This window comes from Trichosurus vulpecula, chromosome 4 (genome assembly GCF_011100635.1).
Source record: "Trichosurus vulpecula isolate mTriVul1 chromosome 4, mTriVul1.pri, whole genome shotgun sequence".
Taxonomy (NCBI): Eukaryota; Metazoa; Chordata; class Mammalia; order Diprotodontia; family Phalangeridae; genus Trichosurus; species Trichosurus vulpecula.
In genome coordinates this window covers 134,614,150-135,767,582 of record NC_050576.1, presented here as the reverse complement: position 1 = coordinate 135,767,582, position 1,153,433 = coordinate 134,614,150, and the positions used below count along the sequence as shown (strand labels likewise).

General features: G+C 40.2%; 5 protein-coding genes across 7 annotated transcripts in view; 3 read left to right on the top strand and 2 right to left on the bottom strand.

Moving 5' to 3' along the window:
• The first annotated feature begins 29,450 nt into the window (after positions 1 to 29,450).
• LOC118845854 (cytochrome c oxidase assembly protein COX20, mitochondrial) lies at positions 29,451 to 43,592 on the top strand. The gene is made up of 4 exons (XM_036753905.1): positions 29,451 to 29,545; positions 41,965 to 42,079; positions 42,187 to 42,250; positions 43,194 to 43,592. The coding sequence occupies exons 1-4, from the start codon at positions 29,504 to 29,506 to the stop codon at positions 43,333 to 43,335; spliced, it is 363 nt and encodes a 120-aa protein (XP_036609800.1). The 5' UTR covers positions 29,451 to 29,503; the 3' UTR covers positions 43,336 to 43,592.
• A 9,793-nt stretch (positions 43,593 to 53,385) lies between these two features.
• Positions 53,386 to 65,032, bottom strand: HNRNPU (heterogeneous nuclear ribonucleoprotein U). Its single transcript, XM_036756710.1, has 14 exons — positions 64,046 to 65,032; positions 62,817 to 62,928; positions 62,657 to 62,730; positions 60,396 to 60,535; positions 59,853 to 59,952; positions 59,431 to 59,543; positions 58,826 to 59,089; positions 57,966 to 58,085; positions 57,519 to 57,647; positions 57,098 to 57,266; positions 56,568 to 56,822; positions 55,970 to 56,154; positions 55,224 to 55,295; positions 53,386 to 54,780 (listed from the first exon to the last, which is right to left on the bottom strand). Exons 1-14 carry the CDS (start codon positions 64,773 to 64,775, stop codon positions 54,727 to 54,729), a joined length of 2,517 nt encoding a protein of 838 aa, XP_036612605.1. The 5' UTR covers positions 64,776 to 65,032; the 3' UTR covers positions 53,386 to 54,726.
• A 121,025-nt stretch (positions 65,033 to 186,057) lies between these two features.
• On the top strand, positions 186,058 to 290,670 carry EFCAB2 (EF-hand calcium binding domain 2). Of its 3 annotated transcripts, XM_036756173.1 has the most exons (8): positions 186,058 to 186,094; positions 229,407 to 229,491; positions 254,706 to 254,778; positions 280,751 to 280,830; positions 287,089 to 287,131; positions 287,230 to 287,296; positions 289,911 to 290,029; positions 290,531 to 290,670. In XM_036756173.1, exons 1-7 carry the CDS (start codon positions 186,070 to 186,072, stop codon positions 290,024 to 290,026), a joined length of 489 nt encoding a protein of 162 aa, XP_036612068.1. In that variant the 5' UTR covers positions 186,058 to 186,069; the 3' UTR covers positions 290,027 to 290,029; positions 290,531 to 290,670. The 3 variants fall into 3 exon arrangements, with proteins under 3 accessions (XP_036612068.1, XP_036612067.1, XP_036612069.1); XM_036756172.1 differs by having other exon boundaries at positions 289,911 to 290,670; XM_036756174.1 differs by lacking the exon at positions 186,058 to 186,094 and adding an exon at positions 205,358 to 205,420 and having other exon boundaries at positions 289,911 to 290,670.
• Positions 290,671 to 355,693: 65,023 nt separating this feature from the next.
• Positions 355,694 to 955,442, top strand: KIF26B (kinesin family member 26B). The gene is made up of 15 exons (XM_036756209.1): positions 355,694 to 356,289; positions 357,267 to 357,668; positions 573,056 to 573,592; positions 639,267 to 639,433; positions 772,472 to 772,655; positions 848,766 to 848,972; positions 858,287 to 858,380; positions 860,755 to 861,017; positions 865,126 to 865,309; positions 874,801 to 874,960; positions 917,063 to 917,225; positions 918,808 to 922,237; positions 947,535 to 947,737; positions 948,393 to 948,543; positions 954,562 to 955,442. Exons 1-15 carry the CDS (start codon positions 356,227 to 356,229, stop codon positions 954,708 to 954,710), a joined length of 6,357 nt encoding a protein of 2,118 aa, XP_036612104.1. The 5' UTR covers positions 355,694 to 356,226; the 3' UTR covers positions 954,711 to 955,442.
• Positions 955,443 to 1,030,829: 75,387 nt separating this feature from the next.
• The window catches only part of SMYD3 (SET and MYND domain containing 3), a 1,057,397-nt gene continuing 934,793 nt past the window's right edge, over positions 1,030,830 to 1,153,433 (bottom strand). The window contains exons 11-12 of the mRNA XM_036758267.1: positions 1,056,454 to 1,056,562; positions 1,030,830 to 1,031,199 (exon numbers count right to left, since the gene is read on the bottom strand). Coding sequence (XP_036614162.1) covers positions 1,031,098 to 1,031,199; positions 1,056,454 to 1,056,562 — 211 coding nt within the window. The 3' untranslated portion in view covers positions 1,030,830 to 1,031,097. The remainder of the gene's footprint in view (positions 1,031,200 to 1,056,453; positions 1,056,563 to 1,153,433) is intronic.

The following is a 1,153,433-nucleotide window of genomic DNA, read 5'->3' as shown; positions in this document are numbered from 1 at the left end:
TTGCCCTCCTCCACACACACTAAAGTCCAGCCAAACTGGCCTTCTTGGTATTTCTCATACAGGATACTACATGCCTGTGTAGTTGACACAAAATTCCTAGTTTTCTTCAAAGTTCAGCTCAAGCACCACCTTTTCTACATAGGCCTTTCTTGCTACCCTTTCAGTTGCCAGTTTTACCACAAAATCATCAGGTACCTATTTTGTATATATACCTTTGTAAGGAAGAAGATTCCTCTCCCTACCTCAATTGATGTAGTCATAAAAGACCTCAAATTTAATCACAAAGTATTAATAGGTTATTAAACTAACTGTAAAAAGACACCTTTATGGTCCTGATCCTTTTATAAGGTACAAACACCTCCCTAATTCAGTCAGGAAAGAAATAATACATTGGCCGAGCCCCAAATTATCTCAGTAGAAATTTCCAGAATGTGAGTGCTTACAAGACAAGAGCTGCCTGTGGAGGAGACCCCATTTATGTGGGATTTATGAAAAAAAAAATGGAAACGAAATTTTTTTTAAAAATTCTGAACTTAAACACCAAATAAAATAAATACTTCCATATACTGTAGAACAAAAGGAGGAGATTGTATGTGAAGGTAAGAATCTCTATTACGGAAAACCTGTTTTTCTGCCTAAGCTTATAATAAATTCAACAGGTAACTTTCCAAGTTATCCTACTTTGTTGTGCTTCCTTTTCCTTCTGGCTTTCCTTCTGTTCTTTTCTCCTAGGGGTAGGGGAAAAGGTCCTATCTCTAGTCCTTTTTATGCCTCTATATAATAGTGTGCCCCTGAAAGAACAAACCAGAAGGCCTCCATGCATCGCATGGATGCTCTCTGAAGAATCAATGGAGGGATATGAACAAGGAGATAGCATGGTACAGCACAGAGTTCTGGCTCTGGAGTCAGAAGACCTGAGTTCAAATCCCACCTGCTACTACTTGTGTGACTTTGGACAAGTCTATTAACCTTCCTGGGCCTCAGTTTTCTCATCTATAAAATGAGGATGGTGGAACAGATGGACACCAAGGTCCCTCCCAACGTTAGCACTATGACCCTCAGACCCTAAGAATAGGATGAAACAACATGGAAACATTTTGATCTGCACCAATAATCCACCCTAATGAGATCATGGTTCACCCAAGTGTCTAGCTTTTAGACATCCAGTAACCTTTTGATTTGGAACCAAAAAAAGAATAAAAGCTCAGAGGCAACAGATTGTACAGTACTCAAGTAAGGTGTAACCTAAGAATTTGAGGCAAGGAAGTAAGGTATAAGAGGTAATATAGTATACTAGAAAGAATGTTGGACTTGGAGTCAGAAGACCTGAGTTCAAGTTCTGAGCTTTCTAGCTTATATGAACTCTCTGAGCCTCTGTCTACCCTCCTGCAAATTGGAGATAATAATACTTATACTATAGAATTGTTGTGAGGACCAAATGAAAGAATGTATACCAAGTGCTTCAGAAACTTTAAAACACTATGCAAATGCTAATTTTTATTATGGTATAGTGGAAAGAAAGACACTAGACAGAATCACACATCTTAATTTCAATGATTGACAGTTGTAATGATAATTTTTCCATGACCATGAAAAAATGGATGCTCTATGTGCCACAGAATGCTAATGGACAAAATGGGGATATAGGCACATTTCACTACTTACTTCACTAGGTTGTTGTGAGAAAAGCGTTTTGTAAACTTCAAAGCACTATGTAAATGTGAGCAATTGTAATAACATAAATATGAATTGTTGTTGTTGTAAAATATCACTATCTAAAATTGAAGTTAACAAGAATCAACATAAAATGTATGAAGCTGACCATCTGTGCAAATTTTCCCAAGTGGAAGGAAAACACCCTAAGAGATGATTTGTACATGTCGTTAATGAGAATAAGGTGTCTACCAAATCCCATCTAAAAATGTAACGAATGTAATATAAGCTGTAATCTAATTAATTGTAACATGTCTGTCATGAAATAAAGTAATGACAGAAGCATTTGGTGACTAAGAGTGAAAAGAATAACAAACGATTTGCCAATATATGTCTCCAGAACCAGTCAGAGGAGAGGGTACTTGATTCAATATGTATGCATGCTCATATATATATAAACACACATACACACACACACACATACAACTTCAATGGCTCTCATGTCTCCAAGATAAAATCTAAACTCCTTAGGTTGACAATCAAGATCCTCCACAATTTGTGCCCAAATCACCTTTCCAGCCTAATCTCCAATTTCTTCCCTCTCAGGTACCCTAAAATTATAGCAAATTGGACTACCTGCTATCTCCCCAATATACTCAGTGTCTCTATTCCTTTGCTCATAGAAACTATGAATAAATACATCTGGTTCCATATCACTAATAGTAATAATAATGATGATGCAAATGAAAACTACTTTGGTATTTCATCTCATGTACCTCAAATAATCTCTGCCTGAACTCTCTGCCTATTACTTCTATTTTGTTGATATACCTTTTATGACACCAAGCACAGGATGCTGTTTCACTGAAAAGAGACCAACTAAAGTATCAAGATACAAAAGAAATCTACAAGTCAGCCACACTCCTACACCATCCTAACAAAAACCAGGAGGAAAAAAGAGAAAATTCATTCAAATAACTACAAAATGCATGAAACATCTAAGACTTAACTCAGTATAACACATTCAGGACTTATATACATACAACTACAAAACATTATTGACATAAAGTGAAATAATTGGAGAGCTATTCATTGTCCCACATCTGCACACTGGCTACATGACCCTGGGCAAGTCATTTACCTTCTCAGTGCTCAAGGCACCTCTCTAAGACAGTAAACTGCAGAGAAGGTACTAAACTGCCTTACTAGAAGACACTCCTCATCCATGAGTTCCCTGTAGCAGTGAAACCACAGGTCCAGGCCCTACCCATAAAATGTAAAAAGCTTTTGCATGAAGAAAATCGGTAAAGATAGAATAAGAAGAGAAACTATTGGATGGAGGGATGGGGGAATCTTTGCATCAAATATTTCTGATAAAGTCTGATATCCAAGATCTCTGGGAAATTGACACAATTGTGTGGATAGTGGTGATAGTGAAAAAAGAATAATAAATTACTTACCAATGTATCTTTAGAACAGCTAAGAGCCACAGAGCCATTGCCCAATAGATCAGTGTTCAGAAAACATGGATAATTTTCTAAAGAAACGCAAACTAAGAACAGCCAAGAAGAAGAAGAAAGTGAATTTCTAAGAAAGAATTGATATCACTAATAAGAGAAATGAAAATTAAAACTACTTTGAAATTTCACCTCACATACCTCCAATTAGCAAGGCTATAAAAGATGGAATTAGTCAATTCAGGAAGTGCCGAAAGAAAACAGGAACACTGTTCGTGGAGCTGTTAAATTGATCTAACCATTCTGAAAATTAATTGAAAATGGTGCAAGAAAGGTCAGTAAACTCTTCATATCCTTTGATTAGGTGATCCTACTATTAAGTAGGATCCTACTATCAGGTACCACACTGGTAAATGTTTAACAGTTGGCTCACCAAAAACAGAATGCATGCTGGCTGAACAAGTTGTGGTATATGATTGTAATGGAATATTACTATGTTATAAGAAATGATGAGCAGTGCCTTCTCAATAAGGGTGGATGGGGAGGGAGGAAGGGAGAGAATATGGAACTCAAAGTTTTAAAAACAAATGTTGAAAAATTGTTTTTACATGCAACTGGGAAATAAAATATACAGGCAATGGGGTATAGAAATCTATCTTGCCCTATAGGAAAATAGAAGTGAAGGGGTTAAGAGATGGGGGCAGGGTGATAAAAGGGAGGGTAGATTGGGGGAAGGGGTAATCAGAATGCACCTTGTCTTGGGGTGGTGGAGGCGAGAGATGGGGAGAAAATTTGGAACTCAAAATCCTGTGGAAGTGAATGTTGAAAACTAAAAATAAATTAATTAATAATTTTTTAAAAAGAAGTGATGAGCAGGCTAATTTCAGAAAAACCTGGAAAGACTTACATGAATCAATTCAAAGTGAGGTAAATGGAATCAGAAGAACATTGTACGCAGTGAAAGCAATACTGTACGATGATCATCTATGAATGACTTAGCTATTCTCAGCGATACAATGATCCAGGACAATTCCAAAGGACTCCTGATGAAAAATGCTATCCACCTCCAGAGAAAGGACATATGCTAGTCCTTGGCTCCAACACATTGATGCTAGACCTTCCCTAGGATTGAAAGATAGAAAGGCCCCATGTATAACAGGCCATTCAGAACAAAACTTTTTGTGATAGCCATAAAAGAATGCCTATGAACAAATTGGGTATATGAATTTCATGGAATTTACTGCATTTTATGATAAGTGTAGAGAATTCAAAGAAACAGGAAGAATTGTTTGGACTGATGAAAAGTGAAGTAAGCAGGAGCAGTGGAACAATATACATAATGATTATAATAATAAAAATGAAAATAACATTAATACAAAACTGAATGTTGAGTAATTGTCATAACTAATCTTGGTTCTCGAGAAATGATAAGGAAATGTATTTCTCTCCTTTCCCTTAAAAAGGTGCAGTACTGTGAGTGCACACATGCTATGAGGCAAAGTCACTGTGTTATTTGATTTCTTGTTATTCTTTGTTTACAAGGGAAGGTGTAGGAGAGTATATCTGAAAATAAGTGTGATATTAAAACAAAGGTCATCAGTAAATCCTCTTTGTTTAAAAATGGGGTGACCATTCTTGGTCCTTAAGAATAATAATGAATACATTTCCTTCCCCTTGTGTATTGGCAATCAAGATGGGCTTTTAGCACTTATTCAATCAAGTGCCCTTGAAGAGTTTGGCCTTTGTTTCCTTGATTAAATTAGGAGTCCTTGATGACCTCCTTGCCTCAAGGGAAAGCCTAGTTTATATGGGTTTGAGTGACATGTTTGTGACATCAAAGGCTTTTAGACCACATGGGTTTAAGTTGCATTTTTGTGATGCTTTAGGTCACGTGGGTGAGTCGCATGTGTGACTCATCTTTGACCCTGGACAAGATATATAAACCCAGAGATTGGCATTTTCTTAGAGGCTCTCACTTCTGGAGGCGTGGGACTCTGGGCAGCTGCTCTAAGGGCCTCCCTGCTGAACTCAGATGTTGATGGTTTCTTGGTAACTATGAATTATATTTGGTCTGTTTATAAATGTATGTTTGTAATTTGTTTGTATTTGCTCTGAAGTTCAGGGTGCTGGCTTTTTCCCCCTGAACTAAGTGAATGATATTTGTATGTTGGATTGAAATAAGATTGTTAACCCCCTTAATGCTACTTTCCTTAGTAAAGCAGATCAAAAGAACCTGTGTTGGCAGTTTTCTGTGTGCTGGTTGTTGGTGGGTCTTACACCCCTACAGCAGCTGCTAGCAGATTGTTGCAACACCTTGGTAGAGAGGAAGGGGACTAGGAGTGTAGAATGTGTTTGAAGGTGCCAGCCTTGACTGGATTAGAAGAATTCTAAGGTCCCTTTCAGTTCTAAATTTATGATCCTATGATTCACTCAAGGTCTTACTGAGTAGTGAGCATGGTTGGCATGAGCACTTCCTCAAACAGAAATTCCCTGGAGGAACTCACAAAACAGAGAAGACCATTGGGGTGGAGAGGCATTGCTAGCATGAAAAGGCCACAGGGGTGAAAGTGACGTGATTGTCTGGGTTTGACTTACTAAAGAAACTATGCCCATTCTAATGATTCTCAGCAGCTGAGAAATCCTTTGGTAAATTTAGTTGTGGGTTTATTTTGGCTGACATTTTTGCTGACGCTTACCTCCACTAGTTATTTATATATAATTGAGAAGGACACATTGAATGTAGTAGTAAGGGCTATCCTATTCCAAACTAGCCCTCACTCTACCATCTCTGTATACTAACTGCTTCAGAAAACTGGCACTGGAAAAACAAAACTATATACCGGAAGGGCACTCTGACCATCAAGACTACATTCAAGACCAAGGAGCACCATCCAGAGGAAGCCCAAGCACAGTCCCCGTAACAATCAGCCAATGGGATCCAGGATACCACTAGACAATTCAGAAATTAAACAAATCCTAGATCTAGTGAGCCTTTCTTCTTCAACCAGTTCAATTTTTCCACCATATTCTCAACATAAAGGCATAGAAACTCTGAGCACACTTTTAGGTGGATCCACAAAGAGTAGAGGTGAGGTAGGGATGTGATCAGGGATTTACTTCAAGGAGCCAAAAGTCAGAGGCAGCTGACATCATTTGGAACCCTTCAATAAGACAGAAACAACTGGGCTTAGGATGGAGTTAGCAAGAATAATTAGGCAAAACAGGAAATTACCAAACAGTACCAATGGCCATACCACGGGCGAGCTCTTCCCTGAGCTCATATTCCTTATCCCAACACTCACCTCCCTAGCAGAATTTTAGGTCACTTGCCCTGGGCACATTCTGTGTTACTTACTCCAGTCATATGGTAACTTACTTACCCCAGTAGCAATGCTCCGTTCCCTGGCACTGTAATCAAAAGGCTGATTCACTAATACAAAAAACAGAATACTGGGAACTAACCATGAATCATCCCCTTCTCATTCCCTCAGGTGCTCCTATATTCTGATACTTCACACCAGCCCATCCCTGGCTATATGGGTTCATCAACAGCCTTGACTGGCTGTTGACAGCTGACAGCTCCACCAGCAATAGGACTCCTGTATGCAAGTTCAACTTATCTCCTTATAGAACTCTCTACCCAAGGACCACTGGGGACAGGCTGCTTCATCTGTGCTCTTGGCTAGATGTTTCTCCAAGGGAAATCTATATCCACTTTGATTATGCCACAGTCTGCAGGTACATGAGCTTCTTTCACAGTTAGCACATGTTTGCCCAAGACTTTTGGTGGTCTCTCACACAGCATGATGTTGGGAATTATGCTAGATAAGTAATCTCCAAGTCTATGGGAAGCACACTTCCTATTTGGTTTCACCTCTTCTACTACTACCAAAGCTGTAAATGGATCTACCAAGGTCTGAAAATGGATCCCATGGATCCCAATGGATCCCAAAATATGAGATGAACATCTCATATTTTTGGAACATCCCATTCACTACCTTGCCAGTCTAGGGACTTTTCTACTGCTTACCATCCCCAGTTGAATGAGCAGACTGAACAAATCAACTATATTTTCATCGTTCGACATTTATCATCAGTATGATTAGGTCATTTTACCCTTTGCCTCCAAATTTTTCTATAATAATGCCATCTGTTCCTTCATCTAGAACACCCCCATTTCACATGAATTATCACTTCTGCTCTCCAGTTCTTCCTGGTCTTTATCTCTCAGGTCTAATCACAACTTAGACTTTTAGACCAACCTCCAAGACATTGTCCATTTAACCAAGGTAGCAAATTAATGAGTTATTGAATAGCACAGGCCTCTTGGGAGTCCCTATAGGTAGAAAACCAGCTATGGCTTCCCATCTGTAATATGTACTCTTCTTAATCCTCTCAGAAGTTGCAGGGCCAAGCCTTCACCTGTTCTAATCAATGGGAAGGAGTAGCTCTTTTCAGGTTACTGATACTAGTAGGACGATCTCCAGTACCTAATTAAATGGGAAGGATTCAGCCCAGAAGGCTAAACCTGGGAAACTTGGGGCTCTTTTGTAGGGGAAAGTGTTCCATTGTGGGCATACTACTTACCTCAGACCCTGAAGAGACATCTTAGGAGAGCTGATGTCAGGACACTAGTCTCATCTATGGTGAGACCTCTACCCTAGAAACCAAAAAGCATAAGACAGTCCAGGCAGAAGAATTTGATGCCAAAAGTGAAGAAAAACCTGAAATTAGCAATACAGGAAAGAAAAGAAAAGAAGAACAAACAGATAGAATGTGCAGTAGAATCAGAAGGGAATGGAAATTGAAATCATGGTGAAATGACAGAGAGAAGCCTAAAGACCTTGTACAAAAAAAAAAAAGGGAAATGCAAGCATTCAGAACAAGAAGCTGATTCTAGGAAGAAAAAATGAAATACATAGAAAACACTGATATGATGGAGATGGAACAGTGAAACACTTTGTAAAAAGGTATATTCCCCTGGAAAGGAACATTCAAAGCTACTGGGAAACAGATCCTAGACAATGAAATATCAATTTTATTTAATATTTTATTTTATTTTTTAAAATATTTTTATTTAATATCAAGTTAAGGAAAGAAGCATAAGCTCAATATTAAGCAGTGACTAATGAAAACTACAAATTCGAAGAGGAGCTACTGGTTATACATAACAAGAAGATCAGCAAGAATTCAGGTTTAAGCTCTTAAAGGAGAAAGTAAAGCTTTTGAAGTGAAGATTTTCCTACTTTATTAGGGAATCTGTGCTGTGCCTGATTGGATACCTCCATTGTGACTATTTGTAAAACATTTAGAAAATTTGAGAGCTATTCAGATTTGGTCTAGCGGTTGTTTTTTCAGTGTTAAGGAAAGGACATGTTTTTGGTAGAGCTTTTAAATGAAAAAAAAAACCCACTGTTCTAAATTTTATGAAAGAGAAAGCTACTAGAGCTGAGAAAGCATGAATTTATTTATTAGGATAAATTGATATCTTGGCAGCAGTTAAACACAAAAACATTAACATGTCATTCTTCATAATTCGGAATTTTAATTAAACTTCATTGAATTTTAAGAAAAAGAGAAGAAAAGAAAGGCAACCAAAAAACACTGCATAAAACCCTACTGTGAAACAAGAACACACTAATAAATATGGAACTTCACATAAGAGTGGAAGAACATTAACAAAGACTTTAGCAAGAAGATAGACTGATCTATTTAGGATGAACTTTATCTATAGATCTGATAACTCTATATTCTCCTTTTATAATCAATTCACAACTTTCGTAATCAAAATATTTATGGAACAATAAGATCTAAAAATGAACCTTAGAGATAATATAATACAACTTCCCACTTTACAGATGAGGAAATTGAGGCCTAAGATGACAAAATACCTTATTCACGGTCATACAAATAGTAAGGATCAGGCTTGTAAGCAAAGCTCAGACTTGAACTCAGATCTCAATTTCAAGGCTATCACTTTTTACATTATAACACATTACTGGTTAAAGGACTGGCATTACTATACAATGAGTCTAGTGCTTAGTGTGTACCAGGCCTGAGTGCCCCAGGCCATGTCTTTGAAATATAGAATTATTATCTGAGGCTATATTTTTGGAATCTTATAGTCCCTTATTAGTCCTAAAATGGCCTTTACCCAACTTATGACATTCCTGGAGTGATCATGTTTCCCACTATTTTTTAGTCAAGTAGAAATCTAAGATTCAACAAGACTTTATTTCTCTTCTTTTTTTTCTTTTTTATTTCTCTCTTTTTTAAAAAATAAGTTTATTGATATAACATAAAGCTCACAACTCTTCATATCTTTCAAAAACTTGAAGCTTGAATGGAAATAGAAAGGAATATACTTTTTCCTCAGTGATTCGTGGTACTTTACACAAATGGACCATATATTGGGGCATGAAAACTTTATAGTTAAATGCAGAAAAGCAGAAACATTAAATGCCTCCTTTTCAGATCATAATGCAATAAAAATTATATTTAACAAAAGACTATAGAGACACAATTTAAAAATTAATTGGAGAATAAATAACTTAATCATAACGAAAGAGTGAGTTAGAGAACAAGTCACAGAAATGATAAATAATTTCATTAATGAGGAGAAGAATGGGACAACATACCAAAACTTATATGATGTAGCAAAAATAGAAATAAGAGGAAAATTTATGTTTCTAAATGCTCACATCAATAAGATAAAGAGCAGATCTGTAAATTGGGTATGTAATTTTTAAAAACTAGAAAAAGAACAAATTTAAAATCTTTGATTAAACACCAATTGGAAATTCTAAAAATTAAAGAGATTAATGAAATTGAATATATGAAAACTATTAAATTAATAAATAAAACTAGGAGTTGATTTAATAGAGAAAAAACAATATTGGTTAATATGATTTTTTAAAAAGAGAGAAGAAAGCCAAATTATTAGCATCAAGAATGAAAAGGGTAAATACACCAGTAATGAAGATGAAATTAAAGTGATTATTAGGAGTTATTTTGCCCAATTGTATGCCAACAAATTTAACAATTTAAGTGAAATGGAAGAATATTTACAAAAATATAAACAACCCAGATTAATGAAAGAGGAAATAAAATATCTAGATAAACATATTTTAGAAAAAGAAATTGCACAGGCTATAAATGAGCTTCTTAAGAAAAAAGCATCAGGACCAGATGGATTTACAAGAGAATTCTGCCAAATATTTAAAGATCAACTAATTCTAATACTAAATAAATTATCTGGAGTAATAGGCAAAGAAGGAGTCCTACAAAACTTTTTTTTATGAAACAAATATGGTGCTGATTCCTAAATCAGGAAAAGCAAAAACAGAGAAAGAAAATTATAGGCCAACTTCACTAATGAAAATTGATGCAAAAATCCTAAATAAAATACTAGCTAGGAGACTACAACAATACATCACAAAGATTATACATTGTGACCAAGTGGGATTTATACTAGGAATACAGGGCTCATTCAATATAAGGAAAAAGATTAACATAATTGATTATATCAAAAACAAAAGTAGCAAAAATTATATGATTATATCAATATCAAAAGGCTTTGACAAAACATAACACATTCCTATTAAAAACTCTTGAAACCATAAGTGTAAATTAATTTTTCCTTAAAATGAAAAGAAGTATCTACCTAAAACCATCAGCAAGTATGTAACATTAATGCAGTGGGAAGATTTTCCCATTCATTAATAGGCCTATGTGACCTGCTTTGAGCCCTTGAGTCACAAAAGCCTGTGGTGGGAGGAGCTTGCCAAATGGGTGGAGCAGGAAGGGGTGAAGCAGGAAGTGAATGGGTAAGACAGAGTAGTCAGAGCTGGGAGAGAGAGAGCAGGCAGAGCGGCTAGCATGAGTGAGAGAGGGAGTGATTTTGCTTAAGGGAGCTTGTTTGTGGGGAGGCCTGACGGAGGGAAGGCTTGAGGATGGAGGTGCTCTCTGCATCGGTAATATGTGTAGACTTCTTTATTACTACGATGGAATTGGGTTTTTGGTGTTTGAATAAATGTCTTAGTTTTGTCTTTGAGCTAGAGAGTCTGTTATATCTTGTGATTCAAACCTGTAAATACGCCAGCATATTCATAGCAGCCACTGTGGGTATCACATTGGCAATATAAAGCATTATTTGTAATGAGGATAATCTAGAAGCCTCCCCAATAAGATCAGGAGTGAAACAAGAATGCCCATTGTCACAAACATTATCCAGTATTGTATTAGAAATGCTAGCAATAGCAATGAGAAGAAAAAGAAATAGAAGGAATCAAAATGGGCGATGAGGTAATACAACTACCTCTTTTTGCAGATGATGTGATGATATACTTGGAAAATCCTAGAGATTCAACTAAAAAGTTAACTGAAAAAATTAAGAATTTTAGCAAAGTAGTAGGATATAAAATAAACCCACACAAATCATCAGCATTTCTATTTATCACCAATAACACCCTTTAAGAGAGATAAGAGATATTTCATTTAAAATAACCATAGACAATGTAAAATATCTGAAAGTTCACCTGCCAAGGCAACCCCAAGAACTATATGTACATAATTATAAAACACTTTTTATACAAATAAAGTCAGATTTAAATAACTAGAAAACTATCGTTCATGGGTGGACAGACCCATTACAATAAAAATGACAATTCTGTCTAAACCAATCTACTTTTTAAGTGCCATCCCAATTAAATTACCAAAAATATTATTTTGAGGCTAGAAAAAATAATGAAATTCATTTTGAAGGACAAAAGGTCAAGAATATCAAAGGAATTAATGAAAAAATGTAAAGGAAGGAGATCTAATAGTACCAGATCTTAAACAGTATTACAAGTCAATAATTATCAAAACTATTTGGGACTAGCTAAGAAATAGAATGATGGATCAATAGAATAGTATAGATATACAATACACAGTAGTAAATTATTATAGTAACCTATTTGATAAATGTAAAGATTCAAGCATTTGGGATAATTACTTGCTATTTGGCAAAAGTTGTTGGGAAAACCGAAAAGCAATCTGGAGGAAACTAGGCATAGACCAATATTTTACGCCATTTACCAAGATAAGGTCAAAATAGATACATGATGTAGACGAAAAAAGGAGATATCATAAGTAAATTAGAAACATGGAATATATTACCTATCAGATTTATAGACAGAAGAATTTATGAATAACCAAAAGATAGAAAACATTATAAGATGTAAAATGGATAATTTTGATTACATTAAAATTAAAAAGGTTTTGTACAAATTAAACTAATGTAGCCAAGATTAGAAAGAAAAGCAGAAGATTAGGAGGGGGTATGTTTTGTGGATAGTTTCTCAAATAAAGACCTCACATCTCAAATAAATAGAGAACTTTGTCAAATTTATAACAATATGAGTCATTCCCCAATCAATAAATGGTCAAAAGATATGAACAGGCAGTTTTTGGATGAAAAAATCAAAGCTATATGTAGTCATATAAAAAATTCTCTAAATCATTATTGATTAGAGAAATGCAAATTAAAACAACTTTGAGATATCATCTCCTACCTATCAGATTGGCTAAAATGTAAAAGGTGAAAATGACTAATGTTGGAGGGTATGTGGAAAAATTGGGACATTAATACACTGTTGGTAAAACTGTGAACTAATTCAACTATTTTGGAAAACAATCTGGAATTATGCCCAAAAAATTATAAAACTATGTATACCCTTTGAACCAGTAATACCACTATTAGGTCTGATTCTCAAGGTGATCAGAGAAAAACGATAAGAATGTATGTCCTAAAAATATTGATGGCAGTTCTCTTTGTGGGTGGCAAAGAACTAGAAATGGAGAGGATGCCCATCAATTGGGGAATGGCTGAATAAGTTGTGGTATATGATTGTGATGTAACACTACTGTGCTGTAAGAAATGATGAGAAGGTTAATTTTAAAAAATGGAAAGACTCGAAAGAAATAATGAAGAGTAAAAAGAGCAGAACCAAGAGAACATAATATACAGCAATAGTGTTCAAAGAGTAACTGTGTATGACAAAGCTATTGTGAGTAATGTGAATATTCCAATCAACTACAAAGGACTCACGAAGGAAAATGCTATTGATCTCCAAAGAAAGAAGTGATATATGGAAGTATGTATCATATGGTTTCACACCTGTATCTGTGTCAAATGTTGGCCCTCTCTAGTGTGGAGTTGGGAGGGAAGGAGATAGCTCGAAACTCAAAATATAACCAAAGAAAAAATAAGAAAATTCAGGGTTTTTTTCATAAAATATATTGCCTGTATTAAGATGTAATGTATGTAATGTTATTTTAAGTAAATTAATAAATATTTTAAAATTTTTAAAAAAGAAAAAACTTGTAGAATACATTTTCCCTACTATTTAAAACAAAATTTGTTTTACATGTTTTGACACTGAGTTCTAAAGATTTTTGATATATATTCTTTAATTCCTTATCATGAAACCACACATTAATCACATTAGATATTCTGTGTACTGATGAACAGTCCATTTTTCTAGTTTCAGCCTTGATTGTAGCCCATAGACTTTTCTTTTTTTGAAAGCAACACATTGAATTCATCATTTCAAAGGATAAGGAAGCTTTATACAACAAAGATCTCTGAATCTTCAGACAATCCTCTTTTTCTGCTTAACTTTATATCCAGAAATGCCCACTTCTCATTTGATGCTTTTCTTTTTATTATTCTTATTTTATTTTATTCAATTTATTTTTATTCTGAACTTAAACACCAAAAAAAAAAGGTTAATATCTCCACCAACTGCAGAACAGAAAAAAAGGACTACACATGAATGTGCACTCTCTACCATGTCTTTTAACATGTCTAAAACCAAACTCATTATCTTTCCCCCAAAACCTTCCCTGCCACCAGTCTGGTGCAAGTCCTTATCACCTCACATCTCTGCTATTGCAATAGCCTGCTTCTTGGTCTTCCTACCAGATGTCTCTCCTCAAGTCAGTCCATCCTCCACTAAGCTACTAAGCTACCAAACTAAAACACAAGTCTGACCATCACACACACACACACACACACACACACACACACACACCTCCTTTCACTTTCCACTGGCTCCCTATCACTTACACGATCAAATATAAAATCCTTTGTTTGATGTTCAAAGCTCCTGTAATGGCAAGTAAAGTAGGACTTTTTGTTGTCTTTTGTTTTGGAGTGTTTATTAGCTAGTGCTAATAAACAAAGCAAAACAAAACAAAAACAAAAAGGCAATTGAGTGCCTTTGACTGAATCTTGCCTTTGTTTGAGAGTCTTTGATTGAATCAGGAGTCTTTGATGGTTTGCTTAAGTCATGGGAAGACCTAGGTCACATGGGTTTGAGTGGCATAGTTGTGATGCCTTCTGACCCTGAAGAAGTGTATATATACTCTCAGGTTAGCACTTTGCTTGGGGCTCACTTACTGGAAGAGTGTTGTGTGATTTGACCAGATGAGACTCTCGGTAGCCATTAAGGAGCACCCCCCCCCCAGCTTTGAAAAACCCTGATGTTGATGCTTCTCCCTCTGGTAACTATGTATGTAATGTCTCAGACAGACAGCTAGAAGCCTGTGTGCTGGTTTGTGTTATTTTGCTCTGTTTATATAATTTCTGCTTGTAATTTCTGTTTGTGTTTTCTCTGAAGTTCAGGGTGCTGACTTTTTCCCCTGAACTAAGTGAATGATATATGTATGCCTAATTAAAGTGAAATTGTAAATCCCTTAAAGCTGCTTTAAAAAGCAGATCAAAGAACCTGTGCTAGCAGCCCTCCTGTGTACTGGTGTTACTGGCCTTACACAGCCACAGCAGCTGCAAGCAGCATTGTTGTTACACACCAACATCTTGGCTTCTACACAGTTACCAGAGAGAGAAGCACCAATATCTGGGTTTTTCAAAGGGTGCCGGGGAAGGGGGACAGGGAGGGGAGGGAAGAAGGGAGGGAAAGGTGGGGCTCCTTAATGGCTACCAGAGTCTCATCTGGTCAAATCACATGGCACTCTTCCAGTGAGTGAGCCCCAAGCAAAATGCTAACCTCAGAGTATATATACACTTCTTCAGGGTCAGAGGGCATCACAACTATGCAGCTCAAACCCACGTGACCTAGGTCTTCCCCTGACTTAAGCAAACCATCAATCAAAGACTCCTGATTCAATCAAAGACTCTCGATTGAAACAAAGGCAAGACTCAAAGGCACTTGATTGCCTTAGTGCTGAAAAGCAACAACAAAAAGTCCCACTTTACTTGCCATTACAGTTCCCCTTGCCTTTAACTTTTCCAGTCTTCTTACACCTTATGCTACGCCAACACACTCTGTGATCCAGTGACAGATACTAGTCTCTTTGCTGTTTCTCACACAAGAAAGTCCATCTCCAGACTCCAGGAACTTTCAGCGGCTGTCCTTGGTTCATGGAATGCTCTCCCCCCTCATCTCTGCTCTCTGGATTGATTCCCTGGCTCCTGTCAAGTCCTTGTTAAAATCTCACCTTCTTCATGAAGCTTTTCCCAGTCTGTCTAAATGCTAGTGTTTTCCCTCTGTTGAGTATCGCATATAAATACACACACACACACACACACACACACACACACACGGTGGACACAGTTGTTTATGTGTTTTCTCCCCCATTAGACCAGGAGCTCCTGGAGGGCAAAGACTATCTTTTGTCTTTCTTTGTATCCTCAGCGCTTGGCACAGTGCCCAGCACATACTAAGTACTTATTGATAAGTTGTACTTTCTTTCCAAGTATACAATATACTCAATCTGTACCAGCTCTGCACTGCTAAAAGTGAAACTTGTTCAAATAATATGAGTTTCAGAAGACCAGTCCTTTCATTTCTAGTTCCTTTTAGTTTCATTCACAGCTTGGTTAGAGATACCCTTTCAAGAATGATTAAACATTTTATAAGCAAGACATTTAACCTCTCATTTTCTTTGGCGACTGACTGTAAGTTAGAACTATAAGGAATTACCAATCTGCATTGATAGATGGAATTTCCACACTGAGACTTCCCTGCAGAGATGAAATCACCAGTCCAGATTCTGCCTTCCTTCCCTAAAAAAGAATACTTATGAAAAGGCAAGCACAAATATAGCTACATAAGATCAAACATCCATAATTTGGTCAGAGAGATCACTGTTCTGACAAACAATTGGAAAATGTCTAGGGAGCTTGGGCTCCCAGAAATTGAGAAGACCCAGCAAAAAGCTCCCACGTTAGAAATAAAAGGGGCCCAGTGGTATAACCTTTCTAGTACCCTTCCTTTATCTTACAAAAATATCAATGTATTACCGAGTTTGCTCACATAGATTGCCTGAATTCTTGTTGTCTTGGGCAAGTCTTCCTATCTCCATCCCCATAGCTGAGTCCTTCCTGCTTAAATTTCAGGCATTCAGCTTGACTTACATCATTGACCACTTCATGGTTCTTAAAAAGAATATGCTCCCAAGCATGTACCAATGTTATCATTTTTAGTCTTCTCAGTTAGTCTGTGTACTATAATATTGTGTGCTTTGTATAATAAAATGATCCTGTTCACCATTAGTTGTGTAACAAGGTCCACGCTCAGTTATCTGTCCTGATTCCAGTGGATTACATGGGAAATTTGGATCCTGCTTCCAACCATGTGTGGTGGCCCCAAACTGGGAAGATTCGGGAATTTGGTACAACATGGCAAGATCTGAGTGCCCTACACTGTTACAGAGACAGAAGTAGGAAGTGTTGTATCAGTTAAAAGAAGAGACTGCTTCTGACTCCATCTCTGCCTTTGATTTCCCAAGAGGCACTGTATAGCTTTAGGACTTCCAGTGACGAGTGAGGGAGAGACAGCATTTCTCTACCCCAGAATTATGATGACTATGCCCATCTGGCAGCTGGTGCAGGGGTAGTCAATTAGAGGAGCTTGTGACTGAGAGCCTGGTTTCCTTTTCCTCTTTTGTGTTTCTTTTCCTGAAGAGGAGAGACCTCAAAATACACATGTCCAGGCTTGGTGGCAACCTTGAGGGTCTGAGAGGTCCAGAGGTCTGTGGGTGTAGTAGCAGTACTGTCCACCGGAGCAGCAGAACTGATAGTTTCTATGTCTGAGAGGATGGACACCAACAAGAGGACTGGACCAGGCCTAAATGTTTTTTTTTTTTACCAGGAAGTTGGGGCTGGAAGCTACCATTCTGCTCTCCTCAGAGAAAGGAAGTACCGAGCTAGAATTTTAACTATCTGCTCCCTTTAATATTTTTAGTCTAGGCCCTAGACCGGGGTATATGATCAGGTCCAAACTAACTTTTGATTACTCTTTCACTAAATGTGAGGGTGGGGAGGACCCCAAGCTTTATATCCAAGGCTTGACTCCCTTCCCATAGACTACCAGTTCCACAATGAACACACACAGTGAATAACAAAGAAACCCATTTATCCAAATCACTAGTCAAACAGAAATCAGAGAAGGTATACATAGGATACATACCAGACAACACTTAGTAAAGGAGATCTCCCTTTCCAGAGCAAAGTAACTCAGCTCAACCAAGAGACAGTCCTAGATCTCACCCAAGTAAACAAAGCTTCTAGAGTAGCAAGCCAGGGATAAGGACCTGATGAAGACTGCCAGATCCAGATCCTCTTGCATTTCTATACATTTGTGAACATTTGCATAACACCAGTTTAAACACAAGTTTAAATTTTGGCTTTATAGATATGAAAATTAGAATTACAAAATAGTAAAAACAGCAAGTGAGGCCAGAAAGTCTTGTCATCTAACAATAGTTATCCCCCAATCATTCACTTTATGTTGCAAATGTATGATGCTAGGCAATAGCCAGGATGACTCTGCCAGCTTATATATTCATTCATTGATTCAATGACTATTTATCAAGCATTTACTGTATTTATAAAAACTACAGTGCTAAGCACTTGGAGAACTACAAAGAAAATCAAGATAGAGTCCCTGTCCTCATACATATTATAATCTAACAATTGGGAAGTGCCAGATTCACAAATGCTAAATAACATGCAATAAATATATATACAATATAGTTCAAAATTGATTAAAATTAAATAAAACATAATAAGAGGTTTCAGAATGCTAGTAACTTACTTGTTGAAAACCTCATTTAAGAGAGTTGAGAACAGTAAGAAGAGCCTGAGCAACGTCCTGGTCAGAAAGGTAGGAAAACCAGGAAAGTTTTGTATCAAGCTCCCCTTAAAGTCAAAGGAAGGAGGAGAGGAATAGTATCAGATGCTGAAGATCAAGGAGGTCAAGGAGGCTGAAGACTGAGATAAGAATTCATGATACATCAGTATTTTTTTTCTACATTGTTCTAAGGACATTTTAAGGAACGTCAGTTGAAAACAGCCTTGCCCAGTACCACCATTCTCCCATCTGCTACTCCCCACTGATGGAGGAAAAATGTCACACATTAGTTATCTCCATAGATTCACATAGATAATCCATACCTAGCCACTTTTATTGAATAGATGCAATGAAAAGAGCTTGAGGGAAGATAAAGAGCTACGTGGGGATAAAATGCCTGACCTTTGAAGAGTGAATACAAATTAGCTGAACTTTTCCTGAGATGTTGATTATCTGCTACACAAGACCTCTGTGCCCTGGACCTCTGCTCTCAGATTCCCATTACCCAAAAAGTTACCCAGGCCCCACCTATTTAAAATCAGTTTTATTGATGTATTTTGTTTATTATTTGCATTTCCCTAAAATTAATAGAGTCATGAGTTGACCTTGACCACGAGTTCCCTATGTATGTGTCTTCCTACCACTGTACTTTGTTTCCAATCTCTTCCCTATCCCACCCACCCCCAGACTCTACGTGTATTTGTGTGAGAAAGTATGTGCCAGAGTTTGAGGGAGAAGATTTTACAATTCCTGTTCTTCCTATGCCTCTCCTTGGAGCTAATTAGGTCTACTGGTTGATTGTTAATATAGAAAGCAAACTAGTGGGAGCTCCTAAGCTAGTGTTAGCATTAACCCTAGAACCCTAGAAAACAAGGTAGCAGCCACCTCTATGAAGGTCTTAATTTGTGAGTCCAAGTGCAAGTTAGGGAGGTAAATCCAGAGGCTGCTATGTAGTCATTGTTTTTACTGTTTGTCTTGTTCTGCTTAATTCACTTTCCATCAGTTCATATAAATCTTCCCATGCTTCTCTGTCTTCATTTATAGTCATTGTTTTGTACAACATCACCATGTTCCACTACATTCATATCCATGGTTTTTTTTTTAGCATTCCCCAATTGAAGGGCATCTACTTTGTTTCCAATTCTTTGCTACTACAAAAAGTGCTACTATAAATATTTTGATGTACATAGATGGAGCCTTTATTTTCATCATTGTCCTCCATGAAGTATGTGCTTTCCAGTGAAGTCTCTGGGTCAAAAGGTACGGACATTTTAGTTACTTTTTAAAAAATAATTCCAAACTGTTTTCCAGGATGGATGGACCAAATCATAGCTCCAGCAATAGTGTATCAGTATACCATTTTCTTTTTAGCATTGACCATTCTCATTTTTTGTCATCTTTGTTAATTTGCTAAGACATGAAAACCTCAGAGTTGTTTTGACTTGAAAGTCTATTATTAATAATTTGGAGCATTCTTTCATATGGTTGTTATTAGTTTATAATTCTTTTGAGAATTGTTTATTTATATCGTTTTACCATTAAATTACTGGGGAATGGCTTTTGAGCTTATATTTGTCAGCCACCTATATATCTTGAATGTTAATGCTTATTGGACTAATGTGATACAAAGATTATTTTCCCCATCAAACACTTCTCTTCTTATCATAGTTGCATTAATAATTTTGTTCATTCAAAGGCTTTTTCAATTTAATTTAATCAACATTAAATATTTTATCTTTTGTAATTGCCTCTTTCCCTTGGTTGATTAAGAATTCTCCCCCTTACCACAGCTGCCTTTAGGCAAGATTCTGAATTAAGTAAAATCTCTCAGCATCTTATGCCACAATCAGTTTCCCTTTGCCTTCTTTTCAGTGCTCCATACAGGTACATAGGTCCTCCATTAAGAAATAAAATTGTTTAAAAAAAAACAACAACAAAGGATGAGCTTGGATTGAACTCGGGAGATTGTACCTAAGGAATATATGGCAATATTAAATGATGTTTAAGAAGTCACATGAAAAGGAAAACCAAATGAGAAAAAAAGTAGAAGGTGACTTTTGAGGAACTATCCACATTCAGAAACAAATGGTCAAAGATACTGGAAAGCGACATGGAGAATACATGTTATTAGAGTTTTATATTTAAATTACTTTTGAATGTAAAGGGTTTTCATTGTGCTGAGTTAGTCCTATTGACATTTAAAGTTCAGATATATGTTTTAGAAAGGAAACAAAAAATAAAACAAAATGCATGTGTTTAAGAAATAAGAAAATATTTTATTCTGTCTAGGGGATATTTGCATTTTGGAAATTAACTCTAAGAGAGGTCAGTGCTTAACACAAATGAGTTAATAGTGGAATTTCAGGCAAGACTGATAGGCTAGTATTGGAAGATACTTTTCAGTGGAGGAGCTAAGACGCCTCAAATGATATCACATAGGTGAACATCTCTTTTATCTAAGTATAAAGTTTACATAACTGGGCACTCCAGCTAGTGGTAGCAAAGGAGACAAAATAATAAATACAAGAGAACAGCAAAAGACTCCCATAGTCTACAAATCCTGCAGTGTACATCTGGGATTCAGTTGATAAGATCTTTACGTTAAGAGATGATTATTTATATTACAAATAGATTAATGGAATCTTAGAGGCCATTATGGTCCAAACCCTTCATTTTACAGATGAGGATATTGAGGCACAGACAAAGTTAAGTGGCTTGCCAAAGGCTGCACTACTAGTAAGTGGCAGAATTTCAACCTGGGTTTCCAGACTCTAAGTTCATTGTTTTTCCTAATACACCATACGACCTTCACTACATCATGTTTTTTTCAAAATAATTCCACGCAAGAACTCCTTTAAACATTGAACATCTTTATTACTATTTAGTTTTGTTGTTCCTGTTTTTGTTTTTTATAGATCATTAACTACAGGACAAAAAAACTTACGGATAGAAAATTAAAGTGAATTATGGGAACCATTTCCAACCAAACATAAAGCAATAAATTGTGATTAAGTATCTCAGGAAAAAATGTTTAATTTGATTTACAAAAAAAAATTATAGTATACTCCAATTATAAATATTCCAAAGTAAATGAATTCTTCTAACTATTATATGACCCTTACTGCCTTGAAATTTTCTAATATATTATTAATCTTCTCTTTTCAAATGTATTTTCGCTATTTACGTATCCTGGGCCTATTCCAAAATAATTTGGTTCGACTCTTAGATATCTGCAGAAAATTATTTGCTCCCCTTACTTGATAAGTTTAAAAGAATTATCCATTCCATTTTTATTCATTAAACAAATATTCTAAATTCTTCCAAATCTTGCAAGGATGAACCTATTGTATCAGGTCAGGGTAAAAGTGACATAAACAAAAAAAAAATTGTAATTTCTTCGTATTAGTAAATTTTGACCCTTTGCTTTCCCACTGACAAGTAGTTAAATATTATTTTGAATTACAAATAAAATAAAGTCAAACTTTCATAAAAACAGGAAGCAAGTTATATGACAAGAAAATTATGTAAAAGTGCTTTGGAAAAGTATAAAACACTATATAACTTAAATATTATTATTAAATTCGTTACAACGCTATTCACTCTGAGGACTTTGGTAAAAGATAATTCTACTTACAAAGCAGTCCCATGGTATAGACCCACAGAATAGCATGAAAGTAGGGCCCCACTTTGTTGAACATTCCTTGAGGATCCTCAGCAGCGTTACTACAGGTAATTTTTATTTTTAAAAATTAACAAATATTTATTGAACATCTATTTTGTCTGTTTTGTATTATATGAGGTCCTCTGGTATAAGCAGCAAGGCTAGAAGGCAAAGAGACTTGGCCTGGAGCCAGAAGCCCTGGATTCAACTCCTTTCTGCTCTATCACACTGGACAAATTATTTAACCTCTGGGCCTGTTTTCTTATTTATAAAGTGGTGGAGTCACACAACTCCACTAAAATTTTGTGTTATTATGAGAGTATTCCATACAAACCCAGAATAAATAGGAGTTAATCAGACAATACATAGCTGCCTACAGGAATTCAGTGACCAGGACTGGATAAACCATATCCTAGCTTGTGGGAAATACTAGGTGGTATGATTGCTGAATTGTTAGTGATCTTTGAAAGATCTTTGAAAAATAAAAGAGATATAACTAGAGAAAGGCAATTTGAAAAAAAAAAAAAGGAAACAGGGCAGATTCTGGAAATTAAAAGTCAATGAACTTAACTTCTAGTCCTGGTAAAATTCTAGAATGTTTGATTAATGGGATAGTATATGAATACTTAGAAAGAGAAAGTGAACACTAAGAATAAGCATGGCTTCATCAAGAATAGGTCATGTAAGATTAACCTCCTTTCCTTTTTAGCAAGATAACTATACTGGTTGATTGAGACAATGCTATAAACATAGTATACTTAGATGTCAACAAAGCATTTGACAAATCTGTCATGCTACTCTGGGTCAGGCCTGACTCACTCCAGCCTGGTGTTTCAGGTTTTGTGTTGGAGCAAAATTAAATACTTATAGACCATTCAACACTTAACAAGAGCATGGAAAGACTATTCAGCAAGGAAACAGCACTGGTTCCAATAAATATAGCCCCCTTACCTTGTATCCATATAGAAATATGTTTGGTCAGAAGAGTGTGTTGTGTCTAAAGGGTGTGTTTACTCTCAGATCAGTGGAATGTATGTCAAATCTAAAGGACTTCAACTCCTCATGGGCTGAATTTGTTATGCCTTAGGGAACCAAGACGTATCAATAGCTGCAGCCCTACTTTTCAGGATCAGCAAAGTCTTAAGAGATAGCTTCTCTGCATTTTAGAGGAAAACTAGCCCACCTTATATGTCAGAGACCCTACAGTATACATTGATCCTACCACAAATGTTATTCCTATGGATTGATATATATAGGCTATATATGTGTGTATGTGTATCTATTTATCAATTTCTCTCTCTCTCTCTCTCTCTATATATATATATATGTGTGTGTGTGTGTGTGTGTGTGTGTGTGTGTGTGTGTGTGTGTGTGTATCATATAGATGGTTGGTAGTCTTGGAAGCCAAAATAAAGAATCAAGTGCTCTAAAGACCTTTGCTTGGCCTTGTACAGTTTAAGATTTTTATCAGTGGGGGATAGCTAGGTGGTGCAGTGAGTAGAGCACTGGCCCTGGAGTCAAGAGGACCTGAGTTCAAATTAGGCCTCAGACACTTAACACACTTACTAGCTGTGTGACCTTGGGCAAGCCACTTAACCCCAATTGCCCTGCCTTCCGCCCTCCAAAAAGATTTTTATCAATGACTCTGACAACACACCTATCAAATCAGTATGATGACAGCCTCTGCAGTGTTTCCAGGACCTAATGCAATCAGCATGATGTGATCTGAGAACAAGAACACTTGAAAAACAATACCATTTATAGGGAAAGTTCCAATTTGGATTCTGCACTGGACAGTCCTCCATGAGAGCGGAACTGAACACCTCTGGTGAGCATACATCTCCCATGCAAATGATTCTCAGATCTATTTATCAGACCCTAGCCTTTCTTCTGACCTCTGGTCTCACATTCCCTATTGCCTACTGAGCATCTCAAACTGGATGTACTATAGACAACTTGAACTCAACATATCCCAGACTAATCTCATTATCTTCCCTCACAATCCTCCTCTTCTAATTTTCCTCTTATGTCAAGGGTATACCAGTTGGCCTAGATGTCATCCTCAACTCCTCACTCTTTCCTTCACCTCCTATAGCCAATCAATAAACACCCTACTCCCTACTCCCACACCTAGAACAAATCTTTTTATTAAGAGGATTTGTTTTGTGAAGTCTGAATTCAGTCAAAGGGCTTCACTTGAGGACCTAGAGGGCCACATGTGGCCTCAAGGCTGCAGGTTCTCCATCCCTACTCTAGTGGCTCTCTGTTACCTCCAAGATAAAATATAAAATTCCCTATTTAGCTTTTAAAGTCCTTCATGGCCTGGCTCCTTCCTAACTTTCCAGCCTTTTTATACCTTCTGCTCCTTCATGTACTCCAATACCGGTGGCTTCCTTGCTATTTGTTCCTTGTACACTATAGTCCATCTCCAGACCCATTTTCACTGGCTATTTCCCATGTCTGGAATTCTCTCTCTCCTCTCCCTCCTTCCCTCCTTCTCTCTCTCTCTGTCTCTCTCAGGTAAAATTCCATCTACTCTAAGAAGTCATTCCTAATCCTCTTTAACGCTAATGCCTTCACTCTGAGATGATCTCCAATTTGATCTGTAACTTGTTTGTATATATTGTTTGCATGTTGTTTCCACCATTAGATTGCAGTTCTTTGGAGGCAGGAACTATTTTTGCCTTTCTTTGTAACGCTAGCACTAAACATAATGTCTGGTACTTGGTAAGTACTTCATAAAGGCTTGTTTACTTAACTTGAAGATGTAATCGAGTTTAGAGAGGAATCTCAGTTCTCTGAAACTAAGAATTGTTGTGTTTTGTTTATGATGTTCAAACTAGAGCTTTTCAAACTAGAGAACTTTTTTTGATTAATTAAGATAGGTATCTTTGAACAGATAGAATGAGGACTTAAGGACAGTTAAAGTGACTGGTTTCTGGAAGGTATTTCTCCAAGAATGCATCTGCATTAATGTTACTATTGCTCTAAGTAAATCAAAAGCTCTATTTAAAAAACCTTTCTCTTACTTTGCTGTGGGATTTTATCTTTTCTTACATGGTTACTATAAAATATAAGCAGAAATCACTTGAATGGAAAAAATTCCAATTAGCAAAGGGAACTCACTTGCAAATTAACAAACTATAGTCGGGGGCGGGGGGGGGGGGGGGGGGGGGGGGGGGGGGGCGCGGAGAAGCAGAGTACAGTTTTTCTTCCACTTTGGAAAATGACCTGAGAACAGTCTGGTGAAGAGTCTTAAGAGTATGTGATATGAAGTCTGATTAAGGGAACTGGAGGTTGTTTAGCCTAAACAAAGACTTCACTTGTTATGAAAGCAGTCTTCAAGCATATGGAGGTCTATAACGTGAAAAATGGCTTAGATTTGTTCTTCTTAGTCTAGAGATGCACAAGTAGAAGCAATGGGTAGCTGGCAGCATGTCTGGGTACAAGTATGTCTATATGTGTGTGTGTGCACGTGTGTGTATGTGTGTGCTAGCATTTATATGGTGCTTTAAGGTTTACAAAAGCAATCTGTTATCTCGTTTGAATTCCCAATAATAGCATGAGATAAGTATTATTGTTATCTTCATTTTTGGGGGGATGAGAAAACTGACAGAGAAAGCTTAAGTGACTTAACTAGTAAGCTTCTGTGGCAGGATTTGAATTCAGCTCTTCATGACTCCAAGTCTAGCACTCTTTACATCATGCCACTTACCTGCTTTAAGGAAAACTTTCTTTCCCTCCAATGAATGACAATTCCTGGGGTATACTGAGTTCCCCTCCACTAGAGGTCTTCAAGTAAACAGATCAGTACTTGTTGAGGTTGTAAACAGAATTTGCTATCTGGTATGGGAGGATCCTTCTGGCTCTTGAAATTCTATGACACCATGTGACCCTGGGCAAATAAGCTCTCTCTTGGCTTCAGTTTCTTCATCTGTAAAAAGACTAGATTTTCTAAATTTCCTTCTAGTTCTATTTCTGATGATCCTATAAGTGTTAAACAACAGAAAGATGAAGGTTATTCGGAGGATAATGAGGGTAGACCATTAGTAGGCCCATTTGGTTGGTTCAGAGGTAGAATATAATGGAATAGTGGGGGGTTTCATAGTGTATTTAATCTAGATAAATTTGAATGTACATAAAAAATAAATGGAAATCTCTACAGTTATAACTTATAATCTATAACAATTGAATCTAAGCATAAACTTGAATATGCGTATATTATTACATTGGAGAAGAAACAGCATTGTAATGTTTTCATCCAAAAAAAGCAATATAATCAGACTAAACACACTTATTCTTAGGATCAGTTTATTTTACTAATGTTTTTGACTTTTCCTAACCTATCTTAATTTGTTTAAAACCTTGCACTAGAACATGGTGAAAGGAACAGAAATGATCTGGGCTTACAATTCAGTAGATAGCCCTTATCTCCCCACTCCTGGATATGACGAAGAATTTTCTGAAATTTAGAATTGAGACCTTCAGAGTTTTAAATTCCCTGTCACTCCAAGCAGTCTGGGATGTCTACAAAAGGGATTATAGTACTCAGCGGAGGATAGGATTAGGTAACACCTAAGACTCATGACAGTACAGGAGCACTAGAGGACTATTGGATGGTCACTCTGAAAAAGTTATACATGGCATTTTAGATTTGAAGAGAACTCAGAGGTCATGCAGCCCTTGAGATCAAATAGATGACTTGCCCAAGGTCATATAGATAAGTAGTAACTATCTAAGGGACTCAAACCCAGATCATCTGCTTCCAAATCTAGGACTCTGCCACTGCAACACTGCAATGTCTATTCCAACTTCAAGTTTCCAGGGGCAATTTTTCAAGGTCAGATTGAAAGTAAAGGTGGCTGACTGTATTTTTACATAAACAAAAATAAAAGAACTTACTCAAACATAGCTGAATAACTTCAAAATAATACTTTTTGCCTTTTTAAGATACCACCTTCTTTGAATATTATCTTGAACACTAACTAGCAATCTCCTTACTATCCAACAACACAGATTTTGTAAAGATTTGTCCGTTATCACTTCACAACTATTCAACTCAAAATTTATAATACTTTTCTTGAAGAACATTTTTTCAATTCTCTAGTCTAAAAATCCTAGTAGTGTAACATCATTCCATAACCACCCAACGCGCCTAACAAGTAGGCTTGGAGAACCCACTAAAAGCTGGTACAAAATAAATACTAAATCACATTATTGGTACCTCCCACTAAAAACTTAGCCATAATTTTACACCACCAGTCTCTCTCCACCTTTTACTAGCATAAATTTCATTTAAAATGTGGACAAAATATACATCAGGCCTCAGGGCCACATATGGCCTTTTAGTTCCTCGGGTGTGGCCTTTTGACTGAGTCCAAGTTTTACGGAACAAATTTGTCCTGTGAAGTTTGGATTCAAAGGGCCACACTTGAGGACCTAGAGGGCCACATGCAGCGGCGAGGCCACAGGCTCCCACCCCTGGACATTCTAATACATAACAACATCCAAATATGAAACATCTCTAAACTAAGGGACTATCAATGGGGTGATGGCTGAATAAGCTGTGGCATATGAATAGGATGGAATATTATTGCATTGTAAGAAATTAGGAAATAGATGATTTTAAAGACATAGAAGGACTTATATGATCTGATGCAGTGAGGTAAGCAAAACTAATAGAACGGTTTATACTGTAACATCATTACGAAGATGAGCAATTTTGAGGATTTTCATGAACCAATTTAGAATGAAGTGAGCATAACTAGAACAATTCATACAACTGTATACCTACACTGTAAAAATAATTTCAAAAACTGTAAGCTACAATCACCATTCATGATTCCAGAGGACCAACGACGATCTATTACAGAGAGGTAGGACAGATTTTGGATGCAGAATGGGCTGCCTTTACTTTTACTTTTACTCAGCCAGCTTTACTTTTTGTCTACAGCCACTGAGGGAATTTGTTTTGCTTGACTACGAATACTCGTTGCAAGAAAAAAAAAGTTTCTCTTTTATTTTCAATGAGGCAGGAGAGATGTCATCTCTCCCTTTTTTAAATAGACTTTGGGTTGCTACAGACGTGGAATGTTGCATGGATTTTCAGAAGAGGTCACTGTATTTTTTCTTGGTGTTAGTTACTTTGTTTCTTCTCACCAAAGGGCCTAATCTATAAAAGCCTGCCATGTAAAAAATTCAAAAACAAAAAATCGTTGGTAAAACTTTATTAAAATAATGTCTACTTTTAAATGAGCATGCGCAGAGCCATGAGGGGTTTATAAGAAGAAAAATCCAAGGCGTCTCAAAACGATGGAAGTTTCCTGCACAGCCAGGAGTCTTTCGACCTACAAAATATGACAGCAGCCGGCCAAGGCCACGACATGTACATACGCAGAGGCCTGAGAAACCTGGCGGTCTATTTAGGTCATTCGGCCAAAGGACAGGAGCCCGTTTTTGCAGCCGCTGTTTCAGAAAAGCCAGGGCTGGCGACGGAACCAGGGTTCTGCAGCCTCTTCCTTATCGCTAGGCAGTGACGATGAGACCACCCGAATTTGGGGCTTTATACGTCTCTGGCCATCTTGCAATGATGGCCTCCCTCCCTCCGTCCTCCGTCCGGCCAGGCCCCGCTCGCCTGCCTCTTCCTTTCTCTCTGCCTTGTGCCGAGAACCTCGATTTCCCAGCCAGGCCCGGCACACACGGGGCCTGACGCATTTTGGCCCGCAAGGCAGCAGGGCTCCATTTTGTCCCCCAAGTCTCCTTCACGAGTGCCCCCGCCTCGCGGAGCTCGGGCGCTTTCGTTTCTCTTTTGTGCCCGAGATGCCGGGTGGAAGTTGGGGGAGGTGTCTATGCGACTTTTGGGGGTTTAATCTGAAGCAGGGGAGGGGCGTGAGAGGCAAAAGGGCCCGCAGAGGGCCTCTCAAGGCGGCCCCAGAAAAGCCCGGGCGTCTGGTGACGTAACTGGGGGGGGAGCGGTGAACCGCCCCCTGGCTGCGGCGGACCGAGAGGACGCAGGTCGGGCCTCAGAGGACAATGCGCCATTATCTCGTCCCTCCCCCGTTCCAACCATCCTTGGCCGCTTTTCCCGCCCCGCGCGCGCTCCCTCTAACCACCCCCACATTCCTCTAGCACGCGCATACGCGCGCACGACCGTGGGGGAGGGTAGAGGAAGGGGGAGGGCGGGGAGGGGACTGTGGCGCCTGTGCGGCATCTCCTCCGCCTGCCTCTCTCGGGACTCTAGTGGCGCGGTTGCTTCAGGACCTATTTCCCCTCCCCTCCCCTGCCGGCCCGTTCGTGTACAGCGGAGAGGCGGAGTTAGGAAGCGCCCTAGGAGAAGGTGTAGCCCATTTCAATGAACAAAGGAGTAGTCTGTCGCCGCGGCCACTTCGAGGAGCACCGCAGTGTGATAGCGCAGCTTCTAAAATGGCGGACGTGGTGTTGGCAGGGGCGGAGGGAGGCGGGAGGAAGGAGAGGGCGATCTAGGGCGGACCCAGAGAGGGAGCTCACGGGGGAGCGCGAGAGCATCCGCTCTAGGCGCCACTTCCCGTTCGTCTCGGTGGTAGCGGGTGAAGGGCGTGCGGCACCGACTTGTCATCATGGCAACTGAGACCGAGGCCGGGGAACCCGGGAAGGGGAAGGTAACGGGGAGGGCGGGCCGAGCGGAAGGGGGAGCCCAAGCGCCGGCCCTGGGCCTCCTGAGAGCACAAGGGCTGTCGCTTTGATCGTCTCCTGGGCCCAGGCTTGGATCCTCGCGGCCGAGGTGGGGGGAGGAGCGGTAGCGGTGCAGGGAAAGTGAAACGCCCGGGGTCAGGGGTCGTGCCGGGACGCCGGGAGCACGGGGGAAGCTAGGTCATGGTGCTACCCCGCGTGAGCTCCCAGGGTTTTAGCCATTCATTGGGACCGGTCTTGTCTCCATTTTAAGACACTCGAATCACGATTGTTTAGCTAGAGTTAGGACATGCCTAATGATAATCTAATCAAAACGGTGGAAAGTGCACCAAGGGCCCGCTGCATATGTTGCGTGTAGCTTGGGGTGTTAGGAAAGGGGAAGCGAGTCGTTACAATTTCTTAACCGCGGTGTCATTATCTTCACATACTAAGTACCATGGGGATAGCCACCGAACGGCTGATTGCAGTTGGTACGGAGCCGGACTTTTTTCCTTCCCCCTAAGAAAACTCCCCATACCGATGCGAATCGGCAGCAGGCGGTCCATTTAAAATAAAAATACAGTAGGGTCTTTATATGTTAGCGGCTCCCATTTCTATTTGAGTTTGACAGCACTTGGCCCAAAATGCGGAGGTTTGGGGCACCCCGCCACTTGGCTGCATCGCAGACAGAACCTCGAACTCAGGTATTTCTTAAGTTGAGGGCCGGCTCTCCATGCACTCCACGAAACTAAATAACAGTAGCTGCCGGCCATAATCCGATTCTAGGTTATTCATCCAGAATTTAGGAGGCATCTATTGTGTGCACAGCATCGACCACACACAGCCGTCGACCGTGGGGAGAAGGAACAACCTCGGAGCCGGGCACAGACAACTGGGAATTAAAAAGGCCATTTTGTAGGAAGCGGCCCTTAATTTAGGAGCTCCCAGAGGCAAAAGTAAATGAGGGAGAACACGGGCAGCCCGAGCAAAGCGAGGGAGATAAGTGCTCAGTAGAATCTGCGGGGCATTTGGGGTGGAACCAGAGAGCGAAGGGCTTTAAATGCCAAAAGAATCTGTATTTTTGATATTTGAATGAACTTTTGGCAAATGGTGATTCTGATTCACATGCAGCCACAGCAGTTAACTGTTAAGGTTACATTTTATGGAGATCGTTCAAACCACATTGTAGGGACTCTTAGTACCAAATTGGAAAGACATTGGACTGAGGAAAGCAGAAGTTCCAAGTATAGTAAGCATGCTTTCCCTTCTCAAAATTGAATAATATTTTTGAAAGGAGACTATGTGGGGCAATACTAAATGCATTAGGTTATTATCACAAGGGTCACACTGAATCTTAAGACCATTATCCAGTGTTATTATTTGGGGATTTTTTTAAAATGGAGATTTCCTTGTTTTATAATAGGATGAGTAATTGGAAATGCAAATATTAGAATAGTGATATTAGAAATATCTTTAGTACTTTACACAATAAAGATCATGTTTTGTACATTTTAATCTAAATTTGACTAAGTTAACATAAACACTAATATTTTACATTAAGCTTAAAAAGGAAATCCCTAATGTAACTGGCACATTTGTTTTTAATGTTTTATCAGATTTTATAATATGCTCAGTTTTAAATATGATTATCCTGAAATGTATTATTGATGGAAGCTTGTATACTTGGAAAGTTTGGAAACTTGATAACATGGTGATTTTGAAATTTGAAATTCCAGATCCAGTTTTGTAATGGACAGCGTATGACCTTGACCAAGTCAACAGTTAACCTGTTTCCTCAATTATAGTCAGAAGTTAATAATACTGAAGCATATCCCAGGGGGTGGCCGGATGAATTAACTGATGATTCTTTTCAAATACCAAACTAGTGGGTCCATTAAGTGCACAGACATGATTTAGTGGCAGATTTGAGGGGGGATGGGTTATGAGTATCTTAAATGTTTGGTAAGTACGTTACTGTTCACAGAAGTAGGAGTGGTTTCCCAATCTTATCAAGATGTGATCTAATTAATTGTAATCTTTATGAGATAGTTAAAGTAATTGAGGGTGATTTGCAAAGAATTGTTTTTAAAAACAGTAGCTGTAGACTAGACTTGGCTATGTCTACAATTCAAGGACTTTTTAGTGACCAGTATTGATTGGGGTTAGCTAGACAAAAATATGTAAAACAGTGAGGTATTTTATCAAGTTAACTTGGATGTCTTAAGAACTCTGCTCTACTTCCATACTAACCAAATACATTTTTGATCTATAATTTGCTTTAATAGGAAAAGGAAAGCTTTGTACAAATAAACCGGTAACAATTATCCTATAAGATATCTCTCATTGTGAACTATTAAAGAAGATTCTATTTTATGAATCTTCTGGTTACTGTGATTGAGTCCCTGGCTCTGTCATCACCACTGTTAAAAATCAACTTAATTCAGAGCTGAAAAGCAGGTGATAGTACAAGAAGTCAGTGAGAAATAATTACCTTTTTAACTTTACTTTTTATAGATTCTTATACAAATCACCCCCTTCTGCTAGGACATCTGATTTAATTTAAAAATCATTTCCTTTATACATCATTTCAGAGTGTTTTGTTAAGTTTTCCCAGTTCCAGAGTTACGCTCTATTCTGGTGCATCAGGGCTATGTTTCCTCAAACTCCCTGCTCCCCACAATCAAAAAAAGGCAGATCTGATAGTTCATTCTATCAACAAGCATTTATTAAACACCTACTATGTTCCACATATTGTCTTATGCCCTTGGATACAAAATTGTGAAAGGGTTCCTGCTCCCAAGAAATTTACATTTTTATGTAAACATCTATATACACAATTCAGATACAAGGTCAATTTGGAGAAGGCACTGGGGATCAGGCAAGGGGACTAAGAAAGACCTTCTGTAGTAGGTGGCGCACATGCCTCATGAGTCTTGAAGGAAACCAGGGATTCCATCAGGCAGAAGTGAAGAAGGATACAATTCCAGAATTGGTGGATGGCCAGGGCAAAAGACATGGAGATAAAGACTTGTGGGAGGAGTGGCAAGTAGGCTAGTATGGCTGAATCATGCTTTTCAGTAGATTGTGTGGAGGGGCTTATGAATATCACTAGACCGTTTTTATTTTGGCAAAATAATATAGTCAAATTTTAATTTACATGTAGGAATAAGATTTTTTTTTGCCGTTCCACCGTATATTACCATATGCAGTAAATTGCTGCCTAGCATGATTTGGTCATGTCTAAGGATTATTTTGGGTCACTGTTCACTGAAGAATATTAATAAATTGTCATAAAATAGCCATTTTTTTTTCTTCATAAGGTTGCAGTTACTAACAGTGAGGCACTATAAATAGAAGTAATTCAAAGCAACTTATTTACTTAAAATCTTTAAAAATACCATATGTATGCTGAAGATAGTGCTGCTGAACTAGATTATTAGTCTTGCTTTAAATTAGCCACAATCTATAGTTGGATTTAAATGGACCTAGAGTTAGTCTTTCCAGAAGATCAGATGACTTATGAGCAACGACTTTAGGTCATGTCCTGCTAGAAATAAGCAGGTTGGCATACAAAAATTAGTGGCAGATTGTTTTCTATCTCCAATGAGGACAAAACCTGTAAATTTATTTGGAATATAATCAGTCAATAAGCTATTTATTACCCCCTACTTTGTGCCAGGCACTGTGCTGACTGGGGATACAAAAAGAAGCCAGAGGAACCCCGCCCTCCCTCAGGAGCTCACAATCTAATGAGGAAGACAAATAAATACGTACAAGAAGCCATATATAGGAAATAATTAAAAGAGAAGGCACTAAAATTAAGAGAGGTTACAAAAGATTTTCTATAGAAGATAAAATTTTAATGGGGACTTAAAGGAAGCCAGTAGGTCGAGATGAGGGGAAGTATTCCAGGTTTGGGAGACAGCCAGAGAAAGTTCCTGGAGTTTCAAAATGGGAGTGTCTTGTTTGAATAACAGCCTAGATTAAAGAGTATGTAGCAGTAAGAAAGATATAAAACTGGACAAGGCAGTCAGTTGGGAGACAAAGTTGAAATGGGGTCACTTGTGTAGGTGAAGGGGTGGGCCTTAGTAAGGCTAGCATTTTATGTAGCTCTTAAAGGTCCTTTACAAATACAAATATCTCACTATATCCTCATAACAGTCCTGTGAGGCTTTATAGCCAATATGTGTCTGAGGCAAGATGTGATCTTAGGTTTTCCTGATTTATAAAGGTCCAAGGCTCTATCTGCTATGCTACCTAGTGACCCTAGGGCAAGGATTCTCAAACTTTATTCTAAATGTTTTTCAATACCATTTGCATTGAAATAGTTATCAAAATGTTGAAATAGTTCACAGGCCTCATATTATTTCTATCTTACCTAGAGATGCCAGGCTAATACCAACTGGAATTTGTAGCAGACTGCACTGAAAGGTGCAGGTGAAAGGTGCAAATTAGGAAATTGTAAAGTTACCCCTTCAGCAAAATCTAAGACCAGCTTCTCAGTAAAGTCATAAAGAATCCCCTTTTCAATTAACTATAAAGTTGTCTGCTGTTTAAACTTCCTTGAATGAAGGCTAGCAATTTTTAATTACCTGCTGGAAGGAGAAAGTAGAAGGAAGACAGCCTGCAACTTAGTAGACAGTGGACGCCTTGGCCTGTATTGGGATTCTCTGGTCACCACTTCACACCTTCACCTGTATGCACCCAACTTTCCTGAAAGTGGTTCTGCCAGGATATGATAGATAGTAAAGGCAGTTATTTTGCTGCCTGGCATGTCAGGTTGGGTTAGATATCTTACCACTAAGGCATATGGATTAACAGTTTTACTGAGTCCAACTGGCCTATATATTCCTTTATATAGACACTGATCCTCAGGACTGGGGTCCTTCACCTCTGCCTCTCAGAATCCTTGACTTCAGACAAGGCCTAGCTCAAGATATCTCCTGTACTGCTCTTATCCTGGAAATTATTTTGCATTATATGTAGAATTTTTCTGTGTATATGATATATATATCATATATATATCTCTAATATATAAAGCTTCTTAAGGACAGGAACAATTTTTTTGTCTTTTTATATCGCACTAGCTTGTTGCTAAATATAGCTTGATGAATGGGTGCGTTATGTCATTCTATGCTGGGTACTGGGGGGCGCTGCAAGATAGATAGTCCTAAGGTATATCACTTAAATATCTCAAAGTTTCAATTTCCTCATCTCTCCCAAAGGTCCCTTTGAGCTCTGAATCTATAATCCTAAGGGAGAGATCAGTATAGACTAGAGTACACAGAGAAGGCCTAGGAGTAGCTTGAACTGAACCTTAACAAGGATTGGTAGGATTTAGACAGGTAGTAACATTCCAGCAGGAAACAGTGAGCTAGGAGATGAGAATTGTCATATCTCTATTATCTGGATTGGAGGGTCTGGCCTATAGGGGCAGAACAAGGATTGTATAAGCAGGTTAGAACTACATCTTAGTGGGTTTCAAAAGCTAGGCAAAGACATGTGAATGTGATGAGTCACCAACCAGTCATCTGGGTGGGGAAGAATGCATAGAAGTGCTACCTTCATCAATCTAAATAATACAAATACCACTATATAATAATACAAATATCATTTCAAAAATGCTAGTCTTGATTTTCAAGGTATGGACTGGCAGGTTGTGGCAGGTTTGTTTTTGGGGGGTGGGAAAATGTCACCTTACTTGAGATGACTCAGTAAGATGATGTGATGAAAAGCAAACTACTAATTTACTTCATGATCAATAGTAACCAATAACAAACTTTTTTAGGCTACAGATTTTCCAACCAAGGTAGACTGACTTTTGGTGGTTTCCTCCTGACTTATTGGGGAGAGGGAAGGAGAAAGGAGATGAGCACTAAGAAAACCACTGCATCCTGGAAAGCTTACAGCTATGTCAGAGGAATTTTCCAACTTTTTTCCCAACAGATAATGACTAAGTAGCCTGCCTGAAAACAGGTATAGAGATATGCAGAGAGAAAGTACAGAAAACTGCCACTTCACAGTAACTCATGAGCTTCAACCCTTCCAGGACCTACAAGCAAACTTCAGATCTTTGTTAAAGTAAAATTTGTTTTTACTTCAAATTTATTAAGGTTATTGTGTATTTCTGGTGCAGGAAGAGCTGAATGGCTGATGACAGCCCCTACCCCCTCAGCGTTACAGCCTATTCAATTTTTCTTAGGTAAAACTTTGCCAGCTACTACTATTGTAGTAGACACATTTTATTATATGTCGCTGACAAAATTTTTGGGTGTTGTGCCTGAATCCCATTTCCCTCATAAGTCCTGTGGTTTTTAAATGCACAGATTGCTTTCTCAGGCAGGTATCCAATTATAGCAAAGCTATAAGTACAAATAAGATTTTATATATACATACACACACAATAAACTGAATAATGGAAGCCACTAATATTAAGGGGGATCAGCAAAGTCTTGTCAAAGAAGAGGGATTTTTACCTGGGACTTGAAACTTTGAAGCCAGGAGCTAAGACAGAGGGAAAGCATCCCAAGCATGAAGTGAATAGCCAGTGGAAATGCCTGGAGTTTGGAGATGGAGTGTCTTGTTTGAGAAACAATAGCAAGCCTAAATATGTGATCTTAAAGTCAAGAAACCACTGAAGTTTACTGAGTGGAGGAACACTGTCAGATCTGTGCTTTAGGAATATTAGTTTGATGGACTGGAGTGAGAGACTTGTGGTTGGAATAGTCCAGGTGTGAGGTGATGGGGACCTGCACCAGCATGGTAGCAGTGTAGGAGAGGAGCAAATGTTATAAAGGTAAAACTGACAGTATTTGGCAACAGGTTGGAAGTAAGCGAGTTAGGTATCAAAGATGAGACCTAGGTTGAGAGCCTGGATGACAAGATGTCCACAGGACATCAAGTTGGACATGTCTGATAGGTAGTTGGAAATGCATTCTGGAGGGTAAGGGCTGCTAAGCAGATGATCAGCATAGAAATAAATTAAACTATGGGAGCTGATCAGATATCACTAAGTGAAATAGTATAGAAGAGGGCTAGAGAAGGTGATTGTCAGCATTAAAGGTTACAGAAAAGTCAAGAAAGATGAGCATTTAAAAGACCATTAGATATGGCAATTAATGGATCATTAATAACTTTAGGGGGAGGAGTTTCAGTTGAAGTTGGAAGCCAGACTGTAGAATTGAGAGGAAAGGAAGTGGAAGTATGCATCCTAAACAGTATTCTCAAGGAGTTTAACTACAAAAGAAAGATATGAGACAAGAACTAGTAGTTGGGATGGATGGATCAAGTAAGGGTTTTTTGAAGATGGAGACACAGGAATGTTTGTAGTCTATAGGGAACCAGCCAGTAGACAACGTGCAGATGATGAAGGGGGAAATCTTCTAGAAAAAATGGCATCACTCATCCAAGGTGAGGGGAAGCTCTTCATGTGAGACAGATTGAGTAAGATAGTGGCAGAATGCACCTGGGTGATGTGAGAAGAGGGATCTCAACAAATGACTTCAACTTTTTCAGTAATGTATGTACCGATCATCTGGTTTTATGATATCTTCAGCTGACCTGGAAACTTTAAAACAGGAATTGCCTATTTCTTCTAATTCACCTGCACCTTGTTATACTAGATATTCAGCTTGTTAGAGAAATACGTAATTTAAGCAAGTTAGTCCCAATCCAGTTCTCAAAAGGAGTGCCCAACCATGTGCTTGACAAGTGGTTACAGCCTCTGAATGAAGACTTGTCTCCTGAGCTAACCTATTTCACTTAAGCACTAGCTTACATGGGGCTTTAAGATTTGCTTTACAACATCTGACCCTCACAGCAACACTGAGATAGCTGCTATAATTATCCCCATTTTACAGATGAGGAAACTAAAGCTGATGAGAGGCTGCTCAGGAAGTTCCAGCTACCTGAGGAAGAATTCCAATTCTGGTCTTACTGATCCCAAGTACAGCAGTTTATGGATTTGGGCCACCTTGTTGCCACCTTATGGATAGGTTAGGAATTTATTCCATCTTCTGGGGCCAAACAGAATAAATCTCATTCCACTTCCAGTACCTGACCACACAGTAGATACTTTTTATAACTGCTTTATTGACTTGATTCTTCAGCATGACAGCCTTTATAATTCTTCAGTTATGTCAATTGATCGATCAGTAAACATTAAGTACCTACAATATTTGCTTTCCCTTAGTCTTCTCTTTTTTGAGGCAAACATCCCTGATTCCTGAAAGGGACCTCATATGGCATAAGCCTTTCATGGTCTTAGATGTAGTCTGACCAGGGCTGAGTATGGAAGTACTGTCATTTCTTCTTGTCTAAGTGCAAAACACCAATTGATTATGGGAGTGAAGCTTTTGAAGTTGCTGGCTAATTTAGAAAAAAAAAACATTTCTAATTTCCCCTTCTTTTACCCCCATCCAAGCAAAACTGAAACTAACCCTTTTTTCCACCAAGTTTTCGTTCTGCCCAACATAGTCTGTAAAATAGTATATGGTTATATCCCATATAACTGCTTTTCCCTGGAAGCTTCATCTAAATAAAACGTCTCTAAGGGGGCCCTTCTCATGTCAGGATATTTAAAATAAGCCTTGGTTGGGTAGTTCATCACTAACAAACTCAGTACTTTTGATATATACAGCTACTTTGCTGTGTGACTGCTCAGTCCTTAAGCACAGGAAGAATAATTAGGTACACCTACAAACCAAAACACAGCTGTTAGATCTAATTTTAGGACAACTCTCCTTGATAGCACCCATTAAAAGAATTTTTTATCTTGCTATTATATGAAGAGGTACTATATAGCCAATGGGGGAAAGGGAGGGTGAGATGGAAAACAAAATTTTCTTAGTTTGTTTGAAAGATAAGGGATGCCAGCCAAGACAGCTCCACTGCTCTTTCTTTATTACCTGTACCCAAAGAAATTTTCCTTTGTGCTCCCTCAAATGATTTAAGACATAGCACCTAGAAGCACTGTCAAGCGGCTAAGTGAAGTGGTGCTTGACAGTTTTATATTTTAATTTGGACCATTTGTTATATGCAAACAATGTTAAATCTTAAATTGCACTAAATTATTTGTATTCTAAAATTTTGCCTCAGCTTTCTAACACTCTGTTTATATATATCAACTTGATATATATACTATATGTATGTGTATATACAATATGTATGTATAGATAGTATTTATCACACGTATGTATACAAATATTACAGCACTCTTAAGTATCCTTTATAACCATAGTGACTTAGGACTTTCTTCACAATCCTGTGATAGGTTTTTGGTTTTTTTTCCCCAAACACTTGTCTCCGTTGGTTATAGAGAGTATAGGGAATTCCAGAAATCAGCAGCTTAGTCTTAGAGAGTTGTCTGGGTAAACTTAGAGGATCGGTGACTTGCCTATGTTATGGAGCCACTATGTGTCAGACGTAACACTTCAGTTCAGATTTTCCAGGGTTATGTTGCCTTAACTACCCATATTTTACATATGAGGAAACTGAGGCTCAGTTGAAATGACATGCCCATAGTAACCTAGGTAGAGATGATCTGATCCAGAGATGGAACCAAGGCTGTGTGGCTCCCAGTCCAGCACAAGGGTTTCATCAAGCTCTTGACACAACTGCACCTCATGACCTATAAGTCACTACGCATGCTCCTTAGAGCTGGAGTTGGAGGGACCACAGAGGTCATCTACCACTTTAATTTTACAGATAAAGAAGCTCATGCCCAGAGACAGTTAACTAGGGGTACTTGATAAATGTAAGATGAGGCCCCACTTTCTTATCTGTGAAGTGAGAAGCTGGACTAGTTGGTGACAAGTTCCCTTCCCTGAAATCCTATAATCCTAAAAGAGTGAAGCTTGTCTATAGAGCAGAGGCAAGGGGAACACACTGCAACGAGTTTTAATAAAATGCACAAAACGAGATAGCATTTGATAAAATAAACTTCTTTCTAAACTCACTAATCTTGACTTTATGAACATCTATTTTTCACTTTACTGTCTCCTTTGTTCTCCTTTACTGTTTTATTCCTAACGCAACTCAGTTTTCCTGGATATTATTGTGGTTCTGCCACACTCACTACCTGTCTGAACAAAGCTAGTGACGGCATACCCAACTAGTGTGGTGCAGTGAACCCTGGATTTGGAGTCAGGACTTGGATTTGAATGCTGCCTCTGCCACTTACTATGTATGTGACCATAAGCAATTCACTTCCCTGCTGAGACTTCACTTTTTTTCATCTGCAAAAAATATTTTGCTAGATGACTTCTAAGGTCACGTTCAGCTCAAAATTTATGGTTCTGTGATCTTTCAGCCTCAATTTACTCATCTGTAAAATGGCAAGAATTCTATTTGTACTATCTGTTGTTTTCACATAGCATTTCACCTGCATGATTTCATTTGATTCTCACAACAGAAATAAGTGAAATTCTACAGATGAGATTGTAAATCAGTATTCCATTCCACTATCAAGGAATTTTAGGGAAGAAATAGCATTTGTAGTAGAAAGAATAAGAACTTTAGTAAAGGTTAGCAACAAGTCCCACAACTTCTCAGGCGCTTTGTCTGATTTATAAAGGAACAAAAGGAACTTGGGCTGAAAATCTGTCTGGGTAGCCTCCACCTCACTGGTCTGGTTCTTTTCTTAAGTTTTTTCCCAAAGTTATCTAATAGTTAGGATAACCAAACATCCCTGTTTACATAAATAGTCTTGGTCTTGACAACTCACCTGAGACTTTCACGGAAGAGCAATCAGCTTTGTCATTCTATTTACCAAAACCAAGTCACCCTAGTTGCTATGTTTTACATATATTTGGAGAAAAATGCTTTTCAGCAGGAAAAGTTTCTCAATGTACTGTGCTGTCTTTTTTAAAAGGTTGACAAAAATGAGGTGCTTAAAGTCAAGAATAGAATCAAACTAGACTATTATAAAAAGTTGTCCTTTAAATGTATTTAAACATTGTCCACACCTAGGATCTGAATGGGTTTCCCAAATTTTTCTGGTCCATAATGATAGATAGCCCAAGTTACTGTCTCTGTTGCCAGTTTGGCAATTAGTCATATACTGATTTGTGACATCTCTTGTATAGTAGTATTAACAATATGTGCTGCTATTTATTCTATGTATTGTGATCAAAACAAAATTTTAAGCTCACTGAGCAAAGTAAATATTTTTTATACTGAGTATCCCAAAACTCATTGCAATTTTAAGCTATCATAGCTTGTGTTTGCATGGAAGGTTGCAATCTGCATTAGTACAGGAAACTATACCAGAAAAGTACCAGGGACTTTTACTACTACTCTGCTTACTATAATCTGTCATATGGGCAGGTTAAGTGATACTGTGAGAAAAACTTTAGAAAAAGCTACTTACTCCTCTAAAGGCATTTTAGAGATCATTTAATGTAAACCTTTCCATTTTATAGATGTTTTTAAAGTTGAAGCCTAAGATGGCTCAGTGACTTACCAAAGTTTGTATAGCTTGTTATTGGCAGAGCAGGATTTATAATCCACATCTTCTAACTCCTACACCAGTGATCCTTCAGTGAGTCTACTAAAATTTCCCTGGCCTTATGACCATTTATTTCCCTGAAGTTCCAAAAAACAGCTGCAGCTCTATTTATGACTGGAAATTCATCTACTAAGAACTTGGTTAAGTAATTAACCTTAATAGATAGGAAAAGAATAAAAGGCACAAAAGGTAGCCTATGCCTAAGGTAAACACCATACCTGAGGTTACTTTGTTACAAGTGACATAAGTACACTAAAGAAATAAAAGCTGGAGAAAACATTGTCATTATAGAATTAAAAGCAGATGTTATTTTGCTGCAAATAAAGCATAAGACTGAATGTTGTTATCTTAGCAGTTCTGGTTCAAAATAGGTTTCCATCAAACGTGGGGCGGGGGTGGGGGGGTACATACATGTGTGCAAACATATGCATTTTGTCCCAACCCTAATCTACTTGCTAGATTCAACACTAGCTTTACATTTTCAGGATTGCCTAACTCAACTAGCCCACTCACCAGCTAAATCTGTGTGTATGTATTTGAAAATCCCCTAATTAGCAACCGTTTGGTAAACCACTAACGAATTCATCTGAACAAGGCTTTCTGATCAAATTTTCAGGATTTCAATATTTAGTAAACGCACTAAGTAGACAATATCACACATTGTGTGCCATAGGTTTATGGCTTCAATGATGATAGATAATGGAATATTGTTGGAAAAGAAAGTTAAACATGTAATGGCAGTTGAATTTTTAAAAGGCACATCTTTGGAGGTCAGGAATATTTAAATTCCAAATGTGAAGGGAAGAAGTGGTTGTGAATGCCATCTCTACCAAATAAACCTGAAATAGAAAATATTTCCTTTTCTTCAAACAAGACTTTTTTTTTCTTTTCCTTTAATCCTAGCCCTTTAAGCTTCTAGGGATTTTAGATGTCCAAAATGTACCCTGTGCACGAGACTCTCTCCTCTATGGCTCATTAGGATCTGTCATAGCTGGCTTTGGACATTTTTTATTTACTAGTAAGTATTTGCACTTAATAAATTGTATATGTCCACATGAAAATGTTCTTCTAGTTGCAATAGTTTTGGAGATTAAAACTAACATCTGGATAATGTTTATTTAATAGGTAGACTTAGAAGATCCTGTGACGTTGCAGTAGGAGTATTTATTTTGGGAACTTTAGGATGCTGGTATGTATACTTATTTTCTGAACAAACCATTTCTTAAATGAAATCTAAGATGCTCTATGTCATCCATCTGTAATAAAGAATTCAAAGGTTTTATAATCTGTCCTTGTTATCTGTTTTCTAAATTTAGTTTTGAAAACTAACTTATTTTGGTTATTTACATAATTTAATAGAAAAATTGAATTTTTAATAAACTTAGGGAATTCTGAATACAAGTTTAACAAAATAAGGAACTGATTAATTTTTTGAAACTGGAATTCTTGATGTATAGAATCTGCATCTATAGTGTATCAGTGTCAGGCACCTATTGGCAAAGTCTGATACAAGATCCCAGCTGTACCAAACTCATTAATACCTGTCACAAGAAGGGTTTTAGAAGTATGTGCTGTGGGGAATCCCCAAATGAAGAACGTTATGCTGTTTAAGTAAAATGACAGGACAGGAGACTTGATGGTGGCAAGATCCACAAAAAGCTGCAGAAGACAATTAAGCCTATTTCCTCCTTGAAAACTGTTACATTTCTAACCTATAGCAAGCAAATTGCTTGCCTTCTCAATGAGGGGGGAGGGGAAGGAAGGAAAGAGGGAGAGAAAACAAACATTAAAAATTGTTTTGCATGTAATTGGGGAAAAGGCAAAATACCAAATTAAAAAGAAAACTCATCAATAAGTATTTTTAATACTTAATAGTGAAAGTTTGGGAAACATTTTGTGAAAGTTGGGTAGCCTCGAACAAATTTTTTAAAATTCACAAGTATCTGAAAATTTGCTATCAGGTAAACTACTGAAGAGCATCTGTTTATTAGTAAGTCAGTATTTCAATTTGTGGTAGTAGTGATCTCCAAACACATATTTTTCAGTCTTGTGCACAATTAGGAAAAGAAATGGTAAGTGTGTTATAAATTATCATTATTTCAGGAGGAATTTTTGATTAATCTTTCTTAAAGGTTTCCTTGTAGATATAATTATGCAAAGCAAAGAATCCAGCAAAGAATTGTCCAAGAAGGAATAAAAAACAAGATTTTGTTTGAAAGCACCCACCTTGATCCTGAAAGAAAACAGATCGGCACCAAAAGCAGCAATTCTTAATCTAGGCCAGAAAGCTAAGGAACAACTTAAAGCCTTCCTTGAAATCACGGACTATGAGCAAAGTTGATCAGCTGTAGAAACATTTAACAGGAACACTTGAAGAAAATGGAAATTTTATTTTAAAAATATCTGCAGCATATAAAAGTGGTTAACATTTTATTGTCTGTATTGTAAATTTCAAACCTGATAGTGCAACACAATCTATAATTTGTTAATATTGTGATGGTGAAATAAATGAAAAAATTAAATCTTTGGTACTTGGAAAAAGTTTCTAAATATAGCTTCTAATAATTGTTTTACTTTAGCAGCAGAAGTTTCATTTGCTTTTATCTTTTGGAATACCATAGCAAGTTAATGATAGTGTTTCTAGGACTCAAAACCTTGCTTCTCATTTGGATTATTCTGAAACTTTAGAAAAATCAAATCTTCCCAGTTCAAAATGAGATTTACAGTTTCCATCTGAAGTATGGTAATACATATTATTGACTATAAGGTTATGAGTTAGATGTCCTCTATTCCACCTTATACTTTGAGAAAACTTGGATTGTAGTCAAAGTTGTTAGAGCCCTTAGAAATTGTGGGGAGTTTAAAGTTACTTACCCTTAGATTCTCACTCAGTCTTCATATTCATTGTAACAGTCCATCTCTCTAGCATTCACTAAATAAAGACACAAAGGTGCACTTTTAATATAAATGTGTAAGAACATTTAAAGGAAGAAAAAAATGAAAGACATTTTTATGTCTATTATTTATTAACCTTTGTCATCCACCCAAAAGTTTGAAAAAATAAAGATGGTTATGGTTATCAAACTGATTTCTCTAATTTAATCAGCTACCACAATAGTTTTTACAAAGACCTAACTAACCTCTACCATTGGGGATATTGTCTACATTTTCTACAGTGTATTATATACTTATACATGTATATGCTTATGTGTGTATGTTATGTGTACATACATGCATTGATCTATTATGTAAACATTAATAAGGACAAATCCATTTACATATACTGGGTATTGAGCTTTGCTATACCCATTTTTCTCTGGAAATTGCGAGCAAGGCTTCTACTGACAAAAATCCTTATGACTCTATCTGGATGGGTCTTCATAGCCTTGGAGGCTAGGAGAAACTTCAGGTATCACTTAAGTCCAGTCCACTCATTTTGAAGAAGAGGTATATAGAGATCATGATTTGCTGTCAGAGAAGTGAGAAACGTGAGAAGAGAATGCAGAATAGCACTGGCACCAGGATGTGGGCCAGGTCCCCCAAGTCCCACCCAGTGTTCCTGTCTTTTCATCCCATTTTCTTGGAACTAGTTTGTTTCATTCTTAATGAAGCAAAACCTCCCACTTTTCCTTTTCCAAGGATTTTTTAATTAGGCCATTTATGTAGAAGAATGAAATTGGTCAACAGAATGGGAATATATATAGTGTTTCCTGGCAAGGATAAAGTATCAACTGGTAATAGTAAAAATTAGTCATTTACCATTTCTGGTTCCCTGGGGTTTTACAAGAGTTTCCAAAATTGTTTTGGCAGCCAAAATTAAGGCAAGATGGGGAAGAATATGGTAAACATTTATCTATAAAGAAAACTACTTTTCAAGGTAAAGTGTTGTACAAATATAAGATGGAATTTTTCTCTTTGCTTCCAACATCAAGGAAGGAGAAAATGAGATTTGCTTTAAGCACATACCCTTTTCTCTCCTTCAAGCTATCTTAGCTTTTTTTTTAATTTTTTTTTTGGCAGGGCAGTTGGGGTTAAGTGACTTGCCCAAGGTCACACAGCTAGTACACATGTCAAGTGTCTGAGGCGAAATTTGAACTCCGGTCCTCCTGATTCCGGCGCTGGTGCTCTACTCACTACGCCACCTAGCTGCCCCCTATCTTAGCTTCTTGTTATGGGTTAGAATAAATATTTTAAGAAATGCTTGAACAAATGTCTTAACTATAGTGGGTTTTTTTCCCCTAAACAAATGGTTCTTTTATATCTTTGAAGTACTCTGAAAGCCAGATATCTTTACTGATGTTTCTACTTGGCACCCAAAGTACTTGGTGCTTAGGGAAAGAGAGGGAGAAAACAGCAAATGGCCTGAGGAATATATTTGTAAGAACATTTGACTTTTTTGATTGGCCTACTTAAAAATACAGATTATTTTAATTAATGTGGGGTAGAAAGAAAACTGGATGGGAAGTCAGGATCACTTGGGTTCTACTTTTGCTTCTGACAATTTTTACTTGCATAAGACAGGATAATTCTCTGCATTTTAATTTCTCTATATGTAAAATTAAAGTGTTGCACTAGACAGTCTCCAAGCAAGCTACAGTCTCAAGGGAATAAGCAATCTGCTGTGATTAAAATGGAGAGGTCATCTTCTTAAAGTGAAAAATTTTGCATAAATTGGACATCTGGATAGACAAACTAAGAAAATAAAAGGTTGCATTTTACTTGTAAGATTTTTTAAACATCCATTTTGGTGGGGCAGCTAGGGGGCGCAGTATCACACTGGCCCTGGAGTCAGGAGGACCCAAGTTCAAATGTGGCCTCAGACACTTGACACACATACTAGCTGTGTGACCTCAGGCAAGTCACCCCAATTGCCCTGCCTCCCCCCCTCCAAAAAAAAATCCATTTTGGTAATATAAGTGGCACTTTGACTAACTTTGGACAATTAGAACACCACAGAATGAAACTAGCTGTATAAAGTGTTGTAGTTTGGAGACACTTGCCAATTGTAGCTGTGATTTCTTGGATTTTAAGCTATTTTTTATTTTTTTTCTAATAATGGCCTTAAAAAAGAGACACCTTACCTTTTACAACTAAAAGGCCACCTGGGGCCATCAGCAGCACAATTTCCTCCACATTCCATTAATTCAGAATTTTCAGTCTAGGTGAAATGGCAGTAGGTACCAGCTAAACAGCTGATGAAATAGAATGGCGGTAATTAGAAGTTTCAGTGAAAACTGGTGCATTATCTTGTTACATGTACACAAGGTGTGGTCAGTGCTTTGATGCTTTTGTTCCCTTTACCATCCCACCACTTTTTGTAGTATTTGCTTTTAAAACCTCAGGAATAGGAAGAGATGGCCCGGGGGATTTAAAATTTAATCAGGAATCTTTTCTTTAGACTATTGGTTCAAGAAAGGCAGAGGTTGTGACCATGTTTGTGATTTAAGCAGAGGATGGTCCTGTGAATCTGAAAAGTTGGCCCCTTTCATCTATTTAAAACAAGGCTTTTGGGGTAGCAAAATCAGGGTTATTATTTTCTCAACGAAGACTAGGTTCATCCCAAATTATTAACATTTGAGATATTTTTTTGAGGCAATTCATTCAGATGTTGTGGTGTTGCTATACATTAGGGAGTACTGATTATGGAAATTAATTTCTTCTGGTTTACATTTTCACCCTAGGAACATGTTTCTAAAAATTATTCATTTTAGTGACACCTCAGAATATTGTGCTCCATTGAGAATTATTCTTCACCAGATTTATCACTTTATGGTAGCAAACTAGAATTTGATCCATGATCCTTTTTCACATACATACACAAACTTCAAGTCACTAGTATTTAAAATCTTAAAATCTCCTTTAAAATTGCTTCAAATGTAAAGTAGCATGTCACATGTGAAAAAGCCTTCAACTATATTTTCAAATTTTTTTTACCAAATGATCTTAAAACTTGTTGCAGGAAAGAAAATTTAGTCTAAGGTAATATTCCTAAATAAGAATTTTAATTCCATCATATTTTGCTTTAAACATGATAATTTAAGGTTTTTAGAAGAGCACGAAAATCACTGTAAAGAGTATTTGGCAATACTAAAGTGTTCTAGTACATTAATTCCAAACCACAGCATTGTCTGAAATCTTTTCTATTGTATTCTCACCTTCCTATTTCGATTTTTTCCAACTTTGAGGAAGCATTTATTCTTCATATAGTTTTCCCCAGTGGACAGCTGGTCAACAGAACGGGCAAATGGGATCAAGGGCCAATGGGACTTCTTGTCCTAGCTTAGCCAACTACAGTTTGCCTCACTAGGGTTGGTAGGCTAGATGATTTCCAAAGTTCCTAAACCTTCTGGCTCCAAAGTTCTGATTTCAACTAAGATACGATCAACACAGCATTGTGTACTCAGTTGAATGTGTGAATACTTCCCTCCCACCCATTTTTTTGTATTGATTTCCTCAGTTATTTTTCAGTAAAAAGGCCTAGCTGGTGGGACGTGAGTTATTGCCAACTTCAGCACTCTTAAACTAATGGGTATCAAATACAGAATGAGTAGCATTTTAACACTTCGTATTTCAAGACAAATTCCTAAAATAAATATTTTCTTAAAATTGTTTCTATAATATTTAGACTTAAGAGGTTTTACTTTGGAACCTAAAAGGCATGTTTGTCATTTTAAAAATGTCAATTACCTTATCTTGGAAGAAAGGCTGCTTCATCCAGGAATATGTGAAAGTTACATGTGGAATCAGCACTGATTGCTCCTTACAAATTTTTCCAAAGTAAAATTTAGTTGCATTCCAGTGTTAGTAATACTTAAGATTTCAAAAGATCCTTGATTTCCTCCATGTGGATATTGCCTCTACCAAAGCACATCACCCAAACTCAGTGCCTCAGTAGATGGTGTTAATAAACTGTGGGCAAAATACTTATCACCTTGTGGGCAAACTTCCGGTGAGCAATCTCTCGATTTAGCTAAGCTGGTCCTCATATAATAGTGAGCTTTTTTCCTAGCTTGGTAGGGCCTGCCAGAGCATGTACCCTAGTGGCATAGCTTTCAAGGACCCCGCTTCATCTTCATGCCAGGATGAGGCTTCAGCATAAAACCTTATTGGAAAGCTAAGAAGAAAAAGGCCTGGAATAAATGCATTTAGCCACTGTTTACAATTCCTCAACTGATCTCATCAAGGATTATTACCTCCCATTATAGATCCATTAATTAGTATAGCCTAGCATCAATGCCAAATTGAACCTAAAACCCAACTAAAATTCTCAAAGTCTTTATAAATTACTAATAAGCCAAGTTTCCTTAATCTATATACATATCAAACCTAAACATCAGGTTTTCAATTGAAATCCCTTAAGCACTATCATTCATTTCAAAATCTTTTTCAAATTAGGAAAATGAAAAAATTAAACAAATTAGAATTATGTTGCTAATCAAATCCGACTAAGAATGAACCATTCCAAGATGTCTTCCAACAGTTCTATCAGACTAAATGCTGACAGAAAACAAAACATTTTGGTTATATGAGATATGATATTAAATTGGAATTTATGTTACCAAATGGCTAAATAAACTATGATAAATATACCTGAAATCCAGTATTCAAAGGCATTCTCTTCAGTTCCCTCATTGATAAAATGAGGTTGGAGCAGCTTATCTCTAAAATCCTATCTTCTGTGTTCAGACGAACCATTGCCACTTGATGATTGAGAAGTGGTCATACATAGAGGGGCTTTAAGTAGATACCTTCAAAGAAGACTAGGCCATTTGCCTGACATTTACTTTTTGATTTATAGGAGCCAAGTTCTCTTCATTTGATGGTGTAATAATGTTTGGATTCTAGGTGAAATCATTAAGACTTTCACTCAGCTGTTGCTTCTTAGTTGTCATCTAATTAAGCAAGGTTTGTTTTTTTATTTGAAGCCAGTATATTTTACATAGATCCTCAATTTAAAACTTAACATGGCTGCAAGTTCATTTAATTAAAAATTGTCTCAACCAGCTATGTCACCTAATCAGTGACTAGTTGCAAAATGCTATACCCATGAAATACCTTCTCCCCAAACAAGGCTGGTATATCCTCCCTTCCCCAACCCCCACGTTTATACCCCTCTGGGGAATGAGAGGGAATGAGGTGTCCCACATAAAGTTTCCAGATGACTGAAAGGTTACCTCTGAAAAGTGTGAAACCTTAAAAATGCTTTGATGAAAATTTGAAACAGTTCCCTGCTTCATTTAACAGGGTATTAACAGTAGTGCCCTCAAAGGCTAATGAACTAAGTTTGAAAGCCTTGTTTGCCTTTCCACTTATTTCTATTTTTTACTTAATCCTTGTCTCTTTCTTTGAAGTCAACTGTTACTTCTCAGTGTTAAGTTTCTAGAATTCTTTCATCTCTATGGCCTAAGACTCAAAATTTGCTAGAGAAAACCAAATTACCAAGTTTGGAAAATTTGTTAACCCTGATTTTACATCCAATTCTGTCACTGAATTTGGTTCCTTCCCTAGCACAAGCATAACACATTTGGTAGTCACTTCAAGTGTCAGAAGCTTTCCCCCTGGGATCCTGGCCATGTTCAAGAAGTTTGAGAGCCATATTAAGTAGGGTGTTTTACATATACATATATATATGTAATCCTCTTATTACGTGAAAGTAAGGTGTGTTTAATCCCATGAAAATAATTGGATTCCGTTGAGTAAAACCAGTTCAGGGATAGCAGTAACTAGAACATGGTGCCATAGGCTAACTTTTGTACAGAGAACCCCCCAAAGCTACAGACTGGTTTTGCAAATTCGCCCCATTGATATGAAGGAATGGATGGTTCAGTGAAAACCCACCATGCCTCAAAACACTTGACACATGACAACTGTCATCTTTATTCAGAGTATTAAGTGCTTAATAACCCAGTTCTTGAAATTGCTCTCTGCCTTTATAATAAGATCTTAACGTAGTATATTTTGGATATAAAAGCATGAGATGTGTCCAGAAAAGTAATGTAAGAAAATAAAACCTTCACTTTGTCGAATAAATCAAACAAAACTGAACACATCCAAATTTCAAGAATGTTAAGTTTCTCTGCACCCCCCACCCTCACCCAAAGTAAAAATAAAAATTTGGACTATAATCCAAGCAAGGGTTTTTAAAATGGAACAGCAATTACATAATTTAACGAGGCCACAATTAACAACTTAAGAATTTTAGTATGTGCCCAAGGAAGACAGACATTTAATACACTACACTTTTTCTAGTCTTTCTAAGCACTGATTATTGTGCAGATATTCTGGTTTTCATTAACTACTGTTCATGTACTGAATGGCCGAATGAAAGCCAAATTTTCATGCTTTCTTAAGTTCAAGACATAGCAGTGTAGAGTACTTTAGGTTCCAAACTGTAGACAAGTAGAATGGCTCAGGACTAAACTCGAAGGCCCCAAACCAAAAGGTAGTCGTTGCTGAGTCATTAGCTCATTATGACCTTGGAAAGAACTCCCAATGAGCAAACTGTTCCCCCTTAATTATGTTAATAATACCAGGAAAAGAATTTTTAAAAGATGGGATTACTTAGGCCTTAAGAAATATCTTGCTTTGGTGTTGAGCCAGAGTCTACATGTTTTGAGGATGTGAGTGGACGGGTTGTTTCTGCTTCTTTAAACATTTCTGAGCAAACACCTATTTTAAGTCTAAAATAAATAGGAAGCCAGTAATTTTAAAGTGTTTTACCATTGAATCTGTAATGTCTGAGATATATAACCCATTATGCTGATCAATCTCCACCAACACAAAGGTAGAAATGAATCATCTGTTGAATATTTTATGTGTTAGGAACACAGAATCCTATTCTCTAACAAATCTGTTGCCCTATATCAAGGTAATCACAATTTTCATATTTGAGCAGTGTAGCACAATAGAAAGGTATATATTGGTACTGAATTAGAATCTTGCCTCTGATACTTGGTAGATCTAAATTCTTGGTAGATCTAAGTCATTTAAATTCTGTAAGGCCTCTATAAACTTGGGAGGAAGGGATGTAAATCTGCTCCAAAGTTAGGATACTAAGAAAGCTTATTTTAATAACTATTGTCTCTTCATAGCTTTTGTATAGTGCAACCTATTGCATTGTTAATTTCACTCTTCTTGCTATTAACATTAATACCTGTTTACTTTGCTGTTTTTGATCTGTTTTTCTACGGCCCAATTTTTATCAATAACCAGAAGCATAAAATCTTTTTCTGATACTCAGTTCAAATAATGGCCAACAATCAAATACCTTCTGGTCACTTTACACAATTCAGAACAGAACTGCCCCAGAGTGAAAAACCCAAGGATCAATGAAGATACTAGTGTCCTCAGAAAGAAAAGGATTTCTGACACCTTTGCTAAAACAAGCAGAAAATATTGCAAAAAAATAAAAAAGACCCATCACTTTCCACAAATAGGTCTGTACTTGCTTCAAAGAACCTCTATCTCTTACTTTGTAAACTTCAGGTAGGACCAATTAGACCATTCCATGAAAATAAATCTATATGCTTTTTATAAATCTCCACATCTTCCTTGATCAAACTTTATGTCCAACCTTTGCTGGTTATCTAATAGCTTCATGTTAATTTTAAATTCCTTTCCCCTAGCCATTCTTCTCTTTAAGAAACAGGTGCTAAGCTATCCTTTAGGTTAAAATGTTCCTTAACATCCTTTAACCTCTTCAACTTCTTCCTGCTCTTTAAATCATAAAACATAGTTGACAGCTGCCTGTCCGAAGTATGATCGAGTAAACCAATGGAATATCATCTTTCCATTCATACTGTTGCCATAGGTACTATGCGATGTTCCTAAGTTAGGGCTAATTTACTACCTTTCATCTTTTCTTGCTATATTTACTATCCTTTTTAAACCCTGCATACAATCCTTAATGCTGGTTCCTTAATTGCCAATTTAACCCCTAATCATTCAATCTCCAAATTGCCTCCAACCTATTTTATCAAGAATGCGAAGATAAACCACTGCCATCTTTTACTTAGCCTCTTTGAAATTATGCAGTAACTAGATTGGTTTGCTACTCTATTCATCATTTTGCTTAAAGTATTAAAGGGAAAAAATTGCACTGGGTTGAAGTAACCATGAATGAACTGAATCAGTTTGATGCAATTTGTTCTCTACTGGGATGAGGGGAGAAGGAAAAATTCTTACTTTTATCTCATTCACAAATTCCCTTACAGGGTTCCTAATCTTATTTCAGTGAAATGTCTAAGATTGTATAATTAAGTCCCAACTAAAGTTCTAGGTTTTTCTGGTTGGCAGCTGCCAATTACCAATTTGTGTTTAGCATTATTACCAAGCACCAATTAGCATCGTACTTCTAAGTCAGAAAACCTTGTCCAAGTCATGGCTGTTGTTTGGGCAATCCTCTCTCTGAGCCAGATTCCTTAATGTTTTAGTGGATAATTCTTCCATTACCTACTCTCTGAAGGCTGAGTTAATCACCTGGGGTAAATTGGAATGCATGCAAATTTGACTTTGTACGACCCTTCCTGTTTCTGAAAATAAACTCAACAGACTAGTAAGTGGAGATGTTTTGGCAGTTATTGTGATGTCTTATAATTGTGATAAGCAGTTCGATTAAATCTGATTTCCAAAGTATTAATAAGTCTTGGTTAAGACACCACAAGCCCAGCAAGTCTGTTAAGTCATTGGGCTTTTTACTCCTTACTAACTCAAGAATGGTAAAACACTGACAATTTAGCCCACCAAATTTAGACATTAAGTAAAAGTGAACCCATTCTTATCTACAGCAGTAACCCGCTATTTCAGTAGCTTATGTCCCTTACCATTGCCATCTTTAAATATTTGCTGGGGTTGACTTCTCCAAATTACAAAGGTTGATGATAAATTGGTTTTGTTCCAACTAATTTTGAATAACCCCTAACCACCACTTTGCATAAATCTTCTAAAAGGGAATCCTAGCCTTCAGATAATTAAAAAGCTTAAAATTTTATATAAAACTAATACAAAAAACTAAGATATAATTAGAAAATCCATTAAAAGTAATGCTGATTAACAACCTAAACTGGGAAAGAAAAACTTGAAGTCAAATTTTAGTTCTACAGTTTGACTCCTATTTCCTCACTTCATAGTGAGTGTCCTTTAAAATTTGTGTTCTGTGCAAACCCATTAAAATTACAATTAGGGGATCTAATTATCACAAAGCTATTAAGTTAGCAGTGTTGTGTAGTAGTGAATCAATGATGACTGGCTCATATGATCAATAGCTTCTAAAAGCAATTGTTCCCATACATCGGGTTACATGTACTATAAATACATTTGTGGACAGCAATTTTAACATCTTTTAATATGTAATGATAAGACAGTATTAACTTCTCCCAGCCAGTACCCTTTCCCCTCCTAACATTTTAAAGTCTTGGGGGCGGGGGGAATACAACTTTACATCAGTATTTCTAAATAAATCAGTTGCCAGTACACATTTAAGTTTTTAAAACCTAAATGTTCCAAATGCAGAGAAATGAAGCTGTCCAGAAAGCACACACTTATAAAATTCTCCCCCTTTGGGGAGATTTAAAGGGATTTTGGACCTTGATGGCGAGAATCCCAAACAAGAGTAAAATGAATTTATTTTATTGCAAACAAACGTCTAAATTAATTTCTCCACCCACTTTCTTTAGAAAGAAAAAGAAATCAGCAGGCTAAGGAGATACCCATTCAAGAACTGACATGATTAAAAATTAGATATAAATGGGTGACTCACAATTTCATTAGCTTACAAAGATGGTGGAGTTAACTACTACAAGCACACTAGGTATACAGTATTTTGTGGGAGAAGGGGTATACAGACATAGCTAACTTCATATAGATCCCATTAGACAACTGGATTTACAACAAGTTTTGTTTAATAAGAAATGGGCAAAGCCAGCTTTCTTTTCAGAATCAAAATGCAGAACAAATGGAAAAAAATTATGGTGTTGTACCTTCACAAGTTTGAGCCTCCACAGATAATGCAACCGAGTTTTACATTTTAAAGAGCCCTTCTACATACACTCCATCTTCCCTATTTGGCTCCAAGTTTTACCTTCAATTCCCCAGCTATGCCAATTCCATTGTTATAAAAACCCATCCCAGTTATTGCCAAGAGCTACTGCTTAGTTTACCCCCTCCTCTACCCACCAAACTACAGAGAGGATGGAGTGTCATGTGAGCAGTACAAAGTCGAGAAATTCATGAGGACCACTAAAGCCCTTACATGAATCTGGTTGCTAACATTTCTATTGTATTGTGACAAATGACTCCCGACTGTTATTCTCGGTGAGAAATGGGGGGAGTAAATCTTAATAAAAGACACCAGGTACAAAGCAACATTTTACTTTCGTTGTGGTAAAAAAAAAAGTCACATTTTACAGATAAAATGTAGAACCCTGAAATACTGACACATTCTCTTATCGTGCACAATGCTGAGGTTCTCTTACGATTCACTTTAAAACTGCAATTAAAAATGTACAAAAAAGAAAAGAAAAAAATCAACCCACAAAGCTTCTAAAAAAGGAACCCGCAGGCACTTCCTCTTGTGGAATGTTTAAAAAGTTAGCCTACTAAAGAAAACAGTCGACTTCTTGTGAAGGTTTTGGAGAAATATGTATCAGTTCGTTTTTATTTGGGTATTCAATAATATCCTTGGTGATAATGCTGACTCCATGGCTTCTGACCCCAGAATTGCTGCAAGAGAAAATTTGTTTTTTTTAAAGAAAAAACACATCAATAAGCCACTCAAGTTGCTTTTAGGATATGACATTGAATCTAACGCAGAGCAATGAGTCTGCTAGAACAGATTAGACCTGTCTTACCTCTGATTTCATTAAAACACCATTATTTAATTATAGCATTAATATCCCCAAATGATCAACACATTATAAAAGGGCACACCAGGACCTGGTTAGCTAAAACTAAATACCATATATTATATAGCAATTTGTTAAACTATCAAATTAGGCTATCATTTGTTGTACCTGGAGATGAATTTTGGGCTGGAAGAACTTCCACAAAACACTGGCTAATGCCAGTGTGGGACACTTCACCATTGCATTTAAACATTTTGGTAACCAGTGGAAGAGTTTTCAGGACTGATAAATTTGAAGTGGAAAATGCATAAAATTACTTACACCCTGCTGCCACTGGTTGTAGCCCTGAGATTGATTTTTGTAGCCACGATTGTTTCCTCGGCCTCTGAAGTTCTAGAGGAAAAAAAGTTAAGGTAAGTACTCCTAATAAAAACAGCAAGTTGTCCTTGTACAACTTGTTCCATGGTCTAAAATGGGTGGAAGGTCACTATATATTAAAAACAAAACATTCTATCAATATCTTAGCTTGAAGACAGGGGCTGGTGGGAGGTTAGAGAGACCTAACCAGTATTACTTATTAGCTGAACTCTAGAAGCTCTGGGCTCCTCCTACTGGCATCTCAAATGATCATCACCAATTGGGCAATGACACCTTTTAAAGCCCTAAAATTGGGATGCCATTGCCTGCTGCAATTTTTTCAACGAACTCTATCTTCTTAGTTTGATGACTTCATTTACAACTGCAGCTCTCAAATTCTCAAGAATGCTAACAGGAAAGTAAGTTCGTTTAAAACTGGTAGCATCTCCAAATTCTGAAGAAATTCAGGCACATAAAACTCCTGTTTATGTGAATACTGGGATTGCTGGATTTCTTAAAAACAAGCAAAAGTTAATTACTTAATCTTTGGACACCTGAACCAACAGAAACAAATCTCAAATATATACTATTTTCAACCTCCATTGGTCAGTCCACAATTAATTTGAAAGCTTTTACCATCCTATAAAATACAACCCATAGCATACATCCAGAAAGTCAGTGTAGTGCCTGTAGATATTAGGAAAGATTACCTGGTTGTAGTTCCCCCTGTTGGGCATTCCACCTCTGTTGTAGTTGCCTCTGTTTGAATAACCACCTCTGCTGGGAAAGACAGGGCCACGAGGGTATGGATAACCAATTCCTCCACTTCCTCCTCCTCCACCACCACGCTGTGGCATATTTCCCCTCCTGTTATAACCACCACGATTTCCAGGAGCTAAGAGGCAAGGAAAATTTAACATCTTTGTACTTTCACAAACTAAAAATTTTAACAATTTAAACAGAACCTGAACATCGATCTTGTTTTAAAAACAGGCTACATTGTAGACTGTTATAAATACACTTAGCTACCATATGCTTTCACATCATTTTAAGTTTAATGTCAAATCGCAAATCAATAGTTAATACCAGATTATCAATACTAATTCCAAACACTAGCAAGCTGAGACAAAATTTCAGTGTACAATTACTTTACTAAATACTTTACTTTGTAGATAAAAATGCTTATCTTATTTGGTGTTTCGGTTCAAATCAAAATGAAATTAAATTTAAATAATCTCACATTACTGAATCAATTTCATTTAGCCCAATTCAGAAATGCTGTGAAAAACTTTAAAAATTTCAACTTACCACCTCCTCTGAAGTTTCCACCACGCATGTTAAATCCTCCACGACCTCTATGACCACCTCCTCTATTAAACTGGTTTTTGCCACTCTTATTCTTATTGCTCTTCTTAGAGCCAGTATTCTGTTTCTTTTCTGGAGGAAGAGATTTTTTACTTTCTTCCTTATACTGCTCCAAAAGCTTTTGGGCTTCTTCTTTCTGCAGCTCTACATAGGTTATCTCATCAAAACACTCGGCTACCTCTGGCAGTGTAAAGTTCCCTATAAAGTACAGAAAATAAATAGTATTATACATCCAAAAATACTTTAGGCTTTGACCAGAAATTGCTAGTCTCTTAATTCCTATCATTTTATTCCTTTTTCTCCCACAGAGTTAAATGGACAAGGCCATGATACCAAGAGTCAACAGAATATTAATAACAGAAAGTAAACACTTTAAAATGTGTTCTGGCTTTAAAGATTACAAATGAACTTCTTGTAAAGACCTAAGCATCTAAACAACATCCTTTAAAAGGTATCAAAACAAAGTTTCATGCCTTTCATTTTGAGAACTGCATGTTCTGGGAGATCCTTCCCCTCCACCTCTGCCTTCTTTTGTGTTCTTTGCTTGTAGTCTTCATCTTTTGGGCAAACTACTACAGCTTTGCGCTGAAAGCCTGCAAACAGGCACATTTTTCTCCTCTGGGCAGCTGCAGACACATTTGTCTAGAACAAAAGTTATGTAACAATAAATTTGACAAGCTATGGTCAGCTGCAAAGAGAATATTCATCCATTTGTTGTTAACATTATCAGTATTTATTAGGCAATTGGGCATAGCTATGTGCCAAGTCCACAAAGACTTAAAATAACTTCCACCAAAACATCATTGAAAAAAAGTATTCCCACTGCTACCACATTCTGGTTTAGGCTTCTAAATAACCTCCATAAGAAAAATTCACCTTAATGCCATAGCATACCTGATCCAGAATAAAGTTCCGCTTCTTACGAGCGGCTATTTCAATGAATTTTCCAAGACACTGCGGGGCTCTCTGCAACAGTGTGTTCAATTTTCCAGTATCAGCCATCTGTCTCTTAAAGCCCGCCACCTAGAAGATTATTTTTCTCATTAGTTTGTTGTAAGAACTCACCAAGAAAATTTTAAAATTTGACTTTAGTTTTTAAAATTAATATAGGAATCAAATCCATTCGCTTAAGGTACTTGCCCTTTATAAGGGACTTACAAAACAGTGTCAATTGTGCAACTTGCAACTAAACTCCAAATACTGCAATTAAGATAACGGAGCCTCCTTTAAGCAACAAATTTTCTATTATTTTTGTGTGATCATAGTATACGTGAACCTATCACAAGTCAAAAAGATGTCAAATGAATGTCAGACTTCCCAGATTATAGACATATTACTTACCATCATTTTATCCATAATAGTGTTTGTTCCAAGAATGTTGTATTTACCAGGATTTTCTGCTGCATGCTTAGTAACCCAAGTGGTTTTTCCAGCTCCTGGCAAGCCAATCATCATCACAACCTGCAATCAATAAACAAAAATGCTATTTTGCTATCCAACCATGCCCCCAAAAAGCTAGGCTGACCTTGTAAAACTAAGTTTCAAAAAATTAGAATACTACCTATTGCCTACACCCAAATATAAAAACTGTACACATTACTCTAATGGCAGTACTTCATAAAGCACTGGCACTATTTTGATTCATGGGACTACTTTATGAACAAGGAAATGCACTTAAAAAAAATCCCATTTAATTCTTAACATTTTTTAGTGGGCTGCCATGGAAAAACTGCTGTGCCCTTAGCCTTTACACACTGAGTCAAGAACTGACATTAGCTATGTGCCCTTGGACTTGGATTCATTTAGTCTCAATTTCCTCATCTAAAAAATGGCACAAGTTTAATACTTATCACAACTTTACATTGTCAGCTTCTGGACCTACAGGAAGATAAAGTGCTTTGAAAATTTTAGGCTTTTCAATATACAAATAAACCACTATTTAAATGCAAAGAGGAAAAATCAATCAGGACTGGCAGAAAGGCTGCTCTGCCCTTAACGCACAAATAACACTAAAATACTTGTAGCATCTAAATGAAGATGTACAGATAGAGAACTTAAGAAATTAACAACAGTTGCACTTACAGGTAAATTTTAAAAGTTCAAACTATCTGCTAGTTCCAAACTTTACTGAGCAGTACAGAATTGCCAAACATTTAGTCAATCTCAAAGTGACTGTAAACAGACAAAAGAATGTCACTTACTTCACAATCTTTCTTCTCATCTGGTCCTTTTGGCCCTCTAACACGATCATCTAAGGAGACATTCTGGATGAAAGTATATTCTTCAGGTATTGGGAAATATGGCTCTTCCTTCTGACCAAAATTAAACTCAACTGCACAGTTATGGCAGAGAACATGAGGGAAAAGAGGTCGTCCAGCAAGAACCTCCTTGTTAATTTTGAAAGCAACACCAAGATCTTGTCCGTTCTTTGCATAGGAAAGCTCCACTTCTTCACCTTCAAAATTCTGTTAAACAATTAACATTTCAGTAACAAGTCTATTTGACATTTCCTAAAATTCAGTGAAATTTCAAAAGTAAAATTTTAGTATCAGGACTCAAATTGTACAAATTCAAGATCTACATTATCTTAATGAAAATCAGTATGGTTTACATGACCATGTTGTTTTAATGACTATTTCTGAAAAAAATGTCTGTTATTGTTTGTAAAATTAAGTTATCCCAAACTGTTAAATGCCAATTCCTAGTTATTCCCCAGAAAGAACACCCACAATGTGCACTTCTCTAATCTAATTCTAATGGTATATTTAAGAATACACTTAAAATTGTGTTTATAGTTGCAACTTACAGCAAAACATGAAATCACATCATTTTCATCAAACTTGTCCCCATAGTCTTCAGTCTCACAGTTGCAAGTTTTTATTCCTTTTAGAGAATACCCGTAAGAAAATTCTTCTTCACCTAAAAATTTTTAATTAGTTTGCAGTTAGAAGAATTTATTAACAATCTACTATGAAATTTTTATTTTAGTTTTAGGTAGCACTTTCCCCAATTTAAAAAGCAGGGTTTGTATACTAGAGCTCTGATTATCAATTCTGGGCACTTGATGTTAGATTATTATACGTCTAAAACAGACAGAAAACTAAGTAATGGGTTATTGTAGAAATGTAGCTTTATCACATGAATTCAAATTTTAGCCATAAACCTAAGCTAATTTGAGGAGAGACCTATGTATAGCTCATATATAATGCACACACAGATGGGTCTTACCAAGTAACATTCCACTGGTTGTAAGTGACCAGCCAATGCGGACTTCATGTATATCAATATCTTTTGTATATAAATGCCTCACTGGGATCTTCTCTGTTACCTGAAGGGGAAGACAAACCAAGTCCGTATATAATAGACTAGGAATAAAAAATTTCTGGATCTAGTTTGATATTTCTACTGATGTGAAATTTAATATTACTAGTCACTACTACATGCTGCTTTGATGGAGATTCTTTCCTTATCTTTTCACAACAGGCAGTTACAGACTTATTCATGAAATAAGGCTTTTTTCTATTAACATAGGCTTTCAACTTACTTTATTTTCCCCATTCCTATTGTAAAAATAAAATTAAGTTTGGTCCAATTCTAACCAAGTCCTGCCATAATGATTTTTTCCCCATATTTGAGTGTTACACAATGATTTTATAATAATTTCCTTTGTGGCCCATAGGAAAATTCAATAATATTTAGGATTCTACCTAAGAGTTGAAAAATGCCAAAAACTGCACCAAGTAGGACTCCTTGTTACAACATTTGTTTTACCTTCATCTCAAAGCAAACTTTGCCTTTTGAAACTCCATAAGAAGCTCTTCCTCCAGCCCAAAGAAAAGCAAAACTTTCCATAGTAAGTGAAGAAGCACTGAGACGGTCTCTTGAGATTTTAAAATGCAGATCACAATTATCTGTAAGTGTAACAAATACCTATTACTTTCTTTTGCTCTAACTTTTAAGTCTAAGGGACCATATAAACAAAGCCCCCAAAGTATTACAACTTTCTTGATGCTGCATAAAAACTTTACATTGGGACGAATCATTACTCTATCTGAACTGCTCATAGATTAAATAAGCCCCACTCCCGCCAAAAAACTCTGGTGCCAAATTCTGAATTGGAAGGAGGCAAATCAGACAAAAAAATAAAAGATAAATCTCCATGGTTTTATATATGTACACTTTTAAAAAAAAAGCCACTTAAGACAGGTAATGAAGACAATGTGATGTTCATACATACCTGCTCTGCTCTTTACCTTGATTTAGAGCCAAGCAGCAGAGGATAGCAGGAAATCACAAAGTGAAGCATGCCAGAATCAGGTAGCATTTACCAGTGCCACAACACAATTGAAGGTAGGGAGGCCATGACCAACTGGTTTAAAATAGGGTGTGAGTTGTGGGTCTCAGCCCTTTGTAAATATTAAAGACTAGCTCAGGGCCCAAGGTCCTAAATTTTCTTCAAAGATTTGTGAATGACATCTCAATATTGTCAAGATAATATTTACACAAAGTTACTAAGCACCTCCCCCTCAAAATCATAACAGATATAGCTACCTCTCCATTATTCAGGACCTTTGCACCATGCAATTTTTTTTTGTTTGGGAGCTACTTACTGCTTTTTAGCACTTTTTGACTAATGTTAGAATAGGTAAATTCCTTTCAAGATAAAGAAAGTCAAGTTATTAGAGAAAACAGGGAGTTAGAAGTCTCTTTTGATTGTTTATCCATGGTATTCCTCTACTGTTTTATACCAAAGATGGAATAGTGCTTTGCCAACTGACCTGGTTGACCTGAATTTTTTCTCTTTATAATGAAGGCATGATGAATGAATTAATATGGTCTTGGAAATCCTTTCCTCTTGGTTAAAAAAAAAAACCCACTAATTTACACTGCTGGTTTCTAAGGACCACCACTTCCTCTACGTACATTACTTTGGACCCAATATTTGAACAAACCAAAAATCTGAATACGGTCAGCTTTAAAATGGAAAGCTCATTAGCAATCTCCAATTCCCTTTCACTGTTTCCACTAAAAATTTGCCTTTGGGGACAGTCCCAAGTTAAATTTTATTTATTTATTTATTTGCAAAACGTACCTTACCTGCCTGAATAAACTCCTATTTCTACCCTATGTTCCCAAAAAACCACCTACATTAGCCAATTTTGACCAAATAATGAATCAGGTATATACATATATATATTTTTTTAAAGACACACAACCACTAAAATTAACTGAACAGACAGCCAAGGCCCACTTATTGGTTTGCAATGCTTCCACATAATGAATTACAACCCATCTGGGTAAAAGTAGCAGCATTACAGTGCTGCCCTTGATACCATTCGCTGCTGAAGAAAGCTAGTGGCCCAGAGATAGCCACTGCTGCTGCCCCAGGTCTTTGGAAGACACCAACTTATGTTAAAGCAGCAGCTACTGAACTGCAATTGAGAACAAAACAGCAGTTATTGAGAAAGTAATGTTACAGTTTAAATGTTAGAAAAGGGGAATATACTTGTGAACTAAAGGGAAAGTCATTAGTAAAGATAAATCTGGTAACTCCCAGTACCAAAAAATTCAAACAACGGAAGTCCTAAATCCACTTAATGAAACTTTAAGAGTTTACAATAAATACTAGAACCAACAGGTCAATTATTAATTTCCCACCACTAATACTTATTACATTTTCTTATAAAACTGAAAGGACAAAATGAAAATATATTTATAAATTACCTTTTCTATTCAAAAGTGAATCACCTAAATATTCTATACTTCAAGGATTAAAAAAAAAAAAAAGCACCAAGTTGCTATTGGGTAGCCAGACCAGAACATAACTAAATTTTAAAATACCATTTTGTTTATGCCTTACCTAGTGATTTCCATGAGAACTGTGGTAACCTTTATTTCGAAAGACTAGCATACAAGTTATTAATCAGATTTCTACACTTCTACAAGCTATTTTTCATAAATGCAAATTTCCTAAAACAGAGTAAATTTTTGGTCCTATGCAAAATTAAGAAGATTGGAGGACATCCACTTACAAGTATCAAGACAAACCACTGTGTCATCAAAGTGTTCATCTTCCTCTTCAACCGGTGGCTGAGGAGATTTAGCTCTGAAAAAAGAGAATTATCTCCTGATACAGCTTTCTCATTATTTGTGATTCATTTTTCAGTGAAGAGATCAGATAAACTTCCCCACCTGCTGTACTTGTTTTCTTCAATGTACTCAAAATAGCCCCGGCCATGATCTTCACGAGGTCTTTTAACACCTCTCTTTTTGTCTCCACCTTTCTGTTCTGTTTTGCCATCTCCTACAAAGGTTAGGACATCTTTTTAAATTAAAAAAAAAAAAAAACAACACATAAAACCCGCTGACCCGAAAAATAAGCCTATTCCACTCGTAATCTGGAAAGCTTAAAAAGCTTGCCATGTTGACCTGCCATTTTTTCCTGGTTTCAACAATCCCTTAACTGGCCGACCATTTATTAACCGAAAAAGCGGTAGGGTTGGAAAAGGATTGTAGTTCGTGACGCAGCGTGGAGATAGCACAAATCGGCCGGGCTACTCGATGATTCCAGCGAGCGCCACATAGAATAGCGCGGAACAAGCAGAGCCCACGTGTATTCCAAAGAGAGCACAGAGAAGAGAAGAGGAGGAGGAGGGGCTCCGAGCTTTTTCTCTCCCTCCCCTCCCCCCACTCCGGCTGGGCCCGCGCTCCCCGCGGCCGCATTGTACGGATCATCGTTCTAACTCTCCCCCCAAACCACCCCACCCCTACCCCCTCCCCGCTGGGACCGCCAACCGGAAGTGACGTCACGCCAGAGCCCCTGCGCTCCTTGCACAATACGGTGGCAACGTGAGAGCTCGAGCCGCCACCGCGCGCCCGCCCCGGGACCTCGATCTCCACCCCCCCTCCCATCGTCCTCCCCTTTCCTTCCCCTCCCCCCAGTGCGGAGACATGTGCCCGCACCGCGCGCACGCAGCAGCGCCGAGGACGGGGGGGATGGGGGGGGCCTTCTCCCGCCGCCAGCGGCCGCTCCTCCCCCTCCAGCGGCAGCTGCAGCTCCCCCTGGCTCTCGAGCCAGATAATGGTGGCGCCGCCGTCACACATATACATACACACACACACAACCCGAGACCTCACGGCTAATCTGGGATTCCCCCGCAACCGCCCCCCCTACTTTCCCCTCCCCCATCACGACACCGGCCACCGGGAAAAGCACCGACGCCTCCGCCCTTTCCTCCCCCATGGACTATAATGCCCCTCGCCCTTCCCAAGCCGCCCCCCCCCGGCCCCTCACGGGAGGGGGAGACGGGTGGAGGCCTCGGGGCACGGTCCCCACCCCACCCCGGGCCTCCCGCCCTAGGCCCGCGGTCCTCACTCCCTTCCCCCCCACTCACACACACTTCACAAAAAACGCCACTCACCCGCCGCCGGAGCCCCGGGGCGGCCGCCGCCTCCGCCGCCTTCTGCCTTCTTCTTGCCTCCCGCCTGCTGCTGGGCCTGCCTGGCTGCCGAGGGAGGCGCCACCGTCACGGCGAACAGTGAGGTGGGGCCGCCGCTCTTCCCCGCGGCCTCCTTGGCCGCCCCGCGCTGCTGCTGAGGCTGCTGCTGCTGCGGCGTAGTCGGCGGTTGAGACTGCTGCTCCCCGTGTCCGTTCTCGTCTCCCGCGCCTGCTTCCTCCTCCTCGTCCCCGAGCTCGTCTTCCCCTTCCTGGAAGCCCTGGTCGTCTCCGTTTTCGTCCTCCGAGGAGCCGCCCGCCTCCTCCTCCTCCATCGGGCCCGAATCAGCCGCCCCCGCGGCCCCGTTCTCTTCTCCTAGCTCCATCTGGTCGCCATCCAGGGCCGCGATCCCTTCCTCCTCCTCTTCCTCCTCCTCCTCCTCTTCCTCGTCGGCCGTGGTCGCGGCCTCCTGCTCGAGGCCTGCTCCCGAGGGCTGCGTGTGCGAGCGCCCGGCGGAATCCCCGCCCAGGTCCAGGCTGCCGTTCCCGGGCTCCAAGGTGGGGCGGCCTCCGGAGGCCTCTTCGTCGTCTAGCGCGGCCTGGAGCCGTTCCATGAGCTCGGCCTTGAGGCCCTTGTCAGAGAGGCGCCGCTTCTTGAGCTCCTCCTTTAGCTCCGACACCTTCAGCTTCTTCACGTTCACTGGCGAGGAACTCATCGTGAGGGCCCCAATTCACCGCTCGGCGCTGACTGCGACTCGGCTCCGCTCACACGGCCACTGGCGGCGGCTGCTGCGGCTGCTCCTCGGCCCCGGGCGGCGGCTGCGGCTGCGGCTGGAGGGGGGTTCGTGCTGCAGAGCGGACCCGCCTGGAGTCGAACGGCGCCAATTCCTTTCACCGAGTTCGCGAGGGAGACGCGGAGACTCGCCTGGCGCGAGCGAGCACGCAACGTCCTCACGTCGGGGCGGCGTCGCGCACGTAATATACCCGCCCCTCCTCCTCCTCCTCTCCCCCCCTCCCTTCAGTAGTTGCTGCGCAGTGGAAAAGCCCGCGCGCCGCGCCGCTTCTGCTTCTGCGGAGGGGGCTGGCTCAGGCCTCCTTCTACCTCATTACCATAGTTATCCCCCACACTACCTTTCGGGAACGGAGAGCCAAAGGCCAGGGTGCCCTTCCGAGCGGGTCTAGGCAAATGGAGGCCGTGCAAAAAAGGAATGCAGCCCTTGTGGTTGCACAGAGGAAATAACCAACTCCCCCTCCCCTTCCCTCTCCCCCCAGCCTGGAGTTCACTTAGATCCAAACGCGTCTGTTCCTGCAGACATTTCACATCCTTAACTTCATGCATCGGTATTTTTCCCAACATCTGAACAGCTGTGCGTTTTTGGTCTGTGCTTTGCAGTCCAGCGCCTAAATAATGTTTCTCTAATCATTCAGTCTTAGGCCTTCTGGCTTCCCCGTTAGACCTTTAGGTTTCTCTAGGACGGGCAGAGCCTTTCCTTTCTTTACCCCCGGGCCCAGCACAGTGCTTGGTGCCCCCTAAGCCTGAATCAAAATGCCTTGTGCCTATCAACCCAGACAGGGCCATCTCCAGGCTCCGTCCTTATGCTTATTAAAGGAAACTCCTCCGAGGCCCATTCGGATGTGTGTGATCTTAGGAGTTTTTTCAGTCATCACACAGCAGAGGCCTCTTGTTAGCTGACATGAAACTTCCCATCTGGAGAATTAGTCATGGATGGTTCTCTTGCACCCAGTGTGCTCCATACACCCCGATTCTGATCCTGCCTCTGCAGATCGCTTAAGTCCAGGCACAAAGGCCTGCCCTGCTCTTATGAAAAAGAAAATGGTTATGAACTTGTCAACATTAGAGCTGCAAATGCCGTGTTACCAGTCGGGCCCTCTACTGCAAAGGGAACCCTGGGTGAAAACTCTCCCTCAGAATCTTTCCTCTCTTTGAAAATGTTTATAAATATATAATCATAGACTTAGAGCCAGAATAATTGCTAGTCTTTTCTGAATTTCTTGCTTGAGAGACCCAGAACTGAGATTTTAAGAAGACGGTGGTTCCTAAAACTTGTTTGTTTTACACAGCCAATAGACCCCTAAATCTGCTATTATCTCTGACTTAGGTGACCTTAATCCACTAATTGTAAAGTGCCATTTTGATGTCAGTGCTATTAAAATGTGATTTTTGCCCTATTTGTCACAAGACAGCAGTTTGAATTAAGAACCATGTTTCCTAAATTCCTAGACTTCTCCATAGTAGGCCTGGCCTAGTTCTTTTTACTAAGAATCCAGACTGAAGATCCTTTCTCCCTGCCCCCCCCCCCCAGCTTTCAGAAACAGGTATCCATATTCCCCCCCCCCCCCACCTTGAGCTTTCAGAAACAGGTATCCATATTACACGGATGTTTCATCACTTAAATGCGAACTTCTCATGTGTACACACTCCCTCCATCCATGCAGATCACAGCCCGTCCAGACCCTCTCATCTCCTGAGATTCTTGTCCCTGTTGTACCTGCGATCCTTCATGGAATCTCTGCCCACTATCCTGGAAGAAGGCCTCCAGGCCTTTTTAACTTTTGAGGAAATAAGAGCATCTGAGTTGTTGGCGGCCCATCTCCTTTTTTTTTTTAAACCATACATTGCTTTGATGATATTGCCTGTACCACTTCTTACACATAGGTCAAGCAATATGCTACTTGTGTCCACCGCCACGTGTCTCTCTCCCTTGCCCTTTTGGGTCACCTGCAACTTTGATTCTTCGGCAGCACTTGTTCACAGAGAAAGGTAAAGATAAATAAAATATTTAACATTTGCAAAATGACATGAGCTTCATAAAGATCAAATTGTCTCAATTACATATGGAGAGGAAAAGCCTGGATAATAAAAGTCCAAAGAAATTTTTTTGAAATTCATTTTAGCCATTAATTTGCATTTATTTAATGGTTGCTAATAAGTGGTAAAACTGGAGCGGGAGCTCTTTTTGCTTTTGCACTGCATCTGACGGGGGTCCTAAAGCTATGAAGGCCAAAAGAATGGTTGGTCCAAAATGGAAGTAGAAAAAGGTCCTCACCTGAATAATCAGTCCTTGGAAAGTCCAGATTTGGTTTTGAATACTTATAAATTGTCCTTAATTGTTATTCATGGTCTTAGTATTGTTAAAAAATAAAACAGTTCCTTACTATATAACTGGAAAATGTAAAATTAAAGCTTATATGTCTAACATGTTAAATGCTTAACTGGAAAAACACTTATAATAACAAAAATACAAATACTTCTTCAAAATGTACATTGACAAGTACTTAAAGACATTAGAAAATATTGGAGGGAAGGGGGCTTGTAAATATTCAAAGCATGGATATCTTTAGAGATTCCTTTTGATTAAGGAATCCGATGGAAATCATTTCTACAATCTATTTTAATTTTTGGTCTGTGCTATGCTACTTAGCATATGTGTGTCTGTATATGTATGTATGTGTGTGTGTGTAGATATATGTATATATATATATATATATATGCATATAAACACACACTTTTTGCTTTTTTTTAACGGGAATTATGGTCCTTATGTGGGAGGAAACATGGGATGTAGTGAAAAGAACAGTGGAGTTAGGTCAGAAGACCAAGGCTCTAAATCATAACCCTGCCACATCCTATGACTGACCTAGGCCAAATCACTTTACCTTCTAATCTTGTTTCCTTGCCCATCTAGTGAGGGTAATAACATTTACATTATCTGTCTCACAGACTTAATTGAAGATCAAACATGATGAGATGTGTCTACATATATATTATATATGCATTTGTCATTTTTATCATACACACATAAATTATATTTAAGCTTTTGCAAAATATAGATATTAAAACTGTATTTATGAGTTTGTGTATATATGTATATACTGTCTATACATACATATATAAACATATATATATATATATATATCAGTTTTTAAATACAATTTCTTCACTTTCCAGATGAGGAAACTGAGGCCCATCACTCAATAAGAGGTTTTTAAAAAGTTAGGGCAATTCTGAGTCTCTGGCTAACCTCAGGTCAGTGCTAAGGTTAAGTACCTTGCCCAAGGTTATACAGGTAGTAAGTGTCTGAGGCAGGACATAATGAAACCTATTGCAACCATACTTTCAGGAAGACCTATTGTGTTGTAAAAGCAAAAGCTCAAATAACTTCACCTGAAGAAGGGATACAAAAGAGACTTGAATTGCCTAGTCACTGAGATTCTAAAGCCTTCCAGAGACTATGGGGGGAGGGGAAAGGAGGGGGAGAGAAGAAAAGCAACTTAAAATTAAGTAAACAATAAGGAAATATATTGTTAACATCATTTACAAGTGATATCTCTATAACAGATTATTAAAAAGAGCTATTGTAAATCTCTTGCTAACCTGAGGTCAGTGCTAAAAAGACAATTATGTTTTCCCATTTGAATGCCTGTCATGCCACTATCAGAATGCAATGCTGGATAAATTCAACCATGGCATGCATCTCTTGAGTTCATTCAGCCTTTGTCCTTCCAGTGTAATACAGTCTCACACATTATTTTAGCCAAACACCACCAACTAGGAATAAGAAAGAAATTGAAATTAGCTATCTCCAATATTCACAATATGCTTCACCATAGACATAGGAAATTATGATTATCTTAAAGGTAACGTGATTTCCAAGTTAATATTTAGTATAACCAAAATTCATTGTGGCAAACTTTTAAAAACCTGGAATTGTACAGGGAAATTTCAGCATAGAGTCATATTTGTGACTCAGTTTTAGATAGTTGCCTAGAGCATTAAGAGGTTAAGCGATTGGGGCAACTAAGTTGGGCAGTGAGTAGAGCACAAGCCCTGGAGTTAGGAGGACCTGAGTTCAAATTTGACCTCAGACGTTTGACACTCGTAGTAGCTATGTGACCTTGGGCAAGTCACTTAACCCCAACTGCCCTGCCAACAAAAGAAAAAAAAGAGGTTAAGTGATTTGCCCTCAGTCTCAAAGCCAAAGGTAGGATTTGAGCCAAGGTCTAAGAGCCAAAATCAGCCCTCTTTAGTTACTATACCATCCTTCTTTATGCAGCAGACATATCAGGAATTTTAAAAAGGAAGTATAAACTTTTGAAGCAAAAAACCTTGACTACATTATGTAAAGAAATCATTTGTAAACCATTGTTGATAGAACCCAAAGACTGTCACAAATTAAAATAATTCTTATTCCTTTTCAAATTATTATCTAAAGAAACTTACTTCAATAACTTCAACAAGCGTGACAAACACAGTTGCTCTGTCCAACATGACATTCTGGGCTTCAGTGCTATGGGTCTGGGCTTTTTAAACAGCATAAAATGCCTTAATTTACATGAAACATGGATAGCACTATGGCCTACAAGTTTAAAATAAATGACATCTTTTTGAAAACACTTCATTCTAATGGATTATGTCAGTCTTTGATTCTCCTTTTCTATAATTAGGTTCAACTAGGTAAATTCTGTCTCTTTGGGAAAAGATAAAGTGTTATTAGATTTTAAGTGATTTACATAGTAAGTACCTAATACTTGTTGACTGTTTTAAATTCAAGTAAATCTGCATGATTCTTAAATGTGCATTATAGTCAGTGATACCTCAAAAAATTTGATAGATAATCTAGGATATCAAAGCATCTCTTCTAGCTAAAAAATGCCCACCAGGAAAAAGCTGATAATATTCACCTACCTGACATTAAGAACGTAATCAACATAGCATGAAGCAAGAAGACTCGTCTTATTCATTCACCATTGTGGTGAAGGGGTTGTTCTAGTTAGGAGACTCTTAAAGTGATTACCTTCTAACCACAGTAACAGTAAATATAGATAGACAGACAGACAGATAGCAAAATTGAAAAGCAGGAACATTCTAGGCCTCAGTTTCCTCATCTGTAACATGAGATCATACTAAATGCACTCGGAGGTCCCTTCCATTTATAAATCTTTGATCCTCTTAATAGAGGTGATGAGATAATGGCAACCATTCAGAAAAAGGAGTGCTTACTTGCAGATAATAGCTAATATTGATATAAGACTTACTTTGTGCCAGGCACTGTGCTAAGAACTTCACGATTATTATCTCATCAGATCATCGTAACAACCCTGGGGAGGTTGAGTGCTGTTATCATCCCAGCTGCACAGATGAGGAAACTGGGGTTGACTTGCCCAGAGTCACACAACTATTAAGTGTCTGAAGCTGGTTTTGGACTCAGGTCTTCCTGACTCTAGGTCCAGTACTGTATCCACCGAGCCACCTAGCTGCCTAAGGAGACTTGCAGGTTCAGAAATATTATCAAAATACATCTAAGACCCTAAAAGGGACAATTCATTTGCAAATTCAAAGATCTAAGAACTTAACATTTGAAGAAACAATTTTTTGTTTGTTTGTTTGTTTTTTGGCAGGGCAGTTGGGGTTAAGTGACTTGCCCAAGGTCACATAGCTAGTACATGTGTCAAGCGTCTGAGGCCGTATTTGAACTCAGGCCCTCCTGACTCCAGGGCCAGTACTCTACTCACTGCGCCACCTAGCTGCCCCTATTGAAGAAACAATGTGTTTTAAAAAAAAAAAAGCTTTATTGACCAAAGGGAGAGACCACAAGAAGAAACAAAAATAAAAGGCTTTATTGAGCTAAAGGAAATTCGGTGAGTTTAAAAACAATGATAAGAACTGTTTTTAATTCTATTATGTATATGTAAATGTATATGTCTATATACACCTATGTACAATCTATAGTCTATGTATGTGTATATACACATATAAATGTGTGTGCATTTTTATATACATATGTGTGTGTATATAGGCACATCTATAGTGAGAATTCAGTAAGGAGGACTTGATAATTATCCAAAAGTGAACAGACAGCAAGAGCTGAACTAAAATAGTGATGGCCAGGCTACAGAACAAGGGCCCACTCTTGGAATAATGTTTAGGGTTTTACAGCTATACTTGGTGTGAAGTACAGGATGTCCCAAAAGTCTTGTTGTTGCTTTAAAAGCTTAAAACTGCAGTTAAGGCTTTTGGGACAACCCGCGCTAGGCTGATCCTAGAATAATCTAAGTACATGTTAAATTAACAATGTATATATCCCTTAGCAGAGTTCAAAGCTAGATAGGGCTCTAGAAAAACATCAAATTTCTGAAAATGCAGACCAAGACTTGTGTGACAATTTAACATGGTTTTTCTTTGAGCACCGGATCCTCAATCGCAACCAACACTGTGCACATTGAGTTGATAACCTTCTAAAACAGTCTACCAACGCAGTAATTAATATCATTGGTGCCCATTAGTGAACTCTGTCAGGGTTAAGTTACAAAATTCAGGCATAGAATCCTGCAGTCACCAAACAGGTTACACAGCTCAAGGAAGTTCATAAAGACCCATGGATGCAATTGTAGTTTTGGGTTTTTGAGACTGATGGAATATCCTATTGAAACTGATGGCATATCCTATAGTCTCTAAATTTACTTGATATAAACTTAAATAGGTTTTCATTGCAGCTAGGAAATTTCTCCCTAGTTGATTCTCTATCTCACTCCCCAAAGAGATTATTCCAAAGTGGCTGTTTTTTCCTGAAATCTCTCATACCTCTCCTCCATCCCACCTTCTCAGCAGAGGGATCTCACCTTGTATTTTACTAAGAAAACAGAGGTCACTCATAGTCAGCTTCCTTTTTCTCCTCTTCAGTTCAAAACTCCTTCACATTATTCCCTACTCTCTCTTCCCTTTCTCCTCCTCTCCTCTGGTGATAAGGTGGCCCTTCTTGGTAAGGCCAGATTCTATGTCCCATTTCCTCCATTTCTCCAGCAAATTGCCTCTACTTTCATCACCCCATCTGACTCCCTAAGATTCAATATCTTCCTATCTATTGGTTCTTTCCTTGTGGCCTGCATATATACCTAAGCCTAACCTTCCATTAGAAAGCATGACTAGATCCTATCATTCTCTCAGGCAAATTCCTAGGAGGGAAAAACTTTATATAGTCATTATCTCCACTTCCTCTCACTCACTTCTCAACCTTTAGCAACTCACTTTCTGACTTCAAAATTTAATTGCCAAATCCAATGGCTTTGCCTTGGACTTTGATCCTTCTTAACCTTTTTGCAGCATTTGCACTATGCACTATCCTGTCCTAAACACTCTCTCCCTTCTGCGTTTTTGTGATTCTCTTCTCTCCTGGTTCTCCTCCCTGCCCCTCCCACCCCCTTGCCTCTATTCAGTCTCCTTTCCTGACTCATGCATATCACATCCCTTAACTATAGGTATTCCTCGGATCTCAATCCTAGGCACTCTCTATATTCTCTCCCTTGAAGAACTCATCTGCTCCCATGGGTTTAATAATTATCTCTATGCAAATGCCTCCAAGATCCAAATATCCAGCCCCAGTTTCTCTTCTGAATTCCAGGCCTGTAACACTAATTGCCGGATGAACCATAGATGTCTCAAACGCAACCTGCCTAAAACAGAACTTGGTATACTTTCCCCGTAAAACAACCCCTTTTCCAGACTTTCCTATTTTAATCTTTGGCACCACCACCTTTTCCAGTGTCCCAGGTTTACAAATTCAGTATTATCCTGGACTTCTCACTTTCCCTTACCTCTTTTATCCAAATTTTGCCATTTCTTACTCAGTATCTCTTGGATCTGTCCTCACTACTCACACACGCTTTAGTTCAGGCTCTCATCACCTCTTGCCTAAGCTATTACAATAACCTCCTAATCAGTCTCCTTGTCTCAAGTCTCTCCCCCTTCCAATCTTTCCTCTACACAGTTACCAATGTGATTTTCTGTAAGAGTAAGTTTGACAATATCACTCCTCTACTCAATAAATTCCAGTACCTTCTTGTTACCTCCGGGATAAAATATAAATTAATGTTTGGCTTCTCAAGCTTTTTACAATCTAGCCTCACCCTCCCTTTCTAGCTTCATACATTATCCCCCTTCCTATACTCTATGGTCTAGCCAAACTGGCATTCTCAATGCTACTCACGCATGGCACGCCAACTCCCATCTCTGCTTTTCACCCACTGCTCCTCATTCCTGGAATTTAGTACCTCATTTCACACTTTTGACTCTATAGAATTTTCCTTCAAGACAGTTCAAATATCACCTTCTACATGAAGCCCTTCCTGATTCCCCTTTGTGCTTACTCTAGGCCAGGCACTGTGCTAAGCTGTGGGGATACAAATGGGGCAAAAAATAGTTCCTGTTCTCAAGTAGTTGATAGTGTAATGAAGGAGATAACGCGAAAACAGTTATGTAAAACAGTATCTACACAGGATAAATTGCTAGCTCACTGTTTCATGGGTGTTAGTTATCATTCCAATGAGACAGACTATAATCACATCAAAAACAGAAGATGTCTTCCACTAGAAGACAGCTTCTAGAAGGACAGGGCACAGAGTAAACAGACATTTTAAAATACTCTTTTACCCAGCTTAGAATTTAGTATTAGACCACATTTTCAGCCCTCTAGGGAATTCTTCCAACTTAGCAAGACGTGGCATCATGGAAAGTGGTAGTACATGATTGTCACCTCTGCTACTGGGGAAACTGAGGCTGGTAGATTGATTGAGCTTTTACTTTTGAGCTGGGGTTTGGGGAGGACACTGTGATGCCTAAAGAGGAGTGAACTGGCCCAGGTCAAAAACATAGCAGGTTAAAAGCTCCTACATCAGTCAGTAGTGGAATCAGACCTAAGAGTAGAATAAGGTTCATGAGAGTGGCCTTTGCACTTTGAGGTTCAGATGGGGAGATTCAGTTTCCAAAAAAAAAGTGCCTAGAATAACAAAGAGTTATCAGATGACTTTCATAGGCTTATAGAATAAAGATCAGACTCTTTAGCCCAATAAGGCCTTCTTCAACCCAGAACCAACCTACCTTTGTAGAACTGGCTCATATTATTCTCCTTTATGTTCCAGACAAACTGACTCACTCCTTGTTCTGTGAATGTGTCCTGTATTTTATCAATTCCATAACTTGGCAGATGCCTTTCCCTACTGCTGGAATGTAGTTCCTCACCACTTCTCCCTTCTTCCTTCTTCTTCCTCTCCCCATTCTGACAATGCAAAGGCAGCTAGTTAGCAGAGTGGGCAAGTTATTTACCTTCTCTAGCCAATTTCTTCATCTATAAAATGGGGATTCTAATAGCACTACTTCACAGAGTTCTTGTGAGGATCAAATGAGATGATACATGTAAAGGATATGTAGACCCTGAAGCACTATCTAAATGCTATTTAATATTGCTATTATTGTTAAGTGCCACCTCTTTCATGAAACTATCCCTAAGCCCCTCCAAGAGCAAAAAAAAACCCCTTTTCCCTTCACTGACCTCTTAGAGAACTTTATACCCTTCTTGTACACTTAGGTTCTATTTTATATTATAGTTATTTTATAGGTCTTACTTCCTCATTAGATTGTAAGCTTCCTGAAATCAGAGCTCTTCTCTTATTTACATTTGCATCTCTCCTGACTCCTAACACAGTTCATTGCATATAGTAGGTACTCAAGAAACACTGAATGAAGGACACATGGTCAAAAGATGTGCAAAAGACCATGAGCCAGTCTAAAGACTAAGTCAAGCCTTGGAAATTGATAATATGCTAAAAGATTGCTGAAGGCCTACCTGAAGCTACACCATGGAAATCCTAGACTCAGTGGTTTGGTAGCTGGGCAGTCAGTGTATATATACACATTTACAAACTAATTCCAGTTTTTTGGATGTGGTCCAGAAACATTTCCCCTTTGCCTCAGGGGATACCATGAGACTTCTGCCCCTCTACCCCAGGGGCTGAAATCACTACGCAGTTGCTTAGTTATTGTGTATGAGTTTCCTGGTTGAAGGTCTATATATAAACACACACACACACACACACACACACAAGAAAATACAAAGAAAGGAACTATATGAAGCCTATAAAGGGAAAGTTAATTTGCTAGGTTTATTTTATGTCATTTATATACAGGTTTGGTATAGAAATGTCTATAGAATATAATATAGAATTTCTCTCTATATAATACAGAATAACATATAGTATGGAATTTCTATAGCATAGAAATATCTCTTACAGCCCTCTTCATACTAAAAATAGGCAACGCTTAGGATAAGTCCCATGTAAAAGTCCCTCCTGATTTGTGCCCAAGGAAGACCAGAGCATTCCAGCATTCTCCCCAGGCCCAAGGCACTTTAAAAAAAATTGTCTCCTGCATTCACTTTGCTCTGTCCAGACACATGGTCAATCGGTTATCTATCTGTTCCTTGTTCCCCATGATTACTTCACATATTTTTCCACTCTTTTTCCTCCTATGCACATTATGCTATTTCACCACATTCATTCTGTCCAATGTTAAGGAAGTGCTCAACACACTGAGAGGTGAAGATTATGGAGAGTGACCATGCAGAGGGAAAGGAAGGTGGAGCTCTTCCTTCCTAAAACTCACCCACAATGAAGAGCAAAGCAGACTATTTTCTTTTTTTTTGTTTTGTTTTTTTTTCTCTCCTTCTCATGGTTTCTCCCATTTGTTATAATTCTCCTATACAACATGACTAATGTGAAAATAATGTTTAATAGGAATGCATATGTAGAGCCTATATCAGATTGCAGGCCATCTTAGGGAGGGGAAGGGAAAATTTAAAACTTATGGAAGTGAATGTTGAAAACTAAAAATAAATATATTAACTAATTAAAAAAAAAATCACCCACCCCAAAACTCATTACTAGTTAACATACTTTGATCCCTCTCTGTATAGCATTTCCCCTCCTGCATAAATACTTCCATCTCCTTCACCTTTCCCTATTCCTTATCACTGTTCCACTTCTAGACTTATTTTTCCCTTAACCTGCTATACCTTGCCTACCTTCTTCTTTGGGTTCCACCTTTTCCTTTTAACAAACTTCCTGCAAGACACCTAGGCCTCTCAGCAAAGAGAAAGCCCAAATCTCTGGAGTAATTAATGCCTTAATGTGAATTACCTTATTGTGTTAGGCCTCTCAGAAATGTTTGCTCTTTAATTCCTTTTGCTCTCCTGTTTTTTTCTTATTCTCTCATGTTGGAATTCTTGTACTACAGCACCTGAGGGAAGGGAATTTGATAGGGTGGGGCTTAGACCGGTTTTCCAATTACCCCAAAAAACATATCATAGTCTAGGACCTACCTAACTACATGAAGTCAGATTCTAGCTCTCAAACAACTGAAACTTTTTTTTTTAAATAGTTTATTTGAGCTTCTTGATTAAATCTAGAATTAGAAGAATTGATAGAAAAACAATTATCTATTCCCCAGAAACAAAACAAAACAAAACAAACTTGCCTAAAAGGGCTTAGTGAAAACATGCTTGGCAAAATTAATTGAGCCTATTATCAGCAGAGACAAAAAATATGGATACAAACCCTACTGGACACTCTAAATCGAGCCCTGTTTCCTAGAAAAAGAAGTTTTAATTCTTTTTTTTTTTTTTTTGAAGTTGGAAGGATGCAATCAACACACGTTTCTAGGTATAGGAAGGATAGATTCTTATCTATGCCCCTTCCCCAGGAATTCTCCCTGCTTTGCTATGGGCCAGGACTTTAAAGAGGCCTGAAGAAAACCAGTCCATAGATATTTGTGTAATGAGAGAAAATGAAATTAGGGAATATTACAGAAATACAGCCAGAGCTGTACTTTTCCTAACTGACCATCTCTATGCTTACTAAGGAGAAACACCACAAAATACACAAAATGGGCTGTATGAGTTCTGTGTAAGATCAAGGTCGGGGGTGGTCAAGGGGACAGTCTACCTTCATCTGCACCCTGCAGAGAGAACTAGGGATTAAGCCTGTGGCTTTGTGATAGGTTGTTCTCCTCTACATCCATGAGGCTCCAATCAATCTGCGATTTTAGTGAATCTATTTCCCTTACAAAAGCAAACTTTTAAAGCTTGAATCTGCAACATTGGTCTTTCTGGAAGAAAAATAATGCTTAAAAAGTGGTTTATATCTTACAGAAATCCAAGTTTGTTTAAAAAGGCAGAGCTCTGGTACAGTTTGGGAAGGCTAATAAAAATGAATCTATCCAATTAATTCTCCAACCATAAGCAAATCTAAGGTGAGGGGAAAGAAGTGGGGAGGGGGAGCCCTGGAAATTAATTCAAAGCTGCTGGATTGGCCAACAGATTGGCTAAAGTCCAGATATGACTCCTAGATCTTTTTCTTCTTCTGAAGAGCAAAGGGAGTATGTACTTGGATTGCCCAAGATTCCTGAAGTCTTCTTGGGTTTCACTGGTATTTATACGTCTTCTGTCACCTCTAACTAGTCTTGGCAAACCACCTTGGTTAGCTTTATGAACTGTATTGCCATCAGTGAAGAGATGTCATATTTTATGGAAGCAGGAACATTTTTAATAGCACAAAATAAAAAGGTTGTGTAATGTCTGTGCCACATTGATGTACGTATAGAGTGTTAGATTTGGAATCAGACTACCTGGGTTTGAATCAGAGCTATAACTAGGTCAAGATAACAATAGTTTTGTCCAAGGGTGCCAAAATTTAGAGGGTGCTGACAGCATTCTGATTCTTTTAGCATCATAAAAGCAATTGAACTTAACATCTAGTTACCAGGAATAATCAGTTAAAAGAAGAAGCCACCAGATAGCATGCTTCTTTTTTTTTTAAACTAGTCATTCAAAACATTTTAGTACCTCAAAATGTGTCTATATAAATGTACATAAATCAGCCCTTGGAGTTCATAGCTCAAGTCAGCTCCTCCTCAAGTCATTCCCCATCCCTCCCCATGTCCCCCCATGGCCACTGCTGTTCCAAGTTCTTTGTCTCTCCTACAATAGCCTAGTAAGTAGGATGTTGCTGTAGGGTCTCCCCTCCCCGCCCCCCATCTCTAGCCCAGAATGAGTTTTCTTTAAAAGTTGATTTAAGAGCTATTTGTTCCAGCCATGCTTTATGTGGGTTGCCCTGGATGCCAAACTTACTAGTTATACCTCTGATTTGAAAAGTTGCTTTGCTATTTACTACCTATATGATGTCAGTCAAGTCACTTAAACTCTTCAAATCTTAGTTCCGTCATATAGAAAATGAAAAGGTTGGACTAGGTAATTTCTGGGGTCTCTTTTGGCTCCAAACTATGACTCTGTGATATCCTCCCTTTAAAAAACAAAATCAATAATCTTGGCTACCCATAGATTAAACAGTACAGAACTGAACCACAAAGCCAAGACCATCCTGAAGGCTTGCAGGGTAGCCTTTGTAGCCTTAACTCCCAGGCAAACATCTTTTATACCTGAAAAATCAGGCTAAAAGGAATACCTAAGTTTTGCATGACTTCACATATATAATGGGAATCTTTTGGCTTGCCTTCTCAATAGGTGGGGGAAAGGGCCAAAGGGAGAGAGAGAATTTGAAATTCAAAATGAAAAAGAATGTTTAAAAATAAATAAAACAAAAACACAAAATGAACAAAAAAAAATTAGAGAAGGAAAGAACATCTCTAAGAGTGTGTATCGGGAGAAGAGAAAATTGACACATCTTTGTCTCCTGTGATAGTAGAAGTATGACTATGAACCTCAAACCTTTTTTTAGCATTAGAAGGTAGAGCTTCCCAACTGGCTCTGCAGGTATCCCCAAAGCATGGGACCAGAGCCATTGTTCCAATTCACTGTATAACTCAAATGGTGCTAAATTAATTTTTGTAAGGCACCTTTGTTTTCCAGATCTCCAGAATCCTTTGCAGGAGTGTCATCTTTGTCCAGTAAGACAAGACTATGATAGGTATATTAACCACCACCCTAGGCATCACTATGTGAAAATCATAAAATTTTTTATTGGAATGGAGGGAAAAACATACCTACCTTGCCTAGATACTGAGTAGGAACATGGTATTTATTAAAAAACTTTCCAGTGTGTCATTCTATTGTTAAAAATTAGAGAGAGCCAAGAGAAAGAAATAGGAGAGTCAGGAGGAGGAATTGTTTTGAAAGCAAATAGTGACATTTTTCTCCTTCTTAAAAAAAAAATGAAAATACCAGTTTGATAGTAGTAGTACAAGCTAGCAATAATTGCTTGCTTAATAAACCTCTGCCTTTGATTCTTTGGAGGGCCCATTATAGGCTGCTCTCAGGAAAGCAATTCATAAATCTTTTAAGTGCTAGATAAATGTGAGTTATCATCATTATCTACTGTTAACCTATATATAATTAAATGAGAAATTCTTGATTCACAGATACGTCTGCGTATCTCTTCCATACTTGCTAAAAGAAAAATGTAATCTGGTTTCTCATTCTTGTTGCTGATGTTTCACTAGTAATATTATTATTAGTCCTAGCAGTGACATAATAATTATAATAATAATAATAATAGCTGGCATTTATATAATATTTTAAGGTTGGCAAAATGCTTTACAAATATCTCATTTTCTCCTCACAATAACCTCTGGAGGTAGGTTCTCCTGTTATTCCTATCCCTATCTCCTATTATTCCCATTTTATGAATGAAGAAACTGGGGCATTCTGAGGTTAAAGGACTTGCCCAGAGTCATACAGATAAGATCTGAGGTCAGATTTGAACTCAGGACTTCCTGACTCCAATCCAGCACACCATCTGCTTTGCCATTTAGCTGACTACCATAACACTTTAAAAAAAATAGTATTATTAAAAAAGTATTCATATATGAAGATAATGCTATTGATCTACCACAAGTAGGACATTTACTTTGAGTTCTTTTCCAAGTAGTGGAAGGGGATTTCTGCTGTCATCCACAGTCTCACCGGGGCTCCCTTAACCTACATTTGATATACTTCGGACCAAAATCAGGGCATAGTCCATCAGGCTGTCAAATTCAACTTCATCAACATTAAGCACTGAATCCATAGTTTTTAATTTTATCACCATCATCTGCTAACCAAATGAGCTAACCAGCCCAGATGATTTAATGCTACCAAGAAAATGTATCTAAGGGATTACATTAGCCAAGTAAAATGTTTCTCTCATTTTCTCATTGACGTTGTTTGTCACTTACTCTTATTACATGGTATAGTGGGAAAAGCACTGAGTTTAGAGTCAGGAGAGACCTGGATTTGAATCTTGATGCTTACATTTACTACCTGTGTGACAATGTGCAAATTATGTTTTACCTCTTTGAGACTCAGTTGCCTCATCTGTAAAATTGAAATAATAATATGTAAAGTACCTATTTCACTTGGGCTTTTGTAAAAAAAAAAAGGGGGGGTGTTTTGCAAATCTTAAAGCATGAATTATAAACATAAGCTTTTTGTTTGCATAAATAGGATCTTTATTTACTCTAGTTAAGCAGGACCTGAAAGATGTTCCTTATGCCCTTGATTCTAGGGAAGGCAAGAACCAGCAAGTTCAAAGAAAGAGGCCAGGTATGCCTTAGGCTTATGCTTTTTATCAGACTGGGAGATGTCATACTCTATTTCCAACCTGGGAGGAATTGAGCATGGAGATGGGTTGGGAAGCAGGAACAATTTTTAGCTTTATCTTTGTCAGGCTAGTTTTACAATTTTGTTTGAAGTATCTGTGAATTTCCAGAAACACCCATTTTCAAATATAAGGAAGGCAACCAGCACAGTGGAAAGACCGTTGGGACAATAGTGCTGGCTCTGAATCTCGATCCTATACTTGCTACCTTTGTGGCCTTGCATATATCCCTTATTGTCTCTGGGACTCAGTTTCTTTATTTGAAAAATGAAGGGATTAAACTGAATGATCATGAAGTTCTCTTTTGGCTCCAAATAGTATGATCTGAAGTACAAAAAAAAAAGATTTCTAAAGTGAAATCCAACTGATTTTTAAGTTACCTATATCATTTTGTCCTATTGGCATAACAGCTTTCTAAAAATGATAATAAAAAATTTATATTAACAATATTTATCAAGTATGTATAAATCATTTTATACTAATTACATTTATTATGCATATGTACATATATATGTAAGCTACCATACTGAAAATGAACCAAAGTATCTGTGTATATTATAGAAGATAAACATGTTATACATATACACAATATATATCCGTCTCTATATCTGTATCTGTATCTATATATAGTAGCATCTACCTCCCAAAGTTGTTGTGAGATCAAATGAGACAATAATTGTAAAGTGTTTAGTACAGCGTCTGGTACATTGTAAGTGTCATAGCTATACACACATAATACATAATTATACATTATAGATAATAAAAAGTATATATTATACATAATACTTCTTTCTCCTGACTCTCTCTATGTTATATATGTGTGTGTATGTGTTACAAACATCATATGAGTTGATACTCATAACAGCACTGGTAGGTAGGTGCCTAACATGAACTCCATTTTATTGTTGAGGAAAGTGAAGGCGAGGGAGAGGGAAGTGAAGTGACTTTCCCAGTGTTACACAGCTAGTAAGCATCTAAGGCCAGATTCAAACTCAGGTCTTCCTGACTCCAGGCCAGTACTCTACACACTGCTCTTGAGCTACTTTACCTTTACTTTCTGGAAATAGTACATAGTTCAATTTCAATTATCTTTTATGTGGCCTGTAACCCAACCAAATAGGCTGCTGATTACACAGAAGGATTCTCCTTAGTCCATTCCCCACCCCCACCCCCCTCTTTTGTCTAAGGTTCTGTTGCTTTACATTTTCTTTTCACTTCAATGCTCGGTTGTCTTCCTCCCTTCTTAACAGCCTCTACTCAGCTCCAAGGTCACCATAATTTTTTCAGCTTTCTTTTTCCTTGTCCAATAGATCGTTTCAACTGCTCTAATCCAACCAGTACCTGGCACGCATGTTGTTGTTCAGTTGCGTCCAACTCTTCATGAGCCTATGTACTTTTTATTCTATGGGGTTTTCTTGGCAAAGATACTGGAGTGGTTTATCATTTCCTTCTCCAGTGGGTCACCTTTGGTCAGAGCTCTCCACTATGACCGGTCAATCTTGGATAACCCTGCACGGCATAGCTCATAGTTTCATTGAGTTACACAAGCCCCTCTGCCACAATAAGGCAGTAATCCAGGATTCTTAGGCAAATGGGTTGAGTAACTTGCCCAGGGTCACCCAGCTCATAGCTGGGTGGAGAAGTTGGATTTGAACTCAGGTCTTTCTCTCTAGGACTAGCACTCTATTCACTTTGATACCTATCAGCAGATATGCCTGGTACCAAGTAAGTGCTTAATAAATGTTTATTGATGGATTGATTATTTTAGGTGCCATTTCATACTTCTCCTTTCCCGAGGTCCAGTTGCTGAAGATTAGTTTAAGTATACAATTAGTAATAAGCACAATTTTCTCTTTTACTCCTCGGAGTGGGAAGACACATTCCTAGGAAGCACAATCTCAAGCAGGACTGTAGAAGATGGCTTAGAATACTTTAGTGTCTGAAGAGGTCAGGGAACCATATGCTTTTAGGGGTGCTCAAGACCCCAAAATACCGACACTCTGGGTCCTGCTAGAATGAATTTGACTCAAGCCTTCTCACAGCCAAAGAGAGATAAAGTTTATTACAGGTTCACCATATTGGGTTGTCTTAAGGAATCTTACCCTTTGTGACACTGGTTTTCACAAGCGGACCAAGTTCCATCTGAGGTACATGGAATCTGAACACCTTCATGGAAGCAAGATGAAACATATACAGAAAGACTGTGGGAGGGATCTAGGGTGGTCCTGGGGTGATGGGAGGAGGAATTTAGGGAGGGTCCCAAGGAGGAGTCTAAGGAAGAGCTTGATGGGACTGGGATGAGGTCAGACTCCAAGAACCAAGAGAATGGAATTAATGGTGGGAAGTAGCTGAAGGCTACCTAGAGATAACAATGTAGGGCTAGGCTAGTTTAAGGGTAACAGATTTGGGCATAGACACTTTGATAGGATCAAGGGTTGAAACCAGCCAGACAATGGAGGTCTTAACCTAGCCTAGAAATTTGGGCCTAGCAATAGTGAAAGGCTTATGGCCACAGGCAAACACCTCATCTAGTGGGAAGTTTCAAGGGGGCTCCCATAATCTAAACCTTATCATCTGGGCTACCCCACGAACTGCCACACCTCCTTCCAGGCCTGCCCAATTCTGATTGCTACCCTTGTCATGTTAAAAATAAAACCTACATCGTTCTTCCATCTCCTGTCACTCAATTCCTCTACAGTATGGCCTCTGCATCAAATTTTACTTGCTAAGGCTGCAGTTTAGTAGACAACCCATGAAAGGGTGCTGCTTATTCAGACTGCACCTAGTAAAGGGTGAGCCCCTCTCTGATATGGGTGAATCATTTTATGCCTTATAAGGAATATAAAATGTTGGATCACGGATTTGCATTTGAAAAGGCCAAAAAAACAGCTGAGCATCCCACAGTCCATGGATAGTCTCTATACACTTTCCCCACCCATTCATTTGCATGGAAAGACAGGATTTAAAAAAACAAGAGAGACTTAGTAGTTTAAAACACTGGGGAAACTTGAACTCCAAATCTATTTGATGATGATTAGGCAAATGGCCATGGCAGAGTTATGACCTAGTCTGCAGAATGAAGACTTAAGGAAATGTACTGAACTGTCAGGGCAGCTAGGTGGCATAGCGGATAGAGTGCTGGGCCTGGAGTCTGGAAGAATCATCTTCCTGAGTTCAAATTAGGCCTCAGACACTTACTAGCTGTGTGATCCTGGGCAAGTCACTTAACCCTGTCTGCCTTAGTTTCTTCATCCGTAAAATGAGCTGGTAATGATAGGTCTTAGAGACAAGGCCCTAGGGAAGCAAAAATGGGAAGGGCTCTGCAAGTCATATGATAAAAGACCCAAGAGCACAGAAGTTACCCCAGACAAGAAATATAACTGAGTCTGAAACTTAAGGTTGTGGAAACCATACATGCCCAGTAATATACTTCAAGTAAACTCAGGAAAAAGCCAGGATTGAGGAGGAACCCAATCTGTATCTACTTTCACACCTTGGGATGTCCAATGGGAACCTGAAATATTTTCCTCTAGAACTATTGAAAGTCTGTTTATTTTTCTATATTTAAAATTTTTACTTTGTCTTTATAAGCAACATTAACCACAAGCTTGAATATGGTTAGGAAGAGGCCATGGAGGGGAGAATCCTCCCCAAAATAGATTTAATTGCTGAATTGTGGGGTCTCAGAAATAAAAAATAAAAAGAAGTATAAATCCTTTTGATAAAACTTCCCAAAGCAGAGAAAACATTTATAATAGGAAATGCATCTAGACAATGAGTCAAGAGGAGAATGAGGGGATGTACAGGAGTGGCTGAACAACTCTGTTTATCCTATCATTACATACTCACACTCATGTAATATTAGAACTGGATGAAACCTTAGAGGTTATCTAGTCCGGCCCCTTCGTTTTAGAGATGAGGAGACTGAGGCATAGAGAGAGAAAGATAAGGTAGGTACCAGGAGATGATTTAAGGGAAAGAAGATCTTAACCCTAGCTCTCCAGGAAATGGTACTCCAATCAGAACCCCTCCTCTTCACCACATAAACATATCTCCTCAAAGAGATATTGAGTATAAAGACTGTGTTCATAAATTCAGAGTAATCTATAGTTTCCAACAGAGAAGAATATTATCAACAGATTAGCTATGTTGTCTCCTCAGATTTCACGAAACATTTTGTTCTAAAAGTCATGAACTTATCATGTAATAATACATGCTCAGTCCCCTTTGCTGATCTTTATCCAAGTTTTGCGTGCTCACCATGGGTGTCCACCAAGGTTCCGTCCTGGGTCCTCTTTTCTTCTCCTTCTAGACTATTTTGCTTGATGATCTCATCTCTATGAAGATGATTCTCAAATCTATTTAACGCCAATCTCTTTCCTGACCTCCAAACTCACATCTTAAACTGAACTCATTATCATTGCCCACAAATCTTTCCCTCTTTCTGATTTCTCTGTTACTGTTGAGGGGGCTACCACCCTCCCATTAAGCCGAGCTTGCAACCTAGGTGTCATCTTCAACTCCTCTGGCCCCCATGTCCAATTTATTGCCAAGGCCTATCAATTCTACCTTTGCAATATCTCTCATATACATTCCCCTACATTCCTCTGACACTGCCACCCCTGTGGTTTGCACCATCACCACCTCACTCCTGTACTTTTAAATAGCCTCTGTTCAGTCTTCCTGCCTCAAGTCTTTCCCTACTCCAGTTCATCCTCCATTCAGTTATCAAAGTTATCTTCCTTAAGCACAGGACTGACAGTGCCACTCTTACCTGCACCCTATCACTCAATAAACTAATGACTTTCTATTACCTCTGGGATAAAATATAAAGTCCTATATTTGGTTTTTAAAGCCCTTTATAATCTGGCCTTCTCCTACCTTTCCAGTCTTCTTATACTTTACTCACCCTTCTTTACTCTGCAATTCAGTGACACTGATCTCCTTGCTGTTCCTTCCACAAGACACTCCTATGGATTCCATGCACTTTCACTGGGTGCCTCTCATGCCTGGAATGCTCTCCTTTGTCTCTGCTTCTTGGCTTCCCTGGCTTCCTTGGAGTGCCACCTATAATCACACTTTCTGCAAGAAACTTTCTTAATCTCCCTTAATCTTAGTGTTTTCCCTCTGAGATTACTCCCAAGTTATCCTGTATATATCTTATTTGCACGTTGCCTCCCCTCTTTGACTGAATTCCTTGGAGACAGGGATTGTTTTCACCTTTCTTTGTATCCCCAGCTCTTACCCTAGCACCCGGTTACATGCTTAATAAATACTTGTTGATTTAACTATCCCGAGTGTTCCAAAAGTCTTAATGCAGTTTCAAGCAGTAGCATAAAATTTTGGGGATACTTGTGGGACAATTTGTACAAGTTTGAGCTTTTATTATGTTCATAGAATAATAAAGTACATATTTTCCTCCCAAGATCAGCAATTTCATTTCTAAAGTGAACTCTTGGGGTGAAAACTCCTTCTACCAAGGTAGATTTGCAATTATTTTCCAACTTATATAGTCTTTGAGAGTTGCCTCTGGGAACTAAGAGGCGAAGTGATTTTTCCCAGGGTCACACAGCCAATAAGTATCAGAAGAGAGACTGAACTCTGGTCTTCCTGACTTAGAAGATGGTTCTCTACCAACTTATCCATGCTGCCCCTCAGTGAAGCACACAGATGCCCAAATATTATTTGATGGTGATAATGATCAGAATTACTTTCTATTGAAAGTTTAAGGACAATAATCTTACCAATGAGTTGACACGTGGCATTTGCATTCTCTTAATTTTCTACTTCCTGAGCATGTCTTACTTAACTCTATTGGTCAGGTTCTTAGAATTTAAGTCCCTTTATACAAAGTACTTATAAGAAATGATGTACATTATAAACAGAATATCTGTTTAGAAGTAGTAACTACTGCTGATCCGGTCATCCATGGGTTAGAAGTTAGTGTGCCATTAACCCAAAGGGAAGCCCTCTATTGGCTTACATGGGGTGTAAAAATTCATTCTTCCTCCAGATCAGAAACTACGGAAAAGGTGTATTCTCTCCTCTGCAGCTGCAGAGGGAGCATTGCACTTGGTCTCAATCTATGTGATTCATTTCTAGATTGTATATAAAGAATAAATAAGACCCTCTCTTTTTCTGCTGGGTATTTCCTTTTTAAATGAAGAAAACTTCACTCAATTAAATCCAACACATTTTTTTTATGTATCTATTATTGGCCAGGAAGCTTTGACATGCTAAGAAAAGAGGAAAAGGAAGAAACAGGGAGAGAGGGTAGGAAAGAAGAGAGCAACAGAAAAAATCAAGCTCCTACTACTTATTACCTCTCTGACATTAACTTAACCTTTTGGGGCCTCACAGAGGTTTCCTTATATGTAAAATGAGATGGTTGGAATAGATGACCCCCAGGTACAGTTTCCTTTCAGCTCTCTAGTCTATGGTCCTATGGTTCTTAGAGTACCTAGTACCTGTGCTGAGACTTGAAGAAAGCAGGCAGAAACAGTCAGTCAACAAACATTTACTGAGCACCTACTATGTGCCAGGCACTGTGCTAAGCACTGGGGATACAAAATAAGGTAAAAGACAGTCTCTGTCCTTGAGCATCCCACAAGCTTATGGGGTAGATGACAAGTAAACAATATATACAAACAAGCTACACACAGGATGAATAGGATATAATTAAGAGGGAAGGCACTAGAGTCAGGAGGGATTGGGAAAGTCTTCCTGCAGAAAATGAGATTTTCTTTGAGACTTAAAGGAAGACAGAGTGCATTCCAGGCATAAAGTATAGAAAGATGGGAGATAAAATGTTGAGTTCAGTGAAAACTCATCAGCTTGTTTAGTGAAGGAGAATAATATTAAATAAGCCTAAAAAGGTGGGTTGGAGCTAAATTGTGAAGGGTCCGGCTGAAGAGTTTTATCATATCCTGACCCCATAGGGGGGGTCACAATCTACAGTTCAATAAGTGCTGAAGCAGCTATGTGACCTTGGGCGAGTCACACTTAACCCCAACTGCCCTGCCTTCCCCCCTTCAAAAAAAACCAAAAAAAAAAAATCAAAAAGAGGTGCTAAAGGGGTCAAGGGCAGAAAAAGTTTAAGGAGCCTTGTCCTGAAGTAATCAGAAGCCACTGATGATTTCTGAGTTCTCGGGAGAAAGGTGGTCAGACTTGAGCTTTAAAAAATTTATTTTGGCAATTATGTGGAAGATCAATTGGAAAAGGTTGAGACTGAAAGGAGGGAAACCAATTAAGAGGTTATTACAGTAGCTCAGAGAAGAGATAATGAAGGCCTGTAAGGTGATGATTATGTGAATAGGAAGAAGAGAATGGATTCAAGGAATGTTGAGAATGGATTCAAGACATGGCAACCTATTGGATTTGGACTGGGCGGAATGGAGCAAGAGAGAGGGCTCAAGATGACTCTGAGGTTGTGAAACTGACCTCAAGGATGATGGTGCTCTGTAACAACAATGCTGCTTGCTACTACTGTGGCTGTGTAAGGCCAATAACACCAGCACACAAGAGGGCGCCTAGCACTGGTTCTTTGATCTGTTCTTCTAAGGAAAGAAACTTTAAGGGGTTTACAATCTCACTTTAATTAAACATACATATATCATTCACTTAGCTCAGGGGAAAAGTCAGCACCCTGAACTTCAGAGAAAACACAAACAGAAATTACAAGCAAAAATTATCTAAACAGAGCAAATAACACAAATCAGCAGACAGGGCTTCTGTCTGTCCACAGCAATACATACACAGTTACCAGAAAGAGAAGTACCAACATCTGGGTTTTCAAAGCCAGGGGGCTCCTTAATGGCTACCCAGAGTCTCATCTGGCCAAATCACAGGAACACTCTTCCAATGAGTGAGCCCTGCAAAGTAAAATGCTAACCTCAAAGTATATATATACTTCTTCAGGGTCAGAGGGCATCACAATCATATGACTCAAACTCATGTGACTTAAGCTTTCTTGTGACTTAAGCAGGTCTTCAAATGCTCTTGATTCAATCAGAGACTTTTGAATGAAACAAAGGCAAGATTCAATCAAAGGTACTTGATTGCCTTTGAGAAGCACTCCAAAAGAAAAAACAGCAAAAAGTCCCACCCTACTTGCTACCACATGCTTTCAACAGAAATATGGAGATTAGGGCGGAGTGTCAAGTTTCAGCAGGAAAATAATGAGTTCTTTTTTGGATGTGTTGAATTTGAGATTCCAATGGGACATTCAGGTGGAAATGTCCAGCATCTAATGTGATCAGTTTTAGAGTTCAAGAAAGAGATTAGGGCCAGATATATGTCTGCATAGAGGTGACAATTAAGCCCATGGAAGTGGATAAGATCACCAAGAGAAAAGAAGATCCAGAATAGAACTTTGGGGGATATTTCAGGGAAGGCATCATAGAACTAGAGCTGAAAGGGAACTTGGAGACCATCTAATTCCCTCACCCCCACTACCACTTTAAAGGTGAGGAAACAGAAGCAAAGAGAAGTTAAGTGATCAGACCAAGGTCATATAGCTGGTGAGTTTCAGAGGCAAGATTTGAACATAGGTTCAAATTGAGCAAAGGAGACTGAACAGTCAAACAGGCAGAAGCAGCAGGAAAGAGCGAGCCTTTGTCAGAGAAGCAAGCAGAAGAGAGAATACCCAGGAAGAGGAGTTGGTTGACAGTGTCAGAAGCTACAGAGACATGAAACTGAGAATGCCTGAGAAAGGATTATCAGATTTAAGCAGTTAAGAGATTGCTTGTAACCACAGAGAGGTTGAATTAAGGTTGGAACTAGTTTGCTATGGGTTAAGAAGTGAGTGGGAAGTGAAGAAGTGGAAGCAATGAGTGTAGGCAACTTTTTGGAGGAGTGTGGCTGTGAAAAAGAGAAGAGAAATAGGAAAATAACTAGAGGCTATGGCAAGGTTAACTGAAGGTGTTTTTGTTTTGTTTTAAGGCTGGGGGAGATTGATTGCATCCAAACTTCACAGAACAAATCTCCTTAATAAAAGGATTTGTTCTAAAAACTCAGATTCAGTCAAAAAGCCACACCCAAGGACCTAGAAGGCCACATATGGCCTTGAGGCCACAGATCCCATAAGTAAAGGAGTAAAAGGGTTTGCCAAGGCAAAGAGAAAGGCTCTGAGACTGTAGCAGAGGCGGAGAGAATGGGGACAATATGGATAAATTTTGAGGTGTAGAGTAATGGAAAATGGCCTCAATTTTCTAAGCGAAATAGGAGGTGAGGTCCTCCGCTGAGAGAGTGAAGGTAGAGTAGAGATTTTAAGCTGAGAAGGAAATTTGGAACCGGCATGGTAGGGAGCATGATAAAGAACCAACTGGGGAGAATGAAAGGATTCCCATGCAGTAGTGGCAGTCCAAATGAGACTAGACAAAATAAATTTTTAATGGCTCCACGGTATTGCATGACTTCCTCCAGTACTGCTCAGTGGACCAGGAGCAACACAGGGGTAGGTGTGTTGGGAATTGGAAAGGTGAAGGAGGGAAGGACAAAGGAGCCAGAGATTCTAGGGTAGAGGAGGGTGTATATTTGAAACAGTCACCTATAGAGTTAATATTGTGAATGGTAGACAGAGACCTGAGCATGGCTTATTGACAAATAGGACAAGGGTGTTTAAAGGGACTGAATGTAGCAATGAAGGCAAAGAATAGGTTTAAGCAATGTAATGCAAAGCAATATGCAAAACAAAGGACTGAGGGCTATGGTCAATCCTATAGAGGAATTTCAGAGCTCAAAATCATGAAAGTAGTATAATCATGGGTGATGTAGAGATCCCTATGGCATCAGAAGTGAATATATAGATCATGGGAGTTGAAATTGATGTATTGAGGGGCCAGTGCATTTTAGAAGATACCATCGTATTCATGTGTGTATTAAATGGCAGCTAGGTTCTGATTAGTACCAATGAGGAATATCACAAGGCGACTGCATGTATTAGTATTCATACCTTTTGAAGTCGTAACCGTAAGAAATATGACAATTGGTTCCAGCACAATGGAAACATATAGTGTAACCTCCAATAATACAACTACTTAAGGGGAATCATTATTTGAACTAATATTGGACCCTAGCTAGCTACAGCTAGGTTGAGTTAGAGAAGAGAAGAAAATTGTGAGAAAGGTACTGAATTCTTAAAGAAAGGACACAGAGGGACCTGGAAGTGAGCAGATTGATAAATCAAGGGTTTGGATGGGTATAGCAAACCCCAAAGAAGGAGAGGGTGCCTTGTGGAATGAAAAAGGTCTGAAAATGACAGTGAAGAACAAGGAGCATGCCTCTTCCTGGTTCAGGGTGTCAGAGAAGGTGGGGCATGAAAGAAGAAACACTCAGTACTAGAGGGGAAGATTAGGGACTTGTTTTCTGGAGGGATCTGGGTTTCTATGAGGGCAAGAAGTTGGAAAAAGTGAGAAAATAAAGAGGAATTTGTTAAGAAATGAGTGGGGGGGGGGCAGCTAGGTGGCGCAGTGAGTAGAGCATGGGCCCTGGAGTCAGAAGGACCTGAGTTCAAATCCAACACTTGACACAATTACTAGCCATGTGACCTTGGGCAAGTCACTTAACCCCAATTGCCCTGCCTTCTCCCCTCCAAAAAATCCCCCCAAAACAAAACAAAAAGAAATGAGTGGGGGAGGAGAGCTAAGCTAGATGGGAATAGAAGAATCCAGAACAGAAGTAAAGGAGTTTTTGCCTTGTGAGACTGGAACCGTGACCCTTCTTCCTGTGATGATAGAGGGCTTCATGGGTCGATTTATGTAGATAGCACTCTCAAAAAAAAAAATCTGTTATCTCCCCATCCTAGGCAACTCTTGTCCATATCCTACCATAAATTTGAAGTGGAGTGGCAGAGGGAGGTGTCAAACCAATGTAATATAGGGCTCCCTTGCTTTCTCTTAACATGGTGTGGCTATTAGTAGAACATAGGCACCTGCTGCGCACTTGCAACGTAAGATTCTATGCTATGCTGTATAACATATGACTGACATCATCCTTTGTTCTTGCCACATAACCAACAAATCCATCTTCTTTTTCAATCAGTCATTTAATTGATCGTAGTTACTCCTATTCTGATTTGCAATTTCCTATTTGTTCTATAAATGTCAATCAGTCCATAAACACTTATTAAGTGCCTACTGTTTGCCAGGCACTGTGCTAAGTGCTGAGCGTACAAATAAGAAAAAGAAAGACAGTCCCTGCCTCATGGAACTTAGTCGTTTGTCAGTGTTAGTGAAATATAGGTATCAGAATGGTAAAAAGCAAATAAGCAAAAAGCCAAGTTCACAGAACTCAGGTGAAGAATTCCTGTTCTATAATGAAATTTAGATTTCTTTGTTTGGCATTTAGAGCCTTTCACAATCGACTCTGCCCATTTTTTTCCAAGTTGATTTCATATTTTTCCCCCTCACACACACTCTGTTTCAGCCAGGCTAGCCTAGTCCATTATTTCTCATACACAAACCATCTTACCTCTCTTTCTACCTTTGCCCAGGGGCAGACTGTCTGTCCCCCAGGCCTGGAATGCTCTCCCTTTCATCTTGGCTGCTAGAAATCCCTACCTCTATTCAAGACTCAGGCTAAGTAGAATCTCTGATAAAGCAACTTTGCTGATTCCTTCCTTCTTCCTGTTATTGGGGCTCTCCGTTTTCCATTCCCCCTCACGCCATCTTGCATTTACGTTGGGCACATTTTGTATTTTTTCTTTGTTTCCATACTCCCACCTCCAGCAGAAGTAAGCTCCTTGAGGGCATGGGCTGCATCATGTTTTTTGTCTGTCTCTCCAGCACCTAGAAGATATATAGCAGATACTTATTAAGTACTTACCAAATGGACTTGACTGGAAACAATCATCTGGATCTCTCTTTTGCTCCTATCCCATTCTACTTTGTATATGACTTAACTTAGGCACATGCCTTATCCCACCCCACGCCCCTTGAAGGTAGTGTTGGGTGTTGTCTTCTGTATTGGCCTAGCACTTAGTGTTAACTGCTTAGTGCACTTAGGTCTGTAATAAATATTTATTGAGTTCAATGGGATTAAATTATATTTATAATTTATATAAATAATAATTTATTTGAAATTTATAAATTTATATAAATAATAATTATACTTCATATGACCCTATGAAGTATAATTATTAGAATTCTTCTTGCTATTTAGATCTCTGTGAAACATTCTACTGCACAACATTAGACTAAAAACAGATATGTTGTTATAATAAAAGTAAGGGCTATTTAGATACAGATTGCTACAGATATTACTCTTGTGTGGGTAGGTTTACGGGTTATCCTGAGTTAGCACTCAGCTTCAGAGCATCACGTGGATCTCAATGGAGGTGCATGGTGGCTGAGAACTGGCAGCCATAAGAAATGGATTCCTAGGTTCCTGATATAGTAACATAAGTTTTATCAGTCATGAGGCTCTGTTCTGCGTAAGTAAATTTTCCAGATAATTAAAGCAATAAAATTTAAAAAAAAACTTAACCACTCTATATATGTAACAGAAGTACTAACCAATTCCCAATTATATATAAAAATCTTTTGAAAAACATAAAGGTTTTTCCATGTTTGGGGACTGCTGGTTGTGGAAATAGAAGATCTTATTTCCTATCCTGGCTCTAATACTTACTAACTTGTGTGACTATGGACAAGTCACCTCACGTCTCCTCATTTCTCGGCACCTCAGTTTCTTATCTGTATTGTACCCATAAAGTGAGTACAATAATGTTTACATTGCCTACCTCAGAGTCATTGCGAGGACGATGTTTTATAAACCTTATGGTGATATAAAAATGTTGAGTTACATGCTACTGAGGGGATGTGGGTTTTTTTTAACCCCTAGGCTAAACAATCTCACAGAGCTATGCTTTTAGAGTTTTTCCGTCTCTTGACTCTCAGTTGCTAGTGTCACTTCTGACTTTTATGAGCCTCCCTGCCTCTGCTAAGACGTTCCACTCCGCTCTCTGATTTGCTCTTTTCGTCAGGTGTGGACTTGTTTCCATGGGGCATAAAATTAGAATGAAGTCGATGAGCTTAAAAAAAAAGTGATTAGCGACAGCTAGGTGGTACAGTGAGTAGAGCACCAGCCCTGGAGTCTGGAGGACCTGAGTTCAAATTTGACCTCAGACACTTGACACACTTACTAGCTGTGTGACCTTGGGTGAGTCGCTTATCCCCAATTGCCCTGCCTTCCCCCTTCAAAAAAAAAGTGATTGATAATTTAGTTTTCACTTTACCTAATTATCCCCCTGCCCTTCCCAACTCACAGAGAGCCAAACTCCTATAACAAAGAATATTTTTTAAAAGAAAAAAGAGGAAGAAGAAAAGTTTTGGTGTTTTAAAGGGAAAACTATAAACTATCTGGAAAACTCATTCAGCTTTGAACCTGTTTGTAGCTATGGAGAAGGGAACTACTTGGGTCAGATGGTAAAAGTTCCTGAATTCTTTTATCAAGAGTAGGGGAGTTCCTGGGCAATACCAGATTCAGAGGGCAGCTGGGTAGAGAAGCGGATAAAGCACCGGGCTTGGAATCAGGAAAATCTGAGTTCAAATCCAGCCTCAGATATGTACTAGCTATGTGACCTTGGGTAAGTCACTTAAACCTCTGTTTACCTCAGTTTCCTCAACTGGGGATTTAAAATGGGGATAATAATAGCACTGATCTCCCAGGGTTGTAACGAAGATCATGTGAGACAATAATTTTAAAGCACTTAACACAATGCCTGTTATATAGTAAGTACTCTGTAAATATCAGCCATTATTATTATTGCGCACATGGCTTCCTATTCCCGGTGGAACTATAACACGATATGAGAGAGCCAGAGACCCCTAGACTCAGTGCTCTGTTATTACAGTGAGCCATTTGGAAGGTGTGCATCTGATGGGACGTGTGTTATCTGTCTAGCAGCCCTAGACGTACATCCCTTCTGAGGGGAGTTCAACTCACAGTAAAAGTCTGGGAAACTACTGGGATCCCCGTGGAAAACAGAACTCAGTGGAATGTTGGGAAAGGGCATCACTCCGTTTGGCAACCCCGAGTTTATTTCACTACTCAAAGAAGTCCAAACCATAATGTAGTGTTACATCTGGAGGACTTTAGGCCTCTGAGAAAAGTGAGACCAACGCAATAGGAGGAGAATTGTATTATTTATGGGCCACTCTGATAGGATTACTATCTACCAGGGTTCCCCTTCTGCCCTGTATTTTCCAATTTTCTGAGGGGTGGAATAAAGCCTATCTTATATCTGATATATACTAATGATTATATCTGATATATAGTAATGATTACCTTGAGTGCTTGTATGAGATGGATCTAGAGACCCCTTAATCACATACAGGGAGGCCTAGATATGAGTAATGCTTGAAATTTCCCACAGTAAAGTCTGAGAAAGGGTTATCACCCAAAAAAATTCTCATTCCTTGTTATGGTCCCCCAAATCGAAACTGAAAGCCTACAGCCTATGACTTAATTTACAATAATAGAATCATAGATGTCCATCTAGTCCAACCTTTTCATATTACAGATGAGGTTAAGTGATTTGTCCAAGGTCACATAGCTACTTAAAGGCAGTAGAAAAAACATTGAATTTTAAGTCAGACAACCTGTCTTCAAATCACAGGATCATATGTTTTATAGCTGGAAAGAACCTTAGAGATCAACTCAGTTCTTCTATTAACTCAGTTGCATTGCCTGTAAAATGAGGGGTTTAGACTTAGCCAACATTTAAGTCCTATTCCAGCTTTAGATATCAGATATTTCTAGGACTAGAACTCTCCTTGATGTCCACTGCTCAGTCTGTTACTTGATGCTACAATTTACAATATTTCAGCTATGTCCCAGGTAGATGAGTTTGCTGGACAAGTAAGGCTACTGTACCGTGTCAATGGTGTATAACTTTTTTCTCTGGCAATGGGTTATATCCTAAGGGCCAAGGCACCAGAGCACAGTATTCTGTATACCAGAAAGGTAACATATGAAGATATTTGGAAGTCGCATTCCTTGCTCTGAGTCACTAATAATTAGAGAGATGCAAATTGGAACAACTCTAAGGCACCACTTCACAAACATCAGAATGGCTAAGATGACGATAAAAGAAAAATGACAAATGCTGGAGGCACTGTGGGATAATACGTACATGAACGCATGGTTGGTAGAGCTGTGAATTAGTCTTAACCATACTAGAAATCAATTTGGAAAGAACTATGGCCAAAAAGGCATTAAACTGTGTACCCTTTCACCCCAGTGATAACCACTTCTAGGTCTGTACTCGAAAGAAATCAAAGAAAGAAGAAAAAGATCTATATGTATAAAAATACTTGTAACAACTCTTTTTGTGATGGCAAAGACTTGGAAACTGAGGAGACTACCATTATTTGGGGAATGGCTGAGCAAGTTATGATAATATGAATGTGAAGGAATACTATTTGCTGTAAGAAATGATGAAAGGGGTGGTTTCAAAAAACTTGGGAAGACATATATGAACCAACAGAGTGAAGTGAGCTGAATCAGGAGAAAAATTTATACAGTAACAGAAATAGTATAAAGATAATTAACTGTGAAAGACTTAGTAACTCTGATGAACACAATGACCAGCCACACTTCTGAAGGACTCATGATGAAACATGCTATCCGCCTCCAGATAGAGAGCTGATGGACTCGGAGTACAGATTGAAAGCAGCATATTTTCTTCTGTTTCTTTCTTTTTCTTGCTTTTTTTTCCCCCTGAACATGGCTAATGCAGAAACTTGTTTGCATAAGTATAAAAATAAATAAAATCTAAGTGAATTTATAGGTTAAAAAAAAATAAGAAGTAACGGTAAAGCTGGCGAATTTATGGAAGAGGTTACTCTAGTTCTCCAGATTTTGTGTTTTCTTTAAGTGATAACGCTGACAATACCAAGTGCTAAAATAATATTATCTAGGGGACAGGGACTAGGCCTGTGATTTCAAAGGCACAGGAAACTCCCAAAGGGACAAACTCCCTATCTTATCGGCAATTTATAATCTTAGAGAGTTGCCTAGAGGTTAAGTGATTTGCCTAGGGATCATACAGCCAACATGTGTCAGAAAGGAAATAGGATTTGAACCTAAGTCTTCCATGCTCCAAGATGGGCTCTATACCCACCATGCCACTTTGCCTCTCCATGTGCTCATACCTGAAAATAAGATAAATGAATAGCTCTGACAAATGTATCTTTCTACAGACAAACACATAGGATTGGTATTATTTGGGTAGCTAGGCATGGTGGCACACGCCTATAATCCCAGTTATCTATAGGGAAAGCTGAAGCTGTTGGATTTCGAGCTCTGAAGCTCTGTCTTACGGTGGGCTATGCTGATCACGTGTCTGTACTAAATTCAGCATTAATACAGTGAACTCCTGGGAGGAGATGGAAAGCACAAGGTTGTCTGAAGAGGAGCAAGCAGACCCAGGTCAGAAACACAGCAAGTCAAAAGCTCCGGTCGTGATCAGTAGTGACATCAGACTGTGAGTAGCACCTAATACTTCCTGCCTGGGTAAGATGAGGAGACCTAGTCTTTAAAAAAAACTATTTTTTTAAAAGTAGCATTATTTAGTAATTGGGGAAATACCTCCAAGGTAATGATTGAATATGGATATTTAGTTTTTAAAATTAAGATGACAAAGATAAGAAGCTTGTGCCAAAACAGTCCAATCTCCCCTATAGAAACACACAAGAAAATCCATGGTTGTACGTGACAGTGTTTCGTCTTGCCATGTAATAGAAAGGGAAAAGGAAGAAAATTAAAAGTGGGATTTTGGCAGGGCTCAGCCTCCCCAGACATGAGTGTTTGAGCACAAGGGTAGAGGCAGCAAATATCCTGGCAGCTCTCATGTTCCATTGGAACACCTGCTATGCTAAGCAGCTGGGGAAAGAAGCCCCAAAATAGCCTAGGCTCACCCACTCGCTCACAACAACACAGGAACTCCCCTGCACTGCAGGCAAGGAAAAAAAAAACCCTTAAGACAGAGGCCTAGCAAAGCTACTTTGGAAAAATTACTCAACACAGTAAAGCTTCTCTTCATTTCCCTGAGAAGAGTGTCTCCTTTGAGCAGAGAATGGAATCCAACTGCCTGTGTGGTGTTTAGGCCACTAAGCCTATTAGAGCTTTAAGTCATTGGCCCCTAGGGTCAGCAAAGCTAGAACAATCAGGAATCCTAAGAGATATAAAAGTCATAGGGGTGAGCCAGCTACACCCACAACACAGTCCTAAAAGATTTCTGGAGCAACGTCATGAATATCTTGGGGTGGGACAGGGAGGTTGGAATACTTTATCCTTTCTTATTGGTGTTCCCCGTGGACTAGCGCGACCCTTTGGCTTTGACCTGGAAGTGTTAGCAACAAGGTTTATAGAAACAAGAAATCTTAATGGGTTAGCTGTCCAAACTAAAGTGTAGTTTGGAGCCAAGGGATTTGGAGGCAGCAAAGACACCACTGGAAGGTCAAACAATAGTGCAATTTTAAAAATCTGGGGAGAAAAAGCAAAAAGGGGGAGAGAGAGGGATCAATATATTGATCAATGTGAGTGGCTTGTAGTTAGTCTTCTAGATTTTGGACTGAGGTCTTTATATCTGTTCGTCTTGCCTTTAAACACAAACGGACTTTCTCAGTATTAAGATTCTCACTTAGACTTGATACGGTAAATAGTCTAATTGTACATAACCCAGGTTTCCAGCCAAGCCTGCAGCACTTCAAATCAGAATCTCCAAATTAGTGGAGAGAATGGTGCTCTGCAGCATGCCTTCAGGAGAGGAAGAATTGGTATGAGAGCTTTGGGAAGGAGAAACAATTTTTATTCCTGCTTCAAGAGAGACACGTGGTTCCAGATTCTCTTGGGACGGACTCGAGGGAGAAGAAAGAGAAGAAAAAACAAACTTTGGAAGCAGCAAACATGTAGGCAAAACCAGAGCAGCAACACATCCCTGACTTCAGCTTGCCTCCCTAGAGACTTTGGGGAATTTCCTCTTGGGTGAAATTGGGATCTTTCTCTTAGTAGAGTAAGATTTTAGCTCACTCTCCTCACACTTGTTTATGTTCTGTTGTATTCTAATCTGTATAACTTCTCCAATTTTGGTTTGCTATTTCCCTGGACAAATGAATTTGCTTATTATTTACTATTTGTGAAGGTATTTTGTGAAGCCAGTATTTGGTGGGAAAGAATAAAGCCTGTCAGTGTAAACTTGGGGGTACCCTCTCCTATTATGAGCTAGCTGCCAAGAAAGTAATTTGAATTAGTTCCCTTAGACCAACAATATTTAGGGGAGCAAGTAAACATCATTCTAGTTTAGGACTCTTCTCTTTCAGAGGGGAATAGAGTGACCAGCTTCATGCCCCCTGCTCCCCGAATAACAGGGATCTCAATGTCCTTAGAGGAGTGGGCAAGATTCCAGAGGTATTTTTCTATCCATGCCTCCCCAAGCTTCATTTAGATAACCCACGTACACAAACATAACTTACATGGGCAGCACAAACTCTACATGTAAATTCAGTACTTACTTTTTTATTCTTTCTTAAAAAACAGTGATAGAAGAAAATTTCATTAATTTCACGTTAGCCTTTATGCAAGATTTTGTGTTATTGCGATATGAATAAGAAGATATGTCTTACAGCACCTGTGTCCTTTTCTTGGCCTATCTCAAGTTAACCCTTCACAGCCACCACCTAGGGACAGAAGGAAAAAAAATTGTCCAAAGAATATATTCAGTGGCTCTTTGCTTTTTATACTGTATTTCCATTTGAAAACTATTAGGTCCAAATCTATTTTTTAAATATTCAAAAGGGAAAAAAAGGGTTTAGCCCCTTTAAGAATTAAAGGCAACTTGTAGGAAGAGGCCATATTGCAAAATGTGAGGGAGCTTTTTACAGGACTTAATGAAGAAACTCTGCAGTTAGAGAAATCAAACATTCTCCTAGAGGGAGGGGATAGCCATAGATCAAGATTCAAGCTAATTGTCTGAGAAGTCCCCAGTTAGAAAAGGATAGTCACGGGACTTCAGATATGCTTACACAGACCATTGATAGGCCTTTCCCCACGGAAGTCTTACTGCTGAAGAGCAGATAAAAGCTGGGAGGAGAATCTCTCTGTGCAAATCTTTGAAAAATTGTAAACAATTGGTTAAAGGCTGGAAGGGAGGAAGGGCTTTTTGTTACAAAGTTGCTGAGAACCCTGCAAGCTAAAGCTGGAGTTTAAAATAAACCAGAGAAGGCTTCAGGATGAAGAAGATTCAGGATGAGTTTTCTGTGTAGGTTTTAAAGAATGCCAGAGTGGAGGTAAGTGGTGATTAATACCTGTTGAAGCTCAGGTAATAAAGTACTTAATTTATACCTACGTGTGCCTCTAAAGCTTCTAGTTCTAGAAGGATTCTAATTTTGAAAGAAAGCTGAAAGGTAATTTAGCTCAACTTCCTATCCATTTCAGGAGTCCCCTCTGTAATTTCCACTCATTAAATATCTGTTGAGTGCCCACTGTGCCTAAGATACAGAATAATATCACTGACATTTGATCATTTAGTTTCAACCTTGGATACTTCCAGTCATAAGGAACTAATAAGGCAATCCATTCCTTTTGGGGGAATTTTTCTCTCTGTCTGTCTGTGTCTCTCTGTCTCCCTCCCTCCTCATCAGCCTTTTGCTTCTGAGCCCCACCTCCCTCAATCTGTCTTCCCTTCTATCAGTTCCCCCCTTTTCTTGTTCCCCTCCCTTCCTACTTCCCTATAGGGTAAGATAGATTTTCTAAACCCAAATGAGTGTGTTATGTTGTTCCCTCTCTGGGAGTTAAGATTCAGGAAATGCTCACCCCACCTTCCTTCTTCCCCTCCGCTTTAATAGGTGGAAAGGGTAGAGAGACCTGTAATAGATCTTTTGCACCTGTTCAGGTGGTATAATTTACCCCATTCTACCTCTCCTTTCCCTTTCTCCCAGTGCAATCCTCTTTCTCACCCCTTAATTTTTTTTTTAATACCATTCCATGAAAGTCAACCTATACCTGCACCCTCTGTCCGTGTATACTTCTTCTAACTGCCCTAATGGAGATACACTTTTGGGGGAAATTCTAATTGAAACAGTGTTCTCTTTCTTCAAAACACAACTTCACAGGAAAAGACATCATAGTTTCTTGACTATAATGATAATATTGTTCGGTCATTTTCAGTTGTGTCTAACTCTTTGTGACCTTGTTTGGGGTTTTCTTGGCAAAGATACTGGAGTGGTTTGCCATTTTCCTTCTCCAGCTCACCTTACGGATGAGGAAACTGAGGCAAACAGGGTTAAGTGACTTGCACAGGGTCACATAGCTAGTAAGTGTCTGAGGCCTAATTTGAACTCAGGAAGATGAATCTTCCTGGCTCTAGGCCAGGCACTCTATTCACTGTGCCACCTCACTGCCCTATAATGATAATAATAGCTAGCATTTTTATAGCATTTTAAGGTTTGCAAAGTGCTTAACAAATATTATCTCATTTTATCCTCACGAGAACTCTGTGAGGCAGGTGCTATCATTACTCTCATTTTATTAATGAGTAAATTGAAGCTGAGAGAGATTAAATTACCCAGAAACACACAGCTAGTAGATCTCTGAATCAGGATTCAAACTCAGGTCTTCCTGACTCCAAATCCAACTCTGACACTATTCCAGATCTGCTAGGTACCTGATTCTGAAGTGTTGACCAGCTTTACCACAAGATTAGGTTAAGGTATATGAAAAGATACATAAAATTTAAAAAAGCAAAGGCAATTAGTCATTAAAGAAATTGAATGAAACTGGTACCAGTGGGGACATCTTTTCTACTTCAGGCCCTGAGTGCAACAAGTAGAATAAACAAGACCTTCCTTGATCTTGCTTTTTCCCAGAAATGACTTTACAATCCTTCCTTCTTTCTATGACACTCTGTAGCTGAGTGCAGATGTATACCTGGGAAGTCTGCAAGCTAGGAGTGAGAGAAAAGAGAAGAGACTACAAGGTGGGTGGGCTATAGGGCTACACAGCTCTTTCTCATGACTTTTTTGTTCTTTCTTGTACTTTGCTCTTGTTTGGCACTTGATCCCTTTGTGATCTTTCCTGACATTTTTGATTTGCCCCCTTTCCTTTTGGTACCATTTTGTCTTCCTTAGTTCCTACAGGGTCTCCCTCATTCCTTCCTTCCCATTCCCTTGACTTCAATCATTATATTCCATGATAGACTCTTGGAATGGTAAGGCAGAGTAATGGAAAGGTATAACTCTTTCCATTTGCCTTTTAGACATTTCAGACTGGGTGACCTTGAGTGACCTTGAGATATCTTAAATTCAACATGTCCTAAACTGAACTTTACCCTAAACTTTCTCTTCCATATTTTCCTATTTATATTACATTTGTGTTCCGTATTTATATTTGCCACCATCTTTCTAGTCTCCTGGATTTGTAACCTTGGTGTTATTCTCAACTCTTCACTTTCCCTCATGCCACATGTATAGTCACTTGCCGGGGTTTGCTGTTTGTACCTTCACAACATCTGTAGCATCTGACCCCTTCTCTCTACTTAGCAATCACCTAGGTTCAGAACCTCCTTCCTTCTCACCAAGATTATTGCAAGAGCTTCCTAATTATTGTCCTTGCCTCGATTGTCTCTCTCCAGCTCATCCCACAGCCAATGTAATTTAGTATTCAAGTAATTTAATGTGTTACTCCTTAAACACAGTCCATGGGATTCTCCTACTCAATCAACTCCAGTGGCTTCCTGTTGCCTCTAGAATAAAATAAAACTCCTTTAATTAGCTTTTAGGGGCAGCTCGGTGGCACAGTGGGTAGAGTGCCAGGCCTAGAGTCAAGAAAATTTGTCTTCCTGAGTTCAAATATGGCCTCAGACACTACTGGCTGTGTGACCCTGTCATTTACCCTGTTTACCTCAGTTTTCTCATTTGTAAAATGAGCTGGAGAATGAAATGGCAAACCACTACATTATCTTTGCCAAGAAAACTCCAAATGGGTTTTCAACAACAAACAACAACCTTTTAAAGCCTTCTTCACCCTAACCTCAATCTATCTTTCTAGCCTCAGTGGACATTACCCTTCTTCCTACCCTCTATGATTCAGCCAAACTGGCCTTTTCGCTCTTTTCCAAATACAGAACTCCATATCCTATGCCTGAGTCTTTGTACTGGCCAAAGTGAACATGGTATAAGAGTAGGCTCCTCTACCACCAATTAAATGCAATCCCACAAGACCCAGACATCAGATTGAATCAGCCAATCAATCTAAACTAAATGTGAATAAGTCCTTAAATCAATTTGGAAGGATCATAAGGCTCTGGGTAACTGGATAAAAACAGGATAGCACACAAGAAGATATCTTATGATTGGCTGAATGAATCAAACACACCTAGAGGTCTACATACATAATACATACATACATACATACCATAGCAAGCCAGTTTGGAATTTTATATTCCAGCAACAGGCCATTACAGTGGTGCTTTGAATTGATTACTAAAATGCTTCTGGGATTTTTTGGTTCTGTTTCTTCTTTCTCATGATTCATTGCATTGGTCAAAATTCTTCTCCACGACTTGACTAGTGCATAAATTAATTCAATGCGAAGTTATACATGACAGTTATATGAGACTTCATGCTGTCTTGGGGAGGGAGGGGGGAGGGAGGGGAGAAAAACTGGAACTCAAAACTATGTAGAACCGTGTGTGGTAAACTAAAAATAAATAAAGAAATTTATTTAAAAAAAAATGCTTCTGGGAGGGAACTGCTCACTGCTTGGGTGAGAACAGTTTCTCTGCTCCCCAGGTGATAACCTTGTGAATTTCAAAAGGTCAGAAGATCTGGAATTCACACAGGTGTCAATAGGAGTGTCCCCCTAGCAACAGTGGCTTGACAGTAGAATCTGCACCAAGAACTGAGATACACTGAGGAAAAGCAGCCTCCGGATTCTACAAAAGCAAGTACCCTTGAAGCCCAGCAGTCAGCTAAGTCTAAAGTAACTTCATGATGACTCCATGAAGGAAGAAGAAGACTCCAATAACCAAGAGCTGTGAGTTTACCTTTTGTTGACCTCATGAGCTCTCTAAGTTTGAGCTAACTCTTCCCAGGGAGTTTCTTTATGCAAGGTGAGAACATGCCTCTAGCTAGAGAGATTTGTTCTGTAATAACTGTTCTTGCTATATGTTTCATAAATACCCTTTCTAAAAGCTAATTAAACCTACAGGATGATAATCTATGGGAAGCACAACAATGGGGGCTCAGGAATGACACTATTAGAAAATACCAGGGAACCTCAGAGTTGCCCCTAGGATCCTGAAATTATAAGCATATATTATATAAATGGAGCAAATAAACACAAACCAGTAGACAGGCTTCTAACAGTCTAACTATAGTAATACATATAGTTACCAGAGAGAGAAGCATCAACATCTAGGTTTTCAAAGCCTGGGGGCTCTGTGATGGCTACCCAGAGTCTTGTCTGGTCAAATCGTATGACACTCTTCCTGTGAGTGAGAGCCCCCAAAACAAAACACCAACCTCAGATCATATATACCCTTCTCAGGGTCAGAGGGAGTCACAACCATGTGACTCAAACCCATGTGAACTAGGCTTTCTTGTTTCTTAAGCAGGTCATCAAAGACTCTTGATTCAGTCTAAGAAACAAAGGCAAGACTCATCAAAGGCACTTGATTACCTCAGTGCTGAGAAGCACTCAAACAAAAAATAGCAAAAAGTCCCACTTTGCTTGCCATTACATTTGAAAGGCAAGACTCAAAGGTACTTGATTACCTTAGCATTCCAAAAGAGAAAACAGTAAAAAAAAAAAAAAAAGTCCTACCTGTCATGAGTCTTTTAGAATTGTCTTGGATCATTGTATTGCTGAGCTAAGTTAATCATAGTTGATCATCACATGGTGTTACTATTACTGTGTATAGTGTTCTCCTGGTTCTGCTCACTTCACTCAGCATCAGTTCATGTAAGTCTTTCCTGGTTTTTCTGATATCTGTCTGCTCTTCATTTCTTATAGCACAATAGTATTCTATTACATTCATATAACACAACTTGTTCAGCCATTTCCCAATTGATGGGCATTACCCTCAGACTCCAATTCTTTGTCACCACATAAAGAGCTACAATAAGTATTTTTGTACATGTAGGTTCTTTTCCCCTTTTTTATGATCTCTTTGGGATACGGCCCTAATAGTGATATTTCTGGATCAAAGGATATACACAGTTTGATTGCCCTTTGGGCATAGATCCAAATTGCTGTCCAGAATGGTTGGATCAGTTCATAACTTCACCAACAATGTGTTAGTGTCCCAATTTTCCCACATCATCTCCAACATTTATGATTTTCCTTTTCTGTCATATTAGTCAATTTGATAGGTATGAGGTGGTACCTCAGAGTTGTTTTAATTGCATTTCTCTGATCAATAGTGATTTGGAGCATCTTTTCATATGACTATAGATAGCTTTAATTTCTTCCTCTGAAAACTGCCTGTGCATAACTTTTGACCATTTATCAATTGGGGAATGACTTGTAGTCTTATAAATTTGACTCAGTTCTTTATATATTTTAGAAATGAGGCCTTTATCTAGGTGTAAAAATTTTTTTCCAGCTTTCTGCTTTCCTTCTAATCTTGGTTGCATTGGTTTTGTTTGTGCAAAAACTTTTTAATTTAATGTAATCAAAATTATCCATTTTGCATTTCATAATATTCTCTATCTCTTGTTTGGTGATAAATTCTTCCCTTCTCCATAGATCGGACAGTTAACTATTCCTTGCTCTCCTAATTTGCTTATGGTATCACCCTTTATGTCTGAATCATATACCCATTTTGACCTTATCTTGGTCTCAGTGTGAGATGTTGGTCTATGCCTAGTTTTTGCTGTACTATTTTCCAGTTTTCCCAGCAGTTTTTGTCAAATAGTGAGTTCTTATCCTAGAAGCTGGAATCTTTGGGTTTATCGAACAGTAGATTTACTATAGTCATTTACTACTGTGCCTTGTATACCTAATCTATTCCACTGATCCACCACTCTATTTTTTAGCAAGAACCAAATAGTTTTGATGATTGCCCCTTTATAATATAGTTTTAGATCTGGTACAGCCAAGTCACCTTCCTTTGCATTTTTTTTTCATTAATTCCTTTGATATTCTTGACCTTTTGTTCCTCCAGATGAATTTTGTTAGCTCTATAATTTTTCCTACCTCTATAAATTTTTCCTAGCTCTATAAAATAATTTTTGGTAGTTTGATTAGCATGGCGCTGAATAAGTAAAGTAATTTAGGTAGAATTGTCATTCCTGCCATGAGCAATTGGTATTTTCCCACTTGTTTAGATCTGACTTTATTTGTGTGAAAAGTGTTTTGTAATTGTGTTCATATGGTTCCTGAGTTTGTCTCAGCAAGTAGACACTTAGATATTTTATACTGTCTACAGTTATTTTAAATGGAATTTCTTTTTCTATCTCTTGCTGCTGGGCTTTGTTGTTAATATATGGAAATGCTGATGATTTCTTGGGTTCATTTTATATCCTGCAACTTTGCCAAATTTGTTAATTATTTCATGTAGTTTTTTAGTTGATTCTCTAGGATGCTGCAAGTATACCACCTTCCCACTTTTAAAATTTACTTCTCTTGAAAAAAATCTTTGCAGTTGTAAGTTTTTATGACAGAGATATATACAAGATGGAAAAGGAACTAATTCAAATTTCTAACACTAAAAGCCATTCCCCAAAAGACAAATGATCAAAGCATAGGAACAGGCAATTTTCAAAGGAAGAAACCCAAGCTATCAGCAGTTATTTGTAAAGATGTTCTAAATCACTAACAATTAGAGAAATATAAATTAAAGCAACTCTGAGGTACAAATTGCTATCAAATTGGCAAAGATGACAAAAGAGGGAAATGACAAATATTTGAGAAACTTAGGGAAAACAGGCACATTTATGCGCTCCTGGAACTACTCTGCATGTTATTTGACTCAACACTACTACTAGGCCTTTACCCCAAAGATTTCAAAGAAAGAGGATAAGGACCTATACGTATGAAAGTAGTCATAGCAGCTCTTTTCATAGTAGACCACAACTGGAAACTAAGGAGGTATCCTCCTGTTGGGGAATGGATAAACAAATTGAGGTATATGAATGTAATGAAATATTATTGTACTACAAGAAATGATGAAATAGATAATTTCAGAGAAAACTGGGAAGATCTCTATGAATTAAAGCAGAGTAAAGTGAATAGAACTTGGGGAATAATTTATATAGTGACAACATTACAGAGAAATGCAACTTTGAAAGACTTCAGAACTCTGATTAATGTAGCTAAACATAAGTTCAAAGGACTGAAAATTAATTATGCTACCTTATCTCCTGCCAGAGAAGTGATGCACTTAAAAGGCAAAATCAGACATGTTTCTGCATCTAGACAATATGGGAATTTGTTTTCCTGGACTATGCATGTTTGTTATGAGGGTTTTGTTTTTAATTATTCAGTTGAGAGTAGGGCAGTGGGAGAGAAGGATGAAAATGCTTTTAAAAATAAATAAAATTGTAAAAATTATTTCCCTTGAGATTCTTGACCTTTGTTTCCATAGATGAATTTCGTTGTATTTTTCCTAGCTCTAGAATGTAATCCCTTGGTAGTTTGATTGGCATGGCACTGGATAATTAAGTTAACTTAGGAAATATTGGTATTGTTATAATATTTACATAGCCCAACCATGTAGCTCCTAGCGACTATTACCAATTAATGTCTAATTATTCAGGTATTTCTTCATTTCTGTAAAAAGTATTTTGTAGTTGTGTTCATATTGTTGCTGTGTGTGTCTTGGTAGGTAGATTCCCAAATATTTTGTAGTTATTTGTGTGTCTTGGTAGGTAGATTCCCAAATATTCTGTAGTTATTTGGAATAGACTTTCTCTGTCTCCCTCCTGGATTTTGTTGGCAATACATAGAAAGGCTGATTATTGGTGTGGATTTAATTTATATCCTATTACTTTGCTGAAATGATTGTTTTAATTCATTTTTTAATTGCTTCTGTAGGATTCTCTAAATAGACCCTCATATCTGCTGATATTTTCATTGTTTCTTCTTTGCCTATGTTTATACCCTTAATTTCTTCTTTTGTTGTATTGCTATAGCTAGTTTTTCTAGAACTATATCAATTGATAGTGGTGATAATAGACTTTATTGCTTTATCTGTGATCTTATTGGAAAGGTCTCTAATTTACCCTTTTACTCATAATGCAGGCTATTGGTTTTAGAGAGCTATCACTTACTATATAAGGGAAAGGTCCATTTATTCCTATTCTTTTTAGTGATTTTTTTTTAACAGAAATGAATGTTGTATTTTGTCACAAGCTTTTTCAGCATCTATTATATTTATTATGTACTTATTATTTTTGTTATTGACATTATCTATTATTTTTACATTTTTCCTAATATTGAACCAACCCTTATACCAGTACAAATCAAAACTGGTCATAGTGTATGATCTTTTAGATATGTTATTAGAATAGTTTTATCACTTCAGCCCATGATACAAAAAAGGTTTAAAAAAACCCCTGTTCTAATTTGTCCTAAGAAATCTTCTCTTTATTTACTCAATATTTAACTCAATATTTAAGGTTATGATATGTTTTTGTTTCTTTTCTCTAATTTTGTATTTGTGTTCTGGTAAAATAAAATTTTTAAAAAAATTTAAAAAATTAAAAAATCTTCTCTTTCCTTGGCTTTTGATATAGCCTAGTGAGAGGGTACAATTTTTTTTTTTCCTAAACAGGCATCCTCTAGCATCCTTTCTCATTCCATCACTGGCCATTATCCACTCATTTGGCTCAGTAGAGACTCCTTTCTTCAGAGCCTGGTCTTACTAATCCTCTTACAGATATCATCTTTCAGGGATTCACAGCACATATTTGCATTTTAAGGGCAACTCCCATCTTGCCTAAGGAAATCGCTAAGAGCTTCTTAAAACACCCTAAAATACTCAGGAACCTACATTTATACAATCTCCTTTTAAGGAAAGGGAAAATGTTTTCACTCCTCCAGCACTCCTCCCAAAGTCCATGCTGGGAAATTATCCATCCATCTTCTCCCTCCTATGGTATTTCCGTTTCTTCACTGTGGCTTTTCTTAGCCAGCTAGCATAAAGAAGTTGACTTAATAAGTTAATTGATACTAAGGTGTGAATGTTTGATTGAAAAATGCTCTTCCTCCCTGGAAGATGCCCCTGGTGGCAACAAAGTGTTAACACACACAAAAAAATGTCTAATGGTAACATTTCAGTTAGGTTGCCATCTTTATGGAAGGGATGGGGATGGATATGATCTTATTCCACCTAGTATAAAGTTTTTACTCTAATACAGTGTCTCACCAATCTTTTCTCTAGAAAATGGAAACAGGAGGGAGATCAAAACATTCTAAGACTGAATAGGAGTAGTCCTGAATCGGAGTTTAGTGTTGTAATAATTGACCCAAGCAAAAATATTATCTACATATGAGAAATCCCTGTGTTTCACTTTCACCTGATAAGAAGGCTGTGCTCTAATCACAACTACTTGGTATTTTTTTTTCCCCTGGGCTCAGCTATAATTTGTAAAGTGCCAATGATAAATAAGGATTTTATTTTTATGATCTTCCTAGATAGAGGGAAACATGGTTAAGTATTTTCACAGGTGCTACCTTTTTGCCAGCCTGATAGATTAATTTAGGATTTATGTAAAATGATTGTTGTGTCACAGTGAAGCTCCAGAATAGTGTGAGATCCATACAAGGAAATAAAAATTAGTCATCTTGCCCTGAAGGTTTTAGAGATACAGATTCTATTCTAGGGGTATCGTTTTTTAGCTCAAGCAGATTTTTTTTTAAAACCACACACACAACAAATCAACACAGTAAAATTAACATTCATTAGTGCCAATCATTTATTTATTTAGTTAATTTTCACAAAAACTATCAAATAACTTCTTTAGACTTTATTCCACATCCAATTCTGGGTTCTGTGAAAGAAGGAAGAATTGAAAAAAGAGAAGAAAGTTGATAAGAGTTGAGAAAGGAAGTTAGGTGTTTCTGTCAAGGTGCCAAAGGAGGTCAGAAGGAAAGGAAGAACTCTGGATGTGAAGATTTCCACGGTAAATCTCCTTGGGAAGCTGTCCACAAGAGCTACTAGGAGGTAAGATAAAGGACTGAGGATGAAGGTGAAAAGGGAACCATATTACAAAAGATGCTCCAAGCAGTGAGACATTCCAGAATTCCCAAAGAGATGACTATTTGGAAATTAGTTATTAAACCCTGTACTGCTGACCAGGAGCTAAAGAGAGAGGGAAAATTGGGCCTGGGATTAGAGGCTGCTTAAGATAACATCAGTCTTGGTAGTTTGTGATGCAAAGGGGATACTATCCTATACATCAGTGATGGGGGTCCACGGCTCCTTCAGGAATCAATGATTTAGTGATCGTGGTTAATTATAGAGCACAAAGCCTCAGCCTGGTGGCACGAATATAAAGATTTTAATATGGAAAGCTCATTGTGAAAGTCATTGGGGGTGGGGAGGGATGGATTATAGGGGAATGGGTGTCTCTATCCACCAAATGAGGAACCCTTTAAAGCCTACCTAATGATGATGATGATAACTAGCATTTATGTAGAGGTTACTATGTTCCAGGCACTGTGGAAGCACTTTACGACTATCTCATTTGATTTTCATGGAGGCAGGTGCTTTTATTATTGCCATCTTACTAAAAGGGAAACTGAGGTAAATGATAGTTAAGTGACTTGCCATGGGGCACATAGCTATTAAGTGTCTGAGGTCAGATCTGAACTCAGGACTCCTCAACTCCAGGGGCAGGGTTCTATCCACTGCACCACCTAGCTGCCTAGAACATGCCACTGAAATAATACAAGAAGGGTATGGAACAGATAACCAAAAAAAAAAAAAAAACCAAAAAAACAATATAGATTGAATAAACAGCCTTGAGGAAACTGTTTTTGAGTTCATGTGCTCCCTGAAAATGGACAGCTAGGTGGTACAGTGGATAGAACCCAGGGCCTGGAGTCAGGAGGACTCATCTTCCTGAGTTCAAATCCAGCTTCAGAAAGTGAGTAGCTGTGTGACCGTGGGCAAGTCACTTAACCTTGTTTATATAGGTTTCCTCATCTGTAAAATGAGCTGGAGAACGAAATGGCAAAACCACTCTAGCATCTTTGCCAAGAAAACCCCAAATGGTGTCACGAAGAATTGGGCGTGACTGAAAAATGACTCAACAATGAAGCTCCCTTAGAATGTGGTATCCCAAGGTCACCGACGCTAGAGACATCTAGGTAGCACGGTAGATTGAGTGCTTGACTTACAGTCAGGAAAACCTGAGTTCAAATTTGACCTTAGATACTTATTAGCTGTGTGACCCTAGGCAAGTCAATTTACTCCCCGTCTGCCTCAGTTTCCTTATATGTATAATTAGTATAACAGTACCTTTTCTCCAGAGTTGTTTTGAGATTCAAATAAGATAGTATATTTAAGTGCTTTGTAAACTTTAAAGCGCTATATAAATGCTAGTTGTGATTTTTGTGCTTACAGAAACTAGATGGACAATTGGAAAATGCATAGGAAACCTATATGCAGTTCTCAATGCCTGTCAACCCAAGGGATTAGAAGACTTCTGACTTTAGGTTATATTTGGAGAGATGGATGTTACAGAGAGGAGCATTCAAAGGAGTCATCACTGCCTTTGTTTGTGGAATGGAGGAGCAACCAAGCAATTAAGGAACATTTATTAAGCACCTACTATGTGCCAGGCACTGTGCCCAGTGCTATCTGAAGTAACCAAGGGATTGGTACACAATAAATCCTTTGGGGTACACATACCAGTGAGGGAAGAAAAAGGGTAGAATCTCAGTTACTTGGAGTTAATATGCTGAGTGAAAAAGGAACAGAGGCAAAGAATGGACAGAAAGAGGAACTGGAGACAGACAAAACTGGCTCCCCTCTACTCGAGGACATCTCCTCAGGTAGGGGCACCAAGGGGAAAGAGAAGCAAACTCAGAGTAATCAGATTCCATTGAAAGAACTAGGTCAAGCCTGCTAGAAGGTGGAACAGTGTGCAGAGCCAGGGACCAGAGGCCAAGGCCAGCTGCCACAGTGACAGCTCCAGCAGAGTTCACAGGTGAAGAGGCTGAACTGTATTTTGCTAGAACTACGGACAGGATGTGCCTGTGCTTGCTGGGTACTCTCGAGAATAATATGGACTTTTTTTTTTCTTCCCAGAAGCTGATGATCACTGAACTTGTGCCAGCCAAGAGACCTGGGGTTGGGAATGGGGCATATCTCAGGAGATAAAGAATTTAATCTCTGCCCCACCAGACATTCCTACACCCCTTCCCTCCCCACCCCCACCCCAGAAGAACATATTAACAATGACTTGAGGATGGAAGATAGAGCTAATCCTGCTGGGTTGCCTTACAGATCCCAAGTGACAGTTGTATTCCAGTGATTTTAAGGAGAATAGTGTGCAGCTTATATGTCTAAGGCCTACCCAAGGGCTAGTTCTGCCACCAGCTACACTGCCTTTGGATCTCCATCAGTGCCTTCCTTCCCCAGGAAACCCATCATTGGGAAATCTCATTATGCTGCAAGATTGAATCTTCCTGGTCCCCTCATCTCATCAGTCCCTCTGATTGGACCTTTTGATTGGTGGGCAGGGCTATGGGTTCTATAACCCTTATTTAAAGAGAGGGCTCAGCAGTTTTTCCCCCACTTCCCACTAGCTACATTGCTTTTTCATTTCTTCAGAACTCTCTATCATGTGAAAAATACTACCCACCTCCAGAGAAAGAACTGGTGGAATCTAAATGCAGGTCAAAGCATACTTTTTTTACTTTGGGTTTTTTTTTTGTTTTCTTTAGCAATATGGCTAGTAAGGAATATGTTTTGCAGGACTATACATGTATAATCTATAGCAAACTGCTTGCCTTCTTGAAAAGGGGGAGATGAGAGAATTTCGAACCCCAATTTTTTTAAATGTTAAAAATTACTTTTACATCTAATTGAAGAAAAAAAATTTTTAAAGAATTTTCCATTATGCTCCTCCCTCCCCACGGCCTACCTTCTCTCCCCTCCCCTTTTTAGCTTCCTTTTGTGTTGGCTTCCTTCATTAGATTGTAAATTCCTTATTTTTTTTTTATTTTTTTGCAGACTGAGAGAGGACTACTCATATTTGAGTAGTTATTAGCATTCCTCAGGGAAGTCCTAGGTGTCTGCATGGTAGACAATGTAGCCATGGTATGTCTAGACCTGCTAAACTTTTCCGGAATGTCACCATTCATTAAGACCAACTATAGCTCATTTGAGGTCCTGGCAGAGTATTGGAGACAACAGATTGGAGCTCCATACCTGGAGGTCCTGCTCATCCATGTTTTCTATGTGGAAGCTACAAGAATAGGCCAGTGGTAGTGATGAGGTTAGGGAGCCATGTTTTTAGGGGAGCTCGAGACCCCAAAATACCAACATACCGGGTCCTGCTCAAATGAATTCGACTCAAGCCTTTTCACAGCCTAAAATAAAAGCAAAGTTTATTACAGATTCACCATAATGGGTAGTCTTAAGAAATCTTACTTTATGATGCTCATTTTCACAAGCAGGCCAGATTCAATCTGAGGTAGATCAAATCTGAGCACCTTCATGGAGGCAAGATGAAACTTATATACAGAAAGATTGTGGGAGGGATCTAGGGTGGTTCTGGGGTGATGGGAGGAGGGGTTTGAAGAGGAGTCTGAGGAGGAGCTTGATGGGACTGGGGTGAGGTCAGACTCCAAGAACCAAGAGAATGGGATTAAGGGTAGGAAGTAACTGAAGGCCACCTGGAGATAAAGTAGGGCTAGGCTAGTTTAAAGGTAACAGATTTGGGCATAGACACTTTGATAGGATCAAGGGTGGAAACTAGCCAGACAATGGAGGGCTAGGCTAGGTTAAGAGTAACCTGGCCTAGAGATTTGGGCCTAGCAATAATGAAAGGCTTATGGCAAAGGCCTCATCTAGTGGGAAGATTCAAGGGGAGTTCAAGGGGGCTCCCACAGTCTAAACCCCATCAGTAGCAAAGGGTAGGTACCAGAAATTTAGCTTTGGTGATTCTCTAGTGCCTAGAAGGATTGTCTGATGAAAAAGCTCAAACCTAAAAGCTACTGTGTTCTCATAGTGTGAGTGGGTTGTAGGGTGTTGCTCAAAGAGCCACATACATAATTCCTTCAGAAATTATTACAATTCAGAAAATAACAATTCCTCCAGGTGATTCCTAAGGTGTCTTTTATCTCAGAGAATTTTCTAAGAACTTCTGATTTCAAGAATGTTCTAAGGAAATTGCCCTCTACCTGAAGGAATCGACACTCAGTGGAATTAACACAGAGGCCTGTAAACTATATCTCTTGACCATAGTGTGTCTATTGGGAAAGATGGGCAAGATTTTGGTTGTTATTGTTGTTCAGTAGTGTGCAACTCTTCATGATCCCATTTGGGGTTGTCTTGGCAGCGATACTGGAGTGGTTTGCCATTTCCTTCTCCAGCTCATTTTACACATGAGGAAACTGAGGCAAATAGGTTTAAGTGACTTGCCTAGGGTTACACAGCTACTACGTGTCTGAGACTGGATTTGAACTCCAGGGCCATGCTCTATCCACTGCACCACCTAGCTGGCCCTTGAGATTTTGATGTATAGTGGAGTATCGGACACTGAGCAATAGAACTAAGACCAGTACAATACTCTGAACTATCTGCTAGGTACCCCCAGGCTTTTGTTTGATTTGCTCTATGGGTACTCTCAGATCCCCAACATAGAGGAAGATAAGGAAAAGATGGCCTTTATTTCTCCAATAGGGTCGTAAAAGTTTGTGCACATGCCTCATGGCATTTCTGGGACCCTTAAGCACTTTCCAAAGCCTCATGGAGAAGGTGGTTGATGACATGAACTGCTATTAGAAGCTGGTGTATCTGGATGATTTCATCCTCTTTGCAAAGATATGAGAAGAACGTGAGGAAAGTCTCCTGAAATTGTTAGATCAAGTAGACATCACTGGCCTGAAGCTGTCGATAGACAAGTGACCACTCTGCAGAAACTTTGTCAAATATGTGGGTCATATAATGTCTCAGCTAGGAATGAGTACTGACCCTTACCGTTAATCTAGCTCTAAATCCTAAATCTAATCCTATTTTTCTTTAAAGATTGATTTTTTTTTTGTTTGTAAAGAGAAAAACATTCATCCTCACCCAAACATTTCTGAAGAATGTGTAAGAGCTAAAATTTTTTCCAGGTGATGGTGGCTTCAATCAGAAATTTGGGGAAAATAAAACACAACCATCATTATTAAGGCTCTCAAAGATCTCACTTATAAGGATATATGGCGGAGAAGAATTGGAAGCAGAAAAGTAAAAAAATCAAAATCTGGCCTGATCTCACTGACATCATTTGCAGGTCACTGAAAGGAGAAATGTGAGTAGGCCTTCAAGGCTGCCTCAAGTAGGCACTGGTGATGGCTTTTAAAGATTCAAGCAAGCCCTTTGAGTTATCCGATGTCAGCACAGAAGGCCTGAGAACAGTTTTATAGCAGAAGAGCAAAATTCACCAGAAACTTGCTGCAGTAGTCAATAGAGGACTTACTAACATTGCGACTCATTATCCCATTGACAGACTAGGGTTCTTGGGTTTGAAACATACTTTCTCTGATATGTTTTGAGAATGTCATGTTGTAGTAGAAAGAACATTCTCTCTTTGTTCACATTTCACAATCCTTTGATATCATCCCCACCCGTCTCTTTTCCCCTTTTATTCCAGACTCTGATGAAGACGTGACCCTTTTATTCACCAAGGCTAAGCTCTCCACACATATTCTTGATCCTATCCCCTCGTGTCGTCATCATCATCACCATCATCATCATCATCATCATCATCGCTAGTAGTTACATAATGCTTTAAGGTTCACAAAACACTTTACAAATATCATCTCCTTATATCCTCACAACAACCCTGGGAAGTAGATGATATGGAAATGATAATATTTCCATTTTACAGATGAGGAAACTGAAACAGAGGCTAAGTGACTTGACCATGGTCCTACAGCTAGTTAGTGTTTGAGGCAAGATTTGAATTTGGTTCTTCCTGACTTTAGGTCTAGCACTCTAACCACTGTGCCCCTTTTTAATAGATCCTCTCTACAATTATCCTTAATCTCTCCCTACCAACTGTCTCCTTCCCCGATGCCTATAAACACAGCCATGCCTCACCCATCTTTAAAAATAAAACAGCACAACCCTTAAAGCCTTTCCTCCCTTTTTTCTTAGCCAAAGTCCTAGAAAAAGCTATATATACTTATTTTTATTTAATTTTTCATTCTTTTTAAACTTAAATACAAAACAAAGAAGAAAAAAAACTCCGCATACACAGCAGAACACAAGAGGATCCTACGTAAAACAATAAATTTCCATTTCATGAAAACCTATGTAATGAATCCTACACATTATTTTCAAAGCAACCTAGCTTGTCTGTGTTTCCTTCTAGGTTTTCTTTTGTTCTCTGCTGTGTAATTAACTATATATACTTACTGCTTCTATCTTCTTTCCTTTCCCTCACATCTCAACCCTTTGTAGATTCATTTCCAAACTCATCGCTCACCTAAAATTGCTTTCTCTAAAATTACCAAAAATCTTTTAATTGTCAAATTTAATGGCCTTTTCTTAATCTTCATCCTTCTTGACCTCTCTGCAACACTGGATGCTCTTAACCACTCTCCTTCTGAATATTCTCTCAACTCTGAGTTTCTATGACCCTGTTTTCTTGGGTTTCCTCCTGTCTGATAATCCTTCTCAGTCTTCTTGGATCTTCTATATCAAGGTCCTTAACTCTGGATATACCTCAAGGCTGGCTTCTCCTTTCTCCTCAGTCACTAAATAGTTAATAATCATTTTATTAAGCTCCTAATACATGCCAGACACTATCCTAAGCATTGGGAATACAATTAATAAAAAGAAACACATTATCTTCCTTCAACAAGCTCAAAAAGGGGCAGGGAGGGACAGGACACCAGGGGGTATCTTTTGTCATGGTAGAGCAGCAGATGTGAGGTAGAGCAGTCTTATAGTCCTGTTTCTGTCCTCTACAAAGGAAGGCATTGGGAGGAATTTGATACTCTGCCCTCCAGGCCTCCAAACAGAGGGGAGAAGAGGCTGAGGGAGATTGAGTCAACCAAGGCTTGAGTTAGCAGTATGGGGGTAAGTTGAGATGTGATGAGCTTATCCTGAGAAGGGCATCTTGTTCCATGGAGTTGAAACTAGACTAGGCAGCAGATGATAGGATAAAGCTGCCCGGGGCCCTGATTGGCCCTGGCTTCCCTGACACAACTTCCTGGTCACCTAAGGGGCACAAAGAGTCCTAATCACAAGGAGTCTGGTCCTTTTGAAACTAAGACCATGCAAATAGCCATACTATGATGACCTGCTGACTAGACCTGGTTCCAGACGGAGATGCAGTGCTACTACATCCCTACTGCATGTTCTAACTGTGGTGGGGCAAAGTAAACCACCTGTTAAATGACTTAGGAATACTTCATTCTATCCCAACATAGAAACTGAACTAAGAAGGCTCCAACAATAGCCAGCCAGCTGCCAAAACTTGTCTTTTCTACTTCCACAATATCTCTCAAATCACTCCTCCTCTCACAAAGTCACCATGCTGGTTCAGGCTTCACTCCTGCCTGTACTATTCAACAGCCTTTTAATTGGTCTCTTCTTCAAGTCTCTCCGCATTACAACCCATCCTTCACACACTTGACAAAGTGACTTTCCTTAAGGGAACCTCTGACCGTCTCACTCTCTTTTCCCAATAGTTCACTATCATCTTTAGGAACAGATATAAACTCCTCTGTTTGGCATTTGAAATCCTTTACAAACTGACCCTAACAGCTCTCTTCTATGTTATTCCCTTCTTAATGAGTTTCATATATCATATTCCATCCCTTATCCCTATGCCTTTGTCCCAAATTCCAGGAATATACTCCCTCCTGCCCACTGCCTCTTAGAATCCATAGTTTCCTTCATGACTCAGATCAAATGACTTTTTATGAGATCTTTCTTGATACCCAGCTACCACCACCATACATACATCCTGCTAGTGCCTTTCCCCTTAAAAAAAATTACCTTGTGTCTCTTATATCTACCTAATATATACACGTTTGTCTCTCTGATCTATTTTTTTTATTATTTAATATTTTTAGTTTTCAACATTAATTTCCACAAGTTTTTGAGTTACAAATTTTCTTCCCATTTCTACCTTCCCCCTACCACCCCAAGATGGCATATGTTCTGATTGCCCCTTTCCCCAGTCTGCCCTCCCTTCTGTCACCCCACTCCTTCCCCCCCATCCCATCCCCTTTCCCCTTATGTTCTTCATGTTTGTCTCTCTAAATAGAATGGAAAGTCCTTTGGGAGAAGGATTGTTTTGCTTTTGTTTTTTATTTCCAGCACCTAGCATGGCGCTTGGTATACAGTAGGTACATAATAAATGCTTATTGATCAAATGCTTGACCCTTTACCAAAGGCTTGTAGTCTAGGAGGCAGCATGGCAAATAGGCAATTTGAACAGTAGTTAGTCACTAATCATAGGACAGATCTCACCTAGAATTACTGTGTAAAGGACTGCTCTGAGGCCATTTTTGTCTTTTTCAACCCATACACATCTACAAAACCATACTTGTTGGCCAGGGCCAGGGGGAATCACCTACCTCCCTTTGGCACCAAGAAGCCTCTCTGTGTCAACCCACATGCCGCTCTTTTTCCACACTTCCCTGACCTCACTTCAACAACTGGAGCCACAAAGTCATTGCCATCCAAACCTGCCAACCACTATCTAATATTCTAACTCAGGACACTGCATGGTTAAGACTTGAGATGAAATGCAACGAAACACTTGTGAACCATCAAGTGCAATAAAAAACAACTTTTATTTTAATAAAAGATTAAAAAGATATAATTACTAAAAATAGCTGCTTTTTGCTTCTACCTCCAAATTTGCCAGAGAAGCAACACTGGATCAGTGGGAATTCTGCCTGACCTCAGGAACACCAACTCTGCATAGGCTGGGCTTTTTATGTCTCTACTAGGCTGGATCAATCAAACCCAGAGGACAGCTGCCTGGCCTCCTTAAAGGGAAAGCATCCCAGATTATGTAAAATGTAAACCAGTCAACACAAAAAGGGAGAGCTATGAGGCCAGGAAACACTCGCTACCACAATAATCTAGGCAAAATCTCCTTATAGTACATGATCTGAATTAGGGTAGTCGCTGCCAGAGCAGAAGATGTTGCAAGAGATGTTGGAAAAGTAGAATTGATGAGACTTTGGCAACTGATTGGATATGGCAAAGTGATGAATGAGAGAGAAATTGAGGATGATTCAGGGTCCTCAGTTGATACCCTGAAGAGGTGGGTGCAGGATGCTTCCTTTTGTGCAATGTCATTTTTGAGGCAGCTACTTAGTGCAATGAATAGAATACTGGGCTTGTGTTGACCTAGGAAGTCCAGATAGACCTGAGTTCAAATATTGCCTAAGACATTTACCAGCTGTATTACTATGGGCAAGTCATTTAACATCTCTCGGACTTGGTTTTTGCAACTGTTAAATGGGGGTGATAATAGCAAGTACCTCATAATGTGAAGATCAAATGAGATGACATATTACAAAATACTTTGCAAACTTTAAAGTACTACAAAAATGCTAGGTAGCTAGGCTATTTCTGCTTCTCACTGGGTCCAGAAACAGAAGTAGTCTGTTCCTTCTATATTCTCAACCATGAAAGACTTCATTTATATATAGGCTATGCCTAAAAAAAGATGTTTCTCTTTAGTTGCTATTGTATCTTAAAAAAAAAAAACCTCAAAGAGTTCTAAGAAGAACAGGTAGCTCAAAATTTCTAGTGTTTGTAGGAAACAAATTTGTAAAATAGTTCTGATTCATCTAGAATTTTGGAAATTATTATTATGCAATATTAAGCCTAAGAATGATTCTTTAGGTGCCAAGTGGTAGGGGGAGAAGCTCCCATCAATCAGAAACAGTCCAATCAATCTCAAGGTCAGAACCCTTGATTTTGAACATTACATATTAGTAGTGCTAGGTCACTTGTTGAGAATGGATGATATAGGAGAGAGTAAGGTCACTAATAAAAGTATTTGGGAACTGCATGCAAATAGACATTCAAGCTGTGTACTTACTTTTTCTTTAGTGTATTCACAACACTGTCCAATCTATATATTTCATCTCAGCCATCTAGTTCAACCAGTAACATCCTTGCCTGAATTAGGTTGGAAGCACTTTTTTGGTGGTAGGGGCAATGGTCCTTTCATAGACTGTTCCCTCACTCCCTAATTTGGTGTTCTCCACTCTGTGGGTACACAGTGAATATTCAAGTGGCAGAGAATTTCTACGCTAATGGAAACTGGGCAACAGCTGGTTATATGGGGTTTAAACAGAGGCCTCTCTGTGCGTGCCATGAACTCTGCAGGAAGATATATCTATGAGAGAAAAGAAACCTGGCAGGGATGTTCTTATAAATATTCTCAGCTTCTCCTATAACTGTCCTAAGAGTACATTTTCAAAGTCATGCCCTTTGGAGGGGGAGTGGAGCTGCTGGGTGGTTGGCCCACAAGCACTCAACATGAACAGCTTCCTAATTTCTAGTGAGGAAATTGCAAGATCAGTGCAGTGCTTTGGGTGAATAACAGGCCTAGCGAGGCTTTGGAATCTGAACTCTCCTGAGAGCCCTAATTCTATGCGGTGTTATTACTGCCTTACACACAGAATTCTGGTCTATTCACCTGCTCTAGCTTCAAGCCTACATAAAGCCTAGACAAGGGCACACCTGCTACTCATCTTCATGAGGAAACATGAAAATATATACACATATATAAACTCTCATCTCCCTGATCGTTATCAATTAACAATGATTTAGTGCCCACAGAAGTATAATTATTTAGAAATTAAAATGTGAAGATAATGCTAAATCATTTATCTTAGTTATTATCATATCCTTTGGGATGAAAAGGAATGTATACACTTAATAATTCGATTTCAATGGTCAAAACAGAAGCAAGTGATGAAGGCAGAGAGGATCATGAAACATAGCTTTTGAGGGGACTGCTGTCTTGGATCAGGGAAGCCATGAGAGATTAGTGGAAACAGTGGTGCATCCATTGGGAGATTTATTAATAAAATCATAAAGGCTAGCACATAGAAGTCACAAGGATTCAGATATATTTACTCATGCATATTCTTATATATTACATATATATGTATGTGTTCTTATAGGAACAAAGAGAAAGAAGGCTATTGTAAATTATCACATTGAATTCAAGAAGAGACGAGTAGATAGGATTTCGGTATTTCCCTGGCAGGCTTTGTTTGGGATGGAATCAAAGGTTCATGAATTTAAAATTTTTTTTTTTAAAGCTGTCACAGGTAAAAACAGGAAAAGGAAGGTTCAGTGATTGAAAGAGCACTGTCAGGAGACTTGGGAGACAATACCACATGACTTTTCTTTGGTTATGCAACAAATGACTGAGTTATTGTTTCTCTGTGGCTCAGTTTTTCTCCCTGTAAAATGGAAGTGAAGCAGCAATAATTTTATTTTACTTTTCAAAGAAAGTTGGAGGGACAAATAAGAGTAATAGGTATGAAAACTTTGGGGGAAAAAATTAACTTGCGGTTTAAAGAAACTAACCAATTCTTTCTCCTACCCTTATTCTAATTGGTCACTCTTATTTATATTAAAATTTAAGTTCTTGAAGGCAGGGATGCTGTTTATGGCTATCCGAACAGGCACTTCAGTGTTTTTCTAACTATACTGAACCAACAAAACTCTTTCAACAAAGACCATACTTAAAGCCATTCAGACATTGTTGAGTAATAAGATTAAATAGGATCAATGATTTCTGAATTTCTTTAAGTTTTATGTCAATAACAGCTGTAATAATTTATATCTAATAATTATATTCAGCCCTTACACAATATCTTTTACCTTAAAGTACTCTTCTTGAACTGATCTCCTGTGAATTCAGTAGCAAATATTCTTCCTTCCTAACCCCCATTTTAAAAAAATGATCGATTTGTGTTTTAATATCACAATCACATATACATTTAAAAAAAAAGTAAGAGGGTCACTTCCTAATATTCCTCTCTCTCACGAATTCCTCTTCCCTCCCCACCCAGAAACTGAATCCTCCTTTGTAACAAAGAGTAATAGGTATTCATGTAAAATTCCTTTGGGGAAAGTTGCTATCGAAATTAACTGGTGATTTTTCATTGACATCTATAATACCAGAAGCAGCATGGTGTGGAGGATGGAGAACTGACTGACCTAGGAAATAGAAGGACATGGGTTCAAGTCTGGTCTCTAACACATAGAGACTATGTGACTCTGGGTAAGTCATTTAAACGCAGCGTCCCAGGCAGCTTCTTAAGACTATAAATAAGTTGAAGGGAAGGTGCTGACCCACCTTGTTAGGGAAGTTCCTTGACTAGAGCTTTTTACATGAAGTCACAGGTCTGAACCCCACCACCTCAAAATCATCTACAACAAAAATAAAATAAAACTCTCCTGTGATAATATCACTACTCTGGTGATTCTTCATCTTCTCACACCTAGACTATCGCAATAGCCTGCTGGTGTGTCTGCCTGCACCACAAGTCTTTCTCCATTCCAGTCCATCCTCCATTCAGCCACCAGGGTAATTTTTCTAATGGCAGGTCTTACTCTGTCACCAGTGCTCCATAAACTCCAGTGGCTCCCTACCCCCTCCAAGATCAAATACAAAATCCTCTTTTTGATATTCAAAGCCCTTTATAACCGCACACACACACACCCTACCGCCACCACTAATCTTCCTAGTCTTAAATTTTAACCTTCTGCAGGTACTCTTGGATCCTGTGCCACTGACCACAAGACACTCTCTCTCCCTGGTGACTATCTCCCACACCTAGAATGCTCCCTTCCTCATCTCTGCCTCCTGGCTTTCCTGGCTTCCTTCAAATACCAGCTTAAATCCCACTTTCTACAGAGAGCCTTTCCCAGTCTCTCTTAATTCTAATGCCTTCCCTCTGTTGATTACTTTACATTTATCCTGGATATCAGCTATTTGTTGTTGTTTCCCCCATAAGACTGTGAGCCACCTGAGGGCATTGTATCCCCATCATTTAGCACAGCGCCTGGCACATAGTAGTAGCTTAATAAGTGCTTATTGACTGACTAATGTTAATATATTTATAACTTAACTACAATGACTATGTTTCGTGTTTATATACTTGCTTAGTATCACACAAGAGACATTTCAAAATGTCTCATTAAATAACAATAATTAAGTTTATTCATTTATTATTAAATGAATTGAATATGAATTTGTTTATGCCTGCAAGAGTTGCATAAAATCACAGAACTAGAGAGTTGGAAGAAACCTCAGTGGCCATCCAGTCCAACCCGTACACAAAAAGAATCTTTACTACAACATGTCTAATAAGTGGTTATCCAGCCTCAACCTGAAGACCCAAAATACAGGGAAACTACCACCTTTCAAGTCAGCTCTCCTCCTTAGGAAACTCTAATATTTAAGAAGATCAAGCCAAATTTGACACTTGGGAACTTCCATTCTTTGTTCCTGCTTGTATCCTTTGGGGCTAAAAAGAACAAATCTAATCCTTTCTCCATGACCTTTCAAATACTTGAACATGTCTATCATGTTCCATCATTGAATTTTCTTTTCTCCAGCCTAAACATAACCAGTTTCTTAATTTCTTTTCCTTTTTTTTTTTTTGGAGGCAATCGAGATTAAGTGACTTGCTTGGGGTCACACACAGTAAGTGCCTGAGGCTGGATTTGAACTCAGGTCCTCCTGATTTCAGTACTGGTACTCTATCCCCTATGCCACCTAGCTACCTCTTTTTCTTTTTTTAATAACCAGTTTCTTCAAACAATCTTCACATGACATGAACTCAAGCCCCTTCACCATCCTAGTTCCCTTTCCTCTGTACTCTTTCCAGCTTCCCAGCATCCTTCGGCTGCGTCACCTATAACTCAGTACCCAGAAAAGAGCTGATGAAGGCAGAATGCAATGGGATTGCCACCTCTTTCTTTATTCCCAGAAGCTATGTCTCTCCTAATTTGGGCCAAGACCAAATAACCTTTTTTGGCTGTCATATCACACTGCGGACTTTTATTGAATTTACAATCCAATAAAACCTAGAGATCTTTTCCAGACAAACTGCAGTCTAACCCCTAGTTCTATCACTTGAGCAGCTATGTGGAGTAGGGATCAAATCTACACAGTCTTTAAAACCTTTGCTACCACAGTCCTGTTTAAATCACAATGACAGTATACATACATGATTGATACTTAGAAGGAAGGAGCAAATATATTTTAGCAAGTTATTTTACAGGTGTCTTTATTTATTTCTCACAACCATCTTATTTTGTATATTACAGAGAACTCCTAAGAATGTGAAAATTCCTTAATGTTTAGTATTATTATAATTTATCACAAATCATCCAAGAATTCATACAGAAAAAAAAATGTCATTTACCTTGGTCTTTAAGAGTAACAGGGCAGTGGGAAGGAGTAGGTTCTTTAGGGGGTAAAGTAGGGAAGGGAAAATGAAGGGGCATGAAAATGAATTTATGTTGTACATGTACCGATCACATTTCTCTCCTCTGTCTTTGCACTGATTGCCTCCCATGCTTGGAATGACTGACTCCCTCTTCACCTCCTCCTCTTAGAATTCTTCATTTCCTTCAAGACTCAACTTAAGTATCACCTTCTACATGGAGCTCCCCACAGCTAGGGCTCTCTCTCAAAACTATCCTGTATTCATTTTATATAAGTAATGGGGGTGATCAGCCAATAAAGGTCCAGTCATTAGAGCATGCTTGGATTATTTGCTTTTCCTGCTGGGTTATATAAAGCATGCACAATATTACTTGCCTAGTTCCAAACCAATATAGAGAACTCTGAGCAGCTAGTTTTTGATCATGAGTAACTGAAGGGCTAGTATTGTGTGGTGATAATAGCCTTCTAATTGGCTGAAGAACCAGAAGAATTGTTGTCTCTTGAGAGGCTGAGCTGAAATTAAGGAGCCTTACAAAAGGTTTGAACAACTCTCACTCTCTTCCCTTGCAGCTCTTGAGTGCGGAGAGTTGCTTTGAGTTGCAGGATAGGGAAACGCTAATTCCCTTTTCCCCACCCGACCAAAGACATTTCTATGTTCTACACATATGTGCCTGACTGTATTGGTACTTTATATCTGAGTTCACTCTCCCCAGGGATCTTGCGTGTGTGCAAGGGGAGAATGTGTCCTATACTGATGTTGGGGGTACATATGAGTGTATTATCTTGTAACTTTATTTTTGCTATACCTTCTCAGTAAAAGCTCTTATAAAAACTAATAGATGTCAAGTTGTTGATCCATAGTAAAGAATGCACCTGATGGGGGCTTGTGAGTGACAGCATTAAAAACCCCACCCCCTCAAGGTCACCTCTATAATCAGAGGGAAGCTGCAGTCATTGCCCTCTGGGGGCCCCAACCTACCAGGCGAAATTCAGAAAGTGAGGAGAGAAGGGGTGCTCCATATATCCATATATTTATCTCTCGATATAATAAATATAAAGAATAAAATGTACATACATCTATCCATATGTGTATACATATACACATACACGCATATATACATACATATACACGTGTATATATGTGTGTGTGTGTGTGTGTGTAAATAGATGGATATATGTACATGTTTCACCCCTGTTAGAATGTGAGCTTTCTGAGAGCAAGGATTCTTTCACTTGTGTCTTTGTATTCCCAGCACTTAACACCATGCATGGTACAAGGTAGGTGTGGTAAATTGATAAATGCTTGTTGATTGACTGGATCGGAAGCCAGGATATCTGGGTTCTCATCCTAGTTGTGCTGCTTAACTACCCATGTCATCTCAAGCTTTTCTTCTTACCTTATTAGCCTCAATGTAGACTTCTATAAAATGAAGAGGTTGGATAAAATTATTTCTAATGCTTCTTCTAGGCTCTAAAATTCTATACATTCTAAGAAATTGGGAATTGATCACTGGTATAAATTTCAAGTGCAGTACTGTAGGAGGTCTGTCAGAGCCCAATTTTTCTTTCAATGATGAATCATTACATTGTAAAGACTAATGCCTGGATATCATTCAGTCATTTTTCAGTCAAGTCTGATTCTTCTTAGACACCGTTTGGGGTTTTCTTGGCAAACATACTGGAGTGGTTTGCTATTTTCGTCTCCACCTCATTTGAGGAACTAAGGCAAATAGGGTTAAGTGACTTGCCCAGGATCACACAACTAGTAAGCATCTGAAGCCAGATTTACTCAGGAAGATGAGTCTTCCTGACTTCAGGCCTGGCACTCTATCCACTGTGCCAGCTAGCTGCCTATAATGCCTAGAAAATCAAATTAATCTAACCAATAAAAATTAGAGTAGCACCTTTTCCAATTATCAAATTATTTATGCTAATTATGACTTTTAATCAAATAAATGACCGGAAAGTTTATTCCACTTGCTACTTTAGGAAGCCCTGTTCCACCATATATCCACTGAGTCTTATTTGTTAAATGTTGTTTAATCAGGCCTAACACCTTCTGCTTTGAAAATACACTTATTAAAAAGAAATAGTTTCAGGGGAAAAAAATTTTGGCAACAACTATAAAAGACAACTTCAAATTTTTAAGGAGTTAGTGAAATAAATCCGATACAGCTCCAATAGGTCAAAGGAAAATGGTATAAGGGAGAGAATCCTCAGGCTGTAAATCAAGGGACAAGGGATGACTCTGGGCAAGCCATTTAACCTCTTAAGGCCTATTTTTGTGTAAGAAGGAGTTGGGATTGGGAGAAGGTATAGGATAACATGATCTCTGGCTTCTTCCAACTTTACAATTTTGTCATTCAGTCAATAAAAATTTACGATAAAAGTTCTTTTTACATAAGCATGGCATATGTAGATAGGTTTAAAAAGTGCTTTCTTCAACACAACTCTTTGAAGTAGTTTGTGCAATAATTCCTGTCCCTATTGTCTTTAAAAAGATGAGGAAACCAAGAAAGTAACTTGTCCAAAGTGATTCAAACCCAGATTTTCTCCCTCCAAGTCTAATTAATACTTTTTCCACTGTCCCCTCTGATGCCTACAATCTCCTCATTTCTGGGGGGGGGGGGAGGGAAGAAGGGGAGTGGCTGTACTACTTTGGAATTTTTCTGACTGACTTTTCCACCTTGCCCTAAGGAAGCACATTATTGGGATAACCTTGTTATCCTGCAAGATCTCATTAGCTTTGGTATTCTACCACTGGTATTCTATCACTACCCTCAGCCTTTTTGATTGGAGGGTGGTGCCATGAACTCTAAATATCCAGCTCAGCTCAGAATATCTCACTTCTCCTGAGACTTCACTATTCTGGGATATCTCTTATTTCTCCACCATCTCCTCCTCCCCCTTTAACTATCTTATGTGTTGTCTCCCCCCCCCATTAGATTGTAAGCTTCTTGAGGGTAGGGTCTGTCTTTATTTTTTTCTCTTTGTATCCAGCATTTAGCATGTTCCTGGTATACAGTAGGTGCTTAATAAATGTTTCTTGAATATTGACCATATTGATGGAAATATAAATTGCAAAAATCACTTGGAAAAAGGTCAAATTCTGTAAAAAATTAAATTAATTTGAGGTACTAATCAATCCATGAACAAGTATTAAGTGCTCACTATAGGCTACTATCCCCTTCCCATCACTGCCTTATCGTGGCAGAAGGGCTTAATGAAACTGAGCTATGCCGTGCAGGGTTATTCAAGATAGACAGGTCATGGCAGAGAGTTCTGACAAAAGGTGATCCACTGGAAAAGAAAATGGCAATCCACTCCAGTATCTTTGCCAAGAAAACCCCATGGGTGGTTCTAAAATGGTAAAAGAGATGACATCGGAAGAAGAGGTTGGAAAGCGCCAACACTCCTTGGGGAAAAGTGGAAGACAACTACAAGTAGCTCTAGTCCTTCCCCCCCCCGCCCCCCCGGACCAAAGCTGAAAGGAAGCTTAGCTGCATGTGTGTCTGGTGATAAAAGGAAAGTATGATGCTGTGAAGATCAATATTATATAGGAACCTGGAATGTTAAATCTATGAACCAGGATAAGCTGGATAGGGTCAAACAGGAGATGGACATGAGCTGATAGTCAATACTGAAATCAGATGGATTATATACTTTACAGCCAAAGGTGAAGAAGCTCTATGTAGTCAGTTAAAACAAGACCGGCAGCTGAATGTGGCTCAGATTATAAGCATTTTATTGCAAAATTGAGACTTAAATTGAAGTATAACCTAAATAGCATCCCTTATAAATATTAAGTAGAGGTGATAAGGACATTTAAGGGGTTAGACCTGGTAGATAGAGTGCCCTGAAGAACTATGGATGGAGGTTCTCAGCCTTGTACAGGAGGCAGCAACAAAAAAACATTCCAAAGAAAAAGAAGAGCAAGAAAGCAAAATGGCTGTCTGATGAGGCTTCACAAATAGCTGAGAAAAGAAGGAAAATAGAAGGTAAATAGGAAGGGAAAGATATATCCAACTGAAGTCGAGAGAATAGCAAGGAGATAAGAAGGTTTTCTTAACTGGGCAGTGCAAAGAAATAGAAGAAATGGGAAAGACAAGACATCTTGTCAAGAAAATTAGAGATATAAAGGGAAAGTTTCATGCAAAAAATGGGCATGAAAAAGACTAAAATAGTAGAGATTTAACAGAAACAGAAGAAATTTAAGAAGAGGTGGCAAGAGAACACAGAAAGAAAGATCAGAAAGATCTTAACCAGGAAAACACTGTATGCCCTAACAGCAGCATTGTGCAATGATCAACTATGATTGACTTAGCTCTTCTCAACAATACAGTGCAAGACAATTCCAAAAGACTCATGGTAGAAAATGCTAACCAGATCTAGAGAAAGAACTATGGAGTCTGAATGCAGATCAAAGTGTACTATACCATTTTCACTTTGTTTTTTTCATGATTTTTTCATTTTGTTTTGTTCTTTCTTTCACAACATGACTAATGTGCAAATGTTTTACATGATTGCACATGTATGACCTATATGAGATTGATTGCTATCTTGGGGAGAGGAGAGGAGGTGAGGGAGGGAGAAAAATTTGGGACTCAAAATCTTATAAAAAATGAATGTTGAAAATTGTCCTTACATGTAATTGGAAAAAATAAAATACTATTTACATTTTTTTAAAAGAAAGATTTTAACATCACAGATAATCACAATGGTGTGCTTACTGATCAGAGCCAGACATCTTGGAGAATGAAGTCAAGTGGGTCTTAGGAAGTATGGCTAACAATAAGTTTAGTGAAGGTGATAGAATTCTAGCTGAGTTATTTAAAATTCTAAAAGATGATGCTGTTAAAGTGCTGAACTCAAAAGATCAGTTTACATCTCAATCCTAAAGAAGGGAATTGCCAAAGAATGTTCATATTACCAAACAATTGTGCTCATTTCACATACTGGCAAAGTTACACTTAAGATTTTGCGAGCTAGGCTTCAGTAATATGTGAACCAAAAATGACCACAATAGCAGGCTGATTTTCAAAGAGGCAGAGGAACTAGAGACCAAATTGCCAGTGTTCACTGGATTATGGGGAAAGCAAGGAAGTCCAGAAAAGCATCTACTTCTTTTTTTTTTTTTATTTAATATATTGAGTTTTCAGCATGGATTTTCACAAGAGTTTGAATTACAAATTTTCTCCCCATTTCTACCCTCCCCCCCACTCCAAGATGGCATATATTCTGGTTGCCCTGTTCCCAAGTCAGCCCTCCCTTCTGTCACCCCACTCCCCTCCCATCCCCTTTTCCCTTCCTTTCTTGTAGGGCAAGATAAATTTCTACGCCCCATTGCCTGTGTGTCTTATTTCCTAGTTGCATGCAAAAACTTTTTTTTGTTTGTTTTTGAACATGTTTTTAAAACTTTGAGTTCCAAAATCTCTCCCCTCTTCCCTTCCCACCCACCCTCCCTAAGAAGTCAAGCAATTCAACATAAGCCACATGCGTAGCATTATGTATAACCTTTCCACAATACTCATGTTGTGAAAGACTCACTATATTTTGCTCATTCCTAACTTATCCTCCTTTATTGAATTTTCTCCCTTGACCCTGTCCCCTTTCAAAAGTGTTTGTTTTTGATTACCTCCACCCCCATCTGCCTTCCCTTCTATCACCCCCCCCCCTTTTTATGTTCTTCCTCCTTTTTTCCTGTGGGGTAAGATACCTGATTGAGTATGTATGGCATTCCCTCCTCAGGTCAAATCTGATGAGAGCAAGATTCACTCATTCCCCCTCACCTGACTTCTCTTCTCTTCCTACAGAACTGCTTTTTCTTGCCACTTTTATGCGAGATAATTTACCCCATTCTATCTCTCCCTATCTCCCTCTCTCAATATATTCCTCTCTCATCCCTTAATTTTATTTTATTCCTTTTAGATACCTTCCCTTCATCTTCAACTCACCCTGTGCCCACTCTCTCTCTCTCTCTCTCTCTGTATATATATATATACACATACGTATATACATACATACATACTCACATATACATATATATATACATAAACATATATACATGTATATGCATATTCCCTTCAGCTACCCTAATACTGAGGTGTTATGAATCATACACATCATCTTTCCATGTAGGAATGTAAACAAAACAGTTCAACTTTAGTAAGTCCCTTGAAATTTCTTTTTCTTGTTCTTTTTCTTGATTACCTTTTCATGCTTCTCTTGATTCTTGTGTTTGAAAGTCAAATTTTCTATTCAGCTCTGGTCTTTTCACTGAGAAAGCTTGAAATTCCTCTATTTTATTGAAAATCCATATTTTGCCTTGGAGCATGATACTCAGTTTTGCTGGGTAGGTGATTCTTGGTTTTAATCCTAGCTCCATTGACCTCCGGAATATCGTATTCCAAGCCCTTAGATCTCTTAATGTAGAACCTGCTAGATCTTGGATTATTCCAATTGTGTTTCCACAACACTCAAATTGTTTCTTTCTGGCTGCTTGCAGTATTTTCTCCTTGATTTGGGAGCTCTGGAATTTGGCGACAATATTCCTAGGAGATTTCTTTTTGGGATCTATTTGAGGAGGCAATCAGTGGATTCTTTCAATTTCTATTTTGCCCTGTGGCTCTAGAATATCAGGGCAGTTCTCCTTGATAATTTCTTGAAAGATGATATCTAGGCTCTTTTTCTGATCATGGCTTTCAGGTAGTCCAATAATTTTTAAATTATCTCTCCTGGATCTATTTTCCAGGTCAGTGGTTTTTCCAATGAGATATTTTACATTGTCTTCCATTTTTTCATACCTTTGGTTCTGTTTTATAATATCTTGATTTCTCATAAAGTCACTAGCTTCCACTTGCTCCAATCTAATTTTTAAGGTGGTATTTTCTTCAGTGGTCTTTTGGACCTCCTTTTCCGTTTGGCTAATTCTGCCTTTCAAGGCATTCTTCTCCTCATTGGCTTTTTGGAGCTCTTTTGCCACTTGAGTTAGTCTATTTTTTAAGGTGTTGTTTTCTTCAGTGTATTTTTCAGTATTTTTTTGGGTCTCCTTTAGCAAGTCATTGACTTGTTTTTCATGGTTTTCTCACATCCTTCTCATTTCTCTTCCCAATATTTCCTCTACTTCTCTAACTGGCTTTTCCAAATCCTTTTTGAGCTCTTCCATGGCCTGAGACCAGTTCATGTTTTTCTTGGAGGCTTTTGTTGTAGGCTCTTTGACTTTGTTGACTTCTTCTGGCTGTATGTTTTGGTCTTCTTTGTCACCAAAGTAAGATTCCAAAGTCTGAGACTGAATCTGGGTACATTTTCGCTGCCTGGTCATGTTCCCAGGTGACTAACTTGACCCTTGAGTTTTTCAGTGGGGTATGACTGCTTGTAGAGTTAAGAGAACTATGTTCCAAGCTTGGGGGGATGCGCCAGCTCTGCCACATCAGCACTCCTCCTTCCCCAAGAACCCCCAACCTGGACTGGACTTAGATCTTCAGCAGGCTCTTCACTCCTACTCTGATCTGCCACTTAATTCCTCCCACCAGGTGGGCATGGGGCCAGAAGCAACTGCAGCTTTAGTTCTGTAGCTGCCCCACCTCCACTGCCCCCAGGGTGAATGCACACTCCTTCCACTCCCACAGCTTTTCCCACTAACCTTCTCTGTTGTCTTTGGTGTTTGTGGGTTGAGAAGTCTGGTAACTGCTGCAGCTCACTGATTCAGGGCACTAGGGCATGCTCCGCCCGGCTCCTGGTCTGGTTGGTCCGCACCGCCCACACTGGACTCTGCTCTGGTCCGCTCTGCTCTGCTCCCAGCTCCGTGCGGGATAAACCTCACCCAGAGATCATCCAGGCTGTCCTGGGCTGGAGCCCTGCTTCCCTCTGCTATTTTGTGGGTTCTGCCGTTCTAGAATTGATTCAGAGCCATTTTTTATAGGTTTTTGGAGGGACTCGGCAGGGAGCTCACACTAGTCCCTGCTTTCCAGCTGCCATCTTGCCTCCACCCCCCAAAAGCATCTACTTCTGTTTTCTGACTACACTAAAGTCTTTGACTGTGTGGATTACAACAAAATGTGGCAAGTCCTCGAAAAGATGGAAGTACCAAATCATCTTATTTATCTCCTGAGGAACTTGCATGCGGGCAAGAAGCAACAGTTGGAACTGAACATGAAACAACTGATTGGTTTGAGATTTAGGAAAGGAGTACAACAAGGCTGTATATTGTCATCTTATTTATTTAACTTATATGCAGAGTACATTATGTGAAATGCTAGGCTGGATGAATCATTCTTTTTTTTTTGGAGGAGGGAAGGCAGGGCAATTGGGGTTAAGTGACTTGCCCAAGGTCACACAGTAAGTGTGTCAAGTGTCTGAGGCCAGATGTGACCTCAGGTCCTCCTGACTCCAGGGCTGGTGCTCTACTCACTGTGCCACCTAGCTGCCCCAGGCTGGATGAATCAAAAGCCAGAATTAAGGTTGATGGGAGAAATACCAACAACCTCAGATATGTAGAGATACCGTTCTGATGGCAGAAAGTGAAGAATCAAGAGGGTGAGGGTGAAAGAAGGGAGTGTAAAAGTTGGCTTGAAGCTTAACATCACAAAACTATGATCTTGGCTACTGGTCCCATCACTTCCTGGCAAATAGAGGGTGAAGAAATGGAAGCAGTATCAGATTTTATATTCTTGGGCTCAAGATCACTGTAGATGGCAACTGAAGCCATGAAATAATAAGCAGAGACATCACCATACCAACAAAAGTCCCAATAGTCAAAGCTATGTTTTTTTCCAGTAGCAATGTATGGCTGTGAGAGTTGGACTATAAGGAAAGCTGAACATCAAATAATTGACACTTTGGAACTACAGTGCTGGAGAAGACTTCTGAGAGTCTCTTGGACAGCAAGGAGATCTAAACAGTCAATATTTAAAGAAATTAATTCAGGCTATTCACTGGAAGGTCAAATACTGAATCTGAAGCTTAAATACTTTGGCCACATAATGAGAAGATGGGACTCATTGGAAAAGCCCCTGATATTAGGAAAGATTGAAGGCAAAAGCAAAAGCAGTCAGCAGAAAATGAGATGGACAGATCGTGTTATGGAAACAATGAACATAAAGTTGGACAGACTTTGAGAGATATGGAAGGGCCTGGTGTGCTAAGGTCCATGGGGTCATGGAGAGTCAGACATTATCAGACTACTGAGCAGCCACAACAACAAAATGTGCCAGGCACTGTGTTAAGCAAAACCATCGATGCTTGCAATAATAATAATAATAAATAATAGCTAACATGGATATAGCACTCAGTGTGTGCTAGGTACTGTACTAAAGGCTTTACAAATGTTATTTAATTTGATCCTCACAACTCTGGTTGGTAGGTGCTATTATTATCTACATGAGGAATTAGGGGGACAAAAGTTAAATGACTTGCCCAGGGTTACACAGCCAGTAGGTGTCTGAACTCAAGCCTCCCTGACTCCAGCGCCTTCTATTTCACCACCTACCTGCCCTCAAATAAATAAGACTGACAAAACAATGCTGATGAGGTTGCAAAGAAACAGGCATGCAGACATACATTTCTGGTGGTATTAAAAATTGGTGTAGTCTCTCCAGGATGGAATCTGTAGTACACAAAAAGAGTTATAGCGCTGGTTATACGTTGTGTCCCAATAATGTCACTAACAATATTCTATAGCTCTATAATGTTATAAAGTGCTTCCCTCACAGCATCGTACCCCAAGGATATAATTAAAATGAAAAAAAAAAGCTACCTGTGCAAGGCTATTTATAGACACAGTGCTTTATTTGTAGCGCTGAAAAACTATAAACAAACCTAAGTGTTTAGAGGTTAGGAAATGGCGAAACAAACCATATCAATTCAATGCCGTGGTACGCTATTGGGCCAGGGTATTTGACAAATATACAGAAAGATGGGAAAACATGAGCAGGGTGAAGAAAGCAGAAGTGGAAGATGATGCACTCGTACAAACATGGAGTAGAATAACACTGAAGATGTGTATGTGTGCATGAAGAGGCAGGGTAAAGCAGTGAACGGGAGAGCCAGCTTCAGAGGCAGGAAGGCCTGGCTTCCAGGCCTGCCTTGGACACACTGGCTTTAGGAGATGGACGAGTCACTTAATCTCTTGGTGAAATAGGCAGCTCTCTAAGACACTAAATTTCAGTGAAGCTGCCAACTTCTGTTAGTACCAGGAGTTCCCAACTATCAGGGGTTCTTGACCTGGGATTCTTGAAAGGGGTCCATTGACAGATTTATAGGGGTCTATAAACTTGGAAGGGGAAAGAAAATTACATCTTCATTTTCACTAACCTTTAACTGAAATTTGGCAGTATTAGCAGTACCTGTGACTGTCACCAGTGGAATGTCACAGATATTTTCATTTCACGTTACAACTACTTCAAGGTAGGTTGGCACACCTATGCTCACCATTACTTTGAAATTTCTGAAGTTACAGCAAAGTGGGCTTGTTGTTTGTTCAGTCATTATTCAGTGGTGTCCAACTGTTTGTGACCCCATTTGGGATTTTCTTGGCAAAGATACTTGAGCGGTGTGCCATTTCCTTCTCCAGCTCATCTTACAAATGAGGAAACTAAGGCAAACAGGGTGAAGTAACTTGCCCAGGGTCACACAGCTAGTTAAGTATCTGAAACCAAATTTTAACTCAGGTCTTCCTGACTCCAGGCCCAGAGCTCCATCCACTGCACCATTTAGCTGCCCACAGAGCAGGTTACAGACCGTCTAATTTCATTTGCAACAACATGTCCTTAGGAGCCAGGATTTCAACACTTGTAACCATTAAAACAAAATGTCGAAATTAATTGGATGTTCAACATTACATGCATGCTGTCTTGTCAAAGAACACCCCACCACTTAATGTTCTTATCCAAGCTAAGTCACAACAGCCTTCACGCTGTCTTAAAAAATAAAATCTAACTCTGATTTGCCTACATTTTAAATGTGTTGCCTTATTATTTAATGGGGCAATAAAGTATATATACTACTATACCAAAAGTTTTTTAATCACATTAACTATTTATTTATTTTTAACATTCTCTTTTTAAATTTTGAGTTCTGAATTCTTTCCTGCCCATTCATTTCCCCCTTGCCCCCCCGCATTGAGAAGGCAAGAAATATAATGTCAATTTTATACATGAATGTCAAAAAATGTTTTAAAAGATTTGATATCTGTATTTCAATATAATTAGTTTCCTTTGTGATTTTGTGTATTTTGTTTTATGTCTTTAAAAATATTATTCTGAGAATGGGTCCTTGGGTTTCACTAGACCACCAAAGAGGTCCATGACTCAAAAAAGGTTAAGAACTCTTGGTCTACATGCACAGATTAATGGAAAGTCAAAAAGTTTGGTTGGGATTGATATGGAGGGAGAAACCAACAAGGTATTATTGTTTATTCACACATCAAAGTTTTTTAAATTGTAAATTATTTTGAATATGTGTTCAATTGATTTTGTGCTATATAAATTCAAACTCATAATAAAATCATTTTTGAAAAAAGAGAATATCCTTTCCTTTCACCTTTAATGGTATTTTAAAGAGTAGTCCCCACACCCTCTTCCATCAGAGTCTTTAATTCTCTTCACTTCTCTCCTCACATTTCACATGTTTTAGTATGAATTTTGTATGCATTTTCTTTTGACTAGGTAGGACTTTTTTTTTTTACCACCATCCCTCCCCCTCCTGAATTTCCCACTGAGTTGAAATGGAAGACTCTTCTTTTGAGTTGAATTCGATGATTAGTCAGTAATTATCCCGGAGCCATAACAAAATGAAGTTTTTCAGCCCTTCAATCAATCAACCAACAAGAATTTAATAAGCACTTATTACATGCCATGCACTATGCTGAACACTGTGAATGTAAAATGAAAGTCTCTATATTTCCATTCTAATGGGGGAAACAACACATACAGAAATAGGTTTATATAATATACAAGCTTTTGCTGGCTGCGTGGTCCTGGGCAATTCATTTCACTTCTCAGTCTTTTGGGCAATTCTAAAAATAGATAAGTTGCCAAATTGCATTGGTAGGAGTTTCCTCCCCTCTTGAAATCTTCATAACCTCAAAATCTAATGCCCACCTATTTTTTTTTTTTGCCTATATCTAGTAGCATAAGCACTTGTTTTCTGAGGAGCAGATCCCTCGAGGTTGGGCAAAATGTCATACCTTAAAGCATTCCATTATATTCATGGTCTCATAACATTGTTGTACCCAGCTCTACAGGATTCCCAGTGTCCTGCTGTTCATTTCCCTCTGTGTTCCACAAATCTCTAAGTCCCGTAGTAGCATTGTTTATACCTAAAAACAAAAAAAATCCACAATGCCTCATACCAGGCTTCACTCACAATTCCCTTGATCTTATGTGTAAAAGCTGGAATTTATTGCAATGTCGTTCCTTGATTCAACCTTGAAGCTTGTAGTGCTGATACCTTAGATCACTGCAGTATCAGACCTCAGGCCTGGTATCATTAATTTGTCCAGACCAGCAGGGATGCTAGGAGACTAATCCTATAGGCCCCAGGAAAAGTAAGTGACTAATGGTTTCATCAGGAAACCTTGATTAGAAGCTCAGGTTCAGGCTCTGTGGGTGTGTTCTCTCTTAACCACGCTATCCCTCAACCCCCCACTGCACCTCATCTTCCGGAAAGACTAAAAAACATATTTTTGACAAATTCTACCACACATGGGAGTCAAACATTTTCCTCTGCATTTCCATGAGGAGCAAAGAGAGAAAGAATATGTGTTTGCTTCCTCATGAAGTTCTTACAGTGAGGAGAAACTTTTCAAAGGGTCAGAGACAATTTAATTCAATTCAAATACATTCCATTTCATTCTATTCAACAAACATTTATTGACTTATATGTGAATTTATTCGTTCATTCATCATATTACGTTATTATGTACTCTGATGGCACCTGTGAATTCTACCCTTTAGGGGCAGAATAAATTTTTTTAAAAAAATTTGATATAGTGTATAGTATATGGAGTGGTATGAAACCCCAGTAGAAACAAGGACTACTAAACCATACCTAAGGATCCCTTCAGGATACATATTGATTTAGAAAATCACATAATAATATTACCTACATTCTCTTGTATTTTTATTTTTTAATTTTTTGTTTGTTATTCAGTCCTGTGACCCCATTTGAGGATTCTTTGGAAAAGATACTGGAGTAGTTAGCCATTTCCTTCTCTAACTCATTTTACAGATGAGGAAACTGAGGCAAACTGGGTTAAGTGACTTACCCAGGGTCACATAACTAATAAGTGTCTGAGACCATATTTGAATTGAGGAGGATGAGTTTCCCTGACTCCAGGCCTGGTACCCTATTGACTGCCTCATTTATTTTGTTAAGTATTTCCCATTTGCACTTAAGAGTGTTAAGGGCCAATGTTTGACACCTGTGGTATAGTGTACATTTACTGGGGATGAAAGCAAAAGTGACTACAAGAATCCAATGGCCCCAGTCAAAAAACCTGGTTTTTCATTGTTTTTTGAATATTTTATTTTTGTGTATCCATGTTCCCTTCATGAACTTCCTGCCTTTTGTTTTCAATAGGTATGAACATTCTTAAGTAAAGAATGGATTATTAAATATCCCCAATTAAATGTGAAGTGAGTTAGGTGCTGACAGCCAATTGATAAAGCCCTCAGACTTGGGTTTTCAGAATATATGTAATTAAGTTTTTGTCAAATTGATATTTCACTCTGCATTTCCCCCAAAACAGCAGAGTGAATTTAATCAGGGAAATTGGGGGCAAGGCTATCCTGCTATGATTTCAGGTATTCACATTTCAAACAAGATCAACTGAAGAAAATAATGGGAGAAGCAGCAGATATTTATGGGCCCTGTCCTCCCTGGGAATGGAGCAGCAGGACTCATAGTAAGTAGTCAAGGAAAGGAGATGCTGCTTGACAACCGGTTTCCAACAGAGGCTCATCTGGCAATTCCTGGGCACACACAACCCACGCTGGAGTCACATGTGCGAGGGGGATGTGGGGGTGGCCTAGACTTTGGCGGTTTACTGATATCTCAGCAACATTTTCTCTGAACGGGTTTTTATGGATACTTCTGCTACCTAATGCCGACAGCATAATTTTCTTCAAAACAGTAAAAGCATATTTTATAACCATGTCAAGTGTATCATGTGTGAAAATAAATCATATTACAGTACCTGTATAAACAGATTAAGCATTCCTCCTACTGAACTCTAAAACCTCATCTGCCTCTCTTTTCAGTGTCCACAGGAAAAGCTATTCTCTCAGTCTCCAATTCATTTTTCTTTCTTTCTTCCTTCCTTTCTTTCTTCCTTTCTTTCTTCCTTCCTTTCTTTCTTCCTTTCTTTCTTCCTTTCTTTCTTTCATCCTTTCTTCCTTCCTTCCTTCCTTCTTTTCTTCCTTCCTTCCTTTCTTTCTTTCTTCCTTTCTTTCTTTCATCCTTTCTTCCTTCCTTTCTTTCTTTCTTTCTTTCTTTCTTTCTTTCTTCCTTTCTTTCTTTCATCCTTTCTTCCTTCCTTCCTTTCTTTCTTTCTTTCTTTTTCTTCCTTCCTTTCTTCCTTTCTTTCTTTCATCCTTTCTTCCTTCCTTTTTTTCTTCCTTTCTTTCTTCCTTCCTGTCTTTCTTCCATCCTTTCTTCCATCCTTTCTTCCATCCTTTCTTCCTTCCTTTCTTCCTTCCTTCCTTTCTTCCTTCCTTTCTTTCTTCCTTCCTTCCTTCCTTCTTTTCTTCCTTCCTTCCTTTCTTCCTTTCTTTCTTTCATCCTTTCTTCCTTCCTTCCTTCCTTTCTTTCTTTCTTTCTTTCTTCCTTTCTTTCTTTCATCCTTCCTTCCTTCCTTTCTTTCTTTTTCTTCCTTCCTTCCTTTCTTCCTTTCATCCTTTCTTCCTTCCTTTCTTTCTTCTTTTCTTTCTTCCTTTCTTTCTTCCATCCTTTCTTCCATCCTTTCTTTCTTTCTTTCTTTCTTCCTTTCTTTCTTCCTTTCTTTCTTTCATCCTTCCTTTCTTTCTTCCTTCCTTCCTTCCTTCCCTCCTTCCTTCCTTTCTTCCTTTCTTTCTTTCTTCCTTTCTTTCTTTCTTTCCTTCTTTTTCTTTCTTTCTTCCTTCCTTCCTTCCTTTCTTTCTCATCATGGAAGTCTGCTTATGTTTACTGGGCCTGCCTGGATAGTTGGTAGAGTGCTTATGGCATGATTCAGCGAGAACTACTGCTGGAGGAGTCAAAATAATAATAGTTAACATTTATAGCTATTATAATTATGATAATTATGATCATATAGCTATAATAATAGGTAACATTTATAGCAAGGCAGCTAGATAGAGCATCAGGTCTGGAGTCAGGAAGACCTGAGTTCTAATCCAACCTTAGACATTTACTAACTGTGTGACCCTAGGCAGTCCCTCAATACTATTTGCCTCAGTTTCCTCATCTATACAATGAGCTGGAGAAGGAAATGGCAAACCAGTATCTTTGCCAAGAAAACCCTGAATGGAGTCACGAAACAACTGAACAACAACAAACGTTTGTAGCTCTTACTATGTACAAGGCACTTTACGAATATCTCATTTGTTCCTCATGATAACCCTGTGAGAGAAGTGAAATTATTATCCCAACTTTACAGATGAGGAAGCTGAGGCAAAAGGAGGCTAAATGACTTGCCTGAAGTCACACAGTAAGTTTCTGAGGCCAGATCTGAACTTAGGTCTTCCTGACTTCAGGGCCAGTGCTCTATCCATCCACTGGACTAGGTTAAAATACCATATTTGTGTAATCTTGGGCAAGCCATTAACTTCTCTGGGCCTCAAGTTTCTTCACCTATTAAAAAAAAGACAAAAAAACTTCTAGTGTCCCTTTCAGTACTAAATCTAGGATGTTACTTGTCATCAGAGAATCCCTGGTTTGCCTTCTAGATAGCAATTTGGAAAAATGCTCTACAATTACCAAATTGTGCATCCCCTTTGACCGAGTGATCCTATTGTGAGGCCTATACTTCCGAAGAGATCAGAAAGGCAAGGAATCCATATGTAGAAATATATTCATGGAAGCTCTTTTTGTAGTAGCAAACTGGAAAGGATGCCAATGAACTGGGAAATGATTGAAGAAATTATTTTATATGAATATGAAGAAGTACTATTATTCTGTAAGGAATAGTTTCAGAAAAATCTGAGGCCTGTATGAACCGATGTAGACTACAGTGGGCAGAATCAGGAAAACAATTTAAATGATAAGAACCTTATAAAGACAGTTGAAAGACTTAAGAATTTAGATCAATGCAATGACCATTCTCCAGAGGACCAATGATGAAATGTTAGCTCCTGAAAGAGTACACTTGGGCTACAGAATGAGACATATTTTTAGGCATGGCCAATATTGGACTTTATTTTCCTTGACTATGAATATTTGTTTCAAGAGTTTTGTTTTAGCTTTTTTTCCCAATGGGGTGGGGGAGGAGGAAAAGGAGTGAGAGAATAAATAGATTTTTGTTAATTGCAAAAAATAAATGAATGACTGAATGTATTTTTAAGAGACAGAATGTGGAGTCAGGAGAAACTGAGTTCAAACCGAGCCTGACACTTACTAGCTGTGTGACCCTGGCAAAGTCCCCGATTACCTCAAAAAAATAGAAAAGAGACAGAATGCCAGCATTCTCTGAGAACTAAAATTACTGTCATTAAATGTTCCCTCCTTAATGAGAATAAGAAATAGGTATCCCAAAAATCTCAGCATAGTTTCTAAAACGCTGCCCTAAGACTTTGGGGACTCTCCCTATATATCCAATCCAATAAATATTTATTAAATGCCTACTATGTGCTAGACACTGTGCTAAGTGCTGGGAATACAATTAATGAAAAGAAAGATAGTCTCTGCCCTCAAGGAGTTTATAATCTAATGGGAGAGACAGCACACAAAAGGTGGCAGGAAAAATGAGGGAACCATAGGGAGACTGGGCTGGTTGCAACCAGCCAGAGCAGCAGATGCAAAGTGAAGTGAGCTGAGAGGCCTCTTTCTGGCCCCTATAAAAGAAGGCATTGGGAGGAATTTGGTACTTACCCTCCAGCCCTCCAATCAGAGGGGAGAGGAGGCTGAGGGAAGTGCTGTCAATCAAGGCTTGAAGAAGCAACTTGGTGAGTTTAGATGTGATGAGCTAGTCCTTGGAGGGCATCTTGTTCCATGGAGTTGAAACCATGTATACATATATAACTGTGTGTGTGTGTGTGTATGTGTAGAGACCCACAGACACAGAGACATACAAATAATGGCATATATACAGATAATACAAGGCAACATAGACTAAATAAATGGTATAGAAAATAAACTGTCAATTGGCTGTTAAGTATTCTTGCCTAATCGCTGGCTGTCCCCTGTGCTTGGAAAATACTCTCAATCATCTCTGGCTCTTGGAATCTCTGAGTCACAGAAAGGAAAAGTGACTAAGCCAAGGTCACATAAACCAGTCAGTTACACAGCTGGAATTTGAAACTTCTTCTAACTCCAAATCCAGTGATCTTTCTACTTCATTGAAGTGACATTGGTTGGTATAACTTTATGTGGGCTATTCCTGGTACAAGCTTTAGGTAATAATTTTCTTGTGATAACTCACATTTACATAGCACTTTCCTGAGATATTTCAAAGGCAAGTCTAGGCACCTTCCTTCTTAAAACACATAGGTCATTTATCACCTTCAAAATGAGATAAATAAAGCAAAAGGATACAGGTCAAAGAGGACTATTAGACACAGTTTGACAAAACACCATTTTATAGTGGAAAGTTGGTTGACCTAGGGGTGCAGGATCACTCAAACCTCACCCCCAATTCACTTGATAAAATTACAGGATGTAAAATTAACAGAAACAGTGGCGAGGAGGCACTCCTTTCAGATTTAAGGTAGTCAATTTACATATGAAAGGGTCAGGAAACTAGTTTAGGATTACAAGAAACAATGTGCTTGGCCCCTGAAGGATACCTTCACCGAGAATTTTTAAATGGGGAACCAAGAGCTGATTGAGTCAGTTTGAAGTAGTCTTGAAGAGGCTATAGAAAAATCAAATTGAGAGTGTGCACTTTTCATCTCCTCCTTGAACTTCTTCCATGGTGCAGCAAAGGGGGGAGGGGATTTCTTTCTCTTCCACCTCCTGATGGGGTTTAGACTGTGGGAGCCCCCCTTGAACTCTCCTTGAATCTTCCCACTTGATCTGGCCTTAAACCTTCCCTTATTGCTAGGCCCAAATCTCTGTTACCCTTAAACTAGCCTAGCCTTGACCTCTGGATTGCCCCTGGCTGCTTCTGACCCTTGATACTATCAAAATCCCATTCTCTTGGTTCCTGGAGTCTGACCTCTAGTCACCCCAGTCCCATCAAGATCCTCCTTAGACTCCTCCTCAACATCCTCCCTGGACCCCTCCTCCCATCACCCCAGACTACATGACCACCCCTAGATCCTTCCCACAATCCTTCTGTATATAAGTCTCATCTTGCCTCTGTGAAGGCACTCAGATTCCACCTATCTTAGATTGAATCTGGGTTGCTTAGTGTGGCAAATGGTGAGTCTACCCAATATGACAAAGCTTTAACAAACATTGTTATTTCTTTGGCTGAGAAGGCTTGGGTCAAATTCATTCAGCAGGACTCAGTGCATCGGTATTTTGGGGTCTGGAGTACCCCTAAAAACCTAAGGTTCCCTAATCTCATCACCGCACCCCTTGGGCATTTGCATTCTTGCAGCAGGATCACAGAGCAGAAATCTAACTGTGGAGTTGAGTGAGGTCAGAGAGAGGAGCTGAGAGTCTAGCACCTACAATTCAGATTTTGCTGGTCCTGGGGTGTGGGCTCTGGCTCTTTCTGAAAGGGTATAGCAATATCCTAGGCCAGTATTTCAACTCAGTTAAAGCTGTGACTACAGCCAAGCATCAGAGGGATAAGTCCAATCCTAGAGCAAACCTAGGGAGTCCAGGGGAGCAATTCACTCAGGGCTCCCAGCAAGGATCCGCTCAAAAAAGACAAAAACACATTTGGACCCTGAAGCACTAGAGATGTGAGTTACCTTGGCCTCCTTTTGTCTACACATGTTCCCTTCACTAGTATGTTCTATTTTCTTTTTCTACAGATACTATGTGTATTTGTGGAAGGATCTACCCCCGACTTTTAGGGGAATTGTTTTGTTACTGTTCTAACAGGCATTTCAGTAAATGACTTTGCTTTAAGTTAATTGCACGCTCTGGCTGATTACTGACAAGGTAAACATACTAGTTGGGGCTTACGACCTACAGATGAAGAATGCAGACCCTTTACGGTATGCTACCTGGGGTAACTGTCCTTCAAGTGTGATTTGGGAAGGGTAGCTCCCAAAACGCACTTCACTTTTATTAACCATAGAATTTACAGAGCACTTTGCTAGGTCTTTAGAGAGTTACACCATATATGGCTCTCAGGATGCTTAGAGTCCAGTATGGGCATGTAATTCATAAAAAATAACTATAACAAAACATAGATGTCAAGGACATGAAAGGTACAAATAACTGTAAGTACAAGATGGGGAAGATCATCACTCCTTGTAAAGATCAGGGTGCCATGATATAACGCTACTTGGCACCCCTTCTAAAGAAATTGATTGAATCCAGTTGTGGAGCTAGGCTTAGTCTCCGTGACATGGCATTATTGTTCTGATTACGTCTTTGATGTTCTCTGTGTCCAGTTTCTGGAACAGCAAAGGACCCAAACTCTGCCCCCCATGAAGATGACAAAGGGACACAGACATGGCATATGAACTCTAGGCTGTCTTACCCATAAGATCAGCAGTGATTAGGGCCACCAATAACAAACCCTGAGAGAAGTGGAAAGAATCTCCAGACCACTGCTCCAAGTCCCCTAGAATCTTACTCATTTTCCCACACAATACATATTAAACCCCCCAAAAGATGGGCTGACCTGACAATCACAGGCCAACACTGAGTGCAAGGCAGACTTTAAGCATTTCCTCTTCTCTGATAGATATGTTTGTATGTGTGTGTGTGTGTGTGTGTGTGTGTGTGTGTATAAAATCACCATATCATTAGGAATACTGCACAGTCTGTGTCTGCTGTCCCTTTATAGAGAGCTCAGAATTTTCAACTGCCTCTTCTTTTCCTCACCAGCTGCTCAGCTTGGTTTCCATCAAGCTTTCCCCCAGGATAAGTTCATCACCAGAAATTTCATTATCATGGAGATTGCCTCAACTCTGGTACTCAATATCTCCCCAATATCCTCCTGCTCTGCCTCTCTAAGCAAATTGGAGGGCTGGAGGATGGAGAAAAAACTCTCAAAGCCTCCCTTTGTTGTGGTGGGGGGGGGGGGGGGGAGAGAGTCCCCAATTAGACTGTAAGCTCCTTGAGGGCAGGGACTGTCTTTTTCTTATTTGTACCACCATCACTTAGCACAGTGAGGGATGCCTAATACCTGTATACTGACTTAACGAAGACATTCACTTGTCATTGAAAAACCTATATAAGATGTATATTTATTTACAATACTTCAAAACAAGAAGCGGTGGACTGATTCTCTGTAGAGAATAGAGGCAAACAGGGAAGTAACCCCTAAACATTATTTAACTTACTATGCCTCACAAGGAGGGAGATTGATGTGGTTTGGGACTGCTGGGAACCCTGAAATGTCAGGGTACAAGGAGCACCCACCTGGAATGAATTCACACACTCAGACCTTGTTCCAGTCGAATGACCAGGTTTATTGTAATGCCAATAGAATAGCACTGTTCCTAGTGAACTTGCAACTTAATGGGGGTGAGAGTGATTATTTATTTAAAAAAAAAAAAAGACAGTGAAAAGAATCTGGATGGGATTAAGGAGTTGTAAGTAGTCTGGGGTAGGTCAGTGAAAGGAATAACAAGTAAGCTAATTAAATGATCTAGGTGGGCTGGGATGGATCTGCCAGTGGCCTTGGGCCCTGGTGCCAGTGATCTAAGCTGCTGAAATGTATGGGAAAATTTAGGGACTGGGTTGCTTCAAACACATGGTCTTTTCCTTTTAGGGGTCCAGATCCCAACACTCCATCAAGACCACTGATCTGAGTCTTCTTGGTTGAACTCTTCAGTTACTGAATATTTATTTCTTTGTAAAGATGGGCTCAAGTTTTCCATTGCTATGATCCTTCTAGGATCTAGCATTGTGCTCTGGACATTGCAGCCTCACAATAAATAAATACCAGTTAACGGGTTCCCTAACAAACTGGAGGTGACCTTAAGGTACTAGACTGGTGATGGAGGATATCTCTTCCTGAAATATAAAATTAAAGCTAGAGACAGACATATCCAGCCTAATGAAAAAAAGCAGTATTATACATAGAGGAAAGAGTAGTGGCTTTGGAGTCAGAGACCTGTGGGTCGGAATCCCAATTCTGCTACTGTGAAATCATTTACCTCCTCATCTGTAAAATGAGAGTTTTACTAGATGACCCCTAAGGGTCCTTTCAGATCTAAATTGTATGATTTTATGATTAACTGATTTCTTGAAAACAGGGTGTTAGGCCCAACTCCATAATAAACAATAAGGCAAGAGAAGTGGCTGAGATGTGACAAAGGTAACTACGATAGTTTGGATTCTTGGTGTTAGCTTGTTTGCAGTTGTACCCTACTCTTCGTGATACTGGCGTGGTTTGCCAGTTCTTTCTCTAGCTCACTGTAGAAATGAGGAAACTGAGACAAATGGGGCTAAGTGAAAGAGTCGAAGGCCAAGTTAGAACTTCCTGACTCCAGGCCTGATACTCTATCCACTGAGCCACCTAGTTGCACCTCTTTGAGTTTATTTTTCTCATAGGAACTGTGATCTAGACTAATGGTGTCCAAAGTGGAGGACCTGGGCATCACCCCAGTGGGCTACAATGGAGAAAAAGGAGTGGATGATCACTAACTTGAGAGGGTGAGAGGATAGGTAACCTACCACTTTTATGGTCCAGGGCTTATCTTGAACACAATCACACTTACAGGGATTCCCTCCACCCCTTTCCACTACCTCCACCCTTCTAAACCTTAGGGCAACTAAACTAACTAGGGACAACAGTTACTCAAGTGCCTTTGGGAAAATTCTCCCCACTCTTCCCTCCACCCCTTCAATTCAGTAGTAGCTAAAGCAGGCACCCCTCTAGCTATTCTCTGGGATGTGGCTGAATTCCTGTGACGAAAAGATTATTTTCCGATTCAATTCAATAAACATTTAAAAAGACAGTGTGTGCCCTCAAGGAGCTTACAATCTAATAGAGGAAGACTACACACAAAAGGAAGCTAAAAAGGGGGCCGAGGAGTGGAAACCAAGCAAAGTTGAAAGAAAATGGAGTTATCTACTTGAGTTCTCAATAAAGCAAGGCTTTGGAGGAGTTTATTGCTCCACCCTCCACTATATCCTGGTATTTCAGAAAAGCTCCCCTTCTCTCTGGTCATCTTCTCCCTATAAACAGATCTGCCACCCTGGAGAAGCTCCTGGGGAGCCACCATCCTGATGGGTGACTTTCTTTCAGAGCAATCTTTCTGAAAAGTCCCTCTCTCTTTCTCCTCACACCTCCTCTACAGTTTCCTCACCAACAGTGACCTCTCATCTAACCCCTCCCCTGTGGGTACCCTTTCCTCTCCTCCTTTCTAGAACCAGATATAATCAAATCAAGCACTTTGGCAAGTTTGTTGTCTCTCCTATTGGGAGGTGGGAGCTTCAGTTCTCAGTCAGTCCCTTTCAAGACTCCAAAAGGAGAGTCCTCTTTGAGTCCCTCTTTGGGACTCTTCAGGGCCCTTCCCCTTTGGGACTCTCCAAAAGATTCCTCACTAGGGACTCTCCAAGAGCCAGTTCCCGCTCAGGACTGATCAAGCTTTAGGTTTTCTTGGAGTGTTGAGTCAGCTTCCAGATTCCAGAAAGAAGAGAGGACAACCCCTCTTCAGGTTGCTGAAGGAAAAAAGACTGGGCAGTCTCTATCCTGTCCGCATTCCCAGCTTACAACTCTAGAGACTTAGGGGATGTTCCACTTGGGGGAGATCCAGGACCCTCTCTCCTGGTCGAGCTGAGTTACCTAGCTCCCAATGGGGAGAACTCCTTCACTCTGAAGGTTTGGGGTTGAGGGGGCTCGACACCGGAAAGTACCGACACGCCCGGGTCCTGCTGAAAGAATTCAACTCAAGCCTTCTCACCGAAGGGAAAAGGCAAAGTTGGATTCACCATAATGGGTTGCCTTAAGAAATCCCACCCTTTGTGACACCTGTTTCCACAAGCGGGTCAGATTCAATCTACTGCCAGATCTGAGCGCCTTCATAGAGGCAAGATGGAGATTATATACACAAAGATTGTGGGCGGGATTGAGGGGTGGTCTGGGGTGACTACAGGAGGGGTTTAGGGAGGGACTTGAGGAGGAGTCTAAGGAGGAGCTTGATGGGACTGAGATGAGGTCAGACTCCAGGGTGAGAAATAGCTGAAGGCTAGTGGAGATGACAGACAATAGATGGCTAGGGGAACCGAGCTAGGGTATAGATATTTTGATCAGGATTAAGTGTGGGGAAAACGGCTGGACAATAGAGGGCTAGGCTAGGCAGAGACTTGGGCCCAAAGATAATGCAAGACCCATGGCCTTAGGGGAAGGCCAGATCCAGTTGGAAGACTCAAGGAGAGTTCAAGGGGGCTCCCAGAGACTGTATTCCAGGTTCAAGGGGGTTCCCAGAGATTGTGCCCTCATCAACTCCATTGTCTGGTATATATTCTCCTATGTGTATCTTCTCTGATTTCTGTTTTGCTATGATTTGGCTATGTGTGTTCACTGTGGAATTGGTATTAGGTGGGGAAGGGGTGACGTTTCGCGTTCCCCATGCCCCTCAAAATGACAAAATGATCAAAAGTCAGCTGGACCCTGATCCTAACCCACTAGACGAATAATATGTAAGGCAGCAGTACTCCCTCTCTCTTGGAGAGAACAAAATGGTGACAAGAATTAAAGAGGTTAGAGATGTCTATTGTGCCTCCCTTTGAACCACACAAGGAGAGCATCCTGACCACATATGGAGCCTTACTACACATGTGGGACCTCACATACACAGATATATATATGCACACATACATATATATATATATTTGAGATTGTATTTGTATTGTTATAAATTATGATAAATTTCTAAGTTTGAATAAAACACAGTTTAGAAAATTTATTTGCATAGATTGTTTTATTTAACATGGAATATGACAATTTTTTAAATAAAAAAGTGGGGCATCACTACATAACATTTGAAATCACTGGCTTAAATTTGGAACTATACCATCCCAAAATCATTAATTGAGTAAATCCTTTGATGGAATACCAGTAATAGGCATATACCCCAAAGGGATCAAAGAAAGGGAAAAAGAAACCACATATACAAAAATATTTAGAACAGCTCTTTTCCCAGCAGCAAAAAACTAGAAATTAAGGAGGTACCCACCTATTAGGGGATAGCTAAACAAATTACGGCTTATAATTGTAATGAAACATCATTGTGTCATAAGAAATGACAAAATGGAAAGTTTTAAAGGAAACATAAAAGACCTCTATGAAGTGATACAGAGTAAAATGTGTAGATCAAGGAGGACAATTTATATAAGGATAACACCATTATAAAGGAAAACAACTTTGGGAGACTTTAAAACTCTGCTCTATACAAGAACCAACCACCCTTCCGGAGGGCCCAAGATGAAGCATACTCCCTACTTCTTGCCAGAGAGGTGATGAACTAAAAATGCAGAATGAGACATAACATTTTGAACAGAACCAATGAGGGCCTTCGCTTTGCTTAATTGTGCATATTTTTGAGGATTTTCTTTTTCTTTTGTTTGAAGGAAGTAGCAAGAGGGGAGAAAGTAAATGTTTGGTAGATAGAAAAATAGATGGATGTATAGGTAATCTTTCAAAAAGAAATCACTGGCTTAATCTAAACCTGATTCTGTCTTCTGAGCCTAAATAGAAAAAAAAAAAAGAAACCCACCTTTTATTTACTCTGGACTTTTTCTTCTGACTTTCAGAAGCTCATGCAACAAGGCTCTTGACTCTCACTTAAGGACTTCAAAGGCAGCTTGAAGTAAAAAGTGCAGCTTTCCTATAGCTTTCTATTTTCTCACTCTGCCAATCACTGCTTGGTTTTCTCTCTCTCTGTTTCTATTTGAGGGAGAAATTGCCCTTCTGTTCCTCCTCAGTGCTTCTCTATTAGAGTCAGGGGGAAAAGGGATTATAGTAACCCTCTGTGGTAACAGGGGGAAATCCTTTTCTATTCATAAAGCAGTAATTTTTCTCTTCCTGATCAGTCCCCCTGTCCAAGATGATATAGTAGAAAGGCCTCAGGGATTTGGAGTCCCCAAGACCTGGATTTCAACTTCTCACTACTGGTATAACCTTGGGCCTCAGTTTTCCCTACCATAAAATGAGGGAATTGGATGGAGCCGAAGCTGGGTGACTGACTAGGTGTAAAGACACCCTAATTACCATCCCAGGATGATATTAATATACATGGTCTTATACCTTACTGGTTTAAAAAAAAAATACCAGGTCACCATGTGTGTAGGCTAGAAAGCCCCAACTGAGGCAAGCAACCACACTTCACACTACAATTTATCCTGTATATAGCTTGCTTTATATATATTTGTTTGCATGATGTCCCTCTCATTAGATTGGCAGGTACTGTCTTTTGCCTCTTTTCATATCGGCAGTGCTTAGTACAATGCCTGGCCCATAGTAGCTTAATAAATGTGTATTGATTGACCTATTATAGATGGCCTTTTCAATCCTCATAATGACCTTGGGAGATAGGGGCATTAAAGCAAACAGAAGTTAAGTGACTTGCCCAAGGTCACACAGCTAGTATGTATCTGAGGTTTGATTTGAACCCAAGTTTTCCTGACTCCTTGCCCAGCACTCTATCCATTGTGCCACCTTGCTGCCTTTTTTTTTTTTAACACCAGGGCTTTGCCCTAGGGCATTGTATTTATACTTCAGCTGCCTAGAAACACAGCTTAGCTTATGGTTAGCAAGAATAATTACTTCGAATGGAATGCTAAGGAAAGAACTGGAAACAAAAATGAGTGCTCATTGATTGGAGAATTTATAACAAACCATGGTATATAGAGGAAATGTAATGGTGTGGTGAAGTAGGAAATTATAAATGTGAGGAATTCATAGAAATAAGTATGAGCTGATGCAGAGTAAAGTAGGAAGCGGAAGAACAATTTCCACAGTGATTACAATAATATGAATGAAAAGAACACAAAAAACCCCCAATCGTGGTCCTAGAGAACACATTAGAAAATACATCTCCCTCCTCGGAGCCTGGGGAGAGTAGACTACTGGGGCAGAAGGTAGTCAGTCAGCAAGCCTTTTGTTACATTTGTACCAGGCATTGTGATTATCACTGGTGATGCAAAGAAAGGCAAAAAACAAGACAAAACAAAAAGACCCTAGGTCCCTGCTCTCAAGGAACTCACAGACTAATGGAGAAGACAATATGAAAACAGCTACTACAAACAAGATGCAGACAGCATAAAGAGGGAAGGCACCAGCAGGGGCATACCTCGGCAAACAGGATTCCTGTACCACTTCCTTTTGCTTCACGGTTTTTCTTCATTAAAAGAGAGTTTCAGTTCCAGGTAGGGAAGGGGTAGAGTGAGGAAGAGGGAGGTTGGCTCTAGAAATCATTGTGATATAAAAACAAGTGATACCAATAAAGCTTATTAAAAGTAAATAATGACTAGGGAATGGACCAGTGAATTTTGCTAGAGGAAACTCCCTCTACAAATGCAGTGGGGCACCTTCTCCGCAATTTATAGCCTCAGGGAGCTGCCTAGAGCCCCCAAGGGGCCAGAAGATGTCAGAGGTGGTACTTCAACCGAGGTCTTCCTAGGTCTGAGGCCAGCTCTCAATCCGCCAAACAATTTTGCCCAAATAAACAAATGGGTGAATAGTGGATGAATGAATAAATACATAAATAAGAAAGATAAACTAGAAAGCTACCAGAGGACAGGCTTAAAAGAGTTCCTTTCTTCCCCAGTTCTTCCCACACCTCCTCTCCCCTCCCCTCTCCTCCCTTTTCCTCCCCTCCTTCCCCTTCCCCTTCCCCCACCTCTCCTCTCTACCCCTTCCCTTCCCACCTCTTCTCCCCCCTCTCCCCTCCTCTTTTCCTCTTTCCTCTCCTCTTCCCTCCCCTCCCATCCCCTCTCTGAAGCTTCCCAAGCTGCATCTGGATTGCTGGTGTCCTCAGGGTCTCTTTCTCTATCTCCATGGGGCAAGTATCATCTGCCAGACTCCTCTGTCCCCTGAGTACCTGTTTTGTGCTACTTATTCCTGGAATGGTTGGTAGTATTTGCCTCGTTCTGCAAAATTTCCTAGTAAAAGTTCTGATTTTAGACTAGAATCTAACGACTAGATGAACTCTAAAGTCCTTTCCAACACTAAAATGGTTTGAAGCAGGGCTTGACATTAACATACTATTGACAAAATATAGTCATTAACACTGCATTGCTAAAGTCTTCAGGCTTTCTTTTTTAAAATAGGTTTTTATTCGTGTCTTCCTTCTTACATCATTATAGTAAGCCCAAGTATCCTCCTCCTCCCCCACCCCATAGCCAACCCAATCATATAACAAATAGTATTTTTTAAGTCTCAGACTTTCTTATGGTTTTATAATCTAGCCTCTAGATATAAATTGCTTCTTAAATGTGGCTAAGCCTTTATTCTGACTATAATTTTTAATATAGCTAAACAAAACTATATGCCTTTTAAAACTATTACAGAATGGTTTCTCCACAGAATGTATGCCTAATTTGGCTAGAAATAGAGACTGAAATATGATTGAGAAGCAGATGTTTTATTGTTTATTATAAGGAAGAGAACAATGAAGAGACATCCAAAGCAGGAAAGTAAAGCTAGATGGTTATAATGATCCCTGGGGAAAGGTGGAAAGCTGCCTGGAGGCCTTTGGAATGGGTTGGTGTTTGGAGGGATGGAGAAAGGGAATTGTAGAGAAATGGGGCTTTTTGAAGTCTAGGAAGGAAAGAAGGATGGAGAACTGTACTGGCAGCTGGATGTAACCCAGAAAACTAACTAAGATACCTCTGTGTTTAAAAAAGCAGAAGGAGGTAGTCTGACACCTTTTATGAGTCTCATTACACATATCTGCCCATCTTATCTCATGTCCCTGTCCCCCTTTCTCTCCTTTTCCTCATCACTTCTTGCCTGAATTATTGAACATAGCCACTTATTTTGGCTCTCTGCCTCAAGTCTCTCCCCAAGCCTATCTATGCTCCACCTAACTGCTAAAGTGATCTTCCTAAAGCACAAGCATGACCAGGCCATGCCTCTACTTAATGAATTTCAGTGGTTCCCTAGAGCTTTTGGGATTAAAAAAAAAACAACCCACTCCTCTGTAAGGCTTTTAAGCCCCTCACAACCTGACGTCAACCTACCTTTCTAAGTTTTCCTAAATTAACAATGTCCTGAATGATGCAGTCCAAGTGTCTTCCATTTCTGCACTAGCCTTCCCCTCATTCCTGGAATGCACCTTCTCCTCACTTCTATCTCTCCTTCCTTCAAGAGGGAATAGAGAAGGGAGTAAGCATGAGATATCATCAGCTACGTACCAGGCCCTTTCCTAAGCATTTTACAGATATTATCTCATCTGATCCTCAGAACAACCCTGGAAGGTAGGTGCTATTATTATCCCCATTTTACAGATGAGGAAACTGAGGCAAACAGTGGTTAAGCCACTTGCCCAGGGTCACACAGCTAGTAAGTGTCCGAGGCTGGATTTTAATTCAAGTCTGTCTTCCTGACTTCAGGCTCAGCATTTTATCCATTGTAGTTAAGCTCAGTTAAAGTACCACCCACGTGATGGCCTTTCTTCATTCTCTAGCTACTAGTATCTCACTTCATTCATTATTCATTATATTTATGTCCTGTGTACTTACAGGAGTTGTTATTGTTTGTCCTTCCTTCCCGAAGAGGACCACGGCATCAGGAAGGTGATGTCATGACATGCAAGTGAATTGGATTTAAGTGAGGGAGGGCTGTGCAAAGTCACCAGACTCACTTTCTCCTGGGAAGCCATCTGGGTCCAGTGACCAGATATAGGGCGGGATGACTGGAGATGGCCTCCACTTATAGGAGAGAGATGAATTGGAGTACAACCCCATTAGAGTTACATATGCACTTGTCATCTCCGCTCTGAAAGAATGTTTCTTTTAAAAAAAAAAACAATTTATTTTTGGTTTTCAACATTCACTACCATAAGTTTTAAATTTTCTCTACCTCCCTCCCCAAGATGGCATGCAATCCAATATAGGCTCTACATATACATTCTTATTAAACATATTTTCACATTAGTCATGTTGTATAGAGGAATTAGAACCAATGGGAGGAACATTGAGAAAGAAAAGATAAAACAAAGCAAAAAGAAAGAGCAAATAGTATGCTTCCATCTGCATACAGACTCCATATTTCTTTTTCTGCATGTGGATGGCATTTTCTATCATGAGTCCTTTGGAACTGTTTTAGGTCCTTGCATTTCTGAGAAGGGCTAAGTCTATCAAAGTACAGTCATTGCTCTCACTGTGTACAATGTTCTCCTGGTTCTGCTCACTTCACTCAGCATCAATTTATATAAGTCTTTCCAGGTTTTTCTGAAGTCTGCCTGCTCATCATTTCTTATAGCACAATAGTATTCCATTACATTCATATACCACAACTTATTCAGCCATTCCCCAGTTGATGAGCATCCCCTCAATTTCCAGTTCTTGGCCACCACAAAAAGAGCTGCTATAAATATTTTTGTACAAGTGGGTCCTTTTCCCATTTTTATGCTCTCTTTAGGATACAGCCCTAGAAGTAGTATTGCTGGGTCAAAGGATATTCACTTTTTTATAGACCTTTGGGTATAGTTCCAAATTGCTTTCCAGAATGGTTGGATCAGTTCACAACTCTACCAACAATGAATTAGTGTTACAATTCTCCCACATCTTCTCCAGTATTTATCATTTTCCTGTTTTGGCATGTTAGCCAATCTGATAGGTGTGATGTAGTACCTCAGAGTTGTTTTGATTTGCATTGCTGTAATCAATAATGAGTTAGAGCATTTTTTCATGTGATTATAGATAGTTTTAATTAGAATGTGAGTTTCTTAAAGATAGGAACTGTTTTGTTTTTATCTTTGTGTGTACAGCATCTTGTGCTCAATAAATACTTGTTGGTTGATTGAATAATTGATGGACATCTTTCCCTAAAAATTCAGTTACAGTCATTGTTAACATAATAGATTACTGGGATCATAGAATGTATACAGCTGTAAGGACTCTCACAGATTACCTAATCCAATTCTTTCCTTTCACAAATGTGGAAACCGAGGCCCAGGGCAGCTAAGTGGCACAGCAGATACAGCAACAACCCTGGAGTCAGGAGGACCTGAGTTTAAATCTGGCCTCAGACACTGGCTGTGTGACCCTGAGCAAGTCGCTTAACCCAATTGCCTCTAAAAATTAAGAAAAAAAAGAAGAAACTGAGGTCCAGGAAGGTTAAGCATTTTGTCTGGGGTCACACAGATAGTAACTTTTAGAGACAAAACTTGAACAGATCCCCTTGCCTCTCACTCCAGACGCTTTTTTTTTTTCAACAATTCTAGCTACCAGACATAGTTTTAAAAAACATCCATCTAAATTCGAAAGGATGATTGGGCAACCTTCATTCCCTATTCCAGTGCTTCTGTGATTCTATTATGATTCACAAAATTCTTCACTGTCACCTTTATTAAGCATTCTACATTATCAATCCCACAGAATAATGTCCTTCCCATTTTACAGCTGAGGAAAATGAGGTACCTTAAATAACTTGCTCGAGGTCTCACAGTCCAAAGGTAATTGGAGTTCATAGGTCTTGAATGGATGAGAGTTCCGGTCCCACAGTGTGCCTTTGTTGGTACAAAATGCCAATATAGCTTCCTGTTTATTGAACATTTATGGAGATTGAACAATGTGCTCATGGTACTTTATAAATAATAACGTTGGGTTCTCAAGAAAATTATTTTCCTTCTGTATTGTTACCTGCCAATGTGCTAAACGAAGTATTAGGCAACAACCTAAAAGACAGGCAAATACTTTGCAAGAGGCAGAGATTCCAAACTCCTTTGTCTGCACTTGATGAGGTTAAGCCAAAATGATGAGGTATGGGAACCACAGGTTTTAGGGGTGCTCAAGACCCCGAAATACCAACAGACCCTAGTCCTGCCAAATGAATTCGACTCAAGTCTTCTCAACCAAAGAAAAAGACAAAGTTTACTAAAGATTCACCATAATTTGTGACATTTGCATTTTCACAAGCTGGCCAACTAAGCTAGATTGAATCTGAGAGCCTTCATGGAAGAAAGATGAGACATATACTGGGAGGGATTGAGGGGTGGTCTGGGGTGACTAGAGGAGTGGTTTAGGGAAGGTCTTAAGGAAGAGTCTAAGGAGGATCTTGATGGGATTGAGGTGATTAGAGGTCAGACTCCGGGAGTGAGACTAAGGGTGGGAAGTAGTTGGAGGCCACCTGGAGATAACAGACTACACAGGGCTAGGCTAGTTTCAGGGTAACAGAGAGGTGAGCCTAGAAGTAATGGAAGGCTTATGACCTCAAGGAGAGTTCAAGGGGGTTCCCAGAGACTGTACCCCATCAGTACCATGTTTCCTTATAAGTGCTCCAAAATCAATATTGGTCATTATAGCTTCTTGTGCCCTCATTAGATTGTAAACTCCTGGAGGGCAAGGACTGTTTTTTGCCTCTTTTTGTATCCCCAAAGCTTAGTACAGTGCCTGGCACATAGTAGGTGCTTAATAAATATATATCGAATTAAATTGTACCTCATCTTGCAAATGCATGCCGACAGGCTACAGTTTCTGAATGAGTGTCTATCTCAAGGACACCTCATGACATTTGAGGAATTCTAATCAAGGTTTTCAATTTTCATGTTGCATTCTCAAGTGTTGCTACTGAAAAAAATAGGTTCAAGAAAATGTAAAACTTGGTTTTGGTGCCTGAGAAGGGTTATCACAGTACAGAGCCTTATAAACAATAGCTGTTCAATGGAGTTGCATTGCATTGCATGATAGAGCAGTTTTAGGGTTCTGACATGCGAACTTCCACAGTATGCATTGCTACCCGTAGTCAAAGTTAACACAGCTAAGGTGATTGCTATCTGAATGGGGATGGCTGAAAAGACCAAAGCATGGTTCTTTCCACATACAAAAAGAGTCTCTTGGTTAACAAAAATTTGACTCTGTGGCTCACCACCACCCCTGAGGATGAATCACTTTGCCTGTAACTGGTGGTCAAAGTGAAGCCTTAACTAGCAAGGAACTTTCCCTTTTTCTGAATTGGTGGTGTTTTTCTTGTTTACATTTGTATCCTTTATATTTTCATGAAACAAGTCTTTCTCTGTAGTTAAAAATATTGTCTTTTATTTCTCTTTGATCTACACGATGAGGTTATGCATATAAAAGCTTTATAAACCTTAATTAGCTATATAAATGCTTATTACCATTATTAACATTATTATTATTTGCAGAGCTTAATCTTCCAGAATCACTAATGTCCTTTTGAAGACTTTTCTGAGTCTCAGTGAAAAACACATATGGGTTCTCTTAAGCTCTCTGAAACTTGGTTTCTTTATTTGTAAAACAAGGTCATTACTGAATTTTGTGATTCTATGAGATTGTGTCCATTACCTTTTTTCTTGCCATTCTATGGGAAACAGAGCAAGCTAATATCTTCCTAAATTCCAATGATTTTATCTGAAGTCAAAAGAGCAGAGGGAAAGCTATTTTTAACCAGGCTTTACTATTAGATAGTATTTTCCCTTATAAAACCTCAAAGCCCTGAATGCAATAAAACAGCAAGTTAAAAATAACTGGAATTCCATCTTAAATCTTATAGACAAGTTAAATGAATTAAATAATCACATTTTTTAAAAGATAAGATTTTATAATAATTTGGAAATTTTGCCTGCTAGGCATTCAAATGAGGACTGAATTACATGTACAGAAATGCCTGATATATCACCAGAAATTCATTGAGATTCTTTACTGGTGGTACTCCAGTGTTTTTGCTGACGTACTTCAAGAAAAGAAGTAGCTTTCAAATTTAAATTGTATATTAAAATATGTGGAGAAGTATGATTTAAAAGTATTTGGGGCATTTGTACAATTCCTGGTTATGCTCATATATGTCAGTTTTTGTAAAATGCATCGGGTGAGCTATTAACAGTTGTTCACAAATTCTAATTCACTATTAAAATGCTCATAAAACAATATTTTAGAGGATATGCATTTTTATGAATATATAATATAAAAAGGAGAGCTAAGAGAGAAAAATGAGAACCTTAACATAGAAGAGGCATAAAATTAATGATAACTTTTAAGCACTTGAGTTTATGCATGCGTTTTAAAAATATGACTCTGACAAAAAGGAAGGGAAAATGCGGCCTTTAAAATTAATGAGAATCTGGGTAAAAAAAATGTTGCTTAAGATTAAAAAAAACTGTTAAGTACACAGGAAAAATGATGAAATATAGAGTTTAAAGGGAATTTGGTAAATGGTTATAGAAACCCTCCAGCTTCCTTTTAGAAAATTATGAAGCACTGTTGTTTCATGTGGGTGTTGTTTCTCCAGATACATTACAAACTCCTTAAATGCAGAACTATCCATGAAAACCATGTGTGTTCCTTCATGTGAGAGAATAGCTTCATCTGGGTGATAGGATTCCTCAGACATCGAGAGGAGGCAATCTATGTTAAGATGTTCTATTTGGAAGCTAAACAAATCACAGTATATGGATGTAAGGGAATATAACTGCACCATAAGAAATCATGAATGTAGTGAATAAAGAACAACATAGGAAGACCTATATAAACTAACGCAAAATAATGTAAGCTGAACCAGGAAAATGATATTCATAATGACTTCAATAATCCAAATGGAAAGAACAATACCAAAAAGAGGCCGAATGCTGTGTAATTATAATGACCCACTGTCATTATAATTATAAGGAAGAGTTGGGAAAATGTAACTGCTTTCCCCTCTTTATAGAAGTGGGAGACTATGGGTACGTAATATTACATATACTATCAGATATATTTATATCTGATGCATTGGTTGGTTTTGCTGAACCTTTTAAAAATATATTTAAATCTTTGTCACAAGAGATGGATAGTAGGCTAGGGGAAGGGTTTGATATATTCAGAAAAGGAGGGTTGGGACAAAGGGTGTGACGGAGGCAGCTCAAACTGACAAATTTTCATTGTGAATATTTATACAGCCAGACTACAAATCAAGACTTGATTCCTCATGTTCTTGGTTGTTTTGGTCAAACAAAATGATAGAAGAAATTGTTAATAATGCAGATTAAATTTAAAAGTGTGTCAAGACTTTTTATCAGTTAAACATTTACCATTATACAACTGGCTCAGGACCCCATAGCCAGCCAGAGTCAGTTCTGAAGATCAGCTGGGATCTTAGGAGCCTAGCTTTACATCTGGAAGGGACCCTGAAGACCACTGAGTTCAGGACCTGTACTTTAAAGACAAGGAAACTGATACCTGGAGACTTAGGAAAATGACTTGCCTAAGATCATACTAGCACTAAGTAGCAGATCCTAGATATGACCCCAGGTCATCTGTTTCTCAATGTAATGTTAGCTTAGGATAGCACATAGGTTGGTCGTTTGACCAAAGGAATCCTTTTCCTACAGTAGTTAGAAAAACATATTTGCTGTAAAACCTCATATATTTAACATTTGGAGAAAAAAATAATGGGAGAAGCAGAATTTGTTCTAGCCATGAGAGATGATGATGTACTTCTCAGACTTTTCTTCCCCTGCCAAGAAAGGAAGAAAGAAAGGAAATGAATCTAAGAATCTGGAAAAACATCCTAATGTAAGGCTTGAATTTGAGTAAATGAGAATAGATAGCTTAAAAAAAAATAGACTGAGGCAAATAAGCTATGATAACTAATTTATTCAGGGTTCAGTTCTCTATAGTGATGACAATGAAATTTCTGACTGCCTTACAAAGAAAATGAAATTTCTCACCTCAGGAACAGTGCCATTCACATTTACCTTAATGAAAATATTCATCCCTGATGGTCTCTTTAAAATAAATAATCTTTAAAGTACTTTTGGTTAATATTTAACCAACTTTTTTCTTACTCAAAATGACAACAGGTCAACAGGACCAATTGGTTTCCTTGTTACTAGATCTCATCAAGACCCTTCAGAGGGTGTGACTTGTCAGGTAAGCAGCTCCTTCTGCTGAGCCTTAGGGCACAGATTAATCATAAGCTGCTCCTCGTAGTATGGTTTGCACAGATGCTTTGAGGCCATTTAACAATGCAGCTACAAATATGTGAAGTGCCCTTCAAGAACACATACAACATAATGCCCTTGATACCACTGGGTAATGGCTGGTGTTGACAGGATCCCTAGGAGGGAAAATATGAAGAGATTCTAAATCATCACTGCCCCGTCACCTTGCTATATGGAGCACCTGCCTCCTCTCCTCATTTTTCATGCTTAATTTGCAGCTGTATGTTTCTGAACCTGGAATCAAGAAGATCTGAGTTCAAATCTACCCTTAGGCACTTACTAGCTTTGTGATCCTGGACAAGTTACTTAAAAGCTGTCTACCTCAGTTTCCTCAACTTGGGGATAATAACATAACATTTTTCTCTTAGGGTTGTAAGGATCAAATAAGATAGTATTTGTAAAGCACTTAGCCCAGTTCCTGGCATATAGTTGGGGCTTAATAAATACTTATTCTCCTCTCTCTCCCCAATTGCCCTATATTTGCAGTACGGTGGCAACTAACTATACTACGCCAGCAATGGTTATACTGCTTTTCAGGGTACATATAGCCCTATCATGCATAGGTGGAAATCCCATTCTTTCTAGTCTAAAGGATCCACTTACTACATTCACACCCTAATGGTTTCATTTTGCTACCTTCCCTATTACATTAGCATATAATCCTCCTAAGGTACTTCCTAATGAATGAAATTATCTAATAAGAATCATGTTCCCAGGTTCTGAATTCTGGGTCATGCTTTTTCTAATCTATCAGGTAGTACCACACTTCTCTCTCTTCTTTGAAATTTCCCAGAGGTCATGGTACTCATTTCAGAAGCATGGAATGTTTATTCCAAATAAAATCACAAAAACTCTGGGGAACACCTTAGTTTGAGGTAGGAGATATACAACACAGAATCAGCCTTCTAGGTCCTGATGCCTGGTACATAGTAGGTGTTACATAAATGTATATTGATTGATTGATTGAGCAGGCTCACCTGGTGGGTGACCAGGTTTTGTCAGTGAGTGATAATAGACTTAAATATTGGTCATCTAAGTCTTGGGAAGGTAAATGTGGAATAGTTTTGTTAGATATGGTTCCTTGGCACCAATGGAGTATCCCTCTAACCTTTTCCAGTTTTCCTGTTTTCATCAAAGTAACCATTCTTGCTGAGCTCACAGATTCCAGCTTGAAGACATCTCTTTCATCTGACCATGTGGCAGGCAGACCTTGGAGAGGTGCAGGGTGTCATCCTAGGCAACCTGAAATGGTAACCTCCATGAAGCATAACATTACCCTTAGCAGATTTTACCACAGTCAAGTATTCAACCTAATACTATTGCAAGTGTGCTGTGTAGCAGTTTACTAATTATTATCAAAAAATTTATAAAATATAAAATTATAAAATAAGTTATAAAATATAAAATCCTGATTAGCTTATTCCACACGGCCATTAACCTATAGGTAATAGAGTATAATCAATAGGAAGTAGATGTCTAACCTTCTCTGCAGACCCCTAAAGAAAGTGGCAAACTGAGGTCAGGTCTGAGACAATATATAGTCAGAGGCCATGAAGATGTGCCATGGTGTCTGAGGTGTGGGAATTAGTTGCCAAATCCTTAAAAAGCGGTCTATAGCCAAAAGACTGGTGGTGTTCCCTTGAGATGGGGGCAAATCCATTATAAAATCTAAACCCACAAGATACTAGGGAATGCGGGGGTCAGTTGGTTTGGAGGCATAAATATCTGTGTTTTTCATTTTCTTGATGTATAATCATATTACTAAAGATAAACCATGTAATTAATTTTTCAAAATAACATATTTTCCCAAACCTAATATGAGGTTTGTATGATATATTATCTTTTGGTTGCAATAAAAATTACTGAGTTGCACCAACTAAAGAAAAAAAAACCCAAACAGCTAACAGTGGCAGGAGCCCCCAAGATCTTTCCTAGGGCCCCTTAATAAGGTGATAACCAGTCACCTTTCAGGTTTTTTTCTTATTTTTTTCTTAATTTCATTAAATATTTCCCAATTACATGTAAAACTTTTTTAATACTCATTTTGGAAAATCTTGAGTTCCAGTTCCAAATTCTCTCCTTCCTCCTGTCCCTTGCCCACCCATTGAGAAAGCAAGCAATATGATATTCATTATACATGTAAAGTCATGAAAACCATAACCCTTCCATTCTTTATGCTAGATTGTGCCCACTCTAGCTTCCAAGATCAGATCAGAGTCTTTGTTCTGATTTCTTCCAGGTATCCTAACAGCAGGACCTTCTAACTTTACCTCTGAGAGAGTGGTAACTGTCTCTCTGTTACATAGCTTTAGATATTCTTCATGTGAATTAGAGGCTTCCTCATCTTCCTTTTCCCTTTTTCCCCTTCTGGAGCTCTACCTCCAGATTCTGTGGCAAATGACGTCCCAGAGGAAAGAATGGAAAAAGAGGACTCATCCATAGATAGTATCTCAGTAAAATGCCAGACTCCTTAAAGTAGATTAGGTTCTCCAGTCTTCTGGGACCATTATAGGGTGTGTTGCCTCTTCCAGCTAGATTTATAGGGCTAGTTTGATGACCAATAGCTCTCCGCCCTCCCCTCCCCCCACTGAATGCCACTGAATGGCGTGTCAATCAATTAGTCAACAAGCATAAATGTTTACTTATTATTATGTTTACTTACTATGTGCCAGGCATTTTACCAAGCATTAGGAATACAAATACAAGTAGAAAGAATGTCTCTGCCCTCAAGGAACTTACGTTGTAAGGAGAGGGGGGGCCCTTGGAAAAATACAACACATAAAAGGAAGTTGAAATTAGTGGAGGAGGCAAAGGTACTAGAGAAGGATAGAAGAAGTCCAAAGTGACATTTGGAGGGGAACGGGGGGGGGGGTGGGGGGGTGGGAAGGGGGGCGCGGAGGTGCGGCACGAGGCTGGCATGGGATCCCTCCTTAAACCTTAAATAGAGGTCCAGAATGTAACTCATTAAGTCACCAGTAGGAACTCTTCCTTCCCAGAGAGGTCCTGTGTCCAGATAGTTCCAATTGCTCACTGAGAAGCAATATCCAATTAGTTACCCAGCTCCTTGCCCAGTTGGTCAACCTCCACAACAACTCTTTCATCTATTCCCTTCTTTCCACTCAGATGTCCGCCTTTATCAACTCTCATCTGAACTATTATAACATCCTCTTTAGGGGGCAGTTAGGTGGCGCACTGTCAGGAGGACCTGAGTTCAAATCCTGCCTCAAACACATGACACAATTATTAGCTATGTGACCTGGGGCAAGTCACTTAACCCGAATTGCTTTGCTTTCCCCCCTCCAAAAATATATATATAACATCCTCTTTATTGGTCTACCAGCATCTAGTCTCTACCCCTTCAAACTCCCTCTTGACACAGTGGCCAAAAGACTCTAACCCTAGGGCACAGATTTGATTCTGCCATTCCCCTACCCAAAGCCTGCACTTCTCCACCCCTATGGTCTCAAGGATTAAAAAAAAAAATTCTTTAGCCTGATATTTATTGGCTCTCTACATCAGGCCTGCAAACTACCTTTCTAAAAGCCTTATTTCTCATTCCTTTTATCATACAGTCCAGTCAAACTGGACAACTACTTGTTTCCCGAACTCCAAATGCTACCTCTTGCCTCTTAAATTGGCACATGCCATCATCATGCTGGGGCAGTTAGGTGGCACAGTGGATAGAACACAGGGCTTGGAGTCAGAAAAATCTGAGTTCAAATCTGGCCTCAGATACTAGCTGTATGACCCTGGGCAAGTCACTTAACCTTGTTTGCCTCAGTTTCTTCATCTGCAAAACGAGTTGGAGAATGAAATGGCAAACCACTCTAGTGTCTTTGCCAAGAAAACCCCAAATGGGGTGACAACTGAACACAACAAAATCAGTGTGCCTGCAGTTCCATCAGTCCTCATCTACTCTGTTTGGGCTGCTTATCTTCTTTCGAAGCTAATCAGATGAGCTCCTCAGCCTACTCAGATCTCACCCCCAGTGCTTAGGCCTGTCTTCATTCAAATTTTTCTAGGGCAGTTTGGTTGCATAACCTTTGCCTCTTTTCCCCCCCTCTTTACATAGTACATATCTGTGTAAATGCCATATCCCTCAATATAATGTAAGATCCTTGAAGGCAAGAACTGTTTAGTCTCAGTCTTTGTTTTTCAACAAAATACATCTTTCTCCATTCAAGATATGAGATTCAGGAAATCTGGCCCTTGATCCTATGCTTCTCTTCTCCAGCCATGTGGCAGCACTGCCTGTGAGATACTTATCTAAAAGGTGAGGTGTGGCAGGGTAGGTTGGTCAATCCTTGTACAGAATATACTAATGTGAATATTCTGAATATGCTCTAACCTCAGGGATTCTATCTAGTTTCTAATCTGCCCTCAACCCTCCCTGAAAATGGAAAAAGGCTGACTTTACAAGTGATCCCTTTAGAGGTGGCTCAAATCCCCAGATATCTAGGATAACCATTTAATCCTCCTTTGGGAGATTTAAGGAAATGTCCTTCTCAATGACTGAGTATGGCCCAGTAGTTTGCAAGATGTAATCAAGGTTGGACAAGAGCTTATAATGCTCATCAAGTTAACCAAGGGATCCCCCTGCCCAAACCCAATACAAAGTTAAAGCTGCAGTCACCCTCTCATTTGTAGTCCAACTGTAAAAGCTAATAATTTATTTAGGTCAAAGGTCCTCAAGGAGGGTCTGTGAAGTTTTTTTCTTTGATAACTATATTTTTTTCCATTATAATTCTGTGTATTTTATTTTGGGCACTAAAACATTATTCTGAGAACAGGTTTACAGACTTCAGCATACTCCCAATGGGGTCCATTATACAGAAAAGGCTAAGAACTCTTGGTTTGACTCTTTTTCCCTGAGCAGCAGTATTAACAAACAAATATTAGCTGACTGTGTTGTCCTAATATAAACGTAAGAAGGAAAGCCGAATAAAAATCAAAACTTCTAGACTAAGCAAGGTGAAAATACTGGCAACAGAAGATAAGAGAACTATATGTAAACAGCTTTAAATTCAAGAATGTTCCTATAGACCAAAATTATCAGCTTGGATTACTCACTGGTCTATACATGTAGAGAATAGCATGAAGAAGAAGAACCAACAGAAAAGACAGAGAAAGGCAAGTTATAAGGAAAAATAGTTCATATACCCCTGTTGTTGTTTAGTTGTGTATCTATTCTTCATGATCATGTATGGAGTTTTCTTGGCAAAGATACTAGAGTGGTTTGCCATTTCCTTCTCCAGCTAGGCAAACAGAGGTTAAGTAACTTGCCCAGGGGCACACCATTAGTGTCTGAAGCTGGATTTTAACTTGGGTCTTTCTGACTCAGGGCCCAGACACCCAGCCACCTCCCAAGTAAACTCTATGAGGACAGGAATAGTGACCTATCTAAAAAGTTTATATATCACCCACTAGCTATAACAGTATAAGCACTTACATGATTGTTGAATTAAATCAAATCAAATCAGATAAGAACAATGCTACAGAAACCAAGGAAGGAGAGAATATTAGGAAGGAAGGAAGGAAGGAAGGAAGGAAGGAAGGAAACAAGCATTTCTTAAGAGAAACTTCTGGATTGGTCAAACATCTTTCCTGGACCAGTTAAAATGTTTTTGCCTACTTTGTTTATTTTAGAGGCGGCTGGTGGCACAATAAATAGAGCACTGAGCCTGGAGTCAGGAAGACCTGAGTTCAAATGTGGCTCAGACAATTACTAGCTGTGTGATACTGGGCAAGGCACTTGTAATGGCAAGTGAAGTGGGACTTTTTGTTGTCTTTTGTTTTGAAGTGTTTTTCAGCACTAACACAATCAAGTGCCTTTGAGTCTTGCCTTTGTTTCAATCAAGAGTCTTTGAATGAGGACTCTTTGATGATCTGCTTAAGTCACTGGAAAACTTAGGTCATGTGGGTTTGAGTCACATGATCGTGACACCCTCTGACCTTGAAGAAATGTATATATACTCTGAGGTTAGCATTTTGTTTTAGGGCTCACTCACTGGAAGAGCATCCTGTGATTTGACCAGATGAGACTCTGAGTAGCCTTTGAGGAGTCTTCCCCCTCCCCTCTTTGAAAAACCCAAATGTTGATGCTTCTCTCTTTGGTAATTATGTGTGTATTGTCTTGGTCAGACGGCTAGAAGCCTGTCTGTTGATTTGGGTTATTTTGCTCTGTTTATATAATTGTAATTTCTGTTTGTATTTTCTCTGAAGTTCAGGGTTTTGGCTTTTCCCCCTGAATTAAGTGAATGATATATGTATGTTTAATTAAAGTAAGGTTGTTAACCTCTTAAATTGCTTTCCTTAGAAAAGCAGATCAGAACCATGCTAGCAGCCCTCCTGTGTGCTGGTGTTACTGGCCTTACACAGCCACAGTAGTGGCAAGTAGCATTGTTGTTACATCACTTAAAATCTGTTTGCCTCACTTTCCTCAACTGTAAAGTGGGTTTAGTAATAGTACTTACCCCTCAGGGTCATTGTAAGGATCAAAAGAGATAATATTTGTAAAAAATCCTTAGCACAACACCTGCAGGAACATAGTAGGCTTTATATAAATGCTTTCCCCCTTCCCTTCCTTTCTCTTCTATTTACTAATGAGAGGGTTTGGTTACCCAAGATGGTCCTGAGCATCTCAAATAAACAACTTATATAATAAAGAATAATGTATATTGTTATTGTCACCTTAGAAAAGTTAAAACTATATACTGTAGATTGACATATTGAATAAAGTCTTAGAGTTTAAAGGAATGGTATGAAGATAAAATATCTTAAACATTTGTAATGTTCAAATGGACAGCTCTTCTGGTGAGGTTATTTGAAAGCCAAGAGTGTTAAATTGTAACTCAATGAAGGCACTTCTGTGGTGACTGAGATAATGTGATGGAGGTACTTTGCTTTCTGATTACCTAATTTAATACAGGATACCTTCTCCTCTTTTGCCTCCCTACCCCAAAGCCTTGCTCCCTCTGCCAAGTCTCTATGGATCAATACACATTGGAGATAGATGGAAATTCTCAGTGCTTCTGATCTAGACCCTCAAGAAGTTAACCCTCACATGGACTGATGTTATAGAATATAATTCAACAAGATTTTCTTTCAGCTGTGTTTGACAAATGAGACTTCTTGTCTCATGGGAAAGGGAAGGTACACCACACTCTGGGAACACAGCTCACATTTGGAGAGAGACCAAAACAAGCAACCAACCTTTTTTCCTTCCTTTCTTTTCTCTCTGATCCATCTCCCTTTTCTCCCTGTCTAGAACTAATTTATCTTAAACATAAAGCTCATCTGTTCTTTAAAGTTTGTTTACATTTATGTTCAATTAATGCCGAAAGCTAGCATAAAAGTGTGACCATAGATTTCAAAAAGTGACCATAGCAACCTTGGATGTGTATGTATTCCATTACTGAGAATGTAATGTGAAGGAAAGAGCAGCAGCTAGCATGAGACAGAAAATGAGACAGAAAATAGATCCTCTTGGATTTGTTCAAATTTTTCCTGTCTAGGGGCTCTAGAGTAAAATGAAAGAGAATGCTTACTGTTTTACTTTCCATAACTTCCCAAAGCAAGGGAAAAATTAATCTAAATCCATAACCACAGGCAAGGCTTGAGCCTAGAAGAAGCAATTTTAAGTAGTAGAAGGAGGTTTAGTGAGGAGGGATTAGCTCTCAGACTAATTTTCATTCTATTGTTCTCTGCATTCCTTAAAGGAGACTCCTCAGTGGGAAGTGCCTGGAAGAGAGTGATTCTTCCTACACCAGAGTAGAATCCAAGTAAGAATAGCTAGCTTTCCTCTTCTTACTCCATACTTCCAGACGCTGCTACAGAGATAGAACCTGGAGAACGTAGAAGAAAAGTGGATGGCTGACATATTCAATAGATAGTCTTCTACCAAAGATCAGATTTTTTTAAAAGTCTTTCACTGGGGCTGAATGGCAGTCAATTCCTAACTGAATTCCTTAAGAAGCTCTAATTGTATTTCAGAGTTAATACAGCCTTCCTCTTTGTTAACAGAGAACTACAAAAGTGGAAGATAACATGTACTATTGGTTGCTATCATTCCTTTAGGTGGTTTTGTTCAGCTTTTTCTGAGGAGTGCACTTTATTGGCAAGAATGTTTGGGTATTTGTTATAAATGTGGTGTCAAAAGAAAACTGTGGGTTTGTTGTTTGTTTGTTTTAAGAATAGGTGCTAGAACATAGCTCTGTGTGATATTATTTAAGATTAGAATTCCAAGTGACAAAAGACTTTTCTGGTCAACTTTAATTTCAATAATGGTGTTATGATACAGCTAAAATTTATCATTACTAGAAAATGGGTAAATTATATCTAGAGGAAAATATTATTTAAAATATACTTGTATATAGCAAATTTCATCATAATATCTGAGATAAACATGATATGGTTCAAAAAATGCCATTTTAAAGAAATTGAGAACAAAGGGATTATCTACTTACTACTACTGTAACCAAAGAAAAACTAGAACAACCTTTGGAATTTCCAGGAGCATATTCTCCACATCAGTAGGTATAATGAGAAGCAGCACGGTAGAGTGGACTTGGAGTCAGTAAGACTTGGTTTCAAATTCTGCCTCCAACACTTACTAGCTGTGTGATTATGAGACGTGGGCATTAAATGTCTCTGAACTTTGATTTCCTCATTTGTAAAATGGGGATAAAAATATCTATTGTACCTACGTCACAGTGTTATAAAGATAAAATGAGATAATATATGTGAAGTACTTTATAAACTTCAAAGGGTAATATAAATGTAGGCCATTATTAATTACAGGCACTTATTAATGATTAATTCAAACAAAAATAATACCTGATTTTCATATTCATACTCTAAATGATTGCCATTCCCAAAGTAAACAGACATAGAGGAAATCTATAAAGAAACAAATACCTAAGTAACTAAGGCAAATCTAGTGCTTTTACCTAAACTACATGGTTGATAGTAGAAGGGAAAATATTGGAAATTTTGTTAATCAAGATTCTCAATCCTCGATTTCACTTTTTGACCCTAAGCAGCATGGCTTTGTTTGAATTATAAATACAACCAACAACTGGCTCTGTCTTCCAGATATATCAGATATCATCTTAATGTTATTGTGAAATGTTGTGCTTAAGACTCAGAATTCAAAATCCTCAATTCTACTCAAGGTTCCACAATCAACTTGGTCACTTCTTGAGTATCACAAGTCACTTAGATTCTCCATCTCTCATGTAACAATGCAAAATAGTCACGTCCCACAATTGTGTGATGTAGTGGAAAGAATTTTGAACTTGAAGTGTAACCGAATTTGATTCTTGGGTCTGCCTCTTGCTAGTTATGTGACTGTGGATAAGTCATTTAGCCTCTCAGAAATTCAGTTTCCTCGGAAGGAAAATAATACTTGTACTACCTGCTACAAGGAAAGTGCATTGCAAGCTTTCAAGCAATATGTAAATGTGAGCTATTATTATACCCTTTATGAAACAGCATGGGCTAGTGAATAACAGCTTGGGACTTAGTAGTAGGAAGACTTGAATTCAAATCCTTCTGCTGATACTTATTCACTGTGTGACTCTGGGTAATTCACTTGATCTCTGTGTACCTCTGAAAACAAATTCCTTGAGGTTTATCTACAAAATCATAAAGTTGGGTGCCACTCTACATGGGCGCACTGGAGAGAATCTCAGATCCATTATACATCCTGGATGATGGTTCTCTCAGCTTTTGTTGATTTATTTATAAGGTGTTTTAGAAAATTGCTTGACAATGAAGTGACACAAAATTTTTCTTATTTCCATACTTTTATGGGAGTTATCTACTGCAATCCAGAATGGAAAGAGAAGTGAAACCCACTCTAGAGTAACACATGCTGTTGGTATAGAGAACACAACTTGAAGGGCGAAACAAAGATTTAATCCCTAATTTTGATCCATGGGAACAATAGACTCAAACTCAAGAATATATGGGTGACAAAGGTACCTCATAACTATGGTATTGCAAGTCCTGGAAGGCTTTTTTTCTCTTCATAGTCCTTACCCAGCTCGCCTTGGCTGTAGCATTTCTGCTAGATGGGCTTCTCAGTTGGGTTACCAGGGTAACGTCCTTTCAAAAATCTGACTCTCCTTTTGCAGGAAGCTTTTTTATCCATCAGGTGACTGACACTCTATATTCAAGCCTGTCTGGAGTATGTATATCTGCTCCCCAATGGATGTAGTATCTCTTATGGGTCCAGGGTTATCGTTCAGTCACTTTTTTAGTCATGCCCAACTCTTCATGACTCCATTTGGGGTTTTCTTGGCAAAGATGCTAGAGTGGTTTGCCATTTCCTTCTCCAGCTCATTTTACAGATGAGGAACTGAGGCAAACTGGGTTAAGTGACTTGCTCAGGGTCACACAGCTAATAAGTGTCTGAGGTGAGATTTGAACTCAGGAAAATAAGTCTTCCTGACTAAAGGCCCTGCACTGTATCCATTTCACCACTTAGCTGCTCACAGGTCCAGCAGCTCCCCTTCCTAGAAATATGGTAGACAGGGATAGCAGGCCCCACATCTCATATCTGTCCAGGGCTTAACTATTTAAAGCCCTCAGAAGTGTGGTTAATTTATTTGCTCTGCTCTTCACTATTTTCCCCTTTTTCACTCAATTTAAGAGGTATGCCCACCTTATAAATGGATCTCAGGGTTAACTGATTAGAATATCACAAACTTGTGACTACATCAACTAAGCTGGAATGGAAGTGGAATCACATCATCTCTCCCTTGTAAATTTGTGCATAAATGATGGAACAGGTAAGACAAATATTTGGAAAATTGAGGCATACTGGGGCCCGAATAATCTAAGCACATAGAACATATGGTCATTTCCACAATTCTATAGAAACAGGCTTTTAAAATATGTAAAATAATCTAAGTTACAGAGTAGGCCTTAACTGAAAGTATTGTAAATTATAGCCCTAGGCTCAGTGCTAAGTGCCATTTGGAATAAATCAGGTTGTACTTGGATCATCAATGGGGTGTAACTGGGACTTGCAAGGAAGGCTGAGAATGGGCTGATCAATGAAGTACTTGTCCCCTTGATTTTGCCTGATAATTAGGTAGGCACCTAGTAGATTTTACAAGTCTCCGAAAATAGATACTACATCTTACACATCTTTGTGTCCTTCACAATTTCTAGAACAGTGCCTTGTACATATTAGGGGCTCAGTAAATAATAAGGCAGCTAGGTGGCACAGTGGATGGAGTACCTGACCTGGAGTCCGTAATATTTATCTTCCTGAGTTCAAATCTAACCTCAGACATTTATTAGCTGTGTGATCCTGGGCAAATCATTTAAACATGTTTGCCTCCATTTCCTTATCTGTAAAAGGAGCTGGAGAAGGAAATGAAGAACCACTCCAGTATCTTTGCCAAGAAAACCCCAAATGGGGTCAAGAAGAGTTGTACACAACTGAACAACAGCAACAAATAATAAAAAAAATAATAATAATAATAATAATTGTTCATGTTTATGTAGAGCTATGAAATTCAAAGTGCTTTACAATTATTATTTCATTTGATTCTCACAACAACCCTGGGATATAGGGCTATTATCATCCCCATTCTATAACTGAGGAAACTGAAGCAGACAAAGGTTAAGTAACTTGTTCAGAGTTACATGGAAGACAGATTTAAAGTCAGATCTTCCTTACTCCAGGTCCAGAGCTCTATCTGCTGAACTACCACCTACCTACTACTGCACCTTAAATATTCCTTAACTGTTGAACAAAAGAATCCTTCTTTGGAAGGCCCAGGTTTAAGATAAAAGAAGCTCCAAGATCTTTACTTCTGCTGTCCATGTTAAGAAAGACAGAACATACTGAAGAAAAAAAGGAGTGACTAGAGGACCAGGCAAATCTCCGTTAAAAAACAAACAAACCAAAAAACCAAAATTGTTTTCCCCTTAACCATTTTTTCTCCAACACCTCTTTCGTCTCAGTATATTTCACTTCTGCCCTCACCCTTCCCATAAATACCTCTTTCGTCTCTAGACCCATCTTGTTAAAGATCTTGCTCTTGACTTTACGCCCTCCAGGTTTCCCATAAATCTAGCTGATCTGAATTAAGGAGGAAATTATATGAGTGTTTTTTTGTTGTTTCTCTAAACCTTTTCACCTGGAGTATCACCTCCTGGAGACTGGGTTTGCAGAGCCCTCTTCTGGGGCAGCTACTAGTTAACTTCGCACTTGGTCAAGAGATCATCAGTGTCCAAATTACCGGGTTGTTGTTTGGACAATTTTCAAAAGGACCTGTCTGCATTCATAGACCACTTCAAAAAAGTTAAACTCAATTTGTTAATCCATTTCTTGGTGAATCCAAGTATTGAAAATGGTATATGGATTTCTTATCTTTCTTTAAGGTGGTTGATAGACCTTTTTCACCTAGTATATAGAAGCCTGCCTGCCCAGTAACCAAAAACCTTTCACAGTTGCCAAGATGTTAATGGGAAAAGTGTTTCTCAATATCTAGCTTCCCTGCTAGGATCCATCCTGATCAAGATAGAAATTTTGAGAGCAAAATGCTCAGGCATTAGCTTTGGCAGGAATCAAGAAGTATAGCACCTTACCGTCCTCAAGGACACTCCCAAGGCTGAGCATTTTTACTGTACACTCCTGAAGATGCTGGGGAACATGTGTAGAAATCTCAGTAGAATGGCATTCCTGGATGCATCTGTAAAATGCTACCCAAGATGATAATCTAAGGTTTTACTCCATATCTGCTGATGTCAGGGTGAGATCCACATTTATCTAGGAAACAGAGGGAACCTTTAGAGCCCAGAGAAATTTAGAAATAGGAATGATGCACTTTGGGGTTGCTGGGAACCTCAATATGTCAGGGAACAAGGCAGCATCTTCCTGGAATGAATTTATGCATTCAAGACCTTCTTCCAGTCAAATGACAAGGTTTATTTTAACACCCATAGTAGCAGCCAGGGTTCCTGACAAGCCTGCAACTTAATGGAGTTGAGACTGATGCTTATATACAAAAAGGACAATGAAAAGATCTAGATGGGATTAAGCAGTGACAAGTAATCTGGGGTGGGCCAGGTGCAACACTGAAAACAATATCATGTAGGCTAATTAGGTGAGCTAGGTGGGCTGGGGTGGGCCAGTTGCCTTGGGTGGAAGTGCCAGTGATCTGGACTGCTGAAATGTATGGGAAAATTCAGGGACTGGGTTGCTTCCAAAGACATGATCTTTTCCTTTTAGGGGTCCAGGTCCCATCACCCCATCAGGAATTCAGGCCCATGGGCCTAAGGCCATTGACAGTTATCTTAGACCATCCACAAGCTCTGGATTAGCACTGCAATCCCTTAGGTCTAAAGATTCTGAGGTACATAGCTGTCAGAAGATCACTGTAGAAGTGCCAGGACTATCTGGCCTGTTGAGTCCCAGATGACTTGTAAAGCTCCAGGAGTATAATGGGGGAAGAGGGTACATATATAAACAGATATTGATGGAGTACATTTAATATTTACATGCTTTCCTTGATATCATATGTAACTACAACATGATGCTGTGTGTTGTATATTATCTATATGTGTATTTTGTTCTATATTATGTGTTCAATTGTTTCAGTCATGTCTGACTCTTCACTACCCCGTTTGGGGTTTTCTTGGTAAAGATACTGAAGTGGTTTGCCATTTCCTTCTCCAGTTCATTTTACAGATGAGGAACTGAGGCAAACAGGGTTAAGTGTCTTGGATACCTGTAGCAGCAAGCACCCTAGCATACCCAGGATGGCTTGCTAGCACAGGTTCTTTGATCTGCTTTTCTAGGAAAGACTGCTCAGAAAGGGTTAACAATCCTACTTTTAATTATATTCACTAGTTCAGGGGAAAAGTCAGCACCCTGAACATCAGAGAAAATACAAGCAGAGAAATAAGCACAGACCAACAGACAGGGCTCTTAACTGCCTGAACCAAAGCAATATTGCTATATATTTTAAAACACCACTGGATTGAGAGAGAGAGAGCACCTTTATATCTGAGCAGTCAAGAAATTCTGAACATACGGCTACTCAGAGTCTTGACCAGGGAATCAAAAGATCCTTCTTATAAGAGAACCCGCAAAGCAAAATACCAACTCAGAGTATATATACACCTCTCAGAGTCAGAAGGCATCGCAACCCTTGTGACTCACTGCCTAATTAACCTAGTACCAAAAGATGTGAAAGCCTTCCTATAAGCAAGCCTCACTTAATGGATTTAGCATGAGGCCTACTATTGGACAAGGAGGATCTTATTATCCCATTAGCATTACAGTACCTAAAGTGGCTTGCCCATGCAGTTAGTGTGTGAGGCTAGATTTGAGCTAAGGAAGATGAGTTCCTGATTACAGGCCTAGTGCTCTATCCACTGCACCACCTAGCTCCCTATAGAGGAGGTGTTTTTGTTCAGTCATATCAGACTCTTAGAGACCCTACTTGGGGTTTTCTTGGCAAAGATACTTGGATGGTTTGCCATTTCCATCTCCAGCTCATTTTATAGTTGAAGAAACTGAGTCAGACAAAATTTAGGTGACTTCCTCAGGGTCACACAGCTAGTAAGTGTCTGAGGCTGGATTTGAACTCAGGTCTCCCTGACTCCAGGCCCAACATTCCATTCACTGAGCCACTTAGCTTCTATATTATGCATCTTTGCTATCACTGTCTGGACATATATTCTTATGTGGGACCTAAGTATTCGGTTACTGTATATGAGCCTGATATGTGCTATGTTTTGTGTATTGAATGAGACCTGTGTATTTGCTCTTCAGTTGATTTTGTTAAATGTATGCATAAAGGAGGTATACAGCTAGGCAGGGCAGCTCTGGCTACAGCACATCCCATGGAGTGTTGAGCCTATGACTTGGCTACTTCTACAGAAACATAAAAAGACTGGATGCTTGGTATGATGCAGCAAACACCAAAATCTCTCCCTCTCTCTTCCTTCAGTTTAACATATGGCAAGTAATTGTTCCACCAATGAAGGGTTGTGGAGGGACTGCCCTTCCCTCACCCCATCAGAAAGGGTGAGCTCTGAGCACATGGTGGCTAAAGAACATCTGTTGCCTTAGGTCAATCCTAAGACTGGGCCTTAGGTCCTTAGGTATCTCCCTTTGCCCTCCCCGCCCCCCCCTTTTTTTTGCTTTCTGTTTCTGTGCTATCAAATAGCAGTGCTGAGAGGGTGAGAAGGACACATTCAACCTTGGAGGCAGCCATGTGAGGCAAGAGAGGTCTGGAGCTCCTGGGTCCCTCAGCTGGATCTGACTGGTTATAGCAGGAGTATTCTATAGCTAACTATATATACCCTTCAGGGAAAAGATGATCAGGGACAGGAGGAGAAGGCCTAAGCTCCTGGTCTGGCTTCGAGGACAGAAGACAAGGACTTTGATGAGACAAAGTAGGGCTGCAGTGAAATCTAACTATTTAGCAATCTCACAAACCTTATATTTTAATGGTTTTAAATCAGAGACTATCCCCAAAGTAGTTTTAAATTACTATCTCTTGCTTTGAGTTTTTGTTAATGTGAACACTTGTGAGCTTTTTGTGAGTCTATTTAGAATTTCTTTTTGTGCTGAGAAATAAATAGCTGTCCTATAGCAGATTATTATTACAGACTAAGTATCCTTCTACTCTTCCCCCTTTTGGTAGAACCTAAAGGGAGCCAAATTTAAGCTTTGGGTAATTTTCCCTGGGGCTAAAGATCCAAAGACTTTCTGTGAAAAATCCTAGACACTCTCTTTAGAGAGCTAGGCTCCCTCTCTCAGGAATGACCTTAGTTCATCCAAATAGCTAAGAATGGAAGCAATTTGGTCCTGGGAAGGAGGTGATATTATTATTCCCATCCATGTTTTACAGATGAGTAATCTCTGGGAAACAGAAGTTAAGTGACTTGCCCTGGCTCTTACAGCTAGTAAATGTCTTAGGTCAGATATGAACTCAGGTCTTCCTTACTCTAGGTCCTATGCTTTCTAAACCATACAACCTAGCTGCCTGGGTCCAGAGCTGGTATTGGAAAAAGAGAGGGAAGATGAATACCCCAGCACAGCTTGATTCTTTTATTGTCATGATATAGGCTTTCTTTGTTCGATGTATCTTTTTTTCTGTAAATGCTCACGTAATTAGAATAAGGATAACGAGTTAACTGCACATGTCCTGAGAATTTGGGATTAGTTGTGTGAGTACTGTATACCAGCTGAAGACTGTTTATAAAGTTCATATACAAACTATACCTGTGTACAGGCTGTGATTTCGTTGTGGGTGAATGTAGGTAGCACAGAGATGAGGAGAAGCCGGGAAAGGGTCACTACCACTTTATGGCCCTTTCCACTCTGCATGGGCCCCAGTGATTTGCATGTAACATGAGAAGAATAATGGGGGCAGGGTGAGAAGAGTCTCTTCAACATAGCTTCTCGAAAGGTCCTTTGTATTTTACTAAGTGGATCCCCTAGAAATGATACACAGAACAGGGGTATGATGGGAATTAAACGATTAAAACCCCCCCACCATAATTCAGATAAATAGACTGAGAGTCCACAAGATAGAGAAGAATCAGTTCAAAAGATATGCTTTAAAAAAATGCCTAAAGGCTTCTTTAGCTAACAGGCTTGGTACAGCTGCCTGAATGAGGTTACATCACAAAATAGCTAAAGATAGCGCTTGGTGCTATCAAGCTTAAGAGCTGGAAGACCCCCTCCCTCTTCTGTGCTTGTCAGTAGTTGAAAACCAGCAGATGGTAGCAGAGAATAGCAGCTTTAGTAGTGAAGATGCCAGCAGAGGGTATCCCTCAAGAGCACTGTAGTGGAGGGAGCAGAGCAGAGGACCCTAGAGTTTGGAAGAGAGGAATTTACCAGATGATATTGGTGGCCCTGCAACATTGAAGATATGAGTTGATCTGGACACATATGTATCCCTTCATAAGCATTCCTGGGTAACACTTATTCCTTATGTATGTACTCTTCCTCTGTGATGGAGTGATAATATGACAGTGTAGATTGGGGAGACAGATTTGATTTCCTAAGGTACATCTGACCATTTGCCCTCCTCCTCTATTTAACAGGCTAGTGTCTCATATAAAGTACATGCCTTTCAATAGGGAAATGGCAAGCAAACCGTGGCACATGAATGTAATAGAATATTACTGTGCTGTAAGAAATGACAGCTGTAAATACAGAGAAACATGGGAAGAGCTACATGACCTGATGCAGAGTGCAATAAGCAAAGCCAAGAAAACAATATGTAAAATGACTATGAAAATGTAACCACACACAGAAAGATCAAAAGTGAATGTTGCAAAATAATAAAGAAACAAGTATAGCTGGGAAGAGGAGACATGAGAAGATACTCCACCCTTTGCAGAGGTGTGAGGTCCAAGCGCTATATATACTTTAGACTTTTTTCCATGTATGATCAGTTATGCTGATTTTTCCCCCTCTTCTTTTTCCTCTTTTATAAATCTTGAAAAAAAATACTATTTGTTATATGTGTAAACCAAACCCCGAAGGTCGTTGGTATGGGACTCTTCATTGGTGGAGATCAATTTCTTATCTTCATGGGGGAGGGGTAAAGCTGATAAGAGCAAAAGAAGATTCATTCTCTTCTGTTTCTTTGGGCCCTTCTGGCTTTCAGCTTTGAGAGAAAAGATGGACAATGGCAACTACAATTCAAGTTGCTGAAAGGAGAAAAAGACTCTGGGAAAAAGCCTACATGAGAGGACGTGGCAATCTCCATCATGCCCCTATACCCAGCTTGCTACACCACAGACTTCAAGGAATTTCCCCTCTGGGAGATTTGGGACTCACTAGGTTAACCCGAGTTATCTTGATCAAAGAGGGAAAGCTCCTTCACTATGTAATGTCTAGTATATATTCTCCTATATATAGTTTCTCAGATTTCTGTTTTGTTATGTGTGTTCATTATGGACCTGTTATTTGCTGGTGAGAAAGTCCATCCTAGATATAAAGCTTGGGTCCTTCTTTTTCTCATTAAGAAATAGCAATCAGGAATTTAGCTTGAACCTGAAAACTACGTCCCTTAGGCTTAAGGATCAAACATGTGGCTGAACCAGATTAAAATATAATTGGGAAATATTTAACAAAATAAATAACCAGGTAATATTACATTTCAAAATTGTCAGTATGTGGCCTGCAAAGATCTTTCTTTACTCAGTGGCCTGTTTCTATTTGATTTTTTTTAAAATATGGTTTATATTTGTCTTTTTTTTAAAATTATCACCATAGTTTCATTCTGTATCCCTTCCCTTGCTCCTCTCACTGCCCTAAACTAATAATATTTAAGAGATCATATAGGTATAATTCCAACCCAGTACCCCTCTTTTTGAGGAGAGCAGAGAGCTTGCCTCTGGCCCCAACCTCTTGCTTCCCTTCCTGGCAGGAATTAAAGTCTCCCTAGGAGAAAGGAGTAGTAGGGGAAGAAAGGTTAGGATGGGGAAGAAAGGTTAGAGATCTCTATTCTGTCTGTCTTCAAGCCACACAACAACACCTCCACACTACATGTAGGGGATAGCCTCACTACATATGGGATGGCTCTCTTGTAAGGGAAAGAGGAGGGATACAGGAGGAAACAATATGATACAAAAAATATAAGACATCAATAAAACCTTTTAAAAAAAAGCAACCTACTATCTCCTCATTACATACAGGATAAAATATAAAATCTTTTGGTTTTTAAAGCCTTTCATAACCTGGTCCCTTCCTACCTTTCTAGCCTTTTTATACCTTACTCCCCTCCATCTACACTACTATCTACTGACACTGGCCTCCATGCTGTTCTTTGAAAAAGATATTCCATCTCCAACTCTGAATTTTCACCGATTATTCTTCTCCCATTAGATTGTGAGCTCTTTAAGGGTAGGGACTTTTAAATTTATTTTTGCCTTTCATTGTATTCCCAGTGCTTAGCACAGATCTTGGCACTTACTAAAATCTTAATAAATTCTTGTGGACTTATGTTGCTTTTTTAAAAATTAAATGTTGTCTGTTTTGAACTAGTGTCTTCTGGTTGACTGGTAAAAGAAATATATTGGTAGGGGTTCTTGAACTATGGCTCCGAATGAGTGTTGAACCACACTCACATCATCACAGTAGAATTCTGGATAAGAACTCAAGACCCAGGTTCAAATTCTGGTTCTGTCATTTAGTGTGATCTGGAAGAAGTAATTCATCCTCTGTGAACCTCAGGTTCCTGAGATTAGTTTTGATAGTGAGGTGATATACAGCAGCAGAATGAGAACTATGCTTTTAGACACAGTCAAGGTGTGGAAGTTTTGTGGGACTATGTTTCAAGAGAGGACCTTTTTTTTGGCAGGGTGGGGAAAGGGATAGAATTGGTAGATTATGGGGAGAGTAGTAAAACTTTTCTTTTAAAGGAGGAGAATTTGAATAAAAAAAGAGTATCAATGAATCATTTAAAAATATACAAGACAGCAGAAGGAAGTTGAAAAAGGGACACAGATGAGTAGGGCAGTATAGGAACCATCACATCACGAATAAAGTATACAACAAACAAAAAAACCCCAAATTAATAGGTTCATATTCTTTTCAATTCTTTGCAGGTATCCTTTGAATAGGGAAATGTAAATATTTGTGGATGCTTATGAGGTTCATGATCATAAAATGAAAATTTTTAAAAGAAAAAAGAATTAGCAGGTTTGAACTAGATGACCTCTAAGGTCCATTCTGAATCTCTGATCCTATGATCAAGGGGTCTCACGTATTAAAGGGGCTCTGGATGATACATACAAATTCAGACATTTTTCAATTATTAGTGTGTTGCTTAAATGTCAAAAGTTTTAAATCCTAGGCTATCTTCCCTGCCTTCCAACATTTGCCTAGTCTGCTTTTTAGCCCATGTATGATCAGAGAGTGGAAATTAATTCTGACATTAATACAAGCAAGACATAATTAGAAAGGTAAATATTCTGAAGGAGGAAAAAAAAATAATGTATTCTGAATCCAACTGCTAAAATAACTTCACATTTTCTGCCCTTGATATTTTAATGTAAATGACAGAAGCTGGAAAGGAGAATTGTAGGCCTAGATTGTTAACTTCATGAGGGTAGAGACCATGTCGCAACTAATCTCTGAATCTTCCTCATTCAATAATAGTATAGAATTCAGCACATAGAGCGTAATAAATATGTGTTAAACTCAACTAAATTGGATTGATTTCACCTGAATTTATTTGAATTTCATGAGTATCTACATCCAAGCTCACTGCAACTCTCAGGAGTCATCAACAACATTATTTTTATTATTATGAAAAACGATTAAAGAACATAATTCAAAAATAAAAATTATTCACAACAAAATATGCTTAAACATACAGGTATCAATGTCAACAATAATTCATACTAAATCATGTTCTTCTGATGCCTATAATTATATATTCGCATATGGATCAAATACATACTTTTGTTTTACACAGCTGTGGTCCATATGGATATTATAATTCTAGTTGGACTTTTTTTTTTAGCTTTGCATTATTTCACATAGGTCTTTCCATATTTCTTTAGATTCTTCATTTTTATCATGCATTATTGTGATATAAATAGATGTACTACATTCTATTTAGCCAGACTGAGCCAATCTTGGGGCATTTTGGGTGTGCTCACAGTTTTTAATTTTACATGTAATGTGGAACAGGACCAAGTAATTGAAGACCTTCAAGGCCAACTTAAACCATTTGGACATCATTCTCAGATGGTGAGGGGAGTCATTGAAGGCTTGGGAATAGGAAAGTAACATGATATAAGTAATGTTTTAGGATAGTTCGGCAGTGCTACACAGGATGCATTAGAAGGGGTGAGAAGAATTGGAGTCAGACTTCAATTAAATAATAACTATGATGTGTGAGGAATCAGTGATATGCTCTAGCATATTCAACTATGAGGTGCTCCCTGAATTGGGCATTATATCTTGCATTTCCATGGACTGACACAAGCCATCTCCCATTCCTAAAATGCACCTACACTGGGGAGGCAGTTTTGAGTTTGGAAAACAGCTGGGGGTTTGTGAAGGGAGTGGCATGAAAGAAGAATTATAAAGGAAGGTGGGGCCTTGCTTAGGACTTTAAATGTTAGGCTGAAGAATTTGTTTTTTAGCTTAGAATCATAGGAGCCATTGAAGATTTCTAAACAGAGGAATGACTTGATCCCATTGGTCCCTTATGAAGCTCCTTTTATAATCAGCTTGGATTCCTATGCAGCAGGAAATTGAATTGGAGGGGAGGGAAAGAGACAGGAAGTAGAGAGACCAGTTAGGAAGCTATTATAGTCATACCAGAGATTGATGAGGGCTTGAAATCAGGGAGTAGAAATCTGGGTGTAGAAAAGGTGAAAGAGATGAGAAATGTTGAGTAAGTGATGGGTGCTGGGGTGCTTATGTTTGGACCCCAATTCTAACATCACACTTCTCCTTAGCCTCTGCTTGGGTGCCTGTGCCTGGACCCCAGTTCTAAAATCACATCTCTCCCTAGCTTCAAAGCACCAGCCCTAGCAGACTCTCTCCAGTTCAAGGGCAGCATGACTTAGCAAAACGCTTATCTCTCCTCCTGATACTGCGGCCAGCTGAACCTATAGAATTTATTAGTTTGGACTCCCTGTGTATTGCTAATTAGCTGTGCATTGGGACATAACAATATTTACTACTTACTGACCTTCCTGATATGTATCCTAGACATAGTCAAATGTACACTCCCTTACATTCATCTTGTCTAACAAGACATTTGATGGAAGCCACCTGGATATCTCCAGCCAGCCCTGACCTTTGGTTGACTTAGTGACAGTCACAGTCAAAACCACACCCCCCAGGTAGCCCCCACTTGGGCTATTTCCCAGTGAACTCTGGGTCAGATACCTCCTCAGTAGATACAAAAAGTGCATGTTCCTTTAAGAACTGACCACCCCTTAACCACTCTCTAATCCTACCCCCAAAACACCTAATTGACAGGTTTCACCCCCAAATCTCATATTTAAACTTTCCCTGTAGCCCTGTCAGGTTGCAGGTTCCCTAAGAACTCTTGCCCATTATAAAGTGTAATAAATCTTTGCCTCCTTGACTTAAAGAATGTTTGAGATCATGAATTCATCCCAGATGGCCCCGACCCTCTCCAGTACTCTGGCCTTTGAGGGGCAATCCCTCTCAACGACCCCATCTGGAAACTCCAGTCTTGGGGTTTCTGGACCTTGTCTCCCTCAACCCTCAATAGAAGCATAATCAAGACTTTGCATCTGATTTTGATTATGGGATGTAGGGAGAAGAAACAGTCAAAGAAGACTCTGAGGTCATGAATCTGAGGAACAGAGAACATAGAAGAGCCCCCAATGGAAATAGGGAAGTTGTCAGGAGGAGCAGATTTATCAGGGAAGATGAGCTCTGTTTTTTACATGCCTTGAATTTTAGTTGCCAAAGGGACTTCTTGGAATAGATGCCTAGAGTGCAGTTAACAGCTAGGGACTGGAATTCAAGAAAGAGAATAAAATTGGATTTATATGTGTAGAAATGATCTTGGAATGAGATCATTAAGAAGAGTTGAGAGAAAAGAGAAAGGGACCCAAGGCAAAGCCCTAAGGGATACTCAAGGATCTAGATTATAGGTGACAATTTAACAAAGGAGAGAAAGGAGTAGTCAACCTGGTAGGAGGACTCTATCATCATGGATATTGATGTGGAAGGGAACTTGGAGTTCATCTAGTTCTACCTTCTCAATTTCTTGAGGAGGAAACTGAGGTCCAGAGAAGACAAGTGATTTGCCTAAATGTATTGTAGATAGGCTATCTGAGCCTTTGATTAACACATACATATTCCTTTGCTGCTTGTAACAAATATTCAATGTAGCCAGCTGAACTAGCCTTTGGGCCCCTCCTCAGAACCACATTTTTAAAAACACAAAATAAAAAAAGCATGAAGAAAACTAGTTATATACAGTTATCAAAATATGGTATCATGGACCCAAGGTTAAGAACCTCTAATAGAGACTAGGTTTACCATTCCAACCTCCATTCATACTTGTAAGTTAAGTCCCCTGGACAATGCTACTGTTTCTCCCTTCAAAGGTCTTGGGGATCTTGAGGGAGTGTTTTTTAATGCTATAGCCCTGGTAGCTACTACCCCCATTGCCCCACAGATTCTCATTTGGTATCAGTCAGACTTAATTAGAGATGGGGGGAGAGAAGGAAAAAAATTATATGATAACTATTATATATTTAAAAGGAATAGCAAATTTTATATAATAGATTTGCAGTTTTAAAAAAGCTCTTAGGAATAGATATTTACTCAAGCGTGTAGGAAGAATTGCTGGTGCAAAATATCACTCCCAAACCAAGGGCACACTTTTCCACAAGTAAAAATCCAGGGGAAAGTGGGGGTCAAGCTTAGAAAGCACATATGGCAAAGGGTAACTCATAGATCCTGGAAGTCCTTTTCTTGGAGTTCCTTTTCTCCCCTTCATGGAGCCCTCATATAGTTCTTCATAGACATGGTATAGCCTTCTGCTGGACCTCCTAAAGAACCCTAAAAGGCTACATTTGATAGTCTACTTTGTCCTCAGCTCCTGATATAGTGAGCTAGTCAGTCAACAAGCATTTCTTAAATACTTACGTGCCAGGTGCTAGGAAAACAAATTTAAACAGAAAGAAAGCCAATCCCCTGCCCTCCAGAAGCTTATATTCTAATGGAGGAAGACAATATATAAAAAGAAGCTGAAAAGGGAATAAGAAGAGAGGAAGGTACTGGTTGCAGGGGCATTGTAGAGAAAGTCTAGAGAGATACTATTGTTAGTTGCTGTTGTCCCGGGATGATGCTACTTGAATTGTTAAGAAGATTTTCACTAGAGCAAGCCAAAATTTGCCTATGTGCAACTTCTAATTATTATGCTTGCCTTCTGGGGTCAAGTAGAACAAGGCTACTTCCTTTTTTACAAGATAGTCAAAAATACTTCAAAATAGTTATGTCCCTGAGAGATCTCTCTTCAGAAGAAACATCTCCAGTTCTGTCAAATAATCCTCATAGTCTCCTAGGGAAAGTGCTTTGTAAACTTTAAAGCACAATATTAAGTATGGGCTTATAGCTCTAATGTCCCTTGAAACTCTATATTTGTTTGGAACCTGCCAGGTATAGGGCTGGAAGTCAGTTGTGGAGAATGCAAAACAAATGTAAGACTTAGTTCTGGCCTTTGGAGAACTCACCTTCTAATTAAAAGGCCTAACAACAAGAGACAATTAGGGAACAATTGTGTATTTACTGTACCAAGGAAGATTTAGAAGTTCTGTAGCAGACCAGGAAGAAATCTGTGTGGGCTGGAGTAATTTAACTATAAACAAGAGCTTCTTCAAAAGTAAAATTTCAAACTATCAAACATTAAAAAATTTTCAAAGAAGAAAGTTTGCAAAGAATCAGGTAAACTAAAAATTATCTCTACTTTTGCTTTATCAACATTCATGTAATTATTTTAAAGTAATCTATGAGTAGTTAAGAACACCACTTCACATGCAGAAACTGAAAGCAAAAGGTAATCCATCCTTACAGGAAATAAATCTGGTAACTTTGGTTCCAGCCCAGAGCTCCCAATTCAGCCACAAAAAATTCTCTGGCAGTTGCAGGAGGACTAGTAAAAGGAGTGCTGTGGGTTGCAACCTCTACCGTAATGGTAATTGCTCCCCTAGACAATTTGCTCAGCTAGGCAGCATTTCTTTCATCTTCCATTCAACCTCAAATGTGGTGTACAATGTGCAATTTTTACAACTTTATTCCTCTTTATGTGCATTTGTAAAATTATGGCATCTAGGACAGGAAGAGCTTTTCCAGGGCAAGGGAGAACTTGATCTCCTTCGTAGATTTTGTCACTGCTAAATTGGATTTTGGTCTTTAATCTGGTTGATTGTAACAATGGAGAATCTCTGTAGGATAGACCTTTTCCTATGTAAATATTACCAGTGAACAAAACTGAGTTTTTCAACTATTCTGGATCTATATTGGGAATGTGTGATGAGGAACACACATTATTACACTAAATTTAAAAAACAATTGCAGTTTGACATATAAAACTTACCTGCACCATCTTTAATCACTTCGAACAAAGAACAACTGAGTGCAGGGTTTTAGTACTTTTAAAATTATCTGCATCTGAACATGAGATGATTAGTTTCTGGTTCAATTATAAATTGGCCCAGTGAGCTCTGGGCCTCCAGATACTTATTGTTGTGCAAAAATCTTTCCAAAGAAAATAAAACAATATTTCAATACGGAAAAACATAGTCAACTTAATTTACTGAGTGACCTCTGTATCATGCAATTCATAAAGGGGCCACCACTTAGTATTAACAATAGAATGAGGATAAAGTGAATTTGTTTTTCACTTGAGATTGTAATAAAAAAATAAAATTTATTGAACATAGTATTTAAATATCCTCTTAAAAATAAACATTGCATACTGAGCTTTGGAACCACATTTCACGATTAAAACCATTTTAAGTCGCAAATGTCGGCTTTGCAAAAAAAAAAAAAAAAAGCTAAAGTTGAAGCTTTCACAGCAACTCAAGCAAGAGAACGTGACAGAGAATTTAAAAAAAGCCCTAAACGTTTCGACGTATGTAATTCCGTGTACTGCAATATGGGCGAGTTGTTGCTATGAGAACCCTATGTTTTGCCTCCTGGCTGGTATCTGACGTTGCAGCCTAGACAACACCGCTGCCAGTGTTTTAAGTAGAGCCTGGCATCTGACTACAGCTAGCGCTCTCCTGCTTCACGAACATTAGCCTAATGGCCGATTTCCTCCCGCTCCCTGCCCAGTGGTCCTTTGAAGTCACCGCGCCACCCAGCCACGGCCGTTTCTGCTTCGCCCTCCTGGGGAGAGAGCTTGGGTGGGGATGGATGGTTGCAGGGAGGGCCCCCAGAAGGGTAATAAGAGAGCCGCGACTGCTAAGCGGTCGCCGCTTCCCCGGGGCCCCGGCTGGAGAGTGCGGGAGGGGCCGCCTCCGTGCGTACCCCACGTGGGCTGCTCGCCTCAGGGAAGGCGGGAGGGGGAGGGGCGGCCTTAGGCTCGATCTCGGCCGGCCCTCGGCGCCTCCTGCACGTTCCCAGCACCCCCTCCCCCGCCCTTTTTTTAAGAAAAATCTTGCAATAAAAACGCAGCCATTCTTAGGGAGCACGAGGGAGGGAGGAAACGAGCGGTTGAAGTTGGGGGGGGGGGGTACCCCCGTGAAGGGCGGGAAGGGAGGGCTTTGGCGGCAATTATCTGACAATACCCCAGGGTTCTGGGGATCTAGGGCGGAGCCCACGTTTTTATTGCGGGGGCGCTGAGTGTCTATGGAGGGGTCTTTTGCGCGGGGGGTGCCCGTGTTTTCGACTCCCGCTCTCCCCATTCCTGTATGGCTAGAAGGACGTGCCTAATGGAAGGCGCAGCGTCTGCGGCAGCGCCAGGCCTGCTGTTTTTCTCCATTCTCTTCCCTTCCTTTCCCCTTCTGATCCAGGCGGTTCTTCTTTCCCGCCGCCGCCCAGCGCCACCTGGCATCTCCAGGGCGACCGGGCCGGCAACAAGATGGCGGACGATAAAGACAGCGGAGGTAGGAAACCGCCAATGGAAGGGAAGAACCGGGCCTGGCTTGCTGAGCGTAGCCTGAAGCCCAGAAGGCAGCATCCCAGGGGGATCCCCCTTCCTATGCCCCTTTGTACGTGCCACCCCCTGAGGGAACTGGGCGCCGGGTACGGGGAATGGGGGGGTGAGTGGGGAGGTGGTGACCTTGGCCCCGCCCAGCGCGGGAGTTGGGGAGGGAGGGGCGCCTTGGTTCTCCTCCCCCTCTTCTTTTTCTCATACTCCCCCTACCTTTCATCTCCCCTTCCTTCCCCTCCCCCAGGCCAGGCGCGGTGCCTGAGTGCGACGCCTCGGCGCCTCCCGCCGCCCCCTCCTCCTCTTCCGGGAAACTGTAGCGAGCCCCCACCGTCCAGGGGGCTCGGGGACAAAAAGATGGTGTCCCGGTGGTTGTATTGCGGATGAAGATCGCGGCGTCCGCCCTCTAGGCCCCGGGGTCCGGGCCTCTGCCCGGCGGGGTTCATCCTGGATCCTCTTTCCACCTCCCATCGCCCCCAAGCGGCCGCGTCAGGCCTCCTTTCTTGTCTCTCTGCCTGACGACCGTTTGGCGGCACCATTTTGCTTCCCGCGGAGGAAGGCGAGGGCGGGAGGAAGGGAGGCTGCGGCGATTCCCTCCCCCTTCTGCGCCATGAAGCGCCTGTAAGGCCGCGCCTCTGCCCTGCCTTGGGTTGTCTGTGGAAAGAAAGCCAGACCGGAGACCTTTATTTATTTATTTGTCTGTGAGAGGGAAAAAACCCCCTACACTCGCTCTCCCCAGGATCTTGATGGAGGAAGCGCGTTCAGGAAGCCTTGCTAGGGGGTGGGGCTGTCCGCCCGAGAGGCTGCCCTTCCCGGGCTCACCTCGCAAGCAGGCCCGAGGATGCTCGCGGGCCTCGGGCACAGCAGGCCTGCCTCCCCCCCTTCCCCGGCCTTGGCCCGTCCTGCCTTCCCTGCGTGCGGCCCCATCTTCAGCCGCGTGCAAGCCGTCATGTTACCTCCTCGTCCCCCGGAGGGTGCCTCACACATAAAAAGAAAGGGCCCAATCTGAAAAACTGGCTCCTGGGAAAAGAAGGCCAGTCAAGTGCCCCGGGCCGGGGGCGCGAGGGGAGCTGGGCGAGCCTTCAGAGACGTCCAGGGCCGCAGAGGCGCAGTTTACCTATTGTCCCGTGCCAGGCCCTGGAATAGGGGATCACCGTGTCACTGGACGTTAAAACAACCACAAAAACCTGCCTTAGGGCTCAACACCGGGGAAAAAAAGCTTCCTTGGCTTCCTTAGCCCAAATCCCACCAGCATGCCCCCCTCCCACGCGCCCCCCTCTTAATTCTAGCGCATTAACTTCATTATTTCCAGTTTATTCTGTCAATAATTTGTTTTTACATCATTGCATATTGTCTTCCCATTTAAACTCTGAGTTCCTTGGGAGCAGGGGCTGTTTTTTGCCTTTCTTTTTATTCCCAAGGCATATTAGACACAGTGCCGGGCATATAGTAGGCTCTTAATAAATCTTTGTGAAGTATTTAAAGCCTAGTATTAAGTTACTAGACCATATCCCATTATATATTTTAAACATGACTGTAGTCCTATTGACATTGATAAATAATTTGCACTGATATCCCCTTTGGACTAAGCTTCTTCGGAGCAGGGAATTTTTTTTTTTTTTTTTTTGCCTATCCTTGGATCCCCAACTCTTAGAGAATACCTGGCATGTATAGTAGGTATTTAATAAATGCTTGTTGAGTATTTGAAACCTAGTATTTAGATTACTAAACCACTTGTTTAATATTTTAAATATTACTATAGTTCTGTTGAGGTTGATAAATGATTTGTACTCTGAAAAATCCCAGCAAAGCAATTGGAAAACAATACTTATTAATACTTAGCACCTTAAAAGATAAAAGCATATTATCAGCATTTGTGGATCTTGAGGTGGGCTGTGGAAAGAACCCTGAAACTAGGAAAACTGAACTTGAGTCAATCACTTAACTCCCTCAGACCTCAACATTATTTTCATCTGATGCCTTTAAGTCCCCTTCCAGCTATGAATTTCTGCTGTGCCACAGAAAGCCAATTGAGACACATATACATCTGCTGTAATAATTTATCCATTTTTAGCAGTAATACTCTTTGGAATTAAAACAGACTCTGGCCTCAAGGAAATTACATTTTTTTAACACTAAAATTTTTAATTTGTTTTTTAGTTTTTACCATTTGCTTTTATGAGATTTTGAGTTCCAATTTTTTTTCCCTCCCATCCCTCTCCCCCTCCCCAAGATGGCAGGCAATCTTATATAGGCTATTCATATACAGTCATATTAAACATGTTTCCACATTGTTGTGAAAGAAGAATCATAATAAAAGGGAAAAACCACAAGAAAGAAAAAAATATGGTGTGCTCTGATCTGCATTCAGAATCCATAGTTCTTTCTCTGGGTGTAGGTAGCAGGAGTTTACATTCTTTTTTAATAAAATGTATGAATATTGCTATGCTACCTTTCCTAAAATGTATGATGTTAGCTTTCAGTGATGCTGTTTACAAAGTACAATACTACAATGTAGACATCCCACAAGCGACTTATTTTTATATTAATTTTTCAGCTACATCAAGAAACGCATGTAGAATTTAGAAGTTGAAGGGGATTTACAGTCAGCATGTTTCAATGGAAAGAACAATGAATGTGGAATCAAAACCCTGGGTTTGAATGTCATCCCCATCATTTACGTCACAAGCCCCTCAACCTTTCTAAATCTTAATTCTACCATCTGTAAAAGGAGAGTAATGATAATACCACTTCATACATCCCCTTGTTGTTGCGAGGAGGAAAACACTTTAAAGCTGTAAAACACTATCAGATTGTGAGCGATTATTTTCATTAGTCTAATACTCTTCCTTTATAAATAAGAAATCTGGCTATAAAGGTTAAATGAGTTTCCCTAGGTCTTAACGGTTAGCTGGCAGTGAAGCAGGAAATAGAACCTGGTTTGGTTACTTTATTTAGCAACGCTGATAGAAGTAGATACTTGGGAAGACATTGGGAAGAGATTTGTCGGCAAGTGAACAGGTTAATCATGGATATTTGTGAGCTATTTTTGTTAGTAAGAGAACACTCCAAAAAACAGACGTTTAACTTTGAAGCAGAGAGGGCTTGAGAAGTCATTTAATCCTCCCTCATTTTAAAGAACAGTGGGAAGTAGAAAGGATGCTGAATGTGTGATCAGAAGACCTGGATTCATCTCCTGACTGTCATTTACTGCATCCTCTGTGACCTTTCATAGGACAGTAGACTTCTCTGGCCCTCAGTTTTGGGCTGAACAGGGTCAGGTATCGGACAGCTTTAATTCTATATATGAAGTGATTTTTCCCAGAGTAGAAAGAGGACCAGACTGGCTTCTAGGCCTAGCCATTAATTAGCAGGCTTTAGGGGAGTTATGTAATCTCTAAAAGGAGGGGTCTGGACTAGACATCCAAGGTCAGGTCTAGCTCTAAGATACAACCCAAATATCTCCCAATTTCTCGTCTAGTGGTCTTTCTATTTTGTGACATGTCCTGCCATTTAATTAAAAAACAAACGCAAAAACAACAGCAGGTGATGTAATTACTGAAAGGATATGCAAACATATTATGTATAAATATAAATAAAAATTTTCATCATAAAATAAATGAGGGAGCTGACCTATAGGCAGCTAGGTGGTAGTACAGTGGGTAGAGCACTGGGCCTGGAGTCATGAAGATCTGCATCCAGATGCAGCCACAAACATTGTGACCCCTGTCTGCCTCAGTTTCCTCAACTATAAAATGGGGATAATCCTCACAAGTTTGTTGTGAGGATAAAAGGAGATATTATTTGTAAAGCACTCAGTACAGTGCCAGATGTACAACAGGAGCTTATTAATAATGCTTGTTTGCACAGGTGGGGCTGGGGGAGGGGCAGAAAGAAATATCCAAAGGAATTCTTTGACCTCCTATGTTCCTCATTGGCTTACCAGAAGATCAATGCGTTTGAAAAGGATTGCAGCTTCCTTCCTCTGCTATATAAAATTCCACAGTCTTAAGCCAAGTACGGTAGAAATAGTGCTGGATTTAAAAAATGGAAGACCTGGACCCACATACTGGCTCTGCAACTTAGCTGTGTGACCATGGGCAAATCAATTAACCTTTCTGGGTCTCAGATTCTTTATTTGTAAAATGAGGAGGTTGGACTAGATGACCTGTTAGGTTCCTTCTTAGCTCCAAATTTGTGATGGGGTCCATCAAGAACCAGTCAGCTGCTGGAACTTTGTTGGTTCCCAGTGATTCAGCTCTTTCCCCACACCATTCAAAGCAGAGATTCAGGCATGGCCATGAGGCAGAGAGATCCAATGGGTTTTGTACCCTTTTTGTGTGAGTGAAAATGACCACTGAATCAGTTTGAACACTGTCAGTAAGCCCTGTAGAAAATCTCTGTTAAAAACTCCAAACTTACCGACTTGCACAAAACGTTATAACCATCAACAAAAACAATCAAACATATAAAATGAACTAAGAGCATACATTTAGTTTGTAAAAAAAAGTGACTTTTTAAAAGAAAAATTAAGGAGTTAGACAGTAGGTGTTTCCGAGGTACCCACTAGTCCTTTCTCCCTCTTTATCTTCCTTTAAGATTCTGTTTCTGTGAAGCTTATCTTGATCTCTACACACTCTAGTGCTTTCCCTCTTTAAAGTTTTGCCTGAGGAACACAAGCAATGGAAATTGTAAAGAGACATTAGGTTTATTGTTAGAAAATACTTCTTAACAATTGGAACTATTTTAAAATGAAATGGACTTCCTCAAGAGGCAGCAGGTCCTGAGCTCCCTGCCATTGGAGGCCTTCAGGATGACTTACCACTTGTCAGGTTTCTTATAGTGGGGATTCCTTCAGGTATGGGTTCCACTAGATGGTCACTCAGATAACCCAACTCTAAAAGTCTGTTTTGCACCCTCCCGTAGCAGATTACAAGTTCTCTAAAGGGCAGGAACCATTTTGCTTCTGCCTTTCCAGCCTCAGCATTTGGCACAGTGATTTGCCTATGGTAGGCAGGCACATAATAATGTTTGATGAATTTTAAGCCTAAGCACCTGGCAGCACAATTATATCATTCACAAGTATGGAAGTTGGAGCAAAAGACACAAGTGGGGGAAGAAGACTGATAACATAACTTTGGCCTTTGCTGAGGCTGAGTCTGTAAAAATTTGCCTGTGATTTTGTAGGCTTAGAGAATGGCTTGAGGCTCCTAGGAGAGATTTGACCTTGGTTACACAGCTAGGACTAGTCAGAAGCAAGATAGGAACTTGAGTCTTTCTTATACCACTCTCATCTGCCATGATGCCTCAGAGTTAAGTATTATTGAGCTATTCAGATTGAGATGTCCAGCAGGCAGTTAGAAATTTGGGACCATATTAGTCCAGCATTCTGTGAACCCAAGAACATATGAAATACTTAGAGGAAGGACTCTGCTTGGAAAATTGGAAAGCAGTTTGATTTAAAAAAAGTTTAGATGAAGATCTTATGCTAAAATTAGTTCCAAGTGGAACATAATATAAAAGGTCATATCATTAAAGCATTATAGGAAATTGGAAGGAGATACCTTTTACAACTATTAGCTGAGGCAGAATTCTTAACCAAACAAAGGATAGAGATGATCACAAGAGATAAGATAGACCTTTTGATTATAGAAAGTTCAAAAGCTTTTGTATGAACAAAATCAATGCAACTAGGATTAGAAGAGAAACTGTCAATGGAGAATAAATATTTGCATTAAATGTGTTTGATAAAAGCCTGATATCTAAGATATATAGGCAATTAACACATATGTAAGACCAGGTACCATTTACCAATATGCAAGAGGCTAAGGGATGAGAGCAGACATAACTTGTGTAAGGATATGTCTTCAGGCTAGGCCTAGTCATTCACTCTATTGCTATTGCTGAATGGAATGTTAGAAGTGGGATAGATAAATTTTGCTAGTTTTAGCATTTTCCTTCCATTTTTTAAGCGAGTTTACACAGAAGTTTTTTTTTTAACCAAAAACCTATTAATTATACTTCTTTATATTTTTGAATCTTATTTCAGAGCCTCATAAAATATTATTCAGAAAAGGTCTATCTTTTTTTATTTTTAAATTCTAAACTTAAACACCAAAAAAGAGAACACATATAATACAGCTGAACACAAAAAGACTGTATATGAAACTATGAATATCCATGTTATACTGATCCTTAAAGCATATAAGTTAGGCATGTTATTTTCAAAACTATTTTTGTTTCCTTTTGTTCTCTTCTGTGCATTAAAAAATGTTTCAATGGCTTTCTTTTTGTAGTATTAGTATTACTAAACTTTGCTCTCCCCCAAACTTATTATTTTAAAAACTAAAGGACATTCCCCAATTGATATATGGTCAAAGGATTTGAACAGGCAGTTTTCAGAGGAAGAAATTAAAGCTATCTATAATCATATGAAAAGATGCTCCAAATCACTGTTGATTAGAGCAATGCAAATCAGAACAACTCTTAGGTACCACCTCTCTCCTGTCAGATTGGCTAACGTGACAAAACAGGAAAATGATTAATGCTGGAGAGGATGGAGGAGAATTGGAGCACTAATTCATTGTTGGTGGAGTTGTGAAACCATTCTGGAGAGCAATTTGGAACTATGTCCAAAGGGCTATAAAAATGTGCATACCCTTTGACCTAGCAATACCACTTCTAGCGCTGTATTCCAAAGAGATCATACAAATGGGAAAAGGACCCACATGTACAGAAATATTTATAGCAGCTCTTTTTGTGGTGGCCAAGAACTGGAAATTGAGGGGATGCCCATCAATTGGGGAACGGCTGAACAAGTTGTGGTATATGAATGTAATGGAATACTATTGTGCTATACGAAATGATGAGCAGGGGGACTTCGGAAAAACCTGGACTTCTATGAATTGATGCTGAGTGAATTGAGCAGATCTAGGAGAACATTGTACACAGAGCCACAGTGTGCAATGACTGACTTTGATAGACCTAGGTCTTCTCAGAAATGCAAGGACCTAAAACAACTTCAAAGGACTCATGATAGAAAATACCATCCACATCCAGATAAAGAAACATGGAATCTGAATACAGACTGAAGTATACTGTTTGCTCTCTCTTTTTTTTTTTGTTCTTCCCATTCTTCTATACAACATGATTAATGTGAAAATACGTTTAGTAAGAGTGTATATGTAGAGCCTATATTGGATTGCATGTCGTCTAGGGGAGAGGGGAGGAGAAGGCGGTGGAGAAAATTTGAAACTTATGGAAGTGAATGTTGAAAACTAAAAATAAATTAATTTATAAAAAAAAACTAAAAGGAAAAATAATAAAATAACATCTTTTTAGCAAATAAGCATAATCGTGTAAAAGAAATCCACACATTTTTGACCACATCCAAAAACCTATGTCTCTTTCCACACCTTACTCAGTCAGGATGTGGTTAACATCCCTCATTAGGGGTATTCTGTAGACAGAGTTGGTCATTGCAGTAGTCTCACATCCTTGTTCTTCACAGTATTGTTGTCTTTGTCTTTGTATAAATTGTCCTGTTGGTTCTGCTCGCTTCACTGTGTAACAGTCCGGCCTACCTAGGATCCTGTAAAATTGTCTCTTTCATCATTTCTTATGGCATAATAATGTTCAATTACATCCACATGCTGTATTTTGTTGAGTTATTTCCCATTTGATGGGTACCACTTGTAGATTCTGTTTCTTTTCTTTTAATTTCCTCTTTAGGACTAGGAACTTTGTTTTGCTCGTGACTATTTTCTTCCTCTTAACCTCCTCTTTTTTTTTTTTTGCTTATTTCCCTTTTGAAATTGATGTATTTCTGCATTTCTCTTCATGTGTGTATATATTTGTGTAATCCTCCTTTGTCCATTTCAGATGAAGTTCATGTTCATCTGATGCTGGTTCTCCCCATTCCATCCTCCATATTTATATATACTTCTCATAAATCCCAATTAGGAAAAATGGCAGATTCCATCCCTTTTTTCTCCTTTTTTCATCAGTGTATTTCTATTTCCTCTCTTACAACCCCAACAAAAGGACCTGCGCATCTCAGTTTCTCTGTTTTTCTAAATTAAATCCCTCAATACCTTTTGAAGCCATTAAGATCCTGAGGGAAGACTTGATTGTTTTCCTCATATTCGAATGTTATTATGTCATCATGCAATTGCTTCCAATTATTCAAATAATTTTACCTTTCTAGCTTTTTCTTGTGTATTTCAAAGTGATTACTCAGCTCTGGTCTTTTTATCAGAAATATTTGACAGGCCACTCTTCCATTAAAGGTCCATTTTCCCCCTCCATGGTTATACTCTGCAGAATAAGTTATTCTTGTGTGTAAGCCTATATGTTTGCCTTTTGGAATATTGTATTTCAAGATCTCCTCTAGTTGATGATAGAAGCTGCCAGATCTCATAGGATCCTGACTATATAGTTCCTGGGTACTTGAAGCCCTTCTTGGGTACTTGCAGTAATTTTTCTTTGATATGGAAATTGGATTTTGGCTATGACCTTCTTGGAACTTTAAACTTTCAAAGCACATAGACTTTTTTCCCCTAGTTCCAAATTCTCTTCCTTCTTTTATCTCCCTTTCCCATTGAGAAGGCAAGAAAAACAAAAACCATTATACATACATACACACACACGTATATGTATATATATGTGTATATTATATATATATATTTTTTCAGTGGATTCTGTCTTTGGTTCTAAGAGATATGGGTGATTTTCATTTATGATTTCTTTAAATATAGAATCCAGAATTTAAAAAAAAATCATGATTTCCTAGGAATCTGATGAGTCTTAAATTATTTCTCCTTGACCCTGTTTTCCAAGTCAGTTTTTTAGATATCAGATATATTACATATTTATTTTTTCAGTCTTTCTATATTCTAATTTTTTTTTTTGTCTCATGAAGTCATTAATTCTTATTGTTTCGTTCAGTTTTCAGGGAGTACATTACTTGGGCAAGGTTTACCACTTTCTCTTCTAAATTATTTTTCCCTTCCAATTCCTTCTTCCAGAATTTTGATTTCATTAAAAAAATTCTTCTTTATTTTTTTCCTAGGTATTCATGCAGTCTTTGTGGAAAATCATTTTTTTTTTTGAGGAAGTCGGGGTTGGAAAAAAATAATGAAAAAAAATCCATTTTTTTCCTATAAGTCTTTGCCTAAAGTTGTTATGCAGTTACTTTCACCTTCTAGGCAGGATTTTGGGGTATCTCTAGAGCTATGGTAATTTTTTTATGCTGACCCATGTCTTTTTTGCTTTACTCGTTTTTCTAGGTTTAGTTTCTGAACTGGGACTTTGTGCCAGGGCCAGGCTGCATCTTCTTTGTGTGGGTATGAAGAGGTTTTTTGTAAATGATGATTGTAAGGGAACCATATGTTTCTAGGGGTGACTGCCGCGGCCCCAAAATACCTACACGCTGGGTCCTGCCGAAAGAATTCGACTCAAGCCTTCTCAGCCAGGGGAAAAGACAAAGTTTATTAGGGATTCACCATAATAATATGGGTTGTCTTAAGAAATCCCCCCCCTCCGCCTTGTGACGCCTGTTTCCACAAGCGGGCCAGATTCAACCTACTGAATTAGATTGAATCTGAACACCTTCATGGAGGCAAGATGGAGATTATATACACAAAGATTGTAGGAGGGATTGAGGGGTGGTCTGGGGTGACTAGAGGAGGGGTTTAGGGAGGGTCTTGAGGGGAAGTCTAAGGAAGATAAGGTGGAGCCAGAGTCCCGGATCCAAGATAGTGAGATATCAAGGTTGGGAAGTAACTGTAGGTATGCATATCTAAAGTAACAATTGAGGGAGAGATCTGGGCCCAAAGACAATGTGAGGCTTGTAGCCTTAGGGGAAGGCCAGATCCAGCCAGAAGACTCAGGGACAGCTCAAGGGGGCTCCCAGAGACCGCACTCCAGACTCAAGGGGGTTCCCAGAGACTGTGCCCTCATCAGGTAGGTAGGCCCTCCTTGGTCTTGCCCTGAAACACGTGGGTTCATGTACAGACCTCTCTGTCTTCCAAATTTAGGCCCCCCTGAATCTTTGGGTTCAGAGCCTTGAATCTTCTATAGTATCTCAGAACAGTGCTAGGGACCTCAGGACCCCTCAGTGCTGGGGGCTGTTCTGGTCTGAGCGATGCTATGCTGTACTTGTAGCTGCTGCTTCTGGTGGCATGCAATGGACTCAGTGTGGATTTCAGGTCACCCTGGGGCTTTCTTAGGGGATCCTGTGCTTTTGCTGCCTCCAGATACACTGCTTAGGAGGCTAGAGTCATGGCCTATCTGTAATCAAGCTGGGAGGCTGTAGGTTTGTTTGCCTCCCCTGGAGCTGGCTTTACCAGAAACTCCCTTTCTTAGTGCCCATGAGCTTCTAGCTGACTTTTAAAGCAGCTCTTGGGTGGAAAAAGTCACTTACTGAAACTTCACATTAGATTTTTTGGTCCTTGGGCTGGTGAGAATTTTAGGCTTTTGTTGGAGTAGGCAGCCAGTTTTGGGGGGAATCTCCTTTATATATTAACTTCATTGTTTACAGAGCAGATATTTATCCCTTGACAACCCTCAGCTTTGGACAAAAGTAATTATACTCATTTGGTCAAATAGCAACAAATCCAATGGATGCTTTCGTTTTATACCTTTAGGACTTAGTAATTACAGATTGTTAGTTTATAATTTATGCTCTTTGATGTCTTGCTTGGTAAGAATTTTTAAATCATCTACATATTTGTGCCTCCTGCCAGGTTGTAAGCTTCAATAAGACAAAGAAATTCTGTAGGTGTATTGTATTTAAGAAAAAGAAGAATGTTGTGATCTCATTGGGGGTTTTCTTGGCAAAGATACTGGAGTGGTTTGCCATTTCCTTCTCCAGCTTATTTACAAGTGAGGAAGCTGAGGTAGATAAGGTTAAGTGACTCGCCCAGGGTCACACAGCTAATAAAGTGTATGAGGCCAGATTTGAACTCAGATCTTCTTGACTGGGTCTGGTGCTTGATCCACTGTAGTACCTAGGTGTCTGAAAAAGCAGAAAAGGACAATTAAAATAAATAACGGCTAAGTTAGGGCTGGGTATTCTAATAGCTCACATTCATATAGGGCTTTATTCTAAAGGTCTTTTTCTACATCAACCTTGTGAAAGAGGTGTAGTATAAATATATTTCCATTTTACTTATAAGAAAACTGAGGCTCAGAGAAAATACCCATGTCAGTTCTAGTCTTGTAGAAAAAACATTTGATGAGTAAAGTTTGCACTGTACAATCCATCTAACAAGATGGAATTTATTTGGGCCAAATGTAAAGTCTTGTACTTTCTCTGGTTTAAAAAAAACTGCACAGGTAAATAGTAGGAGAGACATGGCTAGGTAGTAGTGTAAAGAAAAAAAAGTAGAGATTTCAGGCTTTTTATAGACTCACTATGGGCTGAAAGCATAAGGTGGTTGTCAAAAAAGCTAATGCAGTCTTAAGCTACAGGAATAGAAGTGTGTTGTTTTCTATTAGTGGTATTTTGTGCTGTTCAGCATCCAGATGGAAGGAGTATTTTGGAGAGCCTGGGTACCACACTATAAAGAAGGACAACGATAAACCGGAACAAAGTCAGGGAAAGGTGACCAGCATGGTGAACCGGAAATCATGTCACGTGAACATTGAAGGAGCAAGTGATGTTCAATGTAAGGAAGACAGTACTTGGGGAGCACATAATAGCTATCTTTAAATATTTGGAGGGTTGCCTCATATAAAAAATATTTAAGTCATAGAATTTTAGAGCTGCAAGGGACTAGTTTCTCATTTAAAAATAAACGAGCAACCTGAAACCCAGAAAGGTTAAATCATTTGCCTGAAGTCACGCAGCTGTTCAGATTTGGCTTATTCTGTTTAGTTTCAGAGAGGAGAACTAAGACTAAGGGGTATAAATTTCGGGGACAGATTTTGATTTAATATAAGAAGTTTCATTCCGTTAAAACTTTCTGAATATGGAACTCTTTGATTGGGTAGTTAGTTCCTTGTCACTAGGAATGTTTAAGCAGAGCCTGCATGACCGCTATTGGGGATATTTATGGAGCATATTGCACATGTATTGAATTATTTTTTTCTCCACTTAATTTTTTTAAAATTTGGAATTCAAACAGTACCACCAGCAAAAAAGAGTAGTTACATGTACACAGCAGAACACAAACAAGGATTACATTTGTTTCATACTGTTTTCTTAAAAAAAAAAATTCCACATACTTTCATAACTATCCAACTTGCTTGTGCTTCCTTCTGTTCTCTTCTGTGCGTTTGTTTAGAAAAGTTTCATTTAACCTCTTTTTTTTTAATCACTTGCCTCCCTTTCTCTTGCCTATTCTACCCCTCATTAAAAACCAGGAGGAAAAAAAAATCTTTGTAATAAAGATAGTCAAGCAAAGTAAATCTACACAACAGCCATGTCCAAAATGGATTGTCTCTGGGCCTTGAGTCTATCGCCTCTCCAGATTATTTAATGTCCTTTTTAGCTCCTTCAGCTTCATGACTTCATCTGTTCTTAAGTATGATTTTCATAATTTTTTAGCTGTATCTTTTCCCATAGGTAAATGAAACTGAAATTATGATGTAAATCAACGGGGAAATATGGATTTGTTTTACAATTTGTATTCTTCGCTTCTGTTGATGTGAAGTGAGTCATAATTATCCTCCCCCGAACGAGATAGATTTAAGAGGCCTCAATGAAAAGAAAGACCACTGGATGGGGAAATCAGAGAGGACCAGCCTTGCTCCTTAATCCATGTAGGAACTTTACTCTTCCCTTGTGAGACTCAATTTCTTCATTTACAAAATTAAGAGATTTTATTAAGGTGTTTTCCAGCTCTGAATCCTTGGATCCTATTGTAGGGCCTGTGGTCCTTGAAGATTCTAGGTTTACAGTCAAAAGCTCTAGGTTGTAGAAAGGCCTCTGCTGCTTAACAGCCGCGTGAATATGAGTAAGCCACATTGCTGTTCAGAAATTCAGTTTCCTTATTTGTGAAATGTCTTTGGTGGTTGTGGAGGGGAAAAGCTTTGTAAACCTTGAATTGCTATCTAAGTGCAAATTACTACTGTTATTAGCCTTGATCTTGGACAACAAAACTAATTAGTACTCCTCTTTATCAGATAGATTTCTTTACTGCTTTGGTTTCTTTTATTTGTCATATGTATTTGTCACATATCATATATATCCTGTATTTGTCATATGTCTTTAGGTTTTAGTCAAATTCCACTTAAAATACATTTAGTTTTAGTAGTAAAGGCATATCTAATTTAATACAAAAGAATCACTGAATTTTAGACTTGTAAGGGAACATCCGGTAGTACCAATCTCTAGTCAAACCCTGGATTTTACAAAGAAACTGAAACCCAAAGCTGCTAAGGGACTTGCCCAAGATCACCCAGCAAATGAGTGGTAGAATTTTTGCAAGGAGGAGCCAGGTCGTGCTTCTAGTCCACTGAATATCTTCATGAAATAGGTGCATTTTGCAAGAAAGTTCTGTTTTAAATGGATTAATCTATTTTAAAGAACCTTGTGGCAAATCTATGAAGTGAATAATGAGCTTATGATTTATCGTTTATCTTAAATTTGCATTTTTGCTTATTAAACTGAAGAATAAAACTAACTTACTATTAAAACCTTACTCTCCAGTGTTATATTAACCAGAATGTTGTGGAAATAGGATTTTACATGTTCCCCCAATAGAGAACTTGAATCTTTTCTCTAGAGCTGATTCAGAGGCTGACCAGAAAGGGATAGCCTGCGTTTATAGAGTGCTTGAAGGTTTGCAAACAGCTTTACAAACATTGCCTCATTTCAGGCTCCTAAGAACTGTGTGACCAAGGTGCTATTATTATCCTTATTTTACAGATGAGGAAAATGATTGAGACAGGGTAAGTGACTGGCCAAAGCTAGTAAGCCTCTAGGATGAATTTGAAGAAAGGTCTTCCTCATCCCAGGTGAAGCGCTGTCTGGTGTGCCACTTAGCTGCCTGAGATACTGAGAATACTGAAAAGGCTAGGTTAGTAGGGAGGAACTGCTTATTATTCCTACAGATTTTTTTGGGGGGGGGTGCGACAAGGGAAAGGATGTCAGAGTGTGTTATATAGCATTGGGTACCATAATAATGGTGTTTTACATGTAGTGAAAAAAAAGTAAACACTAGAAACTTCATCAATCCTAGGATCTATGAATTTGTGTATATACTTCCTCCACTGATGTAAATATAACTGTTTACAGTACTTAGTAGATTTTCTTTATGAATAGTTCTGGTTGAAAAATCATTACCCTGTAGTGACCTGAAGAGGAGTACCTATGAACTCAAGTAGATTGTTCCTTAGACAATAGTCTAGTCACCAGGCTTGTATTTGAAGTATTTCCATTTTGGTTGATCATGCCAGAGCTTATACTCAAATTAATAGCCTTCGAGAATGAAGAGTTAGCTCCATGCCATGATGAGGGATCAGAGGAAGACTTTAGAGGGGAACTTAACATGCCTGAAAGTATTATAGCTTATATTGGTATAATACTTGGTTGTTTTCAAAGTGCTTTTATACAAACTATCTCATTTGATTCTCAACAACTTTGTGAATTTGTTCTCAGATGATCTGTTTTTCCCACTAACAATGCAGAATTCCCTTCATCTGTGCTTGCTTGTACAGCCCTTATCCACAATCTCCTCAGTATGCTGGAGGCTCTCCTTAATTTCTCCCCATTTCAAAGGTCCTAGTGGAAGACTCAGCTTGTCGTCTTTCTCTCTTGCTGTGTGACCAGCCCATTTTCATGACATCCTTGACTCCTGTTTTTCTTCAGAATTCCACGTTGTGTCTATTGTTGCATCCTGCTCACAACTGTCATAGGCCTTTCCATTAAGCCCTGTGTGAGAACTACTTTGGAAGCAGTGAGGGTTTCCTACCTTTGGCCTTAGGGCAATACTACTAAAATGTTAGCATTGGAGAGACAGGCCTTTGCTTTAATAGGATTTTGTAGGGAAAGGTTTGTCCCCCTCTTTTTGCAGTTGGAGAATAAGACCTGTAGAGGTCTTGACCATTATGATTTGCCCATGGTCAGATAGGTATTTGGTAGCAGAACCAGGACTCAGACCCACATCTTATACTTTCAAGTCTAGTGCATTTCCTAACTGGAATCCAGTCGAGTGATTATGGAGAACTTCAGTGGGTTTTGAAATCATGATTAGTACCTGGACATTCCTTCTCCAAATCTAGCCCCTACTCTCTTCCCCACCAATCTAATACCTTTCTAATAATCAAGGATAATCAACACACAAAATGACTCTGGGCAATTTTGAATTATTATAGGCATAATGAATGGGTCCCCATTCAGTAATTTTAGGTTTCAAGAAGGAAAATTTGGGGAAATTAAGAAATCTAGTGCTTAAAATTTTTAAAAGTAAAAAGAATAAGCTTGTAAACTTATTTTGGCCAACTCATTTTGAAAAGAAGAATGCAAGAACAATGTGCCTCTATGAAAGGCTAGTTAGAAAAGAAGGCAAACTGAAAAATAGATTGTGGAGGACCAAGAAAGATGCTTCTTGGGAAAACATTAATGCAGGGAAATCTGTGGGTATCATAGATTACAGTTTTACAGAAATATTTACATTTCATTAGTGTGACTTTTGGATTGCCTTTTGGTATTGGATCAGATTTTATGTGGAGATAATAATTCCTCTTTTTACTTAGTTCTCATGATACCACACCTAAAATTATATGTTCATTTACTGTCACTTTACTACTAGGAAATCGTCAACAAAATGAAGGGAATGTGAAGGATTAAAAATTAGGTGCCAGTAAGAAGCTGTACATAATTCAGCTACACAGTTATCAAGTATGAATGTCTTAGAGAAACATCTTGATAGTCTATAAATTTTTAAAGAGTGAAAATATGAGCAAGTATTTAGGTTTGAAGAGAGGTTGCAACTAAGAAAATAAAAATCTGAATATCAGAAAGCCTTAATGGTGACGTATACTAATCTCCTAAGAGAGTCTTAACGATTTTTAACATAAAAATTAAATTGTACAAGGCACTAAGAAATGCACCAAAAAGAATTAGATTGCATAGGACCTTCAGGAATATCATGTGATCAGCTGGTTGTCTTGTTCACCTCCCTTCTCAGTGCTGATGTATAAAATTTCAGTTCACATCAAATACTAATTTAATATCACTGAAACCTGGTGAATTTTCTAGCAAAACTTAATATTCAAAAGCGAAACATTTTAAAGCTATTTAATAAGACATGAACCGTTTCTGCATAATGCCCCAAGATTCAATAAATTCTGTCCAAAAATGTCATGTGTAGACAGATGATGAAATGAGCTCTTTTCACTTTTGAGGCAGTGGTTTGGGTCTTGTGTAAATGTAGCCTTGGTCCTTTTTATGTTAGGTGGTTTTCACAATAAGACTTGACTGAGAATTCTTAAGAATTTTTAGTAAGGATCAGTCAGGTTCTCAATTGCTTTTTAATTTTTTTTTTTTACTTTTCAATTTTTATCTAGTAGTACCATAGCATACATCTTTGTACAATAACATTATTTGTACTATCAATTAATTAACCTTGAGGGCATTTCTACATGCCTTTTGTTATATACTCTCAACAGTTCTCATTGTAAGCCATCCCTTGAGACCTATTATTTTATCATAACTTCTTCAGGTGGGGTTTTAAGTGCTTGGTTAAATGCTTCAAAGATATTCGCAGACTTCTGGGCATTGAAGAACAGTGAAATGGTGTATATCTCATAGGAATGTTTGTTATTTCACTTTTTGTTAAAGCCTGCTTTCATTTGCAGATAATTCATCTTCCTTATTCTGATAATGGTGTCCTCAACATTTGTACTTTTGTAATTTATCTCATCTTTTGAGGTCATTTTAGGAAAATTATCCAATTTTCCTTTCCAACATTTGACTGTAATCCAGTGTTTTATCTATTACCAACTATCTACCAAGATGCTATGCTATCTTGCATCTTTGTTATAAGAGATCTTAGAGTTCGTCCAGTTCAATATGTTCTTTAAAAACAATCTTTTTTGATTAAAATTTTTTTAATGAACTTGACATCCATCAACAAATATGAACATTTTATACAAAGAATTGAAGAAAAGAATTGTATGTAACACTGAGTCTTGTGTTATGTACAATTATTTTTAAAAGCATATATTAAATTGAATTTAGAAGTTCTAACACTACCCTGATTATTTGTATCACTTTCTGGACTTCCCTCTGCTGTCTTCTGTATACTTTTTAAAATGTTTTATTGACCATGTTTTCTTTTTTCTTTTCATTTCTGGTATCATTATCACTATTTTCACTTGACTTCTTTCACTTTCCCTCAAAAAAAAAAGCCCTTGTTACAAATAAATGCAGCAAAATTAAATTCACACATTGTCTGTATCTTATAATGTGTGTCTTTTTTTTCTGCACCTCTGATCCCTCCCCTCTTTGCTAAGAGATGGGAAGCATGATTTATTATTGGTCTTCTGCAGTTGGGATTGGTCATTGCATTGATCATATGAAGTCTTTCACAGCTCTTTTCCTTTTCAGTGATGTAGCCACAGTGTAAATTGTTCTCCTGCTTCTGCTCATTTCACTCTGCATCAGTTTCACTCCTCTCAGAAAGGTTAAGTGACATATCCAAATTTACATGGGTAAAAGGTGGGAAGACTAGAATTAGAGCCCATGCATTTTGACTCCAAATCCAGGGCTCTACATTTTCCCATTCTCCTTCACTTTACATTGTTAGCCTTGTAGATAGAGTCTAGTGTGAAATTAGACTTGTTTCCAGCTGTAATTTCAACAACTAAAAGGCAGTACAAAATAATCACTGTATGCTCTATGTTCTTGTTGCTTAGTAGGAGCCATTATAAAAATGCCAAATGGTATTGGATTTTAAAAATACAGAAGTATAAGTTCAGTACTACACAACTCTGGCCAAGAAAAATGACCTATTTATACTTAAGATCCACGTAAAGAACTCTTCTAATCCCAATTCAAAGGATTTTTATTATGTGAAAGAAAATGTGTGCTGTCTCGATGAATTACCACATCATTTAGCAGGTTCCAAAGAGGCCTATGATGTCACAAGAACAAGTAGTGGTAACATCATACATGAAATTAAAATTTTTTATTATTTTGCCACAGGTAAATATGAGGAAATTTGAGGAGTAAATATGAGGAAAAATGAACTTTTTCACTTATAATTATATCTATGAGATACTGTAGTTATAACCGATTTCTCTAAAAATTCAACGATAAAAACAAGTTGAAAAGGTCTATTTTAAAGATGTTTCCTCTTAGACCTTATCTTCCAAAGTACTTTGTCTTTTTAATTATTAAAAATTTGTGCTAGCAATAGCTTCATCCTCAGAGCACCTCCCTGAAGAGTCCTTATAAGAATTGGGCTAAGATCTGTGTGAAATAGGGAACAAAATAAATGTAAACAAACTCTGGTTTTGCCCAAGTTAAATTTGATTAAAATCATTTTGTGATTGTACCAGAATAATAGTATAAATAGGCATCTCAATTCCAGGCATTGCCATTGAGTGTATTATCAAGTATTTTCATCTGGTCTGAGTATTTTGAAAAAGAGAGCTCTCCTTGTTTCCATGGCGTAGGAGATGGCAGAAGCTGTTAAAAATTTGGCTTTCAGACTGATTACAAGAAACCAATTGTAGAAAAAACAGAAACTAGTTAATTTTTAGAAGGTGTGTGTGTGTGTGTGTGTGTGTGTGTGTGTGTGTGTGTGTGTGTGTGTATGTTTAAACTATACTGAAAAGGAAGATATAATGGGGAGCTAGGAAGTGCATTCAAATAAGCTTTCTTACTACACTGAAACATGTTGAGAAGCATCTTTTTTTATATCCCATGCCTGTACCCGTACATTGTTTTCTTAGTCTTGGTGATTTTTTTCAGAGAAGGAAAAATCTTTCTTAAACATTCATTAAAAGCAAACTACAATAAATTAGCAACTTGTGGCAAGTCAAGAACCCACATAAATCACCATAAAGCTAAATAATTTAAATTTGGGCAATCTATTCCTTAAATTGAGGGGGAAAATGGTAATACATAAGCAGCCAACCATAGCTATGTGTTGTATATGTGGTTTAATAAAATAGAGAACATTTTTTTGCTTCTTTCTCTGATATGGTTCCTCTGTACCCTGACCTCTCTGAGGTTAGTCCAAGGTTCAAATACTGAAGAATTGGTGTTGGAAATAAAAAGTTCTAAATGTCCAGGCAGCATTAACATAGGAGGAGAGAAGAATGAATGGTATGTATCTTTATATCTGTATCTCCATGATATAATTTATATATAATCATCCACTGATATATATATATATAAAAGAAAAATACTTTGCAAATATATATACACAAATGAATATATAGAGCTACACATATGTATATATACTGTATATGATACATATACATCCTGAAAAGTTAATATAACTAGAACCATAATACTCTGAAATACACACATATAGCTATGTGTATAGGCTACATATACTGAAAAATTAATGCAAGTATAAGAACAATAATATTCCCAAATGTAGTTGCATTAATATTTCAGTATACATAGCCTTAACAGTAGTTCTTTAATCTTTATTCCCACATTTCATATACTTGCATTTTAATATTTTCTTCAGTGTTTAAACATTGGTAAAAATAAGGACATACTTTGGAAATGAGGCATAAATCTTTCTAACTGTGAAATTGTTTAAAAATGCTATTAGTGTATCTGTCTTTTTATCCATAAGATATGTTGAAGATATTTAAATGGAATATTTCATGTCTGTCAACTAATTTCCTTAATAGAATGTTAAAATATCTGTGCGTTTTTTTCAGATATTTATTTCCCTAATTTGCCTTCACCATTTTTAAGGATGTGGGCTCATTTTCCAGATCCTCCCTTTCTTGTAAATCTATACCTGGTGCGTTTCATGGCCTTGTTCAAAAATCTTCAGTGGTTTAACATTGATTACCACTTTAGCCTGGCATTCACAACTTTTCCCAGTCTTATTTCAATTTACCTTTTTAGGTTTAAATCATAGGTCCTTAGATTTAGAGTTGGAAGAGACCTTAGTATTGTACAATTCCCTCATTTTGCTGGTCATGAAAGTGAGGCCTAGAGAAGTTACTTGTCCAAGGTCACATAGTTAGTATCCAGCAGAGCCAGAAGTCCAATCCAGCTCCAACTTTCTTTGTTCATACTTCCTGCCATATAATCTTTGTGTACCACCCACTTTGGAGTTAATCCACCAAATCATACTCAAAAAGAAGGGAGATTGCTATTTCAGGTTCTAGGTGTAACCCTGTAAGTGGCTACCACTACTACTTACTGTGAGCTCAAGTCCTCACTAGTGTGCTTCCTATCCACAATCGTCGGGTAGATTAACTTTTAGTAAAGACATTTATTAAGGTGACGTAGTAAGAACAATTGGTACAAAAAATTCCTTGAAAACCTGGGGCACCATCTTCCACAATTATGTACATTGTCCATAGGAGGAGAGTGTAACTGTAGTGAAATATATATATATATATTTTGTTGTTGTTGGTGTTGTTGCTGCTGCTGGTTTGAGATGCTAAGGGGAAGTTGGGTTTAGTCACAACCTTTCAGCTATTTTGGTGGGACTCCCCAGATTTATCTTCCTAAAGCACACCTGTAACCATATGACTTCTAAGGAATTTCCAACAACAGATGATGCTAGCAATATAAAAGCGCTTCAAGGTTTGGAAAGTACTTTACAGATATCATCCTTTTTTTAATCCTCACAACAACCCTGGGGGGCAGGTGCTATTTTTAGCCTTATTTTATAAAGGAGGAAACTTAAGGCAGTTAACTGACTTGCACGAGGTTCCATAGCTAGTAGGTGTTTGGGGTTGGATTTGACTTCAGATCTTCCTGACTCCAGGTCTGGTGCTCTATCCACATCACTGCCTAGCTGTAGGCAGAGAACAAGTATTACAAGATGGAAAACAAAAAGGATGGAGGTGGAAAAGATAAAATACTTAAGGAAATAGACTGAGTCGAGCAAATGGCTTATTTTGGGGAATAGTGAATAGGTGCAGTAGAGACAGATTATGGAAAACTGTCATGCTAAACCAGTTTATAAAGCAGTTTATTTTAGTAGAGAATTGGGAGAGTGATACGTATTTGAGTAGGAGAGTAACAGTAGGGAAACTTTTTTCAGGAGGATTAATTTAATAATGATATGAACAACATACGGAGAGGAGATTAGAAGTAGGAAACAAACGAGAATATCATTGTTATAATCCTTGCAGGAGGTGAGGAGAGCCTGGGTAGCAGTGGATATGAAAAGGAAAGTAAGTTCGAGGTAGATTTCTAAGGGTAAACAAATGGGACTTGGTGACTACTTGGATATGAAGTTCGAAGAAAGAGGAGTCAACGACTCCCTTTTCCAGTGCGTGAGAACAATAGTACCATAAACAGAAATGGAAAGTTTGGGCATGAGAGCTAACAGTGATAGTGGAGATGTCCTGTAGCTTTTGGCACATAGGACTGAAGCTCTAGTTGGGACAGGAGATGTAGAGTTTGTAGTCTTTAGCATTGAGGTGGTAGTTGAAGCCAAGACTGTCCTTTGCCTTCTCTCTCTATACTCTCCTCCTTGATTACCTTGACTACTCAATTTTCACCCTGCTCCTCCCCACTGCCCCCAACATGGAGTTCTTTCAGATTTATATATTCAACCTCAATTTCTCTCCTAAACTCCTGGTTCTCCACCTTCAACTGGCTGCTGGACATCTCCACCTCAGTGTCATATTGGACTCAAACTCAGACTGTCCAAGACTGAACTTGTCTTCTGCATTAAACCTGCCTCTTCTCCAAACTTACCTCTTTCCGTGAGAGAAGCACTGTCATGCTCAGTCATCCCAGTTCATGCCCTTAGAGTCATAGGATCACTAATTTCGAAACAGAAAGGGACATTAAAAGTGACATAGCCAAACTCCTTCATTTCAGAGATGAGGAAACTGAGGCTTATTCCGATATCCAGTCAGTTGCCACATCATGCTCACTCGACATTTGTCCTGTTTCTCATGTCTACCCACCTTTCTCCACTTATCCTAAACTCTCCTCACTACTTGCCTGAACTGTTGTAAAGTTCTGTAATAACTTCTTTACCAGTCTTCCTGCCTCAAATCCCTCCCACTTCCAAACCACTTTTCACGTAGCTGCCAAAGTAATCTATGGGTACAGGTCCAACTGTCGCTCCCTTGCACAAATACCTTGAGCAGTTCCCTCCCTGGTATAATCCAGAAGGGCATTTAAGGCCCTTTTAAAACTGGCATCAACTTATCTTTCCAGTTTTCCTTCACATTATTCCCCTTTTGGCATTCTCTATTCCCTGAGCATGATATATCATCTCCTACCTCTAGGCATTCACATGCTTATATATTCTTCCATAACTAGAATTCACTCCCTTAAAAAAATACGTAGACCTCATCTGCAGTACTGTGCTCAGTTCTGGGAACTGGGGATTAAGAAACTGGAGAGTGTCCAAAGGATGGCAACCAGGATGACGTGGACTTTAAGTTCATGCCACATGAGCCTCAGTAGAAGGAACTGGCCATGTTTAGGTTGGAGAAGAGAAGGCTCAGGAGGCACATGTACATTTGTTATCGTTTTGTTAGAAAAATCACATCTTTCACAGTACCTCTTCTCCCTCCTGTCTGGCTCTGCCCCTGCTTAGGACGTGGTGGAGCCCCATTTGGGGCTTTGGCTACAGGTTTGATTTCTGCTGTCAGAAACTTCGTCGGGGATATTTTACCCTGCACAGGCAATGATAGATGAGAGTTGGGGCAGAGGTGAGTGATTAGGGACACAAGTCTTAGAATTTAAAAGGTCACAGGCAGTTACTGCAGTCTGAAGCCTCTTAGAATTAAACGGGTCAGACAGCAGTGGAATTTGAAGTAAAAGTCAGTTTAGGCTGCAGAGGATATGGATCGTGCAGGCAGCTAGAGAGCAGGCAGTATCTGGGGCATCTGACATTAAAGCAGATTCACAGCCTGGGTCACAGTCAACACCAGAGAGAGTTGGGGAGGTCCAGAGTTCAGAAATCAAGGGCTCACTGAGTACCTGCCAAGCAACAGAGGAGTAAACTGGAAAAAGAATACCTGTTCTAGTTTGTTATTTTTGCTATTCTCTAGATGCAGATGAGTTTTATGGCCAGGCTCTACCTTCCAGATGTCCTTTCATCCTTTTCAGCTGGAGAACTCTGGCCTGAAATGACCCTGTGGTGATGGACAGGAATGACCAGGGACCCAGGATAAACATTTTCGATTTTTAAACAACATCTAGTCATGCTGGCTTGGGTGTCCTTAATTTTTGAATCATTTTAGGGTCTTTTAAGTCTTTGTATTATCTAATCAGAAATAAGTATATTTTTTTGTGTCTATGTTCTTTTCTTAATCTTTCGTCCTTTATCTCTCTCAATGATGTACCTACAATTAAGCCCCTCTTATGAATGCCTTGTATACAGGATGAAAGTGGATTTAATCCTGATCTCTAGAACACCACAGTCACATTTCAGTTCCTGTGCTGCTCCACCTCCCCAGCTGTGGTAAATTCCTTGAGGATGGGTAAGCAGGAAAAATATAGAATGAAATGAGATACTTTCTTCTTTAGTAGCATTACAATAGCTTTTAAAGTTCAGGGCTTTTAAATGGTTATTTGTAATGCAATGTGAGGCTCATAGGAAATCATAGTCATAGGATTCCACTCAAGCTTGGGTGCCTCTGTTTCTTCAATAGGTTTAAAACCCAATACCATGAATAACATGGTATTTATGTTGTTGTTCCATCACAAACAGACTCTTTGTGACCTCATTTGGGGTTTTCTTGGCAAAGAAACTAGAGTGGTTTGCCATGAGGCAAAGAGGATTAAGTGACTTGCCCAGGGTAACAAAGCTGGTAAATGTCCGAAGTGAGATTTGAACTCAGGAAAATGAGTCTTCCTCACTTCGGGCCTGGCACTCTATCCTCTGCGCCACCTTGCTGCCTGTGGTACCTATACCTTGGAGTGGTTATTAGGCTCAAAGGAAATAATGTCTGTATAACACTTAGCAAACTTGAAAACCTACATAAATGTCATAATCATTGTTGTTTGCAGTAGTGATATGGGCAGATGACTTAAATCCTCTCGATTCCATTTCTTTCTGTGCCCTTGTTTGAAGGTTCATCAGTTTAGCATTAGAAGAGGCCTTAGAAATCATCTAGTCTAACTTCTTCATTTTATAGATGAGGAAACTGAGAAATGAAACAACTTTCAAGGTCACTCTGCCGTCCAGCATTTAAAGCCTTCCGTGGTCCGGCTCCCTTTGACCTTTCCAGCCTTATTTTACATGAATCCCTTTCCCACATGCTCTGGTGGAGGCAAACTGCCTTGGTGTTCCCCACACACGACCCAGCCCATCACCTCCTTCCCTCATCTTCTTAGAAACCCTAGTTTTTTCAAAGTTTCAGTTCCAACTGGGCTGCTACATGACACCATTCATGATCTCAGATGCTAGTGCCTACCTTCTCCAGTTATATTGTATTTATTTTATATATACTTTATAAACGTATATGTGTACATGCCTTTACTGATAGACTGTAAGGTCCTTGAAGGCAAGTGCTGTTTCCTGTTTGTTTTTATATTACTTAGAGCTTATTACAATGTCAGGCACATAGTGCATGCTTAATAAATGATTGTTGCCTCTTAAATAGCAGAAACGTAGACCTCCTGACTTCAGATCCCCTTGAAGTACTTTTTCCACTATACCATGATCCCTTTCGTATAACACCAGGTGATTAAGTAGTTTCTACTTTGTGTATACAATATTAGGAAAGTGATTTTTAGGAAAGTATGAAAATGAAAAATATCCATAAAGTACAAAATTTAGTATAGGATGAAAAATCTTAAAACAGAAATATTGAATTGAAATGGTTACCATTTATTTTTAATGAAACTAACTTGGCTGCTTTGTACACATTGGATAATGTAGTCACTATGTTACAAACACTAGAGTTATGAATTTTCTCTGCAGATAAGCAGCTGGCATCACACTGCCTTCCTCGCTCCTTTCAAGGTCATTCTAGACAACAAACAAGTTACTGTGGGTGGCCAGCAGGAAGAGCTGTTTGACCCAACGTTTCTTATATCATCATTTAATCTCCGTGACTCTTAAGTTTCCTCATCTGTAAAATGGAGATAATACTTCTGCTACCTTATAAGCTTATTACAGGGAGAATACTGTGTAAGTTTGAGAGCACTCTCTACATGTGAATTATTATTTCTTAATGCTTTCTTCCTCCTCACAGGAATGGTGCACACACAGCGTGCCCTACTTTTCTCCTCTCTTTCGTTACTCATAGCTAAGTTGGCTAATCATCTAAATCCACGGAAGTGGATACCTTTCTGGTTTAGCTGGCCTGTTTAGGGTGTCATAATTTAGTGACTGAATATACAAAGTATAGGATACACATGAGTTGGCATAAATCTTTAGAGTCCTGGAACTATGGAGGGGTGGGGAAGGGGGGAAAATGTCTAACTCAGCTGTCCTTAAGTAATCAACCATCAAGCATTGTTATTAAGTTCCTGCTATGTGCCCAGCACTTTGCTAGTTGCTAAGTATACTAATACAAAAAATGAAACAACCCCTATACTCAAGAAACTTCCATTCTATGCGCAGAATAAAGACAAAATGAAAGCATGGTAGTCCGGGAGGAAAGGTACTGGCAGCGGTGATGGGATAAGGAAAGACTTTGTGTAGTAGTGGTGCTCTAGCTGCATCTTGAAGGAAGTGAGGAGTTCTTGGAGGGAGAGGTGGGTAGGTAGTGAAATCCAGGCATAGGGACAGCCCAAGAGAAGGCATCAAGGGGGGTGAGGAAGACTACTAAGGGCAGAGGAATTTATATTTTATACAAGAGGCTACTGGAGTTTGTTGAATAGAGGAGTGACAGGGTCAGAACAGAGCTTAAGAGAAATCATTTTGATTAGCAGTGTAGAGGATGTCATGGAATAGAAAGGAACCTGAGGCAGGGAGACTGATTCCTAATTGACCATTGTAATGGCCTGGGAAATGTATGATGAAGGCCTGAATGAAGTTGGTGATTGTGGATGTAGAGGGAAGGGTTTGGAGGTAAGATATTTGGAGGTAGAAATGAAAAGGTTCACCATTGGCTTCGATATGTGGGGTAAAGGAGAGTGGGGAGTTGATGAATGCCAAGATTGAAGAAGGGCAGTGACTTTGACAAAAATAGGGACCTTTGGGAGAGGGGTAGGTTTGAAAGGGAGAGATAATGAGTTCTGTTACGGATCTCTCTGGATGAGCAGTTTTCCATTTCAGCTCCCCAGAGTTAGCTAACCCAGCTTCTCAGACAGCCATTAGAGGACAGAGCAAGCACTGTTGTAACTGACAGGGTCACAGCGTTCTTGTGGTGTTAGGATCAACTATGGAGGGTTCCATGGCTGCATTAGACCAATAAATAGATCATTGCCTGAAAGAAACAAAGAGGTGGAATCTATCTATGCAAAGACCTACTGCCCATGACCGCGAGAAGGGTCTCAATAATTCATTTTATTATGGAATCTGAACCTTGAATTACTCCTTATGCACATGGTGACATCTCATTTACATGGAAATGACTCGTGAAGTTTTAATATAGAAATTATTGGTATAGAAGCCTCTCCTAGATTGTTTCCTTTCTATCTGGGTGGCTTTTATAGTGGCAGACTATTTTAGAGAACATTTTAGAGAACCCCTTATAGATTTTTACCACCTCTCCCATGTCGATGTGAATGTAGAATATTTTTGCCATGTTGATAGTTATGGTTTGTCAACTCCAAAGGACTCATGATGGAAAATGCCATCCACATCCAGAGAAAGAACTATGGCGTCTGAATGCAGATTGAAGCAGACTATTTTCTTTTTTTGTTTTGTTTTTCTTTCTCATAGTTTCTCCCATTCATTATATTTCTTCTATACAGCATGACTAATGGGAAAATATGTTTGATGGGAATGTATATATGTGGAGCCTATGTGGAGTGTGGGTTGCCTTGGGGAAGGAGTGGGGAGGGAGGGGAATAAAATTTAAAACTTATGGAAGTGAATGTTGAAAACTAAAAATAAATAAATTAACTAATAAAATAATAGTTATGTTTTGCCACTCTGTTGCTTGCTGCTTTTGGGATCATATAGAAACTTAAGAAAGTCATAGGTACTTCCGCCTGAACTGTGAGGCAATCTATTATTATATAGACACAAATGTCCTTTTTTAGTCCTTTTCTACTTCTCTTCTCTTTTCTGCCTCTTATCCATTTATATTATGAAAATCTACCTCCTTTTCTGAGTGTGACTGTCTCTGCTAGTGCTAGAGTTCCAGTCTGCCTCTGAAGAAAAATCCAGATGCCTCTAGAGATTTCTGAGAGGCCTATTATATATAGAAAATTCTGCTCTAAAGGAATATTTGGAGAAGGGAGGAATGTCAGCCTGAATCCTTAATTAGGATTAATTAGGAGAATTAGGTACTGGGACAAAAGAGATCCAGAAGTTGAGAAAGGAATAGTAACAGGAATTAGGAAGTTGAGTTGGGAATTCTCATAATAGTTTACATTTATGTAGAGCTATAAGACTAACAAATAACAACCTAGTGAGCTAGGTAATAAAGTATTATTATCCTAACCTTACAGATTAAGGAAATTAAGTGGGCTGCCTGGGTCATTTAATTAGTTAGTGTCAAAGCCTAGAACTCGAAGCCAATTCTCCTGACTTTTAGGTCCATCTCACTCTCCACTAGATCTCATTTCCATTTGGGTGAAAACCTCTTTGCAAACTCCAAAAGGTAACCGTGAGGACACCACTTAGGCAAGCTAGGGCTGTGGGAATGTTCATTTTGTGTGCCTGTATGCAACAAAGAAGCTAGCAACAGTGAAGCCTGGATTGTTTTCTGCTATTTTCCACTGCAAAGTATACAAAATTTTAATGGATCCTTCATGTTATTCTTATTTCTTCCATCAGGCCATGTCACAACTCTTCTGTGACTTCTCACCTTTTTGTGATTTTTGTCCAAGTTTTTCTGGTAAACCATCCATAGAAGATCCATTCAAAGTGCTAGAAGACCTTCCTCTGGTTCTTTTAATATATGTGAATACCAGTTTAGGACTTGGGCTGTTCATCTCATCCCCTGCTCTTGCTGTGTGACCACTTCTTGTTCTTTTCCAGAGAGATGCTGCTTCTAGTGTATGTCAGTGTTGGTAAAATATTGTAGCCTACTTAGACGTACCATGGCTGTCTTCGTTGGCTTTTGGGTCATCTACAGTTTTGATTCTTTGGGGATTATGTTATTACATGATTTACAGACATATAACATCACTGGGGAAATACTGGTATTAAAAAGTGGCCTTTATAGCCGTAAGTAGCTTGGGAGCTTTGAAAATACAGCACAGTTTACCAATTATAATTTCAGCCAATCTCTCCCTACTCAAATTTAAGCTCAGTTCATTGTTCATATGTAGTGTTTGTCCAAAGCATAAAAATTATTAGCTTACCACCTAACCATAAGATTAAGCAATGTGAATTTTTCATCCACTTTTTTTTTTACTGTAGATGATTATATCAGTCTCTTGAGTCACTATGGATTTTATAAAAGGAGTATTTTTTCCATTTTTAGGACTTGATACAATTGGTACAATGCCAGTAGATGTCTGGTGAAGTGCTGTATTTTAATCATATCATGATTTAAATATACTTTTGTGGATTATCTTGAGAACATAACTACAATTTTTATTGTTTCCATGGGAAAATGTGTCCTGAGTTCCAAACAACAAACTCACAAATGAACTTTTTCTTTGCAATTTAACTTTTATGAATTTCTTTTCAAGAAAGAAAAGGGGAAGAATTTGACAGATTGAAAAAAAAGAAGCCAATAAAGACAAATTAAAGTTATTATTTTGTGAACATCTATAGTGACTTGCTCAGGGTCACGCAGCTAGTAAATGTCTGAGTTCAGATTTGAATTCAGGTCCGCCTGACTCCAGGGTCGGTGCACTATCCCACTGCGCCATCTAGCTGCCTGTATTTCAGGGTTGAAGAATGGCAATCCATAATGCTTTACCCATAGTAGTGATACAGAATAAGTCTGGAAAGATCCAGGGGTATGTAGATTACTGGACACTAAATAAGAGAATTAAGGTGGACAGCTACACCATGCCCTGAATTCAAGATGCCCTGGCTCATTTGTTGGGTAGCCAGTGGTTTTCAGTATTGGACTTGTACAGTGGGTATTCCCAAATCCTCAGGGCAGAGGAAAATAAAAAGAAGACAGTTTTCATCTGCCCTGCAGGATTTTACCATTTTGAATGTATGTCTCAAGGAATCTCTGGGGCACTGACCATGTTTCAACACTATATATAGACGGTGGTAAGAGAAATGGACTACCTCTAAGTGTTACCTAGATGACCTTATTGCGTTTGGAGAGGCCTTGGGAAGACTTTAGGATAGACTAATCAAAATATTAGATAACCTTGAGGAAGTCCGAAACCATCAACTGACAATTACCAGCTTTGCAGCACCTCTCCTAGGTACATTAGTATCTCAATAGGTCGAGATTACTGATCCAGAGAAGATAGCCGGCCATGCTAAAGAAACTCTAGAAACTAAAGATTTTTCTAGCATTTGGTGACATTTATTGAAAATTTATGAAGAATTATGCTATTGTGTCTAAGCATTTCTGTGATGTCACTCATGCATGTGGAGCTGGGTATACTGCAGAATCCCAGTTGAGAGTTGCCCCTTCATACATATTCCTCATATGTGAACCCTTCGGGGATAATTTCTCTTCATGTTCCTTCTCCCCACTGATGGTAGGGCTCCCCATTGCCTCCAGGATCAAATGCGAAATACTTTGTTTGGCATTCAAAGCCCTTTATAACCTGGCCCCACCTGTCTTTCCATCCTGCTTACACCTTATTCCTCTGCTCATGGAGTCTTGGATCCAGTGACACTTGCCTCTTTGATGTTCCTCAAACAAGACTTTCCATATCTGGGCTCTGAGCATTGACTCTGGTTGTCCATCATCCCTGCAATACTCTCCTTCCTCATCTCTGCCCACTGGCTTCCCTGAGTTCTTTTATGGTCCAGCTAAAATCCCATCTTCTTCAGGAAGCTTTTCCCTTAATTCTAATGCCTTCTCTTTTAATTATTTCCCATTTATCTTGCATAAAGCTTGATTGTACATAGTTTGATTAATGTCTCCTCAAATAGGTTGAGGGCAGGAACTATCTTTTGCTTCCTTTTGTATCTCCAACACTTAGTACAGTGTCTGACAAATGGTAGGTATTTAATAAATGTTTATTGACTGACTTTATATCTGTGGGAGAGTATGTCCTAGATTTATGGGCATGTGTCCTATTGTAAATCTTACTATGTTCTTATTAAATGCCTTTGCTGCTGGCTGACCAGAGGAAAAGTATAAATAAAACAGGTAAGGGCTCATAAGCAATTTGTTTTTTTAACGCAGATATAGACCCATAGAGTATCTCTAACCTAGGGTTGTACCTTCTGGGGGCTCCAAGTGTAAGAGTGGGCTGGCCTAGGTGTCAAATAACATCATAGCTTTTATAGGATCATATGTTTAGAGCTGGAAGGGACCTTAGAGGTTCAGTGATTTGCCCAAGGACACACAGCAAATAAGTGTTTGAGTCAGGATTTGAACCCAGGTCATCTGATTTTAAGCCCAACACTGTATCATACCATGTAGGTGCCTTATACATTCATTGATAATAATAATAGCAGCTACAATTTACATAGTACTTTAAAGTTGCATATATTATCTCTTTTGATATTTAGAAAGAAGTAAGAATGGTGATTATCAGAATAGTTTTGATAATTTGGTTGTCATTATTATATTCTATCCAGAGCTATTAAACTTCTCATGGAAAAAAATGTATCTCTTTCAAAGATAGTTATTTTCAAATGCAATTTATTTGGTTGTATTCTAATAGCACCCAAGTGTTTTTTCTCCCTCCAGATGAAAACATTTGTTTTTTCCAGCAAATGTTTTCAGATTTCAAACATTTATTTCCATTGTTGGACAGAAATATTAATTTTGAAGCCATGTAATAGATAAATATTTTTTTGTAAACATTTGCATCCATTAAGGCAGATTGCTTTTATGCTTCATTCAGTTTGAATAGTGTAACTCTCTTGCACAGAGCTAACTAAAAACCATCAGTTTGCTTTCATGAAAATACTCATGTCTTACAAAATCTGTGGAATGGTAGGAATAATTAAGGTGAGTTGATGGTGGGGAAGAATTTGTCCAAATTTTATATTTGGGTAAGAAGTAGCTCTATTTTCCTTTCATCTCTCTTTAAAAAAAAATGATGAAAAATATAGGAAAACAAAGAAGCCAGGGCCATTTATTTTAAAAATCACCAGCTCAAAAAGGAAAGTGATGCTTCCGTTTGTTTTTGGCTTTGCTTGCTGGCTTAACCATCTGGAACGTTTGGGCAGCAGTGATCTGCAGTGTTATTGGGAACAGATCCATCTCTTTGCCCTGCCCAAAACGTTCATCTTCTTTAATACTATTTGGTTAAAATGTATTTTTATAGTTGACATTTTACATTTGGAGCATGAGGGTGTAGTATACATCTACCTTAGATTGGTTCTTTCTGGTATTGGAATACTGCAGGGCAGTCTGTCTTTTTGGAACCATTTCTTTCCCAGGCAACCGCAGTTTCCCAGTTCTGTAGATGCTTTTGAAACTGACGTGACTCTGTCTGTCAGAGTAAATTGCATTAAAAAAAAACAGCCTAATTCTAATCCATGTAAATTATGGACTCTTTTTAAAAAGTTTTACATAATTCAAAGTTATCTTTGAGAAATATTCTCACCAGTTGCAATGATTATGATTTTATAGTTGTTTTATGAAAAAAATATAGTTCAAGGCTGGGTTCACAAATTCTTAGGAGCTATATATGATTAGTATGAAGGACCAGTATTGAAGCCTGAATGTTCCTTTTCTCGTACACACACACACACACACACACACACACACACACGCGCGCGCGCGCGCGCACACACACATACACACGTACATGTGTGTATGGGTATATGTATTTATACATGTGAGTTTATTAAGAGGGTTGAATGAATCTGCTGTTGAGGAGGGTAGTATTCTTTATGACGAGAAGCACTGTGTTGTCTGTCTAAGACCTTTAAATTTTAGGACTGCCCACCAGGGATTTTAATATGGCAGCCTGAGAAGATTTATTTCTTAGATCCATGTTCAGTCACAAAGAACACAAGAACTTTATAAGTAAGTAGCATGATGTTGAAATGTTCTAAAATAAAATAAACCCTGTATAGGCCAGTAAGGCAGAGGGGTTAGGATAGGGGGAGGGAGAATGAAAATGGAATATGTCTCAAGATTTTTGATAATGTTGCTTCTCTTTCAATTACTAATTAATTACAGGAAAGGCAACATTCTCTTCCTATGTGGTTCTATAATAAATTATGCAAGGTTAGTGCCTTTTTTCCCCCTTGCTTTTGTGTACATTGACAACTGGACCATTGCAAAAGCATGAAAACATTTTGAAAAGAGTTTTGGCCAGACTGAATTTGGTTTAAAAATGTTTTGAACTATCCTCCCTACGCAAACGTTTTGCCTGTGAAACTACTGCAGTCCTCTCAAATTTTCTGGCCCGTCGTAGTTCAAGCAGGTCAAATTGGAGAGCTGATTCATAGCAATCTGGTCTAAAGAAACAATTGCATAAGCATTTGGCTGGCCTCAGTACTTCAAAGCAAATATTATTTTTCTACAATACTTGAAACAAACATTTTTTTGTTGGAAATATTTGCCAGTGAAACAAATGTTTGTCTTTGAAATTTACAATTGAATTGTTAAGACATTGCCAAACAAAATGTTTTCTTTGTCAGGGAAATGCTTGCCAATGTAGATATTATTACTAATAAATAATAATAAAGTGGATTGCTTTCAGAAATACGTTAATCTCATTATTAAAGGACTCTCCCTAATCCGTATACATTTTAAAAACCACATCTTATATTGATTCATTATAAGACTGTGTAGGGTTTATAGTGTGACTGTGTTTTACCTCATTTTTAGAAGTTGCCCTTTTCTTTTCTTGCCAAAAAACAAACAAAACTGTTCATTGATTAGTTACAGCAAGGAATTAATTTTGGGTTATAACTAACTGGAAAAATATCATTAATAAAACATTTCTATATTTCAAAAGATCCCTGATTAAATTAGGGTAGATACTCTTGCCGCTGGTACATATTCCCATCCTTTTACATCTTAGTTGGTTTCACAAATTGTTATGGTCCAGAACCACACATTACTTGATAGCTAACTTTCTGATGATACAATTAATAAACAAACATTTATTTTTGAGCTCCTTGAGGGCAGGTTTTGTATCCCCAGTGTTTAGCACAGTGCCTGCCTGACATGTAGTAGGCATTTAAATGAATATTGACCAACATGCTTAATCATATAGCACTTATTTGTTATAATATTAATTTATCATAATATTTAGTAACTGATAGACAAAAGTGCCTACTGTGTGCCAGGAACTGGTGAAACAAAGACAAAAGTGAAAGACTATTCAGGAGACTATACTCAAGGAATCTAGTCAGAGAAAACAACATACACATATAAGATCATTTGGGTGGGGGAAGGCATTCATAGCTTTGGGCATTAAAAATTGCTTTGTGATGCTTGAGCTTGGTCTTGAAAGAAACTAGGAATTCTAAATGTTTAGAGTGAGAAAGAGGTGCATTCCCAGCATGGGGCATAGCAACTACTAAGACACAGAGATGCTAGGTATGAGGAATAGTGAGATAGTCAGTTTGGCTGGACCAGAGAGTATGTGGATGGGAATGATATGTAATTTGACTGGAATGGCAAACTATAACAAGATTGTAAAGGGCTATAAATGCTAAATAAAGGAGTTTACATTTGAACCTGAGTAACCATAGGGAACCATTGGGTTTATTGAGTAGGAGAGTAATTACCATGTTAAGACTTGCACTTTAGGGAAATTATTTTTGTTGCTGTTTATAGGATGAAGTGAAGACAGAAGAGATTTGAGGCAGGGAGATCAATTAGGGTATTGTAATAATCCAGAGGAGAAGTGATAAGATCCTGAACTAGGCTGGTGGCTTTGAGAGTGGAAAGCATTGGAAAGATACAAGAGATGTCAAGTTAGAAACAGGATTTGGCAAATGATTAGATATCTGGGGTTGAGAGTCAAGGATGATTCCAAGACTGCTAACCTGGGGAACTAGAAGGGTGGTGGTACCTTTGACAGAAATGGGGAAGTTCAGAAAAGGGGGATATTTGAGGGAAAAGATAATGAGTTCTGTTGGCAATTCTGACAAGTCGAAATTGAGATGTCTGTGGGACGTCCAGTTTGAAATATCTGATGGGGGGCAATTGTTTCTGTAGGACTGAAGCCAATAAGAGAAACTAGTACTGAATACTTAGACATAGGAGTCTTCAGCATAGAGATGATAATTAAACTTATGTAAGCTAATGAGAGAGAGACGTAGAGAGACAGAGACAGAAAGAGACAGAGACAGAGAGAGACATAGACAGAGACAGAAAGAGACAGAGACAGAGAGAGACATAGAGAGACAGAGACAGAAAGAGACAGAGACAGAGAGAGAGGAGTCCATGTTGGAGCCTTGCTTGATAGATAGGTAGATAGATCCATTCAAGGAAACTGAGAAGGAGCAGGTAGACAAGAAGGAGAACCAAGAGAGTATCACAAGAATCCAAAGAAGAGAAAATATCCAAGAGGGGAAAGTGGCCAACATCCCCTCTGCAGGTCCTTAGGTAATAGACACCAAGTTTCTCACCTTGTTCCTACTCAGAGTCTTTCTAGCAGCTCTATAGCTTGCCAGAGTTTGTGTCTACTTGTCGTGGTGAGATATGAGCAAAATGACAAAAAGCCTAATTTTTACTTGCTTCAAGAGAAACAATAAAGTCCTGCTTAAAATATTGCACGATGTCTAGGTATACCTAAACTTTGTTGCTTTTTTTAAAAAAAATAGTATTTTATTTTTTCCAATTACGTGTGAAGAACATTTTTAATGTTCATTTAAAAAAATTTGACTTCCAAATTTTTCTCCCTCTCTCCTTTCCCTGCCCCCTACCTGAAAGGGTAAGCAATTGGATATAGGTTATATATGTGCAATCATGTAAAACATATTTCCATAATACTCATGTTGTGAAAGAAGAAATAGAACAAAAGGAAAAAAACTTGAAAAAATTAGTATTCTTCAATCTGTATTCAGACTCCATCAGTTCTTTCTCTGCATGTGGATAGCATTTTCCATCGTGAGTCCTTTGGAGTTGTCTTGGATCATTGTATTGTATGAGAAGAGCTAAGTCATTCATAATTGATCATTGTATAGTGTTGCTGTTACTATGTACAACATTCTTCTGATTCTGCTCTTTTCACTTTGCATCAATTCATGTAAGTCTGTCCAGGTTTTTCTGAAATCTGCTTGCTCATCATTTCTCATATCACAAGAGTATTCCATTCCAGTCATGTACCACAACTTGTTCAGTCGTTCCTCAATTGATGGGCATCTCCTCTATTTCCATTTTTTTGCCACCCCAAAAAACAGCTGCTATAGATATTGTTGTACATGTAGGTCCCTTTCCCTTTTTTATGATCTCTTTGGGATACAGACCTAGTAGTGAATACTTCTGTACTTTGGCAGGTGGATCTTTGATCTCACTAATGGGGTTATTGACCCCAATAGTACAGATTTCGGATCCATCGACTCTTATCTCAAGTGATTCTGCTCCATACCTTCCCATCAGCAACCCACAGGGCATCCACCTAGGCACCTTTAAAGATTCTTCTTGGAATTTACTCTTGCAAGAGGACTCTAATCCAATTTCCTCCCAATTTAACCCTGAAGTCATATATCTTGACTGCCAATTTTCTAACTTTCCCATCTGTACAAATGATGAGGAAATATCAGTATTTAAGTCATGGAGTAGTGCAGCTATAAAAGGTAAAAGAACTCACCTAGACTCATATGAAACTTTTCTCTTTTCCAATCCCATTACATTTACTGTCTGTCCTCATTCTGGAAACTGACTGTATTCTATCTTTTATTCTCTGATATACATACACATTTTCATGTGTGTGTATATAAATATACACATTCATACTATTAAGCTATTAATGCTTAAAACTGCTCTGCTACTTTTGTGACATCTTATATAAGTACCTTGTTTCCCTCAACAAGGCTATAAGTTCCTTGAGGGCAGGGATCATGTCACAAACTATGTGTCTCCCACATTGCCCAACAGTGTTAGGCACACTGGAAGTGCTCAGAAAATACTTACAGAATTTATTACCCTCTGGCTCTGAGCAGAATTACTCCTAAACTAACTGAGATAGAACTATAATTAATCTCAGAGCTAGAAGAGACTTTGCAAATCATCTAGTCCAAATCCCTTGTTTTACAGATAAGAAAACCTGAGTTGGGGGAGGGCAGGGGGGGTACATACCCAGGTTAGAATCGCTCACTCTCCAAACCCTTGGAGAGATTGGAGATGAGTTGAGGACACTATAAGTAGAACTTCAAGGGCTAGTCCAACAAAAGGGCTCCTGCAGAGATAATGGAGGAGAAAGGGCATGGGGAGGCATGGCCACTTATTGGGAACCATACATGCCCTGAATTAAGTGGTACATATTCTGCATGACAGACAAACAAAACAGCAGCATTAAAAGCTGCTGCCAAAGGAATTGAACAAGCGAAGGACTGAAACAATGATAAACTTGTGTGCACAGTGTGACAGAAATTGTCACCCTAGGTAGGAATGAGTGAATGAATGAATTGCAGCCTGGAAAGAAAATGGCAATGAAGCAGGAATACTGTCCATAGAGAGTTAACCTCACTGGGTAGCATTACTGTAGACATTGATATTAAATGGAAGATTTTTCTGCCTATTCAAAAGTCAAAGGCAATACAGGAGCTCAGAGAAGAGCTAGACGAGAAACTAGAAAGCGAGAAGACTCAATTAATGGTATCAGATGTTGAATTTGGCTTAAGGCAGTATTCAGTTTAACCCTACCTTGAAGCCCCTACACTATTCTTACCCTTTCCTTCCCACTCCCCCCCAACTTTGATTTGAAGCTATATACCATGGCTATCTATGGCCTTCCTCCCCACCCTCATTTTGTTTGCAAACTTTCTAGGCTTTCCTATATGTTGGTGTTTTAAATTTCTCCTAAAAGAATATATAAGTTCTTTGGTAACATGGCTGGTATGAAAATGTTATTCAGGGCTGCATGTGCATAATCTATATCAAATCACTTGCCTTCTAAACAGGAAAGGGAGGGAGAGAATTTGGAACTCAAGTTTTTGTTTTTGTTGTTGTTTGTCCTTTCTTGAAGTGGATCATGACATCAGGAAGGTGATGCTGTGACTTGCAATTTACCTTTAACCAAACTTCAATGTTGAAATAGAATTATTAAAAACAAATAAGTTTGCTTGCCCTTCTTTCATCTTCTTTAGAAAAATCTCTCCTAATAAAGGACCAATTAATAATAAAACAAGTTTTTTATTCTATTGACAATAGAATGCTAACTCCTTGAGGGCAGGGACAATATTTTATTTTTAACTTTGTATTCCCAGTGCCTGTCAGAGTACTTGGCACATAGAAGGCACTTAATTAATGCTTGTTAAATTAATGGATGAATTAAAGAAATGAACTCCATTTGCTATATAATCTTAATGATTATAATCACAATGATAAGAATTATATACAATACATGTACACATATATACATAGTGACAAGTATGAGAGAAAGTATGGTCCAGGAAGAAGAAATAAGAAAATCCCCAAACTTTACAGACTATATGGAAGGCTGATGCCTTTGTATCATGAACACTTTTAAAGAAAAAAAATGCTGGATTTAGTAAACACCAAAAAACCCCCACAAAAATAATTCAATTTAATTTTAATAGACAAGGAAAAAATTATTGAGGCAGATAGCATAATGAATAGAATGTTGGAGTGAGGAAGATGGGTTTAAATTCCGTCTTTAACATTTGTAAGCTACTTGAAAATGTCCAAATCTCTTAACCTCTGGACGTAGCCACTCTGAGCCTCAGTTTCCTCATATATAAAGGAGGCTGGATGAAGTCCCTTCCAGCTTTAAATCTGTGGTCCTGTGCTGTGGGAATTTATTCCTGATGGAAGGAAGACAGTAAACAGAAGAAAAATGGAATGTTCTGCAAAGGTAATAACAAACTTTTCATTCTCAAGGCAATGGAAACACTACATCTGGACTCTAATATCACAGTCTGGGAGGTGTTTATAGAGGAAATAGAATGGCAGTGAAGAGAACATCCACCCGAAACTCAACATTTTTAAAAGACAAATGTTAAAAATTTTTGTTTATATATAATTGAGAAAAGAAAAAAGAAGAATATAAGTAAGAAATGCAGACTTTTAACAACCATAAAAATTCTTCACATTTACTAGTTAAAGAATAGTAGATATTACCTTCTTTACTCCTATAGAGTTCAGTTAAATTTTATCTTCCATTCACCTCTGCTATTCGTTAGCTGTAGCAATAAGAGAAGAAAAAGAAATTGAAGGAATTAGAATAGGCAAAGAAAAAACTAAATTATCACTTTTTGCAGATGATATGATGATTTACTTAGAGAATCCTAGAGAATCAAGTAAAAAACTACTTGAAATAATAAACAAGTTTAGCAAAGTTGCAGGATATAAAATAAACCCACATAAATCCTTGGCATTCCTATACATTACTAATGAAGCCCAACAGCAAGAGATAGAGAAATTCCATTCAAAGTTACTGTAGACACTATAAAATATTTGGGAGTCTGTCTGCCAAGACAAACCCAGGGCCTATATGAGCATAATTATGAAACACTTTTCGCACGAATAAAGTCAGACCTAACTAAATAAATGGAAAAATATCAGTTGCTCATGGTTAGGCTGAGCTAATATAATAAAAATGACAATTTTAGCTAAATTTATCTATTCAGTGCCATACCAATTGAACTACCAAAAATTATTTTACAGAGCTGGATAAAATAATAACAAAATTCATGTGGAAGAACAAGAGGTCTAGAATATCTAGGGTATTGATGAAGAGAAATGCTAAGGAAGGTGGCCTAGCCATACCACATATTAAACTGTACTATGAAGCTGCAGTCATCAAAATTACCTGGTACTGGCTAAGAAACGGAGTCGTGGATCAGTGGAATAGGATAGGTACACAAGATGCAGAAGTCAACGACTATAGCAATCTACTCTTTGATAAACCCAAAGAATCCAGCTTCTGGGCTAAGAATTCACTATTGCACAAAAACTGCTTGAAAAATTGGAAAATGGTAGGGCAGAAACTGGGCATAGACCAATATTTTACACCATATACCAAAATAAAGTCAAAATGGGTTCATGATTTAGGAATAAAGGCTGATACTATAAGCAGTTTGGGAGAGCAAGGAATAGTTTACCTATTAGATTTATGGAAAAGCAAAGAATTCATGACACAACAAGAGATATAGAGCATTACAAAATGCAAAATGGATAATTTTGATTATGTTAAATTGAAATGTTTTTGTATAAAAAAAGCCAATGCAACAAAGATTAGGAGGGAAGCAGAAAATTGGGAGAAAATCTTTACAACCAGTGTCTCTGATAAAGGCCTTATCTCTAAAATATACAGGGAACTGAGGCAAATTTATAGGAATACAAGTCATTCCCCAATTGAGAAATGGTCAAAGGATATGAACAGGCAGTTTTCAGAGGAAGAAATTAAAGATATCTATAGGCATATGAAAAAATGCTCAAAATCACTACTGATTAGAGAAATACAAATCAAAACAACTCTTAGATACCACATCTGTCCTGTCAGATTGGCTAAAATGACAAAACAGGAAAATGATAAATGCTGGAGAGGATGTGGGGAAATTGGAACCTTGTTACATTGCTGGTGGAGTTGTGAACTGATCCAGCCATTCTGGAGAGCAATTTACATTGTTACATTGCTGGTGGAGTTGTGAACTGATCCAGCCATTCTGGAGAGCAATTTACATTGTTACATTGCTGGTGGAGTTGTGAACTGATCCAGCCATTCTGGAGAACAATTTGGAACTATGCCCAAAGGGCTATAAAAATGTTCCTACTCTTCGACCCAGCAATACCACTTCTAGGGTTGTATCCCAAAGAGATCACACAAGTGGGAAAAGGGCCTGTATGTACAAAAATATTTATAGCAGCTCTTTTTGTGGTGGCAAAGAATTGAAAATCAAGGGGATGCCCATCAATTGGGGAATGGCTGAACAAGTTGTGGTGTATGAATGTAATGGAATACTATTGTGCTATAAGAAATGGGGATGATACAGACTTCATAACAACCTGGAAAAACCTACACAATATAATGCTGAGTGAGTGGAGCAGAACCAGGAGAACATTATACACAACCACAGATATTTGGATTCTGTGACAACTAACCCTGATAGACTGCTCTTCTCAGCAACACAAGGTGCAAAGAGAACTCCAAAGGACTCATGATGGAGAATACTATCTGTTTGAATGCAGATTGAGGCACACTTTATCCTTGCCTTTTTTCATCTTTTGTTTTTGTTTTTGGGGTTTTTTTGGTTCTGTTTCCTCTTTCTCATGATTCATTCCTTTGGTCATAATTGTTCTAAACAACTTGACTAGTGTGTAAATAAGTTAAATGCAAAGTTATACATAGAAGATATATTGGATTCCATGCTGTCTTGGGGGAGGCGAGGTGGGGGGAGAGAAGAAAACCTGGAGCTCAAAATTATGTAGAACCGAGTGTTGTAAACTAAAAATAAAAAACCTCAAAAAAAAATTTATCTGCCATGATTCTTGTCTTGGACTCAGAGAAACAAGCTGTGCTGCCTGACCATTCAAATGGCTTGGGTGAATGGAAAGCTATGACTATTCATTCTTATGAGAAGGAGGATCTACCAGGTCTTCCTGCCCGGAATTTGCCATCTGCTCTTCTACTCATCTCTTAGGACTTCTAGGTCTCTAATTGGCCCTGAAGATGAACTTTCTTTTATGAGTTATCTCCCCCTTGAGGAGTATGATCTTGAGAGCATAAACTATCTTACCTTTTAAATTTGGCTTTCTAGCTCTGAGCACAATGCTTGGCACGTAGTGAGTGTTTAATAAATCTTTTATTCACTCATTCATTAAAAAAATGGGAGAAAGGCAGACAAGGTCAGAACTTTGTCTAGCAGTGATATTTATGTGGTAGAGGGTATTGTGCTGGTGAAAAGGGAACTAATAATTCACTCTTGCATGCCTCGCCTTACTCCTCTTTGTCCCCCCCCTCAATTTTATGTGGGTAGTTTCTTCCTTCATATTGTCAACTATCTCAGTTCCTCCCCTTGGTGTGATTTAGTCTTTGTTTTAAGCTCAATACTGGAAAGAAAAAATTGGGAGAGGAAAAGCTTAAGGTGGCCATCTTACCAATACTAGCTTACAGCTCACTCACAGCCTTCTCCCTCCCCTTCTCCCCAAATGTTCTCTGCTTTGGGAAAGCTATAAAAATAGAAATCAATAATTTCTCTTCTGTTCAGTTCTGTGCTCCCATTGTGCTAAGAAAGGTCCCAGCAGTAATAAAAATCTATTTATCTCTCTCCCTGTATGCCCCACCACCCATTGCCTCCCTCTCAGTTACCTTTTAGCAATGAAACACATACATATCAGTAATGCAGTGGTTAACCACAGCTTTATCTTAATACTGGCTTAAAAGACTATTTTCATTCCTATAAAAATTAAAAAAAAATACTCAGAGATAAGCTTTGGAACACATATGCTCTCTCAGGAAGGGATAAGGTAGAGTTGGGAGGGGAATCACCATCTTGGATCTGCCCTCCTGAGTAAGTTCAGCAAAACTAAGGTCTGTCTAGACACTCAGCTTGGCTCCAGTGTGGGGCATCATGATGACATCATTGCTCAAGTTCTGCTCCTGTTTCCATGGGGACTTCTTTCCATGGCTGCTGCTCTCCTGGTCTCTCACTGTTCTGCTTCCAGTCTCTAGTGAGGCTGCCACCCAGGGCCCAAGGTACAACAGAACAGTGACTCCCTGCTTACTCCTGATCTCTGGTTCTACTTCTTAGGTGGCTCCTCCCCTTACTTCTCTTCCTCCTTCTCCTCTTCTTCCTCTTCTTCCTCCTCCTCCTCCTCTTCTTCCTCTTCCTCCTCCTCTTCTTCCTCTTCCTCCTCCTCTTCTTCTTCCTCTTCCTTCTCCTCCTCTTCTTCTTCCTCTTCCTCCTCCTCTTCTTCTTCTTCCTCTTCCTTCTCTGCCTCTTCTTCTTCCTCTTCCTCCTCCTCTTCTTCTTCTTCCTCTTCCTTCTCTGCCTCTTCTTCTTCCTCTTCCTCCTCCTCCTCTTCTTCTTCCTCTTCCTTCTCTGCCTCTTCTTCTTCCTCTTCCTCCTCCTCCTCTTCCTCCCTTAGAAATTGAAAGAGCTCAGCTCTCCACCTTCCTCACAGGGTTGTTGTTGTAAGTATCTGCTATGCTCTAGGGGATACTTAATAAATGTTTATTCCCTTCAACAGACTGAGTAGAGTAGCCCTGGAGAACTTCCTAGCAGTTGGTGGGCATTGACTTCCAATGACCTGTTCCACTAGAAAGGTGAAATAATTTGCTTTACTAGTAAATTGAAGAGCTAGGATTTAAATCCAGGCCTTTCGGCTCCAAATTGAGTGTTTTTGCATTGCATGTGGGGGAGAACCTTGAGGACTCAATTCAATTTGTTAAGTGCCTGAAACATGCAAGGGACCATGCTGGGCACTGGGAATTGTCAATAAATATTTATCAAGCATTCACTATGTGCCAGGCCCAGGGCTAAGCACTGGGAATACAGAAAGAGGCAAAAGACAGTCCCTGCCCTCAAGGACCTTACATTGTTCAGGGCAGGAGGTGGCATAGGCATAGAGCCTATACACAGATAAATAAAATACAGGATTAATTTCAGGAAGGGGAGACTGCCAATAATTTGAGGGGATTGGGAAAGGCTTCTGATGGGAGATGGGACCTGAAACCACTGCTTAAAGAGAAACTAGGGAAAATCAGGAAGAAGAGGTATTTTGAGTATACCATTGTTTATGTAATACTCATGGACTATTGAAAATTCTACTTTGAATTAAATAATTACATAGATTTATTTTTGTTGTTTTATTTTTTACAGAAGCAGGAATACAAGAAATTCAGAAAAAAATTAAAGATGCTTTTGAGGTGTTTGACCATGAATCCAATTACACCGTGGATGTTAGGTTTGGAAATTTTTTCTTACATAAAATTATATTAGATAGGAATGCTGTTTAAGTCTTAAATTATTTAAGTAAACAAGTATTCTTAGAATATATTAGATTTGTTATGCCGTGGCAATAATTTTCTACCCTTGGCTCTATTAAAAGATAGAAATCAAATACTTGCTTATTGCTATTTTCTATACGTAGAGCCATAGAATTTTAGCAGTAAAAAGGACCTGAGGGAGCTGAAGTATCAGCATTTACCCATGATCATTATTTGTGGTGTATATCCTCAGCAGGGTCCTCAGTGTTAGCAGATACTCTTTCTATTCAAACCTTGTCAACTCTTTATCCCACTTTTCACAGAGACTTGCATACCGTTTATTCTCTCCTCACCACCAACCGCATCCCACACATATAGAAGATGATCTTTCCTCCTGCATCGCTGAGAAGATTGAGGCCATATGACCTGACCTAGACCCCCTCAGCTCCCCTTCCTCTATTCCCTGGAACTATTCAGCATCATTATCTGCTTTATCTTCTTCCAAATACACAAAAAGAAACATTCCCCTTGCCCCTCACTAAGGCTCTTTTCTCTGCCTATGACATAGTGGGCTGAGCCTGACTGAGGCTGATCCTCTGACAGTTTAAGTAAAATATTGGAACAAAATTAGTTACTCATAGGCCATTTAGCAGTTAACAAAAAGACGTCTACTTAGCCATAGCATAGAAAGGATATAGTACTTTTCTGGTCAACAAGGCAGGGTATGGTGATTAAGGAAGCCTTGGGACATCTGCCAGTTCCATGTAGTTAAGACTTTTTAGGCCTTCAGCTAGTGAGGGAGCCAAATAAATATGGCCTGAGGCCACTAGGATGCTTCAGTCCATGGTTAGGCGGCTTGAACCTTACTTAGCTCCTTAGCTAAGAACTAGCCTAACCATTTGGGGGGTGGGGGCGCGGTACAGAGGATGGATTATCACGCATGATCTCAGTCCCGTTCCCTTTTGCCTTCTCTAGGACTTGGCTTTAGTTATCTTCTCCTTTTTCTCAGGCATCTTCAATCTCTCCTTCACATCTCTACCTCATTTGTTTTCAAGTATGCTCAGATCTTCTCAAACCTAAAAAGAGCCTTCTGTTGATCCTTCCAGCCCATCTAGCTAATGTCCCATCTATCGTCATTGTTAAACTTCTTGAAAAGATGCCCTTATGTCCAATGCCTCTACTTCCTAACCTCTCTTGCAACTGGGCCCCTTTTCTAGTTGCTCAATTGAAACTTCTTTTTCACATAGCTATTTTCCAGGTTTCACGCTTCTTGTCTTTTCTGAGTTTTTGATGCTATTGACCACTTTCTCCTTTAAAAGAAATTTTTTCTAATTACCAAGCATAAAAATAAAGAAAATAGGTAATTAACATTTATTTTCTTTCTCTCTGTCAGTAAGGTGAATTTTAGTGTAAGTAGGGTGGCTTTTAGTGTGTGTAAAGTGGATTTTTGTTATTGTTTCTTAGAGTTGTTTCCCAGGATCTATGGCCATAACAACCTCAGTTTCCCAGGATCCGTGGCCATAAGAATCTCTGTTTCCCTGGTATTAGATATGAGTTCCCAGGCTCATGGTTCAAAACATCTCTACCATGCTTGCACAGCATTATATAAGGATAAATAATATAAACACATGTGCTGAAACTGTAAACATCCACTGCGACTGAGCAGTGAGATATAGGGATGAGGTGATGTAAACTTGTGAGGCTGTTGCTGGCAATATGGCTTCTTTGTCTGATGCCCTATAAAACAGGTGGGCAGTGGTCAGTGAGTTGGGGAACCTTTATGGTTGAATGCACAAGCTGGGATGCTGTGTATACCTTGATCAGCCCCCATCAAGGCTTGAGAGGGGGGGAATCTGTGTTTGCCTGAACTGGCCCCCTATTGAGGCTTGGGGGGATTTAGGGGAACCCTCTAGGTTTGAATGCACAAGTTGTGCCTGTCTGGATTGGCCCCATCTAGTTGCCCTCACTTCTTACTAGCCCCTGCGAAAAGGGTTTTAGGGAATGCCGTAGGAATTTGTGGTGCTTCCGTTATCAGCAATACTGTGTTAGAGAAGACTAGACTAGAATAAAGCTTATTATTAATCCCTTTGAAGCTGTTTTCTGTCTGACCAGATCAAGAGTGAACCTGTTAAAGGCTGGAGTCCAAACCTCCAGTGCCTCCTGTGTAGTATCTAATACCCTCTCACCCTCCCTTCCCAAAATGGGAAAAAAAGAAAAGAAAAACAAAATCCTTATAACAAATATGTATAATCAAGGAAAACAGATTCAGGTATTGGCCTTATCCAAAAAAAGCGTGTCTGAACTGGCATCTTGAATCCATCTCCTTTCTTTGGTAGGTTGGTAACATGTTTCTTCATAGGTCTTCTTAAATCATCCCCTTTTGTAGGATAATCTTTCTTTCTTCCTTCCTTCCTTCCTTCCTTCCTTCCTTCCTTCCTTCCTTCCTTCCTTCCTTCCTTCCTTCCTTCCTTCCTTTCTTTCTTTCTTTCTTTTTTGTCTCCAGATGCTTTTCTGGTTCTCCTAGTCTCCTTTTCTGTTTTCTTTGCTGGTTCCTCATCCTTTCCTGAGCCATTACTGAGGTGTTGCCCAACGGTTGGTTAGTCACTCAACGAGCATTTACTATGTGCAAGGCACTGTGTTGAGCACTGGTGCTGCAAATATGAGCAAAAACAGCCTCTTTTCTTTTTCCCTCCTAGTAGAATGTAAGCTCCTCGAAGGCAGGGAATTTTAAAACATGTTGTCCATGTAGTCACATTCCCTTGTACACAGTAGGAGCTTAATAACTTACATTGTTGAGGCTGAAGTGAGCCTCAGAATCCACCTCATTCACCTTTCTCAAGCATGGGGAGGTTAAATGCCTATGGTCAAATTGGCAGGATTTAAGCCCCGGGCCACTGGCTCCAAAATCAGTGCCCTGTCCATCATGCTACACCATAAAATCCTTACCAATTCTGAATACAGATAATTTGTAGGATACTTTAGAAACTGGTGTTTTGTTTTGGGGATTCCTTAAATTCTTCAGTTATATTTATTTGGTACCTACTATGTACAAGGCACAGTTGAGGATTCTACGACCACTCATTGTTAGTCAGACAGTGCTTTAAGGTCCACAGAGCTTTTTAAGCACTTTGTCTCGTCTGAGCCTCACAACAATAAGCACTACAGTTATTTTATACTCATTTTGCTATTGAGGAAACAAAGTTTAAGTGACTTTCAGGGTCATACAACTAGTAAATGCCTGTTGTGAGATGTGTGCTCTCCATCTACTCTGCTGTGCTGTTTCCTAAAAGTAAGAGGCCAGCCTTGTTCTTAAGAAACTTATGTTCTTGTGAGGGAAAGTGGGAAGAGATTGGGTAAGTATACAAATTCCTTAGCGTTAGTTAAGCTCCTACTCTGTGTCAGGCATTGGCTGGGTGGGGAACCTGAGGCCTTGAGGGCACATGTGGCCTTCTGGGTCCTTGGGTGCAGCCTTTTGACTGAGTCCCAAGTTTTACAGAACAAATCTTTTTATCGAGGGGATTTGTTGTGTGAAGTTTGGATTCAGTCAAAGGGATGCACTTGAGGACCTAGAGGGCCACATGTGGCCTGGAGGCCGCAGGTCCCTCACAGTTGGGCTAGGATCACAGATTGAGAGTTAATTGAGGCCTCAGAGTCCATCTGGTCTAACGTGTTCATTTTGTTTAAATGGGGAAGCTGGAGACAAGGGGAGTAAGTGCCTCGGCTAAGGCCACACAGGTGTTGTGTAGTAGTTCAGAATTTGAATTCGAGTTTCTCTACTAACAAATCTAGGATAAAATAAATACCATATAAGTGCAAGCAAAATGTTATGGGAATTCGGAGGGATTTCAGGGTGAAACAAGGAAGGTCTTAAGGAGGAGAAAGTATTTCAGCTGAGTCAGATTTCAGTAGCTAAAGATGTGGTGGGAAGGGCACTGTGGTAGAAGGAGTAGCATGAGCAGTGAAAACTAGGAGAGTGATTTTGGGTAAAAGACTTAACTAACTTTCATTTTCTCCCTATGCTTCCTTCAGGTTATCGAGGAAAATGGAGTGTTCCTTTAGGAAATGTTAAGAGGGACTTTAGTCTGAAAAAATAGTGATTTTAAAAATCAAAGGGGAAACTTAACCTATGTCAGCAGGTTTACTGAGTGGGAGGACTATTTTTAGATTGAGCAAAAAACCAAATATGAACTCACTGGGGAACTGAGGTAGGTCTTTGTTGATGATGACAATAATAGAATGGTCTATTGTTGTCCTGGGACATGTACTTAAGACATGTCAGAAAACTTCCCAAGACTTATCAAGCCAGATGATTGTGACTTTTTTTTTTCTCGGGTGAGGTAGTAGGGTTAAGTGACTTGCCCAGGGTCATACAGTTAGTAAGTGTCAAGCGTCTGAGGGTGGATTTGAAGTCAGGTCCTCCTGACTCCAGGACTGGTGCTCTATCCACTGCAGCACCTAGCTGCCCCTGGATATGACTGAGTTCTGATGATTCATGTGGATATAAATGATACTGCCACAATGAACCTAGTAAGCATTGCCAGAGATTTCAGAGACCTGTTTGAGAAGGAGATCCCTAAGAGCACAAATGTTGTTTCCATCACAGCTGCCTGTTGAATGTAAGGAATTAAAAAAAGGAAAAGCTGAGTTGAGAGATGAAAGGCTGATTAAGAAGATGGTATCTGGGAATAGGATTTGGATTTTTGTTCCATAGCTTAAAATATGGAAACTACAGGCTCTTGGCCAGGGATGGAGTGAATTTGTAGTGCTTGATTTTCATTGTTCTGGTTTTGTTTGTGGTTTGGTTTGGTTTGGTTTTTGGTCTAAATATAGTCTCTATCTGTCCTTTTGCAATTCAATTGAATAAAATAATTTTACAATGAGAACGGATTGGCAAGAATGTATTTGTTGGTTTCATGCATATCTAATCAGAATAACTTTAAACTAAAAAAGGTGAGGAAAGGAGAAAACTGCTGATATATATACACCAAGATAGTTAGAAGTTATAATGCAAGAAGATTTGATTCAAACCTGTGACATGGCAGCCAAAAAAGCTAACGTGAACTTAGTCTACATTAAGAGAGTCCTAGCTTCTGGGAACAAGGAGCAGACTGTACTTTGTCCTCATCAGAGAACATGTAGAATATTGGTACTTGTGTCTGGACATCACAGGTTAGAAAGGACATTGATAAGCTGAAGAATGTCCAGAGGAGGTCAGTAGGGATGGCAAAGGTCCTTAAGCCCATGCCATATGTGGATTGCTTTGACCTTATAGGTATCATTGAGACTTGGAGGGATGACCCCTATTACCGTCTGAAGGAACTAGGGATGTTTAGCCTGGAAAAGAGAATGTTCAGGGGGTACGTGACAGCTGTTGTCAACTATTTGAAGGAGTATCTTGTGGAAGAAGTTTTAGGCTTGTTCTGTTCAGTTCCGGAGGGCAGAACCAGGAACAATGACAGTGGAGGTTACAAAGAGGAAAATTTAGGCTTGATATAAGGAAAAATTTTCTTGTAATCAGAGATAGTCATGAGTGGTCTTGACTGTTTCAGGAAGAAGTGAGTTTCCCCTCCCTAGAGGTCTTCTAACAGCCTTGATGACCACTTGCTTGGTATGTGGGACTAAAGATTCTTTTTCAGGTATGAGTTGTATTAGATATAGCACTGAGGTCCCCTCCAACCCTAAAATTCTGTGATTATCCTAATAAATAATATTATTTATTAAAATAAATTAATGAGAACTCACGTTTATGTAGTATCTTAAAGATTATAGTGTACTTTTGTCACGACAGCTTTGTGACAGGTAGTATCCGTGTTTTGTTTTTTTGGGGCAGGGCAATTGGGGTTAAGTGACTTGCCCAAGGTTACAAACTAGTACGTGTGTTAAGTGTGTGAGGTAGGCTTTGAACTCAGGTCCTCCTGACTCCAGGGCTAGTGCTCTACTCACTGCACCACCTAGCTGCCCCAAATATCTGTGTTGTTATTCCCGTTTCATAAGCAAAGAAAAATCGTGTGACTTACTCATGGTCCCACAGTAGTAAGTGTCAAGAGTCAGGACTCAAATACAGACCTTTTAACAACTATAGAATCTTTCATATGGACATTCTCTTGCTTGATCCTCTTAACAATCCTAAGTAGGAAATTCAATTAATAATAATTTGAAAATCTATAACAATAATAAAGATCATGTTCATCTAATCCTCCATCTTTATAATAAATTCAAATACTTAAAGAGGCCATTACATCACTCCCAAGTCTTCTCTTGTCCTGGATAAGTATCCTCAGTTCCATTTCTTAAGTTGATCCACAGGTGGCATGATCTCAAGGCCCATCACCTTGTGGGTCACATTCTAGCTTCTCAATGTCTACTAAAGCGTAGTGCTCAGAATGAAATAGTCATCCAGCTGGCGTCTGACCCAGGCATAGGATAGTGGGACTGTCACTGTCTGCCCGCAGTGTCCATCCCCTAGTTTGTTTACTAAAAAGCATAGGTGAAATTTAGCAAGATGATAACAAAAGTGTGCTGTTTGTATCCCTTTGTAAACACCTCTTTTGTTTTCTTCTGTGTATTTTAAATGTTTTATTGATGTTCTTTTTTCTCTTTTTGTGTCTCTATCATTTTTTGCTAGTTCATATTCTTTCTACCAAATAGTAGCCTTCCTTTAATCCAAAGAATATAGGTAAGCACAACAAATTAAGACACTGGCCATTGCTGAAAATGTATCATTATGTATCTCTAGTCCATAACCTCTTTGAAGTTTTCCAATGATGGTCTTAAAAAAAGTATTATTGATGTGTTTTCTTTTTACATTCCACACATCCACACATCACTCTCACTTTGTGAGAAGTCTCTTGTAACAGAGCAAAACAGTTAAGTAAAACTAGTAGTAGTGACCTTATCTGAAAGTGCGTGAAACATTTCACATCTGTAACATTCCCACCCCACCTCTCTATTTTTCAAAATTAACAGAATCCTTTTCTTTCCCTCCCACATCCATGCCATTGAAAAGAAAAATAAAAAAGAAATTTCTCATCACAAATATGCCAAGTTAGTCAAAACAATTTACCTCAGTGACTTCATGTGAAAATAGATGTGTCTCATTCTCTTCTATAAATCCATCACCCTTGGCCATCTTCCTTGAAGCTGAACTCTTTGATATGTGCTATTGACCCCAATTAAGAGTATGAACTCCTTAAGAAGCATTTCTGAATTGTTTATATCCCTGTTATGTCCCCTTTAGCACAGTATTTGGCACATGGTTAGCTTCCCCTCTCTCTGCCCATACCGCCCCCCCCCCCGCCCCAAAAAAGAAATATAGAGAGGTGGGAGCATTTAAAAAATTTATAGAAAACAAAGCCAGAAAGAATCACAGACAAGCAGGAAAGCTTTGAAAACTACAGGTTGAATTGTAAAAACAAACAATATTAGAGGACTTAAGAACTCTGATCAGCACAGAGATCAGCTATGATTTCAGATGACCATTGATGAAGACTATTACCTACTTCCTCATAGAGAGGTGATGGACAGATATTCAGAATGAGGAATTTAAGGACGTGGCCAATGTAGACATTTGATTTATTGCCAAGGGATTTGTTTTTCCTTTTTCTTTTTTCTTTTTCATTGTGGGGAGGGGAAAGTGGGAAGGAGGGGAAAATGCTTGATAATTGAAAAAGATTAATTTTAAAAAGAAAAAAAGTCACATGTTGAATTTATTATATATTTTACTCTTATTTTTTTTGCTTTTTTTTTTTCGAGGGGGGAAGGCAGGGCAATTGGGGTTAAGTGACTTGCCCAAGGTCACACAGCTAGTGAGTGTCAGGTGTCTGAGGCTGGATTTGAACTCAGGTCTTCCTGACTCCAGGGCTGGTAATCCATTCACTGCTCCACCTAGCTGCCCCCTGCCACCTAGCTGCCCCCTATTATATATTTTAAAAGAAAACCAAGCTGTACATAATGGATATTTATTTTTCTTCACAATCTTTTTTTTCCTGTTCTGTCTACACACACATATATGGTATTTGTTAAGTTCAAAAATAAAAAAAATCTTAATCTGTCATTTTTATGGCATAATTATATTCCATTACATTTACATACCAAAATTTGTTCAGCTGTTCTTCAATCAGTGGACACTCATTTTCATTGCTGTTTTTGCTACCATAAAGATTACAGTTAAGATTATTTTGTTTTACATGGGACCTTTCTTTATCTTCTTTGGAGTATAGGCTTAATAGTGGGACCTCTGGGTCAAAGAATATGAACAATTTAGTGATTTTTCTTGCATAAATCCAAATTGTTTTTGGAATTACTTTAGAATCTATGGCACATTCTTTTTAAATACTTAATGAAGTCCTCAATTATGCCAAGTCTTCCTTTGACATTGGATTTAACTTTTGGAAACAGCCAAAAGTCATTTGTAACCAAATATGGTGAATATAGAGGTAATCAAGCTGCATAATACTATTTTTTTGTTTTAAAAAAAATCAAATACAAATCTAAAACCATAAGACGAATTTTTTCCTGTGACTGGAAGACTGTCATAGAAAGAAATGTTGACCATGATCCTCAACAAGCCACTTATCCAGAGAAGATAAGCTTCTTTAAGATCTTGCTGAAAGTTATTAAAATTTCATCAGTTATGAAAATGTTAACCTCTTTTTGTGAATGTAAGGATCCATCTGATGATGGTGAGCATTCATAGCTTGACTTTGGTTAGAAACTTTTTCTGGGAACAAAGACAGTGCAAATCAAGACCATAGCATGCTGTTAGAGGTTGCATGCAGTTGGTCTTACAAGGAGACTTATGTAAATCAACATATAAATGCTGTTGTAGAAGTATAAATCTGGCAGACCCGAAACTTTTCTTGTGGTTCTATGTAAATTGCCTCTAAAGCTCTTGAGGAGAGCATCTGCCTGTTAGTAATAAAAGGCATAAGTCATACTTAAAAACATTAGCACACTTTAAAAAAATTTTATTTTATTTTATTTTAGACTCAAGGGCCAAAACACAAATACAGAATAAAGGAACAAAACATATCATAAACTTAAATATTGAAACTTAAATACAAAGTAAGTAAGAAAAAAAAAAGCATGTCGTGTGCACAGCAGAACGTAAGAGAGGATTCAAAATATATAACAACAGATTTTCATTTCAAGAAAACCTATATGATAAATCATACATATTGTGTTGAGAATTGTCCATCTTTTCTTTGCTTCCTTGTGAGTTTTCTTTTGTCCTCCGCTGTGCACTTTTTTACTTTGTTCTCCCCCGCCTCCCAAGGCTACAATGAAGTTTAGATTTGTTTCTCTATGGTTATAGATATATGCATACACATATACATATATAAAATGTATATATAGACATATACTTTCCCAAACATACTCAACTCCTGGTCTTTGTTCTTATATTTGTGCATATCTCGTTTCCTGTCCCTCCTGATTCCTCTACTTTACTTCTACTGGCTACCTTGCCCTCCTATTACTTGCCTACCCACTCCAAGGATCCTTCCCCTGTCTTCCCATTTCCATAAATCTAAATACCCTTCTGTACCCCCCTTTTACCTATTCCTTCATTCTCCCCTCTAAAAATCCCTCCCTTGTCCTTTTCCCCCCTCTCTATACATCTGCTATTTTATTTCTTCTAAATTTATGTATTGTTCCCTCTTAAACCCATTCCCAATGAAAGTAGGTTACCAGACCTGTCAGCCCTCCTCCCCCATCTAATTCCTCTGTATCCTTTCTTCTTTCACCTAATTTGTATAAAATAGTTACTCTTTTTTAGCTGTTTCTAAATTGTTTTACTTTTTAAATTCATATCATGGTCAGGTTTATCCCCCTCTTTCTTATGAGCTCACCAATTATTAATAAGAATCTTAGACATACATTTTACATTATATAAAAGGTAAACAGTCTGTCCTTATGAATCCCTTATAGTCAGTCCTTAGTATGTACCTTATGTTTCTCTTGGTTCTTGTATATCAAATCTTGTATTAAGTTCAGGATTTTTTTTAATTTTTAAATTTTTTTTGGAGAGGGGAAGGCAGGGCAATTGGGGTTAAGTGACTTGCCCAAGGTCACACAGCTAGTGAATATGTCAAGTGTCTGAGGGCAGATTTGAAATCAGGTCCTCCCGACTTCAGGGCCGGTGCTCTACTCACTGCGCCACCTAGCTGCCCCCAGGATTTTTTTTTAACAAAGTCTTGAAAGTCTGAGAGTATCAAATGTCCATTTTTTTTTCATTCAAGATAATACTTAAATTTGCAAGGTGTGATATTTTTGTCCAGAGCCTCAGGTCTTTTGCTCTTTGATATATTGTGTTCTAAGACCTGCGGTCCTTTAATGTCTTCTGCTGCTAGGTCTTGTGTAATTCTAATTGTGGCTCCATCATATTTAAACTGTTTTATTCTTGATGCTTTTAATATTTTATCCTCGAGATGGGGGTTTCAGAATTTGACTATGATATTCTGATGAGCTTTCCTCATAGGATCTCGTTTAAGTGGTGTTCGATGGATTTTTTCTATTTCTGCTTTCCTGCCATTTTTTAGATAAACCAACCATTTTATTTTCCTCTGATTGGTTCAGGAATGTTGATGGGCAGATAGCTCTTTCCATGGGCTTTGGAGGGGATCTGGGGGCAACACGTGCAGGCCTGATTCAGGGTGGGGGTGTCTGATCCTTCTGAGCCTCATGGGAGTGACTCCTCACTACCTTGAAGTGGATTGCGCAGCTCACACAGTAGTGTTGTTTCACATACAGTTATAGCAGTTGAAGATGCTGGCCTTGGAGATGTCCCTGACAGCCGCGGCTGCCGTGATGTTGTGGATGATGCACTTCCTGATGGCCTTGCCCTTGGGCACACAGCGGGTACGGTTGGTGCAGTGGATGGGCTGCAGGTGGCCAGGCCCTTCTTGGCACGCCCCCCCATTATTCCTCCTCTTTTTGGTCATCTTGGAAGCCAGGAACTGAAAAAAGCCCCTGCCTTGTTCTAATGCTTCAGGACAATTTTCTTTAATTATTTCTTGTATTATTGTATCAGGATTCATTTTTTGATCGTAACTTTCAGTTACTCTGATAGTTTTATATTGTCTCTTCTTGATCTATTCTCCAAATCTGTTGTTTTTCTTATAAGATGTTTTACTTTCTCTTCTATTTTTTCATTATTCACATTTTGTTTAATTATTTCTTGATCTCTTATAATTTCACTGGCTTCAGTTTGCCCAATTCTAATTTTCAAGGTGTCATTTTCCTCCTTAAGATTCTGGATCTCCTTTTCTAATTGGTTAACTTTCCTTTCATAACCTTCTTGTTTTTCTTGGATTATTTTTATTTTTTTTTTAGTTTTTCCTCCATCTCTGTCATTTGATTTTTTTTTTTTTTGCTTTTTGGCAGGGCAATCGGGGTTAAGTGACTTGCCCAAGGTCACACAGCTAGTACATGTGTCAAGTATCTGAGGCCGGATTTGAACTCAGGTCCTCCTGACTCCAGGGCCGGTGCTCTACTCACTACACCACCTAGCTGCCCCCTGTCATTTGCTTTTTAAAGTCTTAAATCTTTACATCTTAAATCTTTAAAGTTAAGTCTTACATCTTTAACATCTAAAGTCTTAGCATGCTTTTTAAACGGTCTTCTAGAAAATACATTTTATTTTAAGGGTCAGTTATGGCCTTTGTGTCTTTATTTCAAGGATTTTATATGTCTTGATAACAAAGAGTGGACTAGGTAGAGGGTAGAAGTGGGAGTGGAAAGAAAAAAGGAAGATGGAATATATATATGCATATTTATTACATATATGGTTACTTCAATAGAAAGTAAGATCTAATTCATTTGTTAATTTTGTCAACTGGCATTTGTCATTAACTCTAGCTTCATATCTAATACAGTGATAATTTTGCATCTTACAAAATAGCTGACATTTAAATAGCACTTTACAACATATAAAGTGCTTTGGATAATTTCACTTAATGGTCATAATTATTTAAGATAAATAGCATATTATTATCCCCATCTTCCTGACGAGGAAACTGAAATTCAGAGGTTGTGACTTGCTCAGGATCACATATATTAGCTCGTAAGAGATGACCGAATTTGGGTCTGGAGGCTCTAAATTTAGTGGGGTTTTTCCACACTCTTTCCTGGAGTACCTTCTGAATTATCAAGAGATGACATTTTCATATTAGATTTGGGGTTAAGTGTACTTTGTGGGCACAGCTAGGTGGTGCAGTGGATAGAACACTGGGCACGTTACTTAACCTTTGTTTGCCTCTGTTTCCTCATCTGTAAAATGAACATAATAGTAGTACCTACCCCTCCCAGGGTTGTGAAGATAAAATGAGAAAATATTTCTAAAGCACTTAGCACAGTGCCTAACACATAGTTAATACTATATAAATATTATTACTATTATTATTTTATTACTGTATTCTTATTCTCTGTATATTACAAATTATATTACTAAATTATACTGTGTTAATAAACAATACAATATAATATAATTATATATGATCTATTATATAAATTAAGGGTACATAACATCTATTGGTTATTAATCCCTGACATAAACATATATACCTATATACAACACAGACGTGGGTGGCATAGTGGATTAGAGCATGGGGCCTGAAGTCAGACAGACTTATCTTCTCGAGTTCAAATCTGGTCTCAGACACTAACTGTGTGACCCTGGGCAAGTCATTTAACCCTGTTTGCCTCAGTTTCCTCATCTGTGAAATGAGCTAGAGAAGGAAATAGCAAAACACTCCAGTATCTTTGCCAGGAAAACCCCAAATGGGGTCAGGAAGAGTCAGATGACAAAACGACTGAACAACATCATATATGTATATATAAAAATAGATATAGGCATCTATAATTGTACATACACACACACACACACACATATATGTATTTGTGGTGTATCTATAAAATAATGAGATTGGTTTTCATTCTGCCTTGTAGTGATGATCTCATGATTCAATACCACTCTTCAGTATAAACTAATCCTAACTTATTAACCAGAATACCCCATTTCTTGAGCATTTGAAGATAACAAAAGCTTTGTTAAACTGTACCAATAGGGCACGCTTAAAATAATTTTCTATAGCCATCTGGCAATAATTATTTTTCACTGAATGTGTGGAAAACTAGCACAGACTTTTCAAAGCATGGAAGTATTATTTCCAGTAGAGTTGGTTCACCTTCAAGCCTATTTCTAATATTCAGATTCTACCACGCAGGTTCCCCACCTCCCACTTCTACCTCTGTGGTGCTGAGAACAATGGCCCATTTTCATCCCAGGGTGGGGACCAGTGTTTGTCTGCTACAGAGGAGTGATATGCTTCTCCAGGAGAGTAGGGTTATGCTATATATATTTATACATAAGAGAAATCCTCTTAAGACAAGTTAGAATAAAGAAGGTATCAGGGAGGCTTAATGTAGGAGAGAAGGGGGGCTCTTAAATTGTTCCCAAAGACTTTGAAGTAATAGCTTGTGTTGAACAAGATAGATTGTACAGATTTCTAAGTACATTGCAGGTACTTAATTAATGTTCTTTGGTGTGAATTAACTGAGGAAATGTATTTATCATTCTGTCTTCATTTCATGTTTTTGCCAAATTGAGTCTAATCTCCAAAAAAAGAAAAATCCAAACCCCTTTTCCATTTTGGCTTTGGTCTCCTTCCGAGGTACCTGACGAATGCTTTAGAATACCCTGCGGATTGCCCTAGCACTGCATATCGGAAAGAGGATTTTTAGCACCAGGCACACAATCCAGCACCTTCACCCTAAGAGGTTTTTGTGGCCTCCGGCCGTTTGTTGAATGTGCGCTCTTGCATCACCGGAGCCTCCCCAAGCATCCGAGCGGTGCTGTCTCCACCTAGTGTTAGAATGCTGGTCCTACATGCAATGCTTTGGAAGTACTCCAGGAACCGGTTATCAGGGCGGAAATTTTACCCTGTTCCAAATGCTGTTCTAAATTAAAAGATGATGCCATTGTTTGAAGCAACCTGATTGTGACTCATTTGTTCTGACTTGAACTTAGCTCGTATCTCAGGGACTGCAGGAGATATGGTGATGGCGCAACAAGGAATCCTTCTTTAGTTACTGTTTCCACTTAGCAAAATGTAACAGAACTATGCACTAAGACAATAGAAATGAAACCACTCTGCGGATCCTGACGCCCCCGAGGACAGCCCCTCTTAATCTTTTTTTTCTATGTGTGTGTCGTGGACCCTTCTGGTGAAGCCTATGGACCTCTCTGAACAGTATCTTCAAATGCACAAGATAAAATATGCAGAATTAAAAAGGAAACCAATGATTTTGAAACCCATTTATTGAAATATTTTAAAAGGCCAATTACACTGAAATCCTGTAACCAAAATCTAAAAGAAGCCCAAGTTCTTGGACCCCAGGTCTAAAATGAGTGCCCTAAATTCCGTAAATGAAATAATTGCTTTTCATTTAGCCTACAAACTTTTCCTAAGCTGAAAAGCTTAATAGTTGAAAAAGCTATTTCATGCTAAATATAAGAGGGAAGGGAGGGAATTGACATTTATATAGCATCTACAGTGTGTGCCAGGCACAATGCTAAGTGCTTTACAAATATGATCTCATTTGGTCCTCATGACAACCCTTCGAGGTAGGTGCTGTGATTTTCATTTTACCATTTTGTATATATTTGTATATGTAAGAGACATCCTCTTACAACAAATTAGGATAAGAAGAGAGCAGGGAGGCATAGCAGGAGAGAAAGGGGCCCTTGAATTGTTCCCAAGGACCCTTAAAAGTACTAGATAGGCACAACAAATTTCTAAGCACATTACAAATATTATTTCATTTCATCAACCTTGCAAGGTAGGTACTGTTGTTAAACCCATTTTAAAGTTGAGGAAACTGAGGCAGACATAGGGGTCACACAGCTAACAAGTGTGTCTGAGGGCAGATTTGCACCCATGTCTTCATGACTCCACGCCCAATGTTCTTTCCACTGGACCACCGGGCAACTGTAAGAGAAAGCATTTGAAAAGAAAATAACTTCTCTTTTCTCATGAGTGTTGCAAAAGACCATATGATCCCTGTTTAAGGAGCAGAAATGGAGACTTGAATGTCTGATAAAAATACTGCCAAGCCTGAAATAGCTGATCAAGAAAATAGCCTGTATAGAAAGAAGGTGGGGGTGGGGAAATAAGAAACCACTATATATGCTATATACATATATATATATATATATATATATATATATATATATATATGCCATAGGTAGTGATTGATTTCCCTCTTGCTGCCTTTCTGTCCTTTTCTGCCCTCTTCCAAAATGGCTGGGACCAAGGGACGTTGGACCTGGAGAGGAGAGGACTTGAGTTCAAATCCTACCACAGATACTTATTAGCTATATGATTGAACAAGTCATAAACTGGGCCCCAGATTAGATTCAGTGGTCTCAAATGTCCTTTCCAGCTCAGTCATCTTATGTCTTACACACACATGCAACACATGCACATGTATCACATATGTGTGTATGCATGTAGGTTTACCAGAGTACGGATCTCAGGTAAAGTACTTTGTCTACTAAGGCAGCTCTTCCGCAACATATAGTTTAGGGAAATTCCTGAAGTCACTGAGAAAATAGGTCAAGTGACTTGCCCAGGGTTACAGAGCTAGTATGTGGCAGAAGCAGGATCTTCCTGGCTCCAAGGTCAGTTCTGTTATCTATCCCCTGTACCACCAGGCTGGCTCTGTTTATTTTTAAAAGTGAATTTCTTTCCAACCTTTAACATATTTGACCTCTAGTAAGTTTCTATTTCCTATAAAATAAAAATTGATTTGGTCTAATTTTCAACATTAATTCACCTTTTAATTAAAAATCCCAGTTTGTGGAATAAAATAGACTTATTCATCATAATGTAGCATATGGATTTCTTTCTTTATTTTAAAAAATATTCTGTTTTTTCTTTTGTTTCATCTTTTACTGTATAATAAACTTATAATCCATATGTTTAATTTCTCTCTATTTTCTCTCTGCTTTAATGGCATCTGTATTTTACCTTCTTAACCTTTCTGTTGTTTTCCCCATCTTTCCCCACTGAACTTCCCATTCTTTCTTATCTTTTTTCCATTTTAGGCTTTTGGATGTCTCCCTCAAACAAGTTCTCTAATATTTTTCTGGCTTCTGTTGTCCCATGTTCTCTCTTCCTCTCTCTTCCCCCCCCGCTCACTGTCTTATTCTTGGGGCTAAACAGTGAGCAGTAAGATTTCTTCTGGACTGGCCAGGCTCCCAGCTCCCTTCAGTTGCCATCTGGAGTTCTTCAGGACCCACCTGGCACCCTTCTGCTGCTTCCCCATGCTCCTGGCAATAAGATTATAGTGGGAGTAGAGATCATAGGATTGTTGACTCCTCTTTCTTTGCCCTTGAATCCCAGAAGGGAAAATGAATAAGAGGATCCATGGGACAATTTTATTATTGCTCTAAATCCCTGTAACACTACCTATCTCTGGGTTAGAACTCAAGTGCATAGGGACATCTTAAAACAAATGCGTTCCACTCCATCAATCCTTAAAAAAAATTCTGAGAATCTGTGGGAATTTAGTAAGCTAAACATCTTTCCTCATTACATAGCTATTTTATTGATCAATATGCTCCCCTAACAGAAGCTGGATAATACCTACCTAAATGAGCTCTCACCTTTTTTGGTCAGAGGCCAGATTGGCAACTTAATAGAAGAACTGATGCTCAGCTCTAGACAGTTGGTCACTGCTCATTCTTGACAGCTTGGGTACAGTCCTGAGCATGAGTCAATCTTAGAATCAGTATTTAGCAAGCTTGTACAGAATGGAGCTGTTCACAGAATTTTCCTCACTGTCAGTTTGGAGGAAGAAGGAAGGAATGGCCCTCATGTTGTCCTTTCTACTTGCAGAGGAGTCCTACTAATGTTACCTCTCATTCAGATTGCCCTTTAAGTGTGGCACAAGGTTCTGAAAGGTGACATCCAGTGTTGGCTGGTTTTTAGTTTTTAATTCTAATTTACTTGGACCCCAATTCTTCTACTTCTGGCAAATTGGGAGGCAATGCTACCATGTCACCAATGTTTACAATGTAAAACCCAGAAATAAGGCATAGCTAAGTAATTTTATTTTGAATGGGATTGGTGATGGTGAAAATAATATGCATCAGAGGCATGGATTATTGTAGAAATAAAGATCCTGTTAATATAAATATTATATAATATAATATAAATATTTGGTTATAATATCAGAGAGACTCTTTTGTTCCATTGTTGCTATTTGGTTTTGTTTTTGCTTTGATTTTAAACGTTAACCATGTAATCCTAAGATGTAACATGGAATAGTTCCCAACATTTTTTGGTCGGTGGACCCGTTTCAAAAACAAAAAAAGGGTTGTTAACCGCTGGAGAAATATAATATGCTACTTAGAATATCCTGCAATTATTTACTGCTAACAGTGTCTGTAAGGGATCTATCATTAGTGCCCTGGACTAGGGGTGGGGAACCTGTGGCCTCAAGGTCCTTAAGTGTGGTCCTTTTACTGAATTCAAACTTCACAGAAGAAATCCCCTTAATAAAAGCATTTCTTCTGTAAAACTTGGGCTCAGTCAGAAGGCCCCACTCGAGGACCTAGAAAGCTACATGTGGCCTCAAGGCTGAAGGTTCCCCACCCCTGCAGCCAGGACCATTGTTGTTGACCTGAAACGGCTTGTGAACCACTAACGGGCAACTGCTGAAGGACGGATAGAGACCTGGTCTTGGAGCTAGGATGCCCTGGGTTTAAATTCTGCCTATGACATATACTGATCATGTGCCATTGGGCAGCACATCATCTAACCTTTCATTGCCTTAGGATATATAGCAAAGAATGTGCCAACATACCTACTTGCATAGGTAGAAGGAGTTCCTCATCTGGGTCCAGCCCCTGGATCTCTATTGTATCATCATTTAGCTGGGTCAGCCTCCAGGGTCTTATCTGGTTTGACTCTCTGTCTTTAGCATGCAGCCTAGGGGCAGCTGGGTGGTGCAGTGGATAGAGAGCTGGACCTGGAGTCCTGGTAGACTTGAGTTCAAATTTGACCCCAGACACTTACTGGCTGTAGGACCCTGGGCAAATCACTTAACTTCTGCCTGCTTCGGTTTCCTCATCTGGAAGATGGGAGTGATAATAACCCCTACCTGCAAGGAATAGCATGTAGATCAATCGAGCTAATATTTGTAAAGCGCTTAGCACAGTGCCTGGTGCATGGGAGGTGCTATATAAATGCTAGCTATTATTATTTTTAATAATAATGATAACTTCAAACCATATGAAGCAGATTGTTGCCTCTGTTATTTTCCAAGATTTTCAAGGAGATTCTATTGCCTTTCTTGGTAGTGTCTTCTAGCATTCATTACACTTGGAGTGATAATCAAAAAGGACTAACAATTTTATGAAATTTAAACTCTTTTTTTTCTTGATTATTCTTCAAAAGAGAGTTGTTGCTGACTCATTAATGGCCCTTATCACCAGTCCTCTAAATGATCCTAGTTTTTTAATCTTCCTAAATTGCCAGTTGAAGTAGAACATCTGGGTGGTACAGTGTATGGGGGTGGGGTGAGGGAAGAGGGGGCCTACGTACTGCCTAGAGTCAGGAAAACATATCTTCCTGAGTTCAACTCTGGCCTCAGACATTTACTAGCTGTGAGACCCTGGGAAAGTTACTTAACCATATTTGCCTCATTTTCTTCATGCGTAAAATGAACTGGAGAAGGAAACGACAAACCAGCCTAGTATCTTCGCCAAGAAAACCACAAATGGGGTCATGAAGAGTCAGAAACGGGTCAACAGCAACAACAATAAAACTTTGAAATAAGATTTCCAATAATCTGTTGGGACTAGATCCACAATGAAATGACAGCTGTGCCTGTCTGTCTTCTATATAGCACTTAGCACAGGTGTTTAATAACTGTTTACTATTAATACAGTGATAAAGTAAGCTGATTTAATAACCTGACAACTTGAAGATTTTTTTTTATGTAAAGAGAGATTATCATGAGCTGTCTCTTCTCAGTCCTATAGCTTAAATGCCCTCAGAATCATTCTGTAACCTATCCTCTTTTGTCCCAGGCTCAGGGAAAGAGGAAGCTCTTCTTGTCCCAGCCAAGAACTCTACTTTTGCCCTTCATCTCATCCCTTCCTGTCTTCTTTGGGAACTTGCTCCTTTTCTCAATCTCCAGTCTCTATTCACTGGCTTCTTCCTGTTTCCTGCTAATATTCCTAGATATTGCCTATCTTTAAAAAGGGCAGTTAGGTGGTGAAGTGATCATCTTCCTGAGTTCAAATCTAGCCTGAAACACTTACTGGCTGTGTGACCTTGGACAAGTCACTTAACCCTGTTTGCCTCAGTTTCCTCATCTTTAAAATGAGCTGGAGAAGGAAATGGCAAACCAGTCCAGTATCTTTGCCAAGAAAACCCCAAATGGGGTCATGAAAAGTCAGACATGACTGAAAAACAACTGAATGACAAAAATACTTTAAAAACCTTCACTCGATCCTACCATCATCCCTTCAAGCAGTTATCCTGTATAACTTCTCCCCTTGATGGCCAAACTCCTAGAAGGGGTCAGCTTTACTCGTTCCTCTCATTTTTAACCTCCCACAGGCTTCTCAACCCCTTGCAATGTGTCTCTAACCCAGTCACTCATTGGTTCTCCCCAAGTTTGACAGCAGTCAATAAAATGCTAAATCCAATGGCCTCATTCTGTTCCACATAATCACACGATTTCACAGTTGGAAGGGACCTTAGGAGTTCTCCCTACAACATTCCTGGCAAACAGCCCTCCAGCCTCTGACTGAGGATCTGTACTTGTGGACGGCTCAATTTGTTAAGAAGTTTTTTTTTTCCCTGACAAAGCTAAATTTGCTTCTTTGAAGCTTCTACCTATTGATCCTGGTTCTGCCCTCTTGGGCCAAACAGTACAGGTCCAAAGCCTTTTTCACATGATACCCCTTCAAATAGTTGAAGAGAGCTGTGATGCCCCCACCCCGTTGTGATTTTCTCTTTTCCGGGCTAAATATTCCTAGTTCTTTCAACTGAACCTCATAGAACATGAACTTCAAGCTCTTGGCCATCTCAGTTCCCCTTGTTTTAATCTTCTGCTGATCTCTCTGGCCATTCAGCCAGCTCTGAATTGATCGAATTGTACTGCCTTCTAGTGCATGGATCTCCATTCTCCCCTTCCCACCCCATCATTAGGAGAAGATTGATTAAATTCTTTGCAAAAATGTAGATAAACTTTATCTGTAGCATTCCCTGATCTACTAGGACAGTAATCCTTTTTTTATTAATATTTTTTTATTTTTAGTTTACAACACATGATTTTACAACACCACATGATTTTGAGTTCCAGATTTTCTTCCCCCGCTCCCCCCTTCCCTTCCCAAGATGGCATGGAATCTGATATATCTTCTACATATAACTTTGCATTGAGTTTATTTACACAATAGTCAAGTTGTAAAGAAGAATTATGACCAATGGAATGAATCATGAGAAAGAAGAAACAAAACCAAAAAGAGACAAAAACAAAAACAAAAGAGAGAAAAAAACAAAAGAAAAAAAAGGAGAGCAAACAGTTTGCCTCAATCTGCATTCAGTCTCCATAGTTCTTTCTCTGGATGTAGATATCTCTCTCCATCATGAGTCTTTTGGAGTTGTCTTTGAACCCTGTATTGCTGAGAAAAGCGAGGTCTATCAAGGTAGTCATCACAGAATCCATTTATCTGTGGTTGTGTATAATGTTCTCCTGGCTCTGCTCCGCTCACTTAGCATTGTATCGTGTGGGTTTTTCCAGGTTATTATGAAGTCTGTATCTTCCCTATTTCTTATAGCACAATAGTATTCCATTACATTCATATACCACAACTTGTTCAGCCATTCCTCAATTGATGGGCATCCCCTTGATTTCCAATTCTTTGCCACCACAAAAAGAGCTGCTATAAATATTTTTGTACATACAGGCCCTTTTCCCACTTGTGTGATCTCTTTGGGACACAACCCTAGAAGTGGTATTACTGGGTCAAAGGGTATGAACATTTTTGTAGCCCTTTGGGCAAATCGGACAAATTGGACAGATTGCTCTCTAGAATGGCTGGATCTGTTCACAACTCCACCAGCAGTGTAACAGTGTTCCAATTTCCCCACATCTTCTCCAGCATTTATCATTTTCCTGTTTTGTCGTTTTAGCCAATCTGACGGGAGAAATGTGGTACCTAAGAGTTGTTTTGATTTGCATTTCTCTAATTAGTAGTGGTTTAGAGTATTTTTTCATATGCCTATAGATATTAGGACGGTAATCTTAACCAAAAAAGGCAATAAAACTTGTCTGATAGGACCTGTTCTTGACAAAACCATTCTGGCTGTGAGGATCACAGTTTCTGTCTGTAGATACTCATTAACCCTGTCTTTAATAATAAATTTTTAGAAGAATAGTGCTTCTAGAATAATTTTCTAGAATTTTGCCAGGAATAGGCATGAAGCTCTTTGGCCTATAGTTTTAAGCACTCTTTTGGAAAATCTGCAAAGCATTTGGTCCTTTTCAATTCCAATTATATCTCTCATCTTCTCTGTGATTTTTCAAATATCCCTAAGTTCTTTGACTATACAGAGTTCTCTAGTTCATCTGGGGGACTTGGATTCACCAAGGGCAGCTAGGCGCTCTATTACTATCTCCTTCTTTATCTAGGGCATAAGTGTGCTGGAGCCAGCTTTTTCCCTTCAGAAATCAGCAAACAGTACAAATCAAGGTTTTATTTATTGTTTTCATGATTGTCTAGACTTAAGAAAGTAATGGAGAAAATATTTATAATGCAGATTAAACTTAAAAGTATGTCCTACTTCACATTTTTCCCTCCTTTCGCTTGTGTCAGTTGCTATATATTTACCAGCATACCCCTGATCTAGGGTACTGGAATTGGTACCTAGGAGCCTTTTTTATTCTGTCCTTTCCCATCTCAAAGGTTATTCTTCTTGGCTACGAGGACAGAGCAAAATTAAGAATTGAGTAGCTCTGCTTTCTCTCTGATGTCATTTATAAACATGTCATCCACCCTTAGTCCTGGCCATTCTTTAATGCTCTTCTTCTCTCTTGAACAGCCAAAAAAACAAACAAAAAAAACCCCAATTTTTTTTTTTGTTGTTGTCCTTAGTTCATTTCAACAACTTTAGCGCATCCTAAAATTTAGATCTACTGATTGTATTCTTACCAGATCATGCCAGGCTTTCATATTCATTTTCTGGTACCTGACCTTTTAACATCTTCTTTATGTATTTTTAAAAAAGTCTTGAGATAATGCTTGTTCTTTTTCCTTATGGGTTTTTTTTTCAGTTTTTGTCTTCAAAATTTCATTTTTGAGAGTTTTCCATTTCTTCACTAAATCTCAGGTGCATGTCAGATCACACACACAGATGTCCTCTCCTCCATCACAATTCTAGAAGGGATCGGTCACTTCACTCCCACCTCCCAAAGTCCCTTAATTTCTACCCCAGCGGCCAGTTCCTTCTTAGTGACAATATTATGATCCAGATTCGAATCTTCCACTTGTTAGTTTCTCCACTTTTTGAGGGATGAAAGTATCATGAAGGAAAGCCAAGAAGTTATTAGCAGCTCTGCTTTCAGCAGAGAACGAAATGGCTAGCATATGTCTAGATAATCCAAGCCCCCCACCTCTGTCCCAGACTTGTGATGTATTTCCCAAACTTCTCATCTATTTTCTCTTTTTCAGGTGTCCTCTAGTAGTTTGTGATGACAAAGTTATTTTTGTTTTTCTCCTCCACCGATCTTTTCCCAGATATTCTTTGTGGTCATTTTGCTCTGGCTCCTAGATTTCCTTACCTTCTTAATGTACAGTGGTACCCTTTCTTCCCCAATCTACCATTTTTTTTAATCTCGTAAATAATATATTGGGACTAAAGTATATGTATGCAGAACCATACTTACATCTCTATAGAATTTGACACTATTCACCAGCCCTTCCTTCTGGATACCCAGGGAAGTGCCTTTGCTCTCTCCTGTTCTCCTTCTACCTGTGTGACCATTCCATCTTAGTCTCCTTTGCTACTATGTCCTTTTCTATCACCGTGGCTGTCCCTAGGGTTCTGTTCTGGGCCCTTTTCTTTTCAGTCCCTATGCCCTGTCTTCTGGTGATATCATCAACTCCCAGTTTTATTATATCTATGCAGATGGCTCCCATATCCATCCAACCATAGTCTTTCTCTCCGGGGCACCAGTCCTGTATCACCAGCTGCCTAGTGGACATTTCAAACTGGGCACCTAAACTCAGCATGTCCAAAACAACTTATTATCTTCCCTTTTTATTTATCCAAACTATTTTGTCACTATCTAAGCTTATAAAATATCTCCTTGGTAGTAGACTGCTATAGCACCAAATCTTTAGAGTAATTTGGGCAGTATTGTCATTTCTGCCATATTGGCAATGTGAGACTATTCCTTGGGAGATAAGTAAGGAGTGTCTCAGTGGGCATTCTGACCCATGACATGACTATGTGAGTTCCTAAGGGGAATGACTTTCCCAGCTGGAGACAGGGTGGTTCAGGAAAACTTTCTGGTGGCATTCAAATTGAGCTTTATACCATGGCTGAGACCTGAGCAGGTGAAGAGAGGTTAGGCCTTATAGGCCTAGGGAGCAGTGTGAGCAGAGGCACAGAGATGGAGAAGTAAAGGACATTTCACATTGGTTGACCTATTCATAGAATTTTTTAAAAAATACTTTTTATTGTAAACTTGATTACGGGCAGCTAGCTGGTGCCATGAGTAGAGCACTGGCCTTGGAGTCAGGAGGACCCGAGTTCAAATATGACCCCAGATACTTGACACATTTCCTACCTGTGTGACCTTGGGCAAGTCACTTAACCACTTAACCCCAATTACCCTGCCTTCCCCACTCCAAAAAAAAAACTTGATAAGAGAAAAGAATAATCATTCATATAGTACTTAAACTAAGTGCCAGGTGCAGTGCTAAGTACTTTACGAATTTACTTTACAAACATTACCTCATTTGAGCCTCACAACAGCTATTGTTGGCCCCATTTTACAGTTGAGGAAATTGAATCAGACAGAGATTAAGTGACTTGCCCAAGGTCACACAGCTAATAAGTATCTGGGGATGGATTTGAGCTTGGGTCTTCCTGACTCCAGGTCAGTGCTCTATCTATTGTGCCACCAAGCTGCCTCTCTATCATATGATAACTGTAAACATTTTGAAATATAAAGAACAGAAAAAGAGGATTGCATTTGAAACTACAAACTTCTGCTGTGCAGTTCATTTTAAACACACATATATTTGTGTATGTGTATGTGTCTGTGTGAATGTACACACACAATAATAACAAAACTGCCCAGCTTGTCTGTGTTCCCTTCTGAACTTTCTTCTCTTCTCTTCTATGTATTTTTAAAAAATGTTTCAGCGACACTCTTTTTTTTTTGCATCACTATTACTACCCATCAAGTACTCCTCGCTGTGAAACCAGTCCCCCTCCACATACATAGAGGCTCTCTCTTATAACTAATAAGTATAACCAAACAAAACAAATTCATACCCTGACCATGTATGAAAATGCATGGCTCATTCTGTACCTCTAGTCCATCACCTTTCTGCAAGGAGGTGGGAAGCACACTTCATTATTGTTCTTCTGAAATCATGTTTGGTTATTGTGTTGATCACAGTTCTTAAGTCATTCAGAGCTGTTTTCCTTTATATTGCTATAGTTGTTCATAGAGTTTTCATTTAAGGACTCCCAAATATTTAACTAACTTACACATGTATATGCATATAATTCACAGTAAATACATTAATATTTAACTAATTTATATAATATTTATATATTTGACTAGTGTACATAATATTTTATATATAGCTAATTTAATTTGTATGTTATATAATATTTAATGTATATACACACATACACAAATGCTTACGTGTATATATACATGTATGTGTGTATATTCATATACACACATACACGTATTAGCTTCACAACTTTAAGGATCCAAAAATCAATGTAGGTACTTTTTCCACTGAGGCAAATTTCAATATGTCTATAACTTAGTAAGTCAAATTCAAGATGTTTATTTGGAAAGGCAGACAATTTGCTCTTTCAAAGGTTTTTTTTTAAAAGTGACAAACTGATTTAGTTTTATTTTTCAGAGAAATCGGTACAATTATCAGATCATTAGGCTGCTGCCCGAGTGAAGGAGAACTGCACGATTTGATTGCAGAGGTAAGTAGCACTAAAAAGATTTTGCCTCAGAGATTTTTTTTAAGTCCTTAAAAATACTCGTCATGTGTGTAAGAGGCAGGGGAAGATCCTGGATTTGGAGTCAGAAGGCCTTGATTTGAGTTTCAGGTCAGCCAGGTATAAGCCATGTGACCTTGTGCAAATGACTTTGTCTACCTGACCCTCAGTTTACTTTTCTCCCTTAAAGAGCTGTAATGAAGATCATCTGAGATAACAAATTTAAAAAAATCTTTGTAAACTATGAATCATTATACAAATGTAAGCTATTGTTGTCTTGTAAATAAATATTTTTTTTAATAGCACACTTCCTTCCTTTTAGTAAGGGGAGGCCAAATTTAGAGAGGTCAACAGTAAAACTTTAAAATCAACAAATCAGTATTTGTTAAGCATTTACCATGTACTGAACACCATGCTAAGTGCTATTTGGATAAGGTACTTCTTGTCTTGGAAAAGATTACAGTACGTTTTGGGAGATAAGAGTAAAGTTCACATGAAATCAAAAGCAAATAATATGGTAGTATATAATTAAGAACTAAATTATGTGATGCGGACTAATTTCTATAGAAATTAGAAAAGCTTTGTGTTATAATTTAATTTGTTTTAAAATTATATATATGTATATGTATGTATATGCATGTGCATATGTATATACATCCACAACACACAACAGTATTCACTAAAACTATTGGATCTATTGGTTAAAAGGTAGAAAAGCAGATCAGTAGAATAAACTTTATAAGTAAGAATCAGACATCACTTAACTCAGTTAATCCAATATTCAACACATTTGAGAATATAAATTAGTGGGGGTGGGGGGGAAACTCCTTATTTGACAAGAGCTGCTGGGGAAACTGGAAAACAGTTTGACATAAATTAGGTTTAGACCATACATTACAGCATGTATAACAGTAAGTTCAAAATGGATACCTTACCTCAATATTAAAGGTCATACTGTAAAAAAATTGGAAAATAATAAGATTAAGTGACTTTTATAGCTGTGACTAAGGGATAAAATTCTTATCCAAATAAGGAGTAGAGACAATGACAAAAGATAAAATATATTATTTTGGTGCCTTGAAATTGAGAAGCTTTTGCATGAGTAGAATACAGCTAGAATAAGGAAGGAAGTGCCAGTTGAGAAGAAAATTTTTGCATACCTTTGATAAGGCCCTGATAGCCCCAATATATAGAGAACTAACAGATGTATAAGACTGAAACCCATTCTCCAATTGAAAAATGATAACAGCAATTTTTAAAAAGAATTGTAAACTGTATGATAACCATATGAATGATTGTTCCAAATTGCAAGTAGTAAGAGAAATGCAGGTACTTCCTGGTTATGCTTCTGGAACTCTGGGCTTTTAATTGGTGAATGTTCTCCCTATCTAGCTTGGACAAAGACCCATCCACCATGGTACGTCTTGGCCATCCTTATACCATACCACTGTGATCATGTCGGTCTTCCTCCCACACCCTCCAACTTCCTGGTCACCAATTCCTCATATGTTGACTTTCCTTATTCGTATTTAAAGTCCTTGAGGGCATGGTTGTACTTATATCCTTAGAGCTTAGCATAGTCCCTGGTACGTGGTAAGTATTGAATAAGTGTTTATTGGTTTACTTACTGACTTCCAGGACCTGGTTAAAGAGCCAGAAGATCTGAATTCAAGTTCCACCTCTGACATAGTGGCTGTGTGACCTTGGGCAAGTCACTTAACTTCTGAAAATGCTTTTAGAACTTAGGAACTATATATTTTAGTTAGTCAACAATCATTTATGTGTGTTAAACATAGTCCCAAAAACTAGGGATACAGAGAAAGATAAAATCAGTCCTTGCCCTCAGGGAGCTCACATTTTAATGTGGGAGTTTTGTTGTTCAGTCGTGTCTGACTCTTCATGACCCCATTTGGGATTTTCTTGGCAAAGATACTGGAGTGGTTTGTCATTTCCTTCTCCAGCTCATTTTAAAGATGAAGAAACTTTATGACTTGCCCAAGGTCACACAGCTAATAAATTTTGGAAGCTAGGTTTGAACTCATGAAGATGAGTTTTCCTGACTTCAGACCCGGCATTCTATCTACTGTGCCACCTAGCATCTTTGTGACTTAGTACCAGCTTGGTCACTGGCTGATGAATTTTTCAGCCGCAGTATGGCTCACAGACCTTTTTACTGAGTTCTAGTTAAAAACATTTCAATCTATGCCAAATGGCGGGAGTTGCCCCACAACAAAATCCCAGATTGCAATCCAGTTACCACAGGCCCTCAACCGAGATGTAATCCTCACCTCCTTACTCTCTCACCCCCCATATCCGAGCAGTTGTGAAGTCCTGTGGTTTCTACCTTCAAAACATCACTTGCACATGCCCTCTTCACTCCTTTGACATTTCTACCCCCAGGTATAGACCTCATCATTCTCATATGCCTGCAGACTATTGTGGTAGCCTACTAGTTGATCTCCCTGCATCAAGTCACTTTCCACTCCATCTTTCATGTAGCTGTCAAAGTGATAAAATTCGGGTCTAATCATATTACCATCCCCTCTCATAAACTGCAGTGGCTCCCTATTACCTCCCAAACCAACCATAAAATGGAAATTTTATCACTTTAATTCTCTGAATTATTTTTTATTTTATTGCATAAGTCTGTGGATTAATTGGGATACTGTTGTCATTTTTGCTATCTATCTGTCCATCGAACCTTGGATAGATTGATATATGGTGTGTCCCAAAACTCCTAGTGCATTTTGAAGTTATTATATTTTGCCATAACCAGCTGTGTGACCAAAGAAATGTCATTTAACTTCTCAGTGCCCCAGGCAACTCTCTTAAGACTATGTATTACAGATGTGTTAATTATCCATCCAATGGAGGAGGTTTCCATACTAGGAATACCCCACATCAATGAAAACACAGATTTGGATTTATGAAGAAAAATCTCACCAATTTTTAATTGTCTATTTCCTTCAAATTCCTTTATAATTTTTAAAATTTTTTTTTAATCCAGAAAAAGTCTTTTTCAAAGGGTTCAGTTCTGGATCATGGTCTTCCTCTCTATCCCAATCTATTCTCTTCTTTTGCAGGACTTCAGAATACACATTGATGTCTCCTTGTACAACCTGGCCTTCTAGTTCATCAACCCTCTGATGACCTAAATCTTTGTTATGCCTCGGCCTCCCCCAGGGATGATTATACCCTTTATAGTGGGCCAGGCCTGGCTCAGGCTGTACTGGTATCTCAGGTTCAACATTTGAATGATATGAAACACTTGTAGTTCATATATATCAGTTAACAAAAGAAGGCTGACATTCAGAGAAGGAGAGAGGATATTCGTTGAGGTTACAGCATGGATTCTGCTAAGCTCACCTGTCTTGTGCTCATGCTGTTCATGCTGCTGGTCTGAGGTCAGAAGAGCTGAGGGAAGAGCTAAGGCCCCTCCTGTCTTGCCTGTATTGTAGTTAGGTGGCCAGGAAGCTAAATCAGTGTCTTGAACCTTAGTTCCCCAAGCCAATTAAATCTCAAGCGTGGTTTTAATACTGCTTAAGGAAAAACTACCCTAACCTACGTGGGGCAGGGACTTGAGACATTGTTCCTACCATACTCTTGATCTCAACATCACTATGCTTGACCTTGCTGCACAGAACTATGACTCTATTCATAAAGCCCCAAACCATCTACCATCTACTTTCTTCTTTCTTCTTTGCTCCTATTCACACACTGCTGAACACTGCTGGAAAAAGTAGACCATGCCTTTTGGGTCGACTAGAATTTGTATTATTATCAAGTGGGTGGGTCCTCACAGTTGTAGGCAATCTTTTTTTTTTTTAATTTACTGATTGCCTCTACCATATGCTCTGTGGCAGCTATTCCAAACTTTCTCTTCTGACCTAAACCACTCACCTCATTCCTTCTTTTGTCCTCTCAATAGAGGACCTCACCTCCAACTTTCATGATTAAATGGAGGCTCTCCATCATAAGCTCCTTCTTCTGCCATGCTCCACTCCTCAGAGCTCCTCTACATAATCCATCATTTTCTCCTTTTCTCCTGTCTGAGAATGAGATGCATCTTCTCGACAAGTCCAACTCCCTGCTTGTGCTGTTAATGCTGTTCTCTCCCATCTCCTCCCTAAATATGCCCCTTCAATCATTTCTAATCTTCATTCTTCCCTTATTCCCTGAGCTGCTTCATTGTCTTACAAATTTCCCCAGATCTCTTTCATCATTTCAAAAGAAAAAGACAAACAAAAATTTGATCTCATCAAACCCTCAATGTATCTTCCTTTATTTTTTTCCCTTTCACAAATGAACTCCTAAAAAAGAGTCATCTACACTTTTTTTCCCCTATTTTCTCACCTCTTACTCACTTTTCATCCCCCAGCAATCTGGCTTCCAACTCAACTGAAATGGTTCTTTCCAGGGTTACCAGTGATATTAACTGCTAAATCCAATGTCCTATTTTCTTTTTTTTTTCCTTTTTGAATGTTTTTATTGATGTCTTATGTTTTTTGCATCATCATAGTTATCCCTAGTGTTTTTCCTCTTCCCCTCCCTCCCAGAAAGCCATCTCCTATAACAAATAAATTTTTTAAAGACAGAAAACAACAACAAAAAAGAACCATGTACAATGTATAATACTTGTGGACCTCTACAAAGAGATGGGTTGGGAGTGTCCTTTCATATTTGATCTTTTTAATTTTCTTACATTTCTTTTTATTTTTTGATGTGTGGTTGTTCTTTTCATTTACATTGTGGTAGTCATAGTGTGTATTGTTTCCTTGGCTCTGCTTGCTTCGCTCAGCATCAGTTCATATAAATTTTTCCATGCTTCTTTGTATTTATCACATAAATTATTTCTTACAACTCAGTAGTACTCCATTAAACCATGTACCACAATTTGTGTAGCCATTCCCTAATTGATAGGCATCTACTTTGTTTCCAATTCTTTGCTATCACAAAAAGTGCTGCTATAAATATTTTGATGTATCTGGGGACTTTCTTTTTCTTAATGGCTTCCTTGAGGTATAAGCCCAGTAATGGAGTTTCTGGTTCAAAGGGTATGGACATTTTAGTCAATTTATTTGCATAATTCCAGATTACTTTTCAAAATGGATGTACCATGTCACAGCTCCACCAACGATGTATTAGTGTGCCTATCTTTCCACAACCCCTGCAACATTGATTATTGCCATTTTTTTTGTCAATTTCCAAGGTGTGGGGTGAAACTCAGGGTTGTTTTGATGTGTGTTTCTGTTCTTATTAATGATCTGGAACATTCTTTCTTGTGGCTGTGAATACTTTGCAATTCTTCTTTTGAGATCTATTTATTCATATCCTTTGACTACTTATCTATTAGGGAATAGCTATTAGTCATATATATGCATTTATATGTGTATATATATATATGCATATGCATATATATAAATTATTTCTGTACCTTGGATACCAAACTCTTATTAGAGAAATTTAACACAAAGAATTTTTCCCATTTGACTACTTCCTTCATATCCCAGGTGCATTAATTTTGTCTGTGCAGAAGCTTTTCAATTTCATGTAATCAAAGTTATCTATTTGATTTTTTGTAGTTGCCTCTATCCCGTTTAGTTGAGAATACATCTATTAACCATTGCTGTGAGAAGTATATGACCTTTTCTCTTCTAATTTTTTATAGCATGATCTTTAATATTAAGGCCATCTATCTATTGAGAATATATTGTGGGATACAGTGTAAGGTGGTGGTCTAAGCCTACTTTACAGCAGTTTTCATCAAATAAAGGTCCCCCCCCCAGATAATTTATGTTTTCTACCTTATCAAACCTTGGGTTATTGAGATTCTCCTTTATCTACTCTGTATCACTGATCAATGCATCTATTTTTTAACCAGTACCAAATGGTTTTGATGATTGCTGTGCTATAATATATTTTCAGATCTGGAGGTGCTACCTCTTTTCATCATTTCCCTTGATATTCTAGATATTTTGTTTTTCAAAATGAATTTTGTTATTATTTTTATCAAGTTTTATAAAGTACCCCTTTGGTAATTTGATGGGAATAGCATTAAGAGTATAAATTAACTTTGTACAGTATTGTCATTTTAATTCTATTTGCATGGTCTAGCTATGAGCGCTGAATGTTCATCCAGCTGTTTAGTTGTTGTTCTTTATTTCTTTAAGGAGCACTTTGTAATTAAATCTATACGGGTTTGTTGTTTGCTTTTGGAGATTGATCCCCAGATATTTTATGCATTTTGTAGTTATCTAGAATTAGATTTCCCTTTCTGTGATTGTTTCTTAAATTTTATTTTTATTATTATTGTATAGAAATGCAGTTGACTTTTGAAGGTTTGTTTTGTGGCCTGCAACTTTGCCAAAGTTATTGTCTCAATTAGTATTTTTGCTGATCCCCTAAGATTTTCCAAGTATACCATCAGTCAGTCAGTCAATAAACACTTACTGGGTGCTAGGCAAACCAGTGGCTTATTTTCAGTCCTCATTCTACTTGACTTCTCTGAAGCTTTTAAGACTGTTGACAGTTCCCCTTCCATGACTTCAGTAGCATTATTCACTCTCTCTTGGTTTTTCCTCCTGCTTGTCTGACCACTCTGTCTTGGTATCCTTGATGGATCATCATTTTTTTTTCCTTCCCACTAAGCATGGGTGTCCCTCACAGCTTTGTTATGAGCCCCTTTGTCTTTCCTTCTCTACATTTTCTCCATGGAAACTATCAACTTTCATGTGTTCAAGTATTATATAAATGTATATGATTCCAAAATAGATATATCACATCCATTCTTAATCTCCCTCTTGAACTCCAACCCTACATTTTCAACTGCTTACTGAATATCCCATAAGCATCTCTAACTCCACATATCCAAAACAGAACTCCTTATATTTCACACATTAAACCCATGCATCTTCCAAAATTTCCCTGTTTTTCTGTTGAGGGCACTACCATCCTTCTAGTCACTCAGGCTTGTAACCTTGAAGATATCTATGGCCTTTCTCTGCTGCTCACTCCCATCTTCAATCAGTTGCCAACCCGTCAGTTCCGTCACTACATCTTCTATGTCTCTCCCCTTCTCTCCACAAGTAGCCATTGCCTTAGTTTAGACCCTCCTCCTTCCTTTACAATAAAGTTTTGGTATCTTTCCTCTATCATTTCTTAACTATTTATAATCTAACTAATCTAATAATAGTTAGCATTTACATGGTGCTTACTAAGTGCCAGACACCGTACTAAGTACTTTACAGTTATCTCATTTTACCTTACAACAAGCTCGAGATGTAGTTGTTATTATTATCCCCATTTTACAGATGGGGAAACTGAGGTAGGCAGCAGTTAAGTGACTTGTCCAGGGTCACACAGCTAATAAGTGTATGAGGGCAGATTTGAACTCAACTCTTCTTGACTCCAGGGCTGGTGCTCTATTCATTGTACCACCTACCTGCTCCTCCCGTATTATATCTTAATAAAATACAGAATCCCCAACTGTGACATTTAGAGCCCTTTATAGTATGTTTCTCATCCACCCTTGTCAGACTTATTCTAAGTTACTCACTTCACACACTCCATACTGGCGTGTTTGCTATTCCCCAAACTCATCATTTCTTACAGGGTCTTCATCCTTCACACCAGGATTGCGCTCCTTCCTCATCTCTACCTTTTAAAATTCCTGTCTTTCTTAAAGGTTTCAGATGCCATCTGCAGCACAAGGCTTTTTCCTTGGAGGCAGGTTCTGTCTTTTGCCTCTTTTTGTGTACCCAGTGCTTAGCACAGTGCCTGGTACGAAATAGGTGCTTAATAATGTTTATTGATTGATTGATATCTTAGTTGTCTGTGCTCTTCTTTCTGAAATTATTTTGTATTTACTTGTCTGTGTATATATTGTATCTCTTCAGTGGAAGGTGAGATCATGGAGGGCTGGGACAATTTTGTATTTGTCTTTGTGTGCCCAGCACTTAACACAGTGCCCTTCATAGGATTGTAACTTAATGCATGTTTGTCAAATTAAATACCATACTTATGGACAAAATCGAAAGATCTGCTGTTAGCATAGTTAAGTTGGATTCAGGGATGATTGACCAAAGGCACAGCCATGACTGGGTTGATGTCAGCTTTGAGAAGGTCGCTTATGGGAAGCTCCAGAGATCCATCTAACTATCCTTAGTCCTGGGTCTTATTTAATATTTTCCTTTTTCAATAAAAAAAATAAGCTGGCTGATATCTATCTTTAAAAGTGTTAAGATTAAAGCATTCTTTCTTCCTCTTGTTTCTTTTTGTTGTTGTTGTTGTTGTTTTCTTTTTATGTTTCTGGGTTATGCCTGAGTTAGGCTCTGGTTCTCATCTTAATTTTTACACTTTGCTTTCTGACTCACATACCCCACCTCATTTGGCACAATGACCAACTCCTACTTTTTAAGAGACCTAGTACCAGAATAGCAGCAAGTGCTGAAGGTCGAGACTGAGAAGCATTTTAAGTGCTTTGTGACTGTGGTGCTAGAAATATGTCTGACTCTGAACATTATCAGTTTTTAACCTTCATAAACCCTGAAATTCAGAGTTCTCAATTATTAAACACCCAGCCTCTGGGCAGGCTTAGTAAAACAGTTCTAAGAAAACCTGGGTATTAAATGTTTTAACATTTAATGAACCTAGCAATTTGAAATATCTATGTATTTTAAACCTTTGGGACTGAAGTCATCCCCAACCATTCAAATAAGGAAAGGAATTATAGCTTAACTCCATATGAAGTACCTCCTTGAGCTCTCTGTACCTCACGGACACTGTTATTAATTAATGGTGTTGAGGAAACATCATGATTGTCAAATGTAATTGCCGTGCAATAGAAACAAACCTCTTAGAGTTGTTTCCTGGCACTTATGAACCATGTCAAACCTTTTTAAAATCTTGGATTTATCTAAAGTTCCATTAGATAATAAAAAGCACAAAGAACAAAAGGTCACTAGATTACAATTAAATAATATGTTTTTTTTCATTGTTTAAATGGTCTAATTTTCTTTTAACTAAAAACTACAGGAACATTTTAGTCAATGAAATGGGATCTTATGAAATCCACATTCTTGGGAGGGGAAAAAATAATTTTCTACAGAGTAATTTTTTAGAAAAGAGAAATGAATTCTTGTTCTGAATTGTTCTATCTCTTAGGATTTGGCTGTCCCAAGTTTCTTCAAGGATGGTAGGTGAGAAAGTCACACTCATGTTTTGTGTTAGGTGTTGATACTAAATATTCTCATCCGTTTTTATTCTGAAAGATTCTGGGGAGATAGAGCTGCATTATTTTGGTGACTGCGGTGGTATAGCTTTTTAGAAAAAATAGTTTTTTCCAATTACATGTAAAAATAATTTTTAACATTTTTTAAAAAATTTTGAGTTCCAAATTCTCTTCCTACCTCCCTTCCAACCTCCCTCATTGAGAAGGCAACAATTTGATAACAGTTATACGTGTGCAGTCTTGCAAAACATTTCCATATTAGTCATGTTTTGATAAAAAAAACAACAAGAAAAATAAAGTTAAAAAAAGTTTGCTTCAATCTGCATTCAGATGCTGTCAGTTCTTCCTCTGGAGGTGGATAGCATTTTTCATCATTGTCTTAGATCATTGTATTGCTGAGAATAGTTGATCATTGTACAATATTGTGTACTGTGTACAATGGTCTCCTGGTTCTGCTCACTTCACTTTGCATCAGTTCATGTAAGTCTTTCCAGGTTTCTCTGAAAGCATCTTGCTCGTCATTTCTTATAGCACAGTAGCATTCCATCACAATCATGTACCACAACCTGTTCAGCTATTCTCCAGTTGGTGGGCATCCCCTCACTTTGCCATGACAAAGAGAGCTGAGTAGTATGGCTTTTGATGGTGCATTTGCTTGGGCCTTCTAGGCTATCATGGTTTATAGTCCCAAGAGGAGCACATAATCTAGTTATGAAGACAAAGAATACATGTAAGGAATAATTTGAGGAATAAGACTGTAAATCACTTGAGTACCGAGGGACAGACTAATGACCACAAGAAGGTGGTGGTAATCCATCAAGATGTGATTATCAAGCACTTGAGGCAGCTAGGTTGTGCTGTGAGTAGAGGCCTAGAGTGGGGAAGACCTGAGTTCGAATCCAGCCTCAGACACTTGTAGTTGTAGTGGTGTGTGGTTTGTCTTTTGTTCTCGAAGACCATCAGGGAGATGATGACATGACTTGCAATTGAATTGGCTTTGAGTGAGGGAGGGCTGTGCAAAGACACCACCAGTGCTATATAAAATTAATTATGATTATATTAAGTATTTGTTGCCTTATTGAGCATATGGCACTTGTCTTCAGAATTGCTGGGCTGCCACGTGGAACAGTGCCTCGTACCAGCTTAATGAATACTTATCGATGGATTGATTACTTCTCTTCAGGCCCACTAGGCGGCGTGCTCACAAGCAAGTCTGCGAAGCCCTGTTTGCCTCAGTTTCCTCATCTGTAGAATGGGCATGATGATAGAGCCTCCCTCCTGGGGTGGTTGTGAGGCTCAGATGAGACAATGTAACGCCCTTGGCACAGTGCCCGGGCACGTAGGTGTTGTTTGTCCTTCATTGTCGAGGAAGACCAATGACGTCACAACGTTGGAGTCAGGGTGCTCATGTAGTGAGCTTATACTTGTACATGAGCTTATAGGTGTTAGTTACAGTGATAATAATAATGACCATTATTGGGATGGTGAGAACTAGACGATATCCGAGGTCCCTTCCAACTCCGAGATTGAGCGGATCTGTGATTTTGTTATAATTGATCATGGGAGGAGCACCTTTGTGGAATGATGGCTTTGAAATCCCAATTTATCAATATCAGTTTCTCCCTAAGAGAGGGTGGTGACCATGTCAGAGAGAATGTAAGGCAGAGGCAGCTAGGTGGCACAGTGGATAGAGCACCAGACCTGGAGTCACAATCACCTGAGTTGAAATGCAGCCTTAGACACTTACTAGCTGTGTGATTGTGAACAAGTCACTTAACTTACATTGCCTTCCCCTACCTCCACCCCCCAAAAGAGGAAAGAAAGAAAAGAGAATGTAAGGCAGAGTTTCAAGTCAGAAGATCTGTACTGTCTCTGTTCCTTTTCTAGTAACCAGTTCACAATTAACCTCCCTAAAGCGAGCCCATGTAGATATTTGGTGCCTGTTGGAGAGGTGACAGTGAATGACACAATTCAGACAAAATGTTTGGCAGTGCCTGAGATGCAGATTGAGGCAAACATCAGTATACTAACCATATTCTTCAGCTTTGAAGTGTTGTTGTTTTTCCCCTTCTATTTTAATAAAAATAACTAAAAAGATGCTTTACAAATATTATCTCGTTTTATTGTCCCAACCACCTTAGGAAATAGGCACTGTTATTATCCTCACTTGACAGATGAGGCAGTCGTTAAGTGACTTGCCCAGGATTACACAGTCAGAGTCTGAGACTGGATTTGAACTCAGATCTTCCTGACTTCAGGCCCAGCTTTCTGTCTGCTGTACCACCTAGCTGCCTAAAAGTACAAATATGTGCGTTTAACAAATGATAAATTGGATATTCAGAGACTAAGAGTGTTCTCAATACTTAAATTTGTCCTCTCCAGTTTACTGATGCATCTTTGTTGCTGGTTCCTGTTTTTCTTATTAGGGCACCTGAAGTATTTATTACCCAGTGCTCTGGCTGCTTTAGCCTTGGTCACTAATCTCTGTATAGCTTTCTTGGCTTAGGTTACAGCATGGCCCCCATGACATATCCCCTGAAGGATAGACAGCTTGGCTCCTCTTACTTTTATTATGTTTGGAGTTTGGTTTTTTTTTCTCTGCATCTAAAATGTCACCTTTTGTCTGGAGTATCACAGCAGTCTCTTAATTGGTCTCCCTCTCCCCAATCTTTCTTTTCCTTTTTTTTTGGTCCATTCTCCACACAGTTGCAAAAGTGCTATTCCCTCACCACAGGTCTGATCAGGTCACTCCACTGCTCAGCTAACTCCAGAGGCTCCCCAGCACCTCCAGGATCAAATGCTTGGCATTTAAAGTCCTTCATAGCCTGACTCCAGCTTATCTTAGCTGTACTCCCCAGCATACTATTGACTGGACTGTAGGGTCCAGCCGATCCGGCCCTTTTGCTGTTCCTCCCACAAAACACTCCATCTCGGTGCCTTTGTGAAAGTTGTGCAAAAGCTCTCCCATTTTCTATGATCCACATTGACCTCTTTGTCTTTTATGATCATGGCTTTCCCCCTAGCCATAGTTATAAAAGATATCTTTTCCCCTTCTCCTTTAATTTTTTGATGCTATGAAGAAATGCATTCAAGGAGCTCCCTAATTTCGAGACACCTCACCTTCCCAGCCTTATCTCCCTACTGCTCTATGTTTTAGACATACTGGACCACTCAGCATCCCTGTGTACATCCTGTGCTTTCCCGCCTCCCTGCCTTTGCTTGTACTGTTCTCTAAATGCCCAGAACTCCCCCTTTACTCCCTTCCCCTCTTCATCTTTGCTTGTTGAAATCCTGCCCATCTTTCCTGACTCAGCCCAAATGCAATGAAGCTCTCTCACTTCCATTAATGTAAAATGGTTTTCCCTTAAATCCTTTAGCTCTTTGTATGTTGTTCTCTTTTCTCCTAGCTATTTGTCAGTCAGTCAGTTAACAACCTTTTACTGAGGATTTACTGTGTGCCAAGCACAAGAAATACAAAGAAAGGCAAAAACACTCGCTGTCTTCAAGGACCTCACAGTCTAACAGGGAAGAAGAGACCTGAATATCTACATGTATATAAGAGACAGGCAAAATATGTGAAGGTAATTTGAAAAGAGAAGCTGTTGGGACCAGGAAAGGTGGGATTTGAGATGAGTCTTGGAGGAAGCCAGGGAAGCTAAGAGTTGGAGGTTGAGGGGTAAGAGCATTCTAGGCCTGGCGGACAGCCAGTACAAAAGCATGGGGATGAGATGAAGTATCCCTTGAGGAACTGCAGATGGGCCAGTGTCACTGAATCATAGAGTACATGGAAGAAGTGGGGTCTGAGAAGGCTGAAATAGGAAGGGGCTAGATTATAAATGGCAAACATGAGTTTGTATTTTGACCCTGGGGATAATAGGAAGCCACTAGAGCTCTGTCTGTGTGTGTGTGTGTGTGTGAGAGAGAGAGAGAGAGAGAGAGAGAGAGAGAGAGAGGTAGGGAGGGAGAGAGAGAGATGGTTAGAACTATGCTTTAGAAAAATCATCTTGGCAAGATGGGGAATAGGACTGGAGTGGGAAGAGATTTGAGATGGTGAGACCAGAGATAAAGTTATTGTAATGGTCCAGGGGAGAAAGGCCTGAAATAGGGTTGTGACTGTAATTGGAGAGAAGGGGACATCTGTCTACGTGTCTTTGTGTTCTTTTTTTCTTACTAAACTCCATGATGGTAGGAACCATGTCTTCTTTGTTTTTTACTGCAAGTATTTTCTCTGCTTCTTCCTATCTCTCCCTAGCACCATACTCTAGACATAGTAGAATCTCAATAAATATTTGTAAAAATGAAATGTACTTTGTTTAATGTAAAAGCCCTGGGAGGGGTGAAACATCATATACCTTAAGATGATGACTGAGCAGGTTTTGCTTGTAGAAAAAGTGAAGAGTTCACACCAGAGAGAATTGCCTTGGGTGATCAAGCCTGAGTCCCTGGGAGTCAGAGCATAGAATGAGGTTACTTAAAGGGGAACATGGGAAGAAACCAAAGACAAATTACCTATTTTACAGTTCTACCTGGGGATGGTCTTAAACCTAGCATAGGAAAAAATGATTTTTCCCCCGTCAATGTAATTTTAAACATACATATATATATATGTATATATATATGTATGTATATAAACATACATATATATATATATATATATATATATATATATATACACACAGAGAGAGAGAGAGAGAGAGAGAGAGAGAGAGAGAGAGAGAGAGAGACAGACTCTACATAGCCTTCCTTTAAGTCTCCAAAACTTGGAATTTTCACAATTTCAGGGATCTCTGTATCTTTTTTTTAGAAACCTTTCAAAAACCTTAGAAGTATAGACACTTGGTCTGTGGAAGGGAACTTAGCCAGCCTACCCTGCTCATTTTACTGATGAGAGATGAAGTACCTCCTAGTCAGTGGCATAAATAGTACTAGAACCCAAGTCTCCAGACTCCCAGGCTGTAATCTGTCTTCAAAAACTTTTTGTGGATCTCCTTTGCTTCTAGGATAAGTACAAACTCCTAACCCCTACCATTCAAAGTCCACACAATCTGACTGCAACCTGCATTTCTGGGCTTATTTAACTTCATACATTCTATGATCAAATTAGACTATTTATTAACTATTCCCAGAGGTCATTGTGCCATCTCCCACTTCTGCTCTTGTCCCAAGTGGGCATTCCCTCTTCATCTCCTCCTTTCATATCTTTATTAATATTGATAATTAAGAATTATCAATATGCTAATCAATATTAATATGATATAATAAATACTGTTGCTCTAATAAATAATTATTTATCAGTGTTCAGCTCAGGTGCCATCTCCTCCCCATTCTTCTAGCTACAAGTATTTTTCTTCTTCTCAGGTATTCCTGTAGCACAGTACCTTCTTGGCCATGGAAAGGGATTAATGTTTGTTGAATTGAGTTAAATTGAAGTTCTGTTATGCCTCCCTATTTTTTCACCTTCCAATTACATGTAAAGGTAGTTTTCAACATTAGTTTTTGTAGAATTTTGAGTTCCAAATTTTTCTCCTTACCTCCCCTCCTCCTTCCCTTGCCCCCTCCCCTCCCCTCTCCTCAAGATAGCAAGTAATCTGATATAGGTTATACGTGCACAATCATGTTAAACATATTTCCACATTAGTCATGTTGTGAAAGAAGCTTCAGAACAAAAGCCTCCCTATTTTTTTTAAAATAAAAAATAACCAAAAGCTAAAGAAAGCCTTTTTTGATGTATTTCACCAATGGAACAATGGTATTACCTTTAGTCTGTGACTTATTTGAAGTTTCAGTTCTTTGGAGGCTGGTTTTTTGCCCCTTTGTTACATCCCTGACTGTAGTTTGGGCACACTGCCACCAGGTGGTAGCAATGTGCCATAATGAATCATCTCAGCTTGAAGCTGTATCCTTCCTATAATGTCAGGTGGTGATTTTCTGCTCAAGCAGATTTAAACTGTGAATTTTAATATTTATATTAAAATAATTATTAAAATAGTTTATATTGAAGTTTTCAACAATCATTAAATTTTTAGGAAGGTATTATAAAGCTTACTTTTGAAAAGATTTCTAACATACATGGATATAGCTTTCCTCACCATGCTCTAAATTTTTTTTAGTCCCTTTCCTCTTTTAAACTTGTACTGGAGACTTACTTTCTTTCATGTGTCCAAAACTTCTTCCTGCACTTTATTCTCAACTAAGCACCTTCAGTTGTCTCACTTGGCAAAAGACTTGTTTTCCATTTCTCTCAGTTATCGTAAATATGAGCATCAATCGAATCAATCAGTCCATCCTACTTTAGTTACTTAGGAAAAGGCTCTCGCCCTGATACCATTCTCAGGGGAGAATACCTTTATCTAATCAATAAATCAGTCAAAGGCACCGAACTAGGTACAAGCTGCCTGATAAATACAGTTGGGAAGGAGGAGAATACTTCCAGCCGTGAAATGAAATTATGCTATACAGGAAGTGTGTAAGAATGGGCTGAAGAGGCTGAGCCATGCCCTGTGAATTTTGAATAAAAGATCAAACCAGTTCAAAACTCAGGATTCAGTTGCCTGGCCAGCCCAGCCTAGCCAAGCCCCAGAGAGGATCAGTTATTTGGGGTGGGGCTGGCAGGAGAAGAACCTCTGCCTTCCCCTTCCTTCCCCTCTCTAGCACTTGACCAGACGAAAACCCTGTGAACTTTGAAAGGTTTGAAAGACTTGGAATTCTCATGAGCATCCTAGCAGCTGATGGCAGAACAGCTGATGGCAGTATTCATTGGGAGCCAAGGGCGAACTAGACACAAGAGAAACTATACCATACCTGTTCTGAGTATACCACCTTAGTAAAAATCCATTTATGGCAGTCACTAAGTCTGACTGGCTAATCAATATCAATGGATAACAATGGGGGGAAGCACACCAGTGGGAACTCCTGAGCTATGTAGGACTGGAATACCTCCTCAGTCCTTCAGGATTACCTGTAGAAGCTCGAATGGGAGAAGTCACCAGCCTTGCTCTGGGGACCGACTCTGCCTATGTTAGTAGCACTAGAGCCAGCGCCATGTAAGGAAGGAGTTACTAGGAAGGCAATGAAAAAAAGCGTAATTCCTATGTCTTTCACTCTCAGCTAAATTCCTTAACATTTCTTCTTCCCCACAAAAAAATAAGAACCCCCCAAATGCCTTTCTGCTTAAGAAGAAGAAAAGAACCCTATGCCTCTTTTTCCCATATGAAATCTTTTTTTTTTTTAAATTTACTCTTACTTCTCTTAGGCACAAAGCTGATTTTGCATCCAGTGCTTGAAATTAATTACCTTTTTAGTGAGTTCTTCTTAGGAACATATTTCAGTCTTGCCTTAGGTTAAAGCTTCAGCTATAGGTTCGCTGAAGTGGAAATGCATCAGAACAAATCATCAACTGGGGGATTAAACAGAAAAAGGAATGGGTTTCTTCTTGGAACATATGAATAGCACATACAGTGGTTGTACTGTCATATCTAGGTAGGTAGGTAACATATTCATATTTATGGCTCTATGGTGACTCAGACATAGACTTTCCTCCTATATCTGGTTTGTATAAAACATGAATGTAGTCTGTGGTGTGGGTGGGAAGATCAGGGAGAAGAGAAGAACAACAAAAGTGACAGTGATGAAGTGAGTCGTGATGATAAAAATGAATAAAAGATCTTTGAGTTGAAAAAAGTTTAAAAAACCCTTTTAGGGTAATTTTATTTTATGTGATAAGTTTGTGTATTTTTTTTTCCTTTTTAAAGGGATCTTATTTTAACAGTACATCCTAGAAATCTGTGTGGCCTATATTGAACCAATATATTTAAAAGATATAATAATAATTGCATGTATAATTATTTTCAGTGCATTTTCCTTTTTAAAAGCATTTCATTTCAGGAAATATGGCCTTATATTCTAACGAGCTATATGGTGCAGTGGATAGAGTTCAGTGCCTGGAGGAGATTCCTGAGTTTGAATCCAGCCTCAGACACTAACTGTGTGTGTAATGTTTGCTTATTTCCAAGGTTGCTCACATTGAAAAAATTTAATGATCATCTCTTCCAAGTCAATTTGATCTGGCTCCATCCATCACATCCCTGGAAACAAATCCACATATTAGCTCTCTCTGAAAATGTGTATCTCCTTCTATACCTCTAAGCCCTGTATCCTTTTACTGAAGGTGAACCAATTTCCTTGATTGAATCAGGAGGGACACTTCCATTGGCTGGGAAGTGATTGGTCTTGCTCTTGATTCTCCCTTAAAAAGCTGAACTCACCAGTTCTGAGGAAGGCCAGGAAGGAGCCAGCTGTTGAGGAAAAGCCAAACTGGACATTTTGTATTTGATCGTGGAGGCAACAGGGAGCCTCGTGACATGGTCATACTTGCACTCGAGATAGATACACTTGGATGGCTGAATGGGACATGAATTGAAATGGGGAGAAACTCAAGACAGGAAAGCCAACCAGAACACCATTGTTTATTCCAGGTGTCAGGTAATGAAGGCCTTCACCAGGGTGGTGGCAAGTGTTAGGGGAGAGAAGGGGGGTGGGTGTGAGAGTCATTTCCACAATCTCTCCAGCTAACAATCAATCAAGGATTAACAAGTGTTCACTAAGGACCTGCTGTGGGCCGGGTGCTGAGGATGTCAACAGAAAGGGGAGATTGAGTTTCCGTTCTACAGAATAGTCACTATTCTTCCTGACAATTCCAAGAAAAAACATGTTAAAGAGAATGGTTGCCCTTCATTTTTGCTTCCCATACTCCTGGTATCCCTTATTAATATATTCAGTCATTATGTACAATCATTATTCATGACTTAAAAATATTCACATTTTGTTTTGATAGAACAGATACTTCCTAACAAACATCCAGACAAAATCCTTTATAAACCACATTTCTCTGAAAAAAATGTTAGTTCTAAAGATAAATGATGGGTGTATCCTTTAACTTTGGCTTGTTGTTAAGTCACTTCAGTCATGTCTGACTTGTGAGCCCATTTGGAATTTTCTTGGCAAAGATGCTAGAGTGGTTTGCCATTTCCTTATCTGGTTCATTTTATAAATGAGGAAAAGGGGCAAACAGGGTTTAGTGACTCGCCCAGGATCACACAGCTAGTAAGTATCTGAGGCCAAATTTGAACTCAAGTCATTTTGACTCTAGGTCAGGTGCTCTATTAACTTTGGCAGCCTGATACTAATATTTAGCCATTACATTTGACAACATTTTTGTTACCTCCTCAAGTTAATTTTATTTACATTTCACATATCATTCTTTTGACTCCTTTCTTTATTCTCCATGTACTTTTAAACATTTTTTGAGGAAACTGAGACAGAGAGGTTAATTACCTTGCCTGAGGTCATACAGCCAGTCATTATCACAATCAGAATTAGAATACAGGTCTTCCTACCTCCCAAGTCCATAGCTCTATCTATTGCACCACCTAGTTGCCTTCAAGCACCTGTGATTTTGTTGTTTCTTTACAATTTAATGGATTGTTTTATAGGGTGGTGGTGTTCATCACCCTGTGGTAGGTAGTGTCTGTCTCTGGGGCCTTTCCAGCTCGGAGGGTCCTGCTAGAATATGTGCTCTCCTGGAATAGCCTTCAAGACCCTAGGGTAGCCTCTATCCTGCAATGAGGCAGGATGGAAGGGTTTGAGGGGAGGAAGGTTTATTAGCAAGAAATTGTTGCTTGATTGAGAGTGGTACATTCCATGGGTTTGCTAGTTGCTGTTTAAAGTTTACCTGTGTCTGCAAAACCCAAAACAACCTCTTTTAAATTCTAATGAGGGATCTCTAGTTTTGCTATTTCAGGAGCTTGAGAGCAAGTCTATATTTATTTTACCCAGGGTTTTATAAACTTTGATTGACTTAATCTCTGCAGTTTGAATTCTGTCTTTTTTTTTTTCTTTACCCATGTCTACCCTTATGGAAACACTTCCTTTCCTGTGGTCATTTCACTCTTTGTCTGCATCTTTTTCTGTCCCTTTTCTAAGTAAACATGGCATTTTGGGTGTGGTTGCAGCATACAGTTTAAATGATAACATTTTCAGTTTCCAGTACCCTTCCTGAAGTTGTGTGGTCCTCATTTTACCAGTAGTATTTTTTTTCTTAGCTGTGGCAGTCCATTTGGGCTGATGTTTCATACACAAAAGAATTTGAGTTGGAAGGGACCTCAGAAATCTTCTGAAGTCCAGCCTCCCCAACAGAAGGCTGAGGTCCAAAGAGGTTATTTGACTTGGCATAGGAAAACAGTCTACAGTGACTTCCAGATTATTTTCCCAAGTTGTAACTGATAATTCAAAGCTAATCATTATATATAATTACCACTACCATTGCTAGGCTCAAGGTGGCTGAGGTGGTTACCTTCATCCTTTCCCACCAAGGGGCACTAGTTCTGGACCCACAAATGCAGATGAGGTTCAATCCTGGGGAACTTGGCATCCTAAGAGAGAGTTCAGGTTCTTCTTGCTCCCTCTATGGCTTTTTTAATCCTACCATGGAGCCCTGGGAAAAATTACTTAAAGCTTAGATTTGGCTCATGTCTAGGGTCTCCTCAAAAGGGAGAGTAGAAAGGTATTCATTGTATAAATCAGGTATAGGACAGCTATTTATTTCCTCTACCCAAAAGAACTGTTAAACACCAGAGACTCATAGCATGAATTAACAAAAACTTAAATAAGCACTTTACTAGGGAGAGAACTGCACATTCTAGAAGCAGGAGTGAAGGAAAGATAGAGTGACAAGAAAATGTAGTCACTCCTTTTGAAGCTCACTGAATGGGTTGGTTTTCCTTGTTCAGTGGCCAATCCTTTCTGATATAGCTTGGACTTAGGCTGCCTCCTACAGTTACAGGGGGTAGGAGATGATGCAAAGGGGCCATTCAGAGTTTTCTGTTTTTTCCCAAAACATCAAGTCCTTCATTGTTAAGCCACATGTTCCTCTGGAGGTTGCTAGAAGAATCCAGTACATGCTCCATAGGATATACTCCCATTCAAATCCTACTACAAAACACACACACACACACACACACACACACACACACACACACACAGAGACTTTCCTGTAAATGAAAAGATGAATACATTAAATTGCATCTACCACTTTTCTTTCCATTTGTATGACTTTGTGAGATGTTCCTACACTTTATTCTTTCCTTAGAGTCATCTTCATGCTTGGGATATTATGGATATTCGGAAATTTCATTGTGTACCTTCCATTTTAGATAATTCATAAAAGCGTTACCTAAAACCAGTCCTAGCACTAATACCCCCCAAAGTCTCATTGTTAATATTTCTTCATCCAGGGAAATTTTCTATTTGTTGTCCCTATCGCTCCTACTTCCCAGGGTTGTTTTGAGGATCCGAGCTGTTGGAATTTTTATGTAAAGCACTTAGTGCTTAGTGAACAAGGATTTGCTTGTTTCCTTCCTTCTTATTTTTTCTGTCTTTAAACTATTCTTCAATCCAACACAGCATGGCTTTGTTTCCTTTTATATTTGTTTATTTCAATAAAATAGCTAACCTCATCAAAGCCTTTTTGAAAATATAAATAAATTCATTTCCTTCCTTTTGTTTATCAGTAAATTTGCCCCGTAGAGTGATCCTTGGCTGTCATTTTCCTGAAGATGGCTTTGTTGGCTCTGAGCGTCCACTAAGAGAATAGAGAGGGCCCAAGCACCACCAGATACTGGTGGTGGTGGTATGTGGGGAGTGGAAATTGAGTTATTATCTAGAGGAGCTGAGCTGAGTGAGTTTGAGTCAGTTGGAATAACATAAGCTATTTTGATGATGAAGGAGGGCGAGGTTCCAGAGCTGTTATTTCATTTGTGACAAATTTGCGGTGAAGAAGCTTCCCTTCCCAAGGCAGATCTGCAACTATTTAGCAATTTATAGACAGAGAGAAGCACAGACAGGGACACTGAGAGATTACGTGACTCGTCCACAGTCGCACAGATATACTTTGTGTAGAAATGAAAAAAATACTCGTGACATATAGTCAGTAAGCATTTACTAAGCACCTCTGTACCAGGTAGTATGCTAAGCACTGGTACAAAAAGAGGCAAAAGACAGCCTCTACCTTCAAGAAGCTTACAGTCTATCTAGGTATATTTATATAGTGTTTTGCTACTTAAATGTCTTTTCACATACATCAACTCATTTAATATCTGCAACAACCCCCTGAGGTAGGGGGTATTTTTTTTCTCAAATAGAGTAAATGAAAGTATTATTACATTTTATAGATGAAGAAACAAACAGAGATATTGTGACTTACCTAAATTCATGTAGATAGTAACTGGGTCTCAGATTTAGGTCTTGCTGGCTCCATACTCAATAGGTTCCCTTTTCCAACATGGTACTCTTTTTCAATTTTGTTTCCTAATAGTAAGGAGGCCTATGCTATAATACCCAGTAAGGATTAGGTAATTTAATTTAGAATTGCAGAAATGCCAAAGTTTGTGCAAATGGTAAATGTGTCAGAACAGATCTTCCCACTTTTCTAAATCCTGAGAGGGAAAATATTTTTTAGATCATATTATAATTCAATTTATATAATTATTCCTTTCTATAAATATCATTGTTTTTTTTTTGGTTGAAATTTTTTCCTCTCTTCAGGATAGAAAACATTTTGCTAATGAATACAGACTGCCCAAGCTTAAATATATTAATTTACATCATTAATTTTAGCTTGAAACTACAAGTTGCACTAAGACTTTTGGGACGCCCTGTATTGATTATTTTCTTCTATAAGCATGATTTTTTTGGCCCTAAAATCTTTATACTTACAGCCTAAACTTCTTATTTTGACACCTGAGAACAAAAATGTCTTTCTTCTGGTCTTTGTAATTTTCTCTATAAATAGTTAAAAACAAATCTTCTTTTGTGTATTTCTTGTTGGTGACCTGGAACTAGTTGAAATGTAAGTGCTTCATAAAACATCTTAACTACAGATATTATCTTGGTTTTTGTGAAGCATGAAATAGTTCAGTTTATTGACTGATTGTTGTGTCACTAGAGAGAAATGAATTTTCACTGCGTGTTTTATTGTATCTTTTCAGTGGATTCAGCATTAAAATAAATAATGTTGTAATGGGAGAAGATATAGCTTAATGATTTGACTAGAGGAGGGGGAGTCAGGAACTCTGGGTTATAATCGAATCAAAACCCCTGACTTCCTTTGTGGCCTTGGCTAAAGCACTTAACCTTTCTCTGGCAACATTTTCTCATCTGCAAGATAGGGTTAAGAACATTGACCTGTTTTCACTAGAGTGGAGTCAGAAACAGTATTTGCCTAGTGCTTTGAGATTCTTAGATGGCTGTTGTCATAAAGGAAAATATCATTACTGTTTTAATTATTTATTCTCATAAATACATTCTTCTCAATAAAGTACTTCCATTGATACTGGCCTTTTGTTATCACCTCCATCCCTCCCCACTAGCCTCTATCTCCTAAGTGAAATAATCTGGAAGGAAGTTATTATAGGTATTTTAAGATTAAGTACCCATTTTTTTTCATAAGCTGCCCCTCATTGGCCTCCAAGCTGCAAATTTCCTTCAAATGAAAGAAAAGTTTTTTACTAATTTATCTGTTTTATCAATTCCATGTATTTTCTCATCACTCCGACTTCTTGCTTTTGTTTGGTGCAGGGGCAATATGATGAAAAAATTTACAAGCCACTGAATGAGAGGGTTGTTGCTGCTGAAAGATTGGTTTCTTTTTTTTTAGTCCAGAAAACTGTGAAAATTGCAGGAAGAGGTAATAGACCTTGCTATCAATTAACATACCTTCTTCCAGGTCAGGGGGAAAAAAGCAAGGAAGCAAGTAAAAATGAATGATTGAATGAAAAAGCATTTGTTAAGCACTACGTACCCAGCGCTGGGAAGATGAGGGCTTTGCAAACTTTGGGGACACCATATATAAATGCTAGCTATTAATAAACACTAGCCATTACTCAAAAAATCTATCTCACTATCTTGTCACAGTGACTGAAATTTCACCAATTAGAGATGATTCTTTGGGAGAAGGCTTCCTTGGGTGTACATGCTTGGCCTCTGTATGTTTAGCCATCTAACCTAGAAAAGAATATATAATATTCTACTATGAGAAAAGGAAACTTGATTTGATTTTACCTGAACAACAGAGCCCAATAGGACCTTCGGTACCTGAAGGAATATAATAGGTTCCTGCTGATCACACGCATTCTTTGAGATGTGATTTTGTGATCTGTAATTTTGCTAGGATTCGTTCTTCACTGACACAGCTCACCACCTCTCTCTGACTTAGGGAATTGTTTTTTGAGAGTTATCATGGCTGCCAAACTCATCACCCTTTGGCCCAACCAGTGCTGAGTCTCTCTGAGCTAAGCAGGACTGATCCTGGATGACAAGTATACAATTCATCTCTAGGCTATTCCTCACAGCCTTTCCAGCTTGGGACGCCTTACCAGGCTTTATTCTCCACTGCCGTAGTCTTTGAGAACCCAGGGTCACCTTCATTCCCCAGTGAGGCATCAGAGTGGGACTCTAGTGAATTATTTTTGAGGGTTACTATGGTTGTGTGGATGCATGTATTTATATGTGTTTGTGTATGTGTGTGTCATGTGGTTGTAGTGAAAGGACACATACCCTGAGCACACATCTGGCTCCTCCAGGCTCTCTTTAAGATTTGATGTAATTAGAAAAAGATAGTGGAAATTTCCATTCACCCCTGTAAATCTTCATTTTGACTCCATTAGCTCCTTCAAAGCAGGCACTGTTTCTGCCTTCTTTGTATGCCTAGCGCTTAAGCCTTAGTAGGTGCTTAATAAATGCTTGTTTACTTGACTTGATTATGCCATTCTCTACAAATTCTGAGCCTAGTATTTATGCCGTGAAGATCAAGTTAACTGTGGCCACTAGAGGGCAATATTAATTAATGAAACACTTCCACTGTGGCTGGTTTATTTGAGGGCGTGCTAAACATCTTAATTATTTTCTACTAATTTTAAAATCCAAAGAACTACCTTGTCCCTTCTACTCTGTTTCTACCTTGTTCCTTCTCTCCCCCCCTCTACTTTTATAAGTATAAATGGAGCATCTAAAAACCTCTTGCTATCCTGACATCTTTTTCCAATTTTTCTTTTTTAAGAAAATTTTATTTTATATCTGTTGAGTCTTGTCAGGAAATAATGACATTATATACTTCTCAACTTGGGAATCACAATCTTTGGAGTTAGGGTAAATGGCATGGGAGACAGAGACACTGACACCTATGACACTGTCACTGATGATAATAGCTAACATTTATATAGTGCTTGGGCAGCAAGGTGGCACAGTGGGTAGAGCATGGGCTTGGAATCGGGAAAGACTCATCTTCCCGAGTTCAAATCTGGCCTCTGACACTTACTAGCTGTGTGACCCTGGGCAAGTCACTTCACCCGGTTTGCCTCAGTTTCCTCATCTGTAAAATGAGCTGGAGAAGGAACTGGCAAATCACTCCAGTAGCTTTGCCAAGAAACGCTCCCCCCACCCCAATAGGCCCACAAAGAGTTGGGAACAACTGAAGAACAATAACTTTATAGTGTTTATCGTGTGCCAGGCCCTGAGCTCAGCACTTCACAATTATTATTTTATTTGATCGTCACAACAGCCCTGGGAGGTCGGTGTTGTTATTATCCTGATGTTACGGATGAATCATGAAGAATCGCAGATCTTAGAACTGGAAGGAAATGTAAAGACTGATCAAAGTCCAATCCCCTAATTTTACAAATGAGGGAACTAGTATGTCAGTTCTAGTGTGATGTTAGGGTTAAACTCTCTTTGTGATGAACAAAAATCTCTTCTCTGCTATTCCTTCCTAAAGTTTCAGGCCAACAAGGCTGTTCTTGAAAAGGTGGGCCTTTTTGTCTTGAACAGGTTGAGAGGGACACAATAATAGGCATTAGACCAATGCCCTACGCCCCCTGGCTTCTAGAGCAAGTTTCTGGAATAAGTGGAAGAGGAACGAAATGTGTTTTATTTATTTTAGAATGATTGTCCCCTAGACAGTCTCATGAGGCGGAGTCTTGTTTTTATGAGGATCCCAGGGGGATGGCAGCTCCAGAGGGCTACTCATGCACATCAGAACCATACGAGTATTAAAATGCAGCCCACTCAGCTGAACAATAGAGCAGCTGAAGACAATGGCTCATATTTTAAAGGGATCAGAAATTCTGATAACACATCATTCTATCGTCAGATGGATTAAATTTTCTGGTGGCAGAGTAGTCTGAAGGCTGTGAGATTGTAATGGGGTAAGGCCAGTATAAACACATTAAAAATAGCTGTCATTTGGATGACAGCATGCCCCGCTTAGCAGCAGTCTGTAGGCCTATTATTTTTACTCAAAGAATAAATCTGTTATAAGCTCATCTACTGAATTAGGATCTACGAGCCTTTTAATAGGATTTTTGAGAGGGAGTGGAAAATTTACAATGCCTCATAAATAGCCTGACATACAAGTTAAGATCGATAGAGGCCTAGCTATACACCTGTCAGCTATAAACCCTCAAAAACCCAGCAATGATTTCAGACCCACTGTCACAATGGAGCCCATAGGCAGCAATCACATCTTCATCCAATATCATCAGGTACCAAAGGTCATGCTTCTTGGCTACTGTCAGCTTCTTGTTTTGTGGGATTACATAGTTCCATGTACCCTTTGGGCATTTAATAAATATGAATTAGATTGAAATTCTGATTGGTGTTTCTCCATTGGACCTTCAGGTGGAAGAAGAAGAACCCACTGGATACATTCGCTTAGAAAAATTTCTTCCAATGATGGTTAAAGTGCTCTTGGAAAGAAGGTAAATGGACTAATAGAATTGTTCAGACCACATACGAATTGGATTCTGTTGATTTCAGGTGAAGATCCTCAGTATATAAAGTTAGCTCTAAGTTGTTTTTCCATTTTATAAACTACCAGCAGCAAATATTTAGCCCCAGACTGACTTCCCCGAGCCTCTCTCCATACTTCTGGATTAGCCTTGCCCTACTGTCATTTGGTATGTGCTTAGGAATGCAAACTCATTTGTGTGTCTGCCTAAGCAGAGCACCATTGGGGAGATGAATGTGCTGCCAAAATCATCATTGTTTCAGAGTTAAACATAAATACTTTTTATTGGCTGTTTGGTTTTTTCATAATGATACTCTCTTGCATGAACACATTTAATCAAGAATTAACTTGCAAAGTTTAAATTATTTTAGCTAGGTACCTAGGAGCCTCATGATAGGGCAATCACAGAAAAAAAGGAAATTTGCTATGGTATTTGGCAGGTAAATATTTCAGGGTAGTTCACAAAGGACCGTATGAGTTTGACTTGAAATCCAGCAAAGATAGAAACTAAAATAATTGTTCCAAAGACTATGAGTCTGTTCTTCCTTCCAGAAGGTTTTGTGCTATGCTTATCTTCTTGCTATAGACACTTACCAACTATATTTATGTTCAGTATAAGTCAAGATAAAAGCAAAATCTATAAAATGAAGGGTTGGACTTGATGGTCTCTAGGGGCCTTTCCAGCTCTAAATGTATGAAATCTTTATGTGTAAGATTATAAAAGTGTATGAGGAATGCCTCTCTATCCTTCAGACTATTAAAAAGAGAAAGAGAATTCTTTGACAGCGTAGAAAAGCATTCTATGAAGGAAGCCTGGAAGAAAAACCTTCTGAAGGAGGCAGGGAAAAATTGGAATTGTGTTAAGAGGTTGGAAAGTGGAAAATATGGCACAAAGGGGAGAGAGAGAGGAAAAGAAATTCTGAATCACTAGTACTCTGTAGTATATATGAGGCCTTCCCATACATTGATTAATCCAGGCTTCTTGGAGAAGGAAAACATGTTAAAGAGGATCTATAGCTAACATGAGAGATGATAGTAGTGGCCTCAGGAAGATGTGCATCATGGTACTTGGTGACTCTCTGTGGAGGGGTACAGAAATGGGCCTAGAAAGACCAAACATGGCCAAAAGGGATGGATGCCATTTTTCCAGAGCATGTATTTAAAACATGGTGGAGAATCTGTCAAGATTAAGCCCATTGGCCACTCCCTACTTCTCTTTATCATTATTGGAAATAAATGCTCTCATTGGAAGAAAACTAGAATTTATCTTTTATACATTGAAAGTCTCCAGTCCCATATCACTTTCTACCCACCTCCACTGCAACTTTCTGTAAGCATCTCAAAATCAACATATCCAAAATGGGATTCACTGAACCATCCCTTCCCCAAACTTTAACCCTTTCTGTTCACCCTCCTTATGATTACTCAAGTTTGTAAACCTGGAATTATCCTAGGTTTCTCTTTCTTTTCTCTCAAGCCACATATCTAATCAATCAATTGCTGTGGCTTATTCATCCTACCTCCCCAGTATCTCTGATAGATTTCCCCTTTTCTGTACTTATACAGCCTCTACCCTATTTTTTCTCACTTGAGCTATTGTAATAAAGTCCCAGTTGGTCTCTTTGTCTATAATTTCTTTCTGCCTCAAGCCATCCTCAACCCATTGTTGGCACTGAGTGCAGCCAGTGATGATTAGCACCTCTATTGCCCATATGCAGTTCAGGGTCACAGTTTCAGGGTAGAAAGGAGTACCAGTGGTTGGTCAGAAGGAAGCAAAGGCCCTGGTCACAGTTCTAAGGCAGAAAGAACACTAGTGCTTGTGGCTATAGGGGAGCAAGGCCTTTTCTTGGGTAAAGAGCAGAGTACAGACCAGGAGAGCAGTGATCACACCTCTTCCTGCATTACAACTCTTTGGAAGCACCAATAACTTGCAGATACCCAGAACTAGGTCTGAAAACAGCAGCACAAAAAAGCTTGAGGTTTAGGACAGTGCCTTTCCACCCCAAGGTGAGCAGAGCCCAATTTTAACATAAAGTTCAAAATCAAGAAATAAACTGGAAAAATGAGGAAATAAATAAACAAAGAGAACTTGACCATAAAAAACTACTGTGGTGGCAGGGAAGATCAAGACATGAACTCAGAAGACAATGTGAAAACAGCTACAACCAAAGCCTCAAAGAAAAATGTTAATTGGACCTAAGCTCAATAAGAATTCCTTGAAGAGTTAAAGACAGAGATAAGAGTGGTGAAGGAAAAATTGGGAAAAGAAAGGAGAGTGTTACAAGAAAATTATGAAAAGAGAATTAACAGCTTGGCAAAAGAGGCACAAAAATGTTGAAGAAAATAGCACCTTAAAGAACAGAATTGATCTGTTGGTAAAAGAAGCACAAAGATTCACCAAAGAAAAAACTCCTTAAAAACCTGAATTGGCCAAATGAGAAAAGAGGTACAAAACCTCACTGAAGATAGTAATTCCTTAAAAATTAGAATAGGGCAAGTGGAAGCTAATGATTCCATGAGACATCAAGAAACAATAAAACAAAGTCAAAAGAATGAGAAAATAGAAGAAAGTATAAAATATCTCATCAGAAAAACAACTGGCCTGGAAAATAGAGAGATAATTTAAGAATTGTTGGACTCTCTGAAAGCCATGATCAAAAAAAGAACCTAGATACAATATTTCAGAAATTATACATAAAACTGCCCTAATATCTTAGATCCAGAGGGTAAAATAGAAATTGAAAGAATTCACCAATAACCTCCTTAAAGAAATCCCAAAATGAAAACTCCTAGGAATATTATAGCCAAATTCCAAAGCTCCAAGGTCAAGGAGAAAATATTGGAAGTATCCAGAAAGAAACAATTCAAATATCACAAAGCCACAGGCAGGATCACACAAGATCTAGCGACTTACATGTTAAAGGAATGAAAGGCTTGGAATATGATATTCTAGAAGTCAAAGGAACTAGGATTATAACCAAGCATAATCTACCAGTAAAACTGAATATAATCTTTAAGGGGAAAAATTGATATTTAATGAAATAGAGGACTTTCAACCATTCCTGATGAAAAGACCAGAGCTAAATAGAAAATCTGACATTCAAATACAAGACGCAAGGGAAGCATAAAAGGTAAACATGTAACAGTAATCATAAAGGACTCAATAAAATTAAATTGTTTACATTCCTATATGGGAAAATCATACATGTAACTCCTAAGAACTTTATCATTATTAGGGGACTTCACACCTATCAGAAATGATAAATGCTGGTAAACTGATAAACCGTGGGTGAAGTTATAAACTGGTCCAATCATTCTGGAAAACAATTTGGAACTGTGCCCAAAGGGCTATAAAACTGTATTTACCCTTTGACCCAGCAATACCATTACTAGGTCTGTTCCTCAAAGAGATCAAAGAAAAGGAAAAGGACTTATATGTACAAAAATATTTATAGCATCTCTTTTTTGTGGTAGCAAAGAATTGGAAATTGAGGGGATGCTCCTCATTTGGAGAATGGTTGAGTAAGGTGTGGCATTTGATTATGATGGAGTACTGTTTGTACTATAAGAAATGACAATGGGGAATGGTTTCAGAAAAAATATGGTAACACCTCCATGAACAATGTAAAGTGAAGTGAGAAGAGCTGAGAGATCATTGTGCACAGTAATAGCAATGTTTTAATGATGATGGATCGTGAAAGACTTGGCTACTCTGATTAATACAACGTTCCAAGACAATTCCAAAGGACGCGTGATGAAAAAATGCTATTCACCTCCAGAGAGAGAACTGATGAACTCTGAGTGGAAATTGAAGTATAATTTTTTCTCTGTCTCCCTCTCTTTTCTTTTTAATATGGCTAATATGGAAATATGTTTTGCATGATTTCACATGTATAATTGATATATTGCTTGCCTTCTCAGTGAGTGGGGGAGGGGTGGGAGGGAAGGAGAGAATTTGGAACTCAAAATTTCAAAAGAAGAGAATGTTAAAAAATAATGAATGTGTTAAAATTTAAAAAGAAATTACTTGTTACTTTGTATGTATTTTGTATTTATTTACTCGCTTACATATTATATGTGCCCCACCCCTCTGTAAAATACAAACTGCCTGAAGGCAGAGATTCTTTTTGTGTCCTAAGTATCTAACATAGTACCTTGCTCATTTGCTGAATTAAGTAGAATTAGGCAAGATGCTGAAGGACCCAGGAGCACAGATGTAGTTTTCATTTCTTCCTCTAACATTTTATATTGAGCTTTACCGTTTACAAAGTGTTTCACGTAGAGTGCCTCATTTGATCCTCACAGCCACCCTGGGAGGTAGGTGCTGTTATTATCCTCACTTTACAGCTCAGGAAACTTAGGTTGAGAGAGGTTAAATGCAGGTTCATTAGGAGGTGTTGGGTAAGATTCAAACTCATTTCCTGAATCTGTGTCTTTTTAAAATTTTTTTTTTAAATTTTTTAGGTTTTTTTTTTTTGCCAGGGGGAAGACAGGGCAATTGGGGTTAAGAGACTTGCTCAAGGTCACACAGCTAGTAAGTGTGTCAAGTGTCTGAGGCCAGATTTGAACCGAGGTCCTCCTGACTTCAAGGCCGGTGCTCTACTCACTGTGCCACCTAGCTGCCCCTGAATCTGTGTCTTAACACACTATCCACTAGGCCAGGTTGCCTCCCAATAATAGAAGATGTAGATTTCTGAAAAAAAGGAAGATAGGGGAAGTAAAAATATGAATAATAAGAAGAGCCGATTGAATAGAGGATGTCAAAGAAAGGGTTTGGTTATCTGAGCTATGCCTTAAAATACTGGAATGATAGACTCCTTTCTAGGGACAAAATATATTTCCTGAGTAATGGGATGAATGTGTTGGCCAGAGACTCGTGAATGTGATCAAGGGGATTTTAACCTGAAATGGATGCTGTAGGAGAATAATTTTTAGATAAAACTGTAAAACTAGCTGTGTTGAAATATGAGGACTACATCACAATAGGTCATACATAGATATGACATTATCTGAAGAATAATACTGGAGAAGATACCCAGTAATTCATGGGAGAAAATTAATTGTTAAGTGGGTCACAAACATTAACTGTGGTCCCAGTTGTTTCAATACCAGGCGATGAGGTATAGGTAATAAAGTGAACTTGAAATTTTAACACAAGGAGAAAAATGCAACCTCACTGGACTCTCTTGTGAGGAAGTGCAACTGGTCACTGTGTTTAAAAAGAGGTAGGAAAGCCATCCATTGGGACCAGGCTTCTTAAACTTTTTCTACTAGCAAGCCCTTTGTTTCAGTAGCGTTCGCATGGCCTGAGGGCCTGCACAGTGCAAAGTGCACATGCTTTGTATTCAGAACCAAGGCTGAAGTAAAGTTGCCATACAACGTGGACAAGAGCTGCCAGAAGCACCTTGGATTCATTAAGTGTTTGATTTTTAATTCATTTTTGGTCATTGCACGTTCAGAAACCTCTTACTGTTGCTAAATTTTTCATGACCCCTTATGGGGTCTTGACCCAAAGTTAAAGAAGCACTGCATTAGGAAACCTAGAGAAGGAGTTCACTCATGGAATAAAATGTTGGCCCAGTTGATTGCTAGGGGGCAGCTAAGTGCCGTAGTGGATGGAGAGCTGGGCCTGAAGTCAAGAAGACTCATCTTCTGAGTCAAATCCAGCCTCAGACACTTACTAATTGTGTAAGCCTGGGTGAGCCACTTAACCCTGTTTACTTCCATTTCCTCATATATAAAATGAGCTGGAGAAGGAAATGGCAACTAGTATCTTTGCCAAGAAATCCCCAAATGGCATCACGACTAAAATGACTGAATAACAACTAGCTGATTTCTAAGGTCCTTTTCCAACATTACTATTTTGTGATTCTCTAGATCATGGCAAAGATTTTGTTCAGTGTCAGTCAATGAAAACAAACAATGCATTTTATCACACAATGTTAGTAATTTTAAATTGGAAAATTATTTCTTTCAAGAAAAGAGAGCAAATAGTCTTTTCCTTTTCATAACCTGAAACCTGAAAAGGCTTCAGAAAGGATACTGTTAGCTTCTCTCTTTGACTCTGTGTGTGTGTGTGTGTGTGTGTGTGTGTGTGTGTGTGTGTGTGAGAGAGAGAGAGAGAGAGAGAGAGAGAGAGAGAGATTTGATTTACAAAGGGTTCCTTAGCTGAAGTAAGCACAGCCACCTCAAAATCATGGCCGTCATGTCTCTGATTATATCATTACAGATACAGACCAATTCCAGAAGATCTTCTTCTTCAAGCATTTGAGGTATCTAATCACTAGAGTTTTAAAATTCAAGTCATTAGTCAACTTGAAATTGACTTCTAAACCTGAAAAGGTCATCCTTTTCTCTTATTTCCCTGTAGGTGTTAGATTCAGCTAAAGAAGGATTTCTTACTAAAGATGAGCTGGTCAAGTATATGACTGAAGAAGGTAAATATGATTTGCTACTTGTAAAAATCAATTTATACAAATATTAGGAATGGCAGTAATAATTCTATACAACAAAAACTTTACTTGTCATTTGGTAAGCCTAGATTGTGACAGTTGATAGAAAAATTAGGGTTAATTAATTCATATTTCTGCAAGGTGAACTTCCTCATTGCTTTTCTTATTTGTTCTCCCAGGACCTATATAAAAGAAAGAAGGAACAATGATTTACGCACATTTGCATGATGATTTTGCACATCACTGTTTATTTAAACAAACCTGTGAGACAGATAACTATGGTTTTTCTCAAAATGTTAGGAACAATAAATGCCGGTAGGAAACATTAGAAGTGTCTAATTTCTATAGCCTGATAGTTGATAAAATAAGGGATAAGTTTTTTATGTATTTACATTTACTTAAACTTCTTTCTTTTTGCAGAAAATAGACAAAGATACACAAAAATACCTGCTGCTCATATTTGCTTTGGGCAAGAAGTGGGTTAGGTACTGGGCCTGTTATGTCATTGAATTGTGATGTCGTTGACAGAGAGAACTCTCCTACCAATGCAACTTGGTACCTTCTCTGTAATCCGTAGTTTTAGATAATTGTTTAGAACACTGAGTTAAATAATTTGTCCAGTGTCACAGCAAGTAGATGTCAGAAGTGCGATTTGAACCCAGGCTTTCCATTATGTTATGCTGTGCCTTTTGAACAAGAAGATACCTGCTTCCCTTGCCTCCTTTCTCCCCTTCTCTCTGTCTCCATCTGTCTCTCTGTCTCTCTCTCTGTATCTCTATATGGATATAGATGTATCTCACTAATCTATATGGTTATATTTAAATGGATATAGATACACAGAAAGAGAGAGGGAGAGACATATACATATATTCATATCCACAGCCATCTCTCTCTCTAGGGTGTCACAAAAGTCATCGTGTAGGTTATGTGTAGTTATGTGTGTATATGTGTGTGCATATGGAGATAGAGACAGAGACAGAGAGAAAGAGAACTCATTTACCTTGTTAATTATGTCTCCTAAGGCTAATATTTAAATTAGTTTGTACTCCCCAAGTTTAAGTAGCTTGATAGACATAGTGCTGAGATAACTGTCAACCTAGTTATCTTCCATACAAAGTAAAGGCTTGGTCTCCATGCTTAGCTCAAAGGCATGCACTTGGAAAGATATAAATTTAGGCTTGTTGTCAGGTCAAAAGTCACTAAAAATTAAGAGTTTCCCAAAGTCGAATGGGCTGCCTTATGATATAATGGGTTCCCCCCTCATTTGAGGTCTTTAAGCAAAGGCTGGATGACAGCTTATCAGGTATGATTGTATAATTATTTGACTACTATTTTAAGTTCCTTAGGACTCAGGTCATATCCACCACAATTCATGGGGCAAGTAGGTCCAGTCTTTCACAGTCAAAAACAAGGCAGTTCTAGGAGCTCAGATATGAGTGACAGATATTATTGTATATCTTTGTCTATTTTCTGCAAAAAATGGGTAAGTTTAATTAAGCGTATATACATAAAGGAGGACACTGACCTTCATCCAGGTTTTAAGAGTCCTGATGTGGCTTAAATTATCTCTGAATTCTTGTAAAGTAAACATTGTTCCAACAGACCTACAGTTCCTTTGAATCATTCTAGAACTGTGAACCCAAGTCAAATCTGGAAGACCCTGTTTGTATTGGCAGTGACTCCAACTCAGGGCAAATGAACTCAGGCCCATTTCACCCAATCCACGAGTGCTCAGGGGTACTCTGGATATATCCCTGTATTCTTGTCTTTGGTGTTAGTATTGAATACCACTTTAATTAGTTCATGGTCTTGCCAGCATTCTTCCCAGGGCCACTTTCCATCTTGGTGAAACCAACTTCCAGATGGCTCTTAGCTATTATCTGAAGCCAACTAAAACCTGCAGATTCTCCATTCAGCTTTTTTAGTTTAATTGTGCAACAATCCACTGAGCCAAGCTGAGACAAAGAGAGTCATTTTGAAATGGTTGTCATGTGGCATCTCTCACTGGTATTAGCTCACATGTCTAAGATGGCAGGTTCTTATTAAGGCACATTCAGAGACAGAATATTCACATCCAAAAGTCTCAAATATGGCCCCATCAACAAGATTTGCATAGAAGCCATGTGGTCTTCTATTCATAGTCTTCTGAAACCTTCCTTCTTAGATTCCCTTTCCAGATGGGAGTTGTTATTTGATCTTTTGGTATTTTAGCAGCCTTGTTTAATGTAAGCTTATCTGGGAGCGATATCTTGATACCTTGCTTGTTGTTTCAGGTGAAATTATAAGCTCTGCAATTTCCTCAGACTCTATTAGGTGGTAAAGAAGACAGATCCAAATTCTAATAAGGAGAAAAGGGCAGGATGGAACCAAGCATTGGTGACACACCAGGGAACACTTTATGCCACAGTGCCTTGTCGAAAAACTCTGACACATGAGAACAAATGAGGTAGAATTATATGGGGTCCTAAAGGCAGTTAAGCTTGGCATTGGCAGACAGAGGAGTAAAGAAAACCAAAGAACTGAAGATTAGATCATATATCTCTGACTCTATGATTCTATGAACTAAAATTATTTTTTTTCCTTTCCTGTCTATTCCCAGGCGAGCCTTTTACACAGGAGGAAATGGAAGAAATGTTGTCTGCTGCACTTGATCCAGAAACAAACACAATTCAGTACAGAGACTATTTAGCAATGATGGTGATAGATGAAAATTAAAAGGTTTCATATATTTAATTATTTTCACATTTTTAGCTTCTATTTCCTACTTCTGATTAATGGATGTTAGTTTAGGAAAAAAGCTGGAAAAGTATTATATTTAGAACTTAAAGCATTGATAGATATATAGAGGTCTAAGAAATTTTTAAAGAAACAGTAATGTTCTGTGGACTTTTGCTATAAAATTTTAGTATGTTACCTAAGAAGGATTTGTTTCTTCTTTATGAGAGTATTAAAATATCATTGAATTAATTATTCAAAGACAGTGGGGAATAACTGACTTGGCACAAGCCGAGCTATTCTACCAGCTCCATGAGTGGCAGAGAAGCCTATGATCTCAGATCAGTTAGTATAGGATGACAATTCCGAAAGAGATCATGGTGGGTGGGGGAAGTTGCAGCACTCCCAATGAGGTGCAAACCCCAAAGAGGGCTTACTTACCATAAGGAGAAATGTCCATCTCTGACACACATCAGTAATGTTTCAATGTTTTCTTGTTTCCAGGTCATTTTAGGGCCATGATTGGCTAGATGAGATGGTAGACGTAAGATCAGAATGGTCATCTTTCTTATTTCCTCTTAAGATTTGGAATATTATCTGTAACATCTAGTGTGCTACCATTAAAAAGCAAAACTAAACCAAAACTCTTTCATCTGCACTGAGATGATTATTATTATAATTTTGGACGTGGGGAAAAAGCTTCCCAGATCTTCCTTACGCTTCAGTTTAGGGGTGTGAGGCAAAATAGTGAAATTGCAAAGCAACAGTTTGCACTCCTAAGAGAGAATCCCCAAAGGTACTCTGTTATCTCTAAATAACTTTGACCGCTGCCAAGTAGAATGCCCTTGATTCATTTTTTTTGAAGAGGTCATTTGTTTTAAGGAATCATAGCTCTCCCTTGGAATGGTGTATATGAAAACTAGCCTAGATTCCAGGAGAGCTAAAACGTTAGGATATTAACATTAGAGAGAAAGGCTTCATCTTACCACAACTTCCATATAAATTTGTACATGCAAGGCTACATTCTTTAGAAAGCATTATCAGTTTGTTTACATTCGCAGAGGAATCATGGCAGTTGTAGTTACAAAAATCCCAAATAGTAAATCCATCCTTAGAGGCATTATGAAAAAGGAGGATGGGAGCTCATTGTGGCAGTCGTAGGGGTTTTTGAGGACACTCATACCACCCCACAGAGATCCTTTGTGGAGACAACTAGGTTGTGCAGTGGATAGAACTCTGAGCCTGGAGTCAGGAAGATCTGAGTTCAAATTTGAGCTCAGACACTTAACAACTGTGCGACTCTGGGTAAGTCACTTAACTGCTCTCTGCCTCAGTTTCCTCTTCTGTAAAATGGATAATAATAGCACCTACCTCACAGGGTTATCATGGGGCTCAAATGAGATGATATATGTGTAAAGCACTTCTCTTGTTTCCGTCCTACCTTTGAGGGCGTGGACTTCCCTAGGAACACACTCTGGAGCGGCTACAGGGGCAGTCCTTTCCCGTCAGACCTGAACATTTCAAATAATTCATGGGAATAGTGAAGATCAAAGTCCAGGTCTTTTTCCAGAACACAGCTTCAGTCCCTTGTTACTCTTTCTGAAGGGGACCACTTATTTGGTCAATCCTTGTCTCTCTCAATATACATGCCAATCAGGAAATTCCCATTTTCTTGTTAAGAAGACTGGATTCCAGGAATCTTCGACTTGGGGTTTCTCTCAGGGCAACCCTGAGGACTTAAGGTATGTAAGAATTTTTCCTTCCTTAGCTAGAAAACTAGGTTCTAGGATCATGCAACTTAGGAAATTCCCCTTCCAGGGCTACAAGACCAAATTCAAGGACTCTTGAGTTTAGGATTAACTATGACCAAAGACTAGCATGGAGTGGGAACTCTCCTCAGGCCACATGGGGCAAGCACATACAGCTTGCCTGTTGCTTCTGTTGAAATGTAGTCATCAGAGAGGTTCCTGGGCAGGGGTCGAGGGTCACCCCTTCAACATACCCCTACTGGTATCTTGGGAAGAAAGATAGAAGGAAATGAGTGAAAAAGAATATAAGTTTGTGAAGAAGATTCCTTTTTCACACCAGCAAAAAAGGGTGGTTCTTCAGATGAGCCTGTCCTCAAGAGTCTAACCAAGCAATATATCCAGAGGGGAGCCCTCATTAGTGGAGTCCATCCTCTAGGAGGTACAAATGTGTAGCTCCAAACCACCAATTCATCTTGGATACTGTCCCAGACACCAAAAGGAGATGTATTTTTTTCTTTCAATAGAATACTAATGGGCATATCCATTGTCTAAAAGAAAAAAAAGTTTCAGAATTCTTGAACAAAGACTCATTACCCTAAAAGCCCAAGTTCATTCAATCAAGTATTCATTATTAACCTCCTGGTATGTCCTGGCATTGTCCAAAGGTGCTGAGAATACAAGTATAAAGAATGAAACAATCCCTACTCACAAGGAACTTGCATCCTAACAAGTACATATAAAAGATATGCAACATAAATGCTAAGTGAATAAATAAATATATGCATATATTTGTATCATGCACAAAATAGTTAAATACAAGGTAGTTTGGAAGTGAGGGCACTAGCAGCTGGAGGAATCAGGAAAGAGTTCATGCAGAAGATGGTGCACCTGAGCTGCATCTTAAAGCATGAGAAATTGCTGGGGAGCATGGATGCTGAACCCCTTCCACCAGATGTCTGTTGGGGCAATTCTTCCTTCCTGGTAAGTTCATCAGATGGATTGGGGAACATCCTGGATCAACTGCATTCCATCTTCTCCCTCTACTATGTGTTGGTTAGGCCCTAGGGAAAGAAAGATTCAAAGGAAAAACTCTGTTTTCAAGGAGTTTGCGTTCTGCTAGTTGAGGTACAGCATATACATAAATGAGCTTAATACAAAGAAATCTGAGGAGGGAGAATCAGGGAAGGCTTCAAGGAGGAGGCTACATCTGGGCTAAACCAAGATTTTGAGATAGGGAGAACATTATAACTATGAGACTGGTCTGAGGGAATATATTGGAGCAGGAGAGACTGTCAGGTTCACATAGTTCAGTTCGGGCATGGGGAACCTGAAGCTTCGAGGCCACATGTGGCCCTCTAGGTCTTCAAATGTGGACCTTTGAATCCAGTTTGGGTCAGTTTGGATTTAGTCAAAGAGCCACACTTGAGGACCTAGAGGGCCACATGTGGCCTCGAGGCAGCAGGTTCCTTACCCTGGTCCGGTTTATCTGGGACTGGGAGTCTGTGAAGGGAATTAGTGTGAAGTAAGCTAGGAAAGGTAGGTTGGAGCCAGGTTGTAGAGGGCTTTAAATGGCAGGAGCTTACATTTGTCTTTGATCAAGGAAGCCATATGGTTGTCACAACCCAGGCTCCCAGAATTGGAAGGGGCCTTAGGTCTTCTGGTCAGACTTGGACCTGAATAACAATCCCCTCTAGAATGTACCTGAAAATAAGCAGTCAAGTCTTTGCTTGAAGATGTCTGGTGAGAGGGAAGCTATTTCTGAAGGCAGCCTTAGGAGGTTTTCCCTTACATGCTGTTCCCAGCCCAGATCTGGGATAACAAATCCCAGGAGCAGCATGGTGTATTGGAAGGAGCATTGGTTTTGGATTCAAAGAAGGTGGGCTCAGATCTCACCGCTGCCACTTACCATTGATAGGGCTTTAGGCAAATGACAACTTCTTTGGGATTCAGTGCCCTTATCTGTAAAATGAGCTGGTTGTACCCAATGATCTTTGAGACCCCTTGCTCCTCTAAATACATGATCTTATGAAGTCAGTCATTATTAAGCACCTACTATGTTCCAGGCCCTGTACTAAACACTAGGGAGATGAACATAAAAGATAGTCCCTGCTCTCATGGAGCTGATGGTCTAATGTCCCCTTCCATGTGGTTTGCCATTTCAATACGTGGAAATAGCTCATGTGTTCTCCCTAAATAACATGTTCTTCCTAAACCTTCTCGTCTTCAGTCTAAATATCTCTAGTTCTTTTGACCCATCTTCCTATGCAGTGGTGGGATTCAAATAAGTTAACAACTGGTTCTCTGCCCTAATGACCGTTTTGAAGATACAAAAAGGTATACCGAAAAGTAGTTTAATATTTCATGCATTTAATACTCAAATAAGAACAATAAAAGAGGTACACAAAACTAGATTATAAGAGTTTTAAAATATTAATGAAAATATATTAAATAATAGCTAGCAAAAAACATATCCTTGTCAAGAGAAAGCAGCCAAGTGACCACAGCAGCCAATGTTGGAACATATGCAAAACCAAAACTCATTCTACCTATTCTACTTCCGTGGCTTCCAAAATGGGCGATAAGGTGACCCTTGAAATCTATATTTCTATTGGTTCATTGCATCCCTGCTTCCTATTGGCTTCACTGTTCAGGGAACAACAGTGCACTCATGATATCTCAGGGGAATTTTGGGTGTAACACAAAGGGAAACAAATGACAGCTTGTCACCCCCTGGTTGTTTGGCACTTTTTCTCTTTAAGTTATATGTTTGTTTACTGAAGTAATAAAAATGAGGGAATTAAAATGTTGTATTTCATCAAAGGTATAATGAGTTTTAAGAAATGAATAAATAAATATAAGCATAGAATGAACATTACTACGGGCACTTAGAAAATGCTGTTGTGCAGATGAAAGTTAAAAAAGAATAAGGAATGTAAATTTGTGATTTCCACATTGGGCAGCTGCCCAGGCACCCACCTAAGAGAGAACCCTGATTTCAGGGGCCATTTTAACAACCAGTTTGCTGAACTCAACATAAAATTAGGTATCAGTTCTGCCGAGCTGGTGTGAACCGGGTGAATCCCACCACTGCTCCTATGGCTTAACTTTGAGGCATTTAATCATCTTCCTTATCCTTCCCTGGACTCTCTCCTGTTTCTTAATGTCCTAATTAAATTTCAGTGTCCAAAACTGAACACAGTGTTCTAAACACAGCCTGACTGAGGACAGGATGACAATTGCCTCATTTCTAGACACTTCTGTGGTGCAGTGGATGGAGCACTGGGCCAGGAGTCAGGAAGATCTGAGTTCAAATCCAACCTCAGATACTTACTGGTTGTGTGACCCCTAGACAAGTCACCGAATCTTTGTGTGACTCAATTTTCTCAACTATAAAATGGAGATCAAAACAGACATCTACATCCCAGGGTGGGTTGTGAGGATCAGATGAGGTGGCGCGGTCTCCTTGACATTCTCTGATTCTCTACCCTGCTCATTCCCTACCCTGGACCAGTTGTTAGGGCTTTCTCCTCAAATTTCTTTGTTTTTAGCTCATTTGTGTATATATCATATCTCAATTGCTGTGAAGATCAATATTTATAAAGTTCTTAGCAGAGCGCCTAGCACATTTTTGTTGTTGTTGTCTGACTCTTAATCATTGCATTTGGGGTTTTCTTGGCAAAGATACTGCAGTGGTTTGCCATTTCCTTCTCCAGCTTATTTTATAGATGAGGAAACTGAGGTAAATATAGTGAAGTGACTTACCCAAGGTCATGCAGCTAGTAAGTGTCTAAGGCCAGCTTTAAACTCACGAACATTCAAGTCTTTCTGACTCCAAGTCCAGTACTCTTATCTGCTTCGCTGCCTAGCACATAGTAGGTGCTTAATAAAAGCTTGTCATTTCCCCCCTTCCTCCTTATTGTAGCCTAAGAGTATATTAGTTCTCTTCATTGCTGGCTCTTATGGAGCTTTCTCAGTCCATGAAAACCCCCCAAGTTTTTGTTGAGATGAACAAAGTTGGGCTTCCCACATCGTGTACTTGTGAAGGTGATTTTGTTCAAGCTCAAGGATAATGCTTTGCTTTTATTCATTCTCATCTTATTTGATTCTACTCCATACCCTAGCCTGTCAAGATTTTTCGGGATAGTGACTCCTGACATTTTAGCTTGAATATTTTGGCTCTTAACATATTAGTGATTCTTCCTAGCTTTGTGTCATTTGCAGATTAGCTAAGCATGACATCTCTGCTTTTATCTGAGACATTGATGAAAATCTAAAATGGCTTAGGGCCAAGAGCCGATCCTTGGGACACTCCCCTATGCACCTCTTTTTAAGTTGATGTTGAGCCATTAATGACTCTTTTTTTGCATCTGGCCAATCAATCAGCTCTGAATCCAAATAACTGAATGGTTGCCTAGCCCACGTCTCTCCATCTTTTCTTTTTTAAAAATTTTTAAAGGATAGGTAGCATAAAAGATTTTGTCAGATGCTTTGCTAAAATGTAGGTAAATGATATCTGTAGCATTTTCCTGATCCACCAGTTCAATAACTGTCAATAGAAGGAAAATAAGCTCAAACCTGTGCCTCAGGAAGATTATTTTGGCAGCTCTGTGAAGGGTGGATCCAAGAAGGGAAACAGTAAAAGCAGGGAGAGTAATTAGTAGTCTGTGATAATAATCCAGACAAGACTGATTAGTAGTTGAATTAGGGTGTTGGCTGTACCAGTGGAGAGAAGGGGTTGGTACTGATGTGGAAGCAGCAACCATAATAGGGAATTGGTTTTATATTAAGAGGAAGAAAAAAGGATGATGCTCTAACGTTGCAAACCTGGGTGCCTAGGAGGATGGTGTTTCTCTCAATGAAAATAGGGACATTTGGAGGAAGGGTGTGGTTCGATTTGGATTTGGTTTTTTGCAGAGTGGGAGGGGGGCAAAGATAAGCAGTTGTGTTTTGGACCTGTTAAGTTTAAGAGGCCTGTGTAATATCTAGGACGTCTGCCATGTAGTTAATGATATGGGGCTGCAATTTAGGAGAGAGATTAAGGCTGAATATATGGATTTGGGAATAATCTAGTTATAGAGGAGTTGGTCTTTGAAGGTCCAAGGCCTAATCACAGAAAAGGGACTAAAGAGAAGTTTCACTGAAAAAATTCAAGCCGTGTAAGGTAGTCTTTTTATGAAGTGTGAATGAACAATGATGGACCTTGCCCCCGGGTGATCCTTAAAAGAAGCAGTTCAGTCAGAAGCACTGGAGGTAGGAACCAGGAGTCAGGGAACATCAAGGTTCCACTCTCCCCCTCCCCCATCATCTGCCATGTCTAAGAGTGGAGCTACTCTCCCATACAGAGACACCCTGTGGAGGTCTTGGAGTTTCATTTCAACAGTGTTCTAGATATAGTTGAGGGAACAGAGACACACACTCCAAATATACTGCTCAGAGTGATGCATAAGGAGAATCAATCACTTGAGGGCGGAAACATCTTCAAGGAGAGGATTTCTGGCAGCAGAAAAGAAAGCTGGTATGAACTAAAGAGAGACATAGCTCTATCAAGGGTCATTCTATGGAGCAGATGTGAGTAGCTCAGCTGAGTGATCTACCAAGCAAAAATTCTTCCCCTGAGGGGAGAGATTAATGAGGATTCCATAGGAGAGAAAGGACTCTCTTGCCCAGAGGTATGAGTATTCAGCACATGTGTTCCTTACTATCATTGTAGTCTGTGCCCACTCTTCCCACAAATGCCCACTGTACCATGGGGCCAAGAGAGACCGAGGTGTGGTCAAAAAGCTGAGAAGAGAATCAGGAGAGAGAGAGCAGTGTCTTTGAAGCCAATAAATGAAAGATATGTGTAATGAGTGGTTGCTTCACAATGGCAAAAGCTGCATAGAAGAGGAGGAGGAGGAAATCTTCATATATGCAGGTTATTCTACTGATAATTATCTGCTCTTTTGTACTTGTTGTAAAGCCCATCTGTAGGCTTATGTCTCCAGTAGCTATTTGCAGAACCAGATACTGTTTGTGATTCTGCCCCTTAGACCCTCAGTCAGCCCCAAACTTCTCTTAATTACTGAACACCTGTCACCATTTCACAGCAATGCTGCATTCTTTGAATTTTGACTTCATTGACTTCATTCACACAGTTCATTCTGTCTTTCTTTTCTCCCCTTCGGATCATCCAATAGGATTTCTTTAGGCCAGCTAGCTAGGTGTCTCATCGGATAGAATGTGGGAGATATGAGCTCTAGTCCAGCCTCAGAACTACATATTAGCTGTGTAAGTCACTTAACCTGTTTGCTTCTGTTTCCTCCTCTGTAAAATGGGGATCATACTAGCACCGACCTCCCAGGATTGTTGTGAAGATCAGATAATGATTATAAAGCATTTAGCACAATGTCTGGCACACAGTAAGTGATATATAAATGTGTTTTATATATATATATGTATATTTAACGCATGTTATGTATATTTGCTCTGGAGAAGGAAATGGCAACCCTCTCCAGTGTCTTTGCCAAGGAAAGCCCATGGGCAGTATATTGGCATCTATCATCTATGGGGTCATGAAGGGTCAGACATGACTGACCAACAACAATAACAGCAATGTATATTTGCCTGTACACATATATTGCTGCTACCTCACCCAGTCATTGGAGGAACTCATTCTATTCTAATTCACTGGGTGACTCTGAGAATGGATAAAAATGATGGTAAGGTATTTGTTTATACATATAGAATGAGCAATAAACAATTGGCACAATAATGTATGTGTGCACGCATACATGTGTACACGCACATGTATATGCAAAACATGTGCATGTGTGTAACATACATGCAATACATACATATATACACACATGTGTATGTATATGTGTGTATGTATATGCATTTTTCTGTCCATTGATCTCCCAACTGTGCCATAGGACACAGCTATGCAAGGGTAAAATCCCAGTGGAAGAGATGATGAGCTGCTGGTTTAACCATGCATGGGCTCTGATCACCACCCAGAGATTAATTTGTAGTGAGCCACATGCCTTCAGGCCAAGGTGGAGAGGCATAAGAAGGGGGTGTGGTGGCCCTCAGAGCACTGACAGGCTACCATGGTCTCTAAGCATCGCTGAGGGAAGATGGGTAGCAGGCATGAAATACACTTTAAGGTAGAAGTACGCCCTAGGGCACATCACTCAGCAAAGTGCTAATGTGTATATTAATGCATAAACTCAGGTGCAGACTTGTTTGGAATACACAGACAAAAACCTAAATGATTTCCTACAAGCCCATAACCCTCGTATTTGCCAAAGAACTTAGGTCTGGTGAATTACCCCAAGCTTTTGGCAACCATGAGCTCACATCTCAATATAAAAGTGAACCACCCAACACCTTCTCATAACTTCTCCTGGGACAGCATCAGATATTCTCAGAAAGAACTGTAGCATAAACACTCCCTGGATGATTGGATACCCACAAGTCATAGCTTCTAGATTATCTTTGAAGGTTCCCACCCAGGTGACACCACTAAATCTCATCTTAAGGAAATACTGGCTCTTGAGGTTAGTTATGGAGTAAGTGTAATAGGTTTAAAAATTTTTTTAACATTTTTATTTAAAGTTTTGAGTTCCAAATTCTATCCCTCCCTCTCCTCCCCCTTCCCTTAGAGGGTAAGCAATTAGATATAGGTTATATATGTACAATTACGTAAAACATTTCCATATTAGTCATTTTGTACAAGAAGACTCAAATTAAAAAGAGAAAGAAAGAAAGTGAAAAATAGTATGCTTGTCTGTATTCAGTTAATATCAGTTCTTTCTCTGGAAGCATGCTTCATCATTAGTCCTTTGGAATTGTCTTGGATCACTGTATTGCTGAGAATAGCTAAGTCATTTACAATTCTTCATCAAACAATATTGCTGTTACTGTGTATAATGTTCTCCTGGTTCTGTTCATTTCACTATGCATCAGTTCATGTAAGTCCAGGTTTTTTTGAAATTATCTGCTCGTCATTTCTTACAGCACAATAATATTTCATTATAATCATATATCACAGCTTGTTTATTCATTCTCCAGTTGATGGGGCTTTTGATTGCCAATTCTTAGCCACCACAAAAAGAGCTGCTCTAAATATTTTTTTTTTTTTTGCTCTAAATATTTTTTTGTACCAATAGGTCCTTTTCCCTATAGACCTAGCAGTGGTATTGATGGATCAAAGGGTATGCATAGTTTTATAGACCTTTGGGCATAGTTCCAAATTGCTTTCCATAATCGTTGGATCAGTTCACAACTCCACCAACAGTACATTAGTGTCTCAGTTTTCCCACATCCCCTCCAACATCCAACATTTTCCTTTTTTTGTCATATTAGTCACTTTGATAGGTGTGAGGTGATACCTCAGAATTGTTTTAATTTGCATTTCTCTGATCAATAGTGATTTAGAGCAGTTTTTCATACGACTATAGATAGCTTTGATTTCTTTGCTTGAAAACTGCCTGTTTATATTCTTTGACCATTTATCAATTAGAGAACAACTTGTATTTTTATAAATTTTACTCAGATCTCTATATATTTGAGAAATAAGGCCTTTATTAGAGATATTTATAAATCACCCCCCACCAGTTTTCTGCTTTCCTTATAAATTTGGTTGTATTAGTTTTGTTTATGCAAAACCTTTTTAATTTTATATACACTAAATTATTTATTTTACATAATTTTTTACATAATTACATAATTTTATACCCCTATTTATTCACCCCTGATTATATTGGGAAGGTTTCTAGCTTCTCCACATTACAACATTTTTACATAATTATGTAAATACATAAATAATTACACATTTACAGCATTTTTCATAGTGCTCTCTATATCTTTTTTGATACTAAATTCTTCCCTAATCCACAAATCTGACAGCTAAACTATTTCATGCTCTCTTAGTTTGCTTATGTTATTACCCTTTATGTGTAAACCATGTACTCATTTTGACTTTATCTCGGTAGAAGGTGTGAGATGTTGGTCTATACCTAGTTTCTTCCATATTGTTTTACATTTTTCCCAGCAGTTTTTGTCAAACAGTGAATTTTTGTTCCAAAAGCTTGAATCTTTGGGTTTATCATATACTATGGTCCTTTACTATAATGTAATTTGTACCTAATTTATTCTTCTGATCCACCACTGTTATTTCTTAGCCAGTACCAGATTTTGATAATTACTGCTTTATGATACAGTTTGAGATCTGGTATGGCTAGACCACCTTCTTTCACCTTTTTGTCATTGATTTTCTTGATATCCTTGAGCTTTTGTTCTTCCAGATGAATTTTATTTTTTTCTAGCTCTATAAAATAATTTTTGATAGTTTGATTGGTATGACCCTCAACAAATAGATTAATTTAGATAGAATTGTCAATTTTATTATATGGCTTGGCGTATCTATGAGCAATTAATATTTTTCCAATTTTTTAGATTTGACTTTATTTGTGTGAAGTGCTTTATAGTTGTGTTCATATAGTTCCTGGGTTTGTTTTGGCAGGTAGACTCCCAAGTATTTTATATTGTTTACAGTTATTTTAAATGGAATTTCTTTTTATACCTCTTGCTGTTGGACTTTGGTGGTAATATATAAGAATGCTGATGATTTGTATGGATTTATTTTCTATCCTTCAACTTTGCTAAAGTCGTTAATAATTTCAAATAGTTTTTTAGTTGATTCTCTAGGATAATTTAAGTATTCCATCATATCATCACCAAAGAGTGATAGTTCGGTTTCCTCATTGCCTATTCTAATTCCTTTAGTTTCTTTTTCTTCTCTTATTGCCATAGCCAATATTTCTAGTATAATATTAAATAATAGGGGTGATAATGGGCATCTTTACTTCACCTCTGATTGTATTGAGAGGGCTTCTAGCTTCTCCACATCACAGACAATGCTTACCGGTGGTTTGAGATAAATATTACTTATCATTTTAAGGTAAACTCCATGTATTCCTATGTTCTTTAGTGTTCTTAATAGGAATGGGTGATGTATTTTGTCCAAGGCTTTTTCTGCATCTGTTGAGATAATCATATGATTTCTGTTGGTTTTGTTATTGATATGGTCAATTATGCTGACAGTTTTCCTAATATTGAACCAGCCCTGCATTCCTGGTATAAATTCCACCTGGTCATAGTGTATGATCCTTGTGGTATATTGCTGTCATCTCTTTGCCAGTATTTCATTTAACATTTTTGCATCAGTATTTGTTAGGGAAATTGATCTATAATTTTCTTTCTCTGTTTTGACTGTTTCTGTTTTGGGTATCAACACTATATTTGTGTAGTAAAAGGAATTTGGTAGTATTCCTGCTTTGCATATTTCCCCAAATAGTTTATATGGTATTGGGATTAATTGTTCTTTAAATGTTTGGTAGAATTCGCTTGTAAATCCATTTGGTCCAGGGGATTTTTTTTTCTTAGGAAGTTCATTGATGGCTTGTTCGATTTCTTTTTCTAAGATTGGGTTATCTAAATATTTTATTTCTTCTTCGGTTAATTTGAGTAATTTATATGTTTGTAGATATTAATCCATTTCATTTATATTGTCAAATTTATTGGCATATAATTGGGCAAAATAGCTCCTAACAATTGTCTTAATTTCCTCTTCATTGGTGGTAAATTCACCGCTTTCATTCTTGATACTATTAATTTGGTTTTCTTCATTCTTTTTTTAAATCAAATCCACCAGTGGTTTATCTATTTTATTGGGTTTTTTCCATAAAACCAGCTTCTAGTTTTATTTATTAGTTCATTGGTTTTCTTGCAGTTTTATTAATCTCCCCTTTGATTTTCAGGATTTCCAATTTGATGTTTAATTGGGGACTTTTAATTTGTTCTTTATCTATTTTTTCTAGTTGCATGCCCAATTCATCGATCTGTTTTTTCTCTATTTTATTGATGTAAGCAATTAGAGATATAGATTTACCCCAAGTACCGCTTTGGTTGCATCTCATAGATTTTGGTATGTGTCTCATTGTTGTCATTTTCTTTAATGAAATTATTGATTGTTTCTATGATTTGTTCTTTGACCCACTTGTGTTTTAGGATTAGATTATTTAATTTCCAATTAATTTTTAATCTTTCTTTCCATTGTCCATTATTGAATATAATTTTTGTTGCATAGGGTGTGTTTATTATTTCTGCTTTTCTGCATTTGGTTGTGAAGTTTTTATGTCCTAATACGTGGTCAGTTTTTGTACAAGTGCCATGTACTGCTGAGAAAAAGGTATTTTCTTTTCTATTCCCATTCAGTTTTCTCCAGAGATCTATCCATATCCAACTTTTCCAGAATTTTATTCACCTCCTTAACTTCTTTCTTGTTTATTTTTTGGTTAGATTTATCTAGTTCTGAGAGGGGAAAGTTGAGGTCCCCCACTAGTAAAGTTTTATTAACTATTTCTTCCTCTAGCTCATTCAACTTCTTCAGAAATTTAGATGCTATACTATTTGGTGCTTATGTTTAGTATTGACATGACTTCATTGTCTGTTGTGCCTTTCAGCAAGATATAGGTTTCTTCTTTATCTCTTTTAATTAGATCTATTTTTGATTTTGCTTTGTCTGAGGTCATGATTGCTACCCCTGCTTTCTTTGCTTCAGCTGAAGCATAAAAAATTCTGCTCCAGCCCCTTACCTTTACCCTGTGTTTATGTCTCTGCTTCAAATATGCTTCTTCTAAACAACATATTGTAGGATTCTGTTTGTTTGTTTGCTTGTTTCGCAAGGCAATCAAGGGTTAAGGGATTTTCCCAAGGTCTCACAGCTAGTAAGTGTCAAGTGTCTGAGGCTGGATTTGAACTCAGATCTCCCTGACTCCAAGACCAGTGCTCTGTCCATTGCACTACTTCGCTGCCCTCCCCCCCCTGCCCTGGATTCTGGTTTTTAATCCATTCTGCTATCCACTTCCATTTTATGAGTGAGTTCATCCCAAGGTATAATAAATTTTGAGTTGTAATGGGCCCTAGAGATCATCTTATTACACATGAGGAAACAGAGGCAGAGAGAGACAAATTGACTTACCCAAATCCTACAGATGGTCAGTAACAGACCCAAAACTGGAACCCAGTTTCTGTGACTTCAGATCTCACTCAGGCTGTTATCTCCTGAGAACGTCATAGAGCTGATCTTCACTCTCTCTTGGCCAAATGGGCACCTCTGTTGTTTCTAAAGCTACAGAAAAATGCAACTCCAACTTGAGACAAAAAGTTGCTCTTTTCCTCTCTGTTGCAGAAAAGCTCCATGTTTATGCAACACTTTAAAAATATTTGAACGTGATTTCATTTACATATTTTATTTGCTTCTTGCACTGACCTATTTTGTCCTCAACATCCAATTCAAATGACAGTGGTTCTGTCCTTTCTTGCAGCATGTTAAGCCCTATTTACACAAAGACATTTTCTCCTTTAGCTAAGGACACCATACTAATTGAACATGCCAGACACAGCAGCTCTCCTGTTCCATGGGGTAAACAAATCCAGCCCATTCTCAGCTACCAGCCTGCTGGACTAGGAAGGCATGATCAGTGCCTCAGGAATAGACCTGGAAATCAGATCTCGAATTCTGATCCTGGATTTGCCTCTGTCCCACTGTGGATGATTGTGGACAAACCCTTAACCACAAAGTATGCCACTCTCTGTAAAATAAGAGAGAACTATACCCGTCATTCTATTGCTGTCGAGGGGGCAGTATAAAGACGATGCTCAGTGCCAGTATCAAGTGTTAAAAACACATAAATGGAAAATCATTTATTAAGCACTCATTATGTGCAAAGCACATACATGCTTCCTTTGCTCTGTGCTAAGCTCTGGGGATGCAAATAGAAAAGCAAAGACAGTCTCTGTCCTCAGGGAGCTCACATTCTAATAGGGAGAGACAACAAACATAGGCAGTATCAGCTGCAAGAGGGGTGAAAATGCCCAGTGAAGCAGCAAAGGAGCTTCTAATGCATATTCTAAACTATTATTTACAGTGACAAACCACATCTAATAATAACAACAGCCAGCATTTATACAGCATCTGTCATGTGCTGGGCCCTGTGCTAAACACTTTATAAATGTTGTCTTATTTGGTCCTTACTGGGTTGTTGGTGCTCTTACTACCCCATTTTATAGATGAAGAAACTGAGGCAAACAGAGGTTAAGTGACTTGTCCAGTGTCACGCAGCTCGTAAAGTATCCAAGGCTGGATCTGACTCCATTGTGCCGTTAGCTGCATATTACACAACATACACATATGTATATATGAAACACGTAACATAGTTCACACATAAATAACGCCTCTATATACATATACTTATTATATATTATATACACTTATGTATCATGCACATATACGTGTTTATGTGTGGGTGCATGTGGGTGTATATATGTGTATATATGTATATACATACGCATACATACACACACACACATACCATTTGATAGTGTCAAGGACTTTGGTGTTGAGAACTTTCATTTCTAGCTGTGGTTGCTGAGGAGATTTGGGCTGCAATGCCAGGTCCTGACTCCACAAGGAATGCTTTTCTGGATGGTAGCCACCGGGGCCAAGGTAAAATTAGGCCTGGTGGTCTAGGGGGTAATGTTATTCCTGAGGCTCTTGGGGTTTTCTGCCTGTCAGTGGCACTTGGTCAGTGGCTAGTGTTGGTGGCCACTTGATTGGAGGGCCACTTATTTTCTTTAAAAAAATTTATTTTCCCCCAGTTGCTTGTAAAGACGATTTTTAACATTCATTTTAAAAAATTTGAGTTCCAAATTTTCTCTCTTCTTCCTTCATCTCTCCTGCTTCCTGAGACAGTGAACAATTTGACATGGGTTATACATATTCAGTCATGTGAAACATTACCATATTAGTCGTGTGAAAGAAGACACAGACCCAAAGGAAAAAAGAAACACACAAAATACAGAAAGTGAAAAATGGTATATTCCGTTCTTTCTTTGGAGGTGGATGGCATTTTTCATCATGAGTTTTTTGGAATTGTTTTGGCTCATTGTATTGCTAAGGATAGCTAAGTCATTCAGAGTTCATCATTATACAGTATTATTGTTACTGTATACAATGTTCTTCTAGTTCTGCTTACTTCCCTTTGCATCAATTCATATAAAGTCTTTCCAGGTCTTTCTGAAATCCAGAAAGCCACTTTTTCAAAGTGGTTGATCCCTTTGGTGATGACTGTGGGTGGCTGGTTTGGAAGCAGTGCACAAGGTCTAGGGTGTATATGTGCTGCTATTCCCAGGGCTCTTCGATTCAGGGGTCCTGGGCTTTCTCCATTGAGGTCTTGGATGGTGGTGGTGGTAGTTGAGTTAATTTTAGTGCTTTGACCCATTTGGCACCTGCCACCTCCTTTCTCTTACACAGGATGCCTTGCTGCTTTACCTACACTGGTTTGCCTAGCCCATTAGTGGCAATTAGGTTGGCCTTTAAATGGTCTTGGCAGCATTTAAGGATAGCAGGCCCCTTCTCCACATGTATTCTAAAAGTAATGGCTTTATGTGATGTAGCCTCAACGGGGCCCTTACTGCTCTAGCCCTTTCATACCTCTTTAATTAATTCACTGTTCCATTCACCACAGTGGCTCTTTCCAACCTTTTTATCCCTCCTTAAATCTCCTATCCACCCTCCCCTGCTCCCACCTTCTCCACTGAGAGCCTTACCTCATATTTTACTGAAAAATTGAAGCCATTTACCAAGAGCTCCCTCTCCTTCCCATCTCACATCACCCATCCCCTTCTTCACCCTGCATCACATAATGAGGTGGCCCTTCTCCTTACCAAGGCAAACCACTTTCCATGCACAAGGGATTCCATTCCATCCCATCTTCTCCAGAAGATCACTCCCTCTATGATCTCTAGTGTCACTTGTCTTCAATCATTCCCTGTTTACCGGCTGCTTCCCTGTAGCAGGACAAACATGCGCATCTCCTCATTCTCAAAAAACTCTCATGTGATCCACCCATCCATGCTAGTTATTGTCTCCTATCTCTGATGTGTCCACAGTAGGTGCCTACATTTCCTTTCTTTTCACTCTCTTCTTGACTTTCTACAGTCTGGCTTCAGACCTCATCATTCAACCAACACTACTTCCTCCAGTGTTACTAACAATCTTTTAATTGCAAATCTAATCAATCACCTTTTCTCAACCCTCATCCTTCCTGACTTCTCTACAGCCTCTGATATTGTCGATCACTCTCCTCTCCTTAAGACTCTCCTCTCTAGGTTTTCAGGATGCTGCTTTCTCCTGGTCCTCCTCCTACCTGTCTGACTTTTCCTTCCCGGTGTCCTATGATAGAGCAGTCTGGCAAAGAGATTGCTTACCTGCCTGGGAATGGGAGATCAAGGTTTGTGGGAGGTCACGTTCACGCAAGAGTCAGATCTGGTTTCGGGATGCTGGAGGGAGCCCAGAAGATCAAGCAGCTAATGTGCTGTTAATTATCAACTTTTCCCCCCAACTTCCTCATTCCGTATTCCAGGAATATAGTTGCTATCAGATATTTTTGGCCTCTGCAACAGTGAAATATTCAGCTCACCACATAAAGAAAGAACTCGGAGTCACTTGAGGGAAATGTGATTTAGTTTTTTATAAAAATCTCCAAGATGGAGATTTGAAACAAGCGCTGTTCTTTCAAGAAGAGGAGGGAGTAAACAAATAATATTGTATATAATTCATAGAGCACTGGAACTAGTGCTAGTGATACTGAGCAGGGGTTTAGAGGTGGGGCCTGGTCTCGAAGGTAATGGTGGAATTTACAGAACTCATTAAATTTAGTATTCAGAAAAACTTTCTCAATAGAAATGTGTCAAATTGTCTAATTCAAGAGCAGGGTTGGAGTGGGAGGCATTTGCCCTTGTTATACCTGGCTGTAATCCACAGGTATGATCTCAGTAGTGTAATGGCCCTTCATGGTATGTTAGTGGGTAGAGTTTGGCAGTTTAGCTCAAGAGAGGACTTCAGTGTCCAGTACCTTATCTTGCTAGGTGATCTTCAGAATTTTCCTAAGATAATTCAAATGGAGGTGGTTCAGTTTTCTTGCATGGTACTGATAGATTGTCCAGGTTTCACAGGCATACAACAGTGAAGTCAGCATAGTCGTTCTGTTTAGTATGCAGCCTAATACCTCTTCTCTCCCACACTTTCTTTTGGAGTCTCCTAAAAGCTAAGCTAGCTCTGGCAATGTGTGCATCAACCTTATCATCTATGTGGTTATCTCTGGAAAGCATACTGCCAAGGTAAGTGAACTTATCCACAGGATCCAAAATTTCTCTATTTGCTTGACCAATGGTTGGTTCCATGTATGGATGGTGCAGTATTGGCTAGTGGAGCACCTCTGTTTTCTTGGTGTTGATTGTCAGGCCAAAATTAGCACAAGTGGTGGAGAATTGATCCATACTCTGTTACATCTCAGCCTCAGAGGCTGCATCAAGTTCATAATCAAAACACACAAAGTCGCACACCAACTCTCTCTCTTTTCGTCTTAGCCTTTTCAAGTTAAATAGTTTACGGTCAGTGTGGGAGTTGACCTTGATGCTACTTTCAAACTCTCCTTAGAAAGTGCAACTCTAATGGCTTGGCCAAGTAGTCTGAATGCCAAACTCATGTTTACCTAAGACTGTTTTATGGAGAACTTGCACAAGGCAAGCATTCACATGGTAGTTAGAAGAAGTGGTATAAGGACACTCCCAAGGTCTCTCTAAAGAACTTTAGTATTGATTGTGGGACATGGGAGACGCTGGCACAGGACTGCCTAACATGGCGTGCCGCATCAGAGAACGTGCTGTGCTCTGTGAGCAAAGCAGAATCGCAGTAGCACAAAGGAAACATGAGCTGTACGGATCTAGAGACATTTCCATCCTAAATGTTCTAATGGACCACTTGTGCCTGACCTGTGGTAAAGCCTTCAAACTCATATTGGGCTGATCAGACACAGCCAAACACACTGTGCTGTGACCTCAACATCGTGATGTCATTGGTCCTCTTCAAAAACAAATGACGAACAACAACAACAACAGTAGATGGAGGCTTAGGAATCCTCTATGCTCCAACTGTAGTGTCCCTGGGGCCTACAGGGGACTGGAGGAAACTTAACTGTGACTCTAGGGACCTAACTTCCCTTACATATCATGGAGCCCTTGTGAGCTTCCCAGAAAAAGTGAGGGTGGTCTGCTCCTTTGGAAGGACTTCTTTTTAGCTTCATAGCTCCCCTCCAGGTGTCAAAGACCATGTACTAAATTGGGAGCTCCCTTAGTTCAAGAGGATTCTGATGTGAGAGTCTCTGATTCACCCATAACCCCGTTTTCCAGAAGAGGGATAAAGTCAAAACTTATGGAGCCTTACACCACATAGTCTTTCCCAGAGCAAGGATTCTAGGTAGATTTCAGCTGTTGTCATGTTAAAATCATATATAGTTTGGTAGAAAGAGCCCTAGATTCGGTGCCATAGGACTTGGGTCCAAATTCTAGCTCTGTTTCTCATGTGACTTGGGCAGATGAGCTCACCTCTCTGTAAGTTTCCTCTTGTGTAAAAAGAGGAGGTTAAGCTAGATTCTTTTTAAAAAAACGATCAATTAATTTTTAGTTTTTAACATTCACTTTTATAAGATTTTGAGTTCTAAATTCTCCCCTCCTTTCCCCCTTCCCCAAGATGGCAAGCAATCTGATATAGGCTATACATGTACAGTCATATTAAACATATTTCCACATTAGTCATGTTGTGAAAGAAGAATCAGAACAAAAGGGGAAAAAACCATGAGAAAGAGAAAAAGAGAGAGAAAATAGTCTGCTTTGATCTGCATTCAGACTCCACAGTTCCTTCTCTGGATGTGGATGGTATTTTCCATCATGAGTCTTTTGGAATTGTCTTAGATTCTTGCATTGCTGAGAAGAGCTAAGTCTATCAAAGTTGGTCCTAGCGCAATATGGCTGTTACTATGTATAATGTTCTCCTGGTTCTGCTTCCTTCACTCAGCATCGGTTCATGCAAGTCTTTCCAGGTTTTTCTGAAGTCTGCCTGCTCATCATTTCTTATAGAACAGTAATATTCTGTTACATTCATATACCACAACTTGTTCAGGGTTAAACTAGATTCTTAACCTGAGATGTGTGAATTTCTTTTTTTTAAAAAAAATATTTTGGTAATTGTATTTCAAAATAATCAGTTTCCTTTATAATCCTATGCATCTTATTCTAATGCATATAAAAACATTTCTGAGAAGGGGTTCAGAGGTTTTTCAGACACTGTCAAAGGGGTCCATGACTCAAAAAAGGTTACAGTCCCCTAGGCTTTTGTTAGTTAGTCATCTTTCAGTTATATCCAACTCTCTGGGGTTTTCTTGGCAAAAATACTAGAGTGGTTTGCCATTTCCTTCTCTAGCTAATTTTACAAATGAGGAAACTGAGGCAAGCAGGGTTAAGTGACTTGCCCAGGGTCATACAACTAGTAAGTATCTAAGGCCAGATTTGAACTCAGGAAGATGAGTCTTGCTGACTTCAGGCTTGGCATCCTATCAACTCCATTTCCTAGCTTCTCTTTAAGAAGATAAAGAAGTATAAAATATGGTCTCTGCCACCAACCAATACTAATAACAGGCTAGCAATGAAACCACTGTATTTGAAGTTAATATTGAGTTGTCTTGGAATCTTTTGATTCCAAGCGAAAAGGAAATACTTGTGAAGCCTTGAAGAACAAACAATTCACCAAAGAACTTCGGTGAATTTCCACATGTCCCACATAGAAAAGTTGTCATAAAGAGAGAATGGATGTGAATGATTTTCAATTCTTTTCAATACTTCATTGAGTCTACGATTGCACTGTGGGTGTTTTCTCCATTGATGCAAATTTCAACCCGTGCAGACCTTTTCTTTTTTTTTTTTTTGGTGATTCTTATTTATATTCTATCAAAGATTCTGATCAAAGGCTTTCCTATAGATTTTTTTCAAATCACAAGTGTAGTATTTGAACTTCCTGTCTGTTATCCCTCTGTACGTGACCTGCCACCTCCTTTTCCAATCATTTTTTCTTTCAAAATCTTCTTTATGCCATTTATGTTCATAGGTCATCATTTGAAATATGCTGCAGTCCATTTAGGTCCACCGTGTCTCTCTCCATTGCTTTTAGGGTCACTCACAACTTTGATACTTCCCATATCATGGTCATCAATATGAGCAAATGAAATAATATTTGTAAAGCGCTTAGCACAGTGCCTGGCACAGAGTAGGCAATATATAATTGCTTATTTCTTTCCCCTTGCCTTGTCCCCATCCTTCATTCAAGATTCACAACCACAGAGCATCAACAAGAATATTCATGAATTAAAGGAAATAAAGAAAAATAAGATTTTGTGCCCTGTAGTGGTATATTTAAAAAAAAAACACCTGAAAATGTGGGGTATTTTGTGTGGTGGGGAATTAGAAACTTAGAGGACCCAGGCTGTCCCTCAGGCAACCCCAAACACTCAAGGGGAAATGATACCACAACTTTCTCGGGGAGAAGCAGAAGGCAAACTACTACCTCTTTGTATTGAGAAAATCTGATTTATGGAATGTCACATTAGGAAGGGCTCTGAGCTCTAGGGGAAGTAGATCTGAACTTCACAAATTGTTGGTTTTCTCCCTTTCCGCTGCGTTGGAACAAAGGCCAACAGAGGCATAGTCCTAATGGGTCAGGATTAAATTTAAGAGAAAGACGCTCATTCTTAGCAATCATCATTCGGAGGAAGTTATTAGTAAGAATGAACCACTCTTGCAGAATGCATTTCAGAGGAAAATGCCACAAATGTCTAAGCAGGGAAATAGGAACTGGGGAAATCAGCGTGCAGATAAGAGTGACGACCAAAGTCAAGTTGATGGGCCAAATAGCCATCTGCTTCCCAATGGATTTCTTAGGCACTGAACATGTTTCCTAATAAAGACAATTCAGAAGGGGAAGTAATACAAAGTGTCTTTTGTGCTCACATTGGCTTTGTAGCCTGACAGCTTTGGGGAAAGCCAGGATCACAACTTCAGGGCTCCAGCCTGAGATAATCTGAGAATTTTACTGCCGTCCTATCACCACTGCTGTTGAAGTCCTATGACAAAAAGAGTTTCAGGTCTTTTGATATTTAAAAAAAATTCACATGAAGAATTTTGTTCTCACATTTAGCTTCCTCTCAGGATGCCCTAAGATTCCAGATTCCTCAGATTCCAGCCCTTACCTTTTTTCTTCCTACCTACCCAGCACAGTACCTGGCATATAACAGGTAATTAACAAGGTGTTTTTTTAATTGATTGATTATTCCTAGACTTAAAAAAAATTAAAATGAAAAAATAGAAACTTAGAAAAAACCAAATAAAATGAGCATGTCCACATACAGCAGAAAGGAAAAAAAGGATTATACTTGGAATTGTTAGTCTCTGTTGTTCACAGCTTGCTTTTCCTTTTAGGTGTATAATACATTCAACATGTAATTTTCAAAGATGTCCTTTTTGGTTGTTTCTCTTTTACCTTCCTTCTGTTCTACTCCCAGACTTTTCAGGCTTGGCAATATTTTTGATTGACCTCTGTCAGAAGTGACCTCACAGTTTAAAAGGGCCTTAAAAGTCCTGCTCCCTCACCCCACCCCCCACCATTTTCCTAACTTTACTCTCAATTCTCCTTGAATTCTTCCATCTCCCTCACCCTTCCCCACCCTGATGCTTACAGGACAGGATTTCACTGGCGTTTTTTAATGAGAGTCAATCAGTTTGAAGTCTTCCTCCTAATTACCATTCCCACTTAATGCTTACAGGATAGGATTTCATCAATATTTTTATATGAGCAAAGCAAATTGTTGGAGTTGGTCCATTAACTTTGCAACTGTGGTTCCAGAAGAAACTTCCTTCTATGTCTCTTGGAAAACTGAGTTACCAAAAAACTTTGACATAGGAAATTTTTGCTAAGATATTTGGAATTACTAATGGAGTAATGGAGTAATTACTAATTACCAATTTGCCATACCAATGATAAATATTTGCAAAAGGACTGTCATGAAAATAATTGCAGTTTGTATACTAACACTGGTTGCTGAAGATGAAGTGGTGGAGAAATTTGATAAAGAACTTGTTGAGAACCTTCAAATCAAGTCAAAGTGCACTCTGATATTTGGTGACCTCATTTAAAAATGGGAAAAAGGTGAGGATAGAAAGAAATACATGGGAAAGTATGCTTCAAGAAAAAGAAATGAGAGGCCAAAGACTTGTTGATTATACAGAAGCTCCAACCCTCTATATCACAAATATATTTTTTCTTAAAATTTTTCTTTTAGGTAAAATTGTCATTTTTATTATATTAGCTCGGCCTAACCATGAGCAACTGATATTTTTCCCATTTATTTAGATCTGACTTTATTCGTGTGAAAAGTGTTTCATAATTATGTTCATGTGGGCCCTGGGTTTGTCTTGGCAGATAGACTCCCAGATATTTTATAGTGTCTACAGTAACTTTGAATGGAATTTCTCTTTCTATCTCTTGCTGTTGGGCTTTGTTAGTAATATATAGGAATGCCAAAGATTTATGTGAGTTTATTTTATATCCCATAACTTTGCTGAAGTTGTTTATTATTTCAAGTAGTTTATTCAGTGCCATATCAATCAAACTACCAAAAATTATTTTACAGAGCTGGATAAAATAATAACAAAATTCATCTGGAAGAACAAGAGGTCTAGAGTATCTAGGGTATTAATGAAAAGAAAGGCTAGGGAAGGTGGCCTAGCCATACCAGATACTAAACTGTACTATAAAGCAGCAGTCATCAAAACTACCTGGTACTGGCTAAGAAACAGAGTTGTGGATCAGTGGAATAGGATAGGTACACAAGATGGAGTAGTCAATGACTACTCTTTGATAAACCAAAAGAACCCAGCTTCTGGGCTAAGAATTTACTATTTCACAAAAACTGCTGGGAAAATTGGAAAATGGTAGGGCAGAAACTGGATGTAGACCAATGTCTTACACCACATACCAAAATAAAGTCAAAATGGCTTCATGTTTTAGGAATAAAGGCTGATACTATAAGCAATTTGGGAGAGCAAGGAATAGTTTACCTATCAGATTTATGGAAAAGCAAAGAATTCATGACACAACAAGAGATAGAGAGCATTACAAAATGCAAAATGGATAATTTTGATTACGTTAAATTGAAATGTTTTTGTATAAAAAAAGCCAATGCAACAAAGATTAGGAGGGAAGCAGAAAATTGGGAGAAAATTTTTACAACCAGTGTCTCTGATAAAGGCCTCATCTCTAAAATATACAGGGAACTGAGCCAAATTTACAGGAATACAAGTCATTCCCCAGTTGAGAGATGGTTTAAAGGATGTGAACAGGCAGTTTTCAGAGGAGGAAATTAAAGATATCTATAGGCATATGAAACAATGCCTGAAATCACTACTGATTAGAGAAATGCAAATCAAAACAACTCTTAGGTACCACATCTCTCCTGTCAGATTGGCTAAAACGACAAAACAGGAAAATGATAAATGCTGGAGAGGGTGTGGGAAAATTGGAACATTGTTACATTGCTGGTGGAGTTGTGAATTGATCCAGCCATTCTGGAGAGCAATTTGGAACTATGCCCAAAGGGCTATAAAGATGTTCATACCCTTTGACCCAGCAATACCACTTCTAGGGTTGTATCCCAAAGAGATCACACACGTGGGAAAGGGTACCCATATGTACAAAAATATTTATAGCGGTTCTTTTTGTGGTAGCTAAGAATTGGAAATCAAGGGGATGCCCATCAATTGGGGAATGGCTGAACAAGTTGTGGTATATGAATGTAATGGAATACTATTGTGCTGTAAGAAATGGGGATGATACAGACTTCATAACAACCTGGAAAAACCTACACAATATAATGCTGAATGAGCGGAGCAGAACCAGGAGAACATTATACACAACCACAGATACGTGGATTCTATGACGACTAACCCTGATAGACTTTGTTCTTCTCAGCAATACAAGGTGCAAAGATGGCTCCAAGGGACTCATGATGGAGAATGCTATCTACATCCAGAGAAAGAACTGTGGAATCTGAATGCAGATGGAGGCACACTTTATGCTTGCCTTTTTTTTCGCCTTTATTTTTGTTTCTCTTTTTTTTTGTTCTTTTGGGGTTTTTTTTGGTTCTGTTTCTTCTTTCTCATGATTCATTCCGTTGGTCATGGGTCTTCTTTACAACTTGACTATTGTGTTAAAAAGTTCAATGCGAAGTTATATGTAGAGGATATATTGGATTCCATGCCATCTTGGGGAGGGAGGGGGATTTATGTAGAACCGAGTAAACTAAAAATAAAAAATAAAAAAATAAAAAAAGAATAGCCTGAAATGAGGAGCAGATGAACTTCATAATAACCTGGAAAGACTTGCATTATCTGATGCTGAGTGAGGGTTGCAGAACCAGGAGAACATTATACACAATTATGGACACATGGTATCCACGATGACTAACTTTGATAGACCAGGCTCTCCTCAGCAATACAAAGTTAAAAGACAGCTCCAGAAGACTCATGACGGAAAAAACTATCCACATCCAGAGAGAGAATTATAGAGTCTGAATGCAGATTGAGGCACAGTATTTGCTCTTTTTTCCCCTTGTTTTTTCGTTTTGTTTCTTCTTTCTCATGATTCATTCTGTTGGTTATAATGCTTCTTTACAACTTGACCATGTGTAAGTAAGTTTAACGCAAAGGTATAAGTATATACATATATGTATATATATGTATGTTTAATAAATATGTATATATATATATAAAATTTTTCTTAAAAAATATTTTTTCGGGGGCAGCTAGGTGGTGCAGTGAGTAGAGCACTGGCCCTGGAGTCAGGAAGACCTGAGTTCAAATGTGACCTCAGACACTTGACACACTTACTAGCATTGTGACTTTGGTCAAGTCCCTTAACCCCAATTGCCCTGCCTTCCCCCCTCCAAAAAAACAAAAAAAACCCCAAATTATTTTTTCTTAAAAAATGAATAGGTGCTGAACATGGCAAGAAACAATAATAATTGTAAAGCATTTAGCGCAGTGCCTGGCACATAGTAGACATCTAAAAAATTCTTATTTCCTTCTTTCCTTCCTTTCTTCCTTTCCTTCCTTTCCTCCCTTTTTCCCTCCTTCCTTACCTCCTTCTCTCCTTCCTTCTCCCCTTCTCTCCTTTCCTCCCTCCCTCCTTCCTTCCACAATGTATTAAAATATAAACTCATCTATAAAATCTTATGCAGAGGTATGATGGACAATTACAAACTTGTGCACATTATCATCTCACAAAGCAGAAGTCATGGGAGTCACTTCAGTCTAGATAAAGCTTGGCAATGAATTCAACTGAGCAAACTCACCCTGTTCAGGGCAGAGCCTAACTGAAGCCAGTCCCCCATTAGTTTAACTTTGCTATGAGACCCTCATAAGTCATTCAATAGTTAGCAAAAGCAGTAGTCATAGCAGTAGAAGGATATTCAACAAGGGCACCTTGGGTTGATTCAGCTGGGGAAGAAACCTCCCAAACCCCTTCCTACATCCCTAGGTCTTCATGGCTGCTTTGTTTCAGGAGATGAGGAAGTGACATTAATAGTAAGCCAGCCAAGTCTTGAGGAATGACATCTTCTAAGGAAAATTAGCTTAACCTGTATGGATGGAGGGGCCATTTTCCTCTAGGGATCAACATAAAATCCTCTTTGGCTTTTAAAGCCCTTCGTAACCTGGTTTTCCCCTACTTTTCCAGTCTTCTCATGCCCTATTCCCTTTCATATATCTTGTGATCTAGTCACACTGACTTCCTTCTCTTCCTCATACACAACACTTCATCTTCTCTGGGCATTTACCCTGGCCATCTCTCATACTTGGAATGCATTCCTTCCTCATGTCTATCTCCATCTTCTGGCTTCTGTGTATTCCTTCAAGCTAAAGTGTATTCCTCAGCTAAAGACCCACCTCCTACAAGAAGCTTTTTTCAATCTTCCTTAATGTTAGACCCTCCTGTCTGAGTCTATCCCACCTTCCCCACCACTTTATTCTGTATATATCTTGTTTGTACATAGTTGTTGGCATGTTGTCCTCCCACTCAATAGTGATTTCCTTGAGAGTAGGGACTGTTTTTTGCCTTTCTTTCTATCTGCAGGGCTTAGCACAGTGCCTGATACGTAGTAGATGCTTAATAAATGCTTATTGACCGACTGTCTCATTGAAGTACTTCTTCCATTCTTTCAAGGAACATAATTATCCATAAACTGGAGAGTAGAGAGGGATTCCTGACGTTTTCTCATCTCACTTAGGTAGAAGAGGAATGGATATACATATTTTGTTGTTGCCTGGAGGTGGAAGATCGATGATCTGTGTGTAATTTCTGTGTGTTCCTGGAACTTCTCCTTTTGCCCATCTTACTTGCTGAATCTGATACATTCTGCATGGGTTTTGATGTGTACTCTGGTAGCAAACTGTTTTTTTTATAGAGGGCTTTTCTACCTTATTCTCAGATTTTCCTGTTTTTCCTCCCTAGTTGTCCATGAACATTTGATAGGAATTAGTAGATTCTTGCCATGACCTACTGCAGTCAATAACTGTACCCATGTCTATGGCTTCTGAAGAAATGCAATTTCAGACACTTCAACATTGCTTTTCTGTTCCTTCCACTCATTTGACTTGTCTATTTAACTTGGGTCTTACTTTAAAAAGGCTTATCCACCATCTAGCTGTGTGACCCTAAGCAAGCCACTTAACCCTGTTTGCCTCTGCTTCCTAATCTATAAAATGAACTGGAGAAGGAAATGTCAAACCACTTCAGCATCTTTGCCAAGAAAATCCCAAATGGGGTCGTGGAAGAGTCAGACATGACTGAGAAATGACTAAACAACAACAGCCCACCATCTTAAAAGGCTTTTCAAGGATGAATAGGATTCCTCCATTTAAGGAGGGGACCCAGCCAGTCACCTCTTCTTTTCCCACTTGACTGTATTCCTTTGGACTTCTCCATCAGCAAGCTTTATGTCTTCCTTTTGTGTGTTGTCCTCCCCCATTAGACTATAAGCTCCTTGAGGGCAGGAGCTGTCTTTCTATTTCATATTGTATCCCTAGCACAGTGTCTGGCCCAAAGTAGGTACTTAATAAATGTTAATGACTGGTAGACAAATTTAGACAGGTAAAAAGGAGGTGTAAAGTACTCTATACAGGGAAAATGCCATAAGTATAGGTACCCTTGTAGGAATGAGCATGGTATGATAGGATAAGGAAGAGACCATCCCAGGTCACATTGGTTAATGTTGGGGGGGTAGTAGGAAATATCAGATTGGAAAATATGACTTGTTTGAGAGATGAAGTCACAGAAGGAATTCCTGATGAACAGAAGGATTTTAAAAAATTATTAAATTTTTTTCCCAATTACATTTACATGTAAATTTTTTAACATTCATTTAAAACAATTTTAAATTCCAAATCCTTCCTCTCCCTCCCTTCCTTTCCCCCTTCATCCTCCCCACCCCCACCATGAGAAGGCAAGCAATTTGATGTAGATTATGTGAAATCATGCAAAACTTATTTCTATATTAGCCATGTTGCAAAAGAAAACACAGACCAAAGCAAATGAAAAATAAAGAAAATTTTTTAAAAGTATGCTTTGATCTGCATTCAGACGCCATCAGTTCTTTCTCTGGAGGTGGTAGCGCTTTTCTTAAATCTCGCATAATTGTCTTGGATCATTACATTGCTGAGAAATAGATAAGTCGTTGACAGTTAATCATCTCATACAATATCGCTGTTACCGTGTCCAGTGTTCTCCTGATTCTGCTCACTTCACATCAGTTCATTTAAGTCTTCTCAGGTTTTTCTGAAAGCATCCTGCTCATCATTCCTGATAGCCCAGTAGTATTCCATCACAATCATATACCACAACTTGTTCAGCCATTCTTCAGTTGATGGGTATCCCCAGAGAGGGAATTTAATGTGGAGCTCTTAACCCACTATTGTGTTAAATTAATTAAGATAAAAACTGATCCTGTCAGTTCATTTATTGACACTTTTTTTTCCTATTTAGAGAGTTGCTTATAACATTAAGAGATTAAATGACTTGCAGGTGGTCATTCAGCCAATATGTGTCCAAGGCAGGACTCAAACTTAAGTCTTCCTGATTTCAAGGACACCAAGCTGCCTCTCTGGTAAGGAGCGTATTGTGCACATCCAGAAGACAAATGACCGGTATCTACACAGACCACAGCTGGGCAGGAAGAGAGGGATTCAAGAGAACTCTGTGAAGCAGGTTTGTCAATAGGCTTGCTGGCTGGTGCAAATAACAATGATGAATTGTCTTTAAAGTTTTTTATTTGGAAGACTGGACATAATAAGGACTCATAATAAGACACACTGCTGGGGAGGCTTGCCAAGGGGGTGGGAAGGGAGACAGCTCTATCTTCTGAATGCAAACATTCTCAAGTCATTTTGAAATTCACTTTGCAAAGCTGTTACTAATCAGTGCTTTGTGTATTTTTTAAAGCCCTTTTTATTTTCTGATGGTTTACAGTGTTTGTATTAGTGGTTTCACTGCTGTTTTTGCTGCAGCTAATCCACCTTTCTTACACGTGGTGTCAGGGAAGAGTTTGGACTTGACTTGATTTAGCCAAGCTGTCACACACTAAAAACAAATGTTTTAAACACTGCAGGATAGAAAAGGATAAAGATCATTATTTAAAAATAACAGTGAGACCAAGATGATAATTAATAGTAATGTTAGTCTTATTTTGAAGTCATTAGTCTCCCCTGAACTAAGCACTTTAGTCAATAAAGTACAAATGTGATATAGTGCACAAGAACAATTCAAATTAACAGGTTTTTTTTTTCTGTTATGTCTCAGCTTTTTAAAAATCACATTTTGAATTTAGGCAACCAACAATATATAATGAGCCCTATATTTATATCTCTGTGCTAAATACTATGGCAAATTATGACTCAAAATTCAAAACTGGATCTTGTTAATATTAGCCTTTTGAACTTGAAATTACCTTGGAATGATGCAAAGCCAACTATAACTTATACCCAATGAAAATGCTGTATTCTTAAGAACATGCAAGACATTATTCTGAGCTGCAGTCATGGTTCTGTTACTGATTCACCCTATGACTTTGGGCAAGTCATATCATTTCCCTGGAACTTAGATTCCTCTTCTATAAAAATGAGGGAGTTGAATCAGGTGAGCTCTTAAGGTGCCTTTTGGGTCCTCGATTATTTGGTTATAATCTAACACAGTTGATGTTAAGTGCTGAGGTGTCTTAAAATGCAAAGATAGAAAGAGGCAACAATATGACTGACTAGGCAGCCTAATCCCAGAGAGATTAATGGTAACAAGGGACATAAAACAGGTGAACTGAGCATGTACAATGACCTATTGTCATCCATTAACATCCATTCTGGGGAGTTAGTCTCTACTGGCTTGGGCTCCCTGGGCCACTACAGACTACAGACACAGTGTCCATAAGAATGAAGCAATGAGCCTTGATGATGCTGTAGTGGTACTCATCTAATTCCAGGCTAAAGCTGCCTCTCTGACTTGTACCAGCTGAATTTACCCTCCCTATCATCTGATTTCAGAGAGAAGGGATGCCCTGGTTGGGAATGGGGGAGCATGCTGGGATGTAGCAGAAAGTCAAAGAGCAGCTAGAGGCTTGCCTACTGCTTGGATGATAGAGTAAAGAAAAAGAATTAGAAAGGGCAGTCATTTATCAGGAACTGAAGAGGCGACTAGACCAATTATACACCATAAGGAAATAAAGCTCCCATTGTTCACTGATCTAATGTGTGTTAGAAATCTCTGTGTGGTACCAACATTGAGATCAATATATTGAAATAGGCCACAGTTTCGACTTCAGTTTTTTTACTATATGTACATATGTACTTTATACTATACATATATACATACATATATATGCACATATACATACATATATGTATATACACATGAATGAAAATATGACTGGCTTCAGACTTGACTTACATAAGGAATTATTCAGTATATAAGGTCATAATTATGTAGGATCATCAATCTGGAGCTGGAAGGAACTTCAAAGTCCAACCTCTTCTTTTCACAAATGAGGAAACCGAGGCACTGGGAAATGAAGTGACTTTCCCAGTACCTTTCCAAACCTGGTATTGAATTATTGCTATGATTGCAGTATGATCTGTAACCTGTTGAGCCTCCAACTAGTAATAATGGAGACCTAGACAGTGGCTAAGACAGAATTGAAAGCATGACTTCGGTATCTTCAACATCCATCTATTGCTTCTCGCCTGTCTGTCCTCTCATGGAAAACACCTTTTAAAAAGTGCTCCATAATCAAGGGGATGCTCATCAATTGGGGAATGGCTGAACAAATTGTGGTATATGAATGTAATGGAATACTATTGTGCTATAAGAAATGGGGAAGATATGGACTTCATAATAACCTGGAAAGACCTACATGATCTGATGCTGAGTGAGAGGAGCAGAACCAGTAGAACATTATACACAACCACAGACATATTGATTCTGTGATGACTAACCTTGATAGACTTGGCTCTCCTCAGCAATACAAGGTTCAAAGACAGCTCCAAAGGACTCATGATGGAAAAAGCTAGCTATATCCAGAGAAAGAACTGTGGAGTCTGAATGCAGATTGAGGCAAACTATTTGCTCTCTCTCTCTTTTTTTACATCTTTTTTTTTTGGTTTTGTTTCTTCTCTCTCATGATTCATTCCATTGGTCATAATTCTTCTTTGCAACTTGACTATTGTGTAAATAAGTTTAATGTGAAGGTTTATGTAGAATCTATATCGGACTGCATGCTGTCTTGGGGGGAGGGGGAGGGGAGGGGAGGAAAGGGAAGAAAATGTGAAACTCAAGAACATGTAAAACTAAGTGTTGTAAACTAAAAATAAAAAATCTAATTAAAAAAAAAGTACTCCAAAAGATACATACATTATTTTCCAGAGCTCTGTGATTTTTCTGAATACTTACAATTTGGTGCTCTTTTGTCACAGTCATCATATGCAGGGGTCCCTGCCAGCCAGCCACAAGAACACTGAATAATGTAGACTCATGGTGAATCATTCACTCTTGGAGAACCTGCCAGCTTTGGTCCTGCTGGTGCTGGTCCCATCCACTAGACTAGGAAAGTCAAAGTTGTTTGCTCTATTTCCAGGGAAGGAGTGAACATGAGACAACAGAAGTAAAGGGTTTTGCAATCTTCAAAGTATTATGTAAATGTCAAGTTTTTCTTTAGTTTCCCTTCTTATTAGTAGGGAGTTAGCTCTGCCAGACCCACAAAATGAAGACATTTGGTTTTTCCTTTTCTTTCCATTTCCATTTCCTTTTTCCTCTCTCTTAAAAAAATGAAATGCATGTGCTAGCCTATAAATAACTGGTCCCGTAATCACAACTCTAAATCTTCTAATAAATGTATCCTAGGAGGGCAAGAGACTTTAAAAATACATTCTTTGCTGCTAAAAATTAACTTGATAATTTACTTTTTGGCAATAGAGGATAATGAAAACTAGTAGCAGGGACAATAAAAAGGGCAGCAGGGGGACAGCCTTCTACCCCTTCTTTCTTTCCCTGCGTCCTCTGGTGTTTGTCAAGCACTCATGTGCACTGAGCTGAGACCACCAAGTTCACTTTGGCATGTCTTGTGCCATGAACCAAATGTGAACCACAGAAGACAGCCCCACACCCAAACCCTCTCTGCCTGTCTGCCTACCTACTCCAGAAATATAAAGATCAAAGTTTTCCATTACACAAAGAAAGTTTACAAGTCCTTTAAAAGAAGATCCCCTTCCTTTGTGTTGCAAACCATCTATAAAATAGATGGAGCAAAAAATTATTTGTTTGCAAGTACACGCAGGCTCTCCTGCTGTTGCAGAAATTAATTGCATGATGGGAACCATATGAAAAGTAATGGTGTCTTTAAGCGATAGACAGCAGGATGGAGAACCATTGAAATGCTACTTTTATACCATTAGGTTTCCAAACACATGAAGAAATGGTGTGAGTGAGTGCTAAGGAGGGGAGAGTGAAAAATCCAAAGAGCAGGTGGACCTGTTCCCAAAGGTTTGTGAGAAGAGGAATCATTGAGAGATTTGGGAGCACAGTGCTGACCTGGCTTCAGAGACTGAGTCATGGAGTTTGGTAGGTTTGGGAGTGGTGTCTAATCACCATGATTTTCATTCCCAGGCTTTCTGCTGATGTCACTTTTTGACATCAGATTAAATTTCAGAGATGGTCCCCTTTTATCACTGAACTGTATTTAGCTGGGGATTTTTACCTGCTCTCATTACTTTCACAATAGCTCCATAATTTGACTCTCATTCAGCGGTGCCAACTACTCCTTTATCTATCATTTTTTCCTTTTACCTCCTAGGTTACTGACTCTTTCTTTCTCTTCTGATACTAAGAGGTCCTGTACTAATTCTGGGGGTAACTGGAGTCCACTGCTGGAGATGCAACCTTAGGGCTTGAGGGACATGATCTCTGGGTAGGCTCTAGGAGCTGGTCAGCAGTTATCCAGATACACTGCTAAAGTATTCGTGCCCTCACAGACTTTGATGTTTGGGAGAAAGCTGACTCCTTCTCTTAGAGATTCAAAGGGCTTTTCAGCAGTCTTGCAAATACATTCAACTTTAGATCACGTACATCCTCCTTTCAACTTCAGCTAGTTTAGAAGATGGAGGAATGGTTGCTTTTTGATGTGAATCATCAGGATTAATGTAATAGATTCCTTATAAAGTTACCCTTTTAGATTACGCAGAAACTAGGCAAGCATGTCTCAGTTCCCCATTCCTTAAGTAAAATAGCTGCTTGCTCATTCTTCCTTCTTCCTCTAATACTATTACTTAAGGTGAGAAGATTATTTTTTTCCTTAAAGGTTATAGTCACCATGGGTCAGCAGGGAAAGCAGAACAGAAGGCTATGGAAGTGCTACTTTTGTGATATCATTGAGTTTCCACAAATATCGAATTTGAAAGAAGCTATTGATTACTCATCAGAAAATTACTTCCAATGATTGGTAATCTCTAGTCGATTCAACCTGTTGGTCATATGTTATGAGAGAGGCAACTACGATGGGATGATTAGAGCTTTGACTTCGAGTGCCAAATTTAGCAGGCACTAATAGCACTGTCACTTGCCATGGATGGGTAAATTCCTCCTATGCTTCTCTCTCCCTGCCCCAACAGCAGTTTCACCAGTGTGCTAGGGCATCTCTCTCCCTGCCATGAGTTGGTGTCTTGGCCCCCTGTTCTCACTTGAGGGTACCTTTTATGTCACTTGCCTAGCATGCAAAAATTTCACATTTACAGCTCTGTATATTATACATACACAAAAATGCTCATTATATCAACATGGGAAGATGGCTTGCATTCATTTCTTATCTACCTATTTTTCAATATTCATTTCAATTCTGTTTGTTAAACATTTATTAATTAGGTGTATTCTTTGTCTGGCACTGTACTAAGCACTTAGGTAGATGGCAGAGATGAAGAAACAAATGCAGAATATTTAGTGCTCATGAGAAGTGTTGGTATAGCATCTGGTCTCTGGGAGAGATGGAAGTTTCCATTCTACAGAAGAGAACAGAGGCCAAGATGTTAGGATATTCTTCCCATCCTCCTTTCCCCACCTCTGTACCCCCTACCCCAATAAATAACTCCATATATACAACTTCTCTTTCCTATGTGAGAATGATGTGTCTGAATACTAGAGGTACATGAAAAAGCAGTGACGACGATCTCATTAGTACTAATCATGTGTACATTTTAGCATGACTCAGTATGTTTAGACTGGAAATATAAGGACAGAGTTGATTTTGCTCTGCTTAACTTTCAGTTTCTTCAGAGTGACAGTGAAAAGTGAAAGGTACATTAAAAGGACATCAAACAAGAGGGTGTAAGAGCTTCACAACTTCCTTCCTTGATCTCTCTCAACAAGCACTCATTGGTATGCAGGATAATGTTCTCCTGTTCAAAAAATCTCCTGCCTTCTCTTCCAAAGACTATTCCCAGATGCCTTCATGTATAAATTCCACGCATGAACCATAATGAAAACTGACTAGTTTGCCATTGATCTTTTTCCAACGGTCTGTTTTCCTCCGTTCTTTATTGTTAGCTTGGTGGATAATTTGAGAGTAAATTGAGTCACTCTTGAGCAGGTTTCCCATTTCTTGGATGAAATAGAGAAGGGATTTGTTGTAGTTTTGAAACTATATTAAAGAGTGATGTTATTGATAAAAACAATTGAAATTATTATTTGAATACTGAGTGGGAGAAGGGGGATTGTTACTGGACCAGTCTCTACAGACGGGTCAGGGGAAGTGACTCGTGGAGGCATCTCTCACAGATGACAGTGGGCAGAATCATAAGCAGTGGGGGAGGGGAGCATTGCAGGAGTAAGCCTCCCCCCAGTGAAAACCAGCCTGTTTGTCATCTGTAAAAAAACGTTATTTGTTCTGAATGTAATCATTTAAAAATAACTAACATTTATAGAGTGTTTTAAAGTTTGCAAAATGCTTCTGATACACTATCTCATTAGAGCCTCATGATAACCCTGTGAGGATGGTTCTCCAGGTGTCCCCATAGTAACCATAAATGGAAACAAACATTCAAATGCAGATACAAAAAAACCCTTCATTTAAAGTTGTATAAAAAACGTGCATATTGACTTTAACAAGGTAGGAGCAAAAGTGGCCTCTGTGTCTCCATGTTTCTTCTGACCAGTTTCTTCTGTGTATTTTTCCATTTTTGTTTCCTTGCTTTTTAGACAGGGCATGGCATGTCATTAGTTACCAATCTGTGCTTTAGGCCAGACTCTAGAAAGTGGGGGGATGCAAAAATTAGAATATTCAAAGAGTATAAAGAAGGTACTAAAAATTCCTGCTTACAACACTATAGCAAAAATACAAAACAGATCTTTCTTTTCTCATAAGTGAACCTTAATCCTTTCTGCCACCTTGAGTATCTGGCTAAGAAAACCTTTTTAGCTTTGTACTATAGATACAAAGATTATTGTTGTCATAATAACATAGATGCCGGTCTTGTAGAGATACTTTAAAAACCAAGCTTCCAGAAAGAAGCATAGAATAAAACCCTGGCTTGACAATTGTTCTCCAGCCCCTTCTTTGTGCACTACAGGGTACAAGGCAGTTTTAAAATCTTCTTTCTTTGAGTTGTTTAATACCTATAAAGCCAGCGGTGATTTTTATCTGACATGGAGAAATATCTGACATGGAGAAATATCAGTGTAAAGGCTATTAAACTTTTACACAAAATTGCCATTTTCCTTCCCTTTTCTCCTTCTACACACTTGAGAAACTTTGGAAGACATGTGATGTTTATTAATTGTTAAACCGTGGCTTCTACCCAAGCACTAATTTTGGCCTTTCCCAGTAAGTGAACGCAACCAGAGGAATTATCTTCTCCTTTTCATCTAAATAAGGCCACATCAAGGGTAAGCAGGGCTCTGGGTCCTGGAAACCCAGGTCCTACCAAAGTGAAACCTTCCACTATCATAGCTAGGTATGATGCATATTTGTGTATTTGAAGGACCCATGTTCCAAATGCACCTCCACTTACACCAACGGCAGGCTTTTCTGTATTGACAATCAAAGTATGCTAGACTTCTTAATGTATTCTGGGGCCAAAATTAGCCTAGATCTTGCCAAATGAAATCTTGAGAGATAGGAATTAGAGAGCTGATCATCTGACCTATAATGACTTTATGGGGCTTAAACTTCAGAGCATTTGCTATTTAAGTATTTAGTCTATGTTAATGGAACCCTTTGGAAACTGCAAGTTGTATAAATGTGAAATATTCTTATTAACCATAAGGTTCTTCTCATTGACTGTAGTGGGAAAAAGGGGAGGGGTAGAAGGAAGAGGTCTGTGGGTTTCATCTACCTACAGGAAGGATGAGGCTATTGGTTGTTTCTCCTACTTCCTGAATTACCTCAGGCAAGCCACTCTTGCTTCCTTTGGAGTCTCTGCTTATAGACTAGGGATAATAGTAGCAGAAATTTATATATATATATGTATATATTAATATTTTATTTTCCCACAATTACATGTAAAGATAATTTTTAACATTGACTTTTAAAAAATTTTGAGTTCCAAATTTTCTCCCTCTCTCCTTTAACTCCCTCCCCCCTAAACCTTTTTAATGTAACCTTTATTTTATTTAATTGTTTTCAATTAATAAGCATTTCTCACTGTCTGTCTCTCTGTCACTGTCTCTGTCTGTCTGTCTCTGTCTCTCTCTTTCTTTCTCTGCCCACTGGAAAAAATAGAAAAGCAAAACACTTGTAACAAATACGTGTATCCAAGCAAAACAAATCTCCTCATTGGCCATGTCCAAAAATGTCTGTCTCATTCTGTGCCTTGAGTCCATCACCTCTGTCAGGAGGTTGGAAGTATGCTTCATCATTGCATTGATCATTGTCCTTAAGTCTTTCAGAGTTTGTCTTTATGATGCTGTTATTGTATAAATCATTCTCTTTTTCTACCACAGATATCTTGAAGCTTAATGAAATAGCCTTATAAGGAAGTTGCTATCTAAGTGTTTGAAGCATAAAATGTGGGTGCTAAAAAGTACTTCAAGTATAAAGCTGTGTTTTTCAGTTTGTGTGTGTGTGTGTGTGTGTTTTGCCAAACCCTTCAACAACAACAAGAAAATGCTATGAACCAGGATAATTTAATTTACTACTCATAATATTTTTTAAAATTTATTCATCAAGGGGTTACAATAACTATGATGGTAACTTTTTGCCCAAAAAAGCACCAAATTAAAATTTACATTTTATAAGTGTAAAACATAAAATTTTATTCTGCCTATAATCATGAAAACTCTAAGTACAAAATTATAAAACTCAATTATGTACTGCTTATGATTACCATTAGAGAATTTTTATCGAGAACCTCTTGGATCATTGTTGGGGATCCAAATGGAAACCACTGGCATGAAGTAATGATTACAATGGTCTTTGAGTTTCCATTTAGAAAGGAACAACATAAAGAATGCTTTGGCCTTTGTGCAAAAAAAAAAATCAAACAAAAGACTACCATAGCTAGTTGTGTGGGTGCAATATATTCTAATATGTAAGGAAATGGGCCTGGGTGAAAGTGAATTATAAAACCTTCCTGCTACCTATAAAAGAAGCGTGTTTGGGTGAGGCACAAACTCCATGTTTTCTCTGAGCTATGTTCCCCCACAATTCTTTGGGGGCAGTGTTGTATTCATTGGTCCTGAATACTAAGCCCCAGAGGCCCATGTAGGGGGCCCACAATACAAGGATTTCTGAGTGCAGAAGATTTTGAAAGAGTCTAAAGGAAGCCAGAGGGAAAGGGCAAAAGGAATGGGGACAAGGAAGACTTGGCAACATTGGGACAATTGTACACTATTTCCTACCATGCAATGCCATGCTGGAAAGCCCTACATTTCCATTACAAGGTTGTAGGGAGCAGATCCTGATGTGAATGATAGAGGTGGGTGGTTAGAATAAGAGGTAGCTTTGGCAACATCAAGATGTGAAGCTGAAAATGGTTGGGGCATCTTGGCCCCTGGAGACTAGCACTCTATCTTATCTAACATAATGAAGGCTAGATTAAGCAGAACAATACGGGTTCCAAGATGCTGCACCCATTAATGATTTAACCAGCAGTGTCCCTATCCCAGTGTCCCTAAGAGCTCAGAGGGAATAATCCAGGAACTAAGAATACGCAAATGCTGTTATGGAAATTTATCTAACATCCTGTTATGAGTTTCTTGTGTCGTGTTCCTGCTGTGGTGTAGAAGTAGTGTGCAAGACCAGAATTTTGCCTCCCAGGAGAGAGAGAGAGAGAGAGAGAGAGAGAGAGAGAGAGAGAGAGAGAGAGAGAGAGAAAGCTGATTTGGGGATAGGGGCTTGAGAATTCTCCTGCTTGGTTTATCCTTTTGTTGTTTACTTTGTCTTGTATTTCAGATAAATGACTTTGGCTTTGAACTGCTATGTCCTCTGGCTAGTTGGTTTAGTAAAAGAAATCTCAGTGGGGGCTTATGAGCAGTAATTTTTGAGCAAAATGGATGCTGGAACTAGGATGGCTTTCAGGAGAGACTGGGCTGCATCTATAATCTATAGATGAGTTGAGCTAACCTACTTGATATCTCAGGCTAGAAATTGGAGGTTAGTAGAGAATTCCAACTTTACATGAATTATAAATATTCAATGGACCCACTGGTAGGAAAGAACAAGAATAAACTATGATTCTGGATGGCTTTACAATCTCATTATTGTTAGCACTTCTAATTAACAAATATAAAATAATTTGAGCTTTTGCCCAAGTCATGGCAATGATTTCCAGTTAAATTAACCTCTCACTTTTTATAGCTTTAATAACTACTCACCAACTACAAATTCAAAAGTTAACACTAATGGCTAATTAACCCAAATTCCATTCCATTAGAAAGCAATAAACAAGAAACACAAGGGCTGGCTTATTTATTTTTTGCAATAAAAACCATGGCTGAGTAAGGGTGCGAATGGCATTCTGGGCAACAGTAGAAAGACTTTAGGGCCAATAACACATAGAAAAAAAACCATTGTCCTCAGAACTTTGGGGACACAAAGACAAGTCAAACTCAGATGTGAAGCTACATCTTTGTTCCTGCCAATGGGTACACATTATACTACTAGTAGCTTCATTCTTATTTATCCCATTTCTAAAGCCTTTTTAATGTTCAGGAATCCCCAAAGTGTTGGTCAGTGGAGAGTTTTCTGCTGGTAGCACAAACCTTAGCCACTATACTTCTTTTAGTCATCTTTCTCAGAATCTCCAAGAGGGACCAGTCATACCTTCAACACTTGTCTTCTAGGAACAAAGTGGGGAAGGGAGTGTATTTCATATCCCCAATGACTACTAACTTTTCCATTGATTGGGGTGGGATCCATTGGAGTCAATATTATGCAATGGAAAAAACAAAAAAACCCCACTGGATTTGATACCCTGGGCTCAACTCCCAGCTCTCTCACCTATGTACTGTGATTTTAGGCATGTTGCTTAACCCCTCAGGGTCTCAGTTTCCTTATTTATAAATGAGGTTATTAGATGACCTCTAAATATGGCCTCTAAGCCCATCATATCTATGACCATATGACCATGAGGACTGTAGGAAAAGTAGCATGGGATCATAGATTTACAGCTGGAAGGGACCTTAGTGTTCATCCGATACAACACCTTTATTTTACAGATGATGAAATTGAGACCCTGAGGGTTTAAGCACTGGCCCAATGTCACATAGGTAGTAAGTGCCAGAGCAGAGATTTGAATTCACTTCTTTTGACTACAAATCCTGAATTCTTTCCACTGCATCATTCTGTAACAGCAATGAGAGATAACTATAGTGGGGGTGAATTATCACTGTAAAAGTGATGACTATGCAGTGGGTAATAATGTAATACCCTTCTGGCATCTAGCTCATTCGTTCAATTAGTTTTTACTCAACAAGGTGAGAGAAAGGGTGGTTCTAGAGAGAATAAGCATGTCTCTCCTCCATATTAGTACCCTGGGAGAGTAAGAATGCTTGCTTCCTTCCCAATGTTGGCTCCTGGGGAAAAATCCTGGTGGTCCCATCCCAGCTTAAGATACCATTTGCCAGGATAGAATCTGATACCTTGTAGTCAAGTATAACTAATTTTTCATACAACTCAAGATAATTAACTATCTCAATGCATTGAAAGAAACAGGCATACAGTACTTTCTTTTTCATATTTATTTAGTTTTTAATTTATGGAATAAAACAAGAATTCCCATAACATAATATAATAAAAAGATGGTTGCACATGAAACTGCACATCTGTTAGGTACAACTTGCTATTCCTCTTACGGATATAATAAAGTTATCATGTAAATTTCTTTTTTCCCTTTTTTTTCCCTTTCCCCCTCCTCTACCCTAAAGATGGCTACCATTAGACACAAATATTTATATATATGTAAAATTATTCTATCCATGCTTCCATTTATCAGTTCTTTCTCTTGTTGCAAATAGTGCCTTTCTTCGTATGTTCTTTATAGTTAATTTGGATATTTGTAATAGTCAAAGTGACTTATTCGTTCAAAGTCAAAGTAATTCTTTATACAATACTTTCTTAATGTAGTATAATTTGGCAAATGGACCACTAGACTGAGCATCTTCTACAGATTCATTTCTAGTTCTATATCTGGATTCTTTAATGGCAAACCTCAACATCTATGTATTTCAAAAATTCTATGATTTTTTAAAAGTGCCTTACTGGAGAAATGGAAAAACTGGCTCTATAACAAGGCATATGAAAAGCAGCTATGTTTGGGTTGTTACCACTGTTGGTGAAATACAGAGGAAAGGCACCAAGGGACTTGGTTATGAATGATAGAAATCTCTGCTGACTCTCTACACTGATTACAAGTGAATGGGAATATCAGGCCTTGTCCATTATGAGTTAAAATGGTATAGAATTCCTTTACAATAACCAGATGTTGGGTCGGTTGTTAAGGGTAAGGTTAGATCAGTTATGCTCTGGGTTTCTCAAATATATGAATCTATTTTCTAAATATTTAGGGTGACTAAAATTCAAAATCCATTCTGGCAACTTTACTGTTCTTTAACTTTGAAGTCCCAGCGTATGTTTTAAAACAAAGACAATTTGATGTGTCCTGATTCATTTTCATTTACTTCTCCCAGATGCTTGGCAAGCAGTATGTCCAAGATCTTGTTTATAAATCACTCAGGCCTTTAGCAAAAGAGCAAATAGAAAAAGGAATTTTGTCAATTAACCACAAAGTACTGTTTTCGGTGTGCTTCTATAATCATTATATGGGATCACAAGTAAGATCTTTGAGACATCACATTTTTTTTGTACTATTCAAATAAATGCAGTTCAATTCAATTCAGCTAACATTTATTAAGTGGTAACTGTGTGCAAAACACTGTGTTAGAGTCTTGGTATGTGTGTGTGTAGGGAAGTGGAGATGAGTAAAAAATTTATACATTGATCTACCCAAAGTGTTTGATACCACCAGTGACCTTGGGCACTAGACTAAACAAGTTCTCAGGTTGATCTAAACAATAAAGCTGGTAAGGTGAAGGTGAATGGTGCCCATCTTAACTCACTCTCATTATCCATGGAATGAAGCAGGTGGTTATATGACTGATTTGGTCTTATTTACTTATTTGTTTTATGTAATCAATGGCCTGGAGATTCAAGGCTCTGAGAAACTAGCCCAACTCCACAAATGTGTACGTCACTAAATGTCATTGAAGTCATCTTTTGTATATTGACAGCAGCATGGGCAGAATCTACATCCAGAAAGCCAGGGAAATGATTATCAACTACTTTACAGATTCAGGACAACTTTCTGGGCTAACCACAATATACAACTGAAAAGGTCACATAAGGAAAATTATTAACATAATTGATTATATTAATAACAAAAGCAACAAAAGTAATGTGATTATCTCAACAGATGCAGAAAAGGCTTTTGACAAAATATAACACTCATTCCTATTAAAAACACTTGAAAGCATGGGTATAAATGGATTTTTCTTTAAAATGATAAGAACGATCTACTTAAAACCATCAGCAAGCACTATTTGTAACAGAGATAAGCTAGATGCCTTCCCAATAAGAACAAGAGTGAAACAAGGATGCCCATTATCACCAACATTATTCAATATTGTATTAGAAATGCTAGCAATAGCAATAAGAGAAGAAAAATAAATTGAAGGAATCAGAATGGGCAATGAGGTAATACAACTATCTCTTTTTGCAGATAAAATGATGATATACTTAGAAAATTCTAAAGATTCAACTAAAAAGCTAGTTGAAACAATAATTTTAGCAAAGTAGCAAGACATAAAATAAGCCCATATAAATCATCAGCATTTCTATATATCACCAGTACAACCCTGTAAAACAAGCTAGTAAGAGATACCCTATTTAAAATAAATGTAGACAGCATAAAATACCTGGGAGTATACTTGCCTAGACAAACTCAGCAACTACATGAACATAAATTTAAAACATGTTTTATACAAATAAAGTCAGATTGAAATGATTGGAAAAATATTAATTATACATGGGTGGGCAGAGCCAATGTAATACAAATAACAGTTCTACCTAATCTATTTATTCAATGCCATCTCAATTAAATTACCAAAAAATATTGAGGTAGAAAAATAATAATAAAACAAAAGGTCAAGATTATCAAAGGAATGAATTTTTTAAAAATGTAGAGGAAGGAGGTTTAGCAGTACTAGTTCTTAAACTGTATTATAAGGCAATAATATTCAAAACTATCTGGTACTGGCTAAGAAATAGAAAGGTAGATCAATAGAACAGAATAGAGATACAGTACACAGCACAAATGATTATAGCAACCTTGTGTTTGATAAAATGTAAAGATTTTAGTTTTTGGGATAAGAAATCACTATTTGGTAAAAAAAAAACTGTTGGGAAAACTGGAAAGCGTTTTGGCAAAAACTAGGCATAGACCAATATATGACACGATTTACCAAGATAAAATCAAAATGGATACATGACCTAGATATAAAGGGAAATATCATAGTAAATTAGAAGATTGGATACCAAGATTAGATATCAAGTAAATTAGAAGAGTAATCAAGTAAATTAGATATCAAGTAAATTAGAAGGGCATGGAACATATTACCTATCCAATTTTTGGATAGAAGAAAGATTTTATGAATAAACAAGAGGTAGAGAGCATTGTGAGATATAAAATGGATAATTTTGATTACATTAAATTAAAAAGGGTTTGTACAAATAAAACCAATGTAGCCAAAATTAGAAGGAAAACAGAAAATTAGGGAAAATTTTTATAAGCAGTTTCTGGGATAAAGGTTTAATATCTCAAATATATAGAGAACTTTGTCAAATTTATAAGCATATGAGTCATTCTCCAATTGATAAATGGTCAAAGGATATGAACAGGCAAGTTTTGGATAAAGAAATAGTCATATGAAAAAAATGCTCTAAATCAGGAGTTGGGAACCTGAGGCCTTGTTGGCCACATGTGGCCCTCTAGGTGCTCAAGTGGAGCCCTTTGACTGAATCCAAACTTCCCTTTTATGAGATTTATTCTGTGAAGTTTGGATTCATTCAAAAGGCCACACTTGAGGACCTAGAGGGTCACATGTGGCCTCGAGGCTGCAGGTTCCCCACCCCTGCTGTAAATCATAATTGATTAGAGAAATGCAAATTAAAACAACTTTGAGGTATTATCTTGTACCTAGCAGATTGGCTAAAATGATAGAAGGGGAAAACGATATGTTAGAAGGGGTGTGACAAATTGGGACACTAATATACTGTTGGTGGAACTGTGAATTGATTCAACCATTTTGGAGAGCAATCTAGAATTATGCCTAAAACTATGTGTACTCTTGGACTCAGCAATACCACTATTAGCTCTGTTTCCAAAGGTGATCAGGAGAAAAAGAAAAGGACCTATATGTTCTGAAATATTTATGGCAGGTCTCTTTGTGGTGGCAAAGAACAGGAAATTGAGGAGATGCCCAGCCATTGGGGAAATGCTAAACAAGTTGTGGTATATAATTGTGATGGAATGCTACTGTGCTGTAAGAAACAACCAGGTTGATTTTAGAAAAACACGGAAGGACTTGCATGAAATAAGCAAGAGTGAAATGAGCAGAACCAAGAGAATGTTGTGTACAATAACAGCGACTGTTCAAAGAGTAATTATGAATGACTAAGCTATTTTAAGCATTACAAATATTTAAATCAAACACAAAAGACCTATGAAGGAAGATGCTATCCACTTCCGGAAAAGGAACTTATAAATGGAAGCATGCATGGTATGGTTTTTACAGATATATATGTATATATATATATATATGTGTGTGTATATATATGTATATATATATGTATATATATATGTATACACACATACATATGTATATATGTCAAATGGTGGTCTTCTCTAGTGCAGGCTAGGTAGGGAGGAAGAGTTTGGAACTTAAAATGTAAGAAAAAAATAAAATTTGAGGATAGCTAAGAGAAAAATGAGCATAACACTCTATTCAATTCAGACATTAAGTAGTTAGGAAAAAATACATTCTATGCAGGTTATCCCAAGAAGTTACTAAAGCTTAAAACTGCACTAAGACTTTTGGGATACCCTTTATCATGGTCAGCTTTGGAAGAAAGGCAGTAGGGGAAGGGAGAAAGAAGTGGGGGTGGGTGGGGAGATGGGGTGAAACAGAGAAAAAGAAAAAAGAAAGATGCAAATAGAAGCACAAAGAGAAGGGAAAGACAACCAGGAGAGAGAAACTGAGATGTATGCATAGAGCTAGCCATCCATAGGTACCCACATTAGTAGACAGCTCCAGCCCCTATTGTCCTTGGTGTGCTGGGATGAAAGGAGGGGCTGAAGAAGGAAAGGGAAGTGTCTACCCTCTGTCCATAAAGATAGGTTAATGATACTTTCTAGGAAAACAGGGAGCATTAATAGGCAGATGTGTATGTGTCATGGTGCCACTGTCATAGTTTACAAAGTCCCCATAAGGCCTCTAGTTGTCCTAGTAGGTGGGTTGCCACCACTTCTACTTCTCTAACCCCTTTCTTCATCTGAGATTAGATGCTAGGAGCATGTAAGTAGTGGTGGTAGTCATCAAGGAAATTCCTTTAACGAGTTCACCTTGATGGCCTTATAGAGCAATGAATCTTTATTTTTAACATTTGATACGGACTTCTCACTATAAATAGTACAGTGTGTTCATTCAGCACCTTGTTAAGAGTTCAGAAGACAACCCTTGATTAGGTCTTGAAGACTAAGTCTATGCCAACATGATTTGGCTGATCTGGAGTCTTTCTTTGGAACATCCTAAGGATTTTAGTGACTGAAGCTACTCCCAAGATGATTCTGGAGCTATTCTAGAATACTCAAGAACTACTCTGCTGCAACTCTCTTGTCCCATTTCTTTTCGTCTTTTAAAAATCTTTCCCTTGTGCCTTTTTTTTTTCTGGAATATAGTGGTGAGGGTCAAGTTGGGTGGGGAATGGATTTATGCTCTTCTCCTCAACCCACCTGAGTTCAAATTCAGCCTCAGACACTTACTGGCTGAGTGACCTTGGGCAAGTCACTTAACCCTGTTTGGCCCAGTTTCCTCATGTGTAAAATGAGCCAAAGAAGGAAATGGCAAAGCACTCTATAATCTTTGCCAAGAAAACCTCAAATGGGGGTCACAAAGAGTCAGACACGACTGAAATGACTGAACTGACTGAAATGGCTGCCTTTCTCACAAAAACAGAGGCAGGTGCATGTGCTTGCCTGAAAAGAGTTCATGCTCCTGAAATTCCTGGCCCCCTTTTGCCCTTCTGAGCCTAGATCATAGACCAGAGAACTGAGGATGGACTTTTGCAGCTCAAGTGATGGCAGCAGCATCTGGAAAGTGATGAAGGATTGCTGGAGAAGGGACAGCCAGGTGGTGCGGTGAGTAGAACACCAGCCCTGGAGTCAGGAGGACCTGAGTTCAAATCCAGCCTGAGACACTTGACCCACTTGCTAGCTGTGTGACCTTGGGCAAGTCACTTAACCCCAATTTCCCTGCCTTTCCCCTCCAAAAAAAGAGTTGCTGGAGAAGCACATGGCAGAAGTAGACATATGTTTGTCCACATGGCTTGAGAGAAGAGTTTAGAGATAATGCTTTTCAACCCCAACCCTCCATGTAGAAGAGTGGAGAATCTAACTTTCCTAGGCAGCATAATTCCATAATCTGGCCTTTTAACAGAGAAGGGATAATTCTTAGACAGTTCCAATCTTGGGAACTGCCTTGAGAACAATCCCAAGTCTAAGAGTTTAGAGAGCTGACCTTATCGATCAGGGGTTCCTACCTTTTTTGTGTAATGGACCCCTTTGGCAGTCTGGTGAAGCATATGTACTCCTCAGAATAAATGTTTTTAAATAATCGAAGGAAATGATACATTTCAGTTAGAGCTGATTGAAAATAAAGATGTAATTTTTTCTCATCTAAGTTCATGGATTCCCTGAAATCTATTCACAGATTTTTTGGGGGTCATGGATCACAGGTTAAGACATTCTATTCTAGAGGGAGAATGGAGTTTTGGATCACTATGGCTTTGAAAAAAAGAAATTGCCCACATGGTCCCAGTAGTAGGAGTACTAATAAAGAATTAAAGTCATAATATGGGGTAAACCTATACTTTGTTTGCTATGATTATAGTGAGTTGCTTGTACAGTGCAGGCCTGATGGAGAAGGGTTTGATTGTTCAGCAGCCTCAAAGTTTGTTTGTCTTCTAGGGTGTATCCAAAGCCCATTGTTGGCACTTTGATTTTAAGAAGGACTGTATGGGGCTCTGTGGGGAAGCTAGAGATTCACAGAAATGTCTGAGTAACCTGCTGGTAACTCTACTAGTTCTCTTTCTGAAGGAAGCTTATGGGTTACTATGAGGGCTGGATATGTTTTCTGTATCTGTTTATGAATTCCCAGGAGCCCTCTTCATCTTCTTTGCTTTCTGGAGGGGGTTTAAAAGGGCAATCCTATACATTTTATGCATTTGTTACCTTGAATGATTTTATGGAAGCTGGGGATTCTATTGTATACCTTTGTGGAAATATAGACAAACTATGCATAAATTATATTCAGAGATTTCCCATAATAAACTCTGGGTAGAGGCATCAGGAGCCAAAAGCGAGAATGACTTTTCAGGGGTCCGCACCTGAGATCAGACCTGGTCCATGTGAGCTCAGCTCAGGGAGTCCTAGCTTGTGGGTTATAGGCACGTTTACACTGTATGTTATTGGCAATATAAAGTTGAAAGCTGGCATTTAATTCTGCTACATAGGCAGGACACTCATTAGGGACGGTGTAGTTAACACAAATGTGAAAATCAAACCAAGATAATAAGCATTTTATTTGGTCAATGGACAGATAAAATGTTATGGCAGTGTGATATCAAACCCAGATCAAACCAACTGATTATATTATTTATCCTTCTGTACAGCTGTGAAACCTAGAAATAGGACAGGTATAACACCTAGTTTCTAAAGTAGTTTAAGCAACAGGAATAACATAGACTCATCAATACTGAAAAGATGTTGGCTCCTACCCAGATGAATCCTGCCCAAATTCAAAGAACCGTTTTGAACTATTTAGAATCAACTGAAATACCAACACATTTTGGAAGAGAGCTCATCTCAAGGCAAATGTCATGTTACCTCTGACTAATGTTAAGCAGCATAAATGTTGTAATATCCATTGGAGGGCACTAGTGAGACACAAGCTTTAAGAACCTGGCTTTTATGGCTTTGGAAGGCAAATAATGCTGATCTAGCTAGGTTTCTACTCAGCTAAGGGTTCATTTATTTTTCTCAACTTAAGCTAGGGGTGGTGATCTTAATGGGTTTGAATGGCATGTGGTACAGTAGATAGAGAGCTGACCTTCATGTCAGGAAGAGCTGGATTCAAGTTCTGTTTTCTGACATGTACTGAAAGTGCCAGTTCTTGATCTGCCAACTCTCTAAGACTTTAGGTTGCAAAGAAGGCGGTACTCACCTACATTGGTAGAAAGAAGAAGTTCCTTACACCAGTGAAATCACAGATCCAGGTCTTATCCTATCTGTGAGTGGGCAGATTTTATTTTTAACAAACTGTTCCAAAAGATGTTGATTAACCTTTTTCTGTGTCTCACGGGTCTGAGGCCAAGTGGATCAGGTGAGTCATAGGCAAATAGTGACCCTTTTCTATGATGCTATTGGCCTCAAGAACCATTTGCTCTAGAGAGGGGAAGATGGAACTTCCAGGTGAAGCATCCATAAAGGATAAGCGCACTGGCACTGGCTGATTAGCAACAGCTGAGAAATGCCTGGATTAAGCCAGAAGCTGCAGGCCTTGGGTGACTGGGCACCATGTTAAGTAATGCCAGTAGCAGTCTGGAGCTGGGACAGACAGTAGATGCCAGAACATGAGATCATAGTCCTTAAAGAGAAGGGAGAGGGCAGTTAATACTGTATGTGTAACAGCAATGCTTACAAGGCAGGGTCTTGTGTCCAGAGTTTTATGGGACTGTGGCTGAACCTCTCCCTGGGGAGGGGAGGAAGGAAAGTGGAACTCAGGTGGGCCATAACTGTTTTTTTCTTACTGGACTCAGATGTGAGTCCCTTTACTGTTCTTTACATGTCATTAAATGTACTTCTATCCTATGTTTAAGGTTATTGTTAGCCCGATGTTCACTGGTAAAAATAAACTTAGGAAGAGCTATAAATAAGCCAAGTTCAGATATTCCTAAGGCTTGAGCCCTGGGTGGGGGCTGAGACATTATCAAGCTATTTTTTTTAGAAACTTTCAAGATTAAACTAGGTTCTTCTGAAACCAGGGCCTGCTCCTCAACCATAGGTTATACAATATATAAGCCATAAGACCAAAGAAGAAATTGCTCTTTCTAAAAGGTTGAGGGTTTTATCTTTCAAGTCCTTTTATTTTCACTGAATCTAGACACATTTAAGAAGAAGCAGCTGACTTTAAGATGAGTGCTGATCTCTGCTGCCATTATTATTTTGTGAGAAAAGAAGGCTTCTTGCTTTATGAGTGTAATATATACAGCAATTGTGTTTTCTAAACCACAAATCAGGAAACATGGTTTGATGAAGAATCTTCTTTCTGCAAACCATCATTAAAATATACTATCTTTTCTTGATACCAGGAGTGTCCTGGAAAATTCAGGATATGTGATTATCGTAGTTATATGAAAGTGAAAAGAATCAAAGAAAGGAAGACTCTATGAAGTCCCAGAATATCAGTAGAAATCTCAAAATGGTGTTGATCTTTGATTTTCCCCTATACCTCCCTCCCATCCTTTCTGAATCCTTCCTTTTCATAATACTGTCCAGAGGTTTTCTAATTTTCTAGAGAGGCTAATCTTGTTGGCTTTGGGAGGCGACATCCAGAGGGATTGGGCAAAGGTTATTTGAAGGACAAGTCCCTGCCCACCCCTTCCTTGATGTAAAGTTGAAAAAAAGACAGGTTTAGAAATACATTCAAGACCCCATATTGTCGTTAAATTTTCCATGGGCAGCATTTGCTTGGTAGCCAGTGGAAACTGGCTACCAAGTAAACAAATTTATATTCATGTAGTATTTATTCAGGCAAGTTACCTTCTGAAGAGAAATAGCATTTTTAGAAATGGGTAACATATACACACATATACACACACGTGTGTATATGTGTGTATATACACGTATATGTACATATACACACACAGGGTAGCCCAAAAGTCTTAGTTCAGCATTAAGTTTTAATGGATTAAAACGGCACTAATACTTTTGGGACACTCTGTGTGTGTGTGCGCGCGTGTGCATGTGTGTATGTGTGCAGTCACACATTGATTTATGAATGAGATTTGTCTTAGGTTAGCTGCTGTGGCTGCTGGGGGTGCAGAGCCCATGTTGGCATTATTTGCCTTCTTCTTTTGAGATTCCTTCCCTGAGACCTCCCATGTAACGTATACATGTAAATGCATAACAGTAAATTGTAATTTGTATGTATAGACCTCTTTCCCTCTCCAAAACTCAGTGTTCAGTGAAAAAAAAACCCAGAGGGCTTCATATCCCCATGGACTTCACAAACCTCTGCTTATACATCTCAAGCCTTTTATCCCAGGTAGCCAGAGAAAGACAGGTTCACTGGACTATGACCATGCTTTCAGCACTTTGGCATGTTGTCTTTCACGTAGCCCCTGGCTTTATTCCTCTCTGATCATGTGCATACAAAAGGAGAAAAGAAGGAAAGATATCGGGAAATGGGGAATCGCCAAAGAATACAGAGAGTGAAGAGAGACAAAAGCAACCATGAGAAAGGAAATAGAGGTCTTCTTCCTTCTAGCAGCTCCATCATCTCCATTTGCTTATAGACCCTTTACCACTGAGGTTCAGGGGCAACTAGATCCCAAAGCTCTCTAGTGTCTCATCCCATATCTTTTCCCTGTGTGATGATTATCCCATATTATATACCTTGGCATGAATTACCTTGCATCACCAAGCTAGTGAAAAACAATATAGCCTTTTTATTCTGAAAAAATGTGAATTCTTAGAAAACGAAACAGAAAGAAATTCAAAAGAAACCAAAGTATTAGGTATTAGGCTACCAAGCAGTGGTGTATGTGTCCTTGGAGGAAAAGAAGACAGAAGGGGATGAGGGTAGAGGTGATGATAAAATTATATAACAACATGATTTATTGCTATTTGTTTTCTATAGCTTTTGCTCCAGACTAAAGCTATTTGCTCTAAAACAGAGAAGTGAAAAGCATGACTTCAGTATTTGTGGATGGAATCAGAAATCTTTTTAACAATAATAACAGCTTTAATACAAAATGCTTTTAAATAACTTTAATATAAAGTAAGAACTTTAACTTCAATAGTAATAATAATAATAATTTTAAAGATAATTGCTACTAGTATTATACACAACTCTATTGAATTGATACTATAACTGCCCCCATTTTTCAGATAAGCAAATTAAGATCAAAGGAGGTCGTGAAGTGTATTTGTTATACAGTGGCAGAACTAGGATTCGAATTCAAATCTTCTGTCATTAATTCAAAGTTAAATGACATGTTTTACTCTTGAGTGTTACCAGTAGGGTTGGCAGATCAAAGGAACAGACAGTTTTGAAAGAAAGGAAAGAGAGAGAGAGAGAGAGAGAGAGAGAGAGAGACAGATAGACAGACAGAGACAGAGAGAGAGCATAAGTAGGAGGATAAGGGAAAAGAAGAGATTAACTAAAAGAAAAAAAGTGCATATAGAGGAGAGAAGTGATAAAAAGTGTCTAAAAGAAATTATCTTAGATGCCTTCCAGTGATACTGACGCCACTGGGTATCCACCCTTGGTCTGAGATATATTTTGTTTGATTATCACTCTTAAAAGGATAACGAAAGATAACCTTCTCCTTCCTTTATTAATGAGTTCAGGTCTGGGACCTGTATATTATGAGGCCTGATCTATCTATCTATCTATCTATCTATCTATCTATCTATCTATCTATCATCTGTCTCTCTCTCTCTATCTCTCTCTCATCTATCAATCAATCAATCATCTAATCTGTGCATATATTTATGTGTATATGAACCTAGTAGATAGGTTGTTGAACTTGGAGTCAGTGAGACCTGGGTTCAAATCCTGCCTTTGACACTTATTTTCTGTGTGATCATGGATAAGTCATTTCATTTCTTTGATACTCACCTTTCCCACTTTAATATTCATAATAACTATCACAGTGTTGTTTTGAGGCCCAAATGAGATAATGCAAGTCAAATGTATTGCCAACATCAAAGTGCCCTACAAATAGTAGTTAACATTGTTATTATTATTTTTTTAGAGCTAGATCTATACCTCCCTATACAGCTAGTCCCCATCTTTTACCACTTTAAATTTCTTATTCTGCTTCTTCATTGATGCCTAATAAAGAGTTCTCTCTCCTTTACCTGTTATAGCCTTTACTTATTTATTCAGCAAATACACAAATGTCTGAACAGTCAAGTTAAGTCAACAAGTTAACAAGAATTTGTTAAGCTATGTGGCAGGCACTGGATATACAAATACAAAATAAAGGCAGTCTGTGCCTCAAGAAGTTTACATTCTAGTGGGTGAAGACAGGGCAGAGGGGGAACTTGAAAGGGGAGGACAGGAAGAGGGTGATGATGAGGTGCTCCTGCAGGAACAAGTAGAGAAAGAAGTCTGAAGAGGCAGGAGTGCACATGGCTGGCTTGGGCACCTTCATGTAAATGGAGGAATTGACCAGTCAGACGAAGAAGCCACAAGGGTGGGATGATCTTCTAGAGGGAAAAGACTGTTAGTGGAGAAAGAAGTCCTGAGCCTGGAGAGGAATAAAGGAGTTAACATGACTGGCCTGGATACTTTCCTTAAAATGGAAGGTCAATCAGAGGAAGGGGCTGGAAGGGTGGAGTGATCTTCTAGGGTGAGAAGGCTCCTGGGATTTGGTGGCTAAAGAAGTTCAGGGAGTCCTAATCAAAGAACAAGAAAGAATAAGGAGCCAAACGATGTTTCACATGTACATACGCATTGCATGTGCATGACAATAATAACATTCACGTTACTTTAAGGTTCCCAAAGCAGTTTCTTCAGAACAACCCTGAGAGGAAGGCGGTGGAAATACTATCACCCCCATTTGACAGAAAAAACCCTGAACACTGAAAAGGAAGAGGAACTTGAATGCCACGATGTGTCAGAGCCAGGAATCGACTTCAGATCTCCTGAGTCCAAATGCAGCATTTCCTCTTCTGTGTTGCATTATATAATCAGCATTTAAATTTTGTGTTACAGTGACCTACAGTCCCCTACAGGGACGCATTGTGTCTAAGAGTGGGGATTGTATGTCTCAGGGATGGTGACTTTGAGTTCCCAGAAAAATTCTTATGTGACTGAGTAAAGTAGAAAGGCATGTAGACCAGTGTGAGTATGGGGGTTAGTGGGGGTGTGTTCATGTGTATTTTATCCTCAAATCCAGCTCTGAGATCAGTCCTCTACCTCTTATGCACATTCCTCCCTGATGGCATTGTTTGTACATTATCAAGTCATGTACATTATACTTTGGGGCTTAACATGGTGTAGGGGAGAGACTTCTGGACTTGGAATTGAGAGACCTGGCTTCAAATCCTGCTTCCAATGGTTACTAGCTGCTTAACTGTGGGCAAGTTACCTATTTTCTCTGAATTGGTTTCTTTATCTGTAATAAGAGGACAATACCTGGTGTACCCACTTTGCAGTGTAGTTAGTTGTTAGGCTAAAATGAAATAGGTCACGTAGGAAGGGCTTTGCAATCAATCCTTACAGTACAACACAGAATGTCAGCTGTCAGCTATATTTTACATGCACTCCATCATTCACTTATTCTCTTTGTCAGGGTATGCTATCCCATGCCAGCAGGCACCTACATGTTATGTGGGTGATAGCCTCCCTCATTACCCTAGGGGCATTTCTAGTTCCTAGTTTAATAATGCAGTCCTTTCTGGAAGTTGTCAGCTCTGCTTTGTCCCTCTATTATTTGTGGGGGAGAAGCTGCTTTGGTTTTAAATGACAGGTGAGGAGGTAGAAATTAAGAAAGGGAAAACCTTTATTATCCTTTAGTGATAATGGCCTCAAGGTTGAGTGCTGTAGGATGGCAGCTTGACTTGGATGGATAGACAGGTCAATATGTAAGAGGTTGATCAGGGCAGCTCCTGATCAATTTGATGAGTTCCCTTCCTCTCCCTCCAATAATTTGATGAGATTTTATAGGACATGAACCTTTGTCTGAAGGGTATCTCCTATGGAAGTAGACCTATACCCTCGCCCCTTGCTGAGGGGACACCAAGAGCTCCTCTGATTGTTTCTTGGTAAGTGCAGTTGTCTCCAAGGTGTTTGGAACCAAGAGTGGAGGGGGATGGAATCTTATCTAATCCTTCCCCTTAGTCTGTAACAGCAAGCTGTTACCTGAGATGGCACGATTATTTGTGAATTTTCTTTCCATTGGACTTCCTGACCAGAGTGCAACAGGATATGGAGGGAGAGGTTTTTTCCCTTTTTTCCACTTCCCTAGGAGCAGAAAATGCCAACTTATAGGAGAAGCACCTAGCAAAAAGTATGAGCTCCTCTAAGACATCTGAAGTATGGAACTGCAAGTTCTTCATTACTTTCTGCCTTTCCCTTTTCTTTTTCAAGAACAGATCAATATTAGAGTTCCTGAGAATGGAATTTCCATTCCCAAGGTATGACAGCAGGCAGTTTTCATGGAGTTCCTGCAGAGGCAAATGGCCTGGGGGAGAGATCCTGAAAGTAGTAGACTTCCCCAGCTTTGAGGACTGTCTCATGGTTAATCTCAAATTTGAGAGTTTCCAAATTCAAAAATTCACAAGTAGTCAAGAGTTCCTAAGCTTGATTATTTGGCAACTGTCCTCCTAGGGATAGAACATTTCCCCAGTATTGTGCTTCTTGGAGAAGCAGGAGGAGAATCATCCTGCAGTTGAAGGACCAAAGTCATGTTATGAGAGCTGAGGGCAAGAGATCTGGACTTTGCCTACCCTGTTATTACCATGCGTTGCCCAGATAGCCAAGATCCATTGTAAAGGGGAATTAGTTATTTAGAAGATCCTCAAAGTTTGTTCACCTTCTGGGGACATCAGATAAGTTTAATGGATTATTTAAGGTCTACTCTGGTGCCTTATTAAGGTGCTGGAGTGATCCTTGGTTCTTGAAGGCTATGCTAGCAGAGTATTAGTTCTAGCAGATTCTATTATTTTGGAAAAGTCTCAATTAGGGCTCCACAAAGAGACCAAGTCTGGTGCAGAGGATGAAGAAATAGAGAAATTCTACAAACTCTATAAGACTGTCTAAATCAAATTGATATATGCTTGGATATTCATTCATCTTCAGTGAAAAGATAGAGGGAAAAGGTGAGGCTGGTGAGAAATACATGGGAAAATATGATTCAGGAAGAATTAAAGAGAGAGGCCAAGGATATGTAGACTACATAGAAGCTTTACACGTTTACATTATGAACATTTCCTTTGGGAGAAAATGGGTAGGTGTCAGGCATAGTGGGCACCAAATAATACCATAAAAAATGAAATTGATTGTAATTTAACAGGCAGGAAAAGACTCATGATGAGGAGGTTGTGGCAGGTGCCATATTGGTAAAGCCACCTTGGCTACCACTTTCCTTCAGATACTTGTAGAAACAACCTAAGACCCTGGAGCCCAAAAGTTCTAGAAATATCAGTATACCCCTCCTTCCCCCCAAATACCACTGTCTTGAACTTCAGCCTGTCCTTTGCAGTAATTACTGAGATGAGGAACTTTTATGGAGAAGGTTCCCATTGGTCCCAGTCAATCACCAATTGCCACCAAGAGCCCTGGGAACAGCAGTGCTCTGCCTTTCCACAGCTGCCCCCAACTCCACTGCTTTTAGTTTCTGGGGAAGTAACACTTGTGCAGACAAAACCTAGCAAATGCCTCTGAAGGTGCTGTAGCCCCTGCCTCCTCAGCAGCCACCAAAGTGCTTGATGCTATCAAATGGTTGAACATCTGAAACCATTATGGTTTTCTTAACGGAAATGCCATTAAAGAAGAGGCGTTACCATCTGATTTGCTGCTGAAAACTCCTATATGTGTTTGTTTTCCCCTCTTTTCTCCTCCTATTTAGAATGAGAGCTTCTTAACATCAGAGATTGTCTTGCTTCTCTACTTGTATGTCCAGCACTTTCAACATTGTAAGCATTCAATAAATGCTATTCCTTCCCTTCCCCTTCCTTCCTTCCTTCCTTCCTTCCTTCCTTCCTTCCTTCCTTCCTTCCTTCCTTCCTTCCTTCCTTCTTTCCTTCCTTTCTTTTTCCTTCCTTTATTCCTTCCTTCTTCTCTCCCCTTCTCTTTCTCTCTTTCTTTCTATTGAGAGTCACCTCTGAGTCAGTTGTCTGTATATAGTCATACCACTGATTTGTCAGAGCAAAGATCAATATTAGTAAAAAGCTAGAAAAATTAAAAAAATATATGACATAAAATTGAAATAACTTATTCCTGAATTATTTAAACAAGTAATTGACAAAGGAAATGGGAAATGAAGAACAGAAAATACACAAACACCAATTATGATAATTTTATACAGAAGTTAACTAATGTAAATCAATTCCAACAACGAGAAGACCAAAAGAGCCCAGAAAGAACCTTAGTAAGGAAATACTTAATTTCCTTGTGAAATAATGAGAAGTGGTCTTAAAAGGCAATACCAGTTTAGAATATAAAGTCCTTTGTAAAACCATACATGGAAGGATAGTGGATGATTTAGAACAATATTGTCTCATAAAGCAAAATGAAACAGTGGAGAATAAAATCTATTTCAAGAAAGCATGGCAAATAATCGAATTAAGCAAAGTTGTTCCAAGGACATTTAAATAAGAACATGGAAGGAGGACAATAAACAGAAGAAAAATGGAAAAGATCTGCAAAGATTATTCTAATGACCTATTTTCATCATCAAAGTTAGCGGAGCCACCACATTTGGATTCTAACATCACATTCTCAGATGTGCTTATGGGCCTAAAGACAACAAAGATAAAAAAGCAGCTAGTTTAGACCAAGTGTAGATAAAAGAGTTCCATGGTGGAGGTGATATAATTATGAAGGTGTGGAGGGACTGATTTACAATGTATCAGGAGAGAACATAAAAAATTAGACCAAGATGCTTACTTTCCCATCTATAGGAGAACTTTATGAGACTCAATCATAAACAAATTGAGGGCATTTGAAGGGAAGAAGTGGTCTTTCATTAATTATATTAAATGATCTTTACCATTTTGTAACTGATTGAAAGATATAAGACCCAATCGTGCTTGTCTGTTGATTATGAGAAAACATTTGAGAGAGCAAAATTCCACCTTAAAGGCTCTTTTTGAACAAGATATCTCTTACTCACACATCAAAATCATTCAATATGTTTGAAAGACATAACTGCAGGAACTATCCTGTTCAATCACTCTCTGATCAAGGAAATATATGCTCCTTTTCTTGTAGCACAGAACAGGGGAGAAAGACCTCAAGGAAATGTCTGGTCATGTAACAAGGGCAAAAGGTGACAGGTAGACAGCCTGATTCCTCTTCAGTATCCTCGAGATATGGGAGAAAAGTAGGAAAGGCCCCCAGTTTGCTGAGTTATTGTCCTGTGGTGAACTTGTAGGAGGAAGTGGACAAGAGTTACACAGGAAAAATAGGCATGGATGGGCAGCAATCATTGGAGGGAACATTCAAATCTTTGTGCTCATAAATGCCTTTGGCTATTTGAGCGTTTATGTTTCTGTATGTTGTATTTATGTTTATGGGCTCCTGTGTGTATCTCTTATGCATTTTCCATAGCAGGCAAAATAAAGGCTATATCATACCCAATTCTCATACATTAAGTTTCTACAAGGGAGTTAGAGGCTGTTATCCACATTTAGGAAATCAAAATGTAAACCTATATCTAGCTTTATTTTGGAGATTTCCTCAGAATAAAAGTCTAAAATGGAAGCATGTGTTCCAAAATGAAACCTGATCCTTGTAAGTATAGAATTCCTAGGTAACTGTGATCTACGAGTGACAATAAATGAATAAATACATAAATCACATTCAATAGTTAGTGGTTTGGAATTCTGGTCTTATATTTGCCATTTTAACTTGCTGTGTGAGGTTGGGCATCTCATTGAACCTCTTTTTGTTTTTAGTTTCCTTATCAGTGAAATGGAGTTAATTACATCGACCTCCTCAACAGGGGTAGTAGAAGAAATAGCTAATTAGTGAGTTCAAATCACTTTGAAAACCTAAGTGCTAAGTACTGACATTACATACCAGTATTGGATTGATTCCTGTGATTACATTCCTAAGACTTGTTCCTCATCTCTTTTAAAATTCACCAAAGATGGGCATGTATTTCATTGGCATCTTGGGAAGATAGTCACATGATCTGTTAAACCTTTAAGTCATTTTTTGTTTCTTGAAAGTTTGCCTTTATTTCTCCATCTTTAATGGGTACTCCCATTCTTGGTTTTATTCTCTTGGAACACTAAATTATTTTCTATGCTTCTGACAGCTAGAAATGGACTTAAGGATAATGGTCTTTCCTTTTTTTTCCTTTGGTAGCTTTTAGATAGATAGCTTCTACACATCCAAATTTCTTTCTTTTTTACTCATAATATTTTCTTGTCCCTTATTTACTTTTGTTCAACCAGTGAATCTGTCTTTCTAGTCATAATACCTAGAATTAAGAACAGTATTTTAGATTTATTCTCTCATGAACTTTTTCAAATGACTAGGGTGGTACATAGCAAGTCCTATATAAATTTTAGCTATTGATATTAATAATAATGATTAACAATATTACTAGAGGGGTGGCTACCCAGTGACAAATTTTTCCCACCATAAGTCACTAAGTCATCTACTTAGGGGATACTGATACTGATACCAGGGTAGCGAGTATCCACATTGGTAAAAGACAAATCTTTGAAGGATGAAACTTTCAATTCTACAATTCAACCCAATTAAAAACAATTTAAGTGCCTGTAATTTTCAGGGCACTGTATTGAGTCACAGGGATGAATGTAAATAATACATAGACCCTGCTCTCAAGGAGCTAATAATCACATCGGGGCAGAACAAAGATACAAATAACTTTGTTGGCCAGTAGCCTTACTCTTTCTTGAAGATCATAGGTCTGGAAAAAAATCATCAAGACCAGATCCAGTATTGGTCCTGAGTCTTCCCCACTACCCTTCTTCCCAAACTGGACAGCTGGTTGTTTGCTCTTCAGGGTTTGTTATTTTAATTCTCTCATTTTGCTTTCAATCCACAAGATATTTATCTCTAATGAAAACTAAATTAATTGCGTGATTTTTCATAAGATGTTAAAAAGAAAAGCTTGACCAAAGTCAAGCTTTGGGTCTTTAATGGGTCCGCCTTCATCTATTAATTATATGACTGCTACAAAAATTATCCAGGGTGGTTCAGCAAGCCTTGTTCTTTTAAAAAACAAACTTGCTTCCCTGGCTCCCTTCAAGTCCCAACTAAAATCCCACTTTCTACAAGAAGGCTTTCCCAACCTCTCTTGATTCTCATGTCTTCCTTCTGCCAATTATTTCCTATGTATCCTGCATATAGTTTGTTTGTAAATATGTTTGCTTGTTTTGCCCATTAGATTGTGAGCTTCTTGAGGGCAGAGCTTATCTTTTGCCTTACTTTATATCTCCAGTGCTTTGCATAGTACTTGGGCACATAGTAGGTCTTAATAAATACTTACTGACTATAAGACCAGGATGCTTCTTGCTCCTCCTTTTATTATTATTTGAACTTCTAGAAGGTCTCTTCTTGTCTTAATATTTATTCCCTAATTTTGCCAGGGAGGTGATGTCAGATTTGGGTCCTTGGAAAAATAATTTTTAGGTTTATATATTGTATGTTCCGTCCATTCCTTAGCCCAACTCTGCCCTTCTATTTGGAAGATCGCTTTTTTCCCCAATACTTTTTCCAGATTCCCATGATTCAGTCTTAATTGGCAATGGAGAACTCACTAGCCCCCGAATAGTGATCAGGATTACAATCCACCCTGCTGAGAAAAGCAGCTCAGAGGGTAGCAGCCAGAGCAAAGTACCTGTAAATTCATGGTCTGTGTGGGTACTACCCACATAGAGATGACCTGGTGTCATCTTTGTGGACTTGGTTTCCTTATTGGTAATCTGGGGATGATGGGAATGACAAACTAATAAAGGGATTATAGAGCATATGGATGAATGTCAAGGGCATTAGAAACACTTAATTTCATTTATTTAAGAGTAGTGGGATGACCACGTGAATGTTGCTATAGAAACCATAACTCTTGAATTCCCTGACACTTGTGTATGTTGTTTTCCAATGAGGCTTTAATTTCTGAGATTTAAAAATAAAAGGAGAAAAAAGAACGAGAAGTGGTGCCTGATGCCTCTGTCTCCTTGATTGTGATTTTCTCTTGTAAATAAATCCCTGATCCTTTCACCATACCATCCTTCCCCTCCTTCATCCCCTCAGGGCCTCCAGTCCTCCAGAGGGCCCTTTGGACAATCTTACAGCAGACCCCTTTTTCTTTTTTAAAGGTCACATGTATCAGTACATCCTCACACTTACTTATTTTGGTTCGATTTCCAGCCCAAGTGTTAGAACGGTCAAATGCCCACAGATCAGAGAGCTTGACCCCGAGAGAAAGAGATTAGAACTGATAGGATTTCCATAGCTGATGGAGATTTGTGATGGCAGGTCAGGTGTAGCAGGTGGGATCAAGGGAGAGTTGGGAAAGCTTCATTTATGGAGACACAGAGGAAGGTTTGGCAGCTCAGGATGGAAAAAGCAGGCCTTTCAGTGGGGAAAAAAGACAAATGAGTTTCTATAGCTTTACTCTGGGATTTTAAAGATCTATTGCCAGAGGCCCTTTTCAAGGACACTGTGCAATTTTTTTTCTTTCTCCTTTTCTTGTTTATGTCAAGCTTTGGTCAAGTGTGTTTGTGTGTGTGTGTGTGTGTAAAGATACATTTTAGATCTGGAAAAATTCAGCATTATGTTGTGTTTTTGGTAAAGGGTAGAAGGTGCTGTAGAAACTTCTTTACACCAATGGCAACACGATATTGGATTACAAACTTAGTCCCACTGTTACCTTGTTCTAGCTAATCTGTGTAGGCTGTGTTCTACAGAGCTGCACTTTACCATGATTATCACACACTTCCCAGACTGGAATGTCCAGGAAGCAGATCCTTGGGTCAAAGAGGTCTTAGCACCAGCAAACGTTGCACTGAACACCTGTTCTTTTGACATTGTTTTCAGAAATGAGAATAACTCTGTCCATCCGCACCCTCACCCCCACCTCCACCCAATTATTTGGTAAAAAGTCTTTCCCTTTCCACACCTTTCCCATCCTCTGAGTATTCAACTTTGGACCAACCTGAAGAATTCTGTATGAAAGGAATTTGTGGGGAGAAAGTAATTAATGGCTGAAATAACAGTTGGGGATCAGGAAGCCCTCCTCAGCCTAAAGTATAGCAACCCTTCTCTGGTGCTACAATAGGGGCTGAGTGTACAAGATTAAACAGTTATCAGTTTGCTAATAACTCCCTGGCAGGCCACCAGATGATCATATGGTCTGGAGAACACCAGTAGATCATATGCAAATATTGCCTGCATATTCATCAAGACACCACATGGACAGTGTAAGCTGCTTTAATTATCTTTCAAGGAGAAGCAGCCGCCTCTGGCACATACACACGCCTGGCTCCGTTGGCGTGCTGTTGCTTGAACTAATATGGAAATTACTTGAAAGGAAAAAGAAAATATTAAAGAGAAGTCGTATCTGTCCTTGCATTCTGCATTCTCTTTAGGAACTAGGAGTTGAATTTTGATTTTCATTTTGCATGTTCAAAAACAATTCCCATCCCCAAATCCAAAGCACCCAATGACTCTAACATCTCCCAGATGGAGATTCAGAGCTATTTAACCCTTTAGTTTGCATTGGGGAAACAAAGTCCTTTTAAAAAAAGTCCAAAGGATGTCATAATAATAATAATAATAATAATAATAATAATAATAACTGGCATTTGTACTTAGTACTTATTAAGTACGTTAGTACATATAAGCTTACAAAGGACTTTTACACATATCATCTCATTGGAGAATCACAAAAACTCTGTGAGGTAGGTATCATAAGCACGGTAAATTCCATTTTACAGATGAGGAAACAGAGGTATTAGTGCCCTGTCCATATTCATATATCTAATAAGTGAAATGTGTAGTCTAATAGAATGCTTCGGCAATGGGTGGGGGGTGGGGCTAGGGTAATGCAGATGGCGAATTATTCTTAGATCATAGATAGGCAGTGTGTGGTGCTGGCAAGAGCCCTGGATTTGATGTTAGAAGACTTTGGTTTTGTGACTTATTAGCTGTGAGACCAGGGGCAAGTCACAGCTTCTTGAGGTTTGAGTTCTAGATGGTGTCTGCTATTTTTCCAGCTCTAAATCCTAAGATCCTAAATCCTTCATTGCAGTCAGGGATGTTACAATAATAGTTCACAAAAAATAATAGTTCACATTCATATAGTCAGCTCAATACACAGCGGATTGATCTTTGGATTGGGAGTGAGGAAGATCTGAGTTCAAATTCTACTTCAGACGCTTGCCAGCTGTGTGATCCTGGGCAAGTCATTTCACTGCTGTCTTCCTCAGTTTCCTCAACTGTAAATAATAGAACCTACCTCAGACGGCTGTTGTGAGAATAAAACGAGATGCTATTTGTAAAGCTTCACAGAGTGCTTTAAATATTTTAGTTAATTTGATACAACGGCCCTGGAAGAAGGGGCTATTGTTATCCCCAGTTTATGGATGAGGAAACTGAGACTCAGAAGGGTTAAGTGACTGGCCCAGAGTCACACAGCTAGTGGCTCACAGAAGACATCCTTGACAAGTTAACATTCCATATTCAATTCTATTGAATCCAACAAGCATTTTAAAAGCGTCTGTTCTGTGAAAGGTGCTGTGCTAGGTTTGTAGATATAAAAAAATACTCCATGACTCCCAAAATAATATTATTTAGAATTTATATAGGGCCAGGAACTTTACAAAAATGATCTCATTTACTCCTTATTCACTGGCAACTCTGGGAGGTAGGCACCATTATTATTCTCATTTTCCAGTTGAGGAAATTGAGTCTGAGAGAGGTTAAGAGACTTACCCAAGGTCACACAGCTAACAACGGTCTGAGGTGAAATTTAAACGCAGGCCTTTCTGACTTCTGGCCCAGTTCTGGGTCCGCTGCTCACTAAAGAGCTTACATTCTACAGAGTACTTAGAAACCAGTAAGGATCATCATCCTGTATAAGAGGAATCATAGGCTCATAGAGTCAGAGCTGAAGGGAACCCCAGAGGCCATCTGGCCCAAACTCTTCATTTTTACAAATGAGAAAGGTTAAGAGACTTGCCCAAGGTCACACAGCTAGTTCGATGTGCCGTGTAGTGCTGGAAGCTGGTTCTGCCTGACTTGAATTGTTCGTTTGAGAAGCAGCACCCGGGGTGAGGTACGTGCAGCCTCGAGTGCGGCGCACTTGAGGACCTAGAGGGCCACATATGACATGGAGGCCGCAGGTTCCCCGCTCCTAGCATCCTAGTATAGAAAGAAACACTGTTTTTGTTCAACATTCAATGCATTACTGTGCGTCTCTATTGCAGTCCCGTCGGTCTATTAAGAAAAAGAAAATAAATAATGAGTTCAAAAAGATTTTTATCTGGCTCAGCAAACACGCCCCACTTCACCCTTCGACCATCATAATCATAAAAGCAAAAGATGGGGTGAAAACCCAAACAGCTCCAAAATCCCAGGCCAGTTTCAGTTTAAGGGCTTCCGTTAGAGGCTTTGAACAATAGAGGGCGCTCACGTCCCACCAAACACTCCAGCGGCAGCTACTTGAGGATGCGAATCAGACGCGGTTCGCTTTGACAAATCTGCAAGGTGGTTCCCCTCCCCCGCTCCCCTTTATCAACGCGTCCATGTCGCCTTGTGAGTACAGATGCGCTGTATTAAGGTTGATAAGCACCGAGTCACTGATGGCAATAATCTTTCTTGCAGCTCCTTTGGCGGGATACAAATGTAGCTGAAGGTGTGTGTTACGTGCGTTGTATAGTTTCACCGAGAGGATAGATACCTGTCCTCTAAGGTTCCCTTTTGACTTGATCTCTTTCTTATTAGAAAGAGAAACGTACTGGAATCTTCCACTCAATCCTGGAAATCTTCATTAGACCGCGAGCTCCTTGAGGGCAGGGACTTTCTGTTTTGGCCTTTCTTTGTATCCCCATTGCTTAGACAGTGCCTGGCACCTAGCAGGCGCTTAATAAATGTCTGCTGACTTGACTTCTTATCTTGCTTGGATGGCTGTGAAAGATTCCCACTCAGAGACTTAAGGGGGTTGAGGGCTGCCAGGAGCTGCCCAGGCTGTATAACCCTCCACCTGGAGCGTAACACCTGCCTTGCCCCTCCCACCCCTACCCCACCTCAGCGCCATATCCCGAGCCCTGAGGGGAAGAAAGCAGTTGAAACGTCCAGGCACGGGTTCTGGTTGACCCTTTTGCTTCCCCGCCCCATCCCTCAGTCCTAATCTCCAGGCGCAGGGATGCCATTACACAACACGTGATCCGGGCACACAGCAGACCCAGCGAGAGGCGTCTAGCGGTGTGTTAATTAAAGGTCACAACAAAACAGACCTGCCAGCTCACCAGAAGAAATGTCGCTCCCAGGAAATTAAAAATGACACCCCAGAGCAGCCACGTGTGGAGGTCCGGCATATGCCAGCATCCTGCCCTCAGGGGCACCTGCGCCAGGGGAGAACAGAGAGGGAAGGGGGAGGGCAGAGAATTGGAACCCTTGACACGCCACGTGTATTGGGGGGTGGGAACTGTTTGTAGGTGCCTTGGGGCCAAGGATCCCAGAGTTTCCATTAAGGCGGTTTCTCCCAGCGGGTCCTAAGTGTCACCGGCCCATACTTTGGCTAATTTAGCACGGGGATGAGGGGCGAGGGAGGCGGGGAAGTGTGTTCCCAATGCCGGTCCTTGGTGTTGGGGTGCCGAGTCAGGGGCCAAACAGAGGAGCCGTAGGAACCACCATCCAAGGCTTAAGTCGAACAGTTATTGGGGAAATCCGTCCTTTTTACAAGGTTTGTGGGGAAGCTCCCAGAGAACAAAGGGCGGGCGAGGAGGGCTCGGCAGGTCCGTGGCCCAATCCCTTTTGCAAGCCCTGGTTTCAAAGATGAAAACCGAAAGCCGGTTAGGGGGAAAGGGCGGGAGAGGCGAGGTGGGGGGAGGCGGCAGTACCCGCGGCTGCGAGGGTCTAGCCTTCCTGCCCTTCTCGGCGGCAGCTTCATGCTGGAGACGTGGTGTTTCCTTAGCCCTTCCGAATCTCTAGTGCCCCAGTAACTTCCCGGGAAGGGACGCTTTAGACTTCCCTTCCTCCCCCCTTCTCTCCTCTGCCTCTTTCTTAAAGGAACAAACAAACCAACCAGCCCCAGCAGATCTCAATGTCACTCAGGAGTGCTGCAAAATAAAATGGATCCGCGCCGCTGCTGCTACAACAGCAGCAGCTGCAGCAGCGGCAGCACATGCCTTTCCCGGGACTGCAATGAAGTGTTCTCTGAGGCTCTCTAGGCTTTGCTTACACATGCTCCGCAGCTCCTCCGCTGACCGGAGAAGGTTCCTATAGCGAGAACCTCCTCGCTAAACTGTCAGGCACAAATGGGGAGAAGGATATTGGCTCCAGGAGTCTCTGAAGCTCCTCCCCAACGCTGGATCCTTATATTTTTGGAGGATTTCTTTTAACTCAGTTGCAAACCTTGCTGAAGGAAACAAGTTACCACAACACCACTCAGCAGAGGGAGGGAGAAGTCCCTGCTTCGAGGCGAGGCAGAACCTCTCTGCTTTTTACCTTTTCTGCAGCTACCCAGTGTGCGCGTACGTGTGTGTTGTGCATGTGTGCATTGATTTTTTTTTTTAATTTCAATTGCGGAGGAAAACTGTATTTGCGGGGCTGGGAGAAATGCTAATTATCTGGATGTTACCGGTTCTGGGAAAATAAGGAGTATAAGTGAAGGAAACCGAAGAGAACGAGGGGAAAAATGATTTGAAGAGAAAGGGGGAAAGAATATAAACCACCCATCCCAGCTTTGGCTGAGAATTGGTGGTATCCCTTCTGAGGCCAGTTACCGTTCATTTCACTTTGTTCTTTTTTTCAATGAAGAAACCTTGCATTTAGGGCAGAGCATGCACACATCTCTATACAATCGGTGAACCTTTTCTGTGTTTGAAGATTTTCTCTTTGGATGTAACATTGGTGGAACATTTTAGATAGTGTCTTTTTTGGGCAAAGTCACCATGAATTCTGTGGCTGGGAATAAAGAAAGGATCGCAGTCACAACCAGGAGCAGAAAATACGGGGTAAGTTGTCAGCGATAACGTGCAGAGATGCTTTAGAACCATCTGTGCAGAGGGTTTTAAAATATCTCCCTGCTCTGTCGCTGTCTCTCTGTAAGCTGACATGTAACAAATGATACAAACAGGTTAACCTTATTAAGCTGCATGTTAACATCCTAAGCGTCCCTGCTTTCCCTCTTTCTGATACCGGAGCAGAGGGATCTCTGTGTGCAGTTCAGCTAAGGGGGTCCAGTATGAGTGAGTGGGCAAAGCAAGCAAGACTGCATGTCTGGAAGGGTGTGAGAAGCCCTCTCCTTCCTGCATGATTTTAAAAGCGTCCCTCCCCCCTGTAACTTTTGCAGCATTGCTGCACGTTTCAGCAGAGTTAAACTGAATTTCGGCGTTTTGGGATTTCTCTGGTGTTGCCCTTATCATTTGCCTCCCGCGGTGTTAGCCTTTCACTTAAACCTAAGACTGACCGGGAACCTTGACGCTTTCGCTTGAATGAATCAAATCGAGTAGGGTTAAGTCCAAAGTTCCCTTAATCAGGGTTTCTTGAAGACCCGGGCTCCTGGGATCTCACCCGTGGGTCCTTGTCCCTGGGTGCGGGAGGTGCACAGAGGGGACCCGGCTGAGTGAGATGCTATGGACTGCTTTAAAATGGGCGGGGACGCGGGGATTTCTTCATTACCTAAGTCATTTCATGCCCCTATTCATGGCTTTCCACGCCCCATCCAAGGTGTTTACAGACGCCCTGTGTAACCTGGTACATGGGTACAGGTCTCTCAGGTAGGCTGCACACGGGCTGTCGGCATTTACTTACGGACGATTAAAGAGACAGATGGAGGGAGCATTTGGCCGCCAGCAGCAGCGGTGCCTCAACTTGAAACGATCCTGAGAGGCATCCACGCACACGCGTGCACACACATATCCACAGCCACGCACGCGGGAGCGAACTGTCCATGCATCCACTTAAACCTCACGTCTCTACCCCTCTCCAGGTGAACGAAGTCTGCTCCCCTACCAAGACCGCAGCCCCCTTCTCCCCCGAAAGCTGGTACCGGAAAGCCTATGAAGAGTCCCGGGCGGGGAGCCGGCCCAACCCCGAGGGCGCCGGCTCAGCGCTCGGCTCATCGGGGACCCCGTCCCCCGGCTCAGGCACCTCGTCCCCGAGTTCGTTCACGGGCTCCCCGGGACCTGCTTCCCCTGGCATCGGCACCAGCTCGCCTGGCTCTCTGGGCGGCTCGCCAGGCTTTGGCACGGGCTCCCCCGGCTCGGGCAGCGGGGGCGGCTCCTCTCCAGGCTCGGACCGCGGCGTCTGGTGCGAGAATTGCAACGCCCGCCTGGTGGAGCTGAAGAGACAGATACTGAAGCTGCTTCTCCCCGGCCCCTTCTCCAGCAAGGTAAGCCCGGCCCCTGCCTAGGAGAGCTGGGGCTGGGGGGAGGGGAAGAGGGAGCCAGCCTGTGGAGAAATAGGGAGAGTAAGCAGACGGGAGGCTCAGGAGGCGAGAGGGGCTGGGCACGAACCTGAGTCCCCCGGGCATCCAGAGGCATTTCCTCTGGGTGCAGTGGCTGGCTGTAGCTTCTCAGGGGGCGGCCCCTGAATGCTAGTTCTCCAGTCGCCGGCAATTTCTAACCTATTTTATACGCACTGGTAGAGAACAACTCCACAGCCGTTCAGCTACGTTTTCACCCAAGAGCTGGCATGTTCTGTCCGGGAGAGCTGAACTTAACCATCTCATGAGGATGCTCCTGCTCCAGAGTTCTCAGACCGGGGGATGCTCTTGGTGCTGCATCTCCCTCCTATCTCTCCCCCCCTACCCGATTTTTAAAATTCCTCCCTCCTGGACTTTATATCATACTATACCTTTCTCTCAGTTCTTTGCCCGTTGGCATGCATTGCTAGCAGACGCCACACCGGTATCTATTCTGTCAGGATGTTTGACAGGCATTGGAATATGCTGATGGCACTTCCTCTCATCCTTCCTTTTTCCCATCCCCACGTTGCCGTTGCCGCACGACCCTAGGCTGCTTTTTTCTTTCAAATTCGGAATCAGGTTTCTTTCCTCCACTCGTGTCCCCTGAAGATTTAAAACAAACAAACCTGCGAAGGCCGTGAAAGCAAATATCAGTTAAGAATCGTGTCTCTCTTTGCTAGTTAATATCTTTCTCCTCCCAGAATCTTACATCCTGAAGTTAGTTGTTTGTTTGCTTTTAATAGCATTGTATTGTGCAGAAAGATTAAGGGGAACAGCCCAGAAGAGGCATCCTGGGGCTCCAGAACTGATTGAGTGTTAATACACATTGGGTTCTGCCATAGCAACCCTCACAGTGGTGGTGTGTGGTGAATGGCCAACAGGGCTCTTAGAATGTAACACAATGCAATCGTGTTTGACCTGTCGGGTCGAAGTACTATCAAATGATAATATTTACTCTCCCACTTCAAAGAGTTTTCTTGGGTGTTTGGGGCAAAGAGGTGTCAAGAAAAAGAAGGAATTGCTCTCGAGGATTTTTCTGATGCTGTTTATTCAGAGGCGTTTCCCAGTTTTTATTTCTGTGACTTTTGGAATGGTGTATTTGTGATGCTGTAAAGGAGAGCAGTGGAGTAGTTATCTGAATGCTTAGCTTGTTTGTATACAAGCAGCAACAAAGGTGGTTAAAGTCCCTATGCTGGAAATTACCATCAGGAGAATTGTTTTTAGGATTTGCAGAATTTAGCTTGGGAATAATAATTAACCCTTGAATTGTCAGAATGTTATATTTTAATGGATGACAATGGAAGAAGATTTCAACCACCATTCATAGTCACGTAACAAAATTAGTCAGCAAACTAAAAATAAATTCCAATGCATTTAGAAGGCTGTTTTGCCCAATAATTTTAGATTTGTTAGAATAGTGTTATCTGATAAAAGGTTGTGTGGTACCTTGGGACATTAAATGTTATATTTGGAAGCCATAATTAGTCTCAACAACACCAGATCCCTTTAGGCCATTCCCAAGAATGCCTTTTATATAGAATGGGTCCTGTATGCTACTCTTTGAGGGTTATAATTAGTATAATAGTAAATCAGAATGAACATGTACTGTTTTCAGAAAAAAGGGGGGGAGGGGAGTAAAGCCAACAGAAGAAACTGGGTTCAAATTTCGTCTCTCTACTTACTACTGTTGTGATCTTGAAAAAGTCATTTAAACTTCCTCATCTGTAAAGTGAGAGTATTGGACTATTTGCTGGACCAGGGGACCACTGAGGTCTATGATGACCGGCTACAATAAGAATATTGTTCCTACAATTAGAAGGAACAAAGGATGGAAATAAAATGCATCTGTTGAGTTTTATGGGTGGATTTTTATTATTATTGAAGAATGGCTGACATTTAAATCAAGCTTTGAGGTTTGGAAAGTGCTTTAGGTACTTTTCTACTTGATTCTTGTAGCAGTCTTGTGAGGTAGGAGCTAGGAATCCCCATTTTACATATAAATAAACTGAGACCAAGAGAAGTTAAGTGACTGGTACCTGGATCATACTGCTAAGAAGTATCAAAAGCAGAATTTGAACTCGGGCAGGTCTTCCTGACTCCCAGTCCAGAGTGCTAATCACTGCACTATATGGAGCCTATCCAAGCAACTGAAGCAAGCTGGAAATTTCTTTTTGCTTTGTTTTCTTTTTTATTTTTGAGGGGGGAAGGTAAGGCAATTAGGGTTAAGTGACTTGCCTAAGGTCACACAGCTAGAAAGTGTCCAGTGTCTGAGGCCAGTGCTCTATTCACTGCTCCACCTAGCTGCCCTTGGAAAATTCATCTGCAGTCTAATAAGAATCAGCCCAAAATATTTGTCAGTTTTTATTTGCATTATGAAATACAAGGAACTTAGAAAAACTGATTACTTTGCCAGAGAGAAATGAATGTTCCCAAAACAGCATTATAGCAGGCATGAATCAACTTTCCATATGATCTTGCAGTGATCCAGGCAGGTCAAGAAATGCTTTCATTCATAGGCAGTACTCGGAAGGTATCACTTTAAATGTACACATGAATATTACATAATGCCACACTTGACTGCTATGTAAGTAGCCTGAGTTTTATATGTGGAACTATGCAGCGAAGCATGACTTTTAGTGCAGGAAAATGCACAATACTTAACCAGGAACAAGGATGCTTTTGATTAGCTCACTGTTAGCAAGGAGGTGTATGTGTGGATTCTTGATTTTTAACTGCATGTATTTCTTCTGAACGCCAACAGCTGGAATAATGATTCAAGGTTTTTGCGTTTTATTTAGGAAAGAAAATTTTGGTGGTTGCACCCTCAGATTAACTATAATTACTGTTCTGCCTTTAAAATTTACAGTCATTTTAACCAATTAAATGCCAGGTTCTTTGCTGCAATGAGGGCCATATGGCTTTAAAATCAGTCCTTTCTTCTTCTAGCTGCATTTATGAGCAGACTGTGTACCTCTGTGGCCTTTGGGCAGAGAAGGAGTTAAGTTTCATAAGAACAAGAGGCGTCATTGTGACTCAACTATATAGAGTTTGGACATTGAAGAGAGAAAAGTGATTTTGGGTGTAATTAGCAAAAAACCACCATTTTGATTGATACCAGAATGTACTCAGGAATTTTCAGCACTACTCAGTGATTCTGTGGACAGGTCAAAATCTTTGATAGGAAAGGCAAGATTAAAAGTCATGTCATCTAAAGACAGGTTTGTTTTTTTAGCCCTTTCTCCCCATCATCCCACGGATGAAAGCAATTCTGCCCTCTCTGTGCCCAAGTTTTCCTGTTTGTAAAACAAGGGAAATCATGCACACAGCAGCATGTTGTTGAAATTTTTTCAGAAGACAATTTGCAAAATGCTTTAGTTTTTTTTTTTTATAGAAATGTGCTGTGTGAGGTCCAGTTGTTGTTAAGTGGGCAAGAAGCTGGTAGCTTTTATGCCTCACCAGGTTTCTGGTTTCTTATGGCTCCCCTTTTGTCCTCTAAGCACTTTCTAGATATAGTACTGCTTCATGAATCCTCCCATAATTCCTTTGGGATAGGTAGCAAATGTTATTGAATTACGTTTATGTGATTGATGGGCAAGTTGGTCAAAGAGATATGAAGTCACTTGCTGGAGAATGCGTACCTAGATCTCTAGTCTCGTCAGTATTCTCTGGTAGTAAGTCTGGTCAGAGGACACAGAGGTACTCTAAAAGCCTAAAGGGGTCAACAAGCGCTTTGAAGCCAGAAAGCATGCAAGAGCTGGGCTCCTTGGGAGAAAGTGGCACTAATAATAGTAATAGTAATAATAATAATAATAATAGTAATAATAATAATAATAATAATAGTCACAGTAACACCAATGAACATCTATGTAGCTCTTACCATGGGCCAGGCACTGCACTAAGTGTTTTGCAATGATTATATCACATCTGATCCTCGTAATACACTGGGAAGGAGGTATTATTATTATCTCTACTTTACCGATGAGGAAACTGAGGGAAACAGAGATCAAGTGACTTAAGTGCTATTATCACCCCCATTTTGCAGATGAAGAAGCTGAGGCTGAAAGTGACAGGTCTGCTACATCACCCAGCCTCACATTCAAAATTCAGCTTTTGATGTGCATTCCCCATTAGCTCTCCAATGCTGAGTCTCGGGTCTTTGTCAAAGGTAATCTATAGTGTTAAAAGAACTTACAAGTCTCAAGTATCACTTTAATAATAGCTGATATGTATAGGTAGAGAGCTGGGCCTGTTCAAATCTGGCCTCAGAAACTTACTAGCTGTGTGACCCTGGGCAAGTCACTTCACCCTGTTTGCCTCAGTTTCCTCATCTGTAAAATGAGCTGGAGAAGGAAACGGCAAAACCACTCAAGTATCTTTGCCAGGAAAACCCCAGATGGAGTCCTGAAGGGTTGGACGTGACTGGACGACAGTAACATAGGAACTTATAGCACTTTACATCGTCTCATTTGATTCTCATGGCGGCTGTGGGGTAGATGCCTTACATCTTCTCATCTCTGTTTTACTGATGAGGAAATGACTAGTGCCTACCTCAAAGAGTTGTTGTGAGGATCAAATGATAGAATATTTGTAAAACACAGTACCTGACACATAGTAGGCTCTATAAAAATGCTTTCCCCCCACATTTCCCCCCACAATGGAAGTTTAGAGTGACTCGGCATTAGTCAATATCTAGTGTCAAAGGCAGAATTTCTGACTCATTTAGTACTTCTTCTCCCGCACTGTGGTTCCATTAGAGATATGCATAGTACGGGGGCCATATTTGTGATACAAATAAGCATGTGTTCCTCTGTCACCAGACCTCTTCTGGTGTAGGTGACAAAGGAGCCAGAGATAGGCAGCATGACCTAGTGGACAGAGTGTGGGGGTTGGAGTTAGTAAGAATTGGGTTTGAATCTTGCCTTGACTCTTTTTACCTTTCTTACCTTTTGTTATTTTGGGCAAGTCATTCAACTTTCCTCAGTCTAAGTTACCTCATCTCTAAAACGGGGATAATAAAACCAGGAACACCTATTCACTTCAGAGTTTATTATTTTGTTTGAAAGAGAGAGTAATGAATATTTAAAAAAACCCAATAAATCAAATCTGTCAAAGATGCTAGCTCTGCTCCTGTGTGAGCTTGGGCAATCAATCAAGAAGCATTTTGTAAATGCCTACTATGTGCCAGCCACCATGCTAAGTACTAGGGATATAATTAGAAAAGTGAACCATTCTTTGCTTTCAAGGAGTTTACATTCTACTCTGAGGAGTTATTTGTAAATACATAAACATGATACATATGTATATGTATCCCTCCAAAAGCACTCTCTATATACATATAAAATTAATTTTTCACTTTTTAACTTGGAGAAGCATTAACAAGTTAGAAAGGTCTATTGAGAGTGGTGTCTGAGCTGAGCTTTGAAGAGAAATAAGAGAGGAGGGGAAGAAGGAGAACCTTCCAAGCTTAGGGGAGCTCCCTGGGCAAAGGCATGGATGTGGGAGATGTTAAGGTTGTATAGAAGGAAGATCAAATAGTCTGGTTGGAGCATAGAGTGCAGGGAAGGGAATAATATATAATCAGCCTGGAAAGGTAGGTTGAAGATCTTTTATGTCAAACTGAGAAGCTTGCATTTTGTCCTAGAGACAATGTGGAAGCCACTTCTTGTGGGAGAGAGATGTTTAGATCAGTACTATAGGGATATCAGTGTAGAAGCTATGAGAGTCAGTAATATTTCTTTAAAAATTCAATTTTTTTTCAACCAATAAACCTTTATATTCTCTCTTTTCAATGACCCCCCCCCACCAAGGAAAAAACAAAATCTTTGTAACAAATGTGTATAGTCAAACAAAACAAATTCCCAAATTGGCTATGTTCAAAAATATATCTTATTCTGCATCTTGAGTCCATCACCTGTCTGTTAGGAGTTAGATTGCATGTTTCAACATTGGTCCTCTGGAATTCTGGTTGGTCATTGGATTGATCAGAGTTCTTTAAGTGTTTCTATGTTCTTTGTCTTTATAATGCTGTTATTGTACAAAATTTTCTCTTGATTGTTCACCTCATTCTGCATCAGTTCATACAGGTCTTCCCTGGTTTCTCTGCATCCGTTTCTTTCACAATTTCTTGCTGCACAATATGTTGGGAGTTTTGGGCATCTACATGCATACATGTTCACAGGTGACTTTTTTTCAGAGTTCCTTGCTGCTTACTAAGTTTGGGGAAGAAGTTGCTTTCTTAAGGATCACTAGTGACCTCCCAATTGCTGCATCCAGTAAACTTTTAAAGTTTAATCTCTGCCTTGACATCTTTGTGTCCTTGATGCTATTGTCAACTCCTGGGTACCTTTTTCTCCCTTGGCTCTTGTAACACTCAAATCTCCTGGTGAGAACCTGAATTAAAATCCTGGCTCAGCCACATACTATCTGTGTGACCTTTCTGTTCCTCAGTTTTCTCATCTGTAAAATGGCTTCTAAGGTCCCTTCCAGTTCTAAATCTGAGTGGTTCTTGGTACCTTTTTCTGCCTTGGCTCTTATAACAATGAGCTTTCTTGTTTTTCATCTCACCAATCTGACCACTTCTTCCCTGGTTCCCATTCTTCCTCTTACTTTGTAAATATGGACAAGATCAAAGACAAACCATACCCATCTTCTTTTTTTAGACCCTCTCCCTCGATGATGTTGTATATACTTCTCTTGCTATTATTATCACTTCTGTATGGATGAACCTCAGATCTGTATATACAACCCATTCTTTTGAGCTCCAGCCCCATATTTCCAAATGGCTATTAGACCTATTCCCTTTGGGCATACTAAGCACACCCATCTCAACTTGTCCAAAACTGAAATCATCTTCTTCCCATAATACTGCTCTTCCTTTTCCTCCTGTCCTCTCTATGTACATATAGGATACCCTCATCCATTTCTGCCTGTTGAAATTCTACCCATTGTTCAAGGTCCTGCTGAAATGCTACCTTCTCTGTGAAGATTTCCTAGATTCCTTCTATCCCCTGCCCCCCAAAGGCAAAAGTGATCTCTCCTTTCTCCCAGAACTTGTTTTTAGCTTCTTTTATGCCCTTACCCTCTTGTATGTGGCACTTGTGTACATGCTTTAAATGAACAACTAGATTTAGCTAGTCCATGACTAGGTCATTGATTTAGAGCTGGACAGAACTTTGGATCTGATCCAACCACCTCATTTTATGGATGAGAAAACTGGGACTCGGGAAGGTTGTGACTTGTCCAAGGTCACATGAGTGGCAAACAATAGGAAGGAAACAATAATTTACAAAACACATAAATGAATCATTTATGAGGTGTGCCAGGCACTGTGCTAAGCATTTTACAAATATCTCATTTGATCCCTAAAACAACCCTGTGAAGTAGATCCTATTGTGATCCCCATTTGACAGCTCAAGAAACTGAGGAAGACAGAGGTTAAGTGACTTGCCCATGGTCCCATATCTGGGAAATATCTGGGCCTGGATTTGAAGTCAGGTCTTCCTGACTCCCAGGCCCAGTCCTCTATTCATTTTGCAATCTAGATGCCTCCTAGAGCAGGAATTGACTCAAATCCACTGCTCATCTGTAATATACTTCACTACCTATAGCAGCAAGCTCCTTGAAGGCAGAGATTATACCATTCATCTGGATATCTCTCGTCACTGCTTTACATTTCTTGTCTGTTCAATAAATGAATAAGCTCTGCAATAATGACTTTCAGTAATGCTCTGGATTTATCCTTTCGAATTGCCACTGACTCCAAGAGATTGAATAATTTATTCTTAATGACAAATTGTAAATAATACTGATTTATTCTATCTCCTTTATCTGTTAAAGACCACTTGTTGAGAAACTTTAGGATCTGTAGCATCGTATGGACTAGATATGCAATTTCCTAGTATAGGTGGATGCTTGGGGAGGGCGGGGTTAGATTGTAGAAAATAAATGTATTCTGGTAAACCTTTTGAACTTTAAATAATGATGATTGTACAAGCACAGCCCCCTTTCACCTTGTAAATATGCTGTAATCAGTGGCCATTCTCTCTCGTTTTATAGGTATGTAAATTAGGGCACAGGGTTAATATATATTTTTTAAAATAACAGACCTTCATAATAGAGCAAAAATAATTATACAAATATAGATTTGGAGTATAAAGGGACCTCAGAGGTCCTAGTCAAATGCCTACTCAAACTCCAAATCCTGTCTACCATCTCCTGAACTTCAAGTCTCTGTTTAAAGACCTCCAGTGATGATAACTTACCCCTCACTGGTACCATTTCACTTTTGGACAGATCATCTTGTTGCAAAGTTTTTCTTTATGGTGAACTCTGATTTCCAGAATCTCCCATTTATGGACCATCTGGACTGTGTTGCCTGATGGAGGTACTCATGGCAAGCAAAGCTTCCACCATATTTTTCTCCACCTTCAATCTCATGGGAGGAATTCTTTCCGTACTAAACAATAATTCCTGAATTATGATCCTTCAGCTTTCCCCCTGGTAATGACAGAAATTGGGAGTAATAAATAAAACATATTGAGGACCCCCAAATCAAATTCATGGAAGAAAAGATTAGTCTAGGATTCTGAGGATCTGAGGGGCCAAGTTCAAGTTTGAACTTTGGGCCATTTGTGCTCCTTTTGTGATTTTCTATCTCCAGCTAAAAAGCAAGGATATGAAAATTCTGTTTTTTTTCTCTGGAGTCAATTTATTAAACACATAAAATAGAAAGTGCATTCTAGGTGCTTATTAATATTCGAAATGTCATGTCTGACAGATTCCCTTTAATCAATCCAAGAACAGATTTTTTTGTTTGTTTTTTTTCAAAAGCCTGTTTTCACTTGTATGTTTTAAAATTACACTTGTTTTTTGTCTGAGATAATTGCAATTTAGTCTTTCCAATTTCAGAGCTATTCAGTAGTCGGAGGATTTGCTAATAAATAATATTAATAATGAAAAATCCCTGCAGCATTTAGCATAAAAATATTACTGTTACCTTGTAGGGGTTTTAGAAAACACTTTCAGTAGAGACAGGACAGTAATGAGTCTTTCCTCCAATCCTGAGAAAGTGGCAGAATAATAGAATGTCTATCTGGGCCTTTAATTTTCAAATAATCAGGACTAGTTAGTATAGAGACTTAATTCACTGCACAAAAACCCTAGGCCCCTAATAATTTCTTTTTCACTCATTTTAATTCCAATAGGATTATTGCATTAGATTTGTGATTTTTAAATGGCTGGGGGCAGTAATTTGTTGGCATTTGGAAGGATTAGCTCCATTAAAGTTTAGGCAGCAACCACTGTCCTTGGCTATTTGCGTCCCAGGTTATAGCAGCAAACCTTTTAACACAGGCCCTCAGCATCTTTCTGTGTTTCTCTTTCTCTCTCCTTCCTACCCTTGCTCCCACCCCCTTGAAATATTGCAATATTTTTCGTTGTGGAACCCCAGGTTCTGTTAGCACCATTCGTGAAGGCAGGAATTGGCATAGGATTATGGTGTGAGAAATTCAAGTACATTTTTTCCAGGAAAAGCAGCTGAAGGTCACCATCAGTCTAGCTGGCTCAATGGGAGACCCCTGATTGGGAGATAATATTATGATTATTCTCCCATTCCCACCCCCTCTCCTCCCAGGTCACATGATAACCTTCCTTTGGGGCTGGGGGTGGGGTGGGGAGAGGAAGATGGGGGAAAAAGTATGTGAGGTTGTCAAGATTCTGAGCTGTGCAGATTTCTCTGTTGGAATGTAATGGGCTGTGGGGTGGGGGGAAGGGGGAGGAAAGAAGCCTTCCCATATTTATATTCACTCAGTTGAGACTCTACTGTCAGCCCTTTCAGAACAGAAGACTGCCTGAGGGCCTTAGCCTGCCCTTTTCGAAAAGGAGGGTACTTAAGCTGAACATTTCAGTGCAAAGTCAGCAGAGCTGCCAGACTCCTCGGCATCTTGTCCTCTCAAAGAAACTGCACTGGCCAGGGCAGGATGGGGTTGGTATTTCTTTTTCAGAAATATGATGCTAATTTTCTTCTAGCAACTATCCTTAGGTACTGTGCTGGTCATTGGTATTTCTGTTAACTCACAGGACTTCGTTGTGACCTCTTAGTACCTTTTGGAGAAGTCCCTGGGTAGTATTCCCACCTGAGGTCTCCAGGAGGGAAGCAGTTCCATCTTAAAGCACATTTGTGATTAATGTAGCTGGGCTTGTGTGTGCACATGCGTTGTGAACAGTGGGACCTTTTCAGAGTAGATTGCTTTGAAAATATTTAGTGGATTAACAGCCATATATTGACCCACCACACATATTGATCCACGACATCACTGGCCATTCCTTCAAGACTCCCCCAAGGTTCATTTAAGAAGCCTTCCCTGGTGAACCTCAGCCTGTGTGATCACTCCTTTGGTTTGTATTCCCTCAGCACTTACACAGAGATTGTGTTCCATTATCCAGAATGATCTTATCTTGTATTCTCTAATTATCTCATGTAAGTTTGTCTTGTCTGTCCAATTAGATTGAGCCTTGAGGGCAAGGACCATGTCTTTGGCTGTGTATTCATTCCCATTGTGCTCCATACAGTGGTATTATGCAGTCAGTAGGTGTTTGTAAATGCTTATTGAGTTAATTCATTAATTAAGTGCTGCTCAGACTTTGAAATAAATAAATGGCTCAGATTTCTACAATGCTTTAAGGTTTACGAAGTGATTTCCTTACAAGGATCTGGTGAAGATGGTAATAAACTTATTATTATCAATTTCCAGATGACAAAATTGAGGTTCTGAGGAGTTGTCACACAATGTTTGAGGTGAGGGTCAAACATTGGTCTCCTGACTCTTCCACATTTAGCACTTTTCACTGTACTGTCCTGCCTCTCACTTGCCTTACAGCATGCCTAACAGTGGCACCTCTCTATTGTAGATAAAGAAACTGAGGAATGATGTAATTATGTGACTGTCTGAGTTACAGATAGCAAACTAGAGCACAGCCGTCTGGAAAGAGGACTGGGTTTAGAATCTGAGGCTCTGGATTCAAATCCTCACTCAGCTACTGTAATCTTCTGAATCTGTTTCCTCATTTGTAAAATAAAGGGATGGGATTCAAACTCTAAGGTTCCTTCCAGCTCTAAAAGGTATGACCCATCATTTATGTCCTGGACTACATAGAACATATGTGTATCTAGTCAGTGCCTACAGTTGGGTTGTTGGATTTTCTACTGAATAAATGTTTACTAAGAATCTACTATGGGCAAGCACTATTAGGTACTGTGGAGGACTCAAAGATAAGGGCAACCTGGGGGTCATAAATCTAGAGCTGGAAGGGCTCTTTGAGACCATCTAGCCAAACTCCCTAATTTTGCAGATAAAACTGTATATATAACTCACACAAGGCAGGCGTTCACATAGTGGTCAGAAGAAGCAATACAAGGACACTCTCAAGGTCTCTTTGAAGAACTTTGGTATGATTGTGAGACATGGGAGATTCTGCCACAGCACTGCCCATCATGGTGTGGCCACATCAAAGAAGGTGCTGTGTTCTATGAGTTGCTCAAAAGAAATGTGAGATGCACAAATTTAGAGACATTTCTCTCCCAAATGGTCATATGGACTATTTGTGCCTGATGCCTGGTACAGCCTTTCAAGCTTGTATTGGTCTGATCAGCCACAGTTGGACACACACTGTACCTTGACCTTGACCTCGTGATGTTATCTTGATCCTCTTTGAGGATGAAGAACAAACAGCAATCTGTAACAGTACAACCCCGAAAGACATTATTGGTTTATGGTGAGATGCATTTCAGCTAGACGTTAAGAACTCCCAGTTACAATATTTTGCAATAATGGATGATGATGCCAAAGGAAGTTGATGAGCAAAGTCCTTTCTAAAGGTAGAGAGATAATCCCAATGAGCCTTTTAGATCCTTATGCATGTCTTATTATATGTTAAGTAAGGATCAGGATACCAGTACTGCCGTACAAAGAAACATGGAACCCACAAGAAGACAGTAAAGAAGCCAGCCTCATTATAGGGACATCCAATAAATAGATTGTTGTTTGTTATTTGTCCTTCATTCTTGATGAGGATGGGTTTAAGTGAGTCAGGGCTCAGCAAAGTCATCAGCCTCACTCTCCTTTCCAGAGTCATGGGAGTCCAGTGGCAAGACATAGGTCAGGATGACCGGTGACGGCCTAGGATGCAGTGGGAGACCTTGGCCTTAAAGCTAAGGTCTTTCCCAGGTCTCAGTTTGTCTGAGGTAATACCCATTCAGTGATTAAAAGTTAGGTATGAATTGCCTACTCAAAAGAATCAGTCTGGAAAGGGAAGACCCTCAGGGAAGTCAGGAAGGATGAAGAAACCAGATCTGGCAAGCCTGGACCCCGGGTGGAATTGGACCCTGCTGGAGTCTTCCATGAAATTGGATACTATACTGGTGGTACTCTGAGTGAAACAGGCCACTCACATCAGTGAAGGCGGGCGAATTTTTATAGGGTTCTTATCTGGGTTGAGCAGGACAAGGCATTAGAGCGGGGAAGAAGAGTGAGGAACCGGGATCTCAGGACCGTGCTGATTAATGCTAGTTGGGGGTGGATGGGTGGGAGGTGGGGAGAGATGCTGAGATTCCTGGAGAATTGGCAGCCAGTTGATATTCAAACTCCTTGCTTTGGGAAAGGGGCCATTACAGCTCATCTTACTTCAGCAGAGTGATTCAGGGGTTTTGAATTTTCATGGGGCTTTTTCTGGGGGGTTGGTGGGGAGGTTACTGATCCAGCTAAGATTGTATGGCACATAAAAATGAATCCTAACAGTGCTCTGTAGGAGCCCTGGTGATGCTCATTCTGACCAGTGTTTTAATTTTAAAGCTGCACTAAGTGTCAGAGGAAGCGTTGTGATTAGGGTAGAGCATTTCCCTACTCCAGCTCAGTGATGATGCTCAAAAGTATGCCAATGGTAATCTTAATTAATAGTTTCTAGAGAACCTTAAGAGTTGGAAGGAAACTTGGACATTTCAGAGCATTACAGAATAAAGTGAGTTAGAAGAATCCCTTACACACCATCTACTCCAGGGATTGTTAATCCTTTTTGTGTCATGGACCCTTTGGCAATCAGGGAGCTAGGTGGTATAGTGGACAGAACACTGGGTCTGGAGTGAGGAAGACCTGAGTTCAAATCCAGCCTCCAATACTTACTAGTTGTGTGACCCTGGGCAAGTCAATCTATCTGACTCAGATTCCTCAACTCTAAAAGGATGATAATAATACCTGCCTAATAGTTTTAGCACAGTACCTGGTATGTGACAGATGCTTAATATATTCTTGTTCTCCTCACCCCCCGCCCCTGCCCATTCTCAGAATCGGATTTTTAAAAGCATAAAATAAAATACTTTGGATTGCAAAGGAAACCAATTATATTGAAATAGTTATTAAACTTTTTCTTTAAAGCAGGTTCATAGACCCCAGGTTAAGACCCCCTGCCCTAGTCCAAATCACTCATTATGTAGAGGAGGGTATTGAGGTCCCCAAAAGGTTGTAACTGAGCTAAAGTCAGATAGCCAGTTTACTAGCAGAGCCAGAGCTCCTTCAGGGCTCCTGATTTCTGGGACAAGGCTCTTTCCACAGCCCCAGTGTGCTTTGCCAAAGTTGCCATTGCAAGTGCCTTTCACAGGAAATTTCAACTTTTCTCCCACTCTGGATTTTTGTAAAAGTTATTTCTATTTTTCTGCCAATGAGTTGACATCATGCTAGACTTGCATTCAGAGAAAATGGGGCTAGTCAGCCTCTCTACACTTTAATTTTCCTCCATCATTGTTGAATGAAGAATCCTGTACCTTAATGCTTCATGCATCTTTCTGGAGGAAATTTAGGAGAGCAGATTTGGTGAAAATAGCCGCACTATTCCCTGAAACAACTTGAATGTAGATGGAAATTCTTTGTCACCGATGACAATGCTTTATTTCAAGGCTTCGCCTCTTGGAGGTCCTCCAGGGAGTGTCACAAATGCTGCTTTTGCCATTCAGACTCTGATTTTGCTGATGGATGGAGGAGAAAACAGTTCACTCAGAGACTACTCATGTGATATGTGATCTTAGCACAAAGAATTTGAACTTGCCCCCTTTCCTGGGCCTTTTTGATCTTTGTCAGATAGTCTAGCTTGGAGTTATATTTTTGTCACTTAATCCATCCTGATTCACACCTCATCCTCAGGTGCTTTCTGGGTACAAAGAACCCTCAAATAATATTAGATATTTGTCTATTTCCAGTACGTGTCATAGCTCTGGGAGTTGACTGGGATGGAGAGGTTCTTTTTAAACTCATAAATTAATGTAGAAATTCTTAGTGCTTGTCTTGGAGACAGTGAGGTGATGCAGTTCATAGAGTGTTAGAGTCAAGAAGACTGAATTCAGATCCTGCCTTAGGTCCTTTGTGATCCTGGGCAAGTCACACTTTTAGTCTCAGTTTTGTCTTCTGTAAAATGGGAATAATTATAGGACCTACTCTGCCAATGTTGTGAGGATAAATTGAGATAAACATATGTAAAACAGTTTGCAAATCTTAAAGTGCTATGAAAATACTAGCTATTATAGTATTGTATACAGTACTCAGTAGTCTCTAAAATAAAGAGACTTTATCTCTTACCAGATACAAAAATAGTAAAATATGTCTGAAGTGCTATAGATTTGATTAATGCTGTTGGACCATTTTAATTTTTAATTTAATTTAAATTTAATTTTCAATTTTCCTTTGTACTTAAAAATCTACCCCTTACCTACCTCTACCATTACCTTTCCTTCAGTTCTTTGAGCAAAAAATCTATTTCTTTATGTCACAGAATTTTCAGATAGCCCAAAAGGTGACTGGAGTTCTAGGTTACATTATCATCTTAATGTCCAAACTTGAGAAGAGAGGGGCCAGCTATGATTTCCTCTGGTCAGACCTGACCAGACACCTGGAGGGCTGTGTTATTTCTGGACCCACATTTTAGAAATACCACAGATAAACTGGACAGAGTTCACAGGAGGGTAACTACAGTTCATGTCACATGACATCATTTGAAGGAAATGGGAATGTTTAAGTCTGGAGAAGACTTTGGGCAACATTTTGTTGTTGTTTATTCATTTCAGTTGTGTCTGACTCTTCATGACCCCATTTGGCAAAGATACTGGAGTGGTTTGCCATTTTCTTCTCCGGCTCATTTTCCAGATGAAGAAACTGAGGCAGTCAGAGTTAAGTGACTTGCTAGGGGTCACACAGCAACTACTAAGTGTCTGAGGCTAGATTTGAACTCACAAAGATGAACCTTTCTGACTCCAGGTCTAGTACTCTATTTATTGTGCCATCTAGTTGCCCTTAGTTGGGCAACAAACTACTTGTGTTTTTGAAGGGATCCAACTTTTGTTATGCAAGGGCCAGAGAGCAGAGAAATGGGTGAAAGTTGCAAAGAAGCAGATTTAGGCTTAAAATAAAGAAAAATTTCATAAAAAGTTAGAACCCTTAAAGTAAGAATGGCCTGCCTTGTCGAGCAGTGGGTTCTCCCTCAATGGAAGTATTCAAACAAAAGCAGGCTTTTATTTTTTGGCTACTTTGGAAAGGGAATTTTTGTCCAGGTACAGGTTCCATGAGATGACCCCTGAGATCCTTTCCAATTCTGGGGTTCTGTGATAGTTTTTAAGAATTTCTCTCTGTGAGCTTAGTGAGATCTTTGTATGTCGTTTGATCATGAAATCTAAACAGTTTTAAAGCTAAAATCTGGCTTACTGTTGCTCAGATGGTATGCACTGAAACTTCCTTTGAGATTTTATTTCATGGATCCAAATGCCTACCGAGGTTTCTTACTGCTGGGTAGAGGGCAACAAAAGGTTATTTATCCTGAGATTTTTTCCCATTAGAATAGTTCAGTATTTTAATTTGTGGAGGCAACAGCAGTTATATTTCCTCCATAAAATATGATCATCTCCTTTGTAGCTGCCTATTTCTTGGAGTTCTATTCCCTACCTGCTCCATCACCAGATCTGCTCTGCTTTGGAACTGGTGGTTTGTGCTCTAAATTGGCAAAAGCAACTGGTTATTTGGAGACTTATCTATTAAATACAGTAAAAAAAAACCTGTTCAGCTACAGTTATTTTTAAAATACCATATTGATTAACTGACTTCAAACTTTTTTGGTGGTGTGGGTTGGGAAGGGGAGTAAACTGGTTGGTGTAGACTAGTCCTTCCCGGTGTTTTTTGTTCCATGAACCTCTTTCAACAAAACATGAGTTGGGAAGTTTAGGGTAATTAAATCTACTACTCATAATATTTTTTTAGATGTATTCACTAAGTGTTTACAATCATTACAATAATATCTTTTGCCCCCAAAGTGCTAAATTAAAATTTATATCATGTGATTATAATTATAAATGTGTTATAATTATAAAATATAAAATAATACACAATATAAAATAATTGTAAAATATAAAATTTTATTCTGCCTATAGTTATGAAAACTCTAAATATAAAATTATAAACCTGATTATATGGGACATTCTGTAAAAATTAAAAGAAGTAATCCATCAAAACCTCATATGTAAGACTTTACATTAACTTTATTTATTTTATAAATTCTGTTGAACTTAAATAACATTTTTAATAAAATAAATTACAACTTAGATGTTTGACATAATATAATGATCACACATCAACCTAATTTCAATGTTCAGCTTTTTTATTTGAACAAAACCTAGCGATATTTTTTCTCAGCACCAGAAAAAAACAGTCTTAAAATCTACTATTGCATCAAGTTTATGTCTGTGTTTCAGTTTAAAACAAAAATAAAGTGAACATGCTCATTCACACAAATATGTGATGGAAAATGGCAGGAGAATTTTACAAGCTTTCTTGCTAAGAGACGGAAATTCAATTTTTTTTTGCCTCTTAACCAATCAACACAAATGAGTAGTGAGTTATGACATAAAATATTTACTTTTCTATTGACTAATGACAGGAACTATAACAAATGGTAACAGTGCTAAAAGTTCAGTTGCAAGTGTTACATATTTTTTTTTTAACAATGTTCATATGTAAACTAACCTTTGTCAGGAAAGAATCTCTTTAGTGTTAATTTTTTCTCTCTCCTACTACTGGGACATTGGCTACACTCTCAGAAATTCTACTCAGTGAATGACCAGAATAGGTAGCCAATTCATTTGAAAAGAGATAGAATAGTAAGCTTAAATTTAGACATAAGTTTAAGTCAGAAAATTCTTCAACTAGAGACAATAAAAATTTTTTTTTTCTGCAGAATGCTTGTGATAGTCCATGGTGGTTTCAGCATGTCTTATAATGCGTGTGCCCATTGCTCATGATTTTCCAAAAGCCTGACATTTTCCCTACAGGAATGCAAATTTTCATACTATCTTGATCATGTGATTACACAGCTGGTGAGAAATAATTATAGGATAACAGAAGGGAATGAGGGAGCTACTGTGGTGCGCTGCACTTGTGCATGTGTCAGACCTTTGGGAATCATTTTGTGCTTGAATGTCAAACTCTTGTGGCAGTTTGTAAACAATTTGATGACAGGTTGAGAAACTACAAGAATACAGTTCACAGAAATACAGATGTGGTCAGAGTTTGATGTAATCACTTCATGAACACAAATAATTGTGTGCATGATCACGATAGTTTCAAATTATTGTAGAAACAAACCTATAATGCTTCAAATATGTACATGCTTGTCACAGAGTAAAAATATTTTTGTAACATAGTTGTACAATTATATACTGCTTAAATGGCAATTAAAGCATTTTTAGTGAGAACCCTTTAGACTCCCATTGTTGTGAATCCAACTAAGTGGGAACCATTGATACACAGTTCCGTATAGAAACAGAGTACTAGAGATAACAAATGAATAGGTTGTCTTTTCCCCTCTCTGTGTTAAGCAAACTTTTGTCTTTACATGGTAGAGAGGGCCCAGGAAGTTTAAAAAAAAATCCTGTAGACCTAATGACTTGTGGCAGGTAAGTCTTATACTTTCCTAGTGGCAGGTCTTCAGAATAGGTGGACAAATAAATGTTTACTGAATGAATGAGTAAGAAGAAGAAAAGGGAGAGGAATTAGATTAGGGATTCTTAATCTTTTTTGTGTCATGGATCTCTTTGGCAGTCTGGTGAAGCCCAAGACTCCCCAGAATGATGTTTTTAAGTGAATAAAAACAAAGCACATATCACTATAAAGGAAACCAATTATACTGAAATGCCATTATCAACATTAAAAAAAGTTCACACACTTCAAGTAAGAACTCTTGCCATAAATAAAGCATTTATTAAGTACACATGTCAGGCTGGAAATATAAATATAAGCAAATAAGACAGTTCCTGCCCTTGATGGATATACATTCTAATGGGGGAAGAAAACACATAAAGGGAAGCTTTAGGGGAGGGAAGTTCCTACATGGGAGGCAAAGAGGCAAGTAAGGAGGTGAGATTGGCAGGAGTGAAGCGAGTATACCTGGGGCCTTTCATGAATTAGTTGCCTGGGCTAGGGAGTCACCAATCAGAAGAGCAGCCCTCAAGGCATGGATTTCTCCTGGAAAGGAACTCTCACATTGAGGAAGTAGAGAAGTCTGGAAAATGAGTGGAGCTGGAAGTGAAATAAAGTATTAGAGGGGGAAATAGACTTGAAAGAAGAAAGAAGAGGAAACTGATGAAGAAAGAAAAATTAAGTTTGGAAAAAAAATAGCCTCTGGAGTTAGATGGAGGTTCAGATCCAATCTTTGACATTTACTGGCCATGTGATTGTAGGGCAAGTCCCTTCAGCTCTTTGGGCTTCAGTTTCCTCATCTGAAATATAAGGAGGTTAGACTAGATTGCCACTGCAGTCCTTCCAGATTTGAATCTACGGTCCTGCCTATGATCCTCAGGCCCTTTAGTCTGACATTCCTTGCCAGAAGTGGTTTCTTGTCCAAACCTGCCTTCCTGGTGAACTGCTAGCCTGGTGTAATTATGTTATGTCCAGGAAGGCGGTGAGTGTTGATGTAGGCCCCATACTTTCCCTCCCCTGCTGTTTTGTTCTACTGTGAGTAGTGGGCATATTTCAATGAGGAAAAATGCTCAAAGTCAGAATCACAACTGGACTGTCAGAAGACCTAAGTTTAAGAGTTGGTTCTGTCACTTATGAGCTGTGTGACCATGGGCAAATCATTTGACTAATTTCTCTTTTTTTTTTTTTTTGGTTATAAACTTTATTCCATATAGGGTAGCAAGCTGCTAAATTTTTTTTGAATTTAGCCCTTTCTAAGCCTCAGTTTTCTCTTCAGTAAAATGAGGCTGGACTCATTTTCTCTGATTTCTTCCAGTTCTTCCAGTCTCTGATTCTTAAAAACAGTCCCACGTTATTAAGGTCTGGGCAGTATCATAGAGTGCTACTTGTAAAACCACACATTTCTCCCCACATGTAGTTCAGTTCACGTAGCCTTAGTGGAAATGGAGGAATGATAAAGAATAGTGTTAGAAATGGAGAAGAAGAGAAGCTTGGTGTAGTATCTAGAGAGCTAACCGTGGCCCCAGGAAGACACCCTGGCCACAGCACCCTGACTTCTCAGGGCTCCTGAAAATGCCATAAATTCTTAAGTTGAGGAGCAGTTGCCTATCTGTGGTGATAGAATTTATGCACAGGGAGTTTCCCATAGGAATAAAATAATAGTTATTAATATGTACTTAATTTGGGCCTGATAACTACTATGATTTTTGATGATATGAATATAGAAATATAGCTGGTTAATAAAAAAGGGGCATGATAAGTTTAGCCTTGTTGGTATTAAGTCTTCCCAGCCAATGAGATGACTGGCTGACTGTTATTTCAGTCATAAAGGTGAGTTTTTTCTGTGCTTAGCTAGACGCAGTCCTCTAGGCACAGACAATAAATGTAGAGCTTTTGTGTGTCCTCACCAGCCAATCGAAAACACCACTGTGTCTGGGCAAGCTTAAGGGTTTTGGAACAATTTTAGTTGACGACAAGCCCAGAACAGCAGGAATAAAATCCATTACTCTTCATTCCTTTGTTAGGATCTCTATTCATTTATTAGTGCCTGCAAACACAGAACACCATTAATAGAGCATTTTAGCAGTCAAACACAAACTAAATTGAAAGTTTTGACTTGAGTGTTTCCTCTTCCTAATGGGCATTATTAAAAGTGCATGAGTTATCTCATTTTAGCCACAACATTGCTGATGGTATTCCCACAGGAAGGGTTAGCACATCCCCATGTTGGTAGAATTTTGATAGATATCTTTGAAGGGAAACCAATGCTTATATCAATGGTGGCACCACCCCCAAATTCCCCATGGAAGTTATCATTGATAATTTCCCCTCAGTTCAACTCAGCAGACATTTAATACACATCCATTCTGCTTAAGGCACTCTGCTTTATTTCTCTCCTTTTTCCTCTTGTTCCTTGACCCCAAATTTGTCTATGCAGTGGTTCCTTAGATTTTCCAGGGGGAGACTTTACAACAGGTATGCATTTTATTGTGTGGGAATCCCAAAGGAACCCAGTCAGATTGCTAACATGCTAGTCACTCTCTGTCTCAGGTTTCAGGTATTGTTAACCAGGAGCTTTTATTGGAGGTCAAGGCAGCTAATAAAGTGGGCTGGCCAATTAAGAGGGCATTCAGTAGAAAAGGATAGCTGACTGTCTCTACAAGCTAAAAGGGGAGGGATGGCTGGCAGCTGGAAGTCTGCTAATGATGACTTTACAAGCATTTTTGCAGCCAGGGTGGTAAATGTAATACAAAGGCATGCTTTTAATATGCCTAATAAGCCCCCCCTCTTCATTTCCTGTGTTAGGCATCCACTTGTGAGGAAGGAAGTTACTGGTTATGGGGGCTCTAGGGGGTAGGGAAGCTATTCACCATTTTTATAGAGCGTCCATTGCCTTATAGCTATATTTATTAGTAAGTCCCCACAATGCTCTTTTGAGGTAGGATGGTGCTTTTATTCATATCTTCTAGATGAGGTAGCAGAGATGCTGAGCATTCGGTGACTCCTGGCACAAACCATTGACAGAGGAGTTTGAATCCCTGTCCAGGGTTCTACATTCTCTGGGGATTCCCAACATTTTCTAGAAGATGTTGGGTGAGAAATAAGAAAATTGGGAGGGAAGAGGAAAAGGGGGTAGTAAGGATAGATGATATAAAGGCAGGAGCAGTGGGAGAGGGAAAGGTCAGGGCTGTGGAGAAAAGAGGGGTAGTAAGGGTGGGTGATGATGACAGTGCAAAGCCAGGAGTATTGGGGTGGGGTGTAGCATAGGGCAGTGGGATGCTTACTTAGCCCTCAAGGAGAAATCGTGTTGGAAGTTCCCAGATCTGTGATCTACCTGGTTAGCCTTGAAAATGAGTTGTGCTCGGTTGTGACTGATGGGGGACATTTGTGTCTTGGTAGTGTAGTGGGATTTGGGGTCATTGAGAAAACAGAAGCTTGGGTATTTGTGCCTTTATTCAGCCCTCTGAATTTGCCTTCTCCTCTCTTCTTGACAGAAGGAAGAACCTATTACCTTTAGTCCTCTTTTTTTTATTATACTGCTGAGACTTTATGTTATCAACAATGAAAAGTTAAATACCAACACAAAATTTAAATACAAGTTCCAAGCAGCTATATGGGAGATGTCATAGAATCATAGATCCAGAGCTAGAAGGGATCTTGGAGGCCAGCTGGTTCAGTTGTCTCGTTTTACAGATGAGAAAACTGTCACAAGTTAGTACAGGATGAAACATCCAATGAGTGGTACAAACCAGGTGTGCTAGAGGGGTTCAGAGACCTCTTTGGGCTGGGCTGGTCAGGAGGTAGAATTTGAGCCAAGCCTTGAAAGATGGGTAGGAGTTGGATAGTGAAAGAGGAGGAGGGAGGACATTCCTTTCGGGGGAGAAGAGCGTGGATAGATAGATGTGTGTAATTTTGCTCATCCTTTCCTGCTCATTTATCTTTTCCTTCCTCTTGCCTCCTAAAAATATCCCTCAGAGTCCACTAGCCTCTTTCTCAGCCTTAACCAAGGGCAGGGTCACTGGACCAATGGGCTACGTATTACTCTATTCCCCATGCTCCAGTGCAAAGTGAGTGTTTTGTTTCTTTTTCGTAATAGTTTGAAAAGTTTTACGTGAGCAGTTATCACCACTGAGCAAATATATTAAGCTGGCAAATAAATCTTTATGAATACAGCACATTTAATGGCCCCATGCATAACAGTTATTGATACATTATTATAATGATGCTCCACATTCTCATAATAAAAACTCCAAAAAAAAAGATTTATTGACCTGGGGAATTGACAGCACAGCACAATGCTTAATGGCAGCTTATCTTTCCTAAATTTCTAATACTTTTTTGGGATGTTTTTGTTCCATAGTTAGCCAAATGAATCCTTACAAAGAAAGATGTGTATGAATTAATTTGGGGGAATGGGACTGGATCTAGGACTTCCTTGGTGTAAAAGCTCCCCATATTTATGCAGATCAGCAACAAGTCTGTAACTTATGGTGTTAGATACCCAGGGCACAAGGGGTTTAAGAGGCTTGGCCATGATTACACAACTAATATGTAAGAGGCCATGGGATGTAGGGAATAATATGTTAGACTTGGAGGCAGAAGGACATGGGTTCAAGTTATGACTTGGTTATATACCAGTTATGTGATTCTAAGCAAATTCCTTGACCTTTCAAAGCCTCAATTTACTCAGCAAAATGGGGCTAATAATAGCACATACCTCATGGGAGGCTCAAATGAAATAATGTCCATAAATCACTCTGCAAACCTTAACAGGCTTTTACATGTCAGCTTTTATTATGTGTCAGAGGCAAGCCTTGAACCTCCACCTTCTTGACTTGAAGGTACCCATCCCCATCAGCTATGCCAGACAATCTTGTGAGTTAGCAGCATCTTGTATTTATATCACATATTGCTGATCTACATCGGCAAAGGGAGCTTTCCACAAGACAATGGAGGATTTGTTTGACTAACTACAAAACAATCATATACACAATTATAAATTTGGGAAAGATGGGATTGATGTGCTGTGTCCATGCTGCCACCATCCCTTCTTGGGAATTCTCTATCCATTTTATGTTAGAGATGATAATGGAACAAGGGCTATTTGTATTTGATGGAGGAGGAAACACATAGAGGTGAGGAGATTTGGTTAGAATAAGGCAGTGAGCTGAACAAGGAGCAAGTTTCTGACATTTCTTGTGTCATCAAAGGGAGTCATCATTTGCAAAGTAGTTCACTTTTTCTGTCACACCCAAGGGCTCCATTTATCCATGGAACAGATAATCAAGTGGCTGCTGAGAAGGTTGTTGCTTTCTTCTCATGCAAGGGTACCCCCAAACTCTTCTGGATGGGCATTCCTGTCATCCATAGTATTGCTCCTTCATTCCTGGGCTTCCTCATGAGGCTTCCCACCAGGGTGAAAAGTTAAAACAGAGGCTTTTGTCCTCAGGAAGGCCATTAGATGATACAGTAACTGCTTTCAGATGCTATTGATGTGACCCAGATTCAGCAGAGTGACCCAGAGGTGAAAGGCTACATATTCCATTACCAACCCCCTCAGCCAATTAGTCTCCAACTGCACTGCATTTCACTGGGAAATAGTGCAATGGGACAGACACACTAGAGAAGAGTTAGGAATAGGGGTGGGAAACACCAAGAATTAGGTCTAGATTTCCAGATGTTTTTCTAGGAAATATATAGACATGAATCAGCATTAATGACGTGAGAACCAGACACCATCATTGCCTATGCCTTGAATAGAATAAGATTTTGCTAGGTTGATTAAGTCAAATTCAAAAGTACATGTCGACAAAGATCACAGAGTGATCAGCTTCAATAGAAATGATTTCTCTTTATTTTCCTTCTGATGGTTTTGAGATAGAATAAGATATTAGTTTCTTGATTTAGTCTTTCAAAATGATTTAATGTTTTTGAAATAAAACATTCCTAGTATAAAACCAGATTTCTTTTCTAGTCATGTGTGATGACAGGTAATGCCTTTATCCACATTCACTTTGGGTGACTATTAGTGACTGTGTGTGTGGAGAGAGTATTAGTGTTGGATCGCTCTGTCCCACTGTGCTGCCATATTGACATGAAAGAATATAGGATGCCCAGAGCAGAGAATGTGAGAAGGGAAAGTGTATGGAAGACCAAGGTGTCTGAAGTGTGTCCAGAGGAGAATTAGGGGATTGAAAATCATGCCATATGACAATGATTGAAGGAACTGGGACTTGCAGGTTGGAGAAAAGAAGACTTTGGGGTCAGGAGGGAAGAGGAGAAGACATAATAGCTGGATTCAAATATTTGAAGGATTATCTTGTAGAAACCAATTAGATTTATTCTGCATTGTTCCAGAGGGCAAAATGAGGAGCAATGCATGGAAGCTTCAGAGGAGCAGATTTTGACTAATGAATGAGAAAGCAAACTTCTTAAGAATTGGAGCTGTCCAAAGATGGAATTGACTGGAAGGTAGTGAATTTCCCATTACTGTAGGTCTTGAAGCAGAAGGTGATGATCACCTGGCCAAGATGTTGTAGAGGAGATTCTTGCTCATTTGTGGATTAGATTAGAGCAGGAATTATTTACCAGGGGTCCATGAACTTTTTTTGTTCTTGAATATTTCAGTTATGATATTTCAGTATAATTGATTCCCCTTGTAATCCTACATATTTTATTTTATACATTTAAAAACATTGTGAGAAGGGTTTTACCAGACTGCCGAAGGGGTCCTTGACACCAAAAAGATTCAGAACCCCTAGACTAGATGTCTGAAACCCTTTTGCAAAGCTGAGCTTCTAGGATTCTTTTCCTTTCTTTAAAGGTATCAGCTAGCCATCTCTACTAGAGCTAGCTAAGGGTAAATTTCTTTTTGTCCATCAAATGTAGGTCCCGTGAGATTTCTTTCAATTTAAACCCCAGTAGAAGTGTTCCAAGAAAGGAGGCAGCAAGCAGTGGAAAGTTAGTGAGAGGAATACCAATTCGGATGGTAATAGAGATAAAGGCAGATTTTATTTTTTAAAAACAGAATCTAAAATCGTAAGAACCTAATGGTAAGGGTTCTCATTTTCTTACTTTGCTTCTCATAAATTTTCCTTTCTTGTGGTTCAGTAAGTCAGTAACTGCTTTTGGTCAGTCAATAAACACTTATTAAGCACCTGCTATGTGCCAGGCACTGTGCTAAGGGCTGTGAATACAAAGAAAGACAAAAAAAAACCAGCCCCTGATCTTGGCATTCTCACTGTAATGGAAGAGACAATATGTAAACTCTTATGTATAAGCAAGCCATACACAGAATAAATCGGAAATAATCAACAAAGGGAAGACACTGGAATTAAGAAGGGATGGGAAAGGCTTCTTATAGGAGGTGGGACTTGAGGGAAGCCAGGGAAACCCAGAGGCAGATTGGGGGAAAAAGCATTTCATGCATGGGTGATAGCCAGTCAAAATGATGTGAATTCTGAGATGCAGTGTCTTGTTCAAGGAACAAGGAATGGCCTGTGCCATTTCATTACAATGTTCCCCTCTCTTAGAGCTGGGGTGTGGTAGGGTAGAGAACATTAGCCTAGCTGGAATTTTTTCTTTAAGGAATGTTACTCTCCAGGTTTCACTTTTCCTTATAGACTTTGCATTTGGGGAGAAATCAAGATGTTCAGATCAGCTGAGATTTGGATCAGAATTTAGCATTGACAGAAGAGAGTGGGTCATATTCAAGTGAAGGGGACTGAAGACCAAAGATTCACAAAAGTTTTTTTCAACATTAAATTTCTCGTGGAAGTTTATTTTCCCCCAGGATTTTCTCTGATTTTCTAGATGCCTCATAATCTCATTTACTTCTACACCTCTTAGAGCAGGCCTGGCATTTAAAGGAAAACAAATTGCTGGAGGTGCTAACCAATCTTATGCAATGTGCCTCCTGTTAACAGCTCTCCCCGAGACACCAAGTTTGTCTGTGAGTCATGCTCACAAACCTCTTGCCGGGTGTAGTGGCTTTGAGAACATAAACTCTCCATATTAGCCATTCCTTCTGCTATACTTGCTCTATCACTTCATATTACATAATGAACTCCTGGCTGATTTTCTGAGGACCTTTTCTGAGGCTTTTATTGTCCGTGTTAACTCTTGCAATTCTAGGGTTCTTTGGGGAGAGAGGTTGAATTGAAGACATATGCAATTGTTGTGTGTCTGCCAGTCATGGGACACAAGTGGAGGTCTTTCCTGCCCCTCTCCCCCCAAACCATTCTAGCATTCTCTGATAAGGTTACCTTCCTTCTACTTTTTTGTATGTAAGGTCTCCCTCTACTTTTTTATATGTGCTTACTTTGTTTTTCATTTTTTTAACATTTTTATTAAAAGTTTTGAGTTCCAAATTCTATCCCTCCTTCCATCCCTCCTTTCCCCTCTCTCTGAGACAGTAAGCAATCAGCTATAGGTTATACATGTGTAATTATATAAAATATTTCCATATTAGTCATTTTGTACAAGAAGACTTGAATAAAAGAAAACAAAACAAAAAAATAAAATGAAAAATAGCATGTTTCACTTTGTATTCAATCAATATCAATTCTTTCTCTGGAGGTGTATAGTATGCCTCATCATTAGTTCTTTGGTGTGTTGTTTCATTGTTGTTGTTTTCTTTAATGAAATTATTGATTGTTTCTATGATTTGTTCTTTGACCCACTTATTTTTTGGGATCAGATTATTTAATTTCCAATTAATTTTTAATCTCTCTTTCCATTGTCCATTATTGAATGTAATTTTTATTGCATTATGATATGAAAAGGATGTGTTTGCTATTTCTGCTTTTCTACATTTGGTTGTGAGGTTTTTATGTCCTGATACGTGGTCAGTTTTTGTGTACGTGCCATGTATTGCTGAGAAAAAGATATTTTCTTTTCTATTTTCATTCAATTTTCTCCAGAGAGCTATATCTAACTTTTCCAGAATTTTATTCACCTCTTTAACGTCTTTCTTGTTTATTTTTTGGTTAGATTTATCTAGTTCTGAGAGGAGAAAGTTGAGGTCCCCACTAGTAAAATTTTATTATTCTCAGTTAATTTTTGTACATCTTTTCCTAAGCTATTGATTTTTTTTCATTATTTTCTCACATTACCCTCATTTCTTTTCCTAATTTTTCTTCTACTTCTCTAATTTGCTTTTAAAAATCCTTTTTAAACTCTTCCAGGAATTCTTTTTGGGCCTGAGACCAAATTACATTTTTCTTTGAGGCTTCATATGTAGCCATTTTGACACTATTATTCTCTTCTAAGTTTATGCCTTGGTTCTCTCTGTGACCATAGTAACTTTCTATAGTCAAGCTCTTTTGTTATTGTTGATAGTTTGCTCATTTTTCTGCCTTTTTTTTGGTGACTTGGTGTTTTTATATGAGAGTTGGGTTCTGGTCCTACACTGTCCCAAGACTTTTGTGCTGGGGCTATTGGTCTTTCTCCTGGCTTTCACTGGGCTTCGGGCTTGGCTGCTTGCTTTCTCTGGAGGGTAGGCTTCCCTTTTGCCTTGTATTAGCGAATGTGGCTTCCCTGTTGGCCTCCCCTGGATCTAGGGTTTATCTGCTGGCCTGTTCCAGGGGTGGGAACATGCTGCTAGTTGCTATGGTAACAGTCTTTCTGGTGTCTGGCCCTAGAGGAGGGATCTTGTTGCTGGTCAGCCCCAGGGGTGGGACCCTACTGCTGGGTTGCTATGGAAACAGGGCCTCTCTGCTGGTAGGCCCCAGGGGTGGGGCTTCAATTGGCATTGGGGTCAAGGCTTCACTGGTAGCTTGTGCTGGGAGTGGAATCACTGGGGTAGGACCTTGCTGAGTTGCACAGACTGCTCACTTGTCTAGGGGGCTCTTGGTTTGCAGGAGGGTGGGGCCTTGCTGGTGGATTGCCCCAGGCTTGGAGCATTGCTGGGGTGGGGTGGGGCCCTGCTCTGAGGCTGGCTGCTGCTGGTCTTGGCTTCCCCCCACCTCTCCAGTGAGACAGACCTTTTCTACCAGGTTGATGAGATGCTTCCCTGCTCCTAGATCAATTCTGAAGTGGTTTTCTAGTTGTTTAGAAGGGAATTTGGGAAGGCTTCAGAAGGTGCCTTCATTACTCTTATCTTGGCATGAGAAGTCATGTGCTTATTTACACATCCTCTCCATGATTAGATCTCCTTGAGGACAGGAATTTTTTTGTGTGTTTTTCTTTGTGTCTCTAGTCCTTAATATAGTGCCTGGGACATTGGAAGTGTTTAATAAATGCTTGTCAATTGATTGAAGAATTAAAAATGAGTATCACTTAATTGAGAAGTGTATAGAGGCAAAGAGCAGGCTGCAATCCATAACAGATAAGAAACCATGAAGAAAACCAAAAATATGTCATCAAAGAACAAGAGAGAGACAGAGAGACGGAGAGAGAGAGACGAGACAGAGAGAAGTGATGGATAGCTTGTGTATTCCACTGGTTTCCTCACAACGCCAAGAGAAATCAGGGAAGGTTCTGCTCCCCACCTCCCTCCCTGCAAATCAGGTTGACCTGTGGGAGAACACGGACAAGAATCATAGGATGGGTGGATGTAGACTGGTTTCAGTCTTCATTATTTGAAGGCACATCCACATGATATGACCACAGCTCCATCTTGAGCATTTGAACTATATCTCTGTGCATGCACAAGAGAGGAAGGTGGGTAGTTTGGTCAGTCCCTTTTCTTTCTGGATAAAGTCAACATCCTTCCCAAGTGCCCTCAGAAGAAAGTCATTTCCAGTGAAAGGGTAACTGCGACTGACTGTATCTGTAGGTAAGTGTTGTCTCTGAAGCTTTGAGTCTGTGGGCCACAGTGTGCTGAGCTCCTAGGCAGTTCCGGCTGTGGAAGAGACATCGCACCATAATGCAAATGGACGCTGCTGATAAATGGCCCCTCAGAGCAAGCATCTGTGACTGATTGTGGCTGAGATTTCCCAGCATCCTCTAGTCTTCAGTGTGAATGAAATCTCTGTTGAGCCATTACTTATCCAGCTACATTTGGAATAAAAGGATAGTATTCCCTGCCCCAGGTAGAGTTTTTACTTGATTTGGCACATGTATACATATTCTCCACTTGCCTTCTGGTGATGAAGAATGGAGATGGCAGTTTGTGCCTGCTTCTGATTAGCAAAAAAGCCCTTTGAAATAAGACTTGTGACTTACACAGTGAAATACTGTCCTTAAACTCTGGAACCCTGTTTTTTCTCCTAAAGTGAGTTTCATGGCCTTAGTTTGACTCCTAATAGTGGAAGGGACCAAGAGAAATACTAGTCTTGGTCCCAGGAAATCACTCCCTTGTGGTATGGGTAGAAGGTAAAATGTTGAGGCCTATACAGAGAGAGGGATTAGGATAATTGCCTCCTAGAGAAGAGGAACAAGGAGGAATTGGGCGAGGTTGCTGTTGTTGTTCAGTTGTTTCATTCATGCCTGACTCTCCGTGACCCCATTTGGGGTTTCCTTCCCAGAGATGCTGAAGCGGTTTACCTTTTCCTTTTCAAGCTCATTTTGCAAATGAGGAAACTAAGGCAAACAGGGTTAAGTGACTTGCCCAGGGTCATGAAGTCTGTAAAATGGGAGGAACAACAGCCACACTCCCTCTGTTGTGAGGCATGCACTTTGCAGCCTTCTCAAAGTACCATATAAATATGAATTACTGTAAGTATTACTGTTTTTGTTTTATGTATGCTTTGGTTAATTATCCTTTTGCTGATCCCTTTCAATCACAAGGCTTGCAGTATGTTAATGGATTGGACTAGTGCAAAGAGCCACAGGTTCTAGAGTCAGAGGTTCTAGGTTCAAATTCTATCTATGGCTCTTAGTACTTGTATGACCTTGGGCAACCTACTTAACATTCCTGGGTCTCAGTTTCTCATTTGCAAAACAAGGGGGTTTGCCTGGATGGTCCTAGATCTATGATCCTGTATAATGTGTGTTGTGAAGTGCTTTGCAAACCTTAAAGTATTATATAGATTTCATTATTATTATTATTATTATTATTATTGATGGTCCAAATTCCTGATGCCTTGGAGCAACCTGGAGAATATTTGCTAATGAGGAAGTCTCAAATGCATCTTCTTTCCTTAATGGATTGTCCAACTTCTAAACATTAGGTGGTCTTGTGTTTGGAGAACACCAGCTTGTTTTCACTATATGAGAGTTGGAGGGTGGGGAGGGGTCATCTTTCTGCCTCTCCTGTGACTGTTGGTTGTCTATATACTGTTGGTGCCTGAAGTTATGCACATCCCTATATAGAAGTTCTCTAATGCCTCCAAAAGCCTGACCAGAGTAGTAATCTTACCTTTGTAAATTTTAGATATTTGGGTACAATTATCCTTCCTACTGTTGCACAGTGAGTGGATACAGTGCTGGGCCTGCAATGAGGAAGACTTGTCTTTTAACCCCATTTGCCTCAGTTTCTTCATCTGTCAGATGAGCTGGAAAAAGAAATGGCAAACCACTCCAGTATCTTTGCCAAGAAAACCCCCCAAAAGGGGTCATGAAGAGTTGGACACAGGACTGAACAGCAACAAAACAACTACTGCATAGGTGGGTATGAATGGACAATTGATTATCATGGGCAGTTGGGAGTGTATGTGAACTGGCCGACTCCAGCAATTGAACCAAGCTAAAGACAGAATCCATGCGCCAGTTGCTATTAAGAAGATTGCTTTCTCCAGGTGTGTTAGTCCAGTCTCAGCTTGAAGTCTTTCTGCAGAATTTTTGTGTTTTGGTGGGAGTGAGGTGAATGGGAATACAAGGAAGGCAGGACCTTTTTTTTTTTTTTTTTTTTTTAAATTACTGTGTGCTTATGGACCCTGTCTTACTAAGGGACCAAAGAGTACAACTCTTAAGAATTTCCCTGCTAGGAATTTGCCCAAGCCCCTAGTTAGGCTTACATATCGAAATTTCTACTTTTTATCTTTCTCTGGCACAAATTGAAACCCCTCTCCTTTAAATGGCTTTTGTGCTGTTTAACCTCTCTTCCCCACCCTCTGTTTATAATCATTTCTAGCTAATGGATCACCTGGATGAGATTGCCCCTGGCTTTGTGAATGTAGCAATTAAGTCTAACCCTAAGAAAGCCACTTGCTCTGTTGCTTGGCAGCCTGGGTGTGGAGAATGGATTGGGTCTGACTTTCTTTTCGCTTGAAAGTAGGCTATCGGTTAGCTCCGATGCCCACCTGATTTTCTGTGCTATCCCTGGACTATCTCTCTTGATCTCATTAGGACATAAATTTTCCAGCTTGTGTCACTTTTGTTCAAGAGGCTCCAAAAGAGAAGAACACTGTAAAGAGAAAAAGGGACTATCTCCTATAATATAGGCACTTATTATTTATTCCAGGGTAGAGATCAACATTATCCTACCTGACTTGGGCTTCAGATAACTCGGGGATTATGAAAAAAGGCAGTCGTCATTGCAATAGAAATCTGGCTGTACTTTTAAAAGAGATGGCTATTTTACTTCTGTCTTCTATTTCCTTTGGGTTGGGTTTGTTTTTTTCTTTTGCAATCCGTGTTTGCAGGCTAAGAGGAATGAGTAGATGAGTAAACTGGGGAACGAAAGAAAGGGGTAAAGGGAATATGGCGTAGAGGAGGGAGCTCTGGATCTGGACTCCAAGCCCTGGGTTCAAATACCCCCTCTGACGCTTAGTACATGGGGGACCTTGGCAAATCACCTAACTGCACAAGGTCTTCTTTCCTCCATCTGTAAAATGAGAGGTTTGACTGAGAGGGTCTCTGAGGGCCCTTCCAGGGGTCTATGATCTTATGGATATATGTAAATTATACAGTCTGTATTTCACTTAAATCTCTCAGTTTCCTCATCTGTAATATGAGGTGTGTATGTGAGCTAGATCATAGGCTCGCCCATAGATTTAGAACTGAGAGGGAACTTAGACATCATCTAATCTGACCCCTTCATTGTCCAACAAAAGAAAACCTCTATTGGTTGAAGGGTTGATTCAGGAAAATGTGGTTGTGGCCAATGCAAATTTTGCAGGATGATTAATTAGAGTGTCTATAGGCCTAACCATTTCAGGAACAGTTTGGAATTCTGGGTAATTCATTTTCCCCTCAGCAAAAAGCCTGCCATCAACATTCTGATTCCCATCAGCTAAATTTAGAGCAACCTCTATGGATTTCTTTTTTTTTTTTTTTTACAACCATATGGAATGGCCAGTAAGTGCTGGAGACAGAGTCATGATTGAGGAAAAAAATAGGAGTGGGCCCATGTAGAGGAGATGGGTTGGAGGTGGGGTGGGAGAGGAGATCCTATGGAAATCTTTAACAGGATCAGAGGGGTTGGAGAACTGTCAAGTAGAACAATTTATGGGAGGAAGATGGACTCCAGAAACTTGGCTTTGATCAAAAGAAAGTTTGACCTCTTTACCAGCTTCAGAGGTGACAAAGCAAACAAGCGATCAGAGGCTTGCTCATAGGGCACAATTAAATCATTATGGTATGGAAGGCAGCCGGCCAAGCTGCAGGGCAGAGCCTAAGAGTGTTTCTGCCAGGGAACCTTCAGCCCTGTAGAGGCTTGATGAAGCTTTCTTGTTTTGGGTCATCATTCTTACTCTTGATACTTTCCTTCCCACTCCCACCTGCCTACCCCCTTGCCCTGGGGGGGTGAAAGAAGGGCTCCAGTTCTTGGTGTAATTCCAACTTCTTCCAACTTGGATTGGACTTTCCAAATAGCCGAGTCTTCAAGATAGCTGGTATTTTTGTCATGGGTCTTGCAATCTAATGGGAGAAGAGAGACAGAGACAGAGAAAAAGAGAGAGAGACAGACAGAGGGAGACACGTAAAGATACATAGTCAGAGAGACAGACAGAAACAGAGGAAGAAAGAAGCACCTTGTTCCTTAATACTGCAAAGATGAAGGTTGACAATAATTTTGAAGTTAGTAGGGAAAATCAGAAGAATCAGACCAACAGCTTTGTAGTAATTAATGAAATACTAAAATTCTTCATGAGCAGCTAGCTGGTACAGTGGATAGAGCACTGAACTTGGAATCAATGACTCATCTTTATGGGCTCAAATGCAGCCTCAGACATGTATTAGCTGTGTGACCCTGGGCAAGTCACTTAACCAATATTCTTCAAGGTCTGCAGCATAGATCTCAATCCACCTTGTACTTAATGCCAAATATGAATATTCCCTTTTTTTTTTGAAGGAAGTGTTATAGGAAGGTTAAATGAATTGGCCCCATACTATGTTAGCTTAGAAATGAAGAGTGTGGTGCAATGGAAAGCAGAATCTGAATCGTAAGCATCTGGGTTCAAATTTTAGCTTTGACTCTAACTTCAGTGACTTTTTGAGCCATTTAACTTCTCTGGGATTCAAATTTCTCAGCTGTAAACATTGTTCTAACAAGAGGTAAAGTTCTATGCAAATCTTGAAGACCAGAGACTAGACTTAATTTCGTTGGGGTAAGGAACTATATATGTTTTTTGATATTGACATTACCTTTGTATCTGAATATATTCCTCCTCTCCTCTACCCCCAGAGCCATCACTTGTAACAAAGGGTGCCAGAAAATTATTTTCTAGTTCATCAAAATTAACAAGCACATTCAGCAAGTCTGGCCATATTTGCAAAGTTTGGTACCCAGTGTCCCTCCCCATTCAACCTCCACCCCACCCCTCCACCCCCCACAAAGAAGGGAGGGAAGTACATTTTCTAAACTTTCCCTTAGGGTCAAGCTTGCTAATAATTACACAGTATTTGGTTTCTATTTTTATTGTTTCCCTTTACATTGTTATAATCATTGTGTATGTTGTTTTCCTGGTTCTGCTTACTTCACTGTGGATCAATTCATTTAAATTTTCCTATGCTTCTCTGAATTCTTATTCATTACCTCTTACAGCACACTAATATTCCATTACATTTATGTGCCATAATTTATTTAGCCGTTGTTGTTCTTGGTATTTGTCCTTCATTCTCCAAGAGGACCATGACATCAGGAAGATAGTGCCATGACTTGCAAGTAGATTGGATTTAAGTGAGGGAGGGCTTTGTAAAGTCACCAGCCTTACTTTCTCCTCCAGAGCCATCTGGGTACTGCAAGATACAGGCCAGGATGACTGGAGGTGGCCCCACATTTAGCAATTACCCAATGGATGAACATCTACTTTGTTTCTACTTTTCTGCAACCACAAAAAAAATGCTGCTATGAATATTTTGGAGTACATGGAAACCTTTGCCCAGGTTGGCCTTTGTTGGGGATGTCTGGAACAAACTAAATCTTGGGCAAACTTATATGGAGGGACCAAATTAATCCATATTAGGGATGGGGAACCTGCAACCTCGAGGCCATGTGTGGCCTTCTAGGTCCTCAGGTGCAGCTTTTTGACTGAGTCCAAGTTTTACAGAACAAATCCTTTTATCAAGGGGATTTGTTCTGTAAAGTTTGGATTCAGTCAGAGGGCCACACTTGAGGACCTAGAAGGTCACATGTGGCCTTGAGGCCACAGGTTCCCTACCCCTGAGATTCTAGATACTTTTGCTTGGGTTGTTGAGTAACTTCAAAAGTCAGCTTTGGTTACTTGTCTACAAATACCACAATCTTTCCTTTTTAAACCCTCACAGTACTGTGCCTTAGGACCAAGCATGAATCTAGGAATTTAGCCCAGAACTAGGTATAGAAAAATAATATGGAACCCATATAAAACAATTTCTTTTTATAAACTCCAAAAATCTAAGCAACCCTATTTTCGTTTTCTCACAGTTGCTGCTGTCCTTCACTCCCAACTGAATTTCCCACAGTCACATTCCCACAGCCTGAAAACCACAAGTTGAGCTGGATTTTGGTGATGCTCTGTGACCCTTAGGGAACCACCTCTCTCAAGAAAAATTCTATCTTCCTTACCTTGCTGTCAGTTAAACTTTGCTCCCAGGGGACATCTTACTGAACTTGTCTTTTTTCTGTTTTGTCTTGGTGAAAAGCAAACTCAACTGCTTGGATCAGTAACTGCTTTGTGAGCTTGGGGCTCAGGGCTCATAGACCTTATGACATTATTGTTAGGAGGGATTAGTCCCAAGGGGGTGGGAGTGTATTTGGGTGAGTGAGGGAGAATGGACCTGGGAACCATGGGTATATTTCTGATCTGGTGCTTCAGAATTTGGTTACCTAAAGGAAATCAAAACCTTTATATCACTCTAGCTTTGTTATTTCATGGATTTAGAGCTAGAGTTGTGTCCAACTCTTCAGCAAGAATATTGGAGTGGTTTGTCATTTCCTTTTTTAGCTCATTTTACAGACGAGGAAACTGAAGCAAACAAGGTTAGGTGACTTACCCGGGGTAACACAGCTAGTAAGTGTCTGAGGCCATATTTGAACTCAGGAAGACTCATCTTCCTGACTCCAGGCCCAGCACTCTATCCACTGTACCACCTAGCTGCTCTTTTTAAAGACTAGGTTTCCCTCATTTGCCTCAAGGAGCTTTGACTTGCTCGGTTTTTAATAAGGGCCAGTTCACCCCTCCTTAGGCAACTTGGTGCCTGTAACTCTATCCTCCTCATAGGACCACTCATATTAATTCTGAACTTAGTGCAGATGCCCAATCAGCATAGTCTGCTGCAGCTCAGAACTCCCAAACTCAAGTGATCCTCCAATCTCAGCCTTTCTTGATTGCTAGATTTAAAGGCATGTGCCGCCACACCTGGCTTGCAGTTAATTTTCACATGCTTCTCCACATTATCTACAGCCTTGTTTCTCTAATGCTACTTTTGTGCCCTGATGCCAGGTGATCATTTTCTCCTACAAAACAATCAGAACTTTGTGACTTCTTGTGGCAGAGAAGAAAATTACCCTCTTCAGAGTAATTGAAGCCTAATAGAAAGCAAAGGTAGTAATCAACTCTAGGTCAAATTAAAGGTGCAGTTTTTGGGAAATGATAGGGAATTTAACAACCTGATACTTGCATTGGATTGGGACTGGCTTTTCAAGAATTCTTCCTTCCATAACCAGACAGGGTCAGAACCAGCCCATTTTGTTCTTAATGGTTCCAATTGGAAAAGGTAAGAGTTGGGTTGTTGGACAGAATTTCCTTATTATAAAATCTAGAGAGAGGGGAAGGCAAGATGTGATACAAGATGTACCATTTATCACACTCTGTAATTGGTCACTTGGTTCTGTTGCTAAATTGTGTGGTTTTTTAAAAAAGTGGAGTTCTATTGCTCCAAATGGGAATGATGAGTTCAACATCACTGGAGATATTCAAACTGAGGGCAAATGGCCTTTTGTTGGTTACATTGTAGAGAGGGTTTCTCTTCAGGTGTGGGTTGGATTAGAGGCCTTTTAAAGCCCTTTCCGACTCTGAGAGACCTTGAGATCCATTTTGCATCGAGAAATAGTGTGTCATGATGGATATAGAGATGGTCTTGGAGCCAGGAAGAGCTGTCTGCCACAGACTCTCCATGGGATCCTGGAGGCAAGTCACACAACTTCTTAGCCCCAGGCTACCATTTTAAGACTATAAATTGCTGGGTTACATTGGAGGTGAGTTTCCTTACCTGGGAGTTCCTTCTAACAGTGAAATCACAGGCCAAGTCCCTTTTTCTTATCCCTATTGGTAGTAAGAGGGAGACCAGAGAAAAGGAAGCCCAAAAGTGCCCAGAGTTGCTGAGAATACTATGCTATGCCTATATCTCCCTAATGTCTGAAGTATGGTATGGTGCTTGGACCTGGTCCCCCAGTTACTTTGGAATATGTATTTTTTTTTCTGGTGTTGAAGGGTTCTTCCTTTTTTCACTTTAGATTCATTATTTGGGCATATGGTCTTGAGTATGTTAACAGGTTTTAATAGACTAGAATGAAAAGTTAAAGCATGCCTCAGCCCTGAGGCCTGTCTTGCCAAAGAAATAACAATGCTTATAATTGAGTATTGGTGTTTAGATGAAAAGGCCAAATTCAGCTCTTGGTTACCGAAGTACAAATGTCAGTAGGATCCTCAGTTGGTGGGATTTGTGCTTGTCACAAAAGGCAGATCTTAACAATTGCCTGACGAAGGTGACCTAGTTCTTATGGTCCAGATTTAAAATCTAAGCCCCCAAGGCTTTCAACATATGGTGAAAAATTGAACTGGGACCAAGCTATAAAGGCAACTGCCTGGGAGGCTGTGGTAATTACAGGTTTTTATTGGCTCTTTGAGGATTTTATGTAGGAACCAGTGTGATGTGAAGCAGCCTTTCATAGATAGACCCCTCCCTGCGCCCAATACATTTATATTCCTATTGTAGCTACATCTGATCTGTATACATAGGTTCTTTTTCCTACCTATGACCTACCCAGGCCATATTTCTAGATATTGTTTGTTTCTGCTGCATTTGAATATATGCAGATTATATGTAGAAATACAAACCTCCTGCACATAGTATGGAGAGGTGGTGTTGTATGATGAAAAGAACACTCTATAGTTAGAGCACCTGGGGTTCAAATGGTTTAAATCCCAGTTGGATGATTACTATCTAGGTAACCTTACACAATTTCATAACTTCCCTGAATCTTAGTGTCTGTATTTATGAAATGATGTGGTTAAACTACATGCCTTCTGAGGTCCCTTTCAGTTTCTGGTAGGAACAATATATGTCAAGTAGGCTAGACTAGTTTTTTCTTCAAAATGTTTTTTGAAACCATCCTTGCAACTTAACTGTCTGCGTTGACTAAGGCTTAGTCTGTTTAGGTAGGCAGTGGCTGATCTCCTCCCTCAGGCTTGTTTTGGAGAGTAGGAGGAGAGTCACTCCACCAACCAAGAGGCAGAGAAGTTGTTCTCAACAAAATCAATGCTGTGTACTTGTTGAGTATCCTTTCCCTTCTGTGGCTAAGCCGATCTCCCTTTGTTACAGGGTTTACAAATGTCTCATTTCATTCTAATCTGAAGTTGAAGCACCAGACTGGCTTGAATTAGGCCAGGCTTGCAGCATAGCTCAGCTTCTATGATGCCCCTCATGCCTTCCTGCCATTAACCTATGAAATTAATAATGCCTAATTTCAACTTTGCTATATACCTTAGGTTCTCACATCAGCAGGATACAATCTTGATGAAACTTCAGAAAATGTGTGAAGATTAAGAAGGGATCAGACTGTACATAGTTTGAATTCTTCAGAGGAAATAGGAAGTACGATTCTACTATTTATAAGAACTGGATTCTCTACATTTCTGTTCAAAATGAACCTTTTTCTTAGGCAAGCATTAAAGAGGCATCTGTAAAACTACAGAAACTGAAGAATGGGATGACTTCTGGAAGAGTGGAGATCTTTTTATTTCCTTCTTTGGATTATCGAGTGCTCATGGGTAAGGGAAGACCTGTGTTGTGATACTTGAGAAAGGAAGCACAGTATTTGTGGCCTTTCATCAGGATGGAAAGACAGAAAAAGCACTGTAGAGCCTGGGAGGATTGGAATGTGGGAGAGTCTTTTCTATGGAATCCAAGGCCCCTCTCTGACCTCAGGACCACCAGCATCCATTCCCCCTCTTTTCTAAACTTGGTGTTTTATTTTTTTTTTTTTGTGGTTATTGTGTAGTTGTTATCAGTCCTGTCTGACTTTTTGTGACCCCATTTGGGGTTTTCTTGGCAGAGATACTGGAATGGTTTGCTTTTTCCTTCTTTAGCTCATTTTATAGTTTAAAGTGAGGCAAACTTAAGTGACTTGCCCAGGGTCACACAGCTAGTAAGTGTCTGAGACCAGCTTGGACCTCTAGAAGATGAATGAGTCTTCCTGACTCTAGGCCCAGTACTCTATCCGTTGTGCCACCCAGCTTCCCGGGCATTTAATACTTTCAATAATTTGATGTGATGTAACAACCTCCATATTAACACTGCCCTTAAGAGAAAAAGATCGGCTAAAGAAGGATGCCTGTTTCTCCTATGCCGGCCAGCCCAGTAGAAATGTGTTCATTACACTCTGAGGAAGCAGCTGCAAAAGGCTGTTCCCTTGATTGATTACCGTAGCAGCCAATCAATCCTTCAACATATTTTTTTGAGAGCCTACTATGTGTGTGTGAACATTGGGTTAAGAAAGAGAGAGAAATATTTCCTTGGAGCTACTTAGCTCCAGCTCCTCTCCCTGGCCCATGTCAGTAGCCCTTTGGGAAATTGTGGGTCTTCTTGGAGTACATTTCTCATTCTAATGAGCTGATCTGGGGACGTAGTTTAAGCCTGGTTTTTATCTTTCAACACCTGGATGCTAAGGAGGTCTCCTAGCTTGGCAGATCTGAGAGCGGGGAGTGGCAGAGTCTTTGTCACAGAGTTATTACATTTCTAGATGAGAGCACTTTGAAGAGGGCAGATTTAAAAAAAATTCTGGCCTAAGATTATTAACTACTAGCTTCCCCTCTGAGATTTACCTATATACTCTGTAGATGTCTTGTATATACCTAGTTACTTATCTTCCTTATCAGACCTTGAGCTCCTCGAGGGCAGGGGCTGTTCTGCCTTTTGTTGTATCCCCTGTGCATAGTATAGTGTCTTACATACAGTAAGTGCTTAATAAATTCTTGTTGATTGCTTATTGATAGTCTATGCACCCCTCTGACCACCTTAGGAAAGTTCAAAGAGACAGGAGGAGTGGCATTTATGTGGTTTAAAGGAACACCCCTAAGGATTTCCCAGGCATCTAAGTGGCTTAGCGGATAGAGCACTTGGCTTGGAATCAGGAAGACTCATCTTCATGAATTCAAATCCAGACTCAGACATACCCAGTAAACTGTCTCAGCAGGTGGGCTAAGACTTGTTGAGGGTAATCTAACCAATAGGCCTCAAACCGTCGGTGAGTTAGGGGGATGTCTGTTATTGTTGTCATGACATCAGGAAGGTGATGTCGTGACTTCCAAATGAAATGGATTTAAGTGAGGGAGAGCTGTGCAAAGTCACCAGCCTCACTTTCTCCTCCAAAGCCATTTGGGTCCAATTGCAAGATATAGATCAAGACTACTGGAGATGGCCCCCACATCTGAGCCTACGGCCAAGTGGATCAAACACGTAAAGACTTCCTCAATGGAATGGGCAGATATGAAAATTTCTTCAAACAGCTATGCAGATGACTAATGCAGCAGGCACTGTGGAGTGCTTAGAGCTTGGTCAGACATCCAAGATGCCAAGGTCATCCACTGCATTTTGGGCAATTGCCAGTTGTTTTGACTTTTATCCTGCTACTAGATTTTGATGACTCTGGAAGAGAGAGTGAGGCTGGTGATTTTGTGCAACTCTGCCTCACTTAAATCTAATTCATGAGCAAGGCAAGATACCATCAATAATATCACAGTCCTCTTCAAAAATGAAGGACAAACAACAATAGAACAAATGGACATTCTCATGGACTTTACTATAATAGCATTTATCTGTGTGCCAGGAGGCAGGTCCTTGAAAGCCACTGATATCAATATGACCACATTTTATAGACATGGAAGGTGACAAAAGAGGTTAAGCAATTTGTTTGAGGTAAAATGGGAGTGGGTGGGGGAGGATAGAGTGGCAGAGCCAGTCTAAATCACTTAAGAAAGATTCCTGGAGGTTCAGTATCTTCACAAAGGAACAAAAACCTGATATATTTTGTTCCCTTTGTATAGATCTGCTCATTTCAGAGGTTTGCGCTGGGCTGGGCCACCAAAGAGAGAATTCTTTTAAAAAATGCTTATTGATATCTTTTGTTTTTCATAACCTGCATTTCCCAACATATCCCTCTATGCTCCTCCTAGAGAGCCATTATAACAACGAATAAAAAAGAAAAAGTTAAGCACATATCAACCAAATTTGACGTTATACACAGTGTTATATGTTCACAGTCCTCTACCTCTGCAAAGAAGGGAGAAAGGTACAAGCAACATCTATCTGCTCTGTGGGGCCAAGTTTAGTTACTGCTGTGAGCAGCTAGATGGTACAGATAGAGTGTTGGGCCTGGAATCAGAAAGACCTGAATTCAAATCTGGCCTCAGATACTTACTAGCTATGTGACCCTGAGCAAATCACTTAACCCTGTTTGCCTCAGTTTTCTCATCTGTAAAATGATCTGGAAGAGGAAATGGCAAACCACTTCAGTATCTTTGCCAAGAATACCTCAAATGGGGTCATGAAGAGTCAGAAACAACTGAAAAACAACTAAACAACAACAAATTAGTCACTACTATTTTTACAGCATTTAGGTTTGGTTATTTTTTTTCACTTACGTTGTTCTCTTTTTTTATATATGTTGTTTTCCTGGTTCTGCTTACTTCACTTTGTATCAGTTCCCAAAAAAACTTCCCATGCTTTTCTGATTTCGTGATATTTATTGTTTCTTACAGTACAGTTATAATATCCCATTCCATTTGTTTATCCACAATTTGTTTACCCATTCCCCAGTTGATGGGTATCTTTTCCAGTTTTTTTGCCACTACAAAAAGTGCTTCTATAATATTTTGTTGTATATAGGATCTTTCATCACTGTCCTCCCTGGGGTGGGCGCCTAGCGTGGGGTCTGTGCATCAAAGGGTATAGACATTTTAGTTACCTTCTTAGCATAATTACAAATTACTTTCCAGAACAGTGGGACCACTGCTTAACTCCACAAACCTTTCCACAAACCCTGGTAGCATTAACCATTCCCATCTTTTGTCATATTTTTCCGTTTTGCTGAATGTGAAGTAAAACCTCAGAGATTTCCTATTTACATTTTACTCTTATGATTTGGAGCAGTTTTTCCATATGTTAATAATGTGTAATTCTTTTGAGAACTATTATTAGCTTATCTTTTGATAATTCTATTAGAATGTAAAATCTTTGAGCAGGGACTGTTTTAATTCTGTATTGTTATCTTAGCATATAGTACTGTGAGCCCTATGTGAGTACATAGTAAGCCCTAAAATGGTTTTCGTTCATTCATTCACTCCCAACGCCTCTTAATTCCAGTGGCTTCCCACTGTTAATTATTTTCTATTTATCCTATCCTATATCTAGCTTATTTTGTATATATTTGTCTGTGTGTTTTTCCCCGTTAGATGGTAAGCTCCTTGAGGGCAAGGACTGACTTTTGCCTCTTTTTGTATCCCCAGGGCTTAGCGTAGTACTTGACACATAGTGGGCACATGTTTACCAACTGACCATTGACTGGGGAAGAATTTTTGGTCTTAAATATTTCATTGATTTCCTTATATGGTTTAGGTACCAGACCTTTATCACACATACCTTAGGCAAAGAATCCCTCCCCTCCCCACCACTGACAATTACCCTTCTTGTTTTAGATGTATTAGTTTTGCAAAACCATATCATGCCATTGAAATAATCTGTTTTATCTTTTGTGATTTCCTCTATTCCTTGTTTGGTTAAGAATTCTTGGAGAGAAGATTCTTTGTGGAATCCAAGCTACTTCACGGCCAAATCCAAAACTGACCTTTGGCATATAAACCAATCTCTGTCCTTACTGATTGCAAAGCCTAGTACAATGCCTTGAACACATTAAGGACTTAATAAATATTTATTGAATCAGAGAATTTCAGAGTTGAATTGAATTGAATTCCTGCTGTTTGGCTATCACTCAAGGAGAGATTATGGGGATATAAGAGGAAAATAAAACGCAGTTACCCTCCCCCCCCACCCTAGGTTTTTCATTTAGTTGATACAAGACTGATTGTTTTACTTACCAGTTTTTTGTTTTTGTTTTTTGACTGGACCCATGGTTTCACCGGTACAGGAAACTCCTAGGGTCAAACCTCCCTCTGCTCTGCAGATCAGCACTTATAGTCTTAGACAGTGCCTAAGGTGGGGGTAGGAGGGGTGCGGGTGCTATACAGCTAGTACTGTAGAGTGTATGCTTGAAGTAGGGTCCTGAATCCAGGTCTTCCGGACTCCCAGTCTGACTCTCTCTCCTCTATGCTCGGCTGCCTCTCTTCGTTACCAGTTTATTTATTTTAATTTCCAGGGTGGACAGAGTGGAATCCCCAAATCTCATTTTCATGGCTGCTCAGTGGGCGACAGAGAGAATGCTATAACAGCACATTATAGCCAGTGCATTATCTTTGAGCAGTGAACTCCCATAAATCATTTTTTTCCCTGCTGGTCCCTTAAGTCTTGTTGATTTCATTTTGTTGCTTATGGCCATGATAATCTCCCAGATAAAATATTAAAAAATCTTTTATAGCTTTGGGGACTTGGAGGAGGTACTGTTATGGCTAGAAACCTAAATATTTTGGGATATTCTTGATGGCAGTGGTGCATAACAGATGCTGTTCGGCAAGAACAATTATCTCAAGAGAGTAAATGTGAAACCGGGAGTTTACACAAATACTTGTGCTCATTGGTGAGCAGGACCAATCCTAGCTGAAGTTGTGCAAGAGGCTGAGTTTATATTTGCCTATTCTAGCTTCTTGGTTCTCTAGTTTCCCTTTGTGATAACCCAGCTTCCCCCAATACCCCTCCGGAGCCAAATGCTTTTTCTCACTTTCCCTAACCAGAACTGCTTTGGGGGAAACTCCAAGATCTGTGGAGGATCTGATAAAGCTAATACTAATTGGTACTTTTCCCAGGCATTTCCTTTCAATGGGGAAAAGGCTGAAACTTAGAGGAATTCATACTAAGATTTAATGACCAATAACAATTGTAAAGTCTTAGACCTTTCTGGGCATATTTGCATTTTAAGAGGATAAAAAGCCTTAAGCTAAAGGAATGCAATTCTAATGGAATTTCAGATAGTCCATGGGTAGGAAAATACACCCACACCCACACATACATGCATACACATATACATATATATGATATGTACGTATCATATATATCACACACATACATACATACAGACACACACATATATGGGGGCAGGTGGTCATAGCATCCATGAAATCACTATTTCCCTACACTGCTTATATATATGGTTGGTCCTCTTTATGAGTTTGTACAGGTGGTTGTATTGGGATTTCTACAATGTATTACATCTGATGCTGTTATGATTCCAATTCTGCCCAGTGTTTTACAGAGGAGTTTAGAGATTGGGAAGTAATCGAGACATTGGAGATCTCTTCAGCCCCACTCCCTGCTGGTTTGTGAAAAAGCTTTACATCCTCTAATGGGTCAGGTTAGTTCCTGTCTGAAATGATGCAAAGTTCAGAAAAAGGCGATTTTGATGAAATAACAAACCCTGCCTTGTAAAAATTTTGTTAGTAGACAGGATGCAGACAGTAGGTGGTCTTTTCCTTGGTTCAGAATGCTTAGGCTGGGTCTTTAGATAGTGACACATTTTTCTTCTCCTTAACTTCCATCCCTAACAGCAGTTATTTCTGTGTCCTTTGGAATTCTGAATTTGAGAAAGGTTATTAGCCACCTGGATAATTACAACTTTATAACTTTTAAGACATCCCCCCAGAGGCAAAGGATAAGTACAATAAATGACCTATAATTCTAGGGCTTAGATCTTTTGCCTTAACATAAAACCAGCTCTTTGCTTCCTCAGACTCACAACCTGGAGGTATCAAAGCCAAACATTCCCAGAAGTCATTATCTATCATTTAGATCATGTTCTAAAATGGAACCATGCCTGTCTTTTTTTTTTCTTGTGCTGGGGTGGGGGAGTGTTGGTGGGGAAGGAGGAAACTTGGACATGGAGGGGGAGCTGGAATCTCTTCCTAATTTTGATATGCTTCTGTAGAATTTTTTAAAAAAAATTCCTTGGGAATAACTTTTGTTACATGTTTGTGTCTGAAGAGGCAGCCCAACTTTGTGCTCTAGGGAGAATCTTTTTATTTCCTGTTTGTGTTTTCAGTTGTCTTCTGTTTGGGTTATGACTGTTCTACGGTTCAGTCTGTTTAAGAAAGAGCCAGAGGTCCCTGGTTTAAATGCTCTTGGCCTCCTGTCCAACAGATGTTGGTGACGTCCCCTTTGTTTACAGAACCACCCTTTATTTGTCCTAAGCTTTAGATGTCCTCATGTTCAGAGGGAACTAGATAATAGCAGAAGTAGGCAAAAGCTGTCTCTAGCATTTCCTCTTGGTCTTCTTTCAGCCTTCCTATACCCTACCAGCAACCCAAGGTTCACATGCTAATTCCTTCCCCCTTATCAGAAGAAGGTTTCAGAAAAATATCTGATAAACTCATTTATACTAAAGTATAAATGACTGATACAACTGTGTGTGTGTGTGTGTGTGTGTGTGTGTGTGTGTGTGTGTAGCAGGGCAGAGCTGGGTAAGAGTTCCCTCATCTGTAAGATAAGAATATTACCTTGGATAATCTTTAAGGCTCCTTCCAGCTCTGTTGGCCTGAGTCAGTGACTACAAATGGGCCAACTCAAATCCTTCAAAAGTCAAAGCACGTGTTTTGTACCCCCTCAAATTAGCTGGTAGATAGCAGAGGGAGATTATTAGGGGTAGACAGCAGTAGTCATGCCAGGGCACGGGTAACAAAGGGATAGTAATAAACATAATGAATAGCTAACAGTTATGTAGCCCTTTAAGGTTTGCAAAATCCTTGACATGTTTTATTTCACTTAATCTTCAGGAGGGGTGGCCAAGGGCAGGACAGCCTGGCTGAATAGGAAGAGGTGGGCAGATGCTGTAGGTCTGTATAGACAACAAGGGGTTGATTCTCATAGCGGGGGGAGCAAGTGCAAACTATAGATTCAATGGTGATAATAAAATAAAGGGGAATATATATATATGTATATATAATAGAGAATACTCTAAACAGATCATAAAGGAATGCTACATACCGTACAATAATGAAAATAGTCTGCCCCTACATTGGCTTAGCCTTGAACTAGACTGAGGAGAGAAGCCTTGTGTATTAACGTGGCTCCTAGTCCATTCTATGGATCAAGTTAAATATTCCTGTTTAAAATCCAAATAATACAAAACGAATTAAGCAGAATGAGGAAAATGACATACACGGTGACTAAAACATTTTAAGTGGAAAGAACAACAACAAAGTAAAAACTGAAGGCTACCTGTTTATAATGACCAGGCTTAGCACCAAAGAAGAGATGGGAGAATCTTGCTCCCTCCTTTGCTGAGGTGAGGTGGGGTGGGGTGGAGAATTGACATGAAGCTCTGCCAGTAATGTCAGACTTGGTTTAATGTATTCATTTTCACTGTTTTTCTTCTCTCATACTTTTAAATTCTTTGTTACGAAGGACAGATGAAGGGATACCTTGGGGATTGTAGAGTCAGTTGTTAAATTTTCAGCATGAGTGCTTAGACCTTGGAAATTGGCAAAGACTACAAATTAGGACTCTATTGTTTTGTGTTTCTCACTCTAGACTTGATAGTGATGGAGAAAATGTTGGTAGTGCAGATTAAACGTAAACATGTCGAGTAAAATTCCCCCGTTCCCCCAACTTGGTTGTTGAACATTTACCAGCACACCTCAGATTGTGATACTAAAAAAATCAATTAAAAATGTTTAAGAAGTTTTCACCATTCCTTATAAAGCTATTTATCCTATGCCAATCTGACAATCTTACTCTCTATCCTCACAAATTCTAGTGGCTTCCTATTTCTTCTAGGATCAAATATAAAATCTTCTGTTGTTCAAAGCTCTTTATAACCTAGCCTCTCATTTTATCTTTTTTTTTGGGGGGGGTATTCCCACCACTTAGTTCAATGCCTGGCACATAGTAGGAGCTTAATAAATCACTATTGATTGATAGGCCGCAGTATTTAATTTCCTTTCTTTAAAAATTAATTATTGGGTGCTTATTTATATACAGGAAAACTAAACATATATATCTTTAATATTTACATTTGAAATAAATTTCTGTGCATACAATATATCCTTCCTTTCTGTGTTGTGTTATTTCTTAATTGTTTATTCAGCCACTCCAGTTTGTGTTCTGAGAGGCTATTGATGTTTATTTAGGATTCTTTGTCAGTTCTGGTCCCCTGAGTACCATGCAGAGCTCCACCTCCCTGGTGGGGGGGCACTTCCCCATATCACACCCCATTAAAAAGGTCTGTGGTTCTCATTTATGATTTAAACTGGGTACACCTGAACTGTTTACAGTGGTGACTTTATTAATATGTTGAAAGCATTTTTAATCCTCCATGTTTGGCAGAGAGAGAAACTAAGGCAACAATGAGGGAGGAGTACTGAACCTCAGTCTCGAAGGAATGTTTGAGAAATGATGGCTGCCGTGCCAGATGATAATCACAATAATGTGCTGAACCAGCAACACCAATTATCATAAGAATGATGTTGTTACGAACCACATTTGCACAATAATTACACAACTGGTACACTCCATCCGGGAAGCAAAATACCACCATAAATCTGTTGGCGTTCCAGCCACTGAATTTCTGAAAGCAAATGCACTTCCAAGAAAGACCCATGGCCACCATCTCTCTCTCCCCCTTGCTGGGCTGGTGTACCTGCAAGCCTCTCCAGTTTTCCCAAGGAATGATTCCAATGCCCATTGTGTTTGCCAGGCAAAGAGAGTTGGTTGTTGGGCAAGACACCCAGAGATTAAAAGACCATAGGATTTAGAACTGGAAAGGACTTTAGAGATCATCTTTCCAGGTGCTCCCTTCTCTCTGCCAATCTCTGACCATTTTATTTATATGAAGGACCAAAGAAGTAAGGCTTCTTGCTGAAAATCAATTAAGCAACAAACAGCTGAATCTGGGTTTAAACTCGGTCCAGATTCCGTGCTCTTAACAGTGAAGTTATCTCTTCCACGTCACTGGGGTCAGGGGTGTAGAACCCCTGAGATCTGGAAAATCCAAGTAAAATTTTTTGGCCTTCTCTTCATACCAGAGAAGTCTGATTTTTTTTTCTTTTTCCTTTTATGAGTGTTTATGGTACCTTATTACAAAATTTGGGTTAAGTATTTGGTCATAGGCTCTGTGTCGTCTGGTAGCTTTCATGCATTGTCCGCAGCTTCCACGAAACTCCCCCCAACATTCCCATTTAATTTCTTATGCTGACCCGTGATACATTGAAACCACGATGGGGAAAGTTGTGATACAGAAGGCTAACTGTACTCAGCTGTTTCTCCTTGCCCTCCTCCTTGATAGCAGGGGAGCCTGACACATCTTGGACTCAACCCACCTGCCACAGGAGCGCTCCTCTCCCTCTTTCTTGCCTTCCTATAAACTGTCTGGATATAAAGAGGTCCTAAAAAGCCCTGGGCAGCTGTCTTGAAGGAAGGTATCCAGAAATGTGTGTGCTACAGCTTAGGGGTTGTCTGCCTTCCTACACTAAATATACCCTCTGCCCCCTTGGTCTCCAAATGTCATTTCTAGGAAGTGCCTACTGGAATTCATTGACCCCAAGATGCCAGCATGATCCCACTGACTCTTAGAATCTTACACTTTCTGCCTCCACTTCCTTTATCCTTTGTATATTTCATGTGACACATTTCAGATTATTATTTTTTTTCCCCAGGCACAGGGGAAGATGACGTTGGGGATAGAAGAGAAGAAAATGGTTGAATCAAATAGCTATTTTGCAGTAATGTGCTCTTGACACAAATTAGATAACTTTTGGAGGATGACTTTCCTGAAAATCAATTACTCAAAAGCTGAAGTCTAAATCTAGATGGGTATTCTTAGGAACAGAATGCAATTCTGACTCAAGTCAGCAGTATCTCTTGGAGACGATACTAGATAGGAAATTTATCCTAAATGCCCATTGTATTAGGTGTTTTAGGTTGAAAATATGAAACATAAGCAGCAAGCAACCCTATCTATACAATCCCCTTCCCTGCTCCTCTCCCCCATTCCAAAAAAGAGAATGTATCCAGACTCATGGAATCATAGAATGTTAGAACTGTCACAGAGCCAGCCCCCTCATTTTATAGAAAAGGAAACTGAGTCCCAAAGAAGTGGAGAGATTTGCCCAATATCACAAGCGCCACTATTTATATAATTAAGGCATTATTCAGTGAAATCATGCAAATGAACTTGTACCTAAGATCAGGCTTATCAAGAAGCAAGACTGACAAATCTCCTTGAGGTCAGGCCTCTGGAGATGTCTCCCAGGTTATTTTTGTCCCTTTTCCCTCTTATCCTTAGAGAACAGAAAATGTAGACCATTGATTGTGCAAACGAGTGGGTTAGATGGTGCAGTAGATAGAGTGTTGTGTCTGGGGTCAGGAAGACCTGAGTTCGAATTCTGCTTCACACACTTACCAACTGTGTCATCCTGGTTAAGTAATTTAACCTCTCTGTACATTGAGGGAGTTATACTCCATGGCCTGTCTAAATAGATAATTCTGTTACTCCACTGCCCACTAGGGCAGCCTGACCTGCCTGTACTGATATTCTCAAGGCCAAAAGGAAAGCAGGAAGTAGGTTTCCAAAAAAGTAAGTTCAGCTTTATCCACTTTCTTTGGTACTAGTAGCTTATAAATATAGTAGAAATGTGTGTTTGTAGGGAAATAGCAGGTTGACCAGAATGCAGAATTGTGTTCTTTTAGTCTAATGATACAGGGGAGTGGTTCTCAAACATTTTGGTTTCAGGATCCTTTTATGCTCTTAGAGATTATTAAGGACCTTGGAAAACTTTTGTTTATGTGTTGTTTATTTATAGGCTCTTACTGTATCAGAGATTAACTGGCAAAATTTTAAAATGTTTTAAAATTTAAAATAATTAAAAACCATTAAATGCTAACATAAATAACTTTAAAAATTAAAAAAGCTATATTTAAAAATTAAGTTAGAAGAGTGACATTTTATATATTTTTGCAAATCTTTTAAGTATCTGACTTAAGACAACTGGATCCTTATCTGCTTCTTCATTCAGTCTATATTGTTTTAGTGGAAGTATTTAAAAAAAAATCTGACCCCCTTGGGAATGGGAGAAGTACTTTAATAGGCAAATAATATATTAATATTATTATGAAAATATTTGTGATCTATAAGACTCTCTGAGTGGATCTCAGGGACCCTCAGGGGTCTGTGGACCTCACTTTAAGAACCTCTGATACAGTGAACAGAAGGATTAGGAGATCCTAGGAGATGATGGCAGTGATGGGCTCATTACAGATTTTTCAGGTTAATGAGCATTTCTCTAGACCTGATGTTTTGAATTTATCTTTTGTAGTCAATAGCTTTTAGTCAATAAATATTTATTATACATCTACTGTGTGACAGACACTGTGCTAAGTGCTGGAAAAAAAAAGAATTTCTACTCTTGGGGAACTTACAATCTAATGGAAGGGGGAGGAGGAGAAGACAAAACACAAAAAGAAGCTGAAAAATGGTGGGGTGAGGGAGGAGGAGGTACATGACACTGAGGCATGGCTGAGAAATCAGAAAAATCCTGATGTAGTGCAGCAGGGTGAGAAATAAAATGTCTGAGTTGAGGATTCTCCTTCAGTGGAAATTTGATTTCATGGCTCTGGCATCCAATCAGAGAGGCAGAGGGTAGTAATGATCTAAAAAGAGCAAATGTTACTAGATTGTGTTTTATGGACAAAAGGGGCAAAAATAACTCCCAAAGAATCAAACACACACAAAGAGTACCATATTCCTTTTTCATATTATGGTCTGCAGGCTTCCCTGTCCTCTCCTACCACACAGGGCTACGGACAAGATCCTTGAACAAGTAAGTCAAGTCACCTGCATTTATTAAGTACCTACTGTGTGCTAGGCACTGTACCGAGTGCTACAAGGTGTATAACAGACCTTGTAGTTCTTTGGGACCAATTGTGCCAGTAGAGTCTGATGGTGTTAAGGGAACAGCCCAAGAGTATGAAATTGGAAGATGTGGTTATGATTTACAGGCCTAGTGGTTGGCAAAAAATGGCCAGTAAAAGTGTGTTCCCCAGATGTCACGGAAGCAATCGATCATGCATGCCACCATTTTGCACACGCTCCCAGGACCTAGTAGGGGAGCTCTTTTCTTTTTATCTCTCATTCTCAGGACCTGTCTTTTCATGGGGGCCCAGAACTCTGCATTACTTATCATCGGTGGCCTTCGAAATTTCAAGATAGGAATAGGAAATGAGAAGCAGTGTCGTACCACGGAAAGAACACTGAATTTGGAGTCACGAGTTAAAAACTTGCTACCTACTTGACCTTGGGTCAGTCACTTAGTCAATGAGCATTTATTAAGCACTTACTGTGTGCCAGGCGCTGTGTAAAGTGATTGAGGATTCAAAGGAAAGCAAAAGATAGTCCCTCCTCCCAAGGAGCTCACAGTCTAATGGGGGAGACAACATGAAAACAACTATGTACAAACTGTTTACAAGATACAGGAGAGAATAGAGATAACCAATAGAGGGAAGACCACTAGCATTAAGGGAGATCAAGAAAGACTTCCTGTAAAAACGCTGGGACTTGAAGGAGGCCAGGAGACAGAGATGAGGAGGAAGAACAGTCTCTTACTTAACAGATCATGGTCAAGGCCAGCCCTTAGCACACAATGCCTGGCACATAGTAGGCACTTAATAAATGCTTACTGACTTACCTTAACTATTTGTTGACTTAACCTTTGTGGGCCTGAATTTCCTTATCTGTAAAATGAAGGCGTTGCCCTCCATGGCCTCTGAAGTCCTTTCCTTATCTGTATGGATCTATGGTTTGTCATAATGCCCCTTCTCCACAGAGGCTGACACGCAGAATTACTTGGGGTTTTGTGCACTTATGTTTGTTTGTGTATGTGTACAAACAGAAGACATTTTGCTTTTATCCTCTCTGTCCTTTTACAGCTGGAGAACCCTAGGAGGGGATAAAAACTCCCATAAGCCAATCAGCTGGCTTTGGTTCTCCCCAGCAGGTCAAGAGGCTAGGCAGGGGGTTTTAATGTGCCCCATTGTTACTCTGCTTCTTTCACAATGTATTGGTCAGGTGATAAATGCAGCTTTTCCCAGGGAGGGAAGTAATAACTGACTTCATTTTCTTCTTCTAAAGATTCCATTATGGCTGTGGTTTTAGTGCAATTACCTTTTATTTCTTTATTAACTTTTCTGAGAATAGGCTCAGCCAGTTCTCCTCACATTCCTGAGCCCCCATATTGATTCAGTGACTATAAAGCTGCTCACTAGAATTTCCCAGACTTTTCTCTAGAGGAATTTAGATAAAAATTTTTTTTTTTCATTCTCCTCCAGCTATTGATCTCCCCCAGGATAGCCTGGGTTATCATTACTATGAGGGTCTACAGACCTAAAGGAATCATCTTGCCAAGGAGGTCAAAGCTGAGATTTCTAATGAAGTCATTGTCGCCAAGGAAACTTAGCCATTCTGGTAACTCTCTGAACCTGGAATAGCTAACAGGGCTGAGTGCTCCCTCTGTTTCCTTTCTTCCCCCCCCCCAACATCTTTCTTTACCTTTCCCCCAATTCAAGCTTGGCATTTGGAGAAAGAGAACCATAGATGATGCTTTGTCAATTTCTAAATGTAATGAAAATAACTAATGGGAAGGGCCAATATTACTTCTTGGGATGTCAGGATTTTCCTGGCCTCCTTATCTTTTCTTTGGCTTCTCCTTACCGAATTATATTTCAGCACAAGATATGAGCCCTTGGTATTGGGTTGGACAATGTCATCCTGTCCCTCAACAGGTTCCTATATGAGTCCACTTTCTGACCTAAAGGCAACATATTGAAGTTTAATAATTGATATTTTAGGAAAGACCCCACTGAAAATGATTTTATTGAGTTAATGGAGGAATATGACTGTGATGGTCATAATAGAAACACATCTTATTCCTTTTAATCAAAAATCATTCTACAGGTATTCATTAAGTACCCTCCTTATGTGCCAGATCCTATACTAGGTGGAGGGATATAATGAGAAAACATGAAACAATCCCTGGAAACATAGTGTCATGGGATTGAGCACTGGCCTTGGAGCCAGGAAGACCTGTGTCAGGTATTAGCTGTGAGACCCTGGGTGAGTTGCTTTAACTGCCCCAAACCTCATTTTGCTTTTTTTTTAAAATGAATATTATACTCTGGCTGTACAGTCCCAATGCAGTGGACACAATTATTGTAGGCAAAGGACTTCTTGTTTCCCTTCAGAAGCCCATTTTCTTGTTGATGCAGGCACAGCATTTAGTGATTTAAAAGAATAACCCCATATACTCATTAGGTTAACTTCTTTATAATCATGAAAGCATTCCTAAAGTACACATACTTGTGTGTGTGTGTCCACATGTATGTATATACTGCTTTAGCTGTCTGTGTCAGCTGGAAAGTTTTAGAGGAACATTTGAGCCCTAGGAACTGTCCTGAGAATTGTATTTCTTTTGTCTTGTAAACGAAAGCTTGTTTCCTGAAGGAGGAGAGAGGCTGATGGTGGGGAGTGTAAATCAGGATGAAAAACTTCTCTATCCTTGTACCTTTTTGTGGCTGTCATTCTTGTCCTAACTCACATCCTAAGGGCAGAGTTTCATTGCATCGATTCCAATTTCTATATTATTGAGGTCACAATGGTTAAAACACACTTGACTGTAAGTGAGGAATGTTAATAGCCTGGACTTCAGTCAGAGAAGAGAATGTGGAAGCACATCTCACAAGCTGAGAGAGGGATTTTTTTTTAACGTGGTCCTCTGTACTGTTAGAAAATAGTCTTTTCTTGGTGAAACTGAGTACAGGTTTACTAAAGCCCCAGCTTCCTATTAGGGGTTTCAGGAGATAAGCTGCCTAGAATTACACAGGCATTGTCAGAAATAGACTATACTGGTCTGAAAACACATTGTGAATTCTCTTTGAGAAATATAAAATCCTATCATTGGTGCTGTCCTCAAGGCATTTTTTTTTTCTTTTTGCTAGACTGAGTAGGGAATTAAGATTTAGGAACTTGGACATCTGATGCTATTTGCAGATGGCAAACAGCTGGGAGGGAAAACTAATACCTTAGGCGGCAGAGCTAAGATTCAAAATGATCTTGACAATTTAAAATGAAGAATTAAAGTCAGCAATATGCAATTGAACTAAATAAATGTAAAGTCCTATTTTTAGGTTCAAAAACTCAATTGTATAAGATGAGGGAGATTTTTCTGAGACTGGAGAGCAGTTGGAAGCTAGGAATTAACTTGACTGGAAATCCCAGGTAGAGGGAAGTTGGGTCTAGGCCAAATGAGATCCATGTTAATCCAGTTCACTGGCATTAATGTGGAAACCATAAAAACAAGTTTACTTTTCAGAAGTCTGCCTGTGTGCTTGGGAAAAACAGGGAAAATGAGACATTAGATTACAGTGGGTATGAGTGTGGCTGTGTATTTGTAAATCTAAGCCTAGTTAGCTATAATGAGAAGAAATATATGATACCAAGAGGAAATGGTAAAGCTGAGTGGGAGACATGAAAGGGGAAAGAGGAAACTGGAATGGAATATAGCCTGGTCAAGATCATAGATAAGTCAAACAGGAACTGCCAGGGTCAGTCACTGTGTAGGCAGGTTGTCCAACAACAAATTAGAATGATTCATTGGATTTTCTTGGTACATCAACTTGATCTGTTCTCATCCAAATATCTTAATGGATCTGTAACTCAGTGAGCCTGGATCCTGAAGGAACCAGCTTGGCAGCAATTTCATACTAAAAAAGACAAGAGGGTCTTAGTCCAACATAAGCTTGAAATAACATATCATAACTAGGAAAATCAACTCCATCTTAGTTGATTGCGTACATTAGTAGACATTAGGATTTAGTGGCAAGGATGTTAGACTTGGAATTAAAAAACCTAAATTCAAATCCCTGATTTGACAAATATTTATTAAGCCCTTACTATGTGCCAGGAGCACATTGGAGCAGTTAGGTATAGCAGTGGATAGAGTGCCAGACCTGGAGTCAGGAAGGCTCATCTTCATGAGTTCAAATCCAGCTCTGGACACTTAACTAACTGTGTGACCCTGGACAAGTTAGTTAACTCTGTTTGCCTCTGTTTCCTTATCTATAAATGAGCTGGAGAAAGAAATGGCAAAACCACTCCAGTATTTTTGCCGAGAAAACCCCAACTGGGGTCACAAAGTGTTGGACACGACTGAAAATGACTGAGCAACAACATGTGCCAGGAGATAACAAAATTCTGGGGATACAAAGAAAGGCCCCAAAACTCCAAAACAAAGCCCCTCAATCTTTCCCCTCAAATTGTTCACATTTTAATGGAGGAGATGACAGGCACACAACTGTGTATACATAAGGTACAGGGGGGCTTGGGTGGGAGTGGATAGTTGGGTAGGCCTCTTGCAGAAAGTAGGATTTTAGCTAAGTCTTGAAGGAAGCCAGGGAAGCCACAAGGTGAAGGGAGAGCATTCTAGGCATGATTTAAATTCTGCTATTTAATGGCTGTGGGAAGTTGACCATACCCTTTCTTTTCCCTGGGCCTGCTCTGTAAAATGAGAAAGTGAAACCAGATAAATACGAAGGTCCCTTTTCACTCTTAATGTTCTGTGATAATGTTTAGATCATAGATTTAGTTTCAGAAGGAACCTTAGATGTCTTGTCCAATCTCCTCATTTTGTACCTAAGGATTCTCTGAGGCCTAGGGAAATTAAGTGACTGATGTCACATGAGTCATAAGTTGGTTGAGCCAGGATTTGAACCTATGTCCTCTGACTTCATGTCTGGAGCTTTTTCTGCTCTTGATATCTCTGAGGGAGTAAGGGTCCCTGCAGCATTCTGTACTGGTTAGTGCAGTTTTGAACCCCAGTGATGGTGTTCAGTTCTGGGTACCTCACTTCAGGGGGAATATAGGTCAGTTGGACTACAAGGAGAGGAAGGTTACCAAGATTATGAGAGATCTGGAAATATGTTATAGTAAGGACAGTTAAAGATGCCCCGACACCAGTCCTAGACCTAGTGATTGGTTCTATTTCCCCTGTTCAATGCATCTATGATGCAATGAGAATTCTTTATGCTCTATGCAGAGTCTGCATAGAAGATAGAAGATCTCATTGAGTTTCCAAGGCTATGTGTTAGAAAGTTGTCTTTTCCAATGACTTTGAGAATGCCACCTGATATCCCTGGTGCATGGCCAACATCCCTCTGCTCTTGTAACATTCCCTCTGGTGAAGTCCAAATGCTATTTCTGTCCCACAATAGCTAGCTTCTCACCAAACAAAGCCTGCTGAGCTGGTGGGAACTCAAAGCAAAGCCGACTTGTTAGCAGCAGGAAGGAGAGGAAGAGAAAATAACTCTATGATTTAAGTGGGAGAAGATTGTGGCGTTCTAGCCCCCTAGAGAGAGCAGACGGCAACCCAAGTTGGAGGTCTGACCATGTGCCCTGCTGCTTTCTAAGCAGCACTGGAGAGTTTGCTTTCTCAGCGGGTTCCTTTCCTCCACAAATGTTTTCCAGTTAGCCTGTGTGCTGGTTCCCTGTGTAAGGGAGAGAATCCCTGTCTTGGGCTTCCCTTTGTGTAATGAAAATTCTTGGCAGTCCAGACCACCATGATATGTTGACAGCATGTGGCATGGGACACTTTTAGGCTGGGGATAAAATAGTAATGATTGCCCATAATTGCAGAAAACAATTTTAAATTTTATTAAGGAGAAGTTCCAAACAACATCTTATAGTTCATTGTCTCATTTAAGTGCTAATTCACTGGATTTCAGTTGCTTGGTTATTTACAGCGTCTTTTCCCTTATTGATACCACCAGGATCCTTGGTGGCTAGTAATTGTCCTAGGACAAGGTGGTCCTTTTTCTGTGGGTGTTTCTTTTTGGAAAACTCTATAAACTGGAGAGTCACATTGAATACTCTTATCTAGAGGGATGAGTGGCTTCTTTTTTGACTAGGTAGCTATTTTCTTTCCTAACTTGATAGGAGGATGGGAGGAGGGGAGCCACAGGTTGAGACCTGGGAGTGATTCAAGCATGGGAATTTCCATTATGGTAGAATGAGATTTCACCTCCCCTTCCCTGCTTTCTTTCAGCTAAGCTTGGACAGTTTCCATAATGCACTTTGGAAAAATTCCCAAGATGCCTGAGCAGGAAACAGGGTTTCCAGGTGTTGTCAGGAATTTATTCTCATTGGAGGCCACTGGGCAGGTATACTCTGAGGTAACCTAGCCCTGCTCCCACTCTAAAATCTGCTTATCACTGGGGGCTTAAGGATTGTCTTCTCCTCCCTTCTCCCTCTCCCTCTTCCCCTTTTTTTCCTCCCTCTCTCCCTCCCCCCTTCTCCCTCCTTCCTTCCTCTGATTCAGTCAGGAAGAAAAGATTCTCAGGGCTAAAGCCTGAAAAAGGACTTCGTACTCTCCATTTGAGGAATCCCCCTTCCTTCCCTAACAGTTTTTAAATGTCCTTTCTGTTGGTCCTTGTGTCCCATGTGCAGGTTTGTTAATTCAAAGAGTACAGTCAGGTTGGATTGAAGGCATAGGTTAACTAGCACACAGTAGGAAGGAAACTAGATTGAAGGAGACAAGCTGAATAGGGAGCTGGAGGCTTCAGGAACCAGGAGGCAGAATATGTCCCAAGTAATCAGAATCGTAGAATTGCAATCATAGACTTGGAGGGGACTTAAGATGGGTGACCTCTAGTCCAACCTCTTATGCAAAAGGAGAGACTTCGATGAGGAGATACAGGAGAGAGTCATACATCTACTAAGTGTCTGAGGCTGAATTTGAACTCAGGTCTTCCTGACTCCAGATCCTGTGCTCTATCCATTTTGCCACCATTTGCTGGTGGGTACCCATCTATAAAACAGGACTTATGATATCTGTCTTACTGATCTCCCAGGGGGTGTAGAGAGGATCAAAAGAGAGAATGTATATGGAAGGGTATTGTTAACTGTAAATCAATGTAAAAAATTGAGGGTGCTTCTGGTAAAGGATTCTTCTCAACATTCTTAATTGGTGGCTGTGGTGCTTCCATTTGAAACTATCCCCAGGTGGAGAGGCCAAACACAAGGGTACATGAGAAGTCCTCTCAAGTAGTTCTCAGAATGTTCTACTTGAAGAAAGATTTGGGGACCCAGGCTTCTTTTAGGACCAAGTCTTCTGCAGTAGATCCCCATTTTCCTTTTGAAGAGTAGTTCTCCTCTCTTCTCTCTTTTCCCCCAGACAAACCACCCAGACTTGGGAATTTATTTCATAAGACACATCTGCCACCCCACAGCTCCACCCTCTTGTTTTAAACTACTGGCAATACTCTATTCTGCTTGTGTAAGCCCTCTGGGATACGACCACAGCTTCCCTCCCTCCCCCTAGCCAATACCAAAAATATATTCCAGGGAAGCATCGCCTGTTTTCTAGGTCACACTAACTGAATCGTTCATGGGCATTGTGCTTTCCTAGCCTGCCATATTACCCAGGAATGGATCCTGGAAGAAAGGAGACTTGCCAAGTGTTGCTAAACTCAGCATTCCCTAGAAAACAGAGGCCCATTTCCCAAAGAAATGAAGACTCTAGTTGGCCTGGGAGCTGGCAGGGGGAATAGTAACCACAGGCTCCCCAGATATTTGCTCTGAGCCCATTTGTAGGCAACATGTGATACCCAAAGCTGTCCCTAATGGTAATAGTCATATAAAGTTACTTCCACTGGACAATCTGAAGATTAAACATCTGTAGGGTTGTAGGGTTCTTCTCTGCTCCCTTCCCCCCAAAGCTATAGGGAGCTCTTGCCTCTTGACAGGACAAAAAGCGACCTGGCTTCCGAGGTCAGCTTTGAAGACCCAAGGCAATTACACAGGGCTATAATTAAAGAGACCTAGAAATAGTAATCATGGGGAAGAGTACATGGACATTTTCATGACTTGTGGACTGTCAAGCTGAAACTTGTGGTTTCGGGTAGATCTCAGTGCACCTGTGTAGGGAGACCCCACCTATATAGATTCGATTCATGTTTTGCTTGTCTTGCAAAAGTAATAATAATAATTATTATTATAAATCACATTTATGTAGCATGTGTGTTTTGAATTTACATGCATCTCATTTTATCCTTACACCATCCCTAGGAGGTAGATGTCATTACTACCCTCATTTTACACTTAAGGAAACTGAGGCAGACTGAAGTGAAGTGACTTGCCCAAGGTCACACAGCTACTAAATGAGGCTGGATTTGAACTCAGGTTTTCCTGACTCCAAGTTGCACTATCCACTGCCAGTCCTCTCATATTTTCTTTTCCTTTCTTCTGCTACAGATCCCCTGCTCCACCCCCTTTTCATGAACAGCAATTTCTCCTCTTGTTAATGTTTTTTTCCCCCTCAGTTTCTAAGAATGCAAAATTTGACATTTGTGGGGCTCATCTCAGATTTTGACAGTTTTCTTAGCTGCATGTTCCTCCCCCCCCCCAGAAGTGGGATGTGGGGCTATCCTAGGCACAGAGGGAAGACAGCTAAGGCAGAGGAAGGTCATAGAATTATATAGTTATAGGTGGAGGGGTCCTCAGAGGCCGTCTATCTAGTCTGACCCCCTCATTTTACCCAGCAAGGTTAAATGACTAAAGTCACGTGGGTAGCAAGTGGGAGAGGCAGGATTTGAACCAAAGTCTTTTGCCTTCAAATCTATCACTCTTTCTGCTGTAACACACTGTCCCCAGGTGGCTGCTCTGATTGGCTGAGTTGGCAGAGCTGATGATCACTTTCCTAGAAAAATTTTGTTCTAGGAGTCTCTACCCTTCCCTCACCAGCCATTCTTTCAAGAGTGCTTAAGGGGAAGAGGTCTAAAAGGGGTAGGGAATGACATTCCAGATTCTTTTTGGGCTTTTTCTAGTCCTGTTTTTCTCCTAATGACTAACGCAAACCTCTCCTTCCCAACTTTCCCCCTTCTTCCTCTCTTCTCTTCCTCCCTTCCCTCTCCCGTATTCTATCATTAGTATCACAGATTAAAGTACGGCAGTAGAAAGACATGGGTCAGTGTTAGAAAATGTGGTCAGACTGGCAGATGCATTCCGATTGCTTCTCCCATGACCACCTCGATGCTTGCCAGACAGATAAGGGGCCCAAAGCTATGTCCATTGAGTGTGTGTGTAGTGGAATCTTGATTTGGATGCATTTATTCATTGAGGAAATATTAGTCACTATGTGATTAATCTGAAATCACATACATTCGAGGTCTAGAACTACTGTTATATTTGTGACTTAGTATCCTAGTGCTTGGCATCCAACAGTCACTTAATAAATGCTTATTGCCTGATGATTTGAATGCAGTGTGCCAGGGGATACATGTATATTCAAAATGACAGATCCCTTCCTTTGAGTAATAGAGATGATAAGATAGGTAAATACAGATATGGTACAAATTAGGATATGATAAGTGTAGAGCAGTACTACCCTGGGCTTTGTGATTAGAGATAGGAAGAGGTCATTCATAACGAGGTTCTGGAATTCGGTGTTCTCATTCTCATTCCTCAAAATTATAATCTGTAATAAATGTGAATGGAATTAGGTTTGGATTTTTGAATGGCGTCACTAAACAGTGTACTGCACAGAGAACGGAATTCAGATCTGCCTTTGTTCCATGTTACAGGATGGTTCTCCATAGGTTTGCATAATGCTTACCCTCCGCTCCCCTACCCCCCTGATGATTAATTTGACAGATATTGGGACAGCTAAGAAGAGTCTGTTTGAGTCCTTATCACATCTTTAGTTTTCCTTGTTATTCTTTTCATGCATTTTTTTTTGGAGGGGAAGAGACTAGGATACGGGCAAGATATGTCCCTTCATCCCCCCATTACATCTAGTAAGTGCCCATATAGTCATAAATTGAATTAGATTATTAGAGATTTAGGGATTTCAGTGATGGTAATCACAAAGGAATTCAAGCAGCCATTTACAGGCATGCTCTCAGCCAGATAACACAGGGTGAGAATTTGACCCATTTAGTTTAAAGCCTAAGTTAATAAACTACATTAACACATTTTTACTTCTAATTACCAGTATCCTTCAATTCACAGTTGTTTCCTAAGGGGAGAGGAGAAGGTGCCCCCAGAAACAAATGTATCTACAATGTAACCAAAGAGCTTTTATTATTATTTTTCAATTAACCTAGTTTAGTTTGACTTCCTCTACTAGTTTTGACCAATTTAGGTCAGTCTCAGATTTTTAAGAATGAACCTCTGGAGGGTAAAAAGGAAATTAACTAGGCCCTAGGGGCTTTGTTACCACAATCTGCTTCTTCCTAGGTCTGTCAACCCCAGGGAGGTAACTCCAGCTAAAGCTAATGAGGAAAGGAACATGGCCACTTCAGGCCATTGTGTTAGAGACCCTGGTGTGAGTGTCCTCTTTTCTTACTTGCTGTCTGGTTAAATGCGCTCGACATGCCAGAGCTCTGTTATGGAAGGGTGGGAATGCAGTGAATGTAACTCTCCTTACTTTCCCTTGCATATTCTGTAAGTCTGTCTCTTCATTTTCAGAGCAGGGGTCAGCAATCTCTTTTGCAGTTTTAAAAAATTTTAATTGCTTTCAATTAACATCTTTCCCCCAAAAGAAAAATAAATTATTGTAACAACCATACATAGTCCAAGAAGACAGATTTCCTCATTGGCCATAATGGATAGATCTATCTGTCTACCCATCCATCCATCCATCTGTCTACCTAATTCTGTGACTCTCAGTCAGGAGATGGATAGCATGTTTTATCAAGGATCCTCTGGAGTGACAGTTGGTCATTGCATTGATAAGAGTTCTTAATCTTTCAGAGTTATTTGTCTTCACCATAGGTATGCATAATGCTTACCATCCCCCACGATGATGAATTTGGCAGATGTTGTTATTATGCAAATTGTTCTTCTCCCTTCACTCTGCATCAGTTCATACAAGTTTTCCCAGGTTTTTCTGAAATTACCCTTTCATCATTTCTATTGGTATATATTAATATAATGCAATATGTTCAAATATTCCCCCAATTGATGGATAACTCCTTCCAGTTCTTTGCCATTACAGAATGAGCTGCTATATATTTTTGTACATGTTGTTTCCCTCATTTTGTGATATCTTTGGAGTATAGGCCCAAATAAGTAGCATTGTTGGGTCAAAGGGTATGCACAAAGAATTAGTGAATTTTCTAGAATGGCAGGACCAATTCACAACTCCATCCGCCATTCATTTATTTGCCTTTTTCCCTGAAACTCTTCCAACATTTATAATTTTTCTTTTGTGCCAGTTTTGCAATTTGATGGATGTGTGGTGGAACCTCCAAGCGATCAGAAATTTCTTTAACTTTGTCAGTCACCAGCTCCACCAGTTGCTGTCTGGGGGTGTCATACGCAGACTTGAGAAAGGGGAGAAGAAAAATGTGATATGGGATGAAGAAGGATCAGGAGAAAAGAAGAGGGAGGAAGGAGAGGAAATAGGAAAGAAAGATATACATACTGGTACCCGTACCATAAGTTGTCTATCTCTGTTGTACAACTCTCTTATATCCCCTTCATCATCATTAAAAAACATTTATTAAGTGCTGACATGTACACGGCACTGAACTGTACCCTTTGATCTACCCATTCTTCACCGTTTATTTACGTAATGAAAGAGAAGCCTCAATTGTAAGTTCCATTTGGCCATAAAAGTCTGTAATTGAGGCTAGAGCCATGGGCTGCCTGGAGGTGATTACTGGTGAAGCATTTCCACCTGTAACAAGCATGGTCTTAAAATTCAAGATTAAAAAAATGGCATTGATATCCATCTATGCAACTCCTTTAAGCAACTCTCTCTTCCCCCACCAAGGGGCCAGGCCCTAAAAACTCCTTACATAGGAATTAAAAATCATGACCATGTTGGTGAGATCTAAAAGCCTTTGCATGTGAAATATGGTAAAAGTTTTAAGAGCAGGAGGAACCTTTCATGCAGATATAATGAAGCAGCTCTAGTTGTCTCAAAGCCTTTGTGGGTTTTTCCACCACCAGGGCCTCTGATATTTAGAATGAGAGCCTTGACATCTTTGGTCCATGTGGTGTTCTGGACCACATAGGCCACAGAAGTACCCTTACCCAGCAGACCGATTATTTCGGGAGACAAATTTACTGATTTGGCACAGAGTCGTAATGACAGGACAGGGCAGGCTTTTCCTTCTCAGCGCATCATCCAACTCGTGCTGCTGATGCATTTCCAGAACTAAGTGCCTGTGCTTGAAGCCAAACTTTTCATCTACAGGGCCATTTTCATTTTATGGTATCAGTTTACCAGGGGTTCCCTTTCTTCTGTCCACGGATCATGGGGCAGCTAATGTCCTGTATTAAGAAAAGAGAATGGCCCATCAGAGGCTGACTTTTTAACCTTCTCTGCAGAATGGAGGAGTTCAGAGGATTTAGGACACACTGGGTCTCAAAAACCTTCTGTGCTTTTTTCTTGAAATGAGGTGGAGAGCTAAATAATAGAAGCTTCTGTTTACCAGATCAGTGGTAATCAAGGATGAGTAGTGCTCCAGGAACAGCTTCTGGATTTGTCATATCTTGGCATTCCAAAAGAAATTTTTACAGGAAAATCTTTTCCCCCTTTCACTTAGGTACATTTCCCCACCAAAGCTGGTCATGTGACAGTCCACTATGGTACAAGTTTACTTACTACTATATCTTACCATTGGACCTTTTTTGTTCTGTTCTTTAGAGTTAGAATAGGAATTAATTCTTTTCTCTATAGCCATGAAAGTTGTACAAGGGGGAAAAAAAATCTCAGGTAGTATAGAGTTTACTAGGGGAAGGAAATAAGCATTTATATAACACTTATTATGTGCCAGGTACTATGCTAAACATTTTTTACATACATTATCTCATTTGATCCTCACAACATCCCTGTTTTACAGTTGAGGAAACTGAGGCAAACGGGTATTTAGAGTTATTTAGGTAGTGAGCGTCTGAGGTTGGATTTGAATTTAGGTCTTTCTAATTTCAGGTCCAGTGCTTTATTCGCTCCTCACCTAGAAGCCTCATACTATAGATTCCAGCATTTCATTTCTTCTTCTTGGTGTTAGTTTAAATCTCTTTTCCCATGTCACTTGATATAATTTAACAGTTTGGTTATTGTTTCTTAAGCCCGTGGTCTGTGGGTTGGTTAGGATACATGTGTTTGTTTCTATAATTTACTTATCTTAATAATGTTGTGTCTGTTGTTCACCTCACATTTTTCATTAATGCCTTTGCCTGAATCTCTTCGTTTTAGATCTTTTCCTTCGATACTATAAATCCATTTATTTTCAGCAGTCTTATCTTTGCCACAGTGAACATTTGGTTAAAACAGACTGTTGTAATTCAGTATTACTCTTTGTGATAGATGTAACATGTTAATCCCTTTGTTTGCTTTGTGTGTGTTTTGTCTGCTTTTTCTTCCTTATTTTTTAAATTTTGCCTCATGGTACATTTTCAGTCTCACTTTTCTACGCCATGTGGGTGCCCTCTTGAACTTTCTCTTACTGCTTTACTCACCCCCAGGACACCAAGTTTCTACTAGGTCATGTAAACAAAGACCCTCCATGTCACCACACATCTCCTTTCAAACCGAGATAGAATATAATGATTAGGGACTGATACTAGAATCGTTAAGGGCTAGAATATATTTTTAGGGTCTATTTCCAATGTCATATGAGTTTGCAATATGATGGAAAGAACAGCAGCCTGGTAACCTAATGTTCTTCCTCTTCCACTACCTTCCTCTGTCACCACCAAAAAAGCACCCAGTTTATCTCACTTTGACAGGATGATGTGGAAATGTGTATGAAATAAGTGGAGTTTTTAGGAAGAAAAGAGCTAAGTGATTTTTGAATTTGATTCTCTCATTCAGAGACTGGAAGTGAGGCATATGTAAACCCCCAAAGGAATCCCCTTATAGGTTTATACAGAGAGAACAATTTAGGTCCCTTTCTAATCACATCAGTGAGTGCTGTTTTCTCCTCTTGTCCTAAAAAGCTGAAATGAGAGAATCAGGAGGTAATAGATTTAGAACTGACATGGTCCTTAGAGACCAGCCCCTTCATTTACAGATAAGGAAACTGAGTCAGAGAGGTTAAAAGCAGAGCTAGTAAGTATCTGAGGCAGGATTGAAACCTACGTCTTCTGGACTCTAAGTCCAGTATTCTGTTTGTTACACCACTAATTCTCAAACTTTTTGGTCTCAGGATCTTTTTCCACTCTTAAAAATTATTGAAGACTTCCCTTCTCCTCCCCTTCCCAAGAGCTTTTGTTTATGTGAGTTCTATCTACTGATATATACATTATTAGAAATGAAAACATCTTAGTATTATTATGATAAAAATAATTTGACCTCATAGACTCTCTGAAAGGGTGTTGGGAATCTCTGGGGGACCCCTGGACCACACTTTGAGAACTGATGCACTCTAACATGTATCTCTTAGCATTCTTTGTCATCAGAAGCATCATTAATGCCTTTGCCTGCTACAACTGCCTAATGCCTTAGATCAGGGCTGTCCAACCTTAGGTTTTCATTGAAACAATAGACGATATATTTTGATTTGCCATTTTAGTGAGAGCTCTGCGGTAGCTCAGCTTTGCTTGCTAAAGCGTTTATGTAAATATTTATGTACATTTCTATGTTTGTAGGTGGGCTGCATACATCGCACTGCAGGCCACATCCTATGGGCTGCAGTTTGGACAGCCCTGCCTTAGATGGTTCTAAAGTTTACCCATTGATTATGTTATTTAAAGTAATCTTGTTTTGATCTACCATAATTTGCCCTTTTTCAGATCTAATTATCTTATTTAGACCCCCTGTATGTTACTGTGGATGTGTTTGCCTCGAAAAGGAAGTGGGCCGGCTGTGTGATGAGAATGAGAGACAACAGATGGACAGCCCAAGGGGCATGAAAGTGTGTATGAGAATCATACCTGATGGGTATGTAGGGAGGGAAGGTAATCTACATGAGTAGGAGGCATGACCTTGTCAGCGAGACCACAGAGCCTTCAAGTAAGATCCTTAAATTCAAGTCCAGACTCCCCAGACTCCATGTTCTATTTATCCATTGTCCATGAGTTTCATAAAAGAAGTTATCTTCTCTGAAAATAAAGTTTCCTTGTGAATAACAAGCAAGGAACCCCAAACAATAACAAACCCCAAACTGTCTCTTAGTTCCTTACCAAGAACAACAATTATTTTCCTAAAAACAGTATATGTAGTGAGAAGGGGAACAGGAGAGAGATGTTGCAGTCTTTTGAATGTGTATAACCTCCTTATGAGACTGACAGCTTTCTACTTCACTCCCACCCCCTTCCTTAAGAGGTTGCAGAGAACAAAAGACAATTCAGATTAACAGAATATTACTTTTGTCACTGTAGCACCAAACTATTAAAAATAAAACTGTCCCTCAAGGCAAAACATTTCATTTATTTTCCTTTGAATGAGTAACTTGTTTATTAAGATGAACTAAGTGGCTAAATCTAGATTGTACTGCAGGCAAGAAAAATTGATTTATTGCAGCCTTTTGGAAATTATGCTTTATGTTCTCTGGAATTATCTTTGGGCTTTAAATGAAGAAGAATTCATTTAGTTCGCTGGGGAGCTGCCTCCCTTGGAAACAGGCAGAATCCTGCTTCGGAATGTGTAATGTAATATTTAACCTTTTGTTCTCTTGTATCTGGGGTCTGAACTAGGATGCAGAAGAATTTTAGCCACTGTTGGATGGTCCCAAGCAAGGCCACGTGCCTACCTATAGACCATTCTCCATTTACTTATCATTTAATGCAAAAATATGGCAGTATTACTTCATTTCCTAATTGTGAACCCTTTTGCCATTTGACTTAGAGAGGGAGGGAGGCCAAGGGGCCATAGAAGGAATTTTAGGCCTACCTTTGTAGTAGGTAGGACTCTCTGTTTTATGCTGTAATGGCAGAAGCCTTTTGAACTGACTGACTAGAAAGGGTGCTTGTCTCAGCAGAGAGGTCCCTCTGATTGCTCCATCAGGTTATTCAGGAGACATTATCTGAAGCAATGTTTAATCCTTGTTCGATCAATGTCCCATTTGCTTTATTGATGGAATTTAAAAGGAAAAAAAGGCAAAGTAAATTGGGAAAAAGAAACTCCACATGTTGTAACATGGGAAAAGCTCATACTGTATTTGGGAGAGTTGTTTTTCAGTTGTGGGAGATTTCCACAGCGAAACCTAAAACTCTTAAATAATAGTGGATTTTCAGGTTCAGATATTAATTTCCAAATTGAAGAGACAATATTTGGCATTCTAGATGATCTGGGGAATTTTCTCTGCTCTATTTAGCTGAATACCAGTTTTGGGAGTTCTTACTCCTTGAGGAACTGACCTTTTGGAAGACCACTGTAAGGCAGACTAGTAGATGGCTTGGTCCAGAGAGTTTGTTAGACAAACTCATTTCTGAAACATTAGAGAAAAATGAATGTTACGCTACAAAATTCTGTCAGTTCAGCTCAGCCTATGATGAGATATCTTATTTGGAGGCACAATATATGGGACTAGGGAAGTAAGGGTTCCATTGTACTTAGCCTTGATCTGACCACGTGTGGAGTTCTTTCAGTTTTGGACCACTTTAGGAAAGATATTGATAAATTGAAGAGTGACCAGAAGAGAGACCAGGGTTAAAGGCCTTGAGAGCATTCCAGATAAGGACTGGTTAAGAAGATGGTAATAGTTTTCAAGAGTTATTATGTGGATTCATTCATTCATTCTCATGAAGGGTTATGTAGATTCATTCATTCATTAATTATCATGAAAAGTTATGTAGATTCATTCAGTATCATGAAGGGCTATCATGAAGATCGTTCATTCATTCATGGTTATCATGTAGATTCATTCATTCATTATCATGAATGCTTATAACTTAGATTCCTTCTTTCATTCATTCTGAATCATACTGTTATCTGTAATAACAGTAACTCATATTTATATCAGTAATCCACAAGCATTTATTATGTGTGAAATATGTATCAGCATCTTCAAGTTTTCAAAAACACTTTTCTCACAACCACCCTGTGAGGTATGTAGTGCAAATGAGAGGGCTTGCCTATGGTAGGTCTGTTGGGAAGTGTTAGAGGTGGGTAGGTCTCTTAGCTCCAGGTGTCTTAAGGGAATTGGAGTAGACAATCTGGCCTCCATTTTGTAAATTCTTTGGTTCTGTGACAGAATTTTATTAGCCCTGGGTCCAGTTTACCAGGGACATTTAGCTGGGACAAAAGGGGAGGCCCCCTGAAGAATTGAAAGGAATTGGAATTTTTTTACTCCTTCTACTCTTCCTCCTGGTGACTTGCTTATCATGGGTTTCATGAACCTTGACTTGGTGGGGTTCCTGGAAGGAGTCTGGGTCGGATCATGCAGTATCTAGTACTTCCTTATGTTCACAAGGAGCTTTGTAACAGACACATTTTGAACTGCACCTTGTCAGTGGGGGAGCAGGGGGAAGTGACTTTAATACGCATTTTGTAAGGAGGCCCATGGCAGAACACCCATTGCCTGTGGATTCCTGGCTCATGTCCCATGACAAGTGCTTTTATGTGTCTCCTTCTCAAGAGTTCTCTGGAGGCAGACTACTTCCTGGTCACCAGAAATATTTCTGTCTGGCCCCATGCTCACAGTCTATCCCAGTCCTTTTTGGGACTGGATCTGCCAGTGGTACCTTCTCCTCCTCATTGTTCTTTTTGAAGGCATAGGTTCCTGGCTTGGAGGAGCCAAAGAAGTGTGTGTCTTATTCCAGGAAAGGCGACTCTTTCAGTCCCCCTGGGTGGTGCCTGGGCACTGTCCATATTAGCACCACAGAAATCCCTCATGTTTGCCTTGTCATCAGTAACCTATCCACCTTTTACCCTGAAATTCAGAGGCTTTCTGCAACTTCTCCCTCAGCTTTCCCTGTTATCGTGGCTCCTCTTGTTTATTTCTTCCATTCCTTCTCTGAAATAGAATAAATGATGACGATGATGATGATAGCTAACATTTATATAGTATTTATTATATGCCAGGCACTGTGCCAAGTGCTTTACAATTATTATCTCCTTTGATCCTTACAACAACCCTGGTAGGTACGCAGAGGAGTGAAGTGACTTGCCCAGGGTCACACAGTTAGTCTGAGGCCAACTTTGTATCCAGATTTTCCCAGTTCCAGCCCAGGACTCTGTCTGCCTCACTATCTCCCTAAGACTATAATTTGTAGAACAGTTACCGATTCCCTTCAGCAGAGGGAGGGAGTTGCCGATTCCACTGAAATCACAGGTTTGGACCAAAAAGCCACAAACCAAAACTCTACACAAAGGCGAACAAAACAAAACAAAAATCCAAGTTCTTTCTCCACAACAACCCTGTGAAGGGGTTGGTGCAAGTATTTTAATCTTCATTTTACAGATGAGGAAACTGAAGGTTAGAGAGTTGCATGACTTACCCAAGGTCACACTGCAAATGAACCTTGGAGCTAGGATTTGAACTCAATTTTTCAAGTTAAGTGAGGAACATGAATGGGGGAAGGGTGGGGGAGAGGGAGAAATGGGGGACACAACAAATAACAAAGGCCAGTAGGCCAGATCTCTGCTTCCTAAAGCCTTGTCTCATATAGCCCAAGATGAGAGACGGCATTATCTTCCTTTGTAGATCATGGCATTGGCATTGGGGGATGATGGTAAGGATGCGGCATTCCAGGAAAGAGAATTCTAGAAATCAAAGGCTTTGTGGAAATTGCAGGGTGAAGATATTACAAGGAACTATCAGGCCAAGATCAAGACTAAGCAATCCTTGGAGTCTGTAGCTCTTGGGAAATTCGGGGTGGGGAAGATGCAGTGATCCTGTGCTGGATGAAGAATGGGTGAATGGAATGAAAAAGCCTTTGTTAAATGCCCAGTATGCCAAGCATTCTGATAAACACTGGGGCTATAGACAGAAAAAGTGAGACCATCCCTGGCCTCCTGAAGCTCTCCCTTTAATTGTGAGAGACAATAGATCAAAGAAAATTCAACTGTAGGGTTCATGGGAAGGACCAGAGGTCATAAGGATGCAGCACCAGGCATATGGAAAAGTTCAGGGCTCCTGAGGTTGCATCGGTAAGTCAGAGGGTCTAGAGGGTTTAGATGCGGGGCCAATGCTAAGATCTTAAGGTTCTTACAATCCATGGCTGGGAAGATGCTAAGATCCGGGGGTTCTCCATCAAGAGATCCATAATGCTTTCTTTTTCTTTTTAAATACTTTGTTGGTACTCTTCTTTAATTACATTAATGTCGTGTCCCAATGATTCTTCCCCTCTCCCACCTCCAAATCAAACCTTTCTCTGTAACTAATAAATACAATCAAGCAAAACAAATCAATGTATTGACCATGTCTAAAAATATATGCCTCCCTCCTCTTCTGTAGTGTGTCACCTCTGGGAGGGAGGAAACACGCTTCACTGTCACTCATTTGAAGTCTCCATTGGTCACTTCATTGACACGAGGCTTTCTTCAAAGCACAGAATACTGTCTTTTCCTGACACAAATAAAATCTGCTAAATATTGTTTGCTTTTTTTTTCTAGTCAAGCCAGCATTGTTTCAGAAAGCCCACAGAGTTTTCAAACACAATGGAAATTCCAAAAGAATCTTCAGTGTGTAGGGTTTGGGATTTATGTTTGAGAAAGAGGAGAAGGAACTATAATCAGAGAAGTTTTGACCTATATAGCCAATTTAACATGGCCCCACTGCCCTTTAGTCCCTCTTAATGATGCTTGAGTTTGGGCCTGGAAAAGGAAGGGAGCAAGCATTGGCGAGTGTGTGTTTGGTTGTTTCAGTCCTATCTGACTTTCTGTGACCTCCTTTGGGGTTTTCTTGGCAAAGACACTGGAATGGTTTGCCATTTCCTTCTCCAGATCATTTTACAGATGAAGAAACTGAGACAAATAGGGTTAAATGACTTGCCCAGGGTCACATAGTAAGTACATATCTGAGGCCAGATTTGAACTCATGAAGATGAGTCTTCCTGACTCTGGGTTCAGCACCCTATATGCTTCACCACCTAGTTCCCCCATATTGGGGATTAACAGTAGTAATGGACATCAAACAGAAACCTGGGACAATTCTACTTGGTCCCACTGGGACTGTCCTCCTATCAGCTAGTGTCAGCAGAGGCACATGTTGTCAATTAAGCCCCAAACTGACATTGGGATACATGAGTCTGTTAATGAGCAAATATTTATTTTCTCTGATCTCAAGAATTTCCAAGCCAGGCCCAAGTCTCCTAAAAACAGTAGCAACCTCAGAAGTAGCAGCAGCCCCAAGCAGAGGAGCTAATGTTTTCAATAATACCTGTGGCCTCAGATCAAAGGAAAGGAAGAAAAGAAGTAGGCACAATGAACGGCAGTCAGTGTCTTTGAAAAATTAGCTTTTCAGGTGTGGAACATTCTTAGTAGTGTTTAGAACTGGGGCCTGGTGACCACTGCCTGCCCCTCCCCCTGCAGTGGCTTCCAATGGAAAGCTTACAACTGCACCCCCTTTCTACTTGTCCTCTTCCCACCTGTAACCATCCTTATCTCCCATCTTTGTATTTATCTATCATTCTTCACCCAAGTGACCCGGAGAACTCTGTCAAACAGCACTGTATTTCTAAGGTTCAATTCTGGGCCCTTTTGAAAGCAAAATCTGAAAAAGGGTTTTTTACGTGCTTAGGACTGGGAACAAGAAGTCTGTAGGTTTTAGTTCTTTTCTACGGCTAACTTGTACCATCTGGTTCTCTGTGCCTCAGTTTCCTCATCTGTCCAGTGGGGATAATAAGGCTTTGACTTCCTGAGGTAGGAGGGTGATTTGATTACTCATTGACTAACCCCTTTTGAACTGAATGACCTAATCAGGTAGGCAGCATTCCCTTCCTCCTTCAAGGGCTGTTGTGAAACAAAGGGAGAGCATTGGGGTTTAGAAGAGGATTCGTTGTTTAGTCAGTTACTCAAGTCTAACTCTTCCCTAAGTGTCTTGCCCAGGGTCAAACAGCTAGTAAGTGTCTGAGGCTGGATTTGAACCCAGGAAGATGAGTCTTCCTGACTCCAGACCCAGCGCCCCTAAAATGAGACGTTCTATCCATTTCTATGCCAACCTTAAAATGCTTTATAAATGCTATTATCGTTACGTTCCTGTCATACACAATGCAGCACCATTCAATGCTGAGGCATCAGAATGAGACTTTAGTGAGCAGGAATCCTTTTACTGAGTGCCTTATAACTAGTGGACATCCTCTGTTTTGCTAGTTAAGTTATTTAACTACTTAAGTAATTTAAATCTCATGTCAATATGGGAACATAGGATCTGAGACAGTTAGGTGGCCCAGTGGATAGACTGTGATATTTGGAGTCAGGAGCACCTCAGTTCCAATCCTGCATCAGACAACGATTTGTTTTGTGACCCTGGGTATGGTCTCTCAGCCTCTTAATCTCAGCCTCAGTTTCCTTATTTGCAGGAATACTGACAGCACCTACCCTACAGGGCTGTTGTGAAAGTTGATTGAGATAACATGTCAAACACGTCGTTGTTATTCAGTCGTTTCAGATGCGTACGACCCATTTGGGTTTTTCTTGGCAAAGATACTGAAGTGGTTTGTCATTTCCTTTTTCAGCTCATTATGCAGATGAGGAAACTGAGGACCAGGGTTAAGTGACTTGCTAGGGTTAAGGCACACAGTTAGTAAATCTTGTTGCTTTGCAAACCTTAAAACACTGTATGAATGCTAACTATTATCACCTGGAGGTAGTGCCTAGAGGCTCACTTTACATCTACATATAACTTGCCATGTGAAGTGGAATCATAGCTTCTTAAAACTGGAAGGGACCTCAACAGAGGTCATCTCATTCAACCCAACCATTCCACATACAACATACCTGACAAGTGGTCATCCTGTCTTTGAAGACACCTAGTGAAGAGGAGCCTGAGGCAATCTATTCTTCTTTTTAAGTAGCTCTAATTGTGAAGAACTCTTTCTTTATATCCAGATCGAATCTTCCTTGTAACTGTAACAAGGGTTGCTTGAAGCCTATTTTCTTAAGATTTCCTCATTGGTGGAGATTGACTGTTTGGTGTTCTTTGCCTTTATGAGGGGTGAAGATGATGAAATCTTGGGAGAAGAGAGAGAGAGATCTAATTTGTTTTGGCTTCCAACTTCAAGAGTGAACGCATGTTCTGTATTCGTTTTGAGGAAAGTATCCTGAAAGGAGAAAAAGACTCCGGAAAGAAGTTGACGTAACTTTCAACTGCTGCTCTCAGAATCCTGAGCCTCCTTCAAGGTTGCACTCAGGTGTCACCCCTCTGAAGCCTTTCCCGATCCCTCTCCTTGTTAGTATACCTTCCAGTAACTACTTACTGGTATACATAGTGTGTCTTTTCAATAAAATGTAACCTCCCTGAGGGCAGGGGCTGTTTCACTTTAGTGTTTATCCCCAGCACCTCCCTTGCCACATGGTAGAAACTTCATAAATGTTTGTTGAATTGAAACAAATTTAACAATTCAAGCCTAGGCTAAGGCCAAGCTATTAAATAACTTCCCTGAGATTCCTATAGCAGAAGGATAATTCTGTCTACCCATCATGGGATGGTAATGATACTTACCTATCTCACAGGGATTTTGGGTACATTCATTAGCACTTATGAAAGCAAGAAAATCAGCTGTGGAGAAAAAAAAGGTGTGTGGAAAAGTTCTATAATGATGTTTTCATGCAAATACAACCCCGTCCTCCTAGCTAGGGATTCTGACCTCTATAGTAATAACTTAGAACCTGGGCTTTTCTTAGAGCCCAGGAACCCTGGTGGTTTATGTCATCAGTGGCAGGAGCAAGTAGGGATTTGTTGTTGTTCAGTCATTCAAGTCCTGTCTGACTCTCTGTGACCCCATTTGGGATTTTCTTGGCAAAGATGTTGGAGTGGTTTGTCATTTCCTTCTGCAGCTCATTGTATAGATGAAGAAACTGAGGCAAACAGGGTTAAGTGACTTGTCCAGGGTCACACAGCTAGTAAGTGTCTGAGGCCAGATTTGAACTCATGAAGATGAGTCTTCCTGACTTGAGGTCTAGCACTCTCTCTACTATGCCACCTTAAGCTAGTGATTAGTGAGACCTAAATCGCTTAAATAAAAAAAAATTCATTCTGAACAGCAAGATGGAAGCTCAGCATACCTTGTATTATGTCACTTTCTTCTTTAGGAACCTTCTTAGTGAGGGACTTGTATCATTGTGGCATTTCCCAGCAGGAGCCTAATTTGATCTATTTGGGTAAGTCAGGTAAGAAGAAATCATCTATGATCTCTGTAGGCCTTAGAAGAAAGTATCAAAAATTGGAGACTTCTTCCTGAGTTCAAATCCAGCCTCAGACACTAGCTGTGTGACCATGGGCAAGTCACTTAATCCTGTTTGCCTCAGTTTCCTCATTGGTAAAATGGGATAGAAAAGGAAATGGCAAACCACTCCAGTATCTCTGCCAAGAAAACCCCAAATGGGATCACAGAGAATTGGACATGACTAAAAAATAACTGAAAGAAAGGACTTCAGAGGTCATCTAACTCCACTCTTTATTTTACACATGAAGAAATTAAGGCCTAGAGAGGTTGTGATTCATGCAGGCTCCCATTGGTCACAAGTAGCAAGACTTGGATTTGAACCAAGGATCTCTGACTCCAAATAGAGTGTCTTTTCCCCATTCTACTGGTATGGTACATTCTAACACTACACTACTACTAGAAGGTCCTACTCTGACCCATACTGGCTGTGGGTCTGTGGACATATCCTTTAGCTTTTCAGTGTCATGAGGAGCTCTCATTGTAAGTTACAGACACATTGCTGAGCTTCATCTCTAAAGAGAGTCTCCACAACGGGAGTTATTCCTTGAAAGTCTCAAGTTTATGCCCCCTGCCTTCCCTTCACAATTTTTTTTAATAAACTTTTTTTGGGCTTCTTTAAAACCAAGGTAGTTAGATCATTCATGAACCTGAAGCAATTTAGCTTTCATTTTCTGATTGCTGAGAATTCACAGCTCAGAGCCCACTTTTTCAACAAGTTACAGAATAGATCATGCTGTCAACTCTGACCTAAATCTGCCAGCAGCCGTTCATCTCATGGAACTTTCAAAATATTTTTAGTCTTTGCTCACCAAACTTAATTCTCATCTATCATGTCTACTCTTAAGGTAATAAACTTCTTAAGGATAGAGTCCATTTCATTTTCTTATTCTTCATTCCCTCTTGCAGTGTCATATACCTACTGAAGGCTCAGCAAATTTGATCTGACAACCATAATGAGACATGGCACTTTATAGCTTAGTTAGCTAATAAGATAATTAATAATACTAGACATGGAAAGCAATTAGCACCCCCGCAAAACCAGTCTTAATGTACATTTTCAGAACTATAAAATGGACCATAACGGATTCAGAAAGCATCCTCACAATCATTCTAACAATATTAATGTAGTACATGGCCCATCACTGTATAGCATCTATAAAACATTAAAGCTTCCTTGTGAAAAAGGAGGAAGAAGACTGATTGATATCCTCAGAGGGCATAATAAATAAGTCAAAATCTGTAGAAGAACTTCTGGAAAAAAGGATGGGGTCACTTTAACAAAACTGCAGTGAAGACGAATGATAGGTGCACACCATTGGATTTATCAGCTACAAGTAAAAGCAGTTTACCTCTTCATGGAGCTTATAGAATAGCTAACATCTATGAATGGAATAAGAAGCCCCTCCATAGGTGATATCTGCAGGAACTCATCCCACGACATGTTAACAAAGATGTATGAAACTAGCCATGTAGATTTATTTATGGAGTTTATGATGGCAATCCAAGATCAGGTCCTCACCACCAAAAATTAAAGAAGAGTTATTCTTAAGGAGATTGAACTTAAGTGATTGTTAAAGATTATGCTATGAAATGTTAGAAGCTGTACAACACATTCCTGCAGGCTCAGAAAATTTAGCACCTGCTGAATACCTAACATGGACTGGTGCCATAGGCATCCCAAACCTACTGTCTTCCATGAACTGACAGATAAATCCCCATAGTATAATTGGAGAACTCAAAATATCCTGAGAATTCAGCCAAAACTTATGTTGGATCTGGATGTCATCATAGACCAAACTATTGTCCGTGATTACCCAGATGTGACTTTCTTCCCTAAAAACTTAAGAATAACACTTTAACTAGATATTTCCATCCCAGATATTCAGTCTTAAGGCTGTGTGGAGTGAAAAACTTTTAGAATATAGCAGAAAAAAAAATAAAAATTGTGTGGGAACAGGATGAGATATGTATCAACCACGTCATTCTGTCTGCCACTGGAGTGGTACTGGGGATGCTTTCAGTTGGCCTAAAGAAGATTATCTTACGTAGTCCAATACTACTGTTCCGCGTCAGACTAATACCCAGACTCCATTTATTAAGTGCCTACTGTGTGCTAAGCACTGGCATGTCTACAAGTTGATGTATCTTTATTGAGGAATGAGGAAAACTTCTTGTTGTTGTTCAGTCATGTCCAACTCTTCATGACACCATGGACCATAGCATTCCAGATCCTTCTATGGATGGACCATTCTTTATTATGGTTGCTTGGCTAACGTCCATCCTCCCATGGTCCTATGCTTCATGATGGGTTTCTATCAGAAGTTTAGAGTCCAGGCAACAAATGGGATATAATTCTAATGACTCTAATTATATCACTGACAGGAGTCTAGGAGTTAGTATGACTTGAGATGGGCAATAACTAAACCAGCTTTCTTGTTTGGCCACGTAGTTACCTTGGCACTAAATTCTTGGGTGTAGCTAAGCAGTTATTTTCTTGTGATCTTATGGACTCACTTGGTGATTCCTGACTGCACTGGTCCAAAGGAACCAGGCAGAACTAAGGAACACACTTGTCCGAGCTCAGAGCCCCCAGCAGCTTTGTACAGGGGAAGGATTCAGTTTAAGTTAATTTACCCTTGGCAGAACACAACTAGCTTTTATTATTATTTTTTTAAAGACGAGATAAAAAGGCTCATAAACAGAGAGGATATAAAACAGCTCTCACTAAGCAAACATTATGCTGATTTATTTGTCAGTGAAATCCAAACCATATGGGTTAGTTTCCTTTAAAATACACAAGGGGTTCAAGATTAAGGGAGCAAACACTTGGCAGATTTTCTTTGGGTTTCAGTGAACCTGTTGTATTTGAAAAATAGAGCCAGCGTAGCTCAGTAATCATCAGGGACAACCTGGCTGGCTCACCCTCAGCTTAGGACATCTATAGCACAGAGCTCTCCAAAGGCTGGTCACCCGCTGTGGAGTTCTGGCTGGGTGGGGAGTTCAGGAACCGAGGCTGACTCCTCCTAAGTTTGTTCTGTCCCACTCTCCTGAAACAGCAAGAGAGAGGGAATTGAAAACAAGGAAGTGAACTCTGTCCCTGAAGATTAGCAGGCCTTCTCAGATTGCACTGAGCCAACTGGACACCCTCTTTATCTGTCTTGTGTCTTGAATCAAAAATGGGGGTCCTCTAAAATCATGGGACAGGTTTCCTTGGAAGCACCTTTAGTTGGACAGAGTTTTAGCTGGTAATGCCATACATGTCAAACCACAACAATTGTTAATGGGATCAGTACAGATTTTTGAAGCTATTGGAAGCAGAAAATTGGTTCAAGACCTAGGACCATATTCCTTCCATAGGGCTTTATTCTAATGCTGAAATCTCATTCATGGGTTGCAGTAGTCATCAAATTCTAGGGAACTTCATTGATTGCACTGTCTATAGTCAGAGCAGCTCAAGCCCAAGTAAACCCATATTTTCCAGCCTCATCAAGCACCATCACACCTTATGGACACAAAGGCAAGTGAATCCTGGCATTGTGTGGGTGGGTGGGTAGCATTTTCCAGATTCTTGTAGTTAGTTGCCATTATGATGGCATTCCTTTTGAATAGACAGTGGTGAAGAGAGTAAGGTGTGAGTTTACACTATTAGCAGTTAAAGGTAATATGTCCCATCAGTCAAGTCAAACGTGATTTTATCACATGTCCTGAGAAGATGGTCTTTTCAGTGTCAGGTCTGAGCCCTCAGAATAAGCATATGAGAGGGTAGAGGGGAGGAGGGAAGGTGTAGTTCAGACAGCACTACATCTGTGATGGTGACCCCTGTGATGGATGAGGTTAGTCATCAGTTATGCACCAGACTAAATGCTGAGACTGCCCTTTTTTCCTTATAGCTAGAGGTATTCATTCATTCAACAAATATTCATTGAATTTTGTACAGTATTATGTATGTAGTACTGGGCTTAGAGTCAGAAAAGACCTGGGTTCAAATTCTACCTCTAATACTAGCTATGAACCTAGGCAAATTGCCCCACCTCTCTGCCTAAAGCACTTGCCTAGGACTTATTTCTCATATTTCTGGTTATTTTTATGCTATTCTTAATTATTCTCATATTATATTCTAGCACTGAAGGGGATATGGAGAAGAATAAGACATGATTTTTGTCCTCTTTGAGCTAGAAGATCTGGATTCAAACCCCAGTTCTGCCCATTATTTTGTGTGACTTTGGGCTTTGGTTTCTTCATCTGTAAAATGGGGAGGATTCCACAAGACCTCTACGGTGCTTTCCAGGTCTGGATCTCTGATCCTAATTGAGATGCTTGTCACTCAGTCAATGAGCTTTTGTTAAGGGGCCATTATGTACCAGGTACTGTGCTAAATAGGGCAGCTTGGTGGCATGACTGGATAGAGTATAGGACCTCATCTTTCTAAGTTCATATCAGCCTCAGACCCTTATTAGCTGTGCGACCCTGGACAAGTCATTTAACCCTGTTTGCCTTATTTTCCTCATCTATAAAATGAGCTGGAGAAAGAAATGACAAACCACTCCAGTGTTTTTGCCAAGGAAACCCTGAATGTGGTCACAGAGAGTCGGATGCTGCTATATGCTGGGGATGCAAAGAAAGGTGAAAACACTCCTTGCTTTCACAATCTAACGTGGGGAGGGGAGGCATCATTCAAATAACTGGACAAACAAGATAGGTCCAAGATAAACTGGGGTTAGTCTTGCAGTGAAGGCAGCTGGGGAAAGGCTTGTAGAAGGTGGGATTTTAGCTGGGATGAGAAGGAAGCTAGGGAAGCCTGGGGGACCTGGGGAAGAGGGAGTGCTGTGGTATCTGGAGCTAAGATGACCCTAGCATACATACGGTGCTGAGTCAGTGTTCTCTCTACCACTCTGAACTGATTGGAATCTCAAGCAAAACAAAAAGGGATTCAATTATAATGAGAGAGAAGTAGATCCTTAACTCATTAACCTCTCTGTCCTTCATCCATAAGACAAGAGGGCTGGATTTGATGACCTTTAGGTCTTTACTTGCCCCAGATCTTTGATACTGTGATCAGACTGGGGAGATTGGGAAAGACCCAACACAGGTTTAAAAAGTTGTGCAATTGTCTTCCATAGAAATCTTTAGGAGGGGAAAGAGAGGTGTTGACTACTTGCCTGGGATAATCTAAGTACACTGAGGATTGTATTAATTGACCTTTTAGGTCTTTGACTTTTATGTTTTAAAATAATTTAATATTATCTAATAAGACATATTGGGCAGTTATTGAGCACTATGCTGGCCTACCCAACGAGGCATAGACACCCACATATGAACTAGGGATACTCATGCACCCCAAACAAAAGCCAGAATGGTATAGTGGGTTGGGAGTTTGGAGACCTCAGTTTATGAACCCAGAATTGTCATTAGGGTGGGAAACTTGCTTTATTCATTTGGGGTTTGGTTTCACTATCTGTAAAATGAAGAACTGGATTCTTGAAAAACAGTATTGTTCAGCAGAGAGTACAGGCTTTGGTGTTAGTGAACATGAATTCAAATGCCATCTCTGCCACTTCCTGTGAGGCCTTGGACAATCAATCATCAATAAATATTTATTAAGCACCTACTATGTGCCAGGTGCTGTGCTAAGGACAAGGTGCTTAACCTTTCTAGATCTCAGTTTCCTTTTTTTTTTTTGTAAAATAAAGGAGTTAGACTAGTTTACTTCTACAGTCCCCTTTTGCTAGAAATCTGTGGTCCAAGTTCCTTTCCACCTGTAAATCTATGATATTATCATGTTGTGACTCTATTTCTAACATTATATAAAAGCAAAGTGTGACTGTACCAGATAGAACAAGCAGCTCTTATTTGTAAAAGAAGTTTACCAACCTCCCTGTTGTCTCAGTGTTATGTCTCAAGTGGGATGCACCTACATTCCCCCTTACATCATTCCTCTGGCCTGGGGACCACCTTGTTTACCTTCCTGCCACAGCCAGAGTGGTGCTGGGAAGTTGTTCACAAAGTCCAGAACACAGGGAGGGACTTGCTTTTGTCAGCCTTTGAGTAAGACATTGTGCCCCTGTCAAGATGATAGGGCCCTAATTTTAGGAGAAGCAGGGAGAGGGATGCTGATTTATCTAGTACACATTCCCTGCATTTGGCTGAAAGCTTTTGACTTGTATGAGCCCAGCAAGGGGGCTGTCCTCAGGCTCTCCATGAAACACCCTCCTGCTCTCAAATGTTTCAACAGAATAAAAGCCTGTTGTATTAAAACACCGTGTGTTCTCCCAGCAGCTGTGGGTTTGTTAGCCAATCTGTTAGACATCCTGTACATAGGTGGAGACAGTAGGAGGTCCCCATAGTCTTCCTCTTTTTTTCGGAAGGCAAGGTCTATTTGAAGAGGTTTCACTGACTTCTCTCATGTAATAAGGGAGAAGTGTCAGCTGAAACCCATGCTGGTCTGCATCTTTTCTTCCACTTACTGGACTAATAAATTAAAGTTAATGCTGAGGACTCCGGATCCATTTTTGGTAAAAAAAATAATGTTGTGGGTAAATTAAGTTTTAGGAAAATAGTTAACAGTGTCTATGATTTAGGGGGAATTTACTCATTAGTGGTAATAGCTAGCATTTAAATAGCTTACTTAGCTTTTAGCTTTGCAAAGCATTTTGCATGGATGTGGTGGGGGCAGGTGGAGGAATAGGCATTTATATAGGCCTGCTATGTGCCAGACACTGTGCTAAGCAAGTATTATCTCATTTGATCCTTACAACAACCCTTTGAGCTAAGTACAGTTATTATCCCATTTTATAGTTGAGGGAACTGAGGCAGAGGTTAAGTGACTTGGCCAGAGTTACATAGCTACTAAGTGTCTGAGGCCTGATTTGAACTCGGGTTTTCCTGACCTCAGGTCTGGTGCTCTATCTGCTTGTGCCACCTAGCTGCTGTAAGAGGACCCATATGCTTCGTTAGACTATAAAAGGGGCCTGTGACACAGGAAAAGGTTAAGATCTTCTGCCTTAAAATGAGGCTTGGAATTGCCAAGGAATGTGGTAAGTTATACGTATTTATCTTTAAAAACAATTGGCAGTGGTTGCCTTCTTTCACTATATGCTGGCATTAATGGAGAGAAAGACGTGTGCTCTGCCAGAGATTTTCCTACACTGTGCACCTGTCAGACACATCCTTTGGCTAGCTTCTCTTGTAGATGTGTAGAGCGCAGCAGACATTCACTCTTCATGAATCTTTGCTGGCACGTTTGCCCCCTGCCACCAGTTTCCAGCTATCACTGGCACATTGAGGCTGCTTGGATAGTATTTTGGTGATGGGGCAAGTGCTCCTTCAGCACCCTGGAAGCTTTTGTGCATGTAATGGGCTCTCACAACCATTCAGCTATGGTGAAGCATGTTTCACAGGTCGAGTAACACCTTCCCCTGGTGAATTGTGATGCTGATGGCTTGTGGGCCCAGGTGTACTGTACCCATCAGGGTAACAGAGTTTTATGGAAGTTATCAGCATTTTTACTTTGGTTTTCTGTTCTAATTTACCTTCCATAGAAAGTGGTTAACCTAGGCAATACTGGAATCTTTGAAAGAATATGAACACTTCTATATGAAGATCTGATCTTAAAATGACTCTTCTACTATTTAAAAATTGGGGGCCTTGAGTCCTAGAAAGGGTGTCTGACCTGCCTAGCAATAGCCAAAGGGACCTTTTATCTCAGCTAATTGTTTTCGATCACCCAGTGAAAGAGAAGGATGATGGTCTTTTTTCTTGCTAATTTCTTTACTTTCCTTCTTCCCTTCTACTTCTCAAATATTTAATGTTATATGAACCTAAAGAGCCCAGTTTACTTCAGATGAAAGTGGGTAACAGCTTGTGATATATTCTTATTGGAATGTAAGGTATGCCAAGGGGAGTAGTGTGAGAACAGTCTAGAAAGGTTGGGTCAAGGTTGGAGATGGCCTTGTATGACAACCTGAAGAGTCTGTAGTTTATCCTAGGGTATGGGCAATGGGAAAGGGGAGTCACTGAAGGTTTTGGAGCTGGGAGAATAACATAGAACTTTGAAGTGGGCTAGTTGGAGGTATTCCCAATCCACATTTCATTTGGCTGAGATTTTCACTCCTGTTTCCTACTCTTAAGAACAATGCCATGTTATGTTCCCAGTGAAGAATTGCATAGGAAAACTGGTGGAAAAGAAATCATCAGAGAAATGTATATATGTCCAGCAAAAGGGGGTAGGTAGGTGAGATTGAGAGGTAATAAATGGAGAGATTACATATTCCATTGATATCAATATGGTGTTTGAGGAGGGCCGTCCTCCTCTGCCGTTGAGTGGGTCGATCTCTGTGTGTTTTATAGGAGAACACAAGTAAGGATCATCTTGTATGTGTTGGGGTCAGTACAGTACTGGAGGAAGGGCGATCACAGAGCTATTGAAATTCCAAAGTACCTCTTTTTTTTTAGCTGGATTGATATTTTGCAAATCCTTTAAAGAAGTGGTCTTCTTTCACATGGGTATCATGTCACTGTGAACCTGACATAATGAGAAAACGCATCTGATTTAGTAAACTGCTGAGAGCCCATATTTAGAGAGTACATTACAGCACAGTTTATAAATAAGAAATTTTTAACCTGAGAGCCTCGAACTTGTTTTTCTAACATTTAGATAACTGTATTTCAATATGATTGGTTTCCTTTGTTATCTTATGTCTGCATTTAAAAACATTATTTTGAGAAGGACTCCATAGGCTTCTCTAGATTGCCAGAGAGGGCTGTGGCAAAAAAAAAAGGTCAAAGACACCAGTTAAAAATTGAATCCTTTCTTTCTATTGACTCAGTGACAAAATTGGAAATGTATTTTCTATGGGAAAAATCCTCCAATAGTCCCAGTTCAACTTTTTTTTTTTTCTGGAGAGATAGGAAAGAGTATGCCAAGCCCCATGGACTTCTAAACAGTTTATACGTCTTTCTCAGAACATTTTCATCATCAAGATTTTCCTTCACTTACCATGCTGGTGTTCTTATTGCCCTCAGAATTATAATTTGGTTTCCTGCCCTGCTTTTATTTTGCTTGGGTATTTCCAATGTCTAATAGAGCTGGGTTTCAAAATTGCGTTATCTTTCCCATCAGATTTGTGTTCCAGCTTTCCCCCACATTTTAGACTTTGGAAATTCATCAGGGAAGAGATAGCTATCTATCCTGAACAGTTAAGACATTCACGGGGCAGAGGCAGTGGGCCACACTAGTTATTGGCCAAGGTCATTTCTAGCAAGGCAGGCTATGATCACCAAGCCTTTAATTCACATTGGGAGGAGTGGGCTGGAAAGACAGGCTGGGACTGCTACTACCCACCCTCAGAGAGTGGGATAAGAGAATAGGGTGAACCCACAGAGAAAGTATTGCATAACAGGGCTCAGGCAGGTCCTAAGCAATGAAGGCCTACAATTGTTAGTCAAAGGGAATATCCTAAAGCAAGAAGTGTTCCCTCCATTGTAAGACTAGGCACCTGTCCTAAGAGGCTGCTGATTGCTTCCTGGGAGAAGATAGCAGCTACACCCCACCTAGGTATAGTCTTATTTTAGTGTTTGTGACTTGGTACTTGGTTCCATTGAATGAGACATGATTTCTGTGGTGAAGGTGGTTACTCCATCGATGCAAATTGCAATCCCTTAGCACTTGGTCTTCCTGTGCAAAATCATCTGTGTTTTCCCATAAGTGCTCCATAGAGTATGGTGGCATTCATTCGTTTCAGTCATGTCTGACTCTTTGTGTGATCCCATTTGGGGTTTTCTTGGCAAAGATACTACAGTGGTTTGCCATTTTCTTCTCTACCTCATTTGACAGATGAGGAACTGAGGCAAACAGGGTTAAGTGACTTGCCCAGGATCACACAGCTAGTAAGTGTGTGAGGCCAGATCTATACCCAGGGAGTTGGGTCTATCTGACTCCAGGCCCAGAACTCTATCCACTTTGCCACCCAGCTGCCCAGTTTCCAGTGTACTTGAAACCTTTTCATTCTTTTTGATGCCTCAAGGATACCAATGGACAACTCAAATTATAATCTATTGTTTCTCCTCCTGGATATGGGATTGACTTGTTTCCTTTTCTTGTCATTCACACACATTAAAAATTAGTCATCTCTTTCATTTAGATTTTTTTTCCTTGAAGGGTTAGTCTTCTATTACCTACCCTTGGGCTGGTGTTAGAATGATCCTTACCCTGCCCTCATTATGGTCAGAAGAGTAAAATCAAGTGACTTCAAAATGGTTACTATTTGTTTTCAACCATCTCAGTTTTAATAGTCAACATTTCTTTGAATACGGATCTCTCTCTCCCTTCACACAGGACTCCTAAGAAAGGGAGCTTCCGAGCCCTAGGGGAATCAGAAGGAAGGGGTAGTAGGCAAATAGAAATCTAGACGGAGAGTTGCCTCTTTAAACAGACATATTTCAAACAGTGTGACAGGAAGTGTATTAACCCTTTCTCTGCCTCTGACTTAATTTGGCTCCTGGGTGTGCTATTTGAGCTCTGTCCTTCATCTACCTAATCTACCCATGTGTCAGTTTTGCTTCATTGAGGTTCTGGTTGGGATCATAATTTTTGAGCTGGAAGGGGCCTTAAAAGTTTAGTCTGGTGCACTCATATAGATGAGGAAAATAAGTACCAGATATGTTAGGTAATTTGCCTAAGGTCACATGATTAATTTCCTCATTTTTTTTTAAAGATGTGGAAATCGAGGCCCAATGCAGTGATTTTAAGTGACTTTCCCAAGGCCACAAAACTTGTAAATGTCAGAGCTGGGATTTAGATTGTCTCAATCAAAGTCAAACACAAAAAAAAAACCAACTCTGATTACCAAAAACTCTTCTCACATATGCTACCATTTTATAAACTGCTATCATTCTGGGTCTCAAGAGCTGCCATTTAGTAGAAGGAAGCCTTTACTCACTTGTGCTCTTCTTCCAATGAACACAGTGGCCAGAAAGCACATAGTTCAGTTCCCTGGGGAAGATATATGCTGTCTTCAGTGTGAGACTGTGCTTTGGGAAATTCCCTTCATCTAGACATCTGATACGATCTAGACTCAAAGACTTTAAAGGCATCAAACACATCTGATTGTTCCAGCTCCTATTTTGATAGGTACAACCTAGTCTTCAGGTAACCAGGTTGATCCACACTGGAGTTTAGATTTGTAATTTAGCAGTTAATTAGGTCCATGACCTCACTGTTATGGGTATTCTCTCTACCTGTATAGATCATGTGTATTAACCTGTGCATGTTCCAAAAATCCTCCAGAGAGGATCTACCCAACATTATGGAGATTTTCTTTTAAGGTTTTAAATATTTTATGGATACCAGTTGAACATTTTATGGAACCAGTTGTCATCCCTCATGCACCTGACCAGACTAACCTCTCCCTTTCTGGTCATACGTGTTTTGATGATATTTTTATGTCACTTCTCACATACAAACTCCTGTCGATAATGTGCTATAGCCATGTGTCTTTCCATTGCCTGTTTTGATTTTTCTGAGATCATTGTGTTTCATGATTTGTTATTCTAGGACATCCCTTGGGAGGGGTGTCGTGGAATAAACTACTTTGAACCACAACTCCTAGAATCCTTGTCTCTTAGACTTATAGACTATTAGGACTGGAAAGGACCTTGTAGATCACCTAATCCTATTGCATCATTTTATAGAGGAGGTGACTGAAGCCCAGAAGAATTAAGGAACCTGCCCTAAGGAGTGACAAATGACAGGAATTCCTCATTCTTTCCACTGTATCAGGCTGCCTCTGTTCAAATTCCACCCCCACTATAATATCGCTTCAGTTGCCACCATGTTAACTCTTATCCAGGCTACTTCTTAGATTTAATTTGCCTAAAGACTGCTGCTTCCTCCTCTTCCTTCTCATTAGTCTCATTTATACCACTTTTGTTGTTGTCAGCATTGCTGTTCTGACTACCACCACTGATAGTGTTTGAAATAACAGCCATTTAGTGATGACTATTGAATGTCCCCGCTGTAGAATATTGTTGTTCCTCCTTTGTTTAAAGGAGGACCAATGACGCCATGGGATGATGTCTTGACTCCCTAGCGAATTGGATTTAAGTGAGAGAGGATTGCTCAAAGTCTCACTCTCTCTTCCTGAGTCATCAAAATTCAGTGGCAAGACAAAATTCAGGATGACTGATGATGGCATGGGATGCAGCGGACAACCTTGGTGTCTTTGATGTCTGACCAAGCTCTAAGCTTCAGCGCTGTTCTGCCAGGGCAAGTCTCCATATGCTTGGGGTAGACATCCCCCAACTCACTGTTGGTTACCCTCTACTTGCTTTAGCCTGTCTGCCAAGACGGTTTTACCAGGGTGTGGCCACTGGGCATGCTACAGCTTCTTGGAGCCACAGGTGGACACCAAGGTGGATGAGCAGTCCTGGAAAGGGCTCAGTAAGCTCTCACACCAGAGGTGCTAGACACCTCCCCCCCTCGCCCCAAGCATTCCATATTCCCCAGTGTAGGATAGTAGACTCTTTATGACCATGCTAAATATTAAAATTAGAAATATATTTTTTATACCATAGGGCTTTAATTTTTATAGAGTGCTTTCCTTGCAATATCCCTGTCAGTTAGATCATGCAGGCATTTTTATTATTCTCATTTTGCAAATTAGGAAACTGAGGTTAAGAGAAATTAAGTGACTTGAACAGTCATTCATTAAGTAAAGACTTAAGCCAGGACTCCAACTCAGGGCTTTGAAGTTGAAGATAGACATTTGGATCCGACATGATAGGCTATTTCTTACCTATGTAGTGTGACCCTCAGCTTCCTTGTCTGTAAAATGGCCTCTGATGTGACTTACAACTCTAAGTCTACGATCCCATGACTAGATAACTTCTTAGATTCTGTCCATTTTACGTCTATGCCCTTATGTGATAGAAATGAAACCGGACTGATATTTTATCAAAAAACACGGGAGGCTCCTTGGTTCAGAAAGTTCATAAATTATCTTAGTGGAGAACAGTGAGGGTGAGTCTTTGTTCCACTGCCGTCTTCTACAGAAACCATCCCATCCCCCCATTCCCTCCCTCCCTGTGTACCTTTGTGGCCCCCGAAGCATTGAGATGTAACAACAGATGTCTGGGGCTCACTAGAGCCTCCATTCCTAGTGGTTACAGTCATCAGTCACACGGAGGGGTAGGAGGATAACAGGCAAATTACTTCTATTAGTCACACCACCAACAGTGTAAAAACGGCTGTTCACATTCAAATGGTTTCATTCTTTTCTCAGCATCCTTGGTGTGTTGGAGTTTTGCAGCCAGGATGCTGGGCTTTCCTCCCCCAGGAGGAACGTGGCAAGGTTCCACTTTCCTACCCAAAACAAGTGGCATGAAGAGCTGAGTCTTAGGAGGAGGGGAAACCTCTACCTATTTATTTGTACCGGGGACAGATGCAGTCATGAGAGGTTGGGGGCAGGGTAGGGAGGACACTTAACCCTATAGAAACCTGTGAGGATTTCTAGCCCCCTGGGGAAGGGGTGGGAGGGAGTGTGGTATTCAGCATCATTCCACCAATGGGAATCATCTTTCAAGTGACCCAAATCATGTTGCAGTACCCCCCAAGATCAGTGACCTGCATCAGAATGTCATTTGTTGGTGTCAGTTGTTCAGTTCAATTCCGTGAACAGTTACTAAACACCTACTATGTGCCAGGTGCTGGGAATACAAAGACAGAAGAGAAATCATCCTTACTCTCAGCAAATTTACACTTTCCCTGGGATGGCGGAGGAAAAACATGTACAGAAAGAATTCAATAATGTACAATAATAATTTTGTCAGTGGAGAGGAGCATTCTCTCTTATAGGACATTGCACTCAGCATTCTGGCATTATCTTTTCTGTTAATTTGTTAATCTCTCTCCCTGTACCATCCCACTTTCCTATCTCTCACGAAAGCTCCCCTCTCTATTTAGTGGACAGAGCACTGGGCATGGAGTCAGGAAGACTCATCATCATGATTTCAAATCTGGCCTCAGATACTCACTAGCTGTGTGACCCTGGGCAAGTCACTTAAGCATGTTTGCCTCAGTTTCCTCGTCTGTCAAATGAGATGGAGAAGGAAATGGCAAACTAGCCCACTATCTTTGTCAGGAAAACCCCAAATAGGGTCACAAAGAGTCATGCACAACTGAAATAACAAATCTCATGTACAGCTCAACCCTATTTATCATTCAAGTCATTGAAGGGCAAGCACACTTTGTAAGTTGTCTGTGAGCAATGCAACTCCCCAATTACCTTTGAATATTGAGTTATATAGTAAATATAATAATATGAGCCATAAATCTATTAAAGGTCCTCATAGAAGACATCTATGCTGTCTCAATGCTGTTTTGATAACAGTGAAAGGAAGAAAAAGGCAACAGAATTATTTTTTTATTTCTGTGGATTCCCAGAGTTGGAAGGGACCTCGGAATTTGTCTAGTCTAGCCCATGCCTCAAGAATAGATTTGTTCCACAACCTCCATGAAAACAAATCAGCCAGCCTCGGGTTGAAGATCCCCAGTGTCAGGGAATACATTCTACTTTTAGCCTCCTCTAATCTGCCTCCCTGTAGCTGTCCTCATCTGGTCCTATTTCTGCTCCCTGGCGCCAAGCAAAGCAAGTCTTAATTCAGCTCCATGACGATTCTGAAAATAAGTACCCGAGGACCACTATCCTGTTCCTCTTCTATCTGCCAAATAGTCTCCTCTCCAAACTAAAAATCCTAATCATTTTAGTCCCCATATCATCCTGGACACTCTCCTCTTTGCATACTCTAGCAAAATGCCGGGCACATAGCAAACTCATCCCAGGACACACCTCTCTAGGTGTGGCTTGATGTCATGCATTCAGTTCTATCAAACAAGGGTTGATTAATCATCTGCCATATTTCAGGTGATATGTAGGGCAGCTAGGATACAATGACAAAGAAGAGATAAGCTTTGATTTGGGGGAGCTTACATAAGAATGAGCCTTTTAAAAAAATGTTCTCATCTCAAATCAAAAGTTAAGTCAGGATGATTTGAATTAACTATAAATTGTAAATGGTTCTCTGCATTTGGTTGACCTTAATTGGGTTTATATTTATGTGTAAATGGACTCTCAGTATGTTTGCCATGGCTAAATAATAAACCCTGGCCAATTTTTGAAATAGGTAATGTTTATCAAATTCAGTAATTAGGGTTTTATTTATATTTCTGTTATCAAGCGTAGTCATTTGTTTGATATAAAATGCTTTCCTTTACAAAAGCCAATGGATGTGACATCATTGGTTGTGGGTATTCCCTCCCCTCCCTTGCCCTCTGTTTACCTCTGTCCTTAGTCCTTCCAGATGCTTAGATTCCACTGGGGCTGCCTGGAGACCTGCCACTGTGGGATACCCTCCACCCTTTCCTTCTCTTCCTTTCGCTTCTCCCCATCTCCTAGGAAAGAGTGACATGATTGTTCACACCTTGTAGATGAAATTGGAGTCACCAACTCTAGTCTTTCTGGTAAGATGGAAGAACACCAGGACTCACTTAACATCTGACTTGTCATTTGTCACCAGGTCTTCTGGGCTTTACCATCTACCAATGCACGCTAAGGACCCCTTCATCTTTGTATCCCCCATAGCTTTTTCACCCATAAGACTTCTGGCACTTCCATCTGCCCTGCAGCTGACTCCCCCTTTATGTTTTGTTTCTCACTTCCCCCCTTTCACTTCGGGGTCATCGAGGTAGCAAAATGGTTAGAGAGCTGAACCTAGAGTCAGGAAGATCTGAGTTCAAATCCACCCTCAGATTCTTACTATATGTGTGACTCTGGGCAGATCACTTCATCTCTGACTCAGTTTCCTCAACTGTAAAATGGGGATAAAAATAGTACCTACCTTCCAGGGTTGTTGTGAGGAGCAAATGAAATAATACTGGTAAAGTGCTAAGCACAGTACTGGGAATATAGTAAGTGCTTATATACTTGTGTCACACCCCCCCCCCCACCCCGCCCCTGCAATATGATGTGAGATCCTTGAGACCAGTGACTATCCTGTTTTTGTTATTTGAACCTCCATGCATGGAACATAGTATATACTTGACAAATGCTTTTTCATTCATTCATTCTCTTCAGTGCTTCCCTTCTTGCTCCTTTGATGTAACTCCTGTCCGTCGTCCAGTCATAAGGTCTCCACAGTTTAATGTGCAGAGTTGGGACCTGGTGGTGGTGGCTTCCTTGTGGGTTCTATTGACCTCACATGTATATATCATAGGGGAATTCCATCAGTGTTCTTGCCATGTAACCAGCCCATCTTCTTTGATAATTCTTGGTTTGTGATATATTGCAGTCTGCCGGTACCCACCATCACCCTTTAAGTAATTTTCATCCTATCATTTGAAGAATTCTGGCATTGAAAAGCGTGGGTCTTTGTTTCAGGGAGAAGTTTAAGATCATTTAAAACAAAAACAAAAACTCAATGACAACTTGCAATTTCTCCACAGCAATCCTGCCCACTCTCTTTTTCCTCTTCAATTCTGGTCCCAACTCATTGTTCATTTCCAGCATCTTTCCAAAATATAACTGCTGGTGGATGAGCTTTAGGTTGCCCATTAGACCGCATATTGTGGTCTGGAAAACAGATATTCTTTATCTTTTTGTTCTATGTGGATAATTAAGCCAAATCTTTAAAAAAAAGAGTAATAAAATGTTCTACCTTAATGAAAACCATTCATGCTCACAGGTAGAATGCACTTGAAATTTCATAGGACATACAGGGATGCCGACTCAGCAGACACTTGAAGTTGCTGACACTTGTGATCTATAGGTAAAACCCATTTAAGACTAACACGTACTTATCCTTCGCAGTTGAAGTTTAACCAGCATGTGATTGGTTAATTTCCTAGCTTTCTTTCCTGTTGCAGACACTAGCCAGTGTTCCTGTGACACATATACTGCTGGGAAAATAAAGCAGCAATAAACTGACCTATGCCCAGAGGATCAAGATGGCCTGATGGGAAGAGGTAGGGGACCTTGATGAAAATCAGGTGGCGGGACAGGAGGAAATTTAATATGTCCTGTCTCTTTCTATTCCTTTTTTGGAGGGGTTTTCTTTCAAAAAAGAATCTTATATTTGTGGAGATACTCAGGGAGATTGTAGTCACCAGATGCTCCTTATTAGTAGATGGTTGCTTAAGGGTGGTAGAGAATGGGACATTTGTAACTGGTATGTATGGAAAGTGGGGGTGGGGAACTCAAGCTAATTTTTTTTAATCAAAGAAGTTTTTTAGGTGTTTTAGAACAAAAAGGAGAATTAAAAAAAACTAAATGAAAACAAGGCAGAAAAATATGTATTTTCCCATTGTTTTGGGCTCATTTTCTTAGTTTTCTGATTTGTAGATGCCAGTCCGCAGAAGTTAGTCTTACAGTAAATTTAGGGGAATGATTTGGGGAGGTGTGAAGTGATAATGCTTTCTTCAGTTAGGTTTAGAATTTTTGCAGGCATATGTCAGGACGATGTCATCATTTAGTCAGAATTCGATTCTGGCTAATGTGGGACTTAACTGGAATGCATGAATAGAGAAGAAATTCCTTTTCTCTAAGAGCTCATGATCTGTGCCAGGCTGTTTTCTATGCCATACATAGCCTTACAAATGTCTGCTTCGTTAACAGCTTTTCTATCTTCTGAATTTTCTGGTTCCATGACTTGAGGCAAGATTTCAGAAAGATTCTCAATAAATTATTAATACGAAAACAGTTTTCTTGCACATCAAATGTTCACCCAACCTTCTTATGTTTTAGTATCACTAATGTCAAGTGGGCAGCTATGTTGTACAGTAGAAAGAACACTGGGCCTGGAGTAAGGAGGACTGGAGTTCAAATGTGGCCTAAGAAACTAACTTAGCAGGGTGACCCTGGGCAAGTCACTTAACCCTGTTTGCCTCAGTTTCCTCATTTGTGAAATGAGCAGGAGAAGAAATGGCAAACCACTCCAGTATCTTTGCCAAGAAGGAGTTGGAAATAACTGAACAACAACCATGTCAAACGAGGGGATTGGACTAGAAGATTCTCAAGGTCCCTTTAAACATAGGAGCCTATGTTCCTATGAGCATTATTAATGGATGTTGGCTGGACACTAACTGTGTATTGAGGCCTGGGTGAATGGGGAGGGGCTGGTGGTGTAGGGGAAGGAAACAGACATTTATTAAATGGCTACTCTTTGATCAGCATTGTGCTAAGCTTTTCACAAATATTATCTCTTTTGATAAGATAGGGGCCCTGCCCCTAGGAATCTGGTGGTCCAGCTGGGGAAACAAGTTATATGAGATTCTAAAAGATTAGTCAGACTTTTTTTTTTTAATCACATTGAGTGATAAGCACCAAATGAGTGGTCTAAATAGCCAGTGATCATTATAATGCTGAGTGCTCTCAAATGCTGTGCTCAAAGTTGTTTTGAGTTTATAGCAGTAATCTGCTTTTCAGTAATACCAGCACAGAATTTCTTATCAACCAATAAACATTTATTAAGTAGCTACTAGGAACCAGGCTCCTTGCTAAGCACTGGGGCTACCATAAGAGGTAAAATACTATCCCTGCCTTCAAGGAGCTTACAGTCTAGTTGGAGGAGATAACATGCAAACAAACATATACAAAGGAAGCTTTATACGAGATAAAAAGGGAATAATTAACCCAGGGAAGGCACTAGAACTAAGAGGGTTGGGGAAGCCTTCCTGGAGAACGTGGGATTTTAGTTGTGATTTAAAAGAAACCAGAAAGGTCAGTAGTTGGTGTACAGGAAGGAGTGTTCTAGCCATGGGGGACAGCCAGAGAAAATGCTGGGAGCCAAGAAGAGATGGAACGTCTTGTTTGTGGAACAGCCAGGAGGCCAGTGTTACTCGATGGAAGAATACCAGTTGGGGAGTAAGGTGTAAGAAGACTGGAAAGGTAGGAGGGGCCTAGGTTATGAAGGGCTTTGAATACCATTTGAATACCATCCTGTATTTGATTTTTGAGGCAGTAGGGAGCCACTGGGGTTTTTTGAGTAGGGGCGGGGGCAGGGTGATGTGGTCAGATTCGTGCTTTTGTAAAGTAACTTTTAGTGACTGAAAATGGAGAATGGAGAAGAGGCTTGAGGCAGGCAGACCCACTAGCAGGACTATTGCGGTAATCCAGGTATGAGATGATGAGGGCCTAGTGGCAGTATCTGAGGTGACATATTTAAGAGATGGTACAAAGATGAAATTGACAGGCCTTGGTCTGTTGGATATGGGGGGATGAGAGTGAGTGAGGAATCTAGGATGACTCCTAGGTTGTGAACCTGAGGGACTGGCAGGATGGATAGGGAAGGTAGGGGTGGGAGGGGTGTCTAGGGGGAAGGTAACAGCTTCCAAAGACTTCTCTATCTGATTACCTATTTATCTGCTCAGTGGAACAAAGGGCTACATCATATGACTGGGAAGTTTTCAGGCAGTGTCCTCCAAGAGTCCAAAGCCCCAAGTGGTAAGTTTTAGTTCCTTGTGGAAGTACTGTAGCTTAAGAGAGGGGTGGATTTTGGCTGGGGTGGTCAGGGAAGTGGGAGCACCAGTGGGTAAGGCAAATGTAGTCCCACTCCAGTTATAAGATGCATAATTGCCGATCACTTCATTTCATTTGGCGCCAACCTAAAATCCTTCTCATCCCAATGTCTTGGCCTCATCTGGTCAGGAACATTTCTCCTCCCGACTCATCTCTCCTATCAAGTGAGATAAGAATTTGTAAAGTGCTTGGCACAGTGCCTAGCACACAGTAGGTGTTTAATAAATGCTTGTTCTCTCCCCATCCCCTTTCCCCTCAGCCACAGGTAGGCCTGAGATAGGACTTACTTAACCATGTTCCCTTTGCTCTGTGTTATAGCAGAGTCGGGGTAGCTGGTTGGTACAGTAGATAGAGTGCCAGGCCTGGAGTTAGGAAGACTCATCTTTGTGAGTTCAAATCTGGTCTCAGATACTTAGCTATATAACCCTGCTTGCCTCTGTTTCCTCATCTGTAAAATGAACTGGAGAAGGAAATGGCAAACCACTCCAGTATCTTTGCCAGGAAAACCCTGAATGGGGTCATGAAGAATCAGACACAATTGAACAACCACATAGCACGGCCAATGCAGATGATTTTCCTTATTCTCTAAGTGGGGGAGGGATGTGTGTCTGGGGGTAAGAACACATTCTTTTCTAAAAGTGTCTCATTTATTTTAAAAAATGCACCCTGCCCAAACTGATGAGCTCAGATTTCTAAGCCAGGGATTGCTGCCGGTGAGACACATTTGTACTGATTTCCAGGAAAGTGTAGGACCCATTTAATTTGGGTGACATTGTATAGAAGATGTGTCGAAGGGGTGAAAAAGAGAATGATTTTTCTCTTTCGGGCCTCAATTAATGCAGACTCATATCTATGATTGACAGCACTATCTTTAGTGTCTTATACGGGATCGACAACATTGGCCAGCTACTAACTGTAAGAAAGGCTGAATGTATAGAATTACTAATGAGCCTTTATGATTCTTACCAAGATGGTAGCAGAGTTTGGGTAATTGAACCTGGGAGCTACTTGGGCCTATTCATTTGGCTCAAGATATAGCAATATGTTTGATCTACCCAAAACCAAAAATCAGCTCACAAATGTTTTTAGAGACTTGGGAGCCTTTTCTCTTCATCCCTTTTCCTTCTCAGTTCTCAGATACTCCAGCAGATCTGGAATCTCATCGATGCAATGTGGACGTTCTCTCCATTGATGCAGGTTGTGATCCAGCCATCTCTTAAAAAAAAAAACAACAACAACCTTCCCCCACTTCTTTATTTCCTATGCCCTTCCCCCGCCACCAGATAACCAACTAGAAGCCAGGGCCCATCATGGCTGGGCTGCCACATTTGAAAAAGAACTTCGAAAAAAAGAAATCCCCGGCAGTTCCCTGATTAGAGCTGTGGAAATCCATTTAGATTGAAATCAGAAACATGGTCAGACCAGCAAGTCCTCTTTCTAAGTGCTCTCCCTTGACACTCGCTCTCGAAGGCCTTTTCTAAAGCACATCAGTGTATTTCCCATATGGGGTGATTTCATGGCCTTTGGGAAGGCTCTGCTTTGAATGTGCACTGCCACAGGTACCATATTGTACAAACATGGGCAGTACTCAAAGTAGCACTGCTCATGGAGTATACTTCCAAGTTTTCTTAAAAAAAAATGGTTTTTCTTTGAGAGCTTCCTACTTCAAGATTAACTATTTGTTATATTTCATATATAAGAATGTATATATGCACATATGTGTGTGTCTGTTTATATACAAGGTATCTCAGGGTATCTTAGTTCACCCTTAAGATAAGACTTTTAGGATACTCTGTGTGTGTGTGTGTGTGTGTGTGTGTGTAGAACATTGCTTCAACATAGCCCCTTTTAACACAGCATACCTTTCTTATCTGGGGTTTGGAAAGTGCCTTAGCCTTCTAAGTCAGCACCACCAGTCGGCTACTTTCCCTACTTTAGAATGACTATTGCTGCAGTGTCTGGGGCCTGTTACATCGTCATGTGACAACTTTCTCCAAGGTCTAGAAAGTGCTGAAATGTTTTTAAGACAAAACTTTGAGAAGAACCTGTTCACACCCACCCCACCCCTCTTTGGGAAAACAGGTAAGCTAAAACAGAGGTCACTGTGAGTCAAGCAAGCATCGTAGACAACTCTCCGCCCGGACTCATGTCGGCTGTATTCTCTGTGCTGGCAGTTACCAACATTTATTAGTTGGAATTAGTCATATTTTATCCTGGGGGCTGTTGAGTGATGCAGTGGTTATTGTGCTGGAGTCCGGAGTCAAGAAGACCGGAGTTCAAATCTGGCCTCAGATGCTTGCTAGCCATATGACCTTGGGCAAGTCACTTAACCTTGTTTGTCTCAGTCTCCTCATCTGTAAATTGGGGATAATCATAGGAGCTGCTTCCCAGGGTTGTGAGGATCAGATGAGATAATAACTGTAAAGCGCTTAGTACTGTGCCTAGCACATAGTAGGACTATATAAATGGAAGCCATTATTATTGTGCAATTGACACAGCATCAGAAAGACCCAGGTTCATATGCACTTTGACACTTGGTCATGGGCAAATCTCTTAAAATCTCTCAGCCTCTGTTTCCTCATTGGTAAAATGGGGATACTAACGCCTGTAGCACCTACCTCACAGGGATGCTTGGAGGTTCAAATAAGTTCACAGGGAAAATGGCTCGGCAAACTTCAAAGCACTCTATCAAGGTCAGCTTTTATCATTATTATCTCTTAATAATGTGGCATCTATTCTAAGCAGTCAACTAGCATTCCATGCACCAGGAATAGTGCTAAGTGCTGGGGGGGGGGTGCAGTGTACAAAGAAAAGCAGAAAACAGTCCCTGTTTGCAAGGTCTTCACAGCCTAATGGGAGACACAACATGCAAATAACTATGTACAAACAAGATATGTAAGGATAAATTGGGATAGTGTCAGAGGGAAGGCTCTAGCATTAGGACAGGTCAGGGAAGGCTTCTTGCAGAAGATGGGACTTTAGCTGAGACATGAAGGAATCCAGGAGGTGTTGACAAGGAGAGAGAGTATTTCGGGGATGGAGGACAGTCACTGAAAATGCCTGAGCCTGAAGACGGAAGGTTTCATGGGAGGAACAGTAAGGAAGACAGTGTCACTGTACCTCAGAGGTGGTGGGTAGTGGGTGGTGGTGGTATAAGGTGTGAGAATGCTGGAAAGATAAGAAGGATCCAGGTTATGAAGGGCTCTAAAAGCCAAATAGAAGATTTTATATTTGATACTGGGGGTAATAGGGAGCTTCTGGAATTGATCAAATGGTGAGAGAGAGAGAGAGAGAGAGAGAGAGAGAGAGAGAGAGAGAGAGAGAGAGAGAGAGAGAGAGAGAGAGAGAGAGAGAGAGAGCTGGTTAACCTTGCACTTTATTTAGGAAGATCAGTTTGACAGCTGTGTGGAGAGTGCATTGGAGTGGGAAGAGAGTTGGGGCAGGAAAACCAGCCTTCAATGGTTGAGGCGTGATGAGGGCCTGTAGCAGGTTGAAGACTGGTGTGTCAAGAGGAATGAAGGGAGAATATATGACAAAAATAGAAATGACAAGACTTGGTAACTGATTGAATATGGGAAGGAGTAGGGTGAGGAGTCAAATTATATTGTATTTTTGTTTATAAAGTTGTTTTTTTCCCCCTGAGAATTTTAAGACACTTTTTAAGTTAAAGTTGAATTTTCAAGCTGGAAGGGGCCTAAGAGATCATCTAGGCCAGCTCTGTACCATTTCATTTTGAAGATAAGGAAACTCGAGCACAAAGAAGTTAAATGAATTGTTTAAGGTCAAGGAGCTAATTAATGACTTAGCCAGCATTAGATTAAGTGTGATGATGCCCTTGGGCATTGCAAAGCCAGGGCTGACAATCCTGGTTCCTTCCTAGTGTTTTGCAGCCTTTCCCCTTTCATAAAGTCTTGACGGTAGATCACCTGGTGACGCTCTTGCAGCAAATCTCCCCAGTAGCAGATTTGCGTGAGAGATACATTTGGGGATGATGATAACAGGCAGTGGACTTTACTTCTGTTTGTTCTGCCAAGTAGAATCATCCTCAGGCTGGGAGGGACAGAACAAAAATGATCAATTGGGAATCAAATCCTCAAATAAACGAGAAGATGGGAAGAGCATCTAGCTTCACTCTGTGCATTCGGGTCACCTGGCCCAGACAAACGGCTTCCCAGGGTACTGAAGTAACCTGTAGATATTATCGCCGAGTTGCTCTTAGTGACCTTTGAAGAATCATAGTGAAAAGCAAAGATGCCCCAGGGCTGGAATCAATCACTTGGCATTTATTAAGCTAAATGCGTAATAATTTTTTATTGTTTACTGTTTTATTATTAAGCACTTACTGGGATATAGGTAAAAAACAGTTTGGGGCAACTAGGTGGCACAATGGATAGTGCCAGGCCTGGAGTCAGGAAGACTGAGTTCAAATTCAGCATCATATACTTACTATGTGACCCATGGCAAGTTGCTTAACCCTGTTTGCCTCAGTTTCCTCATCTGTAAAATGAGCTGGAGAAGGAAATGGCAAACCACTCCAGTATCTTTGCCAAGAAAACCCCAAATGGGGCCATGGAGAGTCAGACATGACTGAAACAACTAAAGAACAATGACAGAAATCACATCCTCATTTCAAGTAGCTCACAGTCTAATCGGGAAAAACATGCAAACAAGGTACACATGGGATAAATTGGGGGACGGCTTAGTCTCAGAGTGAAGGCACTAAAATTAAGGAAGACTGAAAGGCATAAATTGTGGGCTAGTGCAGGGGTTCTCAAGTACTCAGGACCCTTTATCCTCTGAAAAATTATTGAGGATCCCAGAGAGCATTTATTCTGTGGGTTATATCAATCAACATTTAGAAATTAAACACACATTAGAAATTAAAGCATATTAGTATTATTATGAAAGAGTTTTGGCCCTGTGGATCTGGTCCACGAACCACACTTTGAGAATCTCTGGGCTAGTGAGTTCCTGGTAAAATTACAGACAGTTATTAATGGAATAGTTTCTGGACAGGTAGAAAGGGTAGAGGTGATTACCATGAGCCCAACATGGCCTTAGTGTTCCAAACTCACTGTGTTTCCTTTGTCACAAGAGTTATTAGGAATGATGGATTTCAGCAAGGCATTTGACAAAGTCTGTTATATACTTGTGGACAAAATGTCAAGATATAATCAGGATGATGGTATAGTTAATGGGGTTTAGAACTGATTGACTGATCAGCCTCAAAAAGTGCGGTTTAATAGATCAGTGCCCGCCTGGAAGAAGGTCTCTGTGTAGTGGAGTGACTTAGGATGTTGTTCTTTTACTATGGCAGCATTGATTGCATGCTTACCAAGTTTGTAGATGACATGAAACTGGAAAGACTGGCTAATGGACTGGATGACAGCATCTGGATTTAGAATGGATAGGACATTCTAGCTGGCAGGCTGGAATGGTGGACAGATGGCCAACTTTAGTAATGTTGTGTGAAGCCCTGCACATAGGTTGAAAAAAAATCAGTGGCACAAGTATGGGATGAAAGAGAAGTGGCTAGAAATCAGCTAATGTAAAAACTGAGGGTATTATTCAGCACTTGATATGAGTCATTGGCATAATGTGGCAACCAAAAAACCCAACCCAGAACTAGTTAATATAATAATCATCAATAGAAGTATTGTTTCCAGAGTAGTTGAGGTGATATGCCTGCAGTATTCTTCTTCTTTCCTCTTCTTCACCCTCTCCCCTCCATCCCTCCCTCCCTCCCTTCCTCTCTTCCTTCCTCCCTACCTTCCCTCCTCCCTCCCTCCCTTCCTCCCTTTCTTCCTTCCTCCCTTCCTCTCTTCCTTCCACTGTGTCTTGGATACTGTATCTAATTCTGGCTACATTCTAAAAGGGACTTTGTCAAGCTGAAGTACATGAGAAGACGGTGATTAAGATCATGAAGGACTTGGGGTTTTTTCAATATGAAGATTGAAGGCACTTGGGATGTTTAGCTCAGAGAAGAAAAGACCTAGGGGGTTCATTATAGCAGTCTTTGGATAGTTAAAGAAATGTTATATGGATGAGGGACTTAAATAAGGGACCAACAATTGTAAATTACAGAGAGGGAGATTTTTCATCTATATAAAGGAAAACTGTCCTAACAATTTAAAGCTTTTCCCAAAAAGAATGGGTTGCCTCAGAGGGTAATAATTATTGTTCAGATTTATATAACACTTTACAATTTATAAAGTACTTTCTTCACATTACATACATTAGTTCATCTGACCCTCACAGCAACCCTTTCAGCTAGGTAACAGCTAGTATTTATAGAGTGCTTTAAGGTTTGCAAAGCACTTTGTAAATCTTAATTCATTTTGTCCTCATAACAACCCTGGAAGGTAGGTGGTGTTATCCCCATTTTAAAGAGGAGAAAACTGAGGCAAACAGGGATTCTGGACGCAGGACTCTTACCACCTTACTGTGCTACAGGGGAGCCCTTGTGGAGACCACTTGTGGAGGATGCTGCAACTTCATCTGATCTCAGAGGCCATCTAGTCTGGCCCATACCTGTCATAGAGAGGATTTCTTTTTAACGTGTCATTTGAATTAAATAACCTCTGAGCTCCTTTCAGATTTTACCATTTAAGGATTCTATAAATGTTGCCTTATACACTCACCACTGACTGGAGAACTTTCTCTTTTTTGCTCTTAAGATTCTTTTCATGCACCAATGAGCTCCATGTGGAACTTCCATCTTGGTGGAAAAGCTCTCCTGTAGACCAGCTTTATCAGTGAATTTTGAACTCAATAGCCCAGGCATACCAGACTGTCAAATCTTCAGTCATGCCAGAGGTATGCCGTGGCTGGCTTTGAACAGCAAGAGATTGAATGGGGTCAGATCCATGACTCCAGAAACCAGCACTACCTCTAGGAGACCTTCTATTCTTAACTAAATTTTTATTGCCTTATTGGGGGGTGGGGTATGTACAGTGGTTGCCAATTCTCAAGTCCTGTTTTAGCCATACCATGTGTCATCACCACCACCACCACCACCCTCATCATCATCATCAGCAGCAGCAGCATTTAGTAATTAGCTCGTCTGGGCACTATCCCAAGCCCTGGCGATAGGGGATAGAGAGTTAAACTTGTAGTCAGAATGACCTACGTTCAAGCTCTGCCTGTGGCTGGCCATTATCCTGGCCAAGCTAGCTCTCAGTTATCCATGAAGCTCTCAGACTGGAAAGTGCAGAGTAGGTCCCAGAGGAGGTACTTGGTATGCATTGGTAGAGGCATCTTCCTCACTAGTAATTTCCTTTTCTAATGTAGTTGAAGATACGGCCCAATTCCCTCCCCCTCTCCTCATATTTATAGTACTTACCTCATAGGGTTGTTATGTGGCTCAAATAAGATAATGAAAGAATATAAAGGGATTTGCAAACCTTGTTGTTGTTCAGTCTGTCTGACTTTTGTTTTCTTGGCAAAGGTACTGGAGTGCTTTACCATTTCCTGCTATAGCTCATTTTACAGATGAAGAGCTGAGTTAAGCAGGGTTAAGTGACTTGCCCAGGGTCACACAGCTAGTAGGTTTGTGAGGCTGGATTTGAACTCAGGAGGATGCTAAGTCTTTCTGACTTCTGGCCAGGTACTCTATCCACTGTACCACCTAGCTGCCCTTTTTGCAAACCTTAAAGAATTACATAAATATCAGCAATAAAGGGACTTAAGGCAGTCCTCCTTGCCCTCAAGGGGCTTACAGTCTAGTTGAACAGACAAGGTGCAGATAGACCTAAAATATAAGTACAGCCTGGCCTCTGCTGGGGGCCAAATGCCTAGTGGCCCAGACATCAAACCCAGCAGCCTTTGCAGGGTGGAGCCTCAGGTGCTTCCTTGGGAACAGAAGTCAATAGGTAGTTCATTCCTGAGCCATGTGGCCTGCCATGCTTCCTTTGCCGAAAGCCATGTGTAAACAGTCGTGTTGCTATTGGAACAAGATCAAAGCTCATTCCTTCCTAACCTGTAAAAGGGAGCAGGTAAATAAATGGAAATCTTTTTTTTTGTTTAAAAGAGAAAGAGAGGGAGACCAAAATGAAAGTTTGTCTCACTGTGATTAGCTGCTGGCCGCTTTCCAAATTCCACCTGCTCTGTGTGGAGCTGCGGTGTCTCATTCCAGTGTCCTCTTACGGGATCTGAACCCTGGGGCCTTAGGTAACAATACATCCAGTGTTTGCCAAGCATAACAATAGCAAAACAGCTACAGGGGAAGGCATTAGTGGCAGCTTGAAATCATAACATGCAGTGGCTAATAAGCGAGGGGTCGAATGGTGAGAACAGACTGCTGGGAAGCAGTAGCTGCTGGTTCTGCCACTGACTCACTGTGTATCTTTAGGAAGGCATTTAACCTGTCTCTGCTTTGGTTTCATCACACCTAAGCCCTTTTTTATTGCAAATATTTTCCCTTGGTATTATTGGCACTGACTACTGCGACTCCTGGTCAAAGCAAATCCCTATAGAATGCACGGGTATACTTTACTTCATGGAACAGATGCAGGTGAATTCTTTTGGATGTGTTCCAATAGGACCCTGATCTTCTCACTGACTTTCCCCTCACCCCTTGAAGAATGTAAGTTCCTTGAGGACAGGGACTGTTTCTTTTTTATTTTTGTCTCTCTAGTACCGGGACAGGCACATAGTAGGTGCTTAATAAATGCTTGCTGAGTGTTTGTTGTTGACTTACAACATACTTTCTTCCTTTCTTAAAAATAAATTTTTATTGCTGTCTTTTTTTAACATTATCATGGTTATCCCAAGTATCTCTCCCTCTTCCCTTCTCAGAGAACCATCCCATATAACAAATAGTATTTTCATCATATGGGAAAAGAAATCAACACAATTTATCAATACATTGAAGAAGCCCCCCAAAAATGTGCAATCTGTACACCTGTAGTCTTCCCACCTCCACAAAGGAGCTGATTGAGGGTATCTTCTCCTACTCTTTCATTTGATCCCTGCTTATACCCTTATAATTTTGTTACACTTAAGATTTTTTTTTTTTTGCTACATAGTTGTTCATTCATTTACATTGTTTAAAACATACTTTCATAAGGGAAATGTAAGGATGGAGCAGAAACAGAGCACTGGCCCCAAAGCTCTGGGGCTTCCTGGCTAGCTGAGTATCCCAAGTTAGTTAGGGAACCTGTCACTCATGCTTATATAGTACTATAGAGTTATGGAGCAGTTTCCTCTCAGCAATGTTGTGTAGGAAAGTAAAATAATACTCATTATCCCCATTTTACAGATGAGAAAACCAAGCTTAAGAGTTGAAGTGACTTCTCCAAAGTCAGACAGGTGGAATGTGTAAGGGGTGGGTCTAGAACCCAGGTCTTCTTAGTCTTAGTACAGTGCTTTTCTTTTTATACAGCCCACTGACTTCCTAGAAGATGGGTGACTGGGAGAATTGGATTAGATCTATTCTCCTGGCAGATCCATTAACACCCTAGCACCGAGTAGCACACAATATGGTTTCATATTAGCTAGATTTCACCCTGGGAAGTGGAGAACTGGGTCTCGAGGTAATAAATATATTTTAATCGAGGAAGGAGGTAGAAAACCTCTCTAGAATCTGGGACATGGCCTGGTCATGGTCCTTTGGAGCTTACTTTGAAGGTAGTTAGGTAGGCACAGTGGATAGAGTGCTGGGACTTGGAGTCAGCAAGACTTGAGTTCACATCTGCCCTCAGACACTTACTTAGCTTTGTCACTCTAGGTAAGTCACTTTGCCTCTCTCAGCCTGTTTTCCTCATCTGTAAAATGGGATAATTACAACCGCTACCTCCGGTGTTGTTGTGAGGAACAAATGAAATAATATTTGTAGAGTGCTTTACGAATAAACTTTAAAGCAACATATAAACGTTAGCTATTATTACTAATAATGCTAATTATTAGCAACAATAGTGATTATTAGCAGTAATAACAGCTATCAGTAAATAGAAGTAACAGTAGCTAATATTAATTATTATCGTGATGGCTGAGCTAGGGAAACCTAGTGGTAATTTATTTATTTATTCTTTTTGGGAAAGTGAAGGGATCCTTTCCGAATGTGAAAGATATATATTTAGTAGACTGGTTTAGTTTAGTAGGCTGAGATTTATAATACATTGGATTTTCTTACAATGGGGCACAATTGTACTGTAGATGATAGGTAGAACTATCTTGTTTTTCTAATTCTTGGCTCTGTGAAAAGGAGAGAGAGTGACACTTGCTATCTGTCCTGTGTTTTGTCATAAAGTGGGCGAAAATGTGAGAAGAAAGGAGATGATAGATCGTGGATGATAGAATGGCCGTATGGTGGAGAAAAAACATTAGGACAGACACCAAGAAGGCGAGGATCTTCTTTGGGTTTCCTCTAGCTCGTTGCTTGACCATGCACAAATCACTTCACTTGTCTGCCTCAGTCACCTCATCTGTAAAGTATATAGATACTATATGTATATGTGTATGTATCTGAGTAAAGACGTTTCTTTAGCACTTCAAGGTTTGTCAAAATGCTTTATGTCACATGCATTTTGTCCTTTAATTCATCCAACAACTTCCAGATAGGAATTATTCCCGTTTTCTAGATGAAGGAGATGAGGCTCACAGAACTTAAATGACCTTCCTTTGGTAGGATTGGAACCCAGTTTTCTCCTACCTCTAAGTCTAGCTACTTTCTACTATTCTACAGAATTACAGAAAGCTCCAAAGAAATGTGAGATGTGCAAATTTAAAGACATCTCCATGCCACGTCCTCAAATGGTCTATCTGTGCCCGCCCTATGGCAGAGCCTTCCAAGCTTGTGTCGAGCTGATCAGCCACAGTCGGACACACTGCACCTTCACCCTGACACAGTGATATCACTTTGGTCCTCTTCAGGTATGAAGGACAATAACAAAGCTTCTGCTTCTTCTCGTAAGAACATGTACTTCACAGGCTTGTCGTGGCTCAAATTCATTCGTGTACATAAAATATAAACTATTAAATGCTCCATTAATGACTTCATTAAGGTCATTTGCTGTTTTTACCTTCATTATCACCACTATTCTTTGCCGCTCTCCTCCCTCCTCTCCTCCATCCCATTGTTTCTCTCCCACGGATTTCAGCAGAAGTTTAGGCTTAGTAAGCTAACCTGGGGCAGAATCTGACACTTCCCCACCCCCTGTAACTGAAGGATATGGATAGAGAATAGACCTCTGTGATTTCCTTAGAATAGGGAACTCCCAGAGGGGGGAACACCCTCTACTAATGCAGGTTGGCATCTTCTTTGCAACTTATAGTCTTGAGTGTTTACCTAGGGCACATAGCCAGGACTGAGCCAGTATCAGAGGTGGGACTTTGGGGTTGGCTATGAGGCCAGCTCTCTCTCCACTAGGCAACACTGCCTTTCCTCACTGAAGGATCTAGTTAAATAAATGCCATTTGTGTGACAGATTGTGGTTAGGATGGGGGTTTAAGATGGTGGTGCAGAGCCTGAGAGCTAAACATTTATCTCAGCTTTTCTATTGACTTACTATGTGGCCCAGGGTAATTCACTTAACCTATCTGTGTCTCAGATGCCTCATCTGTAAAAAGGGAAATGGTAACACTGACCTGCCTCATAGGGATGCTGGAAGGAATAACTAATAAAATTGGTGCTAAGGCACTTTGCAAATCTAATGTGTTTAATATAAACATGTATAATAAGGTCCCTAGGATTAATTGCATCTGGGCTTTGGAGCCTGGCCTGCTGACATGATATTCTGTCAGTTTTCACAGTCACGTCAGAGCAACTTCCTGTGACCCTGGTGGGATTTTCTTCATTTGTAATTCTTCATTTGTTGGCAGCAGGAAGGACGCTCTTTTCATAAACCTGGAACTCTCTGTCAGAATGTCTGTGACAGCCGCATCTGGGCAGGCACTAAGCCCCATCAGTGACCCACAGAGGAGCACATTTGTGCTGGTTCTGAATGCAATGATGTGTTTGTTTAAATGACAGCTGTTGTCATTGGGAGGAGCTGTCAGTGCTTCAAAATCATGGTCTCTGAGTCGAGAGAAGAGATGGTGTGCCTAATAAAGCCCCAAGTCCTTGGCTCAGCATTTGGGGCCCTCCATGATCTGCCCTTCAACCTATCTGTTTCCATTTTTCCCACTGCTCTCCTGTGTGTATCCAGTGCTTCAGCCAAATTAGACATGCCTCGAAATCTCCCATTTCTTCACCTTTGTTTCTTTACTTTACCAAGTAATTTGTAAACATTGACCTCATGACATAAATGTGAGCTCCCTTCCATTGAAATAGCTACCCATCCTTCAAAGCCTAGCTAAGTACCACCTCCTCCTTAAAGCCTTCTCTGACTAGCCAAGATATCTCCCTCTTCTCCCATGGTATTTTGTTTGCACTTAAAAAAAATTAAAGACATCTGGGTGGCACAGTAGATAGAGTCCTGGGCTTGGACTTAGGAAGTTACTGTTGTTCTTCAGTCATGTCTGGCTCTTCGTGGCCCCATTTGGAGTTTTCTTGGCAGAGATACTGGAGTGATTTGCCATTTCCTTCTCCAGCTCATTTTACAGATGAGGAAACTGAGGCAAACAGGGTTAAGTACCTTGTCCAGGGTCATGCAGCTAGTAGGTATCTGAGGCCAAATTTGAAGATGACTCTTCCTGACTCTAGGCTCCACACTCTATCCACTGTGCTACCTAGGTTCCCAGGAGTTCAAATCCGATCTTAGATACTTACTACCTAAATGACTTTGGGAAAGGCAGTTAGCCTTCCTTTGCGTCAGTTTCCTCGCCTGTGAAATGAGGATAATGATAGCATCTATCTTCCATTGTTATTGTGAGGATGAGATGAGATAATATTTGTAAGGTGCTTGGCACATAGTAGGCACTATAAATGCTTATTCCCTCCCTTCCTTTTCATATCTCTCTAAATGCATCTTATCTTGTAGTTACGTATGCACATGCATGTGTATGTGTGTACATATACACACATAAATAAAGAGAGGGAAAGAGAGAGAGAGAGTGAGTGCTAGCTTGTTCTACTAGATTTTAGACTCCTTGAGGGCAAGGACCAAGGCATAGTCACAACGCCCGGCATTGGGATTTTTACATAGTAGATGCTCAATATATTTCTGAATAAATGATGACTCTTTCCTCCCTCTCATGTTTCCAGGGCAAGCTGTAGCTTATTAAAATATGTTTTATAAATGCAGGGAACCCTCATTATGGGAGCAGTCGTAAGTTAAACAAACCATTGGTTTGAGAGCCGAAATGGCAGCCCAGTTTGGGTATTACAGATAGCTACTGTGGAGAGGCAGCCCAGTAGGGTGGAGAGAGTGCCTGGCTTTGGAATTAGGAAGTCCTGGGCTCAAGGCTACCCTTGATGCACAGTGACTGTGTGACCCTGATCAAGTCACTTCTTGGTGTCCCAGACAGCCCCCTAAGATTCTAAGTTGCAGAGCAGGTATTCATATGAATAAATGGAGGGGGGTTCTCAGGAGTTCCCTGTACAATGAAATCCCACATCTAGTCAAGGAAAGAAAAGAGACTTGAAGGGAATAACATCTTTCATCTGTATCACCCTGGCTGGACTGCAAGTTCCGCAGAGCCTTCTACCACAGCTTCTTGAGGGCACATTCTGTTTTGATTTTGTCTCTTGATCTCCAAGATCTAGCATGATGTCTGAAAACTAGTAGGGACATCATATCTGCTTGTGGAATTGACTTCATCCCTCACTGTACCAGGAACAAGTCTGGAGATAAATACTGGCCAATTGATCTACCAGCTTATGTGTGGACACTGACCTTTGTATGGAATTATGGTCCTGCTTGTTTGATCCAGACCTGTGATGTCAGCAGCCTAGGCGACTTCCTCTGTTGGTGAAGAAAACAGCCATTCTGCATCTTCTGGTCTTAGAGAGATGGTGAAGTGTTGAAGGGGATAGAGTACCAGACCTGGAGTCAGGAACTCTTGAGTTCAAATGTGGCCTCAGACACTTGATAGCTGCATGACCCTGAGCAAGTCACCTGATCTTTGCCTGCCTCAGTATCTTCCTCAGTAAAATGGGGATTATAATAGTGCCTACCCGCCCCCCAGGGTTGCTGTGAGAATCAAAGGAGATAATATTTGTAAAGCTCATTATAAACCTTGAAGGGCTAGAAAATGCTGCTAATTTATTACTATTATAATTATAGTACAGGCTCAGATAGAAATCATGTAGCTAGTCACTGTCAGAAGTGAGAATCTCCTGACCCAAACTTCGGTTGTTTCTGCTATGATTCCTCTCTTATGGCAGTGAAGTACCTGATATAATTTATGAAGACAAGTTATATCACTAATCAACACCAAGCCTAGCAGTCACTTAATTTGCCTGTACAAGTCCAAAACAACTAGTTTAGTGGTTTTTTTTTTTTAAAGAAAAAGTCCAGCAGTCAGCTGGTTGTTCTGTCTAAGCAATGCCAAAATCCATTTAATCTTTCTCAACTGACTTGATGGTATGGACTGGTTGTGTTGGCATTGAGGAGTCCCAATCTGGGTGTCTGCTTCTCATCTGCTCTGAATTCTCCCTCAGGATTGCCATCAGTTTCTTCTAGTGCAGAGAGGATTTGGTTCACAGATGGGAGCGTCTCAGCTATGCCATTGATTAAAGAGTCTTTAGGGCAGATGCATTCCTCTCACGTCACACGGGCACTGTTAGCTGCGAGACAGTGAGCTTGGCCACGGATGCTGGTGCCTTCTTTCCATTATGTGTTTGTGGCTGAGCAATACGAAAAGCTTGGCATTTCTCTGTCATATTTGGCTATTGCTGAGAACCTGTGAACAAGTTTTGTTTTTAATGTTTTATTGATGTCTTTTGTTTTTCCATCAGTCATTTCTGAATATGTCATGAAGACCTCACCCCTGTTGAACCCTCCCTTGTAACAAAGAAAAGCCATTTACAAAAACAATAGATACAGTGACTGAATCTAACAATGTATGCAACATTCTGTCCTCATAATCCCCAGCCTACTATTGTCCTGATTGATTTTTTAAAAAGTTACTGTCCTCCCAGCCTGCTTTTCATTCTTTATTCTTCTCTCCTCCTTTTCTTCCTTTTCCTCTTCTTCCTCCGCCTTCCTTTCATTCTCTTCATTCTTTTCCTTTTCTTCCTTCTTACCCTTTTCTTCTTCCTCTTCCTTCTTTTTTCTCCATCTCCTCCTCTTGTTCCTCCTCCTCCTCTTGTTTCTTCTTTTTTTCTCCATCTCCTCCTCTTCCTGTTTTCTTCTTCCTCCTTTTTTCTCCCCCTTCTCTTCCTCCTTCTCTTCTTCCCCCTTTTCTCTTCCTCCTCTTCTTCCTTCTTTTTTCTTTTCTCCTCCTCCACTTCTTCCTCCTCCCCCCATCCCCACCATCTCTGGCAGCAACAGCATTTTCTTCTTATCCTTTGTATTCTGTGTTGTACCAAAGATCATGGAATCATAGATTTAGAGTTGTAAGGCATAGTAGAGGAATATAGCCCATTTCCCTCATTTTGTAGATGAGGAAACTGAGGCTTAGAGAGGTATATTGACTTTGCCAAGGTCACACAGGCTTTAAGTGGCAGAAATGAGATTTGAATGCAGATCCTCTGACTCCAGGCATGATATTTTATGCAGAGTGTATGGCCCCTAAATATTTGCTCAGTGGATGAACAAAGATTTATTAGGTGCTTATTTGCATGTGGCCCTGGGATAGTGAGACATGCATGATCCCTGTCTTGAAGCTTTCTTTCTCTGAATAAAAATCCTTGTAACCTACCCTTCCACCACCTTCACATTTTTCCACTTCACACTGAAACTCCATTTTTATTCTCTTCCCCACCCCTCCAAGTATAAGTTTTTCTTTTCCTTTCCCATTTTATATCATCCATAAGGCCTTTATCATTTTCACTTGTAGGTACCTCAACACTGATTGCCTTTGGAATGAAAATGAATTTCCAGGGTAAGCCTCTAGGAAGAGACTTGAAGCCTAATTTTCTCTAAACATTTATTAAGCACCTAGTATGTGCCAAGCACTATGTTAAGTGCTGGCATACAAAAGAGGCAAAAGACAGTCCCTACCCTCAAAGAGCTCACAGTCTAATGGAGGAGTCAATAAGCAGCCAAATATGTACCAACTATGTACAAGATAAATAGGAAATAATATGTTTCATAACGAGTCTTCTGGAATTGTGGTTGGTCATTGTGTTGGTTAGAGTTTGTAAGAATTTTCAAAGTTGTTTTTCTCTACATTGCTGTTATTGCATAAATTATTCTCCTGGTTTTGCTCTCCAACACCTAACTAAAAAAGAAAGAAATAAAACCCATAGTCAAGCAAAACAAACTCTGCTATTGGGCATGCCAAATATATATATATATATATTTCTCAATCTGTAACCTGAGTTTATCATCTTTCTGCCAGAAGATAGGTAGCATTCAGTCAGTTAGTAAACATTTATCAAGTGCCTACTATGTGCCAAGAGGAAGCTAAGTGGTTCAGTGGCTAGATTGCTGGACCTTCAGTTCTTCTTCAGGAAGAACTGAATTAAAATCTGGTCTCAGACACTTAATAACTGTGTGACCCTGCACAAGTCACTTAGCCTCTGTTCACCTTAATCCACTGGAGAAGGTAATGACAAACCAGTATCTTTGTCAAGAAAACCCCATGGATAGTATTGGCATGCTTTGGTCCTTGGTGTCACAAAGGGTTGACAACAATTGAACAACTGAGCAACAGCAACAACTATAGGTCAGGCACTGTGCTAAGTGCCAGGGATACAAAAAGAGGCAAAAAACAGTCTCTGCCCACAATGAACTTACAATCTAATGGCGTCAACAAGCAATCTAATATGTACAAACTATATACAGGATAAATACTTTTCTGGAATTGTGGTTTGTCATTGTGTTGCTTAGAGTTCATAAGAATTTCAAAGTTATTTGTCTTTACATTATTGTTATTACTAAACTGTTCTCCTGGTTTTGCTTACCTCATTTTGCATCAGTTCATACAAGTCTTCCCAGGTTTCTCTGAAATCATCTCTTACATCGCAGGAGTATCCCATCACATTCTTATGTTTAACTTGTTTAACCCTTCCCTAACTGATTGCCATGCCCCCGCGCCCCCGCACCCCCGCCATAGTTTCCAGTTCTTTGCCACCACAGGAAGACCTAATGTGTAGATATGGTTTGCTTTCCACTCACAAACTTGCTGTGTTCAGTGAAAAATCCTGTCTTGATCTTTGGCAGACTGGTCTGTTGTGTTTCCACACTGTTTTGTTCCAAATTGTGGAAAAGAAGAAAGGAGGAGAGGGGGAAGGGGCCTACTATGTAAGATTAATAAAATGGGCAGCAGGAGGAGAAGGTGGGCAGGTAGAAAAATTATTTTAAGAGGGCCAGGGGAAAAGAAAGGAGTAGAAGGAATAACAAAAGAAAAAATGTGCCTACATTAGCGTGCTATAATTTTCCCAAAGTATTGCCATAGAAATTGAATTTCATCCTCTCTGCCATGCATAAATTTGAGGAGAACAATTTACCTGTGCTGTTCATTTCATGTCATCAGTATTCCTTCCTGTCTCGAGGATCACTCAGTAGGACTCATTTTGTATATTATCATCTGGGACCATTCAGCATTCATTTCTCCACACTGATTTTGCTGCCAAGTGTCCCCTTTCAAGTCAGAAGGCTTCATTAAGTATATATTTTATTGTGCATTGCTGTTATTTCACCCTTTAGTTCATCAGTCTGCATTCACAATTTTCAGGCCCAAATCAATAGCTTGGACGTTGACTATACATCCTGCTTTCTCTTTTCAGCATTAGCAATTCCTTTCTCAGACTAGATTCTTTTTTTCTCCTCTTCAGGAAGTTGTTCTGGGCGATGAATAATTAGTGTGTTTAGCAGAACATTAGCAGCTCTCAAATCTCATTCAACGAAGAACAAGGCACCCCCTGGGATGGAAGGATGGAGATAAAAATTAGTTATGGGAACTCCCCTCAGAAGAACAGTGCCTGCCTCTCTCTCTCTCTCTCCCTCTCTCTCTCTCTCTCTCTCTCTCTCTCTCTCTCTCTCTCTTTCTCTCCCTCTCTCCCTCTCTCCCTCTCCCTCTCTCCCTCTCTCTCTCTCTCCCTCTCCCTCTCTCTCTCTCTCTCTCTCTCTCCCTCCCTCCCTCCCTCTCCCTCTCTCTCTCTCCCTCTCTCTCTCTCTCTCTCTCTCTCTCTCTCTCTCTCTCTCCCTCCCTCTCCCTCTCTCTCTCCTTTTATATTGTTTCCAGCACCACTCATTCTGCTTGCTCCTTCTCCAGAGGAGAGAGAGGTGTAATGAATTGCTGAGGTATTGATGTTACTACCTCACGTCTCTATCGAGCTTTACATTGTCCAGACCTCTTTACAAGCCTTCTCTCATTTGTCCCCTAACCACTCTGTTTGATAAGTACTCAAGGTATTATTGTTAATATTGCCATTGTATAGACAAGGAAACTGAGGCACCAAGAAGAGTGACTCTCTCAGGGGTCATAAGTCTAGTGAGTGTCAGAGGTAGGATTTGAACCCAGGCGTTCCTGATTTTGTGTCCAGTACACTATCTGTTGTACTACACTGCCCCCTCTAGTCATTAGATGCTTGTGAGTGCTAACTATTGCTCTGCCCCATATTGGTTATCTAACCCCAGGAAATTTGCCTGGCTTTTCTGTTTTGACCTCTCTAAGATCAGGCAACCTCGTCTCATTCAGGATTGTTTTGATGATCACAGCCTGGTGCATAGTGGGTGCTTAATAAATGCTTGCTGACTTGACTTTGATCAATGCTGCAAAATACTCTTATGCCAATTAGTATTTTAATATTGATCCACATTTATATAGTTTTAGTGCAGTTTTAAGCTATGAGAACTCGAACCCTACAAAGCACTTTCTTTACGACTACCTGTAAGGGATGTAGTGTAAATATTCTTATCACCTCCATTTTCATGTAAGAGTTATGGGGTGGAGGGTGGGGGACAACGACATGATAGCTGTCTTTAGGCATTTGAAGGACTGTCATGTGGAGGGGAGACCAGTCTTCTGTGTGGCCCTAGAGGGCAGAACTAGGAGCAATGCATGAATGTTCCAAAGGCATAGATAGAAATCGAGGTCAGGAAAAATGTCCTGACCATGGAAGCCATCCCAAAGTGAAATGAGATAACCGCCTGGGGACGAGTGAATGACTTCCCCCTGGCTGGAGGTCCTTAGGCAGAGGAGGATGACCGCTTGTCAGAGGCCTCATAAAGCAGGTCTGAGCCAGATGAAAAGGTGGATTCTGAGGTACGTTTTAATTTGATTTTGTCTCTGGGCTCTAAGTCTGGGACTCTTCTCCCTACACTATTCTGCTGCCCCTCTAAAACAAAGGAATAAATACCTGACCAGCACCTGTCTGGCTGGACGTCATTCTGACTTTGCTCTTTTTAGAAACTAGCTCTTATTTCCTCTACTTTGCCTGGCTACAGACTGAATGAGACTTCTGACTTACTCATGCAGGGGAAGTGAGGCTGCCTGAAGGGGAAGGGAAAAAGGGAAAGAGTGTTGGAATGTTACCTTTGGGTCCCATTAATGGTATTAGTAAAATAATGAAGCCCTCAAGCAGGCTGCCAGCTACACCGACCTGAAAGGAACAGATAATTAGTTGTAAAAGAGAAGAGTAAAGTCTCTGACACCCTCTCCTCTCTTCTAGTCTCTTCTCCTCTCCTCTCCTCTAATCTCTTCTCCTCTCCTCTTCTCTAATCTGTTCTCCTGTCCCCTTCTCTTCCCCTCCCCCTTCCCTCTTTCTTTCCCTTTCCCCTCCCCCTCCCCTCTTCCTCCCTCTCCCTCTCATCACAGAACAAACTGAAAATCTCTTTCCAGTTCCATTGAGGGCTTCCAACTCTTAGAGCAGTAGTAGCCCCTGAGGCTATTGGTGAGCACAGTAACCCTGAATCGTATGTCATGCCTGGAGAGGGGTTTCACTGGTGTTCTCTTTGGATTAGCCTGGGAGGCTCCATCTTTTACAGATTAATGAAGAGACTTCAGACTATAGTATGATGGCTTTCTTTAGCTAGATTAAAAAGTAGTTGAAAGGTCTGGGTCAAAAGCAGACTGTTCTCATTCCTCTTAACATAATCAATTCTTATACCTCACGTGTTTCCTAGGTACAGTGATGTTCCCAAGGAAATATTGACAGCTAGTAATTAACTCATCCGTTTGCTCTTCTCTTGGCTGGAAGAGGAAGAACAGCATCTGAAAAGTCTTTTTGAATTTCTTGTGGCTGCTGTGCATTGGGTGGATTAGAACGTCACTGCTCGAACCCAATAACTGATGTAGCGAATCCAGTCACCTGCCTTTAACCAGAATCTTTGTGGTTGATGGTGAAGATGAAGATAGGCGGTGGGAGCTAAGGTTTCAATTGCATTACATCACTAAAGAAACTTTCGAGTAGCTTTCAGAGCCTTATTTATTTTTATGAAATAAATTCTTTAAGGCAGCTAGGTTCTGAGCACATTGTCTCCTGGGAAGAACTGAGATGAAGGCTAATTCACCTCTACCTTTTCCAGAGATTGTGCCCTTAAAGAGCATCAGCAGAGTGGAGGATTTCTGCCCAGAGTGCATCTGGGTATTAGCCTAGTCAAATATAAGATCGTAAGCTGCTAGGATCCAAACCAGCCCAGTCTCTTCATTTTATGGGGCGGGGGGTTGGACTGTGGTCTGGAGAGGTCGTAAGACCATTTCCAGAAGTCCCAGGAGTAAGATTGTAAGTGGCAGAGGTGGCATTTGAACCCGGATTTCCTGGTTCTAGACCCAATACTCTTTCTATTACTCTGTACTCTAAAGGTAATGCAGAAGTGGTGACCTGGAGCTCAGGGAAACATTTTGCCTAGTGATCTGGCATGATGGAGATTTATTTTGCTTTGTACGAACTGTCCAAGCTCAGGCAGATGGAATTCTGGTTTCTAAGCAGTTACCCATGCCTCCTTTTTTTCTTTTTCTTCAGGCCTAGGTCCTTCTCTTGCATTAGCTATGTAGCAGTCAGGGAGTCTAGGCAGGAAGTACACCAGTTTTTATGTCTGGTTGTCAGCACTGCTGACAGAACCAAGGGATCATGCATTTAGAGCTGGAGGGAACCTTCTATGTGTTTGGATTTGTTGAGTTTTATTTGTAAGAGTTTAGGTTTCCCGAGAGGTGGGGCTCTTCTCATTTCTGCTCATTTTTAAGCCTGTAGACTGTGAGTATTCTTAGCACAAAATTTTTATTAAAAAATCCAAAGGAAAGGCAACCCATAAAAGGGCTGCACCCAGTCCTACCACACTTGATTCCTACTAGGTCTATAGGACGTGGTAATCGAACCTGGCAAAGAGAAGAACTAAGAGAAACACGATAACTATTTCAAACATGTGAAAGGCTGACCTGTGGAAGAGTGATTTTAGAGAGGCAGAGTAGCCTAGTAGATAGAGAGTAGCCTCAGAGTTGAGCAGCCAGGTGGTGCAGTGGATAGAGCACTGTGCCTGGAATCAGAAAAACCCAAGTTCAAATCCAACCTCAGACACTTACTAGCTGTATGACCCTGGGTAAGTCACTTAACCATCTTTGTCTCAGTTTCCTCATCTGTAAAATGAGCTGGAGAAGGAAATGGCAAACGACTACAGTGTCTTTGCTGAGAAAATCCCAAATTGTGTCAGAAAGAGTTGGACATGACTGAACAACAGTGTGACCCTGGATAATTCTGAGTGCAACTCTGACTTGCCAAGTAAGTGCCAAACTTGCATTGGTAAGAGGCAGTTTCCTAATACTTATCACATCTTGTCCAAAAAGAAAAAAAAATATCTATTTTATTTGCCCCTGGCAGTCAACCCATAACCAATGGATAGAAGTTATGGATAGGTTGATATTGACTCAACGTAAGGAAAAACTTCCTAATTGGTTTTTCCAGATGCAATGGGCTGCTCTCTACAGAGTCTGGATAAAATCATTGAGCTTGTCATAAAGGAAATTGATAAATCATCTGGGGACCAGTAAGGATGATTCAATGATTTTAAGGACAAGGAGACAGGGCATCAAGTAAATTGGATGGCTTCTTCACTGTGTACTGACTAGTCTGGATTATTTGAGAATATTTCATTAGTAGTTTTGGGCATACAAATGAAGAAAAACTAAAGTTCATCTTCATTTTGAGCTTCAGTTCTTAAGACTCTGCTCAGGCATGCAATTATGCCAAATTGTCCAAATACTTTCTAAGTAGTTTTGATACAGCCAAATATTTACAAAGTCAGTAAATTGAGGAGGTGATAATTTCAGAAGGTATAAATCTCTGTGGCTTCATCAATTTTGGTGAGGGGTTCTCTTCATTGGCACAGATTGCAACCCCTGTACACCCTAATAGCCTATTACATGTGTGGCTATGACCAAACATTTCATCACCTGGTGGTCAACCTGGTGATGAGACCTTAATGAACTTGGCTAGACTGGTCCTTGGATAGTGGCCAAAGGCCTGCCAGCAGGTCCATGCTCAAAGCCCTTCCTGCTTTAGCACACACTAGACTTAAGAGTCTCATAGTGCAACCTTGAGGATCCAGGGTCACTTCCACCCCACAGTGAAACATGACAGTAGGTGGTTTAGTGGTAGAAGGGGTCATAATAATATCCTAAAATGATCCTTCACTTTATAAAAGGATTTAGCAGAAGGCATTTTCTTAGTACATTTGCAATTTGGCTGAGTTTTTTTTTTTTAACAAAGTGGACACACACACACACACACACACACACACACACACAGAGATTTTTGTCTGGAACCTAGCTGGTTGACACAGTGGGTGGAGTGTTGGACCTGGAGTCTTGAAGAGCCAAGTTCATATCCTTTATAGGACACTTCTTAGCTGAATGACCCTGGGCAAGTCACTTGGCCACCCTCTGTGCCTCAGTTCCTTCATCTGTATAATGGTGATAATACCAGTACCTACTTCCCAGGTTTGTTGTGAGTATAAAATAAGGTAGCATAAAGTGAAGTGCTTTGCAAGCATAAATGAGAGCTATCACTCAAAGCAAGGTCTGTGCTTTTACTAGGCATTTGTCAGGTTTCTTTAGTAATTACTAGGTTTTGTTCTATTCTAAAATTACTTTCTTTGCTTTAATTTAATTCTTATAGTCCTTAGTCTACAAGTGTTTAATCTTTAGGTTTCGAATACCTATAATAATGGTTATGGAATCATAGAGCTTGAAGAGACTTTTGAAATGAATGAGCCCACTTGTCTCATTTCACAGACGAGGAAACTGGGCCCACAGATGTGAAGTGATTTGTCTAAGGTCACCTTCCTGGCTTCCAGTCCAGGAAAACTTAAAGTGCTAACATTTGATTTTACTTTCACATTTTATTGTATTTGTTGATGTTGAGTCATCTCTGTCTCTTCATGACCCCATTTGGGGTTTTCTTGTCAAAGATACTAGAGCAGTTTGCCATTTTCTTCTCCAGCTCACTTTACAGATGAGGAAACTGAGGCAAACAGGGTCAAGTGACTTGTTCAGGGTGACACAGCTAATAAGTGTCTGTGGCTGGATTTGAACTCAGGTCTTTGTGATTCCAGGCCCAGCGCTCTATCCACTGCACCATCTGTCATAGTTTATTGTATGTGTGGTTTTTGGTAATCCGTACGAAGATGACTTTCCTTTTTCCAGAATCACTGTGATTTGGTTTTATGTACAAGAATAAGGTCTGGTACACCTGATGTTATGGTAGGCCCAGTAGCTGTTTCTATGTGCTAAATAAGCCCATTAAAAAAGTGACAGCTTTAGTAAATGCCTCTGATTTGAGCATCTCTGTGCTCTTTGTCTTATTAATGTAACGTTCTTGTGGAAGAAGGGGAAGTTCTAATAGCCCTTGTTTTTCAGTGGAAGCTTGGGAATGTTGCCGGGGCCCAGATGCTCTTTTCCATTTTTCATTTTGTCTTTCTCCCCACCAGCCTTTGAATTTCAATAATGGTCTTTGAAATATCACTGATAAGTTCTAACTTGTGATAAGTGAAATGGGCAGAGAAGTCTGAAGACCCATTAACATCGTGGGAATTATAAACAACAATACCCTCCAGGGACAGTTCATAATTCCCTTTTTTTTTTGTTTTCCCTCCCAGCTCCATTTATTTATTTATTTTTAAACATTAAATGTAATTCCTGGGGCATGGTGTTTGTGTCCTGTAAGAGTCCATCTGCTCACGCTACTTTTCTCCCACCTGAAGCCATGATGTTCCATTTGGAGCATCATAATCATTTTCACAGCAACTCAATGTGATTTCACACACAGCAGATTATGACTTCAGGTGGGGATCGAGCAGTGCAAAATGATTAACCCTTTAGGCTCAGAGATTCCCTTTCATTCCAATTTCCTTAACAACCAAAAGAAGGGAGGGGGATGGACAGCCTAAAGCAAGCAAAGACAATGCAGGATCCTGTTTAAACAATCTGTTCCAAATGTCCTCCAAACAGACTCTCAGGGAGGTGCTAAAGTTTTTCCATCTTGTCAGTTCCTTGAGAGCAGAGGCTGTGGTGTATCCATCTTTGTACCCCCAGCATCCAGAATAATTCCTGGAAGGTAGGAGGTGCTTAATAAATGCTTGTTAAATTAAATTGAAATCCAAAACCTGTCTATGCTAAACAGGTTTTCCTAGAAAGAGACAGCAAGACACCAAAATAACCAATGAACAAATGAATGAAGAATAACTTATTAGCAACCTACTATGTGATAGACACCGTCCTAAATGTGGTGAAACAAATATAAAAGTGAGATGGTACCTTAGCTCAAGGAACTTACATTCTGATAGGTGGAGACAATCCACATTAGGGGGATGGAATCCAGGAAAGGGAGTTTGGGACTGGGAAGCTACTGGGATGGAGGTTTGATCCATATGTTAGTCAATTGACAATACCTCTTCCCAAAGCAATAGTGGCATTGATTTGATTTCTGTGTCCAGGGCAACAGCTAGAAGTGAGGTGGAGAGGGAAGTACAGAAAGAGTAATAGTGAAGACAGCAAGGGTGAACAGCTGAATGTGATGTGAAATGTGTTGTTGTTCAGTCATTTCAGTCATGTCCTACTCTTTGTGATCCCATCTGGGGTTTTCTTGGCAAAGATACTGCAGTGATTTGCCATTTCCTTCTCGGCTTATTTTACAGATGAGGAAACTGAGGCAAAGAGGGTTAAGTGACTTGCCCAGGGTCACACAGCTAGTAAGTGTGTGAGGCCAGATTTGAATTCAGAAAGATAAGTCTTCCTGACTCCAGGCCCAGCACTTTATTCACTGCACCACTTTAGTTGCTGTAATGTGAAGTATGAACCGGTAGATAAAGTAGGCTATTGAAGTTTGCCCTCACTCACTAATTGAGACAGCTCAGGTCCAGGCTGGGACTGATGATTAACATAAAAGATGGAGGTTGGCCACTTCTAAAGATGAAGTCCTGGTCCAGAATGATGACTAATGCAGTATGACCCCAAGAATAATATAAGGGATATAATATATGGATTCCTGATAAATTCACATCTCTCAATAAGCTGACTTTAAAGTCAACAGTTTAGGTTCTTGTGACTGTAGGGGATGAAGAGGAGGAAAAGTTGTGTGTGTGTATTTATTAGGACTGATGGAATAATATTTATAATTTTCACATAGTTTCTAGCTGGGAAAATAACTCAAATGGTTTGACATCTTATCAATGACGTTGCTATGAGAAGATTCCACAGGGCTCAAAACGCTCATCTCTCTCTAATTTCCATCAATATTCCCAAGTTACCACTGAAAAATAAGAATTATAATGACTGCCCCATTCTTCCACAAGAATGAGGTATTAACGAAGCAAAACACTCAGAGATGCTCAGATTAGTGGTACCTAATAATACAATTCCCTCCATAATGGGCTTCGCATATGGAAATAGCTATTGGTCCACTATAACATGGGTTGCAGTTACAGAACTGAATACAGTGTAGCTTTGTTATCCTTTTCCATTTTGTTTCTTTAACAATGGTAAGGATTTTATTTAATGAACTCTTTATGGAAGCAGAGGATCCTGGGGGTTGGTTATGTTTTGCATTTTGTAGCTTGACAAAGTTATCCTGTCTTTATACCCTCTAATCTCCCAGGCAATGATTTAAGTCTCCAGGCCCATTGTAAGGTTCATGCCCAAGAGATATTCAGAAATAAAAATCTTGCTTTTTTGAACTTTGAATTCCTACCAGGCTTTGGAATCTTACCTGAAAGTAAAGGTGTGGAATCAAGGCACGCAAGTTTTCTCATTATCCTTGGTAAAATTTGATTTTTAATTTGATTATAGAAGTGGCCAAAGGGTAGGTAGGGTCCAAAAGACCCTTTCTCCTATCTTTTGAATAAAGCCAACTTCTTCCAAAAAAACTATTATCCAAGGATAGCAATAGACATTCACACCGTTATGGAAGGAACCCTCTCATCATCTAGTTGGGTTATTATTGTTACTAGGACTTTCCATCAAACCTTGAAAGGGAGTCATCTAATAAACATTTATTAGTGGCTGCTAGGTTCCTGATAGTAGAAAATTAGAAAGAACTAGATGTAACCACTTTAATTAATTGACATAATCGGAAGTGTTATACAGCAGCAAGGGTGAAAATTACCTACTTGAAAAATCCTGGGTCAGATGAATTTTTGTAATTTATATGTCTTTTTTTTTTCCTCTCCTTCAATTACTATAATGATGATCAGAGCCTCAGTATTTTTCATTCCCCAACTATGTGGATTTCTCTTCTCTTTTCTACTAATCTCTGATCTCAATTATGCTATAAACATAATTGACTCTAGTTTATCTGTTATGACTCTTCCCAGAAGACATCATTCCAATGCATGCTCCCAAACAGCATCCCCACCCCCCATCCTAGACATCCTTAAGAAGAAAAATGAAAACATTTTCCTAGTAATTCTCTCTGCTCCTCCCCTCCTCCAGTTGATAATAGGATAAGTTTAGATACACTTATAGGGAGGATAGCTCACTACAAAGGAGGAGGCAGGACTAGAACTCCAAGTGTGACACTTTATCTGCTGTACCACCTAGCTGTTTCAAATATAGTTGCAGACAAGTCAACTCTTAGTACCTTAGGCACCTAAGACTATAAGTAACTGCTGACCTCTACCAGTAGGAGGCGTTTCCTGATGGGAAGTTAGATAACAATGAAATCCCAGGCCCAGTTGTGTCCAGCACTGAGCTAGAAGTAGCCAGTTTTTCCTGGAGATAGATTCTCCAGGGAACTTAGTCTAGCCTTCCTTGTGGAGATTAGCTAACTTTATCTGAAGGCACTGATAGGATTTTAGAGTTGGAAGGAACTTTGTAGATGTTGTGATTGAAATCTATGAATAAGAGAACCTGAGGCGACCAAGCTCTAAGCATGTTCAGTTTATTAGCAAAGCTAGCAGTTGCCAATAAATGGGGTACAGAGCTCCTCAGTAACCAAGGACACCTCTGACAGTCAAGGCAGCTCTTTTATAGTAAAGTGACACAATCTATTTTTAGCAATATGGGCATTATCTAGTTACAATTGGCTAGAATCAGAGAAGGGGAATTTTGCACACCTTGGAATATCTGACATCAGCACTTCATGAGATACATTTGGCATTTATCGTAAATAAGATTCTTCTAAAAGTGGGTGGTGGATGATGTGCAAGAGAGAAAAAGGGAACTACAGTTGCAGGCTTAAGGAGTTTAAATTCCACAACGAGGGAGAATAGTTAACTTGATTGATTCTTAACAAAATAAAGTAGTGTATCAAATTTTAACATCACAATTATCAAGTCCAACTCATTCATTTTATGAATGAGAAAACAGAGATCCAGAAAGATGATGTGACCTGCACAAGGTCACATAGCTGTTAGACTACAGCCAGGAGCCATGATGACTTCAGATTCAGTGTTCTTTCTGCCAGCTCATGTGTTGTCTCCTTCTAACTGTCAGAGAAAATGATTTATGTCTTGAAAGAGTATGGTGAAATGAGTCCAGTGGTTTAGAGATCCTGCCTCATGTTAGTTTTGCTTTGAAGTGGTATAGGCTGGGAAGGACTGTTTCCCTCTGATATTACAATAGTCCTCTATTTGAGAGTTCTGTTGACTCATCCCTGTTCTCAGACTTTCAGAGTCAGGGCAGGCATGGGGCAAAGGGAAAAGTGAAGGACTTTTTTCTCTTTTTTTGAAATTGTTTTTTATTATGAATTTAGAAAACGGGAACATTTCAATATGCAAAGAACATATGAGTGATTGCATTAGAAACTATGTACTTCTATTACATACAGTGTTTTTAAAAAATTTGTCATATTTGTCATGGTAGTGACAAAATTACCCTTCTTGGCTGTGACCTTTTCTGAATTTAATTCTTCTGTCTTCTGTGTATTTTTTTAAAAAGTTTCATTGTTGCCCTTCCTGTCTCCATCCCTCCTCCCTCTCTCTTCCTTCCTTCCTCAATTTCTCCCTTCTTCCCTTCCCTTTCTCCTCTTCCCTTCTCTTACTTTCCCTTCCCTTCTCTTTCCTTCCCTCTCTTCCTCTTCCCTCCCTTCTGCTTCCTTCCCTTCTCCTTCCTTCCCTTTCCCTTCCCCTCTCTTCCCTTCCCTCCCCTTTCCTCCCATTCCTTTCTTTTCCCTTTCCCTTCCTTTCCCTCCCCTCCCTTCTTGTTCCCTTCTTTTCCCTCCCCTTCCCTTCTTTTCACTTTCCTTGCTTTCCCTTTTTCCTTTCCTATTTCCTTCCTTTCCATCACTTTTACCAGCCCTTTTCACATCTTCCACTCACAGAAGCCCTCTCTCATAAAAAAAAAATCAAGCCACATGACTTAGTGAATCAGGAACCAGCTTCAGAGGAAGACATCTGTATAAGTCTAGTCTCTGGCTTATGCTGGCTGTGTGACTCTACCCAAGTCGCTTTAGTTCCTTGACTTCTAGACAGTGTTCTAAGACAAATAATCAAGCAAAACAAACCTATGCAATGCTCATGTCTGAAAAATGTATGTCTCATTTTGCAGCTCCAGGCTATGACAAAAGGTAGAAGGCATGATACATCAGCAGTCATTCAAAGTTGTCGATCTTAAGTCTTCCAACTTGTTTTCCTTTTTAGTATTCTAAACATATAGTAAATTGTTCTGCTGCTTCTATTTACTCTACTCTGCAGCCATTCATGTAGGTTTCCCCACATTTCTCCGAATCTACCATTTTCACTTTGATAGTTTGATAATTATGACAGCTGAATGCATTGGAAACTGGTTGATACATTTCCCAATTGAGGAACACTGATGTAGTTTCTAGTTCTTCACTATAATGATAGAGCTGCTATAAATATTTTTGTATATATTGGTTCTTTCCCTCCTTGCTTGTTTCGGGATATAAATGTAGTAGTGGTATTGGTGGGCCAAAGAACACAGTTTAGTGTCATTTGAGGTCGAGTTCCAAACTGCTTTCTAGAATGGTTGGACCAATTCATAGCTCTACTAATAGTGCTTTAATGTGCCTACCCTCCCAAAGCCCCTCTGGCAATGACCATTCCCCCTCCCCCCCTTTTAATATTTGGTGTGAAGTGGAAACCACATTCTTTTTTTCTTCATCTTAATAGTTATTGAGATAAATTGACATTGAGCATACATATGAATATTTGTGCATGTTTTCAGCATTTAGCTAGCCATCCTTTTCAAGGAATTTATATTGGTAAGGGATAGATTGTATAAATTAATATAGGTTCAACATTAATATGCATAATAGACAAATTGAGGATGGGAGAGAAAGAATCTGGATGTGGGGAGTCCTAAATGGAGAAGTGAGTAGTACCTAGGGCTTTGAAAGAAAAGAGAAGACTCATGTGCAGAGCAGTCCTAATCCCACCTTGAGCAAAGTTGTGAAGTGGGTGAAATTAGTCTTTGATGCTGACCTACTTTCCTTGATGTATCCCTCAACCACCTTCTGTTGTCTGTGCTTCCTTTTCACTCCCTGCCTTTGGATTGTCCAGAAGTCCCTACTACATCACTCTATATGCATAAGAATGATGCCTTTCTCCTCTCCTTTTTCTTGTCAAAATAAATTTCTATTGGTATATTTTGTTCATCAGAATTTCTTCCCTCTCCCTCCCAGAGAGTCAGTCCACATGACAAATATTTTTTAAAGAAAAAAGAAAAAGAGGAAGAAGAGACAAAAAATGGATCAAATTGGTCAATACATCAAAAAAGTCAGAAAATATATGCAATATATCATGGCTCTTAACCTCCCACCTTTGCTAAGGAGTATGGTCCTATCTTACCCCATGGTGTTCAACAAAGGGCTCCCATTGGTGAGAGTGGGGTGGTATAATTATAGCCTCTTTATGTATTCTATATTCCCAGCAAAATGGCCTTCTTCTAGTTTCCCCATGACATTCCATCCGGAATGGATTCCGTCCTCATTTCTGCATAGCATCTCTAGTTTTCTTCAGAGCTCAGCTCAAGTGACACCTGTTCCATGAGGTATTTCTTCATTCCCCTGGCTTCTAATGTCCCCATGCCCTGAAATTGCCTTGTATTCATTTCATATCTATCTTGTTTTTGTACATGTTGTTTCCTCAGATAGATGACAAGCTCTTTGAAGGCAAGAACTGTTATTTTTATTTTTGTATAAGGATAGATTAGTGTCTAGCCCAGTGCCTGGCACGTAAGTGCTCAATAAATGTTGGTAGACTGCTTATTTGCTTGCCCACCCTAGAACCTCCCCGGGAATTCAAGTGTCTGCTCCTGGGAATTGACCGATCTGCTTATCCATTGCCTTCCAGAAGGGATCTTCTTGTCCATCCTCTTGGACTCCCTGTGAAAATGGCAGTCATTTGATGATGCTTCAGGGAAAAGATACACTTGAAAAAGATGCCAACAAGGAGGTGTCTGTGGTCTGGAGGGAAAAAAGGATGGAATTCCAGGGCCAGGTGTGTTCATGTGCACCATAGAGCCTTGCTATACATCAGTCACATCTGTAAAATGGACATGCACTTATGGATGAGGCAAGATCATACTGGGGATGGAGCAGTACTATTATTTTAAAAGATGTGACAAACTAGGGGCTATGTTCATGATAAAGAGATTATTGTTCTCTTCAGTTTTACTGAGTTCTCAAGAGGTCAGAGGAACAACATTATGAACTGTTAATTTCTTTTCTGATAAAACATTTAAAGTCACTGCCTGCCCAACAGTTCATTAAGCAAGGTTTTCTCTCTTCTATAGCCTGAGTCCTGTGACTACGTCACGTCTCTCTTCCTGATTTTTGACATTCACTGTGTTCTGTAAAGCCCAGTTCTGCTTATCAGTCATGTCCAATATTAGGTTACTTGTAGAATAGAATCATTACCTTTAATGTTTAATAACTGTGCCATGAAGATAACACAATAAAAACCCGAGAAATGTAATTTAGAAAAGCTTTTGACTCAAGCCTTGTATTTTCCCCACCTCCCACATCTCTTATAATCCTATCCCTTGGGCCAAGGAAAACCTTGTTTTCTCTCTTCCTTCTACTTGGTCTGTCTTTTTGGTGGGTTCCTGCCATGTCGTGTATCATCCGTCTCAGATGGCCTCTCAGTGTGGGGTGGCTGAGAGTAGAGATTGCATTAGGAACACACAATGTTCTGAGCAGGGACGGTGCCTGATTGCAGCAGGGAGGGTGACGAGTGGCTGACTGCAGGAGCCAGGCCTGCTGACGGCAGCAGGTTAGAGTCTGCCGGAATGGAGCCCTGTACATCATGGAGCTTGGTGAAGTGTGGAGAATAGATGACCTGCCTGAACTCATTGACCTTGACACAAATGAAAAATGTTCTTGACTTGTGTGGATGGTTCCAAATGGTTTCCAGAAGCTTTGGAAGCGTCAGGGTCCTTTTAATGGAATTTGGTGCTTTTACAGATGACTATTTTAGAGCAGTGAAGCCATTTTTGGGGGATGAGGAAGATGAAAGTAAAAAAAAATCCCTTCTATTTAGGAATCCATATGAAGTTGAATTCAACTATTTTGAAGTATCTTGTTTTGAAGAAAAAACATTGTGTGAGCAACCTCCAAAATCTTGAGGTCAGATGGTATAGACTCGAGATAGCTGCTGATTTCTGTTTTATTTCATCACCTACTATCACTGTGCTTCAGCATCCTCATTTGAAGGACGTAGATAATAATAATGTTTGCCATCCCTCTGCTTGCTGAGAGTGTAGGAAAGAAGGATGAGAGAATATTCATTAAGTGCCACGAGTTCCTTCTAAGAAGGACACCATAGAAATACAACATATGATGATTGTGATAAGAGGCATCTATGAATAATGGATAGAGGTATGTCCTTAGAGAGAGGGAGATGTGGGTTTAGGTCCTGTCTCCGATGCAAACTGGCTGTGGCATCCTGGGCAAGTCATTTAACCTCTCAGTGCCTCACTCAGCTATCTATAAATCTATTAAGTTGGTGGTGAGTTCCTACATGCAAAATTTCTTGTGTATATGAAACGACAGTTCTGGACCAAGAAAAAAAACATCATGTTGGAGATTTCCCAGAGACTTGAGTTTCTCCCAGGGACTTTGTGGAGCATGTGTGAGATCTTGTCTTCCTTCCTTCCCTTTCCTTAACTCCTCTCTCTTCTGTCAAATTTTTTTTTTCAAGACCAGACTTTGACACTACACTTGAGACCTTCTAGACAAGTTAACCTAAACATTTTCCATCCTGGATGTGTAACAGTGGAATAATAGTTTCTCAGCACTTCTGTACAACCAAAAATTATTGTTTCTACCACTTTTGAACTGCTTAAATAAACAAAAGCATACCAAATAGCCTTACTTACTTTGTTAGGAGAAAAAAAAGTCAAAGTCTTCATTTAAGCGGCATAAAATACAAAAAGACACAGAGGTGACATTTGTTTTCATCCTCATGACTGAATTTTCACTTTTTTGCTATGTAAGGGGTCTCTTTCAAGGAGAAAAAAATGGAAAAGCCCCCAAAAGATTAGGTGTATTTGAGCACGATGAATGTTTTTCCATGTGTTGTGACTACAGGGGTGCCATCTTTAACTTGTGGGAAAAGATAGAAGAAGTGGGTAGGATTCACAAGCTCATTTGAAACACTTTGTGCAATAATGAAATATTAAATAGGAGCATAAGTTTAAAAAATCATTAAGAATGGGAAAGAGATAGTTGAAACTAGAACTTCTCTGCCTGACTGCACTTGGATCTGATTTTAACTGTTCTGACCAGATTCATCGATCAGTTTAGTCCAACAACCAGTCAGTTCCGTTGGAATCGGACAGATATTTTCTTTGGGTTGATAAGTTATTTGAATTACTTGGTCAGTTGAATCAAAAGTCAAATTTAATGTGTGTATAGTCAGATAAATGAGATTACATCAGATCAGTGATTAAATGACAGTACTCTCTCTTAAGGAAAGTGCCCATCGTCCTAGATTAGTATCTTATGAAATAAATAATAAAATAGTCACATTCTATATTTATTAAGTCCCAACATGATTCTCCATTTCCCTGATCATGTAAAGTTTTTTAAAAAGCATCCTTTAGAGGCTATCAAAAAGATATTAGTGTATTTGGAATCAGAAGGGCCTTATCAGAGTTAGTGAGAAGGTGTCTCTTTAAGTTTTATTTCCTTGTGGTTCATCTCTTTCATAAACTGAATGTGGGGGAACTTAGAAGTAACTCAAGCAAGGTACCTGTTAAAGGGATTTTTTTTTTGGGAAAAAAACAATAAACCTTTTGTATCTGACCCTAAGGATATTGGACTTGCCTGGGGCTTATCACAGTTGGCTGATAGAAGAATGCACCCAGGGGAATGCTTGCATTAATATTGATTGGCCCATACCCTTAGAGTGGTCTTGAGGGTGAAAAGCATTGCCCCTTCTGGAATCTGGAGAGCCATAGATTTCCAGATCTGGAGATCTGGAGTCTTTAGAACTGATGGGACTCCAGAATGAGTTGAAGGGTACAACAGATGTTAAGTTCTGTAAGGGCGGAGACTGTATCATACATCTTGGTGACTTTGCCCCCAATACCTCATTCAGTGCTTTTCTCATTGCAAGTGTGCAATAAACACATTTATCAATAGTCAGCAGCTAGGTGGCACAGTGGATAGAGTGCCTGGCCTGGAGTAAGAAAGGCTTGAGTTCAAATGTGGCCTCAGACTGGCTGTGTGACCCCGGGCAAGTCACTTAACCATATTTGCCTCAGTTTCCTCATCTGTAAAATGAACTGGAGAAGGAAATGTCAAGCCACTCCAGTAACTTTGCCAAGAAAACCCCAAATGAGGTCACAGAGAGTCAGACGTGACTGAAACAACAACAAAAATATGTTACATGTAATAATAACTGTTATCATTTACATAATGCTTTACGATTTGTAATGCACTTTACAAACATTATCTCATTTAGTTCTCAGGACAGCCCTGTGAGATAGGTGCTATCATCCCCATTTTACAGATGGGGGAACTGAGGCTGAGACAGGTTAAGTGATTCACTAGGCCTGTAAGTTGCAGAAAACCTACTGATCTACATAGATAGAGTTTCCTCACCTGAGAGTTTCTTGTAGAAATGAAATCTCTGTCATTGTTTTCCCCCTATCATTAATAATAATTAATAATAAAATATCAGTTCTATCAATTATTTTATATAATAGAATTAATTATAATAAGTCACTAATATAATAAATTAAATAAGAAAATTATCAGGTAAAAATTAATATTAAAAATGCTCATCACTCCTAAAGGGAATTCTACAAGGAGGACCGCTTCCTTGACTTGTACTCCCCCCTCCCACTCTCCCACCGCCTACGTAGCTTTTGAAATCCTTGGCGGTTTACCTCCAGAGCCACCTTGGCAATGACTGCAGACAGCTTCTCTTCCCTTATCCCTGAGCTTTCTTCTCTGCCCTCCCATGGCTAAACCAAGCTCCTTACTTTTTCCTGTCTGTATCTTACTCATCCCTACCACCATGATAACAACCACACACACGTGTCTGGGACTTTTAGAAGATTACAAATACGAAGCACTTTTCTCACAACAGTTCTGCTAGTTAGGTAATGCTTGTGTTCTTATCCCTATTTTGCAGATGAACAAGTAAAGTCTCAGGGTTAAGTGACTGGTATGTTGTCCTACTAAAAGCAAGGGTCGGAGCTGGTATTCTAATGCAGATCTGTCTCTGACTCCAGGGTTCTTCTCTTGGAGTCTCTCCTTCCTTTTATTCACTTCATTTGTAACCTAGTATCATAGACCTAGAGCAAGAAGGGAGCTCAGAGTTCGTAGAGTCCAACCTTCTCATTTTTACCTTTGAGGAAACTGAGCTCAAGGTAAAATGACTTACCCAGGGTCATACAAGTAGTGTCAGAAGCATGATTTGAACCTGAGACTTCCGTTGTTGCTGTTGCTCTTCTCTCTCAAAGAGGACCAATGACATCCTGAGGGCAAGCTAATCCTGCTTGTGAATTGGATTTAAGTGAGGCAGGGCTGTACTTTCTCCTGTATCATTCAAACCTCATTTCTGGAATTCTATTTTCTGCCAACCCATGTCCATAATTCCTTTCAAGATTCAGGTAAAAAAAAAACAACTAAATTTCTTTAAGTATTCTTTCCTGATTCACTTCGTTGTATTCTCTCCTTTTACCCTATGTCCTCTCAGTTTATACTATCTTATCTTACACAGTTCATGCCCCATGTGCCATGTCACTGGTCAAATATATGTGTTGTGTGTTTTTACCCAGATAGCAAATTCCTATTTCCTTTGTACTCCAAAGCATCAAGGATTTTTGCTATTCTCAGGCAATGCTAAAAAAATACTTTGTGGGCTTAAAGAGTAAATCCTGCAGGAAAAAACATCAGAGTTATAGTTCACCAACTATGTCTAACAGTTCAGTGTGGCCATAAAAATAATACAAGCCTTCTCTAGCAGTATTTCCTTCTGAAGGTCTGTGATTTTCCTAGACAATAACTGTGTTTTGGAGCAAGGATTAGGAGCTGTCTGAAAAAGGAATTCTCTAGCTTTTGAGAAATGGGGTCCCATAGAGGAAGATTTCATATGTGCCCAGGGAGAAGTGAAAAGAGAGAATTTATCGTATTGCTGATTGGGTAATAGATACCTGCTGTTTCCCTGCATCCTCTGCTGGCAAGCTTCCTTCTGTGCTGCGTACAACTTCTGGCATACTCTCTGTGCTCAGAGAAGGTTACTTTAAAAACTGTGCAGACAGAAAGGAAGGAAGAAATGACAGTTCTCAAAAGGCATCCACTAAAATGACCTTAAATTATAGCCTGGTTTTCCAGGGCAGGAGGGAAAAACCAGACAGGGTTTCAATAAGCAATTCTCGAATCTTGTCTGTCACCTGCCTGGGGTGGACCACTCTTCCCTGGACACGTGTGTTCCATTTCACTGGTGTTTGGAACAACTGTATGAGGGGAAAAACAGAATGGGGACTTGGGTTCTCCTTTCACACTTGATTGGCTAATGAGAAGAGCTGTTCTCGGAGAAATGAGAACATGTGTATTGGAAGGCTGCCTTGGCTTAATGTTTCACATGATCCAGGAGGCCAGATGGCATTTTATGTGGTTTTCGCAACTGTGATTTTTGGATTGATCACTAAACCTGTTTGTACTTCTGACCTAGCTGTCTGCCTCTCTTGTAGGCTGAGCCTACACTAACATACTTTGCATTTTAACTGTTAGTGCAACCTCTCAAAACCAGTGTCTGATAATGGACATGTTTAACTATCTACTAGTTGCTTTAAATATTTTCCATCTTGCATTTATGGTCAGGTCTCAGTTTTTTATGTGTGGTTTATCCATTTTATAGATAATTTGCAGAAGATTGTTCATTCCAGGCTGACTTTTTCCTGTTACCCAGATAACCATTTAAGTTATCATCCTTCCCCCTTGGCTGGTGTGTACTCAGCAAAGGCAAACTAATTTTATTATTAGTCTAGGACAAAAATAATTAGGAAGGTATGTCTGCTGCAAATGATTATATAACCCAAGACTAATGTGAGAGATTTAGGGATTAGATGCCATTTTGAGCTGTGTCTCCTTGCTGCCATCTATTAGATAATTGACCTTTGGCTATTCGATCTTTAACAGAGCTTTTAAGCCATTTTATTATGTTATTTTATAGACTGATCACACCAAGTCAGAGGTTTTAAGCAGTCCAAAGAGACACATTGCGAGAATCACACTGCTTAGAATAGTAGTGCTTAGAGCTCAAGAAGTTTCAGTAGCCCCCTGTTCCTTCTCGGATGGAATATGTATCTTCTATTTCACATGTGAAGCTCTTCACAAACTCTCTATCTAGTCTCCCTTTTCTTCTCCCTACATTCCAGTCAAACTAACTCATTTGCCATTCCCTATCCACGACAGATCATCTTCCTCTCTCTGAGCCCCATGCCTGGAACACTCTCCACCTCGGTATTACCTCTTTGATCGCCGGGTGTCCTTCATGACTCAGATCACATCCATGTCTTATCTGATAGCTTTTTCTTGTCACCCCACTCTTAACACTCTGTGTCTCTCTAAATTACTTGAAGGGGACTTTACTTTAAAGTCACACTTTTTAGAGGTTCTGTGAGATTTAAATAGCCAAGATTAGCTTGACTCTTGATACCTTAAGTAGGAGAGCCTTGTCTAATGGACATGCTGCTAGAGGAACTAAGTCATATCAGTTTTGCCATTCTCACTTACCACAAGTGAAATAAGAAAGAAAGGAAGAAAGAAGGAAATAGAAGAAAATAGAACAATGAGGGGAATAGAAGAAAGTAGAAAAAAGAAGGGAATAGAAGAAAATAGAATAAAGAAGGGAATGGAAGGAAATAGAACAAAGAGGGGAATAGAAGAAAGTAGAACAAAGAGGGGAATAGAAGAAAATAGAAGAAAGAAGGGGATAGAAGGAAATAGAACAAAGAGGGGAACAGAAGAAAATAGAAGAAAGAAGGGGATAGAAGAAAATAGAACAAAGAGGGAAACAGAAGAAAATAGAAGAAAGAAGGGGATAGAAGGAAATAGAACAAAGAGGGGAACAGAAGAAAATAGAAGAAAGAAGGGGATAGAAGAAAATAGAACAAAGAGGGAAACAGAAGAAAACAGAAGAAAGAAGGGGATAGAAGGAAATAGAACAAAGAGGGGAATAGAAGAAAATAGAAGAAAGAAGGGAAGTGTTTTTCCTAAATAGAAGAATGACTTTCAGGTCCATTTTGGAGAGGCAAATAAAGGAACTGGTGGAACTGGTTTTATGCACACCGCAAGACAAGAAGTATCATTTGATGAGGCTTTTGATCATCTCATATTGCAGTGTTCATGGTAAACGTTGATAAAAGGACCACAGTGAAAATAATTGCGATATATGTACCGAGATCTATGGAGGAGGGCGAAGCAGTGAGACATTTTACAAAGTGAGACATTTCAGCCATAAAATGACTGAAAGATTAAAATCATAGGTCTAGAAAAAAACAACAAAATAAGTAAGAAAATGAACACCAGTCCTGTGTTGTTGTTGTAATCATGAAAAACCATTTTCATTTGGTTGATGCTTAGGTCAATTAAGTTTTCATGGTCTTTTACAAACAAGGATTAAAGTTAGTTTCTGCCTCTTGTAGAACCTCGGGATACCCTACTGCATGTAGCCTCCAGTGCACTGCCGTGATTTCCGTGAACCGTTCCCTCTCTTCCCTTTGGGATGTCAGAGTTGAGGCTGCTGGTCCCTGGCTGACATTGCTCCGGGTTATTACGGTGATATATCTTGGAGCTGAGCTCTAGCAGGGATCATCCCGTTTCCTGTTGGAATTGATTTTCTGTCCAACTTTCATTTCCTATTGTATGTTCCTGTGGGGACAGTGCAGCTTTGTTAGACAAATGGGGCTTTCTCCTTTGGAGTCATTCCTTGATTCTCTTCAGATGTGCATTTCTAGAAATGAACAGCCAGGCAGCCCAGCAATCAAGAGACTGCCTGGCCTATTGGCATCGAACTTCCTTGGGGTTGAGTGTCTCAGCCCCAGTTGAATGTAGCATGGTCCTGGAAGTTGGAGATCAGGGATTGTCTCCCAGGGGGGTCCACTGACTCCTTTGGCAGCTTCACTTTTAGTTCCTCTGACTCTTTTGTCAAAGCAGTAGGATTTTAGCATGCCTTCTGCCCATGACTGCTGGGAATTTATTTGCTGAAGCCAAATTGCTTTCTTCAAGCAGTTCCAAGGAAAAGCCATGTCAATGCAAGGTATTGTTTCTGTTTTAAAATGTTGAGTGTTCAGATTAGTCTGCTCTTCAGAGACAGTGTAGTATAATGGCTAGTGCTGGACTGGGAGTAATGAAGACCTCAGCTCAAATATCTCCTTGGATACTTACAAAGCATGGGACCAGGAACAACTCACTTAACCTCTCTGGTCCTTGGGCCTAGATGCTAAGTTGTAGATGAAAATCACAGCTCCTTGACATTGATGTAATTTGAGTTTAACACATCAAACTTTAAAAAAAAAAGAATTATTTTAAAATTTTAATAAACATTATGTTTTCTCTTCTTCCCCCCTCTGTATTGTAACAAATATGAGTGGTCAAACAAAACAAATTACTACATTGGCCATGTCCAAAAATGTACATCTTGTTTTTTATCTTCTATCTATCCCTTCTATATCAGGAGCTGGGTGGCATCCTTCATAATGGCTTTTCTGGAATTGTGTTGGTCATTCATTGTACCTAGTAGTGATGTGGCCTTCTCATTCACTAACCATAGTCTGTTTCATGTTTTAAGCTTTCTTTCTATCCATTGTTCTATTCTACTAAACTCCTTGAGGTCAGGAGTCATACTTTTTTTAAAGTCCTTCTGCTGTTTACTTCTCTAGCTCATTTTACAGATGAAGAAACTGAGGCAAACAAGATTAAGCTACTTGCCCAGGGTCACATAGCTAGTAAATATCTGAGGTCAGATATGAACTCAAGAAGAGTCTTCCTGACTCAGACCTGGTACTCTATCCACTGTACCACCTAGCCTGAACTTAGTACTTATTTATTGAATTGGATTGAAAGAGGCAGTATTTTATAATGGATCGATGCCTGGACCTGGAGTCAAGAACTGGGTTCAAATTCTGCCTCAGACTGTGTGGCCCTGGGCAGGTCAGCTCATTTCACTGGACTTCAGTTTCCTTATTTATAAAATGAGGGGGTTGGGCTCAGTGATCCCTAGGGTTATAATTCTATGATCCTAGATAATTCTAATAGTAGAGTAGATTGGAGAATTGCAAAGGTGGGAGAACTTGCCGAGGAGAGATGAGCTACCCTGCCTTCTGCCTTCAGACTGTTAAGTGCTTAACCCCACACACAGATAACATTTTCTTGGTTAGAAGATGGACAGCTAGAAACCTTCCATTTTCAACTGATGACAACATATGAGAAACTCTCAGCTCATTTAGATTTTTAATTGGCATAAGCAGAACCAACCCATTTGTTGGGATAACTGGCTTTAGCTTTGATGTCCTATTGTTTTTACATTCACTGAAGTTTCTTAGAGCCAAAAAGAAAAAAAAGAAGCTTGTTTTTCCTCTGTGTGTCCTTAGAATGTTTAAATTAAATTGAGCAGTTCTGTCTACAGACTCTCTTATTTTATTGAGTTTATCTGTTGGTTGGAATTTGTTGATCTGTTATCATGCTTTTTTGCCAACTCATATTAAAACATTTGTGTTCATTATATTCTTGGATTCGTACTTGCAGTGTTGGGTTAACAGTTTAGCACGTCTTCCTGAGCATCTAGCCGGTAGGGTCCTCGGAGGCAAGGATTGTTTGTTTTTGTCTTTGTATTTCCTAGTGCCTTAGCAGAGTGCCTGGCACATAGTTACATACTAAATGTTTACTGAATGATAACCTGGATTCCTGAATTTAACATGGATGCCTGCCTGTGTGTGTAGGCAGGGAGTAGGGAGTCAGGCGTGAGGGAGGTAAGATTATTGTTGCACCTGGGGTCATTTTTAGCATTGGCAACCAATCTTCAGTTGCCACTGTGACCCTTTCAATCTCACTAATCAAGTGGGTTTTGGCTACACAATCTTGACTAAATGGATTTGGATTTGAGGTAGGTAGTTTTCACTTGGGCGGCAAGTATTGTTAACACCTTCCAAGGAAATCTGAGAAGGCAGTGGCTTCTCATTTTATTTGAAAAAAGCTGTGAAGGAAGTGTGAACAGTGCTTCAGGCAGATCAGGGGCTGGGAAAGAAACCCCATGCCATTTTCAGAGCCAACACTGGTAAGAACCATGTAAATGTACTTTGGCCACTTTAGATCTCTTGGACCTAGCCAGTGCATCTGGATGCATGTCAATGGTTAAGCACAAAGGGCCTGGCATAATTTTTTCGGTGTTTGTGCTTAGAAATGGCATTATGCTGGCTTGCTTGAGATCATGTGGTAAACAGAGGAGGTGTGAAAGAACAAAGCCATCCCAGAAGCGTAGGACAAACGACGTTTTTCTAAGCTAATGAATGACTTTGTTGGAGTCTTCCAACTCTTCCATCTTTCCTGTTTTGAATGAGTCTCCCAGAGGACAGTGCTGTTTAGCAGATCACATCACAGAAAAGAAAAGTGAAAAAGAACTCTGCTCCCTAGGCATAAACCAGCTACATGTTTGGGGCAATGGGGGCAGAAGGAAGGGGGAAGGAAAACATGAATGGCAAATGTGCTTCCAGGAAATAAGAAGAGAATTTCAACCTCATTCCTTTATGCCAGCATAGAGCCATGTTCACAGGGTACCCCTTTCCTTCCCCCCTCCCCCCCATAAAAAAGATATTAAGCATGGAACTCCCATTGATTTCAAAGAGAACTCTGTTCTCTGATCAAGTTCTCTAGGGAGTCACAAGACAAGAAACAGGCTTAGTGGTTAATAGCAAACACGTATGTGAATTGTCTCGTGAAGGGGGAGACACATTGATATTTATGTTCAGAATGGGGTGTAGACATTCAAGCAAATAGGGCAACTGATAAAAAATTGATTTGGTGTCTTCTTAAAAAAAGCTGTCTGCACAACTTGCTTTGTAAATTTTCTGTATTTTTATCCAATCCCTTTCTCAGTTTCTTTTTTAAAGGGAAAAATGTCTTTCTTCTAGGGTTAACCCCACTCACAGTGTACATGATTCCATGCTCTTGAGGACTTGGTTACAAATATCATCATCATGATCTTCTCTCTCCCTCCTTCCCCTCCTTCCTTCCTTCCTTCCTTCCTTCCTCCCTATTTTTGATGGATCCTGTGATTTCATTTGTATAGGAAGCTCTTGGTAAGAAATTCTCTACCAATGCAGATTGGTGCCTTCTCTTCAACTTTTAGTCTTAGGGTTGTTGGGAGCATGAAGAGGCTAGATGACTTACTCCAAATCAGCCAGCCAGTATGTGGCCCAGGCAAGACCTGACCTCAGGTCTTCCTGAGGCCACTTTTCCGTGCCTCTTATCCTCACTCTGTCACTGCCAATCTTGTTCTCTCTGCTGTTGCTGGTGACTTCTTATTCATCAAATCCATCAAGTTCTCAGTATCTAAATCTTTGGTTGTTGACTGCCTATTTGTTATCACCTGTCAATATTGCATTCTGTAGCCCCTGTGACCACTCAGATAGGTGCCAGTCGGTTGCTTTCTCGCCCTACAAGATCTCTTGTCTTCTCCATTAGTCTCTTAGCAGTTATAGCATACATTCTCTGGGTATTGTTGTCCACCATGAGAAGGACAGGGTGCAGTAGTTGTTGTCAATGGATCTGAGGCAAATACAGGGTGTCCCTAAAGTCTGGACACATAGGAAATCTCTTTGTTTCACTGAAGACTCTGTGTCGTTCAGCGACTTCTTTTTGTGGGGCATGCTAAAGGAGAAGGTGTACTCAGTGAAAATCACAGCTGCAACACACTTGATTGAACACATAAAGAGTGAATGTGCTAAAATTGATGGCAATGTGGAGTTATTGCATCGAGTTCACATGAATCTTGCAAAGCACATCAACCTTTGCATCACAAATGATGGAAATAATATTGAAGATGTTATTTGTTAATATTCCAATTAAATAAAATGTTAAAATTTCATTTCTTGAAAATATACATTTTCGCCTATGTGTCCAGACTTTAGGAATACCCTGTAGAAAGCTGAAATCCTTGTGGGAAACTTAAAATTCTAAGAGAAGTAACCACTTGTCTTGAAGTTAGTGTCTCTATGTACAGATCCTGGCTCTGACCCTTAGAGAAGTCCCTTTGTAGGTTTCTGGGGCCCAGTTTCCTCATCTGTGAAATCAGTCAGTAAATGTTTATTAAGTGCTTACTATGTGCCAGGTACTGTGCTAAGTGCTGGGGATACAAACATGAAAAAAAAAGTTCCTGCCCTCAGAGAGCCTACAATCTAATGAGAGAAACCTACACACAAAAGAAAGCTGCTGGGGAGGGGAGGGGAATAAATCGGTGATGGTGGGTTTTGATGGAGAAGTCCAAAGGAATGTATCCAGGTGAGAAATGAAGAGATGGCTGACCTGGGCATCCTCCTTAAATGGTGGTTTGGAGAGGAGCTCTTTGCTCTGTTTTCCAATCAGAAGGTCAAAGGATACTGCTGAGGTGTGAGTACCAAGGCTGATGGGATCTTGCAGGATGATGAGGTCCCTAGAGGCATGCTGGAAAAGTCCATCCAAATTATTACCAAAATATTATTACCAAATGAGGACTATAATAGTTGCACTATATCACTATTAAAATGTGAAGCCAGGGCCCGTGTTTTTGTTCTTCATATCCCCAGTGCTTAGCACAGTGCCTTGTATGTAGCAAGTACTTAATAAATGCTTGTTGACTGATGACTCTATGTTTATGTAACTAGGTTATGGTGATAACAATGCCTCGTAATTTTTAAAGCCATATAGAAATGTGAGGTATTATCATCTGGTAAATGAAATAATAGTTGCTTCCCTCCCCTCCCCTCTTCTCTTCTCATTCCCTTATTGCATCGTCTTCTCTTCTCATTCCCTTCTTTCCTCTTCTCTCCCTGTTCCTGTCCTTCTCCCTCTCCCTCTCCTCCTCATTCCCTTCTCTTCTCTTCCTCTTCTCCTATCTTTTCCTCTCTTCTTCACTCTTCTCTTCCTCTCCTCATTCCCTTCTCTTTTCTCCTCTCCTCTCCTCCTTCCGTCAGCACTGGGGACCCCAAAGTTGCAACATCTAGAACTTTCTACCCCTTGGAATCTCTAACTTCCCTTGAGGCTCAGCTCCAGTGTCCTTGCTGCAGAGGCCTTTCCTGTTGTTCCCAGTTTTTAGTATTCTTTCCTACCTCAATTACTCTGGTGTTTACTTTGTATGTGCTTTGTGTGCACATGGCTGTCATGTTCCCTCCCCACGTAAATTTTTTTGTTTTTGTATCCCTAGCACCTAGTATGGTGCCTGGTACATAGTAGGCATTTAATAAATGCTTATTGAATTGAACTTCTCCTTTGGGAAAGTAAATTTGTTCAATCCTTTAGAGTCCAAATTAATGTCAGCCTCCTCAAGGAGGTTTTTCTTAAGTCTAGTCCTTTTTCTGTGATCCTTATAATAATCAAGTTAACAAGCATTTATTAAGCACTTACTGTGTGCCAGGGCATTGAGCTAAGTGCTGGGAATACAAATATCAGCAAAAAGAAAGACAATCCCTACCCTCAAGGAGCCTACATTCTAATGGGGAAAGACAACACATAGAGTAGGTAGTAGAAAAGGCAGCGGGGGAATGGGGAGGTCTGGAGAGTCAGAGGAGGAAGTACAGAGAATTGAGTCTGGGAAAGGAGTGAAGGATGGATGGCCCAAACTTTTCCTTAAAATGGAGGTTCTGGAAGGAACTTACCAATGGGAGGAGTCAGATGCAGGGTAGGAGGGATCTCCCAGTGTGAGAAGACTCCAGGGGATCTTTTAGGGTGAAAAGGCAACTGAGTCATGATGTGGAGAAGTCCACAGAGTTGGAGCGGGGAATGGGAAAGAAAATTATTATTTTTTACCTCTGTCGAGCCATAGCTTCACTATCCTTCAAAATTTATATTCAAATTCATTTATTTGCAGACCAATCAAAATTAGATTTTAAGCCCAATTACGCTATTCCAGAGATAACTAAGTATTCTTGAAAAAGGAGTGCAGTCTGGACTTGCAATTTCATTAGTACCATATAGGGAACTTCCAGAGGAGGAATCTCTTTCTACCAAAATAAGTTGACACTTTCTTTTAGCTTTCCGGAGAGAGTTGCTTGAAGCAATGGGAGATTAATTGAATTGCCCAGGGTCACATAGCCAGTAAGTATGTGGCAAAGGTGTGATTCGATCTCAGATCCTCCTGGTTTTCAGGCCAGATCTCTATCCACTTATACTACCTTGTCTCTCCCATTCCTGAATATTGAACTTAAGAAAACAGCAAACCAAGCCAAACCTGAGAATAACTGCAGTATGCCAGGTACTAAATAATCTGGGAGAACATTTTAAAAAAATGCCTAGAATACCTTGGCTTTTTACCACTAATATTGAATGACAGTCATACTGCTTATCCAAGGACTAGTAACATGAGCCCTAGAAGCTATATGTAAAAGTGCTTGTGTTCCCCAGGGAAAATGTGCTGAGTTAATAGATGTTCTAACTGGCACAGTTCTGTGGTTGGACTTTTGTAAGAATGGTTCATTTATCCACTTCTCCTGGAGCATTCTGACTCATCCCAGTAAGTTGTGTTAAGCCTTGATCAGCCTGAATATTTCTTTTTCTCTCTCAAAGAGTCATTTTGTGCTATCCACATGTTCTCAGAGGGAAAACTAAAAGAAGTGATGCTTCTTTACATAATCATCCCTATCTTGCATCTAATCAGCATGTGATTGTCATGCAAGCCTTGTGATCAGCTGCCTGGGAAAAGAGGTCAGTTTGATTAGCCCCAATTTGTAGAGGGAGAAGTAGAGACAGAGAGATGGGTGAACCATGGAAGATTAAACATGGACCTTGCTGAGAAAAAGGATTAAGAGATGTTTTCTAGGAGGATCTCTGTGAGCGTAGGAAAATAGAGGAAGAAGAGGGTGCAAGAAGCCAGCAGATAAGGAAGCCCTTTAAGAAATATAGGTTAGGGCAGCTAGGTGGGACAGTGAGTAGAGCAGCCCTGGAGTCAGGAGGACCTGAGTTCAGATCAGATCTCAGACACTTGACACATTTAACTAGCTGTGTGACCTTGGGCAAGTCGCTTAACCCCAATTGCCCTGCCTACCCCCCTCCAAAAAAAATATAGATTAGCCTCTCTATTTACCGACTTTCCCAACATCTAGTTTTTCCTTTCAGACTATCTCATTACCCCTACAGAATCATAGGAAAAGTTCCCCTAATCCTAACTTAAGTTGAAAGTATTATAAGCTTTAAGATATACATATTAATCTCACTTAATTCTCACAATAAGCTTGTGAGATAGGTGCTATTATTTCCATTTATAGATGGAGAAACTGAGGCTCAGCAAGGTTAAGTAACTTGCCCAGGGTCACTCAGTTATTAAGTGGCAGAGGAAAGATCCAAATCTGAGTATTCCTGTTCTCAAGTTTTATCCATTTCAACATATCACTTCTCTTTTCACCTAAGCATCATGGGAAAAAAACCTATTGGGTTTAATTTTTTAAAAAGTTGGTTTATAGGAGTATATATTTATCTACATGTCTATATACACACACACACACAGATACACATATGCACCTTTGTATATAACTTTCATTTGCAACCCTGTAAGCCAGTTTCTTCAAAACAAGCTATACATAATGGAGATTCACAGTTCATACACAATCCTCTTTTTCTGTTCTTTGACTATGCAAATGTTCAAGTTGGGTGGTAATTGTTAAATTCAGAAGAACAAAAAAATTTAAAAAACTCATGGCGCCCTCCTGCTGCTTTAAATTTTGGATGATTGAGATTAAGGAGGCAGCTATTATTATTATTATTATTATTATTAACATTGTTATTATTATTGTTATCAAGAAGGGAGCTATTTAAAAACACCAGAATGAAAGCGTAACAGGCAAGACTTCCACTGTAACTTTAGCTTACAGTTTCCTTCTCACAGTTCCGCAAAACAAGTCTGTCTTCACATTAGTCATGTCTACAAAATATGTATCAGTCTGCACTTGGAGTCTGTTACCTCTCTATCGAGGATGAGAAACATGCTTTATCACTAGTCCTCTGGAGTCCTGGTTGGTCATTGTCTTTGGATCACTCTCTAAAACATCGGCACCATCTTGCTGGCCATCCAACATCAACAAACAATTCCTCAGTCTGCTTCTCTTCTTCTGATTATACCTCCATCCTTTCGCCTGCAGAGTTTTTCAGGTTCCTCCTTATTCCATTTCCTAGCCCCACCCACTTCATGCATATCCCTTGGGGTAGACAACTTATTTTTGATAGTTACTCGAATAGAAAATGGATTGAACAAATTGCACTCGTATTTTCAAAGATGGAATTGGAAACTGTCCCTTCCCTCCAGGAGCTAACAATCTAGTAAAGGAGATAAGATGCCATATGAATAGCTATACTACTAATTAGCGAATCAGTGGAGATGGGGAGGAAATAGAAATACTGGGAGAAATCTGAGAAGACAGAGCTGATTTCTAGCTGGGGTATGCTTACTTAGGGGAATATGATAGTTTCCAAAGATCAAGTATTTTTAGGGCTGCCATGTTGTATGAGGATTAGACTTGGTCTGCTTGCCAGGGATAGAAGGTGGAAGTAAGAGAAGGATATTTCAGTTAATATAAAGAAAAACTTCCTAATAATTAGCAGAATAGACTGCCTTCCACTGGGAGGCAGAGAATTCCCCATCTCTGGAGATCATCAAGCAAAGATTGGATGACTGATGACTTTTTAGGGTCGTTGGAGAGAGGATTCCTGCATCAGCTCTTGGTCGCATTAGGTCCTGATCTAATATCTGCTCCAGCTTCTCAGATGTTGGTGATTGTCTTGTGAACATTCTGTGATGCTTCACGGATATGTCCCAGAGAACTTGTTGTAGTGGAGAAAACCAACTGGGAATGGGAATATAACCCCCTAATGTTTCAGAGAACTCACTGAGCAGACAGTGGCTCTGCTCATTGTATCTGTCAGTTTGGCTTTGGATAATTCAAATGTAGACAAGATCAGGTGAGGCTGCTTTTGCCCCATTCCCATGGTGACCAGGAAGTGGTTCAGATGCCCTGCTCCAACAACCGCTTCCTTTCCCTGCCTCCCCTTATGTAAATACTGCTCAGACTCCCAGACTGAATAAAACAACATGCTAGAACTTGCGTTGAAAATGCAACTGATGGCCCGTGTCAGCTTGTTTGAGTTAAGAAATATATTTTAATTTGTTTAGCTCTCTGGGGAAATTATCTGAGCCTACATGTGATAATCAACTTTAACATGAGCTCCTCCCCCGCCCAAAAAACCTTCTGAAATTATTTGAGTGACAAGATGAGATTTTTAATCTACCTAAATACAGAACTCTTTGCTACCTCTCCCTTTTTTTTCCTTGGTGGGGGATAGGAGATTTAAAAACACATTTGAATCCATTTTCTTCAAGTGATATCATTACTAGTTATACTGCTAACAATAACGATGATAAAAATCACCATAAGGCAAGACTTGTTCTGTCACTGTTTGTTACAGCTCAATAGAATTTGGAAGAAGACAAGAGGCATCTTAGCCCCCACAGTCATAGACAATATTACCGAAAAACCCTCATTACAAAATGGGCTGGGACAAGGCATTTGGGCATCCTAGGCTGGGTCTGAAAATTTTAGTCACATCCAACCCCAACCACTTTTTGAAAATTTCTCATGGAAATCATAGAGAAAGAGGATTAGGCACTAGAATCAAGTATAACCTGATTTGAATGGACCCTATTACAGAGTAGCTAGATGGCACAGTAGATAGAGCGCTGAACCTGGAGTCAAGGAGACCTGAGTTCAAATCCTACCTCATATACTTACTGGCTAAATGACCTTGGGCATGTCACTTAATCTCTGCCTTAATTTCCTCATCTATCAAATGTGTATAATAACAGCACCTACCTCCTGGGGTTGTAGGGAAGATAAAATGCTATATGTAACATTATATGTAATATGTATATAAAATATGTAATATATGTATCTACATGCCAGCTATTCATATCATTATTATTTGTCTATATATGTCACTAATTTCACAAGTTCAGATAAAATATAGGTTGACCATCTCAAATCAACTTAAAATTTCACTAGAACAAGCAGTAAAAAGCTCATTCAACAGTATTGGACTGTAATTTGTTCCGCACATGTTGCCAGAACCAAGAATTATTCCTCTCATTTTGTATAGGTTTATTGGTTGGGAACTGCATAAGACCTCAGAGGTCTTCTTGTCCAACCCTTCATTTTATACATGAAGAAACTGAGGCCCAGAGAAGCTAATGAATGGACTTAACTCAAGATCACATACTCACTTTCAAGAGCTAGGATTCCTGCTTGGGTCTCATGACTCCTGATTCAGGACATTTGCCATCATACCGTCTCATCATTGGTTGCCACAGTTGTGCAGATAACAGCTGAGGCTCGAGGGGAAATCGTTTGTGGGTACATGCACTGGGAGCCTGCAGCTTCATCTTCATTTTTATTTCAGCATGCTGCCCCTTAAATGAGACCTGGTTTGGTGGAATAAATTTCCACCCCGTTCCACAAGGCAAGGCCCTAGTGTACTGCTTTTTTTTTTTTTTTGTTAATTTAGTCAGTAATTCCGTCAGTCCTTCCACAAATACATACGGAGTGCTTCATTTAATTCATTTGGGGGTTGGCTTTCCTTTTAGACACTTTGCTCAGCCTACACTATGGATTTTTCAGCTCCACGGCTGGAGTTGCTCCCCAGTGTCCCAGTGACGGATGACTTTGTCAGGCCTGGTATTGGATCTGTTACATGGTGGTGATGATGTATGATTCCAACAAAATGGGTCTGATTTGGGTTCTCTGTGCGCCCTGACTGCAATTCTGCTGCCATGCTGCTTTCTGCTTGGCTGCTCAACGAGTGGGACAATAAACCTTGCGACCTACCAAAGTCTGGGCCTTTGTTTCCTCTTCTGTATACATCTTGTATGTATGATTTTTTTGCATGTTGTCACCCTCATTAGAATGTGAACTCCCTGAACATGGGAACTGTTTTTTGCCTTTTTTGTATTCTTAGAACTCAACACATGGTAAGTGCTTAACAAATGCTTACTGATTGACTATATAAAATGAGTGTTGGCCTGGATGATCTCTGAGTTTCCTCCAAGTTGTAAAGGAATTCTGAAATTCTAGGTTGATGAATAAATGATCTCTATTGGGGTATGTTTTCATTTAAGCTGCTAGGTAGCATGGTAGATAGAGCATGGGGTCCAGAGTCAGGAAGACCTGAGTTTACATCTGGCCTCTGATGCTTACCAGCTGTGAGACCCCTGGGCCAGTCACTGAACCCTGTTTGTCTCAGTTTCCTCATCTGTAAAATTGGAATAGTAATAGCACCCACCTCCCAGGATTATTATGAGGATCAAAGGGGATAATATTTATAATGCGCTTAGCACAGGGCCTGCCAGACAGTATATAATACTACATAAATATTGGCTGTTATTGTCACTATCATCATCATCATCATCATTATTATCATTATTTATTTATATATATATTTTTTTAAATTTAAATTTATTTATTTAACATATTTAGTTTTCAGCATTGATTTTCACAAGAGTTTGAATTACAAATTTTCTCCCCATTTCTACCCTCCTCCCCACTCCAAGATGGCATATATTCTGGTTGCCCTGTTCCCCAGTCAGCCCTCCCCTCTATCACCCTACTCCCCTCCCATCCCCTTTTCCCTTCCTTTCTTGTAGGGCAAGATAAATTTCTACGCCCCATTGCCTGTGTATCTTATTTTCTAGTTGCATGCAAAAACTTTTTTTTGTTGTTTTTGAACATCTGTTTTTAAAACTTTGAGTTCCAAATTCTCTCCCCTCTTCCCTTCCCACCCACCCTCCCTAAGAAGTCAAGCAATTCAACATAGGCCACATGCGTATCATTATGTATAACCCTTCCACAATACTCATGTTGTGAAAGACTAACTATATTTTGCTCCCTCCCAACCCATCCCCCTTTATTGAATTTTCTCCCTTGACCCTGTCCCCTTTCAAAAGTGTTTGTTTTTGATTACCTCCACCCCCATCTGCCCTCCCCTCCATCATCCCCCCCTTTTTTATCTTATTTCCTCTTCTTTCCTGTGTGGGTATGCATGGTATTCCCTCCTCAGGCCAAATCTGATGAGAGCAAGGTTCACTCATTCCCCCCTCATCTGCCCTCTCCCTCCTCCCACAGAACTGCTTCCTCTTGCCACCTTTATGCAAGATAATCCACCCCATTCTATCTCTTCCTATCTCCCTCTCTCAGTATGTTCCTCTCTCATCCCTTAATTTGATTTTATTTCTTTTAGATATCTTCCCTTCATCTTCAACTTGCCCTGTGTCTGCTCTCTCTCTCTTTTATGTATGTGTGTGTACATATATATATATATATGTACACACACACACACACACATAGATACATGCATACATACACATTCAATTATATATATATATATACATAAACATATATATGTATGCATATTCCCTTCAGCTATCCTAATACTGAGGTCTCATGAATCATACATGTCATTTTTCCATGTAGGAATGTAAACAAAACAGTTCAACTTTAGTAAGTCCCTTGCAATTTCTGTTTCTTGATTACCTTTTCATGCTTCTCTTGATTCTTGTGTTTGAAGGTCAAATTTTCTATTCAGTTCTGGTCTTTTCACTGAGAAAGCTTGAAAGTCCTCTATTTTATTGAAAATCCATATTTTGCCTTGGAGCATGATACTCAGTTTTGCTGGGTAGGTGATTCTAGGTTTTAATCCTAGCTCCATTGACTTCCGGAATATCGTATTCCAAGCCCTTCGATCTCTTAATGTAGAGGCTGCCAGATCTTGGGTTATTCTGATTGTGTTTCCACAATACTCAAATTGTTTCTTTCTGGCTGCTTGCAGTATTTTCTCCTTGATCTGGGAGCTCTGGAATTTGGCGACAATATTCCTAGGAGATTTCTTTTTGGGATCTATTTGAGGAGGCGATCAGTGGATTCTTTCAATTTCTATTTTGCCCTGTGGCTCTAGAATATCAGGGCAGTTGTCCTTGACAATTTCTTGAAAAATGATATCTAGGCTCTTTTTTTGATCATGGCTTTCAGGTAGTCCAATAATTTTTAAATTATCTCTCCTGGATCTATTTTCCAGGTCAGTAGTTTTTCCAAGGAGATATTTCACACTGTCTTCCATTTTTTCACTCCTTTGGTTCTGCTTCCACTTGCTCCAATATAATTTTTAAAGTAGTATTTTCTTCAGTGGTCTTTTGGACCTCCTTTCCTATTTGGCTAATTCTGCCTTTCAAGGCATTCTTCTTCTCATTGGCTTTTTGGAGCTCTTTTGCCATTTGAGTTAGTCTATTTTTTAAGGTGTTGTTTTCTTCAGTGTATTTTTCAGTATTTTTTTGGGTCTCCTTTAGCAAGTCATTGACTTGTTTTTCATGGTTTTCTCGCATCCTTCTCATTTCTCTTCCCAATTTTTCCTCTACTTCTCTAACTTGCTTTTCCAAATCCTTTTTGAGCTCTTCCATGGCCTGGGACCAGTACGTGTTTTTCTTGGAGGTTTCTGTTGTAGGCTCTTTGACTTTGTTGACTTCTTCTGTCTGTATGTTTTGGTCTTCTTTGTCACCAAAGAAAGAATCCAAAGTCTGAGACTGAATCTGGGTGCATTTTCGCTGCCTGGCCATATTCCTAACCAACTAACTACCCCTTGAGTTTTTCAGTGGGTTATGACTGCTTGTAGACTAAAGAGTTCTATGTTCCATGTTTTGGGGGGAAGTGCCAGCTCTGTCACACCAGCACTACTCCTTCCCCAAGAACCCCCAACCTGGACTGGGCTTAGATCTTCAGCAGGTTGTGCACTCCTGCTCTGATTCGCCACTTAATTCCTCCCACCAGGTGAGCCTGGGGCCAGAAGCAACAGCAGCTGTAGCTGCCCCACCTCTGCTGCCCCTGGGGCTGGAAGCCAAACTGCGAACTCCTTCCACTCCTGCAGCTTTTCCCACTAACCTTCTCCACTGTCTTTGGTGTTTGTGGGTTGAGAAGTCTGGTGACTGTCGCAGCTCACTGATTCAGGGTGGTAGGGCACATTCTGCCCAGCTCCTGGTCTGGTTGGTCTGCGTGGCTCACACTAGGCTCTGCTCTGCTCAGCTGCCAGCTCCCAGCTCCCAGCGCCGTGTGGGATAGACCTCACCCAGAGACCATCCAGGCTGTCCTGGGCTGGAGCCCTGCTTCCTTCTGCTGTTTTGTGGGTTCTGCAGTTCTAGAATTGGGTCAGAGCCATTTTTTATAGGTTTTTGGAGGGACTCAGCCGGGAGCTCACACTGGTCCCTTCTTTCCAGCTGCCATCTTGGCTCCGCCCTCCTCATTATCATTATTTATAATTGCCCACTTCCCCCATAGACAAGTGCATGGAGGGTTCCTTAATGAAGAAGACATTTTTATTTGTTTGTGCACTCTTTATTTTTAACATTCATTTAAAAAAATTGAGTATGAAATTTCTTTCTCCCATCCTTTCTCCACCCATTGAGAAGGCAAGCAATGATATAAATTATACTTGTGAAGTCATGCAAAACATATTTTCATATTGGCCATGTTACCAAAAAACCCCAAGAAACAAAATGAAGAAAAAGAAAGTAAAAAAAAAGCATGCTTCATTCTGTACTTAGGGTTCATCAGTTCTCTCTCTGGACGTGGATAGCATTTTTCATCATGAGTCCTTTGGAATTATCTTGGATCATTGTATTGATCAGGGTAGTTAAGTCTTTTGCAGTTGATCATCCTTACAACATTACTGTTACTGTGTACAATGTTCACCTGGTTCTACTCACTTCACTTTGTATCAGTTCATAGATGTCTTCCCAGATTTTTCTGAAACCATCCTGTTAGTCATGTCTTATAGCACAATAGTACTCCATCACATTCATATACCACAACTTGTTCAGCCATTCCCCAATTTATGGGCATTCTCTCAATTTCCAATTTTTCACCACCACAAAAAGAATTACTACAAATATTTTTATACATATAGATCCTCCCCCCTCCCTTTTTTTGGATCTCTTTGGGATACAGACCTAGTAGTAGTATTAGTAGGTCAAAGAGTTGTAGTGGCAAGCAAAGTGCAACTTTTTATTGTTTTGTTTTGGAGTGCTTCTCAGCACTAAGGCAATCAAGTGCTTTTGGTTGAGTCTTGCTTTTGCTTGTAGGAAGGCCCACTTCCTTTTGCTAATTAGGTCATGAGAGGTGTGAAGTCTTTGGGCCCTGAAAAAGGGTATATATACTCTGAGGGTAACCCTTAAGCTAGACTTCTCAGAACTGCAGGAAGAGAGGTTTTGCTTGGGGGCTCACTCATTTGAAGAGTGTTGGTGTGGAGACTCTGGGTAGCCAGTAGGGAGCCCCCTGGCTTTGAAAACCCAGATGTTGGTGCTTGTCTCTTTGGTAACTATGTATGTATTGCTGTGGTCAGACAGAAGCCTGTCTGTTGATTTGTATTATTTGCTCTGTTTATATAGTTTCTGCTTGTAATTTCTGTTTGTATTTTCTCTGAAGTTCAGGGTGCTGACTTTTCCCCCTGAATTAAGTGAATGATATATGTATGTTTAATTAAAGTGAAATTGTAAACTCTTTAAAATTGCTTTCCTTAGAAAAGCAGATCTAAGAAACTGTGCTAGAAGCCCTCCTATGTACTGGTGTTGCTGGTCTTGTTGTTGGTCTTACATAGCCACAGTAGCTGCAAGTAACATTGTTGTTACAAGAGTGTGCACAGTTTTATAGCCCTTTGGGGATAATTCCAAGTTGTTCTCCAGAATGGTTGGATCAGTTTACAACTCCACCAGTAGAGCATCAGTGTGTGTTTGTGAGTATTTTCCTTGGATCTCTCCCATCCCCAAGAGAATTAATCTGTTTATCCCAGGCTTTAGGAAGGACCATGGAAAGAAGCTGTTTGTGTTGGTCACTGCTGAGAAAAATAGACCAGAAACCTACATGCCTCCTGAGAGGATGAAGTAGCTGCTAAAAAAGAAAGGAATTTTATTTTTATCCTTTATTTGGGTAGAAATGATGAGTGTTCAGGACAAAAGGCGAAGGAGAAAGTTTGATACTGTGGAAAAAGCATTTGTTCTGGAGCCTGAGGACCTGGGCTCCAACCTGCCTCTAATATTTAGTGACTTTGTGACGGGGGCAAATTGCTTCACTGTTTTTAGCTCCAGTTTCTCCATCTGTAAAATGAGTTGGTTTGACCTGTTGGCCTTCTGAGGCCCCTTTTAGCTTCAGATCTTATGCATGAAGAATGATAGCTGACTATAAAGTGCTTTGTTAATATTTCGCTCACTCACTCAATGAGTCATTTTAAAGCATTTACTTACTATGTGCCAGGCACTGGGGGCACAAGTATAAAAAATGAAACAATCCCTGCTCTCAGATTATCATCCCTGTTGCATAGATGAGGAAACTGAGGCTAAGAGAAACTGATTTGTCCACGATCTCAGCTACAGGAGCTGGGATTGGAACCTGGGTCTGGTGACTCCAAGTCTAATGCTTGTCTCATTAAGCTACGTTACCTTGGTCTTTAGAACCTCGGATCCCATTATTTCTCTGCCTATGCATTGTTGTTGTTGTTGGGTCATGTTTGACTCTTCATGACCTCATTTGGGTTTTCTTGGCAAAGACACTGGAGTGGCTTGCCATTTCTTTCTCCAGCTCACTTTACAGATGAGGAAACTGAGGCAAACAGGGTTAAGTGACTTGCTCAGGGTCACATAGCTAGTAAGTGTCTGAGATCATATTTTGAACTCAGGAAAGTGAGTCTTCCTGACTCCAAGGCCAGCACTCTATCCACTGAGCCACCTACCTGCCTAGCACATAGTAGGTGCTTAATAAAAGCTTGTTAGTGCCCCTACTCCCTGCCAATTGTAGCCTAAGATTATCCTAGCTCTCTTGGCTGCCCTGTCAAGTTCCTGGCATATAGCAGTTGTTATTCAGTTGTATCAAACTCTTTGTGACTCCATGGCCCATAGCCCTCCAATATTATCTGTGGGCTTTTATTGGCAAAAATACTGGAGTGGTTTGTCAGTTTCTTCTCTAGTGGATTAGGGCAAACAGAGATTAAGTGACTTGCCCATGGTTACACAGCTAGTAAGTATCTGAGGCCAGATTTGAACTTGGGTCTTCCTGACTCCAGGCCTGACCCTCTATCCACTGTGGCACCTAGCTGCCCTTGTTTATGCATGGAACTATGCAATTTGATTGAGATGCACCCTTCTTTCCTGCCCTCCCTGCCAGTATCTTCTTATCCCAGGTTGAGTGTTGCTGCTTTGCAGATGCTAATGTTCCTGCAGTAGTCAGTTAAGGGTCAGTGGGCTTAAGTCAGAAAAGATCATGGATCATTTTGGGGCCCTTGGCATGTGCATTAGAAACCTAGGGAAGTGGGTGGCTCTGTAAACTTGGGGAATGTAGTCACCCTCACCCCTAGCTTAAGGTCAAAATATATACAGACTTAGGAACTGAGATCTAAACACACTGGCTAAAGTGCATGAATTTTCCTAGGAAATGCAAAAGCTTTGAATGATGGGATACCATCTGTAACTCAAGGTTAATGGGGGGGGAAGTCCAAAATATTTTATCCTCTAATGTGATATTTATTGAGACAAAAAAGATCACTCTTGTCATCTCTATTTTGTGACTTGTACCTGGCTTTCTTAGAAGCTCTCCAAAAAGGGACAACACCACCCCCCCTCCCAAAAAAAAACCAAAACCAAAAAAATTCTAAGTCTGTAATAAAGATTCCCTGTTATGGATCTAGGCCAAAGAGGTGACTGACTTCCAACAGTTGGAGCTGACCAATTCAGCATAAGCTTTTATACTTAAAAATGTGTTCTCATCCTCAGTGAAGTACCAGGGGGCTAAGTCCCAGTACATGCCCCCCCGTGTCAGTGGGCATGTTCACATCCCCCAATGAAAGATACAGTTAAGGTCCCAAACAAAGGGTCATTACCCTACAAATTCACAAAGTTGACCAGACAACTCCCTTGATCCACAAAAACATGCAAACTCATTACGGATGACTGGAATGGTCAAGATTTTCTAATTGCATATTGAGAACACTGCAAGTGTTTTGTACTATCCAGCTCTTGAGATTCCAAAGTGATTCATGTTCCTAATGGGCCTTTGTCTTGTACACAGCAGGTGCAAAACAAATGCTTGTGGAATGAGTTAATTGGTTGAATGAATCATCATCATCAGGTACTGTCATTGTCAAAAACTATTTTATCAGTGTCCACTGTGTTCTAAATCTTTCAAATTACAGAGTAAAAATGTAGCTGGGTTTAAAAAAAAACCATCCATAGACTCATAGAATCACAGAATCTTATTGATGAAAAGATCCCAGAGGTCATATGGGCACCATGTACCTGAAAAAGAAACCTCTTTATTTGACCAATGAATGATCAAATGGCCTTTCGTTGAAGACCTCTAGAGAAGGGGAACTCACCTCCACCCAAGGGATCCCATTTCACTTTGGATTGACTTATCATTAGGAAGTTTTTACTTATGTAAAGTCTAAATTTGATTCTCTATAACTTCCATGCACTATGCTTAGTTTTGCCCTCTGGTGCCCAAGGAGAGCAAATCTATTTCTTTGAGGAACTTTGAAGCTAAGTAGAGAAGATAGGACAAACAGAAGTGAATTATGGCCTGGGCCCCTTTGGCATTCTGGTGAAGTCTGTGGACCCTTTTTTCAGAATTATGTTTTTAAATGTATAAAATAAAATTAACATGATTGTAAAAGAAACCAATTATACTGAAATAATTATCAAAATATTACAAAAAGATAAGTTTATGGACCCCAGGTTAAGAAATCTTTGTCACACAACTAAACTCATTAAGGACTTCAGAATTGCCACTTACCTGGCTTTGCCACATTGGTGACCTTGGGCAAGCAAGCCACATCACCCCTCCAAGGCCTCAGTTTTCTCATCTGTAAAATGAGAGGACCCGACTATGTGGTGTTTAAGAGCTGTTCCAGCTCTTGAGGCTCAAGGAGAAGAAACTCTCTCACGGTGACCATAAGGAGTTGTCTCCTTGATGTTTTAAGCCCCAGGTTGTAAACAGCAGAAAGCCAAATCCAAGCTGACCAAACACCGCAAAAGCCACAAAGACAGGTTCAGCTTTATTTATTCTGCATCCTGGGACCCATGTTCCTATGCATTCATTTGCCAGACTCTGAGTCTCCAACACTTTCATCTGTCACTGTTCAGCATTAATCACTTAACGGTAGAAGATGGAGTGGAAGCTCCCATTTGCTCAGCATTTCCCATGAAGGCTTCTGCCCCTGGCCACGTGCCAGGCCTGACAAACAGCCGTGAATGCAACTTGGCATAAAATGATGGGGTTTTTTGAGGTGACTCTGCCGGAACATCTTTTGTGCCTGGCAAAATAATTATCATGCTAACTTTTATTTTTCACAAAAGAAAATCTGATGGGTGTTTTCTTTTAAACAGATTATAAGACGTGACTGTGTCTGAGGTTTATATGCAGGAGTGTATGAATGTATGTATCTCTCTGTGTGCATGTGTTTCTCATGCCTTTGTCCTATCTGCAGGGGAAAAAAAAGAAAGAAAAACCTCACAAATTACTGGACTGCTATTAAACCATATGTGGCAATGAAAATTTTAACTCTTGCTACTCAAAGCAATGCCTGTGGGAGTAACATACTGTTAGGTAGTGTTCCACAATGGGCAGGCCTTGGAATAAAGAAGAACTGGATTCTAGTCCTTTGACTAGATTGTTGTGTGACTCTAGGCAAGACCCTTAACCTATAAACTACATAATCTATAACCTATAAACTACAGTTTATAGCTCAGTTGCCAGTTTGCATTGATGGAAGGAGTTTCCCCATTGAGAGTACTCTTACAATGATAAGATAACAGCTCTGCACCGTCTCCACCCCCCGCCTCTCATATACTCGAACCTACACAGTACAGGGCAACTTACTACTTTCATTGGTGGTGGACAAATGGGTATGAGATATCAGGTCTGGTCTCCTGCTTAAATACTATACTGTTTCCTCACTATTGGAGACAGAAGCATTCTCTATGGGAACTTTGTTACCCGTCTCCTGACACTTACAGAGTGCTGATGGACTCAGGCTGCAGTTTGGTACATATATATATATGTATATATGTATATGTATATGTGTATATATATATATATATATATATGTATGTATGTATGTATACATATACATGGATATTGACATGACCAGTACAGAAATTTGCTTGACTATGCCTATTTGTTAAAAGAGGTTTTTCCCAAACTCCAGTGGAAGGGAACATGAGAGAGAAAATAGATTTTTGTTAATTGAAAAAAATTAAATTAAAAATGTAAAATTTGAAAAATGCAATAAATATATTACAAAAAAAATCAAGAAAGGAAATGTTACCATGTCATTAATTCCAAGAGAAGTGAGTTTGAGAGTGTGTAGGTGTGTGCCTGTAAGAAAGTGGATCAGTGAGTTTATGACATTTCTTTTTTCTAAGGGGGAGTGAGTTTTTGAAGTGTCTCTGAACACAGTGGGAATAAGATAGGGATAAGAAAAGTCAGTCTGACTCAGTGTTACTCTTTCTTCTCATATAAATACGCCCACTTCTAATCATACCTGTTCTTGCCAATTTATAAAAATGTTTTACAGATAGATGACATAAAATATGTAAAAGAAGGGTGTACTCCTAGGAAGGTGTTATAGAAGCCAAAGTAGTTTTTGGTAATGGTTCACGACAATGAACTGCTGACTAAGTCTGCTACTGTTTTTCTCTGACAGTTTTTAACCCACAAGAAAAGACATTGTCTCTTTACTCCTCTGACTCATTGCCTTCATCTTCTCCTACAGACACTTAAAGAAAAAATGCACACTATATTAGGAAGAACACAGCAAATGTGAGTGACCTCTGTTCATAAAAGGGAGGTCTTGAAAGAGCATGGGTAAACCCAAGCCATTTCATTTTCTCCTGCATGGATTCAGTTCAAAACACTGGGCCTACCCAAAGTAGGCCAGTTGTCCCACTGTTTTTTTTTTTTTCCAGAAGTGATGATTGTATTTCAATAGGCTCATTATTTCATTGATGTGTATATAGTTAAAGCACCCTCCGCCATTTTATCCTTTTTCACTTTTATTCCTATCCTTCCATGGATCCTCTATAGAGGATTGATCCCAAATCTCATAGCATCATAGATTTCAACCTGTAATGGACCTTAGAGAACATCTAATCCAGCTTCCCTCTTTTGACAGATGAGAAAACTGAGGCTTAAAAAGGTTAAGTGACTTGTCCAGGGTCACATGGTATCATAGGTCCACTGGTCTTCTTGACTCCATATCTAACCTCTATTATGCTGTGCTCTCTTTTTTTTATCCTTTTTGTTAGTTTACATTTTCTTATTTAATGTTTTAGTTTTCAACATTGATTTCCACAAGATTTTGAGTTACAAATTTTCTCCCCATTTCTACCCTCTCTCCCACTCCAAGTTGGCATATATTCTGATTGCCCCATTCCCCAGTCAGCCCTCCCTTCTGTCATTCCACTCCCCCTGCCCCCCCATCCCCTTTCCCTTTACTTTCTTGTAGGGCAAGATAGATTTCTATGCACCATTCCCTATATATCTTATTTCCTAGTTGCATGCAAAACAACTTTTTTTTTGAGCATCTGCTTTTAAAACTTTTAGTTCCAAATTCTTTCTCCTTTTCCCTCTCCACCCACCCTCCCTAAGAAGGCAAGCAATTCAACATAGGCCACACATGTATCATTATGCAAAACACTTCCATAACAATCATGTTGTGAAAGACTAACTATATTTCCCTCCATCCTATCCTGTCCCCCTTTATCCACTTTTCTCCCTTGACCCTGTCCCTTTTCAAAAGTATTTGCTTTTGATTACCTCTTCCCCTTATATGCCCTCCCTTCTATCATCCCCCCTTTTTTATCCCCTTCCCCCTACTTTCCTGTGGGGTAAGATACCCAATTGAGTGTGTATGTTATTCCATCCTCAAGTCAAATCCAATGAGGTGCTCTCTCTCTTTCAATGTGGAGGCCTTCTTCTGGTTCCTTTAATATTTTAGGGATCCAAGTGTAACATTCAGATTGTTGATCTGTTGTCCCATGCTTTATGTGATGGGGCCACCTCCTTTTCTGTCTATATTCATCCTGGATAGCATTATTTATACCACTTCTTGAAACCTGTATTTCGAAGAAAGAATAGGTCTTTGAAAAGGATGAATCTTTCATCTTTGCAGAAAGTCTAGCCCATGACACTGAGGCTGGTGCTTGCTTATTGCATGTGTTCCCATTCTATGCTGTTAATTAAAATGAAAGAAGTAGAGAATATTTAACAAGGAATTGAATGCAGTGGGTAGATGATAGGGGAGGTTTTAGAAGAGAGTCAATGGCAGGATGTAGGACAAATAGAAGAGCAGAGAGAGGTGAAATGGGATGGGGGCAGGTGGTTTCTTTTACTAACAAGTGAGGGAGAAGTCTTGGAAACAGATCTCATGTGACTCTGGGGCTGATTGATACCACTGGCCATTTCAGGGCCTTTTAGAAAAGGAACTAGCTTTCTGTAGGGCATGCTATAAATCTGGGTATTTTTAACTTTGTCAGTTAGATGGCAGCATAGTCATAGTAGAAGAGCTTGAGATAGTGGGTATGAAAGCTTAACTTCTCTTCCCGAGTCTTTCACTGACTGCCGTACTTGGTGCGGGCATAGCCTTGGTGTGGGTAAGGTGTTAGCTGCTTCTTGTTGTCAAATACAGATAATAAAGCAGGCCTCTACGTATCATCATGAGTATTTTGAACTCCCTAGGGGAATTTGCTGTTGCCATATTCGTGTCCTTGTACAGCATGACCAGACCAAAAGAGATTGAGTATGGTAAAATTGATGATGACTTGTGGCCCTTTGGTGTGGACATCCCCCAGAGACTTAGAATATGGGAACCTAGGATGCATGAACTTTAAAAACATATATTTCCATATCTGTATTTCAATGTAATTCATTTCCCTTGTAATCCTATATATTTTATTGTATGCATTTAAACCATTCTGAGAAGGGGTCTATAGGCTTCACCAGGCTTCCAAAGGAGGACCCAGAACACATTAAGAGCCCCTGCTCTAGACAGAGCACACAATTTAAGCCGGAAGGCCTTTGACACCACTGCCTAATCATTGGTGATGAGGATGACGATAATGATAGCTAGCATTTGTGTAACATTTTAAGGTTTGCAGTTGTTGCTGTTGAGTTGTTGAGGTGTGTCCGAATCTTTGTGGCCTCTGTGGACCATACTGCCTGTAGGGTTTTCTTGGAAAAGATGCTATAGTGGTTTTCCATTTTCTTCTCCGGTGGATTGAGACAAACAGAGGTTAAATGAGTTGCCCAGGGTTACAAAGCTGGTAAACGTCTGAAGGTGGATTTGAACTCAGGTCTTCCTGACTCCAGGCTCAGCACACTATCCACTAAGCCGTCTAGCTATCTTTAAGGTTTGCAAGCTGCTTTACAAATAGCTCATTATGGGGCAGCTAGGTGGCACAGTGAGTAGAGCACTGGCCCTGAAGTCAGGAAGACCTGAGTTCAAATCCACCCTCAGATACTTGACACACTTACTAGCTGTGTGACCTTGGGCAAGTCACTTAACCCCAATTGCCCTGCCTTCCTCCCTACAAAAAACAAAAAAATACCCAAATATCTCATTATATCCTCACAACCACCCTTTGAGGTAGATGCTGTTATTGTCCTCATTTTACAGACGAGGAAATGGAGATCAACAGAAATCAAGTGACTTGCCTAGGGTCACACAGCTAGTAAGTATCTAAGCCTGGATTTATGCCAAATATACTTACATCCAAGTTCAGTGCTCTTTCCTGTGCACCCAGCTACTTTTATCTATGAGAATAATAACTGACATTGCTATAGACCTTTGAGGCATGAAAGGCTGGTTATAGACTTGGTCTTATTTGATTCTGACAATAACCCTGTGAGAGAGGTGAGTCCTAGAGATATATTGGCAGGTGGTGAAACTGAGGCTGAGAATCCTTAAGCAACTTGCTGAGTGTCACAGGGCTAGTAAGTGTCCGATGTAGGATTTGAAGTCAGATTTTCCAGACATATCCACACTTGATCTGCTGGACCACACTGTTATCCACATGAATATATTTGGAAAAGATGCCTAAAACTAACAAAGGGCTCATCATTTTGTGGAAGTTCCAGGTTTTAGAACGAAGTGGAAAGAATATTTACTGCACCCTCAAATCTACATGTCAGATTGAGAAGGTTGGGAAGGATTTCACTTCTAAAAGAAGTGTGGTACAAGAAAAGCAATCAATTTGGAATCTGGGGACCTTGGGTCACGTCTTAACCTTGCTGCTTACTGTCCATCCGACCTCAGGCATATCGCTATGATTCACCTTCCTCATCTATAAAGTGAGAGGACTGAACTAAATGACCACTAAGGGCCTTTCCAGGTGTTCCTAACTGCAATAATCTCCTCAAAGCCTGGCTTTCTTCTTGCATTATCTGTCAGCGATGGTAAGTTTTATTCATAGATAACATAAAGGGTAATGAAGTCTTATGCTTGTATGGCCTTCACCTATGTTCAGACATCCAATCCTCCCAACAACCCTGTGATGTAACTACTCCTTGGTTTGGCCGGGCTGTTCTTGATCTCTGCAGAGAATTTGGATCGTTGGCTTTCAAACCCTTTCAGTAACCAAGGACTTTGGAATAAAGTGAATAAGTTCTCAGATAGCTGGAAAGGGGACTTAGAGACCATTTAGTCCATCCCTTTAATGTTACAGGTGAGGAAACTGAAGTTTAAATGACTTTTTCAAGGTCATACAAATAAGTAGTCAATAGCAGAACTAAGATTCAAACTCAGATGCTCCGGTGCAAAGTTGACCAGTTAATCCCAGGACTTTATGAAGCTTCTACTCAGTGCCAGCCCCAGGGCTCTTTCCACAATGCTAGTCAGCCTCTGCTACATGTGTCAGCCCCAGAGTTTGGATTTGGATTTGCTCATTCATCCATCCATCCATCCATCCATTTGTTTACTTATTTGTCTATCTGTCTATCTATCTATCTATCTATCTATCTATCTATCTATCTATCTATCTATCTATCTATCATCTCTTGATGAAGTAGATAGGATATTGTTGTTGTTTGTCCTTTGTCTGGAAGAGGACCAATGACATCAGCAAGATGATGTCTTAACTTGAAAGGAAATTGGACTTAAGTGAGGCAGGGCTGTGCAAAGTCATCAGACTCATACTCATTCACTTTATCTATCCATCCATCCATCCATCCATCTATCTATCTATCCATCCATCTATCTATCTATCTATCTATCTATCTATCTATCTATCTGTCTGTCTATCTGTCTATCTGTCCATCTATCCATCTATCCATCTGTCTATCTATTGCCGAATTAGGCAGGATATGAGCTGGAATAAAAGATTTTGGTGAGACTACTACACAATGGTGCTACTTCTATGGATACTTTCAATTTGTTGATCACAGAGGTCTTAGACAATCTTTCTAAGAGGACTCAAGATCTGTGCCTAGGGGAAGATTGCAGAGGTGAGTGCACTATAAAGTGCAAAGTAGTTTTGGTTAGGACTTATCTACCTGCCCGCCGCCCCCCCCCTCCGGCTCTGTCTGTCTCTCTCTCTCTCTCTCTCTCTCTCTCTCTCTCTCTCTCTCTCTCTCTCTCTCACACACACACACACAGAGTTTTCCTTTGGCTTGATGCCTAAACTGTGGTGAATAACTTGAGATCACTTAGATATCTATCTTCCTTCCCTTGAGACATTATCTGCTTTTCTGCAATGTGTTTGGAGCATATGGAGAGGTTCAAGAATACCTGTTAGAGATCACAAAGCTCATCTCCCTACTGAGGCAAGAAAGAAGAAGGTCTCTCAGGCAGAGAACATAACCAGAATCATAGTGATACTGAAGGCTTCTTGAGCCAAGCAATGGAATACGAGCTAGCAGGAAGAGAGAGGAATTAAAAGCTATGTGGCAAAAGGGATACTGGAAAGACCATATTTCGCAATTCCATTCATCCAAGTTCCTCCAGACAGCCTGAAGGCTGAATGTATGGCTCAGCTAGTTATATAGATAAGGAAAACTGGATGCTTGTTTCTTTTTTCTCTCTTCTTTTATTCAGAATTGTCTGTTGACGCTAATGATAATAATAACAATTATTACCATAACTAACATTTATTTAGTACTTACTGTGTGCCAGGCACTGAGCTAGCCAGATTTGTCAGTCTCTTTCCTCTGCCTGCATGGACACAGCTATATTGCATACAAAATGTGTTATACACAATTTAAATAATTTAGAGTTACAAATTGCCTGTTTATAACAAGTCTGTGAGTTGGGTTCCTGCTGCTTTCTCGGAATCTCAGGCCCAGTACCATGGAAATGACTTGTTTTCTAAACCAGCAGGTTTGTTTCTTATTAAGACTTATAGTGTATACCTATAATTTCCCGTTCTTATACCTAGTCTGGGAAACAGTATGTCGTAGTGGATGGAGTTGGCCTCACAAGCCAGAAAGACATAGGTTGAAGTCTTGCCTCCAACATATATGTTGGCTGTGTGACCGTGGCCAAGTCACTTAACTTCTTAGTACTTTAGGCAACTGTCTAAAATGACCAGTTGCATAGAAGGTGCCAACCGGCTTTGGTAGAGGGAGTTTCCTCACCTGGGAGTACTTCTGTATGAGTAAAATTACACAGCTAGTCCCTATCTGCTCTGGTTAGTCCACAGAAAGTTACTAACAACATTATTATCTTTATTGAGTCTTAGAGCTCTGGCCTTTTGTGGTCATCCGGTCTCTCTCTCTGCCTCTACGAAGGTGAACTTCCAAATCATTTAAGACGCATCACATGTTCATTACTAATTTTTTAAAAGCAAGACCCCAAAGAACAGTCTGTCCATTGTCCAGGGGAAGGTCTTCCTTATGCTTGCCACATTTACGTTGATAGAAAAAACCCAAGGAATTATAAGTGATTTCTATAGTATTACTGCTCATCTTGACACTGGACCTCAGTTTATGTGAAAGAGAAAGAGCTAATACTTTAAATGCCAATTTGAAGATGCCAAAGGGCAAAAATGAGCCATAAGAAGACATGAGTTTATTACAAAGATGAACAGAAATACAATTCATCCGCTTCCTAGCCTAGTTTGGGGCTATTTTAATAGCCTCCTAATTGGTTTTCCTGCCTCAAGTCTCTCCCACTCCAATCTATACTCCATGCGGCTGCCAAAGCCATTGTATTAAAGTCCAGATCTGACTATGTCACTCCCCTACTCAATAAACTCTGGTGGCTCCCCATTGCCTACAGGAGCAAATAAATCCATTTATCATTAATAGCTCTTTAATACCTGGGCTCATTCTATCTTTCAAGTCTTACTACAATGTTGCTATATACAAAATGGATACAAAGTTACTTTGAGAGAAAAACACTAGCAGCTGGTAGTGTGTGTGGGGGAAGAATCGGGAAAGGATTCCTGTAGAAGAAGGTCATGTCTGAAATGACTCCCCTTTATGTGCTGAACAGTCCAACCAAACAGACCTTTTATTTTCTTATATATGACATTCTGGCTCCCCTCTCTGTACCATCTTTGTGCTGGCTATTCCTTATTTCTAGAATATGTTCACTTGTCCCCTCTGCCTCTTAGAATCCCTCTTTTCCTTTGAGGCTTTGAATGGTAGGTTAAGGAACTTGAACTTAAGAAGCAATAGAGAGCCAATGAAGATTTTTGAGCGGAGGTGTAATATATGTGTATTATATATATATATATATATATATGTATATATATATATATATGAAAATTCATATGTGAAATGAAATGTTTACTGGATGTTGTTAGTAGTGCAGATTCAAACAGAATAAGAATGACCACACATGTATAGCCTATATTGAATTGCTTGCTTTGTCAATGGGGGGAGTGGGGACGGAGGGAGAGAATTTGGAACTCAGTTTTAAAAATGAATGTTAAAAATTGTTTTTACATGTAACTGGGGAAAATAAATAAATGAATAAAATAAAATATATTATGACAAATAGAATAAGGACAAGTTTAGTTTTCAAAGTTCAATATTCAGTTTTTAATATCTACTTCTTTCTCATGGGATGTCCCTAAACTGCTTTTGGTTACATCAAGAAAGAGTTAGGTTATACATAAGTAAGAATTTGTAAACCACAATAAACTGCATTACTAATTTGTAAGAATCCATATTTTGTAAACAGTATTACTAACTGCAATTTTTAAATGAATGACTAATTTGTAAATAATATTAACAGTTGATTAGTAAACAGTGGAACAATCTGTTGAGATTGAGGAGTTTTTTTTTTTTTAATAAGAATTCAGTCTTGGATAGGACAGTCTTCCCTAGAGGCAACAGACATTTCATTCATTTAAGTCATTTGTTGGTTACTGTATCTTCTCTCATCATCTTTACTTTTAATTTCCTCCTTATGAATCTTTAACCAAGTTTCTTTGCAAAGCAACTGTGAAGGAACTGGTTTAACTTAAAAAAAAAAACCTCAACAAAACCAAGCCCACATTTTATTTGATGGTTTAAAAATGTTTTAAACAACAAGGCTTTTGCCCTTTTAACAGTGATAGAATTCTAGAGGTAGAAGGGACCATTTTGGGTTTGGGACCGCCTTGGGTCCAAGCCCCTCATTTTCCTATGACAACCTAATCCCCAGAGAAGCTGAGTGACTGATTTGCCTAAGGCTACTGAGCTAGTTAGTGGCAAGGCTGAAGAGGGGAACCCAAGTGTCCTGACTTGTAGGCCAGTGGCTTGTCATTATACCATTCTCCCTCTGGCTAGGTAGTAAACTAAATCGATCATTCACCCATAGGGAGGAGCCCCGCTTGGGGCAGATACAATTATATATATCCCCTTTAAAAGGTAACTTGGGATCACTTGGAAGGGGAGACGGGGAGAAAAGTGATACAGAAACTTGAAACTCCAGGGTTTGTTTAAAAAAACAAACAAACCCCAAATTAACTGGATCATTTCATTTTCAGAGTGAGTGGTAAAGAGCTGTTTAATCCTGCCTCAGACACTGGCTAGCTGTGTCACCCTGGCCAAGTCACTTCACCTTTGCCTGCCTCAGTTTCATCATCTGTAAAATGGAGGTGATAATAGTACCTACTTCCTTGGGTTGCCGTCAGGATAAAATGAGATAATATTCCTAAAGAACTTTACAGTGCTATGTAAATGCCAGCTCTTATCATTATCGATTCTTATCAGCACTTAGCATAGTGCCTCTGCAAGTGCCTACCTAGTAAGCGGATGGGACAGCTAGGTGGTACAGTGGATAGAGCCTTGGGCTTGGAGTCAGGAAGGCCTGAATTCAAATCTGGGCTCAGATACTTACTAGCTGTGTGACCTTGGGCAAGTCACCTAACCTCTTTTGGCCTTAATCCACGGGGGAAAGAAGGACAAACCACTTCGGCATCTAACTGAAAAATGGCTTTACAGCAACACCTGCTAGGTACTTAATAAATGTTTATTGATTGAAGTAATGAATGTTTGTCCTCTAAATAAAAATTGAGTACAGTCAATCGGGAAGCGCCTACTATGTGTCAGACACCTTCCTAGGTGCTGGGCAAACAAAGTCAAAACAGACCTTTCCCTAAAGGGCCATACGGTCTCTCTGAGGAAACCACCTATACACATATCGCATGTAAAAATAAATGCAAAATTATATTGAGCCAGGTAATGCCTGCCCCATTCCATGGACAAGCTGGAAAACAAAGACTAGAAATCTGGAAAAGATTCCTGACGAAGGGAGAAAGATAAATTAGCATATACTGAGAGACTTAGAAGTGTTGGAGTTAATAGAAAGGCATTTCCTTGGATTCTAGGAATTCTTTTAAACCTTTGTTCTAACTGGGACATATTATGGTTTATAAATATAAAGAATTATTATTAATTTGATAATCCTTGTCTGAATAATTGCTTTTTGTTTGAAAAGCACAGATTAGGGCATCGAGTGGCACATATGTCCTCTTTTCAGTCATGGACCTCTGAAGTTAACTGCTCACCTCAGCAGGCATCGCTGTTCACTGTGTCCTAGTGACCCACATCTTACCTGGAAGGAGTTTAAAAGCAATGGCGTTTGACCCACAGCCTCAGCCCCACTTTAGTGATGGACGTATCACAGCCGTATGAAAAATGTCTCTTCTCCGTAAAATAGTGCTTTCTATAGCAGTTTGTGAGGAAAAAAATGCCCATTGGGTAAGCACAGCTTTTAGACTAGGTTTGGAAACTCAGGAGCATTAGGCCCAACTCACTTTAAATATTATCATCTTTCCCAGTTTCTTCCTTTCTACCTTTTACCCCAGGGTTTGGGTGGAGAGTTGTAATGTTGTAACTGCAGATCAAATATTAGTTGGGAGAGAATGTATGAAAATATATTTAAATAAGTAGCATATAAATAAACATAAACACATTTAAATATATAAAATATGTAAATATATATATATATATATAAATATATCACATTGCAGATCTAATGTTAATTGGGGAAGAAATGCTGACCAGAATATGGCTTAAGGGGTAAAGCTGAAGCTCTTCCACTTGTCCACAGGGAGCTAGCTATGTGGCATGAGAATTCCAGTTTTGCTTTGAAAGCTTTTCTCTACCTGATTTTATGATAGTATCCCTCCTCTCCCCACCCCAGGTGGCTCACAGAATGGTACTGGTCCACAGTGTGCATATAGCTGTAGATCAATATTTGGGACAAGGCTTGTGGTTTCATCAATGATGTGAGGTCCAGGTGAGGAGACCATCTATTCTGCAATTTATAGTCTTAAAAAAGAGTTGATTAGGGTATGTGTGTGGGGGGAGGGGAGAATATGGAAGCTGAGTCAGAGATGGAACTTTACCCTAGGTCTTCCTCTTTGTGAGGTCTGCTCTCTAGCTAATGTACTATGCTGACTCTTGGCAACTTTTTAGTGGTCATCTTACTTAGGGCAGCTAGGTGGTAGGGATAGGGTAGCTAGGTGGTGCAGTAGATAGAACTCTGGGCTTGGAATCAGGAAGCTTCATCTTCCAGAGTTCAGAGTCCTCAGACACTCATTAGCTATGTGACCCTGGGCAAGTCACTTAATCCTGTTTGCCTTAGTTTCCTTTGTCTGTAAAATGAACTGGAGAAGGAAACTGCAAACCACTCCAGTATCTCTGCCAAGAAAACTCTAAATGGGGTCATGAAGAATCAGACATGACTAAAAACAACTAAACAGCAGTGACAATGACAACATTGATTTTTATTACCATAGGTCTCTACCTGTGAACTTAAAAAAAGCCTAACTCTTGGCAGAGAAAGTGAATTACACCTAGCATTCAACTCAGTCACTGGGAACAAGTCCAGTTAATTTCTTTGGTGCACGGTGACCCAAACTCAAAGAGGGTTGATTGTTGTGGTTAGACTGCCATGGCCCTTTTATCTCTTTATAGTCATTCAAAAACCAGCAGTGGCTGGGAAATATTCTTTTTTCAGAACAGCTGGATTGTACTGCGATGGAGCTCTGAGCTTGGGGTTGGGAAGACCTGAATCCAAATCCAGCCTCAGACACTTACTAGCTGAATGACCCTGAATAAGTCACTTAACTGCTGTATGCCTCAGTTTCCTCAAGTGTAAAATGGGGATAGTGCCAGCACCTTTCTCTCAAAATTGTTGTGAGGATCAAATAAAATGATATTTGTAAAATGCTTAGTGTAGTTCCTGGCACATCGTTGAGGTCTGTTCAGTTGCGTCTGACTCTACATGACCCTACATGACCCTGTGGACCATAGCTTGTCATGCCCTTCTATCCTCCACTATCCGTCAAAGTCTGTGCAAATTCATGTTTGTTGCTTCCATGGCATTATCTATCCATCTCATCCTCTGCTGTCCCCTTTTCCTTTTGCCTTCAATCTTTTCCAGCATCAGGGTCTTTTCTGATGAGTCCCATCTTCTCATAATGTGGCTAAAGTATTTAAGTTTCCAGTGAATAGTCTGAATTAATTTCTTTAAGTCCCTGGCACTTAATAAATACCTGTTTTCTTCCTTCCTTCCTCCCTCCCTCTGTTCCTTCCTCCCTTCCTCTCTCCCTCCTTACCTCCCTCCCTTCCTTCTTCCCTTCCTTCCTCCCTCCCTCCCTTCCTCCCTCCCTTCCTTCCTTCCTTCCTCTCTCCCTCCCTCCATTCCTTTTTCTAGTGGCATCATGTCATCATTTTAATTATTGTAGTCTCATGTTTAAAGATATATTCTTATAAATAAGATGCTCCTACATCTGGAATAGCATTGTCGAGGTTATTTGGTATCTATTAGGATGAATCTCACTGCAATTCAAGCCTGCCTATCCTGTATACTCGCCCTCATTTTCTTAGAAGTTCATCACAGGGGGCTATCCATCATGTGAGGCCTTGCTTTACTTTCTCTTGACATCTCAAGGATACCCAGGTAGTGTACAGACTGCCTATCAGTTATCCTTTGATCCTGCCCTGTGATTGGCCCATCTTCTCTTTCGCTCATGCAGTTCCTCGATACTATCTTTCACTTTGATTCTCCTTCCTAATTCCTTGTTTGTGATGCGTTGCAGCTTGTTCACTCCCACCAGGCCTCTGGGTGACATTCAGCCCAATCTTAGGAGGGTTATTGAAAAGGAGTGAACAGAATGCTAGGGACATTGCTTTTCTTTGTTAAAGAGAAAAAAAACCACAGTGAATTCAGTGCTTAGGATTTGCCTGTGTTAGACAATGAAACTGAAGGAAGACTTGATTGTATGAGCCTGAAAAGGGAAAAAGATTAGATTTTGTCTGAAGGTATAATGCTAATCATTTAAAATTTGGGTGCATTTGCTTGGCCTACATAAGAATTTTTTTTAGATGAAAAATCTCTTGAAATGAAATGCCAAGAGAATTTTTTTAAGGTGTTATTTAGTCGGAAAATCATTCGTGAAGGCTTCACATTTAATTACTTGTCAAGTTGCTGTCACCATGAAACCATTTTGACTATAACAAAATCAAAGCAAAGAAATTGGTTGGTGTCTTGTCCTCTTTTGTGTCTTAAAGTCATATAAATTCCTAGAACAAAAAAAAAACTATTGAGCATAAACAGTAACTATGCTGTATTAAATTTGGTAGAAGGCAGGTAAATGGCACAGTGGATAGAGTGCCAGGCCTGGAGTCAGGAAGGCCTGAGTTCATATCTGGCCTCAGACACTTACTAGCTGTTTGACCTTGGGCCAGTCACTTAACCTGTTTGCCTCAGTTTTCTCATCTGTAAACTGAATCTGAATAAATCTGTGTCTGAGTAAGACTCATGTCTTCTTGACTCTCAAAGACTATAAATTGCATAACTATTACAGATCTGCATTGGTAAAAAAAAAATTTTCTCCTCGAAGATATACCCTCAACATTTGGTCTGGACCAAAAAATTATGATGGCATTAGTTAATCTGGTAAAAAAAAATCTCGTACTCTTCTTATGGAAGATGGATAGATGTGAACTATATGACAATACAACTAGATGTATTTGAAACTAGTTGAATGGATGGCTGGTCTAAAAGAGTAATGATTAATAATTCAACGTCATTTTGAAAGGAGGTTTCTGGAGCAAGCCCCAGGGATCTGCGCTGATTAACATTTTTTAACAATGGCTAAGATGAAGGCACAAGCACCATGCTCATTAAATTTGCAGATGACACAAAACTGGGAGGAATATTTAACACCTTGGAAAAACAGGATCCATGAAGAGCATTGAATAAATCAAAGATGAAATTCAATTCCAATACACCTAAAGTTGTCTTGAGTTAAAAAAAAATTAGTTTCACAAGCTCAAGATGGGAAGGCATAATTAAATAGCAGTTTGTCTGAAAAAGATCTGAGGGTCTTAATGGATTGCAAATCCAGTATAAGTCAGCAGTGTGATATGACAGCCAAAAAAAATGTAATATGATCTTGTGCTGCATTAAGAGACAGAGTTCCTAGGCAGAGTTAAGGACATATTGGTCACTCTGTTCTGATACATATCCCCTTCTTGGTAAAACCACCTTTGAAGTACCGTGTCTAGGTTTGGGTGCCATGGTTTAAGAAAAACATTAATCAGCTGGACATTCTTCAGAGGAGGACACCTAGAATGGCAAATGGCTTTGATTCTTAATGAAAAGCTGTTTATGCAATCAGAGATGTTTAGCTTGGTGAAGGGAAGATTTAGGAAGAGCATGGAAAGCTTTGTCCAAGTATTTTAAAAACTGTCAAGGGGCAAAGTCAAGCCAAGTTAGGAAGCACTTATTAAGTACCTACTATGTACCTTGCATCGTGCTAAAGGCTGGAGATACAAAGACAGTTTTTAGAAAAAATCTGGCTCTCAAGGAACTCACGCTCTAATGGGAAGAGTGATTTTGGACCCAGAGGGCCGAATTAGGGGCAATGGGTAGAATCTGCACAGAGGCAGATTTGGGGTTGAAGACAAGGTAGCAATGTCCATTTGTAGAATGGGTTGCCTCACAAGGTGATGCTACTTTCTTGGACATCTTCAAGTAGAAGCTGGATGACCATTTGTCAGGTATGTTATAATGTGTCTCCTCTTTCCTCTTACACATGACACTCCTTTACCTTGTCTCTGTGCTTTGATATTTGATACTGGAATCAGTTCCAGCCTCACCTCCACTCTCACAGCATCTTTTGCATGAAACCTATTGTGATTCCCTCAACTGCTCATGTCCTCCTCCTCCAACTACCTTACATTTACTTTAGCATATATTTACATTTATACTGTATATTCTTATTTATGTCCTTGTGATCTCCCCCATTAGAATGTAAGTTCATTGCGAGGAGAGATTGTTTCATTCTTTGTACTTAAATTCCCAGTGTCTAGCATAATGCCTGGCATGTCTTAGGTGCTTAATAAGTGCCTGTTGATTTATTCCTTTGGGGTCTTGGTTGGACTGGATGGCCACAGAGGTCTCTTCCTATTCTAAAATTCTGTGATTCTTTAATTATAACAGCAGCACTAACAAGTCAAATGGTGACAGGGATAAAAGAAAGGAGAAGAGAGAGTAAGGCAGATTCGATAGGATTTGGCAACTAGATGGAAATGGAAGGTGAATGAGAGACAGGGGATTCAAATGATACTAACAAAGTTTCAAATATGAGTGATTGGGTAAAATGTTGGTGCCACTCAGAGAAATGAGAAATTTAGAAGAGGATTAGGTGTTAGAGGCAAGATCATAAATTAGATTGAGGTCATGAATCTGACCAAGGGAGATGAAATTCTGAAGGCACCAGGAGAAACCATTCTAATGTGGAAGCAAATGGAGAGCTGTGGATGCAAAGGGAATTCATTGACCAATTTCCATTTTTAAAAGAACTGTACATAGAATGGAAGCAAGGATATAGGTAATATATTGCAATGATCCTTTGGATAAAGGAAAGAATCAAAGAAGGGCTGAAACCATATCACTCAAATGGATGGGACAGTGATAATAGACAACAGAATAAAGGTAAAAATACTCAAATCGGATTTTGTTTCTGTTTTCTCTGCCCGGGAAAATAATTTTTGGACTATAAAAGATGGGAGGGTGTTGTAATAGATAACAGGGTTAACTTCAGTAAATTATATGATGAAAGAACACATAGCTGTTCTTGATAATTTCTAATCACAAGACTCAGAACTACATGCCAGGTTACTGAATGAATTGACCAATGTGATGGCCTAAGCTACTGTGATGGATAATTTGAAACTTTTACCCTTTAGAGGAATGAAAAAGAGGTTGTAGGACTGGAGAAGATGAAATGTCCCACTTTTCAAAAAGGGAAAGAGTTCTGCAACTAGCAAACTGTAGGTTGATGAGTTTGATTTTAATTTCTGGTAAAATTCTAAGATTATTAAGAGAGTGGTTTGTATACATTTAGAAAATGAATCATAAAGAGCCATCATAGATTCATTGAGGACAAGTCATGCCAGACTAATCAATCTTCCTTCCTCTCTCCCTCCCTCCCTTCCTTCCCTCCTTCCTTGTCTCCTTCCTTCCCTCCCCACCTCCCTTCTTTCCTTTTTACCTTCCTTCTTTCTTTCATCTTTAGGAAGTAATGTTACTTCCTGGCCATCTCTATGCCATACCTTCTGCACTTAGACCATCTCTATTTCCTTCCCACTAGAACCTTGGACACTACCCCCAGCACCACCCTGGACTTTGACCAAAAGGGATTCACCTTGTATTGTCTGGATCTAGACCTCTACCTTACTTCTAGGCCATCACCATACCATGCCGTGCTACCACGTGTGTCATGGCCCTTTCTTCTCCTAACTCCATTTTGTGTGATATCTTCCCTCATTAGATTTAAGCCCTTTGAAGGCACTATGATGCTCACTTATATTTGGATCCCCAGTACTTAGAATAGTGCCTATCCACTATAGTGCTTCCTAGAAGCACTGGAAATAAAAACCCCAAATGAAAAAAGACTCTGTATACAAAGGAACGACTAAAGAAAGAGAGGAGAGAAGGCTAAGGATTTATTATCGGCAGTTAGTAATTGATTAATTTTCAATTGATAAGGTTTTTTTTGCTACGTACAAACCTTCTGTTAACTTTCTTTTAGACGTACACAGAATAAATATCAGACCCCATAAGAAACATGCCATTTTAAGATGTTCCTCCATCAGATGAGATGGCATGGCGGGTGGTAGAGGGAGGTGGGGTGCCATTTGACTGACGCTGTAAGGAGAAAGAAGAACCTTAATGGAAAAGACAAAGAAATAGAGGTGACAATAACTATGAGAGAAACATATCAGTGTCAGGCAGAGTGAAGGCAACTCTAACCTGGATATGCCAATTTTAATTTGGAGGGAGAATACTTCTAAAGGAATTCAGTTATTGGGCTATTAATTGGAGGAGACTCATCAGCGTTGCTGAGTATAGTTGACACTGGAGACATTCTGAGGGAGAGAGAGGACAGATTGAAATCAGCCTGAGAGGAAAGCATACCAATTTGAGATAGTGAAGACAACCTGAAGCTGAAGGTTGATTTTTAAAAGGGAGGAAGTACCAATAGCCTAGTTAAGCTAATAGAAGTCTTAACTAGGTAAAAAGCAATCAGTCTTAACATGCTCGTTTAGACTGAGGCTGCTGGAGGATTGCACTCTTGAAGGGATTCATATATATATGTATATATATATATATGTGTGTGTATGTATACATACATACACACACACACACACACACACACACATAGAGAGAGAGAGAGAGAGAGAGAGAGAGAGAGGCAATATTATATGAGAGGTGGACACTCTTGACTAGGGGTTGGATCATTGCTCCTGTTTTCACTTTCACTAGTACCAGTCTATTGTGGGCCCTCATCACCTCTGCCCTTGACTCTTCTGAAATCTTTTGAGCTAGTTTCTTTGCCCTCAGTCTCTCCTTTCTATTACCCATCCTTCATACTGCTGGCAAAGTCATCTTTCTAATGTATAGGATCATCTCATAGTATTTGATGCTTAAGAAACTTCAGTGACTTTCTACTGCCCATTGAATAAAACCCAAACTCTTTGGGCCAGTATCTGGTTCCAGCCTACCTCTGTAGCATTATTTCTTGGTAATCCTCATTGTGGACTATATGCCACTGCCAAATTGCCTCTCAGCATCTTGTTGCCTTGTTGCTTAAAAGAGACTCCTTGGGCTCCCTCCACCCTGCTCCCCAATGACATCCTTCCTTTCCTTCAAGGCTGAGGTCAGATGTCCCTTCTTTCATTAAACCAAATCTTATCCCTTCACCATCATAGCCTTCCAAGGAGAAGCGATCTCTTCTTCCTTCTGAGACCACTATTTGACCTCTCCTATGTACTTATATCTATATAAATTGCATTAAATGGTTTGTGACTTGTCGAATTGAAACTTAAAGGACCGTCTTTAACCTCATTGATAAACACTTGACTAGGTTGGAAAGAAAACCCTCTGGATGCTGTCAGAAGCTCCTCTGGGGAGCAACTGGGGAAGAATGAAAGAGGAGCAATGAGAGGACCGTGATTATCTAGAAAAGACATTTTAAAATTCATTAAGGTAAATGAAAACAGAATTAGGAGATAGTGGTTTCAATACTATTTTATACTATTTGACTTTCTGGAATTTTCACATTAATTTTTAATATTAATTTCTTAGTGTTATTGGCTTATAAATAAAGAACATGGTGCTTCTGTAAGTTTTCTCTCTCTAATTAATGGTAACTCGAGGTGTGGTTCAGACATGATGTGACTGACCCTCTTAGTCATAGTTAATAAGGCAGCTCTGTGGCATATTGGATAGAACACTGAGCCTGGAGTCAGGAGGCTGTGAGTTCAAATCCAGATCCAGGTATTCACTAGCTGTGTGAACCTGGTCAAATCACTTAACTTCTGTCTGACTCAGTTTCCTCATTTGTAAAATGGGGATAACAATGATACCTACCTCCCTGGGCTGTTTTGAGGATCTAATGAGAATTGCAAAGTGCCTAGAACAGGGTCTGGCACAAAAGAGGTACTATGTACGTGCTTGCTATTATTATTAATTATTATTACTATTGTTACTGACCTAGCTCTTTCCAACTCCTGATGGCAATAAAACCAAGGGGCACAACAATGAGTATTCTTAGGAAATTTATAGATGCTTAAGTAAGACTGGAGGAGACAGTGTGGCATATACAGAGGATAAAACTGTCCTCTGAGTCAGGGTGACCCAGATTCAAGTCCTCCCTTCAACCTATACTGACTATGTGACCTTGGGCAAGTCCCTGAGCCAGTGCTCTACGTGATCCTCAGAAGGGTTCTTAGCAACTTTTTTATGCCATGGCCCCATTTGACAGCTTGGTGAAGCCAGACTATGGACCCCTTCTCAGAATAATATTTCTAAATACATAAAATAAATGCATAATGCAAAATACAAAAATAAATACATAAAATAAAGCACATAGGATACATAGGAAACCAATAGTATTGGAATGTTGTTATTTAAAAAAAACCAACCCTAAATTGAAAGACCTTGTCTTAAGAATTCAGGCTGTAAGTTGTAGAAAAAAAGAGGCTACCATGAATTGGTAGAAGGAATTTCTCCCTAGGAATTCCCTCTACCAACGAAATGATGTGTCCAGTTTAGAAAAAAAAAATCATGGCAGATCTCCCAAACCAACTGCAGAAATGCCATTTTGTGGTACTTATACCCATCATGAATGATGGGCACTGTCACAGTGCCTTACCTCCCAGGATAAGGCAGGCCTCATGTGCCACATCAGTTCCCTAGTGTCTTCCTTTTTCTCAATCAGAGGAAAGTTGGGGTTTTAGAATGAGAAGCCCAGTGGTTTCTCAATGGCAGCTTGTGGCAATTGGCAGGAAAGAGATGTGAGAATTTACCAGGGTATTTCATTCATCCTTGGAGTGAGAGATTGTTTTGCTAATATAGTTCTCTATGCCATTGCATGCAGGGTGATGCATAGTGTGTTATTATTAATATGTTATCATCTATTAGAGGGTAATTTACTCTAATTTTCTGTCATTTCAGAGTGCTATGCAAAACGCATTAAAAGCTATGGATTTAAATGAGGCCATCAGAATTTCACAAGGAAACAACAGTGGATTTCAGTACTAGTCGTTGACTCTAAAAGGGGCATATAGTTAAAAATCATTTAGCCTTCTCAAATTCTGGTGTGTGTGTGTGCGCGCCTGTGTGCATGTGTGTGTACATATCTGTGTTGGGAGAGATAGAGACATGAAAGAAGACCACTAACCTTTTATAATTCATAAGCCATCCAGGAGAGATCCACTTTTTCTCCACTTAATGAAATAATCTCAGAATTGGGCTTCAATCTTTAATTTGTACATTGCTAAATCTTAGGGAATTTGAAAAGGTCTGTCGCTCAGACCTGTCAATCCCACTCCAAATGTTAGTTAAAAGGAGGTGGGGAAGTGATCATTGTACGGGCCGGAGAGATTTGCATATAAATCTCCAACCTTTTTTCCTCCCCTTACTTTAGTAAACCTTCACATTTTATCTTTCTGGATGAGCCTCCAGACAGATGAGTTGCTGGGGGTCTGCCACAGGCTGGCAGGAGCTGCTGACTTTCTGTGTGACATTGCCCAGGTCTGGAATGTCTCCTTGTCCTTCTCACCTGCTCCCTGATGGCAGTAATGGCTCCTTTCAGTCTCCCAATCTGTGTCAGCCCAGAGGCATGTGTGGAGGGCTCATTAGGGCCTATCTTGAAAACACTGGTATGAGAAGTTTCATCTTTCTAGTTAGTGGAGAAGAGATAGCTTGCTTATTGGAGATCAGACCCCAAGTATCCAGTTCCTTTACAGGTCTACACAGTGCTACTCTGGAGAAATCAGAAATGGGTCTGCTGGTTCCTCTCTAGGAGGGTGAAGGCTGGAGGTATTTGGACCTGGTGCTATCAGGCCCTGTGGGTGCTTGGTAGAGAGCAATCTAAATCCTCGTGAAATTGCATACAAAGAACTCCTCCACACTGATTTAGAGGAGTGCCACTGTCCTGCAGATTGACAGCTGGCTGCAAGACAGGAGGCAGGTTAGGGTGATGAGCCCCATAGATCTCTTCAGAGATTCTGGGTAAGGCATTGAGGGTGTCCCTTTAATAATCTAGAGTTAAACAGTGACATGATCTTCATCTAGGAAAAAGGGAACAAAATCCAAAAAAAAAAAAAGTTGAGGAATGAGGGGAAGATGAGAAACATAGGCAAGAAATAGTAACAGGAAAGATATCATGATGAATGAATGAAAAGCATTAAGCATTTACTCTGTGATAAATATGGGGAATAAAACAGTAAAAAGAGAGAAAGAAGAGAAGAAAGAGGGAGGAGAGAGAAAAAAGAGAGGAGGGAAAGGAGAGAAAGAGAGACAGAGTCTCTGCCCTAAAGGAGCTTATATATTCTAATTGGGGAAAACAATGCATAGGGGAGTGGTCGGTGACCCCTGAGGGATATTTTGTTCTGGGGAGGTGGAAGAGGGGTGGGGTACATGGGCAGTGTCTCGGTGATGAGATGAGATGGCTTGGAGAGATGACTGAATAGGAAGGTCTGGTGTCCAGATGAAGTAAGGTCTGGTGTCTAGATCTAGCCAGTAGTAGTCAGAGGGGAAGAGTTGGCGCACATTCAGTCATCAATCACCTGGTTGGACCCTTGGGTGGGAGTTCAAAAGGTGAGTAGATTAACTTCCCAGGGACTAGGGAATTCTGGAATTCTGGAGGTCCAGGTTTCAGATCTAGTGATATCAGGGTCACAGCCTTGGACGGAGAAAGTCTGGACTTGTCTGGTCTCTGCCACTCTATGTAAGCTGAGGGAAGTGAAGTAATCATTTTGGGCCTGAGTTTCCTCAGGGTGGAAAGGGTGCTGGATTTGGGGCCAGAGGACATGGATCTGAATAAATACCAGCACTGGCACTAATTAACTGTGTGGTGTTAGGTATGTTGCTTGAGTTTTCTCATCTGTAAAGTGACAGGATTGGATCAGATGACTTCAGGTCTTTGCCAGCCCTAAATCTATGATCCTAAGAGCTGTAGAAAGAGAAAATTGGATTAAAAAGCTTCTAACCTCCCTTCCAACTCCAATATTCTGTGATCTGTTTAAGTGCCTAAAAAAAAAAAGGCAGGCAAAGGCAACCTGATTGAAACCGTAATTTCAAGTCACAGATATTCACTTGAGCAGGAGAAAATTGGAAAGGCAGAGCACAGAAGTGAATCAGGGGTGATGGGGTTTTGTAATGTGGCATGGCAGCGAAAGGAATCCAGGAGATTTGAAGTGACAGAAGCAGAAAGATGCTGTTTGGAGGCCCAGCTCCCACAGGACGATGGGAAGACAGTACCTGGATTCCTGTTCTCTCTCTCTGTTAGTTAACTGGAGTGAGAGAGTTAAACTCGGGATTTCTGAGAGGCAAGATGAAAACCAGCAGGAATCTGAAAAGAACTTTTTGTTTTGAAGAAACTCAAGAGTTAAACCAATAGTTTGGCTATGGGAGGCTGAGGGGAACTTAGCTGCCTACTCCAGAGATTTCTTTATTTAAAAAGAAAAAAAAATTAAAGTAAAATTTAAGTTTACTTTAAATTTAAAAGTAAAAGAAGCAGAAGTTCCTTCCCTGCCCCCCCACCTCCCCCAGAGGTAGCCCAAGAAAGATACAAACCAATCCATTCAGTGATGGCTTAGCAAGAGATAGCCATCCGCAAAAGCCAGGTTGTTTTTAGAAACTTCGGTGGATATTTGATTTCATCAATGTAGATGTTTTTCCCCAGTGATAAGGATTGGAACCCATCCACATCTGTCCACCCCATTTGACTCTTATCGATACCTGCTATAATTTTGCCAGTAGGGTTCCCACCAACATGCAAAGGGGCATTCCTTATATTTTCTTGGCATCATGAGAATACCAGTGGGGCACGTGGGAATATTCACTGATTATTGCCAGGAAGTCAATAAACATTTTATTATTATTATTTTTGGTGAGGCAATTGGGGTTAAATGACTTGCCCAGGGTCATACAGCTAGTAAGTATCAAATGTCTGAGGTCACATTTGAACTCAGGTCCTCCTGACCCCAGGGCCTATGCTCTATCCACTGTGCCACTTACCTGCCCCTCAATAAACATTTATTAAACACCTAGGTGGTGCAGTGCCTGGAGTCAGGAAGATGTATCTTCCTGAGTTCAAATCTATCCTAAAACACTTAATATGTGTGTGACTCTGGGCAAGTCACTCTCTCTGTCCCTCAGATTCTTCATCTCTAAATGGAGGCTGTCCTTGATGTTTTTCTATCATAGATCTCCAAGGTGACATCCTTTACTCTTGTTCTTTCTCAAATTATTATTATTATTATTATTGTAAAATTTGGAGGCAGTCAGGGGTAAGTGACTTATCCAGGATCATACAAATAGTATCTGAGGCAGGTTTTGAACTCAGGTCCTCCTGACTCCAGGTCTGGCGCTCTATCCGCTGTGCCACCTAGTTGCCCCTGAAGCTCTTTATCATTGCATGTTAAAACCAGCTCACATCCTTTACCCTCTGACGGGGAGTCATTTTTAATTCTTTGGAGATTGCAGTATATCACAGTCATTCAACACTCCAGTGGTATAGTGGTACTGAAGAGAAGGGCATTTGTTTCTGGAAGGTAAAGGAGTTTTATAATTTTCCGAAGACATTCCAGCCTGCCCTTCACCTCCTATTAAATGCTAGACTCCATTTGTCCATTTTCAGTGTCCGTATCCTGTTGGAAAGGCTCTGTGGGCTCCTTCCTCTGACTTCTGCCCCAGGCCACTCACCACCCCCATGCTCCAGATATTCCCCAATGCGTATGCATGGAATCTTTCATTTGGCAAACCAGTCTTTATTAAGTTCCTACTGTGTACGAGGCTATACACACGGGATACAAAGAAAGGCAAAAGACAGTCCCCGCTGTCAAGTCTAAAAGGGAAGACCACATGAAAACAGCTACGGACAAACAGGGTATATGCGTGATAAATTGGAGCTAGTATTAAGGGGAAGACACTCGCATTAAGGGGGATTGGGGAACGCTTCTTTTAGAAGGGAGAATCTTCATTGAGTCTTGAAACCAGTAGGTAGAGATGAGAAGGAGAGAGTGTTCCAGATATGGAGGTCAACCATGGAAAACGCTAGGTTTCAGGAGACGAATTGTCTTGTGCAAGGAGCAGCAAGGAGACCTGTGTCACTAGATTGTAGAGGGGGGAGGGGGTGTATGGTGTAAGAGGAATGGAAAGGGAGGGGGAGGCCAGGTTGTGAAGAGCTTTGAATACCAGAGGATTTTCTGTTTGATCTTGGACAAGATAAGTTTATTGAATAGGGGGATGACATGGGCAGACCTGAGTTTTAAGGAAGGTCCTGAATGGAAGACAGGCTAGGGTGGGGAGAGACTTAAGGTCAGGAGCCAGTTAGAAGGCAAGAAAGAGGTGATCAAGGCCTTCCCACTCCTAGGCTCCCCAGAACTCATCAAAGTACCAGAGGTAGAGGTATTGGTCTGGGGTACTCTTTTCTCCCCACCTTCTTACGAGTACCTTTTTCTACTTTCTCGCTTCTGGCTTGGTACTGATCTTCTCTATCCCCACCCCTGTGGGAAGGATCCCAGAATTCCTGCTTCACTTGGATTCTCAGGCTTCTTCCCTTCCTTCCCAATAGTAATAAGCAGGGCCCATCAAGAGGCTTCTCTTCTGCCCCCCTCTCCCCGCAGCTGCAGAATGGCCATAGCTTCTCACATCACTTAGATGAGTAGGGAACCACCAATCACATCCTTCCAGAAGTTTTGAGACCTTCCAAGCCTTACCATTTGCCCTACTGTTATATCCTCCAGATCCCTAGACACTGTCATTTGACTTGCTGATATACCTTAAGAACCCTGAGGCTATTGTCATCTACCCAATCCAGTTGATATTCCCTTAGGACCTAAGGGCCATTTCCATCTATCCCATGACTGAACTACCTGAGTATCTCAGACAAGTCACTCAACATCTTTGGGACTCAGTTTCCTCATCTGTAAAATGAGGAAGTTGGATTAAATGACCTCTTTGATTAATTTTCAGGTCTAAGTCTATGCTCCTGAGATCCTATGAACTCTCCCAATTTATCCATGAACTTCTTCAGAGCAGGAACTGTCCCACTTTTCTATTTTTAACTTCAGTTTTTAGGAGAGTGCTTGCCACATAAAAAATGTTTATTCAATCGTTCATCTAACTACATGTCATAATCTAGGCAGTAGGCATTCTTCATCCACTTGGTTTTTCCTGGGTGGATGGTTAGGCCAAACTCTTTTAAGGGCAATGGAGCTTGTCTAAGAGGCTCTGCAAAGTTTTGGGGTTTGATATAACTAACATAGTATCATTTGAAAACAGGAGGACCTGGAGGACCTCACTATCTAGGAAATCCTTCTTCAACCAGAACTCTTCCACAACATTGGCAAACACCCTTGGCAACCAGATGTTCCCTTGTTTTATGTTGTGTTAGTAACCAGAGGGTCAATGAATAAAGTTGTTTCTGTTGTGCTTTCATGAACTTGAATGATTTTGCTATATGGATGGGAGACATCTTTGTGTAAGAGGCTTTGTTTTGTGCTATAGAATCGAATTCTTCATAATCAACAGAAAATGGGCACAGTGGGGTCTTATATTCTCTGTATCTTTTAGTCACTTCTGTAATATTGAGAATGTAATTTACTGTGAAATAAATACTGCTTCCAAAAGCCAACCTGCTGCCACTATATCCCCATTAAAGATGCCTTTGATCTGTATATAGATTATTCTCATAAACTTTTTATATGGATGGGAAAGTAGGCATTTAAGTTGGTAACTATTGGGCTTCTTTCTGTCTCCTATTTTCACGATTAAATAAAATCTGAGTCTTTTCCCCATGCTTTTTCATCACTTCCCCTCTTCAGATGCCTTATGAATAGATCCCTCAGCAGCCTTGATTACTTTGCCTCCAGCACAGGTCTCTATGTACATTTGGTTGAATCCAGCTGCTTTGGCCATCTTTATTCTCTTTAGTGCTATTTCTACCTACTGTCTAATAATGTTAATATTAAAGTCTAATTGTGGTGGCTCTGACCTTGTTGGTGAAAAAAATTGGCTTAACAACATTGGCAGAGTTTTCCCATTTTACTTCTTCGGTTCACTGTCCAGAGAGTAGCATACCTTGGATATCGATGCCTCCCTATATTCTGAACCCTCAGTCAGTCTTGAAATTAAATTTAAAAACAATTGATGTAACCACTTTTCTAGTATTGGGTCATAGAATTTGATAGCTAAAAAGGAGCTTAGAGATTCATTTTACAAATGGGGAAATCCAGGTCCAGAGAGGGAATATGACTTTCCTGAGGTCACACAGCTAGTTAGTGGGAGAACAGGGATTCTGACTGAGGTCGGATTTCTAAGTCAATATATTGTATACGAGTGTACAAGTTGTTTTGTTTATGGACACCACCATAATTTCTGAGCTTTAGGCTGTGTACCATTCATATGGTACCGAGGCCCATTTCTGTTTTTTGTGGAAGCCCTAATGGTCCCTTTGGTGTTTTATACAGGGTGTCACGAAAGTAAGTGTTAAGCCTTTAAAGCTATATGCTTTGTATTCAGGAAGAGATATAGGAACTTAAAAAGAAAAGCAGCTATCTTTTTCTGTGTAGGCTGGTATTAAGAGGCTCATTAGAAAAGGCAGTGGGTAGAAGACATTGGGAGGTGAATTAAACCTTAGGAAATGTCAGCTTCCTAAAGAAATGTGTATGTGCAGAGTGGAGATTTGTGTGTGTATGACCCTTTCTTTGAACCTTTCTAAATTCAAGCCGGGAGATGACTCAAAAAATGGTGTAACCTGAATCAGACTCCCAAGGGTCAGATGAGATGTGAGCATAACATTTCAGGAGGAGATGGAGTTCCTGACAATTGTTGAAATATTCATCCCCTAAATCGAACTCCGTTAACATGAAATATGCTTTGGCTTTTGCTTCTGAATGTATGAGGCAAACCCTTCTTCCCCACCCCCACTCCCCACCTTTTCTGGCAAATTCCTTATTGAGGGAGGCTTTCTCTGGTCTGACCTTCTTTCCCATTTATTTCAGGCTCCCCAACTCTGTCACATTTCCCCTTTGCTCTCTTTTTTTTCCCCCAGGCTCTCACGTTGCTAATGTTATACCAACAGCCCCCTGCCACAGGTTCTGTATGCTTCATGCTGGGCGAAATGGAGGCTATCACAACAGCCCATCATTAGAGTCTGGGAAAAAAATATGTACCCTGGACTAGACCAAGGAAAGTCTGGGTGGATTGGCTGGCTGCAAGTCCTGGGATTCCCAGTATCAGATTAGAGCTAATCATTCCAGGGCTCTTTGAGGTGGGTGTCTATATCTCTTCTTCCAAAGACCTTTTCTTTCTAAGCCTTTTTCAAGCAAGAAGGAATCTTTAGAAATCATCTTATCAACTCCTTCCTTTCTATAGACAGAGACAGGGACTGGACCTATGATTTTATTAGTATAGCGGCAGCTAGATAGAGCAGTGGATAGTGTGCTGGTCTTGGAGTCAGAAAGGCTCAAGTTCAAATTTGGCCCCAGAAACTCAGTAGCTGTGTTACCCTGGGCAAGTCACTTAACTTCTGTTTGCCTCAGTTTCCTCATCTGCAAAGTAGGGATAAAAATGAGATCATTGCTTACATATCTCAAGGCATTGTAGAAATGCTAGCTACATCTTAGTCTCCCTTCTATGAAGGGTGGCTGATGTTATGGGCTGAAAGGCAAATGGGATTGAGAACTCAGATATGCCTCCTTACTGGACCACTTATCTAGGCTATAATATAGTGGAATATGTATTCAGCCAGCAATGAAAAACCTTGGATGCTAGTGTCTGCTACTGAATGGCTGGGTGGTTGGGAGGTTGTGACAGAGTGAAAAGAATGCTAGGCTTGGAGTGAGCGATCTTGGACTCAACTTCTCCTTCTAGGGCTTAGTATCTGTGTGACCTTGGTCAAGTCACTTTCAATTTTCATCATCTTCATCAGTGAAATGAGATGCAAGACCAGATGGCTCCTGGAGTCGTCTTCAGTTCTGAATGTATGATTGTATGATTGTACCATCTCTCTGGACCTCAATTTCCTTGGGCAAGTCACTCAACGTCCTATTTGTCTGAAACTTCTGTTGGGAATTCCTAAACTGGGATTGATGAATTTGTTTAATATATCTATATTTAATATTGCATTTCAATATAATAATGATAACTAATATTTATGTAGCATTTTATGGTTTGCAAAAGATCGTGTATATACCCTCTCACTTGATCCTCATAACCACCCTGTGAGTTAGGTGCTGCTACTATCTGTGAACTGGGTTGAAATTCTAGCTCTTCCACTTACCATGTGTGACTTTGACCTCTAAGGACCTCATCATGGCTAAAATGAGGGGGGGGTCTGCCAAATGGCCTCTCAGCTCCTGTGTCTTCTGAGCTCCCTTTTAGCTCCAAGTGTTAGTGACGGTCTGGAATGGAAAGATCGCTGGATTTGGAATCAGGAATTTGGCCTTGACTTTTGTCTCTGCTCCTGAACGTGACCGTGTTCTACCTCTCTGAGGTAGCTTACAGGGTTATTGTGAAGAAAAGATGTTTTTTTTTTTTTTTGCTTTTCTTTTTTGTTGTTTTTTCCTTTTAAACCGTAGAGAGAGATAAATGTGCAATGGTGGTGACAGTGATGATGATATCAATTATTTCTCCAACGTGTGGTCAGAATGATCCCTGGAACCTAGGCTCCTCTGACTTCATATGAAGATGGAAATACAGAATGACTAAGAGCTTTGAAGAAGAGGGTGAGGGAGAGAAAGGAAAGAGGCAGCAGAATTGCTGTAGAAAGAGCCTTGGTACTGGAGTCGGAGGATCTAGGTTCAAATCCTATTGCTGATGTTCAATCTGTGTGTTTCCTTGTATAGGCATACCTAGGAGATATGGTGGGTTCAGTTCCAGACACTGCAGTAAAGTGAATATGGCAATAAAGAGTCACATGAATATAGTGCATATAAAAGTTATGTTTACACTAGGTTGTAGTCTATTAAGTGTGCAATAGTAATATGTCTACAATATTAAGAAAAAATTAAAAATATTGTTAAAAATGCTAACCATCATTTGAGCCTTCAGCAAATCATAATCTTTTGCTGGTGGAGGGTCTTGGCTCCATGACTGATCAGGGTGGTGGGTGCCGAAGGTGGGGGTGGCTGTGGCAATTTCTTAAAATAAAACAACAATGAAGTTTGTTGCATCCATTGAGGCCGTTGCAGGGCTATTAATTGACATAATTTCAATATTATTGTGTCTCAGGGAATAGGGAGGCCTGAGGAGAAGGAGAGAAATGGGGAACAACTGATCAATGGAGTAGTCAGAACACACGATCCTTATAGATTAAGTCTGCTGTCTTAAATGGGTGTGGTTCATGGTGCCCCAAAACCATGACATCCAAAATGGCTGATCTTAGATCACCATACAATAATAATGAAAAAGTTTGAAATATTGTGAGAATTACCAAAATGTGACACAGAGATACCATGTGAAGCACGTACTGTTGGAAAAATGAAGCTAATAGACTTGCTCGATGCTCGATGCAAATCTTCAATTTGTAAAAAAAATGCAGCATCTTCAAAGTGCAATAACATGAGATATGCCTGTAAAATGAGGGGATTGGTCCCTCCCACCCAGAGATCCATGATCCTATGATTTGAGGTGAATTGAAGAAAACAGTGGGTCAAAGGCAGCTGGCTCTTGCTAGCTGGCCTTTGTAGACCTCTGGGGCTGGATGAGGGGGTGTCTTCTGTCAGGTGCCTCTGAAAAGGACAACCTTATTTACCAACCAGCCTGAAAATCCATCCTGACGCATTTCAGAGCTCACTCTGTCATCCGCATACTAACTGAGTCGGTGTTTTGTTAATTGCTCATCTCTAGAAATGTTATTAAAATGCCTTCCCAGGGTCTAAGGAATGCTGCCTTGTAAAGGGGCTGATTAATAGCAGGGTAATTGCCTTTGGTTTCTTTGCTTTGAAAGCAGTACCACCTGGGTCTTTACCGCCTTCAAAGCTGCTGCCGAGAAGAGTGTGGCTTCCCTGTGACACGTGGGTGAGAAGCCCCAGGGGTTGTGAAAAGAGGGAGGGTCCCGAAGCACCCACCTTGCAGGATTCCACAGGTCGTAGACCTCGGGCCTTTGGTGTCTTTGCTACCCTGACCGGGTTAGACCAGCATGGTAAATACTCTTTGGGGAAGTTGGAAGGTCATCTTCTGTGACTGACTCAATCAATATACCTTGCAGCCTCCCAACTCCTTCATTCTCCATTACAGATGAGAAAATTGAAGCCCAGAGAGGTCAAGAGATGGTGCCAAAGCCACCCAGCAAATCAGGAGCAGAGCTGATTTTACAATAGGGGTCTCTTGACTTCCAGTGAAGAACACATAGGTACTAGGCTTTAGAAGGCTGCTACTGATGGGAGCTGGCAAGACAGAATCAGAGAGGATCCAGCAGGTGGAATTAGCTCAGTTTGTGTTTTGTGGTCTCTTGGTGTTGTCTTGTAGAGGTAGCAGATTAGTCAGCTTTAAAGCGCTTCTCCTCTTTCTTAAACTGGGTTATTTTGAACCTGGTTGTCAGAAACTTCTATTGGTTATTCCTAAACTGGGAATCAATGAACTGGTTTTTAAATATTATATAAATGTGTGTACATGTACACATATTTTAATAAGTGTATCTCAACTTAATATATGATAAGATAATGGATATATCTTAATAAATATTTCAATAAAATTTATGTAATATAATATAATAATACATATATTTCAATAATGATAGCTAATGTTTACACAGCACTTTACAGTTTGCAAAGGAATGTGTGAATGGCACTCTCACTTGATCCCCACAACAACCCTGTGAGTTAGGTGATATTATTATCTCTATAGATGAGGTAACTGAGGCTGAGAAGTCAAATGACTTACCCAGGGTCACACAGTAAGTGTCAGAGTGAGGACTTGAAGTTAGGTTTTCCTGACTCCGCATCCATTACCCATGGTCCCACCTAGCTGCCTAGGAAATTCTACATAGGCATGGATGCCTTTGTAATTCTGTGTGATTTATTTTATGCATTTAAAAACAAATTCTGAGAAGGAGTCCATAGGCTTTACCAGACTGGCCAAGGAGTCCATGATGCAAAAAAAAAAAAAGTTAAGAAACCTTGGTCTAGTAAGAACTGTGGGTTTTCTTTCCCTCATTATTTTAACTTTCTGACTGTTTTCTACTATCTCCCCTTGTAACCTCCCTTCTTCCCCTCATTCATTCTTATTGAGGGTGGGGAAAGGTACCCAGATATCACACAGCTATAGTTAATCATATTTGACTAGCATCTGATGCTTTGTTTCTATGTGGTCTTTTCAGTTAGTCAACTAACTTTTATTAAATGTCTACTATGTGCCACACTCTGTGCTGTGTTGGGTACACAAAGAAGGGTAAAGAGTCTCTGCTGTCAAGGAGCTCTCAGCTTGATGAGTAGGGGGAGACAACCTGCAAACAACTATGTACAAGTAAGAAGTCTGTATCTTATATATGTATATATATATATATATATATACACACATACATACATAAACAAGATATATGCTATATATACATGATGTACATATATACATACATACATATGCATACATACGTACATAAGTTGAGAGTAGTCTAAGAGGAAAGGCATCAAGACTAAAGAGGTCTGGGAAAGGCTTCTTGTAGAAAATAGAATTTGAGGTGAGACTTGAGGAATCCCAGGAAGGAAGCCAGAAGTCAGGGAGAAGGAAGGGCAGAACGTTCCATGCTTGGGGGTCAGCCAGTGACAGTGCAGACAGTTGGGAGGTGGGGTGGCATGTCAGTCAGGAGGCCAGCATCACTGGCTCACAGATTATATATATGGAGGGCAATGAGGTGGAAAGGTAGGAGGGGGACCGGGTTACGAAGGACTTTAAAAGTCAATCAGAGGATTTTTATATTTGATCCTGGGGGTGCTAAGGAGCCCCTGGAGTTTGTTGAATACTGGGGTGACATGGCCAGACGTGAGTATTAGGAAGCTCAATTTGAAAACTGAGTTGAAGGATAGATTAGAAAAGGGTAGAAACGAGACAGAGAGACCTAAATAAAACAGAAGCCTGTTATTACAGTGGGCAGCTAAGTAGGGCAGAAGACAGAGTGCTGGGCATAGAATTAGGAAGACTCATCTTCTTGAGTTCAAATCTGGTCCTGGTCACTAATTGTGTGACCCTGGACAAGTCACTTAACCCTATTTGCCTCAGTTTCCTCTTCTGTAAAATGACCTGGAGAAGGAAATGGCAAGCCATTCTAGTATGTCTTCTAAAAAAAAATCCCAAATGGAGACATGAAGAGTTGGTTACAACTGAGCAACAACAACAAATTATTACAGTACTCCATGCATGTGGGGATGAGGATGGTGGTAGTGTCAGAGGAGAGAAGGAGGTATATAGGAGAGATGTTACTGAGGCAGAAATGACAAGACTTATTAGTTGTTGGGATTTGGGGGGTAAGATCACACTTGTTGATTTAGGGTGGTAGGATTTTAGAGAAGAGGCCTTAGTGATTATTTAATTCAATCCCATTTTACAGATGAAAAACTAAGCCTGAAAGAGATAATGATTTATGTAGAACAGAGGTGTTAACCTCATGGTCAACAGTCCCCAAGTGAACTAGATTTAAATGTAATACTTTAATATTTAACAAAATAAATACAAATATAGCAAATATAGCATAGAGAATATTAATTTGTGGTTTTCTAAGTCAATATGTGGCCTTCAGGGATCTGTTTCTATTTGAGTTTAACACCACTGGATTAGAAGTAACTCCTTTAAGAGATGAAAGTAGGAATGTGGGAATGGGTGGGGATCATACTATCTGCTTGTGCCAAGGCACAAAGCTTCACAGCGGTTAAGTCCTTGACAAATGTTTGTTGACCTACCCAAGGTCACACAAACCACAAGGAGAAGGTATAAGATTTGAACCCAGTTCTTTGCTCTCTAAATTCATCATTCTCTTCTGTAACACTATGTTGCCAATCCTGACATCCTCAGACCTTTCTAGTCCCTTTCATGACTGACCCTTCAATACCATTTCTGTTTGTTCTATGTCTTTCCCCTTGGCCCCAGAGATTATCCTGATCTCCATGACTCCTTGCAACAACAATGCGGCTAGCAGCTGCTGAGGTGTAAGACCCAACAAGGGCTGCCAGCACAGGTTCTTTGATCTGCTTTACTAAGGAAAGCAACTGTAAGGGGTTAACAATCTCGTTTTAATCACACATACAAATATCATTCACTTAGTTCAGGAGGAAAAGCCAGCACCCTGAACTTCAGAGCAAATACAAATAGAAATTGCCAACAGAAAATATCAACAGATCAAATAACGATATTCAACAGACGGGCTTTGTCTGATCAAGACATCACGTACATAGTTACCAAAAAGAAAAGCACCAATGGGTCTGGGTGAGCAAAGCCAGGGGAGGGGGGACCAGTTGCAATGGATTGCCCAGAGACTCAACACTCCTTCCATGACTGAGCCCCAAAAGTCAAACACCAACCTCAGGGCCCTGGGGCACTTGATTACCTCAGTGCTGAGAATCACTCAAACAAAGAACAGTGAAAAGTCGAATTTTGCTGGCCATTACATTTGAAAGGCAAGACTCATCAAAGGTACTTAACTACCTCAGCATTCCAAAGGAGAAGACAACAAAAAATCCTGCCCCCATTACCATTATGTTATATTACCTTAGCTTGGATTGATCTACTTTGTACTGATCCTAGATCAGATTCCCACATGTCTTTGTAGGCCTCATTGCATCTTCCTCAGGCTCTATGACTTAATTAACACTCAAGACTTACCTATTGACTGTGGCCCAACAGTGAAACTCACTGATGTTCAGCCCCTACTAAATAAGAATCACATAAAAACATGGTTTCCATGTTTTTCCAAGTTTCTGAGTTTTTTCAAGTTTCCAAATTTCAAATCTATCTTTGTATGAAGCAGAGCAAAGCCATGGTGAAACTCATTTTGGGAGACCAATATAGATAAAGGACTGCACAATGAATAAGGAGGCTCTAGATGTAGGCCTGAGATGGCCATCCCTTCTTCATACCCCATAATATCTTAGTTTATTGTCGTAGCCTTCTAATTGATGTCCCTGCTTCCAGTGTCTCTCCCTGTTCCATCCTCATATGACAAAATATTGACAGCTGTCCTTCAAATGACAAAATAATCTTCCTTTACTCTGCTAAAAAATTTTCAGTATCACGCTATTACCTCTAGGAAAAAATATGAATTCTCTAGGCTGGCAGCCCTTCACAATCTGAAAGTTTATCTTTCTATACATATTTCAGAGTTAATCTCTTTCGTATACTCCATGTTCCAGCCAAGCTTGCTTATTTGCTGTTCCCTAAACTTGACATTCTGTTTCCCAACTCCATGTCTTTGCACAGGCTTTTCCCCCTGGCCAGAATGTCTTTTCTCCTCAATTCCAGTTCCCTTCAAGGCCTAGCTCAAAAGACATGGCAGTTGAGCTGGGCTTCATAGGAAAGTAGGGTTTCCAAGATGGCAGACCCAGGCCAGGTTCTAAAGCATCCTTATTCACTGTACAGGGTGTTCCTAAAGTCTGGACACATAGGCAAAAATGCATATTTTTAAGAAATGAAATGAATGAATGTTCAACAACATTTTATTTAATTGGAATATTAACAAATAACATCTTCAATATGACTTCCATCTTTTGCGAAGCAAAGGTTGATGCGCTTTGCAAGATTTGTGTGAACTTGATGCAGTAACTCCACATTGCCGTCATTTTTAGCACATTCACTCTTTATGCATTCAGTCAAGTGTGTTGCATCTGTGGTTTTCATTGGGTACACCTTCTCCTTTAACACACCTCAGAAAAAGAAGTCAAGGGGACTAAGGTCTGTTAATATTCCAAATATTTCAAAATAGGCATTTTTGCCTATGTGTCCAGACTTCAGGGACACCATGTACAATCCAGATTCCTATAGTTGTTAGGGATATGTTCTCCCCTTGAATGTATTTTGTATTTATTTGGTATATAAAGAACCAGCCTTGGAATAAGAAAGAACCGAGGTCCAATTCTGTCTCTGATACAGGCTGGTTGGGTGACTCTAGGCAAGTCACTTGACCCCTTAGTTCTCTAGGCAACTCTCTAAGATCGTAAGTTTTGGAGAAGGTGCCAATCTTCTCACTATTCACCAATGAAATAATAGGTCTAGCTCCTATTCCCACATTTGTGTATTTACTTATCTGTGTATATACTCTGTCTGGCCAGGAAAATGTATGCTCCTTGAGGGCAGATATTATCTTGTTTCTGTCTTTATATCCTCAGCAACGAGGCTGGAAAGTAGTGTGTGTTTTGTAAATGCTTGATGAATTGAATTAAATATCTTGGTATTACCAGGATGTATGGTATATGACATATATATGGTATATGACATATATGTATTTATGTGTGTGTGTGTGTATCAGGATATATGGTATACGCCATATATATGTGTATATGTGTGTGTGTACGCATACACACACACACACACACACACACACACAAAGCAGCAGCACTTCGCATGACCTTGTAAAAGATGTTGTATATCCGATAACCTCAGTTATTTAGAACATAGGCCTGAATGAGCAAGGAAGTAAAAAAGCAGTAGAGGTATGAGTCAGCCCATACCCCTGCATCAGGCCCCGCAGTCAATTACAACCTTTGATGGCTGGCCTGATGTTGATGGATAGTTTGGCCACCTGGGGACATTGATAGAAAGGACTGTGTGTGGTCTCCTTGTACATTTTCATGTTTTCTTTAACTATTTTGGGGGTGGTGGTTAATTAGTGTAGAATTCCTTCAAATGGCCATGGCTAAATACATTATTTTTGTTTGTTTGGTTTCTCTTTTCGTTTTGAGACTGAATCTCCCTATCTCACCCAGGTTGGAAATGCAATGGCTACTCGTGGCCTAATCCCAGTACTGACCAATGTGCAAGCTTTAATCTACTCTATTCTTTTCTGATGTATGCTGGTTTTGCCCTTCCTCAGGGGGCCTGGTGGCCTCTGCTCCTAGGGGCTCATGTTGTTAGCATGCACAGAATCAGCTTTAGTACTACTGCAGTTCATAACTAACCCATGGCTGACTGTGTACATCTACTCTTCTAAATTAGTGAACATTGGTTTCTGGCTACTGAAGATGGTGAATGAAAACTCGATGGTGGTGGTAGTATGTAGTGAGTAGTAGTAGAATGTTATGGTAGTATGTAGGAAGTAGTGGTAGCTATGTCTAGAAAGAAAAGATTGCTGTCCTTCCCAGGCAAAGTGAGATTTGTGGCCAAATGAAAAGAGAAATGTTGTTACGTTGATAGGACTTCTCTCTCCTTTTCTTTCTGTATATACATACACATATATAAATATACATATGTAACTTTATTTGAGCCTCATAACCCTGTGAGAGAGATACTGTAGGGATTATTCTTCCCATTTTATGGATGAGAAAAGACAGACTAAGTCCCTTGTTTAATATATATCATGTGCCCTTTGGGTGCTGACGAAGGTTATATAGGGCTGTGTTTGGCTTTCTTTCAGATGTCATTTCATACTACGCCAGTGGACCTATCTCTACTGGGCTTCCCCAGCTCCTAACCTGCTCTATCCATGAAATTAGGTAAACAGGCTTATTAGAACGTTTTGCAAAACTTAACAGGCTTTGAGGAGAACCTGAGGGATTTTTGAGTAAAACATATAGGCTTCAGTGCTAGAATCTTCTGAAAATGTTTTGATAGCTGAGAGGTCATTTTTTGCTTCTGTCCTGATTCATTATTATGTTCTGGATAACTGGAGGGCTGGAAAATCTCCTGAAAAGTATCGTAGGGCTTTCGTTATTTTCTTTCTTTTTAACTCACTATCTTCTGGACCAATGTACTTTCTTACACCAGGCATCTAAATGCAGATGGCACTCCATTACAGCTCTGCATCTCTCCCGCTGATATCTCAAGGCCAACTTCATAAAAGTGGAAAGCCTGGCTCTTTTCCAAATAGGCAATTTTAAATGAAACTGATACCCTGGCTAGGAATTTTGGTTTACCTCTTAGATAGTATGATCCTATGGTCTGATTAACACCCACACACCTGCAGAACAGGTCGACTCATTCATTGGTTCTTCATCCAGACTTTCAACACTCCAGCCAGTCATCCCATTGTTGACTTAGATTCTCTCCAAAGGTGACCATTTGTCAGTGGGGGTGGGGTGGGAGGTGAATAGTGACTAGGATGCTGATTCTGGAGGGGAATAGTCCAAACGAGCAGGCAATTGGATTTATCAGGTGAAAGGCGCCTAAGCTGCAACAGGGGAACATTTAGGAGCTTCTGATTGTACAGGGTGTTTCAGCAGTGTAACTGATGATCTGCAAGAAGCCTTTCCCAATCCTTCATCTTAGTCCCTTCTTTCTGAGCCTACCCTCAATTTATCTTGCATATATCTTGCTTGTACGTAGTTTTTTTTCCATCTTGTCTCCCCTATTAGACTGTGAGCTTTTTTTTCCTGCCTCTCTTTGTATTTACAGGACTGTACCTGGTACATTGTAGGAGATTAATAAGGGCTGTTTGACTTGACTTGAGTGTTTACTGTTTTCCTTTCACAGAACTCTTTAAAGAGAAGTGCTCTTAACAATCATTTATCCTTAGTGTTTTTGAAACATCCTTGTTAAGTCCCTTAAGAACTACATGGCTTATCTATGACATCCCTACACACATATAACATGTGTACATACATCCCTAGGAACATTACAGTTGCCTACAGATAACTTATCTAAGAACCTTAGTTATCCAGAACATAATTACGAATCAGGACAGAAGCAAAAGTGGCTTCTCAGCTATCAAAACAGGTTCAGAAGATTCTAGCACTAAAGCTTCTAAGTTTTACTCAAGAGTCCCTCAGGTTCTCCTCAAAGCCTGTTAAGTTTTGCAAAACGTTCTAATAAGCCTGTTTAATTTCATGGATATAGCAGGTTAGGAGAAAGGGGAGAAAGCCTGGTAGAGATAGGTCCACTGGCATAGTATGAAGTGACATCTGAAAGAAAGCCAAACACAATTCAAAAAGCTTAACAGTATGGAGCCATGAAGGGAATGGACAAATGGCCCAATAAGACTCAATAAAACCCTAATGAATCACTGTATTATGATGTGGTATTGAGATGAAAGATGATGACTCTGAGTCTTGTTATGGAAAATTAATTTAACTGGTTGTATTAGCTACTCTGCTTTTACTCTGTTAAGGAAAGCAAATAAGTTAGGTAAGATAACCTTTCATTTTGATCCAAGTGGCCATATTTGAGTCACTGGGGGAGATTTTGTCATCAGTGTTTCAGGGTAGCTACACAGGTTCAGTAGTGGTCTGGAGAACAGATTTGTGGGTGGAGTCCAGAGCATCTGTGAGGCTGATATATCTGTTCAGTACAGTTATCCCTTCCATATCTTGACTCTCCCCATCATGGTTTAAATATAAGAAATGAAATGGGAATTTGGTGGGGGGGAGTTTTATGGAAGCTGCAGATGACACACAAAGGCCAGCAGATGACAGAAAATATTTAGAAATTCATAAATGCATAAAATATGTGTATAGTATTGTATAATGTCAACATATTTTATCTTTAATATCCTAATAGTTCAGACTTCCGTATGAAGGGAGGGCCAGAAAATTTTATGTGCATTTTCCAGATCACAGGGTGGGGGAAGGGGCACCATGCCCCTAACCCCCACTATGTGAAAGGGATAACTAACTGTATAGAGGGGTTAGTGACCACTTTTGCAGGTCTACACAAGACACTCTAGTGTGTTTGAATGCAATGCCTATCACCTGCAGTGGCAAGAAATATTATGTCATTCATCAGGTAGAATTGTGCTTTCTGGTCGTCTCTGTGACCTTTTGCCATCAACTTAACGGGCTAAATGTCTCCTGCCCGGGCAGCCCTACTGATTTACTCTTCTCTATTGATATGCTCACAGCTTGGCAATTTCATACAAATGTTACTTTTTACTGGCTTAGACTGCCAATATACATCCTGTTCAGTCTAGCTAATACACTTCATTTTACTCTATTAATTTTCAAGTACTAAGAGCCAGAACTCATTGTAAGAGGTAGATTTCTGATATAATTCCGCTAACGGAGGAAATATGCTCTAGTAATGGTGCCATTAAAAGAAAAATATAGGTTGGATTGGAGAGGAGAGATTTGGGTTGAAAAAGGGAGGCGTATTCTTTTATAAGTCATGGTTCATTTGGGAGACGTTTTACGTATTGCAGCGGAAAGAACATTGGTTTTAGAGTCTGAAGGCCAGGGTTCAAATTTCAGCCCTTTCATAAAGTCCATCTCTCAGAGCAAATTAATCGTGGGCAAATTATTCAAACTCTTTGAACCTCGGTCTCCTAATCTGTGATATACTTAGATGCGGCTAGGTGGCACGGTGTTCAAGGTGTCCCGCCTGGAGTTAGGAAGACCTGAATTCAAATTCAGCATCAGTTACTTACTAGCTGTGTGACCCTGGGTAAGACATTTAACTTCTGTCTGCTTTAGTTCCCCCAATTATAAGTAAAATAGGGATAATAATAGCACCTACCTCCCAGGGTTGTTGTAAGGAGCAAATGCAAATTTATGACTAAACAAGAGATAGAGAGCATTACAAAATGCAAATGAATAATCTGATTACATTAAATTAAAAGTTTTTGTATAAACAAAGCCAATGCAACCAAGATTAGGAGGGAAGCAGAAAATTGGGAAAGAATTTTTACAACCAGCATCTCTGACAAAGGCCTCATCTCTAAAATATATAGGGAACTAAGCCAAATTTATAAGAATACAAATCATTCCCCAATTGATAAATGGTCAAAGGATATGAACAGGCAGTTTTCAAAGAAAGAAATTAAAGATATCTATAGTCATATGAAAAAATGCTCTAAATCTCTATTGATTAGAGAAATGCAAATCAAAACAACTCTTAGGTACCACATCTCTTCTGTCAGAGATGAATACACCTTACAGTTAGAGGATTCTCTATATTCAGCAAAAATATACAGTGGGAAACTTTTCAAAAGCATTTCATAGCCATTTTGATGTTTTTCTTATATTTAACAATCTCTTAAGTTTTTGGATGGGTGGGAAGGGGTTAAATGAAAAGGAAGCAACAGCACCAGAAAAGAAGAATGGTAGTTTATGCCCACATGGGACTCCTTTATCTACTGGTACATTTTTTTTCAGTTAACCTCTTCCAGCCTTTCTATGGAGGCCAATATTGTTAACTATACCCATTTTGAACCATTTCAGTGCCCCTCATCAATCCAGGGGTAGGTTAGCTGGGATTTGAACCCAGTGCTCTAGAACATCTAATATTTCTTTAACATGTTGAACTCTGTTGCCCATTACAAGTCTCAGAAAAGGAGTTGAGGACCGAGGTATACAGTGCAATTAATTAATTATACATGGTATAGGGAGAGGGGAAGAGAGACAGGGAGAAAACCATTGATGTTAAGTATAGCTATCAGAAAGAAAAAAAAAGAACCAAGGAATAGAAGCTTAAAATAACTCTGATTCCTTTTTTTTTTTTTAAATAGCAGCCCTCAAACTAACCAAAAATGTAAAGACTTATTCTGGGTATCTGACAACTATAGACAAATATGTCTATAGTTGGAAGGTTGAAAAATTAACCTCCTTAGTATGCTTGGAATGTGAGTGATTTTGGTTGTGGTATATCTGTAGGAGATAGTTAATGAATTTGAGATTGATATCACTTGAGATTTGAGGCTAGAACTAGCTAACAACTTTCATAAATAAAAGCTATTGTTTTACATAAAAGCTGGCTTTTTCCACCATAATATATATTCCCACTGGATACAAGAAATAAACTCCATGTTACCTCTGCTCCTTCAGGATTTTATAATGATATGATTCATGTAAAGCCTGCATTAAAAAAAAAAAAACCAACCTACAAAAGGCTATAAAGAGGCCTTTGGTCTGTCTTTCCCTTCTATTTTAATTGTTTAAATTCTGTCTTGGTTTCATTGAATCATCAATGCTTTTACAATTTTCTTTTTTATAAAAAATGTTTATTGGTGCCTTTTGTGCTATTACCACCCCCTCTTATACATCCCCCTTCTCTGTAAAGTAGGAAAATCAGGTAAGCCAAACCAACTAACAAAGTGCATCTGACAGTGTATGAAACATTTGGCACCCATGATGCCGCTGCCAACCCCCCCCCCCCCAACTAGAGGAGGGAAGCGTGTTTCATCATCTTTCCTTAGGGGACAAGATTGTTCATCACAATTAATCAGATTCTGCTACCTTTCAACGTCATTTTCATTTGTTATTATAGTTGCTCTATGTTGCTTATTTTACTCTGTACTATTAAAAATATTATTAGCATTTTGTCTATTATAACTCACGCGGGCTCCCTAAGTATGACAGAAATTATTTGAGAAAGACATTTTAAGGTGAGTCAGGCTATTCTTCTTGCTAGCCTCAGGACACAGCTGACCATCTCATGTACAGGCAGCCTTCCTCGTCCTCCCCTTCCCTCCGATCCCTTCTTTTTGAGGTTCTTCCGTGCTACCTCCTGAGGCAAGCCACTCCATTTTTGGTAGCATTAAGTATTAGCAAGTTTTTCCTTACATGGAGCAGAAATCTGCTTTTTTGCAATTTTTCCCTATTGCTCCTTGTTCTTTCTTCCAAAGTCAAGTGTAATCACTCTTTGTTGGGATAGCCTCTCAAGTGCTTGGGAAAAAAAGTTTTTTGTTTATTTGTATTCCGAATTTAAACACCAAAAAAGAACATTTCAGTACAGCATAGAAGTGGATTCTACAGGAAAGCATGAATCTCCATTTCATATGGCTTACTTAAAAAAGTAATAAATTTATGCTTTAATTTTTAAAATGTTCTGTTTGTATTTTCTTCCCAACTTCCTTTTGTTCTTTCTGCATTTAAAAAAAGGGTGTTCCAGTGTCCCTCCTTTTGAAGATAGCTCTGGGTTCTGATTATTAATTTGAGTCTTCTCTGTTTCAAGTTAAATATCTTTAATTCCTTTAATAAGCCCTCCTATGGCATGAACACAAATCTCTTCATCCCCTCTATTTGATTGTTTATTAAAGCCATGGAATAGAGCAAAGAGAAATGGCCCATATGAAGTTCAAATCAGACCTTTGGTTTTAGCATCATGCACTAACCCATTGGTTACATGCAAGCAGCCACCCGCTGGACATGTACAATATTCACTTTTATTTAAAGTTCAATTTATATAACAATCACATGTACACAAGAGATCAAAATTGTAAATATGCAGATTTGTTTCTTCTTAGATCCCTTTGAACTCTAAGATATTTATAGATATTCACATTTCTTTTTTTAATTCATTTTTATTTTATTTTTAGTTCTGAATTCTCTCCATCCCAGTTCCTCACCCAATGTGAAAGCAAGAAAAACAAAACCCCTATTACAAACATGCATAGTCAAACAAAGTAAATTCTGGTATTAGCCGTGACCAAATTAAAAAAAAAAGCTTCAATATTCACTGAGTGCATAACCTCTCTGTGAAATACTAACAACATTTCAACAAAAGAGGCCAGAAAGGGCTCTGGCCCTTTAAGTGCTGAAAGGTTCTCAGTGGATAGTAATAAATAGGAGTAGTTTAAATTACAGCATTAACGGTTATGGTTTTGCTGAAGGATCAAGGCATGTTAACAGGGAAACTTCTATAAGCCTGTCTCACTACCCCCTTGTCCCTTGGAAATACAATGAGCTCATTAATGTTTGGTTATTTGATGGAAATAAACAGAAAAAAATCGTCATATTAGTTACCTAGGGTTTAAGGGCGTTGTATAATGCTACAGTAATATTGGTGTAATGAATTAAGTTCTAACAAAAGTGGCCATGCCTAGGTAACAATAAATCAAGGTATACTTTTGCAGGAAAAAGCAGCTGAAAATGGGTTTGTAAATAATAACGTGGAAAGGTCTGGTATTAATCAAACTGCTGTGCACAGTTGGTTTCTATTTTCGACTCTAAAATAGACCTATAGTTAATACTGAATATATCTATATTTGAAGCATAAAGAACATAATTATGTAGTTTTTTTATGAAGCAAAACCTCAGTGTAAATCAGGATAGAATTATGCCTGAAATAGGATTACAGAATTCTATTCCTCAGATGCTTTGTCGTGGAATAATTAAATTATACTATATCCTTGCAAATAGCCTCTTGCCCACAAAACAGGCCAATAGAAAAGAATGGTGAGAGACCTATATGTGTGTGTATATGCACACTATATATGTGTGTACATATATGTAATATATGTAATGTGTAATATATAATGTACATATAATGTAATATATTAAATGTTTGTAGTAGTTACCTTTTATATTTAGGAAACATGTTCTTTACATGGTAGCTCTTCTCTCTCTCTCTCTCTCTCTTTCTGTCTCTGCTACTGATGATGTCATCTGTTGATCTGGTGGTCTCACTTGGGAGAGAGAGACAGAAAGAGAGAGACATAGACTCCTTTCTCATTTGTGGCTGTTAGTTGCATCATTTGTACAGTTCATCTTATATGGTGGTTTATCTCTGTTTTAGGGTTTCGGCTCCCTGTCAACTACAACACTGAGCCGCTTTCTAGACTTAATTTTTAGGTACTACCCTTTCAAATTATACTTTAATTTTTATAAGCATTTCTCCTTTTTGTCCTATCTTTCTCACTTTATAGCTCTTCATACTTCTACAAAAGTCTTTGATGCCTTATTATGACACAGGGGTGACTGAATTGCTGAAGGCAGTGCCAGTGGAGTGTAACCCTGAAAGCTTCTACCAATCTGGGAAACTTTCAAATCTCCATCTGCTCTCAGAGGACCCACCCAGCTAAGTATAGAAAGGCTCATCTCCAACAGATTGGTCAATGTGTGATGATGTCTTTGACCATAGTGATCTAGAAACAAAGACAAGTACAAAATGTCCTCAGTTTTGTGTGGTCCTCTTCAGCTTCCACTGATGAAATAGTGGTAGAAAAGGAGACCTAAGAAACAATCCTAGTTTTTAGATCACCTGTCGATATTAATATAACTGTAGGACTCTAAAGGTAAGCTCTTTTTCCATTGATAAATCAGCTAACACACAACTGTAGATACTGAACCACATCAATATCAACATTTTTGATGGAAATGAAAACAGAAGACACAAGGAAGTTGCTGCTAACGAGAAGGAAGGGCCACTAGTTTTCCTTAAAGAGGCAAATAAAGGAATTAGCCCAAAGACAACAGTAAAAATAATTCCTTAGGTATACTTGTTTGTCCCATCTTGGTGTGCCTGTAAAGAACATAAACAAAAGGCCGCCATGAAAATAATGACAGCTTATGGGTGAATATCTGTTACTGAGAAATTATATGAAGAACTTGACAAACTACTAAAACCAAATCAGTCTTTTAAGGTAGGCTTAATTAAAGGTCAAGATCAACACTGAACTAAGGTAGTCTTAGAGCCCTAGACTGTGGGATCCTGAAATCTACCTTTGGGTTCAATGCATGACTGGTTAGTATTTATTCAAAGATATAGCTCACAATCTCTCAGTTATTGCCTCCCCTCTTTTAAATATACTAAAGCAGAGGTCACATTAATTCAAAATAAAAGGCATTTAATGAAGGGGCAGCTGGGTGGCACAGTGCCTGAAGTCAGTAGGACATGAGTTTAAATCAGGCTTCAGACACTAGCTGTGTGACCCTGGGCAAGTCACTTAACCCCGATTTACTCAAACCCCCCTCCCCCAACATTTAATGAAATAGACAGTTGGGCAAATAACCCTTTACCTTCACCCCCACTTCCTACCCATAGAGACACAATTTCCTGCCTATTTCCAAATCACCAATGGCTGAGGGAACATGTATAGGAAAAATTGGAAGTGGTAGCAACTTTCAGGTGTAGGCCGCATCTCTGTTGAAACCTTTCATTGCTCCTGTTGATATCATCAGTTCATCTGATGGTCTCATCTACCAGGCTTCAGCTGCGTCTCATCCTTGGCAAATCTGCATCCCAAGCCCATTCCTGACTATGCAAGTCCTGAGGTCCTTTTCTTTACTAGATGTGGGCTCTGGTAAGATCAGTGCTTCCAATTCCACCTTGGTAGGGGTGTGTTTGGCTGACAGCCATAATTTGCTGGTGAAAGGTTAGCTCCTGACCTTAAAATGACTGAAAAGGCAGGGAATTGACTTTTTAATCCTGTGCTTTCAGAGACTCTGTGATATGTTAGAAAAAAGCATTACATTTGGATTTGGAGGGCCTGGGGCTAAATCCTGGCTCTCCGACCTGTTCAGCGTATGGACGTGGGCAAGTCACTTCTCTTTGGGCCTCTCTTTCCTCACCTACAAAACGAGGGGGTTGGACCAGATGAACTCTGAGGGCCCTTCCCCTCTAAGGGTTATGCTGGTTCTTAGAAACTTCCTTGGACCCTGAGCACTTATACTTATCTCTTGAGGGAAATAAGAAAAGAAACTGAACCACCTCTCTAAGCCTCACCCATTCTAGCCATTGAAAAGACTTCAAAACTTTTAATAAGTCAACCAACAAGCATTTAATGAGCTCTAACCATGTACCAGGTGCTGTGGATTCAAAGAAAAGCTAAAACAGTTTTTGTCCTCAAGGAATTCCTATTTTAATAGAGGAGACAACATAGCTGCGTACAGACAAGATATAAACACTGGAAATGGAGGGTAATCTTAGAGGGGGGACTCTAAGGCTATAGGGGAACCATTGAGGCTTGCAATATCAGGACTGCTAGGAAAGACCTCCTATAGAAAATGAGATTCGATTTAATTCTCCTTTTGTATTATTGCTCAGTCATTTTAGTCGTGTCTGACTCTGTGACCCCATTTGGGGTTTTATTGAGCAGAGATACTGGAGTGGTTTGCCGCTTCCTTCTCCACCTCATTTTCCAGATGAGAAACTGAGGTAAACAGGGTTGAATGACTTGCCCAGGGTGACACAGCTGGTAATTGTCTGAGGCCTGATCGAAACTCAGGAAGATGAGTCTTCCTGATTCCAAGCCTCATGCTCTATCCAATGTACCTCTTAGCTGCCCTGGCAGGAAAATGAGATTGGATTTAGTAGGTATGAATTTTTCCTCCTGGAATGGAAAATGGGAGAAAAGGAGCTGGAGGCAAAGCTTGGCCTGACACCTCCCACTTCTGCTGCCTTTAATGAGCAAATGACTTCTCCTTGTTCTGCCTGGGGTGGGTGTTATAGAGGCTTCATGGCCCTTTCCCTTTGGCACAAGCTTGGTGCTGGGCTTTCCTCCTGAGAATTAACCAGCAAATTGAGTGGATTTGAAACTTTTCCCTCACATAATCTAATTAAATTGTTTTTAGTTCCAAAGAAATCCTTTGAGATTCTGTGATCCTAGGAAATCCTACCTCTGGGGAGAGGATATCCATCAGTCACCTCAGGGGAGGGGTAAAGTCTTCCAAGCGGCCCTATGGTGACTCCTGACTGGAAAATTGGAAGCTTCCCATACTTCCCTCTTCATCACAATTTAATTTTACTGAATAGACTGGCAAAACAAGGCAAAAATAATCTGGATATATTTTAAAAATGGGTCTGTTAAGTCAACCAGCATTTATTAAACACCGGTATTTTGCCAGGCACTTTGCTAAGTGCTAGGGATAAAAAACAAGGCAAAACAAACAAAACCCCTCAAACAATCTCTGCTTTTGAGGAGCCCAGCCACAGTCTGTCTAATGGGGGAGATGGTACGCAGACAACTCCGTACAAACTAGATATATACAGTATGCACTGGAGATAATCAGCACAGGAAAATCATTAGCGTTAAGGGAGAACGGGAAGTTTCTCACAGAAGGTGGGGCTTTAGCTAAGACTAGTATAAAGTTGACTCAACCAAACCCTCATTTCTTCTGGACAGTTTATCCTTATGAGAGGTCAGATACCGGTCCTTGGCCCTATGACTCTGGGAAATTCTCGACTTGTTTTGAGATTTGTAATCCAAGTCAATTTGGTTTCTTTTTTCCTTCTTGGTTTGGCCATTGGCTGGAGTGACAGCTTTCCACCTTATTGCTCCCCCCTCCTCCTTTTTAGTCACTTAGGGAATATTTGAGAAAAGATTTTTGTAATCTTAGCCCTCTTTAGACCACACAAGTTAAAGAGGCAAATTGCTTCTTGAACTTATCTGCCCTTACCTTTTTCAGGACAGATGATAGGGAAAAGTGGATGATGGTAATGTTGGGGGGAGGGGAAGAAGGGATCAGGATTTATACAGGGGGATTGGTTTAGAGCTCACACTTAGACATCTCTGCTATAGGGCCTTCTGTACAAGAGCTTATTGTCCAGGTATTTCTTATTGGCTGGCTTAGAAAGAGGAGTGTGTGTGTGCATGTGTGTATGCATGTGTATGTGTATATATGTGTGTGGATGTGTTTGCAGTGGGGAAACGGGAAATGTCTGGCTCCTCTAAGCTCTAAATGCATTCATTGAATACCTGCTGTGAGTACTTTCCTTTTGGGAATTTTCATATCCTGTGTAAGACCAACAGCCCAGAGAGTTAGGCTTGAAAAAAATGGCAAAGTGAATAGGATACTGTGAATCCAGTTGGGTACCAATTCCATATACAGTGGAGTAAATAGAAGTGGGGTGTGGGGAATGAACTGCTGGACTGTTCAAAATGAATGGAACAGCCCCTGTAATACTGCAGGGCCCACGAACAAAAGTCAGAAAATGCTCTTTAAAATATAGATAAAGCTCAAATGCCTAAACATAGAGGAATGAAGGACGACAGAGCAGTTATAAATAGGCACTTGCTATATGCCGGCATCCTTCCACCTCTGCTTGACAAATAACTGTTCTTCCTTGTCTAGCTAAGTTCTGATGCTCCTAGCCTTGGTTTGCCTAGAGGAACAGCTTTGGGGTGAAGTCAAAGAGGCACATCGCAATGTTTGTCTCATAATAATAATAATAGTATGTTGTTGGTCTTTAGCCATTTTCAGTTGTGTTTTACCTTTCATGACCACTTTTGGGGTTTTCTTGGCAAAGATAATGGAGTGGTTTTGCCATTTCCTTCTCCGGCTCATTTTACAGATGAGGAAACTGAGTCAAACAGGGGTAAGTGATTGCCCAGGGTTGCACAGCTAGTAAGGATCTGGGGCCAGATTTGAACTCGTCTTCCTTACTCTAGACTTGGTGCTCTATCCACTGTGCCACCTAGCTGCCCATTACAATAACATCGACTAATGGAGTGCTTGTACATTTTCTTGTCTTGTGCTAGTCTTGTTTGTGTTTTCCCATATTTCCTCCCTAGAGGATCTGCCCAACAAGTTTGTTCTTTTTTTCTTTTTTAATATCAAGATACAAGCTGTCTGTGGGTTATCTTGCATTCTTGCTAGAGGCAAGCCCCCTTGCTCTTTCAACGGATAAAGTACCAGGCCTAGAGTCAGGAAGACTCATCTTCCCGAGTCCAAAGACACTTACTAGCTGTGCAACTCTGGGCAAGTCACTTAACACTGTTTGCCTCAGTTTCTTCTTCTGTCAAATGAGCTGGAGAAGGAAATGGCAAAACCACTCAGGTATCTTTACCAAGAAAACCCAAAACAGGGTCACAAAGAGTTGAACACGACTGAATAACAAGGAATTTGGACTTACTTCTGTAGTCAATGGGGAGTTGGTGAAGTTTTTGGAGCAGGAGAGCAACATAATCAGAACTTTGTTTTTGTGTTAAAATGTCCTTTATCCCATTAAAGCCCTTTGAGGCATCTCATCTCATACTTACAAGTTCAAGGAAACCCAGCCAAGTAAATTCATATGTCGTTTCATGCATGCAAAACAAATTAATGAAAGCAAAAACCATTAGGCAATTGTATAATGAGATAATTAGCAGACTTCTTAATAACTTTATGCTAATACAACCAGTTGCAACTAGGAAATAAATCCATTTGTCACTGATGGCACATTAAAGATTGCATAAGGAAATGCATTTTACTCTAGCTAGCTTGTGAAAATTTAAAGGTGAAATTTCATTGTCATGTGATTGATACTGCATCTCTACCTGGTATTTTTTGTTAGGGTGTTCAGATAAGGGGAAGCACAGAAGAGACCTACTGTTATCTACTTTCCTATGTTATGCTATAAACTGTATTCATGAATACTTCTCCTTTTCAACCTGGACCAGGCTGTCAATAGGGTGAGGTTCAACAGCTTCTCTACCAACTAATCAATCAGCATGCATTTATTATGCTCCTGCTACTTGTTAAATGCTGTGCTAGGCACCAGGAATACAAAGACAAGGAATGAAAAGATCCCTGCCTTTAAGGAGGGCTGCTAGGTGGTGCAGCGGATAGAGTGCCAGGCCTGAAGTCAGGAAGACCTGAGTTGAAATTTGGCTTCAGAAACTTAGTATGATGCTGTGTGACCCTGGGAAAGTCATGTACATGAAACATTTTTCACAGGTTTCTACAAGCTGCCATATCAATCCAGCTCTGTCCTCCTAACTTCATATGCAGCGGCCTCTAATGCATAAACAGCCATATCCCTCAGACTGAATGTTCATGTGTCATTTCTTAGTAGGTTTCAGTCTCTGTGATGGACAGGTAGGTGGCACAGCGGATAGAGAGCCAGGCCCGGAGTCAGGAAGATCTGAGACACTTACTAGCTATGTGACCCTGGGCAAGTCACTTAACCCTGCTTCCCATTGGTAAAATGAGGGGGAGAAGGAAATGGCAAACCACTCCAGTGTCTCTGCTGAGAAAACCTCAAATTGGGTCACAAAGAGTCAGACACGACTGAAATGACTTGAACAACAACAGTCCCCAAAGAGCTTACATTCAAATACATTTGCTATATTATACCTTCTTTTCCCTTCATTCCCTTACAGGGGTGGAGAGGAACATCAAGAAAAACTACCTATAAATCCACAACCTACTGCAAATGTTTCTTGCCTTGATAGTTGTATGATGGGGATACATTCCATCCTGCGTTCTAATTTATTTTGAAATTCCATTGTTTTCAATGGGAAGAGGGACCCCTATCATTCAGTCTTTTACAGATAGTGGAAGAAAATAAACAACCACCTTATACCACAATCCCACTTGAATAGTGATGTCTGTGCTGGAAACGGTTCAAAGCAATGATTAAGCTTTTAGTCTGAGCATTTATACCTCAGAATTCACTGGACACTGGAAATCAGGGTTTGATTTATTGTTTTGTGGATTGTCTAAGCTTAAAGTGGTGGAGTGATTAAACTCATAAATGTTTCATATACACACACGTATGTATGTATGTGTATGTATACATATATGTATATATATTCCCTCTTGATAGCCAGTTGTTAAACACTTACCAACACATCCCAGGACTTGGGGGTGGCGTGGTTACTAGCTCAGTGGCAATCTGTTTCCTTGCCCGGTTCAGCATATGTTTAGGTAGTGTTTGTACTGGCCACCATACGGGGTTGGCTAACTTGGGAGCTATGTTGTTTGGTTGTTTCTCAGTTGTGTCTAACTCTTCATGACCCTTTTTGGGGTTTTCTTGGCAAAGATACTGGAGTGGTTTGCTATTTCCTTTTCTGGCTCATTTTACAGATGAGGAAACTGAGGCAAACAGGGTTAAGTGACTTGCCCAGGGTAACATAGCAAGTGTCTTAAGGTTGGATTTGAACTCAGGTCTTCCAGACCCCAAGCCCAGGGCTCTATCTACTGTGCCACCTAGCTACCCTGGGAGCTCTCTAGGAATTTTTGTTCATTCTTCATCCCCAGAGAGGGCCAATGACATTGTGAAGGTGATGTCTTGAGTTGCGTTTGGATTGGATCTAAGTGGGGCAGAGCTGTGTGGAGTCATCAGCCTCAATCTCTCCTTCAGCGTCATCCAAGTCCAGCATCAAGGCAAAAGTCAAGACGACTGGCTATGGTCCAGGATGCAGCGGGTGACCTTGGCCTTTCTAAATCAAGGTCTTTCCCGGGTCTCAGTTTGTCTGATGCCACGCCAATTCAGTGACCAATGGCTGGGTGAGAGTCGGGACAAAGATGGCTCAATTTACTATCACAAACATATCAATAGAGGAGGGGAAAACCGTAAGAGTTTCTGGCTAGAACAGTAAAGATTGCTGGATTTGGAGTGTATCTGTGTTCAAATCCAGTCATCTTTAACCTGTGAGAGTGTGGCCAAATAACTTCTCAGTGTCATCCTCATTTGTAAAATGAGATGAGTCGTCACATCCCTTTCACCTCTAATATTTCTGTGAGCCTATCACCTGATCTTATATCTTCCTCACTTTCTTCTCTAAGTCTCTGAGCTTGTGTGTGTGTGTGTGTGTGTGTGTGTGTGTGTGTGTGTGTGTGACTTTCCTTGTCATTTTCAGTATCCACAAAGGTTTATTGAGAGGCTAACATGAATAGGGAATTGTACTTAGTGCTGGGAAGATCCATACCTAGCAATTTTTACACCCGGGGCAAGCTGTACAAAATACACCCTCAAACACTGAGGCTGGTAGCTGGTAGGAAACATTGCCACAGGGTAGATTATTTTAAATAGATTTTTCATGCTCACTAGGCACTAAGCTCGATTATTTGTGCCCTGCTAAAAATCTTCAGATATTGTCAATGTTCCCTAAATGTTGACACCCCAGACAAAATTCTATTGTTCTGTCATAGTTACAGCCTTAACTGTGGGTCAGGTTTGGTGCTACAGGCAAAGGGGTGTAATATCCTTGTCCTTAAAAAACTTACTGTGAAGCTAGGGAGCCAGGACGTATTGTAGGGTGTTTTTTAAAAAGGCTTTCTATAGTTATGATTAACAACACCTTTCACAGTCTTTGGAGTAGTTCGTAAGCAGCTCCCAGGAGGTTGAAGTGTGAATTAGAATTATGCTTTCTGAAGATGGAAAAAGTCAAATCACCTGAAACATTTTTCACAGGTTTCTACAAGCTGCCATATCAATCCACCTCCCTCCTTCCAACTTCATATGCAGTGGCCTCTAATGCATAAACAGCCATATCCTTCACACTGAATGTTTATGTGTCATTTCTTAGTAGGACTCTATCTCTGTGTTGGGCAGCTAGGTGGTGCAGTGGATAGAGAGCCAGGCCCAGAGTCAGGAAGATCCGTTCAAATTCAGCCTCAGACACTTACGAGCAGGGTGACCCTGGGCAAGTCACTTAACCCTGTCTGCCTCAGTTTCCTCATCTGTAAAATAAGCTGGAGAAGGAAATGGCAAACCACTCCAGTATCTTTGCCAAGAAAACCTCCAAACAGGGTCACAAAGAGTCAGACACAATTGAAAATGACTCAATAACAACATAAAGATTTTGAAATAGTAAAATCCAATGAATCCTGGTCATGAAGTCCTACAGTTGAATCGGATCTCAGATACTTATGTGACTCTAGGCAAGTCCCTTAGGCTCTCTGAAGCTCAGTTACCTTATCTGTAAAGTGGGGACAATAAAAGCACCTCCCCCACAGGGTTGTTGTGGGGATCAACTGAAATTATTTACGTAAAACACTCTGCACATCTTAAATGTAAGGTATAATCATCATAATAATCGCCCTCTGAATAGCATCGATTATCAACTATCTTTCTCACAAGGCGGTCTCAGAGATCAAATAAGATGAAATATCAAAACTGTTTTGCTGAACTGTCAAGCACTGTTACACGTGGGTTATTATTTATCATCATCATCATTACCATTATTATATCTGCTATCTTTACAGACTTTCCCTAGTGCGGGCCTGGCAGAATTTCATCAAATGTGTCCTCAGAAAAATCCTTGTCCTTCTACCCTTGTTCTAGCTTTGGATTTCCTATTTCGTCTCTTTAAATTCTGCATAAGAGAGCTCTACATGTATTTTACTTAATAAGTGTTTATTGAATAGAATCGAATTTGTATCCATCCCATTTTAAATTCATAAAAAATGGCACAAAGATCTGGGTATTTTCCATAAAGTGTATGTTTGTGTTGAAGCCTACAATGCCATACACCTCATAATATGACAGTAATTGTTTTTTCTGTGTTTAACTCCCACCTTTGACACTTACTACCAATGTGAAGTTGGACAAATCATTTAATATCGGTGGGCCTCGATTTCCTCATTTGTTAAGTGAGGGAGTGGGACCACATGGCCTCAAGAGATGCTTTCCAGCTCTGGGTCCATAATCCTGTAAGTCTATGAACCACTGAGGTCATCACTGCAGTAAATGACCACTTGTGTTTAACCGGTATCTCTGTGAGATGATCATTGGTTTTGTTGGTGGAAACACATCTGTTTCTGGAAGGCTGGGAATAAGTTCTGGTTTTGTTTATTTGATTATCTGTAACATATAGATGATGTAGATTCAGTGTGGGTTAATTAAGTACTGTTAATAATAATAATAACTCATTTTATAATTATGAAGTTCTTTATATACCACATCGCCTTTGAAGTTTCCACAATCCTGTGACCCTAGGCAAGTCCCTTAGGCTCTCCAAAGCTCAGTTACCTTATCTGTAAAGTGGGGACAATAAAAGCACCTCCCCCACAGGGTTGCTCCCTATGAAATTATTTATGTAAAGTAGATAGTACAAATATCATGATTTACATTTTTACTAATGAAGAAAGTTAGACTCAGCAAAATTAAATGACTCATCTGTAGGCACATAGCTAGTAAGTGGTAGACACAAACTTAGGTCTTCCCACGTCAAGTCCAATGTTTTTCTCTTTTACATTTATAGCTAACTTTAAGTTGGGAAAGGGTTGTGGATTATCAAATCCCTTTGCCTGTAGTATATTCCTTTCTGTCCCTCACCTTTAAGTTTCAAGGCTCAGCCTGAGTGCTGTCTTCAAAGGGAATTCTTTTCCGGGCTCTCTCATATACCTTGAGATGTTTGCTTTTGCTGAACAAAAATCTTCCCCCTTCCCCTCCCATCTCCCTATCTCCCTTCCTCTCTCCCTTCCTCCCTTCTTGTATTTTCAGTGCCTAATGTACTACCATGCACATGTTGTCATTCAGTCATTTTCCAGTCACATCCAACTCTTCCTGACCCCATTTGGGGTTTTCTTGGCAAAGATACCAGAGCGGTTAGCCATTTCCTTCTCCAGCTCATTTTACAGATGTGGAAACTGAGGCAAACAGGGTTAAGTGACTTGCACAGGTCCATGTAGCTAGTAAGTGTTTGAGGCTGGATTCGAACTTAGAAAAGGTGAGTCTTCCTCACTCCAAGCCTGGTGCTCTATCCATCGCACTACATAGCTGCATACTATGCACATAGTAGGCATTTAATAAATGCTTATGATGGTTATCCTTGAATTTATCTTGGTTACCGTCTCTAGCAAAAAAGAAAAGGCTTGCTCTGTTCCAGCATACGTAGAAAAGAATGAAATATAAAGGTAGGTTGGGGAGTTAATATGAGGAGATGAAATATTTGGTTGAAAAGGTTGCATCTCTTCACTGATATTTTTGGATTATATGAAGACGTCCATAAATGGAGAAGCCACAGGATCCCTACTCCACTGGGGCTTTCTTATTTGACCAAAGGCATGTTTTCTACTTCTCCATTTCCATGTGAAAAGAAGCAAGGCATTAATATTGGCCCCATGCCTAATGGGCATAGAATAGTCAGGTAATAAATGTCAGGGATATTAAGATAAACAAAAAGGAATATTGTTGGATATTCTAGGGGAAAAAATGAAAACTGAGACATGAAAAAGATGCGAGCAATGCTGAGGGGGAGGCCCATTGATCTGATGGGAAGAAACCAGCTGCGGGGAACAAATAGATCATTCTCTGCATGTGATCCACCATTCAAAGTCTCGTGGGACAACATTGATGTAGGAGGATAGTATAGAAACAGGGGGAGAAGAAAATGCCTTTGAAGGGCAGCACAAATCTTGTTGAGCCTGTCACTAGAGGCTCTTAGAATAATAAACAACAAGCAAACATCAATAGGAATTCGTAAGGCAAACCCTGAACATTCACTCTGGTTATTGGCATCATGACAGACCCATTCGGCCTTAAAGGAGCACATGCTGAGGCCATTTTGGGCTCAAGTAATTTGGAAAAGAATCACCCGTTCCTCAAAAGTGGCATTTGCATTTATTGCTGGACAACTTACCCCTTGGAGGAGAATGAGATGAAAGAAGAAAGCAATGAGGAACATTAGGGAGTGACCTTGTGGGCCCATACGACAGCGCCCGATTTCTTGTTCCCCTCCTCACCATTCCAGACACGCACGATAGAAGTTGGCAGCCTACTTGATAAAAGATAATTACAACCACCCAACTGGTTTCATGTGTATATGTCCTTTCTGAGCTAGTCACATCACTTCCATTCCACAGATGTCTTTTGGTAGGTTTCCCTTAGTTCTCTTTTCATTTTTTTGTTTCTGAGGTGGCCAGGTAATATAGTGGAGAGTGCACAGGACCTGGACCCAGGAAAACCTGAGTTTGAATCCTGCCCCAGATGCTCATTAGCTGTGTGACTCTGGACAAGTATCCTGATTCCCTTGAACTTCGGTGTTCTCATCTATAAAATGAGAGGGTTGGATTCCATGGCCTTTTAAAGGTCCCTGCTGACTCTAAATCTGTGTTCGTCCTATGTTCAGGCTATGGGGCATGCCATGGAGGCCTGAGTGAAATCCCAGGCAGATATATTCTCCTGGACTGTTTTGAGAAGACTCAGGGAAAATTTGGAAATCTTTGAGCCCTGAGGCAAGAGAAACTATTCCTAAGTTTATTGGAGTTTGGGGTAACAAGAAGATAACTGGTCAGCCTTAACTTACTGATGTGAGGTATTTTAGCTAAGGAGAACATAGTAAGTTTAATAAACATTTATTGAATGTCTACTATGTGCTAGGTACTGTCCTAAGTACTGGAGATACAAAAGGAGGCAAAAGACAGTCCTACCAAGGAACTCACAATCTAGTAGAGGAGACAACAAGCAAGTTTAGAAAAATTACAGTAAAGACATTTATGTCGAGAGAGTTCTTAGGGTGTTTCCTCCCAATTTTTGAATAGCCCTTCTCTGCCTCCCTCTCCTAATGTAGAATCCAAGATGGCCCTGGGGGAATTGGATGCCCTGACTATTTTAGGCTCGGTTTGGTTTCAGTGTGGTCTTGCAGATCATCTGTTGGAGGGCCTATCAGTTAATACTCATAAGGAAAGCTGTCATTTATATAGTGGTTTAAACCCGTGATGACCTCAACCTTGTGAGTAAGGAGTTGTCCGACTCCATATCTGTTCTTTTATCTTTTTTCTCCATAATTTGCAAATCTTCATAGTCATTGAGTTTTTATGGAAAATTGGAGGGGGTGATGGAAGGCCTTACTGTCATGGAGTGCGGTAGGGGAATGCATTCCCATTGTTAGGAATTTTTCATTGTCTTTCATAGTATTGGTGGCTTTATATAACTTGTTTGTACATAGTTGCATGCTGTTTTCTCCATTAGATTGTGAGCTACTCAGGGGGAGGGATTATCTTTTAATCTTTCTTTGGTATCCCCAGCACTTAGCCACAGTGCCCAGCACATAGTAGGTACTTAGTAAAAGGCTTATTGAATGACTGACTGGTTGGACTGAAGCACAAAGACTTATTTTTTGGAAAGTTATTTCTTCATTTCATTTTGGTTTAGGACTCTATGCCTGGCAGAAGGGTAATTCTCCATTCAGTGATGGCCAAATGGTCAGTGATGGTCAAATTTGAACTCAGGTCCTCCTGACTCCAGGGCCCATTCTCTCTCCACTTCACCACCTGGCTGCCCCTACTGTGTTAATGTAGAGAAAAAATACTCTATTTGGAAGTAAAGAGCCTAGATTTGAGTTCTAGCCCTGTCACTTGTAAGCTCTGTAATCCTAGGCAAGAAACTTCTCCAATCCTCAGTTTCTCCATGTGTGAAATGGGGTTGTGAGGCTCAACTGAGATGATGTATACAAACTGCTATTTAAATGTCAGGTAATATTATTGGTAGAATATGGAAAGATTTATAATTTTTCCAGTGTAGGAATTCTTGGTGTGGGAACTCCTTTCACCAAAGTCCTCTAATCCTTCTATGACAATAAAGAAGTCTTAGGGGGTTATTTGAAGCCCATAAAGGTTAACTCCAGTGTCAGAGATCGGATTTGAACCCAGATCTTCCTCCATCCAAGCCTAGGACTCCATTCGCTAGCCCATTGTTGTTCATTTGTTTTAGTCATGCCTGACTCTTCATGACCTCATTTTGGGGTTTTCATGGCAGAGATATTAGAGCAGTTTGCCATTTCCTTCTCCAGCTCATTTTACAGATGAAGAAACTGAGGCAAAGAGGCTTAAGTGACTTGCCCAGGGTCACACAGCTAGTAAGTGTCTGAGGCTGGATTTGAACTCATGACGATGAGTTTTCCTGACTCCAGGCCTAGCGCTGTATCCACTGTGCCACCTAGCTGCCCATTTACTAGCCCCAGCTGCCTCTGTTATTAGTAGAAATGATACTATTATTACTTTATATAGGACTGGACCTGTGATTTTTTATGTGTGGAGAACTCTTGAGTACTCCTTTTACCAAAGTAGATTAACAACTTTTTTTTCTTTCAATTTATAGTCTTAAAGAATTACCTGGGGCCATGGTGCCTTTCAGAGCTGGCATTTCATATAGTGTTTCAGTATTTGCAGAACACTTTGCATATATTATCTCAAAATAATAAACATCATCACCCCGAGTGGTAACAAATTAACTTGGCACATAGCAACGAGATTCTATGCCATCTTGCAGCCCAGGAAGCAAAGACACAGATTCTTGGCCACAGTGACTTCAGCTGCAAACCAAAGACCGCCTGTCCTTCACACGGACAGGGCCCTCCTCTCCCTATCAGCCCTTCCAGGTACAGCTGCACACACAGATAGCAATGACACCTTCCAATTCAAAAGATAACCACATAATGTGAATTGAAATGACTGGGTAGAAATGTCTTCTACCTGCTGCCTTGAGGTCGGTAAATAGTGGGGATATCTTAAAAAAAACTGTGATAAAAATCAACCAGCCTCAGGAACATTTGAGCTGAGGGATTTAATAACTTCCTGAGGCCTCGTGGTGGTCATATCTAAACCCTATTTCTGTGAGCCGAGTGCTACTCAGTCCTGGCCCCACATCCAATCCCTTTGGCAATGAGGATTCCTAATACAAGGAAGGTAATCAGCCAGTTTTTATTAAATTTACAAACCAACAATCAAAAGTACTTTCAGTAAATAGAGCCTTCCATTTCAAGTATGGATAGTTGGTTAATTTTCTGCAGCTATTTGCAAGGTGTCACGGAATGTCTGATTTGGCAGCTGTTGGCTTTTAGATTTGACCCCTTTTGTGGAGTGGGAAGCTCGGAACCCTCCCAGCCATCTCTGGCAGAATGGAAGCCAGATAATGATGACTTCTGCAGCACCAGAACCATAAACATTGTCTCCTTATTCAGTGACCATGTTCATACACATTTTTCAACTCTTTCAATTTAATGATAGATGGACTGAAGGCCAAACCACAAAAGGGACCTTATGCGTGCTGCCCACATGGATCCTCCCATTTCAGAGCATGAATTATGCTCAGTTTCCTGACCTGTAAATCCTACAGCCCTCCTTGAGGTCAGGAAATAGGGCTTTTCTCTTTGCTTATGGACAGCCCACCCAGATAGGGTATAAATGGATCCTCAGTAAGTATTTCATGATGATGAAGAGAATGAGGAAAGGGTAAGGAGTCACACCTTTTGTTCCTTTGAATAATAATAATGATGGTGATGATAACAGTAAGGCAGCTAGGTTGCCCTGTGGATAGAGTACTTGGGTTAGGGAAACCTGAATTTATATCCCTCCTTACTAGCTGTGTGATCCTGGGCAAGTCACTTAACCGATGCCTGCCTCAGTTTCCTCATCTGTAAAATAGGGATGATAGTAGTACCTACCTCCCAGGGTGGTCCTGCAAATAAAATGGGATGCTTGTGAAGTGCTTTGTAAACCTTAAAGTACAGTTTACATGTCCACTGTCCTTTGAAACTCACCATCAAATTCCTGTCCCATAGTTCTGAGATAAATGGGAGTGAAAATATGTTGTATTTAAAGTTGCTATTAGACTAAAATCCTCTTGGGGTCAGGAATCATGTCTTCTCTGTCTTTATATCCTGGCTCTACCACTTACTACTTAATCCAAGTTCAAATCCAGCCTCAAACACTTGCTTAGCTATCTACCCCAGGTTCCTTATCTGTGAAATGGGGATAACGCTAGCCCTACCTCTCAGGATTGTTGAGGGCATAAAATGGGATAATATGTATAAAGAGCTTTGTAAACCTCAAAGTGCTATGAAAATGCTGGCTATCGTTATTATCTTTATTTTTGTTTAGTCATTTTTCAGTTGTTTCCGACCCTTCATGAACCCATTTGGGGTTTTCTTGGCAAAGATACTGGAGTGGTTTGCCATTTCCTTCTCCAGCCCATTTTACAGATGAGGAAACTGAGGCACATGGGGTTAAGTGACTTGCCCAGGGTCACACAGCTAGTTTCTAAACGTGCATTTGCCAGGAAGATGAGTCTTTTTGACTTAAGGCTTGGCACTCTGTCCACTGTGCCACCTTGCTGCCCTATGGTTCCTCATCCCTAGGTCCTTAGGAGGTATTTGCTGAGTTGTCTCAAAGGGCCACATACACGTTTTATTGTTGCTGTTCCCGATGGTGATAATGGTAATGCCCTGTCTGCTACCAGAGTAGTTCTTCAGATGCTTCAGGTGAATCCTACGCCAGATGAACTCATCCAAATACTCTTAGTTAATTATAATAGATGGATATTTTTGTTCAGTCATTTCAGTCGTGTCTTTGTGACCCTATTTGGGGTTTTCTTGGCAAAAATACTAGAGTGTTTTGCCATTTTCCTTCTCCAGCTCATTTACAGATGAAGAAACTGAGGCAAACAGCCCAGGGTCACAGAGTTAGTGTTTAGGGCCACATTTGAACTCAGGTCTTCCTGACTCCAGACTGACACTATCCACTGCACCACTTAGCTGCTTGTAAATAGATAGCTACATTCATTTTTACCCAATTGTCCACAGAATATAAAATATAATAATAACAATATAAAAACTTGTCTTTGGATCATTTCTATCTGAGCTTCATTAAAAAAAAAACCAGTGATAATAACACAAACAACAGTAAGGATGCCAGTAATATTGCCAAAGGTCATTCAGGTGGTAAATACCCAAACTGATATTTAAAGCCGGGTTTACTAATCCCATGCCCTCTTAAAGGATCCTAGATTTAGAACTGGCAGGGACCATAGAGGTCATCAGTCCACCCCCCTCATTTTCCAGATGAGGAAATTAAAGTCAAAACAGGCTAAGTGATTTGCCTGAGATTTCACGGGGATTAAGCAGCAGCAGAGCCAGAATTTTCTCCTAGGTTCTCTGATGCCTTGTTTGATGGTCTTCCCTCCCATATCACACTGCCTTCCTAAGAGTAAATGCTTGATAAATGGTTGTTGGATAAAAGAATAGATATTTATGCCTAAATCTAGATGAAAAGTAATTATGCCGTGTTTTTGGCTATCTTGGCCTGTGAAATGACTGAAATTTCACCGGACAAAAATGTTTACAGTAGCAAGTGTCCTACAGGCCAGTTCTCATATGGTGCTTATGATGGTGGGAGTCTGTGGACTCTTTGTCTGCTTGAGATTTGATCAAGCATGACTCTCTGTTGTTTTCCATAACGTCATACGGCAGCGTTGAGTTCCTACCTCCTGAGCCTCTCCTCTGCTGTTGCCTCCTGATTTATTAATCAATTAATCATTTAGTGCCGAAGAGCGGTTCACAGCAGTTAAACAGTGAAAACAAAATCCTAGAGTTTACAGTGAATTCCCCTCCCCACGCATCCCCTCAGCGAGGATCTCTCCACCCACCTTCATTCCTCTACATCTTCTGTCTTCTCTTAGCCCTTTCTGGTCACCATACTCCTCCCCTAGTTTCACATAGTGTGGTCAGAGTCTCTATTGTATGGAAATCATCAGCAGCTTTGAATGGCCTGGCTTGCCTGCATTTTGATGGATCAAACCTTACTAGTTATTCATAGAAAGCATTATGCTACAAGAATTCAATATGGACCAGCAAAGATGCAGTGGTCCTGCCCATGTTCACTCCTTTTGTATCCCATAGCCACCACCATTCTCATTTGTGCTACTTCTCCTAAAATCACTAGACTGAGGGAATATGGCCATTTGCCTGCAGCAGATATAGTTAGTATAGTTAGTATGTCTGACTCTATATGACCCCATGGACTTTTGTCCATGGGGATTTCTTGGCAAAGATACTGCAGTGGTTTGCTGTTTTTCTTCTCCAGTGTGCTCCCATTTTGTAGAAGGGTAACTGAGGCAAATAGGGGTAAGTGACTTGTCCAGAGGTCACATGTCTAAGGCCAGATTTGAACTCAGGAAGATGAGTCTTCCTGACTCCAGGCCCAGCACTCTATGAACTACGCCACCTGGCTGCCCCAATAAGAGCTGTCCAAAAGTGGCATGGGCTGCTTCAGGGGGTGGAGTCCCTCTCGAAGGTCTCTGAGCGAAGGCTAGATTGCCATGTGTGCGGTGTGTTGCGGACAGGATTCTTGGATGGTTATGAGTTGGACTGGATGGTCTCTGAAGTGCCTCGAGATACTCTCTATACCATGATTGGGAATCAGAAGAGAACTTACATAGAGAAAGTATTTTAAAAGGAGATTTTAAAAGGAGCTGAGAGAAACATAATAGCAAATTGGGTGGTAGAGGTGTGGGTGAGCAGTCAGACAGCAGGGACAATGACCACTCGGCTACAGTTGCCTTGGAACAGGAAGTGATCCATCACTGGTTTCCGTGGGGAGAACCAGCCCCAAGGGATGCCATAGCAAAGGAAACTCTGTGTGTGTGTGTGTGTGTGTGTGTGGCCATGGCCCTGGCCAAGGGGCATGGCTTCTGCTACATGGTAGCATGTGCTCATAGAGGACTCTATATAAAGAGTGTGATATAAATTTGAGCTGTTAACAGCTATTTGCAGAATAAATGCTGTTTTCCATAGTCTAAAAATCCATTCCTACACCCCTCCTTAGCTATCCCTCTAAGATGGATCATTAATCATAAGGGGGAAGGATGCAGATGACTTAATTGTGAATCTGTTCATTGTGATCACCAGGGGGGAAGAACACCTCCACCAAAAACAAGTGTGTGCCTATATAAGGGACCGTGTAACTCGTCTACTCAACAAACTCCAGTGTCTTGCTTGTGTATCCACTATAAACGACAAACTCTAGCTTTTAAAGCCCTTTACGACCTCATCCCAATCTTATCTTTTTGCCCTTATACATAACTCCCCATCCCATCTGTGATCTAGCCAAACTGTCCTCTTTCTTATTTCTCACACTACCCTCCATCTCCCGTTCATCCCTCCTGCCTGGAAGGCACTCTTGTCTCATCCAGATCATAGAAAAGCATAAATTTAGCTTTATAGAATCCTTCAAGATTAGCTCAACCTCTGCCTTCTCCATGAAGCCTTTCCTGCCTTCTGCCTTCTCCCCCTGTCCCCATGGCTGCCCTCCCTTTCAAACTGCTCGGTACTGATTTTGAGGGTTTTTTCCTGGTGTATACTAATATATTGCATGTTCCTTTTTCAATAGAATATAAGCAACTCGAAGGCAAATCCATTTTTGCCTTCATATCACCCGTGCTTAGCTCAGTGCCTGGCGTATAGAAGGTGCTTAATAAATGCTTATCTGATTGATTGATTGAATGACTGTAGGTTGGGAGCTAAAGATTTGACTATCATTCTTGGGTGTGAAGAAGGAAGAAGACCTGGAACACTTACTTTTGACTGGTCTGGGAAAGAAGGTTCTTAAATTATTTTCTGAAAATTATGAAAGACTTGCTGTGTAAGGTTTAAATCTGACTGATGTTAATAGCCATCAATACTGCACCTACAGGTGGCAATTCTTTGGTTGTATCCCAATGTCAGCTGGTCACTGAAGTTGAGTGGACCTGGTGGCTCTCTCCTCCTTCCCCACCTACTGTCCTCCTGGTATGGTAGCATCCTTGAGTTAAATACTTCTCCTTCTCTCTGTTTGTTTGTCCACTAGGACCCTGCATTCTCTTCTGCCATCCATGACAAGCTCCAGGTTCCCAACACCATTCGGAAAGCCTGGAATGAACGGGATAACCGCTGTGACATCTGTGCAACTCACCTGAACCAGCTGAAGCAGGAGGCCATCCAGATGGTGCTCACCCTGGAGCAGGCAGCCAACAGTGAGCACTATGATACATCGCCCAGCTCACCTCCACCACTCCCTAACATCCCTGCCTTGGTGGGACCCCGACATGTGGGTAGCCTCCAGCAGCCCCGAGACTGGGCCTTTGTACCTGCTTCCTATGCCACCTCTAACTATACAGGCTTCATCACCAACAAGCATGGCAACAAGCCCAATAGCCTTGGGGTTGGCAGTGGGGCAGAGAAGAAAAATGGATCCCCCACTCACCAGGCCAAGGTCAGCCTCCAGATGGCCACCAGCCCCAGCAATGGGAATATCCTCAACTCAGTGGCCATCCAGGCCCACCAGTATCTGGATGGCACCTGGTCCCTGTCCAGAACAAATGGAGTCACACTATACCCCTACCAGGTAAGTGACTATTAGGGAAGAGCAGGCTTGGCTTGAGGTAGGGTTGTGAAGTAAGCAATTGGTCTTTCCTTCCCCTTTTCCCTTTTGGCATCTGCTCTAAATCAGGTGTATAGTTACTAGAGGTGGTGGGTCAGAAGTCACAGGACCTGTGTTCAAATGTTACCTCTGATACTTACTATCTATGACCACGGGCAGCTTACTTTGGGTCTCTAAGCCTTGGTGGACAAGATGGTTTCTATGTTCCCTTTTAAATCTACATCTGTGATTCATCCTTATGAACTCCCCAGGCTCCCTCTTCACCCACCAGGGCCTTATCTCCTTAGGGAAATGTCACATGCACCCAGCCTTCCACTCTTCCTAAGTCCGCTACTGATTCTTACTTATTCAGGATTCTGCCAGTCACAGAGTCCTGAGGTACTGTATTTTCAGAACTGAAAGATTCTCAACAGGTCATTTGATCTAATGCCAGTGAAATGAACTCATCATTTCTGTCAGTTTGCCTTTACATGTGGTCATTGAGCTTCGAACCGAATGCTCCCAGTGATGAGGAGCTCATGGTCTTGTTTTACAAACTAATCTGATAAATTAATCCATGCTAAATTGTTAATGGAGGATGATGGCTACCAAGGGCCAATGGGTAAATTTTCATAATTAAGACAATGGATCCCAGCCTCCTCAAGTATGGGCACCCCTTTTTAACATAAAATTTCTGAAATGCCCACATAAAAGGATTTGTACTGTGTGCTAAATATATTGATAGAGAAAATTCATGATGACTAACAGCTACTATGAATTTTGTTGTTGTTCAATTGTGTCCAACAATTCATAACCCCTTTTGGGGTTTTCTTGACAAACACACTGGAGTGGTTTGCCATTTCTTCTCCAGTTCATTTTACAGATGAGGCAACTGAGGCAAACAGGTTTAAAGAACTTGCCCAGGGTTACAAAGCTAGTAAGTGTCTGAAGTCAGATTTGAACTCGTCTCCCTGATGCCAGGTCTGGCACTCTATCCACTGCACCACCTAGCTGTCCCACTATAAATGTATCAGCCCTTTAAAATGAATTTGTATTTTATTAATCACAGCAACATTTGCATAGAATTAAAATAGTAACATGTATGCATAAGACATAGAACTTATTCAATAGGTATAGATTTCAGTCCCCTGGGAGTAATCTGGGTGTCCTTCATCTTATAGGTCAATCATGGTCTTTTGACTCCAAAACAGGAATGGAAAATAATTTTTTCTAAGTGCCAGATGATATACTTTTTCTTCAGTTTACTGTATCTGAAAATTTTGGAGTTAAAGTTCGACAAATTATTATCTTGTGCAGCTTAGATGAAGTGACCTGTCTACCATCATGCCTTAGTAGAACTGAGACTGGAATCAAGTCCACAGTACTCTTATCTGCCTGCCCGATTCTCTTCATTTGCAAAATTTATTAAGTGAGCTTGTAAACACTATCCAATTCTAACACTTCATGATTCTAAGGGGACGTCTTGCCTTTGCCTTAGTCGGGAAACAGGGCAATAAGCAAGTTGGGCCTTCTTTGTGCTTATATCAAATATCATCGAGTGTCTTCTGTCTGCTTCTCTCTGCCCTTTCTCCCCAACACCTGGCTTTTTTCCATTTCCCTATTTTTAGTGCCATCACCAAAGCTAAATTATAAACGTTCAGAGTTTATTATTCTTTGACAGAAATTGTACTGGGCACTAAACCACAGCATTGCAGCTTGATACTTTAATAAAAAAAGGAAATAAAGAATGGCCACTTGTTAGCAGGTTTAGATAGGAAGGGCAGACTTAAAACGATTATCTAAAATGATGTTTGAGGATTATTTAAGGTTTTTTTTTAAATAGCAAACAGATCCTTCTATAGCCCATTAAATTCTACAAAGCACTTTACATTTCTTTTCTTTTTTTTTTGAGGGGGGAAAGCAGGGTCACACAGCTAGTAAGTGTGCCAGCCATCTGAGGCCGCATTTGAACTCAGGTCCTCCTGATTCCAGAGCCGGTACTCTATTCACTGCAGCACCTAGCTGTCCAGGACTTTACATTTATTATCTCATTGGAGCTTCATAAATCTATGAAGCAGGTATTACAGATATCAGCATCCCAATTTTATAGGTGAAAAAAGTGAACCTCAGAGACATAAAAATGATTACCTTATGATCATGTAAAGAATGAATGCCTGAGGCCAATTTCTAGCCCAGGTCTTCTTGTTTTCGATTTATTATTCATACCACCCTTTCCCCCTACCTCATTTCCCTAACCCTTTTTTTTCCCTCCCTCACCTGTGGATAAGAAAGAAATGCTCATATAATGAGATCTTTGTCTTCCCAGTTTGAGGTGCTGTTCAATACAACTTACAACGACCACCAGCTTGAGAAGGTTTGACTTGTGAATTGTCTTTCTAACAGGTCTTTATTGCCTCCTTTCAAGTCCAACACATACAAGGTCACACATTTCCCTGAGCCAAAGCGACCAGAGGAAATCTCTCTGGGATAAAGAGATTTGGTATCTGGCTATGAATCGGTGTCCTCTTGTGTCATGATTTTGTCAGGCTGATGCCCAGGGACAGGGGCTATGGCACTGGCTAGACTTGATGTCTCCTGCTGTGGGCATCTCCCTGCAGTAAATATACTTTTAGTTCAGCAGTCTAGACAACTTGTCAGAAATGATTGAATGCTCTGATAGCTGGCCTTATTTTCCTGCTCACAACTTTAAAAAAGAAGGAGCAAACCCTTCCTCTGGAAAACTGCCACAGGCTACTGCATCTGAACAGAAGTGCCCTGAGGATTGCCCCTCCAAAGAGGGGGAGTGTGTTCTCAAAATTCTCTGAAGGATCCTCCCCCCATTCCTGCAGTACAGCTTTCTGAAGGGAAGAGGTTTGCCATGTTGGAACAATGTGGAAGAAAGATAAAGTAGTGCTCTCTGACACTTAGGGTTGCTATACATTGGTCTGGGTTTCCAAAGGACCTTGTGAACTTTCTCTGGGGTCTTTAAAAATAGGATAGATTCTCAATGGTCTGGGGTAGTTTATAGTCCAGAGGTTCTTAAGTTGGGGTCCATGAACTTACTTTAAAAATATTTATGAAAACTATATTTCAATATAATTGACTTCCTTTGTAACTCTATGTATCTTATTTTATGCATTTTAAAACATTATTCTGAAAAGTAGTCCCTAGACTTCACCAGATTGGCAGATGCAGTCCATGACACAAAAAATGTTCAGAACCTCTGGTTTATAGTGACAATTTTCCCGAAGGCAAGGGAAAAGACTAGGTAACCTCTCAAGGTCTAGAGCAGGGGTGGGGAACCTGTGGCCTCAAGGCCATATGTGGCCCTCTAGGTCCTCAAGTGCAGCCTTTTGACTGAGTCCAAACTTCACAGAACAAATCTTGTACACTTGAGGACCTAGAGGGCCACATGCAGGTTCTCCACCTCTGGTAAAGATTGTAAATCATCTCCTGCAATTATATTTCTGAAACATTCCAAATGTTCATCTGGACTATTTGTACCCAACCTATATTAGAGCCTTCCAAGCTCATATTGATCTGATTAGCCACAGTCAGATTAGCCACTGTAGCTTGACCCAGCATAGTGATCTCTCATTTTGGTCCTCTTCAAGCACGAAGGACAACAACCAACATATATGCACACACATGTGTATATATATATATATATATATATATATATACACACAAATATGTAGAGTAAAAATTTAGGAGCAAAACTAAAAATAAACATGATATCTTTTTCATCAGGCACTGGTGTGGAATGACCTGATTATAGATAGGTATCTCTTTTGCACCAGAAATATCCTTGAACTTAATCTTTTTCAGCAGATCTTTCTCAGCCCCAAATCTGCATTTCTTGTTGATGGCGAAGATGTATCAGATGTCACAATCCCTAAAAATACATGGGTGATTGGCATATTCCAGGTTTTCTCCAGGTTGTTGCATTAGAGGCAATGGGTCAAGGGGCATGTGTGTGTGTGAGGGAGTCAGGGTGGGAGGGCTCAATTATACATCTTTATCCAGATGTACAATTGGGTTGTCTTACTGTCTACCAAGAAATCAAACATTTGAGACAGCTTTTTAATGGCACTTGGGCCTCCCTTATTAAAAGAACTAGAGGAATGCTTCTAGCACTGGGTAGATCCTCCAGAGACAGAGACAAACACACACGCACACTAAACACATCTTTAGTAGGAAAGGCTACAGAGCTTTTACTGGAAATAAATTGAGTTTTGACCTTGATAAGAATACCAACCATCTTGATGTCATGCTAATTATCACCTTCTTTCAATCAACAAGCATTAATTAGACATCTCCTTTCTGCCAGGCACTATGCTGGGTGGGCACTGAGAATACAAAGACAAAAAAATGAAACAGTCCTTACTCTCAAGAATCTTACCTTATATTCATAGGGACAAAATATCCACCTACAGTATACATATTTAACACAAAGAGTATCTGGGGAATGGGGATCAGAAAGAGGTGTCTGAAGGAAAGTAGGAATTCTAAGATACAAGAGACCCTAGGCAAGGAATGGACAATGACTAATTCCTTCTTGCTGTTTGGCAACTGCTTTTCCTCAGTTTTCGCTTAATAGTTGCAGTAAATAAATGCCCTTGAAGTCTGTCCTCGTAGCAGTTATGGTAATAGAATTATAGAATGTGAGAATTGGAAGAGACCTTAGGGAACAACTAATACATTCATTCATTTTATAGATAAGGAAACTGAGTGACCATCATGGTAACCCAATAAAACTTACTGATTGATATAAAACTGTTATTAATGGTCCCTTAAGATGATCGCCTCAACCTCAGGAAAATGCTGAGGTTGCTCCTAATGATAGATCACTATATACAGGAAGAAATTGTGTGCCAAAGTGTCCTCATCTGAGTCCAAAAAATGAGACGTCTGATTACAAATTAACCAGTTTAATCACCAGTTAACTGATTTGAAGCCCAGCTTTTCATGGGAAACTTTATGAATTCTTCTAGCACATTTTACAACAGAGTTTTAGAGACAGGGCATTGATTTCACATTTAAGGGAGAAGCTTTAAAAGGGAGAAAGAGGTTCTGGTTTTTTTTCCTGAAAGAAGAACAGTACATTGGAAATACCAGAAAAAAATTCAAGAGAGGACTTGCTGGTTTATAGCCTCCACAAAGAGAGGACTCTCATGTCAAGTTTCTGACTTCCTTAGTACCTAGCATGGCATCCAACGCACAGTAGGTACTTAAATAAAATGCTTGCTGTGTATTGCGTCGTATAGGTTTAAATGAATTTATAGATGAATCATGAAAAACTGAATGGTGTTCAGTGTGCATCTAATCTTTGAGAAAAAAAAGCATGAAGGGAAATTGCTGTCCTTCCTCACAAAAAGTCCCATGGAGTCACTATTAGAGCCATTTTATAGATGTTTGATTTGATTTAGCCTTGTATCGATTTCATACACATTTACCTTGTGGATCAAATGAGATAATATTTGTAAAATGCTTAGCACAGTGCCTGGCATATAGTAGATGCTTAATAAATGTTTATTCTCTCTCTCTCTCTCTCTCTCTCTCTCTGATTTGCCAGCCTGATCCTTGTTGTATCACATAATTACAGAAGGTGAATTGATTTCAGAGGTAATTTAGTCTAAACCAGGGTCTAAACAGGGGAACCTGTGGCCTAGAGGCCATATGTGGCCCTCTAGATGCTCAAGCTCAGCCCTATGACTGAATCCAAACTTTACAGAATAAATCCCCTTAATAAAAGGATTTGTTCTATAAAACTTGGACTCCAGTCAAAAGGCCCCACCCAAGCACCTAGAAGGCCACAAGTTCCCCACCCCTGCTCTAAACCTTTCCCAAATCATGGAGCCTGTCTACAACATGGTGGTCCTGTCTCTTCTTGAAGACCTCCAGTGACAGGAGACATCTAACATTATTTTATGGAATCAGCAGATATTTCGTGCCATAAATTTCCAGCTGAGTGTTACAGGCTATGAATTTAGATCAGGGTATGGAGTATGTGAACAAATCATTTTGCCCTACTTGCCTGACAACTGTGTACAGATCTTATTCAGTTGTTTGCAGTCATGTCCGACTCTTTGTGATCTCATTTAGGGTTTTCTTGCAGAGATACTGTAGTGGTTTGCTATTTCCTTCTCCAGTTCATTTTACAGATGAGGAAACTGAGGCAAACAGGGTTAAATGACTTGCCCAGGGTCACACAGCTAGTAAGTGCATGAGGCTGGATTTGAACTCAGAAAGATGAGTCTTCCTGATTCAAGGCCTGACACTATCTGTTGTGCCACCTAGCTGCCCATGTACTGGTCATCTTCACCTAAATATCTTATTAACACCTCTAACTCAGAAATTCCTGTGAAGAAGGGGCCAGCTATCCCCACTAAATGCCAACCAACTGCTATGCACAGGGCAGGAAAATGAGTTTACTCTGAGGCAGCAGGATCCCCTGAGGGAGAGAGAGGAAGCACATACCAGGCAATTCAAACCACCATCACCATCTTGTCTACCATTTCCTTTTAGACCCTGTTGCAGACAGCCCAGTACTCTTAGCAGTAGCCCTTCCTTGTCCCCAGACCTGCTTGCTTATAGCCCAACTCTCACAGCCATCATGGAGGGAAGAGATAATTGTGGAAGAGGGGCCCACCTTCCTGATATAACCAGCAACAGCTGCTGGTCAAGTGCTGCCAACAGGTGGCTGGATTTTACTCCTGTTTCTTTTGACTCTAAACAGCGTCTTAGAATGTCACACAATTGAACCAATTTCTAACTTAGGAGAAATTGATGGGTGGTGGTGGAAACAAACCTTTTCTCTTCCTTTACTTTTTCTTATAGATGACCAAAGAGATGCTAAATTTGTTAATGTCACTCCTTATGGTTTAGCTTTGGCAAATCCATGAACATAGGAAAAGAAGTTAACTTGTACAGCTAACTTGACACAGAGAATTTTGTAGAAGTCGATAATATTATTACATAAACAGGATACTGAATGTGAAATATAGCTCGTGTGGGTATTTAGCACCATTTCCCAATGGCTGAAACCTTTGTCTAAAAGTAGCCCCCTTAGGACAGCTGGGTGGCCCAATGGATAGAGCACTGTGCTTGGAGTCAGGAAGAACTGAGTTCAAATCCAGCCTCAGACACTTACTAGAGGTGTGACTTTGGGCAAGTCACTTAACTCTGCCTCAGTTTCCTCATCTGTAAAATGAGCTGGAGGAGGAAATGGCAAACCACTCCCAGTATTTCTGCCAAGAAAACCCCAAACAGGGTCACAAAGAGTTGGACACAGCTAAAACTACTGAAAAACAATAATATTTAAGCTCCATGAGAAATATTTCCCAAGAGCTAGGTCCCCTCTTCATGTGAATTTGAAGACATTGGGACCTAGAGAACTAAAGTGACTTTTCAAGGTTATATAACTATTTAGAATCAGCTGTCTGGTTTCTAGGCTTACAGAACTTTAGAGCTGGGAAAAGTCATAGGATTACAGAGATTTAGAGCTAGAAGACCTAGTTTCTGGATTTCTTCACTTGGGGTCTATGAACTTAAAAAAATATTTGTATTACTATATTTCAACATAATTGGCTCCCATTGTAATCTTACATAGTTTGTCTTACACGACGGAAAACATGATTCTGATAAGTTCATCACTTTCATCTGACTTGAGAAGGGGTCTAGGACACAAAAAATATTAAGAGCCTTCGCTGTAGTCCAACCTGCTCATTTTACAGGTAAAGAAATCGTGGTCTGGAGAGATTAAGTAATTTAGGATTATAGGTTCACAGATCTAGCCTGGAAGAGAACTTGGAGGCCATCTAGACTGACTGTCTTATTTTATAAATGAGCGGACTTGGATCTAGGGAAGCTGAGTGGCTTGCCAAAAGTCCAACAAATTATCAGCCCCAGGGATGCGGATTTGAATCTAGATACTCTGACTCTTCTGGCCACTGACAGGTGAGCCTTCGCCTGACCTTGCCCAGAACTTGGGCCACCATGCCCTCCCTGGCTACTTCTAAACCATGATGCCTAGACTCTGGCCATCCTCCTTCCACCAGAAACTAGACTCTGCTCTTGGGTTCTAATAGGTGGTCCTTTGCTTTGTTTGGCTTGGAATCCAGCCATCCATGGACTTCCTGGCTATTTCCAAACCATGAGCAATACTCTCCCCTCTCCCCACTCTCTTTCCAACTCTGTATGTTGTTTTTCCCAATTAGAATGTAAGCCTCTTGAAGGCATGAATTGTTTTGCTTGTATTTATATCCCTAATGCTTGCCACAGTGCTTTGCACATAAGTGTTTAATTAATGCCTTTTAATTCGTTCATTCATTCATTCATTCATTCCATAGCCAGTATTCTTTGCCCATGCTTCATAAGGAGAAACTTTTTAACAATTCAAGCCATGATTTGGGGGGCCTGTATAAATTTTTCTTTTTCTTTAGCAAATATCCTAGTTGACACCTCTTCTATGAAACTTCCTTCTCCCCATTTCTTTCCCAGAGGAAGGTGTTCTCTCTCTTCAAAAGAAATCCCTTCCAGCTATAAGATTCTGTGCAATCCCTAGAAGGGAAATGATTTGTCTAAAAATGCACAGTACATTAGGGGGCAGAGTTGGAACAAATACCCAGGTCTCCTGATTCCCACTTCTTTTCACTGTAACATATTGCTTCTAGGCTTAGAGAGACTGAGAAAAAGGGTTTCCATCTTCTAGACAGGTTCTTTTTGACCTCATAGGAAGAGATTTTAGTCTAGAACAGGGGTGGGGAAACGTGTGGCCTCAAGGCTGCAGGTCCTGGTCTAGAAGAAGGCCCTTTGATGGTTTGAGTCTAGAGCGAAGTCTGGTTGAGCAATTGTGATGCCAACCCACTAGGTGGGCCTTCTGGATATTCTGGGCCTGTGGTTATTTCCAGTAGATTCTAATTTAGGGAACACTGGTCAAGGTAGAACATTATTTCCTTCCCCTTATGTAGCAGAGTAGGCTAGCCTGGGATCTCCTGAGTTTTGCCCCAGCAGTACTATTGGTCCAGCCCAATGCTACATGTTCACCAAACAAAGGAGGCCACTGGGGATATATTTATTTGCCCAATGAGGAAATCTGATTTGGTCCATTACAAACACCTGGGTTTGAGAGGCTACCGCCTAGAGAGCTGAAGAGTAAGATACGATGGCTTTCTAATTGGGAGATCCCTGTAATAGTGTGTTAGGTATCTGAGTTTTCACAACAGGCAGTGTGTTATAATGGATAGAGACCTGGCATCCAAGACAGGATGGCCTAGTTCAAGTCCAGTTTCTGATGCACACTGTCTATGTGACCCTGGGCAAGTCACTCAGCCTCTTAATGCTCTTAAGACTATAAATTGCAGAGAAAGTGCCATCCTGTGTCATTAGAAGGCATGTCCTCATCTGGGAATTCCCTATAACAATGAAAAGGCAGGTCCAATTCCCATCTTTTAACCTTAGTTGTTGTTTAGATTGGCTCTGTAATTTCATTAAGTCATCCAATAAACATTAAGCATCTACTGTGTGCCAGGTCCTTTTCTGGCACTCCCATGATTGGAGGTGATAATGGTCGAGGGAACAATCTAGCTTGTCCTAGGGCAAGTGGCTTGGTCTAGCGAAAAGAATCAGGGCTTTGGAGTTAAAGCACCTGGATTTGAGTCCTGGCTCTGTACCTTACTACCTATATGCCCTTGGGTATGTCACAACCTCTCTGTGCCTCAGTTTCCTCATCTGTAAAATGAAGACATTGGACTAGATAGCCTCCGAAGTTCCTTCTGCCTGTAAAGGTATCCTATGACTGCTTTCAGTCACTTAGGAAAGACCAAGTGAGTCATTGAATGGAAGCCACGTAAGTGTCCTGGGAATTGACTTCTTGCTTGAAAAACTTGCCGTGCAAAAACTTGTGCAGGTGTGCTTTTGTTTGTGGTCTTCTGTGGACACACAGAGAGAACAGTTGCTTTGCCTGACAGGTGTGGGGCCCCTCCTCGACTCCCATTAGGGATTTCCAAATACATAAGAGTTTAAACTCCTTAGCAACGAGACTTACAGTAACAATATTTGCCTGAAAGTTAATTGGGTCCAGATCTTTCGTCCACAGAGAGTATACCGAGTCTGTAAAAGTGTCTGACATGCTGATTTTATAATGACTCCCTGGCTTTTCCCAGATAATAAAAGTTCCATATGATTCAAAACACCACCTTCCACCTCTCCCCTCTCCCCCATTCTTGGTTTTTGTCATTTTAATCCATACAACAAAAGACTAGTAGGTGCCCTGAGTAAGAAACTCTCTAACTAATACAGGGTGTCCCAAAAGTCTTAGTGTAGTTGAAACCTTTAATTGCTTAAAACTGCATTAAGACTTTTGGGGCATCATATATGTAGATACACATCCTATATATCGCATCTTTCACTATTTTTGTTGCTGATTACAAAAAGCTTTTAGCTCATCTGCATACTACTTTGAATAGGAATTCAATGACAACAGCTCTTACTTTTGGACGCTGCCAGGAGTACAAGACTGTGTAAGCTACAAGCTGCTTTTTATCAGTCATCACGCCACAGCATATGATACAAAGCGTTGTATAATGTGGATTATATGAAGGTACAGAATGACAGTCTGGGTAACGTGATCTCTAGTGCTTCTCATGAAAGGGATAGGGCATGACCAGAAAGGGCAGTGGGGGTAGGGGGGAAGGTGGACAACTAGCGTCAATCAGAAGAGGAAGATGGGTTAGGCCAGGGGTGGAGAACCTACAGCCTCGAGGCCACATGTGGCCGTCCAGGTCCCTGGGTGCGGTCTTTTGACTGAGTCCAAGTTTTACAGAACAAATCCTTTTATTATGGAGATTTATTCTGTGAAGTTTGGATTCAGTCATAGGGCTGAGCTTAAGGACCTAGAGGGCCGCATGTGGCCTCAAGGCCACAGGTTCCCCGTCCCTGGGTTAGGCTGTGACAATTCCCCTGATAATAATGCAGGGTAGTAGGTATTCTCCATCGAATACTCAGTCCGACTTCCATCACTTGAATCCCTCTCCCAGAATCTTAATGTGGGTATTTTCCAAGGGTCAGTCCGTCTTTGGGCCTTTCTTCTCTCTGTGCTCTTCCTTGTCAGTTTTACTCACTTCTGTGGGTTTGATTACCACCTCTGTGGTTCTTCTGAGTTCCAGACCTCCATCTCTGGCTGCCTGTTGGCTCCATCTGCCTGGATATCCCATCTCCACTTCCAAACAACACACCTCCTACCCAAGCTTATTATCCTCCCCTCTTAATATTACTCTGCCTCCTGACTTCACTCTGATCTTGTTCATAACCTCATGGCTATTTTTGACTCTTCTTTCTCTTTTACTTCTAATCAGTTACCAGGTCCTATCATATCTACATCCAACCCTTTCTTTTTCTTCCTATTGCCATCAGCCTGTTTAGGCCCTCATTACCTGTGTTATTGACATAGCTTCCTTACTGGTCTTCCCACATCCTCTTCCCCAGTCCAGTCCATCTTGCATGTCATAGACACAATAATCTTTCCTAGATGCTGATCTCACCAGGTCACTTTTCTGCTAAAAAATCTTCAGTGGCTCCCAGATAACTTTAAAACAAAGGTCAAATTCCTTTGCCTGGAATTTAAGGCTCTTTACAATCCGCTATCATTTCCTCTTCCCTCTTTCCTTTTCCATCCTGTCGCATCACAGTTACTTCACTAGTTTTTGTGGCCAATCTCCCCCCCATCCCCAAACAACACAATAACTTCACTCATTCCTGAAATGTCCTCCATTCCCATCTTTAACCATTGAGTGCGTCTGCTAAAGCCCAACTAAAAAACCACTCTATCCAGCAATCCTTCCCTGATCCTCTTGTTCTCCCCTACCTGTGCCCCCTTCCCCAGTTGTTAAGGAGGCAACCAGCTGGCACAGTGGATAGAGCCCTAGGCCTGGAGTGAGGAAGACCCGAGTTCAGATGTGACCTCAGATACTTACTATGTGCTGGACAAGTTACTTAACCTCTGTTTGCCTCAGTTTCCTCATATGTAAGGTAAGAATAAGAATAGTGCCTACCTCCCAGGGTTGTTGTGAGGATCGATTGAGTTAATATGTATAAAACACTTAACACAAAGCATGGCACCAAGTAACATATAAATGTTAGCTATTATTATTATTAATTATTATTAAAGAACCTTCCCCTTCTGACTGCACATAACACTTTGTTTTGTAACTCTTTATGTAATACTATAGATTTTAGCCCTCTCTCTGTTGGTGTCCATTTGACTAGAAGCTTCTTGAGAGCAGGGATGGATTGTTTCTTTTCCTACCTCTTTCTCTTCCCCAATACCCAACATAGTGCTCTGCATGCAGTAGGTACTTAATAAATATTTTTTGATTACAGAGTAATATTCTTCCTTTTAGTCACCAGTCATCTCAGATCAATTCCCCTGGGTTTGGTCCACTTGTTGTGAGGGTCAGAAAAATTAGGACACTTTGAAGTCTTTTTTTGTTAGGGTTTGTTTTGCTTTTGTGCTTCCTTAGAGTATGTGGATAATAGCATTCATTGCTGGTTAGTAACCCCTCAGCAATGTGCACTTAACAAGGGTTTTCATGTTTAAGTTGCTGGGTTGGGAGTGAGGTTTGATTCTGTTTGTGCCGTAGTAACGACTACCCTATGCCCACTTGTCTCTGGTAGTCCCAGTTTCGTAACTGGCAGAAGGGTTTAGGACCAAGATGGGCAATTCCTCTAGTGTATGTAAGCAATGCTGCCATCTAGTGAGATTGGAATACTGTAACACACTGGAGAGGAAGAGCATTTCAATAGGCCAAATGCTAAAAATCCCCTTCTCAGATAAAATTTGTATTCCATATGAACAGGAAAAAACATGAGCCTTTCATTTCTTAAGAGAGTAGTTTGAACTTATATGAAATTAAAAATTGGATTTTCACTTTTAGGAGTATGTTTCTTTCCCTATCACTCCCTTTGATCATAGAATCACAAAATGTCTGAGTTAGAAAGAACCTTAGAGGTCCCTGTCTTGTCTAACCCTGACCTGAACAGGAATTCTCTTTACAGTATTCCTGACAAGTATTCCTTCAGCCTCTCCTTGAAAACCTTTGATAGAATACCCATTATCTCCCAAGTGCGCCTATTCCAATTTGAGGGAACACTAATTGCTAGGGAGTTTCCCCTACCTCTCTGCAGCTTTCGCCTCATGAATTCTCATTCTGAAATCTGGGACCGTCAGAACAGCTGTAATTCTTTATCTACATAATAGCTCTTCAAATCCTTGAAGATGGCAGTCATGCCCTCCCCCCACCCAAACCTCCCCCAAGTTGTTTTCTCTTCAATCCAAACATTCTCTTTCCCTCAGTTGATTTTTGTATGGCGTGGTCTCAGGGCCATGCACCATCTTGGTCTCCTTTCTCTGGAAACACTCTGGCTTGTCAATGTCCTTCCTAAAACATGACATCCATAATTGAAAACAGTGATCTCTCCTCTCCTTTGTTCTGGATGCCATTCTTCTCTTAAAGCTGTAGCCTAAGACCATATTAGCTTTTCTTTTTGGCCATCCTGTCATACTTTTGAGTTACATAGAGCTTACAGTTCATTAAAACCCCCAGATCTTTTTTCATAGAAACTGTTATCTAGTTGTGTTTCCCTCAATCTGTACTTGTGAAGCGGCTATTTTTTGAACTCAAGGGTAACACTTGACATTCATTCCTATTAAATTTTATTTTCTTAGATGTAGACAATTGTTCTAGTCTGTTGAAATCTTTTTATTTTTTTTTTGGATATTGATTTTTTTTCATCCCAAATGTTTTCCAAGTTGTTTTTTCTGTAAATTTGCATTTTTTTTTTAAAAATCACAGTTCAGAATTGGTTTTAACTGAAGATATAACTTAAATTCTAGGCCCCCAAGCAAACCTCTGAGAAGGAAATCTCTTACTTTTTGACACTCACTGGGGATGAAATACCCATTTTTCCCAATGGTCTTCTATCAATTGAGGGCAAGCCTGGGTAATTCTTGATATTTGGAAAAACATTTCATTGGCATAGGGATTCCCCTGACTGTGTTGATTATAACCCTTCTCCACATTTCACAAGTTGTTATAACTGAAAAATTCATCTCCCAATGACCTTTCCTGTTGAACCTCTCTCTTCTCAACTAAGCCAGGACTCAGGTAGTGGTCTGTCACTGGGACCGTATTTCAGTCCTTTCTAGCTCGGTAAGTCCTATCAGAATTTCTTGGCTTAGCCTTTGAGAACCTCTGACATGAAGGTATGTTAGAGTAGGACATTAGTTTCAGTGAGGCAAGACTGAGCCACAGTTGGATGGCAACAGGCTGTTTGTGAATGTTGTTTTCCTGGTTATGCTAACTTCACCCAACATGTTTACAGAAGTCTTTCCATGTTTTTCCATCTCCTCTGATGATTTTTTTAGACCTCATCCTTCTCTGTCTCTGCTACATCTGCCACTATTGATCACCTTCTTGCCCTGAATACTCTCTCCTTTCTGTGTGCTTTCATGACACTATTCTCTCCTGGTTATCCCCCTCCTCATATGTCTTCTCCTCCATTTCTTTTCCTCATTCATTATCCAAATCACATTCTCCACTGTGGGTGCCCCCCCAAGGTTCATTCGAAGGCTGTCAACTCTTGTTACGCTCTCCCAGTGACTTTATCAGCTTCAGTGGGTTTAATTATCACCCCCCCCTCTTTTCTCTGTTGATGACCATCAGATCTATATATTCAGCCCCAGTCTCACCTCTGAACTTCAATTTTGAATCACCAGTTGCCTATTGGACATTTCAAACTGGATGTCCAGAGACCCTTCGAATTCAATATATCTTAAAATAGAGCTCATTATCTTTCTCTCCATAACCTAATACTCTCCTAAATGTCCCTATATCTAAGGAGCCACCATTCTTCCAGTCTCCCAAGGTCCATACCCTTAGATTATTCTTGTGTTCTTGCTTTCCCTCATCCCATATATCCATTCATTTCCCAAATCTTGTTGTTTCTACTGCAGTCAGTCAGTAAATGTTTTAATGTATCTCTTATATGCCAGGCAGTACTAAGCATTGGGGGTACCAATAGACAATGGAAAGACATCCCCCGCTCTCAAGGAGCTTCCAATCTGGTGGAGCACCTTAGTTTAGGCCGCCATTGTGTCTCTTCTCGATTATTGCAATGGTCTCTTTACCTCATCTCTCCTCAATTCAGTCCATCCTCTATATTGTTGCCAAAGTGATTTCTTTAAGTATGGATCCTTATGTGACTCTGGTACCCAATATTACTTCTCTACCCAGACAAATCCAGTGACTGCTTTCTGCCCTTAGCATCAAATCTAAACTCCTCTATTTAGCTTTTAAAGCCCTTTTCCACCTTGTCTTGACCTATCTTTTCAGTCTCCTTGCACACTGCCCCTTCTCCTGGACTCTCCAGTCTAGTTGAATCCACCTTCTCATTGTTCCTCACTCATGACTTGACATCTCCTGAATCCATGCCTTGGCACAGGCTGCCCTCTTGCCAGGAATTCACCCCCTTCTCACTTTCCTTGTTCTTCTCTCACGACTCAGCTCAAGCACCACATCTTACAGGAGCCTTTCCCAATTCCTTGAACTACTGGCATCCTCGCTCTCAAATTACCCTATATTTAACTCCTTTGCAGTTATTCACATTTATCCTTTTTATATTTATTCTATATGCACATGTGTGTAAATATGCACGTGTATGTATATATATACATTTGTACTCACATATGTGTATGTATGCTTATATAGGTATGTGTATATATGTATATGTGCCTATGTGTGGAGGATACATATATACATACATACATGCACATATATTTGAGAATGTAAGCTTTGTAGGCTTTTTGAGAGTACAGATCATTTCATTAATTGTATTTGTATCTCCGGTGCCCAGCACAGTGCCTGGCACATAGTAGGTGCTTAATAAATACTTGTTCATTGATTGAATATCTTTTCATATTTATAATTTTTTTGCATTGTGATATCCTATAGCAGAGGTTGGCAAGTCATAACTGACCCTTTTATAAGTTTTTATGTAAAAACCATTCTTAGCTTGCAAAGCTGTGCAAAAGGCAGGTGGCATGCCAGATTTGGCCTTAGTTTGCCAGTTCCTGTTCTATAGTGTTTATGTACTGTAATCTGAGTACTCCCCTCCCCTCCTATTTGGCTATCAGGTGGCATACATTTCCAGGCATTTAGTTCATTTTTAGCTTGTTCTATTTCGTCTTCATTCTGGAGTGCCAATATAGACATTTTTCTCAGTAGAAACAAGGGACCAAGCAGAGGAACCTCCTTGAAGTAGAAAAAGAGCAATGAAACTTTCATTCTTAAATGCCCTGAATGATGGGTACCTACCTTCTTCCTAGTTTTTTATAAATACAAGTACTTTAGCAAGCTGTTTTGAGGATATTGTCTCATCGAATAAAGCCCAAGAGTTTTTACTTGGGGTTGGGGGGAAGGGAAGGTTTGAGTCACATGGGGAATTCTGTCTTGTGGGTCAACCATGTGGTACAGTACTGGATTTGATGGTAGGAAGACCTGAGTTCAAATCCTACCTCAGACACATGCTAGCTGTGTGTTCCTGGGCAATTCATTTAATCTCTCAGCCTCAGTTTCCTCATCTGCATCATGGAGATGATAATAGCACCTACTTTGCAGGGATCAAATGAGATAATATTTGCAAAAAGCACTTAGATGTAGTGCCTGCCCTATAGTAGGGTGCTATATAAATGCCTACTCCCTCCTTCCCTCCCCTCCTATTTGGCTATCAGGTGGCATACATTTCCAGGCATTTAGTTCATTTTTAGCTTGTTCTATTTCGTCTTCATTCTGGAGTGCCAATATAGACATTTTTCTCAGTAGAAACAAGGGACCAAGCAGAGGAACCTCCTTGAAGTAAAAAAGAGCAATGAAACTTTCATTCTTAAAACAGGCATCTGTGAGCCAGACCATAGGGGATCCTCAGATTTAGTTGAAAGAAGAATTCTTTACAGCTCTTTGCTTTGTTTGTGATCAGAAAGGTCCCTCACCAGCCAACCACACAGGACAACTGAGCTCATGGTGTGGGAAGAGTTTTTGCTGAAGACATTGAGTTGGGTTTTTTTCCCCCGCTTTAAGAAAGAATTGAAAGCACTCAAAGCCCGCTTCATCATACTGTACGTCTTCAAGTGTCTGGAGGTCTCTCTTACGTAAAAGAGTTAGATAACAGGCAGCCTGGTGCAGTGGGAAGAGTCCTGGTTCTGGATCTAGAGGACAGGGGCTCAGATGCTACCCCTGGCACCACTTCTGGAACCTTTGGAAAATTTCTTAACCTCTGTGGCTTCCCTTGATGACGTGGCATGTTGGACCAGATGGTCTCTGAAGTACTTCTACAGCTATGATCCTGTGATCCTAGGAGGGATTAACCACCTTTCTTAGTTAATGATCACAAACTCCCACTAAAGTTCTAGTCTTAGGGTTTTTTGGAGCTGGTGCTTTGGAAGCAACAACTGCTTTTAGGAGCCCATTAGAACTGAAGAGTGGCAGAGCAGAGAAATAATCAGCTTAGTTAGTGAACAGTAATAACAATAATATTTATAATGAGATATAAATTTAGGTAGCACTTACTATGTGCCAAGCGCTGCATTCAATGCTTTTATAGATATCATTTAATTTGATGCTCACAACAACCCTGAGAAGTAGGTGATATTATTATGCCCATTTGACAAATGAGGAAACTGAGGCAGACAGGATTAAGTGACTTGCCCAGGGTCACCAGTAAGTGTCTGAGGCTGGATTTGGACTCAGGCTTTCCTAACTCCAGTCCAGGCACTCGATTCACCGTGCCATCTAGCTATTCCGAGGCCCCCTGTAAGCTGTGAAAACAAGGAGGGAGGCAAGAACAAAAGATAAACGGTAAGGTCCCTCCCCCAGCATAAGTGGTGGATTATTGATCCTGTCATTGTTTTAGAGCATCTGCTAATTTGTAAACAAAAACCTAAAATCTGACACTCACTGGGGAGGCTTATTATTTGGTATGTGTACATGTTCGTGGGGCACCTAGGTGGTACAGTAAATACAGTGCCAGGCCCGGAGTCAGAAGACTCATCTTCCTGAGTTCAAACCTGGCCTCAGACACTTACTAGCTGTATGACCCTGCACAAGTCACTTAACTCTGTTTGCCTCAGTTTCCTCATCTGTAAAATGAGCTGGAGAAGGAAATAGCAAACCACTCCAGTGTCTTTGTCAAAAAAAAAAAAAACCAACCCAAATGGGGTCATGAAGAGTGGACATGACTGAAGAACAGCAAAACATTCCCAAGTAGCATTTTGGACTGACATTCAGAGAACATTTTGGGGGGACCTTGAAACAACATTAAATTTAGAGTTAGTGTGGAGACTGTAAAGTGATACCATTGGGTAAAAATGGGGAGGCCCATTCTCAATTGATAGTCAATAAACATTTATTAAGCGCCTACTATGTGCCAGATAACTGTGCTGAGGATACAAAAAGAGGCAAAGGTCAGCTCATCGGACCTTACAGGCACCTAGTACCACACCCATATTTTATAGATAAAACTTAAGCCCAGAAAAATGAAATGACCTATTAAGAGTCAGAGATGAGATTTGAAACAAAGACTTCTATAGCATTCTTCCCACTGTACCATATTTACTCCCTTTGTGACTGGGAACATTTTCTTCACCTATAAAATTGGAATATTATAACTCATACCACCTGTTCCCTTGGAAAGCCTGGTGAGTGTAAACTTCTCTGATCATTGAAAATTGGGTTTTCCTCTCCTACTCCCTCTCTTATCATTACTCTCATCTCAGACACTTACTAGCTGTACTGGTTCCTCTTCCAAGTTACCCATCTCTCCTTGGAACTGTTCTCCTTTTGCGCTGTTAGAGAAATCTCATCTGCCCTGTTTAAGTTTCAGAGTCAGCACCTGTGCAGAAGGCTCCGTCACATAATTCAGTACTGTAGTTAACACTGCTGCTTTTTAACGTTGGTCAATAACTCTTTCAAGATACACGCCCTAGCAGCAGCTTATTCTTTAATAGTATGCTTATCGAGGCCTGGATTTTATCTGACTTCCAACATGGAAATACTCACTCCCACATTATAGATGGTATTATAAACATGCTTCCTTGGTTTTTTTAAATTTGTTTTTGTTTTTATTACATGCTCAACTTCTGATAATTTCAAGTCTAGATAATCTATTTAGTAAATCTTTCCTGTCCTCTTCCCTTGGCTACCAGCCTTGAACACGTTTGCATCACTATGAATAGGTAGGCCAGGAAATTAAAGGAGTTGAAATAGGAACCCATTCATCGTGTCCTTAGCAGCTCTAGGAAAAAGGTTTGGTAAGGAAGGAGGAGAGTTTTGAAAATTCACTTATCAAAATTGGCAAATATCCCCTGTCTTCATTTTCATGCCCATGTTAACTACCAACACAGCTATATACTCAGCAGAAGATGAAAGAAGGAAAAGTTTGGGGTAAGTACTACATAGTAATTACAGTAAATATTCATGAAATGTCTGCTGAAGTCCCCATAGCAAAAAGCTTTATGTCCACGGGAAGGTAATAAAGCTCCTCAACATCATGCAGATCCTTTTAAGGAACTGGGAATGTTTATCAAGGAAAAGAAAAGACCCCAAGGGCATATGATGGCTGCTTTCAAATGGATTAAGCTTCTTTTGCTTTGTCTCTAAGGGCCGAACAAGGAGTAATGGGTAAAAGGAGCAAATTTAAGCTTAATGTAAGAAAAAATTCCCAATGGTAGGAGCCCTGCAGAAGTTGAATGAGCAGCATTGGGGTGGGGGTGGAGGGTGGCAGGGCATATTCACTGGGGTTCTTAAAGACTAGCTGACCTCTGGTTGGGTATATTGTAAGGGGAAGGTTCATTTGATATATGTTGGACTAGATGGCCTCTGAAGTACCTTTCTATTCTGAGATTCAGTGATAATAATTGTTGTCTATACTTATGGCATGTTCTGTTTGTCATAAACGTTATATTTGGAACCTTCATTAACTGCATAAAACTGTATGTCTTCAGTATTTCCAGACCACAGTCTTGAAATCCCAGTTCAGTACATTAGTTTGGCAATAAGAATTAGGGGATTAGTGTGGAGGGAGTGGGGCACAAAGTCATTTGAAGTAAGACATGAATGTCATTTGTCTTATTAATCTTGTCTTATGAATGACGGCTCCTCGAACTTACATTGTACATATGCTGTTCCATTCAATCTGATAAACATTTACCAAGTGTCTATCATGTGCAGACACTGGGGATAAGACACAGCACAGTCTGGGTTAGCCAGAAGCTTACAGTCTAATATTGTTGCAAGTAACATATGAAGGCCAGCTGCTCTTTCGTAATGCTTTCAGAAAAATGAAACTTTTTCAAGGGCAAGGAAATGTTTTTGTTTGGACATAAAAAAAATGAAGCAGTAAATGCCTTCTCATCCATTCACTCATTCATTGAAAGAGTAGATAGGCACAAGGGTATCACAAAGAAGAAATGTGCAGAACTCTATCAGAAACAGAGAATTTGATCCAGAAGTTCCAAGTTTTCAAAATGGAAGGGAGTGGATCTCAGAGATAGTTCTAGAGTTCAAATTCTAACTTTTTTTTTTTAAATTTTTAATTTTTTTTGTTATTTTTAAAATTTATTTAATATATTTAGTTTTCAGCATTGATTTTCACAAAAGTTTGAATTACAAATTTTTTCCCCATTTCTACCTTCCCCCCATTCCAAGATGGCATATATTCTGGTTGCCCCATTCCCAAGTCAGCCCTCCCATCTGTCACCCCACTCCCCTCCCATCCCCCTTTCAAATTCTACCTTTGATGCTTCCCACCTGTGTTGCTTTTCCTATCTGGACTTCAGACTTCTCATCTGTAACTCTAGGGGGCTGGGCTCAATGGCCTCTGAGGCTCCTCCTGGCTGTAGGCCTACAAGCTCACGACTGAGGAAATTCCCGATGCTTCGTAGCTATCAGTTACCCTTTAGAAAACTTTCCCATCATATAGTTTAACCCAATTGTTGTCAATCCTCTCCCTTATCTAACCAGACAGCAAGCTTGGACACAGGGACCCTAGGTAAAGAGGTATTTCCCTAGTGTATGGTAGTTGTGTTGGCTGTCTTAACTTAGCTGACTCTTCCATTTTCAGTGAAAACATAGCTCCTCCCTCCTATGTAGACTTAATCTTAAAATATCAGGAATATGTTTATAATACATAAATAAGCCATTTTATGGGAAGATAAGATGAAGCCTAGGGATTTTCTTCTACATTACACTATTACACTGTTATTCCTACTTTTTGGTCTACTGCTATTATCCTCCCCTTCACCCCCCCCCCCAATTCCAAGCATGTGTTAACAATTTAGCCCCAAGTTCTCCAAGGTAGTGTTTGTGTTCATTTGTAATCAGAGTTGTTTTACATTCCTGAAAGCATGAACATGTTTTCAGACTTAGAACTTTACAATTAATTTACACCGGTCAGCCTTCCCTTCCTTTTTCCCCTTCCCTCCCCCCTCTTTCCCAGAATCTTTTGCACAAATTGTTAAGGAATATCAGCACTTTCTTGCATTCAACAAAATACACAAATTCATCAGGTCAGCTCATGGGACAAGAGTTTTCTTTCATATAACTAGCGACACACTGTTGCAGGTGAAGGGCAGCTAGGTGCAGTGGATACAGTACCAAATCTAGAGTCAGGAAGACCTGAGTTCACTTCTGGCCTCAGATACTCACTAGTTGTGTGACCCTGGGCAAGTCACTTAACTCTGCCTCAGTTTCCTCTTCTGTAAAATGATCTGGAGAGGAAAATGACAAACCACTCCAGTATCTTTGCCAAGAAAACCCCAAATGGGGTCACAAAGTCAGACATGACTGAAAACAACTGTACAATGACAGCATTGCATGTAAATAATATTACTAGGATTAGACAGCCTTTTCAGTAAAGTTACAGCAGAAAGTAGTTCTTCCTGAAGCATAAGTTGAGATGTGTCCCTCCTCTGCTGAAAAACCTTTTCTGACTTCCCATTGCTAATGGACTGAAGTCATAGGATCATTGGGGTGTCCTGGAGCCAGCTTGTAAGCAGCTCAAGAGAGCTAATTGTTAAATCTTCAAAATGAGCACTTATGCCTTGGAAATGGACAAATGCTACAAATCAGGGCTTGATTTGTTGTTTGGCTGATTGTCTAAACTTAAAGTGACAGAGAAAATATTAATAATGCATATTAAACTTAAAAGTGTGTTCTGAGAACAATTTCTTTTCCAGTAAGCTGGTTGTTAAGCGTTTTCCAGCAGAACTCTGAAAGGGACCTTAAGCGATCATTGAGTCCAACCCCTCATTGTCTTCTCTAACCCTGAGATTCTCTGATTCTGTTTGCATGTTTCAGTCTATCCAGGGAAATTCATCCTTAAAGCAATGATTAGATTATTGCTACAGTTATAGAATTTTCCAGTAATTTGCTATAGATGAGGCGCTAGAAAGCTCCGTCAAGATTCTCTGATCTGGAAAGACTTCGAGTGTAGACTAAGCCACAGAACAGATTCTCATATGCTGCTCTCAAGACTGGCTTTGCCAGATATGGAAGAAGTCATCATCAGAAGGCCAGCCACTAGGTGATGGTTTCTTTTTTGTCCGTGCCAGCTTGTGATCTGTGCTCATCAAGTCTCTACCACTGACGTTCCAAAACTTTGCACGTATTTACTTCACCACTTCCAGATCTGTGGGTTCACTTCTATGGGTCATCGGGCTCTCAGCTGCTGTGGATAGTGGCTGTTCTCTGCGATAGACCATCGTGACCCTTGTGGGTTGTTCCTTTGTTCTATACAGGTAGATTTCTTGAGAACTTAAGATCACTTTTTTTTTTGGATGGGGGAAGGCAGGGCACTTGGGGTTAAGTGACTTGCCCAAGGCCACGCAGCTAGTAATTGTGTCAAGTGTTTGAGGCCGGATTTGAACTGAAGTCCTCCCAACTCCAGGGCCAGTGCTCTATTCACTGTGCCACCTAGCTGCCCCCTTAAGATCACTTTCATACTACCATGGTACCTTGAAGGAGGACTTTAGTAGAATTTCTTGCATGTAAGGCTGTAGTAGAATACCTTACACAGTACTTAATAATTGTTCAAAGTTTGTTCAGTTGGATTGGCGGACCAAGCAAAGTTAGTTGAAAATGGTGCAGTGGATTGAGCATGGGACCGGGAATCAAGAAGACTTGAATTCGAATCTTATCTCAGGCATTTTTCTAGCTGTGTGACCCAGGGCAAGTCAATTAATCATTCTGTACCTTTTATAAAATGGGGACAATGATACACTTACTTTACCGAGTTAATATGAGGATCAAATGAGAAAATAAAGGTAAAGAGTTTTGTAAACCTTAAAAACTACATAAAAGCCATTATTATTATTATTGTTATTATTATTATTATTTATTGTCAAATGAGTTTTCTCCCTGGATAAGGTAGATTTAGATAATCTCTGAGGTTTGTTTGAGTTTTGGGGTTCTATGATTAGTGGAAAAGTCACCAACAGGTCAGATTATCTGACTGGACTTTCCCTTTTTGTCTATTCTCTTTTATAAGATCTGTGTGATCAGGGGTGGGCTGTAAGCACCACATCCATTCCAGTACTGCTCTTGTTTCCCTCCCCCCTTCCCCACTGAGCCTCTGTACTGCACAGGCATTCAAATCTGGTGGACTCACTGTTGAACTTTGGGAGAGACTAATGGCTTATTTACAGAAAGTTACTCATAATTAGACCTAAAGTCATAAGGCCCCAGATGACCTCAATACATACACTGAAGTGTTCTGTCATGTGTATATGTATGCACTCATTGACCCACGCATACACTAATTGGCTAATTTTATCTGACATTTTGAGCTTTTAGTCTAGTCATAAACTTAACTCCTAATACAATCAATAGGGGAAGCTGAATTCCATTGCAATTGTAATTTTTTAAAAAAATAATGACTCGAGTGTGTTTTATTGAAGATGACTGCGTGTTTGCTTTCATGATGCTGGAATCATTATTTTTCCCATCATGATACCTCGTTGACTAGTGTGTACAATATGTATCTTGTCCTCATATTCCTTTTCCCCCCACTTACCCAGTTGTAGGAGCTGTGGGTTAAAAAGAGTTTATGATACTTGTGTGAGAGCTCCCATTTCTCCATTGTAATGTAGGCCCATAATTTCCAGAGTTCTAGCACAATTAATCCTGTTGCTTAGTTAGAAAGTCATTAGAAAATGGGAAAAAAACCCATAAATCTTCTGGCCCAGTTCATGCAGACTTTTAATTCTGTTTCTCCTCTGCCAGCCAGCAATGACCACCACTATACTAGAACCCACTGAAAGGTGTGGGAAACAAAATGAAGAATAGTCAGGTTTGTGATAAGTGGTACTCTATTTTCATAAGTGACGCACACATTAATTTCATTACTTTATAGTTGAACTTGTCCATGTTTCACGTGCTTGTTTGCTCTTGGGATCTATAATTCAATACTTAAAAGGGTCTATGATTTCACTGGTATGGAAATTTTCTCCATGATGGTAGACCACAGTTCTCCTATGCCTTCATGTTTTTTCATGTTTCTACGGCCACAAAAAATATCATCACCTGCTGGCTTTTCTGTCACTCCAACCATTCTTTTTTTTTTTTTTGATGACTTCTCAGCATCAGATCCTGCTGGTAATAGCTTCCTACAACCCAGGGTCATTTCCACTGTTCCTAATTCTTATGCTGCCAATGATAGAGAGTTTTGCTTCTAAAATTATTTGTGTGGTGATAGTGGGATAGTATTGGGTTAATTCTCCTTTATAGGTGGTTCCCTAAGATAGGGAAGAGTGGTAGGTGTACCCTAGAGCTGAGCCCAGGATACCATCATTTCTTGGATCTCTCTGCACAGCCCTAGCCACAAATTAACCAGTTACATAAATGCAGAGAATAAACCCACAAATCTGGCCAATGGCAAGCTATGCACTGGCTAAGTCCTCTATATGACCCTACAGTGTTGTTGTTCTTGTTGAGTTGGGTCTGACTCTATGTGACCCCATCTGGGGGTTTTCTTGGCAAAGATACAGGAGTGGTTTACCATTTCCTTCTCCAGCTCATTTTATAGATGAGGAACTGAGGCAAACAGGGTTAAGTGACTCGCCCAGGGTCGTACAGCTAGCTAGTCCAGGTCTGAAGCTGTGTTTGAACTCAAGGAGATGAGTCTTCCTGATTCCAAGCCCAGTGCTCTATCCACTAAATGAATGAATGAAAAAGCATTTATTAAATGCTTATTATATACCAAGCACTGTGCTAAGGGTTGGGAATGCAAATATGAAAACAAATAGTTATAGTTACTACATCTGCGACCCTGGTAAATCACGCTCTGTGCCTTAATTACCTTATTTGTAAGATGAAGACAAGATAGGACCTGCCTCTCAGGGCTGTTGTGAGGGTAAAATGAGGTATTTGTAAAATGCTTTGTGAACCATAAAGTGCTATATAAATGCTGTACGAGAGTGGTAGCCAGCAAAGGGTATTTGGTTTGAAAAGTTACAAGGGTGGTCAGTGGAGCCATAGGTGAATAGATTGACACACCCTTTCTAGGAGCAGTGGCAACACTGACTTAATTATGATTCCAGTACCATAAAGGGGCGAGGGCATCAGGGTGGTTCTGGGGAGGCTAGCTATGTGAGCTACTCACCAATTGGGCCAGCCGGGTCCCAGGGTGAGAGTTCTGAGCTGAAATGGTGAGGTCCTCCATGGCACAATCTCTGGTCTAGGGACAAGGTGGCTGGTGAGGCGTTTTTATTGTACTTGTGATGTTTACAAAGCAGCTGCTTTCCAATAACCCCATGAAGCAGCTAGCATAAATATTATCACTGTCATTTTATAGGTAAGGAAGCTGAGTTTGGGAGAGGTTAGGTCACTTGCTCCAGTTTCATCGCCAGCAAGTGTCCTCTTTCTGCTATACTATGATGCTTTTCCAATAGTTGACAACCTATTGCTTCTTTTCACGAGCACAAGCTGCTTTTAGGGCGGACTGTGGCTTTCTGGAGTCTCTGAGGTTGACAAGGAGCCTGGACTCAGCTAGATGGTGGGCACTGTGTTTGTCTCAATATGACAGATAGAATGTCATTTAACCTGAAACTTGTTTCTTCATTTGTAAATTGAGAGCTTTGGACCGGAAGGCCTTGGGTATGCTCCCACTATGATTTTGTGCTACTCAGACTGTTCTTGCTCTATGCATCAGAGAACAACTATCTAGCTTTAGTCCTCTAAACTCTTACAGGTATCCTTTGAATTGCCCAAGACAGAATAGAGTCAGGAGACCTTGTTTCCCACTCACAGTGACAGGAACAGAATGGTTTTCAGTATTCTTAATAGCATTGCTTTTCTTTTTTGTCAACCCACATGAAAGACTGCTATTGATAAGGTTAGCAATGAGCAACATTATCTGTATAAATGAAGACGCATACCTCCACCTATTCTGGACCAGTTCCCGTTCCTGTAAGGAGCAGGGAAATATTCTAGACGTGTATAGTGTTAACAATCTCTCTTTTTATGCTAGTGATTTACATATGTATATAAGTGGTTGACCTCATAGCAATAAACCAGAGGCACATCTGTATGGTAGCCACACAGCCCAGAGAATGTATTTGCTTTTGAACATATGCCATTCAGAAGGCCCTTTAGGGGCACCTGAGTTCAAAAATCTGGCCTTAGACACTTGATACGTGTGCTAGCTGTGTGACCTTGAGCAAGTCACTTAATCCCAATTGCCCTGCCAAAAACAAAAACAAAACAAAAACAGAAGGCCCTTTAACCCAACTTCAGTAGAATTCTTTCTGCTGCCTGATATATATCGATATCAATGTAGCTATAGCTATTTTTGCACCTATATTTGTCTATATTATTTATTTATGTTATCTATTATATATAATATATATTATATTAATTAATTTGTTTATGCAATCAATTACATTGTTTACCCATATTATTTATTTACGTATGTTTATACCTATATTTATCTATATCTATAATATTTATGTTCATATAGCTATAAATATATCTCTATCTCTCAGACTTTCTGTCTTTACCATGCTGCCCCTCAATATATGAACAAACATATGTATACATACCATATTGCCCCTCAACACATAAACATTCATATGTATACACACGTGTGTGTGTGAAGCAGCCTCAGAGTGAGGGAGACTTGGGTTCAAGTCCTGCCTCAGACACATATTGGCTATGGGACTCTAGGCAAGTCACTTATGTTCTAAGGCAACTCTGAGACATAAGTTGCAGAGAATGTGCCAACCTGAATTTTTAAAAATTTTATTTATTTTATTCTGAACTTATGAAATAAAACAAGCATTTCCATAACATAGTAGAATAGAAGAAAAGATGATTGTAAATGAAATTGCAAAACTATTACGTATAACTTTCTGTTTCTTTTAAATATATAATAAAATTATCATGTAACTTTCTTTTTTTCCTTTTTTTCTCCCCCCCCTCCCACCCTGGAGATAGCTACCTTTTGATGCAAATATGTATAGGTGTAAAACCATTCTATACATACTTCTATTTATCAGTTCTTTCTCTGGATGCAGACAGTGCCATCCTTCGTAGGTCCTTTGTAGTTTTGGTATTTATAATAGTCAAAATGATTTATTCGTTCAAAGTTGTTCTTGAAACAGTATTGCTGTTACTACCGTATACAGTGTTCTCTTGGTTCTGCTCGTTCTGCTCTTTGTTATTTCATGCAAGTCTATCCATGCTTTTCTAAAGTCAATGAGCTCATCATTTCTTATAGTAGTATTCCATCGTGATCATACACTACGACTTGTTCAGTCATTCCCAACCTAAATTTGCAAAGGGAGTTTCTTCACCCGGGATTTCCCTATACTAGATCAATGAAATAATAAGCCCAGTCCATATATATATATATATATATATATATATATATATATATATATATATATATATATATATATATATATATATAATAGGGATTCATTTGGATTTAATTTCATATATGTATAATAGGGATTCATTCATTCATATGGGCAGGACTCCATGGCTGCTGAGGTCCTTTCCAACTCTTAAGTTCTATTACATAAACACACACGCTTGCACACACGCACACACACACACACATACACACAGGATTGTTCTTTTCCCTCTGTCTTTTATCTTTTCAAGGTAGAAATGATGGTAAACTACCTCTGAGAAATTGGTATCTATTCCATTCTTCACTGGTAAATAAGACACTGACACTCCTGCTCATCCACTCTTTTGATCTTTAAATTGTTTGTCTCAGACTATGTTTCTCTTATATAAATCTCTTCGATACATCGATAAAGTTTGAGATGAGAAGGAATCCAATTGATGGCCTGCCTTTGCGACTTGGGGTACCACTTGGTGTTTTTCAAGAGGTCAGTGTGGTGTGGTTAGCCATGAACATGGGTAAGATTAGGCCTCTGTCTGCTTTGGGTAGCAACAAGCTGTGTTTCACCTTTTATACCATCTGTCTCTTACTTGACTATTATTACTTGAGAATGTAGAGAAATCTAGGATAATAGAGGGCAGTGGCTTCTTAGATTTGGAAGGATTTGTCCCTTCAGGTTGTGCTTGGTTTGATATGGGTAGGAAAGCTTATTGAATACAGCTATAACTCTCTCTCAAAGAAGTGGGAGGAGGGGATGAATAGAGGTGAGGTGCTCTTACCATCAAGTATTTTATAATAAGTTGAGGCATATTTCTAAACACATTTAAAACTTTTATGCCAAGTTAGGTCTAGAGGTAGGCAAGGTAGGCAAGGTAGGCAGCCACCTAAGGATGTTCAAGCTGGAGGGGATCTTTGAGATCTAATTCAAATCTCTCTGTTACAGATAAAGATACTTAAGTCCAGAGAGAAAATGACTTGTTCACCATCACACAAACAGAGCCGGGAGTGGACCCCAGGTCTTTTGAAGCCCAGTCCCTATTCCTTCTGCCATAGCCCTTGGACTCTCAGAGCAGGACAATAGGCATTGGGAAGACTGATGATACGGAAAAAGGAGTGGGAGAAAAGGGCATAGGATGCAGGGCATGAAAGAAGTGGTGCCTTTGTTAAATGCATATATTTTTAACACCAGAAAATGCCTCTCTCCCTGGATCATGACTATTTATTTTATGATAAGTGAAGTTGCTTTTGTTGTAGCCCTGGCTAAAAAGACTCCAGTGGTTTCACAATGGAGCTGGTTATCAAACCTTGCTAAGGTCAGTCATTGGTTCTGCTGGTAGATATACAATCCCCCCGCCCCCACCCCCTCACACACACACATACACAGAGCTCTACTCTCAGAGAATGAGGGATGGGGATCTTAAAGGAGTCACTGTGTTTATAACTGGAACTGTCTGTCAAAAAAACCCCAAGGCCCACAAAGTATGGTGTACCTTACATCCGAATTAATGGATCAGCTACATTTGGACCTCATGACTCCCTTCCTTCCTATTCCTACCTATAATTGAAGCATTCATTTCTTTCTGGGAGAAACGTTCAAGTCATTTGCAAACATTTGGCTTAGTTGCTTATAGTTCGAATGCATGCAATTTAATGAAAATGTTATTTGAAAATCTAGGAAGAGCGCTGGTTCCTGGCTTCAAATCTCACCTTTGACATTCTCACACTACCTCTTTGAGTTTGGGCAGGTTATCTTCCTGGCCTCCGTTTTCTCATCAGTAAATTGAGAGGATTGGATTAGATGTCACTCAATAATTTATTGGCACTGTGCTTGATATCCAGAAGGCATATTTATTAAGCACCTACTGTGTACCAGGTATAGTTCTAAGCACTGATTATAGACATATTTTTTGTTATTTACTATTGATGCTTTTCTTTCTAATTTTACCAATATAGATATAGATTAGCATTATTTTAATTTATAGTGATAGAGAATTTCCTGGGGGGCAATTAACTTGCTATCTAATGTTCTCTTTCCCAAACTGCCTTGATTTTAACTATTTGGTGTTTGTGTACATTTATTTTCTGTTTATATTTTATACACTTATAAGCTCCATGTGTGTACAGATTGTTTCATTTGATGTTATTTGTACCTCCAGCACTTGGCACATAAATAGGTGATTAAGAAATTATTGATTGACCAATGGACTTTAATCCTGGTCTTCCTGATGCCAAGGCTCATCCTTTATTTAGTAGGTCAGGCTGCTTCTGTAAGTATAAGGGTTAAAATCAAGGCACTACTGACCTCGCTGGTAAAAGCAAGCACCGAAGATTTCTTTCCTAACACTAATAGACAAAAAAATGAATTGACTAAGATGATGGATAGTGAGTGACAAATACTCTTTTAGTCTTCTTCAGCTCTTCATTTCATTTTTCTGTCTCTGTTCCTATTGGGAACCTAGATGTCTATGAAAATAAAGACACTCTCACTTCCGGAAATGTTGGTGTGTGTGTATGTGTGTGTGTGAGAGAGAGAATTTTCTTCCAAGATGACCTGCAATCTCTTAAATGAAGCTGTGTTATTTCAAGTAAAGAGACCAGACAGGTCCTATCAATAGAAAACACTGCTTCTGGAAACAATATAAGTTCATTGTTGTACCTACAGCCTTTGGTATGATTCTATTAGGTTCATTACAACTTGATTTTGCTTGGTTCAGATTTCCTTATGGGAAGTGTTGTCTGCAGTATAACCTTAATTACATACTCATCTTCATGTTGTAAAACTTCAGGCTATCTATTCTAGTTCTGCAAGAGAGCGGGTTAGTTCCTCCACAGAAAGAAGAGATTCTCAAGCTGCAAATAGATGTTGAATTCACAAAAAATGCAATAGAACAGAACTGGATTTGGGTGTGGACATGTGAAAGCAAAGTGATATAACTACTTTTAAAAACAAAAATAGTAGAACTTATACAAAAATCAATCCAAAGCAGCAGACATTTATTATGTATCTGTTGTGGTGCAAGGTATTATGCTTGGCTGCCCTCAAGTAGCTAACATTCTACCAAGGGGTAAGCAAATTACATAGCAAACTTCAGCAGTGAGAAGCTAACAGCTTGGGATAGGCTAATAGATCAGGAAAGACTTCCTGTAGGAGGTAGAACCAAGCTGAGTCTTGAAGGAAGCTGCGGCATTCTAAGAATCAGAATGAATGTGGCCCTCTTTGGACTAACTTGAGCGGATCTCTAGGCCTATTTACCTGGTGCTTTCATGGCTAAAGGCAGTTTTAGAGCTTCAGTGATGGAATTGCTGTCTATGCCTGCAGCACATTCTTTCATTCTTTGGAATGTCTTCTGTGGTGGTCAGTATTCATTCTTTGATTCTTGGAAGCAGCCCAAAGTCATTTGGAAACAGGTCTGATGAAGAAAGTGAATGATTAAGCAGGGTTATACCATTTTTGGTCAAAAGAAAAATGGAAACAAAAGAGAAGGTGGGGCTAGAAAGTAATGGGTCTGGTTTTCCTGTCTGCCTCAAACTGGTTTTAAAAGGAGAATTCCAGAAAATGTTTTGAACATTGGTATCTTCTAGCCTCTCTAGGCAAAAGACTTGAGACTCATCTTGATGTATGACTTTACATTGCTTTAAAATCAGCCTGATTACTTTATAGTCCCCCACTTCGTGAGGCTCTGAGGTTCTGAGTGTGGGTGGTATGACTTATGGTGCCTGGGCCTTTAAGGCTGGAGTCTGCCCCTTTGACCTCTGTGAATCCTAATTGGATTCCGTAGCTTCTAGACTCACCCCAGTCATTGGTGCAATTATATTGTAGAGTATGGGTTTCAGCAGAGGTTAGTTGTGGGTTGGGGGTGGCAAGGCCATAGAATAGGATTAAAGCTAGCCCAGCTTTGGGCAGCTAGGTGGCATGATGGATAGAGTATTGAGCCTCAAGTCAGGAAGACTCATCTTCCCTATCTGTCCTCAGACACTTTCTAGCTGTGTGACCCTGGGCAAGTCATTTAACCCTGTTTGCCTCAGTTTCCTTGTCTGTAAAATGAGCTGGAGAAGGAAATGGAAAAGCACCCCAGTATTTCTGTCAAGAAAATCCTAAATGGTTCAGACAGAAGAGTCAGACACAACTCGGTGGCAGCAGCAGCAACGACAACAGGGATCTCTTCCCAAAATATAGTCTGGTTTCTATTGTGGAGATAGCTCAGAAGGAGATTGCTAACCCACTTGGTTTGGTCAAGAACCATTTCCTGCTCTCCTTGCTTCTCTCCTCCCCAAAGTAGATCAGAACAATAAGAATATTCAAAAGGTTCGGGGAAAGGATGTGGGAAGGTGGGCAGAACTAACTTGCTTCTGAGGAACTAACCCAGTTGCAAAGTAGAGCTCCTGGATTGACTTCAGGCACGAAACTCCCATCCCAAGGCAGCCTGGTGAGCTCCCAAAGACCGACAGTCAAGCATGGGTCTAGATTGAAAAGAGGGATGGGGAAGGAAGGAAAGTACAAGAAATACTCTGCAGTTTGTAGGCCAACTTGATGGATACTTCCTGGCCACACAGAGTTCTTCCTCTTTTGCCTTGCTTAACATTTCTTGATTCGTGTGGTTGAATTTGGCTTATTCAACAAATATTTATTGACCATCTACTCTGGGCACTCCTCTCAGTGCTATGAGGATAGATAAAGAATAAAGTATGAGTCTTTAAGCATCAAAGGATCATAGATTTAAAACTGAGAAGGACCTTGAAGATCATCTAGCCTCTCATTTTACAGATGAGAGAACTGAAGAGGCTAAAGTGACTTAGGATCGTAAGCCCATACAAAGATTCATAGTTGGAAGGGACCTTAGAGATCACCTGGTCCACCTTCCTGCCTTTACTTTACCAATGTGGAGTCTGAGGCTCTTCAGAAGTTAAATGAGTTGCTCAAGGTCATGCATCTAGCAAGTGATGGAGGCAGTATTTATTTGAACTCATATCCTCTGACTCCAAAGTCAGTGTTCTTTCCACTATCCCATGCTACCAAGGTCACAGAGGGTAATGGTAAGTGCCAAATTCTGAATCCACAATACTTACGGTTGAATAGAAGCAATGGGAGGGCTAACATTAAGTTTTGGAGAAGAACAAACAACATGAGAGAATGTTCAGAGGAGGGAGTAGGCACATCTTTTTAGGGGGGGTGGCAGAAACAGGATGTTGACATAGGAGGCATCCTTGCCAAGTCTAAAGATGACACAGAGCAGAGTGATAAACTGTAGATTTGGTGTCAGACACAGGACTCGAAATAATCTTGATGGGCTGGAATCTAGAGCTGAAAGCATGAACATTAAATTTAACAGGTATACATGGACATCCTTGTCTATGTACAGAGACCTGGTTTGACAGCAGTATTGTAAAAAAAATCTGTGGTTTCTAATTGACCACAAATTTAATAGGTGCCAACAGCTGATGCTTTTTAAAAAAAGGAAAACACATTCTTAGCCCTCGATAACAAACATGTAGATCAGAAACTGGACTAGGGATAGACAAGGTAAGCAGTTGCTTAGTGTGTAATGAAGACAGTTTTTTAATATTACTTAAAAAAGAAATGTACACATTTTCAGTACCAGAAATTCCTATTCTCCATGGCACATGGGACTTGTTGGATGTGTTAGAGTGAAGATTCAGAGCCTATAGTGGATAGTAACTCAGAGAGGGCACAAGTTTCACATGTAGGGGAAAGGATTAGGTCATAATTTATAGCCTTTCCAAGGCTATAGAAATGCTTGGTCCCTGCTCCACTATAGTGTCCAGACTCTACTGTATTCTGCACAATTCAGACCACTTCTAGAATGTTGTTTTCACTGCTGAGAGTCATGTTTCAGGAGGGTTGTTAATTTCAGGGGGAAGGGGACCAAGATGGTGGCGAGTTTATGCATGCAAGAATTACAGGTAAAGAGACTGTTTAACTTGGGCAAAGAAAAATAAAGGGGGAGAGGGCAACGGAGGGTCTTCAGATATTTGAAGTTCCGTCCATTCCATAGACAAGGGAATGGTACTGTGTTGCTACAGAGAGTAGCACTAGAACGAAGTGGGTGGAGGTTATTAATTCATTCAAACATTATTCATCGAATGCCTACTGTATGTATTGGGGGGAAAAATTAAATGTCGGCTTTGTTTTGAAGATCATTTAAATTTAGGTTGGCAGATTTCTGCTGAATCTTAAGGAATAACTTTCCAAATAAAAATAAAGTAGTCCAAAAGTTGCATCAGCTCCTAGCACACTGCCTGGCATAGAGGAGGCAATTTAAAATGTCCACTGGTTGGTTGATTGATAAGAAAACCAGATGCCTTACAAAATAGCATGTTTCCATCACCAAAAGCATTCAAGCAGAGGGTTGCAAGGTCCTCTGTTAGGGAAGCCATAAAAAGAATTCTTGCATTAAAAGAGAGGTTGGATTCCATGACCTCTAAGGGCCCTCTATACTCTAAGATTATATGATTCTATTTTATTTAAAGGTTTAGGTGCTAAACGGGAGGATTAAGTTCCTTCAAGGTAAATGGGGATGATTCTCTGGGGGGGGGGGGGGGAAGGCAATAAAAATTCGATCCACCCAGTCATCATTTGAGGGCATTTTGCCCTCAGTAATCCTAAATGCCTGCAGCACTGTTAGCAGCTAAGGTTTAACTGGACCACTGATTATCTCCCCACTGCTTTATCACTTCTTGGAGATTTCTTAAGAATTGCTTTAAACATTGACAGAGACCCTCTTTTCCCACTGAGCTGAGAGTAGGAGAGAGACACCTGGGCTGGGGCTGAGATCAAGTCCCATGACCTCCATGACCCGAAATCACGGGGAGGGACTTGGCTCTTGGAAAGTCTCATCCCCATGAATCAGATATGACTGAAGGGACCTTTCTTGTCTCAGCCTGAATCCAAAGACTTGTTATGGAAATTCATGCTGGTCTGTTGCTTTCCAAATCTGGAATTGAAAATACCTTAGTAGTTCTTAGTAATAATTACCATGATTTATAAATTGAATATCCTTGAAACTAACCCTGACTACCTGCAGACAAGTTCTGGGGAGCATCTCCATGCTGGAGCACTCTCTCCTTCCCTTTCCCTCCCTCAGAACTCCCAGGCTTCTTTTTTTATTGCTGATTCTAAACTACTCCCACCCTGTGCAGATTGCTCCACCTGCCTCTCATTGTGGTTGTTACTATTTTTAATCATTACTAATACTAATTGCTGGTACCTTGCAACCCAATCAGCTTCTCCCTTATCTGATCAAAATCATGCAAAAGCCTTTGGAAATGTAGATGTAAAAAAACCCTAGTTGTCAACCTGACATTGTGTGTGTGGGGGGGAAGGTTCTCCTTCCTTACTCAAGAGCTAGAAAAGGGATCAAATTGGTCCTGTATGTTTCCTGTCTGGACAGTATGCTTTCATGTATCTAGAAATAGATAATAAATAAAAAATACCTTAATATTGACTTAGCATCTTAGGGCATTCTGTATTAGGCCACAGAAGGTCTAATAAAGTATTTCTGTGGACCTGATGCTTTGCTAAGTTCAATAGAGTGAGCAAATATGGGTTCTGCCCTCTATGAGAAAACATGTTTTGTTTTGTTTTTTAATACATTGACCTGCATGCCTAATTATGATAGCAAGATCAAAGTTGGGTAGCAGATACAACAGAAAAGATGCAAGGTGGGGTCAGTAAATTATAAGATCATAGGTTTTGAGCTGGGAGGATCCCTGTAGGGCATTGAGTCCAACCTCTTTATTTGACAGATGAGGAAATGGAAGTTTGGAGAGGTTTAAGTGATTTGTCCAGGGTTCTGCTGCTAGTAAATAGGATTTGAACTCATGCTTTACTGCCTCCACGTTCAGTCAAACAACAGGCATTTATTTTTTATGTATTCATTCATTCATTTATTCAATTATTTATTCATCCATTTATTTAGGTATTTATGGCAATCAAGGTTAAGTGACTTGCCCAGGGTCACACAGCTAGTAAGTGTCTGAGGCTGTATTTGAACTCAGGACCTTCTGGCTCCAAGTCTAGTGCTCTATCCATTGCAATATCTAACTGATTTATAATGAATGCCAAGAGGCATTCATTAAACTCCTTCTAGGTGACAGGCACTGTGTTGGGTCCTGGAGACATACATATAAAAGTGAGTACCCTTAATGAGCTATGTCCTACTGAGATATTATACTGTACTGCTTGTTCACAGATGGCAGTATTTAGAGACCCAGATTCAAAGGTCAAATCACAAGTCTTTTAACTATGGCAACTAGGTCCTCACTTGGTTACCTACTTTATTTTTTAAAAATTAACTTTATTCTTTTATTCTGAACTTAAACACCAAAAAGAAAAAAAAGCATTCTCGTATATAGAACAGCACACTAAAAGAGGGTTGTGTATGAAACCATGAATTTCCATTTTATACCACTTTCTTTTTTTTAAGAAGTATATAATAAATTTCACATGTTACTTTCAAAGCTGTCCTGCTTGTCTGTGCTTCCTACCGCATTTTCTTCCGTTCAGTTCTGCACATCCTTACAGTGTTTCAGTGACCTTTTATGAGGTCCATTCCTCTCCTCCCTTCCTCCAAATAAAAAAAAAAAACAAAAGGGGGAAGAACTGCCTTGTAAATAATAATTAATGTAAATAATGTAAAAAATTAATGTAAATAAATAATTATGGGTAAGCTAAATGAATCCACACAGAGGCCATGTCCAAAAATGTACATCTTTTTTCTGCACCCTGAATTTATCACCTTTATCAGGAGCTTTTCATAGGTCCTCTGGAGACATGTTGGTCATTTTATTGATTAGAGTTTTTAAGTCTTTCAAAATTGAATTCCTTTATATTGTTGTCCTTATATTAATTGGTCTTTTGGTTCCTATCACTTCATTCTGCATCAATTCATACTTACCCAGAATGTTCTGAAATTGTCTCTTTTGTCATTTCATAAGCAGCAATGATATTCCATTACAGTCATATGCCACAATTTGTTTGGCTGTTCCTACATGATGAGAATACCTTAGAGTCTAGCTGTTTTCTCCTTTTAGTACCCCCTTTTGGATCAGGAAATTTGTTTTACCTCCAAATACTCCCTCCCTCTTACCCCAGACCCTTATTCCTGCTTGTTTTCTTGTTTAATTTGATGTATTTCTACACCAGACTTTTGCACGTGCACATGAAAGTGCATATGTGTGTGTTTAACCCAATCTAGCATAAAGCCTCAAAAAAAAATTACATGAGATGAAGAAGGAAGGAGCTGTAAGTTTGCCAGGGGGTATTATATAAGTGTACTGTAAGGAAAAGAATACTGGATGAGAAATAGAGATAGGTGGAAGAGAGTTATTGAAATAGCAATATGCCATCTTGTGTGACTTTGGAAAAGTCACTTTGGACCTCTCTTTCCTCATCAGGAAAACACAGCTGAACTACAACATTTTTAATATTGATTTTAGCTCTAACAATCTATGCGAATATAATCCTTTGATATAAAGTAGAACTGTGTTTATAATAGTACTTGAAGAAAGTCCAACTCTGTAAGCAATAAATTAAGATGGCCTTTTCTAAATTCCCCCCCACCCAGGTGGCTCTTACTGGGGACCCTAATACAAGGTATTTTTATTTATATAACCAGGTAGTGGCGATACTGGGAATGGAACTCCTGGCCAGCTCCTCTGAGTATTTCTCGTTTATCCTGGCTTACCTTTCCCTTTCTCTTTGGCTCAGCCCCAGACAGAGAACCTTTTTATATCCCTTCTAGTTATTTTTGTGATTTTCTTTAAAATGATTTCCCTCGTCCCCCCCCACCCTGATTTTGTAGCATTCTAGATCTATGACTATGGCAGGGAGGATGGATTTGATCAATTACTGAAATCAAATGACACGACTTCAAAAGACTCCTTCCATAGAAAGAACTTAAAAAGTACTTTCCCCTTGAATGTCATTGTCCAGGGGGAGAGAACCATGAAACTTGGTGTAACTCAGAGCACATCACTGAAGTGAAGGCTGCATCTCTGATGATTCTGTTTGTTGTTAGATTTAGATTCCATTAAAGCTCCTTTAATTAAATCTATTGTAAATCTGCTCCAAGGTCCCAGTTGGTAAATTAATTGAATCTTTTTGTTTGCTTAAAAAAATATCCAGCAAAACCCTGAACTCATTTTCAAACCTATTTATTTTTAAAAGCTTTCCATTGACTGGGAGCTGAGGTCTGATAGCAGTTGCCTTTTCAAGGTGCTGAAGAGATTTGAGAATTAACTAGCAACTCCTATAAGTGTCCTTCCAGGCTTGTAGAGAGAAGCCTCCCAGGACCCAAGGGACTTATAAACCAGTGACTCTCCTCCTCTCCTGGATCCTTCACACCTTCTCCCTGCCAATAAATTAAGAAATTGAAAAAGATAAAATATTTATTCTTAAGTGTCTATAACTGGATTTATGGAGGCAACTTGCCTGATATTATTGCCCGGGCAAACCCATGCAAATGTGCAAGTAAAGCATGTTTTTATTAGTTCCTACATAAAATTTTTATGATAATGGCAAACAAAGGACCAATTCAGTTTAGCTGAGTTTGTTATTATTGCTTCAGCTCAGAATAGATAAGCAAGAGTTTGAACCACAGTAAGTCAACAGGGAGGAGCCCAGGATGAAAAATCTGAGGGCAGAAGGGAATATGGAGTAATGCAGCCTTCATGGAGCCCAAGGAGAGAAGTTAGCTCCCTCCTAACAGAGGTGCAGAATGCAACATATATTTTTTGGACTTGGCCAGTGCAGGAATTTGTGTGGTTTGATTATAACAATGTGTTACAAGGGTTGTGGGGTTTTTGTTGCTGTTATTCTTGTTTTGTTGTTTGTTGTTTTAAGAGAGGAGGGAGAAAGAATAGGTTTTTGTTCATTGAAAAATTAGATTTTTTTTTAAAGAAAAAGGAACTGCTGGGCAGGGAAGGACAGTAGTGGCCCCATTAGTTTTTTTTTTCCTTTCTGTTCTGATTCAGGAGTTGTATTTACAACAGGCAACTTCAGAGTATTCAAATCTGTGGTCTTTTTTTTTTTAAGCCTACATGCTTGCTATTGAAAGAACTCCCACGTACTATATTTCAGCTGGAGACTTTGACTGAGGGAAAAAAAAAGTTCAAGTGCTTTTATTGTGGGGCATCTCCCACTCTGGGATTTAAACAAAGCACCAGCAGAACAAAGTTCTTTTAACCAGGGTGCCTTCATCTGAATTTCTCCTGTCTGTGTGGCTCTGGCAGGCCCGCTGGAGAAAGAGAGTGGGAGCCAACACTTTCATTCCTCCTGCCTTTTTATGTCTGACCCCAGAATATAGCAAATGATCCCCGGGTTGACCCCTGTACAGTGGAGAATTGCTGGGACTGGTGGAGGAATCTGTATTTTATAAATAAGGACAGCCCTGGGTTTCTCAAATTTTATAGCTTAAACAATGGGCACCGATATAGACAGACATCCAAGGCTACAGGATATATAGCACCTGCGGTCACTGAAGACAAATTAGTTTAGAATTTTTTTTTGAAAAAGTGATTATGGTATGTATAGGCTTTTGAGGTGGGGCGGGGGAGGCATAGCCAGACACTGTGCAGAACTTACAGCTCATCTAGGGTTAGGGAATATGATTATGCTTCGTACTCCAAATCCACTTAGGAAATCTCGGGATCCTGAATACAAAGTTGCGTTGGAGACAGTTTTACAATTTGAGGAGGAAGCCTTTCTCTGGAAGGGTCGTCCAGAGGGCAACTGGTTTATCCCCCTTCTTCCAGATGGGTCTACACTTTAGTCATCCCAGACAGCTGGTTGTTTATCCTGGTCTTAAAGATTACTAGGGAAAGAGATTGCAAAACCTCCCTGAACAACCGGTTTCAGTGTTCTAGCAACCCTGTCTTTTAGGATCTTTTCCCTCTAGGCCTAGTCTCATTTAAGCCCCCTTCCTCTTGTTCTGTCTCAGTGGACAGGTTTGCTGATCTTGTAACAGTGATTCATGTAAGTACATGAAGGCGCTTAATTGGGTGTCCTTTAACATTCTTTCTCTACATTTTAATACCCATTCTTTATTTTTTTTAATTCTTAAACATCTAATAAAAGGACCATTTCCTCCATACATGAAGAAGAGCAGAAAAAGAAGGCTATACCCGAAACTGGGAATCTCTATTGTCTATAACTTGCTTTTCTTTTTAAGTATATAATACATTCCATATGTAACTTTTGAAACTGTTGTCCTTGTCTGGGTTTCCTTTTGGCCTTCCATTTTCTTCAGTTTATTTAAAAACATTTTAGTGACTTGCCTTCCTTCCTTCCTTCTCTTTCTTTCTTCCTCTTTTACTAATTTTCCTTTTCTTACTACTTTCTTCCTCTTCCCCTTTAGGCATAGGGGAGAAAAGAAAAAAAAACCTTTATAACAAATAAGCACAGTCAAACAAAACAAATTCCCACATTGGCCGTGTCCAAAATATGTCTCATCTTGAGTCTATTACCTCCTTTGCTGGAGGTTGGTAGCATGTTTCATTACTGGTCTTTTGGAATTATGGTTGGTTGTTGAGCTGATCAGAGTTCTTAAAGCCTTTTAAAGTTATTTTTCTTTACAATGTTGTTATTTTATACTTTTTCCCCTGGTTCTGCTCACTCCCTCTGAATCAGTTCATCTAAGTCTTAATTAGCTTTTCTTGAAGTGATCCTCTTTATCATTTCTTAGAGAACAATAATATTACTTTGTCGCTATATACCACAATTTGTTCAGTTATTCCCAAATTAATGGGCACTCACTTTGTTTCCATTTCTTTTCTACAACAAATAGAACTACTCTAAATATTTTTGTGCATATTAATGTCTTTGGGGTATTGGCCAAGTTGTAGATCTAGATTAAAGGGTATGAGTAATTTAGAGAGAATCATAGGCTTTAGAAGAGGCTAATTCAAAGGTAGCATACCCTCTCTGCCATCATGCAGCCTGCATTCTAAATTAGACCCACTGATATGGAGAGTGACTGGGTATCATCAATTATTTTATGTGATATGGGTTGTAATTTTGTATTGAAATTCCTACTGAGGAGCAGCCTGATTTCTTTCGGGCTTGCCCTGGTTGATTTCAGATCCAACATATGCAGGGCTAAGTGAATTTATTACCCTATATAGGTAAAATCCCTATGGATTTAAAAATTGCTCCATGTATCTAGTCCCCTACTGGGTCTTTGAGGGGACAGGTGAAAATGTTATCATAACTTTCAAGTTTTTTTTTCCTGGGCACAGGACATTCATTATTGATCTTAACAATTTAGTCTCAGTTCTTGGAGAGGTCCAGAGAGACTGATTTTAAAAGGAAAGCAAAGTCCAGTTTACAGTCATTTTTACCCACGTTTAAATGAATAGCTTTTCAAGTCTGTAGGAAAGAGGAGAATCCCAAACGATTCGTTCTGTTTTACATAGCAGTCTCGGGGGACACAGGGTTTGCAACAAAAGAGTAGATATAGAAGAGAGATGTACTGGAGGTACAAGTGTTTGAGGATAAAAGCATGGCTGGTTGAGGTCTCTAAAGTGTCAGGAGTAAGTATGCCAACTGACTTTATTGGTTGTTGATTAAGAGAAAGCCATTTAATTAGGTTCTTTTTTTGGTTGGTAATTAATTAGTTGGCAATGACTTGGTTAAGTGAATTAGACTCACGTTACAAAAAGGAATCCACAAACAAGTAGAAAAATAAAGCTGAGATTTGGGGAAAGAAATGGCATGCCCAAATGGAATAGAAAACCGAAAACTTAAATGGAGAAGCTGGAGAAATTTGAGCAGAGCCCTTCTCAAAATATCTGCAGAGCACAGCAAAGTATTTAGGACATAGGATGGAATGTCACCAATGACAGAGAAAGCAGAGTATTTATTTAGGGAAGACATAATGAGATTACACAATTCTCTGGTGTCAGCTCAGAATTGTTGTCTCTTTGTAAATAGTGTTAAGTGGAGAGGGTTGGAAGAAGAGAAGAAAATTATGCAGACTTGAAAATTCCTGACTCTTAACTAAATTAAATATTTGGGATTTAGTCTCATAAGTTGTTAAGTCAGTTTTCTTCTTTAAAAACAAACAAACAAACCCCAAATTTGAAAATCCATTGTTAACAAAGATTTTAAAAATACCCAAGCACTTTTGGAGTTTCTAGTAAATTTGTGATTTTATTTTTAGAAGTGAATGTAAAGAGTGAAAAAATTATTTTAAACCATCAACAACTCTGGAATTCAACAATTTCACAAGCATTTGTTAAGGCCTCACAGTATGCTAGAGTTTGGAGATATGAAAATGAAAACCAAAACAGACACTGCCTTCCATCAACCAAACATGTATTAAGTGCCTACTGTGTGCTATGCACTGAAGCTTGCAAATGCAAATAATGAAACCATCCCTGCCCAGAAGGAGCTAGAGGAGATTATACTATCATAGAGGAAGCAACATGTTCACAGAGATTGGCAGTCACTCTTTGGATATGTTATAGTGGGGAAATTCATTGACAATTTCTGAGATCCATTCCAACTCTCAATATCTGTGATTCTGGAAAAATCCAAGGAGAAACAACAATAGGTCTTTCTTTCCCCATCTCAGGCCACTACAGGGAAACAACTAGAGACCAGAAGGCATTGGGAAACCTTTGAATAGACTAAGGTCCTGGGAATATAGGGTATTTGAGAGCATATACTAAGGGGCTTCAACATATGACTTATGCTAAAGTCCCCCTAATACAAATGCAGGAGTTGGGATCAGGAAAAAGACTTGTGAGTCAGATACTGAACTTATTATGGAAAGAAGGAGAAATATCCTGGAGGGTCAAGGAATGAGGACTACTAGGGTCTGTCCATGTGATAAACAAGAATCTCAGGTGAGGAAAGGTTGATAAGTGGCAGCAGTAGAAGGGGAGTCTGGAAATGGCAATGGGACACAAATAATATTCTGACCCTCCCACTTGGACTAGTACTGAGTAGATGGTATGAGAGGAAGTACAACTAGTACTGGAAGAAAGCTGGAGTTGGTTTGGAATCACTAGAAAGGATAGGGAGGTGGGAATATGCTGACCATTGAGGGGTCAAGGCTGAGATAAGATTTGAACCCAGGTCCTCTGATTCCAGAATTAATGCCCTTTCCATGGTGGTATATTGTCACCATGCTTTTAAGTAGAATTGAATGAAAAGTAATTTGTTGTTGAAAAGTTGGTAGTTGAGGTCTTTTTGTGGGAGAGGGAAATAAAGATTGAAAAAACCAAACCTCACTTTCCCTCGCGCTGGACATTTTGGGGCTTTGTAGCCCAAGCATTGGCAGTTGCTGTTTGGGGAGTCCTCAAGCTCTCCAAAGTGTAGAAGATTTTGTAAATGGACTGAAGACATTAAAAATGGGCAGCAGATAGCAGCCTTCAGAAACCGTGGAGTTTATTGGCAACGAAGAGTAAATTGTGGTGGGTGTAATAAGCTCTCTAGTCAGATGAGTGGCGCTTTGTTCTTAATTTCCATGTCTAGTAGAACCCCAAATTATTCCTCTATGAGAAGCGACTGTATGGTAGAAAAAGCATTGTCCTGGAGATCAAAGACGTTTCCCTGCTCCTAGCTTTCTCTGATATTTGGGAAATTTTTTAGCCTCAGTTTTCACATCTCTAAAATGAAGAGTTTGTGATTGATGGTCCAACAAATGTTCATGAAGTGCCTACTGTGTGCAAGGGCATGGCTCTAGACAAAAATGAACAACTATCCCTGTCGTTGGGGAGCTTAAATTCTCCTAAGAGCAATATAACATGTGAAGAAATAAATACATGCACTGTAATTTAAGTAGGAAAGGGGGAAAACTAATAGCTAAAACCCTCTAACAGGTCAGGAAAGGCTTCCCTGATCTCCAAGGTTCCATCAGACTCTGAAATGCAATGATCTTCCTTTTGGGGCATTTAGGAGTTAGCAGATCTATCAATCACAGAAAGAAGATGCGAGCTCAGTTTAGATTTGGAGTTATTGCAAGGCAGTATGTTCACCTTGGGAGAACAAGATGAAACTCAAACAAAGCTAGTTCTTTGTTCGGTGTTGACCATCTAAGTAATTTTCTCTCACACGTTCAGGAAAGACTTGGGTAGGGGACATTCCATCAGTCTATTGGTAAATGCCCCATAAATTCCAGGCAAGAATCTACTGAGAGTTTCCTTACAAGTTCTCCTAAAGTTTAGCAAGGCCCTTGGGAAAGAGCAGGAGCCTTGCTTATTTGGGGGAAGAGATGCTTTCTTGAAGATAAATGATAATGACCTATGCAGACATAAACACAGGAGATTAGACAGAGTTGGAAAAGGCCATTATCTGAACTTGAATTAAATACAAAATCAGTTCCATATAATCTAATGTTCTCCTAATTTCATTGTGTTTACCCTGGCCAACGTCACTAACAAACACTGCCATCTAAAAATTACCATGTGCATGAGCAAGCATATCATTCACATTCCCTCTTTGACAAATTCAACTCTCTCCACAAAATAGCTCCTTTTCATAGAATAGGCCCAACTCCTTTGGAAAAGGTAGAAGAGAAGCATTTTAAATTGGGAAGGTACAAGGCAGACTAGTTTAATGGAAAGAATCCTGTATGCAATCAGAGGACCAAGATTTCAATCCCTGTTTTGTTACTCACCACCTCTATGATCCTGCAACTATGTAGGAGGTGCAGTGGGTAGTGTTGGGCCTGGAGTCAGAAAGATTCATCTTCCAGAGTTCAAATCTGGCCCCAGACACTTACTAGCTGTCACTTTAGGCCAATCACTTCACCCTGTTTGCCTTAGTTTCCTCATCTGTAAAATGAGCTGGAGAAGGAAATGGCAAACCATTCCAGTATCTTTGCCAAGAAAACCCCAAATGCGGTCACAAAGAGTCAGATGCAACTGAAACAACTGAACAACAATAATTTATAATTTTAAAATCAAATGTATTTAAACTCTTATTCTTCCATCAAAACTAAACAGCAACAATGAATGAAACCCAATACTAATATTGGTTATTCCTAAATTCTCAGTGCACACTTTTGCTTAAATCTCTTTTGGGGCAGACTGTATACGGAACTTTTTATTTCTAAAAACCACAAATCGATCCTTTCTTCCTTTCGAAAAAGGTTCCCCTTCCCCATCCTAGGTCACCTGGCTTAGTGGTTCCCATATTCTATCACTCTCTACCCTTGGTAGTCTAGATAGCTAATGGACTTGATATATAGTGAAGATGTTACTGTTGTTGTATCATTTGGGGTTGTGGTATCACCTTGACCCTCTTAGTCAATTTTAGTTGCAAAATTAAATGCAGATAAGGGCCATTGTATTTTTTCATAAAATTATAAAGTCAGGAGGTACTTGTGATATAGCATTATAAAATCCTGACTTTGTTACTTACTCTTGTGTGACCTTGATAAAATAATTTCTCTTCTCTGGGACTCAGTTTCTCTGTCTATAAAACAAGGGAATTTTATTAAAGGATTCTTAAGGTTTCTTTTAGCTTTTCTGATTTTTAAGACTGTCCATACTCTTTCTTCATCTAGAAAGCTGTCTTCTGACCATAGGCTTGGGGAAAACAGTGTACTCAACTGTCTCTTTTGCATCAGTATCAATGGTAGGATTCTGGGTCTGGAAGAGGGAAAAATCAAAAACAAAAAACGAGGCTCAGTATCTCTGCCTAAATGAAAACTTTCATATTAGACTGAGCCTAATCCCAAGGATAAGGGAATTCCTATGAGCACCAACGGGAAAATACTTTATTAAAGTGTGAAATTGACTGATGGAAAATCTTATAGTTGAGCATGCCCAGCTGGAAGAGTTAGAGGATTATAAGATTATAGGGGCATAGAGTACAGTGAATACGGCCTGGGCCTGCAATCAGGAAGATTCATCTCCATGAGTTCAAATCCAATTTTAGGTGGTGACTAGCTATGTGACCCTGGGCAAGTCACTTCACCCTGTTTGCCTCAGTTTCCTCATCTGTCGAATGAGTTGGAGAAGAAAATGGTAGTGTCTTTGCCAAGAAAACCCCAAATGGGATCGCAAAGAGTCCTACGTGGCTGAAAAATGATGGATCTAGAGCAAGGAAAATGAGTATAGAACTAGAGCTGTGACCTTTGAGGTCAAAAATCCCACCCTTTCATTGTTACAGATAAGAAAAAGTAACTCACCTAAGGCTTGGATTCAAATTTGGGTTCTGGGACTCTGAGTTCAATGCATTTTCCCCATTACTGCTCTGGTGGACTTTGTAGAACTATCCCAAACCTTATTATCAATCTTAATTACACTCAGTCTAAATGACAAATCTTTAACATTCTGAGCTGGTTTTGTTGTCATTTTTATCTATCTAAGGATGAATGTCTTCTGATGGAGAGATCTGTGGGAGAGCCAAAGTGGAAACACAAAGGAACTATTTATTGCCTCTCCTTATGTTGTGTGTCCCCTTTCCCTGAGGCTACCCCGATTGCCCCCCCCCCCCACTTTTCTTAAAAGATTACACACATCTCACAGTACAAAGTGAACAGATATGAGGTGCTGCAGGATCTGATTTAAGCCCTGATAAAGGGTAGAAAGAAATGTGATCCATCCCTTCTGTTTGCTCAGTCTCATCACCCAAGGGTAGGACACTTGATGAAGCTAGGGGCTATAAATTTAGGGTGAAGAAAAGGCAAGCCCTCCTTCAGCCCCATAGGCTGAAACTTGGGGAATTCACTGCGGCAAGAGGTCACTGAGTCAAATGCTGTGGATGGGTAATTTTATGACCACTAATAAAATTTATAGCTATAGCAATCCAAGATAATAAGGGTAATCCAACATTGAGCCTTAGGACACAAGAAGCTCATCTTGGCCAATAGGAGCTTGCCTGGGTAGAAGGCAGGAAGGGCTGACTGCACAACCTCTAGCAGGTTCCTCAGAGTTCCTTGGAGGATACTCTAGGAACACAGGACTAGCATGGAGGAAACTGAGAATTAGGGAATCTTCCTCTCCCCCACATCCTCCCCTTTCCATCAACTCTATGCAAAGGTAGGTTAGTGTTAGTTTAAAGTGTATGAAGGGAGACCACACAATTACAGACTAATGAAGCTTGTGAGTGTCATCAAAGAAATATATGATCCAGAAAGGAGATGGGTGGGAAAGTGGACTCATCACATGGCAAGGGCCGGTGATAACCAGTGGACATCTTGTATGCTCCATTGCTATCCCTAGGATGTTGGGAGGAAGAGGGAAAGGCTCCCAGCATTTTGAGCTGACTCTCTGTGGCTAATTCCTGGGAGGACGTAGAGAAGATTTAGACAGGATGGCCAGGCATGGATAGGTTAGGGTCCATTCAGTGTGTGTGTGTGTGTGTGTGTGTGTGTGTGTGTGTGTGTGCATGTGTGCGTGTGTGTGTATGTATCTATTTATCTATGGAGTGGAAGAAAGGAAATGTAGTTTATCTTTTTGTCTATAGATAGATATAAAGACAGATATAGATCACTCTAATTTAAATATCTGTATTTATGGGTATCTAGATCTATCTATCTATCAATTGATCAATTGTGTTAATAAGAGAAAAATATGGCTTCTTAGTTTTCCTGGTACAGAGAAATACAGTTTTTTTCCTAGAATAGGAGCACTTAAGTTGAAGTTCATAAACTAAAAAAAAATTTGATAACTATATTTCAGTACTATCTGCTTTCCTTTGTAATCCAATGTGCTTTATTTAATGAATTTAAAAACATTATTCTGAGTAGGGGTCCATAGGCTTTATTTGAATGCCAGAGGGTTCCAGGCCACACAAAAAGATTAAGAAGCCCTGGTTTAGAACATGTGCTGTTGTGTATCCGCAACATAAATAAACATAGGGGCATATCAACATAAATATCAGGACTCACGCAATTTTGTGTTTGTTGCTTTTACCGTGGAGAGGTACCACGGCATCTCCTTTCAAGGGTCTTCTTTCTTTCCAAGAAGCAAAGTAAACCAAGCTAACCAAATAATCTCAGAAGGGAGTCTTGCTGAGGCAGGGTCTATGGACTCAAGGTGATAAGCAAGAAGGAGGAGGTCATGCCACCCATACACATCTGGTGGCAACAGGAAGGAGAATGCTTTCTGTTCTCATCTGAGTTTTATTTAACTTTTTATTGACATGCTGATTGTTATTGTTGTTTGATAGTTTTTCAGTCATATCTGACTTTTTGTGACCCCATTTGGGGTTTTCTTGGCCAAGATACTAGAGCGGTTTGCCACTTCCTATTCCAGCTCATTTTACAGATGAAGAAACTGAGGCAAACAGGGTTAAGTGACTTGTCCAAGGTCACACAACTAGTAAGTGTCTGAAGCTAGATTTGAACTCAGAAAGATGATTCTTCCTGACCCCATGCCCAATACTCTGTGCACAGTGCCACCTAGCTGCCTATCATGCCGATTACCTAAGCATATACCAACTGGCAGAATTTAAGAAGTAGCATAGGTGAAGGGAGGAGAAGCTACTTTAGTGTTTAAAATTACAAGCCTATTGGTGATAATTGAGAGGTTATATATGAATATTGATTAAGGGCCCACTTTGTTTAAGGTACCAGGCTAGCTATACACACTTGTCATCTGAAGCACAGATAGGTGAAAAATTACTTCAGTCTACAACATTTAGAGAGGGCCTGCTATGTGCAGTGAGAGGACCTACCATGTTGACTGTATAGTGTTTAATGCTGTGAGGATATAAAGATAAAATAAGACTGGGCCTCTCCCCTTGAGGAGTTTATAATCCAATAGGGGCAGCGAAATATACATACAAGTAACTACAAAACAAGACAATATGAGAAATGCACAGACTGTGAGTCCCAGAGAGGAGAGGTCATGGGCAGAGATTCCAGAATCAGAGGATCTCATTGATAGAAGGGACCTCAGAGAGATTCCGTAGTCCATTCTGAACCTCTCTAGAAGGGACCTCAGAGAGATTCCATAGTCCATTCTGAACCTCTCTATAGCATGCCCCACAAGTGTGGGCATCTGGTCTTGCTTGGTTTGGTTTGGGATTACTCTAATTGCTAGCAATGTTTTCCTTACATTCCGTAAAAATCTTCCTCTTTGCCAGTTTCACCAGTTGCTTCCAGTTCCATCCTCTGGGGCCAAACAGGACAAATCTAATGTCCTTCCCATGTGACAACCTCTTGAAGTACCTGAAGACAGTTGTTATTCTCCCACCCCAAGTCTTCTCTGCTCTAGGGTAAACATCCCCAAATGCATCAACCAATCACCTTAAAGGGCCCTCACTATTCTGGCTATCTTGAAGCTCCATCAATAGATGGCTTCAAGCCAGGGGAATCAGAGAAGGCAGTGACTCAGGAGCTGCCATAGGGAAGTCCATCCTGTGATTGATTGGCAGGAATGGTATAGACAGTAATTGTAATGAAATGCCATTTTTCTTTTTCTTTTTCCTTGGCAGACCTTCATCAAGTGTTTTTTTTATTAAATAAAGACTGGTGATACTGAATATAAGTTTTCCCATACAGAGACCAGAGACCAGTTGGCCTTCTTTGCCCAGTCTAAAAGAGAGACAGCCTTCTGGGTCATTAAAACCATTTAAGATGCAGTCACATGCTGACATACTCTGGTAGCTCCTATTCTTGTGAACAGGAAAGTGCTCACAGATTACAGTTTATGATGTAGAAAGAGTCTAATATCTTTTGCCTTGACATCATGGTCAAGATAGTAACTGATGATTAAAATAGGACTTTCTAAACAGACCCCTTAGTCCAGGGGTTCTTAACCTGGCTTCCATGAATTTGGTTTTTTTAAAAATACATTTTGATAACTATATTTTTATATAATTTGCTTCCTTTGTAATCCTCTATATTTTATGCATAATATATACATATGTACGTGTGTGTATAGTTTTCCTCCAATTACATGTGAAAACAGTTTTTCAACATTTTTTTAAGTTTTGAGTTTCAAATGCTGTCCCTCCTCTCCCCACTCCCTGAGATGGTAAGCCATCAGATATAGGTTATACATATTTTTATGCATTATTCTGGGGCAGTTTGTAGCTTTTGCCAGGCTGCAAAAGTGTTCCATGATACAAAAATGGTTGAGAAACCTCTGCACTAGTTGTAGTCTGATATTTGTGGGATAAATTTAAATTTAGCTAAAGGAGGCCCAATGCGCCCAAGTTAGAAACACATATGCCCGATTTGATCCCTGGAACTCATGTGAGCCCATGAGCATGTGGGATGACACTGGGTGGTTTTCACACCTATGGAGCACCCCACATGTGCAAACAAGTACATTTGTCAGCACCTGGGCAAACACACACATGCATCCTTTCCCCAAGGCCCAGTACTTTTTACTGCCATACTGTATTTAATTTAGCAGCCTGACTAGCAAGAATGTGATTCCGTGTTTGGAAAGTAATGGGTATCGTTAAGAAGTAAAATGTCTCTGCTGGAAGTCAGATAGAATCCTGAAAGAGAGCTTTAATGCAAGCGAAACCAAACACAAGCCTCAGGGTGAAAGTCAGGGTTCCCAAAACAGTTGTCCTAATGCTGCCCTGCAAAGTTTTTGGCTGTCCCTTTGAGGATATGGCCTTGACACCTATCCATCAGTGATGAAGATGATTTGTGCTCTTCTCCCAGATTCTTGGGGTTTGGTGAATCCACATTCCTGAAGGGGATTTCTGATCTATTTTTTTCTTTGCTTAACTTCTCATTCATCACACTCCCCTGTGTATATTGTCTCCCCAATTAGAATGCAAGCTTTTGTAATTGCATCTCCAGCACTTGTCACAGGACTTGCTTTGGCACACAGTAGGACTTTAATACATGCTTTCATTCATTCAACAAGATAACAACTCACATTTTATACAGCATTGTAAAGTTTACAGTAGTCTTACAAAGTAGACAGAGGAAACAGTATTACTCTCATTTTACAGACGGGGAAACCAAAATCTTAAGTGACTTGGTTCTGAAATGAAATGGGGAGTGAGCAGAAAGCTTCTGTAGAACCCTGACTTGTTCAAAGGGTCAAGAAAAAAGAAACTCTTAGAATTGCTCTAATTAGATTTGGAAAAGTCACACACTTGGTGCCACACACCCCTGGCACCAAGGCCCATGGTGGTATGGCAGAATTAGAGAAAACAGAGGTAGGCAGTGGAGGCTTCCTGCACAAACTTAGGACACTCCAGATGCTTCCAAGGGTGTTTCGAATGAAAGCATCTGAAACCTAGGGGGAGAGAGAGAGGGAGGGAGGGAGAGAGAGAGAGAGAGAGAGAGAGAGAGAGAGGGAGGGAGGGAGGGAGGGAGGGAGGGAGAGAGAGAGAGAGAGAGAGAGAGAACGAACAAGAACGTGTGTTGCTCCATACCTCTGGAGTGCCTTACCTCGTTTCCACAGGCCATAGTGAAGAAAGACCTGAGAGGAGCTTTCCAGAAGACATATGAGGATCCTACTACTCCATTTTGGTCAGCAGTGGTTTAAAGCGAGAATCAGCTGAATAATAACAATGACGAATACTTTAGAAATTATACTAATATAATTAATTAATATGATAGTATATTTATCATTTGTATTGTTATATAATCTATCATATATCAATAGGTTGTATTTATATTGATAATTAACATTAATTATAATAATGTAATGTTAAAGTAAAACAATAAAGTACAATGAATATCAAAATATAATTATAAAAATAATAATATAATAAATGACTAGCATTTATTTGGTGCTTTAGGGTTTGCAAAGTGCTGCACCAATATTGTCTCACTTGTTCCTCATAACAACTTTGGGAAGCAGGAGCTATGATTATCTCTATTTTACAGATGAGGAAACTGAGGCTGATAGAGGTTAAGTGGTCTGACCAAGATCACATAGCTAGTAAATGACTGAAGCTGGGTTTAAACTCAGGTCTTCCTAACTCCAAGTCCCTCCTCCATTTAGCTACCTTGACTTAATCTACCTGAACAATCAGAATGATTTGGAATGCATCTTGATGTCATCTGGAACCATAAGTAGCCATTTCTCAAATCATGAGATCAGCTAGGATAGACCGTGGTGGAGAAGACTTGGGGGAGGAAAGGATGTGTTGAAGTATTTGGAAACCTGTCATGTGAAAGAGAGGCTAACCTTGCTCTGTTTGGCCCCAGATGGCAGAATGAGGAGCAGTCAGTAGAAGATGCAAAGGGGCAACTTTTCCCTCAGTGTAGTGAAGAATTTCCTAACAATTAGAGCTGGGTGTGGGCTGCCTTGCAAGGTAGTGGGTTCCCTTTCATTAGAGGTCTTTACACAGAGGCTAGAAGCTTCAGATACTACAGTTATCCCTTCCACATTGTGAGGGTTAGGGGTGCGGCACCCCCAGGATCTGGAAAATCCCCATAAAGTTTTTTGGGCCCTCCCTTTGTACCAGGGAAGTCTGGATTTTTTCTTTTTCTTTTATGGGGTGTTTATAGTACTTTATTGTAATATTTATGTATATTTATGGTATTAAAAGATAAAATATGTTGATATTATGCAATGCTATACATTATGCATTTCTGTGTTTCTAAACTTCTTCTATGTCATTTGCTGTCTTTCTTATGCCAACCAGCGATATATTGAAACCACAATGGGGAAATTTGAGATGTGGAAGGGATAGCTGTAGTTTAGTTATATGACCCTGGGCAAATCACTTAACCTTTTCCTGCCTCACTTTCCCCATCTGTTATGACGATGAAATGAGGAAGTATTGGCAAGTGCTTTGCAAACTTTAAAGAGGGATATAAATGCTTATTATTGACTAATTGTCATAGCTGTTGTAGAATATGTTATTATTAATTAGCATTGACTAGTTGTCACAGACGTAGTAGAATTGATTCTCATTAGGCATGGTTTGGGCTTGATAGCTTGTGAAGTGTCTTCCAGTCTTGAGATTTTGATGTTATATGACCCAGATTTCCCTGAGACCCTATATGTATTTCAAAAATTCAGTGGTATTCTTCAGGCTCTGATGAAGCCTCCAAGTCTTACAGTATTTTGTTCTCTTTTAATTTTTTTTGATGTTGTACTTTTTTTGGGTTAACATTCCCAATGCTAGAAGACAATGTGTCCTAAAAGTCAGTGTCAGAAAATGGTATTTCCCTTGTGTGATTCTTCTTCTTTTCTTTCCCAACCATCTGTGTGAAATGTTCCCTTTCCAATTCCTGGTAAGTGATCATGCACATTGTAAAAGGTTGGCTGACACTCCTGTTGGTATTCTTGGAAAGTGCTCTGAGATCTTTGTAGAGCAGAGATGGTCAATATGTGGTACATAACACTCCCCAGTGTGGGCTGAACCAAATTAAAATATAGTTGAGAAAGATTTTAAAAAAATACAATGAAACATCAATAATGTTAATATGTGGTTTTCTAAGTCAATATACAGCCTCCAGGGATCCTTATGTAAGATTTAGTGGCCTCATTTCTATATGAGTTTTACACCACTGTTGTAGTATATAGCCCCCAGAAAGAGGTCAGTCTAGTTTAGTGGAGAATCCTGGGTGGGTCATTTCTTAGACTGCCAGATTTTGTCTCAGGGGAAGAGAATAATAATCTCCAGGAATGAAGAGGGGACTTTTATTTTCAAAACTTCTTTCCATGTACCCCAGGGAAATCAAAGCTAGAAACAAAGCTCCCAAATACACCAAAATATTTGTAGTACTCTTTGTAGTAACAAGGAATTGGAAGCAAAGTAGCTGGTCCCCAAGTAATTGGGGAATGGAAAAAAAGAAAAGAAACAAACTATGGTATATGAATTTAATGGAATATTATTGTGCAGTATGAGATGATGAATATGAAGAATCAGAGAAATTCGGGAAGATTTATATGACTGGATTCAGAGTGAGCTAAGGCAGAACCAAGAGTGTGATATGTACAATAACTATAATGATGTAAATGAGTAGAGTGCTAGAAGGAAAATGGATTTTGACTAATGGAAGAAGAAAAAAAGAAAACAATGAAAAGGCTAGAGAAGAGATAACAAAAAATTCCTCTTCTCTCACAACAAAAGAAGTGGGAGACTCCTGGGACTGAATATTGTATGTTGTACCAGGCAAAGTTTTCTGTATAGGAAATTTTTGAGGAATTGTTTCTCTTTGTTTCAAGAGAGAGGGTTCAGTCTGGGGCAGTGGGGTGGCGTGAGAAATGACTATAATATAAACACACAAGGCATAAATAAAATGTATTCACACACACACAAACTGTCTGTCTCTCTGTTTTTCTATCTTCCTATATGCCATGCCAATCCATGAAGAATCACGTCTGAATTTAAAGAAAAAAAGTCTACTTATAATTAAAATGTTGGTAAAATTATATAACTGCCAAAATTCCTGACGTCCCTCCCAGCACAGCTGCTCATGGTAAACATGTGGCAACTCTTTATGGGTTTCTGGAAAACCTTAAGGCAAGCCTCTACAGCCCAGCTGTGATTCTTTGACCAGCTGGCTGGCCTGGGTCAGCAGAGGGTAGCTGATTAGAAGGAAACATTCAGCTTTCCCAGGGGTCCTGACAGAGGCCAGAGGCCAGTGGTCTCTGAACATAAGAAATTGCTTGTTCACAGCTTCAACCAGTATCTTACATCCTTCGGTTCACGGAAGTCCCAGGATTTGGTGGGCTACCCTTTAGCTGCATACCTGCTTTTCCTCCTTCGCTCTTTAGCCCTCTTCATAGCTCCGCGTTCTTACTGTAGTCGCTTTGCACATAGAGAACCTATGGCTGTATGGGAAATACATTTTTAAGTCATAAAAACAAGCAAAAAACCCTCTAACATCCATTCATAGTTTTCTTTACTGCAAGCAATGAACTCTTCTTTGTAGCTCACAAATCTAAGCTTTATACATTTCTGTAAAGTTATTTTGGCAGGAGCCAAGCACCATCTTTGAAGCGTTCTTAATTCATTATGCATTCTCAGGCAAGTTAGTACCTCTGTTTTCCTATCTGCAAAATGAAAATGAAGACCATTTGTGTACAACTTTTATCTACAACACAGAGAGACCGTAAGAAGAAAGAGAAAGGTGTTTCTTTAATGAATGTTGTAAAAGCATAGATTCGGAGTTGCAAGGGACCTTAGAGATTCTCTGTTCCAACCCTCTCATTTTACTGATGAGCAAACTGTGGCCCAGAGGAGGTAAAAGCCCAAGGTCTTGTAAAAAATGGCTGAACTGGCATCTGAACCTTAGTCTTCTCTCTTTCCACTGAATCATTTAGTATACTCCATCCATTCAAACTTTGCCGTTGTTATTGTTTAGTTGATTCAATTGTGTCCAAGTCTTTGTGACCCCACTTGGGGTTTTCCTGACAAAAATAATGGAGTGGTTTGCCATTTCCTTTTCCAGCTTATTTTATAGATGAGGAACTGGGGGTTAAGTGACTTGCCCAAGGTCACACAGCTAGTAAGTGTTTGAGGCTGGATTTGTATTCAGGTCCCTGACTCTACTCTCTATCCACTGTGCCACTTAGCTTTCCCCACTCAGACTTATAGAACAGTATTCAAATACAGTGCGTATGTGTGTGTGTGTACGTATGTGTGTGTGCACACACGCACATGTGCATGAGAGAGAGTATCAGAAATAGGGAGAGAAGAAAAGGAAGGGGAAGGGAAAAGAAGGGAGGAAAATAGAGGTCATGAAGAGGAGGAGGGCAATTTTAGGCCATGCTGTGGCTCTCTGAGCTCCACCTAACTACTTTAACTTCCCCCATACCTTGCCATCCATAGGTTAATATTTATTTGTGTTCTTTATTTTTTCATAAAAATGCACAGTGACATGAGTGCCTGTTTAATCTCTTCCCCAGACTTCTTACAGACTGAGACCAAGTGAATTTTTATTTTCTGTGCTGCTTAGTGCCTAGTTCCAGGCCTTGTACTCACTCAAACTTTGTCCATGCATATGGTGATGAGGATTGTGCATTGATAAGTATTGATCTCAAAGATACTTCAACTTTCCCCATCTTCAACGTAAGGATCAATTCTTAACAGTTATAGCATGTAAATATCACTGCCTTGTAGGGGAAAGAAAATTTTGAGTTTCAACTGTCCTAAAATCCTATGTCAAATGCCACATTAGTAGTGCCATTGTAGGTAAGGCATGAACTCTGAATGCTCTCCCTTTTCTTGTCCTATATTAGCTGCTCTGTGTGAGTAGTTACCAGCCAAGTGAACTAGCCATTGGCAGGAACTCAGCTGGTAGTTTTCACATTCATAATGAAGCCTTTATTATTGTCGGGCACCATAAAACAAGCAGTTCTTATTGTGAAGTTGTGTTTTTGAAAGGAGGAGAGACTGTCCCCTCTCACTGGAAGGAAAGCAGGGCCATTGCCCTGGAAATGAAGTTCAGAAGCCAAGAGAAGAATTACCACCATTGAATGAATGGTCTCCTCATTGGGGGAGGAAGGAAGAAAGCAGGAGAGACCAATTGACAAGCTGTTACTATTAGTCCTAAAGGAAACCCCAGGAAGCTAAAAGTTCGTTTAAAAGTGGTAATCAGTTGCATTCTTGTGAGCAGGCTTCAGTGATGAGGCATGTGAATTGGGGGAATTTACAGGTCAGGGCTCTTTACTGATAGGGACCAACAGTATCTTCTCTCTCCTGCAGGTGTCTGTATGACCCAGCAGCTGAAGTCATGGAGACCAGATTTCACAGCTTGCATTGACTCTCTTCCCATACACCATGCCTGGTGTGCTACTCAGTTTTAGGCACACTGTCATCCACCTTTGAGAACTCAGTGAGTGCACATGGAATGCCTTTCTTCCATGTATTCTCTATAGAACCCTTCCCTGGCCCATGACTATAATGAAAAATGCCACCTTTGGAAAACTTTCCCCATACCATGACTTCCATTCAGTCTGTTGTTTTTCACTCCTGTCTCTTGGTGACCTCATTTGGGGTTTTCTTGGCAGAGATACTGAAGTGGTTTGCCATTTCCTTCTCCAGCTCATTTTACAGATGAGGAAACTGAGGCAAACAGGATTAAGTGACTTTCCTGGAGTCATACAGCTAGTAGGTGCCTTAAGCCAAATTTGAACTCAGGAAGATAAGACTCCAGGCCCAGCACTCTATTCATTGCACCACCTAGTTGCCTCTATGTTGTCCATAGGTTATTTTTATTTGCATTCCTGTTTGTCTTTTAAAAAATAAGTTAATAATGACATGAATGTTTATCTAATCTTTTACAAACTTTTTGAAGATCAAGCACAATGCTATATTCTGTGATGCATTTTATCTATGATTATGGTGATGAGGATGGGTGTATCCACAGGTATTGATCTCATAAACAAGGCCCTTCAGCCTTCAATTTTTTCACTGTCCCAGTGTGAGGACAAACTAGGCCAGTTGGAGAGAGAGAATTGGGGCCCTAATGCTTCCAATGACAGTAATTGTTCTCACTTGTGCAAACATACTTTCCTCTTGGTTTTAGTTTCTGGACAAATTCTAGTCCCAGCTGAACTATTGTCATAGGGTTACTTAAATGGTTTGTGAAGAGAGAGTGCATAGTGTCACATGGAACACTGGAGACAAGTGATCCTTCAAGGCTAGGTTTTTCATCTGCAGCCCCAGTTAAGATGGGATAAATGAGGACTTATCTGACTGAGGATCCCTCTGTCTTCTTCTCATACTTGACCAACTGAAATCTCAAAGGTCTGTTCTAGCCTTAAAACCTGATCTTGTGAATTGTTTTTTTTAAAAATGGTCAGAAAATGACAATGGAGTCTTTAAGAATGCCAAATCCTCATTTGAACCATCCAATTCAGATTGTAAAGTTTTAGTGAACATGTAACAACAGTCCTGTTTGTCAAGTTGACCCTCATGGACCTCTTTTCCGATCTGCACTGGTGCAATGTACCCCCATAAATGAACAGCATACAATTTAAAAGAACAGAAATTGAGATGCCAAGGCTCTGTCCACACCAAAGGAATCCTTTTAATTTCAAGGCTAGTCCCTTTCCCCATTTAAAAATGTCTTATTAAAAGTTGACATTGAACATAAGTATATCCATACTTAGTAACTGTCTGTTGTTTTTGTTCAGTTGTGTAATTGTGTCCAACTCTTCGTGGTCCTGTGAATCATACCATGCCAACACTGCCCATGGGGTTTTCCTGGCAAAGATACTGGAATGGTTTGCCATTCCTTTCCCCAGCGGATTAAGGCCAACACAGGTTAAGTGACTTGCCCAGGGTCGCACAGCTAGTAAATGTCTGAAGCAGGATTTAAATTCAGGTCTTCCTTGGACTCCAGGACCAGTGATCTATCCCCTGAGCCACCTAAGCTGCCTCCTAGTAACCGTTTACACTTAAATAAATTAATTTCAATATATAAAATTTCAAGATCTGAGTTCAAATATGGCCTCAGACACTTATTAGCTGTGTGATGTATCTATCTGTTTGTCTATCGAAGTTTACTTATACCTGTTGGTCTTCATTGCACTATAGTATTCCATTTCGTTAATGTACCACACTTCATTTAAACCTTCTCCTATCGTTAGACATTTAGGTTGCTTCCAGTTATTTGCATTATATACAATGAGGTTTGCTCACCCTGTATTGCATGCACTTAGGCATAGCATAGTCAAAGAAACAATCACTGATGGTGAATAAATGTTTTCTCTCTGAATATTTATGCCTTCCAAAGACAGTTTCAACATAGCAACAGCTAAAGGTATGAAGGGATTTAATTAAACTTTACATCTCCAGCAGCTACAGGGTCTGGCAACATCAGTAGGTAGGAGTGTGTTAGAGGGAGTTGCCTACCTGTAACGAAATGGCCCATGTTGGATAAGGCTTTAGAGAAGACTCTAGAGAAGTTGTAGAATCACAGAATTTTAGTGTTCAGTGCCCATCTTGTCTGAGACAAGGACCACCTAGCTCCTGAGATTCAGTGAGGTGTTGGAGAAGGATCATGGATACAGGACTTAGGTGACCTGCATTCGAATTCTTGTTCCGTTATTAACTAGTGTGTGACCTCAGACAAGTTTCTCAACTTCTTTCATCTGTGGAATGAGGGGCTTTACAGGTGAATATATGACATTGAGGGGGTCTGAAGACCAAATAGGAAAACACATGTAAAGCCCTTTGCAAAATTTACTACAATACTGATCTGGCTCTTGGCACATCAGAAGTCATATCTACCCGTTCCATGAAGCTCTTTTTTCCATATCCTGCCATAAGTTTGCCATTAAAGGATTTTTTGCAGTTTTCCAAAGACAATCTGCCTCTCTTTCTTCTCCCATTCAATTCTGGACCTAACTGGCACATTTGTACTGTCTCTGCATGAATATACACACATACATATGTACATATATGTAATGGGTACAATGAATGGCTCTTACACTGGGACCCCATGCCACTGGGCATGGGATATCTACTTACTTTCTGGGCTGGCTTGTATACCCCTACCTACCTTTTCATGGGCAAGCCTACGTTCTTGGAAAATGACCATCATCATGTAGCTACATTAAAACTCTCTCAGGATCCTAAGAATAATTCTGTAGTGGGGAAATATATTTTCCCTCCTCAACACTACAGCTCTTGAGCCCACACTGCAGCACTTCCATTCACACATAACCAGCTGCTCACAATGATAGACATCATTAGATCTTGAATGTAAACATTTACTTAACAATAAGGCGAAAGCAGTAATAATCAATACATCACGGATATATGAGAATCTACTCATAATCCTGGATCACACTCTTCCACTAATGTACTCAGTATCCGTGAGGAAGAATGGGCACACACAGAGATCTGTCTGGGAAGCACACGAGTGAGGAAAACGCATGTATTCAGGGTAATTCAAAATTCTGGACTCTAGACCTTGAGGTATTTATTCATTCAGGAGTATCTGTGCTATACAAAGCTGCTTCTCTGCTAACTCTGTTCCCCCTCTGGTCCTCACTTATTTCTAGCTGGCCAGATCCTTTTCGCTTATACTCTCAAACTGGTGAGGCATTTCCAAAAAAAGACTTTGTGTCAGTAGAGGATGTCTTGAATGAAGTTAGGGCTTCTTTGAAGTCGAGGTGAGGAACGGAGTAAGTGCATTCTATGTTTGCAGTATGGACAATGCAAAGAAACATCAAGAGATGGGAGATGAATACCACATGGGAGTTAATCTGTTCATCTCTCTTCAAGAGTTCTTAATGTCTTTGAATTAGTGTTATTTGTCATTTCAAACACATCTGTGATACCTTTCTCTTTGCTCCTTAGTAGCCTTGGGCACCTCACTTAGCCTTTGTCTCCTCATATGTAAAAATGAGGTGAGTGAGTGGACTGCGTGAACCAATTTTAAAACCTCCAGACTCAAAGTAAGCACGCAGCTCCTTTCTCTATGTCAGCGTCTGGCCTTATCTCTATGACTTCTAATGCAGGGGAAAGACAAAGGTGGGGAAGAGCTGAACATGGAACAGAACTAAGGTGTGCCCACCTTTAGCCCCATATGCCAACAACCCTTTCCTTCTTGTCTTAATTGGTCTCAGGGTAGCAAAAAACAACAAAAAAAAAGGACTTGAACTAAACTTACTTCCATTAGTTCGGTAACCCTGGGAGAGTGGGCATGACTGACAGGGATTAAAGTGCAGGGGATTTCATATCCATTATCTCTTTGTGATAAATGTGAGAGGAGTCTGGGAAACTAGGCCTTAGCTAGAACAAGGAGAAGGTAGAGGTGTGTGTGTGTGTGTGTGTGTGTGTGTGTGTGTGTGTGTGTGAGTGTGTGAAGGGGAGGGAGCAATATATGTGTGAAATGGAACACTGTTATCTTAGAAAAATCAAAACTGTAGATGACCCAAGGGCAATGGAAAGCTATGTGGTTGGTGTATAAGCAGGCTGAAGCGTATCACCAACAATGCCTTCCCCAGAGAAGTGGCGTAAAATTAATTTCCTTTTCCCTTGGTTCTGAATCAGAATCAGACAGATAGTCCTGTCCTTTCTTTACATGCTCACTTAAGAAGGCACCAGACACGAGAGCCTTTGAGATTCGCCACCAGTACTGAAGTGGTCTGCTCTCTGAATAAGATGATGATCTGCCCAGAGCCATTTTTTTTTCTGAGTGTGAAACCCTCTCTCCAACTCCACACTTGTTCTGGGAAATTCAAGGGGATTCCTATATGGATTAAGAGGCCTGTTTGTTTTAGTCTCTCACTTCTGCAGTTGTAATAAAACTTGAGTTTTCCCTTAATTTCCTCTAGGAAAGCCACAGTCTTATTTCAGGAACTAAGCCTCCTCTTACATTACAAACAACATGGGCTCTGGGCCTGTTCAACTGCTTGCCATGTGGTCCTCATTTTCCCCACGCTGTAGAATTATAGCATTCTTAGTGTCATAAGATCATAGGTTTAGAGCTGGAAGAACATCAGAGGTCATCTAGACCAACTCTTTCAGCACAAAAATTGAGAGACTGAGGACCAGTGAGAAGTGGTAAAATGATTCACCCAGAGACATATAGGTAGTAAGTGGCAGTTAGAATTTGAACCCACATCCTTTAGCACCAAATCGACTTCATTATGCCATGTCCTCCACTCATTACTTCTTGATGGTGACATTCATCTGTTCATCCTACCCATCCCCTTGAGTTTCCATCAAAGCATTTCTTTGTCCCTGAAATGCTCCCCACTTCTAACACCCCCATCCTATCAGGCTGCCTCATTATTTTACTTCCATTTCTTGAATAACTACAGAAATTCCATCTCCCCCATGAACGTGAGGCTGTTTCCCTGGTTGCTTCTGCTGGAGGAGGGTCTCAGGACATTCCCTCAAAAGTGAGTCCCTGGACTAAGCTGAAATCAACTCTGATTAGTAGCAGCTACTCCTGGCAATTTGGTTTACTCAACACCATCTTCTAGATAGCTTTAGTCCTATACATAGATAAATAGAAAAGGGATACAAAGCAGCTGAACTGGTGCTGGTTCAGGAAGAAATGCACAGACCTAACCCAGGGAAAAGGTAGGCCCAGACTCTAAATGTCACAGGACAAGAGAAGGGGAGGGAAGAGGTTTTTGTAATGAGCACAAGGTGGCTTGAGTTAGTTCTTACAGCTGTACTTGTCATTCAGCTTCTGAACAGGAAGGTTGACTTCCATGTAGCCCTTGTGTTAAGTTTTGCTGGCCTCCCTGAAATCATGTGATGGCTTCTGAGTACTAAGCTCTTCTGTGACTACAAGGCATGAAGGTCTAGAAGATCTGGGATGGCCAGGGTCCAAGAATCTCTAGTACAAACATTGCCTTAGGACAAGTGAGTGGCTCATAGAGACTGAGTATTCTCAGGGCTGGGGCATTTGCTGACCCTGAACATATCTTTTCATCATGTTCTCTTCTAATTGACCTGTTAGCTCCCAGGCAGGGCAGTTTGGGTATGGCAGCCCATAAAACACACCTCAGGGTGACAGACATAGTACCTTCACTGTACTTTTTTTTCAGAAAGAAGGCAATCAGGAGAGCAAGAAGAAACATGACTAGAAGGGCTCCCCCATTGGACGTGCTACAAGTATTTTATTGATGAATAAACCGACATTCAGAATGGTGTACAGATAAAACTAAAAACTAAATAAAACTAAACCAACATATCAACTGGGCAGCAAAGTGGTGCAGTGGATAGAGCATTGGCCTTGGAATCAGGGAGATTCCTCTTCCTGAGTTCAAATCTGAGACACCTACTATAGCTGTATGACCCTGGTCAAGTCACTTAACCCTGTTTGCTTCAGTTTCTTTATCCATAAAGTGAGCTGGAAAAGGAAATGCAAACCACTCCAGTTTCTCTCCCGAGAAAACCCAAACTGGGGTTGTGGATAGTTGGACATGGCTGAAAAATGATTGAATGACTGTCAGAAAGGTTGTGACTTGCCTGTCTTCACCAATCCAGGGCTTTGAACGCAGGTTTCCCTTGACTCCAAATCTAGCATTCTATCGTATATGCTACTATTTCTCTTGCAATGGTCTATGAAGTCCCTCCTAAGCCTGAATCCTGTGAAATGCATCACAATGCTTTGTAAACCCTAAAATGCTATACTGCCAGCCATTATCATTACATTTTATATAGCACTTTGTAGCATCCAAAGTACTGCCACGTACATGTGCCTGCCATTCAAACCTACTTAGCGCTAATCTACCTTTCCGATGTTATTATACATTACTCCTCTTCACGTACTTCAGCCCAACCAGACCAGCCTTCTTGCCATTCCTCACACCTGACAATCCATCTCTGTCTCCAGGCCTTTCCACCGGCTGTCCCCCCATGCCTGGAAAGCATTCTTGCCTAACCTCTGCTACTTAGAGCCCTTAGTATGCTTTGGAGCTCAGTACAAATACCACCTTCTACCTGAGACTATTCCTTATCCATCTAGCCATTAATGCCCTCCACCCCCAGCCATTACATTAGATTTTTTGTAGGTATTTTTATATGAATGTCAAGATATTAGGAGACACCCTGTTTTCTAGAGCTAAAGCCCAGCAAGTAAGCTGTGCCCTGAGCTTAGCATAACAACAATCCTTTGTGCTCACCTTCTGGATGATCTGACTTTCTGGTAAAGTCACGTAATTGTTGTATTGCTCTGACTGGCACCAGGCATTCTCCGAGTTCGGACAAGTTCCGGTCATGAAATCCTGCTATATGTCAAACTTGGCACATTGTGCTGTTACCCCTCATTATCAGGGCTGCAGTTCACTGTGCAGCCATTGGTATAAGTATTGAGATTCCCCCCTCCCCCACTAGGGGTGGGCCTTAGCTCTGGAAAACAGGGTGTCTCCTGATGTCTTAACATGTCCAGGCTGTTTCCTTGGATAGGATGTGAGCTCCTTGAAGGCAAGGACTGCTTCTTTGAATCTAGGGCCTAGAACAATGCCTAGCATAAAGAAGACGATTAATAAATGCTTACTGATTGATTCATGACATCCTTTGATCTCAAAACAACCCAACGACATAGGCAAAGTGAGTATTCTCAACCCCGTTTTACAGATGATGAAGTTACTAGATATTAGATCCTGTATCTTTCTTGTTGTATAGTGCTTAGCGCAGAACTGTCCACAGCTGGATTCTTCATAAATACATCTTAATCATAAGGCAAAAGCTGTGTTCCCCAATTAGTAGCTGTCGCCATCTGTCTGCCTCGCCTCTGCTTGTGTGGAACGTGCTTTTCTTCTGAATCTAGGCAAAGACCCCCCTCCAAGGATAAAAGGGGAAGCCACAGAAATGTTGGGACACAGATTTTAGCCATCCGTGGTACTCAGGCCTCTCAGAGCATAAGGAATGTCTTTCCAAGAGGAGACACGTTGGTTATCCCACGGGGAGCTGACTCTCTATCCCTCCTTGCTCTCCTACTTCTGTAACTTGGATTGAATCTCTTTATGGTGGGCTGAATACGAGGAAATTTACTAAGTGCTCGTAAGCAGGATTGCATTTTGGTGATGCCGAATCTCTCAAAATAGAACCGCAAATTGAAGAACAAGATTTCGAGGCAGCAAAGCCCAGAGTGATGACTACTCTGCTAATGATGAAAAGTACAAATGTCTCTATGTGAGAAGATTAGCAAATGGGGTTCCTTGGCTGGCCTTCTGGCCTGCTCAGTTATAGGGCAAAATCTGTTTCTAATTTGTCCCTTACCCCATTTGTGTTGTCTGGGCAGTTAGATTTTTCTCCTCCTTCAGGGGATTTTACAGGTCTAAGACTTTTTATTGGACTGAATTTCCCTTTTTCATTGGACAGATTTTCATCGTTGTCCTGTGGGCTAAAGTTTCTAACGTAAGGCCTTTTTAGACTCTGGCTGAGGCTTTATTATACTTACAACTGGATTGTGCTTGGAACACAGTAAGCACTTAATAAATGCTTCCTCACTGTGATTAGCACTTCCTAAACATAGATCTTTCCATAAGGTACCACATTTACACATGGAAATAGGGAGGTGTTTTTTTTTTTTAAATCAAAGGAGGCATAGAAAGAGAATCAAGGCAAATTTAGACAGGAGGTTATCCTTTGCCTTCCACAGAGGCTTCCGTTTCTGAATGTAGGGTAGTGCAAAGAAAGAAGAAATAAGTTATCTTAATGTGTCATCTGGATGAAGAAGTTCATTAAACTATTGAAACCCTCCAAGAAAATTCTGGGCAATTGAATTGGTTAAAAAAAAATCACTTCAGTTGCCAAGAGAACTAAGATGGTGCATTTCCTACTTGGTCCCAGCTGAAGACAGAATTTTTCTCCTTTGAATTTTTGGGGGTATGTTATGATAAGAAGCATCAAATTCTTCCTGTTCTTCATTCTCCAACTCATCTTCTTCCTTTGTAAAATTGTGGGTATTTTTAAAAAAATTTTAGTCCCAGGCTTGCACTCTAGAGTGTTTGTGGCCATACCCTGTAAGAAATAAGCTTTGGTTAATGCCACCATGCCTCCTGTGTGTTGTGAAAGAGTGTAGGGAAAATGGTTTGTGCTTTCTCCTCCAAATGGAAGAAAGACCACAGATGTAATTGAAACTTACAATGTCAGGGGGTAATTTTATTCCATTACTTTTAATGAAAATGAGGTTGGCGTCCCAGCGAAAGTGCTACCAAATAGCCCCCTAGAAGCTATGGGCACGTTCACATAACTGAACACACATGGGGAGAATGTGACTCTCTCTTCTCATTCCCTCCCTCCCCCTCCCATTTTCCGGTTCCCACTGGCCCTGCCTGACTGCCCTCACCCAAAGAGATGACAAGAGTGAGGAAGGAAGTAACTGCTCTGTCTAATGAGCCCCGGCCCTCTTTTTGTTGTTAGATTTCCCAGCTGATGACTGAACCTGGACGGGAGGGACTGACAGAAGCTGCCCTGAACCGCTACAATGCAGACAAACCCTCCGTATACAGCTTTCCAGCCTCACACAGCCCCTGTGCTGCCAGTGAAACTTCCCCGGGCACCTCAGTGGCAACGTCCTTCTTTGCCAGGTAAGAGAGGTCTTATGACTTTTTAATCTGTCATGTTAAATCTGCTGGGTCACAGTTGATATGAGTGAGTAAAAGCCCTGGAAGAGGTCCTGGGACCTTTCTTTGGATTCATTCTTTCAGAATGTCCTTCTAAAGATTGTCCTAGCCACAGATGCTCATTTTAGGGGCTTCTTAATGGTTCCTGCTTCCAGATGGTTTCTTTGTGGTACAGAATACATGGTTGTAAATATTTACACTCCAGTTTTTGCCCCTGGTGTGTTCAGTTGTCATATTCCACCTATTGATCCAGGTAAACATCTGTATTATCCAATACAAATAGGGAATAAATGTGTGATTTCACTGAGATAGACAACTCTCAATTAAAGAAGGGGCAGCTAAGTGACTCGGTGGAAAGAGTGCCAGGTTTAGAGTAAGGAAGACTCATCTCCATGAGTTCAAATTTGACCTCAGATACTTATTAGCCATGTGACCTTAAGCAAGTCACTTCACCCTGTTTGCCTCAGTTTCCTTGTCTGTAAAATGTACTGAAGGAAGAAATAGTAAACCACTCCAGTATCTTTGCCAAGAAAACCCCTATACTTTTTAAGCCACTCGACTTCCAGTCTGAGGCTCTGCTTTGTTATTAAACCTTTTCTAAATTACATTTAGAAAAATTTATTGAGTTTCTGACTTATCCCTAGGAAATGTTACATAGCATTTCTTGTTCTCCTTGAATATGGTGCCCATTGGAAGAGGAAGGGGTGGTGTTCAGCAGATGTGGGAGGCCAATAAGAGGGAAGCAGGGGATGGCAAGAACATTGACTTGATGGGTATGTGGACTCTGTGGAAGGAATTGCTTATGTTTTGTGCTATTATGCTATTGCCCCTTGTACACTTAGGTCAACTCCAAGGTGGGGTAAGGATATATACATATATATATATATGTATGTGTCTATATGTATGTATGTGTGTGTGTGTGTGTGTATGCACACACACACATACATATATGCAGCGGCCGTAGGTGTTATGAGCTATGGGGTTGAAACTTTGTGAACAAAGATACCTGAATGTTCCTTAGCCCCCCTGAGCAGAGAAGCCAAGATTCATGAGAAACAAAGACAGGGAGTCTCAAGTCTCAGCATGGTATCCAATGGATAGAAAAGTTTATGGGGGAATGCCTTATAGACAATTGTGGCTAATAGAAGGAATAATGATGATGATGATGATACATAATAACACACACATGTCGTTGTTGAGTCATTTTCAGTCATGTCTGACTCTTTGTGGTCCCATTTGGGGTTTGCTTGGCAGAAAAACTAGAGTGGTTCCTTTTCTAGCTCACTTTACAGATGAGGAAACTGAGGTAAACAGGGTTACGTGACTTGCCCAGGGTCACACAGCCAGTAAGTGTTTGAGGCCAGATTTGAACTTAGGCAGAAGAGTCTTCCTGACTCCAGGACCAGCACTTTATCCACTTTGTCACCTATATACACATACATACCTACATATACACACATAAGGAACTATAGTAATTATTATTGTGGTTGTTTGTTGTTGTAATTTCCTCATCCAGAGTTTACACCAATGAGATCATAGGTCTGGACTACTTTAGTGCTTACCTGTTAAGGTAAAGGCATTTTCCTTTTTTTTTTTTGACAGCTAGGTAGCTCAGTGGATAGAGCCCTGCACCCGGAGTCAGGCAGACCTGAATTTAAATTCAGCCTTAGATACTTATTAGCTCTGTGACCTTGGGCAAGTCACTTTACCTTTATCTACCTTAGTTTCCTCATCTGTAAAATGGTGGTTGTGAGGATGAAGTGAGATATTTGTAAAGTGCTTTGGAAGCCTTAATGCTATATAAATATTGTTGTTTTTGATATTTAATAATGTAATGTAATTAATGGTCAATAATTTAAATATTCAATATTTTATCTAAAATGTTATAATCTGTAATAATTACTATTATTATTATGTGTGTGTATGCATATGTGTAGGCACGCAGATATGTGTATATGTGTGTTATATTATTTCCTCACTCAGAATTCATATCACTGAGATCATAGGTCTGGACTATCAAGGCTGTAATGATTAGAAAACATTGTGTGTGTGTGTGTGTGTGTGTATCTGATCTCAGACCTTCCTGTGTGACCTTGGACAAGTCCCTTACCCTTTGCCTGCCTCAGTTCTCTCAACTGTAAAGTGGGGGTAATATAGGACCTACCTCCCAAGGATTGGCGTGAGATATTTGTAAGGTATTTAGCATGGTACCTGGCATATAGTGGGTGCTAAATAAATGTTTATTCCATGCCCTTCCCCCTACGTGGTGCTGTCATCGTTCCTCTTTGAGTACAAAGGATGAATAGCACATGTGAACATCTTTACACACATGTACATATAAACACATCTCTTCTGGGCCTCTCATGGGCCCAGTGAGGTAAGTGCCATTGGTGGTCCTGAGTTCACCAGATTTCAGCGGCTTGCAGGTGATCACTCAGATACTGGGTGTGGGAAGCAGAATTCAAAGGCAGCCCTGCTTTCTGCTGCAGTCTCCTCTTTGTCCACTCCCTGAAGCTGCCACTGAGCAGCCAAGGAATCCTGGAGTAGGGTTAAACAATAGATTACTAAACTCCTGGGCAAACGGGGAACTACAAAAGAACAGGTTGGAGAACTGCTGACTGGAAAACAAAGGGCCTGATTGAGGACAGACTTTACATTAATCTGGAAGGTTTTACAAGCAAGCAAACAAAAGAATGGAGAAGTGACTGGTTGCCAAGGATCTTCCCCTAAGTCTTCTTTCTTTTGTCCAGACAAACAGGCCAGGGGGAAAACAGCGACACTTGACCTGGAGGATTTGCTGAAGGCTGGGAGGAGAGAGTGGGGAAGGTGCTGGGCTGTCAAGGAGAGGTCGGGAGCCTGGGAATGCTAAGATGCTTTCAGTGCCTGGACAGAGCACTTAAGCTGATGGGAAACCAACCTGCTGAGTTCTCAATTGTTGGGGCTTGTTAGATGAGCTTTCAGATAGCTAGGGAGGCTCTCTAGGGCTGCATAAATCCTGATGGACTCTTTATTATTTGGTGAGTTCTGACAGTGTGCTTGGTCTTTCGTGGAGCGAGGCATTAATAGCATATGGTGTGTGCTCAAAAGGCTTACAATCAACCATGAGGAAGAGTGCCATTTGAAAAGGGTCATCCTTGGTATTTATTCAGAGCGTTTAATCCCACAAGCTTCAAGTGCCCTTGCATCATTAAAACTTGGGCATCACACCTCCCTGGGGAGGGAATAAATGCGAATAAACACATTTCTTCTTGCCAGGTGCGAGGCAATACACAGAAATGAAATGATTTGACCAATGTTATGCAGAAAGTTCACCTCAGAGCCAGGAATGTATCTGATCTCCTTGAATCGGTCTATTACATCTACCGGCTGCGTTTATCCTGTCAGCCACCTGAGTTCAGTCTGGAGGAGACATTATCTTTAGCTGAACCAAAGAGCTGTTCTGTATTGATAGTGGCTAGGAATTGGTAGCAGTAAGACCTGAATCAGAGTGGAGGGTCAAGAAAGTGCAGACGCTAAACTAAATTCTTCTGGAAAACAATAAGATGTTGTTTGGGGCAGCTAGGTGGAGCAGTGGATAGAGTGCTGGGCCTGGAGTCAGGAAGACTTACCTTCCTGAGTTCAAACCTGGCCTCAGATACTTGCTAGCTATGTGACTCTGGGCAAGTGACTTAATCCTGTTTGCCTCAGTTTCCTCATCTGTAAGATAATCTGGAGGAAGAAGTGGCAAACCACTTATCTCTGCCAAGAAAACCCCAAATGAGGTCACAAAGAGTTGGATGTGACTGAATTGAAACAACAACAAAGAGATGTCATATTAAATTTTGGAGCATTTTAAAGGAATCTTTCAGGATCAAGCCTATTCTCCTCTCTTTTAGTTTCTCCTATGTGATCTCAGTGAGGAGAAAAGAAAGCTTTCTGTATGACAGTGTGTGACACATGTTTCCTAACCCACGATTAGGAAACAGGGACGACACACTTGTTATCTGGTCTGTTTGATGGACAGATAAGCTGTGCATCATTGTAGATGCTGAGAGCATCATTAAATACCTTAGAGCTGTACTGGCACATTTGACACTACCTGTGAGACTCTGGGAAAGACATTGAACATTTCTGGGCCTCGGTATTCTCATCTGTAAAATGAGAAGGAGGGACTAGACAACTCCCAGGGTCTAAATCTGTGATCCAATGATTTGACTCAGAGCATAGCTAAATCCAGGACCCAGGAAGACATTTAATAACAAGATTTTGACATTCAGTACTACCTTCTGAGTGAGAACCACGGTCAGTGGAAGACTAGGAATATTTGTCTGGTACAGTGTCTTCTGTGTGATAAACATTCAATAAACATATTGAAATGAGGAAAGAGATGGAAGAACACTGGATTTTGAATTGGAAGACATGGGTCCTGATTCTGACTTTGATTCTTACTGTGTCTGTGGCCTTGGCCAATTCACTCAAATTCTTTAAACCTAAGTTTTCTCAACTGCAAAATGTTGGGATTGATCTGTTCATCTGGGGAGCATAGTGGATAGAGTGCTGACTTAGGAGTCAGGGAGACCTGAATTAGATTCTTGCCTCAGACATTTATAGTGGTGGGACCTGGGCAAATCTTTTAACCTCTCCTAGCCTCAGTTTCTCCATTTAAAAATGGGGATAATAATAACTTTACTTCACAGGGTTGTTGTGAGGATGAAATGAGCTGTAAAACACTTTGCAGATCTTAAAGTGCCATAGAAATGTTAGTTGCCATCATCATCATCATCACTTTGGAATCTTGGGAATGAATGAATAAATGGGGAGCACAATGGGGGCTAAGAGGGTATCTGCAAAAAGTGATATTCTAACAGGGAGTGTGGCAAGGATTGCTCAGCCACAGACCATATGCAATACAGTCAAAGATCTAGTCTCATTTTCCTTAATATTTTTATTCTTTTACCTGGAAAAAATACTGAGCAAACCTTTCTATAGCTTCATTTTCTAAATCTGAAAAATAGGAATCCTAATCCTGAACCATTGATGAGGAATGAATGGTTTCACCCTACGTCCTGTACCTCTTTGAACCTCCTGTGACAAATTTTGAAAATGGTGTTTTTTACCACTTTCCACAATGGTATCATGGTGTTTTGCCAACACCATCTTGAGCTCCTTTGCTATGGAATTGAAAGGACCCTAATTCAAACAAGCAAGCACAAACAAACAAAAAAAAGACAGCAGAAAATAAAAAGGAATGTATTGGCAGTGTTTGATTAACTCCTGAATTCTTCTGGACTCAGAGGTTGACTGAGGGACCCACATATAGCTGGTTGTGGAATCATGATGTTTCCCAATAGGGAAATTCCCTTGAGATGATTCCAATAAACAGTTATATAATCAGGAGGGTGATTTTTCACATTGGTTGAAAGTTCTTCTTGGGCATAGTTTTCCATGTAAAGTACTTTGCACAGCAGATGCAGAAAATTCAGTCCATTTCAATATATCACTTCAGTTGCCAAGAGAACGAAGATGGTACATTTCCCACTTGGTCCCACCTGGGATCAGTGGTTGCTCTCTTCAAGGAACTTACATTCTATTGGTTAGGGGGAGGGAGAATAGGAAGTATAAGAGTGAGATTCACTGAAGACCAAATCAGTGAGATTCCCTGAAAATCTAATACTTGAATTTCTACAGGATTTGTGATTTTGACACCAAGGCCAGTCCCTCTCTAACTTAGAAGATGGCCTATGTAAATTACCATGGCCTAAAATTTCTTCTACCCTCTTTTCAACATGGTGATAAGCCTTTCCAAACCTAGTGAACTCAGGGTTTAAGTGGAGTGATTGGGAGAGGGTTTTTAGAACCATGTTCTCCTGATGGATTGCTTGGAATCCTTGGAAACAAAATATACCTTCTGATAGCATTCCATCTTCATATTGATTCTGCTTTTGTGTTATTTATTCATAGTGAAAATGAGAAACTAGGGAGCACTTTAACCCACCAATCTGGGTTCAAAACAAAGGTTTCAAAATTAGCTAAAACAACCAATTTGTCCACAAGCTTGTAAAATGTACCTGATGCTGTCTCATCAGATTAACTCTCTGTTGGGTGTTGAGACATCAGCTGTTGGGACAAAAGCAGCTTGAAACCTGATGTAGTCAGAGCCCTGTGTTTACACAAACCCACTCTTGTTGGGCCCATGCCTATTTCTGTGTAGTCTAGTAGAAAAACAGGACCTGCTCTTTCCCATCAAAGGACTGATACCCTTGGGTTCTGATAGGGGCATGTCTTGTGTCATTGTCATATGCTACATATATCGACAGAATCATTAGTAAGAGCGAGGCTATGCTGTGTAGGCCAGAAGAAACTGAGAATGGGATCTCTTTTTTTAGCAGCTTCTCCCTCCCTCTAGTACATTTCTGTGTTCTACTCTAGATCTGAGCTTACAAAAGAGTACCTTAAGGGCACATGCCATTAGAGAGAAACTCATCCACCGTTGGAAGGAAAACAAGCTAAATGAATTGGCCCAGTATGTACCAAATCCCCATGGGCTGGGCATTTCACAATGGAGAGAAGGAGTCCTGGCAGCCAAGACTGAATCAGTATGAGAGAAACTGAGGTCCTAGGGTCTGATATAATTAGTGGTTTTCTGCTGGTTGATTGTCTTCATTTAGTGTTTCTTTAGAGGTCAAGTTCAGCTCCTGCTTTACAAATGAGGAAACTGAGGCCCAAAGGGGACTCAACAGCTGATATTTTGTCCCCCAAATGTTTGATCATTATTTTTCTCTTCTGTCTTAGTAAGTGATTAGTAGTAGGTCCCTTGTAAAATATTTTAAGACCATCAATTATTATATCTCTCCCCACCTGTACTTAGGCTTGTGGACCTAACTATACTTATTTCTTAGTCTCCACAGCCCCTTAACCTCCCTTTCATTCCTCAGAAACCTGTTGTTCTCCTTTGGACTTTATCCAATTTTTTTCAACTTTTAAAATTCTAAAAAAATTTTACATTTTTTTATTACTCAAGACTTACTCTAGAGTCCGAGATGTGTCCCCTTCTGGGATGGAATATTAGTTGATTCAAAAAAATATAAGCTAAAAGCACTGCCATTTATTGTTACTTTTTGACTTGTGTGTTGCTAGTTTTTTTTTTTTTTGCTTTTGTTGTATCTAAAGTTCCACTTTCTTCTAAGCATATAAATTTGCACAACATTGAGATTAAATTTTCAAGCAAATTTTTATAGTATAGTTTGTTGATTTTTGGTAAATTTCTTTAAATATTTTCCTTGTGAAAATGCTGTTTGTCAGTTTTTAAAAAAAACATACCCATACCCCAAGATCCTTTGCTGTTACTAGGCTTCGACTTTTCATATTGCTTCTTGTCTTCAATTCCCTCATTCATTCATTCATTCATTCATCTATCTTTCTATCTTTTTATTTATTTATTTGTTTGTTTGTTTATTTTGCTTTTTGGCTGGGCAATTGGGGTTAAGTGACTTGCCCAAGGTCACACAGCTAGTATATGTGTCAAGTGTCTAAGGTCGAATTTGAAATCAGGTCCTCCTGACTCCGGGGCTGGTGCTCTACTCACTGCGTCATCTAGCTGCCCCCCCTTTTAATTCCTTTATTTATAGTACATTCTCTCAATATTGGCCCAACTTTTTAAAACCTGAACTATGATTTCACTGGTATTGTAATTGGTGTATTTTGTGGTGAGGAAGCTCCCTCTACCAATGAAGCTCCACAGGTGCCCTTCAGCTTGCCCATGATTTGCCCATGGGCCCACTGTTGATTGGTATAGTGGATATATTGCTGGGCTTGGAGTCAGGAACACTTGGGCTTCAATTCTGCCTTTGACATTTACCAGTTGTGTGACTCTGGGCAATTCACATAACCTTTTTCAGCTTTAGTTCCGCCATGGGCAAAATAGGGATAGTAACAGTAGCAAACTCACAGAAAGTTTGTGATGATCAAATGATATCAAGTACTTTGTAACCCTTAAAACCTTATTTGAATGGTAACTTGTTATACTGTATCAAAGATAGATTTTGAACTCAGGTCTTTCTCACTGTAAGCCTACTCTCTCTCCTTGGCCTTATTAAATTCTATTTTGGAATTTTGCACGGCAAGTTAGGTAGCATGTGGGTAGATGGATAGAAAGTTGGACCTGGAATCAGAAAGATCTGAGTTCAAATATTGCCTTAGACACTTACTAGCTGTGTAACCGCGGGCAAGTTACTTAATTTCTTTCTGCCTCTGTTTTCTCATCTGTTGAATGGGGATGATAACACACCTACCTCCCGGGTTGCTGGGAGGAGAAAATGAGACAGTATTTATAAAGTACTTTGCAAACCTTGAAGATCTCTATTATTATGTAATCCCATTTCACTTTATCTGGGAACTCTTCCTCTGAGAAGCCAAGAGAGTTCAGCCTTTTTTTTTAAATAAATTATCTTTTGTATGCTATTTCATAAATGTGCAAGGCCCTGGGCTTGGGTTCCCTTGATAAAGAAAGAGAGGTGTAAAGTTGAGTTTTCAAATCCCTGTCCATTTAGGGGCACTCCCCAATTCACTTCCTAGGGTATCGATTTGCTCCGCTTGGTCTTTTTCTCTTTCCTGACAAGATCTGCCTTGCTTCCCTTCACTGATTCTTTTTACCTGCATCCAAAAGGATTCTATTTTTAGGGGTTGGCCTTATTCTTTTTTGTCCCTGCATGCTTTCCATGGCTTCTTCCACCTTCTCTTTCTAAGCCCCCATGGAGAATTTACATAAGAGCTTTCTCCAAGGAACCTGAGCAGGGCAATTATCTAACTGATCTTCCCTTTGTCCTTTTGAAGCAGGAGGGAGTTGGGGAATCAACCCAGTGAACCAGTGGTTTGGGGCAAAGTGGGGCTAAGAACACAAAAGCTCTTGAATCTCAAGATCTAATTGTAAAACTTAATGCTTTTTCTGTGAACCACCTTATGGGGCCCCCACTTAGCAGGGCTTAGCTGTATTTGCATTTTTCCAGGCAAAATCCTCTGACACTGAATATAGTCACAGAAGAGTTCTGTCCTAAAAAAAAAGTCATTTCCATGGCTGAGGTGACAGCTAGCCCCGGTAAACAGTGTTCAATCTGGGTACAATTCATTCTCTTCATTAATAATCTTATGTAACAAAAGCTCTCTCTCTTCCATGGTCCAGTAACAGTCCTTTTCTACAAAGCCTAAGGAAGGCCTCTATTGTGAGACTGTTGCTTTCAGTTCCCAGAGGGAATAGGAGGGCTGAGCAATTAACTCTCAAAAACTTACCTGTCTCTGTAAATCATCCAGTTCCACCAACATTTATAAGGTATCTACTACGTGCAAGTCTGGAGAGGTTGCATCTTCAGTGCTTCTTAAACTGTGGGTCGTGACCCCATATGGGGTAGTGACAAATTTGGCAACAGTAAAAGGTTTCTGAATGGGCAATGACCAAAAATTAATTAAAAATCAAGCAGTAACGAATCCAAGATGTTTCTGGCAGCGCTTGTCTGTGTTGCATCCTGCAACTTTACTGCAGCCTTGGTTCTGAACACAGAGCAGGTGCACTTTGCACTGCGCATGCCCTTGGGCCATGCAGTGCCAACCAATGCTGTCCAAAAGTGAAAAGGTGTACCAAGTGGAAAAAGTTCCAGAAACCCTGGTATAGAGCATTGGCCTTAAATAATAGTAGTATCGATGACAATGAACATTTATGTAGTTGCTTACTGTGTGTCAGGCACAGTGCTAAATGCTTTGTACTTAACATCTCATTTGATCCTTACAACAACCCTGAGAGGTAAGTGCTATCATTTATCCCTGTTTTTACAGATGAGGAAACTGAGGCAAATAGGAGTTAAATGACATCATATAGCTAGGATGTGTCAGAAGTCAAATTTGAACTCAGGTCTTCCTGACTCTGTGTCCTGATACTGTATCCCCTGCACCTCCTAGTTACTCTGAAGAAATGAAAGCCAGGAAGAACTGGGTTCAAGTCCCATCTTTGACACATTCTGGAGGTATGACATGATGCAAGTCATCTCCTGTCCCTGTGTGAAACTGATGAAGTCAGTCTACACTGATGAACATGATAGGTCCCATTAAAGATATATAATATATATTATGTATTATATAAAATATTATATGTTTTTCATATCTATCTCTATCTGGATATGTGAAAAGTATTCTGCTTGGGCCTGGGGAAACAAAACAAAACAACAAAAAATAGTCCCTTCCCTCAAGGAGCTTAATCTACATAGAATCACAGAAATAAAACTGGTGGGATATTAAATATCATATTATTTCAGAAAATTACATGATATTTAATTATATCAGATTGCTTACAATACCAGATTATGTGTAATATCATTACATACAATATAAGTTGAGAAAGGGGGAAACGCTAACAACTTGGGGGATAAGAAAAGGGTTTTTATATTGGAGGCAGAACCTGAGATGAACTTTGAAGGAAGCTAAAGACTGTAAGAGGTGGAGATTAGGAGGGAGTATATTCTAGGCATGGAGGAAGACAAGCCCATGTAATGGGATGAAAAAGCAGGCAATAGAATGATGAGCATATTGGCTGGTCAGCATTGAATGTATCCATTACCACAAAAACTGTCCAAGGCTTCCTAACCAAAGATGAAAATGAAATTGTGTTTCTGAGGATCATTAATCTCTTTACTGGTGCAGATTACAGCCCATTCATCTGTGCCTTTTTGTCCTGTGTAATCCTAGTCTAAGTCTTCCTAGAAATCCTTCCTTTGTGATATACCCAAGGTCCTGGTGGCCTTCATCTGGCTCCTGTGTTGTCTGCCTTTATCAGACTGTAAGCTCCTCAAGACAAGGGACCAATTTTTATTTTTGTATCCCTCAATGCTTGGCAGATAGTGAGCACTTAATAAATGTCCATCCTTTCTCCCTTCCTCCCTCCCTTCCTCCCTCCCTTCCTCCCTCCCTCCCTTTTCTTCCTCCCTCCCTCCCTTCCTCCCTCCCTTCCTCCCTCCCTTCCTTCCTCCCTCCCTCCCTCCCTTCTTCCCTCCCTCCCTTCCTTCCTTCCTTCCTTCCTTCCTTCCTCCCTCCCTTCCTTCCTTCCTTCCTCCCTCCCTCCCTTCCTTTCTTCCTTTCTTCCTCCCTCCCTGCATTCCTCCCTTTCCTTCCTCCCTCCCTCCCTCCCTTCCTTTCTTCCTTCCTTCTTTCCTCCCTCCCTTCCTTCCTCCCTTCCTCCCTTCCTTCCTCCCTCCCTTCCTGCCTTCCTTCCTTCCTCCCTCCCTTCCTTTCTTCCTCCCTCCATTCCTCCCTTCCTTCCTCCTTTCCTCCCTCCCTCCTTCTTTCCCTCCCTCCCTCCTTCCTTTAATTGCTGAGCAATCTCACTTTGACTGAGGCAATGCCCATTCAGCGATTAGGGCAGATTAAGGAGTTAGCCAAGGGATGGCTCCTCTTCTCCCAGTTTGATTTTGTCATATCCTTATACCAGACCATAAACTCCATGCTAAGCTTTATAAATTACAGTTTCAGATTTAGAAATAGAAGGGATCTCAGAGAATGAATCTGATTTGCTCATTTTTCAGCTGAGGCCAGAGAAGTTAAGTGACATACCTAATGTCATGTGAGTAGTAAATGGCAGAACCCGTATTGAACCCAGGCCCCTGCCCATCTTCTGTTGAACCAGGCGGCCTTTCTAGTAGGCGCTCAATACATATTGGGTGAATTAGAAAATGATTTCCATCTTGCCTACTTCCTTGCTTCTCTTGCCCTCACCAGTTCTTTCCTATATACTCATCCTTCGCCTGAGATAACGTTATTTCTGCCATTTCGCCAGATTTCTCTTTCCCCCCTTTTTAAAGTCCAGTCATCCCTCCCATTATGCTTCTTCTCATAAAGCCTATGCTTTATGTATGTAGAGTCAGAAGATCCCTTCCAGTTCAGTTAGTCCAACCCTTTGATTTTACAGATGAAACAAGGGAGGTGTAGCATGGTTAAATGATCTCTCCAATATCACCCAATATCATAAATCTGAGATTTGTCCTCTGCCTTCAAATCCCATGATTTTTTTCCACTGCAACACCCTATCTCCTTCCCGTTCTTCCCCAGATTGAGTAGCAATCATCAAATCCTTAGGTTGGACAGGCTGCAATTGTCCCTTAGGAACACTTGCCTTTGGAAGCAAACATCCAACATGTAAGGTTTCAAGTTTGTTCTTGGCTGGTTAGAGCTCAGTTTTTCTTAGAAAAGGGTTTCTTAGAAAAGAAAGCTCCTTTCCCACTCATGCATATTGATGAGGTATATAAGAATCTTTAGTTATAGAGGAATTGTAGCCACATGGATCCAGTTTCCCTTTAAAACATCCATAGGTGTCAATGTGAAAGGAACATAGAGCAGTAGCCAAAAACATCAATTTCATCAGATTGCACACCCAAAGGAAAACAACTTGGGGTGTCTGTGGCATAAAAAAGCATCCCTCCTTGCTTGAGGGACTGGTAGGAGGCCATGTAAGGGAAAGTGCCAGCAACATGGTCTCTAATATTACTCTTCCCCCTGCCCTTTTTTTTGAATCCTACAAACTTGGCAAATTGATGCCCGTAAGATCCTTAGGAATATCTAATACCTGACGCCAACGACCTCCAGGTCCACTCTGTTTCAAGATTTGGGTAAACATATGTGTAAGTCTTTGATGTCCAGCCTGTAACAAAAATGCCATTCATGTCTTGGAACTAGCTGGATCTTGCTGGCAATCCAGGTTAATAAAAACAGTCAGTGTTTGCAGCCCCCTCCCCTTCTCATGCTACAGGCAAATGTGCAGAATGGGGGCATTCTCAGATTAAACCCATCCTTTGCCTGACTGATTGCCAGTTGGAGTGCTGGCAATCAGTCCACAGCATCTGGGAATAATTTGCCCAGCTTCACCTAGGTTAAAAAACTTAATTCATAGCTGCCCAGTGGAGTTTTGAATGCATAGCTATTGAAGGCAGCCTGGACGACCTCAGTTCCTAACTGTCAAATAATCTGAAGTTATAACTTTCAAGCCCTCTTTGTGTGTTTTGAAAAAATTTTTTCCCCAACTCATATACGTGTGTGTGTGTGTGTGTGTGTGTGTGTGTGTGTGTGTGTTTTGGGGCAGATGGAAATGGAAACTACTCATAGAACAGAGATTTAGAGATAGAAGGGATATAGGTTATCCATTGAGGTTATCTAGTTCGACCCCTTCCTTTTATACATGAAGAAACCAAGGCCAAGAGAGGTTAAATGATTTGCTCATGATATACAGATAGTACCTGAGATTTGAACCCAGACCCTTTGATGCTCCAAATGTAGTATGCTTTCCACTGCACCAAGCTGCTGAAATACTTTTCAGTGGTTTTGACTGTGCTTTCCTCATGTTCACAAAGCATTTTATAGATCCTGCCTCACTATTCCCCAAGACCCATTTGGTCACAGTAATGACAATTAAACTGTGGCTCAGGGAGTAATAATAAAAATATAGTAAGTTGGTGGTTATAGACATTCGTACCCTTCCCTTTTCTGCGCTGTGAAATGAAGTGTTTCCAAAAGATGTTGAAGAAGGTAGCCCATTAAGTGGGTGAAGAATTTTCTAATGTTGCAAATATAGCATGTCTGGATTTCAGCAAGTCTCTTGACGACCTTTCTCATTATATTCTTGTGGACATAATGGAGAAATGTGGTTTTTTGAAGTTGGCTCCAGTAAATAGATTTCTGGCTGGTTGAATGACCAGACTTTAAGAGTACTGAGGGATTCTTCTTGTGGACTATCAAGGGTCTGGTTCTTGGCCCTGATCTGTTGGACATTTAAATAAATGATTTAAGCATGAGGGGCATAAGGGGCTTGCTTATCAGATTTTCAGATGACACAAAATTGGAAGAATTCACTAACCCATTGGACAGTGACAACTAATTTTAGGGGAACAATTAAAACAAATATTTTTATTTCAAGCCTACACCTTCCACTTGTGATTCTATTTCCATTCCCTCTTGTCCTCTTTGACATCCACACTGTTAATCAGTCCACTTTTTTTCCTGCTTGTGTTTCAATCTTCCTCTCTCTCTCCGTTGACTCCTTAGCTTCATGTGCAGAAATATTAATTTCCCCTATCCAAAGAAAAGCTACTCTTGAGCCTTCTGCCATCTTTAGCTATTGTCCCATTCCTCTCCTTCCTTTCATTGCCAAACATAGGAACAAAGAATATCATTGACCCCACTGCCTCACCCATCCCTCACTCCTCAGCTTCTTGGGGTCTGGCTTCTATCTCTACCACATAACTAAAACTGCCCACTGAAGGTAACCAGTAATCAAACACTAGAGTTTAAGCTTTTCCTTAGGCCTCATCCTTCTTGATCTCTTGGCCACATTTAACACCGTAGTCCACTGCAGAACCTTGAGGAAACTAATTGGCACAGTGAATAGAATGGAAGACAGAAAGGCCAGGGTTTGAATCCTTACTAGCTGTGTGATCCCTGACAAATCATTTAAACTCTCTCAGCCTCAGTTTCATCAACTGCGAAATGAAGAGCTATCAATGTCAAGATTAATGAAATAAAATACATGAAGTACTTTGTAAACCCTAAAGAGATATTTAGATATTTTTGCTGTTCAGTCATTTCCACCGTGACCCCATTTGGGGTTTTCTTGGCAAAGTTACTGGAGTAGTTTGCTGTTTTCTTTTCCAGCTCATTTTTACAGATGAGGAAACTGAGGCAAACAGGATTAAGTGACTTGCCCAGGGTCACCCAGTGTGTTTGAAGTCAAATTTGAACTCAGGTTTTTCTGACTCCAGGCCCAGTGCTTTATCCGCTGCTTCACTTAGCAGCCATATAAATGTTGGCTATTACTGTTATTATTAATATTCATATTCCCTCCTCCCTCGACTTTAACAACATTGCTCTCTCCTGATTCCCCTCCTTTGTCTATTTTTTCTTTTATCTTCTTCCTGCCACTCCCTTAATTCTTCCCAAACTTCTGGCCTTCACCTTCTTATCTTTGTTCTTTATAGTCTTTCTCTCAGTAATCATGTCTGTTTCATGGCTTACCACTATGCCTTGTATATAAACAATTCCAAAATCAACAGCTGTAAGTCTGATCTCTCTTTATCTCAGCTCTAGGCCTGAATTTCCAGTTGCCCACCACCTACCTCCATCTTGGTTTCCTGCAGATACTATCAACATATAGGAAATGAAACCAGACTCATAGGATAGATTAGGAGGTAGGAGGGAACTGAGAAGTTATCCAGTCTAGCCTTCTCATTTTACAGGTAAGGAATCTGAGGGCTGGGGAAGAAGGGAAGTGACTTATTCAAAGTCACACAGGTAGTAAGGACAGGATTGGTATTTGATTCCAAGTCCTTTGCCTTCAAATCCAAAACTCTTTACACTGCACCACACGCTAAAAGTTGCTCATTCTCCAGATTTCCTTGAGCTCATTAATTAACCACCTTTCTTGTCATTTAGGCCTGAAACCTCAGAATCTTCAATGTTTCCGTCCTCTCTCTCTTCCTCCATCTGTTCACCAAGTCTTAACTGATTTTTCTTTCACAACATTTGTCATGTTTTTCTGCTCTTTCCCATTCCTGCTGTCACTACCTTTGTTCAGGGCTTCATTATGTCTTGCATGGACTATTGAAAGTCTTCTAACTTAACTCCCTCTTCTAGTCACTCTTCTTGAAAATTCATCATTCACAATGCCACCATATTGATTTTCCCATAGCACAGCTCAAGTCTCTTTATTCCCCACCACTCCTGCTAAAAAAATCTGCAGTGGTTCCCCATTACCTACCAAGGAAAAAATACTTCAGCTAAAGGAGTTGTGTTCTCTGAATATAACTCAAAACTGTCACTTCTTGGTGCTTTTGCTCATGTGGGTAGGTGGCTGCATGACACCGATGATAAGAAGATTAAGTTTCAAGGGCCATGATATGGCCCTTGAACATTGGAAGGGAGCAGTCAATTTAGTTCTAGAAGGAAATTATTTTTATTGATTTTTTTTTGTTTTTATGTCACCTTAATTTCCAAATTTTTTACTCCTTCCTTCCCTGGTGAGCTTTCCTTTGGAACAACTATTAATAAAGAAGGAAAAATGGGGCAGTTTAGCAAAACTAACACATTGACATATGTGACAGTACATGTAATATTCCACGTTCATAATCCCTCACTCCTGCAGCAAAAGGAGGGAGTTGCATTTTCTCGACAGCAGGAAAAAATGTCTCTTTTCTCAGGACTTTGCTATTTACTAAGTAATTTTGGTTTCAGCCAAATAGTGGAAAAAATAGGCACATAGTCCTCAGACTACTTTCCCAGGAAGGGCTGAAGATCAGCTGAAGGAGTTAAGCACGTTTTTGGTGGGGTGGGGGTGGATTTGATTGTGTGCCAGTATTTGAACGATTGTCACCTATCCTGTGAAGGAGGGATTGGGCTTTTTCTTTTTGGTCTAAGAAGACAGAACCTAAATTAGAATTGTCCAGATGTGGAATGGACTGCCTCTGGAGGTGACCAAGTTCCTCTCCTTAGAGATCTTCAGGCAGAGGTTGGATGACTCCATGTCGGGTATGTTATGGTGCAGAGGTATCAAACTCAGATAGAAATGGGGGCCACTAAATCATACATAAGGATCCCTGTGGGCCTCATATTGACTTAGAAAACGATACATTGATATTCTTTATGTTTCATTATATTTTTATTTATTTTGCTAAATATTTACAATTACATTTTAATTTGGTTTAAGGTGCCCTCAATAGTGTTTTGGGCCAAATGTGGCCAACAGGCAGCTTGTTTGACACCTTTGTTATAGCGACTTGTGCCGGTACTCGGTGGTGATGGCAGGAGAGGTCCCTTCCACCTCTCAAATTCCTGCGTCTTAAAGAAGTGGTAGCAATACTTCCAAGTGAACCAAACCTTCAGGCCTAAGGTAGTAAATCTTTTTGTTTGTTTTCATGGAGGTGGGAGGGGGGATGGGTTACTTTTGTGAATTAGCCTCATAACTAAATAGTAAAAAGAGATTTCTTTGAAAGACTGAAACTTCTTGTTGAAGTGCAAATGTGTAGAGGCCCTTTCATTAGAGGAGAACTAATGCCACAGTCTGGAAAAACAATGAAAGAGTTAAAATTGAAAAAAAAAATTAAGTTGCTTGTTAGAAGTCTAGCTACCCCTCCCCCGCCCTCCCCCCAATACACACAAAAAAGCAGGGCTCTCCATCTTTTCTCTCCCTTGAAAATCTGTCTCTTTTTTTTCTCCCTTGAATAAACCTCTTCACTTGCTGTCCCTCTGCTATGATTTATTATTTTAATTCTCTAGCTGTCTTGGTGAAGTATGTAAAGCATTTGGGGATAAAATCATGTGGAAAGACATTATAGGAACTAAAGATGTATTATATGTTGTATTGGGTGGTGACTCAGTAGAAGAAGCTGATGGGTTGCATTGTCGCATTGTTGATGAGACCCAAATCTGTTCAAGCAACCACTGTCTCCTGAATTGGAAATCAGTTCCCTATTGTGACCATAGCAAAAGAGGGCTCTAAATAGTTGCCATTCTGATAAGTGGGTTACGAATGCATAGCAATGAATCGTATGCCTTGGAGTGATTTATTCTGCCATCTTCACTAGACTTGATATTTCCATTTATCTAGAACTAAAATGAGAATAATTTACCCTTCTACCTTTCAGGGCATGGCACCACTCGATTGTAAACTCTTTGAAGGCAGGGATCCTTTCCTATCCATATTTATAGCCCTTGCTTGTGCCTCTCACATGTAGTTGGTGCTCAATGACTATTGACTGTATTAAATGAATGACTAAAAATTCATGAGTTCCTACTTACAAGTGGTATGAAATTTGGTCCATGGGTTCTCGTTGAGAATGTGAAGAAAGCCCCCAGGGCATCCTTCATCCTCTCCTCTTATCCACGACAAACTTAGGGGAAGATAAGGATGAAATTCCCACAGGATGGGCAGGCAGGGGTGGGGTGAAATTTGTATCATTGGAGGGAATACTCATATTGATAAACTCATAGGATCATAGAGTTAGAACTGGAAGGAACCTTGGAGGTCATATAGTTCAAAGTCCTTATTTTGGAGATAAAGAAATTGAGATTAAGTGATTTGTCCAGGGTCATGCTACTAATAAATGACTGAAGCAGGATTTGAACCTTGGTCTTCCTGACTCCTCATCTGATGCTTTAGCCACTATGCCATGCTGCCCCACAGATCCACTAGACTGTTGGAGAATAGAAATTTGCTGTATTTGTATAAAAGCTTCATCTTCAGAGGTATCAATATACTAACAACTTTTAACCTGGTGGGTAGGTAAATGTATGTGATTTATTATTGGTTTTATTATAGCTAAGCTCAGTCATATGATACTTCTGACAACTCCCTGTTTCACCTAAAACACAAAAGAAAAAGAACTTGCAGTTTTTTTCATGTCATAATAATTTGACACCTTCTCCCTTGTGTCTAGGTACCTTACTGGCTAAACACTGAAATTCAGAAAATACAATTTCACAACTAGCTTGGAAATAATAGCCCTGTGTCATTTCTTAGTAAGCATCTCCAAGACCAAAGCCTTAACGATCTACAGGTTGTCCCTTTAAATCTAGACAAGAGAATGAGGAGCTTTTGGGAAGGGGGGGGGGACAAAGAAGATGACATTTCCTCAGGGGTCTGTGGTGAAAGAGGCTATAATCCAGGTCAGGCATAAAAGAAGGCACAGGGTATCATTCAATTTGTATTCCAAGGCTTTTAGAAGCTTCAAAATAATTCTTGTGATTCATTTTTCAAAAATGTCTTTATTTAGGATTGCCTTTGTCTCCTTGGGGCTTGGTCACCCGTTGGAGCAGGCAAGGCTCTCCTTTATTGGGAGAGAGTCATGGCTTTTTTGATCCCAAGGGAACAGAGAAAACCAACAGGATTTGTAAATTCAGAATTTTCAGAGGCACTTGGTAGACCTGATGAGATCAGATAAGGTACCCATGATCTCACCAAATGTTTTGAGTGACTATGAATGTAATAGGATTCTGGTTGATACCCAGAGTGCCTCGGATGCTGGCTACTATCTCTCCATCTGTGCATGTGCCAATCCCCATTTCTTGAAGATATCACATACACCTGTCCTTCCTATTAGTCCTGAGAGTAATTTGTGGGCTAAATAGATGTCAATTTCAGTTTCAAGACTCACCCAGAACAAGGTGACCAACTTGGCTGAGGCTCAGTTTCCTCGTGTATAAAATGAGGAGATGGGGCTATCCTATGATTCATTGAGTTATTGCCTATCGGTTTTCAGCTGGAGTTCCTTAGGGGGTAGTTGCCTTAGGTCAGGTATCTGCATTCAGATAGGTCAGGTGTTGGCTGTCAGAGCTAAGTAGAGAATTGAGGCCATTATATGGATGTTCCAAGTGCAAAAAAAATCACTGTTTTAATTTATACTGGGTAATTACAGTTCTGCAGAATTGGACTTCAAGGGCAATCACTCAATTAACAGATTAGGGATCTGAGAAGCAGTCTGGCACCAAGGATAGAATGTTTTACTTGAAATCAGAAGACCTGGTTTCAAATCCTGTCTGTGACGCTTATTGGCCATATGATCATGGGCAAATCACTTATCTTCTCTTAAGTCTTAGACAGCCAAGACTTGCCACCTCCATTTTAGAAAGATTGCCATGAGTAGAGGCAATTCTTATGCTTATGAAATCATGGATTCTTAAAGTATTGTTGTTGGCCTCTAGCTGCTATGGGAGCATGAGATACGGTCCCTGCCTTTAAGGCTTCAGGAGAAATGAAAAGTGACTTGACAGGAACAACTGAGGACCCCTACATTCTCCAGAAATTTCCATCAGACTCCGCCCCCTCCCACCTCCAACCCCAATCCTACTCAAACGTCTTGTCAGAATAAGCCTTCAGTTTAAGCAGAACCAAGGTTGACTCTGGCATTATGTGTAGTTTTTGAGTTTACTCTAGGCAAATGGAGCTGGTGCCAGTCACAGCTGCTTTGGTAAACCACCTGCAGTTGGCACATTCCCGGCCACTGCAGTTGCCATTTGCAGAAAGGAAAGGTTCATACCCAGCTGTACAGTAGGGTTAGGATTAGTCCCTTTGACATCCTAGAGTTAGTTATATCCTCCATTTCTCCACGGCAGCTTGGCCAGATGAAGAAGTTTCCCATTTCTTGGATTTGTTTTCCTTGTATATGCCAAACACTCATGTTTAGTTTCTGTTGGAGAATCCTGCCAGGGAGCAAATATTGGCTGCCTCCCATGCCTTCCACCTGAGTATTCCATGGTGCCAAAGGGCTCGAGATTCCAGTGACTTCATAAGTCCTCCCACTCACTGTGTTTGGGACAATGTATGGTTTGCATTCTTGGTGAAGGCCCAAGGAAGCCTAATGGGAAGTAGGGTGTGGCAGTCAGGGCTTTGCACTTAAAGTAGTATAGAAACTTTGGGTATGCTTCCTTCCCTGTAGGTTGCACATCAGACCAGAGCTGGGGAACCTGTGGCCTCAAGGCCACATGTGGCCCTCTAGGTCCTCAAGTGTGGCCCTTTGACTGAATCCAAACTTCACAGAACAAATCTCCTTAATAAAAGGATTGTACTGTAAAACTTGGACTCAGTCAAAAGGCTGCACCTGAGTACCTAGAGGGCCACATGTAGTCTTGAGGCCACAGGTTCCCCACCCCTGAGTTAGACAATCCTCTGACCTTTGTTTACATATTCCAGGTGAAAATATTGCTCAGCCAGGTATGGAAGTTAGTATGTATAGACATTATTGTGGTCTTTGAAATCTCCTTTCCCCACAGGATCAGCTCCCACATTTCTGAAATATGAGCTGCACTGGTCATTTGGCCAATTTGCCCTTTATGCTATTTGTTCTTCATACCTCACTATGAGGAGGCTATGCACCTGTTCTTTGGGGGATTTTGAAAGAGTTGCTGCTTCTTCTCATCCACTTCCTCTCTCCTTCCACCTCCATCCATCCATCTTCACTCCTCCTCACCAACACACCCAACCTAGAGCTCATTTCCACAGGGTGAGAAAAATTGTAAGGCCGGAGACTCCTGCAGTAACAGGTGTTACTTAAGACCCCTAGAATTTAATCTTGGCTTTCACCCGAAGATTAGTGAAAATAAAAATGGTCATCATTAATCTTTAAGCTTCTCCTACAGCCATGACAGTCAACCACAGCCTCGACAACCTACAGTTGATTTACAATTTTGCATGTTCTTTATTTCCTTTATAGCTCGACACACAGAGAAGGCTGATTTATGGAGCCTATATCCTGCCTTAGAGGGGGGAGGGATGGCAACAGGGCTTTTCAGTATGCAGTAAATTTAAACATCATGGGGCTTTCTTTTAAAAGACACACACACACACACACACACACACACACACACACACACACACACACACACACACACTGACACACTCCTCCCCAAAAGAAAAACAAATCGCAAACCAAACCCACATTTTAGTGTCCCTGCCCTAGAAAATCATAAATTCAAAATAACAAGACTATTTCCTACACACCTGGAATCTCAGCATTATTATTCCTTAATGCTTTGCCTGCCTCCCCCTAGGAAGTAGATGAAGGTGAGATCTGATAGAAAACCCATCCATGTAGCTTTGAAATCCCATTCATGTTTGACTGGCTGCTCCGTGAGGAACCTGCTCACCTCCTTCCTTGAACTCCTTGAGGTTTCTATTCCTCTCTTTCATCTCTGAGCCACCTTTCAGTTCAGAGGATCATAGGCTCATAGATTTAGAGTAGGAAGGGACCTTAGAAGCCATCCAGTCCAACAGTCCTCCCTTTATAGATGACCCATGTAGCCTAGAGAAGTGATTTTCCCAAGGTCGCACAGGTAGTACATGAAAAAGGTAGCATTGGAACCAGCATCCTCCTATAGCAAATTCAACACTTTCCACTCTGTCACACTGCTTCTATCATTCTGTTTACTGTCTGTCTGTCTGTCTATCTGTCTATCTAGAGATTTTTTTTTCTTCTGCTGCATTTAAAAAAAAGAACACACATCAGACCCAAAGCATTTAATTAAAAAGTGGACTGATAGAAAGGATCAACTTTCTCTGGTCTTTTAGTGCCTGTCTTTGTTTCTTTTCTCACCATCCCCCTTCTGCTAGAAGGCTTTCTTTTCTCTCCACTGTTAGCTTCATGTCTCTGAGATGAACTTTCATTTACACTATATAAATCTTGTAGTTAAATTGTTGTTTGCATACTCCTCCCCCTCTACTAAAATGTGAGCTCCCTGTGACCCTGAGGTAAGTCATATAATTTCCCATAGCCTCAGTTTTCTCATCTGTCAAATGGTAATAATGATGATAGATGATCCATAGATAGATGGGACAGATAACTGGTATATAGGTGATAGATAGTAGATGGAGATAAATGATAGATTGATAAATGAAATATAATAGGTGATAATGATAGACATAAATAGCTGGTAGAGAGATGATATATAGATAGATGAGAAATAGTAGATAGAAGCAGAGATTGATAAATGATAGATTATATATATAGATGATAGAGATAGCTGTAGATGGATGATAGATGGATAAATGATAGATGATAGATGGATGATAGATGGATAAATGATAGATGATAGATGATAGAGACAGAAAAATGATAGATAATTTATTATGTACTTACCATGTGCAGCTGTGCTCAGTGCCAGGGCTACAAATACAATTAAGCAATCCCTGCCTCAAGGAACTTACGTTCTAATGGGGGAAGACAACACATAAAGTAGAGCTGAAAAGGGAGAAAAGGGTAAGGTGAGGATGAGGAGGAAGAGGTGGGAGTGAGGTTAAGTATAGCTGGGTGCCCTCCTGGACTAGTGATGGACCAGGGAGACAGTCACTGATCAGGAACATGGGGCCTTAAGACAGATTTTTCTCCAAAGGGGCATGGCAGCTGGTGAAAGCGGGGAGAAGGTCAAGAGTCACGAGTGAAGTGAAGCATGGCTGTGGCCTCTCTTGAAATAGTGGTGGTCTAGGCTGGTAATCACCAATCAGATCAGAAATTTAGAAGATAAGCCAACTACAAATTCCTTATAAAAGCTAGGGATCTTCTTCTATGGGTTGAAGGCAAGAAATCTTTAATTCTAGAAGTCTATGCTATGGAGTTCAAGTACTGCTGTCCCATTAAACCCTCCCACACACAGAATTATGAACTGAATGGGCCAGGCCTTTTGTTTTATATCTATCTATCTCTCTAGATATAGATAGATTTTTTCCCTCTGCACTATTAAAAAAAGAGAACACATATTGGACTCAATTTAATTAAAAAATGGACTGATAGAAATGCTTGGCTAGATTAGGCCACGGAGGGATTCAGACAGCCCAAGCTGGATACTGTGGCCTAGTTCAGGGAACATCTTTGCAGACTAGCTGGTACTTATGACCTCTGATAACTATGGTACGAAGCGCCAAGGTCAGTATAGCAAATGAAGCCATTTGTTGCCTAGTCAGGTTCTCCCATCACGTTTCATTTCTGACAAGGGAGCAAGGAAGGCAGGAAGGAATGAAAAACCTTTATTTCTGAAGGCGAGGACAGGTGATGCCCTGGCAGACTATCTTTGGCTTCCACCAGCATTCCAAAGTGCTGCTTTGGGAAGATGAACCCCAGCCATCTGCCTCCTTAGAACCAAGAGAGCAGTGCAGCCTGGGGTGGGGGTGGGGTGTATATATGCTATAATAATTAAAAGGATGAGGAGAAGGGGGGCATGACTACTGCTCAGCATTAATCACTGGGTTGGAACTAAGTATGGGAGACCAAGCAATTCCCATTTTAAGTGAGAATTTGAGTAATCACAATGTTACTTGAAAGATGAGGCTGACATTTTTACCTTGTTGAAAGAATTATAGGATATAGGCCACCAAAAATATTAACATTTTTCTCAATTCATATCTTGAGTGTAGATTAAGGGTTCTTAATCTAGAGTCCATAAACTTATTTTCTAAAATTTTTTTTGATAGGTATAATACTGGTTTCCTTTGAAATCCGATGTATTTTATTTTATGCTTTTGAAAACATTATTCTGAGAAGGTGTTCATAGGCTTCCAGAGAGGTCTGTGACACATACAAAAATTAAGAACCCCCTGGTGCAGATGAAGGATGTATGGATATCATAACACAACTTTGATTCTTAAGATTTGTTAGGAGCCAACTCACTCTTTGATCCTCCCCTTCCCAACGTTTCCTCTTTCCTTCCTATTTGATTTCCCTCATCTGTTTGCTTCTAGGGGTGAGATTCTTATTCCTTCATTTATCAAACATTAATCAGGTGTCCAATATTCTCAAAACTCTGGATTAAATGCTGTGGGCCAAAAAGAAGACAAGTAAGACGTGGTTCCAGTACTCAGTGAATTTTAGACAAGATTGCTTGAAATGATGGGTACCCTATTCCAAAAGCTAACTAACAAACGGTTCAGAGAAAGCGAGAGAGAGAGAGAGAGAAAGGAGAGAGAGAGAGAGAGAGAGAGAGAGAGAGAGAGAGAGAGAAATAGGACAAGAACAGGCTTTCCATGTTCTTCTATTTGTAGAATGATAATGAAGGCCAGTAGTCTAGGCAGAAAGGAAGAACACATTAAAACCAAGGGAAAAATGTAATAAAATATTGCCTGCTGCTTAACAATTGTTAGGTGGAAACAACCCCTGAAACTATACAGCTGTTTCATTTGATGGCTCATAAAATCTGAGTAAAGTCCATCAGGGTCCTCCCTATCTCCACTTTTTTTTTATAAGGAAGGACCATTTCCCCCTCCTCAAGCAGTTATGATAACATCTGTTTCCTGTCCCTGGAAATGCAGAGAATCCACTGACACTAGCAGCCTGTCTGGAGCCAGGAAGTCCTGCTACACAGACCACTGCCTCCTGGAATGGGTTTTTGGTATGGGACTGATCTGAAGGGTAGTAGTCTGACCCACTACAGGTCTGTGCGCATCTGTGTTGCTGGGTATTTGCTTTAGGCAGCTGTATGTATGAAACATCTGTGGTGTATGTCTGTGTATACTTGTGTATTGTAAAGAGGGTAGCCTCTGTAAGAGTTACTCAAGTGATAGGCTGTTAGGTGGCATCTCTCCTTGGCAGGAGATGAGTTGGCTGCTAATCTTGCAAAACAGCCGTGTGATTAACAGGCAGCTCTGATTTTTCAAATAACAACATAAACTGCTTTGCTTGAGAAAGGGGATATATTTTCCTCAATTTTTGAAGTGGCATTTCTTATTTCCAAAGTTTTAATTACTTTGATGGGCTAATTGTTTCACTTCAGCATGAAACAGAATTTGGTTCAATGTTAGGTTGGGTTATGTAACGTGACATAGTAGATTGCCGTCTCTTGCAGGATAGAAGGTTATTTCCCTAGAAACTTTCCCAGCTTGGAGTTTTGGAAAGTCATTCCCAAGTGAACCTGTGGTTATTTTACAAGGTGGAAAAGGAATGGGGGAAAATGACAAGCAGAGAGAGTTCTGGGTAGGCAGTCTATTCTTTAACTACACAATGACTTAAAATACTTAATTTTTTTTAGAGTATACAAAAAAATCATACTTGTGTTTCTTCAGAACCAATAGTTATGCGTAAAAAAATTAAATTATTCAGAATGTGAACTCTTGGGGACAACATTCTAAATGAAAACAGATTTCCTTCTTTAAAAAAAAGGTCAGCTTTTTTTTTTCTTTTAAGAGTACTGGGGTTACTTACATGAATCCCAGCTGAATATGGAAACAAAATTCCAGCCTAATTTATAGCAGAATCTGGTTTTGTCTTTTGTTCACTTTGTATCTGTCAAATTAATCCGCATAGTAGATTCTTGAGACTTAGCATTCTGACTGTGTACATAGTACATGAAGAATGAAATGGTATACACTAACATCCCCTTGCAGGCTGCTTGAAGGAGTATAGGGGGCTCCTAAAAGAAGTAGATGTGCTTTCTTGTCATTCAGTATGGAGTCTGTCTTTTCTCCCTACCTTCTTTTGTTCTCTCTGTTCTTTCTTTTCTTTCCTTTCCTTCTCTCTCTCTCTCTCTCTCTCCCTTCCTTCCTTCCTTCCTTCCTTCCTTTCTTTCTTCCTTTATTTTTTCTTTTCTTTTTTCTTCCTTTATTTTTTCTTTTCTTTCTCTCTCTCTTTCTTTCTTTCTCTCTCTCCCTCCCTCTCTCTTTCTCTCTTTCTTCCTTTCTTTTCTTTGCTTTCTTTTTTCCTTTTCCTTTCTCTTTCTTTCTTTCTTTCTCTTCCCTTCCTCCCCTTCCTTCTCCTCCCTCCTCTCTGCTCTCTTTTTCTGTCTTTCTACTTCTCTCCCCCTCTCTCACTTCCTCCCTCCATTCTTCCTCCCATTCTTTCCTCCTTCAGAGTCAAGAGACAGAGCATCTTATTCAAGGAACAACAAGGAAGCTAGTATCACTGGATTGAAGAGTAGGAGTAGTGGCTGGTGTAAGGACTACATTTCCCTTCCAGGTGACATTGATGTCACTTAGAAACATGAGCAAAGAAACCCTTCCAGTTCAAATCTTGAAAAATTCAAAGGGTTGAGGTTTTTTTTTTTAATACTACTCCAAATGACTCTCTTGTCCTATGTTGCAAAACCTTCCCATTGAAAATGTTAAGTGCCTTTGCATTATCAAGACAAATGATCACCAAGATCTTCCTAGCAGATATTTATTAGGGGCCCATAGGACTCCTTGTGGTGGGGTAATGAAGGCACCTAGAGAAGAGAACTATTATTCCTGACCTTGAGGGAATCCATCCAAAGGGTGGATCATGTGCATCTGTAAGAAATCTATTTCCCCTAATATTTGAAGATGTAAATAACAGAGAGGCAGTGGATAGAGAGCTGGCCTTGAAGTTAAGAAGGCCCAGGTTCACATCCTGCTTCTACCTGAGTTGGCTGCATGATCCTGGGCAAGTCACACCGCTTCTGAGTGCTCTCAAGTAGAAAGGGATCCCTGCGGCTGCCCTCTAAAGTTTGTAAAATGTTTGACATCTGTTCTCTTATCGAATCCTCACAACAGCCCCGAGACTTAGGGGCTATTGTTACCCCATTTTAAAGATGCAGAAGATCACAAAGGCTAAGTGACTTGCCCAAGGTCACACAACTAGTTAATATCTGGGCCGGATTTCAACTTAGGGTTTCCTCACTCCACGTTCAGTGCTCTAGCCACTAGCCTCAGTTTCCCCATCTTTAAAATGGGAGAATTGGCTAGATAATATGTAACGGGCGAGTGAGAGCCAACCCCTGCCCTCCTCGGACCTCCACACCCAGGGCCTGCTGAGGTAAACTCAGGGCTCTAAGATACAGGAGGAGCCTTTGTTGCCAACGTGGCACTTCCTGCTCTTTGTCTGGGCTTGCTAAGACCACATGGAGCTTCCGGTTCTTTGTCTGGACTGTCTGACCTCAGGGAACTTCGGGATAGCGAGGGAAGAGAAGGGGAGGAGAGTTGGCGGAACCAGGGTGGTCCTAGTGCCTACGTAACCAAAGATAGTACCTACGTCACCAAAGATATTAAAGTTTGCTGCTAACCTGAATAAATCGGAGTTACTTACCACCTTGGCTCCCGCCTCATTCATTGTCCGTGAGATCAGGTTCTTTGCTGGACAAAGGCCTGGGTGTTGGGGGGGTAACAGACCCCAACAAGTTGGGTGTTGGGGGTAGAGGACCCCAACAATAATATATTTAAGAGCACTTCTAGTTCTAAATTTATGCTCCTATGAGGCAGTTGTTCAGTATTTGATGCAGAGCCAAGATATGCGGGCTCAGAGTTGGGTTCAGACATTTACTTGTTGTATGTGGCTGTGAGCAGGTGATTGCTCTTGAGGCTTTAGACCCCTCACCTGGTTATTGGGAAGGTGTTACATCATGCCTATTACTGACTTGCTGCACTGAGGTTTTGGTTACTTCCATGTTTTTAAGGCTAGAAACTCCTAGCAACTCTTGAAGCCTTAAAACAATATGGCAGGTCAGTGAGCTATAGTGAGTAGAGTCCTGGAGTCAAAGTCAGGAAGGCATGGGTTTGAATCTAGCCGCAGATGACGAGAAGTCACTTGACTTCCTTCAGCCTCCGTTTTCTTAATTGTAGAATGAGGACGATAATTGGTATTATTATTCATACTGGCCATAGTTAGCCTTATGTAGTGCTTTAAAGTCTGTAGAGTACTTTACCAATATTATCTTATTTGATCCGCACAGCAACTCTGGCAGGCAGGTGCTACAATTATTCCCATTTTATAGTTGAGGAAACTGAGGCAAACAGAGGTTATGTGACTTTCCCAGGGCCACACAGCTAGTAGGTATCTGAGGCTGGATCTGAAGTTAGGTCTTCCTGACTCCAGGCCCAGTGCTCAGTCCAGGAGGAAACATGTAATGCTGTCCTCAAGGGGACTGACTTAACTATATTCTAAGAATTGATCTCATGTTACAGTTCTTTGGCACTGAGAGACTGAACAACATCATTGTGGACTCTGCACCTTAATGAATGCAAAAAAAAATAGTCCATCAAAAAAAATGAAAATGGGCTGAGGCTTTGCAACTGGCCAGGCATGGAGGACTTTGGTTGGTTGAGTATCCGTAGCCTTGTGAATTATTGTCATATGGAAATGATTCATCATGGAGTGGGGGTGAAAAGAACCAGCGCCCTTCAAATCAGTGGGGGCAATTTGCAAGTCTAAGGCAGGAAATAAGCTGGACTCAACACAAAGGAAATATATTTTTCCATTAACTTTTGGTAGGATCCTTTTGCTAACTTGTCTGCTTGCTTATGAACCAGAGTTGGGAAAGGAGGGTCTCATGTTTTCCTCCTGAGACCTACTTTCCTCAGTTTAATAGGCTCTTCATTTACCATCCTGGATGTTTCTGACACTCATTTCAACTTTGTACTTTTACTGATCAGATAATCTTACTTTGGGGCTAGGGGAACTCATTGACTGAGCACCTGGTTAGCCTAAAGCTCTTTGCATTTAATAAAAAAAATGGTGATGTTGAGGAGGCACAGGCAATTTTGATGAATTTTCCATTTTAGGTTGGATTATAGAGGTTTTCTGTAATCAAATTTACTTCAATTTCGTTGGATCTATGATCTCATCCACATTAGCTATTCCCTCCATCAGTGCAGATTGCAACACACCCAGGCTTTCTAATTTAAAACAATTAGTTTGTTAACCAAAGCCAAAATGTTTCCCAAATCATGGCGTTAGGTTTCTTTCCCCAAAGATGAAAAACATGAGTCAAAACGAAAAGAGAGGTCCACTAACTATTAATAATAAAGCTCAAGTGAGCCGTAATATAAATATATATGCTCTCCTTATATCGTATAGTTAACTTCTGATGGATACGTCCTTGACTTGTTAGGGATAGTAAGGAGTGGGATAATAATATTTGCAAAGTATTTTCTTCACAGTAATCCGGTGAGGTAGGGAGGCAATATAGGTCCTGTTATTCCTATTTTTCAGATGTGGAAATTGGAGGTCTCTAGTTGCAGAAATTAGGTGACTTACCATGTTATAGAGCTACTAAATTTCTGCAGTAGGATTTGAACCCAGACCCACACACATTCCACCATACCATACTGTTATATTTACACCGTTTTTTTCAACACCCATTATTTAGCCCAGTATCTAGCTCATAAGAGGCATTTTGTTGTAGTTCAGTCATTTCAGAAATGTCTGACTCTCTGTGATGCCGTTTGGAGTTTTTCTTGACGAAGATACCGAAGCGGTTTGCCATTTCATTCTCCAGTTCATTTTACAGAGGAGGAAACTGAGGCAGATAGGGTTAAGTGACTTGTCCAAAGTCACACAGCTGGTAAGTGTCTGGGGCTGGATTTGAACTCAGGTCTTCCTGAGTCCATGCCTGGAGCTCTATCCACTGTGCCACCTAGCTTCCCCTATTATTAAACAGGCATTTAATAAGTGCTTATTTGATTAATTGTATATATTACATAAATAACAGATTGTATATGAGGGGAAATATACAAGGATGAAAAGAGGAAAAATTCATTGATGATATATTGTTTTTACCTTATGTTGCATTAAAATGACTTTATCAAATGAAGCAGTTTCAGGGCATGTTGCTAGTTTGCTCTGAGTAGTTTTATTTTCCCACTTGCCCTGCTAAATGACTTCTGCAGCACAACCTTCTGCAGCTCTGTTCTTTTTGTGCTCTTCTGGTTATCTCTGTCTCAAAGACACCATCTTCTTTGTTGACTTTGGACTGGGATCCCCGCTTTGATCAGCAGTCCATTGGCTCTTTTTTGGTTACTGAGGATGTGGGGCTGGGTCAGCTTGCTGCCCACTTGTGATTAGCCAAGGTGTAAAAACCAACATGTGCAGTCAACTAGATTATCAGCTTCTTGAAAGCAGAGACTAGGTCTAAGTGACAAAGTCAGGGCTTTACAGAGATGTGTCTATACAAGGAATCGATATTGTCATTGTCATGAGGACCATTTGTGACTTAGAAGGCAAGTTCTAGGGAGTTACCTAAGATGCAGACAAGTGAATTATCTAGGATCACATATGTAATACATATTAGAGGCAGAATCTGAAACCTGGTCTTCTTAACTCTACCCAATACTACTCTTCCAAACTATACCGTGGTTGCTTTATGCCTTGTGCATGCTAGAAGGAACTTGATAAATGTTGGTTGAATGAATGAATAAGTTCAACAAATGAAAAGTTGCTGTCTTCTTCTTAGAAAAATAAAATTCTGGTCAAGTGTTAGGTGTTCCAAAAGGTAACCTGAGACTTGTTCAGTCATCTTTATATTCAATGGAAAACCAGACCAAACCAAAAATATGTCTACAGTGGACACATTCTTTCCTGCAAGCATCTTTTCTTCAAGATTTAATGTGTCAACCCAAATAGGGAAACAATATAACTCATTGGCTAAAAAAATCAGCCAGAATACAGATGGATTTGTAAATTTAATTTCATTCCTGTCTGAGTAAATCATGTGCCCTCTCTATGGCTCAGTACCGTAAGCTGAACAATGGGGAGAACAATGGTACTACCACCTAGGGCTGGAAGGAATTTTCCGTGATGATTTCCTGTCTAGTACTTTAGAGCAAAAAGGGACTATCCTCTACTCTCCTCTTCCCCCTTTCTTTAATAGCTGAGGAAACCGACAGCTTCAGGAGCATTGAAGACTGTTAGAATAGCTCACTCATAGGGCGAAGAAATAAAAATTAAATGACTCGAATGCTTTTCATTCATTCTGGAATTTTAAAAAATGTTTTAAATAGTACTTTATTTTTTCCCCAATTACATATCATGAATATTTTTAGTATTCATTTTTACAAGATTTTGAGTTCTAAATTTTTTCTCCCTCCCTACCTCCCCTCCTCTCTTCTGAAAATGGTAGGCAGTTTGATATAGTTTGTACGTGTGCTCTCATGTAAAACATATTTCCATACTCATCACAGTTGTAGAAGAATAAACAGATCAAAAGGAAGAAAAAAAACAGTAGAAAGAATAAAGTAAGTGAAAAAAATATGCTTCTTTCTGCCCTGAATCCATCAGTTCTTTATCTGGATGTGGATAGCATTTTCCTTCGTGAATCCCTTTGTACTTGTCTTGAATCATTCTGTGGCTGAGAAAAGCTGAGTCATTCATAGTTGATCATCACACGATGTTGCTGATACTGTGTACAGTGTTGTTCTGGTTTTGATTGTTTGACTTTGCATCAGTTTGTACAAGTATTTCCAGGTTTTTCTGAAATGTGCCTGTTCATCATTTCTTACAGCACATTCCATTATATTCACATGCCACAACTTGTTCAGCCATTCCCCAACCGATGGACATCCCCTCAATTTCCAATATTTTGCCACCACGAACAGGGTTGCTATAAATATTTTTGTACATTTAGGCCCTTTCCCCTTTTTTATGATCTCTTTGGGATACAGACCTAATAGTGGAATTGCTGGATCAAAGGGTAAGCACAGTTCTATAGCCCTTTGGGCATAGTTCCAAATTTCACCAATTATTTGTTAAGCAGCTACCGTGCATCAGGCCCAGTGCTAGACACGGTAGATACAAAGACAGAAGCAAAAAAAATTTCCTTGTCTTAAGGAACATTTGGTTGACACTTAGATATTATCGTACAAGCTCTAATAATCCCAAACATGGTGAGGTGATAGAAAGCTTTTCTTGGCCCTCATTTGTAATACCAATCACCTCCATATGTGTATATATGGAAATGACATAGTTCCCATCAAATTAGGGGAATAAAAGTAACAGCAAATGTCCTAGTTGTGCATTGAAAAGCACGGAGAGGATGAAAAACAACAGGCATTTATTAAGCACCTACTGTATATCAGGCCCTGTGAAAATCAAACAAACTTCGATCTGGGCCTTGCCAGCTCTTTCCGATAACATTCTAGCTACTTTCTACACACCTTGTTACATTCACCAAAAAAATGAGTCTATTTAAGGCCAGCATGCATGACTTCCTTTTGTCTCTCTCTGGGATGGTTAAAAGCAGGAAGATCCCTGGCTGAACAAAGCAGGGTGTTTTACTTTGATACCTTCCAGTGGGAGAGGCCTCATACAATGCCTTTAAGAGCACTTTGTCAGCAAACTCCTGCTTCACGCAAGCATGGAGAAAACCATTGAGGTGGCTTCAATAGGTAGGATCTGATCTGCCCTAGAAAGTGTCCTACTTCTTTTGCAGGGAAATCAGCCAGGAGTATAATTATGAGGGAAAGTTGCTGCCTCCTTTTTTTTCCTTTCTTTTTTTTCCCCCTTCTCTCTTTTTTCTATTGAAACACTTGTGAGAACTTTCCGTAAATGAAAATAACTATTGAACTAGGCCTTGTTCGCTGAAGTAGAAAAAATGCTGAAATATCTTGGGTTAGCTCCGTGTAACTTGTGTGTGTGTTTCTGTCTGTGTGTATGTCTGTGTGTCTGTTTCTCTGTGTTTAGTAATTCAATAAAATATACTCATATAGATCAGAGTTTTAGTGCTAGCTTAAAGGTAAAATCACATTGAAAAGGGAAATACAGACAAACCCTGAAAAAAGGGTTGCCCTGTTTCATATGACTTAATAATATAACGAATCTGTGATTTTCCTCAAGATATGAGTATTTCCGCTAAGACTTATACCCACAGGTGAGTTGCAAGTCTGTGATTTAACGGGTAAGTCCTAGGGAGTTGCCTGAAGTTCAGAGGTTAAAGGACTTAGCCAGGGTCACATAGTAAGCGTCAGAGGCTGGATTTGAACCAGTCCTCATGATTCTAAGTCCAGCATTATGCAACTACGTATAGTTTTGCAATGATATTACCAATACATTGTGTCTTGACATCACCACATAAAATAAGGCACAAAACCTGGCTCTGTACACGCCCCCCCCCCCATAATATTGTTCTACAAAATACTGTGTTTTTGTGGAACTGATGAATAATATTAGGTGGGTCCGTCCTTTCTCCTTCTGACCACTTTTAAAAAGCTGCAGTGACATTGCTTTCTATTTAGGATTTCAGTTCTAGTAAATATCTATGAAAGCCAAGAAACTGGAGACAAAATATTGAGACTTGGCTTCTTCCTCCTTTACTTGTTATGCTAGATCTGACTGAAGGAGGAGAATGTTGTAGGATATTGGATTTGGTACATAGTGGATAATAGCAAAGTCAGGGAAAAGTAAGTGGGCTCCCCTTAGCCCATCAGGTTTCAGAATGGCACCCCAAAAACAGGGGCCTTGTGATTGCTACTAATAAAAATGTAGGATTTTGAACTGGAAGGGACTTTCGATGACATCTAGTCGAACCTCATCATTCACACAAGGAAATGGAGGTACAGAGGGGTCGACTGCCACATAGGTTGTAAATGATGGAATTAAGTTTCAAACTCGTGTCCTCTGTTTTTCAGTCTTAGATCTAGCACATTTTCTATTGCATGAATACATTAGTACCCTTACATGAGTCCAAATCTGATAGAAAGAGGACTGGATTAGCAACCAAAAGAAACCTCCCTACCCTCCATTCTTGGTTCTGTCACTAACGAAAGCAGGTCATTCCTCCTATGTAAAATAAAAGAACTAAAGTAGGGCTTTTCCAGCTCTGGAATCCTAATTTTAAAACATAAACTCAGTTTCCTAAATGTTACTTGTATTTTACTTGTAAAGTTTTGATATAAGCTAGAATTCACACCTGCCTTCTCTAAATCAAAGGTCATCTTTTTTTTCCCTTTTAATTCAATATGCACATATTATGATGGCTTCTTCATCATGTCGCTTTCCCCCTGGGCCTGGGTCAGTGGTGTACCTAGTAGGTGCCTAATAAATGGTCCTTGAATGAACTGCTAATAAATGGCTTCTGGTCTTGAGGAATGTTGCTTCTTTGTATGCAACGTGGGTGGACAGAGTTAAAATGAGACCTTGTAAAATGCTGGATTGCTTAAATTAGCTGTGCTCTAGATGAAGGCTTTTAAAGATGAATCATCCTGGATTTTTCTCTGTCAAGAAGAGGAAAAAAAATGAGGGGAAAAAAAATGTGTGCCTAGCTCTGCGGCATTCTGCTGACACAGCACTAGCATAAGACAACAATTACGCATCAAACCAAAGTGGAGCTCTGTGATTAGGTTTCTTATTTCCTTGATGTCTTTTACATGCAGTTCCCAGGGTTTTCAGGCAGAGGTGTAAAACATAGGGCTGGCAACACTTCCCAGATTAAAATGAAATTTTGGGAAATAGTTAACAAAATAAATAAAAATACAATAAAATAGAAATAATGTTACATTTTAAAACTAAATTAATATGTGGCCCTGCAGGCATCCTTATGTATAGATTAGTGGCTCCATTCCTATTTGAGTTTGTTTGTTGTCGTTCAGTCATTTTCAGTCGTGTTCTGACTCTTCGTGACTCCATTTGGGGTTTCCTTGGCAAAGACACTGCAAGGGTTTGCCATTTCCTTCTTTAGCGCTTTCTCCAGATGAGAAAACAGAGGCAAACAGGGGTAAGTGACTCGCCCAGGGTCATACAGCTAGTGTCTGAGGCCAGATTTAAGCTCATGAAGATGAATCTTTCTGACTCCAGCCCCAGCTCTCTGTGCAGTAGCTGAGTTTGATACCTTTATTTTAAAGATACCACCCCTAGGAAGAATAGCGTGCGGTGAGTATGGCAGTAGATTTAGCATCAGAGAATCTGGGTTCATATCCTGCTCTGCCACTTCATGGATTAACATTGGGCAAGCTGCTTCATTCCTTCACTCTCAGTTTCCTTGTCTGTAAGATGAGAGGGGCGACTATACGACCTCTAATATTTCTTCTAGTTCTAAACCTGTAATGCTGTGATCGTAAGATATATAGTCTTTCAGCATCACCATAGTTCTACAGATTGGAAAACTGAGAATCAGATGGTTGGTTAATTGATTTGAGGCCAAGACTTGATCTAGAATTTGAATCCTAGTTTCCAGATGTGATGTACTCATCATATTCTTTTCATGCCTGCATCTACTTCTTTATATGTTTTTAATTTTTTTAGATACTGAAAGATGACTCAGAATATAAAAATCAAATATGTTTCTTTAGCAGTCATGTTGCTGTCGTTAAGTTGTTTCAGTGTGACTCTTTGTGACCACTTCTGGAGTTTTCTTGGCAAAGATACTGGAGTGGTTTGCCATTTCCTTCTCCAGTTCATTTTACAGATGAGGAAACTGAGACAAACAGGGGTAAGTGACTTGCCCAGGTTCACACAGCCAGTAAGTATCCAAAGCCAGATTTGAACTCAGGAAGATGAGTCTTTCTGACTTTAGGCCCAGCACTCTATCTGCTGTACTGCCTAGCTGCCTTAGGAGTCATCATGGATGCAATTTTGTGGATGTAGGTCTTAATTACTGCCCTCGGATCCCTGTCATAAGTGCCAAAGTTTTAGGATAAGTTTGTTGCATCTGTTGATATCACTGTAGTCAGGCTTCTGACTAGATTTTGGACCCGAGGGACATGAGTTATCAATGAGAATCACTGCAGTTTTTCTGAGAAAATGCTAATGGCACAGTTGCGTTTGAACATTCATCAACTATGACAAGAGCCCAGTTAGAGGAGGTGGTAGAGACCTTTGATTACAACAACGGGCATAGAATTAAATCTCCCACAGTGTAATTTTCATAGGGTTATTAATGTTGTTAGTGTTAGAAACTGGCAACAGTGAAACCACTCATGATCTCTCAGCTCTGCTAAGAGGCCACGAGTCAGTCACAAAATGGCCCATTGAGCCCCATTTCCATTTCCCTTTTTTCACAAAAGTCCCCTCTGAAAGGAGAAGACTGAGGTAGAATAGGTGGCTATTTTCAACGTGGTTGAATTCTCTCTTTGTTCACGTGGCATTGACAAAGTATTCATGGCTTTAAAATTGAACATTCCCTTGATTTCAGTTTTATTTTTGAAAAGCCATACTTCATGGCTGAAGAAATGATGCAGGGTGGGGAACACACCAATAAATGTTATTGCCACACGTCCTAGTCTATCCTCCTACACTTCACTCCATCTGCAGTCTTCGTGTCTTTTCACTGGCTATCTCCCATAACGAAAATACTCTCTTTCTCGCCTCTACCTTGGTTCCCTTGAAGAATCAGCTCAAAACCCACCTTCTACAGGAGGAAGCCTTGCCCAGTCAAACCAGCTACTAATGCCTTCCCATGTGAGACTGCTTTCCATCTACTCATTATTCAGTTATACTTTGTTTATACCTAATCATTTTCATGTTTGTCTCCTACTTTGGAATATGATCTCCTTGAAGGCTGAGATTGTTTTGGCTTTTTTTTATCCCCAACTGCATCATATGTAGTATGTGTTTAATAATTGCTGTGCACTGATTGACTTTTTTTTCCTTTTTTTTGGTGAAGAAGCCAAGGCCCAGAGTGTGAAGTAACTTATACTATGTCACACAGCATGTTAATGGCATTGCACAAACTATGGTCAGTGATAATTTGTTGAGGGAGCCCCAGAGAAGGGAAAGAAATTAATATCCTTCTTTTGTTCCAATTATCGAAAGCTGCTTAAACCTCAACTAGAAATGATCAGAGAGGCTCCCCAGTGACACTAGCCTGCATTTCTGCTAGTACTTAGAGTTTTTTGCTTCATATTCCATTTTGATCTCAAGTCTCTGAAGTGCTTGCTGTGAGCATGGCTAAATGACGAAATTTATCCAGACAAAGATAACGTTTTAATTGAAGATGTAATGAAGATATTCACATGGAAGTCTTATAGCCCAGGGAAACCTTTATTTAATTTTAAGGATCCAAAAGAAAAGAGTTTAGTAGTGACAACAGTAATTTTGAAAAATCCTGTGAGTATTTTATTTCCTCAGGAATACTATGGAGACTAGAGTGAAATGATATCAAAAGCTGCCCAAAAAGCAGAGTTGGGCTGAATGTGACCAAACCCCATTGCATTTTTTACTTGTAGTTGAAAGTCATGTTTTTGCTTTTCCTCTAGAGAGTGCTTTGTAAATGTAAAAAAAATCCCAAATTTAAAAATCAGTTTTCTTAATCATACTGTAGAATAAGGAGATAAGGCCTATTTACAGAGTACAGAAAATCTCTACCAAGAACGAGCAGCCAGCAGATGAAGATAAACAATCTCGTGTAGTGAAAGAAGTAAAAAAGTTGGTCATTCTCATAACAGCAAAGTCCATATGCTGGGTCACCATCATCACCAAACAGTTTCTTGTCCATAGTAGGTACTTAATATGTACTTATTGAATGAACTTACTATGCATGACTCTGTCATAAGAATTATAGATAAAAACTGGCCTTCCCCAGGAATTCACATTCTAGGTGAGGAGACAGAATGTATACATAACACATAAATAAGAACAAGGAATGCACGCATATATTTGTATATTTTCCTGAGTATCTACTCAGTCAAATTTTAAAAGAGTTTTAAAAAATCTACATTAGGGACTTAATCATCAAAGCACAGAATTCTTTATATATTATATAAAGAGCAACAAAGAAAGAGGATTGCATATGAAACCATAAACTTCTGATGCTTTGTTTTTCAAAATCAAATATTAAATTTAGCATGTCACCAAATTGCCCCATTTGTGTCTCTTGAAATTTTTTTTTGTTTATCAACTTTTCCTTTTTCACAGCTCTGGTAACCACCCAGTATCTTTCCTAGCTACTCCACCTTTAAAGCACTTTCTTGTACTAAGTATCGCCAAAGGAAACCAACTCAATCCATTGGCCATATTTGAAAATCACAAGTCTCATCCTGCACATTTAACCCATCGTCTCTCCACCAAGAGATTCTTACTAGCTGAGTGACCCTGAACAAGTCACTTACCCTCTCTCAGTTTCCTCACCTGTAAAATGAGGATGATAGCACCTACCTTTGCAGCTTATGAGAATCAAGTGAGATGTCAGATATTAAATGCTTTGCAGACCTTAAAGCACTAAAGCAATGCTGGCTTTTGTCATTACTCTCAGTTCCAGTGGCACTGGCCTCCTTGCTGTTTCTCAAACAAGATACTCCATCTTCTGGCTCTGGCCATTTTCACTGGCTGCCTCCATGCCTGGGAGGCGCTCCCTCCTGACTTCCCTGGCTTCCTTCAAGCCCCAGCTAAAATGTTACCTTCTACAAGAAGCCTTTCCTAATGCCCCTTAATGCTAGTGCCTTTCCTCTACTAATTAATTCCAATTTATTCTGAATATAGCTTGTTTTCACATGGCTATCTGAATATTACCTTTCCTATTTGAATGTGAACGCCTCGAGAGCAGGGACTATCTTTTGCCTTTCTCTTCCCAATGATTAGCACAGTTCCTGACACATTTTGTTGCTGTTCAGGTGTGTTTCAGTCACGTCAAAAATGAGATTTGAACCTAGGGCTTCTTGGCTCCATTCCTAGTGCTTTATCACACTGTTCCATGCTGCCTTTTTATTTAACCATTAAAAAATGAGGCATAGTAGAGCATGCCAAATGATAGATGAATGTTCTTCACCTGCCTATGCTTGTCCTTTCTAAGGTAAGAACCAGCTATCTAAAGATTGAACTCTATTATCAAAGAAGTTTCTTTTTGGACAGGACTCATCAGGAAAATGAACTAGTGCTGTGTCTTTTCTCCCTTTCTCATAGAAAAGGGAAGCTGAGGGATGGAAGATGCAGGACCTTGACAGAACTAAGATCACCTGGACTTCAGATTGTTTGGAGGTGTGAAGGGTTTGAGGTCCTTGAGAATTTTGCCCATCTTTTCCACAGAGCAAAATTAAGTGTGAAAAAATTCAGAATTTAGAGGACAGTCTGTTTCACAGCTACCTATTGATGCTCTATGGCACTTTCAATCAGGCATTAGTATTTGTTACACTCCTACTGCATATTGGGCACTATGCTAAGCACTGATAGAACTGGGCTGTTGTGAGTCCAGGCCACAGAAAGGCTCCTGCTACTGCTAATTCTCTGACACCTCTGCTCTAGGGCTTGGGTCCTTCCCCCCCCCCAAAGATCACAATCTTGTCTTGCCTTATTTTTTACTTTTTAGGCTGGACCCATGATTTGATTGGCATGGGGAATTTGTGATGAAGAAAGTTCCTCCACCGATGGAAATCAACACCTGCTTTACCATTTATAGTCTTCTAGAGTTGTCCAGGCATGGAGGGGAGGGAAACGGAGAGGTTAAGGGATATGCCTAAGGTCACACAGTCAAGGTGCACAGTCTTTTCACTCTCCATTATATTTTCTCCACTAAGAAGCATTTTGTAGGTGACTTACCTTTAATCATTATACTCCTCTCTGGCTGCCCTTATTGCTTTGCGATTTCAATCAATTCATTCTGGCAACCTCATTTTCCATGATTTTTTCCCCTATGGCCCGTCAACTTAGTTGCTTTCTGGCATTCTCATTTCCGATTTTTTCCCTCCCTTGCTTTATCCCTGCTTCCCATTTGGTATACAGCTGTGTTTACCTCATATAACTTTGCCTGCAGGAAAACAGTAAAATACAATTCACAATCAGGTGGCGAAAAGGGTATTTCCCCTCCTTAACAGTGGCAATTTGGCCTGGTTGAAACAGCCGCCTCCATGGTTGACTGCTCCAGATGTCCTTAACAGTGGCCTACTGGGCTCACAGAGACTAACCTCTTGTTCCACCAAGTGGAAGTTTCTCTAGTGTAGAGGTGAGAGAAGCTATACAATGTGATCTACAAGGAAGATGGTAATCATGATTACATCACAAAGCCAATTTTTATTTTACAAATCACTAAAATAACAAAAAATTCACCTCCAGCTTCAACTTAGTGAACTTTATCTCAGCAGTATGTGAAAATCCAGAGATACCCCCTCAAATCTAGGAGTGATTCACATTACAAAAGTGATTAATAGCTTTCTCGGTGTATTTAAAATATGATTCAATTTATGAAACAAAATCTAATTTATAGCTTTCTGGAAATATTATTCTGTGAATCCCTCTTAATTCTAATGTCTTTTCTCTGTTAATTGCTTCCTACTTATCCTGCATAGAGCTTGTTTTTATCTATTTGTTTGCATGTTGTCTTCTTCATTAAACTGCAAGTTCCTTGAGGGCAGAGATGGTCTTTTGCTTCTTTTCGTGTCCCCGTCTCTTAACACTGGGCAGGTGGCCCAGTGGGTAGAGTACAGCACCAGTCCTGGAGTTAGGAAGACTCATCTTCCTGAGTTCGTCTGGCCTCAGGCACTTACTAGCTGTGTGACCCTGGCCAATTCACTTAACTCTGTTTGCCTCAATTTCTTCATTTGTAAAATGAGCTGGAGAAGGAAATGGCAAACCAGTCCAGTATCTCTGTTGAGAAAACCCCAAATGGGGTCATAAAGAGTCAGACACAACTGAAAACAACTCAACAACAAGAACAACAAGCTGTTAGCACGGTACCTGGCACATGTAAGCACTTAGTAAATATTGATTGATTGAGGTACATCCAGGAAATTTGTGTAGTCAGATTCGAAAAGACAACATTTTAGAGTGGGAAGATCCTAGGAATGATTCAGAAAGCTAGTCCTGTGACCTTGGGTAAGTCACTTAACCTCTAGGAGCTTCACTTTTCTTCATCTGCATAATGAGGCAATTAGACTTGATAATCTCATAGATTTCTTCCAGCTCTTTCCTTCTGGGCTTCTATGTGAACCAATCAGGAAGAACAGTTTTGAGATTTATAAGTAAGTATCCAAAATGGTCTATAATGCACAATTATTTTCCCAGTGGACCCATACTACCCCAGAGAAAACCGATGATATCATATTGAAACCAATAATAGGATAATTCAATTAGATTTCTTTTTCTAATCATTAATCAAGCATGAGACAAGTTTGAACACTTTGGAAAGAATAGCTGGTTTAAATTGTGTTTGGGAAGGAGCCAGATTCCCAATTTGTGGAATAAATCAGTCACCTGAGACTTCCCAAGGATTCTATCACCACCAGTTGTGAATAAGTCATTTTAGAATTTGTCTATGCTATACAGATGTGAGTCCAGTGGTTTTTTTACCCCCCACTTTGGAAAGATTGTGATGCAAAATTAGTTATCAGCATTAACCATTTGGCAGCCATTCTCACCTCCAGTCTGTCAGTCTGGAAAATGAGATCATTTGAGGCTTAAAATAGAATAAGAAGGGAGCAGTGATATTTTCTATGAGCTGAACAGAGCATTAGAACAAGAAAGTGAGTGGAAGTAGGATTGCATTACATACAGATTGCACTGAGATAAACCCATCCTTACCCACCCTGTATCTGGGGGTATTGTTAAAGGAGGTTTTTTTTTTTTGTCAGAGGGCTTCCCTGTAATGATTTTTTCATGATCCATTTCTCAATTAGTGATGTGTTATTGCTGTTCTGCAAATAGTTTTCAAAACCATTACCTCCATCTTCTCCCAGGCAGAATGTCCTTTGGCCTTCTCCGCTTTTAATAATGCTACCCTTATCTTCCTAAGCCTTCAACACCCTTCTCCCATTTCCTTATATCACTAAGGCATGAAGATAGAGACATAGAAGTACAGGAGGAAAGATATTGAATCCATGAAACACAAAGGCCCATACTACCCAAATCAAATGCCCTAACTTCTTAATGCATGGGTCTGGAATGGCTAGACTCAAGGAACAGTCATTAATGGTCTCTAGAGGAGTGTGCTTTGCTTGTGCTATTTAACATTGTTATCAAGGACTTAGATAAAAAAGCACAGCTGGAATGCTTAGCAAGTTTGCATGTGACACAAAATTGGAGAGAATAGCCAATATGTTGGGTGACAAGCTTAGGATCTGAAAAGATCAGAACAGACTTGGGCTAAAGTTTTGAACTGTGTGCTAAATTGGAAAGAAAATAAATTTAATAGGGATTAATGTTTAAGTCTTGCATTTGAGTTAAAAATCAGCTTCTTGGGTAAAATATGGGAAGAGAAAAATGGCTAGTCAGTAATTCACATGAAAGATATGTGGGGTTTGCTGACTATAAACTTAGTATGAGATGACAATCGAAACAGCTAATGTAATATTCTTTTTGTTGAGTCTTTCAGTTGTGTCTGACTCTTTGTAATCCGGTTTGGGGTTTTCTTAGCAAAGACATGACAGTAGTTTCTGCAGATGAAGAAATTGAGGCAAAGAGGGATAAGTTACTTGTCCAGGGTCACACAGCTAGTAAGTGTCTAAGGCTAGATTTGAACTCATGAAGATGAGTCTTCCTGATTCCAGAACTAGTGCTCTATCCACTGTACTCCCAAGCTACTGTAATAGTAGTCTTTACTTAAGGAAAAGTCTGGTATTCCAGACCTGGGAGGTGAGAAGCCTGTTATACTCTGCCCTGGTCAGATCACATTTAGAGTATTATGTTCAGTTCTGGATACCACATCTTAGAGAACATCTATAGAAGGATGACTAGGATGATAAAGAGACATACTAGTCTATATAGACATATAGTCTAGTTTCTGGAAATCCACCATCTCCTGAGGCAGCCAATTCTACTTTCAGACAGCTCTAGTTCTTGGTAAATTCTTCCTTATATTGAGTTGAAATCTGCCCTTTGCAACTCCCACCCATTATTATGAGTTCTGGTCCTTTCAGGACCAAAAAGATCCTTATAACTGTATGACCTCTTGGACTCTCCCCATCTTGGTTGCCTTTCTTTAGAAGGTATTCAAGTCCTTAAAATTTAATATCAGCAGATTTAATATCAGGTAGTACTCCCTATGTGTTCTCAGCAGGACATAATATAATGGATTAATACATTTTTGGGGAGGGGGCTGTGATTTGAACCAGTTCTGAATCTATACTGTTGTCTAAGTCACATTTAAAAGTGTTTACAAGGATATCCAGAGAGACTTTGGCAAATGCCTTGATCTAGTACTCTCGTAACCCAACCAAAAGAGGAAATTAGGTTATGCTCTGGCATGACCTGTGCTTGGTGATCCCATTCTGCTCACAATGATAAATGTTCTCTTATGTTCATCAGACATCGCTCCAATATGATTTCTAGAATTACATCAGGAATTGGAGTCAAGCTTACTTAAATAATACCACTTTCCTTTTTCAAAAAATCGGCACGTTTGCCCAACTCGTTTTATGTCACTTCTTTTCTTGACTTCAGTCTCCAAAAATGGCTCACCAGTCACATCTACTATTTCTTTCAGACAAAGGCCATGGAAAAGATTGAGCCTGAGCTTATTAAGAACCAACATCTTTGGCCTTATTTTCACCATGCTCTAACCAACTGGCCACAGATCAAAGGGAACAGAAAGGGGATGCAGATGAAATAGCTTTAAAATATGCTGGCCAGTTTTCTTTAGGCTCACTGCCTGGTTTTCCCTTCCATCCAGTTTTCTTCAAACCTAAACTTTCGTTCAAATGCCTGGCCTGTGAGTACACCTTTCTTTTTGTGATTGTATCACACTTACTATTGTAGGAAAACATCAGTTGAGACTCTGAATGAAATACTTAGACTTGTATTCTCCTCCAAACCTCTAATAGAGTTAAATGAACAGATGGCAAAGAACTGTATCGGCTGCCCACTGGAGCACAGGTTGGACCTTGACTTTTTGTTTCTTTGTTACCCAAAGAAGCAGATCAGCCCTGGGAAAGAAATAATCTGATAAAATGGAAACACATATATAAATGATTTAAGGGAGCATTGCCCAGGATGGATATTAAAAGTAAATACACAAAATGAAAACATGCTATCAGTACATCTGGAACATGAAAGTTGTTTATATAATATTACCTACAGCAAGGGTAGGAAAGATAGGACTCATATGAGCTCTTGCTTCTCTGGCCCCTTTTAGTTTTCTGAACAAAAGGTGAATTTGGGGCAAGATATTGTTAAGGTTCAACACTAAATATATAAAAATTCAACATCAATTCAGAAAACTTTATTAAAGACCTACTGTCTTCAAGAGACTGAGAAACAGTCCTTGCCCATAAGGACTTATGTTCTTTCTGAGGAAACATGTACACAGATGAGCAAATATAAGGTAATCTGAAGAGGAAGAAAACAGTAACAGAAGAAATTCAGAGAGGCTTCACGAAAGAAGGTGGCATTTGAGTTGAGTCAAAACCATTTGCCTCTTTATGGAGTTGACATGAGCCTCAGTAAGGAAGATCATAGAATCTAAGATTGAGAAATACAAGAAAGTTCATTTAATCTATTCCCCTCATTTTAAAGATTAAGGCAGCTGAGGTCAGGAGAGGTAAAGTGATTTGCCTAAATGCACATGCATTGTGAGTGGGCCAAGCTGGGATTTGAACTTGAGTCCTCAGCCTCTAAATCTGGCATTTTTTCTGATGTCCCAGTCATATTTGCCAGAGCTCATCTTGAGTCTAAAGTTTGTTGTGGTTTTAAAATAACTTGGGGAATTGAGTCCCATAATGACCAATTTTTCTTCTCTCCCAGTCCAATTTTGGACCTGTGTAGGGAATTCTCTTAATGGAAATTCCCTCTACCATTGGAATTCAGGGACTCTGTGATATGTAGTCCTACAGAGTTGCCTGAGGACACTGAGAAATTAAGTGAATGCCCATGATTATTTAGCAAAGTATATATTATAGGAAAGATTTAATTCAAGTTCTTCCCGACTCCAAGGCTCTCCCTCTACCTACTATGCCAATGCTCCTCTTGCAGTATTCCATGGATTAGTGAAACAGCCATTTTGCAATATGTTGCATTTGTAAAAAATTCACAGTATACCCAGAGCAGTGAAGCTTTGGAACTCTGGCAGATGGAATTATCTCTGAATTCTCTTAGAGTTGTTAACAGTCTGAGCATGCCACACACAAACAAATTCTGCTTAATATTAGGAGATGGGGCTTCTCTTGATTGGGAGGAAAAAGGAACAAAGGAAGTAACACAATAAAGATGATAGCTTTTTTTCATGGTTTCAGGTTAGTCATTAGAGCAGCATAATGGCATGCCCTGTTTAAATGGTGGTACCATGTATGCTTCTTCTTTGCCCCCCCAAAAATGTTCAGTTCCTATGAAAGTCAGAGATGACAGTCTGGTTCTTCATGAAGATGTATTCATCGTTTGTCAGGGCACATCAGTGCTTGTGAGTTTATTAGGTTAAGAAAAGAAAAAAGAAAGCATTCCTTTCCAAAATAGGACTCATTCTGAAATCCTAAGAGAACTCATCCTACTGACATTTTAATCAATATGGTTTGGGAAGGGTTGGCAATGCTTCTTGGACGGCTGACTCCTTTGATAAAGGGCCTATAGTTGAAGGGATCTCAGGGGACATTAGATCTGAGGATCTGATGTACAGGAAGGTAAGGATCAAGGTTGGACAATCTCTGAAGACATTTGCTTTTGGCCTGTACATAACTAGATAAAGCATTTTATTAAGCACTTATGCGCTAGGCACTATGCTAAGTGCTGGGGATACAGATGCAGGAAGCAAGACCATCCCTATCTTGCTTAGATTCTCTGGGGAAAGACAACATATAAAGAGAAGAGGGAAAAAGGGGAGAGTGGAAAGACCTACATGGTATGGCGTGGAAATGGCAGGAGAGTAGAGGCCTGGTTCTGGTTAAGAAAAAGTGAGGAGATGGATAGGAAGCAGTATAGAGACCTGAGTTTCATTAAGATAGAATAGTAATAATAATAATAATTAATAATAATATTATAATAATAATTTATAAAACATTTTTAAGGTTTGAAATATACTTTACAAATATTATCTCATTTTATTTTCAGAACAACCCTGGGATGTTTGTGTAACTCTTACTTCTGTTTCAGATATAAAGAAACTGGGGCAGGCAGAGGTTAAGTGACTTGCCTAGAGTTACACAACTAGTAAGTGTCTGAGACAGGACTGGAACTCTGGTCTTCTGGATGCCAAGTCCTGTGCTCTATTCACTGTACCACCTAGGTGCCAAAGATAAAGCTAAAATTTACTTATCAGAGCTGAGGCGAGGCTTAGGTATGGGGTTCAAGGTTGTGGTGGTTGAGAGATGAAGGTGATGGCCTGGGTGTGTACAGACTGGCAAGTTCACCTGTTAGAGCCAGGTGACCAAGGGGCTTATAGTTAACTCAATTCTAAAACTTTTCCAGGGAGAGTAGAGAACCAGTAACCTTGTGTTCCCTCAAAACTCATTACAACAACTTGAAATTTGCTTCATTCTACTTGGAGAAAATTCTCTACTGATGTGGTTTCTTTTTACTACCACTAAAAACCTTTGCTCCAATAAATTATAGAGGACAAAGGAGGGATTTGTGCTCAGACACCAAAAAATTTTCTTATGTGATCCCCTCCCATTACAGAAGAGTTAAGGGGTCCTTTTCCAGAGGTATCTGAACATGTTTTTAATCCCTGAATTTGTGTGGGAAGAGATGGTAAGCAGAGACTTGCCTTGATTTTTTGAAGGCTTTTCCAGTGGCCCACAGACTCTTGTTAGTTGTACCGTGAACCTACAGGGAAGATTTCTGGTATGAGCCCATCAACAGACTGCATCTGTTTCCATGGAGCTGCCCAGCTAAGTCTGTACTAGTTCATCACCAGCAGGTTGGCTATTTGGTGTTGAAGACTTGGCAACCCATGAAACAGAGTTTTTGACTGGGGGTGGGACAAGGGGCCACTCATAAGACATGTGGTGTTTTGGGGCAAGGGAGCACCACTGAAAGTATGACATGTCCCACTAGGCATATGGATGCATTTGTGTGAATGTGAGGCAGTGGGATCACCACTTACCAACCATGTCCCTGGAAAATGAATGATGAAGCATGTTACCAATCTCTTAAGAGAGAGAGGTGATGGACCCAAGGCACAGAGACATGTATTTTTAGATGTGACCACTGTGCAGATAAGCTTGGATTGACTATGCTCATTTGTTAACATTTTTTTTCTCCCTTTTAGTTAATTGGAGGGTAGGGATCCCAGTCATAATGATGCCAAAAGTAGGATCAGTGTAAGAAAAAATATTTTTAAAAGAACAAAAACAACCATGAGGAAGTTAAGAAGGAAGAACAGATAAGCAAGACAGTTTTGAAAGTAATGTAGAATTTATTATATGCTTTTCTTTTTTAAAAAGCACAGAGTGTGGAATTGAGATGTATGGTTTCACATACAATCCTCTGGGTTTTGCTGTATGTATGGAAATGCTCTTTTTTGGTGTTTAAGTTCAGAATAAAAATTAAAACAAAAGCAGCAAAAAGAATGTGAGGCAGTGGCAGGAAGGGAAGAATGAGAAAACATTAAATGGTTTGTAGTAAGTGAAGCTGAGGCTAAAAGCAAAAGTATGTGTTAGGGATTAGATATTGGGAAGGGGAGACAGGGAAAGAGTGAAAGAAGAAAAGGAAGGGGAGATAGGAAGAAAAAAAATCCCTTGATTTTTGTGCTCTGGCATTTCTTTTTATTTAAAAGCTATATTGTCTGGTAGCACACTGCCCAGATTATGACTTGTAGGTGGGTGGGTAGACCTTTTACTTAGTTCGTTGGTATATCTATATAAAGATAGATATATGTATGTATGTATATCTACATCTACATCTACATCATCTATATCTATATCTATATCTATATCTATATCTATATCTATATCTATATCTATATCTATATTCATCTTTGACAGGTACAATAGGTGGATAGTTAACCAGGCCCAAAATTGAATAGAAAAAGAATGATTTCGTTTTGGAAAATTGCACTGTGGTTTCAATAAAATCAAGTCAGCGGGGCAGCGAGGTGGCACAGTGAATAGAACAGCAGCCCTGGAATCAGGAGGACCAGAATTCAAATTTGGCCTCACACTTACTAGCTGTGTGACCCTGGTCAAATCACTTAACCCTGATTGCCTACAACAACAACAAACCCCAACAAAAAATCCAAACCCCCCAAACCAAGTCAGCTTCTTGTTGTGAAAGTCCACTTTTTTAAAAAAATCATCAATTGTCTCTTTGTGATTGTATGTGTCTATGAATGATGACCTATCGTTATCTCGGAAGAATCAAAGTTGTAGATTCCATTTCCCCCCAGAAGGGCAAGAAATAATGTATTATGGGTGTGCATAGATGGCAGCATATTGCCAATGAAAAATATCATTCAGGACATGTCTGATCACAAAAGGAGATGCGCCAGCCATACGAGAGTGAAGGATAACAGATGGACTGCCCAAATGTTTCAGTATTGCATTGATATTCATAGATTATTAAAGGAACTAGAGGAAAGCCTCAAGCACATTGGGTAGGTCCTCTATGGAGGATTTATGGAAAGATGTTAAAAAGAATTACATGGGATGAGGAAGCAGTAGCTAGGTTGCAGCCTTCACTAAGAGTACTCCTGTTTATGAGATCATGGATACATTGAAGAATTATCGTCCTGACGTAGAATCAGTCAGTTCTATGATTTTATCAGTTTAGATACATGTAGATTTTGGAACTAATTGGTTTTTTTTTCAGGGAAAATATATATTTGCTTTTCTAAGCAATCAGATTTAAAAAAATATTGCTAAAGCTGAATGGAAAGAGGAGAGAAGGCTCGAATGCTAGCTTTTTATGAGGAATGCTAATTAAAGAAATGGCTCCCTGCTTTCTCTGTTCTATAGCCACTTATATTTAGCAAGGACAGATAGCAGACTCTCATATACAGGCATTCTTCCTGTTGTGCCGTGCTATGTTGTAGAGTGCCAAGAAGCTGTGTCACTCTGGGGAGAGCGCTAGGGAGAGACAAGCAAGCCTTGGCTAAGAACTGCTTTGTTGCTCATCTCAATTAAAATCATACCATTAACTTTACTTTAATGTGGGGTTTCTTGTGGTTCAATTTTCCTTTGGTGGGATCCATTAGGGGTGGGTGAGCACAATTGACTGGCGTACTCTTAGAATTCTGATGTACCCATTAAACATTTAGTATGTTTTATTGACGCTCTCCACCTATAGTATATGCGGTAATGGCTTTATCAAAGGTTCCCTCCTTGCAGAGAGGATATCAGGTTATTTGTAGTACAGCACAATGGCATCTAACACTGGGTTAAGTTCTAAAGTCAGCATGTATGTAAGGCAAAAATTGTGTAAAGCCAAAGTTTCAGGCTCCCTGTAGGAGATCTCCAATAACCTCTTTCAGGGTGGGACAAGTAAGGGGAGTTAGCAGAGAAGAGCCATCACATCTGGGTAAGGTCGGGCTCTAAGGATAGAGTCTGTAGGGCTGGAGTGCAAAGTAAGGCTGGATATGAGTCCTGGTGTCTTTCAAGGGAGGGGGCACCACTGGGGCTGGAGGCAGAATTCCTCCCTATTCTCTACCTCGCACTCACTCTGGGACATGAGCTCACTGAGTGGAATGGAGGGAAGAATTTCTTGCACTACTTATATTGTATTCTCATTTATTCTCTCTCTCTCTCTCTCCCTCCATCCCTCCCTCCCTCTCTCCCCACTCCCTCTCTCTCCCTCCCTTTCTCCCCCTCCCTCTCTCCCTCTCTCTCCCTCATTATCCCTTCTTCTCTCTTTCTTTTTCCCTCACTCTACTCTCTTTCTCTCCCTCACCCCTTTCTCTCTCTGTTTCTCTCAGTCCTTCCTTCCTTCCTTCCTTCCTTCCTTCCTTCCTTCCTTCCTTCCTTCCTTCCTTCCTTCCTTCTTTCCTCTCTTTCTCTGTACATAGTTGAATTAATGGACATTAAATGAGCAGATAATGCAGTGCTCCTGTCACCTAAATTCCAGGTGGAGCTGTAGATTAAAGGTAGTTCTGATTATAACATGGTTTTTCAATCATTCTTTTTAATCTCTTTGCATCATTTGACATGGTTGATCTGTCCCTGATTCTGAATTTTTCCAACTCTCTTGCTTTTCCTAACACTGCTCTCTCTCCTCCTACCTGTCTGACTGCTCCTTGTCATCTTATTCGGTGACTGATCCTTTATATCCTGCCCATTAACCACAGGTGCACCTCAAGACTTTATGCTAGGCTTTCCTCTCACCTCTCTCTCTATACTCTCTCTTATTGACTTCATCAGTTCCTTTTGTTTTTATTATCTCTGTGTTGTTGGCTTTCATAATATACATGCATATACAGCTTCTTGTTATAAGAAAAAATATATTACATATATACATATGTGATAATAGCCCGAATTTACACAGAACTTTAAGATTTGCAAGGCACTGTACATGTTGTCTCATTTGATGTTCTCAACAACCTTGTAAGGTTGATGATCTTATTATACTGATTATACAGATTATACAGATGAGGAAACTGAAGCTGAGAGAGGTTAAATGACTTGCCTACGGTCACACAGCCAGTAAAGTGTGTGAGGTGGGATTGGAACTCGAGTATTCTTGATTCCAAGTCTGGTGCCCTTACAAACCATGCCATCTACCTGAAATTCAGTCTTATATCACCAGCTGTTTTCTAACTAGATGTCCCATAGCATGGCAAATTCAACTCATCCGAAAGAAAACTCATTATCATTCTCCCCCAACCAACTCCCCTTTCCTACTTCCTGACTTCCATTGAGGGCACCACAGTTCTAGTGACCCAGGTTAGGTCATCCTTCAGTCCTAAATCACTCCAAATATCCAAACTGTTAAGTGTTGTCAATTCTCATGTCTAGCATCCATTCCCTTCTCTCCATTCATATGGCAATCACCCTACTTGGGTCTTTCATCACCTCTCACCCGTACCACTACAATATCCCCCAATTGGTTTTCCTCCCTCAATTCTTGCCCCTCTTCAATCCATCATTCACATAGTTGCCTAAGTGATTTTTGCTAAAGCATTAGTCTAACCATGTCATCCCTCTGCTCAGGAAGCTTTACAGACTCCCTGTAGCCTCAGTATCCACCGCAGACTCATCTGTTTGGCATTTAAAGCCCTTCACCACCTGGCTTCAGCCTACCTTTCCAGGGTTGTTACGTACTACTCCCCTTCACATACTTTGTGGTCCAGACAAATTGACTCTTTTTTTTGGCAGTTCCTCAGGTGTGACACTCCATCTCCCATCTCTGTCTTTGTGAGGCTGTTCCCCCATGCCTAGAACGCATCTCTTCTACCTCTCTGCCTGTTAGAAATCCTTAGCTTCCTTCAAGGCATCACTTAAATGCTACCTCCTACATGAAGCCTTTCCTGGGCCCTGGCTGACTGTGTCATCCTTTCAGAATTACCTTACATCAATTTTATACATATTTCCTTACTCTTGTGGAAAAGGCTCCCCTGATAGAATGTAAGCTTCTTGAAGGCAGGAATGGTCTCATTTTTTTTTCTTTCTTTAGAAAGAAAAATTTGGCTTCCAGAAATTGTCCGTGTTGTCCTGTTGTCTGAGAAGAGTCGGTTTGAGGAGAAAGAGAATGAGTTCTTTTTTGGACAAGTTGAATTTGAGGTGCCAATGTGACATCTAGCTGGAAATGTCTAATAGCTGTTGATGTCAATAAGGTGATGCAGGGTGGCAGCAGTCCTTTTGCATTCATACAAGAAGGCAGAGAGAAGGTCAATGATGGGGTAATCCAGGGTTGGGAGATTATCACTCCAGTGATATCACCCAGTCCAGACCTGTGTTGCAAATCATAAAAAATGCACTTTAATTATACTCTCTCACAGTATCTTCCTCTGTGTTCCCATTCGATTGTATCCTTTGGAAAAACCCAATCAGTTGCTAACAAGAATCCTGCCATTTTGGATCTCTTTACCTCACACTCTTCATCTTCTAGCACTAATATCTGGTTCTCTGGTCTCCTTTGGCAACACCCATTAGCTACTGTAACCCTGGCTACCTTCTCTCCATTGCTGGGACCCTTAGGAGCTGAAGTAGGCATAATCCTTGTTTCTCAGTTCCACTTCCAGAGCATCCCTTGGCTTCTACAACGAAGCAGTTTCCTCCTTTGAGATTCACTCCATTCACACATATCCAGCACAGTGACTTGTCATCATCCTTCATTTTATATATATATATATATATTTTTTTTTTTGACCAGGTAAAAGAGGACATTCTTTGCTTCATCTCTTACCTAGCCTTAATCACTGAACAGGCATTGCCTCAGTCAAACTGAGACCTGGGAAAGACCTTAGCTTAAAAAGGCCATGGTGTCCCACTGCACCCCAGGTCTTCTCCAGTCATCCTGATCTATATCTTGCCGCTGGACCAAATGGCTTCAGAGGAGAGAGTGAGGCTGGTAACTTTGCACAGCCTCCCTCACTTAAATCCAATTTACTTGCATGTCAGGGCATCACCTTCCTGATGTCATGGTCCTCTTTGAGAACAAAGGACAAACAACAACTACTCGTCATAGTCTTCTCTGGGTTTCTAGTTCCTTCTCCCTATTTTCTCAAGGAGTTGAGTACCTTGTTTGTAGTCTTATTCGTCTTCCTCCTTAGATACTTACTAGCTAGGGGACCCTGAGAAAATTACTTAAAACTCTCTAAGCTTTAGTTTCTTCATCTTCAACATCAAGAAGTTGGTCTTGATAAGGCTCTCTTCCAGGTCTAAATCTGTAATCTTATGACCCTATGACCTCCCTAGTCACTATTCCCAGACATTTCTTCACCATGCTGTCTGTGTTCCAGACATTATCCTCAACTACCCTCTTACTGCAACCTTGGACTTTCTTATCTCTGAGTCCCCTGGTAGGGGAGCTCTGATAAGTGAGCTTTCACCTTATCTTGAGAGGAACCAGGCCATCCCCGTGCCTCATCCCCCTATCCAGCTCCCCACTGTATGTTATCTTCCCCATTTAGAATATAAGCTCCCTGAGAGCAGAGACTATCTTGATGACTTTTATTTGTATCTTCAGCTCTTAACATAATGCCTGGCACATAGCTTGTTGTTGTTATTGAGTCATTTCATTCGTGTCTGACTCTTTGTCACTGCTTTTAGGGTTTTCTTGACAGAGATACTGCAATGGTTTGCCAGTTCCTTCTCCATCTCGTTTTATAGATGAGGAAACTGAGGCAAATAGGGTTAAGTGAGTTGTCTAGAGTCATACAGCTAGGAAGTGTCTGAGGCCAGATTTGAACCCATGAAGAAGAGTCTTCCTGACTATAAGTCCTGGTACTCTCCTGCACCACTTAGCTGCCCTGGCACATACCTAGTATTTAATAAATTTAATAAATAATCAATGTTATTTCTCCTCTTCTCTTCTGACCTGCCTAAGAAAATAAGTAGAGGACTTATTAAGCCTTTGACTTCAAGGATATTACCATCCAGGTGGGGGAGACCATATATAGATACTAGAAAAAACAAGAGAATTATTAAAAATCAGCATGTAGGTTAGTGCATCATAATATAACATAAATGATATGCCCAAGTTCTGAGAAGCTGAGGATTGCTAAAGTGATAATTTTACTGTACTCAGCTTTAGGCAATTCCATCTGGAGTACTCTCTTCAATTCTGGGTACCAGTTTCAGAGGGACATTGAGAAGCTATAGAGAAAAGCAAATGAGATAACCAGGATGCTTAAAAAGCCTTAAGTCCAAGTTGTATGCGGCTAAGTTAAGTTGGTAGAACAGAGGATATTTAGCCTGTGAAGAAAGAAGAAAAGACTGTTGTTGTGGGGGATGGGGCGGTGTATAACAGGGAAGGCAGAACATGATGGTTTATCTTTAATATCTGCAGGACTGCAGAGTATAAGAAGAATTAATTTAGTTCCTCCTAAACCCAGGGGACAGAACTTAGAAGTAATGGATAGAAATTGCAGGGAGTTAGATGTAGGCTTGATATAAGGAAAAAAATTCTAACAATCACAGCTCTCCAAAAAAGAATGGACTGTCTGGGGAAGTAGAAGGTTGACCCTTCCTGTAGGTCTTCAAGCAAAGGTTGGATGTTATAAAAGGGATTCCATTTCAGTTATGGGTTAGAGTATATGACCCCTGAGGTCCTTTCCAATTTTGATGTTCTGTGATCAGAGTGGGGTGAGATTAGTCAGGGCTCGCTTCGTTTCGTTGTCTCTTACAGACTCAGGTAAGATAAAAAAAATAAAAAAAATCGGTCTGCCATCGAGCTATCTGACCCTCACCTTGTGTTTCTCTAGAGAGATTGGTATAATTTTATGCTTTGTCCATTGTAAAATGGTTTTTTATTGTTCTTGATTTTTAAATTGATATTTATTTTGTAATTCTTTTCCTGAAAGCTCTAAATATTTCATTTTGGTTGGAATCTTGCTTGTCTGTTAACGATTCAGGGACAAAAGGTTTATGACAGGCACAGACTGAAGTCATTTGAATGGGAATTAGATGATGCTAGTGGTGGTGATCATTATTGGGTTGGGCTGGGGCAATGGAAGAGGCTAAGGCATGACCACCAGCCCCTTCTGCAGCATGCATACAGAAAGACTGTCTTTTGATGTGCAGCTGCTGTCTGTAGCGCCTGGCTGACGCTGTTTACATCTCTGCCTCTTAGACTTGACTGCCCGAGCTGTTTGGCTGGAAAACTGCTGCCCTGTTGCCGATAGCTCTCAACCAGACTGGTCTGTATGGGAGAGCAGACGGGCATATTATTAGCTCATACCTAGTCGCTACTTGGCCCAGCCGGCGACAAGTGGGTTGACAAGCAACGGAGGAGGCAGCTGCTCCTGTTGCAATGACTTCTGACGCCACGTTCTTACTCCAGTTGCTGAGGCCTGGGGTAGCTAATGGCGCCTCTAGCCTGTTTGGGGATGGATGCCATTGCGTGAATGTGAGGTAAGGGTAAAATTTAGGATGATGCAGTGGGGATAAGTTTAAAATCTGAGCTGCCAAGCAAAAATTCCTGAAGGGGCTCCCTTATGCTTTGCTAAATGCAAAATAAAACGTATCCAGTCCTGGGGTCTATTGCTGGGACTTGGCTGAAGAACCAAATGAGCCAGACAATGAATACAGAAAACAACAGGCTCTTTTATTTGTCTTCTTAAAAGGAAAGGCCATGGCTTAACTAGAGATGACCCCCCCCCCACCCTTGCCAGGGTGAGGCAGCTAAGTGGCACAGTAGATAGAGTGCTGGGCCTGGAGTTAGGAAGGCTCATCTTCCTAAGTTCAAATCTGGCCTTAAACACTAGCTATGTGACCTTGGAGAAGTCACTTAACCCAGCTTGCCTCAGTTTCCTCATCTATAAAATAAGCTGGAGAAGGAAATGGCAAACCACTCCAGTATGTTTGCCAAGAAACCCCCAAATGGGGTCATGAAGAGTTAGACAGGACCGAACAACAACACTGCCCCACCCCTGCAAAGGGAGGCTTAATGGGTGGGTGGTAAGCCGGGACAAGGAAAAAGCACCAGGGCAGTATCCACAAACATTTTATTAAAAGCATATGGTATGTCCCTGGCATTGTTTAGGCCTTGAGATACAAAGAAACAAAAATGAACCAGCCCCTCTCCTCAAGCAGCTTCCATTCTATTGGCAGAGAACATGCCTTTATACAAAATAAACACAAGATAGTTTGGGGGCATAGCATTGGCAGGAAAAACCTCAGGCAGGATGTATTTCTGCTGAACTATGAAAAAAATGGGGGATAAGAGACAGATGGAAGTCACTAGAGTTTATTGAGCAGAGGAACAACATGGTCAGATCTGTCTTTAGAAATTTGGCAGCTGTATGGAGGATGAGTTGGAGATGGGAGAGGAGGAGGGAGGGATGAGCAAGACTTCTCAGGAATTTTTTTGTAGTAATGTCAGTGTGAGGTGATGTGGGCCTGAGCTAGGGTGGGTGGCTGTGTGAGTGGGGAGGAGGGAGAGGAGGATTCCAGAGATGCAGTGGAGATAAAATCAAGGCTATTCTGTGGCTAGGGACACCTCCAAAGCAGGGAAGAGATACAACCAGGGCTGTGGCCTGAGAGCCTCCACTCAAGGCTGGGGCAAGAAGAGAGAATCTACAAAAGCCTTGCAAAAGGTTGGGACTGGGACTGGACCCACGGTTACATCAACTCTTGCCCTTTCAAACAGTGGGACACTGGGTTCAATTTCAGCTTCTAGCTGGGAAGCTCAGGGATCTGGGAAGCTCTAAGATGCCAAGCCTTCTCTAGGGAGGAGAGGATTGGGCCACTTCGTTGTTGTTGATCTCACCGGGGAGAGTCCTTTCTCTAGGAAGCCAAAAGTTTCTAGTTTAGGAGTTTCCAAATGTAAATCCCAGGTCCAAAAATGGGAAAGGGAGTGGGAGTGGGGTCAAGACCAGCACCTAACACAATGCTTGGCACATAGCAGACACTTAATAAATGTTTATTGACTGAATGACAAGTCAGGAGAAAGAGATGGGACTAGGACAGAGATAGCCTATGGACTAGAGAAAGACTAGCCTGTGCCGCCCCCACCCCTGTAAGGAGGATGTGGGGGTAGAGGCGGGGGGCGAGTGAGTTGTCCTTATAATACATGGAAGGTTTGAATGCTATTTAGACCTGTGGCATGGGTGTGGGATGGGGGAGAGGGAGTCATCAGTAGTGTGAATGAGGTGAATATATCTGCTTGTGGGAATGTATTTTTATAGACTCGTAGGGGAAGTCATTGATCTCTGTGCTTCTGATGGGAAGAAACTAGAAGGGGTGAGTATATATCTTGGCAGGTGCATGAAATATGATTGCATGGGATAGAGGGACAGTGCTGACAATATTAGTAGTAAGAGTGGGCCAGTACATATTTTTGGCAGGAGGGTCTAGTTCTTGGCAGGTTCCTACGTTCAAAAAAGTTCATAGGAAAAGGTGGTTTATAGCATTCTCTTCCATCTTGTGTAATTAGTAACTTGTCCAGGCTGCTGTTCCCTCAGTCCAGCCTAGCTCTTCTTTTGTCTGCCTCAGCATTAAGTCCCTTCCTAATTCTAGTTTCGAAGGCCAATGTCAGAAACTCTAGATCCATAGCTTTATTCTGGGCACATAGTATAATAAGCGTGGACGGGAGAGAGGTGGTATTTCATATTTATTGAGTACCTGCAATGAGCTCATGCCGTGCCGAGAATACCCAGTGTGAACATTCTTCTCTGGAAGTTTATATGGGGAGGTAACAAGACAAGGGCACATCTGTACACAAGCCACATGTTATTGTCACATCAGATACACGAATAGCATGTGGCGTGGTGGGGTTTGTTAACTGTGATTTTTAATCATGCTTTCATTTGGTTCCTGTTAATTATCTTGGTTTGTCCTTGGCCATTTTCCCCCCTCTCCCGTGAATCAAAAAAATGTGATTTGTCATTTGAGGAGGGATGATTGGTTGACAGATGTTTGGAGGAGTTGAGTATCCATAGGTGCCAAATTGATACCCTCCCTTACAGAAGGGAACTCCTCTGTTTGACATTTAAAGCCCTTTACAATCTGACTCCAAACTATCTCTATAAACTTGTTTCACGTTACTCCCCCTTGCAAACTGTCCCCTATTCTTGACATTCTATCTTCTGTCCTCTATGCCTGCCATTCACTCTCTCCTCTTCTCCAGCTCTTAGAATCTCTTGCTTCCTGGAAAGTGCAGTTCAAGTACTACCTCCTACATGAAACCTTTCCTGATCCCCTAGTTCTTTTCATTAAAAAAGAATTTATATGATAGTTCCTAATTAGTTTGTATTTACTTTACATAGGTTTTATTTATATGTGTGCTTATCACTTCCCCCAAATCCCAGAAAGAAGGGACTGTTCTGTTTTTGTCTATATCCCCAGAACCTAATACAGCCCCTGGCACACAGTAGGGTTTAATACGTACTTGGTGAATAAAGTTAAATTGAATGAGCTGGGCTAACTGAAAATGAATTAGATTTCTGTAGAAGAAGTATGATATGTACTTGAAGACCATGTAAAGTTTATATTAAATCGTGGACATATTAGAGTATATCTGCAGAGGTGAAGACTATGGAAATCATGTTAGGGGAGGAAGTGTTGAGGGAATTGAAGACATTTTGCATGGAGAATAAAAAAAAATAAAAAAGATGAAAACAGTAAAATATTTTGTGAGACTCCATGTAAAAAAAAGGAGTGGAATTATTCTTTATGGCTAAAAGGCAAAACAAGAAGCAGTGAACAGATGTTTTGTGAATGCAGTTTTCAATATGTCAAAAATTTATTGTTATCTTTTGTTTTTACATTACCTACATTTTCCACTGTATTCCTCTTCCACCCCCTTTCATCCAGTCATTCTTTATAATAGATCATAAAAAAGGAGAAAAAAATAGTTCAGAAAAAAACTAGCCAACACACTGAAAAAGTCTGTTGTTATATGCAATGCTCCTCATCCATGGTTCCCCACCTCTGTAAAGCAGGGGAGTTGGGGGAAGTCTTTTCACAGCTCTTCTTTGGGGATGACCTTGGCCATCGTAATTTTTGCTTCATTCATTTTCAATTGATATGATATTGTTTTTTTCTTTCCACTTGCGTTACTGTGGTCATGTATGTTGTTTTCTTGATTCTTTTTTTTTGTTTTTGTTTTTGAGGGAGGAAGGTAAGGCAATTGGGGTCAAGTGACTTGCCCAAGGTCATACAACTAGTCCATGTGTCAGCGGTCTGAGGCTGGATTTGAACTCAGGTCCTCCTGACTCCAGGGCTGGTGCTCTACTCACTGTTTTCTTGATTCTGCTTACTTCACTCTGCATTGGTTCACGTAAATCTTTTGGTACTTCTCTGTATTCATTTTATCAATTGTCTCTTAAAGTACAGTGATATTTCAATACGTAATTTGTTCAGCTATGCCCTAAATAATGGATGTCTACTTTGTTTGCAGATCTTTGCAGCCATAAAAAAAATGCCACTATAAATATTTTGGTTAGATGAGGCCTTTCTTTGTGTTATTGACTTCCTTAAGCTGTATGTGTAATAATGGAATCTCTGGGTCAAAGGACATGGATAGATGTTTTCTTTCTTTCTTTTTATTTATTTTTAATTTTTTTGGATAGATATTTTCATCTCTGTCTCTGCATATTTCCAAATTATTTTCCAGAATAGCTGGGCCTATTCACAGCTCCACCAACAATGCATGTGTGCCCTTCAGAAAGAACAATTGCAGCTGTCAACACAGAACGTGCTGCCTAGATCACTGGAGATATTCAAAGCAGAATTTATAGCATTTATTAGAGATGCCGTGAAAAGATCTGTTGCACCATGTTAAAGGTTGAACCATAATGACCTCTTAGGTACATTCCAACTCCAAATTCTAAGAGACTAAAATAGCATATGAGTTAAGTCTGACATAATGAATTTCTGGAGTGGGGTTAGCCCTTCCAAGTTTTCATGACACCAGCATCCCCTCCTCCTTTAAATAAATAGTCACAATTCAGGTTTATTGGTATAATCAAGGGGTTGATGAGATATAAATGGTTCTAACTAAGTGCATCCAGGAGGTCAAATGGTCATGTGACTGGTTTGGGGCAACTAGTTTCTGTCAGATGGAGCTGAGAGAGGTTCCACGCATCCCTTGCACTCCATTTAGCACAAACTGCACTGTGTGTAGCTATATTGTTCACCATTTAAATAAAAACAGGCAGAAATAACCCATTCTGTAGTGAGGGCCCTAGAAACATATATCTCTTCTTTTCATCTCATTTTTTTCTCTTGGTAAAACCATGATAAAAGCCTTACTTACAAACCTTTCTTTTTTTTTTAAATGCAATTTATTTAACAAACCTTTCTTATTTAATTTTTCTCTGGAGTGCTCCATTATTTCAATAAAGCCCACCTTTGGGTGGTTTAGGAAAGCAGGGGCAGGATGGGGAGAAGAAAACTGAAGTTCAGAACATAGTCAACAAGCACTTATTATTTAAAAAATAAATTTGTATTGATATCTTTTGTTTTTACATCGCTTTATTTTCTCCCAGTATCCGTCTTCCTTTCTTCTCCTAGGGAGCCACCCCACATAAGAGTTTTTTTTAAGAAAAAGAAGAGAAAAAAATCAGTAAAAACCAATCACTACATTGAAAATGAGTATTTATTAAACACAAAATACAAAAAGGAAACAAATCTTAAGGGGACTGATTACATGGGGGGCAAATGAGTACATGTTTGCAGATAAACAAATGAAAGATATATACATGCATAATAATTCAAATAGCTTTTATGTGTATATTTATATGTGTGTATATTAGATAGATATCCTGAATAACTGGCTATCTTTGGAATGCTAAGAGACAAGGGCAGACCAAAGAGGGCTTAAAAAAACCAATGCCAGCTTTTATATTTGTTTCTCTGGGAAAGCAACCTAAAAGTAGATAGCTGGTCTCTGAGTCAGAAAAGACCTCGGTTCAAGTTCCACTTCTGACAAATAGTGGCTATTTGACCTTAGGTGAGTCATTTAAAATCTCTGTTCTATGCAACGATCTAGGACAGTCAATTGCAGAATAGATATTGATCATCGTTTGGAGAGGGAGTTCCTTCATCATCGTCCCTGATGCAGAGTTCCCTCCCTACGCAAGTGAAATCACAGGCTCAGGCTAAAAAACGAATTATTCCTCTATAGATGGTCCCAGCAATAGCTCCTTAAAGTTCATGTAGTCTTCTAATAATAATGGCTAGCTAGTATTTTTACAGTATTTCCCTAAAATTTTAGTGTAGTTTTAAGCTTCCATAGCTTTAAAAATTCTTAGACTACTTTTAAGCCATGAAAGCTTTTAAAAATGTACTGAGACTTTTAGGACACCATGCTCAACATTTTAAGGTTTGCAAAGTGCTTTACACATGTTATCCCATACATACACTAATTTAACCTGACAAACATTTATTAAGTACCTAAAATGTGCATGGAGTGTTCTTGTGATAAATGCTGGGGAAAAGAAGACACAATGAAAAAAAAAAAGGTTTCTGCCCTCAAGAAGCTTACAATTCTTTGTTCCTGATTCCACTTAATTTGCAGACTCTATGCAGTTCACGTGCCCAGGTCTTTACTCTTAGCTCATGAAGCTAAGTTTGGAGAATTCTTTCCCTCCCCTGAAGAGCTAGTACTTAAGTCAACTGACCATAAAGACGAGGAGGGCATTTCCTCTTCCAACAAGTAGGGACAGATGTGTCCAAAGGCTGACTATTATAAGGGATGAATACAAATGTTATCATTGCTAGGCTCTAAACCTTGTTTATTTCTTTGGGATCCCCCACAGTTTCTTAATCTGGGAACCCTAGCTGAGGGACCTTGAATTTTGTCCCCTTCCTCGCCCCCTTTCCCCAGTTACCTTTCAGAGTCACAGTTCTGATACGGTGTTCTTTCTCTTTGTATCAGTATCTCCCCCTCATAGTACAATTCTTAGAACTGTGTGTATTTTAACTGTCATTGCTAATGAGACTCACAGAGCACTGGCAAAGAGGGAAGGAAATAGGGGATAGCTGTATTTGGTTCTAGCAGCAGGCCAGAACCCCAGAGGTGAGGCGGGTATAATCATCAGATAGCTACTTCAACAAGGAAAGACATACATCCATATATCTCAAGATTTTCCAAAAGAGTGACCCAGTAGAGCTGACATTGGAAATCCATGTCTAGAGAGAGAGATGTGTATTCAGGTATGCACATAATTCTACATGGAAGTACAGAGGGTTGTAACTAAACATCATTAACCTAGCTCTTTAGAGAGTTTGGGAAGGCTTTGCCTGAGGCTTCTCTGCTTTCAATGCACATAATATATTCCAGCTGCATGTAATCACCACCCTTTGGAATAACAAGAGGGAGAGAAGCCAGCAGGCAGGCTGAAAGTGGCTGGGTGATAACTCACTTCAGAGATAGGACATGGATTGGGAGGGGGGGCATCAGGGTGGGAGGGAGGGTGTAGATTTTTCTTGTTTAGCCGTTTTTCAGTCATGTCTGACTCTTTGTGACCCCATTGGGGATTTTCTTGGCAAAGATACTGGAGTGGTCGATTATCTTACATTATTATTATTCATCTTTTCACAAAATGAATCATTCAACCGAAGGTACATATGCTCTCAACATTGGGGGTGGGCTCTAAGGCAACCAGGTGATGGGAGTTTTGCTAGTGATGATTTGTAAAGAAAAAGAGCTCCTGGTGCCCTTGTATCTGCCTTATATGTGTTCTGTATATAACCGTGCATTCCATGTGTACGGATCTCTATCTGGACATGCTAAAGCCCTTGTTCATCTCTGTATCCTCTGGGCCTAGCATGTAGTAAGTGCTAAATAAATGCACCATAAACATATATAACATCTATGTATAGCTATTATGTTCTTATTAAAAATAGCATGTAAGTATAGCACATTCTCTGGGATTCCTATCCCTACCCTGGCTCAAATTGGCAGGTCAAATCCCTGGAGGATACAACTACATCTCATCACTCATGGTTTTAGGGGTAACTCAGATGGGTTGGGGAGTGTGTGTGTGTGTGTGTGTGCCCCATGCATTTTAATGAATGCTTTTGAAACAATTCTGGAATGTTGGACTTCACTGTGGTACCTACCTCACTATTATTCATGCACACTTCACAGCCCATCACTTGCTGATTAAGCGCCCATTACTTCAAAGAGTGTCTTTCTAAAGCTGTAGCTTGCAAGCACCTACAGGTATGCTTTCCCTATGATAATCAGTTGATAATTGATAGCAATTAGTAAGCTAGCTTTAATTAGCATTCTGAAAGGGATATTTATTGAGGTAGTTTAGTAAGGTAGAATTGGAGAAGGAAATGGCAAACCACTCCAGGACTTTTGCCAAGAAAATCCCAAATGGGGTCACAAAGAGTCAGACGTGACCAAAACAACTGAACGACAAAAATAGTAAGAACGGTTGGTACAAAAAAAATTTCCCCAAAAGTCTGTGACACACTCCCCCACCAGTACACACCTGATCCAAGTGAAAGTGGGCTCAGGCATTAAGAATGCATGTGACATTGCTCAAATCTCTTGTTGGGTGTTGGAAATAGAGTACTAATGAGAAGTCCAAAAATTCTCCCGAGGGTAGACAGTAGACGGTAGAAGGGCTAGAGACCCACTGCATCCTAGGCCATCTCCAGTTGTTCTGAGGGATATTTGGCCACTGGACCCAGATGGCCCTGGAAGAGAAAATGAGGCTGGTGACTTTGCACAGCCCTCCCCGCCTCCCCCCCAAAAAATCAAAGTCAACTGTAAGTCAGGTGATCATCTCCCTGGTGTCATGGTCCTCTTTGAGAACGAAGAATAAACCACAACAGCTTTTTTAAAAATACAAAATCCACAGTATGTGACCAAACTTCCTCAACCAATTTGAACAGACTTTTTGTGCAAAGTCACCATGGTTCATCCAGGGGCTTTCAAGGACATCTACATTGATCAAGAATTTTCCCTCACTTAATTTAAAGCCTTTGGTTGATTGATTCAATTAAGAAATACTCTCTCAGGGTTAAGGTATCAGGGTTAAGGTACCTTGTTGACCTTGTCAGTCATTTTAAGTAAGAAGGGGTAATTTGATGGACTGATTCGATCAAATACCTCCCTTACCTAGCTACGGGGACTAGTAATAGGGCCTCCCAGATGAGGAACTGTGTTGATAAACATCAGCTGCTCTTCTGCAACCTTTGATCTTACAGAGTTCTTGATGTTGCTGTTTGCCCTTCATTCTCGAAGAAGACCAATGACATCAGGAGGGTGATGTCTTTACTTGTAAGTGGATTGGATTTAAGTGAGACAACTGTGCAAAATCATCAGCCTTATTCTCCCCTCCTGAGTCATCAGGTTCCAGGGGCAAGACAAAGGATGCCCATATCACTGAAAAGCTAAATGACGTAATACATCAGAGCTAGGATTTGAACTTAGGTCTTCCTACTTATGGCTATTATGTCATGTTTCTCCTATAGCATCTATGTGTGTTAAATGCTTCTTCATGTTATATGTTGTTCAGTGGTTTCAGTCGTGTCTGACTCTTCATGATCTCGTTTGAGGTTTTCTTGTCAAAAATACTGGAGTGGTTTGCCATTTCCTTCTTCAGCTCATTCTACAGATCAGGAAGCTGAGGCAAACAGGCTTAAGTGACTTGACCAGGAACACACAGCTAGTAAGTGTGTGAGGCCAGATTTGTACTTGGGAAGAGGAATCTTTTTGACTCCAAGGCCAGCACTCTTATCCACTGTGCCACCTAGGTGCCTGTATGTTGTATAGATTGAGTTAAAAAGACACAATCTCTGACTCTGAGAGCCTGCATCGTAAGACTGTGGTATCATGAATAAAGGGAATCAAGGGCATAGAACCTGGGAATAATGTCATTTTGGCAATTGGGGGAGAAGGAAATAAACTATAAAAACATTTTCCCCCAAGAGACAAAGAATAGTGAAACTGGAATTATTGGGCCAGAGCCTAAACCCTGTTAGTTATTACTTGTGTGACCTTGGGAAAAATCACTTTAACCACTCTGGCCCATGTTTCCTGTCACTCAGCTAGCATTTATTAAGACCTTAGTATATGCTGAACTGTGCTAAGTCATGGAGAAAGGCAAAAAAAAAGACAAAAGAAAACAAACCCCCAAATAGTCCCTGCTATCAAGGAGAGCACATTGTCTCCCTCAAAAACTGTGTACAAACAAGACACATCCAGGATAAATTGGAGGGGGTGTAGTCTCATCTATAACTGAGGGGGCTTGTACTAGATGACCTCTAGGGTCCCTTCCATCAATTGATCTATGATCTGGTAGCAGGGAAGCATATGTACCTGGTAAGGTGTCTGAGCTGGAGGCAGGAGCAAGAGTTGATAGAGAGAGTAAGTGACAACTGAGGTCATGTCCTACCTCTTTTTTCCCCCAGATAGAATATCAGCCCCTTGAGGGCAGGGATTGTTTTATTTTTTGTCTCCGTATCCATGCCACCTAGCATAGTGCCTGGTACTTGTTGATTCTTTGATCAATTCTTTTGCATCCCCTAGAAGGATAGTGTTGAGTACTCAACAGAGGGGCTTAATTCATATTGGCAGCTGTCCTTTTGATCATGACAACTAGTGAGAGGAGAATAAAGTCACCAGAAGGTGGCCATAGAACCCAAAATTGCTGCCAGGTACATGTGACCATCATATGTACATGCTTGATGTGTTTTCATTGATGCTAGGAGAAGCATTTTGGCTGCGGGAGGGAACAGGAGCTCCCAGTTTGTTGAGAGAGTCCCAGCAAATATCCCAGATATGTCTATGATTGAAACAAGAGTCCAAATGAATAAGACTTCTCTACAAAAGGTATCAAAGCTGAGCTTTGCTGTTAAAATACAAAACAAGAGTCTGCAGCAAGCCCAAGAAACTTAGAAGCCCTTTCTTAATTAAGCAATCTAGGTAAACATGCAACTCCTTGTTAGGGGTGACAACGAGAAAGAAGAAATCTCCTTTATGTCATGCAGAGGCACATATGGGAAAGAGCAAAGGGAAGGAAGACCAGCAAAGAAAGAAGGCTAAGCAGAGCTTCCTAGAGAGTTTTTCAAAAATCTGATCAAGGAACAGAATTCCTTTTTGGTCATTCTTTCATGACCACAGAAAATGACCCATAGGAGTATTTGCTTCATTTAAAGGGGTGGGCTTGAGGTAAGGTGAGGGAGATTTTATGAGCTATTGAACTCACCGTAAATGATTAAAGCCAACCTTTGACCAAGAAATGGAGAGTCAAGAGATGTCAGCAGAAAGCAAGCAAGGTCAGAATGCCAGTGGTTATGTCCTTAGGAAACAGGATGGTGGGTAAGTAAGGCAAGCAAGATGCAAATCCCAGAGAAGCTGGCATGGGGGAGGGGGGCAGGGGGGTGGAGGAAGCAGAAACCATGGGGTAGACAAGAGAAGTTACAGGCAATCAAGGTAGCCCTTAGCTGGTGTTGGGTAGGCAATGCACACATGGACTCTGTTTGGGGCAAAATTTGTGTTGCTAACTCAATTCAAACTAGAGACAGCAGAGGCTGGCAATATTCTTTAGGAGATGTTGATTATTTAGTAGATCATTCATTCACCTGACCCTTTCTCTCCAGTCTCGGGAGGCATTTGACCTTTTTTTCTTTTTGCTTTATTTCTTGAGCCAGCAAATGTAATAAAGCTATTGATCAGAATAACTTCTGAGCTGTGAGTGCATTCTATTTAATGTTTTTAAGTATAAGAGAGACAGGGAACATTTCTTATTTTAGGGAGACAAGAAGTTTGATCATTAGAAGCTTATCTGGAGATAAGTTTTAATAGTTGGACAAAGTGAGAGAGAGGTATCAGATTGATCAATCTAGCTATGAATTTGTGACTCATGTGCCTCTAGAGATGAAATTCTAAGTGTATTTAAGTATAGCAGGCTGCCAAAGGAGTAAAAGGGAATTTTAATTTTTGCTAACCTTGGCTATTCAGCACTGGGCTTTGGAAAGTAAGCCACTGACTTCCCCCTTTCCCTTCTAAGGAAAGGAAGGAAAGGGAAGGGAAGGGAAGGGAAGGGAAGTAAATGACTTGGAAAGAGAAAACCATGCCTTGGAAGGAGAGTTAGCTCCCAGGAAAATCCTACTCATTCAAAGGAAAGAGGAAGAGTTGTTTGAGTATGTTCCATATGGCTCATGGCTTAGTGACTCATTGACAGCTTAGCCTGCCAGTGCCACCTGCTATCTACATTTACATCTTCAGCACCTAACACAGTACCTAGCCTATAACAGGCCCTTATTTCATCACCTGAAAAACAAGAAGTTGGATATCATCAGTGATGTCAGACCCAAATGGAAAGAGGGCCACTAAACTATACATAAGAATCCCTGCCAATTGTGTGTTAACGTAGACAACCATATCTTAACATTATGTTCTGTTAATTTTTTTGCTTATTTTGTTAAATATTTCCTAATTACATTTTAATCTGGTTGGCTGTAGGTATTTTAGTCCTCAGGACTATAGGATGTTTTAGGATCCTTTGAAACTCTACAGTCAATGTTTGATTATATAGGAATTCTGTCCTATTACATAGGAATTCAGATTACTAGATTTGCAGGCACAAGGACAGGGCTGCACAGAACATGGATGTGGTCCAGGGAGAATGGATTTACTTGATGTGGGATGTACCTGAACCAAGGACCTTTCCAAATCTCTTCACATCTCACAGCATAGGCCACCCAGACCCAAATTGCGAATACAGAGCCTTAAAATTGGCAGGCTCCCAGTTAGCAATAGCGTTACCATCCTCCCATCTTCATAGTGTTCTCCAGTTTATACGGCATCTTCTAATACATTGTTGCACCAGTCCTGACAGGTAGGCGGGGAAGTATTAAGGTATATCTGTATTACAATTTAAGAAACTCAGGCTCAGAGAAGTTCAGGGTTTTGTCCAAGGTCACAAAGCTATAAGTGGCAGATCCAAGAAGTGAACCCACGTCTTCTAACACTACTTCCAGGGTAGTTTCCCCGTCCCTTCTTATAAAGGTGTGGGGCATGAGGAGAATTGAATTAGAGGTTTTCTAGGGCTTCTTCCTCCTCAAAATTCTTTGACTCTTTGCCAACATCTTCTGTTAAAATAAAAAGGTCCTTTCATGTGTTAAGCCCTAACTTCAAGTCCTGAATAGATTGGACAGCCTTTCTGTACATACACTTCTGGGAAGATGCTGTCCTTAGGGACAGCAAAATCAAGTTTCTTCAGCCTTTATGACTTCTGTAGGATTTTGACCCTTGTGGCTAAATCTGAACTGCCTCTATCAGTTATAAAGGCATTTTCTTTTTCAATTGAAGCATACTGCATAGTTATATTCCATGGGATCTTAGTGTAACTGAAAGATTGTCATTTACAAAATCTAGTTTATAATGTCTTTTCCCAACCAACCCATTGGGATGTATTTCTTTTTCTTACCCTAAAATTCATTCTTCGCATCCCAAATAACTTTCTTCTCAAAATTCCCACATCATTTTCTTACACATTTCTTCTAAAACTTCTTCCCCAGTTTTTTTCAAGCCTTACATTCTCTATAAACAGCAACAGCAACATTTCATTATGTATCTCTAATACTTTCCAATTCTGCTTCCAAGGGAGAATTCCTATTATCCCTTTGAACAAATAAAATATATTTAGGCAAACTAGTGAATGGTTAGCTGTGTCTGACAACCCGATGCCTCATTCTACACCTAGAACCTAGCAGCTCTTTGCTGATAAGGGGAAGGTATGATTCACCTTCAACCTAGAGGCATTTTCTCATCAAACTTCAGAGTCTGGGACCAAAAGGTAAATGATTGCCTTTCTCCTCAGGACTTTTATTGAATAGGAATTTTGAAGAGTTGTTTAGGATCCAGCTGCAAATGCTGATAATTAACAACATGGCAAATTTACTGGGTCAGATAATTGGTCGAGGAAGGACTAATACTCATTACCTACCTATAGCCATTAAAATAAAATTCATTTTTGTTCTTTTGCAGCATTAGGATTATGAATTGGATGTGGTATCATGGACCATTGGACACTTACTTGAGTTTGGTTGCCTTGAGTAAATGATGCTGAACAAAACTAGGCAAACTTTGCTCCTTTATAGAGATAATTAAATTTCAATTGACCTGAGACAGATTAAGGAAGCCAGTTAAAATCATGAGGAAGTATTTTTTGCTGATGAACTTTTGCAAGAAGAGATGAAACATTTCTGTCACAAGCACACTGTGTCAATTCAAGTCAACAAATATTTATTAAACACCTATGATATGCAAGGGACTGTGTTAGGCAGTGGGGATGTTCTCTAGTGAGTATAAATGGAAAGATACAACATGCATACAGATAAGTAAATGTTGTTGTTGTCATTTTAGTTACCTCCAACTCTTTCTGACTCCATCTGGGATTTTTTTGGCAAAGATACTAGAGTGGTTTGCCATTTCCTCCAATAGCTCATTTTATAGATGAGGAAACTGAGGCAAACAGGGTTAAATGACTTGTCCAGGGTCACACAAGTAGTAAGTGTATGAAGCCACACTTGAACTCAGTCTTCCTGACTTCAGGCCCTGCACTCTAACCATTGAACCACCTAGCTGCCTTATAATAAGAGGAGTAAGATCTACATTACCTCGAGGTCTCACCTTATTTCTAGATATAGTATCATAAAGTCACCTAGTCTACTCCCTTCATCTCATTTTATACATGAGGAAACTAGGGGCCAGAGAGTTCCTAGGAAAATGTTTTTGTCATGAATCTTCTCTATTTTTTTCCTTGTGTTTTTACTCTTTTTGGTTTCTTCCTACTATAAGTTTATTCCTGTGTCTTGCATATTCTTCTTATATACATTGGCTCCCCTGTTGGAACGTAAGCTCCTTGAGGGTAGGAACAATTTTTGCCTTTTCTTTGTATTAGAGCTTGGCACATAGTGTTATTACTTGACAATAATAATCATAACTAGCATTTTTATATCACTTTTAAAGTTTTCCAAATACTTATGTCATCTCACTAAATGATCCTTGGGAAGAGCACTAGCTGAAGCTGAGGCATTGATATTCATAGTTTTGTAAACAATGGCCTTACCTAGGGTCTTTCTTAATTTTCTCTGGATTTTAGGGCCATTTTAGCCCTCAAGAATCCAGCATCACCCTCTCTCTATTTTTCCCCTTCATCTTCCCTCCCTTTCAGTCTTCCCTCTACCCCCATCTCCTCCCTCGGCCACATCCCAATCATCTTTTTATTATCTGTTCATAATTCAGTGTTTTGACTTTGGTAGTTCTGGCTATCTCTCTAAATCTTCCTTTGCTAAAAGCTGCTAGAATAGTGCTAATTAAGCATTCTACATTAGGCATCCACGATCTCCTCTGCACACATGCAGGTAAGATCCAGATGAGGAATGGGTGTGTGCAGAATTCCTTTTGTATAAAGATTCATAAACAGCAATAGAAGGGACATTGGCATAAACAATCAAGGTAACCATCTTGTTCACACATCACCAGTAACTCACACTTGCAATCTGCAGAAGCCAGGCCATTTATCTTAAACTTTTTAGGATGGCCAATATATGCTATGATACATTTCTATTGGGAGAGATGCATCTCAAACCTTTGGGGCTCATTGTTGAGATGTGAAGAAAGAAGCTTCACAAGGAAATGGAATTCATTTAACAATCCAGAGCGAATTTGGAGGAAAAGGCACTTCCCTAGTGAGCAGTTAGATGGTTCAGTGAATAGAGCTCTGGGCCTAGAGTCAGGAAGATCTGAGTTCAGATCCAGCCTCAGACATTTACTAGTTGTGTGACCCTGGGCAAATGGCTTAAGCCTGTTTGCCTCAGTTTCCTCATCTGTAAAATGAACCGGAGAAGGAAATGGCAAACCACTCCAGTAACTTTGCCAAGATAACCCCGAATGGGGTCATGGAGACACGACTGAACAACAAAAGTGATGGAGAGGCAGAATGATCTGATTTAGAGGTCATTGATTTAGAGTTAGAAGTAGAAAGGATACTGGATTTGGAGTCAGAAGACCTGGGTTCAAATCTTGGCTCTGCCACTCACCACTTGTGGTATCAAGTCCCTTAATCTCCCTGGCCCTCCACCTCTTCCTCCCTCAAACAGGGGAGGGGGGTTGTACTAGATGGTTGCTCAGGCCATATGGCTCTAAATTTCTGACCATATGACTTAAGTTTGATGGTGCCTGGATGCTGGGAGATAAGGCTTCTGTTTCCTCAGTCACTACTGCTGAAAAATAGAACTAAGGAGAATATTCCAAAAGTTAGACAGACCCTTTGGCCTTTTAAAGGCCAGTGACCTGTTACAGATTAATATGTAAGAATGGGAGTAATTGTGAAGCTGCCATTTTCTATAGTCACGGAACTGGCCAGGAGCTGCTTGGACATAGATCATCATGGCTTGTTCTTACCAATAACATTGACCTTTGCTTCTGAGTCTATGATGAATGAATCAAGGGTGAGAGTTAAGGTTCCGTATTCTTCTTCATTATGACCAATACTCTTCTATCATCTGGCCTGATGGAGGCATTTTGCTTTGCGGTGGTCTCCTTGACCACAAAGCTGTTATCCCTAAATGTATTCAGGCATTTAGCTAAGTATTTCTCCATCACAAACCATTCCAAAACTTTACTCAAAATGCTGTTGAATTTGTTGGCTAAGGTGGGGAAAAAAACCGTGGGTTCTCTATAAAGAATTGTTATGGTAGACACACCAATGCTAGCTGATCTCCCAACAGGTGGGGGTGCTTGGTAACTATTGCCCTGTGGTCAGCTAGCCACCTTTCTGTCCAGCATCCTTTCCCCCACTCTCATCCTATTCCTTTCTTTCTTTGCACTTCTACTTGCCTCTCAGATCTCAAGTCTCTTTCAGGTGCCCTCTATGAAAACTTGCTCTCAGAAAAAAATCTAGTAAGCTACTTATTACTAAGACATAGAAGATCGATAAGGCTCAATAGCTCCCACAATATCTGTTTAATCCTAAGTTATGAAATCTTAATCTACAAGAATGAATCTCTAATAGGAGAATCCCAGGCAACAATTCTTAGACCAGTTCTTAGAAAAGAGAGTTTTGGGGGAGGAGGTCTTTTTAATGTAGCCCAAATAATGTTCTCATTGTTCAGTCATTTTTTCAGTCATGTCTGACTTTTCAAGACCCCATATCTTGGCAAAGATATTGGAATGGTTTGCTGTTTCATTCATTCATTCATTTTTACAGATAAGGAAACTGAGGCAAACTGGGTTCAGTGATTTGCCCAAGATCACACAGCCAGTAAGTCTCAGAGGCCAGATCTGAACAAAGGAGGATGAGTCTTCCTGACTCCAATCCCAACACTCTATCCACTGTTCCACCTAACTGTCTCTTAGCCCAAATTATACTCTGTAGGTATCAACCAATTCTTGTCTATTTGTAAGAATAACCCTGGCCATGTCCCTTTTTGGAAGAGGATCTGACTTTGAGTAATTGGCAATGGAGGTTGACTTTAGGTGATGTTCTTGGATCAACATGGATGACCACAACCTTGACCATATCCCCACATACCACAATGATGACATAAGAACAGGAGACTCAAGATCCGACACTGTGGATTGTTGTTGTGGTGGTCATCAGGTGTGTCGGGCTCTTCATGACCCCGTGGGGTTTTCTTGGCAAAGATATTGGAGTGGCTTGACATTTCCTTCTCTAGTTTTGTATGAGCAGGGGTTAAGTGACTTGCCTAGGGCCACACAACTAGTAAGTGTCTGAGGTCAGATTTGAACCCTATTCTTTCTAATTCCAGGCCCAGGGCTCTATCCACTGTGCCATGTAGTGTGTACCATTGTCCAATTCATGCCTTTCAACCTTGATTGGTTCATCTCCCAGCATGACCTCCACTAATTCATTGAATTCTCTCTCAATAGCAAGCCATGGTCAGGTTCTTATTGAACTCCCTTCATACCAGTATCCATGCTACTATGTGGCACCATTTGCTAATGCAAGGAAAATGTTCACATCATCGGCTCCTACTCCACAGTGGTTTGCAAGCATTTATTGAGCATTTGTTATGTTCAGGACACGTTGGGAGTCATTGATTTAGAGCTAGAAAGGACCCCAGAGGTCATTGAGTCCAACCTCTTCATTCTACAGATGAAGGAAGTGAAGCTGAAGGGTTTTCCAAGGTCTCAAAGACAGTAGATGGCCGAATCGAGATTCGAATCCACGTCCTGTGACTCTAAAAGTCCTCCCCATTGTACCACACTGTCTTGCCTCCATTCTTACTCACGGCCCTTCTGGTGCTGTGAACTCAAGGCTTCTGAGGTAGGTGCCCTCCAACCTGAGGATACCACCACCATAAACAAGACACACCTCCCAAGCAGACCCTCTGCTTCCCGACTCTTCCCACACAATTACAAGAGGGCATTAGCCGAGAGAGCCCTGACAGTCACATCTGTCATGTCTCTTTCTGAGAAGTGCCACCATAGCACATTTCCTGCAGCAAGCTTGCTCACCCAGGGAATGAATCAGCCTCTCCACCTGGTGGAGGATGGTGCCTTCTGGTCTGTGTCTCATAGCTGGGATCAGGTCTGCATCACATATCATGCCATCCAGCCCATGTGGTCTCAACAGGATGGCTTTTGATGAATGAGAGAGATCCCCACAGGAAAGGGGACTTTCTGTAGGATGCAGCCCAGTTTTCAGGAAGTTCACTATAGCTTTCACAAGGAACTGATGCCTAGGACACTCTCCATCTGTGTTTCAAACACGTGAGAACACACACACATACATAGACATCTACATTGGATTAACATGAGAAACAATACCATAGGATAATACTTTAGAGGCAGGAGGTACCTCAGAGGCCACCTAGTCCATCTATCTAATTTTACAGATGAGCAGCCTGAGGATCAGAGGGGTTAAGTGACTTACTCAGGGTCACACAGCTAGTGAGTATCAGAGATGGGATTTAAACCCAGATTTTCCTGACCCAAATCTTGCATGTTTTCCTCTATAGCCAGCTGCCTCCCAGAGTAACTACGAGCAAAGACACTGGTGGGATACAAACCCAAGATCTCTTTACTAAGAAGGAAGAGAGAAGTTGTAATATTCCTTAATATCAGACCCATGGCTTTTTTGTCCATCTCCTATGTACTTGGCATCCTCTGTTATGTAGTATAGTGTAGAGAAGAATTATCTCAATCTAAATTGTGATTTTTGAAGGCAAGGAAAGCATCTCACCCATCCATTGGTGCTTATCCCAGTTCCTCACATGGAGAAGATACTAAATGAATATTTATTGAATTGGAACTTGCTGTTAAACCAGATCTGATTGTCTTGCTACCATTGGCTGGCTGTATGGCTGGAGGATACCAAAGAATAGGCTGAGATTGAAAAATTTCCAGTGGCCCTTAGAGGCAGGTATGTGGATAGAACATTGGGCTTCGAGTCAGTATGGCATTAGCTAAAATCTGGCCTCAGACTCTTACTAGCTGTGTGACCCTGGGCAAGTTACTTAACCTCTGTCTGCCTCAGTTTCCTCAGATGTAAAATGAAGATTATAATAGGACCTACCTCTCAGGGTTGTGATGGAGATCACTTTACAAAAAAAGTGCTTAGCACAGTGCCTTCCTTCCTTCCTGTCCAGAGTCACACAGCCATCGTGTGTCAGAACCAGACTTGACCCCAAATCGTTGTGACTTTGAGTCCAGTTCTCTGTCCCCCACCCCATGCTGTCCCCCAAATTTGTGTGAGACACAGGCAGAAATAGAGTAAAGCAGTCTTTGCAAACCATAGGATAGCCATGAGAGTACTGGCTCATTTTGTTACTTTGCTGTGTTAATTATTAATATCCACTGAATTGTGATATTTATACACTGATGGAAATAACCCTTAGGGGTTTGTTTTTCTTTTGAAATTATAGAATGGCTAATGAAATCCAAGAAGTCTCAGTAGCATCGATTGGCTGGAAGTCAGCATTGTGAGCATTATCCTAATAGGTCCTTTTTGAAGGTAGTCAGATTGAGTACGTAGTTAATGCACCCGCCCATCCCCCAGCCTGTGAAGCATGTGCTATTAGCACATTTATCAGCTTTGAGTCTTTGTGTTGTATTGATACAGGGCAAAGATGTTCCACCTTTTGATCCCTCTTCTCTGATATTACTGTATGTGTTCCACATTCTGCTTCACTTAGGTGCATGACTGAAGTTGGGGGTTGGAAAGAGGAGACTGATAAGCCAGATAGAAGACGCCACAGGATCATAAGATCATAGATTTAGAGCTGAAAGGAACCTTGGAGGACATCTAGTCCAACTTCCTGATTTTATAGGTAACTGAGGTGTAGAGTGTGTCAAGTAGGATTTGAACCCATTACCTCTGACTCTAGCTAACGCTAATGCTTTTTCCATCAGAATACTCTGCTTCCCGACTGGATGGCTTGATGTTGGATTAATTCAAGACATGCTTACCTTAGGAACCTTGGTCTCCCTACATGTATTGATTGTATTGATTTGATGTATTGATTTGAGTGATTAGATAAATGGCATTTGGATTAGGCTCCTTGAACGTCCTTCGTTTGGTCTTCAGACTCTTTGAATATTCATGTATACAAAATGACAAGGGCTCCACGTTCATTTTGACCTGATCTAAGAAGTTACATGCACTGTTTGATAAAAGCAAAGGCAAGGTGGCCCAGTGGATAGAGTGCTGGGCTAGAATCAGGTAGTTTTGGCTTGGGTTCAAATCCCTAAAATGTATTGTTTTTGTGATCTGCGGCAAGTCATTTAATTTTGGTTTGCCTCAGGCAACTTGCCTGGGACTTACCAACTGAAACCATCAAGGGCTTGGCCAAGGAACTTCACGCACTAACTGAGAGAAATCATAATCAGAGATAACGGAAGCATTCTTTTTTTTTTTTATAAAACTCTTTATTTAAAAGTTGTCCCTTCTCCATCTTGTCAGAATCAGTGTTATTTTGCCCATTGAAGGATAGCTTTTGGTTTGACTTTGGCAAGTGGGCATATTTAAAATAATGGAGTCTTTGGCCCTTATTGAAATTGTCTATGGATATAAAAAAATTGAGATCAGTCAGATTGGAGGTAGGTGGCACAGTGGAGAGAGTGCTGGGCCTGGAGTCGGGAAGACTCATCTTTGTGAGTTCAAATCCTAAGTGACCTTGGGCAAGTAACTTAACCCTCATCGCCTCAGTTTTCTCATCTGTAAAATGAGTTGGAGAAGGAAATGGGAGACCATTCTGCTATTTTTGCCAGGAAAACCCCAACTGGAATCATGGAGAGTTGGACGTGACTGATGAAATGACTGGACAACAACGACGAAATCTTTTCTATAAGGTCATTTACAAACACTTTCTGCTCATCTATGACTTCAGTTATAATACAGAATTAATAAAGCGTCATCTCTATGTGTTTATGATGTACTTCAAAGCCGCTAAAAGTATTTGGGAATTATAATGTAGAAAGAAAACAACTGGCCCTCCATTCTTTCAAGAGAATTTTTGTTTTTAAAGGAAACATAAGGCCTTAGCTGCTTCTTCTATGAAGGCATTTCTAGCTGTGAGATGCAATGACTATACGACTTTATTTTTTTTTTGGAATTAAAAAATTAATTCCTTAACATTTACTCTAATGTTTTATAACAATTACATGTGTTTAATTAATGCTGTATAAATTTCCAAGCATGCTGTTGATGAAATACTTTAGTAACCCTAAATTTTGATGGAGAAAACACTAAACACAGAGATGGGCTAAGCAACTTTTTCTTGCAGCAAATGTGTAAAGTTATATGGAACTCCACACTGGTGAACAAATACAGGTGTCAACTCTTTCTGGCTTTCAGAAAACCCAAAACACACATACATCTACATATGTAACTCCTCTTCATTCACTTTTTTTCTTTTATTTTGTTGCTGAGGATAGGAGTTTGTTTATTTCTTCCTCTCCAAATGACATATTTACTCTTTACCAAAATAATCTAAAGAATTTTAAACCACGATGTAAGATCTGAAAAATTTAGGTCAGAGCTGGGTTATCACTGACCTTATTTTCTTATGGATTCTTGATCTGGAGGGAAATTACTAAATCTTGATCCCTTGGTTTTAAAAATGGCCAGTTTTGCTGCCTGCTGTTATACCTCCTAACAGTGATGGCCAAAATATACGAATTTTCCTTTGTGGTTGCCTTTTATATCCAACTGGGGCTTGTGGACAAAGATAGCCTGAAAGGATGGAATTTTCTCATGTGCTCCCCCTAAAGAACTTTGAATGCCTCGTAGCTAATATTACCACTACCGCCAACAACAGTAATGTCTAGCATTTATATAGTACTTTGAGGTTTGCATGTGCTTTACATATATTATCCAATTTGATTCTCATGATAACCCTGTGACATAAAAATGCTAATAGATAATATTTCTACTGCATTTATAATATGCCAGGCACTGTGCTAAGTAACATACAAACATTATCTAATTTGATCTTGGCAACTCTGGGCATGGTTATTATCCCCATTTTGTAGTGGAAGAAACTGAGGCCAACAGAGATTTAGCAGCTCGCCCAGGGTCACACAGCTAGTGAGTATCTGTGGCCACATTTGAACTTGGGTCTTCCTTTCCTGACTCCAGGACCAGTGCTCTATCCACTGTGCCACCTAGCTGCCTTACAGGGACTGCTGGTATCCCTGTTTGTACAGATGAGGAAAGTAAAGTTAAGAGGTTAAGTGATTTGTCCAGGGTCACCCCACTACTAAGAATCTTAGGCATGAATCAAATTCAAGTTTTCCTGACTCGAACTCTAGGACACGATTTACTGCTCTGCCTCACTGCCTTATGGCAGAAGGTCCTTTTACTATGGTTTACCATTAGTTGGGTCAATCTGTGTCAAAAGATCTGGTGAGGGGAATCTTCAACCAGACAAAGACACTAAAGACTGGCTCCTAGAAACCTATCTTTAAGGGCGTAGGTGATGGAGAGAATATTTGAATAGGATCCAGGAGAACTGGTCTTAATTCTAGTTTTGCCAGTAATTCATTGTGCGACATTGGGAAAATTATCTCTCTCTGTGTCTCAGCTTTTTGTTTCCATACTGTAAGATGATGAGGTTGGACCAGAGAGTGTCTAGGATGGTTTTTAGCTGTGGTTCAACATCTAGGATCCAAACTAGTGATTTCATGAAGTTTACAACTCCACTAATGATTCATTAGAGGACGATGACGTATATAGCTATGATGGTATTGTTAGGGAGCACCCACCCCTTCTTCTCTGTACTATCTAGCTTTAGGTTTCAAGGGGTCATCTTTAGGTTTGCTTTCTCTTCATTTCTTCCTCATGGTGCTCAGGGGAAATTATGCAACTCGGATCAATAACAGTAACAACAGCTTATATAATGTTCTTTTAATTCTATTAATTGTTTTCCTAATATTGAACCTTCTTTGCATCGCTAGTAAAAATTCAACTTGGTCGCTGTACTGACTTTGAAAGAGGTTTCCAGTGAGCATCAATAAGTCAGTCAACAAATATTTCTTTAAGTACCTGCAACGTACCTAGGATTGTACTAGGTGTTGGGGACATAAAGACAGCAACGAAACAATCTCTATCCAAAATGAGTTGACATTCTATCAGGGACACAGCTTATATATTGAAAATATAGGTAAGACCCCCCAGTTGGTAAATGGTCAAAAGATATGAACAGGCAGTTTTCAGAAGAAGAAACTGAAGCTACTGTATTGAACTTGGGTCTTTCTGACTCCAGGATCATTGCATGAAAAAATGCTCTAAATCGCTGCTGATTAGAGAAACGCAAACTAAACACTCCAAGCTTACAACACCTTACACCTATCAGATTGGCTAATGTGACAGATGTTGGAGGGGATGCCTCAGACACTCGCTAGCTCTATGACTCTGGGTAAATTACATAATCTGACTCTTCCTCAGTTTCCTCAGCTGTAAAATGAGGATTATAATAACACGTAAGTTGCTGTGAGGGCCGACGGAGACAACATGTATGTAGAGCACTTTGCAAACCTTAAAATGGGAGTATTTGAATGCTAACTACTATGAGAGCTCCTGTTGTTAAACCTTGGATAGTGGTTAAAAGCTAGCCTTGAGGCCAAAGAGGTCTGGGTTCAAGTGCTGCCTTCTATATATACTGGCTGTTTGATCCTTGGCAATTCAGTCAGTCCTTCAGTGCTTTAAGCAGCCGAGACTAGAAATTTCAGAGAAAGGATTGGCATGCATTAGTAGAAGGAATTTCCTTACCCCCAGGAGTTTCTTATACAAGTGAAATCAAAGGTAGAATCCCTTTCCCCTATACTCATCGGTCTCTTTTTCATATGGGAATAGAGGAGAGGATAATCTAGCCAATTTGAGACTCTAACCCCAGAAAGTAATGAGTTCTACCTCCCAGAACATCTTCAAGCAAAAAGAAACTGGAGGACCATTTGTAGGGGTCATATGGAGACACAGTATGTCATAGTGGACAGTGCTGGATTCAAAGACAGGAAGACCTAGGTTCAAATTTGGCCTTTCATATTTATTAGCTCAGTGACTAGGGGTGAGTCACTTCTGCCCTTCAGTTATCAAGTCTGTAAAATGGGGATAATAAAACAAGTAGCATGCACTTCACAGTGTTGTTGTGAGGCCCAAAGGAGTTAACATCTGTAAAGCACTGAAAATCTCAGTCTGGGCTTAGAGGAGCACCCCTCTATTCTCTGTTGCTGGGGAAGTTAGAGCTGGTGGAGTTCTTCAGTTCAAGAGTTCTCAGCTGCAGTTAGGCTAAAGAAAATTGAGTATCCATATTAAGTCTGGCATCACTATTGCAAGTCTCCCCCCCACCCCAGGCTGCCTAACAAGGGACGAACTAGCCCAGGTTGAAAAATAGAGCAGATGAGTCCTCCTGTGCCAACTGGCAGTGGAATTAGGATGTGAGTCATCATTGTACTTCCAACCTAGGTAGAGAGAGGAAAGAAGGAAGGAAAGGAGGGAGGAAGGCAGGGAAGAAAGAAGGAAGGAAGATAGGATAGTAGTAAGGAAGGAAAGTGCAAAGAAGAGGAAGGAAGGAGGATGGAAGGAAGGGAGGGAGGAAGGAAGGAAAAAGGAAGAGAGGAAAGAAGGCAGGAAAGTGGAAGGAAGAATGAAAGGAAGGAAGGAGGTTGGGAGAAAGAAAGAAGGAAGAAGAATGGAAGGAGGGAGAAAGGAAGGAAGGATAAAAAGGAAGGAAGGGAGATTGATCTCAAAAGTGCCGTATAAATTTCAAATTATTATTATGGGATATTGTAGTGAGAATTCCAGTTCAGGGACACGTTGAACTAGATGGAGTCCAAGCAGGCTCCTTCTGACTCTGAGATTCAGTGATTGTGTGTGAATATTTGCAAACTGATTGCTTTAAAATGTACACAGAAGCTGAAAATTGAATCAGAGACCTCCAGGGCATGGAGAATAGTGAGTCAGCCAGGAATGTGAAGGTTATCACTGTTAGCTCCATATGCTTAATTAGGAGCAGAGTGGAAGATTATCGTTTACTCCACCGGAGTGGCAGAAAAATCTTTACTCGAAAGGAACCTCTGATCAGGGAGAACATGCTGAAAACAGAGTTTGTGAACCATAACCAGAACCTGTTTATCTGGAGCAACCATTGGAAACAGTAAGGGGGAAAATGCTGCAGTGGGTATTCTTTGTACAGAGAACGTGCCTGTGCAATGAAATAATTCGTTTGCAGTGGTATTCTGTGTTATGGGCAACTTTGCAGGCTAGGCTTTCTTACAGAAAAGACCTTTCAATGAACGCTGCCTTTTCAGCGGATGTCATTTTATCGCTGTTCTTAAGCACTTATTAAGTACCTACTATGTACCAGGCACTGTGTTAAGCTCTGAGCATACCAACAAATGCAAAACAAATGAATCAATATATAAAAATAGTTCCTCCTCGGGGGAAAACAACATGCTAACCACTATGTACAGACAAAATACCTATAGGACAAATTAGAGATAATCAACTGAGGAAAGGCATTAACCTTAAGGGAGATGGGAAAGCCTTCTTTTGTAGAAGGTAAGATGTTTGCTGGGACTTGAAGGAAGCTGTGGATGCAGGCAGGAGATAGAGGTGAGGAGGGAGAGAATTCCAGGCATGGGAGCCAGTCAGTGAAAATGCACACACTGGAATTCGGGTCCTTAATATTTTGCTTTCTATTAGCCTCCTGTTTTCTAAGCATTTAATAATCAACCCTCCCAGCCTCTCTGCGATGTATTCCACTCCAGATATTCCCCTGTTAGCCTCATTACCTTCATTCCTCATAGTCTATCTGTGGCTCTTATGATGCCTCACCAAAAGAATAATAATAGTTCACATTTAAGCACTCTAAAACAAAGTATTTTCCTTCACAGCAACCCTATGAGATGGATTGTGCAAGTTGAACTGTAATTGTTATGGGGAGAATAGGGATTTGTTCCAGGGAGTCATCTAGGGCAAAAGGGCCTTCCTCACTGTGGCCCAAGGTCCCAGTGGCTCATCTCAGCCCATCACCAGCATAGTACAATAACCCCTGGCCTGCCACTGTAGGCATCCTGGCCCCATGATCTCTCTTTCCCTCCCTACCCCCATTTTTTTTTTTACCTCAAATGAAAAAATTTCTAGTTATGGCTCTGATTGCAAGTATGATTATCCCCATTTTACGGGAGAGTTAACTAAGAGTCTTAGATTAAATACCCATGGTTACTCACCCTGTTAAGCATCAGAGCCAAGCAAGACTCACACCCAGGTCTTCTTTAGCTTCCAAGGTCAATGGTCTTTCAACTATGCCCCCTCAGTAGAAGAGACAAGTTGGGGGTTAGTCAAATCATATATATATATATATACACACACACACACACACACACACACACATACACACACACACAGACATACACAAACACACAAGTGTGTATGTATATACATATACGTATGTGTGTAGTAAGCGTGTCTGTACATATTTATACATACATGTATATATGTGCATATGTGTGTATATAAATATATATCTGTATATTCTATTTATTCTGTTCTTTCCATTAGAAAGAACTCTAGCCTTGAAGTCAGGGGGACCTGGGTTTGAATGCTGGCCCAGACACTTATTAGCTGTGTAACCCTTGGATAAGTTAATTAATCTCTGAGCTTTGAGGAAATGATGATACTGGTCCTGTCTGCTTCTACCCGGGGTTGTTATGAGACAAGTACTTTGCAAATTTAAAGTATGATTTAAATGTGAATAATAATAATAATAATAGTCATAACAATACCATGACTACCCGTTAAGGTTAATTAGCAGCTTTCTCCTTTTGTTTGCAGTATTTCTCTTGCACCAAGTTATTTGAATGTTAGTGTTGGAAGATACCTTAGTGCAGCCAAGTGGTGCAGGGGATAGAGCACGGGGCCTGGAGGGACCTGAGTTTGGATGTGGCAGGTAACCTAACCAATGGGTTGTGGTGAGGACCAAATGAGATATTATTTGTAAAGGATTTAGCACAGTGCCTGGCACATAGTAGGCGTTGTCTAAATGCTAGCCATCATCGTCACCATATAGTCCAGCTGTCATTTTACAGATGAAGCAGTCGAGGCCCAGAGAGAGTCAATGACCTTCCCCCAAGGTCACATCGTCCGGACAGTGATAAAGCTGAAATTAGAACACAGACCTTCCGACTCATGTTCTTTCCAGGACACTCCCACATTTCCTTTTAAAGGACTAGCGACAGCAGTGAGAGGAAGAACTGCTTGAGAGTTTTGTTGATGTAGCGTAGAAGGAAAGAGAGAGGGAAGAAAGGAATTGTGGTGGTTCTCTAAGCCAAGTTTTGTCATTGTGGTTGAGTCATTTCAGTTGTGTCTGACTCTTTGTGACCCCATTTAGAGTTTTCTTAGCAGAGATACTGAAGTGGTTTTGCCATTTCCTTCTCCAGTTCATTTTACTGTTGAGGAAACTGAAGCAAACAGGGTTAAGTGACTTGCTCAGGGTCATTACAGCTAGGATGCGTCTGAGGTCAGATTTAAACTCAGGAAGACGAGTCGTCTTTACTTCAGGCTGAGTGCCCTGTGCACTATGGCGCCACCTAGCTTCCCTCATTAAACGAAGTAAAAGTATTTAGATTAGAGGCAGTGTTGGACCTGAAGTCAGGAACACCTGAGATCTAAATCAGCGTCGGATACTTACCAGGTGAATGACCCTGAGCAAGTTACTCTCTCAATGTTATTTTTCTCATCTATACAATGGGGATAATCATAGCACCATTGTAAGGATAACTTGAAATAATAAGTGCTTTGCAGACCTTATAGCCTTAGCTCTTTATAAATGCTAGCTATGATTATTATTAAATATATGAGGCATCAAGTAGGATGTCAGACTTGCATTTACTACAAGTAGAAATTTGATCATTTACGTCTACTATTTTAATCTTTGCTAAATCTTTCTGCCAGGTTTATCTATATTAAATCTTGCTACCTTAGCTCCATTCTATTCCAGGGTCAACAAGTGACTCATGGTACTCTAACAATGAGTGGGCTTTATGCTAGCTCTCATCTCAAGGAGAAATATCATTCTCATCCAGTGACCCATACTGAAGACTGGCCTGATGAGAACATTAGCATAATTCATTTTTATGTTTTATACTGTCTGTCCCCAAGCAACTGAAGTTCATGCCTCATGATGTCATTGTGTTTCAGAGAAGTTACGTAAACTAAGTTAAGGGAGTTAGCTAAGGCTACCTAGTGAGCCAAGGGCAGTCCCTGGGAATGCTGAAATCCCTTCCAGAGCAGCTCTATAAGCCGTTCTATTCCCCACAGGGTCCTGCGGGAAGCAAGATGCTGCTTGTTACCTTGCAGAAGTTTTCTAGGCCAGGTGGGATTGTTTCAACCTCTGGGACACACGAGTGGCTTTTCCTTTCAGAGTTTCAGACACTGATGGTGGGCTGGCTTTTTCCATAAATAGAATAGTTGGCTGGGTGATAACACAGTGAGAGTGAAAGGCTTTGAAAAGCCTCTGCTCCCAAAATAGCCATGCTTATTTTGTTAGATAACAAAGGCAGGGCATTGTCTATGGAAGTCTATGACCAATATGTACATACACACATACGTACAACATACGTACCTAGTACGTTCATGCTACATACATACATACACACACACTACACACATGCATACACCCACACTTACACACATTGCCTAAAGACAGGGACTAGACCTGTGGAAACTCTCTCAGCCCCTATAGGTCAGCACTGGTTGCCTACAAAATTAGAGAGATGTTGGTGACTTGCCCAGGGTGACATAATGTACCAATGGCGGAATTTGAACCCAAGTCTGTGTGAGTTTAAGGCTGGTGGTCCTCTAATGCTGTGTTGCCTTTCATCACTCAGGACGTGTACCGACTAACACAGATTCATTTATCAGTTTACCTCTTGGAAGGAGTCACAGGATCTTTGAATTTCAGAGAGTCTAACCTGTGCCTTGCCCTTATATGAATAGGAGTCTCCTTTATATCTTCAATAAGACATCATCCACTCTTAGAAACAGGCTTGGAAAGTTCCAGGGTGGAAGGTAAAAGCAGTGAGAGTAGAACTAATTTATAATGTCCTCTAAGTTTCGAAGTGCTTAATAAATGCCCTAGCTCAGTGGTTCTCAGACTTTTTGGTCTCAGGACTTCTATATTCTTAAAAATTATTTTAGATCTCCATGAGCCTTTGTTTATATGGGTTATATTTATTGGTTTTTACTGTATTAAAAATTAAAATTCTGAAACATTTATGAATTTATTTAAAATGATAATAAATAACATTTGAAATAAATAACATTTTATGAAAAATAACATTTTCTCAAAATATTTTGGGAAATAAATAACAATTTATAAGAAATAACATTTTCCCAAAACATTTTAGTGAGAAGAGTGGGTATTATCTTACATATTTTGGCAAATCTCTTTAATGTCTGGCTTAAAGGAAGTCAACTGGATTCTCATTATCTCTTCTGCATTCAATCTGTTGTGATATGTTGTTTTGGCTTAAGCATTTGTAGAAAATCTGGCCTTACACAGATATGCAGTTGGAAAAGAGAGGAGCATCTTAATAAACAAATAATGTCTTAGTATTATTATGAAAATAGTTTTGACCTGACCAAGCCCTTAAAAGGTCCTGGGGACCCCAGGGATCCCCAAGCCACATTTTGAGAATTGCCACCTGTGAGTCCCATAACAACCCCATTGGGCAGGCCATAAACATCATTTCATCTTCATCTTACAAATGAAGGAACTGAGTATCAGAGAATTTAAGTGAATTCATTGTCCAGTTTCACATGGCTAGCATGTAGCCAGACTCCAAACAGGATGAAATGGAAAAGCAGAGTGGAGAGAGCACTAGAATGAAAAGATCCTAGTTCAAATTCTGCTTCTGAGGCTTATTCCCTGTGTAGTGATGGGCAAGCTCCTTATGCTCCCTGGGCTTCTGTTTGCTCATCTGTAATAGTGAGAAGCTTGCTCTAGCTGAACTCTGAGGTCCCTTATAGCCCCAAATCTGTGATCCTATGATCTCGTTATCCCCCACTGTGTCTCGTACAATACCTTGTACTTGACTAACTGCTGAGTACATAATTGCTGATTGAATGAAAAGCCCTGGAAGAGTTGGGGAGACCTAGAAGGGCCTGGACTAGAAGGGAAGGCTATGGACTAATGATAACTGCCAAAGACAAACTCTAGTCCTTAAACTTGGCAGAAGAGGTGGAGCATTGCCTTTATATTCTGTTTTGAATTGATTTATATAAATAAATTCCGGAAAAGTTAGCTCTGTAGCATGTGGGAAGAAAGGTCATAGTGTCCTGTCCTGAAAACATGTTTGGCATTAGGTACCATCTTCTCTTTAAATATATTTGTCATGTCCCACAATAACACCATTGGAGCCTTTCTGCCTGGTTCTGAATTCCTTTGGATGAATTCAGAAGTGGAGAGTGATCTTTAAACAACTGAAAAGGACAAACTGTCTCTTTTTATCTCCCAGTGAGTCTTAGGATAAGCACCTGTCTGGATCTTAAATTTTCAGAACTGGAGGGCTGTTTTGAGCCAAGAATGTGCAATGAAAAACATAAACCTTGTGCCAGCATCCTTAATTTCATTCAGGGGAATGTTGTAGACGTAGTAGTCCAGGTCATTTGACAAAGTCTTTGTAATATCCTTTTGTTTAAAACAGAGAAATGAAAGTTAGGTGATAATAGTGTTTGGGGGCTTCATAGCTGGTTTAAAAACCAAACTTGAAGAGTATTGACTGATGAGTAGATGTCAGCCTGGAGGGAAGTCTCTGAGGGGAGTTGAGTGTTCTGTGCCTGGCTGTGTCCTGTTCGGGATCTTCATTAGGGGCTTGAATGAAGTCATTGATGTCATCCATATCACATTTTCCAGTGACTCACAGTTGGGGGGGATACTACAGCAGGTGACAGAATCAAGATTTTAAAAGATTTCAACAGCCTGGAACAGTGGAATGTAGGAAGATGAAATTTAGTAGACATAAAGTACAGCAATTAGGTTGGGTGGAAAAAATGCCCAACCCAACTTCAATGAATACAGGATGAGAGAAAGTTGACTGAACTGCAGTTCGTGGAAAAAACTTAAAATTTTAATTTACCTCCAATTCAGTATGTATCAACAGTGGGATGATGGGGCTGCCAGAGAGGCCAGATGCAATTTTAGTGTCAGGATCAAAGGAAGCGATCTTCTCACTCTATGCTTTTTTAGCCAGACTGAAGCTGGGGCATTATGTTTATTCTGTACACTACACTGTAAAATGGACATTGACAAACTAGAGTATATTCAGAATAGGAGAGTTAGAGGTAGCCAGGTAGTTAGAAGCAAGTTGGTGGCACAGTGGATAGAGTATTGAACTTGGAACCAAGAAGAGCTGATTTTGAATTCTGTCTCATATTCTTACTGAGCTGTGTGCCGCAGGTAGTTAGTTCTCTTACCTTTCTGAACCATTTTTTTTTGCTCGTCTATAAAATGAGTGGGTTGGGTTCATTGTTCTCTAAGGTCCCGGTCAGCTCCGAATCCATGATTCTATGAGAAGTGGAAGAGTTCATTCAACAAGAGTTGAATGAAGGAGTTTGAAGGACCTTGAGGGGTAAGGGGGTGGGGCGGTTCTTTAACCTAGAGGAGAGCAGACTCCCAGGGCACGTAATAATTGTCTTCATATATTTAAAGAGTTGTCATGTGGAGGGAAGAAATAGCTTCAGAGGCCAGACCTAGGGTGGAAATTTGGAGAACTGCAGATTTCAGCTCAACATAAGAAAAAACTTGCTAATATTTAGGGCTGTCCAAAAGTTATATGATTTGCCTTAATAAGTTTTCTGCCATTGTGAGTGTTCTTGTAGGTTGGATGAACTTTTGTCAAGAGCAGTAAAGGAGAGATTCCTGTTTGAGGTAGAAGTTTGTGGTAGATGACCTTTCCAGTTTTAAGATTCTGTTATTCCAGACCTTTCTTAAACCCTTCGTAACAATTCGCTTATTTCTCCCTCATGCATTTGCCATGTTATAATTATTTCCGCATATGTTAGCATCTCCCTTATTTAATTTCAAATTCTGTGAGGGCAAGGATTTGGTCTTATGCATTTAGGTGTCCTAGTGTCTGCTGTGGTATATACAGCATATGTTGATTTTTAAATAAATATTTCTCAGATGTAGACTAGAGCCCTGGGGTGCTGGGTTCTAGTGATGACTCTGCCATTAATTTGCTGGATGACCTCCAAGATTTCTTCAGTCTGTAGATCTTTAATTCTATGAGACGTGATGATCTCCAAGGTCTTTTCCAGCTCTAGATCTAGAGTCACTGAATTGAAGGTCACTCCTAGATCTTTTCAAACTGTAGAACGTGATATCCTGTGAGCCTCTGGCTAGTTCATCTTCAAGGTCTCTTCCAGCTTTGTGAATGTGTGAATTGCATTGAAGTGACCAAATTCTAGGAGCAAAAGCATCCTTGTTCTCACACCTCTTTGAATTAGACTAGAAGAATATATGGCTCTTATTTCTCCATGAAAATTGTAACTTTGTAGAGTGGAAACTATAGGAAGAGAATGAAGTTTGTTGTAAGTAACATGAATAGCATCTGGTGTAATACCTGCTAACATGCTGAATGCCTGAAGCATGTTGGCGGGGACATCCCCAACTTTTGCCAGTAACTTGTCAGAGCTGATGCAAGGTTCCTTCTGAATGCTCAGAAGAGCATCCAAAACAATGCGGTTTGTGTTGTCCTAAAACTCCACCAGTGAAAAGACTGGCCACAGGCCAGCTGCAGAAGAAAGGCTGGATCAGAAGAACACAACTGGAAGGAGCATCAAATTATTTAGATTCTGATTCAGAATGTGGTGCATCTCCAGGACATCCCACTCCTTCCTTGGTCCCTAAGAACCTGTCCCCAGAATTGCCTATGATCATGTACACCAGTCATTACAACCCAAGAGGACGTTTTAATGCATCCAACCTCAGACCAAGAGAAACCATAGACATGGAAGAAGGTCGGAATATTAAGTCCTGGAAGGAAGAGAATGATACAAGTAGAGTCAGATGTTCCTAGGACAGGAATGGGCTGTCCAGCTCTACTGATGTGAGGCATACTTGGCATTTAATTTCCTACCTTTGTACAAACTTTCTCCCTCCTCACCTCTCTGCCTCTTGGAATCCTTAGCTTTCTTCAGGGCTTAGCTCAGGTGTCACATCCACCTGCCCCACCTAGTAGTGCTGTCTGTCTGTCTCACTTAACTGATCTGTTTACCTTGCACCCAGTACAGTATTAATTCCTTAAGAGCATAGGCTTTATTTGTCTTTATATCTCTAGCACCTAGTAAAGTGCCATGTACATACTAAAGCACTCAATATATACTTGCTGATTAAAATAGAATAGAATTTAGGAGGAATGGAGCACAAACATAGAAGTCAATCAGTTCAAAATAATCTTACTAGCTTGGCCTTAGACTCCTTCTGTGGCCGAACACAAGATGATGAAATCTTTTCCTCTCTTCAACTGGAAAGGGAGATGATGTTACTTGCCATATTATATGGAAATCATAGGGATTATTTTCATTTAAAAGGATTTTCAAGACAGAAAGTAAATACTGAGCTGAGTTAGGAATGATTTTTTATATCAAAATATTATTTTATGATCCAAACCATTAACAGTTGTATTTATCCTACTGCTAGCCATATATTCTGGGGCTAAGTAACAATTTGGGATAGCTCTCTCCTTGTGGTAGACATACATAAAGGGACTGGCTGAGCCAGGCTGAACTATTTGACAAATCTGCTGGACTTTAGTACTGTCTTTATCAATATCAGTATTATGTATGCATTGTGCTAGAGGGATGTTTTAATCACTAATGCACTACTCCACAGTCTTAGGAATCAAGTGTACATCCTCTGTAATTCTCAGAGAATTTGTTCATTGACTATGCAAGGTCTATAGGTGGGCCAGTTCGAACTCTATAGGACAAATTCTACCATAATACATTCACCAGCCCCTCGGATGGGGGAAACATAGCTTAATCATATAGAAGGGCAGGTTACTCAATTCTCTTGGTAGAAAAATGAAAGTGGCTCATTCGTCTTAACATTATATCTTTAGAGCTGGAAGGAACGTTAGCAGTCATCTCATTTCCACATTTTATATATGAGGAAACTGAAATTGATGGTCAGGACTTATTCAAGTTTGCACAGGTAGTAGTATCAGAGCTGCGAGTTCAAACCTAGATCTTCTGGCTCCTAATTTAGCTTCCTTTCCACTGTACCATGCTGTTTCCATTGGGTCTCTACCATGGTCACAATTGAGTATATGCTATATGTTATTTATCACATGATGCCTATTTGATTTCAGTAAGTTCAACAGTTTTGCTTGCCAATGTTGTCTTTAGTCACGTTCCATATGTATAATTCTTTGGATCATTTTTTTAAAGAAAAATTCTTTCTTAGTAAATAATCACCCCTTAATTGATATTTTTAAACATCTGGATTTTTATATATGGTAATGCATTAGAATTAGGATATATGCAATGTATACCCATTTAAATGAAGGTGTTTTTTATTGCTTTGTGTAGTTAGTGAAATGGCTTGAAAATTTTATATTCACATGAACTGCACAACTTGGGAATCTCATGCTCCTTTTTGGTAGAACCACCACCCTAGATACGCCACATCTATGCACAATTCATAAAATAAAGAAATTGCCAAGGCAGAAGCATTTCCTTCACAGTTTTGAAATCACTTCCTTTATACCCCCAGGTAGTAGTTTAGAGCTATGCCTTCTTTCACTTTCCAAAAGAATGTTTCTGACCATTTGCATCAAAAGATCTCTGTTCTTGACATACATTCTATGGATAGAATTCCTCAGTTATTTTGGAAAAGATCTCTTTTAAGTTGGGCAGACTGTGAAGATCAAGGAAGTGAGCAAAAGTTTCTTGTGTTCTGAAGGCTTCAGACCAATCATTGTCCATGAAAGGGAGCTAGATGATGGTAGGATTGGTTCAAACCATTAGATAACAATCAATGGATTGGGGACTTAGAACCTACAAATTCTTTTTGCTCTATACCAGAGTGCTTATGTGAATCCCAAAGAGGTATTATACTATCTCTTTTCCAAGGTTTCTAGGAGCCTCAGCATAACTTTAGCCCACTATAATATTAATATGGAATTTGGAATAACACATATATAACTTTGGACTCCATCTAAAAGGTTTCAGTTACCTTGACTATCAAAAGGTCTCTTAAAGGTTTATCCTGATCCTTTGTCATTAAGTAGAGTTGAACCTGGGTTTTGAGGACTTTGCCAGTAAACCAACTACAACTGGCAGGTCCTAGCAAGTTGAAAGGATTGGTCCATCCTTTAGTAGAATGGACCATATGTCTATTATCAAGGTGTACATAAATATAGACCCAGTATACACAGACTTGGGTCAGGTCACAACTAGTTCAGCATAGGGCATTATATATTCTGAAGGATACTGACAACCTGAGACACGTTCAAAGGAAAGTACCAGGATGCTTAGTGAGGACTCTAGAAAGATGTGCACATCATGAACAAACAAGAATTTGTTGAATAAATTAGGGATGCTTATATAGGTGAAAAAAAAGACCTTCATGGGTGGGTTGTGTGTGGGAAGGGTGAGTGGCAAAGCTAGGATTCTTCAATTATTTGAAAAATTACTATGTAGAAGAGGTATCGTTAAGGAATGTTAGACATATATTGACTTGGAAAAGACTAGAGAAGCCATCATTTTACAGATAAAGAAACTGAGTTCCAGAGAGGGAAAGGAACTTGCTGATTGTCATATAGGTAGCAGTAAGTGGGCAGAGCCAGAGTTTGGACCCAGGTCCTCTGATGACAAAATCGAGAACCCTTTCCAGTGCCTGTGGAATTAGATTTGTTCTTCTTGGTCTAGTATGGCCAAATTGCAAAAAGGCAAATTCAATCTCTAAGATTAAATTTGCAGAGACAGGTACTTTGATAGTCCTACTTTGATAGAGGGATTTTCCTCTTCAGGTAGTTCTCTACTCTAAAGCAATCATATGTCCCACTTCTGTAAAGAAAAACAATATAGTGCAGTGGATGGGAAATTGGCCTTGATATAGGAAGACCTAGGTTCAAGTCCTGACTCCAAGAACTACTAGCTATGTCACTATCACCAAGTCACTTGATCTCTTGGTGCTCTAGACATTCTCTGAGATTAAAAAGTTGCAGAGAAAGTGCCAACCTGCATTGGTAAATGGAGTTTCCCCATTTGAAAGTTTGGTATACCAGCAAATTGTAAGGTACTGAGCCTGTCTCCTATACTAACAAAGAAAAAAATATCCTCATAATTAAGCTGTCCAAAAACTAGAATGAGCAAGTAGTAAGTTCTCATTATCTAGAACTATCCAAATAGACATAGGAGTTCTTAAACCTGGGGTTCAGGAACTTGCTTTTATTATTAAAAAAAATGTTTTGTGAACTCATCAACGTTTACCCAGTTCCTTTGGGGTCCTATGTATTTTATTTTGTACATTAAAAAACTTGATTCTGAGAAGGGGTCCATAGGTTACTCTAGAATGTCAAAGGAATCTATCACAAAAAGAAGTTAGGAAGCCCTGACATAGAGCAAGTAGATGTCTGCTGTCAGAGATGTTGTACCTGCTCCAGTCTAGGCTGGCTGGGCTACATGATTCTGAGGAAGCCTCGGATCCTGTGACCAGCCTGGGTACATTCACAAAGCTGTCATCAGAAGGCTGTTCACCACATGATGACTCTTTTGGCCACTTTGTCTCTTAGAGGATTGCCTGGGTCACTGAGAGATTAGGTGACTTGCCCAGGGTCACAAAGCCGGTATGTGTGAGAGGTAAGGCTTGAAGCCTCTTCCTGAGGCTTACTCTGTCCACTAAATCAGTGATATCCAACTAATACCAACCCTGCAGGTGGCACATTCACTAAGAAAGCCACAAATGAACATTATGTTGTGTTATATTTTTGTTTACAATGTTATTTGTTTGTCTTGCTATTTATATTTTTAAACATTTCCCAGTTAATATGTTTTGCATGACTGTACATGTATAACATTTATTAAATTACTTGCCTTCTCAATGGGGAGGAGGGAAGGAAGGATAGGAGAAAATATGGGACTCAAAATTATGAAAAAAGGTTAAAATTGTTTTTACATGTATTGGCAAAAAAATTAATATCAAATTTTTATATTTCCCAAATGCATTTAATCTCGTTCAGAGTTTTGCCGCTAGCCCTGAGTTTGACAACTCTGCCTAGACCACACTTCCTTTCTAATAGTTGCTATGCAGTAATAAATAATAAATAATTTCTAAATCTTAGAGAGTAACATCTATTAACGTACAAATACCCTGTGGCAAGTCGGAAAATAGTAATATACAACAAAGTCATTGGTGGGAGTGGGAGGGTGGAAGGAGGGTGGTATGAGTTAATATACACAAGTGATCAGTAAGTAATTTTGCCTTGTATACCTACTAAGTTAGCAAAAGAACAGTTCTTAGAGTTCAAAACCATGGAAACTCTTCCTTTAACTTTGTCCCTGTGAGACATGCTCTTGCTTTTAACCAAATGAAGTTAAACACTAGCTGGAAATTGTCCTCATTTTCAACATCTACTTCCTGCATGGAATTCTGTCCCTAAACTCATTTGTATGCCATTGTTATAGTCATTGGGTATACTATTCTTTTTCCTTTGCTTTTTTCTGTATAGTTTCCTATCTCTCTAAATTCTTCATACTTTTCATTCCTTATGGTACAGTAATATTCCGTTACCTTCACGTAGCATATTTTGTTTAACCATTTCCCACTTCTTAGTCACACATTTGGTTTCTGGCTTTTAGTATTATAAAAACTGCTATCAGCAGTTTTGTACATATAGGTCTTTTCTTGCTATCAATAAAACTTTCTTGAGGTATTGTCCCAGTTGAGTAATTCTCTAAGTCAAAGGGTATGAATAATTTAGTAATTTTCCTACATAATTCCAAATGGTTTTCCAGAACAGTTGAAAACGCTTCATAGTTCCTCTGCTATGAATTAGAGTGCCTGCTTTCCCTGAGCACCACCAACATGAGTCTTCCCATTTTCTATAACCTTTTCTACCCCCTTCCCTATTCCTATTATTCACTAGTTTAATCCCTCATTACTTTTCACTGGACTGTTAGAATAGCCTCCCAACTGGTATCCCTACTTCTAGTCAGGTTCCTCTCCCAACCTTTCACACCGCTGCCAGACTGATCTTCCAAATGCATAGGTCAGAACATGATGTTCATTGTTCAAAAATTCTTCAGTAGTGTCCCTTTGCCTATAACATTAAAAAACAAACAAAGAAAACTTTAGCCAGGTGTTTAAGGACTCCCACGAGTTGTATCCAATCTACCTTTCTAGCCTTATTTCACCATATTGCTTTTCAGGCACTGTATATTTCAACCATACTAGCTTATTTGCTGTCCCCTGATTTAATCTTGCCCTCCCCTGCCTCCTTCAGTCAATAAGCATTCATTGAGCACCTATTATGTGCTAAGGATACAAAGAAAAGGTAAAAAGCTCTTGCCTTCTATGAGCTTGTAGGCTAGTTGGAGGGAAGAGAGAGAAACAATATACACCCACAGCCTATTGAATCATAGAACCATGAATTAGAAGGAGCATCACAGATGTAGATAATAGATGTATGTACCAAACAGATATAAAGAAAAGTAGTAAGGGATTAGGAAAGGCCTCATGTAAGAAGGTAGACCTTGAGCTGAGCCTTAAAAGAAATGAAGAATTATGAGAGAGGTAAAGAGAAAGTGAATCACAAAGCATAGAGTCATGAATTTTATAACTGGAGGGGACTTTACATCTAGTTCAATTTTATAGTTGGAGAAACAGGCCCAGAACAAAGGTTAAATGCTTGTCCAAAACTTTTTTTGGACGAGAACAGCCAACTTTTCATTTTTCCAAATACTTGAAATCAATTAGAGGTAAGGAAGCATTGACTATGATGTCCTCGACTAAGCTTGATACAATAGAGTACTGACAAGAAAGTCCTGGAGCATTACACAAAAAGGGGAAATTCCTGCTATTTTCTCTCCCTTCCCTTAGAGGAATCCTGGGAAGCCAGAGAGAGGAAGGAAGAAGAGGTGTCAATATGAAGATTAACCAATAGTTCATGAGATTTATCATTCATTAAATGCCCAGTAAATATGGTTGAATGACCAACTATTTTTCCCCAATTATTTTTGTTTTCAGTTCCAAAATCTCTCCCTCCCTCAATCCTCTCCCCCACCCACTGAGAAGACTGTGACCAGTCTTTTTTTTCTTTTTAAATGTTTTTGATGCCTTTTGTTTTTACATCATAGTCATTACCATATGTGGCCTTTCTCCCCTGTCCTTCCCAGTGAACTCTCTTATAACAAGATGTTAAAAAACCAAAAAAAAGTGTAAGCAATACCAACCAAAACCTAACCACATCTGACAGCATATGCAGCATGCCACAAAGATGGTCTCCACTCCTCCAACAAAAGAAGGGAGGTGCATTTCATTTCTTCAATTCTTTTTTGGGTGCCTGGATTCTTGAACAACTCATGATTAAGATTCTGTGTTTCAGTATGGATTCCTTATTGTTTCTGGGTCTCCCCCTTGAATTCTCAACCAATCCAACTCCATTTTTGTATTCTCTTTTTCTCATTCCTGATGGTTGCCTCCTCTAGTTCTACCCGTGACTTCTCTAAATTTATTATTGTTTTGCCTTAAACCAAGTAAATATGAGGTTTTGCTTTCCATTTGGTATTTTAGAAGACCTCCTTTAGCGACAATTTGAGGCATTCTAAGGTTCCACTTGATGTCTGCCCTCGTTCAGTTCCGATGTTGGCCACAATCAGCTGTAAATAGCCTACCACTCTGGAGCCAACAACTTCCTCTCTCTAAGCGCACGCTAACACAGGCCTTCTCTACCTCCTAGTCAGCCAATATGTAACCATGTTACAGATGATACATATTTCACTGCCTCCATCCAGTTCTAATGACCTCTTCACTATTTGTCTTAATCTTCTTTTTTGACCTTTGTGGTTCATTTATTTCCACCATCTCAAGGTCATAGGATCACAAGCTCATAGATCTACAAACTAGAATGGACCTCAGAGACCATTGAATCATAGGATCATATATTTTGAGCTTGAAGGGACCAGTCTCTTGAATCATAAAATTATAGAATGGAAGAGACATCAGAGGCCATCTACTTCAGCTTGGTCCCTTCATTATACAGCTAAAGAAACTGAGGTCGATTGGTGAGCCCAAGATCGTTATAGGCAAATATATATATATATATATATATATATATATATATATATATATATATATATATATATGAACTCCAAATCCTGCCTCCATTTGTTAGATTTCCATCCCAACTCTTACGACACCTGGAGAAATGAGTTGAGCCCGACCTCCTCCATGTCCATGGGTTCTTCACACCCATATACAAAATAAGTCTTATATTACAGACCAACCTGCCCATCCCCATGGATCAGCTCCAGTGCCTCTTAGACTGGCCTCTGCCTAGAGCTCATCGGCTTCACCCTGCCCTGCCTCTTGTCACACCCTCTCATTCCCATCCTAGCCAAGAGCTTCTATTTCCCCTTTCTCCTGCCTGGCTCTCCACACCATGCCTCTGCTGAAACAAAGCTCCATTTTGAGATCTATTCTGACATTGTGTCTCATGTCCTTGCTCAGGGCCACTCCCTCTGGCATGGTTTATGATTTGGCTTGGTAACCGTGTCACTGGAGTCTGTGAAGCATTCTGGTTTGCAATGCCTACAAAAGATGCTGTGTCACATGAAAAAAAGTTGACTCTCATTTTGGGAGATGCTCCCCCTCTGTTGGAACCCCTGGTGCTGTCCCTGTGCTCTGGCTCTTTTAGGCTCCCTTCCTGCCAGGAAATCTGAGAAGGGCAGGGAAAGGCAAATAGAAGCCAGGAGCTAGGGAAGGCAGGATAATAGATGATATGGGATAGAAAATAGAGGGGCTGTTTGTCTGATTTGCACTTTCATTACGGAGAACATTTGAATAGTTTTAAGACGTCAATTGAAACTAGAAATTTTCACTCCAGAAATATTCTCTTGGGGTGTGTGTGTGAGTGTGTGTGTGTGTGTGTGTGTGTGTGTGTGTGCGTGTTTGTAGGCTTGGATCTAAGTGTATTTATTTGTACACACACACATGCTACAAGGATGCATCTTCTGTGAGCATATGTGTGCCTACTTCATTAGATGGGTGTGTATGTATGTAAGATCAAAAAGATTAAAAACACTTAATTTTGATGGTCTGCTTCACAGCTGCTTCTCTTAGAATTCCAAAGCTATCATAGGTTAATGGGAGTTCTAGCAAGTGTTTCTCCGTACTTTCTCAGACACGCACACACACATGCACGCACATGCACACACACACATACGCATCCTCTCTCTAACTCTCTCTCTCCCCCTCCTTCCCCCTCCCTCCCTCCCTCTCCCTCCCCCTCCCTCCTCTTTGCCTCTCTCTCCCTCTCCCCCCTCCCCTTTTTTCCCTTCCTCCTCCCTCTCCCTCTCTCCCTCCCTCTCAGACAGCAGACATGAGAGAAACTGGTGCAGCTTCCTCTGAGAAGCAGGCTTGACTATGGGGATTGGCAAGGTTGCTGTGCGCTCCTCTTCCCCTGCCTCACTCTAGGTGGGAGATGTGATGCTGGAACAGATGCTGAATTGAAGTGGGAAGTTGGATGGGAGCTCAGTGGGGCCGGTATCATGGGATCCCAAGGATGCCTCAGCAGTATTGATTCCAGGGTCCGTTCTGGGAAATCTCAGCCCCCCCATGGATTTTAGAATTTCCCTATCTTTTTTCCTTCACCTTTACACTGTGGCACTTCCTCCTGAGATGGCCCCAGACCTGCAAGAGACATTTGAGTAAAGCTTTTTATTAACAGACATGAAGAAATGGAGTCTGCACTTGATTATTTAGCCATGATTTATCAATGATGATGGATTGGAAAGCAGTGTAAGTAACACGATTATGCCTCTCCCTACAGCTAGATAAACTTGTTGTCTTGTTTCTTGTTGTCTTAACTTTCCTGTTGTACTTTTCCTTAAAGTGGTATCAAGATGAAAACATTCCCAAGTGCTTCGGAGAAGTTAGGAGGGACCAGATTAGTCAGTCTCCCCACCCCCACCCCCAATGATTGACACATAAATGGTACAGCTGTGTCCAGAGGGGCACCAATGATCTTGACATAGAATCCAGGAGTGCCTTTCCCCCTCCCTTGAGGCAGAACGAAAACTAGAGAGTTGTTAACTGGGTTCGCGAACTGACAGCTATTGCTGTCTACAGACCAGGCTATTTAACAGTCGCTAGCTGGGTCTCCTAGACAGTATTTAAATGTGTTGCCTGTGCAGGACCAGGATGAAGAAGTAAGAAAGGAAGGAAGGAAGAAAGAGAATGAAAGAAAGAAATAAAGAAAGAAAAGCAAAGAAAGAAAGGGAAAGAAGGAAAGAAAGAAAGATAATGGGGCTAGCCTATGGCTTTCAAAAAGGTTTTTTTTTTTTTTTTTTCTGGCTGGCAGAAATGTGCGATTGATTTTTCCACTAAATGTCCGATGTATTTTTCTTCCTGCTGCTTTCTGATTTTCTTATGAGAGGACACCTCCCCTACTCTAATATAATAGCACTGGGCACCCCTAGGTAGCAGGATATTAACGAACTGAAAACTGGTCACTGCCTGTAAATGCCAGCCCAAGTTCCCCTCTGTCTGTGGGAGGGTTTGGTTCAAGCATCTTCAATTCTCCAGGTTTCACGGGGCAGAGTGGGGGGTGGTGGGGGCACAAGAACACTTAACACAGAGATGGGAATCAGTGAGGTTAGTGACAGAATGGAACACGTAATGGATTAAAAAAAAACAACCCTAAGCTTTAGAATATAGTGCCTATTTTCTTTCTTAATTGGAAACAAAGCCTATTTTTGTTGTGAATAAGTCATTTGTGAAGTCATTTTAAGTTTCCCTGAGAAGCAGGCTTTTAAAGTGGTCTCTTAATGTTATGTAAACCGTTTAGACGCTAAAGTCCAGTGACTTCTGTGTTATTTATTCCAGAGGTGGTGGCAGAGGCAAGAGATTAGTATAATTCGTCTCTTATAGGCTATACAGTAAGACTTTCTATGGGACCAAGATGATCAATTCGCCCAGATCTGGAAGTGGGGCTCCTATTTGAGAGAGCTGGAAATAGCCCAGGAATGAGCGTTTTTCAGTTAACTTTGCCGATCCTCCATCTATCACTTCTGTAGCCGAGGCAGGGCAGCCCCCCACCCCCCACCCCTTCTCTCGGAGCCTTGGAAACACCATGAAAGACCCTTCTGCAGATTCCCGCTTTGAACACGCCCTGCAATGTTTAAAGCCCAGCCTTGGACAGAGGAAGCACTGTAGCGAGATGCATCGGGGCTGCCAATTTTGGAATTGAATGAGCTCAGTTGGTGCCTGAATATGAAATCACTTTTGTGAGCATACAAGTGAGATCATATCTCACAGGCTCTACCAGAAGTGCTTCTAACTTTATTGATTGGCATTTAGCATCCTCAGAGCCCTGGGCAGCCAGAGATGCACCTGAGCGGGAGCCTGTCGGAGGCTGCAGGGTTGCAGGGCCGTTTGGGGGACCCCATTACCCTAAAATAAAAAGGGCCACGCCTTTTAAAAGACGTCCTTTGTTATCTGGGGGAAATCTGATACAGAAAACACATGTTCACAGTGTCATGTGAGTGCTTCTCCGAACACCAAGTGGTTGTATCACAGGGGGAGGGGGTGTGTGGAGAACCTTTTAATCTTTCACTGTTTTGTTTTGAGTTTTGTTCACGAGGATCCTGGCAAGCTCATTAGCATTTAGAGGAGGTTGGGAGGGAGGTGGAAAACCTGGAGCAAAGTACCCAGCGTAGAATCCCTTGGAAACATGGAATAGTGAGAAGAACACCAGTTTTGGAGTCAGAGGACCCAGGTTTAAATCTCAGGTCGTCCGGGGACTAGTTGTGGGAACTTGGACGGGTCACCTATCTCTTCTGCAGGTTACAGTGTTCCTCCTCCTTAGAGTAAGGAATTTGGACTAGGTGATCTTTCAAGGTCCCTCCTAGCTCTAAACCTTCTCAGGCTGTGAAAGCAGATGGGCTCGAAGTAAAATCTTTTTCAAGCTCCAAATTCTAGCTCTATCCACTTGTTCTGACTCTGGTTGAAATGAGTCCCTTCCAGAGCCCCATTTCATTCTTCTCCCTGCCTCCCGGTTAATAGTTTGTGATGGTCATTTTTTTTTTTTTTTGCATGCTGCCTTGGATCGGGCACAGGAGGACAATTTTTTTCCAGAGAGTACAAATATGCAGCAATAACAAAAGTAATCTACTAAGTAAATTCCTGTGATAGGGAAAGTGGTGTTCTGAGGCTATGCGTTGCACAGCGCCATGTGCATAGTAGGCGTTTAATTTAAAAAGTGTCATTACCCTCTCTTCTATCGAATCCTCAGTGAATCTCATGTACATCCCATGAAAGCAAAATGATTAGCTGTCAAAGGCAGTACTCTGAGAGAGTATGGAGAGGGCTTTTTTCTGTGGTCAATGAGGAAAGGGGCCAGATCTGCTGATACCTGCAAACACCCTTTTGAGAAAGGCAGCTGATTGACATCAACAAAATTGCTGAGCAATAAAGTACTGGAGTCAAGGTGAGAGAATGAAGAGAGACGTGAGGTTGTCTCTTAGGGGTTTCAGGCAAAGTTCTGTTCAGAGCCCAGAAGCTCTGGGCTGATAAAGCTAGATGGCAAAGATGAGTCTTAGACTGATCGATACCTTACAGATGGAATGAAGCTTTCATTTTAACCTGGTGTTCTGCAGGGAAGCTTTGTTCAGGATAAATGGCAACTTTGATCATTTTGTGGGGCATTCCCTTCTGAACTAGAATGCCAGGGGTGCTCTCTTGCCTAGCAACTGACTGGCTATCTTCTAAGAAGCTGGGTTCTTAGGAGAGGCAATGAGATAAAAGGGGTTAGCATATTGCACGCAGAGGAAGAAAGATCCAGGTTCAAATCCTGCATCTGACGCTTGCTGCCTGTGTACCCATTAGTAAGTCACTTTGTGGGGGTGTGACACTTTGATCAACTGAACCCCTTCTTGATTTGTCATTCGGGCAATCTGATACCGAAAAATATGCCTTCTCTCTCCTTCACTTTTCCTGAGCGGAGAAACCACTCAGTAGAGGATGTGGAAAGACCTTGCAAAGACAGGGCTCTGTCTCTGTCAAACACAGGAGAAGAATAACTTCTCCTCTAAAGCAGGTAGAGGGAAAACTTTCTCTTCCTTTCTCTCTGTAAAGAGAAATGGGAAAAAATGTTTTTGTGTGTCACCCGAATTCTACAACATCACAACTATTATCTGTCTAGGACAAGGGTGGGGAACCTAAAGCCTTGAGACCCTCTAGGTCCTCAAGTGTGGCCCTTTGACCGAATCCAAACTTCACAGAACAAATTCCCTTAATGAAAGGATTTGTTCTGTGAAGTTTGGATTGAGTCAGAAGGCCACACTTGAGGACCTAGAGGGCCACATGTCACTATGAGGCCTCAGGTTCCCCACCCCTGGTCTAGGACTATTGACTTACATCTGTTGCCCCAGGATTATCAGAGCAGTGACTCTCCTTAGTGGTGGTCATAGACCCTAGAATGGGCAGAGTTGGTGAAGACTTATGTCTGGACTAGGAATCGAGAGACCTAGACTCCACTTCAAACTTTGTTACTAACCAAATGCATAATCTTGGGCAAGTCAACCTTTCTAGACCTGAGTTCCTTCACCTGTAAAATAGGGATAATAATGCTTGTTCTGCCTATAATTATAGGCTTGTAGTGAGAGTAAAGTGAGATTATACATGACGTTCCCAAAGTCTTTGAAGGGTACCAAGGGAAGGTCAGTGTACTGCTGTGAACTAATAATAGGAAGCTTCAGGATAGTGTAGGGATCCGTGATGCTTGGTTTGTTCATACTAGTATTAGGTTAATCATTTTAGACCAAACCAACCAACATTAATTCAATTAAATGAATACCTATTAAGTGCTTGTATGTAGCTAAGTGGCATAGTGAATAGAGTGCTGGGGCCCTAGACCCCTCTTCCTGAGTTTAGATCTGCCTTCAGACACTAGCTGTGTAACCCTGGGCAAGTCACTTAACCCAGTTTGCCTCAGTTTCCTCATTTGTAAAGTGAGCTGGAGAAGGAAATGGCAAACCACTCCAGTATCTCTGCCAAGAAAACCCTAAATGGAGTCACGGAGAGTCAGACACGACTGAACAACAATAGTAGAGCAAGTGAGTATTAAGGTAGTAATATTGCACTTCTTAGAGGAGGCTGTGTTTTGAACTTTAAGGGACCTTAGACACCACGAATGTTAACCTCTTCATTTTAAAAATGAGGCAACCAAGGAGCAGCTAGGTGGCACAGTGAATAGAGCACTGGCCCTGGAGTCAAGAGGACCTGAGTTCAATCCGGCCTCAGACCCTTGACACACTTACTAGCTGTGTGACCTTGGGCAAGTCACTTAACCCCAATTGCCCTGCCTTCCCCCCCACCCCCCATGAGGCTACCAAGACTAAGAGAGATGAAAAAGGATTCCAGCCCAGGTCATTTGACTCCAAATCCAGAACTACTTCTGCTATCTGGGGCTTCTTTTCCACTTGTGAGACCCCTTTTTGGTTTGGGCAGTGTTGTTTGGCATTGTGTGGCCCTAGGGCCTGTGCAGTGCAAAGTGCGCACGCTTTGTGCTCAGAACCAAGGCTGCAGTGAAGCTGCCTGATGCAGCATGGGCGGGCGCTGCCAGAAACACCTTGGATTCATTACGAGTTTGATTTTTAATTAATTTTTGGTCATTGTGTGTTCAGAAGCCTTTTACTGTTGCCAATTTTTTCTCGACCTCATGGGGTTGCAACCCACAGTTTAAGAAGTGCTGCGCTAGACCACATGCCCTTCCAATCATCCCACTATTATCCGATTCCCCGTATTCACTTAATGCTCAGGCTTTGGGATCAAATTTTCCAGTCCAGAGCAGAGAGGAGTAGCTTAGCATCACGGAATTAGAGATACAGAGCTGGGAAGGAACTCAGGGGGCATCTAGCCCAGTCTCTTCATTTTACAGATAAGGATGCCATAAAGGTAGTAAGTAGCAGAACCAGGATTTGAACCCAGGCCTCTGTCTTCAAATCCATTGTTATGTCTACTATGCTGCACTGCCTGAGAGAATTTCAATCTGAAAATTCAAACGCTTTAATCTTAAGCTATTTGTGTTGCTCTTAAATAGTGTCAACTTTCTCCAGGGAGTAAATATGATAAAGAAATGATCATAAAACTCTGTACGAAATATATTAAATATATTTGACACTCATTTTTTAATTAGACTGTTGTACTAACCCACATGGAAATGGTTTCTCCCCTCTAGTCTAGTCTCCTAACCTAACTTGGAGTCCATTCTACATCCAAATTCAACACAAGATTAACTTTCCTGATTCACAATTCTAATCATGTTTCTCTGTCATTCCTCTGTTCAATAACCTTCAATGGCTCCCTATTAAATAAGACATAATTCCTGTTCTTAAGCTCCTTAACAACAGGACCCCTTTCCCTTTCTTTTCCCTTTTCCCTTCCCCTTCCTCCTCTGCCTCCCTCTCCTTCTCCCTCCATGTCTCTCTTCCTCCATGCTCCTCTCCCTCTCCCCCTCCCCTTCTGCCTCCCTCTCCCTCTCCCTTTCCCTCCATGTCCCTCTCCCTCCATTGCCCCCCTCTCTCTCCTCTCCTTGTTTTTGTCTTTGTATCCCACAGCACCCAACACAGGGCTTGGCACATAGTGGGCATTCGCTTGTTGTTTGGTTAATTGATTGAATGCTCTCATACCATGCAAGTCAACCAGAGGTTGTTAACTGAAGAGTGGGGGGGGATGGGAAGCACTTTTCACTCCTTAGGTTTAGAAAGTTCCATGCAGCACTGTGTTCGTAATTAATAACATCAGCAGGAAGGAGCCGTTGTTTCTCCGCTGTTTTTGAGTTTTATTAGCCCCTTACCCAGGGAATGTGTGACCACTATCTAGGCTGGGTAGACCCATCGCCAGTTGGCCTAAGCACTTCTCATGCAAACCCGGCACGTTGGTTTACAGGAAATGATGCCGAATCACCTTGATTTTTTTTTTCCTGAGACCATCCTGGAAAAAGCAGTTCTGGATTTACCTTTTATTGGCAAGGTGATTGATAGTCCACTGTAATGGTATTTGGGCTCTGTTGGTAATGAAACAGGGCCTTCTTTGGCATTAGGTGTGTGTGATTTCATCCCTTTGAGAGAAACTGCTTGAATTAAAAATGTGCTGACAAAAGGGTCACTTTGTGGTGTGTGTGTGTGTGTGTGTGTGTGTGTGTGTGTGTGTAGGGGAAAAGCTATGCTGGCCTGTACAGCACTGACCTCTTATTTCCCCTCCCCCGGTCCTGCCCCAAAGTTCCCATTGCTCATTTTTTGTCCCTTCTCATGGCTCTCAGTTGTTACCACCTGCTGTAATTTGAGGGGTGAGTGGGCAGAGAAAGAGGGATGTGAGGTAATGAGCCTACCAAGTCTTTTTCAAGCTATCTGTCGCTCTAGAGGGAAATTGGGGAACGGTATGAAGCCACAAATCTGAGATGTCAGCTCATAAATATGTAAGCTCCCTCCTTACTTTATAAGCATCTTGACAGCCAAAGCTGTCATTTACACGTTCTCCACAGCTGAGCTCAAAATTTCCAGTTGCCAGATCGCTCCTGGATACTAGAAATACAGAATGGGAGAGTGTTTGGGGAAAGCAGTGTTGAGTGCTCTTGTGAAAAAAAAATCTCCATTTGTTTTCCACGGATGCTGTCCCTTTCCTGTTTCCTCCTCCCCTGTGTCTCTATCTTTCTTGACAATGATTCTTTAGCGTGATCTAAATAACGAACAAGTATTTAACTGAGTTGGACGAGGTATGGGAGCAGAACAGAACAAAGGAGTGAGATCGCACGAAGCTAAGCAGGAGGCAGTGAGATACCATGGGAAGAACACTAGTTCTGAGGTCAGAGGACCCAGGTTCAAATCTCTCCTCTGATCCTCTCTTAAGTGTGTGACCTTGAGCAACACACTTAGCCTCAATTTCATCCTGGGTAAAATGAAGGGTTTTGACCAAATGGCCTCTGAGTCTGAGGTCCCTTCTAGTTCTAGGATTAAAATCCTACATACCAACAACTTCTCCCCCCCAGCTTCTGTTCTATGACAGCATAAGAACTGTTCTTGGGGTGTTTAATACACCTTTGCACATAGTGCTTTGCACATAGTAGGGCTCTGTTTCACTCCTTGTTCATGCACCTATAAATTGCAATCCACCTCTTCAACACCTCAGAAGTTCATCTCCTCCACAATCACTCTTACTTAGGCTCTCACTACCTCTTGCTGGGCTGGTATAATAGTCTCCTAATTAGATTCTACATTCCTCTCTCCAGTCTCCAATCCATTCTCCCACACAGCTGCCAAAATGACCACTAAAGCACGGGTCTGCCATTATCACTCCCTCACTCACAAAACCTCATTGGCTCCTCATTTCCTCTAGGACAAAAGTTATCGATTTGGAGCTAGAAAGGGGCCTGGAGACCTTTTACTCTAAGACCCTCATTTTACAGATAAGGAAACTGAGATTATTGAATGACTTGGCCACGGTCATACACAGTGAGAGACGCAGTATTAGGACAGAAGTTCTCCGACTTCAAAGTCAGTGCTCCCTACAAACTTCTCTATTTGATGGAGTTAAAGCCCCTTTGTGGTTTGGCTTCAGCCTGTCTTTAAAGGCTGGTTACACGTTGCTTCCCTTCCTATATCTGTGCTTTAACCAAACTGGTCCATTTGCTGTTCCCTCTGTGCGGTAATGTGGCCTTCTGCCTTTGTGTTTCTGAGAAGACTAGGCCCAGGATGTCTTCCCTCCTTACTGCTCCTTGTTGAAATCATGACTCGATTCAAGGATTGGCTCAAGTGCCCCTCCTTTTAGAGTCCTTTCTTGAGTCCACTGCATATTAGTGTGCCCCCTCCCATAATTTTATTTTTACTTTGTAGATAACCTATAATTATTTATCTGAGAACATGTTCTATTCCCCCTAGTAGAAGGTAAACTCCTTGAGGGCAGAGAATCTCTCATTTTGTATCTCCAATGCAGTGCCTGGCTCATAGGAGGGACACTTTGTAAATATTTACACATGGAATACATGTGTGTTGAATGAATATAACTAATATAATGCATCATACAACCTAGGAATACAGATATTTTGCATGGAAAGTGCTTTGCAAACTTTTAAAATTACTATGCACTTGTTAGCTATTAATTTAATTATATCTCCATTTTTTTAGGAATTGGGTTATGGACTGGGCCTGTGATCTCATTGGTCCATGGAATTTCTGGGTTAGGAAGCTTCCCTCTTCTCAGGGCAGATTGGCATCTTCTCCACAATTTATGCTCTTAGAGAGTTTCCTAGAGCACTAAGAAGCGCAATGATTTGTCCAGGTTCACACAGTCAGGATTGGTCTGAGACAGGACTTGAATCCAGGTCTTTTATGGCTTTAAAGCTGCTTCTCTATCCACTCTACTATTCTGCCTCTGTTCCTAGTGTAAATAAAACAAGGCAAAAATTTTGGACATCTCAATATTTCTAACTATCATTTTCGTTGTCGTTCATTTGCTTTTCAATTGTGTCTGACTCTTCATGACCCCATATGGGGTTTTCTTGGCAAAGACACTGGAGTAGTTGGCCATTTCTTTCTCCAGATCATTTTACAGATGAGGAATCTGAGGCAAACAGGATTAAGTGACTTGCCCAGGGTCACAAGGCTAGTAAGTGTCTGAGACCGGATTTGAACTCAGGTCTTCCTGACTCCAGACTCAGCACTCTATCTACTGCGCTACCTAGCTGCCCCTACTACCATTCATGGACTCTATTAATAGGAACTTCCTATGATGAACATCAATAAATAATAGTATAATAATATAATGGTATATTAATATAATAGTATAATATGATAGTAATATGATAGTATAATAATATGATAGTATGTTAATACAATAGTATAATATAGTATAATAATAATATAATAGTGTGTTAATATAATGGTACAATATATAATATGATAATATAATATATAATATAGCATAATAATATAATAGTATGTTAATATAATAGTACAATATATAATATGATAATATAATATATAATATAGCATAATAATATAATAGTGTGTTAATATAATAGTATAACATATAATATAGTATTAACATAATAGTATCATATATATATAATTTATAATATAATAGTATTAATATGAAAGTATAATAATGGCATATTAATATAATAGTATAACATATAATAGTACTAATATAATAGTATAATAATAACATAATAGTATAAATAGTAATAACCACATGGTGCCAAAGCAAGTTGTATTTCCCAGAAGATTGGAAATGGTCACCTCATAGACAAACTGGGGATTGGAGATTTAGGTGGGACCTGACCTCAGCCATGTTCAGAAGTTGGTGGGTAGAAAGCTAAGCCGCTCAGCCCCAGTGCATCTGCTCTTTTGTAAATTGCTATTAGTGTATCAGCTTCCTAGCAGAACCACTTTGACAAAGAAGAGGTGACTGGTGGGAGATGAGCAGAATAATCAGCCAGCCAGCATCCATCGAAAGAGTTAGACGATGTCATCGTGGGTTCTCCACGTGTGGTGTTATGGCACCCTTCCCCATGGTCTGGGCCTGAGAACCCTGCCCTAGAGTTCCAGCTCGGCCATTAGTGAGCCTTGAAGTGTCATCTCTCTGAGCCTGTTCTCCTCTGTGACGTGGGGATAATCAGTGTGGCATGACCTACCTCACAAGGTGGCTTTGGGGGAAAACCAGCCAAATAAACGAAAGCCCGATGTGTAAACTGTAAGCCTCTGCATGAAGGGGAGCCACCAGGACGCTTGTTATAGCTGTCGGTTATCCAGCATTCTCTCAGGCCCAGCTCTCATCGATCAGCCCTTCAACGTATCCCAGGGACGTGTTCTAGTACAACCCCAGTGATAACCGATGCCGTTCATGACGAGCTTGAACACCACCCGGTCTAGAAGCGCTTTCTCAGCCATCAGTGAGTGACTCATGTTCAGGATACGTTGAGTCCTTTAGAGGTTGTCTTTGTCGCTCGGTTTCTCAGTTGTGTCTGACTCTTCCTGACCCCATTTGGGGTTTTCTTGGTAAAGATACTGGAATGCTTTGCTGTTTCCTTCTCCAGTTCATTTTACACATGGGGAGACTGAGGCAACCAGAGTGAAGTGACTTGCCCAGGGCTACACAGCTAGTAATCATCTGAGGTTGGATTCGAATTCAAGTCTTCCTGACTCCAGCCTGGTGCTCTATCTAACGGACCCACCTGTATGCTTTGCCAATTTTAAAATTCAAAATATAGAATCGATATGGTATAGTGTAGTGTAACAAATAGAGAGGCAGACCTTGGCTCAGGTTCTACTTTCGCCTCTGTGTGGACATGTTACCCTTAGGTTGTCACTTCACTTTTCAGGGCTCTAGGAGGCTCTGCAGGGTGATAAGATGTGAAGAAGGTGCCCATCTGCACTGGTAGAGTGAGTTTCCTCACCGGCGAGTTCCCTAGACCAGTGAAATGACAGGTTCAGCATTCATCTCTGTCCTCTCATGACATATAATAGCTGGCACTTATATGCAGTTGTGCTTTAAAGTTTGCAAAATGCTGCATATACATGACCTTTCCAATCTAATGTATATGCTTTATTTACTCTTCCTCAGGTATTTTGTGGGCAGCTAGGTAGTGCAGTGGATAGAGTGCCAGCCCTGGAGTCAGGGGGACCTGAGTTCAAATCCAGCCTCAGACGCTCACTGGCTGTGTGACCTTGGGCAAGTCACTTAACCCTGTTTGCCTCAGTTTCCTCATCTGTAAAATGAGCTGGAGAAGGAAATGACAAACCACTCCAGTATCTCTGCCAAGAAAACCCCAAATGGGGTCACCAAGAGTCAGACTCGACCAAAATGACAGAAACAACAAGCACTCTCATCAAGCAATATTGGCCTTGCTACGGTTCCTAGGACATGATGTTCCATCTCCTGTTTCTGGATGTCCCCCATGTCTGGAATGCTCTGTGCGCTCCCTTCTACTTCTTAGTCTTTCCTCTAAACTCGGTTAAAATCCTATTTCTATAGGAGGGCTGTCCAGCGACCTGCTAATGTCTTCTTTTAGGTTACCTCCCATCTACTCTGTATCTATCTTGTGTGTCCCTGGCCCTTCATAGGTGGTTTCTCCTATTGCTTTGTGTCCCCAGAGCTTAGCGCAGTGCCTGGCACACAGTGGGCACTTCTACTTGTTGACTAATAGACAACAGCCCATTGAGGGAGGTACTACAGCTCTGTTTTACAGAGGAGGCTCCGAGGTTCGGTGACTTGTTCACGGTCACACAGCTAGTCAGAACTGGAATGTGAACCCGCATCTTTCCTGACTCCAAGTCCAGCATTCTATCTCCTCTATCACAATGCCCTTCTCTATAGAATATGTGTGGTCCTGTGCGTGGAGGTATATACATGCTTATAGGCATGTATAATATATACACATACATGTAAATATAAGACCATCTACACGGATACACATTGACAAGCGTTTGTCAATTTAGGCAGCATTTTAGGTAGCATTTAGGTACAATTTAGGTTGCTTTCATGTAATGCTTTCACTTTTGCAGAATGACCCTGGGAAGGAAGTGCTATTATTATCCCCATTTTGTAGATGAGGAAACTGAGGCAGACAATGGTTACATGACTTGGCCAGGGTCATACAGCTAGAAAATGTCTAAAGCTGGATTTGAACTCAGGTCTTTCTGTCTCTAGACACTGCGATCTTACCACTGTGCTACCTAGTTAGCTCTATGTTAGCTGCTAGAGACACAAAGATAAAAAAGAAACGGTTTTTGGCCTCAAGGAAAATTTGACATTTATGTATGTGCATGCATGTAAATATGTATGCATGTACACATACCTATGATATGATATTTATCGAATGATAAATGTATAGTCATTATGTATTATTAGTTATAATAATGTTATGTGTTGTATATTATTATAAATGTATATTATATATAGTTGCATATTTACTGATATACAACTTTATGAACAGAATATTTGATTGGCTGAAATATGCCATTTCCTGACCATAGCAGATAACAATATGCAAATACTGTATCTGATCATCTGGCCCTCTGTTGGAAAACCTTATCATCTTGTGACTGGCTTAGAATGACCTGTTCTTACCCCCACCCTCTTGTATTGACATGTGGAGCCATATACTTGTGATGCAGCCCTGACAAGTCCGCAGGCCAGATCCTTAGTGGCTTTAGTAACATGCCCCCCCCCAAAAAAAAATAAATGAAGAGAGAGGCAGCTAGGTGGTGAAGTGGGTAGAGCATTGGCCCTGGAGTCAGGAGGACCTAGGTTCAAATCTAGCCTCAGGCACTTACTAGCTGTGTGACCCTGGGCAAGTCATTTAACTGTGATTACCTATAAAAATAAAAAAATTACAAATTAGAAAATTACAAGAGTACAAATATTTACATATTTGAATATTCTTTATTCTGAGTTTAACTGCTTGAATGGCTTATGATAATATTGTCTCTAATTACTGGAGGAGAAACCTTAGCTATAGGTGGCTGAACAGCCAGCCTAATCTACGTTTTCACTTTGAGGAACCAGATTATACAACTAGATTATGATTGTAGAATGACAGACTTGTAATGCTAGGAAAGACCTCGGAGACCACCATCATGCTGAGGGTAAGTGATGACCCTCTGGATGGATTCCTGTGTCCAGTTTTGTGTCTATGCTTTTGTGATCTTGCCCCACCTTCATTAGATTCTAGGCTTTCTGAGAACCCATTCTAAGCCCTTAATAAATGCTGGTTGAACTGAATTGACTCTTCATTTCAGAGATGAGTTGGCTGAGCCTCAGAGAGGTTAAGTGAATTGTCCAAGGTCACACAGCTAATGTCTTTCATTCTAAGGCCAGTACACATGCTACCCAACAGCTTTAAGTCTGAGAACTGAGATAAGATATTGCCGCATCTAGGAAGTTTGATTTCAATCTATCTTAAATATATAATCTTAACAAATAACTATACAGTTAAATTGCAGAATGCCAGGATTGGAAAGGACCTCAGAAATGGAGTCAGACCCAATCACTTTATGGTGATGGCCATCGGTGGATGAGTTATGTCTGATAGAACCTCCCTTATCATCATCAGGACTTCCCAGGGAGTGAGACAAGGAAATGTGGACTTTGAGCCCCCTCTGGAGGAGAGAAAATGAGCCCTCCCCTGCTAGCCTGGGAGCAAGTGGTTTCTTTGTTAAAGGTCAGAAATAGGGAAAGGAGGGAAAACAAACCATCTAATCAAATTGACTTTTAGACTTAACCTCATACTTAGTGGCCATAGCCTTTTGTCCATGGAATACCCAACAGGAATATTTGGATTCCAAGACTGGCTGACTCCAAGGCACCCCCCCCCCCCACAATTACTAACAAAACAAAATGCTGGACTTTAAAAAAAATTGCTTATAGAAATAGTTCTAAAGAACACTGTTAAGATTTAAAAAAAAACAACTGAATATATTGCAAAAATTTGTAGCATAACATCTCCAAATATTTTTATTGTTCAGCTGTTTTTCAGTCATGTTTGACTCCTTGTGACTCCATTTGGGGTTTTCTCGGTAAAGGTGATGGAGAGTGGTTTGCCATTTCCTTCTCCAGTGAAACTGAGATAAACAAGATTAAGTGACTTGCCGAGGGTCACATAGGTAATAAGTGTCTGAAGCCAGATTTGAAGTCATGAAAAGGAGACTTCCTGACTCCAGGCCCAGCACTCCATCCACTGCACCACCTAGCTGCCCCCAAAATATTTTTATGCAATAATTTTATTTTCGGTGATAGTATTGAGCCCTAAAATAACAGACTTTTGGAAACCAATATCAAACGATTGCCCTTGCCTATCTCTGTAAGACTTTGCCTGGGATGTGGGCATGGGAAGAGAAGACCAACTGATAAGTGTGGAAAAGCTCACGTTAGGACTATTATTTAATGCCCTCCTCCCCACTATCCTCTCTGGTTAAGGGCTTGTGCAGTGATTTGCCAGTCTTCCTTTGAGGGCTATTTAAAAATCTTTATCTACTCAGATCCAGGCTTTGGACCTTTAACTTCTAATGGAACACATTCTTAGTTAATGAAAAATTACTCTACTGACCCCACAGTTATGGGGTCAGTATATGAGCAGAACTTTTCTAAATGATGTATCAGAATGAGTTTGTGTTGATTCATGCCACTCCCCTGCCCAAGACTGCCAATAATGGGTTCCTAGGTCCTTCTAAAAACAAACACCAGCTCCTTAGCCGCATAGCTCCTCATATCTCTTCTCAGTCTGACTACAATCCAACTTTCCAGGGTCCTTCCATTCACCAACTCTATGTTCCAATAATATTGGATGACTCTCTATTTCCCTATTCTCCTCTCACCTTCTCTCACCTTCAGATATTTGCATGGGCTCTGGGTTCCTGGCCCCATACCTGTAATTACTCTCTCTACTTCTCTTCCTGTTAAAATCTTTCCTTTCTCCCCTACCCACCTATGGTAACCAGAATAAAATCTTAAAAATTATTTTAAAAAGGAAAACAGGAGCATAAGAACACTACCAGAAGTAATATAGTTACGGCTCTAGCTCACCTAGTTTGTCCAAATATTTAGATGATGGTAGAACTCACATGTATCTCACTATAACCAATTAACACATATTTATTAAGTATTTTCTCTGTACAAGGCACTTTACCGAGTACTGAAGATACAAAGAAAAATAGAAAGCAGTTCCTGTCTTCAATGAGTTTACGTTTTAATGGGGAGAAGGGAACAACATGTATGTTTGCGTGTATATACCTATGCACGCATACATATGTGTATATTAAAGTTCCATTCCACTGAGTAAATTATGGTAGAAAGAAATAGAAAGGAAAGACAAAAGAAACAAAGTAAACATGGATGGAAATTTTTTTAGAAGATCCATTAGTGAAATATTGGATTATTATATATAGCCCAGTACCATCTGGACTATTGATAAGAATAATTCTAACTACAACTGAAAGGCCTGCTTTTTAATTCAATAACAACCTTCTATTTAAGTTAAATTATTAAAGATTGTGTTATGTAATTAGAGGATTAGTAACTTCAGCAAATCCAATGAAATTAAGTACCCACATTGAAATTAAGATGCCAGGGGGACATTGGCCATCCAAGTGGAGATGTCCAACAAGCAGTTGGGAATAGGGGACTGGAGCTCATCAGGTTAATATTGGGTTGGCCACAGACCATTACTGACTTCTCTAATAAAATCCTGCTTACGTTGGTAACAGATCAACCAGTCAGCGCTGTTACTCATGAAACCTTCCTTTGGTGCCCCCAGCCAAAAGAGAGGTTTTTCTCATTTTTACTATAGCTTTTTTCTTAGACTGCTTGCTTTGACCTCACTACATTCCATCTTGTATCATACTTATTTTCTAAGTGTCTTATTGAGATTTCAAGGAGTCCCTTCTTCCCAAGGACATTAACTTTGGTATTTTTATCCTTATAACACCATCTCTTACCACAGCACTTAGGAAGTATTTAAATGTTTGTGAATTGAATTAAGCAGTACTATTTTGTCCCAGTCCTCAAGATAAATGGTATGCATTTGGTAGGCAGTGGTCAAGGTTAGAAATGGTATCAGTGGCGACAGAATTAAGTTTTTCCTCTGGATGTCTAGCACAAACGACTAATTTTCTATTTGTAATTCAACAATTCAGTTATATAAATTCAGCAAGGTTGTTTGCTCTAGGGTGATGGAGAGGGTTGCTGGCTTTAGATAGAATGACTTTAGTTCAAGTGATGCTTTTGACACAAATTGGCTGTGTGACCCTGGAGATGTCACCTGACTTATTCTTACTTAACTTGACCCAGATGACCCTCTAGAATTATAATTTGCAGACCGTGGGCTGGTCTGCATTGGTCAAGGGAGTTTCATCTTGGGTATTCCTATGCCAATAAAGGAAGCAGGTAGGTGGCAAGGTAGATAGAGTGCTAGGCCTGGAGTCAGGAAGATCTGAGTTCAAATCTGGCCTCAGACACTTACCAATTGTATGACCCCAGAGAAGTCATTTAATCTCCATCTGCCTTAATCTATTAGAGAAGGAAATGGCAAAATATTCCATTATCTTTGCCAAGGAAACCCCAAGGAAATACCGGCATGCTCTGGTCCACAGAGTCATGAAGAGTCAGACATGACAGAATAACTGAATAACAACAGTAATGAAGTCATAGACTTGGTGAGAAACTACATTAGTTAAGCACCTACTGCATGCAATCTACTGTGCAATACCCTGTGAAATATGCATGCATGCCATGATCTTTTCTTTTAGGGAACTTACTATCTAGTAGGGGGATTATAGTATATACAGATAACCAAAGTACAGAATAGTTTGTGTTAAAAGCATCCTTGATGTTCAGTTATAAAGAAAAAGGGTCTATTAATTTGTTTTGGATGTCATCTACCTGTAGTAGTTTTTGCTGAGGTGAGTAAGAAAGAGTTAGAGGTCTTCCTAGGAAAAAAAAATATCAAACAAAAACATAAATGGAATTACAATGTGAATTTTATACAAAACACAAATTTTATATACCAGTGTGACCAAATTAAGCAGATCTTTTCTAGTGTGAATGAAAATCCCTAAGAAAACTGGAAAATGACCAGATTATGTTACTTATATTATAGGAGGATTCCCCTCCAGTTCTTATAAACCTTCTATCTAATGAACTCTTTCCCAGTATTTAAGTGTTTACAGATCATTAACTGCTTAACAGAGTGAGAGAAGAGCAGAGAACTTTAAGTATAAAGTGTTGACAGTCTCTGTCAATTGAATATCACTCAGAAATGAAGATAAATCATCTATGATATAATTGAAATCAAAGGAGATATAGGATTCAGTTGACAAAAGCTCAAATTACAGTAAACTTTCCAGAGATCCTAAGAGAAGTGTGCTTTTGTAAACAAAAGACAAGAGAGGGGAGGTGGTGGGAATTGCAGCATTTGACAGAATCAGGCCCATAAAAGGTATACCTTTCTTCTCCTTAGCCCAAGTGGTACATAGAAGAATTGTTCAGTCATTTTCAATCTTGTCTGATTCTTCATGACCTTATTTGGGTTTTTCTTGACAAGGATACTGGAGTGGCTTGCCATTTCCTTCTCTAGCTCATTTTTCAGATGAGAAAATGAGGCAAACAGGGTTAAGTGACTCACCCAGGTTCACACAGCTAGTGCCTGAGGTCAGGTTTGAACTCAGGTCTTCCTGACTCCAGACCCAGCACTCTAACTACTGCACCATCTAGCTGACCTGTCAATAGGAGAATAGCTAATAATAATCATCCCTTGCCCTATTAGGTGGGGGTGAAGAAGGAATATGAGCTGGTTAGCACTCCTTAGTGGTGGTAGGCCTTGTTTATGGATCAGTTGTATAGATATGTAGATGAAGAATTATTATTTTTAAACCAGCTGTTAGAATGACCTTTATACCCTTTCTGTCTTCTTGGTCCTTTCCTAGCACAGGTGCAAATCACTGAATGAACAGGTAGATAAAAGAGAGGCAAGTGATGGGGCCATTGAGAGTAGAAGGGAAGCAAAAAGCAGGGCTCTGTGTTCTGTAACTGATTTTTTATTCTGATAAGTTAATTTGTTTGGAGTTTCCCTGGACCCTATACCAGGCTCTCTGTTTGTGTCTTTTCATCATTAAAACCCCAAACTGTCAAACATTCTTCAAACAGCTGGCTTTTATGTGGTCATGTAATAAGAATACAGGATATCACAAAAGTCTTGGAACAGTCTGAAGCTTTAGTAGCTTTTCGGGACTTTTGGGACACTCAATGTGTGTGTGCGTGCACACAGGCATGCAAAAATATTTTATTTCATTTTCATATATATGTATGTACATATACTATGTGTATATGTATGTGTGTACATATATACCTATATCTATCTATATCTATATATATTATTCGTTCATGTATTCATTGATTTATTCATTTGTTCCCTCTGGTTTGTTCATTTGTTTGTTCGTTTGCTTGCCAGAGAACCAGTCTGGTATAGTGGATAGTAGAATCAAGAAGACCTGAGTTCCAAGCCCACCCTTTTGATACTTCGTAGTTGGGTGATTGTGGATGTTACTAAGTTAAAACTTATATACGGGTTTTTATCAGCCTCAGTGGAGCTGAGCTGAGGAAATTGCAGACCCTTGATGTATATTCTTTGCCCACGTTTTCAGAGCTGAACAGATGTTGTCTCCTTCAGCTTGCTGACATCACTTGAGAGGGAGTATGTGAAGGTGAATTTTTGCTTGTTTTGCAGTTAGTTGAGCACCTGAGGGATTGGCTGGCCGGTTGCCTCATACAGGGTCACCCAGAAGCTAAGTAACACAGTCAAGACTTATGGAACTACCTATAGTCATATGAAAGAATGCTCCAAATCACTATTGATTAGAAAAAAAATGTAAATTAACAACTCTGAGATACCACATCACACCTAACAGATTGGCTAACATGACAAAGCAGGAAAACGATAAATGCTGGAGATGTGGGAAAATTGGGACACTAATGCATTGTTGGTGGAGTTGTGAACTGATCCAACCATTCTGGAGAGCAATTTGGAAATATGCCCAAAGGGCTATAAAACTGTGCATACCCTTTGACCCAGCAATAATACTTCTAGGTCTGTATCCCAAAGAGATCATACAAATGGGAAAAGGACCCATGTGTACAAAAACAGTTATAGCAGCTCTTTTTGTGGTGGCAAAGAATTGGAAATTGAGGGGATGCCCATCAGTTGGGGAATGGCTGGACAAGTTGTGGTATATGCATGTAATGGAATACTATTGTGGTATAAGAAATGATGAGCAGGTGGACTCCAGAAAAACCAGGAAAGACTTATATGAATTGAACCTGAGTGAAGGGAGCAGAACCAGGAGAACATTGTACACAGGAACAGCCACATTGTGCACTGACTAACTTTGATAGACTTAGCTCTTCTCAGCAATGCAAGGACCTAAAACAACTTCAAAGGACTCATGATGGAAAATGCTATCCACATCCAGAAAAAAGAGCTATGGAGTCTGAGTGGAGAGCGAAGCATGTTATTTGCTCTTGCTCTCTCTCTTTCTTCCTTTTTTTGTTTCTTCTCTTTTGTGGTTTCTTCCATTGATCCTAATTCTTCTTTCCAACACGACTAATGTGAAAATAGGTTTAATATGAATGTATATGTAGAGCCTATATCAAATTATATGCCATCTTGGTGTGGAGGAGGGGAGAGATGAGGAGAAAATTTGGAACTCAAAATCTTATGGAAGTGAATGTTGAAAACTAAAAATAAATAAATAAATTTATTTTAAAAAAAGAGAATTAGGGCACACGGATTCTGAAGCACCTGTGATACTGAGGCCGTCTAGCAGGGAAGAGATGGTAAATGTTTAGCACAGTGCTTGGAACATAGTAGGAAGTTAATAAATGCTAGTTCCCTTCCTTCCCTACCCAAAAAAATGTATTAGACACATTTTTAAGTTTAATTTGCATTATTCACATTTTATCCATTACTTTCTTAAGTCTAGATAATCAACAAAGCATTAGATCAAGGCCTAGGTTGTAATGTTTTCTGATTTCTGAGGCGTAAGTGTTTGAGCTGAAAATTTAACAGTGGGCTTTGACGTGGTTCCAGTCACCCTTGACCTAGAAGAGCATAAAGGAGCACAGATTTAGAACTAGAAAGTCCTCATTTTATAGCTGAGAAAAGAGTGAAAATGCTTTGGCCAAGGTCATTCAGGGCAGGTTTCAAACCCAGATACTCTGACTCCAGATTCTAGACTTTTTCCATTGTAAATCACACTTGCCTTGAAATTAAATTTGTTGAGAGAATTCTTGATATTTCAACTCCTGTAAATGACTTCAGTAAAAAGTAATCTTAATTTTTTTATGAAAAAGAACAACTTCTTTTAGAATATTAAAACAAATGTCATATTCCTACACCATAGGGAATATCACCCAGAATTGAGAATTAATTTGCTTTGCTGCCCAGCCCCTCCCTCCATTCAAGGGCTACAGGTAATGAGCAAAGAAGAGCTGTGGATAAAAGGTTTTATACTTTCTCTACAAACTTTGCATGGTGATATCTATCACACCTTGATGCACTTTACTGCTTCAAGGCAACAAATTACATCTCTGTGCGACGTGTTTAATTTTATGTCATTTTTCATTTCACATGCTCGAAAAGAGAAAAAGGTAAGAACAAAGCACCAGGTTTTTTATTTTAATGAAAACACTAAAAGGGAACAATTCAAATGCTTTTCAGGTTCTTATGTTTTTCCAGATAATTTAGTCTGCAGTACAGCTAAAGGAGATAAATAATTAAAGAAAACTCCTAGGAAATTCTCAGAATCATAGAACCTCAGAATTGTTAGGGACATCAGAGACCATCTAGTCCTGGGCTTTTTAACCTTTTTTTGCATTATGGGTCCCCTTGGAAGGCTAGTGAGGCTTGTGGACCCTCCTCAGAATGATGTTTTTTTAGAAGCATAAAATATAATACATAAGACTACAGAGGAAACCAATTAAGTTGAAAAGCAGTTGCCAAAAAATACTTTTTTTGAAGCTCATAGGACCCCAGATTAAGATTCCCTGATTTTGGCTATCTTGGACCATAATAGAAGACCCTTCTCAGCATATTTGACAGATAGTTACCAAGCTCTTGTTTAAAGTTGCCAGTGAGGGGAATGCCAGTCCTTCCCAAAGCCAGTGCACTTTGTGTCTAGATAGCTCTGTTCTGCCTTTCACCCACTCCTCCTCATTCTGTCTTCTGGGGCCAAGCAGAACAAGTCTGAGCCCTCTTCTCCAAGATGGCTCTTCAAATACTTCAAGGCAGATTTTCACTTCCTGCTCTTATTTACACTAAATATCGCCAGTTACTTTAACCAGTCCTCATATGGCATTCACCCGAGTCCCTTCCCTATCCTGGTTGCCTTCTTGGGAGCTTTGGACACTACATTTTATGAAGAACTTTTGTAAAATGTAGGACCCAGGATGGGACTATCACCTGCTTAGTGCTGGATGCTGTATCCTTTCCCTTGCTTCTTCTTTCTCTTTTCTCTTTCCTTCTTTCTTTATAATTTTTTTCTTTCCTCTCTTCTTGCTTTTTTCTTCTTGCCTCTCTTCCTCCTTCTCCTCCCCCTCTTCCTCCTTTCTCTCTTCCCCTTCCTGTTCTTCCTCTTCTTCCTCACCTTCTTCCTCATTTTTCTTCCTTTCTCCCTCCCTTTCCCCTTCCCTTTTATCAGTACATTTTATATAACCAACATTTCTTAGGATATTCCTTTCATTCTCAGAGAGCGATCCCTTATTAAAAAAAAAGAGAAAGAAAAAAAACTTTTAAAAAACAGTTCAGCAAACTTCACCAACATATTAACAAAGTCAGATGTTATATGTAGTTTTCACATCTGTGATCACCCCCCTACATCTTCAAAGAAGACAGAGAGAGGCCTGTTTCTTCCCCTGCTCTGGGGCTATGTTGGGTCATTCTAATTCCATAGCCTTCTGTTGTTTTGTAGTTGGTTTTATTTTTTCCATTGACCTTGCTGTAGTCATTGTGTAGGTTGTTTCCTTGGGGCTGCTTTCTTCACTTTGCATCCGTTCAGATGCAGAGTTTTCTCTTGCTCTCTGTATTATTCACATCCCTCATTTCTTATACCTGAGCAATATTCCATCACATCCATGTCACATGACTTGTAGCCATCCCCTAACCAGCAGCCATCTGCTCTATTTCCACTTCTTTCTTGCCACAGAAAGAATTCACTATGCCTCCCTTTGTGCTGCCAAAAATCAATCAGCTGTTTAATTCATTGTTGACTCATATTGAACCTGCTGTCCATTAAAAGCTCCAGATGTTTAGTGGTCACCTCTGGTTTGCTAAGAAGCATTCTGCTTCCTACAGAGCAGGACATCTCTTTTGACATCTCCTCTGACATTCAGCATGGCAGAGGTTGTATTATATTATGGCAGTGTGCTATACGGCAAAGGACTCTGGAATAGGGGGATCAGGAAACTTAGGTCTCCCAGATTTGCTCCTTGTTAAATGTGTGGATCTTGACTTCTGAGGGTCTGCTTCCTAATCTGTATTAAAATGACCACTGATGCTATGAAACTATAAGTTGAAATTAACATTGTAGCCTCAACATGTACAATCTGTATCAGACTGCTTACAGTCCCCAAGGAGGGAGGGATAGAATTTGGAACTCAAAAGTTTAAAAAAAAACCAGAAAAAACCAAATGTTTAAAAGTTGTTTTAACATGTAATTGGGGAAGAAAATAAAATATTATATTAAAAAATAAAAAGGTAACCCCACCCAAAACACTGTAGCATCAGTCTGCAGTAATACTTAGAGAGTTCTCCTTCTTCCAAGGAGAGCAGGACCCTGGCAAGTGAGAATTTGTGTTTTTTTACTCTTTTTTTACACCGGAAATTTGCTGTAGTTCTCAGTACAGTCATTACTTGCTAAAGCAAACACTTATTTCTTGGAGCAATCTTAATTTATAGGCGGAGAAAAGTGCAATGAAGATAGAAAATAAGTACTTGTCAATTAATCATTTAGCACTTATTAAATATCTACTATGTGCCAGGAACTGGCATTTAGGTAGCACAGTGGATAAAGTACCAGGCCTGGAGTCAGGAAGACTCATCTTCCCAAGTTCAAATCCAGCCTCAGACATTTACTAGCTGTGTGACCCGAGGCAAGTCACTTAACCCTGTTTGCCTCAGTTTCCACAACTGTAAAATGAGCAGGAGGAGGAAATGGCAAACCACTCTAGTACCTTTGCCAAGAAAATCCCAAATAGAGTTACAAAAAGTCAGACACAACTGAAAAATGACTGAACAACACGTTCCAGTAATGATGATAGGTGAAATGAATCCATCTATTCTCTCAAGGAGATTATATTCTACCAGGAAACACATATGTAAAATATATACAAAGGAATTTGAAGGAATTTGGGAGGCACTGGCAGCTGGTGTGGATCAAAAAGACCTCATGAAGGAGGTAGGGTTTGAGCTCAAGGAAACACATGTATGTTTGAGTATCTGTTATTCCAAAAAAAAGACATCTCTATTCTATTCCACATGAAATGAGATTTAGCTGGCATAGTGTCTCTCCTTCTCTGCTATGAAACTGTCTCAAACGTGTGTGTATATATGTATATTTTAAAATTCGTAAATACAAATATAGATACATAAATAGAAAACAGTATGTGAATGTAAATGTATAGATCTATTTATATAAATTAAATATTAATGCCTATAATCTATCCCTCCAGCTGTCTATCTAGCTATCTATCATGAGAGATAGCATCACATAGTATATAGACAGCTAGCCCCTCCTTCAGATTATAAATTATCATTTATGGAAGATATTCCACTTCATTAGTGACGATCACCTCAACTTCCAATGCCCTCCCTTGTATTTAACAACTTTATGTTTATTTTCTTTGTATTTCTCCTGTATGTACATATGGATTTGTTTGATTTGTTGTATTTTGTATCCTCAGTGCCAAGAACAGTGCCTGGCACATAATAGGCATGTAAATACTTGTTGATTGAGCACTGGGTAGAAGGGATTTCCCCACTAAAATCACAAGGTTAATCTGGATCACTGATCTCCACAGATCTGGATATCCCTCTCCCCTCCAAAACCCAAAACATATATATGCACGATACAAGTAAATCTATAAATGCATATCTGTATAGAGCGCTGGGCCTGGAATCAGAAAAACATAAGTTAAAATCCAGCCTCAGATAACTTACTATCTTGTGTGACTTTGGACATGTCCCTTTAAAAAAATCTATCTCTGACTCAGTTTCCTCCTCTTTAAAAAGAAGGAATTGGATTTGGCCTCTAAGGTCACTTCCAATTACAAATCTAGGATAATACGAACCACAGTCCCAAACAGCCATTCGTGAAACCTACTCTTGTGGTTGTTATTGTCATTGTTCAGTTCTGTCTGACTCTCGATGACCCTATTTGGGGTTTTCTTGGCAGAGAGACTAGAGTGATTTGCCTTTTCCTTTTCCAGCTGATTTTACAAATGAGGAAACTGAGGTAAACAGGGCTAAGTGAGTTGCCCGGGGTCACACAGCTAGTAAGTATCTGAGGCTGGATTCGAACTCATGTAGAAGAATCTTCCTGATTCCAAGCTCGGTGCCCTATCCACCTCGCTGCCTAGCTGCCCTTGCCTGCCCTTCCTACGTTAAAGGACACACAGGATCATCTTCAATGAGTCATGCATTCTGCCAACATTGGAGCAATGCTCACTCACTCTCTGGATATCTAGTGGCTGCTTGTATGATGACCTGAAGTAGAGAAAACATCATAAAACCAGACCTAAACAGGGCATGTGATGATGCAGTCTATCTGTGCCCTGAGACATCACAGAATTAGCCTGGTATGACAAGCATCTCTAAGAAATGGGGGAGGGAGGGAGAGAGTCCCCTTGGAGCAATGATCCCAATTAGCCTCTGAGACTGAAGCAGCTCACTCACAGATTGTAAACAGCATCAGCCAAAGATAGTCTTGAGACATGTTGTAACCTAAACCAAGACTCAGATGGATTGCCATCAGGAGGGAAGAACGAGGTCCCACCGCTGAACTTTTCTTGAGTTTTTGGTTTCAAAGTCTTCATTACTTATATAAAGAATATAGGGTCAGGGTAGAAAGAGCACAGAGTTTTGTGCCAAAGGATCTGTGTTGGAATTCCACCCCCGTGAGCTTGTTTTCTCACCTGTAAAATGAGGAGGCTAGACTAGAATGCTCTTGAGATCCCATCATCTTCTGGTCTTTAACCTTTGGTAGGTCCATTAGGGGTCAGCCAGGTGGCACAATGGATAGAATACCTCCCCTGGAGTCAGGAAGTCTCATCTTCCTGAGTCCAAATCCAGCCTCAGACACTTACTAGCTGTGTGACCCTAAACAAGTCACTTAACCCTGTCTGCCTCAGTTTCCTTATCTGTAAAAAGAGCTGGAGAAGGAAAAGGCAAACCACCCCAGCATCTTTGCCAAGAAAACTCCAAATGGGGTCACAGAGTTGGACACGCCTGAAATGACTGAACATCAACAAGAAGGGCCATTAGCAAATGGAAAAATCTTCTCCCTGTTGGTTTAAGTACACAAATATACTTCCATATTAGTGCGCTAATCACTTTAGGCAAGACAGAAGGTTTTACCTCCCCATGGCCTTTGGAATAAGAGGCTAAACAGATGTCTGATATATGCATTTGCTTCTCACTAATTTGTCATTTCAGTCAATCACAAGATCTTAACCTGTTCCTAACACAGGCATGGTAGAGCAAGGAGCAAGGCACTGCGACCTGGGAATCAGCCTCCTGAGTTCTACTTGTGTGACTCTAGACAAATCACTTTATCCCTCTTGGTATTAGTTTCTTCATCTGAAATAATGCAGGGACCTGGATGAGATCACCCCCAAGGTCCTTTCTGGCTTTCAAATTCTACAAGGATATGACTTCCCATGTTTTCAGTCACGAAATAGGATACGCGTGAATGACAGCACCAACAGTGTGATCTTTGGACACACAAAATTGGTGATTTTTTTCCCTTTGTCTATCCAAGCATCAGTGAGTGGAGTGCTGCCAAATAAGCAGGATTCAGGGAAAGTTCACGGCTCTGAAGGAAGCTCTTTGGCTGGGTGGGATAGGGTTTGCACAGTGCATGGCTGATGCATGACCTTCGCTTGTGTGTTTGTGCCAAGAGCTTTAAGTGGACCATAACTTCTCATATTCTGAGTATATGGCAGAAACAGGTGACTTCCTCAAGGATTTTTGTCAGGAGCTACTATAGTATGAAAGAAGCTCAGAGTATACAGATCAGGGTTCAATTTTCATTTCCACTGTCTAGTAGCTATAACCTCTTTGAGCCCTTCATTTGTAAAACATGAATAATGATACTTGCCCTGCCTATGTCACAGGACGATTGTGAAGATCAATGAAATGATCTGCTCTGTTTCTTCATCTGTGAAATGGAAATAATAGCACCTGCACAACCTATGCCACAAGGCTGTTGTGAGGTTCAAATTAGATTACATGACTCAGTTTCCTCATCTGTAAAATAAATGGGTTTGACTTGATGGCCTCCAAGATCCATTCTTGTTTTAAATCTTCGGTCCTTTGATCCTTTGTGTGTTGAGTGTCTTGGAACATGTTAATGTCAAGCTGGGATTTTTTTGGATGTTCATAGTCTGTTGAGTGCACAGTGCCTTGCCCATAGTTGTAGCTTAATAAATATTTGTTGATTGATTGAAGGACTTTCCCAGAGAATTGAAATGCATTTTAAATATAGCTCCTAGGTTCCTTATTGTGTGTGTTCTGGGTGAGGCCTTTGAGGGGTGGAGGTTGGCATATCCGCATAGACATACATTGGTTCATGCAAGGACTCCCAAATAGAGGTAGGGTGTAGCCTTTTTTTTTTAAATACCGTTTGCCTTTAATATCCTAATCCTAGGCATGACCTAACTCACTCAGCTGAGATATTTTTCCTCTGTGATATGGAAGCATGTTGCTAAGCAACCAGGTCAGTAATTGGTAAATGCTCATGTTTGATTTGATTTAAGTTACTTACACAAATATGTCGCTGTTTTCTCTCTGCTATTAGACTAATGATAATCATCTGATTTTATTTGACTCAAATAAAATAAAATAACTGCTTTGGGTTGATTCAGTCATTAAGTAGCTGTGTAACATATAGCATAAGTCCTTAAGTCTATTTAATCTTGAAATTTTATATCTAGGAATTTGGTGGCATTTATAAGAACCATTTGAATATTAATTGCCTGCCATATTGAGAGCATTATGGCACCAGTCACCCTGAGGGTCACAACGGAAGCACAAGACATGGTCCCTGCCCTGTAGAAGCTTCAAGTCTAGTTTTGAAGACAAGCCTAGAATGAATGACATGATAAAAGCAGAATACTTTAATGCCTTATGGTTTCATGATTTCTTTGGGGTGGATGCTCTCTTCACTAATATAGGTGAAATTATCTCCACCTCTTAGTAGCAAGTCTTCGTGGCTTGCTGTGCTTCCTTCTCTCTATGCTCCCAACTCCTCCCCCCCCCACCCCCAATCCATCTCCTGAGAGATAGCTATCCTTCTGCTAAGCCTCTATGGCCTGGTCTTTGGGCCAATGACCCAGTAGTTCCTGGGTTCACATGCAAAAGTTCCAGCTTGATAGGACTTGGTAGAGCTTGCTGATACAGCCTTCAACAAACCAAGGTAATTTCACTCCATGATGATGCATCAGAGCATGGTTTTACTGGAATGAAGGGCAGAATATAAAGTGCTAAATTTTGTGGAATGGACAAGAAACCCAGAGGAGAGTGGCCATCCATGATGGGCCATAAAAAGATTCACTAGAAAGGTGGTTCTTGAGTTTAGCCTTAAAGGGTGGTTAGGATTTGGACAGTATATAAGGAAGGTATTCTAGGTTAGGACAATGGGTGGAAGTGGGAATGATTGCCTCATGTACACAGGACAGTGAAGGTAAACTGTGGGCTCCTTGAGGGCAGGGACTGTTTCATACCTTTCTTTGCATTCTGAGCAATTAGCACAAAGGCACTTAATAAATGTTTATTGACTGACTGATAGACAATGTTGCAGAGTGATGGTAAATAAAGTTGGGGGCTGTGTGGGGGAAGTTAGGGTAAGACAGTAGAAGGCCATGAAGGGCCTTTACGGGTCATGCAGCAGAGAGTACAGTTGAGAACAGCTGAAGATTTTGAAGCCATTACATTGTAATTATAGATGATATCTGCTGTGGATGGAGAGGTATTAGAGTACAGTTCATTTTAGAATTTACAGATTTATAGAGAGATTCTCTTTTCATTAGGATGTCACACAGAGCATCCTCAATGACCATGGTAAGCACCTCTGGTGAACATATGCCACCCTATTTTATACTTTGCTTAATGAGCTCTAATTGTATAATCAGAGGGTTGTTGAACAATTATCTCTGTGATTGCATTTACTAAGGAATCTTGTGTAAACTTAACATAAGCATAGGAGACTCCTTATTAAAGGAGAGCTCTTGGGGTGCACTTTCACTCTGGCCTCAAGCATTTTTAGGAAAATATTTTGTTATTTATAAGAAATGCTATAAGAGATATCATCCAGGAAATGTATTCTTTAAGAGGAGGTGGGCTGGTCTTGTACCAAGAGAGATGAAGAACCACAGACAGCCTGAGTGACACATATGAATACCAATTCATGAATGTATGCATGTATGCATGGGTACTATACATACACACATACACACATACAATACGTATAGAGATAGATGTAGCTATAGCTATGTGTGCTTACTATGTACAAAACACTGTGCCAAACGCTAAGTATGCAAATGGAAAAACAAGACAGTTCCTGACCTCAAAGAGCTCACGTTATAACTAGGGGGAGATACAACACATATTAAGGGCAGCATGGAGTCAGGAAGACCTGAGTTCAAATGTGGCCTCAGACACTTACTAAAAAGCTGTGTGATCCTGGGCAAGTCACTTCACCCTGGTTGCCTCAGTTTCCTCATCTGTAAAATGAGATGGACAAGGAAATGGCAAACTACTCTAGTACCTTTGCCAAGAAAACCTCAAATGGGGTCACGAAGAGTTGGATACGACTGAAACAACTAAACAACAACATAACACACACAGAAGATTTCAGAGGGAGACGTCGTTAAGGTACAGTGGCAAAGCAGACGAGACTATATCTTCTTTGGTATAATTTCCATAAAACCGTATCAGTCTCTGTAGTTAAGTCATTTGAGGGTGTCTGGGAGACCGGTCAACAATTGTCTTTTCTGAGTCATCAGTAGTTGGGGCTATAAATACCCAAAGGTTTCAACTTAATGGGGCCTGATTGCCAATATGATATCAACATGGACTAAAGGACCCCAGAAAAAAATGAGGGAAGTCTTGAAATCTAGAACCATAAATCTGTTTAGTCAAGTCTTTAAAATATGCCTATATTTCTCAATAATCTTAAAAAAAACTTTTTTTGCATAAAGTTCTAACAAATTTTGCATTGACTGCAGAAAGTGATATCATCCACATCCACATTGACCATGGTTGGGGATCATTAATAAAGAAGTAGTTCCACTTGTTACTTGAGTCGCTACCAAATCAAGAACCCCAATGGTTAGTTGCTACCTAATTTTTGCAAACTTACATGAATTTCAAAATTTTTCTAAAAGATTACAGATGGGGTTTTTCCTCCTTCCCCCTTTTCTCCCTCCTTTCTCTCTCTGTCTCCCTTGCTCTCTGTCTCTATCTTTCTTTCTCACATACATATATACATACATAAATATATACACATATATAAATATGTTATATATACATATTGCTTTATATATTTGCCCCCTGATAATTATCAATACTATGTGATAGAACATCAAACCAGTATTATTATGGGTTAATATTATTAGTGGCTCTCTAAGTCAAAACAACAGAATTCCAAATTGTTGTAAATTAATGTGATTTGAGGTTTAAATTCACTGTATTATACCTTACCAACACCAAACTTTATTTTTTTAAAGCCATTTCCTGAATCACCTCTTTGGTCTAATGAAATAGTAAATTTATATGAAAATAAGAGGGGGACCCCCATGAGGGTCCATATGCTTTATAGCAATCAGAGATGTGGATATGACATCACTAGTAGAAAGTGAAAAGCCACCAAAAAAACTCTGAAAAAACTTCCAGAGAGGCTCACAAATGTTTTATTGTCATGTCTAAACATTTTTAAGGGTTAAAACTTAACTGCAAAGTATGGGGCAGCTAGGTGGTGCAGTGGATAGATTGCCTCACCTAGAGTCAGGAAGACTGAATTCAAATCTGGCCTCAGACACTTTTAGCTATGTGACTCCGAGAAAGTCACTTAACCCTGCTTACCTCAGTTTCCTCATCTGCAAAATGAGCTGGAGAAGGAAATGGCCTCCAGTATCTCTGCCAAGAAAACCCAAAATGAGGTCATGAAGGATTGGACACAACTGAAGTGACTAAACAGCAGCAAAACTTCAAAGTGAAGCATAATGAGAATTTGTCTACGTGGTCCTCTTAGCTCCTTTCAGCAGCTCAAGCTTTCTTTAATTTCTTGCCACACCAGTCTGTGATATCAACTGTTTTGTTATCTTCAATTCCAGTGTCATTGACCCAGTGGATTTCCTCTGAAGCTGTTATGATCTGTCATGTCATTATATATTATCAGAGACTTCTTAATCCTGGGAGTATTGAAGTCTTTTGTAGCCCACTGAATCACTTGGAATTTGTACAGTTAGCTTGCAACCTGTGTATCCCATCGTGGTGCTGGAGGTTTGCCATCTCCATTGTATTCTGGGTCAGCGCCCTTCATATATAGCAGGTGCAGCATGGTTTGGGGGCTCAGCCAACACTTTTCAGATGCAGCTCTTCAATTGGTATTTCATTAATCCATTGTGTGGGTCAAATTGAGATGGCCCTGAATGACCCCATAAGTGTCCCAAAGCTTTTTATGCACATGGCAAAATTATACATTTTGCACCATCATTAGACACTAGGAATATATTCCCAAGATGTCGTTAGGCATTCATAGTGTTCAGAAGCTAGGACCATTCATATATGGAGGGGCTGAACTTCTTCTTTTTCCTTTGCCTTCTGGGGAAAATGATGTTCCCTTCTTAATGAAGCTTAACATTCTTGAAAAGTTATTTGAATGGCAAAGTGGAAATAGCACTGGAGTTGGGATTGGGAGATACCTGGATTCAGATCCCACTTCAAATACCTGCTAGTGGTTTGACCTTGACCAGGGCATTTAGCTAGTCTCAGCCTCAGTTTGTTCTTTTAAACGAGGCTAACATTTTCCATATTTACTTCACAGTATTCTTGTCAGAGACAAATGTGATGACAGAAAGACGATAAGGGTGATAGACCCATCTGTTGGTGAGAACATGGAATAATGTACAATGATTCTTTTGGTACTCTGGGAGTAGCCAGGTAGTTGATTTTTTCTGAGGCAACTGGGGTTAAATAGCTTGCACAGGATCACACAGCTAGTAAGTGTGTCAAGTGTCTGAGGCTGAATTTGAACTCAGGTCCTCCTGACTCCAGAGCTGGTGCCCTGTCTGCCACCTAGCTGTCCTGCAAGAGAGGTTGAGAAAGGTCACTGCTCCTGTTACTAATTTATAGAAGTCAATTTAAAAAAGAGTACATAAGATGAGAAGGCACAGAAAAGTTTTGACTTGTACCATTGGGGGAGGTCTCCCATCAAGAACATCACAGGTCTAATTATCCAACTAAAATCCATTTAAATCCTTTACTTGATCAGGTTAATTCAAGCCTAAGATCCAGTTCTTGCTATCAGCACCACCTAAATTCATTAGATTTCAGCCCACTGCTTTGTTCTGACTCTTAAGATCATAGGATCTCCAGACAAACCTAGAGCCATTGGTGACCTTAGAGGTAATCTAGGTCGATTACCTCATTTTACATGTGAGGAAACTGAGGCACAGAGGAGGGAGATGATTTGTATTAGGTCTCATAGGTAGCAAGTATTAGAGGGAGGATTTGAACTCAAGTCTTTTGACTCCAAATCTACCACTTTCTATGGCACGACTCTGCCTCTCATGGATCTGGCTAAAGAAAACAGTATATTCCATACGAATGGCATTGCTCTGTTCAATGAAATTAGGCAATAGAAAACTTCTGTTACGGTAGATATTATTAGCAGCTATCTTGAGGTACTGTCTACCGGGGGAAAATCATTCTATATTACTTGTAATACAAGGCAGAGGATTGAATGAGGCTAAAGGCTATTTATAAAGATGTGTCCCAGGATAAATAACTTTAGGAAATGTTTGCTGATACCTGGGTTAATGAGACCATTTTATGTTAATGGATTTTTTTACACTTTTGGGTTTTACTTTTTAGAAATTTACAGAATAACTGGAAGGCTGTTTTATTCATTTATTGTTCATGTCAACCTAGTTCATTTGGAAATAATCCCTATAACACTAATTACCTATAATGTTTCTCTATCCAAAATGTCTAACTTTTGGAGGTCCCTTTGTGACTGAGGCTCTTTTATGTTTCCAGATCAAACAATTCTTGACATAACTGATTCTTGTATTTTGGGGCTCCTAGATACTACAACCATTTGCATGATGTTTAATAGAGATTGGGAAAATGACTGTATTGAAATCAAAATTACAGTGGCATTTCCTAATAGATTATATATTTATAAATATATTTTTCTTTTATTATTTCTTTCATATATGCATACTTTGAGGAGAAAATAATGAAAAAATGTTTTCCCTGAAAAATCTTTCCTCTCTCCTCCCCCCATATCATTCTCCCACCCCCTTTGAAATAGAAACTACTCAGCTCCCCTGTGTGAAAGAACCTTCATTTTTGTAGGGACAAAGGATTAAATTGAAGTTGTAATTACGCAATTGAATAGAATTATAGTATCTTAGAAGTGGAAGGGACCTTAAAGGTCAGCTAATCCAACCCATTATCTGATGTACAGATTCCTTCTATAGCATCCCTGACAAGTAGCTATCCAACCTTTGCTTATATACCTCTAGTAATGGAGAACTTACTGCATCATGAGAAAGCCCACTCTATTTTCAGATAACCCTAATTGTTAGGCAGTTCTTGTATTGAGTCAAAATCTAGTCCCAACTCTGCCCTCTGTAGTAATGAGGAGGAAATTGAATTCCTCCTTTAACATGGTACCTGCTTGGCACTGGCAAGGAGAGGCAAATTAGTCAACACTCATACCTCTAACTACCTCTCATCCCTCAAACCCCTTCCTTTCTTTATCTCTCCTTCTACTTTGAGTTTGGAGAATAGGACTGAGAGCAGAGTCTGTCACAGCCACTTGGTCTTTTCCCTCCCAGAACAAAAAGTATTGAAGTTCCAAACCTGAAACAAGCAAAGAAAGGAGAAAAAGAAGGGAATACAGGCAGGTTTTGTCTTTCCCCTTCATCCCTGACTCTTAAAAACATAAATGGACTCACACACTTTAAAAAAGCGTCCTGGTATAAGTAGCAAGGAGCTGCTGAAGGAGGAAGGAAGTGTGACTCACCTTCCAGTAACGATTAATGACAGTCCCTGAGATGAGCAGTAACCTAAGAGTTGAGTAATACATATACTAATTTCCGTCCATCTCCTTTCCTCCCTCCATTCTTTTTAGATGGAAAATATCAGGAAATGTGGGAAGAAATTACACAAATGACAGTAGATTTCCTTTTCCTACCTGCTAGAAAGATATAATTTGTAAACCTATTTCCAGTTCACTTCAGTGGAGTTTCTGTCATGTAGAAGAACTGATGCAGGGTTTTCATTTTTAAGGCAATATAAATATGTCACAGTATGCAATAATAATGATAATGATAATTCTATGTAACAGTTTATAATAGCACAATCTTATACCATATACCATACCACATGTAATTTAGCATACAATCATGTATTACGTAATATATACATTATATAATATAATAATAATAATAATAATATATAATGTATAATAATGTATATATAGGGCAGCTAGGTGGTACAGTGGATCGATAGAATGCTAGGCCTGGAGGCAGGAAGACCTGAGTTCAAATCCAGTCTCAGACTGGATTTACTAGCTGTGTGACCCTAGGCAAGTCACTTAACCGTGGTTGTCTCAGTTTTCTTATCTGTAAAATGAGTTGAAGAAGGAAACAGCAAACCATTCCTGTGTCTTTGCCAAGAAAACTCCAAATGGGGTCATGAAGAGTTGGTCGTGACTGAAAACAACTAAACAGCAACATGTTCGTATTAGGTTATGTTATGCTATGTTATGTTATATTACATTTGCATTATATATGCATACCACCTGTGTGACTTTGGACAAATAGCTTAACTCCTTCGAATCTCAGACTCCTCGTTTATAAAATGAAGGGATCGGACTCAGGGGTCCCTGAGACCCGCTGTAATTCTGTAACCTGTGATCCTTTCATGATGCCTTTCATTCAGAAGCGCTCAGAGTGTACGTCAACGCTTCTTCTTTGTGATAGGCCTCCCAGTTTTACATTGGAGAAAAATTAGTGAGGAAATGAATGGCCATTATGGAGTCAACAAAAGAGCCAGCAGCCAAACCATGAACCATACTGGGTTCTTCTGTCCAACTCTCCATCAGGAAGTATTCCTTGGCTTTTGTCCTGCTATTGAATTAATGATGAATGGTGGATTAGAGTTACAGCATTTGATCTTGACAGCAAAGTCAGTGGTGGTCAATGAGGCAGCTAAGTGGTCCAGTAGATGGAGTTCTAGACCTGAAGTTGGGAAGAACTTGAGTTCAAATTCTACCTCAGATATTCACTAGCTGTGTGTGATTCTGGGCAAATTACTTAACCCCTCTGTGCCTCAGTTTCCCCATTTGTAAAATGGGAAGAATAAAAGCACCTCCCTTCCAGGGTTGCTGTGAGGATCGAATGCAATGATATTTATAAAGTGCTTTGGCAAACTTTAAAGCACCATATGAATGCTTACTATTATGGTTATTGTTGACTAATTTTCATAAACAGTAGTCCATTTAATAAGTTTTGAGAGTACTGTATTGGTATTCATGGGACAAAGGTTCTGCATGTAAACCTCAGTAAAAGTGAACACAGTTCATGAGAACGAATTGGAAGATGGCAGAGTCTGAGTCGTGAGATGCCATTTCTGTCCATTGCTTGCAAAACCGCCCCTGTTTTCTCATTCCTTATTGGCAAATTTCTTTCCCTGAAAGACCTCCTAATGAAAGAGACCACCCATGTAGGGCTTGTGTATTCTTCAAAATTTTTTTTTAAACCACTTGGTTTCACACTTCCGTGCCCTTCATATTTTCTCTCCCTTTGAGGGCATGGCAGCAAAATCACAGAATTTATAAATGTTGGGCAACTGTTAAGAGGTGTTTGGAGGGGAGTTGTGATAATGAGTGCCAAATATTGTTGCTGCTAAAGACCTCCCTTCCTCAGGTCCTCTCTGTTTACTTATCCTGCTCTCTGTGTTTACCGGCTCCAATCTCTGCTGCTTCCACTTCATATGATTGGGGATGGGGAGTAAAGTTTGCTTGATTTGTTGCACAAAGGGACTATTTTCTGTGTGCACAGCAATGTGGTATTATTGGCTCCCTGTTCCTAAAAGAAGGTTGTTGGCCATTCGTATCCCGTTTGGTGGGAGGGAGGGTGGTGGTCGCGGGGAGTGATATTCCTTAAAAACGTTTTGTTTCTCCGTCTTCACCCCTCGAACTGTGGCTTGTGTTTCTCCTTCATAACCGCACACATGCTGTAACCTTGATTGGTCCCTCCATGGGCCCTTCTTCAGACCTGGTTTGTGTTTTACAAGGTGTTAGGACTTAAAAATAGCTGCTCACACTTTCAGTTTATTCACCAGAGAATTTATTGAATGATTAACATAATAGGGGGCTGTTTCAACCCCCAAAATGGCCAACTTCCTTCATTCCTTATGGATAACAAACAATTCTTTGTGAGTGGCAACTACAGACCAGTCCCATTTTTAAATGACATTTTTTTCAAACTGCACAAGCAATGGTGTAACTTATTAAGTGAGCTATGCCGTATAAGGGATGCCTCCTGCAGAGAAAATTGGTCGGGGGGTGGAGGGGAAAGAAATATTAAAGCTTTTATATCAAGACTAGGGAGGCCTTGAAGGGAAAGAACCAGGGGTAACTCTAAAACAGGTAATGGTTTCCTAGTAATTTTCTTTTTATAGTTCATCTCTTCGTTTTCCCCTCCAGAGCTGCTCAGAAGCTGAATCTGTCTTCCAAAAAGAAGAAGAATCGACCTTCAACATCATCAGCATCGGAATCACCTCTCTTCTCTACGAGCTTCAGTGGGATCCTTCAGACTTCCCCTCCTCCTGCTCCACCTTGTCTATTAAGGGCAGTCAACAAAGTAAAAGATACTCCAGGCCTGGGCAAGGTAGGTCTTCCCACCTGGTCACCACTATCTGCATGGAGGAATGAGGTCCAGGAGACAGAAGAAAAGGAATCAGAAGGGAAGAGGCACTAAAGGCGATTGAGATCTTTGTTGGGGTTTGGGGTTTTTTTTTTTGGTTGATTTAGAAAGCAGAAAGGGAGGTAGAAGGAGAAGAGAAGGGAATGACAGAAATGTAATAGGTTAGGGACGACTCCAGCTTTTTATTTGATTACATTTAGTTAACAGTAAATTGAGACACTCATGTTGATATCTGGTTTGTTTTTGGTAGAGAAACGAGTCTGTATTGTTTTAGAAAACTGTTTACTGATAAAGACAGGACCTAGAGCCAGGGACAAAAGGCAGACTACAGAGACAAGAGATCGAGGGAGGAGGATACAGGAACAAGATATAGAATGCACTTAATAATTTTCTCTGTGACAGTCGATGGTTTTTTTCCCCCCTGCTCTGCTTAAAAAAAGTCACTCCATCTGTTCTTGTCCTGGAACCGTGGTAGGATATCTAGGGGGAATATTTTTAGCCCTGTCTTTATGCCTGAGACTCAGTGCAACTTTGAATTGTCCCAAGCACTTAACAAAGAAATTTAGAAAAACTATCTCAAGATCAGAATGATTTGGCCAACTATGTTGAGAGTAACTGAACCTTTAAATGACTTCTCTAAAGTTGCTCACTCTTCTGGGATGAATATCAGGGTGGAACCACTTTGGGAAAGGATTTATTTTCTTTGATTAGTGAATGAGTTAGGAGCTATACAGGAGTATCAAGATAAAGGGAGAGGTGGGTTTTTTTCAGGCTTTGGCAAGGGAGAACATGGGCAGAAGCAGGAAGATGCTCACCTCTGTGCCAATTCACTATTGACCTTGACCTGAAGGCTTCTCCTATTCCAGCCCCTCGCTTTTCTATAAGACATGGCTACTCACTCTAAAGAGGGTAGTGGTTTAACAATGTGTCTGAATGGGCATTTTAATGTGGCCATCCATTACATTGTCCCTTGGCACTCATGTAAAATTAGGGAGATTGGGAGTGCAGAAGAAAGGAGATATTAAGCTTTTGTATCAAAACTAGGAATTTTAGTCTTCAGTGGATCTGAATCTAATCCTGTAGTCAGAGCCAGCGCAAGGTCAAATCATGACGGAGTCAAAGTCTATCTTTATTACTCTCCATTTCTTCTTCTTCTTTTTATTTTTCTTCCAAAATCCAATTCTCCTCCTTTTTCTGTCCACCCACTGCTTCCCATGCTTTTGTACTCTACTAGAGAGGTGACAAATTAATTCACCCTAATGCACCAAATTATTCAGGTCTTAATCCTGAAAGGGGCAACATAACTCCAATATTCCAATATTCCATGAGGTAACAGAGACTGGAGTAGTGAAGAATGTTAGCCTTGCTAGGAATATTTGAATTTTTTTAAGAGGTTGTCTGGGGAGGATGATGCATGACCTAAAGGACTGAATACTAATGGTGAAATTCACTCTGGTCCTTATTGCAGAAGATATATCTCAGAAATAGAATTAACATGGGTAACTTGTGTTATTCTACTTTATATAAGACTGACCCTCTTTAACCCACATCCTGGAATGGTTCCAAAAGGAGCTGATATAGATAATTTCAACTGGCACTATGTGTTAGCACCTCAGGGGAGGCGACACAGCCGACTCAGAGACAGTATGAAAACAAGTATGGTTGCTGTAATAGGAGAATGCACTGGTTTCTTTGTCCATGTGGAGGCTGTGTGAAGCCAATGTATTTAAATGAGATAGGCAATGCAGTAACCACCAATATATCAGAAACCAAATCTTTATAACTCTCTTGATGTACTGCGGTGGGAGGAGAGAGGGAGAAGGCAGGTATCAACTTCTGGTGGTGGTGATAAGACTTCTTCTCTATGTGGGTGCTTTGCTAGTACCCCGATTCCTGTAGAAGGCAGACATATCATGTGTTTGTGTACCTCCTGAGGGTGTTGTATGTGTATATGTATTTGAATTGACATGCAATTGTGAGCACAATTAACACCATTTTGGGAGTAGATTGTGATGATCTCATGCTTTCAGCAGATGTATACTTGCAAGAACCATCTCAGCATGCTGGCCTCAGTTTCCTCTTCTGTAAAATGAAGAGGTTAAACTAGATAACCTCTGAAGTCCCAGCTCAAGATCTGTGGTCCTCTGGTAAATTCCACCACTATAATATGTCTGGTAGAGGCTAGGAGTGTGATACTCTGACCCTACTTCCTAGAGCCCAAGAAACTTTTCTGCCTACCATGGCCACCTATACCCACATCTGGAGTTTAGAGAGAGAAATTTAAAGGAGCCAAGGCTCCTGCCCTTCCAGATAGCAAAAAGAAGGGGTGTCAGCAACCAAGAAGGAGCATTTTTCTCAGTCTTAGCCAGATGCATATATTGCCTGTCTTCCTTTTCCATTTGAATTGTGTCAGTCTACATCAGGGCTGTCCAAAATGCGGCTGTGGGCTGCATTATGCAGCCCACCTACAAGCTTAGAAATTTACATAAATGCTTTAGTAAAGGAAGCCAAGCTACCACAGAGATCTCACTAAAATGGCAAATCAAAATATATTGTCTGTTGTTTCAATAAAAACCTAAGGTTGGACAGCCCTGGTCCACAGTCACCAGATGTGATGACAGGCATAACAAGAAGTAGGTTAAGCCAAGGAACAGGACAGAGTGCAAGGTAGAAGGGAAATGGCAGCCAGAGGCAGTGTGACTTGTAGAATATAACAGTAACCATAACCTAAACTTGCTTCTTTAAAACATGTCTGTATAATATATTATATGTGTGTGTACATATGTATACACACACACATATATAGTCAGTTCTGATATATATATATACACAGAATATATAACAAAATATATATAAAATAAAACTTGCAAAAATATAAAACATAAATATATTTAATATGTAACATAATATATACATATATATGAAGTTGTAAAGGTATATGTATGTACATATACAGTTATAGATATATCTATATCTCTTTAGTGATATAGATATATACTAGGACTGAACCAAGGGTATAGGAAGCTGTCTGTGTTTCCCTTTCATACATAGAAATTCTATTATACATAATGTAAAAAGGAAAAAAAATCTTTCTGACATATTACACTAAAGACTATGTCTGAGCTGCAGCTTAAGCCTACCCCTTTGTTGTTCCTGATGGTTATTGTAATTAACTAAAACTCTTTTACCCTTATTGAGGAATTCTCATCAATTAACCACTGTTGCATAATTTACATTTTAATATCTCAAAGAGGTAGGAGTGGAACACAATACAGAAATGTATAATGGGAGCTATAGAATGGGCCCTTTATTTGAAATGAGCAAAACCTGGCTTTAATTATTCAGAACAAGGATGGCTCACCTCTAGGGCCTAGGAAGTGGGACATTTGAGTCAACCGTGATGGTGACCGCCCTTGCTAACATCAATTCCCTGGGACCATCCTGCACCATGATAAAGTTCCTTAGGACCTTCCTCCCTTTTAGGCAAGTAAATACAAACTCTAAAAGTAATCAACAGAACATAACTGGGAGGGCCATGTGTAAGAGGTGGCATTTGAGTTGATGCTTAAAGGGAGCTAAGGATTCCAGGAAATGGAGGTGAGGAGGGAGGGTACTCCAGGTATCAGGTATAACCTGGGCAAAAGTGGGGAGACAAGAGATAGAATGCTATACATACAGAAAACATCATCATCTAGTTTAACTGGAAAATAGAATGTGTGTGTGGAATGTGAAGTAAATACAGAAATATAGGTTGGAATCGGGTTGTGAGGGGTTTTAAGTGCCCAGCAGAAGCAGACCTATACTTTAGGAATATCAAATTGGCAAATGTGTGGAAGACGGATGGGAATGGGAAGAGACTAGAGGCAGGGAGACCAATCAGGAGGCCATTACAATAGCCTGGGCGAGAGGTGATGAGGGTTTAAGCCAGAAGGGTGGTCATATTACCAATTTTTATCTCCTTTGACCCTAGGAAGTAGCAGCTCCTATTGTCCCCATTTTTATAGCTGAATCTGAGGTAAACGGAGGTTAAGTGACTTGCCCAGGATCATACAACTAGTAAATTTCTGAAGCCAGATTTGAACTTAGATCTTCCTGAGGTGTTTGTGGGACACATGGAGATATCCACCACACAGTTGGTGATATGTGGCTGGAATTCTGGTAATAGGTAAGGGCTGATTATAGAGATTAGTAATGATCTGAAGAGATGATAGTTGAACCTATAGAGTTGTTGATATCACAAAGAGAAAGTTGATAGAGAAGAGGATAGGTGAGGAAGAGAGAAGAGAGGAGCAGAGTGAAGCGAGAAGGGAAGAAATGGGAAGGGAAGAGCAGAGGGTAAAGGATAGAGTCCTAGGGTACGCCCACACATAGGGGAAGGAGGTGATGATGGAGGTGACAGTGATAAACCAGCTGACTAAGACTAATGGGTTTGAGTCTGGGCTTCAGTAACAGATGGCGCTAGGACAAGCCCAAGTTTAAAACTTGGCTTGCTCATCCCCACAACTACCTACGTATTAGCATGCATCAGAAGCTTTGAATCTTCACTGCAGCACATACGGTTTGACTTTTCAGAACATGAATGTCTGTGTGCAATCCTGGGTGATTGCTCACTTTGTAGACCCCTAGTCCCAGCATAGCCTAAAGAACACGTGTGTAAGGCATCTTCTTTTCCTTTTCTCCAGGCCAAAGATGAGCATCAGCTGATTATCACTAGAACTCATAATCAATAAGGATTTATTAGGTGTCCAGTCTGCATTATAGAAAGTAACATGCGTGTCAATGAGATCTCAAGTCCCTTTGAATCTTTTATGCCAGGGATTGTATTAGGCACTGGGGATGGAACATCAAAGTGAGACAGTTCCTGCCGTCAGGGAGCTTCCATTCTGTTGGAGGAATACGATACACTCATAGATAATGAAATACAAGATACACACACACACACACACACACACACACACACACACATATATGTATATATAAATGTGTCATAGTTAAGAGGGAAGGGGCACTCTTAGCTAGAAGAATCAGGAAAGTCCTCCTAAAGGAGATGAGCCCATAAGGGAGCCAGAGGTTTTCAAGAGTGAGGAAAGAGAGCATTCTAGGCATGGGTATATAGCCCATCTAGTGTGCGTAGATGGCACTTGGAATGTTATATACGGGGAATGGCAAGCAGGCCAGTTTGGCAGGGAGATAGAGTACGTGAGGGAGAGTATAAACAGCTTGGAAAAAGAGGTTGGTCATTGATGGAGAGCTAGAGAGGGACCTCTAGCCTAACCTTTGTTTTTGCAGATGAAGAAACTGAGGCCCAGGAGAGTTAAGTGACTTGCCCAAGATCAGACACATAATAGTCATCAGGTAGGATTTGAACCTGAGTCCTTTGACTCTAAAGCCATTGTCCTTTCCACTTTCTCATGTTGTTGGAGTCAAATCATGAAGAGCTTTAAAGGCTAAATACTGACCAACAACGGGAAGCAATTCAATTTGATTTCATATTTATTAGAGAAGAATACTATATGCAAGGCTCTGTGTCAGGCACTGGGGATATGAAGACAAAATGCAGAACAGCCCCTGCCCTTCCTGGAATTGATCTTCCCAGTTCTAGAAAATTTGGGAGCATCAGTGCTCCCCAGCACATCTTTTGTCCACCTTCACAGCAGCTGTTGTGTTGGGAGTTGGAGCAGTAGTTAGAGTGCTAGTCTTGGAGTTAGGAAGACTTGAGTTTCAATATGGCCTCAGACACTTACTAACTGTGTGACCCTGGGCAAGTCACTTAACGCTGTTTGCCTCAGTTTCCTCAAATGTAAAATGGGGGTGATAATAATAGCACCTACCTCCCAGGGTTGTTATGAGGATCAAATGAGATAATATTTGTAAAGCATTTAGCACAGTGCCTGGAACACAATAGGTGCTTAATAAATACTTATTCTCTTCCCTTCTCAGGCTCCATGTCAGGAACATGACATAGGTACTAAATGCATAGCAGCTCTCTCTATCTCTCTATCTCCCTGTAGAGATAGAGATTATAGATACGTGTATACAAACAATACATATATACCCACTTTGTCGTTCAGTCATTTTTCCGTTATGTCCAAATCTTCATGACTCCATTTGGGATTTTCTTGGCAGAGATACTAGAGTAGTTTTCCATTTCCTTCTCCAGCTCATTTTACAGATGAGGAAACTGAGGCGAACAGGGTTAAGTGACTTACCCAGGGACACACAGCTAGTAAGTGTCAGAGGCCAGATTTGAACTCAGGAAGATGAATCTTCTTGACTTCAGGACTGGACATCTATACGCTGTGCCACCTAGCTGCTCTAACCTCTACTCCCTTTTCTCTAATATAAATTCTCTGTAGAATCCTCTCCTAGCCTGGTCAGAGTAGAGCAAGAGTTAGAACTACTCTCCTCCCAGTGACTAGACCAGGCCACCCATGCCTGCTCAGCCATTCCTTTCCAGAGGGAAATGAGCCTTCCATTCTTGGCAATGCAACTCCAGAAGGATGTTTTCATGGATTCCCACTATTGGCCTCACAGCACCAGACTGACTTGTCTGGCCAGATGATTAATCTTCCCCCATAATGTGCAGCAGCTGGAGCTACCATCCCTATTTCCCTACAAATCCTTAATTGTAAGTCTGCCTCCTATTCAGCCCTGTTCGCTGAGCTAAGGGTTATTTTGTCTGTGGTTAAAACTATTTTTAAAAACAGTACAGATAATCCCACACTGACTGCTTGGCTCATCTAAGACCTCCTGCCAGCTGTGCTGCTGCCTAGGTTGAGTTTGACTCAGGTTACCTTCGTTGAAACTCACCTGGTTGAAATGAAGGGACCGGAAAGCAGAAGGGAATCAGCATTCCTTTGAGAAGGTTTATTCTTTTATTCTCAGTATGATTAGTGTTGTTAGATCATATGGCCTTGCTAAGGACTAAACCTTGGTGACTTTAGAATGGAGGAAGAGGACAAAATTGACTTATCTTATGCTCTGAGAGAAGAGGAGAGAAACCACAAAATAGAAAAAAAAATTTTTTTAAAGGCACTAATGCATGCAATGTGCATTGTATACTGGGGAGAAAGTCGCCTTGTCTCAGAATCTTAAAAAAGAAAAACAACTTCATTATCAGGGTTTATCCATTCACTAAACATTTATTAGATACCTGCTGCTTACAAAGAAAGCATTATAATATGAGGGACCTACAAAGATAGATCATATATAATCTTACATGTTGAAAAAAATACAAGAAGAGTGTTTGTTACAGGAGGATGATACAAGGGAGACAGGAATTCAAAAGACATGAAAGATAGTTTACAAAAGAATGAGGGGGAAGGGAAGGAAAGGGAATAAATATTTATGTAGTGCCCACTACAACTCTTACCTTATTTGATCCTCACAACAGCCCTGTGAGATAGGTGACCATATGAAAGAATGCCTCAGATTACTTGGGCAACTCAAAACAGCACCAAGAGTTCACCTCACATCCATCAATCCGATACAGATGGAAACAATGTTGGATGATCCGTGGGAACACAGCAAACACATTTGACGTTGTTGTTCAGCCTTCTTTCTCAAAAGAGGGCCGATGACATCATGAACATGATGTCTTGTGCATGAATTGAATTCGAGTGAGGCAGATCTGCGCAAAAACTTCAGCCTCACTGTCTCCTCCAGAGTCATTGGAGTCGAGTGGCAAGACCACATATGACATTCTGTATGACATTAATATGCTACTGGTAGAGCCATGCATTGGGCTAACCATTCTGGAGAACCATTTGGAATTATTTGAGAAGTCACTAAATTGTTCATATTCAGGTATTCTGCTAATGGGCATCGAAGTCAAGGAGATCAAAAATAGAGGGAAAGTTATCATATATACCAATATATCCTTACCAGGACCTTTTGTGATGTAAGACTGGATAAAAAATGTGCGTACATTAATTAGAGAATGACTGAACAAATTGTACTATATCGATGTAGTGGAGCACTATTGTGCCCCAAAGAGTAACAGATATGAAGAATTTAGAGAAGGAAGAGGGAGAGGGGAAAGGAATAAGCATTTATATAATGCCTACTATGTGCTAAACCCCTTTCTCCCCCACATATCTCTTTGGAGGCTCACAACAACCCTGCAAGGTAGGTCCTCTTATTAGCCCCAACTTATAGTTGGGGAAGCTGAGGCAAACAGAGGTTAAGTGATTTGCCCAGGATAACACAGTTAGTAAATGTCTAAGGCTAGATTTGAACTTAGACCTTCCTGATTCCAAGCTGAGTCTTCGATCCACTGTGCCACCTGGTTGCCTAAGAGAAGTACGGGAATACTTTGTATGAAGTGACAGAGAGTGAAGAAAGCAGAACCAGGTCCCCTTGGCAGACAACATGACTATAATAATGAAAACAACACTGAAAGTCCTCAGCCAAACTCAGATCCATTATAATGATCAAACTCGCTCCCAGAAAGCAGATAATGAAACACATTTCTCTCCTTGCTGCAGAAGGGAAGGGACTGACTGACACTGTGTGAAGAACATCACCTACGCTGTCACATGGTGGTTGTAGCAGCTGGTTAAGCTTAACTGCTGTTTTCATTTCTTACAAGGAAGGGTTCCTGGGTCAAGGTGGGGGGGCTATGCTGGGAAATGATTATGGTTTGTACCTCAGTGTATAAAACCTTTAAACATCAAGACCAGGAGGCAGAGGCATGAACGGCGAAGAGAACACAGGAAACGTGATGAAATCCTGGTTCATTTCACTGAGTCTGACTACTTTATGTCTGCTGATCAAATTCCAGTGAGGTTCTTTTTTTCTCTGTCTTCATTATGAGATGAGGAACAGGAAGGGTAAGCAGTGAATTCCACCTTAATTTGATCAGATCTCTGATAGTGACACTTATTACTACATTTAAGATTCTCTGTTTCCTGACTTTTCTTTCCCACAGATACATACTGGGTTCAGCTGACTGGGTTGCAGGGATTATGGGATGAACAAAGGCTTATGCAGCTGAACTTGCATCTTCTTCTCAAAACCATTCCTGCCACTGTCTAACTCCTGTCTCAGCACAAAGGAAATTTCTCATTTCTTTCCCTGACAATTCTACAACTTAAACTCCTTCTATATCTCTCGTCTATGGCTTGTTTTTTTTTAAATCAGTTGATTTTATTTCTCATTACAGTCCTTATTTAATGGCCTAATCTTGATAGCTCAGACTGGTGTGGAGTTGTCACTGGATTCTCCAGGTTTTTGCCAACAGGCTGTAAGCTCTGGTGTGTTCTACCAAGATGGAGATAACTGGAATATTTGTCGAATGAAGGCCTACAATTTGAGGAACAGCCTAGTAGAGTTCTGAGAGGTGTAGCATAAGATCATAGGCATCACAGGATCATTGTTCTGGAGCTAAGAGGGTCAATTCTGACCTCCTGATCTTTCAGATAAGGAATATCAGGCCCAGAGAGGCTGTGATGTGTCCAGGGTCACCCTGGTAACGTGGTAATGAATTATGCGTCTACAACAACCCTGGAAAGCCAACTAATAAATTGTAGAGGGGCTGTGATCTGTATCAATAGGATATGATATTAATAACAAGATTAGGCAAGTACTGTACATATCAGATACTCTGCATTAATGGACTAGGACCCATGCTGCTGCAAGCCCAGATTCTTGAAGTATGGCAGTCAGACTATCTATCAGGTCCCACTCATTTTCCCCAAAAAGGTTTGATTGTGTATTTAAATAGCATACCAACAGAGATTCTCTGAAGACCTGTCTGGTTTTAAATCTCAGTCATACCTGTTATCAATCAGTTAACTAGCATTTATTAATTATCTACTAAGTGCCAAGCACTGTGCTAAGTCCTGGGGATACAAAGAAAGGCAAAAGATACTTCCTGCTCTCGAAGGGCTCACAATCTAACACGGAGGCAACATGCAAACACATATGTGACAACTGAAAAAGGATCAATCAGGAACGGTCAACAGAGGGAATACCCTAGATTTAAGGAGGGGGAGGGGTTGGAAAAGGCTTTCCAAAGAAGGGGGCATTTTAGCTAGAATGTGAAGGAAATCAGTAGATGGGGGTAGGAAGTCAAGGGTGAGCGCAAGGGCCACCCTGGAGCAAGGAAGAGGAGAGGCTCACAAAGCAGCCCCAAAACAGCTTATATCAGCATCTCTAGGGCAGCTAGGTGGTACAGTGGATAGAGTGCTGGGCTTGAAATCTCATCTTCCTGAGGCCTCAGACACTAGCTGTGTGACCCTGGGCACTTAACACCATTTGCCTCAGTTTCCTTATCTGTAAAATGAGCTGGGGAAGGAAATGGAAAGCTACTCCATTAATTTTGCCAAGAAAATCCCTAAATAGGGTCATAGAACATCAGATACTACTGAAACAACTGAACAACATTCAGCATTTCTGCTAGAGTACTTAAGAGTGCTGGTTAGTAGGAAAGACATTTGTGCGGAAGTGGTTTGATGTTAGAGAGATCACCTTTGGTGGTCAGAGAGTATAGGGATAATAGAGTAAGTACTGGGGAATGGATGTGCTAAATAAGCTTGGACCTTTTTGTAAAGTACATTTTTTTTTCAATTAGGAAACATTTATTTACCTTCCCTCTCACCTTCCTTCTCCTGAAAGAAAAATAAAATCTGTGTAACAAATATACATAGCCGAGCAAAACACATTGGCCGCATCCAAAACGGTTTGTCTCATTCTGCATACTTAGCCTGTCACTTCTTTGTCAGGAGGTTGGTGGCACGTCTCATCATCCAGGCCTGCTTTCCTAGGTGTGGGGAGAGGTCATGGATTGCTGTGAGGCTCAGCCAAAGGAGCTTGGGATGTTTAGCTTAGAGGAGAGAAAACTGGGGTGGGAGATGAGGAGGTAGGCAATCACCATCTCCAAGTATTGGAAAGACTGTGCTCAATACAAGAGAAGGGTTCTAGTTGTTCTTCTTCATCCAGAGGCACAGACATAGGATTATTGAGTAGAGGTGAAAGAGAAGCAAATTTCAGCTTGGAATAAAGCATTGCCCCTGCACTGGCTGTACTTTCTTCCCTTTACTGTTTTGACCCCTTGGGGAACCAATCCAACTTTTTACTCTCCTCTCCTCTTGAATACCTTGCCCCTCTGTCCTGTTGTGTTGGAGTCCAAACCTGGCTTACTCCCACGCTCCACCTCTTTGGATTCTTTCTTCTGTTGCTCAATGGAGCTGGAGGAAATCATGAAAGAAATTGAAGCCATTAGATGCGAGGTCATCCTTCTCCCCTTCTCCTCATCTTGCATCAATCAATGCTTGGGATATCATAAGCTCTTAATAAATGCTTTGTCTAATTCAGACATCTCTCTCCATTATCTACTCTTTAACTCCAGGCTCTGATGAAGTGCTCCTTTTCTTTGCCAATGCCGGCTTCTCTACGTGTATTCTTGATCTCACCCCCTCCTACTTCTCTAGCATATCCCCCCAGTATTCTCCCCTTTCCCTTTCTCTCTGTCACCTTCATTCTCTCTTGGTCTACTGTCTCCTCCTCTGCTTCCTACAAACATACTTATATTTCCCCCATTCTTAAAAAAAAACCCTCACTTGATCACTACCATCCCCAGTAACTCATCCTCAATCTCTCCTCTCCTTTATGGCTAAAGTCCTGGGAAAAGCTGTCTATACTGGGTGCCTTTACTTCCTGTCCTCTTCATCTCTTCCAAACCTTCTACAGTCTCGCTTCTGACCTTATCCTTCAAATGAAACTGTCCTCTCCAGAATCACCAATAGTCAATTAATTGCCAAATCTAACAGCCTTTTCTGAGTCCCAATCCTTCTTGACATCTCTACAACATATGATGCTATTTATCACCTTCTCCTCCTGGACCCTCTCTCCTCTCTGGGTTGTCCTGATGGTGATAATGCTCTTTTAGCTCTCCTCTCTGCCTAGCGCTCCTTCTCACTCTCCATTCATGGTTCTTCATCCATGTCATGACCTCTAACTGGCTCTCTTCTGGGCTCCCTTCTCTTCTCCCTCTTATACCGTTCCACTTCATGATCTCATTAGCTCTCAATGCCTTAATTATCATCTCTTTGCAGATCATTTCTGGGGTTGTTGTGGGGATCAAATGACATAATAATTATAATTAAGATAATAATGTAAATTATGTAACTAATGTAAATGTAAGTTACAAATCTCACTAAAATGAGATAATAAATATAAAAAAAATTTGCTTAAGTTGTAAAGTGTTTAGCACAGTACCTTACATGTGTAGATATGATATTACTATATTATTATTCCATCTATCCAGCTGTAACCTTTCTCCTAAGCTACAGTTACAAATCAACAACTCCCATTTAAACATCTTGAACTGGATGTCTCATAGACATCTCATACACCACATGTCTCAGAGTTCATTATCCTTTCCCCCAGACCTTCCCCTCATCTAAATTCCCATTGACGGTCAAGGGCATCACTATCCTTCTAGTCAGCCAGGTTCATAACCTTGGTGTCATCCTTAACTTTTCACTCTCACTCATTCCGCATATCCAATTCGTGTCCAAATCTTACTTCTACCTTCACAGCATCAGATATATGTCTGTCTGTGCATGTATATGTAGACGTGTATATGTATATCCTTGTGTATATATGTGTACACACATACACATAATATATACGTATGTCTGTATATATACATTATATACGTGTATACACACACACACACACACACACACACACACACACACACACTCTAATATGGTTGCCACCTGAGTTCAGGTTCTCCTTCCCTCTCCCCTATAATATCACAATGGTCTTCTCTCTGGTCTTATTGCCTTCAGTTTCTCCCTGCTCCAATCCATCCTCCGCTCAGCCAAAGTGGTTTTTCTACAGTGTCGTTCTGACTATGTCACATTCTTCCCCCCACCCTCCTCTTAAGCCCCACCCCCTCACCCCTATTGCTGACTAAACTCCATTGGCTTCCTTTTGAGCCTCCATGATCAAATATGAACTCTCTCTTTGGCATCTAAGGCTCTTCATAACCTGATCCCTTCCTGCCATCCCAGTCTTCTTGTACTTTATTTCTTTCCATGAACTCAGTGATCCTGGAGCACTGACCTACTTGCAGTTCTGTGACTTTTCATTGGCGATATCCAATACCTGGAGTGTTCTACCCCATCATTTCTACCTCTTAGTTTCTCTGGCTTCCTTCAAGATTTGGTTGAAATCTCACTATCTGCAAGAGTCTTTTCTGAGGCCCCTCTCCCGTCCCCTGGCCAGTTGTTCATACCTTCTCCTCTCAAATTGCCTCTAACTGCCCCCCCCCCCCCCGCATATGTCTATCTATCTCTACACACGTGTGTATACATATACGTCTTATATGTACCTGGTTATTTTTGTGTTGTCTCCCTTATTAGACTTTACATACCTGGATGACAGGAGCTATTTTTGCACACAGTAAACACTTAATAATTGCTTGTTGACTAGCTGAGTATTACCCACCTCCCCTTTTTTTTATTTTACAGATGAGGACACTGAAACCCAAAGTGTTTAACAGTGACATGATAAAGCTATTCATTGGGGTGAGGGGCATAAATATTTTAAATCCTTTATATTGCAGATAAAATTTTACAGAGAGATCTTAAATCATTGGTTTCCAATCTTTTAGTATCTTTAGTCTCTGAACTTTACTGATTTCACATTTAAAAAAATACAATAGATGAGGTTAGCAAGGATGTACATGGGAGGTAACGTGAAGGAGGATGTTAATGAAGACAAAAGAACATTCTAAAAGGATGGGAAATTTTCATGTGATTAACAGATGATCCTGGGGGCCCTTGGAATACCCATGACAAACTCAGTTGATGTTCCAAATTAGAGTCTGAGAATACAAGTAAAAAATGGGTCATATTCTCAATCAACCAAAGATCAGAAAAAAATGAGTAGAACACTGAAATAATTTTTTATCCTTTCTGTCTAAGAATACTTGGTTTACTAATATCAAGAGAGAATGGGAATAATAGGTGAATTTCAGTTAGCATTTCTAGCATCTTATCTATGTCTTCCTTTTACTAATGGCTGAAGGGAAGGCGAATCATGATTCAATAAAACTATCCCATTAAAACTGGGTTGATAACAATTTTCTAAAGCAAATGGTGGATCCAAGCTGCTAACTTAATTAGATAGTTTCCCATTGTACCTTAGACAGAACAGGAAATGGTGTCCTTGCCCTCTGAATGAATAAATTACATCACATAAGAAATGTTTGAATTTCCCTCAAATTGTCTCATCAAATTCAATCTACCACGATATAGAAAAACAAACCTGCATTTCTAGGATACTCTTCTTAGGAATCAATAAAGAATCATACCTTCAGAAGCCATAGTTCTTGAGCTGTTGTGTAGACATATCGAGAGGTGAGGCTGTTAGTTTTTCCACATTGTTCTGCCAAAATGCCTTTGCCTTATTCTGAAGAAGGGACCTCTCCATTTCATACTTTCACCTTTCTGTTTAAAACAACCTAAAACACACCAATTATAAAAGGCATTTTAGTTCAAGGGGCAAAATGTCCCTAATTTGTGGTGGTTCTCACACACGACAAATCCAGCTGTCCAAAAAATCTGTTCACTTGGGCAATACCAAAGTCCCCTCAGAGAGCAGACTTCCAAGGATCATGGGACCATTGATTTAGAGATGGAAGGGACCTTCAAGGCCATTTATCCAACCTTTTTATTTTATAGATCAACATTTTACAGATGAGGGAACAGAAGCAAACACTTGCCTGGGATCATACAACTAGTACATGTCTGAGGCTGGATTTGAACTCAGGAAGATGAGTCTCCCTGACTCCAGGCCTGGCACTCTATCCACTCCCATCTAGCTGCCCCTCATACCATAGAACAGCCTTGAGTGTTTACAATGCTTTGTAAACCTTAAAGGACCACATGATAGTCAACGATCATTAGTATTAGTATTTGATAAGTATTGCATCAAATTCTACAGTAATAGCAAAGAGACTGAAGTGCTTCATTATTCGGTTATCCCTTCAATCTCTGTTCTCTGCCCCATGCATGTGCAGGAAAGGTGTTAAAAAAATCACTGGTCAGGTCAAAAGCTCCATCTCCAAGCCCCTGTTAGGAGCATTGTCATCCTTCTGCTTTAGCCTAGCAGAGGAGGGTGAAATTTGTGCAAGATAATTGGCTTCCTGGCGAGTGAGGTCCCTTAGCCCTTTGTGCTGAAAGCCGCCCAATATTCCTCCAGCGTTCGTGCTATATCTTGATGGCACTGACGGCCTGGCGGTCCAGGGGAGGGCGAGCATGTGCTCATGTCTCATTTTTAACACACTGAAGTGTTACACTCAATCCCCAGGAGATCCGTTCATGTGAACAAGTCACCGTGGCATGCAGAACATCCATATTCATGTTACACCTTTCTCCAGAGAATCCCAACAGCCTTTTGTTCATCCTGAGGGTTGTCCCTGAAGAGACAGCACGAGGAAACTGTCCTTCCCCCTTCGAGGCCAGCACAGTTAAGTGCCTTGTTGAAGGACAAACTGATAGGCCTGCTGGCCATCCCAGTTCGCACTACAGTAGTCTGCATTGTCTTGAACAACCAAAGCCTTTGTTGATCTTCTTAATTTAATTTTTGGTAGGGAAAATATGTGGCCTGCAAACCCCAATAATGAAGTCTTTTAGGAAACTGTAGTTAAAAGATAGGGCAGCTAGGTGGCGCAATGGATAGAGTGCCAGGCTTGGAGTTAGCAAGACTTCCTGAGTTAAAGCACAGCCTCAGATACCTCCTAGCTGTGTAACCCTGGGCAAGTCACTTAGCCTCTGTTTGCCTCAGTTTCCTAATCTGTAAAATGGAGATAATAATAGCTCCTACCTCACAGGGTTGTTGTGAGGATCAAATGAGATAATTATAAAGCTCGTAGCACAGTGCCTGGCACATAGCAAGTATTACATAAATGTTGTTATAGCACTTTGCAAGCCTGAAAGCACTTTACAAATTCCTGTTATTATTATTATTATTAATTAATTATTATGCCAGGTATAATTCTAGTCTCTCAGCTGAAGATATGAGTGACATTTATTTTCCCACGCTGAAATGGGAGTATTTAAGGGAATTCATTTTCTGGGACACTTGATTCATAGACATTTAGCAATTTCTGAACAAAAAGAACAGAGAGAGGAAGAGGGAGGGAGGGAGAGAGAGAGAGATATGGGACATATGTATTGTTGGTGGGGTTGAGATAAGCCCAGAAAAAACCATGTGGTGGGTTTCACCCCAGAGACTAAAGTGGGGAGATAGGGTTTGTGCAGAAAAGGGAAAATTTCTTTCCCTAAGTAATCGCCTCAGGAGAGAGCCCCCAGCCCCAATAATCTGATGGTTCTGTGCTGCCAGAGAGGCAGATAGAGCCGAATCACAGCTCGAGGCTGCTGGGGAAGGAACAAGCATGAATCCCAGCTGGACAGTGATTAAAGCTGCCAGTTTGTGTTGGCTGCAAGTCCAGAATCCTCCTTAGAGCAGTCATGATGCTAAAATGTCCATTTTTTTCTGCAAAGAAACCCTTCTGAAAGTTAGTTCTTATTCTTCCCCTATATCGCAGCCATCCCCATAACACCCAGCAATAGGTACCTTTCCATGCCCTTCAGAAATTAAGCCCCGACTAGCTAGAGCTTTTATAAGAATTCCAGCTATATGTAAAAAACCTTGAGGACTTTATTATCAATGAATTTTTTTTTCTGTGAAGGGGCTAAGCATAGGTATCCTGCCTTAGTTCAGGACCTATGTTGACTCCCTAATTATCTTGTTCAGTTGATCAGAGATCACACGCACACAGAGTCCTTGTCCCCAAGGAGCTTCCAATCTAATGGAGGGAGACAACATGGAAAAGTGAGCCAAAGGATGAAGAGGGAAGGGAGGTACCCAGCATGAGCATCATGGTGGAGAAGTCAGAGGTCCCAAGGGAGTGTGGCCAGTTAGAAAATGAGGAGCCCCATCCTTACATGAAAGTTTTGGAGTTCATGGCCCTGCCGGCCAATCAGAGGGGCAGAGGGCAGAGCTGTGGGGTGAGTACCAAGGCTGGTGAGATCTTGCAGCATTTTTCCCTATGATGAGCCTCCCCGGGGCGTGATGGAGAAGTTAGAGCCAGTCCCAAAGGAGAGCGGCCAGGTGAAGAAATGAGCTACCAACATGTAAATGAGGTCCAGACCTCAAAAACAAACACACGACCACAACAACAGCAACACACATACAGAGGCATGGTAACCCTAGAAGACAAGGCTCTCAAAGTCAGCATCGTACTTATGGGGAGCTAGGTGACTAGAAGGAGTCAGGAAGATCTAAGTTCAAATCCTGCCTGAGACCATAATCCTGTGATCATAGCCAAGCCACTTAACATCTGCTCACCTCAGTCTCCCCATCTGTATAGTGGGGGTCATAATAGCCCCTGCCTCCCAAAGGTTGTACTGAGGATCAAATGAGACAACCTACTTGAATCACTTTTCAGGACTTCCATAGCAGCATCAATGCTAGATATTATCTTTGTGCCTCACAGGGGTTGTTATGAGGATCATATGAGATAATGTATGTAAAATGCTTTGTAAACCTTCAAACACCTTCTAAAGGTGAGCTATTATTATACTGCTGGATATGACAATAATTTTCCAGATAATTTGATCAACATTTTCAGGAGACACGCAGGTAACTCTTAATTGTATGGTCACTTTTCAACTACAGTGACTCCGCAAGAACCCGTATATCTCATGTGTATTTGCATCAGAGAGCGTTATTTGCATAAAGAGCCAACGTTTTATTTATTTTGTTTTCAATAGGCCCCTACAGTTCATTACCATCAATGCCACAGGCCACACCACCATCACGTCATGATAGCACTTATTAAATGAATCCTCCTATTTTCTTTTGGAAGCTTTAAAGCAGTGGGTCTCAAAGTGTGATCTGGGGACTCCAAGGGTCCCCAAGATCCTTTCAGTGGGGTCTGTGAGGTCAAGACTGTTTTCATAATAATAATAATGAGGTGTTTTAATTTCTTATATGACAGATGTTGATAGATATAACTCATATGAACAAAAGCTCCTCGTGGGTCATTCCTCAATAATTTTTAAGAATTTTTAAGAGCATCTGTCTCGAGAGGGGAGAGGAAAGAGGGAGGGAGATATAGAATTTGGAACTCAAAACTTAAAAAAAGAGAAATGTTAAACATTGTTTTTATATGTAATTGGGGGGAAATAATTTTTTTTTAAAAAGAGTATAAAGTATTCCTGAGATCAAAAAGTTAGAGAACCACTACTGTAAAGAAAAGGAATCTGTACCAGGGAAAGCATGTTGTCTTGATTCTGTGGCCATCCAGTTGGGATATTCTTGCTGCTATAAGCGGGGCTTGGGCTGAAGGACAGTCCAAGGGCTTGGAATCCAGGCTGACCTACAGAAGGACTTAGGCAAAGACTAGGCGTCATGCAACATGGAAACAGAAGCAGCAGTTAGTGTACCAAGGACAAGTAGGCATGAGTATGAATTTAGAAAAAGGTCTTAAACGGGGGAAATCAGTCTATTGAAGGAATTGGGCCCTTTCCACCAAAGACCTAAAGAAAGCCCAAGATCCTGAATATTTGTCATGTTAAAGGTGGGACAGATGATCAGTAGATGTCCAAGCAAGAGGCCTGCATCATCTTGGTATAAGGGAAAGATCCATGGATTTGTAATTAGAGGTTATGGTTATTCAGTTGTTTTTCAAGCATGTCTGACTCTTCGTGACCCCATTTGGGGTTTTTTTTGGCAAAGATCCTGGAGTGGTTTGCTATTTCCACCTCTAGCTCATTTTACAGAGGAAACTGAGGCAATGAGGGTTACACAGCTAGTAAGTGTGTGAGACCGGATTTGAACTCAGGTCTTCCTGACTCCAGGCCTAGCGCTCTATCTATCGTACCACCTAGATGCCCTTGTAATCAGAGAATCTGGCTTGACGTCTCACCATCCCTGCTACTTAGTGCCTGAGTGATGCTATGCAAGCTACTTAATCTCTTTGGGCCTCACATCCTTCATCTGTAAAATGCAAGAGTTGAACTAGATTGTCCTCCAAGGTCCCTCCCAACTCACATCTGTGATCCAGTGATTAAGGAGGGTGGTCAGTACCAGTATTCAGGATCTAGTCGTGGGGAGACTAGAGATCAGAGCCAATAAACCCAGGAAGGGAGTGGGATGGGTTTCTAGTCTATACGTATGGATCGTGGGAGTGGGATTTTCCCTAGCTAACTTTTCAGATCTTAATTATCAGAATCTGATGCAACAACTTTGTGTTTTAATAGCAGTATATTGCTATGATGAGTTAGCTTCATTCGCGAGGTAAAATGATGCTGTCCTATAGACACTCAGATGGCTTTGGTTCCAGATGCCTCATGGAAGGGCATAAATGGGAATGAGATGTGGTAATTGGAGGATAGCTGATATGTTTTGAAAAAGACACTAGGAAATCCTTGAAGTGGGGTCAACATTGTGGTTTTTGTCTAGTTTTTTAAAAAAATTTCCTTTTATCATTTTGACACACATCAAAAACATGAACATTTGAGTTGCTGGGTTGTTGAGTAGTGATCCTCAGGAGACCTGGGGGCCTCATGGTCTGTTGATTCTAAGAGGCCAGATAAATCAATTTGCTAGAAAACCTGGGGAGTGAATTTAAATAGAAGGAAGAACAGAGAGAACTACATGTCAAGCTACTAATCTCTATGACTACATTCAGCTTGTTTTAGTGTATATTTTGAATTTAACAAGGTAGTTCCAATGCTGCCCTGATTGTCCCCTTCTGAACTCCATTCTACTCTCTTCTTTGAATCTACCAGTGATTCGTTATTGCCCTTTTCTGCCTTTTTTTTAACTTGGAAGGAAGTCCCAAAATAAAGGAGATCCCCAGTGTGGCAGAGTAAGAAGTTGGGACGTTAAATCTTAGACCCTAGCTAGGAACAGGTCTCCATGGTCTTCCTAGAATCAAAAGAGATGATTTGGTGTCATTCTCTCTACCTTCTCATTCCTCCTGCAGCATTTCACCTTTCCCCCAGATAAAAGCCCTCCCCAACAACACTTACACAAGTCACAATAAACAAATCCATCCATTAGTGTTGTGTAAGTGTGTGTCTCTGTCTTTACCTCTAGTCCGTCACCTCTCCAAACTGCTCATTTAAACAATTTATCAAAGCACACTGAGGTATCATCATATGCTAAAGGGGGAAAAATACTTTTTGTGTTTAAAGGATTTTAATTCAAATCAGGAGATCTGCCTGTTGCAAAGAAATTCTCCTAGTCACAAATTGTGTGTTCTGAGTGTATGTTTGTTTTTATTTTATCTTCTTTAGTAGCTAGCAATTTTCATTCCTTTGGCCCCATTCTGTAGAGTTCAATGTCATATGTCCAGCAGCTCAGCTGCTGATGCGATGGGGGAAGTGTCTTGCAGGCCCATGCCAGCAGGTGATGCCCCTGCTTTGAGACACTGCCAATCATACAGCGGGGTCAAAGGGACCGGCCCCCTGGGGCCATGCTGTGAGGCAAGCAGTGACCGGAAGACTCTCCGCCTGCTCTCAGGTGTCTGGTTACCCCCAGATGTGCTGTGCTGAGGGTAGACTGCCTTGGTGAGTGGCACTGTGAGGCGGTAGCCTCCTTATTTGCAGGCAGTGATTTTCACCCCTGCTTCTTCTCAGTGGAGAAGCATTTTTTCCAGGTCTGATGATGCTGCTGGCCGCTGGCTCTGGGCAGAGCTGTTGAGCGGGGAGCCCCAGAGGAGCAGGAGCAGGCCCCCATATTCTCTTGTTGCTAGCGAGGCGGATGAATCTGTTTACTTGGAAATTGAAGGAATAGATTTAAATAACACTAGTGATAAGGTCGACACCTGGCCATTCCATGCCTGCCCAGAAGCTCAGGAAGGCCTTTTATTCGCATTTCTTGGGGCTTCTGGGCAGCAGATAAACTTTTCTATAGCCCTACTATGTGCCAGGCAGTGCACTAGGTGCTTTTTTCCTTTTTCTTTTCCAAAGTGCTCTTTATAAGTATCGCTCATTTGATCCTTGCTGTAATTCTGTGAGGTAGGTACTATTATCATTCCCATTTTACAATTGAGGAAACTGAGGCAAACAGAGGCTAAGTGACTGAGAAATAGAGTGTTATAGCAGAACAAGCGCTGCATTTAGGATCCGAATCCCAGCTCTGCTCTTTATCCCTCACATGGCCTCGGACAAATCACTTACATAGTTTTTCCTTTCTTCCGTTTCATTATCACCTTTGAGCTCTCAGCAGCATTCTGGGGCAACTAGGTAGCACAGTAAATGGAGCGCTGGGCCCAAAGTCAGGAAGATCTGAGTTCAAATCCTGCCTTAGACACTTAGGAGCTATGTGACTCTAGGCGAGTCACTCAAACTTTATCTGTCTCAGTTTCCTCATCCTTAAAATCCTTAAAGTTGGGACAATAACCTACCTCAAATGAGGTAATATTTGTAAAATGCTTGGCACGTAGTAGGGACTACACTTTACTGATGCTTGTTTCCTCCCTTCTCAGGCTGTGATTCTATGCCGTATTACACCGTTGTCTTGTGGTAAATGGTAGATAGATAGTCATAGAGTAGGTCATAAGAGCCTGAGTGACTTGGCCAGGGTCACACAACCAGAATGTGTTAGAAGCAAGACTCAAACCCGGGTTCTCCCATCTCCAAGGCCAGTTCTCCATCCTCTGTCTATGCTATACCACTTCCTAAAACATAAAATTAATTCTAATTTGTGTCTAGAACTTGGACATTTCATCTTCAGTCATTTTTATGACTTGATCAAATCTGAGTCTCTAGATAGAACATTTCACATAAACCAGGGAAGACGAAATTGGAAGAGGCCAAAAATGAGAGTAGATGGGCCTCCCCTCAATTTACAATTCTTTGCCACCACAAAAAGAGCTGCTGTAAATATTTTTGTACATATGGGTCCTTTTCCCATTTGTATGTTATCTTTTAGCCTCTTCATTTCTTACAGATGAAGGAAGTGAGGTCTAGAGGGCTTGAATGTCTTAACCAAGGGCACACAGCTAGTTGGTATCCAAGGCAGAATTTAAAAACCTATTTCTTTCTGAGTCCAAGGCCAGCACCCTATCCATTCTTTACTCATAGATGTCCAGCTCACTGAGTCCTTGACCCAGATTTACATGTAATTGTGAAATGTTTAACAAAATAAACAAAAATACAATACAACATAGGTAATGTTAATTTGTGATTTTCTAAGTCAGCATGCAGCCTTTCTATTTGAGTTTTCCATCATTGCTTTACATTATGCTCCCTCTTGAGATCAACCCGTTAAGTGCCCATCAAATAGAGAATGGCTGAACAAGTTTATTTTTAGCAATTACATGTAAAAACAATTTTTAACATTCATTTTTTAAAATTTTGAGTTCTAAATTCTCTCCCTCCCTCCTCACACTGGTCATTGAAAGGGCAAGTAATTTGATATAGGCTTGTAGTCATGCAAAACATATCTCCATATTAGTCATGTTGTGAAGGAAAACACAGACCAAAAAGAAAAAAAAAACAAGAAAAATAAAGAAAGTAAAAAAACCCAGTATGTTTTGATCTTCATTCAGATTCCATCAGTTCTTTCTCTGGAGTTGGATAGCATTTTTCATCAAAAGTCCTTTGGAATGGTCCTAGATCATTGATTGTATTGCTGAGAAGAGCTAAGTCCTTCACAGTTATCATTGTACAATGTTGGTTTTACTGTGTACAATGTTCTTATGGTTCTGTTCATTCATTTTATTGCAGTAGTATCATAAGGATAAAAGGGATGGTTTCAAAAAAACTTGGGAAGACTTACATGAACTGATGCAAAGTGAAGTGAGCAGAACCAAGAGAACATTGTACATAGTAACAGCAATATTGCAATGATAATCAGTTGCGAAAGACTTAATAACTTTGATCAATACAATGGTCCACCACAACTCTAAACGACTCATAATATAAAATGCTATCCACCTTTAGATAGAAAGCTGATGGACTCAGAGTACAGATTGAAGTATATGTATTTTTTTTTCCTTTCTTTCCTTGCTTTTTAAAAATACAGAAAATGTCTAATGTGGAATACTTTTGTGTAACTGTATGTGTATAATGAGTATTGTATTTCTTGTCTTCTCAATGGATAGTAGGAAGGAAAGACTCATCTTCCTGAGTTCAAATCTGGCCTCAGACACTTAATAACTGTGTGACCCTGGTCAAGTCACTTAATCCTGCTTGCTTCAGTTTCCTTATCTGTAAAATTAGCTGGAGAGAGAAAAAGCAAGTCACTTAGTAGCTGTGTGACCCTGTTCAAGTCACTTAATCCTGCTTGCCTCAGTTTCCTTATTGGTAAAATGAGTTGGAGAAAGAAAAAGCAAACCACTCTACAGTCTTTGCCAAGAAAACCCTAAAGGGAGTCACAAAGAGTCAGACTCAACTGAAAATGACTGAGCATGTTTCAGGCACTGTGCTAAGTACTAGGGATGCAAAGAAAGGCAAAAGCGAGTCCCTGCCTTTGAGGGGCTTACAATCTAATGGCAAAAAATCAGAAACTGGGATGTTGGAAGGAGTTTGAGGGTGACTTGAAGATCACACAGTTAGTGACAGAGGTGAGATTTAAATCCAGGTCTGTTGACTCAAAACCCCAGCATTCCTTTCACTGTACCCCACTGTTTCAACAGACAACTTTGGTCTGAGAATTATTAAGGAAAGCTTCATGAAAGTGGTGGGATTTGAGATGGACATTTGAGATGTGTATATGTATGCATACATGTTTATTTTTATATGTGTGTATATATACTATGTATATATATATATATATATATGTGTGTGCCCATGCACATATATAATATACATACATATGGATATGGATATGTTTCTCCACAGTGTTAAACACCCCAGAACACCTTTACTAGGGATTGGATTTACGAGAGAAAAGCATGTGAGATCCACCCCTACTCTGTCTCTTAATACCAGCTGTCAATCTGAGGCACAAAAATATTGTGATGTATGAGCTTTGTGGTTCAGGCAACTCATTATGAATAACTGAATAATAATAAACCTCAATAATCCAATAAAATACTGTACTCAATGGGTGCAAACCAAGATGTCTGGCTAGGAAAATACTACTGTCACTAGCCTTTTGTTGTAAAACAGAATGTTCATTTATTATCACATATGTGGAAGAGGCAAGGCAGATGCTATTCCAAATGATCAGCCACATGCATAATTTTGGATGTAAAAGCAGGTGTAAAGAGCCATTTATTAAAGTCTGGGACCACCTCAGATTATCCTCTTGGCCTAGGGAATGTGGAACAATCTACATCTGTCCCCATCAGCATTTATGAAGTGTATATACTAAATGTACTGTGTCCACTAGTTTGGTAGTTCATTACTTTGTTTTCTATATTGAAAGTCATAGAGTATGAAAGACTTGAGAGTTCATAGAGTTCAACCCCCTCATTTTACTGATAAAGAAACTGAGTCCTAGAGAAAGGAAGTAACTTAGCAATTCAGAGCAGAGCTGGAGCTAGAATCCAGTTGTTCTGAATACACTTAGTCCCATGGTCGTATTATTATACCAGTGGTGTCTCCAATAGAAGTGGGGGAGACTAAATCATATATAAGGACCCCTGTATATATTGACTTAGAAACCACTCATGCTTATATATTTCTTTTTTTTAAAAATTAATGCATCAACACATCAAAATAAGATAAGAACCAGATTTTAATTTTATTTAGTCCACATTCAAGGCTGCCATGTAGGCCCTAGGCCACATATTCAACACTGCTGTGTTACGTCATTCTGGCTTTTAGAGGTCATGGTGTTTTCTTTTTGCTTTCTTCCTCTTTATTTCCTGCTACCACCATGGCAGAAAGGGTAGTAGATTTGGAGTCAGAGGGCCTACCTTCAAGTCTTACTGCCTCTGTGACTTAAGTCATTTAACCCTACTGGGCCCAGAATAAACAGAAATAAAGAGTAAGAAAGAATGCTCCATCTAAGTTCATCTTCATACCTGATGAAGAATCTACTCTACGCCATCTCCAACACATGGTCATCCATTTCTCTCTTGAAGACCTTGAAGGAGAACTCACTGCCTGCCTGGAGAACAGCCGGCAGGGCTAATGGTTGGGATGTTTTGTTTTGTTTTGAATAAGAAGCCAAGATCTTCCTTTCCACAACTTCTCCCCCTTGCTTCTAATTCTGCCATCTAGAGTCAGGCAAAATGAGCCTGATCTTCCTCACCTGTGACAGTCCATATGTCCCAGCTTTCATGTGTCCCCTTAGTGTTCTCTTCTCTGGACATTAGATTGTGAACACTTTAAGGGAAGAGATTGCCTTTTGCCTTTCTTTGTATCTTCAGAGATTAGCACAGCGCCTGTCACATAGCAGGCACTTACTTAATAAATGCTTATTAACTGACTGATTAACCAAACATTCCTGATTCCTTCATCCAGCCCACATGATTTTGAGACCTCTCGCCGTCTTCTGGTTATCCGTCTGCAGTTATCTCTCGGTTATCAATGTCCTTTCTGAACTGGGACATGCTGAAATGGACACAGTATGGCATATATGGTCTGACTAGAGCAGAGGACAGTAAGACTAGGCTTCTCTTTCTAGCTCCTCATCCCTACAAAGAGAGAGGTCAGCCTAGGGGGTCTCTAAGATCCCCTTTGGCTTTAAATCTTGTGGTCTTAAACTTGGTTTTTAAATACAGGTACCAATGGATATTAATCCTCACATCTGTCACTCAGTCAATAAGCATTTAAGGGCTTTACTCTGGGCTAGACATTGTGCTAAGGACCAGAGATGGAAATTTGAGGTAAAACACTGTCCCTCCCCTTAAGGAGCTCACATTCGGAAGGGGTAAACAGCATATAAATACTACACATAAGATATAGATATAGTAGATGGAAGGTCATTTCCAAGGGGAGGGCACCAGCAGGTGGGGGAAAACTGGGAAAAGCTTCCTGAAGAAGGGGGGATTCAATCAGAATCTTGAAGGAATCTAAAAAACCTGTGAGGCAGAAGTAAAGGAGGTAGAATATTCCAGATATTGGGGACAGCCATTGAAAAGACATGGAGCCAGGGGATGGAATGTCTCTAGCGTCTCATTTGAAAGAGATCAAGAGTGGCACTGGGTTTGACTGTCTCAGAAGACAGAGTGCTACACACATAGCTTTTCTGGGAGAACAGGACAACCCAAGCTTGTCAATCTGCCTTTTGCTTCCTTATTTAAGAAATACAACATTTGTATTTTTACATCATTGGTCATCTTGTCATGTCAGTTATTTTCTCTGGTATTTCTTTTTTTGCTGTCTTTTTTCTTTTTTGCTGTCTGCCCTCCTCATCGCCTTGTACCCTTCAGTGGCCTCTTCAGATGGAGCTGATAAGTGGAAGAAATCCACTCTCTATCAGCTCAGGGTCCCCTGAGACCTGGGCTATCTAATTCCTGGTTCTGTCTTAGACTCATGGTCTTACCCTTGAGTAATTGGCAGCTCTTGGGAGCCGTGCTGAGGTATGTGTTGGCATGAGATCTGACACCAGAGAAGGAGGATGTGTACATTGTCTGGCCACACAGAAGGTGAAGGCTTGTGCTCTGATTGATAACAGCATGTGTAGATGCGATAAACAGAAGGAGGCCCTGGCCTCTTTGGGGGCCGCTGAATGGCTACACAGATGAGGAAATAGGCTGTCCCAAGAGACTCATATAGTCTCTGTGCCCTGGGAACTGTGAATCTTTTCAGCATGGAGGGGGGCATTTATCACGAGAGCTATTATACCTGCCTGAGGCAGCGTTGAAACTGAACACCACAAAGCTATTCCCAATCTTATCGTGGCTTATTAATAATGGAATGATAATCACACAGCCACAAATTAACAATAACTAGGTGGAGAGATAAGGAGATTTAAACACTTGAGGGATTGAACAATGGCTCTATCCAACATACTGGAAAGCTACGGATTTAGAGAGAAACCTGATTTTGCTATTAGGGGTTTGTGATAATTCTTATTTCCCAGTATGAGGCACATCTGAAAGAATATAAGGTATGTCTTATGGACTCATAGTTTCAAACAGTGTAAGAGGCAGAAGGGTCTCAGAAATCATCTAGCCTATCCAACCCATTTTATAGATAAGGAAAATGAGGCTTACACACACACACACACACACACACACACACACATCATGGAGCTGTTGCTTTTTATTTTTAAACTACATAGGGGTGAGAGGAAGGGAATAAATAGTCATGCAACATTTGCTATGTACCAGGAACCATGCTAAATACTTTTACAAATATTTAATCTTCACAACAGCTCTAGGAGTAGGTGCTATTATTATCCCCACTTTATGGTTGAGGAAATTGAGGCAGGGGTTAAGTGACTTGGCCAGGGTCACATAGCTAGGAAATGTCTCTTAGTAAACTCTCTCTTACTAAGAAAGTGTCTGAGGCTAGATTTGAATTCGAGTCATCTTGACTTCAGGCCCAGCGCTCTATCCCTATTCTACCAGCTGCCTCTGAGACTCTATAGATGACTAATTTATCCATATAATTAATGGGCTACTAGAAACTTCACTCTTCTGAAATTTTGAACCATTGCTAACAGGTGATTAGAGATAAAGTCTGGTCTATAAGACCTAGCTGAATAGGCAGGTTGCTTTTAAAGAACTGATTTGGACTAGGACATGTCTGTGGCTATCAACAAATGATCATTCTTGATCTTTTAAATCATGGTGCCATCTATCTTTCCAACTCTTTGGTTTCTGGCATACTAGATAGACCCTGCGGAGAACTTTTGGGAGAACCTGGACAGGAATAACACAAGAGGGTTGAGAATGGAGGAGTTCATAGGATCGTAAATATAGGGACCTTGGAGATTATCTAGTCCACCCCTTTCATTTTACAAATGGAGAAACTGAGGACCCAAGAAGATGAATGATCTACCAGAAATCACGCAGCTAGAAAATGTGAGAAGTGGATTTGAACCTAGGTCTGAGGGAATGTCCTTGTCAATAAAATCACAGATTTGTAGTATTTGTAGTATTCTTTAATAGTCTTCTTTCCTATGAGCTTACCACCCAACCTTATGGGGTAAGCAGGGCAGGTAGATAGATAGATCTATTTTGGTAGATCAAGGCACTTAAAAAGCCAAATGGCTCACTGAAGGCCAGGACAGCAGCCCAGGTCTTCTGACTCCTGGTCCAGCATTCCATCTACCACTCTGCAGATTTGTTTTATTATTCTATCTGTACATTGCTCCATCTCATTAAATAGTGCAAAAAGCTAGTTTTGGTCCATATTGAAGCAAGTAAGGCCTGTGTAAAGCTCTGGGGCACCATGTTCCTGATACCAACTTCCAGAGTCCTGGCCAGTAGCTGTAGCCACACTGGGAAGGAATAAAGGTCAGACTCAGCACGAAGTGGAGCTGCCCCTGTAACCCCACTTCAGTAGTCCCTTCATGGGCTGGGCATGCTGGCCTTTAGTCATATCAGTGTTCACCTGCATGATTGATTCCTAGCAACTCCTCTTGTACAGAGCAAGTTATAAATGAAGAATCTTGATAGTCACCCCTATGCCCTCTTCTTAAAATCATTGCAATAAAGATAAACGCATTCCTGGAAATGATACATTATTTCAGGGAAGTTAAGGATGTTTAGCACATAACCTTAACCTGGTGTCATGAGAGGTAATCATCGTGCTCTCCCATAAGAACTCCTTTGGGGCAGTCTCATAGACAGAAAATTATATGGGCTGAACCATCAGTCTGATCCAATATGTGAATTTTTATGCCCTGTCCTTTAAACAGGCAGTCCCACAAGAAGTCTAAAGTGTAGCTCTTTGGTTGAAATACTAAAATACCAAAAACCAAAAACCTTACAATTGGCCTTACGGACAAAGGTACACATCAAAAGCCAAGGGCCTAGTTCTACCATTCTTGATTTCCCCCAATTTTTTCTGCATGCTAACATATAACTTTGTTTAGTGAGTGTCTTGACTGGCCAGTGTTTCATAAATATATAAAATATATAAAACCTGATTACTATATACACCCAAAGCCAAAGGGCCAAGCTCTACCATTCTAGATTTCTGCCCTCTCCCTGCCTAGTTTTTTTGCATGCTGACATAAAACTTTATTTAGTGAGTGTCTTGACTGGTCAGTTTTTCACAAATAAATAGAACCTAATATTTCATAAATATATAGAACTTAATTACTGTACATGCATTTTCTGTGCACTGTTTTAAGATGCTAAATCCCCTGAGATGTCAACTCTGGTCTTGAAAGTGAATTTTTGCACTAAAAAGTCTTCAAGGTCTCTTGACAGAGATATCCTGAGGGAATGGAATTGAGGCTAATTTCATTAATGATTCAGAGTCAACACAACTTTGGCATAAACACTAATGTCTTAGCCACAGAAATAGGGGAAAAGGAACAAATCAACTTGTGTATACTTTGCTGTCAAAATTCATTAAAGAAAGGTAAAGAAATGGACCACCAGAGATGTTTTAATTGAAATGCAAATCTTGAGATGATGTATACAGGTCAAATGCCACTACAATAAATACCAAACCACCAAAATGTTTGCCTAACAAAATGGTCTTTAAGCCCAAGGCATTTATTGGAACAGAGTTAGAATGAAATTGAATTTGTACAATCTCAGCATTCATAGAATCTCAGAGGTGGAAAGGGCCTCAGAGGCTGTTTAGTTGAACCCAGACCCAAACAAGAATTGCCTCTATAACCTGCCCAACAAGTTTTATCCAATGTCTGTTGGAAGATTTAAATGAAGGAGAAACCTCTCAGAGTCAGCCTGTTCCACTTGTTAAAACCTACCATTTTTAGGAAATTTTCTTTTGAGACAAACTGATATGGGATAGGACAGTGAAAAAAAAATAGTGAACATGGAGCCAAAGGGCCTGAATTCAAATCCTAGCTCTGCCACTTGCTAACTTTGCAAATACGGACCAGTCGACTGCTCTGAACCCCACTTTCCTCATCTTTACAATGAAGGGATCAAATTAGAGGAGAGGTTTTTAATCTGGGGCTATGAACTTGTTCATATACACACATGTGTATGTATGTACACACACACATATGTATGTATATATAAACACATATATGTATGTATATATATACACACATATACATATATGTGGATAGATAGGTAGATAGATTGACCAGTTGATCAATGGATAGATATTTTAATATAATTGATTTGCTTTACAATCCTATGTATTTATTTTTTGTGTAACATTGACTTCTGGACCCCACCGGCTAGTTTACATCTCACCCCTCCTCCAGTATTCTCAGGCATTGTAAGGGGATTGGGGGTGTCTAGGTTTTCTGCAAATGACTCTAGCCCCCACTAGTGGTGTTACCCCAAGTGTAGAAAGGACTCCTTTCACCCTTGTTCTCTTAGCCACTAATAGATTAGCTAAAGGAATGTTTACTTTAAAGGTATGTTAACAAATAAACAAACTTATATGCATGGAGCTTAATTCCCCCTATAACACCTCAGTCTCTGGGGAGGAGAAGGGGATTAGGTTCATGGCTTAGTTCAATTCTTATAGGGCACAGTCCTGAATTCCAAGACTAAAACCCCCTTGGGATCAAGTCCCAGGCACCTTGGCTTCTCAGGGCTTCCTGGATGGGTTATCTAGCTACAACATGGTTCTGAGGTCACCGCTGCTCAAACTCCCATGTCTGGTAAGGGATTGCCACCTGCACCTTGATGTGGAGGACAGACAATACCGAGCAGAAACAAGTACCCCAGGCCTGTTTCTCGGGGCCACCAGGCCTAAAATGAGAAATGGGTCAGTTCATGGTACCTGTACTATGGTGAACTGGGTGTGATCACTATCACACAGCAGGAAAGAACACATAAGAAAAAATACTGAGACTATCTCAGTCTGCTAGTTTTAAAGACATAGCCTCTTCTGGCTACACATCCAGTCTTGAAAAAGGCTGGTTCCACTTACATGGTAGGGCATGGTAGAGACGCATGGTACCTCCATGTTAGATGATTTGGACATGCACCGTATTCATTTATTCATCACCCCACTACATATTCATTTAAAAACATTGTTCTTAGTAGGGGCTTATATGCTTCATCAGATTGCCAGAGGCATTCGTGATCCAAAAAAGGGTTAAGAACCCCTGAGCTAGATGATCCTAGGGCTCTGTGGGTTTCCTGTTGCTCTTAATTCTGCTTTATGAGGCCAACCAGAAGAAGCCTACCTACTCTTTCTTTCATATGCCTTTAAGTATTTGAGGGAAACTATCATGTCCCTGCTAAGGCTCTCCTCCTCCAAGGCTAAGCATTTCAGGACCTTCTACAAATGCTTGTCATGGCATGGTTTTGAGGCCCTTCACCATCCCAGGATGCCTGCTTATTTATGTCCCCTTCAAAAGTTGGTACTGGTACCTAAACAATAATCCCAAATTCAGATCTGTTCTGACAGGGGCAAAGTGTTACAGGTCATTGTATTTGAACTTGACCCCCATGCAAATATCACTATTGTGGCTATGGGGAGAGAGCAACAGAATATATTTAAATTCTAAGGTTCTGACATTTTCTTGTAGCTTCTACTTTGTATGTTTCTACTCATGCCAGAAAGAAAAGGGGAAAAAAAACATTGTTATTTTCATTACCTCCTACCCAGATGCAAAAATCCCTCAAGTGCCACATGCTGATTTCCCTCAGTTTCTTCTCTTCCTCAGCTACCTGCCAACTCCGTGTGCTGGTTTAAAATTAAAACTGTAGTGTATGTGCTCCCATGCCCTAGGTTCTGAGGGTGGATAGACCTGCCTCCTAGCCCATGCCAATAGTAATAACTAGTAACTGGTGATTAATCGGGTGGACCCCATCCTCAGGCACAGTCAGCATCTATTGTCTCTGCAGGCTAGACTGTGGAAGGAAGCAGACCCATACAGAGTTTTACTCAGGAAGGCAATTAATATTTCCTCGGAGATTTTCCAGATGCAGCTTGGGCAGACTGTAACATAGCAGTGAGGAAGGAGAATGTCCTAACTGCTGCTTAACGATTTCTTCCTTCAGTGAAAGTTCCTTGCCCCACTAAGGGAGATCTTTCCACCTCTTTGGGACCTACTGAGTTGTCTTCTTCAGACACTCTTGGTTGGTATGATATCTCGAAAGCTAAGCTGTGGGGCTCTCCTCCCAGGGTCCCCCTCTCCCACCGCAACTCAGGGACCAGGAAGGGGCTATCAACACACTCTTCGTTCCCCTCTGGCCATATCCAAACTATTGTAATTCCATCACCTCTGTAAAACCCTTTTTCTTTTCAAGTACGTGTCTACCAGAGAAACATAGAAACCAAGGCCAAGTGAATCAAGCAGAATCAATCAATCCACAGCATTTATTCACCACCTAACTGGTCTCTCTACTTCCAGTCTTTCCCCTTTCTGATCCATCCAGCAATCTGTTATGAGTGGCCTTCCTAAAGCCACAGCTATGAACAGACTACTTCCTACTCAGAAATCTTCATTGGCTCCTGTAGCCTCCTGAATAAAACCCAAATTACTTCATTTGGAATTTAAGGCAGTACTCAATATAGGTTTAACCTACTTTTTTTCTTTTGATTACAATTTTTCTCACTTATCAAGCATTTATTTTCTTTCTCTTCCACTTCTCTGCACCTTCCCCTATCCCCAAAAAGAAAAACAAAATCTTTGTTAAAAGTATGGATAGTCTTACAAAGCTATTTCCCACATTGGCCTGGTGTGGAAATGAGCGTCTCATTCTGCATATGTAGCCTATCACTTTTCTACCAGGAGGTGGGTTGCTCATTGTGTTCATCAGAATTCATAAGTCTCTCAAACTGTTCATTTTTATGTTATAGTATAAATTGTTCTCTCTCTGCCCTGCTCACTTCACTCTGCATCAATACATTCAAATCTTCCCACCTAACCTATTTTTCCAACCTTATCTTCTCTTCATTCCCACTAGACTCCAGCTAAACAAAAGCATCAGTCTACAAAGCACCCACTGTGGACTAGGCTCTTGCCTACAGCCTGAGGACAAAATACAGAAAGTCTCTGTCCTCAAAAAGTTCCCATCATATTATATCCTGTGTGTGTCTGCTTTTGTTCTTGAAATTTCCCCTGCCTTGAATGCTCTCTCTGACATCTTTATCTGCTAAAATATTACTCATGGCATAGTGCCTTGCACATAGTAGGCACTTAAAAATGTTTACTGAATTGATTTGAATCAAACTGAAGACCCAGCTCGTATGTCCCATCATTCATGAAGACTTCCCCATCCCTCCATCCAGAAATAGTCTCTCCTTCCTCAACACTTCCATAGCACTCTCTTTGCATCCTACTATTTATTCATTCAGTTATTCATTCATCTCATAATCCCTCCCTGATTATCTGCTTCATACAATGTACTATCCCAGGTGTAGGGTGGCTAGCATTTACATAACACATTAATATTTGCAAAGCACTTTGCAAATATTAGTGCATTTTATCCACACAGCAACCCAGGGATGTAGATGTTGTTATCCCCATTTTACAGATAGGAAAAATGGAGCAGAGAGCTGTTATAGATGAAAAACAAAAGATTTTTTCTTTGTTTCCTTATCTGTAAAATGAGGAAGTTGGATTAGATCTCTTACAGCTATGAAATCATATGATTTTGTGATTCTTTGGGAGTTTATAATCTACTAAGAGTGATAAGTTGGACTATTAAGGAAAGCTGAGTGCCACAGAATCGATGCTTTTGAATGGTGGTGCTGGAGAAGACGTTTGAGAGTTCCTTGGACAGCAAGGAGATTCAATCAGTCAATACTTAGAGAAATTAACTCTAATTATTCGTTGGAAGGACAAATGCTGAAGCTTATATACTTTGGCCACGTAATGAGAAGACAGGATTCATTGGGAAAGACTCTGATGCTGGGAAAGATCGAAGCCAAAAGGGAAAAGGGGATGGCAGAGGATGAGATGGATGGATAATATCATAGAAACAATGAACATGAGCTTGGACAGACTTTGGGAGACAGTGGAGGACAGAAGAACCTGGTGTGCCACGGTCCATGCGGTCACCATGACTGAACAACTGAACAGCAACAAAGAGCGATAAGACAAGGATAATGCCATTAGTTTTTTGAGACTATATCTTAGCTCTCCTTTAAGACTGTTTACCCTTAAAAGCAGCTGGGTGGTGCAGTGGGTAGAGTACCTGGCCTGGAGTCAGGGGGACTCCTCTTCTTGAGTTTAAATCTGGCCTCTAGCTGTGTGATCCTGGGCAAGTCACTTAACCCTGTTTGCCTCAGTTTCCTCATCTATAAAATGAACTGGAGAAGGAAGTGGCAGACTCCTCCAGTATCTTTGCTGAGAAAACCATGACTGGATAACAACTTGAACTTTTAAAGCAGTGACTGGGTATTATTCATCTTTAATACCTACACACACACACACACACACACACACACACACACACACGCACACGCACACACACACACACACACACACACACACACACACACACAGGATGTGAGGATGTGCTCACTTGATATTTGCTGAATTGACTGGAAAGTTAGCCAGGTTAGCATAATGAATGCAGCGTGGTATTTGGAGTGAGGGAGATTTGAATTTGGATCCTTTGTACCTGTGAGCTAAGTGACCTTGAGTAAGTAGCTTCATCTGTTGAAGCCTTGGTTTTCTCATCTGCAAAAATGGCTATGATAGCACTTATCTCACGGGGTTGTTGTGATGATCGTGTGAAACAATATATGTAAAGTGTTTTGCGAACCTTAAAGTGATGTTTAAATGTTAGCAATAAGGGATGTTATTATTAGAGTACCATTATCAACCAGGCCTGGAGTTGGTCCTCAGTAAAACTGTGCGGCAAGTGAAATTTCTCCTCTGCACCCATTCATCCTTCTTCTTCTCTGCAGCTAGGGTCCTCAGGTGGTCCTCAAGCGGCCCAGCCTCCTCTATCCCAAACTCCTCCCCATGTTCTGCTGTATTCCTCACTACTCTTCGCAGAACTAAAAATAACTCCCCAAAAACCTAATTTTATAAACCTAAGGTTATAATGACTCATAATGGGTAAATATTGCCTAAAGGAGAAGACATTTTGATTTTACTGTGCTAGTTCCACCACAAACCACACCAGCCAGGGAGGCAGGATGGTAAGAGTTCTGGATCTAGGAAGCACATTACATAGAGCAATGGGGCTAAAGTCAGGAAGGCCTGAGTTCTAATCCAGCCTCAGATGCTTACCAAGGGGTAGCTTACTAAGAGACACTCACTAGCTATGTGAACCTGGGTAAATCACTTCACTTCTGTTTGCCTCAGTTTCCCCAACTACTAAGTGGGGATCATAATGGCACCTGCCTCTCAGGATTGTCTTGTTGTAAGGATCAAATCAGGTAATATTTGTGAAGAACTTATAACAATGCCCGGCACATTAATAAATGTTTGTTTCCTTCCTTCGAAGACTAGTTCTATAGTTTACTACTTTTACAACTGATAGCAAGTCACTTAGGTTCTGGACTCAAGTTTCCATATCTGTAAATGAAAGAAAATCGGACTAATCTGGGAGTTCTTAACTTCTTTCGTGTCATGGGATGGACCCCTTCCCAGAATGTTTTTAAATGCATAACATAAAATATACAGGGTATTGGAACAAAGACGTGATGTTTTTCCCTTCTAAGCTCACAGACCCCTGAAATCTATCCATGGACCATGAGTTAAACCCACCTGGAGCAGCATCTCTAACTTTCCTTCCGGGTCTAAAGCTATGATTCTACGGCCTTTGTAAATTAATAAGAAAAAAAAAAACCCAGCCCAAGTAACCTCACTTGTTGACTAGGTCCCATCATCTGTGTTGTCCCAGAATATTGTTCATCTGACCTAAGACCAAAACCCTGATGCCCTCATCCTATAGCAATAATTAACAATAATATTAATAACTAATATTTATCTAAATATCTAAAGCACATCAAAACATTATCCAGTTTCATCCTCACAACAACCTTGGGGAAGTAGGTGGGATTGTTAACAACCACCCCCCCCCCAAATTTTACAGATGAGGAAATTGAGGCAGTCAGATTAAATGACTTGTCCAGGGTCAAATAGCTAATAAGTGTCTCTTCGTAAGTATCTGAGGCTGGATTTGAACTCAGGTTTTCCTGACTACGAGTCCAATGTTTTATCTACTTATCCAATAGTAGCAATGGTATATGAAGGGGGTGGGAGGTTAGAAGGTTGGAGTAGGCACCAAAAAACACATTTTACTGACCTCTATTCATCGTCATTCTGTTTTTTTCAAACAAAATCAGGGGTGGGGAACCTGCAGCCTAGAGGCCATGTGTCCTTGAGGCTACAGGTTTCCTACCCCTAAAGTAAATATTAAAGTAGAAGTTACTAATATTAGTAAATATTGAGTTAGAAATTTCTTAAAACAGCTTTTGAAGGCTTTTTTTAATTAAGAAAGGCTTGAAACTGAGAGAGTCGAGACATCAAAAAGCTCTGATGAAATGAGATTTTGATTGTTAAGTTTGAATGAATCAGAAACATAAAGGCAGAATTTTCCTGATAGTCTATAAGATCTGAAAGCATTTTAGTGATAAGTGATGGCCAATGGCTTTCACACCATGATCCATGGAATCCCCAAGGACTTCATGAGGATCTCTGGGTGTTTGTGGAAAGAAGCTAGTGGTCATGGTGAGCATTTAATTTGTGCCTCATCTATCATCTCCAGCTGCTGCCTCGATGTTATACCAAGGCTAGGGCCCTCTGGGACATGAAAAATAATGAGCTCCCCAAATCCTAAAGCCATTAGCCCCAGCTCTTCTATCGTTTGTGACCTCATTTTGTCATCCTATTTTTTGAGATAGGGCGAACCTGACGGGCAGCAAAGAAGACAGGAGTTCAAGTCTTGTCTTTAACACATAATAGTTCTGTAAGCACAGACAAGTCACCTAACCTCTCAGTGCCCCCAGGCAATTCCAAAATCATAAGATAGAGATGAATTAATTGCCAGTCTGTGTCGACATATGGAATTTTCACACTGGGGATCCTTACATTAACGAAATCACAGTCTGGGCCAAAAAAAGAGAGAGAGAGAGAAAGCTAGAGAACTCAGAGAAAATTAACTTCAAAACAAGGAAATAGGACCCATGAAATAAAATGAAAGGACTTGGGTTTATTTAGCTTAGAGAAGAGGAGGCGAAGGACCGACCTCATTGTTATCTTTTCTTGAAGAGGGTGAAGATGATTAATTATTCTTCAACCCCCTGTCTACAAGGCAAGGGCTAATAGACTCCAATTTCATCATTTAGTTAGACGGAAGGAAGTCCTTCTTGACTCAATGAAAAACAATACCAGCCTAAGAGACCACCAAGGTAGATATAGAATTGTCATCTCTGGCTTTGTAGTTGGGATGTTAGAGACAGAAACCTGTACAGATTACTTCTTGAGACCCCCTCCCAAATATGTGTTCCAGATATTCTCATACTTCATGCATTTAATAAAATAATTTCCTCCCCATTCATTTATTAGCTAAGCTTTCCGACATCTTTTGGTATGAGATACTCAACCTCCATTTTCGATTGTTTGAAGAAAGTTCTATCGTCACCTTTGTTTTTTATCCCACAACTCTTTCACCTCTAGGTTCCCTTCCACAGAACCCTTAATTGTAACCAAAAAACCCCTAAAAACCAAAAAACAACTTTTAAGCAGCCTAACTGACACAGCAAATGTGCCTAACAGTGTAAGTATTGCACCGGACATCAGTATCGACCCTCCAACTTTTGGAGACACTGAGGCCCAGAAAGAAGAATATATTCGGCTTCTTTTGTTAAACTAAGTAATAAACTTGAGAGAATCATTAATTTTCTGAATTTCCAATGTTTTCTCAAGGTGTGCCTCTGGGATCTCTTGAACAGATCCTTTCAAAGATACAAAATGGAGGAGGTAGCTAAATGAAATCTGAAATTTGTGAAGGCAAGGAGATAGGAAATGGATCATCAAATGTAAGGAATAAATAAAATATAATAAAACTGGAAAGGTAAATTGGAACCAGATCATGAAGGGCTTTAAAACCTGAAAAGAATGTAGAGGCATCTGGGGCTAGAGGTGCAGCCTGGAATCAGGAAGACTCATCTTTCTGAGTTCAAATCCAGCCTCAGACACTTAGCTGTGTGGCCTTGGGCGAGTCACTTAACCCTGTTTGCCTCAGTTTCCTCATTTATAAAATGAGCTGGAGAAGGAAATGGCAAATCCCTCCAGTATCTCTGCCAAGAAAACCTGAAATGGGGTCGTGAAGAACTGGATGCAACCAGAAATGACTGAACAGAAACAAAAGTTATCACAATGGAGTGACATAATCAGACCTATGTTTAAGGAAAATCAGTTTGGCAGATGTAATGCTCACATAAAGAAACTGTAGAAAGCAGTGAGGAATTGGTAAAAGATCACCAGATGTGGAATCAAAGGAACTGGCTCTGAGTCCTGGTTCTGCAGCTTGCTTGCTATGCGGCCTTGGGCAAATCTACTCCTTTCTCTGGGTTCCAGATTCCTCATCTATAACATGTGTCATTTGGACTAGATGACTCCCATGGTTCCTTCCACTTGAAATCTTTTGCTCTTAATACAAGATTTTTCCTACATTTTTAAAACAAAAAAGGAAAGGATGGTTAGCAACAAAGTGTGAAAGGCCTAATGGTAAACATTTTGATGAGATCGATCCCTGAACTTTCTGTTAAGCCCCACGTGTTTGCCTTTTTCCTGTGGAAGCGTTGGACATCCTTATTTGGTCTCATCTCACCTTATTTGGTGACCCAGGGTATTTTTTCTTTATTTACATTGATTTTTCTGTCATTAGCTGGATCACACCTTGCAACAGTATTCATCTTTACATGTCCTTAATAGACATAAAGAAATTATTTATCAGTGAAGAATTAGGAACCACTAAGAACCAGCCTTTTTGAGCCGTCTCTATCGTCACAAAGGCTAATCATTCAAATGACAGACATTCATGGCTGGTTTTCCTCTCTCTGTTGCCTTGATTGAGACAAGACGAGCATGCTGCTGGCCTTAGCAGTGGATAATTTTGTTAGAACAATATCCTCAGGGAATGGCTTTTATCCAGGAAGTATGACAAGTGTGGCAAATTGCTTACAAAGCCCAATGGCTTCTCTTTCAAAAAGGCTGCCAGCCTCCCATCCATGGGCTTGCCGAATCAAACTGAAAGACTTGCTTTTGGTAGAGTGAGATGACTCTGTGGCACATTCCTGTGGGAGAGGCTGTCTTCGGACAGGACTCATTTGTCTTTTGACCTTGGAGTTGGAGTGTGTAGAGTTCTCAAAAAGCAGCTGTGGCATAGGAGATAGAATGTTGAGCTTGAAGTGGATAAGAGCCGGGTAAGATCCTGTCTCTGATATTTATTAGGATGTGTGACCAGTCGACCCTCTGTGTGACTAGAATTTGGCTACTAAATTATAGACAGGTTTCAAACCACATTGGTAGAAATGGTTCCCTATGCTGATGAAATTACAGATATAACTTTCAGTTGAGGATTGTGTTTTTGCACTTTGAATTGCTCTCCAGCAAAAAAAGAACCATTATTAGAAATTAGTGGACATTAAAAGTCTTTTCCCATATTTGAATTAAGTCATCTGCAGAACAGAGGGGCTTACAGTTTAGTTTGCAGTGATACGAGATAATGACAGTTCAATTGGTCTGGGCTTTGGAAAAGCAAAGGAAGGCCCCTCCACCATTACATCTCTGTGGCCCTGAGTTGAGTTGACCGTACCAGTGATTTTCTCTGGACCAGGGGCAAGTCATTTAAGCTGTGTGGGCCTCAGCATTTTTTTATTTGTCTAATGATAGGGTTGGACTCAAGGATCCAAAGGTCATGTCTACCTCTCACAATCGCAAATCTCCTTCCTGACCCAGAGAGATGGAAGGATAAATAATTCGAGATTCCCATAGATAGAGAAATAATGTGTCCCCACCCTTTGTTCATCCCAAGTACTGAGGATCCAGAGCAGGAGATTGCTGTTACTACAAACACAACCACCAGTATAATGATGCTCAAGAATTCTTGCACTGAGCATAAGATTTCCCAAGAATGATACAACTCAACTACCTGAGCTGAACTCAGGAAACTACTCACCTCACTGACAAGCTACACAGAAATCCTGGCGGCAACAGATTTTCCTTGTTCAGTGCAGATTTCATTCCCCTACCCTGGGAAGAGCTCAGTACCTTTAATTTTTGTCTTCATTCATGTGAAATGGCTGGGTTTACTTTATGAGATTTCAACAAAATTTGCTTTGTTTTTCCCCAGCACAACCCCATGAAGTTTCTGCCTGGCCAGAAGTTAATCAGGTTCCAGAGCCCCTCTTTCTATGGTTTAGGTTTGTTTGCTGTGGGGAATAGCTTGGCCTCCTCTTGTGGAAAGGCGCCTGTGTAACTTAAAAATGATAAAACATATTCTCACCTCCCCCTGCCTGTGAGCTATGAATACTTTGATCCTCTTGTGTATAATTCTTCATAAATATACATATTGATACAGCTCTTGACATTTTGCCCAGATCTCAGAGAGAAAGAAATAAACCATTCTACCCAAATGAAACGGCAATACAGTACAAGCCAAAAAGAAAAAAAATCTTGAAGAGCAAAATGAAAAAGAAAGAACGATATTCTCTCTTCATTCCCAAGGTATTATATTAATGAGTGCCTTGGCTTAGCACAATTTAAAATAGTGATGTTTCCATTAAAGTCCACGGCCTTCCTTGTCATAAAAGTGATTGTTTCTTGAGTTATTTTTTTCAAGTCCTAGTCACTTCTACATCATCTTTCTGGTTTTTTTGCCTTTCTTTTTTTCTTTCCCCCCGCCCCCCGTTTTGCCACTGAGCTTCCCATATCCTAGTGTTTTGCTCAGGTGGAGGATGGGATTGGAAAGTGGTCTCTGCTGTGAATCCTTTTCAGGCAGAATATTTGAGTGTGGCTTATTTTTGGACACATCTGGGGTCATCTCCAGTCGTCCTAATCTTTATCTCGCCACTGGACCCAGATAGCTCAGGAGGAGAAAGTGAGTCTGGTGACCTTGCACAGCCTCCCTCACTTAAATCCAATTCACTTGCATGTCATGGCATCACCTTCCTCATGTCATGGTCCTCTTCGAGAATGAAGGGCAAACAGCAACAACATTTTGGACAAATTTGACAGGAACCTATACTGTATGAACTGTTCAGATCACTTTGTGTCAGTGGTTCCTTAAGATCTTGGCTTTTGAATAGATAGCCAAAGAACGGGAGGGAGGGAGCGAGACAGACAGAGACAGAGACAGAAAGATTGAGAGAGACAGAGAGAGAGAGAAACAGACAGACAGAGACAGAGGGAGGTCGGGTGGAGGGAGACGGTGGCCAGAGTAGCTACTACTGCTGAGGAAATTCAGGCAGCAGAAAAGTAAAGGCTACCAAAAATGTGGGAGGCAACTCCAGTTCTTTGTTAATATTGGGTGAGCAGGCCAACCCAGTGATCTCAAGTAATGCCACTGCTCTTCACAGGGGACCTGCTACTAAAGCAGACGCAAGTTCTGAACATCTACCTCTGCATTCTAATACTGTTTTTAAACTTCTTTTATGCATCAGGTCTAACTTCTTTGGGGGGAGGGGAGAAAGAAGAACATCTCTAGTCACCTTTCCACCAGGCTTGTCATATGCAGAAGGACATTTGGCTTTGTTGCTTTCCCTAGCTTTTGATTCCAAAGGTCAACCTGGACATCTGCCTTCCTACCACCTCTGTCATCCCTCACAGATGGTATACAGGGATCTCTCTTGTATTTCTCATAAGCCTTTCTAACTTCCCTTCCCTGAACAATTAGGAAATTGCTCATATCTAGGTATAAACTATATCTTTCTCCCCTGACAGGCTTGTGGGGTGGTTTTCTGGTGGGGGAGGTGGGTTTTGAAGTGAGGGGAAGACTCAAGCTCTCTAATATGTCAGGTTGCTAATAGGGATGGTATGTCATTTCTTTCTGTCTTTCCTACTCACCCTTTAGACAGGTATTCTGCTCAAAAGGAGGACAGTGATGGTGGGGGGATGAGTGGTGGGAGAGGTGGGGAAGAAATGAATGAAGATTAAAAATTCATAATTTTAATAGTTGCTGTCAATAAGGTAATTTAATATATGTCCTGAGGAGGAAAGTTAGCGATTGACAGAAGCCACCTGCGATATCACTCGTTTCTTTGTCTGACATTTTCCCTGAATGGCTTTTGTTTGAAACATGGAAATGAGCCGATTGGCAGCAGCAGTGGGTGGTTGGCTGAATGCTTTCATTTTCCTTTTCCCAATCCTGACAAGTTCCCATTTGGGGCAGTACTTTGTGCTTGGTTGGGACCTTTACCCAAGGATCTGAAAGGTTGTGACCCTTTTTACTCCTTCCCATCCCCCATATATTTGGAGGCAGGAAATGGAAAGTCCGGGTCACTAAAATATAGGCAAGGATGCAGCAAAACTTTCAAATGACTTAGATTTAGAGCTAGAAGGGAGCTTAGAAGCCTTCTTGTCCACATTTTCCTTTTACAGATGAGGAAACTGAGGCTCAGAAGGGTACTGTGATTGTCTCAGGTCACACAGGTGGTAAATGGCTTCATCCTCAGTCCCACAGTAACCATGCTTGCTGTCCCTTTGCTTTAGGGTGGATTTGACTAGTATCCTCCATGAAATGAGGCTAACCTGGAAGCCTGGGCACTAGGATTGCCTCCATGACAGCCCTCTGGAAGGGTGCTCTTAGCTAATGTGCCAGGTGTCATGATCAGAAACCACATCAGTCAATTCGATTGCTTCCATGACATTCTTCCCTCAGCAAAATCTTCTCTTTGCTTTACCCCCTGTCCTTCTCTACCTCATTAAATTGACATATTTTTTCTGGCATCTGAAGTCAGTCTTCAGATCTGGGAAAAGGGGGTGCGTTACTACAGTTCCCTAAAGATCCATTTCCCAACCGACCAAGTCTGGTCTTTTCTTTTTGGCACACTGTTTAGAAAAAAGAGACGTCTGTGTGTTTTACTTACCATTAGACTCTCTTAAGTGGAAGTCTGGAATTCAGGGTTTGGGATTTTTTCCCCTGCTAGTTTTGTTGGATGTCTTGTTGATACAAAGATGAGTGACAGGGCTGACTCCTGGACAGTGTGCTCCAGTAATTATTGTGGATGTGATCTATTATCATTGAATTTCCACGTCCTGGGAGAAACATAAAAGGGTTATATTTACATTGACATTTAGGGGGATTCTGCTTCTCATACTCATTTGGGATAAGCATAGAGATGACATTCTACATTGAATTGTCCAGAATCCTGTCCCAACATACTGTTATCTGTTTCTTAAGGCTTCTTGGGTTAATTCACTTATGTCTATTTCCAGATATTCATAATCAGCTCCTATCCAGTTGGTGAGACACTTCAGCTTGTGACTTTTTCTGCTCCTCTTACTATCCCAATGTCTTTTCTTGGCTCCTGGTTTATAGACCATAAGTAGTATACTAATCAGAAAAGATGTATGATATCTAAGGTAGGAAACTACATACGCATGTCTAAGAAGATTTAGACTTGTTCTGTTTGGGCCCAGAGAAAAGAACTAAAAGCAGTATGTGGAAATTACAAAGGCTTTCCATGAGGAAATTTTTCGTAACTCTTAGTAACTTAGGTTGCCCCTGCCTGGTGGCCTTCAAGTAAAAGAAGGCTATATCTCTTCAGATAGATTGTAAAGGTTATACCATTTCTGGTATTGGTTGACCTCTGAGGTCCCTTCCATCTCTGAGAGTCTGGGGTTCTGTGAATGTCCCAGGGCATTATGTGAATGTGATATAAGAAGTCACGTGAAATTGTGAGGTTCCCTTATAAAAGTTATTTAATAAGTGAAATCAGCAGCTTGCGTCAGGCTCCTTACCCTGTGACCTGGTGAGTCTGACTCTTCTGCTGTGCACAATCATACGGCTGACATTTTACATGGCATTTATAGTGGATACTATACATTTTATAATCTCTTACCATAACCCTGTGAAGTGGGCAGTACAAGTATTATGTGATCTCTGGACTCTATTGTTATCAGTGTGCCAACCAAGTACCCATGATGAGGGCAGTTCACACTTGCCAAATGGTTTCCCTTGCCCAGGGAATGTTACACTTTGTTTGAGAGACATAAAGAAAGGCCAACCTACCTCCTCCACCTGCTTGTAGTCCTTATTACAGTCTGATTCTCCTTCCACAGAAAAGGGAAGTAGAGTCAGCCACAGGGTTTTAAAATAATGGTAGAATTCTTTTCTTTGCCCCCCAGTGCCTCTTAGAGCTGGTCCCATGTGCCCATGTGCTTTTTTTAGCCATAGGACAACAATCACCTTTAGTATTGCCCCATCATATGACTTTGATTACATCCATATAAATAATAAAAAATTCAGCCAAATAAATGGCTGGATTTTCTTTTTCCAATTATCCAGTCCCCCCCAGGCAGTTCTAAATAGCCCTGTAACTTCAAAGAGTATACTAGGTCCATTGGAACACAAACAGGCCAGGCCCAGAGCTCTACTCTGGTCCAGATTCTGGTTACCCCACCAGACCTATTTCTTCATAGCCATCTCTTACTTTAGAAAAAGTTCTAACTAATGGAATCTGAATGCAGATTGAAGTATACTTTTTCATACTTTTTTTTCTTAGATTTTTGTCTATGTTTTCTTTCACAACATGACTAATATGGAAAAATGTTTTGCATGATATAACCTTTATCAAATTGCTTGCCTTCTCAATGGGGCAGTGGAGGGGAGGGCGGTGGGAGAGAATTTGAAACTCAAAATAGCAAAAGAAAAAATCAAGGTTAAAATTGTTTTCGTATGTAACGGGGAAAAAATAAAACATTAATTTTTAAAAAATGAAAAAAGTTCTTTCTAGACCTCTCCCATCCTTCTCCCCTTTGACCCTGTTGAGTGAACACTGGTGCATTCTTTGAGTTTCCAAGTTCTTTCCTCCTCGGCCACCTGGTCTCTCATGAACCAAAGGGAAAAACAAATCAGGCTCATCCTGTGAGCTATATTTCACCACCTTCATGTGGATCACAATGCCTCATTTTTCCCCCAAAGAAGAGAATAACACATTGGAAACTTGGCTCAAAGAAAAATAATGTTTGTACCTCAACCACTGAAATTCCTTGGGAAAGGAGCAGTAAATCAAGTCAAAAGGAGAGCCGATGCTCAATATTCTAGTGTGTATTGGTGAAAACTTCCTTTTCCCTAAATGCTTTAAAAGTTTCATTCAGCTCAGGGCAACAACGCGGTGAGAGGAAGGAGTCAAACTCATAAGCGAACTAAGTTGTATAGAGAGTATTTTGCAAATGATGAAGGAGGATAGTGACAGGCCTGTGATTTCAGTGGCATTAGGAACTCCCAGATGAGTTAACTTCCTCTGCCGATGCAGGTCAGCAGCTCCACTTCCATTTATAGACCGTGATAGAACATCACTGAGGGTGAGAGGTTGAATATCTAGCCCAGAGTAACATAGACAATAGTGTCAGAGGCAGGCTTCGAACTAAGTTTTCTGGCCCCAAGGCCAGCTTATACATTGTGTGTGTCAATTCATGTGGGCCCCTTGAATGACATTTAAGAAATTGTTTGGGGTTTTACTGTGGACTTTTTTTCGGGGGGGGTGTACATTACTGATATCTGAAAAGTATTGGTGCTATTCCAAAGAGCACAGATAAAGTTACCTACATTCTTGAGATCAATAATCCTTGGTTATCCCTCCCGGTCTTAAATACTATGATCCTACCATTCGTTTCAATCTAGAAGTTGTATGAGCCTAGGAATACTCACTCAAAAGGAGCTTTTAGATTTGCTGCCATATGTTTACCTATTACCACAGTGAGTGGCTATTTCATTCATGGTAAGGATTTTCTCTGAACCGTTTTCTCTTGCCACAGTCCCTTGTGCTTAGTGATGTGTTTTTTTGCAAGATAGCTAGGTGGGGTTAGGTGTGTGGTTTCACTCCTAGGAACAAGACAAATCTAACTGAGCACAATGAGAATGACTATGGCCCCATTGACTCCATGCATCATGGTGGAAAGAACATTGAACTGTGAATCAGGAGCCCTGGGTTCTAGCCTCAAACTCTGTAGCTAAACACCCAGTGACCTTGAAGAAGTCATGGCATCTTAGTCAAGAAGATATTAAGAATTATGGAGGAGGTACTGGTATAAGATGGTATGATGGCCTGGATGGTCTCCAGCCTTTGCTAGAATATTCTTAGCAACAAGAAGTTCCCCTATTTCAGACAATTTAATGTTTAGAAAATCATTTTATAGTAAGTTGAAACCTATCTTCCCTGTACCTTTTACCCATTGGCCTTACTTCCACACAGGTGATTTTTAAAAAATGATATTTTATTTTCTTCCCAACTATATGTAAAGACAATTTTTAACATTAATTAAAAAAAATTTTTGAGTTCCGTATTTTCTACCTACCTCCCTGACCTTACCCCCTTCCTGAGATGGTAAGCAATTTGACATAGGTTGTACATGTACACTCATGCAAAACATATTTCCATGTTAGTTGTGTTTATACCAGGTAATTCTCTCTTCTACAAGACCATCTTTCAGCTTTTGAAGATGTTCATCATCTTTCCTCCACATTCTATCTTTTGGGGGCTAACTATCCTAAACGGGCCCTTCAAGGTCCCTTCAACCATTCTTCATATAATGTATTTTTCAAAGCCCTTTCTATCCTTGGCACCTTTCTCTCTTTAACACCTGCTGAAGAGGAAGCCAGTGACACAGTGCACTGGGCCTAGAGTCAGGAAGAACTGAGCTCAAATCCAGCTTCAGAAACTTAGTAGCTGAGAAGGTCACTTCAACTCTCTCTGTCTTGGTTTCCTCAACTACAAAATTGCGTGTGTGTAGGGGAGATAACAGCACCTGACTCGCAGGGTTGTTATGAGGATTAAATGAGATAATATTTATAAAAAATACTTAGCACAGTGTCTGGCCCATAGTAGGCATTATATGAAAGCTTATTCCCTTCCCTTAAAAGCACTTAGCACTGCCTGGAACATGGTAGGTGCTGTATAAAGTTTTATTCCTACCCTCCCCCTTTCATTTCCCTGATTAGAGTGATTGGTGGAAAGCTTTACTATTATAGTCAGACTCATTCTTTTTCTTTTTTTGGTCCAGACCTGTGTTTTTATTGGTATAGGGAGCTCCCAATGTAGAAACTCTATCCACCAAGCAAGATCATTAAAAAGAGATCTGCTACTTAGAGCCTATCCAGTCACCTGGGGTCCTACTAGGTCATCCAGGTCCATCTGACATGCTGTGAGACTTCCTCACATTCTCCTAAGATCACAAGGATGCTTCATGGAACGCTTCAGGGAGTCAGGACTATCGACTCCAATGCCAGAACTACATCCAACGACCCATGCTGCTTTTCCTTAGGCCGACCATTTTAACATGGATAAAAAGCGAATTTTGAATAAATAGTTTCATTGTATCTGTAAGTCAGGTTCATTCAATGAGCCAGGCAGAAAGATGCTAAGGTATTTTGTTCCCCAATCGCAGTGCCATAACTAGTCCTGCCTGGCAAGTCTGGCTAGTGATTAGCAGGTCCGTTTCCTTTAAAGGAAAGACTGAAGAACCTATGAATTTACTACGTGCCCATCACCAAGAGGGTCGTTGTGTTAGTCAACCCGTCAATAAACTGCACAGTAAAGATTGAATAATAGAGCAGAACAGTTTCGAAGGGACTTATTACAAGCTATCAAATCAATAATTCACATTTTAGAAAATCCCTAAGTACAAATTCACACGATCCCAACTTGTTTATAACTTATCAGCTCATTAATCCAAGTTTTTTAAAAGTCCCTTTAATATACTTCATCATAGTCTGTGTTTTCTATAAGTGCCAAAATATATTTCAGCACGATCGACCACAGCAGTTCAAGGAAAAAAAAATGGCTTCAGGAGGGTTAATAAAAACTACCAAAGCAACCACAAATACGTGAATTGGAGAAATAGCTGGCTATAAAATGTATCACCAGTAGCTGGGGCTTATCGAAATACTTTGTATTTGCTTTCATTTCACTCTCATTAACGTCCTAAGGGATTCTATAATCACTTCCAGAGTCCCTGGCACACATTCTCCCTCTCCACTTGGGTGACATTCAACCCTCTCCCCCGCATCCAATCTCCCATTCCCATGTATCCACAAACCCTACTGAATCCCACGTCCTCATTCATCTCCAAGCCTTAGATGGAAATAGAAGAAGGGAAAGTAGTAAGAAGAGGTAACTTTAACTGATGGTTGCTTTAAAAGTTCCTAACCTGTTTAGTTTATTGGTTTATCAGTATTATTGAGCCAGCCTTAAGCAAAACTTTGAAATGAGTGAAAAACCTGGGAAGACTTTGTATAAACTGATACAGAATGAAGTGAGCAGAATCAGCAGAACAATTTCGACAATAAGAACAGTGGAAGACAAACAACTTTGAGTGACTTAAGAATTGTGATCGATACCAATGACCGGCTGTGATTCTTGGGCTCTGACAACGGATTTCTGCTATGCACCTCTGACCGAGAGGTGACAGACTTGATGCAGAATGAGACCTATTTGGGACATGTACAATGTTGGGAATATTGTTTTGCCTGATTGCATATGTGTAATAAGGGTTTTCTTTTTCTTGTCTCCCTTTCAATGGGGTGGGTGAGAGGGAGAGAGAATAAATTGTTTGTGTTAGTTGGCGGGAAAAAAATTCCATCCTGGTATACCAATTCAAGGTAATTGCTCTTATTATCATATTTATTTTTTTGACAAGTTAAGTACATCTGAGTGTTGAGTTCCTTGGTGGATTCCTTTTTTAAAAAAGTTTGTCAGCAAATCCAACACTGATGATACTAAATCTCTCATGTTTGCCTTGGTACTTTACTTTCACATCGATTATCTCAATAAAACTTTGGCAACTACCCTGTAGGGCAGATCATTGGGTCATAGATGGGTACTTGGAAGGGACCTTAAAAGCTGTTAGGTCTCCCTCTCTGAATCAGACATTCCATTTATAGATGAAGAAAAACGAGGTTAGTGAGATAAAGGGACTTACCCAAGGAAACTCTCACCACCTAGGACATGACAAGTCAGAATGGAACCCAGGTCTTCCAGCCCCAAGTCCAAACTCTTCCCATAACAACATTACTTCCTCCATCTGTATTTCCTCCTCTTCATCATTAGCTTTGACAGTGAACAGCAGTGGGACACTGATCTGAATAATGCTCAACCAAATCTGGAAAGGAATTGATTAAAAGAAGAATCTTATAGGGAGTATTATACTATAACCTTATTATGAAATCTGTTCTTGAGATGCCTGCCATGAGGATCCTACCACAGGGCTCTTTCTTGTCAAATTATAGATTAAGAACCATTAAGAGCTCTTAGAGCTCATCTACTCCACCTTTGTCCATTTTACACAGGAGAACATTGAAGACAAAAGAGGTCGAGTAATTGGCCAAGGTCACATAGTAAGAGGCAGAGCATGGATTCACACCCAGATCCTTGAGTCTAAATGTAAACTCATTTCATTACATCATGCCACCTTGAATAAATTTGTAGACATATTGTATTGTATGGAGATTCTTCACTTGACTAGATCCTATTTTAGCGGTGATAACTCTGTCCCCAAAACTTAGAGGGCACAAACATTTAGCATACTGATTTATAGCATGCCTAGAAAGCATGGACCAAGATCTGCTCTCATGCCTTGTGATTCTGTGGCAGAACTGCTTCCTTCCCCTGAAGGGAGGAGGAAGTCTAGCAGGAATGAGAGCTCACATATAGCACACTCTCTAGGCACACTGATGCATGCATGCTTTCAGAATATATAGCTTAAAATAGGAAGCTAACAGATCCTGTGAACCAATAACTAACTTATCCTCTCCCACTCAGTGAATTTCCTTAATTTCTTAATGTATTATTTTCCACATCATGAATTAGAAAGTTATTTGAAGGCATGTTTTATGCCACTTTAGGCACCAAAATTGTTAGTTATGGCTCTGCATTTTGGCAAGCTTCCGGTGTAGTGTGGCAGTTGGGGAGCTGGAGTAAAAATGAACCAGTCTTCATCTCTTAGCCTGGAAAATAACAATCGCACATCTTTCTTATTTGCTTTGCCCAGTGGAAATGCCAGATCCTGAACTTATGATACATGCCAGGGAATTCTGGAGTCATTGAGACCCAGAAAGCGGGGGTCCTTTTCTGCTGAGATTTCCTGGGTCTTGTTAATTTAACAACAAAACTCTTTTACAGGCAACAAATATTGACTACCTTGCCCAAATGCTTATGATTCTGGAATTTGTAAAATAAAACAATTCTCATTCTCTCTCTCTCTCTCTCTCTCCTCTCTCCTCTCCTCCTCTCTTTTTGCTGTCTGTCTCTGTCTGTCTGTCTGTCTGTCTCTCTCTCTCTCACACACACACACACACACACACTCTTCTACCATTTGTGTAAGACTAATGTTCTGTTAATGGGAAAAGGTAAAAATCCTACTTGCTGTAATACATTTGTAGGTTTTCATTTCTCAATGTGCTTTATTTTAGGAAGTTGGCAAGTACTGATTTACCAAAAGAAAAGAAACATTGCATTTAGATCTGGTAACTTCAGCCACTTTATTGAAGGAGAACATTTCTATTTGTTGTCTTTCCCCAAGGCAATGCTTTATTTAAGTATCAGTGGAACTTTGGAGGCAGCTAGGTGCCACAGTGGATAGAGCCCAAGGCCTGGAGTCAGGAGACCTGAGTTCAAATCTAACCCAGACACTAGCTTTGTGGCCCTGGGCAAGTCATATAATCTATTGGCCTTTTCCTCAACTGTAAATGGTGATAATAACACCTACCTTGCAGGGTTGTTGTGAGGATCAAACGAGATAATGATTGCAAAGCACTTAGCATAGTGCCTAGCTCATAGTAGATGTTATATAAATATTTATTCTTTTCCCTTCCCCCCTTCACAATGCAACTTAATAGGAGTTTTCTAAGAACAAGAACTATAGATGGGGTCAGATGCTATTTTTACTTAGGTAGTATTAAAAATAGTGGATTTCTTAGAAGAATATAAGGGCCTTTAAACACCACATACAGTTATTCCTTCCACATCACGACTTTCCATGTCATGGTTTTGATAGGAATTTGCAGAAGCCACAGATGACATGCAAAGGCCAGTGGATGACACAGAGCCTGTGACCAAACACTTAACCCAAATTTTACAATAAGGTACTAAAAATGCTGTGTAAAAGAAAAGAAAAATTCAGACTTCTCTGGTATGAAGGGAGGGCCAAAAGATTTTATGCTGATTTTCTAGATCATGGGGGCGCTGTGGCCCTAACCCGCCCCCCCCCCCCCCCCCCCCCCTGCAAGGGATGACTGTAGTCCAGCCTCCTCATTTACAGATAAGGAAATTGAAGTTCATAGAAGTTATTATGTGATTTTCCCAAGACCACTAGGTGTCGTAGATTGGACCCAGGCCTTATAATCAGGAAGAACTGAGTTCAAATCGTACCTCAGACACGAATTAGCTGTTTGACCTTGGGCAAATCACTTAACCTCTATCTGTTTCCTTATCTGTAAAATGGTGAAGTAGTAACTTCTACTTATAAGGTTGCTGTGATGAGTAAATGCTTTGCAACCCTAAGGCGCCATATAAATGTTATCCGTAGTAATTATAGCAGTGATAGTAATAGCAGTAGAAGTAGGAGTATTATTTGTTGTTGTGCGTCCTTTGTTTTTGAAGAGGACCAATGACATCATGGGTAATGTCTTGACTTGGGCACATGAATTGGATTTAAGTAAGGCAGAGTTGCACAAAGTCGTCAGCCTCACTTTCTTCTAGAGGCCTTGAAGTCCAGTGGCAAGACAAAAGTCAGGCAACTGGTGATGGCCTGGGATGTAGTGAATGACCTTGGCATCTTTGATGTCTGACCACGCTCTAAATGCTCCACGAAACCTGCGTCAGCCACCTTCACGGCCATTGGAACAAATTGTTCTCGTCTACACATTCCACCGGGGGAAGTCTTCACACATTTGGGGTAACATTCCCAACTCACCGATACATCTGAGGTTTGTCAGTTATCCTCAGCCTAGTTTAGCCTGTCTGCCAAGATGGTTTTACTGGGTGTGGTCTCTATGTATACTACAGCTTCCTGGAGCCATAGGTGAGAGTTGGGTGACAGGTGGACACCGAACGTAGATGAGCAATCCTGAAGAAGGCTTGAAAGCCCTCACACCAGAGGTGTAGTCCTCCCTCAACACTTCATATGTCATAGTAGTAGTATAGTAGTATGGTGGTGATGGTAATGGTGGTAGTAGTAGCAATAGTGGGACAGTGGTAGTAGTGGTTGTGGTAGCAGTGGTAAGTGGTAGAGTCAGGATCTGATCTCAAGTTTCCTGATTCATAAGCCCTCTTTAGCTTAGAATTCAAAGTCTCTTTAAAAGTTAAAGAATCCCTCTTCAACTTGTACTTCACACTGGCTCTCCACCATGACACACATGAAAACCTTTGGTGAGCATATATCTCCCTGTTCTATGCCTCTCCTGATACTTATGATCGGAGTGTCTTTAAAGAAGGTATCTCTGTTACTTTCAAATAAGGTATCTCTGTTGCTGTGTCTTAAGTCCATTTTGGTTGTTTCGCCTTCCTATAGTAAGAGAACCTTTAAGGCAGCATTTTGTTCTACGGAATCAAAAGGTTTTATAGAGTCAATAAACTACAAACACAGTGAAATCTCGTCCTCTGCTTTTTTCAGTCAGTTGTGTGATGTGGTCTGTTGCCTGATATTGCTCTCCTTAGTTCACCTGGTAATACTTGCAAAGACTAGTCTCATTAAATTTTTATACAGAAGGAAAAGGTTGGTAGGTTGGTAGCAGTTAATATTATTTCAGTCAACTTTGTTTTTGGTATTAAAAAGGTCTGAGTTTTCTTTCCCCCATACCTTTGGAACCTTCACTTCTTTCAGACATCTTGTGGGAGGATCCTTCAATGCTCTCACAATTGTGTGGCTTCCAGCACACTATTTGCTTCTATTAGAATACAGCTGCTTTGCCCATCTTTGCTTTCTTTAGTGCCATTTCCTACTGTACTCTATGGGCACAAACCATATGCACTACTTGTGTCCTCATAGCCTCAAGGGAGTGAGGAAGGTCTCCCGTAGATCCTCAGTATGGATCTCCCCATCCCCGTGACAATTTGTGGGAGGTGGTGGGTAAAAGCCACACAGAAGGTGAGCAAGCCTGGAGGGTCTATGGCCTGTATCATTGTGGGGAATACTGCTTTAACGAGATCCCACCATCTGAGGATTTTTGTTTCAAGCTTAGCTATTATTTTCCCAGGATGTAGCCTGCTCACCCAGCAGTGTGCTTGGTGGTCTCTGAAATTTTAAAGGAATGTGCCAGTCAGTAGGAAGAAGCCGAGATTATGTTAAGTCTTATAGTGGCTAGAAAATAGAGACACTAAACATTATTCCTTGTAAGTAAGAACCCTTTCTGTACAGACTTCCTTGCTTGTAGGAAATGAAGTCTCACTAACCCCTGACTGCCTAAGTATGGATATGGAAGTGAGCCACTTGCATTTTAAAAGTTTCCTGACCAGGAAAATTTATCTTTTTTCCCCCAATTTAATAGGATATAATAAAAGTAGTCACTTGAGGGCAAGAAGAAACTACTTACCAAACAGACCAGAAAAACTTTACTATTTGAGGCTTCTAGGCAGATTCTTCAGGGGTAGTTGGGTTCTACCTCTTCCTACCCTACCTCCCTCACTGGAAATGTGCAAACTATTTCATCTGATCATCTAGACCACAGGGTATAAATTCTGATTAATCTCCAATAGTAACTGACCCTTGTGTAGCATTTAAAAATTTGCAAAGCACTTTGTATAAATTATCTCATTTGATCCTTTGACACGATAACCCTGTGACATAGGTGTCATCATCATCATCCCCATTTCACATACAAGGACACTGAGGCTTAACAAGGGTCCATGACTTTCCCAGGGATACCCAGCTCATAAATGTCTTGACGGGGATCTGAACTTGGGTCCTTCTCTCTCCACCATGCCACATTCCCCTGATCGTGGCAAGGTTGGAATGCCTATGCTATCAATGAATCCATTGTGGCAGATGCAGTTCTACAGAGTTTTCAAATGATGCACCTCAAAAATATTCACATAGTCCAGCTTTTTCTGTTTTGTCCTCCTCTGGCCCAAAGTGGAAAAATACCTCTCACCTCTGCCTTCCTTGGGAGCACAAGCAGGGTAGCAGGTATTTTCTGCTTTGTTTTATTTACCAGAAAGCTAAGGCCTTGGGAGTCTTAGAGATCAGCACTCATCCACTTGAAATAGTGGAGAGAAGCCCTCTCCTCCCACCCCGAGTTTCAGGCAAAGGCTACTCAGCAGCAGCCAAGAACCTCCTAAAGGGGTGAGCCAGCTTTTGGGCCTGTGCCTTTGCTGTAACTTTCTTGTCATAATGAGGTTCTCAAATCCAAAGAGAATGTAGTTTTCAAACTGATTTGGGAAAGCAGCTTGGGCTTTTTAGGAGCACAAAGAGGGCTGTTTTCAGGGTGCACCTGGAGAGCAAGATAAAACAGTCCCATGTAAGCAGGGGCTTAGGAACAAAGTGCATTTATGGGCGGCCAGGGAAAGAACGCCAGGGTGGTAATGTCCATTCTACACAGTGATGATAAAACCTCCCTCTGCATTCTGGCCTTTGAGGAAAGCTGATTATATTTGATACAAAAGCTCTCGTTTAGGGTATTTGCTGGGTCTGAGCAAAGTTAGGTTCTATCATTTGGCAAGCAGCAGCTGCGGGCCATCCATCTGAGCCCGTGATAAATGCTCCTGACATTTCCTTCAGACACATCATGCTAGGAAGGCTTTTTAATTCTCAAATGCTAGGATTCTGCTTTATTGATCAGGTGCCATTCATTAAAGGTTGCTACTTGCTCGGAGGAATTACACAGCCTCCTCAGCCATGTAGCAAATGATCACCTTTCCAGACTGTCTCTTCATTCCCAAGCCTTCCAAGGAAAGAGGATTATCATCCTTGCAACATGGGGTTCATTCCTGAAGTGGTTTTGTAATTTTTTGTCTTTATCCAAGGACTATCAGACTATGCTGTGATTAGGCATCATATTTGCTTGCACGTTCCTCTCTCCCTCCTCCACCAAGTATTTGACCTATGTGTACATTTTGAGAAGAACATCCAAGAAAAATGTTTTTGATCGATCATCCCTCCATCACCTTTTTTTAACTTTAAAGGAGCACCTGTTGTTTCAGCAAAAGTTTCTTTAAGCCGAATGTGTTCTACACTTGCTAGGATAAACGAAGTGTTTAATTACCAAAACCATCAATTATTTCCATGTGGTAAATGGAAAGAGAGCTGGTCCTAGAGTCAAAGGATCTGTAACGAAAATCTCACCTCTGGCACTTAATAATTGTGTTACCCTGGGTAAGTCACTTGACCTCTATGGGCCTCAGATTGCTTGTCTGCAAAATGAGAGGAGTTTAATTAGATGAAGTCCCTCTAGATTAGAGCTGTGGTCCTCTAAGGGAAGAGAGAACTTAACATTCTTTCCGTTACCCTGTTCCTACCTACTTCCTCCGGGCAGAATGTTCAGGACTCATATCAAAGCACCTCTACATCTTGTGGGTGGATGCCAACAGTATTCTGCAGCTTGAGGTGTTATGTGTAGAGTCAAATTTTCATTTGTCCTAAACCTGATGCTTGCAAGAAATGGAAGCTCTTTTAAGTCAAGTCTGGAAGTCTTTCACATTGAGAGTCACTTGTTTAAAATATTTTTCTTTTTAAATTTGAAAATAATATTCACTACCATCTTTTGTTTTTCCTTCAACTGTATTTCCCAATGTGGCCTCCCACAAACCCCCTCCCAGAAAGCCATCCTAAGGATGTTATGAGTAACAAAAAATAAAAGAGGAAAAATAACCAACACATTGAAAAAGGCTATCCTAAGCTGCAGTATTCCACAACCTTCATACCCCACCGCTGCATGCAAATATTAGAGGTACTTTCTTGTGTGCCTTCTTAGGAACAAAATTTGGTCATTTTAAATTCCCACTATTCAGTTTCAGTTGATTTGTTGTTGTTATGTCTGTTTCCATTCTTGTAGTTATTGCTTTCCTGGCTCCACGTACATCAGTTCATTTAAGTTTTGCCGTACTTTCCCATATTTAACATAGTCATCATTTCTGGGGTATGTGGAGTATTCAAGGAGGACTAATGGCTTGCCAAGCCCTTTACAGAGCTGCTTATCCACCTTTGGCCTCCATCCAGTCACCCAACTCCCATCTGTGGCTCCAGGAAGCTGTAGCATACTCATCGGCCACAAAGTGTCTTGGCAGGTGGGCTAAACCAGGTTGAGGGGTAACCAACGGACTTCAGACCCATGGGAAGTGTCTGCCCCAAGCATGTGAAGACTTCCCTCCAGTGGATGAGAACAAGTTGTATCAATGGCCACGAAGGTGGCTGAAGCAGGAACCGTGTAGCACTTAGAGTTTGGCCAGGCATCAAAGACACCAAGGTCCCCACTGCATCCTGGGCCATCACCAGTCATCTTGACTTTTGTCTTGCCTCTGGACTTTGATGACTCTGGAAAAGAGAATGAGGCTGACTTACCAGAGTTAGTGCAACTCCGCCTCACTTAAGTCCAATTCACACATGAGTCATGACATCACCAGGTCATCGGTCCTCTTTGAAAACAAAGGACAAACAAAGCTACCCTACAACTGCTATAGCATACTACTTCACTTTGTATCAATTAATATTTATCATTACAATGTCATATTATTCACCAATTTTTGTTATAATTTATAGACATTTAATTTAATTTGTATCTGAGATTATATGATTTCACAGCATTCTGTTTTTGTTTTTATATTTGCATTGCTGTAATTATGCACATTGTTTTCCTGTTTTTCTTGCTTACTTTGAATCACTTCGTATAGTCTTTTCATGTTTTTCTGTATTCCTCATATTCATTATTTCTAATAGCATCGTAGTGCCATACCATTCACATTCAATTTGTCTAGCCATCTGCCAGTCAAGGGGCTTTGTTTCCACCTGTTTCAAACTAAAAGTCCTATGAATACAGGTATACATGGTACCTTTTTTAAAAATCATTGGCCTCCATAGGATATATGCCTAGCAGTGAATTTCCAAATCCAAGGTAAGGGCGTTTTAGTCACTTTATTTTTTGAGTTGTTGTTCAGTCATGCCTGACTCTTCGTTGACCCCATTTAGGGTTTTCTTGGCAAAGATACTGGAGTGGTTTGCCATTTCCTTCTTTAGCTCATTTTACAGATGAGGAAACTGAGGCAGAGATAAGTCACTTGTCCAGGGTCACACAGCTAGTAAGTTTCTGAAGTTGGATTTGACTTAGGAAGATGAGTCTTCCTGATTCTAACCAAGCCCAGTACTCTGTGCACTATGGCGTCCCTAGCTGCCCTAGTCTCTTTCTTAACCTAATCTCAAATTGCTTTCCAATAGGGTTGGACTAGTTCAGAGCTTCACCAAGGTATGTTAGTATGTCCAAATTTCTACTATCCTTTAACATTGATGATTCCTAACTCTCGTCAACTTTGCCAGTTTTTGAGTAACACTTTTTCCCTTTTTCAAAAAAGCCGTTAATTATTTGTTATTGTAAACATTCTTTTCTTTTTTAAATTGAATTCCAAATTCTCTCCTTCCCTTCCCACCCCTCTCCCATGGAGGAGAGCAAAACAAGATCAGTTACACATGTAAAATCATGGAAAATGTATTTCCATATTAGTCATATTGCCAAAAAAAGCAAAATAAATGTGAGTTACTTCAGTTTGCACTCTCTGGAGGTGGATGGCGTTTATTCATCATGAGTCCTTTGGAATTGTCTGGGATCATTGCATTGATCTGAGTAGCCAAGTCTTTCAGAGTTGATCATCATTACAACATTGCAGTCACTGTGTAAAATGACCTCCTGGTTCTTCTCACTTCACTTTGCATCAGTTCATAGATCTTGCCATATTTTTTTTATTTCTGAAACCACCCCCTCCTCTTCTTTATAGTACAATAGTACACAATCACAATCACATGCCACAACTTGTTCAGCCATTCCCCAATTGACGGGCATCCCTCAATTCCAATTCTTTGCTACCACAAAAAGAGCTGCTATAAATATTTTCGTATGTATAGGTCTTTTTCTTTTTTAAACCTAGTAGTGGTATTCCTGGGTCTAAGGATATACACTTTCATAATGCTTTGGTCATAGTTCCAAATTATCCTCCAGAATGGTTGGACTAGTCTGAGAAGCACTTTTAAAGAAAGTGAGGAATTACTAAAGGATGAGAGAAATTGTATTAGCTCTAGCTGTAGTTGTAATTAACTTTGCCACTGGTAACTTTATCAATGACCTTTGATAAATGGATGTATAAGTCTCAGTTAATAACGACAGCCTCATACTGCACATCAGGCTCAAAAGTTGGCAAAATTCCACCTTTAATCTTTTCCTCTAATTGCATCCCTCTTTTAAAATGAAAATACCAGGGTGGGGGGATTAGCTGAGTATAGCAGATAAGAGTATTTTAAACTACCAAGAGTATTCTGGTTTGGTAAGAAGCCCCCACATCCTACATTCAGTAAGACAGACATAGTTAAATTCTGGTTCCCCAGCACCTTTTGCACAATTACATTTTGCTCCCCACTGAGTCTTATTCTTCGCCCTCTCCCCCAATCCTTTTTATTTTTTGGTTGTCTGCTTACTGTACTCTTTTAGGGCTCCAAGACTCCATGTCCTTTTTTCATGCGATGAGATAGCTAGATAGAACACTGGACATGGAGTCAGGAAGACTTCTGGTTAAATTTGGCCATGGGAATTCATCGAATGACTCTGGACAAGTCATAAATCTCTATCTGCCTCAGTTTCCTCATCTGTGAAATGAGGCTAGTCATGATACATCCCTACCTGCCAGGGATGCTGTGAGAACAAAATGAGACAATATTTCTAAAAAGCACTTTGCAAATCTTAAAAGCACTATGTAATAACTGTTATTATTTCTAATTTTTATTTTTTCAATTAATAAGCATTTATTCTCCTTCCCTCCCCCATTGAAAAACAGAACCTTGTAACCGATACACAGAGTCAAACCAAATTTCCTCATTGACCGCGTCCAGAAAAATAGACGTCTCATTCTTCACCTCGAGTCCTTCACTTCTCTGTCAGACATGGGAAGTATGTTCGATTTGATGGGTTTACAAAGCATGATGATCTTTTGTTGTGGGGCCAGGGAGGTCCACCTCACCAAGAGAAGTGTGAATGTGCTAATTAGTGCCTGGTTTAAAAGACACAACAGCTTCATTGGTTTTCAGTGACTGAAGCTGCCTCCAAGATCATTTTCTGGTTGGAACTCAAGAGGATGAGGATTTATTAGACAAGGCTCTCCTTTTTGAGGGCCTGAACAAGTGAGATAAAAGACCAACTCAGGCTTTTTTGAATTTCTTCTCATCTTTACCTATTATAGGTCAAAATGAAATCTAGTGGAGGAGAAGTGTATTTAGGTGGAAGGTGAGGGAAGGTATTGGTGATAAGGGAGAGAGAAACTTGCCTGGGGCAAACATAAGGGAGTCCCATGTAATCGATTGCTCAGAGCTTCCTGAACTTTCTCTGTCACAGACTTAGAGTGGACATCATGTCAGGAGTGGGGAACCTAGGCCTGAGGCCACATGTGGCCCTCTAGGTCCTCAAGTATGGCCCTATGATGAATGTTTGGATGTGCCACATGTGGCCTTGAGGCTGCAGGTTCCTCACCCCTGAATTCTAGCCCAATATGGCAGAAGCCATTTGTGTCAGCTTGGTTCAGGAGGGGAACTCAGGCACAGCATGTCTGTAACCCTAGCCTCCTAGGATTTCAGTTTCCTTGGAAACAGCATAGCACCAGTTTGGGGGATTCTCTCATGAGTAATGGCTAGTTTCAAAGTTCCTCAATTTCAGAGTTTGGAGGCTTGGCCTTCAAGAGACAAAAAGGGATTTCCCAAGCCAAGTGCTTCTTGGAGAAAGAAAGTGGACTCCATGCCTAACGAAAGGACCTGTGACCTAGAGACCTTGTTATCTCTTTTTACTACAGCGAGTGGTTTTGGGAGTGCAGTTTCACTGGGAATAGGCATTTCAAGCCAGTCCCCCTCAAATGATTGCATTTGGTTAGAGTTTTTGAACTCTTTGAGAGTTTTGTGGATTTTTATTGTTCTTGTTATCTCTCTATAGGCTCCTATGAGTCTTAAGAGAAGCTAGGGGGCCCCAGTAGACAGAGTGCCAGGCCTGAAGTCAAGAGTTCAAAACCAGCCTCAGACGCTAGCTCTATGACCCTGGGAAAGCACTTAACCCTGTTTGCCTCAGTTTCCCCATCTGTAAAATGAGCTGGAGAAGGAAATGGCAAACCACTCCAGTATCTTTGCCAAGAAAACCCCAAGTGGAGTCACAAAGAGTTGGACACAAATGCAAAACAGCAAAAAAATGATCTTAAGCCCTCCTCATCGTCTGTAAGATGAAATAAAAGCAGACCCATACCACTTAATAGTATTGTTACCTTGAATGCTTGTAGGGGATCTGGAGACCCCCCCCCCCTTTACCCAAATCCATGGGAAAATAAAGTTAATAAATACCTAAACTATATTTAGAGATTGTTCCAAAGTAAATTCTGGGTTGAGACATAATGAGCTAAAGAGAGAAAATTGCCCTTTTGGGATTAGCACCTCAGTTAGGCCTCTGATGTGTATGAACCCTGAGGCTTTGAGGGCATCCTGGGCCATTGGTTTTGCCTGTCTAGAAGTAAAATGAGCACCTTAAAATCTAACTCCATCTGAATTCTGTGGCTGTTGTATCCCTGCAGCATCTCACTGGTAATAGACAAAATCTGTGCTTGCAAATGCAGCATTTTTCTTAGCATTCCTCTCTTTAAGGAAGGCAGCTGTGTCCAGTTTGAACAAATGAGTGAATTGTAGCCGTAAACTGACACTTTATTAGCAATAAGTGCTAAATCAAAAAGGCGTACATCTGCAGAAATCCTTATTTAAAAGATCTGCTGGCAGCTCCCTTCCTTAACATTTTACCTTTGGCAGGGGCTGTTTCCATTTCTAATCATATAAATCCGACTAGGTAAACCAACACACACATATGCACACACACTAACACAAACAGCTGCTATCCTGATAAAAGCCCCTCTGGCTCTGAATCTTATGGTCCCATGAGTCTTTGCTTCATTCACCACCAAAAACTGAGCAATCCACACCCTACCTCTCCCACCCTCACTGGAGAATATAAACTCTTGAGGTCAGGTACATTTTTGTCTTTATAGCCACTGCATCTAGGATGGAACTTGATCTACCCAAGGAGCTTAAAACTTGCTTATTGGGTTAATTGGGTTTGAGTTGGATTGAATTGGCTTAGTTCAGATCCTATTTGTTGTTCAGGGTTTTCAGCCCTGTCCTACTCTTCCTGACCCCATTTGTGGTGAAGATACTGGAGTGGTTTGCCATTTCCTTTCTCTAGCTCATTTTACTGATGAAGAAATAGGTCTCATGGTCACTGGAAAAAGCCTGTCTTGACAGTTAGAAAAACCTAGGCCTCGTTGTGGGTCAACGTTTGATGTGTGACCTTAGGTGAACAGATAATTGTCGTCTTAGTTCTTTTCCTATGAAATGAGAGCAGTTCTTTCTTATTCGTCTCACAGAGTTGCTACAGCAATTAGGAAGATGTCTGTAGACTTTCTGTACTATGTACATGAAGGTTCGTGGTTGTTATATAGAGAGATGTCATGTAATGAAAAGGATCCTGGATTTGTACTTGGATACCCAGGACACCAGGGACTGAGACTGGTTACCTTGAGTTTAAGCTGAGCCTTGGTTCCTTCATATGAAAAAGAGGCTTATTTAGTAATACTTGCTCTACTACCCTCACAGGACTCCCATGGGGAAAGTAATCCTTCAAGTGCTGTAGAAATGGGAGCTATTATTATTCTATGGGAGATCCTGGCCAACTCATGCATTGAAGAGGCCAAACAAAGAAGCAAATTAGAGTACAGTGGATTTAGGTTAAAAGAAGGGAGACGTTCAGATGAGGAGGGCTATTAAACATGGCAGAGAGTCCTCTAGGAGGGTTGTAACTCTCCTGTACAGATCCCACATACTCTGAATGTCTGTAAATTCCTTGAGAATCATAAGCCAAGCTTCCTAATGCAATGTGATGTTTAAATGGGGCCTCTTTTACATGAGAAGACACCTCCTCTCCCCTCCCTTCCCCTTTCTTTGTCTAAGTGTGAACCTGGGTGTGGAATAATGCAAATCATGTCAGACTTTTTCAAAATGTCGCTTACTTTTGCTGCCATTTTGCCTCTTTATTATTCTTTACTTTAAAGGATGGTTCCCTGGGAGGAGGAGGAAAGAGGGGATATATTGGGAAATACAGATGATGAAAAATGAAAGATGTCAATACAAAATCACTTAAAAAAAAAGAAAAAGAATTAGGCCTCATTTCAAGAGATATCATTGACTTTGCATATCATTCCCTGCAGAAATCATTTGCTTTTCCCTAAACCATCCTGGCCACCCATGTCTAAGAGCTTCTCCTTAAGTGCTAGGAGTTCAGGTGGCCTACATGTTGCCCATGTTACAGGCAATGCCTCCTCTGGAAATACCCTCCCTTTGGCTTCCTGCTGTCTGCCTGCTACTACTCTTTCCAGCACCTGGCTCCCCCTGTGACAGATGTCTTGTGATGTGGGGCCCTGGGGTTGTTTCTCTCCCTCTCCACTCCCCAGCGCGCTCCTTTATTGAACGCATATCATTCCTGGGCTCCATTTCCTGGTCCCCACACATGTGTTCTCTCACTTAGTTTTATTGTGTTGCTACTTGTCACTTTTCCCAGCCTAAGCATTTAATAATGTAAATCTTCCTTGACTGATGTCATTGCTGCTCATTATTTACAAGATGAGCTCATCCCCTGGCATCTCTGAGGAGCCAGTCTCCCAGTGAGATGAATAAGGAAAATGTTCTAGTCACATTCATCCATCAGATGGTCATAAAAAAGCCTACAATGTGCCAGGTACTATGGGGGTTAAAGAGGTTGAGGAAGTTGCTATCTCTGGTCCCAAGGAACTTATGATCTTCTTGGAGGGGGGACAGGAAAGAAGAAGCATTTAGTAAGTGCCTAATCTTTGCCTATCACGCTATATTGTGCTAATACTTTACAAATATCTCATTTGATAATGTATAATTATGTACATGTATGGACAAATATAATACAAAGTTATGATAATAACTTAAATTTTAATAGTGTTTTAAAGCTTGCAAAGCACTTAAATGCATATTCCATTTGAGCTTTACAACAATCCTGTGATATAGGTACCTCAGGTATTATTCCCATTTTACAGATAAGAAATTGAGGCTCATAGAAGTTAAGTGACTTGCCCATGGTTACATAGCTAGTAAATATCAAAGGTAGGATTTGAACCTAGATCTTTGTCTCAAGGTCTGAGAGATCATGGGAGGCTTTACTAAGTAGTGAGAATCACTGATATTTTTTTAGTAGGGAAGCGATCTGATTACAGCTGTTCTTTAGGAAGACTTATTTGGCAGCAGCATTTAGACTGGAGAGGGGAAGACTCATTAGGACGAGTCCAGGTGAGTGTAATCAAGGACCAAAGTGGAATGGTACCATTTGGAATAGAAAGGAAAGGTTGAATGTGAAAGATCTTGAATTAATGAATCCATGCTTTTATGAATGATTGAGCATTAATTAAGCCCTTACTATATACCAAGCACCATACAAAGCACTAGGCATACAGATATAAATACAAGCATGCAAGATAGTCCCTGACCTCAAGGAACTTACATTCTAATAGAGGAAAACAATTCACACAGGAGAGTGGTGGCCAGGCAGGAGTGCTGGGTTTTTTTAAATTTTATTTTATTCTGAACTTAAGAAATAAAACAAGCATTTCCGTTACATAGATATAGAAATAAAGTAGAAATAGATGATCTTGCACAAAACTGCAGATCCATTATGTACAACTTGCTATTCCTTTTAAATATGTAATAAAGTTATCATATAACTTTTTTTCTTTTTTTCTTTCCTCTCCTCCCACCTCCTCCCTGGCCTTAGACATAGCTACTATTAGGCACAAATATGCATGTGTGTGTGTGTGTACACACATATACACACACACACGTGAAATCATTCTATACATACTTCTATCATCAGTTCTTTCTCTGGATACAGATAGTGCCTTCCCTCATATGTCCTTTGTAAGTAATTTGGGTATTGATAATAGTCCAATGACTTACTCGACGCTGTTCTTAAAATAATAATGTTGTTACTATATATAATGTTCTCTTGGTTCTACTCATTTGACTCATCATCAACCTCATCATTTCTTATAGCACACTAGTATTCCATCACAATCATATACCACAACTTGTTAGTCTTTTAGGGAGGAGTGTTTGGACAGGAGGAATAGTCCTTTCCAAAATGGCAGGGTTGAATTAATTACTGTTCTCAGATACTAACTTGGAAAGCAGAGGTTGACGTGGGTAGCATAGAGGTGGCATGGTGGGTCTGGGCAAACTAAGGTGAACATTCACTAATCAGAAACCTAGGTAGGACCCTGTAGGTGGGAGCTTGAGTTCCAGGTTGGAGGTGGAGCCTGGAGCAAGTGTGGCTCAGGATAGAGATAAATGGGAATAGAATCAACTCAATATTTGGCTGAGGAGGGTAAAGAAGAAGACAGAGACAAAGATGTTTCTTAAGTATGGAACTGGCGGACCTGGAAATTTTCAGTACAATTAGCAGAAATCATGGAGTTAGGGGGAGTAGGTTGGGTGGAGAGGTGTGAGAGAGGTTGATCTCAGAATTGTTAAATTGAAAGTCCTAATGAGATATCCAGGTAGAGATGTCCAGAAGGCGCTTAGGAATTTGGAACTGGAGATAGATCTGGGAATCATCCTCAAAAAGGTGTTCATTGAAGTTGTGGTAGTGGGTGAGATCACCAAGAAAGAAATTGTAGAGAGAGAAGTGGGCTGAGGGCAGACAGAGCCTTGAGGACGAATATCTGCATTGGACAGGTGGGAAGAGGATGAGGAAACTGGGAAGGAGACAGAGAGGAGGTGGGTGGAGGAGCAGGAAAGTGGAGTGTTACGAAAGCCTAATGGAGATAAGATCAAGGATTATGCCCAGCCTACCAGGGCTAGCCTGAGCTTCTTGTGGCCCATTCGCATAGGAAAAGATGCCTCAAATCCTCATGGCTCCACATTTTTAGCTCCAGAGAGGCATTAGAAGCTCAGTATATAATCAACAACAATCCATACATGGATGTTGTTGCCTGTCTTATGCCCAGAAAGTATAGACTGCAAGCCCCCTCACATTTCTATAGTGCTCTCAGATTTATGAGGCTCCATCCTCATGAGAGCCCTGTGTTTTAATCAACAGTATGCACTTATCATTAAGTGTGTCTTCTTTGCCTGGCACTCACTGTGCTAGCCACTGGGGATAAAAAGAAAGAAAAAAATGAAATTCTAGGGTTATTATTGTTAGTATAATAATAATAATAAATAGTTACTTCCCTGTACGTTTTTCACAAACTAAGAAACCAAGATGAGCAGATAAAGTGAACCAAGGTCATAGCTGGCATTTGAACCTTGGTATTTCTGTCTCCAAGAGAGGCCGTAGATGATGTAGTGAAGCAGATTGAGAGTTGCCTTCAAAGTCAGGAATTCCTTAGTTCACATCGTGCCTCTGACATACTAGCCATGTTACTTGGACAAATTACCTAATTTCTTGTTTAAAACTCTAAGCTTATAAGATGCAAAGATAATTGACAACCTGCAGTGGTAGTGTGACTTTCCTCACCTGGAAGTTCCCTGTATGAATGAAATCAGGAGTCTGTTCCCTATTCTTCTTTTTTGGGTGGGTGGGTAGGCAATTGGGGTTAAGTGACTTGCCTAGGGTCACACAGCTAGTAAGTGTCTAAGGCTGGATTTGAACTCAGGTCCTCCTGACTCTAGGGCTGGTGCTCTATGCACTGCACCACGTAGCTGCCCCTCCCTAATCTTCTTGACTCTAAGTCAAATGTTCTTTCCTTGCAGCCACTTGATTCAGTCTAATTTTGTGTTTCTGTATTTTACAACATATTCTGAAGGTTGGATTATAATATATAATGTCCAAGGCTCCTTCCATCTCCACAATCCTGTACTAATTTAAGTGGTAGATCATTGTCAGGCTCATTTTGTTTACTTTTCATAAGATGTCAAGACAAGGGGTAGGTGGGGGAAAGAATGGAGAGGGTAGAAAGAAGGAGGTAAGCATGAAATGCAGTTGTCGTGTCCTGTCCTCCCAGTAACATCCTGGTGGTGACATTACTAGATTCTCTTAAACGATGACTGTTACTACCCCATGACAATAACTCACTGAAATCCCCAATTAAGGGGATTTCTTGATCCAAATCTAAGAGGATCTGGACAACGATGGTGGACACAAAGTTTGGGCACAGAGTCTGAGTAATAGCCATGGGGCATCAGCATCAAGATTTGGCAAGATCTGACCAATGACTTTGGAAACCTTTTTGTGTCCCATGAAAATGTGACACTGTTCCTTTGGAGAAGAGGTTCTTAGCCTTCACTCTCCAGTAATATCTCTGATTTATCCTGTCTGTCTCTTGTTTGTACATGTTTGCATGTTGTCTCCCTCATTAGAACAGGAACTTGTTATTGCTGCTTTTGTTGTTGCGGTTGTTTTTGCAATTTGTTGCATCTCCAGTGCCTGTTGCAGTGTCTGGTACATAAGTACATTAATAAATGCTTATTGATTTGACTTGAGATTGGCAGGCCCTCAAGGGGTCCGTGGAAAGATGGAGCGGGAGGGAGAAGCATGAAGTTGGACGGGGGGAAATGCATCTTTATTTTCACTAAAATTTAACTGAAATGTAGCGTTTCCTTCAATTATTTACTTCTATTAAACATTGTGAGAAGGGGTGAGTGGAAGTCACCAGATTGCCAGAGAGGTTCATGACACAAAAAAGGCTAAGAATAATTTGCTTTAGAGATTGTCACTTCAACTCACTTGTATGAAAATAGATAGGGGGAAGTTTTAAATTTTTAATTCTTCCTGGTGCTGCAAAATACTTGCCTTCAGTTCACTTTCTAAAACACAAAAATGAGTTAAACTATTCTCTTTTGTTTACCTTTCACAAGAAATTAAAGCAGGGATGGGTGAAGGAAAGAACAGAGGTAGAAGAAAGAAGGAAGCAAGCCACGTGGTCCAAGACATAATAACTCTTGCAATCTCCTCTTTGCCACTGATGAAAGGAGGACCATGTGCCATCTCTCAGTTATCTTCAGTTCTGTTTTTATGTGGGCTTGAAGTAATCTATCCTTTACATTTGCAATGGGTTATAGAAATTCACACTGCCTCCCTGAATTTGTAGGTTAGATGTGCTACCACAGCAGGACAAATGAACTTTAAACTTTATTGGTGAACATCTATTCTTGTTCAGCTGGAGACACTGAGAATATCACTTATTGTTTCTTTAACTTGGCTGCTTTTCCTCCTTCTCTTGGTTAGCCTAGGTGGTAGGTTCCTTTGAAGTTACAAATGTACCATGTACAGACAACCTATAGCCCATTCATTATGTCACTTAATTAAGCAAAAGTGAGAAAAAAGCCCATCCCATGTAGTTTTGGGATTCACAGAGCAAATCTTCCATAGGTTGCTTTCTTCTCTAGGAAATTTTATAGTCCACGTATTCTGAATTTAACTTTTTTGGAGAAAAGGATGTGTTCTTGAAGAAATGTTAACTTTGGAGAATTTTCTCTGGAAAGATTTCTGCTCAAGTGTTTAAGTCAGTGAAGGAAGTCTAATTTCCATCTATTACAGAAATTAGGAATATGAATTATTTGGATAACTTTCCTTATTACCAGCTACACCCTATTTAGACACCCTATTTTAGATCCCCATCTAAGAAAAACCTTCTGAATTTTTGCCAATGTCCGAGTTTGAATTGAAGTCAAGTTTTTATTTTTTAAATGTTTAAATTGAGAAATGAAATAGATACTTTGTTCTGTCTCGCTGTCTCGTATGACTATTTTTCAAGATCTCCTCTCTCTCTCTCTCTCTCTCTCTCTCTCTCTCTCTCTCTCTCTCTCTCTTCCCCCCCCTCCCTCCTTCTCTCCCTCTTCAAATTGGACCTAAGAAAGTCAACCAGATGATAGTGAGCTAATGGATGTTTCTTCAGGTTTCATTTTGCTCTGAGGAATCCCCATCACATGGGGTCTTAAAGGACCAGTACTACGGCTAGCACGATACGGAGTAATATTAATCTCCAGGAGAAGATATTCTCTTTTGTAACATGGAAGAAACATGGTACAATGGAAAGAGTCCCAGCACTGCAGTTAGAGAACCTGGGATTTAAATTCCTGTCCTGGTGTCTACTACTTATGTAACCCTGGACAAGCCACTTAAACTACCTAAAATGAGGGTGTTACACTAGAATACCTTTTTGATCACTTCCAGATCTGGCTGTCTTTGAGTCTATGTTCTCTTAGGATTCTCCCCATAGAAAGAGCAAAAAGAAGAACCATCATGCGATGATTTGATGAAGCCATGTATTGTTGGGATGCAGGGGTGTGAATCTAAATCTGGATGTGAGAGTGAGATAGAATCCACTTTTGTAGAGTTAGACTTGCTTTGGTTTTGGAGAAACCTTCTATATTCCTCTTTTTGACTTTCTTCTATGTTCCTTCCATTAATGTTTTTAGAGGTCTGTGCCCTTTAGCTTTCTATTCACCTTGAAGAAAAGAGAAAGCATGTACCCAGGAATGAATAGGTAGGGGCAGGTAGAAGAGAAACTTAAAGTTGATCATATAATACTTTTCGATTCTGACTGTCAGTATTCTCAAGCTAATATATAATAATAATATTTAACAATAAGCTGAGTTGATCTGGCTGTGAAGTTGCCAAGAAATTTCCTTAAATCTAAATTCCATTGACCAATATGGTAGAAATAGCTAAATAAATATGAAGGAATTAACAGAAGGTCCTCAGAAAGATTTGATGCAACTTAGTTTGGAATCCTTATTCTGTAAAATTCTAGAGGGTAAGACATTAACAGTAGCAGCAGACTTCTCTTGAATATTTATGATGTCCACAGCATTGTGCTAGACATGGAGCTGAGCCCTAAATACATTCTCTACAGGGCATGGAGTGAGTACCCTAATAATGTTTAACAAGAACATGGCATGGAATCATGACTGCATGATATGGACATTATATATCTCTGTTTCTACTACTCATTCTTTTGGCATTGTCTAAAAATTTCTTCTATAATTTGGGAGAGTCTAATTTGGGGGTGGTCAAGGTTTATAATTTTATCTGTGTGGAACATTCCCTTTGGGTTGGAAGTTCCCTGATGTCGATCAATTCTTCAATAATTTATAGTCTTAGAGAGTTGCCTGAAGCCCTGAGAGATTAAGTGATTAGCCCATGGTTACAAAGTTGGTATCTTGTCAAAGGCAGGATTTGAACCTAGTCTTCCTGACCAAGGTCTGCCATTTTTTCATAATCAAATTTACCAGAAACTCTCCTGAGCTTCTTAGTATTGAAGAGAGCCTTCAGAACTGCTGGGTGGAATTAGGAGCAAACAAATTCAATTTTGCATTGGGCCATTATGGCTCATGCCTCAGAAGAGACAGATATCTCTCTACCACCACCACCACCACCACCACTACCACCCTCTCCTTATTATTTACAGCAGTAACAGCAAGTGATTACAGAACCCACCCTTCATTAGCCTACAATAGGGCTGTCCCTGTACTCTGGAGCTGCCATTACTTTGATGGAGTGCTAATACAGCTTTCATGGCATGACCATTGCCTTTTGTGCTGTGAGTGTACCATGACACCTTCCTCTCCCAATGTTGTAATGCAGTCCAGAAGGAGGTGCTAGGGATGATGAATGAGCTCAGCAGAAAGAGATCCACACTGCCCGAAGCAACAGCTGTCTGGCCTTGTCCACTGAATAATTAGATAAAGAAGGCCCAAAATGGGATCTCACCGACAGAGGTCTAGGTGGAGGAAATGCCCATCTGCTTCCTCTCAGAACAGGGCCTCTAGGCACTTATTTCTCTCCCAGTGTCTTTGATGGGTATGTAGCTTTTTGGCTCTACCCTCCCATCATCCAGTCCTATTGGGTATCTCCAAGTAGAAGAAGAATGGAAATAGCAGCAAGACAGGCCATCTTCCTGACTGTGATGCTCCCAAACTTATAAATATGCTTTATGGACATGTTAGATCAGTTCTTTTCATCAGCTCCTCTTAGAGGAGCTGATGAAAAGAAGGGTTAAAGGAGATACTGCCAAGAACCTGAGCAGTTAGTATCACTAGAGTGAGAACTTCTGGCACAAGGTGCAAGTGGCCTCCTTGATCACAAGTGGTATCTCCTAAGCCCTTTAATTACAGGGGATTATTCGGGAAGTGGAGTGTGGGACTAAAGGCATAATGACAGAAAGGAAGTGAGGCAGAAAAACTCAATTTCCTTCCCTTAAAGAGGAAAAAAAATCTCCATTCATTTAAATGAATTGCAAAGAAAAGAATGAAGTATGTCATTTCTCCCAGCCCAGGGTTCCGTTGGTTTTAAAGCAGCTGTGTATCTCCCTTAGCCAGACCAGCAACTACAGGCCTAGGCACTTCATTAAAATGCAGGAGCTATACTCCTAGCCAAGTGAATCACTAATTCAGACCCCTTCCTGCCTCCTTCCTACTGTAACTCTGCCCAGCTCAGACTTTAAATTCAGCACCTCTAGTTACCCAGAAATTACATGTGAAATTGTGAAAATCGCAGTGCGATGGGCCATGTGCTTCCATCAGTTCTGCCTGGGGTTGTAGCAGCATCTCCACTTCCAGCCTTCATAATCAGGGCTGGAGAATCTGCTTACATTGAGCCTCTAGGCTCAGAGAATACACACCGAAGGCAGCCACCGGTGTACAAGCTTCTGTTGCCAGGGTAAACCCGGAGAAACGAATAGACCTTTGATAATAGGCCTGTAGAAACTGAGACAAGAAAAAAAAAGGCCCAGAATGGAAGGTAAACAGAATCTTGATTCATTGTGCTAGCAACTTACTACATGTGCTGGACAGTATTTTATTAACAGGACCCTTGTCAAGTTTAGGCATTGTAGTACAATGGCATGACTACTGGGGTCAGAGGACCAAAGATCTGATCCCATCTCTGAGGTTTATCTTTGTGTGAGATAAGATACTTTTGAGCAAGTCACTTAACCTTTCTAGGTCTGTTTTCTCATCTGTAGAATGAGGGGGGGTAACCTACATGTCCTCTGAAGTCTCATTCAGCTCTGTATCTCAACCTATGGAGCAGCAGCTCCCTAACCATTCTACCGTAATGTCCCTGTCCTAGGCCACATTCCTATGGCCCAAGCCCCATTAATAGGAAGGCCTATGTCCCTCTAAAGCCATGTCATAGAAACCTGACAGTGGGAGTAGCAGTAGAAAGATCTTATTCAATTCAATCTAATTCAACAGACCTTTATTAAAAGTGCGTGCAGTATGGGAATACAAGGGAAAAAAGTGAGATAGTCTCTGTTCTTCAGGAATTTACATTCTCCTGGCCAGGGATACAACTTTGATGTAGATAAATAAATTCACAACCTATAAGAAGTTATACAAGGTCATCTCAAGAAGGACAAAGGATGAACAACTGAATGAGGAGAGAGAGAGAGAGAGGAGAGAGAGAGAGAGAGAGAGAGAGAGAGAGAGAGAGAGAGAAAGATCAGTCTCAGTCTACAGAATGTGCCAGTAACTGGACTAGGCATCATCTGTGAGGCAGAGTGAGAAGGCTGGACTATGGGGAGGATGAACAAAAGGCCGTGGGTAGCAAATGGCTCCTGAGCTCTAGTTGGAAGGAAAATTAGGGTTCTAAGTGGTGGAGATGAGGGAGGCATTCTAGATATGGGGGACCGACTGTGCAAAAGCACAAAGTTGGGGGGGAGATAGAATGTTATATATGGGAGACATATATGATCTCAATTTGGACTTGAGTAGTTAAAGTGCCATTCTTAGGGCAGAAACATCACATCTAGGGTATAGTTTGATAAACAAAAGCCAAGTCTTCAAGTGGCTATTCAGCACAATCCATTTCACCTTGTTTCTTGGCAGCCGTAGTTGTAAGACCCAGCAGGGTGGCCTTACCCAAACGTGAATCCCACCGTTTGCCTGTGCCTTGGGTCCAGAGCTAAAGGTCATCCTCATGATGCTTTCTGGGTTTTTCAACACCATTCATCACCAACTTCTTTCTCTGTCTCCCAATTTCTTTCCTCTCTCTCAAGGGAAAAATGGCTCTCTGTCTCTGTCTGTCTCTGTCTGTCTCTGTATGTCTCTCTCTCTCTCTCTAACTCTCCGAGTCCAGTGTTCTCAGTACCTGCTGTGAGAAAGTGGGTTCAAAATAGGCTGCTGGAAAAGATTCATGGAAAGAGCCTTTTCTCCTGAATGATAATTCTTACAGTACTTACTGAGGCAGGGTCTCCTGGTATCTGCTCTCCCCAGACTGGATGGAAGTCCAGTCTTTCAGGGTACTAGCACATTGAATGGATGTATGCAAAGTCAATGGAAGGCTAATATTGAGGTTTCATTGTAGCTGGAGAGGATAAGGAAGCTTCTTTGCCATGAGCAATTATATCATGTGTCTAGAATCAAAAATCGTGCATCTGGCTGGGTCTCTCCCCTCTTTTCGCTATGTTCTAAACTCAGGTTTTTAGGAGAGGGTGATATCCAGTTCAAATGTGTTTGCTCTTTAAATAATGTTATGCAGGTGATGCATGTATGTGGGGGTAGGGAGGAAAAAAGGGAGGGAGAGAGAGAGAGGGAGAATATGAATAACATTGAACTTTAGAGCTAAAGCCTCATTCTTTAGGTCCTGGCATCTATACCTATTGGCAGAACTCTTTAGAGCAGAGGTTCTTTTTTTTTTTAAAAAAAATTATCTTTCCCCAATTACATGTTAAAACAATTTTCAACATTTTAAAAAAAAAGTTTTGAATTCCAGATTCTACCACTCCCTCTCTCCTTACTCTCCTCCCTCCCTGAGACTGTAAGCAATATGATAAAGGTTATACATGTGCAATCATGTAAAACATTTCCATGTTAGTCATTTTACATAAGAAGACTCAAAAAAAGAAAGTGAAAAATAGTATGCTTTGTTCTGTATTCAGACAACATCAATTCTTTCTCTGGAGGAGAATAGCGTGTTTCATCATGAGTCCTTTGGAATTGTCTTGGATCATTATATTGCAAAGAAGAGCTAAGTCATTTACAGTTCTTCATCATACAATATTGCTGTTGCTTTGTACAATATTCTCCTGGTTCTGTTCACTTCACTTTGCATCAGTTCATGTTAAGTCTTTCCAGGTTTTTCTGAAATCATTCAGCTTGTCATTTCTTATAGCATAATAATATTCCATTACAATCATATACCACAACTTGTTCAGCCATTGCCCAGTTGATGGGCATCTCCTTGATTTCCAATTATTAGCCATCACAAAAAGAGCTGCTATAAATATTTTTGTACAAATAGGTCCTCCCCTCCTTTTTTATTTCTTTGGGACATAGACCTAACAGTGGTATTCTTAGATCAAAGCCCTTTTGCACAGAGTTCCAAATTGTAGAGCAGAGGTTCTTAACCTAGGGTTCATAGATAGATTTCAGGAGGTCTGATGTGATCTTGCTTGGGGGGGAAATCATATCTTTATTTTCATTGACCTCTAACTGAAATTTGTCACTTCCTGCTATTATGAATTTTTTTAAAAAATTATTCTGAGAAGGAGTCCAAAGGCTTCATCAGATTGCCAGTGAGGTCCATGACACAAACAAAATTAACTCCTACTTTAGAGAGAACATAGAAGCAGGGGGAAAAACAGCATCACATTTGAATTTGCTCTGCTTTTGAAGCTCTTTTTTCCATTGAGGAATTGCCATTATAATTCCCTTCTTACTCTTTTTACTATTACCTCCGTTCTTTATCGGTGCCCACCAAAAACACTGAATTAGAGAATTGTCATTTGGTCCTTTCCATTCCAGAAATAGATTGGCAGGAAATACTGCTATGAAAAATGGGTTTTTTTGTTTCATTTAATTAGAGCATAGGAAGAAAGTTGTAACAAAAGTAAGGAGAGAAATCAAGCCTTGTTTGTTTCTCTTCCTCCTTCCTCCTTTCTTTCTTTCCTTTCCTTCCTTTCCTTTCTTTCTTTTTCCTTCCTTTCTTTTCCTTCCTTCCTTTCTTTTCCTTCCTTTTCCTTCCTCCCTCCCTCCCTTCCTTCCTTCTTTATTTCTTTCTTTCCTTCCTTCTTTCCTTCTTTCTTTCCTTCCTTCCTTCTTTCTTTCCTTCTCCCTTCTTTCCTCCTTTCTTTCTTTCTTTCTTTCTTTCTTTCTTTCTTTCTTTCTTTCTTTCTTTCTTTCTTTCTTTCTTTCTTTCTTTCTTTCTGCATAAGCCCTACCAACATAAATCTTTCCGTAACCAAAGGTAGGGGAATGGAAGGCTTTAGCAAACGTGTTGGCAGTCACTGGGAAGGTAATTTTAATTTAGTCCCAAAGCCAAGGCCTCTAGCATTCTTCCCAATGCCCCCTCTACAACTCCTTTGGGATGGGAGTTATGTTGGCACAGTAAGATAGTAGTCTAGATAGGGGCCAAACTCTATCTGTCTTTGTCTCCCTCTTGCTTTCTGTTATGATAAATGTGATGGTTGAGAGCACTGGAAGCCACTTGTAGGTGACTTTTTAAGTATTAAATCTGTGTTTATTAGCCTATTGTCAGTTTCTTTTAGCTAGCCACCTTCTGAGGGACTGCATTCAGTGAAGACAGGGAATCTAGAGGCAAATTTTAGTTCCATATATGGAAAAACATACTGACAATTAGAACCACCTGAAGGTGGAGTGGGCTGCCCCAGGAGGCAGTGGCTTCTCCATCATTGGAGGTGTTCAAGGATGGATAACCGATTTTAAGGGACAATGAAGAAGGGACACCTGATCAGGTAGGGGTCAAACTAGACAGTTTTTTAAGGCCAGCTTCCAGACTGAGGTTCTATCATTCAATGAGAGGCAGTCATCATTCCTAGCCTACACAATAGGGTTCTCCTGCTATTTGGGACAGCATTATAATCTGGCAAAAAGTTCTTGGGGCTGAATGTTGGGAATCTGGTTCCAGGTTCTGTCACTGACTAGACATGTGACCTTAGAAAAGTCACTTAACCCTTGAAATCTCTTGTCTCTTATCTGTAAAATGAAGAAGCTGAACTAGTTGACCTTTAAAATCCTTTCAAGCTAAACTATTAAAATTGAGTCAAAGGCAAGTTTTATCTCCCATTTCCAACAGAGATGTGCCTGGTTCTGAAAATATCCACTCATTACACACTTATCTAATGGATCCTAAAATACCATATTTCAAACAAATTCTTTATCATTGCTGGTCCTCTGAGCACATTTCAAATGCTGACCATTAAAACCAGGCCATTTCACAGTCCGTTAATGATGACACTAATAACTGTGGGTTTCGTCTGTAAGAGTCTTGATGTGAGCAAGCAAGGACTAAATTACAGAGCTAACTTTTATGTTCTGGGTTTATTGATCTTCAAGTTTCATGGGAGCCACACCGGCCCTGAGAGCTTGGCAGCCCAGATTACCTTTTCATCTACTTAATTGGGCCACCAGGGTGCAGTTAATTTTCAATTTATATTAATAGCAAGACAAAGAAAGTGATGCACCACCTCTGTATCAAAGTAATAGAGTCATCAACATGTGCTACCTGGTAATTATAAATACACTATTTTTTCCTCCCATGGCTCGTTGAGGATTATATTCCTAATACATGGTGAAGTTCATTGTAATTTATCATTGGAAAGTCCAAGGGCACCAGGAACCTTCAGGGATACAGTGTATGGGGTTTCTTCTGCCATAAACTATCTGGCTACCTTAATCCAAACTTCCTTTCTGTGCGTTTCTTCTTAGGTAAAGGTCATGGTTCGCATCTGCTCCACCCTTGCTAGGGACACCTCAGAATCCAGCTCCTTTTTGAAGGTGGATCCAAGGAAGAAGCAAATCACCCTCTATGACCCCTTGACTTGTGGAGGGCAGAACACCTTTCAAAAGAGAGGCAGCCAGGTTCCACCGAAGATGTTTGCCTTTGATGCTGTTTTCCCCCAGGATGCATCTCAGGTAGGTGGTCCTTTCCTTCTCATGCTAGGAAAACTGTGATGGAGACTGTGGCTGTTACCATAGGTTTGTTTGTTTTGTTCATTTGTTTTATCAGGGGCCTTCCCCTCCAAAATCTTGCCACGTGTTTATTTTGCATATATTTTGTAGTAAGATATTTGTGTACATGTCTTCCTTAGCGATTATAAGCTCCTTGAGGTCAGGAACTATTTTTGCTTTTGTCTTTTTAGGCCTGGATCAAATGAGATAATATTTGTAAATTGTCTGGCACATAGTAAATGTTTGTTCCCTTCCCCCAGTTTCTAGGCTGGGATCGGGCACTGGGAAGGTGCTTACTAAATGCTTATTGATCGATTGAAGCACACAAACCAGTAGGGAATATGGTCTCATGGGGTACTTCAGTGAGCTGGTCTGTCTACTAGTAGTACTGCTATCTGAAGCCAATAGGAGGAGGAACATGGCTTACTTTCCTGGGATCAGTGACGAAAATGAAATAGCAAAGTCACATGGTTAGTGCTTGTTGTTGTCATTTTTTTAAATTGTTAAGCACCTACTATGTGCTTGGCACTCTGCTGAGTGCTTTACAAATCATCTCATTTGATCCTCACAACAACCCTGAGGTAGGTGCCAATAGCATCCCCATTTTACAGCTGAGGAAACAGGTTAAATGACTTAGGTGTCTGAAACTGGATTTGACTTCAGGTGTTTCTGACTCCAGGTCCAACTCTCTAACCACTGTACCACCTACTTGCCTCTAAGTTTTTGTCCTGTCCATGCCACTGACTACCTTTATGACCTTGGTAAAGTCACCACACCTCTGCAAGACTCAGTTTTCTCATCTGTAAATATAGGATAATAAATAAATATAGGGTAATAAACCCTGTCCTAGTTGCCCCACAAGGTTGCTGTAAGGATCAGGCAAGACAATGTATATAAAAGTGGAAGCATTTCATAAACTATTAGGTGCCATACAGATAAGAAGCGGTGGTATTGACATCATTACTGCTAGATGATTTGCTCTTCCCTTGAATTTCAGTGCAGCACAGGAATCATGTACAGCAATGTCTTTCATTTCCAGTTAGAGACTCCTGATCATGCCTTCTACGGTGTGGTTCAGGAGTGCTTCCACAGGCAGCCCTGTATTACAGGATCCATTAATTAAAAAGCTGAGTATCCCTCACATGTGATTTCCCTGAAGAGTTTCTCCTGAGAAGATGCAGTACTCACTGTATGCATACATCCCAAGGTTTCTTTCTCCATTGTCTGTATGTGTGCGTGTGTGTGTGTGTGTGTGTGTGTGTGTGTGTGTGGTACCACCCTGTGGGCTCAGTAATCTAAACCTGATGTGGAGTCTAATAAAAGACTAATGAACAATTTAATTAGCACCGCTAAAACTTTTCCAGAGACAAATTTCCATAAGTTAAAAGAACTCTGGAGCGCAGCTTAAATTAAACAGTGGCTATTAATAAGTTTTAGAGTTATTCAAGGAAAAAGAGCCATTTTTACTGCTTATCTTTGTTTATACCTCCTGTTTTTTATCAGTGTTCACCCACAACAGCACATATTTTACTGGGGCTTGGCTGATCCAAAAAAAAAAAAAAGATTTCATTTTGTTTTTAAATTAGTAGGCTTGGGTTGGAGTGCTAGCTGTGCCATAGCCTACTGTGTGTCCTTGGATAAATTATTGAACCTCTCTGGGTCTCAATTTTCTCATTAGTAAAATGGGAATGGTAATGTTGCTACTACTCATAGGGCTACCCTGCCTCTTTCCATCCTGGCTCAGCTCTGAGACTATGAATATAAATGTGAGTTATAAAACATGAGCTGAGTGTGTATTTCTATTGACTACCAGGTGAATTATCTGAACTGATATTTGACTTCAGGTGTTTCTGACTCCAGGTCCAACTCTCTAACCACTGCACCACCTACTTGCCTCTAAGTTTGTGTCCTGTCCATGCCACTGACTACCTTTGTGACCTTGGTAAAGTCACCACACCTCTGCAAGACTCAGTTTTCTCATCTGTAAATATAGGATAGTAAATAAATATAGTGTAATAAACCCTGTCCTGGTTGCCCCACAAGATTGCTGGGAGGATCAGGCAAGATAATGTATATAAAAATGGAAGCATTTTATAAGCTACTGATATTTACAAGAAATGGCAAACCCAAATAGGGATATGTGTTAATATCAGTACTATCTATCTGTCTGTAGATCTATCCACACATATATACATATAGTGTATATACATATTCATTCTCTTATATATATACTGTACACGTTCATCTCTTATATATAAAATATATGTATATATTCATTCTTTTACTTTATATATAAACTATATATAGTGTATTCTCATATATATATTATATATGTTCATTCTCATATAAACATGTATACATGTACCTATGCATGTTCATTCTCTTATTATATAAATATGTGTGTATATAGATATATATATATACACACGTATATATGTTCACTCCCTTATTTTATACATGTGTATAACTTCACACAATTTCAGAGGTGGAAGGGACCTCAGAAGTCACCCTATCCAACTCTCCAAAGGACAAGAATCTCCTTTATAAAGTCCCTTAAGAGCACTCATCCAGCTTTAAAGCCTCCATCCTTAAACGCCTCCAGTGATGTGGAACTCACTACCTCCCCAAACAGTCCATTACACTGTTGCATAGCTCTAATTGTTAGGAAGTTTTTCCCTACATTAAAGCCCAAATTTTTCTTTTTGAAGCTTCTCCCCTTTCTTCCCACTTCTGTCCTCAGGGAACAAGAAGAATAAATCAATTCCTTCTTCCTCCTGATAATCTTTCAAATACTCAATGATAGGTAGCATTTCAATCCCATGCTTCCTGCCTCCATAACCCCAAGTCTTCTCCCAGCTAACTTTCCACAATTCTTCCAAAAGATTTCTCCCTCATAGGAGATGGTTTGAAGGTCCTTCACCATCTTGGTTGCTGTCTTCTATACATGCTCCAGCTTACCCACGTTATTCCTAAACTATGGTGCCCAGAATTGAACACAATACCCTAGACCTGGGCAGAGTACAGTGAGATGATCATATATTATACCTGCAAGCTCTGTGTCTCAGTGCAACCTAAAATCATACTTGCTTTCCTGCCTTTGTTGTGTATTGAGCTTTTAATCCACTAAGAATCACAGATCTTTTTCAGATGCACTGATATCTAACGTCGTATACTTACAAAGTAATTTTTGAGTCCAGGTATGAAGTTTTACATTTATCCACATGAGAGTTCACCTTATTTGATTCATTCCAAAGTTGTAAACTGTCAAGATCTTTTTGAATTCTTATTGGCTTGCACTGTATTGGTTATTACTCCTAGCTTGATTGTATCCGCCAATCGGATCACAAGTAAGGAAAGAAGAAAGATAATAACAATAGCTATCATTTATATTGTACTTTAGGGTTTGCAAAGTGTTCTTTACATATTGTCTCATTTGATCCTAACAAGGACCCTGTGTGAGATAACTACTGTTATGATTATTTTTTAAAAATTTATTATTAGTTTTCAACATTCACTTCCACAAGATTTTGAGTTCCAAATTTTCTCCCCCTCCTTCCCCTCCCAAGATGGAGTGCAATCTCAAAGGAAGCTCTCCCTTCTCAAAGCTTGCCTTTGTCCCATCATGCTTGTCTTTGTATATGTTATATTCCCCACCACCGCTCATGTAGTACGTAGGAAAATCTTTCAGATTGGAGTCAATGCCATTTTTGTATCATCTTTCTGATACATCATAAAAGATTTTGTATCATCTTTTCTTCCTCTTTGTATTCCTGGCACACGATCCTGAGTAGAAACTGAGCAAGTGAATTTGAATCATATTTGAGTTGAATCTCTTTAAGGAGTCTTTAACTCTTAGGAACTGAGAGAAGGTACAATTCATAGTCCTTTCTAGCAGTTGTTATGGCTAAAGCTTTTCCATTCATGTTCTCATGTAGTGTCAAACCTGGAATAAGGAAGACTCAAGTTAAAATCCTGCCTCTGACATTTATTTTTTATAGTCTTCATAGCCTCAGTCTTTAGCACAGTCCCTTATACATAAGAATAGGGATAGGGACCACACCTCTGATTTGATTGATGAAGATGACTTCCTGGTTGATGAAATTCACCTCTACCAATGCAGGTCAATACCTTCTCTGCAATCAGAGTCTTAGATAACTGAGGTTCCGAGAATTAAATGGCTTACCTAGGGGGTCTCATGGTCAGTATAGGTTAGAAACAAGCCTTGAAGCTAGGTCTTCTTGGTTCTGAGGCCAGTTTTCTACCCACTAGGCCAGCCTGCTTCTCTGCTCTTACACATAGCAAGAGCTTAATAAATATTTGTGAAATTGAATTGCAATCTAGTAAGAAAGATAAGAAGTGTACACAAATAACTATGATGCAAGGCAGAAAGAGATCAGTTCCAAGAGTGCTCTAGAAAAATTGGCATGGGACCATAGAAAGGATTGCTCCTGCCCGAGAGGATCAAGGAAGGCTTCCTGAGAAGGGTCATGCTTATGTGGGCTTTGAAGGATAGACAGGATTTTGACACATGATATGAATTATGAATAAGGGCATTCTGTCTGAGGAAACAACATGAACAAAGACCCAAAGGTGGGAAGGAACAGGTCATTCTCAGGATGATGTTCCTTGGTATCTGGGTGGATTTTTTTAAATTTGATATTCATATTACCATTCTAAGGCCTTGTCAGGCCATGTGGTCAGGTCAATCACTTTGTGGCTGGAAGGATAGAAAGATAGAAAAATAGATAGATGATAGATAGATAGATAAATCACTTAGTGAGTGCTTACTATGAGCCACGTACTATGCTAAGTACTGAGGATTCATATACAAGGGCAATTGTTGCCCTCAAGGAGCTTACATTCCAGCAAGGGGAGACAACACATGAAAGGGGCTCCAGAAAGGAGACTAAGAATGCATGGTGTGGCGATGGCTTGGTTTGGGGCAAGAGAAGGTGATTGCTCACCTAGCAGAGTCTGGCATCCCAGGGATAGAGTCCAGGGTTCCAGTGGGAGGGAGATAGAGATGATGGCCAGGTGATGTGACCCTGGCCAAGTCACTTAACTTCTCTGGGCCTCAGTTTCCTCATCTTTAAACCAAATAGGTTTGACTCGATGTCTGATGTCTCTTTCAGCTGTAAATGTATTATCTTGTGATCCTACAGCTAAGGCATTTATACCTATAAGCTACAATCAGGTAGCTGTTTATGACTGTTTTCTTCTGTGACGAGGAATAATAATGATAATAATAGTATCATTTATCACTTAAAGGTTTACAAATATTTACACATGTTCTCTCATTTGATCCTCAAAACTCTAGGAGTTAGGTGCTATTATTATCACCATTATACAGATGAGGAAACAGAGAGGTTAAGTGACTTGCCCAGGGTTACATAGCTCATAAGTGTCTGAGGCCAGATTTGAACTCAGGTCATATTGAATACAAGTACAGTCTTCTCTCAACTGCACCACCAAGCTGCTTCTACCAACTCCAAAGTTAGAAGCCCTCAGAGAAGACCTGTGAAAGAAAAGACAAGAAAGGCTGGAGTCAGAAGACTTGAGTTTAAACTGCAGCTCTGCTCTTTATTGTGTGACCTTGGGCAAGTCCTTCTTCTTCTCTGGATCTCAAACGAGGGGCTGAATTAGATGACCTGGGAAGTCCCTTCTGTGATCCAGTGATTCTTCCCTCCTTTCCACCACAAATCCTAGTAGCTTCAATGAACAAAGGGCTTGGCACTGGAAAGGAACCACACCCCAATTTCAGAGAAGCCAGTCACTCTAGGTGGGGGTAGGATCTTGAGGAGGCGGGGGAGAGAACACCTCGTATTACAGTCCTGTCTGCATGAGAGGAACCACAAACACAAGTGGTAGTTGTCAGAAATGTGTGTGTATCCGTTTTCTACCTCCCCTTTCAGTTTGGGGGAAATTTGGATTTTGGAATACTTAGAATCCTTGTGCCGCCAACATCCTTGAGCTGAATAACTTTATTCATTGCCAAGGCTGTTGGTTTTTCAGGTTCCCACTGGGAGACACGTTGCTGTGATTATAGTAAGTCAGTGAGGGATATTTGTACAGGCAAGGAATGTTTCAGTGCTGCTCAGAATCCAGTCTTGAAGCAGAGAAATGAGAACCTTGGGACTGGGTGAATCATGCCATCGTCCTGCTATTGGTAATGATCCAGACACCATCTGGAGAGATTTCTCTGAGTTTCCAAAGCAGTCAATACCAATCCTTAGTACCTGTTGTTTGCCCAGGTCTGTATTAGGAGTTAGAGCTTGGCTTGGCGGAGGAAGGAGGGAGGGGAAGATGGGAAGGCTATGCAGAAACATGGAAGACTCAGCTCCTTAATGAAGACATTTATCACCTAGTTAGAGAGCACACATGCATGAATGACTGAAGAACACTTATCATGTAATACGCAAACAAGCCCCAATTAATAGTGTCTGGATTGTTTCTATAAGTGTTGAGAGCATGTAGAACAAAGGGAGGGCTCCATTTTGGAAAAAGCGAGAGACAGGGATTGGCAAAGAGAAAGGACTCAGAGCCATATGTCGTGCAGGCATGTCGGTTTGGACTTGGAATCTGGAAGAAGAGTTCAAATCCTGCTTCAGATATTAACTAGCTGTTTAACCCTAAGTCACTTAACCTCTCTGCCTCAGTTTCCTCATCTGTAAAGCGAACATAACTTACCTCCCAGGGTTGTTGTGAGGATCAAATTAGTTACAATATGTAAAGCACCTTTACCATCCTTAAAGTGTTAGATAAATGTTAGCAGTCACTGTCATTATTCTGCAGATGCCACAAATCTCCTGCTTCTACCAAAACTAGATTATTTTTCAGAATTTATTTCCTTTATTAGAATGTGAGCCTATACAACTTCAGAAATACCATTGCATGAATCCACAACAAAGTGTGACCATACCCACACTGTAGGTGAGTCAACTGAAATATTAAATGTCTTATCTAATCTATTAGATAGCATCCTGGACCCAGAGTCAGTAGGACTTGAATTCAAATTCAGCTTCAGGCACTTACTATTTATGCGTGGCTCTGAGCAAGTCACTTCACCTGTTTGGCCTCAGTTTCTTCATCTGTAAAATGGACAGCTACAGTGGAAAGAGCGCTGCCCCTGAACTCAGGAAGACCTCTGTTCCAATACGGCCTCAGACACTTATTAGGTGTCTGGTCTTGGGCGAGTCACTTTGCTTTTATTTACCTCCGTTTCCTGACCTTTAAAACGGGGCACCTACCTTCCAGGGTTGTTGTGAGGATCAAATGAGATGATATTTGTGAAATCCTTAGCACAGTGCCTGACACCTAGTAGGCACTATATAGACACTAGCTATTAACTGTGAGACTCAGAATGGGTGACAGTTCGAGAAAAGAAATTTTGGACCCTAGGTTTTAGGATCATAGATAAAGAATTGGAAGGGACCTCAGGGGTCATTTCATCCAACCTTCCCATTTCATAGACGAGGAAATGGAACCTAGGAGCAGTATAGAGGTTGTTGCTGTTATTCAGTCATTTCAGTCATGTCTAAACAACTCTTTGTGGTCCTTTTGGGGGTTTTCTTGGCAAAGATACTGGAGTGGTTTGCCATTTCCTTCTCAGCTCATTTTACAGATAAGGAAACTGAGGCAAACAGGATTAAGTGACTTGCCTGGGGTCACACAGCTAGGAATCATGTGAAGTCAGATTTGAACTCAGGACTTCCTGATTCCAGGGCTAGTATTCTATCCACTATGCCATCTAGCTGCTAAAGTATAGAGATTAAGGGATTTCTTATTTGGTTAGTGCTGGCAGAACCATTTGCATAAAATATTATTACAGGGGAGGGGTACAGAATTGTGATCGGGGTACAATGCACACACAGTTCAGTCTAATGCTACAAGATGGGGTATTCCTTAAGGCTGATACTGCCTGCTTCACAGGTCAACTCAATTTAGTTTGACGAATACCTATTATATACCTACTTTGTACTAGGAAGACACCATACTAAACACTGGGGATATAGACATGAAAGTCCTGTAGAAATATGCTAATAGGAAGTCGGTTTGGAGTTCATCTGTGTTAACATGCATCATGTCCTATAATGCAAGAGAAAGATTCCAGTAGGATTTTAAACAGATTCAAGAATTCTTTGGAAGCAGAATCCAGACAACTGGGAGTGAGTAACTGAGGATAACAGTATAATGAGATCATGCTTATTTATACATATTTTCAAATAAATTTTTGTTGTTCTGTTTGGTTTTTACACCACCTATTTTCCCCAACATAACCCTCCCTCCTCTCCCTCCCAGAGAATCATCCCTTACAATACAAAATTAAAAGGGAATGGAGGTGGAAAATTCAGCAGAACAACACATTGAAAAAGTTGGACATTATAGGCATTGTTCTACACCGATAGCACCCCCTACCTCTTCAAAGAAGGGGGAGAGAATGCATTTTCATCTCTCTTCTTTGGGACCCCACTTGGGCATTATCATTTCATTGCAATCACTTTTGATAGCTTGTTGTTCTTTCTGTTTACGTTGTTGTAGTCATTCAATAAGTATCTAGGTGGTCGGGTAGATGGGGAGCTGGGCCTGGAGTCAGGAAGAGTTAAAATTCAGCCTCAGACACTTACTCGTTGTGTGACCCTGGGCAAGTCATTTAATCTTTGTCTTAATACTGGAAAAAAGTGGCAAAACTACTCTAGTATCTTTGCTGAGCATGGTCCATGGGGACGAGACTGTACAACTGAACAAGTCATTGTATATGTTGTTTTCCTGATTCTGCGTATTTCAATCCTCAATCAATAAATATTTATTAAGTACCTACTCTGTGCCAGGCACTGTGCTAAGTGCTGGGGACACAAAGGGGCAAAAGACAGTCCCTGCCTTCAAGGAGCTTACAATCTAATTTGGGAGCCAACGTGCAAACAAGTATATACAAAGCAAGCTATGTACAGGATGAATAGGAAATAATTAATAGAGGGAAGGCTCAGGGGTTGACAGAGGTTGGGAAAGACTTCCTGTAGAACATGGGATTTTAGTTGGGACTTAAAGGAAGCCAGAGGGGAGTAGGGATGGTGCTCTAGGGATGGGGGACGGCTTTCATCAGTTCATGTCTTCCCTTGATTCTCTGTAGTCATCACTTTCACCATTTCTTGTGTGCAAGTGTTACTCCATTATACTCATGTACCACAACTTGCCTCATCATCTTATATATTCATTGTAAATGGTGATGTGGTCAGTATCACTGCATTATGCCCTCACTTTTCCTGCTGTGCTTATTACAGGCTGAAGTGTGTGCTGGAACTGTGGCAGAGGTGATCCAGTCCGTGGTCAATGGAGCCGATGGCTGTGTGTTCTGTTTTGGTCATGCCAAGCTTGGTCAGTATTCATTTCCTTGGTCAGTGTTGCCTATTGGAGTCTTCCTATAATCATCATTCTAGCACAAGAGTGGAAATTGATCACTCAGAAACCATAATGGGAGAGAGCCTGGAAATGCCTTTCACTGGCTTTTATTAAGGTTTCGCATTGACTAGCAATCTGATTTTAAATATTGTAATTCATCATAGGTTGCTAATCCCTTTAGCAAGGAAAGGACTTCTGGTGTAATAATCACAAAATATTGGAGCTGGAAGTCACCTTAGAGGCCAACACCTGGCATAATAGGAATCCACTCTACAACTATGAAAAGTGGCCAATGTTAAAATAGTACGAGAGGTGGAAAAACAAAAAAAAAACAGTAATGATAATTCTTTATTTTCTCTTCTTCCATTTCCTGTACTTAAGAAGTTGTTTTTTTTTTAAACTCAAGTGGAAGGTTTTGCACTTATTCCTATTAAATTTCATCTTATGAGATTTGACTCACTGTTCTATTGTGTTGGGTCTTTTTTAGGAGCCTTGTCATCCAAAGTGTTAACTATCCTTCCCAGATTTATGTAATCTGCAAATTTGATAAGCATGTCATCTCTACTTTCACCCATGTCATCAATAAAAATGGAAAACAGTGTAGGGCCAAGCACAAAATCCTAGGACCTTCCATTATGGACCTCCCTCCAAGGTGACATTGACCCATTAGTTATTTCTCTTTGGGTCTGATCATTTAGCCAGTTTGGAATCTATCTAACTGCCTGTAGACTATGTTCTCCTCATCTTGTCAGCAGGCCTGTTATGAGAGATTTCATCAAATGATTTACTGGAATCCAGGCATAACTCTGAACTCAGTTATCCCCTATTATACTAGATTAAAGATCAGCCCAGGAAATAAACAAAACATTGCACATTTTCTGAGGAGGAGAGTTACCAGGAAAGCAAATTAAACCTTTTACTCTTTACATCGACAATATGTAGACATGAAAGCTGGAGGAACACCCCCATTCCCACCCATCCCAGTTTATTTAGCCCTTTCCTTCGTCAACAGGCTCCTGGAATACACAGGGACAATCTAGCCCTTTTGATGTTCTCTGACTACAGAGCAACCAGAGTATGCCGAACATCCAGGTTTAAGTATTTTCTAACAGGAGCGTCCCATGGACATTGAGAGGGCACAAAGGTTCAAAATTAAGAGAGTTTCCTCCAGTAACCTCCATTTTAAGGAAGGTACCCAGGCTTGCCATGTTCACTCCTTCATTCCTCTGTGAGCTCTCTTCCTACCTTCTCTCTCCCTCACCCTCTTGAGGGCAAGGATTGTCTTTCTTTTTGTTTATATTTGTGTTCCCAGCATTTAGCACAGTTCCTGACACTTGCTTCTTGACTTGAAGTACCAAATGTCCTTCTCCTACCCTTCTATGCCATTCAAGGGTACATATCCCTTTCCTTATAACAGTTATCAAACCTGAAGGAAACAAGAAAACTGAAACGGAAGCTCCACAGACTCATACCTTACTTAAATCTTGGACACTGGCACACGAGACAATTTTTCTTGGCAATGCCTCATTAATCCTGACTTGCCACCATCTGTTCACCAGGCCATACTAGCCGTGCTCAGTTGGGTGGTGATTTGGGGAGTGGACAGATGCTCACTGGAGTGCTGTTAGGAGTCCCAAGACACGTATCCAGGACCCCTTCCACACCAGCAGTGAGGATCTGGGAGGGCTTAGGCAGGCATGAATTCCAGCCCTAGATGAAAAACCCCCTTCATCTTTGGGCTACATCTGCCCTCCCTTTTCTCCCTTCTTGATCTCTCATCAAAGAATAGATCCTGATTTTTATAGAAAATGCTTGTGCTGTTAAAATATACACCACATTTAACAGGAGTAAGGATGTAAAGTGTAAATAGGTTCGTTTAATCTTTGGGGTGGCTATAAAGAGGATTGTAATGGTGATGGCTGGCTTGGGAGTTCTGTCTCTCTCCTCTTTGTGAAGCAATACAGAAACTGTCACATCGTGTATAGTAGTTTAGGAACTTGGGGTTAAATTTTATCATTTGTCTGTGCCCTTGTGTTCCTTATGGAAGCCGTTTTATAAATGGAACTGGGAATTTTCTCTTTGGCAACCACTCCAAATATTCTAGAGACGTAAAACACTTCACTTTTTCCTCCTATCTCTTGTTTTTGTTCCCCTCATCATTTTGGCTTCCTTCTTCTCCTCCTTCCTCCTGCCCAACAGTCACCTTTTCTTCCCCCCTGCCCTAAATATCTCACTACATTTCCCAGTCCTCTTAAAATGAAGCTTCTCTTTCAAGAAGAGTAGATGGGTGGTGGCCTTCCTTAAATTCTCAAGTTGGTCTCATCTCTCTCTGTCTCTCTGCTCTGCACAGGAAAATCCTATACCATGATTGGAAAGGATGATTCCATGCAGAACCTTGGCATCATCCCCTGTGCCATCTCCTGGCTCTTCAAGCTGATTAACGAACGCAAAGAGAAGACAGGAGCCCGTTTCTCGGTCCGGATCTCTGCTGTTGAAGTGTGGGGGAAGGAAGAGAACCTGCGGGACCTGCTGTCAGAGGTGGCCACAGGCAGTCTACAGGATGGCCAGTCCCCTGGCGTGTATCTTTGTGAAGATCCCATCTGTGGCATGCAGGTGACTGAGCCTGGAGCTTCCCCCTGCCCAGGGTGGGAGGTTGATCTCCACCTTGGAGACTCAGGGGCACTTCCACCCATGAATTACTCAAAGTGTAAACTGGATAGGGTTAGAAGTGTTTACTTTAAAGTGGCCTGGAACTTTATAGCCTGCAGCTGTGGGGCCATCTGCTCCACTAACCTAAATATTTGTACCTTAAATCTCACTGACAATGAGCAGGGACTACAATTGTTGGAATGCTGAGGGCAAGTTTAATTCACCTTCTCTTCCCACCCACCCACCCCCAAACAGACTTTTCCAAAAAATATGATTCTTCTTTTGTTTAACAACAAACTGAAATATTCATAGCATGGCACAAATAGCTGCAGCCAATGCCATGGCCATTTATAGCTTCATAAACTATGTTCCTGGCACTAGCCTAGAACACGATTGGTATTGCTGTAGGAAGAACTAATAACCACTTTGTAATTAGAGCCAAGACGTAATTGCCAGACCTGGGGAAGCCAAGAATAGCTCCAGTTCCCTTCCAGAGCCCCCCAAGGGGCTCGCTTTTCTCTCTGACCACCCTAACAGTGTAGCAAAGGCAAGTCCCTGGAGCTCCCTGATGCATTTCCAACAAACTGAAACCTTGTGACCATACTCAATTTGCCAATTGAAGAGCCTCCTCTCTTTAATGAGGTAATCAGGTTGACATATGCATGCATTTCTTTAAAAAAAAATGACTCCGTTATCAACTTGGACCAAAGCATCAACTATGGAAGACAGAGATAGTAATAGTGAGGACCCATCCCACTCACCTAAGGGATGGAGTAACAAGGACAAGGAAACAGGATAGAATAGGGCAGAATTTGAGAACAATGAGTGGTGCAGTTTGGGGGTTTTTTTAAATTGTTTAATTTGTTTTTTTTAAATTGAGTAGTGTAGTTTGACTAAAGAGTATGTTAAGAGGAGTGCCATGAAATAATGCAGGAAATGCAGGTTGAGGCCAAGGTGTGGAGGATTTTGAATGCTGCTCAGGAGTTCATATTTTCTTTGGACACTAGGGAGCCACTGACAGTTTTTGAGCAATGGAATGATCTGAAATCCATGTATTGGGAAAATTGCTTTGGAAGGCTTTCATAGAACAGATTGGTGAAGGGTAAAATGAAGTTAGGATGACAACCAGGTGGGAGGCGATTCTACGGTCCAGGTAAGAGGTGAGTGGACATGGACTATGCTTAGTGCCATAGGAAGACAGAAGACAGGAGAGCTGCAAATGATAGGTCCTTAATGACCTTGGTAAGCCTTGGCAATTGATTGGATATGGAGGCTGAGGGACAGGGAAGAACTCAGGTTTCAAGCCTAAATGAATGGGGAAAAATAAGAAATTTAGGAGGAGGAAAATTGAGAAGACAGTTGGTTGTTTTTAATGTGATAGAGTCTGTACCATTTTAGCAGTAATACTTGTTCAGAGCCTTCTTGAGCTTTCAAGTATAGTAAAACCTCAATTCACTGGCAAACTCAAGGTACTTGGTTTAATTGGATTTTCCGGTTAACCGAATGTCAAGCAATAAACCCTCTTGGTTTCAACACTTACAGAATTTTTTTTTCTTAAAATGTATGTCTACTTCCCTGCCTTAGTAATTGATTACAATATAGTTCACATAAATGAATCTTTCTTAGATAATTGAGATTGCTTCAGGGTCATATTATGATTACTGATTCTTTTTGAAGGATAGTGTAGTTATAGCAGCAGAAAGTGGAGATTAGATAGAATTTATGGCAGTCCCTGGACACATCCTGGGAATTGTTTTGTTTTGTTTGGTGATATTAGCTTTCTTGCCTATGTAAAGTGGAGTGGAGGAAAAACGATCATATTTAAGGGTTCTGGTTAATCAGGGTTTAACTTTTCTTGGTAAGTTCACTCCAGAGATGGGGATAAGCTGGGTGTTGTATTCTGGTTCGTCATTTCCTGAGAATATCCCAAGTATGATTTGAGAATCCTAAAAACAATCAAAAAAAGCTTAACCTTAAAATGATTTGAATAGCACTTTTCAACTCTCTTAAACAGTTGCATTAACCTTCTACCCCAGCTTATTTTTGCTTATTGGATTTAGTAAGAAAGCTTAAAGTTGGTTTGAACAAAATAATAGGGGGAAAGTCACAGAGTCAAAAGCTTCAGCCTTTCTAGTCAAAACTTGCCAGGTGCTCGATCTTGGGGAGACCAACACTATCAACTCTGAAGTCGTGGTAGCTCACAGCCTACAGTAACTTCTCAAAACAATGGAATCTTTGAAGGAAGATGCAGCCATATCCCAACTGTTATCATGGGTAAACATCACCACCTCCTCCCTCCCCCAGCATAGGATGATTTGTTAGTCCTCTGAAGAGATAAGACAGGCCAGCTCTTCTCACTGAACCCTTTGCTTTTCACACCTGTTATACCACAGGTGGGGTTTTTTTTTGGGGGGGGGGCATTAAGACTAAAAGGTCTAAAAACCTGCTTCATTTAAAAGATATGTCAGAGTGAACAAAAGCCAGCCAGGATTACACAACAAAACTCCCATTTCATAAAATGGGGACAAATAGAGAGGGTGAGAAGTTTAAGATGACTCAAAGGTTATGAACCTGTGTGACAAGTTGTAGAGAAATACAGGGAAGTTTGGAAGTGGGTAGGTTTGGGGGGAAAGAGAATGAGTTATGGTTTTGAAAAATTAAGTCTGAATGCCTTCAGGACATCCAACTTGAAATATCCAATAAACTGTTGTGATAGAAGAGTAGAGAGGTCAGGAGAGAGATTGGGTCTGTTTATATAGATTTGGCAGTCATGTGGGTAAAAAAAGACAATTGAACCAGTGGCAGCTGGTGAGCTTATGGAAAGAGTGTAAAGAGAGACAGGCTAAGCCTTGGAACACATCTCAGATCAGGGGGTGGTGCAAGCTAGATGGTGTAGTGGATAAAGTGACCCACCTAGAGTCAGGAAGATTCACCTTCTTGAGTTCAAATCCAGCCTTAGACACTTATAGCTGTATAACCTTGGGCAAGTCACTTAATCCTGCTTGCCTCAGTTTCTCATCTGTAAAATGAGCTAGAGAAGGAAACGGCAACCTACTTTAGTATCTTTGCCACAAAAACCCTAAAAGAGGTCATGAAGAGTCAGACACGACTGAACAACAACTATGGATGATGATCTAGAAAAGGAGACTGAGACAGAGCAGTCAGACAGGTTGGAAGACAACCAGAAGAGCAGTGTCACACACAGCATAGAGAAGAGAATATCCTGGAGGAGTGAATTAGCAGTAATAATAGTAGTCGTCATCATTATAGTAATAAACTATCCTACAGACCTGTAAAGTTCAAAAAGTGCCTTAAACATGTTATCTCATTTGATCCTCATAACAATCCTGGGAGATAGGTACTATTATTACCCTCATATTACAGATAAAAAAACTAGAGGGTAAGTGACTTGCCCAGGGTCACACACTCTGATTTTCCTGACTACAAGTCTGGTACTCTATTTAGTCTCAGCCTAGCTGTAGAGAGGTCAAGAAAAATGAGTACTGGGGCAGCTAGGTGGCACATTGAGTAGAGCACTGGCTCTGGAGTCAGGAGGACCTGAGTTCAAATGTGGCCTCAGACACTTGACACACTTACTAGCTGTTTGACCTTTGGCAAGTCACTTGGCAACCCCAATTGCCCTGCCTTCCCCCCTCCAAAAAAGAAAGAAAAAAAAAAGAAAAATGTGTATTGAGAAAAGGCTATCAGATTTTGTAATTAAAAGGTCATTGTTAGCTTTGGAACAATCCGTTGAGTGATAAGGTCAGAAAACAGATTGCAAAGAATTAAAAAGGGATTGATAGCTAAGGGTAATATGGGTGAGACAAAGTGCTCTATGAAGGTTCTTAATTTCATAGGCCTAGGGTTCAGATCTTGTAAGAGATTACAGACTGAGAGGCACGTTGAAATGCATGTGAGATCCAGAAAATAGAATAATAACATTTAAACTAGTACATGAATGGGAAGGAAATTTCCTTCCCCTTCCCCTACCCCAGGATAAAGCTGACCACCTTGGGCATCTCCTGGTTCCCTTTTGCATTTTTTCCTTCATCTCTTGAATTCTGTCTCACAGCTCCAGAACCAGAGTGAACTCCGAGCCCCCACCGCCGAGAAGGCGGCCTTCTTCCTTGACGCTGCCATTGCCTCTCGCCGGAGCAGCCAACAAGATTGTGATGAGGACGACCATAGAAACTCACATATGTTATTCACTCTGCATATCTACCAGTACCGAATGGAAAAGAGTGGAAAAGGTGGAAGTAAGTTAGCTGATTCTCTCTCCTTCTTCCTTCTTGGCAGCTTTCAAATCAATAGAGAAAATTCATTTCAGTTTAAAGAAAGTTAAATGCCTACTGGGTGCCATGCACTATATGAGGTATTGAGAAGACAAAGATAAAATGTAAGAGTCCTTACTCTCAGAAGCTGGAGATCTTTGCTAAAATGGGGGTCTGGAGGAAGAAGTCACCTATCAGGAGAAGTTTCTCCAAGGTAGCAAGCAAGGGGAGATCCAGAGAGTGGGTCCAGGATTGAAGGAGGGGAAAGGTTAGTGATTTACTCATGCTAAAAACAGCTCATTAGTATCTGAATCAAGATTTGGCTCCAAGTCCAATATCCTGTCCACTATACCATCCTGCCCCTCTCTAATGGCTCTCAGCTTTTATTATTACAGAACAGAGATTATCACAGTTAATCCTCATAGCAACATTGGGAGGTTGCTAGGGTGAGAGGTCTGCCTATTTTATGAAGAAACAGGCTCAGTTTGTTTAAAGGACTTGGAAGACGAGGGAAGGGCTGGCCTTCTAATCAGGGTCTTCTGAGTCTGACTTAAATACTCTTGTCATTAGCCCACACTAGTTCTCTTGCCTGTCTGGCTCTATAGAAGTTTTTAATCCAGCCACTGGCATAGAACACACGATTCATATTACCCACCTCCCGAATAAAATCCCAAAACTATTACAATGAGAGAATGTCTAAGAAGAACTATAGGATGTTTTAACATGTACTTTTGAGATTCTTGTCCCATCTCTGTGAATAATCTTCTTTATGCATGGGTCTACTCTGGTTAAAAACCTCCAGTAGTTCTCTTTTGTCTGCCAAAGTAAGTTCCAACCTCTTTGCCTGAGATTCAAAGTCCCCTAAAATGCCTTTCTGTCTTAGTTTGCCAGCCTGAGTTCATGTTATGCCTCTCTGTGAACTCTATGCTCCAGCTAAACTTCTACTAGCTAGCTTCTACTGAGCACACTCTAAACTTACTTATTTCTGTGCCTTGGGAAAAAGACATTTTCCTATGCCTAGAATATCCTCCCTCTGCTTTTTCATCTTTTGAATCCCTAACCATCCTTAAAGCCCAATTCAAATGCCGTCTTCTCTATGAAGTCTTCCCTGCTCCCCTCCTTAGTCATAAAGACCCTTTTCAAACCTCACATTGCACGTCATTTTAGAGTATACCACATTATGATATTTTACAGAATATGTTATGTTTATCAGTGTTTGTATCTTATTGGACAATGAACTCCATCGATGTCACATTGAAACTCTTTTTCTCCTCTAACACCTAGCAAATAGTAGTTGCTTAGTTCAATATTTGTTCAGCAAAATAGTATATAATGACAGTGGTGGCATTTGGGGCTGGTCAAAGGGGTCTACTTTTGCTAAGGGGTGCCTCAGCTCTTGGCTCAGCCCTAGGGGCACCCTGGCCTCTAAAAAGTGGTGTCAGACTCTTTTTCTTCTCATTTTGAACTTTTTGTGGCCCCACTTCAGAGCCCCAGGGATAAATCACTTAAAGTTTGGGTTTGGTTCAAGTTTAGGGTCTCCCCAAAAGAGATTATAAAGGTATTTAATGTATAAAATTGATTAGGTATAGGACAGAATGCCAGAACTGGAGTCCGGAAGACCTGAGTTCAAATTCCACCTCTGGTTCTTATTAACTGTGTGGTCCTGAGCAAATCAGCTTCTTCTGTAAAATGGGCTTTTCAGGCCCCTTTCAGCTGTATATCTATGAGCTATTCATTTCCTCCACACAAAATAAATGCTTCTATACAAAATACTTTTTTAAAAGCACACATTATTTAGTTGTTTTCATTTGTTTTGGACTCTTCGTGACCCCACTTGGGCTTTTCTTGGCAAAGATACTGGGGTGGTTTGCCATTTCCTTCACCAGCCCATTTTACATATGAGGAAACTGAGGCAACCAGGGTTAAGTGACTTGCCCAGGGTCACACAGCTAGTAAGTATCTAAGGCCAGATTTGAAGTCAGGAAGATGAGTCTTCCTGACTCCAAGCCCTGCACTCATCCACTGATCAACCTAGTTGCCCTGGGCTGCTCTTCTGGTTTTGTGACCAATTTAGCACTCTGTCATAGAATTGGAGTAGGCATGTAGGGATCAATAAGAGGAATATTTCATCATCCCAAAGTCCCAGTCCTTCAGAACTGAGTGTTGTAATACCATCTGCTTTCTCTCTGCATCCTAAGGACCACTGACCCTTTCCATCTGACTTGTAGCTGAAAGCTAATTCCCCTTCTATTAGAATTTGAGCTATTTGAGCTCAGAGACTGCCTCTTTTTCTATCTGCATGCATTTCTATTTGTGATTAACACAGTTAAGAAAAAAATTAAAAATAAAATCCCTATGTCTCCAAAAGTGGCCATGGAGGTCAAGTATTTTTTTTTCATGAGATTGCCTCCAAGGGGCTCATTCTCATGAATGCTCCATGGGGTGTATGCCAAGCCAACCTCCAAAACAAGTGAATGAATTAATGGCTACATAAATACATTTAGACATGTTCCTATTCTTTGCTTCTCTGTTTTGAAAATGAGTCTGATATGACCAACCGCTGCATCATCTAAGGATGAGGATACAAATCAATTTTCTGGCTATCAAAACTTAATACCTGTTAGAAACCAGGTTGATGGATGGTGTCAAAATGCATCTGTATGATCAGTGAATCTAATGCAGTTTCTTCCTGCATGGCTCCTATATCTATTATCCTACAGAGAGCATCCCCACTCTGCTATGTTGGGCTTGAAGCCATGCTGTGATTCCCAGCATGGATAGCTCCCAGTTTTATGCAGTAGCCTAGTTCAAAGCACTCTGGCTGTGTTCGTACCAGCAGTAGAGAGCAAAGGATGCTTCTTAGCTAGGTACTTTTAAGAAAAGTGGGCTCACCTTTGCAGACCAACATTTTTTCTATTGTTAGAAGAATCCATAGTAAAGTCTTATCAGTTTCTCCCTGCTCTGCTTGAAAATATTGGCCTGGCTCCAACTACAAGGCTAATTCCAAAAATCTTCTATAGAACTAAGAGCCTGATCTGAGAAAAGAGCTCATTAGTCAGTCAACCAACAAGCATTTATTAAGCACCTACTATGTGCCTGGCACTGTGCTAAGCTCTATTAAAGAATGGTGTTTCCATTCTATGGGGTTCCTATGATACTTCTATGATGCTTGTATTTATGCTGCATTTGCAACAGTTGAGAATTGATCTCTATAACACAGTTACCACAATTTCTTGAATAGAAATCATGTTGTAGGTATTTCATATTCTTCATACTGCAATTACACCATGGATCCTCTCCTTTCCCAGAGTTTCCAAGCATGACTTGGAGAGGAAGTAAGAATTTCAGTCAGTGATGAGAGGATACAAATTTTTTTAAACAAAACATTTTCTCTGAATTTCCCCCAAAAGATCTGGGTTCTACTTGACTGGGATTTCTGGCAAATGACTCAGCTTGGTGGTATAGTGCTGGACTCTGAGTCAGGAAAACCTGAGTTCAAATCCTGCCTCAGATACTTAGTTATGTAACTCTGGGCAAGTCACTTGACCTTTGTCTGCCTAGTTCCCGCATCTATGAAGTAGGGATAATAACAGCACCCTACCTCTCAAAGTTGTTGTGAGAATAAAATGCAATATTTTCTAGTCCTTAAAGTGCCATGCAAATGCTAGCTAGCATTTGTATAAATGCTGGTGTAAAGGTACTTGGAAAGGTGATGATTCTGATATTGAATATATAGCAAATACAATAGGTTGGGGAAGGGAGAAGAAGGGAGTGATGCCTCAGAAGCGGGAAACTAGGACTCTGAAACGTATATATGCATTCATTTCTTCCTTTCAAGCAGCTCTCAGTAATGAGGAGAAGCTATCGGGGATTGTTATATCTTTTTTTTAAGCAAAGGTGTTGAGTCATTTCAGAAACCATTTGTGACCCCATTTTCTTGGCAAAGATACTGGAGTGGTTTGCCATTGCCTTCTTTAGCCCATTTTACAGATAAGGAAACTGAGGCAAACAGGGGTAAGTGACTTGGTCAGCGTCACACAGCTAGTTAAGTGTCTGAGGCTGGATTTGAACTCAGGTCTTCTGGATTCCAGGCCCAGCACTCTATGAACTGTGCCATCTAGCTGCCCTTTTAGCAACGAGTGGACCTCAAAAGATCCACATCTTGAGCAAATAGGCTTCTCAGCTACATTGGACAGAGAATCTCAGGAGATAAAATTTTCTTAGGTACTCTTTTCATCCTTCCCCAGTTTGGACTAAGCAAAAAGCATTGCAGTAAAAACTATGTTTTTCCTGCCTTTGTAGTAGTCCCATAATATCAGAAGGAGGGAATGTTGTAGTTCTGCTTTCGAACTTGGTTATAAAAATGTATTGAGATCTGGAATAGTAAGGAAGCATCAACCCTTCCCTTTAAATGTTATCAGACTATTTACTCAGGGACTTAATTTTGTCTGGGGCTTATTATTTAAAAAAACCCCTTAACTGTCAATCCTTTACATGCTCTTGATATTCACTAAATATTAAACATCAAAACTATCACCTTTCTACATGCAATATGTGGAAGATAAGCTTTCATTTTTTTAACTCCAACTTTGGAAAACCACTGAAGGGGCTGTCATCATAATTAGCTTCCAAAAGCTTTTACAGAGACATTTTAGCGTATCAGAAATGGAGAGAAAAGGAAGAAAAAGAGATGATGGCCTGATGGCAATAAGTGATAGATACCTGCCTACCAAAAGGCCATGGATGGAGAATTGTGTGGGAAGGGACCAGGAGGCCTATATCTGCAGTGCCTGAGCAATACACTTGCCAACCATTCTCCATACATGTTTGAGTTCAGTGAATTTACATCTGTTTAAAATGTAATGAGATGATTTAGTGTGTTGTTTAAAATGGAAATTTTGTTTACTTATATTTAAGTAATAATCCCCCTGGACCTAGCAGCCAGAACTCAATTAAGGGAAGGTTTATTAATTAGCCACCCTGCAGCGAAGAGGAAGATGGAGCATGCTTCTATTAACTGGCCGTTATGAGCGAAGATGGCTGATTTGATGTATCAGTCATACAGCTGCTAAACACTCACGTGTGCGCATGCGCATTTACACACATGTGCATACACGTACACTCATTTAAGATTTTCCTATTTCCAGACATAGCTGAAAGAAAACAAAATCTCTAGAGAAATGTCATTCTTTTCCAGATGTCAGTAAAGAAAGGCTTATTTTTTTGTTTTTGGCTGTAAAAATTCTGTTTTCCAACATGATTTGGGTATATTCTAAACCGACTTCCCTATTCAGTGCTTCTTACGTTGGCTATCCCTTTGAGTAGAAAACCAAATTAGATATCCCTAGACAATTCTAAGTTCTAGGAAAGAATTTCTTGATCTGTGGAGGAAAGAAAGGAAGGAAGGAAGGAAAAGAAAGAGAAAGAAAGGAAGGGAGGAAGAAAGAGAAAAGGAAGGAAGGGAAGGAAGAGAAGGGAAAGAAGAAAGAAGGGAAAAAAGAGAAGAAGAGAAGGAAGGAAAGGAGGGAAGCAGAAAGGAAAGAAAGGGAAGGAAGGTAGAGAGTAAAGAAGGGAGAAAGGAGAAGGAAGGGAAGGAATGGAAAGAAGAAAGAAGAAGAAAGGGAAGGAGGAGAAGGAAGAAAAGGGAGGGTAAAAAGAAGAAAGAAAGAATTTAAGCACTTACTATGTGCTGGGTGCTGCGATACTTTACAAATATTATCTTACATGGTCCTCAGAGGCAGGTGCTATTGTTACCCCTATTTTACAGATGAGGAAACTGAGGCTGAAAGAGATTAAGTGATATGCCCAAGGTCACATAGCCTGTAAATTTCCGAGGCAGAATTTAAACTCAGGTTTTCGTGCTCTAACCACTGTGCGTATGTAAGCATACTCCTCGCATTAACTGGCACTAAGAAGTCACAATAGTATTCATTCATTCACTCATTCATATATTCATTCACTGATTCAGTCTCAGGTGCCTCCTGTTTCAGAGTGCCATGCTAGGGACCAGGCTGTAAGATATGCAGAATTCGGTAAGACACAAGTCATGGTTTGCATGGAACTTCTAACCCAGTAGGTGAATAAGGAATAAATTTAGACAACTCTAATACACATTCTAAGTGCATTAGAGAAGTTCTTTAAAGTGCTTTGTGAAGTCCGAGAAGCAAAGTCATGAAGGAGGTGGCATTTGAGTTCAATTTTTTTTTTTTTGGTTTTTTGGCAGGACAATTGGGGTTAAGTGACTTGCCCAAGGTCACACAGCTAATACATGTGTCAAGTGTCTGAGGCTGGATTTGAACTCAGGTCCTCCTGACTTGAGGGCTGGTGCTCTACTCATTGCGCCACCTAGCTGTCCCTTGAGTTTAATTTTAAAAAGAAATAGGAATTCAGTAAGGAAAGGCAGGGAAAGGGGTATTACAGTCTCAGGGAAGAGTCAAGGCACAAAGTAGAAGAACACATAAGGTGAGTTTTAGGGACAGATGAAATCAGTTTGTCTGGAACATAGTGTGGAGAAGAAAGGAGTACCAGTTGAGTCTGAAGAGGTGAAACAACATTACTGGGGGTCCAGTTGGTGGAAAAATGTGAAGTTATAAATGATATGAATGGGCAATCAGATGAACAAGGCTACGGTAGGGTTTCCAGGCTTGCCTAGGGCTGGTACAGATTTATATTTGATGACTTATTTATAAATATTACTCCCTCTGCAGTTTATAGGGGGAGCCTGAGTTCTTAAAAGGCATTCCATGGGCCATTTCTTGTACTTGTCTGCAAGGCTGATAGGATCATTTTTCCAATCTTTTATTTTTTTCTCCTTAGATTCTTAACTCCTTTTCTTCCAAAGCATGATCAAGAAGCTCTCAAGAGGTCACAGTAGCTAGAATGGTAGCATTTTCAAGCTGGAAATAACCTTAAAGATCCAACTAGTCCAACATCTTTTTGTGAATGAGGAAATAAAAGCCTTTAGAGGTTAAATAAGTTGTTTGATGTCACAGATCTAGTCAGGGGCAGAGCCAAAAAGCTAAAACTCCGTTCCTCTGACTTGCAAGCCATTCTTCTTACCTGTACCCCCCCCTTTACCCCCCCTCTTTCCCTCTCCCTCTTCCTCTTTCTTCCCCTCCCTCCCCCCACCCCACACCTCCTCACACCCTGATATACTGGGATGCTAGAGAGAATCTGCCAGGAAATCCTGGAAGCTCTGACTGGTCTTCCTTTCAATAGGAAGTAGCCACTCATTGCATCTGATAACATGCCTCACAAAGTGAAATTGTCCTATTATTTTCTGGTGATGATCAAGGCTTATTGTGGGATAATTCCATTTTGTCCAAATCTAGATTTAGAGACCCTGGGGATAGAAATGCTAGAACCCAAGGAGAACTCTGAGCAAGGTAAAGCAGGTTCAAATGAAGTTCTAACCTACAGCCTACAACTAACAGAATCCTAGAGACAGAGAATGAGGTTTCTAGATATCTCCCCTTCTTTCCCCTCCCCCCACAATTAACTGCACTTATATTTTCATTCATTTAAAAATAATTTCTCTCCTGTCCCCTGGGGTGATATGGTTTCTTGCTAATGGGCAAATGATCTGAGTCCATTTAGCCAGTCCCTGCCACTGCAGATTAAGCAAAACATGTGAAATTCCAAATTCTGTAAAGGCTCCAATTCCAGTTGACTGGGTGATAGTAGGCAGGCTCTGGTATAGCCCTAAGCTCATTTGCCATTTTCTAAAAGTACACTCCCAACAACTCGCGTATAATTATGAATACTTTATAACGTTCTTATAGCATGGCATAAATGAGCTCATTTGTTCCATGCATGCTTATCAGGATGGATTGGAGATTTGTTGTGATTCACTTAAATCAGCTGAACTCTTAGGGTCAACGAGGTCACACTGGGCCCTCTCTCTCCCCTTCAATCTGTGATGCATACCAATATCCTGTCTGTGTAATTACGTTGCAGTACTTTTTCCTCTCTCTGTAAACTGAGTAATTCATTATCTATTTCCTTATTTGCTACAGCAAACCTTGCAAGATAGAGAAATGTTGGGGAGGAGGTAACTTTAGCCTAGTTAGTAAAATAGGGATAAAATATACTTTCATTAAGCATGAAATCTTATTAGCTATAGGGCTCAAAACTGCTTTTCTAGACCAGGAGCAGACAATGGGACCTAGGGTGGGGTAGAAGCAATTAGACCTAAGAAAGTCATTTGAAAATGTCTTCATTTCACAACCTATTCAGGCTGTCACAGGAAGCTTTGTGGTCTGGTAGAGAGATCACTGGATCTAGAGTCAGAGAATCTGAGATCAAATCCTGCTTCTCCCTGCCTATGGACCCATGGGAGTTCATTATATCTCAAAGCCAGTTTTTCCTTGATCCACAATAATAAAAGACAGATGAAGCCAGAACAGTAGCAGCAGCAGCAGTAGTAACTGTAATTAGGTTTCAGTCTTTTTCTCTCTCTAAACTGAGTAGTAATAGTAGAAATAGTAACAGAAGTAGAAAATGTAGCAGCAGCAGTATTATTAACTTTGTAATTAAGTTGCAGAGTTTTTCTTCCTCTCTCTAAGTTGAGTAGTGGTAGCAGCAGCAGTTGTAGCAGCAGCAGCAGCAGCAGTAACTATGTAATTAGGTTGCAGGGTTTTTTCTTACTCTTAACTGAGGAGTAGCAGCAGCAGCAGCGGTAGCAACAACTTTTCACCACCTATCCAGTGACAGATCGTGTGTAGAGAATCAGCCCTTGGCATCTAGCAGAGTCACACTCAGACATATTCTCACCACCATTCCTCTCTCTCGAATCTCCCCGCCAAACCTAAACCCTTTGCCTGAGACCTTCTTTGACTGGTGCTTTACCACCGTTGACATTATATTGTAAGCTCCTTGAGGGGAGGGACTTTTTATTAATTGTATTCCCAGCATTTGGCACGATGCCTGGCACATAGTAGGCGCTTAATAAATGTTTATAGGATATTGGATTGACAGATTGTTACCTGAGCAGTGAAAAGGCATTAGACTCAGGATTGCTTCAGATGAGCAATAAGCAAATGAATAATTGAGAACCATATTGAGAATTGTGATCCAAATCTTCCGGGACTTGCTTAATCCAAACAGCAGCAAGCAAGGTACCACGGTGTTTTCACATATTCCAAGTTTACTTTCCTGGGCTCCTACTGAGCTTGGCCTGTAGGTGCCAAGCATTGTGATAGCAGGCCCAATTTTTAAGGAGACCAGCAATGAGAAGCAATAGGGAGTGAAGTATGTTGAACAGAAGTTAACAGGATCCCCACTGTTTATTACTCCCAGGCATGACTTCAATGGGATTTCTGAGTAGGTTGTGATGAGCCGGGTCTTATGCGTGGACTCGAACATGTGTGTGTTCATAGGGATTTTTTCCAAGAAGCTCTATCAAGAATCATTCAGCATCAGCCCAAAGCTAACTGTCCCTTCCTGTCCTTTTTTCTCTCTCTCTCTCCTTGTGGCAGTGTCTGGAGGTCGAAGCCGCTTGCATCTGATCGACCTAGGCAGCTGTGTCAAAGCTCTAAGCAAAAATCGAGAGGGTGGTTCAGGCCTGTGCCTGTCGCTATCGGCCCTGGGAAATGTCATCCTTGCTCTGGTCAATGGCAGTAAACACATCCCTTACAAGTAAGTGACTCTCTCCATCGGAAGCCTGTCTGGGTGAGCTTCACACACTTTGAGTTGGACAATAGAGCTTGACTTTGTGAGCCCGGAGGTGGTCGAGAGTGAGGGTGGGGTACAGAAACACAGAGGCAGAGGGAAGCCTCAGTTTCATTATCCAGGCAGGACCAGGAACTGGAATCCATTACCTGTAGTTCAGTACATTATTTTCCAGAGTCAAGGTCTGGGAACAGTAGCCAGTGTTGTTCAGTTATTTCAGTCGTATCCAACTCTTTGTGACTCCATTTGGGGTTTTCTTAGCAAAGATCCTGGAGTGGTTTGTCATTTGCTTCTCCAGCTCATTTTACAGATGAGAAAAGTGAGGCAAACAGGGTTAAATTACTTGCTCAGTGTCACGTAGCTAGTAAGTGTCTCAGGTGGATTTGAACTTGGGTCCTTCTGACTCCAGCCCTGGCACTCTATCTACCATACCACCTAGATGCACATAGCAGGCACTTAAATGTTTACTGATTGATCCATGTGAGGTACTCACTAATCAAGATAACTGGGCTTCAGAGAAGAATTTCTAGAGATGAAAGGGTTAAGTGCTCCAACTCTAAATCTATGAATATAAATATAAAAAATAAAATATGAAAAAAAATTAGCAGGGTGCGTCAGTGGGTAGAGCAGTGACACTGGAGACCAGAAGATCTGAGTTCAAGTCCAGCCACAGCTGCTTATCAATTGTGTGACCCTGGGTGAGTCTATTTGTCTCAGTTCCCTCTTCTACAAAACAGAGATAATAATAGCCCCTACCTCCCAGATTGTTGTGATTATAAGATGAGTTATATTTGTACTTTTTTTTTGCAAACCTTAAAACATTATATATAAACATTAGTTAATAGCTAAGGATCACTAATAAAATTAATCACTTGACAAGTTATTTAACCTGACGAGATCTCAGTTTCCTTATCTGTTAAATGTGAAGATTGGACTCAGTGATCTTTCAGGTCCCTTCTGGCATTAAATCTGTGAGCCTATGATTATTAATAAAAGTAGTGAAACATAAAAGTGGTTTTTCAAAGTTAAGGTTCACCAATAAAATTAAGTGTTATTGTGAGCAACCAACTTGTGAAGGGCCCTGCCCACTGAGCAAACTTTAAAGAATATGGAACAGAATGGTCTTTCACCCATTCCAAAAAAAGATTTTCTTCAGTTCCAACATTCCTCCTTTTCACTCCCTCCTTCATGGGGTAAAAGTAAACTACCCCCATTCTTTCTGTAGACATAGACATAAAAAGTCTCTGTTTATACCACCTCGAGTCTAGAGACCATTCCTCATCACTGTGACCCTAGCCCAGCAAAGCCATCTGCTGCCAGACCACTGTCCAACACACCACATGTTGTTCTAGCTGGGATGAGGGAATGTTTAGTGCCAGGTACACATAATTCCCAATGGCCTTGTATCCTGGCCAGTGCCTTCCATCTTAGAATGCTTGTTTGCCAATTTGTCAGGACTCAGTAGAAGCAGAGAGATTTCCATTGTTCCTCAATCCTTAATGCCCATCATGGGGCTTGAGGTTTCCCCTAAGGCCTCTTGTACAACCTCTCCCCAGATAAAGCAGCTACCATGGTACCAAATTCCAGGTTTGGCTTCAAGGGTATTGAAATGTGGGACCAGCTGAGTTGCTTTCCCCTTCTTTGATGATAAGAAAGCCAAGGCATGGATTGCCCAGAGTTACCCAGCTACTTAGTACCAAGAGAAAAACTGGGATCCTATCTCACAGCTTTGGAGACTTTGGCACCTTTCTGATCCCTTTGAGCCAATCCACTTCCCCTTTGTCATCCAGCTTTATAAAATATGAGCTGCCTTTCCCCAGCACAGCGGGAGGGATTTAACACAGCAGGATGGCCCCAGTTTCTTTTCTAAATTCAGCCAGAACTCTAAAGCTACATTATGCAGCTTTGTATGAGCATGCTAAAGTGCCCTGCCTAGTGCCAAACCTTATTCTCCCTACTTGTATGTCTCCTAAAGAAAACAGTCTCTTTTCTTTCAATTTTTAAAATCTTGTTCCGGTTTACTTTAAAAAAAATCCAGAATACCACTGCCCTCCCCCCCTTCAATTTCGCCCATCCCCCAGATGCTCGATTTGTCACAGTCGGCAACACTCTACTTGGAACCTGCATTATTATGGCTTGCTTCTGGGAAATTAACCAAAATGTGTGCAGAGGGGATATGTCCTTTCCTCATTTCTCTTCATCATGGTCCCAGACCATTTGTCATGTGAGTGAGTTAGGAAGTGAGTTTGGATTCATTACCCATCCCAGGCACTCCCCCAGGCACGGTAGACGTGCCCTAAATGATTCTGACTTTGCCGATGATACAGCTTTGGCGGGCAGCAAGCAGTGGTATAGGCAGCAGCAGGGAGGACAGCTTCCCATCATCAGCCATCATGCTGTTATAGGCTCACTGTCCCTTCTGGAATCCCACAAGTCAGTCCTAAGAGATGACAACTTCCATAAAGAAAGATGGGCAGGGGGTGAAGGGATAACCTTGATCTCTGCTTCACTTTGAGAGGAGCGTGGTAAACCAATCAGACTACCAGACTCCTTTGGACCAGGACATGGAAGGTTCCAAGTTTAGTTCTGCTTGACCTTGGACAAGTCAGTTAAAATAATAATTATTATTAGTATAGTTGGCATTTATGTAGTGCCCACTATGTACCAGGTGTTGTGCTAGGCATTTTACAAACATTATCTCATTTGATCCTCATAACCCTGGGAGGTAGGTGCTATTATTATCAGTCCCATTTTCTAGATGAGGAAACTAAGGCAGACAAGAGGTTAAGTAACTTGCATGAGGCTCCCGCAGCCAGTAAGCATCTGAGACCGGATTTGAAGTTGGGGGTAAAGTCTGGTTCAAAATTTCTCTATCATAGTGAATATGAGACTAAGCAAACACCACATGGCTCTGTCCAGGGACCCACTACATCATATATGGCTTCCAGTTCAACGAAATTTGCAGTTTAAGAAATAATGAGGAAAGCCCCTCAAGAGTATATAAAGAATTTAGCATACATATATATTTCCTGACATGATCGATGATGAGTAAGGCCAGTGGGTGACATTGGAAGTTCAAATTCAGCTGAATTATTTGTGAAATTGTAATATTTAATAAATAGCTACTACAGTGGGTAGCACAATCAGGGTCTGGAAATATCTTAATGGGCTGCATCTACTCAAGTGAAATTTAATAGGGATAAAAGTAAAGTCCTGTACTCGGGTTCAAAAGATCAATGGAACAGTATTTGACTAGAGAATAATAGTTCATATGAAAAAGACCTGGGGTCTTTAGTTTGATGCAAGCTGATATGAATTAACAATGTTAACATGACAGACAAAAAAGATAACATGAACTTAAGCCATGTTAGAGGCTTAAATGTTCAGGATAAGAAAAATATTCAGGATAAAGGAGATGTGAAGTTCCCACTATATATCATTCTGATTAGACCAGTTCTTGATGGCAGTTTTATGTTAGTCTTAACCCAGCCATGACTGCCCATCCTATGCCACTCTTGCTCATGTCTACCCACAAGTTCATCAAAGGGATATCAGGGCCATATTCTAGCACAGGGCTGTCCAACCTTAGGTTATCTTAGGGCTGCATTAAACTAAAATAATTATTTGAGGGATGCACCCAGAACAAACAATACAGTACACTAATAGAAAGTGGGGGAATGTGTGTCATCAATACGACAGGCGAAGGCACAAAGCACAAAATCAAACACAAGGCAACAAAGCAAAAACACAACTGTATAAAGGTAGGTGCATACTGACTAGTCGGCATCGTGCAGATGGAACGCATCCCACAGATTGATTGAAAATTCCATGCGATATGTTGTTAAAATCACCAAAGAAAATTAACATCAGCAAGATTATTTATTAGTGATGGAATTAAAAATCTAATACGCATTCCATACAAATTATTATTTTATTTTTTCACTTGTGAAAATTAAAACCCACAGGCGGGCCACATAAAGTTGCACTACGGGCAGCACGTGGCCTGCAGGCCATATTTTAGACAGCCATGTTCTAGCAGGACTTCATCACTTCCTCTTGATATATTGTGAAGGTACCAGTGGGGCAGATAGACTGTCTAACAGTTTTATTAGAGGAAACTAGGTGACTTGCTAGATTGCTGGATGTGGAATCAGGAAGACCTAAGTTAAAACCCAGTCTCAGACACTAACTTTGTGACCCAGGGAGAGCCACTTAATCTCTGTCTGCCTCAGTCTCCCCATCTATAAAACAGGGATAAGAATAGCACCTACCTCCCTGGCTTGTTTTGAAGTTCAAGTGAGTTAATATGCATAGTGCTTCCCAAACCTTAAGGCACTGTATACATGCTAATTGGTATTATCATCCCTTGTGCTTTAACATGTGCCCTCTTCATGGTTATTTGTTTTGGGTTGTAGCCAGCTCAGTGTGCTTTCACATTGACTCCTCAGTGTGATAATTCCTTTTTTTTTAACTCTTCAGGGCCTATAATAAATTCCATGACTCATAGTCAGCAATCATAAGAGGAGAGACTCCCTAACAATTAAAGCTATACAGAAGCAGAATTGGCTTCTGAGAAGATGGGTGCCCCATCTCTGGAGGTCTCCAGGTGAACACTAGATACCAACTTGTCCGAAAGATTGGAGAGAAAATTCCTGGTTAGGTACAGGTTGGACTAGATAACCCTTAAGTTCTCTTCCAAACAAGAGAGCCTTAGATTTAGAAGACATTAACATACATCACCATCCAATAATAGGTAAGATGTGTATCTTCATAGGAAGCTATCAGTATCAGTTAACAGCAGCAGGTTCAATATTTTTGAAGACTCTTGAATGTGCTCTACCTGACATGTGAAAATCATACCCATGATTCCCCAAAGAAATATTCTTTCTTTGAACCTCCAGTAGGGAGGCACTGGGGTTGCCTTCCTGTCATAAGAGGGTAAGGTCTAGAAATGCCAGAGAAAAGAGGCTGATAGTAACTAAATTTGTGGTCCTTCGTGGGATAGTAGATCCAGAACTGAAAGGGACCATCAAAGACCAGCTAATCCAACCCACTCATTTCACAGATGAAACCGAAGCCCAGAAAAATGAAAGGACTTGCTTGGGCACGTCACTCCAATAATAAGTGGCAGAGCCTTGAATCAGACATGACCGTTGTTCTTTCCTTGGAACTGCACTGACTTCAGCATTAGAATGTCACTCAGGAAGGTGGGAAAATTCCCTTAGAACATGAGAAGATATTTTCTCTAGGCTTGAATGCGCATGGTTTTCATTTTTATAAAAATGCAATGATTTAGGAATTGGTCAGGGAAAATGCACAAGAAACAAAATCCTGGCATTGGTCAACCTCAGCCAGATTTAGTTAGGAGAGTATGCAGTGGAAAGAGGCCCTGATTGTGTGTGTGTGTGTGTGTGTGTGTAAGTGTGAGATATTCACATATATTTAGAATCATTCAAAGGCATATTACTTCTGCACTATCTCTTCTTCTCTTCTTGATTTATAGGAAGAACGTCAATTTAGTCCCATTTACACAAATTCAAAGCACCAGTTTGGGGGAGGGGAGAGAGAGAGAGAGAGAGAGAGAGAGAGAGAGAGAGAGAGAGAGAGAGAGAGAGAACCTTAGGTTGCTAGGCAACGACAGCAGTGATAATTCATGCTAATACTGTTTTAGAAATAATAATTTTTATACATTTTAATGACTATGAGAATGTAAAAAAACCCCTATGTTTGGAAAACTATAGAGAGAGACAAAACCCCACCCCCTTTCTTTCTTTCTTTTTTTTTTCTTTTTTTGAGATTCTGGATTTTCTTCCCTTTTTTCCTCCTGGGTTGCCCTCATGCTTGTGCTACGGGAATATGCCTCCATTCAAGCTACCAGGGGTAGCTTGCACTCCCCAGCTCCTCATTTTTAAAAGTTTAGGAAATAGGAAATGGTCAGTTACCTATGTAAAATATATCACCAGACATGCAGCTCAGCTTGAGGTGGGGCCGTGTCCTAGACATAATGGCAGGACCCCAGAGGCCAGGGTTTCAGTAGCTGTTCTGTGGCTGACTTCTCAGGTGAGTCTGAACGTATTGTTCCAGGTATCCTAAAGGGAATTGATTTCTGCTCTCTTCCCAATCCCCACCGGCTTGTCCTCCAACTCAAAATTAGGAAGCTACTTGAAGAAGGGGGTCATAACATTATCCTTCTCATGTCCCCATGGTGACTGGCTCAGCCAGCCAGTTCTAGGTAAAAAACGTGAGGAGAGCAAAGTGTATCTGTCACTTGCCCATTTTCCCTTATGATCCCTTTCTTCCCTGGGCATCCAGTACCCTAATGCTGACTTTCCAGAGACATCCTTGCCTCCATTTTTTATGTCCATGGCCCGGACATTAAGATATAGAGATGGCAAGTACCTTAGAGATCATCTAATCAAAATGCCTCATTTACAAATGAGAAAAGAAAGGCCTCCATAATGTAAGTGGCTCCCACAGTCATACAATCATTAAGAAAGAAGAATCTAGCTTCAAATCCAACTCTAATGACCCAAGATATACTGATGTTCCTCTAACCCACTGACTTTTCTTAATCCATTTCAAAAGCTTTACAAACTTTAAGGCACTATGTATTGCAAATATAAGTTGTAATCTTCCCTTTTTGACTGATCCTGTGATAAGAAGCTAGATGGTATAGTTTAAAGAGCATAAGACTTGGAATCAGGAAAACCTAAATTTGAATCCTGCTTCAGACACTGGTTATGTGACCCTGGGCAAGTCATTTAAACCCCATTGGCCTCAGTGTCCTCATTTTTAAAATGGGGATAAAGTTGCTTTGATAGAGGGAGTTTCCTCATGTGAATGCTCACTATGCTAGTGAAACCATAGGTCCAATCTCTATTGACCACTAGCTTAACTCCCCTTTTTTCAAGATAGAAGACCTGTGGCCTAAAGAGATTAAGTGACTTGCCCCAGATTGAGTGGCAGATTTGAGATTCAAACTCAGGTCCCCTACTCCTTGTACTGCACCGTGCTTCTTCTTACCTATGTATTAACATGACTGCATGGTTAACGTGGTCACTGCAGTACTTACTATAGATTCAAATCTGAGTGATAAATGTTAGAAACTCACACTTTCTAAGTAGATGTGCATCTTAGACCAGTCAAGGAACTGTCAGGGGTTCCCACATTTCCCTTTGAGAATCACTGATGTGTAGAATGTTTCAGTCTTCACAAGGAAGGTGCCCTGTCATGCCCCACCTTTGTAGTCAATTAAATTGTTAATTCCTAATAAATCCAACTGAGAGATAAACACTGGGTTTAAATGTTACAAGAGGCAGATCAGTGTGACCAGAGAAAGATTTCATAGAACAGGTGGTTTGAATTAGGTCGTGAAAGATGGGCATAATATGGATTGGCCAAGAGGATGGGCAGGGGGAAGAGTAATGAACAAAGACAGGAATTACCATGGGGTCTTGGGAATTGTTTGTGAGCTCATTAGAATGGGAAGATTCCTGTTGGGGAGGAGTAACAGATAAATTTTGGGAGCCTAAGGTAGACCAGATGATGGGGGATCTCTAATGTGAGGCTAAGGTATCTAGACTTGATCTAATAAATAATAGGGAACCATTGTAGACTTCTTATTAGAGTAGCATCCCTTCTTTCCCACATCTGTGCATTTTTGTTACCTTTGAAATAACCTCAGCCTTCTCCCACCACTCCCCAGTCTCTGCGCATTGAAATCCCATCTGTCCTTCATGGGCTAGTTCAAGCATCATCTTCTCCTCCATGAGGTTCAGGATAATTGTGACCTCTGTATCAGAAATAATCACTCCCTCTGACCTCTCATAGCATCTTGTTTATCTCTCTTAACATTAATTGTACATTCTATGATGTATCCTTGTATTAAAGTTATTTGTGGACATATCTTTATTTCTGCTACTAAACTGTAAACTACTTGATGGCAGGGACTCTGTTGCTTGTCATTTTTATGCCCCCAATGCCCAACCAGGAAACATTTGACAAAATTTTGTTGAGGAGAGAAGGAAAGAGGGAAGAAAGGGAAAGGGAAGGAAGGAAGAGGCAGAGAAAGAAGAAGGAAGCAGAGAAAGAAGGAGGGAGGGAGAAGAAGGTGGGTAAAGAGAAAAGAAGGAAGGAAAGAAAAGAAGGAAGAAAAGAAAGAAGGAAGTTGGATTGAGAACAATGGACAGCTAATGAATTTAAGGTTTTAGATGAACACAGACTTAAGGCTAGAATGAGGGGCTAAATATTAGATGATGAAATTTATGGAGATTAAAGGAGTAGTAAATTCAATCTTGGACTGCATAAAAAAGACCAATAATATCTAGGATGAGGGAACTGATAGTCTCAGTGGACTTTGGCCTGGCCAAACCACTCTTCAATGTTCTTTTCATTTCTGGGTGCAAAATTTTAGGAAGCACATTGACAAGCTGTAGGTCTCCCAGACTAGTGAAAAACCTTCAACTCCTATTATCCATGGATTGTTAATGCTTAGCCTGAAAAAGAGAAGACGTAATGGGACATGGTAAATACATATTCAAGTTATAAGGAAGAGGGATTAGGTGTGTTCTCTTTGGCCCCAAAAGGAGGACTTGAAGCAATGGCGTAAGATTCAGAAGACTAGATTTCAGTTTAATGTAAGAGAAAACTTACTAACAGGTAGTGCTTGCCAAAGGGGGAAGGGGCTGTTTCAGAAGGAAGTGAATTCCTTGTTACTGGAGGTTGACCCCTTGTCAGGGGTAATGAAAGTAGGTTCTTGTTCAGATGTAGATTGTACTGAGTGACCTCTGTGGGCCCTTCCAACTCTGAGAAATATATAAGGGGAGGTGTGGCTAGATAATTTGTTCATAATTTTTTTTAAAAAGCTTAAGGTTTGAATGACGTGCTAGCTTAACATGAATCAAAGTATGACACGGCAGCCAAAGAGGTTAAGATGATGCTAGGTGTTGTATCCAGAATAAAGGAAGTGATGATCCTTCTAGGTGCCTGAGCCCAGACTGACTCACCCCCTGTCCTGGACAAGATGGTGGTAACAAACATACTACACTGAAGGTCAAGAGACTTCAGTTCCAATCTCAGTCCTACCCCTAACCAATTTGGTGACTCTCCAGCCTGTAGTTTCCTTATGTGGACTAGAAAATGATTTTTTGAGTCTTATTTTTTGGGGGGTGGGGAGTGGGGAGAGTCATAGAACTCAATGAAAGTCTAGTGAAATGGACTCTTTCTCAGAATAATGTTGTTAAAAGAAAAAAAAAAGTAAAAATCCATAGGGTTACAAAGAAAACCAACTATATTAAAACTGTTATCCAAATATTTTTTAAAAACCAAGTTTTTTTCACCTCAGGTTGTATAAATCCAGGGTTAGAAGATCCTTTAGTTCCTAATAGCACTAGCATTCCTTGTTTGTTGATAACCACTTTCTATCTGGCTCCTCTGAATATCATGGAGACAATTGAGATGAGATGGTAAAACGTTACAGAAGGGAATATGCCTGTACAGATTCGGTGTACTGTTATAATCCCTATGCTAATTACTATTATGTCCCTATGACGCCTTAAGGTTTGCAAAATGCTTCACATGCTTTATCTCATTGGATCCCAGGACAACCCTGTGGTGTTGGTGGTACTGTTGTTTCCATGTGATAGATAAGAAGACCGAAGCAGTTGAAAAGTGAAGGGATTTGATCAGGGTCATGGTCACACAGCTGGTATTATCTGAAGTGAGATTTAAACCTAGGTCTTTCTGGCTCAAATTCTAGCATTTTATCTATAATGCCATGCATCATCTCCATTATTATTACAAAATCTACTTTCAGTCGTAGAGTGATGGCTTAAACTGCGGTAAATAGTAGTAAAGAATCCTGATTTTTATGTACAATAGTGGATAATTCATTTATCTAGCATCATTGAAGAGTGACCTGGTCTACATGAGTGAATACTGAAGCTTGTCCCTTTAAGCATCGAAACTTTTTTTGGGGGGCGGGGCTAGCTATCATTCTGGATGGAAGTATTTGTAATATATACACATATATGTGTGTGGAATATGTGCACATCTGTACATACATTGTACATACGTATATATTGTATATATCGATGTTATATGAATATATGTGTATACATACACTTCGAGAGAGAAAGTAGAGACAAAGAGAAAATATTTCTCTGTCTTGTTAAATAGAATATAGCGAACTTAGGGTAACCCTTGAAGTCTCGGGGACATCATAAAGGACATCAGTTATTATATGCTCATACCTCTATTGTAGTAGTAGTAAGAGCACTGGTTTGGGAACAAGAGGACCTAAGCCCAAATACTCAAGTAACCAAACATTAAGGAGTGTGATTTGGACATTTTGCCTTGGTTTCCTTACCTGTTAAGGGTTAGACTAGTTCAGCTCAAAAGGATCCTTCCAGCTCTAAATCTTATGGTCTCTTACCATTCCCCTTCATGTACTCTGTTATATAGAAACTAGGATGTGTTCTACCATACCCTCCACTCTTTCTCTGCCCTCTCTCATCTGCCCTCTCTACATCTCTTCAAGGCCCAGCTCGGATGGCACCTCCTTTGGCAGACTTCCTCCACTTACCCAGCTCGCTGCTCATTTTTCTCCTAGTACTCTATTTAGACCTCTCCTTTGCCCCATTACATTTTGCCTTGTTTCATAGTTATTTTTGCCATATCAGTCCTTGAGTCTGTGTCATTGTGTTCTAGCCATCAATTTATCCATTTTATGAAGTGGACAAAATTTCAAACTCTCTATTCTGTGAAACTTGCAAAAGAAAAAAAATTGCATAGTATTTCTTGCATAAGAACTCCAATAAGTCCTTGGAACAGGTTCATGAGTGCTGTCAAAAGGAGGATTTGTAGAATCCTGTGAAACAGCTTTTTACTGTGGACACTCACATACAGTCATGCTGTCTGACTTGGCTTGTCCCTTGTATAAAAGTGCAGTAGGATTTTGGTACCATGGAGAGAGAGAGAGAGAGAGAGAGAGAGAGAGAGAGAGAGAGAGAGAGAGAGAGAGAGAGAGAGAGAGAGAGAGAGAGAGATGAGGACTGGGCACGTGACTGATAAAAATATGCCAGTTTCAGGGCATCTGTGAAATTCAGCATGCTGTTGAGACAGAGTTTAGATCATTCTGCTCATTATGGTAATTTCTCTTAGGTGCATGGAGGCGATTAGAAGTGAATAGATTTCTGTCAGTATCGAAGAGGTGTTCACGGAGTCTGTCTCTTGAAATTTTTACCAAGAGCAGGAGAGGTATATGTGGCGGGAAGGCAAGAGGTGAAGACAACTGCCGAGCTGTCAGGGCTTGAGATAATGAGCTTCCATGAACATCTGGCTAATAATAGAAGCTTTGGGGATTTTCCACCGTTGGCAGGTTAAGATAGTAAATCTATCAGCTGAAATTTATGGAAAGTTTCTTCAGACTGGGATCCCAACGAGGGCTACGCAGATGTGTACCTCTGGTTTCTAAGAGAAAGAAAGACTTGCCGGTTATCTAGTGCAGAAAGCCTGGATCCGAGACCTAACATCTGTTCTTCCATTGATTAACTCTATGTGAACTTAATTCAATCATTTAATCTGCCTAGTATGCCTCAGATTCCCTAGAAATTAAAAGACAATAATAATACCTGTCTTCTTTGGAAGAAAGGTCAAGGGATCATTTCCCCCCTTTTTTGCTCAGGTTAATCAGATCATAGCCTCATGGATCTAAGTCAAATCAAGTCAACAGAATTTATTATTTTGTTAGACTGTGAGCCCCTTGAGGGCAGGACTATCTTTTGCCTTTCTTTGTATCCTTAGCACTTAGTAGGCAGTTAATGAATGTTTATTAACTATTATTTATTCAGTTACTGCTTTGTGCCAAGCATTGTGCTAAGCATTGAGGATACTTAAAGAAAGGTAAAAAATGGGCCCTGTCATTGAGGAGCTCACAATCTATGGGGTAGACGATCTGTAAACAGCAATGTATGAAAAGATGTATACAGGATAAATTGGAGATAATCATAGAGGGAAGGCCTTAGGTCTAGAGCCGGCCCTCTTCTTCAGCCCTCTCCTCCATTTTGCAGATGAGGAAACAGGCCAAAGAGGTTGACTGCCTTGCCCACAGTCACCCAGATACTAGATTTCAGAGACAGGATTTCAAGCCCCAAATTCATTTATATATTAAATCCCTACTAATGCCCAATTGAGCCTCAATCAAGGTATAGTTGAGCAATCACAGAATACTGTGGGCTCACTGGGGCATCTCTGGCTCTGGCTCAGGTCCTTTGACTCCCAAGCCAATGTTCTTTCCACTGTACCATTCCTTGGTGTATTATGACCCATTATAATCTGGTTATAACATAACCGTCGATTTTTAGTCTTAACTCAGGCAAATCTATTCTGAATATCTCTCTGCCTAACATAAAGTTGCATGCTTTTTTTCCAAATGAACTAAAATAATGAGTTCTTAAGCCACTGACATCACAAATGCATTCATTTATTCAACAAGGATCTGAGTGTCTGACATGTGCCGAACACTGTACTGGACAGATAGTAGGGTAGCGGAGCTGGGCTGGAACCAAAGAAATAGAAGACAAAGACCTCGTTCTTGAGTCCCATACCAAACACATCAAAAATAAATGTGAGACGTACAAAATTAGAGCTGTTCCCACTGCAAATGTTCATATGGATTATTTGTGTCGACCTATGATAGAGCCTTCTAAGCTTGTATCGATGTGATCCTCCACAGGCAGACGTATCGTACTTTGACCTCGACATAGTGATATCATTTTGGTCCTCTTCAAGCATAAAGGACAATAACCCAACAACACATATACATACACATAAGTCTTTGAGAACAAAATAGGAGCAAGTACGCAAAAATACTTGAGTTTGTCAGTGCTAAGGGGCCAAGAAGCTCCAAGGTAGAACTGATTTAGTTCAAGGAAGATCTCCTAGTCTAAGTGGCTTTTGAAATGGGTCTTGAAGTCTGGGATTGAGGAGATGGCGGTTGCTAGACTCAATTCTGCTTTTTTCCCTATCTTGCTCATGTCCTAGCTTCACTGTATTACCCTTTCTAAACTCTCTAAGGCAGCTCCATCAAGCACTACAATTGTGCAGACCGCACTGGATGCAAATCATGATAAACCGCTAAGCTGAGGGTAAGACTCAGAGCCTGTAGCTGAGTGTCATCCTTAATGATAACTAATCATTGTACCTGAAAAAGAAGTGTTCCCACCAGAAGGAAGCAGCAATAGGAGGAGAGCCCAGGGTTGGTCTGGGGCCAGTGCACATATAGCCGGAGATGCCCCTGTGAGCACACAGTACTCTGTGATTGCTCAACTATAACTTGATTGGGGCTCAATTAGGCATTAGTAGGGATTTTGCATACAAATGAGTTGGGGCTTAATTCATTAGAAAACTGTCTTGAGCATTTAATAGAGCTTCAATCAGAGTATCCAACCATAAATTCTCACCTGTTTCACAACTGGTTCAGGCTCAATTGAGCATTAATAGATTTTTTTTGTCCATGCAAATGAGGTGATAATTCATTTCATGTGTAATTGAACAATTTTCAAATAGTTGTGTTCATGGAGCAGTTGGATGCTGTTAAGTTGAACCAAATTGTCTAATGTACACAGTAATTTTTAACTAAAGCTTAGTTAAATTTATTTTTGATGACAGTAACTGCAGCAGTTTCATTAAGAATGGAGACACTAAAATCCATTAATGCAGCTCAGTTCCTTTGTATGTAAAGAATAGAGACTTCAGCAGGTGATCAAGGGAAACATGGCTTTGAGTTAGGTCAAGAAAGAATAGGAAGTTTAATCTATGAGAACAAAGACCATCATTTTTGTTTTTTTTTCATTGTTCTATTTCCCTCCAGCCCGCCATACTCCATCCTCTACCACTTAAACTCAGTTATTTTTTTCAATTAGGCTAGAAAACTCCAACTAGGCTAGATACTCCATGGGAAGTATCCTCAGCTTCTTGGGGAAGATACTAGTGGAAGGCTTTGTCTCTGACCTCACTAACCTCTCTGACTCTTTCTCAAGAATGCATAGGCCTTTCCCCCATGCTCTTCTTCCTCTCTTCCAGCAGAGCAGGTCCCTACTTTTCTTCAAAGTATTGATCATCAGCCTCCTCCAGGAGCCAGCTTCACCCAGATCCAGCCACCCAAATAACTCAGGACCCCATTGGTGCCCTAAGTGAAAAATTTTAATACATGTATGCTTCTATTTTATTTCATGGTGCTTTTTTTTAAAGCATGTGACTTAGTAAAGCAAAAGGTCCTTTAAAGCTCCTCTTTCCTTCAACAAGGAGTCTCTTGTGTAATTCATGTACATATAAGATTCTTTGACAAATATAACCACACATACATTGACTCATGCATAAAACAGGAAGATGCTCATGATAGTCATGGATGATATTCTAGGTAACCTATGTGGTGGTCTTCAAACGGAGTAGGGATACTTTTTTGAAGGTTAGGTCCTCTTCTGCTAATTTTTATCAATGCCTCTAGGAACTTAAGACTATAAGTTATAGATATGTTACTGATCTATTTTGGTCAAGGGAATTACCACTCCCAAAGTTCCCTACTCTGATGAAATGAGGCCTGGGCATACAGAAGAAGGAGGAGGAAGGAGGAAGAAGAGGAGGGAAAAGGAGGAGAAAGAAAAAAAGAAAGAAAGGAAAATTGTGATTGCATCAATTTTCAAAACTTAAAAGGGGTTTATCAAGAAGAATCATGATTGTTCAAAAGAGATCAGTCTAAAAATCTATACAGGAAAAACCAAGTGGATAAAAAATGATGATTGTCCAGATCAGTGGTTTTAAACTCATAGGTACAGGCCACTCCTAATCTGTACATAAGTATCCCTGCAGACTGCATATTGACTTAGTGTTAAGATGTAATTTTATCTATGTTCTATTGAATTTTTATTTATTTTGTTAAATATTTTTCAATTATATTTTAATCTGGTTCAGTGCTGCTGTCCAGGCAGAGTGTATGATACCTCTAATGAGATTATAACACGCTGCTGAATGATCAGTTGTTGAGAAAGAGAGGAAGCTGGTTTGCATTTGGGGAATTTTGTAATGCATTCAACATTCTCAATCTGCATCAGAGACAAAAGCTTATCTGTATATTGTTAATGTTCTCCTAGTATGGGTGATGTTATCAGGTTAAGAGAATCAAAATTGTGACTCCAAAAGCAATGGAGTTATGAAACGCTGCCTCAGTTTCCTGATCTGTAAAATGAGCTAGAGAAGGAAATAGCAAACCCCTCCAGTATCTCTGCCAAGAAAACCCCAAAGAGGGTCACAAAGAGTCAGACATGACTGAAAAAGGACCGAACAACAACAAAGATATTTGTTGACTTGGATCTGATTGGATGGTAGATGTTAATAGTTAATAATGAATTAACATTATCAGTGTAGGAGCTTAATAAATGCTTACTGATTGACTTACGCATTTAAAAATATAATTCTGAAAAAGGGTCCACAGGCATTAGCAGACTACCACAGGGGTCCTGCTCCAGTCCAATCCCCTCTGATACCCAGAGAACTAAAACATGTCCACTGTCACACATAGCAAGTACCTGAGATTCAACCCCTTAATCTCTTTTGTCTTTAAATGTGAAACTATTTTAAGGCATGTCAGTTGCATACAGTATAATGATGTCTATATTCCCTACCTGTATTAATCAGCTATGTAGCACAAATCCTAGTATTGGGTTCCTTTCTGCCCATCTGGCATTCTGATTGGCATCCTCCCACACACAGAACATGTTGCATTTGTATCATACCATTTGGCTTTTAGAGCACTTTTTATAGGATGTTTGATCCTCATGGCAATTCTGTGAGATAAGCAGGGCAGATATTATACCCATTTTATAGAAGAGGAAACAGGCTCAGAGAGATTTGGTGACTTCCACCAAGACCAGATTGCTTATCAGGAAGTGGAGTCAGAACTAGAAACAAGTCTTCCGTTTTCTTAACCCAATGAACAGGGATCATGTACTGCCGAGGTCAAGGATTTTTAACTGTCTGCTTCAAGAGGTAAAGGGCCCTGGGATAGCTGATAGTGGTTCAGGAATGTGGCAGGGAGACAGCCAGAAACCAAGTGTGTGGTCATCATCAGCGATCAAGAGGATGAATGTCAACGACCCTAAAGCTGAGTCAAAGGGTCCAAAGAGACAGCCAAAGACGTGGAGAGGATGAGAAAAAAGAACCAAGTCTGGCCAGAATCAGACACTGGGAAGGCAGCTGAAGCCCACTACCACTCCTCCCCCTGTCTCTGCCTGCAGGATTGCCAGCATGTGGTGCACACTCAGTCAAGACTGTGGCCAGACTGCCTGCTCTCCAGCAATACCCCCAGAGTGAATGTCTTTACAAGAAAGATCTTGGGAAACCATAACAAAGTGGTTGCATAAGTAATCTCTGAAATGTAGGAATCCTGTAAAAGCCATAGGAATGGCCGATTTCCCTGCCAGAAAAGTAAACTTATAGTCTTGCTTTAGCATGATCCTCTACCACCCCACCTCCTACCCCCACTTAGAATTTAGTATAAGCAAGGTCTAAGATTTCATCCCAAGGGGGTTCAGCTCCTAGAAAAAAACAGGGAGACCTCATTATTATATTGACCTACAATGTTATCTCATGGCATGTACTCTAGGCAGAAAATGGCATTGAAGCTTCTTAAATAGGTATTGCCAGGATTTTCAGAAGTGGACAGGGCTCCAGGGACAGGACATGAGTAGCCCTTCATTTCAAAATCATAAAATATTTAAAATTTATCTAAAAGACCCCACGTCCCAATTCTAAGGAAGAATGGGTTGGTTAGGCTACAACTGACGAATAGTCTCCTTTGGTTATTAGAATGATAATTATTCTTTTGTAGAAGAAATTGGCCCTTGGTCCAAGTGAGTAAAGCTCCGACCTGAAGGAAGACCTCAAGGGAGTTGAAAAGTCTGACCAGAGACCCTCTGGAGCCCTTTCCCACTCATTTCTAATTCAGTCTTTGCCTGCCCTAGAGAAATGGATAAATCCACGGCACAAAGCCATCCCTCCTGCAGCTAGTGTGCCAATCATTCTCTAAAACAGCCAACTCCCCTGCTTGCCTTCTTGCAGGAAGTGAATAATGCACTACTTCTTCCCTGCTGTTCGACAATTTCCTTTGGAAGGGGAGAATAGCCATCTTTAAAAGTCAAGCAGTTTGACCTTTCCAAAGGCCAAGGGGAAATGTTTTTCCTTGCCCCAAGCCATTCACTGGAGCCTGTAATTTTAAACCAAAAAGAATCCAGAGATTGTTACTGTGAAAGCCTCCTAGGCAAAGTCAGGATTTGCCACTCGCTGGTGGCATTGAGTTGTCTTTCTGAAAGGTGACCAAGTACCCAGGCATCTATTCAGAACTCATTCAGCAAACAATTTCATAGTCTGAGAATTGTGAATATTTCTTAAAGTCAGTGGAAAGGAGGAAAGCTAGATAGAACCCTCTAAATCTTATGCATGTCTTTTGTTGTCAGAGATGAAAATGTGTATATGTGAGGTATATGTGGGGTATATATGGTATGTATTGGTGAGGTCTAGCTAGGATTCCATCCCAAAAGGGTGGAGAAAAGCCAAGGAGATCTCATTATTACCTTGACCTATAATAGGATCTCATAGCATTAGACCCTAAGCAGAAAATGACATTGAAGCTGCTGCTTTCCTAAAATGTTATTGCCAGGACTTTCACAAGTTGATATGGCTCCACGGATAATAAACAGTTTGTCCATATTCTATGCCCATGACTTCCAGAAATATATACGCTGTGTATACTATGTGCCAGGAAGGGTAATCGGGTCAGAAAGTGCAAACTGGACCATCATAGGATCATAAGCGGAAGAGGCCCCCAAGTCCAAACCCTCCACTTTAAAGATAAGGCAGATGAGGTACAGAGAGGTTAAATGATTTGCCCAGGGTCACACAGCTAGTTTCTGAGGCAGTATTTGAACTTGGGTCTTCCTGACTCCAAGGCCAACATTCTGTTAAACCAGCACTTAGAGCTATGATAAGCTTTAGGGATTCAAAGAAAGGCCAAATCAAGAAGTACCTACTTTGAAGGAACTCACAGTTTAATGGGGGAGACAATATACAAACGACTGCATACAAAGGAGATATATACAGAATAAAACTGCCTACTATCCCACACAGTTTCTGGATTAATGATACTTGAACAACCTAGGGTGGTCCTGAGGATCAAATGAGTTAGTATATAGAATGTGCTTCATAATTATAAAAATGTGATAGAAATATAAAGGAAGGTGAGGAGGAGACTTCTTAACATTCCCTACTGCCAATGGGTACAGAACTTCCTTTTTGGATAAAATATGGGTTTTTCTTCAGATATAAAAAACACAACCACTGCCAGTGGTATTATCCATATATTAAATCCTGTTATTTCTAATGATAAGGAAGGCATTTCCCAGGTGTTTGAATCCATTTTTAATAGATTCTTTTCATTACCAGGTAATTTCTATTTTCAAAAAAAGGTAGAAAAATCATTATGACATTGCTCATTTCTACAGATTTGAATTTAATGAATTAAATCATGTTCCTCCCAACATAGCCTATCCCCCTCATTTCATAGATGGCAGAGAAGGTGAGTAGCCCAGAACTGGTTAGAGGGTCTCATGATAAGAATCCAAGTCTCATGGGGCAGCAGTTACCTGGTGCACTGGATGGAATGTTACAACTGAAGTCATGGAGACCTGAGTTCACCTTATTAACTATGTCATTTCACCTATGTCTGCCTCAATTGTAAAATGAAGACAATAGCACCTACCTTCCATTGTTGTTGTGAGCATAAAATGACATTTCTATAGCCCTTTATAATCCTAAAAGCACTATAGCATATAAATGCTAGAGATTATGACTAGATTATTATGATGACCTTCAGACTAATGTTGTTTCCACTAGCAAGTGATCAATTAATGTTAATTAAATGGAATTTAAAATGTGGTTTGATTCAGTGGAAAGAGCCCAGGATTTGGAGTCAGAAGACCTCAGTTTGAATCCCAGTTCTGCCATTCGCTACCCTGTGATCCTAAATAAGTCATTCTTCTGGGCTTCAGTTTCCTCATTTGTAAAACATGGTGGTTGAATGCGATGCCTTGTAAGGGCTCATCCAGCACAAAATACGTGGTCCAGTCCTATAAAGCACATTTCATAACTGACCTCATGGCAATCTTCTTAATCCTATCCAACTGTTTACAATTTGTATTAAATCTGTGTGTATCCTTATTTTGCCACCCCTGCTATATTGTAGGCTCCTTTAGTAAAAGGCTCATAACTTACTTAACACCATGCACAAAAGATCACATTCAGTGGGTGCAACATAAGTCACTGTCAAAGAAATGAGTGAATGGCGACTCCATATAGTTGCCTACCTTTCTGAAAGGTGACAGAGAGGGAGAGAGACAGGGGGAGGAAGGAAGGAAGAGAGGAAGAAGGAAAGAAGGAAGGAAAGAAGGGAGGAAAGAAGGAAGGAAGAGAGGGAGAAGGAAGGAAAGAAAAAAGGAACATTAACATTATTTGATCACTTGTTTGGAGTCAGAGGAGCTAGGTTCAAATCCCAGCTCTGTTATTTGCATGACCTGGGGAAGGAGGGAAAGTCATTTCTCCCTTCTCTGGGATGAGGGTGTTGGACCAGATAACCTCTAAGGTTCCTTCCAGCTTTAAATCTATGATTCTATGATGCCATCTAAATAAGTTTAGGTCTCTTCTCTTTCCCTGGAAGATCCTTCTTACTACAACACATTATGATCCTAGTTATTTACATGTCTCCCCCTTTAGAATGGCGCTCCTTAAGAGCAGGTTGTTTTGGGGTTTTTTGCCTTTCTTTGTATCCTCAGTGCTTGGCACACAGTAGGTGTTTCATCAATGCTTGTTAGCTGATCTGTTGATCCAGCTTACTAGACAGCTTTATCTAAAAAGCTTCCTCTGCATCTAGGGATCTGTCTGTGGGTCTTAGCCTCACTAGGCTGATATCTTGGGAGGCTCCCTCAGTCAGGGGTCTATTATCAAATCCTGTTTCCTAAGCACCAGGTGTGTGCAGTCAGTTGAGTGCTAGGTTTTGGTGTTGTTTCAGGTGCCTGGCAGTCAAACAAGGCTTGGTTACCAAACCGTGACCTCTCTGTTTTGGTGCCCAGTTTTCACACCCACTGTGGCTTTGGGGTGCCAAACTCGACCAGAGATTTCTTATGTGAGAACTTAGCTTAAAGCAGCTATAGTCAGGATATGAATCCCTAAAATAAGCTTCACTTATTTATTCACCATAAACTCTCTCCTCTCCAGCTTGAGAGTCATTAATATCAGAGAAGACAGAGGCAAGTAACCTCATAGGCCAGACTCTTTATTCAGGCCAGCCGCAGAATTGGTGATTTTTTTTCATCGTAGATTTAGAGCTGGGAATCAACCCAGTCATTTTACAAATGAGGAAATAAGGGCCAGAAAGGGTTAGTTTCTCTCCCAAGGTCACATAGGTAGAGGTGAGACTTAAACCCTTGACTTTATTATTGTTCACAGCTGCTAAGGCTTACTCCCATATAGCCCCCTTCTCTCAGGTGATCCCACTTATCCTTGTAATGACTTTTCTGATGCCTCCTGATGCTGAAAACCCCAGTGTCAGAATGATTGAGAGGCTCCATTATAACACACAAACTATCACAATCAAAGGGCAGCTAGGTGGTGCCATAGTGCACAGAGTGCTAAGCCCGGAATGAGGAAGACTCATCCTGGTGAGTTCAAATCCAGCCACAGACACTTCCTAGCTGTGGGACCCTGGGAAAGTTACTTAACCTTGTTTGCCTCAGTTTCCTCATCTGTCAAATGAGCTGGAGAAGGAAATGGCAAATCGTCCCAGTATCTTTGACAAGAAAACCCCAAAATGGGGTCACAAAGAGTCAGACACAACTGAAATGACTCAACAAATCACAATCCAGGGAGCTTTTTTCTCCATTGCTAGATGGGAGGTTTCTTTCCTCCCCGAAGTTCACCTCTGGCTCTCTGCCTTACGGTTTGACAGGTGTGTCATTGCTGGGTCCTTCTCCTCAGCCTTCCTGATATCAAAACTTACCTATTCTACTTCATATTCCCATTGTCGTCCTGGTTAAACTTTCTGAGGATCCGATTATAATGTTATTATTGATTTAGATCTGAAAGAGGCCTTCAAGGCCACTCAGTCCAGCCCCTTCATTTTACAGATGAGGAAACGAGGCCTGGAGGTTAAGTGACTTGCCCAGAGTCACATAGATAGTAAGTGGCAGAGCTGGATTCAAATCAAAGCCTCTGATTCCAAATCCATCATTCTCTCCCCTATGCCATACTTATTCTCCCAAAGGCTACAGCACCTGGTCTTCATAGGTGGTCTCCTGTCCAAGTACTAATGAGGCCTGGCCTGGCTTGGCTTCTGAGACTAGGCAGGATCAGAGTCATTCTGGATGCCTTTCAGTACCCTGAAAAAAATCTCATTACATCCATGGTTGTCTGTGTCTAACCATGAGCAAAGGGGCCCACCTCCTCACTAGTGATTTCAGTCAACAGCTTTAAGTCCCAGATGGAGGGTCAATATATGGGGTTTCCAGAGTGGAACAAACAGATCAAAAAGTTTAAGGAAGCTTTATTAACCGACTGAGGCAGCTGGTGGCACAGCAGATAGAGTGCTGGGCCTGGAGCCAAGAAGACCTGAGTTCAAATGTGCCCCCAGACACTTACTGTGTGACTCTGGGCCAGTCACTTAACCTTCATTAGCTTCAATTTCCTCAACTGTAAAGTGGGGATAATAATAGCACCTATCTCCCAGGGCATGTTGAGGAGATAATATCTATCTGTAAAAACGATGAGATAATACTAATGTAAACATAATGTGATAAGATCTGTAAAAATCTCAGCACAGTGCCTGGCTCATAGTAGGTGCTATGAAAACGTTTATTCCCTTCCCTCTCTTTTCGTTAACCACCTCCTGTGTGCAAGTCAGGAAGATCCTAGTTCAAATCCAGCCTCAGACACTTACTAGCTGTGTGACCCTGCGCAAGTCACTTAACTATGTTTGCCTCAGTTTCCTCATCTGTAAAATGAGCTGGAGAAGGAAATGGCAAACCACTCCAGTATCTCTGCCAAGAGAACCCCAAAAGGAGTCAGAAAGAATTGGACATGACAGGAATGATTGAGCAACCCAAAGGAGTGGACTGTGTTCAAATCTTATCTCTGATGCTTCATACCTGTGTGACCTTGGGAAAATCACTTAAACCTCTGGCCCTCAGTTTCCTCCTCTGTAAAATTCTAAGGTTGGACTAGATCAGGGCTTCTTAAACTTTTTCCGCTCGAGACCCCTTCAGCACTTCTTAAAGCCCATATGGGGTCTCAAACCAAAGTTTAAGAAGCACTGGACTAGATGACCCCAGATGCCCCTTCTAGTCCTGAACCTATGATCCTATAATCTTGCCTTGCTAGAGAAGGAGCATTTGAAAAAAAGTTCTATGAAATGTAATCAGAAATAAAGCAGATTCTCAGGAACCCCAGGCCATGATGCTGTGATCCGATGCTAACTGGCATTGCTGACTGACATTTTACAGCATGACCGAGTGCTTTCTTCACGATGACTTTTGTGAAGTACACAGCACATATATTTTACAGCTGAGGATCAGAGAACCAAGCTGCCCTAGGTCACTCAGAGACAGAGCTGACTCTTGCACTCGGGTCTCCTGACTCCCAACCCTTTTCTTGCTTCACCTGACTCCATAGCTAGAGCCTTTTACTTTTTTGCCCTCTCTGAGATATATTCAGGTTTAGCTCCTGGAATGGCCTTTTGCTTTCCCATCGCTTTTCTTCTCCCTCTGTCTTGCTAGTCACAGGAGAATGAAATACCACAGTAATCAGAAACCGAGACTTGCTCATGGAAAGTTTTCATCACACGGATACAGCTTCAGAAATTACCTGGTTACGGTGGTTACACCTTAAACAAACTCCCTCCTTTTCAAAGGTATTTAACTATAACTGAACACACCAGCTCATTGAACCCAAACATCTTGCTGGGCCAAGTCATTTTTTTTTCTTTTTTGCTGTTGAAACCAGAGTGCCCACAACTGCGTCAACACAAATAGAACCTTGTAACCTAACTTCATCTTCCTGACTTCTTGACATGACCAGACACACATGCCTTATTCTGAAGCCATGTTAATTCCTCTCCAGATCATCCTGTTTAGGGAAAAATTCTGTACATCTCAAGTGTGACACAAGAAAGGAGCAGCATAGTACTGAGGCTGGAGAACCATCCTTAGATTTGGAAAGACCGAGGTTCAGATTTTGATTCTATTAGCTGTGACCCTGGGCAGATCACTTAGCCTTCCAGTGCACCAGATATCTAAGACTATCAGTTACCAACCATTTGCCAGACTCCATTGGTGAGAGGACTTTCCGCATTGGGAAGTTCCCAGTACCAGTGAAATCACAGTTCTGGAGCAAGAAGAAACAAAAAGCACTCCTGAGATGCCTCTTCTCCTCTGTTACTCTTGGCGAGTTACTCTTGGCCTGCAGGGACCAAGGAGGCACACCTTGTCATTTATAATTATTTGAGATCATGAGACATTCTGACTTTTATACACACAAGAGAGAATCTGGCCTTCTAAGGAAACTTTCTTTTTTCATTAAAAAAAATGGCATCTGTGTTTATTTTATTCTCCCAGCAGCTTAATGTAAGCAATCAAATACTTTGGAAGCTACCCAGTAGGGCTCTTTTGATGGAGTAGACACCCATTAGACCAAGGTATTCATTAGAGGTGTTTGGGCCTGCCACCTACCTCCTCACACTTCTCTAGATAGTCTATTAAAACACTAGGGAGATACACTGAGACTTCACAGAATAAATAGCAATGAAAAAATGAAACAAGGAAAGACGTCTGCCTAAACAAGAGCATGTCCTGCTCTAATTTGGAAGCATCATATCATTGCCCTATTGTCAAGTAATTTACTCAGTGAAGAAGATAACAGGGATCACAGTGGTCAGATTCCTAATGAAAGCTATACTACTCACTAGAGATAATGAGCATCTATACATTACATTTAACAATTTTATCAATTTAGCAACAGAGCAGATATGAAAATAGTATAACTATGTTTTATCTTTGTTTTCAGACAATATAAATATCAATAGAAAAGTCTTAATGCTTTTTAATTCTTTTCCAAGAAATATAGACTTCCTTCACTGTGTTTCCCATTAAAATTTCATGGGATCTCCCATAAGTCATTAAATGCATGAATTGTGGCCTCCTCAACATGGCCTCTTCTCAGAATCCCTGATTTGCACTAGTAATGGAAACCATTCTTAAACTTAATTTCTTTTTAATTCTTTCCAATTACTAAGTACTCTGCTTTGTGCCAAGAGACAATCCAGTTGGTACATTTTGAAAAGCCTGTGGGATCAGATTTCTTTAAACCATGCGCAATACTCAAACGGCATTTTGACAAAGTTGCCCTCATCACCCTCCTTAAAGTTAGTTATACATGATTTCAAAAGAAGTTTATCCCCGGGCAGTCCTACAACACATGTGTTTAACAATAGTCTTTTAGCTTTCCCATCTGGGGACTGGTTAGTGGCCTAAACATAACAAGGACCACATTGGATAAGTGTCCTCCTTCCTCTTCATCAGACTATACAAGCCATCTTTGGTCACCCTTGATTGGCAGTCTCAGGAAAGAGAGATTAATGACTGAAGGACTTTCAGACATAAATAGCTGAAAGCTTTAGTCTTAAGACCAGCAATATTTCACCTACAGAAACACAAAATGGAAGGATATTTTCCAAGGTCATATACCTCTAGGACTTTGCAATTCTGTACACTGTCCCCAGTCATTTTCCTGAAATGTAAGTGGTTTATGTTGTTTGAGAACTGAGTTCTTCTGCTGTCATTTATTAATGCACTATATCAATCCTGCTGAGATCATTCCAATAGCTATTGTCTACTCCAAACAAAAGTCCATTTTTGGACTCTCAGTTGCACTTATAAATCTTGGAGGTGGTCCTGGGAGAGTGGATGCATTTTTAAAAAATGCACAAACATATTGTGCATCACAGCCTGTGGTAGTTCTTTTAAAAGGGAAACCATCGAGTTCACTTATCCTTCCTTATTTGGACCTTGGGTCATACCTCTGAGTAGGTCAAAGGACCCCTAAGAGTGAAAGCTAGAAGAGATCTCAGAGGTTATCTAATCTAACCATCTCATTGTACAATTAATGAGACCAAGACTCCAAAAGGAGAGAGGAGTTGTTGAAGATCTCCTGTCTTGAGAGGCGTAGTTGTGTGAGTGTTATGAGTTCCAATTTAGTGAGAGCCAAGCTAGAAAGGGCAAAGGCCACTGAGCCACTCCTAATTAGACCGCTTCCCTCACACAAGGCTTCCTACCAGGACAAGATCCCCACAGTTCAGCCTGATCTCCCCCCAGCCTTTGCTTTTCCGCTCAGAATGATCCTGCTGGCTATTAGTCTTGATCATGGTCAAGGCAATGCTAGGCTTGCCAGAGTAGTGAAAAAGAAATTTTCTTTGTAATCGATGGAGAAGTTTGGGGGTTATTGCACAACATTGGGTTTTAGCTTTTACCAGAACACATCTGAGGTTGGCGGTCACGAAGGAAATAAGATAATGAAGCTACTTGTGACATTTTGTGATTTTCAAAAACGTTTTTAGTCAGATAGTAGTGGCTTGTCATCAGCTGCATTTACTTAAAGAAATCCTGTTGATATGGTCTGTCCCATTTTCACTGCAAAAAAAGTAACATGAACATCATGGTTTGGGGAATTATCCACACAGAGAGCTCTTCTGTGTTCTCCTAACAAGTGAGTGATAAAATAGATAAATGAGGAGAGACTATTGGCTTCATAAAAGGATTTTTTCTTACATTCTATAGATTGCTCACTCACCTACTTTGGAATTTTCCCCATTTATTGGCATATAGAAAGAAAGCAAAGCATCCAATGGACCAACCCAGGAACTCAGAAGGAGACAGTGTGGTACAGTAGAAGATTGCCAGGCATAATGCCAGGAGTCTCTTGGGGTTAAATTGCATTTTTGACCCTATATGACCATGGCCAAGTCACCCCTCTTAGCCTTACTTTTCTTGTATATAAAATGGACATCATAAAACCTCTAATACCTACCTCCAAGAGTTGTGAAGAATAAATAAGATACATATATTATATGTAATATATGTGCATATCTAAGTATGCGTATTATATATATAGATGGAGAGAGCACAAGAATTGTGATGAATAAATAAGATATATGTATACATACATATATATTCATATATGTGGAGAGAGAGAGAGAGCAAGACGGCACTTTGCAAATCTTAAAACACTATCCAAAAGTGAGCCACTATTGTTCTTACCTATGTGACATTAATTAAGTCACTTTCTGGACTCAGTTTCCTTACCTGTAAAATGAAGGGGTTGGACTAAGTAACTTCCAAGGTGATTTTTATGTCAAAATCTTTGGTCCAATTCAATTCTATGGGCTTCAGTTTTCTCAGAAGTATAATGGGAAGGTTGGACTAGGAGATCTTTAAGGACCCTTCCCACTCTAAATTCTATGAGCCTGTGAATTCCAAAGCTATTATATTGTTGTATTAGGCGAATGCTAATTGTTAGCAGCTAGGTGGCTCAATGAGAGAACTGGGTTATCTGGAGTCAGGAAGCCTTGAGTTCTAGTTGGGCCTCAGGCACTTACTAGCTGTGTGACTCTGGGCAGGTTACTTAACCTCCATTTGCCTCAATCTGCTGGAGAAGGAAATGGCAAACCACTTAGGTATCTTTGCCAAGAAAACCCCATGGACAGTTTGATCCATGGGGTCGCGAAGAGTTGGACACAATAGAACAATAACAAATGAGTCTAACAGAAAGTGAACCTAGCGTGGGTCAAGCCTTGATCCTCTCACATGGAAGATTATCCTACAACATAAGAAGTATCCCTTGATACTCATGTCTGATTGAGCTGAAAAAAGATTAGACCTTCCTGACTTTTGTGTGCACAAGGTCAGACCAGAGCCAAGTGAATGCAAATGAAAGAATTACTCTGGGCTTCGTATTTGCATTTTCTCCATTTATTTTATTTTGATAGAGGGAAAGCACAGAGTTGGTAAAATAGAACCCCAGAGACAGGAAACAGTCATAATTGTAATCCGGTATAATCATCAGCCACAGAACCCTTGCCTAATCCTGTTTAACATGCTCTCAGCCCTCCTGGAGGAGCCATGACTGAGCAATCTGAGGAACCACCTGGTATTCGGCACAGGGAAATGAATACCCCCTAATTCATTCACTCCCAAGCACCATCTGGGGCCATTCAGGGTCATCTCAGGTTGTCTGTGAAAGGATAGATCTCTAAAACCTTTGAGAGATATCTCTGTTTTTAAAAACATGCTACTCTTAGAGACAGGATGGTCTAAGGAAGCATTGTTGGACTTGGGGTCAAGAAGATCTGGGTTCAAATCCTTCCTCAAACACTTACTGGCTGTATGACCTGGTCAAGTCACTTAGACTGTCTGGGCCTCAGTTCCCTCATCTGTAAATTGGAGGTAATAATTATAGCAAGTGTCTTATAGAATTGTTGCAAGAATCAAATGAAATAGTGGATGTGATTTGTTATTTGTTATTGAGCTGTTTCAGTTGTGTCCAATTCCCCATGACCCCTTTTTGGGTTTTCTATGTTATTCAGTTGTTTTAGTTGTGTCTGACTCTCCATGACCCCACTTGGGGTTTTCTTGGCAGAGATACTACAGTGGCTTTCTATTTCCTTTTCCATCTCATTTTACAGATGAGGAAACCAAGGCAAACCAGGTTGAGTGACTTGCCCAGGGTCATATAGTTAGTAAGTGTCTGAGGCCTCATTTGAACTTATGAAGATGAATCTTCCTAACCTCAGGCCCAGCACTCTATCTACTGTGCTACCTAGGGCTTTGCAAACCTTAACGTGGTATAGAAGTGCGGAGTATTATGGACTATTGTATTTATAGTCTTTCTACTACCAAGCACTTCACATCTCCACTCACAGCTTTGATGAGGACCTGAGGAGAAGGCCTGGGGCAAGTGCTATGTCAAGCTCATTTGTCCAAAAAGCACTCATAGAGATGAATGAGAAGGTTTAGGGATGGTCTAAAAAGGGTATGAGCATTGCTGTGCAGGCACAAGCAGGTGACAGAGTCATTAATTTGCTCATCTATCAGATCAGGACTAGACGTTATCCATGGGCCCTTTCAGCTGTAACACTGTACAAGTATGAGCAAAAAGAGAATTCTGCTGCCCTTTAAGATATCAAAGGCTATTTTATTATTTATTTATTATTATTAGGATATCTCACATGACAATAATCTTCCTTCTTTGGGGACAGGGTGTTTTTATAAGGTTTCATTCAGAAGGACAGCATGGATCTATGGGTGTCCTTATGACATAATCACTCCCGAATCTCTCTCGTGAACCCATCCCTAAGTATCCCTTCTGGTTTGCCACAGAGATTTTTAACACTGGGATTAATCCAAGCCACAGAACCTGGGCTGATTCAAAAATACTGTTGAAATGCTGTACGTATGGACAGAAGAGCTCCCAAAATAATGCCAGGAAACTCATTTCCCCTTCGAAGATACCTAATGGGCCTAGTGTAAGATGTATGGGAGACTTTCCTCTCTCCCAAGGCAAGCTGTCATAAGCCATTACTAGAATTCTATTACAAGTGACAGAGCCATAGAAATGTTAATTGTAAGATACTGATAATTAACAGTAATGGAGTGGGCCAAATAGATACTGGAAGAATAGAAATTTCAGATAACACGAAAAATGTATAAAGGAGCATCAATATTCTAAATTGCTATAAAAATGTAGATAAACATAATTATGACTCCCTTCTCTTGGACTGCCAAGTGGATTAAATGGCTACTGTGTGTGCACACATGTATGTTTAATGATTTTATATATATATACATATATATGGAGATGCAGAGAGATATACACCCATTATATCAGAGGATATTATCCTGAGAAAGTTTGGAATGACTTATAATTGAACCGTAAAGGGCCCCTTATGCCATCATTAAACTTCATTAGCATAGACAATTATTGGGAGTCTATTGATTCAGGGTAGATCTCAACACCTGTTAATTTCTGTCTGACTGCCAAGTTACTTAAGGTATTATCAGCCTGATGAAGTTCTGGCTCTGGGTGAAATCATACTAAGAAAAAGAGAAAAGCAGGGTCTTTAATCCACTTAAAAATGGATGCTGAAAAACCCAATTACCTACAGACCATAGTAGTTTTCAGCTGAATAGATATTTGTGAGCATTTGTTATTTATTGAGCTCAGAAGTAAAGGGTAAGTGGGATAGGAAGGAAATATGAGATGATATGGTAGGCTTCTGCCCTCAAGGAACTTGCTAAGTGAGGAGATAAGATATTCCCATAATGCAATAGAGAATGATACAAAGCAATAGATAAAAGCTAGGTTGTAAGGTGTTTTTATGTAAAAACAAAGTACTTTCCATATTTATCTCATTTGAGCATTATAACAGCCCTGGGAGGTAGGTGCTAATAATAGTAATAGCTAGAATTTATATAGTGCTCTAATATTACAAAGCACTTTACATAGGTTAACTCCTGTGATCACTGTTTTAGAGATGAGGAAACTGAGCTCATGTGACTTACCCAGGGTTACATGGTTAAAAAGTGTCTGAGGCAGGATTTGAACTCGGGCCTTGCTAACTCTGTTGTGCAGTGTTCTATGCATTGCGCTGCCTAGCTGCCAATAAGATAATAATTGCTAAATCATATAATAAGAAAGATAAGAAGAGAAAGCAAACAGTGTGGACTAGAATGGCTGAAGACAGTTTGATGGAAAAGGTGGGACTTGTGCTGGTTTATCATGAAAGGTGGAGGTGGAAAGAAGTAGGGAGAACAGTGCAGACTAAGAGATGGAGGAGGAGGGGGAAGAAGAAGGAGGAGGAGGAGAAAGAGAAGAAGAGGAGGAGAAGACAGAGGAGGAAGAAGAAAAGAAGGAGGAGAAGGAAGAAAACAAGAAAGAGGAGGAGGAAGCAAAGAAGAAGGAAGAGGAAGAGGACAATTTGGGAGTGGAGGGAAGGACATGAGGGAGAGAGATTGGGAAAGGGATGGAAAGAAAAGGAATGATTGGTGAGTAGACCAACTTGATAGGAGCAGAGAGTTCAGTTTGGGAATTATGAGAAATTAGGTGAAATTCCTCCTAGTCTTCTCAAAGGTCAAAAGATCTTCTGCAATTATAAGGAACAAAATAAAGATGAAATTTGATTGGGATAAATATAAAGTCATGTCTAAGTTCAGAATATCAACTTAATAAATACAATATGGGAAGCTAGGTGGATAGAATGCCAGATCTGGAGTCAAGAAGACCTGAGTTCAAATCTGTCCTCAGACAGCCATTTCCTTCTCCAGTTCATTTTACAGATGAAGAAACTGAGGCAAATAGGGTTAAGTGACTTTCCCAGGGTCACATAGGTAGTAAGAGTCTGAGACCAGATTTGAACTCATGCAGATGAGTCTTCCTGATTCCAGACCTGGTCCTCTGTGCCACCTATTTGAATTCAGGTCTTGCTGACTCCAGGTCTGATGTTTTATCCACTGTGCCACCTACTTGTGGGGAAGTAGAGTTATACCAAATGGAATAGGTTACCTTGGGAGGTAGTGACCTCTCTCTCACTGTGGGTCTTCAGGTAAAAGAAGACATGACCATTTGGATGAATTTTAGATGGGATTCTTATTCAAGTACAGTTTTGACTACTTGATCTCTGAGGTCTCTTCGTCTTCTGAGATTCTGTGTTTCTGTGCCTTTGTTTGGGGGTTTTTATTGTTTTGTTTTGGGGTTTTCTTTTTGTTTTGGATCAAACTGCTTATTTCGGTGGTGTAGAGAATTCCTGGTGAGAAAATCTGCAGATTTAGAATTCTTTTACAACTTACGTAGAGTTGCACTAAGAGGTAAATTGAGTTGTCCAAGGTCACACAGCCGATATGTGTCATTAATAGGATTTGAATGCAAGACTTCCTGACTCCAAGGACAACTCTATATCCATTAAGCCACACTGCCTCTCCAGATTCTGAGAGGCAAACTGTAAGTCCATAACGAGTGATGCTATTTTGCCGTGTAGTTCAGAGTACTATATAGTGACCATAAGGCAGCTAGTGACTTATGAGACAGGATGGATACTTTCCCTCAAGAAAGCTTTGCATCACACAAATGAGAGAACTCCATGTTCCTTCATGAAATGATATGGCTGTCAACACAACCCCTCCAATATTGGAGTTTGTGGTTTCCCAAAGGATTAACAATCAGGGAGTCATTTGCAAATTATTCTTTAGATCATCGAAATGCCTGATGCTTTGTGCTATTCTAACTGAAATAGAATATTGGTTTGGGAAGCTATATAGAAAAAAGGTAGAGGATTGTGTTAGCCAATTAATAAGTGCCAGCTATATGCCAGGCACTGTGTTAAGCCCTGGAGATAGCAAAAAAGGCAAAAGACAGTCTATGCTCTCAGGGAGATCACCATCAAATGGTGGAAATGACCTGCAAATGAGCTCATAAATTGACAGAATAAATTGGAGATACGAGTCCTGGATAAGATTTAGAGTTGAGTGTTAGGAATTGAAAAGGTATTGAGAACTTGGAAGCAGGAGGCAGGAGGTGATATCTCTCTGTCAAAGGCATAAATATGGGATGATGACAAGAATGAAGATACTGTACTGGAGACAGTCCAAGAATTACAGCCAGAACCAGGACTGATGGAAGAAAATCTATTCTGTTTATTTCTATTTATTGTATATTTTGCATATGTTTTGTGTTATTCTCTCCCTTAGGAGAATGTCTGCTCCTTGACATCTTCGTATTCCCAGTGAGTACTGCAGTGCTTGCCTGGCATACAGTCGGAGCTTAATGAATGCTTGTTTATTGACTGATTAATCCACACTATCGTCATACTCCAGAGTAGGCATTATGATTCAGAAGGATCCAGCCAAGAATGATCAGGACAGTGCATGTCTCCCTCATTAGACTGTGGGCTTCTTGTGAGCAGGGACTGTTTTTTGCCTTTCTTCCTATCTCCAGAACTTAGCATAGTCCCTGGTACATAGTAGGCCCTTAATAAATGCTTGACTTGACTCACAGGTTGGAATGTTGGGGCATCCCAGGATTCTGCAGCAGTAAGAGCCTTCACTTTATTCCCTCTACAATAAGGAGAGGTGATTAATAGCCTAAATGGGTGGCCAAGGCAAGCCCAAAGAGATGGGTATGAACCAACATAATCCATGAAATGCCCATAACTCACAGGTGTTCTTATTATGATTTGTCCTATCATGCAGTTAGGCATTATGGAGACAAGAGCCACTTAAAGGTCCATTCATTGATGGGGAAAAGCATTAATGCTCTTCAAAGTCGCCTTGATTGCTATTCATCGGAGTCTCAAATCTTTCCTAAAATTCTCCCACCCTCATTCTTTTAGCATCCCCTAAATTAAAATATTTCTAATAATACCTTCCTATAGTTCTAGCTTGAGACACATTGTAGGGATTTGGATGGATGTTTTTGACCTTGGCAATCGCAATAGCATTTGCTGTGGAGTCAGAAGGCTATTCCCATGTTTCTGAAGTGGTCGATTGAGTCTTTTATATTTCAGTCTCCCTTTTAGTACGACCTCTTTAAAATTTAGTTCATTTTCCATAAGCAAACAGAACATGTGGAGGAGTGCTCATTAAATCAGACTTCAGTTCTGAATTTGTGGCCCATGGATCTAGGCTACAGAAAGCTAAAGTTCTCTTTTCTTTGTATTTTGTTTTTCTGCCTTTGCTCTGGAGGGAAGAGTTTGGTAAGCAACTTCATGGTACAAACAAGATTGTAAAGGGGAATGAAAATTGATTGTGAAAGCAGAGGACTTGTATTCAGATAGATCCAGCCTCTGGCATTTGATACTTGTGTGACCTTGGGCAAATCACTATCTCCAAGTCCAGGGTCCCACCCACTACACCATTCTGGATGACTGCTGAGACTCCTTTTACTTCTAGCTCATTGATGCTATATTTAATCTACTAAAGAGAGCTGCCTGTAAAGAATTTAGTTGGTACTTTGGTAGATCCATGATCCCATGAGATTAGATAATCTCTCTGAAAGTGCCAATTGGAACCCATTAATCCCAACTCATCCCATTCCACATGCGTCACTGGTAAATTCTCCATGGAGGGTCTACTTAATACACTCGACTTTCCTATGATTTTTAAAATATTTCACTGGTATTCATTTCAGTGCAATATCTAGGTGGCCCATTTGCTTTTCCTCCCTCTCACTACATAGCTGGCTACCTCTTTATCTTTCAATCAATAAACATTTATTAGGTGCCTACTATGTGCCAAGCATTGTGCTAAATGCTGAAGATAAAAAAAGAGGCAAAAGATAGTCCCTGCCCTCGAGGAGCTTACAATCTAATGCGGAAGACGACATGCAAACAGATGTGTACAAAGCAAGCTATGTATATAGAATAAATAAACTATTAACAAACAGAAGGCACTAGAATTAAGAGGGGTTGGGGAAGTCTTCCAGTAGAAGATGAGATTTTCCTGAAGACTTAAAGGAAGCTAGGGAGGTCAGGCATCCGAGCAGAGGAGGGAAAGCATTCTGGTCATGGATGACAGCCAGAGAAAATGCCCAGAGGTGAGGGAGAGAATTCTCCCAGTGTCCCTCATGGAAGAGTATGTGCTATGGAGTAAAGTGTAAGAAATCTGGAAAGGTAGGAGGGGGCTAGGTTACGAAGGGCTTTGAATGCCAAACAGAGATCATGAACTGCTACTTAGCCATATCACTCTCAACCTGTACTTGGACACGTGATTTTTTTTTTTTACCAAAGTGCAGACATTTATATTTGTCCCTATTACATTTTACTTTGTTAGAACTGACCCAGCTTCCCTCTCAGATTTATGCCCTGCACATATTTGATGAGCATTCTATGCCTGTCTTTGAACAGGCCCCTGATCAAAAAAGGTTGATGATTTTGTAGGTAACAGGAAGCCTCATCTTCAAGAAAACCTATGTTAATGGTATGTGGCATGTTAATAAAGGAAAGATTTGTGGAGCTTTCCGGAGCTGTACTGTGCAGGAGGCTGAGTGGTTATGCACCTTGGAGGGATGCTTCTAAACTCAAGTTGCCTCCTCTGTTTGGCCAAGGCTCCATCAAGACCACACGGCTATGAATCACAGTGTTTGCAGTCATTCATTGTGAACAGGGGAGACTCTGACATGCAAACTGAACACAAGTAGCTATTGTTTCTTCTAATACTTCATTATACAACAGTGGGTTGCCCTCACTGGGGGGTCCCGAATGCCAAGTCTTCCCCATCAGAGCTGCCAATACGGAGTAGTGACCTTCCCAACCTCCTGCTGAGAAGATCTGCTTATGTCATTTGCAATTCCAAATGGGCTAATATCTGGAACTGAACAGCAGTCAATTTAATTTCAGGTACCACTCTGTTTGGAATTGCAATTAGGGTAACTAGGGCTGTTCTCCAGTGCCGGAAATTGGGAAGGTCATGCCGTAATATTATTGGCATCTTGATAGGGGAATGTAAACGAGAAGGGCTTGCTACTATAGATCAAATGAGCCCAACCCGAGTGAAGTAATTATGAGATCTTCAAGAAAAGGTCATGAATATTCATGAAACAATCATGAACATTTGATGTTAATTTCACTCAAGGAAAAATAACCCTGATGTTCCACTTGAGATACATGTGAATTGTAACTCTTGGTACTGTAGGGAAGAATGGCTTACTGACTAGTTACTGACTTTGGATGTCTTGAAATGGATTGTCTATAGTCGTTTCATCCTCAACAGGTCCAAAGCGGAACTCATCTTTCTCCAAACTGCCCCTCTCCCTGGCCTGCATCTTTGTTGTTACCATGGAGAGCATCAGCATCCTCCCAGGCCCTCAGTTTCAGTGTCATCCTGACTTCTCACACACACGCACACTCCACGTCTCCATCCTTTGCCCAATCTTGTTTTTACCTTTGTAGCATCTCTTGTCTGTATTCCCCTCCTCTCCCCTCATTCAGCCACACACCTTGTGCAGGGCCTCATCGCTTCTTGCCTGGAGTACTACAATCACCTGACTGTTCTCCACGTCCTAAGTTTCTCCCCACTGAACTGTTGAGTCTTTTATCTTAAATTATAGGTCTGGCCATGTCACCTGTTCATTGAGCTCCAGTGACTTCATGTCCCCTCAGGATACAATGTAAAAGCCCTCTGTCATTTGAAGCTCTTCTTCTCCTGGCCCCTTCTACCTGTCCAGCCTTGCTGTTGTTCAGTACTTTTTAGGCACGTCTGACTCTTCTGACCCCATTTGAGGTTTTCTTGGCAGAGATACCAGAGTGGTTTGCCATTTCCTTCTCTAGCTCATTTTACAGATGAGGAAACTGAGGCAAACAGGGTTAAATGACTTGCCCAGGATCACACTTAGCTAGTAAGTGTCTGAGGCTGGATTTGAACTCACCAGGATGGATCTTCTCGACTCCAGGATGGGCACTCTATCCACTGCACCACCTAGCTGCCCACTAATCCCTTACCCCTCTCCGGTTACACAGGCTTTCTTGCTGTTCTCTGAACACGACACGCCTTCTCTGATCTGCCTTTACTTTCACTGTCCCCCATTCCTGGAATGCTCGCACCTCTTAGTTTTAAGACTCAACTTACATTCCACCTTCTGCTGGAAGCCTTTCCTTGTCCCCTCAGCTGCTGTCTCCCTCCCTTCGTCTACTAAGTATTTCCTTATTTTTTTGTTGTTCCCTCAATTAGAATGTAAGCCCCTAGAGGACAAGGATTGGTTTTGCCTTTCTTTGGATCCTCAATGCTTGGTGCTCTGTGCTTGGCACTTAGTAGACACCTCATAAATGTTTGTTGATCAATCGTCTGATTAAGTTGCAAACTGAATTCATGTGGAAAGACCCATATTGAGGTTTCACCCTAGAATGTGTTGGGGTGGGTTTATAACATGTAAAACAAGCCTCATTTCCTTCCATTTTTCTAAGGGAGAAACTCCGTGTGGGTGTATTTTAATCTGCTCTCTTCAGCTTTTGCTGCCAGAAGATTTTTTTCTAACATATTATTCTTTGGTCTAATGAGCCCTCTGAGTTAACAGAACTCCTCTTTCATTAGTATTTTTATGAGGACTTTCCATATGTAGAGGTGTGGCCTTCTTTTATTGTGTTCTCCTGCTTTTTGGGTTTATCTTAAAAGGATGGACTGTCTTTAATATATTTTACATCCCTACCCCCTTACACATGATTTAAGTGAACTTGGATGCCATTTCATCCTAAGTATCGAGATTCGGGATATGAAGTGAGAGTCACCTTGAAGGCTATAGGTAGGTTTTCCTTAATGGTAGTCAATGTTGCATTTAGAATTTCAGAATCAGACATGAATACTAGCTTTAGGCCAGATGTGATAGCACTAGTCAGTAGTCTCTTCTGTTGGAGAAGCTGAGATTTTCTTCCATGAATAGAATTTTGAAATGCTTAAAATAGTCTAAATCCTGTATTTTTGTGGAGAGAGGACTAAGCTGTCCGGAGTTATGTGTTTTTTGAAAACTAGAACAAACACAACTCTTTTTTTTCATTATTTCATGAAGTCTTTGCATAGTAGAGAACTACTCAGTAAAGGGAAAGAGTTGGGCAGCACATGAATAGGGGTTAGATACTCTCCTTCCAGAGGCAATAGATGGGACAGAAGAGGTGAAATCCCTCCCGGCCTACATTATAATGGCCTAATGTTGATAGCCATTCCCTATCACTATTGAGTCTAACCAGTAAAACCTCAGGCTCCATTCCTGCCATGACATTGGCATTGCCCAATTCTCTCTGGAACTGTGGCTCTGTCTTGGGCCTGAGGCTCTTTCGGATGTTCTTAAGAGAATTCAGTATTTGAACTTCTTTGCTGGAGATCCAGGGATACAGACTGGTTCTTCTGGGAACTCTGAGCTTCACACACAGAAGGGACAGTCAAGACAGAGAATAACAAATGAAAAAATAAATTCTACCACAAGGGACACACCTTACTTCTCACGTGGATGATCCTCTGGCTTTGTGCCTGGAAAGACATCACATTATTACAAAGTATTATTATGTTCTTTCAAGTCTCTGATTAATTAAAACCTATTAAATATTTCTGTTCTTTTAATGTTCTCTTCCTAGCCTCCTGTAAGTAAAGGAGGAGATAGAAATCATGTGATATTCTGGGAAAATATTATTGTGTAAACATGGTTTCCTGAAGCAGTTATGTAACCCTTTCCCTAACGCATAAACTACCTTCCACCACCAGCCCCTCCTCTGTCCCTTCATGACCTCATGATAGCACCTCTTCTCTGCTCACTGCTCCCCTCTCCAATGTCAGGTACCGGGTCTGAAGGACCCCTCATTGCTGAATCCATATCTTTCTTAGGTCAGATTTCAACCTAAGTCTTCTTGGACAGCCAGGGGGCACAGCGGATAGAGCACTGGGCTTGGAACCAGGAAGATTCTTCTTCCTGAGTTCAAATCCAGCCTCAGACATTTGCTAGCTGTGTGACCCTGAGCCTGTTTGCCTCAGTTTCCTCATCTGTAAAATGAGCTGGAGAAGGAAATGGCAAACCATTCCAGCATCTTTGCCAAGAAAATCCCAAAATGGTGTCACGAAGAGTCAGATACGACTGAAACAACTCAACAACAGCTTCCTGCCTCCAGGCAAGGCGATCTATCCACTGTGCAGCCCACATAAATGCTAGGTATTAAATATTTAATAGTGATATAGTACTTTCAGGTTTAAAAAGCACTTCCAACTACAAGCATTTTTCTTTGGTTGTTCAAAGATCCATGTTTTAATTTGTGTATGTTCTCCCTCTCTAGTGCTCATGAGTCACTATGATCAAAAGATTGATCACTCCATGGCCAACATAGTGATAACCTCTCTGAATTGAGCTGGGCTCTACCTCCAATAAAAGACATAAAATCTATTCCTGGGCCCGTACTTGATAGTATCTGCCGGGGCATAAACCCCACTGGCCGTAGGCTTGGAAGAAGCCAGGGTTGCCTTCACGCTAAAAGGAGACCTGCTAGTACTTCAAGTGGAGGAGGTGGTGAATAGTTCCAATGTTATTGTCCCTATCATCCAGGTAACAAAACTAAATCATAGAAAAACCCAGAATCACAAAGCTAGTAAGTGTCAGAGCCAAAATCTGACCTGCCACTGTTTAACAGTATTCCTTTGCCCAAGATACTATGAGTAAAGAAGGTCTGTTTCTGAACCTTTACTGTATTGTCTCTTCACCTTTTCTCCCTGTTTCTTTACTCTAAGTAAAGGGTCGCATCAAGGTTAAAAGAGGACAGGGCATTATCTCAGCCTTCTTTTTACTCTTATATGGATGTCTTTTAGAACCTAGTAAAGCTCATGTGAAAAGGGGAGCTGCTAGCAATTTTACCATCTCAGATAAGGAAAGTGAAAGTGCCCGTTAATAAGCAACATATCCGTTATTGTGTGCTCCCCATAACAGCGTTAAAAAAAATCCAACAGATTCTTGCATGTCATCACGCCTGTGATGCCAGAATCATGAATGGGGAAACACCAAGTCATAGACGGGACAAGCAGTTTGATCTGACTCTGAATTTGAGAATGGCACAGAGTTACATGAAGACATAAATAAAGCGAGTCCTAATCAAGGTGAAATTCATCCAGCACAACATGCCATTAGAAATCACATATCATAGCATGGTATAGCCTCCCAATTTGGACTTGCCCTAATGGAATCCATGCTCAGTTTCCAGTTATCAAAAAGAAAAACTTACCCAGGAAGAATCCATTTTCTTTAGTATCATTTAAGGCAACTGCCAAAGGACCTACACTTTATTGATTCTTTTTAATGCTCAGATATGGTGATGGTCAGGCAATTACTATCGGCAGAGGGAAGAGAATGCTCTGAAGGGAGTTAAACCTTTGCAACCTCTGCTGACTCCTTTCCCTACCTTTACTTCCTTCTCTGGGGAAACTAGATGGCTCAGTAGATAGTGCCAGGCCTGGAGTTCAAATCTGGCCTCAGATACTCACTAGCTGTATGACCCTTGGCAAGTCGCTTAACCCCCTTTGCCTCAGTTTCCTCCTCAGTAAAATGAGCCAGAGAAAGAAATGGTAAATCACTCTAGTATCTATGCCAAGATAACCCCCAAATGGGTGGTCACAAAGAGTTGGACATGGCTGAAAACAACTGAACAACAACAAAACTTCCATCAATGCCAGTTCTGCTTTGGCGGAAGCTATGATTAGCATGGGACTTAGCCTTAATGTTCTGGCTCTTTGTGTACCCCCCCAGCTAACACTTTATTCTCTGTGAAAAGGAAACCTGCTGCTACTCTTCTGCCTATGATAGCCTTTCCTTTCTAGATCCCTCATATAAGGCTATGAGGGAAAATGTTTTTCCCTATCTGCTAGGCCTATGATCTTGGCCTATGATCTCCTGCCAGTTGACTAGACTGTCCAGCCACACCTCTAGAGTTGTTCACCCATAATAATTACTTTAAAATTTACAAAGCACTTTACATATATTATTTGATTTTATCTGATATTATTTTATCAGATATTATCTCACAACAACCCTATAGGGTAGATGCTATCGTAATCCCAGTGTTATAGGTGAGAAAACTGAGCCTGAAGGTCACATGACTTGCCCAAAGCTAGTAAGTGTCTGAGGTAGGATTTGAATTAAGGGGTTCCTGAGTTTAAGTCCAACATTCTATGTCCTACACCAGTGGTGTGAAACTCAAATACCAATGGGGCTTCTAATCCACACATAAAGATCCCTGTAGACTGCACAGTGACTTAGTGTTTAAATGTAGGGCTAACCATGGTTTGTTATATTTTTCTTTATTTTGCTAATTATTTCCTAATTACACTTTAATCTGGTGTAGGCTACACTTGGGAACCATGGCAGGCCTTTTGTTTGGTGCTTCTGGATGACATCACCTGGTAGCCATAACTGAGATAACTACTATAGACTGCCAACCTTAGTAATTCTGAAGGATTTCAGCTTTAACTAATTCTCTCAAGCCACTGGTTAAAGGGTACCCGAGTTGCCCAAATGGATCTCCACAGATTTTCTGTAATGTCTGTATGAATTGAGCAGGAGTAGGAATCACTCACTATCCCTATTAACCAGTACACAGGATGGCGTGCATTTACCAAGAGTTAAACAGAGACGACTGTCTAATCCAATAGAAATAAAAGCCCAGCTCAGATGACAGCCTGCCCCTCAGAGACATAACACTCTCAAATACACTAAAGTAAGAGAAGATGAATGTTGAAGCTCCACCTACAAGGAAAATAAATTTCATAGATGTTGGTTATGTATTCTCTAAGGATGCGTGTACTAAGCTTCAAGTCAGAAGGCCTGGGTTCCACTCCGACTCTGTCATGTCCTATTGGGCTGGTCTAGGCTTTTTTTCCCCAGACTACTCATTGGAAGGTCAAATACTGAAGCTGAAGCTTAAATATTTTGGCCCCATATTGAGAAGACAGGACTCATTGGAAAAGACCATGATTTGGGGAAAGATTGAAGACAAAAGGAGAAGAGGCTGGCAGGGGATGAGATGAATAGATAGTGTCATGGAAGCAGTGGACCTGAGCTTGGACAGACTTAGGGAGATAGCGGAGGATAGAAGGGCCTAGTGGTCACAAAGAGTAGGACAGGACTGAATGACTAAGCGACAACAGGCATCTTTATTTAATATTCCTGAACTACTGTGGGCTAGGGATAGAAGGGCCCTTAGATGTCATTGAGTCCAACCCCTTCATTTGACAAATGAGGAATCTCAGCCCTGGAGAGATTAAGTGAATTTCCCGGGTAGTGAGTGTCTCTGAGAGGCCCGTATAAGTAGCATACTTACCCTTCAGACTCATGATGCTGCTGTCATTAATTCATTAGTTGAGGAGGAGGGAGGGGGAGGGAGAGAGAGAAAGAAGGGGGGAGGGAGGATGGGAGAGAGAGAGAGAGAGAGAGAGAGAGAGAGAGAGAGAGAGAGAGAAAGGGGAGAGGGAGGGAGAAAGAGGGGGGGGAGGGAGGGAGGGAGGGAGAGGGAGAGCGAGTGATTGGGAGAATCAGGAAAAGCTTTCCATGGGAAATGAAACATGAAGATAAAGATTTTAAGACACAGTTAAAAAGGAGTGCATTCTAGGCAAGAAGGAAAAGTTTTATAAAAGCATGGAGAGGGAAGATGGTATGCTGAGTTTGGGGAACAGAAATTAGAGCAGTTTGGCTGGAACAGCAAGAAAGCGGGTACAGCAGAAAGGACACTAGCTCCTGAGTCAAAGGTCTTGGATTCATATCCTGCCCCCAGTCACTTTGGTTGCCTAGGCCTCAGTGAAATGAAAACATTGGACTAAATGGCCTCTGACGTCCCTTCCAACTCTGACTCTACAGTCCTAACAACAACAACAAGGATGTCTATATGATGCTTTAAGAAGGCACTTAGAAGTGGCTTCTCATAGGAGAACAACAGCAACAGTAAGTGACATTTCAGATTTATAAGTGGCTTCTCATTTGATCCTCACAAGAACCATGTGAGGTAGGCAGTACAGGGAACTATGATCCCCACCTTACAGATGAGGAAACTGAGTGTCAGAAGGGTTAAATGATTTTCTCATGGTCATGGAGCTACTAAGTTCCAGAGACAGGTGGTGAGTTTTCTTTCTACTACACCAAGGAAATACGTTCTGAGAAGGAGGCACAACATGTACAGATGCACAGACAGGGGACAGACATGTTGGTTTTGGGGAGCAAGGTCATAGCCCAGTTTGGCTCAGCTGCCAACGCCAAATTGTTCCAACCTGGAGAATGATACTAATGAGTATGCCATTAAAAAGGAAATGTAAGAAAAAAACCACACAGAGACCCGAACCAAAGGACCCCCACCTGCCCCCCAGTGACAGCCAAAGTGAAGCATGACCCACTAATGCAGCCTTAATTCATTTTATTTTGCAGAGACAGCAAGCTCACCATGTTGCTGCGAGAGTCCCTGGGGAACATGAACTGCCGCACCACCATGATCGCTCACATCTCAGCAGCCGCCGGGAACTATGCAGAAACCCTATCTACCATCCAGATTGCATCCAGAGTCCTGAGAATGAAGAAAAAGAAAACTAAGGTAAAGGAATGTGAGTGTGAGGGGATGGGAAAGGAGGGGCCTCCCACAGCCCTGCCACTGATACTTAAGGAAAAGTGGGGGGAAAGTCAATATTCATAATCCCTGAGTGATAAGGAGGGATCTCTTAGCTACGGCTGCCAATGAAGGATTTAGAATGAGCGTTAAGAATCCAAAGAAGGAAGAGTTTCTAGATGATATGGGAGGATATTTTATTCCCTCTGCCACAGGGCTGGAGCATTTCAATATACAAAGTTAAGCCTGGGTCTCTGACTAGGAGCATGTTCTTTGTGGGTATTTTCTCCCTTTAGCATCCATTATAGACATCTTACATTAGGTTCTCACTTGATATTAAATGTAGACCTTGGTGAATGGAGGAGATGTGTATAAGTTTTTCCTTGCCATCCTGTGATCTTGGCAGGATGAAGCTAAGGTTCCCAGAGATCGTATAATCTCTTGATCCCAAAGAGAACAACTCTCATGTCATCCTAATTCCTTTCTGTGTCCCTGGGCAGTGTCTTCACCATGATGGATTTTCAAAAATCAGCTCTGATGGTCTCTGACTTAATGAGGAAAGTCCCCCCGAACCATGGAGCTTGTCCTGGCAGTGTAGCACGGTGGGGTGTGGGTAGTGTCACACTTTGTTGTTGTTGTTAAGTCATTTTTCAGTTGTGTCTGACTCTTTGTGACCCCATTTGGGGTTTCCTTGGCAGAGAGACTGGAGTGATTTGCCATTTCCTTCTTCATCTCATTTTATAGATGAGGAACTGAGGCAAACAGGGTTAAATGACTTGTCCATTTGAACTCATGAAGATAAATCTTCCTGATTCCAAATCTAGTGCTCTATCCATTACACCACCTAGCTGCCTTGTAGTCATAGGACCTGGGTTCAAATCCTGGCTCTGCTGCTTCCTACCTGTGTAACCTTAGACGAGTCTTTTAATTTCTTGGGCCCTTAGTTTCCTTATCTTTGAAATGGAGGTGTTGGGTCCAGTGGCCTCCAAGGCCGGGTCTGATGCTATGTCTAGCATAGTAAAGGCAGTTAAACCACTCCCAATGTTGGAGTCTATTGTATTGTGAAAGTCACTGTGCCATGTGGGTGGTGCCACTTTGTCATCAGCAGCCTTTCTGAGACTTCTGAGCACAAGCCACCAAGTTCACCCTCCCAGAGATGTAAATTATAAACTCATGAGTCTGAGTTCATGTTCTTGAGGCACATACTAGCTGTGTGACCCTGGACAAGGCACTTCACCCATGAGTTCCACAGGTGACCCTCTCTGATTATAAATTGCAGAAGAGTAACTGATCCAAATTTTTAGAAGAAATAGATTCCTCACCAGGTACCATCTACACTGATGTCATCACAATTTCAGACCCCCACAATATCCATCCTAGGGTTATAATTTGTGTGGTTTCCTACCCCCTTTCTAGCTCTGATTGTATAGGGCCTTCATTAGTGTCCTGGCCTCTCTGAGCCACTGACTTCATCTGGCTGCTTTCAGGGCTGCCCTCATGTCTATTGCAATCACCCAGAAGGTTCCCTTGGTAGCACTTCTATGCTAACTCACTTTTCTCTCCCTCCCAGTACACCTCAAGCTCTTCTGGAGGGGAAAGCTCTTGTGAAGAAGGCAGAATGCGCCGGCCAACCCAGCTGAGACCCTTCCATCCCCGCAATGCTGTAGACCCAGACTTCCCCATCCTTCACTTGTCCAGTGACCCAGACTACTCCTCCAGCAGTGAGCAGTCCTGCGATACTGTGATCTATGTGGGCCCCAATGGCACGGCCCTCTCAGATAAAGAGCTCACAGACAATGAGGGACCCCCAGACTTTGTCCCAATAGTCCCCGCCCTGCAGAAGACCAAGAACAATAGCAGGCTGGAAGATGCTGGAGACAGTGCCTCTAGCAAGTCAGAGAGGGACTGCCTCAAGTGTAACACCTTTGCCGAGCTCCAGGAGAGGCTGGACTGCATAGATGGCAGTGAGGAGACCAACAAGTTTCCTTTTGAGGAGTTGCCCATTCAGTTTGGGGCTGACCAAATGAACAAGTGCCCCACCCTAGCCAGCCAAGTGGCTGAGCTGAGTCAGCTTTCAGAGTCTGATAAGGAAGAGAATGGTTCTGATGGTCAGGATAAGGAAGGACAGGAGAGTTCCAGTGCCCTGGTCACCAAGCTGCCAAGGAACCACTCCCCGGTCCCTTCTGCAGCCTTCACCAACACTCCCACACCTTCCTCACCCAGGAGCATCCCTGGCAGCTCCAGCAGCCAGACTAGCTCTTCCCAGCTTGCCCACAGCCCCAGCCTTCAGAGCAGCCGGGAAAGCCTCAACTCCTGTGGCTTTGTGGAGGGCAAGCCCCGACCCATGGGGTCTCCCCGCCTGGGCATCGCTAGCCTTTCCAAGACTTCTGAGTACAAGCCACCAAGTTCACCCTCTCAGAGGTGCAAAGTCTACACTCAGAAAGGGGTCCTCCCCTCTCCAGCTCCCCCACCTCCACCACCACCTTTGACCAAGGATTCTGGGATGGTGTCTAGTGAATCCTTACTGCAGCCTGAGATCCGTACACCTCCAGTAGGAATGAGCCCTCAGGTCCTGAAGAAATCTGTGTCCTCTGGGAGTGGGGGATTTTCAGAGACCATCATTGATGAGGAGCAATCAGCCACTTCTCCAGGGTCCAAGAAAGGAGTCCTGAGCACAACCATGGTCACTGTCCAGCAACCTCTGGAGTTGAATGGTGAGGACGAACTGGTGTTCACTTTGGTAGAGGAGCTGACAATCAGTGGAGTCCTTGAAAATGGGCGTCCTACCAGCATCATCAGCTTCAACAGTGATTGTTCCGTACAAGCCTTGGCTTCAGGCTCCCGTCCAGTCAGTATCATCAGCAGCATCAGCGAGGACCTAGAGTGTTATTCCAACACAGCTCCGGTCTCAGAGGTCAGCATCACGCAGTTCTTGCCCCTCCCCAAGTTAAACCTGGATGAAAAGGTCCGGGATACTGGGAGCAGACGGTCCTCCATCAGCTCTTGGCTGAGTGAGATGAGCACAGGGAGTGACGGTGAGCAGTCATGTCACAGCTTCATAGCCCAGACATGCTATGGGCATGGGGAAGCACTGGCAGACCCTCCACTCCCAGACTTTGCAAACACCATCCAGAACAGTAAAATGATGTGTGGAGACAAGCCAAAGGCAGGCCCAGAAAATTTACTTATCCTATCTGAAATGGGAGAAGAGACTTTCAACAAGGGCTCACCTATCAAAGGCTGTAAAATATCAGCCCTTGGCAAAGCCATGGTGACAATTTCCAATGCAGCAAACTTGGGTGGCTGTGAAGGCTACATCCCCATGAAGACGAATATTACTGTTTATCCCTGTATCTCTGTGAGCCCCCTTAACATCCAAGAGACAGATGAGGCTATAACCACAGTCAACTCACCTTCCAAAGCAGCCCAGGCTCAGGAGGGCAAAGAAGCCAACACAAAGAAAGAGATCAAATTTGAGGACCCTTGGCTTAAACGGGAAGAGGAGGTGAAAAAAGAGAATACGTATCCTAGTAATATGACTAGCTTTGAAGCTGAGATGGGTTCCACCAAGCCTGAGCCTAGACATGAACAAGAACAAGGCAAGAAGCCCAACTCGGTAGACAGGTTCAGTGGCAGCAGCAGCAGCGGAGAGACATCTAACTCCCCTGTGTCTGACAATTTCAAGAGGATTGTGGATGGGTGTGAGATGACCTTGTCCAGTTTGGCCACCCAAACCCCTGTGCACGCCAACAAGAGCCTGAAGGCTAGCAGTCTCCCGAGAGCGTTTCAGAAAGCCAGCAGGCTGGATGACCTGGACAATGTCTTCTACCACTGTGCTGCCGAGAGCAATGGTATCTGCTCATCTTCTGGATCTCAGTCCTCCAAGACCACCCTAGAGAGGAGGATGGCTTCTCCAAAGCACTGTGTTCTGGCTAGGCCTAAAGGAACACCCCCTCTCCCTCCCATCCGAAAGTCCAGCCTGGATCAGAAGAATCGGGCCAGCTCCCAGCATAGTGCCCCTAGTAGCAGCACTAGCAGTCCCTTGAACCAGCCAGCTCCTTTCCTCCCCGGCTTCCCTGATGAGCCCAGCAGCAAGACGAAAGACACCAGTAGCAGCAAGTTGTTCAGTGCCAAGCTTGAGCAGCTCGCCAGTAGGACCAACTCCCTTGGTCGGTCCACAGTGAGTCACTATGAGTGCCTGTCCCTGGAGAGGGCTGAGAGCCTGTCCTCTGTAAGCTCCAGGATGCACTCTGGCAAAGACAGCACCATGCCAAGGACAGGGAGGACCCTGAATCGTTCAGCCATGTCCTCTCCCACCAATTCCTGCACCTCGCAGTCTGCTGGGGCCTCGCCCAAGGCTGGCCAGTCTAAGATCTCTGCCGTTAGCAAGCTCCTCCTGGCCAGCCCCAAAGCTCGGAGCCTTTCCACCTCCACCACCAAAACCCTCAGCTTCTCCACCAAGTCTCTGCCACAGTCAGTTGGGCAGAGTTCCAGCCTACCCCCCAGTGGAAAGCACATGTCTTGGTCCACCCAGTCCCTCAGCCGGAGCCGGGGGTCTGGCCTCACTTCCAAACTTCCCCTCCGTGCAGTCAATGGCCGGATCTCCGAACTGCTTCAGGGGAATACAAGCACCCGAGGTTTGCAGCTTCGTGGGAGCTCCGAGGCGGAGGAGCGTGGTGGCCTTCCCGGAGAAGAGAAACCAGCCGTCCACATGCTGCCCTCCCCGTACAGCAAAATCACCCCTCCACGCAAGCCCCATCGGTGCAGCAGCGGCCATGGCAGTGACAACAGCAGCGTGCTGAGTGGGGAGCTCCCCCCGGCCATGGGGAAAACAGCCCTGTTCTACCACAGCGGGGGCAGCAGCGGCTACGAGAGCATGATGAGAGACAGCGAGGCCACAGGCAGCGCTTCGTCCGCGCAAGACTCCATGAGTGAGAACAGCAGTTCAGTCAGCGGAAGGTGCCGAAGTCTCAAAACCCCAAAGAAACGCTCCAATTCAGGTAGGCTGGAAGCTTTGTGCGTAAGTGGGAGTGATGCATGTCTCCCATCCTGAACCCCACCTCAGGGCTGGGCAGTGGCAAAGCTTGGTCCCCTTTGGGGCTCTGGACGTTCTGTGTAGAAATTCTCTGGAGAAGGAAAGAAAGAGAAATTTAACTAAAAGAAACACAGGGAAGTTTCTTCTCGTTCTCCTCCTCCTCCTCCTCCTCCATCTTCTTCTTCACAGGGAGTTAATTTTTATTGATAGTTTTTTGTTTTTATATCATCTTTATTTCTGTTTAAGAATTTCTAAAAGGGAAAAAGAAAAAACAATCAGTGAGGCAGAATTAACCAACACATCAGAGTCAACAGTTTATGTGATATCCCATACCCACAGTCTTTTCTTAAGAAGTGCATTTTCTCCCCCCTTCTCCAGGGCCAAGATTCTTGGTCATTCTAATTACCTAGCATTCAGTTTCATATTTGTCGTAGTCATAGCATAATTTATTTTCCAGGATCTGCTCACTTTGTATGAATTCATGCCAGTTTTCTCATGTTCCCTGAATCCATCCATTTTGTCATTTCTTAGAATATATTCAATTCAATAAACATTTATTAAACACCTACTATATACCAGGCATTATGCTAAGTGCTAGGGATGCAAATAAGAGAAAACAAAATAATCCCTACCCTCAAGGACAGGAAGACAACACAAAAACAGAGGCTGGAAAGGTTAGGGAGACACCAGAGGTCATCTTGTTTCCTGGAGTTAAAACCCAGAGCTGCAGATGCAAAATGGAATGAGCTGCAAGTCCACTTCTGCCTTCTACAAAGAAGGGCTTTGGGAGAAGTTTGGTACCTCACCCTCTGGCTCTCCAGTCAGAGAGGATAGGAGACTAAAGGTGATGGTATCCCAGCTTGAGTTAGCAGCATGGTGATAAGATTAGAAGTGATGAGCATGTCCCGGAAGGGGCATGGGCATCTTGCTCTGTGAAGTTGAAACCAAGCAGAGGTGCACATGCAAAGATGACATTCATATACCAGTTTCTTTAGCCATTCTCCAATTAATGGCTGCTTCCCTAGTTTCCAGTTCTTTGTAGCAACCAAATATTCTCTGAATATTTATGTACATAAGGCTCCTATCCATTGGTCTGTTCATATCCTTTACCTGAATGGTTCTTGTTTTTATATATTTCTATCAGTTGGATATCAGGTCTTTATCAAAAAAAATTTGCTGCAAAAGTTTTTTTTTAAGTTAACTGTTGTCCTCCTATTTCTAACTGCATTGGTCTTGTTTTTGCAAAATCTTTTCAATTTTATGTTATCTAAGTTGTTCATTTTATCTCCTATGATCTTTTCTGCCCGTTGTTTAGTCAAGAACTCTTCCTCTGCTCATATTTGTGAAAGGTACCTCTTTCCCTGCTTTTCTGATTTGTTTATGATGTGACCCTTTACATCCGGGCCCTCTATCCATTTAGAGTTAATTGTGATATGAAGGCTGTTGTTCTAAACTTAGGCTATACTTAGTTTTATTATAAGCATATTGCATTCAGAGTTCTTTGTTGTTGTTCCTTCCATTTACATTGTTATAGCCATCATCCATATTGTTTTCCTGCTTCTGTTTATTTCGCTTTGTATGTCTTATTCATGCTTCTGTATTCTTCATGTTCAGTGTTGTCTGGCACATTCCATTCCTCTATCATAATTTATTTAGCCATTACTCAGTTCGATGGGCATCGACTTTGTTTCCATTTCTTTGCCACAAAAAAGCCTACTATAAATATTTGGTGTTAGAGAAGCATAAATTAGGTTGTGCATATATGTGGGTCTGTATAAAGACATACACACACTTACATGGATAATTTCAAGAAACCAGAGCCAGTGCTAGAGGCAGGGTATTATTTTACTCTACAGTGTCAGAAGCATTAGATCTTTCCTGATCATCTGCCATAGATCCAGCCCACTATATAATGGATACGGCAGCGGAGATGTGCTCATTTCAGGTTAGGTGACCTTGTCCGGCTTATTTATGATTATTATTAACAGAAATGTTAGCTGTCATGCGTGATCAGCATAAATCAGCAATGGCTTCTTTAAGAGATGCCATAAAACTCTTGAAAGGGAATTCCTAGCTTCATGGTTAGATTTCACATTCACTTGTTGAAAGAGTAGGGGACAGAAACAACAAAGAAACACATAGGCACTGCCCTTATTCGAGGTTATTTTTGTTAAGAATCTATGTGATCTCAGCATTTGGAGTTGTTGCTTTAAGAGGATTTGTAAAGAGCAGAGATTGAATGGCACCAGCGGAGAGAGAATACAACCCTTGGTTAAGGCGAGTTATTATCATTCTGACAACAGCAAAAGTAACAAAATAATTATAAAACAAACTATAGCAAGTTACCCTCCTCAATATCCCAGATTCACAGGATTTAGAGTTGAAAGGGACCTCTTTGGCCAGATTGTTGAAATTCTGCAGATTATCTGTGTAGAGAAAACAAGCCAGGTAAGTGAGAAGTTGCCCAAAGTACACTTCTTATCGTGATATGAGTTCTAGGTGCAATACATTTATTACAGTGCAACAAAAATGGCCTTATCAACCTAGTTAAATGTTATATTGCTCTTTCTGGCATTGAAATGTATGTGCTTTTTTCCATTCTCAGAATCCTATTTTTAACTGAATACATTAATTAAGCATCACTGAAACTCAGAGTTGGAAAGGACCTCAGAGACCACCTAGTTCAACCCAAACTTGAATAAGAATGCTCTCTACAATATAATTGATTATTGAGCCTTTGTTATGGGCCTTAACATAGACCAGATGTTCTGGTTTATAACATACTCTCTACCAGCTAACATAATCATATAGCCTTTGCTTGAGGGGGAATGCACTGTTTCCCAAGGCAGCCCATTCCTTCTTTGGATAGTTCTAATTATCAGTTAGAATTTTCTCCCCTTATATCAAGTTAAAAATCTATCTCTTTGCACTTTCTACTCACTTTCTAATTTTACCCTCTAGGTCCAAGTAGAGTGAGTCTAAACCCTCAACCACTCCAGTACATGAAAACAGCTATCATGTTTCCCTCTTCCCCATAAAATTTCTCTTTTCCGGGTGCAACATTCTGGAGTACTTCTGCCAGTCCTCATATGGTCTTTTACCTCTTACGGTGCTTTCCTATCCTGCCACCTTGCTCTGGGGATTGTCCAGCTTATTGTGTGTGGCATCCAAACTTGAACGGAATGCTCCAAATGTGGTCCAATCAAGACAGAATGCGAAGGGAATATCACCTCCCAGACACGATGCTATTACATTAACTATTTTGGGCTGTATTATATTTTTGACTCAAGCAGGGCTTGAAATTCCCTAAAATCCTCAACTATTTTTCATACGAACTGATGTCTTGCCACATGTGGCTCTCCTTTTGTACTCAGGACGTTGAATCCTTGAATCTGAGAGTAAGACTTTATTTTGTTACATTTCATCTTATTAGATGATAAGATCGTCATTCTAGCCTAAGATCTTTTGGGATTTTGATTCTGTCATCTAGCGAATTAGCTTCTTTCCCAGATTCATATCACCTCCAAATTGAGAAGCATGCCACCTATTGCTTATTTAACCACTGATAAAATGTCAGATGGATAGAAAGATACTATAGTAGCACTGCCAATAAGATATGTTTTCAATTAATTAATAATTTTTAAAACATTGAATATCTACTATGTACTCAGCACTGTGCTACTGTGGGAGCTAAAAGAGAAGTATGAAATACAGTCCCTGTCCTGAAAGTTTGTTGTTAAGTTGTTTTTAGTCCTATCTCTTCATGACTCCATTTAGGGTTTTCTTGGCAGAGATACTAGAGTAGTTAGTTTGCCATTTTCTTGTCCAGCTCATTTTACAGGTGAGGAAACTGAGGCAAACAAGGTTAAGTGACTTGCCCAGGGTCACACAGCTAATACGTGTTTGAGGTCAGATTTGAACTCAGTTCTTCCTGACTCCAGGCCCAACACTTTATCGGATAGAGTCTATCCACTGTACTACCTAACTTCCTCCTTCTATAAAGACGATGCCATGGAGAATGTGGGACATTTGAGCTGGACTTTGTAGGATTGATAAGATTGGAACCAGCAGAGAAGAGGGATTAAGACATTCTAGGTGTGAGGAAATCATGAGCAAAGGAACAGAGGTAGGAACAAACATGGCGGATAGGACGATACAGTGAGGGAACTATACTGACTAGAATGAAAGGTTCATGTCGGGTATAGCAAGAGAGATGCTAACGTGAACCTAGATCATGAAAGATCTTAAGAGTCAGACAAAAATCACCATTGTATCTCCTGCCTCCATGACTTTGCAGAAGCCATGCTGAGTGCCTGGAATGCATTCCAGTCTCCCCATTATCTCTTAAACATCTTAGTTTCTCAACTTAGGTGCCACCTACTAGATGAGGCTTTTCCTGTTGACCTCCCTCACCACTTGTTAATTCTCTTTCCCTCTTCAAATTATGTTGTATTTATTTATCTTCCATAAATGATATATCCCCCTCCCTTAGCAGAACGTATGCTCCTTGAGTCTAGAAAGTTTTTTGTCCTTTTATTCCCATTACCTAGCACAGTGTCTTCTACAACTACAGTAGGTGCTTAATAAGCGTCCAGTTGAATTGGATATTAGGTTCTTGAACGTGAAAAGTATGTTTTAAGAATTTCAAATGGCTTTTCCAGGTATGTACATGTGCGCACATAGGCTCCTGTACTCCCCATCCACAGTCTCCTTCCTGGCAGTCCATGTAACCAAAGAAATACATATTCTTAATAGGTAGCTAACTTTAAGGAGCTAGTTGGTAAGCCAAGGCCATATTTACTGGTACCTTCTTACAATGCTTTTATTCCTAGCTCACCTCCATCCCAGCTTCCTCTTCACCAGAATTCTTCATTGCAACTAAAAACTGCTGCAGTGTCTAAACCAACCAATCAATCCACAGGCATTTATTAAGCCTGTGCTGTGTTCAGTATACTATGCTAGTCATTGGGAATGGAAAGACAAAAAGTAAACAGTCCCTGGCCTCAAAGAGCTTATGTTCTGTCAGTGAAAAAAGGCTTTTTGTGTGTATACACGCGCGCACACACACACACACACACACATACACGTATACAAGTATATTCCATTTATATACAAAACAAATATTAGGAAATAAATAAATCAAGGAAAACATTTAAATATGAAAAATAAATAGATACATAAGGGAGGCATGGGGTCCAGGGAGAAAGAGGAATTGGTTTTTGTAGATCAGAGAGGGAAAAGAGGTTTTCCAGCCTTCAAATGGGGTTTGGGAGTCCGGTCAGGCTCACAAAATGAAATGATAGTAACATGGCTCTTATAGCTCTGCAGACAAAGCTTGGGCATGTGCTGCTACGTGAAACTGAAGGAAAGTCACTAGGAGTTGGGACGGTCAGGAAAGACTTCATCTAGAAGTCATGCTTTGGCTGATGAAGAAAAATAGCTAGTACTTTAAAACCCATGAGGCAAAATTAAAGAAGACGTGAAATCATGACACAAAGGCTAAAGAATGATCTCATTGTGTTCAAGGATTTGAGGTATCCTTACAAATAAGTACAAAACATTCACTGATTCTTTCTCTTTTAAAAAAGAAACAAACCTGCTGGCTTTATTCCCAGAAAGTACACAGACCTAAATATGTGGACGATGCTTTCCTCACTCTGTACACACTCGTCTTGGACAAGTTACTTTGGGATAGGAAAGATGGCCGCAGAAGGAGAAATGAGAAAAAAAACCCAATTAGTTGAAATTATATCAAGAGAGATTAAGTTTAAATAGAAAGATAAGCATCCTGGTCCTGGGAGGCATTTGCTTGGCAGTCATTGATTCTCCTTCTCAGAGTCATAGCTAGATGCCTCTGATACTTCCCAGTTATGTGACTCTAGACAAGTCAGTTATCCTTTCTGTGTCCCTCTTTCTTTATTTATAAAAATGGAGGTGATAATACCTACCTCACAGAATTATTCTGAGGCCAAAGGAACGTAGATAATAGATTTAGAGTGGAAAGGGACAGATTTAGAATTGAAAGGGACCTTAGAAGCCAGCAAGCCCACTGTCACTGCCCCGCCCCCACACCTCCATTTTTCAGTTGAGGAAATTGAAGCTATCCAGATTTACATGTCCAGGAAATGAGCAAAGCAAGATTTGAACATAGGGCTTCCTGACTCCAAGTCCAGATACTTCTATGTAGATAGAGAGTTTGAAGGATCATAGAGGCCCTCTCATTTTACAAATGAGGAAATGGAAGTTATGGAATTAGCCCAAGATCACATAGGTAGTAAATGTCAGATGGAGGATTTGAACTCATATCTTCTGGTTCTAGAACCAGGAAGTCTTTTCTTTTTTTTTTTAATAAATTTATTTATTTTTAATTTTCAACATTCACTTCTATGAGTTTTAAGTTTTATGCACCTCCCTCTCCTCCCCCCTCCCCAAGAGAGCATGCGATCCTATATAGGCTCTACATATACAATCTTATTAAACATATTTTCACATTAGTCATGTTGTATAGAAGAGTTAGAATGAATGGGAGGAAGCATGAGAAAGAAGAAACAAGACAAAAAAAAAGAGAGCAAATAGTCAGCTTCCACCTGCATTCAGACTTCATATTTCTTTGTTTGGATGTGGATGGCATTTTCCATCATGAGTCTTTTGGCGTTGTTTTAGGTCCTTGCATTGCTGAGAAGAGCTAAGTCTATCAGAGTTGGTCATCACACATTGTGGCTGTTACTGTGTACAATGTTCTCCTGGATCTGCTCACTTCACTCAGCATCATAGAACTAGGAAGTCTTTAGTGCCTTCTCATCATAATGGACAAGGCACTGGACTTGGAGTCAGGAAGACCTAGGTTCAAATCCTACCTCAGACACTTCCTACCTGGGCAAGTCCCTTAAGGGAATAAGTATTTATATAGTACCTACCATGTGCCTAAGGCAGTGAGCATTCAAATAGTTACCCCTTTCTATGCCTCAGTTTCCTCATCTGTAAAATTAGAACCTTGGATTCAATGGCTTTCTAAGGTCCCTTTCAGCTCAAAATCTCTTTTTAATGCATTCCTTACATCAACCCTATCTTCCAGATTCACCACTTTAGCCCATTCTTAGCTATCTGTCAATCCATCAACTAAACCCCTTAGCTAATTAACTTAAGGAAGGAAGGAAACCAGCATTTATTAAGCACCTATTGTGTCCCAGGCACTTAGCTAAGCACTTAATGAATATTATCTCATTTGATCCTTACAACAGCCCCAGGAGTCAAGTACTATTATTATTACTACCCCCCCTCCACGTTTTACAAGGAAGCAAACAAGTCAGATAGAAGTTAATGACTTGCCCAAGGTCACATAACTAGTGTCTGAGGTAGGATTTTTTAAAAATTGTTTTTATTTATTTTTAACGTTTATTTAAAAATTTTTTGAGGTCAAAATTCTCTCCCTTCCTCCAGCCTCTCACCTACCCATCGAGAATTCAAGCAATATGGTATTAATTATACATATGAAGTCATGCCAAATGTATTTACATATAAGCCATGTTGCAAAAAAAAAGTAAGAAAAATAAAGTAAATGAAAAAAGTATGCTTTAGTTGGCCCTCAGAGTTCATCCTTTCTCTGTAGAGCGTTTTTCATAGCATTTTTCATCATGAGATCTTTGGAATGGTCTTGGATCGTTGTGTTGATTAGAATAGCTATGTCATTCACAGTCGATCATTGTACAGTACTGCTGTTTTTGTGTAAAATGTTCTCCTTATTCTGTTTACTTCATTTTGCATCAGTTCAGATATATATCTTCTAAGGTTTTTCTGAAACCATCCTTCTCATCATTCTTTATAGCCCAATAGTACTCCATTGCAATGATATACCACAACTTGTTCAGCCATTCCTCAATTGATGGGCATCCCCTAAAGTCTTCCTGACTAGGCCCAGAGTTTTGTGCACTACGGTGCCACCTAGCTATCAACATTGATACCTTTCCTGGGGTGTTTGCAATTAAAAAGAGAATTCTTGAAGACCATTGAGTCTCTAAGAGCTAAAGGAATTGTCTCTTGTAATAGAATTCAAACACCCTAACAAAATTGTTGGGGAATTATTTTGGAAGGAAAGAAGGGATTTCCAATGTTCCTCCAGTAACCATGGAGATGGCTGTCTTCTCTACTGTTTATTCAAAAGGCCAACCCTATTTGTAGGAAATGCATTAAAAAAAAGAAAGTAAACCAGAGCGAGGGCAAGGGGTTCTGGGTAAAATTGAAATATAATAAAGACCAATTTCATCAAGAAAATAGAGACCTTGGTTTTGCAGTTCTAGCTATCAGTTAGTAATGACCAAACTCTAAATCCTGTCTAAAGAAGTCTGAATCCATGGGTTAGCTCATAGGCCTCAGAGTCAATATTGGGAGCCAATTTCCATCAGCAGTGGCTCAGAGCTGTCTTGTCTGCCAACATGCTAGTATTTGATTCATCTTCTCAGGCTTCTGCCATCTTCTTCGTGAAAGAAGAGAATCTGGGAGTCATTGTCATAACTGCTCCAGCAGCAAAGAAAGCCACATGCTGGCATGTATTTTCAGGGAATATCATCCCAGAAACAAGAGTTAAGGAGCCAGTGAAAGTACAAAGGGCCACCTGGGGTCACAGAAAGAAACTGGGTATACAGTTAGAGGAGCTGGCTCTAAATACTCACTGTCAGCTGGGTGACCATAGACAAGTCACTTGACCTTTCCAGGCCCGAGTTTTCTCATCTGTAAAATGACTGGATTGGACAAGATGGTCCATTAAGCCTCTCCCAAGTCCAAGTCTGTCTTGTTACAAAATACAGTGGCAGAGGGAGAAGGAGGTGCTGCCTTCATCACAGGGGCAGATGGAAAGAGAAAGAATCAAGGTATTGCCAGGAAAGAGGAGCATATGGGGACTGAAGGATCATTTCCATGGCTCAGTTCCTTTCCCTTTACCCATTCAGGGGAGCTTTTAAAAATTCCATTCAGAACTTAAATATGTGTATGTGTGTGTATACACACATCTACATATATAGACATGAATATCTGTATATATACACATACACATAAATGTATAATGTACACATGTACATAGACACACATGTATAAATACTCTCTACATGGCACAAGCACATACACGTGTGTGTACATATACATGTTTACATATATTTTGCATATTTTTGTATATGTGCACATGTGTATATATATGTGCACATTTGTATATATACACATGTGTATATATATTCCCTTTGCCAAAGAAATCAGTCAGTCCACCATTTTAACCAAGTTGTTCCATGTCCACATCCAATATGCCAGGCCTCTATCAGCTTATTCTGTACATTAGGATTTTAACAAGCGTTTATTAAGCTCCTACCATTTGCCAGGTACAGCGAGTGGTAGGTGTTGGGCATATGGACAAAAATGAAATCGTCCCTGACTTCAAGGAGCTTGCACTGTAGTAGGGGAGATATCATGTGTACATACCTGGGTCTAACAAGAAGGATCATTTGTTGCCAATAGAAAAGAGGCTTCAGAAGGCACAAAAAAGGAAAAGGAAGAATGGTAGGACCCTGCAGGGAGAGAGCCCCCAACTGGGAGTCAGAAGTCCTAGGTTCTAGTTTGAGCCCAGCCACTAACTAGCTGTGTCCTTTTGGTCAAATCACTTCATCTTCCTCATTTTGCCTGTAAAGTGAAGAGCTCGAGCTTGACTTAGATGAATTCTTATGCTCCCTTCCCAGTCCTAATATTATAAGTTTCTATGGTTCTGTGACCTTGGGCAAGTCATGTCTCTCTGGGACTAGATGGTTTCTAAGATCTTCTTCAAAGGATTATAGATTTGGAGTGTGAAAAGGCCTCAGAAGTCATCTAGTTCACCTGCTCCTACTCCCCCTTATTTTACAGATGACATACTGAGAGCACATGGCAGAACCATGATTCAATGTCAGGTCCCCTGACTCCAAACCCTCTGCTCTGTGTCTCAGACATTCTATGAGCCTGTGACTTTTTAGTTTTTCTGTTTGGTGTTTGGGATCAGGATTGAAATCAGGGGAGGAGGCATTGATACAGAGGCTTTGGGGGAGGCAAGACATAAGACTGCATGAGAATTCATTTTTCACTGAACCTTCTGAAGCCCCAAGGTTCAGAATTCTGGAATGTGTCTTGGACATCTGAATGGAAGGGTTTCCACTTGGGAACAAGCCTGCTAAAAGTGACCCTCCATAGACCAGAGCTGATCTCAGCTGGAGCCATTGATGTATCAGCTAAGAATGTAAGATGCATTATGGTGTGTCAGTGACCCCTTTTAATATATGACAGAGAGAGAGAAAATAGCTCAGATGCTGAGTGTGTGGGTGTGGATGTGGGTGTATATGTGCATATGGTAGGGGGATGGGGACTTTGTGATGGGGTTCATTGAAATAGCAGCATTGATTTTTCCCAGGCCAAGGCTAGGTCATTTCATGTAGCATATCTTGTGTTGAAAGGTGCCCGAGTAAGCATTTAAAAAAATGCATTTGACTTCCTCATGGTCAGACTGAGCCCTGGGTTCATTCTGTGGGAAGAGAACCAGTTATGTAGCAGGTACTATATTCGGGATGCGTGATTTAGGCAGATACCAATAGACCAAATATTAATTTTATCCAGTGTGTATTTTTAAAATACTGTGCTCTCATATGAGTACTTTAACCTTTCTTCCCCTTCCCCTACTTTTTAGCTTCCTTTAGAGCAGGGCTGTCCAACCTTAGGTTTTTATTGAAACAATAGACAATATATTTTGATTTGCCATTTTAGTGAGAGCTCTGCGGTAGCTTGGCTTAGTTTACTAAAGCATTTATGTACATTTCCAAGCTTGTAGGTAGGCCACATAAATCTCACTGCTGGCCAGGCCACATTTTGGACAGTCCTCCTTTAGAGTGTTATCTTCACCTATTAAAATGGAAACTCCCTGAAGGCAGGGACTGTCGTGTGTGTGTGTGTGTGTGTGTGTGTGTGTGTGTGTGTGTGTGTATGTGTGTACTTCTATCTTGTGCACTTAGCCACTGTCATGCTGCAGGCACTTAATAAATGCAGTTGACTTGTTGCTTTCAATAAACATTTTTAAATGCTTACCTGCCAAGGACTGAGCTGGGTATTAGAGAATTAAAGGCAAAAATAAGTCTCTGCTCTCAAGAAGCTTACTTCCTATTGGCAGAAGGAGGATGAGTATAACAAACATATGAGTAAGTATAAAAAATAAAGCAAAGTTATTACAAGATGGAGAAACCACTAATAACTGGGGGATCAGGAAAGGCTGCATGTAGGAGGTGGCATCTGAGGGGGACTTTGATGGAAGCTAGGGATGCTATGAGTTGGAAGTGAGGAGAGAGTACAATCCAGACAGGAGAGACTACTTGTGGAAAGGCATGATGTTGAGAGATGTAAATGCCAAGCTAGAATATGTCCAAGGTAAGATGGGCAGCCAGATGGTGAGGGAACTTGAAATTGTGCTTTATAGGCTCAGTTGGAGGAACTGGGGATATTGAACCTAGGGAAGAGTTAGGCAAGAACGTGATAGCAGTCTTCAGGTATTGGAAGGAGTTCGTGTGTGTGTGTGTGTGTGTGTGTGTGTGTGTGTGTGAGAGAGAGAGAGAGAGAGAGAGAGAGAGAGAGAGAGAGAGAGAGAAAGAGAGAGAGATATCTAGTGAGCAACCATGGTTGGAAAAGTTAAGCAGATTTCAACTCAGCCTAAGTTAAAACTTGGAACTGTCCAAAAGGAGAAGGAGCTAGCTGAGAGAGTAGTGAGTTTGCCATCACTGAATCATTTCCTTGTCTGTGATAGCGTTGGTGGGATTCACGATTCAGATGAAGACATGGCTAGATGATCCATAAGCCTTCCCTTCCCACGTACATTTTGGGGGTTGGCAAAACAATGATATGATTGCTTCATTCCCCTTTGTCTTCTTGGTCTCCCTTCTTTGTTTAACTCTCTAAACAGTTCCCTTCTTTCAAAGAACACTTGATACAATCCTCCCTATTGGTTCGGAAGGCTTTCCTTCTTTCCCTTTACTTTCTCCTCTGGCAGGATAAGCAACAACAACAACTCTTCCATAGCACTTTGAGGTTTGCAAAGCGCTTTACAGATATTGCCTCATTTTGTCCTTACAACAATGTTGGGGTTTAAGTGGTATTACTGTCACCCCCATTTTACAGATGAAGAGGAAACTAAGCTCAAGGCAGGTTAAGTGACTTACACAACTAATAAGTGTGAGAGGTCAGAGTTGATCTCAGGTCTCCCTGACTCTTAAGTCTTGAGCTCTATCTACTGTGCCATCTAGCTAACCACCCAACAGTAGTTTACTGGCATGTTGTTATTATTGTTAAATCATTTTTCAGTTGTGTACAACTCTTCATGACTCCTTTTGGAGTTTTCTTGGCAAAGATACTGGAGTGGTTTGGTATTTCCTTCTCCAGCTCATTTTCCAGATGGGGAAACTGAGGCAAACAGGGGTAAGTGACTTGGCCAGGGTCACACAGCTAGTGAGTGTCTGAGGCTGGATTTGAACTCAGGTCTTCCTGACTCCATCCCGGTCTAGCACTCTATCCACTGCACCACGTAACCTCTCCTACCTGCAAGGAAGTAGGTTCTGAAATAAACACAAAGCATCATCTCTTCAAGTCACTGAGGCAGTGCCCCAGTCCCTTTATACCTGATTAAATACCTCAGTTTTTTGTGGTTCTTCCTAGTGATTCTTACTACAAACCACTTGTTTGTGGTATAAGAGCTGTAGATGAGGTGCTACTATAGGAGGCTCTTTATAATGGGATTTTTAAAAACATTTTTTCTCCTTGTCTAGCCATCTTGTTCAGGTAATCTGCAATTAGAGATTCTTGCCAATACCCTGATGAAGACAGTAACCAGACCCAACTGTTATCAGTAAGAAGCTCTTCTGATAATATTTACAATCATCTCTATAAATATTCATCCATTTTGTTTAAGTTGTCGGTTTTATTTGGCACATGGCTGGGCAAATAGTTTATAATAATATCCTTTATTTCTTCATCTGTTGTGCTTAGAAACTTTTCTGATGAAGGAAAAAAAAAACCTGCCAGCAACTCCTTGCTCCTGCCTTTCTCTCCTATCCTTACCGGTCAGCTACTATCTTCTCTCATCTTGCTTCTCTGTGCCACTTAACTGGTTTTTTTTTTTCAATTAGAATTCAAGCCCAGGGGATTAGCTGATCTTAAGGGAGACATTCTCTCAAACCGTAGTAGTTTGATAAAATCACCTTTTTATACACTGGGGATGTTTTTGTTTAGAGTATTGAGATTGGTTATAAAAAAATTGGGGTATCCTCTGGCCTAGTCAGCCCTGGAGAAACACTGGTGATTTTTTTCCCTATCTGAATTCCCTTTTGTAATTCTGCCCTCCTCGCCAGTCTCCAGAGTATTTAATCATTACAATATCACTTGCTTCATATCTGGGAAAGTGCACTGTTGGCAAAATTTGATTTTATATTAGTTAACATTTAGATTACTTTCTGATAAGATTCCAGAGATATCCACTGCCCCTTCCTGGTTTAGGGGAGGCAATGCTAGTTTTACCTTCTGGGAGGATCTCTACATGCTCGTAAGCTTCAGTTTCAAAAGATGATCTTGTTGTTGGATACTGCTACTGCTGTTTTTGTTGTTATTCAGTCATTTCAGTCGTGTCTGACTCTTCCCGACCCTATTTGGGGTTTTCTTGGCAAAGATACTAGAATAGTTTGCCATTTCCTTCTCCATCTCATTTTACAGATGAGGAAACTGAGGCAAACAAGGTTAAATGACTTGCCCAGGGTCACACAGCTAGTAAGTGTCTGAAGCTGGATTTGAACTCCAGTCTTCCTGACTCCAGGGCAGGTACTCTATGCACTGCCCACCTAACTGTTCTGCATAGCTATACTGGGAGTCTGTAAATCTCCAGGAATAAGCACTAGTCCCAGTCCAACACTTTTTCAGTGCCTCCTATGTTTAAAGGACTCACTTGGCACTGGTAATGTTGGGATTTTTCTCCTCTTGCCTTATATCTAACAACCATAGCTCCTGTTCATTGAACAGTGACATTTTCCATATTTTAGATTTGTTTATCAGTCTATAGACCTGTTGAAATGGGAATGGAACCTAATCCTTTCCTTTGGTTGAAGGATCAGGAAGCCTGAACAGATGATTCTCATCTCCTCAGTACTCAGTGGGTAGGACCCACTCTATCTGGGAAAGAGGAATTGATGGAGAAAGGAAGGGAGGATGCTGTGAAGAGGGAGGAAGGGCATCCTTTTAGCTTCTAAGGAAATTACCTTACTTAAGACCCACGGTAGGCAGCAGTATGTTCCTCCTGCCCCAGTGCTCTATCAATGACATCATAAGGATTAGAGCCTCCAACCCCATAAATCACAGTAAGAAACATGGGCCATCCATTGAGTGCTTTTGAAGCAAAAGCTGCACATGTTGCCAAAACAAAACAAAACAAAAAATCCTCAGGCCTGTCTATTATTGTAGAAAAGCAGGCTTCTACTTGATTCACAGTAAAATCTTCTTTTGGATGGAGCTTCATCTTCATCCCATTTAATGCACAGTCAGATAACCAGAGGCCTTAAGTGATGGGAGCAAAAGCTACTGAAATACTGTCCAGGCAAATGCACCCTCTTTGCTCAAAGTAATGAGAAGACCATTAATCAATGCATGGTTAAATGAGATTAGGTTCCATTCACCTTTAGAGCAGACATGTTAGGAAGCTCTACATGTTTCTAAATCCATCCTTCTTCCCAGGGGAAAGCAGCATCACTGCCCCTCAGCATCAGAAATGAGCAGAAAGCCCCAAGACCACAAATATAGGCCGCAGGTGATTGTAGCAACACTCTATGGTGGAAAGAATGCTGGATGAAGAGAGCTTGGTTCCAAATCGGGTTCAGTCATCTGTGTGCTGGGATTTAGAGCAGGAAAGGACTGAGTGGATCATTTAGAGTCCTGTCCCCTCATTTTATAGAGGAGCAACCAGAGATCCCAAGAGATTAAGTGATGTGGCCAAGGTCAAGTAAATAGAGATTAAAATCTAGGCCACCTAACTCCAAATCCAGTGCACTTTTCATTATGCTCCATTGGGTCACAATTCTATTGGTCATGTGACCCTGGTAAACTTAATCTCCTGAGTTTCCTCATCTCTGAAATGGGGATAATAACAATAGAAAGATCTCCAAGTGAAAGAAATCCATTACTTTTGGAGGCAGCCTCTTCCACTTTTAGGATGTTTGGGAATTTGGGAGGTTTCCCAGTCCCATCTTCTTATATTTATCTCAGTGGTGGCTATGGGCAGCAAGGTGCCACAGTGGATAAAGTGTCAAGCCTTGAGTCAGGAAGACTCTTCTTCCTGAGTTCAAGTCTGGCCTCAGACATTTAGTAGCTGTGTGACCTCGGGCAAGTCACTGAATGCTGTTTGTCTCAGTTCCTCATCTGTGAAATGAGATGGAGGAGGAAATGGCAAAATTTGCCAGGAAAAGCCCAGACAGAGTCACATAGAGTTGGACATGACTGAAACAGCTGAACAGCAACGGTGCTTTAGCCTGTCACAGTCTTTTTGGAGCTTGACTTTGTTAATTAGCATGTTAAATCTTCTTCCCAACATGGTGTCATAGCCCACCTGGTCTTTAGCCTCTTTCTTCTCTTCCTTTTCTACTCAACCCAACTCTCAAAGTAATTGTCCTGAATCACAGATCTGATGACATACCTTCTTAAGTGGTTCCCTGTTGCTGCTAAGATAAAACATAAATGCCCCTCTCTGTCATTTAGAGCCCTTCATAATCTGACTCTAGACTATTTTTTTCATGTTCTAGCCAGACTGGCCTACTTGCTCTTCTTCATATACAACATTATGTCTCCCACCCTGGAGCCTTTGCCCTCATGCTTGGAATACTCTACCTCCTTAAATCTCCCTCATAGAATCTCTCCTCCAAATCACAAGTAGCCTTTTCTACAGGAGATTCTAATCCCTTCAATCATTAGGGCTTTCTCCTGTTCCCCACCCCACTCCCAAATGAATACCTTTATACTTACTCTGTATGCACATATACATATATATGGATATGTGGATATATATATATATGCATTTATATATATATGGTATTTTGTTTATACTTATGTATGTAAATTAAAACTGTGAGCTTCTTGAGAGCAGAGATTACTTTAGTCTTGTCTTTGTTTTCCCACTGGATTCAATATATGTTTGCTGAACTGTTGGTGGAGTTGTGAACTGATCCACTCGTTCTGGAGAGCAATTTGTAGCTATGCCCAAAGGGCTATAAAATTGTACACACCCTTTGACCCAGCAATACCACTGCTGGGTCTACATCCCAAAGACATCCAAAAAAAAGGGGAAATAACCCACTGGTACAAAAATATTTATAACAGCTCTTTTTGTGGTGGCTAAGAATTGGAAATCAAAAGGATGCCCATCAATTAGGGAATGGCTAAACAAGCTGGGATATATGATTGTAATGGAATATTATTGTGCTACAAGAAATGACAAAACAGGATGATTTCAGAAAAACCTGGAAAGACTTACATGAACTGATGCAAAGTGAAGTGAACAGAACCAGGAGAACATTGTACACGGTAATAGCAACATTGTTCAAACTGTGAATGACTTAGCTATTCTTACCAATACAACTATCCAAAAGAATCCCAAAGGAATAATGATGAAGAATACTACCTACCTCTGGAGAAAGAACTGATATTGACTGAATACCCACTGAAGCATGCCATTTTGAACTTTTTTTCATTTTTTCTTTTATTTTAGTATTACACAAAATGACTAATATGGAAATGTTTTACATAATTGCACATGTATAGCCTATATCAGATTGTTTATAGTCTTAGGGAGGGGAGAGGAGAGGGTATGAAAACTTTAAATAAAAATGTTTTTAAAATTGGGGAAAAAACCCCAAAACCAATGAACAAGACAAGCATGGGAAAATTATTTGCAGAAAACCTTAAAAATGGATTCTCATTAAATTACTGTGTACTTGTATTAGAGGAGGAAGGGAACAAGAATATATTAGCAAACCTGGAACCCATTTTAAATGACTAAATAAAGTAATTACTATGAATACCCAAAAAATTTGCTGAATTAAATTTATATGGTGATTTAGGGTATACTTATTCTTTCCTCAGCCCTATGAGGCAAATACAAGTATTATTGTCCTTATTTTGTATATAAAGAAATTGAATCTCAGAGAGTTCTTATTTGCCTAGGGTCACATATCTATTAAATGTTTGAGCTGGAACATGAATCCAGGCATGTAGGCTCCAAGTTCGATGCTATTTCTGTTCTATGCTCCCTTTTTATAATATCTGCTCATTTTACTTTGCTAGGTTGTTGTTTAGATCAGTGTACCTGAAAGCCCCTTGTAAAATACAAAGTAGCATTATATAGATATAAAGTTGACACAATAGATTGAGAGTTGTCCTCAAAGCCAATAAAACCTGAATTCAAGTCTTGCCCTGGCACATATTGGTTGTGTGACCCTAGCAAAGTGACTTAACAATCTATTTTCAGGGTTACTTAATATGTATGACATGCACTGATGACAGGGTGGTTAAAGCTTTTACCCTAGATCTTTTAATCACTTATACCATTCTCTGGACAGTGCTATGGTTAATAAGCCTCTCTCTCTCTCTTTTTTAATTTATTTAATATTTTTTAGTTTTCAGCATTGATTTTCACAAGAGTTTGAATTACAAATTTTCTCCCCATTTCTACCCTCCCTCCCCCACTCCAAGATGGCATATATTCTGGTTGCCCCATTCCCCAGTCAGCCCTCCCTTCTGTCACCCCTCTCCCCCCCACCATCCCCTTTTCCCTTACTTTTTTGTAGGGCCAGATAGCTTTCTATGCCCCACTGCCTGTATATCTTATTTCGTAGTTGCATGTAAAAACTTTTTTTTGAACATCTGTTTTTAAAACTTTGAGTTACAAATTCTCTCCCCTCTTCCCTCCCCACCCACCCTCCCTAAGAAGGCAAGCAATTCAACATAGGCCACATGTGTATCATTATGTAAAACCCTTCCACAATACTCATGTTGTAAAAGACTAACTGTATTTTGCTCCTTCCTATCCTATCCCCCTTTATCCAATTTTCTCCCTCGACCCTGTCCCTTTTCAAAAGTGTTTTTGGTTACCTCCTCCCCCTATCTGCCCTCCCTTCCATCATCCCCCCTTTTTTATCTCCTTCCTCCTTTCCTGTGGGGTAAGATACCCAACAGAGTATGTATGGTATTCCCTCCTCAGGTCAAATCTGATGAGAGCAAGATTCACTCATTCCCCTTCACCTGCCCCCTCTTCCCTTCCTACAGAACTGCTTTTTCTTGCCACTTTTATGTGAGATAATTTACTCCATTCTATCTCTCCCTTTCTCCCTCTCTCAATATATTCCTCTCTCATCCCTTAATTTGATTTTACTTTTTTAGATATCATCCCTTCATATTCAACTCACCCTGTGCCCTCTGTCTATATATGTATATATGTATATTTCCTTCAGCTACCCTAATACTGAGGTCTCATGAATTATACACATCATATTTCCATGTAGGAATGTAAACAAAACAGTTTAACTTTAGTAAGTCCCTTATGATTTCTCTTTCTTGTTTACCTTTTCATGCTTCTCTTGATTCTTATGTTTGAAAGTCAAATTTTCTATTCAGCTCTGGTCTTTCCACTGAGAAAGCTTAAAAGTCTTCTGTTTTATTGAAAATCCATATCTTGCCTTGGACCATGATACTCAGTTTTGCTGGGTAGGTGATTGTTGGTTTTAATCCTAGCTCCATTGACCTCCGGAATATCATATACCAAGCCCTTAGATCCCTTAATGTAGAAACTGCTAGATCTTGTATTATCCTAATTGTGTTTCCACACTATTCAAATTGTTTCTTTCTGGCTGCTTGCAGTATTTTCTCCTTGACCTGGGAGCTCTGGAATTTGGCGACAATATTCCTAGGAGTTTTCTTTTTGGGATCTTTTTGAGGAGGCGATCAGTGGATTCTTTCAATTTCTATTTTACCCTCTGGCTCTAGAATATCAGGGCAGTTCTCCTTGATAATTTCTTGAAAGATGATATCTAGGCTCTTTTTTTGATCATGGCTTTCAGGTAGTCCAATAATTTTTAAATTATCTCTCCTGGATCTATTTTCCAGGTCAGTGGTTTTTCCAATGAGGTATCTGACATTGTCTTCCATTTTTTTGTTCCTTTGATTCTGTTTTATAATATCTTGATTTCTCATAAAGTCACTAGCTTCCACTTGCTCCAATCTAATTTTTAAGGTTGTATTTTCTTCAGCGGTCTTTCGGACCTCCTTTTCCATTTGGCTAATTGTGCCTTTCAAGGCATTCTTCTCCTCATTGGCTTTTTGGAGCTCTTTTGCCATTTGAGTTAGTCTATTTTTTAAGGTGCTATTTTCTTCAGTATTTTTTTGGGTCCATTTTAGCCAGTCATTGACTTGTTTTTCAAGGTTTTCTCGCATCCTTCTCATTTCTCTTCCCAATTTTTCCTCTACTTCTCTACCTTGCTTTTTCAAATCCTTTTTGAGCTCTTCCATGGCCTGAGACCAGTTCATGTTTTTCTTGGAGGCCTTTGATGTAGGCTCTTTGACTTTGTTGACTTCTTCTGGCTGTATGTTTTGGTCTTCTTTGTCACCAGAGAAAGATTCCAAAGTCTGAGTCTGAATCTGAGTCCATTTTTGCTGCCTGGCCATGTTCCCAGCCAACTTACTTGACCCTTGTGTTTTTTGTCGGGGTATGACTGCTTGTAGAGTACAAAATACTTTGTTCCAAGCTTGAGGGGCTGTGCTGTCATTTTCAGAGTTATTTCTACAGAGCATGTTCTGCCACACCAGCGCTCCTCCTCCCCCAAGAACCGCCAACCTGGACCAGACTCAGATCTAAGCTGGCTTTGCACTCCCTCTCAGATCTGCCACTTAATTCCTCCCACTAGGTGGGCCTGGGGCCGGAAGCAACTGTAGTTATAGCTCTGAAAGTAGCTCAGAGCTGCAACACCTCCCAGGGCAGTGGCAAACCACCTTTCACTCTGTCCCCAGCAGCTTTTCCCACTAACCTTCTCTGTTGTCTTTGGTGTTTGTGGGTTGAGAAGTCTGATAACTGCCACAGCTCACTGACTCAGGGTGCTAGGGCCTATTCCACCTGGCTCCCAGTCTGGTTGGTCCAGGCATGGCTCACCTGGGCTCTGCTCCACCCCGCTCCCAGCTTCGTGCTCAATAGACCTTACCCAGTGGCCATCCAGGCTGTCCTGGGCTGGAGCCCTGCTTCCCTCTGCTATTTCATGGGTTCTGCAGTTCTAGAATTTGTTGAGAGCCATTTTTATGGGTGTTCGGAGGGACCTGGGGGGGACCTCACGCAAGTCCCTGCTCTCCAGCTGCCATCTTGGCTTCTCCCCCCACTCTGCTTCAGTAAGCCTCTCTCTTGCAGAAGAGAAGTTTTAGTGCTTTCAGTCAGCATTTCTTCATCCTCAGTATATCTGCCATAGTTCTCAATGGAGGAACTACCTTCAGGGTTTCCTGTAACATAGATCCTCAATCTACTGGAGGTTCTACATTTATCCAGCTTTTTCCCTTAAGAAAAGGCTCTATTTACAGTTGACAGTCTTGACCAATAGTTGTGAAACTCTCTGTAGCTTTCCCAGCCAGCTGTCTGATTCAGGATCTATGCTAGCTTTCCCAGTAAGCTCTTTCAGCCAGTGTCTTAGAAAGTCTTCCTTTTAGTCAAACTGTACCAACAGGTATAAAGTCCTCACCTGAGATCAGCTCTGAGATTTGACCTCTTGCTGGAACTCTTCTATGAACACCACTTCTTCTGAACTCTTCTTTAAACTTTTTTCAACTGCCTTAGCCTTTACTGACTCCTTGGGTATATAAACTCCATTGTCACTTACCCTTTGGTAAGAAACTCAATTTAATTTTTGCGTCTTATTTTGTCCCCAGCTGAAGTGCAGTTCTCCAGGGCTCTATTTTCTCAAACAGAAAAGGGACTGAGAGATATGATGGTAAAGAAATGGTGTTAACTTCTCCCCACAAGTCCCTCTCTTTTGTGCAAAATAGTAATTGTTGTGCTGACTAGAGAATGCTAAAAGAAATGGTTGACTTTTGTTTCACATTTCCCAACAGCAAGTCATAACATAGTGTCTTTATTTACCTTCAGACACTTTCACCTCTGTTTGAACTTCACAATAAGCTCTTTGAAATAAATAGGACAGATATTGTTCAACCAACTTAACAAATGAGAAAACTGACAGAAAAGATGTGGGATTTGCCTAAGGCAACACAGAGAGTTAGTGACAGGGAAGGTAAAAAAACCCAAAGTTCCTGCCTCTTACACCACATTTCCTGCTAGGTTGAGGTGCTATTGGAGTTAGTATTTAATGGACCAAAGAGAGAGGTTCCCTTAGGATCTAGAACTAGAAGAAATCTTAGTAATTATCTAGTTAATTTTACATATGAGGAAACTAAACCCTGATAAGTAAAACGACATGACCAACTTCAAAAAGTAAGTATAACAAAGCTGAGATTGGAACGCAGGTTCATCCATCACCTTTTTCAGCATACAAGATTCCCTATCTTCTATATATAGTTCTGGTGAAAATATATTATAATATTTAAAAATCACTGGGAAATGTTTTAACTTTCCTTCGAGATGACTGGGAAAAACTAGCATCATAACCTTGAATGACTAAGACTCTTGTTACACAAGACTCTTTATAGATTATTATATAAACTGCCCCTTCCCAGTGGGCACCTCTCTGATTTGAGGAGTTAGCCATTTTCAGCACTCATGTTTCTGTCTCAGGGGCCATATGTTGGAGAATTGCAGGGCGAAAGTTTTATTTCTGTCAAGACAAGTGAAACAAGAATTTTATGACTTTCCAGGACAAAAAAACAAATACAACCTCCCATCTGGATGAAAATATAGACCTTTTGTTTTTGTTTTTATTGAACCAGTTTGGCTTAACCATCTTTATTGCAGTCATTGTTCTCTCTCAAGAATTTGGAATTTACAGTTATAGCTTTTATGACAATACTTTATCTTTTGAAATTTATTGATTTATTTTGCTCTGATACATCAGGTACCACTCAATAGACACCCAAACAAACTCCTTTGCCAAGTATATTACTCTGAAAAAAGGTATCCATTAGCTTGGCACAAGGAAAAGAGGACTGGCTCTTAAGTCGGAGGACTCGGGTTCAAATCCTGCCTCTGATGCCTATTATCTGTCATAGTCAAGTCAACTAAACCTGAACCTCATCTGCACAATGAAGTGACCAGGTTAGATGGCTGGGTCCCTTCCAGCTCTGCATCCTGGAATCCTATTAACACAAAGGAGGGATGTTTCTTTTTAACATAACCATTAGAATTGACTGGGTTTTTTGCCTTTCTATGTTGACCTCCCATTGTTATAGTAATTGTGGATACTATGGACAATAATCTACACATCCTGGTCCAGTCACTTCACAAAATACTTCCCACCTACTCAGTCATCAGCGTTTATTAGGCACTGATATGTTCCAGGCACTGTATCACAGGCTGGGAATACAAATAAATACAAGCTTTTACATTCTAACAAGGGAGACAACATGTGAATATGCCACATGTACCGTGTAAATATATAAACAACTAAGTGTATACAGAATAGATGGGGGGTGATCTGAGAGAAGAAGGCCATAGCAGCTGAAAGGACAGGCAGAGGCCCCCTGCAGAAGGCAGGATTTGAGCTGAGTCTTGAAGAAACACAGGAAAATCATGGGGGACAGTCAGTGCAAAGATAATCAAATAATCCATTTTGAGGGGGAAAGGTAGAAAGAAGGTATAATGTTTAATAGTGCTTAGGGCAGAGCTCTGTACAGCTTCATCAAATTCTGTTGATTGTACCTAGCCTCAGACCTTCATCTCTTCATTCTTCTTTTTAACTCCCTCCCAACCTGGTATCATTTACATAATGGATTATACCCTCATGATTAATGATAAATCTGAGAACATTGCTTGAGATTTGCCCACCTCAAAATGTGGTGGTGCTGTTTAGTTCTGTTTTGTTTTTTGATTGTTTAATCACTTCTGGAATTGATGCTCCTTCCTTTCAGGCAGAATATGACTGTTGAAATAGCTGAGTGACTTTGGTCAAATCACTTAAACTCTCTGAGCCTTAGTTGTATCATCTGTGAAGTGGGGACAATAATCCTTGCATGATCATCTTCACAAAGTTGTTGAGAAGAAGAGGACTTTAATTAGGGAGGAGAATTAGATAGATGCTCCCTAAGGTCTCATCAAGCCATAAAATTCTATAATCACCATGAGTTATAATCTTCCTTCTTTCTTTCCTTCCTTTCTTCCTTCCTCCCTCCCTCCCTCCCTACCTCCCTTCTCTCTCTCTCTCTCTCTCTCTCTCTCTCTCTTTCTCATTTATATAGCACTTACTATGTGACAGGCCCATAGTATTTACTCCTGAAGTAATTAAGTATTTATTATTGAAACTTCACATGTGAAGACAGAGACTGACTGGAGAAGTCAGACCTGATTTCCTAGAGCCTATCCTGGAATAGACATCAACTAGGAAATAAGTCAGCTAGGTCTTGGTTTGTAGTTGTTGTTTTCCTTCAGTCACTTTACTCATTCCCTTTGTGTACCTGGGTTGTGCATTTGTTTATTTTCAGTCTCTGTTTGGTTGGTTCTGGTTGTCTTACTCATCTGCACAACCTATGGAACCAACGATACACAGAGGAGTTTGGTTAGAGCACTTACTGAAGCAGTTTCTCTATTTTTCTTACTAATGGTAAAGGGTCTCCATCTTAACTCCAGATGATTTCTTTTGGTTTCTACTGTATGGTTTCATACTTGCTGACTCTCTCCTCAGATCAGTTCCATCTCAGAGGCCTATGCTCATGAAGCCAAAGTTGTGGGTTCTGTCCTTGGCTTGGCCAGTGAGCTTTAGCCATAGGCTATCCCCTAACCTCAGCCAGATGGTCTTGCAGATGCACGTCCCTGGTCATGAGAGGATCTGGGTAAGACAGTTTGGACAGCTCCCAGTGCAGACCAAACAGTTCAGAGCATGTGCTTCCCAGATGGTTGCTTAGTAACATCATCATTTCATTTAAAGGACAGCATATTATTATTATTCTTTTCAGGTTGTTTCCCAGGCATTTTTCCAGCTTCCCATTTCGACTGTAAGCTCCTTGAGATTAGGAAGTGTGTCTTATCTTTCTCTTTCCCACTGACCCACAGAACCAAATATAGTTCTTTGCCCTCACCAGGGACTCAGCAAATGACCAGCTTCATTAGAGGGAGAGCTTGCTGTCTGAAAACCTTAGTGAAAGCTAATAATGTATGATTTAGAGGCACCTAAGGCTCCAGTATTAGTTGTTGGTATATGTGTTTTCCTCCAAGCAACATGAATAATTCTCTGATGGTTATTGTGGCACTTTAGGGTCATCCCATCTATATAGCTAATATGGCCCATGACCTACAATAAGAAAGAGTTCTTAAAAATGCATGCCTTAATTGAACTTCAGGAGTAAATAGGATGTGCCTGGCCCATAGTAAGTGGTAAATAAGTGTGTGTGTGTGTGTGTATGTGTATATGTGTGTGTGTGTGTGTGAGAGAGAGAGAGGGGGAGGGGAGAGGGGGAGGGGAGAGGGGGGAAGGAGAGAGAGAGAAAAAAAGGCAGAAAGAAAGAGAGATAGAGGGAAGAGAGGAGAGAAAGAAGGAGAGAAAAAAGAAGGAAGGAAGTCCCTGTCTTCAACAAACTTATACTTTAATGTAGGAAGAAAAGGGAACTGAAAAAGAGGGGTGGGAGAGGGAGAAGGTACCTGGAAGAAGGGCATGATAGAGAATGTCCTGGAGCAATGAGTTAGCAGTGCAGCCTGGAGAGAGCTCAATATATCTTTGGCCTGGTCTTTCTCCTTAAATTGCAAGTTCTTGGAGGAAATAGCCAATAAGAAGGTGAGGCCTTAGGGGCAGAGAGTACTTCTAATGTGAGTAGTTCGGGGTGGAAGAGGTTTCTCTGGAATGATAGAGAAGGTCCTGCGGAGTTGAGTCAGCAGAGCAGCCTGAAGAGGGGAGGTGACTGGAGGTAGGGCAAGAGGACTCAGATGCATACCCTTGCCACACAGACTGAGGGTTTTGCCCACATATGACCCTAGCCCTTGTGTGTATCCCATGGACCAAAAGAAATCAAAAAGAGAAGAAAAATTAACTTGTGGATTAATTCCTATCCAGGTTCTCAGAGACGGAGGCTCATTCCAGCCCTATCACTTGATACCACCTCACCAGTGAGGAAACCTTCGAACAGTACTGGTGTCCGCTGGGTGGATGGTCCAATGCGTAGCACCCAGAGGGGTTTAGGGGAACCCTTTGAGATCAAAGTCTATGAAATTGATGATGTAGAGAGGCTTCAGCGGCGTCGAGGCATTGACAGCAAGGTGAGAGCTACCTCAAAATATTTGGGGCTGCAAAGAGGATGTCAGGACAGATGAGGGGACTTATTTTTTCATATAAAGGGACAATGAATAGCTGGTGGTATACTGTGATTCCCTCTTTCCGTAGAGACCCAAACAAGAGGGTCCAAACCATAAGTGGAAAGATTTTGACTCAAACAACAGGGTTGTGAGACACAGGAAGGTAGTCCATAGATAGTGTTGTTGGTGGCATCCCTGTCAAAGATTTTCAAGTTCACTCTATCTAGTATGCCTGAAACGCAGCCTTGCCTAAAGGCAGAGGGATGCACCCCCGACTTCTGAGGTTCCATTCTGTATCATTGACTCCATAGGTCCAAATATGTATGTGCCCTGCTAATATATAGCACCTTATGCTTTCTCCATGGGAAGGTCATGAAGCTCCTGCCCTCTGGGCAAATCCTAAGTCTGAAATGAGTCAGCCCCAGGCAGTGCAGTGTGTCTTCATCATATTTCTCTAAGCAGAGACTTAGCTAAGATTCCTTGGGCCTTTTCCAAGCTTCCAGATGACTTGTCCCTTGTTTATCCAATATTTAGTGATCGGACTGGCTGTGTTTGACCTCAAAATCTTTCTCTCCTTCCTCCCTCCCCTCCCCAATTCTCTTCACTGTCTGTGTACTAGGAGGTGATATGCTTCAATGCAAAGCTGAAAATCCTGGAGCATCGCCAGCAGAGGATTGCTGAGGTTCGGGCCAAGTATGAGTGGTTAATGAAGGAACTGGAGATGACCAAGCAGTATCTGATGCTGGATCCCAACAAATGGCTCAGTGAATGTAAGTGCCTGGGTTTGTTTCTGTCCTTGTGGCCTAAAGTGCTTTCCAATTAAACACTCTGACCTGTAACCTTGAGGCAGAGTTAGAGAGACTCTAGAAATGAGCACATAGAATTCTTATCAAATGGAGACAGAACTACAACTAAGGAAAGGTGACTGGGACTTTATGCCAGGCTGCCAAAATTTAGACGGTGCCGACAGAGCTATTCAAGGGCACCTTTCCTTCCCTTAGGTGATCTCACACCAAGTGAGCACTACCCATCATTCACTCCTTCTTTGCTAGGCAAAGAAAAAACTCCCACTTAGAGCAATGAATAGAGATGTTTGAAATGAATAAGGAATCCTACTCACCAAGAGCCAAGAAGTAAAGGATTGGATGGAGAGGGGGGAGGGTAGTTGGAAGAGGAGTTGCAGGAAAGGGTGGTAAATATTGCTTCTAATAGATTACTTCTCATGTGTCTCAGTCCAGAGCACCTGAAAATGAGATTTTTTTTTCTTTTCTACATGTGGCAGAAGATCATCCAGACATAAAGGATGTATTATAAATCTGTTCCCACACCACATGATCAAACTGCATTTCTAGCCTGAAATTGAAAAGCATTTAGAAAGCTCTTAATAGGATAGAATTCACAATCTTAGGAAAAAGGGGAAAAAATACCAGAGTCAGGGGTAGGAAAGGAGCCCTAAAGTGTTATTTTGGTTTAATAGAAAACTCAAGATCTTACTGACCATGTAAACCCAATTCAGAATAATTCTTGCAGTGTTTTTGAAAGACAGATTGCAATTTCTGCTTTATTTATTACTAGTCATTTTATTTCTCAAATGCCAAATCTAAAGTCTGGCCACTAGGTGGCACACTGGATAGGGCACCATCCTGGAGTCAGGAAGACCTGAGTTCAAATGGGACATTAGACACTTACTAGCTGTATGACCCTAGGCTAGTCATTTAACCCTGTCTGCCTCAGTTTCCTCACCTGTAAAATACACCGGAGAAGGAAATGGCAAACAAGTCCAGTATCTTTGCTAAGAAAACCCAACGTGACATCATGAAGAGTCGTATCTGACTTAAACGACTTTTCAACAACAAATCTAAAGTCAGTCTCAAATCTTAACTTTGATGTGGGATCAGCAGTGAACACTTAGTTTACTGGGGCACAAATAGCTTGCTAGCACCAGTAGTGGCTTACAGGTAACTTTATCCAATGTATCACTTTATGTAATGGGAGGTAGAGAGCTGGCCTTGAAGAGAGAAGGACTTGGGGTAAAGCCCCACCTCTGATGCTTGCTTGGTCTTTGTGATCCTGGGCAAATCACTTAATCTCTCAGTGTTCTCAGTAATTCTTTAAGACTTTGTGTTGAAGAAGAGATAATTGATCTGCATTTATAGAGGGACTTTCCTAACATGGAAGCTCCCTGTACCAGTAGAATCACAGGTCTGTTCCCTAAGCCTATCCTTTAGGGATTTTTTGTGTTCAGTCATTTTTCAGTTGTGTTTGATTCTTCATGACCCCATTTTGGGTTTTCTTGGCAGAGATACTGGAGTGGTTTGCCATTTCTTTCTCCAGCTCATTTTACAGATAAGGAAACTGAGGCAAACAGGATTAAATTACTTTCTCAGGGTCACACAGCTGGTATTTGAGGCCGAATTTGAACTCAGGTCTTCCTGACTCCAGGCCCAATGTTCTATCCACTTTGTTTTACAAAGTCTATATTAATAAAGGCTTTGTAAAACAAAGTGGATAAACTCTTCTGGAGAGTGCTTGGCCCTGAACTTGTACACCATATCTAGGGCCCTTTCTACTAATCTGTGCTGCTTATATGACTCTGGGTCTCAGTTTCATCACTTGTAAAATGACGTCGACCTCTAAGGTCCCTCCCAGTTTTAACCAACATTCCATTCTCATTTGGGAGATGGCCATTTCCCAGAGCTGGCAGCTATCCAGAAAAGGTAAAAGAGCCTGGCTGGCGTTCCTAGGAAGGCTTTCAGATTGAGTACCTACTGCCCACTCACTCTTTGCTGAATGTTTGGTCCTCTTCCTAGCCTTCCCTCTGAAGCTCTCTGCTTTCCCACCCTCGGGTTATAGAGCATCTCTAAATACAGAACTCATCCTGAGGAAATAAAGAAGCTTTTCCTCTCCCCTTCCATCTTAAAGCACTGGAAATCTGGGGAAGGGCCAAGCCATCTTAGTCATTCAGGTTCAGAATTTTTCAGAGCCTTGTTAAGCACACTTACCAAAATGAAATAAATGGTTGTGTAGTGGATCGAGTGCTGGACTTACTAGCTGTGTGACCCTGGGTGAGTCACCTAATCCCCATTTTCCTCAGTCCCCTCATCTGTAAAATGGAGATAAGAACAGCCACCTTGCAGAGTTGTCAGGATCAACTGGGATAATATTTGTTAAAAAAATGCTTAGCCCAATGCCTGGCACATAGTAGGTGCTATACAAATTCTAGGAAGGAGGAAGAAGAGGAGGGGGATATTTTACTTTGGTCAAGTCACATTACTTTTCAAGTTGAAGGGGTTGGATTCCCCAGCCTCTAAGATTCTTCCCGTTGAGTCTGATAGGGGCAGAAGACTTCATTAAGAGAAAACATCTTAAGATGACTTTCGTCTTCTGCCCGATCCACTAAGACATTGGGCATGCAGAGTCCTAGAGTGCCAAGTTAGAGAATTCTAGTCCTAGAGGGGACTGAGCCCCTCCAGCCTGAACCCCTGATTTTACAGATGAGGAAAATGAGACCCAAAGAGGGAAAGGTACTAAGGAAAGGTAACAACAGGCAAGACCACAACCTGAACTTCAGATTCTCAGGCCAGGGCTAGTACAACAGGGTTTTTATCAGCTTTTCTCTGTGGCTTGCATTCCCAATCACCCTGTGGCTGGGTCAGGACTCAGTTCACCATTCTTATCCCAGAACAATAACAGTGTTGGAGAGGCCATGTCCTCCTTCCCTCCCTCCCCGCACCCCGCTTCCATATTTAGCTGTGGTCTCAGACCTTGCTTCACTCTTCTCCAGTCTACCAATCACTTCCCCCAGCCAAGGGGAGCAAGGGAAGCCCATTGAATGGTCTATACAGCATGAAAGGGAGGGATCCTAAGTCCTAAATGGCACCTAGTCCTCTAAACTTAGCAACTCCCAAAGCATGGCATAAATGTAACCCATAATCACTGATATTGAGAAGCAGTAGAAAGAATGCCGGGTTTGGAATCAGAGGACCTAGCGTCCAATCCCAGGATGGTCAGTGACTACCTGTATGACCTGGGACAAGTCCAAGATGGCATCTGAGGTGCCTTCCAGCTCTAAGTTGGTGATCCTATGATATTCCTGAACAGCCACTGTGTGAGTGATGCTGCACTAAGATCCAGAGAGGGATAGAGTCACTGGCTAGAGCAGCTTAAGACAAGACATGTGGTCCTGACCAAGGATCACTTGTCAGCAGGCACTTGTCAGCATAAGCAGCCACCATTCAAGTGGAGTCCCATAAAAAGAGAGATCCTTCCTCTGTGGAAATCTGTTTCTCTTAGTTAACAAAGGATAAAAAACAGTATCTTTCTGAAATGGTGGAGTTTGGGGGTTTTTTTTGGGGGGGAGGGGTGGCACTTCTAGAATCCCAGCTCCATTTTACGTGCTTCATCTTTTATGCTAGCTCCTAGAGCTATGGCTTCATACTGGGCAGTCTAGTGGAAAGACCACTGGACATGGAACAAGGAGACCTAGTTCTAAAGTCATCTCTGACGATGACTAGCTCTGTGAATCTAAGCAAGTCACGACACATCTCTGAGCCTCAATTTCCATCATCTGTGAAATGGGAGTTGTAATATTTATACTTTCTACATCATTGGGTTGTAGAGAAAGTTCTCTGTAGATGTGAAAGCAATTAATCACTCAATCAACAAAGATCCGTTGAGTGCCTACTATGCATCGGGGCTGTGCTAGAGGATGAAGGTACAAAGACAGAGATGAAATGACCCATGCCTGTAAGGAACTTATATCCTATTAGAGTTATAGGCACTCATATATACAAAATAAATACAACGTAATTTGGGGAAGTAATTAGCAGTTGGGATGGGGTGGGGGGAGCCATGGGGGAATCAGGAAGAGACCTCAGGTGCTGAGCTGAGTCTCAAGGAAATTAGGGATTTGAAGAGATGGAGATGGGGAGTGAGTGCATTCCAGTCCTGGAGGACAGCTTGTACTAGAGGAGATGGAGTATTGTATATTAAAGAATAGCAAAAATGACCCATTTGACCAGTTTGACTTGATAAGCACTATATAAATATGCTAACAAATATTCTAAGCACTATAGACATATAAACACTCAATAAATATTTGTGGAATAAATGATTGATGAAGCAATCAGAGGTGCATTTTATTTGAGAAGCCAAGGGACAGACCTGAAGTTTGAATTCCACCTCCAAAATCTATTAGGTATTTAGCCCTGGCCAAATCACATTATCTTTTCAAGACTAGGCCTCTTTGTTTGTGCCTTTAGCTCACAGTTCCAGTGGTAGGATCAAAGGAGATAATGTGCTGGAGAAACCCTGAAGTTCTCTGTATATTTCAATTGTTACTATTGAATCAATTATTACTTATAAAATTCCGTCGATAATTACATAATGTTGGATATTCTATGTGTAATACTTATACAAGTAATTGTTATAATTAATATGAGTAAGTGGGCCCATTTTCAGTCTAGGGCAAGCTTAGTAGTATATAAGATAAAGTGCAGATGCTTCTTTAGGAAGGGGATCTAGATATTGAAATTAGGGGACTGCAAAGAAAAGACACCACCTCCTTTGCACAGGTGGGAAGATCCACAGAGACAGAACATTGCATATATTTTCTGACTTTTTAGTGTATTGATCTGTTTTTCTAATTTTTTCTCTTTTTTCTTTAAAAAATATGTATGTTGAAAAATGCTCCAAATCACTACTGATTAGAAAAATGCAAATGAAAACAGCTCTGAGTGACCACTCCATGCCTATCAGATTGGCTAATATGACAGGAAAGGAAAATGACAAATATTGGAGGGGATGTGGGAAAATTAAGATAGTAATGCATTGTTGGTGAAGTAGCATACCAATTCAGTCATTCTGTAGAATAATTTGGAACCATGCCCAAAGGAGTGTAAAACCATGCATACCCTTTGACCAAGTAATACCGCTACTAGGTCTGTATCCCAAAGAGATACAAGACGAAAAGAAAAAGGGCCTATATGTATGAAAATATTTCTAGCAACTCTTTTAGTGGTAGCAAAGTATTGGAAATGGAGGGGCTGTCTGCCCATCAGTTGGGGAATGGCTGAGAAACGTTGCATATGATTGTGATAGAATACTGTTGTGCTATAAGAAAAGACTAGCAAGATGCTCTCAATAAAACCTGAAAAGACTTACATGAACTGATGCAAAGCAGAATGAGCAGAACCAGGAGAACATTGTACACAGCAGCAGCAATATTGTGTGATGATCAACTGTGAATGACTATTCTCAGCAAAATAATGATCCAAGACAACTCTGAAAGACGTATGATAAAAAATGCTATCCATCCCCTGAGAAAGAACTGATGGAATCTAAATGCAGATTGAAGGATACTTTTTCTTTACTTTCTTTTCCTTTTTTGGTCTGTGTTTTCTTTTACAACATAACTAACATGGAAATATGTTTTGCATGACTATACATGTGTAACCTCTATCAAATTGCTTGTCTTCTTATGAGGAAGCGAGAGAGAGAGAGAATTTGGAACTCAAAAATTTTTTAAAACGAATGTTGAAAGTTGCTTTTACATGTAATTGGGGGGAAAATAAAATCTTAAATTTAAAAAATATATGTATGTTAATATGGTATGGCTCTCTGGGAGAGGGAGGGGAAGGGATACTGGGAGAAATTTTGGCAGTGTGAAAACAGAAGGTACAGGAGGAAAGTCACCAAGGCAATAGAGCTTGCTGCCTGAGCTGGACCTTCAAACCAATCTGTCTTCTCCCTTTACACTGTATCCCCACCATCTCTCTTTTCTCTTACAGTTGACTTGGAGCAGGTATTGGAACTGGATTCCTTGGAGTACCTGGAAGCCCTGGAGTGTGTAACTGAGCGCCTAGAGAACAGAGTCAACTTCTGCAAGGCCCACCTCATGATGATCACCTGCTTTGACATCACCTCCAGGCGCCGATAGAGAGTCAACTCCTCCCTCCCTTTCCCTCGCCTCCACCCCATCTTCCACTCCCATCCCACTCACCCACAGCCCAGGACTCCCCAGAAACAGTCACTCTCACCCAGGCCCTCTGCAAAGACAGCACCCCAAAGACCACGGAATGAGGATGAAGGTCGGCGGCACGTCTGGAGTGAGTGTTGAGCGGCAGGCGATTTTTCTTTTCCTTTCGTTTCTCTAGGAAGGGTGCGAACACCAAACCCGCAATGAAGGAGCAAAATGTTGGGAAGGCCAAGGGATATCAAAGTCCCTGAGAGACTGAAAAGAGCACTTTGAGGAACTTTCAAGGACACGTTTGTACATACAAACTTCAAGCAAAGGCAACCTTGTTCTTTCCTGGCTTTGGCCGAGGAAGGGGAAGGGTGGAAGGTGGACAGCTGCTGCCGAGAGTTAAAAAAAAAAACAACAAACAACAAATACCCCGAAAGACTGTTTAAGTGCCTTGCAAATCTTTATTATCCAAACGTTTATGTTCATACTTTCTTGTGTACAGATGGTGCTAGTCAAGAAAATTACAAAACAAACAAAAAAGGAAAATCAAACACATTTTGGAAATGTATTAATGTATTTACAACTCGTTTTCTCCTGGTGTTTTCTCCTGTTTCTGACTTGCTGTTTCTAAGTAACTTGTGTTTGTAGAGATATTTCCTAATCATTACCACATATGAATAAACGTTAACTGTCTTTTATTGTTTACCTCCAGTAAGGCCACTCAAACAGAACGTGGACACTTCCTGTAAATAGCCAGTGTGTTTCCAGCGAGACTTTGGGGTGCCAGGCAATCTTAGCCACTGTCTTTCACCATCCTCATGGACACTGGGCTTGACTTGGGATGATCATGTTTAAGGATCACTTTGGGTTTTGGAGAATGGACGAGGAGAAAGGTGAATACCTCCCAAGGCGAGAGGCTTCCTTTGGGATCTCTTTCCACTACCACCCTCCTCCCCAGCACCCTACCAGCTGACATGGAATCGGTACGCTTCATACATGGTCCCACCAGGGAGTCCTGGCAGACATTTGGATTCCTATCACCACGCATCCACCATTTATTTGTCTCTTAAAAAGTAACCCCATGGACTGAAGTTTCTCATTTTAATTTTTATTCCCCAGAACCCTTTGAAATAGAATGTTTGAGCAAACACAGAAGTCTTATGATTTAGTTTTGTGAATTTGCTTTTGGGGGCCTCTTCCATTCTAGGACCTGTCCAAAGTACTTATTTGGTACTTAGAGCATGGCACAGCAGGTTGGCTTTAAATAAAGGCAGCTTAGTGCCACATAAGATAAATCCCTTCTGATCTCTACAATACTATCAGAAAATGAAAAGAATAAGGAAGTTAATTCTTCCAGGGTCCTTAGTTGCCATGGAACTGCAGAGAGATGCTTTGGCCTTCCCCACTCTTCTCTTGCCTCAATCCTAGAACACAGGGAAACAGGGAGACATTTCCTCTTCCTCATTTCCCCATATGTTCTCCCAGGCTAGCACATTACCAGTGTCCCTCTAAGATAAAAAGAGCTGGTGCCAGTAAGAATGGGTCATATGAGAGAATAAAAGGAGGCATGGTATAGTTGAGTACTACAATTAAAGGGGGTGGATTGAAATCCTACCTCTGGTAGTTAACTAGCTATGTGTGACCGTAAGTAAGTTATTTCACTTTCTGAACCTTAATGCCATTGTCTCTAACTCCACAGAGTGGTTGTGAGGCTCATATGAGATGAGTGCTTCAAAACACTTTGCAAATTTTAAAGTACTACGTAAGTATCAGACATTATCATATATGATTCCCAGATCCCGGAAGGTTATGGCTTTATACGCATTAGGATATGTATCCCAACAACATTATTTTTGGATATTATCCCCATTTAACAGAGCAGGGATATTGAGATCAAGGAACTTCCTCAGTAACTATAAGGAATTAGCAACAGAAGCAGGCATGGAGTATAACAGTCTGACCTTCTATCCCAGAGCTCCCTCCAGACACAAGCAGCAATGAAATGAAGTGTAATTTTTCATTAGCCTGTTTCTAGGTTTCTGTACATCAAACCAGACTATCCGAGGCATCTTTTACCAACATACAGAGGTATCATTACGTTTTCAGGCTAGTCCATTGAAACACCTACTTCCTCCTGCCCCTGTGTGTGCGCGCGCACGCGCGCGCACACACACACACATGCAAGCTCAGTCATTGTGACTAGCAAGACATTGGAATCTCACCCTACCCTGCAATCAAATACTATCTTTTTGACGACTGATGGGTTTCTTTTCTGGTGGAGAAAAACGTTTGGACTTCAAAGGACCATCTTTGGAACCTTATGAATCAGAATACAATGAAGTCTGCATTATTAAATCCTTTACAAGTTCACTACCCCCAGTGAATTACAGTTCTAGACTTGAATATTTCATATAATCCCATGGAAAGAAAGGACTGAGTTATAGAGAAAGATTGATCTGGAGGAGATTTCATAGTGTAACTATCCTTCTTTTCATCATTTGTAACTCATTTTGACCCCCAAAGCCAAGCATAGGTACCCCTAGCTCCTCACTTGTGACTTCATTTGACAGGTTGCTCTCTATGACTTTGCTTATAGTTTATGCTCTTCCTTGCTTCTGTGAATGTGCCCAGCAGTAACTGGACCACTTGAATGCATCCAGAGGCAAAATTCTTACATTCTTTGTTCAATGCTAAGCTTTCCTTGAGGTTTGGTATTTGGTATTCCTCCTCATGACTGATTTCCCGTTGCACCGAAGGTCTATTTTAATCTAGAAAATTGTCTGGTGTTTTCAATGAAAGGCCTCTGGGACTTCTGTTACAACAAAATCAGCTGATCAGCAATCTTATTGCTAACCTGAAGTTTATGGTCACATGTAGGTCATCACCATGTTGCCTTTAGCAGGCCCCCTTCTGAACTCTGGTGCCTTTCCAGTAGGGAGACAGCGGAGAAATCTCCAGGGGTTCAACATCTGAATTGATATGATTCTTCCTTGGAAATTCTTTTCATCTTGCTTCCAACAGTGTTTCTCCTTTTGTACTTTTGTACCAACAGTCTAAGACACCAACATGGTAGTATTAAACCAAGAGTGAATTTGCCAAATAAACTGCCATCTAAACTCCAAAATGATGCCAGACCACATTTTTGAACAAGATTATGGCATTCCACCGGGCCCTGGCTGGCATCCATAACTTGTAGATAACATCCATTCTCTTTGGCCCAATTTTCTATAAGAACTGCCTTAATTTAACAAAACCACATATGAGGACATGGAATCTTGTACAATCATGTGCCTAGCCCAGTCATGGCCTTCAAGGGCAGAGCAAGGGTGTTCTGTCATGCTGGAGATAATTCTGTAATCGAGTAGTCTTTGCACAGTGACCAGGCAGTTAAATGGTTAAAAGAGTGCCAGGCATCATTTCTGCTTCAATGAAGACCCAAGATGGAAAAGGGGATGAAGACAGAATGTCTGTCTGCAATGCCACGGACCTTTTCACCAATTAAAAGGACCAAAGACATGGTTATTTGAAATAAGCATTTAGATAGAGGGGAAAGTCTTTGGAATTCATGGGTTTTTCAGCAACTGGAGGGGAAATACACTTCAAATAAAAAAGGTACCTTGGTAATCTCAGTCCTGTCTCCCTGGGACTAAATCTGTATTGCATTTCATGATGCCTGGCTGGTGAGATGTTTCACGCCGTGAAGGAGAAATGGTTTTCTTTATCCCAGGCTTTCCTTCATCACCTGATGTCTACAACCTTTGATCTTTTAGTCCTTGAATTGCCTTTGGCATCACAGGACAGCTATGTCTAACTTTCATCTCTTCCAAATGAGAGATAGGAAACACAAGGCCTGTTATTTCATCTGCCGATTGCTATCCTGAATAAGGAAGGCTTGAGATGTGAATACAGAGCTCTGTCCATTTCCACAAAGGAAACAGAACCACGCTAGTCCTAGCCAGAAAGGCCTGCAAGGAGTTTTCCTCCCCTTGAAATCGGGAAGGGCAGATGAGCAGGGATTAGACAGGGCATGAATCTGGCCAGTTTGCTGTAAATTAACACCTCCAACTCTAAGCATATCTTATACATCCTGTTGGGAGGTTGTAGGGATTTTATTGCAGCCCCACATCCTACCCTAAAATCCTGTTTTATGTTTTCCTAAGGTCCATCTACCAATTAAAACCCCTATAAGCATGCATACGTTCTCTGCTTGGTTCCCAAGTTTCTGCTCAAATGTTTGGCCAGAAGTGAAAATAAAACTTTGTATGAGGGTATGGTAAGTCCTGGAACAAGTAGTAAATTCTTGAATTTCTTTCTGTTTGTACATCAGTTGCTAAAGCTCATTGTTAGCATCTTAAAGACAGGGAAACTACTGTAACCCCTAGATTGTTGGGGATGAGGAGCAAAATTTGAGATTCACTGGTAGTCAGGAAATGAAAACATAATTTCACTTCTCTATGACCACAAAGGGTTTCTAATCAAGTGCAGTCCTTTAGCACAAAACAAAACAAAACACAATTGGTTTTCAAATTGAAACAGAAAGACAATTTGCCCATTGTTCTTTCTTGCTGGGATATTAGTCAACAATTTGAGTCTATACCCCAACATAGCAAATCTGGCTAGATGATGGATTTTTGAATCCCAGTACTATAGGTGGGTGGCTATAATAACCTCAATAACTGCTTACCCTCTTAGTGAAATCATATGAGCAGGAACTAATGCTACCAACTAATTAACAGTTGGTCAACATGACCATTTGGACATTGGCCCAAATTGTAGATTTTGGGTTTTTGCTGTTGAGTTGGGAGTTGGCAGTGATCCAGTGATACTCCAATGTCTAGTACCTATTGTCCCAAGGGTCTCACTGATACTTCCTCTTGGCTCCTCTAGCCATGTAACTAACACTTGAAACTCTCACATTAAGGAGAAATTAAGTGCTATTCTCTCATGTGCTGCAAGTCCATAATGATCCATCTTTCTCTGAACCAAATGAAGAGCATGGATATAGGCTAAAGACAAAAATGTTGCAGACCTTTAAAAGTATTGCCCTTCTATGTGTTAAAATAATCTTTCTCTTTCTCCTCCTCCTCCACCAAAAATCCAAGTAACCTGGCAGGGGCGGGGAGGAGGGAAGGGTTGGAACCTTTTGGTTTCTCAACTCACACTTAGCAATCTGCCCAATTGCAATTCCTCCCAAAACACTTTGCTTGCCAAATTGCAAACTGGACATTCTCTCATGGCAAGTGAAAAGGATGACTTCCAAGCTAAGGGGAAAGGGGTTGGACATTAAGCCTGCATTTACAGGAGGCCATAGAAAATTCCATAAAACTCACTTTTTAACATTCTGCCTTTGAGTGGTCCTACTCGGAGACTGAGGAATTCTTAATATAATGGAGTTAAAAGTGGTTCTTGAGGAAGTTTCAGCTTGTGTAATCAATACGGTCTAGATAAGGATGTACTGCCCTGTGTGTGTGTGTGTGTGTGTGTGTGTGTGTGTGTGTGTGTGTACATAGCATTGAGCACAGTGCCTGGCATTCGGTAAGTGCTTAATAAATGTCACACACTAACAGATTCACACACACACACACACACATATATTTTATGTATACTTAGAAATTAACTTTCTTTTCCCCCAAGATATTCCTTCTTTCCCTTCCTTCTCCATAACTGGGACTGCTGATAACTCCTATCCCATCCAGTGGTGTTTGGTGTATGAAGAGGATATAATTTATTTGTAAACTCAGGATGTTCGTGTTTTAAGAGTTGCTTGTATTTGATAATTTATTTACCCTTGGCCATGGTTGGAAATGCTGATCAAAGTGCTCTGCATTGTTGTGTCCTTCTGCTGGGTCCTTCCATCCTGTTTGTAGCTATGTGATTTTCCCCTTAGCAGAGTCTTCCGGTGGAAAGGTAAGCTTGTGGGGAGGACAGGTAGATAAACTAGGGGAAAACAGGAACAAGGGTCCAATTCCCGAGATCCAGGACTTAGCTTGGAAACTTTGGGGTCCCAGTCTAAAGAATTGTAAGGGTGGGAAAACGAACTTTTGGTGAATTTGGTGATAAAAGTGAATTTGGAAATGCAGTTTCCAATCGTCTGAGAAAAGACTCCAAACCCTTCAGAGGCTGGTTTATCTCTAAAGTCCTGAGAACGTTTCAAGTAATCAGTTTTCTGAACTTTGTGAGGCCTTGTGTACTCCTAGAAGGTTTATTACAAAGGTAGCTGGAGTTCCTCTTCTTGGACTTATCTAGCACCTGTTTTTGAAAGACTTCAAAGCACTTTAGTATTTTTTAACCACCTATATCAAAAGGCATTTTGTAGCCTCCTCACCTCCCTGAGAGATGGAAAGGGTCTGGAGGCATCAGTCCTATTGGGAGGTAGCCAGTTCTAAGGTTTAGGATAGGAGTAAAGATGATGGGGTTCCAGGCCTGGCTTATCTGGTAACTTGCTGTGTGACCTTGGGTAAGTCACTTAATTTTACTGGGCCTCAGTTTCCTTAGTGGCAAAATGAGGAATAGTATCTTTCTCACTGGGATGGTATGAGAGTAAAAATGAGATTATAGATGGAAAGTGCTTTGAAGATATACACTCTATAAGAATGCTAGGTATTATTTTATAGATGGAGAAACTGAGGCACAGAGTTCTTTAATGACTTGTCTAAGGTCACAGAACAAGTCAGCAGCAGACCCGGAATAAAAGTCCAGGTTTCTTGACTCTCAACCTTACTCTCTCGCTATTAGGAAAATGTTATGTAAATATTTGAATCTGTTCGGCTGCAGAAATGGGCCCATTTACAAATAGGCAGGCAAGAGCAGCCTAAGTGCAAATAAAAGCTTGATTCCAGTTTTGAAAAAGCAATTAAAGTTCATTTTAAAAATAAATTCATTTACTGAGTTCAAAAACAGTGAATTCACAAACAAATTAATTAAAGCTTCATTTTAAAAAAAATATCTTGATGAAAGTGTTTTAATTAGTCACTGTTTCTAAACTCACTGTTAACTCAAAGAGGGTTTTTTTCTTAATTGTTTGTTAGCTAGAGAGGTTTGTTTTGTTTTATTTTCATAAGCTTCATTTTTTTTTAACCCTGAATCCAACTTTTCTCTTTCTTTAGCTCAAACTCATCTGCCAGTTTGTAAATGGGCCTGTTACTGTGTATGGGTCTTATCATAGATATATAAAAGCTAGCTGTTGGTGTGGTTGTAATGAGGCAGCAGCAGTGGCAGTCTCCATGATGGACACAATTCAGAAAGCTGCTGCTAGTCACCAAATGGCAGCACAAATCAATTAAATTTGTGCCGTTTCTAGTGTAAAAAAAGTTTACTGTTTGCTGGAAAAGATCTCTGACTTTTTGTGGCATATGAGGTGTGAATCGTTGTCCAAAAAATATCTGGTGTTTCAAAGAATCAAAATCTGGTGGCATTAAATGTTCACTTTTATTCTGCTCATAGTTGTGAATTCCTCCCAGTTTTGTTCATCTTTTAGGAAGTAAGTGAGGAGAAAACCCTGATAGGTATGGAGAGGGGGGAGATTTGGCATCAAGCTGCAACCAGCTTGGCTCCTGGTGGCTCAGGATACTTACATGGGAATCTATCCATGGCTACAGCCATGCTGCTGAGGTGGAACTTCATCAAGGAACTTCATGGTCAAAGTCAGGAGAGGCAAGCAGGTTCAGTGGAAAGAACATTGGCTCTAAAGTTAGAGGACCTGGGTTCAGAAACTTACTAGCTGTGCAACCTTGGTCAAGTTAATTAACTGCTCTTAGCAAGCCTCAGTGAGCTCTCACATTCACCAAACCACCCAGAAGACTGAAGATAGTCACTAGTGGCAATTGGATTTCCTCACCCATCAATGTCTGGGTGGACTGGATTGCCTCCAAAATCCCTCCCAGTTCTGAGATTCTCCATCCCCGTGCTCCTATATCTTGACGTCAGTGAAACAATGTTAGTTATCTGTACAGCCACATTTCTTGACTCTTCGAAAGAGCTTTCACAGTCATTTCCCTTATTCACCACTGACACCATCAGGGCTGTGCATAAATCCATTAACTGTGGGCTATAGAACCCTTCCTTTAATCATGTTTGCTATAACATTACTTTTTATCATCTCCAACCTGAAGACAGGGAAGCAAAACAAAGATAAAAGGGCTTGCCCAGGGCTCTGGACCATGGACAGATCTGGCTTTGTTCCCTCTGTCCTAATACTTAACTAAGCCACATTGAGGAGTAGTGAAAAGTACGTTCTTATGGGACAGGGGAGAGAGTGAGAATGGCTGAGATGTTAAATGAATCAACCATGTTAATGACAACAATAAGAACTACAATAGGAAGTAACTATTCTCTAAAGACTGAAGAGCACTTTACATACATTATTTAATTTGCATTTCACAATAACTCTGTGAGGTGGGTACCACAGTTATCACTGTCTCCATTTTAAACAATAGGAAATAGAGGCTGACACAGGTTAAGTGGTTTACCCACCATCTTTCATCTACCATCACAAGTATCATCCTAACTCCAAATCTAGGACTCTCTCCATCATGCCACATCTCCCTAGCCTCATCTCTGTCCCTTTCCCAATCTTATTCGGTTACTCTAGATTTTAGATTAAGAAAGTAACTTGGAGGACATCTAATCCAACCTCTTCATTTTACAGCTAAAGAAACTGAGACCCATAGAGGTGAATTGATTTACCTGAGGTCACACAGGTAGCATCAGAGAATGAATTTGAACTCTATTCTCCTTTGGGAACTTGAAAATGTCAGACTGTCAACAATATTTACAAAGTACCCACCATGCAAAGTGTATTGTGATATACGTGGGCCGGTATTAAGAAGCCACTCGCTACAGTTACGAGTAGTCATCTCAACACATAAGTAAAGTAGGCACTTCCTATGTGATATGGCTTGAGAGACACTGAAGGCTCTAACCTCCTTTATAATATTCTCACCAGTCTTTCACAATGCCTAAAATTTCAACCACTCCATTTTCTTTAGCTTGTGATGATACCTTGAAGCGGTGACTCATGAACCTACTCTCAGCTATAAAAATCCTAGTAATGGGTAGCTTATCCATTCCCCGGAAGAGAAGGAATGGAATACAATAGGGGTAGAAGCTTGGGACCAAGGATAATTCTAGAGCTTAGAGCCTTTCCTGGGAAGGGAGTGGGGATGGAGGGCACAGCCAGAGGATAGTATCCTGTAAACCTTGAGGGAGAAAGGAAAAGAAAGGAAGGGAGAGACGGATTATGGAGCAGTGCATTTAAGCAGGAGCCAGCCTTAGCATCTCTGAGGACCCACCTTCCTCCTTCCTTTCCTATATGAAGATGGATCTTCTGGATCACCATCACAAGGGAGTGTACTTAGAGCTGATAGTCCTGTAATGGTGATGGACTTGCTCTGACTATTTCTGTTCCCTCCCTAAATCCCCAAGAGTGACCAATGACACACATCTGCATAGCCACTGGTGGAGATTCGGTATATAGTCCACAGAGCTCAGTCAAACCAATTGGCCTTTATAGGGCTCAACCCCTTGGCTTTGGCCTCCTTACACATGATTGTGCTCCAACCTAATCTCAGCAGCCACAAATTCCTGGCCTCCCACCACCAGCGTTTTACTTGAAACATAACAAAGCAAAAGTTCCATGGAATCATTTCTGCAGGGGTTTTCCCTGTCATAGCCACTTCCTTATCATACAGGACAGGGATGAAGGAGATGGCGAAATTGAAACATCAGTTATTTGGAAGAAAATGTTGTGTCAACATATACATAGACTTGATCAAAGTTGCTTCAGGCAGTTAACACATTTAGAAGTACTTACTGAACCCCTATTGCACATCCCTGGGTGTTATTGAGGAATGGGCAGAAAAAATTCATAGACTCCCCCTTATGAAATGCCATGGGCCTTATCATCTATATCGGTCTTTTTAGAATTTATTTCATTCAACAGATGTTTATTCTTTAAACATTTAAATAAGTGTTGATGTATTTTTGTTTCTATGTCACCTTCATTTCCAAATATATCCTTCTCCCCTCCTTCCAAAGATATCTTTCCTCCCTCAGAAGGATATCTCTTGGAATGACATTTTGAGAGAGAGAGGAAGAAGAGAGAGAGAACAGAGGAGAGACAGAGAGAGACAGAGAGAGAGAGGAGAGAGAGGAAGGAGAGAGAGCAGAGAGGAAAGAGAGAGAGAGAAGAGATGGGGGAGAGAGAGAGAAAGAGAGGAGAGAGAAAGAAGAAAGAGGGGGGAGAGAGAGAGAGAGAGAGAGAGAGAGAGAGAGAGAGAGAGAGAGAGAGAGAATAACATAAAGCAGGGCAGCAAAGCTAACCAATATATCCTCTAAGTTGGCCAGCATTCCCTGTGCTCCATACCCACAATTCCCAATGTCAGCAGAGAAGGAAGAGAGGCACTATTTTCTCCTCTCATCTTCAGGGCTAAGTTTGAATACCGTATTTTTGAAGCTCGCAGATTCCTTTTTATTTTTGTTCATTCCTTTGTTCTCATTGTATACATTGTCGCTATATATATATATATATATATATATATATATATATATATATATATATATATATATATATTTTGTCAAATCTTTATAATGATAGCAGTTAGCACTTATATCCTGCTAACAAAATGTTTTACGCTTGTTATCCTGACAATAACATCATAGGTATGTACTATTATTAGAGAAGATTGATGCTGGGAGAAAAGGGAACAAACATTTATCTAGCACCTACTATGTGCCAGAGCAGCTAGTCGGTGCAGTGATAAGAGCACTGGGCTTGGAATTAGAAAGACTCATGTTCATGACTTCAAATCCTGCTCCAGATAGGTACTCTCTGTGTGACCCTCAGCAAGTCACTTAACTCTGTTTGCCTCAGTTTACTCATGTGTAAAATGTGCTGGAGAAGAAAATGGCAAACCATTCCAGTATCTTTGTCAAGAAAACCCTAAATGAAGTCACAGAGAATCTGACATGACAGAAATGGCTCAACAATATGTGCCAGGTACTGTGCTAAACACTTTATAAATAGCTTATCTGATTCTCACCTACCTGGGAGGTAGGTGCTGTTATTATCCCCATTTTGCAATTGACAAAAATGAAGACAATAGAATTTAAGCGACTTGTCCAGGTTCACAGCTAGTAAGTATCTAAGGCAGGATTTGAACTCAATCTTGCTTACTTCAAGACCTTCACACTACCCACTACATCACCTAGCTGTTTTTTTATTAAGGACCTGCTACGGGAAGAGCACTAGGGTAGGTACTAGAGTAGAGATAAACTTGACAAGATACAGTCACTGACTTCACAGAGCTAGAGTTGAGTAGCAGAGGGATAATACACAAAGACACATAATCATAAAGCAGAGTATTACATGATACATGCATCTGAGAGATGCAAAGTATTTTGTGAGATCTAAGGGGAGAAGTTATTTGGGGGGGCCAAGGAAAGGAGGGTCAGGGAGAACATAAGTTGTCTAGCTGTATTTTAAAAGATGTGTTAAGAATTCAACAGATGAAGAAAGGGATAGAGAACATTCTAGGCATGACCTATGCAAAGACCCTGAGGTGGAAAGATTGTAGAGCATGTTCTAGGCAGAGAGGGGCAGGGGTCGTGGCAGAGTAGACCAGTTGGACTGCAGTAAGGTGTTGGAGGGGAGTAATATGAAATGAGACTGGAAGATAAGAGAATGTCACATTGTTATGCCTTGAAGCCAAGCAAAGAAATCTGAATTTCACTTGGTAAGACATAAAGAGCTGTAAAATACTTCTGAGAACTAAAATGATATGACCAAAATTATACATAAGAAAGATTATTCTTGAAGTGATATAAAGAGTAAATCAGAGAATCAAAGAAAGAGGAAAAGATACTATATTTACAAAAATATTTATAGTGGCTGTTTTAGTGGTGGCAAATCTCTGGGGAAAAAAAAGGGGTGACTGTCAATTGGGGGATGGCTGAACACATTATGATATATGAATGGAATAAAATGGAATACTATTGTGCTCTAAGAAACTATGAAAGATGGTTTCAGAGAATCCTGGGGAAGTTTGTATGGATCTATACAGAGCAGAATGAGCAGAACCAGGAGAACAATTTATATTGTACCACCATCATTATAAAAAAGGACAACTTGAAACATCTAATGATTCTGATAAATGTAATGATCAACAATGATTCCAAAGATCGATAATACAGAATATAGTCTACCTCTCGACAGAGAGATGATGGACTAAATAATCAGAATAATATAAGAATATATACATATATGTATATATACACATATACATCTCTCTGTCTCTGTCTCTGTCTCTCTCTGTCTCTCCCCCTCTCTCCTCCCTACCCTCACTCCTTTTGGTGGTGCAATGGATAGAAGGCTGGGCCTGGAGTCAGGAAGACTTGAGTTCAAATCTGGCCTGAGACACTTTGAAAGTTGTGTGACCTTGCACAAGTCACTTAACCCTGTTCCCCTCAGTTCCTCACCTATAAAATGAGTTGGAGAAGGAAATGGCAAACCAGTCCAGTATCTCTGCCAAGAAACCCCCAAATGGGGTCATGTAGAGTTGGACACAACTGAAATGACTGAACAATTTCCTGAGATTCCATCTCTCCTCCTCTCAGCGTGTCTAAGGGGATGGGATTTGTCTCCTGCATTAATAGTTAGAACTCAGAATCTGTTCTCCCATCAAAATAATTTTATAAATAGTGGTTAGGTATTCTTGAAGTGGAACTATTATTACTGTACTTCAAACATATTATGTGTTGAATAGGGCTTTTGTGGGCTACCTGGCAACCTAACAACCAGCTTTGTAAACAAAATGCATTTCAAAACCCAGGCAAACTGACTTACAAACCTTCTTTTGGAACATCAACTCATTTAGAAGATGGGGGCTTCCTGTACCCTCCCCCCACTTAAATTCAACAAACTTGTGGGCATATGTCTTTCCAGCTGGGCAACAAGGTGGCACAGTGCATTCAGTGCCAGGCCTGAAGTCAGGAAGACTCATCTTCCTGAGTTCAAATCTGGCCTCTGACACTTACTAGCTGTGTGACCCTGGGCGAGTCACTTAACCCTATTTGCCTCAGTTTCTCATCTGTAAAATGAGCTGGAGGAGGAAATGGCAAACCACTTTGCCTAGAACAGTCCAAAAGGAGTCAAGGAAGAGTTGGATATAACCAAAGTGAATCAACAACATATCTTCCCAACTGGAATGTAGGGATCCTGTTGTGATCACCACCATTTTACAGAGGAAAAAAACTGAGGCCCAGAGATATGCAGTGAATTCCTTGAGGTTACACAACTATCTAGTGGCCAAACCACAGCTAGAACCCAGAGTTTTTTATTCTAAAACCAATACTATTTTGTTATTTTACCATACCTTTGAAATGTATGGCTAAAAAGTGTTCCTTTTCAGCTTTCACCACTGGAAAACACCTCCCCCTCCCAACTGCTGCCTGGACAGGTGATTACCTCAGTGCCCTTCTCTTTTTTGCCAGAAGACTTGCTGCCAAGGCGAATGCAAATCCTCCTCCCACTTCCTGCCCTGCCCCCACTCCCAATTCCAGTTCTTGAACCACAGTCAAATCAGCCCTGTCATTGCCCACCATCCCTGTAATTTCCAAACCAACTACCTACCCTTCCCTAGCCACCATTCCCTTATATGCCTTGTCTCCTCCTATTTGAAGGTAAGCTCTCCCAGACAGGAACTTTTGCATTTGCATCTCCAGCATTTAGCATGATGCTTGGCAGGTAGCAAGCTCTCCATGAATATTTTTTTCATTCATTCATTCATTCACTCATTCATTCATTTATTCATGTATATTTTATGTTGTTCCCTGAATCCCCTCCAACTGCCTTCCCAGTGTGTGGAGCAGTCCCAAACGCATTCAAAAACATTCAATAAACACTTGAACAAATGGAGAAAGATGGGCCCTGTCCCCAAGCAGTTTGCCAGCTCACAATAAAAAATACGAGGATGCCACAGATTAGTGAAGCTATTGGTTAAGTTGGACGCTGACCAGACAAGGCAACCAGGAAACTGAAGGGCCATAGGAGGATCTATTGATGACATCCAGGAGAAGCAGGTAGTGTGAGGGTGGGAGGGACATGACATCTATCTTCAAGCATCTGAAAGGTTGATGTGTGGAAGAGGACTTAGATTTGTTCCATTTGACCTCAGAGGACAAAATCAGGAACCATGGGTAGAAGCTTAGTATTAATATAGATTAATTAATATATATATATATATATATAATTAATATAGATTTGGAAAGCACTTTATAATTATCTCACAACAACCCTGGGAGGGGAGATAGGTGCTACGATTACCTTCATTTTACAGAAGTGGAAACTAAGGCAGGCAGAAGTTAAGTGACTTGCCCAGAGTTATACAGCTAGAAAGTGTCTGAGGCTGGATTCGAATTCAGATCTTTCTTACTCTTAAGTCTAATATTTTATCCACTTGACTACCTGGCTGCCTTTTAAAAACTATTTTATATTTGTTTATATTTATTTTCTTTATTCTATATAAATATATACGCACAAATATATCATGCACATAATATGCATACACATTTGTCTATATGTATGTATGTGTATATACATACATGTACATATGTGTAGATATATACATGTATATATGTATATGCATGTGTGTATGCTTGTATGCCTCTTTTTTGTACTCGTACCACCAACACCTAGCACAATAAATACTTGTTAATTGTTTGAAAAGAAGATTTTTATGGATTTCAATTCATCTTAAGCACATTTCACAACCACTTTCTCCTTTGTCTTGTGCCTCTTACCCCTTGTCTCGCTGGACAGCATGACTGTAAAGTCCCTCTCAAGGATTCCTTAGACGTCTCAGAAACAGCAGCCGCCTCTACCCAGGACCTTTGTCCTGCGGGCTTGTGGAGAAGACACTGACCACAGTGTCCCTCCAGTGGATGTCTTTATAAGCAGCGGCTTTCGCTGATCTCATGCCAAGTTAGTGCTGACAGTGTCTCTCCTGGTGAATGACAAATGGCGAAGATCCCTGCCACACCGAGACACACAACGGCATGCGGCTGCCTCCAGAGGGAGTAGTTCTTCCCTTCCTCCCTCCCTGCTAAGGCTGAATTGATTACATGTAGTCTGTTGACAGGATAATGAAGGCAGCTGGAGCCACTGTCCACCTCCCATTCCCAAGTTAAGTGGTTTTTATTAAGTCATCTTATCACGGCAGATCTGATGGGTAAGAGCTATGCTCCCACTGATTATTCCCTGACAGACTCAGGTGACACAGTGCACATCTATGCCCTCCCCACTCCCCTTCCCTGAGGAAGCTCTTTGGTCCAGCTGCACAAAGTGAGTCGGAAGCACAGATGTTGCCTTCTCTTCCTATGGATAGCTACCATTCAGCTTGTTCCATATAAACACACTATACTAGGCAGTGACTGTTCTAGTGAAAGATAGGGTTTGGGGCCCTGGCCTCTGCTCTCAGATCCAGGTACAGAATGAGCTCAGGCCAGAGCTTTACTTGACCTTTCCATGACTGGGCATCTCTCAAGGACAAATTAGAACACTCCCTGGGGGTTGCTCTTGAGAAGGCCGACATGGTCTGGGAGACTTGGAACAGTCAGGGCAGTATGAGGGGACTAGTGTTATGAGGAAGAGGAATCAGCATGTAGAAAGGAAGCAGAGAACTTGTTAAAGGCAATTTTTACCCAGACCCCCTGATGGTAAATGGCAAGCTGCCAAAAATCACTACTGTGGATTACTAAATGCCTACATTAGAATATCAGAAATGAGCAATCACCATGATCATCCTCTCCCTGAGGGAGAGACAGGATATGCCAGTGGAGTTAAATCACAACCCCCACCTTCTCTCAGACCGCAATGGAGATAGCCCAGGACTCTGAACCCAAGAATGAATAGGAATGCCTCCAAAGACCCTACTTCCAGTCTGCCTTCCAACATCTAGGGGATAAATTTGGAGGAGGGGCCCACGTTTCTCATGAACACAAACACTAACCACTGACCATCTGCCACCAAAGGGCATCTTAGTCTGAGAGCTGGAAATGCCAGTCTCTTCCAAATCGGTGGTACTTCTTCTAACCTGGCCCCTGACACCATCATCCAGGAAGTAACCCCCATGGAGATGAGAACTGCCAACTCCTGCAAGTGCTACATCCCTTGCCACTTCAGCAGGGACCGTGACTGAAGATGTAGGGAAAAAGATTTTCTTGATACCATGAGATAGCAAAAATATTAGAATAAAATCAGAAGACTGAAAAAATAGAAAATATAAGATCAGATTTTTAAAAAAAAATACCTGATCTGGAAAACCAAGGAGAGGTAATTTAAGAATCATTGGATTCCCTGAAAACTGTGATTGAAAAAAAACCTGGACACTAAGTTTTGAGAAATCATAAGTGAAAACTGCCTGGTTCTAATAGAACAAGATGGTAAAGATAGGAAGAATCTATTGGTAATTCCCTGAAACAAATTCCTATAGGAAAAGTCCCAGGAGTATCATACTTCCCACATCAAAGAAAAAAATACTGCAAATATCCAGAAAAAAAGATATTAAGGAACTATATATAGTCAGAATCAGCTTCTACTCAAAACGAGGAAATCTTGGAACACAATATTCCATAAAGTAAAGGATAATAATATTCCATAAGCAAAGGTTGGCTTACAACCAAGAATAACCTTCCCTGCAAAGCTGAGTATAATTCTTCAGGTGAAAACAAGATCTTTAATGGAATAGAAAGCTTTTTAGCATTTCTGATGAAAAGACCAGAGATGAGTAGGAATTTTTCAATACAAACTCAAGGGTCCAGAGAAACCTAGAAAAGTAAATTTATTTAAACAGTTGGAAAGGTCTATATGACAATATAGTGCTAACATTTTAAGAGGGAAAGAAGATAGCAGTATCTCTTCAGAACCTTGGTGTCTTTGGAGGGTATCGAGGGAGTTAAATTAGGAAAACAAAAGGGTGGGTTATTTCTGTTCTGAAAGTTTTAAGAGGGGAAAGAGAAGGACAGACAAAAGTAAGAACTCAGCAGTGTTTAAAAGAAGAAGCAGAGAGCGGCAGTTATTTCTCCAAGTTGGGGTGACAAGACAAATATGCAAGCACAGAGGAAGGAGTGTGTGTGGAAGGGGCATAAGATAAACTTCACTCTTATGTGAAATAGATAAAAGAGGGTTGAACACACACACACACACACACACACACACACATAGAGTTTGGTGTAGAAATACATCAAACTCAACTGATAAACTAACCAACAGTTTCCGCAATTCTGAAGTGGGGATTATAAGGGAGGGGGGAAGAAGAAAAGAACTAGAATTTAACCATGTACTTTAGACTATCTCTTAGACATTTGGTGAAGGGTTGAATAAATTGTGGCATAAAAATGTAACAAAATATGCGAAGGGAATTATGAATCCTGTTAACAAATACTATTGTGCCACAAGAAACAATGAAAGAGATGGTTTCAGAGAATCCTGGGTAATATGAACTGATACAGAATGAAGTGAGTAGAATCAAGAGAAGAATTTATGCCAGAATAATAACATTGAAAAGAAAAACATCTTTAAAAGATCTTTGATCAAATCTATGAGCAGCTGCGTCTCCAGATGATATATTATAAAACATATTACGCACTTCCTGACATAGGGTAATGGACACAAAGTGCAGACATATACAGTTTTGGACATGGCAACTATATAGATTTGTTTTGCTTGTCAATGCTTATTTGCTTTTTTAAATTTTTTTCCTCTTAGTTAATGGTACTAGTAGTGGTAGTGGCAGTGGCAGTGGCAGGGGTGGGGGCAGGGGCAGAGGAGGAGAACGGAATCCAGCATTGAAAACTCTGATTTCCAACCTAATTTTATCCCTAATGTCTTCATTAAAATTTTTTCTTTAATTTCTCTTTTGAACCACTCTGGAATTTCTTGATGTGACCACATGATCTCTAAGAAATCCTCAGCATTCTCTTTTTCATCAGGAATTTTCATTTATTTTTCCTTCACAGTATAATTTTGCTTCATTGTATTTTGGTCTCTCTTGGCATTTTTACTCATTTTTCTTTCTGTATTTGTAAGCTTCTTTATTGGTTTACCTACTTATGAGCTGGGTTTTTCTTCAGGCCTTGTCCTCTGGAATTCTAGTCTTTCAATCTTTCTTATGCAAAAGAAAGGGCATATACATATATATATATATTATATATATAATACATATATATGTGTATATATATATACACATATTTATATACATATGAGGGAATATAAAAATTTTTATACAAAAGAAAGAGGTACACTAGAGTCCAATGGCTAAGAATACAATTCCAGGCTTTGGTGTCTGGTTTCCATCCTCACATTTTGGTTCTTCACTCATCCAGGGCTTCACAGATTCCCTCAAGGCTGTGTACATCTTCCTTATGTTGGGGATACGTTGTAAGCCTTACCCAAGCTGGGTCCTGGCCCAGAGTAAAATTCAGGGAAAAGAAGCTTGACTCACTTAGGGTTCTAGTTTCCTTTCCCTTTGTCACCAGAAGCTTTTCCCCTTCTGGCTGTGTCTACCATCTCTACATATTTTAGTGCCTTCTCTCTCACCCCTTTCCTGCACCAAGTTGCCCTCCCTTTCCTTTGGGTTCAGGCTGAATCACTGCTGTATGGGGACCAGGCAGAAATCCCCACAGCCCCAATAAAACATTAGTCTGCAAAGTTGTTTGTACCACCTATACCTGGTAACTCTAAGTGGGAGCTCTAATATTTTTCTTCAGTGTTATTTCATCGGGTTTTAGCTTGTATGGTGTTTCTGTCTTCTTTTCTTGTGGGTTCAGCTTCAGTTAGTCTATATTTGGCACAAAATTCCTTTTTCTGAGGATTTCTATGGCAGAGTTTTATAGAAAACTACTTCCTAAAATTGCCAGTCACATAGTTAAGAACATATATTATTAAAGGGAATAATGTGTGAGGCAACAAAGAAAACTGGGGATCACTAAAAGCCAGCATAAATTCTAAAAAGAACATGTCTGTCAGACTAGCAACATTTCATTTTTTTGACACATTAACTAGGCTGGTAGAGTAACAGTATCCTATAGATAATTTTCATATTTGTTACAAAATTTAAGATACTTATTTTTAAAAACTTATGAGACAGTTAAATAGTGTAGTGGATAGAGTATTAGACCTGGAGTCAGGAAAACCTGAGTTCAAATCCAGTCTCAGACACTCACTAGCTTTGTGATTTTGAAAAAGCCACTTAACCCCTGACTGTCTCAGTCATCTGTAAACTAGTAGCACCTATCTCCCAGGATTAGATTTTGACAGGTTAAAATGGTAAGCCAATTCTAGTAAGATGAAATTTATTATGGGCAAATGCAAAAATTTTACATTTGGGTTCAAATAATCAATTTTGCAAGTTTGAGATAGAGGAAGCATGTCTAGACAATAGTATTTTTTTAAAAAGATATGGACGGTTTTTCAGTTCTTTTGTTTTTTCAGTTGTGTCTGACTCTTTATGACCCCAGTTGGGGTTTTCTTGGCAAAGATACCGGAGTGGTTTGCCATTTCCTTCTCTAGATCATTTTACCAATGAGGAAACTGAGGCAAACAAGGTTAAGTGATTTGCCCCTGGTCACACAACTAGTTAGTGTCTGAGGTCGAATTTGAACTCAGGAAGATGAGTCTTCCTGACTTCAGTCCTGGCACTCTGTCCACTGCACTACCTACCTGTTGGAGGTTTTAACAGACTCAAAACAATTCAACAGTATGATATGACAACCAAAAAATAGTAATAATGCTATAGTGGCTGCATTGAGAGTCAGGGTATCCAGAGGACAGGCACAGATAGTTCCACTGTACTCTGTGCTGTCCAGATAACGTTTGGAGTATTGTGTTCAGTTTTGGGTTTCTTTTACTAGCTTTTAAGAAGGCAATTTGATAAAGAGAGCAAGCACAAAAAAGGTGCCTGGGGTGGTTAGGGAACTGAAGACTGTGATAATTATGAATTGACAAATGTTTATTCTGCATAAGAAAAGACTTAGGAGGACATGCTAGCTATATTAAAAAAATTTAAAGCTGTCAGTTGGGAGAGAGAGTAGACGTGTTCTGATTGGCATGTGAGGGAAGAAGTAGGGGCAATGGTTGAAAGTCAAATGAGAAAAATGGAGGTGAAAACTTTCTAACAGTTAGAGATATACAAATAGAGAACACGCTGTATTTGGAGGTAGTGGTTTCCTCCTCATTGGAGCTCTTCAAGTAAAGACTGAATGGACTGCGTGTTCCATGTTTTACAGGGAAATCTTGGTTGGGTGTGGATTAAATAAGATGAATTTTGAGGTTCTTTGTATAGCACTTATTGGTATGAGTGTGTGGTACAGGTTGTCTCGAGTGTATTTGGGGATAACCACCCCATCCTTTGCCTTTCTCTGCTACTGGCTCATCGGCTTAGTAACTCTCTATCTGTTCAGGTTCAAAGGCAGTCTAGCTGGCATGCTCTGAAATGTTCTCAGAAAGTACCAAAACAGCAAAAATTCTCTGTAATTGGCTCAGTCTCCCCTCCTCCCCCCTGCCCAGTAAACTTGGGGAAATCTCTTCTCCTGTGGGTTAACTTCACTCTTTGTTTCAAATTCTGAACCTATTAGCTCAGACAAAATTACTATTAATGGTCATGGAATTTATGAGTGGTACTAAATAATATTTTTTTAAAAAATAAACATTTAGATAAGATAGAGAAATCTGCAATGGGATTTCATACCTAAAGTCACTTCACACAAAGGAAAGAAAGGAGATGTTGTTTGTACTTTACTCTCACCAGCTGCCCCAATTATCCTTCAGTCTGATCTCAAGTCCACTCCTGCCAGACACTTGTCTTCCTTATCCTCCTCTCCTCTCATTCTCATTCTCTGCTCTAGGCACCCACTGACCTGTATCTTGTCTTTGTCTCTTCTTCCACATCTGTTGCCCCAAAATGTAGGCAAAAAATCTCTTTCTCAAAAAAGAACAGCAAAAACTGGATCCACAAAATTAACTCAGAGCTTACGCTGTTAGTCTAGCCCTAGGATTTTCTATCCAACTGGGAAGGTCCTCCAAAGACTCTGTTAATACTGGGGAGGTCATGAAGCCAGTAATCCTTGGCCACAGATGATTCTATGACCTACCTTTTGAGAGTCAAGCAGCTTCCCTCCCATTTCCTATATTGGCCAGAATGGATTGTGAGCTTCCTGGAGCCTTCAAAAAGGATACTTGTACCTCCTCACAAATGATTGTACATCTATTTTCTTTTCTCTAATGAGAGCTCCCTTTGGGAACAAAAGGAGGAAAAAAGCTCATTAAGACCTTCCATGGGAGCAGTAACTGCATGAGGCCTAATTACCAGACCTGAATTTTTCTTTATCTATTTATTTTTGTTCAGAAAGGTAATCTCTAAGGTCCTTATTAAAACCTACAAATCTTCTAAAGAATGGTGGTATGTGAATCAGACTCTTTTAGCTGACAGGGGGAGTAAACAGATCCTAAGGGCATCCTAACCCCAACTGGGCAGACCAAGCACAGCTGGTCTTTCTGCTCCACTGAAGATATTCTTAAGGGGCAGGGGAGAACTCTAATACATTCCCTACAACTTTGGACAAAGATGGAAAGTAGAGAGAAAGAAAGACATATGGAAATCTGGTGAGGGGGTGGAGTGGGGGGAGAGAGGACCCACCTGGGATGAGTTAAGCCCAATTTGAAGAAGGATTTTAACCTCACTAGGTGAATGTTTCAATAGGTCATCCAGCAAACACTTACCTGCAAGGTAACTGACTCGGGCCATAGGCTATCAAAATCTCTTTTTAGGGTGTTCTTCCTCAGTAAACATTATATTCTTGCTCAAAGGAGTTGATAGTTGGTCATTGGTGGTTTGATGGGAACTTAATGTAAAACCCAGCATTCTTCCAAATCCTGGTCCAGTGATTTTATGATAAAGGAGTAATCAGAAAATTACAAAATCACGTGATCACAGAATTTTAGCTTTAGAAGTGACCTCAGCCATGTCATCCAACTGGAATAATTATTCCAATTATGATAAATATTCCAAAAGGAATAATCACTACAATATGCCAGACAAGGGTCATCCAAGCTCTGTGGATGGCGAATCTACTACCTTCAGAGGCACCTCATTCCATTTATGGTGATAAGACAGCAGCTTTCTGATGCAGCTTTCCTTACCCTGACACAGCCCCCTCCCCAAAGACAACCCCCCCAACTTCCTTCAGTCTCGGTTTCCCCAGCAGGTTTCTGGGTGTATCTTTAACTGCCCCCTCCCCCCCAACAAAACAAAACTCAAAATCCGATTGACTCCAACTTCTCTAACACAGCTTGCTGCCCTAGGGCCATTTAAAAGTCCAAAAGGCTTTATATTCTGTTGCCTGCCTGGCCAGACACATTTCCAGGTGGAGATGAGGTAAACCACGCCCAGAGAAGCTAACTGAGACTCTTTCCTTGTTTACCTTTGCTGTGTGAAAAAAGTGAACTTTTTCCTTTGTTAAATGTTCGGTGACTTGAGAGTGCCTCATTTTGTCCCAACATCGAACCTGAACCTGATAAGAAGGCATTAGAACCTCACTTAACAACATCTGGACAGCTTTAAATACTGAGCAAGTTTTTCCCAATATCTTTGTTTTTCCCAATTTCTTTGTAATTTATACCCATTAGTCCTGGTTCTGCCCTCTGAGGCCAAAAAGTACTAATCTAACCTCTCTTCTACAAGACAGCCCTTCAAAGGATTAAACCCAGCTATTGTGTTTCAGCTGTTTCTTCTCTAGGCTGAATATCTCTATTTCCTTTAACCAATCTCATGTAACTCCAGACCCTTCAGCATCTTGGTTGCCTTCCTCCAGATTCCTTCCATCTTTTCAATAGCCTTCGCAAACTGTGGTACCCATAACTGCACATGATACTCCAGATGGGCAGTCTGACCAGAGCACCTCCCTCTCCCTGGAAGATATGTCTCTTAATTTAGCCTGAGATGGCATCAGCTTCTGTTGGTTGACTGCCTCCTCACAGTGTTGGTTGACAATGAACTTGCCATGGAATGAGACATGATATTTTTAGACACGACCAATGTGGGAATTTGTCTTGCTTGAATATGCATATTTGTTTTTTTTTTGTTTTTTTTGTTTTGTTTTTTCTTTTTTTAAAATTTTTATTTTTAGTTTACAACACACAGTTCTACATAATTTTGAGTTCCAGATTTTCTCCCGAATATGCATATTTGTCACAAGGGTTTTGTTTTTCCTTTAAAGGGGAAAGAGAAGGGTGGGAAATGAGCGGGGCGGGGGACGGGGGTGGGGGGAGGCGGGGGGAGGGGGGAGGGGGAGAAGATTGTTCATTAAAAAATAAAATGAAATTTTAAAAAAGTTAAGTGCCATCCTTTGTGGGAGGTTAGATGGACCAAAAGAAAAAAAAGAATTTTATAATCCACACCCCCTCCATCTTTTACCAGACAGACTGCTAATTATATCTCCCCCATCCCACATTTACTCCCTGCTGATGAGTTACTACTCCCAGATAGCAGCATGCCTTAATCCAATTACAGTGGCAGCAGCAGTGGGAGGCAGGAGACTTTTTTGTGGGCATCTCGTGTCCTTACCCCTGTGGTTATCAGCAGCAGCAAACTTCAATGTGGAGGGAAAAGGAATAAGCATTTCTTTGGCACCTACTATGTGCCAAGCACTGTGTGAAACACTGTGAGGTAGGTGCTATTATTATCCCCATTTCGCAGTTAAAGAACCTGATGCAGGTGGAAGTTAAGCCACTGGCCCAGGATCACATAGCTAGTAAGAATCTGAGGCAGAATTCGAACTCAGGCCTTTCTAACTCCAGGCCCAGCCAGCACTCTATCTACTGGGCCATCAGCTGCCAAGGGATAAAATGGTATTTCACAAAATGGAAAATAATGTCTGCTCTGATTCATCTGCAGCTTTCAAACGTTCTCAGATTATGCCTGCATTTTAAATTTCTAGGAAATGCTATTGGACAACCTTCTCTCATGTTTCCATATTAATCAATTCTCTAGCCCATTCAATATTTTTACTTGATATACTAAAATCCTAGTATGTTTCCATTATAACTCATAGAGGGAGGGAGGTTCAAAACTTCTTTTATTACAATTTTGTTTTGTGTTATATTTTCACAAAAACTGCTCAGCAATCATTTGAACTCTGTTTAAAGATGGTGGCATAGATAAGAAGGTGGAAGTAGAAATAGGACAACCGAGTCACAGGGTTGGAGACTAGATCTACAATTTCATTAATATAAGGAATTGGCGGGGATGTGTCTGTATCCCTCTACCAAGGCAAGGCAACACCATCTCTGCAACTTATGGACTTAGAAAACTGCCTAGAGAACTAACAGATTCAGTGATTTCTCAGGGTTACCCAATCAGAATGCGTCCATGGTGGGATTTGAACCTGTCTTTCTGGGTCTATGATCTAATATCATGGCACACCTCAATTTATTATACAGCTTCTGTTTTATTTCAAAGTCATTTCTGTAAAGAAAACAAAATTGCCCACCTGAGTGCCTCATAGCCCCTCATCTTATGCTCTTGTCCATCATCATTCTGATCTGACCTATTTATACCATCCCTTTTGGGGAATGGGATGAGTCAGGCAGAAATAATACAGCAATCACACATTTTTAAAAAAAAAAAATCCCCAAATTCCATTCAAAGGAAAGTTAACCTCCATCTACTCACTTTACCCTATTCCCAGCCCCCAGCCCTATCCTTACTGGGGAGAGTTGGAGTCCGAGAGTCCTGTGAAGGTTTTGGAGTCCCCAAGAGAAGTTTGACGTTATTTGCATGCTTTCATTCTGTCTGAAGGGAATAACAGCACAACCAGAGGAGAGGAATTTTCCCAAAGGGAATTACAGTAACAGCAGAAAATGAGAGATAAAATCAAACACCTTATAGGCAGGATAGAAAGGTCATATGCTACAGAGAAAAGTAGAAATCAAGGAATTTTACATTTTTTACATGGATTGAGCATTATATCCCCCCCAAAACCTAATAATAGCCCATGTAGTAAAGACCATCCATCATCTATGTGAAAACCTCTTTTGAAAGCCACAGTGGGATATTTTAATGTTTACCAGTGAAGGAATCAATTAATGAGCACTTATTAAGTACCTACTATGTCCAGGAACTATGTATGGTGTTAAGGACAAAAATTAAAATTTCTACCCTCAAGGAATTTCTATTTTAGAAAACATGTCCACTTATAGATATAATCAAAATATACGTAAAATAACAACAAAATAAAAATATGCATAAATTAATTGAGGTAGAGGAAGCACTAGCAGATGTGGGGATCTCGTATGGGAGATGATGATGAGCTGCTATGTCTTGAAGGAAGCCAAGGATTCTAAGAGTTTGGGTGCAGGAATGAATGAGGGGGAGGAGGACCAATCAACCAATAAACGTTTATTAACACCTACCATGTGTCAGCATTGTGAGAAGCACTGGGGATACAAAAAGAGGGAAAAAAGATGGTGCTTGCCCTAAGGAGCTTACAATCTAATGGAGGAGACAACATGGAAACAGATCAAGCTCTATACAGGATAGTTAGGAAATAAAAGAGGAGAGGCATTGGAATTGAAGCTTCTTGTAGAAGGTGGGATTTTAGCTAGGACTTAAAGCAAAGACACAGAGACAGGAGATGGGATAATGTGTATGACTAAAAGCAAGAAAGCCTGTTTTGGCTTGACCCTAGAATGTGTGTAGGGGAGTTGTTGTTCAATCATTTTAAGTCATATCTGACTCTTTTGTGACCCCATTTTGGGGTTTTCTTGGCAAAGATAATGAAATGATTTGCCATTTCCTTCCCCAGCTCATTTTATGGATGAGAGAACTGAGGCAAACAAGATTAAGTGACTTCCCTAGGGTCATACAGCTAGTAAATGTCTGAGGCTGGATTTGAACTGAGGAAGGTGAGTCTTCCTGACTCCAGGTCCTCCACTTTGTCCACTGAACCACCTGGCCGACCCATAGTACTAGACTAATGTGTAATGAATCTAGAAAGGTAAGTTGGAACCAGGTTGTGAAGCGCTTCAAATGCCCAACAGAGGAGTTTTTATTTGTTCTTAGAGGTAATAGGAATTCCTTAGAGTGGGTAGCAGGAAGCCATTGAGCAGGGGAGTGGTATGGTCAGGCCTGCGATGTAAGAATATCTCTTTAGCAGCTCTGTGGATGGATGGATTAGAGAGAGGAGAAACTATAGGGAGAGAGGTCAATTAGTAGGTTACTGAGATATGATTATCTTGGTATTTCTCAGGGTATTTCTGCTTTTCCTTTATCTTTACACTTTCCCCAGAAAGACTTGTCAGGGATGTGGCTTCCAATGGGTCTCCATTGTTCATGGATGGTTAGCATACCTCTTTCCACCATTTCACTTTCCTCAGTCTCCACCTCAGACATGACTCACCACAACTATGCTTCTGCATCACCCCAAATTGAATCAAACCAGACCCAGACACTAGGCACTCCCACACTAAAAATTTCCAAATGGCCTCTGCTAACAGAACCTTGTCTGGTACCTCTAAAGTTGGGCCTCTATCGGCTTCCATTTTTTTCCATTACATTCCCCATGCCCCTCAGCCACAGCCCCTAGTTCTATCAATTTCTCCCTTCTTCTGAAGGATGAATGAGGTTGGAGATGTCAAAGAGGAGCCAGTTAAACACAGCTGATTAGTTGGTTAGCTATTTAACACATGTATTAAATGCATTATTTATCCCTTTCTGGGAGTCATGCTCAGCCTAGCATCTGGTAGATGGTTCCCTGGTCAAACGAAGGGAATACCTTCTGCAGAATTGCTTTATCCCAATGCTGAGAGCTATTGAAAGCTGCTCAAGTCCACTGGCACAGGGTTTAATTTGGGTTGCTTGAGATAGAGGTGGAATAAATGTATACACCTTTATGTGTTTTTCTGAATCTTTGAAACCAAAGTCTCAAGGTCTCCCCTGTACTTTGTAGTGGTTAAGTGATTTTGTTTATTTTGCTTATATAAATCAAGGATGACAATATTTGCATTGCCAAAGTCTTCCTTGCAAAATGTCTCATTTCTGTCAGATAGATTGTAAGCTCCTTCAAGGCTGGGACCTGTGTCTTATTATCTTTGCACCTCTCCTAATGTTGAGTACAGTACTTTGGTCATGGGATAAGATCCTAGTCTGGCTGGAGTTGGGATTTCAATACAGGGCTGTACCTGCTTTGCAATTTGTAGTCTTTAGAGAATTGTCTAGAGCAGAGATGTCAAACTCATACAGGCCAAAACTCTCAAGGATGGAACCAGATTAAAATGTAATTGGAAGGGGCAGCTAGGTGGCGCAGGGAGTAGAGCACTGGCCCTGGAGTCAGGAGGACCTGAGTTCAAATCCAGCCTCAGACACTTGATATACTAGCTGTGTGACCTTGGGCAAGTCACTTAACCCCAATTGCCCTGCCAAAAAAAAATGTAATTGGAAAATGTTTAAATAAATTGATAAAAATATAATATAACATAGATAATGTTAATTTGTGGTTTTCTAAGTCAAAATGCATGGCAGGGATCTGTTCCTATTTGAGCTTGACACCACTGACCTAGAGGACTGAGAGAGGACACAGCCTGTAATTTTATATCTAGTAAATTCTTTTAAATGGACATTGAATTAATTAATGAATCAATGATGACTACTTTTCACATTTTGGTAGATTGTTTCTATAAATAGGCATATATAGATATCACTGATAAAAGACATTAGCAGATTAAGGAATTAGTTTCATTTATACATTTTGAAAGCCAATCTCTTGTTTGTTTAAAGTAAGATTAGTGGTCACAAATAAATGAAAATGTGTTTGAAATTCCGTATTTAATCCATTTCATAGTTCATCATTTTCCCCTTTTATTGACGTTAGCTGTTCCATCTTTTTATTTTGTTTAGTCATTTTTCAGTCATGTCTGACTCTTCATGACCCCACTTGGGGTTTTCTTGGCAAAGATACTGGAGTGGTTTGCCATTTCCTTCTCCAGCTCATTTTACAAATGAAGAAACAAGGCAAACAGGGTTAAGTGACTATGCCAGAGTCACACAGCCAGTAAGTGCTGGAGGTCAGATTTTAACTCAGTTCTTCCTGATTCCAGGCTTCGGCACTCTATCTACTGTGGCACCTAGCTTCCCTGTTCCATCTTTACCCAAAACATAACTTCTAATGGGGTGAACAGATCTGAAAAGGATTAGGATTAGTCAGAAGAGATTTACTTAATATAAATATTCTATCTAACACACATATTTGCTAATCATCTCTAGATTATAAAAGGATACACATTCAACACACATTTATTAAGTTCTTAATCATATACCAGGCATTGGTATTGTTGTTGGGGACATAAGTACACAATTGTGATGGTCCCTGCCTTTCCCTGCCTTTAAGGAGTTTAGCTTCTCCAGGCGGAAGGGAGCTACAACATGACCACAGATAAATAAATACTGGAAGTACACATAAATACAAAGTGATTTGAGTTGGGAATAATGTGTAACCGAACTAGAAAGATAGGCTAAAACCAAATTGTGAAGGGTTTTAAATGCCAAACAAAAGACTGTGTCTTTTATCCAAGAGGCAATGGGACCAGAATAGTGAGAGTCACACTGATGCTTTGGGAATCTCAATGCAAGAACACTTGGAGATTTCTATTACAGGAGCTTATGAGCTCCCCTGAGGCACAAATAATAGAAAGGCAGAAAGCTGTCATGAAAAGATCAGTGTTCTTGGTCGGAAGATAATTTCATCCTTCAAAAGGTAGAGTACCCAACAAGGAAAAATTCTATTCTGGATCTGATTCTCACTAGCAGGAAGGGACAGACTGCTGGGTTGGAAATGATGGGAACCTTGGGGGTTTGCTTGCTGGTGATGTCTAACTCAAAATGAAACAGATCCCTCACATGCATATTGACTGTGAAGACCAGATATTAGGAAACCTGGACATAGCCTGCCAAGGACCTTAGATTTTGAGAAACCAAATTTCGAAGAGATCAGGGGAAGGATAGATTCTCATGGAATAAAATGCTTCAGGGGAAGTTGACCTACTAGAGTTGGGTGATGATTCAATTCAACCCAGTAAACATTTATGAAGTGCCTACTATGTGTGATTTGGAGCTGTTGTGACCTTTTGAGCCCAAAGCTGGATGAGCCAAGGCTGGGACTTTTTAAAAAGAGACACACAATCTAGTAAGAGAACAGACTGAGAGGATTTAATCGGTACTATTGGAGACGAGCAGCAGTAGCCCATGAGGAAATGGTATCCCCTGCTCAGAAGTGGAGTTAATGAGTGGAGATGGAGAATTGATTGCACCTGATCTATGGAAGAGACAGGAGACTTTGGTGGAGAGTTTAGGCCCCTGCAGGGATCTGGAAACAGAGAACCCAGTTTGGAACTACCAGTTGTAACCACTGCTTAAATGACTGAAGGGAGTTCCTGAAGGTCTAATCCTCTCCTAATTTTCCCTTCCCATGCCTATGCACATTACAGGCACCATAATATACAGTACTCCTTTTTTTTTTCCTAAGTGTTTTCTATATCCTGATTTTGCTTCAAATATAAAGAAGCCAGAGGTTCACTGGAAATACATAAAATTTAAATTAGGGCAATGAGCCAAACCTCTGCCTAAATGTTAGTTCTCTTAATCAGGGGCTCTGAATGATTATACTCATATTAATAACTTTTTTAATCTGATATAAACTCCACAAAATAAAAACAAGAAACCACATGGACCTGAGGGCTAATCTACCTCCCCTTCACAAACTAATTGTTGTGACAAGGTGTGGCTGATTTAATTTCCAGAGGAGAGGGGCCTGGCTGGAGAAGATAGTGGCCAAACAAGATCACGCCTTAAAACTACTCCCAGAGAAGAGCTAAGCCCAGAAGCCTGGGCAGGATTTAGTTTTTCCTTTTCCAAGAAGGAAGGTGAAAGTGGAAAGGATTCCACAGCTCCATCCAACCAACAATGTTAGCAAAAAATAAAAAAATCTGCTCCCCTCATGAGGCTGTTTTGAGGACCACATGGGACAATATTAACAATGGACTTCATGAATTGTATGCAGGATCCAAAAGCCAGTTGGCTTTCTGTAGAGCCTAACATAGCACCTGATCCACACACGGATACTTTGACTTATGCTGAAGTTTCCCAGGAAGAAGCAAAAAAAGTGAGTCATTTTTCTTGCTTTCTCAAGTCTACTTGGAAAATTGCTCACCCCTTCTCCTCTTCTTTACCCCTCTCCCCCATCCCTACCCCTCACCCTCCCCACCCTTCACTCTCATCTCCACTTCCCTTACTGTATCCTAGGCTAGAGGAACTGATTTATCTTCAAAGGGAGATACCTAGAGGGGGAGCAAAACAATTAGAATAGCTAATCCTTTTAAAAAAATTAATTCCAATCCTCTCTCAGAAGGTCGTGCTTCTTTACTCTGCCACAGGGAAATCCCAATTCATGCAAAAATAATTCAGTCTTCATTATTCCATCATCCTGTAGGTGTCCATGGCAATTTTTCATATTGCTTCTCTCTCTTCCTTCCCTGCCCCCCAACATAAAGGAATATCAGTATGTGTATCTCAATAATACATTCCTTTTGGTCTTAATGAAACATCACTTTAGTAAATGCATCCCACTGTGACAGGACACAGTTCTGGGGCCACGCTGATGGTCTAGAGGTACACTATTAGACAGCGCTGCTCAAAGAACTCTAATTTGGGAAGCAATTTACCATATAATTGCTACCCGTTACCTTAGAAATCAGATTGTTTGGCATCAAGGAAACACATTTAACGGAATCAAAAGCACTCCTTTGGGATGAATCACAGATAGTTTTCCCAAGAGTAAAAGGCCTTTGTATCTGAAGATAGCACCCAGTAAGTTTTAAGCACCTACTTTGTGCCAGGTACTGTAGATAAGTTCTGGGGTAACAAAGCCAAAAAACCCCAAACAATTCCTGCTCTCAAAGTGCATACGTTTTCTCCAGAGAAACAACAGGAATATATATGAATGAATATAAAGTATATAAAAATAAATACAGAGTACTTTGGGAGGCGTTATCACCTGGTGCAGGGGGAGGGGTTGAAATCAACTTTTATTTAGTATCTTTATTATTATAAATATATTCATTTATATTTCCAGTATCTTTAACAAGAAAGCCCCAAATAATAACACTTTGTAGTTGTTCAGTCATTTTGAAGTCATGCGTGACTTTTTGTGGCCCCATTTGAAGGTTTTCTTGGCAGAGATGCTGGAGTTGTTTGCCATTTCCTCCTCCAGCTCATTTTATACATGAGGAAACTGAGGCAAACAGGGTTAAGTGACTCGCCCAGGGTCAAACAGCTAGTTAAGTGTCTAAGGCCAGACTTGAATTCAGGAAGATGAGTCTTTCTGACTCCAGGCCCAGCACTCTGCCCATCATGCCACCTAGCTGTCCATCCAGATTATGAGGGTCAAGGTGTTGAGGGCCTGAATTAGAATGATGGCCTCCTCAGCTCTGTCTTCTGGACTCCCCAGCTTCCCACCTAAATCCCACTTTCTACAAGAAGGCTTTCCCAATCTCCCAGAATACTAGTGCCTTCCCTCTCTCGATAACTCTAATGTATCCTGGATATATCTTGTTTGTGCATAATTATTTGTAAGCTGTCTTCCCTATTAGACTGGGAGTTCTTGGGAGCAGGGATTGTCTTTTGCCTTTCTCTGAATCCTCAGTGCTTAACTCACTGCTGGGTGCATAGTAGGACTTAATGCTTATTGATGATGTGAGCAGAGAAGAGGATGAAGGAGAGAGATTATGGTGGTAGAATCAACCAGACTTGGTATTGACTGGATATGTAGTATGTGGGAGAGAGAAGAATTAAGGATAACCTGAAGGCGTCTACCTGCTTAACTGAAAATCAGGAAAGGTCTCCTGGTGTGGCTTGAGCTGAACCTTCAAGGAAATTAAGGATTCTAAGAGGTGGAAGTAGAGTTGGAATTTCATTATCTGTCCCCCCCAAAAAAAATCACAATTTGTTTTCCTGGTGGGAATGAGTTATGACAATGAAGAGACATCTTCCCCTTCCCCTCTTCCCTCCATTCCCCCAGCTTTCCACCCCTGAGTGGAGGTAGGAAGTAAGGGAAGGTAGGTTAGGGCAGGGAAGCTCAGTGAGCCTGGATGCCCACTTCTAGCATATGCTATAAAGGAGATTCCTGCTGAGGTATGTATTGGACCAGACGGCCTCTGGAGTCCTTTCCCACACTGGGAATTGATTCTTCTGAATCAGCAGGCTGAAGCTAAGGGAGCCGCAGGGAGGAGTTTTTCTCCTTGAAAAACTAACATCCTAGCCCTGCCTTTATGGGGCTCAACCCTGCACTCTCTAGCCTTACACACTAACCAGCTAAGCAGTCCATCCAGGTAGGTCTGCTACTGGGCGATTGGTTTTGTTGTTGAGCAAAGGCAGGAATAATGAGCTTAACTTCCTGGAAGCTACCCATTCTTTGGAGTGTTCTTGAAAGAGACAGAGCTAGTGAGAAGTGGGGGGAAAAACCAGCATCTTCCTCCCCCCTTTCCCTGCTGCAAAACCCAATATGGTGTATGGTAACAACTGGCTCAAATTCTAATCAGACAGCAGAGTAAGTATTAAGTAAGTAGGTAAGTAAGTGGGTATTAGCAGTTCCAGGGAGCTCTCCCATGGGCTCGGTGGGATAGCTTCAGCCAATGAGCCCCTGGTGTCCTCACTCCTTAGTGGGAAATGCACAGTCCCGTCTGTCTTCTTCGTTTCTGGAAATGCCACATCTCCCCGATTTGCATCCGTCTCCTTGGCTTCAGCATAAAGAGAACCCCCTCCCCCACCCCGAGATTCAGGATCTCTTGAAGTCTTTTGCACCTTCGGGTATATGTCCCAGAGAACTACAGTGATGGAAAGAGCTACCTGGTGATAATATTATTAACCATCTCTGGGGACAAAGAAGCCACCATTTCTACGTGTTCTCTGGTCACTGCTAGAAGGAGGAAGCCTAACGGGACTGCAGAGTACAATGGTAGACGAGCTGTGGAGCTGGGTTTAAGTCCTGGTTTTAACATCTAATAGCTTTGTGATCTGGTTGGCAAACAACATTAGGGGGGACATTGTTGGTGCAGTAGAAAGAGGGTGGAATTTAAAACCAGAGATCCTTAATTCAAATGCCACTCTGCCTCTTTCTCCCCCTGTGTAACCTCCAGCAAATGCATTAGCCTGTTTGGAACTCAGTTTTCTCGGTCGTATAAATGAGGTCCACTTAAATTCTAAATCTCTTACTCTGTGACCTCTCTTTCCTTATCTGTAAAATCGAGATTAAAAATGCTTATGCTACTTGGGAGGAAATCACTAGATAAACCTTTAAGGGCTATTAAAACAGGAGTCCTTATTACTTAATAACAAAGCAAAGTATTCCTTGAAAGTTTATTATTGGTAAGAGGAAGTCCTCCTGAAAGAAAGAAACTCAAAACTTAGCCAAAATGTGGTTGTTGTGTGCTCATTCTGATTGTGTGTGTGCACGCGTAGATGTACCTTTTGGGGTGACATCCTTTTTCTCTAGCTGAGTCATGGAATTTTATATGTAGCCCGCAGATGGTGGGACTGATAATAACAAGAATGATAACATTTTGTCGTTCAGTCATTTTTAGTTGTGTCTGACTTTTCATGACCCCACTTGAGGTTTTTACGGCAAAGATACTGGGGTGGTTTGCCATTTCCTTCTCCAGCTCATTTTACAGATGAGGAAACTGAGGCAAATAAGGCTAGGTGATTTACCCAGGGTCAGTCACACAGCTATTAAGTGTCTGAGGCCAGATTTGAACTCAGGAAGATGATTTGAACTGCAGTCCTATGTCTCTATCCACTGTGCCACCTTGCCACCCAAAGAAATAATAGCATTGAAATAGTAAAAAAAATCAGGCCGAAATCAATATTAAAGTAACAAAAACAGTACCGGCCATATTCTTGAATTAGTTTAGTGTCCATCCATTTTCTCCTCTCTTGGAGTAGGTTGGGACATAAGCTCCTCCACACTTACCACTATGGTAGTTCAGTCCCTCCTTATAGCTAAAGGATACTCCCAGGTGATACCACATGTGAAGCCTTCAGTGGAGGATTGAGTCTGTTTCTAGGTTTCACTGCTTGCTCTGCTCCAGACTGTTTTTCCAAACCGATTTCCCATTACCCTTTCTCATGTACTGTTCATTCCAGCCAGACCAGCCTACCTGCTGGGTTCTATATTTGATATTCCATGTCCCTCTGCCTCGTAGAACCCCTTGCTTTCTACAAGGCTCGGCCGGAGTCACTTTCGGCGTGAGTTTTTTTCTAATTGTCCTAACTGTTTTTGTTCTCTCCCTCATCTCAAAATTACTTTGCCTTTATTCGGTTTGTGTGTTGCATCTGCTATGAGCTACTCATTGGTAATAAAGTGTGATCAAACTGAATTCTTGAGGAATGAATGCATTTATCACATTAGTTCCACTCACTCAGAGAGACCCAACCCGAGGGCAGTGAGATGGAAGCTGAATAAGCTTTAGCGAAGGGATCAGGATGGAAAAACTCTTTTTGGGACTCAGAATCAAGGCAAGGCCTAGGCGGAGGAGCTATGGTCTGAATGAAGCCCCCTGGACTTCTGGGAAGAGAAGGGCCATGAGGGATCAGCGCACAGAGGGAAGAGCAGAAGTTAAAGGTGAGATAAAGAAGCCCAGGAGGTGAGCTTCATGGTCCTTTCCTGTTTTAGTGATCCAAGAGTCTCTCTAATGCATCAACAGAGGCTTCAAAGCAATTGGGGATCAAACCTGATGTTAGAAACCTACTGGGAAGAGTCTAATCCAATTGTCCTTGTCGCTTAGTCATTTTCAGTTACGTTCGATTTTTTGTGACTCCTCTTGGGTTTTTCTTGGCAAAGATACTGGAGCGGTTTGCCATTTCCTTTTCCAGTTCACTTCACAGATGAGGAAACTGAAGCAAACAAGGTTAAGTGACTCGCCCAGGTTCACACAGCTAGTAAGTGTCTAAAGGCCTGTTTCCACTCAGGTCTTCCTGACTCCAGGGCCAAGCACTTTATCCACTACATCACCTACTTCCTCCAGTTCCCTTCCTGGGTAATCACACCAATTGAGTCATATTGAGAATTATCTTTCTGGTGGAAGAGTTGGGGGTGGGGGGGAATGAAAGGGGAATAGTAGGAGGAAGTGATAGAGGGGCTCTGTTTTTTGTTGTTGTTGTTGGGCACATTCAATTAATTTTTTTTTTTTTTGCTTTTTGGCAGGGCAATTGGGGTTAAGTGACTTGCCCAAGGTCACACAGCTAGTACCTGTGTCAAGTGTCTGAGGCCAGATTTGAACTCAGGTCCTCCTGACTCCAAGGCCGGTGCTCTACTCACTGTGCCACCTGGCTGCCCCACATTCAATTAATTTTAATGGCCTGTTTGTCTCCACACATGGTCTTCACATATTAGGGCCTGATAATTCAGAAAACCTAGAATTAAGAACTTTTAAAAAGTCTAAGAGTATTACACAGGATTTATCAGATCTAGGCTAAAGATGCTCTTACTTTATACATTCATCCTGACAGCATATGGCTGAAATACTTAAATAGGTTTATAAAGTCACATTTGAAATAATAATGTGGCAGCCAGAATTGTACTTTGCAATTGGAAGGACAGGAATGGTTTTTAGAAACAATTAGGGGTAAAGTAAACACTGATCAAGCAAACAGTTTTGGGAACTTAGCAAAATATTGGCAATATTATTCTGGGACGGGACCTTGTTCCATCCATTCCATAATTTTATCTCTTACAGTGATACCAATGGATACTTTGTGGGAAAGTATGACTGTCATTTTTACCATAATCCTCAAAATACTGGGTATCTGCCCCCAAGTATTCCTAGACTACCTTAATCACCAATTATACATCTATCCATGAACTTATCTAAGTACTTCTTGAATTATTTGTATTTTCAATCTACCCAGCTTCTTAGAGTATGCTACACCTCAGCCACTTACTATCTATGGGACCACTTAACTTCCTTAGGTCACTTTCATCATCAGTAAAATGAAGGGTTTGGCCTAGAGGGGCCTACTAAGGTCCATTCTATTTCTTTTTTGTTTTGTTTTTTTTTTGATTATCTAAATCAGTATTTATTTAATATTTTTAGTTTTTAGCATTAATTTTCACAAAACTTTGAATTACAAATTTTCACCCCAATTCTACCCACTACCACCACTCCAAGATGGCAAATATTCTGGTTGCCCCGTTCCCCAGTCAACCCTCCCTTCTATCACCCTACTCCCCCCATCCCCTTTTCCCTTACTTTCTTGTAGGGCAAAATAGAGGTTTATGCTCCATTGCCTGTATATCTTATTTTCTAGTTACCTGCAAAAACTTGTTTTTGAACATTTTCTTTTAAAACTTTGAATTCCAAATGCTCTCCCCTCTTCCTTCCCCACCCACCCTCCCTAAGAAGGCAAGTGATTCAACATAGGCCACATGGGTATGATTATGCAAAACCCTTCCACAATACTCATGTTGTGAAAGACTAACTATATTTTGCATCTTCCTATCCTATCCCCCTTTATCCAATTTTCTCCCTTGACCCTGAACCTTTTCAAAAGTGTTTGCTTTTGATTATCTCCTCCCCCATCTGCCCTCCCTTCTATCATCCCCTCTTTTTTATCTCCTTCCTCCTTCTTTCCTGTGGAGTAAGATACCCAGTTGAGTGTATATGTTATTCCCTCCTCAGGTCAAATCTGATGAGAGCAAGATTCACTCATTCCCCCATGCCTGCTCCCTCTTCCCTTCCTACAGAACTGATTTTTCTTGCCACTTTTATGTGAGATAATTTACCCCATTCTATCTCTCCCTGTCTCCCTCTCTCAATATATTCCTCTCTCATCCCTTAAATTGATTTTATTTTTTTAGATATCATCCCTTCATATTCAACTCACCCTGTGCCCTCTGTCTATATATGTATATTCCCTTCAGCTACCCTAATACTGAGATCTCATGAATTATACACATCATATTTCCATGTAGGAATGTAAACAAAACAGTTCAACTTTAGTAAGTCCCTTATCATTTCTCTTTCTTGTTTATCGTTTCATGCTTCTCTTGATTCTTGCGTTTGAAAGTCAAATTTTCTATCTAGCTCTGGTCTCTTCACTGAGAAAGCTTGAAAGTCCTCTATTTTATTGAAAATCCATATTTTGCCTTGTAGCATGATACTCAGTTTTCCTGGGTAGGTGAATCTTGGTTTTAATCCTAGCTCCATTGACCTCCAGAATATCATCTTATGTAGATCTCTTAATGTAGAAGCTGATAGATCTTGTATTATTCTGATTGTGTTTCCACAATACTCAAATTGTTTCTTTCTGGCTGCTTGCAGTATTTTCTTATTGATCTGGGAGCTCTGGAATTTGGTGACAATACTCCTAAGAGTTTTCTTTTTGGGATCATTTTCAAGAGGTGATCAGTGGATTCTTTCAATTTCTATTTTACCCTCTGGTTCTAGGATATCAGGGCAGTTCTCCTTCATAATTTCCTGAGAGATGATATCTAGGCTCTTTTTTTGATCATGGTTTTCAGGTAGTCCAATAATTTTTAAATTATCTCTCCTGGATCTATTTTCCAGGTCAGTGCTTTTTTCCAATGAGATAGTTCACATTGTCTTCCACTTTTTCATTCCTTTGGTTCTGTTTTATAATACCTTGATTTCTCATAAAGTCACTAGCTTCCACTTGCTCCAATCTAATTTTTTTTTAATTTTAATTTTTATTTTTAGTTTACCACGCATGGTTCTACATAGTTTTGAGTTCCAGGTTTTCCTCCCCTCCCTCCCCCCTCCCTTCCCAAGACGGCATGAAGTCTCATATAACTGTCATGTATAACTTCGCATTGAATTAATTTATGCACTAGTCAAGTCGTGGAGAAGAATTTTGACCAATGGAATGAATCATGAGAAAGAAGAAACAGAACCAAAAAAAAAACAAAAAAAACCCAAAAACAAAAACAAAAGAGAAGCAGAAAAGGCGAGCATGTAGTGTGCCTCAGTCTGTATTCAAACTTCGCAGTTCTTTGTCCCAATGAAGATAGCATTCTCCATCGTGAGTCCCCTGGAGTTGTCCTTGCCCCTTAGGTTGCTGAGAAAAGCGCAGTTTGTCAGGGTTGGTCCTCACGGAATCCATATATCTGTGGCTGTGCACAGTGTTCTCCTGGCTCTGCTCCGCTCACTCAGCATTATGTCGTGTAGGTTTTTCCAGGTTGTCATGAAGTCTGCATCATCCCCATTTCTTATGGCACAATAGTATTCCATTACCTTCATGTACCACAGTTTGTTCAGCCATTCCCCAATTGATGGGCATCCCTTTGATTTCCAATTCTTGGCTACCACAAAGAGAGCCGCTATAAATATTCTTGTACGTATGGGTCCTTTTCCCGCTTGCGTGATTTCTTTGGGATACAACCCTAGAAGTGGTATTGCTGGGTCAAAGGGTATGAACATTTCTATAGCCCTTAGGGCATAGTTCCAAACTGCCCTCCAAAATGGTTGGATCAGCTCACAACTCCACCAGCAATGCAACAATGTTCCAATTTCTCCACATCCTTTCCAGCATTTATCATTCTCCTGATTTGTTATTTTAGCCAATCTGACAGGAGAGATGTGGTATCTAAGAGTTGTTTTGATTTGCATTTCTCTAATCAGCAGCGATCCAGAGCATTTTTCCATATGCCTGTAGATAGCTTTAATTTCTTCCTCTGAAAACTGCCTGTTCATATCCTTTGACCATTTCTCAATTGGGGAATGGCTTGTATTCCTATATATTTGGCTCAGCTCCCTGTATATTTTAGAGATGAGGCCTTTATCAGAGATACTAGTTGCAAAGATTTTCTCCCAATTTTCTGCTTCCCTCCTAATTCTTGTTGCATTGGCTTTTTTTGTACAAAAACATTTCAATTTGACATAATCAAAATTATCCATTTTGCATTTTGTAATGCTCTCTATCTCTTGTTGGGTCATGAATTCTTTACTTTTCCACAAATATGATAAGTAAATTATTCCTTGCTTTCCCAAATTACTTAGAGTATCAACTTTTACTCCTAAATCATGAACCCATTTTGACTTTATTTTGGTATATGGTGTAAGATATTGGTCTATGCCCAGTTTTTGCCCTACCATTTTCCAATTTGCCCAACAGTTTTTGTGAAATAGTGAATTATTAGCCCAGAAACTGGCCTCTTTGGGTTTATCAAAGAGTAGATTGCTAAACTTGTTGATTTCACCTATTTGTGTACCTATCCTATTCCACTGATCCACACCCCTGTTTCTTAACCAGTACCAGGCAGTTTTGATGACTGCTGCTGTGTAGTACAGTTTAATATCTGGTGTGGCTAAGCCCCCATCTCTAGCATGTCTTTTCATTGATATCCTAGATACTCTAGACCTCTTGTTTTTCCAAATGAATTTTGTTATTATTTTGTCCAGCTCAGTAAAAAAATTTTTTGGTAGTTCGATTGGTATGGCACTGAATAGATAGATTAATTTAGGTAGAATTGTCATTTTTATTATATTAGCTCGGCCTAACCATGAGCAACTGATATTTCTCCATTTATTTAGATCTGATTTTATTCGCGTGAAAAGTGTTTCATAGTTATGTTCATATAGGCCCTGGGTTTGTCTTGGCAAATAGACTCCCAGATATTTTATAGTGCCTTCAGTAACTTTGAATGGAATTTCTCTTTCTATCTCTTGCTGTTGGGCTTTGTCAGTAATGTATAGGAATGCTGAGGATTTATGTGGGTTTATTTTATATCCTGCAACTTTGCTAAAGTTGTTTATTATTTCAAGTAGTTTTTTACTTGATTCTCTAGGATTCTCTAGATAAATCATCATATCATCTGCAAAAAGTGATAATTTAGTTTCTTCTTTTCCTATTCTAATTCCTTCAATTTCTTTTTCTTCTCTTATTGCTACAGCTAATGCTTCCAGTACCAAATTGAATAATAGGGGTGATAATGGACATCCTTGTTTCACCCCTGATCTTACTGGGAATGCATCTAGTTTATCCCCATTACAAATAATGCTTGTTGATGGTTTTAGGTAGATGCTATTTATAATTTTGAGGAAGGTTCCACTTATTCCTATGCTTTCTAGTGTTTTTAATAGGAATGGGTGTTGTACTTTGTCAAAGGCTTTTTCTGCGTCTATTGAGATGATCATATGGTTTCTGCTAGTTTTGTTGTTGATATGGTCAATTATGCTAATAGTTTTCCTAATATTGAACCAGCCTTGCATTCCTGGAATAAATCCTACCTGGTCATAGTGTATTATTCTCGTAATGAGTTGCTGCAATCTTTTTGCTAATATTTTATTTAAAATTTTTGCATCAATATTCATTAGAGAAATTGGTCTATAATTTTCTTTCTCTGTTTTAACTCTACCTGGTTTGGGTATTAGTACCATATTTGTGTCATAAAAAGAATTTGGTAGGACTCCTTCTTCACCTATTTTCCCAAATAGTCTACAAAGTATTGGAATTAGTTATTCTTTAAATGTTTGATAGAATTCACATGTAAAACCATCTGGCCCTGGAGATTTTTTCCTAGGGAGTTCGTTGATGGCCTGCTCAATTTCTTTTTCTGATATGGGGTCATTAAGAAATTTCACTTCCTTCTCTGTTAGTCTGGGCAGTTTATGTTTTTGTAGATATTCATCCATATCTCTAAGGTTGTCAAATTTATGGGCATACAGTTGGGCAAAATAATTCCTAATTATTGTTTTGATTTCCTCTTCATTAGAGGTGACCTCACCCTTTTCATTTTTGATACTGGTAATTTGATTTTCTTCTTTCTTTTTTTTAATCAAATTGGCCAAAGGTTTGTCAATTTTATTGTTTTTTTCATAAAACCAGCTCTTTGTTTTATTTATTAATTCAATAGTTTTCTTGGTTTCAATTTTATTAATCTCTCCTTTGATTTTCAGTATTTCTAATTTGGTATTTAATTGGGGGTTTTCAATTTGCTCTTTTTCTAGCTTTTTCAGCTGTATGCCCAGATCATTGATCTCCTCTTTCCCTATTTTATTCATGTAGGCATTTAGAGATATAAAACTCCCCCTAAGAACTGCTTTTGCTGCATCCCATAAGTTTTGGTATGTTGTTTCATTATTGTCATTCTCTTGAATGAAGTTATTAATTGTTTCTCTGATTTGTTCTTTGGCCCACTCACTCTTTAGAATTAAATTATTTAGTTTCCAATTAGTTTTTAGCTTATTTTTCCATGGTACTTTATTAAAAATGATTCTTATTGCATCATGATCTGAAAAGGATGCATTGACTACTTCTGCTTTTCTGCACTGGATTGTGAGGTTTTTATGCCCTAGTACATGGTCAATTTTTGAGTATGTGCCATGTACTTTTGAGAAGAAAGTATATTCCTTTTTATCCCCATTCAGTTTTCTCCAGAGGTCTATCATATGTGCCTTTTCTAAAATTCTGTTTACCTCCTTAACTTTTTTCTTATTTATTTTGAGGTTAGATTTATCAAGTTCAGAAAGGGGGAGGTTGAGGTCTCCCAATATTATAGTTTTGCTGTCTATTTCTTCCTGTAACTCCCTTAACCTCTCCTCTAAGAAATTGTATGCCTTACCACTTGCTGCATATATGTTAAGCAATGATATTGCTTCATTGTTTATGGTGCCTTTTAGCAGGATATAATGTCCTTCCTTATCTCTTTTAATTAGATCTATCTTTACTTTTGCTTTGTCTGAGATTAGGATTGCTACACCTGCTTTTTTTATTTTAGCTGAGGCACAATATATTTTACTCCAGCCTTTTACCTTAACCCTATGTGTATCCCCCTGTTTCAGATGCGTTTCTTGTAAACAGCATATTGTAGGATTATGGTTTTTAATCCATTCTGCTATCTGCTTCTGTTTTGTGAGAATGTTCATCCCCTGCACGTTCAGGGTTATGATTTCTATCTGTGTCTTTTTCTCCATCCTGATTCCCCCTGTTTATGCTTTTATTTCTCCCTTTCCCCTTCTCCTCATCAACAAAGTTTTGCTTTTGACCGCCGCTTTCCTCAGTTAACCCTCCCTCTTTATTCCCCTCCCTTATCTAACCGTTACCCACTTGCTACTTCTCCTCTTCCTTCTGCCCTCCCCCCTCCCTTTTTCCCCCCTTTCCCTCCCACTTCCCGTAGGACAAGTTAGATTTCTAAACTTATCAGAGTATGTTATTCCCTTCTTGAACTAGATCAGATGACAGTATAGCTCAAATACTGCTCTTCTCCCTCCCTTCTTTCCCTCTACTATAATATTTTTTTTTTGCCACTTCCTTTGGTGTAATTTACCCTTTTCTACTTCCTCCTTACCACTTCCCTCATAGCCCTCCCTTTATATCTCTTATTTATATTTTATATCTTTACATCGGTTAATTTATACAGGCATTCACAACCTATGTATATCCCTTTCATTTGTCATAATAGTTGTACCATTCACAAGAATGACTTATATATGTGTATATATATATATATATATATATATATATATATATATATATACATAAAGAACATACATAAGATGATATAATCCCACTTAAAGATGTAAACAACCTAAGCTTATTGGTTAATGAGGTTTGTGGGTTTTTTCCCCCTGGTTACCTTTTTATGTCTCTCATGAGTTTTGTATTTGGAGATCAAATTTTCCATTGAGTTCTGGCCTTTTCATCAGGAAGGTCTGGAATTCCCTTATTTCATTGAATGTCCATCGCCTTGCCTGGAAAATTATGCTTAGTTTTGCTGGGTAGTTGATCCTTGGTTGTAGTCCCAGCTCCTTTGCCCTTCGGAATATCATATTCCAATTTCTCCTGTCTTTTAATGTGGAAGCTGAGAGATCCTGCGTGATCCTGACTGTAGTTCCACGATATTTGAATTGCTTCTTTTTGGCTGCTTGCAGTATTTTCTCCTTGAGTTTATAGCTCTGAAATTTGGCTATAATATTTCTTGGTGTTTTCCGTTTGGGATCTCTTTCAGGGGGTGATCGGTGAATTCTTTCAATGACTATTTTGCCCTCTGGTTCTAGGACCTCTGGGCAGTTGTCTTTGATAATTTCTTCGAAGATACTGTCAAGGCTCCTTTTTTCATCGTGGATTTCTGGTAGACCAATAACTCTCAAATTGTCTCTCCTGGATCTATTTTCCAGGTCAGTTGTTTTGCCAATCAGATATTTCACATTTTTTTCTATTTTTTCATTCTTTACGTTTTGTTTTATTACTTCTTGATGCCTCATAGATTCATTAGCTTCCACTTGCTCAAGTCTAATTTTAAATGAGTTAGTGTTTACATTTTGCTTTTGAGCCTCCATTTTCAATTGGTTGATTTCACCTCTGAGGGTGTCATTTTCTCTCTTTAGATTCTGTATCTCCGTAGCCATTTCGCCGATCTTATTCTTTAGGGACTTTTCCATTTTTTCCATGTTTTCTTTTACCTCCCTAATTTGGTTTTTAAAATCCTCCTTTAGCTCTTCCAGCAGTGCTTTTTGGGCTGGAGACCAGTTCATATTAGCTTTTGAGGTATCTGATGTATCTACCCTGTCAATGCCGTTCTCTTCCATATCGATATTTTGATCCTGCCTGTCTCCATAAAAAGAATCTATTGTCCTCGGTTTTTTTGTATTCTTCTTCATGTTTGCTGTTTTCCCTTTTCCTGGCGTTACAACGAATTTCTATCTTTGGGCTCTCTGTCCCAGCTTTCTTATTCTGGGGGTTGCGAGTCTAGAATTAAAACCTTCAGTTTCCTGAGGTGTGGGGGAGGGGTCTGGCTCCCTGGCGTCTCACTCCCTGTGGGTGCTCTCCAGCACTTGCTTTTCAGCAATGGTCTTAGCTGTTTGTTGTTTGAGCTGATGTCTGGCACTTCCCGTGGGGGAGCAAGGTTACGTCTGGGCTTCTGGCGTTGACCCCTGCTTCTAGTATTTGTCCTGTGAGGCCCCACTACTCTCTCCTCTGTTTCAGTTCTCTTTTTTTTTTTTTTTTCCCCGAGGAATTCTCTGGGTGAGGGGGGGAGGGGTTAGAGACTTTTACCTGGCCATTGAGTCTTCCGGAAGTTCAAGAAGCCGAGTTCCTGGGTTTTGCAAGCTTTCAGGACTGGGTGTTTTCACGGCTGGTGGCGTTGTGCTGCCTCTCGTCGCTCCCACAGACTGCCGTCCTGTGTTGGGAGTCCTGGGGATCTCTGCCGGTTTCGGGCGCCCGGCTTTCTCCCAGCCCGTCTCCCACGTGGATTTCTCGGCCAGCCGCTTCCGCCTTGGTCTGGAGCCGCTCCGCACCGAGCACTCTCCGAGCCTGCAGGTTTGTTCCTCCGGCCTTTCAGACTCTCCCAGCTCGGAAATTTGCCCCACGCAGACTGCTCGCGGTTTCTGACTCTCTCAAATCTGCTCAAATTCACTTTTTTATAGGAATCTGACAGACCTTGTGAGAGAGCTCTGGTAAGACGCTGCCTTCATGCGGCCATCTTGGCTCCGCCCTGCAATCTAATTTTTAAGGTAGTATTTTCTTCAGTGGTCTTTTGGACCTCCTTTCCCATTTGGCTAATTGTGCCTTTCAAGGCATTCTTCTCCTCATTGGCTTTTGGGAGCTCTTTTGCCATTTGAGTTAGTCTATTTCTAAGGTGTTTTCTTCAGTATTTTTTTGAGTCTCCTTTAGCAAGTCATTGACTTGTTTTTCATGGTTTTCTCATGTCATTATCATTTGTCTTCCCAATTTCTCCTCTACTTCTTTAACTTGCTTTTCTAAATCCTATTTGAGCTCTTCCATTTCCTGAGGCCAATTCATGTTTTTCTTGGAGGTTTTGATATAGGCTCTTTGACTTTGTTGACTTCTTCTGGCTGTATGTTTTGGTCTTCTTTGTCAACAAAGAAAGATTCCAAAGTCTGAGTCTGCATCTGAGTCCGTTTTTGCTGCCTGGCCATGTTTCCAGCCAACTATTTGACCCTTGAGTTTTTCATCGGGGTATGACTGCTTGTAGAGTATAGAGTACTTTGTTCCAAGCTTGAGGGGCTGTGCTGTTGTTTTCAGAGCTATTTCTATACAGTCACCACTGCCACAACAGCACTCCTTCTCCCCCAAATACCACCAACCCGGACCATGACTCAGATCTTAAGGAGGCTCTGCACTCCTGCTCTGATCTGCCATTTAATTCCTCCCACCAGGTGGGCCTGGGGCCAGAAGCAAATGCAGCTGTAGTTCTGTAGCTGCACCACCTCTGCTGCCCCCAGGGCGGTGGCTGAACCACAAGCTCCCTTCACTCTGTCCCAGAAGTTTTTCCCACTAACCTTCTCTGTTTTCTTTGGTGTTTGTGGGTTGAGAAGTCTGGTAACTGCCACAGCTCACTGATTCAGGGTGCTAGGGCCTGTTCCACCCAGCTCCCAGCCTGGTTGGTCTGGGTGCAGCCCACACTGGGCTCTGTTCGTTTCTGCTCTCAGCTCTGTGCGCGATAGACTTTACCCAGTGACCATCCAGGCTGTCCTGGGCTGAAGCCCTGCTTCCCTCTGCTATTTTGTGGGTTCTGCAGTTCTAGAATTTGTTCAGAGCCATTTTTTATCAGTGTTTGGAGCATCCTGGGGGAGAGCCCTAGGCAAGTCCCTGCTTTCCAGCTGCCATCTTGGCTCCTCCCCCAGGTTCGTTCTACTTCTAGACCTATAACCATGTGATTTTATTATTTATCTGATTGGAGGGAGTCCCTCCAATAAATGGACCACATCTATCGATGTGTCATTGTCCTTAGTGATTCTAATTAATTTGTTCCAATAAATCCTACATGGACTTGGCTTTATGCAACAAAGTGAGAACCTTCCTCCAGGTCTCTTGATACTATGTAAGTACCAGCATAGAGGGAGATGGGCAAGATGGTGAAGCAGGAGGAAGTGGTACAACTCAGATCTCCCCCATTCCAACATAAACCTGGAAAAATGGACAAACCAAGTAGTGATTGGGAAATCCAAAGAGAAGACAGTTGTATTTCTAGCCCATGTCAGCATAGACTGATCTGAAAAGTTTTGTGCTCAGGGAAGACATAATCCCAGATCCAGTAGGGATCCAGCCTGATGAGGTACAGGGAACAAGAGCAGCAACCATCTGGTAGATTTGTGGTTGATAACCTGAGCTGGATCACAGATCCAAAATGGATTGAAGAAGGGACATGCATCCTCAGTATAGGTGAAAGCAGCTGTGATCCTGGGTTGTATACTGGGCAAGGAGTCAGAAAAGAAGTAAACAGCAGCTATGTGGTGTGGACCTTGGGAGTACATGATAGATACCTCAGAGTAACCAGGGGAGGAAGCTCAAACCAAGGAGAAGCCTGTAGTTATATGACCTAGATGAAAAATAGGGTTGGGATCTTGCAAAGATCAGACCCAAATGGCAGCATTCAGACTACTCCCTAGAACAGATAGCTTTGGACACACTGAAGAACTGTGCCTAGGTCTGAGCTGCCATTGAGACCTTTGAAGAACATAGAACTTGGTATCCTGAGAAAGCACCAGCAGTACCCCCAGAGAATACAAACCAGGACCAAACAAAGCCCACCTATTCCTTGGCCATAACACAAAGTACTTATTTAGGAAGGAAACCTGCAAGAACAAGTAAAGAAAAAATAAAAAAAGAATCCCATCTTAAAGAGCTAGGAGGTAGGGATGCTCTAGAGATAAACGTAAAAGAAAATGATTTCAAAATATCTACAAGCAAGCCCTTAAAGAAAAATATAGCTTGGAGAGAAGGTCAACTAGAATTCCTGGAAGGAAGCAAACAAATGTTATTTTATTTTTGAAGAGTTAAATATGATATTATAAATGAAGTGATAGTGTTAGAGGAAATAATTGGGGGAAAAAGAAAGTAATAGAATACCAGTGAAGGCTGCCCATCGGTTAGCACTTGTTCTTGTTACAGGACAGGACCTTTTCTCTTCATACATTTCTTTAGTCATCTCTTTTACATCATTTCTTGCATATACTTTCAGACTGATAACATGCATTAGCCTATTATGATCTCCATATGTCTCTCTCCATTGCCCTGTGCATGACCTGCTATTTTAATTTTTTGGAGAATGTGGTCTTCAATGACTTAAAGCATATGGCATCAACAGAAAAAAACCTTTTTAAGAGTTTTTTTGTTTTACTTCATTTTTGGAATAAGGATTTTTGTCTTTGAGTTTTTGAACTATATCATTCATCTTCCCAAATGCAATCCAGCCTACTTTCTTCCTCCTGTTGAATTCTAAGCCCAGCTCATTGTTCATCTACAGCATCTGTCCAAGATATGGATAGCTTAGTTCAATGGTCTCTTCATCCAACTGTATGACACAATTTAGACAAGCCTTTCTTCATCCGTTTTTTTAAAAAATGTGGATTATTAGGCCAAAACTGAGGGAGGTAAAGAAGAAATTTAAGGCATGGCCTCTGCTCTCCAGGAATTCATAGTTGAGCAATACACACACACACACACACACACACACACACACACACGCATGCACACAGGCACACACGCACGAAATAGTTAAGAAATAACAACATATGATTGCTGAAATGATTGATAGAGATGTTAAATACTTTAGAGTTCAGAGATGGAAGAGATCACTGGGATGGTCAAGGAAGTTATTTTTGATTTTTTTTGAGAAGGCAGCTCCTGCATCAGACTTTTCAGGATGACTAGAACAGGGATAGGGGGGCATTTCAGGTAGGGAGAATAGCATTAAAAAGGCATAGAATCAGGAATAACCATGACATGATTTTGAGCAGCAAGATCTGTCTGATCAGATTGGAAAGGTGAAGTTGGAGAGTAGTAGTAGCTAAGACAAGGTTGCATAGGGAGGGTTAAGTCTGGTTTTAGAGAACCTTGAGTACCAGACAGAGGAATTTGAACTTCATTCCATAGGGCAAACCAAAATGGAAGAGGGTGATATTTTAAAATAAGTATTTTAGGAAGCATGGTCTGGGAGTGATGACCAAATGAAGGAGAGAGAAGAAGAGTCAGAGAAGGTTTTAAACATCTGTAATTTGAAGGATGGGAAGAGGGGGGAAAATTTGGGAGAGAATATGAGGGCTTCAATTTCAGGTTGAGGTTCAGCTGACCTGAGAATATAATTTTGGGAATCTCCTATAGGCAGTTGGAAGTGACACTAGAGTCTAGGTAAGAGGTTAGGAGTAGAGAGAGAGTTAAGAATCATTAGTATTCAATCCCTGTTTATTGAGATGAAGAGACATGAGGTCAGTTTATAAATGAAAAGTCCTTCAAAAGTGCTCTGTGGATGCTAAATGCTTTAGAATGATGCATTTGGTTTTTTCACTCATTTATTCAATGCACTACTTAACTGCTTTCTTCTGAGCAATGACTATAATGCTAGGCCATGGGGAAGATAGAAAGATAAATAAGACACTTTGCTGCCATCATGAAGCAGAAGACCTAAGTTCTAGTCTTAAAATCTAGTATATTTCATGGCTCTGTCCAAGATTTATAGCCTATTTCCTTGTCGAGGATATGAAAATGGATGATGATGATTTCCCTACCTTCACCTTTTAGCATCTTTTTTCTCCATTCAAGGTTCAGCTCAAGTACCACCTTTTTCAGGAGTGCTTTCAATGCTGGCAATCACCACTATCTCTGTGCCCCTCCCCCCCCCCAAACCACTTTGTATTTATTCTGGATGGGTGCTCTCCTGATTGGTGAATATTCACCATATCTAGCTCTCTGCACATTGGCTGTCTTCCTACTCTCCCTTTTCACTCTTTGCTCTGGGAATTGTTATCTCAACTCTAGTATTTAAAAAATATATTTTGCAAATTTTATAAATGAAAATTTTTTTTTCTTAAGGCCCAACATAAAATTCCAAAGGAAAGTCTTACAAATGGAAAGATAGATGATAGACTTACAGAAAGCACGTTATACGTCTCTGAGACATATCAACGTATGCGCACTAGAGAATATATTCTGAATTATAGAAAAAATATATTCCACATGGGCATCTTTTATTTCTGTGGAAAACACTCACATTAGTATGGTACATAAAAGACAAGCTAGGTAAAACTTTATCTAACAGTTATCAATAGTTATATTAGAAATTCAACTGAATAGAATCAAAGAAACAGAAAGGATGAATCAATGAATTGCCCTGTGACTCTATTGGACCTTTTACATAAAACTGGTTGATAACTTGGCAGTTCTCTGGACTTCAGGAAAATGACATTTTAAGATCTTCATTTCCTTCCAGTGAACTTTGCATCCCTACTGTCCTGTCCCAATAGCAATTGTTCTTGGGGAAAAAGTATGACTATTGAGAATATTCTTTGTGAAATGGTTTCTCCTTGATCTGCCTAAAACGTGTTCTAGGAAATTTTTGTTCTCTGAATATTCCCTCTACAAAATTCCACTCTGGCTGTCTTAAGCTGCTATCATACCATCTTCCAGGAGAAACCAGCAAGGAGTGTAGCTAGAACATTAGTCTGGGAGTCAGAACACCTGGGCTGCCAATAAAACTTAATCAAGTGATTCTTTTACAAAATCCATCGCTTCTCATGTGGTGAGATAGGGGTAGGGGGAGACTAATCATTAACTCCTCTTCTTTTCCTGTGTAAAAGAGCTCAAAGTAGCAACTCTTACCCTCAAGCATTGCACCAAAAAAATGGACCCAGAACAAAGACAAATTAAGCTACAGGAGTGGAGTCGGAGGTAGGGAGATCGTAGGGAGAGAGCTTAGATCTTGGGACCCAAGGCTTCATGGACAGTGAGGAAAAACCCTGGATACCATCTTGTGGTGGGGAGACAAAGACCTTAGGAAATTGGAAGAACCTTCCTGGGGAGGATGCCACAGAGGGAGAGAATGGAGCAGAGTCAGATTATGGAAGACTGTATATCTAACAGCCACTAGGGCCAATTTGTCTTACTCGCAGGTGCTAAGCTCAGCTTAGTTTCTACCAGCTAAAGGAGCATAAATGCTATCCATACCCTTTAAATTTCAGTGTGCTAGGGCAAATCTTCTGCTGCCTCACCCTAGCATTGTCTATGCTGGGAGTGGGGGACCACATGTGGCCTCGAGGCTGCAGGTTCCTCACCCCTCATCTATGCTATTTTATATTTGCCCAGCATTTATTCTTGCTAAAGCATTCCTAGATGACACCCTAGCCTTGCCCTCCCCCAAAGAAACCTAAAATTCCCAAGCAGCAGTGTTGGTATTCACATAGCATGGCTATAAATTATGCCCGGCATGTTCATTTTCAGTTTAAATGTGTTCTTATCCCAGAGGAGCAACTAATGGCGTCAAGTTAGTGATGTGAAAAAAAACCTGCCGCTACAATGGCCATAGATTAATGAAATGGCAGTCATGGATGTGGTGGCAGCAATAAATTGTCAGTGATGGGTGACATGGATTTTAAATGATGCTCTCAAAACTCCCCCCTCCCCATTATTTTCCCAGAATGTTGCTTGGTAAATATTTAGCTTTACTTGATGTTTGCTTTCCATTAAGGGGTGAAGTCAGCAGGACTATTTCCACTTAGAAAACTGGAAGTCTGGCTGGGAGACGCTTTAGGTCTATCATTCTTTCTCAACAAGGCAGGTCATGAGATGCCATGATCCAGAATCATCACTTCTTGATCAATGGCAGTCAAACTTGCAAATGCAAGATTCCCTCAATGAGTTATACTCTTTTGGAACCCAAGTTCCTATGTCCTTAAGGCCCCCTTTGTGCCTTTATTCTGAGCAATTAAAAATAAGAAGCATAGATTTAAGGCTGTAAGGAACCTTGAAAGTAATTCAATCAATCCCACTCATTTTACAGATGAGGGATGAATCTCAGAGGGGTTAAATGCACTGTCTAAGGTCCCATGGCAAGGGGCATGGGTGAATGAATGAATGAAAAAAATTTATTAAGCACTGACTATTTGCCAATTTCAGGGTATATGAATGCAAGGAAAAAAAGATGGTTCCTGCCCTCAAAGATTTGAGGGGAGTAAGAGTCAGGAAGGAGTATTTTGGTTTGGAGATATAGATTTGAATATTTGGTCTCCTGATTCAAAATCTAATACCCTTTGCTCAGTACCACCCTACCCCAGGAGAAGATACACTCATTTAAAAAAACTCTCATTAGGGGGCCATTGCCTGCAAGTCTCCATGCTAGTGCTTAGAGCTTCACTAGAAGTATTGGATTAATAAAATGGTTGTTATACATGCTCCAGATTCCTCTGAGTATCATAATTGAGGAAGGGGTAAGGGAGACAAAGTGATTATGGTCTGTTTACTTTCAAGAGGAAGAGGACCCAGAGAGGAAGGGGGTAAGCATTTACATATTGTTTACTATGTGCCAGGCAGGCGTTGTGGTAGGTGTTTTTCTTTTTTTGTCCACTTTCTTTTTTAGAAATTTTTTATTTTTATTTTTTAATATATAATTTATTTTCAGTTTGCAACATTCATTTCCATAAGTTTTAAATTTTCTCCCCCTTCCTCCCCAAAATGGCATGCAATCCAATATGGGTTCTACACATACATTCCTATTAAACACATTTTCACATTAGTCGTGTTGCATAAAAGAATTATAATGAATGAGAGAACGCATGAGAAAGAAAACAAAATGAAAGAGGAAAGAGTCTTCTTTGCTCTGCATTCCAACTCCATAGTTCATTCTCTGGATGTGGATGGCATTTTACAACATGAGTTCTTTGGAAAAGTTTTTCCTTGCATTGCTGAGAAGGGTTAAGTCTATCAAAATCAGTTCTAGTACACTGTGGTTGTTACTGTGTACCATGTTCTCCTCATTCTGCTCACTTCACTCAGCATCACTTCATATGAGTCATTCCACATTTTCCCAAAATCTTCCTGCTGATCATTTCTTTTTTTTTTTTAGCTTTTTTTTTATTTTATTTTTTTATTTTTATTTTTTTAAATTTATTTATTTAACATATTTGGTTTTCAGCATTGATTTTCACAACAGTTTGAATTACAAATTTTCTCCCCATTTCTACCCTCCCCCCCACTCCAAGATGGCATATATTCTGGTTGCCCTGTTCCCCAGTCAGCCCTTCCTTCTATCATCCCCCTCCCCTCTCATCCCCTTTTCCTTCCTTTCTTGTAGGGCAAGATAAATTTCTACACCCCATTGCCTGTGTATCTTATTTTTTAGTTGCATGCAAAAACTTTTTTTTTGTTTTTGAACATCTGTTTTTAAAACTTTGAGTTCCAAATTCCCTCCCCTCTTCCCTTCCCACCCACCCTCCCTAAGAAGTCGAGCACTTCAACTTAGGCCACGCATGTATCATTATGTATAACCCTTCCACAATTGATCATTTCTTTTTTAAAAAAATTATTTAATATTTTTAGTTTTCAGCATTGATTTCCACAAGATTTTGAATTACAAATTTTCTCCCCGTTTCTACCCTCCCCCCCATTCCAACATGGCACACATTCTGATTGCCCCATTCCCCAGCCAGCCCTCCCTTCTGTCACCCCATTCCCGCCTATCCCCTTTTCCCTTACTTTCTTGTAGGGCAAGATAAATTTCTATGCCCCATTACCTGTATATCTTATTTCCTAGTTGCATGTAAAAACAACTTTTTTTTGAGCATCTACTTTTAAATCTTTGAGTTCCAAATTCTCTCCCCTCTTCCCTCCCCATCCACCCTCCCTAAAAAGGCAAGAAATTCAACAGAGGCCACATGTGTGTCATTTTGCAAAACCCTTCCACAATACTCATGTGTAGCCAGAATGGCCTTTGTTTTCTTTGAATGACTCAGCTTACCTCATTGAGCCTCTGGACACTGTGGCTTGCTCTTCCGGGGCAGGAAGCCCAAAGAGCATTCCAGGAAGCAGACAACTTCCTGTGTGATGAGTCATGGGGCTGGCTGAGGGGAGGTGTTAACGGCTACGCTAGGGGGAGGGGCCAAGTCAAGAACCAATCGGCCCTGGTCGTTCAGGCGGTGCTTGATGATGTCAAAAAACTCTATAAGAGGGGAGAGGACAGCTTGAAGATCCTCTTTTCCTTTTCCGGTTGGAGCCAGAGACAGTTACAGCGACAGTTACAGCGACAGTTACAGCTACAGTTACAGCCACAGCTACAGCTGAAGCAGGAGCTGCCAGTAGCAGAGCTGACCTACGGGAGAAAGCTGAACAAAGACTTCAGGCCAGTGGGTAATCTTATTACCATAGAGGGGGAAACATGATTTTGCTTTACGCAATCATGCTTCTCTGTAGCCTCCTGGTTACTCTTTCAAGGCGTACTTATTGGGCCTGGAAGCTTTTGATCAATATATCAAAATGGGGTTGCTGGTTCATGGGTTGGTTACTGTGGAGCCTAAATAAATGTTTTGATTCTTCTGCCTTCTACTTTGAGAGTTTCTTATATCCGGCGGTTCCGAACGTTTCAGACATGTTTATGATCCTCTTTGAGATTATAAACTCTGCCCTCCTAATACATTTGGCGACGAGGATGGGATCGCTAGGTATAAGATCTCTATTTAGAAGCAGAACAATTCCAGAGGAAGAGATGAATATCCCAGGATGGGAGGATCCATTTTATTCCTCCCTAGCAAAAGAATTGGCTAAAAAAGCTGGACCCTGTGAAAACTGGGAACCAAGGCTACGGAGAGGAGATCCTAGGGATTTGGAAAAGTGTTTACGAGAAGTTGGGATTCAGTCAGGGGCATCACTATCTAGGCAAAGCTGGATAGTGTTATCAGCCTACCGGCTAGTATACGAAAGATTGAGATTAAGTGAAAGACATGGGGGCACTCCTACCCCACAGGAAGAAGGGGAATCTCAGATAGCAGGAGACCAAACTGACTCAAATGAGAACTTTTCTATTAATGTGGCTAAGAGCAACAGGAGACCAAAAAGCCCAGAGTGCATTTCAACCCAGCCCAGAAAGAGCCTGACTGCCTGCTTCGTCCTAGCCATGGTGGCAGAGGAAGTGAGTGGGGAGAGAATGAGACAATGTTAGGGGCTGAGGCACAAAACACTACTGGGGTTCAGGATGTGCCTCACACAGAGCATAGGAGATGGTTAAATGATCAGACAAGGGCTCGACCCATACAAAGGAGGAAGACAGAAACCCGAGGTGAAGATTCAGTTACAAGGGAAATTCAGGAAGATTTCTCACCGCAAGAGGTCACAGATATTTTGAGTAGATTCAGCCAAAGAATAGGAGAACCATTGATATCTTGGATGGTAAGACTCAGTGATCAAGGGGCCAGTGGAATATCAGTGGATAGGACAGACTGCATGAGATTCATAGGTATCAGCCATGATCCTCTAGTTCAACAAGCTTTTAGGGAACATCATCAGCAAGGAGATGGTGATAGCAGGACTACTCTGTTGGCATTAGCCGCTGTGGGATGCAATAAGAGATATGCTACTGATTCTATGTGGCCCACTGAGCACAGACCCTGGTATTCACTTAGAGATTGTATCATGAGACTAAAGGAGGAGGTAATGAAGACTGCCATTATGATAGGAACTGCAGACAAATATTACAATGATCCAATGGGACTGCCTCATAGGAATTTAATAATTAGGACAGCTCCCCCTGCTTATAAACAACTAATTTTGAATTTATTACTTGGAGAAGTAGGGAGCCGTCTTACAACAGTGATAAATAAGATTTTACAGTTACATGACTTAGGTGACTGGGGAAGGGATAGATCTCCTCGAGAGAGAAGGGTGAATAACCAGCAAACTTGGCGCCAAAGGAGAGTAACAAGGAAAGAAATGTTTACTGCTTTATTGAGAGCAGGGGTAGGTTTTGAAATGATAGATGGAATTCCAACCAATGAATTATACAGAATGTATAGAGGACTTGATAACACGAGAAATAGGGAAATAAGAACTGCTCCTGCAAGCCCACAAGCCACTCAGACTGAAGGTGACCTTGTGTGATTAACGGATGAAAACTTGTACATTTGGGGAAAGGCTGGGAGGACAATCTTAGTCTCTATCTAGGGTGGGATCCTCTTGGCTTCCTCATTATGTTCCTTTTGAAAAGAAACATTTCCCACCTGAGTTTGGCTCTGATGTTGGATCTTTGCATAACTGAAATCTCAACCAAACTTGAGATGATTTTATTTGAAGAATTATAGTCCATACTTGTCTATTCTTTTTGTCCTTTGTTTTGGCTAACCTTGTTGCTAGTTTTGTTTCCTTCAGGCTTAAGCACCCTGCACTTTCCGGTGACTGCCTAAGCATGTAGCATTCTTGGAATTCCTGCCAGCTCGTTAAAGAAATGACCTCTGGAATGGGACTTTTTGGGGGCAGGGCCATCTCTACATCCAATTTCAGCATGAAGAAGCTATGGAAAATGAGACCTTCACCCCTCACCCCAAGATTTTGAGCCCCAATCGTTCAAGGGGGGTGGAAATGATGATAGTGTTCTGTTTACTTATTTTGTGTTATCCTTGCTGTGTTGTTTTATTGTTATGATATTATTGATCCTATGTAATGGATACAAGGATTTAGGGGTGGACATTTGAATTATTAATAATTATTTTGGGGATGATTGATTGAAGAGATTATCTTGCTGGGACCTAGGGGTGGATCACATTTGAATCGTAAACCAATATTTGGGAATGTCACTGAATGATATGTTTTGCTTTATTGTGAATGATATGTTTTAGTTTCCTGCATAATTGAATCACAATGTTCTAGGATATATAATTTAATTTGAATTATGATTGGATTGTGCATCCTAGAACATTGTGAGGGGTGGAGTGTAGCCAGAATGGCCTTTGTTTTCTTTGAATGACTCAGCTTACCTCATTGAGCCTCTGGACACTGTGGCTTGCTCTTCCGGGGCAGGAAGCCCAAAGAGCATTCCAGGAAGCAGACAACTTCCTGTGTGATGAGTCATGGGGCTGGCTGAGGGGAGGTGTTAACGGCTACGCTAGGGGGAGGGGCCAAGTCAAGAACCAATCGGCCCTGGTCGTTCAGGCGGTGCTTGATGATGTCAAAAAACTCTATAAGAGGGGAGAGGACAGCTTGAAGATCCTCTTTTCCTTTTCCGGTTGGAGCCAGAGACAGTTACAGCGACAGTTACAGCGACAGTTACAGCGACAGTTACAGCCACAGCCACAGCTGAAGCAGGAGCTGCCAGTAGCAGAGCTGACCTACGGGAGAAAGCTGAACAAAGACTTCAGGCCAGTGGGTAATCTTATTACCATAGAGGGGGAAACATGATTTTGCTTTACGCAATCATGCTTCTCTGTAGCCTCCTGGTTACTCTTTCAAGGCGTACTTATTGGGCCTGGAAGCTTTTGATCAATATATCAAAATGGGGTTGCTGGTTCATGGGTTGGTTACTGTGGAGCCTAAATAAATGTTTTGATTCTTCTGCCTTCTACTTTGAGAGTTTCTTATATCCGGCGGTTCCGAACGTTTCAGACATGTTTATGATCCTCTTTGAGATTATAAACTCTGCCCTCCTAATACATCATGTTGTGAAAGATTAACTATATTTTACTCCTTCCTATCCTATCCCCCTTTATCCAATTTTCTCCCTTGAAACTATCCCTTTTTGAAAGTGTTTGCTCCTCCCCCTATCTGCCCTCCCTTCTATCATCCTTCCTTTTTTATCTCCTTCCTCCTTCTTTCGTGTGGGGTAAGATAGCCATTTGAGTGTGTATGTTATTCCCTCCTCAGGTCAAATATGATGAGAGCAAGATTCACTCATTCCCCCTCACCTGCCACCTCTCCTCTTCCAACAGAACTGTTTTTGCTTGCCACTTTTATGTGAGATAATTTACCCCATTCTATCCCTCCTTTTCTCCCTCTCTCATCCCTTAATTTGATTTTATTTTTTAGATATCATCCCTTCATATTCAACTCACCCTGTGCCCTCAACTTTACTAAGTCCGTTATGGTTTCTCTTTCTTGCTTACCTTTTCATGCTTCTCTTGATTCTTGTTTTTGAAAGTCAGATTTTCTATTCAGTTCTGGTCTTTTCACTGAGAAAGCTTGAAAGTCCTCTATTTTATTGAAAATTCATATTTTGCCTTGGAGCATGATACTCAGTTTTCCTGGGTAGGTGATTCTTGGTTTTAATCCTAGCTCCATTGACCTCCAGAATATCATATTCCAAGCCCCTTGATCCCTTAATGTAGAAGCTGCTAGATCTTGTGTTATCCTGATTATGTTTCCACAATACTCAAATTGTTTCTTTCTGGCTGCTTGCAGTATTTTCTCCTTGATCTGGGAGCTCTGGAATTTGGTGACAATATTCCTAGGAGTTTTCTTTTTGGGATCTTTTTCAAGAAGTGATCAGTGGATTCTTTCAATTTCTGTTTTACTCTCTGGTTCTAGGATATCAGGGCAGTTTTCCTTGATAATTTCTTGAGAGATGATATCTAGGCTCTTTTTTTGATCATGGCTTTCAGGTAGTCTAATAATTTTTAATTTATCTCTCCTGGATCTATTTTCCAGGTCAGTGGTTTTTCCAAAGAGATATTTCACATTGTCTTCCATTTTTTCATTCTTTTGGTTCTGTTTTATAATATCTTGATTTCTCATAAAGTCACTAGCTTCCACTTGCTCCAATCTAATTTTTAAGGTAGGATTTTCTTCCGTAGTCTTTTGGACCTCCTTTTCCATTTGGCTAATTCTGCCTTTCAAGGCATTCTTCTCCTCATTGGCTTTTTGTGCTCTTTTGCCATTTGAGTTAGTCTATTTTTAAGGTGTTATTTTCTTCAGTATTTTTTTGGGTCTCCTTTAGCAAGTCATTGACTTGTTTTTCATGGTTTTCTTGCTTCACTCTCATTTGTCTTCCCAATTTTTCCTCTACTTCTCTAACTTGCTTTTCCAAATCCTTTTTGAACTCTTCCATGTCCTGAGACCAGTTCATGTTTTTCTTGGAGACTTTTGATGTAGGCTCTTTGACTTTGTTGACTTCTTCTGGCTGTCTTCTTTGTCTTCTTTGGTCTTCTTTGTCACCAAAGAAAGATTCCAAAGTCTGAGACTGCATCTGAGTCCGTTTTCTCTGCCTCTTCATGTTCCCAGCCAACTACTTGACCCTTGAGCTTTTGGTTGGGGTATGACTGCTTGTAGAGTATAGAGTACTTTCTTCCAAGCTTGAGGGGCTGCACTGTTGTTTTCAGAGCTATTTATACACAGCCATCTCTGCCACACCAGCGCTCCTCCTCCCCCAAGAACTACCAACAGGACTGCAACTCAGATCCAAGCAGGCTCTGCATTCCTGCTCTGATCTGCCACTTAATTCCTCCCACCAGGTGGGCCTGGGACCAGAAGCAAATGCAGCTGTAGTTCTGTAGCTGCACTACCTCTGCTGCCCCCAGGGCAGTGGCCAAACCTCGAACTCCTTCACTCTGTCCCAGTAGTTTTTTTCCCACTAACCTGCTTTGTTGTGTTTGGCGTTTGTGGGTTAGAAGTCTGGTAACTGCCACAGCTCACTGATTCAGGGTGCTAGGGCCTGTTCCGCCCGGCTCCCAGTCTGGTTAGTCTGGGCACAGCCCACACTAGGCTCTGCTCCACTCCCAGCTCCGTGCATGATAGACCTTAACCAGTGACCATCCAGGCTGTTCTGGGCTGGAGCCCTGCTTCCCTCTGCTATTTCGTGGGTTCTGCAGTTCTAGAATTTGTTCAGAGCCATTTTTATAGGTGTTTGGAGGGATCTGGGGGAGAGCTCCACTATCTTGGCTCCCCCCTTCCCCCCATCATTTCTTATAGCACAATAGTATTCCATTACATTCATGTACCACAATTTATTCAGTCATTCTCCAGTTGATGGGCATCCCCTCAATTTCCAATTTTTGCCACCAAAAAATGAGCTGCTAGAAGTACTTTTGCACATTTGGGTCCTTTCCCATTATTATGATCTCTTTGGAATACAGACCTAGAAGCAATATTGCTGGGTCAAAGAGTATGCACATTTTTTTAGCCCTTTGGGCATAGTTCCAAACTCCTTTCCAGAATGTTTGGATCAGCTCACAGCACTACCAACAATGAATTAGTGTTCCAAGTATCCCATATCTTCTCCAACATTTATCATTTTCCTGTTTTCTCATGTTAGCCAATCTGATGGGTGTGATGTGGTACCTCAGAGTTGTTTTGATTTGCATCTCTCTAATCAATAGTGATTTAGAGCATTTTTTCATATGATTATAAATAGCTTCAATTTCTTCCTCTGAAAACTGCCTATTCATATCCTTTGACCATTTATCAATTGGGGAATGACTTGTATTCTTGAAAATTTGACTCAGTTCTCTATGTATGAAGCCTTTATCAGAGATACTAGTTATAAAAATTCTTTCCCAGATTTTTGCTTTTCTCCTAATCTTGGTTTCATTGGCTTCGTTTGTGCAAAAACTTTTCAATTTAATGTAATCAAAATTATCCATTTTGCATTTCATAATGTTCTCTATCTCTTGTTTGGTCATAAATTCCTCCATTCCCCATAAATCTGACTGACAAATTATTCCTTGCTCCCCTAATTTGTTTATAGTATCAGCCTTTATACCTAGATTATGTACCCATTTGGACTTTATTCTGGTATACATTGTCAGGTGTTGTTCTATGCCGAGTTTCTGCCATACTATTTTCTAGTTTTCCCAGTAGTTTTTGTCAAACAGTGAGTTCTTATTCCAGAAACTGGGGTCTTTGGGTTTGTCAAACAGTAAATTGCTACAATTGTTAACTACTGTGTCTTGTGTATCTAGCCTATTCCACTGATCTACCCCTCTATTTCTTAGCCAGTACCAAGCAGTTTTAATGGTTGCTACTTTATAATATAATTTAAGATCTGGTATGGCTAGGCTACCATTCCTACCATTCCTTTCCTACCATTTCTTTTCATTAATTCCCTTGATATTCTGGACCTTTTGTTCTTCTAGATGAATTTTGATATTACCTTTTCTAGCTGTATAAAATAAATTTGTGGTAGTTTGATTGGTATGGCACTGAATAAGTAAATTAACTTAGGTAGAATTGTCATTTTATTACATTATCTTGGCCTACCTGCAAGCAACAGATGTTTTTCCAATTATTTAGATCTGACTTTATTTGTGTGAAAAGTATTTTTAATTGTGTTCATATAGTCCCTGAATTTGTTGTGGCAGGTAGGCTCATAAATATTTTACCATATCCACAGTAACTTTGGATGGAATTTCTCTTTATACCTCTTGCTGTTGGGCTTTGTTAGTAATATATAGAAATGCAAATGATTTCATGTGGGCTTATTTTATATCCTTCAACTTAATTTCTTCTTTGCCTATTATAATTCCTTCAACTTCTTTTTTGAAGTGTTTTTCAATTATCAAATTTGATCTTCACAACTACCCTGCAAGGTAGATGCTGTCATTCTCATTTTTCATGTGAGGAAACTGAGGCAAACAGAGGTTTTAGCCAGCAAGCACCTGGGACTGGATTTGAGCTCAGGTCATGCTGATTTCAGGACCAGAACTCTATCCATTATGCCATCTAGCTGTCAAAGAGGGAGACAGATGAAGACATTTGCTCAAAGTTGCCTGGCAAGCCAACAGGGAACACCAGAAAGCGATGCTTCTGATTTGAAAGCCAGAATCTTACCCTTTTCACTGTTTAATACACTGAGTACTCTTATGCTTCCAACATTTCTATGGAAAGTTGATTCAGTTCAAAGAAATGTGTACTCTATCTCAACAGAGGGTGCAGGACATATTCGAGAGTACCACATTTTCTATTGAGTCTTCTTACAATCTACAATCTGGCTTCCAGTTTTCAACTTCCTCATGGATAAAATGAGAATAAACTAGTTTCTAAGGCCCCTACCAGGTATAACCTACTATGATCATAGATCCATAATACTGTTGCTACAGCAGAATGACCTAATGAGCTGAGGAAGTTAACAATTTCTTTATAGTATAGTATTGTGTAGTATATAGTATAGCATAGAGTAGAGTATAGAATAGTAGAGAAGAGTATAGAATGGTATAGTATAGTATGCCTGGCTCTTTGACCATGAGCAAATCATTTCTGCTCTCCGGGCTTTAATTTTCTCCTCTTTAGTTTTACACAGAGACACACACACATAAAGCATCTAAAACCAGGGTTCTAACTAAGCTTGTAATTTTTTTCATGATGCAGTGTGTTCCGAGTTGAGGTGAGTCCTAACTGATGGAGAGAATGCTGAGGTAGCATTGGGGCCAGAGTCATTTTAGGAGAGAGTCACATGGTTCTTAAGATTCTTTGAAAGAGAAATGTGGAAGGAGAGAGACATTGAAAGCAGTCGACTTGTAGGAAAAGCTGGCTCCTCAATATGTCCTGGATTTCCAGCTCGCCTCTCTAGAGACTTTGGAGATAAAAGTTCTCTTTGAGTGAGATCAAGCCCTCCCCCACCCCCACTTTTTTTTTTTGGTTTGAGATGAGATCTCATCTCACTTCCATTTAAAGAACTCATTTACTCTTTTTTTTCAAGAAACAAGTTTTTATTGATATTTTGTGTTTCTTACATCACCATAGCTATCACAAGTATTCTTCCCCTTCTCTACCTCCCAGAGAGCCATCTCATACAAAAAATAGTATTTTTTTCAGAGAGGAAAAAAACTCAGTATGACTGATTGATGCATTAAAAAGAGTCTGAAAACATGTGCAATATGTAACACCTGTGGATCTCTTACCATCACAAAGGGATAGGTTAGAGATGTCTTCTCATCTCTCTTAATTTGAGTCCTCCTTGATTTTTGTAATTTTGTTACATTTTTTTATTTTTTGGTGTGTAGTTCTTTCGATTTATATTGTTGTAGTTACCATGTATATTGTTTTCTTTTCTCTGCTCACTTCACTGTGCATCACTTCTTTCCGTGCTTCTCTATATTCTTCACATACTTCATTCTTTGCACCACAGTAATATTACTTTACATCCATATACTACAATTTGTGTAACCATTCCCCAATCAATGGGTATCTACTTTGTTTTCAGGTCTTAGCTATCAAGAAAATGGCTGCTATGAATATTTTGGAGTATTTATAGACTTTTTTCTTATTGAGGGCTTCCTTGGGGTATAAGCCAAATAATGGAGTCTCTGGTTCAAAGGGTATGGACATTTTAATAATTTTATTTGCACAATTTCAAATTGTTTTCCAAAATGGTTGTACCATTTCACAGCTCCACCAACAATGTATTAATGTGCCTATACTTCCACAACCCCTTCAACATTGACTATTACCATTTTTTGTAATTTTGGAAGATTTGAAAGATATGAGGTAGAACCTCAGGGTTGTTTTGATTTGCATATCTCTTATTCATTTGGGGATTTTTTAATAGTTCTTAATACTTTGCAGTTTTTTGAAGAACTGTTCATATCTTTTGACCATTTATCTATTGGAGAACTATATGTAGACACACATACATATAGATAGATAATATCCATATAAATGGATATATGTGTGTGTACATAAATATATAGGTACATGTGTGTGTATATATGCATATATATTCATATCTTAGATACTAAACCCTTATGAAAGAAGTTTGATACAAAGACTTTTTTCCCCATTCAATCATTTTCTGTTCTATCCTAGGTGCATGAAGGTTGTCTGTTGCAAAAGCTTTTCAGTTCCAAGTAATCAAAGTTACCCATTTTGTCTTTTATAAATGCTTCTATCTCTTGTTTGGTTAATAGCATATTTCTTATGCATAGCTTTGAGATGTATATTATCTGTTTCTCTTCTTATTTTTTGTAGTATGATCTTTAATAACCAAGGTCACATATCCATTTAGACTGTATTGTAGAATATGGTGTAAAGTGTTGGTCTAAGTCTAATTTCTGCCAGATTGCTTTGCAGTTTTCCCAGCATTTTTTTTTATCAATTAGGAAGTTTTCCCTAAGTGATTTGTTTTCCATTTTTATCAAACATTGGATTATTGAGTTCTATTGTTCCTGAGTCTCCTTTGTCTAGTCTGTTCCATTGATATGTCTCTTTATTGCTTAAAGAATCCCAGATGATTTTGATGATTGCTGCTTCATAATACAATTTAAGATCTGATATGGCTGGGTCACCTTCCCTAACATTTCCCTTGATATTCTGGACTTTTTTGCTCTCCCTGATGAATTTTGTTATTTTTTTCTAGCTCTATAAAATGTTTTTGGTAGTTTGATTGGTATGGCACTGAATAAGTAAATTAATTTAGGTAGAATTGTCATTTTTATTATATTGGCTAGGCCTTTCCATGAGCAACTGATGTTTCTCCAATTATTTAGATCAGACTTTATTTGTGGGAAAAGTATTTTGTAATTGTGTTCATATATTTCCTGGGTTTGTTGTGGCAGGTAGACTCATAAATATTTTACAACATCCACAGTAACTTCGAATGGAATTTCTCTTTCTATCTCTTGCTGTTGGGCTTTGTTAGTAATATACAGAAATGCAAATATTTATGTTGGTTTATTTTATATCCTGCAATGTTGCCAAAGTTGTTAATTATTTTAAGTAGGTTTTTCTTGATTCTCTAGGATTCTCTAAGTATATCATCATATCATCTGCATAGCTTTGTTTCTTCGTCTATTCTAATTCCTTGTATTTCTTTTTTTTTCTCTTGTGCTAAAGCTAACATTTCTAGTAGCATATTCAATAACAGTGGTGATGATGGACATCTTTATTTCACCCTCAATCTTATTGGAAATGCTTCTAGCTTTACCCCCATTACGCATAATACCTGCTGATGGTTTTAGGTAGATGCTACTTATCATGTTTATTCCTATGCTCTCTAGTGTTTTTAATAGGAGTGGGCATTGTATTTTGTCAAAAGCTTTTTCTGCATCTATTAAGATAATCATATGGTTTCTGTTAGTTGTTGATATGATCAAATGTGCTGATAGTTTTCCTAATATTGAAGCAGCCCTGCATTCCTGGTATAAATCCTATCCGGTCATAGTGTACTATCCTCATGATAATTTGCTGTGATCTTTTGGCTAACATTTAAAATTTTTGCATCTGTATTCATTAGGGAAATTGGTCTATAATTTTCTTTCTCTGTTTTGACTCTTCCTGGTGTAGGTATCACTACCATATTTGTATCATAAAAAGAATTTGGTAGGACTCCTTCACTTATTTCCCCAAATAGTCCTTATTTGGGAAATTAATTGTTCTTTAAATGTTTGATAGAATTTGCTTGTAAATCTATCTGGCCCTGGAGATTTTTTTCCCAGGGAGTTCATTGATGGCTTGTTCAATTTCTTTTTCTGAGTTGGGGTTATCTAAGTATTTTACTTCCTCTTCTGTTAATCTGGGCAATTTACATTTTTGTAAATATTCATCCATTTCACTAAGATTGTCAAATTTATTGGCATACAGTTGGGCAAAATAGTTCCTCTTCATTGGTGGTGAATTCACCCTTTTTATTTTTGATACTGGTAATTATTTTTTAAATCAAATTAATGAAAGGCTTATCAATTTTATTGGTTTTTCATAGAACTAACTCAGTTTTATTTATTAGTTCAATAGTTTTCTTAATCTCAATTTTATTAATCTCTCCTTTAGCTTTCAATATGTCTAATTTGGTGTTTAATTGTGGATTTTTAATTTGTTGTTTTTCTAGCTTTTTAAGTTTCATGCCAAATTCACTGATCTCCTCTTTCTATATTTTATTCATGTAAGCATTTAGAGATATAAAACTTCCCCTAAGAACCACTTTCACTGCATCCCGTAAGTTTTGGTATGTTGTCTCATTATTGTCATTATCTTGTATGAAGTTATCGATTGTTTCTATGATTTGTTGTTTGACCCACTCTTTAGGATTAAATTATTTAGTTTCCAATTAATTTTTAGTCTATCTTTCCATGGCCCTTTATTACATGTGATTTTTATTGCATCATGATCTGAAAAGGATGCATTTAATATTTCTACCTTTCTGCATTGGATTGTGAAGTTTTTATATCCTAGTACATGGTCAGTTTTGTGTAGATGCCATGTAATGTGGAGCAAAAGGTATATTCCTTTCTATCTCCATTCAATTTTCTCAAGACGTATACCATATCTAACTTTTCCAAAATTCTATTCAACTCTTTAACTTCTTTCTTGTTTATTTTGTGGTTAGATTTATCTAGTTCAGCCAGGGAGAAATTGAGATCCCCCACAAATACAGTTTTGCTGTCTATTTCTTCCTGTAACTTGCTTAACTTCTCCTCTAAGAATTTGGATGCTATACCACTTAGTTCATATATGTTTAGTAATTATATTACTTCATTTTCTATGATGCCTTTTAGCAGGATGTAGTTTCCTTCCTTATCTCTTTTAGTTAGATCTATTTTTACTTTTGCTTTGTCTGAGATTAGGCTTGCTACCCCTGCTTTTTTTTTACTTCAGCTGAAGCATAATATATTCTACTCCAGCCTCTTACCTTTACTCTGTGTGCATCCCTCTACTTCAAATGTGTTTCTTTTAAACAACATATTGTAGAATTATGTTTTTTAATCCATTCTGCTATCTGCTTCCATTTTATGGGAGAGTTCATCCCATTCACATTCAGTTGCGATCACTATCTATGTCTTTCTCTCCATCCTATGCTGCCCCTCCCATTTATGTTTTTGTTTCTCCTTTCTCCCTTTCCCTTCTCACTAGTGTTTTGCTTTTGACCACTGCCTCTCTGTCTTCCTTCCCTTCTATCAGTCCCCCTCCCTTTTCTTTCCCTTTTCCCTTACTACTTCTTCCCTCCCTTCTATCCCCACTCTTTGCTTTCCCCTCCCCTCCTACTGCCTATGGGGCAAGTTAGATTTCTATACCTAAATAAGTATGTTATTACCTCCTTGAACCAAATCTGATGAGTGTAAGGTTCAAATAATGCTTATCTTCCTCCTTTCTTTCCCTTTACTGTAATATGTTTTCATGTCTCTTTGTGTGATATAATTTATCCTTTTCTGTCTCCTCTTTTCCTCTTCTCCCATTGTGATCCCTTTTTACCATTTAATTAGGTTTTTTATCATCATATCCAAGTCAACTTAAACCCACCCCCTCTGTCTATGTATATCTCTTCTAAATGTCATAATAAAGATGCAGTTCTCAAGAGTTACAAGTATCACCTTCCCATGTAGGGATGTAAACAATTTGCCCTTATTGAATAACATGTTTTTTTCCTCTTTACCTTTTTATGCCTTTCTTGAGTCTTATATATGAAGATCAAATTTTCAGTTGAGCTCTGGTCTTTTCATCAGGAAAGCATGGAAGTCCCCTATTTCTTTGAATAGCCATCTCTTCCCCTGAGAGATTATGTATGCTCAATTTTGCTGGGCAGTTGATACTTGCTTGTAGTCCATGCTCCTTTGCCTTACAGAATATCATATTCTAAGCGTTCTGATCTTTTAATGTAGAAGCTACAAGGTCCTATGTGATCCTGACTGTGGTTCCATGATACTTGAATTGTTTCTTTCTGGCTGCTTGCAGTATTTTCTCCTTGACCTGATAATTCCAAAATTTGGATACAATATTCCTTGGTGTTTTCAATGTGGGATATCTTTCAGGAGGTAATCATTGGATTCTTTCAATGACAATTTCACCCTCTGGTTCTAGGACCTCAGGGCAGTTATCTTGATTATCTCTTGAAAGATGTTATGCCGCCTCTTTTTTTTGTCATGGCTTTCAGGTAGACTGATAATTCTTAAATTATCTCTCCTGGATTTCCAGGTCAGTTGTTTTTCCAATGATGTGTTTTATATTTTCTTCTATTTTTTCATTCTTTTGATTATGTTTGACTGACTCTTGATGTCTCATAGAGTCAATAGCTTCCATTTGCCCAATTCTTTATGAATTATTTTCTTTAGTTAGCTTTTGTACCTCCTTTTCCATTTGGTCAATTCTACTTTTTCAGGAGTTGTTTTCTTCAATGTGCTTTTTTTCCCCCATTTTGTCAACTGTATTTTTAAAGGAATTTCTTCTATCTCTCTTATTTGACTTTTGAAATCTTTCTTGAGCTCTTCCAAGAAGGCTTTTTGGGCTTGAGACCAGTTCATATTCCCCTTTGAGGTTTCAGATGTGGGTATATTGACAATGTTGTCATCTCCTGAATTTGTGTTTTGATTTTTCCCTGTCACCAAGATACTTCTCTATGGTCATTGTTTTTATTTGTTGCTTCTTGCTCATGTTGTTTGCCCTTTTTTTCTGGCTTTTAAAGTTGATCTCTGCTTCTGGGGCACAGGGCCAGTGTCCCGGGTTTCTTGTGCTGGGGGCAAGGGCCTGGTTACTAGTCTTGTGTGCTGGGGCCTCAGGTACTGGCAGCTGGAGGTTACAATGTTCTGGTAGTTTACCTGGTGCTGAGCTAGAGCTGGTGGTAGTAGTTGATGTGGGCCTGGTGTTTGCATTTGCCTGCTCCACCATCCTGGGGCTCAAGATCTTTTGCTGGTTTGCAGAGGTGGGGCTTGCTGCTGGCTTACTGGGATCTCTCCCATCCTGTACTGGTCCTCTTCGGACACAACAAGGGGGATCTTTCCCATTAATCCCCCTAGCCTCCTGAGCTAAAAGACTACTGCACCTTGTCTTTCTTCTGTTTCCACTATTTCAGGTTTTTTCCTTTGGGCAATTTTCTCTGGGTTTTTCAAGGTCAATAAGGGAGGATGAGAGTGATTTACTCCTTACTCTATCATCTTGTCTCTGACAAGTCGAAATAGGTGATTTTTACACATTCTATCTGTGGGCTGATAGCTCCAGGAGCAGCTGTTGCCACTGCTGCCACCAATCCGGTCACTCCCAAGGACAACTCCTGGTTTGCTGGGGCCAGGGCTGTATTGGCACACCCGATGCTGGACTGTGCTCCTCTCTCACCTAGTTCCAACAGACCCCTCCCACTGACCTTCTAAGTTATCTCTGTGTCTGTGGGCTGAGAAGTCTGGAAACTTCCTCTGCTGCCAGTGATTCAGTCTCCCAAGGTCTGCCCTGGCTTTACTGGGGCTGGGTCTGTGTTGGGGCTGGGTCTGTGCTGATGTGGCCTGTGCTAGACTGAGCTCCTTTTCCAGCCCTTGCTGTCGACCTTCCAGGTTGTCTTCAGCTGGAAATCTGCCTCATTCTGTCACTTTGTGGGTTCTGCCACTCTAGAATTTGTTCAGAGTCACTTTTTAGAGGTATGTGAAGGGATTTGGGGAACAGCTCAGTTGAGTCCCTGCTTTCACTCTGCCATCTTGGCTCCACTTCCCAGTTATTTTATAGTTTTAAAGGTATTCCATTTCTTTTGTCTTTTCAGTGTTGTTAGCATAGAATTGTGCATAATATGTTCTGATTATTTTTATTTCTTATAGTTTTGCTGCAATTTTGATCACTTACTTTTTATTGACTTGATTTTTTTGTTCCCTTTTTTTCATCAGATTAGCTAAGAGTTTATCAATTTTGGTCTTCAAAGAACCAGCTTTTAGATTTATTTCCACTCTAATTTTTATTATCTCCCCTTTTGTGCTAATTTTAGGTTTATTTGTTGATTTTCTAATTTTTAAAATACAATTCAGTTCATTAATTTTCTCTTTTGTTAATGAATGTTTGATAAGGGTATCATTCTCTGCCCCTTCCCTCTGGGCTGCTTTAGCTGCATAGTAGATATTTTGTTATGTTGTTTCATCATTATCACTCTCTTTAACATAATTATTGTTTCTATGATTTGTTCTTTGACCCATTCATTGTTTAAATTTCATTATTAAGTCTCTGTTTGGGAGATCTTTTCTTTCTTTCTTTCTTCCTTCCTTCCTTCCTTCCTTCCTTCCTTTCTTTCTTTCTCTTTCTTTCTTTCTTTCTTTCTTTCTTTCTTTCTTTCTTTCTTTCTTTCTTTCTTTCTTTCTTTCTTTCTTTCTTTCTTTCTTTCTTTCTTTCTTTCTTTCTTCCCTCCCTCATCTCTCTCTCTCTCTCTCTCTCTCTCTCTCTCTCTCTCTCTCTCTCTCTCTCTCTCTTTCCTCCTCTCCCTTTGACTCCCCTTTATCCACATAGGCTATCGTACCCTTGCCTTCAGGTACTCTGCCCAAAGGTACATAAATTTTGATCCCTGAAACCTCACAAGATAACTTGGAGTTTATGGGTTAGATGTTTTTCTTAAGGATCCAAATTACTCTGGCTGTCCTTAATTGGCCAATGGTAGTTTCCAGGCCAAGTCCCACTTGATTATTGTTTGGGCCCTGATGGGCTCAGGGTGAATATAAACAGCATTTATTTCTGTTTTGACCAGAAACCCTAAGGATCTTTCCCTCCGAGATTCAATTTTTTTTAACTAGGTAAAAGAGGCTATTCTCTGCCTCATTTCTTACCTATCCTTAATCACTGAATGGGTGTTGCCTCAGTCAAACTGATATATGTTAAAGACCTTAGCTTAAAAAGGCCAAGCTTGGTCTCCCACTGCATCTAGGGCCATCTTCAATGGTACTGATCTGTATCTTACCACTGGACCTCCCTGATGTCATGGTCCTCTTTGAGAATGAAGGACAAACTACAACAAAAACTCTATTTGGGAACTGTATCTTTTGTTTATAGTTCCTGAACCTATTTCTATTTTTATTGTATTATGGTCTGTAAAAAATATATGAACTATTTGTGCCTTTCTAAATATTTGTAGTTTCTTTGTGCCCAGTGAATTTTGTAAAAGTCCTACATGGTGCTGAAAAAATATGTATATTGTTTTGCTGCCTCATTTAAAAGATTCTTTTAATTTTTTAAAAATTATTTTTGCCTTTTAGTTTCTTTAGAAATTTATGCAGTTCCTTATTTTCCCTTTGGTTTATCTTTCTATTAGACTTATCCAAATCTGGGAGAGGGATACTGAAATCTCCTGTCACCATCATGTTACTATTTGTATCTTCTTTTAGCTCCACTAATATTTCCTTGATGAATTTGAATGCTAAGGCATATGGAGTGTATAAGTTTATTACTAATATCGGCTTGTTGTCTATGGTTCCTGTCAGGATAATAGTTTCCTTGTTTATCCTTTTTATTATTCAAATGTTTGTTTTTGCTTTGTCAGATAACATAATTGCAATTCCTGGTTTTTTGGAACCTACTTGATGCACAGTAAATTTTTATCCATCCCTTCAGTTTTATTTTGTGTGTTTTTGAAACGTGTTTCTTATAAGCAACAGATTGTAGGGTTTTATTTTCCCATCCAATCTATAACTCTTTTCCATTTTACTGGATTTTTTAATCCATTCACATTTAAAGTTATGAGTTAGGTTTATATTTTCCTCCATCTGTCTCTAATGGTTTTTTTTCAAGTTGTGATTTTCTCTTTTCTTCTGTATAAACATAGTATTATGTTCCTTCAGTGATTTTAATAATTTTTTAAAGGTGGCCTTGTTCCTACTGCCTCTCTTCCGCTCACTCCTCATCCCCTCTTCTCATTTGTTACCCATTTCCCTTGGGGTTTTGTTTATTAGTTTCTGTTAGAAACAGGGGAGCAGTTTTGTTTCCACAGAGTTGAAAGCATTCCTTTTCCTCCCCCTCATCCTCCCTCTCCACCCCAGCTTTAGCAGAAACCAGGCCTTGGTCAGTCAGGTGAAAGGTTAGATGCATGCTTAAATAAGCCACTTGAGAAGGGCATGACATAGACAGTCAAGGGTTTGCATCTGGCCAATGAAAGGCCTGGTGGGAGATTTGAGGTGGGGGTCTATAAAAGGATTGGCATCCACCTGAGTCCTTTGTACTTTCTCCTGCACTCTGTTCAGGGGGAATAAATGTAAACTATAGTTAAAATGTTGCTGGCTTCCCAATGAGTATTGATTATTCCTAGACATTGTAAGTATGTTTCTAACAGTTTCTTTTTCTCTTATGTTTATATCTGGCTGTGTAATTCCCTTCCCCCCTTTTTTTCCTCTTAGATAACACCTTTTTCTCCTTCCCCTCATCTAATTCTGTTCATTAGTTTAAAAAAATTTTTTTTGGTGTTCCTTTACAAAAAAGTTTTCTCTCAACTCTTTTCATTATCCACTCTCTCTTTCTGTTTACTCTAGAGGGTACTCTCTAATTCATGACTTCTATAATTATCTGGTCTCTCTCTTTTCTCTATAATCCTCACATAATCAAAGCTTCCAAGGTATCCATTCTAGGTTCTCCCCTCTTGGAGGTTTCTGCCACTGAGTTTTAGAGTTTGCCCCATGGATGCCCCTTTTCCATTGTGCTTCATTCCCAGAACAATGCCACTTATTACAGGTATCATAGAGGACACTGCCCCCATGGCAGGGCTCCCCTATCACTACTGCCCTCATTATGCAGCCCACTACTGATCTATACCCTAAAGGCATTCAGTAAGTGAGAAGATCTCCCCCCCCCCCACCCGCATATGAATAGATTTCAGGTGGGGCTCCAGGTGGGGCCAGCAAAGGGAGGTCTGATTAGATCTTCACTCCTAAGTAGGCCCCAAACCCCTATTAGGTGCTAAGCCCATGTGGTCATGAAGCTCCCAGGGCCCTAAGGGGAGTTGCTAGGACCAGAGCCAATAGTATGTGCCTAAGTTCTGGTTGATCAGATGATGCTTTAGTTGATCAGATGATGCTTTAGTCGATCAGATGATGTCTAAGGACTGTATAAAAAGAGAGAACAGAGCTTGGAGAGGCCAGATATGGCAGAAGCAGGAGGAGGAGGAGCAGTGGAAGCAGAACCAGCAGAAGCCGAAGCTGGAGGAGCAGAAGCTGAAGCAGCAGGTGCTGAAGAAGCCGAGAAGCTGAAGGAGCAGGAGAAGCTGGAGAAACTGAGGATTAGGAGGAGCAGAAACTGAGCTTGGGACTTGTGAATGATCTTCTTACAGGAGGGCCCTAGCTTTGGGGGTAAGGACAAGTATGGTTTGGCTTGCTGCCATAATATTTTTCTGTAACCTCCTGGTTACTATTGTGAGGTGGGCTTATTGGATCTGGAAGGTTTTGGCCACGATATCAAATTGGGGGCATTGGTTCTTGGGTCTGATACTTTGGAGCTTGAATAAATGCTTTAATTCCTCTGCCTTCTACTTAGAGAATTCCTTACATCCTGTGATTCTGAACCATTCAGGCATTCTCATGATCTTCTTCGAAGTCATGAATTCTGCCTTAATGCTATACCTCCCTTCCTTACCTTCACTTCCCACTCCACATTTGTCTAAAGATCTCCTTCTTAGGCCTATGCTCTCCTACTTCTACAGATTCCAGTTGTCCCCCGGGTGTTCTGACTCCCTCCTTCCCATTGTAGGATAAGCAGACTTTTCAAATGCCAAGTCCCCTAGGCGTCACCCAGTATAAGGTCTTTTATCTCTTTTTAAAGACCTTCTCTCTTCACTTATAGAAGCATTTACCAGCAGAACCTCCTCTCACCACCAAAATAAGATCTCCTTTCCTTCTCATTTTCACCACCCCCCTCCTCACCCACTCCCTTGTAGACTCTTCTCTGAGACCACATAGAACCACCTCTCATTGGATAGTCTTTAGTTTGATCTCAGCACATCATGCACTCCTCTCTATCTCCTTGTTCCCCTCCCTCCCTTCATATACCTTCCCATGTTGTAATATAGTCCCACAAAAAAATCATTGACGTGTAGGCAGGATGTTGCCAGGTTCAGTCCCTAATGCTGTCTCTACTTCACTGTTATCTCTATGAGATTTCTGGCTTTCATCCATCTCCTTGTGTACATTTGGGGTTAATTGTGGGCAATTGGGGTTAAGTGACTTGTCTAGGGTCACACAGCTAGTAAGTGTCAAGTGTATGAGGTCGCATTTGAATTCATGTTCTCCTGATACCAGGGCTGGTGCTCTACCTACTGTGCCACCTAGTTGCCCCTCCTTGTATATATTTAGAAAGAAGCCTCTAATTGGTTTCTGTTCTCACACTGTTGCTGTTATCCTTGCTTATTGCATTTATTCATTCGCCCTGCATTTCTTTCGTTTGGGGATATTCAAGAAGCAAATAGTTTCTCCAGTTCTGGTTTTCTTTCTAAAAATGTTTCAAACTCTTCTTAATTATTGAACATCTTTTTTTTCTACATGGTTATAAGCTCAGATTTTCAGGATAGCTCAACCTGGGCTGCATCCTTGGCTCTACTACTCTTTGGAACACATTATTCTATTTTTCCCTTCATTTTCTAGTTATACAGCATAGTCTTGTATTATTTGAATATCATTTCTTTTATATTTAAAAGTCTTTTTTTTTTTTATTTCTTGCAGAACTTGTTTCTGAATTGAATTGTTAAATTTAACCACTCTGTATTTTGGAGTTTGCAGACTTTGGTTAGTTTGTCTTCTCTTGGAGGCAATCTGTAAATTCTTTCAATTGAAATTTTCTTATATATGTTCAGAAGTCCCGGATAATTCTCTTCTATTATTTCCTTCATTATGATTCTTTTGTCCTGTCCTGCTATTCTAGGATACCTATGATCCTTAGGTTGTTTCTGTGTATCTTGTCTACAAGATTAATATGTGTAGTGAGTGTATTTTATTGAAAATTTTTTTCTTCTCTTCTTCTAGATTGTCTTTCACTTCAGTTATCTGCACTCTCAACTTATTGTTCTTTCATTTGTTTATTTGATGAGACTGACATTGCAGATTCCAGTTTTTCTATTCTATTCATTATTTTTGCTGTGCTAGGCCATAAATTTGGCTCTCATAATCCTTATTTCTCTTTTAAATCACTCGAGAACAGCATGTGGTGGTTCCATGTTCTTCTCAAATTCTATGGGGTCTCATATGTCTCTGTCTCACAAAGGTTGGATCATTTCCCTTTGTTTTTCAGTATTTATTGATAGATGCCTTAACTAGTTTACTAGATGTGGAGGCCATATTTCCTTCTGTTTTTAGTTTTTCCTGTTGAGTTATTGGTTTATGTTCAAGGTCTTTGGGTTTTCTTCTTTCTGAAAACTTTGGTAATTTCAGTCTTTTTCTCCCCTCATTTTTTTCTACCAAAAACTTTCTGACTTTCTCACATCTAATTGTGATTTCCTTGGAGGCTAGATCTCAAAGCATCTCAGCCTCCTCCCATGATGGGCAATTCATGATTCACCAGCTTAGATCTCGGCTGCACATGACTTTTGGGTCATTAAAATTGGCCCTAGGTGGGTGCTATGGTCTTTCTCTCAGGCTTAGTGAAGTGTGGCCCAGTCTCCTCCTCTCCCCCAACATATAGTGTGGCCTGTCCTGACCCATCCCACTCCTCCTCTTCCTCAGTTCTCTGGCTCAGCAGTGGTGCTACGAGGCTGTGGCCCTGGGTGGCCTTCTGCTCCTGAGGAGCTGTAACTGCCTGGCTTTCTCTTGCAGCCTGGGCAAATCTCTTATGGCCTGGAGCTGGGGGCTTCACAGTACTGAAAAGAGGGAGGGGAGGACTGAAATGGAGGAGTGGTTTTCATTGAAGCCTGTGTCGGGTTCTTGGGTCAGCCAGTGCAGTCTCACTGCTGGTGGCATGGGGGCAGGGAGAGGTGCTGAGGTGCTGGGTGAAGTTCAGATCAGTAAGCATCTGTTTACAGATTTTTTGAGGGTTGTTTTACCTTTTTTTGATTCTGGGTGTCTTAGATCAGGAAGATAGCTAAAGCTGCTTTATCCTTGGCACATAATTTCTGCCTTGGAAAGATGTGAGAGGTCATGGGGATCAGAAAAAATGCCTAAGTTATCGTCTTGTTGCTCATGTGACTGGAAGTTCCAGAATTCATTCCTTTTTGTGTGTTTTTTATTTTATTCTATATAACTTCTCTAATTTCTGTTTGCTTGGATAAATAGGTTTGCTTAGTATTCATTATTTGTGATCTTTTCTATGACCAGTTTTTGGTGGAAAGGGGCCAAGCTGGTGGCTATAAGCTTGAGGCTACCCTCTCTCCTTGTGAGTGACCACAGAAGCAGCTTTTCTTCTGAATCCATTGTATCCCTGGACTAGCAATATCTGAGAGGGGCAGCTTAGTGTGATAACCTCTCGAAAAGAGATGAGGTGAAGTAGCAAATGCCCAGTCACAGCCCTTCTGCTCTCATCACGGTAGGAAATCATTGTTTCACTTGGAGAGAATAGATTAGATTCTAGAGACACCTGTCTATGCAAGCTGTGAACCCCCGTCAATACATTTAGACAACCCATATGGACATACATATCTTAAATGGGCACACCTATCATGTACATCTGTAAATATAGATATCTATATATGTGCGTGTGTGTGTGTGTGTGTGTGTGTGTGTGTGTGTGTGTGTATGTATATATGTATATCTATCCATATCTCTCTATATGTAGAAATACCTACAGAGAAGGAAGGAAGGAAGGAAGATGGACATATGAATATACTTATTTCTTGACAGAAACAGGGAAGTTGGGAACAGTGTGGTGTTTTGTTTTGGATGTGAGTTTGAGATGCCTGTGGGGGTCATCTTAATTGGAATGCAGTTGGTAATGAGGGGGGAAAATGACTAGAACCAGATAAAGATCTGGGTGTCACCTACCTAGAAACTGATAACTGAACTCAGGTCAGCTGATGAAGTCACCATGAGAGAGAGTGTAAAAGGGAAAAGAAGGCCTGGAATAGAGCCTTGGAGTGTGCCCACATTGAAGGTGTAGTCTAAACTCCAGGGCTCCTTTCTAACCTTCCTTATTTCAAAAAGAAAACAAAAAACCCATGTGGTGACAGTGACAAAGATTCACACAGTGTTTGGAGTGGGAAGGAAAATTCATGAAGGACACTGAGGCTCACTTTTTCTTTTTGCATTAAACATACCTTGTCTGTTCTAATACCAGATGGTAATGGTAGCTCAGAATGATCTCTTTCCAAGAATTAGATTAAAATCTTCATTTCCCTAAATTTGAGCTGCAGGTATAAAGGGAAACGTGAATACATGGGATTTTCCATGAAAAATCTATCTTTTCACAGACAGGCTTCTAGGTTTTTGCATAGAAATGAATGAAAAACAACTGGTTTTTCCCCCAAATAATAATTATGAAAATCTGCTAGTGGAGGGAGGAGAGAATTCACAGGTAGAATGAGAAATACTGTTTCATTTTTGTCTCTCTGTCTCCACTGCCTAGCATCATACCTCACACGCATAGTAGGCACTCAGTCAATGCAGATGAATCAATTGTATAGAATTGAATCTCTATCTCACACACTGAGACCTTGCAAGCTAAGATTGCTAATAAGGAAGAAAAAAAAAACATCCACCACAAATTGCCAGATGGCATTGCCCACCAAACCTTCTGTTTATTATAATTTAGTTTCCTTCTAACTCAGTGGTTCCTGTTATTTGCAAACCACACGGACACCACTAGACACCTAGATAAACACAGCACAGCATTTTTGAGAGGTGAGGTTCACACAGCAAACAGAAAGCTCATTTGATAGACTCCAATGTTTGTGACCTAATCCAGACAATCAAGGCCTGATATGGTCAGCCTTCTTCCTTCAGAGTGGTAACCTTCTGGCCTAGGGTCAGGGCCTCTCATGCCACTTGCAGATTGGCCTCACAGTCTCCCAAAAGCAGCATCAGGTCTTCTACCAGGCTGTGGTCTCTGCCGTGTGTCACTTTCATAAGCTCAAAAGCCTGAATGAAAGAAAAAGACAGATTGCTTAGTACTTTTACCTCCTTCCTCTTCTTAACCTGTGCTTTGGGGAATCAAAGGACAGAATTCAAAGGGTTTTACAGCTAGGAATATAACCTTAACAGGTAGTCCAACCACATCATTTAAAAATAGAAACTGAAGCCTAGAAGGGGGAAATGTCTTGCTCAGTGAAACTATGATAAGAACGTTGGTGAGCCTGAGAGAGGTGAAGTCATTTGTGGTATAAAAACAACTCTCGGAATAGATTAGACCCCAGATAGAGAATCCACTCTGGTGTGAGTAACAAGGGGGGATCGATCAACAATCACACTGTAAGAGTTTAATAAATGTTTATTGATTAAATCAAGCAATAATCATTTAGTAAACACCTACTGGGTACCAGACCCAGGGGATACAAGTACTAGGTTTGAAACAATCTGTTCTCCTAATGAGCTCACACTCTAATAGGAAGAGACAAATACATATAAAAAATATGTACATATGACATACAGTAAATACATATAGCATAAATGTAAATAAAGACAAATCTATACAAAGTTATTAAAGACAAGGTAGTTTGGGAGGGAGGGCACTATCAGAGAAAGGGGGAATGAGGAAGGGCTCCATGCAGAAGATAGTGACTGAGATACATCTTAAGGAAAGGCAGGGAGATAGGAATTGGGTCTCTTGTGTTGAATGGAAAGCAGACCAGTTTGGCCCAAAGTGAGAGGTCAAAGCTTTCTTTTAAGTCTTTAAAAAAGGTCATCCCCTGCTTCTCATTTTCCCATACAGCATTTATTTAGACCTTTGATTTGGCTTGGAAATTGTTTCTCCTGCTTCCTGACTTTGGAGAATCATTTTACCTGAGCTGTAGGGAGAGGCTGGAATACCTAGGCATTGAGGTGGCTTGTCCAGTTCCTTTATGTGGTCCCCATTGCTTACTGTCTCTGGACCCAAAGAACTGACCTAATTATGAAAAACTGCTGTCATCACCCAGCCACAATGTGGGGAGACACGGTCATTTTCAACATGTACCCTCCAAAGGGGAAAGCCCAGTAGGAAGCTGGTGTGTTAAGATGCCAGGATGAATTGCAAATGAGAGGAGAGGACAGACAGTCCAGACAGACTTACATTTGCTATTCCTGGCTTGGGGCTTGAGGCCCTTTGTGTCTCTGTTTCTGGCCTTCTCTGGGGAAGAGACAAGGAACGCTGCCCTCAGAACAGCCAGCATAGTTTTATTAGTTTTCCCTATGGTCTTCTGATTAAAAATGAATCTTTGATTTGATTGTGGGATTGGGAGGAAAGCCTAGCTCTTGGTCTCATTCTCATCCCGCTGCATTGGCTCCAGCTCCTGATTCCCGGGGCATTTTATGGTCTGAAGCAGAAATCCACAGTATTACACAGAGAAAAGCTTTCAAGTCACTTTATAGGAAAGAAATTCTCTTGGTTGAAAAGGGGCTTAGATGGTCTCTTCCCTTCTACTCAGAAGGGAAGTGCTAGCAATCGGATCAGATCTGGGAGAAAGGATGGAAGCAGGCAGCAGCAATTTAACACTGGCCTAGGGGATGATTGGTGAACTGGATTAACAAGAAATTATTCCAGAAGAAAGACTAGACTAATTTGCAAAAGATTTTCATCTCTATGGGCTTTATTGAGACACCCTATGTTGGGAGTACAGCTTCCTCCTCTGGGTGGGTGGGTGGGTGGGTGTGTGGTGGGGGCAGATTTTCTAACTGCCATTATTCTGCTCCAGTTTGTCTGAATTGTTAAAAATTTAATTGATTTGGGCTTCCCACATGATAGCAGTATGTAGCACCTAAAGTGATTTTCCTAAAGCTCCAATTATGTCACACACACACACACACACACACCCTACTCAATTAACTCCAGTGGCTCCTCATCATCTCCAAAATCAAATACAAAATCCTCTGTTTGGCATCCAAAGCCCGTCCCCATATACCTTTCCAGCCTCCCTGACAGGTACCTCCAGAGACACTGACACTGGCCCCTTGGCTGTTGAACAAGACGCTCCGTCTCTCTGCCCTGGGTATTTTCTCTGGCTGATTCCATGTCTCTCCTTTGCTCCACTTTCAGAAGTCCCTGGCTTCTTTTAAGTTCTGCCTAAAATCCCACCTCCTACCGATCCTTCCCTAACCCCCCTTAATTCCAGTGCTTTCCCTCTTTTAATTATTTCCTATTTATCCTGTACATAGTTTACTTGTATATATTTGTTTGCTTGTAGTATCCTCCATTAGATTATGAGCTCCTTGAGGGCAGGGAGGGTCTTTTGCCTCTTTTTGTATCCCCAGCACTTGGAACAGCACCTGATGCTTGGTAGGCCCTTAATAAGTGTTTATTGATTGACAGTAGCAGATAGGAATTTGAGATTAAAACTGACCTGAAGCAAATAATTTAAATTCTTTGAGTGTCTGTTTCCTCAAATATAAACTGAGTTTGATGGACTATATGATTTCAAAGGTCTTCTCCATTTCTAAATCTACGATCTCATTTGGTTATCATCATGATATTTCAAATGAGTTAATTTTTGTTTTACTACATTAAAGTCTTGCTAATTCATTTTGCCTGTCTACTACTAGATGTCTATCACTTGGAGCACAGGTATCATGCTTCATTTATCCCAGCAGTACACAGTGAACACTTAATGTTTGCTGAATGATTATTTTCAGAGGTCGGAAGGCTCGGCCAGTTAATCTACAAATATTTATTAATCACTATGCCAGGTATGCGGCTTAGCCAATAAAAAAAGCAAAAACTGTCTCTGCCTTCAAGGAACTTACACTCAAACAGAGGAGACGACCTATACTATATGAGATACATACAGAAGGAGGGACAGCTGGGTGGCTCTTTGCATAGAGCACCAGGCCTGGAGTCTAGAAGATCTGAATTGAAGCTCAGATGCCTGCTAGCTCTGTGACCCTGAGAAAGTCATTTAACCCTGTTTGCTTCAGTTTCCTCAACTGTAAAATGGGATAGAGAAGGAAATGGCAAACCACTCCAGTATCTCTGCCAAGAAAACCCTCAAAGGGGTCACAAAGAGTCAAACAGAACTGAAATGACTGAACAACAATACCACCACAAAACAAAGTAAACAGAAGATGGGAATAGAATTGGACAGAACCTTAGAGGCTATCTAGTCCATCCCTCTTATTTTATAGAGGAGGAACTGGGGTCCCAAGAGCTTAAATGGTTTGCCCAAATTCTCACAGGTAGTAACAGAGTCAGGATTTGAACTCCGGTCTGCTCTGTCAACTCTCAAAGATCTTAGAAATCACTTAGTCTAACTTTTTTTTACACAGGAGTGAACTGAGTCTGAGAGAGATGAAGTAAAGTAGCAAAGGATATACATCTAGTCAGTCAATAAACATTTAGGAAATATCTACTTTGTGCCAGGGACTGTGCTAAAAGCTGAGGATAACAAAGAAAGGCAAAAGACAGCCTCTGCTCTCAAGGAGGTCACAATCTAAGGGGGCAGATGACATACAAAAAGCTACTACGTAAAAATTAGGTATACATAGGGTAAATTGAAGATACTCAACAGAAGGAAGGCACTAGAATTAAGGGAACTCTGGAAATGCTTCCTGTTGAAGGTGGGATGTCAGTCGGGACTTGAAAGGAGCCAGGAGTCTGGAGGAGTGTCTTGTGCGAGGAAGAGCAAGGTCAGTGTCACTGGCTGGAAGAGTATTTGGTGTATGTGTGTGTGGTGGGGTGTGGAGTAAGGTGTAAGAAGACCAGAATGGTAGGGATGGTGGTCAGGTTATGCAGGGCTTTGAATGCCAGACAGAGGATGTTATAGGGCAGCGCTAGCACTAAAACTCAAATCTTCGGACTCTCGGGATGATCCTCTTTATATATGCCTAGCTACATATTCCTGGTTCAACTCCTATCCAAATTATAAATTGGGTGGGGGAAGGAGAAACTTGACAGCTGTCTTCAAGTATCTGAAAGGATGTCATGTAGAAAAGAGATTGGTTTTGTTCAGCTTGCCCCTAGAAGCAATGAATGGGTGGATATTTCAAAGAGGCAGATTTAGTCTTGATGTGAGGAAAAACTTCCAAACAGAGGTATCCTAAAGTAGAATGAGCTTCTGTGGGAAGCAGGGATGTTTTCCCCCCACTAGAGTTTACTAAGCAGAAGCTGGATCCCACTGGTCAGGTATATTTCGGAAAGAATTCTTGTCCAGGTATAGGTTAGAAAAGATGGCCTTGAAGGTCCTTGACGATAATACTATGCCAGCATCCAAGAGAACAATCATGCCTTTCACTCTAGATACCAAGTTTCTATGAATATAATCTGAGACCATATCTTTTTTTGGCTGATTTATATATTTACAATATAATTATATTACATAATAATATATTTATATATTTTAAAAGCCTCTGATTTGGGGGGACAGGTCTAACAAAATACAGTGATGCTTAAGTCACCAGTGGACAGATATTTCAATGATGACTTATTTAGCCTTGGCAACTCATTAAAACAAAGAAAAATACGAAGAGTTGTTAGTCCTGTATATGGCCCTTGCCTTTCTACAGTGATAGTGGCAGAGTAGTAGAACAGAGAGTCAATGGATGCTGAGGCTCACGCAGTTTTTAGAGCAGTTATAAACATTAATTTAACCACTGGTACTACTCTGCATGAGAGTTCCTTTTGCAATGATCAAGGTATGGACGCCCACTGGTAAAACTAAATCGTATCAATCAACGTTGTTCTCACCGTTAATGAAACCAGGAGACAAAAGGAAGCAGGAGCTAAATGGAAAGATGGCATACAGATTCTACTTGGGAGATGCAAATAAATGTTTTACTGTGCTTTCCAAGTCAACAAGAAATATCATTTCAAAGGACACCATGATACGATAGATCATATTTTCCTGTGCTCGTTGGTATTAGCAAAAAGATCACAATGAAGATAAATGGTGGTTTTTGCACCAACATCTATTGCAGAGGTAGAAAAATTTGATAAAGAAATTGATGATTTTTCCCAATTAGAAATCAATCATGATAATTAGTTTCTTCATAAAGGAAGGAAAATATAGTTCAAAAGTAAGAAATGAGAGGTCAAATGCTTATAGGCTCTACGGAAGCCTCATTTCTGATTATAGTGAGAAGTGATTTGGAAGACTTTGGCTATGACAAACACCAACCAAATAATGTCACAAAAATTTAATCGATTTAACAAGAAATGGCTAATTATTGGTGTGTGGAAGTGATTTATGTACAGTCATATCATTGACTTGTTATAGAAAATATTAAAATCTATACCAAATCAGGAAATAAAAAAGAACAACTATGACTATCACGAATACCTAAAGGAATTTAACAGATGTAATCAACCACAAGGAGCCCAGAGAAGATAGAAACTGCTTCTGGCAGGAAATATTTGATCTGGCCAAGCAGACAGATAAGGTATCCAAGGAAAACGTTGGTTTAGCTCATTTCTAAAATTTTGCAGATGAAAATGGTGGACAATTGTGAGTAGTGTCATCTTATAAATCAGCAACAAGTGTAGAAAAAAATTAGTTTACAGAAAGCTTGGAAAGGGGTTGTTGTGAAGGTATTTAAGGAGGAAAACACAGAGTAAGTCCACGGTACAAGGGATCCAACTTTGAGAGCATTCAAGGATCAGTTCTCAAGATTTCTGAAAGAGAAGAGGATACCAGGAATAAATGAGATAATATATATAAAGTGCTCTATAAACCTTAAAGCACCGTATATTATTACAAATGTCTTCAGGGGAAAAAAATCAGACATGATTATGAAAGAGAGACAAAAATATCAATAACTACTCATCCATAGGCCTATTTCCCTATTTCTATAAAACATTTAAAAATATAAATAATCTACACATACATTGAGGAAGGTATGAAAAAGGAACAGGTGGGCTTTCATAAGTGACATGCTATAGCACATCTTTTTCTTTCACACAATGGACTGATAGAGATAATACTCAGATACCACCAAATTTGTTATTGTTTATTGACTTAAAAATGCATTTGGGTCCATAATGGAGAGATATTCTCCTACAGGGGTGGGGAACCTGTGGCCTAGAGGCCACATGTGGCATTCTAGGTCTTTTGGGTACAGCCTTTTGACTGACTCCAAGTTTTACACAACAAATCCTTTTGTTAAGGGGATGTGTTCTGTGAAGTTTGGATTCAGCCAAAGGGCCACATGTGAGGGCCACATGTGGACTCAAGGCCTCATGTTCCCCACCCCTATACACAAGAAGTTTCTAATGAATATGTCAAAATCATACAAGATTGTATAAACATCTCTCCTCAGCCCAAATCTTCTCCCTCTTCTCAGTAGAGAACCTCACCTCTTACTTTGCTGAAAATAAGTTTCTCCTTGTCTATGGAATTCTTCTCTATTCCTTACTGGCCTCCTCAGGTTTCCTCAATCTTTAAGAACAATTCTCCGCTTTAATCTGCCATGTTTTCAACTCTATCACTCCACTAAAATTGCTTTCCCCAAGCTTAACAGAGATCTCTTAACTGCTAAAGCCAATGATTTTTTTTCAGTCTTCATCCTCCATCCCTAAACCTGGGCATCCCTTAAAACTCTCTTCTGAGACCTCCTCTCTTCCCTCTGTATGCTCTCTCCTTTGGTGGTCTCAGTCAATAGCATTTATTAAGCCCTTACAATGTGCCAGGTACTATCCTAAATGCTGTGGATATAGAGAAAAACAAATGGCACAGTCACTGCCCTCAAGGAGCTCACATTCAAATAGGAAAGACAACACGCAAATAACTTTGTACATATAAGATACATGACTCCCAAGTTTACATCTCCAGCCCTAATCTCTCTATTAATTCCACTTCCATATTATCAGCTGCCTGCTGGGCATCCCAGCCTAGATGTCCCATTGAGAACTCAAACTAAACATATCCAAAATGGTACTCATATTTTCTTCCAAACCCATCTCTTCTTCAAACTTCACCTTTTTTGGTTAGGGCCACCACTGTCCTTCCAGGCATCCAAGTTTACAACCCTGCAGTCAGCATTCACTCTTTCCTCTCTCCCAATTCTAATCAATTATCAAGGTTTGTGGATTTTAGGTCCACAACATCTTTTTACATCTGTCCCCTTATCTTTACTCAAATAGTTCAGGTCCACATTGCTTCTCAACTGGATTAACACAACAGCTTCCTAATTAGTCACTCTGTCTTCAGTCTCTTCTCTTGCTTTTATATCTTTCACGTAGATGCCATATTGATATTCCTAAAACACAGATTGCTTAACACCCTCCCGCCACTCAGAGATTTTCAGTGACTCCCTATTGCCTCTAGGATTAGATAGAAAATTTCAGCCTGACATTTAAACACCTTCACAATCTGGCTCCCACCTACTTCCCAATCTAATTTCATATTAGTTCCTTTCATGCATTCTACAGTTCAGTCAAACTGGCCTAGCTGTTCCTTAATTAGGTTCCAGGCATGAATTTGTCTCACCCCATCCTATCAACAACCCTTCAACTAGGCAGCCAGGACCAAGTTGGATTTTTTTCTCCCATTCAAACAAAATGACAATAAATCCCAGGCCAAATCAGAATGATTGTTTCCTGCAGCTTTCTTCTCCCCAATTCTGTGCCTAACCACCCCCCCCCCATCTTCTCTGCTTCCATTGTACATGCACACTTGACAAAGATGACAATTCTGGTTTAATTTCCTGCAGCAGCATACAAAACAGATTTTAAGGAAATACAAAATCAAAACAGGTCTGTGTTGAGGAGAGCTTATCTTTTTCCAATAAATTTTATTTTTAAAATTGCTACATTTAAAAAACACACATGCAATCTTCCACAGAGAATTCATTGGAATCTCCTGAGAATGAAGTTACGCCCATTGGCAGACTTTAAATGTCATCCAAGAAATGGCAGTGTAGCTTGTCTTGCTTACCACAAGCATGTAATTCTTTTAGGAATAATGAGAGGGACCTTAGAATTGATTACATTCTTATCATCTATCTACATATATGTATGTATATTTACATATCTTTTGCATATATATAGGAATTTTAGAATTGTGGTCACATTTTTAAATGGAATGAATTGAATCAAATTATGATTTAAAGTTAGCAACAATAGGGCTATCCTATTAATTATTAATACAGATATATTAAGCTTATCAAGAATCTAATATGTCCTACACCATGAGCCTTGTGGAACCCAATAAATGACTTCCCCTGAGCACAGTCTAAATATGTAGATTTAACCAAAAGGGAACCAGTAAATGACTGAGAAGTTCCAATAGAATCAGGCCTCATAGTCTCTAATTTTGCTCCTTCCCTAACAAGAAAAATAATATATTATGCAAGTCTACTCATTTTTTGGCTCAATGAAAAAGGAGGGACTTCCTTACCAACTCATACTTGGAATGCCATCCCCCATCCAGTAATTGCCTGTCAAAAATCTTAACTATCCTTCAAGGTCCTGCTTAAACACTGCCACCTCCAGGAACCTCCCCTCATTCATTCTCATATTCTCTCTCTCTCCCCCTCCCTCCGTCCCTCTCTCCCCTCTCCCTCCCTCCCTCCCTCCCTCCCTCCCCATTTAGTACTAAATAAACTTTCTAAAATGCAGAACTGACTATAAATTAAATAGACTGTTTCGTGAGGTATCTCTGTAACTATGCATGTTCAAGAAGAAGCCTCTCATATGGGGTGGTATGGAGGGAATTATTTTATCAGGTGGAAGATTGGATCTCTGAAGTTCCTTGAAACACATAACATTCTGTGACTCCAAAAATCATGTTTGAAGCCACCTATTATACAATTAGCTCAAAATGGATACTCGATTTGAATATTAAAGGTCATGCAATAAAAACATTAGAAGAAAACTAGATAAAGTACCATTTACAGCTATGGTGAAGGGACAGTTGTTAAACAAGGGGCAGATAGGATCACAAAAGATAAAACAGAATATTTTATCACGTGACATTGAAAAGCTTTTGCACAAGCAAAATCAATGCAACTAGGATAAGAAGGGAAGCTATCATTTAAAATAAATCTTTGTATCAAATATGGGCCAGCCATCCCATTACCCTCTCAGCACCCTCTTAGTCCTGCCACAACTCTTTACACCACTTGACATCTGCCCCAGAGAAGGGTCCTTGTCTAGGGCAGTCATTCTACTGCCCTCCCAGCACATTCTCCAGTCTGCTATAACTCTGTACTGAGGGCAATCCGTCCACTTTCCTCCCCTCCTTTCCGCATCCATACTAGCTGCCTGGTGCCCTGGGACAACTCTCCTCTGGGGAAGACTCAGTGTTTGGTGAATTTCTGCCTGGATCCTCTATCTCAGGAAAAGAGTCAGCTTGCCCCACATCCACATAGTATGCCTGGCCCCTGGGGATAATGATAACTTGCTGAACTAATTTCTCAATTATGAACATCCTCTTATATTTAGCACAGTGCCTGCCATATAGTAGGTGCTTAATAAATGTTTATTAAATTGAATTCTCATTCCATCACACCCTCCCAATCTCAGTGATTCTGAACTCTTGTCTGGCGTCATACAAACATTTTCTCCTACTGCTTACTCCCATGTTCTCATCTTATGTCCTACTCTAAAGTTCCACTGTGCTCTCTGGAATGCTGGCTCCACAGTTAACAAACTTGTTTTCATCTTAAACCTTTTCCTTTATCATTCCTTCTCTCTTCTGACTCTCTTGAAGAACTGGCTCCCTCCTGCTGACACAGCAACCCTAGCCACCCTTTCCAACACTGGTTGCACTTTCACTTATAGCACCCACTCACTGGTTAAGATGAAGAAGTCAGAATACTCCATGGTCCCTATTGCCAATTCTGGACTTATCCTCTACCACCACCACTACTCCATCCCCTCTCCTTTGAGATTTATTCAATCCAAATCAAGGTTCTAGTATCTGTTATCTATTGACTCCAGGACATTCTCCTACCTTCCTCAAAAAATGCAGTTCCTGGCTCACAGTCTCCATGCTAAAACTCAGTGGTTGGCACTGACATAAACTTAGTTTCCTGAGCCAAATCCTTTCCCTACTCTTGCCCCTGATGCTACAAGACTTTGGTATACATACTGATACTTACTCAAATACATAACCTTCTAGCTCCTCAACTGATTGATTTCCTATGACCTACTCCTCCACCTCAACTCAGCTACCTACATAGATGGTTGTAGCTTTCATCTTGCCATCACCCACAAGCATTCTACTTACATATTCATGAACTCTCTGGTCATAATCTGTGGTCATTCTACCTCTCCTTCTGCCTTATTACCCCTAACCCTGTTGTTTGTCCTTACTGTGACCTCAATCCCTCCACTGGATACAGTCTTCTCCCTTCCCCACTTTGACCCCTTAGTGAATTCAACTCTACACTGTCCTTTTTTCTTAAGTTCCTAACCCCCTTAATTTTGCCCTGCCAAGTCCCAACCTTGGGTCACTTACACCATCCACTGTCCACACTCCTACACATGTTCTCCTGAAGGAAGCTGGAGAAAATCACACAACTGTGCTGACTGGGTCCATGACAACTTTATATTAAACAATTTCAATGGGGTTCTCCCTGCAGCAAAGCATTTTTTTAACATCTCCCTAAATGATTCACTATCTCATTCTTCATAGCAACTCTTCCAAATCTTTTCATCCCTCCTCAAATATCCTAAGGCCCCCTGTCTGCTCCCTTCCCCCCTTAGCTGAGACCTTTACCTCATATTTCACTGCAAAAAATTGAAACCATTCTCTGAAAGCTTCCTCTTATTCCCTACTCTTCATTTCCCATTACTCAGATGCCTTTTGCCACTATCATTTTCTTCATGTCTGTCTCACATGATGAAGTGGCCTTCTCCTTGCCCTTCTATACAGACATCCTATCTTCTGCAGTAGATTGCCTTCTCTACCAGCCTGACCTCTCACTAATTTTTGATCTCTCAATGACAACTGGCTGCTTCCCTACCAATCTACAAACATTCTCATGTCTCTGCTATTCTCAAAAAACCCTCAGTCCTTCCATCCCTCCTAGCTGTTGTCCTATATCTCTGCTCCCTTTTCTGGCTAAATTCCTTGAGAAAGCTGTCTCCAATAGGTACCTCCACTTTCTTTACTTTTCACTCTCTTAACTCCCAAGAGTTAAGACTTCCAACCTCGACTGCAACTGCTCTCTCCAAAGTTATCAGTATACACTAAAGTATAGAAGAACTTTCTGTAGTAGCAAAAAACCGAAAATGAAGTAAATATCCATCTAATGGGGAATGGCTAAATAAACTTTGGTATAGGAATTAAATGGAATATCACTGTGCCATGAGAAATGACAATATGAAGAATTTAGGGAAACATGGAAAGAAAGACTTCCATGAATTGGTGCAGGGTAAAGTCTTCAGAACTAGGAAGTCGAGCTACACCATAACAATGAAAATGGAAAGAAAAAAAATGAAACTGAATGCTTTTGTAGTTATAATGATTAAGTATGGATTCAGAGAAGAGATAAGAAGTTGCATTTAGGGTGGGGGAGACTATGGGTATGGAACATTGCCAGTACCATCAGACTCAGCTGATAGGTTGATTTGTTTTGGTGAACTGATTTTCCCTACCTCTTTTCTTATTTATATCTTGTTTCAGAGGGATGGATTGATATTGAACTGGCGATTGAGAAAGAGGGATATTCGTATTTTATATACACACATGTATACATGTATATATACATACACACATGTATACATGTATATATATATACATACACACATATGCACATAAATAGAAAAGAAGGTAATGTGAAAACAAAAGATAACATAAAAATTGAACAAAAATATTCTGTGTCCTATACTTCTATGAAAGAGACTGTTATAGGGGTGGAGATTGGGCCTTCAGGAGGTGGAGTGACCTGCCCAAGGTCATGGAGCCAAAGTTCATATCAAGGTCCTCTATCTGAGTCAGATGCAAATCAACAACCTGATCTCTCAATAAGCATTTATTGATTGCCTACTTTGTGATAGACACTGGGGACACAAAAACATAGATGAAACAGTCCTTGTCCCCAAGGAGTTTATCATAATTAGGAGGAGTGAATGTGACTACAGAGAAGTAGACATATAGGGTGTTCCTAAAGTCTGGACACATAGGCAAAAATGCGTATTTTCAAGAAATGAAATGAATGAAATTTTCAACAAAATTTTATTTAATTGGAATGTTAACAAATAACATCTTCAATATGATTTTCATCATTTGTGATGCAAAGGTTGATGCGCTTTGCAAGATTCACGTGAACTCGATGCAATAACTCCACATTGCCGCCAATTTTAGCAAATTCACTCTTTATGCGTTTATGTGTTCAATCAAGTGTGCTGCATCTGTGATTTTCATTGAGTACACCTTTTCTTTTAGCATACCCCAGAAAAAGAAGTCGCTGAGCAACACAGAGTCTTTGGTGAAACGGTTAGTGAGATGTTAATGAGATTTCCCGTGTGTCCAGATTTTAAGGACAACCTGTACAAGGTAATTTGGGAAAAGAGGCACCAGCAGCTAGGAATGGGGAGCTAGGGAAATCCTCATATGAGCTGAGGTTTTTAGAGATTTAGTCAACATGCATTTATTATATGTCTATTGTGTGCAAGGCACCATGTTCGATGCTTTGCATGATGAAACAATCTTTGCCCTCACAAAGGGGGAGAGAGGGAGGATATAACACGTACAAGGAAGAGAGTGAAGGGGAAAAGGAGAGGTTAAACCTTTCCTGGGATACGTGAGGGAGGAAGCAACACTAACAGATGGAGGAATCAGGCTGACCTTTGCACAGGCAGGTTCTGGGCATGTGGCTCATGAATGAGAATGCTGGAAAATCAGCAGGAAAGATCCTGAAATATCCTCTAGTGTCCAATGCTCTCACTTCCCATGACATTTTAGCGATATGGGAACTCAGGTCTTCAGACACTAGCTATTCAAGCCCAGCCAAATCTCTTAAATTTCCTCCTGCCTCAGTTTCCTCACCTGCAAAATGTGGGTAATAGAGCACCTACTCTCCAGGGTTGTTTTGAGGACAAAATGAAATATCTGTCAAGCACTTAGCCCAGAGCTTGGCACATAGTAAGCAAGATGTAAATGATTGTTTAAAAATATGTATGTACTTACATGTGTATATTGATCTCTTCCAGTAGAAGGTGAGGTCCTCGAGGCCAATGACTGTTTAATTTTTGTCTTTGTGCCTACACTGCCTAGCTCTAGCAATCTACATTGGACATGGTAGGTGCTAAATTAGCACTTATTAATTGATGCTTATGAATATCTACTGTTCGATCCATACTGTGCTGGGATCTGTGGGTCATACAAAGAGATATAAGACCCAGCCCCTGCCCTTGAAGAGCTTGGAGTCTCGTTGGCAAGGCAAAATACAGGAAAAGTTAACTAACGATATCAAATGGGTGGTACAGACAATGGGAGTCACAGGAATTTAGAGGAATAAGAGGTGGAGATATGGTGGGCTAGGTTGTTCAGGAAAGAGGTACTTTCAATTCCGGGCATTGAAGAAAGTCTAAGAATTAGATAATGGGACATTTAGGGTAGAGAAACAGTATGAATAAATTCCCTTAAGTTAAAAATTGTTGGTATGTGTGCAAGCAGAGTTGGGGGGAGGGGAGGAAATAGGCATTTATTAAGCACTATTTACCAGGCACTGTGCTAAACAGCTTACAATTATTAGTCTCATTTGATCCTCATAACAATCATGGTAGGTATTATCCTCATTTGACACTTGAGGAAACTGAGGCAGAGGTTAAGTGACTTGCCCAGGGTCACATAGCTAGCAAAGCATCTGAGGCTGGATTTGAACTCAGGTCTTTTTGACTCCAGGCCCAGCGCTCTATCCACTGTGCCACCATTTGCTTGGGGGATGGGGGTGGGAAAAGGTGTAGGAGAGGAGAGAGATTAATGAATAGACCTGTTTGGCGGAAGCAGAAATGTCCTAGAGGGGAATTCCTCAATTGTAGATTTCATCCTGTCTTCTCCTTCCTCCCAACCCCCTCTGCCCTCCTTTCTATAGACTCCAGGGGCTCTCTATTACCTGCATGATCAAATATAAAATTCACTGTTTGGAATTTAAAACTCTTCACACACTATATTCCAGTCTTCACATACTTTATGGTCTGGCAATAGCTGCCTTTTTGCTGTCTGTCACACAAAACACTCCATCTCCTGACTCCACGTCTTTTCAAGGGCTGTCTCACACACATATCTGCCAGGCTCTGCCTCTTCACCTCCACCCACTGGCTTCCTTCAAGATTCAGTCCAAATTCTGCCTTCTCTAGGAAGGCTTTCACAGTCCCCTTCATTGCTGGTGCCTTCTCTCTGAGATGCTGTCCCTGCTCTACGTCTCGTATTGGAATGTGAGCTCCTCGTAGGCAGGAACTGTTTTCACCTATCTTTTCACATCTCTGTGCTTAACACAGTAACTGGCACACAGTAAGTGAGTGATTGATCAGTGCTTGCTGACTAACTTGCTGGCTACAACAGTGGGAGATCAGGCTGGAAAGGTAAGTGAGGGCCAGATTAAGAGTAGGCTTTGATTCTGCTGTAGGGTTTGTTATGACCGATGGCCACTCCATGCTATAATTCAGTGATTGGTATCGACTCAAACTTAGTTCCCTAATCTAGATCTCCCATCTCCTTTTATTTGCCTGAAGATTCTCCTGCAGCTGGTCCTGAGCCTCTAGGGAACTAGTCCTTCACACTGAACGTGATCTGAGTGAGTAAATGCGGCTGTGGCTTCCACTTGCCTCATAGCTAAATAACCCAATTAGGTGCGGCAGCATTTCTGCTGTTTGACAGTATGTGAGCAGGATGGTTTCTAGGGTATCAATGCCAAGCCCTACACTGGCAGCCAGAGACAAGAGGGTGGGACAGATGGCTTACAGAGGCAAGGAGCTCTGGAGACTGAGTGCTCTGTCAGGTGCTGAAGATGAGGGGATGCGATGGACACAGACAGCCACCTGTGCATCTCCTCCAGGCCCCATTCTGCCACTGTTCAATTCTCTGGAGGAGAAGACAGCAAATCTGTCACACAGGAAGAATGGAAAAGTCTCCTGAGGCAGGAGGAATGGAAGTAGGATGGGGAACACCCTAAAAATCAGATCTCAAGGTAATTCTGGGGCAGTGAAACTTGGGGTACTCTTGCTCTCTGCTTTAACACGAGAATGAGGAAGGATACATGAAAAGGCACAAGAAAGAAATTAACCTGGCAGATGTCATGCTAATAAATCTAAACACACTAGAACACCATTCTAATGGGACAAGCTAAAGCATGAAATTTAATACAAAGCAGTTCTTTATAGGACTCCAGCCAATGTGGTTCATTATTGAACTGGCAGAAGGACCAGTATCCCAAGTACCCTTTTCCAGCGATAGGAAATGGAAACAAGCTTCATCAGCACAATCAAGGCAGGCAACACTAGGCTGACTCTGACCCATGTCATCACTGGATTCCTCTGTTCCGATATGAGCCACAGGGGGATGCTGGATCCATGGTACCATGAATATCTCCATCACAACAAAGGAAGATGGCTGAAGAACAAATACCAGAAGAACCCCTGACCCACTTCTCTCAGCCCCTATTGACTGACCATTCCTGCATGTTCTCTTACTCCAAATGTCCTCTCTGTACCAAGTAACACTCCCAGCTGCATCCACTCTATGCCATCAAATAAAGGCCAGTCACGGCCATATACTGCATATATGTTGTTGTCATTCAGTTGTATCCAATGTTCGTGACCCCATTTGGAGTATTCTTGGCAAAGATACTAGAGTAGTTTGTCATTTCCTTCTCTAGATTATCCTACAGATGAGGAAACTGAGGCAAACAGGGTTCAGTGACTTGCCCAGGGTCATGTAACTAATTAGTGTCTGGGGCCACATTTGAACTCAGATCTTCTGGATTCCAGGGCCAGAGCTCTATCCACTGTGCCACCTAGCTGCCCTGTACCACAATTGAAATATTGGCTCAGTCATTCCTCGATCAGCTGTTGTGGAAGGAACTCTCTTTGACAATGAACGGTTGCACTGGTACTCTTTTTGCCTCCCATTTCTAAAGTGGTTCAACTTCCTGAAATTTACCATAGCTCTTTCTCACCTCTAACATTGTCCTTCCTGTAGATCAAACTATAATATGTCTTTATCATCCAACAGAGAGGAAAATGGAAGGCTATTCTGAAAGGATCCTTGTCCATGATGGAAGAATACCAAATGCAGAGCTGACCCATTGCACAAGGGGTCATCAAGTCACATGTGCATCAGAAATGAGCAGATCCAAGGATTTGTTTTATAGATCCACCAGGAATGCTCTCTAAGGATGACAGAACAATCCAATCACCTTTTCATACAGCAAGTTTGCTGGGAGGGTGTCGATAGGAAATGGCATTCATTGAACGTCACATTAGGCTGTTGGCTTCTTTTAGACCTCCCACGTCTTGGTTTAATGGAACACAAAAGGGAGCCTAGTGACTGCTTGGGGTCCCTAAGGGGTGTTCAGAATGAGAAAGCTAGTGTTATTTAGAGCGATGATCTTGTAATCTGTCGCTCACTAGTTGTGTGACACTGGGAAAATCAGCTTCCATGGGCCTCAGTTTCTTTAGCTGTAAAATGAAGGGGTTTGACTCAATGATCTCTAAGGTGTCTTTGAGTTCTAAGTCTATGATCCTTTATGACTTTTCCCTAAGTGAGTTCATCTCTTATCCAAGGTAGAAAGAGATTCTATGAGAGCTGTGTCAAGAACTTTTGTATTAATGGGCAAATGTAAATGTATTAACTCACAAACAACTAGGAGGGTATATAAAGCTCAATGCAAATGTCCCTAAATGGGATCAGACCCTCCAATGCCCAGGCTTGCTTTCCACGGTACCATATGCCAAGAAGTTTAATGTATTTATCATTCTGAGGTGCATGAGATATGCTAGCTAATATATTTAAACCAGAAGTGTCAAACTCAAGGCTTACAAGCACCTGGGAAAACTTTCTAGTGCTTCCGGTACCAGATTAAAATGTAATTGGGAAATATTTAATAAACTAAATACAATATAACATAGGAGGGGTAGCTAGGTGGTGTAATGGATAGAGTACTAGGCCTGAAACCAGTAAGACTCATCTTCCTGAGTTCAAATCTGGCTTCAAACACTTAATATACCTATGTGACCCTGGGCAGGTCACGTAAATGGTTTGCCTTGGTTTCCTCATATGTAAAATGAGCTGTTGAAGGAAATGGCAAAACCTTTCCAGTATCTTTGCCAAGAAAACCCCAAATGGGGTCACAAAGAGTCAGAGCCGACTGAAATGACTAAACTATAACAATATAATATGGATAACGTTAACTTGTGGTTTTCTAAGTCAACATGGGCTAGCAGGGATTCCATTCTATTTAGGTTTGACACCGCTGATAAACTATCAACTTTCTTAGCTTTTTTTTTTTTTTTGGCCTGAAACTAACTCAGGAGAAGGGTCAAAGAGTATTTGCCTTCTTGAAATTATAAATGCTTTCTGAGTGAAGAAACTCAGGAGCTCCATGGATGTAAGAGAAGAAAATAGCTAACAACATTGAGAAGAAAGCTGGTTTTTGTTGTGTTGTTATTGTTCAGTTCTTTCAGTCATGTCTGATTCTTTGTGACCTCCTTTGGGGTTTTTTTGGTCGAGATACTGGAGTGGTTTGCCATTTCCTCCTCCATCTCATTTTACAGATGAGGAAACTGAGGCAAACAGGATTAGGTGACTTACCCAGGGTCACACAGTAAGTGTCTGAGGTCATATTTGAACTCAGGTCTTCCTGACTCCAGGCCCAGCGTTCTATCGACTGGGTTTTACCCATCAATATGGCCAAAGACCTGCCGCCAGTAAGAGAAGTGCTTTGACTTTTTCATCTAGCAGTGGGGATGAGTTGTGTGGAGTAATCAATACATTCTTACCTAGTTTTCCTTACTACTAATTGAGTTTCTTAGTATGATAGGAAACCAGCTTGTCAGTACAATCTAGGCAGGCAACACTAGACTGACTGACCCACAGTTACCATCATCACTGGATTCCTCAGTTCTGGTGTGAGCCACAGTGGGAAGCTGGATTCATGGTACCATGGTACCATGAACACTATGGCTACTGGCCCCACTGGTAAGGGCAAGTCCTAGAGGTAAGCTCCCAACTCTTTCTAATTCTATCTTTTCTACCAGCATTACATCATTTATCTCGAATCTATTTTTCACTTATTTTGCATCTATACAGGTACACACACTTATATAGGAACTAGGGGCTCATGTCCAATCTCTGATGTTAACTAGCTATGGGACCTTGAGCTTGCACGTCACTTCCCTTGGCCTCAATTTTCTCATCTGTACAATGCAGAAGTTGTTTTCCAAGGTCTCTGATGTCCATTCCAACTCTAGATCTACGATCTACAAAATGGTCATTTTCTCTCTGCCAATAGAACTGAAGCTTTTTGAAAACAGGAATTGTTTGATTTTTATTTTTGTGTCATCCCCATCTAGCACTGTGCCTGGCACATAGTAGGTACTTCATAAATACTTGGTGTCCTTCAGAATCACAGACTGAGACCTGGAAGGGCTTTTAGCCATCATTAGGCAGACAACAGAACTGGGACCCAGAGACACAAAGCTGCTCGCTAAAGAATCACAGTGATTTTTAATAGCACAGCTGGGTTTAGAAGGCTCGTCTTTGGATTCCTGCTCTAATGCTTTTCCCTCCATGAAATCACACTTGGTTCTCTTATGGCTACTGTCAGAAGTGGGGGTGACAGCACTGGAGCTTGGAAGGTGAGAGGATTTTATCCTATTGTCAGAAAGCCTTTGCATTGCCTTTGTACCTATGTACCTGCTTCCAGTTACTATTAACCAGTATTTATAAGATGCTCTGTCTGTCATCATCTTCCTAGTCTTTTTCTTATTCTCTGTGCCTGAAATATACATGCCCAGTGAATGATTTTCCACACAGAAGTTATAGTACCAGTGGTATCAAGGGGGAGTTCCAAGGGTTGTCATGGAAATCTTTCCATCATAGGATTTCAAATGGAAAGGAACCCTTAGAGACCATATATTACAACCCTTTCATTTTACAGTTAAGAAAACTGGCCCAAAGATAAGATTTCCCTTGGCCAAGGTCACACCCACTGGAAACAGCAAGGATGACTTCATTTTTGTCTCTGTATCCCAAGAGCTTAGTATTGTGGGCTACGCCCTAGAGACTCAAAGGCAAAAATAAAACAATCTCTAGTCTTGAATTTATGCTGATTAAACAAATGAATGAACAAACCATTATCCTAACTCAGGATAGGAGGCAACTTGTAGAAAAAGCACTGGATTTGGAAGTTAGAGGACTGGCTCTGAAATGTAACATTTATATGACATTAGGGAACTCACAACCTTCTTGAACCTCAGTTTGCGCATTTTTAAATTGTGTGTGTCTGCAGAGGACTGAATTAGATAATCCCCAAAGTCCCCTCCCTGAGCAGCGAGGTGGTTAGAGTGCCAGGAGTCATCTTCCTGAGTTCAAATCTGGCCTCAGATACTTCCTAGTTGTGTGACCCTAGGGAAGTCACTTAAACCTGTTTGCCTCAGTTTCCCCATCTGTCAAATGAGCTGGAGAAAGAAAGGGCAAACTACTCTAGTATCTCTACCAGGAAAACCCCCATAGGGGTCATGAAGAGTTGGACATGACTAAAATACAACTAAGCAAATGTCCCTTCCAAATCCAAACCTATGACTTCATGAACCTAAATTCTCTGCTGAGGAGCTCGAAGTGGCTCTTCGGTAACCTTCTGAAAAAGCTGTGGTCTGTATTCAAGGCTTTCATCAAACTCACCTCCTGCTGGCTATCAAGCCACAAAAGTCCTCTGTGAGCCTAAACCAGATTAAAATGTAATTGAGAAAAGTTTAACAAAACAAAAATATAATGCAACAAAAATAATGTGAATTTGTAGTTTTCTAAGTCACTATGTGACCCCCAGAGATCTGTTTCTTATTTGAGTTTGACACTACTGGTCTATATAACCCCCACATTTTATATTCCCTTCCTCCTCAAATTTCAAGATCTTAAGACCTTAAAAGAGGAATCAAAGCAAGTGAGTTTCAAACAGCCATACGCCAGCCTCTTCAAGAGATCATGGAGATGAAAAAGTTGGGATTTTACGGCCATAAATTTATCCCATTAAAGAGGGATTGGGAAACAGGGATTAGCAGTGAAAACTAAAGCAAGATAAGGGCAGGGGAGGTTCCAGTCTGATTTCTTTCTCAACATGCTAGCAAAAGTTATTTGTCACTGTAGGGGAAGTAACAATTCAGAGACTGATAGAATTGGAAAATGTGTTTGCCCTGTACTCTGACCAGGAACAAGAAAAGTCAAAATGATGCCAAAGAAAGGTAAAATGCTTCAGAAACAATAAAAAGGGGTGAGCGTGCATAAATTTGTTGCACTCAGGTCATAACCTGGGAGGGGATGGAGATTTTAAAGAAAGTCATTGTATACATACAATCCACTTGATCTCACTCACCAAACAACAGAGAACTTTGCTGTCAAGACCTGGGATCCTCTAACTGGTTGGCAGCTCATAGAAAATGAGCAGACCCATTTATAAGAGAAAACAGATGAGGAATATTGCCCTTGAGGTCCACAAAGTCAAATTAGCGGCAAACAAAATCCTCCCAAGAAATAAGTGGAAAGAAAGGAAAGTAGATTAAAGATGAGACAGAAATCTGAAAGGAGACGCTGAGAGGAGACACGGGACTTTTTCCATGGCAGCTATCAAAAGCATTTCAGTCCATGAACAGTAGAAATGGAAGTCTAACCAAATCAGAGCTGGGCTAAGTGTGTTCAGTTCCTGAGGCAGGCTCAGACCTAATTGGATTTGCAACAAATTCTATTCCTGGACCCTTTTCTGTTTTCTGTCCCAAAACTAGCTTTTGAAACTCTTTGTATTGCCTTAAATTATTTTGTTCCATTATTTCATGGATTTTGAAGACAAGGAAGAATTCTGAAAGCTTTACAGGCTATGGTGGAGAACATCACTTTCAAAGGACAAAGAATACAGTTTGTGAGATTTTTCTTTTTTCAATCTTAGGGTCTCCTAGAACAGCTTCTGAAATCTAATAGGAAATTTAACTGGCAAAGAAGTAAAAATAAAATAGTCAAATAAACAGTACTAATCCATAAGGTGACTCATTCATTCATGCATTCATTCATTTAACAATGTTCCTGCTTTGCACAACGTACAGTGCTAGGAGCTGCTGGAAAAAGAAGAAAAGAATAAAGGTGATTCTTGGTAACATGGATACACTGCTCAGAAACACAAGATATTTACAAAAATCATTATAAAAACATAAAAGGTTTTGTTGTTGTTGTTTAAGATTGTGTCTTCCTATCTCACCCAGGCTGGAAGTGAAGCAGGTACTTTCAAGATTGATTCCACTACTTATCAGCACGGGTGCTTTGACCTGTTTTCTTTCCAACCTAGGCACATTTGCTTCTCTTTAGGCATCCTAGTGTTCCCTCTGCTCTTGGGGGCTTACCATACTGATACCAGACAGTACAGACATCGGATCAGTTTAGAACTCCTAAGCTTAAAGGGATCTACCAGCCTTAGCCTCCTTGGTAGCAAGGATTACATTACAGGCATGTGCCACAATTTCCAGCATGAAAGTACAATTTTAAAAGGTACAAAGCCCTATCGGAGTGAAGAGGTAGGGAAAAGGAGTTTTGGTTGAGGAGATCTGGGACAACATCAGGGGAGCTGGGTCTTGAAGGAAGGGTAGGAACTGGACATGTGGGGAACATTCTAAGAGCTCGGAACAGGGTGAATGATGGCATGAAGGTGAGAAAACACTAAGTATGTCAAGGGAATAGCAAATAGTCCTGTTTACCTGAATGTAGAGTATATGAAGGTGAGTAGAAGGCGATAAGGTTGAGAAAGATAGGGTGAGATCAGATCAGGAAGGACCAAAGAGTTGGGACTTTACTGATGGAAAAGCTGATGGGGAGCCATTAAGGGGTTTTCTAAGTCTCAGTTCTCTTATCTGTGAAATGGGGATAATAATATTTATACTTGCCTCACAGGACTGTAGTGAGAAGAAAATGAATAGAAAGTTCTCTGAAAATCTTAAATGCTTCATGACTACATGCTATTATGTGAGAGTCAACAATGGTTTGTTTTCTAAACCAAATTTGTGATTTCAACAGTGTAGGGAGCTCTCCATGAGGAACTTACCCTACCATTGTATAGCATCATTTTCTCTAAAACTTGGTCTTAGACAGTTGCCAGTATAGACTAGGGGGGCAAATAAAGAAAACTAAGAAAATAAGTAGAAGCCCATTTTAACAGTCTAGGCAAGAGGTGGTAAGGGCTTGGTCTAGAGTAGTAGCAGTGGAAATAATCTATTAGATTGTAAGCTTCTTGAGGTTAGGGACTGTCTTTAGTCTTTATTTGTCTCCTCAGAGCTTAATACAGGGCCTGGCATATAATAGGTGCTTAATAAATGCCAGTCAGTTGATTGACAGAGAGAAAGGGATTGATGCATGAGAGATCCCAGAAGCAGAAAGGATGGAGTTTAGTGACTGAGTTTGGGAACAGGAGAAGGAAGAGACATAATGGAATACTATTGTGCTATAAGAAATGATGAACAGGTGGACTTCAGAAAAACCTGGAAAGATTTATATGAACTGATGCTGAGTGAAGTGAACAGAACCAGGAGAACATTGCACACAGTAATAGCCACATGTGATGACTTACTTTGATAGACTTGGCTCTTCTCAGCAATGCAAGGACCTAAAACAACTCCAAAGGACTCATGATGGAAAACGCCATGCACATCCAGAGCAAGAACTACAGAGTCTGAATGCAGAGCAAAGCAGACTATTTTCTTTTTTGTTTGTTTTTTTTTCTTTCTCATGGTTTTTCCCATTCGTTATAATTTTTCTATACAACATGACTAATGTGAAAATATGTTTAATAGGAATGTATATATAGAGCCTATATCAGATTGCAGGCCATCTTGGGGAGGGAGTGGGAGAAAATTTAAAACGTATGGAAGTGAATATTGAAAACTAAAAATAAATAAATTAACTAATAAAAAAGAAAAAAAGAAGAGATGAAATGAATGAAATAAATATGACCAGTACTTCCAAAAACAAAAAGAGAGAGGAGGATCCAATGAGGTTTTGAATTTGGGTGACTTGTCATCAATAGGAAAGTTCAGAGGTGATTTAGAGGAAAATGCTGAGTTCAGTTTTGGGAAAAGGCAGTGGTATATAATGGAAAGAACTCCGGGTCAGAAGACCAGGGTTCAAGTCTCAGCTCAGCTACTTACTACCTGGTGATGTTGAGCAAGCCAGATACTTTTCTGGGTCTCAGTTTTTTCATCTGTAAAATGAGAGGGTTGAACCTCGTGGCCTCATGCCCTCCAAAATCCTGTCCGGCCCTGAATGGACAACCCTATGCTCCAATGTTGAACTTACAAGTTTAAGGACAGAGTTGCTGGCACGGATGGAGTTTCCTACCTCCTGATATCAAATTCTTTTACTATCACCTCAAACTCACCATGTCCCATCTTCTCCTCTATTCCCGTTCTTCCCCCCAACTTCCCTATTTCTGTTGAGGACACTAACTTCCTCTCTAGGAAGGTCAGCTAGGCTAGAGTATTTACTTCTTCCCTCTGCCTCACTCCCCATATTTAATCATTTGCCAAATGTTAGAAATTCTGCCTCTACAACCTTTCTATCTGTTCCCTTTGTTTCACCCACAAGACCCTTATCACCTCTTACTTAGATTATTGCAAATGTTTTCTGTTCTCCCTGATTCCTGTATTCATTTCCATTTTAAATTTTGCATCCAATATTTTGACACAATGGTCAAAATAATCTTCCCAATGCAGAGTTGTGACCACATGTTTCCCCTGCTGAAAACCCTTTAATAACTCCCAAATGCCTAGAGATTAAAATATAAAGTTCTCAACTTGACATTTAAGGTCCTCTACCATCTGGCTTCAACCAGTCTTATTTTGTATTTTTGTTGTTCAGTAGTTTTTTCAGTCGTGTCTGACTTCATGACCCCATTTGGGGTTTTCTTGGCAGAGATGCTAGAATGGTTAGCCATTTCCTCCTTCAGCTCATTTTATAGATAAGGAAACTGAGGCAAACAGGGTTAAATGACTTGTTCAGGGTCACACAGTAAGTGTCTGAGGCCAGATTTGAACTAAGGAAGATGAGTCTTCCTGACTCCAGGCCTGGTGCTCTATCCACTGTGCCACGTAGCTGCCCAGTAGAAAGAATAATGACTGTATTTAGAGTCAGATGACCTAGGATAGCATCCTAGTTCAGTGTGTTAATATCTCTATGACCTCCAACAAATCAATTTCCTTCTTTGGGCCTCAGTTTCCTCACCCATAAAATGAGCAATTTGTACTAGATGACCTCCAAGACAGGCACATTTTGGAGAGACTGAAGTGAAGTCAGAGGTTAGATTACAGAGAAGCATAGGAGGGCAAGCCTTCCATGTAACCCCAAGTTACAATGACTAGCCTTGAAGGAAAGAGTCAAATCAATCAATTTACACTTATGAAATAATATAAGTGCTGTGCTATACCTGATCTACGTAAATGTTACCTAGGATTATGACTGCCTACTATGAGATAATATAAGTGTTATGCAACACCTCATCTACATAAATGTTACCTAGCATTATGAGTGCCTACCATGTGCTACATGTTAGCACGGATGGATAGGCAGAGGTGTGTTGCCAAAGCAGAGGGTACTAAGGCTCCTGAGGGAGATGGGAGAGGAGTAACCTGAGGAACCAGCAGAGAAGGAAAGGGAAGATTTGGGGCAGTGGGAGCATGATGATTTCGGGGTCAAAAGAAGTAGGTTCAAATCTCAGCTTTGCTGTTTCCCAGCTCTGTGCACTTCATTATGTCACCATCCCTGGGTCTAAGTTTCCTAAAGCTATAAAAGGAAAGAATTGGATTAAGTAGTTTCCTAAGGTTTCTAATTTTAAAATCCTTTGATTCTGTGTTCTATGGATGGGAGCATTGAGGACAACTTTCAATAAACAATTTTCATCTAGGGCTGGTCTCGTTCTCCCATTTTGTTTTCCTGGGTTGTAGCTATGAGCTTTTATTGTAAGGAATAGGGAAGATAAGGAGAGTGATACAAAGCAGGAAGAAGAAAGGATGGCAAGGTTGGTGTATCCCTGGGGAAGAGGTCAGGCAAGGAAAGAGAGAAACCACTGGGTGCTCACCTGTTTCAAGGTCTCCAGGGCTTGAGGATATAAGCCTTGGTGCTGTTGGAGTTTGCCAACTTTCATTACCTGGACTGCTCTGACAGGATGAAAGCCTGGGTAATAGAGCCTGGAAGACAGAAGTGGGAGAGAGAACAACAAACAATGTCATCCCATCAGCTTTCACCTTCACAGTCATTGCCTCTTCAGAGAGCTATCAGGGTGGGACCACAAAGTTAGCAGTGAATTTTAATCAGTTGCTAGGAAAATTAGCCTCAGCCCTGAAGGGGAGTGAAGCACAGAAGGGAATTAACACATTATCACTCTAACTCAAGAATGCCTTTTGCAAGAAAGAAGTGACAGGGGTGGCATCGCTTCTCAATCTCTAGCTGCTGGGAGCTGCAAAAGCTGAGGGTGCCTGGCTCTGCATGTGACTGAGAAGGCTCTGATTGCAGTACTGGGTCAAGGCAGTGAGCAATGGAAGGAGAAGCTTGACCCCATCAAAGGGTTGGGGTATGGGGGGGGTGAGTGATTAGTGGGGGCTCTGAGTCTGCCTCTTCTCTCTCTGAAGCCAAGAGCTTGAACCCCAGCTTGATCCATAGACTTACTGAACTGGATCCAATAAATGCATAGAGGTTATCTCTACGACCTCTAAGATCCTTAGCATTTCTTCTGAAGTAGTTATGATCTTCATCTAAAAACTTGTAATTTCATCCCTTATAATGTCAAGGTCTTTGTGGGTAGGGAGTGTTTTGCTTATATCTGAGGCATAGAGGAGGCACATAATATTGATTGATTTGATTATATTTGAAGGTAGTTTTGTTCCTTTTTAAAAATACATTTTATTGATCATTTTTTATGTTTACTTTGCAATTATTTCAACACACCCTCTCCTTTATGCTTAAGTGCTTTACAAATATTATCCCATTTGATCCTCTCAGAATAACCCTGAGAGGGTGCTTTTATTATCTCCATTTTACCATTGAGGAAACTGAGGCAGACAGACATTAAATGATTTGCCAAAGCAACACAGATAGGACATGTCTGGGGCCGCATGTGAGTCTTCCTGTATCCAGGCCCAGCACTCTAAGTACTGAAACATTAAGCAGCCTCTAGCAATATTCTGTCTTAGCAATATCTAACCTCTCTCAATCGGTCATTAAACATTTATTAAACACATACTAGGTGCTAAGTGCTGAGGACACAAAAAGAGGGAGAGGTGAAAAGCTAATAGATTATTGACAGACAGAGGGATTTCAGAATTCTTGAACACTGAGGTGGTACTTCTGTGTGTGATGGCAAGATTGACCATCTTTGTGTGTGGCTGAGATGGGGAGAAGGAGTAGCACATGGAAGGTGAGTAGGTTGAGGAACTGAGTGGTTAGGGTATTTGAGGGAAAGTCAACATGCATGTTGAAGTCACCTAGTATGAGGGCAGGAGATGGAGAGGAGAGAAAACTTGTGAACCAGGCACCAACTTATTGAGGAAGGAAGGGGAGTGGCTGGGGATCTGTAGACAACAGCTACCAGGATTCTGATTGGGTGGCAGATGTGAATCACATGAACATTAGGGGAAGAGAAATTACTGAGTGAAAGAAGAAGGGGGAGAACCTGGAAATGGCAATGGGGAGCAAGGACTACTGTAATACCCCTGCCTCAACCAGTGAGCTCAGGAGCTTGAGGAAAGGTACTGCCAGTACTAGAAAGGGTGGCCAAGGAAGCAAAGTCATTGGAGGGGACTCAGGTTTCAATAAGAGCTATTAGATGGAAGGAATGGGAGAGGATGAAGGGAAGTTTGTTGCCTATGGAACAAGTATTCTAGAGGGCACAGTAGAAGGTCCGGGTGGTACTGGGTTGAAACCTTGGGGTGGTAGGGTTGAGGGGGATAGGAACTGGATGGTGTGTGTGGGGAATGGGTTTTGGATGATAATCTACAGGAGTTCAGAGTCACTGGTATGTGAAAAGGAAGGCATGTTTCGTTATCTATTCATAGCATTCAACCTTTTAGTAACCTTTTCATTCACATTGTTGTAGACATTATGTATGTTTTCATTTGGTTCTACTTATTTTACTCTACACCAGTTTATACAAATCTTCCCGTGTTTCTCTAAATTCCTCGTGTTTGTCATTTTTTATCGTACAATAATTATTCCATTGATTTCCTATCCCATTGCTACTTCTGCCCTACAGCAATGAAGGCACTCATTTTGTTTACAGTTCCTTGCTACCACCTTTGCTACCACAAAGAGTGCTCCTATGGGTGTATGTTAGACCTTTGTTTCTGTCCTTGATCATCTTGGGCTATGCCTAGTAAGTAGGATTACTGGCTTCAAAGGTCACGGACACTTTAGTCACTTTTCTTGAATAATTCCCAGTTGGCATTCAGGATGGTTCCTGACATTTCTGTGCTTCTACTACATACTATGTGCTCAGCAGCCTTGCAGGTACTAAGCAGAGTACATGAAATATAACATTGACTCTCCACATGCTCTCATTGGGGACACAACACAAGATGGTAGCTAAGCAGTGCACACGTAGAATGCAATGGGCATTCATAGAATCACAGAATCTTAAGGACCTAAGTAGCCATTTTAGTCCAACCTACCCATGAATAAGGATAGAGGACCTGGAGTCAGGAAGACCTGAGTTAAAATCCAGCCTCAGACACTTACTAGCTCTCTGATACCAGGCAATGATCTCTGGGTTCTTCACAGTTCATTTTGTATCAGTTCACACAGGTCTTGCCATGTTTTTCAGAAACCTCCCCCCATCACCTCGTCATTTCTTATAGCACAATTGTACTCCATCACAATCATTTGCTACAACTTGTTCAGCCATTCCCCCAATTGATGGGCATCCCCTCAATTTCCAATTCTTTGCCACAACAAAAAGAGCTGTTATAAATATTTTTGTACAAATAGGTCCTTTTCCTTCGATCTCTTTGCTACACAGACCTGATAGTAGTATTGCTGGGTCAAAGGCTTTGCCACAGTTCATGATCAATGTTTCCCTCAGTTTCTTCAACTGTGAAATGGGGATAGTAATAGCACCTATGTCCTAGAGCTGTGAGGATGAAATAATATCTGTGATGTGTTTTACAAATGTTAAACCTTTTACTAAACGTATATCAATGTTATCTATTATTACCTTGTGCACAACATATCTGACAAAATGGTCATGCAACCTTTACTTGAAGACCTCTCATGCGAGGGAACCCACTGCTTCTGAAGGCACTTACTTCTACTTTTGGATAGTTCTAATAGAAAGCTTTTTTCTGATATCAAGGTTAAATCTGCCTCTTTGCAGCTTTCACCCATTGTTTCTGGTAGTGAGCAATACAAATTTAACCACTCCTTTTGCATGATGGTCCTTCCAATAAATTCCTTCCAAAGCGTCCCCTTAGGGAGGGCTCAGGTAACTCCATTTTCCATCAGCTGTTTTGCTTGGTTTTGACTATACAGTATCACATCCCCAGGCCAGCACTCCTGGATGCTATCCCACCTCATTCAACTTCCTTTTTTTGTACTGTTTTCCTCCATTAGATTGTAAGGTCCTTGAGGACAGTCTTCCTTTTTCTTATTTGTATCCCCAGTGCTTAGCACAGTATATGGTATAAGTTAAGCTCTTAATAAATGTTTATTGAAAAGAGGTGTGCAAAGAAGAGCTTTTATTATGGAAGGGAAAATGGGGGGATAGTGGGTAATGCTTGAACCTTACTCTCATTGGGATTGGTTCAAAAGGGGAAGAATATATATACATACTTGGTTGGATACAGAAATCTATTTTACTCAGTAGGAAAATAGGAGAGGAAGGAAATAAGAGTGGCAGGGAAGAGTGCTGATAAAAGTGAGGGTAGGTTAAGGGAGGCAGTGATTAGAAGCAAAACAGACTTTAGAGGAAGGATAGGATAAAAAGAGAGAGAAAAGCATAAACAGAAGAAAATAGGATGGAGGGAAATACACCCTTAGAAATTATAACTATGAATGTGAATGGGATGAGCTAACCCATAAAATGGAAGCAGATGGCAAATGGATTAGAAACCAGAATCCAATAATATGTTGTGCATAAGAGACACACTTGAAACAGAAAGATATACACATAAAGGGCTAGAGCAGAATCTATTATCCTTCAGTGGAAGGAAAGAAAGGCAGAGGTAGCAATTATAATCTCAGACAAAGCAAAAGCGAAACGAACCAATTAAAAGAGAGAATCAGAGAAAGCTACATTTTGCCAAAAGGAAGCATAGATAATGAAATAATATAAAAATTTTACAGCAAGTTTCTCTGACAAAGGCCTCATTCTGAAATATGTAGAGAACTGAGTCAAATTCATAAAAATAAGAGCCATTCCCCAACTGATAAATGGTCAAAGGATATTAACAGGTAGTTTTCAGAAGAAGAAATGAAAGCTATCTGTTCTAAATCATTATTGATTAGAGAAAGGCAAACTAAAACCACCTCATACCTATCAGAAATGACAAATGCTAGAGGGAATGAGGGCACATAGGTACATTAGTGAACTGTCCCAACCATTCTGGAGAACAGTCTGGAACTATGTCCAAAGGGCTATGAACTGTGCATACCCTTTGACCCAGCAATACCACTACCAGGTCTGTGTAGCAAAGAGATCAAAGGAAAAGGACCTATTTGTACAAAAATATTTAAAACAGCTCTTTTTGTTGTGGCAAAGAATCAAAGTTGAGGGGGTGCCCATCAATTGGGAGAATGGCTGAACAAGTTGTAGGAAATAATTGTGATGGAGTACAATTGTGCTATAAGAAATGATGAGGTGATGGGGGGAGGTTTCTGAAAAACATGGCAAGACCTGTGTGAACTGATACAAAATGAACTGTGAAGAACCCAGAGATCATTGTGCACAGTAGCAGAAATGTTGTTATGATGATCAACTGTGAAAGACTTGGCTACTTTGGTCAATACAGTGATCCAAGTCGATTCCAAAGGACTCATGAAGAAAAAATGATATCCAACTCCAGAGAGAGAACTGATGATCTCAAAGTGCAAATCGGAGTATAATTTTCTCACTTTCTTTCTTTCCTTTTTTGTGATATGGATAATATGGAAATGTTTTAGATGATTTCACATGTATAATTGATATCATATATCATATTGTTTGCCTTCTCAGTTGACAGGAGAGGTGTGGGAGGGAGAGAGAGAATCTAGAACTCAAATTTTGAAAAGAAAAGAATGTTTAAAATAAATGAATAATAATTTTAAAAGATAAATGTTTGTTGAATTGAAGTGAATTAAACTTGACCCCCATGAACCATCTCTTCTCCAGGCTGAATATCCCCTGTTCCTTCCACTGATCATGACCATTGTCTCAAGGGCCTTAATAGTCTTGGTTGCCTTCCTTTTCCAATTTATTAATATCCTTCCCAAAACATAATACCTAGGATTACATGCCATATTCTAGATGTGGTTTGGCCAAGATAGAAAAATGGAATGATCCTTCACCTGAGATAGAACAATAGTCAGCCTAGCTCGAAGTGTCTAGAAAGGATGTAGGAGAAAAAGTGGGACTTGAGCTGGGTCTTTTTGTATTTTGGAGTAGGACATGGAAAAGGGTAGAAAAGAGGTAAAGACATTACAGGTGAAGGTAATATGAACAAAGGTGGGACCACAGACCCATGAAAGTGGCTAAAAGTAAATACACGAACATTTGACCAATCACATCATGTCATATCTTAGAGTCTCAGTTTGATCTCCCATGATATGAAACTTGTAACACTCTCCTCCTATGTCCTCAAAAACTAGAAGTCACTTCCTGGGCCAGAGGTATCCAAGTCCACAGAAAGTACACTATTACAGAATGATTAAAAAGAGAATGGGATGAAAGGTACTGAGGAGGGATAATGCACATAAGTGTCTAGAATTTTATTAAGAGAGTCAGAGTAACATTGTGGATAAATAGGATGCTAGACTTGGAGTCAGGGAGACCCAGGTTCAAATTCCATCCCTCACATTTACTGGCTGTGGGCCCTCTCTGACCCTCAGTTTCCTTATCCGTAAAATAGGCATACTAATGCAGTACTATACTTACCTTATAGGGTTGCCATGAGGCTCGAATTTATTCAGAGTGCATAGCAAACTTTGAAACATTCTATAAATGCCAGTTGAGCAACAACATGGCATAGTGGGTTCATCTTAGAGCCAAAAAAATGCAAGTTTATGTGAACCTGGACAAATCATTTAATCTCTCATGCTTTAGGAAGCTAAATTACAGATGGTTTTCACCAGTGGAGGCAGTTTGCATGGTAGGAGTTCCACTACACTGATGAAATCACATTCATGGACTAAACATACATATCTATTATAATCATGATGATGATTTTTCACCCCCTGCCTCTTCCAACAAAACAGGGATCATTAATAACTTGAATATAAAGGAATTTAAAATTTCTAGACAAAAGGCATCTACAGGCCTCTAGTTTCAGACTTGAACTGCTTTGGACACTTTAAAAAAAAGCCAGTCACCATCAAATATCCTTGAATGTGGGGTTCTATTTTGTTATTATAAATGCAGTCTAATTAAATTTGAAAACATAAGAGTAATTTTATACCAGTAATCACTCCACTAAGTGGCTACATGTCATGTCAGAAAAGAGGGAGGCAGAAAGAAGTCAGTGGTGGCGATGGTGGAAAAATCCACAAGGCACCTGCCCTAGCTCTGCCCCCAGAGTGATTAACAAAAGCAAAGGAGGGAAGCAATAAGGGGAGGAAGAGGAGGAAGTGTGGGAGTGAGGGCTCTCTACATAAATATTTACACAGCAATTTCACTGTTCTGGTGGGTCTGCTGAGCCTTGAAGTGGGCCTGGTTTGTGTCCCAGCTGACATATGGTGTAAGGTATCACTGATACTCGGTAGAATATGAGCCTAAGGGAAAAATAGTACAGCCCACCCTGGCTGGGAAAATTCTCCCACAGGGTATGAGGCCATCAGCTTTGCTGTGTGTGACAGCCTCCAGGAGAAAGGGGCTGTTTGTCGGCATAGTCTCAGAATTAATCCAAGTGAGACAGAGAGACGTCACTAAGGAAGGGCTGGTTAGTTCATTTGGGGACTACTGTGCCTGAAGATTCCTGCAATCTAGACAACTGATTAAAAAGGTGGATGCAATCTGGGACCTGGGCAATAAATGGCACATTCTCCTCCACTGACAAACATAGAGCACTTATTGTGTGTTGTGAGAAACAAATCTGGATGGTCAAGAAGAAATGTATGCCATAGTACCTGCCTTCAAGGAACTCGCTCTCTAGTTGGGGAAGTAAGATTTATACCAGGGGGGTTCCTTGATGAACCAGGAATGGTATGGAATTTACATTTGCAATCACATGCATGCCTCTAGTCAGTTTATGGATTTAGAGTTGCTATGCACATACAAGTAAGCACAGTGTCTGGATTCTCCCATTCTGGGTCGCAATTCTTCACAAATGCTGTGCTCCAAATGAAAAAGAAAATTGAGAACCACTTATTCATATATATGGACAGTTAATAGCACAAAGCAGAAGGGTTTCAGAGCCAAAGGGTGGTAGATTTAATTTTAAGGCAATGATGTCAAACGCAAACAGAGATGGGAGCTACCAAATCATACATGAGGATCCCTGGGGGTCACATATTGACATAGACCACATATGTTTATCTATTTCTCTTTTAAAATTAATTATGTTAAATATTTCCCAATTACATTTTAATCCAGTTTGGGCTTCACGCAGAGTTGTGTGTTTGACATTTCTGTTCTAAGAGATCTTGGAGATCACCTGACCCAATCATCATTGACCCTCATTTTACGGAAGAAGAACCTAGTGCTTGGAGAGAAGTGAGTCGCTGAAGGTCAAACAAATAGCACATAGGGGACCTCAAAACTCAGGTCCTCTAATTCCAAATACAGTATTCTTATTACTCTTTTCTACTCGGTAGAAATAAGACATGCTCAAGGAGGAAGAGATGTCTACAGATTGAAATACTAGGCAATGCTTCATGAAGGAGTTGGCTTGAAGGTCTTGTAGATGGTTTTACTTATAGAAATAATGGGTTGAAGGGAGAAGTATTCCAAGTGTTATGAGCAAAAGCTTTGGAGGCAGCAATACCTGTAACATATTCAGGAGATAGGGAGATCATCAGATTGGCTAGAGCAGAAGGTCACTCAGTATAGGGGTACTGGGAGATGAGATGGGAAAGGCAGGCTAAGGACAATATTAGCTGTTAGGCTAAGAAGTCAGTACTTTATTGGCAGGTAATGAGGAATTGCAGCAGAAATAGGTTTTAAAAAATATTTTTAGGATGAAAGTGGCATTGTTCAAATATTAAACAGCAGCAGGGTATAGGCTAAATTGAAGGAGACACTGTAAGTGTGGTGACATTATAAGACCAGTGATGAGACATTACGGCAATGGGAGAAAGAATAGGATAGGAAGGGATGAATGCAAGAGACCCTTTGAACGAACAATCTATAGGAGCTGGTGGGGGCAGCTAGATGGTGCAGTGGATAAAGTGCCAGCTCTGGAGTCACAAAGACTCATCTTCTCAAGTTCAAATCCAGCCTCAGGTACTTCCTAGCTGTGTGACCCTAGGCAAGTCACTTAACCCTGTTTCCTCATCTGTAAAATGAGCTGGAGAAGAAAATGGGAAATCGCTCCAGTATCTTTGCCAAGAAAACCCCAAATGGGGTCACAAAGAGTTGGATGCAACTGAAACAACTCAACAACAAACATAGGAGCTGATGAATGATGGGATGTGAGGGAGAACAAGGAGTTAGAGCTGACTAATATTTGGAATCTGCTAATGACTATTTGGGGGAAAATACATAAAGGGAAAACAATCTCATTATGATCCTATTCACTGGAGCTCTTCAAACAAAGGCTGGATGACCACTTTTTAGAGATGTTGTAGAGGGCATTCTTGTTCAAATTTGGGTTTAACCTTGAGCCAACTGAAAGAATGCTTCGCATTTTCGTTGTGTGCTGAAAATTCTCTCCCTTCCCATGCACAAGATATTAATTTGGTTTTTTTTTATATTTTACTATTTTTTCTTGTTTCTCTGAGGCCTCTTTATTACTCAGGCCCCGTGATTCTGAAGACAAGACAAAACAAAACTCCACAGGGGATATCATTTGTTTTGCTGTACTGGAATTTTATTTTAATGAATACATTGTTAGAAATAACATTCCCATGTCTGTAGGTCCTAGAGATGAAACTGGAGCTGCCTCCCAGGATCTCGGTAGAGAAGAAGCACATGGAAAGAAGTATTTATAAAGTTCAGAAGAAAGAAATGAGGAGACTGCTTAATATTAACATTAACCTGGACCTTTAAGCTTCTGGACCTTTGCTTGTGGTGAATTAAATGGCTGGATGGCTGGGGAGTACTGGGAGTTTGGACACCTAAGGTGAAGTGGGATAAAGGACATTTGACATCAGGGCAAAATACTAATCTACTTCTTTTAAAACGGGCTTCTTTCAAAACTTCATTTAAAATGGACTTAGACTTTTGGGACATCCAGTATCAAGCTTTAAGTTTTATAAATTACTTTCCCCACACCAATTTTATGAGGTAGGTTAGTGTGAATACCAGTATCTCCATTTGACAGATGGATAAATTGAGGTGGGGAGAAAAATGACTTGCCTAATGTCACACAGCTAGTAAATTTGAGAGCCATAATTCAAACCTTGATCTCCTGACTCTAGGTTTGTGTCTCTTTCTACCTGACCACACTGCCCTGTCTTTTCTGCCTGTGATTCAAAGAGTCTGTTTTTACCTCTCCCTACCTTTGATTCAGATTCAATAAAACAGAAGTTTCTTCACTCCAGAGAGCATCTATGTTGTCAAGGTGGGGCAAGAAAAGGCATTTTCCCCTTATAAATTATACATTGGAGAGAATTCATTGTAATCATGTCAACAAAACACTAGCACCTTTAGAAACAGGGCAATGGGGTTGGGTTTGGGAATGAGATTCCATTCTACACATTCAGTAGAAAACTCGGCTTCTTTATAGCATGGAACTCTTTTAAAAAAATTATTATTATCTTACATGTCTAGAAGCCATTTGGGTGGAGAGAGGAAGAGAAGAGTGGCTGGTTGTTTTCTTTTGTTAGGTCTGCTTAAATTCAGGCAAAGGTTTTGGAAGTTCATCGAATTTTCATAAAAATCACAGATTGTGAGAGTCAGAAGGGACTTCAGTGGCCATGTAGTTCCCTCCATAATATACCCGATGAGTGGCCATCCAGCCCCTGCTTGAAGATCTCCACAGAAGGGGAAACCACGTCCTCTTCAGGCAGTCCATTCACTCTTGGACAGCTCAAAACCTTACAAAACATTTCCTGAGGAGAAGCCTACATTTGCCTCCTTGCAACTTCTACCCCTTGTTTCTGGTTCTGCCCTCTGGGGACAAACAGAATAAAGTTCAATTCCTCTCTCACAGAATAGCTAATATTTATATTCAGGGCAGCTAAGTGGCTCAGTGGATAGAGCACAAGGTATAGAATCAGGCAGATTCATTTTCAAATGAATTCAAATCTGGCCTCAGACACTTAACTAGCTGCATGATCATGGGCAAGTCACTGAACCCTATCTGCCTCAGTTTTCTCATCTGTAAAATAAGCTGGAGAAGAAAATGGCAAGCTACTCCAGTATTTCTGCCAAGAAAACCAGAAGTGGAGTCATGATGACTAGGACATGACTGGACAACAATATATATGTATGTATGTATATATATATATGTATGTATAACATATAAAGTGATATATAACATATTTGGTGTTATGTATGTGTGCATGTATATATATATATATATATGTATATGTACATATATTTTATATAGAGGGGTAGAGAGGGAGGGAGGGGGGAAAGAAAGAAAGAGAGAGAGAGTGAATGAGTGCTAGCTTTAAGGTTTATTAAGCACTTTATATATGTCATCTGTTTGGATGCTCATAGAAATTCCTGAGGTAAGGTTTTTATTATTATCTCCACTTTGCCAATGAGACAACGAGAACCCTTTGAATACTTGGAGACATCTGTCATGTCTTCTCTTCTTCAGGCTGAACATTCCTGATTCTTTCAAATGTTCAGTCTCTAGCCTTAATGAGGATACTGATCTGGAGTTGAAATGACATACACACATAGTAAGTGACCAGCAAGTACCCTAACACATTGTTTCTCCATCTCAAATATAGACATGGACACCTGTGGCTAATACAACCACCAACACAAGAGCACATCCAGACTCCTGGGAGCATCAATGTTTTTGCTTATATCCACAAGTGGAGACTCCCTGTCTTGCTCCATGCATGGCTAGGGCTGGGATAAGGGGAAGCGCGGCAGGCAGACGGAGACATATGACATTCTTTCAGCTGCTAGATTCAAACCAGCTGTTGTATGAAAGTTATTTATGCTACTATAGTAACTTTATTTGTAACATAATACTTCAAAAAATTCTTAGTATTTTATTTTCTCCCAATTGCATGTAAAAACAGTTTTTAAAATTTGTTTTTAAAAGCTTGAGTTCCAAATTTTCTCCCTTCCTTCCTCCTCACCCCTATCATCGAGAAGGCAAGCAATTTGGTATCGGTTATGTGTAGTCATGCAAAACATATTTCCATATTAGTCTTGTTGTGAAAGAAAGCATAGCCAAAGAAAAAAATCCTCCAGAAAAATAAAGAAAGCAAAAAAAAAAGGTATGTTTCAATCTGTATTCAGATACTGCAAGTTCCTTGTCTGGGGATGGATAGCATTTTTCATCATGAATCCTTCAGAGTTGTCACTTGGATCATTGCATTGCTGAGAATAGCTAAGTCATTCACAGCTAATAATCTAAAAATATTGCTATTTCTTTGTACACAGTACATTTCACTTTGCATCAGTTCATGTAAGTCTTTCCATTTTTTTCTGAGAGCATCCAGCTCCTCATTTCTTATAATGCAGTAGCTTTCCATCACAATCATGTAGCACAATTTGTTCAGCCATTCCCTAATTGATGAGCATCCCCCCAATTTCCAATTCCCTGCCACCAGAAAAGGGCTACTATAAATATTACTATACTTATAGGTCCTTTCCTCCCCTTTTTAAAAATCTCTTTTGGGGTACAGACCTAGTAATGGCATTGTTAGGTCAAAGGGTATGCACGATTTTATTGCTCTTTGGGGCATAGCTCCAAATTGCTCTATGGAATGTTTGAATCAGTCCACCAACAATGCATTAATGTCTCATTTTCCCCACATCCCTTCCAACATTTGTCATTTTCCTTTTCTGTCCTATTAGTCAATCTAATAGATATGAGGTAGTACCTCAGAATTGTTTCAATTTGCATTCCTCCAATAAATAGCAATTTAGAGCACCTTCTCATGTGGCTGTAGATAGTTTTGATTACCTCTTGATTATTCATCAGTTGGGGAATGGCTCTTATTTTTATAAATTCAACTCAGTTCTCTATATATTTGAGAAATGAGACCTTTGTCAGAGAAACTTGCTTCAATTTTTTTCAGTTACAATTGCTAAATGTATTTTCCTACATCCTATTCACCCACCCTGTTTATTTTATTTTCTCCCTCTTTTTACCCTGTCCCTCTTCAAAAGTGGTTTTCTTCTGAGTACTGCCTCCCCCCAATCTGACCTCCCTTCTATCACCATGCCTCCTTTTTTTATCCCCACCTACTTTCCTATTGGGTGATATACCCAATTTAGTGTGTATGTCATTCCCTCTCTGAGCTAATTCCAACGAAAGTAACGTTCACTCACTCCCCATCACCTCCCCCATCTTCCCCTCCATTGTAAAAGCTTTTTCTTGCCTCTTTTATATGAGATAATTTGCCCCATTCTATCCTTCTCTTTCCCTTTCTTCCAGTACATTCCTCTTTCTCACCCCTTAATTTTATTTTTTTTAGTTATCATGCCTTCATATTGAACTCACACCTGTGCCCTCTGTCTAAATATACTCCTAACTTCTCTAGTAATGAGAAGGTTTTTAGGAGTTACAAGTATCATCTTCCCATGTAGGAATGTAAACAGTTTAACCTTATTAAGTCCCTTGTGGTTTCTCTTTCCTGTTTACCTTTTTATGTTTCTCCTGAGTCTTGTATTTGAAAGTCCAATTTTCTACTCAGCTCTGGTCTTTTCACTAAAAATGCTTTAAAGTCCTCTATTTCATCAACTGTCCATTTCCCCCCTGAAGGATCATATTCAGCTTTGCTGGGCAGGTGACTCTTGGTTGTAATTCCTAACTCTTTTGCCCTCTAGAATATCATCTTCTAAGCCCTAATCTAGCCCTAGGCTAATCCTTTAATGTAGAAACTGCTAAATCTTGTGTTATCCTGACTGTGGCTTTATCATACTTGAATTGTTTCTTTCTGGCTGCTTGTAATATTCTCTCCTTGACCTGGAAGCTCTGGAATTTGGCTATAATATTCCTGGGAGTTTTCATTTTGGGATCTCTTTCAGGAGGTAATCATTGGAATCTTTCAATTTCTATTTTACCCTCTGGTTCCAGAATATCAGGGCAATTTTCCTTGACAACTTCTTAAAAGATGATGTCTAGGCTCTTTTTTTGATCATGGCTTTTGAGTAGTCTAACAATTTTAAAATTATCTCTCCTGGATCTATTTTACAGGTCAGGTCAGTTGTAGTAACTTTCTATGGTCAGAATTTTTTTTGTTGTTGTTTGCTCATACCATGTTTTTAATTAGCTTTGCCATACTATGTCTGCATGGTACTCCCCACTATTTTGGCAACATACACATTACTTTTCTACCATATGATCATAGAGCTAAAGCCTCTATCTCCCACATCAATTAGCTGCCTCAAATATGGCTCAGGACCCCAAAATTCAAGAGTATGCCACTGATAAACAGTTGTCTCTCACTTTGAATTTTATCTCCTAGTACAAAGACAGGATGTAGGACTGATTGAACTCTCGATTCCAGCTAGACTGGGAAAGATGGCCAAGACCATTGGTCCAGTGTTGAGGATATTAGAACAAAGCAAAGAATAACAAAACTAAATGTGGGACAGGGACTGTACTTATGATTTCACTAGTATAGAACAGAAATTTTCATGCTGAGGAAACTCCCTCCACTAGTGCAGGTCAATGCCTCCTCTGTACCTTATGTATAATTTTAGAGAATTGCCTAGAATATTGAAAAGTTAAGTAACCTGTCCAGGGGCACATGGCCAGTATACATCAGAGGTAAGAGTTGAACTAGGAGGCCAGCTTTCTATCTACCATACCATCCTTTTTTTTAGAATTGCCAGACCTGTCTACTTCTCTTGGGACTAAGTAGAAACAATAGTCTGGGCTGCCTTTCTCTACTCTGCCTCATATATCATATCTATAAATCTATATTCATCCATCCATCCCTCTCCTCTCTCCCCATATATGTGTGTATATACACATACATACACATAGTATATATATGTATGTGTGTGTGTGTGTGCGTATAAGCTTGATTCCATAATCAAATCCCTATTCCCAGGTTAAATAACTCTAGTTCCTGTAATCTTATTTCCAAAACAATTTCTACAACCATCACAAATCTATTTTTCATGCTTCTCAATTTACAAGATGTTGACAGCTTTTAGGAACACTAGCTCACTAGCATAAATGTTGCCCATGCCACTGCCTCCTGACCCCCATGAAGTGTGCTGGGGCACAGGGAAGGGGAACAGCCAAATCAGGAAAGGCCAAATCTCTGTTGGAGATATGATTATTACAGATGACAAAGAATTTGCTTTTTTGTTTTAGTAACTCTAGTGCCCGGCACAGGGTAGAGGCTTAATAAACACTTGTTTAATTGAATCAAATTGAATTGAATGGCCAAGTATTTAAGCATCCCTGTCACAGTACAAGATTCCAGCTAGAATGGAAAAGATGGCTGAGGCCATTGGTCCAGCACCATCCAGAGATGTTGGAAAAAAGCAAAGAATAACAAAACCAGATGTGGGACAGGGACTACCTGTGATTTTGCTGGTATAGAATAGAAAATTCCATGCTGAGGAAATTCATGCACAATGCATCATAACCATGCACAATATATCCCCATTTTTTACTGATCGTTCTGAGAAACCTCTGGAAATAGTCTTTTTCTGATGTAAATGCTAATAACCCCTTTGCTATTTACTGTGATTTAAGGAAAGGATGATGACTGCTGTTATGTGTATGACAGAACTAATCATTGACCACATCAGCATAAGGAAAGAAGAAATCACCCAACTAAATGTGTCCTAAGGAACTGGCACTGAGTGAGACTGCAGAAGTGGTGCCCAAGGCTAAACCTCCCCACAAAACAGACACTCGCTCCCACTGAAGGAAAGCTGCCAGTCTTGGGGGTCAAGACCACCATCTAGGATTTGAGATCTGTGAAACAGAGTGAGTGCTACCTTCTCTGGGGCTTCACGAGGAGATGAATATCATATCATTAGGGACAAGGCTGCTGAGAGTGGAGAGTAGGCACACTACCAGGCAAATAGTGGGGCATAGTACAAAGCAGCTAGGTGGTGCAGTGGATAGAGGACCCGGACTGGGGGCAGGAAGATTCATCTTCCTGAATTCAGATCTGGCCTCAGGCACTTACTAGCCATGTGACCTGACTCTGGGCAAATCACTTCACTTCAGCCAGCCTCAGTTTCCACATTTTATGCAATGAGGATAATAATATCACATTTCTTCTAGGGTTGTTGTAAAGATAAGGGGAAGGGAAAGGAATAAGCATTTATATGATGCTTACTATATGCCAGGGGCTGAGATAAGTGTTTTACAAATAGGATCTCATTTGATTTTCACAACGACCCTGGGAGATATGTGGTATTATTATGTTCATTTTGGTTAAGGAAACTAGCAAACAGAGGTCAGGTGACTTGTCCAGTCACATTTGTTCAATCATTTTCAATCATGTCTGCCTCTTTGTGACTCCATTTGGTTTTGGCAAAGATACTGGAGTGGTTTGTCATTTCCTTCTGCAGCTCATTTTACAAATAAGGAAACTGAGGCAAACACAGTGAAGCGGCTTGCCCAGGGTCACATAGCTAGCAAGTGGATAATACAGCTTTCAGCTTTCCTAGAACAAGGACTAAGTTGATCTGACGATGATTACAGAAGTGGAAAATTGGGGGGAGGGAGGGAAGGAGATCAGAGAGGGATAGAAGAATGAGTAGCAACAACAAGCAAAGTGAAACATGGCTGTAGACTACCTAGATGGGCCATATTTACCAATGAGGGTGAAGAGGAACCTAGGGCCTGAGTCCTGGAGGTAAAAGGGTTAAGTCCATCCAGACCATGAGGTTTCATCCTACAGTGTTCATGAAGAACATATTGCTGGTGTTTTAACTTTCTATAAAGAAAAAACTGGGCTAAAATCTTTTGGAAAGTGCTTTCCTCCAATCCCTGATAACAGTCTGCTCTTAACATCACCCATTTATGTCTACTCATCAAGTAAGATTAAACCACTTTAGGATCTAACTCCTCTGAGTAACAGATTGAATTCTTCACCAGGCAGGACTGATAGACTCCAGTTGTCCTGAAATGTTTATTGTTCATCCCAGAGCCAAGAAGCTTCCGGAAACAAGTCACCAAAAAGCAGAAATAAAACTGCCTTCTCCCCTTTCTTTCCTTATGTCTTTCCAGCTTGAAAGCCATTGTTCCAAGGAAAATGGACCTCTGACCTAGAGAGTGACGGGATTGTTTGGTGCTGGCAAAAAGCCCAGCTGACAAACTGCAGTCGAGTGTTGGTCATAGACTCACAAAGTTTCAGAGCTTGTGCATTATAAACTCATAAACTCTTTTAAGGTATCATGTCAACCCGTCCATTGAAGAACTAGACCCTGTGCCATTCCTAACAGATGGTCATCTGGCTTCTGCTCAGGCACATTATCAGGCAACCTGTTCCACAGTTGGACGACTGGAATGGTTAGAAACAGTTTTCTGTTTATTGCATTGAACTCCCCTCATCACTTCTCACCCTTGGTCTTGGTTCTATCCTCTGGAGCCACCAAAAAGTCTGATTCTTCTTCCATCTGACAGGCCCTTCGTATTTCTGAAAATCACTAGTCCAGCCCCATCATTTTCCAGATGGAGAAACTCCATGATGCTACTTTCCGGAGAGGCAGACAGTGTGCTACAGTGGAAAAAGAGCCAGAGGGCATGAGTTTGAAACCCATCTCTGCCACTGACCACCTGCATGACCTAGGTCACATGATTAACCTTGTCTGGGTTGCAAATTTTCAACACTGGATCAGATAATCTCTGGGATCCCTTCTAGCTCTGAATCCATGGTGGATGAAAATATGGAGTGAAAAAAGGGTAGTATGTGGCTGGGAGTCTACCTTGCTATAGCAAACCAAGTGAGGTTCTCAGCAATTGGGGGAAGAAGGACCTAGGCTGGGTGATTACTTGTCCCATAGCATCCACTGACATGAAAAGAAAATCTGGTTAGTCTTTATTTGTTGCTCTTGAGACTTTTTTATGATGCCTACCTAGTGATGAGCAGCTAGGTAGCACAGTGAATAGAACACTGGTCTTAGAATCAGGAAAACTCATCTTAGTGAGTTCAAATCTGACCTCGGATACTTGCTAGCTGTGTGACCCTGGGCAAGTCACTTAACCTTGTTTGCCTCGGTTTCCTCATCTGTAAAATGAGTAGGAAATGGCAATCCACTCCAGTATCTTTGCCAAGAAAACCCCAAAGGGGGTCACGAGGAGTCAGATGTGACTGAAATGACTGAACAATAACTAGATGACTTCGAGGGTCCCTTCTAGCTCCAGACTTAGGATCCCATGAAGTTATGTACATGGAGACAAATTGGACCATCTCCCACTGAATTTCAGAGGATGAACCTTTATGTGGGCACAAGGAGAGGTATTTCTGAAGTCTGGTTTTACCTGGTCCTTCCTGTTGCCACATTTAGACTGTTGTTCTACCAGTATCGTTCAGCAACCTCTCCTCCGAGGTTCATGCCATACAAATTTATTACCCGATCTGGATTCTGGCAGCAATTTACTACCAACCCACCAGAGACTCTCCCTCATTTCTCATCACATTCAGTGTTTTCTTCTGTGCTTCAACTCCTGCCATGATTCCAGAAATGGTGACGGTCCCTTAAACACCACAAGCTCTCAGTTCCTCCCTCTACTCAGCTCCTAGGACACAGTCTTCTACTCCACCTTGGTTTCATACAGGGATGGTCATACCTCTAATCTTGCTATCACTCACAATGGGGGGAGGAAAGAAGGAAGAAGGGATGCAGGAGGAGGGGAGAGAGGGAGAGAGAGAGGGAGAGAAGGAAAAAGAGAAGAGAAGAAAGGAGGGGAGGGGAAGGGAAGGGAAAGAAGGGGAGGGAAGGGGAGAAGAAGGAAAGGGAGGGGAGGGGAAGAAGGGGAGAGAGGGAAGGAGAGGGAGGTAGAGATAGGAAGAGGAGGAGGATAAAAAGAGAGAAGAGGAGAGAGAGGGAGATGGAAGAGATAGGAGGAGGAGGAGGAAGAGAGAAGGAGGTAGGAAGAGGAGGAGGAGAGAATGAGTAAGTTCAGGAGTACACTAGTTAGTATGCTAAGCACTGGGGATAAAAACACAAACAGAGAAGTCAGTCCCCTGCCCTCAAGGTGCTCACATTCTAATGGGAGGAGACAACAAAAAGAGGGGAGATGGAACAAGGTAGTTGGGATTCACTTGGAGGTTTAGTGTGAAGATGGCTGGGAGATAGTCCAGAGGCCTGGTTCTAAGCAAGATAAGGCTCTCACCTATGACAGCCTGGCAGCCTGGGGGCAGAGCAGAAGCTGGCTTCTATTATTGTCTGTGTTTGCTTCTATCAGTCTAGATCATAGCTCACTGTTTCCAGATTTCAGCAACGTTTCTCAAAGATGGCTTCTACAGTGACTACCCACCTGTTTTGTCTTCCTAAGGATGAAATGGGCAGTGGCCCAGATTTATTTGGCTTTAAATGAGAACTGTGGTGTGGTTTGTTTGTAGGAAGATGGGAGGGAATTAAGATCACATCTTCTGCCTCTTGATTACCTTCTCATCTCACACACTCATTTAAAGCCCCAACAATGGAGCTGTGCTGTTTTCCCACACAGCTGTCAGTCCAGGCTGCCAAGGACAGACTTAATGCTAGTAATGGGAGAATGAACAGCTTGCTGACTCAGAGCTGTCATCTTCATCTTGGAATACAGTCCAAGCTGATTTGGCAGCTCTAATTCTCCTACCAATTCATTCACTCATTCATTCATTCATTCATTCACTCATTCAATACAACCCCAGCAGAATAGGGGCAAGGCATGAGTTTCCCAGAATCTAAGAGCAGGATCTGGGAAGAAAGGGTTTCAGTTACAAACATTTCTCCTTCTGGAAGAAGGTAGAGGGAATCAGATCCAGGACTCTGTCTCACTGAGAAGAAACCTTGATCTTGTAAAATAGGTACCAATCTGTCACCAGGCACCTCCCAAATCAATGAGAGTACAGATTAGATTAGAGAGTAGATTCTTTCCACTGTAGACTGGGGAACCAAAGAAAGGGTCTTTACAGTTTTGATTTGGGCCAAACTTATTGCGAATTCACACCTCCCTCTAATCAGGTTCCCCCCAGGTGCACTCTATGTAAAGCCAGTGGGAATGTTTTCCTAAAGTGGAAATAAGAAAAAGGCCAGTGAACTCAATTATGTTGTCTGACCCTTTTAAAAGGGTGTCTGGAAAAAGTTTATTGCCTTTGAGTCTGTTTGGGGTCCTTCTCTCAAAACACTCATTAAAATACTCAGGTCCTGCCTGCACACACAGAAAGAAACACACCAAAGCTTTCCAGACTGAGTAGAAGATGGGCAACTCCATTTTATACTATTAATTGTAACAAAAAGCCATTCTCTTTTGTGTATAGCTGGAGTGTGCTCATGCATTTAACCTTATTTGTGCATTTAAGTTGCTATGTTATGGCTCAAGACCAGAATAGCAGGTGATTTTTGCAGCAGAGAAGGACAGGCAACACAGTTACATATGATGCAAGATTTTATTAATGCTTCCAATTTGAAAGATAGTTGTTAGTTCATTAGATTTAAGTTCTGTGTTTTGAGGGCACATCTCAATGATAGAGAGTGGGAGGTAACAGACTAGATCCCTGGAGCAAAATGAAAATTGGACATTTTTTGGGAAAAATGAAATGCAATTTCATTTTGCCACTGGATGCCAATTGTTATTACTTGGGTGCTCTGACGGAACAGGGATCGCATTGATGTGGACATTCCCTCCAAAGGGGTAGATCACAATTCATCTGTACCTTCTCATCCAGTTGACTTTTATCCTATTTTCTCCCAATAGGAAGTCCTCTAGATTTCTCAACATTGTATAGATTCTCTTGGAGTAAGAAGACCATCTGTCATTTATCTCTCACTTGGGCTACCTGACTGGCCAATCTCTCTCTCCAGTCTCTCCTCTCTGATGATATCCTATACTTCACTTCCCTTGAACAATTCTTAGTGAGAAACATCACCTTGCCAAAAAAGGTCCATGTAATCAAAGCTATGGTTTTTTCCTGTAGCAAGGTATGGCTATGAGAGTTGGATTATAAGGAAAGCTGAGCCCACCACAGAATTGATGCTTTCGAATTGCAGTGCTGAAGAAGAGTTTTCAGAGTCCCTCAGACAGCAAGGGGATCAAATCAGTCAATACTTTTAAAGAAATTAATTCAGGATATCCACTGGAAGGTCAAATACTGAGGCTGAAGCTGAAATACTTTGGTCACAAAATGAGAAGACAGGACTCACTGGAAAAGATCTTGATGCGGGGAAAGATTGAAGGCAAAAGGGGAAGCAGCCAGCAGAGGATGAGAGGGATAAATAATGTTATGGAAACAATGAACATGAGCTTGGACAGACTTTGGGAGACAGTGGAGGATAGGAGGGCCTGGAGTGCAATGGTCTATGGGGTCACTAACTAAATGAATGAATGACAACAGAAAGATGTTGTAGCATATGCTGACAATGACATAACTCTCCATAACACTTTTGGACACGAAACTAATGTCTTTAGGGAAGGCAAAATATCTTGCTGGAAACAAAATAGGACCCCATTTGCTCATTATTGTCCTAACCTGTAGGTATTATTCTGAGCTTGATTTCTTGAAACAGTAAACGTCCATTCTTGCAATAACTTGCTCTTTAACTAATCATGGATATGCTCAACTGCTTAATCTCTTCATTTACATGACATGTTCCCTAAAATCTGAGATTATACTTACCCTGCAGAGTAATAATATTGGTGCTATGAGGTACCTAAGTACACCAATATGCCTAGAGAAATAATGGAAACTTCTCTCGATGATGGATAGTAAAAGTCAGAAATAGTGAGGCAATCTTTGATCTATCAATAAAGCCGTTTCTACACCACCCAGACATTAGGTCATAGTCATGTTTTCTCTCTCTTTGCTCTATGATCTGACTGCTACAACTGCTCAGAAGAGCAAGGATAATGGGTCATATATGCCGTGGTGAATTTTCTGATGTAATCGGTTCACTCTGTGCTGGTCTAAATCAGTGCCTCTATGTGACAAGATCACCCTCTAGCTATTAAAGGGTTAGATTTGCCCATAGGGTGAAAGGAGTCATGTAGTGTTTTATCATAATTTGGGTAAACTGTTTTACAGTTTAAAAATAGCTTCCACAGAGCTGTGATCCCACTGGATTCTCACAAAAACCCTGAGAGGTCAGCACGGATATTACTGGCCCTCATTTTATGGATGAGCTAAGATGGGTTTAGTACCTTATCTTAAAGTGATAACTGAGTCTGGATTCTAGGAATGAAATGAAGATTTGCACAGTTCATAAGTAACATAGTTAAGAGCAGAAAGAGGTCCCGACTCCTAGTCTAGTGTCAATCTGTTGGTTCACTTGCATTTATTAAGTGCTTACTATATGCCAGGCTAGGTGGTATAGTGGACAGAGTGCCAGGCCTGGAGTCAGGAAGACTCATCTTCCTGAGTTCAAATCCAGCCTCAGATACTTACTAGCTGTGTGACCCAGCACAAGTCACTTAACCCTGTTTGCCTCAGTTTTCTCACTGGTAAAATGACCTAGAGAAAGAAATGGCAAACCATTGCAGTATTTTTGCCAAGAAAACCCCAAATGGGATCAGGAAGAGTCAGATACAACTAAGATGACTGAATGACAACAAATGTGCCAGGCACTGTGATGAGCACCAGAGATACAAAGAAAAGAGAGAAACAGAATCCTTATCTTCCAATATCTCACATTCTAATGTTAGAGGCAATCTGTAAATAATTAGGTACATACACTAAAAGGGAAAGGCATGAGCATCTGTGGGAGGGGAATGGGGAGACCTCCTTCAGAAGGTGGGATTTCAGCTGAGTCTTGAAGAAAGCCAGTAGGCAGAGATGAGGGACAGTCATTGAAAAGAAATGGAATCAGGAAATGAATTTAACATTCAAGGAGTAGTAAAAAGGCCAATGTCACTGGATCAGAGCAGGGAGGGAAGTAAGGTATAAGAAGACTGGAAGGTTAGGGCATGAAAAGTTGTCAATGCCAAACTAGAGGGCTTTCTATTGGATCTTGGGGGTAACAGGGAGCCAGTGGAGTTCATCAAGTAGGGGTAGGGGGTGATGTAGTATGACCTATGCCGCAGAAAAGGCAACTTGGCAGCTGAATAAAAGATGGACTGTAGGCGGGAGAGACTTGAGGCCAGTCAGGAGGAGGCCTGTATAGTAGTCCAGATGAGAGGTGAAGTGGAGAGAATGGGGTGAATAGGAGAGATGCTGTGGAGGTTTGCAAAGGATTGGATGCATTGGAAGAACACAGTGAGGAATGGAGGGTACCACTGAGGCTGTAGGCCTGTGTGACTGAGAGGAAGGAGGTCCTCCCAAGAGTACCAGGGAAGAGCTGAAGAGGACAGGCTTTGGGGTGGGGGTAAGATAACAACTTCTCTTTTGAGTTCAGCATGCCTATGGGGTATCTTGTTTGAGATGTCCAAAAGACAGCTGGAGATGCATGCCATGTGCCTTCCATCATATCTCACCATCTCTGCTTGGCTTAAAATCCTATCCCTACACCGACCTGCAGGGCCAAAATTGTATTCTCATTTCATATCAAGTTTAAATTCTCCTCTTTACAACTTCCATTCACTGCTACTAGTTCTGTCCTCTGGGGCCAAGGAGAACAATTTTAAACCTTCTCCCTTTCAAATACTTGATGCTAGATACCAATTCCAGCTGTTTCCTCTCACTCCCACCCCAGTCTTTTCTCCTATAGGTTAAAAATCTCCAGTTCCTTCAGCCGATCATAGGCAAAGCCCTTTCTCAGGAGCTGTCCAGTTTATCAATATTCTTCCTGAAATGTGGAGTTTCTCCCTTGGCAGTTTGGCCAACATTTAATTTCCCCCCTTCAAGGGGCTGACTAGAAGTGAAATGGAAGAACATATACCTTAGTCCATATAAGCTAAACTCCAAGCCTGGAATTTAGCTGAAAACAAGGCCCTTTGAGATCTGGGCATAGGATGGATGTCTTCAGAGGAGAGTTGGTGGGGAAGGAAAGGAGGGGAAGAAATCAAGCATTTGCAATCAAGTGCCTACTCTGTATCAGGCACTGTATTAAGCACTTTGCAAATATAATTTCATTTGATCCTCACAAAAACATGGTGAGAGGTAGGTGCTAATATTATCCCCACTTTACCATTAAGGAAACTGAGGCAGACAGAGGCTAAGTGACTCCCACAGTTAATAAGTGTCTGAGGCTGGCTTTGCACTCAGATGTTCCTGAGCCCAGGCTCAGCACTCTATCTGCTGTGCCTACTAACTGAAAGAATGGATAACAGAGAGAACACTAAGCACTGGGAGAACATTATGGAAAGGCAAGGTGAGAGGGTGCCAAAGATAAACTTCTCCCAGCTTTATGATTTTGGCCAATTTTCTTATTTTCTTAAATCCTGATTTTTTTAAAAAAGCATTTGAAATTAATTTTAGTAGCAGCAGATACATGACAATTCTTAGAGGTTAAATGTGGCACTTTGCCTAGCATGCTCCCTCTACAACCTCCTCCTATAAGATTACTGATAAAATTAAAATTAAGCTCATTAATACAACTGAAAAATTATTGGAAAAATGTAAAATTTACTAATCTGTCAATATATCTGATCCATACCGGCAGCCTGCATTCTGGTGTCCAAAGAAATTACTGGGAATAGTTGCCCCCAGCTGTGCATCCATTTAAGACACCATTTGGTGGAAATATTTATTACCATTTTATATTTTCTTTGTGCAAAATCAAAGAAAATTGAGAAATACCAAATTACATTGCCTTCAAAAACATGTCATAGGCTGCATTCGCGTGTGTTCTCTGAAGATGTTATTAATGCTTTACTCAGATGATGGAATAATAGAATTTGCTAGCAGGAGAAAAGAGAAAGACTCACAAATGGAACTGTGTTCATTAGAGCACTATCTTTGCAAGTCTGATTCTGTTTTCATTGCTTTTCATGCTCATGTTTCATGTCACAGGGCAGCCCAGCCACCTTGCCAATCACTGGATAGCTCAGTATTTTTACAGTTGGCACTGGGTGTTTAACACGTCCTGAGATTACATTTGTACTTGCCAAAAACAACTTGCTCATACCTCTTCAGAGAGAAGAGGAAAACAGTCTCTCCATCTCTGAACTTCTCAATTTCTTCCATTCACAGGCAGGTATTATTAACACAGGCTCACATCTTTTTCTGAGGGAAGTCACTCTCTTAAATCAAATAATCACCAAGCATTTATTAAGCATATGCTACATGTGTTAAAAAGGGGGGGGAGGCCTTAAGAAAAACTATGAAATAGGGAAATTTCTTTGGTGCTCTCGCTGTTTTAGTCTCCTTCCTTTCCTCCTGGCTCCAATCCTCCATCTACTACCCTCATTTACTCCTGGACTGAGATTTTGCTATAAAGGATATATGAAGACATTATCTGCATCCAGAGAAAGAACTGATAAATAGACATATGTATAGAATTATTTTACTTATACATCTTATTTGTATCTAATGGTAGCCATCTCAAGGGCAGGGTGGGGGGAAGAAAAAAGAGGGAAAAAAGGAAAAAAATTGCATGATAACCACAATATATTTAAGAGGAATAGCAAGGTATACATAATAGATTTGCCATTTCACGTGTAATTACCTTTTTAAAAAATTATACTATGTTATGGAAGAGCTTGTTTTATTCCATAAACTAAAAATAAAAATTAAAAAGGACTGAGGTTGGAATCAAGACAGACCCAGGTTCACATTCTGCCTCTTTTCAATAGCTGTCTGACTACGAGCAAGCCTCTTCATCTCTGTGAGTTTCCTCATCTGTAAAGTGGGGACAATATTACCTATACAACCTACATCTAGGGATGTGCTGATAAATGTCTCGCTACTAGATCTCCAGAGGGAAAAAGACAGACTTTTAAGTTTAATTTGCATTATTTACATTCGATCCATCATTTTCTTAAGTCTAGCCAATCAATAAAACAATAAATCAAGCTCCCATTTGTAGCCTTTGCTAATTTCTGAGGTGTAAATTCTCACTCTGAAAATTTTAACAATCAGCTCCCTCTAGGAGGCCTAAGTCGGCTCCTGCAGCTCCCCTGCCTACATCCTAGCTGAGGACATATAATGGCTCTGTAAATCGTAGAGCCTACACAAACACAAGCGATTGTTGTTGTCATTTTTATGCCTGTCCTTTCCAGAAGATGTCCACACTACAAAATGATATTTCCTTCTCCACCTAGCTCATTAAAACTCCCCATAGTCCCTCAGTGCAGTATAATCAAAGTGATAGAAAGAAAAGCAATGTGATTAAACAAATTCACAATAAGGTGTGAATGACCTCCCAGGAGTATTTATGCTTTGAAGGAGGATAGCTCGTTAACCCAAATGGTTCTCTAATTGGTGGATTCTCCGGCAATGATCCAAAGTGAAGAATTTCTAGGCAGTGTGATTGAAGTCTGACTGAGGAAACCAAAAGATGTTGTGACTGCCTACTTTGCCTAACCCTGGATAGCAGATGTGGCTCCTGTCCATAAATAGTTTATAATCTAATCGGGGAGCCACAACTTAGATATGTGTATAAATAATTAGAAAACAAGACAGTGTTAAATAAGGTAATAAAATGAGAGTCAGTCTTGTAAGAGAGTAGCAGTGCAGGCATGCCTTAACCCCCTGCCTACTCAAATAGTGACCAGGATTATAAGGAAAAGCAAAACTATGTCATGTGAAGAATGGTTGAAGGAAATGAGGAAGGTTAGCCTAGAGAAGAGAAGACTTAGGGATAGACAGATAGGCAGACAGACAGACAGATGGATGGATGGATAGATGGATAGACAGATAGATATAGCATTTACTTATGCGCCAGACACAAGCATAATATGATACGATAGCTGTCATCAAAGATTCAAATGTCAATCATATGGCAGATGGACTTAGATTAATTGTAGGGGATCCAACAGACAAAGCTAGGATTGCAGCTCCAAGGCAAAATATTTCATCTGAATGGAAGGGTCAGTGTTCTAGTCATGGCAGCTATCTGGAGGTGGAAGGAAAAAAACAAGCATTTATTTGGCACCTACTATGTTCTGAATACATAGTGCCAGGTACTATGCTAAGTACTTTATAAATATTATCTTATTTGGTCCTCACAACAACTTTGGGAGGTAGGTGCTATTACCGTATCTATTTTATAGTTGAGGAAACTGAGGGAGACAGGGTTAAGTGACTTGTCTAAAGTCACAGCTACTAAGTGTTGGAGGCAGCATTTGAACACAGGTCTTCCTGATTCCAGGCCTAGTACTTGATCCACTGCAGTGTCTATCTGACTTTAAAAAATGAAAATTAGTCCCTAAGATCAAAGAGCTTACATACTACTTGGAGATACAAGTGAATAGGAAGGGAGGAAGGAAGGAAAAAAGGAAGGAAGGATAGTAGAAAGGAAGGAAGGAAGAAAAGAAGGAAGGAAGGCAGAAAAGAAGGAAGAAGGAAAGGAAGAGGAAGGAAAGTAGGAAGGAAGACAGAAAGGAAGGAAGGCAGGAAGGAAGGAAGAAAGAAGTTTGGTTGATAGGTATTAGGGATGTGGGAAAGGAGGCTTTTACATGGAATAAGAAGTTGGACAAGATACCAAAAAGGGGTCTGTGAAAAGAAGTAAACGACAAGCCCTCTAAGTTTCAATTCCTTTACCTGTAAAATAATGGGGTTTGGACTAAATGACCTCTAAAAGGTCTCTTCCAGCTCACTATAAAGTGCTATACAAATGACAATGATTGTTATAGCTATTTCTAGAGATATTCTATCATGCTTAGGATAACCAGATTTTACCACTTACAGACAATGTCTAAGTGAAATAAGGAAGAGATGGAGTGAGTCTAACAGTTGTTAGAATGCATCATGGAATAGATGTGATGAATGAACAGCTGAAGGAGCTTGGGCTCTTTAGCCTGGAGAAGAGAGGACGGAGAGGGGAAATGACAGCTTTCTTTAAAGATCTGAAGGTCAGCCACAGAGAAAGAAATCTCAGGAATCTTAATTTAATAGCCTCAGATGAGGAAATGGGCTTAAAGAAATAAAATAAATTGCTTAAGGATACACATTTAGTAACAGAGCAGGGACTAGAACCCAGGTCTCCTGATTCACAGCCTCGTTTCCACTATCTACACACTTTAAGCCCAAAGAGGAGACAATTGTACAATTTCATACATTCTCACAGAATCAGAGCCAGCATACTGGAATAAAATAGGAGATCACAGGATCCTAGACCCAAGAGGACATTTTTACAGATTAGGAAACTGAGGCCCAAGAACATTTGCCTTCCAAAATCATCTCAGTAGTAAGCATTAGAGGTGAGATTTAAATTTGTCCCCTGACTTCAAAGTCAAGGCTCTTTCCACTGTACCATGTAATCTTGAATACATCGGATGTCTTTTAACCTCAATCATGTTGAAACTGGTATTGTTGCACTGAATCCCTGAAACTTAGCAACTCTTATCCTGCTCAACGAGAGAGGTTTGAGTTATGTTTCCTTATTTTTTTTTCTTCTTCAGCTAAGAGGCTGACACTCATAAACCTTCTAATTCTAATGCGGCTCATGCAGAGTAATGGTGATGATGATGATGATGATGATGATGATGATGATGATGATGATGGTGGTGGTGGTGGTGGTGGTGGTGGTGGTGGTGGTGGTGGTGATGGTGGTGATGGTGGTGATGGTGGTGGTGGTGATGGTGGTGGTGATTTAACAGTGAGCTAGCAAGATATGATACTGGGCTAAAATAATGTATTAGAAGCTTGCTGTCTTTCATGGACTGACATGACAAATTTCTCACCATAAAAAAAGACCTCAAAATATCCTGGAGAACTGGAATAACAATCCATACTATCACAGACTGAACTATTGCCCACAGTTGCCTGGATAGAACATTGATCCACACGAACTCAAAAACAACATATTTAGTAAAAGATGCCTTGTCATGTTCTCATCTCTAAGAGGCTAGAACAAAAAAAGCTTTCAAAATACCAAAGCATAGCAGAATTAATTGAAATCATGCAGAAACACGTATCTATCATTGCCGACATCCTATAGAAGATGTCCCTATGTGCTAATACTTTTATTCAGCTATGAAAGGCAGTTCTTTTATTCACAGGGCAATAGTCTGCAGATCATTAAATATGAAAGAATAAGATAAAGATAGCAAGTTGTTCCAGGATCATTTCCATCTGAACTTTATCAAAAAAAAGTTTAGACGACCTGAAAGAGGACCCAAGGTGTAGATTGAGAACTATTGCATTTGGACATAGCCAACATGAGAGTTTGTTTTGCTTGGAATATACAGGATTGTTACAGGGATTTTGTTTTTCTTTCTCAATGGGGACAGAAAGGACAACATAGGTGAGAGAAAAGGTAGATTTTTGTCCATCAAAATATAATTTAAAAAAGGAAAAAATATTTAGAAGAATGAAATGAGTAATAATAATCATGGCAACCATTTTTATCTGAATCCCATCATAAAAATGAGATCAAAATAATAACAAATAGAGACAAAAATTCTCAAGACTGAATACTTAACAGGTTAAAATCCTACCCAGGTAATTCTGGAAGAGATACAACTTCACAAAGGAATAGTAGTAAAGGCTGACACCAGGTATACCACTGGCTTTGCTGAAAGGAACAAAAAGTATGGTGATTTCTGGACAGAACCCAAGATCCAAGAGTATAATAAAAAGGTCCATTATGGATGACATCCACATGAACTCAACAATGTTTTCATAAAGAAATTAATGCGGATGTATTTGTAGAAATCAGAAAGGGGCAGGGAGAGATCAAGCATTTATTAAATACCTACTATGTGTCAGACACTATGCTAAGTCCTATACAAATATTATCTTATTTGATCTCATTTGAATTGGTAAGCTTATGAGATAGCAATATAAGACCAGATAATTGACGCCAGACCCTACAGGAAAGTTTTCCTTAAGGAGTCAGATTTTAGTGAACAGTGCAAAATATGCCATGGAATGGTGAATACTATGCAACATATCACTAAAGGTTGCAAAAAAAAAAAAACAAAAAATGAACAACTACAAGATCTCTAAAAAGATATGATCAGATGGCTGGGATTTTATAGCAGAAGCTTCCTGTCCTTTATAAACTAACAGATGACAAATTCACATACTACAAATATGAACCTCAAAACATACTTGAGAATTCAACACATAAACACTGGACTTGTTCTCAGACCATTTCTATCTAACTTTTATGAAAAAAAAGAGAAAAATGAGATAACCATGACAACTTAGATTCCTATAGGACTTTACTAGCATTATCTTATTTGAACCTTGCAACAACCCTGTGAGGTAGGTACTATAGGGATTACCCTCCTTTTACAAATGAAACATCTGGGAATTAGAGAAGTTAAGTGATTTGTCCATGGTCCTACAGCTAGTGTCTGAATAATTCTCTCAATATAAGTATATACGTATGTGTGTGTCTATATATATATATATATATATATATATATATATATATATATATATATATGTATTTTATATATATATATATATCTTATATATATATATATCACACCTGTTTTAATTATCCCTTGCTGAATATATAATATACATCTGTACGTTCATTGGATTCCAAAAGATGAAGAGACATTATGAATTTGAATATATGCCTCCATCGCAGCACACCCTAACCTATGACAAGACATATCCTGGTTCTCATTTCGTTGTTTTGAAACAGAAATGAGAACATTGGTTGGCACGGAGTGGTGCTTAATAAATGCTGATTTTTTTTTTTAAAATGGGCTTTTTGGAGAAATTTCCATGGATTAACGACTTACAAGGCATGCAGCACTATCATTCTCCTCTCAGTCTTGTTCTTGGATTCTGGACTTCAAAACCAAGGCCCTATAACTATTTCATCCTGTAACTTCCCTCATTGGCTAAAGCCTCAGCTCCCTGGAACATCCCACCACCCAGGCAGGTGGCTTCTCAATCCAGATTATTCCACTGTAAGGTTTGTCCTCTCTCATTGGTGAGTTCCTCTAGGGTCCTCCATTTTGTGCAGAGGCCCAAACTGGCCTTCACTCTCCCTCCATTCCTGTTCCTGACTTCCAGACTTTATCTTACCCACTCAAACCCACTCACTTTTCAGCTCCCTTTTATGTGTTATCTTCCTCAATTAGAATGTAAGCTTCTTGAGGTCAGGGACTATCCTTCTTTTTGTTTGTACCTGTATCCCCAACACCTAGCATGGTGCCTTTAATTAATTAATCAGGGAATTAATAAATGCTTGTTTCCATCCTCCTTTCTTCACTCTTCACTCCATTCCTACAGACAGAGATCCTGCTACACTGAGAAGTCAGGAGGCCTTTTCAAGACAATTCAGCAGTGGCAGGGTTGACATTAAGAATAGGTTAATAAATTAGCACATACAGTACCCTGGAGATCCTAAGGTTCTGATAGAAAAGGGACAGTAGGCAACTAAGATTCTAATAAAATATGAAAAGAGGACCCATGATATAATTGTAGCCAATTTTTCATTATTTGAATATATATATATACCTCTTTGGCTTTGGACTATGTGCAATTGTGTCTGAATATGGACTAAGTCTTGTAGTCTAAAGCAAATGATAAAATCACACTTTAAAAACTTGACTGAAGAAAAATTAGGAAGCTCATAGCTTTTTCCATCTTCACCCCTGTTCGACTTCTCTCTGAAATTTTTATTTTACACCAAGCGTGAACAGTTCTCTCAGCTTCATGGAGAGCATCAGCCTAGGCAGAGCTAGGCTCACATACTTTCCCTGGAGTAAGAATGAGGTTCAGCTGTTTAGGTTTTCAAAAACTTCCTCCTCTGATGTGAGCTGCCTAAACCAGAGGTGTCAAACTCCCAAGGAGGCAAGAGGTCTGTAAAACTCCCGAGTGCTGCCTGAACCAGATGAAAATGTAATTGGGAAATGTTTAACAAAATAAATAAAAGTGTGATACAACATAGACAATGTGAATTTGTGGTTTTCTGAGTCAACATGTGCTCCGCCCCCGCACCCCTGGCTGGATCCGTTTCTATTTGAGCTTGACACCACTGACTTAAACCGTAGGACTAAACAGATACAGAATTCAACTAATCAACAAAGCAAAGGGTTAACCAAGGAAAGTGCTCTCAATTGAAAGAATTAATAGAGCTTCATGAAGCCAAATAGTGTTTGTGTCTCCTCCATGCTTGGGCAGCTAGGCAGTGCAGTGGATAGAGTGCAAGGCATGGAGTCAGGAAAACGCACATTCGACCTCAGACACTTACCAGCTGTGTGACCCTGAGCAAGTCACTTAACCCTGTCTGCCTCAGTTTCCTCATCCGTGAAATGAGCTGGAGAAGGAAATGGCGAACCACCCCATTATCTTTGCCAAGAAAATCCCAAATGGGGTCATGAGGAGTTGTATAGGACTGAACAACAACTCCTTCACACTTAGTATATACCACTTACTCAACAGCTGAGCGCTGAATGAAGGAATGAATAAATGAGTAGAAACTATGAGGGTTGTTGAGGGATCCGAAGCAAGATTTGTCATAGATAATCCAATCTGAATCCTGCCCTCAGATGCTTATTATAGTTATGTGACCCAGAGTAACTTATATAACCTCTCTGAGACTCATTTTCCTTATCTATAAAATGGGGATAATTCACCTCACATGAAAGTTTTGCAAATCAAATGATGTAAAGCACTTTGGAAACCTTACAGTGCTACGTAAATGTCAGATATTGTTATTGTGGGCAGCTGAGGGTAAAGTGATGAGATGACTGGACTTGGAATTAGGAACAACTAAATTCCAATTTGGCTTCCAAAGCATGTTAGCTGTGTAACCCTGGGCGAGTCACTTAAACTCTCTCAGCCTCGGTTTCCTCATCTGTAAAATAGGGGTAATAAATGCACCTACCTCCCAGGTTTGTAGTGAGGATAAAATGAAATAATATTTGTAAAACCACTTTGCACACCCCAAAGCGCTATATGAGTGCTAGTTATATCATTGTTGTGTTTATCACAGCTTTCTCATCTTTTTTGATAAGGTTCAGGTGTAAATGGTACCAGGACAAATTATCATTGTTATTATTATTACTAATAACAAAAGAGTTTGGACCTTGATTTCTGCTCTAATTGCCATGCAGCGCTTCTTAAACTATAGGTTGCGACCAGTAAAAAGTTTCTGAACATGCAATGACCAAAAATTAATTCAAACGCATAATGAATCCGAGATGTTTCTGGCAGCCCTTGCCAGCCTTGGTTCTGAACACAAAGCCTGCGCACTTTGCACTGTGCATGCTGCAAGGCCATGCAATGCCCCCAAACGCTGCCAAAACACCAAAGGGGTCAGGGAGTGGGAAAAGTTTAAGAAGTCCTGTGGATTGGAAATATCTCTGCAATTTCCAGTCTTAGTGCTTAAGGCAGTCAGGCAGCGATCCACTCAGGGTTCCTCAGTCAGCAGTTGTCAGAGGCAGGATCTGAACCAAGGTCTTCCTGGACTGGAGATTGGCTCTCTATCTACTACAAAACCCTGTTTTTCTCCATTAATAATGAAAATCTCCATTAACAATAATAATTAGGGTAATATGATTATGCAAAATTGAGGGTCAACAAAATATTTATCTTTCCTTTAAAAAAATAGTTTCACTGAGGCTTTCTGTTTTCATATTGCAGACCTTTCTGCATATACTCTTCTCCCACATACTCGTTAATAGCTTTATAACAAAGAAAAAACATAAAACTGAAAAAGCACCTTTTATCAGGTAGTGTACGCAACATTCTGCCTGTGCAGTCCCCACCGCCTCTCAACCATCTGTTCTCTGGGGCTAAGATTGGCTATCATAAGCGCTCCGTAGTTGGCTATGTTTTAATATTCTTTTCTATTATTGTAGTCATTGTGTAAATTGCTCTCTGTTCCCTTCCTTCGTACATTTCTTGCCGGGTCTTTGATAGCCTATAATGCATCATTACTATATGTCTTTGCTGTGGTCCTGGGAAGTGTGGGAAACATTGTCGCACCCTAGTGGAATGTTGCATCCTCTCTGCCAGATTGAATTAGAATCCAGGCTTCTCAATGCTCTCTCCTCAGCACCACGATCACCCCTCCCCTTCTCCCTCCTCCCTTCCCAAAATGCCATGCTTCATCTAACCACTAGGCACACATTGGCTCCCATGGAGAAATAGATGCATTTTCTGCCTCATTCCCTCTTTGCTCCCGAGCAAACCGTGCTTTTCATGCGAAAGAACATTTCATCTACTATGAAAACCCAGTGGAAATGCAGGCAGCTCAGAGTCACTGATGCAAATTAGCCCTTTTCATAATTATGAATGTCTGTGTTTGACTGTGCCATTAGACATGAAGGGTGGGACCAGAGATGGGGAAAAGAAAGGCAGCGGGGCAGTGAAGCTAATCGCCCAGAGACTATGGGTCTTGAAAAACCTGTACTATTAAAATGGGACATTCCGGGCCAGACACCCTCTGTGTGTTTAGTGGATGTATGTCCAAGAACTCAGTCATTTAGTCAGATGGAACATTTCCTGTCTATTCCATGAGAAATACCTTTGCTAAACAGCTCTGGGCATTTCTAGGGAAGTGAAAACAATTAGGGAAAAGAGATCACATCATTTCACCTAGGAAAAAAGGGTCTGTCAAGCCCAGTAATAGCCTTTCCTAATTCCTCCTGGGCTCCAAAGTAAAATCCGCAGTGCTTATTAGCGCAATGGATGGATTCGTTCAGTGGACTCCGTGATACTTCAGAACGGCATATGAAAACCGCAGGAGTTCCAACAACACAGAGCACTTCAACATGGTGCCTCTGTCAGTAACTGAGAGTCACGGGCTCGATGTCTATCTTTCTGGAGCAGAGCTGGGGAGCAGGGCCTTGTCAAACCTCATATTGGTTTCCTTAGTTAATGAGTACAGCTGTATCTTAGGAAAGAAATGAAGAAGAAAAAAAAGACTTGTGAACATCACTGGGCATTTGCTCAGTGGGAATTCCAGCTATTAAGTGGAAACTTCTGGTTTCTAAGCCTTAAAGGCAGGCTGTTTCTTAAGCCTAGAGAGCAACAATTTGGTAATGGCGGCAGCAATTGCGAGATGAAGGGTTGCCGAAGGGAGCGTGGCAGCCGGGTACATCTCATCAGAACAATTTGCTCTCCTTAATTAGGTCAGCTCCTGCCTCGCTCCCATTCTGCTCCCCACTATTATCACTACCCACCATTCTCTTCTCTTAGTCACAGTGCCTGTTGCTATATCCCTCCCTAAGGTTAGCAGCAAGCCATTTTCCGTTTCACTCAATTCCAATCTACACCCTTATGCCAAATGATAAACAAGATACGAGAGGTTTCATACAAAATTTTAGCAGAGCAGATATGTTTAAAACAACAACAACAAAAACCAACGTTCTTGAAGAGGTGGGGGGTATGAGTGACGAATGTTGCAAAAATTCTCAGACATGATTGACTTGGTTAGTTTTTCTACCCCTCCCCCCTTCAAGTCTTTGTTATAAGAGATGGTTCACTGGGTAAGGGAAGATGGAGAACTAGATTTAGAAATGAATGTAACGTTTAATCTATATCAAATTGCTTACTGTTTCAGGGAAAGTGGAGGTGAGGAAGGGAGAGAGAAAATTTAAAACTCAAATTCTTCTAAATGAATATTAAAAATTGTTCTTACATGTAACTGGGGGAAATTAAATATTATTAAAAAAGAAATGAGTGTGACCTAAAGATAAACAATGTCAACAAAGATAAGATAAAATTTTAAAAATAGAGCTCTAGGTTGTTGGTTTTTTCATGGCATCTCATATACCCTTCAATTCATTTTTTGTTGTCTGCTTATGTCTTTCTTTTGCATCATGGTTTTTCTTTTCCCCCCGATATACTGGCCCCCATGAAAACCTCCCTCATAGCAAGAGAAAACAGCTAAGCAAAAAGTGACCAAGAAAACAGCAAACACAACATTCCACACATTCCATAATACTCCACTTCTGTAAAGAGAGGAGGAATGTACAGTTCATTGTCCCTTCTTCATGACCAACAGTGATCATTGCATTTAATCAACTGAGTTTCAAAAAAAAAATGAGTTCTTTCTCCGTACCAAGACAGGATGCTAAATGGTAATCCACTAAGTGGACAGTGCCTAGGCCTAATGAAGTGCTAAGCCTCTCACTTATAGCAGACAATAAATGTGATAGCTGGAAGGCAGGAGCCTGATGGCTTCTGAAATGTGCAAATCAGAGAGAAGTTATTTCTAATCCTCTGCCCTTCCCAACAGGAATACAAGTCCTGCCACGTTATTTTTTTTCTCTTCTAGGTAGAGGGTGATGTAGAATATAATGAGTTTGACAGTGTGTTCAAATCTAGCCTCAGACGCCTAGTAGTTGCATGATCCTGGGCAAGTCACTTAGCCCCTGTTTGCCTCAGTTTCCACATCTGTAAAATGGAGACAAAAATAGTAGCTACCTCCCAGGGCTGTTGTGAGCATCAAATGAGAAAGTACCTGGCACATAGAAAGCACTATGTAAATGTTCATCATCATTATTATTATTTTACCAACTACAGGTCCTGTTTGGAGTAACTTTAAAGAATGGAAAATAATTTTCTAAAATTAGCACATCATTTACTTGCAAATGATTAGTGTCCTTTTATTTAACCTTATTTATCAACAAGTATTTATTAAAACATTATGTTCCAGGCAGTCAGCTAATCAACAAGGACATATACAAAAACAGTCCCTGCCTTCAAGAAGCTGACATTCTAATGGGGGAAAAGAGTATGAGCAAACCTAGGTACATATAAGCTGTGTACAGAACAGATGAAAAGTAACCTTGGAAGGGAAGGGATTTAGAACATGGGGAGGGCGGGGTCGGGGGCGGAGAATACTGAAAAGACCTCCTGCATAAGATGGTATTTCCTAAGTCTTGAAGGAACTCAGGCATTCTAAAAGGTAGAAGTTAGCAGGGAGAGCATTCTAGCTGTGAGGAATGCCCAGTACAAAGACATGGAGATGGGAAATTGTGTCACGTGTGATAAAGAGAAAGTAGGCCAAGGCAGATGGATGGCAAAGAAGGGAGTGACCCCCTTGGGGTTTTCTTGGCAAAGATATGGGAGTGGTTTGCCATTTCCTTCTCCACTCATTTTACACAAGAGGAAACTGAGGTAAACAGGATTAAATGACTTGGCCAGCATCACACAGCTAAGAAGACTGGAAAGGTAGAAATAGGCCAGAATATGAAGAGTTTTAAATGCCAGTGAAAGGATTTTATATTGGATATTGGAGGTAATAGGAAACCACTAGATTTTAATGACAAGGTGGGTGGTGACACAGTCAAACTCACACTTCAGGAAAAATCACTTTGGCAGAGTGGAGGACTGATTGGCGCAGGGAGAAACTGCAGAAAGGGAGTACAACTAGAAAACTTTTGTATGGCTGAATAAGTTGTGGTATATGATTGTGGATGGAAGACTATTGCACTATAAGAAATGATGAGCAGGATGGTTTCAGAAAAACCTGGGAAGATATATATGAACTGATGCAAAGTGAAGTGAACAGAACCAGGAGAGCATCACACACAGTAACAACAATATTGTAAGGATGATCAATTGTGAAAGATTTAGCTACTCTGATTGCTACAATGATCCACACTGATTCCAAACTCATGATGAAGAATGCTATCCATCTCCAGAGAATTGTGAACTCTGAGTGCAGACTGAAGCATATTTTTCCCACTTTATTTTTCTTGATTTTTATTTTTGCAATCTGGCAAACATGGAAATATGTTTCACATTACTTCATATGTATAACAGGTATTGTATTTCTTGCTTTCTCAATGGGTGAGGGAGGGGGAGAATTTGGAACTGAAAATAAAAATTTAAAAAAATGAGAAAAAGAAGACTATTGAGGAGGGCCTAAACTGGGGCAGTGATTCTGTGAGTAGAGAGAAGATGCAGGCCAGAGATTTTGTGAGGGTAGGAGCAACAAGACTTGACTTTAGATTCAACATGAGGATAATATGGGGAGGTATGAGGCCTTGGTTTCCTAATCTGCAAAATGAAAGGATTTAGACTAGATGATGAAGCAGTATAGTACAATGGTTAGATCGCCGACCTTAAGTCAAGAAGAATTGGGTTTAAATCCTGCCTCTGACACTAGCTGCATGGCTGTCTCTAAGTCTCAGTTGCTTCATCTGGAAAAAGGGAGAGTTGAATTAGAGGGAACCCAACCCCACTTCTTGCTCTATGATACTATGATATTGAAGATTGCTTCCATCCCTCACTTCTTTGACTCTATGAGAGAGGTGAAGCTCTACCCTTTCTCAGGGTCACAGGGGGACTGGGAATGGGACTCCTTCTTTCCCCCTACCCAGAACCAGAGTTCTAAGGTGCTACACCTCAGGATTCTCTGCCTGTGCGCTCATCTATCTGAGCAGCTGCCAAGAGCCCACGAGCTACGATACCTAGTGGCTGCTGCCATCTGGCACCATAATGATGGCAAAACATCTTCCTCTCTGTTACAAAATATTGTGTTCTAAACAATATTCTGTCATAATGTTTCAAGTTTCAGAAATGCTGCCTCTCTGGCCCTTCACTGTAATTTAAGTAAGAATGTGGTCTTTCATCTATTTAAAAGTACTTTGTAAACCTTAAAGCTCTCCATAAATACAAATTACAGTATTTTTATTATCTCTGCCTGGCATGTTCTTTCAAAGGCATCAACATGACCGCATGGAAGTGTAGGTTTTAAAGCTGGAAAGAGCCTGAGAGATCATTTAAGTTTAATGTCCTCATTCAAAACACAAAGAAACTGGGGCCCAGAGACTCTGTGTAGTGACTTCCCCAAGATCACACAAATTAAGGGATCAATGATCATAGCTTTAGAGCTAGCACAGATCTTTTGTGTATTGGTTCGTTATTTCAACATGTTGGTTTCTTTGTGACCCCATTTAGGGTTTTCTTGGCAAAGGTACTGGAGTGGTTGGCCATTTCCTTCTCCAGCTCATTTTACAGATGAGGAAACGGAGGCAAACAGGGTTAAGTGACTCTTCCTGACTCCAGGCCCAGCACTCTATCCACTGAGCCACCTACCTACCTTTAGATGTCATTAAGCCTAAGTCCTCTATTTTACTCATTTCCATTTGAAGAAACTGAGGTACAAAGACGTTAAGTGACTTGCCCACAGATCACATAGCTAGTAAGTTTTTGAGGCAGGATTTGAATATAGGTTTTTCTGAATCCAAGTCTAGTCTATTCACTGCACCACAGGATAGGATTTGAAACTAAGTGCTCTGATTTTCCAGTTTGGCAACTTAAGTCCATGAGTCATTCTGGACACTTAATGCAATACAATAATAATGGCTATCATATAGTCAATTTATATAGTGCTTTAAGGTTTGAAAGCGCTTTACATAACAACCACCCTGGGAGGTAGGTGCCGCTATTTGTACATATTTTACACGAGGACATCGCAGCAGACAGAAGTGAGATGATTTGCCCAGGACACAGCTACTAAGTGTCAGAACTTGGATTTGAACTCAGTTCTTCCTGACTCCAAGTTCAGCACTCTACCTACTAACAAAGGAAGGCAGGCAGGCAGGCAGGAAGGAAGGAAGAAGGGAGATAAGGACAGAAGGAATAAAGAAAGAAAGAAGAAAGGAGCATTTATTAAGCACCTACTGTGTGCCAAACACTTTACAAATACTATCTCACCCTAGGATGATATAATTATCCCCATTTTAGAGTTAAGGAAACTGAGGCAGGAAAAGGTTAAGTGACTTTCCTAGGGTTGCATAGGTAGTAAATATCTGAGCTTAGGTTTGAATTCAGATCTTCCCAGTTCTAGATCCAATATTTCAACATGGTGATTTCGTAAATTGGAATATTCCCTATGTCAGGGCGTACTGTAACCCATGCATGCCTTATGCTTGCCCATGTTCTTGCACAGATACTCCACAGAGGTTTCACCCATTGTCCTGGTGAAACATCTTCCTCTAAGTCTCTTTACATTTCTTAAGTCCAAGGGAAAGACTTGGGTTATCTCTCTCTTAATTATTACTGTTATATAATAGTAATTATCAACAATAATAGTAACAACAGCTAGCAGTTGTAATGTACTTTAAGATTTGCAAAGCGCTTCATATACATTATCACATTAAATCATCACAACAATCCTATGAAGTAATTGCTACTATTATCCCTATCTTACAAACGATTGACTGAGACCAAGAAAAGTTAAGCGACCTTTCCAGGGTCACCCGTGCTACATGCTGGTAAGTATCTGAGCCAGATTTAAATTCAGATCATGCTGACTCCAAGAGCAGCGCTCTATCTACTGTTATTCTACCTCCTTTTCCCAATTATACAGCAATTCAGGGACACAATAGGGCATTTCTTGTGCATTGGTCATCACTGGAAATATGGTACAGCCAAATGTGCCTACTTTGTGTCTAAAACTGCCTTTTGGGCCACAACAATTTTTAAATTTTTTTTTTAGAGAATTTTCCAATATTTGCAATGACATAAGTGATGAAACACTTGGGTTAATAATACAGGTCTTTGCCAGGAAGCAGCCCAGGATCATTAAAAGACATACACAATTTCACAAATACAACCTAGCCTGCTCTCTTCCTCCAATTCAATTTTGGGCCCAAATCACTGTCCATCTATAGTTGCTAAAGTAGTTACTCAGTGGACTAACTATTCATCCACAAGTCTTAGTCTCAACAACAGGAGCTGCTCATTCATTTAATTTTCATTGTAAGAGTGGTCAGTCTCTTTCTGGTAATTACGGACTTCATTTAAGAGACACTGTGATGTCCCGGGGCTTGATATAATTAACAAAATAATAGCCAGAAACAGGAACTCATGAATTCCTTGACATCTATAAGGGACTACTCTTACATTTGGACCTCATGCACAACATTTTCCATGACCGTGTCAAGCACCTTTGGAAAACATACATCTCCATTTGATGTTAATTATCAAATCAGTAACCAAACAGGGTTATTTCTGCGGTTGGTCTTATCAAGGAACTGTATGTGGTCTTACAATAGGAAAGATAATTATACGTGTATATATTTATGTGTATATATATATACATATATATGTATGTATGTGTGTATATATACATACATATATATGTATATATACACACACACAATATAAATTAATTATATTTGTGTACCATAATTTGTTAAGCCAATCCCCATTTAATGGGCATCTATGTCCAATTCTTTGCCACCACAAAAAATGTTGCTAAAAATATTTTGCTACATGTTGGAGCCTATCTTCTTTAAAATTTGTTTTCATATTGGTCTTTTTTTACATTGTCTTTATTTATTAAATATCCTTCATCCCTCCCCTATCTAGCAAGCCATTCCTTATAACGAAGAAGAAAAAGGAACTCAACAAAACACATCAATAAATCAACAGAGACTGATAGCACATGTAATGTTCTACACCCAGAGTTTCCACCTCTGCAAAGGGAAATCCATTTTCCTATCTCTTCTGTGGGGCCAGGTTTAGCCTATTTCCTAATTTGATATTGATTTTGAATTCTTTTCCAATCTGATTGCATGTTAACAAGTGATTCAGATATGATTCTCACTTGATAACCAGTCATTTCCTAACCTTTAAGATACAGTCAATTTCATTAAGGCATAGGAGAGGGTAATGTGTTCAGCACTTTCTGTGTATAGTACTTTTTATCTCTTTTCTAGGAAAAAGTATTCATTATCTATATATATGCAGAGATATATTTGTATTTATCTATATTTATGCTGTCTATATTTCCATATGTATTTGTTGCCGCTCCCATTAGAACACAAGCTCATCACCCCTGAGGATTGTTTCAGTCTTTGTACTTGACTCCCCCTTCCCTAGCAAAATGCTTAGTATATAGTAGGCCCTTAATAAATGCTTGTGGATTTAATTATTGATGTGAGACTTCCACAGTGCTCTGAATTTATAGGGGACATGTTTTGTTGTTACTGTTTTTCATATGCCATTTCAACAAATACATGCTTAATGTGTCCTCTGGATGACTCCTGAAAGCAAATCGGAGAGGTAGAGCCAAAATGGCAGAGTAATAAGAAATATAGCTGAGCTCCATTTCCCACCCCCACCTCACTCCCAGAAAGTTTCAAAGCACTGAAAGCTTGCAGGTCCCCAGCCCAAACTGTCCTTGAGAGCCTGGAAAAACAGAACACTCAATATCTCAAAAAGGAATCAATAGGACCAGCCTAGACCTGCCCTCCAGAAGTGTACAGAGACCAGCCTTAACATTAAGCCTGAAGTTAGAAAGCAGGCTGGAAGAATGAGCAAACAAAACAAAAAAATAATCCCACCATAAAAAGATTTTATGGTGACAAGGATGCTAAAGGCATAAACCCAGGGGGAGGACTTCAAAACATCTACAAAGTCTCAAAGAAAAACACAGGTTGGGCACAAATTCAACTACAATTCCTGGAAGCAATGAAGCAAGTATTTTTTTAAAAGATAGAGTTTAATAAAGGAAATGAAAGTACTAGAAGAAAAAATTGGAAAAGAAATGAGAACTCTGGAGAAAATGAACTGAAAAGAGAATTAACAGCTTATCATGAGCTACAAAACACTTCTCAAAAATCAAACTCCCTGAAAATTAAAATGAACCAAATTGAAGCTATGATTCTATGAAATCATAAGAAATATGAAAACTAAGTCAAAGACTAAAAAAGAAGAAAAAATATAAAGTATCTCATAGAAAAAAAAAACAACTGACCTAGAAAACAGGTTGAAAAGAAAAAAAAAACTAAGAATTATTAGATTACTTGAAAGTCATGACCAAAAACAAAGCCTAGACATCCTATTTCAATAAATCTTAAAAGAAAACTTATAGAACCAAAAGGCAAAGTGGCAATAAAAATAATCCATTGTTTACCTCCTGAAAGAAACCCCAAAATGAAAACTCCCAGCAATAGGATAACCCAAATCCAAAGCTTCCAGATCGAAGGAAAACACTTCAAGCAGCCCAAAAGAAAAAAAATTCTAGTACCAAGGAGACATAATCAGAATCACATACAATTTAGCAACCACCACAATGAAGGAGTGAAGAGTTTGGAATATGATATTTCAGAAGGCAAATGATATGTGCTTATAGCCAAGAATAATTTATTCAGCAAAACTGAATATAATTCTACACAGGTAAAAATGGGCCTTTAATAAAAGCAACCATGAGGAGCTAAAAGGAGGATAAACTGCTTACATTCTAATATGAGGAGAAGATGCATGTGTCCCCTCTAAACTTTATTATCACCAGAGATCATAGGTGGAGTTAAAATGCCTGGGCATTCTGCTACGTCTTGATCTTAAAAGAAGAAAGGAAAGGGAGGGGAAGAGAAATACATAGGGAGGGAAAGAAAGGAAAAGGAAAGTTAGGGAAAATTATGTCATGTAATCATGAGATGCAAGCAGAACATACAAACAAGAAGGATGGGGTTGGGTGGGGGGTGGAGGAATGACCCTTGAACCTTACTCACATTTGAACTGGATCAAAAGAAGGAAGAACATATACACAATTGTACCCAGAAATACATTTCATTCAACAGGGGAAAAGGAGGGAAAGGGGAGGAGGGGTAATTAGAGAGAGGGTAAATTAAGGGAGGAGTTACTTCTAAGCAAAATAAACTTCAAAGATTTACCTGAAATAGTACTTTTTGAGAAAGGATAACTACTCCATGTTCGAGGTACTCTGTGGGTACATACTCCCAAAACTATAATTCACAAGCCCCTACCAGCACATTTACTTTAATTTTTTTTCATTGCAGGTATCCATCTGGGGAACAGCTGCACAAGACATGGTATATAAATGTGATGGAATACTACTGTGCTATAAGAAATGATGAAGGGGATGGTTTCAGAGAAACCTGGGGAGACTTGTACAAACTGATACAGAGTGAGGTGAGCAGAACCAGGACAACAATTTATACATTAATAACAACATTCTAAAGACAAGTAACTTTGAAATACTTAGGAATTCTGGTCAGCCATGATTCCAGAGGACCAGTGATGAAACATCTACCCACCTCCTGATAGAGGTGAAAGACTTAGAATGAGACGTGTGTGTTTGTATGCATATATTTATACATATGTATGTGTATATATAGTATGTACACATATGTATGTACATACATGTACATATACATAAATATGCACATTACATATAGTGTATATCCATATCTGTAACAAGGATTTCATTTTTCTTTCATTCTCAGTAAGGGGAGATAGGAGTGAGAGAAGGAAGATTTTTATTGAATGAAAAAAATAATTAAATAAAAGTGTGCTTGTACATTATAGCTCTGGAAGTATGCATCCATAGATCACCTTTAACATGGAGTACATGTTCAAATAAGACAAATATGGCCTGAAGTTACTACTAGATTTTAAGCTTCACGAGGGCAGGAAGCATGACTAGTTTAAACTTTATATCTCTCCTACATCCTAGCAGGTGTTCTACATTGGTCAGCGCATCCTCTGGGGAACTCAAAACATGTTCAGGAGAGAGTAGCTCCCCAAAGGAAGACAGACTAAGAGAAGAGGAAGTCATTAAAATAGAAAGTTCTCAATAAAGTTGACCATCTCTAAGGGGTGATTGTCACCTATTCTTCTGTTCTGTCTTGACCCTGAGTCCTGCTACTAGAAACACATCAAATTTCTTCAATTTGGTGCAGTTTCACTAACATCATTTACTGGTGGCAAAATGATAACACTCCATCACTTCCTAAAAGGACCATAAAATGGAAGCAGATAACAGAATGGATTAAAAACCAGAATCCTACAATAGGCTGTTAACAAGAAATACATTTGAAGCAGAGACATACACACAGAGAAAGGTAAGGGGTTGAAGCAGTATCTATTATGCTTCAGCTGAAGCAAAGAAAGCAGGGGTAGCAATCACAATCTCAGACAAAGCAAAAGTAAAAATAGATCTAATTAAAAGAGATAAAGTAGGAAACTTTATCTTGCTGAAAGGTACCATAGACAATGAAGTCATATCAATACTAAACATATGCACTACATGACATAGCATCTAAATTTTTGAAGAAGTTGAATGAGCTACAGGAGGAAATAGATAATAAAACCTTACTAGTAGGAGATCTCAACTTTCCTCTTTCAGAACTAGATAAATCTAACGAAAAACAAACAAAAACATTAAGGAGGATAACATTCTGGAAAAATTTGATATGATAGACCTCTAGAGAAAAATTGAATGAGAATAGGAAGGAATATGACTTTTTCTCAGCAGTACATGGCACCTACACAAAAACTGACCATGTATTAGTACATAAAAAACCTCACAACCAAATGTAGAAAAGCAGAAATAGTAAAAGCATCCTTTTTCGATCATAATGCAATAAAATTACCTTTAATAATGGACAATGGAAAGAGAGATTAAAAATTAATTGGAAATTAAAAAATCTAATCCTAAAAAACAAATGAGTCAAAGAACAAATCATAGAAATAATCAATAATTTCATTAAAGAAAATGACAAGAATGAGATAACACACCAAAATTTATGGGATGCAGCCAAAGTGACTTAGGGGAAACTATGTATCTCTAATTGTTTATATCAATAAAATAGAGAAAAAGCAGATTGGGCATGCAACTAAAAAAATAGAAAAACAACAAATTAAAAACCCCCAATTAAACAGCAAATCAGAAATCCTGAAAATAAAAGGAGAGATTAATAAAATTGAAAGTAAGAAAACCATTGAACAAATAAATAAAACTAGAACCTAATTTTATGAAGAAAAAAATAAAATAGATAAACCATTGGATAATTTGATTAAAAAAAGGAAAGAAGAAAACCAAATTAGTAATAATAAAAATGGAAGGAGTGAACTTAATAATTTTATATAATCAAAATGATCTGTTTTACATTTTGTGATGCTCTCTATAATCTGCTTTGGTCCTAGATTCTTCCCTTATCCATAAATCTGACAGATAAACTATCCCATGCTCTCTTAATTTGCATATGGTATCACCCTTTATGTGTAAATCATGTACTCATTTTGACCTTATCTTAGTATACAGTGTGAGATGCTGGTCTATAATAGCTAGTTTCCTGCATGGGAAAACTGGGACACTAATGCACTGTTGGTGGAATTGTGCACTGATCCAACCATTCTGGAGAACAATTTGGAGCTATGCCCAAAGGGCTATAAAACTGTGCATACCCTTTGATCTTGTAATACCACTGCTAGGTCTGTATCCCAAAGATATCCAATAAAAAGAGAAAAGGACCTATTTGTATAAAAATATTTATAGAACCTCTTTTTGTGGTGGCTAAGAATTAGAAATCAAAGGGATGCTCATCAGTTGGGGAATGGCTAAACAAGTTGTGGTATATGATTGTAATGGAATATTATTGTGCTGTAAGAAATGACAAGGAGGATGATTTCAGAAAAACCTGGAAAGACTTACATGAACTGATGTTAAGTGAAGAGAACCAGGAGAAGGTTGTACACAGTAATAGCAATATTGTTTGAGGAAGAATTGTTAATGACTTAGCTATTCTCAACAATACAAAGACCCAAGACAATCCCAAAGAACAAATAATGAAGCATACCACCTGCTTCCCGAGAAAAAACTGATAATGATTCAATACAAACAGAAGCATGCTATTTTTCACTTTTTCTTTCTGTTTTTTTTCCTTTTATTTGAGTCTTCCTGTAAAAATAACTAACATAGAAATGTTTTTACATAATTGCATATGTATAACCTGTATCTGCTTACTGTCTCAGGGATTGGGGAGGGAAGGGAGGCAGGGATAGAATTTAGAACTAAAAACTTTAAATAAAAATGTTAAAAAATTATAAAAAAAGATTTATTGGTGAGGTGGAGGGCAAAAACAGTGCTTGAAAACCATTGGCTTTCTTAAGTGGGCTAAACATTCCCCTTAAAACCTCATTTGAGCTCTTCATCTGTTTAGTCCACTCTTATTCACAAAGGTTATCATCAGCTCGAATCCTCTCCAGATTCCTGTGTTTCAAATGAATAGGGTCCAAATTAATTCAGTTTTAATTCATAAAGTTGCCCCATACTCTCATCTGAATTTGAAAACCACTATAGTGGAGAGGCAGATTCCATCATCTCTATGTGCCATATGCATTCTATGTAGCTGTGAGAGGAGTTCTCTTGTCAGAACTACTCCAATCTGTGGTTTTTAAATGCATAGTGAAATGTTGGCTGATGCTGACAGTCTCTTTCCCACAAAAGATGTCAATATTCTGATCAATTTATTTAGAAATGAAAAGAGAAGATTTAAGTCACAATGCCTCTAAGTAATAATGATGAATTTGGGAGGACAGAGGGAGACATGAATATTTCATAAGCACCAGCTAGTACATTCAGAAATCAAGTGATGGATTAAATTGCTTTTTCTATTGGGTATGAAGGAAAGGTTTTCAAAATAGGCCCTACAAGGAACTTTCTATTAAAATACAAGGATTGCAGGGTACCAACTACAAGGGATTCCAGATTGAGTAGTTTATGTTTCCCATAAGGCCTAATTTCAAATGACTGCTATTATAAGTATAGGAAATGACCAAATATAGCAGAATTGGGGCACATAGCAGATGCCACCTGCCAATTGGTTTAGTACCCCCTAGATAGCATCTGGGTGTCAAGAAAAAGGTAGGTTTTGTGATCACGGAGAATCAAGACAGCATAGTGTCATGCATGGAGGGACAGACTTGCATGCAGTCAGGAAGACTTTAATTTAAATTCTGCCTCCTATATACACTGTTGATATGACCATGGTACAAACTGCTTGATGTCTCAGTATCCCAGGCAGTTAAGACTATAAGTTACAGACCGATTGCTCATTTAGTCTGCATTGGTAGAAGAAGAATCCGTATCAGAAAGTCTCCACATCAATAAACTCACACAGATTTGGATCTGGGTTGTTTTAAAATTTTTTTTTAAAGTGATAGTAAAGTTCCCCGCTTCGGGCTCTGATTTCTGTGTTCTAGGAGAATTTCATTTTCTGGAGCTATGAGTCTTTTCATTATACTGGTTTAAACATTTTCAATATTTCTAAATACTGTTACCTGAGACTCAGAAATAAGGTAAATAAGTGCCCCGATGGACGTCAACGTCCATGGTCATCTATGAATGGGAGTCTTGTAACTCTCCTATTTCAAAACAAAACCAAACTACCACTCTAGGCTACCATGTACTATTTCAGAAGCCAGGAGAACACATGATTCTCACATCATTCGGGCATGGGGTTAGGAGGAGGGGGAGAAACCTACAGCCGGTTGGCCTCCAGCCCTGCCGCTACAAGCTGCCGGTTATACCACAGAGCAAGGCCTTGTTGTGCTTCATTTAGAACTCTTCACAGCTGGCCTCAGCACAGCAAAAGGTGGTTTATGGTCTGAGCCAGAGACAATAACAACTGCAGGGAGAAAGGACAGAGCCCACAGTGAACAGTCCAAAGAGAGGAGGGTCACCTTGAGAGAGCCCTCACAGACAGACTCGGTGGAACGTCTCATCTGCCACACTGGTCCAATCATAACAAAGACAAGGAAGCAAGGCCCAAGAGATAACCAAATCTCAGTTCCCTCAGCTCCTGAAGCCTGGGATGCTAGATAGTAAGAAGAAAGAATACTAGCATTGGAGCTGGGTTTGAATCCCAGTTCTCCTATTTATTGTGTGTGACACTGGGTTTGTTAATCTGTGAAATAAAGGGACCACCTCGATGATCTCCAAGGAGCCTTCTAAAGCCTAGAGTTCGTTATTTACTTGGAGCACGAAAACCTTCCTTGGCTATGTGACCTTGGGCAAATCACTGAATTTTTTTCAGCCTCAGGTTTGTTATCCATAAAATGGGGATAATAGCCCTAATAGGGTTATGAAGATCACATGAGATAATATATGGAAAACACATCATAAACTTTAAAGCACTATAAAACTTTTAGCTATGATGATGATGATTTTCTGCATCTTTTTAAGCTTCTCTACCCTCTATTTACAAATTTCTTTTCCTCCCTCATACTTTCTCTTTAATCCCTACTGAACTTTCACCCTCATTTCTGTCCTTCTTCCCCTCTTTTTTCCTTTTATTTCTATGATTCTTTCTTGTTTTAAGAAACTGGGTCTCGGTTTACTCATCTGTAAAATGAAGGGATTGGAGTAGATGATATTCATGGTCCTAGCTCTAACGCTATATCCTCCCATCCAACTAAATAGGAACTGTAGTCCTACAATAACAATTTTTTTGAGGGGGGGGAAGGCAGGGCAATTGGGGTTAAGTGACTTGTCCAAGGTCACACAGCTAGTGAGTGTGTCCAGTGTCTGAGGCCAGATTTGAACTCAGGTACTCCTGACTCCAGGGCTGGTGCTCTGCTCACTGCGCCACCTAGCTGCCCCACAACAATAACAATTTTTAACAGAGACAGGGATACAAGGGAAAAGGGTCATGGAAGAAAGGGTGTGGAGAAGCAAGGAAGGCATTTGTTCAAAAAATTCAGTCTGAGACTAAGTAAGCTTTTATAAAGGTTTAGGAAGCAAACCTACCCTGGCAAATGTGCAAAATACACATCCCGCCCAGCTCCTACCGAAGTGGTCCCTCTCCTCCATCCTCCAATTTAAAAAAATAATAATAAAAAAGCTTTATGGGATTTGAATTCACAGAGCCCAGGATATTTACAACAAGAAGTGGAATGAGTTACCCTAAAGGAGACTTAAGTGATGAGCGTATTTATGCAAATGAACATTTTTATGCTTTGGTGTAAAGCATAAATAATGTTAATCACGGAAGTAAATCTTGCTTCTGTGTTTGCCTCTGCATTATGGTTTTAGGCACTGAGAGCAGAGCCCTTTCCCTTGGCACTAAGATGCTCATTAATGAACAAACTATGAGAATTCTTGCTTCCCTCCATGCCAGCTGACCACCTGCACCCTGCAGCACAGGTATTCACATCTACTGCTTGGAGCAGTTGTTATGGCCAACCAGGCAGACAGAAGGAGCATCCGTATTTAATAAACAAGGGCTGGGATAAATTCAATACAAAAGTTTGGCTGAGGCTGATTTCCCTCCACCTAATGCAAGCTCTTAGTCCCTGCTGTTTCTTACAGAATTCGTTCCTAGAAATCACTTATCTTTTTCTGTTTCGTGGGGCAGGTAGAGAATAGACACCCATTGTACTTAAACATAAGTTCTAAGTAGTTCCCCCCTATAACTATGATGGATTGGCACAGTCATATGCATACTTTCTTCTGCCTTGTAACCAACAACATGTTTTCATAGATGGTTGACTTGGGATCAAGGATAGAGTCTATGATCATAGCACATAGTAAATAAAATTACTAGCTTCTATAGAAAAGGAAAGGACAACCACTACCATATTAACAAGTTCGATCCCTGAAAATGCAGCTAACTGAATTCTCCAGTTCACCTTCAAAGGTGAATTTTTTGTGACATCAATGCTGATTGATCATCTTCCCCAGGAGCCTTTCCTGGTCCCCTAAAATGGAAGTAGTTTCTTTCTCTCTGAATCTTCCCAGACCTCCTTTCCTGGAGTTCTCTTTTGCCCTGATTATATTTTACCTTGTATCAAGCTTATTTGTGTGTGCACCTAATCTACCTGCCTCTTGCTGTTCATCCTTCCTTCTCAAAGAGGATCAAATACATCAGGAAGGTGATGTCTTGACTTGCAGGTAAATCGGATTTAAGTGAGGGAGAGCTGCGCAAAGTCATTGTCCTGTGGTTTTCATTCATGATTTCTTGAAATACAGCTCTGAAAAGGCAGGTTTTAAAAAAAAAAGCCCACTGGAGCTACTTGACCAGGCCTTTAAACCCAAACCACTCTGGCTGTCATTGAATGGCCAATAACAACCCTCAACTCAAGCTCTGTGGCCCACTGTTTAGGTTCTGTTGGCTCAGAATGAGTATAAATACCAACAGTTTTCTGTTCTAGCCAGAAACTCCCCACCCCTTGTTAGCTCCACAAAGGGGGTTTAAACCTTAATCTTACTAGTTTCATTGCAGCTTTCTGTGCTACTGCCTGGAACAGAGCTTAGAAACAATTTAGTCTAGGTCTTTTATTATTTGTTTGTTTTTCCTGGTGGCTAACAGGAAATTGAGGCCTCCAAAGGTGAAATGACTTGCCCCCAAATCATACTTATAACTAATGAGGTCAGGATTTGAACCCAGGTCTCTAACCACTGTACCACCTAGCTGCATCTCTATAAACATGACATTATTCTAAGTTAATGTGACTCCAGGAAACTCTATCCAGTTTGCTCACCTAGCTGCTTCACAGGGATAATAATAGCACCTCATAGCGTTGTTGTAAGGAACAAACGAGATAACATATGTAAAACACTTTGCAGACCTTAGCACACTTCATAAATACCAGGTAGATATTGTCATGAAGCAACCTGAAAGCCCAGATGGTCTTTCATTGTTCTCACACCTCATCCTATCCCAAGCCAGGGACTAGGAGGGGAGGGAACACCAAGTAAACCTTCTCTTTTTTGTTGTTCCAATATTTATGGCCTCCCCCTGGTCACCCAGCACCAGGACTTTGGAACTGAGTTAAAACCATAAATGGTCTCAATCCACAGGAGCAGGCAGAGCAGGTGAGATGGCTGGGCAGCCTCTGAAATCCCTCCTCATTACCAGATTTGTAGAAGCTAATTTAATGGGGATGCTCGGTAGTAGTATGCCAGGATGTCAAACTGCGATGTGAAAAATGGTCATCCTAGACCAGGGATTCTTTTATGAATTACTTGCCATATGCTGAAGCATTTTGTCATTTGCCTCCAGCTGTTTATATGTCTCATTGGGGTACGTGGAGAGATGCTGGTGACAAGCGGCAACTTTTTTTTTTAAAGCAATTTACACAAGGCTTTTTAGAGACAGTTACAGCTACAGAAAAATCTTTATCATTACGAACCTCTACTACCATTGAGGAGGCTTTGGGTGTACTGGGCATATCTGGATATGCATGTGGGGAATGTAAATCTTTTGAGGGCAGAAAATATCTTTTATTCTATCTTCATATCCTCAGACATCAATAAACTGAAGAACATGAAGAGGAGGGAAACCAGAATAATGAATGGTATCCTGTCCATGTCATGTAATGAATGGTTAAAGGAACTGGGGAATATTTAGCTTAGGGAAGTCTGGGAGCAGTAGGTGGAGGGGGGGGGACGGTAGCTGTCTTCAAGTATCCTTAGGTCTGTCCTAAGGAATGGGCTCAGACTTGTTCTGTTCACCCCAGAGAAGAGGACCAAGAGTAATACATGAAAGTTCCAGAGAAAGAGATTTAGGCTTGATGTCAGGAACAACTTTCTAACAATGTGAGTTGTTCAAAGGTGGAATGGGCTGCCTTGGGAGGCTGTGGATTTCCTTTCCTTGGAGGCCTTCAAGCAGATTCTAGATGACCACTGGATGGGTACGTTATACTGGGAGATTGCTTTTGGGGCACGGGTTACATCCTATAGACACAGAGATCCTTTCTGTGACATCGTTTCTGTTGTTCATTCTTCGTTCTCAAAGAGGACCAACGACATACGGGTGATGTCTTGAGTTGCAAGAGAATTGGATTTAAGTGAGGCAGAACTGTGCAGAGTCATCAGCCTCACTCCCCACCCCCTCCAGAGTCATCGGAGTCCAGTGGCAAGACAAGAGTCAAGAGGATTGGTGACAGCCCCAGATGCAGTGGGAAACTCTGGCCTTTTTAAGCTAAGGTTTTTCTCAGGTCTCAGTTTGCCAGTAGTTAAAGGCTAGGTAAGAAATGAGACAAAAGATGATCTAGTTTGTCTTCATAAAAGAATCAGTCTGGGAAGGGAAGACCCTCAGAGTTTCATAGTAGGGACTAGATAAATGCTTATTTCATTAGACAGGATTTGAAAAGAGATAAGGAGGAGTGAATACTCAATGGGAGAGACGATAACAGTTACAGTATGATACATCATTTCTCAAAGTGTGGTCCCTGGATCCCTAGAGAACCCAGAGACCCTTTCAGAGGGTCCTTGAGGTAAAAACTGTTTTCATAATAATGCCAAGATACTACTGGACAACTAAAATACTCCTCCCTTTTCCGACTAGCTACGTGAGTCTGGACTTTCTTCATTTACTTCAACCAAAACGACATCACAACAGATTGAATGCAGATGCTGATATGAAAATCCAGCTGTCTTCCGAAGTTTTAAAGCTGCATGCACCAAGACATTTTTGTCACCATATATTAAGCCAAATATTAAGGATGTGCAAACGTGCATAAAATGATACTACCCTCCCCACTAATTTTTTTGTTTTGGAAAAAAAATAGCCATTTTTCATAAAAATGTTATTTATGTTAACATGTAATGGGTTTATTATTTTAAATGAATTAATACATATTTTAAAATCTTATCAGTTTTCATTTCTAATACAGTAAATATTGGAAGACATAACCCACTTAAAACAAAGCTCTTTGAGGTCCTCAATCATTTTGAAGAGAATAAAGAGGTCCTAGACCAAAAATTTTGAAGACCATTGGTCTAATAAAAGGTCAGTCAAAGAAGGGTCTTCTGGGAGAAATAGCCATAGAGGCAGAATCTTAAGGAGGAACCTAAGTGCTGAACTCATAAGATTTTTAGATATTACAGGCCTCCCTCATTTTACAAATAAGGAAATTTAGTTATATCGCCAGGCTATTGTGAGGTAAGGACCTTCCTTGTAAGCTGCCAATTGCAAAAGAAAAGTGAATTATTACAGTTATAGCATCATCTGAGGTCACAAAGCAAGATAGTGGCATGAACACTGGAGTGAAAAATGAACTGGTATGGAGACGACTAGCTAGAAGAATCTCTTGAGTTCCCAGGGGTATGAAGAAAAGTGACATCTACCTTCAGTGAGGTTATCTGTCACGATCCTGTGAAAAGCTTTCAGTGTACAAATGCTCACTCACTCACAGTCCTGTCCGAAGCTGTCATGGATTACAACATTGTTGAAGGCAATCACACAAAGCAATACTATTTATAATTGAGCACTTTTCCATGCAAGAACTTTAAGAGGCCCTCCAATTCCTTGACTCTGAGGCCAGATGGCTGGAAATTTGTGGAAGGAAGTCCAGTGTGGGAGGTGGAGGTATGGGAGTGTGTTGGAGTGGGTGGTGGGGAAGGTGAGGCAGAAGCGAAAGGAAGAATTCATTATTTTTCTTCTTTCTGTAGAGCTAGAAGATACGGTACTGCTTAGGAGGTAGTCAGTTGGCATGTGGATAACAGATTATTGAACTTCGAGTCAGGAAGAGCTGAGAGTTCAAATCTTGCCTCAGACACTTCCTAGCTTGAGTGACCCTGGGCAATTCACTTATCTTTTCTCACCCTCGGTTTTCTCACCTCTAAAATAAGGGTATTAATAGCACCTACCTGCCAGGACTGTTGTAAGGATCAAATGAAATGATATCTGTAACGTCCTTTGCAAACCTTCGAGTGCTATTTAACTGCTGGCTATTAGTAAGGAGGAAGAATTAGAGTGTTTAATAATAACCACACCTTTTAGGCTGGAAGAAGGCAGGATCACATGTAGAAAGTTCCTACACCAAGGCCTCGTGAGGATTTGGAATTGATGATCCCAAATTCTATAAGGCTATGCCTGTGGACCACAAACTCCGATGGGTCCTGCCAAACTGGAAGAGATTTGACTCCAGGCCTAGGTAACATAAGGTTGGCCACGAGGAGGATGATTAACTTATTATCAAAACAACTTGAAACCAAGGCATAAAGGGGCCGGGAGCTTCAGCAGTACAAACAATGACCGCAAAGATGCGATCGTAGATTTTTCGAAATCGTCAAGGTGATGACTCCTACTGCACCTATATCATATGCAAGAAGCTGAGGGTCGGGTGAGTGGTGTAAGGTCACAAATGCTAACAGAGGATTAAAAGTTAGGACTATTTTCCCAGAAGCGTGCAAGCCACTGAATCATTTCCATCTCCTTTTCTATGATGGTAAACAGGTTGCTGATAGGCAGTATATCAAATAACGGCCATCTGCTCAGATATATCATAACGCTCCCTGCTTGAATTCTGTTCTTTTAATTTATCTGTATTGGACAAATAAAGATTGATTTTACCCTCACTGCCAAAATCTTGGCATGGGGGGAGGGGTAAATAGGAACAAAAGAATATTTTGCCAACTATTAGTCACCATTTGGAAATCAATATTCAGTATTCACCCCATTAGTGACTTTGGACAGCCAAAAGAAAATTGTGTTCTACTCTCAGTTCAAATTGATGATGCATTGTGTCATTTATTCTGTGAGCTAATGTGAGATTCAGTATCTTCTGTCCTGCCTGATAAATCTGCTTTCAGAATGCAGACTTGGGCCCATTACTTGTCAAATGCACAGCTAGGACTTCAGCATAATTTATTGCCCCCTCCTTTCCCACCTTTAATCCCCCCAAATCTTAGTTAGCTAGCTCATCTGAGCTGGCAGCACAGGACTTACTAGGGAAGAAAGGAGGTTGAAGTAGTTTCCTTTTCCATCAAACCAGTTTTGAGGATGCCACCCAACCCATCTGTTAATTTCAAGGTGAAAGGAGAGATATGGGAATAAATTAAAGGAAAGAGAGGAGGGAAGGGCAGGAAGGTTGCTCCACAGAGGAAAAGAAACAGGAGTAGATGGAAATGGAGAAGAAGCTAACAATGACTTCTATTCAAGAGAAGAGTGGGCTGCCTTGGGAGGTGGTAGCTTTCCCCCTCATTGGAGGTCTCTAAGCAGAGGCTAGATGATCTCTTCCATGGGGTTTGTAGAAAGAATTCCTTTTTATTTATGGTTGGACTAGATTCCCTCAGAAGTTCTTCCTACCCTAGGATCTATGATTCTGAGGCATTTCCGATCAATCAATCAATAAAAATTTATTAAGCAACTACTGTGTACCAGGAATTATACCAAGTGCTGGAGATACAAAAGAGGCAAAAAGGCAGCCCCTGCCCTCAAGGGGCTTACAGTCTAATGGGGGAGACAATGTGCAAACAACCATATATACAAAGAAGCTACATACAGGATAAATAGAAAATAATTAACAGAGGGAAGGCACTAGAATTAAAAAGGACTGGGTAAGGCTTCCTGTAGATTAGAAGGTGGGATTTTAGTTTCCAACCCACTCAGAGGTGGAAGAGTGGAATAAAAGCCTCCAGAAGTGCAGGACAGCATTAAATGGTTACAAAGTTGGTTTCTTTCTAACTTGGGCTAGTAAGGTATATATTTTTAACGTGGTCTCTTAAAACGGGGAGAGTGGACAACAAATATTAGCAAAGGAATAAAAAAGACACATGAATAAATGGATTCCATGACCACAGCCTAAACATTATTCTAATCATGAAGGTAAGTGAAGGGTGATACCATCAATACTTGGTCATATGCACAAGGTTCAGGAAATATTTCATCACATTCTAGTTCAAACTTCTCCAAAACACACTGGCTATAAGTATCAATGAATCACATTGGCTACAATGCAACGAAATGCGGCAGGCACTGGGAAACGCAAAGATAGAGATGACACAGAACTAGCTTTCAAGGAGTGTATAATTTTATTGGGGGCAAGGCATTTGTTCAAATAACTAAAATTTGAGGGAGAATGAGGAAAGTGGTTTAAGTCAAGTACTAGGAGGCTTAGTCCTAGGAAGGCTTTATTTATATGGGGAGGTGATACTTGGGTTGGGTCTTGAAGGAATTAACCAAGCCACAACCATTTACTAATCATCTACTACATGCCAGGCAATGGCAATACAAAAACGAAATTGTTCCTGTCCTCAAAGAGCTTCCAATCCATCAGGAAAGACAAAATAGAAACATATAAGGACATGATTTATATCTCTGTCTATAGCTATTTATATCTATATCTTTCTATCTATATCTATTTATCTAATCTAATTATATCTATGTCTAGCTATGACTATATTTGTATCTATGTCTATTTATCTATCTATCACTATACCTAGGCAGCTAGCTATTGTATGTACTTCAAGTCCAGGAAGACCTGAATTTTCAAATCTTGCCTTAGACACGTTGTAGGTGAGTGACCCTGGGCAATTCATTTAACCCCTCTCAGCCCCAGTTTCTCCATCTCTAAAATGAGGATAATAATAGCTCTTACCTTCTAGGATTGTTGTAAGAATCAAATTTTCATATGTGTGTATATATATATATATAATATACATATACATACACGTACACATATACACACATATATGTATGTATATGTATGTATGTATATACACAAGTATGTACACATATATGTAGATGTGTTTTATATACATACATGTATATATATGAGAGAGTGAGAGAGAGAGAATTTTGGGGAAGAATAGGCAAAGAAGGTGCTAGTAGCAAAGGGGCATCAGAAAAGGCTACATGTAGGAGATGGAGCTTGAGGTGAGCTGCAAAAGAAGCTAAGGATTCTAAGAGGCAGAGGTAAGGAGAGAGGGCGTTCCAGGTAGAGGGCACAGCCTAGTCAAAGATGTGGGGAAGGAAATATGAACTCCAACAAATGGAGCAAGAGGGGAGGGTTCATTCCAGGCATGGGAACAAAGGAATGGGGAAATCAGGACTAAAAGGGGGAGACAGAGAGTAGACCAATGGCTGTTATCTTATGGCCCGGTCTGGAGACATATCTCTGCTTCTGTCATCAGGCTACTTAGCAGCCACACCGCCATGCTGTGCAGAGTCATGGGGCTACTGGGAAGTGATGATCCCTTAATAAACAGGATACAGTCCTGATCCTATAGGGGCCAGGCTTGCTTTTGGTCACCCTAATCAATGCTCACTTCCATTGGGACAGACATCTCAGAGCTGACTACGCTGCTTCCCTGTCCTCATCTGGCTTTTTTAGAATCTTTGAGTCCAGAGCACCATATAAGACATTATCTCAGGAGATTACCAGTGATTACTGCCCTTAGGACATGGTTGGTCAAAAACTAGTTCCAGAAGAAATAACTTTATATAGTGCTTTGAGGTTTACAAAGCACTTTCCCTGCAAGATCCCTAGGAGGGAGCTAGTTTGAGTTCTGTTGTTCCTGTTTTTACAGTTGAGGAGACTGAGGCTTGGTGTCTTATCCATGCTCACTTAGCTAATATCAGAGCCATGATTCGAGTCTTGGTCTCCAGACTCCAAATCTGGTGTCTCTTTCCCTATGCCTTGCTGTCTCTCAGGCCTGGGAGGCAAGAAGAGCTTAAGAAGGATAAGCAACTAAACTGAATTCGTAGGTAACTCTCCTAAGTCTCCTACCCCTTGGCTAAGATGCAGGGTGGGGAACCTGCAGCCTTGAGTCCACATGTGGCCCTCTAGGTCCTCAAGTGCAGTAGCCCTGAAGAGCTTTCTCTGTGAGATGACAAAGTGGGGTGGGGAGGGGAGGGAGGAGGGAGTTGTTTGTTTTTCAGAATCACCATCCTGCTGCGAGGAACCAGTGTGCTAGGAGGGATGATGGTTGCCCTTACCTGTCTGAGGGTGGGATATGGGTTAGGAAATAAAGACTAACATAAAATCTATAAAGCACTTAGTCTCACTGTGAATAGAACTAATCCATCAAGCTTCTGAGATGAGGCTGTTTCAGCTAGTGGCCCTGTACGTCCTGGTGCAGACACTATCAGTTCCCAAGGGGAAGCTGACTCTAGAAAAGACTAGATTCGAGGATCAGGATACTTGAGCTCCGTTATTGATTATTTTATTTAACTCCTTGCCTTTGATGGGTCCCATTCAGCAGTATGCTGGTAAATGTTTAATAAATAGCTCTCCACTTAAATTTAATCTGCATTATTAACATTTTTCTCCACTACTTTCTTAAATCTTGACAACTGACAAAGTAACGAATCAGGCCTGTTTGCAGATTTCTAAGGCATAAATGCTCAACACTAAAGATGTATCAGTCTATTGGCAGATTTGATCTGGCTCCTGTACCCCTTATTATACTGCATGCTTTTAAGGTACTTCTCCTCACCTCCCTGGCTTACTTGTCCTTTCTCATATATATTTCATCTCCCACCTCTATACTGGCTGTCCCCAATGCCTGGAATGCTCTCCCTTCTAACCTCCACCTCCTAGAAGTCTAGGCTTCCTTTAAGACTCAACTCAGACACTCCCTTCTGTAAGAACTTCCTGCAGAAGGAATTTTTCCTCGGTCCTCCCAGCTGCTAGAGCCTTCTCTTCTAAGGTTTCCATCTCAATGACTCTGGAGGGGAGATTGAGGCTGATGACTTTGAGCAGCTCTGCCCCTTTCATATCCAATTCATCACGAGGGTGATATCATTGATCCTCTTAGAGAATGATAGCCACCTTCTACGTACTCTGTATGAACCATACTCTGTAGGAATCTTATTTATCTTTTCTCTCCCCCATTAGAATGTAAGCTATTTGAGCTGTTCTCTTGATCCCCAGTGCTTAGCATTTAACATTGTTGAAGACAGTCCCAAAGGACCCATGATGAAAAATGCCATTCACATCCAGAGAGAGAACTGATGAGCTCTGAATTGAGACTGAAACATACTTTTTTTAAACTTTATTTTTATTGTTTTATTTTGTTCGTTTTCCTTTACAACATGGCAAATACAGAAATGTTTTGCATGACTTTACATGTGTAACCAGTACCATTGTTTGTCTTCTCAGGGAAGGAAGGAGAGAATTTGCATCCCAAAATTTAGAAAAAAATGATTATTATAAATTTTTACGTGTAATTGGGAAATGTTTGAAATAAATAAAAATATTTTTTAAAATATATGCTTATTGATTGACTGATGACCTTTAAACTATTTTTCCCATTAGTCTATATGCAGGGATAGGAATCTGCAGCCTTGAGGCCACATGTGGCCCTCTAGGTCCTCAAGTGCAGCTCTTTGACTGAATCCAAACTTCACAGAACAGTTTGGATTTAGTCAAAGGGCCACACTGCAGGACTGAGAGGGCCACATGTGGCCTTGTGGTCACAGGTTCCCTACCCTTGGACTACGGACTTTTGAAACTGTGCATGAAGACGGGGAAGTGAAGATTCATTTCAATTTCCTGTGCCCCTCCTTCTCTGTCCATAAAATGGGGATAGCTATATCTGACTCTTGGGTGACAATTATACTTGTGAACTATTAAGTCAGGCCCCACACTCCAAAAGGTAGAAAAATAGGCAGGGGAGAGATAATTGCTACTATAATACTAGTAACATCGGTAATAGCATCCAGCCATGCAATCAAAAACTGCTTTTCATTCAGGAGCTGATAGCTATTTTCTGGTCTCTTAGAAACCAAGTAAAATAAAAACACACCATTAATAACAAAATAATACTTTGTGACTCAGCCCCCATCCTCTCAGAGACCTATCTGTTATTGTAGCTGATGAAAAGTGAGGTATTAAATGGCTATGAATTAACACCACACATCTCGAGGGGCCAGAGTTTGTCATTTTTTTGAAAAACAGACAATCTACACCATGAAAAATTTAATTGCACTTTAATTACTAGTTAACTGAATAACATGAGATATGAGTGTCTTCCATTTTTAATAGCATTACTACTCCTTGAAAATTTTGATGGGAAACAATTAAATCTCCAGATAGTCTCTCTTTTTGCTGCTACCAAAGTAAAAATGATGATGGGAAAATTTAGGGGGTGATTCAGATAGTTTCATATTGTAATCTGGGAGGGTTCTATGCAATGGTGAATTTGATTACGTCCTGTACAGCAACTGTACCACCCATTCTAGAAGGAAGCAAATATAAGAATTTGTCTCTTCACTTGAGCTCTTTTACATTAAACAGAAAAAGGTTATTGGCTGGGGATGCTATTTTTTCAGATCCAAAGTTATTATACTTATTTGTTTTCTGAGAGACTGGGAGCCACACACGTGAACATATACACACACAGAATTACGTAGCTAGATGGCGCAGTACATAGAATGCCAAGGACTCATCTTCCTGAGTTCAAATCTGCCCTCATATATTTATTAGTTGTGTGACTCTGGGCAAGTCACTTAACCCTGTTTGCATTGCTCCTCATCTGTAAGATGAGCTGGAGAAGGAAATGGCAAATCAAAAAATCTTTGTCAAGAAAACTCCAACTGGGGTCATGAGGGATCGAACACAATTGAAACTACTCAACTAAGATGAAAAAAAAATGCACACACATATGTATATGTATATATGTGTACATATATGTGTATATATGTAGTTTTGAATATATATGGTTTTAAAACTGTTCTTTTAAAAGTAAAAGAGGAAAAACAGTGTCATACTCACTCAAGTTTCAATCAGAAATACTCACCTCATCATAGCACCAACTGAAAAAAATCATAGACTCCCAGTACCCTGAAGTAATATGGATACTCATAGAAGGAAATGGAAAGGACCTCAGACACTGTCTAGTACAACTCTCTCATTTTATAGATAGAAAGTAAGGCCCAGAAAAATTAAGTGACTAGCTCAAGGTCACACAAGTAGTATTTGTCAGAAGCAGAATTTGAATCCAGCCCCAACAAAGATAATAAAAATAAATATGTATACATACATTTATATGTATATATGTGTGTGTGTATGTGTGTGGGATATATATATATATATATTTTTTTATGAATAAGGAAGATGACAAGGATAATAGATAATCTGGTTTCCATGTGATTTTTATCTCATTAGGTCTCTATGCGCTAAGAGTCTTTTCTTCTGCATATAAAACTCTCATTAGATGTAAAGGATACTAGGCACTTCTTATATTTATAGAATTCCAAGAAGAAGCATTTCCTGACTTCAGGGAGCTTATAGTCTAAAGCTTTATCTCTTCATTATCTACTTTAAATATTCCTCTTCCACTTAAGTCTTAGTTTAAATTCTCCCTAGAAACCAAATAGTCACTCCTTCTTAACCATAGTACTGGTAGTCCAAGGTGATTTAGAATAAGAAAATTGGGCCCTGTTTATGTTTTTTAAAGGGGAAAAGCAGAAAGTTCAGAAACTCTAGGAAATTCTTATATGGAAAAGTCCATTTTGGCCAGCTTGTCTGGATATGAGACACCATTGTGGTCCACAAGGGGCACTGTCCAGAGGCTTTAATTTGAATGACGGCATTAAACAGAACTGGCCCCTGTTAGGAAGGGACCTGATTCCAAACAATTTGCAATATGATGCAACTAAAATATACTAACCTAGCAGAATGAGAAAATTTAGTTAGTACCTTGGTATAGTCTTTGGTTCATACCCCCAAATTTTATTATTCATATCAGCAGATGTATTTAACAATGTCTCCAGTAGCCATCATTCATCATATCTTATTTTTTGACATCTTTTTAGACTTGATACATATTCCAATTCACTTGAGCTAGATCAGGAATTTGACTGGGGGGAAAAAGCCCTTTTCATCATTCCAAATCTAAAGTGTTCTATTCCAACTGCCCTATACTGGCAGATCACCCATCCATCCTCTCGTGGGCTCATCAATATCCTGGTGGGATGCAGATGAGCTCTGTGAGGCAGGTAAACAGAATACTGAAGTGCAAAGTACACACTCTTATTTATAGATCGAACACCTGCTATCCATTTAAACAGTAGTTATCCGACTTGAAAGTTTTGCAAGATACTGAATGTCCCCTTGAAGCAAGTAATTTTGAAGTGGCAGTTCATGTATACAGATGTGCTCAAAGCCTACTTCAGAATGCTATAATTATCATCAAAAAGACAGATTCTGCTAAATATCAGTTATGCTTATAGTATCTCCACTCCCAGACAGATTTAAAATGCTGAAAGTATTGGGTTTGTTAACACTCCACTTTTAGCATTATTACCTTAAAAAGGAACAAGGCTTAACAGTGGCAGATTTTGGAAAAACATCTGATTGTAGGTTTTGGAAAGGTTAGCATTATAGCTCTTCTGTTCCCATTGCTTCTTCACCCATAGGAGAGGGGATCTTTCCCTTCTTCCCCCTCTAAAATAAATCTAACATTTGAAAATATTTATATTCCTGATGAAGATTTATAGAAACAACTCAAAGGAAGTCCCTTCTGACTTGCCACAAGGTGCTTGAATCTGATTCTTCCTTGGGCTCTCCATTACCCAGTGCCTGCTTCAGGGACTCTCCTTCAGATACCAAGAGAGGAGGGAGCTCAGATGCCAACAACATGGTAGTGGACAGAAGCTAATCTTACAGATGTTTGTCATTGACAGATGCTTTCTGTGTTTGCCTGGGGAAAGGGTTACTTCCAACCAGGTTACAAATCTGCTTCAGTGAGCATTGTCTCTTCTCACTCCATTCTCCTTCTTAGGCCATTCCCAAAAGTTCAAAGCCAAGGATTCTCCTGAGGTTCCACACTGGCCTGTACTGACTCACTCTCTCAGGTCATCCAAAGATGTTCATGCAACATTCATTCATTCAGCCAGTCAATTAATCAACAGGCATCCTTTCTAGTTGCTAAGCACAGCTCTATGCTGAGGATGCAAATAAGGGCAAAAATATTCCATGTTCTCAAGGAGTTTTCATTCTAATGGGATAAAAACCAAATAAATAGACACATATAAGATATACACATAATAGATGAAAGGTAATCTCATAAAGGAAGGATCTAGGAAGTGGTGTTTGGAGGTGGAGGTGGGGAACTGGAAAAGGCCCTCTGTAGAAGGTAAAATTTGAGCTAAGCCTTGAAGGAGAAAGCCAGGGATTCTAAAAGGTGGAAGCAAGGAGGAAGACCATCCTTGGCCTGGGGGACAGCTAGTGCAAAGCTAGACAAAGAGAGGAGTTAGGGTCTTTGTGTGAGGAATACCATTTTATGGCTGGATTATAGAGTACATGGAGATGAGTAAAGTTGTGAAGACTGGAAAGGTAGGAAGGGGCAAAATTGTGAAGAGTTTTAAATGCCAAACAAAAGACTTTATATTTGATGCTGGAAGTAATAAGGAAGCACTGGAATTCATTGAGTAGAGAGAGGACCTGTGCTTTAGGAAAATTATCTTGGTGCCTGAGTAGAGGATGGATTGGTGTGAGCAGAGACTTGGGGCAAAGAGACCAATTAGAAAGCTTTTATGTTTCAATAATGCAAGGGAGATGAGAGGAGGACCTGAACTAGGGTGGCTGCATGAGTAGAGAGAAAGAGACACATAGAAGAAATGCTACGAAGGTAGAAAGACAAGACTGACCATTGATTTGATATATGGGATGAGTGAGAGTGAGGAAGAAAGGATGATATCAAGGTTGTGAACGTGGGTGACTAAAAGCAGTTTAGAAAAGGGAAGGTTGGGGGAGGGGCAAGAGAAGGAGATAACATGTTGATTTTGAGATGCCTACAGGACATCCACTTTGGGATGTCCAGTAAGTAGTTGGTGATGTGGGATTGACAATCATGAGAGAGAATAAGACTAGACTCATATGCAGAGATGATTACAACCATTTTTGCACCCAATACCTCACACATTTGTTTTACCTTATTTAATATTATTTCAATGATCAAACATTCATTTTTTAATCTCTTCCCCCTTCCTCTGTTTAAAAAAAGATTTTGGGGAATCTTGTGTTATAAAACTGTTTTTTCTAAGTTTATTATGGAAATAAGGCTTTTTTGTCAAAGAAAGCAAGGAAGGAGAGAAGGGAGGGAGGGAGGAAAGAACAGAGGGAGCAAGGAAGAAAGGAACCCCTATATCACATAAGCACAGTCAAGCAAACATCACACAGTTATACACTTCAATTGTAAAACCTCTTAGTCTCATATTCATTGTCAAGCATTCTCAAACACAAACTTACTGAAACCACCAGTTCTCCTTCCATGCTTCCACAGCCTCAGTTCCCAAGCCAGTCTCCCAAACCAGGGGGACACCAGATCTAAGGCCACTTCTTGACATTACTAAGTACTTCCTGGGGAACTGAAAACACCTGTTTCCCCCTGCAGCCACTCTTCGGCCTCCCCAAGGGGAGGTGGGGAGAGACTCTTCCAACCACAGGGTGCACACCTGCTTCTGTTTTCCCCTTGAAGATCCTGACAGCTGGATTGTATCCTTCCTTATTAAAGGGCCAACCTTCCTTTCTGAAGATGACTCTATGTCCTGTTGTCAGTAGGAGAGCTGATTTTCCTGAAGTGGTTATGCTAAGCCATCCATTTTCTCTGTTTTTCCTCCCTTAATAACTAGTGAGATGGCTAAGGATTAAGTCAAGTGTAGAAAGACAGAGAAATTCCATTCCAGTATAGACCTGGAAAAGGTATAAAAAGCAGTTTATACGAAAAAGATCTGGAAGTATTTTTTTTTATTTTTTTGAGGGGGGAAGGCAGGGCAATTGGGGTTAAGTGACTTGCCCAAGGTCACACAGCTAGTAAGTGTGTCAAGTGTCTGAGGCTGCATTTGAACTCAGGTCCTCCTGACTCCAGGGCTGGTGCTCTACTCACTGCATCACCTAGCTTCCCCTGGAAGTATTTTTAAACTTCAAGTTCAATAGAAGTCAAATTTGCAACAAAAAAAGCAAAACAAACAAAAACAACCAACTAGTGCCAACTTAGGCTACATTAAGAGAAGCACAGCGTGTATCCAGAATGAGAGTAGTGACTTGTTCCAGACAGTCCACATCTAAAGAATTGTGTTCAGCTCTGGGTACCATATTTTAGGAAAGACAGTGACAATTTAGAATGTGTCCACAGGATAGTGATTGGGATTCAATTGTTTTTCAGTCATATCAGACTCTTCATGACCCATTTGGGATTTTCTTGGCAAAGACACCGGAGTAGTTTGACACTTCCTTCTTCAGATCATTTGACAGATGAAGAAACTGAGGCAAAAAGCGTTAAGTGACTTGCCTTGGGTCACATAGCAAGGAAGATACTGGAGTAGTTTGCCACTTCCTTCTCCAGATCATTTGACAGATGAAGAAACTAAGGCAAATAGGGTTAAGTGACTTGTCTAGGGTTACATAGCAAGGAAGTGTGTCTGAGGCCAGATTTGAACTCAGAAAGATGAATTTTTTGGACTCTATTCCTGGCATCCTATCTGCTGTGCCACCTCACTGTTCCATCAGAACTAGAGGGGGCCTCAAAGGTCTATTCAATTAAAACTTGCCCCCCTCCCCAGGGGAGCAATTATTATTATTCAATCTATGCTCCCCCCAAATATTCACAAACACACAGTAGACATGAGTGCAGGAATAGAGCCCAAATTGTAGGGAAGTGTCAAATCTGAAATATAGAATGAAATGTGTCTTCAACCACCCATTTCTTCCTCAATGGAACCACCAGTTTTTAAGGGCATATTATCTACAAGGCAAGCAGCAGCATGACATTAATGGATTGGGAGCCTGTTTTACTATCAGGAGTACCTGGGCTCAAAATTTGCCTCTGACTTATTTGGTTGTCTGTCCCTGGGCAAATAAATTAACCTTGCTGGTCCCAGGCAGCTCTCTGGGATTTGATGCTATAAAGCCCTTGCTAGCCTAAATCGGGAGAGGGAATTTCCTCACTGGAAGTTCCCTATACAAATAAAATTATAGGTTGATTAAAAAAAATACAAGGCATTGTGCTAGTCTCTGGAAATATCAAGGCAAAAGTGAAAATCTGCTTTCAAATGTTTTACATCTTATTGGATAAAGAGAGGAACTTATTATCTGCAACAAGTCACAAAGCATTTTGCATATTTTCCTTTTGTAGAACATCTTCAGTTCCAAATGCTATTACATGTTGCCCAACAGATATCTATGAAAGGGTCATTAGATCCCCCTCAGAGATACATTTTTAAAAAATATGAAAGGCGTATTAATGTGAAAAACCCCTAGTATCAACATACAGCACAGTTCTCTCTCCTATGGTGCTAGGAATGGGCATGAGACTAGCAAGAACAGAGAATGAAGTTTGGAGTTGAAGCTCATGGGATCAAGGTGGGGGATTGGGGAGAGATAATCGCACAGATTCATTCTATTAAAGGGAATTTCTTTTGACTATTTAAAGAAAGAACATCCAAAGCCAAAACCCAAAATCCTTCCATGCTGGTGCTCTTTCTGCTTAAGGACACCAAGGTAATAGCCCTAAATCAGTTTGAAGTGGTTAAATCCAGCAGGTTGTCAGAAGCAGATTAATTTAACCTTCCAGTAGTAAAGGAAAGGAAGTAATACCCTGGGGCCTGTTTGAGAAGTACTGGGATAGTAATTATCTAAAAGGAGATAACCAACTGGGATTCAGAAGGGCAAGTGAGCCTAACTAATCTATTGGACCTTTATTGCAAAGCTAAAGACAAAGTCTGTGATGGTGCTTCCTATAAAAAGAGAGTATTTGATATTTTTGAGAAGCTTGAAGGAAGGCATCCTAAGTAAGAATAGAACCAAGACATACACTATGGAGGGATGGTGTACAGAGAGGTTGACTGTCCTAATGGATCCATCTAGTCATTTATTTTCATATTTGTACATGGAGGAGCTACTAAGCTAAGTATTTAAATAGTTCTATTTGATTTGAGTTAGCTCAATGCAAGAAGTACAAAACTTAGGACACACCTAGTTTGTAGTCTAGTTTATAGGTGATATTCTCAGATACTTTGACCTTACTCCCTTCTCTCCCTTGTTTCTCGGTTCTCTTTCTTTCTTTCTTTCTTTCTTTCTTTCTTTCTTTCTTTCTTTCTTTCTTTCTTTCTTTCTTTCTTTCTTTCTAGGAATGTTATGAATACTGTGTACATACTGTGTGAATTTTATTGATAAAGCCACATCAATCAGCACACATTTATTAGGCACATACTATATAGTGATCTTAGGCTTTCTTAAAGAAAGACTTAATGATCAGACCCCACAACTGGAATGCTGCATTCAGTTCTGGGTGCCACATTTTCTAGAAGGAATTTAGGAAGCAAGAGAGCATAGGGAGGAGGGCAACCAGGGCCTCAAGTTCATAGGATCATAGATCCGGACTTGGAAGGGGACAGTACAGACCATCAAATCCAACCCTCTCAATTTACAGATGAGGAAACTGAGGACCAGAGAGTTCCCAAATCAATCAATCATTACTTATGAAGCATCTACTTAATGTAGTATCAAGTACTATGTTAGGTGCCAGGGATACAAAGACAAAAATAGAATTGCCCCTGCCTTCAAGAAGATTACATTTTATAAAGGGAGATAATATATACATAAATAATATACTAAACAAACAAAAAGGTTATTTTGGGGTGGAGAGTCCTAGCAGCTGGGGAAATCAAGAAATGCTTCGTGAGGAAGGAAGAATGTAAGCAGGTAGAAAGCAGGGAGGTGTTGGGGTTCAGCTCTAAATTGGTGATCCTATGAATTCTACCACTAATCCTGCCCCAACCCTTTACCCATTTTGGCAGCCTGGATTTTGAAGTGAAGATTGTTCCCACAGTGAGGAGAAAGAAGTAGAGCAGGACAAAGAGTGGGAATAAAGTCACGGACCACATGCTGGAGACTCCCCAAGGCAGTTGCTGCCATGTTTACTAGTTACTAAGAACAACTAGGGCGAGGCCAGATGAGATCCTGACAAAGATGCTGTTCCATACGTGTGATAGAGAGCAACTGCTGAACCACGGACTGATACCTGTCTGTGCACTCCTCAGTGGAATTTTTTTTTCCTTTGTAGTCTGTGTAGTTGCACCTGCAGTGATTTTCAGAAAGGTTCTACAATGACTAAATAGTTGTAAGCCTGTTCCCTCATTGCCTTTTGGTGATTCTGCAACTGTCTTAACCCCTCTGGACCTCAGTTTCCTCACCTATAAAATGAGATTGGACTAAATGACCCCTGAGGTTCCTTATATAACTATAACTATAATCTCATATTATCAAATAAAATAATATATTTACAATGCTTTACAAACCTCAAAATGCTACATAAATGTTATTGTTATTATTAGTGTGGACATGATTCCATCAATGCTGGTGCCTAAAAGCGTAGAAAACCATTTCCAGTGACGTAGATTAGCAGTTTGTCTGTAATTTATAGTCTTAGAGAGCAGCCAAAAGCATTAAGAGGTCAAGCCTGTGGTCATGTTATATATAAGAGACAGGATTTGAACCTGATACCCAACACGATACCCATCGTGGCATCAAGGATGGAAATCTCCTCAATCTGGACATATCACTCTGCTCTCAAGATTTGGGGACAGGGTGGTACAATACCGTGGCAGGTAGGTGGCACAGTGGATAGAGAAGCAGTCAGAGAGCCCTGAGTTAAAATCTGGCCTCAGATAATTTGCTAGCTGTGTAACCCTGGGCAAATCACTTCACCCTGTTTACCTCCGTTTCCTCATCTGTAAAATGAGCTGGAGAAGGAAATGGCAAATACCCCCGTATCTTTTCCAAGAAAACCCCAAATAGGGTCGGGAAGAGTCAGACACAATTGAATAAGAACAAGAAGAAGTGGTGCAATCCTATAATATTATTCTCTACTGACTTCCTTAGTGTCTTTCAGTGATGTGCTGCAGACAGCTCATGCTGGTTAGCGAGAGCCAATAGTTAACTTTTCAGTACGAGCATTTACACCTCAGGAACTGGCAAATGCTATAAATAAGGGCTTGATGTATTATTTTGTTGATTATCTAGACTCAATAAAATGATGGGATAATATGCTATTAATGCAGATTAAACTTAAAAGCATGTAATGTAGACTTTTTTTCTTCCAAAGAGTTAGTCGTTAATCATTCACCAACACCTCTCTGCTAATATGGTTTATTTTTCTATAATTACATAGTGGATTTTCAGAGTAGATCTGCAGCAATAATGTTTAGTTTTGTTGAAGGCTTATTGTTGTGGTGTGGTTAGTCCTTCATTCTCGAAGAGGACCATGACATCAGGAAGGTGATGCCATTCCTTGTGAGTGAATCGGACTTAAGTGAGGCAAGGCTGGTGCAAAGTCATCGGCCTCATTTTCTCCTCCAGAGCCATCTGGGGCCAGTGGCCAGATAGAGATCAGGATGACTGGAGATGACCTAGGATGCAGTGGGAGGCTTTTTTAAGCTAAGGTCTTTCCGACTTCTCACTTTGACTGAGTCAATCCCCATTCAGTAATTACGGCTATTTAAGAAGTGAGCCAAGAAATGATGCCTTTAACAAAAAAAAATCAAATCAAACTGGAGCCTTGTTCATCCTTTGCCTGGTGCTGATAACTGTACAGGTTCTGGATGAATTGCTAAGAATCTTAAATGGCTACGAACTCGCATGTTTGTTTAAGCTTCGGTTCCAAAGTGAAGACAAACTGTACTTCAGTGGATTACTAGAGTATTCAAAATCTGGCAACAAAAACTCCAGAGCACAGCTGATGTTGCTCACTAGCTACAGTCACAAGCAAGCAAAATTTCCCAACCAGAAAACAGTTGACACATGGATAAAAATGTTATTCCTCAGTGAAATGCCACTAGCAGAGCTGAATAGAGCTTCGGGCTCACTTGATATGCATGTCCCTTCCCTTCTGAGCCTTGTGACAACATTCTTGTTGGGACAAGTTCAACTAAATTCAACAAATGAACATTTATTAAGCATCTACCATGGGCATGGTTTAAGTTATCGTTCAATCATTAGTCATGGCTGACTCTTCATGACCCCATTTGTGCTTTTCTTGGCAAAGATACTGGAGTGGTTTGCCATTTCCTTCTCCAGCTCATTTTATAGATGAGGCAAATGGGGTGAAGTGACTTGCCCAGGGTCCCACAGCTAGCAAGTGTCTGAGGCCAGATTTGAACTCAGGAAGATGAGTCTTCCTCACTCCAGGCCTAGCACGCTATCCACTGCACCATCTAGCAGTCCCTTATACTATGTAGTCTAAGCCAAAAAATACAAACCCCAAACTGGCTCCTTTCAAATCCCTCCTAGGACAGAAAGATGTAGTTCATAAAGGACATGAACTTAGTAAATACTTTGGGATGACAAGGAAGCTACTCTGTTCATTCTGGTTCATGTGGAGCAATGATGGGGTGATACAACATACTCAGATCTGATTTTATGGTAAAGGGATTTTCTCTATCTTTGAATAATTCATTATCTATGTGTCATCCCACTGGACGTGAATTGGGATCAAGGAGGGATCTTGATTCTTTGCTTTGGTTTACAAACAGATGGTCCTCCCTCATAGCCATGCCCAGAGTGTGGGCCGGGTGTGCCCTGGTATCTAGCACATCCTGGGTTGAGTATTATCATTGGCCTTTCCTATTCTCTTCTGCCGCTGCTCTAGCTCTACCATGGTCCAAGTTTTACTCTATATCTTGGATTATAAAGCGTTGTGATGATCAGCCATATGTTCTGGGTAACGAACCCTCCGGCCAGTGATGATGCTCATCTCTCCAAGGTGCATCACCACACCCAACCCACACTTTATGTGTTCACTCCAAAGGCCAGGAACCTGCAGTGCAATAAAGGGTCAAAGGAACCACGTAGTCACATGAGCACAATAAGACCCAGGACATGGGAACTAAGGCACTTGAGGAATTAGAAAACCTTAAACCAATCACCTCCCCCCTTTCTTATCCTCCTTTTCCCTTAGCACTGCTTCATTTCATTTCATTTCCCATTCCCTCTATTTAAAAACTGAGGGTGGGGAGATCTGTTGGGGCAGTGTCATGTAATGGAAAAAAACAGAGCACTTGAAAAAAGATGAAATGGGGTTGAGTCTTGGATCTACCATGGATCAGCTACATGAGCTTGGGGAAGTCTCTGAGCTTCAGTTTCTTCACTTAAAAAGGGGGCTCAGAATACATGACCAGTGAGCTTAAAAAGGATTTGTGACCTAAACATTAAGGGCCACACAATTTTATTTTATTTTATTTTTGAGGGGGGAAGGCAGGGCAATTGGGGTTAAGTGACTTGCCCAAGGTCACATAGCTAGTGTGTCAAGTGTCTGAGGCCAGATTTGAACTCAGGTCCTCCTGACTCCAGGGCCAGTGCTCTACTCACTGAGGCACCTAGCTGCCCCAGGCCGCATAATTTAAAAAAAACAGAGGAGAGCCACATCAAGTACTTTTCACACCTATGGTTAGGGGAGATGTTTCAACCAAACAAAAGATAAATCAGATAATTTTCTTTACATAAAATGGAAAGCACAAAAAAACCAATGCAACTAAAATGAAAAGGGAAGTTGTTGATTAGGGGAAAATTTTTATATTAAATATCTTTGACAACAGTCTGGTACCCAAGATAGATAAGAAAAGAATCCAGGAACATAAGATGAAAAACCAATCACCAAAGGATAAAAGTCAAAGGACATGAACAAACAAGATTTGCAAATTAGAGAATTGCCTATAGCATTGAGGGATTAAGTGACTTGCCACATGTCACAAAGTCAGTATATGTTAGGGCAAGACCTGAACCCAGCACTTCCTGGCTTTGAGGTTATCTCATTAGCTGATATGCCATAAAGAAAGGATATATAGTTACAATGACTAAACAAGGCCCCATAAGAAGTGGATGTCTGTAGGTGCGGAACATTGTATATACTCTATCAGATTTGGCTGATAATGTTGGTTAGTTTTGCAGAACTGCTCCTCTCCCTCCCCTTTCTTTTTTATTATTTATTTCCAAGAAAAACTCCCTGGGCAGGAGAGGAGGGAGGGATGGAACTGGAAATGAAAATGACATAAAAATAAGAAAGCAATACAAATTTAAATTTAAAAAGTAAACAAAAAAAGATAGAGAACCCCCCCCCCCAATACACCCTGCTTTGCCTCATAGGATAAAATGGGAAAGCACATTATAACTATGAAGCATTTTTTCAAATGCCTGAGGAAGCCTGACCTCAGATAGCCATGAAGTTAAGTTTTCCTTTAAAATTAAAACATTTAAGCTTATTGGCTTCCATTTTTACAAACCAGAAGTAGGTCTTTCCTATCTCTAAAAACTCTATAATTCTAAGTTTCTGGGGCCAATTTACTTATCTAGGCAAAGCTCCTATAATGTCAACAGCCTGAGGAGGATTTTCCAAATGCAGCATCATAGGCAATTTTCATCTTTGTTAATTCAAGATGCTTCTGTCATTCCAAATCGCAACCCATGCACTCCTTTTTATTTTAATTTTCATTTCATTTTTTTTGTGTGTCAAGCCATCCATTTCTAATACAGGTCGTCCTTTTAGTAAAGGTGATCTCTGAGAGACAGTGATTTCTACTATCCCTAATTCAGAAGAAAAGAGTCATGCTGAAGTGGTAGTGCCTGTTTACCAATGATGAAAAAAATTAGAAGCCATGGCTGGGCTAGTATCAGACTTACTCTAGGATAAAACTGCACATTGGAAAATTTGGCAGGGCACCAGGTGCCATGGAGTGGGTGTGGTTCCCAGACTTTGGCTCTTAACAACCGATGTGTGAATGAGCTACTAGAATAGCATGGCGAAGTGCAAACTGTATGACCAAAATTATGGCAATACCCTGCTCTTCAAATTCAGGAACCAAAAGGTATAGAGCTGTACTTTGAGAACAGATCCTCTTCTATCCACTACTTTCAAGGAGATGGCTGATGTTGCTTACTTTAATCACTGATGACTTCTTCTGCCCCAAGCACACAAGCCAGTTGGTGCCAGTTAGCAATGCCACACCGAGTAAGTGAAGACAAAGATGATTTACAAATTCCGTGAGTATCCTGGCACTAAAGCATTTTTTTAAAAATACATCTTGAATGTCATCATTTCAAAATCTGGTGAGGATTCTCAAAGTATGAGACAATTCTCAAGATCAGTTTGCTTAACTTCACTTCTTTTCAATTCACTTCAGTAAACATATATCAGACAGTTTCCATGTGATAGATGCTGGGCATCTAGGTGGCACAGTAGATAGAGTACCAGGCCTAGAGTCAGGAAGACTAGTAAGTTCAAATTTGGCCTCAGACACTTACTAACAGTGTGATCTTGGGCAAGTCACTTAACTCTTTTGGCCTCAGTTTCCTCACCTGTATAATGAGCTGGAGAAGGAAATAGAAAACCGCTCTAGTATCTTTGCCAAGAAAATTCCAAATGAGGTCATGAAGAGTTGGACACAACTGGAATGATTTAACAATAATAACAACAAATAAACATATATTAGGCAGCTACTATAGGACAGATGTTATGTTAGGTACTTAAGATATAGAGAAAAAAAAGGACTTATTCCCTGCCCTCAAGGAGCTTATAATCTGACCCAAAAGGTCTATTTTGAACTTCTTGAAGTGGGGGAAGATGATCTTTTTAGGCTTACTGCAGCCAAACACTACTTGAATGCTCTTTGTGATCAGAGATAAACCAAAGAACCAATAGGGACACTGAGTGGTCATTCTTCAGTCATTGGGTAGAATCAGTATGAAAACCAACCAAGATACATGAGAAGATAGCAGAGATTCCCTAAGTGCTGAAATTGGAGCCAAGACAGACTTGTTTGAAGCTTTTCCTAGATTTCCTAGGTTTCTCTTAACCTCCCTGAGACTTGGTTTCTACGTTTGTAAAAGGGGATAATAATAGCATCTATCTCACATGGTTATTGTGAGGATCAGATAAGATAATGTAAAATACTTTGCAAACCTTAAATAAATTACTCCAATAAGATAGATTTGGGTTAGGTATGGTATATGAATATGACCTAGTAGAAAAAGTGCCGAACTATGAGAGAAGAGAAATTGAGATCTGGGTCCTTATCTTTGCTCTGCTAATGATTAGACAAAAAAGACTTCCTCAAGAGATTATGGATCCGCCATGCTCAGATGTATTCAAACTAAGGCTCATACACCCAGAAGGGAAGGGGAAAGGGGACAAGCATTTATTAAGCACCCGCCATGTCCTCTGCTAAGCATTTTACAAATTACACACTAGTAAATAGACTTGAATTCAAGTCTTCCTGATTCCAGGTCCAACAGCACTAGCCATTGCGCTACCTAGCGACTTAAAATAAAAATGCCAGTGATTACTTACTCCAAAGTCCAACAACTGACATCATCAAGAAGTTCTTCCCTTCTCATCTCATCACTCTCCTGCTTAGACCCAAAGAACAGTGGCTCCTTATCACCTACTTGACCAAATTCAAATACTTAGCCTGTTGTTCCAGGCCTCCCATTAACTGTCTCCAATTTGCTTACCCCAACATCATGTCTCACTCATCTCCAACACCTTTTCACCATTCAGGTGATTTCCTGAGTGATTTGAATCACAGAATCACTGAATTGGAGAGCCAGAAAGGCCCTCAACTACAATCTATTTTCATCCATACTCAAAAGGAATCCTCACTATGACATACCCAACAAGTGATATCCAGCCTTGGCTCAGAGGGGCATAGGGTGGGGGGATGGGGCAGAAAGGAAGAGTTTAGTAGGCACTTAGTGCCTACTATGTGCCAGGTACTGAGTTAAGTTCTTTATAAATATTGTTTTATTGGATCATCCCAATGACCCTGGGAGGTGGGTGCTCTTATTATCCCTTTTTGTAGGTGAAGAAACTGAAGTGGACCAGGGTCACACTCTTAATGAGTGTCTGAAGTTTGAACTCAGGTTTTTTCTGATGCCAATCCCAGCACTCTATTCATGGTACCACTTATCTGCCTCTAAGAAGAGCTCCAAGGAAGTGAACATATCACCTATGAAGGGAGTCCTTTTTACCTAATTATCAGCAGAGCTAAGACAAGGATCTGACCCAGATCTCAACATCTTATCCAATGCTCTTTTCACCCCATCTTATCTAACTTAAATCTCTCATGTTGTAATGATTTCCTTTTTTGTAGCACATAAATTTTAACATTTTAAAACTTTATTTTTTTAATGGACAAGTATTTATTTTCCTCTTTCTTCCACCTTTCCCTTTTCCAAATCGAAAAATGAAGAAAGACAAAATCCAGTTTTCTGCAACTTGAGTTTATCACCTCCGAGTCCTGAGGTGGGGAACATGTAGCATTTTCTAAAGCCAAAAACCTTGTACTGACATTAAACTGCCAGAGAAAGAAAAGAAAAATTAATCTTTAGATTAAAACATTTTAAGATGCAATGAAATCTACCTTTCTGTTTGGGGAGTCAGTTGGATGTATGTGGGGTGGGGGGAATGGGGTAGAGGTGAAAATAAATTTGCATGTTTATCTATTATTTCTGGTTGGTTGTTCAGTCGTGTCTGACTTTTTGTGACCATATTTTGGGGTTTCCTTGGCAGAGATATTGGAAAGGTTTGCCATTTCCTTTCCCAGCTCTTTTTACAGATGAGGAAACTGAGGCAAACAGGGTTAAGTGACTTGCCCAGGGTCACAAAGGTAGAAAGTGTCTGAGGCCAGATTTGAACTTGGGACGAGGAGCCCTTCCTGACTTCAGGCCCAATACTATCCACTGTGCCAATTTGCAAGTACAGGAACAGAAAGAATGGAGAGGATTCCAAGGCCCTGTGTACATAGCTCTTAGACAAATGAAGAGGAAGATGGTATAAGAGGAGCAATTTTTTTTAAATTGTCTTTAGGTGAGCTATAATGAACACAATGAAGCAGCTAGGTGGCACAGCGGATGGAGCTATAGACTTCCTGACTAGGAAGACCTGAATTTGAATCCTACCTCAGATCCAGACTAGCTGTATGGCACTAGGCAAGTCACTTAATATCTCTGTGCTTCAGTTCATGGGGGAAAATGAAGAAAGAGTAGCAAATAAAACACTTAAAAATACTTAGAAAGGTGCAAAAAGAAGCTCAGAAGGGGACAAAGATAAGCAGAGCAGTCATTACTACTGTGCTAAATTAACAGAAATTCCAATTAACTTTGTAAAAGAAGTTCACAGTCACAGATACACCACTTTTTCTTCTTCGTATATTGAAGTGTTAACGTTTGTTGATACCTGTGAAGTTCATGATGAAAAAAGAAAACTTAAAAAAAAATAGCAGCCCCGACCTACACCTACTCAAGGCTACCTGAGCCAGTGTGATGTGACAAGTGCCTCTCAGGAATGTGCTACCAGAGATAGCTTTATGTTTACATTAGGTCTGTCCCTTGACGATGTGGAGGTGGCTGTAAAAGTCTTTCATGGGTTATCACAGATGTAGCACCCCATGGTGGCAGTGAGAATGCCCTCAACTTCATGTCAAAAGACTCAGGTTCAAATCCCAGTTTAGCCACTCAGTGCTGTATGATCTTAAAATAAATCATTTAACCCTGTGGGCCTCGGCCTTCTCATATATGGGTGGGCTGGATCCTTGGTTCTCTCCTCCCATTCTCAGCCAAACTTTTTGAAAAAGACATCAATGCTTGGTATTTCTACAGAGAAATAGTTTTTTATATCACTCTTTTCTTAATCCATTGTAATCTTTACTCATCTGAAATTTACTCCCTCCAAAGTTACCAGTGGTTTCTAAATCAATAAATCTAGTGGCCTCTCAAACCTTACACTCCTTGACTTCTCTGTAGCATTCGATACTGTTGACTACCCTCTCTTTTCCCTACTCTCACCTCTCTGGAGTCAAATGACACTGTTCCAACCTCTCCTCAGTTTCCTTGCCTGGATCTTCATCCACGTTAAGCCAGTCACTAAGCCTGGGTATCCCTCAAGGCTTTTCCTTGGGTCCTCTTTTCTGCTGTCTCTATTCTTGGTGACTTCATCAGTTCCCATGAATTTAATCCTCATCTCTGCGAAGTTAACTCTAAGATCTACGTATCCAGATGTAGTCTTTCTTCTGAACTCTAGTACTGCCCCTGCCTTTTGGACATTTTCACCTGGATGCCCTACAGGCGTCACAAACTCAACACATTAAAAAAAAAGAGTTCATCCCTTGCACTCACTCACAGGGTATTCAGAACTTCTTCAGATAGAAGTCTTCAGAACTTCTATATTACAGACACGAGCACTGCCATTTTTTTTCAGTAACCTTGGTTTGTAAACCTGGTGGCATGCTCATCTTCTCACTTACCTCACACATCCACAAGTTGTTAAATCTTAGTGTTTCTATCTCCACAAAATGTCTCATATCCTCCTCACTTCAGTCTAATCAAGGCCTTCCTTACCTCTTGATTTTGACATCACAATAACTTCTACTTGGTCTCCCCATCTCAACCCATACCCCATTCTACACAGCTAAAATGATTTTCCTAAAATGCAGTTCTGATCATGTCATCCCTCTGCTCTGGAATCTTCATTGGCTCCCTATCATCTCTCAAATTAAACATAAACTCCTGTTTGACATTTAAATATCTTCAGAACCTGGCACCCTTCCTGTGTTTTCAGTTGTCTGCTGCAATGCTCCCATCACAGAAGTCTGCGAACCAGTCATACTGGCCAACTCACTGTTCCTAGACACATCAACTTCATCTCCCTTCTCCATTCCTTGGAACTAGCTGCAAGTGATGGGTAGATGCATCTATCTCCTCCTCTTGCTACTCCTGACTTCTTTGTAAACCATATCATGCATCTACCTCTGCATGAAATCCCCCAATTGTTATTGTACCACTTCTCTAAATTGCCTAGAATTAATTTTGTATATATTATACAATTTTGTGTATATATAAGAGATATAATTTCATGTATACATATATATGTATGTGTATATATAGAGAGAGACAGACAAAGTGGGAGGGAGAGACAGACAGAGACAGAGAAGGAGGGGAGAAGGAGGGACAGGGGGGAGAGAGAGAGAGAGGCAGGGGGAGAGGGGGAGAGAGAGATGGAGAGGGAAAGGGGGGGAGAGGGGGGGAGAGAGAGAGAGAGAGAGAGGGAGGGAGGGAGAGGGAGGGAGAGAGGAAGAGGGAGAGAGGAAGAGGGAGAGAGGGAAAGGAAGAGAGGAAGAGGGAGAGAGGGAGAGAAGGAGAAGGGGAGAGAAGGAGAGGTGGAGAGGGAGAGAGGGGGAGAGGGAGAGAGGGAGAGGAAGAGGGAGAGAGGGAGAGGCGGGGCGGGAGGGAGAGAGAAATTCATATTGTCTGCTCCATCCAAATATAAGCTGCTTAAGGGAAGGCACTATATTGCATTTGTCTTTGTATCCCCAGCACTTAGTGTACACTTCTTGACATATATTGTTGTAAACGTTGGCTAAATGATTGAATATTATTTGTAAAAAAAAAAAAAGGATAATATAATTTGTACTACGTGCCTCATAAATTTGTAAGAAAAAATGTTTTGTTAATTATCAATTGCTATATATGTGATTTATTATTATTTTCCCACTTAGGAGGTGCAAAATAACTTATAGAATGAAGGACTGAAAGTGATGTACATGCACAAATGAACATTAGCCTACCATGGGTACTAGCCTATTACTTTTTGCTTGTTTTTCGGTGCTATAAATTTAGGAGAAGCACTGTTGAATGTTAAGGGAAGAAACTTGAGGAGAGCATCCATCAATGTTGCCAAGAAAGTTTCAAAAGATGGAAAAAAGTTGAGATATGTGGTTTCTATCTCAATACCTTCTCTATGTACTGTTCACCACAGTAGTACTCATCAAAATTTCAAAAATCTTTCATTCTCCATAGAGAATAACTTCTGAGAACCTGAAGAGACAGAGCTTCTTTCCCTCTCACTTTAATCTTGTTTCTCCCCCTTCTTCCTTCCTCTCTCCTTCCTTTCCCTTCCTCCCCCCATCTTTCCCTTTCCCCTTCCTTTCATTCTTTCCTCTTTCTCCCTTTCTCCTTCCTTTCTTTTTTCCTTTCTTCCCTTCCTTTTCTTCCTTCCCTTGGTCCTTCCCTCCTTCCATCTTTCTCTCCTCTCTCCTTTCCTTCTTCCTTTCCTTTTTCTTTCCTTCCCTCCTTCCTTGCTTCCTTGTTTTCTCTAGGTCTTTCTTTTTTTATATTCACTGAGGACTGGCATTTAGAGCATTTCATATCAACTCTCACTGGGCAACAACACAACTTCCATCTGCAGGAGAACAGCACTAGCCTGGGAGTGATAAGCTCTGGGTTTGTATCCAGGCTCCACCATGAACTACATGACCTAGGGTCAATCTCCTCCCCTCCCTGGGCTTGGGTTTCCTTGTCTTTACTTTAATGAGGTTGGCCCAAGTGATATCTAACATCCCTTCTAGCTCTAACATTCTCCACCTGTGTATGTGCTTCCTAGCCAGATGACACAACAGTCTGGATGGCCAGCTTCCTTTATAAAAAATAACAAGGAGACAGGGATACACATTCCCTAAATGTGCTGGAGACAAAACTTTGGATAATCTACCTGAGCTGTACCTGAACACCAGAAGTCAAATTTCCGAACACTTGTACAAAATCCACACTCTCACAATTCTTGTCAGAAGACCATTTGTCAGCTGGAATTTTACAGATGGCATTACAGAGAATATCAGTTCTCTGGAAGGTACAGAGTTTGTTTTTAACCTACAGAAGTAAATGAAAACTTTCAGATCACTGGAGCTACAAACATGATCAAGAAACACGTTTGCTCATCCAAAGTTCTTTAGCCAATACATTCCAGGTTTAGAGTCACACCCCAAGTGGGGCTCTAGCCAAGGCAGATATTAATGGTCACTCTGTGAGTTCCTATTTTGCACAAATGAATAGGTGCCACACTTTGGCCAAGGCATTCGGCAGTCTATGCAAGTCTTCTTAGGCCCTGGCCTATTCCCATTTTTGGAGATAAAGCATGAGCCCAGTGGCTTTTGCTCTCATATGTTATTCTGACACAGCGCTGGCTGATGCTGCCCTATACACCTCTCCCAAGAGGGCCATTAGCAACTTTAAGTTTCCATCAGCCAGAAATGTACCTGTCATACAGCTGGCTTTCCTGCATCACTCATGCAAAGGTTGCCAACATTTGGACAGAGGCTGGGGCAGCATTTTTCATTCAGTTGAAGCCATGTTCAATGTTTCCTTGTTTTTCCATGATTGAAGGTCAAATCCTGAGGCAGGTAATTTCAAAAATAAAACCCTTGTGAAGGGAGCAGCTGAAAGGACATTTTAATCAGAGATAAGCTATGATGAAGACTCCTACCAAACCAGACCCAAAATCAGAACTTGAAACGAAAGGATTGTAGGTTACGGCTACGTCTCAGAGGTAGGAGGTTTGGAACTGGTAGCCTTACAAGACATTGTAAGGGAGTAAGGTTTGTTTTCTCCACCAACAAAAGCTAAGAATTTCCCACTCTCCAATTTCCCATAGTTTGGGGTGAGGAGATAGAATCTTCACTTTGGGTATCCTCTCGCTTTAGAGACCTATTATTATATACCTATTCCCTATTATTATTATATACTTATGTACCTATTCTCTAATGTATAGGGTGGAGACAGAGGGAGCGTTACAGTGGAAAGAATGATTGATGGCTTTAGAGTCAGAGGATCCGAGTCTGCACACCCATTCTGCTACTCACTACTTGTTTAGGCTTAGGCAAGTTATATAAATTCTCTGGGCCTTGGGCCTCTATTTCCTTATTGGTAAAACGAGAGGACTGGATCCCAAAGAACACTGTGATATGGTAGACAGAATGCTGAAGCTGAAGTCGGGAAGACTTGTTCTGATGCTTACAGGCTCTGTAGCCTTGGGGATTAAACTACTTTATCTTTTTGAGGCTCCATTTCTTTTTCTGCAAAATGGGAGGAGCAATACCTGGGAACACCTGCCTAAATGGGTTGTTTTGAGGCGTCTGTGAGATGACGTACTCAAAGTGCTTTGAAAAGTTGTCATTCACTATTATTATTTGGGGGGGCGTAATTTGGGGCAATTGGGGTTAAGTGACTTGTCTAGGGTCAACAAAGTTATTAAGTGTCAAGTGTCTGAGACTGAATTTGAACTCAGGTCCTCTTCACTCTAGGGCTGGTGCTCTATCCACTGCGCCATCTAGCCACTCCTATTAATTGGTTTTTGATGTTTAGTTGTTTCATTCGTGTCCAACTCTTCATGACCCCACTTGGGATTTTCTTGGCAAAGATACTGGAGTGGTTTGCCATTTCCTTCTCTGGCTCATTTTACAGATGAGGAAACAGAGGCAAACAGGGTGAAGTGACTTGCACAGGGTCATACAGGTAGTAAGTGTCTGAAGCCAGACTTGAACTCAGGAAGATGAGTCTTTCTGACTTCAGGACCAGCACTCTACCCACTATGCCACCTATCTGCCCTACTATTATTAATAATGAATTATTGTTAGTAGTGAATTATTAATACTAAATCCTAGTATTAACAGAGTGTGTCACCCTGTATATTGAAGGTCTGGGGAGGATCTACCTAATCAGGTCCAATGTCTTGTGAATATCTCTGTAGAGGCCCCAAGTCTATTTGTTGATCAAGTGATCATTTAGATTATATGTTCACCGAACAGAAGCTGTGACTATTTTATCTGGGGCTGGCTCGTGCACTGAGATATTTCTGGGTTGAAGTCTATGACTAAAAGAGAAGCATGCACTGGTCACTGGCCTAGCCCTATTAGGATGGAGACCCCTTCCTTATTTCACCTGAATTGAATCTCCCACCTTCCTTGCCATCAGGTTGAGAACTAAACTTACAGTAAATTAAGAGGTCATGACATTCCAGAAAGGGTACTGGAGAAAAAGAGTGAAGAAAGGTGGGTTCTCATACTCAGGTAGCCACAAGCTAACTATGACCTTGGACAAGTCATTTTTCCTACTCTCCCCCACCAGCCCCCCAGCTTTGTTTACAAAGTTCTCATCTGTAAAATCAGGGAGTCAGAACAGATGATCACCAAGATTCCTTCTAGAAAGTTATGAAATTCTTAAGTTTCAAAGAACCTAAATAGATTCCTTTCATCTCTGGAGGTAGGGAGAATCGAAAGACCCCAAACCCTCAACTGCCACAGGGAAGGCAGTTATTGGACTCTTCAGAGCCATGAATGGATGTGTTGACAGTCTTGTGAAACTGCCAGGCCATGCTTGCCAGCTCCAGGAATAGAAATAGTTTGAATAAGCAACTCATAATTTGACTACTTATCCAAGCAAAACCCTGGAGTCTGAGAGAGAAGCCCTCCTCCACTGCCCTGGCCCACCCATGTGCAAACTTCTATCCTCCTCCTACATGTGGGAGCACATGGTGCTCTGGGACAAAACAGCCTTCTGTTCAACAACAAAAGATTCCAATGCCGTTAACGTCCTCAAAGGAAGACAGCATTGGCAGAGGAGTGGTGTGCTGGGGAATGTAGGAGCCAAACAGTGAAGAATATAGGTCATTCTAACTTTAGATGTGAGTAGTCTCACAGCTGCAAGCTCATGCCATCTTGAGCAATCAGCTGTTGCAGATGCAAGCTGGAATCCAGAGAACAGGATCTGAATGTTTTTAAGGACCAAGCTCTCACTTCCTCCTGCCTATATGGCCCTTAGGTAGAAGCAATTCACAGGTTTCCTACCAAAAATTATACTTGGAATGTATGTGTTTACCAGGAGCTAAGGTCTACAAGGTTCTTCAAGTATAAGACTTATACTGGGTATTTAAAGCTCAAGTCTATAAGCCCTTACCAGCACAGGTGGTGCTTAATAAATGCTTCTTGACTTAACTATATAGTGTGCACTAGACTAGGAAAATCAGGAAAATGAAAATTGAAAGTTGTCAAATTAGTGTGGTTGTTGTCATATGTTTATGTCTGTATTTCTAGTGCTTAGCACAGTACTTTGCACATAGTAAGCAACTTAAAAAATGTTTCATCCAGCTGTATGTCCATCCATCCATCCATCCATTTATTCCTAACCTCACGGGAAAATTCTCTGTCTAAAATGATTCATCAGTCAAACTAAAGAATAATTACTTCTCTAGTTTGCAAGCTCTGCTAGTGTTCAGCAAGAATCAGTCACCATTTTCTGCTGAGATGAAAACCCCTTTGCCCTATTAACACTCTGCATTTCCTCTTCCCCGTCCACATTCATGTTCACCTTTCCATCACCTGTCTTCCTTGCCTTCCATTATGGCTTCAAAAACCTCATTCTATCTTTAACAATCTTCCCTTCATTCTAGACTTGAAATTTTTTCCACCTTCTTTCAGACATGGAATACTGGCTCTCCCCAGAAGACTACTGGCTACCTTTGGCAGGACTCGGTACTTCTTTCATGTCCTTGACACACTGAGCCAGGAGGAGCAGGCAGACTTCTTGCTGTTCACTGCCACTTCTATACCATCAATTTGCTCCCATCACTCAGCAACATCTCCTTTTTTGATCACTCCATTAATCTATATTCCCTGGTCCAAAACCGTGGCACCATGATCTATATAGCCTCTGGTTTTTTCTTAAAGTCTTATTCCTCCAGGAGTTCAGTATCTGGTATATAATCTTCTTCAATCTTTATACTTAGAGATGTGTGTGTGTAAACACACACATACACACATATATACACATATATGTGTGTATACATATACACATATATGTATGTATATACAGATACATACAAATACACACATATAGATACAGAGATAGACATTGACAGGGAGCAGCTAGGTTGCACAGTGGATAGAGTGCCAGACCTGAAGTCAGGAAGAGTCCCTTCCTAAGTTCAAATCTGGTCTCAAGACACTTACTAGCTCTGCAGCCCTAGGCACTTCATTCTGTTTGCCTCAGTTTCCTCACCTGTAAAATGAGCTGGTGAAGGAAACGGCAAACCACTCCAGTATCTTTGCCCAGAAAACCCCAAATGGGGTCACAAAGAATTGAACAGGACTGAAATGACTCAACAGCAACATTATTCACTACAGGGGTGAGGAACCTGTGGCCACATATGGCCTCAAGGATATATTGATACCTCCTCAATACCTTGGCCTCTCAATTCACCAATTCTCTCACCTCTTATAACTTTCATTCCATCTCAGCCACCAACAGGAACAATCATATCTTAAATTTCATTATCACCCATAAATATGATCCGGCACTTGAGTGAGCTTGAACTCTGAAAGTTCTCTCTGATCAAAATCTCTTTTCCTTTCCTTTTTACCTCTGCCTACCTCCTTCTAAACCTATTTTTCATCCTCACTGTGACCTCCACTTCTTTACTTCTTCCTATTCTATCCATCTGTCGTCACTTCTGCTCTGATCTCCTACTTTTCTTCCCTCACAATCTTGAATTTGTGATTGACTAGTTAAACTAAAGACTCATCTCTGTCCCTGGATCCCTTGCATCTTCATCTATCACTCACACCTCAATAAATCCTAACCTTTGTTTACTGTCACCATTTGCCTTCTTTGCCCTTTCTCATGTTATGGGGGGAAACCATATAACTATGCTGACTGAATCTTCTAAAATTTAAGTTATTTATCTCAGTTGGATTATTCAATACTCCACGGCAATGCTGTTACTCTCCCCTCATTGAGTACAATACCTTCTGCGGCAGCTATACTGAACCTCCTCTTCCCTCTTTCCTCTGTGGTCTCTCGGCATCCTTTGTAGCAGGTGACTTAGCCTCCTACTTTAATGAAACAGACAGAGGTTGTCCATTGTGAGCCCCCTCTTCTCTCATATCCCATACCTTTAAATGCCTCTACATTACCCTTCATTTTCATTTCCTTTGCTTCAGGGTTTGAGGAAGAGATAACCTCTTCTTCTCAAGGCTAATGCCTCTATTTGGGCTCTTGATTCTTTGCCCTCTCTCTCTTTTATTTGATATCTCATTTTTCACTAGCTCTTTCTTTGCTTTCCACTATCATGAGCAGGTCTTCTTACACTTTAAATACTTTCAGCTGTACCTGCCATTCCTCCAAGCAATCAGTCTCTTGTTCAGGGCTAAACTGCTAAGAAGAGTCATCTACGCTAATTGCCTTCATTTTGTCATCTCCCATGGTTTAATGACCCTGGCAATATGTCTTCCATCTCCATCCATCAAGTGAAATTGCTCTCTCTAAGGTTACCTTCAGAGCTCAGCTTAGGTGCCATTCCCTACTCAAAGCCTTTCTTGACCCTCCACAGTTGTTCATGTTCTTTCCTTCTCCAAGCCCAACACATAAGGACATCTTGCATATCCCTATCTGTGCGTATGTTGTACCTCCATTCCCAACCTCATGTAATCTCACTGAAGGTCAGGAATGCTTTTCCTTTAAATCTTTCCATTTCCATCTTAGTACAATGCTTTACATATAGCAAGTGGAGTCAGGTGCTAAAGGAGATGCCAAAGGCTAAATCGGGATGTAATCAACATTATCCTTGACAATGCCTTAAATCATCCATAAAGTACCAATGTTGTTGTTGTTGTTGAGACATTTCAGTCATGTTTGACTCTTTGTGACCCCATTTAGGGTTTTCTTGGCAAAGATACTGGAGTAGTTTGCCATTTCTTTCTTCACCTCATTTTACACATGAGAAGACTGAGGCAAATAGGGTTAAGTGACTTGCCCAGGGTCACACAGATAGTGTCTGAGGCCAAATTTGAACTCAGATCTTCCTGACTCCAGATCTAGAACTCTATCTACTGTGCCACCTCACTGTCCATAAAGTACCATACTGAATCTTTAAACAGATGCTTTTTGGAATGGGCTGGAGTATCTTTAAAAGAAGGGGCTCTGTGTCAGAGTGCATAGGAATCTGAGAAGGTAGCCATGGTAACAACTGGATGTCAATTTCATTTTTCAAAATAGCCACCTAACCATTCTTACTGTGGCTTGTAGCATGCCTGCTGGATTCCTCCCCATGCCCTCCCTAACCCACTTCTCCTTCACCCAGCCCTTAGAAAAGAAAGAAAAAGAAAGAAAGCGCATGGGTCAGCTTGGGGTCAATGGTGAAGGGGTTTTATGTTGTGAGCAAGTGTTTTAATGAACAATTAGACTGTGATTACTCTTTGCTGTGTCTGGCACCAAAATATGTGTGTGTGTGTGTGTGTGTGTGTGTGTGTGTGTGTGTGTGTGTGTGACAGAGAGAGAGCAAGAGAGAGAGAGAGAGAGAGGAAGAGGGAGAGAGAGAGAGCAAGAGACAGACAGAGTGAGAGTGCGCACGTGAGAGGGAGGGAGGGAGAGGGAGAGAGAGAGAGAGGGAGAGAGGGGGAGAGAGAGAGAGAGAGAGAGAGAGAGAGAGAGAGAGAGAGAGAGAGAGAGAGAGAGAGAGAGAGAGAGAGAGATTACTGAAGAAAAGTGAAAAAATGGAGAAAAAAATAAATATGTAAGTTACTGCTCAGGAGAGAGGAAGGAACCAAGACTTCTACTCAAATAGAAGAAAACAAAAATAGGTCAAAATTTACCTGGAAGGAAAAGTAATGATTAGGGAGGAAAATATTCTTGAGAGGGTTTCATATACAAGTGTGATTAAGAGGGTTATCATACCCCCACATAACTATTTCTTCCTCCTGCTTCCATTTATCAAGAGAAGACACAGGGAAATCCAAGGGAACACAGCGGGAACCTTCTAGCTGACTCAGGATACTAGAAAAGCTGATGGATGCTGTACCTCTCATTACATCCATCAGACTCTGCAGAATGAATAGACTCATCATGGGTATGATGAAAAGGAGATTCTGGCATTACTCAGTGCAGAAAGATGCTGCTTATGCCGCTGAAGCATATGAGGGAACTAAGACCAACTAAAGAAATAGCAGATTCATGTCTCCCATCTCAGTTGAGCTCACTGCAGGGCATACATTTAATGAGTGGAATGGTAGATGGAATTTCTACATCATTTAATTTTTAGAGGAAAGGGAATGATACAATGGATGGAGATCTGACTGTTCTCTAAAATTGCGCATTGTAGAGAAGGGCACATCTACTTAGTTTTCTTACCTGGTATTACCCTATGCCAATGAAATCACAGATTCTGGTCCTATCCTCTGTTACAGGTGGGGAACCTGCATTAGAATTTTAATCTCAATCTCTCTCTCTCTCTCTCTCTCTCTCTCAGTTGAATTCACGTTAAGTTAAACATCAACTGTAGGTCAGAATTGGAGCAGACCTGTGATTTCATTAAGCTCAGGGAAATTCCAGGTAAGAAAACTTCTACCAACAGTTCTGCAATTTAAACTTTTAGAGAGTTTCCTGAGACACCGAGAGATGAAGTGTCATGCATGTCCAGTGTCCCCAACCAGCAAGAGTGAAAAGAAACACTTGAACCCTGGTCTTTGTCATTTTAAGGCTAACTCTCTAACCGCTATACCTGAGACCCTTCTCTACTTTGGGCATCTGATAAATATTTATTGAGCTGAGGTCAGGCACTATAGCTATCCTGGCACAATTTCCAAGGAAAGGAAAAACAACAGCAATAACCTAGAACCATCCCCCACCCTTCCAATTGCAAAGCAAGTTGTGTTCCGTGTAATACAAAGGCCTACCAGGATCGATTCTTGTCTGGACCACTGGGAAGATCTGTTTACACAACTCAGATGGCTCTTATCTTTGAAGAGGCAAAACTGTGAATGTTGTGACTAGTCATAGAAGGATCCCTCTGCAAATTACATAGCCTCACTCACGAATCTAAAAGCCATAGACTTGGATCTCTACCATAGAGCCAGGTAGCTCAGGGGATAGAGCACTGGACTTAGGATCAGGTAGATCTGAGTTCAAATACAACCTTGGACTGTTAATTGTTGTGTGATGCTGGGCAAGTCTTTTAACGCCTGTGTGCCTCAGTTTTTTCACCTTTAAAATGGGGATAAAAATAGCACTTACCTCCCAAGGTTGTTGTGATAATAAAAGGAGATGTTATTATGCTATATAAATTCCAGCTATTATAGATAAACTTGAAGGGTCAGCATATATATATATGCGCACATATATGTATGTATATATGTATAGATACACACATACATGTGTATCTATACATATGTGTATGTACATATATGTATATATATACATGTATACACATGTGTATACATACTGGTTTGGGAATATAGAAAGACTACAATAAAAAAACAAAATAAGAATGAAAGAAAAGCAGAAAGTCTTTTTTTGTTGTTGTTTTTAAGTAGAGCCTGGATAAGCCCCATCCTTTCTGAGTCAGCAGTCCTGAACAAATGATTCCAATTCTGACCGTCAAGGTAAATGCAGAACCTCATCTAATAGCATTGTCTTCTTCTTCTGTACCTTCTCAGATTCACATCTCTTTCAAGGCGAGGCCCCTAGCATCAGCGCCTACCTTCACACATAGCTGAACACAATGCATTATACTTTATAATATGACACACGGATTGGAGCTTCACAGTTGGTTGCTGGGTGAAAAAGGTTGCTCAAACCTCAAGATGGTTCCTGGCCAATTAAAAAAAAGATATGCAAATGATGACACCCCCCCCCAACACTCCCCCACACCCCCACAGCAATAACACGCTATTTTTTTAAGCACTTGTTACCTACTGGCCAATAACAACAAATTTTTCTTAGCGTGTTTTTTCTAGTGTTATTTGTTTCTCCTGGCGGAGGGGGCACTTTTAACCATCTAACTGTCATGCGATCTTGCTTCTGGCCTCCCAGGCTGCGGCTCTTAAGAGTCCAGGTAAAGAAACCCGGTGACGACTCCAGCTAAATATCTAATGCTGAGCTTTGTTAAATGGTTGGATGGTTTTTTTTTTCCCATGGCAAATTCTGGGTGCTCATCCTCTGAAATATTTGAAATTCTACCTCACAAGTGACTAAGCAATGAATAGCAGAAGACAACCCATCCTTAAGATGCAAACAAACAAGATAACACAAGTTGCTTTTTTTCTTCTCTGCTTTCTTGAAGTGGGTGTGCAACCTGCCTGTGCATCTGTCTCCTGAGCAGGCCTCTTGCATATCCATAGCAGCATCACCAGCCACCCCTACTGGGCAGAAGCTATAAATCATCAAATATACTTTTTAAAAAACCTTGAGAAAATGCTGGGCTTAGTTATAGATCACCCTCTGGTTCCATGGTTAGGGCTGGCTCAACTAAGTGATATAATTTGAAATGTAAAAATAAAAATAATTATTATTATCACCCCTATTATTCAATTTGGTACTGGAAGCATTAGCTGTAGCAATAAGAGAAGAAAAAGAAATTGAAGGAATTAGAATAGGAAAAGAAGAAACTAAATTATCACTTTTTGCAGATGATATGATGATTTATCTAGAGAATCCTAGAGAATCAAGTAAAAAACTACTTGAAATAATAAACAACTTTAGCAAAGTTGCAGGATATAAAATAAACCCACATAAATCCTCAGCATTCCTATACATTACTGACAAAGCCCAACAGCAAGAGATAGAAAGAGAAATTCCATTCAAAGTTACTGAAGGCACTATAAAATATCTGGGAGTCTATTTGCCAAGACAAACCCAGGGCCTATATGAACATAACTATGAAACACTTTTCACGCGAATAAAATCAGATCTAAATAAATGGAGAAATATCAGTTGCTCATGGTTAGGCCGAGCTAATATAATAAAAATGACAATTCTACCTAAATTGATCTATCTATTCAGTGCCATACCAATCGAACTACCAAAAATTTTTTTTACTGAGCTGGACAAAATAATAACAAAATTCATTTGGAAAAACAAGAGGTCTAGAGTATCTAGGATATCAATGAAAAGACATGCTAGAGATGGTGGCTTAGCCACACCAGATATTAAACTGTACTACACAGCAGCAGTCATCAAAACTGCCTGGTACTGGTTAAGAAACAGGGGTGTGGATCAGTGGAATAGGATAGGTACACAAATAGGTGAAATCAACAAGTTTAGCAATCTACTCTTTGATAAACCCAAAGAGGACAGTTTCTGGGCTAATAATTCACTATTTCACAAAAACTGTTGGGCAAATTGGAAAATGGTAGGGCAAAAACTGGGCATAGACCAATATCTTACACCATATACCAAAATAAAGTCAAAATGGGTTCATGATTTAGGAGTAAAAGTTGATACTCTAAGTAATTTGGGAAAGCAAGGAATAGTTTACTTATCAGATTTGTGGAAAAGTAAGAATTCATGACCCAACAAGAGATAGAGAGCATTACAAAATGCAAAATGGATAATTTTGATTATGTCAAATTGAAATGTTTTTGTACAAAAAAGCCAATGCAACAAGAATTAGGAGGGAAGCAGAAAATTGGGAGAAAATCTTTGCAACTAGTATCTCTGATAAAGGCCTCATCTCTAAAATATACAGGGAGCTGAGCCAAATATATAGGAATACAAGCCATTCCCCAATTGAGAAATGGTCAAAGAATATGAACAGGCAGTTTTCAGAGGAAGAAATTAAAGCTATCTACAGGCATATGGAAAAATGCTCTGGATCGCTGCTGATTAGAGAAATGCAAATCAAAACAACTCTTAGATACCACATCTCTCCTGTCAGATTGGCTAAAATAACAAATCAGGAGAATGATAAATGCTGGAAAGGATGTGGGGAAATTGGAACATTGTTGCATTGCTGGTGGAGTTGTGAGCTGATCCAGCCATTTTGGAGGGCGGTTTGGAACTACGCCCAAAGGGCTATAGAAATGTTCATACCCTTTGACCCAGCAATTCCACTTCTAGGGTTGTATCCCAAAGAAATCACGCAAGCGGGAAAAGGGCCCATATGTACAAGAATATTTATAGCGGCTCTCTTTGTGGTAGCTAAGAATTGGAAATCAAAGGGATGCCCATCAATTGGGGAATGGCTGAACAAACTGTGGTACATGATGGTAATGGAATACTATTGTGCCATAAGAAATGGGGATGATGCAGACTTCATAACAACCTGGAAAAACCTACACGATATAATGCTGAGTGAGCGGAGCAGAGCCAGGAGAACGTTGTGCACAGCCACAGATATATGGATTCCGTGAGGACCAACCCTGACAAACTGCACTTTTCTCAGCAACCTAAGGGGCAAGGACAACTCCAGGGGACTCACGATGGAGAATGCTATCTTCATCGAGACAAAGAACTGCGAAGTTTGAATACAGACCGAGGCACACTACATGCTCGCCTTTTCTGCTTCTCTTTTGTTTTTTGGGTTTTTTTTTTTGGTTCTGTTTCTTCTTTCTCATGATTCATTCCATGGGTCAAAATTCTTCTCCACGACTTGACTAGTGCATAAATTAATTCAATGCGAAGTTATACATGACAGTTATATGAGACTTCATGCCGTCTTGGGGAGGGAGGGGAGAGGAAGGGGAGAAAAACTGGAACTCAAAACTATGTAGAACCGTGCGTGGTAAACTAAAAATAAATAAAGAAATTTATAAAAAAAAAAATTCCTCTGTGCCACTACCCTTTCCTCCCTCCCTAGTAAATCAGCACTTTACAATCTGTTTGGAGGCTGCTGCCCCCAAGCTACGGTCAAGATTACAATCCACTAAAAAGCATATATAGAAGTGGCTATCTGCATCTAGAAAGGTGGTATAAGGAATAGAGTTCTGGCCTTGGGAATCTGAAAGACCCAAGTTTGAATCCTGACTCAGATACCTTCCAAGCTATGTGACCCTGGACAAGTCTCTAAACCTTTTTTCAGTCACAGCTTCCTGACCTATAAAATGGAGATCATAATAGTTCCTACCTCTCAGGGCTGTTGTGAGGATACAATGAGACAATATTTGTAAAGCACTTTGCAGACCTTAAAATGCTACATAAATGCTGGTTATTACCATCCAGGTGGTAATGGCACGCTAATGTTGGCATTTGTCATTTACCAGACGTGTCACCTCTCACCAGGAGAAATCTTTTCATTAAGGGTTTCAAAAACTCAGAAAAAATGCAAATATGTTACATGGGGTGAGTAACACAATTTTATCTATTCATGTCTTATCAGGAAATGATTCATTGGTTTAGTAAGCCAGTTACAAAGACCATAGCAAAGATATATAGCAAAGACCATAGGCAGAGATTATAGTTTTGGGCTGTGGTTAGGAGTCAGGAAAAGTCTAGAAAACAGGGTATTACTTAGGTAGGAATGAAGACCTGGTATAGATTAGAGTGAGGATCCCTGATCATCTAAGAACAGAATGAAGGTATGGTTTGGGGGGCAGTATTACATAACAGAATTCAGGGGTATAACTGACTCTCCCTGAGCCTTGGAAACAGACTGTTCCAAGTACAAATAACTAGTGTTGATTTCACTCTCCCGGCCCCTTTTTCTTAAAAAATACAGTGGGAGGCAAAAAGAAGAAACATTATAATAGGGTATGATGGAGGGAAAAAGAAACCTAACAATCAAAATCATGAATATGAATGGGATGAACCAGCCCATAAAATGGAGGAGGGAAGCAAAATGAATCAGAAAGAAAAACCAACAATTTGTTGTTTACAAGAAACACATGTAAAACATAAAGATTCATCAGAGTTAAAATGAAGGGTTGGAATAGAATCTATTATGTTTCAACTGAAGCCAAAAAAGCAGGGGTAGCAATCATGATCTTAGAGAAAAACAACAGTAAAAATAGACACGGTTAAAGAGAGGTACGATATTACATAAATGGGAGATTAGACAAAGGGGCTTAGTCCTTGGAGTAGAACCAATGTTCTCTGCCTGCTACATGTCTATGTGGAGGCTTGGGGAGCCTGGTTCCAGAAATATGAGATGATTCTAATGGTGTCCAGCCCAATGCTTCAGAACATATGCCGTGATTTTTTGCTGCCTTTTTACTACATGCTGATGAAAGGCCTTTTGACTGATTGCTGAGCTTAGAGTTCATACCCACAAAAGGCTCCAATGGAGGATCTAGATCTCTCTCTCTCTCTGTCTCTCTCTCTGTCTCTCTCTGTCTCTCTCTCTCTCTCTCTGTCTCTGTCTCTCTCTCTCTCCCCACGCCCCCTCCCTCCCTGATACCTTTAGGATGAGGATGAAGAACTGCTGTAAGTCCTAAGTGGGGCAGTCCCTCTTCTACCTGGCCACCATATATTCTTTGATCCTAGATGAACGGGCACCACAAATGTAATGACCTTGTGAGCATCCAAAGGTTGGAAAAGCCATTGGAGGGCCAGCAACAGGAATCCACAGCAAACTCTGCTGTAGTTATAGTCACTGATCCTGGTGAGCCAGCACAAACGTAAGGAGTGACCTGTTTGACGTAGCCCAGGGGTATGGTGACTCTGCACCTGAGACACCATGTATTGCAAAGCAAGGAAAGAACTTGTCCATCATCAACTGTGCCATACCCAGAAGTGAAATGGAACGAACACTGTTTAGCCAACATCTGAAGTTTCAGCCCACTCTCCCCAGGGACAGAGCTGATAGGGGAGAATGGACACCCAGTCTGGGAAGGGTTTTTTTTGTTTGTTTTTGCTTTTTGCACTTTAAGTCTTGATATGTCTTTCCATTAAATATCTGTTTGTAAAAGCTAATTGATTTTTGTTGGATATCAATCATCAAGGAGAGAGCAACAGATAAATTAATATTGGGGGAACTAATCACTAGGACTGATATTGAGAAAACATTAATTGGGTGAATATTGGGGAACATGATAGGGGTTCATAGAGGATAAAATCCCCATGATTCTTCAGGGTTACTCCTAGAATTCTGGGGGTGGAGAATAGCTTTACTCTTGGGACTCAACCTGGGTGGGGGATTTGGGGTAGTTGGGAAAGTGACCCTAGAGTCCCTATGTGTCTAATGGCAAAATACTGAAGTATTTAAAGGAATAAATGATCCTTTTTGACTAGAAAGTTGGAGAATATTCAGGAGCTGAGCCCTTTAAAGAGCCAGAGGCACGAGAAAGGTAGGAGATAGAAGGAGGGAGGAAAGATAGAGAAAAAAGAAGGGAGGGGATGAGAGGGGAGGGAGGGGGAAGCCAGATAGGAGGGAGAGAGACAGGGAGGGAGAGAGAATAATTTAAATGAGACCTTACAAGCACATAGACTTTGGGGAAAATTTCTGGCTCAGTACAAACATGCAAATCCATAAAAAATGACTTTTATAAATTGAAGATATAATTCTTAACAATAGCTCTAATGACATAGACGCACAAGCATTCTTACAAATAAATAGGAATTAAGTTACTTCTCCTCGGGTCATACGGAGCCACAAGGCCCCAGAGATCTCCCAGCTCCAAACATAGCAGAATGAGAGAGAGAAGCGCTGTTCTTTGTCTATATGTTTTCTGGGGAGGCAGAATAGAGCTACTTTCTCTCAAGAGCTAGATGGAGAAAAGGACAAAAGTCTGAAGGGCCTCGTGAAAGCTCTGTCCATCCTTACATCTTTTCTATTACTTTCAATCTAGTCATATAATTACCTTCCTTCTTATAATAACCTGTCATAGGGCTACTCCTCAGCACTCTCTAGGAGCCACAGACAAAAATTATTTTTTATTCACCCCCTGAAATCTATGGTAGATTAGTCCCTGGGTGGTTACTGTGGTTGTCCCCTTCTAAGGTACCAATCAATTTTGACAATAATAGTATTTATATAGTTCTATAAAATACTTTACAAATATTATCTCATTTTATCCTTACAACCATCTTGGGAGGTAGGTGCTATTAGCATCCCCATTTTACAGATGAGGAAACTGAGTCAGATAGAGATTAAGTGACTTGTCCGGTGTCACACAACTGGTAAGTAAGGCTGGATTTGAACCTGGGATCTTCCTGATACGAGGTCCAGAGCTCTATCTATTGCCTCACCTAACTGTGTTAACAAGAGAAAGTTATTTTCTATATACAGTCACAAGACTGTTTCTCTCTCTCTCTCTCTTTTTTTTTTTGCTGAGACCTATTATTCTGGCTGAGGATGGAGGCAGTAAATACATTTTTATGGCCTTCCCCAATTTCCAAATAGCTAGAAAATAATGAGGTGTCAGTCAACAATGACGATACTGCCAAAGATTTCTAAGAAGGCAGGCTCCAAACAATGGGGTGGAAGGGGCACTAAAAATATAGGACATGGAAAATGGCCTGCTTTGAAAATTTGCCAACTGTCCTCACAGAGCCCAGAAACATTAAGACAATATGCTTCCTGACACAACCCAGTTTGCTCATGTCTGTTGCTCTAGAAGTGACCTTGGACTTGCACATATGTATGTACACACACACACACACACATCTCTTATGAAAACCATTAAAATAGAGAAAACAAGATTATATATATATATGTATGTATATACATACATACGTACGTGTGTGTATATGTGCGTATACACACACATACACACACATATTGGCAGTCTCTGGATCTCCACTAGTACAGCATAAAGAACAGAAAACAAAAAGATCATGAAATTTCAATTGAAAGCCATTTTGGGCGGGAGAGGGGGAGCGTGGTAAATACAAATGCTTCTTCAAGAACCCAAAGTTAATAATCTACTTTAGAGGATTGTCAAGGTGGCTTCCTTTTTTCTTCTTCAAGTCTCCTTTTTACTATCACATGGCTTATTAGTACTTCTACAATAATGTGGGCAGGGATGAAGGCACGGATGACCCCAAATTTACTATTTTGGCCATCCGGCAGTTCAAGTAATGGAGTTATTTGAGCTGCCTCTTAATTCTAGTGCTTCCCTTCTGTTAATTGTTTCCTATTTATACTGTATATAGTGTGCTTGGTATATGTTTCTTTGTGTATTGTCTCCTTCCTTAGGTTGGAAGCTCTTTGAGGGTAGGGACTTACTGTTGTCTTCTTTTCTGTCCCCAGAGCTTAGCACTGTGCCTGGTACATGGTGAGTGCTTAATAAATGTTTGACTGATTGATTGAGGAGGTTTAAACCAGGGTAGGGCCTTCTGTAAAGGCACTGTATCAAGGGGGACTGCTGACCAGCAGTATCCAACTCAAATAGAAATGAAGCCCCTATTCCATACATAAGGATCCCTGAAGGCTATATATCAACAATTTTATAATGTCATATTATCTATGTTTTATTATATTTCTATATATTTTCTTAAATATTTCCCAATTACATTTTAATCAAGTTCCAGTGGCAGTTGGGAGTGTTGAGTTTCTGCTACCTCTGTGTAGACTATTCTCCTAGGATTCTGGTCTACAGTAGTATTCAAATGCATCTGTGATTTTATCACTGGGGATATTAATTTCCTCCAACAAAGCAAATCACAGCCTTTCCATATTCACCCATTCCCTTCAGTTTTTGACTGTGACTTCCTATCATTTGAAGTCAGAAGACCTAAGTGCAAACCCCAGATCTGTCATCTGTATAACCTTGAGCAATCGCTTAACCTTTCAGTCTCTGAATGTGCAAAGTGAAGAGGTTGGACTGGATGTGAACTTTTTAGTTTTAATGCTCTGATAATGATCCAATGGGCCATGCTTTTGTCATGGTAATAGTGGTGAGGGCTTCTGCCATGCTAGGGCCCTTCTTCATTTTCTCTTGACAGCTCAAGGATGACAACATTAACTTGGCCCAAAGTAACTGAGTTGCTAAAAGGGCTGACAAAATGCTGGGCACCATTTGGGGGGTACTGGAAACAAGCAGAAACAGTAGTGCTTCATCTATAAAATTAGGGGGTTGGACATCTAAGCTCTAAATCTGTGATCTTTTGTTTATCATACCCTTGCATAACATTCATGATATTTGAGTTTCTTGCCATTGAATCTCAATAAAAAAAAATTGAGGAAGACGCATAAAGATCATCTAAAGTGGGATTTAGGGTATAGGCATAGGAATAGGGGAAAGACTGCCTTCCTTCCTTCCTTTTTCCCTCCCTGGCTCTGTCCCTCTACTTGATCTTCTCATCTTGCCTAGAATGGAAGTGTAGCAGCCACTCATGCACATGATCTTGCCACTAACTGTCACAGGAACTTTGCTCTCCTCTGCCTCTAAACAGGACTGCTTTGTCCTTCCTTAGTCAGCATAGCGGCCCCCTCCTCTGTGGGACTCACCATCCTGGTGCTGGACTTAGCAGATAGTCAGC

Coding starts and splice junctions, on each gene's coding strand:
- LOC118845854 (XM_036753905.1), top strand. CDS start 29,504: ATGGCAACTGAGACCGAGGCCGGGGAACCCGGGAAGGGGAAG. Junction 42,080..42,186: donor TGGACATTTTTTATTTACTA/GTAAGTATTTGC, acceptor TTTATTTAATAG/GTAGACTTAGAAGATCCTGT. Junction 42,251..43,193: donor TTGGGAACTTTAGGATGCTG/GTATGTATACTT, acceptor TCTTTCTTAAAG/GTTTCCTTGTAGATATAATT.
- HNRNPU (XM_036756710.1), bottom strand. CDS start 64,775: ATGAGTTCCTCGCCAGTGAACGTGAAGAAGCTGAAGGTGTCGGAGCTA. Junction 59,544..59,852: donor AACCAGTGGAATGTTACTTG/GTAAGACCCATC, acceptor AAAAATTTTTAG/GTGAAGAAGAATTTTCTTAC. Junction 58,086..58,825: donor ATGAGAAGAAAGATTGTGAA/GTAAGTGACATT, acceptor TATTGATTGCAG/GTTGTGATGATGATTGGCTT.
- EFCAB2 (XM_036756173.1), top strand. CDS start 186,070: ATGGCGGACGATAAAGACAGCGGAG. Junction 280,831..287,088: donor AAAGTGCTCTTGGAAAGAAG/GTAAATGGACTA, acceptor ATATCATTACAG/ATACAGACCAATTCCAGAAG. Junction 287,132..287,229: donor TTCTTCTTCAAGCATTTGAG/GTATCTAATCAC, acceptor ATTTCCCTGTAG/GTGTTAGATTCAGCTAAAGA.
- KIF26B (XM_036756209.1), top strand. CDS start 356,227: ATGAATTCTGTGGCTGGGAATAAAGAAAGGATCGCAGTCACAACCAGG. Junction 639,434..772,471: donor GCAACGTCCTTCTTTGCCAG/GTAAGAGAGGTC, acceptor TTTCCCCTCCAG/AGCTGCTCAGAAGCTGAATC. Junction 922,238..947,534: donor AAAGAAACGCTCCAATTCAG/GTAGGCTGGAAG, acceptor ATTCCTATCCAG/GTTCTCAGAGACGGAGGCTC.